Raw genomic sequence first — 1,146,384 nt, forward strand, 5'->3', positions numbered from 1 at the left:
TTCAGACCCAGGGATTGAACCCGGGTGTCCTGCAGTGCAGGGAGATAGGCCAGACCCAAATGTCAGAGCTCAGAGCAGAGAAAGTTTTATTACAACGCTTTTCAAGGAGAATGGGGCAAAAATGCTTAAAAAAAAGATAAAATTAAAAAAAAAAAAAAAACCCTGTATGCCTCGAAATGTTTCAGCAAAACACAATTTTAAAGGCAAAGCTGTGGGGAGGTGTCCCAAGGTATGTGATCAGCTCCGGTGCAATGGGGACTCGGGCTCATGATAATCAAGTAGTTAATTTCTTCCATTTTGTGGCAGTTTTTAGCATCTGAATAACTCAGGGGAAAAAAAAAAAAAAAGAAAAACTCAGGAAATATGCATAAGATACTATTATCTGAGTACTTCAAACAGGAGCTTTGGCAGAGGATATGGGGGAGAAAGCTATCCTGGGAAGGCCCCATAAGGTCATGATCAGTTACACATGAATGGCTAAATCTACATTCATTCAACAATTCTTATTGGTTTCATTGTTAGAAGAAAAAATAATTTCCAAGTTCCAGGGCATATGTCAGTATAATTTCAGATGTCTATGCATGGCTTCTGTGTGTTTGTATTTTCCTGAATAAATTTGAAGAAGTTCTTCATGTTTTGTGTTATTAACAGTTTGAATATTTTGGCAAGTATTTCCCTTATGCTGTTATTTTTACTTCCTCTGCAGTTTCTTCCATTATTTCAAGGCTGAAAAAAATTATATATCACATACAGTTTCAAAGCACAACCTAGTTAAGCACCTAACACTTTTGCATCCTGGTTCTGGAGAAGGAAATGGCAACCCACTCCAGTACTCTTGCCTGGAAAATCCCATGGACAGAGGAGCCTGGTAGGTTACAGTCCATGGGGTCGAAAAGAGTGGGACACGACTGAGCAACTTCACTTTCACTTTCCATGACCTACTAGGTGTTTTCTTGTGCAAGTCACTGAGCTCTCTGGGCCTCTTTATCACTAAATATAGATGATACACATGGGTGGTAACAGCACTTGTTATAATTTTTTTAATTAAATGATCTATTATACTATTAAGAGCTTGGTTCAACGACCACATAAAGAGTGCATAGTATATACTGGCTTTTCATTTCCAGAACCCAAATCTTCTCCGAATTCAATATATTACACCGACTATACGTCTCATGGATCATCGAAAAAGCAAGAGAGTTCCAGAAAAACGTCTACTTCTGCTTTATTGACTACACCAAAGCCTTTGACTGTGTGGATCACAACAGACTGTGGGAAATTCTTAGAGAGATGGGAATACCATACCACCCTAGCTGCCCCCTGAAAAATCTGTATGCTGGTCAAGAAGCAACAGTTAGAACTGGACATGGAACAACAGAATGGTTCCAAATTGGGAAAGGAGTACATCAAGGCTGTATAGTGTCACCCTGCTTATTTAATTTATATGCAGAGTACATCATGAGAAATGCCAGACTGCACAAGCTGGAATCAAGATTGCTAGGAGAAATATCAGTAACCTCAGATACACAGATGACACCACCTTATGGCAGAAAGCGAAGAAGAACTAAAGAGCCTCTTGATGAAAGCAGAGTGAAAAAGTTGGCTTAAAACTCAACATTCAGAAAACTAAGATCATGGCATCTGGTCTCATCGCTTCATGGCAAATAGGTGGGGAAACAGTGGAAACAGTGGCTGACTTTATTTTGGGGGGCTCCAGAATCATTGCAGATGGTGACTGCAGCCATGAAATTAAAAGACGCTTGCTCCTTGGAAGAAAAGCTATGACCAACCTAGACAGCATATTAAAAAGCAGAGACATTACTTTGCCAACAAAGGTCTATCTAGTCAAAGCTATGGTTTTTCCAGTAGTCATGTATGGATGTGAGAGTTGGACCATGCAGAAAGCTGAGCGCAGAATAATTGATGCTTTTGAACTGTGGTGTTGGAGAAGACTCTTGAGAGTCCCTTAGACTGCAAAGAGATCCAACCAGTCTATCCTAATGGAAATCAGTCCTGAATATTCACTGGACGGACTGATGCTGAAGCTGAAACTCCAGTACTTTGGCCACCTGATGCGAAGAACTGACTCATTGAAAAGACCCTGATGCTAGGAAAGACGGAAGTCAGGAGGAGAAGGGGACGACAGAAAATGAGATGGTTGGATGGCATCACCGACTGGATGGACATGAATTTGAGCAAGCTCTAGGAGTTGGTGAAAGACAGAGAAGCCTGGCGTGTGCTGCAGTCCATGGGGTCGCACAAAGCCGGACACGACTGAGCAACTGAACTGATACATCGCATGGCTCACAAATTTTGGAAAACTGGAAAATTTCTATGGAAGCCTCGCTTTCTTCAAAAACTGAGTGCATCCTACTAACGGTAACGAGCAGCTCCTGTGTGCCTAGCCATGGGGGGATACGAAATGGACTTGCACATGTTTCCTAGCCTCCCGGGTTGGAGATGGAGAGGAAGTTGCCCGACTCCAAGAGGGGCCCAGCCAGTCGCAGAACTGGCCCAACTCCACACGGCGTCCTTAGTGCCGCGACTCCTGGCCGCCGCCAGGGGGCGAGCTCTGGCCTCCGGCACGAGCCAACCTGAAGACAGGGCTCCGATCAACTACTGGAGGCCGCGCCGGCCATTCCGCGGTGCAGGGTGCAGCCGGCCGCGCGGAGGGCAGCCGGCCCGGCTAGGCCCGGCGGGACGCGGAGCCGCAACGGGAGGGGGCGCTGCTGGGCCAGGAGAGCGCTGCGCAGAGGAAGTACCGTCTTCGCCGCGCGGCCGGGCAGCCTCAGCCTCAGTCGCGCGGGGCTACGATGTCGTCCCGGCCCAGGCGCGACGATGCGGGGGCCGGGGGCGCGCGGCGGCCCCGGGAGCCCCCGGAGCAGGAGCTGCAGCGGCGCCGGGAGCTGAAGCGGCGGCGGCAGGACGCGCAGCAGCTGCAGCAGCTCAAGCACCTGGAGTCCTTGTGAGTCCGTCACGCCCGTCTCCGTCTCCGACTAATGCTAGGAATGGGTCGGGGCCCCGGTCGCGCGGCGGGGTCCGCTTGGGGTCGGCGCTTTAGACGGGATCCTCGGACATCTGGCGGGTGGGCTGCTGAGCCCCTCGGACCCCGGCGAGCCGAGAGCCGGTTTTGATCTCGGCGGCGGGACCCTAGACTCCCAGCGGCTGGCGGGAGGGAGGGAGGCTCCTCCCCCGAGCCTCGCCCGGGACCCGAGCGGCGGCGGCGGGCGCTTCCCCCGCAGGAAGCGGCGGTTTTAGTCCTCGTGCGGCGGCGGCGGCGGTGCTTGGTCAGGACTCCGGGACTGAACCCAGAAGTGCGGCTGAGCGCCCTGGTCTTTCCCGCTCTCAGGTCAGGGGGCGCGCTGTGAACGGGTTAAAACCCCCATCCTTTTCATCTTCTGCTCTTAATAAGGGAAGAGAAAGCCCAGTCCCGTTACGTTCGTGCGGTGACGAAGAGAAGTCAACTGGGGTGAGGGCCTGGCTCCTAACTACTCAGGAGGAGCTGTCACGTAGACGAGAGCGTAGACTTGTTCTCTCTGGTCCTTAGGATTTTTTCACCAGAGCTAAGGATGAAAGCTACTAGGAGGACAGTTCCAGCTCATAAAGAATTAGGACCTGAGTCAGCGTGGCCTGACTTGGGAGGCAGTGTGCTCCCCAAGCTCCCGAGGGTTGGAGGAGAGTCCAGATGACCATTGAGAGAAGGGTGGGTTGTAAAGGAGATTTAAATATAAGGTGGAAAGTTGGATTAATGACGCTTTCTATTCCCTTCTGTTTTTTCCTTCTATAATCAGCTTTAGAGGTCAAACTTAGATTCTAAGTTTGATGTTCAATGAGTTATTTGACTTATTTGTTTCAGGCACTTCTCACTGCCTACCTTCTCATGATTGCTGAGACAATGATGTAAGGCCCTCAGAGGGTTAATCCTTCATTACTAACCTTTGGGAACTTGGACACAAAATGCATGCTTTCTTGGAGCCTGGCCTCCTGTGGCTCTTAAGCTGAATGTCACTTCATTTGAACAACTGGGTATAAACAGAATTAGCCTTGTAGGTAAGGTACAAAGCTTTTTAGATCTGATATCTCCAAAGCAAATTGCTGAAATATTTTCCAGTGGAAAGCTGTGGCATGTCACAGGCCTGGCCTCTTTTAGTAAAAATAATGGAGAGAGTGAGAGTGAAATTCACTCAGTCATATCCAACTCTTTGTGAAGCAGTGGACTGTTCATGGAATTCTCCAGGCCAGAACACTGGAGTGGGTAGCTATTCCCTTCTCAAGGGGATCTTCCCAACCCAGGGATCGAACCCAGGCCTCCTGCATTACGGGCGGATTCTGTACCATCTAAGCCACCAGGGAAGCCCATAATGGAAGAATAATAGAAATGTGTATAAATTGGGCAGGTGATACAGTCCGTCAGCAGCCATTCATTAGTAACATTAATGCTATGTCTAGAGTTTTCTACTTCAAAAACTAAAACATCTTTTTTATCAGGACAGTCCTAAAGGGTGTCAAAAGACAAAACTACCACACTTTGCAAACAGTTTGATGTCCCTTATTCAAGGGAAAACAATCTGCGGATTGAGGAAGTACAGTGTTTCATCTGCAGTGGAACACTCTTCCCAGTTATTTTGGACAGGAGCAAGTTTTACAGGGTGTTTGAGAGGCAACTTGAAAATAGGGCACGATTGACTAGGGAGTCAGGGATTTCTTTTTTTTTTTTTTTCGGGATTTCTTTACAAAGCCTGCTGGTCCTCTTATCTAGGGCAAGCTAAACTAAGCTAGGTAGCCCTGGGCTGAAGGATTGTGATTGGTATATACTAGGTTTCCTTGACAGCGAGGCATTTCCCATTAGGGCAGACTGACTTAGGTTTAGATTTGAACTGGGCTACTCCATTTTGGGGTTCCCAAGCTATGGAGGACCTTTGTCCAGAGTTACACTGAGGTTTTGTAAGAGCAGTTTCAACTTTTATGGCTTTTCTAGATTTCTTTAGGAGTACCCTTATCCCCTCAGTTCTCCCTTCTGGTACTGAGCACTGTGCCTGGCCTGGCAATTGTTGAGTGGTTACTTCTGCAGGGAGTAAGTTTCTAAACTGAACTTGCAGTATCACCTAAAAGTTTAGTTTCTCCTAATAAACCTGTTCTTTGCTTTGGTAGGAGGAAATAGCAAGTTGGTTAGAGCAGGAGTGAGGATATGATTCCTGAAACAAACAAATGACATAGAAATTTTTAAAACAAAAATGCTTCCTTTGTAACTCTATAACAGAAATGAGCTAACAGCCTATTTGTGGCCTTTTTTTGCCCCTAAGTCCTTTGGTTTCTCTCTCAGAACTTTATTAGCGTGGACTTACACCAACACAGGTGTGAGGAAGATGATGTTAATTTCATTTTTCTTTTGTAATTAAAAAAACATTTTTTGAGGCAGTGTATTTGCATGTAAATAAATGTAAGTGAGAAAAAAGCTCCCTCCCTCAGGTGATATCTTATATATATGTATAATCTCCCTTTTTCCATACACACAAATAGAACCATACCAAGCACTCTGTCCTGTACACTACTGCTTTCTTGTTTTAACTTAAACTATTTTGGCCTAGTTTTAGAATAATCCGTATCTATTTGACTATTAGATAAGTGATGAGCCATTTTAGAATTTATTAATGTTTTCTTGACATTTTCAGTGTATTAAAATTCAGAAAATTAATCATCTCTGAATTCACCTTCTGTGTGCAGCAACTTTGGGACTCCCCAATTTCCAAGTTGTTGGAATCAAGATAGCATTTTAAACCAGTCATAGCACCTCGATGCCCTCTCTCAGTAAAATTCCATTAGAGAGGCATTGAAAACACCTGAGCTGTTCAGTTATCCTGCCTCTTTTTCCAACTACATTCTTTTTTAAGAAGGGGGTTATATCCATTAGGCAGTCACCTTTAAAAGCCAGACACCCACGCTCTGCATTGCATAGCCTAGAATGTGTCAGTGCTTGAAACTGAACATAATTAGACCTGAAAGTAATACAGTGTTATATGTTAATTCCATTTCAATTTTTAAAATTAGTTGTTTTTTTTTTTTTAATGAATGGGAGCGGTGGGTGCTGCTTTTGTAGATTTGGCACCAGAAGCCTTTTCCCCAAGTTCCAGCAAAGTAATGAAAAGTGGAAATGAGTTGGGAGCATAGGCATGATTTGCATACTCAGAACCCGAGGGTCTGAGAGCTGTACTGGTGGAAGGGAAAGTACATTTGCACACAGTCATCTGCTTCTCTAGCAGTAGTTGAGTGCCACCGATCGCCCTACATCCTTGAGTCCAGAAGGGTCAGTAGGGGCATAAAGGGCAGTCAGAGAGCTGAGAGCAAGTGGCAGTGTGCTCTGCAAACACCATGGGCCAGTGGAGAGGATCTTGAATCCAGAGCTGGGGCGAGGGGTGGGAGGGGGAGCGTCTGGGATGGATCACCCCCACCTCCTTTCGCAATAGCAGACCCTTCCCTCCGGCTTTGCTCCCTCCCCCTTGTGCAGTCCCCATCCTTCTTAGAGCACTCACACCGCCACCCCCATGAGCCTCACAGTGTTATGAAAGTTGGAAGTTATGGTAGGTAAATCACCCACAAGTGTAATGACAGATTGGAACCATAATTAGCTCAAGTCTCTTCTTTCCTCACATTTTCCCTGCAGTCTCTTGATTTCCCTTACTCTAAATATAAAATCATTGTCCTAAGATACCAACTTAGTTATTATTTGGTCAGTTTAAGTTCTGCATCCCAGCAGGACGTAATACAGCATCAGTTTATTCATATTAACATAACATCTCTGACTGCTGGGCATATTTTATTAACTGTTTTTAAAAGTGATAGTATAGTTTTAGTTTTTACTAAAAATAACCTTTTTTATTTTGGCCTGTAGTTGCTTTTTGGTGATTGAAATGTGTTATGTTCCTATGAACATGGTTGATGACCAGTTTTTTGTGTTTTTTTTTCCTTCTAGTTATGAAAAACCTCCTCCTGGGTTTATCAAGGTCAGTGTAAAGTTTGTATTTTTGGTTTTTCTCTGAGACAGATTTGACCAGAGCTCAGACTCAGTCAGATGTTATGAAAAACAGCTGCTTAAGGTTTGAACGTCCTTTATGGTAGTTATGTCTCTTCCCTGCAGATGGCAGTCGGTTCGTACACTTGGGGCTTTGTCATAGTCTGTCTTTGCAGAAGTTTAACCTGCCTTGTGTCTGTCCGTCCCTAAGACACCACTGCAGACCCCTTGGGTGTCCTCAGCACTAGCTCCCCTTCTTTCTGTCTCCCTTGTGACTGCACCTTCTCAAAGCTCTGCTGCCCCATGTTCCTTCTCTGATGCTCCATTGCTGCTTTCTTGAATGTCGTCAGCTCAGAGAACCGTGGACTCTGAGGACATGTGAATCCATCCAGTCTAGCCCCGCCTGGTGCAGAGTCCCTCCTCCAGGACCCTGGCCACAATGTCTGTGTTTCTCTGGGAGTGAGACTTAGAGGACTTAAGGCCAAAGTAACCTTTCCTGTTTGGTAACTTTTAACTTAAAAAAAATTTTTTTTAGGAAACATTCTTCCATTATAAATTTAATATTCCTAGAAATGTGAAAAAATCATAATGTAAAAAAACAGCACCTTAATTATACAGTGCAGTTATCTGGTGGTGAAAATGTATCTCACAAGTACAGTATGTATGAGATTATAAACCATGACAGTGGCCGTCAAGGTCTAATAATCTGTTTTACTCTGACACATTGTTTTTATTGTTCCAGGAAACCTTACTTGTTTAATTCTATCTTCTGCCTCATTCCACAAAGCTTCTAAGTTAGCAGAAAATTTTTTGTGACCTTAGAATCTAATTTTTGTGATCTAGAATTAGAACTTGGAGCTCACAGATCATCCCTGTGTAAACGCTAGTGACTTTTCTCAGGAACAGCTGCTTTATTTTTTGTGGTACAGGTAGCTCTTCTGGAATAGTTACTTCCGTTTTCTTTCTGTCAGTTATAATTTGTCTTTCTAGCTTTTCAGAGGATGATGTGATGACATAGGGATCTCCAGCCCATGAGAAAGCCAGGCAGTGCTGTGTTCTCAAGCAGGTGGGAGAGAGCTCTAATGCTTTTTTTGCCATAGAGCTTACACACTGTTTCCTTTTCAGGAAGATGAGACTAAGCCAGAAGACTGTATACCAGATGTCCCAGGCAATGAACATGCCAGGGAGTTTCTGGCCCACGCACCAACCAAAGGACTTTGGATGCCACTGGGGAAAGAAGTCAAAGTCATGCAGTGTGAGCATGGAAATGTTTCAAGTAACACCCTCAATTCACGCATGTTATAGGCCACTGTTTACAAATGAGTTCACTCATTTTAATTCATTCTCACACCACGCTGTTGAAGTCAGGGCATGATCTCTAGGCGATAGATAAGGAAGCCGCCTTCCACGTGTTAGTCAGTGCCTGGGGTAAGCGGCAGAGCAGTGCCTTGACTCCAGGGTTTCTGGCTGCAAGGGCGGTGGTCTTCCACAGGACTGTAGCTGCTTGCAGAGTCTATGCTTCAGTAATAGTCCTGTAACAGAAAGGGTATTCCATGTAGAAATGCCATGGGGGACGAAGGATGCATTGAGGGGTGGTTCCTTGGGTCTCACCTCAGCCTGTCCTCCTCATTATTGGTATTAAGGTTTTCTCCAGGTGACCTGAGAGGAGCTGTGGGCCACACAGGGTGGGTCTGGACCAGGTGGAGCCGTGTGCACACCATCCACTGTACCAGCATAAGATGGCATTTGAAGAAGGGGTACCACTGCCTTTAAAAATATTTGTTTGTACAAAGATCCTTCATGCACACAATTAAAATAGCAGTTCTTATCCCTTTCCTGCATTCCCCTCACTTCAACCTCTTTTAAAAAAGTTATTTTTAAGTTTGTCCCCATGTATCTAGATAACAAGATGACATTCCTGACCCTTGATTTTTCCAATTTCCTTATTATTTGCTCATTTCTTACTGTAGGAGACCAGAATTCAGCTCCTTTTTTCTTCCTCCATCCCATCTCATACACATGCCCTACCTATCTCATTTCCCCAATAATAGTTATATCATAAATTTAATTAAATAAATCCATTGTGCCTATTATTTTCAGAGTTGAATCACTTGTTAAACTGATTATATTTCCTTTTTAAAAAATTAAGTTTAAAAATCACTCCTCTCTGTGATGGGGTAGTTAGTTGTGCTTAACTTTCCATTTTATTGTTCTTTTCATTGACATGCAAATTAAAAGTGTTTAGTCTGGACCAGAACCAGTTTTACATGAAATTAATGAAGCTTAAGCTTTAGGACCTCTTCCTTGCACCTTCAAAAGGCCTTTGGAGTCCCAACAGTGGTCCTGTCTTTCTGTAAAATTTACCAAGTCAAGATTCCCCACCCCCCCCAAAAGAGCCCTTCTTCTCCTTAATTTATGTAAGCTTCAGACTTCACAAAACTTATATCCATCCAGATGCAAAAATACATGCACACATAACCCTATTGTCATTGATTTCCATGATCCTAGCGTTATCTAATGCAGAGCTTCTCAACCTTGGGGTGGGCCTGATACTCTCTATTTCTGACAAGCTCCCAGGTGATGCCAGTCTTGCTGGTCCACTGACCACACCTTGAGTAAGCATCGCCTCTCCTTTAGTAGAGGTTTTGATCACAGATCATGTGGATCCTTCTTGATACTGCACATCAATTTATGGCATTTAACATTTCTCCTTTTGTCATAAAGACAGACATTTGTTTGAATGGGTCTGCATTTGTATTGAATGCATTTCTTCTTCCCCAGGTGGAACTAACTCAAAAGAGTGGGGAGATGCAGAAGGGGCAGGTCAGAGGATCCCTAAACTTCATTTTTTCCCAGTGGTTTCCTACTACCAACTTTGAGATTGAAATGTGAAGAATAAAATATTTCCCCGTCACTACATATTTTCATTAGCTGCCAGCATGGAGCAAAATTGGCTAATCCTATACCTAGAATTCCTCGTCCTGCTTCCTGACCTCCTTAGTTGGAGTTACTGAATGTCTGTGTAACTATTACTAGTTCTGCTATAACAAAGTCCTACAGACTGCATGACTTAAACAAGAAGTTTCTTGTCTCACAGTTCTGGAGGCTAATGATCCAAGGTCAAGGTGTCCTTCTGAGGGCTGGTGTGGAAAGGATGTATTCCAGGCCTCTCTAAAAATCCTGTCTCCCAATAAAGTCATTCTGAGGTAGTGATTAGGACTTTCAATACAGTGGGAAAGCAAAGGGGATGACACAATTCAACCTATAGCACAGTTTTTAAAAAAATCACACTTTGTTTTTTGCATGGAATTATTTAGTAAGTACTTAGTTCACTTCTAAAACTCTGCAATTAAAGGATACTTGAGGAAGTAGTTAGTTTCTGTCTTTTCATTAATTATATTTGCTTTTAAAATTGGAATGTAATGAAGAATATCTTTAATATGATCTACTGATATTTTATCTTGATTAAGTAAAGATATATTATCTTAAAGAAATATATCCCTTGTTTTTATTTTAGGTTGGCGCTGTAAACGGTACGGTCACCGAACGGGCGACAAAGAATGCCCTTTCTTTATCAAAGGCAACCAAAAGTTAGAACAGTTCAGAGTAGTAAGTAAAACCCCAGAGTGTCAATTTACATTTACTGGATATGATGAATGTCAATGAATCAGGCAGTCACCAGTGAACTGGAGTTTCACGCAAAATACGTTCCCAAAGCCTTTAAGCCAAAGTATCTGGTGTTAACTGCAACTCTATTAAATCAAATTTGTGTGACACATTAGTTACTAACAAAAAAAAGATGCTTGTTAAAATGATATTTGCTATGCCTTGGGAACACTGCCTTTTCCAAAGAGGCATTTTTATCAATTCAGTCAGTCTTTTTGTACTTATGTAAAAAATCATATTTCATAAATAAAATAGGGTTCTAGTTTCTCAGCTTTTGTCTAAAGACTACATATTTTTGTATCATAAACTGGAAGTATGTACAAGTGATATACTCTCTTTGGATGACAATAAAGTCAGTCTATCATTTCATCACTTTTTTTTTTTTTTTGGCTGAGCCATGTGATGTGTAGAATCTGAGTTTTCCAACCAAGGATCAAACCCGTCTCCCCGCATTGAAAACTCAAGAGTCTTAACCACTGGGCCACCATGGAAGTCCCTTGTCACTTTATCTTAACAAAGTCACCTCCCAGGTGTTAATTCACCATTCAATAACTATTTTGGTCAATTTAACTATGCTCTTGCTGGATATACTTGGGATTATCAGCATGTGAAACTGGGTATATAAACATTCTACAAGGATTTTAAGATAATTAAAATATTGGGTTTTCATTTTACTAATTTACAGAAAATATTCTGAATAAATCACTCCTACCCAAAATGTCAGCTTTTACAGTACCTTTAACAGATAATTTGATGATAAATCTCAAAAATGTAAATACATTCATATTTTTAAAATTTCAAAATCTAAATTGATCTAAGGATAAAACAGAACATCAGTATACACAAATAATTATAACTTTCAAAATTATTTATATGATTAAAAAATAGAAATTGAAGAAAAATAGGAAACAACTGTGGTGTCCGATATACAACATGATTTGCTGCAACATATAAATCATACAGCTTTTAAGAATTATGTTTTAAGAACTTCCCTGGTAATCCAGTGAGTAAGCCACAGTATCTGATGTTAATTACAGTGATTAAGAATCCGCCTTACAGTGCAGGGTATATGGGTTCAATCCCTGGTCAAGCCCACACACAGCTAGAGAGACCACGCACTCTGGAGCCTGGGCCCACACACTGCAGCAGCGACTCCAAGTGCCGCAAAGTCCAACGCAGCCAAATAAACGGATATTATTTTTTTAAAAAAGAATTATGTTTTAAAAGATTATGTAATGTCATAGGAAGATATTCATGAAAACATAAGGGAAAAAGAATAGAGTTGTATTGATATACATAACATGACTCTATTTTTTGGAAATATGAATAATGACTAGAAGAAGCACACTAAAATATTAACAGTGGATATCCCTAGGTGGTAAGATATCAGATATTTTTAACTTTCTGTTTTCTTTGATATGTAAAAAATTTTATAATATTTTTAAAGATAGTTCACATGCCATGAAATTTTATGTGTATTCATATTTTTAAGTAATTTAAGTAGTTTTAAATTATACAAATATAAGAATAAATTCATCTTATTTTAACAGAATGGAAACATTACAGAAAGGTTTTTCACAATTGATTTTTCAAGTCCAATCTTGCCTCTCTCCTCAGAGGGAATTTGTAGTAAGTAGTTTGATGAGTATACTTCTAGATTTCTCTTTGGTCATATACAGTATGTTTTTGTGCACCTATAAATGAATCATGTATCATTTCCAACTCACTTGTTTGCTTAATAGTATCAGTTGATCATCTTTCCATATAAAACAAATAGAATTAATCTCAACATTTCTAACCTTGAATAGTACTTAATAATGATTTTGCCATGGTTTATCTCCTTATGAAGGCTGTGTAAATTATATCCTGTATTTGTATAACTGGAAAGTCTTTTTTATAGCCTCTAGGAGTTTGAAATGATGGCAGCCCTTAAGAAGGATTAGAACATGGTGAATATAAAATTACCACCAAACAGGAGGAAAAAAATGTTTCCATGAAAGAGGGATTTAATTTTAACAGTCTATGAAGCCAAAACTAACCTTAACCTTCTCTAACCTTCAAGGCACATGAAGATCCCATGTATGACATCATTCGTGAGAATAAAAGACATGAAAAGGATATAAGGTGAGATTGTCCTGATGATAACAATATCCTCTTAAATTTTGAAGTTAAAGCTAGAAACTTTATAAATTTAAAATTTAAAAATCCCAGTATTAGAGGAGTGGTTTAGTAAATTGTGAAATATTTGGAAGACTGGAGTAGTCACTGAAAAAAGCCATTGTGTAGGGAATGATCAGGCCAGCCTGTTCTCCTTGCGTTAACTTAAAGCATTGTGCTTGACCTAGCCTTAACTCACTCGTGTCAATGATAGTTGGTATTGGCAGCTACCATTTATCTTCTCTAGTGTCTTTAAAGATCTGAGCTTTTTTTAAATTCCTAGACAGGGTGAAAAAACAAGAGGAACTTTTTTGTGGGTTGTTGTTTTTTTTAATATTGTTTTGTTTTCAAATTGGTGGTATTGAATTATAATCGTTTCAATTTTTCTTTAGTGAAGTATAGTTGATTTGCAGTATCATGTTAGTACAGCACAGCAATTCAGAAATATATCAATATATAAATATATACACACACATATATTCTTCAGATTCTCTTCCTTTACAGATTATTACAGAATATTGAATATAATTCCTTGTGCTGAATTATAATTGTTGAAGAGGTAGATTACCTAGCATGAACTTGAGCAGTGGGAGAATGATTTAGGAAAGTATGCATCTGTTAGAAATTATAAAAGGAAGGACTATGGAAACATGCCAAAATACTTAGGACAATGGAAAGAATACAAAATGGCTTGTACACTGGTTACAGTCATGTAAAACAGGCATGGATGTATACAAGAATCGGGAAAAGATATAAAAATAAATACTATCTTTAATGAAGTGATTAATTTGTGATATTTTTCACCCTCATTACTGTTGTTATATTTTTATCTAAAAATTTTTTTCAAGTTAAGTTGAATATGGTTCTTTGGTCAACCTTATGTGTTTAGGATACAACAGTTAAAACAGTTACTGGAGGATTCAACATCAGACGACGATGGGAGCAGCTCCAGTTCCTCAGAAGATAAAGAGAAACACAAGAAAAAGAAGAAGAAAGAAAAGCATAAGAAGAAGAAGAAAGAAAAGAAAAAGAAGAAAAAACGAAAGCATAAGTCTTCCAAGTCAAATGAGAGTTCGGACTCAGAATGATGAGAGCCTGGCTTGTTCAACATTCTCTTCTCAAAAACCAAACACTGTGGCCAAAGATGAGAGGACCCGTGGAGGAAGGTGGAGTCGGAGAGGAACAGGAGAGAGAGACGCCCAAAGGGAAGACGTGTGGTGTCCCAGGTGCAGGTTCTCACCTGCCTTCCAGGGAGGATGTGAGTTGTGTGCTGCCAGGTGCTAGCTCTGGACACGCCTGACTTCAGGCTGGACAGCTTTTCCCCTTGTGCTCCTCCCTGCTGATCCCCGTGGGTCCCAGCTCCTTAGAAACGCCTCGGGCAGGGCGGCCAGATGAAGGGAGCCTCTGAGGAGCTTCTCCAGGTGCTGCCGCAGGTTCCACCTCCAGGGGGGAGCTACTTGTGCCCGTAGAGCTCAGGCTTGATTTCCCTCTGCTGCTGAGGATAATAAAAGCTCACTATTTATTTTTTAAATGCATTTACTTTTTTTATTTCTTAATGCATGCACATGCTCCAAATTTAAAAGGTACCTAAGGTTTAATTATGAAACTTCTATTTCCTTCCTCCCCCAGCTTCCCAGTTCCCTTTCCCAGTGGCTACCAGTTTTACCAGTTTCTTGTGACATCTTCCAGGAATACTGCCTACATCACAAGCAAGCATAGGGCTTTATTTTTAAGTATAAATACTATACACATTCATCTCCATGTTATGTTTTAACAGTATAATGTTGATTTCAATAGCAAATATATCCTGCGTTATGGCATCATAGGTATAGTGTCTTCATATGACACATACCACACACTCTAAATGGCCACACAATTCCTTGATTTGAAGATACTACAATCATGTAACCATTCCTCTACCGCAGTTCTGTTGTTTCCTGTTTGTCATTCTCCAATATCGTAATTTGTAATATATATTTGATCACTCACATGACCAAAATATATGTCTCAGATATATTTGGTCATTGTCCAGTTTCTGGACACAGTTCCCCAAACCCTTGGAATATCATGTGTGATAAGAACAATGGGAGCATCTTTTGTTGTGTTTGGTCTCTTGTCCTCCATTCATGACAGAACCAGAAAAGTGAAATGAGTGTCTTGTTTATTCATAACTAACTCCTTTCCACAACATCTGGGTTTATGTTCATGAGATGACTTTTGGAAGGCACCTAAGGATGTGGGGAGAGGCTGGTTGCCAGGAAAACCAAACCGAATAGAACTGGAACTTGCAGCCCCACACCCTCATGTGGGGAAAGATTAGAGGGACTGGAGGTTGAATCAATCACCAATGGCCAGTGATTTAATCAATCATGCCTATGTGATGGAGCCTCCATAGAAGCCCAAGGAGGGATTCAGAGAACATCTGGGTTGGTGAACACACAGAGGTGCTGGGAGAATGCCACGCAAGCAGAAGGTGTGGAGGTTCTGTGCCGCTTCCCATCCCATCTATTTTGCCCTGTGCATCTCTTCCATCAGGCCATTCCTGAATTACAGCCTTTTATAATAAATCAGAAATGTAGCAAATTAACTGAATCCAAAGCAGGGAGTTGAAGGCAGAAGCACAGGCAAAAACATGACTTTTGAGTAGAACCTGAAGTGGAAGAGGCATGTGGCATAGTCCTACACAACTGAGCTCTTGCCATGTGAAATTGTGCATTTCCAGGCAGTGTCAGAAATGAGTTAAATTGTAAGACACTGCTGGAGTCAGGATCTGCAAACTGAGCTTACTATACCCTTCCTATCCAATCCTTCATTACTCCCACCAGTGCATTTCTACTTCCTGGATTCCTGTCTCCAACTACCTCTGTAGTTCAGTTGTGTTCTGATGGGCTTGGAATGCTAGTGGAGACGGTGATCACAGGGCAAAATGGGTTATCTTAAGTTAAAATTAAGTTATCCATTAAATAGTGTATGCTAAATGCAGTCTCCATACAGCTGTGCTGGGCTCAGCTATGCAGCTGTGTCCCACTCTTTGTGACCCCGTGGGCTGTAGCCAGCCAGGCCCCTCTGTCCATGGGGATTCTCCAGGCAAGAATACTGCGTAGTAACAATATTGAGTACAGCAATAATCAATACCATTCAGAAATGTAGAGTATGGCCAGGACAGTGATAGCTCCTGTATTTGTCTTGTTGTGAAAGTGTACTGATGACATGTGAGGATCACCTTATGCAACCATGGCTTGGGGACACAGGCCAGATCTCTTCCTGATGCTATATAAGCAGGTCTGAAGTAGAAGTTAATCAGGCCGTCAGAGACCTAATAAAAGACCAGCTTTGCCAACACTACCTTTTACTTGTCTCATTGCCCTCACTGCTATCACTTTTTACCTGCTCATTACACCAGCTAGCAGTTCTGTGTTAGTATAAGGGAGTTCAGTTCGGTTCAGTCGCTCAGTCGTGTCCGACTCTGTGACCCCATGAACCGCAGCATGCCAGGCCTCCCAGTCCATCACCAACTCCCAGAGTTTACCCAAACTCATGTCCACTGAGTTGGTGATGCCATCCAACCATCTCATCCTCTGTCGTCCCCTTCTCCTCCCACCCTCAATCTTTCCCAGCATCAGGGTCTTTTCCAATGAGTCAGCTCTTCGCATCAGGTAGCCAAAGTATTGAAGTTTCAGCTTCAACATCAGTCCTTCCAATGAATACTCAGGACTGATCTCCTTTAGGATGGACTGGTTGGATCTCCTTGCAGTCCAAGGGACTCTCAAGAGCCTTCTCCAACACCACAGTTCAAAAGCATCAATTCTGCGCTCAGCTTTCTTTACAGTCCAACTCTCACATCCCTACATGACCACTGGAAAAACCATAGCCTTGACTAGACGGACCTTTGTTGGCAAAGTAATGTCTCTGCTTTTTAATATGCTGTCTAGGTTGGTCATAACTTTCCTTCCAAGGAGTAAGTGTCTTTTACTTTCATGACTGCATCACCATCTGCAGTGATTTTGGAGCCCCAAAAACTAACGTCAGCCACTGTTTCCACTGTTTCCCCATCTATTTGCCATGAAGTGATGGGACTGGATGCCATGATCTTAGTTTTCTGAATGTTGAGCTGTAAGCCAACTTTTTCACTCTCCTCTTTCACTTTCATCAAGAGACTCTTTAGTTCTTCACTTTCTGCAATAAGGGTGGTGTCTTCTGAGGTTATTGAAGTTATAAGCACAGCAAAGATATGTTCAAACAGCTTAGCTCACAGGGAACATTGGCCAGTCCATCCATGTATCCCTACAGTGACCACAAACATTCCTGGTGGCACTCCCACTGCCTCCGCACACCTGGAACACCATGAATTCTGCCATGCCACCTTCCTTCAAAAAAACCCAGGCAGTCTTCAGCCACACAAACCTTTTGAGTAGCTAGTCATATTTAACCTACACCATTTATTGGGAGATTGAATTCACTTCTTGACCATCTAGCCCCTAGGGTCTGAGTATAAAGCAGTCTTACATGCCTGAAGCTTCCTTTGTTTCAGGAGACACTGCTGCTGCTGCTGCTGCTAAATTGCTTCAGTCGTGTCCGACTCTGTGCGACCCCATAGAAGGCAGCCCACCAGGCTCCCCCGTCCCTGGGATTCTCCAGGCAAGAATACTGGAGTGGGTTGCCATTTCCTTCTCCATCAGGAGACACTAGATGCAAGTAAAGAATGCATGACCACCTACCCTCCACACGTCTATCAGTGTCCTATCGGACCTGCTCTATGCCTGGCCTACATTATATAGACAATGAGTCAGCATCCTCTCTATTCCCAGGATAGAGCCTCTGTGTGAAATGCTTAAGTCTTTTTATTCTGTCCTCAACTCCACCATCCTTTTCTCTTTATCCCAAGGTCCCTGGTGAGGACAAGACAGAACTATTCATGGGTGACCCAATTCTACTAGTGTTGTCATGAGTGATGTGGCCATTTTGAGAGGAGAAGAAAATGCTTAAGAATTACACTTTTGAAATCCAACTTATTTGCTATTTTGCAACTTTTAATTCACAACTTTACAATGTCATTATTTTCTTGTTTGCTGGTATAACTTTAGTAGTTCAAGAAAGAGATCTCGTGTTCTAATCCATCATGATAATGCAATATTTCACTTTTTCTTGTAGCTGGAACTCAGCAATTTGTTTCCTAAGAAGTAACAATAGAATAATACAGTTCTTTAAGTCAGGTAACTCATGTGATATAGAGAATCATTACCAATATCTTTAGTTCCATTTTTAGGGGAAAGCCAAGGGTGTTAACATTTTGCCTAAGTTTAGTTATCATTCTTCCCTTTATGACCTCTGCAGGGCAGAAATGACCTTTGAAAGGTCATCAATCCACTGGTCCATGACTAGGGGTTTAGGTGAGGAAGGGTTACCCAGTGCCAAGACTCATTGTGAAGGGAAGCCTGTCAAGCTGCTGGCCCCTGAAGGGAGATGCTAAGCTTCCATTTACCTAGCTCTAAATTAGAACACTAATGGTGAAGCCACCAGTAAACTTACAGAATTCCATACAATCCACAATATACTATTGGTAACAGCAGCAGGAATTAAATGTGAAAATTAGGATAAAAACAACATTCCACAGGGCTCAAGGATGTATTGTACAACACGAGGATGCCAATATTTTGTAATAACTTTAAATGGAAAGTAATATTTAAAACTGTATAAAAATAAATTACAAATTAAATAATCATAACATTCCACACAATTGAAAAACTTTGGCTCCAAACTTCTCGTAAGCTAGGGTCTAACAAGGTATGTCTGTTACCCAGTTAGAACACTGCTATGTGGATGCTTGGGTCTATACTCCTAAGCCAATACTGCAGTATAGACTCAAGCACCGGGGGTGTGGGTGTGGGTGGGTGTGTGTGATAGTCGCTCAGTCATGTCCAACTCTTTGCAACCCCATGGACTGTAGCCCACCAGGCTCCTTTGTCCATGGGATTCTCCAGGCAAGAATACTGGAGTGGGTTGCCATTTCCTTCTCCAAGCACCAAGTAGGAAAACCCAAATGAAGTCCAAAAAGCAAATCATAAGACAAACTAGACACAGGATAAATACCAACCTCTAGAGCTGCTGGGTATTTCCTAAATTCTATGGCATCTGCCTCAAATCTCTGGTACCTGGTTTTAGCTCTCTCACAGTTACCTGAGGGAAGAAGTGATTCATACATTAAATAACCCAAGAGGCTTCAAAACCAAAAGAAAAAACAATTCAAAAACACATCTTTCAAGAAAGTGACCTATTTTTCAAGATAAAATGCTATGCCGTTCTGTTGTTCCTGGTGGTAGAAATGACCACTTGGCAAAAACAGACACTCCAGAAGAGAGCCTTCATTAGGAAAATTAAAATCTTGACTGTGTAACCTGGGGTAAACTGAGGTTCCCATTAATTTCTTCACAGGAGGACTCAGTGAGACTTTCTTTCAGATATGGCCAAGGGAGAAAGTGCTGAAAACTACTAAACTATAGTATTGGGTCACAGTGAGGAGTAAATTTATAACCAATGCTATTTCCCAAGACAGAAAAAAGATTCATACACACTCTGATGGGCAATGACATGACATGGGAATACAAAGGCAAATAAGACTGGGAAGACCAATGGTACCATAGTCAGTGTTTTAATTTGACTATTAATTTCAGTGTTACACATCATGAACAAGAGCTCACATTCTGGAGTTCACAAGATGCTGTCAGATGTGCATGAGGGGTCCCTAAGCACAGTGGCCCAGGTCATTTCCTGCCACTTTATAAGCAAGGACTAATATCAAAGCCAGAAAACCCTGCACATATTGAAAAGGAACCCTGTTTTTAAAAAATTTCCCCCAAATTATTGAGCATGAATCAAGTCAAGACAATAGCCAGGAGTTTAAAACCTAACAATATACCCTGATTTTTAAGTGGAAGTGGTAGGCTTAAGTATTTCTTCAATCTAAAGGTTTGGGATTAAGCCTGGAATTTATTTAAACTTCCCTGGGGCCCTTATGCATGCCATTCTTCACTTACCTGCTTTGCTTCATTCTTTGCACCCCAGATGTAATCATCTCCCAAAGTGGCCCTTAGGGTCCTCCCCCTGTCCCCTACTCCTGTCACCTGTGCCCTCACCAGTCCTAGGATGGTTCAAACTCAAGCTTCAACCAGGTGTGGATGGGCTGCTAGTCCAGTCCCTCAATCTCACCATTTTACACTCCTTCCACCCACAACACACAGCAAAGCAAAACAACTCTTCCCAAGATAACTTTTCCATGGATTACCATTTTTTCCCCTATGTACTCATGTTCAAACTCCAACATTTTAAAATTCAGCTGTTAGTCCTCTCACCCGTCTCTAATTACTCCCATGTGAGTTAGGACCCTCACCACTTTGATTTTTTGAATTACAGTATTTTTTATTGAATAAACTGGCTTTATTCAAGACTTTCATCCATATAGGTGCTCTCCACGCTAATTCCTACTATAAAATACTACTGGTTGAAGACAAAGATTTGTCTCATTTCTCTACTCAGTCTGAATTAGCCACTTACTGCCTACAGGATAAAAATTTGTAAGTGTAGAGAAACCCTCGTACTTTACCACAGTCCCAGCCTCTTTCCCAATCCCTCACAATTCTCCATTCTGGCAAGAAGGTCTCAAGCACAATCCTGCCGTGACTGCCTGTTTGAGCTCACCTGCTGTCTCCATTCCCACGCCAAACTTTGTGCTCTTTTGTCTCCAAACCACAGAACCTAATCGGTGTGAAATCCTCTACCTCCACATGGACTGCCCGTTCTCAGCCGTCCATCTAGACCATGTCCTCCTGACTATCTCAGCCCACCACCACCCACCTCTCTATCATCTTCTACCAGAGCACTTTGTTTCGCATTACACTGAAATTTCCTAGAGTGCAGGAACTCTAACTTGGGATTCTCTTTGAACATGAATATGGGCACCTATACCTTAAGCAAAAACATATTTTCAAAACAGAGAAATACTGATTTATGGCTGCCTTTGTATCCTGGACCAGTAGGGAACCAGCACAAACAACCAAACAGTATCTGAATCCATTAGTCACTTACATTCCAGTGATCTGTAAGAGGCCCTCTGGGACTGCAGTCCCTCCTTGCTGGTCATGGCGGGTCTGCTGTGGAGCCTGACCCCAGTGCTTTCACAGCCATCCTGTCGTCTCCACCGATAAACTGCAGGGACACACTCACATTCACCATAAGCTTGTAGTAACTTGCACTTATTTCTGGTGGGCCAGACCATAAGTTGAGGAGGGAGAGAGCTCTCAGGTGACATCCTGATTATCCTTCCAGCCTTGTGGTAAGACCTTCTTTTGGAAGATGTCAGAGGGCTCTGTGGACTCACTTCAAGGAGGCATTCTACCTCATCCATGTCACCCTCCTCTTCCAACTCAGAGTCTTCTGAATCCTCAGGAAGAACAATGGTCAAGACGGCACTTTTCTTCAACAGATAGGCTGTCTTAACATTTGAGAAGCTGCTCAGCTCTTTCAGCTTCCTCCCTTTCACAGTCTTTTTAATCTTTGCACACCTTTTCAAGTTCTCATCAGACACCTCCCCAGTCTCATCGTTCATGATCATTTCCTCTTTATCTGCACTTAAGTTCCTATTGGTGATTGGCTGTTTCCAAGATCCCTTGGTTTCGCTGTCTGACGCTGTCTCTTCACCCCTGGAGGGGGTCTGCTGGGGGGATTTCTCTACCTGGGCTTCAGAGCAACTCACATTGCACTGGATGCCCTCGTCCACTTTGGGGACCTGGGCCAACCAGGTAGGGGAGGGAACGCGCCCCCCGCAGCCATTGTTCTCCACCTCATAGACTTCATCCTGGTTCCTGCTCCCCACTGACATCTGCTCTGCTCCCTTCCTACCACTTCCTGGTGAAGACTCAGGGGAATTCCCAGACTGTACCTCAGTCCACCAAGTCAAGTCGCACTGGATGCCCTCATCTACTTTGCTGACCTGAGCCAAGCAGGGAGGGGATGGGACGGCCATCTCAGGGCAGCTGTTGCTCTCTACCTCTTCACCCACAGCCTCAGGGCAGCCATGGCTTCGGCTACTGTTCTCTGGCATACTTTCCCCTGCAGTAAAGGGCTTCTGGGATGATTCTGAGTGAAGGCTCAGGTCTTTAACTGCTTCCATGCTGGCGCAGAGTGCCCGTTCCTGATGAAGCTTGTTCGTATCTCCAGTAGACTGATACAATTTTGAGTTCTGGGTATTCTGGATTATATCTCTGTCATTCGGAGGTGGTGGGTTTGGGGAAAGAGCTGCATATCTCTTCTTTTCTTCATCTAAGCTCATGCGGTCTCTACCCTCGTAAGAGTTATAAAGCATTCCTCTACTTTCACAGAAACTTTGTGAAATCCCATTTTGCGGCACCTCCTTCTGTGGCATATCTTTACCATAAACCACATCATACGACGGCATCATTTCGTTTGATGTACTCACAGGAATATTGGTCACCTTTCCTATCTCCGGGCCGTCGCCTTCTGAGTGCACGTCTTGTTTTTCATTCAAGTTTTCAGCCGGTTGAGGTTCAGCTTCTGTTTGTGTGTCCTTTGTTTTCACTTTTTCCCAATAGCCACCATACTGTCGGAACTGTGCCGTGTTACATAACATAGGGACGATGGATCTTCGGTTAACAGTAGTGGGCAATGGGGATTGAGGGACGAGGAAGGCAGGATACTCACTAAGCACCATTGGAAAATACAGACTTCCATTTGTGAAAGCTAGAAAGAGAGGGGAGAGTTAGCCATTCTGTCTCCTGCCACCAGTCACAACATTCAGCCAGCACTCACTGCACAGCCACAGCGGCTCACACCCACCACGGGCTCCCACCGAGTCTTCTGTTACCTCTTCTGTTACCAAAGCAAAGGACATAAAGTCCTCCCCCAGTTTTTACATGAGTAACTCCTAACGACCTTCTTAACCCATCTCCCACACTTCTCACAAGTCTGTAATCCGTTTCGCTTCCAGAATAATCTGTGGTCCTCACTCCAGTTACAGTATTTAAATGGCTCATCATGGCCTATCAGATATGAGGGATAGTGACCACATTCCCTAGGATGGCATAAAACACTTCATTATCTAGTTTCTCACTGTATCATCTCATTGAGTCTTTCAAGATACAGATGGTCCACTAAGGCTCTCGCCATGGTGCATTCCTTCACCAAGACAGCTTTTAAAACTTCTCTTTTCCTTTTCTGGAACACCCTCCTTCCCCTAATCATTTTAAAACATTTTCAACAACTGCTGGAACTTGAGGCATTTTGTCAAGAGACATCAGTTGGACAGAGAAAGGCAAATACTGTACGATCACTTTTATGTAAAATCTAGAAAAAAATGATGTTAGATACAGTGGAATAGTGGTTGCCATGTGGTTGCTGAATGATGGGGAAATAGCAAATGCTGGGCAATGGCAAAAAGAAACCTCTAATTCAGCTTATTATACAAAAGACAAAATGGGAAAGGGAAACATTTACTCAAAATCAGCCTATTTATAAGAACATAAATCAGCTATTTTAATTCTAGAGCACTGCATACTGAATGTTCAATTAATATTTAAAAGATGATAGACTACGTGATTATGGATATTCCATAGGCTTGGAAGCCAGCCACTCAATCCTACCCAAGTGAAAAAGATGAACAGGAATCAAGAATTCTCAGGTCATTCACAGCAATGTTTGGTTACTGGGAAAAGTGCTACTACCAATACTGGAAAGCCATGTGAATACAATCACAACTTATAGAAGCACAGACCCAGGAGATCAAAACTCGATGGGAACTCACGGTGGGGTAGGAAAACCTGAACTGCTATTGACAGACCGCAAGATTAGGATGGAGAAATCTGAGTTCAAATCCTCAGAGAAAACTCATCCATAAGGGAACCATCCCACACACTTTTTTAAGTTTTCCATGAAGTAGCTCAATCAGTTTCTCACAGTAAATTTAAGAGAAAAATCTCCTGAGCTTCCCGCAGGGAAAGAGGGAAAGGAATCATGCATACCAGAAGCACTGTTCTTAACAAGGTTCATCTTCAGAAGACAATAAACAGAGCATAACTGATGTGCAGGAATGGAAATACTTTTCTCCAGTCCACTCTAGCCACCCTTCCCAACCCAATGGGGGAGGGGGAAGCACGTGTAGTTTGTTGTCCAAAGGCAAAAATCACACTAAAAGACTAAGACCTAATCATAGTCCTTTCACAAACAGAACTGTGATCCCTTCTCTACCTCTACAAGGTAACACTCCGTTACTAAGGGCCTATTCAGATCAGTTCCTTTTATCCAGTACGAAATGGCTGACAAAAAAATTATAATGCATAATAAAGAGCAAGAACTACTGTCTACAAAAACAAAGAAAAAAATCAGTTTAAATACAAAAACAGGGATTAAATGCAAACAGAAGGAGAAAGACATACCATACTAACTAGCTAATGCTAATAATCAAAAGAAACTTGGAGAAGCTGTATTTATTTCAGACAGATTTCAGAAAAAGGAAAGTAATCAGGGACATAAAGGGGGGCATCACAAGAAAAAGTCACTTCTTCATTGAGACATAACAATCCCTAATATGTATGCCCTTAACAGTGGGTGAAACTACATGAAGCAAAAGTCATAGAACTGCAAGGAAAAATAGATGAATCCATTGTCATAAACTTTAATACGCCTACAGCAGACAAGGATAGATGCAGTCAATATTAAAAAATCAATAGGAACCAATGAACTCCACAGCACCAACCAATTGTACATAACTAACCTCTATAGACCCCCTCAACTAACAGAATATTTTTCTCACACTTACATAGAACATTCACAAAGAGAGACCACATTGTGGGCCATAAAACACACTTACAAAGTAAAAGGTATACTAATTATAAAATGTCTGCTTAGACCATAACTGAATGAAGGTAGAAAACAAAAAGATAAGTTCCTAATATCAGAAATGAAAGATGGTACATTACTACAGATCCCATGGGCATAAAAATATAAATGATTACTATGAACCCTATTTCCACAATATTTATTACATAGATAAAGAAGGACAAATTCCTTAAGAGACAATTTCCCAAAACTCAAGTAGAAACTGACAATCTGAATGGACCTCCATCTATTAGGTCCAAGATGTCTACCTTCCAAATATTCTGAAATCTTGCTTGTCACCTTTCTCCAACATACTTTGCTGATGTCCCCATTATAGCTTTTAGAATCTTTACACTCTAGAAAAATTACAAGGACTAGGAGCTCTAAGGTACCTCGTCCAACAAGACTGGTCTCACAACATGAGACTTTGGTTGGATTACGCTATGATCCTGGGCCAGTCACTGACTGGAAGCCTTGGTTCCCTCATATGGGAAACAAGGACAGCAACAACTTGGCCAAATGAATAGAGAATCCATTTCTAGTATTTGGGCTTTCCTGGTGGCTCAGATGGTAAAGAATCCACCTTCAATGCAGGAGACCTAGGTGCGAACCCTGGGTTAGGAAGATCCCCTGGAGGAGTGCATGGCAATCCATTCCAATATTCTTGCCTGGAGAATTCCCATGGACAGAGGAGCCTGGCGGGCTACAGTCCATTGAGTCACAAAGAGTTGGACACGACTGAGTGACTAACACAGCACACAACTGATATATAGCTAGAATTTGAATATTTTCTATTAATCTGAACCACAAACCCTGCCCAATCTGTCTAGCGTGAGCACAGGGTGAGGAAAGGGAAGTCATGGACAAAGGAGTTAGAAAAACTTCAGGCTTTGATTTACACAGAGGGTCCCTAATCCCACTGAACCTCCTTGGGAACTCAGATTTCTCACCTGCCCCAGAAATGGAGAGTGGATTATAGGCAGGATTCTGGTACCAGGGACCCAGGTGAGGCTGCTGGGCCATGGGTGGCACATAGAAGAAAGGTCTGGAGTTACTGCCCTCAAAATTTTCGTTGTTTCCTGAAGAGTTCATTTTCCACTGAAAAACAGGTGTTTATAGGTAAGAAAGGACAGCTGTGCCTCACCCTGTAAAGTGCTGTAAAGGTAGAAAACCATCCTTGTCCCCCATCATGACTGGGATCCTGGGTGGCAGGTCCCTTACCTTGTCTTCCCACTTGCCTGGGATGCAGACATGGGGTACTGCCCTGCAGGCGTTAGGACCAGCGGAGCAGTGCCCAGAGGCCGAGGCCGAGGCCCAGGCTCACGTCACGCTGAGTGAGTCCGGCTCCCCAAGCAGCAGCACCTTGGGGATAAGAGGCCTTGGAGGCGTGGGGGGTCTCAGTGCCCAGCGTCAAACGCCAGGGTGCCCAGCAGCTGCACTGGAAAAGGGGGCTTAGGCCAAGATGCACCACCCTTGTCTGCAGCCTCTCCACCATGCTCCCTAGCCTCTGCCCCAGACTGAATCCCGGCCCGGCCCCGGACTCCAGGCCCCGGGTTCCGTCTCCTAACACCCCGCTTCCCGTAGGCCAGTCTGTCCCCCACGACCCCCAAACCCTGTCCCCTCGCGCCGTGCACAACCCACGTTCCCATTAGGGACACTGACCTGCTCTAGCTCGACATCTGCGACTGGGAATTCCTGTAGCGGCGCACATAACCCACACAGCGCCGACCGCGCCGTCAAGAGCCCCTACAGAGCCGGTTGCAGTGGCTCCTTTTTATGCCTCACTGGGCGGCACGTGCAGCTCTTCAGCAGGCCCCGCCCCCTGCGCATGCGCCCTGTCGGAGCTCCCAGGCCAGCCTGCCCAGACAGAAGCCGCTGGAAGGGGCTGAGACTTGATGGAGGAAAGTGGTCCTCTCCGCCCCCTCCCACGTGAACCCCTCCCTTCTTCACATTCTTCTGTGTGTGGGCATCCTGGCCTTGGTTTTTCTAGAGGACAGAGCCCTTCTAACCCCCTCGGTCTCCCCGACTTTCCCCTCCTCAGAGTGTGTTGAGTTAGGACTGGGCACGCCGCTCTTCTGAGCTCCTGGTCTCCTTTCCTCCTGGGGCCCAAAGCCACTGACACTTAAGAAAGAGGAGCCTACCGAGGAGAAGCAGAGATGAAGGAGGTCAGCTTGCACGGAGGACAGACCTGAGAGAAGGAAGATTCCCACAGGTGGGGTGAGCAAGAGTGCTTCGTGCTGCTGAGACCAACATCTCGGGGGAAGGGGCTCCGGCTATGAGGACCCCAGTGGTCGGGGGAAGCGATGGGACAGGGAGGTGTGGGCAGTGAGAAGGGGACGTACAGTATTCTTTGCACATGAGAGAAAGGAAAGTGATAGGATAGTAGTGAAGGAGGGAGGAATAGTATTTCTAGGGAGAATAGTTTGGAATGACTGCGTTACTGCATGGAAATCGGGTTTTTCCAGAAATTGCAGGGTTATAAAGAGTTATAATAGAAAACACGTGCAGCTTCAGGTTCTATCTCCTTGGTTACCCCTAACTGAAAGGATGTGTGTGAGCTCTTGTCTTTGAGATGGACACATTGCCACTTGGAAGAAACTGGGTTGCTGTGACTAAGAGTGGAGAATAGATATTAATTGGGCAGGTAACTAACAGTTTCTCTTCTAAGGGTTCAGGGTCATGAAAGAAACATTTTTCTCCCACTTCCCATTGCTCTGTATTGTCCCCAGTCATCACTCTCCTTTCCTCCCTTCACAGCTATTTCCCTATAAGGGGATCATAAACACTCAGCCTTCTCCACCTCCTATTCCTTCACTCACTGCAAATCCAGATTTTGTTACCATTATGCCCACTCATCCACCCTCATCAAGGGCACTGATGAACCATTTGCTGCTAAATGGCATGGAAACTTTTCAGTTTATATCACTAAACCTCATCTCCCAGGTACCAGCCTAACTGGTTGCCTCTCTACTGGCCCTTCTTAAAGTCTTTTACTGTCTCCCAAATTTCTCTCTTTAATGTTCATATTCTCCAGGTTAGATTTTCTTCATCTTATTCCACTCTTTCTCTCTGCATTTTCACACATTCTCAGGACTTCCAGTATAACCAGCATATTGCTCACACCTAAATTTCTATGTCCAATCTCTCAACTCAATATTTATATCTCAGCAGAAGAATTGTGCTGTTGTTAGGACATGCTCAAATGATATCTTCTGTTATTCATAATAAGCCTCTTTCTACCACTGCAGAATTTGTGCTAATAAGGTGACTAAGGTGGGTTCCCTGGATAACTCAAGGAAGGAAGCTAATCACCAGAAAAACCTAACTTGTGCTTGAAGGGTGGGAACTTTCAGTCCCACACCTGAACCTGGGGGGGGTGGGGAGACGGGGCGGGAGCTGGAGATTGAGTTCAATAAAACTCTTGAACTGTTTATTAAATTTCCAAGAAATGTTAGTCCTTGATGCTCTTTCCTTTTCATGGTTTTTCAAAAAGCAACATTCAAGAAAAAAAACAAATGTTCTTCAATGTATAATTGTAAAATGGTTAAACAAACTGTTGTATCCATATCATGGAAAACAATTCAGCAGCAGGAGAAAAAATGAAGTATTGATACACAAAACAACTTAGATAAATCTCAAGGACATTATGTTGACTAGATCAGTGGTTTCCAGTGGTTAAGTTTGGGGTGAGATTGTGACCATAAAGTGATCACACAAGGGAATTCTCTAGCAGTCCAGTGCTTAGAACTCTGTGCTTTCACTGCCGAAGGCATAGATTCGATCTCTGGTCAAAGAACTAAGATCTCACACGTGGCATGGTCAGAATGTGTGTGTGTGTGTGTGTGTGTGTGTGTGTGTGTGTGTGTGTGTGTGTGTGTGTGTGTGTGTGTGGACTTCCTTGGTGGCTCAGTCGGTAAAGAATCTGCCTGCAATACAGGAGACCCGAGTTCTATCCCTGGGTTGAGAAGATCCCCTGGAGAAGGAAATGGCAACTCACTCCAGTATTCTTGCCTGGAAAATTCCATGGATTGAAGAGCCTGGCGGGCTACAGTCCATGGGGTCACAAGAGTCAGACACGATTTAGCGACTGAACCACTAGTATGTATATAATATCATTGTGAGCTATTTTTTAAAAGTGTATGTAGAAAGAGGGAGTAACCTGCTATATCAAATGCTACTGACCCGTCATAAAAAATGAAGACTTACTGCCACAAGGTCCATTTGGAGACACAGCCAAGGACAGAAATCAGTAGGCTAACAACAAGTAAGTGATCCTTTGCACACAGTGTACATCAACCAAAAAGAGTTCATAAAGAGTCTCAAGGAGAGAAAAAGAAAGGGAAGATTTGCTCAACATCTGAAGAGGTCTTATTGTCCCCTCAAGTAGACAGAAGAGAAAACCTCATGGGCCCTGCCTAGAGAATATATTAGATACCCAAGCAATGGTGAAAGAGAATTTTTCTTCTTTCATCACTGCTATTGAATGATAAATACAAAATCAAAATGCTTAGATAGGAGATATGGCATCTGTTTGAATTTAAACAACTTCAAACAAGAAGTAATTGAATCAGGTAAAAATAGGTGTAATGTGACAAAGGCCTTGAATACCTTTGTTAGAGAAAAAATTCTGTCAAATTGCTAAAATGAAGAGAAAAATATCACCAGTAAGCAAAACTTAACTTTCCAAAATTATCTATAAATGTTCTATACCAAACAATAATTTCCATGGACTTCAAACATAAAATTGAAGATCTACTTCTGTTGACAAAATAACATTGGCAAACTTTAATTCCTTCTTGTTTCTCCTGTTCTATCAATTCTATTTATCCACACCTCCCTCCAATTGTTAACTCCTTAAAGAACTTCCCAGATGGCTCATTGGGTAAAGAATCTGCCTGCAGTGCAGGAAACACAGGAAATGTGGGTTTGATCCCTGGGTTGGGAAGATCCTCTAAAGAAGGAAATGGCCACTCACTCCAGTATTTCTTGCCTGAAAAATCCCATGGGCAGAGGAGCCTGATGAGCTATAGTCCATGGTCACAAAGAGTCAGGCATGTCTGAGTGACTAAGCACAATAAAGTCCCTTAAAGCCCCTCAATCACCATTTAGTTCCTTTCTATTCAAAGTGTAGTGTACAGACCAGGAGCATCAGCAACACCCAAGAGTTTGTTAGAACTATGAACTCTTGGGACTTCCCTGATGGTCCAGTGGTTAAGGGGCTTGGGGAACTAGATCCCATATACCGCAACAAATATCGAAGATCCTGAGTGCCGCAACTAAGATCTGGTGCAGCCAAATAAATAAATAAATATCTTTCAAAAATAAATGTGGAATCTTGGCCTCCCCCCAAACAACATCCCCAGGTGGTTCACATTCACCCTGATGTTTGAGAAGCACTGGTTGAACTAACACTTGATTTCCTCAGTAGATGTTTCTTTATAGCAGGACTTCCCTCTTCTTTTTCCTAGGACCTCTGCCAAGTTATCTTCCAGGGCATGAAAAAGACCATTACTCTCTAATCAAAGAGCTTTAATAGCTAAAAGGTGTCCAAAATCATTTGGTTTTTTGCTTTTGCAGAATAAGAAAGCAAAGCCCAGAGATATTACATGACTCATCTAAGTCACAGCTAATGACAGAACCTTTCTTCTGCATACTTTCGTCCTGCTCTTTAGGTTCTTGCATACTGTCACTATCCCACAACTTAATATGCAAAGAAATGAGAGAGTAAGTCTCAGTGGTGTGTTTTTAGTTTTGCTTTGCATTGTTTTAATTTTTAACAGCGTTAGTGGGCAAAGATCTTAAACCTACATCCACCAAATAGTTCTTCCTCACAAGAATACTACGTAACTACTTCAAGCCAAGACTATGCCAATACTCCTATCAGAGCAGAGTGTAAGGTTGTGCATAGCAAAAAGTCATAAATTTACATCAAATTCCTTCATAGATTCTTACCATCCCAAGTAACATCATATATCATTATGGACAATAATTTACAGAAAAACAAAGTTTTACATACTTACAGAGTTAAAAACAACAACAGAGGAATCAAACATATGGACTGATTGTAGCCAACATGTGTTTCCCAGTTCTACAAAAGGCATTCACGCACCCAGTGGTTAATTCCAGACTTGTTTTCTCACCAGATGCCTGCTCAGATAAGCTCTATTCCACCTTTCTAAGAACTCTCTTTCTACAAATTTCCCTTCAAGCAGAACAACTGCCAGGGTCCCAGGGCTGGAATGACTAGAGCAAGAGTGGAGGGTGCAGAGAAAAGCAACCCTTACTGCTCCCTCTTGTTCTCCTGTTCCAACTTTTTCCATGTCCTGGGCAAAGAGAGAGCCTCACCGAGTAGCACCACCAGCTCCACAGAGTTGATGTGATCCCCCCAAGTAGCTCCCCTGCATCCCCTTCCTGTTATCCCTAGAGACAAGCAGGGGAAACTGCATCAATCCCTTAAAAGAGTCCAGGCAGGTGAGAACAAGTCATGCTACTCAGAAAGGAAAATGATGGAAGAGGACTGGAATGATTGGAATGTAGCAGAAAAAGAAAAAACACCTACTTGCTCTAGCCTGACTTCAAGCTGTCGCTGCGCTGTTGCCATAGCAACTTTTTTAATGTGTGTGGTATAAAACATATAAAATTTACCAACGTAATTTTTAAAGGTATAGTACAGTAGTGTTAACTGTAGGCACACAGTTCTGCAACAGATCTCTGGAATTTTTCATCTTGCAAAACTGAAACAACTCACTACTCAGTTGAACGACTCCATCATTTCCTCTTCCTCAGACCCCACGACCACTATTATACTTTCTGTTTCTTAGAGTCTGACTACTCATATAAGTAGAATAATGCAACTTGTCTTTTTTATGACTGGCTTATTTCACGTATATGAGGTCTTCAAGATTGATTCGTGTTGTCAAATACTGCAGAATTCGCCTCTGTTTAAAGGTTGAGTAGTATTACATTTGATGTATTTCCACATTTTCTTATCAGTTCATCTTTTGATGAACATTTCAGTTGCTTCCACATCTTGGCTATTGTGAATAGTGCTGCAGTGAACATGGGAGGGCTAAAATTTCTATGAGTGTCTACTTTCGATTCTTTTGGATATATACCCTGACATAGGATTGCTGGGTCATATGGTAATTCTGTTTTTAATTTCTTGAGGAATTTCCACACATTTTCCCACAGTGGCTGCACAAATTTACATTTCCACCAGCAGTGCACAAGGGTTCCAATTCTTCACATCCTCACCAACATTTTTAATTTTCTGGTCTTTTTGACAGTGGTTGTCCTAACTTGTGTGAAGTGATATCTCATTGTGGTTTTGACTTTCATTTTCCTGATGATTAATATTGATAAGCTTCATAAGCTTCTTTACCAATTGTCTATTCAAGTCTTTTGCCTATTTTTTAATGGGGTTTGTTGTTGTTGACATTTTTAACATAAACTGGATATTAACCCCTTGTCAGTTAAACGGTTTGCAAGTATTTTCTCATATTCTGTAGATCGCCTTTTACTCCCTTCTTTTGCTGCACCCTGCCGCTTGTCCTAGCACTCTGCAGCTAAGCTACTGCGCAAGTTAGATAGCAACGCCCCAGGTGCCTTCTGGGGGTTGTAGTCCTGAGTGTCAGAGGAGGGTGGAAGGCCGAGGATTATTTTTGAGTGACGGTTGGCGTCAGATTTCTAGTGGGCGGGACTGGAATGAACCACTGCCTCGTCCTTATTAGCAGAGAGAGAGATTTAGTTCAGTTCCCCTTTTCTGTCCTTGAGCAGTTCCTCTGACCCAGATTCTGAGAAGGCCCTCTTCCCCACCTTGGCTTTCGGTGCAGGCGGGTTCCTCCAGCTGCCTCCTGCTTCCCGCCGCTGGGCCCTCGTGGGTGGGGCCTCCCTGGGGGCGGGGCTCGTGCAGGGGGGCGGGGCTCGTGCAGGAGGGGCGGGGCGCTCGGGCTTGTCCACCGGCCGGCGTTTCTGAGGCCGGTAGCCGTCCAGCGACCTCTTCTCGAACTGCGAGTCAAAGGAGGCCAGGTCCATGGATCGAGCGGCGGTGGCGAGGGTGGGCGCGGTAGCGAGCGCCAGCGTGTGCGCCCTGGTGGCGGGGGTGGTGCTGGCCCAGTACATATTCACCTTGAAGAGAAAGACAGGCCGGAAGACCAAGATCATCGAAATGGTGAGTGTGGGGGCCCGTCGTGCCGGGGCGCGTGAGGGGTCGGGGTGGTTCGTCCGGCCTCGCCTTCCCGCGCCGACCGCTGCTGGAATGCTGGGGGCCCACTGGGGACCCGTTCGTCCCGCCTGGGGCGACTCCGCGGGCCCGACGACCTGGTCTGGACCCTTGACCGCGGCGCTCGGCTTCCCGTGGGCTTAGTTATATTTCTGAAACAAAAAGGCAGCAAATAGGTAATTCGGAAAAAAACTACCTCCCACAGCAACACCAGTTTTTTCAAGAAATGGAACTTCCTGGGGATGTTTCGCCCTCCTCTTGGCATCCCGGATCAAACCGTTGCAACCATCCAGTTCTGATGGTGGTTTTTGCATCGTGGCTAGGATGTGCTTGGTTATGACAAGGTGTAACTTGTCAGTGGTTAATTAAAGAAATGACAGTTAACCCAGTTGGAGTTCAGAATAGTTTATTTTGTATTTGCAATGTTACTCCTCCTGTCTCAGAACTGCTGGGAAGTATCTTTGTGTTCATATTTTTCCCCCACCAAACCTCTTACATAACGTTTTAGAAATTTATTTCCAATTTTATTGTAAGACAGTACTTGAAGAATTCCATTTGAGGTGCTTTATAGGCAATATTTGCTCCAAAGTTGGGGATGTTTTGTGTTTTAATTAGAGCCCTCTCATCAAGACAGTTTTCTCAGCGAGTTGCATTCTTTGGTACTTTCTGGAGTGAACAGTAACTGTGTATACTCCCAAAAAGGTACTACACACGTGAACTTCTAGGATCTAGTATTGACAGATCAGTGACAGCTTACCACTGTACTAAATAATATAATTTTAGGTTCATATACTGAGAATACTTAGCTTCAACTATATGTTCTAATTGAGCACAGAAACTATTTGTCCCAGTCTTTGCTCTTGGCCCTGGGTTGAATACAAAAATATTCTTTCATAAATAAAAGTTAAAAATGTTAATTCCCCACATGTTTCTTATGCCAATAGTTTTGGTTATTGCTAGGATTAAATTAGTCTTGGATTATTATTGCATAGTCTTTTTTCTCCATTTCTGTACTCATAAGAACAGATGTTGTTAATCTCAAAATTTTCATTTTGTTTATGTTGCTATCCTGCATAGAAAACATTGGTGGCTTCCTTTTGTTACAAACCAAAAATGTATAATATATATGTGGGGGGGGCGGGGACCCACATTGCCATACCTTCTTGTATGTACTTGGACTGTGCATTGGTCTATCACTTCTCTTCTAAACCAAGTAGAGGTAAAAAAAGTCAATGCTTTCACAAAATCCACAATGAAGCCGCTATCTTTAAATATACATAATATGTAATATTAATTCAGGCATAAGGACAAGTAGTATTGTGGCTGCAGCATAATATACAGACGTGTATTTGGAAGGAAGAGATAGGGAATGTGGACAAGGAGACAAAATTGTAAAGGAGTGTTGTAAAGCCATTCCAAAGAGTTTGCCCTTTATTTTTTAGGCAATGGGGAGCCATGAAAGGTAGTTGGACAGGATAATTGCATGTTCAAAAGTTTATTTTATAAAGATCACTTAGGATAAGGTGAAAGGGGAGGGCCTGGAAAGAAGGAAATAATTCAGGAGGATGCTGGCAGTATTCCTTGTGAAAGATGATTAGAGCCTAGACTAGAAAATGAGAGCTCAGAGGATGAACACTTCAGAGATAAAATCAACAGGACTTGGCAATACAAACTCTGGACTCATGCAAACCTAGCTTTGAATCTAGGCTTTCTCATTTATCAAGCTATGTGATCTTGGGCCGGTTTTTTAACTTCTCTGACTCTGTTCACCTATTAATTGGAAGATAATAATACTACCTACTTCATGGGGTAGTTATGAAGTTACATGAATAACGCAGTGGGCATAATTGCTATCATTTTGAGCTTTTCATTATTTAGGATCATTAAAGAGATTAATCACATTGTGGGGATTGCAAACTAAGTGGTAATAATGGCTACATTATTAGCCAAGATCAAAAGGGGGAGAGAGAGAACAGACAGGGACAATGTGGAGCAAATTCACTTTGTCCTGTTTAGCCAAGTAGAAATGTCCATAAATTAGTTACATTAAGTAAAGTGCTTTGAAAAGCAATTATTGCCATATATTGGCCCATAGTAATATACAGTATATACATTACCTGTTGTTGTTATTAGCAACAACTGAAAATGTAGCGCTGGAGTTGAGAAGATAGATTGGGACTAGCAACAGTACTTTCTGAAATGTCTAACTTCTTGGCAGTAATAGTGAAAATGGTTATGATTTCTTATCCATAGCTTTGCAGCAGGATGAAAAGAGAAACCTTGAGAATACTGACAAATAACGGGTGTTCAGTGAAGAAAACAGAGATCTCAGATATGGGAAAAGAGAACACATTACCAAAAAGAAGGGGCAGAGTCAGCAGCGTCAGTCTGCACAGGTCACATGTTGAGCTCAAAGCCATGTGCATTAGACAGCCACTAAAAGAACAACAAAGTGAGGAAGACCAGAAAGTGACTATTAAATGCAAAAATACTCATGCCTTCAGTGTATGTTGTTTTGCTTTGGTTTTGAGTGGTTGGCAGCGTAACCATGTTGGCAGGCAGAAGGACAGTGAGAATGCTTAAAGAAGTGAAAGGAGGAAAGGGAATAATCAATCAATCTGAGTTCTAGAGAAGATAGGAAGGCTGGGGATAGAGAACACAGGTGGACATGTAACCTTTTAAAGAAATAAAGAACAGTCCTCTCTCTTTAAGAATGTACAATAGTCACTCACTATCCTTGGGCAGCTGGTTCCCCGACTTCCTTGGATACCAAACTCCAAGGATGCTCAAGGCCCTTTTATAAAATGGTAAATAGTATTTACTTATAACCTATGCACTACCTCTCATATTTTAAATAGTCTCTAGTTTACTTCTAATATCTAATACAGTGTAAATATTATGTAAACAGTTGTAAATACAATGTAAGTGGTGTGTAAATTGTTGCCAGGGAGGAGCAAATTCAAGTTTTGCTTTTTGAAACTTTCTGGAATTTTTTTCCCCACATATTTTCAGTCCTCCGTTGATTGTATCACTGATGTGGAACATACAGATATGGATGGCTGACTGTACCACTCACTGATTTATAGGTGCTTATTTCAGCATATTTTAATTTATCTTATGTCTTATTTTCAGCCTTATACCAACTGCGTCTACTTACTTCATTCTTTATTTCTGTCCAGTTGACTTAATTTCTCCTACTAAATGGCACCTCTTTCCAATTTTTATATATCAACTCTTTTCCTTTTTTCTTCATTAGCAGATTCATTAGCAGAGTATATTCTAGTTTTACTTTTTACCAAAAGATTAATACTTAATTTTCTCCAATAGGAAAATAATTCCAAAAAAGAAAATGAGATGGTTTAATCTCATTCAGGTTTTTTGATATCCTTTATTGAATCCTCCCAAAGTAATTGGAAGAGGGGGCAGTCAAAGGTACAAACTTACAGTTATAAGATAAATAAGCACTAGAGTTGTGATGTACAACCCTAGCTAACACTATGACTATAGCTAACACTGCTGTAGGATATATAGGAAGGGTAAGAGATTAAATCCTAAAAGTTTTCATCACAAAGAGAAACTTTTTTTCTTTTGCTTTCTTACTGTACGAGATGATGAGTGCCGAGTAAACTGATTATGGTGTTCATTTCACAGTGTACATATGTCAAAGCATTATGCTGTATACCTTAAATTTATAATGATGTATGTTGTTTATATCTATATAAATCTGGAGTGAGGAGCTGCTCCCGAAGTAGGCGTATCTAACCAATGAAATAAAATGGAAACACAAAACCGGAATAAATGTATAGTCTTAACACTATTCCCTAAAGAGCGACAGAGAAGGTGGAAATTATTGGGACAGCAGGAATAAGGGAGATGGAACTGCCCCTTGAAGCTCCCCAACCAGTTTAAACTGTCATTTCTAATTTAAACACATCTCAAGTATTTATGGCTTTCTCGTGAACATCAGCAATTACTCCTTAAATATCTGGTGCTGTTTTTGAAACCTTAGTGTTTTCCTTCCTAGATATAAACTTCTAACAAAATCTTCTTCCTTTCTTCTATCTTAAGATAATATCAGATGTTTTCTGAGTGCTATTCTGTAAGTGGAAAGCCCACTACTGGATCTAAATTTAGATATATTTAGAAAAAGGGCAGGGAAAAACCAAGATTTAAACAACTGCTTCAGGGGGTTAACACTATCACATAGGCTTTTATAATATTTTGATAACTCAACTTTAACTTTTTATGAGTACAGAAGTTTATGACTTCTTGGCACATGTTTTAAATTACTGATTTGTTCTGTGAAGTGTATTCCCTGAATTCCTGTGGCATTTCCTGATGATTTCTCATAATTTAGCAATTTATACACTCTTATATTGTTTACTATAATGTATGTTCTGGTATGTCTGAATTGGTGCATGGTGTTTTGTCATCTTTTTTTATTAATTGCACTTGACTAAGAGAAACAGAGACCCAAAATCCATGGCTTTATTAAACAGTACAGATTTTATTTTTCTAGTGTAACAAGAAATCCAAAAGATAGGCAGTTGCTGGTGTTAACTAAGGGGTACAAGGTATGAAGAGGCCTTTGAAATGTCCGTGGCTTTTCTCACGATCACAAGATGTAGTAGTCCTGGCCAACATCTCCATCTTCCAGACAGCAGAAGTGAGGGAGCAAGGAGAATACTTACTCCATAAGCAAAACTTTTTCCTTATATGTGCTTGGAGGGAACGGTATCATATGGCCACACTGACTGTTCAGTAAGTATTCAATATTTGATCAAATGAAAGTACATATAATATTACAGGTGGTCAGTCAGCTGATAGAAAAATAGAGCATTCCAACTATTCCAAGTACTTGGTAATAATAACAATAGAGGATACAAATTCTGAATAGCTTTGATCTTCTGTCCACCCAAAGAGTAAAGATTTATTCATTCACACCTGAAGTAGCTAGATCTTAGTATTAATAGTTCCTGAGATATGGCCACTGCCTTCATAACACGCTAATGAGATTTAGAAGCTAACCCTAAATAGGTGTCACAACTAGCTTAAAAGCTAAAGTCCTAACAGTATTTCTAGAATGAAAGAATATAAATGTTATAAGAAAGAGATCAACAGAAGGCTTTGTGGCGTTCAAGGGAATAGGAGGTGACATTGGGTAATGTTTGATAGACATGGTGATATTTGAGGGGTAGAAATCATGATGTGTCCAGTGTGAGTAAAATATATCTTCAAATAAGGAAAATACATTAAACTCGTAACTTTGTCAAAGAAAATATCCAAGGTCATCTTGAATCTCCAAATTTGCAAGTACGGAACTGTTTGTACCAGGCATATGATTTTTGTCTTCTCAAAGCACATTTGTCATGTTTCCTGTGTGTTATCCTCATGTAGCAAGTTAACCACATTTTCAACTTCAGTGAAAAGTTTGATCTTTTATCTAGTGAGCTATTTTCATGTTAGCTAGAATAGTTCCTGAAAAAAGTTTAGCTTTACAAATTGGGTTTTTTGCTCATTCCTTTTGTTGGAAATTCATTTACATGACAGATGAAGCCACCCTTGAAACAGATATTAGGTTGACCAAAAACTTTGGTCAGGTTTTCCATAAGGTCTTATATACTAATATTTTAAATTTATCCAATAATTTTGTTTTCTGGCTAAAAGGTATCATATCCTTAAATCCTTTTACTGTCTTCATTTAACAAGTCCCCCCCTCCTCACATGATTCTGAGGCTTACAAAAGTTTGAGAACCATTGAAGTAAACAGTTCAAATTCTTGCCACCAGCATAATTAGGAATTTTACAAGTCACAAAACTTCCAGGTTAATTGCTCACAAATAGTGAAAATTGAGGCTGCCAGAATTTACTGTATGAAGAAGAGAAAGCAGAGTGATGAGAATGTAGGAAAATGAACACTTTCATTTACTCAGGAGGTGGTATACATTGGTTAAGTAAGTAATAGTGCATGGTTAAATTATGCTACATAATTTATATATGGTACATATATAATAAAATATTGTGCAGCTTTGAAAAAGAAAAAAGTAAATCTGTATGAGTTAACATTTTAAAAAGCTCAAAAGATAGTAATTAGGGGGAAAAGGCAAGTTGTAGGACAGTTGTGGTTCCAGAAAAGATATACAAGTATGTGCTTGTTATTGGAGCTTCTTGAGAAACTATACCCGAAGCTGTTTATAGTTGTTGCTGGTGATAGTCGAACTTGGGAGGGTGAGACTATGGAGGAAACCTTCAACTTTATCGTCTTTTAATGTTTCATAATGTTTGAAATAACACGAGCATGTATTTTATTTATTTTTTTAAAACTGGTTAATGAATAGCAATAACATTTTAAAAGGTGTGTGTTGGACCACATTGTAGAAACATCTCCATTATCAGGTGTTTGTAATTAATTTGCTAAGGATCCCTTGAGCTTGTTTTTTTTTTAATTTTTTTTAATGAATAAGATCTGGAATGTGTTTTAGTATGAATAACCTGGTAGCTGAGATAGACTAAGATTGCTAGAATCAGAAGGAGAAGAGTGTAGGAGAAGAAAAAAATAATTTTCCCTCCACCTTTCTAAATTCTCCACTGGGGACCCCATAGCAAGACAAACTAACAAGAGAGAAACAAACAAGCTCATTAACATGTACAATACCAAAGGGAAGTGAGTAACTCCTGGATGGCTTAGAATTAAACCATCTGAAGCTAAAGGCAAAAAGAAGAGTGGAGAAGAGGTGTGGAGGAAGCGAAGTTCGATAAACCTGACCTAGGGTTGATACTCAGATTGAAGTGCATTCTCCATTAATAGATTTCTTGTGCATTAATCATCTTCTCTTCCTCGTACAAAGGGAGATGCAGATGGAGATTTCTTTTATCAAAAAACGTAAATTAAAAAAAAATGTAAATTTCCCTTGGTGGTTTAGTCGCTAAGTCATGTCCAACTCTTGCAACTCCATGGACTGTAGCCTGCCCGGCTCCTCTGTCCGTGGGATCTCTAGGCAAGAATGCTGGAGTGCGTTGCCATTTCCTTCTCCAGGGGATCTTCCCGACTCAGGAATTGAGCCCAGACCTCCTGCATTGCAGGCAGATTCTTTACCTGAGCTACGAGGGTAATGTCTACTTTGTTTTCTAAGCTTCTCTTGTGTCTGCTGTTTCTCTGAAATAATCAGCTCAAAATAATCCTTATGCAAAAAAAGTACACCTTGGGGTGCAAATCTGCCACCCAGGAGGAGCAGGAATTAAAATAAGCCTGGAGTGAAGAGAACGGCTGTGCTCTCTAGGCTGCCATGGGAGCAGCAGAAAGCGGAGGGCTGAAAGTTGACACGTTGCAGAAGTGAAATATATAGGATCTGAAAGGGAGCAGAATTTGTAACCCCAAAATATGCCTCTGTGGTATCAGGGTTATTTTAGGCTGTTTCTCTGTTTTTTTTTTTTTTTTTAAGGGAAAAAGAACAGCTGACCGGGGAGAAACTCTGAGAAAATAGCAGAAGTTACCCTTTGATAAGAGCAGTTTACACTTCTAAGGGAAATTTCCATTTGTGGCGTTGTCTCCCTTTCTGTACCAGGAAGAGGGCAATGACTGAGTCTCTAGAAACTCTTGGGCTTCCCAGGTGGCTCAGTAATTTAAAAAAAAAAATCCACCTGTTGATGTAGAAGAGGCAAGAGATGCGGGTTCATTCCCTGGAAGATCCCTGGAGGAGGAAATGGCAACCCACTCCTGTATTGCTGCCTGAAAATTCCATGGACAAAGGAGCCTGGCAGGCTGCAGTCCGTGAAGTTGAAGAGAGTTGGACACAACTGAGCACATAGACACAAAGAAACTCTCAAAAATCTCAACTCCAGGTAACAACCACACCCTTGTTTATTGAGCTTTGCCTGAAAACCTGGCTTTCCCTTCCCCAGCATCTTTTGTCTTTAGCTTAAGATGGTATGTAGGTGACGTGCTATGCTTAGTCACTCAGTCGTGTCTGACTCTTTGTGACCCCATGGGCTGTAGCCCACCAGGCTCCTCTGTCCATGGGGATTCACCAGGCAAGAATACTGGAGTGGGTTGCCCTGCCCTCCTCCAGGGGATCTTCCCAACCCAGGGATCAAACGCAGATCTCCTGCATTGCAGGTGGAGTCTTTGCCATCTGAGCCACTAATGGCTTGGGTCATTTTGGAGGTTAACTCAGTTTTCCTGGGTATCTCTGATGTAAACAGGAAGTATACTGTATATGTTACTAAACTTGTTTTTCTCCTGTTAATCTGTCTTTCATTACAGTGGAGTTTCAGCCAGTAACCTAGAAGGGTAGAAGGAAAATTGTTTTCCCTCCCCCACAGATTTTATAATTTTGCAAAGTGTTTTGGATTATCCTAAATTTTTCATGGACTTCCCTGGTGGCTCAGACACTAAAGCGTCTGTCTAGAATGCAGGAGACCTGGGTTCGATCCCTGGGTCAGGAAAATTCCCTGGAGAAGGAAATGGCAACCCACTCCAGTACTCTTGCCTAGAAAATCCCATGGACGGAGGAACCTGGTGCAGGCTACTGTCCATGGGGTCGCAAAGAGTCGGACATGACAATGTTCCCTATAATTTATTTAAATACATTTCCATGTATTCCTCTTTCATTTGTTTTTAAAATATTATTGAAAAAAATAAAATAAATAAATAAAATAATTATTGAATTAAGCATACAGAGAATCTGAAATCCTACTTCAATCCTTATTCTCCTTTTAATTATATGTTGTAATTTATGTCTTCACATAATAACTTACTTGAAATCTAATGTCGTGAACCTTACCTGATAGATCAGTTCAGTTCAGTCACTCAGTCGTGTCCGACTTTTTGGGACTCCATGGACTGCAGTACACCAGGCCTCCCTGTCCATCACCAGCTCCTGGAGTTTACCCAAACTCATGTCCATTGAGTCGGTGATGCCATCCAACCATCTCATCCTCTGTCGTCCCCTACTCCTCCCGCCTTCAATCTTTCCCAGCATCGGGGTCTTTTCAAATGAGTCAGTTCTTCGCATCAGGTGGCCAAAGTACTGGAGTTTCAGCTTCAGTGTTTGTCCTTCCAATGAATATTGAGAACTAATTTCCTTTAGGATGGACTGGTTGGATCTCCTTGCAGTCCAAGGGACTCTCAAGAGTCTTCTCCAACACCGCAGTTCAAAAGCATCAATTCTTTGGCGCTCAGCTTTCTTTATAGTCCAACTCTCACATCCATACATGACCACTGGAAAAACCATAGCCTTGACTAGATGGACCTTTGTTGACAAAGTAATGTCTCTGCTTTTTAATATGCTGTGTAGATGTTCCCCCCTTAAAAAAAACAGCGATCAGGGGACTCATGCAATTCTGCCTTTCTACCAGCAGGTGGCAGACTTCCCCTCTCATGGCACAGTGCTTCATTTCTAAATTACCTTTCTTGTTAATACACTTTTATGTTTGTTTACTCTCTGTTGCTTTAACCTGAAGTGAAGCAGAAGGTACCACCCCACAATGTGCCATTTTGGCGTGTGAATTATTTGGCGTTGAAGGCAGTCAAGAAGCAGCTGACTCAAGAAAACCTTTTACCTCCTCCTCACCTGCCTAAAAATTTAGGAAGGAGTCCTGTACCATGAGAGAGCAATTACCAAAGATCACAGTTTTCATCTGGGACATTTCCCTACATAGAGGGACAAATGTTTGCTCACCAAACGTTTGATCTTCCCCTCTTCCTGGGAATTGCCTTCCTCCCCTATGAAGCCCCAGACCCCTGCCTTTTTCCCCTTAGCTCAGCATTGTATAATATATAAGCCTTGATCAATTGCCTGGCTGTCTTTGGGGCTCATATCTTTGTGGGGGCTCTTGTAGCTACGAAGTTAATTTTTTCTGTTAATCTTTCTAGTACAGGGGGATCTCGCAGGAACCTAGAAGGGTAGAGAGAAAATTATTTTTCCTCTCCTCCTAAAATCTATTAAGCTTTGAAATTTAAGCCAAGGAAGACAGTATTTTGCTGTTGCAGATGTAAATGCCATTTGTCTCCTTTTTTCTGATATATGTTCTTCATTTTCAAGGTGTTAATAGGTTACAGAGTTGTTTAGCAGTTGTTGGAGAGTTGCTCAATGTGTTTGGCAAGTTCCTGCTTGTAATTAGGTGGAAGTAGATGATCACAGGTTTAACATGATGTGGGTTCCTGCAAGATCCTTCCTGCCTCTATCTTCTTTGAAGACTTGTCATGGTACAGCCTTCTCATTTACCTTATCTCAGATGTCCTACTCGGAGTCTGGGTTCAAAGTAACACCATCAACAAAAATAATAATAGTTGTGTTATTATACAGTCTTCCCCCATGAACAATTTGTCAGTTCATCTCAATTTCTCTCAGTCACACTTTTAGCGTTCAGAGGGAGTGAGACACTTGATCAATTTTAATACAGGGAGATAGGAAAAACTTGAGAACCTAGCCAAGCTTTATAGCATAGTGAAATGTTACAAAGAAGAAACCCACTGAAGTTCCCTAAGATAAAAAGGGACTACACCAACATTAGAACTGGGAATTAATTAGAAACTGCGTTGCATTTGGCTTAGTCTGGCACTGTCTTGTTATCTTGTATATCCAGATAGTGCCAAGCTATGTTTGCCACATGCTAGTTACTCAGTAAATGTTAATTCTTCTATATTTTTCCTTCTATAAATAAACAAAGCTATTCTTTTCCCATCTTGATTTTAGACATGATGTTTTCATGTAGTATGTTCATACTAAGTAATGCATTTAAAAATTATCTCTAATTTTATTTGATAACAGTATTTTATTTGAGACCTCAGATTTGGAGATAAAAACTGAATGGTTTTATCATATCATACATCTTTCTCAGAGTTAAAAATATTAAAAAGAATGAGAGATATATAGCATTATGCCAAATTTTGAGCAACATTTTTTCGTCTTCATTCCTGCTGTCATCTTTGTAGATGGTTTAGCTGGCCTGGGAAGCACACGTGGAGGATTGGCACATACCATCATGGCATTTTCAGTTAATTTCACTAAGGATAAAGCTACATGCATTTGACTCACTTTTGAGTCCCCTCTGGTATACTTACAGCAAGCACAGATCTTGATTGTTAATAGATTTAATTAACTCAGGGGGTCTACACCATGTGTGGATCTCCAGTCATTTGATTCAGCTGTAGGGGAGTTTTGATGATTGACTCATGAATACCTGAATTATGATTAAGCTTTTTATAAGGAATTTCTCCATTTTTTAATTATTTGCCTATTTTATACTTAGTCTCCCATTGATTCTTCCTCTTTTTATTTCTGAGATAGTATATGCTGATACAAAATTAGTATATCTAGATGAGGGGAAAAAAAGTAATCTGCAATTTTCACCAACCAAAAAAACCCGTATTTAAGTAAATGTACTCCTTTCTCTTTCTATGTACATAACTGCTAAATATAATTTTTCCCATGTGATCATACTATATAACATTGTTTTTTAAAAGATGATTCACTTGTTAATTTATTTCTTAATAACAAACTTACCCTTATTTTAATAACTATACTATGTTACTTTGGTATTATATTATATATGAATATCATCAATTATTTAGCAGGTTCTTCATTGTTGAGCATTTAGCTTGTTTCTTATTTTCTGTTATGATAAATAATGGATCAGTGAACATTCTTGTAGCATCTATGCATGTCCGTGTCTGTTTGTTTAAATGGAATTGTTGGAGCAAAGCCTTTTGAATATGCTGCCAGGTTACCCTCTGGAAAGGTTGTACCAATTTATACTTTCACCAACAGTATATCCAAGTACCTAGCTCCATGTTTTCCTAGAAGTAGGTATCATTTTTTTCCTCATCTTTGCCAAATGATAGCTTTTTTTAAAAAATGTTTCTATTGCTTTTGAAGTGAACGTTTAAAATAATTGACCATTTATTTTCTTCTTTGCTGAATCATCAGTTCTTTGTCTTGATTTGAAAGAATTTTTATAAAATGCTTTTGGCCACGAGAGTATGTTAGAAATACATTTTTCCAGTTTTTTTTTTTAATTTCACTTCCATTTTTGAGTAGCTAAATATGACCCTCCTTTTCATACCTTTGGACTAATTCCTTATAGAATGTTTTGCTGACCTTAATTTGCACATAACTCTTCATTTACACATATGACTTCATTTTATAGCCAGGGTAGGAAAATATAGCATATTGTTTAGTTTGTATGGCTTACTCACTAGTTTATCCTCCCAGTCATAGAATGAGGAAGGCTACTGCAGAAAAGATAGTAAAGTGTTATGATTTTGTCCCAATAGATAATTTTCATTTCACTTCATAAATATGACTTAACATATACTGCCCATTGCTTCTACAGAGGTGTATAGTAACATTATATATACTTTCTTTTATTTGGGGATATATAAGTTTTAAAAAATAATCTTTATTTTCTTCTAAGTATATTATTCATTACAGAAAATTTAGAAAATACCAAGAGTATATAGTCATTTGTGACCGTGTCATTTCTCTTTGATAACTATTAATTGATTTTTGGAATATATTTGGTTCAGTCATGTTAGATGGTTATTATATTAAATTTAGTTTGTTACTGGTTTATTATTTAAACTTTTATATGTTTATTCAAAGTGAAATTAGGTATGTTTTCTCTTTTTGTCTCTTTTTGAGAGACTTTTGTCTTAGAGTTTTATACTAGTTAGTTCAGAAAAGAAATTGGATAGTTATTTCACGTGTTATAGTTTATCTAGCATGGAGCTATCTGTTAAAGTTTGAAAGAGCTCAAAAATACAAAACTGACCACAAAGCTTTTTAAAGGCCATTTTCTACCAAACTTATTTTTGTAAGTTCTAATGAACAAGTGTTCCACTGTTGGTTTTGGTTTGGTTTGGTTTGGTTTGTTAAAGTACAGCTGACTTTAATGTGTTATTGTGTAATTAGTTTAACACATAAACTAACGTGTTAGTTTCTGGTGTACAGCTAGATGATTCAGATATATTTTTATAGATATCCTTTTTCAGATTCTTTTCTGTTACACTTAATTACAAGATACTGAATATAGTTCCCTGTGCTATACAGTAGGACCTTGTTTATTTTACACATAGTGGCTTTTCTGCTACTCCCAAACTTCTAATTTATCCCTTAGTTCCCTGTACTATACAGTAGGACCTTGTTTATTTTACACATAGTGGCTTTTCTGCTACTCCCATACTTCTAATTTATCCCTTCTCCCATCCCTTTCCCCTTTGACAACCATAAGTTTGGTTTCTGTGTCACACATTTCATTATTGAATGTAATATGTATTATCAAGAGGCTTCCCAGGTGGTGCAGTGGTAAAGAATTTGCCTGCCAACACAGGAGACGCAGGTTTGATCCCTAGGCTGGGAAGATCCCCTGGAGTAGGAAAAAGCAGCCCACTCCAGTGTTCTTGCCTGGCAAATTCCATGGACAGAGGAGCCTGTGGGACTACAGTCCATGGCGTTGCAAAAGTCAGGCATGACTGAGCAACTGAGCACACATATGTTGCCAAAATTCTAAGATTAAGTTCTTTGGTTTGCTGTGTTGAGTTATTAACTATTCAAAGAAGTTTTGAAGGGGTTATATTTTATGTTTTCTTCTACTTACACACTTCTAAAAACTCAGGTTATCAACCACTGATATCATCCATTTGATTTTAAATAATTCTTTGTTATAAGTTATTAGTTTATAAACTTGAATCTCTTTCAGTAATTTTCTTCATTGTTTTCTTACCTTATTACTTTTTAAATGAGTTTGTTTAGCATAGCTAAAAGAAGGGATAGTAAGTTCAGTCTTTGTATTCTCCTTTAGGTGTACTGGATATAATAACACCAATAACAAAAGCCATTAATGGCATAACTGTTTCTTACCACTTTTAATATAACTCATACCAAAGTAGTAATCCCAAGCAATATTGTTTCCTTTCAACATATAGAATACCAACTGTGTGATGTGGAAAGAGTCCAAAATTAAAACAAAAGTTTTTCTTGCTGTTTTATTTCAAGCACAGAAATTTAGACATAATAAAACAGGAGCATCAATTTCAATGCTGAGCATCTTGAATAATTACTACTATTAATAGTACATTTGAAAGGAGAGGAAGGAAGACAGACTTCCTTCATTTATGGTATTGTCTTACACCCAGTTTTCTTGAACTTGACTTACTTTATACAACATAAATGTCATTTCCTCTAAAGGAGTTTACAGAATTTATTACTTTTTAAGTGAAAAAATAAAAAGATACAGACTATGTTCAAGAACTTCATTTGAGTTTCTGAAAATTAAGTTACTCAATCCTAGATTGTTGCATAGAGTTTTTAAGAAATGCATTGAGACCAGACCCATAGGTTTTCCTCAGTTTGTGTATATGTGTGAAAATTCATAAATGCAGCAATAAGCTCTGCTAACAGTCACCAAATAGGATATGTTTTTGAAATTACTTTAAATGAGAAAAAAACTTATAGGAAAATCTTTATTTACTGTTCATTTTCCCAGCATGTAATAGTTCATTATTTTCAGCTCTGTTTTTGCTCATTAAATATTTTAAACCATATTCATATAAACATTTATATCATTTCTTTCAGTTTTATTTTGACAATCACACTGTTGAAGTTAGTTGACTTTTTTTTTTCAGAGAAGTTATGATAGAAGTCAGATGCCTAGACAGGTGTTTTGCATGTTTAAAAAAATGGTCTTGCTGTTTACGTCATACAACAACTAGCAGAAACAAGTTTTGCAAGAGTCCTTATAGAGAGCATTACATCTCATCTATGGATTGTCTTCCTTATATGACTTTATTGCTTGGTTTGGAATAACTTCCTAGGGTGTCACAGTCAAGTTCAGGTTGAAGTTTAAAATTACATTACATAGAGGAATGATAATTGGATTATGATAAACTGTAGTTAAGTCATAGGCTGGATTATTGAGAAATAACTGTATACCACAAGTTTTATGTGGGATTATGAAGTGGTTTTTTTCATATACAACTGTTAATTAATGCAATACCTTTATTCTCTTTACTCCCTGACCAAAGATTAAAGACAAAATCAATTAATAAGTTATTAAGATTTAAATGGATAGATTTTCTCTGGACTTTGTTTTTTTATTATTTCAAAACTTTTGATGGCAAAGTATGAAGTGATCATTTTTAGCTTTTCAAGTTAATTGAAAATTGACAACATCTAAACATTGTAACAAGTTATTCAGAAGTACAAATGAATATCCCTTTCTATAGTGATAAAGACAGCCAGTTTCAGTGTTATAAGGAGAGAAAAATCTGCCAAATATTTCACTCCCGCATGATTCTTTGCTCTTTGGTATATCAGTTTCAGGTTTAGAGTTTCATTAGGAGTGGTATGAGTAATTACTGTTTCTATGACAGTGAATAAAGAAACTCCCAGGCAACAAGGCCCAGTCATGTCCAGAGATGAAAGTCCACTGTGTGCTGTTAAAAGAGTCTGCGTTTATGACCTCTATATGATTTCTTCCTGGATCTGTTAAATCTCCTCTCAAAAAAAAAAAAAAAAAAGATCCTAGAGCTATTTGAAACAAAATTCATTTTCTTTCATTCAGTATTTTGCATCTGTCCTTCTTCCTTTTTCCTGGCGATTTTCAAAACATTGTTCTTTTTGATACACATCTTTAGTCCTCTATGTAAGTGTCATGCTTATATTATTGCCTAGAAACAGTGCTGATGGAGTAAGGAAAAAGAGTCTTCCAGCTCATGTATGTAAGTAATAAGTGACTTCTCCCAGACCTTAGATTCCTTATCTATAATGAAAAGGGAAGTATTATCTTTCTCTTAGGGTTTTACTGATTAAATTACACAGGCATACCTCATTTTACTGCACTTTACATATTGCATTTTTTACAAATTCAAGGTTTGTGGCAATTCTGCATCAAGCAAGTCTGTTGGCACCATTTTCCCAACAGCATTTACTCACTTTGTGTCTCACATTTTGGTAATTCTTGCAGTGTTTCAAACTTTTTCATTGTTACCCTATCTGTTGTGGTCTGTAATCAGGGATCTTTGATGTTACTATTGCAAAAAAATTCTGATTTGGCTGGAGGCTCAGGTGATTAGCACTTTTTAGCAGTAAATTATTTTTAAATTAAGGTATATAAATTATTTTTTTAGACATAGATGGACACCTCACCAGACACACATTCCCATCCCCATGGCATATACTCACTTACTGGATGGAATTCAAAGGCAGACATTATCTCCTACATATGGTCAGGAATCAGTACTCATATTTCGTCTCTTCTCTACTCTCCTTAGAGTAACAGGACAAAACACCATCAGAGCCAAAGCCTTCTATCTCTCAGAGACCAAAATACCCCTCTTGATAAGAAACTAGCCCTCTTGGTTCTCATGCTGTGTTTTGTTTTGTTTTAGGGTCAACTGGCTGAATTCTCTGCTTTAGAAATATTCTTCAAAATAATCAATCCGTGTGATGTTGACTGGTTCTGATTTTCTTTTAAACTTTCTTTTCTGATTATGGACATGATTGGTTCGACTACTATAACATTTTAATAAGCCATTTCCCCCCAAGGAACTCACTTGTTTTATATAGCTCAGAAAATAAAAATGGCCCTTTACTCCCATTACTGATACTGTCTTATGTGTTCTACTTTAGATTTTCCTGTGCTTATTTAAAGATTTTCCCCAAAAAATTGGACTCTGGCTATCAATACTCTCATAACTCCTTTCACTCAATAATAAATCATGCATATCTCAGTATATCTGTAAATATTGATCTCACAGAGCAGTACTGTATATTGATTTACAGGCATGGATTCTGAAGTCACAGAAACCTGTGTTTGAATCCATTTCTGCCTTTTGCCAACTATGAGGATACTAGTAGCACACACCTTCTCGGGTTATAAGATGAGATGAGACGAGGTACGTCAAGTGCTTAAAAGTGTCTGGCACTCAGTAAACATACAGTAGATTGTAACTGTTTATAGTAATCATCTTTGAGAACTGTATGATTTTTATGTGTATTCCACAATTTATTCACCTCCCTTGTGTCAATAAACATTTAGATACTGGGCATTTAGGGTGTTTACAGTTTCCCAGTATTATCAAGTAACTCTGCCATACACATCCTTACAACTCAATCTTCATACACTGCCCTATTTCCTTAGGGTAAAGTCCTTAGGACATAAAATTGGTCGGTCAAAGGGAATGTGTATTTCTAAAGCTTTTAATAGTATTTCTAAATTCCCCTCCTAAAAGGTTGTGGAACTCCAACTCCACCATTTTTTATTGTTTTCTTTAGATATGATTCATCTGGAGTGATCTTTTAAAAAGATATCTTTAGCTTTTCATGAAGATGGTGCCGAAGGTGAAGAAGGAAGCCCCTGCCCCTCCTAAAGCTGAAGCCAAAGCAAAGGCTTTGAAGGCCAAGAAAGCAGTGTTGAAAGGTGTCCACAGCCACAAGAAAAAGAAGATCCGGACGTCACCCACCTTCCGGCGGCCCAAAACACTGAGGCTCAGGAGGCAGCCCAAATATCCTCGGAAGAGCGCCCCCAGGAGAAACAAACTTGACCACTATGCCATCATCAAATTCCCCCTCACCACCGAGTCAGCCATGAAGAAAATAGAAGACAACAACACACTGGTATTCATTGTGGATGTCAAGGCCAACAAACACCAAATTAAACAGGCTGTGAAGAAGCTCTATGACATTGACTTGGCTAAGGTCAATACTCTGATCAGGCCTGATGGAGAGAAGGCATATGTTCGACTGGCTCCTGACTATGATGCTTTGGATGTTGCCAACAAAATTGGGATCATCTAATCTGAGTCCAGCTGGCTAATTCCAAATATGAAAGTTTTCACTATGTAAAAAAAAAAAAGATATCTTTAAAATTCTTGTCAGTGCTAACCATTTTAATATATTAAAGGACAGTTTAGTCAACACATTCATACACAGCACAGAGGTGTTTTCAAAATGGATCACCTAGTTGCCCTTAAGCCTCCATTGTTGTTGGGTAGTCACTTAAGTCGTGTCTGACTCCTGCAGCCACTTGGACTGGAGCCCACTAGGCTCCTCCGTCCATGGGATTTCCCAGACAAGAATACTGGCATGGGTTGCCATTTCCTTCTCCAGGGGATCTTCCTGACCCAGGGATCAAACCTGTGTCTTCTGCATTGACGGGTGGGATCTCTACCACTGAGCCATCAGGGAAGTCCTGAGCCTCCATTACTAGAATATAAAAGATTTTCCTCTAAGAGGAATATTATGTTGTCAATCTTCTCATCTTATTAAAATAAGGTAGTAATGCCAAATTTTTAACATTTGGTAGATACCAAGTTTGGGTAATTTGTTAGTGGCCTTTTTTAAAAACAACTTTTAAATTTTTTGTATCATTTGTAGCACAGAGTGCTACTTCACAAAGTCTGATTACTGAAATGTTATGTTGGTTCAGTTTGCTTTGAGTATAGACAAGAAAAGGCTAGTATACAAATTTATTTACATGAGTGTAGCGTAGCCCTGTTCCTCATGATAAAGCTTCCCAGAGCCAGTAACGTAACTTATCTATCAGGCCCTGCCACATGGTATTAGCATATTTAATCCTACGACTTAGGTTAAAAACAAGACTGATTTCTCTTTAAAGGTTAAAATATTTACCTTCACAACAGTTTGCTTTCATTTCCAGCAGGAAGGGAGCTTTTTCAGTTTTTTAACCATAAAAATTAATTTTCAATCTGTTCAGATTTTTTAATAGATCCGTGCATGGTCTTGTTGAAATTTAGAGTGTAGGAAAATATGAAGAAACACATAAAAATCACTTTAAATCCCACTACCCTGCAATGAAGATTGTTAACAACTTACCACACTTTAATGCAAATGTTGTTTTTCACATGTCTTACATGAGCTAATCTTTTTAAAGCTGTAAAATACACATGACAGAGTTTACCATTTTACCTGTTTTTGCGTGTACAGTTCAGTGGCATTAAGCGTGTTGACATTGTTATGAAACCACCACCACTGCTGCCATCCATCTCCAGAACACTTCATCTTCCAAACTGAAACTCTGTACCTGTTGAGCAATAGCTCCCCGCTCTCCCCTCCCCCCAGCCCTGGCAAAGAGGACCTGGTCTTTTTCACCTTGTATTAAAATATCATATTCGTACGGAGAAGTACACACACGGCAAGTGAGCTGACAACTGAATCACATAATGAGGAAGAGGGTGTTTTCAAGTGTGAAAACTATTGAGGTTCCTCTTTTCTTTGCAGAGCAAGTTGGCAGTGCTCTAATAGTACAGATTTACCTTCTCTTCCTTAACTGCCACATTGTTTTCTCTGATCCTGTTCTGTAGACTGGCTGGTGACGAGTGCAGAGCTAGCAAGCCTGTCACCAGAGCATAATAAAGCCCTGTGTGGTGACGCGTCACAGGGCCGATTTTGCGTGGAGTGTGTTGGCCGAGGCTGCTGGGACCGCCCCCGGCTGCACCTTGCGCTATATTAGTGCTCCTCAGACAGGAAGAATTTTCTTTCGCTGCTGTAGCTTGTCCGGTTACCTTCAGGGTAAGTTCACATAAACAGTGAGTTTCTCTTGTTGAACTTCATCTGATTCTTAACTTGATTCTGTGTCTTCTTGAAATCTTAGGCATTTAAAAATCCAAATTAAGTAAATTAAAATAGAATGATCCCGTGTAACACAAAACATCTTTATCGTTTGCAAAGATATGAATATGGAAAACCTTGCAGTGTCTTGGGTCTCAGAAGTGCTCATTTGTAGGACCTAATTTTAAGAGCTTCTTGTTTCACACGTAGATGTTAAGAAAAAGCCATGTACCCTCAGAAGTCTCTTTTCAGGGGGAAGAAAAAATCCAATCTTGTTGTTCATTTAGTTGTTGTGTGACTCAGTTTTGCTGGTAGCCACATGATTTGTGTACCTAGGATTAGGAACTTTTTATTATTGCTAATAATAAAGATAATTAATTTTTATTTTGTGCCTATAAGCTTTATCCAGGATATCATGGAATGGATTTATAATAGTTATGTTTTATAAATTGATAAAAGCTGGATTACTGTATGAAAGGATTATAAAACACCATATGATGAAAATTAAGATTCAAACATATACATTACCATCGATTCAAACATATGTATTACTAAACAGCCTAGAATGGTGTGGTTAACTGAGATTTAAATAATTGAATTTGCCTTATTTTTTATAGTTAGCTAATGCAGCAGATCATTTCTTAAAGGTAGTTTACTTGGTTTTTATTGGCAGCCTGTATCCAAGCCCTACACCTCTGGATATTGTTTACTACCTATGCTGTTGTTGTAGGACAAATTGAAGGACAGAGTAACTCAAGAGTATTCTGAGGGTAATCAGTATAAATTACCTATTTTCCCTGTGCCTTGGTTTTCTTATCTTGAAAAACAGTATTAGGCAGTAGGGCAGAGGAGGTGTGGAGGGTAGATGAAGACATTCTAAGCTCTGAGATTGTGGATTTTCATAAGTATCTATAAAATTCTGAGAAGCCACGTTTTGCCATTTAAGAAAATTGGCATAAATTTCCAATTTTTAAATAACCTTTGAAATCTGTTTTCTTCTACCACCTTCTTCTACTCTCCCACCTTTTGCTATTCAGTTTCATTTTTGTTTTTTGTTTGTATCAAGAGACAGTTTCACTTTCCAGTTTTTACTTTTTATTGTTGCTATTTTTTTACTGCTGCCTTGAAAATCTAATCAGGGAGAATTCTTTAAATGCCCTCCAAGAAACTGATTTTATAATGTTTTACAAATAATGAATTTATAGTTCGATCTTCCATGTGCTGATCACCCTAAGTGTTATTATTAAAAACCCAAGCTTAGGACAAGTAATGTATGTTGCCAGAGATATGCAGTAAGATTTTTAGGACTGTTGCTGATACCCTGTCCATATTGTAGTAATACATACCTTAATATAAGTAGTATACAGTTTATCGTTCAAAATTTCATTACTTTATTGTATAGTTTAAATGTTTCTGAAAGTAGCATACTTAAAGCAGAATCACAGCTTTTTAAGCTAATAATATCAATAAATTTTAATATTTTTTCGCTTTACTCTAAGACAGTCAAAAGGGCCTTTAAAAGTATTCAATTTGCATTCAGATACTTTAAAACTGTATAAAGGCAAATCAAATGTTTCACTTGATACAGAAATTTTCATTGATTTATAAATAATTTCAAGGGGTAAAAATATTCATCTCAGAATGAAATACCACAATAGCTAAAACTTGTCAGTTCTCAAGTTTATGCTATGCAAGTGAAGTTCTTCTTACCTCTCGCTTCAGTCTTTAGCCTTGTCCTACATATTCCTTGTAACGAACACTGTTACAGTAGAGACCTTAAACTCATAGCAAAAGAACACAAAGTAATTTTTTTTCCAGTTTCCACATTTTCCAGTCCACATTTAAAGATTCCCAATACTTTGAAACTTCAAAACTTTCTTAGAAGTTCATAGTTCAAGGGTAATATTTTCTATATTTGAACAAGTCTTCTGCACTCGATTTGTTTTTTTCAGCAACTCTTCTCTTGAAGCATCTGCAACAGATGACTGCTGGCAAAGTAAGCCAGAACTTTATATACCAAGTATAGGTTTACAAGCCTATTGGTTTAAAAATACTCTGCCCTAATTTTCAGTGTCTTCCTTAGAGTACTGCCGGAATGCTGACATTTATACCTTAGTCGGTACACTTCTGTAATGATAGTGATTTTTCTATTAGGACTAGAGTATCACTTGTGTGAGATTATCTTTGAATAAGAATAAATTCTGAAAAAAAAAAAAAAAAAGAATAAATTCTGGTCAGATTGCCATTGAGGACTAGGAAGAATGAAATATTGTCACTTGAGATTTATGTAGTATCTAGTAAGCTATTTAGGTTTGCTTAGTCCTAAAGTTGGCCTTTTTACTTATTATCAAATCAAATTTCTGATAACTCTTTGTTTAATTTGTATTTTGTTTAAATAAAATTAATGGAGGTCATGAGAAAGATGATTAACTTTCTTACCTACTGACACTGGCTTTTTTTTTTCTCCCTTTCCTTTTCTGCTGAACATGAATGAAAGCTCCAAAAAGAGCCATAGTTGAGGATGGAGAGTAGAGAGGGATTGGGTCTGCTGGGCTACACCTAACCAAAGATTTTAGATTCCCAGATAGTAAAATGTATTCTTCACTGCTTGAATTGTTTCTTTTAGGTTTTTCAAATGTGTCAGAATATGTAATTTTTTTTTTTAAAGCGTCACTGTACTTTTTCACATTCTCTTTCTTTTTTTTCAAGCTAATAAAATGGTTTTATTTAAATAGTGCCTTCTGAGAAACCTAGAAACCCTTTTCAGATATTAAACATTGAAGAAAAGCCATAAGCATTTCATAGTTTATAGTTTGGATTCCCTAAATGAAGAAACAGACTTGCTAGGCAATTTCAATGACAATATTTTTCACATGTGAAAAAATGGAGGTATCCTACTATTTAAATATTGTTTATCAACTCTAAGATGCCATCAATTATAAGATCATCGACTTACTAGCAGCCCTTCTGAGAGGGGTGGGAAACACTTTTTCAAGTAAGATATTTCCCAATTTTATGTACTTTAAGTGGAATAGGGAAAGGGTTTTAGAATTTCAGAATTTTTTTATATCTGCTACACATGTTTTAATTATAAAGAACATTCATCTAATGTTCAACTTCTGTTACCAGAGTCTAAGAAAAAGTCAGTTTTTTCCTCTCAGCTAACTTACCCTGTTTAAATAGTGCTTTCATTATAAAATTTTGCTTACCTAGAATAAAGAAAGTAGAGTCATTTGAGGAGCAAAAATAAATAATTTCCCTTAAGATTTATACTGCAAAAATGAAACTTAGTATAATAAGATGTCTTACCCAAAACCCTTAAATGATCATTCAGTTAAACACTATCACTTAACCTATTTTGTGCCAGATACTATGCTAGATTCAAACACAAGTCAAATCTTAGTCACAGCTTTTCACAAAATTAAAGATTTTAATATGAAAAAGTTGAAGAATAAATCTGACTTCTGTGGATTATGTTTCTCCTTACATTCTGTTTGTATATTTCTTCACTGATTCAGGATTAATAATGCATGATTTTCCCACAAACTTCATCCTTACATGTAGAGAAGATGTTGATAAAGTGCTCATGCAATAAAACATTTTTTTCCAAATATATACTTCACTTTAACTCTTTATTCAAATCTTATTAAACCATATAAGTTCTTATAGGAGAGCTGCAAGTTCTCCGTACAAAATTTTTAGCCCAAAACTTTGTGAGATAGAGTAAAATCTTTGCTGAGCTTCTTAGGAAAGAAAAAAGCTGCCTTCAGTAACTTAGTATTTCAGTCAAACCAAAAGTGTATTAACATACAGGAAGAGCCTGAAATGTCTGTGTGTCACATGTACCTTTTTTCTCTCTCTTTTACTGTGACATCACCTGGGAAAATCCAGAAGATTGGATAATCAAGAAATGCTTAATCAAGACTCTGCCGTACATGTGAAAATGGTGGGTATTTGACTGTTTCCAGTTCTATTAATGGTGAATCTGCACCACTCTTACCTCTGTCTTTAATCAGATAATTAATTAAGGGACTGTAACTTTACACAGACCTTTCTTCACAATGTTAGACACGCAACAGAACTTCAAATACTTGTTGAATTTCCTTGGAATTTTTTTTGCTTGAAATATAATGTGCATTAAAATGTTTTTCAGCAGATAAAATGATTACCCCATTCCTTTTTTGTGCTAAATTTTCCTTGCTCAGTAACAGCACAGTTACATCATACAACATGTGATCTTTTATCTTAGGCCTCTGAATTAAAATGACGAGCATTTAACTAATTTTTAAAAACTTTTTGAACAGCAGTAGCTTTCATTGCATTATACACATTAGGATGAGGTAGGGAAAATATAGGGTTTGGCTTCAGAAGTGGCTTCAGATCTTAACTCAGTCCTTATTAGCAGTGACATCCTTGAATGCAGGCAACCATCTCACCTTTAAGAAATGCACATGAGTGCTCGCTTCGGCAGCACATATACTAAAAAAGAAATGCACATGAAACCACCAGTCTTCTGTTGTCCTTATTCGTATCTTTTCCCAGCTTTATTAAGATGTAATTAACCAATAAAATTATAAGCTACTTAAAGTGTCCAATGTGATTATTTGATATGAGTATACATTGTGAAAGTTTACCCCCTTTAGTTACCATGTCCATGACCTCACAAACATACCTTTTTTTTTCGGAGAATATTTGAGTTCTACCTTTGGAGTAAATTTCAATTATATAATAGTAATAATCACCATGTTATACATTATATCCTTTGACCTTATTCATCTTATAATTGAAATGTCCTGATGCATATTTAATGAAAAGGTATATATATAAAGCACTTAAAAGCACATGGTAAGCACCCAGTGAACGTCAGTCTCCTCTATTATTGTTTTATGTAAGTAGGATTTATTTGTAAATGTGGGGGAAATTATGTCCATCTTTATTCAGTCACAAAATTTTAAAAATCACTATTTCTTTCTCTCTTTTAAAGAGGGCAGCTGCTCCATGATCTCTTTCTTATTTTCTCTTTCTGTTCTTTTTGTTCTTCCTTTTCTCTATTTTTTCATGCTTTTTCTAATTTTCTTTTTCTGGTTTGAACCTATAAACCAGAACTTGGCGTGCAAGCAGCTTTGTGTCACCATTAGTAAATCTCTTGTTTCATTTAACTTTCCTCATCCAGTGTGTGATGGGAGGTTAAAATTTACTCAGAGTGCTGATAAAGCTTGTCAGCAGTGTACTTAGAGCTCTTAGGATGAAGCGTATGAAATTGCTGATTCTTTAATACATGAAATAACAGTCCAATGTTGGCAGTTTTATATGGTTCAATCTAATACTTGAACATGACCTTTGCATCCATTGCATGATTGGTATTTGATTTACTGATACTGAGCATAAATATCTCTGAATTATGTCAGTCTAAACTCATTTTCTTGCTTGAGTTGATTTTGTTTTTTTCCGAAAATGAATACAAGTGATATAAAAAATCCTACCATATAATTTGTTGTTACCAGGGTCTACCATGTGTCTGCTTAAGAAGCAAGTTGCAGTGTAGTTGGGGCTTCCCTGATACCTTCCCTGATACCAGCTCAGCTGGTAAAGAATCCACCTGCAATGCAGGAGACCCCAGTTCGATTCCTGGGTCAGGAAGATCCCCTGGAGGAGGGCATGGTAACCCACTCCAGTATTCTTGCCTGGAGAATCCCCATGGACAGAGGAGCTTGGCAGGCTACGGCCCATGGGGTTGCAGAGTGGAACACAAGTGAGAGGCTAAGCACAGCACAGCATAGCCCAGCAATGTGGTTAACTTACAAAAGCACTGTGGAAGGAAAACAAGCCTTTGAGATGATACATGTTTAAATAATTTTTATTATAGTCTGAATTTGTATAATTTTTACCTTTGGTGTGCTCTTCTAAAAAATTGATAACATCTTTTTAAGTTGCCAGCTGTACCCTCGAGTTCTAGAAAAACAGAGCTATTTATCCTTTTCCCACATTAGACCCTGTACTTTGACTCTTCCCCAGTCTCAGCACACCCAAATCCTGCTTCTCTCCAGAAGCCCAGCTCCATGGGTCTCCCTCCTTTGACCCCAGCAGAAGTAACCTTAGTTTCTTCTGTTTCTCTTGTATTGTATACAGACATCTTGACAATGCTTTTATTATTTGGATTACTTGTGTTACAATCCATGGTAGAGAAGATGCATTTGAGTATAAGATGTATCTCTTACTCAAACTTCTGTATCTCTTACAGGGTTGCTTAAGAGAGTGCCTTACACTTAATGACTATATGGTAAATGAAGCAAAGAATCTCACCTACACTACTTTAATGTGGAGACAGGCTAGGCAGGAGAGATGGCTATCAGTCAAATTTAGCAGTGCTTAATCTTCAAAATAAAGCAAGAATCATCTAGGTGTGTCAGTGAAAAAAATGTACCAGTCTGCATAGGTGGCTTTAAAAATCTATACTTTTTATGTCCTCACACAAAAATTGTACTGCCCACTCCTTTGTACCCGTAATAAAGACTTCTGTTTGTACCATATTTGACCATTGGAAAACAAACGAAAAATATTTCCACTGAGAGCTTCAGACAGAGGTTCTTAAGTAATTCAAACTCATTCTTATGTGAGCTATGATTAGAAATACACAGGTAGACGTCATTAGGACAGTTCTGTGACTACCAGGCAGTATATTGTCTCAGTGTAGCCACAAGATAATATCAAATAATCTAATCAAATAATCACATTATTTGTTCACAAATACTGTAAACAAAACTGTATAACTTTGAAATCAATTTCTTTAGAAATCATGCCTTCTGAATGTGGAAGTAGACTAGTAATTAGGAGTTCATTTCATCTGTACAAGTACAGTATATTTAAGATTAGCCAGAATAAGTATATTTTAGGTTTTCCTTAGTTATCTTTAGCATTGATTCAGCTTAGGCTCTTGTCAGCCAGAATACCCTGATTCTTGTCAGGAAAGCTTTGCTCCTTCCCCAGCATTTTATATTATGACCTTATAAAATGAATTTGTTTTCTTTTGCTCATAAATGATGGAAATTTTTAGTCCCTTATTTATTTTTCATAGCATTGTATTATAATCAAACTGGGACGTTTTCAAACAATTTAAATAACTTGCCCTTCAAATTTCAAGTATCATTATTTTATGTACCACCAAACAGGTGGGTGTATTGTGTCCAAGAGGACTATGAGGGAGGGATTTGAGGGGGTAACAGAAGTATGTGACAGGTGATGAAGTGCATACTCCTGTAGTCTGCTTCATAATGTTCTGATCCTCTGATATCCACTGATACATTTCACACAGTAAATCCCATTTCTTAGGCTGTGTGCTAAAATGAGTAAAATGTCTAAACGTCTAATGTCTCAAGTTTTTGAGAAGTATTCATCATATACTTCAGCAATATTATATGTGTACTGTGAAAAGGGGAGATATGGTATTTTACTGTATAATCCAAGGCAAATATAATTTTTATAATTCTTACACCTGTGTCCTCACCCCTCTTGTGTTCTCTGGAAACAGTAGCTGCCCTTTCATCTGTCTTTATCACTCTTATTTCACTGTGGTACTGTTTGGGTGTTCACTACTACTGAAAATGAATGGTTATATGTTGTGCAGAAGCAGGAATATGAACGCCTCTCGCCACTGGTTCTCTTTATTTTCACTGTAAAATAAACCAATCTAATAGTTGATAGCCTAGCAGAAACCAGCCTAATTAGAAGTCCTGTTTAAATATGGCTTTTTAAAATCAAATGTATTGTAGGATGTGATTTGCTTGAGGCAGGACATCTTCCTTAGTATGGACACACTAAAACAAAATGTCTCATTTTTTTGGTGAAAATAGAGTAAGTGACATATACCCTCTGTTGCTTTCAGTAATGGGTTAGTTATTGAATAAAGCATATGCTGTTTATTATGCATCTGCCAGTTAAGGCAGATGTAAGAGCAGAATTTGATCAGGGGATCAATTTACTTGCTAAGGTATTTGTAAGGGAGCATCAGAAGTGACAGCAGTAATTCCTAAAATTCAACAGGAAAACAGTATGAGCATCGTATCCCTAGCTTCTTATGTCTGACAAAGTAGACACATGGTAAGTATTTATAAAACAAATGAGTGGGTGTTAGTGAATGAAAAAAAAGGAATATAGGAGCACGTGCCTACTGATTTTTCTCATCTGTTTAAAAAATCACAATAAAATAAATAGTGATTTAGTTCAGTTCAGCTCAGTCGCTCAGTCATATCCAAGTCTTTGCAGCCTCATGAACTGCAGCACACCAGGCTTCCCTGTCCATCACCAGCTCCTGGAGCTTGGTCAGACTCATGTCCATCGAGTCGGTGATGCCATCTAACCATTTCATCCTCTGTCGTCTCCTTCTCCTCCTGACTTCAGTCTTTCCCAGCATCAGGGTCTTTTCCAAGGAGTCAGTTTTTCACATCAGGTAGCCATAATTTTGGAGTTTCAGCTTCAGCATCAGTCCTTCCAGTGAATATTCAGGACACATTTCCTTTAGGATTGACTTGCTTGATCTTGCATTTATTTAGATGATTTAAATAACCTTTTTTCTTTTGAAACACCTTAAAGTCCATTTAAGTTAAAAGAATCACTGTATGAAGGTTAATTGTATTACAGGTTATCCTCCTACCCTATTTAAAAAATATGGCTTTTTGAAATTAAGTGTATTATAAATTCAGGCCTTTCATTCATGAAGAAAAATGTAATGTTCCTACTTCTGTTTCCTCTCCACTTCTGTATTCATCCTCCAATCTCAGGAAGACATATTAACTTCTTTCTGATTTTCTGATTTTGTCCATTATATAGGGACAGCATGGGACCTGACAGATTTACCTGGTCAGATTCTCTTATAGCAGAGATAAAAGGCCTGGGGAATTTTTCATAACTGTGTCCATAACACACATGAAATATGTTAATATTGGAGATAACACATGTATAATAATAGAATATAAAATAAAGTTTACTGGATACAAGCCACTGTAGAATCTTAATTTGAGGTTCAGTTATTGTCTTTTTATACTTGGAGCTGACCATTAAATGATTCGTAGTTTCCTTCCCCCAGTCCTCTTGTGCTATAAGAGTACCATGCTGGTGCTACTTTTACTCTGATCAGTTTCATTCTCTCTGTGATATGGTAGAAAAAATAAGCTGTTTGCATAACGTTAAACTGTTGAGCAAAACTGAAGCCTGCATAAACCAGCCTAAGTAGCAGCCTCAGCCCAGGTGGCCTGGTATGTAGTAGTAATCTTAATTTGGAATAAATCCATTGTAAAATTTATGTCAAGATGAATGAAGTTTTGGGGGGTATAGTACAATAAAGGAGTAAAGATCTTAAAGCAGCCTTTCAAATTAAATACATTGATATTAATTTCAGGAAGCCAGATGCAAAAGTATATAATGTGAATGAGATAAACTATGTGCATATACATGCATGTTGCAGTCATAGAAATGAAAATAATGGAAAACATTAAAACACTTGTTTAGCTTTGGGCAGTAGAATTACAGGCAATTTTTCTTTTTTATACTTCTGTTTTTTTCTGTTGTGAACATGCATGACTTTTATAATTAGAAAAATTGCATTTTATGATAATGTATTTAAAATGTAGTTTTGTCTTAATCTTCTAGATGTAAATAACTGATGTGCTTTAAAATTTTTTGGCTATATAAATGGCATTTTGTTATGGTGGTTTGCTTTTCTAAAATAATGCCTCGACACTTTTATATCTTTAAATAATATAAGCTTTTTATATTACTCTGCTTGGTATCAAAGAAACCTGGGGAAAAAGAAATTTAAAATAGTTAATTCATTTCTTTGATTCTTAGATGCCAGAAATCCAGAAAAATTCAGTTCACATCAAGAACCCATCAAGAGTAGAAGAAATTATCTGTGGTCTTATCAAAGGAGGAGCTGCTAAACTTCAGGTGAATCATTATCAAGAAGCCTTTAGCATTAAACCTCTATTTTTCATGTTCAAGCAGACTCATTCATTTTATGTCTTGCTACAATCTGAATAAAGAAAGCTTAGATAGACAAGCTTTGCCTGTCCTTTTGGAATGTAAAATCTAAGAGATGTATCTGGAATTGGTCTAAAATATGCAGAATACCCCACTGGAAACAAACAAAAGTTAATAACCTTAAAATAATTTTAGCTTTTCTTTAATATTAAGTGCTCAGCTAACTAGTGCTATGCATTAAGTATTAAACCATCTTAAGTAAATTGATTAACAATATGATTAATAATCTTTAAATTGTGGACAGTTTCAAGGTGTTCTTTTAATATAATAAATCATAGTAGTCAAAGTAATGTGTAACTATTAGGAGATAGCTAATTTTTCTAATTCTTTTTTTAAAGGAATGTTTTACATGTAAGTTAAATAATCTGGATATTCACTAAAAACTTATTCCCTTTTTTAAACATTTCGAAAAAAATATTTAGCTCAGTCTCTTAAGTTTCAACAGCTGGTAAACTATTGCTGTGTATCATTCATTCATTCATTGTTTAGTTTATTTAAATAGACAAATCAAGAATGTACAGTTTCATTAACTAAAAGCATGGCATAGTTTATTTCCACTGCATTTTTGTACATTGACCAAGTAGGTTGAAATTGTGCAATGTTTTATTGCTATCAGAAATAGTAACCGTATTACCTGCAGTTTCAAATTCCTATACTGATCAGTCAGATTTTATTTGGTGACTGTGCTGGGGTACTTAAGGTTCACCCTGTAGTTAAGGAAATTCTCAAGACTTGACATATGAACTACTTTAGAAAACTCAGTGGAGACAGAATAACCTCCAGTGGAGGGCAGGGATAGAACACTCTAGAGGAGTCTCATTCCTCTAGAAAATATGCATTAAGTGTCTGGCCTTGGTAGCTGTGATTTCATAATGCCTTTTCCCCTTTTCTTATAGATAATAACAGACTTTGATATGACATTGAGTCGATTTTCCTACAAAGGAAAAAGATGCCCATCATGTCATAGTAAGTGTGGCAATCATAAATAGATTCACAAAAATAATCATTAGGTTCATTTTTTAGCCTATGTTATCTGAGATTGCTTGTGTTTTTTTCTTCTTTGTGGACATTGAAAGTGAGAGGGGCCTTCTTTTTTTATTATATTTTGAGGATTTGTTTTCCCCATGTTACATAAATGGCTGTTTTCCTGTACGGTTTTGGTTGCAAGAGGAATGAAGACTTCTGAAATTTTCTCTCCAAATGTGGTGTATTTATTCAGAAAATATTTAAATGAATTTAAACTTTGAAGTAGCCTAAAGAAATAGATTTATCAAATACTTTGTGTTTTCTAGGAATATTACTAAATTTTTGTGTCATTGATAAGTAAAAGAGTGAGTTACTAAATAAATAGCAACTTAAAATGTATTGCTGGAATAATACACCTTTTTTGTTTTCCAAACTTAGCAGTGAATTTTTAAAATAGTACTCCTCAACCTGACAACCAGGGATATTAGCCCTCTCTTTCTTACTGTTGGAACATGTGTAATTTGAGAAATCATTGATAAATTTATTTTAAAAACCACTAAAAATTACACCCTTTGGCCCAATAACTTTTCTCTGGAAAATTTCTAATTTAGTAGTCCCAAATGTTGGGGAAAAGCTTCAGATCTAAGGTTTAGATTTTAAAATCATTAGATTTTCTAGGAATGCCATGTGGATTCTAACACTAAGACCAGAAGTTGTAATGATCATGCTTCTTGACCTGGCATTTAAGTTAACCATAGTAAGTTATTTATATTACTGGTAGCATCAATCAGAGTATTTATTTTCTTTTTTTATCTTTTAATTAAAGTACAGTTGATTTACAGTGTTATGTTAATTTCTTCTCCACAGCAAAGTACTCAGTTATACACATATATATATATTCTTTTTAGTATTATTTTCCATTGTGGTTTATCCCTGGATATTGCATATAGTTCAGAGTATTTTTTTAATGCCTAGTTTGCTTTCTTTCTTTAGATGTCATTGACAACTGTAAGCTAATCACAGATGAATGTCGAGAAAAGGTAAAGACTAACTATAATCCAGGGTTACTCAAAGACGTCATTACCCTTTTTGCTGAGAATTTTTTCAGGTTCATTCACACAAACAAGAATAGATGCAAAAGTTCTTATAGCCATATCTGGCACAGAGTAAACACTCAATAGATCTTAGGCTTATTGTATGGATTATATGCTCCCAACTTATTTTAACAAAAAAAGTTAATAATAACTTTTTAATAATAAAACTTTCATGAGAAACTTTTAAATTGATTACCAAAATAGTCTCATGTCCTTACATTAACTGGGGAATTAAAACAAAAATATTGTGATGGAAATTCCCTGGTGGTCCAATGTTTAGGATTCTGTGCTTCCAATGGAAGGGTCACAGGTTTAGTCCCTGGTTGGGGAACTAAGTTCCACAAGCCTTGCAAACAAAAATAGAAAAAAGTACTGTGGTTTTATGTATTTTTTTCCCTTAAATTGATAGGAAACTGCCTCAGTTCTCTGTTTTACTTGAGTAGGTATCTACCTATGTCTATTTTAACAAATAAGACTCCAAATATGAATCAAATTTAATACTTTCATAGGAGAACAAAAGATTTTTTTTGTAGTGATAATTTGATTATTGGTTTCACTGAATTACTGACCTGAGGTATTTAAAAAAAGAAAGGTAACTTCTTGTAGATATGTTTAGTTACATGTAAACTAAGATCAACAGAAATCACTTCAATGGATATATGCATTGGCTAGGCATGATCTTCACCATATAAAGCAGTGTGCAGAAAACACTTGTTTACATTGTTTTATTTTCTCTTAGACTGAGCATCTTAATGACAACTCTGTAATCTTAATGATTAAATTATTCACTTATTTCTAGTTACTACAACTAAAGGAAAAATACTATGCTATTGAAGTTGATCCTGTTCTTACTATAGAAGAGAAGTACCCTTATATAGTAGAATGGTAAGTGTGCATTGGGTGATAGGAGGGTTAAAAATATAAAATAACATTACAGTTACAACTAATGGTTTATTTTTCCTCTGTACTGTATATATAGATTCATAAATTAGCCAGTGAGTTAGAGCAGTGATTAAATATGACAGCATGAACTCTGATTCTCTAATCACTGCACCAATCTAGAATTTGTTTTGTTAAGATGAAGATCAGTGGGAATAAATTTAAAATCATACCCTCAAGCCTTAAATTAAAAACAATTTTTTTAAAGTGTATGTGGCTGAATATGCAAAGAAAAAGAATTAGGATTTAAGTTAACTCTGAACTCAGTTGGAGCCAGCAGATGACATAGTTACTGAGAAGTGTACCTCTGATGTTGGTCGTATTAATTGAAATTGCAGCATTCCAAGCAAATCACAGTGAAAGCATTGTGTTGAGTCCAGGGAGAATGCTATTAAAATAAATGTTGACAAACTTAGTCTGTGTCATAGGAGTCCGCTAAGATAATCAGAGGAATTAAAGCCATCCCATTTGAGGAAGATTTCAAGGAATAGAGATGATGCTTTGATTTGAGAGGCAACAACTTATGGTTTTGGAGTTTAAGAGAACAGGAATGATGTTACTGGTCTTCATAATCCCATTACCTAACCTTGCACACTTAATCAGTATCTATGGTATGAAGCACTGAAAAGAGATTATTTACTTTACTTGCCTGTGCACAAAAAGAACTGAATCTAGACTTGGAAGGCTTATACCAACTTATTTCAACATGATGAAAGAAAGGACTGTTCATCAATTAGACTTTTCTAGCAATGGTATAAGCTTATACCACTGGGAGAATGAGCTCACTAAAAAGATGGGAGCTGATGCAGAGAAGAGGGTCACCTAGGAATATTATAGCTGGATTTTTAGATATCAGCTAGAGAGGTTCTGAAGGCTTATTATACTGAGATGCTATAATTATAGGTGGTTTTATGTAATTACAGAGCACCTATATATAAAACTTTGCATAGCAAAAATTTTCTGTTTCTCACTAGGCAATTTAGGCTACTCATGAAAATTTAGATCACAAACAGGTGGGAAAAAATGGCTTTGCTGTTCATTCTTACTACCATCAGAGAAGTGATTATGCCTCCCTAGCTTCAATTCAGTTCTTCTCTGTAGACTAAAGAAAGATTTACAACTAGTATCCTTTCATTTTCTAATTAACATATTAAAACTAAACCAGAGTTTGAGAACTGGGAAATATGATAAGAACATGCATATCACATTTTGAGACACATGGGCTATACATTCATTAGTGATGAACTTAAATCTCTAAAATTTAAATTTAAAATTGCAATGAATGAAGTACTTTTTTTCTCATGCAAAAGAACATTTTTAATAAAGATAATAGTCTTCAGTTCAGTTCAGTTCAGTCGCTCAGTGGTGTCCGACTCTTTGCAACGCCATGGACTGCAGCACGCCAGGCCTCCCTGTCCATCAGCAACTCCCGGAGTTTACCCAAACTCTTGTCCATTGAGTCGGTGATGCCATCCAACCATCTCATCCTCTGTTCTCCCCTTCTTCTCCTGCCCTCAACCCTTCCCAGCATCAGGGTCTTTTCAAATGAGTCAGCTCTTCACATCAGGTGGCCAAAGTATTGGAGTTTCAGCTTCAGCATCAGTCTTTCCAATGAACACCCAGGACTGATATCCTTTAGGATGGACTGGTTGTATCTCCTTGCAGTCCAAGGGACTCTCAAGAGTCTTCTCCAACACCATAGTTCCAAAGCATCAATTCTTTGGTGCTTAGCTTTCCTTATAGTCCAACTCTCACATCCATATATGACTACTGGAAAAACCATAGCCTTGACTAGACGGACCTTTGTTGACAAAGTAATGTCTCTGCTTTTTAATATGCTGTCTAGGTTGGTCATAACTTTCCTTCCAAGGAGGAAGTGTCTTTTAATTTCATGGCTGCAATCACCATCTACAGTGATTTTGGAGCCCAAAAAAATTAAGTCAACCACTGTTTCCACTGTTTCCCCATCTATTTGCCATGAAGTGATGGGACTGGATGCCATGATCTTAGTTTTCTGAATGTTGAGCTTTAAGCCAACTTTTTCACTCTCCTCTTTCACTTTCATCAAGAGGCTCTTTAGTTCTTCACTTTCTGCCATAAGGGTGGTATCATCTGCATATCTGTGGTTATTGATATTTCTCCTGGCAATCTTGATTCCAGCTTGTGCTTCTTCCAGCCCAGTATTTCTCATGATGAACTCTGCATATAAGTTAAATAAGCAGGGTGACAATATACAGCCTTGACATACTCCTTTTCCTATTTGGAACCAGTCTGTTGTCCCATGTCCAGTACTAACTGTTGCTTCCTGACCTGCATATAGGTTTCTCAAGAGGCAGGTCAGGTGGTCTGGTATTCCCATCTCTTTTGGAATTTTCCACAGTTTATTGTGATCCACACACTCAAAGGCTTTGGCATAGTCAATAAAGCAGAAATAGATGTTTTTCTGGAACTCTCTTGCTTTTTCGATGATCCAATAATAGTCTTAATTTGCCTTAATTGATATCTCCTTTTCTTTGATAATTTGACATTCTCTTTATACTTTCCAGGTATACCAAATCACATAGCTTGCTTGTTGAACAGGCTTTACCGAAAGCCAAACTTAAAGAAATTGTGGAAGAATCTGACATTATGCTCAAGTAAGTTTCTCAGATGTTTTGTTGTTAATTGTCTACAGACTTGAACTATTGTCATGTATTTATTCACGTGTTTTTTAATTAATATAATCTGTAACAAAATGTTATATACAAAAACATATCCAAAATATGCCACTTGGTGAGATAAGGAATTTAGAATAACAGATAATTTCAAGACTAACTTAAAAACTTATGAAACAAAGACCATTTTGAAATATTTTAGCAAAATACTTTTGAAAGACATGATTATGAAAGGAAAGTTTATAAATCAACTTGAAAAGGATTTTAAGCTTATAATTGTTTCTGTTACATGATCTGTTTTCTGAATTCACAAACTCCCTTGAAAACTACTATTTCCAGGAAGGGTGAATATGTTTTAGCAGATAATAAGAACATTTGTAATCATGAATTATATCAATATTTTTAAGCTAATTTCAGTACTCTTTACCACCTCTTAAATGTTTCAACTCAATAGACAAATATGATGATGCTGTATTTTTCTTTTTTTGATGATGCTACATTTTAAGGTGATCTGCTTCTAAGGAGGAAAGCATTAAATTGTCAGAAAGAGTGTGAGGACAGCTAGTAAGTATTCCTTTGTAGGCAGCTTAATCTATAGTCCATTAAGAGTGAAATGAGTTTTGATTTTAGGATCAAGACATTACCTGTAGCTGCCAGATCTTAGGTAAGAGAGATGCCAGATGTAAAGAGAATACAGCTGAGTTCCTGCCACTCTGCTTTTCCTATAATAGGGAATAGATGAACAAGATGACAAGCAGGAGGTCTTCTAGCTCACCGTTTGTGGGTTTTTCAAGGTGTGGTTCATCTACTTGCTGTTAAATGTAGATTTATGTCCATATTCCAAGTAAGTCTAAAATCATCTAATATGTACTTAGAATTTATTGAAAGTAGGATAAAAAGTTAACCAGACTGAAAAACTTGTATTAGTATCATCATAGACATCAATAGCAGCCCTCTTTGGTAGTATTTTGAAATGAGAATATAAATAAGCCATTGAACCAAGTAGAACTATTTCACTTTTTTAACATCTAGGTGAAAAGGAGATATATCTTGCTCTTTAACACTCAATTCCCACCTCCATCTTACAGGGAAGGATATGAGAATTTCTTTGATAAGCTGCAACAATACGGTATTCCTGTGTTCATATTTTCGGCTGGTATCGGTGATGTGCTGGAGGAGGTTATCCGTCAAGCTGGTGTATATTACCCAAATGTTAAAGTAGTGTCCAACTTCATGGATTTTGATGACAATGTAAGAATATCAAATCATTCTTCATAATTTTAATATCAGAAAATATTTTAATCATATAAATACATTTTAATTTACTCTTTAGTGTATTATATATTCGTTAAATTAGGCCAAGTTGGTGGGCCTTCTATGGGACTTATCTCTCCATGGGTATGTCTGTGTCCATGTTTTAAAAGTAATATATGCTTCTTAAACTTTGTTCCTAAAGCTCCACTCTAATAAGTAGTAAAACTTCTTTAAATTTAATGCAGCAATTCTGTACATTTAAGTATCTATAGATAAGAGAAAAAGTGAATTAGAAGTGATGTTATTGAATGAGTTCTAAGAAAGACAATATATTATGATAAACCTATAATGAAACCGTTTGGGTAGGAAACAAATGAAAAGTAAAAACTGGGTTTTCGGCACATTGTGTTTAACATTTAAAGTGGTCCCTAGAAAGTCATTAACTTCTCAGAGCCCTTCTTACCTATCATGAATGTGAAAATACAAAAAGTAGAACTTGTAGAACCTATTCTTTCAAAGGATTTATATTTTAAACAGGGGCTGCTCAAAGGATTTAAAGGAGAACTAATTCATGTGTTTAACAAACATGATGGTTCCTTGAAGAATACAGAATATTTCAATCAACTAAAAAACAATAGCAACATAATTCTCCTGGGAGATTCCCAAGGGGACTTAAAAATGGCAGATGGAGTAGCCAATGTGGAACACATCCTGAAAATTGGGTATCTAAATGATAGAGTAAGTATACAGATCTGTCATTTAATTTTAAGAAAAAAAAAATTAGAATGAAACTTGTAGAAAATTGTTACCACAGGTACCTGAGAAAGTAGTTATTTTAAAAACATGTCAGTTGCTCTTTATCCCTTCACTTTGATGATGATTAAAGGACTTGACATGCACGTGTGCATGCTGTAGGTTTTGGTGGGGAGGGAGAGTATACCCTCTCAGTGAGGCATCTCTGGCCTTTCCCCACTGGAAGCTGGTATCATTCCCTAATCAGAAGAATCAAAAATGTCTCTAGATATTGCCAAATATTCCTTGGGCACTCTCTCCCTAGTTGAGAACCATTGGGCTAGAGAGAAATCATTTTGGAAGAAAAACCACTGTATGGAAACTTTGTATGTCAATGAATTTAAAAAAAATTTTTAAGTATTTCTTCATAGCAAAGCTTTTACGAAAACAAGTTACTACATTTTACCCAAAAGATTTGATGTAATAGTGAGATTTATACTGAGATTATTTACTTCTCCTCCCTGCAATATTAATTTTTGTGATTTTTTTTTTATTATTGATTAGGTGGATGAGCTTTTAGAAAAGTACATGGACTCTTATGATATTGTTCTAGTAAAAGATGAGTCACTGGATGTAGCCAATTCTATCTTACAGAAGATTCTATAAACAACCATTCTTCAAGAAGACCTCTCACCTATGGGTGCAATTGATGAAAGAGCTGCTCATCTGTTCATCTGGCTAAAAGACTTTTTTTAATTTATAATATATTCTTGCTCTTGAAGTTTTTCCTCTGTATTACTCAAGTATTTTCAGATTTGTTGAATCCATCAACTGGAAGTTCCTATTTCTCCACCTCTCTCAACACACTCCTCACTATATATTTTTTAACAAATTTTTAAAAATTCTTAGAGCTAAAATTGGAAAAATAACCCCCTACATTTCGAGAGTGACTTTTGTAGCTTAATGTTATTATGACATTTTCGAGGAATCTTTTTACATTGGGAAAGTTTATAGAAGATTTAAAAGTTTTATGAAATGATGAAATAATGTGCATGATTTTAAGTATTATCATTTTTATAATTTGTGTGTATTACGCTGATGGTATTAATCATCTCCTAAAACTTACATTTAGTTCTTTTGTTTGGTGAAAATCAGTATTTACCAAAAAATATTGGCAGTTAATGTTTGAAAAATATCCATTGGTATCGACATGTCACTAATCATTACAGAATGTTCTGTATCAAAGCACTGATGATAAACATGAAATGAAAAGCCTTTGTAATTCTGGCAAGACTATTATTATTCATTCGCAAAGCCTGCCATGATTTTCTTGCATGTATGTGTGATGTATGAATCCCAATGTCTTTGTCATAGTGCCTACTTAGGTTATTTTCAGATTTATACACTATAGGAATAAAAAAGATTTTTCCAGAGAAAATTTAATTTGCCCTTCAGAAAATAGTGGGGCCTGGGAAAATTGTTTTCCTCCTGTGAAAATATTAGTAAAAGAGGTACTTTATTTTACATCTGAGCGTTTCAGAAACAGCCACAGGCAGAAGACAAAATGTTGCTGGGTCTCATGGTGACTAAAATAGAGTACTTCAGCATTAGGAGCCAGTATGCCTCTCTGCAGCCTGACTTCCCATTCCAAATTTTGGCGGCCCTATAATTGGTTTACACAAGGCTAAGTCTTGCCATTGTGATAAGTTTGATCCTGACTCTAGCCCTTGAACTGCAGTCTGTGAGCAACTAGTTGGTGTTCTTAGCATCTGAGCCATGATACAGACAAAGCATGTCCAGCTAGTTCTGATATCCAGTATGGGCAGTAATGTCTAGTCCAGTCATATGTGGTAGAGAGGCAAGGTCTTGTGATGCAAACCTTTCTCCTGCATCCCATCTGTATTCTCCATCACTGCTTCTCTCTTTTTTATACTAAACAAAGCACACAGTGGCAGAAAGTAGACTGTCCCCACTTAGGTATTTCCAGAATGGAACTCAAAACCAAGCTTCTTGCTTTAAAGCAGATAGCATGGCATGTGTGTGCATGCTAAGTCGCTTCAGTCGTGTCCTGCTCTGTGACTCCATGGACCGTAGCCCACCAGGCTCCTTTGTCCATGAGATTCTCCAGGCAAGAAGACTGGAGTGGGTTACCATGCCCTCCTCCAGGGGATCTTCCCCGCCCAGGGATCTAATCCCAGTCTCTTACGTCTCCTGCATTGGCAGGCAGGTTCTTTACCACTAGCGCCACCTGGGAAGCCCGTGGCATGGAGGCAGGGTGGGGTGTCAATTACCTGGAGGACTTTTCCACATAGAAAAAATTGGGACTCCCTTATCAAATGATAGCTTTTTACTCCTGTGTTTGCTATTAGAGCTTGCCATATTGGCTATTTTCCAAAGGAGTTTATAATATGCGTCCACAAACAAGCACACTGTGTGGTCTAAGTGTAAAGAATACTAAAGTTCTGACCTGCTTTCTTGTCACTGCTCAGTCAGTCACCTCCCTTTAAAATAAAAGCCATGAGAACAGTCTCTACAGGCTCTTCTAGCCACTGCCAGTTTAGAAATGTCAAGACTTGCTGTGGGATTAAATGTGTAGGGTGAGGGAACAGGGTGCTCCCCAGTGTCTGGTTTGAGCAAATGGGTCCAAGAGAATGAGGAAGGAGCACAGGCTTGGATGGAAGGTGCTGGGAAGGGCGTGGGAGCATACACTCTGTTTTGGGCCCACTGAGTCTGGGATGCCTGTGAAATGTACAGAGGATACCATAAGGGGACTAGAGCTCAGAGAGGAAAATTTGAGTAGTATAAATCTTGTCTGCATTTAAATGATATTTAAGTAGGGCCACTGTAAGCTGCAAGGAACTCCCCTAAACTACTGAAATTCCAACACTAAGGGTGATCACACAGTATCAAACACTATTCTAATAATATCCACAAATAGGAGTAAATAATTGCAAGTAGTAGTCTTATTTTCTAAAAAGACTTCAGATCTCCAAGAGATCCAAGGGAAGAAGGCTTCAAAGAAAGCCACTCTGTTCCTAGAAACCTGGTATTAAAGTACTTACATATAATTTTGCAGTCAGGCCAGCTTCCCTGACAAAATGACATATGTTCCCTTAGCAATGGAAAGAATGGAAGTGCCAGGAGGCACTCAATAAGCTAGATTAAGAAAGCTAAATACTGCATGGTATCATTTATATATGTAGATACAAAAAAATTAAAAAGTTGAAGTCAGAGGGGAAAAAAGGTGATTACCAGGGCCTAGCGGGTGGGGGAAATAAAAGGATACAAACTTTCATCTGTAAGATAAATAAGGTCTGTGAATCCAATGTATATCATGGTGACTACAGTTGATAGCACTATCATATAGTTGAAATTTGCTAACAGTAGAAGTTAAATGTTCTCTAAAAAAAATGTGATGTACCTGTTAATTAAGTTGATGGGAATCCTTTCACAATGTATATTTATGTCAAATCATGACACACCCTTGAAATGTCTTAAACAGTTTTTTAAATTACACCTCAATAAAGCTAAAAAGCAAAAGCCAATAAGACAAAGACCCAAGAAGAGCCAGCATTTCAGTCTGAATCTAAAGGCCAGAAAAGACCAGTGTTTCAGGTCAGCAGTCAGGCAGGCGGCTTAAATACAAAAACAGATACCAGCTAAAGTTTCCTTCCATTCTTGAAGCTCTGAGGCTCACAGTCCTTAACTTCCCCAGAGAAACTTATTTTTTTATTCAGCCAACCTGCCACTGTAGAAAACAGCCAGTGAAGAAATTCAAACAGGACCAGCTAGAGATCTAGGGTGGAGAAGCAGCACAAGATACTCATCTCCGTGAACATATGTGAGTATAAAGATGTCACAAACCAAATGCATTCCAAAGGGCAATTCAGTTCAACAGATCATTAACCTATCTAGTGCACTCAAGGAATTCTGTTAAATGAAAAAGCTGCGTGGCTGTGTGCTCCACAGAACAGGGTTAAGGAACATTAGTGACAATGGCAGCGGCAGCCGGGAAGGCCATGGGCACCCCCTTCCCCTCCCAGAAGCATACAGAATCTCTGAAGTTGCTTCTGCAAAGAGTAAGCCGGGACTTCCCTGGTGGTCCAGTAGTTGCAAGTCTACTGCACAATGCAGGGGACACAGGTTTGATCCCTAGCCGGGGAACTAAGATCCCACATGCCACAGAGCAACTGAATCGTGTGCCGTAACTAGAGAGGCCATAGGCTGCCACTAAGACCTGATGCAGCCAAATACTTTTTTAAAAAGAGTAAAGCAGAACATTTGCTCTTTAAAAAACATGTATTTTTTCTCTCTAAATAAGCCAGTTATTTTTCCACTCCAACCCCAACCCTTAACCCATTCTACACCTTCCCCTGCACCCCAACACACTGATCTCTGAGAACACCAGCCCCTGAGCTCCTCACAGTCTGGCTTCAGATTGGCTTCAGCTGATGGGAGCAGGACAGAAAGGAAGAGTGTTTCCTCTCTCACCACTCTGCTTGCTGCCAGCCACAGTTCTGGGGGTGGCTGTGTCCCTCCACCCACTCCTACCAGGCAGCCCCACCCAGGCTCCCCCTGGCCCTTCAGTCCCAGTGTCAGAACAGCTTCCTACTGTTGACGCCCAACGGTGGTCATGGGTACCTCGGCATCCTTACTGCACCGCCCCGCTCCAACCCCACCACACTCGTGTAGACAGTCCTTTCATTCACTTTTCTTCAGAAGTCCCACTTCAGTGTATGTTTCCAGCCTAGACCCTGACAGACACACCCCCTTTCTACTGTACAGTGATCTTCCACTTCTTTCAACTCAGTCTTGCTGAGTTTTTAACCAAGGGGATTCTGGGGGCATGGCGTATTCTCATGGGGTAAATGAGCCTTCAAATAAAACACAAAACCTGATAATTCAATATTTTATATATGAAAAATTCGTTTTCCAACATTTGTTCCACTGAATGAGTGCACAGCATTTTCAGGAACTATTTCAGGGCTACATCAGTACAAAATAGTTTAAATTAGGCACACAAAGTCACTTCAAAAGGAAAATCATTAGTTACTTCAGGGTGAGTGCCACCACCACGAGGGGACAGAGGACAGGCAGCAAGGTGGTCACTGCATAACATGAGGACAGGTCAGCAGGCACAGTGTCCTATGCAGAGAGAGGCCCCCAGGCCTTAGGGCACTTCCCTCTCTGGGACACAGGGGTGACAGAAATACATCACTTTGTTTATGCTCACGTGTTGGGATGACATTTCTGTCGTGGCTACAGTGAGATAACTCGAGTGTGGCTGAGCCATCAGCCCTACTTGTATCTATCTGATCAAAGGACTCAGGGCGGGAAGAGAGGGTGCTATGGGTTAGAGTGATGGGAATAAGAAAGAGTAAAGCAGACAATCTTACATGACAAATGAAGAATCAAATTCTCTACTCATGGCACAACATGCCTTATGTTTGGTCCACTGATTTTCTTTTTAACCTCCAAGTTACCTGGCCAATAGAAGGACCACAACAAGGTGGGATATGATTAACCAGAAAAGTGTGTGTATATGTGTAGGCATGATGGAGACGGCATTACCAGGTGTGTGTGTGTGTAGGCATGATGGAGATTGGGCATTACCAGGTGTGTGTGTGTGTGTGTGTGTGTAGGCATGATGGAGATTGGGCATTACCAGGTGTGTGTGTGTGTGTGTGTGCGCATTACCAGGTGTGTGTGGGGGTGTGTGTGTGTGTGTGTGTGTGTGTAGGCATGGTGGAGACTGGGCATTACCACATCTTGTACACACTGCTAAGAAGTTTCCTGGGGCTGTCTGGGAATACTGCTGGGGCCTGCCCTCTGTTTTCTAGCCACCCGGAGAACACTTTGAAAATACCAGCAAGTTAAAAACATTTTTAACCCTCTTTATGTAGCGATCCCAGACACATTTTCTTCTGTTCCCTCCAAGATGATTACAACTTCTATATGATGCTATTTTCCTTTAACAACAAAACCACCTACCCAGAAGACTCACAAAACAATAGCTGACAATGCAACCTTTTCAATATTCTACACCACCCATGCTAAGGCCCCCACACTGATTTTATTTAGTATCACTGGCATCAGCCTAAAATTCTCACCATGTATATCAGCCCACCCTGATGTTATGTCCCAGGTGCTATGTGACCCATCTACTACCTGCTGACCATTTCCTTTCTGAGAGATCCTTGCACCCTCAGTGCACATTCTGCCACAACAGGGGGCTTGGTATCACACAAGTGGCTCGTGTCAGGTTTAGAGTTCATCGTGTTTCGTCTCCTGGTCTTTGAGTTTAAATTCCTCAGCCGTGACCTTCCCATCTCCATTTCGGTCCTGGTTGGTGAACATATTCTTCACGATCATCTCAGCATCAAATCCAGGAGCGAGTTTCCCTTTTCCAGATGCCACCTGGGCATGAATGTACTCTGAGAACTAGAGAGAAGGGGGCAGTACAGACCATGAGACAGGGTAGCCGAAGACACCAAGCTGGAGCCTGAACAGGGCGGTCCTGGGACAATGGGGTTGGGATTTGAGTCTGAGCCAGCAAAACAGACAAAATCTTCTGAGCTATATGATCTAGACTTTTTCCCTCTAGCGTGCATGCTCAGTCGCTTCTGTTGTGTCCAACTCTGCGACCCCATGGACCGTAGCCCACCAGGCTCCTCTGTCCATGGGATTCTCTAGGCAAGAATACTGGAGTGGGTTGCCATGCCCTCCTCCAGGGAATCTTCCTGACCCAGAGGTAGAACCTGTATCTCCTGCATCACCTGCAGTGCAAGCAGATTCTTTATCTCTGAGTCACCAGGGATGGCTTTTAACCTCTGGATGCAGGATAAAAACCTCTGACAAAATGACTATAGGAGTGTTTAGGTTCCAGGCAGCCAGTACCTAGCAGTCACTGGAACTATCGCTGTTTCCCTAAATCAACACTTAGTTTTCCACCTACAGCTGATCCCCTAACCATCCTTGCCTCTGAACATGCATTCATTCATACAATAAAAACTTACTGTCTGCTGTATGCTGAGAGCCTAAAGATACATCAATAAACAAACAAAACATCCTGCTCTTGTAATTCTAGCATACACTAGTGGAAAAGATGCACTATTAAAAAGGAACATTTAGAATACAATGCAAACACTAAAAAAGGAACATTTAAAAGGTAAGTAAACTACATATTAAGTTAGAAAGTAAAACGCTCCAGAGAAACAAAAGAGTGGAGCCAAGTCCGGAAGATCAAGAGTCCAGCCAGGGGAGCTGGTTTAAGTATCAGTTTGGTGGTTAGGGTAAAAGCACAGTGCTAAAGAGAAGCATGTATGGAGGCTTAAAGGAAGTGAGGGAACAAGCCCGACAGTTACCTAGGGGGAATGTCTGCTGAGCAGAGAACAGCTGGTGCAAAGGCCCCGGGTTGGGTCGGCACACGCCCAGTGTGTTTACAGCACAGCAGAGGGAGAGTCGATGGAGGGGCGGGGGCAGCGAGCAGGCGGTAGAGGGCCTTGTGGGGCCCTTGTGGGCCACCGCAAAGACTTTGAAAATAAAGGGATGTATGGTCAGGCCAACCAACACAGCTGTTCTCTTCCTGCTCGGCCAGCCCTTGCTTCACCTACACCCTACTCACAAGAAACCCTGCCCCCGCTAGTGATTGCTGTCCTCTTTATGCCAGAACAGCTCCACCTGCTAGTTTATTAAAGGGAAATATCTGCCCTCATGATGGTCTTAACCTGAGGGCCTGTGAGGCTCCTGTCCTAGCTGCTGGTTTCCTTGGTAACTGCATGAGCCAATAGGACATTAATTCCCCTGTTAATGGTAGCCTCCTCCTCCCCCAGGTAGTAAAGGTTCCTGCTATGTCCTATCTGCCGTACACCGTGGGGGGGTCACTCCAGGACCTTTGCTGCAGACATGGAAGATTCCTGTTCAGTAAGTTGTTGATGTCTCTGTCACCATCTCCAGGCTCTTTCTGCCGTCTCCAGGCTGGACAACTACAAGGCTCTGGGGCCTGTGGAATGCTGCCTGACAGGAGGCTTCTGCAGAGTTCTGAGATGAAGCGAGCCCTGCTCCAACTCACGTTTTAGAAGGACCACTCTGGCCGCTGTAAGGGGCAAAGGTGTGAGCAGGAAGACCTCTGCAGAGGTCCAAGCGGGAGGTGATGGACAATGGACTGAGGTGCTATGGAGCGGAGGTGGTGAGAAGTGGTCAGGTTCTGGGCATATTTTCAAGAAAGAGCTAGAATAATTTCCTGATGGATTTAATCTAGCCTGTGAGAGGAAGAGAGGAGAGATGACTGGGTGCTCTCACCTGAGCAACTGGAAGGGAAGTGCTGTCATCGAATGAAATGGGAAAGGTGAAGCAAGTTTGGGGGGATATTGGGGGTTCAGTGAATGACGATGTCAAGTGGGCAACTGATACCTTGGTGTGAAGAGGACAGAAGACAGGCCCGGAGCTGCCAATCTGGAAGCCATCAGGATGAAGACGATAAAGCCTTAGGATGGAAGGAGGTCACCAAGGGATGACCTCAAGGGATAGGAGAGCAAAGTTCAGGACTTAGCCTGGGGTCCTCCACCTCTGAAAAGCCCTGGGAGAAGTAGCAACCAGTGAGGCAGAAGGAACCTGGAGAAACTGTGAGGCAGAAGCCAGGAAAAGAAGGCATCTCAAAAAGGAAACAGCTGTGCTAAAGTAGGCTTGAGAACTGACCATTGGGTTCAGCGCCTGAGCAAGAAACCAAGTTCAGTGGTATGTAGGATAAAAACCCAACAGGACTGGGTGTAAAAGAGATTAGGAGGAAAGGAACTGGAGGCAGGAAAGACAGACAAGTCTTGAGGCTTCTGCTGTAAAGAAAGCAAAAAAAAAATAAAAGAAATGGAAAGATGCATCAATAAGGGAAAACAGCAGCATGTTGTTCAGCTAATGGGAATGGTCCAGAAGTTGGGGAAATGTGGATGATAGAAGAGAGAAGGGGAGAAGGCTGGAGCCATGTCCTTGAACTAGGAGATGGGAACAGGCAGAGGCCTAAAACTCCCCAGAGCGGCAACAAGACAAAGACTCTCTTGCCCAGCTCCACAAAGAGGGGTCTCATACAGGAGAAACAAGATAGGATCTAGATGATCAAGACATCTACAAACCACCGGATGGCTGTGCAAACTTGGGCAAGCCATTTACCTTCTCTGTGCACAGCTGTTTTCTTCTGAAAAATAGGGGTGATTACATGGCTGTCATGAGCGCCAAGCAAGATAATATATGTGAAAAACACTTAGCACTATGCAGGCCGCAGTGAGCACCCAGGAACGAAGAACTGAGTCCAGATCTGTGAGCCGTGGAATCAAGCCCTGAACTTCTCAGGGCCTCAGTTTCTTCAAAGAGGAACTGTGAGCTTCGACTTAGAGGACTCAGTGTGTGTGTGTGCAAGCACCTGACACACGAGCGTGCAGTTTACAGATCACAAGGAGCAAGCAGCGGTATCCTCACCCTGAGTGGGTTCACATTCAGGATGGGTGCCCCAGCCCAGGGACTTTCCCTGAGCTCCTTGGGCCCCACTTCTATTCAACAAGGTCAGTTACCTCTTCCAGGAGGACTTCTCCATCACCATCCTTGTCGATCTCTTCAAAGAGGTTGGCTGACACCTCGCCGTTCCATACGAACATGTACCCCTCTGGCAGGCCAGCCACAAGCTCCAGCAGCTCGATGTCAAACACCAGCACCGCACTGCCGGGCACTTCTCCATCTGCCACAGGACAGGGGTGGAGGTGGCATTAACAACAAGGCAGCGAGCACGCCCCTCTGCCCCCCACCCCAACACCCAGGCTTCAGCAGCCTCATGGATGGAGGCATCTCTTGTGACGGAGGCATCTCTTGTGATAGCAAAAAAGTTCAGCCTCAGCAAGTGGTTTTTCCAAACTGTAGGCAGTGAGTCTCAAATCAATTTAAAGAATGGTGACCAACGTTTTTTAAATTAAGGGATAGAATAAAATCAGAGTACATTATACATAGAAAGGATAGATACTGCTTTATGAAACTTAGTATTAATTATATAAATATAAAACTAAATCCATACATACTATTGTTGTTCAGTCACTAAGTCATGTCCAACTCTCTGTGACCCCATGGACTGTATGTAGCCCACCAGACTCTTCTATCCATGGGGTTCTCCAGGCAAGAATACTGGAGTGTGTTGCCATTCCTTTCTCCAGAGGATCTTCCCGGAGCAGCAATCAAACCCTCGGCTGCTGCACTGGCTGGGGGTTCTTTATCACTGAGCCACCAGGGAAGCCCATATGTATATATATACTAGGTATAAATTGTATGCTTATGCATAACACTAATTGGGAGATAAAATGTAATTATTACTGTGTGTCTTGGTGAAAAAAAAGTTTAAAAGCAACTAGCAGAGACTACAATGGTAGAACTTTTGAATAAATTTAACCACAGAACTTTAAGAATAATACATTATGCCTTAAAATCATGAGCCATGATATGATTTGTAAACACAAATTCTAGAACAGAATATATAGTATGGGCCCAAAATAACTTATAAGTATGTGACTATAAATAAATGTAATGTGCATTATTTTAAATTGTATATTGTAATTATATGTCATGGGAGTATGGTCTTACAGGATACATTTTTTTAAGTGTTTTTTCTCAGATTGGGGAAAATAGCATAGAGTATATCTTCTCCAATTATTTAAAAATTTTGAAAACATCAAAGTGCCTATCACTTCTGTAAATTAGCACTTCCCATCTGCTCCTTCTCCAGACAGCAGAAGTACAAGAACTGAAAAAGAAGGGGTTCCCGCCAAACCCCATGAGGAGGGTTCATTTTGGCCAAAATCATGAATCAAACCATAATAGCTGTGAGGGCAACATACCACCAGTATTTCCAGAACTTGACACCAATCTTTTCCACAAGGAAATCTCCTTAGATAGCTTACAGGTTCAGCATTTCACTGTCCCAGGAAACAGTTTCCAAAGGAAGCACCTAGCTCACCTGGGAAGTCCTTTCGGTGACATTTCCCACACGTGGGTTTGAAAAGTCAAGGGGTTTTTTTGTTTGTTTGTTTGTTTGTTCTTTTTTTCCATAGAAACCCCTGCTTAATCCCATTAACATGGCACTCACACCAAATTCATGGGGTTTTGAAACAAAAATGCTAAAGATTTGAATAAAAACCACAGATTTTCTGGGTTGGGGTTTTAAATGGAAGAAGCATATTGTGTTAGAACCTTAAAAAGCACAAAATACAAACAATGACCATGTCCCAGATGCCTTTTACTACTGTTACAGACTCACCCACACCAGCCTCGCCGTAGCCCAGGTGGGGCGGAATGATCACAGTCCGCTTCTCTCCAACACACATCTCTCTGAGACCCATATCCATTCCCAACACGACCTGTCCAGATCCTAAAACGATGTTATACGTTTTGCCTAAATTCCACCTGAAAATGAAACAGAAGAATCTCTGGTTAGGCCATCAACCCACTGGTACTTGAGCATGTCCTCCTGAGAACATGTCAGTTCTGTGATCTTTCTGCCAAAGATACAGAACCCCTGTGGAATCAAAAGGGCACAAACCCACACTGAGGGACAGTCTGCAAAACAACCAGCCTGTAATCGTCAAAGGTTTCAAGGTGAAAATCAAGGGACGACTGAGGAACTGTTTGAGAGTTTGAGGCATACTGCAATGAATCCTCTTGCTATAAAAGACCTTACAGGAACATTTGGCAAAACAAGTGGGATGTGCGTAAATGCCTGCTAAGTCACTAAGTTTTAGTCAGTGTTCTGAAATTTCAGTCAGAAATTTTCATGAAAATTTTTAAAATATGTAATGTAGTTAAGACCCAGATTTGCATTCAGCAAGACCTGAGTCTGAATCCTGGTTCTGCCACTTAATTTGACAGAAATATAATTTTACAGTTTCCTCACTTATAAAACAGAGATAATAACAGCTATCGCACAGGACATTCTAAATAGCATATAATATGCTTGGCACAGAGGAGAGCAAGCATCAAGAGCTCAATAAATGGACAGCCCTGAGAGTGTGACATGCTTGTGCCTATAACACTCTGACTCCAGAATAACAGTTAACTTGGGCCATGGTTTTAATGAGCCTTGATGTCCAAAATCCCAAGGGAATTCAAATAAAAGTCACCTCAATCAGTACTGAAAGTAAATCTACTTTCAAATTGATGCATTCCTATCACTTCCTAAAAGCAATGGGAATATTCTTCAAATCCAAAGAAGAAACGCCTCCTGGCTATCTTGGCCCCCTTGATATCCATCACCAGCTGGTGACAAGGAAGGTACCGCCCCTTTGCCTCACCTCAGGTTCTCAGGCTTCCTAGCCTCCTGCGGGCGCAGATGCAAAACAGCGTTTGCATCTGTCCTACCTGGGGTGAAAGGGAAACAAAGCCAGTTCCAGTGCACTGGATGCCTCGGCCCCAGGCCCGAGGGAGGGCTGGTCCTCTGCCCTACCCCAACACAACCCCGCCTTTGTCAGCAGCACAGAGGCGCCCTCACACTGCCTCTCTCCAGGGACCCTGGGCAACTTCCCATGGGACTATGGGGTTTCAAAATCTTACAGAATACGCAAGAACTCATTGAGCTATCAAATAACAAGTGTTTATTCTTTTCTGAGGCCAGTTTCAACACACATGAAGAGAACCCTCTAAGCAAGCAACTTGTTTTTACGTGTCATCTCTGAAAACCAGCTCATTCTTTTCCCTCAAGTCATCCTTTTATTTTTGATTTGCCAGTTTTTGTCTCGGACATTCTCATCATTCCTTCTGTGTATTCCCCGCTTCCCATTGCTTCCTGCCTACGGGCAGCCCTCTCTGGCTCTCCACCCACGACCCCCTCTCTCCCGTCCATTACAGACTCTCCCAGGCCCGATCAATGAGCAACAGCAGCAGCACCTGCCAAGCTGCTAACAGAGCCCTCACGGGCTTGGGGTGGGACCAGAAGCAGCTCCTCCCCACACAGGTAAGCCTTCTCCTGCCGCACTCGCCACGACCCTGTTACTCTGAAACTTCCGCCCAGAAGAGAACCCGCAGGGACGCCCAGACACTGCTCTTTCGTGCCAAGGTACACGTGACACAAATGACTCAGGTGGTTCAGAATGGAGTCTCTGGGAAGAGGAAGGAGCGTCACGTGGCTCCTGCATGCTCTGTAAGAATATTGTGCATCCGCCGAACACGCCTCAGAAGCAGGAAGACGGATTCCCCCACCCCACGAGAGACGCATATCCTGATCCACCAAAGAAGAAATTCCTTTGTTCATTTCCCACCCCCACTTCCCCTTTCCAAAGCTGTAGGAGCACCAACGAGAATAGGAGCGTCAGCCCCAGCAGTGACAGCTGGCCATCGGCCTTACAGACCGTCCTAACCTTGCTTTCCCATGCACACGCTCACTGAACCCAGAACAAAGGAAAGCCATGCTTCTTCCCCACTGTCCGCACAAGTTTCTAATCATTAGTGCAGTGAGGTTTGTTGTAAGCTAGATTCTGCTGTAAATCTGGGTCCCAGGAGCTGGAGCATATTTCATTGATTCTATAATGCATATTTTTTCACATTTTAGTATCTCTTGATTTGGGATACATCTTACAACAGACATCATGTTGTTATTTTTTGACAGCGTTCTTAGTTTCTTGAGATACATAAAATGATGCTTCTAACAACCAACACATTTTAGATCTGATGAAATACATTAAACAGTTCTCACAGCACCAAAGAGAATGCTCTGAGGAGTATGTCCCTCAAGCTCTCCACAGCTGGCCACACTCTGTCACCTGAGGCTAGAAGACAAAGGGATGGTGAGAAGGAGATAAGACCCTCTCCATATAGAAGTAAATGCAGTAGCACATATTTATATGAAGCTGTTCTTTCTCCTCAAGACTAAACTTAGGATTCTAAGCCAGGCTCAGTACAAAAATGGATGTACTTATATGGAGACACAAAGAAAGGCTGAAAATGTTTCCTTCCCAAAGAGAATAGCATGTTACCTTGGCTCAGATGGTAAAGAATCCCCCTGTAATGCAGGATACCTGGGTTCGATCCCTGGGTTGGGAAGATCCCCTGGAGAAGGGAACCGCTACCCACTCCAGTATTCTGGCCTGGAGAATTCCATGGACAGAGGAGTCTGGCAGGCTACAGTCCATGGGGTCGCAGAGCTGGACATGACTGAGCGACTTTCACTTTCATAGATAATCTAAAGATTCAGATACATAAGGAGCAAAGCTCCTTTTACCTGCATGATACTAGTATACACTGCTGATTCCTAGTAATATGGTTTTAGATTCATCTCAATTAACATTTATAAAATACTTCCTTTGCATTATGTTCTGGGCTAAGTGTGAGGAGTAAAAAGATGAATAAACATGTTGAGTATCTAAGGTGTTCAGACCAGCAACAATGATAGAAACAAAAACAACTGTAAGGTGTGTGTGCGTGCTCAACCTCTAAGTTGTGTCCGACTCTTAGTGACTCCATGAACTGTAACCCACCAGGCTCCTCTGTCCATGGGATTTCCCAGGCAAGAATACTGAAGTGGGTTGCCATTTCCTCCTCCAGGGGATCTTCATGACCCAGGGATCAAACTGGCATCTCCTGTGTCTCCTGCATTGGCAGGCAAATTCTTTACCGCTGAGCCACCTGGGAAGCCCCCAACTAAAAGGCAGGTAATACATAAAACATTATGAGACTACAGAAGTGAGAACGGTTGATTCTTCCTAGGAACTAGGCAAAGACCTTGCGAAAAGGGAAGGCGCTTAGACCAGGGCAGAAGTTGGCCAGAAGGAAGGGTGAAAGCAGTGCACATCCTGCACCATAGCACATGGCACCCCTGGGAGGCGGAAGATGGACCTCAGCAGAAGACGAGACTGGCGAGGCAGAACGGAGCTGACAAGAGAGCCTCAGGTGCCTCCAGAGAGACTCTGGAGTTTGGATTTTATCTGTGGGTTAATTTTTAAAGACAGTAGTTACGAGATCTTTTCAGACAGTTTCAAGGGGACAAGATGAGATCGTTCAGATGGACCTCTTAGAACAGTGCACCAGAGTAGTGATGTACACTAAAGATACACAGTGCAAAAGGCATGGAAATAAAAGCCCTCAGTGAGTATCTGGGGAAAAGGAAAGGGGGGCCACGGGAATACCGACTGTTATCCGCCAGGCCCACACCCCACCGATCCTGCTGCCCTTACGTGGAATCCAGCAGGGTCCCGTCCAGAAGTGAGGCATTGTAGTGATACTTGAGGTAATCCCCTTTCTTACTCAGCACTGAGCAGTCGGGGGGCTTGTAGTGGGAGGTGATGCTGATGGAGTCTGATGGGTTGTGAAAGTCAATCACGTGGATGTCAAACACCAGCACGGCCGAGCCAGGGATGTTCCCTAGAGGACAGACACAAGCAGTTAGAATAGTAGCAGGACACCTGGCTCCCCGGTGTCACCAGGTATTCCTCACAGACCTCAGTGAGAAACACAGGGATCCGGCTATGTAATCCTAGGGATGCTGGAAGAACAGAGCTGGAAGCGCTGTTAGCATGTAAACTAACTCAGTTTTATAGACGGGGAAACTGAGGCACAGATTTGTCCAGGGTCCACAGTCAGGAGCACAGTGTGGACTAAAAGTCAAGACACTGCACTACTGCCCCATGCAATGGTTAAGCCTGAAAGACTTACAGCTAAGTTCATCAGAGATGAGAAAACTAAAGCTCAGCCGAATTAACACTTGCCCGGCTTCTGCTAGAAGAGGTGAGCTAAGAAAATCAGTTAGAGAATGGAAATCACGTTAGTGCCCTACCACTGCTCGAGAGAAACAAAACCAACAGTAACTTCATGGGGGAAAGTTCCATTCAGTCGCTGAGTTGTGTTCGACTCTTTGCGACCCCATGGACTGCAGCATGCCAGGCTTCCCTGTCCATCACCAACTCCTGGACCTTGCTCACGCTCATGTCCATTGAGTTGGCGATGCTATCCAACCATCTCATCCTCTGTCATCCCCTTCTCCTCCAGCCTTCAATCTTTCCCAGCATCAGGGTCTTTCCCAGCATCAGCATCATGGGGGAAAGCACCTAGCTAAAACTGGCCCATATACACCCCTTAAGATATACTACACTTAACAGTTCACAAAGTGCTTTCTGACACGTCCTGTTCTACACAAAGTTATTGCACTTCCACTTTTGAGAACATTATCTCACATCTGAATAATGTTTTACAGTGTGTGTGTGTGTGTGTGTGTGTGTGTGTGTGTGTGTACGCTAAGTCACTTCAGTCGTGTCTGACTCTTTGTGACCCAATGAACCATAGTCTGCCAGGCTGCTCTGTCCATGGGATACTCCAGGCAAGAGTACTGGAGTGGGTAGCCATGCTCTCCTCCAGGGGATCTTCCGACCCAGGGATTGAACCCACATCTCTTACATCTCCTGCAATGGCAGGCAGGACCTTTACCACTAGCGCCACCTGGGAAGCCCATTTTACACTTTACAAAGCATTTTTCACAGACATTCTCTCATTAAATCTCTGCAGCAACCTTGTTGGGTAAATATTATCACAAATTCAGGAACAGCAGTTCCTGCATGAATTTAATGACAGCTTCCAGGGAGGCATCAGTTGTTAACCACACTTCCCAAATCATTTCAGAATTTAAATGTAAAAGATCTGTAAACAGTAATACTTAGAATCAAGAATGTATAATATTTTCATTAGCATTTTGCAGACAAGCAAACCAACTCATATATAACTTGTTCAAGAAAATAACACAGCTATCAACAGAATTTAGTAGAGATACTTGAACATCAACAGCCCCTCCTCACCCCACAGATCTTCCAACTCCCAACACCCCTACCATGTATTTTCTGTTTTTTTGTCTGCTTTCTCTCTAACACACACTTAATGGGGAGGTGCTTGTTAACTACCAGGCACTCTTATAAGTGCTTTAGATGTATTAGTTTATTTAATTCTCATTATAATCATATATTCCCAACCTACAGATGAGGAAACTGAGGCACAGGTTTAGACACCTGCCCAAAGTCACCAAGGTGTAATTAGAGAAGCTTGTGCATCTACAGCAGAACACAGGCGCCTGATATTCACTAGTGATGGGGAGTTGCTGATGTGAGCAGTAACAGGATGCAGGATCTTTTCCACAGGAACCAGGTACTGCAAACTGCCATAGGAAGGTGCTCAGAGACCAGAGCCGAGGGCAGCTCTCTGCAGGAAGCAGCACACACTAACAGGGGTGAGTGGCTGCGGAACCATCTCAGTGGTTTCGCAATCTTGGTTACCGCTTACAATCGACAGGGAGTGAACCTTGAAAACATTATGCTCCGACACAGAAAGACAATATGTTTTCAATTATATGAGACACTTGGAATGGGCAAACTCATGGAGACAGAAAGTAGAATGATGGTTCCCATGGGCTGGAGGGAGAGAGGGTAATGGAGAGTTTGGGATGATGGAAAAGTTCTGGGTATAGACAATGGTGATGGTTATACCACATTGTGAATATATTCAATGGCACAGAACTGTAAGCTTAAAAAAGTGTTTAAATGGTAAATATGTACATTTTACCACAATAAAAATTAATTCACCACATTGACAGAATAAAAGAAAAAATCAAGATGACCTGAAAAAAAAAAACCTGGGTGCCCCTTTAAGATTCAGATTTAGCTTATCTAGTGCAGTGGTCCATCTCAGTCTTGGGTGCTATCAGGATGTCCTGGAGAACTTGGTGAAAACATAAAGGGCCAGGACTTTTCCCATGCAGCACCTTTGGTTCTGTAATCTTTTACCTGTCAGGTGATTCTCTTCTGTGATATGCACCAGCATTTGAGAACAACTGAACTAGGGTGATGCCAGGCATAGTATTGTTCTGTTTTGTTTCCCAGGGCTTTTGTGTTGTTTTGTTTTGCCCCTCCAAGGGGCAGCCAAGTTTAAGGAACGCTGTGCTAAATGGTCTATAAGTGAGCAGCTGATGCTATTTAGGAAGCCCTAGAATCGTGGTGCTGGAGAAGACTCTTGAGAGTCCCTTGGACTGCAAGGAGATCAAAACAGTCCATCCTAAAGGACATCAACCCTGAATATTCACTGGAAGGACTGATGCTGAAGCTGAAGCTCCAGTACTTTGACTACCTGATGCAGAGTCGACCAGGGAACAGACCCTGATGCTGGGAAAGATTGAAGGCAAAAGGAGAAGAGGGCAGCAGAAGATGAAATGGTTAGATAGCATCACTGACTCAAGAGACATGAATTTGAGCAAATTCCAAGAGATACTGAAGGACAGGGAAGCCTGGCGTGCTGCAGTTCATGGGGTCGCAAAGAGTTGGACGCGACTAAGCGACTCAACAACAGGGGTGCAGGCCATGGTTGGTGTAGGAGATTGGTGGAAAAGAAAGTTGCATCTTGAGCAGCTCCATTAACTTCTCTGAAGAAAGCATGCGGATGAAGCCCAGAAAGGGACAAGGACCTGATGGCATTGGGCCAATGCAAATTTAACCTCCCTGTGCCAACTGTATGACTGAACTACATTCAAGATGCCTGTTCTCTTGCTCTCTGTACTGCCCCTGCTTGATCAGTTCCTGCTTCACTCACATCACTGTCCAATTCTCTTCATCACAGTGCTTAATTAGTAACTGCCTATACACGTGGCCTGTGCCAGATGCTGGTTTCCCTAGTAACTGATGATGAGCCAACCTGAAGACAGGTCCCCCTATAAATGGTGGCCCCTTCTCCCCAGTGCAGGGGAGCAAAATTTACCACCCCAAAACATCTCTTTGACATGTGGATTATTCCAAGTTGAGAGCAAGACCCAAAAGCCTCAAACGAAAACCCTCCTTTTTATCTCCTACTTAACTGCCTAAAGAATGTAGATAGAGGACTGTTGGGGGTAGGGGCGGGTGGGGAGCTATCACCATAGATAACGACAGTATGAGTTAGGTGTGTAGACAGGGAGGAAACTAGCAGTCTGTTAGTTAAAATTTCTCTCAGGTCCCAATGTCTGTGTGGCCCAACAAATATCTGTATACCTAACACTTGCTTTTCCTTCTCCAGGTCAATCACGTTCCTCCCTTTTGAAGTCTGAAAACACTACGCCCAACATCCTCTTCTGTCTTTAGCTAAAGGTGATGTTAAGGCTAGGGCTTCAGACACATTGGTGAGTTACTCAGTTTCCCTAGATTCCTCCCATATATACATGTCCTTAAACTTTGATTTTCTCCTGTTAGTCTGTCTCATATCAATTTAATTCTTAGACCAGCCAGAAGAACCTAGAAGTGTAGAGGAAATTATTTTCCTCCCCATTACCAGCAAACTTGAAATCCAGCTTTTCATTATGGCACCAGCCTCCTCTCTGAATAAACTCATAACCAATGCAGAAAAGTAGTCGTCAATTTTCTCCACTAGATAAGCCTCCTAAAGAAGAGACATGGATGACACAAAATAAAGCCAACTGGCACTTTGGGCCAGAAGGAAGCTCGGTGACTCCTTGGAAGCATGGGTTTCCTCTGAGAGCTCTGGGACTTCTCCATATATGGGTATCAACAAGTCACAGCCTAATGGAAAGGCATTCTTCCCACAGGCAGCAAGAGCCCTGGGTCCAATTGAGCTCCATACTAATTAGCTATTGTGGCCTCCGGCAAATGACTCAACCTCTTTGGGCCTCCTGTTCTTAACTGAGAACTGTTTTGAAGCCTGAACGAGCTCCTATATGAGAAGTCTTTGAGAGTATGGGTCAAACATTAGCTTCTCTTTTAACTTTTGAAAAAGAGTGCTTAAAAGAAAATGTGCTCGAGAGGGGGAGATATATGTATACTAATAGCTGATTCATGCTGTTGTACAGCAGAAACTAACAAACATTATAAAACAATTATCCTCCAATTAAAAAAAAAAGGGTAATGTGGAAGTTGGGGGGCAGAAAACCATTGAGGAAGTGATGCTTCCACAACCCTGCAGTAGAATTTATTCTCCACTTCAGGGTTGGGAACATATCTAGGCGCTCTAAACTTAGGGCTGAACCCCATGAAACAAAACAGACAGCAAAAAGGGCCAGAGCCTTTACAGAAGGCCTGCCCACTCCCCTCCATCAACCCTGTAAGAGAACATAACTGCAACAAAATGAAATGCTGATGAGTTGGAGAACCCATGAAGAGCCCAGCATTTCTTCCTTCTGCAAATATTCCCCACCCTGTGGTATGTGGTAAGGAAGCCACAGACTTCCTGTGTGTCCTGACACCCTTCTAAGGTCAGTCCCTCCGTGATTAGCGTTAGGTCCTGTGCAAATCCCGCAGAAGGCTAGAGGCACTCGTTAACCAACAGGTCAGAGACAGATCCTGTGCAAAAGCACCTGGGTGTTACTTGCCAGGGTGCCCCTCCCTCCGTGGCAACACATGATTCAGGGTGAAGCAGCCTCGTGCCCAGAAAATTTATGAGACTTCAAATGCTTCCCAGAACTTTATATAATTCTTTGCAAAACTATCTCATACTTGAGAGAAAGCCAAAAGGAGAAAAATAATTTAACCAAATGTTTTCCATCAGCATATTCTTCTTAGGGAAAGGAAGAATTAGTTCTAAGGGCATAACAAAACAGGGTACTCTGAAAGTATTTGTCTATTCCTGTATGTATTTGTCTAGAAGTAGACATTTACATGGGGCTTCCCTGGTGGCTCAGCAGTAAAGAATTTACCTGCAGTGTGGGAGGTGTAGGAGCTGCAGGTTCAATTCCTGGGTCGGAAAGATCCCAGAGGAGGGCATAGCAACCCACTCAAGTATTCTTGCCTGGAGAGTTCCACAGACAGAGGAGCCTGGAAGGCTGCAGTCCACAGGGTTGCACAGATTTGGACATGACTGAAGTGACTTAATACAGAACAGATATTTACATAATACAAAAAAATAGAGCGTCAAGATACTAGACAAACAGGACAGGAAGTGAGGCCTGCTGAATGATCTTAAGATCGTAAGCTATGATTTATTGTGGCTTTATAACAGAAATTTAAGTCAGGGAAAAAATATTTCTCCATGGTACACCCTAGTTTCCAACCAACCTGGGGCTTCTTAGACCTTTCAAACAAATCCAACTGGGAAAATTCTGAAATCCATATGATACAGTAGTAGAAGTCAGAAGCGGGTTAACAAAATGAATGTGTACAGTCAGCCAGGCCAGCCAGCAAAAATAACCCAAAAGCAAAATAATACTGCATCAACTATTCCTAAGTTAGCAAAACATGGTATATTAGAAAAAAAGAAAGGAAATATGGTTTGGAATAGTATGCAACCATTAAAATTCTATGCAACCTGTTGGCATAAAACATTGTCCACAACAAATTAGGTAAAGAGAAATTACAAAGTAATATGTGTAGATGATCACAATTTTGTCAGTATTTATTAGTGTAAATGGTTATGTATTTCCTTTTACTGATAGATTCACATATACTCAAGATATAGAAGTATACAACCACTTTATGGTTGTATTAGTTTTCTAAGGCTGCTATAACAAATTACCAGAAACTTGGTGGCTTAAAACAACAGAAATGTATTCTTATAACTCAGGGGTCAAAGTCTAAACTGAAGGTATTGGCAGGGACGTGTTTCTTTTGGAGGTTTCAGGGGAGAATCTGTTTCCCCATCTTTCAAGCTTCTCAAGGTCACCCTCCTTCCTCGGCTTGTGGCCCCTTCCTCCATCTTCTCAGTCAGCAGCCTAGCATTTTCTTCTCTCTCTGGTCTCTTACAAAGATACTAGGAAGTACATTAAGGCCATGATCCAGGATAACCTCCTTATCTCACCTTAATTATGTCTGCAAAGTCTCTTTTACCATGTAAAGTAGCATATTCACATGTTCTGCAAATTAGGACATGGACATCTTTGGGGCCAGTATTCCATCTACCATATTATTAATGTTAATAATGCTTATTCCTGGCTGGTAAGATTATGGGAAATTTTTGTTGTTGATGAGCTCTGTTTTTCTAAAGTCAACATATATTATCTGTGTGATTTTTTTTTTAAAGTTTGCTCTTTGGGTGACAAATATTCTAAAACTGGATTAATGTGATAACCGCTCATCTCAATACATTTACTAAAAATCATTGAGTTGTATACTTAAAAATAGGTGAATTTTATGGCATATCTCAATAAAGTTGTTAAAAACAAAAACCAAAATAATGCACAGTATAGCAAATACAGACAGCAATATTATAATCATCAAACTTGCTCATTATCAATTATCCCACCCCCCAAAAAAAATGGTAATTATGTACCATGACAGAAGGGCTTCCCAGGTGGCTCAATGGTAAAGAATCTGCCCACTAATGCAGGAGACTCAGGTTTGGTCCCTGGGTCAAGTAGGTCAGGAAGATCCCCTGGAGTAGGAGATGGCAACCCATTCCAGCATTCTTGCCTGGGAAATCCCTTGGCCAGAGGAACCTGGCAGGCTATACAGTCCATGGGGTTGCAGAGTCGGACACAACTGAGCGACTGAACACACACCACGATAGAGGTGCTCATTATCACTACAATGGCAATCACATTACAATATATAAACGTACAAAATAGCACATACACCTTAAATGCACACGTTATATGTCAAATATACTTCAACAAAAGAAGCGGGAGTTGGCATTTACTTTCAAATAACTCAACAAAGAGAAAATATAGTTTTACACATACAGAAAAAATAAATACATAGCAAGATGTTAACAACTGGTGAATCTAAGTGGAATTCACTGCACAGTTCTTTCAACTCTGACATAGTTTTAAATTTTCCAAAAGGAAATTGGGCAGGGGAACAAGGAGAAACGCCAGAGCACCTCTAGAAACTAGAGTTATATCTGAGCATTCAAGTCTGAGGCTGGACTTTGGCTTCTAGGCTTCGGCTCTCAAAGGCCCTACTCCAAGCATTGTGGAAGCAGCGATTGGTCTGCCCAGTTGACCCTAGAAGGCACGCAGAGCTCACCTCTTCCTTCCTCACCGTAGCCCAGGTGAGGGGGGACCACGATCCTCCGCTTCTCTCCGATGCAGACTCCAAGTAAACCTTCGTCAATCCCGGGAATCACGTAGCCCTGCCCAATGTACGTGTCAAAAGTGCGGTTCCGCGAGTAGCTGGGAAAGAGGAAAAGAGCTTGATCACAAGGGACGCCGCAGCCGCTGTGGGGTCGGTACCGTGAAGCAGCCAGAGCGCGGAGGCCTCCAGACCAGAGGCGGGGGGGGCACCCTAGAGCCGGAGGACAAGCCAGGAAACATGCTCCCCTGAAATGGTGAACAAGGGTCCACACACGGCGTGGGAGCTGCTTCCAGCAGAAATGCTCACAGAAAGAAGCCCTCCAACACTTGGCTTTAGTCAGGTTATGAATTGGATGCAGGTTACAAGAAGCAACCACGCAGGGATGGAGCTAATGCAAACAGGACTCTACTCTTGGGGACCATGTTTATTACTCTAATATAAAGTTTCAAAGGAAAGCCAAAAAAGGGAAAAAAATTAAAAAGAAATTAACAATTTCTCGAAAGAGGAGAACACCTGTTTATGGGAGACATGAATATTTGGGCTGCCAGAAAAGTAGTATATGTACTGAGGGCAGTTTAACTCTCCAATCTCCACCAGGGCCTGGAGAGAATAGGGATAAACTTCCCAAAGCCTGATGATTCCAGAATAAAATAATAAAACTTCACATGTCAGGTCTGCTACCAAACTGAACTGCAATGATCTGTGCCCATTACCCACCCTTACATGGCGCAGATGTGGCAAAAAGCTTGTCCTGAAAGAGCCAGTTCACTATTGGTGTCACTTCATCAAACACAGCCCAAGGATGATGGCCTCAGAGAGGAGGGCCAGCAGTGGGGCCAGGGAGATGAAAAGCAGAGCTGTGAGGGGTTCTTCCTTCTCAGCACCCGCCAGGGACCACAGAGCCACAGGGCATGAAGAAGTGACAGCATCAAGTGATTGTCCTCAGCCAGGAAGCAGGCTGTCTACATACTTATCTGTATTTCATTGTATATGAATGGAAGACCTATTAAATCGTCACACTAGTTCCCTGTGAAGAGGGGAACTAGGAGGTTGATGGTCAAGGAGAGGGGGAAAATTCTTTATTGTTTATCATTTTATACTTCTAGAATTTTAAATCATGTCAATGTATCACTTAATAGGAAAAAATGATGTTTACAAAGAAAAAGAATATTCTCTATCATACAAATTAAGAAGTTACAATAGCTGAAGGTGTGATAGTGGCCCAGGAATGATAACTAGATCACTGGAAAGGGATAAAATTCTAGACTAAGACCCAAAGTGTATATAAGAATTTAGTACATAATAAATCTCAGATTTTAGATGCGTGAGGAAAAGACAGTTATTCAATAGTGTTGGAAAAACTAGCTAACCATTTGGAAAAAAACATTTAGATCCTTATGGTCATACTGAACACCACAATAAATTCCAGATGGATTAAAGATTTAAACATGAAAGAGTTTACAAGCATGGACAGAGTCTGTGTAAGGTTTTTAATATTTGCCTCAAGTGGTGAAAATGGAAGGGGTTGATGTGAAATTATGACATTTTACTAAATATCTTTGCATTGTTTCACTTATACAATAAGAACATAATAGTTTCTCAAATAAAAATTCTAATAGAGAATATTTTAAAGGATAAAAAAATAAAACAAAAAAATAAATAAATAAAACAAAATAAAATAAAACAATTAGAAGGGCATGAGGAAAATACAGGTAAAAATTTATATACCCTAGGCGAGGAGAGAGACTTTTAGTAAGTTATCCAAAACAGAATATATATATGTAAGAATTTACATAAGAATAAAGGAAGCCATAAAGTAGATGTGGAATGCATTTAATAACATAAAAGGTTATATTAAAACATATCAAAAATCACAATAACCAAAGTTAAAATGCAAATAAATAAGCAATATGCCTTCAACAATATGCAACCATAAAAGAGTTAATATCTTTAATGTATCAAGATCTAAATTAAGAAAAGAACAAATACCAATATCCTCAATATAAAAAGAGGCAAAAGACACAAACAGGTAAATCACAAAAGAAAATATCCAAATAGTAAATAAACATTTGAAAATATTTCCACCTTAATAGCAATCAAAGAAATTCAGATTAAAATTATAAAATTCTATTTTTCTCCTATAAATTAGCAAAGATAATTTATAAATGATACCTAATGTTGCTGAGTTTGCAGGGAATGGGGTATTCTTAGTGATGTAAAACCTTCCTTAAGGATAGCTTGGTAGTTATATCAAAAGCTGTAAAAATACACATAACCTTAGATCTAGAGATTCTTCTAGACATTTATCTTAAGGAAACAATTATATTATTTAAGATTTTACTGCAAAAGTAAGTACTGCAGCTCTACTTAGGACATCAAAAGGTAGAAAACATTGAGGATTGATTACTAAATTAAGGCAAATCTTGATAATGGAATATTACTTAGTTCTTAGGATGAGTTAGATCCCAGTATACTAAAATGGAAATCTGTTTGAAACCTAAGAAAACTGTGGCTCCATTAATAAGGGAAGAAATCTGGTATCTACTAGGAAAATGGCCTTTCAACTAGAAATATAATTCCAGGGGATAAAAGACAGAATTAAGCTCATATGTGACTAATCACACACATGTGCACACACATACACACACACTGAATTTTTTTTTTTTCTAGAAAAAGAATAAAAACAACTCAGTGTCATCAGTGGGGAATGGTTAAATAAATATGGTATGTTCACCCAATTCACTGCAGACAAAAAATGAGTTCTCTCGATGCATTAATATGGAAATAGTCCCAAAGTGAAAAAAAGCAAGGGGCAGAATAGTGCATATAGTACATAGCATTATGTTATGTATGGATATGTAATACATAATGTTATATATGTATGCATATAGTATTCTAAATGCTATATTCTATAAAGTGAGAAGATATTAATAATATAACAATTGTATTTGATTATATCTGCATTAGAAAAAAATCCACACATTTGAAGAATAAGAAAAGAAACTTATTAATAAAAGTGGTTAACTCTAAGTGGCTTGTGGAGAGGGGGATGTAAGGTTGGCAGGGATGATTAATACAACATATCTTAATGCATATTTTACTTTAATTTTGAACAATGTAACTATTGCCTTTTTCAAAAAAATCAAATGAAAAATTTAAAAGAGGGGATCCTAGAAGCAGGAAAAATGAATTATGCAAATAAAATTACACCATATAAAAATTCTTCTGTAATGTTTCTGGATGACTAATTAAACAGGAAGTCTCTTACCTCAGAGAGACAGGAAGACTGCTGTCACTACTTGTTTGCTCTATAGGAAGCTAAAGGAATGTTTTCCAGACAACACAAACCAAATGCCTGTTGCCTGATCAAGACTGCAAGCTAAGCTTGATAAACAATACAAAACTGACTAATGACAGGTTCAGTAATTAACCTCCTAATTAGTATCAGGATGGGAGCATAATGCAACCAAACAGTTCCTGCAGCAAAGTCATCAAAGTTTGCAAAGCATTTCCACCTACCTTCTCTCTTTAATCTAACCATCTCTTTGAGAAAGGAGCTAACAAAAGGGGAAAAACTGAAGATCAGAGAGGTTAAATGCTTTAATGTGCCACATACAGGGCTTGGAATCCAGGTCTCTTGATACCAGGTCTGTTCTCTTTCCATCCTATGGCCTGGACTTCCCTTCCAGTCACTTCCCGTCTCAGACTCCAGACCTGGGTTTGTACTTGGATTGTTGAGCACAGGCTACAGGGGTGGTGGGAGTCTGAGCATGAGCCCTCCTGCTTTCCTGCAGACCCATCTCCTACAGAGCCCGGGGAGACTGTTCTAACACCCTTGAAGGAATTCAGTATCACACAATACAAATCTATACTGAAGATGAAAATACTAACTCCAGATCAGCACTGACAAGTATACAGATCATGGTCCTGCCAGCTGCAAACTGCAGTTAATAGATGTTCTGGTCAGTGAAGGACCCTGTTTGCTCACCTGGAATCAAAGAAGGTGCCGTCCAGGAGCGTGCCGTTGTAATGATACCTGAGAAAGTCCCCGCTTTGACTTCGCCGCTCACAGTTTTCAGGCACTACTTTATTCTCAATGGAAATGCCATCCTTAGGGTTATGGAGATCCAATAACGCAACGTCAAACACCAGAGATGCCTGACCAGGAATGTCTTTCCCTAGAGTGGAATGAAGTAAGATGATGAAATCGGGACACAAGATTTAGGAAGTACTGTAACTACAGTTCAACACCCACCACATTGGTGTTACACATTCCTTGAAGTTTTCAAGCCAGGGAAGTAAATGTTTTTTCACGTCTTGGGTGAAACATGGAACATTCTGTCTCACTACAGTGTCCAACCATGGGCTGACAGGTATAATTTGAAGCCTGACTTCCTCAGAAACAGGAGCAAACCGATATTAATGACATGGAGACCTCTGTGACCACATTTTCTATGCTTGTGCTTGCAAATCAAGGCTCTAGGTGGGTGGTTATGCACCCACATGCAAACCCAAATACATACCTTCGTGGGCTTCTGTTTGTGTACAGATGCAAATCACAGACATTCCAAAGCTCGGATATGGTTCTGGAGAACACTACATAGACTTGTTCTTCGGAACTCACAGTCAATTTTCAAAAAATTTATTTTATTGACGTATAGTTGTTTTATAATGTGTTAATTTTTGCTGTATAGCAAAGTGATTCAGTCATATATATATTCTTTTTCATATTCTTTTCCATTATGGTTTACTACAGGACATTGACTGTAGTTCCTTGTTCTATACAGTAGAACCATGTTGCCCCTTCATTTCATACACAGTAGTTTCCATCTGCTAATTCCAAACTCCCAATCCATTCCTTTCCCACCGCCCTCCGCCTTGGCAACCACAAGTCTGTTCTCTGTCTGGGAACTCGCAGCCAATTTTTTAAAGAGGCAAAAATTCACTCCTTTAAATGCATCCAAAACAACATATAAACAAAACTAAAGTTAGCTAAGAGGGGAAAAGGAAAATGCCACCCACAATCCAAAATAGAAATAGTCCTCAAATCATGTCTATCTCATTTCAGGGTGCTACTGCTTCTCTTGGATATTCCTGACAGTGAGGATTTACTGAAAATGTGCAACGGCATAATCCACATGAAGAGATTATTGGGCACTAGCTCTTCTTGCAGAGGTTCAACATCCACCAATACCTAACTCTAAACCCAGGACTCTGGGATAAAAGGAAGTTAGTTACCTGACAAACCACCTCCGTCAACACTCTTACTTGCCATTTGTTATGCCATAAAAGGAGAAGGCCTGGGCAAGTGAACCACTGGGCATCCCAAGCATGTGCTCCTTCAGCTGTCTCTGTTGCAGAATCATTCCCCCATCTCCTTCCCTTCAGAAGAATGGTGAAGTTTGCTCAAAGTGGGCTGCCAAGTTGGCCTCTGGAATGCCAGGTGTGATCAATCCCTTTGGAATCCCAGGTGTGGGTATGGGAGGGTGTGTGTAGAATGTTAATCTTTTGTACTTTTCAGTATCTTTTAATTCAATAGAAAACAGAACCCCTTAAAGTTTCACTTAACCCTGAAAGTGAAGTGAAAATGTTCATTGTTCAGTCAAGTTCGACTCTTTGCGACCCCATGGACTGCAGCCCGCCAGGCTCCTCTGTCCATGGAGTTTTCCAGGCAAGAATACTGGAGTGGGTTGCCATTTCCTTCTCCAGGGGATTTTCCTACCCAGGGATCAAACCCACATTGCAGGCAGATTCTTTACCATCTGAGCCACCAGGGAAGCCCTGGTGTTTAAATTTTTCTAGCATTATAAGGTACTACCTGAATGTTTGCTTTTTTATAACAACTTTCAGTTCAGTTCAGTCACTCAATCGTGTCCAACTCTTTGCAACCCCATGGACTGCAGCACACCAGGCCTCCCTATCCATCATCAACTCCCGGAGTTTACTCAAACTCATGTGCATTGAGTTGGTGATGCCATCCAACCATCTCATCTGCTGTCATCCCCTTTTCCTCCCGCCTTCAATATTTTCCAGCATCAGGGTCTTTTCCAACAAGTCAGTTCTTTGAATCAGGTGGCCAAAGTATTGGAGTTTCAGCGTCAATATCACTCCTTCCAATGAATATTCAGGACTGATTTCCTTTAGGATGGACTGGTTGGATCTCCTTGCTGTCCAAGGGACTCTCAAGAGTCTTCTCCAACACCACAGTTCAAAAGCATCAATTCTTTGGCGCTCAGCTTTCTTTATAGTCGAACTCTCACATCCATACATGACTACTGGGGAAACCATAGCTTTGACTAGCTGGACCTTTGTTGGTAAAGTAATGTCTCTGCTTTTTAACATTCTGTCTAGGTCAGACACAACTGAAGCGATTTAGCAGCAGTAGCAGCTAGGTTAATCATAACTTTTCTTTCAAAGAGCAAGTGTCTTTTAATTTCATGGCTGCAGTCACCATCTGCAGTGATTTTGGAGCCCAAAAAATAAAGTTGGTCACTGTTTCCATTGTTTCCCCATCTTTTTGTCATGAAGTGATGGGACCAGATGCCATGATCTTAGTTTTCTGAATGTTAAGCTTTAAGCCAACTTTTTCACTCTCCTCTTTCACTTTCATCAAGAGACTCTTTAATTCTTCTTTGCTTTCTGCCATAAGGGTGGTGTCATCTGCATATCTGAGGTTATTGATATTTCTCTTGGCAATCCTGATTCCAGCTTGTGCTTCATCCATTCCAGCATTTCTCATGATTACTCTGCATATAAGTTAAGTAAGCAGGGTGACAATATACAGGCTTGACGTACTCCTTTCCCAATTTAGACCAGTCTCTTGTTCCATGTCCAATTCTAACTGTTGCTTCCTGACCTGCATACAGATTTCTCAGGAGGCAGGTCAGGTGGTCTGGTATTCCCATCTATTTCAGAATTTTCCAGTTTGTTGTAATCTACAGAGTCAAAGGCTTTGGCATAGTCAATAAAACAGAAGTAGATGTCTTTCTGGAACTCTCTTACTTTTTTGATGATTCAGCGAAGGTTGGTAATTTGATCTCTGGTGCCTCTGCCTTTTCTAAATCCAGCTTGAACACAGGAAGTTCATGGTTCACGTACTGTTGAAGCCTGGCTTAGAGAGTTTTGAGCATTACTTTGTTAGCATGAGAGATGAGTGCAATTGTGCGGTAGTTTGAGCATTCTTTGGCTTTGCCTTTCTTTGGGATTGCAATGAAAACTGACCTTTACAACTTTATTGAGATTTAATTCCCATACAATTCACCTACTTAAATTTATGCCTGGATAGCTGAGCAGAATGTCAAAGTATAAAGCATTTAAAAATAACTATTTTAAATAAACTATTTATTTTAAATATTTAATTAGTAATTGTTTAAAATAAATGAATAATATTCCTCACATCAGGCTAGGCATCTCATTTTATCTGGTAATTCGTATACATGTGGATGAAGACAAAAGGATTTGAGAGTCAAGGGGAACAAACTTCTACTAGTCAAGGATGACACAATTTGAGTATCAATAAGATAATAACATATCTTGAGGAGGGGAGAATTAAGATATATTTACGGTAGCTGTTTTCAAGCTGCTATATTTTTCTTTTAGAAGGTTTTTAAAGAAACTTCCTATGGCAAAAACCACTACAATATCGTAAAGTAATTAGCCTCCAACTAATATACATAATTGGGGAAAAAAAAATCACATGTTTTGTGACCAGCAAAAAAAAAATAAAGGAACTTCCTGCAGATCCTAAGTACCAAAGGTAGAAGTCAACAGGAAAGAAGGCACGCCTCTCCTGCTGTGTATACAGACCTAGGGCCAGGAAACATAGCTTGGAAAATATTATATTAGGGGGTTATTAGAACTTGGGTACCACTATCAGTAAACTTCTTAAATAGCATCACATTTTCATTTCTTTCTTTTTTTTTTTTTTCCTGGCCACACTGCTCGGAGGCTTGTGGAATCTTAGTTCCCTGATCAGGGATGGAACCCATGCCTGCTACAGTGGAGGCTTGAAGCCCTAACCATTGGACATCCAGGGAATGCCTCATTTCTATTCTTAACTACATATATCAGCTTGTTTAAATGCCTGAAGGTCTCATTGTTGTGTCAGCTTGTCAGTGTGATTAAATTAAATGTGCCTGAAATTCAAACATGAGTAACTAAGAAATTCTATCTATCAGCCAGTAAACAGTTTACCATTTGCTTCCACAGTGAAACTACAAACTGAACACTAATCCAAATTAATGTATCCTCTAAAATTATATCAGTACTTTGCATTTATTCACATGGAGCTAATGCCACAGGTAAAACCCATTAAGGAGGTACAAATCAGTGAAAAAAAAATGACAATTCTGGCAGCATATGCTGAATTTCTACCTTGATGGCTACAACCTTTTGACTACCTGGTTCAAATCTAATTTCACAGAAGGGAAAACATAGGCTGGAGAGGTTGGTGCCTAAGCTTACAGATTCTGAGGCAATGACAGACGGCTTACTTAAGAACAAAAATGACCGTGAAATAGATGAAGATTTTTGCATCTTAACCATCAGTCAGCAGTTGACCTAGACTAGCAGTGTCCACCAGAACTTCTGCAGTGATAGGAGTGCTCCGTATCTGCCTGTCCAATACAGTAGCCCTTGACAACAAGTGGCTTTTAAGTACCTGAACTGTGGCAGTATGACCAAGGTACAGAATTTAAATTTTTATTTAACTTAATTTAAATGTAAATAGCTAAATATAGCTGGTGGCTACCCTATTGGACACTGCAAGTCTAGACCAAAAGTTCTGGTGGGTTTCACCCAGTAAGTTAAACCAACCACTGCAAAAGGAATAAAGACAGATGAGAGTAGCTTGAAGAATGGGAAGAACTTACCGTCTCCATCTTCTCCATAGGCCAGAAAAGGAGGAATGGTGATGATGCGTTTTTCTCCCACACACATCCCCAACAGCCCTTTATCCATTCCAGGAATCAGCCAGCCAATTCCCACATAGGTGTCATATGTTTTCATGCGATTGTGACTGAAAACCAATGAGAAAAGGGAGAAGTTCCATACCGCAAGGGCATTTCTAACTCATCTTTCAAAAGGTCTTTGTTACCTCAAACTCAGCTGACCAATGGATTCATACCCATCCCTGGAGAAAATGCAGGTATGCACCTTTGTTCCCAATCACAGAGCACTTGGGAACAAGTTCCCTTTCTGGTTTCTCCATGGCCATAAAAAGTGGATGAGACAGAAGGAACTAAGGGGCATTTCAATGATACTAGTACAAATGGCAGGACGTACCTCGAATCAAACAGTGTCCCATCCAAGAATGTTCCATTGTAGTGGTATCTTACAAAATCAGATACCTGGATGGTCCGAGGGCAAGTGGGAGGCTTGAAGTAAGTGTGAATCTGAACCTGATCTTCCGAATTCCAAATATCCATCAGAAGTACATCAAAATGAAGCACTGAATCTGGGGGGATCACACCAGCTAGAAAATAAAGAGAGCTCACACTGAGAAGCTGCTGCTTTTCAAAGAAACACCGAGGATGCTGCCAAGGTGAATGGAAGCCAGAAGGGCTCAAGAGGTCATATACGATTCCAGAATGAGTGATGTTCCCTCCAAATGAAAAAAAAAAATTTTTTTTTGGCCATACCCTGCAGCTTGTAGGATCTCAGTCCCCCAACGAGGGATTTAACCCAGACCACAGCAGTCAAAGTCCAGTATTCTAACCACTAGGCCAGCAGAGAACTCCCTCCCAGTGAAACTTAAACAAAAGAGGAAAAACAAAAATTTCCTCTCAACAAGAATAACATTCAGTATACCTGTGTTAATAACACTTCTTTCATATCTAGAATAAATCAACTTCAGATGAAATTTCAGCCGTGTGTGAGTGTTTACTGCTTCTCATTTTCCACTACCTGAAGCTTCAAAAGACTCTCTATTCTGCCTGACTGAAGAGCCAGCAAATGTTCTGGTTGTTTTGGCAAATGTTTTCACAAGTACAGAACAAACACTTACAAACGCCGTCACTTCCATAGGCTAGCTTTGGAGGGATCTTCACAAACCGCCTCTCATTTACACACATCCCGACCAGAGCTTGATCCATCCCTGCTATCAGCTGTCCTTTTCCCACGAACACGTTGAAAGTGGAGTCTCTGTCATAGCTGGAGACCCAAAGGGGAAGGAGAGAGAAGAAGAGTATAAATAAGCCAACCTTAGTGAAGCCAACCTGTAAAAAAGTACCCATGGACACAGTGAGGTCCCTGCAAAACAACAAACCCACATATCTATTCTGATGCAGGCAATGTCTTCACTGGACAGTACTTGCAGGGTTGGGATTTTTAAACTACCTTGAATATTGTCAGCAAATCTAGTCAGTTAAGCATCGGCATAACTCTCTCTGGAAAAAAATAGAGAGTAGGAAATGGCAACCCACTCCAGTATTCTTGCCTGAAAAATTACATGGATGGAGGAGCCGGATGAACTACAATCCAGGGGGGTTACAAAAGAGTTGGACATGACTTAGTGATTGAGCTTGCAAACACACAATGTATATCATTTTTACTGCTGTGTAAAGCAAATAAAGATCATTCTCCAAATATTATGGCTTAAATAATATATATGTCAAGTTTGTTGCAAAATAGCTTACCAATTCTTCCATTAAAAAAAGAATCGCTTACTCCATTTCTATGCAACTGGTGCCTAAGAGCAACATCACAGATACCAATGTGCAAATTAATACTAACTTTCTTTTTCAAATTTATTTTTATTGAAGCAGAGTTGAATTACAATGCTGTGTTAATTACTTCTGTACACCAAAGTGACTTAGTTATACACACATGCTCAGTCACTCAGTCATGTCCGACTCTTTGAGATTCCATGGACTACATCCTGTCAGGCTCCTGGAATTTTGCCTGTGGAATTTTCCAGGCAAGAATACTGGAGTAGGTTGCCATTTCCTACTGCAGAGGATCTTCCCGACCAAGGGATCAAATCCGCATCTTCTGTGTCTCCTGCAGTGGCAGGCAGACTCTACCACTGAGCTACCTGGGAAGCTCATATATATGTATATATGTATGTGGATATATATTCTTTTTTCATTTTTATTTTCCATTATGGTTTATCACAGGATAATGAAGCTAGGTCCCTGTACTATACAGTAGGCCCTTGTTGTTTATCCATCCTGTATATACACCGGTTTACATCTGCTAATTCCAAACTCCCACTCCTACCCTGTCCCACCCCCTTCCCCTTGGCAACCACCAATCTATTTTCTAGATTCCTGATTTTGTTTCTGTTACTAATTTGCCTTTCTCTTCTTCTAAGTCACTAAATTAAACAAAGAGGCAGTGTGGTGTAGCATGAAGGGCACTTGAACTCTCTTAACCTCAGTTTCTTCCACTGCAAAATGTGAGTGACAATAATAGCCATCACAAGATCTGTATAATACAGGAATGTGAAAAGGGCTCTGAAAACCCCAGGATTATACCAATATTACTATACATAATTATTGCAGGTGATGGAAAGTCTGAAGTAATCTTTAAGTCACTAATAAATGTGTGTTAAACGCTAACTGGTGATGGCCTGAAGCAGGAAAATAAATAATGGAATCATGGCTACAATCCAAGTTCTCATCCTCTTTAATGCCAAACTTAGCAGCAACAAGGGGGTGCCAATAAGGAGACTTTACTAGGGGCTTTGAGGAATATAAAAAATTCCAAGGCATGGACTTTGCCTACAAGTACCTTATAAACTGACAGAGACACCCACAGGGTTTTAGACACTGTGTTTAAGAAAATAACTACAAAAAAAAGAAAAGAACTACAGAGCTTGGTTTATAATAACAAAATGCTGGAAATAACTTAGAAGTCCAAGAGTATGGCACTGGTTGTATATAAGACAAAGACATATAATAAATTCTCTATGGTCATTTAAAAATAAAAGATATCTGCTATAATTATATAATGTATAGCATTACAATACATAACTACAGTTAATAAAATACTGTATAGTGAATACAGTTAATGGTGACTATAGCTAATACTGTATTGCATTATTAAAAGTTGCTAAGAAAGTAAAATTCTAAAAGTTATCATAAGAAAAAAAATTTTATAACTATGCATGGTAATGGATATTAACTCTTGGTGTGGTGATCATTTTGCAATATATATGAATATAAAATCATTATGTTATTTACTTAAAACTAATATAATGCTACATGTTAATTATACATCAATGAAAAGTTTTATAAGATTTTATTCATTGGCACAGAAGGACATACACGTGAAAAGAGCCACATATAAAATAATCCCATTTTGAATTTATTTATATAGATGCATATGAAAAATCCACAAGGTGAAACATGAAAATACTATCTATAGTAAGCTATGAGTACAAGATTTCAAGTGGCTTAATGTATTTTCTCTTTAATTCTCTCAATTTCAAAATGATCATGGAATACAGTCAGCCCTCTGTATCCTCAATTTTCACTTCATGGATTCAACCAACTGGAAATTGAAAATATTTTTTTTCACTTCTGAAAGTTCCAAAAAGCAAAAACTTGAATTTGTTGAACACTGGCAACCATTTACATAGCATTTGCATTGTGTTAGGTATTAGAAGTAATCTAGAGATGATTTAAAGTATACAGGAGTGCCTTGGTTACATGCAAATACTACACCATTTTATATAAAGGACTTGAGCATCTGAGGCTTTTGGTATCCAAAGGGGTCCTAGAACCTGACCCCCGTGGATACTGAGGGACAACTGTGCTTGTGTAATAAACCTTAAGAGCTGTTGGAATTCACCTCATTAGGATGTGCTGCCCTTCTTTGGTAAATTACTTCTACCTTTTTCTCATTTTCCCCAATGATCAGCTTGGGAGAGCAGCACAGTCCACCTCACCACCCATCAGGGCAGCTTTGTCAGATCTGTCCCCTCCTTCCCTTTCTCCTAGCTTTATAGTCCATTTTACTGCCTTCTTTTCTCCAAGGTCAGTGAACAGAAAGCAAATGTCCAGTTCTGGCTAACAAGCCAGAGGACAAAAGCGCATGATCAGCTTTGTGCCCAAGTGGCTCTACATCTCCGCCCTCCATCTCCAGGGCAAACAAAAAACCACCCTCGGAATGCCAGCTGTCCAATTTCACTTGGCTGGGATCTTGCCACACCCTGAACCGTCATCAAACTGGAGGGTTTCGGTTAACAATGGACCAGAATTTAGGCTTCAAAAGCTTCCCAGGCACAGAACATGTGCAAACAGCAACAATGCTCAGGCTGGAAACTTTATAGTTTTCATTCACAGAACCCAAAATTAATGAGAGTTTTTAATAATAACTACTATTTAGAGAGTATTTATTATGTATCAGGCACAGGGGCAACTAAGCTTTTCTATATGTGCTAAGTTGCTTCAGTTGGATCCAACTCTTTGTGACCCCATGGACTGTATAGGCTCCTCTGTTCATGGGATTTTCCAGGCAAGAATACTGGAGTGGGTTGCCCCTTCTCCAGGGAATCTTCCTGACCCAGGGATTGAACCAGCAGCTGTTCTGTCTTCTGCATTGGCAGGGCAATTCTTTATCACTAGGGCCACCTGGGAAGCCCAAGCTTTTCTATACACTACCTCATTTAATCCTCATACAACACTTTAAGTATCAGTAAGTACTGATACGCAGGTCCCTTGAAGTTGAAAAAATTTCTCAAGCGCACAAAACTAGCCAAATGAGAAAAAAAGTTAGAACCCAGGACTGTCTAAGTTTCACCCTCCAGGCACAGAGCCTCCCTAGATGGTGTACAAAAACTAGTGTGGCCTTACGGCATTAATTTATTCATTTAATGACAATCAAGAAGATCCCTGGAGAAGGAAATGGCAATCCACTCCAGTATTCTTGCTTGGAGAATCCCATGGACAGAGGAGCCTGGCAGGCTACAGTCCATGGGGTCCAAAAGAGTCAGACACGACTTAGTGACTAAACAACAGCCTAAGCAACACGCCCAAAACAAAAAACACCTTTCCAAAAGAAAATATATAATTTACATACACGAAAAACTAACAAACAATGCAAGGCCAGTTTTGTCTACTGCTGAAAACTCTGACCATCTGGAAAAATAAATCGTTCTGAGCAAGTCTATGCTGATCACTCTGACTAGCACAAATTCATGTGCAGGGTCCTGCCAGGAGTTGGTCATGAAAATTATTTCTGCGACCGCTGGAATTAGCACTTATTCAGCGTGTCCCAGTATCTGGCTGTTTTGCAGATGCCCCAGCCAAGGTCCTGCAGGAAACAAGATGATATGCCTAAAGTAGACAACTCCAGGGCACTGTGGGCAGGGTGCAGAGAAACATTAAGCGACAGTGCAATAGCTCTGGGGACAAGTAGGGAGTGCTGTCACACCCAGGCCTGAAGGATCCAGGGACAGACAGGGAGCTCAGAGCACCTGACAGAAGCTAAGCTAGGACCTTTGGTTTAGGAACACAGCCCATGTGATGACTGTACAGGCAGGAAGTCAGAGGAATAAATATCTCCACCTCACCCTCCCTATTCCCTCCGATCTCCTGCGGATGTCCCATTGGCTGAACCCAACTAGAAGCCAGACTACAAGGGGGTCACTGATATAACCTATATTATGCACACGTGGTCCATACAGGTCAACCTCCCAGAGCAAAAAGAAGTGGAACTGGGGGTAAGGGGACCTAGAAAGGCAAATGGAAATTATCCAGAATGGGACTTCCCTGATGGTTAAGACTCCACCTTCCAATGCAGGAGACATAGACTCGATCCCTGATAGGGGAACTAAGACCCCAGATGCTACAGGATGTGGCCAAAAAAAAAAAAAAAAAAATGTGGTTTTTTTTATGGAAATTATCCAGCACATCCAACACCCCCTTTCCTCTCCACCAGCTTATTTTTTCTCCCCTGATCATTCATTCTTGTAGACCCTTTGATTGCTGACACTTCTATCTTCCTCTGCCCCTAGTGGGGATTGGGGTGGCTGCAGCAGCCTCCAGTGAAGCTCTTCAAGATAATTAGCCCAAGGACCACTAAGACAGAAGCCATCACCTAACACCCATCATCTTCAACTCACTCAGCTGCTGCACAGAAGCACAAATTGTCCTGTGCTTATTCCTCAGGACAGGTAACTACCTCCCTCTGTGGCTGCGTTCTTAAAGATCCCAAACTGGAGCTCTATTTCCGAATGTAGGTTTCAATCTGTAGTGAGGATGAACTTTAAAAAGAACACAAGGCAAACTGAACACCCTCCTTTCTCAAGAGCCCCTACAACTCATTCCTTCCTCAAGCTCCTCAGCTTCTCTTTTTAAAAAAGAACTTAGAAAACCAGGGCAGGGACCCTTGCTGTCAAAAGATGGCAACATTTTGGAATATGGAAAGGGAAGGAAAGAGCAGAAACTGATGCAGAAGGGAAGAAACAGAATTTAGGTGTATACAAAAGGGGATCTGGCCAAAGGTAGACACCATGTGCTGCCCAGAGGCTGCAGAGTAAAAGACGAGCAAGAGGGCAGAAGGAAACTTGGAGTTTGAAAGTCGGAATTCAGAACAGCTACACTTCACTGTGAGCCCCTTCCCAACTCCCGTAGCTTAGCAACCATAATTTTAAGCTTTACGGAAATTATTTAACTCCTTTTAAAATTCAGTATATGTGCATTGATTTTAAAATTAAATTAATTTTAAAACTTTTTGCCAAAAATTGACATACATGTATACTGCCTGTGGTTGAGATTATTCTGACCTCAGGTTTAGAAGCAAAGTTAAAACGGCCATTACCAAAGGGAAGAGAATATGGCCCTACGGTTAGCAGAGCTGAAGCTCTGATCAATGATAAAAGGAAAAGACAGCTTGCTCTAAATGCAATTTTATATTTAGTTTAGACAAACGAAAACTGGATACATTACTCCTGCCACATCTTTACTGAGGTATAATTGACAAAAAGTGTACATATTTAAGGTGTGTACACTGAAATCATTGCCACAATTAAACTAATTAACATATCCTTATCACCTCACATAGTTACCATTTTCTTTTTTAAAATTTTATTTATTTATTTGACTGTGCCAGGTTTTAGTTTTGGCATGCAGGATCTAGTTCCCCACCCAGGGATTGAACACAGGCCCCCTGCATCAGGAATTCAAAGTCTTATCCACTGGACCACCAGGGAAGTCCCTTCTTTTAGTTTTTGTGGTAAGGACATTTAGTTTTACCTTTTTAGTAAAAGGTATACTTATGTCAAGTATACAATACAGTGTTATTAATTACATTCACACTGCTTCACATTAGACTAAATAAACTTGTCTTGAACATTAAAGAGACTGCCATATTTTGAGAATTCATAACAGGAGGGAAACAAGTTAATAAAGAGCCAGTCCCCTGGGCACAGGAACCACTGCTGGTGTTTCGGAATCGATCAGATGGCTGGTCACCTGGGATACAAGGACTGTGGTCCTTGCCCAAGCCCGTGGTGAATAAGACTCACAAAATGCTCAAAAGCAGAAACTCATCTCCTAGCTGGATGCCTGATCCTGGGACGACTCAGGTGAGATTCAACACCCTCCCCTGGCTGAATTCCATCACTGAGCTTGGGCACAACTCAGAAGTGAGGAGGCCAAAACTGATGTTCCTGCCTCCCACCCCTGCTCCCCACACTTCTTACTCCCAAAGGTGACTCTGGACTTCCTAGACGCTCCAGCAAGAGTATCTCCCTCAAACAACCACCTCTACCAGCAACTAATGAGCCCTGGCAGAGGGGAAAGGCAAGCTATTAATGATCTACCCAGATGGAAAAATGAGAGGAAGAGAGAGAAGGTGAGAAAGAAGAGAGGAGTAAGGAGGAACAGAAAGAGTGCACCTATTCACACCTCCATGGAGGGTCAGACCTTAACCCGTGAGCGGTTGGCTTCGACAGTCTTTGGTGCATTAAAATATCATTAAAAGAAAAACTTTGCAAAGGAAAGTAAAATCATTACACTGCTATTGTAGATTTTTGTTTTCAAGCAACTGCACAAGTTAAAATGTCAGATCTCTAGAAATAATTCTTTTTTCACACAAGTTCTCAGTCCAGTAAAATGCGATAGTAGTTGGTGGTTTAGTCACTAAGTCATGTCCAACTCTTATGACCCCATGGACTGGTGCCTGCCAGGCTCCTCTGTCCAGTCCACAGGATTTCCTTGGCAAGAATACTGGAGTGGGTTGCCATTTCCTTCTTCAGGGGATCTTCTCAGCCCAGCGATGGAACCCATGTCTCTTGCATTGGCAGGCAGATTCTTTACCATTGAGCCACCTGGGAAGCCCTTCAGTAAAATAGAGCCAACTTAAGTAATCAATATGAATGTATCACTGCTTATAATGATGCACAAATGAAATTAAAAGCAATGCCATTAAGTCTTTAAAAAAATTATTTATCTAGCTGCACCAGGTCTTAGTTGTGGCACTTGGGATCTTTGATCTTAGTTTTGGCACACAGAATATTTAGTTGCAGCATGTGGGATCTAGTTCTCTGACCAGGGGTCAAACCCGGGTTGAGCAGAGTCTTAGCCACTGGACCACAAGAGAAGTCCTAATGCCACTAAATTTTCAAAGAGGACATTAAGTCAGCCTACCAATGACTGCATAAGACTCTAGTAAGAAGAATGAAAAAGAACTTTACCTCAAGTTATTAAAACTGCACTGGGCAGCTTCTCTTTCTTTATGTGGCTTTTCCATAGAAAGGTTTCCTATGTAGATCCACACTTAATTTTTTTTAAATAATTTTATTTATTTATTTTTGACCGTGCTGGGTCTTCACTGCTGCATGGGTTTTTCTCTAGGCACAAAGAGCGGGGGCTACTCTGCAGTTTGAGGGTTTCTCATTGTGGTGGTTTCTCTTGTTCCAGAGCATGGGCTCCACAGGGTGCAGGTTTCAGGAACTGCAGTACTTGGGCTCAGGAGCTGTGGGCTTCCAGGCTCTAGAACACAAACTCAGTAGTTGTGGTGCTCGGGCTTAGTTGTTCCGAGGCATGCGAGATCTTCCCAGATCCAGGATCAAACCCATGTCTCCTGCATTGGCAGGCAGATTCTTTACCACCGGGTTAACCAGGGAAGCACCAGATCCACACTTTAAATGCTTCCCGCCTAAGAGAGTGTGCCCTGACCTGACCAGTCTCCCTGCCACCACTTAGCCCCATGGATCCACCCTGACACCATCCAAGGTACTGCCCAGCCCTCTAGCTCCTCTCTGAGATCCAATCCTGCCAAAAGGATGAGGTAACACGCTTTCACTTAACATGTGACTTTATACCCATAGCAAGGGTGAGGGGGTTGAGGTTCCCTATGGGACCAATCAAATGGGAGAGATCCTGGGAGTGTGGAATTGAGATAGATTCCAGTTAGTCAGCATTACTGGACCAAAGAGGTCATGTATGTGGCACAGAAAGCCTGCTGGAGCTCTCTCCAGGAGGAGTCGGGGGAATCAGCCCCTCTGAAGTCCCTCAGAGAGATGCAGAAAGTCACCTCTGCTCACAATTCTGGATCCTCGGGAGGAATGGAAGATCCTTCCAATAAATTCCTTCCTTTTCTCCTTATGCCAGCTACAATGGTTTTCTGAGCCCTCCCCACTCCCTGACTTGAGGGTAGGGATTTTTAATAGATTTTGTTCTTTTAGGGCAGTTTTTCGTTTTTGTTTTGCTTTAGAGCAGTTTTGAGTTCACAGAAAAATTGAGCAGAAGATACAGAGATTTCCCATATACCCCCTGCCTGCACCCAATCCCACATACACATACATAGCCTCCTACATTATAATTTCGTAAAACTTAAACCTTTATAATCAGAGATTCAAATCCTGAGTGTAGTGTATCACTAGAGTGGTACATTTGTTACAATCAATGACCTACAGTGACATGTCATTATCACTGAAAGTCCATAGTTTTTACATCAGGGTTCACTCTTGGTGATATATATTCTATGCATTAGGATAAATGTAAAATAACATGTATCCACCATCAGAAGCAGGGACTTTTGTCTGTTTTATCTCTCCTACATAAGCAACTAGAATAGTAGGTATTCAATAAATATTTGTTGAATAATGAATATATAAAATGAAGCTGACCTCCATTATGAGTTTATGATTCTTTTAAAGCAATGGTTCTCAAAATGTGGTCCTAGACCACACCATCACCATCATCGAGGGACTTGTTAGATATACAGATTCTCAGGCCCCATCCCAGACCTACCTAATCAGAAACTGTGTATAATAAGCTCTCCAGGTGATTCTGATGCATGTACAGTTTGAACACCACTGGATCCAAGCATCTACAACTCTATAGTACCCAACAGGGCAGGTAGGGGCACACAGTAATATGTATTATTACTTTTAAAAAAATATTTATTTATTTATTTGGCTGTACCAGGTCTTAGTTGCAGCACTCAGGATCTGGAATCTTCATTGCAGCATGCAGAATCTTTAGTTGTGGCATGTGAACTCTTAGTTGCAGATTGTGGGATCTAGTTCCCTGCACAGGAATTGAACCCAGGCCCCCTGCATTGGGAGCATGGAGTCTTAACCATTGGACCACCAGGGAAGTTCCTACAGTAATACTTATTGAATGTATAGACTTTAGGGGCCTGCAGACAGGCCTGAAGGCTGTGACCAGTATGCTGGTTTTGCCTGATAAAGATAACAGGAACATGTTAAACTTCAGTCCCTTACTACTTGGACTGCTATGGAACTCTTCAAAAGCTGACTCAAGAGTGGTGGACAAGCAGCTCCCAAGGACTGAAGAGCAGGAGCCCCCCCAGAAACCTGCAGCGGGAAGCTGCCATCTTCCCCTTCAATCCAGCACAGTAGCCGCAGAGCAAGCTAACAAGCCTGAGGAGGCTCCAAAATAAAATGAAACCATGCCTAACCCAGTGACCAAGGGCTGAAGGGCTGGGCCTCCTGGCAGCTGCAAATACCCATAAGCTGAAAAGACACCAACTGCCCCTACGGGCCAGGCACAGATGCAGGAAGAATGCTCTGTGGAAAGAAAAGGCGTTTGTGTTTTATGACTCTGGTCAGACTGACAGCCATCATTTTCTTCTGGGCCAAACCTCCAAATTAACAGCCAAAGCCCTAAGCACCTAGATTTCTGCTTTCCTAAGCTCTTTGTGTGGAGAAGGCAATGGCACCCCACTCCAGTACTCTGGCCTGGAAAATCCCATGGATGGAGGAGCCTGGTAGGCTTCGGTCCACGGGATCGCTAAGAATCGAACATGACTGGGCGACTTCACTTTCACTTTTCACTTTCATGCACTGGAGGAGGAAACGGCAACCCACTCCAGTGTTCTTGCCTGGAGAATCCCAGGGATGGGGGAGCCCGATGGGCTGCTGTCTATGGGGTCGCACAGAGTCGGACACGACTGAAGTGACTTAGCAGCAGCAAGCTCTTTGTGATGGACAGGGAAGCCTGTCCGTCTTCCCTGGTGATGGACAGGGAAGGTACAGGGTGATGGACAGGGAAGGTACCGCATCTTCCCTTGGTGACGGACAGGGAAGCCTGGCATGCTGCAGTCCATGGGGTCGCAAAGAGTCAGACACAAGTGAGCAACTGAACTGAACTGAAGCTCTTTGTGAAGGAATAGCAAAGAAATGCTCTAATATACTTCATAAATTCCCAAAGGAATGGGGGCCCTAGAAGGAAACACATTAATCAGTCACCTACTGTGTACCCTGCTCCCACCATTCCACTGTCTGCACTGCAACCACAGGGATTTTTTGTACAATAAAACACAGTTCTGGTCTCTCACGCCCATGATTAACTCTTCAATGGCTTCCCATTGTCCCTAGACAAAGGCCAGACTCCACAGCCAGACAGAGGAGGGCTCTCAAAAGTTGACCCCGTCTCTCTGAGCTCCTTTCACCTCCTCTTTTTCCCTCTCTGTCGCTCCTCTACTCCCACTCCAAGCTCAGGCCATCTAAGCAGCTTTCACATGCCCCCTCTTCCTGGCCTCTGCATATGCTCTTCCCTCCACCAGTCACGCCTTTTCTTCCCCACCCCCACCCCCAGCCCTCATCCCTCAGTTCTTCCTGGTAAATTTTAATCCTCCTCAGATTTTATTCCTGCTGTCCCAGAACTCCATCTTGACCAGCCCCCAACCAGGCACACATACAGATACACACAAACTTCCCAGGTGGCACTCGTGGGAAGGAATCCACCTGCTAATGCAGGAGATGCAGGAGACACAGGTCAAACTCTGGCTCTGAAAGATCCCCTGGAGAAGGGAATGGCATCCCACGCCAATATTCTTTCCTGGGAAATCCCAAAGACAGAGGAGCTTGGTGGGCTATAATCCATGGGGTCGCAAATAGTCGGACACAACTGAAGTGACTTAACACACATCCTCAAACTCCATCTTGACCAGTCCCACAACCAGGCACAAACACACAAATACACACAACATAAACTTTCTAGGTGGTTCCAAAGCTCCTTGCCATCCTTCCATCATACATGAGTGAACTACAAACTTGAGACTCTGGTACTAAACTGCCTAGATTCAAAGCCCCACTCCACCACTTAGTAGTTATCATCTTGGGTAAATTACTTGAACTTTCTGAGCCCCAGATGGTATTGTATTGTGAGGTTAAAAGAATTCAGTGTAGTTCATATATGTAAAGGCACAAGGTAAGAACTATCTGTGAACTCTATGTCAGAGACAGAAGGGTGTGCTATTATTCTTTCTGTACTTAACACAGTGTATAATTGTCTGGACAATAGCCAGAGTGCAGGGAGGGAACACCGTCTTCAGGACAGACACTGCATACACATTTGCAGAATGGATGACAGCTCATCTGTATTTCCACTGTCCGTGGGTCAGGAAGATCCCCTGGAGAAGGAAATGGCAACCCATTCTAGCATTCTTGCCTGGGGATCTCCATGGACAGTGGAGTTTGGCAGGCTACAATCCATGGGGTTGCGAAGAGTCAGACATGACTGAGCAACTAACACTTTCTCTCTTCACTTTTACACTGCCTCACAGTGGTTGCCATTCTAGAGGGTAGAAAGTATTAGATGATTTGTTCCAGTGGGAATTATTAATTAACATCAGCATAAGCAGGAAAGTCTTAACTGTTTTCTAATTAGTGAAGCAAAAGAAGATATACAAATGGCCAATAAACTCATGAAAAGATGTGCAGCATCATTCACCATTAGAGATTCATGAATCAAAACCATAATGACCTACTATTTCATATCCACTAGGATGGCTATAATCAAAAAGGCATACAATTACAAGTGTTGGTGAGAACGTGGCGAACCAGGAACTCTCATATATTGCTGTGGGATTGTAAAACGGTGCAGCCACGTTGGAAAACAAGTTTGGCAGTTCCTAAAAAAGTTAAACACAGTTACCATAGGACCCAGCAGTTCCACTCCTAGGCATATATCCATAAGAGATGAAAACATACCTCCACACAAAACCTTGTATGTGAATGTTCATAACATCATTATTCATAATAACCAAAAAGTGTAAATAACTCAAAAGCCCCTCAGCTAATTAGATAAAATATGATATGGAATATTATACAGCCATAAATAGGAATAAAGAGCTGATACAGCATAAATGAACCAATGTTATGTGAAAGAAACCAAACCCAAAGGCTGCAAAAGATTCCATACAGAGACAAAAAGTAGATTAGTGGTTACCTAGACCTGGAGGGGAAAGGAGTGATTGCTGATGAGTTTCTTTTTTGGAGTGTAGAAAATATTCTAGAATTAGAGAGTTGTGATGATTTCACAACTCTGTGAATATACTAAAAAAAAAAAAATTGAATCATACACTTTAAATGGGTGAATTGTATGGAATGTAAATTATATCTCAATGAACCTGTTTGAAAAAGAAGCAGCAACTGAAACAATATGAGAATGAATATTTCTCAGTGCTTGCTATGTGCCACATCAAATACTAACCAGCTTTTGTATAAACACTCGCTGTCTGGAATTTTTTAAAAGGCAAGAAAGACTAAGAGTACCTTTTAAAAGATAACCTCAGGAATCTTAGCCCCGCCTCAAGCACAAAACAGATGTTAACACATAGTTCTCTTTACTTAACCTGGTGATTCAGGAAGAGAAGTGTGGACACAGACCTAGGACCGTAACAAAGTCTGGAGAAGGAGAGCAGCTTGGAGCTGGAGAAGGGGCCCGTTAACCCTAATGCTAAACTGGGGGAGCTGGGAGAGGTGCTGTGATCTCGCTGCAGATTCAAGGGCAGGAACTGTGGACACCGTACATGGGGCAAAGCTGAGTGACTGGCTCTGGACTACCTCCTGCCCAGGGAGTTTTTTGCAAGGCCATAAGGGGAGGGTGGTAGTTAATGGGTACAAATCCTGGACTTGGATTGTTCGGGTTTCAAAATGATCTCGCTTAAACAAGTTTCTCAGCCGCCATGGGCTCAAGTTATCTCACTGGCAAAATAAGGGTAATGATAATAGCTATACAGAAAACTGTAGTTAAGAATTAAATAAGCTCGTTATATGGAAAGCACTGAGAACCACCCTGTAACAACTCCATAAATGTTAGCGGCTGCTATCGCCACCTCCATTATCATCATCATCGAGAGGCATGAAGGACTTGACACTCAAGGGCCTTCCCAGAATGGAGACAGACAGGCAGACACTAACATTTACTCTCGGGGGTCTGCTAGCGGGCCAGCTCTTTACGAAGATTTCGCGCGTGTTACTGCGCAGGGCGGAGAAGGAGTGGGTGATCTGCTCCAACCCCGCTGCGCAAGGTCCCAGGAAGATTCCAGCCCACCAGTCGAGTTAAAAGGGCCGGCAGGCTCGAGGGCCCCCGCAACCCCCAGGCTGAAGGGATTAAGGGTCGGGGGAGCTTTGGGGTGAGAAAAGAGAGAGGGAGGAGCGGGTTCGAGGGGCGGAGCTGGGGGAGGTCCGTCGGGAGGGAAAGGCCTGTCCGGAGACCGGGAAGCCGGAAAACGGCCGCTGCAGCCTCGGAGGTCCGGCTGGCGCGCGGGGCGCGGTACCTGGAGTCGAACTTCTGGCCGTCGGGGAACGTCCCCACGTAGTGGTAGCGCACGAAGTCGCCGCTGCGCACGGCACGCGGACACTCATCCGGCACGAAGCGCCGCTCGATCTGCAGCTCCGAGTCCGAACCCAGCCCCAGGCCCGCCACAGGGGCCGCCTGCCCGGTCACCCAGAGAAGCAGCAGGAGCAGCGGCGGCGGCGGGGGCCGCCAACTGCGGGCCCTGATCGCCATCGGGGGCGAGGAGAGGAAGGGGCGCGGTTGGGAGCCGCGAGGGCGCGCGGAGCTCGGGCGGCGCGGGTCGGGCCTGGATGTGCAGCGGCCTCTGCAAACGTGGAAAAGACTCCCGGCCCTCCCCGGGCTGCGGCAGTCACCCCCTCTCTCCCGCCCCCCGGCCACATCCGAGGGAGGGGAGGAGCCGCGGCCGCGCGCCAGGACAGCCCTGCTGCGCCCCGCGCCGCCCGAGCCGGCCGGGTCCCGTGAGCTGGCCCGCCCGGGGAAGAGGCGGGCCTTCTGGAAGTTCAAAGGGACCAGTCCCCGAGGGAGAAATCAAGAATTCTTTGGGATTGGGCTGCGATCCACAGTTAAAAGAGAAAGACTTTTCTGGCCCAGGCAAACCCTCAGATCTCTGCCTACCCCTAGAGACTCCGGATTTAGGGCCCCTAGAGGCTCCTACGTGGCCGCGGATCCAGTTACCCTTTGCCGATTTGGGAAGGGAGGAAAACTTCTTTTTAAAGAACTTTAGTTTCAAGGCTGGATTCTACGTTGAAACAGACTGAAGCCATCTTCGAGATTTCTTTCTCCAGGATTTTCTTTTAATACTTAAGAGAAAGGGGAGACTCCGTGACAGTTGCCCAGAGGAAAGTTTTAAGATGTTGTGAGTGATACTTAATGGCAAACATCCCACATTGTCCCACCCCCGTGACTAAGGTAGTTAAGACTTCACATTACAGACCCAGATTCTGCGGGGAAATTTACTAGTTAAATGCATTCTTAGTTTAGAATTGTTTGTTCTTATTTATTGAAACTTGGACTAATGAAAGCAAATCACCAAAGGTTTGTCAACTTGTTTTGGAAGCAAACAATCCCAATACCAAAACCTGGCAAAGATAGCAAGGGAGAGAGAAGCTGGGTACCAACCTAATTTCTAACTAAAAAGGCTAACAAATGGTGAGTAAATTGAATCCAACTTATTAAAGGGAAAAAAAATTATGTGGACTATCTAAGTGACCTGCAAACTAAGTCAGTGTCCTCTGTAAGATGAAGATAAAATGTGATAATTGTTTTAAAAATTATAATTATTAGAGTATTATAGATTTTATTAGATTCAGGATCTAACGAGAAGCTACATGTAGCATTAAAGAAATGTCCGTTATTCCTAATAGAGCTTATTTTATTGAAATAAAAAACCTACTAAAACAATTCAACCACCGGTAAGTTGAATTTGGGGTGATGATTTGCTTCCTTCTACCGACTCGATGGACATGGGTTTGAGTAAGCTCCGGGAGTTGGTGATGGACAGGGAGGCCTGGCGTGATGCGATTCATGGGGTCCAAAGAGTCAGACACGACTGAGCAACTGAACTGAACTAAACTGATGTACTTTTCATTAGTTCTTTATGATTTTTAGTAACTCTGCCAGGTTTTACACAGAAACAAACAAAAAAGTCAGCCTGGTTCCAGTCAGGAATCTTGCACTCCCTTGCTGTGACTGTGGGCAACACATGCTACCTAGCTGGGCCTTGGTTTCTTCATCTGCAAAATGAAGGGGTTGATTTCTAAGGCTTCCAATCCTAAAATTCTGTGATCCTGTAAGAGAGAAGACACTTCAGCATGGGAAAGAAGACAGACATAGGAAGAAGCAGGTCAGGCAGTGATTGCAGCTTCCACTTTGCCTCGTAGTGCTCCCCAGGGGTTTGATTTCTAGTCATTCCTTTTATTTTGTTTATTTATTCATTTATTGGCCACGTTGCACAGCCAGGGCTTGACCTTGGGCCCACAGCAGTGAAAGCAGTGACCCCCAACCACTCAACTACCCGGGAATTCCCTTGTTATTCCTTTTAAAATGTTAATTATCTGATCAAACAGTGTGTGTCTACAATGTCTCTTTAAATCCTAACAGATATTCTTTGAACTGTATTTCTGTAGCAATCTACCAAAGAGAAAATGTACCTCTTGGCACTACTGATAACATCAACCTAAGAACTGATAAAATCAAGCTGAAATTTTTAAAAAAAGATTTCTATTAAACTTCTGGGGGTGACATTGTGAGAACTGGTCAAGTTTAAAAACTGTGAATCCAGTCAAGAAGAATCACCAGTAGACTAAAAGCTTAGAAAGGTAAAGATAGGAGAAAGAGGCAGGTTGGTGAGAGACAGGAACCAGAAAGAAGGGAAAGGTACTGGAATTTTTTAAAAGGGTGAGGGGAGAAGTGAGAAAGATAGCAAGAAGGGAAAAGTAGAAGGTGAGAATCAGTGAGAGAACAGAGCCAAGGAACAAGAGGATGTGTGACACAATCAGAGGCAAGGACATAATAGGAGAAACATACAAAAGGTCTGAGGCCAGGATGGAGCTGTGGAGTATCCTGGAGGAAGAACTGAAGGGGGATTTGAAATAGGATCGGTCTGAATGAGTATCAGAAAACTAGGTTCTTTCTCAGTTCAGTTCAGTCACTCAGTCATGTCTGACTCTTTGCAACCCCATGGACTGACTGCAGCATGCCAGGCCTCCCTGTCTATCACCAACTCCGAGAGCTTGCTCAAACTCATGTCTATTGAGTCAGTGATACCATCCAACGATATCCTCTGTCGTCCCCTTCTCCTGCCCTCAATATTTCCCAGCATCAGGGTCTCTTCCAATGAGCCAGCTCTTCGCATCAGGCGGCCAGAGTGTTGGAGCTTCAAAGGTTCTTTCAATCCAGCTCCATACAAGAAGTTAGTGGGAAAATTACAAACATAATCTGGCAAGTAAAACTAGGCACTAAAGAAAGAATTCCACTTTTCATTGAGCCTGAAATAAAGAAGGATTCATGCATGAATCAGATCTTCCAAAAGCAGTAAACCCTGGAGGCTAAGCTATGTAAGCTATTAACTTTAGCTTGGTACATACTGAGCTGGGGATAAAGAGGCCAGTATTCATCTGAACTGACCTGAAGCAAATGTGAAGTAGCAGTGTCTTTTCTCCCTTCCCAGGATTTTCCAAGAAATTCTCCCACCTTCAGTATTGGACAACACACCTGGAGTTGCCATGTGGTTTGATGAAAAATCCTGGACTAGAAATCAGTCCGACCTGCTTGTAGGGCCACCCATCCCCCTATTCTCTGAGCATCACTTTCCTTATTTATAAGATGTCTTGCCTTTCTCCAGAGAGTTTCTGTGAGGATCAAGTGAAGCGGTTTAGGAGGGGTGGAAATCTGCAAAGTAATATGGAAATGTAAGGAATAACATTTATCTATGAGTAATAGAAAACAACTCAAAAATCACTTAACCCGTACATACTATCTCTCAGAAGAGGAGGTCTGGAGGGGAAGCAACTGCAGGAGTGGTTAATGAAGTGTCTCTAGAACAACCTCGGGTGCTCTGGTGACTTCTTTTCCTTTCCTCCTCAGGGGGTTTGCTGCTGCCCCTTGTAATTATAAGATGCCTGCCCTAGATCCAGATACCACCTACAGAGAACACCATCCTGAGGCAGAAAGGGGATTTTTTATCTTTCCAAGTATTATTTATTAAGAGCAAGGACAGCATTCCCAGAAACCCTCCCTCCTACAGCCCTCCCATCCTGCCTCATTGACTGAAATTGCATCCCAGGCCCATTGCTAATCTATCTATCAGTGGAAGAGAAATTGCATTACTATGATTGGTTTAAGACTAATTAAGATTCATTTCCAGAGAGGAGGGAAAGGGCCTCTACTGAAGTAGATGGCCACCTAAGCTTCTTGTACAAAACCAGAGTGGTGTGATCAAGGAAATGAAGGGGGAATGGCAATTGGTTTGTCAACCACTTTTTTGCCACAGATTGCTAATTATGTTAGCTGTCTCCCTTTTCCCTTCCAAGAAAACACGTCTGCACTGTTTCCTCCAATCCTATTGGTGACTAGATAGAATGCCAGTTGAAATGATTAGAAATAGGACTTGCCTGGTGGTCCAGTGGTTAAAAATACACCTGTCAGTGTGGGGGGACACAGGTTCGATCCCTGGTCCAGGAAGATTCCATATGCAATGGGGCATCTAAAGCCCGTACACTATAACTGGGTCCACGTGCTGCAGCTACTGAAGCCTGATCACCCTAGAGCCTGTGCTTTGCAGGAGAAGCCACCACTGCGAGAAGCTCGTGCACCACAAGAAGAGAGTAGTCCCCACTCACCACAACTAGAGAAAAGTCCAAGCACCAATGAAGACCCAGCACAGCCAGAAATAAACAAACATTTAGGGGGGAAAAAAATAATAAGGCTTCAAACCTATCCAGTAACACAGTCAGGACTAGCTGCAGCCACCCCTCTACAATTAGACCAACACCAAGACCCTCTTGTTGGCCTTGAGGGTGAATCTGCCATCTTAGGATGAAGCAGATGGGTAGAAAAGACTGAAGCTGAGGATAGAACAGGGAGGGACAATAAAGAAAGCATCACTCACTCACTGGGCTAGGTGCCCTGGTACAAACTGAAGGGTGACTCCATGGGTGTTCACAGTTGGGTAATACTCACTTTACTCTCTATTTCTGGAAAGGAACTGTACCTGCATACCCCTCCAAGTATAAGCATAAACAAAGGATGATAGGTAACAATAATGATTCAGAATCATAACCACCAGGATAAGAATTCCCGTTTGTCTCATGCTTACTAGATGCTATTATACTGAGTTTATCAAAATCAGAAAATGGGGCTGAATGTGAGAGATGGCCCTGGGTAATAAAGAATTGCTAAGGCAATGAGTATAATACATGGAATTCTTACTGAAACTGAGAAAGGGAAAGTTTCTTCCAGCTAGGACTGCTAATTTGTTGGCCATCTTTGGCTTCCAGTGGCCATCTTTTTCCCCACAATGGGAGAAACTGCAAAGAGTGAAGCAATACCAAGGAAAGTAAAGCTGAGAGAGAACTTGCTAACTATAACATTTTAGCACCTAGATCCAGCCATTCCTGAAGTTTTATCCTATGACATTTCACATATGTAAGTCAATAAATTCCTGAATTTTATTTTCTTAGAACAGTTTCATTTGGGGACTTCCCTGGTAGTCCAATGGTCAGGACTCAAAGTTTCTAGCGCAGGGGGCACAGTTTCCATCCCTGGTCAGGGAGTTAAGATCCCACATGTAGGGAGCTACTGCAGAAAGAAGAAAAAAAAATTTTTTTTTAATTTGGATTTTGGTCCACTGTTGTTTTCAAAAGAATTTTTACTAATACTTGCTAAAATGTAATTATCAATCTCCAGATCTTGCTGAGAAATCAAATCATTGTGTTAGGCAAACTGACTTTGAATTGACTTTTTTCAATTGCAAGTGAGAGAAATCCAACACAATTGCTTTCTGCATAGAAGTATATACTAACGTTTTCAGATTATTTGCTTGCATGCTATAAGGTCACCTGTTGGGTTTAAATACTATTTGTTTTCTCTTTCTTTTTTCCTTCTTCCATTTTCTTTTCTTTTACTTTAGGCACATAACTGCCTGGCAACAAAGCCTCCCCGAGATGGGGAAAACAGTTCTGGTCTAGCTTGGTTGCTGTGAGCCACTTAAGATTTATCTCTGGCATGCACCAAGGAGTCCTCTCACTAGGGGTGAGGTGTGGTTAGGCGGTGGGGTCTGACCTGACATCTCATTTTTTATTGAGTCTTAGGGCCTCTTTAGGTGATCTCTCCCCACTTGTTCAGTTCAGTCGCTCAGTCGTGTCCGACTCTTTGCAACCCCATGGGTTGCAGCACGCCAGGCTTCCCTGTCCATCACCAGCTCCCGGAGCCTACTCAAACTCATATCCATCGCGTCAGTGATGCCATCCAACCATCTCATCCTCTGTCGTCCCCTTCTCCTCCTGCCATCAGTCTTTCCCACTTGTCAGTTTGGGCTGCTTCTTAGCATGGTGGCTTCAGTGCAACTAACAGCTTACATCCCTGAAGGCTTCAGGAGAAATACTTCCAGAGATCCAAGTGGGAGTTCAAGCTCCCTCCGCAGCATCCTCAGCGCCGGGGCTCCCGGCCGTCGCCAGGGGGCGCGCTCCGGCCTGCGGCACCCGCTGACCCCACCGCAGGGTTTTGGCGCTCCGAGTGCGGACTTAAGGCTGCGTTGCCCGGAGGCAGTCCGGCCGGCTCGTCCGGAGGCTGGGGACCGGCGGCCTCGGCGAAGAAACCGGGCGCGGGGAGGCGGCAGGAGGGGGCGCTGCGAGGCCCGGCGGTCGCGGCAGGGAGGAAGTGCTGTCTTCGCGGCCCCGCGAAGCCGGTTTTGATCTCGGCGGCGGGACCCTAGACTCCCAGCGGCTGGCGGGAGGGAGGGAGGCTCCTCCGCCGAGCCTCGCCCGGGACCCGAGCGGCGGCGGCGGGCGCTTCCCCCGCAGGAAGCGGCGGTTTTAGTCCTCGTGCGGCGGCGGCGGCGGTGCTTGGTCAGGACTCCGGGACTGAACCCAGAAGTGCGGCTGAGCGCCCTGGTCTTTCCCGCTCTCAGGTCAGGGGGCGCGCTGTGAACGGGTTAAAACCCCCATCCTTTTCACCTGCTGTTAAAGAGGGAAGAGAAAGCCCAGTCCCGTTACGTCGTGCGGTGACGAAGAGAAGTCAACTGGGGTGAGGGCCTGGCTCCTAACTACTCGGAAGGAGCTGTCACGTAGACGAGAGCGTAGACTTGTTCTCTCTGGTCCTTAGGATTTTTTTTTACCAGGGTTAAGGGTGAAAGCTACTAGGCCAGTTCCAGCGCAAGAAGAATTAGGACCCGTGTCAGCCTGACTTAATAGGCAGTGTGCTCCCCCAGCTCCCGAGGGATGGAGGAGAGTCCAGATGACCACTGAGAGAAGGGTGGGTTGTAAAGGAGATTTAAATAAACATCAGGTGGGAAAGTTGGATTAACGACCCTTTCTTTTCCGTGTTTCTGTTATCCTGTAATCAGCTTCATAAGTGGAACTTTTCTCAGTTTGGTTTTCAGTTAGTTATTTGAATTGTTTGTTTCGGGCAACTTCTCACTGCCTGCTTTCTCATGATTGCTGAGACAGACATGTCAGGAAAGGTCCTCAAAGGGTTAATCTTTCTCCTTCGCCTCTGGGAGCTCTGATACAAAATGCATGCCTCCTTGAAGCCTGACCTGTACTTTTCACTGTGGCTCTTGAGCTGAATTTTGCCTCAGTGAACAATGGTTGTGGATACAGGAGCTATTCTGCTAGCATCCACAGTCCTGGCTCCTTCTGGACACCCTGGACTCAGGCAGGACTTAGGCCCACTCAGCGCTCAGTATCTTTAACTATAAGATTCCAGATGGTGGTTAATACTCTGTATGTTTATTTTGAAGCTCACAGAACTTTTTCACAGACAGGAGAAAGATGATAACATTTTATAGGTGAGAAAATGGAGGCTCAGTGGTTAAGTCACTGACCTGTTTAGACAACAACGCTAGAGCAGAATTGAGGTGTTCTCAATTCTCAGACCAATGGGATTTTTCCAGTTTCACAGGTTTAAAACTGGCTAGGCTACATACATGTTTGCTTTTTCTAATTCAGAGTTGTGTTTGATTTTCATAAAGTTTAATTTATATCAGAGTAATACTTGCATATAGCTTAAAAACTCAAATATTAATAGTATTTACTAAAAATCCTACAAAAAAATAGTGGTGGGTTGCCACTCTCCTCATTCGCCCCCATAGTTCCCTGCACAACCATCTACCCCCAGTTCACTCCTAATAGGGCCAAGACTTCCATGTGCAAACTCTTTTAGTTTTCACTTCTTGGATTTAACTGCACATTTCTAAATTGTATGCTTATACTGCTTTTGTTCATTCAACACTTTCAGACATTATCTATTAACTTCTTGTAAAGATTTAGTTCTCCTATTTGCCCTTTTTGTTTCCATCCTTCCAGTTGAGTTCCATTATGATATAATAACTTCCCTAATCAATGTGAGTACTAACATTGTTATAATTATGCAGTGCTGCTAGCTTTTGAGTCAGATGGTGTGATTTTTTTGTTTTCTAGTATAACTATTGTCTTTTGAATAGTAATAGCCTCAATTTTTCATTTGCTTCATATACTATTCAGTCAGTTCAGTTCAGTCACTCAGTCGTGTCCGACCCTTTGCAACCCCATGGACTGCAACACGCCAGGCCTCCCTGTCCATCACCAACTCCCAGAGTTTACTCAAACTCATGTCCATTGAGTCGGTAGTACCATCCAACCATCTCATCCTGTGTCGTCCCCTTCTCCTCCTGCCTTCAATCTTTCCCAGCATCAGGGTCTTTTCAAATGAGTCAGTTCTTTGCATCAGGTGGCCAAAGTATTGGGGTTTCAGCTTCAGCATCAATCCTTCCAATGAATATTCAGGACTGATATCCTTTAGGATGGACTGGTTGGATCTCCTTGCAGTCCAAGGGACTCTCAAGAGTCTTCTCCAACACCACAGTTCAAAAGCATCAATTTTTCAGCACTCAGCTTTCTTTATATAGTCCAACTCTCACATCCATACATGACTATTGGGAAAACCATAGCTTTGACCAGATGGACCTTTGTTGGCAAAGTAATGTCTCTGCTTTTTATATGCTGTCTAGGTTGGTCATAAGGAGTAAGCTTCTCTTAATTTCATGGCTGCAGTCACCATCTGCAGTGATTTTGGAGCCCCCAAAAATAAAGTCTGCCACTATTTCCACTGTTTCTCCATCTATTTGCCATGAAGTGATGGGACCAGATGCCATGATCTTAGTTTTCTGAATATTGAGCTTTAAGCCAACATTTTCACTTTCCTCTTTCACTTTTATCAAGAGGCTCTTTAGTTCTTCACTTTCTGCCATAAGGGTGGTGTCATCTGCGTATCTGAGGTTATTGATATTTCTCCCGGCACTCTTGATTCCAGGTTGTGCCCAGTGTTTCTCAGGATGTACTCTGTACATAAGTTAAATAAGCAGGGTGCAATATACAGCCTTGACGTACTCCTTTTCCTATTTGGAACCAGTCTGTTGTTGTTCCATGTCCAGTTCTAACTATTGCTTCCTCACCTGCATACAGATTTCTCAAGAACAGGTCAGGTGGTCTGGTATTCCCATGTCTTTCAGAATTTTCCAGAGTTTATTTGTGATCCACACAGTCAAAGGCTTTGGCATAGTCAGTAAGGCAGAAATAAGATGTTTTTCTGGAACTCTTTTGCTTTTTTGATGATCCAGAGGATGTTGGCAATTTGATATCTGATTCCTCTGCCTTTTCTAAAACCAGCTTGAATATCTGGAAGTTCATGGTTCACATATTGTTGAAGCCTGGTTTGGAGAATTTTGAGCATGATTTCACTAGCGTGTGAGGTGAGTGCAATTGTGTGGTGATTTAAGCATTCTTTGGCATTGCCTTTCTTTAGGATTGGAATGAAAACTGACCTTTTCCAGTCCTGTGGCCACTGCTGAGTTTTCTAAATTTGCTGGCATATTGAGTGCAGCACTTTCACAGCATCATCTTCTAGGATTTGAAATAGCTCAACTGGAATTCCATCACCTCCACTAGCTTTGTTCGTAGTGATGCTTCCTGAGGCCCACTTGACTTCACATTCCAGGATGTCTGGCTCTAGGTGAGTGATCACACCATAGTGATTATCTGGGTCGTGAAGATCTTTTTTGCACAGTTCTTCTGTGTATTCTTGCCACTTCTTCTTAATATCTTCTGCTTCTGTTAGGTCCATACCATTTGTGTCCTTTATTGAGCCCATCTTTGCATGAAATGTTCCCTTGGTATCTCTGATTTTCTTAAAGAGATCTCTAGCCTTTCCCATTGTACTGTTTTCCTCTATTTATTTGCACTGACCACTGAGGAAGGTTTTCTTATCTCTCCTTGCTATTCTTTGGAACTCTGCATTCAAACGGGCATATCTTTCGTTTTCTCCTTTGCTTTTTGCTTCTCTTCTTTTCACACCAGGGACTTCCTTTGTGGCTCAGATGGTCAAAGCATCTGCCTACAGTGCAGGAGACCCGGGTTCGATCTCTGGGTCGGGAAGATCCTCCTGGAGAAGGAAATGGCAACCCACTCCAGTATTCTTGTCAGGAAAATCCCATGGACGGACAAGGAGCCTGGTAGGCTACAGTCCATGGGGTCAGAAGGAGTCGGACACGACTGAGCGACTTCATATACTATTATCAAGTGCTGTTTTTCCCCCCTGAGGCTTCAAAAGCTGAAAATACTTGCCCCATGTGTTCCTATCTAGATAATCAATTACTTATTTTTCACTTGGATCTTCCATCTTTTATCCTCCAGTAATCCTTCGTTACTTTCTAGACCTGGAGTGCAACCATTATCCTGGAACTTCTTTCACCAATATCCTGTCTTATATCCCATTCCTGGATTGCATCTGTTCCTCCTTCTGTCTTTACTCCCATATTTTGCTGAAGCACATTCTGTAACTTCCCATGAAAGAGTGTATTGGAAGTAAATTTTTTGATGCCTTGCATATCTGAAAATGTCTTTATTCTGTCTTTAAACTTAATAATTTGGTGAGGTATAGAATTCTAGGTCAAAAATTATTTTCACTCAATTTTGAAGGTGGCATGTAGTTTCCAGAATTGCTAAGGAGTCTGATGGCACTTGATTCCCTTTCTTTCATAGGTTACCTGCTCAGCCTTAACTCTACTCTTAAAGCTTTGGCAGCTTTACTTCCATTTATTTTTGCCATTCTGAAGCTTATGATGATGTGTGTCTTTTTTACAACAGTTTTTTTTTTTTCATTTTTTGACATTTTATGGGTACATTAAATAAATATACTGTGTTTTGATTTCTTTTTCTCCTTTTCTTTTTCTTTCTGTTGGATTTCTGTCGGTCCTGTAATTATCTTTTATCTCCAGTTGTTTATCCCTTTGACTTTTCAATCTATTTTGTAGATTTATCTTTATCTTCTGTTTCTTCTACTGCACATGTTTTTAAAATTCTATTCTTGTATTTCTCAATTCAAGAACTTTTTCTCATTCTGAGCATTATTTTTCCATAGTATCCTTTCTTGTTTCCTCTTCGAGGATACTCATTAATTTTTCTTTGATTTCTGCTCCCTCCATTGCCTTTGTATTTGCCTTTTCTTTTGATCTGTCTTCCATTTAGAGTTTTTCCCCACTAATGCCTGGATATCTGGGTCTCTACTCATATTTAAGAGTGAGGCTCTGTAACACCCTTTGACAAGCATCCATGTATGAGACAGAGAGAGAAGGTGCTTGTTCACTGACTGCATAGCCTCACTAGAGGAAGATCAGGCTGTGGGTAGAGATTTTTTTTAGGGCTCTTCAGCTTCTCTAGAGCAGACCCTTCAGTCTGGGGATTTATGCTTGGATGCAAGCATTCTGGGTGGGTTGGAAAGGAGAAGGCTGAGTGTCTCGAGTTGATACAAACTTTCATTCAGCATCGATTTCAGCCCATGCTCACTATCACCCCCATCCTCAACTATGCTCAGAGGGCACTAATCTGCAGCTGCCTTCACAGGTTGGGCGGGCAGTTTCCTGGATATAAGGAAGGAGGAAAAAACTGGTGGCTTCAGCCACTCCATGTCCACATTCCCTAACCCCATCTCCTGAAGACAACTTCCTATGCATAAATCCGTTCTTTCTTCCTCGCACTTGCCCAGATTTGTTGAAATCTTCCTCTGATGTTGTCTCTGCTCAAGATTTCTTTGTAACTTTCTGCCTTTTAAATTTATTGTTGTTATAACAAAAAACAAAAAATAAAGCATGTTGTTCAGTCTGCCATATTAAATGGCAAGCCCCACAGTTTGTTTTTTCAGAAATTGAATTGAAATCCTTCGTCCCTGATGTACCCTCTTCAATCTCCACTGCCCATTTTCTTACACTTTTACCTTGCTTCTCTCTTTGCCTATACCAGCCAGGAAATGGCAGCCCACTCCAGTGTTCTTGCCTGGAGAATCCCAGGGACGGCGGAGCCTGCTGGGCTGCCGTCTATGGGGTCGCACAGAGTCAGACACGACTGAAGCGACTCAGCGCGGCAGCAGCAGCAGTCAGGCCCTCAAAGACTTCTGAGTCTCCCACCTAGGCTCCAGTCCGTGTTCCCACTCTGTCACTTAAGTGCTCCTGGGCTACTAGGCATAGTAGAATGGATATTCTCAGTCTATGCGCCAATTTTGCCTCTGTTTTCCAGTCCCAGATAAGACAAGCTGTTGCAGGAACAATTGTTTGGGGTGGAGTATGCTTACATGAAGGATCTGTCTGAAAGAAAGCCCACGCAAGTACTCAGAATCACAAGGAGTAATTTGAAATACTTGGCTGAATAAAGATTTTTTTCTCTCAGACCCAGTTGGGAAGAAATTCCTTCTTACATTAATTTAGTCTTATTACACAGAATAAATTATTATCATCTGATTTAACGGTAAGCTTCTTAGATGGGACAGAATAATGGGCCTTCATGAACTTTTTTAAATATTAAGAATTAACTACAGGGACTTCCCTGGCAGTCCAGTGGTTTTAGACTCTAATGCAGGGGGCACGGGTTTGATCCCTGGTTGGGGAACTAAGACCCCATGTGCCGTACAAAAAATAAAAAAGAATGAACTACAAAGATAAATGTAGACTTCTTGATTGTTATGGCGTAGAAGCTAAACTTAAACATACTACCATTTCTAAATTATTCTGTTATGTGTACTAGTTATATATTACTTCAAACATTGAGAACTATCTTTTTTTAATATGTTAAATTAATGAATTGTTTAGCCCGAGGAAAAACCATCAACCACCTTCCTTTAAACTTATGAAAACAGTTGTAAAATGGACTTTTTAGGGAAGCCATTGCTAATAATAGATTTCAAAATGTCTAGTCCCTTCACACTCCTTTTCATTTTGGAATCAGTAGTTACATATTTTTTCAGTAATTTGGATTTCAGTTTGTTGGCCATATGTTGTTGTTTGTATAAGTCTTGTGGCTCAAATCTCAATCTAATCTCCTGGATTAGTTGATTTATGATGGTTCCAGCAGTCTCCTTTTGGTCTCTATGCATAAGGCATAGCATTAATGTTTCTAATGAATGGATGCCGATGAACTGTTATCATCTCCCCACTTTCTGTCAGAAAATATTTTAAGCATTTACTTTGGAAAAGCAGTGTTCCACACATAAAAAGCCAAGTCTCTTCATGCCTGGTTGTTTACTATGTAGTCTTCAGGGGCAGAGCTTCCTCTATATAAAGTGTATTTCAGGCTCCATTTTTCTTAGTCCCTGTTACATTCAGTTTTCTTTCAGAAATATATTAATCTGGGCTTACACCAACATAGCTGTAATGAAGATACCACTGATTTTGCTTTTCTGTTGTCATTAGAAAGCATTTTGCAAGTTAAAACATGTGCATGCAAATGCAAATAGAATGAATAATAAAGTCTCTCCCATTTATATGATCCTTAGTTCCCCTCCTTAGAGACAAGCCAGTTTTTTAGATATCCTTCCAGAGACAGTCTATATGTATAATAACAAAGGTGGGTGTGTTATGGCCATATGATGACTCCTTTTGCCCATACACAAAAATACCAAGGGAATTCCCTGGGAGTCCAGTAGTTACAACTCAGGGATCTTACTGCCGGGACCCTGGGTTTGATCCCTGGTTGGAGAACCAAGATCCCACAAGCTGCCTAGTGTGGCCAAAAAAACAAAAAACATACCAAATATAATGGTTTGCTCTTCACTCCCATTTTAAAAATTTAAACTTATGGAGATTGTCCCATATGAATATCTAGTTCACATTTTAAGCATTTTCCCCCTGGTCATAAAGTAACACATCTTCATTACAGAAAATGTGGAAAATTAGTCATCCTGGCTCTCACCATCTGGGTGCAGCAATGGTGAAGCTCCCATGTGTGTTTCCAAGTTTCTGGAGTCAAGACACAATTTTAAACCAGCTACAGGGTCCAGATGTCCTCAGTTAGATATTTCTTACAGAAGCACTGCACAGACCTGACAAGTTCCGTTGTCTTGTTTCTTTGTTTTCATTCTCATTTTTGTTTTTGGTCCCTTGGGCATTCACAATGAAACCCAAACACCCACACCGTGTGCTTAATAGCGAGTAGGTAGTGTGTTAATACTTAAAAATGAACATGAGCATTTGGTGCTAGTTTTCTAGATTTGGCACCCAGAAGTCTTTTCTGGAAGTTTCAGCAGAGCAATAACAAGTGGAAATGAGCTGGGAGCATAGGCATGATTTGCATTCTCAGGACCCTGGGGTCTGAGAGCTGTGTTGGTGGAAGGGAAAGTATATTTGCACACAGTCATCTGCTTCTCTAGCAGTAGTTCTTCACTGAGTGTCACCTATTATCCAGGCACCTAGCAGGAGACCTGCATCTTGAGAGGTCAGAGGGCAATCAGGGTGCTGAGCAGCAGACAGTATCCCCATGCCCGCTGGAAGGCCAGGAAAGGCCTTTCAGGGAGGATCTTGAATCCAAAGCTGGTGGGTGGGGAGTGGGAGGAGCAGCCTCTGGGCCAGGTCAACCCCACCTCCTTCTACTGCAACAGGTCCTTCCCTCTGGCTTCGCTCCCTCCCCACTGCACAGCCCCCATCCCCATGACACTGTCATGGAAATGCATCACAAGTACAGTATGTATGAGACTATAAACCATGACAGTGGCCCTCAAGGTCTAATAATCTTTTACTCTGACACATTGTTTTTATTGTTCCAGGAAACCTTACTTGTTTAATTCTGTCTTCTGCCTCATTCCACAAAGCTTCTAAGTTAGCAGAAAATTTTTTGTGATCTTAGAATCTCATTTTTGTGATCTAGAATTAGAACTTGGAGCTCACAGATTATCCCTGTGTAAACACTAATGACTTTTCTCTAAGAACAGCTACTTTGTTTTTGTGGTAGGCTAGCTCTTCTGGACGGAGAAGGCAATGGCACCCCACTCCAGTACTCTTGACTGGAAAATCCCATGGACGGAGGAGCCTGGTAGGCTGCAGTCCAGGGGGTCACTAAGAGTCGGGCATGACTGACTGACTTCACTTTCACTTTTCACTTTTATGCATTGGAGAAGGAAATGGCAACCCACTCCAGTGTTCTTGCCTGGAGAATCTCAGGGACAGAGGAGCCTAGTGGGCTGCCGTCTATGGGGTCGCACAGAGTCGGACACAACTGAAGCAACTTAGCAGCAGCAGCTTTTCTGGAATAGTTACTTATATTTTCTTTCTCAGTTATAATTTGTCTTTCTAGCTCTTCAGAGGATAACATGATGACATAGGGATCTCCAGCCCATGAGAAAGCCAGGCAGTGCTGTGTTCTCAAACAGGTGGGAGAGGGCTCTGGTGGGTTTTTTTGCTATAGAGCTTACACACTGTTTCCTTTTTCAGGAAGATGAGACTAAGCCAGAAGACTGTATACCAGATGTCCCAGGCAATGAACATGCCAGGGAATTTCTGGCTCACACACCAACCAAAGGACTTTGGATGCCACTGGGGAAAGAAGTCAAAGTCATGCAGTGTGAGCATGGAAGGGTTTCAAGTAACAGACTCAGTTCATGCAAGTTATAGACCACTGTTTACAAATAAGTTCACTTCTTTTAATTCATTCTCACACAGCACTGTTGAAGTCAGGGCATGATCTCTAGGTAATAGATGAGGAAGCTGCCTTCCACGTGTTAGTCAGTGTCTAGGGTAAGTGGCAGAGCAGTGCCTTGACTCCAGGGCTTCTGGCTGCAAGGGCGGTGGTCTTCCACAGGACTGTAGCTGCTTGCAGAGTCTATGCTTCAGTAATAGTCCTGTAACAGAAAGGATATTCCATGTAGAAATGCCACGGGGAACAAGAGATGCATTGGGAGGTGGTCCCTTGGGTCTTGCCTCAGCCAATCCTCCTCATCAGTGGTACCAAGGTTTTCTCCAGGTGACCTGAGAGGAGCTGTGGGCACACTATCCACTGCACCAGCATAAGATGGCATTTGAAGGGGTACTGCTGCTTTTAAAGACATTTGTTTGTACAGAGATCCTTCATGCATACGATTAATATAGCAGTTCATGTTTCTTTGCCTCCATTCACACACCATCCTTTCCCAGTACCTAGGTTACAACAGTTAACTTATTCAACATTGCAGGGAATACCTGAGGGCATGTTTTTTAGGGATTTTGGTGTCCATCTTGAAGACTGGCAATCACAGCTATTCTTGCTTATTACTGGGAGATAAAAAGTTGATTGGAAGCTCTAAGTGTGTGAGTAGCGCTTGTTGAGTTTCACTGGAGGGTGATCTTTCTAGTCTGTCCATCTGGGAACTTATGAGGTCAGTACCTGTAGGTTTTTCTTCTAGGGCTGGGTTGTATTTTCCCAGAGAAGGCGGCTCCTCCATGGAGGGTGAAGGCCAAGCTGCTAGTGTTGTGGAATCTAATTGGAGCAAAAAGGCTGCGAAATCGTGCCGTCTACTTTTTTTATGTGTTCCCGTAATCTTCTGTAATTACTGTCACACCTTGCCTTCACGTGTATCTGATGTCCTTTTGCCAGAGATCCTATGATTTACCTTTTTCAGACAATAACTTCTACCAGGGCTAGTAAGAGCTGCCCTTGGACTTTTCATCAGTCCTTGTTATTTCAGCTTCTCCTTTACCCTTACTTTCAACAGTATCTGGTGCTCAGAGCTCAATTCCTGAGCTCTTTGGAGGTTCCACAAAGAAAAATTGAGTTGATTCTCAGTTCCCCCCTCTGGTGCCTTAGAATTGAATTTTCTGGTGTCTGTTCTTCATTTTAACATTTATTGCATTGTGATATACAACATTTTTTTGCATTTGACTCATACAGCTTTTCTCTGTACATTTGGGTTTGTGGCCTTCTGAAAAATGCTTTATTACAGTTTAGTATAGATATTATGAGGTTCACCCATTTTAGTGATTTTTTTTAGTAACTACTGAGTATATTTATTTATTGCCATAAATAAGTTTTAGAAAATTTTATCCTCCCATTAAGATCCCTCATGACTCTTTCCAGTTAATCCCCATTTCAGCCCCAGATAGCCATTAATCTACTGTCTTTATCAATTTGGCTTTTTTGGATATATTATATGTAAATGAATTCATACATCCATTTATAAATTACATGAGAAATTCAACATTTTATTATAAAATAGGCTTTTTATTCAATAAAATAGGCTTTGTGTTACATTGCCATTGCTAAGTCGCTTCAGTCGTGTCTCTTTTCAACCCCGTGAACTGTAGCCCACCAGTCTCCTCTGTCCGTGGGATTCTCCAGGCAAGAATACTGGAGTGGGTTGTCATGCCCTTCTTCAGGGGATCTTCCTGACCCAGGGATTGAACCTGTGTCTCTGTAGCTCCTGCACTGCAGGCAGATTCTTTACTGCTGAGCCACTGGGGAAGCCCTTGTGTTAGATGATTTTGCCCAATTGTAGCCTAATGTATCAATAGGTGTTATGAGTGCCTTTAGGTTAGGCTAAGCTATGATATTCAGTAGGTTAGGTGCATTAAAGTGCATTTTCGACCTATGATATTTTCAACTTACAATGGGTTTATTGGGACATAACCCAATCACAAGTTTTCCTTTTGTTTTTTAGGATCTTACATGGTTCATTCATTGATTGCATTTGTTTTTAGAACTGGAGTTTAAGAGAAAAACTTTGATATGATCTACCGATTGTTTGTCTTCTTTAAAGGAAACTGTTATCTTACAGAAATATTTCCTTTTTTTTTTTTTGCTTTCAGGTTGGTGCTGTAAACGGTAATAGTCACTGAACAGAGGACAAAGAATGCCCTTTTTTTTATCAAAGGCAACCAAAGGTTAGAACAGTTCAGAGTAGTAAGCAGAGCCCCATAATATCAATTTACATATATCAGAGACAGTGAATATCAGTGAATTAGGCTGTAATCAGTAAACTGGAAATTCACATAAAATACATTCCCAGAGCCATTCAGCCAAAGTGTCTGGTGTTAACCACATTTCTGTTAAGTCACAGGCACACCTTGGAGATAAGGCAGGTTTGGTTCCAGCAATATCTAGAAGTGAATATCACAATATAGTGAATGACACATTTTTATTTCTCAATACATATAAAAGTCATGTTTACACTATACTGTAGTTGGTTAAGTATGAAACAGCATTCTGTCTAAAAAACAAAATACATAACAATTTAAAATACTTTCTTGCGGGAGTTCCCTGGTGGCCCAGTGGCTAAGACTCTGCATTCCTAACATAGGGGTCCTGGGTTCGATCCCTGGTCAGGGGAACTAGATCCCACATGCCAAAATTGAGAGTTAGCATGCTGCAATTAAATATCCCACGTACTGCAACAAAGACTTGGCACAGCCAAATAAATATTCTTTTTAAAAAAAGTAAAATACTTTCTTGCTAAAAATAGCTAACCATCATCTGTGCCTTCAGAAGGCTATAGTACTAACTTCAAAGATCACTGATTACAGATCACCCTAACAAAGGTAACAACAATGAAAAAGTTTGAAATATTTTAAGAATTACCAAATGTGACACTGTAACATGAAGTAAGCAAATACTGTTGGAAATATGATGCTGACAGACTTGCTTGACACAGAGTTGCCACAAACCTTCCATTTGTTAAAAAAATGCAGTATCTGCCAAGTGCAATAAAGTGAAGTGCAGCAGAATGAGGTATTATGCCAGTCCATTTGTGAGATAGATTCTTTAACAAAAGATTAACTTCTTATTAAAGTGTTATTTGCTTATACCTTGGGAATAGTAATTCTTTTTCTGAAGCAGACATTGTTATTTATTCAATCACTTTTTTAAACTTATTGTATTTAAAAAAACATGTTTTATAGCTAAAATAGGGTTTTAGTTTTCCAGGCTTTACCTAAAGATTATATCTTTAAACTATAAGCTAGAAATGTATATATAAATTGTATATACTCTTTACTTGACAGTAAAATAAATCTATCATTTCCTCACATTATTTTAACAGTCACTTCCCAGGGGTGTAAATTCAGTAACTGCTTCTATCAAGTAAAATATGCAGCTGTCTGGCTGTACTGAGGTTGTCAACGTAAATCAGATTGGAATCAACTTTCTCCAGTTTTTATGACATTTAAGATGCTGTGTTTTCATTTTAATAATCTGATATAACTTATTTTGACATCAATCATTCCACTTCTAGTGGAGTGACAATTTTTACAGACACTATAGAACATAGTTTGGCGATAAATCCGAGAAACTTTAAGGATACTCATTTTGATTCAGAAATCCCACTTATAAGAATTTACCTTAAGAGTATAAGAGAACATAGTATATACACAACTATTTATGTATGTATAGGATAGTTTTCATTATTTGTATGTTTAGAAAAATGAAAACTAAAGAAAAATGGGAAACAATAGTCCAACATATCAAGATAAATTAAATATCAACATAAATTACTGTAACAGATTATTTAGCCATTAGGAATTGTGGCTTAGAAGAATGTGTTATATCATGGGGAAATGTTCATGAAAACGTAAATGAAAAGTAATAGAGTTTTATATAGTATTATTATGATTTTTCATAAATTATGAATAATGATTGAAAAAGAGAGACCAGGGAGTTCCCTGGTGGTCGTGGTTAGGACTTGGTGCTTTCACCGACGTGGGCACAGATTCAGTCCTTGGCTGGGGAACTAAGATCCCACAGACTGCAGAGGATGGCAAAAAAGAAACCCCCCAGAACAAGGAAAAAACCAAGAAAAAGAGACACCACATGTTTACTGTTATCTCTGGGTAGTGAAGTAATCAATGTTTTTAAAATTTAATTTTCTGATAGTATCTAAAATTTCTATTATAAATGTTTATTCTTTTTTAAAACAAGATAATTCACATACCATAACATTTCCTATACATGTATTCTTAAGTAATTCAAATCATTTAAAATTATCTATACCTCCAGTATATTTCCAGACTTTGGGGGACTTATATATTTTTGTATACCTATAAATGTTTCATTCTTATATATGATTTTATTTTTTTGTATTTATTATTTAGCTGCATCAGTTACAGCATGTGGGATCTAGTTCCCTGACCAGGGATTGAACCCAGGACCAGGGATTGAATGCAGGACTCCTCTCCTGCATTGGGAGAGGAGTCTTAGCCACTGAACCACTGGGAAGTCCCCCTATATGTGATTTTATAATTCACTTGTTTTTCTTAGTACTATTAATATTTCATGGTCATGTATCCACATAGAACAAAGAGAATTGCTTCAATATTTCTTCCTTGAATAATATTTCATGATTCTGCTATTGTTTATTTCTTAATAAAGGGTACTTAAATTATATCCTGTATTTTTTTCTTTTGGCTGCATTGTGTGGCTTGCAGGATCCTGTTCCTTGATCAGGGGTTGAACCTAGGGCCTCCACAGTGAAAAGTGCAGAGTCCTAGCCACTGGACCACCAGGTTAAACCTCCTATATCTTCCTATTTGGAAAATTCTTTTCACAGCTTCAGTGAGTTGGCAGTGCTGGTGCCCCTTAGGAAGGATTAGAACATTTGAACAACCAAGCTGAAAAAGAATAACTGGCTTTTAGTAACCTAGGGATTTAATCTTTAACTAACTAACAACCTAGCAAGCCTAACCCAACTTTAAGCCTTTTTTCATCCAACCCTTTTTCACCCTTAAGGCACATGAAGATCCCATGTATGACATCATAGGAGAGAATAAAAGACACAAAAAGGATATAAGGTGAGACTGTTCTGGTGATAACAATATCTTCTTAAAGTCTGAAATCATACAAAGTTAGAAACAGTCATTCCAGTATTAGAGAAATGGTTTAATAAAGATGGTATTTTAATTGTGAAATGTTTGGAGAATAGGAGTAATCCCTGAAAAGACCAGTATGTGGGGAATGAGGAGGCAGCCTGTTCTACTTGGGTTAACTTAAAGCTGTTAACTTAAAGGTTTGCCAAGCCCACTCGTGTCACAGATAGTTGATGTTGGCAGCCAATGTTGTGATATCTAGTTCTACTGTGTGATTGAGTCTCTTTCTTATGTTTTCTTTATCTTCTCCAGTGTCTTTAAGGATCTGAGCTATTGTTAAAAATTAGACATGAATAAAGATAGGGTGAAAAAACAAGAGGGTTTTTTTTCAAATTGGTGATACTGAATTGTAATTGTTGAGGAGGGAGATTACCTAGTCTTCACCTGAGAATACAAAATGGCTTGTACACTGGTTACAGTCATGTAAAATAGGCATGGATGTAGACAAGAATAGGGAAATATGCGAAAATAAACATCAGTACTATCTTTAATAAGGTGACTATTTGTGACAATTTTCATCCTCACTACTCTTATATTTTTATCTAAAAAACTTTTTTTAGGTTGAGTTGAATATGTGGTGTTGGAAAAGACTCTTGAGAGTCCCGTGGACTGCAAGGAGATCCAACCAGTCCATCCTAAAGGAGATCAGTCCTGGGTGTTCATTGGAAGGACTGATTCTGAAGCTGAAATTCCAATGCTTTGGCCACCTCATGCAAAGAGTTGACTCACTGGAAAAGACCCTGATGCTGGGAGGGATTGGGGGCAGGAGGAGAAGGGGACGACAGAAGATGAGATGGTTGGATGGCATCACCGACTCAATGGACATGAGTCTGAGTAAACTCCGGGAGTTGGTGATGGACAGGGAAGCCTGGTGTGCTGCGGTTCATGGGGTCGCAAAGAGTCGGACATGACTGAGTGACTGAACTGAACTGACTGAATATGGTTATTTGGTCAATCTTATGTGTTTAGGATACAAAAATCAAAACAATTACTAAAGGATTCAATGTCAGATGACGATGGGAGCAGCTCCAGCTCCTCAAAATAGAAACACAAGAAAAAGAAGAAAGAAAAGCATAGGAAAACGAAGAAAGAAAAGAAAAAGAAGAAAAAACGAAAGCATAACTCTTCCAAGTCAAATGAGAGTTTAAGAGCCTGGCTTGTTCAACATTCTCTTCTCAAAAACCAAACACTGTGGCCAAAGATGAGAGGACCCGTGGAGGAAGGTGGAGTCGGAGAGGAACAGGAGAGAGAGACGCCCAAAGGGAAGACGTGTGGTGTCCCAGGTGCAGGTTCTCACCTGCCTTCCAGGGAGGATGTGAGTTGTGTGCTGCCAGGTGCTAGCTCTGGACACGCCTGACTTCAGGCTGGACAGCTTTTCCCCTTGTGCTCCTCCCTGCTGATCCCCGTGGGTCCCAGCTCCTTAGAAACGCCTCGGGCAGGGCGGCCAGATGAAGGAAGCCTCTGAGGAGCTTCTCCAGGTGCTGCCGCAGGTTCCACTTCCGGGGGGAACTACTTGTGCCCAGAGAGCTCAGGCTTGACTTCCCTCTGGCGCTGAGGATAATAAAAGCTATTTATTTTAAAAATACTCATTTATTTTTAAATCATAATAATATACTCAAGGCCTCCAAATTTAAAAGGTATATAAGGGGAATGCCCTGGCAGTCCGTGGTGAGGACTCTGTGCTTTCCCCACCAGGGCCCGGGTTCAATCACTGACTGGGGGACTAAGATCCTGCAAGCTGCGAGGTGTAATCAGAAAAAAAAAAAAAATTATAAAAGGTATACATGGTTTTAATCATAAAAACCACTCCTCTCTTCTTCCCCAGTTATTCAGTTCCCTTTCCCAATGGCTATCAATTTTACCAGTTTTTCATCAAGTCATCCAGAACCATCTTACATATCACAAGCAAATGTTTTTTCCCTTTTTTAATACAAATGTTAGCATACCATACCCATTTGTCTAAATTGTTGCGATTTTTTATTTTTTAACTCAACAGTGTAAAACATGTTGGTCTCTGCTACACACAGAAGTCTCGAGTTCATGAAAGAAAGAAAAAAAGTGAAAGTCGCTCAGTTGTGTCCGATTCTTTGCAACTCTAGGGACTGTACAGTCCATGAAATTCTCCAGGGCAGAATACTGGAGTGGGTAGCCTTTCCCTTCTTCAGGGGATATTCCCAACCCAGGGATCGAAACCAGGTCTCCCGCACTGCAGGCAGATTCTTTACCAGCTGAGCCACAAGGGAAGCCCATAAACCTCTTTCATGTTTGGTTGAGTTTTCAGGGGAAGGGATCAGTTCAGTTCAGTTCACTCAGTCGTGTCCGACTCTCTGCGACCGCATGGACTGCAGCACACCAGGCCTCCCTGTCCATCACCAACTCCTGGAGTTTACTCAAACTCATGTTCATTGAGTTGGTGATGCCATCCAACCATCTCATTCTCTGTCATCCCCTCTTCCTCTCGCCTTCAATCTTTCCCAGCATCAGGGTCTTTTCAAGTGAGTCAGATCTTCACATCAGGTGGCCAAAGTATTGGAGTTTCAGCTTCAACATCAGTCCTTCCAATAAATATTCAGGATTGATTTCCTTTAAGATGGACTAGTTGGATCTCCTTGCAGTCCAAGGGACTCTCGAGTCTTCTCCAACACAGTTCAAAAGCATCAATTCTTCGGCACTCAGCTTTCTTTATAGTCCAACTCTCACATCTATACGTGACTACTGGAAAAACCATAGCCTTGACGAAATGGACCTTTGTTGGCAAAGTAATGCCTCTGCTTTTTAATATGCTGTCTAGGTTGGTCATAACTTTTCTTCCAACGAGTAAGCATCTTTTTATTTCATGGCTGCAGTCACCATCCGCAGTGATTTTCAGTTCAGTTCAGTCACTCAGTCGTGTCCGACTCTTTGCAACCCCATCAAGCGCAGCATGCAGGCCTCCCTCTCCATCACCAACTCCCGGAGTCCACCCAAACCCATGTCCATTGAGTCGGTGATGCCATCCAACCATCTCATGCTCTGTCGTCCCCTTATCCTCCTGCCCTCCATCTTTCCCAGCTTCAGGGTCTTTTCCAATGTGTCAGCTCTTCACATCAAGTGGCCAAAAGCCCAAAAAATAAAGTCTGCCACTGTTTCCACTGTTTTTCCATCTGTTTGCCATGAAGTGATGGGACCAGATGCCATGATCTTAGTTTTCTGAATGTTGAGCTTTAAGCCAACTTTTTCACTCTCCTCTTTCACTTTCATCAAGAGACTTTAGTTCTTCTTCACTTTCTGCCATAAGGGTGGTGTCATCTGCATATTTGAGGTTATTGATATTTTTTCCAGCAATCTTGATTCCAGCTTGTGCTTCATCAAGCCCAGCATTTCTCATGATGTACTCTGTACATAAGTTAAATAAGCAGGGTGCAATATACAGCCTGACATACTCCTTTTCCTATTTGGAACCAGTCTGTTGTTCCATGTCTAGCTCTAACTGTTGCTTCCTGACCTGCATACACATTTCTCAAGAGGCAGGTCTGGTGGTCTGGTATTCCCATCTCCTTCAGAATTTTCCAGAGTTTATTGTGATCCACAGTCAAAGGCTTTGGCATAGTCAATAAGACAGAAATAGATGTTTTTCTGGAACTCTCTTGCTTTTTCGATGATCCAGCGGATGTTGGCAATTTGATCTCTGATTCCTCTGCCTTTTCTAAAGCCAGCTTGAATATCTGGAAGTTCATGGTTCACATATTGTTGAAGCCTGGCTTGGAGAATTTTGAGCATTACCTGACTAGCATATGAGGTGAGTGCAATTGTGTGGTGGTTTGAGCAGTCTTTGGCATTGCCTTTCTTTGGGATTGGAATGAAAACTGACCTTTTCCAGTCCTGTGGCCACTGCTGAGTTTTCTAAATTTGCTGGCATATTGAGTGCAGCACTTTCACAGCATCATCTTCTAGGATTTGAAATAGCTCAACTGGAATTCCATCACCTCCACTAGCTTTGTTCGTAGTGATGCTTCCTAAGGCCCATTTGACTTCATATTCCAGGATTTCTGGCTCTAGGTGAGTCTGAGTGATCACACCATAGTGATTATCTGGGTCGTGAAGATCTTTTTTGCACAGTTCTTCTGTGTATTCTTGCCACTTCTTCTTAATATCTTCTACTTCTGTTAGGTCCATACCATTTGTGTCCTTTATTGAGCCCATCTTTGCATGAAATGTTCCCTTGGTATCTCTGATTTTCTTAAAGAGATCTCTAGCCTTTCCCATTGTACTGTTTTCCTCTATTTATTTGCACTGATCACTGAGGAAGGCTTTCTTATCTCTCCTTGCTATTCTTTGGAACTCTGCATTCAAATGCGCATATCTTTCCTTTTCTCCTTTGCTTTTTGCTTCTCTTCTTTTCACAGCTATTTGTAAGGCCTCCTCAGAGAGCCATTTTGCTTTTTGCATTTCTTTTTCTTGGGGATGGTCTTGCTTCCTGTCTCCTGTACAATGTCACGAACCTCCATCCATAGTTCATCAGGCACTCTATCAGATCTAGTCCCTTAAATCTATTTCTCACTTCCACTGTATAATTTAAGGGATTTAAATAATACCTGAATGGTCTAGTGGTTTTCCCGACTTTCTTCAGTTTAAGTCTGAATTTGGCAATAAGGAGTTCATAGTCTGAGTCACAGTCAGCTCCCAGTCTTGTTTTTGCTGACTGTATAGAGCTTCTCCATCTTTGGCTGCAAAGAATATAATCAATCTGATTTTGGTGTTGACCATCTGGTGATGTCCATGTGTAGAGTCTTCTCTTGTGTTGTTGGAAGAGGGTGTTTGCTATGACCAGTACGTTCTCTTTGCAAAACTCTATTAGCCTTTGCCCTGCTTCATTCTGTACTCCAAGGCCAAACTTTCCCGTTATTCCAGGTGTTTCCTGACTTCCTACTTTTGCATTCCAGTCCCCTATAATGAAAAGGTCATCTTTTTTGGGTGCTAATTCTAGACGGTCTTGTAGGTCTTCATAGAACCATTCAACTTCAGCTTCTTCAGCATGACTGGTCGGGCCATAGACTTGGATTATCATGATATTGAACGGTTCGCCTTGGAAACACATATCATTCTGTCATTTTTGAGACTGCATCCAAGTACTGCATTTCAGACTCTCTTGTTGACGATGATGGCTATTCCATTTCTTCTAAGGGATTCTTGCCCATAGTACATAATGGTCATCTGAGTTAAATTCACCCATTCCAGTCCATTTTAGTTTCCTGATTCCTAAAATGTCGACATTCACTCTTGCCATCTCCTGTTTGATCATTTCCAATTTGCTTTGATTCATGGACCTAACATTCCAGGTTCCTAGGCAGTATTGCTCTTTACAGCATGGGACCTTGCTTCCGTCACCAGTCACATCCACAGTTGGGTGTTGTTTTTGCTTTGGCTCCATCTTTTCATTCTTTCTGGAGTTATTTCTCCACTGATCTCCAGTAACATATTGAGCACCTACCGACCTGGGGAGTTCACTTTTCAGTGTCCTATCTTTTTGCCTTTTTATACTGTTCATGGGGTTCTCAAGGCAGGAATACTTTCTCCTGGGTCCTGGTACACAAGGTTCTGTTGTGCCCTCCAAGAGTCTACTTTCCAGCCCCGTGTAAGTTCTGGCAGCTCTATGGTGGGTTTAATGGCAACCTCCTCCAAGAGGGCTTAAGCCATACCCACACGCACAGCCTCTGTCCCTGTGGCAGAGCTTTCCCGACCCATACCTCCACAGGAGACGCTCAAACACAATTCTGTCTCAGTCTCTGTGGGGTTCCTGGGTCCTGGTGCACACAAAGTTTGTTTGAGCCCTCTGAGCATCTCTGGCGGGAATGGGGTTTGATTCTAAATGTGAATTCACCCCTCCTACCGTCTTGCTGGGATAGCCTATAATAACAATGAACAACCATGTCTTTAGCATTTATTGCCATTGTACCATGATTATTATTATTCCCAGAATAATTGATTCATAAAAATTATAAGGATATAGGAATCAGTGTACTGGGTCAGCTCCCATATCCCAAAATATATCCTCCTCCTGTTGGCTAAGGACAGCTGATAGTGGCTTTGACTGCTGCAGCTGAGGCAGGAGGGCCAGACGCTGCCTGCAGCCAGGAGAGGGCGTCTGTACTTACTGAGCTGAAGTGGAGCCAGATTTTGCTCACAAGCAAGGGTCATTTCTTCTCCACCAGAGTCTTTTACTGCTTTCATCACTCAGGGTCCCAGGAACTCACTGTTCCCACTTCCTGCCTTTTCCCCTAGGGGGGATTTCCCCCTCCTTCAAGAATAACTGATGTAGGCGAGGCTGACTCCTCCCCAACTCCCCTCAGTAAACTGCTCCTCAGTTCAGTTCAGTCGCTCAGTCATGTCCGGCTCTTTGTGACCCCATGGACTGTAGCACGCCAGGCCTCCCTGTCCATCACCAACTCCTGGAGTTTACTCAAACTCATGTCCATTGAGTCGGTGATGCCATCCAACCATCTCATCCTCTGTCGTCCCCTTCTCCCACCTTCTATCTTTCCAGCATCAGGGTCTTTTCCAATGAGTCAGTTCATCGCATCAAGTAGCCAAAGTATTGGAGTTTCAGCTTCAGCATCAGTCCTTCCAATGAATATTCAGGATTGATTTCCTTTAAGATGGACTGGTTGGATCTCCTTGCCGTCCAAGGGACTCTCAAGAGTCTTCTCCAACGCCACAGTTCAAAAGCATCAATTCTTCTGCGCTCAGCTTTCTTTATAGTCCAACTCTCACATCCTACATGACCACTGGAAAAACCATAGCTTTGACTTAGACAGATCTTTTTTGGCAAAGTAATGTCTCTGCTTTTTAATATGCTGTCTAGGTTGGTCATAACTTTTCTTCCAACTGCTCTTAGTCTTGGTCTTGAAAAGTGTGTATCAATAACACAACTGGCTGGAATGGCTCAGAACTTGTTCTTTCTGAAAACCCTAAGGCCAGTTAAGTCAAGCAATGTCTTACACTAATCCTTGGCATTTCTAGCTCAGCATGCAGCAGAAAATTTTCCTTTCAGGAATTTCCTTTCTCCTGCTGGAGTCCCATTCATGATAAAACAGATTCTATTACAATATGGAAGAGTATCAATGATTCTCAAGCTTATGGGGCATCAAAATCACCTGGAATGCTTGTTGAAACAGACTCTCGTGCCCTCCTCCTACTTTTAGAATTTCCAGTTTACTAATTCTAGAATGGACTGGGGAATCTGCATTTCTAACAAGTTCCGAAACAATGCTGATGCTGTTAGTCTGGGGACCAGATTTGAAGAACTGCTGATCTAAATGTTTAACCTCTTACTAAAGCCTTTCTCCACTTTCTGCTTTAACTGGAATCTCTCCACTCACTGCAGCCCCTGCAAGTTAATTCCTGTGCCTCTCCCTCACTCCAGGTTTCTCTGTCTTCTATTTCTGGCCTACATTCTGTGGCCATCAATTAAGCCTGTTATCTCCCTTGACCTCTGGTTTTTCTGCCCAGATTACCCAAAAGAACCTCAAACCAAATTCCTCCTCCTCTGGGAATTAGAATTGCCAGACTGCTGAGCCCATAAAGCTGACCAATCAAATTTCTTCATCCTAAAATCTTTCCCTCAAACCCCCCACCTCCCCCCACCCCACTCGCTAATCCTATTAAGGAAGTCAAAAGAAGCCACCAGACCTCTCTTTACAGGTATCTTAGCCTGTCACCATGGCTGTGGTTGACACAATTGTAAAACGGCCCCCAGGTTTCCTGCCCAAACCTGTAGAACCGTGACTTGAAGGGATTTTACTCCCATGATTAGATTACATTTCTGGACAGTTTGGTTTTTTCAAAGGGTGACTGTTTGGGTGATCAGAACCAACTCATGAGAATTCTAAAACCAGAGGTGTTTTTTTTTGTTTTGTTTTGTTTTTCTTGGTGGCAGATAGCAAAGTATCCTACCCTGGTTCCCACAAAGGCTTCTGCTTCAGTCAGTTTTGAGTCTTTATCAGCCCATCTCTCTGATTTTTGGGTGAGTGGTTTACCCTGTGACCATGATTCTCTAACAGATTTAAGAAAATCTGATCATTAGTTTTACTTGTTAGAAAAGAGTGAAGACTTCTAACCTCTTTAAACATCAGACCAGAGACCAGAAGTTGATGGATGTTGTTTTGAGCTACCACATTTGTGATCATTAATGCTTGCCCACATGTCTGGAAGATTCTTGAGGGCAGAGACCATCTTGTTTGTGTTATATTTCACCTTCTCCCACCTGCTAGTCAACAGCTGAATTTATTTAACAGTTGCAAATGACTTCCCCTTTCCAGGGACTGTTCTTTCTTGAAGACAGCTATCCTCATGCAAGGCCATGCCTCATTTCCAGCGGCATCCTGCATCACAGTGACTGCTCTATGCAGCAATGTAAGATGTAGCCTCTTGCCCTAACTGGGACAATTCTGGGTCATTACAGCTCATGAGCTCTCAATGGGACTGGCCAAGGCCTTTGTTGTGCCTGTAACATACCCAAATTCCTCTCTCTACTTAATCATGCTTTCTTTGACCCCTCAGAGATGTTATTCCCCATAGCACATCCATTAAATTTCCTGCACCCAAATCTCCATCCCAGAGTCTGGTCCTAAGGAACTCAACCTGCCACAGAGGTACGATGGCCACTTGGGTAGATGAAAGGTGGGTGTGGTCAGGAGTTACCCTTCATTTTAGACTCCCATTTTCCAAATTCATCCTTGACTTTTCATCTCTCCTCTAGGATAAAGGCAAGACTTTGGAAAGAATTACAAAGCAGGAAAATGTTCATTAGTACTGTCCTCTCTCTTTGTGCTTCCCTTTCCATATACTGGTATCACTGTCTTCCTCACTTTCTAGGGTCCAACCCACAAGGCCTGACTTAATCTCATAAAATTAACACTAAGCCATTCATTCAGAAATACCTGCATATGTACGATGTTCCAGGCCCTTTACTCTCCCTTGGGGATACTGCATTGGCTACACTAATTCACAACTCTAAGGAATATATTGTGTCCTTTGATGAAGTTAAGAATGTTACAGGTCTCATCTGTCATGTCATTAAATGGGCTATCAAAGTGAAGATACAGGTGATGCCAGAACACACAGGAGTATCACATAATCCAGCCTTGGGTGGGGAGTATCTAAACAAAATCTTTAAGGAGTTAGACAAAGTTATAGGCCTTATAAGACCAGCCCTGGAAACACTATCATTGTTTGCTTCTCACATGAAAAAAAAATGTAGTGCTTAATCACTTTGAGGGATTAATCCATCTTGAGGGATAATTGGTTAATATAGGGAATAAAGTGGCCTCCCTGGTGGCTCAAGGATAAAGAAACCACCTGCAATGCAGGAGCCACGGGAGACATGGGTTCTATCCCTGGGTCAGGAAGATCCCCAGAGAAAAGCATGGCAACCCACTCCAGTATTCTTGCCTAGAGAATCCCGTGGACACAGGAGCCTAGCGGTCTACAGTCCATGGAGCCGCAAAGAGTCATACATGACTGAAGAGTCAGACACAACTGAAGCAACTTAGCATACACATATAGGGAGTTGAAGGACATTTTTCTCTAGGACATTTTCATCACAGGGTAACTTGGAAGCAACACTAAATGAACCCATTCTTGGAGGCACCCCCATCCTCTCACATCTGCTCTGTTCTTTCGAATAACCTTGGAAGAGCCTCTGATCACTTAAAAATCTTTTTAGCATGTAGTCGAAAACCTAACCACCATTTATTGGGAGATTGGTTCCACGAATTGACCACGTAAGTCCTAGATTCTGAGTAGAAAGCTCTTTTGTTTGCCTACAGCTTCCTTTATCCCTAAGCACTTACACTGGTTGAAAGTAAAGCACATAATTCCACAGGCCACCCCTGGAAATATCCATCCGTGGACCTCCTATGTGCCTGGCCTCCATTTATAAATAAATTAGTCGGTATGCTTTCTGTCTTCACAATAGTTCCTCTTTGTAGGGAATGCTTAATCTTTTATGCCCTCCACTCCACCATCCTTTTCTCCTTATCTAGAGATTTGTGGAGATTACAGAACTATTCATAACAACTGGTGATGTCATGAGTAATGTCACCTTTTTGAGAGGAGAAGAAAATGCTTAAAAATCACACACTTTGGAGAAGGAAATGGCAACCCACTCCAGTACTCTTGCCTGGAAAATTCCGTGGGCTACAATCCATGGGATCGCAAAGAGTCAGACATGAGTGAGCAACTTCACTTTCACTTTTCAGATCCTTAGCTAAAGACTACTGTTTCTGGTTTTCTATTTCCGTCTGGCCTCGTGAATGAGTTTGGACCAATGAAATAGGACTGGAGTGATACGAGCTGTTTCTGTGTGATCTTTTACTCAATTTTTATTCCTTCCTTTTAGAGCATCTTAGAATCAGTGACATAGTCATCTGTTTAGGATGGCAAGACTGACCTTCCTCCCTGGTCCCAGCATGGCCTACCTGATGGAGAAGAGCCTTCTTCCCAACCTACTCAATTACCTATTTTGGAACTTTTACATGAGAGAGAAATAAACTCCCTTTTTTCTATTACTCTAGTTTAAGGGTTTTTTTTGTTTTTTCTTTTTAATTAAAACCAGTTAGCCTCTACTCTAATTAATATAATAAAATGTCTTAATCTTGAAAAAAAAATCACACACTTGCAGTTCAATTTATTTGCTCTTTTACAATTTATAATTCTAAAGGCTTTACAATATCACATTTTCTTAACTTGTTTTTCTGATATAATGCTTTAGTAGTTCAATCAAGAAAGAACACATGATTTAGCTCTTCCTTGAAGCTGGAACTCAGCAATTTGTTTCGTATGAAGTAACAATGGAATACATTTCCTTAAACCAGTTGTATCACAGACTCAAGATGTTATACAAAGAATCATTACCAATATCTATAGCTTCCATTTTTAGGATACAGCTAAAGGTCTTGACAGTCTGAGCTTAGTTATCATTCTTCCCTTTGTGACCACTGCAGGGAAGAAATGGCCTTTAAGGGACTACCAAGCCACCACTCCAGGACCAGGCGTTGACTGTGAGGAAGGGTTACCTGTGTGAAGGGAACCCTGGCATGCTACCACCCTTAAGGGAGTTGCTAAGCTTCCAGTACTGAATGCAAGATCTGCCAGGATCACTTACAAAATTCCCTGTAACTCACAATATACATTCATGTAACTCATAATACCATCAACATGTAACCCACAATTCCATGTAACCTACAATACCATCAACAGCATTAGGAGTTAAGTGTGAAAACCGGCATAAAAACAACATTCCACAGTATTGAAAGGCTTTGTCTCTAATCTTGAAAAGTAAGGCCTTCCTTACAAGGTATGTCTGTTACCTGGGTGGAACCCTGCTGTTTGTTGTTGCCCATAAGCAGTGTTGCTTTGGAGGGCAGAACAGACACCAAGTAGGAAACCCCAAAGTCCAAAGAGCAAATCGTAAGACAAATTGAACACAGGATAGATAGCAACCTCTAGAGCTGCTGGATATTTCCTGCACTTTGTAATATCTGCCTCTGATCTCTGTTAATTTGTAAGGGACCTTGGTTTTTTATCTCCCACAGTTACCTGAGAGATGAAGGAGTTTATACATTAAACAATCCAAGACACTTAAAAAACAAAAGGAAAAAACAACACATCTTTCAAGAAAATGACCAATCTTCAAGACACTATTCCATACAATTCTATAGTTTGTGGCAGCAAAAAATATCCAAAAATAAGCCAAAAATAATAGCAAAAAAAAAAAAATAGCCAAAAATAAGACTATAGAAGAGAGTCTTCAGCCTGGAAATTAAAATGTTGACTGTGTAACTTGGAGTAAACTGCGTTCTCATTGTCTTCTACACAGAACAACTCAATCAGGTTTGTTTGTTTTTTTTTTTTTGGCCACACCATGTAGCTTGTGAGATCTTAGTTTCCTGATCAGGATAAGGATTCAACCCCAGCAACTCGGTTGTGAGAGCAATGAGTCCTAGCCACAGGACCGCCAGGATATTTCCCAGACTTTCTTTCAGACATGGCCAAAGGAGAAAATGCTGAAAACTACAATATTGTGAAGGGGCAGGGTAAATTTATAACTGATGTGATTTCCCCAAACAGAAAAAGATTCACTTGCACTCTGATGGGAAACCACATGGGGAATGTAGAATATGACTAAAGGTAGGGTGGCTAGTGTTTTAGTTTATTCATTTTACAATTTAGATATTGCAGTCTAGGGCTCACACATCTGGAATGGTCTCATTTGTTATGGAGCTTACACAATGCTTCCATTTCTTGTGCATGAGAGGTCTCTAACCACAGTGGCTGAGAACTGTCTCTCTTGCCATCTTTTATAAGCAAGGACTGAACACACCAAAGTCAAAAAAGTGCTCATTTAAAGTCACCCTGTTTTTAAAAATCCCTTCCAAATTACTGAGCATGAATTGAATTTATGATTACAGCCAAGAGTTAAGAGGTTACAATACCCCAACTTCTAAATGGATGTAGTAGGCTTAAACATGTCAAGTCCAAAGGTTTGGGGACTAAGACTGGAACCAAACTTCCCTGGGGCCCTTATGTGTCCCATTCTTCATTTACCTGCTTTGCTTCATTCTTTGCACCCCTAGATATAATCATCTCCCAAAGCTCTCCTTAGGGTCATCCCTCCCTCTCCACTCCTGTCACCTGTACCCCACCAGTCCTAGGATGGTCCAGGTGTGGATGGGCTGCTAGTCCAGTCCCTCAATCTCACCATTTTACACTCATACCAACCACAACCCACACAGTGAAGCAAAGCAACTTCTCTTCCCAAGTTAACTCTTTTCCATGGAAGTTACCATTTTTTTCTATGTACTCAAGTGCAAACTCCAACCTTTTAAAGATATAATTGTATTAGGCCTCTCATGTGTCTGTCTTATACTCATGCAAGTCAGGATCCTCATCACTTTGTTCTGTTGAATTGCAACACTTTTTGTTGAATAAAACTGATTTTCAGCCATAAAGCCACTCTCCATTCTATTTTCTCCTATAAAATACCGCTGGTTGAAATTCCTACAGCACCTAATTTCATTTCTCTACTCAGTCTGGATTAGCCACTTATTGCCTACAGGATAAAAGTCTATAAGGAAAGAGAAACACTCCTACTTTACCCCATTCTCAGCCTCTTTCCCAAGTCCTCACAATTCTTCCCTCTGGCAGAAGATCTCAAACAGAATCCTGCCCTGGATGTCTATCTGAGCTCATGCTGCTGTCTCCATTCCCACTCCAAACTTTATCCTTTTATTTCCAAAAGTGAAGTTGCTCAGTCATGTCGGACTCTTTGAGATCCCATGGACTGTAGCCTACCAGGCTCCTCCATCCATGGGATTTTCCAGGCAAGAATGCTGGAGTGGGTTGCCATTTCCTTCTCCAGGAGATCTTCCCAACCCAGGAGCTGAACCCAGGTCTCCTGCATTGTAAGCAGACGCTTTACCGTCTGAGCCACCAGGGAAGTCCATTTATTTCCAAACAGATCCTAAATTTGGGTGAAAAGTCTCTGCCTGCATGTGGACTGCCCATTCTCAGTCATCCAGCTAGACTGATGTCCTCCTGACTATCTCAGCCCACCACCACCCAGCTCTCTATCATCTTCTCCTGCAGCACTTCATTTCACATTACACTGCAATTTCCTAGAAGGCAGAAATTCTAACATTCTTTTTGCAAATCCTTTGAACGTGGACAGTACAGTTTAAGTGACAACACACTTTCAAAATGAAGAAATGCTATTGATTCACCTGGTAGGGAACCAGCACAGACAACCAATTAGTATATGAATCCGTTAGTCACTTACATTCCAGTGATTTGTGAGAGGCTTTCCTGGGCTGCAGTCCCTCCGACTTGGTCATGGTGGGTTTGCTTCAGACCCTGACACCAGTGCTTTCACAGCTATGCTGTCGTTTCCACTGGTAAACCATAGGGACACACTCATATTCACCACGAACTTGTAATAACTTGTACTAATTTCTGGTGGGCCACACCGTAAGTTGGGGAGGGACAGAGCTCTCAGGTGGCACCCTGATTATCCTTCCAGGCTCATGATAAGAGCTTCCTTTGGAAGATGTCAGAGGACCCGGTGGACTCACTTCTTCAAGGAGGCATTCGACCTCATCCATGTCACCCTCCTCTTCCAACTCAGAGTCTTCTGAATCCTCAGGAAGAACAATGGTCAAAGCAGCTCTTTTCTTCAGCAAATAGGCTGTCATAACATTTGAGAAGCTGCTCAGCTCTTTCAGCTTCCTGCCTTTCACAGTCCTTTTAATCTTTGCACACCTTTTCAAGTTCTCATTAGACACCTCCCCAGTTTCATTTTTCATGATCATTTCCTCTTTATCTGCACTTAGTTTCTTATTGGTGATTGGCTGTTTCCAAGATCCCTTGGTTTCGCTGTCTGATGCTGTCTCTTCATACCTGGAGGGGATCTGCTGGGGGGATTTCTCTACCTGGGCTTCAGAGCAACTCATGTCACACTGGATGCCCTCGTCCACTTTGGGGACCTGGGCCAACCAGGTAGGGGAGGGAACACGCCCCCCGCAGCCATTGTTCTCCACCTCATAGACTTCATCCTGGTTCCTGCTCCCCACTGACATCTGCTCTGCTCCCTTCCTACCACTTCCTGGTGAAGACTCAGGGGAATTCTCAGACTGTACCTCAGTCCACCAAGTCAAGTCGCACTGGATGCCCTCATCTACTTTGCTGACCTGAGCCAAGCAGGGAGGGGATGGGACGGCCATCTCAGGGCAGCTGTTGCTCTCTACCTCTTCACCCACAGCCTCAGGGCAGCCATGGCTCCCGCTACTGTTTTCTGGCATACTTTCCCCTGCAGTAAAGGGCTTCTGGGATGATTCTGAGTGAAGGCTCAGGTCTTTAACTGCTTCCATGCTGGCACAGAGTGGAGCATGAAGCTTCCTGATGAAGCTTGTTTCCATCTCTAGCAGACTAGTACAATTGTGAATTCCGGGTATTCTGGATCTCACCTCTGTCATTTGGAGGTGGTGGCTTTGGGGAAAGAGTTGCATATCTCTTATTTTCCTGACCCAAGTTCATCTTTATGATAAATCCTGACTTTAACATCTCATCATGTCTTACAAAATCAAGATACTGCTCCGACTGGACATCTCTGTGTTCATCTTTATATGCAATGTGGTCTTTACCCTCATGAGGTTATAAAGCACACCTCTACTTTTACAGGAACTCTGTGAAATGCCATTGTGCTGCAGTACGTTCTCTGGCATAGTTTTACCATAAGCCACATCATACAAACCCACAGTTTGTTTCAGTGTTTTCCAGAATTTTATTATAGAGGATCCTTTGCCCTGTTCTAGCCTCCATGGCTCTTTCTTCAAGACACAGCTTCCTTGAAGTGCATTTCTATAGAATGTAATTAGAAAGGCTCTTGCCATTTAGCTCCCTCTTCTGGGCAACAAAAATCAAAGCCCCGTATGTTTCTTGATGAATGTTGTCAGTTTCAATGTCAACATTAGGGATATTGGTCACCCTTCCTACGTCATGGGTGTGGCCTTCTGAATGCACATCTTGTTTTTCATTCATGTTTTCAGCCTGTTGAGGTTCAGTGTGTGTGTGTTTCATTTTCATTTCTTTCCCATAGCCAGCATATTGTTGGAATTGTGCCACATTATAAGACATAGGGACTATGGGTTTTCGATTAAGGATAGTGAGCAATGAGGACTGAGCATCAAGGAAGGCAGGATACTCACTGAGCACCATAGACATGGAAAATACAGACTTCCATTTCTGAAACCTAGAAAGAGAAGGGGATAGTCATTTTGTCTCCTGAAGCCAGTCACAACATTCAGCCAGTGGACACCTGTACATCCATACCAATTGTTAAAATACTGAGTTTACTCTGTCAGTTGGTTAACAGCCTCTAGTTCCTCCCTGGACATCTGCAGAAGTCAACCAATGAAGGAGGAATGACTATATCAGTGGGGCCTCCAGAACCCTTCTTCACAATAGAACAGCTCTAGAGTAGGCATCTATTCCACCTGGTTGATTCCCAGGTCATCAGTTGGTCAGCATATTAAGAACAGCACTCCCAACTTTGTAGCCTTTTAAAAGAGACCAAGCACATACCAGGTATAACTCAGGCTTGTCATGGTTACAAGAAGAATAATACCAGACCTTACAGAGCAAAAGGGAACAAAAGTTCTTTGGATTTAAAATCCTTCCTAAGCCTATGTATTCAGCACTATTCATAGGGATAACCACTGCAGTGGTGTCAATAACACCAAACACGTTTCTCTCATACATTTTGGGGAAAGGCATCTGACATTGCCAGACAGATTTGTACAACTGACAAGTGAAGCCAAGATGAAACTTCTAACTATATAAAAGAAGTGGTAGTTACATTCAAATCAGTGTTGTGCAGCTGATCTCATGAACTCAGTTTCACTGTCAAGGAATGCAGTGTGCCTCTCGTACCTGAACTAATATTTTGTATAAGCATATGCATATGGGTATTTTCCTTTACTGAAGGAAAAGGAAGTCTCACCTTGGATTTCAACACTGTCTTAAGAGGTTTGTTGTTGTTTAGCTGCTAAGTCATGTCCAACTCTTTTGTGACCCTATGGACTACGGCCTGCCAGGCTCCTCTGTCCCTGGGATTTCCCAGGCAAGAATACTAGAGTGGGTTGCCATTTGCTCCTCCAGGGTTATCTACCAGACCCAGGGATCGAACCTGTGTCTCCTACTTGGCAGGAGGATTCTTTACCACTGAGCCACCTGGGAAGCCCTCTTAAGAGGTTAGAAGCTACAAAAGGTAGTTCATGTAACTACAGAGACAGATAACTTCAAAGCCAGTCCGTGGAGGGTCAGATCTGGAATTCTTGTTGAAACTATTGGAAGAGTATGCTCTTCTCCTGGATGACTAGCCACAGAATCATTACAGGCCTGGAAATGTTGTGAGCATCTTTGCCACTTTGAAATAGTGGCAGACAGTGAGGCCAACACAGAGAAAGCCAAAACCTAGAATGAGAGGGAAATAGACTAAAAAATGGATTATGTCTTTGGAGTCTCTATCTAGCTAACCAGAAGTTGACTAGATGGCTTCACTCTTTGGAATTTTATACATTTCTTTTTTCACCAAAGTCTGAATTATGTTGGAATTTAAAAAGTTACAAATTTTATTCCTACTCCCAGAACTCACCACTTTAATTCTCCTAAACCACAACTCTAAAGGATAAATAATTTAAACCTGAGGGGGAATGGTGTGGGAAAACCACAGAGGCATCTCAACCTGTTAATTCAAAGAATATTTAAGATACACTATGAATTGTTTTCTGTTAGAACCCCCTACCCTCTGTACTCAACACTTTTCCCCTCACAATTCTTGTCTCTGCAGCATTTCAAAATAGCATATCAACATCTGTACCAATTAGGGAATCTCCAGAGAAACAGACCCAATGGTTTATATATAATAAGCTTTCTTGAAGGAAGTGGCTCTTGGTGGAGGTGCTATTCCAACATCTGCCAGGTAGAGACACAGTGAGGAACTGTAGTCACAGGCCATAAGCTGGCTCAAGGTTCTCTTGCTCAGACTGTGACTACTATTCACCTGGGAATGGTGACTGATGAATTCAAAAGCTCTCCTCATCACACCTGGTTTTCTACTTGCAAAAGGTACACTATATACATGCTTTATCTACAGCAAGATACTTGGGAGAATCACCCCATGGATCCTCCTGCCTGCCCACAGCCCTTCTCCCCATGCACTGAATGAAATCCTAAATGTCTGACTTCCAGACATTTTCAAGTCTTGTTTGTCCTTCTTCCTCCAAACTACTTTTCTGACATCACCATAACAGCTTTTAGAACCTTTAGGCCTTGTCAAAAATATTACAGGGGACTAGAAACTCTAGGGTACCTCTTTCAGCCAGACTAGTCTCATAACATGAGAAGACTTTGATTGGATTATGCTGTGAGCCTGGGCCCGACATGGACTGGGAGTCTCGGCTCCCTAGTTTGGGAAACAAGGACAGTAACAATAAGGAGCCCATGGGTTGTTGAGGTCAAATGAGAGAACCTACTTTCAGTATTTAGCAGTGTAACTGGCATATAGCTAGAATTAGAATGTTTCCTATTAACCTGAACCACAAACACTGCCCCATGGGCTGCCACAATCTCCTACTATGAACACAGGGTGAAGGGAAGTCATGGACAAAAGTGTTAGAAAACCTTCAGGCTTTGGTTTACAGGCAGGGCCCGTAATCCCATTGAACCACCTTGGGGATTCAGATTCCTCACCTGCCCCCAAAATGGAGAGGGGATTACAGGCAGGATTCTGGTACCAGGGACCCAGGCGAGGCTGCTGGGCCATGGGCGGCACATAGAAGAAAGATCTGCAGTTGCTGCCCTCAAAATTTTCGTTGTTTCCTGACGAGATTATTTTCGCTGAAAAAAATAGCGTGCTTGTAGTTAGAAAGGGACAGCCGCACCCATCCTGTAAAGTGTTGTGAAGTAAGAGAGTCATCTTCGTCCCCCGTCAGGACTGGAAGCCTGGGTGGCAGGTCCCTTACCACGGCTTCCCGCTGGCCTGGATGCGTTGCCCTGCATGCGTTACGACCAGGGGAGCAGTGCCCAGAGGCCCAGGCTCACGTCGTGCTGAGCGAGTCCAGCTCCCCAGGCAGCCCCATCTTGGGAAGATGAGGTCTTGGAGGCGTGGGGGCACTCAGCGTGGGGTGCCAAAGCCAGGGGCCGCGCCCAGCGCCTGCAGTGGAAGAGGGGGCTTAGGCCCAGCTGCATTGCCCTTGTCCGCAGCCTCTCCAGCACGCCCCTCAGCTTCCGCCACAGTCTGAACCCCTCCCCAGGCCCGGAGTCCTGGCCTGGGCTCCGCGTCTCCTAACACCTTCCTCCCTGTAGGAGGAGGCCAGTCTGTCTCTAAGACCTCCAAACCCTGCGCCCCCGTACTCTGTACGAACACGTGTTCCCATTAGCGACACCAACCTGCTTTAGCTTGACATCTGCGACTGCAAGCCTCTAGGCAATTGGAAGCCGTGGAGCACACAACCCGAGCTAGTGAGATCTCACTGCCGGTGGTCACGGCCCCAGCCTTTATTCGCGCTTCCGGACCTGCACGTGCAGCCTCCCCCGCAGGCCCCGCCCCCTGCGCTTGCACCCTGTCGGAGCTCCCAGGCCAGACTGCCCAGACAGAAGGCGCTGGAAGAAGCCGGTGCTGAGACTTGATGGAGGAAAGTGGTCCTCTCCACCCACTCCCGGGTGAACCCCAGTCCTCCCTTCTACACACCCCTGTGAGCATGGGGGCCCTAACCTTGGCTCTCCTAGAGGACAGAGCCCTTCTGCCCCCGCGACTGTCCCCTCCTCAGAATGTGTTAAGAAGGGTCACAGCCGCTTCTCTGAGCTCCTGGCCTCCTTCCTTCCTTGAGCACAAAGCCACTGACACTTAAGGAAGAGGAGCCTACCGAGAAGAGACGAAGGAGGCCAACCTGGACAAAGGACAGACCTGGGAGGAGGAAGATTTCTACAGGTGGGGTGAGCAAGCATGCTTGAGCAGCATCTCGGGGGGAAGGGGCTTTGGTGATGAGGATGCTAATGGTGGGGGCAGTGGTGATACAGGGAGGTGTGGGCGTCGTCTCTGGGGTGATGGGTGGGCAGTGAGAAGGGGAAGCTCGTGAGTAGAGTACTCTTTGTGTGTGAGTGGAAGATAAGCTATAGGACAGTAATGGAGGGGAGTCATGGGGTTGTAAGGAGGATTTGTGGGGTTTTCAGATTTTTTTTTTTTTTTTTTGAAAGAGAAGAATTGAGGTATATTTATCTCGGGCATGGACAGATAGGGAGATGTTACTGACAGTGGAAAGAGAGGGATGTTAAGATGATGTTCTGAGATTGGGAGAGTAGTCCAGCCTGGTTGCAGTGCTTGGGCCTTGGACAGGAGAAAGTTTTTGAGGTTAGAGAGAAATGAAATCCTGAAAGCTGGAATTTAATTCCATTACCTTGTTATTATTATATTTTCAGTCAAGAGGGGTAGGAATAGTACTAACAATGCCTGCCATATTGCCCCATGGAATGGAAGGAGCAGTAATTTATAGACAGAAAAGAGCTGCTGGTAGAACTAGGGGCTGACCTGGGGATGGGATTCAGAAATATGTATTGGCCCTCATCTGCAGTGGTATGTCACTTGCCTCATCATTTTCAGTCACTTGGGAGAGACAGGTGGTTGGGTGTATCAATGATTGTGGTTTTGCAGGGCTTACAGGAAGAGAAATCAAGGGCTCAAGAAAGTTCAGTATAATGGTGAGATGTTAAAGTAATACATCATAACACATAAACATACCCTGCACTTGTGTGACCCTGAGTGTGAGTGCCTCCATAAACTGTGCTCCCTAGGTGCCTTACCTCACCATACTTAGTGACTTAGCATGTAGTCAGAGAGAGAAAGTAATGGCAGAGAGGAGCTGATCAAGCTAAGAAAAAGTAATGGAAGTCTTACACATAAGCATGAAAGAGCTAGAGGAGGGCGTTTGTGGTGTGAGAATGGATATCTGAGGTTTAGGATTTCAGAGTTGGAGTAGCTGTAAGTTATAACGAGGTCCACAGGGTGGCCATTGGTTTGCTGCAGTCCAGTGGGCATGAAGGTCATTGGCTCTGAAAAAGGAAAAGGTCTGGGAATCTGGAGTTTTGTGAGTCACCCGCTTTGAACCCAAGTTTGTGTGCCTGATACACAGTGAGGCCAAACAAACTGAAACACTGGAGTTTGGAGCAAAGAAAGATTTACTTGCTGAAGACACACCAACCCAAAAGATGGATTAATAGATTGATAGATTCATCTCAAATCCATCCTGGGGGCTGGTGGGCTGGGGTGCAAGGTTTTTAAAGGCAACAGAGGTATGGGTTCTTTGTGATTTTCTGATAAGACCTCAGTTGCAGTCTTCTGGATTCCTGTGACTGGATGTTTCATTGGTGACTGTGATTGATCTGTGTGTTCCTGCAAAGCAAACTAGTAAGTGATGGTCTGCTGCTGCTGCTAAGTCACTAAGTTGTGTCTATTCAGTCGCGACCCCATAGATGGCAGCCCACCAGGCTCTGCCGTCCCTGGGATTCTCCAGGCAAGAACACTGGAGTGGGTTTCCATTTCCTTCTCCAAGTGATGGTCTAGTGATCCCTTAACTTCTTTCTAGGACAGAGCAAAAGCAGTTGTTGAAGCATTTTATTCTGTACTTAGAGCCTTCATGATGGTTTAGGAGCCTCAGTTCTTTTTTTTATTTATTTTTATTAGTTGGAGGCTAATTACTTTACAATATTGTAGTGGTTTTGGGGGAGCCTCAATTCTTAATTGACCCTCCAGGTGTCATCAATTTTAAGTCTGTTGGAGCCAGCTGGTTGAAGCCAAAGATGTTTGGGGTCATAAATCAAGGGATTAGTTTAAACTAACAATTATGGAAAAGGCTATGTTGGTCTTGCTTTTCCTGTGTTACTGCCTTCCCTTGCTTCCTTAGTTAGTAACTGAGTGTGCTCTTTGAAACTCAGGGAAGATCTAGGAGATGAAAACCTTTTTCTACAAACAATAAATGGCTGGCACAGAAAGGCTTTTGACCCTGGGAGGGCCCTGCTGTGTCCTGCTTCCTTTAGCTTCTCTCATATTGTAGTCATTTAGAGGTTCTTCTGTCCTCACTGAATGTGGCAGTGACCAGCAAGGTGAGAGATGGAAACATCACAAGATGCTTATATTCATAACTTGATGCTTTTCTTAAATGGAGTCCCCGGGTTTTATAATCTTAAGTACCCAGGAAGCTTGGATCTGCCACCTGCTGGTGTTCATGTCTCAGCCCTGAAGTGGATGGAGAGTGGGAGCATGAAGAACCTTCTCATGAGGGCAGCTCAGAACAGGAGTGTCCTTAGGAGAGAACAAGCTTCAAATAGGTGGGGGTATAGTGGCTTGTGCTTAGCTAAACAGGGCTTCCAGGTTGCATAGTTGAGAGAGTTGGTAAGTAGGTCAGTAGGGAGAAGTTTCTAGAACTTGAAATGAAAGTTCCCAGAAATGCCAGCTAACTGGGAACTTTGAATTGGAGGCAATGCTGGAAGATGTCAAGAATGAAACATAGAGTGGTACTACCTGGTCCATAGATACCGACTAGACTATTGATGTAAGGATGTTTTTGTGCCAACTGAGGCATTTTCTGTTAGGTGGGATGTCTGAGGTTAAATGGTGGTTGCTATTTTTGCAGTAATGTCCAGCTAGTGAACTGTGTGTTCTCTGCTCAAGATTCCAAATGGGTGTTATTATTATCATCTCTATTTTAAGATGAGGACACCTGAGATTCAGGGAGCTTAAGTAATCTGTCCACATGTGTTAAGTTGCAGTTCTACTAGCTGGAAGGGGAGTAGGATGAGGTCTTTCTTTGGATTTCCAGACCCAGTGCCTTTTCTAGTGTTTGTGTGGTCAGTGTCACTCTCATTTTGAGTCTTCATCTCTTATTAAAGCAAAGTGATTTCTACTTTCCTCTCATTGACATGTTGATTTCAGATAGAAATTTTAAACACAAATGTAATGATGGTCTTGCTTTCTAAACCTAAAGAGCCTCACTAGTGAGCCTTCATTCATTCATTCCATTCACAAAATTTGAGTCCCTATAATGGTATCAGCACAGTTCTAGCCCTAAGGAAACAGGGAAGGAAAACAGAATTATAATTGCTAAGGAGCCTTCATTCTTGTCGTATTTGCAATGAGATGCCATTCATAACTATCATATTAGGGAAAGTGAGTCTGAAAACACCAAGGGTTAAGGAGGAAGTGGAGTGACAGTTACTCGTGAGTATAAATAGGTAAAAATCACTCTGGAGGGCAAGTTGACATATCTGAAAAAGCTGGAAATGTGTCATGAAGTCATGAAGCAGCAATTCTGCCTCTTAAAATATCCTCGGGAAAAACCTTGCATATACACACAAGCAATTATTTATTAAAAACATTTGTTATTGTAGCATTACTTATAATATAAAAAAAAGAAAGCCACTTAATTGTCCATAAAACAAAAGAATGGATAAATAAATTGTAATATAGATAAATACTACACAGAAATTTAATAACTAGAATCACATCTATCTCCATGAATAAATCTTAAATACAAGGTTCTAATTTATAATTTCCCGTATAAATATCTTTTAGAGTTACAGCTTTTCTTGCTATTGAAAAATGATTTAAATTACATTTTTTAACTATGTTGGTGGGATATAGGAATACTATTGATATTTACATACTGATTTTATATTCCAGCAACTTTACTGAACTCTCTTTAGTTTTGATTTTTTGTGGATTTGACTAGATGTTCTATGTGAACACTCAAATGAGCTATTACAAATAATGAATTTTGTTTCTTCCTTTTCAATGAATATCTTATTTATCTTATGTTAATTGCTAAAACCTTCAGCATAATATTCAATTAAAAGATAACAGCATTGTCTTGTACTTAATTTCTTTTTTTTTAATTAAGCTTTTTTTGTGTGTGTGGTGCGAGGGCTTCTCATTAGTGACTTCTCTTGTTGCCCAGCACAGGCTGTAGGCACACAAGCTCAGGAGTTGTACTCCGAGGCATGTGGAATCTTCCCAGGCTGGAGATCGAACCCCTATCCCCTGCATTGGCAGGTAGATTCTTATTATCTGTGCCACCAGGGAATTCCTGTATTTAATTTCTAATGATACACTATAAAGGATTATTTTAGGTTATTTTTGAGACATCCTTTAGCAAATTAGTAGAATCTCTTATTCCAATTGGCTGAGTTTTAAAATATTGAATGTTGAACTTTAACAAATGGTTTCCTGCATCTTTGAAATAATCATATTTTTCCCTCTTCATCTTGCTAATAAAGCAGATTCTTTAATGAATTTTTCTCTTGTTAAACAATCGTTGTATCCCTAGGGTGCACCCAACTTGGTCTTTTATTTTTCTTTTATTTTTGGCTGTGCTGCACAGCTTGTGAGATCTTAGTTCCCTGACCAGGGATTGAACCCAGGCCCCCAGCAATGGAAGCAGGGAGTCCTCATTACTGGACTGTCAGGGAATTTTGATATATTTTAATATGCATTGTAGGATTCCATTAGCTGGTATTTTATTTGGAATTTTGTAAACTAAGACTATAAGTTGAATTGTTTTATAATTTTTAATTTTTTTTCATTTATTTTTATTAGTTAGAGGCTAATTACTAATTTTTAATTCTCATATTGTCTTTTCTTGGTTTCAAGATATCCTAGCCTCATACTGTAACATAAGCTAGATAACTTGCCATCTTTTTCTGTTCTCTAGAGCACTTTGCATAAGACAAGGATTATCTATTTATTCCTTGAGTCTAGTAGAACTTCCCTGTAAGAGTACATTGTGGGGAAAAAAAAAAAGAGTACATTGTGTATTTTGTTTTGTAAGTAGACTTGGCTACTGATGCGTTTTATCTAATGTTTATGTCTGTTTTTTTAATTTCTTGATTTTGTTTCAACGACTTGGAATTTTTCTAGGAATTTGTCCTTTTTGTCTGAGTTTCCCAATTTGTAGCTATGAAACTTTTCATGATTTTTTATTTTTTAAAAGTGGTTGTGATATCTATAAACGTTATTTTGATACTTAATGTTCTTTGTCCTCTATATTTTTTCCTGATCAATGTGCTCGAAACTATATCCATTTCATTAGTCTTATCAAAGAACAAACTGTTTTGTTGTTGTTCCTCTCCTTTATTTCCAATGTAGTAATTACTATTCTTTTGCTTGTATTTTTAAAGGTCTTTGGATTTCCTCTCGTTTACTTTTCTAGCTTGTGAGTTGGACATTTAGCTAATTAATTAAATTTTTATTTCTTATATACATGTTTAAAGTTATACATTTCCTTCTAAATACCTCTTTGATTGCATTTTACAAGTTGTTATGAAGAATTCTCATAGTAATTTATTTCTAAGTATTTTCTAGTTTCCATTCTTTGCTCCTTTTTCTAATTGTAATATGCTTCTTTTCATGATCCTTTGAATTATTAAGAACAAAGTTTTTCAATTTACAAACATCAGATTATTTTAGCTAACATTTTATTATTGATTTCTAATTATAGTGCATTTTGTTCAAAGTTGCCAATAATTTGGCATTAGATTGGATTTGTTTATGTAGCCTTGTAAGTATTCAAATTTTGTAAATGGTTGAGTAAATTTGAAAAAAGTTTTATCCACTATTAGATGTTCTTTATTTATAAATATCCTTTTAATTCAAATTTTTTGTTTAAATTTTCTGTTGTTGTTTAGTCACTAAGTCATGTTTGACTTTTTTGCAATCCCATGGACTGTAGTCTGGCAGGCTCCTTAATTTTTGGTCTACATGTATGTACATACATGCATACATGTGTATGCATATGCTTACATCTGTTTTCTGGTTCTGTTTGCTGAGAGGGCCTAAAGCAATATCTTTGGGAACAAGGACACCTGGCCCTCAGATTTTGGTTTCTAAATGCCATTCTCCACTTGGAGGAATCAGAACTTGAAGAAATGACTGATTTTAGGACAGGCAAATACAGAGAATTACAATTTACTGGTGAAGCCCAAAAGAAACAACCTCTGTGGGAACTAGCACTGAGTGGGGAAACCTGAACTTTCATTGACAAATTGCTGGAAGTTCAGTGGAGACAAGTCTCCAGGGAGACCAAGTCATTGATGGGGCCCCCACATTTCCATGAGTTTTACCTCCTGGAGCTCTGCAGTTTTCTCATGGTGCATAAGTGTGTAAGTGTTAGTCACTCAGTCGTGTCCAACTCTTTCCATGGACTGTAGCCTGCCAAGCTCCTCTGTCCATGGGATTCTCCAGGCAAGAATACTGAGTGTGTTGCCCTTTCCTACACCAGGGAATCTTTCTGACCCAAAACGTGTGAAGTTCACAATCAGCAATGTAAGCTCACTAAAAGACAGAGGTAATTGTAGGAATACAGAATACTTGCCTTGCCCCATACCATACCACTACATTGCTAAAGGCCTGTTTACATAAGTTCTTCAGCCAGTATCCGTGATGTACTTATTATAGGGAAGCAAGATACGGTTGACCCTTGAACAACGTGGAGTTTAGGGGCACTGACTCTTAAGTCCATATAACAGTATCGTGGGCCCTCCCTGTCTGCAGTGCTGCATCTGCAGATTCAACCAACTGTGGATTGTGTACTGTCCCTCTCATAGATGGCCTGGTATCTTCCTCCCCCAAATCCAAGGTTTTTAAATAGGTTAAAATTAACATTACAAATATTTTACATTATCTTAATATCTTAAATAATTATAACATCAGAAATGGTTAAGCAAAAATTCAACTTTAGAAAATGTGTAGTTATATCTTTATTTTCCCAGGTAATCATTTCTTTTCTAGAGTCATGCCAATGTTTAAAATGTAGTCTTAAGGATTCTGTTTCATGGCATTTGGTACTTAATTGAAATAAAATGCCTTATTAACTCAAAAGGTATGCTTGAAACAATGTCATGTGCCTAGTTTTAGATATAGATCCCATGGGAGTTACTTTACATTGCAAAAAAAAAAAAAATTAGTATAAAAGCTAGAAAATACTGATTTATGATCTCCCTAAAATGGACACTCAAACTAGCTAGCTATGATTGTTCTGCTTCTCAGCTAAGAAGTGAAATTGTAAAGAAGGCAAGGTGGTGTTGAGGTTTACAGTGACAAACACCTTACAGTTGTTCTACCACAGTAGCAAGGAGTCAGCCTCCTCTGACATCAGCAGCCTCTTCTTCCTAAAGGTTATAGATTTCTCTAAGGATTTTTAAGGGGACTACAACTTTGAGGAGGGAAGGAGCAGCAAACAAGTACAAATATTTGAGAATAAATGTTCAACCTGTTCTTTTTCCAGTTAAGATAAAACACCGAAAAGATTCGTCTGGAAACTTTAGAAACTTCAATCCAGCCTGCCGTCCCACAGTGTTTTAAATGTTATAAAGTAATGCTGTAAGTATTAACTAAGTAACAGATTGCTACTTGTCTGACCCAAATAGGCTTTTGCTAGACCTTGGAAAAACTAAGTCTTCACAGCTATAGTTGGCTGAATTACAGTTCTAGAAAGTGAGATGTATGTGAATGTCTGCTGAGTTGGGGTATGGAGTATTATCCTGGGAAAGCTTTTACTTTCTTGGGGAAAAAAAGAAAAAGATGGCTGAAGCTGTTCCTTTCCCTATCTTCCTGCCTCTGACAACTAACTATGTAAAGGCTAAAACTTGCAGCCATCTTGGAATTATGAGAGAAATGTTAAAAGACTCAGAGACATTTGAGCTCTGTTTTTCTAGAGCTGTTGAATCAAGGATAACCAACTACCTGCAGATTTATGTGACTAAACAGACCCTTCTTTAAGCCACTGCAGTAGGAATTGCATTCCTAACTGTTAAAATGATACCTTTTAGTAGTCTTTTATCCTCACAATTAGCTACTTTTCCTATAGTTACTGATATTACTATTTAGTCACCCTAACCGGAAAACTCAGTCATCCTTCACTTCTTATTTCCCCTCATCCTCTTAGTGCCTGAGTCTTACATATTATATCTAGCTAGTTTTAAGTCCAGCTCTGTTTCACTATCCTCACATTAGGTTGGACTCTCTCCACCTCCTGTCTGGATTATTTTTACAGCCTCCTTAACTAGTAACCCCAGATTCAGTCCAATATGCACCATGCTTCAGAATTTTCTAAAATCTTATCAATATATTCTCTTCCTTGGGACTTCCCTTCTGGTCCAGTGGTGAAGACTCGTTGCTACCAATGCGGGGTTGGGGTGGGGGGATTCCATCCCTGGTCGGGAACTAGGATCCCACATGCCAGCACGGTGAGGCCAAAATAAATACAAAGATACTCGTCTTTAAAAAGTTTTAAATGATTCTGTCTTCTAGAGGAGGAAACACAAACTCTTTTTTTGTTTCTTCCTTCTTGTTTAGACTTTGCATCTCCAGGATCCAGCCTGCAGAGTAGGAACACAACCATCTGTTAAATGATTTGAATCTTAAGTATCAAAAACAGACATTTAATCAGACTAAGCAGAGTGAGAGCATACTGGACAGTCAATAAAAGATACTTTGAATTAGTTTCTAGATTCTGCCGTAATTCCAGACATACATATCTTGGTGTGTATTCAGTTGATTTAATCTGGCCTAAAGAAGCTCTTCAGTTACATGTGTGTGTGTAGTTTATAATTGGTCACGTACATTCTCCAGATTGGGCTTGTGCCAAGAATGGAAGTTATGAAGGTGGGTGAAGTCTATGTGGGCATTTCTGACAGTTTTGTGATCTATGAATAACTTCTGTCAAACTAGAGTGTAGATCTGTGGCTTTCTGCTTGCTAGCAAACCGTACCAAGTTAACCACACCAGAGTGGGCCACAGCCTACGGCTGTTACAAAGGCCTCGCTTTGTGAAGCTGAAGGCTCTCCTTTGGAAGTTACTGGGGGGAGCTGGAAGCCGAGGCACTGCAGCACAAACTAGCTGAAGAGCGTCCCCTCCACACGCCAACGGTTCACTCCCCAGAACTGCAAGCTCTTTCAGGTGCTGTTCTGAGTTTTCCCCTGGCCTTGAGACCAGGACATGAAGTCTCTCTCGATGAGTACTGGAAAACCGAACGTGCTCTGATAAGTGGAGAGCGTCTTTTGGAGAGAAGGGGCCGAGGAGACAAGGCCCACTCACCCAGCGTCTCCCTTTCTTCCCTGGTCTGGTGTTGTCTAGTCCACCGTGTTCCCACTCCCGGACTCAGCCTGCAAATTTCTGTATCTCGAGAGGGGGAAAAAATCGTCTACGGCATAAAACTTGGTGTTTGGCTGTCCGCATTTCCCAGCATTGAGTTTCTCCGGACTCTCTTTTCACCAGGTTAGGCCTGAAGCCTTCCCTCATCCGCACCCCTGGCGCCCCACAGCCGCGCGCTTCGGCGGGCGACCCCTCCGCCGCGCACGCGCCCTCCGCGGACTCTCCGCTGACCTTCCCAGGGAAACCCCTTCAAAAGCGTTTCCCCGTCACCTCGCGCCTTCCCCGCCCTTCCTGCTCTTTCCGCTTCCTCCACGCGCCTGCGCGGACCCAATTGTTTTGGCTTTCCGGTGGGATCTAGCAAAGGAAAAGGGCGGGGGAAGCGAGGGTAAGGGCGGGAGGGGTTAGGGGGGTGGTCCCAAGAACCCGGGAAACTGCAAAACTGACGTTTGTGCTGTTAGGCGCGCGCGCGCGGCGGGAAAAGAAACCTGGCGAAGGCTGGCCCACGGTCCGCTGTCCGCGCGTCCCCGGGCCTCGAAAGGGGCCCGCCAAGAGCGCGAGAGCGCGCCGCAGGGGCGGGGTGGGAGCGGCAAGCCGGGCGTCTCGCGGCCCCGGGGCTGACGAGGCGGCGAGGGCGGGCGGCGCGGCTCCCGGGGGAGGAGTCTGGCGGTGGTCGGGCCCTGAGGAGCGTGCGGCGGCGCCCAGAGAGGACGCAGTTTTCCGCTCAGGACTGAGCGGCCGAGGGAGGGCGCGAGGGGAAACCGGAAGGAAGGGGAGGCGGCGGCGCCAGCCTTCCTCTAAGGGAGGCGGAGGCGAGACCCCGGCCCTAGCCGCCGCGGGAGGGCCACGCCCCCGCCGCCGCGCTCCTGGGGCCCAGCGTCTTCGGGGCCGCCGGCCGCACTGGATCCCCACCCTCAGGACTGAGGGACTCGGGTGAGCAGGAGTCGCCAGCCCCAGGTGTGGGACCCGGGGGCGACCTGTGGAGAACTAGGGAAGGAGGGCCGCGGCTGGAGGGGGTTCGGCCCTTTGTGGCTCGGCGGGCAGGGGGCGGCTGCGGCGGCATCTTTCAAACCGGAGACGTTTCCGCCGCGGGCGGGGGATGGGCGCGGGCGGCCGGCGCCTCTGTCCACACCCGGCGGCGGCCCCGCTGCGGCCCGGCGTCCGGCCGGTGCTTGGGGCAGGGGCGGCTGAGTGAGTCGCTCGCGGGGGCGTTTCCGGCCGCGGGTCTCCCGGGCGGCGCCCTGGCCCCGGCTGGAGCCCGCGTTGCCAGAATCAAGCTGTTTCCCTTAACTATTCGCGACGTGTTCGCGAGACGGTGGGCAGTAGGAGGGCAAGCCCTGCGTTTTTACCTTGTCCGGTACTTCTGAAGTAACCAAGAGATGTCTAGATTATCAGAGGTCCCATTGTGGGTCTACTGATGATTTTAAAAAGAAAGCAGAAGCTGCTCTTTGAAACGGAAAATTGTGTACGTATTTACTTTAGACTGAAATCTCTTAAGTTATTTGAACTCGACCACCTTTCTCTCCCTGTGAATTAAGAAGCTGTGGAGTAGAATATCCCGATGTGGAGCGGTTGTTTTGAGTTAACGGCTCTTTTATCCCCCCTGGTTTATTAATCAAAGCTCTGTTTCTACTACCTCAAAGGGAGAATAATATACCACCCACAAATCTCTAGAGTTGTCCGATGCCACGGATGACCCCCTTAAAATGAAAATGGAAAAAGAATCGAAAGTGTAAAATTACCCATGAAAGGGTATGTTTGTGTGAAATACCTAGCTAACGTATCAGCGTTGTAAAAACGTAGGGTACAGGACGTCACGTGTTGTTGATAACATGAATCTGTACGTCTGGCTCACTTAGCATTCGGGCATTTAGAAACAACCCTATCAGCAGTGTACTCTGACTACAGTTAGTTTTTATCTTTTTCTATTGAGATCACTAATCAACAAAGTGGAATTAACAGTGGTTCTCTATCTTAAAGTAAGGTGGGTTGGTTGGTTGGTTTTTGCTTCTCGCTGTTTTGAATTTTTGCCTGAGTTTGAATCGTTTGAACTTCAAATCTCGAAATTGTGAGTGGCTTACTTTAGTTAACCTTCGGTTAGGATTTTTTTCCTGACTTTTTTTTTTAAAAGAAAGACTTTTTCTGACCGAAAGTAAATTGAAAAGTCTAACCAGTCAATTGTTTTCCAGCCTTGATGATGTGGAATTTTGCTAATGTTAAGTTTACTTCTTTACTTTGATCTTTTGTTGCTTATTGAAGCCCCTTTGGATTGGGCCCTGAAATTCTCAAGAGGTTGTTGTCCTCAGTAAACAGTACCAGGGCTATGGCATTCCTGTTGAGCTTGGTTTATAGTTCATGCTTTTCTACATGGTTCTTTTTTCTCTACAGACAGCTCTTTGTAGGAAGAGTTTTAAGTGCTATAACTCTTCTCTCCTTTTTGCTCTCCTAAGCATTACCATAGAATCTGCTAGCTTTGGTTATTCACATGGCCCTTAAGGAGGTGGTTGGGAATAGAGGTGTCAGTACTTTAGTGCACACTCCTCCACAGATTTTCTTTCTCCTAGTTAAAGGAAATAATTAGCTACTTCATAACATCCAAACATTGAACACTCTGTTTAAAGTGAATGGTCAATTTATAGAAATTTGAATGCAGTCTTAAAAGGCAAAAGATTCTTTGGTTTTTCCCAAAGATTTTACTCATTTACTTAGAAAAGAGTTGTTTTTCTTCTTGCTCAGATTTCTAAGAGTAGGAAAAAGGATTGGTCCTGATGTCATAAAAACTATGAATGAAGATGCCAAAGTCCTTCATTATATCTTAGTCTTAATCATTTTCAGTTTTGTAGAGTTTGAGTAGAGCAGGTTATGTTCAAATTACTGAGGGTATTAGAAATGATAGGTTGTTTTCAAGTAACTTTTTAAATATGTGAAGTTTACTCCCTGTTCACTTGCCAGGATTTTTCAGCACCTAGAGTCTTCTGTGTGGGAAGGAGGGATTATAGTAGGAGACTTGGAGAAAATGTAATCATTTAATGAGAGATACTTTTTCAGTTCTTCCCCCCCTTTTTTTCCCTCAGCTCCACTCCCTCCCATACTTCTGACAAGTGGTAACATGTAAATAGGTTCCATGGTTGGCAGGGGATTCTAAGTATTCCTCAGTTTACCTTTCTTTTAATTTTTTTAAGAAACTGAGAAACTTAAGTAGCCATAATTGTTGTTAAGTGATTGTGCCCTTAATGACCTCATGAATATATTTAATATCTTGGAAATAGTTTTGTTACTGTGATTGAAAAAAATCACTGATTTGGTGAAAAGTGAAATTATTGAAAAAGTTAAGATCAGTTTTGTTTTGGTCTATATTCAGCTTTCTTAAGTCTGTGCAGAGTTGAGAGGAAAAAAGAAAAGTGATAACCAAAATAAAAGGATATACTATACTCATAATTATTTTATCACAAATGGTGTTTCCTTTATTGTTTAATTTTTTAAAAGTGAGATAACTTACTGATCATAATGTAGAACAGAAGCCTATTCTTGTGACCTGAATTTACTTAGGATACTGAGCATAATTAACTTGATGGAGTCAGGTGGTCTTTTCACTCTCCTTGGAAAAGGGGTCAAGAAGGGAGTACACCTAGGTTCTGAACTTGATTGGAGTAGAGGAAGCTGTACTGAAATTTCTGAAACTCATACTTTAACTCATTTAACTTTAAACTCATTCTTTAAAAGTCAGGGTGTTTGTTTTTTAATTGATGTTTGTCACAATTCCAGAAAATTCTGTCTGTGTAGTGGTTGACAATCAATCTGAAGATGAAGTGGTTTTCCAAACATTCCCAACTGTCAGGGTTGTTTTGATAACTTGAAAGCAAACTATTTCTGGCACCAATATATTGTCCTCCCTGAAGGAGAAACCTATCTTTTTACTGAAATGAAGAAAGGCTTGTTCTATGACTGGTGCCTTTCTGGCTATCACTTAGTCTTTTTGCACAGGCATCAGCCTTTTCAAGGTTAGTCTTTGTTGTACTAGTATGTTTCATGATTTGTACCATCAAAAATACTCCCTAAAATCTTTGAATAAATTTCTCTTATATAAAATGCTATTCACCCAAGGCAAAAAGAGAACTGTGTTTGAGTGTTGAAACCTTGTAATTGGGACTCTTAGACCTGTGTAGGTATGAAGGTTCAGAGGTGGGAAGGTACTACAAAAAGCTTGACCAGTAAGTGAGTGTGTTAAGAAAAATAGTTACAAATTATTTTTTTTTGCACAGAGTAGTAGTTCTGTGTGTCAGGCACGGCTCCAAATGAGCTCATTTAATCCTTAATCCGTTGAGAAGAATTCTGTTTTTATCCTGCATTTTACAGATGAGCGTACTACAGCACAAAAAGGAAATAACTTAAAAAGTCACACAACTAGTAAGTTGCAGAGTTGGGAATTCAACCCAAGTAATTTGGCTCCACAGTCCATGCTCTAATTTTTTGGCAATACTTGACATTAGAATAGCCTTGGATTTTTTCTAACAAGTTTAGATCTTCTATATTGACATTTGTAACACTGGTAGTTCGAGCATCACCTAAGTTAATAATATACAACTTGAAAGTGCTTCATACAGGTGATGACCTTTAGTCCACTGCTCTTCCTCTTTATCACTGTTTCATCATTACTATGTAGTTTTTGTGCAGCTGTCGTTTGCAGCCTCCTCCTTTATTTCACCTGGAAAAGAAAATGGCAGCCCACTCCAGTATTATTGCCTGGGAAATCCCATGGACAAGAGCCTGGCAGGCTACAATCTATAGGGTCTCAAAAGAGGAGGACACAGTTTAGCGACTGAACAACAATGACCTGATCTTTTTATCCTTCCTCATTTCACATGTACAGCTTGGTTAATTGCTGATCAGTCTGATTGTCACATTCAGTAGTTATTCAGTCCTTTATTCTTTTCTGTATCCTCCAGATCTTATCTGTATAACATTGGAAAAACTTCTTTTGTATCTGTTTATGTTCCTATTATCTATTCTGTGGAAGGGTACTATAAATGACACACTTGTGGGAATGAAAGCTAGACTTTAAAGTGAAGTTAGATACATTTGCTTCCCCTACAAAATTTATAGTCACATTGATCAAGGGAGGAAAACAAGTATTGAAACAACTTTCTGTAAGAGGTATTTCAGATTTTTAAGTAGAATTGTGTGTATTGCTGTGGATTGTTGACTGATTTAATCCTGATGACCATTTAATAACAGAATGCTCTGAAACTATCTTGTGTGGCAAAATTCACTCAGTAGAACCTTGGAGACTTGCATAGCCTAGAGAAAATGTTAGAATCCAAGTTTTTGCTTTTTTTCCCTCAGTTGCAATTAACTTATAAAGTTCCTACTCTTATAGGAAGCTCTGAGATTAAAACATAAGTTGGTCTTTGTTCTCTACTTATTTGCAGAAAGTTGGTGAAAAGTAGAAGAAAGGATATCATTCTGTATAAAGCATTCTGGCCTTATTCATTGCTATTATCCACTGGTATCAATTAGATCAATCAAAAATACTGAATTTAGCCAAGAACTTAGAAAAAGAAATAAGAATATGCATACCTTATATGCCAGAGTACATTTTACTTTGTTAGATTCTGAATGTCATTGTACTGTGTGTGTATGACTCCCATTTAATGCTTTTTCTAGTTGGCTTTTCTCACTGTGAAATATGTCCTGACAACTACCTTTAAATTATAGGAACTTTCTATTAATCTTAAGGTACCTGATACCAGGAAATGCGGCAACTAATAGTGGTTTCCTAGTCTTTGGCCGTCAGTTCATCTGCTGAATCCACGTGTTCATTGAATGTCTTTACACAGAATTGTTTTGTACACATCTTCTGTTTTTCAAATATATGTAAATAAGTTGTACCTACTAAGTCCCTTCAGTCGTGTCCAACTCTTTGCTACCTTTGGTACAATAGCTTGCCAGACTCCTCTGTCCCTGGGATTCTCCAGGCAAGAATACTGAAGTGGGTTGTCATTTCCTTCTCCAGAAATGATGTAGTTGATTTTTTTAAAAAAGAAAGAAATTCAAGTGTTTTTGACTCTAAAATAGTGTTTTTTCTCATTGTGGGTTTCTTTCAGCAGATTATCTTTAGAAAAGTCCTTTTTTTCTAACCCAAATAAAGGATACTCACACTGGATTTTTTTTAAGTGTTTCAAAAGTTGACTGAGCCTGTAGTAAGTAGGGAAAGTGGTGGTGTGACTAGGTAAGGGATGTTAGAATATTTCAGTTGAAAGGTGGAATATAGACAGGTTAGATTAAGAATTATATTTAATTCAACTTTCAAGCATTTAAGGTTTGTGCTTTTTCCTTGTTTTTATGACTTGAAGGGGAAACATTCTTCTGGGAAAAATATCTTGAGTTGTGCATTTTTGTTACCACCTTTTAAAAAAATTCTTAATATTTGATCAAGAAGCAACCTAAAACAGAGATTGGTACATTTAGCCTGTAGTCTGTTTCTGTAAAGAACATTTTGTTGAAACAATCATGTCCGTACGTTTATATGTTGACTTTTGCTGTTTTCAGACTGCAGCAGACTTAGCATTTGAGACAAAAACTATGCTTACGAATCCTAAAATATTTTGTCTTTATGATGAGAAAAGAAAGTAGTATACCTTTTGAAAGTTTTTGAGTTTCTTAATTAATAGTCATTGCATATGTTAACAAAATTAAGAAGGTTTAAATAAGCCTTCAGTAAATGTTTCTTTCCTCTGCAGTGTGAACCGCTGTTAGCGGTGGGACGAATGCCAGCTGCCTCCTCTGCTCATTTCACTTGTGCTACAGTTGTCCTTATGATAAAGAATAAGGTTTCTTGTATTACTTCTCTATCAAAAGTTTAGAAATGAAAGATCATGACAGCTAGATTTTATTCTTTTGCCTGCCTCTAGATTTGAATTTGTCTAGAATAAAGACACTCTTTTTAATGGATAGACATGTTTTGGCTGTAGTAAGAGTAAATGCACTTGGTGTCTTGGCGCTCTCATGGTTGGCAACTCTCAGTCTGAGTACTTAGAGTACAATGACCAGCCCTTAGTAAATACTCAGAAAACATTTGTGGAGTTAAATTTAAGTAGCCACTAATTCATGATCGAAAATTAAGTAAACAATTTCATTGATACCTGGGAATTAAGGGGAAATTTGTGAAATGTGTCCAATCTTTGGTTATTAAGTAGTATAGTTCAGACTTTGTGAAATGTTTCAGAGCATGTAGTATATTGATTTTAAGGGCCTTTTGAAGGTTATTGGTTGGCCATTTTAAACTTTGCCGTTTTTTACATTTTCAGTTAATACATTTTGAACTCTTATGTTCCCAGAAAAGCAACACTTAATTTTATTTTGAATTGTACTAGATACTGACCTGTGTAAATTATTAAATTTATATAATGTCTGAATGACTTTTGCTGCCTATTTTAATGTTGAGATATCTTAAATAAAAATTGTTAGGAAGACAATGTACCCTAGATTTCAAAGGAAGGGTGGAAATGGGGGTATATAAGGCAGTGACAATAAGATTGTATAAAGTTGGCTCACTGTAATTTTCTAAAAGCAGACTAGTATTGTTTTAATACAGTATCATGAATATGATAAAAAGAAATCAAATCTAATAAAATGGAGACATACATAAATGGGGCTCAAAAAAGGAACTGCAAAAAAATCAGGTTAAGAGAGTATGAAGTTTTGGAGAAATAACCAGAGTGAACCTGTACAGCTCCTCTGCAAGGAATTCTGGAATGTAGAGTGTCATCTAAATTCATCCTGGCCCTGGCCAGCAGCTCCTGTCACCTGGTTTAAACATGGATGGGGACAGTTGGGGTCCTGCAGCTGGAGTTAAGACTTTTAGTCTATCAATATATACATTTCTGTCAGATAAATTTTTACAGGCAGAATTGAAAGATTGAGATATTAAGCATTTACAGTGCCAAATATTACGTGTTCTGTAATACTTCCTTTGCAATTCTGAAATTCAAAAAGCTCTTAAAATCAAGTTTAAAAAAATTTGTTTTTGTAAAACTTGATCTGAAATAATGGGACTCTGTATAGCATTATTTTTCATACTATTCATATTTCCCTCAGTGAAAATAGGATGTTCAGTTATGGAGTTCTGTCCCAGACTGCTTGTAGTACATGATATATGTACCACATTACCTTTGTAAGATATGAGAAATCCTAAATTCCAGAACATAGCTGGCTTTAAGAGTTTTGATTAAGGGCTTGGAGGTATGTATCACTTACACTCCTGTGTAAAAATGCTCATTTCCAACACCCTCACTAACAAAACTGGGCCTTGCTGCATTATTAATATATGAAAATAGCCAGTGATTTTAGGTATTATTAGCCTTAAAGGTTATGCAGTAAACTTAGATTTATAGGGTAACTTTCAGATCTGGAAGAGCAAAGTCATTACCTTAAATGACCCAGTCTCTGGCTTTGCACCTGTTTTAGTTACTTCCTTATACTTTACTTGGCTGGAAATTTGACAGTCTACATCAGGTTAGCAGTTTATGTAATAGTATAGCTTGGCCCAAAGTACAATGTGACCTCTTTGAGAGTTGGATGATATTTTTGTGAGAAAAAGTAGTAGTAGTTCTAGATGATGGTCAAATAGTTTAATAATTTTCATGTCAACAGCACTTGACTTCCTGATTATGGAACTAAGAATCATCTAATTAGGAAACAGGTGATAGTTTTTTAACTATTATTAGAACTCTGTATTATATACTTTTTCCTTATTTGTAATTCATTTGCCATACATTATAAATACTTATTTCCAAGTAATATTTTAAAATGAAACTTAAATGCAGTTGGAATTTCTTTTGATGAATGGTACTGGGTTTTGTTTTTTCCTCCTGGGGGTATCCAGTTGTTCCAGTGTTATTTGTTGGAATAACCCAGTCTTCTAATTTGAAGACTTCTTTATCATATCTAATACCTGTTTTTTTTTAACTTTAGTGTATTATATTTACTTATTTTTATTTACTTGGGTTTTATTTACTTGCCTTTATTGTAGAACTGTTAGTATATTTTAATATTTGATAAGTCATGAGGAAAAACTTGCCTTACTTTTGCTCAGATATCTTGGCAATTTTTGGGAATTCTTCCAGATGAATCTTCTAAAAATTGGATTTGAATCTTTTGAAAATTTTTAAATTTACACATTTTGAAAACATTCATATTTGTATAATATGAAGTCTTCATGTAGTAATGCACTTCTCTATTTTATCATACTGTGTGTTTTTGTTTTTCAGTAAAATTATGTTTTTAAGGAACTTTATAAATGTATACATATTGGTGTGTTCTTTACTTTCCAAAATGTTTTAATTTTTTTATAGAAGACAAAAGGATAATTTAAAACTACACATGTAATAAACTTTTAAAAGTGTTCCTTTTCTCATGTTTTATTTTTATGGTAATGTCTAAAGTTGAACTTCAAAAAAATGTAATTGATATGTAAGTCTGCTTAAACATTGTATTCTAAAAATGTACTGGCCTAGATACTCTGAGTGATTTTTTTTTTTTTTTTTTAGTTACTCCAGAGGATCCGCTGAACATAGGATGTTGCCACAAAATCTACCTCGTGTGTTACTCTCTTTTGAGATGAACAGTTGCAAATTTGAGCAAGATGTGTGCAGACTGTGTTGAAAAACTCTGAAGAACCTAATTAACACAGGATGACCTAGTAGTGATTCTAAGCCTATAGCAAGATACTATTCATTAGTGAGTGTGTCAGTCTTGGTTCTGAATGCTGCAGATAACAGCAAGCAGAGTTTCTCCTTTCTTTATTTCTGAAGCATTCACTTGACCTTCCATCAGTAAGACTGACTTTATTCTAATCTGTTCCTGGAGATATTAATGGAATACAGTCATGTCCACTCAAGAGGAGAAGCAGATCAATACTGAATATGCTGTGTCCTTGTTGGAGCAGTTAAAATTGTTTTATGAACAGCAGTTGTTTACTGACATAGTGTTAATTGTTGAGGGCACTGAATTCCCTTGTCATAAGATGGTTCTTGCAACATGTAGCTCTTATTTTAGGTAAGTACTTTTAATCTTGATTAGTTTGTAATTTCAAGTGCAGAATGTTAGTTTGTTTTAACCTTTTGATAGAAATTATTTTAAACACTATTTAAATTTAAAAAAATTAGATGTCTTAATGTTTTGCCTAACTCTTCTATTTGGGTGATAAAGTGCTTGCCAGTCACCTCCTTGTGTGTGTAAATAAGGGACAGGCAAGGGAAGTTTTTACAAAGATTAAATAAAAGAAATTTGAAATTAAGGTTAAGTTTAATGATGCGGAAGCAAAAAGGTTCAGAATACAGTGCTGTTTTTTTCATTGAAAGAGAAAGGAAAATGAATGGTGTAATTTTCACTTACTTACAAGATTTTAAAATGTTAAATTTAGAAAATGGTCTTCGTTTATAAATTTAAGAGTTACCGTATACTTAATAATAACTTCTAGAAGATAATTGGTAGTGTTTAGATGTGTTAAGGACTTTTTTTCCTTTGAAAAAATGAATTTTTTGCTCACTGTTGGTTACTTTTATCATTTGTGATATCTTTTTAGCTTTACCAGACTCCTTCCCAGATTGAAATAGTTAATAACTGATAATGTTGTTCTCTGTGCCTCAGAATTTAGAAGTTGATTTAATTGTTTGTTAATTATAAATAAAACTTTACATTTTTATGAGCTTTTATAACTTTTCATCTTTTAAGGTAGGTTTTCCTTTGTTATGTATTTCATGGGAGGAATAGAATTAAGGCATAGAAATTCCTATGGTCACTGCCCTTAGGTTGAATTTGTACTTAATATTTGAAAGGGACAGAGTGAATAAAGATGAATTAAATGTGCACTGGTATATTTGTACAACAAATCTTAGCTGGCTTAAGTGGCTATCATCAATGAAAGTTACTTTCTGCTGCTTTTTAGTGGCAGCTATAGACAGGACAGGTATAATCTTAACTTTTCAAGGCTAACATAGAGGAAGGTGTAGAAACTTCACATTCCTCAGTATAACACATCTCACGATGATTATAGAAGCTTACGCCCAGATTGCCTTGTCAGTTGCTTTGCTGTGCCTGCCATTTTTTCAGGTTTAGCTGTGGATATTTCATAGTTTCAGACATTGAAATTATTTTTATCTTAGAAAACTTAACATATTTGCAAACAGTAATTCTAGAAAACCTAATGGACCTAGAGAGGATCCTCGGAATCCTCCCTTGTTTCTACAGATAGAGATTCTTGGATTTCAAACCCAGAAGTAACGATTCTTCTGGGTCTAACTCTGGGTCTGAGTTAGAGTTTCAGGATTTGTATATTTTAAGAGCTTCCCAGATGATGTGATTGTCAGGATTGTTTTTGTTTTTTTCATCTCCATTGGCTTAGTAGATAGTGTCAGGAATTCAGAGTTACAGATTCAGTCAAACCTAGGTCCCTTAATTCTCCCTTTTTAATGGCTTTTAATTATGAATTGATTATTCTTTATTGGAAAGCTTTTTTTTTTTTTTGGTCATACATTGATATGAATCAGCCATAGATTTACACGTATTCCCCATCCCGATCCCCCCTCCCACCTCCCTCTCCACCCGATTCCTCTGGGTCTTCCCAGTGCACCAGGTCCGAGCACTTGTCTCATGCATCCCACCTGGGCTGGTGATCTGTTTCACCATAGATAGTATACATGCCGTTCTTTTGAAATATCCCACCCTCACATTCTCCCACAGAGTTCAAAAGTCTGTTCTGTATTTCTGTGCCTCTTTTTCTGTTTTGCATATGGGGTTATCGTTACCATCTTTCTAAATTCCATATATATGTGTTAGTATGCTGTAATGTTCTTTATCTTTCTGGCTTACTTCACTCTGTATAAGGGGCTCCAGTTTCATCCATCTCATTAGGACTGGTTCAAATGAATTCTTTTTAACTCTTTATTGGAAAGCTTTATGACTTGTGGATTTTCAGATTGGTATTTGTAATCATAGAATCTTTTGTGGTTATTACCCTAGTAGCTGTCTTGTGTAACTTTTAAACCTATGCAGAAATTCTATTTACTTAATTGTCATCTTGATAAGGAAGGTAACACATGCGATTACAGGTTAGGTGTCTTACCTTTTTTTTCTTCCTTGTTAACTTTATTTTTTATTGTATAGATAACACGCTATTCTCTAAATTCTCTAGCCATGAGGTTATTCTTTATCTTTTAACTAATTGGGTTGGAATTGGCTTCCTGGAAGACTAAATAAAAAGTTTAAGTATTTCATTAGCATCACAATTTTAAAAGCAACACAATCTCTTTAAGGCTGCTGTTATTATCACTAGTTCCCTTCTTTAGCATCTTTGGTGTTCTAAGCAAATCACATTTGCTAAATGTGAATTCCTAAAGCACATCAGATAATAGGCATTTGAAATAACAATAGAAAGAATAGTTCTGCCCATGTCTGGGATTAAACCCATCCATCTTTACAATCCTGTGTCTGGGCCAGTTTCATAATCCACAAGACCAAAACACATATTAATTTTTCCTCCCATATATATCTTTTCTCAGGACTGGATAGATAATTATTATTGTATATTCCCACAATAATAACTTGATCTTTTCCCAGGTTTCTTCAACTGGATTCTGCCTTCAAGTTTGTAGATTTTCAGTATCCTTACATATGTTGCTATCAGTTTAACCATTAGAAATTTACTATGAGAAATTTTGTCCTTTGAACTAGGTACCTTCTTTTGTAGTTTACCAGTTCCATTCCAAGAATAAAAAAAAACTTCTAAAATCCCAAGAACCTCTGAAGTAATAGTTTCTACTTCTTAGTAACATATACAGTAGACCCCAAGTGAAAGGGATTACTTGAAAATTACTCAGCACCTCTCTCACCATGGTAATTCAGCCTGCTATAATATTGTGCAATTCAGTATTTATTCTTTTCTTTAAAAAGCCTGTTTCAGATTTTTATGATCAAGTTGGCTGAGCTTCCCCTAATGTCTCATCTTTGGGAAGCATAGATCCTTCACAGAAGTCCTTTATTCTCGTATCTGAAACCATAGCCTGGAATAACCAGTCGGTGTCATCTGTATAGTCCAGCTGTTCTCTTACTCTACTTCCTCTTCCAAAGTTAACTACTTTTTATTGGAACAGATAAAAAGCACATGACCCCTAATCTTCCATTTTTACTCAGATCTCTTGTAATTCTTTTTCAGGTTGCTTTTGGTTATCTCCCATGTGAGACAAGTGACTTGTGAAACAAGTGACACCAGTAGTCTTGGGTGTTTTTATTAGAGTTTTCTTGATACATCTTGGATATTTTTCGAGAATAATTCCTGTTCTCCTTTACTTTGATTAGGTTTATTTATGGCCAGTCTGTATTCTTTGGGAGGCAGTTTTTGATTGATATTTTTGCCACTTTTCCATTCCCTAACTGCCTCAAGTTAGTTGCTGTTCTTACTGCTCTTTGTGAGCTACACCAGAAATCACCAGTGCTTTTCTAATTGCTTTTGCTACGTTTGTTACCCTTGACACTCTAGTTTTTGACACCCTGCTTCTCTTGCCCAGAGTAGCATTATACTGACTGGCTTGTTCTTATTTCTTTGATGAATGTTTCTCAACCTTTTGTCATTCTTACTTTTTCTTCTAATAGAACTCTACCTCAGGTTGGTCATTGGTCATTAGGTGGGTTTTTCTTTTAGTTTTTTAGTCTCTCTCATGTAACTTACTTGGCTTTAACACATGACATTTTGTAGATAATTCACAGTCTGTTGCATTAATGCCTGACCTTCTTCATAGTTTCAGTAATATTAAATACTTAACTGATTATTATATTATTTCTGTTTGACTCAGCTGCCTACACCTTCAATTAAACATATCTAAAATTTAACTCACCTTTTTTACAAGATTAACTTTTTTCCTCCATCTTACAATTTTCCTCTCAATGGTTAACAATATTTTTTTTCATTTACTTGAAAATAAAGAGCTAGCTTTGATTCTTTTCCTATCTAAGAAAGGAGCGGCAAAGAATGAGATGGTTAGATAGCATCACCCCCTCAATGAACATGAATTGGAGCAAATTCTGGGAGATAGTTGAGGACAGAGGAGCCTGGCATGCTGCAGTCCACAGGGTCGCACAGCCACACACAACTTAGCAACTAAAAAACAACAGGCTGCTTCCTACTCTTATTGCCAGTGTTCAGAAAATCACCTGATCTTGTTTGGTTTTTTGTAAAAGCTTTTGTATCCATTTCTGCCATCCTCAGTCAGGTGGTTCTTACTTCTAACATAGATTTACAGTAGCCTAGAAAGCAGTTTTCTGGTCTCCAGCCTTTGGCTCTTGAGATCTGTCAGTACAGAGTACTCATTCTAGAATATGTTTTATTATGCTAGTGAATCCATGCTCAGAACCCTTCAGCATTCTTCATTATCTACAAGGAAGCTCAGTAAAAAGTTTTGGCTCTGCTGTTGGGCTTGCATGATCTTACCCCCGACGCAGGATTGGACCCAGGCCCAAGCAGTGAAAGCACCGGGTCCTAACCATTGAACTGCCAGGGAATTGCCTCTTGGGTCTCATTTTAAAAGCCTCTGTGATCTAAATGCCTGAACCTCTTAGGTTCAGCTGTACCCCCCCAAAAAAGTTCTTTTGTTCTACCCTGACTCACTACTTCATCCACTTTAAGGCATTTCTCATCTTGTCCTTGAGGTGCCCAGGCTATTTGTTGTGATACCACACTTTAGATCTCTATAGGCTTTCTATACATACAGTAATACTGTTTGCATTTTTTTTTCCATCTCTCCCCTATATGTGGACATTTTAGTTTGTATTCTTCATAATTGCCTTTACAGCATATTTTCTTGCATGTAATAAATTTTTAGGAAACTGTCCTGTATATTTTTAGGATATTATTTGAGTAAATTGAAATTTTAACAGCTTTGTTGAGAGCTAATTTACATACAATTAAGTATTTCAGTATATTTAAAGAGCTGTACAACCATCTCTACAATCTAATTTGAAATATTTCCATCACTTTATGCCCACTTATAGTCAGTCACTCACCTTTCTTACCCATGGCCCTAGGTAACTACTAATCTTCCTTCTGCCTCTGTATATTTGCTTTTGGGGGATATTTCATATAAATGGAATCATATAGTATGTGGACTTTTGGATCTGCCTTTCACTGACCATACTGATCTTAAGGTTTATCTGTGAACATATTAAAGAGTTCCTTTTATTGCTAAATTCCATTGTTGACTATAAGGAGTAAATTAATTTTGATATTATCATTCAGAATGGCATAGTGGAATAGTTTGGTATAGCTTTGGCACTGGATTATACTTTTCTGTTGCCTCCCTCAAAAGTTTTTCCCTGTAAGTTGTCCATCAGCAAATACCCTAAATAAACATTCTATGTGGTCTAGTTTTGGTGGTTTTTTTTTAGCTCTACTTTTGTTTCCCCCTCCCACCCTTACTGTAGGGCCATGTTCATGAGTGGACTAAGTGAAAGCAAACAGACACACATACACCTGAGGAATGTGGATTCAGCCACCTTACAGATAATAATAACCTATACATACACGGGTAACTTGGCAATAAACGACAGCACTGTAGAACAGCTTTATGAAACAGCTTGCTTCCTGCAGGTAAGCAGTTTTTTCTCTCAGTTGTATGTGTTAACTGTGGTTTATTTTTCTTAAGAAACATTGTTTCATCAGTGATGTCTTATAGCTATGTAATTTTATTGCAGATTTTAGAATGTAAAGTTTTTCTTCTTGTTTTAAAAGGTGTAAAAGAAAAACAATAGAATTTGATCATCTAGTAAACTTAGTTTTATGATGGGAACTTTACTGAAAAGATAGATGAAAATTTCATATTAGTTTCATATTCTGCCTAGTATACCACAGAATTTAGATCTTAAGTAAAAAGTTTTTAACAGTGTTACTAAATTTAAACGCTTTTGTTTTTTGGCTAAAAGCTTAGACATGCTAATTTTTGATGGTATTACTTTTCATGGAAAATGTCAAGATTGTTAAGTTATCGTACAAATATTTGTAATAGCATGAGAACACACTGAGCTATTAAGAATTAAACTAAAAAGTGATGATATATTTACATATGATAGACTATTTCACTCTCTCACTCTTTGTTTCCCCTTCAACATTTTTATTATTTATTTTTGGCCATGCCATGTGGCTTGTGGAATCTTAGTTCCTGAATCAGGGATGGAACCTGTGCTCCCTGCAGTGGAAGCAGAGTCTTACCACTGGACCAGCAGGGACTCCCACCCTTCAACATTTCTTTTAAATTTTAAGAGGCATATAAAAATATTTTCCAGGACTTCTGGTGGTCCATTGGTTAAGAATCCCCTGCACTTCCACTGCAGGGGATATAGGTTTGATCCCTGGCCGGGAAACTAAGATCCCACATGTTGTATGATGTGACTAAACAAATATTTTTCTCATTCCCTTTCCTATTTGGAATAATTCTTTGTATTTTCAGAAATAAGTTTCTCCAAAGGGAGAATCATCAAACTGAAGGTTAAATTTTGGTAGTGTAGTTCATGATATCTAGTGGGTACTGGATAAATGCTTGCTGAATAAACATCAGTGATATTGGTTGCGCACCAGTTTAAGTAGCTTTCCTCCTTTTTAGTTTGTACTCTTCTCCCTGCCTCCCAATTGTGCAGTGTCCTACAGTACCTGTAATTCTGGGGAAACTGAAGCCCATGGTAGCTTCCTGGTGCTTTACAATGGAAGACATTGATATCCTGAATCCAGACCTAAAAGGGAGAAATGCCTACTCTAAGCACTGCCTTCTATAATTTAAATGATTTCATTACTTTTTTTAAAAGCCAAGAACTAAAAGAAGGTATTTTTAGAATTGCTAAATAATTGAGGAATTTTAAGAAATATGGGTTTCAGAACACTGTTACTGTAAATAGAGACATCTTTCCTTATTTTTTTTTTTAATCATGTTAATGAAACCCTTAGACATAGGCTTACCCAAATGCAAACCCAGACTCTGCCTCCAGGACTAAGGTTGCCCTGGCAAGTCTGGGATGGGGCATTTTATGACTGCCAGCATGGCTTTCACTATTAACTGCATGAAATGTTTTTATATGCCAGATACTGTACTGATGCTATATATCGGTTCTCATCTAATCCTAAAATAATCAATCACTTAAAGGATTTCCCCATTTTATGCAGGAGAAAGCTGAGGCTTAGAGAAGAAAGCTACTTGTCTGATATTATACAAGTGTTGACTGGCCTATCCAAGTTTTGAATCCAAGCAACGTGACTTCTTATCACAAACTGTTTCTAGTTAATCACTGTGATCTGGAATAAATATAGTAGGTAGCACTTGTAACTCAACTGAGATCTGTTTTGTCTTGAGAAAAAACAAATCTAGGAAACTTTGAGTGGCTAAGATGGTTGTTAAATGTAGATTATTTATAACTCCACTTGACTGTTTTCTTTTGATTGGTTATCTTAGTGCACCAGGTAAGAAAGGCAAATAACCATCGTTAGGCATTGTGTATTTCTGCCTTTTTATGAATATCTTATACATGTTGACAAAACCAGATTCTCACTTCTCAACAATAATCATTTCCTATACCAATTTACATTGTTCTTACTTGGTTTTTTCAGTTACATATTTTTTAAAGCCTAAAAGTATTTAACTTATGCATGAATTTCCTTACCTTTAGGCTGTTTAGGTTTTTAAGAGCCATTTATTGGGGGGTCTTCTTTTTGTGCAGCATGTGGGATATGGGATTTTAGTTCCCTGACCAGGGATCAAACCCGCATCCCCTGCAGTGGAAGCTCAGACTCTTAAACACTGGGGAAGTCCCCAAGAGCCTATCTAATGTTATACTACTGACTCCTAAATAGGGCAGTTAAGTAGGCCACTAGACAGGAAGAAAAATGCAAAACAATACATAGTGAAGGTCGCTTAGTTGTGTCCGACTCTTTGTGACCCCATGAACTGTAGCCTGCCAGGCTCCTCTGTCCATGGAATTCTCCAGGCCAGAATACTGGAGTGGGTAGCCATTCCTTTCTCCAACCAAGAGATCGAACCCAGGTCTCCCGCATTGCAGACGAATTCTTTACCTTCTGAGCCACCAGGAAAGCCCCTGCACAGTCTTCTAGTTTTTTATTACTGGAAGACATTATCTCTTAGCCCAAACATGTGTACCTAAAAATAAAACTACAGTATAAGGATCTGATTAATACACTTGTGTGTTACATAACAAATGTTTAGCTTGCCTTTATCAGCCTTGTTTTTCCCCCATTTTTAGGTAGAAGATGTGTTACAACGTTGTCGAGAATATTTAATTAAAAAAATAAATGCAGAGAATTGTGTGCGATTATTGAGTTTTGCTGATCTGTTCAGCTGTGAGGAATTAAAACAAAGTGCTAAAAGGATGGTGGAGCACAAGTTCACGGCTGTGTATCATCAGGAAGCTTTCATGCAGCTGTCACATGATCTACTGATAGACATTCTCAGTAGTGACAATTTAAATGTAGAAAAGGAGGAGACAGTTCGTGAAGCTGCTATGCTGTGGCTGGAGTACAACACAGAATCACGATCCCAGTATTTGTCTTCGGTTCTTAGCCAAATCAGAATTGATGCACTTTCAGAAGTAACACAGAGAGCTTGGTTTCAAGGTCTGCCACCCAATGATAAGTCAGTTGTTGTTCAAGGTCTGTATAAGTCCATGCCCAAGTTTTTCAAACCAAGACTTGGAATGACTAAAGAGGAGATGATGATTTTCATTGAAGCATCTTCAGAAAATCCTTGTAGTCTTTACTCTTCAGTCTGTTACAGTCCCCAAGCAGAAAAAGTTTACAAGCTATGCAGCCCACCAGCTGATTTACATAAGGTTGGGACCGTTGTAACACCTGATAATGACATCTATATAGCAGGTGGTCAAGTTCCTCTGAAAAACACAAAAACAAATCACAGTAAAACAAGCAAACTTCAGACTGCCTTTAGAACTGTGAATTGCTTTTATTGGTTTGATGCACAGCAAAATACCTGGTTTCCAAAGACCCCGATGCTCTTTGTCCGCGTAAAGCCATCTTTGGTTTGCTGTGAAGGCTATATCTATGCAATCGGAGGAGATAGTGTGGGTGGAGAACTTAATCGGAGGACTGTAGAAAGATATGACACTGAGAAGGATGAATGGACAATGGTAAGCCCTTTGCCTTGTGCTTGGCAGTGGAGTGCAGCAGTTGTAGTTCATGACTGCATTTATGTGATGACCCTGAACCTCATGTATTGTTATTTTCCAAGGTCTGATTCATGGGTAGAAATGGCCATGAGACAGACGAGCAGGTCTTTTGCTTCAGCTGCAGCTTTCGGTGATAAAATTTTCTATATCGGAGGGTTGCACATTGCTACCAATTCTGGCATAAGACTCCCCTCTGGCACTGTAGATGGGTCTTCAGTAACTGTGGAAGTCTATGATGTGAATAAAAATGAGTGGAAAATGGCAGCCAACATCCCTGCTAAGAGGTACTCAGATCCCTGTGTGAGAGCTGTTGTAATCTCAAATTCTCTGTGTGTGTTTATGCGAGAAACCCACTTAAATGAGAGGGCTAAATACGTCACTTACCAATACGATCTGGAACTTGACCGGTGGTCTCTGCGGCAACATATATCTGAACGTGTACTCTGGGACCTAGGGAGAGATTTTCGATGCACTGTGGGGAAACTGTATCCATCCTGCCTTGAAGAATCTCCATGGAAACCACCAACGTACCTTTTTTCACCGGATGGAACAGAGGAGTTTGAAATGGATGGAGAGATGGTTGCACTACCGCCTGTATAGTCAGGAGTTCAGGGAGTGCACGCTTCATCTGTTTGCTTTGTCATTTTCTTTGCTTAATGAGAGACTATGAAAGGACTGACTATGAGTACATAAAAAAAAATCTATCTTTGATAAATTTTATTTTTATGCCCTACTTAATATTTGCATCAGTATAATATATATCAGTGAATCTTAAAGATATGCTTCCATAATGAAATAGATTATCCAATAATTGAGAAACTTTTATGTGTATCATGAGAGCATAACAATCTGAATTATCTAACATTGTTAGCCCTGTGTATGTACAGTTCCAGAAGTTCACTTATTAGTTTCCTGTTCCTAGTGTGGTATATCGCAAATTGTGCTGAGGTTATTTTAGTATATGTATTTCATTCCCGTGCTTCTGTTTTGAAGTCCTGGAATATAGTTTTTTTCAGTGTAGTTAACTGAGCTGCACTTAACTCTAGTGTCCATGTTGGCATAGAAATGTTGTCTAAATCCTATAGTTGAGGAAGATCTTCCATTTTATGGTATTGCACAGGGAAAGTATGACTGCAGGATCAGTCTAACTATATACTATTAGGTGCATGTACTCTCTTTTCACTAACTTATACTTGTCTATCTAGAATACAGGTCTTCCAATCAGCTGGTCATTTACCAGGTGTGGACTTAAGTTGCTGGGCTTGCAATAAGAATTGCTAGTCCCTCATTGTGCGGGTCTGTGTGGAGCTTTAATCAGTAAATGCCTCCACTTTCTGTATTACATTAACATTGGCTCATGCATATAACTACCTGCTGCTGTTGTATTTCTCCATCTTAAAGATTTAGAGTGGGTTAACCAGGTCATTACATCTTAATTTAATAAGCATTACTGTAGAGTGATTGTGTATAGATATTTGTTAGCTGTCAGGGTGTGTTTTTTTTAACCTGTTGTGTGTGGGGGGGTAGGATTAGAAAGGTGAACTGTTCAGGAATTCTCTGCACTAGCAGTGCAGAAGAGCAGATAACTAGTGCTGCTCTGGCATTAATCCCAGGAACCACTAGCAGTAGCGGGCCGCCGCCAATCTAACATGAGCACAGGTGCTTCATGACAAACATTACTAGCATGTTCAACTGCATAATGTTCTGGCACTGTATTTTGAATGACATTAATTTATTAAATAAATTGTATATATTCAAAATCTGTTTTTCTTTTGTGATGTGAATGGTGTGATTATAGTTTTATGGGATCAGCTTAGTTTGTTACAGGTGATTTCTTCAGAATTTTGTTTGAGATTATATGTATATTTGTCCGATTTGAGCCTTACTGTAGCAACATAAATTACAGCTCAGTGACTGCCTTCAACCGTAGTTGCCTATTAGAATCATCTCTGGGTACTTTTGAAAAAACTTGGGATGACGCCTAAGCCTCATCCCAAACAAAGGAAACCACAGTCTGTACACTCTTCAAAGCAATAGTCTTTTGGAACCCCGTTGGTTTAGGCCTTAAATATAAAGGTTTGATTCTAGATTACCTAGATTTGATTCTGGTCTTCCTAGAGTATATAATTGATTACGTTTACAAACCTTAATATGCTGCCCACTCCTTATTGAGTGAAGTCCAAATTAGGTCTGTTTTAAAATTATAGAAATTGAAAGAAAAAATCCTGAGAGAAGCCAGGTGAAAAAAAATACCTATACATAGTTATTACATTCAGCTTCTTTTCAGGCAAGAAAATGGAATAAAATATTTAAAGTGTTTAGAGTAAAAGTCTAGCAACACAGAATTCTGTGTCCTGCAAAATTATCCTAAAGTGAAGGAAAAATAAAGATTCTTGGCAGTTCTCCAAACTTCTTTGCCTTACTGTCACTTTTATAACTTGTGGCAAACTCAGACTAGTTTTTGCCACTGTTACCCCACTGAAACTTGAATTTTTTTTAAGTCCAGAGGATACTTTGCTCATTTTACATTGAAACATGAGAGTATTTTACACTGTTGAACACTTTATGAGACTCTAAACTGCAGTTGTCACATTATGCTCCTCTGGTTTTCTCCCTCCACCTACCCCTAGAGCCTTTTTCTCAGACCGTTGCTGATTTCACCTCTAACCATATCTTACATATGCCCTAAACAAAACTCTTCACTTCAATGACTTCTGCTGATTCTCTTCAGCCCAGATCTTCACCTGAGCCAAACTTGGATACAGTTTTAACTGGAGCTGCTTAACAAAGTACCATAGATTAGGCTGCTTATAAAGCAGAAATTTCTTACAGTTCTGGAGGCTGGAAGTTCAAGGTCAGGGTGCCAGCATGGTTAGATTCTGACAAATTCCTCTTCTGACTTGCAGACTGCCAACTGTATCCTCCTGTGGCAGAAAGATTCAGTAATCTCTTGGGCCACTTCTTACAAGGGCACTAGTCAGATTCATGAGGGTTCCACCCTCGTGATGTAATTCTCAGTGGCCTCACCTCCCAACACCCAGTTGGGATTAGAGTTTCAACAAATTTTGGAAGGACACAAACAGTCCATAACTTAAGTGTTTTCAAAGTTAGCTCAAATTCAACATTTTTATTTCTCCACCCACACCCTCATGTTTGGTTCTGGTTATGTCAGTAAATGGCACCATCATCCATCCTGTTGATTAAGCCAGAATCTTGGATGTTAACTAACTTGTTCCTCTCCCTCACCTTCATATCCTGTCAGTCACAAGGCCTTATAGGTTCTCTTAAATAAGTATCTCTTGAATTCATCCTTACTTCCAATACATTAATCTAGAGCTGTTTTCATCTCTCACCTGGAGGGAAAAAGCTTTATCAAGCTGTAAGGCACAGCACGTAATTCTGTGGCCTTTGTGTAGAACATTTCATGACCCCCAAAACCCATACCCACCCTCCATTCCCCTCCAAATGATCTCTAAGGATACCTTCTTTGCTCACACTTTCTCCACAGTGCAATAGTTTTCATTTAATTTTGCTTAGAACATTCATTGTCCTTAGAATAAAGCTCAAGTTCTTTTCCAATTTACAAGACCTTTATATTTTGGTCTTTGCTTGCTTTTCTGACCTAATTTTCCTCACAGTTTACAGCTCACTAAATTTAAGATTTTTCGTTATCTTAATGGGCCTTGTCTTCTTCCACAGTTTTTTCTGCCTCAAACACTTCTCATTTGACTGGTTAGATTTAAGGTGATTATATATCCTAGTTTATGCCTGTTTTCCCTTTTCACTTTGAAAATTGTCCCTGTTTGGATAGTAAATGATATGGTAACCCTGGTTGAATTCAATTTACCATTCAGATAACTTCCTCCAAGTGACTTTTTTGTTTTCCTTCAGCTGTGCCATGGGACATGTGGGATCTTAGTTCCTGGACCAGGGATAGAACCCATGCCCCTTGCATTGCATAGTCTTAACCCCTGGACCTGGAGGGACATGTCCCCTCCAAGCGGCTTTAAAAAAAATTCTAACATAGTTCCCTTTGTTTAAATCTCAAATTTTACTCTTGTCTAACACTCATTAAACTATCTACTGTCTTCACCACAGCTGAGAGGGCAAGGGCTGTATCTACCCTATTTATTTCTGTATCCTTAATGCATAATAATGGCTGGAACATAGTAGGCACACAGTAAAATCTATATAAAGGCATTCATAGGTCACAAGGGGAATCTATGGGAGTAGATAATTCAGACCACTATTTCAGAATTGTGGTAATCAGTAATGGACTATCTCTGACACTATGGAAAAAGGATTTGTCAATAAATTAACATCAAATGAACCAACATTAAAAACACAAACTTTGCGAAAAGAACAAACACCACAAACTTTCCAACAATTTTGATTTGGTCAAGTGGGATTTATCTTAGGAATGAAAGGTTGGTTAAACATCTGAAAATCATATAACATATGAACAGGATAAAAGAGAAAAGTCATATAATCATTTCAATAGAAAAGTTATTTGACAAAATCTAAGGACCGTTTGTGATAAATTTTTTAAAAAGCTACTAGAACTAACAATTTAGCAAGTTTACAGAATACAAGAACAATATATATAAGTCAGCCTTGTTTTATGTATTATCAACAATCAAAATTCAAAGTAAGACAAATGACAAAATATGAAAAATGTTTTACAAGTGCTGGTATCTTTAATATCTTTAAAGAGTTTTTAAAAATAAAAAGATCAAGTACTCTGTAAGAAATTGAGCTTGTGAGGTGAACAATAAACTTAATATATACTGATCTTATTCATACTACGAGAAACAGAGACAATAAAACCAACACTGGGATACTATTTCTCGTGTATTAAGTAGGCAAAAATCCAAACTTGGACATACTGTTGATCAAGAAACAGGTATGCTTACATATTCCTGATATTCCTACAAATGTATAGTAATTGTGGGAGATTTGACAGTACTACTAATCTTGATCACAATCCTAAATCTAGGGATCTCTTCCAAAGAAAAAAACATTTTTTAAATATATGCACAAGACTGTTATTCCTTACAATAGTGTTTATAATAGCAAAAAGACCAGAAACAACTCCAAATCCATCAGCAACTGGTTAAATCAGGAATGGTTAAACAACGTCAGATCCACCATAGATCTCCAGAACATATTACTAAGCTCAAAAAAGTGGAGAAAAGTGTGTGTATACAGTAAAATTACATTATTTACAAAATTTGTTACATGTTTAAAAAAGATAAACATTTTAAATGGTTAACTAGAAGGAAAGGAACAGGATGAGGGATCAAAATAAAAGTCTTTGAGTGTAACTTGTTTTGTAAATTTGACTTTGGAATTATGTAAATATTTTACATAATTATAAAACAAAGATTTTAAGATGAATCTAAAGAATCTAAATTAGTATACTGGGGTGGAATAACCCCAAAAAGGAACTTTTAATCAACCTACAACAGTAGTTTGTACGTCTCTAGTGGAATAAACCCTAAGGAAAAAAATCTTTTTAACTTGTTTTAGTCATATTATTAGTGGTAGTGTTGGTATTCGTTTTCTAATACTATTGTGTGTGTGCTGTGGCTAAAGCAAATGAGCCAATCTAATCCGTTATTACTAGAATCTTCTTAGAGCTGGAATTCTCTGCAGAAGAGAAAGGGAAAATAGAAGAGGTTGAGTAAAACCCCGACTTTGCAGGGTTTTATAAATAAAACCCTATATAAATTTACACTACATTATATCTTAACATATTTTCTCCTTTCTATTGACTAGGCCACTGATCATTGCAATAAGCAATCAATAGATACTGAAAAAGCTTTTGACAAAATTCAATACTGTTTTATGACAAAAACTCTCCAGAAAGTGACCACAGAGGGAAACTACCTCAACATAGTAAAGGCCATATATCACAAACCCACAAACCCACATCATCATTCCCAATGATGAAAAAAGGTTTTTCTCTTAAGATCAGGAACAAGACAAGGTTGTCACTCTCACCACTTTTATTCAAAATAATTTTGGAAGTCCTAGTCATGGCAATCCGAGAAGAAAAAAGAATCCAAATTGGAAAAGAAGAAGTAAAACTTACTGTTTGCAGATGATATGATACTGTACACAGAAAATCCTAACAATGCCACCAGAAAACTACTAGGGCTCATCAATGAATTTGGTAAAGTTGCAAGTACAAAATTAATACATAGAAATCTGTTGTATTTCTAGACACTTAACAATGAAAGGTCAGAAAGAGAAATTAAGGAAACAATCCCATTTACCATCACATCAAAAAGAATAAAATTCTTAGGAATAAACCTACCTAAGGAGGCAAAGGACTTTTACTTTGAAAACCATAAAGACACTGATAAAAAAAGGTGACACAGATGGAAAGATATACCATGTTCTCGGATTGGAAGAATCAAATGATGTGTACTACCCAAGGTTATCTAGATTCAGTGCAATCCCAGTCAAATTACCAATGGTGTTTTTCACAGAGCTAGAACAAAAAAATTTTAAATTTGTATGGAATCACAAAAGATCCTGAACACCCAAAGCAATCTTAGGAAAGAAAAACTGAGCTGGAGGAATCAAGCTCCCTAACTTCAGACTATGCTACAATATAGTATAGCTACAGTAATCAAAACAGTATGATATTGGCACAAAAATAAATACAGTTCAATGTGATAGAATAGAAAGCCCAGAAATAAACTCACGCAGCTATAAGCAATCTATGACAAAAGAGCAGGGGAAACAACAGTCTCTTCAACAAGTGGTACTGGGAAAACTGGACAGCTCCATGTAAAAGAATGAAATTAGAACATTCTATAACACCATACACAAAAATAAACTCAAAATGGATTAAAGACCTACATGGAAGACCGAAAAATATCTAAAACTCTCAGAGAACATATGCAGAACATGCTTCAACATAAATTGTAGCAGTATCTTTTTGGATCCACCTTCTGAAAAAGTGAAAATGAAAGGCGCTCAGTTGTGTCCGACTTTTTGCGACCCCATGGACGAAACAGTCTATGGAATTCTCCAGGCCAGAATACTGGAGTGAGTAGCCTTTCCCTTCTCTAGGGGATCTTCCCAACCCAGGGATCAAATCCAGGTCTCCCGCATTGCAGGCGGATTCTTTACCAGCTGAGCCACGCCTTCTAATGAAAATAAAAACAAAAATAAACAAATGGGACCTATTTGAACTTAAGTTTTTGCATAGCAAAGGAAACCATAAATAAAATGAAAAGACAACCCTCAGAATGGGAAAAAATACTTTGCAACCAATATGATTGACAAGGGATTAATCTCCAAATATAGAAACAGCTCATGCAGCTCAATTAAAAAAAAAAAAAAAAAAACACATACACACACAAAACAATCAAAAAATGGGCAGAAGATCTAAATAGACACTTCTTTAAAGAAGACATACAGATGGCCGAAGAGCACATGAAAAGATGCTCAGCATCACTAATTATTAGAGAAATGCACATCAAAACTACAGCAAGCTATCACCTCCCATGGGTCAGAATGGCCTTCCTCCAAAAGTCTACAATCAATCAATGCTGGAGAGAGTGTGGAGACAAGGGGACCCTCCTACACCGTTGGTGTGAATGTAAATTAGTACAACCACTATGGGGAACAATATGGTGGTTCCTAAAAAATAAAAAATAGGGGACTTCCGCGGTTGTCCAGTGGTTAAGACTCCATGCCTCCAATGTCGGGGGTGTGGGTTCAATCACTTGTTAGGAAGCTAAAATCCTATGTGACACGTGGCACAGCCAGAAAAAAAACAGAACTACCATACGATGTAGCAATCCCACTCTTGGGCATATGTCTAGAGAAAACCATAATTCAAAAAGATACAGTCACTTGAATGTTCACTGCAGTACTATTTACAATAGCCAAGACCTGTAGCAACCTAAATGTCCATCAACACAGGAATGAATAAAGATTACATATCACAATAGAATATTACTCAATCATAAAAAGAATGGAATAATGCCATTAGCAGCAATGTGAGTGGACCTAGAGATTATAAAACTAAGAGAAAGACAAATATTGTATGATATCACGTATATGTGAAATTAAAAAATATTTATACAAATGAAGTTATTTACAAAATAGGAACAGACCTACAGACTTCTAAAACAAATTTACACTTACCAAAGGGGACAGGTCACGGGGAGGGATAAATTAGGAGACTGGGATTAACATATGCACACTACTATATATAAACAGATGAATCAAAAGGACTTGTGGTAAAGCACAGGGAATTCCTCAATGTTCTATAATAACCTATATGGAAATAGAATCTGGAAAAGAATAGAAATATGTATACGTATAACTGAATCACTTTGCTGAATACCTGAAACTAACACCACATTGTACATATACTCCAATATAAGATAAAAATTAAGTTAGAAAAAGAAGCACCTCAATTGTAAAAAAAAGAAAACACAATGTACAAAGGAGCTCAGAATATCTTATTTTGCCAGATATAAAGAAAGCTATCAGGGACTTCCGTGATGGTGCAGTGGATACCAGGGGACATGGGTTGAATCCCTGGTGTGAGAAGATTTTACATGCTGCAGGGCTACTAACCCAAGCGCCACAACTACTGAAGGCCGTGAGTTCTAGAGCCCATTCTCTGCAACAATAAGAGTAACTGCGCTGAGAAGCCTGAGCACCACAACTAGAGAAAGCATGTGTTCAGCAACAGAGACCCAGCACACCCAAAAATAGATTGAAAGAAAAAAAAAAGCACGCTATCACAGACTATTAGAGTCACATCAAATGACTTTGGAACCCACTGGTCAACAAGAACCATTGACCAGGCCTGACTACAGCTCCATGGGATGGGAGACACCTGGGAGTCATAATTACTAGACCCACAAGGACAGCAGGAACCGTAAACGCCATTTGAACCTCCTCATCAATTGCATAGTGGGGACAAAATCCTGGTCCCAGGAATATGGCCTAGTGGGGCAGAGGGGCCTGATGCCCAAGGGCAAGTGTGCAAGAGCTAACTGCACATGTGCGTTCCACGGTGATTCAACATCAAGGCTCCCCAGAATCAGTTCCCAGGTCTCGCTCTGTAGGGATAGGCAAGGCCACAAAAAATTAAAAGCAAACCAAAAAAACCATTGAGCAGAGAGAGGGCAGTATGAGCAACAGTAAGAATAAAAACTCCAATCAGAAGAAGATATCTAGGCTAGTGAATTGTTGAAAATTAGAACTTCTGAATTATAACACCTTTCACTTTCACTTTTATTGTGGTTAATTTCCCCTATTATTTCTCATTGTACCAGTAACATTATATTCAGTGGAAAAACATTAAAATACAAACATTAATAGATGCATTTGAAAATATTTTCCCAATACTATTCACATATTGTATCTCATATTTCCCATTTTGAAAATATTCCTCTCTGTGGGAGAGTGCCAGCTATTTAATGATATACAAAGGAACTTATTTTTACCCTAAATCCACGTAACTTCCTCGGGGATACCACTGTAAAATATGTCAGTGCTTTTGTTCTTGGAAATGATCTACTAAATAATCTCTTTATTGTCTTCAGAAACAAAAACATTAGCCTGAAAAATTTCAAATTTTCTTAATTATTTTTATTTGGGAATATTGTACACATTTGAACACATGCAATATTAAAGTCCAAATAAGGACTTTATATCAAAAGAAATAGCAATAATCACCTAATATAATGAATGTCAAAAATTCTATTTATGTGTTCCTGCCAAAATATGAAAGTTATTTTTAAATATGGAACTATTACTTTCTGTGTGTCTGTAATTCAGATTTTATTCCTTATTACGTCATTCCATACAATTTTAAGTAAATAGACTTTGAGAAAATATACTGGGAGATTTTGTTGTTTGTTTGTTTTTTCGGCCATGTGACTTGTAGGATCTCAGTACCATGACCAGGATTGAATCCAGGCCCCAGCAGTGAAGCACTGAGTCCTAACCACTGGACACCCAGGGAATTCCCTACTGGGAGTATCAAACAGATGATGGCAATATTGATGAGAATGTTCAAGTACTTTACATAAGGAAGTAAGAGGCACCACTGCCACCATCACCCCCCCAAATTTGTATATTTCATATAAAAAGAGTTCATTGGCATTTAACTAACATTATTCTTTGTAATTTTTGAACCACAATATGCTTGAACAACAACAAGATCTTCAGAGCAAACCAAAGCATTTTCTTCCACTAGTAGATGTAGCATTTTCAGTTTCTTTAGGAAAAAAAAAGGTGAGATTTGACAGAAAACAAAATTCTGTAAAGCAATTATCCTTCAATAAAAAAATAAATAAAAAAAAAAAGCAAACTAATCAACACAACAAAAACTAAACACACAATCCCAAAACAGAACTTGGCATATTTCAGTGATCCTGAATTTTGAAGTTTCTATAGTATTAATCCAAGAAATAAAATGTGATTCAACATTTAAAAATGAGGCTGAGCTTGTTTACCATAATTACACTTACTTTATAATTCAAACAATTTAATTGAAGCCACTGTTAACCCTTCCTGGCTTCCCTGGTGACTCAGAGGGTAAAGCATCTGCCTGCAATGCAGGAAACCTGGGTTCAATTCCTGGGTTGGGAAGATCCCCTGGAGAAGGAAATAGCAACCCACTCCAGTATTCTTGCCTGGAAAATCCCATGGACGGAGAAGTCTGGTAGGCTACAGTCCATGGGGTCTCAAAGAGTCGGATAGGACTGAGCGACTTCACTTCACTATCGTTAACCCAGCCAAAACCATGAATACAACTCAAACTCCCCTTTTCCTAAAATAACTTCTTTAAAAGTTAAATATTCTTTAAAAACTCAAATCCAAGCTGTACAGGTGTTAACTTGAGGAAGCAACAACTGACCCTTCCAGAAACCACAGCGGGAGTTCTAAGTGATTTTGAAGCTGGGGAGCATATATGAAATCACTGTAAACTGCACATTCATATCAGTAACTTCCTGATAAAACTTTTTTCTCTACTAATGACTAAAAAAAAATAAGCAGGTACTACAGTTCAGCATTTTAAAGACTTCTATGTATTTTTACAAAGATGCTTCAGCTGAGACATACACTTGAGTACTTGAAAACAAACAAGGCTTGAAATGGAGTTTTGTGAAAGAAGTTAGAACTCGGTTACCAAACAACTAAAAATACACAACAGATAAAAAGGAATTCATTAAACACATTGTCTCTAACAATATAAAAATTAAATATTAAGGCATCTTTTGCTCCCATTTGGGTATATGCAGAAAAGAGAGTGTTTTAAATAGGAACTAGCATTTCTATTCAAATGCTTTCTAACGCATTTGGCAGATTTTTTTCTCTTATTCCATATATCATTGAATGCTTTCATGATCAAACATCATGTCCTAAACCAAGAGAAAAGTATAAACAGATACTGACTTATTAAAAACCAATTCACCCTTTAAAAAGGAACTGCAAAGAAAATTATGTATAAAGTTCAAATACTAGTATTTAAATTTCTCTGAAGCAATGTATGCTTCAGTGGTTAACAGAATGAAGGGATGAAGACTTCAAGATGAGAAGCTTATTAATATGGCTGTTTTTATTTGTCACCCCAAGCAACTTCTGGGATCTTAGTCCCCCCCCAGAAATGAAACCCTGCAGGGCAGTAAAAGCTCCTCGTCTTAACCAATGGGCCGCCAGGGGATTTCATGAGTTAACTTTTAAAGCTCACAAATAGTTGGTCATTATTAGAGGATAATGAATCAATTCCTTTTGAAAACTAGGAAATAAAGGGAAACATTCAAGCATTTTATCCTTCCTTTTATATATAAATTGAATGATATAGTAACAAAATAGTTGAGGGCAAATTTTTTCTTTATACCATATTCTAGCTAATAAAGAAGAAATGACAGAATTAAAGTATTGCTACTTCTCATTCCATAGTGGATCCAGGCAATAATCATCAATGGCTGCTAATATTAAAAAAAAAGAGAAAACCAGACATTATGTTTGTAGAATAATAGACCATATAATGTAATCTTGCCAGCCTTCCCTCCCCCATCAAGTCTGAATCTGATCAAGTCTCTACACTCAGCTACCAATCTATGAAATTATAGATATTAGAATAACATATTAAATTTTTTATATCTAAAGGATCCAATCAGCAAAATCCTGATTTTGAACAACTGTACAGGACAGATGACTCAATTTCTTCAACAAATTGGAAAAAAATACAAAGTTGTAGAGGAACCTCTAGAGACTTAAAAGATTTATCAGCTAACAGCATTATGTGGACTTTATTTCAGTACCAATTCAAAGAAACAAATTAAATATGGCTCCACACAAACATTTGTACATGAGTAATATTTGCAAATAGCGAAAAAATGGATAAACAAAGTGTAGTATCTCCATACAATGGAATACTATCCAGCCACAGCAAGGACTGAAGTACTTAGTCATGCTACAACATAAATCAACCTTAAAAACTATACTAAGTGAAGGTGTTACCACCAGGTTTGTTTTGCCAGATGAGCAGGAAGTCAAAACGGTGAGATGCAGAGGTTTGTAGCAAAAGGAGGAGACAGGAAAACAAGTCTTCAATCTGCTTCCCTGAAGGCAAGAGTCTCAGGTATGGGATAAAGTACAAAGAAGCAGGGTGGTCTGAGGCCTGGGAGAGAGGAAAGATGAACAGGAAAAGGTGTGATAATTGTTCCCTGCAGGCGTAGCAAAGCTACAGGCCTCTGCATGTTCAATACAGCACAAGCAGATGCTCATGCATGCCCAGGTGAAGGGCTGGTGGTCCCATCCTGTCCTAAGCAGCTCAGTTCAGAGCAGACACAGCTGACTCCAAGTTCCTGAAAAACAACTCGGGTAAACATGTTGTTTAGGCTACGTGCTGCTTGGGAGGACCTGAAAGTCTTAAAACCTTCGTTAGTAAAGGCAGGTGACATGGATTACATCCATGGTTTCAAAAGAAACCAGACATAAAATGCCACATACTGTAATTATTCCCTATATATGAAATATCCAGAAAAAGCATATCCATAGAAAGCATATTAGTGGTTGTCAGGGACTGACTTGGAAATGGGAAGTAACTGCTAATGATACAGGGTTTCTTCTTGAGGTGATAAAACGAGTGGTGATTGTACAACTCAAAATACTATAAACCACTGGACTGTACACTTTAAAAGAGTGAATTTTGAGGCTTGTGAATTGTATCTCATTAAAAAATACAGCATTCATGGGACACATGGAAATTTAAATACTGACTGCCATACTGCTCAGTGGCTCAGTTGTGTCCACTCTTTATGACCCTGTGGACTGTAGCCCGCCAGGCTCCTCTGTCCATGAGATTATCCAGGCATGAATACTGGAGTGGGTTGCCATTTCCTCCTCGAGGGGATCTGCTATTTGATATTATAATATATAACATTATAATTTTATAATATTAAAAATACTCCTTTTAAAGAGATACGTTCCCCAAAATTTATAGATGAAATTGCTTTTAAAATAATACAGGATAGTTGGGAAATCATTATTTTGCGTAAGGATTAAACCAGACAAGAATCATTAAAGGATGCTGTAACGGCTCTAACTGATGTCCACCAATTCTTTGATATTCTCTGTTCAAGAGTTGGAATTTTAAGGAATTCCCTGGAGGTCGAGTGGTTAGGACTCAGCGCTTTCACTGCAGAAGGCATGGGTTCAATCTCTGGTCAGGAAAGTGAAATCCCACAAACCAATCGATGAGGCCACCAAAACATAAAGAGAGTTGGAACTAAATTTCCCTTCTCTGGAATGTAAGCTGGACTTGGTTCCTCACTTCTAAGGAGCTGACTGTAAGTGGAAGTGACAGTGTGTGGCTTCTAAGTCCAGGTCACAAGGCTTTGCCCTCTCCTCTCTCTCTTAGGGATCACTTACTCTAAAGGAAGCCAGTGCCATGCAAAGAGGACACACAAGTGACCCTTTGGAGAGGTCCATGTGGCAGGGAACCTGAAGCCTCCTCAGTTCCCCACTGACTTCCCAGGCAAGTGAATGACCCATTCTGGAAGTGGATTCTCCAGCCACAGTCAAGCCTTCAGGTGCCAGCAGCTCCTGGCCAACAGCTGGAATGTAACCTCACAAGGGGACCCTGAGCCAGGAACCATCCAGCCAAGGCAGCGCCGACATGCTGACCCACAAAAATTGTGTGAGATCATAAATATTTATTGTCTTAATTTACTACATTTTGGCATAACCTCTCATGCAGCAACAGGTAACTAAACACAAATGCTGAATGTAGGGAAAATTTTGATAAGCAGAACATTTCTGTGATCTTACAGTATCTCCCCACAGGCTGTTTATTATTTACAAGAGAGGGGGGGAAAAACAGTAATTGTACAGTGATGAAGCTGGGCAACAACCTTGACTGGTGAAGATCAACACCACCAGTAAGGAGAGATGGATATCATATAGCTTCCATGTGATGCTCTGAGGTCACAGCCTCATCTAGGTAATGTTCTGGCCAAGAATGCATTTCTTGAGTCTAATCATAAGGAAACAGCAGACAAACATCAAATGAGAAATGTCTTGTTAAAAAAAGGAAAAGAGGGACTTCCCTGGAGGTCTAGTGATTAAGATTATGCTTCCACTGCAGGGAACACAGGTTCAATTCCTGGCTGGGGAACTCAGATCCTGAACACTGCACAGCATGGCTCAAAAAAAAAAAAAAAAAGAAAGGGAAAGGGATTCATTTTCCCAAAATGTCAATGACATGAAAGACAAAAGCTCTGGAAATGTTTCTGATCAAAAGAGACTAACAACTAAATGTAATACCTCACCCAAAATTGTACTGAAGGGGAAAGAAATGCTCTAAGGAACACAACTGAAAAAACTGGAATAAGAATAGGGTATATAAAGTCATGAGTCAGTGTTCATTTTTCTGAAGTTGATTATACTACGGTCTATAAAAGAATATCCTTATTCTTAGGAAATACACAATGAAGTATTCAGGGATAAAGCGTTGTGACGTATGTAACTTACCCTCAAATGGTTTCCCCTCAAATGCCTGGGAGATAGTGAAGGACAGGGAAGCCTGGAGTGCTGCAGTCCATCCAGTCTTAGCAACTGAACAACCAAAAAGTGTGGGGGTAGGGTGGGAGGGGGGTGAAAGAGAGAAAAAAACATACTGATGGAGCAAATGAATAAATGTTAATAACAGATGGAGGTAAAGGGTAATGGGTTTTTAAAATATTTTCATTTTAGCAACTTGTATGTAGGTTTGAAATTATTTCCAGATAAGGACTAAAAAGATATTATGGCAAAAATATTCTATGAGATGGAGGAAAATAAGTGAGGGTAAAGATTAAATAAGACTGACTATAAACTGATGACTACTGAAGCTGAGTGGTTTATTATACTTTTCAGTGTATTTGAGTATTTCCATAATAAAGGAAGGTAAACAACAATAAGGGGATTGAACTTGAAGACCCCCCTATGTCTCTTACAGTTCAGTGGTCTTTTTGAGTGTAGTGGATGATATATGATGTAAATTTGAGTTTCATTGGTTCAAGTTTTTCCTCCAAAAATTGGGGAAAATAATTTCTACTAGTAAGATTATTTGCTACTGTTCAGTCATTAGGTCGTATGCGACTCCATGGACTGTATCCTGCCAGGCTCCTCTGTCCATGGGATTTCTCAGGCAAGAATACTGGAGTGGGTTGGTTGCCATTTCCTTCTCCAGGGGAAATTCCTGGACCTAATAATCCTACTGGGCTTCCCTTGTGGCTCCGTGGTAAAGAATCCCTGTCAATGCAGGAGACATGGGGTCAATCCCTGGTCCAGGAAGGTCCACATGCTGAGGGGCAATTAAGCCCATGTGCCACAACTATTTGCCCTAGAGTCCATGCTCTGCAACTAGAGAGTAGCCTTCACTCTCTGCAACTAGAGAAAAGCCCAAGCAGCAGTGAAGACCCAGTACAGCCAAAAATAAATAAACAAAATTTTAAAAATACGATTAACATTGTTTTACACGTTTAAGTTGTTAGCACGTTGTCTAGCACATCCAATTGTTCAATATGTGCCAGTAATACTATGACTACTGGATGAATAAGTAAAATATAAGGATTAACTTCCACTTGATGGTTAAAAATGGAGTATCGTCTCCCGAAGTTTGTTGGTAAGGAAATAGACCTGCATAACCACGACCGTTATCAGCATGAGACAGTACTGGAATAGGTTCACTTCGGGTGCTGCAGAAAGATAACGTCCTTATGATTAATTAGGTTGTTGTTATTGTTCAGTTGCTCAGTTGTGTACGACTCTTTGCAACCCCATGGACTACAGCATGCCAGTCTTCCCTGTCCTTCACCATCTCCCAGAGTTTGCTGAAACTCCTGTCCATTGAGTTGGTGATGCCATCCAACCATCTGTCTTCCGTGATCCCCTTCTCCTCCTTCCTTCAATCTTTCCCAGCAAGCAGGATCTTTAGTTGCACCATGTGGGATCTAGTTCCCTGTCCAGGGATCTCACCCAGGCCCCCTGCACTGGGAGTGCAGAGTCTTAGCCACTGGACCACTAGGCAAGTCCCACTGGAGGGATCTGATAATAGAAATCTTATTTTAGGCTTTGGATGCTGGGTGAGCATGGGCAAAACTGACGTTGGTCAAGTTCATAGGAAAGGGCCTGGTTTTTCTTCAGGAATAAAGTCTTCTTCTTAAGGTCTGAGAACTGTTACTTGCTCACGTTTGATTTTTCCTGTGCACCCCTTTACAATGGTACTTATTCCCACTTTGCTGAAGGGTTACATAATTATGCAGATCTGTATCATGGACCTTTTTCCCTGGACAGTACTTTCTGGAACTGCTAGACTTACAGATGAGAACTGTTTATTCTGGATCAGACTTAATTTGGTCAGCTGAAGTCTCTTGGGAATGGAGAGTTTTTCTTACCCTTGGCTTACTTTTTGTGGTGCTAAATATTCTCTTACAGTTTCACCAAATACTTTGTAAGAGAAAGTAGTTGAAAGCACTGCTTTCTTTTGCTTTTTTAGTTTCTCTGGCTCTATCACTGCATCAGTTACATGGTGCTTCTTGGTAAGTCACAACCACAAAGGAAGGAAAGGAGAGTTTTGTTCATGTCACAAGTGCCTACTATCTGCCATGCTCCTGTCCTCGTGGTTCACCACAGAACCAGAACAGTAAGGATGGTGATGGAAATATACTCAGGTCCCAGTGGGGCAGGAAGGCACTGGAAGCCCAGAGGCTCTACCTACCATTCAATGAGTTCTTTGGGGCTTCCCTCATGGCACAGTGGTAAAGAATCCACGTGCCAATGCAGGGACGCAGGTTTTATGCCTGGGTTGGGAAGTTCCTCTGGAGAAGGAAATGGCAACCCACTCCAGTACTCGAGCCTGGGGGGCTATAGTCCATATAGTCGAAAAAGGGTCTGACGTGACTTAGCTACTAAACAATGAGTTCTTTACCTCTCTTAGAGCTTGGGTTCTGAGGCTTCCTTCAAGACACAGTTCAGAAGCAGAAAATCACCACAGGGTTATTGACCTCATAAATCAACTCATTTCTCCATGATCCAATAGCAACGTGGGAGAAACTGAGAAGAGACACAGGAAAGAGGAAAGAGAAGTGCAGGGGAATCAAGCTGGACTCCCACCTCGTTTACATGCATCGCTATTCTGCACTTTCCTCTTCTCCTCCTTATCCCCTTTCCACAGTGACTGTTCTCATAGCGGTCTCATGTGACAGTGAGCAGTGAACTTACTAGTATGACACTGAACACCATAACTCAGTCCTTCCTCCTGTTGGCTGTTTCTAGTTTTGCATTTTTCATTATAAAGAAAAATACAATGACAAAGAACTTCATGCACATGGCTTCTTTTTTTCCTTTTGGATTATCTCCTTGATATTAACTGTTAGGAATGGAATGCCAATCAGGCTTAGCGGGGATTAAGTCCATTGATATTGAGTTAGATGCTCTCCTGATGAAGGGACAGGGTCATAAAAAGGTTCACACTTGCATTTTTGACCATCCTCCTTAAAAGCCCATCTCGCTTAAAGCAATGAAATAAGTGTTAGCTTAACATTCTGACACGCTCAAAAAAAGAACTCTGCTGGAGTGTGGGAACTCGATACAGTACAGGAAGCACTGAGTCATGGAGACCTAAATGAGGAACGAATAAACAGTCAAGTGCCGGGGAGGCGTCTTCTTCAGTCACCACCCGAGGACTTTGAGCAGTTTCCCACCTAAGAGAAGACTGAAAACCACTAATCCTCCTTCTTTATTTTATTCAGAACACAGGCCCAGAGTTTTTTTTCTTTTTTTTTTAATGTGCCCAAGGTCACATAACAATCGAGGATGTGTTGTCTTCAGTGTCTGGGGTTTTCAGAACAGAAATCCTCTCCCAGTGAGGGAAACTCAGGTAGCAATTGGAACACAGGCAGGAGGCCCTGAGGGCAGCAGCCCGAGTGCTCCCCGGGGCCTCTCCCCTCATCCCATCTTTTCCCCAGCTGAGAGTGAGGAGAGACACCATCTTAAATCAGGTGATGGAATGCTCATTTTGTTATCCTGTATACCCTGGTGGCTCAGTCAGTCAAGAATCCACCTGCAACGCAGGAGACCCGGGTTCGATCCCTGGAAAAGGGAATGGCTACCCACTCCAGTGTTTCTTGCCTGGAGAATCCCATGGACAGAGCAGCCTGGGGCTACAGTCCATGGGGTGGCAATGAGTCAGACATGACTGAGCGACTGAGCACACACTCATATAACCACACAGATTAAGTGAAAATAGTCGATTTTAATCAACATTATGCTTGGACTTGAAATCTGTCACAGCCTGAAAGTGGAAAAAGCATCTTTTGGTCCCCATAGAAAACAACTTGATGTTTCTTTTCAAAATGCCTTGTTTTGTGACGTTGATATAAAGCTAACGACACTTTCCAAACTTTTCAGCTTACTTGATGGAGTATTTCATACTCCTGACTCTGGGAAGGTGACCATCTCATCTAACAGAGGTTCTCAACATACAGATGAACCCTTACTTCTTTTCCTTCCTGTATTGGCAGGGATTTCCCTCCTCCTCATTCTCTTTCCCTTAATCTTTGTATTCTCACCAAGACTAATCTCAGGTGGTTTCTATACTTCTCAGGTTCCTTCTGGCTTTGGCATCTCCAGAGACTGTTCACTTCCTTCTCCTCTGTCATCACTCCATATCTCTTCATAGGCCTATAGCCACTGATCCCTTCTCCTGCATCACAGCTCACAGGACCCCTGGTTAGACTAGAAGTCTGCTCTGATCTTTACTGTCTCTACTCAAAATCTTAACATCTTCACTCAAGGAGTAGTGTGAATGTCACCTCTACCAGGAAGCCTTCTCTGATTGTTCCAGTCATGGCACTTTATTGGACCTCTCAAGAGGTCCATCACTCTTTTTACTATCAAAATTTAAAAAAAAAAAAAAAAGAAAAAAAAAATCAAATTTTTTAGCAGATCTCCTCTTGTCTCCTGGACCCCTAAACAGCACCTCACCCATAGTTAAGTGGTTTTGTGACTGAATCTTAACTTATTCCCACTGGAGCTGTGCAGAGGGTAGCTATGTTTTCAGCTGTCAAGTTGTAAGCTATCACATTTTTCTGTCTGTTGTGTGGAGCATTTCAGTTCTCTGGCACCTTCTACTTATTTGGTACATACTCTGGCTCTCTGACATACAGGCTTTTATGAGCTGAGGCCCAGCTCCCGTAAACAACACTGTCCATTAGGAAACCCATTCCGCATTCCCTGAGAATTGTATCAGAAACTTTGGAAATATAATCTGCTCTTACAGAATAGCCTGTAAGAACAGAATTCTGGGAGAATAGTCACTGAATTTAACCTGATAACTTAAAAGGAAACAGAAAACATGTTTTCCAACTAGAGAAGTAGCAATTAGCATCCCTGTTTTCCAAGGAGACCCGAGAGGAAAAATCCTAAGGATTCTTTAAGTCCAGATGCTCAAAGGCGTGGAATTAAATGGCACACAAAATAAAAATGTTTTACACCTCGAGTCTCAAAATGCACAGTCTATCACCAATGGAAAAACACACTTTAAAATGTGATTGTTGTAACATATAAGATTTTAAAATTTCAGTCCGGCTGGCCTTGGACTTTTGACCATAAAGTCAGTGACACACAAAAAAATACTCATTTATCTTCATCTGTTAAAATCTTACCTGAGAATTTCCATTTCTAAGGCATTTAGAGGGAGTGAATGATCTTTTGAGGGCACTGAGGCTTTGGTGTCTAAGAGACGATCTTGTACAAAGAACCAGTTCAGGATTTCTGCAGCCGAGGCCGGTGCCATGTAACTTCTGTCTCAGTGGTTTCCAGAAAGTGCTGCTGGGTGACTGTTTCCTAGGGCAGAGCCAAGGGGCAGGTGGAAAGGCTACTTCTCAGATTCTCTTCTGTCCTACTTTGGGCTAATCATTCCTCAGAGAACATGGTTCATCTGGTAACGTTGATCAGAATAAAAATTCCATGGATTAGACTGAATATAAATCAAAGTCCAGGTGTTAACCACAGATGGACTTTTTGAATACACGAAGTATACCCTTCCTGCTGGTAAACTAAAAAGAGAGTTGCACCCAGATTTAAATATATCCACACAGCAGTGGTGGCAAGTGTCTCTTGGGTCTCCCCTTTGCCCAAAAGGAGTAACTTCAATGGGGACTTCTCTGGTGGTTCAGTGGTTAAGACTGGGCACTTCCACTACAGAGGGTGCGGGTTCCAACTCTGGTCGGGGAACTAAGAACCATGGCCAAAAAAGGTAACAACTGATGCTGAAGAGTCCTCTGTGCTCTCCTGGCACTGCCTACAATCACTTTGGAGTTGCTTTTCATTCACAAGCCCCACTAGTCTAAAAGCTGTGGTGCCCAAGCCAGAAAGAACTTTTTCAAATGCAGCATCCTTCCACTTGCTCTTAGGAAGCACTTTAAGGTTTTCCACTGGCCTTTTAGAGCAAGTGCACCCCTCTTTGCCAGGCTGACAGGGATCTCTTTTTCCTGGTCTGGCCTTAGCCTATAGCCTCATCTCTCCTTGCCAGTTATATTCCAGCCACACCAAAGAACATCTTCTTTTTCCCAGTCTTTGCCTATGCTGTTCTCCTAAGGCCCTGGAGCTCTTTGTATCTTACAGCTTCTTCCTCTAAACCCACCTCACTCCTAAAACCATCACAGTCTTCAGGGGAAGAAACATCTACAGGTGCGTGTGTGCTCAGTCGCGTCTGACTCTTTGCAACCCCATGGACTGTAGCCCACCAGGTTCCTCTGTCCATGGGATTTCCCAGGCAAGAATACTGGAGGAGTTGCCATCTCCTCCTCCAGGGGATCTTCCCAACGTGGGGATTGAACCAGAGTCTTTTGTGTCTCCTGCATTAGTAGGCAAGTTCTTTACCAGCTGAGCCAACATCTATTCAATCTGTAAAAAAGCAGCTGGTTGCCATGCTGTGATCAAACTGGGCTGGGCTTTGACCCTTGACCCAGCCTCTTTACCATCCATGGTAACCATCCATGATAATTATCCACGGTAATTGTCCATCTCCCCCTGCTATGTGTGGGGCAAGTACTGTGTGTGTACACAGTAGGCACTCAAATACTTGATGGGAAGAAGGTGGTATTTAAAATGCAGTGTGAGGGACTTGCATTAGTTTTAAGAGTGACTTCCCAGGGCAAGTAGTCAAATATGTGTACATCTTGGATCTCTGGAGGCCAGTTATGCACCTCTGCTAAAGTATTAGAAGTCCTTATTGCTAGTGGTTGCTCTGGACAGTTATGGACACACTGGACATTTATGTGGTTGTTAGACTTGGAGAACATCAGCCTTTCAAAATTAAAAAAAACAAAAATAGGATTCCTTTCTCCATCTTCATTAACTTATACTTAGGCAAAGTTCTGCAAAGGACCTGTAACAAAATGAGAAAAATATGGACAAATTAAACAAGTATAACACAAACAGTTAATTATTTGATTTAAAGTGTTCTCCTTTACTCTGACCTTATGCTTTTCTCGTGTTTTGGTATCAAAATGTCTTGGTAAGAAATGATAGTGATAAGAGAAAGACCAATATTATATGACATTGCTTATATATGGAACTTTAAAAAAATGATATAAATAATTTATTTATAAAATAGAAGTATTCACAGAGACATAGAAAACAAACCTATGGTAACCAAAGGGGAAGGGGAGGGGGGAGGGACACATTAGGAGTTTGGGATTAAAATATACACACTACTGTATATAAAATAGATAACCAACAAGGACCTACTGTATAGCACAAGGAGCTCTACTTGATATCTTGTAATAACCTATAATGGAAAAGAATCTAAAAAATATCACTGAATCACTTTGCTGTACACTTGAAACTAGCACACACACTGTAAATCAATATATTTCAGTAAAGATTTTTTTTAAAACCAAAAATAAATAAATAAATAAAAAGAGTTCTTTCTCAGCAAAGTAAGAAGTGCCAAAACTTTCTAGTCATATTGGGTAAAGAAGAGAGGGTGGGGATTGGGAAAGAAATTTCAGGTAGAGAAATTCTTTAAGTATGAAAAGGAAAACTGAAACACTAGAAGATTATAGAGAATATCCTTATGACCTTGAGGTGGAAAAAAAATTTCTGAAATGAAACACAAAAAGATATGATTTCCTCTAATCTTAAGAGGAAAGATAAAAGTGTGACTACATTAAGAACCTGATTCAGCAAGAAACCATAAAGAACGAAGGTAAACCACAGAACAAGAAATCTGCAACACAGCAAAGAAACCGTATCCGGAAATCTCTATCAATATGTACCTATAGACAGACATATACACACATACACACTCAAACAAATAAGAAATAGATAGACTAATAGAAAAATGGGTAAAAAACAAATAGGCATTTGCCCAAAATGGAAATGTGAACAATCAATCAATAAATAAAAAGGTACTCAATTTTACTAGTACATCTGGGAAATGAAAATTAAAGCCCACAATGAAATACCATTTTACACTCACCGAATCAGGAGAAATTTAAATTCCTGATGATACCCAAGCATTGGGAACGATGTGGAACAATGCTGTTCTCATGCCCTGCTGGTGGGAGGGTAAAGTAGTACCATCTCTTTGAAAACAAGTTGACATTAACAAAAAAGTTTAGAGGGATACATATTTCCATGCCCCTAGTTTCATTCCCGCATCTGTACCGTACAGAAAATGTGCATTAGGTGCACTGGAGGTATACTCTAGAAGGGTCAGAGCAGCACTGCTCATCACCAGAACCTCAAACCGGAAATAGCCAACGCCTACCCACAGTAGAGGGGATAAACTGTGCAGTTGTACAGTGAGACAGTTTAGGAAGCAGTGAAAGAGAATCATCTCCTAAAACCAAAATTAGGCAGAAAAAGACAATACCAATGAGGTGATTCCATTTATACAAGTTCAAAGACCAAAACAATGCTTTGTGTATATACACATAGAAAGGAGGAGGTAGAACTATAAAGAAATAATTATCTCCAAAATCAGAGAACCAAATATCTCTGGAGGAAGAATTACGCTCTGGGAGAGACACAAAGGATGGGGCGTTTTAGGTGCTGGCAATATTCTCTTTTCTCCCCAGGCATCGGTTGTATGATTGGTTAATGTATACATTTCTTTCCAGATGTATATCTCACACTTAATTTGCCATCCCTTTCTTAAAGTTTTGCTAGCCAAAAATCTCCAAAACTGGGAAGCACCTATTTGTGTGGTACTCAATGAAGGCATTACCAACTCGATGGACACGAATTTGAGCAAACTCTAGGAGATGGTGGAGGACAGAGGAGCCTGGCATGCTGCAGTCCATGAGGTTGCCAAGAGCCAGACATGACTTAGCAACTGAACAACATCAACGATAAAAGCTGAGTCCAAGTATTTTAGAAAGAACTCAGGTTAGCCCCAGGGGAGACTGAAGAAGAAGAGGGGCTGAAGCTGACCTTCAGTTAGTGTCTACACAGCTTCTCTCAATAATGCTCATCCAACAGCTAGAAGGAAGGCAAGTGTCACCACAGCAAAGGTGTCAGTTAGCGGGGGGCTTGTGGAGGCCAGGGGGTCACTGGAGAAGCTCGGGCCATCACTGTGTGGCAGACACTCAGCGCCTGATTTAGGAATCTGGATTTAATTCTGTAGACAGTTAAGTAGACTTGGAGGATTATCATGTAGCAAGGGACAATTAAAGATACCCTAAAGTCTTAGGGAGATGAATCTGGGTGTGAGGGGTAGGGTGGACTGAAGTAGGGAAACCAGTAAGGTGCAGGCATAATGGACCAGGAATGATGGAAGTGAGGGCTTCTCCAGTGGCTCAGCAGTAAAAAATCTGCCACAATTCAGGAGACAAAGGACAAAAATTCAATGCCTGGATTGGGAAGATCCCCTGGAGGAGGGCATGGTAACCCACTCCAGTGTTATTGCCTGGAGAATCCTGTGGACAGAGGAGCCTTCCGGGCTACAGTCCATGGGGTCACAGAGTCAGACACAACTGAAGTGACTGAGCACACATGCACAATGGAAGTGAAGTTAGAATGAGATGGACAGAGATGAGTTACTGAGGAACAGTGAGAACTTAGTGATTGAACCAACTTTTTCAAAAACTTATTTTCTGTCCTTCCCAGCCCTTCCTTTCTAGTTAACGAGAGAGATTCTGCTTTACAAGGATGAGTGACCTGAACCACATAAGGTCAGAAGAGGACTAGCAGACACTGACTTGATGCTGAGAGCCTGACTGAAGGCTTCAAAATTCTCTGCAACTACTTCAGAGTACTGCCGAGGAAGGGGCGAGTGGCAATGGGGCCTTTTCAGCAGCAGCAGAGTTGTTTGACCAGCAAGTTTTAAACTTTTCATTATGAAAATTCTCAAACATATACAACACCAGAATAGTCTAACAAACTCCTGTGTACTCATCACCTGGCTTCAACAATGATCAGTATCTTCTCAAGTGACTTTCATCATTTTCCCCACAGTCTACAGCTCTGAGCCCCAGGAGTGAAGCTAGGTCCAGTGGAGGATAAAACCTACATTTAGAAATACTTGAATCTTAGTGTTTGTGTTCTGTGGGAAAGTCAGTGGTTCCAAAAACAGGTATATACACGGGATCAAGAGCAAAGAGTATGACCATTCAGTTCTACGCCAGAGGCTCCCAGCCTCTGACTCCATAGTCATACGAAGCATGTTACCTATGCTGATGACTAGACTTTAGCCGTCTTGACTGGACTGGATCAGTCATTTGACGTGAAAGTCGAAGGCTGGTTGGGGGTTTGTTGATTGTAAACATGAACAGATCAGTTCTGTTGCTGAGCAGTTCCCCGAGCCTGTGATTACTGCAGAAGGAGGGAAGCCCTTCACAATGGGTGATTCCTTGGAAGAAACTGACTGTATAATCATGCTCCTTCCAGATGTTGCCAGATTTGTTGATTGCATCTCCCATCCTGTGAGAATGAACGCCAGGCAACGCTGATCCGGGAGAGGAAGGGGGACCGTCCTCTCACCATGGCAGAGCCTGAAGTGTCGGTCCTTGGGAAGGCAGGACCTTGGGAAAGGGAAGATGCCAGCACTGTCGAGCTCCACTGCCTGAGTCACCTTGTCAGATCCAGGCAGAAAACGTCCATGCTGTAAGAACACTGGTACCTTAAACTTAATCCTGCACTCAAGGAAGTGCCCATTCCTGGGGCGGCAAAGAAACTTGTCTCCTTCTATGAAACTGTTTTGCAAAACAGCTGTAAGGAAAGAAACCATGGTACATGGAAATACATATGAAAATGTGTTAGGAGTCCTCAGTGGCAATGTCAAGGCTATTTTGAAGCTCACCAGTCCAGATGGAAAAATAAACTGCTTATGACAATGCCCCTGTCCCCTGGGGATTTCTGTCGGTGAGCATGTGACAAGATGTTCTTGCATGACCAAGCTCTGTTTGGCTGTATGCTGAGTAGCCCCAGGTTCTGAAGATTCTTGCTGTAAGGGTAGCCACCTCACAGACTGAAGTACCACCATAAGTAATTTCAAAACGAGAGAGAAAAAACGAGCAACGAGTCCTCTAGTTCTGCTAGTATCCTAACAAACGAAGCTGGCCCTTCTGTCCATTGCTGAAACAGGCCAGAAACCACACTGATCACATGAAGGGTACTTCTAAGAAGACAGACCAAGTACACTGTATGCAGGACAAACAGGATAATTTATTCTCATTTTTCCTTAAAAGAAAGATACAGTAGTTTTATAATTCAGTATGATTAGACGTGATTTATAATTTTAACATTAAAAAAAAAACAAATGACAACAGAAACAAATAACTAGTACAAATTATAAAACTAATAGAGCAAAGAGGAACTACCTTTCTGATCAGAACATGTACCACAGCTATACTTCCTTAGAAAACTTTCTAAGATTTCTAAGCTAAAACTTCTTAGAAAGGGATTGGAGGAAAGCCTTTACTCTCAAGTATTTAAACTACTCCTGTACCCACTAAATGCTTTCACCAACTTGTTAATCAAGTGCTTCCTAAATTTAGGAACCAGTGACCAAGTGGCCTGAAATAAGTCTTGATCTTATCTTTCCAGCTATAAATTATCACTATTTCAAGAAAACAAAATATTTTCTAAGCAACGTTAAGTTTTCTAAAAACTTCAATTACCTTTTCTGGCTCAGTACCTGATTGAAATGTTCAAATGTTCATATTGCACACAAAAAAATTTGAGCAGCATACTATATGAGTGTGAGAAGCTGATGAATATTAAGATTGAGGAAACTCCCTAATGAATCACATTTACATGATTTAAATATATACTTTCTATATCTTTAATTAATATAAGTAAAAAGGTAATCTTTAGAACAGCACAGAAATACAAATGCATTAGTTTTATAAAATATATTCAACCCCTTATACGTGCAACAATCTTTTAATTTTGGAGCTGCCACACAAGGGAGCTAGTTTCTTCTCCTTCATATGAAAGCAGGAAGTCACGTGTACAAAGTTATTTATGTGAAAAGAATAAAGAAACACATTCCTTTTCTTTGTCCTTGACAAATATTTATGGAATGTTGGGAATTATGAAAAAACAATTCCAATGTTACGAAGCCCAAAGACTTGGAATGAAAAAGCTCCTAGTGACACACTGCACTATGTGGAATGACAATCTTCTTCTAGAAACCAGGGCTGCGTTCTCTATCTTGTTTAGAGGATACCACAGAACTGGGTGCACAGACTGAACACCGTGCCATCTCTGGCCACACAGGCAGAGCATGCCAGTGTCAATACCATCTCCAGAGTCCCAACCAACTCCCCAATAGAATAACAGGCCACATTCATCGGCTACCATCCTAACAGGCTACTTTCCAAAACTGCTGAAGCAGATAATAGTTCAAGGGTTCAGGATTAGTCCACTGGCCTCTCCCAGAGCTGGGTGTTCCTAAACTCATCACCGCGCCTCAGGGAAAAGGACCACTGGCTTGAACTTCCACAAAACCAAACCAAAATCTGCCTGCCAGGGAGACAAAGCTTCATTTTACAGCTTGTAACTAGCAGATGAAAAATCTAACTTCTTTATTAAAGAACTCATATCCTTTAGCATATTAAATACTGCTCGCAAAATACTTTCATGCAGACTTTAAGAACCTGTCTCTCGGCTTTGCAACAATAAATGTCTCATCTCTCCCTTCAAAGTTTGTTTCCTCCTTACCTTTCTAAGTAAATTATCCTAAAAAAAAACTTCAATGCTTAATACAGGACTCAGAAAGCAAGGTAAGGTTGAGGAGATCAGGTCATATGCTCTGGTCTGCTGCCCAAGAATATTACTGCTGTGTTTCTTAAAGCAAAAAGTAGAAGAGAATTGTTTTAGGGTCTGAGGGCTGGCAAATCACTAATGGATTTGGGTATAGACTATTCATCCTGGTTACATGAGCCAATGCAAATGCAAAATAACCACAAGACATACTTTGACAGGCTACTTCTATTCATTAGCCTGGGACACTTGGGCCAGCTTTAGCCCTCTTTCCCTTACCTATGTCATCAGCATTACAGTGCTTAGTAGGAATTAAAGCCAGCCAGGGACTTTTTCCAAACACAATCTTTAAGTCACCTGGATGGCAGAGAAGTGTCCACCAAGCTGTGGATGCAGTCTATGTGCCCGGTGCACTCTGAAAAAGCCTGGCTGACCCTAGCACCCTCAGGCCTACCTAAACACACTTAGTTCTCAGATGAAAGCACTGTGTGGCCAAGCAAAGCACACATCTTTACCAGTGAGATGTCCACAGGTGGCCACACACCTGCTGGCTGCTGTGGCTCACAGAGCCAGTGGCTGAAGGAAGCTACAGTTTCCAGGCTGCCGCTGGGCAGGGCCCAGAATCCAAACCTGAAGCACGTAGGCCCCCAGGACCAGGGGCCAGGCTTCCTGCCTCTACCTGTGCTGGCTGCCCCGGGGTCCCAACAATGTGACAGCCTGCACTCCCTGAAGACCCCCATACCTCCCAGGACCTGAAAGAATAAATATAGTTATGGTCTTTTGACCATCTCTATGACAGAAGTTCTATCTTCTGACATACTCATTTTATGTTGAAAGCCAGTTAAATGACCACTGTAAGGGTGGAACTCTTAACTGGAAATGTGAAGAGAAAGTTCCATTAAGGTGTATATTAAAATGGGGAGTGAGAGCAAAGCAATGTTAAATTTTATGTAACTATTTTTATTTCAGTGGGATTCCAAAGTGGATTGGGCTGCTTTGAATGATGAGAGATGAGAATTCACCCCAATTGTACAAATCATACAAACTAAAGGATGAACCAGCAGTGTGCTGGCTGACCCCTCACAGCACTATGAACGCTATCTGGTACACTATCATACTCTATCCAATGAAGTGCCCTCATGAAACAACGAGATGTTCATCTCAGTGCAACTTTAAAGTACCTTTTAAAACTTTTGTTTGGTACTACCTTCTTCTCTTCAAACAGTATTTTCCTGAGAAAGCTTTCCTAGTAGAAGTGAAATTAATGTTTCCCACAGTAAGTCCTTTATCATCAATGAATTCTTAAATCATTATACTCAAAGGGAAGTATGCTTTTAGGTTTATAGGACTTGTGTTAAAACACAAATTGGAAAACTCAGGGATACTTAGATTATGTCCCTATGCTTCATTTCACACGCCCCAGTAGTGCTTCTTACACAAACATTTCTTAAAAGATAAATATAATTAAGAGTCCTCCCTAATTAGGCCCCCAGTTTTCTCAATACTCATCACATCTAATGTAGGTTATATTCACAATGTGTTTCCCAAGTATCTTTTGTTATTGAAAAAGCAGTCTGTTGCCTGTAAGTACTCCCTGAGAACACCCAATCGAAGTCCCCTCGACAAGCAAATGAGAGCTGAGTCTGGCAGCTACATGAGGTCTAGTTGTGTAAAAACCTTCAGTACTGAGCACACCTGTGTCTAACATGAACCCAGATGTCCTTTACAAAACATGACTAATGTCATGGCTGAAGTTTTCTTCTCTTGCTTTTCTAAATGTGAGCCAAGATGAGAATTCTATTTAATATTTACAGATCATCTTGCTTTTCTTTTATAAATGCTTTTGGAAGGGGTTAGACATTGATTACATGAGCATCTTCTATCAGGGAAGGAGGAAGGCCAAGTGCCTTGAAAAGCTTCATGAAGAGTAAGACTGAGAAAAAACCTGTTAAATCTGTAAACACCCAAAGGGAAACCGTTCAAAAGAAGAAATAGAAGGCACAAACTTCGGGTTAAAAAATGCATGTAAAGATTGCAACATTACTACAGTCAACAGAACCCACCTAGGTCTTTAAAAGTCTTGCCCTAAATACAGTTAAACTGTTTCAACTCTGCTGTAACCAGCACCATGCTAATTCTTTGCACATCTACTTGAACAATTAGGAAGAGTAAAAAAAGCACAGTGACACTCTTTGACACTTCAAAGCAAGTGTGTAGGATGGGAAAAGGATAAATTAAAATCACAAAACACTCCATCCTCAGAACTACCACCTCTTACTTCTATGGTTTCCAGGAGGAAGTGAATGACAAATTTGTTCTGTAGGTAGAGAACCAACAAACAAAAAAATCCTCATATAACTCAGCAAAATAACAGCAAAGGGTTGGATTGTATGGCCCCTCCACACTATCAGAACATTTTAGGGCTTGCTTTAGAGAAATTAAAATAGCAATATAACTTAATCTTAGCATGTATAAATATCCATCTGGATATTCAAACAGCAACAACAGAACAAAACTTACATCAAGGAGAAAATTTTCTAAAGTAAACAAATGTATAATGTCAGAACTCAAAATTCATTAGAAGGTTCACTGTGTGTTTTAATCAGGCTCAGACTGAAATAAACGTAGTCAATTTAAACCCCAACCTGGGAAGCCATCCCGGCTGCGGTTGTGGTTTTCATCTTTTCAGTGTCCCATGACATTCATTTAGACAGAGGGCAACCGTCCATGTAAACAGTTCGACCTATTGGTCCCCTGCTGTGGACCTGCAGCCGATGAAGAGGAACAGTCTGGGAGCAGTAGACAGACAGGGGACGCTTAAAACCTAAGAAAGCGACAGCAGCTTCTGGGTGGCTTGCTCGGCTCAGGGTTTCCCGTCAGGCAGCTCAGTGAGACTCTGTGGAGTGGAACTGGTGAAAGTGGAAAGCCATGAAGACATAGCTGTCTTCGCGCTGGAAAAAGCTCCTCCAACCGACTGGCCTGAGTGGAAAGGAGGGGAAAAACAGAAGGAAAACAGTCTTCACTTCTGTTAAGAGACACTGAAAAACCAATGCTACTTAACTGCAACACATTGATATGTTAATAGGTACTACAATAAAATTGACACTTCTAATTTCAAAATAATCCCTTACTGTAGGAATGTCTAAGAGGAAACTGACTAGTGTCTGGGTATAAGACATTGCTCTCCTAAGTATTTTGAAAGTCTTTGGGAAACTCTTCCCAGGCCAGTGGTTCTTAAACGACTTGGAGAGCTACAAAAAACAAAAAAAAAAAACCCAACAAAACAAAACCAAACTTCTATGTGCTCTCTGTAACCCAAATCCAAGTTTATAACTGAAAACCACCTACAAGAAAGAGTTGTTAGGCTGCTTAGGGAAATTTGTTATTGTCATCTAAAATCATGTTGCATCACAGGACTTCCCTGGTGGTCCAGTGGTTGGAAATCCGCCTTACAGTGCGGGGAAACTGATCCCTGGTCGGGGAACTGGCATCCCACATGCCTCGGGGCAACTAAGCCTGTGCGCCACAACCAGAGAAAAGCCCGCACCAGGCCCGAAGCACTCAAATAAATAAAATAAATAACCACGGTGCACCAAATGAAAACATACAGAGCTCTATCTGCCTGCGGTCTGTTTTGTTTGTAACAGCATTATCTCAAAAGCTGATGTTATAATGAAATTATTTAAGTTGAATCATACACACTCACTGTTCTTGGAGAGGGGAATGTGGAAGAAGGGAACAGGTCACAGAATTTAAATAGCAGCAGCATCAAAAAAGATTAACTGACATCATATACCTTTGATGAAGTAGAATTTTTCTACCAAAAACAAAGAATTCAAAATAAATCAAAGGTATAATATTGTATGGAAATAAATGCTTATATATTTAATTCTATTCCCTTGTACAGGGGTGATAGGACTGTGTATCTTGCGTTTGTCTTTAAGTCTGTAGAACAGTTCTCTTACCCATCTCCAGATGTACAGGACATTAGAGCTAGGAGGGCCCTGGCACAGAGATCACCTAGTTCTGGGGCTTTAGAGTTGTGTTCAGTAAGCTCTCAGAAGCTAAGGAATGAAATGGGCCCTATTTTTAATACTGGTATTACAAGACAAAAGTAGCTGAGTGTAAATAACTGGGCACCTGAGATAACTGGGAGTTCCCTGGACACTGTTGCATTATTTCTTTAAGTTTGAAATAGTATAAAAGTAAACAATTAAAAATATAGGAAAGAAGGAACAAGAAATTTCTTTAGAAAAAGAGATGGAATAATCTTCAAAACAGCCAAAGTGAAAAAAGCTAGGTACAGAAGGGTATACCTAACAACCATTCGTCTGGTTTTGGTATCAGGGTAATACACCCTCATAAAACAAGTTGGAAGGTATTACCTCAACCATTACTTTCTAAAAGAGTTTGTATAAAATTAGCATTATTCCTTAACTGTTTGATAAAATTCGTAAGTGAAGCCACCAGGGCTTAGATTACATTTAAAAACTTGTAGCAAGCCTTTAAACTTTAACTCAATTTATTTAATATATTTAGGGCTATTCATATTTTCTATATTTTTACTGCATTGATTTTGGCAATTTGAGTCTTTCAAGGATTTTGTAGATTTCATCTAAGGAGTTGAAAAACTGGCACAAGATTATTCATAGTATTCCCTTTTAATTTCTGTAAGATCTGTAGTGGTATCCCCTCTTTCATGCCCCATACTGGTCATTTGTATCTTCTTTTTCTCTTTACTAGTCTGTAGAAATATCATTAATGTGATCTTTTCATAAAAACAATTGTTGGTTTTCACTGATCTTCTTTACTGTGTGATACTACCTTAAAAGACAGCTGCTCCTAATGCCTACTTTATTATTATATAAATAATACTCTACTATTTATAAAGAACTGTGGGCAGCTCAGGGGACAGAGGGAGAAATCCAGAGAAGTTTGACTCCTGATAACAGAATAGATATGACAACATTTGCTAAACTTGGTTTGGCATTATCTAGTGTCACAAGAATTGTTTTAATGAATAAGACCAAAATTAAAAAGAAAAACCTCTGTATATTCAACCATCTTGCACTATTATGTGATATACACATGTCTACAACTTTATGTTTTTATCAGTGACATACTGAGGATAGAGAAGAGATGTTTTATGATTCCAATCTGTTCCTGCCTAAGACATCCTTACCAACAGCTTTTCCTGTTTGTACAACATTCCGACTTGTTGTAACCATGACGTTTCCAAGTTTTTTGCCACGTTCACTGTTTTGAACAGAACTGAGTAAAGGAGAGAAATGTTAAGTAAGTACAGTTAAAAAAAAAAAAAATTACTAACATATACATTAACCACTCTATAATCATCCCCCAAATCAGAACTGAGAAATGAAGATAAATAATTCATTATTTGTTATACATCAATTAATTTACTAATATTTTAAGTACAGAAATTTTCAGAAAATTTTAAAAAACTATACAGATGAGCCAGAAAGTGGTGTAAGGACATAAGGATGTATGGTTATACATAATTCGTATGGTCATAATTTGCTAAAGTTACTTCACCAGAATAAAAATGGCAAATCCTGCTATTAGTTCACACCATTCTCCATGAAACAGCAGTGTTTTCATTTTGAAACATACACACTGCTGAGCTAGAGAACGTTATGCACATATTTGGTTACTATTTGAAGCACAAGTCTATGAAGTGGAGAAAAACAATTCCCAATTAGCGATGAAACACATGGCATGAATTCAGACAGAAGAATGTTCCTAGGATTTTCCCTAAATACTCACTGTGAGAATCTTAACTTCATGTCTGACACTGAGTACTGTCCTTGGAAAGGATGGCTGTAAAACAAAGTTTGAGTTTAGACTATGGGTCTCTCACCAACAAAGCTGCACCACAGAGTTATCACAAGGAAGTATCAGGAAACTGCACTGGGGTGACTCAGGCGGGCGGCAGTGCTCCAAACGCGATACCGGAAATAGGGTTCTGATCACAGCTCTCCACTCACAGTCACGGGAGTCTCTCTCAGCTTATGTACTCTGCTTGTAAAATACATGTTTTTTTCTTGGGTGGGGTTGGTTTGTGTTAGTGCCGCCCTAATGTTCTTCTTTGGTCTGAGGTGGGGCCCAAGCACCAACATTTTAAAAAAACTCCTGGGACAGTCAGGGATAGAATCTCTGACTTTGGCCATGGCTTGATTCTGGCCATCTTATAAATGGGTCCTATTGGTTAAAGGATGATTTAATCTGTGTTATCAGAAAAGCAACTCAAAGTGCAGATCTTAGGGAAATAGTATATATAAAAATCAGGTAACCTGATCAACATTACACTATAAAACAAGGAATCAGTAAACATTCAGATTCTTAACTCATACACAAGGCAGGGGTCTTTCTGTCAATGTCTAACAAAGAAAGTTACCCCCCCCCCAAAAAAGTGACCCTGGTAAAATTTGCAGCCACTTATTAAAACATCAAAATGCTATTATGTGGCTCTTTCATGTGAATGTATGGCAAAAACCACCACAATATTGTAAAGTAATTAGCCTCCAATTAAAATAAAAAAATGCTATTATGGCTTTTCAAATGATAACAAATTTATTTATTGGTCACATTAAGCATACATAACAACCTCTCTTTTTTCTGGATTTCCAAATCATCAGTTGAAAGCATTGAGAGGACTTAATTTTCTAATCTTTAGGAGTGGAAGAAAGGGTTTCAAAGATCTCAAACCTTACATTTAGTTTTGAATGTTTCTAAATTATACCCCCTGATGACAGCTGAAGCCTATCATTTCTTGTTTTTAATTTGGTGAAAATGCTGAAAATCTGCTGGCTATCATATCTGCATAATTTCTCTATCTAATTTTCTGGTCTTTTTGCTTCAGCTTTCTTTCTCCTCAACCTAAATAACCTCAATTATTTACATAGTTCTAAAAGTACTGTTTTTACAATCCTTTAAAACACATGCCAGCTAATCCTCATAAGGACCTACATTAAAATCTGTAGCGCTGCTTCAAGTTAAAGGCACCACAGCAGATGCAGCAGCTGAGTAAAGATCTGTCCAGGCTAACAGAGCCCCAGGGGAGGAGCCAGACCTGTGAACGGTCACTCCCCCAGCACCACTACAACCAGCGCCATGGGCAAGCGAGCTCACGTCTGTTTCTCTTCATTACTCTTTGGAACACAGACCTTGCGGTTAGAGAGGGAGAAAACTTTGAACTTAGTCCTTTCATTTAATTCCATTACAGTGTATCTGCCTTTTAATTCTCTATGTTTTTACCACATCCAAATGGCAATCTAGGTTTCTGCCATAGCCCAGTGTGAGGACTAAAGTCACCAAAACTGCCTGAACCTAGTCATGGTTCTTGATGGTAAGTTTAGCAGACATGTTCTCCCAAGCCCTGCTTCCTTGCAGATGCTTCTGCAAGTTACAACGACATAAATCCCTGGATTTTGTGTGTGCAGCCCCACTAAAGCACGTTCCCAAGTCAAGCTTACCCTAGTTTCTAAATAATATGGTAATCAGTACTAAGTTGATTTTTGTCATATTTTCATGAAGAAGTTTAAAATACAAGTGAAACATAATGCTGCAATGATACTCCAATAAAAATTAATTAAAAAACACATACACAAAAAACCACAAATGAAAACAAAAGTTCAATGTATACTTATATCATAAAGAAATTAAAATCCTTTAATTTAGAAGTTCCCAATATGTACACATTATATCAACTGATCTCCTTAGACGCCACTCTCCCATTCACATGGTATTTTTTCTTAATGGCCCAATTCTCTAGCACATTTAAATGCCTTTTACGTGGAATAAAGTCTTTGCCCAGTCAACAGTCAATATTATGACAGGTATTAAATTTTGTTGGATCTTAGAATCTGATATGGAAATGGCACCAGATTTTACCGATTATCTAGGAATTCAAATATTGACTTTAGTTGTTCACACTTCATATTTTACAATAACCTCTCAGTTTTAACCAGTGCTATTTCCCTCAAGGCTTCTATCTTGCTTGACCATTCTGCTGAGGCGATATGACATACGAGCATCCCCACAGGCTAGGACTTTCATCTCCGAATTATACTGGAAGCTGGGAGAAAGGTTAGTGCTTCCAAAATGCCTTGTGCTTTGTGATTAAGAAGTGTGAATAGGGAAGCAGTTTTCAGCTGCTTCCCTGTACTTGGGAGCCTTTTTTATAAAAAATCTATTTAAGGGATTCTTGAAGATATTCACAGTATCATCAGAGTTCAGACATGATTTTCTTTATTCAGAAACCCTTAGTAAGTCAACCACCTCTATCACCCTGTAGAGGATGTGCTTACTTCGGATTTATTTCTGCAAGTGCTGGATGCTTGTTGCTGTTCCAGACCCTGTAGTTGTGAGTGTTCTTCCAGGCTGTAACAAAGGTCGTCCCATAGTCCGATAAGATCTTTTCGTTATCTGTCAAGTAAATATTTGAAAGTTGGGCTGGACTGTAGCCAGGCAGGGTTATAAAGATTAATAACCAATAACAGTAAAGAAATAGCTTTAGCCTCCCTGTCCCCTGCTGCTTTCTTGGGGAGAAAGCCTACCAGATGTCAGAAAACTTGGGTCAAGTTCCAAAACCCTAGTAAGAAGCTATGTGGCCTTTGCTAAGTCACTTGATCACTTGGAATTTCATTTTTCTTACTAGAAAATAAGGGGCTTGAGCCAAATATTTTCTAAGGTTCCTAAAATCTCCAAAATATTTCCATGTTCTCCTCACCAAGGTAAGGAGGCATAGTACTGTTTATTAAAAACTACAGACTAGAGTGGGTTAAACATACTGACATATATATATGGAGTAGGCAATTAGGGTATTTTTTTAAAAATATTTTCACAAATACTATTTTCTAAGAAAGGAAATTAGAAAGAATAATTGGTTCTTTTTAGCCATTCTTTTTTTTTTTCATTCTTTTTTCTTTATCTTACTATTTGGTGAAACTCACTCTTGAGTGTCCAAGCATTTCATGGTCAAAATACTTAATAAGGGGATTTTCATATATTTAATGCATAAAACTTTCTGGCTTCATCTCTATCAAGAGGAAGCTTCAATCCACAGTGCTTCTTCTACTTGGAAGAGCAGAAAAGGTTAGGAGAACTGATTCAAATGGCTATTGCTTCATATATTAATTCCAAGTTGCTTGCTTTGAAGGTGAAACACATGACTTTCGTTGCTGGGAGAGGAAGAGAAGAACATTCATGGTTCTATATGCACCATAAGGAAGTGCTTTTAAGAACATATTCATCAATCAGCTCATTGGGCTAAATTTCCTTTAAGAGCTTGGGTGTGAACCAGACTAATTGGGTTGAAGTCCAGCTCAGTCTCCTACCAGGGGGAAGAGCAAGTTATTTAACCTCTCTGTGCCTCAGTTTCTCAAGTCTGTAAAATGAGGATGACATGGTATCTACCTCTAAGATTGTTGGGACGATAAAATGAGTTAGTAGATGTTAAGTGCTCAAAAAAAACACAAGGGAGGGTCTCCACACATGTTAAATGTTCCCTCTGAAAGTACGTAGCTACTGTGTACTCAGGAAAATATTTTTAAGAAGTAAATTAATTACTCAGGAACATACATGACTAGTGAAGACTTGGGTTTTCTTGCTAGATAAACTGAGTGATTCTGGATTAGAGGATTTAATTTGGGGATCTCAGTTGCTACAATTGTAGAAGAGGCAGACATTAAAAAAAAAAAAAAAACCCATTAACAAATAAGGAGTCACTCCATAGATTTCTTAATGAATGAAGAACATGCCTGAAGCCTGGATTTAAAACTCTACATATACTATTGGAAGAACTAATCTAGGAGGTGGCAGCAGCGGGGTTGATTTAAACATCTACTGACACCACAACGTGAAGGGACTTAATGACACTAATAAATGGTTAAGATGGTAAATTTTATGGATTTCACTACAATTTTTAAAAAAGCAACCTGGAAACAGTTGGAGAGATCATTGAGAAGGAGGAAAAACAGAAGCTCTATATGCTTTTAACAACCTCACCACCATCACTACCAAATCTACTGATTTGCTAATGTGCAGGGTGGCAGGTATCCCAGGTGTGAAAGCTCATTGCAGAGCTTCATTTTCTCTTTGAATATATTCATTTCTGTGGGGAATGAGAATTTTAACACAGGAGTGATTCTATGTTTGCATGATCCATTTTAACTATTTAATAGGGATACTATTAGAATGGAAAAATTTGAAGGTTTAATCACTCAGAATGTGATCTCCAATGATTTCTATTTTTTTTAAATATTTTTTTTCCATCCCTCATATATCTTAAAAACATGTAAGCAGTGTTTATAAATAGCATTCAACTACTGATATATCCTTCCATATGGTGAAATACTAAGTCATGTAAAAAGTGATGAAGATCTACATTTACTCTTCTGATACATGTTTATATCATAAAGAAAAACTAAGCTATAAAAAACATGAAAAATGGGATCCATGTTTGCAAAAGGACTACCATGAACACTACAAAACTAAAATCCAAAACATATGCATAGAAAAAGGTCTGTGTGTGTTAGTCGCTCAGTTGTGTCCGACTCTTTGCAACCCTATAGACTGTAGCCCACCAGGCTCCCCTGTCCATAGGATTCTCCAGGCAAGAGTACTGGAGTGGGCTATTTCCTTCTTTTTCTCTAGACCTTTGGAGAAAAAGGTCTAGAAGGATATGAATTACTCAAATTGTGAAGAGTAGTTAATTCTATATGTGTGGCTGCTGCTGCTGCCTAGTCACTTCAGTCATGTCCGACTCTGTGTGACCCCACAGACGTCAGCCCACCAGGCTCCCCCATCTCTGGGATTCTCCAGGCAAGAACACTGGAGTGGGTTGCCATTTCCTTCTCCAGTGAGTGAAAGTGAAAGTGAAGTCGCTTAGTCATGTGGAGTGACAGGTAATTTTTCTGATCACTTTATTTCTTATGCAATTCAAAGCATCCAGAGTTACCAAATGAGAAAGTGACTGTGAACTCCTTACCAAGCTGCAGTGTGGCGGCCAACAGTGCGTGGATATAGACTGCAAACTGGGCTCGGATCCACTCGTCACCTCCCTCCCAGCCCGTGCCGTCCAGGAAGACGTCGTCCCGGTTCTCAGTCACATGCCTCACTAGGTAATCTGCGAACCTTAGGTCTGCAGTGGTTGGGTTGAGCAGCTTCCTGAGTTCTGGATCATGGATCTGGATCAAAGCTTCTTCTACCTAGAGGGTACCCAGGTACAAGTCAGAGTCTGGGCATTCATGCAGACATCCATGCCATACTTTAAAGAGTAATTACTGGGAAGTTGGAGCTGGAAATAAAAAATATGAATAATAGCTTTCTCAAAAGATGAGCCTAAGAAAGAGATTTTTTTATCCTGAAGTTGTTTCTTATTTTTCATTATTTAAAAAATGCTAAGTTTTTGTTCTTACATGCATAAATACTCAATTTTGAATTATAAAAGTGATTCATGTTGACAAATATTTTGGAAAATATAGAAATGTACAGTAAAAATCACCTTTATCATACAGAAATGAATACAATTAATTAAATACAATTACTAAAAATTTTTGCTTTGACTGCACAGATACTTTGGGATATATTTATTATGTAATACTTGACAGAGAGAACTATATGTAACTTACAGGTTAGTTTTAAAGTATAATAATAAATACCCATCAGCTTGCCAACCAACTTCAGAACTAGAATGTAACAATGTTTAAGAAAACTCTGTGGTCCTTTCATCTATATCCTTCTGTCTTAGAAGGTATAATATATGTATTTTTCTCCCTCAATATTGGGATCCATATAGCTTTGAATCCCAGATTTTTAATTTATTGTATTATAAACATTTCCCCAGGAAGCACATTCTGGTACTTTCTGTTAGGAACTACAGAAACCTTAGGGTGGCTGAAATCCCCCCCACCCATTTGTAAAAATTATTTTAATTGTAAAAGTTAACAAATTATTTATACTTCTTCTATATTAATAAGATATCAAGTGTTTATCTCTAGCTCCTTCTGCTTGATATTGGGGCATATTAAACTATTTAAATGATAAACACACTTTTATTGTGAGACTATATTAAGACTAGATAGCCTCGGTAGGAATCCTGGCTCATCCGCTTAGCAGCTGTCTGATCCCCTCTGTTCCTTAGCTTCCGCAGGTGTGATACGGACAGTAACAATGCCTATCTCACAGGTTGTTATGAAAATTAGATAAGTTCATATACCTAAGGCGCTTAGGATGCCTGGCAAAGGAAGCAACTATGACCACTATCAGTGTTATTACTATGCCCCAAATTCCATTTTAAAAAAACAGGGACCAGCAGTCAAGGACCTGCACTCAGACGTCAACTTACTTCCACAATGGCATCACTGAGGTGTTTCTGTTGTCGAAAAAGGATGTTAGTAGCTCCAGCAACAAATCCTCGAATGGTGACATCAGAGAGAAGATGATGCTGCTGCAGTGCCATATAAGGCAAACACAGATATCCCTATGAATTACAAGAGAAGAAAATGTTAGAAAAGTAATGGAACAGCCATGTCTCTCGTAACGGCTGGTGTTTTGGTGGTTTAGTCACTAAGTTGTGTCCAACTCTTTGCGACCCCATGGACTGGGCCACGGTAGCCCACAAGGCTCCTCTGTCCATGGGATTTTCCAGGCTAGAATACTAGAATAGGTTGCCATTTCCTTTTCCAGGGGATTTCCCCCACTCAGGGATGGAATCTGGGTCTCTTGTATTGCAGGTGGGTTCTTTAACAACTGAACCACCAGGGAAGCCCCTCGTCAAGCCTAGACAGCTAATAGTAGGAAAGAAAACTCCCAATCTTCACCCAACCCCATGCTATTCCTAACACAGCTGATCTTTGACTCAACATAATAATATACCAATAATAACAACCACAGGTCCTGACTGTATTAAGGCCAGTTAATTGCTAACCTGCTCCATGAATGGTCAAATCTTGGCAAGGTAGTCTAACAAGGTTGTCTTGAGTGACCACTAGGCTTTCAGTTCAACTTAAAAGCTTCCACTGTAACTAACAAGCTAGGGTTTTTTTTTTTTTCATTTAGGAATGAAGTACTAATATTAAGCCCACTAAAAAACATGCTGTTTAGTAGAAAGCTGTTCCTTCTTCCAGTAAAATTTTAAAACACAGGCATTTGCACATAACCACCAAAGTACTCTTATGAGAATAGCAAAGCACTGCATAGCAATTATTTTACTGTCCTATAATTTAAAATGATACAGTATTTCAAGATATTTGCTACTAAATGTTCAAAGCAAAAATGACCATGGCAGTAGTTGTGTATTTGAAATTTCCAGTTGAATTGCATTTGAAAATACCATTGCCCTGAAAATTATATTTAACTGCCAAACCACAGCAGGGAGTTAAGTGTACAAAAGAAGCCTGTATCCTGAGAAAAAAGGAATGCTAACACTGGAATGATGCCCTGAAGGAGGAAATGGAATTTTTGCTGAAAGATTCTAAATCAAGATAGACCTCAACAAGTGGCATAATTTGTGTATAAAGCCAGGAGGGAGGACTTGCTGAACTCCTGAATTTGTTTTCAATCAAGTTTGATGACAGTTTTATTTATTTGTTATTTTAATCATCTTAAAACAAAACAAAACACCGAACCACAGTAATCCAGATAATGTCTTGTGTCCATCATGAGAATTTCTCTGAGGGAAGGAGACACCACTTCTGCTACTTCATGTCCTTCCCTATGTCTAGGATGTACCATACAGCCAGCTATTAGGAGAAGACATGAGAGAAGACTTGCAGAAGTTGGAATACATGTCTGGTAAACTGGTTTTATTCTCCTTCTTAACAATGTTTTCCTCTCCTCTATAAAATGTGAACTAGTAGAAGCAGCAAAAATAAATCCATGTCTATGCCTTACACATATTCAGTATACAGTGTTTCTCAACCCACGCCCTCTTGTGACTAAAGGTGGAAAGGATCCATGCTGCTCACGCCAAATCACTCAAACAGCTGGTAGACTCATGGGTCTCACTTTACCTTGTGTGCTTCGTATTAAAAACGTGTTACTTGTTTCTGAACACAAACACCACGATGCTGAATGCTCTTTCAAACTTTATATGGACTCCCCCGAATACTCCTCCCCCAGCCAGGACTGAGAATCCTTGATAAGGGCACTTTCAGAACTACCTATATTTACAAAGATTGATTCAATTGCTCATAGTATTGCATTTCACAACTGATTCTGTTAAAGGAGAAAGGTCTGTTGTCAGCAGTGGAATTCTTGGCTAAGTCGCATGAAAACTAAGCATGTGGTTTTTTTTTTTTTTAAAGTCAATAGTTCAAAGTTTTGTTTTTTTTTAAATGAAGAAATACAGTCCTTAAAATATTACACATATCCATATTCTTTGACCCAGTATTTTACTTCTTACAATTTATCCTACAGAAACACCTGTTCATGTGTGAGATTTGTAAAAAGTTACTTATTGCAGCATTACTTATTGCAAACGACAGGAATCCTAACTATTCATGACTAGGGCAATGAATAAATGTTTTTCTATATGATGGAGTACCCTGCAGTACATGATGAAGTTCATCTCCACGGAATATTTTGTTAAAAAAAAAAAACACATAGATTAGGTAAGGTTGGTTGCCAATGGAGAGGGGAACAAATTTCCTGCTATTCTCTGAGTAGCAGGGAATGGAATGAGAGAGATTTTTTATTATTATAGATGCTTTGGAACCTTCTGCATATTGAACCATGTGAAAGCATTGCAGATTTATAAAATTATTTTAAACAGTAGTTCAAAATAACCTTAAAATTTTAGCAGTGTCACCTTTACCGATGGTCAATCTAGCCTAAACCTTTTAAAGGTCTCCAATGCACAGTGGCAGCAAGTCTGAGTACATTAAACACAGCAGCCTCTACACCCAACACACCACCACCTTCCACTTTCCCAGGGTGTTTAACTTCTGCATGAGGGCTGAGGTATATAATGGCCAAAAAAAGAAACTGAAGAGATGTTTGCACACCTATGCTCACAGCAGCACTACTCACAATAGCCAGAATGCAGAAGCAACCCAAATGCCCACTGATGGATAAACGGATAAGGAAAATGCGGTAGATGCATACAATGCAATACGATTCAGCCTTAAGAAGGAAGGAAATTCTGTCATACGCTACAACACGGATGAACCTTGAGGATATTATGTTAACTGAAATAGGCCAGTCACAAAAGATAAATGCTGTACGATTCCACTTATGTAAGTATTTAAAAGTAGTTAAGTTCATAGAAACAATGATGGGTGCCAAGGGTTGGGGTGAGGGGAGAATGGGAAACTGTGGTTTAAAGAATACAGACTTTCAGTTTTGCATGATGAGAAAGTTCTAGAGATCTGTAGTACAACCATGAGAATACACTTAAAATCACATAATTGTGCACTTAAAAATGGTAAAGCAGATAAATCTTATATTTGTTTTTTGATCATGATTAAAACTAAGAAATGGATGGCATCAAAAAACACAACTCAGCTTGGTAAATCTGGAAGACCTGTTGTGAGCTGATCTGTTACAGCACTTCAAAAGCATACTGCCTTCTCCATTGTGACCTGGGAAGGGCTACGATGTCATTAGGACCAACTGCCACTTTCTTATCTCTCAGGTCTGAGATGATAAGCATGTTTGTGAACCGCAAGCCTCCTTGCTGTGGGCATGTCAGTTTTCTCCAAACTCTATCTAGCACTTAAAGGTAACCCCTATTTAAATCTTAAGTATAAGTAAGAACCTAAGTTGATCCTGAAATTGATGTGGAAATGCAAAGGGCTAAGAAACTCTTGAAGAACAATAGCAAGAGGAGAAGCCTTTTCTCTGCCTGACACGACATAATGGTGATTAACACAGTGCGGGACTGACCCAAGGATAGACAGATGCATGGATGAAGCAGCAACGAAGCACAGAGACAGACGCCCTTCCTCAACATACACAAAAATGAATTCCAGGCAGACAAAACCCAAAATGTGGAAGTCAAAACTACAAAGCCTGCAGTCTCACAAATCATGACAATGAGGGAGACAATCCAGAAGGTTTGAACAATTATTACACAAAAGGAAATTCAAAAGGTTACCAAGAATATGAAAAGATGGTCAGCCTCAACAGTGACTACTGAAAAAAGGACAAATTTAGCCACGAGATACCATCAGACTGGCTAAATATTAGGAGGTTTGACAATAACAACCATTGGTGAGAATGTGAATCAAAGGTAACTCTAATACACTGCTGTGGGAATAGAAATTGTCACAACCACTGTAGAAAACAGTTTGGAATTATTCTAGTAAAGCTAATCTACCCATTCCTTATAATCCATATTCCCACTTCTAAGCACTGACTCCTAAAGAAATGCTTGCACGTATACAGCCAAGATTACTGAATAAGAATTTAATAGAAGTGTTATTTGTAGTAACCAGAAACTAGAAACAATGTAGATATCCATCCACAGAATTTATATATTGCAGAATAGCCAAAACCAGAAAATTACAGAGGAATAATAAAACACAACTTCATGCAAAATTATGATGAAACTAAAAATAATGTTGAGAGAAGAGGGGGAAAAATTGTTGTGCCACTTAAATAAAACTCAAAAACATGCATCTACTACTTTTTAGCTAGTCGTCAAGTTATTTGTAGGTTCCCTAAATTTGAATATGACACCCTGTAAGCAAGCAATCCAGATATAAACTCAGAAGCAATACATAAAGAAGTTTAATGCATGAAGCAGAAAAAATTTTGATTTCCAACTACATCTACTATTAATTCTTTCATAAGTTTATTGTTTTACTAAAATAGTTACAGACTGAAACAAGAGAATTCTAAATTAAGTGATCTTCTGGTGGAGACAGTTATTACTAAATTTTAAAAAGTACCAGATACATGTAATTTAAAAAACTAAGAAGTAGGTGTTTATCTTCTTTTAAAAGTTAAAAACGTCACTTTGAAAAAAAAATTTTTTTTAGTGAATACCTAAAATCACCCATAGATATCTATGAATACATGGGTACATTTTCTAAATTTTCATCTTTCTCCTTTGGTTCCCTCATTGCCCTCCCCTCATCCCACGGAATCCTATCCTAAAGTTGCCACTAGTCCCATCTCCTCTCCCTCAGCAACCTACTTTCTTCCTTAGCTCCCTGATTCAGTTCTCAGGAAAAGTTCAAGCATATTTGAGAGTCTGGTATCTACAGTGTTTATGTAATAAGCCTCATCTCTAAGACTGAGAAGAAATGCACCATCAATTTCAAGTCCCAGAGAGAAGACTGGAAATATGGAGTTTTGGAATCTCTTCAAGCATAACTTTCATATGCTAACACATTCAGGGGTCCAGTCAACTCATTATTCTCTTCAAAGCTTGCTATCTTACTTCAGCAATACTGAGGGCATCCAAGCTTCTCTTTGGCTACATTTGAAATGACTTTTCAGAATGCTTTGCTAATCGAGGTCTTCTCTACAAGTATTTTTAAGAACTTCAAGAGAAGGAAAAAAGAAAAGCCTAAAGGCAACTCATTTTTAAGTATATTTCATATCCCAAAGCTACTGACATCAAAGAATCAGGAACTGTATTTGAAACTGTGATTTAAAAAGTTAGGTTTGAATCATTACATAATAAAACAGAAAACCTAACAGGAAAATGTTTAATTTACCATAATGATGGTGGTAAGCCCATCATATATTCAGTACTGGTATAACATACACAAAGAGAATATTCTGCCAAACAGTTTATTAACAGCACATACAACACATTAACATTGCTTTGTTTACTTCAGCGACCTTGCAGACAAAACCAAAATCCCCCACCCCAGTTAATCTCCCTCCTGGTATCTCTACAATGATAAAAATTAGAGTGGGTGGGTGAAGCCGCAAAAGTAAGGGCTCCAAAAGTATAGGTAGTCATGACACCCACATGTGTGTTCAGAAAACCCACAATTTGTGGCTGTTGAGTATACTTAGTAGTCTGAGGGCCCAGAGTTTTCTCCCCAGACTCCTAAACTCCAGTTTTAAGCAAATATGCATTAGTTCAATCAAGAAACCAATTAAGATAATTTCAGCGTCCCCTAACAGACCACAAAATGAACAAAGACAGCATTTTCTGCTAACTATTCAGCAATACTGACTTGGGGCAAATACTTATTTGTAAAATTGGATAAACCCAGAAAGAATTTATCACATAGTGGAGAAGAATTGATGTCAAGTCAATGCTATCCATTTTCTTTTCCATATAAAGTTTTACTTCCAGCATAAAGGAAGGTATTTAGAGAAAAACATAAACTTTGTTCTAGTTACCGGACAGATGTATCTGTCTTTCATGGTTAAACTGAAAAGCCATGGATACAAGAATTTAGAACCTAGTACAGGGCCTGGCACGTAGGAAGGTAATAAATACTTTGACTGAAAAATGAAATGGGACTTTTCATCTTCTTCATAAAAAAAAATAATTCATGAATGACAATAAAGTAGCTTCTCCTGTTAGGATTAAAAAAAAAAAAACCCTCAAATGTAGCTTCCAGAATCCTAATATAGTATTACTGACATAAAGAAATGATATCCTAGAAATAAGATACTGAATCAAAGATGCAATTTGTTTTACTATGGTGTGTTTAAATTATTTAAAAAAATTAGAAATATGTTTTGTATGTTTTTCCATAAAAAGATTAAAGATTAATTTTTAAGGCCAGTTAACCAAAACAGTATATTATATCTATGAAGGGTACTAATATTTAAGTTAGCCATCTCAGCTTTTTATTCTTTCTTATAAAATTGCAGCTTTTGGAATTATGGTATTTTAATATACACTCATTAAATGTAATCAAGGCTGGTTTGTTTTTTTCCCCCGAAGGTAAACCTGACTAATGAAAAACACCAAACACAGTGATTGCTGACCTCAGTTTCCAAACTAATCAAAATCCCCTGCAGTCTTACATCATGGTCACAAATGTCATAGTACTACACATCTGCTATGTTATTTTACAGTTTTCAATGAGAATTTGCAGACTTAAATGTGTTCAACACTGAGAGTTAAATTCTGAAAGGATTTTGTGCTATCCTTATGGGCATTAATAAAGGACGTTAACTCTTACCTTTGTGAAGATGGCCAGGGGCATGCCATACTGGTCCTCCTCCAAGCCAGAAATCAGCCCTGGTATCAGGACCACCTGGCCGGTATTAGCTTGAGGTTGAACAGTAATCGGAGGACTATCTGAGGGCAAAGAGTCCTTTGGAAATGAGTTTGTCTGTTCTGACCCCACCTGTTCTCGTTCTTTCAAGGAGGAGTCCTCTAAGACACTAGGATCTAAGGTCTCCCAGTCACTTTCTGAAGACTCTGGAGATGGGCGAGAAGGAGGTTTCAGATATTGATTGCTATCACTGGCTTCTTGTTCACTGCTATCATCTTCTACCTGGAACAAAGGTTCTTCAGTCTTGATGGCTGCATCTCCTCCATGGTTTCCCAGGATTTTCTTGACAGTTCCCAAGTTGGTATTTGAAATGTCAGAAGCAGGCATACAAACAAATTCATCTGCAGGGGGATTACTTTCCTGAAGCCCAGCATCTTCAGACATACTCTTTCGGGGTCTGTACTGAGAACTGTCACTGAGTCCATGTTCAATCATGCCTAAAACATACAATATTGGAGAACAGTTTGGCTTAGAATAAGATATTAGAAGATAAGAGCTGTGTGCTGCTGCTACTGCTGCTAAGTCGCTTCAGTCGTGTCCGACTCTGTGCGACCCCATAGACGGCAGCCCCCCAGGCTCCTCCATCCATGGGATTTTCTAGGCAAGAGTACTGGAGTGGGTTGCCATTGCCTTCTCCGAAGAGCTGTGTATTCTGCTTTAAATAGTGGAACTCCTATAAAAAATTTTAATGAGCTATGCTCGCTCAAATTTTAATTGAAAACAAGAAAATCTCAGACAAAAGAGAAATCTATTGCCAAAGTGAAAATATCCTATTAAAACAGGCAGTGACCTTAACCACTTTGTCCTTGAAAAGTTTTATCATTCAAAGGTCCAGTAAGAGTAAGAGAGTGGAAACTGCTACCCTCTTACCTGGAAAAAGGGATAACACAGTCATCAGGGCACCCACCAATTTATTCACTGGAGAAATATAAAAGAGAACCTGAAATGGAATCAATCAAAATTAAATTAGAAAATCCACGAGTCCACAATGACACTTTAAAAAAAAGAAAAAAGCAAAGAAGCAAAGAAGGGAGAGAAGAAAACTCTTCTTTATGGAAGTATAACAGCTAATAAATACAGAATTTATGACAGAATCAGAAAATCATGGTTCAAGTAAAAATTACCAACGGATGCTGAAACTATTGTGCAAGGCTCTTGGGCAACAGGATATTCACATTAGCTTCAAATTTATCATCCCACAGTTCACCTATTAATTGCAAAGGAAAATAACAAGTACTAATATGAAGAAACCTGGCAATCACCACCTTAGTCAAATGATCAAACTTCATATCACCAATAAGAGAACAAGCAGTTTATGGGCCTCCAAATATGATGCCCCAGAAAGACACATCACTACCTATACAATATTCTTGCCAAAAAAGTTTAATCTGAAATGAGCCAAAGGAAAATAATCATATGAATCTAATATTAAAATGCAACTAATCTGGATTATTAAAAAAAAAAAATCCATGTCATAAAAACAGAGAAACAAAACAAGAAGCGAGGTGGTAAAACTGTTTGAGATTAAAGAGAGCTAATAATGCAATACATGATCCATGGTCCTCAGATTAAGAAAAGCAAACAGTTTATAGCACATTATTATGACACCTGGGGAAATCTGAAAAGGCACTGTACATTAGATATCATTTATTATCTCAATGTTAAATTTCTTGAATATGAAAATACTCTTGTTATGTAGGAATATACCCTATTCTTTTTTAAAACATTTTATTTATTTATTTTTGGCTGTGCTGGGTCTTCATTGCTGTGTGGGCTTTTTCTTTAGTTGCAGAGTTGGAGCTACTCTCCAGTTGTGGTGTGACAGCTTCTCACTGTGGTGGCGTCTCTTGTGGAGCATGGGCTCTAGGGCACACAGGCTTGCTTAGCTGTTCCACAGCATGTGGGACGTTCCTGGATCAGGGATTGAACCCATGTCTTCTACACTGGCAGGTCGATTCTTTACCACTGAGCCACCATGGAAGCCCCAGGAATATACCTTTATTCTTAAGAAATATATCTGAAAATGTTTAGGAATGAAGTACTATGGTTCTACAAATTAGTTGAAAATTATGACGATTCAGGGGAAAGAATGAACATATATAAAACAATGGAATGCAAAAGTGGCAAAATGCTAACAACTCATAAATACAGATGAAGGATGTAAAGTGTCCATTAGAAAATTATTCTATCAACTTTCTTGTAGGGTTTTCAGAATAAAAATTGAGGGACAGGGTTCAGTTAGATACGAAACTAAAACTAACACTGCAGTGAAAGTCACTCAGTCGTGTCCAACTCCTATGACCCTGTGGACTGTAGCCCGCCAGGCTCCTCTATCCATGGGATTCTCCAGGCAAGAATACTGGAGCGGGTTGCCATTTCCTTCTCCAGGAGATCTTCCTGACCCAGGAATCGAACCGAAGTCTCCTGAATTGCAGGCAGGTTCTTTATCAACTGAGCTATGAGGAACACCAGTGATAATTAAATTAGATGAAAAAACAAGCATATAGTTGCTGAGATGAGTTTTTTTCTTTGCTTTAACAATTAAATCATTTAGTAGCACTAAGTCATATCTAATAAAGCATGGTGCCCACAATCACCTGTCCTCTCCTTAAACACTGATGATTTAGGGAGTAGTGTGTAAATACAGAGACACCAAGACTTGCATTAAAGGATATCTTTATCAAGTGAATATAAAAAGGGTATACCTATGATTTGCCATGTTAAATAAAGCCTAGTTGATCATAAATGCCACTGCATGTGGCTAGACTAAGTATTATTTTGCAAAAATTTTTTTCAGATATATATAACCATGTGCACTGTGTTGAAAAACATTTTTTTTTTAAAATTATAAGTTGCAATAAAAATTTGAAACTTACAACAAAACAACAAAAAACCAAACCTGATTAAAAATGGGTATAGGATTAGGGAAGACATTTCTCCAAGGAAGACACACAAGTGGCCAACAAAAACATGAAAAGGTGCTCACAATAACTAATTATTAGGAAAATGTGAATCAAAACCAGGAGATACTACCGCATACCTATTAGGATGGCTACTATCAAAAAACAAGCAAATAACAAATGCTGGATAGAATGTGGATAAATTGGAACCCTTGTGTGCTGTTGGTAGGAATGTAAAATGGTGCTGCCACTATGGAAAATACATCAGTTCCTCAAAACATTAAAAACAGAACTACCATGTGATTCAGAGATGTCTCTTCTAGGTATATACTCCAAAAAACTGAAACCAAGGTCTTGAAGACATTTACACAGGCCCATGTTCACAGCAGTGTTATTCATGAGAGCCAAAAGGTAGAAGCAATCCAAGTGTCCATCAATGAATGAAGGGATAAAAAAATGTCATATGTACATACAATGGAATATTATTCATCCTCAAAAAGGAAGGAAATTCTGACATCTGTTGTACATGGATGAACCTTGAGGCCACTGTGCTAAAAGAAAAAAGCCAAACACATATGATTTCACTTGTGATAAACCTAGAACAGTCCAATTTATAGAGACAGAAAGTAGAAGGGTGATCGCCAGTGGTGGGAGAAGGGTGAAAGCGGAGTTATTGTTTAATGGGTAGAGTTTCGGTTTTACACAATGAAGAGAGTTCTGAGGACAGAATACCACAACAACGTGAACATACTTAATGCTAAGAAACTGCACACTTAAAAATGGTTAAGATGGTTAATTATACGTTATGTGTATTTTACAACTAAGCTTTTTTTAAAGGTTGAAATATTGCACTAGTACATGTTTCATTCTTTTTTTTAAATTTACTTTCCTGTTTGAAGAAAGAATACATATTCGTTTAGAAAACCAGAATACAGAAAAGTATTTCCTTCTTAAAAAATATACATGGTCACCAAACTGTTGCTGTCTTTCCTTCCAATCTCTTTTCAATGAATAAATACAATCTATTTATAAAATCAGAATCCTGGGCTTGATATGTAGTTGGATCATCATTTTTCACTTAACATGCTATGAAACATCTTTACGACAATAAAACCACTCAGAATCTTTTTTGTTGTTTGGATATACAAGATAAAACTTAAGTTATTCATTGATAATTTATTATTAAAAACGATTCTGTGAAAGAATCTCTTAGAGCTCTGTGTCAGCTCAGGTAAATTCTGGAAAACAAATCTCTTAAGAGGACAATTACTGGGCCAAATGGTAAACATTTTTATGATAATTAATTATACTGGACATTGTGAATGGCTGACCCTCCAACATCCATTCCATCTCTATTGAGCACAGTAATACTGACCACAGATCCAGGGATGGCTCCTGACTCGTCTAAACCAAAGGTCAGCAAACTTTCTATAGAGTGTGAGATAGTAAGCATTTTTCATTTGTGGGCCATTTGGTCTCGGTTCCAACTACTTAACTCTCCCACTGTAGTTCAAAAGCAGCCATAAACAATAAGCTGAAGAATGGCTGAAACTGTGTTGCAATAAAACTTTACTTACAACAATAGGTGGTGGGCCAGATTTGGCCCTGGGGCTTAAGTGTGCAGACCCTGGTCTAAAATCCCTTATAATTTTTTATCTAAAATCATGGCAATCCCATCCCTTTGTACCAGACAGTGTATCTGGAGCCCAGGCTTAAGCCAATCAATACAGACATTTCTTCAGCAACAATTATTGGTTCTGGGTAGGCATATGGTCTCACAGGCCCAGATGAATTAAAGGGAAGAATTCTCATTAAGTGATTAGGGAAAAGATATTATCTCTGTCACTAGCATATAGCTGAGGCAGCATATAGCTCAACTACTGTTGGCAGTAATCCTATACTACAAGGGAAATCAAGCTCAAGATAAAGCTAGCACTGTGGACTGTAGAGCAAAGAGATGAAAAAAATCTAGGTACTTAATTATATTATCAAACCATTCAGTCAACATACTCTCGAGTCTGAAGCAAAGCAATACATTTTTTAAGTCAATTTAGACTGAGTTTTGGGGACTTCCCTGGTGGTCCAGGGGAGGACTCTGGACTTCTACTGCAGAGGGTGCAGGTTCCATTCCTGGTCAGGTCACTAAGATTCCACGTGTCAACACAGCACAGCCACATACGCATACATACATAGAGTTCTCTATTACCGACATAGTCAAAACCACCTTGATAACTGAATGCTATCAAACTGCCCCCAGAAAACACTGCACGAATTCACACTGCTATAGTAGTAAAAAAGAATATGTACTTTAGCTCACTGCAATTTGATAGCCAAAAAAGTCTTAATTTATACTTTAGTTTTAAGAAATGCCAATAAGTGTAAAATATTCCATCCATCAAATCTCACCTTTTTTTCAAGAAGAATTAGCTTAAATAGGATTAGAACCTGAAGAAAGAAAAAAAATATTGTATTAAAATAAGAAATCCAAGCCTATTATTCATTTGCCTTTGTCCCTCCTCAAACATAACCATGTAACATTGAGTCAATAATATTAAATAATTCTAGTTCTTTAAAAATAATTGAAAATTATGAACTTATACTGAGAAATTAAGTATTTGAGTTCTCTAAAAAATGTGAGTACCACTTATATCACTATCAAATTGGACTTTTGGGAGGAAGTTGTGCCATTTTTTGCTTGAAATATCTGCAAGCCCCTTAAAGGGAAGGTACTATTCATTTACTTCTGTTTGTAAATGAAATGTAAAAAAAAGAACCTCACAGAGCAGACAGATACTCACTATACGTGTTAAGGGAACAATCAATGTGTGTATGCCCCAGTCAAAAGACATTAAGTATAGAGATTTTGCTGGAAAATGTTTCACTCTCAGGGCAACATGCAAAATAGTCTACAAGATAAATGAAAACATATTTCTTTCAGATGTGGTATACACACACACATGCACACACACACATATACACACAATGGATTACTACTCAGCCATAGGAAAGAAACAATGCCATTTGGAGCAATACGGATGGACCTGGAGATTATCATATTAAATGAAGTAAGTCAGAGGGAGAAAGACAAATGCCATATGATATCACTTACATGTGGAATCTAAAATACAATGTAAATAAACTTATCCATGAAACACACTGACAGGCTTACAGAACAGATTTGTGGTTACCAAGTGTGGGCGTGTAGGGGGTTGTGGGAGAGGAGTGAATTGGGAGTTTGAGAGTGATAGATGCAAACTCCTACATGTAGAATGGATAAACAACAAGGTCCTGCTGTATAGCATAGGGAACTATTCTCAACATCCTGTAATCAACCATAGTGAAGAAGAATAAAATAAAACAGGTTTCTTTCCACTCTAATTTCATAATATCCAAAATATCAACAACTGTAGAAGAAAGTATCCTATCCTGCACTGAAATAAACAGACACTGTGTACTTTTAGAAATTTCTATTATATAAGCACTACCAACACTTTTAACTTTCTATCATTATGACAGCTGTCTCAGAAAAATTAAAACATGGTTATGCCATAATCTGTATTAGACCATGCAGCTCATGGAATCTGCCTAGTTAAATGAACATAATTTTAGTACATCATAAATTTAAATAAAGTATCATACCTTGTGTCGAAAATGAAGCACAAGATCCCGAGGAGATAAACCTATAATGTTAAAAAAAAGAAAAGAAAAGCTAATCTGTGACTACAACCTGTTTTTGTCAAGGGAAGTTTTATTTTTTTTTTCAAGGGAAGTTTTAATCTCCTCAAAAAAGTTAGGTAAAAGTAGGACTATGCAAAATTTAAATATTTATGTAATATCTGATTATGTACACATACAAACAGAACTTCAATACTATCAGATAGAATGTCCTGCAATAATGGAAATATTCTAAATCTACATTGTCCAATAGAGTAGACATAAGTGGCCAGTGAGTACTTGAAATATGGCAAATGACAAATTGATTTTTAAATTTAATTTCTATTAACTCTAATCTAAATGCAAACAGTTACTTGTGGCTAGAGGCTCATGTTGTGGCCGTGCAACTCTCACACCTTCTTCCCATTCTAAAGCCATCTTACAAATTGCACAAGTTTAGAAATCCTGAAGCTTGTACTTCACAGTGGCAGTCAATCATTTAAACAAGGTTTTTGGGCACTACACCCCATAGGTATTATTTCTGCATCACAGTCTTCTCTGATTGCCTGCCATAAGACAAGATAAATTAATTCAGAGAAAAATATATCCTCTGAAAAGGAGTTTTATAACCAACTCACATTACACATAGAACTGCAAAAGTGAACCTAGCACAGTTTGGCTACTTTATGCTAAAATTTGAAGTGAGTGAGCATAAATTACTATGTGATCAAGACTTTTTAAAAAAAATTAAAAAAAAAAAAAAAAATCATGAAAAGGACTTTTACCGAGTGCCTGACACACCAATGGATGTTCTTGGTTGTGAAAATAGCGTAAACCCCCAACTTGAAAAATCTTAGAATAGAAAGGCACTAATAAGCAGATCTCTCTCTCCCTTGCTCTCCCTGTGCTATGACAAGGAACTGACCTGATCAGCATTAATGTAAGGAAAAGAAAAAACTTCCATTATTATTCTGAAAAGCTGAAATATGCCTTATACAATAATACTTCTAAATTTTGGTTGGAGAATTTAGATACCATATAGAAATGTAACTCTGATCATGAAGTTTTACATGCAACCAACATACCAAACAAAAAGAACAGAGGGCATTTTTCCTGACTTGTAGAAAAAGCGACTTACCAAGATATACCTGGGATCCTTCTAAGGAAGTTCCTCCCAGGGAACTATTCATATGTTCATAGAGCTCCTATAAAATGAGATTCAGTTTAGAACACTTTACCATCAGTTTAGACACTGAATCAGAAATAGGATGACCAGGGGAAAAATGCTTCAGTTTTCAGACAAACTGAAGCAGTTTTGTCTCTTTGAAACTCTGCCAGTTTCCAGCACTCCTTCTTTCTTTACCTCTACATTTTAGAGCTTGATCCATTCCCATGGTGGTATGGATTCCTAGGATAAATTCCCTCTACGTCCTTGCTAAATAACTGTCTCTCTCTCACTAGAATCCAGGAGAGGTCCACGCTGTATACAATAATGGCAGCCGTGAGAAAAACATTATTCTTCAGTAAAATAGTCATGTAGTTTTTCTGTGCTTTTTGATATAGGAGTTAGGATCCAGAAGCCTGATATATAAACATACTGTGCAGGGTATTAATGAGATAACAAATGTAGAGAAGCAATGCCATAGCAAAAGGGCTACGATCCATTAACAGAAATATTTGTTATAATCAACTGTAGTCATCATTTACTAAGTAGAAATTGTACATTTGGGGCAGATCTTTGGCCAATTTTCAATGTTATTTTCAAAGAAGAATATCTTTCTTAAGTTAATAAATTCTCTCTCACAATATTAAAGATCTACTTGATTCATGAATCTGTCTTCAAACACATCCATGGAGGATAAAAAGTTACCTTTAGAATGGAAATTTGGGAAAAATCCTTCTCTTCAAAATATGCATGTGTAATGAGTTGAAGTTTTGCTTGAAGTAAGCCATAGAGAGGCTTAAAGAAAAACAGAAATTACCATTAGTTTGATAATAGTAAAAACAAAACAAAACAAACACCCCACAACTTTTTAACTTGAAAAGACCAGAAAGGAAAAAGTTACTGACAACTTTAGTATCTTATTATTCACAGTTGAATGTTGTTAAGTCACATGTTCTAGTTTCTGGGGTGCAGGTACAAAGTAACCACCACTCAGAGCACTGGGTTGGGAGTGTGGGCACAGACTTCCTGCGTGTTGCTCTGGTCACTCAGTCACATAACTCTGGGCACTTAACCTCTCCATGTCTGCTGCCTAATGTAAACCCGTGCATATGGAAGGATAATCTCATGGAGAGAGGAGCCTGGCGGGCTACAGTCCAAGGGGTCACACAGAGCTGGACACGAGTGACTGACGAACACTTTCACATTCAAAAGCACTTACTAGACTATCTGGCTATAGAAAGCACTTAAATGTTAGCCATTAGTATCATAAAATTTCTTTCTTTCTTTCTTTCTTTATTTTTTCCCAATTATTTTTATTAGTTGGAGGCTAATTACTTCACAATATTGTAGTGGTATTCGCCATAAATTGACATGACTCAGCCATGGAATTACATGTGTTCCCCAACCTGATCCCCCCTCCCACCTCACTCCCCATCCCATCCCTCTGGGTTATCCCAGTGCACCAGCCCCAAGCACTTGTCTCATGCATCCAACCTGGGCTGGCGATCTGTTTCACACTTGATAATATACATGTTTCGATGCTGTTCTCTCAGATCATCCCACCCTCGCCTTCTCCCATAGAGTCCAAAAGTCTGTTCTGTACATCTGTGTCTCTTTTTCTGTCTTGCATATAGGGTTATCGTTACCATCTTTCTAAATTCCATACATATGCGTTAGTATAGCCATTAGTATCATAAAATTTAAAACATCATAATTCTTCACACTGTTCTGCTAGCTTGTGGTTACATTTAATCATCCTTGCAGCACTCAGTTCTTATATCTAGTTGGACACTCATGATTAAGTTCATTTTGCCTTTTCTGGTCTTCAATAGAGGCTTAGAATCTAAAAAAAACTACTGGTCTGTGTGCTTATTATATTCTATATAATATTCTTTTGTGTATCTGAACACAAAGTTACTCCTTAATTCTTACCTATTTAAAACCCTCTTCCTACCATTTCCATCCTTTTATGTTCTTTTCTTATGCTGGGAAAGATTGAAGGCAAAAGGAGAAGAGGGTGGCAGGGGATGAGATGGTTGGATAGCATCACTGACTCAGTGGACATGAATTTGGGCAAACTCCAGGAGATAGTGAAGGACAGGGAGGCCTGGTGTGCTGCAGTCCATGGGGTCGCAAAGAGTCAGACACGACCTAGTGGCTGAACAACAATAAAATGTTCTTTTCTAGATGTTTTCTGGTTTCTATGTCCTTTTCAGGATGCAGAAACTAATGTTGTATATATTCTCTAACTAGTTAAAACAAGTAATACTGGAATAGTTTTATCCCCAGTATCCCAGTTAATGGGCTTTCCTGGTGGCTCAGCAGTAAAGAACCCTCCTGCCAATGCAGGAGATGCAGGTTCAATCCCTGTCAGGAAGATTCCCTGGAGGAGGACATGAAAACCCACTCCATTATCCTTGCCTGGAAAATCCCACGGACAGAGGAGCCTGGTGGGCTACAGTCCCTGAGGCTGCACAACTTAGCGGTTAAAACAACAACAAAAGTCATTAAAAATCATTATGTTTCAATATAAGATAGCAATCAGAAAAAAAATATCTTGCACTTAATAAATTAAAAGTACTGATTGAGAATCTCAGAAGATATTTATTGAATGAATAAATGTCAATCAGAGCACTCTATGCTAGACTCTGGCAGGCAACAACAAAAATCCTGGTTAATATATCATTACTATCTAAACATATTTTTACATATAGGCTAAAAGGCACTATGAACCATCAGATGTTTCTGCATGAGCCAGCTCTCTCCATCTCCCTGCCTGTTTTTTTCTGCCCAATAAAACTGGATTTTTACCGCAACTTTATCATTAGCAGTTACATGTCTCTGAGAGACATTTTTGTCTGAGATGTACCTTTATTTGTGAAACAAGAACAGTAAGTACTTAGATCTCTCTTCTTATGAGGTTTAAAATGACAACTCTATCTAAAAAGTGCCAGCTATAGAATATTTGACATATAGGCATTTGATAAATGGCACCATTATGATTATTATTGTTCTTTGAAGAATGATCGTTCAGGAAGCCTTTCAAAATGGTGTATTTGTCCAATATCCAGCACTCCTATACACTGGTCATCTGGTCCAGTATAAAAAAAAAATTCACTGATATGTATTTTTTCGGGTTACCCTTCGAGAAACTGTGTACAGGAATGACATTAGCAATCCACCAATTTTGTGATATTAAAATCTTTTATAATCATTTCTTTTCTAGGAGACTATTCTTGACCTATGTGTAAAATTACTATCTTGGAAGAAATACCCTGATCCTTCAGATCCTATTAGTAAGGTCCATATTATTAAATTATTTTTTAAAATATTTATCTATTTATCTGTGCTGGGTCTTAGTTGTGGCCTATGGGATCTAGTTCGCAGACCAGGGATCAAACCCATACCCCCTGCAGTGGAAGCACAGAGTCTTAACCACTGGGCGGCCAGGGAAGTCCCTCTCCTCATTACAATAATGCTTTATTCTCAAATAAAAAGCTGCCATGAGTGTTTGATATTAACAGGTTATTCAGTCTCTTACCAGCTTGCTTAGAACACAGACACTTTTTTGAACAGTCTCTCTGGTGATATCTGCTTGCCGTACTTTCAATGCCTATTACAAACAAATAGTCACTATTAGAAATTTTTCAAGGAAATATTTTAAAAAATCATTATGTTTCAATATAAGATAGCAATCAGAAAAAAAAAATACTTGCACTTAATAAATCTAAAAGTACTTACTGAGAATCTCAGAAGATATTTATTGAATGAATAAATGTCAACCAGAGCACTCTGTGTTAGACTCTGGCAGGCAATGGGAATGTAACAGTAAAGGACCATCTCTGCTCTCAAGGAATTTACAGTCTGCTGGAGAATACTTTATGCTTAAATTGCCACAACCATAATGCAAACCAGTCATCCTTGGTTTCAGTTTTAAAATGGATACCCCTTTCAGAGACTTTTGTTTCTGGTGAGAAGGGGACAGTTTAAGAGCTTGTTTCTCCAGAGATGGAAGAATCGTCAGCAGTTTTTTTATGCTGGTTATTCTCCACTGTTCAAAGTCTGTCCTGGCACACCTGTACCGTACTGTAGTCCAGTTCTGAGCCATAACTCAGGTCTTGGTGATTTTGAGGATGACTACATAAGATTTCTGCAGTTCTCTGCTAGGAAACAAGACTTGATCAACCCCAGGAAAGGCTGTGAGGGCAGTAAGAGCGACTCTTCCCCTTCTCGTGTACTGCCTGACATCTCCTTGGATCTGTGTCTTCAACTGCCTAAGAACTGATGATCTGTTAAATTACAATGAGAGTAGAGCCTTTCTTCAATCTGCTTCTACCTCTTTACCTTTATTGGATTCATCCATTAGGTCTCACCTTTGTTCAAAGGGAATGAAAGGCTTTCTCCTAGGCTCTAGGACCGCTGATATCTAGTTTATCTGTCTAGTTATCAGATAGGGAGAGAACAACTTGGAGAAATGGGCAACCCTGATAGACTAAAGTAGGTCAGACTCAGGAGGTAAGGGAGACAGGCAGTGTGGAGTGCCACTTTAAGGATATCTAGGCAGATCATGAGAACTGCTGTTAATAACAACAGCACTGGAGAAAAAATTTTACTAGTGATTATACAACTTACTGGAGAAGGGAATAGCTACCCATCCCAGTATTCTTGCTGGGAGAATTCCATGGACAGAGGAGCCTGGCAGCTACAGTCTGTGGGGCTGTAAAGAGTTGGATACAACTGAGTGACTAACACACACAATGTACAGGGGTAAAAGGTGGTGAAAGGAACAGATTTCCAAGAAAAGGCAGCAGCTCAATTCATTTCATCTAGTAATATCAATGTGCAAGGGTAACAGTATGTGAAGAAGTCAAATACAAATTCTCAGATTTATCTCTAAATTCAGTTATACATTTGAAGGGCTTCCCAGGTAGCTCAGCTGATAAAGAATCTGTCTACAACACAGGAGACCCTGGTTCAATTCCCGGGTCAGGAAGTTCCCCTGGAGAAGGGATAGGCTACCCACTCCAGGAGTCTTGGGCTTTCCTGGTAGCTCAGATCGTAAAGAATTCACCTGCAATGTGGGAAACCAGGGTTCGATCCCTGGGTTGGGAAGATCCCCTGGAGGAGGGTATGGCAACCCACTCCAGTATTCTTGCCTGGAGAATCCCATGGACAGAGGAGCCTGGCTGCCTACATCCATGGGATTGCAAAGAGTCAGACACGACTGAGCAATTAAGCATAGCACAGCATTCATCTGAACCACAAATATTTACAATGTGTGTCCTCTGTTCCAGGCCCTGTGCGTGAAGGGTTATTTCATGTAGTTAACTAGCTTGTTTATGCTGGAATTTACTTGTTACTTTCAAATGGTTCAGGGAAACACACACACACAAAGCAAATGTGGTAGAATATTAACGACAGCCGAATGTAGATGGTTGGGTATACAGGAATTTATTGTACCATTCTTTTAATTTATCTGTGTTTGAAACGTTCATTATAAAAATTAAAAGAAAAATTTTTATGACTAAGTTAATTACCCACCTGAGGAAGCTTTTAAAACTTTGTGATTGCCTAGGATCAATTATCAGACATTCTAATTCGGTCTGTAGAAGGAAAGGCCCAGCAATTATGCTTATAATTAAGAAGTCTCCAGGTAGTTTTGGTTAAAAACCATTGTTTCAGAGCAGTGGTTCATCGTCTGGCCTGCATATGAGAATCACCTGGGGAGCTTTTAATGCTCCTGATGCCAGAACATTAACTCAGAATCTCTGGAGTGGGGAGCCAGTCATCCCAACTTATCTGAAACTTTCCAGGTGATTACAATGTGCAGCTGAGAACTACTTCAAGCTTCCCAAGTGGTAGGAGTGGTAAAGAATCTGCCTGCCAATGCAGGAGACCTGGGTTTGACCCCTGGGTTAGGAAGATGCCTTGGAGAAGGAAATGGCAACCCACTCCAGTATTCTTTTTTAATTAATTAATTAATTTTAATTGGAGGCTAATTACTTTACAATATTGTCCCACTCCAGTATTCTTGCCTGGAGAATTCCATGGACAGAGGAGCCTGGTGGGTTACAGTCTGTGCGGTCACAAAGAGTCAGACATGACTGACACATACCAGTACCACTACTTCAGAGTATTAATGATTTCATTAAAGGAAAGTGATCTACTCAGAAAGGGTATCCCCACTGCAAAAAGAATGTGGTGCTCAGAAACAAAGCAGGAAAGGGGAAGCTACCCATCTTGGTTTATCTGAATTTGTTAATCAGAGCTATTATACTAAGTTAGGCATTAGGAGGGCAGGTAAGTTTAAGAATGATCAAAATCTTAATTATAGGTAATTAAGATAACTTGTGAGTAGTTTGCAGCTACTGTCAGTACTTTCCACTACTTCTAGAAAGCTTCTAAAAAAAAAGAAAAACACTCATTACCATTCCTTTTTTTTAGTTTTCTTTTTTTTTTTTAATTTATTTTTATTAGTTGGAGGCTAATTACTTCACAATATTGTAGTGGTTTTTGCCATACATTGACATGAATCAGCCATGGATTTACATGTGTTCCCCATCCCGATCCCCCCTCCCGCCTCCCTCCCCATCCCATCCCTCTGGGTCTTCCCAGTGCACCAGCCCTGAGCACTTGTCTATGCATCCAACCTGGGCTGGTGGTCTGTTTCACCCTTGATAGTATACTTGTTTCAGTGCTATTCTCTCAGAACATCCCACCCTCGCCTTCTCCCACAGAGTCTAAAAGTCTGTTCTGTATTTTTTTTAGTTTCATACCAAACATTAGAAATAGAAAACTCAAGGATACCATGAAATTGAAATATAGTATTCTAAAGATAAATGGATAATTTAGGTATCACTATCTAAAAACAATGTACCAAACATTATGATACAAATATAGTCACTAATCTCAACTTAGAGAAACAGTCACGTGAATTAACTGGTACAGTAGAGAAAACAGCTACACGGTTTATAAACATTTAAAACAATATTACAGGTACCACATGAAAAATAAAGACTTATGTATTTCCCCAAATTCTACATCTTAAGTGGCCAGTACAAAGAGTTTTCAAGTGTTTTTTTGGTTTTCATTTTAACTGTCTTACCTTGGCTTCAATTTGTCGATAGCAAGAGATACCATATATAGTGGCTCCATTTCCATTTCTGGGTGGCAAGTGAAAAAACACAGTATCTAAGAGATATACAGAAAAATGTAAATACCAAAGTAGATTACTTGTATTTAATAATCAACTCTGACATTAGTATAGTGCAGTCATTGAAACAAAAACAATGAAGTAACAGGAACCCACGTCAGATTTATTTCTAGCATCAAACCACTGGTTTCTTAGAATTCCTCACTGCCTTCCAGTGTATACTCATCACACAAAAAGCTCTAGAGGCTGAATTGTAACGGGATGAGTTGAGACTACAGTTGCCTTTCTCAGAAAACACTTTTATTATACAGGATTATCCCAGATTAAAAGAAAGTAAAGAATCATAGAAACCAAAGGCAACACAGAAATTTTGAACAGATCCAGGAAATTCTTAGGACAACTGAGGAAATCTGAATGTAGGCTGGATATAAGGTGGTATTATGGAATTACTGTTAAATCTCTTAGCTGTGGTAAAGGTCAAAATCCAAAGTCATCCCAGGAATGATCTTATTTTTAGAAAATGCAGGCTGAATTATTTACAGATAAAGCATCATGATGTTTACAACTGACTTTCAAATAGTATAGGCAAAACCATTAAAGTGTTAGTTGCTCAGCCGTGTCTGACTCTTCGCAACCCCATGGACTATAGCCTGCCAGGCTCCTCTGTCCATGGGATTCTCCAGGCAAGAATACTGCAGTGGGTAGCCATTCCCCTCTCCAGGGGATCTTCCTGACCCAGGGATTGAACCTGGGTCTGCAGCATTGCCGGCCAATTCTTTACCGTCTGAGCCACCAGGGAAATATAATATAGGCAAAACCATAGACATATATAAAGAAAATCTGTCGAATATTTACTATTCTTCCAACTTTTCTGTATGTTTAAAAGCTCTCATACTAAAAATATTTTTACAAAAAGATTTGTGAATTGGCTACACTCCAATACAAAATAGAAAGTTAAAAAGGTTTGTGAGGTTAAAAATACAGCATTTAAACTTTATGTTAAACTGCACAGTAGGATTTGCCTTATTTCATACAAAAATTAATAAATTTTAGAAAAACAAGCAACCAACCCAAGTTTAATCTGGTGTCTTGGAAGAGCCTATAAAACCATGATAAAGCATATTTCTTCATTAAGCCATTCAAAGCACTCATGTATAGGGTGATAGGAGATTCCATACTAACTTCACAGCGCTGCTTTCTCTGAGGGTGTTAACACGCTCCCCACGCATGAAAACTTTTAAGCAGACTGTGACGGCAATGCTTCAGGAGAGGAGAAACAATCCCGGGTGTTTTCAGGTGGGCACTGGAAGATGAAGCTAGTCAACTTGTAGCTAGAGCTTCAATCAGCCTGCAGCTGGTGCAGGTAACCTTCCTGAGTTTGTCTCTGAGAGGAGTCTGAGGTTTAAATATAGAAAGTGCTACCAACAGCAGATGTCCTAATATGGCTAATCACTTACCTTGGCCAGAGCTCTTGGCAAAAGAGTGGCCAAGTTCACCAACCATTACCAATATAAGCCTGGTACTCCTCTGCAGATCCTCTAGTATAAATAACTAACTAGTCATCTTCAAATAAGCATTTAAATATTTCATCAACAATCACTAGGCCAAATGTCTTTCATTACCAAAGTACTCAGACTCTAAGATGTCTGAGCAAATTTGAAAAAAAAAAAAAAGGCACCTATTGATTGCTCCACTGTGAGTTTACATACCTTCTTGGTAGTTGTGTGCGCCATCTGGTAAGGCAAGGAAGGGCAAATATTTCCACTCTTCAGGTAAGGTGTGACTATCATGTCCATCTCCTGGAATCAGGGGCGGGTAAGAGAACTCGACCTAAAATGGTAAGGAATGTTAGCCAACAGGGTGAAGATCAAAGGGAAAGTTATACCTTGACAGGCAAAAATGCTTTCAAACTCTCAATGACAGAAGTAAGGATAAGCCACGCTTGTTGATGCCATCTGACAATATCAACAAATCTACGGGTATAGAAGAAGAAAAAGAAAAAGGAGGAAAAGGGGAAGAAAAAAAAAAGTAAGCCTTTCCCCTTTTTTGATTTAAAGGAATTTAATTTTGACGTGTGTAAGGGTAGGGTGCAGTGGTGGTGGTGACTGAATTGGAGATGTACGTTTGGGAGTTGTTATCAAATAGATGGTAATTGAAGACAGGGAGCGCTGAGAAAAACCAATATCCTCCTGACTGAGGAGGAGAGATCCAACAAAGGAGCCTGAGAAGCGGAGTCAAGATCTAGCTTTGCTTCCCATCAGTTGACTCCCTTGCTCCCAACACTGCAGCTTATGGTTTCAGTGGGCTGTTAGGGGGTAAGTGGGCATGAACTACCACTGTAGGTTATTTTTTGCCCCAAGATTGAGAACTGATCAATGAAGTCTCTCTAATACTGTGTCTCAGAGAAATAAAGTTTTTAGCATAAGCCGCCAGTTTCTGGCATTCCCCAGGTTTACCAGCATTTTCCCCTCTGCTTCTTTGTCTTTTGGTTATCTCAATGAGAGCTGACAAAATTCAGTGCTGAAGACCTGGACTGTATCACACTGACTTACATTTAATTTTCTTTCAAAGTATACTTAAAAGGGATTTGCATTGCATCAGTAATAAATACACTCAAGTTGGAGCAACATAGGGATGAGAATCACTTTTAGATCTCATCTTTAATGTGGAAGGACATGATGGCTGATTTTCCTACATTTAAGGTAATCAAGGTGCCACTAGTCATGAGAGCTGATTATAAAAGGGCTTTAAAAATGATTGTTTTTAACAGGTAACCTAGTGCCATACTGAAATGTTTAAATTTCCCTGCCCCCCACCTCCAGAAGCAATCAACATTTCAGTTTGAAAGGATTTCTCAAAGGTTTGGATTGTGGAGTCAAACTTTCTCTCCAAGATCAGTTATTTAATATTAGTTAACTGGAGGCAAAATAACCTCAAGCTACATTCACATCTCTGTGTCTTCTCTATCATACCAGTTTTATACTGGCAATTCTTCAAAGTGTAAGGGAAGGCAAAATGTGCCATAAAGAGAAGGATGTAAGTTCAAAGCTGAAGCTATGAATCTGGTAGTTGTTACAAAGTTAAAAAAGAAAAAAAATTAACTCAGAATCCTTGGTTTAACAGGAAAAACAACAACCCCCCCCACACAAAACACCAAGGAAATAAATTATTGTATTTTATGTAAACACTAAAGTCCAATATATAACACTTAACATAAGAAGACTTGGTAATTATTACAAAATAATTTCATTCGAAAAACCACTAATTTTAATGTATAGTATTGACTTAAAAAACATTTAGTATGGAATAAACATGCTTTTAAATAAATATAAACATCATGGATCCAAATTATCACAAGTACATCAAGAAGTATGTTGCTCTTTATGATCCAAAAAGTTTTTGCCAACTAAAAATTATTACTTGAAACCTGTCTCTACAAGGATTAGACCACTAACCACCGCAGTCACGGACCTTCAACATACTCTGAACGGAATTTAGGGCAGAGATCAGGAATGAGGCACTCTGTGCTCTCAGAAAAACTGGCAGAGCAGGATGTCAGATATTTTCAGAATATTTACAAGCCTAAATTCTTACATCTTCTTATATCTAGAAAAACACTAAAATCACTGACAAGGATATCTGCTCCTTGTGACTCGCAGTAACCCTTTGCCAAATGTGTGCTTAACCCCCTTCACCAAAATCACACAGTATTGATATATATACTGACCTCCCCAGCTACCTCTTCAGAGCAGTTCCTCAGATGTTTCTGAAAGGCTGTCTCCAGGGCTATAGTCCTCATTTTGCCCCCAAATAAAATTTAACTCACAACTCTTATGTTGTGCCTTTTTTTTTCATTCGACAAGTTTAATCATGAAAATTCCAAAAGAAAGTAGTACAACAGTGCTCAATCTCTTATTTAAACATAGGAAAGGAATTTCAAAATTTTTACTCATTATTGAAAAACATGAAAAAAATTACTCACACTTTGTGTTGACAAGAGTATGGGGCTTGGCTGTGCAACTATAAATTGGTACAGCAGTTTGGGTGGCTATTTGGCAGAATTAACAAATCAATAATACATTTACTCTGACTTAAGTTCTATTTTAGAAATTTATTCCAGGAATACACACAGATATTCACATGGAGAAGTACAAAAATGTTCACAGTGATATCACTTACTGTAGCATAAAAATTGGAAACCTAAATATTCATCAGAGGATTGGTCAAGTAGATTTTACATCAGTTCTCTCATGCTGTTAAAAAGAATGGTAGATTTATATATATAGATAAAGCAAGACAGGTATGATATACTGTAAAGTACATAAAATAAAAGCCCTCCAGACATGTCCATCTCCTAATTCTCAGAATCTGTCCTTTCTTTACAATGCAAAAGGGATGTTCCAGATAAGATTATCTCCAGATGGGGATTATCCAGGCGGTCCCAATGTAATCACAAGGGTTCTTAGGAGAGGCAGAAGAGACAGAGTCAGAGACAGTGAAGATGATATGCTTCAAGATGCTTTGAAGATGGAGAAAGGCACTTGAGCCTTCAGAAGTCACGTGAGCGAAGGAATGCAGATGACCTCTAGAAGCTGGAAAATGCAAGGAAACGAATTCTCCCCCAGATTATCCTGAAGCAACACAGAGCTGCCAACACCTTGATTTTAGCCTTAGTGAAACCCATTTCTGATTTCTGACCTCCAGAACTCTTAATAAATTTGTGCTGTTTTAAGTGTGTGGCTTGTGGTAACGGTAATAGAAAATTAATACATACTATTAAATTTAATGAGGAAGCAGAGTATCAGTAAATATAGTATAATCCTACTTCTTTTGTAATCCCATTTATGCAAACAGTTACACAGCACATCTTTGTAAATGAATTAAAAAACATCCCTGAAAAAAATCTTTAATATAAAGAGGTTTTATCTCTGGAGAGGTGAGGAAGGTTGGAGATAAAGGAATATTCCTGTTTTTTTTTTTCTCTAATCGTTTTTTAAAATTTCCAAGTTATAGAAAATTTGAACAATCTTATAACTTTCATCTGTATTCACAAACTGCTTATTTTTGTCAACATGTGCTTTATTTGTGTTGCATGTGTATACAGATACATTTTCTAAACCACTTGACAATAAGTTGAAAATATTATCATTTACTTTTAAGTAAACTAGTATTTATTTTTAAATGATTGCTTTTAGAATGAAAAAAAAAGCAAAAGATAACCATAAGCAGTTCCTAATTTCTGAAGGAAATCTTATCTCTATCCTATCTTTTTGGAAGCAAAGGGAGGTGAAAAGATCTATTTTTCTGATGATTTAGTTAACAAGTGACCAATGGCCAGAGTCTAATTAATATCTGATATTATGTTATGTTCATTATATTCTCCTGATTCTACTGAAGGAAGATGTGCTTTGAGTGACTCTAGTTGGAATATAAAATATAGTCAACTCATAAAATTGATTTAAGTGTAAATGTGCTTGAAGAATTCCATGAGTAGAATAAGGCAGCTTTAGACTGACTTGCACCCAGAATATTTATAACAATGCTTGTTTGGAAATATGTATTCAGAATTTCAAACAGCCAACTTTTGTGATACAACTTTTTACAAATTGAACATTGCCTATATTGTGTTGACAACTTTCTAGAATTCTACTGGTTTACCTGCCACCAACAAATCCTTGCATTTGGAGACTACTAAACTTGCTAATCAAGTTTATAACACTTCCACACAAATTCCTTTGTGTCTACCCATATACAACAATTTCAATATAGTTTTGTTTCATTATTTAGTCAACTCTCTACTGTTGAATATTTTTTATAGCTTTTTTAAAACATTATTATTAGCTATACAGGACAGTTAAATGTGATGTAATAAAAAATATATATTTGACCTATGTCCCTGGTCCTGACCCTAAGCTCCTACAACCCTTTGGAATGTCCCAAGTGATAGAAACATCTTTTGTTATTCACAAGATGATGCTTGCAACCACACCAATGTCTGAAGGCAGGAGGAGAAGGGGAGCAAAGAGAACAACATGGTTGGATGGCATCGCCGACCCAATGGACATGAGTTTGAACAAGTTCTGGGAGATGATGAGGGACAGAGTGGCCTGGCATGCTGCAGTTCATGGGGTTGCAAAGAGTCAGATATGGCTGAGCAACTGAACAACAACAAGCTAATGAGGTGACTCCCAGTTCAGTTCAGTCCCTCAGTCGTGTCCGACTCTTTGCGACCCCATGAATCACAGCATGCCAGGCCTCCCTGCCCATCACCAACTCCCGGAGTTTATTCTAACTCATGTCCATCGAGTCGGTGATGCCATCCAGCCATCTCATCCTCTGTCGTCCCCTTCTCCTCCTGCCCCCAATCCCTCCTAGCATCAGCGTCTTTTCCAATGAGTCAACTCTTCACATGAGGTGACCAAAGTATTGGAGTTTCAGCTTCAGCATCAGTCCTTCCAATGAACACCCAGGACTGATCTCCTTTAGGATGGACTGGTTGGATCTCCTTGCAGTCCAAGGGACTCTCAAGAGTCTTCTCCAACACCACAGTTGAAAAGCATCAATTCTTCGGTGCTCAGCTTTCTTCACAGTCCAACTCTCACATCCATACATGACCACTGGAAAAACCATAGCCTCGACTAGACGGACCTTTGTTGGTAAAGTAATATCTCTGCTTTTTAATATGCTATCTAGGTTGGTCATAACTTTCCTTCCAAGGAGTAAGCATCTTTTAATTTCATGGCTGCAAACACCATCTGCAGTGATTTTGGAGCCCAAAAAAAATAAAGTCTGACACTGTTTCCACTGTTTCCCCATCTATTTCCCATGAAGTGATGGGACCAGATGCCATGATCTTAGTTGTCTGAATGTTGAGTTTTAAGCCAACTTTTTCACTCTCCTCTTTCACTTTCATCAAGAGGCTTTTTAGTTTCTCTTCACTTTCTGCCATAAGGGTGGTGTCATTTGCATTTCTGAGGTTATTGATATTTCTCCCAGCAATCTTGATTCCAGCTTGTGCTTCTTCCAGCCCAGTGTTTCTCGTGATGTACTCTGCATATAAGTTAAATAAGCAGGGTGACAATATACAGCCTTGACGTACTCCTTTTCCTATTTGGAACCAGTCTGTTGGTCCATGTCCAGTTCTAACTGTTGCTTCCTGACCTGCATATAGGTTTCTCAAGAGGCAGGTTAGGTGGTCTGGTATTCCCATCTCTTTCAGAATTTTCCACAGTTTGTTGTGATCCACACAGTCAAAGATTTTGGCATAGTCAATAAAGCAGAAATAGACGTTTTTCTGGAACTCAGTTGCTTTTTCGATGATCCAGCAGATGTTGGCAATTTGGTCTCTGGTTCCTCTGCCATTTCTAAAACCAGCTTGAACATCTGGAAGTTTACGGTTCACATCTTGCTGAAGCCTGGCTTGGAGAATTTTGAACATTACTTTACTAGCGTGTGAGATGAGTGCAATTGTGTGGTAGTTTGAGCATTCTTTGGCATTGCCTTTCTTAGGGATTGGAATGAAAACTGACCTTTTCCAGTCCTATGACCACTGCTGAGTTTTCCAAGTTTGCTGGCATATTGAGCGCAGCACTTTCACAGCATCATCTTTCAGGATTTGAAATAGCTCAACTGAATTCCATCACCTCCACTAGCTTTGTTCGTAGTGATGCTTTCTAAGGCCCATGAACAGTATGAGGTGACTCTAGGTGGGGCTAAAATGACTCTGGAATAGGGCCTGGTCACCAGAATGAGGAAGCCTTGATTCGAAGCTAGGAACTTTCAGCTCCACCTCTCAACCTCGGGGAGGGGAGAGGGAGTGGAGATCAATCACCAATGTCTAATGATTTAATCCATCATGCCTATGTAATGAAACCTCCATAAAATCCCCAAACTATCGGATTCAGGAAGCTTCTCAGCTGATGAAGACACTGAGGTGCTGGGGGGATGCTGTTCCCAGAGAGGGCTTGCAAGTTCCATGTCTCAGCTCACATACTTTATCCTATGCATCTCTCCCACTGGGCTATGCCAGAGAGGTATCCTTAAATAAATCAGTAAAAGTAAGCAGTGCTTTCCTGAGTTTTGTGAGTTGCTCTAGGAAATCTCGGAATCTAAATGGGGAATATGGGAACCCCTGAATTTGTAGCAAAGTTGGACAGAAATGCAGGTAGCCTGGGGACCTGGGACTGGTGTCTAAAGTAAGGGCATCTTGTGGGGCTGAGCCCTTAAACCTGTGGAGTATGAGGGTAACCCTGGGTAGCTAGTATAGAATAAGACTCAGTTGTTAGATACCCAGTTGGTGTGTGGGGAAAAACAAAACAACAGTGAATCTGTTATTTGCATTTAATGGGATTTATAAATCTTAAGGTGTAAATTCTACATATTTTGAGTGCTGACTCAATACTCTGTATGCTCCCATTCAATGTATCCAAAATAATCCACACAGACATACAACTCATGGCACAAAGGCTTAAGAGGAATTCTCTTGGCGATTACCTGAGACTCTTACATAATACTCTGTTAAATCAAAACACAATTTAAACAATAGAGCCAATAAAGCTAAGCAGAAAGTAAAGGCAAGTATATAGGCAGTCTCACTGTAGAGTCTACGGGGACCCACTGACAATGGCAGTCTACCTGAAGGGCTCTCCCCTGCAGCTGTGCTATAGTGGGTCTGAACACGGTAATGGCAGCCCTGGGTATACGTGAAAATCACTGACAAAAAACAAGTACATCTCCAGAGACTAAGAAATATTCAGAATGATTGTCATCCAGTAAGAGTACTATTATATACTGAAAGTTCACAGCCCAAAATCTAAGTTAAATTTGGGGATCAAACATGGTACCTGGTAAGGTATTAGCATAGACAATGTGTAACAAATGTATTAAATATTAAATCAATATATATTAATATATAATATGATATTAATATATACCCCCTAAAGGATAACATTAAATATTAAATCACACACATTTCAAGTATCTTTTTATGTCAACAAATACTCATATGGCAAAATCTATTTTGATCTCAATTAGCAATAAAATTTTCACACTTAAATAACTACAAAAGATAAGAGGAAGGAAAAAGAAGACAAAGGATGATTGCTAACAAGTGAAAACTGAATTGTTGTTTAGTCGCTAAAGTCAGAACCGGACACGGAATAACACACTGGTTCAAAACTGGGAAATGAGTACATCAAGGCTATATTATTACCCTGCTTATTTAACTTATATGCAGAGTACATCATGAGAAATGTCAGGCTGGATGAAGCACAAACTGGAATCAAGATTGCCAAGAAAAATATCAGTAACCTCAGATATGTAGATGACACTACCCTAAAGCAGAAAGCAAAGAGGAATTAAAGAGTCTGCTGCTGAAGGTGAAAGACGAGACTGAAAAAGCTGGCTTAAAACTCAACATTCAGAAAACTAAGATCATGCATTCAGTCCTGGCAAATACACAAGGAAACAATGGTAACAGTGACAGACTTTATTTTCTTGGGCTCCAAAATCACTGCAGATGGTGACTGCATTCATGAAATTAAAAGACGCTTTCTCCTTGGAAGAAAAGCTATGACAAACCTAGACAGCATATTAAAAAGCAGAGAAATTACTTTGCTGACAAAGGTCTGTATAGTCAAAGCTGTGGTTTTTCAAGTAGTTATGCACGGATGAGAGGGATGGACAATAAGAAAGGCTGAGCGCTGAAGAACTGATGTCTTCAAACTGTGGTGCTGGAGAAGACCCTTGAGAGTCCCTTGGACTGCAAGGAGATCCAACCAGTCAATCATAAAGGAGATCAACCCTGAATATTCGTTGGCAGGACTAATGCTGAAGCGCCAATACTTTGGCCACCTGATGTGAGGAGCTGACTCATTAGAAAAGACCCTGATGCTGGGAAAGACTGAAGGCAAGAGGAGAAGGGGATGACAGAAGATGAGATGGTTGGATGGATCACCGACTCAATGGACGTGAGTTTGAGCAAACTCTGGGAGATGGTGAAGGATAGGGAAGCCTGGCGTGCTGCAGTCCATGGAGCCACAGAGTCGGACATGACTGATTGACTGAACAAGTTACTAAGTTATATCCAACTCTTTTGCAACCCCATGGACTATATCCAGGTTCCTTTGTCCATGGGATTTCCCTGGCAAGAATATTGGAATGGGTTGCCATTTCCTTCTCCAGGGGATCTTCCTGACCCAGGGATCAAACCCACATCTCCTGCATTGGCAGGTAGATTCTTTTATTACTGAGCCACCAGGGAAGCCCGAAAGCTGACTAACAGTTTTCTAACCACAAGGAATAAAAAGACAATTTTTCATGAACTACATAAAAAAGTGACATATGTTTACGCTCCAGAAATAATAAAAATTACCACCCTTTCCAATAGTTTTCAAGTCAAATTGGGGTCCTCTAGTCAGAGTCCATTTACTTTGTCTTCAGAAGCAAAAGGCTGGAAAAACACCAATGAAAAACTACAAAACCAGAACAATAACATAGTGTCCTGATGTGAACTTTGAGTACTTCAAAAATACCCTTGTTCGCTATCTAACAATGCAACATCCACTCCACTGTCCGAGACCCACTGAAGCCACAATGCCAAACAGCACACCAACTAAACACATCCTTGGACTCCACCGATAAGGATACAGGCTTACTGAGGGAAGGAGAGGACTTCATGAGATTCTGGACCAGCAGCTCCATTTCTCTGCTTCCTTTCTAAGCATCTCAGGGATTTGTTTTCCTAACAGCCAAAACACTGTAGGCACCAAGGCTCTGTCAGAATGATTTTCACTTTAAATGAAATGCTGGACATAGAAAACAGGTCTTCTCTAAGTTATACTTTCCCTTGCAAATTTCTGGAAGATTCGATGCTAGAAAAGAACTGGCACTCTTCCTCATTATTCTCTAACAAAGTTGGCAGAGCTGAAATTACAAAGGGATATAAAGAATTCCATATACAAAGCCCCTGGAGAAGGAAATGGCAAGCCACTCCCGTACTCTTGCCTGGGAAATCTGGACAGAGGAACCTGGCAGGCTACAGTCCACGGGGTCGCAAAGAGTCAGACACGACTTAGTAACTAAACAACAACAATGGAGGCTAGGAAGAGAAATTATTTAAAAAAACATCTGGTGCAATGTCAAAGACAGGTCTTCTGGATAAGATGATATAAATGGAACATTAATCTCTAGGCTATTGTGAATATATACTAAGATGACAAAAAATATTTTCTTACAGGGAAAAAATTAGAAAACTTCTTAAGAAATGATTAAATCAATTTATTTTAATAAGCTCTATCCTAGCAATCTGTTACACATATGTTTATTTTTAACATTTCAACACTGAATTTCTACATGGCAAAAAAAGATTTTAATTTCTGGGTGTGCATCATACCCACCAAATAGAACCTAACAAAATACTAATATCATCTGTGAAGGCTATGGGAGCAGGAACAGGTTTCATTAACAACTCTGCAGTGATCCCCTTAACACATAGCTAGCAAGCCTTGTGACAACAAGTTGGATAAAGAAAATACAAGTGCAGAGGGCTGTTTTCAAATCTAACTGAACACCCAAACAGTTTGCCCTGAAGCTGGGCTTCTGACGATTTAATTACCTAGAACACTGCCGACCAGGAACAAGTGAGAAAAGCATCTATCAGCTTAACTAGCTATCAAGAACTCCTGGATAAAGAGAATTCTTTAGGTCTTCTTTCAAAATTCATGACTAAGTCACTGTATTTCGTACACATTTAGTAGATATGCCCTTCCAGTCCACACAAGAAAAGCAGCAACATATGAGAAAGAAGGGAGGGTAAGCTGAAAACTACAGCGTTATGTTTCTGGTCACATTTCTGGTCGACACTGAGAAGTAACTGCTAACTGCTCCATCGTCTCCCTCTCTCTGAATGGTTATCAAAAGCCCCGCTGAGTCAGAGGCATGTGCGAATCACTCTATGTTAAAATAAACCCAGAATGCCATAGTACAATAGGTGACATTTGTGATGAAGACAGACTCACCCACAGTAATTTAAGTTGTATTCAGGATATTCTGCTTCAAAGTCTATTTTAACAAGCTCTCCATTAAAAAAAAAAAAAAAAAAAAAGATGGCTTAAAATAGTTTCCACACTTAGAAAAATGGTGCAATGTCACAATGATGTTCTTTGCTGCACTATTTAAAATAGCAAAACACTGGAATGCCACCTAAGGGTCTAAAAAGGAGACCAGTTAAATAAAGATTTCAATAAAATACCACTTAGCTATTTTAAGATGCTAAAATTCAATAGTTCTCAAAATGGAAGATATTAATGGTATAAAGTTACATTAAAAAGGCAGGTCAAAAAAACCTGTTTATAGTTTAATACATTTCTGGAAAAAGCTATGTATATTCATTAAAAAATGGAGAAATGGAGGAATATTTATCAAGGCAGACTTCTCTAGGATAAAGGATTTGAAGTGCCAGCTTTCTTTTTTCTCTATATTCTCACTTTTCTGCCACAGTGAACACATATTACTTCTGAAAAGAAATGTCATTTCCTAAAACAGCTGAAATACTATTTTAAAAACTGTCCAAAAAATCCACTTAAATAACAGCCTCTAAAAATACCCTAGGACGAGAACTAAGTTTTTAATCCGATGGCATCTTAACCAAAGAATATAATAGGACCAGTCTTTTTAAAAATTATTAGGTAGATAGGTCTTCATCTTCCTCTTATAGTGCCCATCCCTGCAGTTTCCCCATATCTAGCAAAAGCTGTGCTCAGCAAAGGATCTGCAGTCACACTGGTAACAAGGAGAAGACTACCCATGATATTACTTAGGTAACTTGTGGGTTACTCGGGATCAAAGACTTAAGGTAAAGAAAGAAATTTATATATACTCTTAGCTCTCAGGCACTGTCTAGCCACCTGCGGAGAATCTTAAGACAAAAGAATCTTCCTGATTTCTTGAAGGTTGACCCCCTGCCCCCCTATCCTGCGTAGCTGTGATGCCAAGGCCTAAAAAAAATCTATTCCACTGCTGCTGCCGCTGCTGCTAAGTTGCTTCAAGTCGTGTCCGACTCTGTGCGACCCCATAGACGGCAGCCCACCAGGCTCCCCCGTCCCTGGGATTCTCCAGGGAAGAACACTGGAGTGGGTACTAAGTGTTAATGTTGCAGCCCTGCAAACTGAGAAAGTTTCATCATTTCAGCAAAGAAAAAGCATGGCTAAAATCAGGGAGAAACCTCCACCCATATATAAAAGCACTATGGAGGGCCAGAAAATGCAATATTATTTCAGGAGTTTTTCTGCATAGCTAAAAGAAGAACAAAAAAAATAAACTTTAGATTTTATTCTTCCCTAATCTCTAATTCTCACAAAATTTGTTTTTACTGTCCCAAAGACCTATTTAATTACAACAAGAATTCTAAACAAGATCTCCCCAATATTTCATCATTGTCACCGCAGGATTCCATCAACAGCAGGTGCCTAAACTGTGTATTTGTCAGCCAGTCTTCTGTCCCCAAAACCTGATGGGTCAGGGCTTGACACTATAACCCTAACATAAACCAAATGTCCCTCCAAATCTCCTCAACCCACCCTTGAATTTACAATACTACATCCTGCCACTCACAGATACTTTCCTATGATCAGCCCACTCAGTCCAACAGGAAAATACACTATTCTCTTCACTGTATCTAGTTGCTTTATTCACTGCTGTAACTAGCGCAAACGTGAGTTCTAGTTCTTTCACAATTATACCTTTGAGGGAAGTACAATCTGGTAAAACCAGTTTATTCAAGAATTAAAACTGCTAGCTATGTATATAAAACCATGAACTCTTCCAGAATAGTGGCCAAAATTAAAGCAATAATCCCAACTTTTCTTGTTTTTTTTTTTTTTTCTTTTTTGGCTGTGCCATGCGGCATCTTAGTTCCAGGTCCAGGGATTGAGCCTGTGCCCTCTGCATTAGGCACACAGAGTCTGAACACTGGACTGCCAGGGAAGTCCCTAATTCCAACTTTCTATGACATCATTTTTGGAAAATAACTATTCCCTACTAATTTGAGTGTTTAAAAAAGTTCCACTCTAAGAAATAACCAAAAGATTTGCTATACATTGATTATGTTATTTTGCCAAAATTATGGTGAATCTGACAAATTCAGTTTATATATTTACTTCCACAAAACAAATAAAGAACAAGCAAAGCTCTGGGACACACAATCTATAATAAGCAAACTACTACAAAGAAGTCTATAAATTACCTCACGTTAATGAGTCTAACTGCAGGTGAATTGTTAAGGAAGAAGAGTTCTTTACTAAATGCTAAGTTTTAAACAATTTCAGGGGAAGAGTCAGAATGAATAAATATTTCAAAACCATTCATTTGAAATGTCATGGTAGTACCTTAGCTCACTTAAAATGTTCTAAAGGTTAAGTATATCAATAAATGAGAATGACCACGAGAAACGAACGTGTATCTATAGAAGAATCCATCCCCATGAATTAACCAAATAAAAGTGAGAAAATAATAAAATGATAATGTTAATAGATGTTCATTCTACTTTAAGAGGCGTTTTTCATTTAAAATACATCTGAAGGCCTCAAAGGTGGAAAAATGTCAGAAATAAGATGAAGGAATGAACATCTACATGCCTAGTTTGAGGACCTTCAACACAAATGGCTTTTCCTCTGGCCCATGTGAACAGACCTGACTTCTTCATCACAGCACTACAGAGCCCCTTTACAGCAGAATATAGCAGAAGAGTCTACAAAGATTTAGTACATTCCTCTAGATAAAGTCACCGTGTTCAACCCAGCACAATGCTACAAGGAGTTCCTTTTTTTAAATGAAGGTTTAACTTCGGCTCACTTGAATCTAAATATTACAAATCACAACCAAGTATGGGAATTTTCTCTATGAGTGACCTCAGTGCATTGAATGCACTGGTGCTCACCATGACCTGCAGCATTTTCAGTACTTGGAAGAGCAGTCTAACAAAGCACCCTCAAACCACCTAAAACAATCCGAAGCCAGCCACAGTTCAATGAGCCATGCACTCTTCATCCTTTACACAAGGAAATAAAATCTTAAAAGAAGGTAGCTGATTAATCCATCCTGAGGGAAACCTTACGTAATGAAAAAGTCTGAAACACCTGCTATACCGATTAACAAAGAAAAGCAGTCTCTAAAACAGTCCTTCTGCCTAGGACTTAATGCACGTCACTTTACAGAACATCAAACATATTTGGATTTTTGAGAGATTAAGAAAACAGAGTTGGATACATGCACCCCAATGTTCACTGCAGCACTATTTACAATAGCCAGGAGATGGCAGCAACCTGAATGTCCGTTGACAGAGGAAACGATAAAGATGCGGTGCATATTTAATAGAATATTATTCAACCATAAAAAAGAACTAAATAATGCCATTTGCAGCAATATGGATGGAACTAGAGATTGTCATACTGAGTGAAGTAACTCTGACTGAGAAGGACAGATATCATATGATATCACTTGTACATGGAATCTAAAAAAATGGTACAAATAAATGTATTTACAAAACAGAAATAGAGTTACGGATGTAGAAAACAAACTTATGGTCAGTAGGGGGAAAGGGAGGAAGGCTAAACTGGGAGATCGGGACTGACATATACACACTGCTATATAAAAATAGATAATGAGGACCTATTTATAGCACAGGGAACTCTCCTCAGCACTCTGTAATGATCTATATGGGAAAGAATCTAAAAAAACAGTGGCATTTATGTGTAACCGATTCACTTGCTGTACATCAGAAACTAACACAACATTGTAAATCAATTATACTGCAATAAAATTTTTTTTAAGAAAGCAGAGTTGTAGGTCTTCTAGAATCATTTGCAAAAGTAAAGAACATCGTTTAAGAACTAATACGACCTATGCTTTGCCTGTGTGTTCAGTCATGTCTGACTTTTTGTGATCCCATGGCGGTAGCCCATCAGGCTTCTTTGTCTTATGGAGTTTCCCGGGCAAGAATACTGGTGTGCGCTGTTATTTCCTACCAACCAGGGATTGAACCCTCATCTCTTTTGTCTTCTGCATTGGCAGGCAGATTCTTTACCATTGTGCCACCTGGAAAACCCAGTATGATTTATATTGGGATTTTAAGTACACTTTCTTGATATTTTATAAAAACTAAGACAAAAAAGGGAGGAAAGTAGGGCAATCAAAAATTAGAAATATAGTTGAACAAACTATTTTCCCATCTTTTCCTATACTATTATACATCAACTGAACATCCTATTCCAGCTGGATGAACTTCCGTAAATTTATCTAAGTTATGTCTCCAGCAAAAGTTTAATTATTTTTAACTGCATTGATCTGTCAGTTTTATCAACCAACTCAGGGTGAGAGCCTTTTCATTCATTTGCTCTGCTGTCTGAGCGGAGTGGCTATTTAGCAGCCCCTAGGCACCACCTGGGAGAAGGAATGGCACCCCACTCCAGTACTCTTGCCTGGAAAATCCCATGGATGGAGGAGCCTGGTAGGCTGCAGTCCATGGGGTCGCTAAGACTCGGACACAACTGAGCGACTTCCCTTTCACTTTTCACTTTCATGCATTGGAGAAGGAAATGGCAACCTACTCCAGTGTTCTTGCCCGGAGAATCCCAGGGACGGAGGAGCCTGGTGGGCTGCCGTCTACGGGGTCGCACAGAGTCGGACACGACTGAAGTGACTTAGCAGCAGCAGCAGCAGCAGGCACCACCTGACTACCACCACAGAGGGTTTTAGAAGTTTTTCAGATTATTAACTCACACAATTTTAACTCTCTTTAGAGACTAGAAATCATAGTGTCATTTCTCCACCCAACTTCCATTAGAGGAGCAATAGAAAAAAAAAAGAAACAGATTACTAGTGAGTTAAAGCTTTTGTGAGAAATAGTAATAGTTCTATTAAAATTATAAGTAAAAACTATAGAATATGCACTAGTTCTTTCTGCTCACTGCATTTTGACTTTGACAAACTATAAAAAATTGTTTCATTTGCAAAACCAGGTTCTTAGCTCTTCGATTTCCACCATTATATTTAAGTATACTTTTTAAAAAGCTGTTTTCAGTCAGCAATAAGAAAATAAAAATGTATCTTTCACTGCATTGTGGCAGAACCCTTTGCATTCTCTTCAATTCTATCAGGACCCCAGGTAAGCAAACACTCAGCAAGTGTGTATATTAAAAAATAATTGCTTTTGTCTCCATGAGGCATCATGCAGATTAACAAAATATTTTTGTAATATACAAAGCATGTATTTTTCCATTCTACGAAAAGCCTACAACCTAAAAGTACTACTAAAACAGATGCAGTTATAAAGACTAGGGACATCTGGGCTTCAATGTCAATGCTGACAATGAGGCTCTCCTTAACCAAACTAGGTCAGGTTCCTCTGAACTCTTTTCTCAATGAGGTTGTGACTTTGGGCTTCCAGGTTCATCTCTGCCTTGCCTACTTTTATCAAGTATCCTGTTAGGTGGCTTTAGCTAGAAACCCCCTCTTACCCTTGATGCAGTAAGTTTCCAGCCACTGGCCCCCACTTTGCTCCTTGGCTATAAATTCTCACTTTAGGGAATTCCCTGGTGGTCTAGTGGTTAGGACCTGATGCTTTCACTGCTGGGGCCTAGGTTCCAATCCTGGTTGGAGAACTAAGATCCTGCAAGCCAAGCAGCGCGGCCAAAAAAACCAAAACACACAAAACAATCAATCGCAGGGCTGAAAGCAAAAGCCAAAGAAAGATCACGGCATCCAGGCTGCCGCAGAGTTCTGCTTCATCTTACAAGCTGTTGTTTAGTGTTCTTTAATCCCTAAGCAGCACATATTTTTCATATGATAAATCATTTTTTCCTTACTGGAAACATAAATTATATTACTCCTACCAACAAAACAGGAAGAACACATAATAATTAATCTTGACTTTAGATGACAACAATGATTAAAAGATTTTATTCTATTCTATTCTATTCCCTACCTTTCCTTCTTTTTAGTCATTAAAAATTTCATTTGGTTGTGAACAGGACCCACTCCTTACTTTCTCATAGAAGACTCCTTCACGCCACGTGGCTCAGCGGAATGAACACGCATGGTGCCAAGGCAATTCTGATTCCAGCATAACCTTGGCAAGATCAGTTACTTCCTCCAAGCTTCAGTTGCTTCACCCATCTCTGAGGTAAGCGGTGTTCATCATCCTTAGATTTTTAATACTTTAAAACTTCATCTCTTTGATATTGTCATACAACTAGATGAAGTTTTAAAGTATTGAAAGTCTAAGGATGATGAACACTGCTTACAGGCTTCCTAGGTAGCCCAGTGGTAAAGAACTCGCCTGCCATGCAGGACACGTGGATTCTACCCCTGGGTCGAGAAGATCCCTTGGGTAGGAAATGGCAACCCACTCCAGTTATTTTTGCCTAGAGCATCCCATGGACAGAGAAGCCTGGCGGGGCTACAGTCCACGGGGTGGAAAAGAGTAAGATACGACTGAGCACAAAGGCACTACTTACATGCCATAGTACAATTATCTCAAATACTTATTTTCTTACCTCCAAATATAAGGCCACATTTAAAAAACGTATACATTCCATTGCCGTTGCTTGGAATTTTCTAATACTACCCTGAACAATCTCACTTCCTCCTTGGTAACTTTCTGTGTTATTTTTACTTGAGGGACAAGGAATATATTTTTAAGTGAAGCTGTCTTTAAAACACATACATAAACAACTACTTTCACTCCATCACTTTTCTGTCATTATCCTCTAATGAACTGAAATTTTGCCAATCAGTCTTCTAAAATATTACATTTTCTTTGAAATGCTACATTACCTAGCGGTAGCAATCAGCATTTTTAATACTTTAAGCATTTCAATTTACTGTTCACTAGCACATTATGACATCATTGCCTTCCAGTGTCTGCACTCATTAAATAATCCTCTACCTTTGTTCCCCTGCCTTCGATACATAGATTGCAGATGTCCTATTGTTCCCGTTCACCATTTCAGTGAAGAAGCTTAAAAATGACTTAATATTTGCACGTTTCTTTGCTTGGTAAATAACACTTCCCCTCACTGCAACTGAGCTGGAGAGTCTACCTCTCACCAAAAGGCAAGATCTGGGCAAGACTAAATAGGAACTCGAAGGCCGAATGGGAAGGGGGGCGGAGTCAATACATCAGCCTAACAGGGGTTCCAGGGCTTTCACAGATAAACAAAGGAAGTTGATTTTCCCACGGTGCCGCATGTGCTTCGACCATCCTAAGGTACTCGTGCGGAAGCCCAGAGCTCATTACCTTGAAAACGCTGCCCAAGCGCTGATTTTTTTTTTCTAAGGGAATCCCACTAAAAGCAGACAACCAGAAAGTCAACGGAGACAGAGCTGGATGAGGAGTGGGCCGACCATCGATTCCTTCCTCTGACTCCACGGAAGAACCTAAATATCTGCCAACCCCAACATACCGACACATAGCTCCTCCGCTGCTCAAGATACAATTTTCAGGGGGAGGAGAAAACAGGGAGCGTGCGGGGTGGGCTTCAGGTAGGGTGAGTGCGAGGATCAGGAGAGAGGAGTCAAGTTCAGGGGCGGAGGGCCTGGAGGGTGGTCCGAGCCGAGCGAAACCGCGGGGGTGTCGGCGGCGCGCGAACGCCAGAACGGCAGGGGGCGGGCACGGGCCCCTTTCTCACCTGGCAGCCCTTCTTGTGATGAAAGCCGACCACCACGATGTGCAGGACGGGCCCCCGTGGGGGGCCATCGCCGCCCCGCCTGATCTTCTCCATGGACGACCGCCGCGGGCCCGCACAACGATGACTTCAACCGCCAAGGGCGGCAAGCTCGGCGACCCCGCGATCCCCAGGAGGACAGCGAGAGGTGGATTTCAGGTGTCAGCGAGGGAGCCGCATGAGAGCCGCGCGGGGGCCGGGAGGAAGCCGAGGATCCTGCAGCTCTGCACCGCCCTCCCGGGCCGCGGCCGCGCTTCCCTCATCCGCTTCCGCTGTTTCCGGGCTGTCACCTGATGCAGGGGCCGCCGCGGGCGAGGCGGGACGGGCAGGATCGGGAGGGACCTGAGGGGGCTGGGCCTGGTGGCGGGGCGGGGCCTGGGGAGCGGGGCGGGGGCGCCGAGTGGGCGGGGCCGAGGGCGGGGCCTGGTGGGGCAGCTGGGCACACCTGTCCCCAGTTCACCCACTCTCTGTGCGACCTTCTCCCCCTTCCTCCTCTGTCCTTGCCTCTTCCTCCTTAAAATCTTCGCCCCTACCCATCTCTTCCGTCAGTTTTTTCCTACCTTTTTCCCCCTTCATTTTCCGTGTATCCAGTTCTTCCACCTCCTTCCCTTCGCCTCTCTGACCTGGAGTCCCTGCCCTTTATTCTTAAATTTTGATAACATGGAGACATATTGGTGCGGCTCTACATCTGTGTATTCAACCTTTAAGTTACTTGCTTACCCAGAGTTTCTCTTTTGCTTCGTTCTGTGTTTTTTCCTTATTGAAATATATGTATAGGAGTTTGGAAGCGTTTTAAGGCCTCATGCAGAATAGCCTTGAAAATAAATTAAATTTACAGGGAGACCTGTAAAAATGATTATTCTAGCCCTGATATTTTATTTTTTACTTTGTTGTGAAAGTGTTGGTTGCTCAGTCGTGTCAGACTCTTTGCGACCCCACAGACTGTAGCCTGCCAGGCTCCTCTGTTCATGAAATTATCCAGGCAAGAATACTGGAGTGGGTAGCCATTCCCTTCTCTGGGTGATCTTCCCGACCCAGGGATTGAACCCAGGTCTCCTGCATTGCAGGCAGATTCTTAACTGTCTGAGCCACCAGGAAAGGCTAATTTAGTCCTGCTTTTTAAAAAAAAAATTTTTTTTTCATTCTATCTTCTGGGTTTAGTACTCTGATCAGCACAAAATACATGGAGTCAGTTATCATCAGAGGTTTTTATTTCCTTACTGATTGTACTAGTTGAATTAAAAAAAAAAACTGAATCTCATTTCACGTCAATTTAAAGTGAATAGTGGAAATAATAGCAGATTTAACAAGTCTTGTCCAGGGCAGTTTGAGGGTAGGTGCCTGCTTCAAATAGCATTCATAATTATTGCAATAACTATTTGTGAAGTTTATCATTACAAGTTGCCCATCTCTTAGTTTAGACAACCTTAATAGTTGATGTTTTCCACTGTGGCCTTAAAATTTAAGGACTTGCATTCTAATCTAAGCATGGCTGGGAAAAACTATAATGGTGGCTCAGATGGTAAAGAATCTGCCTGCAATGCAGAAGACCTGGGTTCAATCCCTGGGTAGGGATCATACACTGGAGAAGGGAATGGCTACCCACTCTGGTATTCTTGTCTGGAGAATTCCATGGATAGAGAAGCCTTGAAGATAATTAAAGTTGGTGAGGTCTCCAAAGAGTTGGACAGGACTGAGTGACTTTCACTTCCATTTTCTTCTTATTAATAGAACATACTTTCTGTGATTCAGTAGAATTGTTTTAATGCTAATAATACTGTGGAAAAACTTCAAGTTGTTGCTACTATTTCTTTTCTGTATTACAAAATTTTTGGCACTGACTCAGAACTGTGTATGAAACTATAACATTCCCTGTATACAGAATATATATGTTACTGTTTTCTCCCATCTGCTTTGACATTTTCCACAATTAGCCTAGCTAAAATTGAAGTGAAATTGAACATTTTTTTTAAAAGGATGAAAGGTCAGGGCATCTTAGAACTCTGTGTAGTGAATGCCAACTCTTTACTTTGTTGTGCAGGAGACCCCAGTGATAGCAGTATAAAATATGTACCAGAACTTTCCTGGTGGCCCAGTGACTCAATGCAGCGGGCCCGGGTTTGATCCCTGGTCAGGGCCCACTCCAGTATTCTTGCCTGGAAAATCCCATGGACTGAGGATCTTGGTAGGCTACAGTTCATGGGGTCGAAAGAGTTGGACACAACTGAGTGACTTCACTTCACTTCACAGGGAACTAGATCCCACATGCCACAGTTAAGAGTTTGTATGGCACCTCTAAAGATCTCAAGTGCCACAGATAAGGCCCAGCATAGCCATACCCCCCAAATCTGTTATATTTTGCATGCTAGGGTCTCCAACTAAGATGAAATCATTTCTTCACAACCATTATTTGCTTAAATGCTTAAAAAATATGTCATTTAAAATAATGCTGTAAACAAAAGATATGTCACAGGGAAAACTGGGAGAGAAACTAAGCAAGGGAATTTCTAAAATTTTTTCCATCTCTAATTATACAGACTGGTCCATTTAACAATTTAACAACTTTACATTAGTTTTTAATGAGTTCTATTAATATAAAATACACTAATTAGCAACATATTGTCTACAAGAACATATTAAGGGAAAATAGGAATTTCTCCTTTATTTTAAAAAAGTGTTTGAAAGATCAAGATTGGAAATAGCGATTTGAGATAATGAAATACTTCCTGAACATTATTTTGAAAGGAAAAATTTGCTTATATTTTATGATGAAATTTATCTCCAGGGAAAAAAGTAGAAATGTCTTTCTGAACATACAGTAGAAGAGCTTCTTTTAGTTATAATATCTGTTATGATAAATTATAAGTTCTATTTTATATCTGCTCTGTAAGTAAGAACCAGGAGAAAAACCCTGGAGACAGAGCTATGATATGTTTTCAAATTCATTTGGAATTGGCCTGTTTCTTTTAGTGTCTTGCCTCAGGAAAGAACTCGATAGAATAAAAACACCTCTTCCTGCAATCCCCATTAACTACTGTGTAAACAAATTGTATTTCCTTTTTCAGAGTACAAGACCTCCTTTATTCTTCATCAATAGTGCTGAATATTGCTAATGTTAATTTGATTTCTGTAATGGAAAGCAAAATACTGACTTAAAGCTTATTTTCTTAAATTTTAAACTCTATCAGGAAGCAACAATGCCTTGAATTTGGTTCCTATTCACATTATGGTATGGTGAAAATGAAACAAGAATAGATATAGGAAAAAGAAAAATTTTGGCATTACTTTGTCTTGCCAGAGAATGATGTGACGATTGACTAAAGATCTTTCACGTGCGTTGTACATAATGCTTGCTAGTTGTCTTTCTCCCCCATTTGTCCTTTAGCTCCTATAAGGGCAGAAGACATTGTAGTTCTGTTCTTTACAGTATTTTATTTTTTACACTATTTTATATTAAGCAAAATGCCTATGTTCAACTAAAGTATTTGTTCGATGAATGAATGATTGGTGCTTTACAGCCATTGTTGTGTGAATGAATGATGTTCTTCCTGGCCTCTCCTGCTTAAACTCTTCAGCTTTAAGCTCCTCAGATATAAACATAAAATAAATAGACTAACGCAAAAAATTTGTTCGCTTTTTCTTTTCAAAACAGATGTGTAAAAGCACCAAGGTTTCCTAAACGTGATGTTATTAACATAGAATGACATCTGGTGGTTGCCTGTTGGACTCTGGAAGAAATAGTGTATACAAAAAGTGTATAGTAGACTCCTAGATATTACAAGATTAAAAAGGACAATTCAGTTCAGTCGCTCAGTCTTGTCCGACTCTTTGCGACCCCACGGACTGCAGCACACCAGGCTTCCCTGTCCATCACCAACTCCTGATAGTAGAAGATAGAAAACAGTAGAAATGGAAAAAATATAAAAAGTAGAATAGAAAAAAAGAAAAGGAAACGATAGTAGAAAATAGAAAACATACTTAAAATTTCCCCCTCGCCCAGAAGTTTTTTTTTAATGCTAGTTGTGGGTTTTCAAATCATCAAACTTTTAAAAGAAGCGGTAGATTTTTTTTTTTTTAAGGAAAATTGCAACACAATGAATCGGTGGCGGGAAAATCAAATTTATTGATACTGGTCGGAGAAAGCTCCTGGGTTGATATGAGACACAGCTTGATGGGGGAAATAAGACAGCACAAACGTTTTCGTTTCGCAAAGTCTTCCGGATTAGAGGAATACCTTATTTATAAGACTGGAGATCTCTAAAGTCTCTTGCAAGTTTGGAGAGGAGAGCATCTGTGGAGAACGTGGAACGCTCAGTGAACAGAAACACTTAGAATCTCCCTGCAGGATAAAGAAGTGGCTGGATCCCCTCGATCGCACTCTCGGCCTCAGATTGGTTGAGCCTGCCCGGGCAGGAAAAAAAGCGGAAGCGCGCTCTTTCAAACTCGCCGTTCCGACGTCGATAGAGGCAGGCCACTTCCGGCGTAGGCATGGCGGCTAACGCTACCACTAACCCGTCACAGCTGCTTCCTCTAGGTAATCTTTGTCTTGGGGAGCCGCGGTGGGTAGCTGAAAGTTAGGGTTGGGGCCGAAGAGCAAGGCAGCCCATGGCCGAGTGTTAGAAAAATGTAGCTTTCTCCGCCGCTCTCCTCTAGGCTCCTAGTCCCTGCGGCCTCAGGCCGCCCACTTCTCTTTGGCGTGTTGGGGTTTTCTTGAGGCAGGGATTTTTGACTCCCCAAACCTTCACCGGAAAGGTTCACTCTTGGTGAATGCGTCGTCGGCCTTCTTTGTTGTGCGCTCGCCTTTATAGTGGTGGGTAGCATGCCCATTCCGCAACCGTGCATTTAAAGTACCCAGATTAGATCGTGTCTGGCTGGTTTTTGAGAGAGGCACTCGGGTCTGGAATGAGCCTTTAAAGAGGCCTTTGGAAACGAGCTCCTGTTACTCATTTATTTAGCAAACAATTACCGCGCATCTGTGCACTAGACACTGTGATAGGGCATTATTCAACAAATTTAAATCACGACCATTACCTTCAGATAGCATACAAACCAGTGTAGGAGACAGGATACAGGGCAGACGTAGACTTATGACAAGAAGGAATCTCTGGTGAAGACAGTTATGCCTTTTTCTTCTTAATGTTTTATATTTGAAGGGTTATCGAGTTAGTGGATGTGGCAGTGATTGTAAAGTTTTTTCCTTCCTCGAACAAACTCTTCTGAATGACCAGTACATTTCGGGCACTGTCCGTTGGGGATACACTGATGAGTAAAAACAACCACCTCTCAGTTCTCATGGAGCTTACAGTCAAGAGGGGCGCTCATATGTTAATCAGATAATTAAAATAATATTAAACCGCAACCATGATAAATTACTACAAAAGAGGGATAAGTGGAGAACAGGGAAAACTTTCCTGTTAATAGAATGACTGAAATATGTAATATAAGGTCTAAAGTTTTTGAGTGAATACTTTTCCTGGCTTATCTTTTGACCATATGCACGTAATAAGTGTCAGTAGGCACTCAAATATTTGTTAAAGTTATGAATGGGCAAATTAATCTTTTCTCTCTCCCGCCACCCACCCCCCCCTTTTTTTCCCTCAAAAAATATATCCGTAGAGCTTGTGGACAAGTGTATAGGATCAAGAATTCACATTGTGATGAAGAGTGATAAGGAGATTGTTGGCACACTTCTGGGATTTGATGACTTTGTCAGTATCCTTTTTAAAGGTGGTTGTATGGGTTTGTTCTTCAGTATTTTTTAAAAAGAACTATAGACTATCAGTACTTACCGATTATTACAATAAAAATTAACTTATCTTCATGGAAATTGTGATAGTGTTTTAAGGGATGTGGTACTGAACGGTGAAGTTCCTACCAATTGCAAGCAGCTTGCATTTGAGCCATTATATTCAGTGTTATAATTAAAACTGAACAAAGACATAAGCGAGAGTAAATTTTAATTTGGTATGTTTATTTTCTTAACACCAAATTTCAGATATGGTATTGGAAGATGTCACTGAATTGTGAGTAGTGTTAAAATTAAAGAATGGGTAGGGGGAATCTGTGTGTTTGATTTAAGGCAATTTTAGTGCTGTTGAGTCAGTAAAAGGATGTAGGAGAGAACACTGCCTGTTTGAATTACTCTAAAGAGAGAGAGTTTACCTACTGATGTTAGTAAAATTGGATTGGAGGATTATCACCTTAATGTAGTTGTCACTAATTGCTAGGAAGTTAGTGGAGACAAAGGTTTAAGGTAAAAGCAGTCAGGGATCTTAGGGCTCCATTCAAATAAAGGAACTGATAATAAAAGCATTTAATGTTTTCAATTAATTACAACTTATGTGTGTGTGTGTATATATATATATATATGTAAACATTTTAGTTCCTATTTGATCTCCTTGGCAAGTTTCAGTTTTTTAGATGAAGATGTGCACTAGGGGATATGGGTCTTAGGCCAGTAAGTCCACTCTGTTGCCTTTGGAGAATTGACATCATCGGGGGGATAACCTTCTCTCTAGAAAGTGTTTGTACAGTTCATGTATATATAATAACTAACCTTTTGGCAGATCAAAATGTTGGCTTTGACTATCACTCTTTATCCTGACTTTTTGAAAATCTTTTTGTTTAGTGAAATCACACCAGAAGGAAGAAGAATTACTAAACTAGATCAAATTTTGCTAAATGGAAATAATATAACAATGGTAAGACAGTGAAGGTCTTTTATTTAGATGTTAAGCCATCTTTGTGGAGCAGGGATTACAGAACTAACTTGCTTGACTAAATGCTCTCGACCCAGCGGTGCTTAGGATGTGAAGGGAATGCTCTGTTGATCAGGGTTCTGTGGCCAAACTGTTGACAATGACATTAGGCCTAAGATTAGTTTGCTTATGCCTTTTATTTTATGTATTTTTTAAAATATTTATTTATTTATTTGGCTGCATTAGGTCTTAGTTGCATCACGAAAGATCTTTACTTAGTTGCAATGTGTGGGATCCAGTTCTCTGACCAAGGATCGAACCCGGGCCCGCTGCATTGGGAGCATGGAGTCTTAGTCACTGCACCAGCAGTGAAGTCCCTGCTTGTCCTTTTTAATCATTTATTTTACTCATTTATTTTAATCATTTACTATTGTTGAGACACTAAATCACTAAGTATTAATTGATACTGTTGGGATTGTAAACAGAAGTGACAGGGAAAATGGGAATATGAGGGAAAGGCAAAGACTGGTCAGTGACCAGTCAATGAGCTCTCAGTAGGGGTTTTTAGATCATGTAGTACTAAACTAAGTATTAAACTTTTTCCTCCTTTGCAGCTGGTTCCTGGAGGAGAAGGACCTGAAGTATGAAAGGATTTCCTTAACTTACGCTAGGTTTTATTTTATAATGACAACAGAAGTTTTTTTTTTTTTTTAACCTTTTAATGTTTGTATTCTGTGAAGCCAAGTTTCCCGTTAAAGGGAAATGCTTTGAAGATGCATTGTAAATGCCCATTTTTGTAAGTTAATCATGATTATATTGGGAAAAGAACAGTTTGTTCTTTGAAGACAAAAATAAATGTGTTTTTGTTAACTGTCATTTTATTTATTATACTGCAATAGCCAGTGAAACAAAGCTTGTAACTACTTTCACTCACTTTCCTGTCATTTTATGCTTATTTGCTTCCTCATCTACATGACATTTGATTCTCAAACAAAAATTGTTCCAAACAAAATGATGAGCCTTGATTTTGAACAGGTACATTTAAAAGACTAGAAATGATTGTTTACAAAACTCATTTCAGATTCTGATGCTTTTTTTTTTTTAACTGAACTTAAGTTCATTCAGTTCAGTTCAGTTCAGTCGCGTCCGACTCTTTGCGACCCCATAAATCGCAGCACGCCAGGCCTCCCTGTCTATTACCAACTCCCGGAGTCTACCCAAACCCATGCCCATCAAGTCGATGATGCCATCCATCATTAACTCCTATTAAAAACAAACAAGCAACATACCCAGATAATATATGTACATTGTAGAAATGTGAAAAGGAAAATATTAATCACACTTTGCTGTATATGCTCTTAGACGTTAATACACTCTCAGTACATTTTTTTAAAAACTTGCTTTTCCTAAATGTACTGTTTTGTTGCCTCCATTTAAGACTTTTTTGAATTTAAATGGTGAGAAAGGTTCTGTGTCAGATATTTCAGCAGCATTAATGTGGGTAAAGTATTTTATTAAATGGTTTTACCATAACTTATTTAGCCTATTCTTTATTACTGGTCACAGTAGTATTATCTAAATCTTTATATATTTTTATTTTCCTTAGAATAAATTCAAGAATTTGTAAGGTCAATTTGGTATATATTTACCTTACATGGTAAGGTCAATGGTAGATACTGTCAGTTGCCAACAAAAAGTTTATGCCAGCCTAACGTAGTTTTTCTTAGTGTACATGCTCAGTTGTGTCCGACTCTCTGCAACCCCATGTGCTACAGCCCACCAGGTTCCTCCATCCATGGGATTTTCCAGGCAAGAATACTTGAGTGGGTTGCTCTTTCCTGCACCAGGGGATCTTACCGACTCAGGGATCAAACTTACATCTCCCTGCGTCTCCTGCATTGGCAGGCAGATTCTTTATCACTGAGCCACCTGGGAAGCCCAGTTTTTCATAGTACCCATCACATACTTATCAACATTGGCTATGTTCTATTTTTTCCCCTCTTTGCCGTTGTGATAGGCAAAATCTGGTATGTTTAATTTTTTAAAATTAATGTTGAACTCATTTGTATTTTATGAATTATATAAGGGTTTTGCCACTGAGATACTGTTCTTTCTTACTAATCTGTAAGAATTCTTAATAGGTTACTCTTAATCATGCATTTTACAGTAACTTCCCCAATTTGTAGTTTGCTTGTTGGTACTTTTTATGAATAATTTTTTTTGTGTTGGCCTTGTCCATAATGGTTTTTATCTATGATTAGAACCATATGATTTTATATAATATATATTTTAGTGCTTTATTATCTTTCGTTTCATTGCAGTCTTGAATCCATCTTCAGTTTCAGTGTTTCCAAATGGTAGAAGGACCTAACTTTACTTTCCAGAAAACAAAGCACTGATTTGTGTGTGTTTTTACTTTCATGGTGTAAACATTCCTGCTTGGCTGGTTTCAAGCAGCCATGGGTTTAATAGCTGGCTTGCAAACTTTGCATAGATTTAACAGTAGGTTCTTAGGAGTCTGTTATTCCATCCCACTACTTGTGACCCTTTTGGAGGCAGAGGAGGCAATACTTTCATCCTATTATTTTTCCCTTTGGAGGGAACATAAGTGAAGTAATGCCATCCTCTTTCTCCTCTTTTACTTGATATCGGGCAGGAGCTGGGTGGTTGGTCATGCTCATTTGTTTCCTCCTGGGAGTTAGTAGCCTGCAGGGAGCACATGTGCTTAATTCCAACATGCTGTGAGTTCTCCAGAAATGTGACCTCACAAAGGGAGGCCTCCAGTTATCTAGTCTGTGGCAAGCAGGTTGGTTTTAATTCTGGGGTTCAGTGACAGGAAGTCCACTTGCCTACAGGTAAAGTATGTCTCTTAATCTAGTCTTTAGCAGTAATACCGATAATGGTCTGACTCCCATCTGCTTATACTTTTGTCTTACATTGCATTTCTTTTAGAATGGATACTATTGTAAATAAGGGTTTCTTAACCTCGGTGCTACTGACATTTTTGTCTGGATAATTCTTAGAAGCATGCACTGTCCGTGCATTGTAGGATCAATTAGGTGCCAGTGGTATCCTTCCCTGCTCCTCCCAGGGAAATGGCTCCAAGTGTCCCCTTAGGGCAAAACAGTCACAGTGGTTGAGAACCACTGTTATACATAATAAGAGCTCTATTTATTGGGCTCCAAAATCCCTCAAAATTTAGTGCATGGGCAAGGAATATTGGATCTAGAGGAGTAAAAATTGGGGAGAAAATGTGATTGAAGATTCTGGCAGAGTACAAGAGGTGATTTTAAGCTGAAATGATGTGAAAGGATTTTCACTTCGGGAGTCTGCTGGTGAACGGCTGTTTTTATACAGGTGTGTTTGTTTCTGTGGCGGCTGGGCTGTATGTGCTGGGCTCTGTAGTGAAGGTGGGGCCTTAGCAGAAAAGGCTGAAGCTATGCTGGCGTTGGTGAGTTAGGTCAGTTTGCCTCAGACTTTGGTTTCAAAACTGGTATGACAAGTCAGAATGACTTGGAGAGCTACTACAGAACACAGGCCAAGGCTTACTGAAATAGGACAGGGCCTTTGAGCTTTGCATTTTACCAAGTTCATAAGTTCTCTAGGTAGTTCTGTTCCTCACCAAAGCCTGACTCACTGCCTTAGATGTAGCTTTTTAAGGCAGATGCAACTGAGGCAAAGACTTGATTATAGAGATGAGACTCGGTATATAGATCTTTTACACGTTAGTGGAGAGAATAGTATTTGCTGCATTTAAACTGTAAGACAGGGACTTCCCTGGTGGTCCAGTGTTAAGAATCCTTCTGCCAATGCAGGGGATATACATGGATTCAATGCTTGGTCCAGCAAGATCCCACATGCGGTGGAGCAACTATGCCCATGCGCCACAACTACTGAAGCCTGCATGCCCATCGTGTTTTTAAAAAACTGCTCAAGGCAGGTAAGTTCTCTGTCATGCACAGTTCTGATGTGAAGAGCTGACTCACTGGAAAAGACCCTGATGCTGGGAAAGACTGAAGGCAGGAGGAGAAGGGACGACAGAGGATGAGATGGTTGGATGGCATCACCGACTCAATGGACATGAGTTTGGGTAAACTCCGGGAGTTGGTGATGGACAGGGAGGCCTGGCGTGCTGCGGTTCATGGGGTCGCAAAGAATTGGACACAACTGAGTGACTGAACTGATCTGAAGTGAATCCTCACTTTTGATACTCCTCAATCCTGAGGATAACAGGGGCAGGACAAGAAAGGGAATAAAGTTTTGAATATAGAGATAAATCATAAACTCAGAAGGGGAACTTGGTTTTATAGTGACTTGGTTTCAGCAACTCAGAAACAATGTGATTGGCCAGGAGGTCAGGTTCATACTGTTCATGGGGTTCTCAAGGCAGGAATACTGAACTGCCATTTCCTTCTCCAATGGACCATGTTTTGTCAGAACTCTCCACCATGACCCATCAGTCTTGGGTGGCCCTACATGGCATGGCTTCTAGTTTCACTGAGTTAGACAAGGCTGTGGTCCAGGTGATCAGTTTGATTAGTTTTCTGTGATGGTGGTTTTCATTCTCTTGGCCCTCTGATGGATAAGGATAAGAAGCTTAGGGAAGCTTCCTGATGGGAGAGACTGATTGAGTGGGAAACTGGGTCTTGTTCTGGTGGGTGGGGCCATGCTTTGTTGGTGATGGACAGGGGAGCCTAGCATGCTGCTGCGGTCCATGGGGTCACAAAGAGTCAGACAGGCCTGAGTGACTGCACTGACTGAGGAGGTCAGGGATTTAAGGCTAGCAGGTCCTCTTATCTAGGGTATGATAAACTAGGCTAAGTTGGAGGATCGTGCCAGGGGTATTCTAGGTTTCCTCGACAGCGAGGCATTTCCGGTTAGTGCACGCTGACTTAGGTTTTCGATTTGATTTGTGACGTGAGCTGGGTCACTGAGTAGGCCTCCATTTTGTGGATCCCAAGATGAAGTTACCTTTATCAAGAGTTACATGGGGGTTTCTAAGAGCAGTTTTAACTGTGGCGTTTCTAGATTTCATTAAGAGTACCCTTATCCCCTCAGTTCTCCCTTCTGGTACTTACTTAACACTGTGCCTGGTGTGATAATTGTTGACTGGTTACTTCTGCAGGGAGTAAGTTTAAGTTGAACATTGAACATTCCATATCACCTGAAAGTTTAATGTACCTGTTTGGTAGGAGGAAATATCAAGTTGGTTAGAGGTAGAGTGAAAATTTAACAACTCCTGAAACAATTAGAGAAGTAACATTGAAATTCTAAAACAAAAATACAGCCTATCTATATAACTCTAGCAGAAATGAGCTCGTAATAGGAAAAAAGTGTGTGTGAGGGGTGCAAAATACTAAGTACTAGGTTACCTTTGGCTTAGAGTTATATTGTCCTGGGACATAGATGTCAGGAAAGTGGCATTAACTTCGTTTTTTGTTTTTTTTTTTTCTGTAATTAAAAAACATTGAACATTGTTTGAGGTAATGTATTTGCATATAAATAAATGTAAGTGAAAATAAAACTCCCTCCCTCAGGTATTCTTCCAGAGATATTCAGTTCCTGTATATGCGTGTCTGTGTTTATATAAATGTGTAAACACACAATCCCTTTTTTCCTGTACACACAAATACAAGCATATGGAACACATTGTCCTGTATACTACTGCTTTTTGTTTTTTTAAACTTTTGGAGATCTTCCTGTATTCATTTTGGGATAATCAACGTATTTGACTGCTAAATGATTTAACATTTTTGTGTTTACTAATGGCTTCCTAATGCCAGGAAAGACATTTCTACTGTACAAAATTCAGAAAATAAAGCTGGAATGAGAAAAAAAGGTCAGAAAATTAATCATCTCTGAAATCACTGTGTATAGCAGTTTGAGGACTTGCCTATTTCCAAGTTGTTGAAGTCAAGACAGAATTTTAAACTGGTCACAGTGCCCATGCCCTCTCTCAGTAAAATTTCTTTGTAGAGACACTGAAGACCTGAGATACTCAGTGGTCCTGCCTCCTTTTCCAACTACTTTAAGAAGGGGGTTGCATCCATTATGTCTCACATTTAAAAGGAGACACCCACGCTATGTGTTGCATAGCCTGGAATGTGTCAGTACTTGAAACTAAACATTGTCACACCTAAAAGTAATACACTGTTATATGTCAATTACATCTCAATTTTTTTAATTTAGAAAAAAAACAAACACGAGCAGTTGTTGGTGCTGCTTTTCTAGATTTGGCATCCAGAAGCCATTTCTGGATGTCCCAGCGGAGCAATCTGAAGTAGAAATGGCAGTATAGGCGTGATTTGTATCCTTAAAACCCTGGGGTCTGAGGGCTCTGTTGGCAGAAGGAAAGTGTGCTCACAATCTGTCTTCTGTTTCTCTGGCAGCTTTTTAAAATACATGTATTTGAATGTGCTGGGTGTTAGCTGCAACGCTCAGGTTCTCTGTTGCAGTGCGCGGGCACATTCGCCCTGCAGCATGTGGGATCCTCCCAGATCAGGGAGCCAACCCATGTCCCCTGCATTGGCACATGGGTTCTTAACCACTCAACTACTAGATGTCCTAGCGGTCGTTCTTTACTGGGTGCTGCCTGTCTAGCAGGAGTCCCACGTCCCAAGTCCTGAGAGGTCAGTAAAGGGCACAGTGGGTGATCAGGGAGCTGAGCAGCAGATGGCAGCCCCACAGCCCCCATGGAGGGCAGGCCTGGCCTGTAGGGAGATCTTGAATCCAGAGCTGTGGATTGTGGTGGGGGGTGGGGTGGGGCTCTGGGACAGATCATCCCCACCTCCTTCCCCTACAACAGGCCCTTCCCTCTGGCTTTGCTTCCTCCTCCCTGCATCACCCCCTTCCTCGTTAGAATAGATCACTCACACACTACCCCCATGAGCCTCTCAGTGTTGTGGAACTTGGAAGTTATGGTAGGTAAATCACACACAACTGTAATGACAGGTTGGAACTATGATTAGGTTAAAACTTCTTCCCTCCAATTTTCCCTGCAACCTTTTGTTTTCTCTTCTTCCAAAAATAAAAAATCAAGTTGTTATTTCAGTGAATTTAAGTTCTACATCCCAGCATGATGTGGTATAGAAATACAGTATCAGTATATTTATATAGAATCTGACTACTGGGCATATTTTATTAACCTTTAGTTACAAAATGTCACTCCTGTCACATCCAACTCTTTGCGATCCTATACTATAGCCTACCAGGCTCCTCTGTCCATGCAATTCTCCAGGCCAGAACACCGGAGTGGGTAGCCTTTCCCTTCTCCAGGGGATCTTCCGACCCAGGGATCAAAGCCAGGTCTCTCACACTGCAGGCAGATTCTTTACCAGTTAAGCCACAAGGGAAGCCCTGAGTCACCTAAAAACAAATTTTTTAGCTTTTACTAAAAAAGACCCTTTTTGTTTTGGTTCATTGTAGTTTTCTGCTGATTGAAATGGCATGTATGAGATTATAAACATGATAGTGGCTATTTTAGCATGTTATTTTTATTATATCAGGAAACTTTTGATTTTATGCTTTGTCTAAGTTAGGAGAAAACTTTGTGATCTTAGAATCTGATTTTGTGATCTAGAATCAGAACTTGGAGCTCACAGATCATCTCTGTGTAAACACTAGTAACTGCCTTAAGAACAGCTACTTTGTTTTCATGTACAGCTAGCTCTTCTAGGATAGTTATTTCCACTCTTTTGTGTTGTCTGTCTAGCTCTTCAGAAGGTCACTTATGATGACATTAGGATCTCCAGCCTATGAGAAAGCCAGGCAATGCTGTGTTCTCAAACAGGTGAATTCCAGTTTTTTTTTTTTTTTTGCCAAAGAGCTTACACTCTCATCTCAGGAAGATGAGACTAAGCCAGAAGACTGTATACCAGATGTCCCAGACAATGAACATGCCAGGGAACTTCTGGTCCACGTATCAACCAAGGACTTTGGATGCCACTGGGGAAAGAAGTCAAAGTCATGCAGTGTGAGTGTGGAAGGGTTTCAAGTAACAGACTCAATGCATGCAAGATACAGACCACTGTTTACAAATGAGTTCACTTTTAATTCATTCTCACACCATGCTGTTAAAGTCAGGGCATGATCTCTAGGCGATAGATGAGGAAGCTGCCTTGCAATTGTTACTATCTGGGGTAAGAGGCAGAGCAGTGCCTTGACTCCAGGGCTTCTGGCTGCAAGAGCATTGGTCTTCCACTGGACTGTAGCTGCTTGCAGAGTCTATGCTTCAATAATCCTGTAACAGGATATTCCGTGTAGAAATGCCATGGGGGACAAAGGATGCATTGGGGGGTGGTCCCTTGGGTTTCACCTCAGGTGGTCCTCATATTCATTGGTGTTAAGGTTTTATCCAGGTGACTTGAGAGGAGCTGTGGGCCATACAGGGTGGGTCTAGACCAGGTGGAGCTGTGTGCACACTATCCACTGTACCAGCATAAGATGGTGTTTGTTAAGAAGGGGTACTTCTGCCTTAAAGACATTGTATAAAGATCCTTCATGCACACAATGTAGTGGTTCCCAGCCTCTTTCCTTCATTGAGCCTCACCTCAAAGGGACCACCCTCAACCTCTTTTAAGATAGTTATTTTGAAGCTTATCTCTGGACTAAAAAAGGACCAAACATACCAAAAGCAAAAAATTGGCTCATAAACTCATCCTGTTTTTAAAAATCTCTTCCAAATCACTAAGCATGAATCAAAAAGTCATGTTAATGATTAGGAGTTTAGTTATGACAATATCCCAGCCTTTGGTAGAAGGGGTAGGCTTACATATTTCTTCAGTCTCAAGGTTTTAGGACTAAGCCAGGAACTTAAACTTCCCTGGGACCATTATGTATCCTATTCTTCACTTACCTGCTTTGCTTCATTCTTTGCACCCCAGATGTAATCATCTCCCAAAGTTCTCCTTAGGGTGCTCCCTCCCCACTCCTGTCATCTGTGCCCCTGCCAGTCCTAGGGTGCTCCAAACTCAAGCTTCAACCAGGTGTGGGTGGTCTGCTGGTCCAGTCCCTCAATCTCACCATTTTACACTCCTGCTACCCACAACCCACACAGCAAAGCAAATCAACTCTTCCCAACTTCAAACTCCAGTCTTTTTAAAAAGGTTTTTAGTCCTTGCACATATTTTTTATACTCCTGTGTGAATCAGAACCCTCACCACTTTGTTCTGTTGAATAAAACTGGTTTTCAGCCATATAAGCACTTTCCATTCTAATTTCTCCTATAAAATACTTTATATGCTGGTTGAAATTCCTAGAGCACATTCACTTCATTTCTCTACTCAATCTGAATTAGTCGCTTATTGCCTACAGGATAAAACTCTAAGTGAGAAGAAACACTCCTTTACCCTATTCTTAGCCTCTTTCCCAATTCCTCACAATTCTCCCCTCTGGCAGGATGATTCTCAAACAGAATTCTGCCCTGGCTGTCCATTTGAACTCAGGCTGCTGTTTCTATTCCCACTCCAAACTTTCTCCTCTCACCTCCAAACCACAGATCCTATCTGTTCAAATCTCTGCCTCCACATGGACCGCCCGTTCTCAGCAGTCCTGCTAGATCGATGTTCTCTTGACTATGCCAAACTCTCCTTACCACCACCACCCAGATCTCTATCATCTACTAGAGCACTTTGTCTCAGATTACACTGCATTTTCCCTGAATGCAGGAATTCTAACTTAAGATTCTTTTTGCAGATCCTTTGAATATGGGCAGTATAGTTAATAGGGCTTTCCAGGTGGCACTAGTGTTAAAGAATCTGCCTGTTAATGGAGGAGACATAAGAGACGCAGGCTCGATCCCTGGGTTGGGAAGATCCCCTGCAGAACGGAATGGCAGCCCTCTCCAGCATGCTTGCCTTGGAGAATCCTGTGGACAGAGGAGCCTGGTGGGCTACAGTACACATGGTGGCCAAGAGGTAGACACGACTGAAGTGACTTAGCACACAGCGCAGTATGCTTTAAGTGACAGCACACTTTCAAAATGAGGAAATGCTGTTGATTCACCTGGTAGGGAACCAGCACAGACAACAAAATAGTATATGAACCCATTAGTCACTTACACTCCAGTGATTTGTGAGAGGCTTTCTGGACTGCAGTCCCTCCGGCTTGGCCATGGTGGGTCTGCTGTGGAGCCTGACACCAGTGCTTTCACAGCCATCCTGTCGTTTCCACTGGTAAACCGCAGGGACACACTCACATTCACCACAAGCTTGGAATAACTTGCACTTATTTCTGGTGGGCCAGACCACAAGTCGAGAAGGGACAGAGCTCTTAGGTGGCATCCTGATTATCCTTCCAGCCTCATGATAAGACCTTCCTTTCAAAGATGTCAGAGGGCCCTGTAGATTCACTTCTTCAAGGAGGCATTCTACCTCATCCATGTCACCTTCCTCTTCCAACTCAGAGTCTTCTGAATCCTCAGGAAGCACAACAGTCAAGACAGTAGTTTTCTTCAACAGATAGGCTGTCTTAGCATTTGAGAAGTTGCTCATGTCTTTCAGCTTCCTGCCTTTCACGGTCTTTTTAACTTTTGCATATCTTTTCAAGTTCTCATTATATACCTCCTCAGTTTCATCATTTAAGGTCACTTCATCTTTATCCACATTCAGTTTCCTGTTTGTAACTGTTTTTTTCCATGATCCCTTGGTTTTGCTGTCTGATGCTGTCTCTTCACCCCTGGAGGGTATTTGCTGGGGAGGTTTCTCTACCTGGGCTTCATAGCAACTCACGTTGCACTGGATGCCCTCATCCACTTTGTTGACCTGGGCCAACCAGGTAGGGGAGGCCCCTCATAGTTACTGTTCTCTTCCTCACCTTCATAATCATGTTTATCCTGGCTCCTACACTCAATCTGCTTTGCTACATATCTCATATCACTCTGGATGCTTTCATCCACTTTGTTGAACTGGGTCAACCACGAAGGGGAGGAACCATACCTCTCGTAGTTATTCTCTACCTCACTTTCATATTCATACTCATCTTCATCCTGGTACCCACTCTCCATTGGCTCTGCTGCCTCTCTCATTTCCCACTGGATGCCCACATCCACTCTATGCAGAGTAGGAGGAGGGGCGGAATACCGACATCCCTCATGGAGGATATGATCATCACTTCTGGATGGCATTTGCTGGGGGGTCTCTCTCCAATTGTATGTCCTCACTTCCTTCATTTTGCAGGGAGGCAGGGAACAGTATAGGGGAATAAAAACACTCCTCATAACCACCAGAATAATCATCATCATCATCATCAAATTCAATGAGATCCCCATACTCCCACCGTGGCCCTTCGCTGCTTTCTGATGATGGCTTGTTCTGTTTATCACAGCACTGAACAGTGTCACCCTGGATGGCCTCATCTACTCTGTTGACCAGGGGCAACCAGGTGGGGGAGGAACTGTGCTGCTCACAGTTATTGTGTAACTCACCTACGTATTCATCTTCATGCTGGTACCCATTCGCCATCTGCTTTGCTCCTTCTCTCATTTCCCCCTGGATACCCTTATCCACTCTGTACAGGGTGGCATGAGGGGCGGTATAATGACACTCTTCACGGAGGATGTGAGTGTCACCTCTGGAGAATGTTTGCTGGGGATATTTCCTGAGCTGTATGCCCTCACCTACCTCATTTGGCAGGGGGACAGGGGACATTGAGAGGTGGGGAATGAACTCCTCATAACTCTCAGAATCAAAATCATCATCATCAGATTCAAAGAGGTCCCGATAATCCCACCACGGTCCACTGCTTTCTGATGATGACTCAAGCTGTGCATCATGGCACTGACCCACGTCACCCTGGATGCCCTCATCTACTTTGTTGACCTGAGCCAACCAGGTAGGTGAGGGAATACCTCCCTCAGGGCGGCCATTGCTCTCCACCTCTTCCTCTTCAGCCACATTCTCAGGGATACTGGTCACCATTCCCATGTCATGGCTGTTACCTTCTGAGTTCACATCTTGCTTTTTGTCCAAATTTTCAGCCTGCTGAGGTTCAGCTTCTGTTTGTGTGTCTTTTGTTTTCATTTCTTTCCAGCAGCCACCATATTGTTGGAACTGTGCCATGTTATAAAACATTGCGACCATGGATCTTTGGTCAAGAGTAGTGGGTAACAGGGACTGAGGGATGAGGAAGGTAGGATGCTCACTGAGCGCCATAGGACATGGAAAATACAGACTTCCACTTGTGAAACCTAGAAAGAAAAGGGGATAGTTAGCCATTTTGTCTCCTGCAGCCAGTCACAACATTCAGCGAGTACTCACTGCACAGCCACAGCTGCTCACACCCACCAGAGGACTCCCACCGAGTCTTCTGTTACCTCTTCTGTAAAGGTAACAAAGCAAAGGACATAAAGTCCTCCCCCAGTTTTTACATGAGTAACTCCTAACGACTTTCTTAACCCATCTCCCATGCCTCTCATGCTCCTCTGTCCAGGATTTCCCAGGCAAGAATACTGGAGTGGGTTGCCATTTCCTTCTCCAGGGGATCTTCCCCACCCAGGGATGGAATTCAAGTATCCTGCATTGGCAGATTCTTTACCTCTGAGCCCCCTTAGAATGTTTAGGCCTCATCAAAGAAGTATAGAGACTAGGAGCTGTAAGGTACCTCTTCCAGCCAGACTGGTCTCACAACCCAAGGAGACTTTGGTTGGATTACTCTGTGAGCCTGAGCCAGTCTCTGACGGGGAGCCTCGGTTCCCTCATTTGGGGAGCAAGGGCAGCAACAATACCAAGCTCATGGGTTGATGTCAAATGAGAGAACCCATTTCTACTATTGAGCAGAATAACTGGCACAAAGCTAGAATTTGCATATTTTCTTTTAACCTGAACAACAAACACTGCCCCATGGGCTGCCATAATCTCCTAGTGTGAACACAGGGTGAAGGGAAGTAATGGACAAAGGTGTTAGAAAACCTTCAGGCCTTGGTTTACAGGGAGGGTCCTTAATCTCACTGAACCTCCTTGGGGATTCAGATTCCTCACCTGCCCCAGGAATGGAGAGTGGATTATAGACAGGATTCTGGTACCAGGGACCCAGGCGAGGCTGCTGGGCCATGGGCAGCACATAGAAGAAAGGTCTGGAGGTACTGCCCTCAAAATTTTCGTTGTTTCCAGAAGGGTTCATTTTCCAGGCTGAAAAACAGGTATTTGTAGTTAGGAAAGGACAGCTGCACTCCGCCCTGTAAAGTGCTCTGAAGAAGAAAGCTATCCTTGTCTGCCATCAGAACTGGTAGCCTGGATAGCAGGTCTCTTACCTTCTCTTCCTTCACCTGGGATGGGGACACGAGGCGCTACCCTATATTATGACCAGAGAATCAGTGCCCAGAGGCCTGAGCTCACGTTGTGCTGAGCAAGTGTGGCTCCCCAGGAACTTGGGGAGATGAAGCCTTGAAGGCGTGGGGGGACTCAGTGTCAGCCGCCAGGGGCCGCGCCCAGCAACTGCAGTGTAAGAAGGGGCTTAGGCCCAGGCTGCGCCGCCCTTGTCTGCAGCCTCTCGGGCCTTCCCGCCAGCCTCTGCCCTGAACTCCTCCCCAGTCCTGGAGTCCAGGCCCCGGGCTCCGCGTCTCCTAACACCCACCTCCTTGTAGGCCAGTCTGTCCCCATGACCTCCCACACGCTGCCTTCCCATTGAGGACACCTACCTTCTGTAGCTCGACGTCTGCCTCTGTGAGCCTCTGCGGTGGCACACACGGCCGGAAGTGCTGCGAACTTGCCTATAAGGCCGCCTATGCTGCGGGCTCTGAGGGCGCACACCTTTATATACCAGGTGGGCGGCACGTGCTGAGTCCGACGCAGGCCCCGCCCCTGCCCCGCCCGGCTCGGCCCCGCCCTCGGCCGGTCCACGCCTGCGTCCTGCGCAAGCCCTCGCGTGGGGCAGCTTCCACCATGACGCTGGAGGAAGCGGGTGCTGAGACTTGGTGCAGGAAAGCGGTCCCCTGCACCCTGCTTCCCGGTGAACCGCAGTCCTCCCTTCTGCACCTCCCTGTGCGTGTGGGCGGCCTGACCTTGGCTCTTCTAGAGGACAGAGCCCTTTTGCCCCCTACGGCCTCCCCGGCTGTCCCCTCTGTGGGTGTGTTGTTAGTTGGATCATGGCTGCTGGTTTGAGCTCCTGGTCTCCGTCCTTCCTGGGGCCCAAAGCCGCTGACACTTATGGAGGAGGAGCCTACCGAGGAGAAGCGGAGACGGAGGAGGCCAACCTGGACCGAGGACAGGCCTGAGAGGAGGAAGATTCCCACAGGTGGGGTGAGCAAGAGTGCTTCATGCTGCTGAGACCATTCTCGGGGGAAGGGGCCCCGACTGTGAGGACCCCAGTGGTCGGGGGAAGTGATGGGACAGGGAGGTGTGGGCAGTCAACTCTGGGGTGATGGGTGGGCAGTGAGAAGGGGAAGCTGGCACCTACAGTATTCTTTGTACATGAGAGAAAGAAAAGATAGAGTAGTGAAGGGGACAGAAATAGTACTTCTAGGGAGCATTGAAAGTTTGGAACGACTGCCTTACTGCATAGAAATTGTGTTTGGCCAGAAATTGCAGTTGGTGAAACAGTATTCTTTGTGGAAAATCAAAAACAAAAACTCTAGAGGTGACCTGCCAGAGGGCTGGTCTGGTGGCTTCTTGGTTTCACAACTGACCTGATCTAGTTCAATCATTTCCCCAACATCCTTAGCACTGGCTTCCTTCTTCAACTTGCCCAGTTATCCAAATACCTGTTCCAAACAGAAGGCATGTGGAAAACAAGAGAAGTGGTACAGGGATGGGGAGCGGGGGAAGCCCAAAGGGTGCACAGCAGCTTCTGTTCAGGTGTTCATGTGGTTTTCAAGGAACAACTAGAATATACAACCAACTTCAGATTATATCTCTTTGGTTACCCTCAGCTGAAAAGGTGTCTGGCAGCTCTTGTCTTTGAGTTGGACATATTGCTACTTGGAATACAGTGGGATGCTGTGATTAAGAAAGAGTGATGGCCCACCAGAAGTAAGCACAAGTTATTACAAGCTTGTGGTGAATGTGAGTGCCCCACTGTGGTTTACCAGTTTAAAGGACAGGATGGCTGTGAAAGCGCTGGTGTCATACTCCAAAGCAAACACACCATTGTCAAACCGGAGAGGTGGGAGTCCATGGGGAGCCTCTCACAAATCACTGGCATGAATATTACTGCGTATGCTCCTCAGGCAGCTACAGTTCTGTGGAAGATCATAGCCTTGGGCCAGAAGCCCTGAGGCAAAGCACTGCTCTGCCTTTTACCACTTATTAACATATGCAAGTGGCTTCTTCATCTATGGAGTAGAGATCATGCCCTGACTTCAACAGCACTGTTGTGAGAACAAATTAATGAAAAGAAAGTGTACCTTTTTTTGTAAAAACAAACAAACCAAAACGTGGAGATAGATTTTAATTGAGCATGTAACTAGCTGTCTGTTGTAAGGATTCAGGTCATGAAAGAAGCAGTATTCTCTCACTTCCCTCTGCTCTATATTGTCCCCAGTCGTCATTCTCCCTTCCTCCCTTCACAGCTGAGTTTCTCTATAGAGGATTGTAAGCACTCAGCCTTCTCCTCCTCCTATTCCTTCACTCACTGAAAATCGAGATTTTGTTATCATTGTGCCCACTCATCCACCCTCACCAGGGACACTAATGAGCCACTTGCTGCTAAATGGCATGGAAACTTTTCAGTTCATATCACTAAACTTCACCTCCCAGGTACCAGCCTAACTGGTTGTCTCTGCTGTCCCTTCTTACAGTCTTTTACTGACTCTTTCCCCAAATTTCTCTCTTTCATGGTCATATTCTCCAGGTTATGGCCTTAAAGTTTTCTCCTTCTCTCTCTTATTGCACCTTCTCTCTCTGCATTTTCACCCTTTTTCAGGACTTCCAACATGCAACCAGCATACTGCTCCAATCTCTCTACCAGATATTTATATCTTCGCAGAAGACTTTTATTGTTGTTAGGAGAGGCGTGAATGATGACTTTTGTATACATCCTTGTGGCGGAGGCAACATCACACCATACCTCCACAAGTGGTATACCTGTTGGGCAGTTCTGTTCGACATGCATGAGTGGACAGTGTGCTATTTAGACAGCGTGTGGTTTTTCACCCAGCCAAGCAGGTTTGTAGGTTTGAAATTGTTCTCTCTGGCAGTGTGTTTGAGTATAACAACTTTATGTTGGTAAATAGATGGCAAACTATATGTAAGACTTATTTGGTCTGACTGCAGGGCATACAATCCTTCAGAAACCCCTCTGAATAGAAGGCCTTTCTAGTTCCCCTTGGTGGGAGGTCAGGGTCCAGTCTCCTTAGAAATAATGTGTTAGTGGTCCTGTGCAGTTTAATATTTCTTACACTTCATCTTTCCCTATATAATTTTCCTCTTTCCTTTTCCCCTCTAGATTCTACTGTTTTCATTATGGGCAAGAGAAATGGATGAAGGAAAATGGACTATATGTATGGACTGAAACATAGAGTTGCTATAATGTTTGCTTTTTTAGAGGTCAAAGAACTATCTGGACTCATTCTATTTTGAGCACTTTGCAAAAAAGAAAAAAAAGCATATGCCTGTAAATTATTAAACAAAACCTTAAAGTAGCAATGTTATAGAGCTACACTATTTTAAAGATCAATTGAAAAGTACAAAGCTGCAAAGAGAGTGTTATGGTTGAAGTGTGTCCTTTTAAAATCCTTCCTTAGAGACTTCCCTGGTGGTCCAATGGTTAAGATTCCATGTTTCCACTTCAGAGGGCATGGGTTCAGTCCATGCTTGGGGAACTAAGATCCTGCATGCCATGCAGCAGGCTGAAAAAAAAGAAAAAAGAATTAAAAAAGAAAATCCTGTTAAATTCAAACCTCCAGAACTTCAGACTGTGACTGTATTTGGAGTTAGGGCTTTTTTTGTTTTTCAACTTTGGCTCCTTTATATTCAGGAAGCATACGCTAATTCATTTTATACATTTTTTTTTTTTACATTCCAGAAATAAGTGAAAATAGCAGTTTTAAGTATGTTACAAAGTTGGCTTTGGGGGCTAAATAAGCTTTTTGAGGGAGGACCAGCCAACTGGCCTTTTCATCAAAGCACCAGTGTATCTTCAGTCTTTTACCAAGCTCTACCACAGCTGTGGCCACCTTGGATGTGTTGTACATCCAAGCCACGAAAGCTGTAACGGAGAGTTGCTGCGAGTCTCTCTGCAAGGCACCAAGAACAGACAGTTCCAGCTTCCTTTCTTCAGACAGAATCAAAATTTTGAAAACTTAAATTGCTCTCTCAAATAGTGCTCTCTCAGCGTGAAGGCTGCTGCTGCTAAGTCGCTTCAGTTGTGTCCGACTCTGTGCGACCCCATAGACGTCAGCCCACCAGGCTCTGCCGTCCCTGGGATTCTCCAGGCAAGAACACTGGAGTGGGTTGCCATTGCCTTCTCCAGTGCGTAAAAGTGAAAAGTGAAAGCGAAGTCGCGCAGTCGTGTCCGACTCTTCGCGACCCCATGGACTGCAGCCCACCAGGCTCCTCTGTCCATGGGATTTTCCAGGCAAGAATACTGGAGTGGGTTGCCATTGCCTACTCTGGAGTTAGGGCTTTTAATGAGGAAATTAAGGTAAAATGAGATCACATGGTTCGCCTAATCCAGTTTAACTGGTGGCTTTCTAAGAAAATGAGATTAAGGACCCAGATATATGCAAGTACAAAAAGAAAGGTGGTCACAAGAAGAAACCAAACTTCTTGACTCCTTGAACTTGGACTTGTAGACACCAGAACTATGAGAAATAAATTACTGTTGTTTAACCCACCCCATCTGTTTTATTCATACAGCAGCCCTAGCAAACTAATAGGGACTTCCCTGGTGGCTCAATGGTAAAGAATCCTCCTGCCAACACAGGGTACTCAGGTTTCATCCCTGGAAGATCCCCTGGAGAAGGAAATGTAAACCTACTATTACTCTTGCCTGGACAATCGGTTAGACAGAGGAGCCTGGTGGGCTACAGTCCATGGGATGGCAAAGAGTCAGAAACGACTTAGCAACTAAACAAAAGCAGACTAATAAAGGTAATTAATAGATAGGATAGTGTGTTGTTTAAAGTGCCACAACACGAAAAAGGAAACAATTTTTCTAACAACCAAATCAAGTCAGCATAATTTCTGCATTCTGGTATGACTGGCTTTCTTTTCTAATAAAAAAAAGAATGATTGCTCTTACATTATTTCAAAATATAAAATGTCTTCATAATCAAAATATACTTAGGTACTACAGTTCACTAAACCTATGTTTTTCAACACATGAAACTATATCTCAAAATATTTTTCTATGAATTCTAGTGACTTACTGTATCAGAAACATCAAAACTTATGCTTTCTCTAGAGAACTGAGAACTATATAGTAGCTTGTTTCCCAAATATTTTTTGGTAAGCAAAATGACCTTAAAAATTAGGGCATAATTATGGCAATCATTATAGTACAAACTTTTAAAAAAGAAAGTCTTAAAAAATAAAAATAAGGAAGTCTTTTTTGTTTCAGCTCTGAAAGCTTCAAGATGCATGGTCACAGATTACTTATATTATCTATTTCCATTATTGTTAACCTCAGACAAAGAGTGTCATTTCTTCTCAACCAACAATAGACCACCTCTCACAGACTTTTAATAAAGACATTTTCTTTCCTTTTTAGAGGAAGCATATCTTTAAAATGAACAGCCACACTATGAATTATCTCTTAAGGCATAACAAATTAAGTGAGGACACTTTTGAGAAGAAACATTCTGTATTAACTTTGTTATGTTTTATGATCTTACGTGAAACTGTTGGTCCAAATGATTGGAAACATTATTTTCACTGACATTGGTAAGTCAGATTGAGAAAGTCTGAGGTTTAGGTTGGGCTACGTTCTCTTTGCTGGAACATTTATTTGGATGACATTTGTACAGTTAACTCAAGCCCCATAATATTTGGAACTCACCGTGATTCATATTCTGCAAGCACTATTTAACACCTGTGTCCTTAGGAAACTATCTAAATCCCTTCAATTTTGTCTTTGGAAAGACTGTGTCAAATAGCTACTGTTGAGATGGCAGATACGTCACGAGAATTCAGAAAGTGTCCGTTCTCTCTCCCATTTCAAAGTGAAGAAAGGCAAAATAGGAGAGGACAAGTCCAACCAAAAAAGAATCAGAGAACTGGGTTTAGGTTCATTTATGCCACTTCCTGCCTTTGTGTCCTCAGGCATGTCTCCTCTGCTTTGATTCCTCACTTAGAAGAAAGATAATCTACCTACTAGGCTGTGGATGTGGAGGATGTGAGAACCCCTTGGTTTGTGTGTGTGTGTGTGTGTGTGTGTGTGTGTGTGTGTGTGTTAATTACGGTAGAAACATCATATACCCATTTATTCCAAAAGAGCTTATTAAATACTGCAGCATAATAAACACATACATTTGGTTTTGTCTCTTGTTCCTGGCACAGATAACCTAAAACACTTGGGCTTTCCTGAGTGATGGAAAAGAATCTTTTGTTTTCCTAACAAGCCCTTTTGGAGGAGTCCCTAGTTTATGCTAATGAGGGACTCAAGGGGAGGTATCTAGCTAATTACAGGGTGGAGGCCAATCACCAGAAAGATTAAACAAGATTAGAGGGTTTGATGTACAGAACAGACTTTGGACTCTGTGGAAGACGAGGGTGGGATGTTTCGAGAGAACAGCATCGAAAAGTGTATATTATCTATAGTGAAACAGATCACCAGCCCAGGTTGGATGCCTGAGACAAGTGCTCGGGCCTGGTGCACTGGGAAGACCCAGAGGGATCGGGTAGAGAGGGAGGTGGGAGGGGGGATCGGGATGGGGAATACATGTAAATCCATGGCTGATTCATGTCAATGTATGACAAAACCCACTATAATATTGTAATTAGCCTCCAACTAATAAAAATAAATGAAAAATAAAATAAATCCTACTTGTCTGTATACTGATGGGATCGGAAGAGGATGTGAGGGCATGGGAGCGCTTCCCATACTCCCCAAACTTGACTTACGCATTGTTGTGGAGGGGAAGGTCCCCCTTCTCCACCTCTGGAGGGCTTGTGGCTGAACTAATAATGTTGACACAGCCAGATTAATGGGGGAAGTAGAAATGAAATTTAATTCATGCATGTGGAGGTCCTGTAAGAATAGGACCCAAGAGGTGTCCAAAGCAGGCGGCTGTTATACTTTTTAGAGACAGATACAGTAAATCTGTGAGGTGTACACAGGACAAAACTTAGATTTTAGGTGCTTAATTAGTGAAGAATCTAAGGAGAGATTAGGCCTAAGGTGGTAAATTTAAAGAAGGAATAAGGTGTTTCCAGAGGCATTTTGGCTGTGAATCCCCATCTCTGAGGATAAAGGGGAGTCCTTCTACCTCTGGATGCGGGGAGGACACCTTTCACAGGGGAGGTTGATTTCCTGGTTTTCAGGGAGACATAGGAGGTTCAGGATTTCCTATTTCCTGCCAATCCAAGAAACATAAGAGGCATAGGTTTGATCCCTGGGTCGGGAAGATCCCCTGGAGGAGGGCATGGCAACCCCCTCCAGTATTCTTGCTTGAAGAATCCCATAGACAGAGGAGCCTGGTAGACTACAGTCATAGGTTTGCATGGAGTCAGACATGACTGAAGTGACTTAGCACACATGAGCTGGAAAAGACGGAAAATACGCTGAGGCATTGCCTCTAAAGGCCGTTTTGGGGAGGTCCTCGTCGACACCCATGTATTCAGGCCTGGCCGCAGCAATGAGAAAGCAGCTGTTGGGAAGCCCGAGTAGCAGAGGCCAGAGCCTCTGCCCATCTTCACTCAGAAGTGGTGACTGAGGCTTATGTAGAAGGGGAACAAAAAAAAAAAGACTTAAATTTTGGAAAACAAAGCAGGGAAATAACCCTCCTATTTTTAACTCAGCTACCTGCTATTCTGCAAAAGACAATTTCTAGAACAGTTTTGAGTGGGTGACTTTTCTTCCAGGTCCACAAACTCTGAAGCTAGTGTCTAGCTTACTAAAAGAAAAAGAAAAAAAAAGAAGTGTACATAATATTTAAGATCCTGAGTATTTCATAGGAAAGATGAATGCTGCTGTAAAGTGCTTTTAAGTCTTTTTTTTTTTTTTAATCTTCTGGTAAATAAAATTACAGAAATTTCAGGGGACAGAGATGGGATTTGTTGTATGATAAATGTATATATGAGTAGTTCTAGTCTTTCTATATTGAGAAACAGTGATTGGGGTATTTTTAAAGATAGCTGGCTACACTTGTTTTCCTTTGTTATAATTAATTTGTCATAACTCAGTAAATATGGACTTGCCCTAGAGGTAGTTGTTAATAACTTTGAAATAGTAAGGTCTTGCCAAGGCTCTGATGATCCAAACTCATACTCCTGAATATTAAGCACAGATTAAGCTTCTGGTGTGAACCTCTTGAAGGAGCAGTTTCTAAATATACAGAGATAACGTGACTATATATGTTTCATCCTGTGTCACCTGCCTCCATATTGATATTTGATGAAGATTTTAATTTATGTGAAACTTCTAAAGCAGAATCAAAGTTCCTCCTGGGAAGTGTCAACTCTTAGGGTAAGCAATCCTATGTGAACAGTACCAAAGCACGACCATTTGGTAGAGAACACACTATTTGAAAAGTTAAGTTTCCTGAAAAATAAAATGTGCAAGTCTTCAAAAGGGCATACACACACAAAAGCAAAGGTTAATGCTCCTTGGAGCACATTTCTTAAAGTGCTTGCAAGTGTGTAAATAATTTATGTTACATGACTAGTGACTTCATTGAAGATCTACATAATTTAGTTTTATCTCTTGATTACCTCAGTTGAACTTTGTGAAGGTTTTATCTGTGTAGAATGGTTGTTTGACTCGTTTTAACCTATTAGGATTTAAAAAAATATTCTATATTAATGTAAAATTCTAAAAAATACCTTGTTCTAGGGAGCTGAATAGTTCAGTCTATCATTTGCAAAGGGATTGCTGAGATCATATAGCAACACTTTTTTCCCTCCCCCCAATTTAAGCCAAATTTAGCAAAACCAGATCCCCCTCTGTCTCTGCCTTGGAAATGCACTGGGGCCCTTTAAGATTCTAAGTCTTAAGTAAAGATTTTTTTAGAGTAATTAATTAAAAACAGTGAGATCTAGGGACTTCCCTGGTGGTTCAGTGGTTAAGACACCATGCTTCTACTGCAGGGTGCACAGGTTTGGTCCCTGGTCAGGGAATTAAGATCCTATATGCTGTGCAGTTTTTCTCAAGGGCTATAGATAGTATTGTGAGCCGTATCCTCTAAACTGTCTTAGAGATACTGAAACCCCTCGGGGGGAGAAGTTAGCTGCATGATGAACAGACTATAGCCATGACACAAGCTGTCAAAGCTGCCACGATTCCAAGAACTGGCCTCAGGAAATGAAAACAAACCAACCCTGGATTTGAACAGTAACTGAACTTAAAACAATCAAGATCATGCTGGTCAGACCACCTATGACCAATTTCAAGAGGACTGTCAGAGCTGACTCTGCTGTTTCTGCAGGTAGCTCCCTCCCTCTGTCTGTAAAAGCTCTTGCCTCCTGGTTGTCACCGGGTTGAGAGGAGAGTTGGCCTTTGGACAAGCGTCTGCCCTCCCAACACCACCCCTGCCTGCTGGCAAAATAAAGCAAACTTTTCTATCAACCTGGCCTCTTTATTGGCTTTTGAGCAAGGAGCAGCCAGACCCGACTTTCAGTTATATTAGGGGTATTCAAGAATATTGTTGTTGAGTTTCCACAAACGATCTATTTATTATCAATGAATTAATTATTTGATACAAAAGTAGAAACAAATGAATGAAAGGAACCCAAATACAAGCCAATGGTGAAGACTGGTGGTGTAGCAGTCATGGATGATGAAGTACATGCCTTCAAGTTGGAGCATAACAGCAACCAGAAAGAGGTTATGGAGTAGTCAGGACAGAAGCAATGCACTTCGGGTGTCACTGTCTCCCATCACACCAAGATGGGACCGCCTAGTTGAAAGAAAACAAGCTCAAAGCTTCCACTGATTTTGCACTGTGGTGAGTTGTATAATTATTTCATTATATATCACAATGTAATAATAATAGAAATAAAGTGCATGATAAATATAATGCATTTGAATCATCCTGAAACCATCCCATCCTCCTAACCCCCACCACCTCTGTTGCAAAAAAATTGTCTTCCACAAAACTGGTCCCTGATGCCAAAACAGTTGGGGACCGCTGATATACATGATATATTTATTAATTCATCTGTGTTATATATTACATCATTGTTTCTGCAGGTTGGAAGTCTGGGCATAGAGTGGCTGGTTTTCTGCTTCAGTTCAGTCGCTCAGTCATGTCCAACTCTTTGCAACCCCATGGACTGCAGCACACCAGGCTTCCCTGTCCATCACCAACACCCGGAGTTTACCCAAACTCATGTCCATTGAGTTGGTGATGCCATCCAACCAGCTCATCCTCTGTCGTCCCCTTCTCCTCCTGCATCAATCTTTCCCAGCATCAGGGTCTTTTCCAATGAGTCAATTCTTCACATCAGGTGGCCACAATATTGTAGCTTCAGCTTCAGCATCAGTCCTTCCAATGAATATTCAGGACTGATTTCCTTTGGGATTGACTGGTTTGATCTTGCAGTCCAAGGGACTCACAAGAGTCTTCTCCAGCACCAGAGTTCAAAAGCATCAATTCTTCAGCACTCAGCTTTTTTTATAGTCCAACTCTCACATCTATACATGACCACTGGAAAAACCATAGCCTTGACCAGATGGACCTTTGTTGGCAAAGTAATGTCTCTGCTTTTTAATATGCTATCTAGGTTGGTCATAGCTTTTCTTCTAAGGAGCAAGTGTCTTTTAATTTCATGTCTGTTGTCACCATCCATAGTGGTTTTGGAACCCCCAAATATAAGGTCTCTTACTCTTTCCATTGTTTCCCCATCTGTTTGGTTTTCTGCTTAGGGTCTCACTGGATTAAGATCAAGGTGTCTTCATGGCTACCATCCTCATCTGGATGGAACCTAGGGTGGTCTTCCAAGCTCCCTGCTTGTTGGCAAAATTCATTTTTGGGGTCCCTACCCTTGCTGGCTGTCAGCTGAGGGCTCTGAGCCCTGGGAGGCTTCCTACTTTTCCTTGCCAGGTGACTTCTCCATCTTCAAGCCAGAAAAACATGACAAATCCTTGTGTTTCAAATTTGCAACCAACGAGACTTTAAACTTTCTGAGTTTAAAAAGCTTGTGTGATTAAGTCAGGCCACAGACATAACCTCCCAGTCTTAAGGTCGGCTGTGCCATTTAGCATAACCTAATCATGGGCACGGGGGGCTTCCCTGGTGGCTCAGATGGTAAAGAATCTGCTTGCAATATGGGAGATCTGGGTTTGATCCCTGGGTCAAGAAGATCCCCTGGAGGAAGAAATCGCAACCCACTCCAGTATTCTTTCCTGGGAAATTCTATGGTCAGAGGAACCTGGCCGGCTACAGTCCATGGGGTTGAAAAAAGAGTCAGATACCACTTAGAGACTAAACAACAACCACAATCATGGGCACAAAACCTGTCACATTGGTAGTCCTGGACAGCATCCAGGGCGTGGGACTCAGAATAATCTGTTTCCTTAGTTGAAATTATTTCTACAGAGATGTTGTGTTGTCAAGATTGAGTTTTTCCTTTTGTGAAGATAAAAATTATACATATTACAAAAAGATAATCCATACCTAAAGAGTGAGTCAGTGAGATGTAGAAAGCAAGGATTAATGGTGATTAGGTGATTGACTATCTTAAGAGTTTGGCTGGATGGTCTACTGACCCTTGGAGCTGTGATGAATTTGGGCTTTGTCTGGTAACAGAAAGAAGCTTGGGGAGCCCCAGCATGGTCCCAGTGCCCTTGAGTACCATTCACTGCTAACTCTTAAGTGATGAAGCTGCCACTTGATCTCCGGTCAGCCTGGTGCTCAAATCCATGCTGTGCCTACTCCAGTCACAGGAGTGTGAGGTCATTTGGCAGGAGACTGGAACAAAGAATGGCTGGAAAACATTGCGTCTGCTTTATCCAAGGTTGAACCACAATCTTAGGTTGTTGAACATTTCATTCCTGAACCTTAGAAGAAAAATCATGACATGAGCAGGCCACCAGAGGGCACTGTGGACCAGGCTACTAGTTGCTGAAGCCAAGGCAACTTTTTCCTTTCCTCCAGATTCTGCATTTCAAATCAGGCCTGGTCTTCCATTCTGCTATACTTACTTTGGGATCACACCACAAGGGCAGGTAAAGGGTTGAATCAATAGTATTTTACACTTATTTTTGAAAAGGAGGAATCTTTTCCTTCATCTTTTCTCCATGAGATGGTGTAAAAAAAAAATAAGTATGTAACGTGGATGAAAACACAGGCTCTAGAATCAGACTCACCCTGAGCTGTAGTTCCAATCAATCATTTATTAGTTGTGTGAGTTTCGGTGGCTACTTAATGTCTCTAATTTCAATCCTCTCATTTCTTCACTGGGAAAAAATAGCCACCTCTTCAGTTCAGTTCAGTTCGGTTCAGTTCACTTCAGTCGGTCAGTCGTGTCCGACTCTTTGCAACCCCATGAATTGCAGCACACCAGGCCTCCCTGTCCATTACCAGCTCCCGGAGTTTACTCAAACTCATGCCCATTGAGTTGGTGATGCCATCCAGCCATCTCATCCTCAGTCGTCCCCTTCTCCTTCTGCCCCCAATCCCTCCCAGCATCAGGGTCTTTTCCAATGAGTCAACTCTTCGCATAAGGTGGCCAAAGTACTGGAGTTTCAGCTTCAGCATCAGTCCTTCCAATGAACACCCAGGACTGATCTCCTTTAGGATGGACTGGTTGGATCTCCTTGCAGTCCAAGGGACTCTCAAGAGTCTTCTCCAACACCACAGTTCAAAAGCATCAATTTTTTGGTGCTCAGCTTTCTTCATAGTCCAACTCTCACATCTATACATGACCACTGGAAAAACCATAGCTTTGACCAGACAGACCTTTGTTGGTAAAGTAATGTCTCTGCTTTTTAATATGCTATCTAGGTTGGTCATAACTTTCCTTCCAAGGAACAAGTGTCTTTTAATTTCATGGTTGCGTTCACCATCTGCAGTGATTTTGGAGCCCCAAAAAATAAAGTCTGACACTGTTTCCACTGTTTCCCCATCTATTTCCCATGAGGTGATGGGACCAGATAGCCACCTCTTAGAGTTGTAAAAACTAAAATAGTGTATATAATGCATCCAGTATAGTTTTCAATCAGATAGTAAATGCTCAATAAATGGTAGTAGTTATTACTACTTTTTAAAGAGACTCTGGATCAACTTATTTTTATGTTTTCTGACACAGCAATTCCATTTCAACAATTCAAGCTGTCACTTACTCCACAACATTGCCCTCAAGAATTGAGCCCTTTTCATCTTGGTATTCTTCTACCACAAAGATCAGTGCCTAGGCATAAGTGTTCATGTAATTTGTTGAACTAATTGATGTCAATAGAGTAAGAAACTATCTTTTAAGACAAGTTTGAGAAAATGGGCTTTACTACTTGGAAAATGGCTGAACTTACAGAGCAATTACCTTTAAGGTTAGCAGAGGAAGTAAAATAAAGAGACAAAGAGATTTCAAAATGTTCCTGTGTATCTTGAATAATGCAATCATTTATTCAACACCTACTTTGTGCCTGCCTTCTGGAAGCTCACTGCCTGCCTGGGAGCCAGATCTCCCTAGCAATGATCCAGTGTGATGAATAGGTTAGCTTTGGAGCACATCGAGAGGGAAGAATGGATTCTGCTTGTGGTGGGGGTGGGAAGCTGGAATACAGGTGCTGCTGAAAATCGAATCTGGCTCCGAATGGAGTCCTAGCAGTATCGGAAGGTAGAGTTAAGGCATTCTCTTCTCTGAAGGATCTATTTGTGTTCTCTCGTTTACAAGGAGGATGGGGGATCTCTTGGAGGCTGTAGGTTAGACCCATTCAGGCTTATCTGATGGATTTGGAAGAGATGTGCTACATACAAAGCCAGTTTGAAGGGAGGGACTTCAGAGGTCTCAGAAAGACTTCTTAGAGTCAAAAGCCTGGGGATAAACTCCTGGCCACAATGAGTCTAGCTCCTCCCAGAAGCCATCACTTCGAGATCCATCTTGGCCGAGCGGTGTGTGTGTACCCCAGGGGAGGGTCCCAGGGTAAGTTAGGTGTGGAAAAAGAAACCAGATAAATGGCATGGAAGGAAAACAAAGACCCAGAAGAACTAACCTATATAAATGACTTAACTGCCTCTTTACGTGTTCCTCCTCACTAGAGGGGACGCCCACACCCTTTCTCTCTGGGTGTGCATCTCTGCCTTGCTTCTATCTCAACTAAACAAACCATTTCTCTATGTGCATTTCACTTGTTGTGCTGTGTCTGTAATAATAAACTTTGTATCTGCATTTACAGTTTTCTGCCTCCGTGATAAATGCATTTTTTCACTGGGGACAAGGATCCAGGGAAAATAAGCTTCTAGCCTCTAGCCTTTGCTGGTTTGGTAGTTAGGATTCCTGGTTTTCATCCAGGCTACCCAGATTCAGTTCCTGGGCAGGGAATTAATATCTCATTTCATGCCACCATTCACTGCTGCCTTGCAAAAATCACCACCATTTGAATAGGATTTTTCTCTCTTGAGGCTATACAAACTGGCTACTAGCCTGCGAAAGGATTCCACTCTCTTTTGAGCTGGTCTGCTGTTCTAACAGCCTCTCCTACTCTAATAAACTTTGTTCTGCCTCATGTCTGGAGATTCTTTTCCAACCCGCTTGCGTACCGTGACAACATCAGCCAAGCCCAAGCATGCTCCTTCCTCCCCCCTAGCAACTGCCACCCCATCACCGCCAACTGTGGTGTGTTTGGAATCTGTTGTGTGTTGGTAGCCATTGGAAGTTGGAGGCATGTTCCCACATCTTCGAATTTTCCCATGACTTCTTTTTAAAAAAATTTTTTTCGAGGATAATTGCTTTACCATATTGTGTTGGGTTCTGCCATACATCGACATGAATCAGCCAAGGTATACATATATCCCCTCCTTCTTGAACCTCCGTCCCCTTTCCCACCCCATTCCACCCTCCCATGACTTGGGAATCTAGTGGTTTTGGATACTGTGGCTAATCTTTTAAAGCTATTGTGCTTCCTGTTCTCCTCACTGCCTCTTGCTTTTCTATTCTTTTTCAGTGAAGCTGAACCTGAAAACTGTCAGAGTGGAAACCACATGGAGAGGAATCACAGTTAGGTGTAGGAGCTCTATCATTTACTTGACTGAGTGAGCTCAGGCAAGCCATTTATCCACTTTGGGTCTTGGTTTCTTCATCTTTTAGACTGGGGCAAGACCTCTTGCCTTTCCCATCCTACACAGATATTCTGAAGATGCAGGGGGCTCACAGATGGGAAATGCTTTAACTTGGCCAACTTTCTGTATTGATATGAGGGTCGATTCTGGATCCTTATTCATTGTCATTAGATACCAGCTGATAACATCCTGGTTGACCCCCCCCCCCCTTTTTTTTTTAAGCAAGGCCCTGCAAGGAGACAGGTGGCTCATATCCTAAAAAGTCCTGAACTTTCAGCAAAGCATTTTTAAAAGTTTGGTGATGGGGTGAGTGTTGCAGAGTAGTGATCAGATCAAACAAAATTCTCTGATTAGCTGAAGATGAGGGAATAGGGCGGTATCACGGAGTTAACTTTATTAGTCCTTAGGCTCCAGAAGGCCTGGGGCCATCTTCCATTTGCTGTGGGGTTTTCATATCTGCAAAACAATTCAGAAGATTTGAGTCAAATAATTCATGAAGAGCTAAAACAGGATCCTGGTTGATTTTTGAGTCTATACCCTACCACTTTCCAGAAAGAACTGTGGCATCTCCCAGAATGCCTACAAAATAATTGATCATTATATTTTCTATAAAATAGAGACATATACTAGAGTAGAAGATCATGACCATGGGGTGTGGTAAATCACAGATACATGGGTCATGGGCTCATTCACTTCCCCTGATCCCTGGGAAGGAGTCTATTTATTTCCTTTTGAGCATTTCCTTTTGTCTCCTAATTGCAACTCCTTAGGCCATGGGCCCCACTAACACTTCTTCATAGCAACCCTGTTATTTGCCATTGGTTTTAGCCAGTCTCACCATCACCATCTCACAGGGGTAGTGAGAAATAGGAGGGACCTTATTTGTCCCTCTGCTCAAGTACCTGGAGAGCATCTCTTAGTGATTGTAGCTGGACATGTGACATTTAATTAGTGGAGAACACTGAGTCAGGGGAGAGGCTGGCTGTGCCTTCCAGAGGGTGAGGAGAGGCTGGGGAAGAAGTGAAATGCTCAGGGGGTGCAATTTTGTTTAGGTTTCCTCCCAGATCCAGATTGGGTGTGCACATCACTGCAGGTGGAGATTGCAGAAGCTTTAGGGATTTTCCATCATGATGGGAACCATAAATGAGTCCCCCACGGACACCTTGTTTCTTCTATTCTACCCTTGCTTTATCTAGGGAAGCAAACGATGGCCCATTGGGAGGTGAGGACCTCACGCAGTGAAGCCTGGCCTCCTGCTGGCCAGGAGGCTGGTGCTTGGAAATTACCCCCTCCTCCTTGGAGCCTAGTGGCCTAGGCTAGTGGCTGGTGCTTGGAGATTACCCCCTCCTCCTTGGAGCAGTTCTCTCAGGGTTAGTTGAGATGCTGTCTCCAGGGCTTGAAGCCCTAAAAATTCCAACCGAATAAAACATAACCCTTTCAACTTTTAGGTTGTGACTGTTTTTTTAAGTCACCATTAGTAATCCTGAAGATCTTAGGGAAGAATGAGATACAGATTCTAGTTGGGTCTCCATCACTCAAGCAGGGGACCTAGCCATTCTGTGAATTGACTGCGAGAGTGGGTGGCTAGGAACTTGGGAAATACACGCTCATGTTCTCATTCAAGTGGTTCTTTGGGGCAGGACAGATGGGCACAAATCTGTGCACTGGCAGAGCATATAGAGGGTGTGGTATAAACACCTCCTGCCCCTAGCTCACAGCCACAGTCAAGTGATCTGAGTAGGTAAATTGGGTGTGGTTTTTTCCTTTGCATCAGGCACTGTTCTAAGCATGCTAATCCTTGCAGTGACACAATGAAAAGGGATGTATTATTGTCCCCTGAATCAGCCAGGGTTATCCAGAGAAACTAAGCCAGATGAGATCTCTGCCTCTCTGTCTCTATCTCTACAGATCTATTGTCTATCCATCATGTATCTATCTCAAGTAACTGGCTTACACAGCTGTGAGCACCAGGCAATCTGAAGTCTGTAGGGCAGATCAACAGGCTTGGGCAGGAGCCTGTGTTGCTAGAGGCAGAATTTCTTCCTCTGAGAAACCTCAGTTTTGGTTCATAAAGTTGTTCACCTTATTGGATGAGATGGACCATAAAGAAGACTGGGTGTTGAAGAATCGATGCTTTTGAAGTGTGGTGTTAGAGAAGACTCTTGAGAGTCCCTTGGACTGCAAGGATATCAAACCAGTCCATCCTAAAGGAGATCAGTCCTGGGTGTTCATTGGAAGGACTGATGCTGAAGCGGAAGCTCCATTACTTTGGCCACCTGATTGAAGAGCCGACTCATTAGAAAAGATCCCAGTGCTGGGAAAGATTGAGGACAGGAGGAGAAGGGGATGACAGAGGATGAGATGGTTGGATGACATCACCAACTCAATGGACATAAGGTTGACCAAGCTTTGGGAGATGGTGAAGGACAGGGAAGCCTGGTGTGCGGCAGTCCATGGGGTCGCAAAGATATGGACATGACTGAGCAACTGAACACCACCACTCACAATATTGAGAGTAATTGCCCTCATTTAAAGTTAATGGATTGTAGCTGTTAAACATATCTACACAATATTTTCACAGCAACACCTAGATTAGAGTTTGATTAAATAGCCGAGCGCTTTCCCTGGTGGTGCAGTGGCTGAGGTTCTGCCTTACTTCCAATATAGGGACCTGGGTTCTAACCCTGGCCATGGAGCTGGATTCGCACATGTACAAGTTAAGAGTTTGCATGCTGTGGAGAAGGAAATGGCAACCCACTCCAGTATTCTTGCCTGGAAAAGTCCATGGACAGAGGAGCCTGGAGGGCTGCAGTCCATGGGGTTACATGGCTGAGCATGTGTGCATGAGGGTGGAGGGAGAAGGGTTGGTAGCAATAAAGTGGTAGAACTAAAAAAAAAAAACCAAAGTTTGCATTCTGCAACTAAAGATCCTGCATGCTGCAACTGAGATCTGGTGCAGCCAAATAAATAAATAAAAACAAATATTAACAAAATAGCCGGGCACTACAGTCTGGTCAAGTTGACACTCGCAACTAACCATCACATCCGCTTTTACACATGGGCAAACTGAGGCAGAGAGTTCATGCCCCAAGCCTGGGCTTTGATATGACAGGGTTAGAATTGCAACCTGGGCTCCTCAACTGTGCCCTTCCCCATTGTGCTGCTCCATGGCCTCGCTGGTTGTGATTTCCTCAAGTAAAAATGAGACTGATACTGCCTGCCCCGTTCTTTCTTTCTTTTCTATATATATATTTTAACATGTTGACAGTGTGGCATGTGGGATCTTAGTTTCCTGACCAGGGATCTAACCCTCAGTCCTGTGGTGGAAGCATGGAATCTTAACCCCTGGACCACAGGGAAGTCCCTGCCTGCTCTTTCTTCTCAGAAGATTCCTGTACTTATTTATGTGCTTTTATTCTCTCTCGTTCCAAATTGGATTCAAGGAAGCTCTGAGAAATCAACTCAATTCTCATAAAGGTATTTGAAGACTATGACAGGAAAACAAAAATAGACAGCGTTGACCACGTGCCTCCATGTTTCAGAAACAATGCTAGCATCTCCCTCTTTGTTGTCTCACTTAATAGTCACAAAAATGCAACTCCATCCCTGGAGGTTCTTTGAAGGCAACTAGACCTTGCCCATTTCCTTGATGTTTTTCTCAGGGCTAGGAGCAATGGAGACACTCATTAAATGCCTAAAAATCAATGGGATTATTGCCCAGGGGTGAAACATGAGAACAAGGTGATTGTTGCTAAGGGCTTCTTGAGTGGACTGAAGTGTTTTATGTGGGATCCAGTTTTCCAGGAGATGAAAGAAGAATTCCAGCTCATGTTTCCCAGAGAGGGAAGGAGGCGTCTTCTCCAGAGACTCTTTGGGGAAATCATCTGCAGGTGTGCTTGCTAAAATTATCCACTCATTTATTGCAACACACTCCCCAGGCTGGAAAACACTGCCACATACGTCACCTGGACTCTAAAGCTTGCTCCTCCTGTAGGCAAAGTCACTCCTCTTAATGGGTACTGAATACCTTTGATTCCAAGCCCTGGAAAGTGTTCCCCTGCAGGGAAGTAACAGGAGTAGGCTTCTGCTCTGGCTTATCCTACATCAATCCCTCCTCATATAAACCCAAAGCAGCAAAATAGCTTGCCCAGCAAGCAGAAGGCTTTGTGTTAAGTGGATATGTGTGAAGGAGTGGTTTACCTATAGGCACAGTTTGGGTACTATGTTTGTATTAGTAGAAGATATCCTGGCAAATGAACTGGTTTATTCACCCTTGTCTCTGGGAAGACTGGGGCTTTCTGAAGTTCCCAAGAATGTGAACTTGAGTCTTGATCTAAGGGAAATGTGCTGAGGTGAAGAGGCACTGGCCTCTCATCATGTGTTAGGAGGAGAGGGTGTGAGGTTTTGGAATTAACCATGCTTGGTTTGAAAGGGCTTCCCCGGTGGCAGAACTTGTCTGGCAATGCAGGAGATGAGGATTTGGTCCCTGGGTTGGAAAGATCCCCTAGAGAATATGGCAACCCACTCCCATATTCTGGCCTTGGAAATCCCATGGACAGAGGAACCTGGTGGGCTGCAGACCATGGGGTCGCACAGAGAGTTGGTCACAATTTAGCGACTAAATAACAACAATAACAACAAATGCTTGGTTTGAGTCTTGGCTGTGTCAATTCCTATTCATTTGAGATGGAGCAAGTTACTTTCCAGGTCTGTTTTCATATATATGTGTATATGTATATGTATACAATACATAACAATGGGAGATACTTGGAAAAGCATAGAGCTGTTTGGAGCATCACCATGAGATAATACATGTATAGAACTTGGCCTGTAGTAGGTGCTCAGTAGGTGTTGAGCCTTATCCTTTCCAGAATAAGGAAAGATTCAGGTTCCTGCTGGAAGCTTGAGGTTGACAGATACCCAGATCTCCCCGGGTCCTCATGAGGGGCAGAGGTGCCAGACTTGAGCTCCCTCCCATCATTAATACCTGCCCCATCTTCCTGGTCGTCTGAGGCTGCAGAGACCGCAGATGGGTGATGTGTTTGTGGGAGAGAGGGCCTGTGCATAGCAGTAAGCAGGCTGGGGTGCCCCAGGATCAAGGACTTCAACTAGTCCTTGAGACCACTCCCAGTCAAAACACACACACACACATATATGTATTTGTATATGTATATATACACACACATATATATATGTCAAATCTGAAAACTGAGGGACAGTGTGGAGTATTCGAGAGCAAAAGAAGGGAGGCCTGACTAGTTTATTGTTGTTTTGCCGCTGGCAGACTAATCAATTCAGAACGTTAGTCCAATGAACCACAGGAATAATCTTGCTCAGGTCAAGTTTTTTGAATCCTGAATCTGTCACCAGTCTTCCATTTGTCCCATGTTTTTCTCATTCTATTGGGATTAATCCCAGTAGATGTTATCTTTATATCAAGGCCTCTGATGCTACTTTTGCAGTTGTTTGCAAGAAGTTCACGTTTCCTACAATTTTCATCAGTGGACTTCTACTGTGGGCTGTTTTCTCTGATATGTTTTACAAAATGCTGAGGTCATTCTGATTTCGCTTTTCTGGGAGTGGCTCCTCTTCTCTGAGAAGCGCTCTCTCCATCTGATGCTTTGGTGCCTGTTCTCAGCCTCAATAATCTTTCTCTGCTTTACTGCTGTACTCTCTGTGGAAAAAAGAGACACTTTCCTTCTTTTTTAAACAATCTAAGCCACTTTTTTTAATACTTAAATTTAATTTATTTGGTCGCACCAGGTCTTCGTTGCAGCATGCAGGACCTTTAGCTGAAACGTGAACTCTTAGCTGTGGCATGTGAGATCTAGTTCCCTGATCAGGATCAAACCGACAGCCTCTGGAAGCCTGGAGTCTTAGCCACTGCACCACCAGGGAAGTTCCAAGAAGAGGTGTTTTCTGATGAGGGTCTTGACTGGGCACAGAATAACCCCCTCACAGGTCTTTTTTGTTGTAAAAGTTTTCCTGCTAATCAGCGGCCAAAGTAACACTTATGGGGAAATTACAGGGGCTCAAGGCATCTCAAAAAGTTCCCATAGTAGTGTTTTATGGTCTTTACTGATATACTGGCAGATAATTTTCTTCTTTCTGTTGTAGTTCTTTTTGTTGTTGTTGTTACTATTAGTTATACTTTGAATTAAAAAATTCTTTTTGGATTTGGAATTCAGTTTAAAAAAAAAAGAATGGATATTAAAGCATTAGATCTCTGTTTTAAACCTTGGAACAGGGAATTCCCTGGTAGTCTAGTGCTTAAGGCTCAGCACTTTCACTGCTGTGACTCAATCCCTGGCTGGGGAACTAACATCCCACAAAGCGTGTGGCATGGCCAAAAAATAAAAAAATAAACCTTGAAACACTTCTTTATGGTTTTAGGAGACAATGGATAGGGATAGAGGAATATTTGTTTTGTTTTTAATTGAATTGTCTTGAATGAGAAATGTCTGCATTATTTTGCCTTGCTGTGACAAGTAACCTTTACCTTTGTTCTTATGGTACTTTGAGACCACAGTCATATAATATAATTGTACGTAATTATATAATTTCCTCACGTAACATAATCCCCTTGTGATAACTCAGACTTTACATATATTTCTGAGATTATTAAAGATAACTTCCTATTAAAACACATTATGTACTAGTTTCAGTTCAGTTCAGTCATTCAGTCATGTCTGACTCTTTGTGACCCCATGGACTGCAGCACACCAGGTCTCCCTGTCCATCACCAACTCCCGGAGTTTACTCAAACTCATGTCCATCGAGTCGGTGATACCACCCAACCATCTCATCCTCTGTCGTCCCCTTCTCCTCCTGCCTTCAATCTTTCCCAGCATCAGAGTCCGTTCTTCACATCAGGTGGCCAAAGAATTGGAGATTCAGCTTCAGCATCAGTCCTTCCAATGAATATTCAGGACTGATTTCCTTTAGGATGGACTGGTTGGATCTCCTTGCGGTCCAAGGGACTCTCAAGAGTCTTCTCCAACACCATAGTTCCAAAGCATCATTTCTTCAGTGCTCAGCTTTCTTTATGGTCCAACTCTCACATCTATACATGACAAACTCTACATAGCTTTGACTAGATAGACCTTCGTTGGCAAAGTAATGTCTCTGCTTTTTAATATGCTGTCTAGGTTGGTCATAGCTTTTCTTCCAAGGAGCAAGCGTCTTTTAATTTCATGGCTGCAATCACCATCTGCAGTGATTGTGGAGCCCAGAAAAATAAAGTCATCCACTGTTCCCACTGTTTCCCCATCTATTTGCCATGAAGTGATGGGACCAGATGCCATGATCTTAGTTTTTTGAATGTTGAGTTTTAAGCCAACTTCTTCACTCTCCTCTTTCACCTTCATCAAGAGGCTCTTTATTTATTTATTTACTGCCAGTAAACAATTTAGTCTTTTATTTGCCCAAGGACAGCTGTTGCAGGCACTGAGGCCCCAAGACTTCCAGAAGGGATGGGGGTGGGGGAATCACCCTGCCTCCCAGGTGCTGCCTGCCCCATCCTGCTTCCTTCAGGAGATGGGAGAGTAGATAAAGTGTGCCCTTGCACCGTCAAGTATCTCAATTTTGTGTGTGTGTCAGTTGCTCCGTCGTGTCCAACTCTGAGACCCCACAGACTGTAGCCCACGAGACTCCTCTGTCCAAGGGATTCTCCATGCAAGAGTACTGGAGAGGTTTGCCATTTACTTCTCCAGCTCGAGAGGCTCTTTATTTCCTCTTTGCTTTCTGCTGTTAGGGGGTGTCGTCTGCATATCTGAGGTTATTGACATTTCTCCCGGCAGTCTTGATTCCAGCTTGTGCTTTCTCCAGCCCAGTGTTTCTCATGATGTACTCTGCATATAAGTTAAATAAGCAGGGTGACAATATACAGCCTTGATGTACTCCTTTCCCTATTTGGAGCCAGTCTATTGTTCCATGTCCAGTTCTAACTGTTGCTTCCTGACCTGCATACAACTTTCTCAAGAGGCATGTACATATACTAGTTTACATGTAATAATAATATTATGAACATTTGAATAATTAGGACTTTATTTTGAATGAACATTAGGGCATCATGAAATACCTGGAATGTTGACTTTCAGGGTCAAATAAACCAGTTTAACTGTTTTGCTTAATTTGAACCAAACTTTATTTAGCTAAAAATGGCCAATGACTCATTTCTTTTCTCACATGAATTAGAATAATCAGTGGTGACGTGATTATAAGTAAATGCAGTTTTCTGAATTGCCTTTAATTCTCCTGTGAAAACATCATAACTTTTAAACCACCACTTCTTAAAGCATATGATAACTACTCACACTTACTTGAAGTTCTAAATCTTAAAATTCCAAAGTTATGTACAGCAATAGAGCTACTTGCTTTAAACTTATCATCAAATTGACGAGCAAATTCTGACTGTCTTAGTGAGCTGCAAATTGAAACTGGAAGATGTACAGAATTGCCTAGCTCTTTGAGATGCATTTTAATATATCCTTCCATATTATTCTTTTACATTATATTTTTTAACTTCTACCCTTCATTTCTCCCTCTTTAATTTTATTTTGTGAATTTCCCCTAAAATAAAGACTATCAGAATCCATTAGAATATATGCAGTCTGATACTTTATTTTGCCGTTTCATATAAGAAATAGACGACTTTGTTACGAATATCTCCAAATGCACAAACACCACTCCTTTGCTTTGTTTCTGTGTCTGATTAGTTCATTCATATTAAATATGCATTGCTCTTGGTATTCTGAAGTATCAAGTCTCTTAGGAAAATGATTGTTTTAGCTATCAGATTTTATCTGAAAAAATACAATTGGAGAATGTCAAGAAAAAAGTACTAATAAATAAACCTTAATTGTTTCATTAGGATATTGTTCAAGAATAACCCAAAGTAAAAACAATGGTGGGGAAAAACTCACTGAGGATTTTGTTATTCATAAACTGGCAGTTTACCACATTTTCCTAAGTGAGACCCCATACTGCCTACACAGCTGAAGAGAGGATTGAACGTTTTATACAGATTGAGTGTACATTCAACTTGAATAATAATTCAGGTCAGAGAGAGAGGAGGGGATTTGCTTAAGTGGAGAAAGCCTAGGAACCTCATTCTGCCAAATCTTTAAAAAGGAAGAAAATACATCCTGATCTCAATTCTGTGAGTTGAAAATAAAAAATATGGATCAAACAGATTTGAATCACATTTAGAGTTTTGGTTTAGTCGCTAAGTCATGTCTGACTCTTTTGCAACCCCATGGACTGTAGCCCACCAGGATCCTCTGTCCATGGGATTTTCCAGCCAAGAATACTGGAGTGGGTTGCCATTTCCTTCTCCAGGGGATCTTCCGAACCCAGGGGTCGAACCTGCATTTCCTGTGTCTCCTGCATTGCAGGTGAATTCTTTACTGCTCCGGCCATCGGGGAAGAGTTTTAGACTCGTATAATAAGAGTTTAAAAGTGAAGCTACCAAATTTCTTTAAGTTTGTGTGTGTGTGTGTGTGTGTGTGTGTGTGCGCGTGCAGAACTGGTATACTATACAGTACCTTAAAAAAGTTTTCAAATGACTTTATTTTAGTCTGATAAGCTTTATAGTACAACTTATATCTAGAAAGAATTAACTTAGCATGATAAAAGGATCATGTGTTAAAGCTGGGTAATAGTTACTATTTTTGAGAATTATATGAGTTCTGCATTTGGATTTCTTTCTTTGCACAAATGGAAATGTAGTTTTTGACCTGTTTATGAAGACATCTTAACATTCAGATACAGACATGCTGGTATGGCTAAAACCAGTCCATTTAGAGGTAAACATTTTGCTTTGAGATATTTAGAGTTTAAGAATACACTGAACTAGTTTTAAAATAATGATCCTTGAGAAGTAGAGCTGCCTATGTTGAAGGATACAGCCTGTGGAATTTCTACCTTTCGCAAAGTTGAAATCATGGCAGGTCAAAAAACTGATGCCCAGTTCCATTTCACGGATATTAAAAAAAATATTTCCTTGCTTTGATGGTCTTATCTTCCTTCAAGTTGAGGTTTAAAAAACCTCCAGCTATGAAAGCAACATAAACAGGTTTAAATTGTACCTCATCTAAGTTCCAATGCCTAGAGAAGCTAATGTTAATTCATCATGTGATACTCAATTTGTACTATAAATTATGAACTTGGGAAAAAATATGATTCTCAGACAGAATATATGACTTAACAATCTCTATTGTCTTTCCCTGGCTTAAATTTATTGCTCCTTCATTACTTAACATTACTTTTGTATTTTAAGATATTTTATACACATTTGTGAATTAATTAGGCTGGATTTGGCCATATTCAGGGGCCAAATTTTTAGGAGATTGGGGGATTATAATCCAACCCTGTTGATAAAGATTGTCTGTGAACAGCAGGTCTCATTGTTTCCCCATCTCTTGCTCCTCATTGATCCAGAATCTATGAGACTAATCACATTTTCTGGTCACATCTGACTCTGTTGAATGCACAGTGACTCTACCTTTATCTAGTTAAACAAGGGAGTTAGGAAAATATGAACATGCAAAAATAATTGAACCCAAAGTTACATTGTGTTAACCAATTTACAGGAGTTCATATGATATTACATGCCAACAATATCTAGAAATAGTGGTACTATAGAGTCTGTTTGGAATATGATGTTCTTCTAATACCATGCTACGCATTTTCAATAAAATCATGTAGCAAGCAAAAATAAAATGACAAAAAGAACATCCCTTTCTTCTTATTTCTTCTTACTGGGGGTTTCTGGTAAAGTTGTTCTAGTCAAGTGATCTCAATGAGCTGAAGGAGCTAAGAGGCGTATCAAAAACTGTTGGGATCCACAGAGATTAAACAAAAATGTTCAGAGCAACATTAGCCATGATAACCAATAGGTGGAAACAACCCACACGTCCATCAATAGATGAACAGAAAATTATCTGTACAATGGAATATTATTCAGTCATGAAAAGGAATGAAGTACTGATACCTGCTATAGCATGGATGAACCTTGAAAACATTACATGTTTTCAAAACATGAAATGATACCAGGCATGTAAGGCATGATTTCTTTTATATGATATATCCAGAATAGACAGATCCATAGATTTGGGAAAACCTATAGAGACAGAAAGCAGATTATGGGTTGCCAGAGATGGAGGTAGGGGAGAATGGGGAGTGACTGCTTTATGGGTACAGGGTGTTTTTTTTATGGGGTGATGAAATGTTTTGAAACCAGAGAGAATTGGTGTTTGCACAATTTTGTAAATAAAATGCCACTGAACTGTATACTTTAAAATGGCTAATTGTAAGTTTTGTGAATTCTACTACCAGTAAAAGAAATACAGGACAGTTTTATGTGTTTTTTTTTTTTTTTTTTTTAAATCCAAGTCCCTAGTTTTCTCAGCCCCATATTTTAATTTGCCTCCCAGGGAGCATCTTTTTAAAAATTTATTTATTTTTTAAGTGAACGATAATGGCTTTACAGAATTTTGTTGGTTTCTGCCAAACATCAACATGAATCAGCCATAGGTATACATATGTCCCCGCCCCAGGGAGCATATTGACCTGCAAGCCCGCATTATAAGGGATGTGAGTGAGGTGACTGCCTGGCTGAGGGTGAGTCATCCTCATGTATTAAGCAATCTGGAAGCTTGAGAGCAGTGCATTTCGGGCAATTTGCTGATTCCTTTAGGCAATCTTAATGCTGAGCCCCGTGGGCAGCAAGAACTAGCATGTGATTACAGCAGAAGCAATTACTCTCAGAAAAGCATCATTAATTTCAAAGGTTCTTGTCCTGAGCTCTATGGCTAAGTGGAGACAAATTAGGATGCTGTCTAGAGGAGAGAAAGTGCAGTCGTTTTCCCCTCTTTAGTACAGAAAAGAAACCTAAAGTGGTCTATTCCAAGTAGTTAATTCTTCCTTTGGGTGCTAGGTGGGGGTCGGGGGGTTTGGGGGAGGGTGGTAGGAGGCAGGTTAGTTTAGGAGGCACCTGAGGCGGGGATTTGTATCAATTCTACTGCAAACTACTTTGGTTCTTTGTTGCTTTGTTTCCTTGGCGATACAAGGAAGCTGTTCACACAGGGTCTATTTTATGAGGTGGAAAGGGCAGTGGACCAATTTCAGGGGTCCTGGTTTCTAGAGTCTGCTCTGCGATCTCCTTTTTGGGCCTTGCTGTTCAGTAAGGTAAATCAAAACAAAGCAGAGCAGGATCGTCTCCCAGGTCCTTATTTAGAAGCGGATCCTGAACAGATTCTTACTAACAAGGAGTTTGAAGCATTTGGACAGTGTGCTCTTACTTTTTGCTTCTAAAACCCCACTCAGACAGCATACATTAATAAAAACAAAACAAAATAGAAACCCCAAGGAATGCAATGGGAATTTGTCAAGATCATTGACCTGATTACCTAGGGTAGTAGCTGCTCTCTCTCTGAGGCTGAAGATAACACACGTTAGGCAGATAGTATATGGTAGGCTTTGTACTATTTTTTTTTTTTTTTAATAAAGATTATGTCAATGAGTGTTATTTTGAGGTATTACTATCCCCATTTTACTAAGGTCTAAAGAGATTGGAAAACAAGCCCTCAATCTGGTAACCAAGATTTGAATCTAAGTGTTTAGAGCCCTCCAAACCCAGGGCTCTTCCTACGTGACAACAGAGCTGATTTTCTGCGGGAGAGGACTTAGTCTATACCACACAATGTCTTCTCACGCTTCTCCCCTTTCTAATTCCATAATAGAACTTTATTCCTTCAAAAGATAAAACCACAACCAATCTTTAAAATTCTATATCCCCATTTCATTTTATAGCCAGATAATATGATTTCTGCTTCCATCTTTCCACTGACACATGCCACAAAGGGCAGTTTCTAGAACATATGGGTGTACTGAATCATATTCTTGCTGGACCTCTCCCCGGTGGTTGCACTGTTGACCAACATCTGCCTTCTTCTGGTTGCCTGTCCTGGTCTCTCCTGATCCTACTCCTTTTCTGAATATTCTTCTTCTGTCTTCTTTGAGGGCTCCTCTACTCAGAATGGTCAACAGTGGAAATGTCCATTGCATTGCAAGGGAAGCCCCATCACCACTCACAGTTACACAATTGTTGGATGAGAGCAGCTTGCCTAGAGGGCAACCAGATTCACTGTTTGAGAAATTCTCAGGGGGTGGGGGATGGGATGAACTGGGAGGTTGGGATTGACATATGTACACGACTATGTATAAAATAGATAACTAATGAGGACCTACTATATGGCACAGGGAACTACTTGGTGCTCTGTGGTGACATAAATGGGAAGGAAATCCAAATATGTTTACCTATAGCTGATTCCCTGGCTGTACAACAGAAACTGACATAGTATTGTAAAGCAACTGTACTCCAACAGAAAACACAAAAAATCAAAATGACTTTCTTACAATGTTTTAAATGGAACTGTTCATGAAATACCTTAAACCCACACTACACCTCCAAAAGGCACTGCCTTGAAATTTTTAAGGGCAACATAAATTCTAGAAATTGACAGTCAAAAATAATAGCAGAAGGAAAATTACCAGTAAACGGAACTTCCACAAACACTCTCAAGTTCTAAACCACTGCATTAAAAAGTTATTGCCTTAGTCATATGGCAGTTCTATTTCCAGTTTTTTAAGAAATCTCCACACTGTTTTCCATAGCGGCTGTACTAGTTTGCATTCCCACCAATAGTGTAAGAGGGTTCCCTTTTCTCCACACCCTCTCCAGCATTTATTGCTTGTAGACTTTTGGATAGCAGCCATCCTGACTGGCGTGTAATGGTACCTCATTGTGGTTTTGATTTGCATTTCTCTAATAATGAGTGATGTTGAGCATCTTTTCATGTGTTTGTTAGCCATCTGTATGTCTTCTTTGGAGAAATGTCTGTTTAGTTCTTTGGCCCATTTTTTGATTGGGTCATTTATTTTTCTGGAATTGAGCTTCAGGAGTTGCTTGTATATTTTTGAGATTAATCCTTTGTCTGTTTCTTCATTTGCTATTATTTTCTCCCAATCTGAGGGCTGTCTTTTCACCTTACTTATAGTTTCCTTTGTAGTGCAAAAGCAGACCCAGCAATCCCACTTCTGGGCATACACACTGAGGAAACCAGATCTGAAAGAGACACGTGCACCCCAATGTTCATCGCAGCACTGTTTATAATAGCCAGGACATGGAAGCAACCTAGATGCCCATCAGCAGATGAATGGATAAGGAAGCTGTGGTACATATACACCATGGAATATTACTCAGCCATTAAAAAGGATTCATTTGAACCAGTCCTAATGAGATGGATGAAGCTGGAGCCCATTATACAGAGTGAAGTAAGCCAGAAAGATAAAGAACATTACAGCATACTAACACATATATATGGAATTTAGAAAGGTGATAACGATAACCCTATATGCAAAACAGAAAAAGAGACACAGAAATACAGAACAGACTTTTGAACTTTGTGGGAGAATGTGAGGGTGGGATATTTCAAAAGAACAGCATGTATACTATCTATGGTGAAACAGATCACCAGCCCAGGTGGGATGCATGAGACAAGTGCTCCGGCCTGGTGCACTGGGAAGACCCAGAGGAATCAGGTGGAGAGGGAGGTGGGAGGGGGGATCGGGATTGGGAATACATGTAAATCCATGGCTGATTCATATCAATGTATGACAAAACCCACTGGAAAAAAAAAAAAAAGTTATTGCCTTAAAACACTTGAAGATATAGAACTAGACAGTTGATAATGAAGTGAATTAAATCAATTCTTTGCAGTTCCTATTATACTTTCTAAATATGAAATTGGAACTTTCTCCATCTTATAGACCTTATCCTACATCTCAGGTGAAGGAGCATGCTGAGATGCATACTCACCAAATCACTCTCCAAACAAAGATCAGTGATTCTAATTTCAGCCAGATTGTCTTCTGACTTTTTTTTTTTTTTTTTCTGAATTGCCATATGGACAAAGAGGAAGGCATCTTAGAAATAAAAAGTTTTTTTTTTTTTTTATTAAAAAAGGACAGTCCAGTGGTTAAGACTCTAAGCTGCCAAATTAGGGGGCAGGAGCTGGATCCCTATGGGGAAGATCCCACATGTCATGTGGTGCAGCCAAAACAAAGAAGAAGAAAACTTCTCAGTGAATGGCCCCAGCGATTCGGTTCAACTTTGGTTTCTATCTTCAGTAAGGTAGAAAGTGCACCCCTCCATGAGCTGTCAGCCTCAGCTCTCAGCTGACTAGAGTCAATGGATCTTTGAACACCTCATTTACTTTATCCCCTGCATGTTCTGCCTGAATCTCACCAGATGGAAAGGAAGCATGGCAAACCCTCAGGTACCACTGAGATTCTTCAGGGATTCCAGTAATTGGCTGTCTGTGTGAGACAGATGCCTGTGACATTGGTTTCATCATAGCAAGGTCTTGAGAGACTTGGGGAACTGGGTCCATTTGGCTAATCTTTATATTTAACACACACACACTTGTATAGAAAAAGTTTGAACATGAAATTAGGGTTAACGAAAATAACGTATGACAACTGGAACTGACTTTGACTTGCTATTTGGGGTGTATATATTTTTTATCTTACAAAGACAGGAATTTTAATCGCAGAAGATAGCTACTCTTAGGTGACCTAAAAAATAAACACTTGCCTGAAGATATAAGAATCAACACTCTCCTTACCATATTACCTATCAGAAATTACTCAGCTTACTCTCCACCCATTATCCCTTGCTCTCCTTTCATCCTACTTATCAACATCTATAATACTGAATAACTTTAAATGCTTTGCTTGAGGAACACTATTTGGTTACAAACCCAAGAATGGCTATTGAGCCTTTGACTGAGTGGATAAAGTAGGCTGGAGGTAAGGGACTGCTCAGGGCAATTTCTACAAAGGATGAGTGAAGGAAGGGCAAAGATGGGAGGTGGTGAGATACCAGAAGTAGGTCTGGAGGGGTGTTTCCAGGGAGAATTGTTGGCGTGAAGGGCTGTGTACTGAGGTTCTCCACTCCTGTGTGTCTGCTTCTGAGGACTCTTCAGTGAAAGATCTATGACCAGTCCATTTGCTGAGGAATTGGTCTGTTTTAGGATGTATCAACGGAGAAGGCAATGGCACCCCACTCCAGTACTCTTGCCTGGAAAATCCCATGGACGGAGGAGCCTGGTAGGCTGCAGTCCATGGGGTCGCGAAGAGTCAGACAGGACTGAGCGACTTCACTTTCACTTTTCACTTTCATGCACTGGAGAAGGAAATGGCAACCCACTCCAGTATTTTTGCCTGGAGAATCCCAGGGATGGGGGAGCCTGGTGGGCTGTCGTCTATGGGGTCGCACAGAGTCGGACACGACTGAAGCGACTTAGCAGCAGCAGCAGCAGGATGTATCAAAATTGCCAAGTCTTTGGATGTGAGGAGAGCAGAGCCTGGGTGCTATGAGTAATGTTTGTGGGAAGAACTTCTGTGGTATAATTAGCAGACACAGGTTTTCACACAAAGTGCCTCCCTACTCATTAAGAAGAACTTGGGTTTGGTTAATCAAGGACCGAGTTCTTGGGAAGGGTAACGGGTAGATTGGGAGTAGGAGATAGAGCCACTGCTGCTTGCCTAATCTTGTTAAAAGAAACCTGTTTTTTTTCTTTTCTTTTTGCCAATTGGGGTGTAGTTGCTTTATAATGTTGCGTTAGTTTCTGCTGTACAACAAATGAAATGTGTACATGCTCCTCCCTGTCGTCCCTCCCTCCCGCCCCACTAGTCATCACGAGCGCCGAGCTGAGCTCCTTGTGCCATACGGAAAAGCCCAGTGTTGTTTGGGACACGATTTCCCAGCCCCAGGTGAGGAATCAGCATTGACTTAAGCTAACCATGGGATCTCACTTCTCTACACTAGTGGTTCTCTACACTATGACCTGGTTCTGGCCAGTGGGATATAGGAGGGGACATTTGCTATGTGATTTCTAGGGACAAGTTTTTTCTCTAATAAAAGAGAGGTCTGCACTAAGAGAAAGCCCTTTCTTCCTGCTTGGACCGTTATTATGTGAGGATGCAATGCTTGGAGCTTTGGCAGCCATCTTGTGACCCTGAGAAGATGGCCAACACAAGTGCAGAAAAGCAGAACAACCTTGGAACTAACTACCTATCTCCAGAAATTTTCTTAGGTGAGATAAATAAATACATGTGTGGTTTTCTTTTGTTTTACTTTTCTCCATTATTTGTAAATTAAAAAAAAAAATCTTAAAAGGTGATGGGAGATGAGGCAGTTGCAGCCACTGACACAGCCTGTTCTTGGATGAAACTTTGCTACAGGAGGAAGCAGGAACCCAGAGCTGCAAATACAAGGAAGCACCGGCTGGAAAGGGATTTTTTTTTTTTCTCAGGAGGGGAGGAAACTTGCTTTGTCCACAGTAGCCAGGACCTAGCACAATGCTGGCCACTCCCGGGAAGTCAATCAAGCCTTGAGGCGGCGGGCCGAGGATGGACAAGGCAGGGACTGGAAGGGTTAGTTGGGTCCTGACAGTGTAGCGCTCTCCCACTAAGCTCATTCACTCGGGCCACATGGAAACACAGGGCCGGAGGACAGATGCCCACGCGCCTGAGAGCTGGGCGTGGGTCTGGAAAGCAAAGCTCCCCCGCTGATAAGCTTTTGTGTCCAGTCTCCTGGTTCCACATGGTTGTGGTTAAGCAAGCCCTGTTGTTAGTCAGTTTTCCTGATACATGCAGCTGACACAGAACCCAAGTTTTTTCCCCACTTTGTCTACAGGCTAGATGAAGTCAGATGCTTCACTGTCCTCACCTGGAGTGCAGAGTCGGAGTTTCCAAGTCGCAGCCTGAGGCAGCTGCAGAATTGAGGTAGTGATCTGGGGTTGTTTAGGCTTTGCTCTGGTTGCCAGGTAGCATGCTGGGGTCTGGTCCCCACAGAGGTCTCTCTCCATCCTTCACCTCCATCTACACTCCTGCCTCCTGTGGAGAATGGCATTTGCTGACTGGAGCAGCAGCCCCTCACTTGGAGGGAGAGCCCAGAGGCAGCTCAAGCTCAGTTGGACTTGGGTGTGTTCTGCTTGGCTGGGATCCCTTCAGCCCAGACAAGACTCCTGGAACTCCCCACAGCTCACTAGTATAGACACAGTGCTCCACCTGAACCATCCCAGTCCCCTCTGAGGTGTTCTCTGTTGTGCTCTCTACCCCTTCTTTCTTTTCCTCCATGCCCCACATCTTAAGCTCTAGTACAAGTCCTGCTACCGCGTTTACTTAAAGGGTAAGTCATTTAACATTTCTATCTCACAGTTTCCATGTTGCTGGGTAATTACACCTGTATTTAATTGTTACTGTGGGGACCAGAGGAAGTGGAAATGCCCTGGTCTCAGGTGGGCATTGCTGTTTCTCCTGCTTTGACCTCCTGATCTGGTTAGGCTGCCCCTGGGTGTCCCCCTGGGGGTCGGGACCCAGCCCCCTCCTCAAACAACGGAGCTGGTGACTTGTCCTTTGGTCATCAGGCCATGGCTTCATCGTCTGCTGCGACCCTACTTCTATTCTGAATAAATAGCCTGTTAGACAAACTGGCAAAAGAGTTCTTCAAATGTTAAAATATAGACAAAGCAAATGCACACAGATCTAAACCACCTCTGTCATTTTCAAAATGCTGCAGATTTGATAAATGGTGGGAGTCTGACATAGCACAGTGGTTAAGAACATGCGTGGGTCTGAGTCAGAGAGACCTAGATTTGAACCTTCATAAACTTGGACAGGTAGCTTAATCCCCCTGAACCGTTTCCTTGCCCATAAAATGGGATTAATCTAAGCTTGACCCTTGCTGTGTTACAGTGATGACGACGATAAAGTGACATGCCAGTAGGTGTTGATATTTTACTATGGCCAGCATTTTATAGAGAGAGTTCAATGGCAAATTTCTTACTATCTTCACCCATTTCACAGAAGAAGAACCTAAAAAAATAGAGATGTGAGATCATCTCCCAACATCACCCAGCTGTTAATTGTGGAGCTGGGCTTCAAATCTAGGACATTATCAGAAGCCCTGCCCTGACCAATCAGCTAAGTGCTGCATCTACCAAATCCCCCAGCTCATAGGAAGTGCTTAAGGGGGACTCTCTATGATTATTATCGTTATTAAGCACATTGACTGAAGAATCATTAGACGACTTTGTTTAAAATTCCTTAAAATGTTCCAAAGAAGGTAAAATAATAATACAAGCTAACAGATGCAAAAACACTGAAGAATGTTAAAAAATTGGTTTTAGTTTATAATATAACTTATGATCATATAAATTATTTTAGAAGAGAAGATCCCCAACTTCCTGTTGTCAGATGTGGTCTGCTGGCTTGTTCTTGTGTATATCAGCTTCTTATAGCTTCTTGGCACCATTTTTGCCTTCCTGCTGGGCTTTTCATGCCCTTGATGGAGCCTCCCAGACAGGCACTGGGGACCAGGCTCCTCAGTCTGGCTTTTCTCTCCCACAGGGCTGGGCCCTGGGCCTGCCCCATACTGGCCACGTGTAACGTCCCTCCTACGTTTGTTTGTTCCACTTTATGAGTTTCTATTCTAATGGACAGGTACACAAATCTTAGTTTGGGATTTTGATAGCTAGTCTGGAGTGAGTTCATCATGATTAATTGTTAACTACTTCTCAGAGATTAGCCCATTTAATTTTCACAATGGGACTATAATTACTATTAATCTTAATACAGACATTAAAACTCTTTAAGTAGAAAAATCTAGCCAGAGGCATCGGTTTGATTTTAACTTGTGCATGTGGGAGAAATGGAAAGTGCCATCAATCTTTTCCTGGCTTAAGGAAAATTTTCAAATATTTGTACCTTCTAAAAAAGATATCAACTTAAATATCATTACACGAGCAATACATTATTAAGAAAGATCATATTTCAAGAAGTGAAAGTAGAGTTACAGATTTTAAGAGGTGAAAGTTCATTTTCATAGTCTGAGTGTCTTAGAAGACTTGTTAGAAAAGCCATCCACAAGGGCAACTTTGTGAGAGTCCTGCTTGCCTTTCTGCAGCTGGAAGAGAGGCCTGTCTTGGGGAGGTTTCTTTCATCAATAGGTGGGAGGGCATTTCTTTTTCATGGCCATTCCTGGTGTTTTTCACTAGTTACTACTGATAAAAACAAACACTACCCTGAGAAACTCAGAACCAACAAGGAGAAAAGGAAACTGGTAGAATAGGATCAGTAACAAAAGGCATAGGAGCACTGTTTATTTTGCACTCTAGAGCCCCTGCCCACACCTCCCCCCCCAACCACCTCCACTTTTTTTTTTTTTTTGACTTTGATTTTGGTTTATCCTCACTCAGCAGGCACCTAGAGTCAGGGCCCAGGCTGGGGCTGCCTGGCCCAACCATTGGTCTGTACTATGTGTGTACAGGGAACACACACACTATGTGTGTGTTTGCACTCTCCAGGGAAATGCAAGCATGTGGTCGGTCAGGTCTTAAGGGATTTGGGGGGGGGGGGGCCACCCTGCAGTGGTCTGACTTCCAGAGAGGAAGCTGGGGACATCGAGGGGGTTCAAGAGGGTGTGGCAGACACCGGCCCCTAGCGCTCAGCATCCCCCACTGGAAGCTGCTGAAGTCCTTGCCTCCCAGGTGTGCCCAGCGCGACCAGGTGCAAGTCATCGTGCGTGAACTGCATGCTAGTCACGTGGCTGCCATGACTATGGACCACAAGGCTCGGTGCCTTGGCGCATGCGCAAAGGTACTGGAAGTGGTGCACTTTGCAGAAGCAGTTGTCCACAGCCTCCACGCTGGTTGGGGAAGTCGCTCATGGAGTTGATATCCGTTCTGTCCCAGCTATCTGGCCACATGCCATAGCCATGGAAGCCCAGCACGCAGGTGTAGGTGGCCCTCTCCGGGTCTCAGCTCTCATAGTGATCCCTTGTCAGCCTCCAGCCCCTAGTGAAGGATCTCATAGTCACCAGAGCTGGACATGATGAAGTTCCCATTCTTGGACCAGGCTAGGTGAGTGATAAGGCTGCAATGACCCACTCAGCGGCCAAAGCAGTTGGACTTGGTACTATCACTCTTCTTCATCCTGTGCTGTACCCTGGGATGTGATGAAATACAGGAGGCCTAGTTAAATTTGAATCTGAAGTTTAGTAAACAGTTTTTTAGTATAAGTATATCCTATGTAATATTTGGGACATACTTATATTAGAAAGGTATTTCCTGTTTATTTGAAATTTAAATATATCTGGGCTCCTGTATTTTTATTAAACTGACCAAGCCTAGTTTAGGAGGCTGTCCTGTCTTCATTGCATCAACAGGCTTTTGTCTTCTAGCTTCCCATTGGGTTTGATCAGTGGGAGACATTGGTAGGAGGGAAGGTGAAGGAAGAGGAGGAGGTGGGGGTATTCTCCTCAGACTCAGTCCAGATTGACCACAGCTCTGGGGTTGGGTAGCTGCTCCCTTGCCTGACTCTCAGGCCTCTGAGTGGTCTGTCTCTCCTGCCTTTGCTGATCCTGGGATACTATGCTCTCCCTTTTTGGTTTTTCTTTATTTGGCCTCATCACACAGCATGCAGGGTCTTAGTTCCCCTCCCGGGAACCCCTCCTGTGGTGGAAGTGCAGAGTCTTAACCACTGGTCTGCCTAACCATTCCCTCTTCTTGGTTTTTCTATACTCTGCCCATACCTTTGTAGATGAGACCATTTTTTAGAAAAATTATTTATTTTTTAATTGAAGGATAATTTCTTTACAGAGTTTTGTTGTTTTCTGTCAAACATCAACATGAATCAGCCATAGGAGACCCTTTGTTTATCACTTATATTGTCCAGTTTGGAGGTGCTGCCTCCTTCCTGTTATACCCTAATTGATAAAACATGTCATGTTTTACATGTAAAGAAGACAATTGTTATCTCTCTTTTATAGATGAAACCAATGAGGGTCAGAGAAAGGTTAAGTAACTTGCCTAGGGTTTCAGTGGTACACATGACAAGAACTAGACAACAAACCCAAATCTGTCTATTCTCAAACTCAGTTTGCTACTATGCCCTACTTTATTAACGAGTTTGAGGAGCCTCGAGGCTAGAGCTGCAGGACAGGTGACATGAGCTTGCTTATGCTTTTACACCAGTGTTCAGAGGCAGAGACAGATGCTGTGAGGTAGACTGTCTTTGGTCCCAGTTCTTTAGTCCTCCCTTTGGGTTGGGCCTACTTCCCTGCCTTCTTTTTCCCCCATAACACCAGTGTTTGTTGCTTTATATAAATACTGCATTTAAAGACCATTCCCTGCCTTCTTGACTTGGGTTTGGCTGTGCGAGTTGCTCTGGCCTATAGAATGATGTAAAAGTGGTGGATGCCATAGATAAACCTCAGTGAGCCCAGTGGAATCTGTGAGACCCAGAAAGACAGAGGAGGGGAGCAGCCCTGAGAACAATGAGGAGGGAGAAGCAGGGCTCCAGGTAGAAAAGTGGGGTTGGGACAGGGGGGCAGGGCAATTTCTGATTGGCTGATGTCATTCAGTATTCAAGAATATGTTTCTAAAAAAAATCAACAACAATAACAAAAAATCAACAGACTGGTTTTAGAAAGCTGGTACATCTTAGCTTAGTCTAATTTTTATAGAGGCTTTTTTTTTCCCCTCCAATTTTCTGGTTTGTGAAAGTGGAAGCAACGGTGACCCAAAGATTTCATTTTTAAAAAAATGGCAGAATTTAAATTTTCAAAAGGAGTAAGTAAAGAAATCTCATGAATTTATCATTTTGCTGGGTAAGCTTTGAGAATATTGTCTTGACAGGAGGACAAATGTAAAAACCATTTCCTAACTCTAAGGGTCTTTGTGAAAAATATTCTTAGCTCAAGACTATAAAAACAGGCAACAGACCAGATTTGGCTCAGGGGCCATTGTTTGCTTCTTAACATAAAACACCCTGAGTATGTTTAAATATAACAGCTGGCAATACTGAAGATATTGCAATTAGTTGTTCCTTTTCCTATGTATTTCTGCTGTGATTTTATGTGTCCTTGTATATGGTATATGGTATAATGTATATGATGGTGTGATCAGTCACCTAGAGCCAGACATCCTGGATGTGAAGTCAAATGGGCCTTACAAAGCATCATTATGAACAAAGCTAATGGAGGTAATGGAATTCCAGCTAAGCTATTTCAAATCCTAAAAGATGATACTATGAATGTGCTGCACTCAATATGCTAGCAAGTTTGGAAAACTCAGCAGTTGCCACAGGACTGGAAAAGGTCAGTTTTCATTCCAATCCCAAAGAAAGGCAATGCCAAAGAATGTTCAAACTACTGCACAATTGCACTCATCTCACATGCTAGCAAAGTAATGCTCAAAATTCTCCAAGCCAGACTCCAGCAGTACATGAACCATGAACTTCCAGATGTTCAAGCTGGTTTTAGAAAAGGCAGAGAAACCAGAGATCAAATTGCCAACCTCCGTTGGATCATCAAAAAAGCAAGAGAGTTCCAGAAAAACATCTACTTCTGTTTTATAGATTACGCCAAAGCTGTTAACTGTGTGGATCACAACAAAGTGTGGAAAATTCTGAGAGATGGGAATACCAGACCACCTGACCTTTCTCCTGAGAAACCTGTATGCAGGTCAAGAAGCAACAGTGAGAACTGAACATGCAACAACAGACTGGTTCCAAATAAAGAAAGGAGTATTTCAAGGCTCTATATTGTCACCCTGTTTATTTAACTTACATGCAGAGTACATCATGTGAAATGCCAGGTTGGATGAAGCACAAGCTGGAATCAAGATAGCCCAGAGAAATATCAATAACCTCAGATACACAGGTGACACCACCCTTATGCCAGAAAGTGAAGAAGAACTAAAGAGCCTCTTGATGAAAGCGAAAGACTAGAGTGAAAAAGTTGGCTTAAAACTCAACATTCAGAAAGCTAAGATCATGGCATCTTGCCCCATCATTTCATGGCAAATAGATGGGGAAACAGTGAAAGACATTTTGGGGGGCTCCAAAATCACTACAGATGGTGACAACAGCCATGAAATTAAAAGATGCTTGCTCCTTGGAAGAAAAGCTATGACCAACCTAGACAGGATATTAAAAAGCAGAGACATTACTTTGCCAACAAAGGTCTGTCTAGTCAAGGATGTGGTTTTTCCAGTATTCATGTGTGGATGTGAGAGGTGGACTATAAAGAAAGCTGAGCACCAAAGAATTGATGCTTTTGAACTGTGGTGTTGGAGAAGACTCTTGAGAGTCCCTTGGACCGCAAGGAGATCCAACCAGTCCTTCCTAAAGGAAATCAGTCCTGAGTGTTCATTGGAAGGACTGATGCTGAAGCTGAATCTCCAATACTTTGGCCACTTGATGTGAAGAAGTGTCTCATTTGAAAAGACCCTGGTGCTGGAAAAGATTGAAGGTGGGAGGAGAAGGGGACGACAGAGGATGAGATGGTTGGATAGCATCACCGACTCGATGGACATGAATTTGAGCAAGCTCCAGGAATTAGTGATGGACAGGGAAACCTGGTGTACTACAGTCCATGGGGTCGCAGAGTCAGACATGACTAAGCAACTGAACTGATAATGTATATGTCTTTCTACCTTAGTGAGCATAGATTGATACACACAACCCACGTACAAATTTCATATAAAATTGAAAGAATATTTTTACATACATATGTTTTATATTATCTATAATTAAAAACAACATCATAGAATTATGTTTGTTGTTTTTGTTTCAGACACTTGCTCAAAACTGGGTGGGAGGGGACAAAACAGAATAATCAGCCCAATATGTGCAGATATCCTTTAAAGTCTGAGGGAATTACAGATATTAGATTTCCTTTCCTAGCTTTATTTCCTACTATAGGGTAATGGCAGTTAAGAGCAATTGAAGCACTCTTGCTAATAGCCTTTAGATTTCAATCACAGGACTTTTGGCAGAAATTCACCCACAATAAAACCCATGGGGCCTTGCTGGGAAATCAGTGGCATACTTGCTTCTCTCTTCCTGCTTCTGTCTTGGACAGATCCCTGCATCTTCCCTGCTCTGCCTTCACATGGCTTCAGGTTCCTGCTAAGAACAGTGCTGCAGGCAGCCACTACCAGTCAAATGCAGGCACACTAAACCAAACTGATTTGTCACGTGTGTGATATTTTTGTCTCAGTCTTCATCTAAGAATGCTTAGTTGTTGAAATTTATCATAAGAAGAACAGTTGAAAAAACTGTGAAGGGAGATTCATGTGACTTTCAAATTTGGTCTTTTTTTTTTTTTTTTTTACTTAGACCAAGAAATCTAATTTTTTTTTTTTTTCATTCTTTGCTTCTTTGAAGTGATTCAGTTTAATTTAACACAGCTGAGGCAAAACATGAAATTAAGTAGCATAGAAACATATGGGGAAAGTAGCGTCCACAGATCAGCCCTGGGATTTTGGTAGATGACATTCTTCAAGCAAATGGATGGAAGCCAGGGGTTGCTGGATTATAGAGAGGAACAGTTCCAAGATACTCATTCTTTCCTGATTAGACCACCCCTGGATCATGGTCTTCTGTCTTGGAATTCAACTTTAAGGGAATTCAACTTTAAACAACAACTAGAGAGTATTAAAAGCAGCACAATGGAGGAGAACAAAGGGCCAGAGCAGCCTGTCATATGGGGATGAGCTGATGAAGCCAACAGTTGGCTTGGAAAAGAGAAGATTGGTGGGAGCACAATAGGTATCTTCAGATATAATTTTATCACCTAGAAGAAGGCACAGGTTCATTCTGTGTTGCTTTAGGGAATCTTTTAAATAATTGGATTAAAAAATTGTGGTTGAATACAAAGAGCATGAAATTTACCATCATAATCATTTATAAGTGTACAAGTCAGTGGTGTTACATAAATTCACATTGTTGTACAACCAATCTCCAGAACTTTTTCTTCTTGCAAAACTGAAACTCTATACCCATTAAAGAACTCCCCATCTCTTTCTCCCCCAGCTCCTGGTAATTACCATTCTACTTTCTGTTTCTGGTAGCTTGACAACTCTAGGTACTTCATAAAAGTGAAATCATACAGTATTTGTCTTTTGTGACTGACTTGTTTCATTCAGCATATGTCCTAAAGGTTCATCCATATGATAGCATGTGACAGAATTTCCTTTTTTTCAAGACCGAATAATATCTCACTGAATGTGTTTAGCACATTTTCTTTATCCATTCATCTCTTGATGGACATTTGGGTTGGACTTTTGGCTATTGTGAATAATGCTGCTCTGCACAGGGAAATCTTCTTGAGATTCTGCTTTCAATTCTTTTGGGTACATATCCAGAATTGGTATTGCTGGACATCATATGATAATTCTATGTTTAACTTTTTGAGAAACTACTACAGTATTTTCCATAGCAGCTGGGCCATTTTATATTGTTATCAACAGTGCACAGAGTTCCAATTTTTTTCATATCCATGCCAATACAAAGATATAGTATAAAATACAATATTGTTGTGTTAGTCGCTCAGTTGTGTCCGACTCTTTGCGACTCATGGACTGCAGCTCACCAGGCTCCTCTGTCCATGAGATTTTCCAGGCAAGGATACTGGAGTATTTTTTTGATAGTGGCCATCCTGGTGATTGTGGTGAGGAGCGTTTTGTAACCTATGGGAACCCATGCTCCTTTTGAAGGAAAAAAAAGTCTCAAGCCCTTTAAAAATGGTATTTGAAATTTCAAAATAAATTTAATATCTTATCCCTAAACAAATCTCAGCAATGGTAAATTTACTTTGCTTTCCCAATCAAACAGATCCTAAAGTTTCACCAGGGAGATTTTCTTTCTCCCTGCAATAAAGTTTTTCATCAGAATTTCCAGAGCAGGGGTTGGCAAATAATAGTTCACTGATCAGATGTAGTCTGCTATTGTTTTTGTCTATTCCTAGAACTAAGAATGATTTTTACATATTTTTGATGGTTGGGAAAAAATCAAGAATATTTTTTGATATTCTTATACAAGAATAATATTTTGTGACAAGTGAAAATTGTATTACGTTCAAATTTGAGTGTCCAATTCAGTTCTCAGGCGGGGCTGTATGCTGGTTCAGCCCCAGCTGAGAGTGGGCCGAAGTGCAGAGCCCTGGAAAAAGGAGAGAAGCTTAACTACAGTTTGGTTAACAAGCATTTGGTTTGACTGATCAGTGGAGATGAAACAGTTCAGCTAATCATTTATGAAGCAAAGAATGGGAATTTGTAGGGTCACTGTTTACCCTTGTCATAAGTAAGCAAAGGGACATTCTTGAGTGTTAGTTAAGTCATCTGTGAAAGGGTGATTTTTTTGATTGTAAGCTGTTTTCCAGGACATGAAAGGATGGGGGATTTCTCCACCATCACTGTTTCAGGTAATATTCAACACTGTCAGTGGTGAAACTCCCAGGATCCAAAGTTAATCAATTTGTGACATCCTCGAAGGATGCTGAGGGGTGAGTCAGATTTTTCCAAGGCCCTTAATGCACACTCTCCTGAGCATCCACTGGTGGAAGTCTGGCTGGATGGGAGTACTCCTGACCTTGATTGAAGAGGTCAGTGGCCTGAAAAAGGAAAGGCAAGGGTTTGAGAATGAGATCACCTACAGCTGGCATATTCTCTAACAACTCCCTCTTTAACCAAGCTCTAGCTCACCATATGTGGTCCTTTTTTTTTTTTTTTTTTAAATGAAAGAAGAAAAAAGACAAGATTGTTTTAAGTTTTCCAGGCTTACCACTTCCCACTTAGAGGAGAACTGGGGAGAATGTGATTATCAACAGCAGCATCAACAGTCAAACTCTTAGTTGAGCTATGTCCCCCTTTTGGAGAGGGTGTGTGTGTGTTCTGGGGAAAGGCTTGGGTCAGCCAGTATGGCAGGCGGTGGTGGGGTTAGGAGGGGGCTGAGAACTTAGGGTAGCTCTTTACCATTCCATTCAGAAGTATTGTTGTTGTTCAATTGCCAAGTCATGTTTAACTCTCTGTGACCCCATGGAGTGCAGCACGCCAGGCTTCCCTGTTCATCCTCTCCCGGATTTTGCCCAAGTTCATGTCCATTGAATCGGTGATGCCATCCAACCGTCACATCCTCTGTCACCCTCTTCTCCTTCTGCCTTCAGTCTTTCCCAGCATCAGGGTCTTTTCCAGTGAGTCAGCTATTTGTATCAGGTGGCCAGAGTATTGGAAGTTCAGTTTCAGCCTCAGTCCTTCCAGTGAATATTCAGGGTTCATCTCCTTTAGGATTGACTGGATTGATCAGCTTATTGTCCAGGGGACTCTCAAGAGTCTTCTCCAGCACCACAATTTGAAAACATCAATTCTTTGGCATTCTGCCTTTTTTATGGCCCAGCTGTCACATCTGTACATGACTACTGGAAAGACCATAGCCTTGACTATACAGACCATTGTCAGCAAAGTGATGTCTTTACTTTTTAACACACTGTCCAGATTTGCTTTCCTGCCAAGAAGCAATCATCTTCTAATTTCACAGCTGTAGTCATCAACCACAGTGATTTTAGAGCCCACAAAGAGGAAATTTGTCCCTGCTTCCACCTTTTCCCCATGTATTTTCCATGAAGTGATGGGACCAGATGCCATGATCTTAGTTTTTTAAAAATTAATTTATTTACTTTAATTAGTTTTTCTTTAATGTTGAGTTTTAAGCTGGCTTTTTCATTCTCATCTTCCACCCTGATCAAGAGGCTCTTTAGTTCCTCTTTGCTTTCTGCCATTTTAGTGTGGTATCATCTGCATATCTGAGGTTGTTGATATTTCTCCTGGCAATCTTGGTTCCAGCTTGTAACTCATCCAGCCTGGCTTTATGTTTATATATTTTCCCAATAGATAGAGCCAAAGTGGAGTATGTACTCTTAAGTAAGCCCAGGACATCTCACCTTCTTCCATGCTCACAGTTACATTATTGCTAATGATGCCTATGTCATATTTGCAGGAAAAAAATCAAGTCAAGGTCCAAGAATAGGAAATATCTGCCCAGAGAGCTCCCTCTCTAAAAGGTCCTTTGCCCAGAGAGAGGATTTCTGTTTGTCCATCAAGTGAGCAAGAATAAAAAGTGCTTAAAAATAATCAAGAGTTTAATATAGCCATACACCCAAATGGGTTGACAGACACAGTTGCACCCTTTTGTGTGCTCTGAGATGGATTCCTGATATTGGCAGAGGTGAGAGACACTCCTCATGGTCCTTGCATGGTGTGGGGATCATGGTGTGTATTTGTCTAAAAGGTGGAGGATGCCACATGTGATGTTAGCTCAGGACCTCGGACTTCAGCTTCTGCCCACTTCACAGGAAATAGTGCCAAGGACAGATTGCTGTTTTGGACCCATAAATAGTGTAAATAAGCTTCCCAGGTGGCACTAGTAGTAAAGAACCTGTCTGTCATAGCTGTTCCATTTCAGTTAATCCTCTGACTTAAATGCCAGTTGAGCATCCTAAAACCCTTGTCCTTACCTCCTCCCATCTTGAAGCTTGTTGATTTGGAGGCTAACGTCATAATAATACCACTGTTCACATACTTATTTGTATGCCATTTCACAGATGACAGTGTCCAGAGTCTTATCAGTGCTGGGCACTGAGGGAGGAGGGCTCCCAGGCATCCCTGATAAAGTCAGTCTCCCTTCGCACAGATGCTGTGTATTTCAGCGGCCCCCAGCCTTTTTGGCACCAGGGACTGGTTTCCTGGAAGCCGGTTTTTCCAAGGACTGCAGGAGGGATAGTTTCTGGATGATTCAAGTGCCTTACATTTACTGTGCACTTTATTTCTATTTTTATTCCATGAGGTCTACCTCAGATCATCAAGCATTAGATTGTGAGGTTAGGGACCCCTGGTATATTTCACAATTTTCTTGCTTCACAATTCAATGCCTGAGAACTTCCAGGTGGGAAGCAGTGAGGATAGGAGGCTAGGTTTAGAAAGGTAGTCCCAGGCACAAGATTCAGCTCCATTACTAACTAACCATTTGTGACCTTGGGCAAGACCTAAAATTTCTCTGAGTAACAAACAGGGTTTTAAGTAGAATAAGTAAGGGGTGTGCATGCTCAGCTGTGTCCGACTTTGCAACCCCAAGGTCTGTCATCTGCCAGGCTCCTCTGTCCATGGGGTTTTCCCAAAAGAATGCTGGAGTGGGTTGCTGTTTCCTCCTGCAGGGTATCTTCTTGACCCAGGGATCGAATCCATGCCTCCTGTGTCTCCTGGATTAACAGGATTTTAGTTCTTGAAGCAACCCCAGGTTGTTCTTCCTGCTTCTGGATCCAAGTTAGGTGTCACCGCCTTTGCACTGCAGTCAGAAAAGGGAGGGGGCAGCAGGGCAGGCCCATTGATAGGGTCTCTGATTGCTCTGGGTTCCCTTCAAGGAAACCCTGGTGCCTGCCTCCCTGCTTTCCTGAGGAGAACCAGCAGAGTTGCTTCCCCTTACACCATGGCTGCCCTCTCTGGCCTCAGCCCCACTCCAGGATGAGGGCATGGGGAGGAGTCATGCTGGGAAGGGGATTGCCAAGCCTGGCTTTGCAGGAAAGCACAGCCTGGAAGAGTAATGGTATTAGCCCTAAGAAGAGAAGAGAAGAAAACAAATGTAGGCTCCTCCTCTGCCTTGGCTAAACCTTTCATCCTCCCCAGGGACAGTGGCGGCCCAGGAGTGTCGGCAGGAGCGGGAAGAAGGTGCCAGTCCTTTGGCCCCAGGTGAACAAAGTACAGAAAGTAGAGGAAGAAAGTCTCTCTCCTTTAATGCCACTCCCCTTCCTCCCCTCCAATCCCCAGTAAAGTCTCGGGACAACATCTGCACACGGACCCCTCCAAGTGTCGTCATCCACCCTGGATCATCAGACAGGCGCAGACACCGCCCGGGTCCTCCTCAGTCCACCCGGGGTGGGCACGCAGCCCTCCCTGCAGCGTCCTCCTTCTCCCCGGCGCCGAGGAGGGGCTGCCACCCGCGGAGTCAGAGGCGGAGCAGAGGCTGGAGGTGCCCCGGCGCGAGAAGACTGTAAACCTTTGGCAGGCAAGGGGTGTGGGTCCCACCGGGAGCCTTGGCAGCTCACCTGGGCCCAGCCCGGCCCCCTGAGATGGGCTCCGTCTCCTCAGCGCTGGCGCGGTCCCGGTCCCGCAACGCCGTGGTGCAGTTGGGCTGGTCGCCGCCGCCCCAGCCCGAGGCGCCTCCGGCTGCCCCCGCTGCTGGCGGAGACCCTTTCGCGCTCCAGCAGACCCGGAGGCTTGGCCGAGGGCGTGGAGAGGCGGCCACCCGGCCCGCAGCCTGGGAGGCTCAGCGGGCAGCGCCGAGCCCGGAGGGGCGCGCGAAGTTGGCGAGTCCGGAGCTGTCCCCGGTGCTGAACAGTGAAGCGAGTATGCCTCAGTCCCAGCAGTCTCGAAGCCCCAGCGCGGCGGGTAAGTTTCCTTCTTTCTGTAAGGATCGCGGGGAGCCGCTCCGTGGAGACCTAAGGGGGCCCTCTTTAACTTCAAAGGGAGAAGCGAAAGCTCCGTCCCTCAATAGGATTTCGGCTTTCTTGTTCTCTTGCCCATAACTTGCCCAGAATCTCTTGCCCATAAAAATTGCCCATTAACTTTCACAAGTTAAGACTCATTTCTGACTCATTTCAATAAGGAGTTATTTCAGAAGGATCATCTTTCACAGGCGTTTAAACAGTAGCTGGCAAGGCAGTTTACCCCCTAAGGATCCCTTTCCCCATCTTTGCACTGGCGTCCGCACCGCAGGGAGACATCGTCCTTGTTGTTTTGGAAAGACAAGGATAAAGGAGGTGTACCTTTCTCCCAGGGGAACTGGGAAAAGGACAGGAGATTCCTGCTTGTCCAAGACTTACCCATGTGTGAAAAAGGAAACCTGTCTCTGCTGAAGGGACGTTGGGTGTGTGGTTGGGGAAGGATGTTTTAAGGGTAAAGAGAGAAGGGAAGAGAGAACATGAGATTTGGGGTTGGTGGTGGGTCTGAATCTCCATCTCCTGCTTTCGTTGTGATCTTGGGCAGGATACACTCCTTGTGCCTCAGTTTTATCATCTGTGACATAGAGATGATAATAATACATTTCTCACTAGACAGCTAGAAAACCTAACCAGACACAGTGCATGTAGAAGTACTGAGTGCTATACCTGAACCAGATATCTAAAACTTTTCAGCTGAAACTGAAGGGAGTTGTAAAACTTTTCAGTTTTGGGTTTGAAATATTCAAAGGTCCATTTCATAGGGTAGGTCCTGTTTTTGTGTAAGTGGGAGGAAAAGTCCTTTGTTGATACATGTAATTTAAAAAACCACACTAGAAAGATTACTAAATACATCAGCTGGTCTTTTGGTCTCATACGTAAATCCTCACTTTCATCCCAAGCAAGGTTGTGATGCTCATTGCTATTATCCACTGGGTTTTCAAGAAGAACTCATTAGATTTAGTGGGCAATATTAGTTCCTCTAAAGAGAAAAAGTGGAGCAAGGGAGTGACTCACACTTTGATTCATGAGAGGTTAGGATATATGTATCCTTATTCCCTCGAGAATTTTCTTTTAAAAAATATTGTGAGTTTATGGCTTTTATTTGTTATTGTTTCACTCAAACAGCTTTTTAAAACAAAAATTAAAAGAAGACACATGCACATTGCCCTTGCATGGATTTATCATTATAAAATATGTTAGTTTTTCCCATTTATAGGAAATTTTTGTGGTGTTAGTGGAAAGAGTACCAGATTTGGAGTCAGGATACGTAGGTCTTGCTAAGCTTTGCCTCCTAGAGCAGGAGACCTTTATTTTCTAAACCTATGCTATCTGCTCTTTTAAAATGAGTGCAAATTGAGTTGTAGTACCATCTCCTATGCCATGAGGCTCAAAGGAAACTATGGAGATAAAAATTGGTTTGTAAACTGTAAGTACTATACAAGTGTAAGGTATTATTGAAGCATCTGGAGGCTTAATATTTTCTAACATGTAGGATACAAAAATTTTTTTAGATGATCTTATAGTCTATCACAGTTACATTGGATGAAACATGGATTGTTTATGAAATGATTCAATGTTAGATCATATATGTGTGTGATATCAGTTAAATTACAACTATATATGCCTATGGAAGAATATTAACATATTTTTCATCATACTTTTGGTGATATGGACAGTAGATTTGTATATTGCATAATTCCTGAAAACTAATTTCTAGGAGTTTGCATTGAATTAATTTCTGTTCTGGATTTGATGAATACATCCTGGGAATACTATTAGCTTTAACTTTTTGATTGAATGAGATTCTTTTTTTCCATTCCTTCCACGTTCTTTCATAAAGAAAATTTCAAATTAAAGATGACATTCTGAATTTTATATCACCTAAGAGTACTTACACAAAGTTATTCAATTTCTATCCTTTGCTCTTAAAAAAAAGAACTTGAATCTTTGAAGTGTGGTGAGTTTAGATAGTTGAAATTGTAGATAAGGCTCGGTTTTATCATCTTTAAAAATGAAATGAGTTGCATTTACCTGGGTAGTTCTTGCTTGGAATAGATTGGAATTCTCCAGGTATTGGGTAGCACAGCACAGAACTTGTGAATCTGGGAGAAAAGTAGCTGTGCTGTAAACTAAAACCTTTACTTTACAAACTAAACTGAATATATACTTGTGTGCTGTGTACCAGATGTTATTTTACGAGATGGTGGGATGGGTCATTTAGTTATCATTTTACAGATGAAGATATCAAGGCTCAGAGAGGTCAAGTCACACAGCTAGAAAATGACAGAATTTAAATCTAAACAGTCGAGTTCTGGAATTCTTACCTGTTTCTCTGTATTACTTAAGTGCTGTGGGTTTATCTCCCATTTTCCAGTCCTTCAGTCTACTAGTATTTAGTAACATTCCTTAAAAGCTTTGTATTCTCTGAGCTATGCTCAGGGAAACCAAGGAAAGTACATTGGTTCTGGGAGGGATCTATCAGATTAAGGAAGAAACAGTCACCTTGGATATTACTGTGGTGGTACTTAAAGCCAAAAATTTTAAGGGGAAAGTTAGACTTGGGGTGCAGAGTCAGGCCAGTAAGGCTAGATGTTTCCCCGTATCTACATTAAAGGCTCTGAGGTTCTGAGATTTATCTAACTGAGGATGATATTAGTTTCCTAACTCTTCTCTTATGATATTGTTGTGAAGATATGGTATCAAAACCTGAGGCAGGATCTGGCTTATATTAAGCATGGTGTTTTGTAGGCTTGTTTGTTAGAACTTTGTGGCCCCACTCACTGGTGGAAAGTAAGGATTAGGTTGATTCATTTTTAATAAAAATTATCTCAGAATAAACCAATAACCAGATAAACAAAAAAACCGTCCACAACTACCCATCTATTGTATAATCATCAGAAGTAGGTTGTCTGAGGCTCCTAGCTTTTGTCAGAAATTTCTTTGGGTGGGGAGACTTTGACATTGTTGATTAAGGTAATTTTTGGTTAATGATTTGTGTATTAATTGTTGGGGCTTTTTCAATTTTCAGTTGTTATCTCCTCATCCCTTTTTTGTACTGCTGTTTTAACATTTGGAAAAGGTGTATCCTGCAAGAATTGGTTTCAGACTGCAACCAGTATTTGTCAGATGATGGTCTTGAAACACTGTCTTGCTGAATTTGTTTGTTTGTTTGTTTTTGGCTATGCCTGGTGACTTGTGGGATCTTAGTTGGAGAAGGAAATGGCAACCCACTCCAGTATTCTTACCTAGAGAATCCCGTGGACAGAGGAGCCTGGTGGGCTGCTGTCCATAGGGTCACACAAACTCGGACACGACTGAAGTGACTTAGCATGCATGCATGCATTGTAGAAGCAAATGGCAACCCACTCCAGTAACCTTGCCTGGAGAATCCCAGGGACAGAGGAGCCTGGTGGGCTGCTGTCCATAGGGTCGCACAAACTCGGACACGACTGAAGTGACTTAGCATGCATGCATGCATTGGAGAATCAAATGGCAACCCACTCCAGTAACCTTGCCTGGAGAATCCCAGGGACAGAGGAGCCTGGTGGGCTGCTGCTTACGGGGTCATACAGAGTCGGACACGACTGAAGCGACTTAGCAGCAGCAGCAGTTCCTGATCAGGGACCAAACCCTGGCCCTGGAAGGGAAAGCACTGACTCCTAACACTGGACTGTCAGGGAATTCCCTGTCTTGGTGAACTTTATTGCCTGCTACTTGGTTTCCATCTACGTCTTCTGTGACTCCTGATAAGGTTACCGCCTTTGGGAGGAAAAGATTTCTTCTACCCACTTAGATTTATAGTCAGGAGCCTGCAAATTAACTGACAGTAGCTTAAGAGGAGAAAAGACAAGGTTTATTTATATTCACCCGAGGGAGTACTTAATAATGAGTAACCTGCTGAATAGCTAGAAGTAAAGATTTATATACCAACCTGACAAAAAGAGAGGCTGTTTAGGGCTTCAGTGGGAAAGAAAATCTGAAAGGTTTTATTGAACTTTTCCATGCTAATGGACAGCTGAAACTGTACTTCCTAGTGCTAAGGGTCAGTCTTGTCTCAGTTTGGAAACTCCCTTGGGGGGAAGGGGGTTGTCAATGGCAGCTGTATTTTCTGGACACTCTGCTTAAGTTTTGAAAGTGTTCCTTGCTGTTGCTGTTGATCAAATGTTTTCAGTTTAAAGTAAGTGTCATACCGCTCTGGTGGGCTAATAATCCCTTTACCACTGTTTGCCTCTAACTCCGTCCTCTCAAATTTAGAGGCCTTAGACCGCCACTTCTGGGGTTAAGGACAAAGATCCCACACACATGTCATCTATGGTGTGATATTGTCTGTAACTTACTCAAATTGTTCAATCTAGACAGTAGTTTGTGTGTGTGTGTCTGTATGTTTTTCATCTGCTTTCTGAGTGCCTAGTTAACACCCTATTGAGAAGGTTTATTCCTCTGTTCTTTTTTTCCCCCCATAGTTTTAATTAATTTATTTATATTTTTTTGGCTGCTCTGGGTCTTCATTGCTGTGTGTGGACTTCCCCTAGTTGCATTGAGCAGGGGCTACTCTCTGGTTTGGTGCTTGGGCTTCTTATTGCAATGGCTTTTTTTGTTGGGGAGGATGGGCTCTAGGTGTGCAGACTTCAGTAGTTGTGGCTTGAGAGCTCTACATTTCAGGCACAGCAGTTGTGGCACACAGGCCTAGTTGCCCTGCAGTATGTGGAATCTTCCCGGACCAGGAATCAAACTCTTGTCCCTTGCATTGGCAAGTGGATTTTTAACCACTAGACCACCAAGGAAGTCCTGTATTCCTACATTCTTCACCTGTCCTGTTCTTCCAACTGCTCCAATTACGTCATGTCTGATTATATTAAAGGCTCTTAAAATCAACATAAAAGTAATTGGGAGTAATTTTTCATTGATTGCAGTAATATTTAAGATATGCCAAGGAACTTCTGCCCTTGCATGAACAAGGAGTAAGAATATGGTGAATCCAGTCCTCTATACCTGCCCGAGGGACACCCTACTCCTAGGTCTCTGATTGGGGTGGGAGACAAATTATGAGGTAAGCTGATTAAGTTGTGCATATTGCTTCACAATAAATGTTAAAAAAAAAACACAAAAAAACAGCTGGCCACATTGAAACAGCCACGTCAGCCAAGAACAGTGATGTCAAAATGGGCATCAAAATGTCACTTTGTTCTAATGCATGGTGTGATCTCTTTCTTGAGTGTGAATGAATGTCTGTTGCATCCAACTCTTTGCTACCCAATGGGCTGTAGCCCACCAGGTGCCTCTGTCCATGGACTTCTCCAGGCAAGAATACTAGAGTGGGTAACCATTCCCTTATCCAGCATATCTTTCTGACCCAGGGATTGAACCTGGGTCTCCTGCATTGCAGGCAGATTCTTTACCATCTGAGCCACCAGGGAAGCCTGTGGTCTCCTTCTTTGTAGAGAGTAACCACTCGGCCAGATCCCTCCAAGGTTACATTTTGAGTTTCATAGTAGAGCAGGGCAGGGGATGTCTCTAGGTCTCTTTCTCTTCCAGACCCCACATTAAGGGCAGGCGTTTCCCAGAGGCCCTTCGCACCCCTGCCCCTGAATAAATATCTAGGTCATTCCCAAGCACACTCTGAGCCTCTCTATCCCAGAGGGAGGAAGGGAGGACAGGAGAAGGGTTCTTGGAGGGTCCTGTGATCTCAGATCAAAGATACTCAATATGTCCTGTCCTCTCAGCCCAGATTCCTCTCTACTTATCAGCGCCCATCAGCCCTGAGTGCCCTGACCATCTCCAAGACTCCAGTGGCAGGGACCTCAGGTCTTGTGATGTCTGAAGGCTGCAGGGGTGAGAGGGCGTCCCACACAGCATCCGGGCCCTCTGTGCGCTGGGGGGCGGGCAGAGGGAGGCTCTGCCCACGGCCAGCTGCCCAGGCTTTTCAGAATTTTCAGGTCATTTCCCTGAGAACCAGACCCTGCCCACTTTGGGGGAAAAGCAGCTGAAGGGATTTTCATTCACTCTGTGATCTTGGCAATGACTAGTCAGTAAGCCAGTCGGTAAGAGTTTCTGCTTTTTCCGCCCTGTCACTTTTTCCACAGCCATACTAATTGTGAGCTCCCCGGGGAGGAGGAAAGGAGGCTTGTGTTCTATGCCCAGCCCTCTCCAGCATCCAGCCTTTCACCTTATTATGTCCTGAGATTTGGTCTCTCCTGGGTCAGGAAGCGGGGAGAGGATGAGAGTGTCAGATTATTAGGAGCCCAGATCACTGCCTACACCCCACATCACTTTTCAAGCTGTCTCAAAACAAAATGACCCCCTGTACAAGGTGAGTCCTCTTTTTCCCCTTTGAGAAGGTTCCTCAAAAAAAATTTTTTTAAATGGCTTACTTGAACATACAAACTTTGAAAGGACTAGAAAAAAAATTTAATATTTATTTTGTTACTTTGTTACACTTATCTCAAAATCTCAAGTTGCAGTAAATACATTAGTTTAGAATATAATTTTTCCCACTCTTACATTTCTTTTCTTTTTTTTACTTTTTAAAAAAATTTTTTATTTTTTTCATTTATTTTTATTAGCTGGAGGCTAATTACTTCACAATATTGTAGTGGTTTTTGCCATACATTGACATGAATCAGCCATGGATTTACATGTGTTCCCCATCCTGATCCCCCCTCCCGCCTCCCTCCCCATCCCATCCCTCTAGGTCATCCCAGTGCACCAGCCCTGAGCACTTGTCTCATGCATCCAGCCTGGGCTGGTGATCTGTTTCACCCTTGATAATATACATGTTTCAATGCTATTCTCTCAGAGCATCCCACCCTCGTCTTCTCCCACAGAGTCCCAAAGTCTGTTCTGTACATCTGTGTCTCTTTTTCTGTTTTGCATACAGGGTTATCGTTACCATCTTTTTAAATTCCATATATATGTGTTAGTATACTGTGTTGGTTTTTATCTTTCTGGCTTACTTCACTCTGTATAATGGGCTCCAGTTTCATCCATCTCATTAGAACTGATTCAAATGTATTCTTTTTAATGGCTGAGTAATATTCCATTGTGTATATGTACCATAGCTTCCTTATCCCCACTCTTACATTTCATAAAACACTTTTCTTTTGGTTTTCCTGAGATCTGATTTATTCAATAACTTAACAAATACCTGCATGTTCATTATGTGCCCAAACACATTTATTTACTCTTCTTACAAGCTTTGTTATCACTAGTGTTATTGTCTTCACTAAAGGCATCTGACAGTTTTCCAGAGCACAGCATCTTCACCTGATTGTACGACATGCTAAACATACTCTGCTGTTTGTATGACAGCGCTTTTGGAATCTGTGAGTAATGTTGTCACTGGAACTTTTTATAAGGCGCAGACTGATGGAGGTTTAGCTTTTAGCCGTTCTGATTCACCTCTCCTCCTCCTTTCATGAAGTCTGACTTGTAGCCTTTATGAAGAAGAGACTTGGGAGCTCAAGTGTCAGTGAGTCCATCTTTCCTGAGGGTTGACTTGGTGTGTACACACACACACACACACACACACACAGAGTCCTTGCAGGTCATTTGGGCATACATGGCATTAATGAATCTTTATACCTAGGAGGGATCAAGGAAAATATATGGTAGTAGATACCTACTTCTTTTAGTATTTTAGTATGAGTTGAAAATGGCTTAATTATTTTTATAAACATAATACAAGCTTGTTGAAAAAATGTCACTGTAGAACAATACAAAGAATAAAGCATTAACAAACAGCCCAAGATAACCACTGTTAACATTTTGTTGAATATCCGTCCAAGTATCTCTTTAAGTGTACACACACACACACGTTATTTTATATAAATGATATCATTTTATACTTGCTATTTTATGATATAATGCTTTCTACTCAGTAATATTTTATGAGCATTTTTTTTAGCATAGTTATACATCATTGTTTTTAATGGATGCTCTTCTGTGTATAGTATAGTTTATCTCTCACTCTCAAATTGATGGATTTTGGAGTTGTTTCCAGTTTTATTTATTATCCACAATTCTGTGATAAACATCTCTGGATTCTGAGTCACAGTTATAAAGATAAAGTCCTTCTCTAATCTTATCCAAGTCTATCAAGGAATTCTCCCATTTTTTCCTAGTAGTTTTATTTTTATTTTAAAAAATTATTTTTGTTATTTTGGTAAACCATGCATAACATAAAATTCACTATTTTAAGAATTTTTAAGAGTAATTTAGTCAGTGGTATTATGTTCACATTGTTGTTTTGCCATTATCACTATCCATCCACAGAACTTTTTTCATTTTGTCAAACTAAAACTCCGTTCCCATTGAGGAACATTTAATATCTCACCATTACTACCCCAGTCATCCCCTGGCAACCACTATTTTACTTTCTACATTCAGATTCATCTCTCTTTCCCTTTTTGTGAAGGCTGAGTTTTAATCTGCTGGAAAGGAGAGGCTTGAGAATTCACTTTATAAAGTGACTACTTTAGGTACCGTGTATAAGTAGAATCACGTGGTATTTGTTCTTTTGTGACTGGCTAAGTTCTCTTTGTATAGTATTTTTAAGGTTCATCCATGTCGTAGCAGTTTCAGAATTTTTTCTCCTAGTGTTTTAAAAAATTAAAAATTTAAAACAGAGCAAAATTGAAAGATTTTATAGCAAACATTCCTATATCCACCACCTAGATACTACCATTTACATTTTACTGTACTTGCTTTATCATGTGTTTATTTATCTATCCCTCTATTCATCCCTTCATTTATCTTATTTTTGCATTTAAAATTATTTTGCAGGTATAAGTACAGTCTTTCTTAAGTAAATCCACATGCATACCACAAACTAGAGTTTGATATTTGTTGACGCTTTTTTGTTTTGATGTAAAATTTCTATATGACAAAATATGAAAATATTAAGGATGTAACCTAAATCTCTAGCAAGATAGAAAACATTAGCATCATCCCAGAAAGTCCCCTCATGCCCCTTCACAATCTCCACCCATTCCACCCACAGATTCACTCTTCTGACTCACTGTTCTGATTTTTTACCATTCTGCATTCATTTTTGTGTCTTCTAGAATGTCCTGTAAGTGGAATATCATACGGCACAAATTATTTTCTGTAAACCTTATATATCATTCCATATGTTTTTGAGAGTCATCTCTGTTGGTTGTATAAAAAACTCATTTCTTTTTAAAAATTTGATTTACCTAACTAATCTATTTTTTTACTGCACTGGGTCTTCGGAGCTGCTCACGGGCTTTCTCTAGTTGCAGGGAGCCAGGGCTGCTCTTCACTGTGGCGCAGAGGCTCCTCACCATGGTGGCTTCTCTTGTTGCGGAGCAGTAGCTCTGGAGTGCAGGTTCACTAATTGTGGTGCACAGGCTTAGTTGCTCCATAATCTGAGAGATCTTCCCAGACCAGGGATTAAACCTGCATCCCCTGCATTGGCAGGTGGATTCTTAACCACTGGATCACCAGAGAAGTCCGCAAAATTCATTTCTTTAGCTGAGTAGTATTCTGTTGTATGACTATACTACAGTTATGATTTGGTGATTTTATTTTGTTTCCATTTAATTACATTTGAAGTTTATTCTGGTGTACCATGTCAGGTAAGTTCAGTTCAGTCGCTCAGTCGTGTCCGACTTTTTGTGAGCCCATGAACTGCAGCACTCCAGGCCTTCCTGTCCATCACCAACTCCCAGAGTTTACCCAAACTCATGTCCATTGAGTTGGTGATGCCATCCAGCCATCTCATCCTCTGTTGTCCCCTTCTCCTCCTGCCCTATACTTTTCCCAGCATCAGGGTCTTTTCACATGAGTCAGCACTTCGCATCAGGTGGCCAAAGTATTGGAGTTTTAGCTTCAACATCAATCCTTCCAATGAACACCCAGGACTGATCTCCTTTAGGATGAACTGGTTGGATCTCCTTGTGGTCCAAGGGATTCTCAAGAGTCTTCTCCAACACCACAGTTCAAAAGCATCAATTCTTCAGCACGCAGCTTTCTTTATAGTCCAACTCTCACATCCATACATGACTACTGGGAAAACCATAGCTTTGACTAGATGGACCTTTGTTGGCAAAGTAATGTCTCTGCTTTTTAATATGCTGTCTAGGTTGGTCATAACTTTCCTTCCAAGGAGTAAGCGTCTTTTAATTACATAACTGCAATCACCATCTGCAGTGATTTTGGAGCCCCTCAAAATAAAGTCAGCCACCGTTTCCACTGTTTCCCATCTATTTGCCATGGGACCAGATGCCATGATCTTAGTTTTCTGAATGTTGAGCTTTAAGCCAACTTTTTCACTCTCCTCTTTCACTTTTGTCAAGAGGCTCTTTAGTTCTTCACTTTCTGCCATAAGGGTGGTGTCATCTGCGTATCTGAGGTTATTGACATTTCTCCTGGAAATCTTGATTCCAGCTTGTGCTTCATCCAGCCCAGCATTTCTCATGATGTCAGATAAAGGTTTATGCTAATATTTTCCAGGTGGCTCTCTGTTTATCTCAACAGTATTTATTAAAATGTCTATCATTATTCCATTGATTTGAGGTGCTAACTTTATTATACACTGACTCCCTATATACATTTTACATTTGACTCTTTCTGGATTGTCTATTCCATTTCATTATCTATATATCAGTCAAGTTCCTGGAAGGAAATAGAATTCCACTCTGATGGTTCAAATAAAGGGACTTTCACAGAAGTATGGTCAAGGTTCAAGGAACCTGCTAGGGATGATAAATCGTCCAGACTAGCAATGGTGGAAAGCCATTGCGTTCCTAGGCCTGAGGGAGAAAGGAGAGCAGAGAGTCTTACCAGATTTCTGTGTAGGAGGGAGCAGAGCCACTGCCTAAAAAGCAGTGAGGGATCTGGAGGGACCCATCTGACCTTCTCCTCTCACGCTCTGATCTCCAGCCAGGGCCTCCACTTGGCTGAACCCACAGGAAGCTAGAGGGCAAACGTCAACAGATGCATGGAGGAAACAGCAGCAGGGCAAAGGTGGGAAATGAAGTGTGGGCAATGGCCACTGGAGGAAGAGCAGCATAGTCCACCTGCTGTTCTGTGCCAAAACCACAATGTTCTAATTATTGAGGCTTTGGGAAGATCCCCTGGAGAAGGGAACAGCTACCTACTTCAGTATTCTGGCCTGGAGAATTCAATGGACTGTATGGTCCATGGGGTCACAAAGAGTCAGACACGACTGAGTGCCTTTTGTTTTAGTAAGAGTAGGGTCTGCTCATTGCTTTCCTTCCTCAGAAATTTTCTGGCTGTTTTATTTTCCATATGAATATTAGAGTCAATTTGTCTAGTTAAGAATGAATTAGAGATAAAACTCAATTTGTTGATATTTTTGTTGGATTAAGAGACTTATGTGTTAACCTAGGAGGAAACTAACATCTCGATGTTGCTGAATTGTCTTTTTTATGAACATGTCTTTACATTTATTCAAGGAATCAGCATGACTTTTCTCTTTAAATCAACAGATAGGAATAATCAATAGATTTCCTCCTGCTGCTGCTGCTGCTAAGTCACTTCAGTCGTGTCCGACTCTGTTCGACCCCATAGATGGCAGCCCACCAGGCTCCCCTGTCCTTAGGATTCTCCAGGCAAGAATACTGGAGTGGGTTGCCATTTCCTTCTCCAATGCATGAAAGTGAAAAGTGAAAGTGAAGTCACTCAGTCCTGTCTGACTCTTAGCGACCCCATGGACCGCAGCCTACCAGGCTCCTCTGTCTATGGGATTTTCCAGGCAAGAGTATTGGAGTGGGGTGCCATTGCCTTCTCCATAGATTTCCTAATACTGAACAATTTCTGCCCTTTATAGAATCAAATTTACTTGGAAATAACATATTGTTTTTTTAATGTGCTACTGTGTTCTGTTGGTTAATATTGTATTTAGGATTTTTGTATTGGTATTCTTAAGTGACATTTGTCTTTAGTTTTTAATATATTTGAAATATTAGATTTTGATATCAATGTAATACTTTTTATAAAAATAACTTAGGTTTCTCTTTCTTTCTAAACTCTGCGTGTGTGCCAGATCACTTCAGTGGTGTCTGGCTCTTTGCAGCTGTGAGCTATAGCTCGCCAGGCTCCTCTGTCCATGGAATTCTCCAAGCAAGAATACTGGAATGGGTTGCCATGCCCTCTTCCAGGGGAATCTTCTCAACTCTGGGATTGAACCCACATCTCCTATGTCTCCTGCATTGACAGGCAGGTTATTTACCACTAGTGCCATCTGGAAAGCTCCCCACCCCCCCACCCCCCCAGACAAGTTCAAGTAAAACTGCAATTACCTACTGTTTGAAAGTTTGTATGGTTCCACTGAACACTATGGACCTGGTGCTTTTTCAGGGGCAGTTTTTTTGATAACTTCTTTTCTTTCTCTCCAGCAACTGGACCAGTTAGATTTTTTGTTTCTTCTGAGAAATCTTCAGGCAAATTATATATTCCTACAAATTTCTATTCCATTCAGATTTTCAAGATGTATTTATTTACGGCTGAGTAGTTTTTTATGCCTCTTTGAATTTTATTTATAAGCAGGGTGGACTCAGAACTCTCTACCGATTAATGCACTGGGCACAATCTTTGTAGTCACTCCAAGTTTCCAGTTTCTAGATTCTGTGAAGTTGTCCATTTCTTTCCTCCATATGTTGTTGCTTGCGCATCACCACCCCACAGCCTCATGGGGTATTCCTCTGATTCTATCATTCCCCAAAGTACCATCCACCCAGGATTGTGGGTGTAGCTGTTTACAGAAGTCTTAGGGACAGAGGAGATGGCTAGCATTGAGCTCAGCATAGCAAACTGCTTAATACCATACATTAGACTCTTCTTTGCATCATCTCTTGGCATACCTCTTTTGCTTTGCTCTTTTCTCTTTCCTGCCTAATATCTTCCTCCTCCTCAGAATTCATCTCACCTATTATAGAGAGTTTTCTAGTTCTCTTAGTCTTACTTCTTCTCGTGTTGATATGCTGGAGTTCATTTTTCACAAGTAAGTATAATAAAATTTAGCAATAATAGTGCCCGGGGATGATGAAATTCAGATATAACACAATGGACAATTTTCCCTTGCCTCTGCCCAGCTGGATTTTAAATTCCAGTCACTTGTGGGTGTGAGAGCGTGTGGTGAAGTATGGAAGTGACTCCTCTCTGATCACGTGGAACTTCCTCAGTTTAATGTAAAGTGCTCCTGACTCCCTGTCTGAGCCAAGAAATGTCCTCTGTCTTAGGACACTATCTGTCTTCCAGGGGGAGGCGGGCACCGCCCTGCCTTACCAGGCTGGTCAGGCGCAGAGCTTCAGCCCTGTGTGATCCTGGCTTTTCCCTTCTTGTCCCCACTTGTGCAGGGTTTTAACTGGAGCTGTATTTCCCTGCCTCCCCATCTCAGCCAGGAAAACCATGCAGCTTCAAGGAGCATCCCCACAGTCCCACACGTATGTGCATTATACAGTAACTGGAAACCTTTCTGAAAAATATTGCTTTTCATTAACCTTGCAATAATGCACCTTAAGCATTTCATGCAATTGGATTATCTGGATTCCTTTTTTTTTTTTTTTTTGCATATGGAGGTGTTTTATTATAAACATCAATATGCTTTGCTGAACAGGAGGAAATCTGCAGCCAGCTTAGAATAGCAGTGTTTTCTCCATCATATTTCTGGACTTCCACCAAAAATAGAGGTCCTCATTGGCATCTGGGAGAATTTGATGTTCTTTTCCTTGCTGTTCTCTCTACAGGTTATACCTTGAGTGTAGAATACTTGAAGATTTTATTTATTTTCTCTTCCCAACCTAGGAGCTCCTGGGAAGGACTTTCTTTTCTTCTCTTTGGTTTTTCATTCTTTTCCTGACTCTGGGTCTGGTTCATGGTTAGAGCTCAGGAAGTGTGGAGGAAAAATCCATAGGTGAGACCAGGGACTAAATCTCAGTGTACTGCTGTGATAGCAGCCTGATGGTGCAGACGAAAGACAGTGGGTGATGATTTCACTTCCAGTTGCTTTTTGGCCTCTGTGGGGTAAGACACGTAGCTTCTTTGGGAATCTATTTCTTTTCTGTAAAATGAAGATAATCATACCTGTAATGTCTAGCTTATAGGATTGTTGAGTTTATCAAAGAATATAAGGGGCATGAAAGGCACTTTAAAAAGTATTCTGGAGAAAGAAGAATGGAACTGGAGGAATCGACCTGCCTGACTTCAGACTCTACTACAAAGCCACAGTCATCAAGACAGTATGGTACTGGCACAAAGACAGAAATATAGATCAATGGAACAGAATAGAAAGCCCAGAGATGAATCCACGAACCTATGGACACCTTATCTTTGACAAAGGAGGCAAGGATATACAATGGAAAAAAGACAACCTCTTTAACAAGTGGTGCTGGGAAAACTGGTCAACCACTTGTAAAAGAATGAAACTAGAACACTTTCTAACACCATACACAAAAATAAACTCAAAATGGATTAAAGATCTAAATGTAAGACCAGAAACTATAAAACTCCTAGAGGAGAACATAGGCAAAACACTCTCCGACATAAATCACAGCAGGATCCTCTATGACCCACCTCCCAGAATATTGGAAATAAAAGCAAAACTAAACAAATGGGACCTAATGAAACTTAAAAGCTTTTGCACTACAAAGGAAACTATAAGTAAGGTGAAAAGACAGCCCTCAGATTGGGAGAAAATAATAGCAAATGAAGAAACAGACAAAGGATTAATCTCAAAAATATACAAGCAACTCCTGCAGCTCAACTCCAGAAAAATAAATGACCCAATCAAAAAATGGGCCAAAGAACTAAACAGGCATTTCTCCAAAGAAGACATACAGATGGCTAACAAACACATGAAAAGATGCTCAACATCACTCATTATTAGAGAAATGCAAATCAAAACCACAATGAGGTACCATTACACACCAGTCAGGATGGCTGCTATCCAAAGTCTACAAGCAATAAATGCTGGAGAGGGTGTGGAGAAAAGGGAACCCTCTTACACTGTTGGTGGGAATGCAAACTAATACAGCCACTATGGAGAACAGTGTGGAGATTTCTTAAAAAACTGGAAATAGAACTGCCATATGACCCAGCAATCCCACTTCTGGGCATACACACTGACGAAACCAGATCTGAAAGAGACACGTGCACCCCAATGTTCATCGCAGCACTGTTTATAATAGCCAGGACATGGAAGCAACCTAGATGCCCATCAGCAGATGAATGGATAAGGAAGCTGTGGTACATATACACCATGGAATATTACTCAGCCGTTAAAAAGAATTCATTTGAATCAGTTCTAATGAAATGGATGAAACTGGAGCCCATTATACAGAGTGAAGTAAGCCAGAAAGATAAAGACCATTACAGTATACTAACACATATATATGGAATTTAGAAAGATGGTAACAATAACCCTATATGCAAAACAGAAAAAGAGACACAGATGTACAGAACAGACTTTTGAACTCTGTGGGAGAAGGTGAGGGTGGGATGTTTCAAGAGAACAGCATCGAAACATGTATATTATCTATGGTGAAACAGATCACCAGCCCAGGTTGGATGCATGAGACAAGTGCTTGGGCCTGGTGCACTGGGAAGACCCAGAGGGAGCGGGTAGAGAGGGAGGTGGGAGGGGGGATCGGGATGGGGAATGTAAATCCATGGCTAATTCAAGTCAATGTATGACAAAACCCACTACAATATTGTAAAGTAATTAGCCTCCAACTAATAAAAATAAATGAAAAAAAATAAAAAGTATTCTGCACTCCATAAGCATGATGACTCATTGATCTAATTCGTGGGGAATGAGTGTCCATCTCATGGGTATACAGCTGTACCAATATGCTTTTGAGTTCCATCCCATCTTTATAGTGAACTAGGTATCCTGAAAACATCTTCATATAAATTCCCAGAATAATTAAGAAACACATCTTTTTAAATGCAGAGCTGAGCTTGCAGGAAATTCAGGGAACCTCTTGGAGGCCAAAAAAGTGAGATGGGGCTGCAGATCTCAGTAACCAGGGTTTAACCTCTCTGGGGTACAGGAGACAAGGGCTCAGACCCGAATTAACTAGGGGATTGGAACTGAAACCCTTGCATAAAGCTAAGGTCCTTGTAGGAATGTGCTAAAATACCAACAATAAAAAAATAGTAGTATGCTATTTATTTAATTTTAGGTTTGAGTGGAGAAAAGGAAAAGCCTCCTTTTAGCCTTTATCTCTGCAGGTTTGCTGTAACTTGTGTTTGAGTTCCTGATTCATGTTCCCTGTATCCTCTGGGGCATTGTAAAGTATACCCAATATGTGTAACATACAAATATATACATTTGTATAATATACAATAACTTACAAAATAAAGTAGACTTGGGTGGGTAGTTCTGGGTTCTATGCAAAGAAAATCTGATACTTGCCAGAGAGATGTATCCTCAACCCAAGTCCCACAGGGCTCCCAGAGTCTTGCTGAAATAAATACTCCGTTAAAAGTTGTAAGCACAAACTTACAAAGAAAAAAGCCACCTTCAGCAGAGGTTAATTTTATTTTTTCTTTTAAAATCATTATTTATTTATTTATGGCTGCACCGGGTCTTAATCACTGCACATGGGCTTTCTCCAGTTAGGGCAGGTGGGGGCTACTCTTTGTTGCGGTGCACAGGCTTCTTATTGTGGTGCACGGGTTTAGTTGCTCCCTGGCGGGTGGGATCTTCCCAGATCAGGGATTGGACCTGTGTCCTGTGTGTTGGCAGGTAGATTCTTAACCACTGGACCGCCAGGGAAGTCCCAGCTGAAGTATTTTAAGTGAGAGAAGCAAGATGCTTACATAGCATGATCTCATTTTTAAGAGAACAAACCCTTTCTTCTCTCATAGACACGTACTCACATATACCCCTCTCTGTAAAAGTTTGCATATGATTAGATGAGCATAAATACAGTACAAGTTGGGCATCAGTTGTTAACACAGGTGATATGGAGGGGGCCTGTATCAGTAAGAGGGGCAAACAGACAAGCAGAAATGAAGACGTTTATACCATTCTGGCTCCTGCCTTCTGCCCAGTCCCTCTATATCACCCTGCGCAGGGTTTATACAGGAACAGGTGTCTCCCTGCTTCTTCCCCTTGTAATTGGAGTGTTTGTGCTCAGTTGTGTCCAGCTCTTTGTGACCATGGACTAGAGCCCACCATGCTCCTCTGTCCATGGCATTCTTCAGGCAAGAATACAGGAGTGGGCTGCCATTTCCCCTTACAGGGATCTTTCTGACCCAGGGATTGAACCCACGTCTCCTGTGTCTCCTGTATTGGCAGGCGGATCCTTTACCACTGAGCCACCTGGGAAGCCCTGTATATGCAGCACATTGGCACAAAGAATATGTGGAGTCATCAATGCCAGTGGACAAATAAATAACAGCTATTGAAAATTTAAACTCTAGTTAGATGCCATAATGAGCAGCCTCCATTTATTCATGGCTATGTGGCAGGCACTTTCCAAATGCTTTACCTGTATAACAATTCTATGAGGTATGGACCACCACTGTGATTCCCATCTTATTCACGAGAAAGAGGAAGCACAGAAAAGCAAGAGAACTTGTCCAAGGTCTCAGGTCCATTTTCTCAGCTGGAGGAAACAGGATCCAGACCTAGCCATTCACTCCCCAGCCCAGATGCTTAGTCATTGGGCTAATACGAATGTGTGTATATGGAAGATTTGATGGAATAGCAATGATTTTTGTGTTGGGGCGGTAGTATGAGTAAGTTTTGGATTATTATTACTGTAATTTCATTTTTCCTTAAACTTGTTACCCTTAAAATAAAAAAAAAAAAAAAAAGGAAAAAAGGGCATCTGTCCTTTTATAGCCCTATCCCTCATCCCAGTACCTAACATTGTGGTACTAAATAAGAATGTTATTGCATGCATTGATGAATCTGTCAGCATAATATGTGATTTAGGGCGCTCTCTGTCACAGTGTAGGGGTGTAAAAAGTGTTTATTGAAAGGAGTCAGATTGAATCATGGAGGGCTTTCACGCTGATTGCAAATTGAATCAGCAGCCAACCAAGAGAGGCAAACTGAGTCAGTATTTCTGCATATTTAGAGAGGACTAGAGTGTAATTGTTGAAACCTTTATGTTTCCACGCCTCTGCTGCTGCTGCTGCTGCTGCTGCTAAGTCGCTTCAGTTGTGTCCGACTCTGTTCGACCCCATATGGGCAGCCCACCAGGCTCCTCTGTCCCTGGGATTCTCCAGGCAAGAACACTGGAATGAGTTGCCATTTCCTTCTCCAATGCATGAAAGTGAAAAGTGTAAGTGAAGTCGCTCAGTCATGTCTGACTCTTCACGACCCCATGGACTGTAGCCTACCAGGCTCCTCCATCCATGGGATTTTCCAGGCTAGAGCACCGGAGTGGGTTGCCATTTCCTTCTCCGTTCCATGCCTCATCACCTTTAATGATTAGTTATGAGTAGTTTTAGGACTAGTTTACATTTGTGATACAGCTTCTTCTTTTGGAGGGTCAATACACCTCTGGGAACCAATATTGATTACTTAAAAAGAGAGAAAGTGGTGAGGCAAGAGATTTAAGTGCCATAGTTTAGAACTGAGAAAAGAGCAAAGGGACAACAGAAATTTTTGGAAATTAAAGTCTGTAGTGGAGAGAGATGAGACTAAATGATGCTGAGAAATCATGCAACTGTCCAGAAAACATGGAATCCAGGTGTTTCCCCACGCCTTGGAGTTTAAAAGATGTCAGTTTATTAATTTTGTTGCCTTATTATAGAGTATTCACGCTCAGTGAATTCTTTCCATGGTAAACTGAAAGGCTTTCAGAAATCCGTGTGATGACCGTGGAGTTAGAATAGAAAGTAACTGATGATCTTAAAGCCAGGCGTCATTATGCTGGGAAGGTCCTAGGTTTCCACCTCCGATTCAGGAGGGTCTGCTTGGCCACAGGGATAGGGCAGGGCACAGCACATACCCACACATCCTTGCCGTCTTGGGCTCACTGCAACTCCCTCTCTAGCACCTTCTTTTGTCAGACAAGGCCTGACATGATTAACTTTCTTTATACTCTTATCCTGATGACTCACCTTGGCACCTTTTGGGGGACTCATCTGGAGAGTTCAGCAATAACTGCTAACATTTTTGAACCCAAGTGCCATGTTCACACTGTATAAATCCTGATTCTCTCTATTTTGAATTTACAACAACAGAAGCTCAGAGAGGGTGAGTGTGGGAGGCAGTAGAGAGTGGTGTCAGGAGTTAGAAATGTGGACTCAGGCAGATGTGGGTCTCGTTTTAGGCAAATGACGTAGCCATTTAGTGCCTTGGCTTCCTGAGTTATTAAACGGAGATGATATCTTTACTGTATGACAGACATAAGGATAAATAGATAATGTGCATCAAAGTGCTTAGTGGACTGCCTGATACCTAGTAAATCCTTGATAAGTGAGAGGTACTATTACTATTATTATTATTTAATAGTATGTGCTCAAACTCACATGCCAGCAAAGAGATACAGTCAGAATTTGAAAGCAGGGCCAATTTAAACTAAGCCCATATTGTGCCACACCCTGTTGAAATGCTACAGGATCTCCCCACAAAGGCCAATCACCTCTCTCAGAAGTGAGAAGCACCCCTTGTCTGCTCAGCTCAGGAGCCTGAGGCGGGCTCTATGTCTTCCTCCTTTAGGCTGGTCACCTGGGGGGAGAGCACAGAAAGTGGGCCGCATGTGCAGCAGAGGAACCCAAGGCAACCTGCAGGGGGCGGTGTGAAAACACTAGAACTTTTACTTCTGTCTGTCTCCTCATCTGATTTACATTTCTGTGAGTTTTATAGTTATATTACAACAGCAGAACATACCCATATTTTAGAAATAAATGTATTGGGAGTATATATAAAAATGTTTTTATTGGTTTGCATATACAATCAAGACACTTTGGGGCTTCCCTGGTGGTGCAGTGGTTGAGAGTCTGCCTTGCAAGGTGGGGACATGGGTTTGATCCCTGGTCTGGGAAGATCCCACATGCCACAGAGCAACTACGCCTGTGCTCCACAAGTGCTGAGCCAGCACTCTAGAGCCCACAAGCTGCAACTACTGAATCCTGAGTGCCTAGAGGCTATGCTCCACAACAAGAGAAACCACTGCAGTGAGAAGCCTGTGCAAAGCAGCTAGACAGTATTCCTTGCTTGCTGCAACTAGAGAAAGACTGCCGGCTGCAGTGGAGACCCACCACAGCCAATAAATAAGTAAATAAATCTTAAAAGAACCACTTTGGAGGTCATTAGTGTAGATAATGGTGCATCAATTAGGTCTCAGTTCAGTTCAGTTCAGTTCAGTTGCTCAGTCGTGTCCAACTCTTTGCGACCCCCATGAATCTCAGCATGCCAGGCCTCCCTGTCCACCACCAACTCCCGGAGCTTACTCAAACTCATGTCCATTGAGTCAGTGATGCCATCCAGCCATCTCATCCTCTGTCGTCCCCTTCTCCTTCTGCCCCCAATCCCTCCCAGCATCAGGGACTCTTCCAATGAGTCAACTCTTCTCAATTAGGTCTAGTCCTTGGCAATTTGCCAAGAGTAAGCAAAATGGAAGTTGATGCCAGCTGGGAGCTTGGATGGAAAATGTGTGCATTTTACTCAAGAACCGCTTAGGCAAAGTGAAGGTGGATTCTCAGAGTCATGGTGAAGAGCACAGGTCATCTGGATGACTTTGGCTTGGAAGGTTTGTGTGACAGTGGGAGCTTGCTCAGCAGTGCCCATAGAAGGTACGTGGAAGGGGACTTTCTATATTATGGCCCTATAAATACAAACACTATTTAAAACATGTTCATGAGCTCAGTCTTAACATTTGTGATTTCATTTCTACTGTCTAGCTTGAGTATTTTTAAAATTCACCTGGAGCTATTCTGGGACAAACCCATAAAACATCAGAGCAGGGAAGAGCCTTGAATGTCTTTCTTGTTTAACATTTCCCAGCACCACTAACTCCATGAGAAGAGAAAAGTTTCTATGGCCAAATGCATGTGAGAACTGCTGGGAAGACAAAGTCAAACTGGTTTCCTCACTGCTGGAATTCTTTTTTTCTGAGATTTTTTTTTTTAATGTGGACTATTTTTGAAGTTTTTATTCAATCTGTTGCAATATTTGTCCTGTTTTACATCTTTTGACTGAGAGGCATGTGGGATCTCAGCTCCCTAACCAGGGATTGAACTGGCGTGCCGTAGATTGGAAGGCAAAATCTTAACCACTGGACCACCAGGGAGGTCCCTATTGGTTTAATCTGGAAACGTGCATTTTGCTTCTAAGAGCAGAATCTAGCCTGAAGATTTCTCAGTATTCCCCACTCTCTCTCTCTTTTTTTTTTCATTTTGCATAGAACATCTCTCCCTGGGATACAGTTAGGAAAAATGGATGAGGAAATTCAGATCTAGAGAAGGAGACTGATTTGTTAAAATCATGTCTTGAGTAAGAGGCAGATTTGAGATTAGAACTCAGACGTTGCTTCATTCTCCGTTCATGCAATTAAAAAATCATTCTCTGTGGCAGACACTTCTGTGATAGGTACCGTGTTATAAACCTGAACAAGAGAGATTCTTTTTCTATGGAGAGCTCACACTCTTGTTGGGGAGACAATTATAATATGCTGTGAATTTAGAGATATACACAGGATGCTGTGTCCTCAGAGAAGGGAACATTCTACATCAATGGATTTATTTTTTATTTTTATTATTTGACTGCACTGCACAGGTTGTGGCATTTTAGTCACCTGACCAGGCATTGAACCTGGGCCCTTGGCAGTTGAAGCACAGGATCTTAACCATTAACCCCCCAGGGAATTTCCTCAATGAATTTATTTTAAGCATATACAGTCTCCCTATATACATTTATATAATTTCCCTTCCTGATTTGCCAGTAGGGATTTACGTCCATCCTAATTGGCCTCTGTGCCCTGTTCACCTGCTCTACAACCATCTTCCACACTCACTTGGCATCTGAGCATATGGAATCACAAATATCCCCATACGTCCCACCCTTTTCATTCTCTGTGCCTCTGCTCCTGTCTTTGCCTGTGGTTCCTTGCTGCTTCATCTTTCTAGGCAACTTTGATTCTCTCTGTAAACTCAACCGAAGAGTCACCTTTTCTAAGAAGTTGTCCCTGATTTTTCAGAGCACATCTACTCTCACAATAGGGCTTCCCAGCTGGCTCAGACAGTAAAGAATCTGCCTGCAGTGTGGGAGGCCTGAGTTCAATCCCTGCTTTCAGAAGATCCCCTGGAGAAGGGAATGGCTACCCATTCCAGTATTCTGAATCCAGAATTCCATGGGCATAGGAGCCTGGCGGGCTACAGTCCATGGCAGTGCAAACAGTCGGACACAACTGAGCAACGCGCACTCTCATAGTGTGCTCTTCCCTAGGTTGTTCAATTGCTGTTCTTATGACATGGTGAGGTGATGTGTTTTACATGTCATTTCCTGCTTGGTGCCTGTTTCTCCCCATTCTTGTATTACTAGCATCTAGTATAGTTTAGAATAGAAATTCATGCCTTTGAATTGTGGTGCTAGAGAAGACTCTTGAGAGTCCCTTGGACTGCAAGGATATAAAATCAGTCAATCCTAAAGGAAATCAGTCCAATATTCATTGGAAGGACTGATGCTGAAGCTGAAACTCCAATACTTTGGCCACCTGATGTGAAAAGCTGACTCATTGGAGAAGACCCTGATGCTGGGGAAGACTGAAAGCAAAAGGAGAAGCGGGTGGCAGAGGATGAGATGGTTAGATGATTCATGCCCATGGTTAAATGGACATGAATTTGAGCAAACTCCAGGGGATAGTGGAGGACCGGGGAGCCTAGCGTGCTGCAGCCCATGGGGTCGCAAAGAGTCGGACATGACTTAGCGACTGAACAACAGTATAGTTCCTGGCACATAGTATACATTCAAATATTTGTTGAATAAATGAAGAGTTATAGATCAGTTGATTGCCTTTGCCTTCCAGCAGCCCTTCAAATAGTTGGAGATCCCTATTATGCCTGTTCTTCAGCCTTCTTTTTTTAGCTCTTTTAACAATTCCCTCTGTGAAGTTCTTTCCAGATAATCCCTTACTATTTGAAGACATGTTTAACCAGAGAGTCATTTCATAGTTTTCTACAACCTTTCCAGCACTAGCAGACATGCACCTTAATTACTAACCCCTAGAGTTCCCAGTGGAGGGCTAGACAACTCAGGAACTTTTTGTATACTTGTGTGTGTGTGAGTGCCAAGTCGCTTCAGTTGTGTCTGACTTTTTGCGACTCTATAGACTGTAGCCTGCTAGGCTCCTCGGTCCATGGGATTCTCTAAGCAAGAATACCCGAGTGAGTTGCCATGCCTTCTCCAGGGAATCTTCACAACCCCAGGGATCAAAGTTGTGTCTCCTGTGGCTTTTGCATTGCAGGCAGATTCTTTTCTGCTGAGCCATAGAGGAAGCCCCTTTTCTTTCTTTTTTTTTTTTTTTTTATTATTTTTATTTATTTATTTTTTCTTTATTAGTTGGAGGCTAATTACTTCACAACATTTCAGTGGGTTTTGTCATACATTGACATGAATCAGCCATGGAGTTACATGTATTCCCCATCCCGATCTCCCCTCCCACCTCCCTCTCCACCCGATTCCTCTGGGTCTTCCCAGTGCACCAGGCCCAAGCACTTGTCTCATGCATCCCACCTGGGCTGGTGATCTGTTTCACCATAGATAGTATACATGCTGTTCTTTCGAAACATCCCACCCTCGCCTTCTCCCACAGAGTTCAAAAGTCTGTTCTGTACATCTGTGTCTCTTTTTCTGTTTTGCATATAGGGTTATCGTTACCATCTTTCTAAATTCCATATATATGTGTTAGTATGCTGTACTGTTCTTAATCTTTCTGGGAAGCCCCTTTTCTATACTTATTTCTCAACAACAAAATTTTCCACAAACAGCCTTGTACAATGACAGCTCTATATGATGTCATTTCTGTGTTATTAGTGACCTGCATTTTTTCCTATCCTTCTTAAGCAAAAGGTAACATTGGAGTTTCAGCTTCAGCATCAGTCCTTCCAATGAACACCCAGGACTGATCTCCTTTAGGATGGACTGGTTGGATCTCCTTGCAGTCCAAGGGACACTCAAGAGTCTTCTCCAACACCACAGTCCAAAAGCATCAATTCTTCGGTGCTCAGCTTTCTTCACAGTCCAACTCTCACATCCATACATGACCACTGGAAAAACCATAGCCTTGACTGGACGGACCTTTGTTGGCAAAGTAATGTCTCTGCTTTTTAATATGCTATCTAGGTTGGTCATAACCTAGGTAATATATAAAAAGGTATATTTCTTATAAATATTGAACTGTTTGTGATGTAGGGAAAAATCTCATAAAATGTGGTTAGGGGAAGACATAAAAAAGGGTGTTAAGATTTCTTGGCAACAAGAAGAGAAAGTATATCATATGAGTGTTTGCACAAATTCAGTCCTAATACTTGACTGGAATTCTGAAGAGATCTCCAAATTCATATGGTATAAGGTTATGTTTTTAAATTATTTGAACACCAGGTCTGTGATTTTTAAAAATGCTGTTTCAGGCTTCTAGTGGCTGAAGCAAGCATGTTTCCTGGAATTATTAAAGAAATAATTACTGAATAGGATGGCTAATCCATCCTAGGAAATTGGCAATAATTTACAATTGAAATAAAGGCCAATATTTTCATTTTATGTCATAGACTTGTAAATTAAACAATGAAAACAATTAAATGATAGACCACAGAATTTTCTTTAGATTTATAGAGCCTCAAACATAGTAGATATGTTAGAAGGAGAAGAAATCTGTAAAATATTTTAGATACTTCTACATGTTTGTTCAGATTTGCTCTTTCTGCTTGAGTCAATTTCAGTAAATTGAATCTTTTGGGGAATTTGTTCACTTCAACTAACTTGCCTAATTTGTTGCCATAAAGTTATTTATAGTAGTCTTTATAATTCTTTTTACTTGTGTAAGGACACATTGAGGGATATTTGGGTAGTGAGATTTGAAAGTTGCCCTAAGACCCAGTGGTGAAAGTCTTTGAAAGGGGTGCCTAGGTATTAGGAAAGGCACAGGAATTACTGAGGGGAAGAGTGGCAATCGTTTATGTGTTGTAAGATTAAGGAATGATTTGGTACTATTTGGTATTTGGTATATGATACTATTATTCTGAGCGACTGACCAACAGCAACAAAGCTATTATTGTAAGGATTCACTGCAGATGGTGACTGCAGCCATGAAATTAAAAGACGCTTACTCCTTGGAAGGAAGGTTATGACCAACCTAGATAGCATATTAAAAAGCAGAGACATTACTTTGCCAACAAAGGTCCGTCTAGTCAAGGCTATGGTTTTTCCAGTGGTCATGTATGGATGTGAGAGTTGGACTGTGAAGAAAGCTGAGCACCGAAGAATTGATGCTTTTGAACTGTGGTGTTGGAGAAGACTCTTGAGAGTCCCTTGGACTGCAAGGAGATCCAACCAGTCCATCCTAAAGGAGATCAGTCCTGGGTGTTCATTGGAAGGACTGATGCTGAAGCTGAAACTCCAGTACTTTGGCCACCTCATGTGAAGAGTTGACTCATTGGAAAAGACCCTGATGCTGGGAGGGATTGGGGGCAGGAAGAGAAGGGGATGACAGAGGATGAGATGGCTGGATGGCATCACCAACTCGATGGACATGTGTTTGAGTAAACTTGGGGAGTTTGTGATGGACAGGGAGGCCTGGTGTGCTGTGATTCATGGAGTCACAAAGAGTCCCACTGAGGGGAAAAATGGAGATGGAAGAAAGAAGGAACAGTTATTGGCTACCTACTAAACATCAGGCACTATGCTAGTGTTTTACAAATGTGATCTTGTTTAATCCTCGTAAACATGCTTTAAAAAAGGTGTGATCAGCTCCATTTTACAGATTAGAAACCTGATGCCCAGAGAGAACGGACTGTTAAAGGTTATTCAGCCTGGTTTAAGGATGGCAGACATATGGTAGAGCTAGGACTTGAACGTAGGCTGCTTGACTTAGAGGCTCGTGCTCAATACTGGTGCTCACCACCACTGAGTCTCTGCTCTAGAGCCTGGAAGCTGCAACTACTGAGCCCATGTGCGGCAACTACTGAGGCCCGCACACCTGTGCTCTGCAACAGGCGAGACCCCTGCGGTGAGAAGCCTGTGCACCACAACTGGAGAGTAGGCCCTACTCTCCGCAACTTGAGAAAAGCCCAGGCAGCAATGAAGACCCAGCACAGTCAAAAATAATAAATGAAATTATAAACATATATATATATATATATATATATATATATATATATATATAAAGAGCCAAATGCAAGCTAAGGGCATAGATCGAAGTATAAATTGATCTTTCAGTCCTTTAAGGGACTGCAGACCTTTTTGCAAATTCAAGTCTATTTTTTAACAACGAGGGCTCAGAGAGGAGACGTTACTTATACAAAGTCATAAAGCTAGTAAATGGTGGTGCCAGAACAATGTTTCTTTACTTTCAATATCTTGCTTTTCCACCCTAACTTAGAGTAAAATGTGATTGGATTAATTGAGCCTTTACTCTGAAGCTATGACATCCATGTTAGGAATTATTACTGACATTTCTTAGGTTTCCTTTTGTGCTGAATGAAATAACATTGGGAGAAAAAGGAAGACAGAACTCACAGAGCAAGAGAGAAGAGATGGCTCTAAAAGTGTGCTTCCCTGCTCTTCTCTAGGAGGAGGTTTATGCCACATGAAAGAGAGGTGAATATGCAGATCACCTAGTGGGCCTAGATCAGCCTGAAATTCACACATGCCATGCAATCCCATCATTTTTAACTTCCATTGTTAGGAGAGAAGTCACCTGTTAGTCTAATGGTTGTTTGACAACAGATAATCAGCTTTTTTATTTTGTTTGCTTTTTTAGATTTCTCTCTTTATATTTAATGATTTGTAGTTTGAATATAGTGTGTTTGGCATGGTTTTTTGTTGTTGTTTTCATTCTACTTGGAGTTTTCTGGTCAACCTGGGGGTCACGTTAAACTGATGTTTGACTTGGGAATTTTTGCCCCACAGATAGTGTAGATTCCAGCTCTGAATCCACATAAGTAAAGCCTTGTGATGAAGAAATCTTTAGGGAGATTCCCATCCCGCTTCTTTTATTCATACTTTAGCCTGAGTCAAGGTCAAAACACTCAAGATCTCCACTGTCTACCCATAGTGTGGGAAAGGTTTTTCTTTTTTAAAATCTAGCTCATACCATTAAGGATGGTGCTTTTTTGGAGGTCCAGGTTTTTGGTGAGAACTTTAATTCAGTATTCCACCCGTTTTTGGCTCCAGACTTTATTTCCTGTCCTGTCATGCTCATGAGGGCCATTAAAATCAGTCTCTAAGCCAATAGGGACTGACAGATTTCTCTAGGGAGCATGCTGATTTCAGTACTTGCTTATCTTTCTGGATTTATGGTTTCTCATTGTTCCTAACCTCTGAGCACTTCTTTCATTCTCACACCAGCCTAGACATGTAAATGAAGAGATGTTAAAAAAAAAGTTTTAGTAGCATTTTAGGTGTTTTGTGCCAGGAGTCGACTTCCAAGTCTGTCATATTGCTGAAAATGGAAGTAAGTCTATTCACTCAGCAGAAGAGTTTGGCTATTACATTTGAATGTTATCTTGATATCACTCTAGTGCAACAGCCATATGAAACTCAGTCTATTGAAGGAGGCAGTGATACACAGTAAATCGCTGTGCAGGATATGTGGGTCATCTACACAGGGTGAATGGGGCACAAAGGCACGGGAAGTCTTCTGGCAAATGCTGACTTGAGCTGTTTTTTTGTTTTGTTTTTTTAGGGCTGTTAGTATGCTTTTCCTTATACTTTATTTATTTATTGTTTATATGTTTATTTTGTTTTTGGTTGTGCTGGGTCTTCATTGCTGGTTCATGTCCCCTGCACTGGCAGGCAGATTCTTATCCACTCTACCACCAGGGGCGTCCCTGACATGGGCTTTGAAAGGAAAGGGTGGAGACGTGAAGGAAAGGGTGGAGTGAGCTGAGTCAGTAAAGGCAGGGAAATGTGAAATTGCATCTTTCTGAGATCCCACAGTCAGAGCTACATGGTCCCCTCAGTCTCTGAAATGGGTCCCAGTTTTTGTCTGTCCAGTCCCATATGCAAAAATCGTCACCAAGACCAATGTCAAGAAGCTTTTTCCTTATGTTTTCCTTCAGGAATTTTGTGGTATCCCATCTTAGGTTTAAGTCTTTAATACATTTCAAGTTAACTTTTGTAAGTGGTGTGAGATAAGGGTCCAATTTAATGTGTCTGCATGTGGTTACCCAGTTTCCCTAACACCATTTGTTGAAGAGACTAATTTTTTTTTTTCCTCATTGAGTGTTCTTAGATCCCTTGTCAAATATTAGTTGACTATATATATGGGCTTTCCTCCTGTATTTCTTGTTTCTCGTGCCTGCTCCTATCTGGGGCTTCTTTGACCTTCTGGGATTTAGGCCCTGCTGAGTTCTTGCTGGTCCTCCTCGGCAAGGTATTGCATGTGACTACAACCTAGCTCTCTCTCTCCAGTCTCTGGTAGGTGTAATGCCAGACATCCTTTGTAATATTCTCTCATTTTCCTTTCTCAAATATTCTATGAAGGAGCTTGAGTGTGGATTTCAGTGGGCAGAAATAAAGTCCCCGGATGACCTTCCCACGAGTATGTGAGAGGGAGCAGTGTTCTCCCTGATAACATGCGCTCAGTCGTGGCTGAGTCTTTGCCACACCATTGACTGTAGCCTGCCAGTCTCCTCTGTCCATAAATTCTGGAGTGGGTTTCCATTTCCTACTCCAGGCAATCTTCCTGACCGAGGGATCAAACCCAAGTCTCTTACAGCTCCTTCATTGGCCTCTTAGGTCTTCTGCATTGGCAGGTGGGGTTTTTTTTGTTTTTGTCTTTTTTACCACTAGCACCACATGGGAAGCCCATTCTCACCAGCAGATCCCAACCATGTTTGCTTGTGGGGAACCTTGAAGGAGCAATAGGCAAGCTTAAGAAGGGGAGTACCATGGAGCTGTAAGCTCCCTGCCCCATCACATTGGAAGTATTTCAGAAGCTGCCAGAAGGAAGGAAATTCTAGGTCTAGTCTCTTTGGTATTTCAGAGAAGAGAAAAAAATATACATGCTGATGGCTCTCAGTTATATGTGTGTGATCTAGAATTTTTTATTTTTACAACTTTTTAAAAACAAAGTTTATTTATTTGTTTTTGGTTTTTGACCATACCCTGCAGCATGTGGGGTCTTAGTTCCCTGACCAGGGATCAAACCCTTACCCCTGCACTGGAAGGCAGAGTCTTAACCACTGGACTGCCAAGGAAGTCTTGATCTAGAACTCTTTTCTGAACTATGTATCTATATATTCAACTGCTTACTTTGATATCTCTACTTAGAATTTCTAGAGGAAACTCAAAAGAACAGTGTGTACCAAGATAAATTCATCTTCCCTCCCAGACTTGGCTTCTCCTCTGGGCCCCTATCTTGGTGAATGCTACCCTGATTCACTCAGGTGCCTACGCCAGGAGCTGGAACACCATTCTTTCCTTCTCCTCAACAAATCTTGTAATATTCCATCTCTACTCATCTATTTCTGTCCCATTTGTCAGTTCCTCAGCTCATTTCCTATCACTTATCCAGTTGGTGTACCTGTCTCCTTGGTCCTGCTCTCTTCCAATCCATTTATCAAAATTAGCTAGAGTGACCACTCTAAACCCTTGGTACTCAGAGTATGGTCCACGGACCAGCACCATCATTAGCATCACCCAAGAGCTCTCTAGAAATGTAAATCCTTGGCCCCATCACATATCTGCTGAATCAGAATTTGCATTTATAACTCTCCCCCTCCCCCAGATAATACACAAGTACACTGGGACTTGAGAAGCATAGCTCTAAAATAAATATCTAATGACATCTCTGCCTTTTAAAAGCCCTTAAAGGCTTTCTACTGCCCTTAGGAAAATCTACCCTCCTTAACTGAGTCCATAATGTCTTTTAAGATCCAGTCCCTGTGGACTTAGGTAGATTTGTCTCTTTCCTTGGTGCTGGTGACCTCTGAGCAGCAGTCACCACCCTGCTATCAATTCTCCAACAGGTTGAGCTCTGTGTCTTTACTCCAGGATTTGCATTGCATTTCCCTCTGCCTGGAATTTTCTTTCTCAGAAACATTTCTTTCCCCAGGGAAGCCTTTGTGGCCTCCCATATCTGATTTTGGTTTCACCTCTATGTGTTCCTATGGCACTCTGGATTTCCCTTATCTTTCTAATTAATTCTTTATCAAACAATATTCAAATAATATTAAACTTTATCAAATAATATTCATATAGTACCTGTTTGCTCTGTGCTAGGATGAAGCTTTTGAAAATACTGTTGATTCTAGATGCTGTTGTCATATCCATTTCTCCCCTTCCCACCCCGAAGATTTGAAGCTTAATGTGGGTGGAAACCATGTGGATTTATTCACTTGTGTTCCTGAGAGTTAGCATAACACCCGGAGCAAAGTGACAATAAAAACCTGTAAAATAGATGTGGAGTCCCAAGTATACTGATGATGAGTGTGGGATACTAGAGACCTATTTAGTGAATTAAGTGGGGAGGTAGCAAACTTTACCCTTTGATCTAAGTGTGCTCACACAGGTCTATTCTCAGTCTTCTGGAGACTGGGTGATGGAGGCAATGGAAATGATTATTTCGTTTTAAAGATGCAGAAACTGAGGTTAAGAGAGGTTAACGAATCTGCCAAAGGTTATACCAGTTGTGAGTGTTGGAACTGGGATTCCAACCCAAGAGTGGCTGACTCCAAACTGAGAAACTTTTTCAGAGTCAGGACCAGAGTGAAGGTTAGGTTGATCACTCCTGTCCTGAATGAATGAATGAGTGAACAAGTGCATACAGGCATCTGTCCATCATTCTGATAGTTATTTTAGTATATCAGCATTTCACACTCAAAAGGCCAACCATCTCTAACACAGAGCAGTCCTTCCTGGTCTTTTCCATGGACAGCAGACTTCCCCAAAGAAATTTTCCTTTGGTCTCTACTGTGTATGATCTGAAGCCTTTTTGCCTCTCCATAGAATGCCAGATGTAGAAGAGATCTCATTAGAAGCCAGTTGGTTCCATCTATCACTTCATCAAGGCCCAGAGACACAGACTGACTTATCCAAGGTAACTCAGCAAGCAAGTTGTAGAGCTGGGGTCCTGGGCCTTTGAGTAGTCAGCTCAGAGCTCTCTCCACTGGACTTTGCTACCTCGTATGCAGTAGGTATTCAAGAAATGCCTGCTGAGGGTCTTGTGATTGTTGCTCACTGCTGGGAGCCCTGGCAGGATATGGAATGACTCAGGCCTCCGTCAGTGGCAAGTCCCCTGTGATTTTTAGTAAGCAAAGAGAAGCTCATGTCTTGAGCTATGATTATCTGTTCAAATTCCTGCAATTAGTGTCAAAGATAATAACTTGATTGTTATTATTAAATGTAAATGGGGATAGTCCTGAGATGGCCCAATGCAGCTGTCTGTTAATTTTGAACAATGACATCCACTGGCTGAGGCCTTGCCTCAGGACTCTATGAAAGGGAGAGTGTGTGAGCTGTGTGTGCATGTGTGTGTTTGAATGTAACACTCAGACAGTCAGGACAATATGTTTCAGAATTTCCTACCTGCTGTTGTCTTTGAGATGCATGAGGCGTCAGCAGCCGTGTCCCCAGGCTGGGAGGGGTCTCCTTGATGATGGTGAGGAGGAGTAAGGTCAGCACAGGCCCTGGAGTCAGACTGATTAGGCTTACATTCCCACCCTGACCTTTGGCAAGTTTTTAAACTTTATAGATTTGTAAAGTGGGTTTGATACTACCCAGCCATCTCACAGAATTACGTAAGGCAACATATGGGAAGTGCTGTCCACAGTGCCTGACACATTGCCTGTGACTTAGGAATGGTTAGTGAACCGTAGACTAGTGACGGGTAAGGTCAGCTGGAGGGGGTTTGTGGGCAGGCTTCTCCCTGTGGGCCAGTTTGGATGCAGTTACTACTGGGCTCCAGCCATGTTCCAAGGGGTGAGCCGGCTGCAGGGTGGCATGGTGCCCCCGGGGTGGGCTCTGTTCAGATAGCTAGATGGTCAGCACTTGAAGGCCTCTTGGCCTGTGCAGAACTAGAAACCTTCTTGTCTCTGTGGAGGGCTGTCATAGGACCCAGTTCTGGGGACAGGGATTCTGGGAAGGTGGACCAGGACAGAGGCTTAGGGCTCTTTTGGCAAAGAGTAAGACAGAGGTGAAAGTGAAAGTTAACCTTCCCAGGTGGCACTAGTGATAAAGAATCTGCCTGCCAATGCAGGAGATGCAGGAGATCTGGGTTTGATCCTTGAGTCAGGAAGACTCTGAAGCAGGAAATGGTAACCCATTATAGTATTCTTGCCTGGAAAATCCCATGGACAGAGGAGCTCGGTGGGTTACAGTCCACGGGGCCACAGAGAATTGGACACGACTGAGCACGTGCACATAAGGCAGAGGTGAAGCTTCCAGAATGGGGTTCAGCTGTGAGCAGGGCTGGGGCCAAGGTCAGAACCAGGGTGCTGGATTGTAAGTCCGGGCAGGATGGAGCCATAAAATTCCTCCAGTGTACACACTGGGCTTCTTAAGGGAGGTTCACTGTGGTGGTTAGAGAGCAGATGCTGGGCCGGACTGAATCCTGCTTCTGCCATCTGCTAACTGTGTGATTTTGATCACTTCTCTGTGCTTCACTTTCTTCATGAAATGGGAATGATAATTATATTGCTTACCCTGTCATCCCTTTGGAGGATTAAATGAATTCATTTATGTAAAGCACCCAGGTCAGTGTTTGACCTGTGGTGGCACTCAGTGAAGATTAAAGGGTCGTCTTCTTGCCAACAGGCTTCCCAGGTTAACAGAAGTAGTAAATAACCCACCTGCCAATGCAGGAGACATAAGAGATGCAGGTTCAGTCCCCAGGTTGGGAAGATCCCCTGGAGAAGGAAATGGCAACCCACTTGCCTGGAGAATTCCATGGACAGAGGAGCCTGGCGGGCTACAGTCCATGGGATCGCAAGAGTCAGACACGACTGAGTGACTTAACAGGCACGCATACATGCCAGCACTGTTCCAGGCTCCAGGGATATGGCAGGAGACCAAATAAGGTTTCTCTTCTCAAGGAGCTGATATAGTGAATGTCTGTGGCAGGGGGCAGACAAATGACGAACAAGTACATAAATACATAGACACTCTTAAGGGATAATAAGTAAGGCAGGCTGAGCAGGGCAGAAAGACTGAAGGGTAGGGACTATTTTAGATAAAGTGGTCAGGGAAAGCCTCTCTGACTAGGAGACTTGAAAAGAGGCATCAGTGATTGAGAGAGTCATGTGGATATTAGAGGAGAGTACTTTCCAAACTGAAGAAAGAATAACTGGGGAGACTGGAGGTGTAAGCACGTTTGGATGTTCAGAATAGCATCAGGAGGCTAGGTGGCTGGAGTAAAGGAGGCCAGGAGGATGGTGGGATGTGAGGTTGGAGAAGTAGTCGGGGCAAGTGCACACAGACCTAGGCTGAGCCACGGTGAGGATACTTGGTCTAAGATGGAAGCCCGCGGAGGGCAGGCAGTTGAGCTGTCAGTTTCACCAGGGTGCACTGATAAACGATCTCTGGCTGGAGAATAGGCTGGTGGGGTGGGGTTGGTATTGTTCAGTTGCTCAGTCGAGTCTGATTCTTTGTGACACCACAGACTACTGCATGCTAGGCTTCCTTATCCTCCACTATCTCCTGGAGTTTGCTTAAGTTCATGTCCATTGAGTTAGTGATGCCATCCAACCATCTCATCTGCTGTTGCCCACTTCTCCTCCTGCCCTCAATCTTTCCCAGCATCAGGGTCTTTTCTAATTAGTCAGTTCTTCGCATCAGGTGGCCAAAATATTGGAGCTTCAGCTTTAGCATCAGTCCTTCCAATGAATATTCAGGGTTGATTTCCTTTAGGATTGACTGGCTTGATATCCTTGCAGTCCCAGGGATGGGTGGTAGGGAGCTCTTTGAAGCTATTGCAATAATACAGGCCAGAGAGAGTAGTGTCTTAAACTAGAGAAGAATTGGTGGCATGCTAAGGAGTAGTCACACGCTGCATGTACTTTGAAGACAGAATGGATGTGGATTAGGAAAGAGTAGAGTCGAGGGTGACTCTAACACCTTTGGTGTGAGCGACTGGAAAAACGGAGTTGCTGGATCCTATCCACCAGATGTGATGAAGACGGGGAAGGAGAAGGGTTAGAGGGGAAAACTGTCCTGCTCTGGACATGTTACACTTGAGAAGACTAGGAGACATCCAACGGAGGTGGCCAGGAAGCTGTTCAGGGGGGGAGACTGGAACTGGAGGTGTGAAACGGGGCATGGGTGGCGTGTATGTGGACAAGTCCTCTGGGGAGTGAGAATAAATAGAGACGAACGGAACCCTGGAGCTCCCCAAAGTTGAAGATCAGAAGGGACAGGGACAACTGTCAAAGGAGGCTCGGAAGGAATGGCCAGTGAGGTGGGAGAAAAACCAGGAGCGTGGCGTCTGGAAGTCAGTGAGGTGCATGTGATCAAAAGTGTCACAGGCTGTGGGAGCCCAATAAGGTGGCACTTGAGGTTAACCATTGGCTTGGGAACATAGAGTTGTTGTTGAGCGTGACAGGAGCCGCACCAGTGGCGTGGTGCGGATGAAAGCCCAATTAGGGCAGGCTCAAGAGAGGCTGGGAGCAGAGGAGAGGAGGCAGTAATTACAGACACGTCCTTTGAGGGGGTTTATTATATACAGAAGGGACAGAGAATGGGAACAGAATCTGGAAGAGCATGCAGTCAAGCGAGAGAGCATTTTCTTTTATGATGGAAGACATAACAGATTTGTGTGCTGATGAGAATGATCCAGTAAAGAGAAGGACATTGATGGCGCAGGAGAGAGAGGGCCACGGCAGGAGCCTTGATCTTGAGCAGACAACAGCGGATGGACCTGTGTGCCCTGAGGAGGGCCTGGCCCCTCACCACTGCTCACACCCCCAGTGGAGCTCTAGGTGCTGGCTGGGCACTTCCTGGGGGCAGCGGTGGCATGGGGAGTCCTGCTCAAGGACCAGCGCTAAATTCCTTTTATAGCCTCAGATTTCTGGTCCTAAATGTACACTGAATTTGATGAACTTATTACCGGAAACCAGACAGGGCACTCGCTAATAACAGCTGCAGGAATTTCTTGGCTTCCAAATTATGCAACTGTCCGTCAACAGCTCAATTAAAGCTCTCAGGCAGCAGCAGTTTGTCAGCTGTGTTTGCACTGAACAGGGTCAGAGAGAAACCCTCAGGAAAATCAATGAGATACAAGTCCACCACGGGCTTATTTTTAGATATTCTCAGCAACTCTTGTGCGGGTGGAGTCTCGGGCTGCTTTATGTCAGCGTCGCCGGGAACTGACAATCCGCGAGGTTGGCCATTCAAATAGCAGACAACTTCCTGCAGCTCACGGGCAAGTGTCTTATTTATTTTTATCCCAAGGCATAACTTCTTTTGTTTCAGGAGTCCTGAGTGGTAGGCTGTCTATTTGCCAGCCCTAATTATGGCTGATAACCTTGCCCACTGGCTGGGCTGGCTTGAGGAACTGTCTTCAAACAGGGGTTTAGGGACTTTGCTGTGGCTGAGAGGGGTTCCCAGGTGGTGCTAGTGGTAAAGAACCCACCTCCAACGCAGGAGATGTAAGAGACGTGGGTTCAATTCCTGGGTTGGGAAGATCCCCTGGAGGAGGGCATGGCAACCCACTCCAGTATCCTTGCCTGGGGAATCTCATGGACAGTGGAGACTGGCAGGCTACAGTCCACAGAATCTGACAAAGAGTTGGACATGACTGAGGTGACTTTAGCGTGCATACTGTGGCTGAGAGCAACTCTCTCGTCTCTGAGGTTGTTCCTGTTTTTCTTCATTACTGAAAGCCTAGCTGCCCTCTGTGTTCCTTTACCCTCTAGCCCAAATGACTGTCTTGGTTGGTGCCCCTGATCTTTCCGTCTTTGGCTCAAGGGGTCTTCACCTGGGCTGTCCTGAGCTGTGTCCTCCTGTCTGGACTTGGGCTCTCTGTCCTACCTGCCTGCAGGTCTTAACCTGGATGGCTGCTGAGTTTCTGGCTGCAGCCCCAAGGTCTGATAGCCAGAGGAATGTTCTGAGAACAAAGGAGACCCCCTGAGGCTGGCTGCTTGGACCAGCCTCATAACTGTACTGATACTCTGTGCTAGCACAGGCCTGTGATTGAGAGTGGGGACTCGGAGACAATCAGGGCTGATGGTACAGTGGGGAGACCAGCCACAGTGGGGAGTCACCATCCCCTTCTTGTGGAACTGCAAGTCCTCCAGGGCTGGAGCTGGACCTGATGGGGTAGGCAAACCAGAGCGGGATCTTCACACTGCGGGTCATGGGGAGCCATAGACATTTTAAGAAGGCCAGTGACATGTCATATTTGCATTTGAGATTGGCATGTCTCCCTGGCTTCTGCTGCGAGGAGCACGGATTGGAGGGGACAGGAAAACTGGTGAGGAGGCTTGATCATCTCTGCACCTGCCTGAGCAAGGAGGTGGCAGAGGGGATAAGGGGGCAGATGTCAAAGAGAATAAATGTGCTCAGTTGGCAGGACTCCCAGCTCGGCTTTAGAACACAATGCTGCTGAAGTAACTTGCACAAACTTGATTTCTTTCAGTCCTCGTGCAAACCCCTTACTCTCCCAAATGTAGGTGTTTATCAGTGGTGTGACTTTAAATGCTGCTTTCCCTCCCAGAAATAGTCTTTCTTTGTAGAGACCAGAGGAGGGGATTCTCTTTCTTGTGGACTCCTTCACATCAGAAATTATAGTTGCAGCCTGTGGGCCATGGAGACAAAGCTGAAGAGGAAACTCATGTTCTGTTTTCAGCTTTTCTTCCTCTGTTGTTTGGTTTGCTTGAAGAGAGGTAGAAGAGTATAGTGCTGGGAAACACACATTTTGAAACTGGATTGCCTGGATCTGAATCCCAGCTCCTCCAATTACTAGTGACTCTGGAAAAGTTACTGAACCTCCCCGTGCCTCAATTTCCTCATCTCTAAAATAAGGATAATAATAGTAACCTACATCATAGTGTTGCCGTGAAAATTAAGTGAAATAATACCTGTCAGGTACCTGGGTTAAGGCTTAACCCCAGTTCAGTTCAGTCAGTCACTCAGTCGTGTCTGACTCTTTGAGACCCCATGGACTGCAGCACGCCAGGCCTCCCAGTCCATCACCAGCTCCCGGAGTTTACTCAAACTCATGCCCATCGAGTCGGTGATGCCATCCAGCCGTCTCATCCTCTGTCATCTCCTTCTCCTCCTGCCCCCAATCCCTCCCAGCATCAGGGTCTTTTCCAGTGAGTTAACTCTTTACATGAGGTGGCCAAAGTACTGAAGTTTCAGCTTCAGCATCAGTCCTTCCAATGGAACACCCAGGACTGATCTCCTTTAGGATGGACTGGTTGGATCTCCTGGCAGTCCAAGGGACTCTCAAGAGTCTTCTCCAACACCATAGTTCCAAAGCATCAATTCTTTGGTGCTCAGCTTTCTTCACAGTCCAACTCTCACATCCATACTTGACCACTGGAAAAACCATAGCCTTGACCAGACAGACCTTTGTTGGCAAAGTAATGTCTCTGCTTTTTAATATGCTGTCTAGGTTGGTCATAACTTTCCTTCCAAGGAGTAAGTGTCTTTTAATTTCATGGCTGCAGTCACCATCTGCAGTGATTTTGGAGCCCCCCAAAAATAAAGACTGACACTGTTTCCACTGTCTCCCCATCTATTTCCCATGAGGTGATGGGACCAGATGCCATGATCTTAGTTGTCTGAATGTTAAGCTTTAAGCCAACTTTTTCACTCTCCTCTTTCACTTTATCAAGAGGCCTTTTAGTTTCTCTTCACTTTCTGCCATAAGGGTGGTGTCATTTGCATTTCTGAGGTTATTGATATTTCTCCCGGCAATCTTGATTCCAGCTTGTGCTTCTTCCAGCCCAGTGTTTCTCGTGATGTACTCTGCATATAAGTTAAATAAGCAGGGTGACAATATACAGCCTTGACGTACTCCTTTTCCTATTTGGAACCAGTCTGCTGTTCCATGCCCAGTTCTAACTGTTGCTTCCTGACCTGCATACAGGTTTCTCAAGAGGCAGGTCAGGTGGTCTGGTATTCCCATCTCTTTCAGAATTTTCCACAGTTTATTGTGATCCACACAGTCGAAGGCTTTGGCATAGTCAATAAAGCAGAAATAGATGTTTTTCTGGAACTCTCTTGCTTTTTTGATGATCCAGCAGATATTGGCAATTTGATCTCTGATTCCTCTGCCTTTTCTAAAACCAGCTTGAACATCTGGAAGTTCTCGGTTCATGTATTGCTGAAGCCTGGCTTGGAGAATTTTGAGCATTACTTTACTAGCGTGTGAGATCAGTACAATTGTGAGATAGTTTGAGCATTCTTTGGCATTGCCTTTCTTTGAAATTGGAATGAAAACTGACCTTTTCCAGTCCTGTGGCCACTGCTGAGTTTTCCAAATTTGCTGGCATATTGAGTGCAGCACAGCATCATCTTTCAGGATTTGAAATAGCTCAACTGGAATTCCATCACCTCCACTAGCTTTGTTCGTAGTGATGCTCTCTAAGGCCCACTTGACTTCACATTCCATGATGTCTGGCTCTAGGTGAGTGATCACACCATCGTGATTATCTGGGTCATGAAGATCTTTTTTCTACAGTTCTTCTGTGTATTCTTGCTGCCTCTTCTTAATATCTTCTGCTTCTGTTAGGTCCATATCATTTGTGTCCTTTATCGAGCCCATCTTTGCCTGAAATTTTCCCTTGATATCTCTAATTATCTTGAAGAGATCTCTAGTCTTTCCCATTCTGTTGTTTTCCTCTATTTCTTTGCATTGATCACTGAGGAAGGCTTTCTTATCTCTCCTGGCTATTCTTTGGAACTCTGCATTCAAATGGGAATATCTTTCCGTTTCTGCTTTGCTTTTCACTTCTCTTCTTTTCACAGCTATTTGTAAGCCCTCCTCAGACAACCATTTTGCCTTTTTGCATTTCTTTTCCATGTGGATGGTCTTGATCCCTGTCTCCTGCACAATGTCATGAACCTCTGTCCATAGTTCATCAGGCTCTCTATCAGATCTAGTCCCTTAAATCTATTTCTCACTTTCATTGTATATTCATAAGGGATTTAATTTAGGTCATACCTGAATGGTCTAGTGGTTTTCCCTACTTTCTTCAGTTTAAGTCTGAATTTGGCAATAAGGAGTTCATGATCTGAGCCACAGTCAGCTCCTGGTCTTGTTTTTGCTGACTGTATAGATCTTCTCCATCTTTGGCTGCAAAGAATATAATCAATCTGATTTTGGTGTTGACCATTTGGTGATGTCCATGTGTAGAGTCTTCTCTTGTGTTGTTGGAAGAGGGTGTTTGCTATGACCAGTGCGTTCTCTTGGCAAAACTCTATTAGCCTTTGCCCTGCTTCATTCTGTACTCCAAGGCCAAATTTGCCTGTTACTCCAGGTGTTTCTTGACTTCCTACTTTTGCATTCCAGTCCCCCATAATGAAAAGGACATCTTTTTTGGGTGTTAGTTCTAAAAGATCTCATAGGTCTTCATAGAACCGTTCAACTTCAGCTTCTTCAGCATTATTGGTTGGGGCATAGGCTTGGATTACTGTGATATTGAATGGTTTGCTTTGGAAATGAAGAGAGATCATTCTGTCGTTTTTGAGATTGCATCCAAGTACTGCATTTCGGACTCTCTTGTTGACCATGATGGTTACTCCATTTCTTCTAAGGGATTCCTGCCTACAGTAGTAGATATAATGGTCATCTGAGTTAAATTCACCCATTCCAGTCCATTTTAGTTCTCTGATTCCTAGAATGTCAACATTCACTTTTGCCATCTCCTGTTTGACCCTTCCAATTCGCCTTGATTCATGGACCTACATTCCAGGTTCCTATGCAATATTGCTCTTTACAGCATTGGACCTTGCTTCTATCACTGGTCACATCCACATCTGGGTATTGTTTTTGCTTTGGCTCCATCCCTTCATTCTTTCTGGAGTTATTTCTTCACTGATCTCCAGTAGCATATTTGGCACCTACTGACCTGGGGAGTTCCTCTTTCAGTATCCTATCATTTTGCCTTTTTATACTGTTCATGGGGTTCTCAAGGCAAGAATACTGAAGTGGTTTGCCATTCCCTTCTCCAGTGGACCACATTCTGTCAGACCTCTCCACCATGACCAGACCATCTTGGGTGGCCCCACACGGCATGGCTTAGTTTCATTGAGTTAGACAAGGTTGTGGTCCTGTGATCAGAATGTCTTGTTTTCTATGATTATGGTTTTAGTGTGTCTGCCCTCTGATGCCCTCTCGCAACACCTACTGTCTTACTTGGGTTTCTCTTACCTCAGACGTGGGGTGTCTCTTCACAGCTGCTCCAGCAAAGCACAGCTGCTGCTCCTTACCTTGGACAAGGGGTATCTTCTCACAGCCACCCCTCCTGACCTTGAACGTGGAGTAGCTGCTCTCAGCCCTCCTGCGCCCCACAGCAGCCACTCCTTGGAGGTGGGGGCGCCAACTGTGATGGACCATTGGTGAGTTGGAACGTTTGAAGACCAAGAGCAAGGATGAAATGCTTCTCAATGGCAACTCAACTACAAAAAGATTCATCAAAATAGTCCTTCCCAACTGGGACACCAAAGAGGCAGCGATGGGGCCCGTAGACTATTTAAAAATAGCTAATAGAAAGCATGTGTTAATCTAAGGCAAGTATCATAGGCAAACTGAACTTCAGTGCACTGTGGTTACAATAGTGACATGAACATAGTGCTTGGAAAACAGGGAGGCGTCAGCACTGCATTTGATGGGAGGGGTGGGAGCAGGGAAGGAGGTAACCAGGCTCCTGATCTCCTTCCCAGAGACTCAGCCTTGCGCACTGTGACCCTTTGGACCACCTTGGGGACAGTTTCCACTTTGCTCAGCTGTTGAATATCCTGGGGTCACTGTCTCATTCTTTTCATTTCATTCCTAGATTGATAGGCGGGCAGAAAGGTAGGGGAGAAGATGGCTGCAGTAGGAACAACAGTGATTCTTACCTGAGCCCATGAGGGGGTCCCTACACCAGGGGAATGGCTGCAGGAGGATTTTTGAAAAGGGGAAGTCATCTGTTTTTATGTTTGCACAAAGGGCCATGTGCTTAGGTGTGTGCTCAGTCGCTTCAGTCATGTCCCGACTCTTTGCAGCTCTGTGGACTGTAGCCCTCCAGGTTCCTCTGTCCATGGAATTTTCCAGGCAAGAATACTGGGGTGGGTTGCCGTTTCCTACTCCAGGGGATCTTCCTGACCCAGGGATTGAACCTGCATCTCCTGTGTCTCCTGCATTGCAGGTGGATTCTTTTCCCACTGAGCGACCTGGGAAGCCTTAAAAAAAAAAAAAAAAATCCTGTTTTTATGTTTATACAAAGGGACATGGGCTTAGGAGGCTCCAGCAAATGCTAACTGAGTCCACTCAGAGCTCTAGGTCACCCTCCTTCTCTCAGGGGCCCCTTATGTCTGCTTTTAACAGCTCCCAGTCCTCAAGGTTTTATTTCACTCAACAAGCATTCATGTCCTAATGTCATCAAGGCAAGGTCCTTGTAATTAACAAAACCCAGACATTTTCCTTTCTTTGCCGTCCCATTGCTTCAGAAACCCTAAATTTTCCAAGGAGACATTATGGGGTCTTTGCCAGTTGACCAGTGTCTTGGCTGACAATACCTCCGATTTCCTGGAGTTCTAGAGAACTCCCAAAACCACAGGTCACCCTGAGGGCTACCTCGGTGTAGGGACTCGGAAGGGGTCCTTGACATTTGATGATGAATTTAAAGTGATCCCGCTGATGAGCCGGTTCATTGTTTTTTTGATGGTATGACGCCCCCTGGTGGTCCTTTGTGAGAACAGCTTCTTCCAGGAGCTGTCATTCACAGCTTGGGTTGTGTAGGAGAAAAGAATGTAGGATCCTTCTTTGTCATACATTTAAGCTGCAAGTGGCAGCTCTTGTCATTTATTGTTCTTTAATGTAGGAGTGGCCAGTATGAGTGAGCCCACCTGCATATGCCAGAGCCATTTGGGTGATGCAAATATTGTGGCTCTGTAATAGCTTCAGGGTCACTGGTTTAAGATACGTCCTTTGCTGGCCTGCTAAGGATTCCTGATACCCAAGACAAGAAAATGAAGCTGGACCTATTGTCTCTAGAAGATCACTGTTAAAATGCACTCTGACATTTTGGGTTAAGCAGAAAAGAGGAGGCTTCACATGGGTTAAGAGTAAGGTAGCACTTGTTTAGTCGATAAATTATGTCTGACTGTTTTGCAAATAGCCTGCCAAGCTCCTCTGTCTGGGGATTTCCCAGGCAAGAATACTGGAGTGTGTTGCCATTTTCTATTCCAGGGGATCTTCCCGACACAGGGATCCAACCCACATCTCTTGCATTAGCAGGTGGATTCTTTATCACTGAGCCACTGAGAAGCCCAAAAAGTAACACGGAACATCTGTCATGTGCCAGGTATTGCTGTAGGCCCTTTCACATACCTTCTCATTTTAAGCTATAGCAGTCACCGATTCTGATGTTTATGGAATAAAATTGATTTCAGACCCAGCCCCATTTCTCCCATAAAGTCACGTGTGCTGTGCTCTGCGTAGTCGCTCAGTTGTGTCTGACTCTTTGTGACCCCATGGACTGTAGCCCGCCAGGCTCCTCTGTCCATGGGGATTCTCCAGGCAAGAATACTGGAGTGGGCTGCCATGCCCTCCCTCAGGGGATCTTCCCAACCCAGGGACTGAACCCAGGTCTTGCGCATTTCAGGCAGATTCTTTAGCATCTGGGCCACCAGGGAAACCCAAGAATACTGGAGTGGGTAGTCCAGCCCTTCTCCAGGGGATCTTCCCGAACCAGGAGTCGAATCTGGGTCTCCTGCGTTGCACGCAGATTCTTTACCAGCTGAGCTACCACGTTTAGTTCTCTGGTTTTCCACTGAGCATCCCAATGGCTCAGTCAGTAAAGAATCCGCCAGCAATTCAGGAGACAGCAGACAAGGGTTTGATCCCTGGGTTGGGAGGATCCTCTGGAGAAGGAAATGGCTACCCACTTGAATGTTCTTGCCTGGGAAATCCCATGGACAGAGGAGCCTGGTGGGCTACATACAGTCCATGGGGTCACAAAGAGTCAGACAGGACTAAGCGACTAAGCATGCACTCATGCAAACTCGGCTGCCACACTTAATGGTCTACTCTCATGAGCAAAGTGGCTCAGATGCCCTGATGAGATGTAACTATCTTAGAGTCGGACAAAGTTAAGGATGTCTCTTCTGTGTGGGCAAGTGTATATTTTTCTCTTGTTGTTTAATGTATTATCATAAACATAGCTATTGAACACAAGATACATTTATTATCTCCCAGTTTCATAGGGTCGGGAGGTTAGTATAGTTTAGCTGTGTCCTCTGCTGAGGCTCTTGATGGGCTGCAGTTAGGGTGTTGGCTGGACTGCATTCTCATTTGGAGAAGAATCTGCCTCTAAGCTCCTCCAGGTTATCAACTGAATTCATTTCCTTCCCCGGTTTGATTCCTGGGTAGGGAAGATCTGCTGGAGAAGGGATAGGCTACCCACTCCAGCATTGTTGGGCTTCCCTTGTGGCTTAGCTGGTAAAGAACTCGCCTGCAGTGCGGGAGATCTCGGTTTCATCCTTGGGTTGGGAAGATTCCCTGGAGAAGGGAAAGGCTACCCATTCCAGTATTCTGGCCTGGAGAATTCCATGGACTGGTCACAAAGACTCGGACATGACTAAGTGACTTTCACTCACTTCTTTACAGCCCTGTAGTTGAGGGCTCCCACTTTTTACTGACTTTCAGCTGCAGCCTGCCTTCAGATCTTAGAAGCCACCCACAACTCCCTGCCACATGAGTTTCCTCAACTTGGGGGCTTACTTCATTAAGCCAGCAAGGGGAATTTCTGACCTCAGGGAAGGCTCTCACCTGATTCAGTCAGTCCCACCCTTGATGATCTCCCTTTTGATGAATTAAAAATCAACTGATTTGAAACCTTAATTATATCTGCAAAATTTCTTTTTCTTTGCCATATTCTGTTGTTCAGTTGCTAAGTCACATCTGACTCTGCAACCTCATGGACAGCAGCATGCCAGGCTCCTCTGTCCTCTACTATCTCCCAGAGTTTGCTCAAATTCATGTCCATTGAATTAGTGATGCCATCCAATCATCATCTCATCCTCTGTCATCCCCTTCTTCTCTTGCCCTCAATCTTTCCCAGCATCAGGGTCTCTTCTAGTGAGTCAGTTCTTTGCATCAGGTGGCCAAATTTTTGGAGCTTCAGCGTCAGTCCTTCCAGTGAACATTCAGGGTTGATTTTCTTTAGGATTGACTGGTTTGATTTCCTTGTGGTCTAAAGGGACTCTCAAGAGTCTTCTCCAGCATCACAATTCGAAAGCATGAATTCTTCGGTGTTCAGCCTTCTTTATGGTCCAAATCTCACATCCACACATGACTACTGGAAAAACCATAGCTTTGACTATACGGACCTTTGTCAGCAAAGTGATGTCTCTGCTTTCGAATACGCTGTCCAGGTTTGTCATGGCCTTCCTTCTAAGGAGCAAGCGTCTCTTAATTTCAAGGCTGCATATTCTATTAGCTAGAAGCAAATCACAGATCCCGCCCACTCTGATGGGAAAGTGATTATGCAGGGAATGACTGTGGTGGGTAGGGATTCATGGGGGCCATCTTAGGATTCTGTCTAGCACAATAAGATTGTTCTTGATTCTTTCTTATTCCAGAATCATGGAAAATGCAGGTTCCATAAAGACAGACTGGCCAATTGAGTTTTACTCTTTCTTGATTCCTTAAGAAAATTCAGTACCATGTACTACCCAGGTATTGGCAGTACTATTCCATCTCTTTGCAGATGGTGGTGGTGGTGGGGGTGTGGATCTTCAGTTGCCCAGGTGTTCTCAGCCTTGGGACTAATCGTGTTTCCTTGGCTTTGGACTGAGGGGTCCCTACACTGTGCAGCTGCGTCTGCTGGCCTGGTCAGGCTGCCTTATGAGATGTGTGGGTCAGTTGTGGGAAACAGGAGCGAGGACTTCAGATTCTTATTTAAGCAATGTTATTGAGATACAATTTGAATACCTTAAAATTTACCCATCGTAAGTGTACAATCCAGTGAGTCTTAGTCTTTAAATACATTTAAACCAGCTCCACAATCCCACTTTAGAGTTCTTCCATTACCCTGAACGTTCCCTTGGGCCTTCCACACTCAATCTCTGCTCCCATCCTCCAGCCCCAGATAAACACAGATCTGCTGTCTGAATCTATAGTTTTATCATTTTATTCCCTAGAACTAGAATATAAATAGAATCATGTAATCTGTGGTCTTTGGTGTCTGCCTGTTTTATCAAGTAGAATGGTTGTGAGATTCATGCTTGTGTTGCATAGGTCATTACTTCATTCCTCTTTATTACAGCTTCTTTAGTTGTACCTCTAGTGCAAAATGCAAATGCCTGTCCCTTTGTTCAAAAAGTAGGGAAAAGGGCCATGAGCAGTATTAAAGCAGAAAGCTTTTCCTTTTTACATTTCTACTAGCAATGTCTGAGGGGTTCTTCATATCCTCCCCAACACTTATTTTCTATCTTTTTGATTATAACTTTTCTGCTGGAGGATTTGTGATGGTTTCTCCTCATGGTTTTGATTTGCATTTTCACAATGACCAATAATACTGAACATCTTTTCATGTGTTTACTTGCTATCCATATATTTTCTTTGGTGAAGTATCTGTGAAAATCTTTTGCCCATTTGTTTTAAAATTGAGTTGTTTGTCCTTATTATTGAATTTTAAGACTTAAAAAAATGTTCTGGATACAAGTTGATGTAGTTATATGATTTGTAAATATTTTCTCTTGGATGGTGACTTATCTTTTCATTTTTTAATGCTATCTTTTGGATAGCAAACATTTTTAATTTTAATCAAGCCCATTGAATAAAAAACTCATTGGTTTTGTGGTCAATACTTTTTGTGACATCTGATTCTTTTTATTACTCTCTTTAGGGGAGAAACTGGGGTCGTGGTGAAAGGCAATCACCAATTTTTTACTTGTTTTGGGGGAATTGAGGGACTGATTAATCTTGATTGTATTATAGAAATATACAGAGAAAATGAACATGGTTTTTAGATGAACAGAACCTTGCAGCCTTTCCCTGGCCGCCTCCTCATTGCAGACATGCAGTATGACGTGCTTGGGGGAGAGGCTCGGGGAGAGGCTTAGAGATGATGCAGGAGAGTCAGAGCCTGGAAGTGTCACTCTCCACATGGAGAGAGAAAACATCACAAGAACACTTTAGCAATCGTGGAATCCTCTGACCCTGTATGCAGTTTTTCTCCTAGAAGATCTGACCTTGTGATTATGCTAGAAGGGGAATGGTTTGAGGCTGAATCTCAAGTTTTGTTTTTTTTCCCCCCCAAATCTAAGTACCACTTGAAATTAATGATTAGTGGCCATCTCAGTTTTAGCTAAAACTGCAGACATGATAATAGGTGCGATGTTCATAGTATAAATGGTAAAGAAACATCTTATTACTCAGGAAAATTTTTATATTATTAATATCTTTCAGTTAGTTAAAAGATATTTATTTAACATCCATTATATGCCAGTCTCTATTCTAGGCACCATGGATACTTAAAAAGGGCAAAACAAACAAAAATCCTTGCTCTTGTGGGGCTTACATTCTGGGAGGGGAGACAGACAATACATAAAAAGTGAAGAAAATAACACTGTAAGATAGAAGTGACAGATGTCATGGGAAAAAATAGCGGGGGTTGGGGGTGAAGGATACTGAAGATGTTTCATATCATAGAGGGTGGTCAGGGGAGAACTCAGTGAAGGGGGGCTATTTGAGGTAAGGAAGTAATATCTGGGGAAAGAGCAAAAAAGGAAGCGCCTCCAGCTAGTGCTCAAGTTTCAAGAGGATGGTTGGCCCAGGATATTCAAGGACTGGTGCGGAGGTCAGGGTAGGAAGGACAGGGAAGAGGGAAGCAGGAGACAAGCCGGAGAGGAAACGGGGCCGGGTACCATCGGCCTCAAAACCCATAAAGACAGCTCTCACAGAGAGTGAACTAGAACACATTTTGTGCAACTATAACATCCAAGTTTCTGTTCTATTCAGGTGTTTAAGAGTTATATTTTCCTCCAATGATTTCCTGAACAATGCAAGTAATTCAGTGTGTGATTGAATAGTAGTTAACTTTTAAAAATGGCAAATGATGCTGTGTGGATAATAAAAGATAACAAATGGATCTAAAATGTTACTACAGCTGCCAAAAAGGTGAAAATACTGGTCTATGTACAATTGAATACAATTTAAATATAAAAATGCATCTATTTTTTTGAAATAGGTTTTAAACGGATTAATTAAAAATAGAGACTGGGAAATGACAAAGATAATTTTTTATGAAGCAGGCTATAAATGGAGAACTACAATGATGCAGTGAAGGTGTAGATTTAAAAAGTGACTCACCAGAATATGCAATTATTAGGTACAAGTAAGATGCACACTTCTCTGGAGGAGGGCATGGCAACCCACTCCAGTATTCTTGCCTGGAGAATCCCATGGACAGAAGAGCCTGGTGGGTTATAGTCCACGAGGTCGCAAAGGGTCAGACACAACTAAAGTGACTTAGCATGCACACTTACAGATACCTGAGTAATATGGAATAATATGGACAGTGATTCAATCAGAATATCTCCGTGTGCACTGGAGGCACAACATGAACACACGAGCTCCATCGGGAATGGGCTGAGCCTTCGCTGGTGGTTTGTGAGCCCATCTCACCATCGATGAGGAAGTAAGTCTTGCAGCCATCTCTACAAGTTGAATGGCAATGTGACTCAGAAAAAGGTGTGGGCTATGTAACGTAAAACTCAAACCAACATCAATCATTTAAACCAAAAGGTTCTTGAGGCTGAAACTGGACTTTTAAATGTAAAAAAAAAAAAAAAAAAATCCTGCCTCAGAGGGACTGGAGTAGGCCCGGAAGTCAGTCTGATGTTCATCTACCTGTTTCTGCCTTTCCTTGCGTTCATTTTTGCACAGCTTTGTCAGAAACCCATTGTTGGCGCCCTCTGGTGGCAGGTTCAAGCTGTGACCTAGAGACCCAACAGCTTGCAGTTAAGGTGGCCTAACAGGGCTTACTTGATGAGAAGTGCCTGTACCAACTCATTGACTGTAAAATCTAGTGTTTCCCTTTGTTAGTGATGCATATTCCAGAGTTTAATAGAATTACTTGAACGCTAAGTTGGGCTTACAAATAAATAAACACGTGTAACATTTCTGCATGATAATAACATACTTTCAGAGTTCTTACTATTCTAAGTGCTTCATGTTTATTAACTCATTTCAGCCACATAACAATTGTATAAGGTACTATTATATCCCCATTTTACAGAAGGGGGGACTGAGGCATAAAGAGGTCTCATCCGTAGAGTGTCACGTAACTAGCAAGTGGGAGAGCTGAGATTTAAACTCAGAAAGTCTTGTTACAGCTTCTGTGCTCTTAACCTTTGCACCCTACCATGGCTCATGTGGCAGGGGACACAGCTGGGTTTGTATAATGCCTGGTTCTCTAGCACTGTCTTTCGTTTTTCAAATACTTTGCTTTTTAAAAGCAAATCAAGGGAATGTACTCAGATAAATTTGTATGTGCACACACATAATATATATATTGAAGTGAAGTGAAGTGAAAGTCACTCAGTCATGTTCGACTCTTTGTGACCCCATGGACTATACAGTCCATGGAATTCTCCAGGCCAGAATACTAGAGTGGGTAGCCTTTCCCTTCTCCAGGGGATCTTCCCAAACCAGGGACAGAACCCAGGTCTCCCACATTGCAGGTGGATTCTTTACTGAGTCACAAGCCCAATACACATATATTAAGTTACAGATATCATTTAAAGACAGCCATATAAAAAGGAAGAACTATAAATATGAAGGAAGGTAAATACATGGCTTTGAACTTTAAAAGTATTTGAAAATTTTTTTTGTGGTGATGTATATATTCTTATAACACTTGCTGTCATTTATGAATTCAAGTTGTTCTTCAAATTGGGATTGAAATATAGTTTGCAAATCTTAATCTCTGTTAGTCTAAGCTTCTTGAGAGTAGAATTAGGATATGATTTCTCTTTGAGTACCAGTAGTGGGGACTCCATCAATACTTACTGTTATGATGAGCAATGGAATGAATGAGTGGGTACATGAGCTAAACTTTACTCAAAGTATGGCATCGTCATTGTATTGATAGCAAGCGCTCATAGGCTGTTGATGAATTCATCACTTTCCTTGCTGTTTTGTATGTACTAACTCAATCTACAGCAACCGTAGGAGGTAGGTACTACTGCTGCTCATCATTCCATAGGTAAGGAAGCTGAAGCACAAAGGTTAAATAAACTGTCCAAGCTGGTAAGTAGCAGAGCTGAGATTCAAACCAGGGAGTTTGGCTCTGGAGTCCCTGAGCCCAGCCACCATCTGCATGGCTTGAGCTGGCCTTGGCTGTGATGTGTGTGTTTACAGAGCTGCAGGGGTGCACACTGAGGGCCTTTATTTGGGGCTTAATGCTTGTAATGGAAAAGGTATTAGGCATGGATGCCTTTCAGCTCTGGAAAACTCAGACTTCACACGCTTCCCCCTGCTCCACAGCTAAACTCACTGTGCCCTTCCCCCAATCCCTAAACTCACTCCTGTTTTCTGCTCCCTGTCTTAGCAAGGGGCAACAACAGTCTCTCGTCTGGGCTTCCTTTCTCCAGGGTTGTCCCTGTCCCATCCATCCTCCACATAGTACTCTAGAGTGATTTAAAAAATGGACTTAATTTTCTTTTTAGTGGTCTTAGGTTCACAGCAAAATTGAACCTAAAATACAGAGAGTTCCCCTTGCTCTCCCACACAGCCAGCCTCCTACACTCTCAACATTCAGCCCCATAGGAGTGCATTTGTTGCAACTGATAAACCTATGTTGACACATTATTGCTGAAGTCCATAGTTTACCCATAGGGTTCACTCTTATTGTATAGTCTATGGGTTTGGACAAATCTATAATGACAAGTGTTCACGTCACAGCAGCACACAAAGTAGTTTCACTTCCTGAAATAGCTCCAGTGCTCTGCCCGTTCATTCCTTTTTCTCCTCTAGCCCATGGTAACTGATCTTTCCTTTTTACTGTCTCCATAGTTTTGCCTTTTCCAGAATGTTAGTATAGTTGGAATCATACAGTAGGTAGCTTTTTCAAATTGGTTTCTTTCACTTAAAAATATGCTTTTAAGTTTCCCCCATGTCTTTTCATGGCTTGACTGCTCATTTCTTTTTAGCAAAGAATAATACTTCATTGGACTTCCCTGGTGGCTCAGTTCGTAAAGAATCCACCTGCAATGCAGGAGACCCAAGTCCAGTCCCAGGGTTGGGAAGGTCTCCTGGAGAAGAGAATAGTAGCCCAGTCCAGTATTCTTGCCTGGAGAATTCCACGGACAGAGGAGCCTGGTGGGCTATAGTCCCCGGGGTGGCCAAGAGTCAGACACAACTTAGCAATTAAACCACCATCACCAATACTTCATTATCTGATGTATCATAGTTTATTTATCAGAGTGATCTTTCAAAAACACACATCTGATTGCAGTTCTCTCTACTTAAAGTCCTCTAATAGCTTCCCTGTGGATAAAAAAATAAACTCGTTAGCATGTGATCCAAAGTCTTCATAAAAATAGCCTTGCATTCTACTCCATTACCTTCCCCATGGTACTTGGCTCTCCATTCTTAATGAACTTTTTTCTGTTCCTCAAAGTGACATCTCACTTACCCCAGGGCCTTTGCACTTGCTTCACATCCTCCCCCTACTCTAGCTCACTGTTGTCTTCCAATCTTGTTGTTCAGGGTGACTTCAGCATCCTTGTAGGTGGTCTATTCGATATTTGGAAATGCAGTTTTTATGGTTATATTTTTAATGTCCATTATACACATGTCCCACACTTTAGTTAATATCCTGGTATTCAGGTAAAGTAAGTTCATTTTCTAATCACAAATGTGGTCAAAATGTTAGTGAAATTATGTTGAAAAAAATATAGGTCAGGAAAAAAATTTTAAAGACATATTATATATTTAGTTAGCCCCAAATTAAGGATTTTTATTTAGACAGTTGCAGTTGAAGTTATTTTTTGCTTAGTAATTATTTATTGTCACTGGAAGTAGTTTAGTTTTACTGAAATAAATTTGATTAAATCATGAAATTAGAATAAATTTACTTTTATGACTTTTATTTTGGACCTTCTTTTATTGAATCATTAATTGGTGATTCAGTTTATTTTTAGTGTTAGTGTGCATACCTGAAATGGTGTCTGTTCCATGACTTCAAATTTAAGGTTCCAATGCTCTTCTTCTCTGTATGTGTCTGCTTTTCCTTCTGAAATGACAGGGTTGGCATATTTTTAAACATTTTCTGAAAATGTCTATAAAGCAAGTTCAAAAGACCTGAACTTTTGTTCTCACTCAACTGTGGAAAAAACTAGAGACTATTAATGTATTTTCTTTAAAATGAGTAGAATTGCAAGATAAACTATCTGCTACATTACTGCAGCTGTCTAGCATTTGTTAAGGGCTTAATACATGGCAGGCACTTTCCTGTAAATTATTTTATTTAATTCTTGCTCCAGTCTCACAATTTATGTAGAATTTTCTCCATTTTATATGAGCCAAAACTGAGTCTTAGAGGTTGAATCATTTGGCCAGGGGCACATAGATAAATGTGTTTTTATCCAGAGAATGTGTTTTTTTTCACTTCACAGCACAGTTTTTTGATGACCAGGCCAGCTTCTCAAATCATTTTTGGATTTCTGTAATGGGCATTCAGTGGCAAGGAGCATGCACACATAGAGCAGGTGTGATGATAAAATAATCAGACTCATTTTGTGGGTGGTTATGGGAATCATTCTCATTGTTTTATAGTCACAAACTACATTATGTACAGTATATATCCTTGTGGGTAGATGGGTGTGTATCTGTATATGTGTACAAAAGCCTGCCTTGGAAAGGATGCAACAATGCCTTTGTAAATTTCCAAAATACAACCAAATCATATAGACAAAACCTAAGTTGGCAGCCAAATGCTGTGATAACAGTACCTCAAGGCTCAGGTAATAAACATTTTAAAGAGGTTTTACAATCTATTAATATTATTTTTTCATCCTCATTCTTTTAAGTTGGTGCTTGGCACTGATCGGCTATGACCTTGGTTATCCTTGACTATGCTTTTGGTTATTTATTGTAGCTGTATTGCCCCTGCCTGCCATAGGCAAACACTCTCCCCAAAGATGTTTTTAGAGTACATTTTATTGATGTATAGCATAAATAAGTTTCAATGTAGACAAATCACAAGGCACAGGTTAATGATTTTTAATGAAATGGACTCCCATGTAGCAGACACCCAGATTAAGAAAAAGAACATTATCAGCATCAGAGAAACCTCCTCATATCTGGTCTTAATCACCATCACCCGCTCTCCAAAGGCTTCTACTCTCCTGACTTTTATCACCAGTTTTGCCAGTTTTTGAACTTCATGTAAGTTGAACCACAGAAAATTTTGCATTTTTTTCCACTTTTCAACGTTATTTTGTGAGATTCATCCATGCTCTTACATGCAGTATTGGTTATCCACTTTGATTTCTACACAGCATTCTTTTATCTGAATATGTTACAATTGATCCATTCTCTTGTGGATGAACACTTGAGTTTTCCCCAGTTTTTGACTGTTATGAATAGTGCCCCTCAAAACATTCTCATATGTATCTTCTGACACAAATACATATACATATCATTGGATAAATGCATAGGAATGGATTGCTGGGTTATGAGGTATATATATATATTCAGCTTTAGCAGATGCTGTCAAACACTTTTTTCCCAAAGTAGTCGTGTCAATTTAAATTACCATTCATAATATAGAAGAGAGTTTGCTGCTCTGGATCTTTGCCAACAACTGGTATCATTAGCTTTTTTTCATCTTAGCTGTTTGGCGGGTAGGTTCATTATGGTTTTATTCTGTGTTTCTCTAATAACTAATGCAGTTGAGCACCGTTTTATGTGTTTACTGGCAACTTGGATATCCTTTTATTGTGAAAGACCTGTTCACATCTCTTGCCCATTTTCTATTGGGTCATGTATGTTTTTCTTACTGATTGTAGGAATGTCTTATGTTTATCTCCCAAATAATGTACTGGCTGGAGGTAGTGTAGAAATCCTGGGATCCTGGAAGGGGAAGAACAGAAAGGAGGTTGGGGCACCTGGGTAAAACCTCACTTGCTTCTCCTTTCAGCCCCAACATCAGAAAGGTATTTTAGGTAGCAATGCCTTTAGTCCCTGGTGGCTCTGTGTTTCTCCAAGAGATAGCTGGCCCCACTTCTTGCCTATTAATGTGCATTTTGAAGCCCCATCACCTGGGAATCTATATGGTATTCTAAACATACAGTTTCAGATGCTCTTGTCCAGTCCCAAACTTGGGTGTCATCTCCGTTTCTTCACCTCTTCTCCCAGCCCTCACCTCTCCAGTCCCACCAAGTCCTGGCAATTCTGTGTCCAAAATATGCATCTAGGGACTTCCCTGGTGGTCCAGTGATTAGGAGTCTACACTGCCACTGCAGGGGCCACGGATTTAACCCCTGGTCTGGGAACTAAGATCCCACTGCAAGTTGCATTTTGTTTCACTTTTCATTGTTATTTTGTGAGATTCATCCATGTGAGTGTTTGTTTATCCACTTTCATTTCTATACAGCATTCTTTTATCTGAATGTGTGGCCAAAAAAAAAAAAAAAAATGCATCCAATAGGGTCACTTTACCCTACTTCTACCACCAGCACCTGGTTCAAGGCATATCACCCTTGCCCAGGGTCAATGAAATGGCTTCCAAATGGGCCTCCAACTGCCTCAGTGAACAGTTTAAAACACAAGTTGAACCCTCCTTGAAGTGCTTTATTCTCATGTCATTATTCTTCATACCCCCTCTTCTTTGACTCACAGCACCATGACTGTTGGTAATTACATGTTTCTTTCCGCCTTTGTTCTCATGCCTGTCTTCTCCCCTGACCATGAAGGGATCAGGCTGACTTTGTGCACTAGTGCAGCTCCACAGTTGGTGCATTTGAACATGAGAGACTGAATGAACACCCCATGTCAAATCTGAATCCCGTCCCTGCTGTCCCCATCCGGCGTTCATCCAGCCCCTTCTGGGTATTTCACGTGATGAGGCTGTCACTAAACCTGCAGTCACCTGTCCTGCATTGGAAAGGAAAGCAACACACCTAACTCAGTGTTCAAAGAGGAGGCAAAGTGTGTAAGCTGAAGGAAGGCTGAGGTCCCAGCAAGACGGGAAATAGGAAAATCTTCCCAGGGCACCAGTGTCCTTGCTTAATTGTTTTAGTTGGAAAACTCCAACTAAAACTCCAACTAAACTGCAGATGCAGTTCCTGACTCTTTGGCCCTCACTTCCCTCCCACCCATAACATTTCTAGGGAACACAGTGCCCTTCTGTTCCGGGGGCAAATCAAGCGTGTATGTGTGTGGGGTCTATCCTGTTCCCATATCCAGCCTCTGACCTCTCCCTCTGGAACTGAGGTCAGAGTGGAATATGACATGACCTGGGGCTTCCAAAAGGGCCTCACCCATCTCTCAGTGGCCCAGGCCCTTACCCAAGCGTGGATTATTGGACACACTCTCATCAAAGGTGGTAGCAGGCAGCTAGACGTCCAAATGCATTCCCTGAATGAGACAAGACCATGGTTTGCAATTCTGGCTGTATTGAGGCCGGGTCCCCAGTGTGTAGTTAGTCTATTAAGTAGGAATCTCACCCTGTGATGATCCCAATTAATTTGACATTTTCCCTAGTTCCCTTTAGATAGTCTGTACTCAGCACTGTGGGTTCATGAGCAGTTTTTAAATCTGACACAGGAAAGGTCGTCCTGTATCCCCATGGTTCACAGTCAAGGCGAAGTCTATCAGTATAGCTCAACAAGGCCTTGGAGCCAGAGAGATGAATTCTAGCTGTATCCAGGCATTTGTCAAGTGGGACCCTGGGCATTCACTTACCTGGCTGAGCTTCAATGTCTTCCTCTGCCATGTGAAACCACTTCTTGCCTCTAGGGCCATTGTGAAGATTCAGGAAGTTATGGAAAATGTCCGGCACTGTAGCTAGTTCAGAGTAGGTGTCCTGTATGGGATGATTCGTATTTCAAATGTTTCCCATCTTATGGGAAAGATGACCAAATACGGCTTGTGAATCTGTTTCATTTTTCTGGGAGGTACTACATTTACTCTTGATCCCAGGCAGTATTTGCTGAATTGTTATAGTGTGAGATACTGCCAGGCTCATTGGCATTTCTGATGGGGAGACAGAGGCAAGGGGTAGAAACTGATTTGAGCAAGTGAGCTGGAAGCAAGTCCAAACTCTGAAGCTTTTAATAATCTATCTTCAATTCATTCACAATTAATTCCCATCAGTTACGAGTATAGAGGACTTCAGTTCCCTCTTTTCCTAGCACATAGCTGAATAATTAGAATCCCCCAAATACCCTACTTTTTTTTTAAAACTTACATAGTTTGTTAATTTCCATACATACAGGCCAATGAGGTACATTGTTTAAAGTTCAGGAATCTATAGACAGATTCTCTTTAATGACATTATTCTATTTCCAAGGCTATAGAAATGAGTCAGTTTTGCTTCTTCCCTCAGCTGAAGTTGTTGCATCAAATCTGTTATCAAGGTCAAATGTATTGAATTAGTCAATGTTTTTTTTTTTCTTTTCCATTTTCTCTGCCACCACCCATGTCTAGGTTTCCCCAGAATCCTACAATAGACTTAAAAAAAATATTTTTTTTTATTATGGAAAAATTCAAACTTCAAATATACTCAAAAATAAAGAGAATATTATATTGAACGCTCATGTACCTGACATAAAACCGCACCAATTGTAAACATTTTGCCATTCTTCTCCTTCATTTTTTTTTTTCTGGACTCATAGAATGTCACTGTGTATCTCTAATAAATAAGCAATTTGTGTCCCCCACAGCTTTCTCATTATTCTTTCTCTAATATCATTTTTCTCATCAATCCAAAATTTCCCACCCAAATGCCCTACTTATCCAGTAATTCTGGACATGTGCTCTTGTGAGCCTTTTGAGCAACACTGACAATAAAGGAAAAAAGAAACAGTGAAGACTTGGAGGGGATCCACTAATTTTCCCTGGGTAATAGTAGTGTGGATGGTAATTATTTTTCTCACCAGTGTCCCACATTTCGTAAGCCATAATGTATTAGCATCATTATCAGAATCTGCTCCCCACCAAACTTTCTAAATTAAAACACCGGGCAAGTTAATTTAAATGCAGCTGTACCTGTGAAGTACCAGTTACCCTATATAAAGTGGTCAAAGCAGAGAGCAGGAGGCTCAGAACAACGCGGGGTCAGCCGTACCGGACTAAAAGCTCATCAGTACTGAGAGGGAAGGCGACTGTGCTTTCTCTTGCAGAGCACAAAGGGCTTATTCCATCAATGGAAGATGCTCAGTAAACAGTGGCTAAGGTGATGAATGAACGATGCTTCTCTTCCAAGCATCTAACAACATTTTGCTTTTTCTATTTTCCTCAGTGACAGACGCCTGCTTAGCTTAGATCCCTCCAGATATGGACACTATTTTTCAAACCAACCAATTGATAAACATTTACTGAGTTCTTATTATATGCCAGGCACTGGGTATGCAGTTGTGACAAAGACAGTCATGTCCTTGCTCCCTTGGACCTCGTAAACTGGTGGAGAAGACAAGATAGAGTCAAGTTAAAGAAAGAAGATGGGAGACGTCGGGCTGGAGCGGCGGCGCGGCGGCGCATCGCAGACGGCTTGAGCGCCCCGTGCAGCCAGCTTTCCGTCGCCGTCGCCGGGCGGCGCCGCTCCAGCCGGAATGCGCCTCGGGGCTCCTCGCAGCTTCCAACCCCGCGGCCGCCGCTCCCCTAGCAGTCGGCACGCACACCGTGAGGACTTCAACCAGAGCCTGGCCGAGTGGAAGCTCTTCATCTACAACCGGACCTCCGGAGAGTTCCTGGGGTGCACCAAGAGCTGGGGTTTGATCTTGCTCTTCTACCTGGTCTTTTATGGGTTCCTGGCTGCACTCTTTTCATTCATAATGTGGACCATGCTTCAGACTCTGAACGATGAGGTTCCAAAATATTGTGACCAGGGTCCTAGTCCAGGACTTTAGGTTTTTCCAAAACCAGTGTTGGTGTTGGATTTTTCATTCCGCCTGTCTGATTCAGAATCCTATCAAGGGTACGTTGATGACCTTAAGAAATTTCTAAAGCCATATGGCTTAGAAGAACAGAAGACTCTCACAGACTGTACCAGTGGAAACTTTTTGAGCAGAAGGGTCTAGAATACACAGCATGTCAGTTTCCTCTTGCCGTTCTTGAAGCATGCAGTGGTGTGGATGATCCCACCTTTGGCTACCAAGCAAGAAACCCTTGTATTCTTGTGAAAATGAACAGAATAATTGGATTAAAGCCTTAAGGAGAACCAAGGATAGACTGTATTGGAAAGAGTGAAAGCACTGAAGTTCTATCAACTTATTCTCCCAATGGAATGACAGATTTAAAATAGTTTCCATATTTTATGGAAAAAAACTGTATGGGAGCTGCCTGCAGCCACTAGTTGCCATCCAGCTCAGCTTTGGTAGTGATGGTGATGTAAAAGAAGTAATGGTTGAGTGCAAGATTGATGGATCACCCAACCTAAAAACCCAGAATGACCGTGACAAGTTTTTAGGACCAGTTGCATTCAAGATCACCATGCATGCATAGTAGGAGTTAGGATGTCTCCACAGAGTAAACGTTGTGTTGTCTGTCTTCAATTTGTATCAGCAGGACCTGCCACTCCAGAATTATGAGACCGCCTTGGAGAAAGGTGAAGTGGTGCATGACACTGGGATAACATAATGTGCTTCCCGATGATAGTGGTCCATGTCCTTCTAAGTAACTTCCTGTTGCCTCTGCTGCCTTTTGAACCGTGTACAGACACCAGATAGGGACTGTGAGCATCTGATTCTAAACATGTAGGTTGGGGGTCTTGTCCAGTTTTTATGTGGTTTAATTGCCAAGTGTCTAAAGCTTAAATGTGCTGTGCTATGTAAATATTTTATAGATTTAACGCTGGTTAGCTATCATATTTTGATGCCAACAAGGTTTTAAGGGATAAAATGGTACCTGACCAACATCGAATGACTTTATAGCTGCAAGAAATTCAGTGTGTGGGAAAGTTCTGTATGTGAGGAGGAAAAAGGAAAATAAAAGTGTATTTGAAAGGTGAAAAAAAAAAAAAAAGATGGACAGATGTGTAGGTGCTGCAGAGGAAATAAACTCTTGATTGGGAAGTCAGGCAAGCATTCCCACCCGAGGGGTGACTTGTAAGTTGAGACCTGAAAGATTAAAGCAGGAAGGTGGAGTGGTGGAGAGTGGGGTTGTGCTTCAGGCGGAGAGAACAGCATACAAAGAGATCCTCAAGTGGCAGACAGTTTGGCTTGTTCAAGGCAGTGAAGGAGGCTGGTGTGCCTGGAACCCTGTGAAAGACGGGGAGTGTGGCTGGCGTGAGATGAAGTTGGACAGGTGGGTAGAAGCCAGATCATGCAGGGACCTGGAGGCTGTGGTTATGCATTTGGGTTTATTCTGAGTGCGGTAGGAGCCTGCCCTTGCTTCCTCCAAACTTACTTCACCTGCAGTTTTTTTTTTTTTTTTTTTTAAATCTCTGTTTTTGGCAATTCTATTTTTCCAGTTGCTTAGGCCAAAAATTTTGGAGTCATTCTTGAGTCTTTTTTCCCCCTCTCCTTCCACTACATCTTCCCTACCAACAAATTCAGCTGCCTGTGCCTTTAGGTTATAATAGACTCTCACCACTTCTCAGCACTTCCACTCCTTCCTGATCTAAGCCACCATCATCTCTTATCTGAATTACTGGATTCACTTCCCAGCATCTTGGGCTAAGAATGCTGTCATATTATCTCTCTCCTGTGGTCAAAACCTTCTAATGTTTCCCTGTCTCAGAGTGAAAGCAAATCTTCTAACCATTGCAAAATCTGGCCCCTCCTTTGTTATCTCTTAGATCCTGGATGCAAAGCTAGTGGGTACAATACTGGAGGGGAATCAGAGGCTATAATCATTTATTCACTCAGTTAATCCTTCAACAAATAGTTATTGAATGTCTGCTATGTGTCAGGCACTCCTCTAGGTGCTTGGGACATACTGGGGATAGATAAAAAGTCTCTGCTTCTTGGAACTTACACAGTAAAGAAGTAAATTACATAACTTGTTAGAAGGAAATAAGAGTTAGGGGAAAAAGTAGTTAGGTTAAGGAAAAACCCAGAATCTTGGGTGGGCAGAGATTGTAATTTTAAATAGGGTGGCCTTGCCGAGAATGGAAATAGTGACAGACTTTATTTTTTTGGGCTCCAAAATCACTGGAGATGGTGACTGCAGCCATGAAATTAAAAGATGCTTACTCCTTGAAAAAAAAGTTATGACTAACCTAGATAGCATATTAAAAAGCAGAGCCATTATTTTGCCAACAAATGTCCGTCTAGTCAAAGCTATGTTTTTTCCAGTAATCATGTATGGATGTGAGAGAAGGACTAAAAAGAAAGCTGAGCACTGAAGAATTGATGCCTTTGAACTGTGGTGTTGGAGAAGACTCTTGAGAGTCTGTTGGACAGCAAGGAGATCCAACCAATCCGTACCAAAGGATATCAGTCCTGAATATTCATTGGAAAGACTGATGCTGAAGCTGAAACTCCAGTACTTTGGCCACCTAATGTGAAGAACAGATTCATCTGAACAGACCCTGATGCTGGGAAAGATTGAAGGTGGGAGAAGGAGACGACAGAGGATGAGATGCTTGGATGGCATCACCGACTCAATGGACATGAGTTTGAGTAAGCTCTGGGAGTTGGTGATGGACAGGGAAGCCTGGTGTGCTGCAGTCCGTAGGGTTGCAAAGAGTTGGACACGACTGAGCGACTGAAATGAACTGACTTGCTGAGAAGGTGACATTTCAGCAAAGCCCTGCAGGAGTGGAGGGAGTTAACACTGAAGGTGACAGCAATGGCAGGATCTTTGGGCAGCGGAGTGGTGACTGCTCTCTCCAGGGTGATGTGGGCTGTGGCTCCAGGTGGTTTATGCTACCCACAGCCAAGGACAGGGAGTGGTGGTCATGGCTAAGCCAAATAACTTGGGTTGTGACAGTGAGTTCACAGGACTTTCCTGGTGGTGGAGTGGTTAAGACTCTATGCTGCCAATGCAGGGGGCTCAGGTTGGATCCCTGGTCAGGGAACTAGATCCTACATGCCACAACTAAGAGTTTGCACGCTGCAACTAAAGATCCCACATGCTGCAACTGATTGAATATCAGAGGTCCTGTGTGCTGCGACTAAGATCCAGTGCAGCAGTAAATAAATAGATAGATATTAAAAACAGAAGTGTGTCCATTTCTAGGGATATACCATAAAAAACAATGAGCTCTCCATGTGGCCTTGATGACCATATATTTGTCAGATCTCTACTTCCTTTAGAATCGGATTCCCAGAGTGGACTCAGTAACAGTTGCCAACAAAAAGATTTCAAAGGGCAAATGTTTGGGAAATGTTGCTTGGAGTTTCACAGGGAACATGAGTATCTTAAAGGCTGTGTGGAATTCTGTGCTGAAGAAGCATGTTTAGCTCAACATTTATTTATTGTTATATTTATTTTTGGGAGTATGTGTGCTTAATTGTGTCCGACTCTTTGCGACCTTCTGAACTGAAGCCCGCCAGGCTTCTCTGTCCATGGTATTTTTCATCCAAGAATACTGGAGTGGGTTGCCGTTTCCTTCTCCAGGAGATCGTCCCAACCCAGGGATCAAACCCATGCCTCGTGTCTCCTGTATTGGCAGGCAGATTCTTTACCACTAACGCCTCTTGGGAGGATAACTGCTTTACTGTATTACACTGGTTTCTGCCCTACATCAATGTGAGTCAGCCACAGGTGTATACACACGTCTCCTCACGCTCGAACCTCCCTCCCACCTCCCACCCCATCCCACCCTTCTAGGTTGTCACAGCACCGGTTTGTAGCTCAACATTTATTAAGCTAATTTAGTTGTGGGATATATATATATATATATTGTGAAAATAGAACTCCTAGTCAAATTCCACAGAAATACAGATTTGGAAATCCTTATACAGACAGATTGGAAGCAACCAATCTGGGAAGATTCATTTGGGTTCTCACTAGTAGCAGAATGCTTGGGGGAGCTGGAAAACAACGCTGGTTGCTGGGTGAGCAGGGTCCTCCAACCAGGAAATTCTGGATAGTTATGAGATTAAAAAATGGCTGGGGATGCATCTAGGGTCAGATAATCATTAATCAAGCATTGATTCAATGTTTCCTTTCTCAGGGCATGCTACGTGCTGAGAGTTGGCAAACTTTTCTGTGGAGGACCAGAGAGGAAGCATTTTAGGTTTTATGGGCCATATGGTAGTGTGAAATACGTTAATGAAGGACATGGCTGTGTTACAATAAAACTTTGTTTATGGATACTGAAATTGGCATTTCATATAATTTACATGTATTATAAAATATTATTTTTCTTTTGATTTTTTTCTCCCAACCATTTAAAGATGCGAAGACCATTTTTGGCTTCTCTACCCTATAAAAGCAGGTGGTGGGCCAGATTTGGCCTATTGATTTGCCAACATCATATGCTATTTGCCTGCAGGGGCTCCCAGCCTAGTGGGAGGCATCTCCATGGATAATTACAGTGTGCTGTGGAAAGCCTTGCAGTGGAGGTCAACACAGGGTCCTCCTCTGAGAGCCTCAAGGAGGCCCTGGGAGGAACTTAGATGTGTTAGAAGGGGAGCTGGCAGAGAAGGCACTGTGGATTTTGTACTTTGACTTCAAGACCTGGTTGGATGTTGCCTGAAGGCTGTGCCTACCTGAACTCAGGTGTTTCCTTTTCTGACTGGGCGTGGTGTTCACCTTGAGTCTCTCTTCTGGTGCTACTGTTTTCCTCTGGGCTCCTTGCCTTGTGTCTGTGGCCTATATCCCCGTTCCCCTCGGTTTACTGTGGGGGCCTTAACACTCATGTACCATCCTGGCAGCTGCCGCCTGCTAGAGACCGAGCAGGTGTTCCCGCCCTCCTGAGTGCCCTCAGCCTCTCTCCGTCGGGGGTGGTATTTCTGTACCCACTGACCTCGTGGCTCCCCCAGCTTCTGGTACTCACTAGAGGGACTTCACAGAGTGGTGCTGGTGCCAGCGCAAATCGGCACGTGACGTCCAAAGAACCCATCTCATCCCAAACGAGTTCAGTGATGTCTGGTTGGTAGCTTGAAATCCGCTATGGTGGGAGTATTCACCCCATAGAAATTGGCAAAGGAAATCTGCAAATACAAATCAGTGCTCCCCACTGCCCTTTCCACTGTGGCCATTTCTGCCCTGGTGGACTGGTTTACCACTCCTTATGCACCCAGGCAAAATTATTTTTTAGGATATCACACAACTGTGGGCTTTCCAGGTGGTGCTAGTGGTAAAGAGTCTGCCTGTCAGTGCAGGAGACGTAAGAGACGTGGGTTCAATCCCAGGTTGGGAAGATCTCCTGGAGGAGGACATGGCTACCCACTCTAGTATTCTTGCTTGGAGAATGCCATGGACAGAGGAGCCTGGCGGTCTACAGTCCAAGGGGTCACAAAGAGTCGGACACGACCGAAAACAACTTTAGCATGGCACACAACCGTACTCAGCCCTAGGAGAAATTTAGATCTAGGTGTAGTGTCAGTTACTAAACTGTTAAAAATGCCTGGAATATCACCGCCCTCTGGCCCTTCCTAACACATTCCTCCTAGACTCTCCCAGTCTGTATTGGTCCCCCTTCCTTGATATTTTCAATCATATGACACTTCTGTGTCATCTTCTGATTCCATGTGGGTCTTTCATTCGATTCTGAGGCCCTGGAATGTGAACTTGGAGAGGCAGTTGTAGTGATTAATTTCCAGGGCTGTAGAGCCAGGCTGTCTGGGTCTAAATTCTGGTTCCATCACTTACAATCTGAGTCATCCTGAGTAAGTTATTAAGTGAATCAGTTTGCTTCATCTGTAGAATTGGTCACATTTACAAGGTCTAAATAAATTCATATACACAAAAGCACTTAGAACAATATCTGCTCTTAGTATGCATTCAGTGAATTCAGCTATTATTAGTAGTCATTTTGTTTTCAGTTCCTATCTATTGCCTGGCACATGTATGATACACACTTAATGCGTTAAATAAATATATTAAATGCTAATTATATGAGCAAAAGTACACATAGAAGTAGAGAAGGGAGTGATTGGGCGGGAGTAAGGGGATTTGAACAACTGATGGGGGGTGAAATAGGGCTTGAAGGGTTAGCTGAGTGTTGATAGCTCAGGAAAGTTAATTGTTAATTCAGCTGGCACTTCAAAAGTTAGGCCATTTGGTAAATATAGAAACTGAATGTGAAAAATAATTAGCATTAAGCTGATTTCATTTCAATTTAGTAGGAGACCTACTATCAAAATTCCATTTCTCTCTTCCCTGATGTCTGCTGAGGTGTTACTAAGTGGTTTGCTTTAGGAATATAATAGATTTTAATTATTGAATGAGGTACTTGAAGAGAAAGCAGGAAGTCAGGAATGGTCTGTAGCTCTGGGACATTCATTTTATGTGCTCTGGAGAAATTAACATGATATGGTGACATTTCCATAGCATCCAAAAGTAGTATTATTGATACAATGACAGAGATGGCGACCCCTTGATTCTTCCTGTTCTTACATCCATTGTCACTTTGTCTTTTGTGAATTATTTTTCCTTTTGGAACTCACCTGTGTTGTCTTCTGCCAAATGAAAGCCAAGCTAATAAAGCACAGTTCTGCCCCATGATTTTGCTAAAAGAAAAGCAGCTTCCCCAAAGAAGGGAAGGGTATTAATTTGCCTTTTTTAGGGCCTGCACAGTGATGAAGGTTGACATAATTCTCTTTGAGGTTTTTGTTCTTTTGTTACTGAACAATTGCTCCTCAGCTGATAGGAGTAGATCAGAGCAGGAAGATGAGGACTGCTGTAGACGAAGAATCAGGACTGTTTGAAATTTATTTCTTCTCTTCCCCTGATTCCAAAATTTATAACCTTTAGGCAAGACAGATCTGGTTTGAATGAGGAATCTCACTTTGCAGTGAGTGATCTAGGACCTGTGGCACACCTTTTATTTTGAGCCTCGCTTTTCTCTTCTGTAAACGGGGATTATGGCACCCACCTGGATGGCGATGTGGGTGTCAGTGATGGAGCTCTGGGGTGACGGTATGAGGCAGAGCACTGGTGGCTTCGTTGATGCTTAGGAAATGCTTCTGTACTCAAAGTTTCTTTCTCCCAGAAATTGTTATAGGTATGGTAGGATTCTCCTTAAACATATTTAAATTGACAAAGATATGTGAAAATTAACATTTGGATGAAACATCTACTGTGTGAATGTATGTTGTCTACTGACTCTGGATGTATGTATTTGTGTGTGTATGACCTTGGAAGGCAGGCATGTACAAATGTGACAATATTTCTAGAACAGTACTTGCATACTGCCTTCAACTCCACCTTTTTCTTCTCTTCCATGAAGAAAGCAAACCCATTAACAAAGAGGATGAGAAAAAAGTAGCAGACTGGTCTGAAAATGCATTGGACAACAAAGCCCCATTCTATGCTTACAAAATCTTTGATATTTGTGACATCCATGATACTTGAAATTCACAATACACCAGCAACTGTCATTCTCAAAATCTACAATACTTTGGGTAGTCTCAATGAAATCCCAAATTTGTGAATTTTATGGAGTGTCACTACCGATGAGGGTCTATCAATAATCTGCCAATTAGCAGGTTGAAGATTAACTGTTTGGAAAATTATCAGTTATTGAATTGACTTAACAAGTTGTATGAATTGTGGACAAGGAAACTTTGCTCTGTGTCCAAGGCCATGGTGTTCTGGATGATATTTTACCCACTCTGTTCATTTGGATTTTGGAATAATAAGATGTATAATTTATTTATCTATGCTCAGGAGGTATAAAAACTATACAAAACAGAGAAGATACTTTGTAATCATAAAATACATGCAATTAAACACCATCTTAAGAAAAATTTCTGTAGGACCATTTTCATTTTAGAAGGGACTTAACTTTGTGGCCATCATACCCAGTGGGGTGGCTGTGGGAAGGAGCAAAGTATGCTAGACCCCCACTGAAGATCCGTGTTCAAATCCTGACTTTGCCTCTTATGAGTTCCATGAGCATATTATTCAACCTCTTGGAGTTCATTTTTCTATTTGAAAAATGGGAGTCATCATAACTACTCACCAAATTGTGGCACATATAAGTAACAGTCTATAGTGAAGTTTGTCCTGTGTTTCCGTTTCTGCCTCCTCTGGACCAACGCTCTCCAGATGCAGGAGTATTTGCCTTCTGCAGAGTGATTTGTGGGGATCATTGTGAGGGTCTGGAGGAAGCTCCTCTTGCTTTTCCAACTGGTTCCTTTCCCGGGTTGGTTTGCGCATTGCTCAGATGGCTTAGTCCCTTCGTGAGCTGGCTGGAGAGACAGGAGTCAACAGCACCCAAGGGGCAGACAATGTCACCTGGAGAGTGAGAAGATAAAAAGGGTCTGTAGCAAAGCACGAGTTGTTTAGGGTGCAGAGGAGGGTCCCCGGTCAGCCAGGAGGGAGCTGGCCGTGGGAGTGCAGGAAGAGCCCAAGTCAAAAGCAGAGGCAGAGGAACTAGTCATTTGCCTTGGACACCCCAGAGACATCCCCAAGCTTGGGTTCCTCTGCTTGCCTTCAGGTGCCTGACTGGGAATGTTTCTTTTCTTTGCTGATAGAGGCAGGAGCGGTGGAAGAAGAGCAGCACAGCCCCGGGGAAACCGTGGAGGAGAAACTTGAAGATGCAGGAGAGCAAGGTAAGCCCCACTCGCTGTGTGCAACTGACCGGGTGCAAATTCCTCCGAATGGCTCTCCTTTCCTCTGCTCTTGCAACAGCTTAAGGGAACACAGAAGTGACCAGTGCTATCAGTTTCAGTGAAATGAGGAAAAAAATTGGGACTCAGAGTGCTAATGCTTTTTTCAGCCATGGAGAAGCTAGGGTTTCAGTCCAGCTCTTCTGAACCTTAGACCCGAGTTGTTCGCACCGAACCAGCCACCAGTCTCTTGGGAGTTTCCTGATTGTTTACCAAAGCAGTACAGCGTTTCCTGCAGACATCTTGGCCACCAGAAGGCCACGATGTAGGACGCCATGCTGTCTCTCTCAGTGGGAAACTATCCAAGCAAACGTGGTCCATTTTAATGTCCTCATGGCTAGTCCCTTCATGATTTCTCTCCTTTACTCCTGTTTCTGTGCTCGATGCCCTTCACCCTGGTCACTTCTGCCAGACAAGTGGGGTGTGCTTTCCTCCTGGTGAGAAGAGATCAGCGGGGTGTGGGGGGGAGTGTCACCCCAGCAGGTGCTAGGGGTCCCACCAGCACACATCGCCCTCCAGCTCTGCTGGCGGTAAGCACAGCTGTGTTGGCAGTGCCCGGTAGGGAGGGCCCGTGTTTTCTGAAGTGAGGTTTCTTGTACTGTGGGTTGTGGCAGTTTGGAGTACGTTGGACATAGAAACCCCATGAGACTTTGGAGGGATTTTTATCACACTCAGAAAGACATTCTTTTGGATTTTAAGTATTCCCAAATTAACCCTAGGGGTAAAGTCCTCCAATCTGTTGAATGTTGACAGTTCCATTGTCTTCTAGGGCCATTCCCCTCGTTTATGTGAAAATCAAGGCTTTAAATTGTTTTTTTGTTTATTTTTAGTTGATGGATAATTGCTGTACAATATTGTATTGGTTTCTGCCAAACATCAACGTGAATCAGCTATAGGTATACCTATGTCCCCTCCCTCTTGAAGCTCCCTCCCCAGCCCACCCCTCTAGGTTGTTACAGAGCCCTGGTTTGAGTTCCCTGAGTCACACAGAAAACCCTATTGGTTATTTATTTTATGTCTGGTAATTCTATGTTTCCATGTTACTTTCTAAATACACCCCACCCTCTCCTTCTGGTATACCCCCACCACCCGCCATGTCCGTAAGTCTGTTCTCTGTGTCTGTGTCTCCACTGCTGCCCTGCAAATAGGTTCATCAGTACCATGTTTCTGGATGCCATATATATGCGTTAATATACGGTATTTGTTTTTTTCTTTCTGACTTACTTCACTCTGTATAATAGGCTCTAGGTTCATCCACCTCATTAGAACGGACTCAAATGCGTTCCTTTTTATGGCTGAGTAATACTCCACTGTATATATGTACCACAGCTTCTTTATCCATTCATCTGTGAATGACATCTAGCTTGCTTCCATGTTCTAGCTATAAATAGTGCTGCAATGAACATTGGGGTACATATGTCTTTTTCAATTTTGATTTCCTCAGGGTATATGCCTAGTAGTGGGATTACAATTAAGACTTTTAAAGGAACTTTCATCCAAGAGTTTAGTCTTTTAAAAAAATTTATTGAAGTATCATTGATTTACAATGTTGCATTAAGAATTCAGGGTTTTATTTATTTATTTTTTGTGTTTTTTTGGGGAGGGGATTCTTTTTATTTATTTAAAAAAATTTATTTATTTATTTTAATTGGTGCCTAATTACTTTACAATATTGTCGTGGTTTTTGCCATACATTAACATGAATCAGTCACAGGTGTCCCCCCATCCTAGACCCCCTTCCCACCTTCCTCCCCATCCCATCCTTTTGGGTTGTCCCAGTGCACCGATTTTGAGTGCCCTGTTTCATGCATCAGAATTCAGGGTTTTAAAACAACTTTATAAAGTGTTGTGAAGTGCTGGAAATAACATGGACCATCAGAAGTTCTGGTGCTGGAACTGTGCTGATTAGTTGTGAGGACAATCTGTTTTCCTCTCTATCGCTTTACCTATGACTTCCTACCCTTCACAGGTTACTGGGCAAAAAGTGCACTGAAGTGCATAAGGTGTGAAAACAAAGTAATGACACGATAGCAGAAGCTGATATTTGTTGCATAGTTACTATGTGCTAAACTCAGCTCTAAGCACCTTTCAAGTGTTAAGTCATTTAGTCCTCACAGCTGTCATGGAAGGAAACTGAGGCACAGCCCAAGGGCAGACAGCTAGTAAGAGAAGCACCAGGATTTGACCTTGGCGGGTCAGGTTTGGAACTTGTGCTGTTCACTGTGATGTTTTACTGCATTAACACAAGCGAAGTAGGATGAAAATGAGTATGTTTACAGTGAAAATGACATCAATGTTGTTTTTTTAAAAAAGCCAAAACCTTATCATTTTTGCTCACATGTTTCTATCACTCATCTCAAAAAAGAGACTAGTGTTGATGTTATCTCCTCTAGGAAATTGTGAACTGGACTAACAGCCCCATGCTGGCCTCCCTCCATCTCCTAAACTTCCCTCTGTCTATGAATCCTGTTCAGTGATCATTTGTTCACTTGTGGGTTGGTGCACCTAGACAGTGAGCTGCCGGAAGGCTGGATGATGAGTCAGAGTCTGGCAAGTAGATCGTGGAGCTTGAATGTTCGGCCTCTGGGTATTGTTGGCATTTTCTCCCCTTCCTTTCTCCAGGCCACTCCTTCGAGCCAGCTGAATCTCCCGCCCGTCTTCCCAAGAGAGTCTCTGTTAAGTGGTTCCAGGGTCTTTCTGGGTTTCAGGGAGGCGGGTCTGCAGTCCTTTAAGGGGCTGCTGACTTTAGGTGAGTCATCTTCACGACACTTGGGACTTTCCCACTTCCCCTTGTGCGGCAAGAAGCTGAAGGTGGTCAGTGAGGGGGTAGGGGACATGGGGGTGAGGAGACTGACCGGTTTTGTGAATGGGAACCAGGACCATATAAGACACTTGGGGGATGTACTTGGGGACAGGCTGGGGAGGTGGCTAAGGCTCCTCTTGCAGGGACAGAAACCTCAGGACAGTTCAAGGGCACAGTTCTGTATTGTAGGTGGGAGATGGGAAAGGAAGCCTGCCTGTGGTCTCTAACTAGCCCTCGTCTCCTCTCTGCTTATTTATTTCTCTGAACTTGATTAAAAAAGGGAGAGATTGAAAAAGTAAAAGTAAGTAGAAGGGCCAAAGGGTTGGAGTGTCTGGAAATTTCCACCCTGTGAGATAATGAAGACAGGCAACCTAGTGAGGGAGATGGAGACTTGGGGAGACTTCAGGTTGGTCCCCATTTAGATGTGTCCACCTTGCTGCAGTTGGCCTCAGTTTCTTAATGTGTGAAACAGGCACAGTTGTGAGGGCCGAGATTCTTTTCTGCAGGTGGAAAAGTCTGTCCCAGTGGTTGGACCTCGAGGAACAGGAGTTGAAAATGAGGATCTATTGACTCTTCTTTCAATTTAATTACTGAATTAGCACCTTGTTTTACCCTTTCCAGTTCTTATTGTTTCCAAAATGTGGTCCTGATTTCCAGCATACTTCAGCAGTTCAATTTTCTTTGTGATTTGCTTCAGTTGTCACACATTTTTGAGTCAATCCCATAACCATTCGCTGAGTGCAGGCTGTGTGTCAATGACAATGCTTTGTGGTTTGTAGGGATATCTTCAAAATCACAGGGAGGATAATCAAGTCAAGAGGCAACTCATTTGGAAAGTGGAAACTCAATAGCTTCCATTCTCTCAAATGCCCTTTGTTGGCATGAGAGGCATTTTGTTAAAAATTCAGTTGCCAAATGTGAAAGTGAATTTATCACAATGAGAAAAATAGCTTTTGGTAACTTAAATACCTGACAAAAGCATCTCAGTATTAAATCGTTAGTACTCCCACCTGCTGCCAACTATAACTGCTTTCTTTTATCATGATAATACAGACTGATTCTCTGGTAGAGTTTTTGGGCAGCAGTGAAATCAACATCTGGCAAAATCTGCTTGTAACTTTGAGATTTCAGTCTTGTCAGTGTAGAGACTGTGCTTTCCCCACCCATGGAGGTTTTCATAATTCAAGATCATAATTTAGAATTGCCACCACACAAGTCTTCAGTCTATTTCTTTTGGTACCATCTTGCCTTGTATGGCAAACGTGCATAATAGTTTTTCAAAATATCAGTAAATAAGGTGTCACATTACTGATGATGTGGTAGCAGGACTTTTCTATTAGATCCTGTTATGTTGGAAGAATGGAATCTCCTTTGAGAAGAGGAGCCCAAGAGTTTTTAGACTATGAGTATGAAGTTTTCTTTACCAATTGGTAGTTAAAGATGCACCGTTTATCCTGATTCATGGAGGCTGATTTAGAAGCCTGATGTGTTAATTTCCATATTTCTTCTGTCAGAACCAGAATATTCAAGTGGTCGTTCAACAAATATTTATTAACTGCCTACTCAGCACCAGGATTGCTCTAGGTGTTTGGAATGCATCAATGAACAAAACAGGAATAGCCCTCATAAAGCTTACAGTCTACAGATGGGTCATTGATATGGCTCATGATAATTTAATATATTTTTAAAATCATAAAAATGATTAAACCTGAAAAATACAGGAATAATTTTGAGACCCATGTTTGTATTAACAACTGACTTTTTATTTGTTTTATTCCTTTTCATTTTTTCAGTTAATAATTTTTTTGGCTGCACCACGCAGCTTGTAGAATCCTAGCTTTCTGACCAGGGATTGAATGCAGGCTACCTCAGTGAAAGTGCCAAGTCCTAACCATTCAACCTCCAGGGAATTCTTAATAACTGACTTTTAAAATGCTTTTCTTTTTTTTCCCTCTAATTATGGGCAGAGCAAAAAGTTTGGAGGACACATTAAAGAAGAAACTAAATTCCACCAAGGTTCCTGGGTGGGAGGATAAGCCTGAACTTGCTGCTTCTGGAAAACCAAGTAACCTGTAACTCCCGCACTAGACTATAGACATTATTACCACTTTGGTGTGTTTCCTCTGTCTTTCTGAAAGTGCATTTTTTACATGGTTGTGACCACATGGTATCTTAGATAGTTTGCTCTTTTTCCCTAAATATAGTTTATCTTTACTCTCACTAACTGTTTTTCTGTGACATTTTCTCCAAAACATCGGCATCCTTATCATTATTATCATTAGCAGAGGCCACATCCAGGACACAAAGTGGGTGTGGGGGGTATATGTGTGTGTGTGTGTGTGTGTGACTAGCTGTGTATATCTGTGCGGGTGTGTGTTTGCTGGTGATAAGGGACGTATTTGCTGTCCTGTTGAAAGTGAAATCACTAAGCTGGAACAAAGTCCTGGATGAATTTAGCTAGCAGTGAACAACAGATGGGGGAGAATCTCTCTATTAAAAGTCATTCCAGCAAATAGTTGGATCCAGTCTGGTGTCAGACATCTCCCCTGGAGCTGCCTGTCTGTTCTGTTTGGTTCCAGGGCTCTTGGTGCTCTTGATGATTCTGTTGCCAAGGTTGCCCCTGAGAGGAGCTGCCTTCTCCGGGGATTTCAGAACCACAGTAGGAAAGATCTTCTAACTGAATCTAACACCATCATTCCATTCTGTGTCATTGGAGGGCTTGAAAGTAGATGCCTGGGTAAAATACTTAGTCTGGAGCCTGGCACGTGGTGACCGTTAGATCCCAAAGGCCACTGTTTTAGACCCCCCAAGAAACCACGCTCCCTTCCCCACATGCAGATGCAGGTGCTGCCGACTCTGCCCTCAACGGCTATCCATCTGGGACCTACTGCCGTGCAAGTTGTAACCTTGGCTGCTCTGTATTTATAATAACTCCTATTCCTCAGAGCCTCCTCGAGCGTCTTTGATGTGCAAATTTTGCTGGCCTACTGAAGATTATTCACCAAATTTCTTTGTTACACCCCCGCCTCATAATCAATAACTGATGTTATTGTACTTCTAGATACTTATGTTTTCTAGTTACAGAAAGGAAAAAGTCATATGTCATAAGATGGTGCAGTTTTCAACTACTAAATGAATTATCCTTTGGGCTGTTTTCTAATGCCAGAGCTATAACGTGCTATTTTTTTTTCTTAACTTTTTCTTTTGTAATGGGATGTAGCCAATTAACAATGTTCTGATGGTCTCAGGTCAACAGTGAAGGGACTCAGCCACACATATACCTGTATCTATTCTCACCTATGTAACAGCTTACTATTAAAATTGTTTATACCCTCAAAACTTCTGTAAGTGATAATACCAGTATCAGGCCACATGAAAAAGAGGGGTTCTTTTGGGGGCAAAACTTTAATTTGTATCATGCTTGTGAGCTTAGGTGCTTTTTTTGACTTCAGACCATAAGGTTACAACTCTGATTTTGGGGCAGATTTTTCCCTCAGCCCTTAGCAGAGGTGTAGACCATGTCTGCTTCTGGTAAATTGAAAATTTGGTCAAAATAGTGAAGAGGGGAGGGTTTAAAATGGATCTCCATTCACCAAACCCTCTTTTTTTTTTTTAAGCAATATTTATTTATTTATTTGGCTGTGCTGGGTCTTAGTTGAGGCATGCAGGATCTTCGATCTTCATTGCAGCGTGCAGAATATTTAGCTGTGGCATGCAGGATCTAATTCCCTGGCCAGGGATTGAACCCTGGGCCCCCTGCATTGGGGGCATGAAGTCTTTCTTAGCCACTGGACCACCAGGGAAGTCCCTCAAACCCTCTTTTCTTTTATAATTTCATTTCCCAGAGCCCCTCTTGCAGTTTGATGGGGCCATATGACTAATTCCGGCTAATGGAATGTAGGAAGAAGGAATAAGTGTTTCTTTCAGGCTCTGGGGGGAGATCATTGAGGAGGTGTGACTGCTGCTTGACCTGTGAGCTGGATCCAGGCAATTGGAGGCTCCCCACCTCCTCCTCTGCCCATGGCCACTTGCCTCCCCTATTTTCAGAAGCTTCTCCAAGGATACAGCTTTAAGATAGAATGTAGTATTGAGACTGTCTGGATGGCAGTGTGACTGAACCCAGTTAAGTCTTCTATATAAACTTTTAAGATTTGGCACATGTGTGTGTGTGTAAAGACTTACTCATCTTGCGGCTGCCCAAGACAAGCCTGGTGAGAAAGTTCTCTTGTTTATTAAGCCTGCCACCCAGTAATCTGCAGTGGTCTGCCTCTTTCCTCAGTCTCTCCCTGCCTTCTGCATTTTGGGCTCTGTAATGAGCAAGAAATATACCTTTATTGTGGTGTCTGGCCACTGAGAATTTGGATATTTGTTACAGAAATTAGCTACACAAACTAATACAGGATTTGGCTTATAAATATTAGCTTAAAAATATTAGTGGTTTTTTTTTTTTTTTTCCTGTTGGTCCCCATGAAGCACAGAAGTCGGAACTGAGAAGAGTTGATAGGATATGTCTAAGGAAAGCCCTTGAGAGAAAGTCAGGAGTCCAGCAGGAAAGCCAGATACATTGCCAATGGCACACGGTAGGGTTTGCAAGGAAGACGCGGCCTCCGGTCAGGAGCCAGATAGGAACGTTGTGATGGCAGCAGATTGGAAACAGACTAGGAGTGTTTGGGACAAATGCTGCAAACTGGTAGTGGTTCTCATTCGTGGCTTCTCCCTGGAATCATCTGGAGAGCTTGAAAAAATACCAGTTCTTAGCTTTCCATCCCCATTCAAGACCAGTGAATCAGAATCTATTTTGGTGAGCCATGATGTCTATGTGATCAGCTTGTGATCACACTGGTGATTTCAGCATGCTGTTGTTGTTGAGACTCACTGCTGTGAACAGGATTGAGGCATCTGTGCCTCACCTTTACTGAGCACTGGGTACTAGTGTGAGGCATGCTTGATGACCCGAAGGGATTGAGTAATATGATGGTGTGCTAGATAAAGGTCAGAGATAGTTGCAGCCAGAAGAAACCATGGCTCATACACACCATTCCCCAAGACATCTGTGACTTTCTTTCCTGCAGAGATATGGAAGGTCAGCCCGAGGGACTGCCATGGTGCCTTTGAGTTCCATTCCCTATGCCCTTAGTGCTCTGGATCAGGAGAATATCTCAGAGTTCTGGAGCCCAAAGGCCCCTTCCATGTTGTCCTGAGTCATGTTCATGCCATCTCGGGGAAGAGTGGAGCTTCATGTTTATGAGGCTGGCATGTGAAACAGCAGGGAGTTGTTAATAGTAGCCACTGTGGATAACAAGGCATAATGATAATGACTGCTAGTAAAGTATTATGCCTTTGAGGGTGTGGGAAAGTTGAATGGAAGTCAGATTTAAACTGAGCTTAAATACCTGCTATGATTTCTGGAAACCTTATCCAGTTCAGTGCCAGCTTATTAAGGTAGACCAAAGTTTTAGTCTAAAGAGGAATACTGAAAGACTATGCTGTAGGCAGAGGAATCAATAGCTCTAATCTGACTTTTTTTCTTGGGAAACACTGTACTTTTGGAGGTTTACTCAGTTCTGTGACCACTGTGCACTATTCATTTGTTCATTAATTCATTCAATAACTTCTAATGGTAATTTACATGTCTGACATCATGCAAGGTGCCAAACCAGTGAATAAACATGGTCCCTACTTTCAAAGGGGCTTCCCAGGTGGCTCAGTGGTAAAGAACTCGCCTGTCAATGCAGGAGACACAGGAGATGCAGGTTCAATCCCTGGGTCAGGAAGATCCCCTGGAGGAAGACATGGCAACCCACTCCAGTATTCTTGCCTGGAGAATCCCGTGGACAGAGGCGCCTGGTGGGCTACAGAGTTGGACAAGACTGAAGTGACTTAGCATACACTACTTTCAAAGGTCTTTTTGAAGGCACTTTGACTTGTAACTTGTGTATTTATAGGGCCCTGCAAGGGAGGCAGATTGATACCCATTTTATAGGAGAAGAAAGTAAGAGGGCAATTAAACCACTTGCCTGAGGTCACATATGTGAAATCCCCTGTATTGTCACACAAGGCTTCTGACTCAGGTTCAAGGTCTCCCCAGGGAGAAGAGCCAATGGCTACAGGAAGTTCGAGAAGAGAAAGGTGCTGGCCAAGGCTAATGTTCCCTTCCAAACTTAGCAGAGAGGGGGTTCTGAAACAAAGCATGAATGTGAATTCAAGACTATTTTAATTGTTTCACCATGGGGAAAAGTGTGTGAATCTAAAGGCAGATGAGGAAACAGAGGTGGCCTAGAGGTGTCTTCAGGAGTCATCAAGTGCCCTGAGGTTGCTTGGACCAAGAAGCACAGTCAGATCCCTGGAGAGAAAGAGATCTCCTCACAGACTCATTGTGTCGAGGACTTCTTGAGCTCAGGCCACCTTTCTCAAATTGCCTTTGGCATTCAGACCTTTCTTAAGGTGTAGAATATGATCCCTGTAGGTTCTTGGATTCCTGGGAGAACTACTTGATGATCACTAGTATCCATTCCCCATCTTCTCCAAATTCTTTCTTATTGCCTTTGTATTAGACAAAGAAACACAACCAATAGGATTTATCTGTCTTTCTATCTCTCTACCTATCTATCTATCTCCACAGAGAGAGAGTGATTTATTTTAAGGAGTTGGCTCATGTGATTGTAGAAACTTGGCAAGTCCAAAATTTGCAAGGTAGGGTGACAGATTGGAGACCTAGGGAAGAGTTGCAGTTTGAGTGCAAAGACTGTCTGTTGGTAGAATTCCTTCTTTCTAGGGGGAGGTCAGTCTTTTCTGTAGTAAAGTCTTCAACTTATTGGACAAGGCTCATCTACATTATAGAAGGTAATCAGCTTTCTGCAAAGTTGATTGACTTAAATATTAATCTCCCCCCTCCCCCCCCAAATATTCACAAACATTCTGTGAAACATCCAGAATGTCTGACCATTGAGCTGGGTACCATGGTCTGGCCAAACTGACATAAAATTAGCCATTACAGTCCTCTTGCCCCACACATGCACACTCTACTTGTCAAAGTGTGCATGGAAAATGAAACATCCAAATGCCCACTCTGTTCTCTGCAACTGACAGGAAGTCCCCTAAATATGAATAGGTTCCATTCTGAGAGCACGTTTGTAAGTCCAATGTGTTAGTAAGTCCAGTTTGTTTGTAAGTTCAACAAAGTTAGCCTAGGTACCCAACCAACACAATCGGCTATATAGTACTGTACTGTAATAGGTTTATAATACTTTTGATACAAATAATACATAAAAAACAAACACAAAAATAAAGAAAAGGTTTTAAATCTTACAGTAGTACAGTACAACAGTTGGCATATAGGGGCTGGCATCGAGTGAACAAGCAAGAAGACTTATTGGCTGGAGAGGGAGAGGAGGTAGGAGATGGTAGAGCTGAAATATTGTCAGACTAGGAGACAGAGGGCAAGATGCAATTTCACTCACTCCTGATTTTGATGGAACATGTGTTTACATCTTTGAAAGTTTGAAACTTGAAGGTTAATATGTAGGGGACTTACTGGAGTTAGAATCTTCTTTATAAAAAGCAAATCTGATTTGAGCAATGTAGCAGATTCCGTCAAGGCCCTGTCTCTGTCCCATGCTCTCACCACTTTCAACTGCTACACTGGCATTTCTTTGCCTGCGAGCTTCATCTGGCCACTGGATCTTGCTCTGCTGTCTTTTCAACAAGTCAAGAACACAGTCTGACTTCTGTTTCCATGGGTTCTGCATCTGTGGATTTGGCCAACAGCATATCAAAAATATTTGAAAAAAAATTCAAGAAAGTTCCTAAAAATCAGAACTTGAATTTTCCATGCTCAAGCAACTATTTATATAGCATGTATACTGTATTATCATAAGTAATGGGGCTTCCTGGTGGCTTAGATGGTAAAGAATCACCCATAATGCGGGAGACCCAGGGTTCAATCCCTGGGTTGGGAAGATCCTCTGGAGAAGGGAATGACTACTCACTCCACTATTCTTGCCTGGAGAATTCCCTATTGTTATTAGTATTATAAGTAATCCAGAGATGACTTAAAGTCTATGGGAGAATGTATGCAAGGTATAATTAAACACTATACATTGTATGCGATCCTTGAGCATCTAAGGATGCTGAAGCATCTGAAGGCGGGGTCCTGGAACCAATCTCCTGCAGACACCAGGGAACGATTGCACCTGGGAATTGGTGCCTTTTGAGAGCAACCCTAAACTTTCTTTCTTCTGGTTGACAGTTGAAGCACATGCCTCACCCTGGCTCCTGGTGCCCTGTGAAAGATGAAGCTGCTGTTGCCCACAGGACTAGCTTGTCTTTACTGCTACTTTCCCTTCCCTGTCAAACTTCCCCACTCCTTTCCTGAGAGTCCTCATCTCCTATAACAGCATCTTACAAAATGCAGGTTCAATCCCTGGGTTGGGAAGATCCCCTGAAGAAGGGCATGGCAACCCACTCCAGTATTCTTGCCTGGAGAATCCCATGAACAGAGGATCCTAGCGGGCTACAGTCCATGGAGTCACAAAGAGTTGGACTTGACTGAAGCAACTTAGCACATGCACGTACACAGTGTTCCAAAGTGCCTGGCTTTCTGACATCCTCATTGAATAGCTGAATTAATCATTTATGTTGCACTTAATAATAAATATTCTTATAATTTAAACCATCCAAGTCAGGGCTTTTTCCTACTACTTGAAGTTGGCAGAAAACGTATTAAATGAAAATTAGGACAATATCTAACATTAAGAAATGTCTCAGTGTCAAGTATTATTGTGATGTCATCATATAAGCTTATTTGATTATTATAACAATCCTTGCAGTCTGTTCACAGGCTTCCCAGGTGTTGCTAGTGGTAAAAAAACCTGCCTGCCAATGCAGGTAGATGTAAGACCTGGGTTGGGAAAATCCCCTGGAGGAGATTGCAGCCACCTACTCCAGTATTCTTGCCTGGAAAATCCCATGGACAGAGGAGCCTGGTGGGCTACAGTCCATGAGGTCACAAAGAGTCGGACACGACTGAAGTGACTTGGCACACACACACACACACACACACACACACACACACACACACACGGCACTGCTGCTTGGGGAAGCAATCTGGGCTGGAACTAGATACTTGAGAGTCATTAACAGAGCTATCAAAGTGAAGAGAATTGCTCCGTGGAGAGGGAAGAGAGTGAGAAGAGGTTCTTGAGTAAGAGCTTCCCTGGTTAATGACAGCAGTGAAGAAACTGGCCAAGAAAGCTGCAGGGAAAACCAGGAGCAGGTTTTACTCTGGATGCCCAGGGAACAAAAGACATCCTAAATATGGCCACCGTGGCTCACAGAGTTAAACATGCCGGGAGGCTGAGAAGATGAAGGCCACAAAATGTCCACTAAATGCAGCGATGCCTAAGTGACGGAAGTGCAGTGGAACAGGGAGGGGACAGGGGGACGGTGGGTGGGAGAGTGCCAGAGCATTTCCTGAGGGTTCCTGCTGAGCCAGGCCCCGTCCAAGCTCCAGATTCCAGCTCTCAGGAAGCCTGTGGGTATCTGCTGCTCAGTTGAGAGATGGAGGCTTAGAACCATTGCTTGCTTCATTGCTTATGGGATGATTGATACTCCAGAGCCTTGGGCCCGTGGTGAATGAGCCCTGGGCCTGTTCCTCTTGCCTCTGGGTATGGCTTATCTCAAGAACTCTATGCAGGAAATACACACAACAGGGACCTAGAGTCCTAGTGATGTTGATGATGTTAAAAATAACATGACATGTATTGATGGGAATTCCCCAGTGGTCCAGTGGTTAGGACTCCATGTCTTCACTGCCAAAGACGTCAATTCAATCCTGGCTGGGGAATTAAGATCCTGCAAGCCTCATGGCTCGGCCAAATTGAAAAAAGAAAACACAACCATATATTGAAAGTTTACTATGAGTCAGGTTGAGGGCAAGTCTTTAATAGAAATTACCTCAGTATAACTCAGTATCCCCTGTAAGATAGTTACTACGTCTCCATTTTACAGAAGATAAAAGTTGAGACTCATAGAGGCTAAGCAACTTGCTCACGATCACACAGCTAGCAAACAGAGAAGCTTTTTGTTTTGTTATAAATGTTGTTAACATGTTTATCATGAGTTGGCTCTAAAGCTCATCACAGAGGAAGCCAGAGGGAATGAAGAGAGGGAATGACTAAGAATAACTCTTCTGCCCCCATCATCTCCTAGCTGTGCAGTTGTGTGTTACATCTGTGTTGACTGCTTAACTGATCGCATGTTTCAGCCTACTCTGTGCCAGGCACTGTGCTGGGGCTAAGATGGAAGACGCTACCGGCAGCTCATGTCCTCGTGGGGTGACCAGCATGCACACAAGCAGTGTGGGTGCAGGGCAGTGGTTCCAGGATAGAGACATGGAGTGGGGTCCAGGGGAGGCTTAAAGTGGAGTGTCCTCCTCCCTCCAGAAGAGGCAGGCAGGAAATGCTTTCTGGAAGACCTGGGACATCAGTGGAGACCTCAAGGATGAGGAGAAGGTCTCTAGGCAAACCAGGTGGACTGAGGGGGAAGAACATCCAGGTTTGATAATCCAGATTACAAAAAAGAAATTCAAGGCTCTCATTTTGGTCTCTGCTCCTCCACTGCAGAGTGTCTCCAGTTCCCCAAATCTCCTAACTGCAAAGGCTATCAGAAAATCTCCCTAAATTCTTAGAGCCAAAAAGAATGAATTTACTCTAATTTGCTTCTGATATTATGGGGAAAGCATTGGTCTGGGAATTGCTAAGCTAGTATTTTTTGGAACATGGAAGGATTTTTTGAGACACTGAAGGCAGGTGTAGGAAAAGTCATTTTCACAAATGCACTAATGATATGTAAACTTAGAAAACACATTGACAAATAGATGGAGGCCATCTCTATCACAAAGGAAAATTGTCTCATTCTGTAATCTCCATTAGGGGCTTCCCTGGTGGCTCACTGGTAAAGAATCCATCTGCAATGCAGGAGACTCGGGGTTCAATTCCTGGGTTGGGAAGGTCCCCTGGAGAAGAAAATGGTAACCTACTCCAGTATTCTTGCCTGGGAAGTCCCATGGTCAGAGGAGCCTGGCAGGTTACAGTCCATGGGGTCGCAAAGAGTCACGACTTAACAACTCAACCATCACCACTACCAATCTGCATTAGGCCTTCGAGGCATCTTTCTGGGAAATTTTTCTGACCCTCAGGTGTGTAGTCACTTTGCTTTTTATTCTGTTTATTTAGATAGTTGTTGCCTTCCCTGGGCCTAATTAATACAAGAAACAAGAATAGGCTCTAGGGAAGCAATAAGGTGGAAGCAAACTGAAGCAGAGAAGGGTGTTAGGACAGCTGGAGAGGAGTTACCTCCATAAACCCAGACTTCCTGAGACTGCTGTTTTGTTCAGAGCCCTGGTTCCAGAGACTGTTCGGGACTTTCTCTTCTTATAAAGTCCTCAAAGGCAGGGACCATTTCCTGGTTAGCAGCAATGCCTGTCACGTAGTTGGCACTTGGTAATGATAGTGTCATTCCACCCTTTCTCTGTTAATTAATTTATTTTTTCTTCTCGACAACTTTCCTTGAAGGGACTGTGTTTGATGGATTAGCTAGGATTCAAGATGGCAAGCAACAGAAACTCCCATCTGCTAGCTCACTCACAAAGAGGGAATGTAGTGTAAGGTACTAGGATATCTCATAGAATTTGCGAGGAGCTGATTTTTAGGTTTAGGCTGGAACTGGGCCTCGAATTTCCTGTAACTTTCTCTTCACCTCTCACAATTCCTACTCCCAGCAAAGATACTCATTAGTCTTATCTGGATTGTACCAATTTCAGCCAGAAGAGCAGGGCTACAGTTCAGAAACTTCATTGCCTATAGCATTTCTGTGATGATGTGACTGCATCGGGGTCCTCCCCCCAATTTAGAGTAGTTGTCACACAGCTGAGGATGTCCATGAGGGGTATAAACAATGCTTTTATTGAGGCAATTTGGATTTATAATTCTTGGGCGACTGGAGAATTCCAAATGAAGTGCTGGGGAGTTGTCTTCTCTTTGGTATGACAAATAAAAAGTTATTTTCTTAGAAAACTGACTTTTGATAACACATGCTACATATAGTCTCATCTTTTTCTAGATGTTTAGAAACCAGTGAACACTAGTTTAACAGTGTTAGCTGTTAACATTCTTTCTCTTACATAGAAACAGTTACCAGCCCCTATACAAGGAATATCAGGGGACAGGATATTAGCACCTGAGTCAGATGAGTTTCCTTCCAGATTTTTATTTCTCCATATATAGTTGTTATATTTTGAAGGACATTATCTGATCCATGAGTTATGAACTGATTTAAGTACTGAATTCACCCTCTTCTACTTTCATGGGATGAAACCAGGTTCATGCATTATCTTGGGAGAAATTAATTTTAACCTAATTAATCTTGCTAACAACTGGATCAAACTCTTATGTATGTTGTTCCTTTCCTTCCTTCTTTCATTCATCAAACATTTGTTGCTCTGCCCTCCTTGTTAGAATCCATTCCAGTAATTAAAAACAGATCAGTGATTTATTTTATAAATCAAACTTATTTTTTAGTAAATAAGTCATTTTATAGCAAATATAATAGTATTTACTTATTTTATAATAAATATAATAGAACCAGAAGTTATCTAAGCCTAGACAGGTGTAAGATATTTACGATCATCTAGGAGTCAGCAAACATTTTCTCTAAAGGGACGGATAGCAAGTATTTTTGGCTTTGCAGGCTATACAGTCTTGGGCACAACTACTCAGCTCTGCCTGTTGGTTTAAAAGCAGCCACATGCAATGTGTAAACCGATGAGTGTAGCTATGTTCCAATAAAACTTTATTTGTGGACACTGAAATTTGAATTTCATGTAGTTTTAATGTGTTACATGGTCTTCTTTTGGATGGAAATTTTTTGACTTTTTCAGTCACTTAATCACTTTTTAGCTGGAAGACTCTACAAAAACAGGTGACAGACTGGATCTGACCTGCAGGTCTGTTTGCTGGCCTTGCTCGGTTGTGTCCGACTCTTTGCGACCCCTTGGACTATACAGGCCATGGAATTCTCCAGACCAGAATACTGGAACGAGTAGCTGTTCCCTTCTCCAGGGGATCTTCCCAACCCAGTGACTGAACCCAGGTCTGCCTCGTCGCAGGTGGACTCTTTGCCAGTTGAGCCACCAGGGAAGCCCAAGAATACTGGAGTGGGTAGCCTATCCCTTCTCCAGGGGATCTTCCTGGCCCAGGAATCGAACCAGGGTCTCCTGTGTTGCAGGTGGATTCTTTACCAGATGAGCTACCAGCTGTATTTGTGGACACCAAACTTTGAATTTCATGTAGTTTTAATGTGTTACATGTTCTTCTTTTGAATGGAAAATTTTTGAATTTTTCAATCACTCAATCACATTAGCTTGAAGATTCTACAAAAACAGGTGAACAGACTGGATCTGACCTGCAGGTCTGTTTGCTGACCCCCACTCTAACAATAAGGGCATAGGATTCACCCATCTACTTGGGTATCTTGGTTTAGTTTTCTTATTTCACAGGCATTCTTAAAGAAGCATTCCTGAAAGAGCAAGCAAAAGCAATGCTTCTGTTGATCTTGGTGTTGAACTCATTCTTTCTTGGCTTATGGAATGTTAGTATTCGACTTCACTTGATGTGGAGTAATAGCCCCACACTGAGAAGGTTGCTTTCAAGTCTTTGCACTTGAAGTGCTGCAGTCAGTGGTTCTGTAGGTGTGCAGTTTCTAAAACCAGGGAGAGAGAGAACAATTCTGGGGAGAAGCAATTTAAAACCAGTTCTAATTGTTCATGCAAGTTATTTTTACCAGTCTTAGGGGACAGATAAATGATCACATTGTTATTATTTTTATAGATTATATTTCAAAAAGCTTTTCTGCTGAGAGTGATTAAATACCAAGTTTTAATTTCACTCACTCAGGGAAAATTTTCCATCCCATTAGGATTTTTTTTTTCTTGATAACTTACCATAGGAGACTATAGCTCAGGGCTTTCAGGAATCTCATTCCTTAACTTCCAGTGACACAGACATGTGATTTTGCTAAAGGTTTGGGAAGGTGGGAGAAATACAGGGAAATGAGAATGATAAGAAACTTTTGGGGGTTACTATATTAAAATGCATTATATATAGTATATGCCATTATATGTACTATTATATATAGTATATATAATATACTATAATATATATGGTATGTAGTCATATATATAAACATTTTACAGATACATTTTCTTTCTTTATAAAATTAATGATAACAATAGCAAAAATATATTATTGCTATGAAGAAGAATTTTCTACAATGTCTACCTAATGAAACTTGGGAGTCACCTGGTAATTGCAAAAACTGAATGTCCATGGTATGCCTAAGTTTCACCCATTTCCTCTCACTTAATCGTCATTATAAGATCAGGAATGCAAGACTCAGGGAGGTCTAGTATCTTGCTCTAGGTCATATATTTGGTAAGTGGTGGAGCCAGATTTCAGACTCAGTTCACCCCTAGAGCTTTCTTCATGCTTTCACATTGTAACCAGTCCCAGTCTCAAGGAGTGCCTCAGGGTTTGAAGCACAGCTCTACTGCCAAACGAGGTTGTACCATTCTGTGTGACCTGAGTTCTGTGACACCCATTGCCTTTTTGGATCAGTCAATCTTGCCATTGATCTCAGCAAACTATCAATGTGGTTCTAGGTCTTACCATAGAGAATTTATAATTGAATTTCCAACTATATTTGACATTTAAAAAACCCTCATTTCTCTCAAAATATATGGTAAGTTGAGAAAGATTCAGGTCCTGAGATATTAATCTGATTTCCAGGGGGCTTGAGAGGTTTATGGTTCCCCTAAAATTGCATGTGGAATATTGCACCTGTGTGTGTGTATGTGATTTTTTTTTGAGAGAAGAGTTCTAATTTTAGTTAGATTCTGAAGACTTATGATCACTGTTCTCTAAACTCAGAAACAACTAGGGATGTACCTGATTGACTCGTTAATATTGACAAGTGCTTGGTAATTGTGTTAAATTCCATCACAACAAATGAGGTTGAATTAACTAGTTCTTTAATAACCTGAGCATAACACTGTCATTCCATGTGTTACACTGGATGGACTCCGCCAAGGGACTCAACTCGGGTCTCATTAATGTGAGCTCCCCAGCCGATGGCACAGAACACCGCAACTGTAAACCCTTAGCAATTGCTGCTTGCTGGTTGGAGGGAATGATTTCCCTCATACAAGCCTTGCCTGACTCAGTCATTTCAGGTACTGGAAGGATCAGTAATTGATTTGATATCATAAAACTCCTCTATCCAGACACTGCCACTTTTTAGCTGTAGGATCTTAGTCCAGCCCCTGTCCACCTCAGTTTCCTCTTCTGTGACAAGAGCGGTTAGCTGTAGGGTTGGTTAAATCTCTACCACCTCCACAAATTCCAGGAATCTCTATTTGGCAACACACTTTGCCAAGTCTATTTGACAAAACCAATTGGAAAGAGCTGGGACAGTTCGTTTGGAATGGACTAGAACTCGTGCATCTTAGAACCTCTGCGTGAAAGCACTTAGCCACGAATATGGGTTACTTTGATTATTTCCTTGCTTGGGACTGTCGAGAAGTAGTCTTATCAGGGTTCCAGGCTAGTTCAGGGGACAGCTGCTGGGAGGAAGTGGGCGTGGCGATTTTCCCGACTTCCTTGTTTGGAGCAAACTTTGGCAGCATCTGACCGGCTTGAATGTTTGCTTTTCCATCTGTTGATGTGTTTTTTGGGAGCTCTCTTGCCTGCCAGAGAAAACATCCAAAAGAAGCACGACGCCAAATCTTAGCCATTCCCTTGAGTCCCCAAACCCCACCAGCCTCCAGAGAGGGGAAGGCGAAGCTGAGAAAGAAAACAGACGTGCCTGGAGCGCGCTGGCTTCCAGGGAGAAGGTGGCAAAGACAGGGATTTCGGTACCCACCCCCCCACCAGCCCCCATCCACGAGCGCGGGTGCGCGTCGACTCCCTTTGTTCGCACTCCTCTCGTGGTAGCTGGAACCTGGCACTGGAGATGGGGCTTTTGCGAGGCTCGCTGGCTCCGCCGTGCGCCTAGTGCGTTAGTCGACTTCGCGCTCGCGGTGCCAGCAGCCGGCGCGCTCCGCTCTCAGCGAGCGGCGGACCGGCGGGGACAGCGCGCCGCGCGCCCGGGTGGGGGACGCGGCTGAAAGCCGGGCGCCGGCGCCGGGGTGCGCGCCCCTCCGCTGGGGACCTCGGGACGCCGCCAGCCGAGCCATGACGGACGCCAGCAACAGGAAAGAGGGCTTCAAAAAATGCCGGAGCGCCACTTTCAGCATCGATGGCTACAGCTTCACCATCGGTGAGAACTTTCCGCCCTCTGCCCTACTTCCGGCCTTCCGGGGGGTGGCGAGGGTCCTTCTGAGCCAGGGACGTGGGTGGTCGGGGTGGGGCTGGGTCGCGGGGCGCTCGCCAAGCGGGAGACCCGGGGAGCGGCGATAGTGCCGGGAAGTCGCATGTGTGGCTCGGCCGTCACCGGGGATGTCCCCACGGTACCCCTCCCGCCGCTCTAACCCGGCATCCCGCTTAAGCTGGTTTTTAGGGTCACACCTTTCTGAGCTGCTCCATTCCTCGCTGCGATTTTAGTAACGCGAGCCGGGAGAGGAGGGATAGAGGCACGGATGGAGGCAGAGAGATGGAGAGGTACGGGGAGAGAGAGCGACAGAAAGACGTGCACGACAGACAGTAAGACAGAGATACAGAAAGACACACAGATAGGAGAGACCGAATGACAAGAGAAGTCCGGGCAGATACATTAGTAGACGCACCTACACACCAGTTCAGGAATATAAAGTCGGAGAAGCCGACAGAATGTCAGAGACGCGGAGAGAGAGATGATAGAGATGAGCTGGCTCTGAGAGACAGACACATAGAGATAGATTCAGAGAAAGAGATTGAAGAGTAGGTTTCACAAAAGTTGAAATAAGGAGAGAAAGGAACACAAGTGGGGGGGAGGAGAGAGAGAGAGAGAGAGAGAGAGAGAGAGGAGAGAGAGAGAGAGAGAAGGTAGGAAGGAAGACAGGGAAGACAAGGCATAAAAAGAGACACATTTAGAGTCGGAAGAAGGCAGGGTGGGAGGGATGTATCATGCTACTAAAACATTTGAAAACATCTGTCTCATGTCCTCTGGATTTCCAGTGGCTTCCTTCCCAAACCCTTTACTAAGAGGGGCCTGGAGGTGTCTCCATGGTCCTTAGAGGAAGCAGGACCACAGGACTGACTCTCCAGAAGCCGAATTTGAGATCAGTTCTTGGTGCTTTTACTACCGGTTTCATGCTGTACTGTTTTGAATCAACTGGTCCAAGGATTATCTCCTCATTTTCCCAGGAGATGGGCTAAGCCAGGGAGGCTTCCTCTCCAGGATGTCAGAGATTGGAGACCAGCAGGGTCAAGGACCAGGTGTCAAGGAGCTGCTTCACCTTTTCTACTTCTGTGTGTGCTCAGGGCAGTATGGCTGTAAATCTGAGCTTCTCGAAGCCTGTGAAAGTGAGGGGTATATTAAGGTGCTTTTTAGAAGTGTAGCAGGAATTTGTCAGGGGCAAGAAGAGGCTATTGGAGAGGATCTGGGCCACTTTACTTCTAATGGAGTGGCCCAAGATTTAGGGGGCATGGGCTGGACACATTACTACCAGAATTCAGTCTGAATGCCTTTACCTGCTTCTAAAGTCTCTCCATTCTGGCTTGAACTTGCCTTTCTTGCCTCAGTTGACATGGCAGATCTGTTTCTTCCACACACTCATGATGGCTTGCCCTGGCCCCCATCCCACCCCTCAGAGCCTTTGCTCAGGGCTGTCCCCTCAAGTCAGGAATGACATTTCCCCAACTCTGCATTGAGAAATCTTGTCTATCCCAACTCTCACTTACCTCCTCCTCTGCTTTTCTTCCCCATGAGAAAGAACTCCTTCTGCACGTGTCTTGGCCTCCTAGTACTGTGTGAGGGCTCACACCTAGCCTTGAGCCAGTATTTCAGCAACTATTCCTTGTCCTCGTACACTGCAGGTTCCTTAAGAATGAGATTGTGCCTAAGTTTATTTTTCACCCTCTAATAGTGAGTGCTTGGGAGTTTTTGTAGGAATGAATTAAAGGTTGCCAAGGTCCAAAGTAATTCATCAAAAGGCTGTGTTAATACTAGTTTTTGTGAATCTAGTTAGAAAGCTCCCAAAAATGATTTTTAAGTTTTACCTGGCAGTTGCCTGTGAAATCTTTCAAAAACGGTGGCTTCGAAAACTCAAGTTTGTAGTGTGGCTGTCCCTTGCCTAATACCTACTCCCTTTCTGCTCCCATTCTCACTAGAGGAAATGGTCTAGCACATTGGTATGGTCTGCTGGTCAAATGGGACCTCAAAAGTGAGCAGGTCACTTCATGGTGAGAGAGCTGCCAGCTTGTTTCAGATCTTTGGGCATTTATTCATTCACTCCTTTCCATCTGCCCGCCTCATTCCCTCCCTCCTTCAACAAATTTTTATTGAATTTTACTGTATTAAAAAACACAATTTAATAGAATGCTTGCCAAATGGCAAACATTCAATAAATGGTAATTGTAATTGTTCAAGACCCTAAGCTAATATCATGGGGAGTTTTTGAAGATAAATCAGACCTAGAACCTGGGATTCAAGGAATTCATACTCTTGGGGTGATGTGATGTCTTCATATATAACATTTTACAAAATAAAAGCTATTAAATGCTGCCAGATACGTATTAGAAGTTTTAGGCCAATATAGCAAATACCGATTGTAACAAATACAGATAATCAAAAAGAAATTGTAGCCAATACAGATAATTAAAAAGAAAGAAAAAATCGCTTGTAATTTTACCACCAACTGCTAAACATTATTAATATTTGTTGTATATACTTCCAGTACTTTTTTATATACACAATTTTTTAACAGCAATCATAATGTTTGGTAATGGTATTTAATATCATAGTAGCTTTGTTTCATACTCTATATTTGTTTTTATTTTAAAAACTTACTGTTGGCTATTTAGGTTGCTTTTACTTTTTACCATAATAGACAATGAAAAAAGACTAAATCTTTGAGTACATCCATTAACACTTTTGAGAATAAATTTCTAGAAGTAAAATTGCGTAGTCTAAGACTATGTGTATTTTTAGGGATTTTAAAGCATATTATTAAATACCCTCTGGAAATACCAACTCACACTCCCACCAGCCACGTATCAGGTGTTCATACACTCTCATGAGGACTGATAATTTTTAAAGAGTTTGTCGTTTGGGAAGTGGAAGGTAGTATCTTACTTCCACATGTTATTTCACTTCTTTACATTTTATGTCCTTTGCCTGTATATTTTTCCTCTAGGGGAGTTTCATTATTAGTTTCTGATTTTTAAGCACAGTTGACTCTTGAACAATGTGGGTTTGAATTGCTCAGGTCCACTTATACAAGAATTTCTTTTTTATAGTAAATACTACAGTATACACAATCTGCAGCTGGTTGAATCTGAGGATGTGGAATTGGGGCTATGGAAGAATCACATATAGGATTAGTTATGACACAAATTTTCAACTAACCCTAGTTGTTCAAGAGTCAACTGTACTCTTAATGTATGTAATACATGTTAATTATACATATAATCAATGTATCAAATGTACATAATATATAATTATAGCTACTATATATTGTACAATATATTATATAATTACCATATATTAATCACGTGATAATATGTACCAATAATATGCATTATATACACACCATGTATATGTGTCTCTGTGTGTGATTTGCAAGTACTGTCTGTCCTGTATGTTACGTGACATTTTCTTCTAAGCAGGGGGCTTCATATTCCTGCAACATCAGCATGTGGCAGTTAGGACTTGGTTTGTGAATGTACAGATATCTTGTAGCCTGCACCCATGGTCTCCAGCTTGTCCCATGGTTCCAGCAGGGTGGAGTAGGTGGACAGTCCCCCTCTAACTATGTGAAGGAAAAATCCTGAAGAAATTCTAGAGCCCAGATCGCTTTTTTTCTCAGGTGTCTGACATTCTGTCATCAGGAATCACCTTCTCTTCCAGTCTGTTAATTATGCAAAATTTCCAGGTCAAAGAACTTTACTAAAGGAATTTATGTTACGGTCCTGGTGATTCAAGAGATTTTCTCTCAGATTCAAGAGATTGTTACCCCTGGCTTATGAGGTCAACAGGGGTCTTGGGATTCTGCAGAAGAGGGGTGTGTGAACCCCCACATGGCAAGGTCAAGAATCAAGTTTCCTTGGAGGGCTCCTGATGGAACTTCTCTCTGTTAAGTGGAAGTTTCTGGGTTAAGAGGGGCTTCCATGGTGGCTCAGATGGTAAAGATTCTGCCTGCAGTGCTGGAGATGCAGGAGGCTTGGGTTCGATCCCTGTGGTCAAGAGGTCTTGAATATAAGACCATGAGCTTGAACACATGCCACATCCAGAAAGCACTGACTGTCGTAGAGCCTTCGTGATTTGAGGGTCGCATTCCTAGGAAACCATTGTAGTTAGGATTGTTGTTGTTTAGTTACCAAGTTGTGTCCGACTCTTTGCGACCCCATGGACTGTAGCCTGCCAGGCTCTTCTGTCCATGGGATTTCCCAGGTACGAATACTGCAGTGGGTTGCCATTTCTTTCTTCAGGGCATCTTCCTGACCCAGGAATCTAACTGTATCTCCTGCATCGGCAGACGGATTCTTTATCACTGAGCCACCTGAGAAGCCCCAGTTATGATTGTAGCCAATAATTATAATAATTAACATTAATTGAAGGCCATGTGTAGAAGTTCAAGTGTAATTTGACTGTGTTCATGAACTAGCATTTGAATATGAAATAAACGGTTATGGGGAGAGTTGCTGTATTACTGTTTTCCAGAAGAACTTTCTTTGTCTCCTGGGGTTTGGATATCTGTTTGGGTTTGTATTAAGTGGATTTGCAGATTCTTACTTTCTCCATGAGGCTGCCCGAAACACGCACTTTTCCTTCCAAAGTGAAGTATGTCTGCAGAAAGCAAAAGCACTTTTTTCTTTTAACCACCTGAGGGGGACTCTCTTGATCCCTGTTGGTGTGCCTCACCTCTCAGTTTACAGATGAGAAAATGGGTCTTGGGGGGGCCCTTGTTTTCTCTTCTCCTCAAGGTGATGACCTCTAGGGTGTCAGAAGGAAGTGGGTGAAGCTATGGGCCAGGAGGATATGAAGTTGATGGGGTGTGTGGACAAGAAGCTGCTTCCTCCACAAATGAACCTGGTGGTGGTGTGGAAAATTCTAGGCCTGTAAGGTGTTGCTAACAGAGGGATGCGTTGCCTATAGCAACTGCCACGGGCTCCCTTGCCCGTGTGTTTCTCTCTGCGGGGTTGTCCCAGAGGAGGAAAAACAAGGGGCCCCTAGACAGCAGTCAGAGGCCTAAGGGGCAGGGTGTGAGGGTTCCCTGTCCCATCTGGGACTGCTGGGTGCTGGGAACCCCCACTAAGCAGGGAGGTCTGTTGGCGGGTGCATGTTTCACCAGGGTCCTGGGTGGGCAGGGCTCTGTGGGTGGCCGAGGCTGGGATATTGGGCTGCATGCACTGGGGGCTTGGCCCCTTTCCAGCCCGGGGAAAGAGGCTCCTGGCCTTGGTGCACAGGGCCGCAGATTGGTCTCAGTGTTCTGTGTCTTGTCTGCCCGTTAGTTTGTCTGGCTGGCAGCAACCTCTGGGCATTGTTGGGAGTGCTGGTGGGTTGCAAGAACTGAATTAGTATCCAAGGCAAACTGTTCTGCTACTGCCTCCCAGCACCCGTTGCCCTAATTCTCTCCTCCTCCTCCTCCTCACATCCCTGGGAAAGATTCAAACAGAGCCAGGTGAAGGGGGCATTTGGACTGAGGGCTCATGCAAACTGGGACTGCAGTTTCCGCTCTGACTCTCACCTCCCCCGTGATTCCCTTTCTGCATCTGAGCCACAGTCCTTCATGTGTAAGATGCAGAGTGCGATCCTTAGTTACCGGGCTGTGGTGAGGATCAAGTGAAGTTACATGTGAAAAAGTTGTTTATTAACCCTGAGATGTCATTAGACAGCTTCTTGTTTTGAGGGAAGACAATACTGATTAGAGCTCGTGTGTCCCTCTGCATGGTGTTTGCACTTCAGCAAAGGAAGTGAGAGAAGTGAGGCTCTCACCGTGGGGTCTTACTGGCAGCATGCAACTGGAGCGCATGGCGATAGGGATGTGTGTTGTCTGAGAAGGGGTGTTTGTAGCAGGAAGCCCTGGGCGTTGGAGTCACACGAAGACTTAACTGTGCCGGCCAAGCAAGTCAGTTAGCTTCGCTGAGCCTCAGTTTCCTTCTCAGAGTAAAAGGGGCTGGGGTGAACCTTCCTCCTGGGTGAACCCGGCCAGGGGAGTGAAGTTCCACTCATAGTGCCTGCTGTCACACTGCGTGCTTGCTCAGCAGCCCTTCCCTCCGCTAGAGGTTATATTGTGACCAGTACTGGCTCTGGCTGCGAGTGGGTGAGGGTTAGTGGTGTGATCCTGAGGGTTCATAAGTATGTCTGGGGCAGACTTAGGGGTATGTCATTACTGCTGTGTGCTGGTGTGGGAATGGCCACCAGGAAGCCCACATCTTGGCCCCTGACGCCAGAAGGGAACAGGAACAGAGTGGGTGCTGGACACCTCCTGCCCTCCCATGGACTGGTCACCTCCCGGAGCCACCCAGTGCCTGAGGCATGGCTACCAAGCCTCTATGGACTTAGCAGAGCAATGGGCACAGTCCACCTGGGGCCATGGGGACGTTGGGGGTAGTGGGGGGGGGGACATCACTGCAGGAATGAGCTTCTGAACTTGCCTTGGGAACTGGAAAAGGAAAAGGGGACCAGGATGGTAAAATTGCACCTAATAGAGTTCAGAATATAACAACCTCTGGAGTTAGACACTGGGGGTTCAGATTCTGAACCTCATGTTTTTATCATGATCTTGGAGTGGTGGCATCAAATGGCTAAAGTTTAGTGTCCTAAACTGTGAAATGGACATAATAAATAGTATCTACCTTGCTGGATTGGGCAATTAAACGAGATAATGCAAGCAGAGCTCCTAGGCATTATCTTATTCTGGCTTCCAGAATAGAATACCACAGGTTGGGTGGCTTAACAGAAATGTATTTCTCGCAGCTCTGGAGGCTGAGAAGATACCAGCATATTTGGTGTCTAGTAAGGACTTGCTTCCTAGTTCATAGGGGGCTGTCTTCTTACTGTGTCCTCAATGGCACAAGGGGTGAGGGAGCTCTCTGGGGTCTCTTTAATAAGGGGACTAATCCAATTTATGAGGATTGGGTGACCAAATTACCTGCCAAATTACCCTCATGACCAAATTACCTGCCAAAGGCCCCACCACCTAATATCATTACAGTGGGGGTTAGGTTATAACATATGAATTTTGAGGGGACACAGTCTATAGCACTATTTTTATTGAGAGATAATAAACATTTGCTGAATATAGCACTGAGTTAAGCACTGTAGAAGGGCCAGGGGAACCACAGGGGAAAACATGCACAGTGTTAATGGGAAACACATAGCAGACTCAGAACTGAAAGTTATGGTTAGGTTCTTCCTAACTTGCTCTTTAATCCTGGGCAAGTCACTTAACGTGGGAGGTAGTTTCTCCATCTGTAGGCGAACTGGTTGGGTACAAAATTCTCCGTGGTTCCTACTGCTCCAGAAAGGTGGTGAGCTTTGAGTCCTGAAGGCCATTGTAGCTTTCCCAGAGCTGGAAGGTGCAGGGGGATGGCTAAGTGAGGCACTTTCAGATTTCTAGTGAAAGAAATTTGTAGAGTTCAGAGCATCACAGAGGCAAGTAGAATGTAAGACTAGCGAAGAGTTGAAATTATTATTGAAGTAACTAGACTAGATTTTGTGTATCCAACTTTGTGTGATAACTCACTGTACTCACAGTGAAGTCTGATAACTACTGAGCTTTCACCAAGGGTAAGTCAATGTGTAGCTGCTTGGGCCTTCCAGACATTCCACCTCTGTGATGTCAAATCCCAATGAGAGATGGGGGTGTGCATGGAGATTTTCAAATGTTGCTGCTTGCCTGCAAGGTTAGCTCCATTCTTTTGTGATCTGAAACCTTCATGGCTTCAATTCATGTTACTACATTTGTTTGTAATGAACAACAAATGTGATCATAGATAATAGTAGTGGAAGGACCTAGCATGGATCCTGCTTAATAAATGTTTGTTGTAGTTGAGAGGCAATGTGTGTAGAGGTTAAGAGTATGGATTATGGAGCATGACTACCTTGGTTTGAATTTTGGCTTCACAGTTTACTAGCTATGTGATTGTTGTGATCTTGGACAAGTTACTTAACCATTCTGTAAATGGAGATAGTTATGTTACTCATCTCCTAGGGTGTTGGAAGATTAAATGAGTTAATGTACATCAAGCACTCTGAAGAACACTGGATACATAGTAAATTCTATATAAATGTTTGTTATGATGTTATTTCCATATTATTGTTATAATATTCATTACTGCATGCTGCTCTGCTGCTGCTCAGCCGATTCAGTCATGTCTGACTCTTTGTGACCCTGTGGACTGTAGCCCACCAGACTCCTCTGTCCGTGGGATCTTCCTGACAAGCATACTGGAGTGGGTTGCCATGCCTTCTTCCAGGGGATCTTCCCGACCCAGGGATTGAGCCCACTTCTCCTGTGTGTCCTGCATTGCAGTTGAATTCTTTACTGCTGAGCTACTGGGGAAGCCTGTACTACTACATATAGAAATAATAATACATTTCCATAATATATAATTAACATGAAGATAATAATAACTATCTCTGAGACCTTCTTGATCAGCACCTATTGATGCTGTTCCTTGAAGAGCCATAAGGATGGCCTTGATCTTCTGCTTTCTGTAGTTCAGCGTTGGCATTTCCTGCCAAGAGGCATTGACTTTTGTGTGTTCTTGGGTGTTGGAGTCCCAGTACTAGACGGGTGTCCTCAGATCCATGGTGGACCTACAGATGTTCCCATCTTCCTAACCGGTTGATCATCTTTTAGGACTCAGGGTGTCACCTGTGATGACTTTGCAAAGTGAGCCCCTCGTTGCCAGGCCCTTTGTATGTAGTTTGCTTTCTTAGGCCAGGATGTTTTGCAGAAAGGAAAGTAATGCAGGACACCTGGGCTCTTGACCCAGTCCTGGCACTTCCTGTCTCCGTGATGGTGGGAAAGGTCATTCGTCTTTGTGAGCCTCGGGTCCCTCATGTGTAAATGGGGATGACAGTTCCTTCTTTGTTGTGTTGCTGGGGGAGTTCAGTAGCATGAGGACCAGAAGAACTCAGCATGCTCTGGATGCCCAGTAATTGGTAGCTGTTGGTTGTGATAATGGAGAGGCTCTGAAATCAGGGAACAGGCAAGTCTCCCAGACCCACAGCTGCTTCCCTGCCTGGAGGTCCCCAGCCTGCCCTCTGGCTGCCTCCCCCAGCCCCTGACCAGCCACTGTGTTGTGTGCTGGCGCGGCTGCAAGGCTGCCTTTGTTTGAGTGTAGGATTTCCGATCAGGCCGGGCATCTGGAGCGCCCGCCTCACCCCAGCTGAGTATTTCCAGCTGGGTTTGGGTAATTGGTGCCAGCTGCTCTGGGGAGAGTGGCTGGCACTTCCTGTGCTGTTGGCGGGCAGGCTCCGGAGTGTGGCGGGGGCTTGGCCTGAGACCCAGGCCTTCCCCCCAGGGTCCCTGTGGGGGGACTTGAAAGCAGAGCCGCTGGAAGTTGGTTTTTACTTGTCTTGTGGACAAAGGTCCAAATCACTCAAGACTCCATCCATGAGTGTTAGTCCACAGACACTGCTGCCAATGTTTGCTTCTCGGAAAAGAAATAATTTAATTGATTAGCTGGTTCCTGACTTTTCTCTCTGATTCTCCTCCAGACAGCAGTGCTTTTTCTCTTCTTGATAATAGTGTAGATAGAGTGGGTCAGGTGTGATTCCTGGGGCTTGGAGAAGAAAGAGAAGGATCAGTTCTGCTGGACTTGGATTACTACTAACCACAGGCATTTGTTTAGCCTTTAAGAAGGTGGTCTGATTCAACTTTTATAAATAAGGTTATAGGTAGAGCAGTTACTGGTGAGGATTTCAGCGCAGGTCTTTAGAGCTCAGGTTCAGTGTCTTTCCTGTGTTTTGTTTTTTTTTTAGTTAGAATTTTTTTTGGGGAGTGTTGAAGTGCTATACTGGATTTGCTGAATTACATATTTTATTCATCAGACATCTTGACTATTGGAAGTCATCTCAAAGAATTATTGTGTTGTATAAGGTAGAAAGAATATTCCTTCTTTATTTTTGCACAAACCAGAAGTTGAATTGCTGAACTCTGATGTTCACCAGGGAAGAGATATTTGACCACACTGTTCACCTTTCTGAGTCTTGTAAAGTAGGAATAATAGTATCTATATTTGATTATGCCGTTTGTAAATTGCTGGCCCAGTAATGAGACTATCCCAGGTTCTTCTACATCTTAATTCCTTTCCCTTCTCTATTCTCCTTCCTTGGCTTATGCCATACCTGAAGGCATTTTGACTGGGTTAGATGTTCACTGTGATACAAGGTTTGCGAACCCTCCAGCCTTTTGGAATCTTTATCTTTCTGAAAGGTCCCCAGAGGGAACTGGCTTTGATTTACTCTTGACTCCTGGGCCCAAGGATCCCAAATGAACACATGGGATTTAGGCAGCGAGTGGGAAAGTGGATGGATTTCTATTTTAAAGTCATTAGCTTACAGTTTGCAAGAAAGGCTCATTGTGTCTAGTGAGACATCTTTCTTTAACCATTGGAAGTTCCTTTAGATTTTTGAAATTTGTCAAGTCAGTAAGTATTGAAGGGGAATACAGCATCTCTTAAAGAGGGAACCAGCAGGACTCTGACTGGGACCAGATCCCAACTGTCTTCTGGGCCCCGGGGAACTCAGCTTTTCAACAAGATGCCTTTTCTTTTTTCCTCATCGGATCATTCATGAGGCTAACAGTTTAAGACAGGGAATACAGTTTAAAAGAAACAGAAATCAGGCCAGTTGTGTAAGACCATAAGCCTGGTCTTGGTCAAGAAGCTGTTTTCTGGGGGTGATTATGCAGTTGTTTTGTAATCTGTTGCCCTGATGGTGATGATGATGATGATAATAATAATAATGATAATAATAACAATGTTTTACAATTTGTGAAGCACTTTCCCAAACATCAGCTCATTTGAGTCTACCAGTAACTCTGCAGGGAAACTTTGAACAGCTTCTTTTTACAGGTGGACAAGCTGGGGCTTCAAGAAGTCAAAGTTAGAGCAATGGCCCAAATCCAATTTCTGCATTTTGGAAAGCTCTGGCATCTGAAGCAGAAATCTGGGAACCATCTTAGATTCCTTTTCCTGTGTCCCCACAGCTAATTAGTCATCAGGTCCTGTAGATTTCCTTCTCCAAACTCTTTCTAATTCATATTTTCCCCTTCATCTCCTCTGCCTTAGATCAGACCCCTCTCTTCTCTCAGTCTGTTGCAGTGTTTCCAGGTGGTCACCCTATCTCCCCAATTTGTCTCCATTCTAAACCCCTCTCAACATGGTAGCTAGATTCTAGCAGTTGGAACATGCAGCTAATCCTGCTGCCTTCCAGTTTAAAACTGTCTGGTAGCTCCCATCACTTGCAGGATGAAACCTACATTCCCTAGTAAGGCTCATAGGCCTTTTGTGGTTGGTCTTTGCTTTTCCCTGGGTGTACACTTCACTGTGTCCCTGCCTGCCCGTGAGTGGTAATCATTCAAAGCTTGGCCTTTATTAGGTGCCCTCCACATTCCAGCTATTGTGTTAGGCATTAGGGATATAATGTGAGTCAAACTGTGGGCCCAACGGAGCCCACAGATGTTAGTGGTATAGCTGTGCTTTGGCGGCATGGCCTGGGTGCTGTGCTGGTCATGTGCTGGTCCGAAAATGGCATGGAGCCTAGTCTGGGGCACTGGGGTAGAGCCTAGTCTGGGGATGGACTCCCCTGATGAGGCGGGTGGAAGAAGGAGGTGGGGAAGCGTGCAGATGGAGTAGAGGAGGAATAGGGGTTAGGAAGAGGCCCGAGAGGTGGGCAGAGGTTCTTGTGGGCCACCTGAAGGGTTTGGTCTTTTTCCCAAGAGCAGTGGAAGGCAACTAATAGTTTTAAGCAGAAGTGACATGACCAGATTTGTGTTCACAAAAGCACAAGCTGTTTATCCTGAGGCAAATCAGCGTGTGAGTGTTTGCTGACTGGGCCTGCTCTTGTGTCATAGGGGGCCACTACTGTGTACATGGCCTTCCTCCTCTGTATCTGGGCCTTCCTAAACCCTTCTGTCTTTGGAACAAACCAGACAAATTTCCAGGCTGTCAGAGAGGCAGATTGTCCTTAGGGGCTGAAGGTTTTCTTCATTTTCCTAGTTACTTAATTCATTTTTTTTTAATAAAATGAAGATAGGATAACTAATTTCATTTGTCCATAAAAATGATCCATATTCATTTGGGAACTCAGGAAAGAAAAACTCATTATTCAGAGATGACCTCTGTTAATATTTAGGTGAATCTGCTTCCATATTTTCTTTATCTTAAATTTGCATGGTATTCTTTAGCAGTTTTCTTTCTAAATGGGACCATCCATGTTGACTTACCTGCATTTTAAAATTTATTGGTGTGCACGGACATTTAAAATTACTCAGCTCTTTTCCTCTCTTAGTGCCTAGGCCCTCTTTGGCACTGTTCTTGGCTTCTCCAATCTGGATGCAATCTGGACACAAGCCAGGTGAATCTTATTGGAGTACCTTACAACATGGCCTGTTTGGGCAACGCTGCCTCACCAGTTATACACAAACATATTTTATATATAAACATACACACCTACATACATTTACTCTCTGTGTGTAATTGAACATTTGCTATTTTCCAGGCACTGTTCTAAGGGCTTTGAAGGCACTAGCTCATTTAATTTCCCATTTTCTGATGATGAAACAGACACTTAAAAAAAAAAAAGTAATTATTTTATTTTTTTATTTATTTTTTTTTAAATTTTTTTATTAGTTGGAGGCTAATTACTTCACAACATTTCAGTGGGTTTTGTCATACATTGATATGAATCAGCCATGGATTTACACGTCTTCCCCATCCCAATCCCCGCTCCCACCTCCCTCTCCACCCGATTCCTCTCGAAACATCCCACCCTCGCCTTCTCCCACAGAGTTCAAAAGTCTGTTCTGTATTTCTGTGTCTCTTTTTCTGTTTTGCATATAGGGTTATCGTTACCATCTTTCTAAATTCCATATATATGTGTTAGTATGCTGTAATGTTCTTTGTCTTTCTGGCTTACTTCACTCTGTATAATGGGCTCCAGTTTCATCCATCTCATTAGGACTGGTTCAAATGAATTCTTTTTAATGGCTGAGTAATATTCCATGGTGTATATGTACCATAGCTTCCTTATCCATTCATCTGCTGATGGGCATCTAGGTTGCTTCCATGTCCTGGCTATTATGAACAATGCTGCAATGAACATTGGGGTGCACGTGTCTCTTTCAGATCTGGTTTCCTCAGTGTGTATGCCCAGAAGTGGGATTGCTGGGTCATATGGCAGTTCTATTTCCAGTTTTTTAAGAAATCTCCACACTGTTTTCCATAGCGGCTGTACTAGTTTGCATTCCCACCAACAGTGTAAGAGGGTTCCCTTTTCTCCACACCCTCTCCAGCATTTATTGCTTGTAGACTTTTGGATAGCAGCCATCCTGACTGGCGTGTAATGGTACCTCATTGTGGTTTTGATTTGCATTTCTCTGATAATGAGTGATGTTGAGCATCTTTTCATGTGTTTGTTAGCCATCTGTATGTCTTCTTTGGAGAAATGTCTGTTTAGTTCTTTGGCCCATTTTTTGATTGGGTCATTTATTTTTCTGGAATTGAGCTTCAGGAGTTGCTTGTATATTTTTGAGATTAATCCTTTGTCTGTTTCTTCATTTGCTATTATTTTCTCCCAATCTGAGGGCTGTCTTTTCACCTTACTTATAGTTTCCTTTGTAGTGCAAAAGCTTTTAAGTTTCATTAGGTCCCATTTGTTTAGTTTTGCTTTTATTTCCAATATTCTGGGAGGTGGGTCATAGAGGATCTTGCTGTGATTTATGTCGGAGAGTGTTTTGCCTATGTTCTCCTCTAGGAGTTTTATAGTTTCTGGTCTTACATTTAGATCTTTAATCCATTTTGAGTTTATTTTTGTGTATGGTGTTAGAAAGTGTTCTAGTTTCATTCTTTTACAAGTGGTTGACCAGTTTTCCCAGCACCACTTGTTAAAGAGGTTGTCTTTTTTCCATTGTATATCCTTGCCTCCTTTGTCGAATATAAGGTGTCCATAGGTTCGTGGATTTATCTCTGGGCTTTCTATTCTGTTCCATTGATCTATATTTCTGTCTTTGTGCCAGTACCATACTGTCTTGATGACTGTGGCTTTGTAGTAGAGTCTGAAGTCAGGCAGGTTGATTCCTCCAGTTCCATTCTTCTTTCTCAAGATTACTTTGGCTATTCGAGGTTTTTTATATTTCCATACAAATTGTGAAATTCTTTGGTCTAGTTCTGTGAAAAATACCATTGGTAGCTTGATAGGGATTGCATTGAATCTATAGACTGCTTTGGGTAGAATAGCCATTTTGACAATATTGATTCTTCCAATCCATGAACACGGTATGTTTCTCCATCTGTTTGTGTCCTCTTAAAAAAGTAATTATTTTAATTGGAAGATAATTACTTTATAATATTGTGATGGTTTTTGCCATACATCAGTATGAATGCAGGCCACAGGTATACATGTGTCCCCCAACATCCTGAACCCGTCTCCCTCTTCACTCCCGACCCCATCCCTCTGGGTTGTCCCAGAGCACTGGCTTCAAACTGGCCATCTATTTTACATATCGTAATGTACTTGTTTCAATGCTATTCTCTCAAATCATCCCACCCTCGCCTTCTCCCACTGAGTCCAAAAGTCTGAGGAAACAGACAGTTGCCCTGGGAATCTGAAGCTAACCTGGTTGTGTGTGAGGCAGCCAGACATGGGAGATATCAGAGGAAGGGCCTCCTTATACCTGCAGCACAGGCCTTAGGTAAAAATTCAAAGCACTTTTGGGACATCCAGCATCTCTTCTTAGCCTCCCAAATGAGAGGGTTTATGACCTTGAATGGGGGAGGCAACTGGATCTGAAGGCCTTAGGATTAGAATGTTCTTTAGAGTTTATTTCAAAAGAAAGCCACTCCTTCCTTCCTTCTCTTCCACTTCACTCTTACAAACATTGGCTAGGTGCCTGTCTTATCGTGTCCTCCTTTTCCCTCCCCTTTCCTTTGATTCATTCAGTTTTATTTTTTAAAAATTAAAAAATTAAAGATCTTTTGGCTGCAGTGGGATCTTCGCTCCCTGACAAGGGATCAGACCCACATCCCCTGCGTTGGAAGTGTGGAGTCTTCTCTTTTTAAGTGTGCCAGTCCATTTGGGACATTTTATTTTTGATAAATATTATTATTTAAAAAACTAATTTATGTTTGGCTGCTCGGGGTCTTTGTTGCTGCGCAGGCTCTCTAGTTGCAGAGAGCAGGGGGCTTCTCTCTAGATGTGGTGCATGGGTTTCTCATTGTGGCGGCTTGCCTTGCGAAGCTCAGGCTCCCAAGCACGCCAGCTTCAGTAGCTGCGCTCCCAGGCTCTGGAGCACAGGCTCAATAGTCGGGGTGCGCCGGCCTGGTTGCTCCGCGGTATGAGGGATCTTCCCGGATTAAGGCTCAAACCCATGTCTCCTGCATTAGCAGGTGGATTCTTCACCACTGAGCCACCAGGGAAGCCCCTGTCATCATTTTCTTGGGTAGATTTTTACGAGTGGAATTTCTGGGTTGTATGATAAGTTAATATTTAACTTTTGAGGAACTGCCAAACTGTTTTCCAACTGCACCATTTTACAATCCCACCAGCAATGTAGCAGAGTCCTTAAACCAAGCTTTATAGAAGTAGGAATTAGCTACCTGGTTTTCAGATGTTACAGGGGCAGGGCTGGCTGCATGTAAACCAAATGAGGAGCTTGTCAAAGATTTCTGGGCCCCAGGCTTTGGAGATTCTGATTCTATAGTAATGGAGTGGGGCCTGGGAATGTGCATTTTCAGAAAGCTGTCTCAGTAACTCTGATGTGTGGCTTTGTTTGGGAGTCACTGAACTGGATGAGGTTCAGGATGGGATGAGCAGGGGGGAAATCTTGGGAAAACTGTAGGCAGAGAAAATGTATGTGTAAGAACAACATAATATGTGCTTGTAATTAGCAACTGAGCATGCATGCACACAGTGAATGGTTTAGCAGTAGGACTGGCCAGAGAGAGAGGCCCTTGAGGAGACTTTGACATTGGTTCAGTCAAGACCAGTTACTTCATTGACCTATCCATTTAGTTTTCTGCGAACATTTTTTTTTTAGGGGAACTAACTTTTTTTCAGTACTACATACTAGGCTCAGAACTTTATATTTAATCTTCTTTCCCCCCCCCCCCCAAATCTAAGAAAAGATTTTGTTTTTATTTTTTAAATTAATTTTTATTGGAGTGTGGTTGCTTTACATTATGTTAGTTTCTACTGTACAGCAAAGTGAATCAGCCATTTGTATATGTATATGTGTACCCTGCCTATTTTGAATTTCCTTCCCATTTATATTTAATTTTCAACAGCTCCTTTTACTAATTACTATTCTCAGTTTGGGCTTCCCTGGTGGTTCAATGGTAAAGAATCTGTCAACAATGCAGGAGTCGTAGGAGACGTGAGTTTGATCTCTGGGTTGGGAAGATCCCCTGGAGGAGGGCAGGGCAAGCCACTCCAGTATTTTTGCCTGGAGAATCCCATGGACAGAGGAGCCTGGTGGGCTATAGGGTCACATAGGGTCACAGAGTTGGAAACGACTGTAGTGATTGAGCATGCATTCTCAGTTTACAGATGAAGAAACTGAGGCTTGGGAGATTAAGTAATAGGGCTGGGACTTGAAACCCGGTTTGTCTAGCTCTTTCCATTGTAGCAGTTTGCTGCTACTCTCTGTGCGAGGTGCTGTGTGAACAGGGTCTTGGGATTTCATATTTATTGTGGAAGAATTCATTATGCATTTTCATATTACACTTGATTATCTGGCTTGTTGTGTGATCACTGCTATTTGCTCTTCCTTTCTGTGGGTTAGAGGCGTAGGTTTTTCTAATGGTAATGACAATATTTAAATATTCTAGGGAGATGCAGTATAAGGTCCCTTAGTTAGACACCTTGAGACTTTATGTCTGCTTCAGTGAAAAGTTCTCTGACTGGTTCTTCCCTCCTGGTCCCTGTTGATTGAAGTCGCCTTTACTGACTATGCCAACACTTGACCCAGGATCTCTGGTGGCTGACAGTCTGAGCTCTACAGAAGGGGGAGATTAGGCTGTCTGTGATTCGGGAGTTGGGAGTTCTGTGGTAGGGCTGTCTTCAGAGTTGGATGCATGATGAGGGGAAACTTGTAGTAATTACTGAGCAGATGCTCTTAATGAGGTCTCTGCTGGATTTCCAGCTGGCAGTGAGAGCGCTGCATTGGGACAGGGATGGTGCAGTCACTGGATCATTATGTGACATCACAGCCTCCCCTTGTTGTCATAGCAGCTGTAATCATCCCACTGAAAGCGTCCCTCAGGGTGATGGCAAACCACATCTTTTTCCATTAATGGGAATCCATGGTGCTTTCTTTCATGATAAGGAGAAAAAGAACTAGTATATTAATGTTCTTGGAAAGGAGAAAAATGCTTAGTGATTTTCAGCATGCTATTACTACAATTTTTGTGTAAGTTGTACATGTTGATTGCAGAAAAATTTATAAAATAAAGATTGGCAAAGAAAACACAAAATCCTACCTGTAATATCAACATGCATGAGAATTACTGTTAACATTTTGAGAAATTTGTTTTTTTCTGCTTGAGTTTTAACCCATATGAACAATTCATTATTGTTTTTTCAAATATGGGTCCATTATAATAATATTGTTTACTTTTCCCCTCTTACCTGACAATGTATAATTAATGTTATTTCTTATTAATAGTCTTCATCAGTCGAGTTTTTTAAGATCCCATGATTTATTTAGCTGACCTCTACTGTTTGACATTTAAGTTCTTTCTGCTTTCTTGCTCACTCAGTGATTACCACTCATTTTTACATCTTTATAAAGCTTTTTTGCCTTAGGATAGATTCTAAGAAGTAAAGTTGTTGACTTGAAAGTGTTTAATATTTTTGAAGCATTTGAAATATACATTCTCCTTCTCTAGTGTTGAAAGTGAAAGTCACTCAGTTGTGTCCGACTCTTTTTGACCCCATGGGCTATACAGTCCATGGAATTCTCCAGGCCAGAATACTGGAGTGGGTAGCCTTTCCCTTCTCCAGGGAATCTTCCTAATCCAGGAATTGAACCCAGGTCTCCTGCATTGTGGGTGGATTCTTTACCAGCTGAGCCACAATTCCACACATAAGTATGACTTTCCCTGTTGACCTTTATATTGGCTCTCAACTTTTAAAAAAGTTGTAATTTGGTAGGTCAAAAATGGCATGTAACTCCACTGTTTATTTATTAGTGAATTTGATCTTTATTTCTCATCTTATTTCTTTTATAAATCACATCTGTATTCCTTTTATAGATAGCATACATGTTTTTCTGTTGGAGAGTTCTCTAATTTATGTAAACTTTTTATTTATTAAGGCTATTAAACTTTGATAATATTTGCTGTAAATTTCGCTGTTTGTAAATATGCCTTTTAACCTTGCTTGATGCTCAGAGTTTAAATTTAAAAATAAACCAATCAGTGGGACTTCCCTGGTGGTCTAGTGGTTGAGAATCCGGATTCCAATGCTGGGGATGTGAGTTTGATCCCTAGTTGGGGAACTAAGATCCCACGGGCCATGGGGCAACTAAACCTGCATGCCACAACCCTGTCCCAGCACAGCCGAAAAAAAAAGTCAGCCTCAAAAAAAAAAACAAACAACTTTTTTTTTTCTATTTTTGGTTCATATTTAAAAAAAACCTACTACCTTGAAGAGATTATGAAAATATAACTTTCAAAAAAAAAAAAAAAAAAAAAGAAAATATAACTTTCTACTGTTTGGGGCCAGAAGCATCATAGTTGATTTTCTAAGATTAGTGCAAAACTTTTAAAATGCCTCTTGGCAATTTTTTAAGACTTTGCAAAAGTGAGGTTTCTAGAAAATTAAGAAAGATCGCTATTTATTTTTAAAGTTTATTTATTTTAATTGGAGGCTAATTACTTTACAATATTTTGGTGGTTTTTGCTATACATGAATCAGCCATGGATGTACATGTGTTCCCCATCCTGAACCTTCCTACCACCTAAAAAAGATAGCTGTTTAAATCTGAGTAGGGTCATCTGTTGCTCATTGTGGGAAAACCTGGCATAGATGCAGTTTTTAAGTGATGTGGAGTGTAGTGATATTTTTCTTTAAATATGTATCTAGAAGCAGAATAGTGAACAGTTGCTTTATAGAAACCAGGATTTTGGCTTCTATCTTCTTAACTTTCTGTGCTAATCAAAGCCTTATTTTCCAGCTCTTTCTTTCTCCAGTGGAGGTGATAATGGTAACTGGTGTTGTTGAGTGGTTCTTGTGGACCAGGAACCATGTTAAGGCTTCATATGTAGTAGCTCATTTAATCCACACAATGACCTTGTGAGGTAGTTGTTATTTATTAGTATTATTCCTGCAGAAATGTCAAACAATTTGCTTAAAATCTCAGAACTTACAAGTCGGAGAGCCCAGGCAGAAATCCAGGCGTTCTGGCTCTGGGCCCCCAACTCCTAACCTTCACACTTCTCTCAAAATAGCTGCCTTTCCTATAGCTACTTGACCTTCCTCCTAGATCCTGTGTTAGCCATTCAGTTGTGTCCGACTCTTTATGACTATGGACTGTAGCCTCCAGGCTACTCTGTCCATGGAATTCCCCAGGCAAGAATACTGGTGTTAGTCACTCAGTCTTGTCTTAACTCTTTGCGACCCCGTGGATTGCAGCCCATCAGGCGCCTCTGTCCGTGGAATTCTCAAGGCAAGGATACTGGAGTGTTTTGCCATTTCGTTCTCCAAAGAATACTGGACGGGGTAGCCATTCCCTTCTCCAGGGGATCTTCCTGACCCAGGGATCAAATCTGGGTCTCGTGCATTGCAGGCGGATTCTTTGCTGTCTGAACTACCAAGGAGGCACATTAGATCCTGAGGTCCCATTTAACCCCAACTCTATCCTTTAATGTCTTTGTGCTCTTGTTTTGTCTTTTCTCGTCTGTGTTAACAGAAGAGCTGAAGATGATCTGTTTGAGATGTTTAAGGTTTTTCTCTACCTTGTTTTTCGAGTAGTGGGTACATACCAATGAATGTCTAGATAGGAAAAGACTCATGTTCATTTAAGTCTGGTTTATACTTGTTTTTGTCAGTTATAATATTTAATTTCTTATTTTTGGCTTAATGTTTGTTGCTGTAAAAAGGAGCTGGTAATAGTATCTATTTCTTAGGGTTACAGTGAAAATTAAAGAGGCAATAAATATAAAGAGTTAGAACTGCATGGTACAAAAACAATGTGATCAATAAATCTAGCTATTGTTGATAATATGAGTATTATTATAATTCAGTTTTCTACTTTCATAATAGCCATTTATTCCCCAAGTAAGTGAATATATGTTTCATTTTCACAAACTGGCTATCTTGCAGTTCATAATTAAGGTTTCCCAACTTGATGGTTGTTTGTCAACAATTATAGGGTCTCACTAAGTGAACATGATTATGTATCATGTCATTATGTCAGTGAATTTGCTGGGTGTTTTTACCCAAATATACCAATTTTCTTGAACACATTAGCAATTGTAAACATGTTAATTTATGTTGCAAGATTAGTTGTTTTTCTAGTGGCACTTGGAATGAAGCTTTTTCTATTATTTCAACTTATTTGAGATTACAGTGTGAATAGCAGAGCTCCTCCAGTTTGTTTCTACTTATAAATACTAATCATTTTTTTTTTGACCCTGTATAACCAATACATGACAGAGGAATACATTGGATGCTAAACCGGACATAACACACAACCATCATTCTTAACTCCCAGTTTGAAAGTTTCACATCAAAATGAAATAGAATCTGGTTGATCTTGTTTGCCTACTTTACAGTAAATAAAAAGTTTCCACTTCTAAATAAAATTATTATAAATATATACCATTATATCCATATGGGGTTCTGTGTAAAACTTGATTTGAATAAAAGATTTACTGCTAAAAATATTTGAGACATTGTGCTAGATGTTTTTAAGTATGTTCTATTCTAAAACCCTCATAAGATTTAACCGTAAGCCTTCCTATTGTTCTTTGATGTACGTTCATCACTATGCAACCCTCCATTCCCCTCTTCTATAGTGAGAATAGTGCTCGGGTCATGTTTTGAGATCTCTGGAAATGAGGAAAGCAGGAATTGATTTTCTGAATACATTATTCTCAGGAACCCAATGAAATGGTGATACTAGGAATCAGTGTTTTTAGATTTGTGGCATCTTTCATATTTGATTTCTGTGCCACCACAGTGATGGTATCTACACAAGTGATTTTGTTAATAAATCATTCGGCTTCGTGCTGACTACAGACACTACTTTGGCTGCAGTGCCTCCACAGATTGGTTGTACTAGCCTTTGAAGGCACAATTCAAACTTCATCCTCTGATTCTCAAGGATGTCCTGCTTTGATCATCACTATGCTCTCCAGTCAACTGAACCCTAAAGTGAATTCTGTCTTACTGTCAAACAAGTGTGAGGACCCAGTGGGTTTTGCAACTTGAGTTCCAGTTCTCAATCTGTGTCTGCTGTGGCAAGGAAATAGCTGTGGGATGATGTCTGTCCTTCGCTGTAGCTGCAGCATACTTTCACGAGTATTGTAATTACAGGAAGTTCGTGGTTTATGTTTATACTTTGACTCAAAGCACAGGGGGAATCCCCAGGTGGCTCAGTGGCAAAGAATCTGCCTGCCAGTCCGGGAGACACAGGAAATGTGAATTCAGTCCCTGGGTTGGGAAGATCCCATGAAGGAGGAAAAGGCAACCCACTCCAGTATCCTTGTCAGCAAAATCCCATAGACAGAGGCTCCATAGGGTCACAAAGAGTTGGACGTAACTGAATGACTGAGCATGCAAACATACACGCAAAGCACATGGCTTTATCAATTAATTTTTTTATGGATGGCTTTTGTTTTCCTCTAATTTATTTTGCAAAGTACTGGCTGCCTACTTCCCTGGTAGGAAGTGTGGCAGGTTCTACATTATCAGCCTCTGATCGGGCACTCTTTGCCCTGTGTCTGTCATTGCTGCTACTGCAGCTACTGTCCTTTTTGCAACTATTTGAATGCTGTGCTGGAAGAGTCACTCCCTGGGTAGTTCCAAGCTGAAGTAGATGTCTCCATTGCCAGGTGTGAAGGCATTTCCTGTTTAATAACCTGACACCCCCCATCTCCATCTTGAGGCTGATGCTGCAGAAGTTGCTGATTAATTATTCTATATCTAATATTAAAGGGTTAACTTAGCATATGTATGATAAGTGCTTAATAAACACTTAAAGTTATAGCATGGACCTGACTTCTTTTACCAACTGTATTCTTTTACATTGTTACATTTGACATATATACCCAATTAGAATAGATTTTATTTTTTTAGGTATTTATTTATTTGGCTGAACCAGGTGTTAGGTGCAGCATGTGGGATCTTTAGTAGGGGCATGCAGGACCTTTTAGTTGGGGTATGTGGTATCTTGTTCCCTGACCAGGGGTAAAATCCTGGCCCCCTGCATTGGGAGCTTGGAGTCTTAGCTACAGAACCACCAAGGAAGTCCCTAGAATAACTTTTCAATTCGCAGCTTTTGTTTTCCAGCTCATCACTTAATATAAAGGCTGCCTCAGCAGTTATCCCCTTTTGTCTCTTTTGCTAGAACTGGGTTATGCACATTCTTAGACCCATCACTGGCTTAGTAGGAGGAGGTTGTCTTTGTTCACTTAGACCAATCATGAGACCAGTCATGAGTCATTCCATGAACTGGGTCCATTGCACCCAAATGTAGTCAGGATTCTGTTGGCTAGTCTTTAAAGGGAGATACTCTTAGACAACCAAGAGTATCTGACACAGGCAACCTAACCCTGAGTAGTTTGCTGGTTGAAATGTCAAGGTTTTTGCTATGCAATAAATCTCACTGCAGGCAATATACTTTGATCTTGGGACTCTATTGATTTGTCCAAATAAGTGTTTAGAATTTTCAGAATTTTCTTAAAAATAGAATCACATCCTCGTTGATTCAATGTGAAGTAACTTATTTTCTGAAATTTCCTTGTGAAACAGGTGGGCACCTATTGGTATGATCTGGTCTGATGCTGCTGCTGCTAAGTCGTTTCAGTCATGTCCGACTCTGTGCGACCCCATAGACAGCAACCTACCAGGCTCCTCTGTCCCTGGGATTCTCCAGGCAAGAATACTGGAGTGGGTTGCCATTTCCTTCTCTGTCTGGTCTGATGAGGTGTTTGGAATCTTTGTGCTGGGATGTGTGAGAATTTAGTCACCTCTTAGTCTGGCTGCATTCCCCAGCACAGGTCAGTCAAGCTGGGGTTATGAGTCTCATTGGGTCTCACCTTGCCCCACATGCCTTCTTATCACTCCCGGTCCACTGCTCTTTTGAACACATCTGGCTCGTCTCCATCCTCCTGGCTGATCACAAAGGGCAGGGAGATGTGGCTAAGTCTCAGGATATCCCATGGATACACTCTCCAATCTACTCACCCAAGCTAATGAGCATCTTCACTTCTCAGGCAAGGTCCCTCCCAGGCTGAGCTGCTACTGGGGTGAACAGGCGAGACAAAGTGGAGGTGATTTATAGGTACTTGTTGCAACTAAACCAGTGAAAGAAATAGCAGGTCTTCAGTATCCCGAAAGTTCACCAGCAAGGAGACCCATTTTATGTCCTCAGATTCTTCCCTTCATCACTTCATCCTTTGTTTGCAACAAAGAGCCCTCCCATATGCCTCCCCAGGTGTTCTCTAAGGTGGAGCTAGAAAGATCACAGGAGGCTGTTCCTCTGACTGGCATTCACTTCCTTTGCAAGCATTTTCCCATTTATCATCATGCTAAGCTAGAGGCCCTGTTGTCAAGTCAGAAAAGGATGGTGCAAAACCTGAGACAAGTGTGCCAGTTTCTTCCTGTTTTGCCTATTTGTCCATAAGTTCTTGTGGGACTGTTAATTTTCCAAATTTTCACAAGTAATTTATTTAAGTTCAACTAACTTATATGATGGGCTGCCCTGGAGGTGCAGCAGTAAAGAATATGCCTGCCAATGCAGGAGCTGCAAGAGATGCAGATTTGATCCCTGAGTTGGGAAGATTCCCTGGAGGAGGGCATGGCAACCCATTCCAATCTTCTTGCCTGGAGAATCCCATGGACAGAGGAGCCTGGTAGGCTACAGGCCGTAGGGTCCCAAAGGGTTGGACACAACTGAAGCAACTGAGCATGTGTGCACATATGCAACTAATCTGATACCATAACTTCCTCCAAGGTCGTGGATTTCTTTCTGATGAAAATTACTCATTTCATAGCATGATTCCTATTTCAGAAATGATCATGTTCCTGAGTATAAAATTCTTATTTTTAAACTTTTTTCTCATACGTATTTCTTTAAAAATGGTACCTCTTCTTTATCTACTCTAGAATTTCATAGCATTTTATCCTTCTACACACTCTTCAAAGGAAGGAGTGTTTGCCCAGTTTAGCACAACGATATGTACTTAGGTTAAAAAAAAATTCCTTCCATAGGCACTTCCCTAAGTTGTTTAGATTGCCCAGAGGGTTGGCATTGTAGAAGGGACTTTTCCAAGGTCATCTCATTGAATAGTTCACCTGAGCCTGTTTGAACTTCTGTTTTACACAAGAGGAAATGGAGACAGAGAGACGTTAAGGGGCTTCTGCCAAATGCAAAGGTGTATTTGATCTGGATCTCACCTGCTCTAAAGCTGGTACCCCCTGCACTGTGCACCCCCACCTGCCAAAAGATTGTTGAATAGGATCTCAAGGGTCATGGCTTCCAGGCTGGGGTGCTTCATGTCTTGAGGCTAGGTGGTACACTGGCCACCGTTCTAACCAGCTCCTTATTTGTGGAGTTTTGAGTTTTCATGTATAAAGTTCTTTCCTCAAGTCAGGCCCTGGGAAACCAATCTTATTTTCTAAAGGCTTTTTGGAGAATCGTGATGGGTGGCGTGGGTGCATTTGAAATTAGCTCGAGTTCCCGAGAAGTCTTTCATCTCTTTCCTTTCTTGATTGTGCCAGTATATATTTTCTTGCCTGAAAATCAGTGAGAAAGCCTTCTCCTGGGCCTCAGAACCTCTTGCAGGATTTCTTCTTCCTCTGTCTCTCTCCCTCTTTTCTTCCTTCTTTCTGTGCTTCCTTTATCTCTTCCTTTCTTTCTTTCCTTCTTTCTCCCTTCCTCCCTCCTTCCCTTCTCTCCCTGTGTCAACTCAAATGCTACTTATTATCTTTTTTTTTTTAGCTATTTCTTCAGTGAGTTTATTTTTTTAGACTCATTTTTTTTTGAGAAGTAATAGAAGAAAATACAATTATTGGATGACAACTGCTCAACATTGTGTTGACCCCTGTCATACATCGACACAAATCAGCCACAGGTATACATATGTCCCCTCCACTACTTGATTATTGTAAAAAAAAAATTAGAAAATACAGTTGCACAGAAAGACAAATTAATTCAAATCACTCTAAAGCCCCCCACCTGGAGATAAATACTGTTAGATTTTGCCATGTATTATTTTAGATTTTTTACATGTAAAATTTGAATATAGAATAGAATTTTTCTGTATATACTGTTTGTCCTTTGCTTTGAAATCTTTTTAATTGGATGACCTCCTTCTGTTGCCTTATAATACATCCTAAATGCTTTTCTATACGAATATGTGAAGATTTGTATCATCATTTTCGACAGGTGTGAATTATTCCTGTATACATTTATTATCCTGTCAGTAGGGCCTTGCTACTCAAAGTATGGTTTGTGGGTCAGCAGTGTTGTCTCATTAGGAAGCTTGTTAGAAATGTGGAATCTTGCCCAGAGCCAGGCCTGCTGGCTTGGAATTTGCAGTTTAACGTGACCTCCAGGTGATTGCGTCATAGTAATGTGTGATGAGCCCCGGTTGAATGCAGTCTTCCTCGTAAAACATTCCAGTGTTTTAACTATAAACAACACTGTTAAACACATGTTTAACAGTCATTTTTCTGGAGGTCTGTATATATTGCACTTGTCATGGCTGTCATGACAGCGAGCATTCAACACTTTCAGGTGACTTGTGTTTTATAACTCACTGCCTTTTTCAGGCCTTGTGGGGAAAGGATTCACAAGCTTTGAGAGTTTCTAGCCAAGTCAGGATTCATCATCAGGGCCGCTAGCTGCTTCTGTGTCCTCTCTTGCCCCCTCCCCGACCAACATCCAGGAATCCTTTAACACTCAGGAGTTTGAGGATGGGCAACGAGAGGTCTAGTTCAGTGATGTAGTGAAAAGCTGCACATTACTTGAAATGTTACCTAGTATCCTGACTGCATTTAAACACTAGACTCATTTCTGCCCTTCCTAGACAAAGGCTGGCATTCAGATCATTGATATTAAAAACAACTTAATGAATTTCACTGTAGGCAATTTTTACTCATTTGTTCCCTGAGCCTCTCTGTGGGGAGCAGGCTCATTAGTCTGTCTTTCACATTTACCCAGTCAACAAATATTTATCATGTGCCCGCTGCCTTAACTCTCTTTAGAACAAGGCAAGGTAGAAATTAGTCAATGCAGAGCATCTTCTTTTTATTTTTAACTGTAGCATTTCTTGTATCCTCTGAGTGCTGTGCTTCAGATATTGTTAGTCAGTCCTTCTCTCATTCCAAGTGGAGAGGTATCATTCATCTCATTTTCGAGTCAAGGGAGGGAGACTGGAGAGCTTGGTGATTTGCCCATAGCCATGGGGTCAGTATGTGAAGGGGGCAGGGTTTACATCCAGGTCTGTCTCCACTACCCCAGCCCCTGACCCAGTCCATGCTCAGCAAGGCAGTCTGCTAAGCCTTTTGGGGAAATGTAGGAATGACTCCTTCAGAAATGTCAGTGCTGAACTGAACTTAAATTCCTGACGTCAGGTCTTGCCCTCAGTAGCTCGGGGCTGGATCTGGGAAAGAAAGTCCACAGCTGGGGCTCTGGTGTGGCTGGCTTGGCAGTGCTGCGGGACCCTGCTGCTTCCCCAGCTCCTTGTGACCCCCACTGCTGTGCCTGCCACATCCCCGGAGCACTGCTTCTTTCTCTACTGACGGGCACACCCTGGTCATCATCATCAGTCATCCTCACTGCGCCTCTTGAGCCTCTCTTTCCACTTCTGTGAAGTGAGGAATAACCCCGAGTGCTCCTTAAAGAGAAGGCCGTCTGTGGGTGGCCCCTGCTGGGTAGAGAAAGCAGGCGGTGACCAGGAGAAAAAGCAGTGATTCCTCCACTGTGACATTGTGTCTGTTTCCTGACGGGGTTGTGAGAGGAGACCCCAGGTGGTCAGGAGTGTCATTTGCTGGGGTGTCAGGGGGAGAGAGACAGAGAGATACAGAAACAGAGATGGGGGAGAGTTTTCTGCAGTTTGAGGGGAAAAGTCCATTTGGCTCCCTCTTCTCCCAGAAGCCTTCCCTGGCTGCAGTGCCTGATGAATGTCCCCTTCTACGTGGCTCCTCTTTTTTCACTTGTTCCATACATGGTGGTGCCCCCAGTTTGGGTCTCAGCCCATCTTTTTTTCACCGCACATGCTGAGTGTTTCCATCCATGCCAGGCTTTGTGCCAGAGACTCCCAGAGCTCTCTGCCCAGCCCCAAGATGTCTTTCAACCTCCTGTGTCCCACTCCCTGTTGCCCACTGGACATCTCCACCCTCATGTCCCCTAGACACATCCCGCTCAGCATGTCCCATACTGGACAGCTCTCCCTCTGCCCTTGGATGAAGTCCTTTAACCCCAATTATCTGGTTGTGTAAACATCTATGTTAGTCAGGATTTCTTTGGTTGTGTGTGTGTGTGTGTGTGTGCTAAGTCATTTCAGTTGTGTCCAACTCTCTGCAACCCTATGGACTGTAGCCTCCCAGGCTCCTCTGTCCATGGATTCTCCAGGCAAGAATACCAGATGGGTTGCTGTGCCTTCCTCCAGGGAATCTTCCTGACCCAGGGATTGAATTTGCATCTCTTATATCTCCTGCATTGGCTGGCGATTTCTTTACCACTAGCACCACCCGGGAAGCCCCCCTTTGGTTGTAAGTGACTCAAATCAACTGACTTCAGTGGGAAACCTTACACATTGAGTCAAAAATACCAAAGAATAAACTGGCTTAGGCATAGCTGAATTCAGTGACTCAGATTATGTCCTCAGATTTTTGTCTCTATGTCTCACTTTCCATCTCTTGACTCTACACTTCTATGTGTTGAGTTCACTTTGAGGAAAACTCTGCTAGTTACCTTAACCTTAAGACAAAAGAGAAAGAACATCCGTCTTCTTCCCTGTTATTGCCACATGAAGTCCAATTATATAGTTTGTTAGCCTGGGTTGGATCATGTGCTCATCCCTGTATGGGGGACTGTTGGATTCCCTGATGGGCCAGGCTTAAATCAGGTGACCACTCCTGGAGCTGAAGGATGGGGCTGACTTCATCAGACCTCATCAGTTGAGAGGGCTTGAGTGTGTGCCCTGCCTAGATTGACTCAGTAGTCCATTGGTAAGAATGTAAGTGGGGGCTTCCCTGGTGGCTGAGACAGTAAAGAATCTGCCTGCAATGCAGGAGACCCAGGTTCGATCCCTGGGTCGGAAAGATTCCCTGCAGAAAAGAATGGCTACCCACTCCAGTATTGTTGCCTGGAAAATTCCATAGACAGAGGAGGCTGGCGGGCCACACACACACACACACACACACACACACACACAGAGCAGGTATCTGGGCTGAAGTATAGTGAAACAGCTCAAAGTACTGGTGAAATGAATTCCATTCTCTTTCACTTCTCTCTTGCTAATTTTGCCTTCTCTGAGTGGTCTCCCTTTTCTGTCTTGTTAACAGGTTAAACCCATTAATACTCTTTTCAAAAAATGTTTCTTCTCAAAAGATTTTTATTGAGGTGTAATCAGCATAACATTATATTAGCTTCAGGTGTCCACCATTTGTTACTATTCTTAATTTTATATATCTGAATGAGTTTCATTACAAACTGGACTGTTGCCCTTGTTTCTTAGCAGTGTCAGCCTGGATTCCCAAGGGATATGTAATTTGGATTAAAGAACAATAGGGGGCATTGTAGTATGAGGCTGAAGGAACAAGACAGCATCTGGGCATTTGGGAAAAGCCTGCTTGAAAAGAGAAGGGGAAGATCCTTCTAGGCAGGATCAGAGAATGTGAGGCCTGGAACACTGCTTCATCATTGTTAGGACAGTTAGGGAAGAGGACAAGATCCGTGTGGGCACTGAATCCAATGGATCCATTTGAATAATTCCTGGTGCCATTTATTATCCATTTCTTGAGCAGTGGGTGCAGGCTGCACCCAGCCAAAGTCCCTGGTGGCATGGAAAGTTCCTACCTGAGGTTTCCCACCCCAGTGGACACAGTGTGATAAGATCTAACATCTTGGGTCCATATTGGAGGGAATCATGAATCATATAGTAGCCATGAAAGTAGTAGTGTGTGAAAGGCATGGACTTTTGAGTCAGGTGGACCTTCATTAAAATATCACTATAGTCACTCGGGAGCTGGTTGACTCTCGGCATATTAGCCAGTCCTTCTGAGTCTCAGTGTGTTAATCTATGAAAGAATAAAAACACCTCCCTCGTAGAGTCACTGAAACGGTGTATATAAATGACTTGAAAATAGTGGGTGCTTGATCCATGTTGACTTCTGATCTTTCAAACGTTATCTCTTATGATCTCTGTAATTTTCACATTAAATCTTCAAAACCTAGTGTTTTTGGGGTTCTCTACCTAATGGTTCAAATTCCTGGAGTATAGTGGTACCTTAGAGACTCTTTTTGGGAAGTGGGAGCATTTAATCATCATTTCACAAACATCACAGCAAAGATTGGATCAGGCAAGAATTAACAGTGGCTGTGTATCTAGGGGTTGGATGGGATTTTGATGAAGGGCAGAATACTTGCATCATCCTAAAGCATCTTGCAGGGGAGGAAATAAAAGAATAGAGATATTGAGAAAAATATCTGATATACACTTTGATCAAGTGACCAAAATTAAAATGACGTCTGAAAGACAGATGGATATCATTTGCCTCCAGCTATGAGACTCTATGAGGGAAGTGCCTATGTCATGTTCTGGCTGAGAGTGCAGACCTTAGTCGAATCATGAGGAAAACGTCAGACACGCAAAAGGAGGAACATTCTCTTATAATCAAGAATAAGTGTGCATGGGTGGGGCTGTAGTCTTCAAAAATGACATTGCTGTAAAAGATATGCAAAGGCTATTGGAAATGTTCCAGATTCAAGAAGTCTAAGGAGGTATGACAGCTGAATGCAATGCCTGACCCTAGACTCAGTTCTGTTATGGATGGGAAATGACATGCATGCTAATTGGTCTCAGATGTGTTCAACTGTTTGCGACCCTGTGGGCCGTAGCCCACCAGGCTCCTCTGATTCTCCAGGCAAGAATACTAGAGTGGGTTGCCATGCCCTCCTCCAGGGGATCTTCCCAACCCAGGAATAGAGTTCAGGTCTCCTGTACTGCAGATGGATTCTTTACCACTAGTGTCACGTGGAAAGCCTGGGAAATTACACTAAGGATGTTATTAGGTCAGCTGAAAAAAATGGAATATGGATGGTTACTTAGATAAAAGCACTGTCAGTGAAAACTGTGCTGTGGTTACTCCTATTCTAAGGAAATACACCTTTAAGTATTTAGGAGTAAAAGGCCATAACGTATGTAATAAAAATAAATTTATACACATATAGCTACAACCACACCCATATGCAAATTAAATATGTGTGAACTATGCAAATGGAGAGACGGGGGAAATAGAGAGAGGAAAGCAAATGAGGTAAAATGATAGCAGTAGGTGAATCTGGGTAAAGTGTTTGTGGCTGTTCCTTGTATCATTGTTTGCAACTTTTTGCAAAACTTGTCAATAGTTAAAAGTAATACATTATGCTTTTCCCACCCTCCCTGCCCCCTGAAACCTGGGGTACTGAGAATGTTGGGGTGGTGGGGATGAATAGGTGTGCATTTAAAAAACTTTCAAGATGATGCTGATATCCTCCCAACCATGCCTGATTGAAAAGTGGCAGCTGGACTCTGTGGTAGGAATTCCACTTGACATCTTAATTCTTTAATCATAACTCAGAGGTGGTAAAATCAAGAAACCTAATTTTACAGAGGCTTGAATGAAATGATGTTTGTGACTGAGGACTAAAGAATCCAGGAGAAGAAGAGGGGATTGAGGCCTTAAGGGACAAGGAGAGCCTTTGGGTAGACATTTTCACACACACATGTAGGTGTGCAAGACATGTTATCACCCTAAAAGTTAATTTGAGCTTTATCCAAAGCTCCTATCCCAGTTGGTTGGCAAGAAGTTCAAAGAGTCATTACTGGGACCCCCTCTTCCCTGGCCCTAGGAGCAAGAGCATCACTGGTTCACGCTGTGGACCATGGAGATGCCTGGTTCCCTGCAGGTCCCACCCTGATAGGTGGCTTGACTGGCTAATTCTTCACCATATTCAGCACACCAGTAATCTGCTGTGCTGGAGTCTCTTGCAGTCACGTCTGTGAGGTCCTCCCACGACCACATGGCAGGGTGTGGACCACTACTCCCCATGGGACCCCATCCCCACTGAGCCTCTTACTATCTGGGGAATTGTCTCCCTTTACTACTTCAAAACCTTCAAAGTTAACATAGCACTCTCTGTGCCATCCTCTTGGACTAGCTACTCACCCATCAGCATCATTTTTTTCATTGAGTTTAGAATTTTACAAAAGACAAGATGGGACCACAGACTTAGCCACCTAGTTACTTGCTTGGAATTGGCTGTGAGGTGGAGGTGGGGTTACAGAAAAACAAATGAATGTCAAAAAATATCTTGACACATAACTTATATGTAGTGATGTATATGTAGTCCAGTTTAGATTTAAAATGTATTCCCCCCCAAAACAAAAACAAAACCAAAAATGTATTCCCATCTATATGTGCAAATTGGGCAATTCTACTTGGTCTTTGGCAACTGTTTTCTCACCAGCCACTAGGTAGCACATCTGAAAATCTCAAAGTAGCCCCAGGTGTGAAACTCCTATGTTGGAGGTCTGTACCTCCAACACATAAAAACATAGTTTTTATAAGTATTTTGGTGTTCCGAATGGAAGGCTTAGGATAATTTTAGTCCATTAGGGCTTTTCTTTTTCCCACTTAAGGACAATCCTTTAAGACTAGTGGCATGTTGAAAGGAAAATCTACAAAGTAGTGATATTGACCTGATGCCAAAGGAATGAATGATTTCAAAACATTGAAATGATTTCAAAACATGAAACACCAAAACATCTGTGTAGCTTTTCTTATTTCCATCTTTTTTTTTTTGGTCACATGATTGGACACTTACTGGCAGGTTCAGTGTAAAAATCAAAGTTGACTTAATTACTGACTTCTGATCCTAAGGCCCAACAGTGAACTCATGATGCAGTTGTGGGAATTTTGAGCTCTCTCAGTCCCCCATGGGTGAGGAAGATGAGCTCTGTCCACAGAGAAAACAGTCCATAATCCATGCCCTCCACAGACTGGCCACTCAACCCATGAAATAGAGGACTGGGGTGTGTAAGGTTAGAGGGGAAAGTGACTCGTGTTTCATTGGGACCTTCTCTGTGCCGGGTATTTTTCTTGTACATCATCCCATGATGCTTACAGCAGGCCTGAAAAGTGGAGATAATTACATATCCCCATTTTGCACACGGGAGCATTGAGGCCTAGAAAGATTGCAAGACTTTTCCAAGGTCATGTAGCTAGTGAGGGGTGGAGCCAGTCTTCCCCAGGTCTCCACTGCTGACTGGATAGTTCATATACTTTCGGTTGGACTATATTAAACTCTGGAGTAGGAAATGGCAGCCCACTCCAGTATTCTTGCCTGGAAAATTCCATGGATGGAAGAGCCTGGTGGGCTCCAGTCCATGGATTTGCAAAGAGTCAGACATGACTGAGCAATTGAGCACATAATAAACTCAGTTACTGCCCTTCCCATCATTGCCTCCCTCCGTAACCTTGACTGTGTTATTCACAGACTTCCTGCTTGGGGTCAGAAGCTTGAAGCCAAAGTCCTAACCACTGAAGTCTCCTCTGGAGAGTTGACCGTCACCAGTGAGCCCAGACACAGAAAGATCCACGTAGCAGCTCTCAGGAGACTGGTTAGGCCCAGTCCTCAGGGTCTGATCACAGTTCTTGGGGAACAGCTCAATGTTTAGGTGGGACAAGAGACTTTCTGGGCACTCGTCCATGACTGGGTGAAAGAAAGGACACGCTGAGGGTTTGTTTATGCAGTGACTCTGACAGATGTATGGAGCAGAAGTCAGCCTGCTGAATACATGGACTCATCTTCTGCTTGGAGGTGGGAGGAGCTTGTTGAAGGCACAGGTGGCCTCTGTTGACGGTGTTCTCTTTTTCTAGATTAATTGGGTCCACTTTGGCTACCGTAGTGAAATCCCAGGGTGGAAATGTGACGATGTTTGCGCATGGTGTTTCCCTGCGCATGGGTGAGAGGATGTGTAAAATCCTTCCTGGAGCATAGTGTTTCTGCTTGTGTGTTTGTTTTGCATTTTAAAACTTCAGCCCAGTGTAATGAGAAACCATGAGATTTTAAGTCATATAAACACTCAAGTCCTGGAAGTTCTCTGGCAGTCCAGTGGATAAAACTTCATCTTCCTAGGGCACATAGGTTCAATCTGTGATCGGGGAGCTAAGATCCCACATACTTTGCGGCCAAAAGACCAGAACATAAAACTGAAGCAATATTGTGATAGATTCAATAAAGATTAAAAAAATTCAATAAAGATCATTAAAAAATCCACATTAAAAAAAAGATTCAAGTCCCAGGAATGCCTCATCTTCCCTAAGAGGACACCCAGAGGTATGGAAACTTGCCCAGGGTCCCCCAGCTGCTAGGAGGTGGAGCCAAAATTGGATGCACTGGTCCTGACTCCATGGCAGTATCCTGTCTGGAGCAGAGACTCATCCACATTTGTGCTGTACCTTTGGAGTACTTGTTCCGTCATGCCTGCTTGTGCCAGGACATGGGGGAATTCAAGGATGCGCTGATGAAGGGGGAGAAAATGAACAAGAAGCCTGGAGAGGGGAGTTCTCCAATTGGGGTCTTAGTGCTGCCCTTTACCTGCCTTGTCTTCCTCCTTGTTTAGAATATGGGACAGCAGTTTGTCAAATCTTTTTGGGAGGATAAAAATGCTGGCGACATTTCTGAGTCTGGGGAGTTGGGAAATACACACCATATGAAACGTTTAAAAATCAGGACTGTAAAAATGTGCTTTTTGCTTAAGTTTTGCTGATTGCCTACCTTGTGTGATGATCCATTGAGATCCAACCTATGGCGTGAGACGGGGACCAGCTGAGGACCCTCATGCTGGCACGATGACTGTGTCACCTCCTTCAATCCCATAGTTTCTCTGAGAGGTAGATCCAGTTGTTTTCAGTTCGCAGGTGAGTAGACTCAGGCTCTGGGAGGGTCGGTGACTTGCGTCTAGCAGGCCTTTTGAGAGCAAGATCTGCCCTAGGAAGGAGCTAAGTCTTTTGAAGAATTCTTTTTTGAGGCTATGAGGAAGGATATCTTTGGCTTGAGTAAAATAATCACAGAAGGCTTCATGCTTGGCTAGAGTAAAGTTTCAGGGAGTTGGCTGCCTTGCCCACTGGGTTTTCTGGAGTGTCCACATACGAGCCAGTCCCTCAGTTGAGTCTCTTGCATTTACTGGCCTGGCTATTTTTTTTTTTTAAAACATGATGATTCCTCAGGGACCCTGAAATCGTGAATTCCCTTGGCTGGCACAGAGTGTGCTGGGCACGCAAAGCTTGTTAACTGAGAATTCGCCAGGGGCGTGCCCTTGCCCTTGTCCCTCTGCACCCTAGTCATCCTCGTCATGTCGCGTGCCAGGGGCCCAGCTCTCACAGGCAAGAAGTAAAGAGGTGTTGGTGAGAGTCATCGTCTGGCTTGTGTTTTGCATTGGCAGGTTCACAGGCAGGGGCTGATTCAATACCAGATGCAGTACAGACTTTATCCAGTACAGACATTAGGAGGGTCTCTGCTCTGCTGGACCTTGTGTTAGGATGATTTAATTTTGAGAAGTTTTTTTTTTTAATCCTCATTATATAGATGAGGGCACACTGATTGTAAGAGGTTAGGGAACTTGCCCAAGATCTCCAGCTGGTGGAAGGCAAAAAGCAAAATTAAATTCAGAGGCATTTGTCCTGTACCTTTGGGACACTTGTTCCTTCATCTGCTGCCCCTGGAAACTTCGCAGAGGGGCCTGGTGTCTTTGAGTCTGTCCTTCCAGCTCCTTGGAGGCTACCCAGGAGGCGGAGTGTGTAGATGGGATGGATATAGCATATAACCTACTGAACGCATCTCCTTGGCTACAGATCAGCCCTGTTCAGGGCTGGTCTCTGTCTGTTTCTTGCAGCTGCATTGTCAGGATGCAACGAGGGCATTTGGTTCTGCTCCCAGAAACAGAGTGTGGCCAGAGTTAGAGAGTGCCAGGCAGGGCTTTTCTGGTGTCTGGTAGGCTAGGGGCAGCCTCCCTGCAAGGGCGCTAGCCTCACCAGTAGCCTATACTGGGCTTGGGCAATTGAGCTGAAAGTGAACTTGAGATCATCGTGGGTCCTATTGCCTGAGAGACAGCCAACACCTCATCCATTTCATGATTACTTGAGAATTGATAATAGTAGTAATAGTGATGACAATAGTAATAATAATAACTCTCATAGAATGATTTTGTTGCTAAGTACCATACTGAGCATTTTAGAAATATTAACTCATTTTAATCTTCATACCAACACTTTAAAGTAGGTGCCACCATTATCTACCTCTGTCATAGATGAGGACACCGAGGCACAGAGAAGTCACAGAATTTGCCCATGATCACCTAGTAAATGAAGGAACTGGGATTTGAATTTAGGGAGTTGGTTTCTGATGCATCATTAAAGTATAAACAAGTCTTCATTGAGCCTCCCTGGTCATCACACTCTGGCTGAGAGGCTCCTGGAGGTCAGGAACTGTGTGCCTGCTCACCTCAATAGCTGCACAAATCTTGATGTGTAAACTGCTTGGTACATGTTTGTAGAACAGAGTGATGGAGGGATGGATGGATGGACTGATTAATTTCAGCCCAGCTACCCCATGATGAGGACTTCCCTGATGGTTCTGAAGTAAAGAATCTGCCTGCCAGTGTAGGAGATGTGGGTTCAATCCCTGGGTCAGGAAGATCCCCTGGAGAACCCCCTGGAGAAGGAAATGGCAACCCACTCCAGTATTCTTTCTTGGGAAATCCCATGGACAGAGGAGTCTGGCGGGCTTCCATGGGGTCTCAAAGAGTTGGACACCACTGAGTGATATAAGAGCACGCTCTTACACACACACACACACACACACACACACACACACACACGGACTCCTTTCCAGGGCAGTCCTTTCTAGAAGTGGATATCTATAGGGGGTTCTGAGATGTCCTCTGCCTTCCCTGGCTCACCTACATGAATGTGCACACATATGCATGTACAGGCACTTAGACATGCATAAACGTTCACATGTGTGCGTGCACACACACACACACACACACACACACATACATTCACCTACTCTGAGTGGATTTCCCTAAGTAGGTACTGTCCCTGAGGAATAGTAGAGGAAATAAGTCAGAATCTTTCTCTCCTCCTCATCGGCCTAAAAAAATAACATTTATTGATTTCTTTGGGAATTTGGTGATGTCTCTGAAGGAAGCTTTTGGGCCTTATGGCTACATTTTACAAATTTAATTATCTTTATTTTGGGCTGTCCTGGGTCTTCAATGCTGCACGGTCTCTTCTTTAGTTGCTGTGAGCAGAGGCTGCTCTCTAGTAACGGTGTGTGGGCTTCTCACGGCAGTGGCTTCTTTTGTTGTGGTTCCCAGGCTCTAGAGCTCCAGCTAAATACTTGTGGCACCTGAGCTTAGTTGCTTTGCAGAATGTGGTGTCTTCCTGGACCAGGGATCGAACCTGTGTCTCCTGTATTGGCAGGCAGATTCTTTACCACTGAATCACCAGGGAAGCCACTGGCTACTTATAAAGTTGGGAGGAAGGGTGAGCATTTTTTCCTTGCTCTCTCAAGGCTGAATAGAGAAAAGTTGTTCTTTCCCACCCAGGACTACCCAAGTTTTTCTTTTTTTTTTTTTACCTTCTCATGAATGAACAGAGAACCCAAGTTTCCTGGATCTGGCAGCACAAGTGAAATCACATTAGCCAGTCACATGTCACTTGCTTTTGTCCTCGCCTGTATGGCATAGGACTTCCAGCCCCCTCAGAGTCTCACTGTTGTTTCTAGAAGTATCCATGAAGGAGTGTCATGTGTATGCAATCACTTTCTGGTTCTGTTTCCGCTGTAACAGTTATGACAAAAATGACCTGTATTCAGATGTGGAGTTTGGTCCAGCCCAGATCCTCAGACGTGCTCTGTATGGTTTCATCTCATTGCTTCACTGGTGCACAAGGCCCTTGGTGATTCCCCTGTCCTTGTCTTGTCTTATTTCCCTTTCCCCTTTCTCATATATTTTTATTGGTGGTGAGCTTCCATGGTTTCCAGATGCATCATTCTGATCTCTCTCACCAGGATAGTGTTCTTAGGCTTGTCTGCTTGGGAAATTCCTTTCCCTGCTTTCAAAGATCAACCACTGCCTCATTCAGGAGGCATTCCCTGACCTACTGTCCTCCTGACCTCGGAGTGGACAGCAGAGTGTGTTTGTGTCTGTGTAGGCCATTCACCCTGCGGCATCATGCTTTATTATTTGCACATTGTCACCCTGTGTCTGTAAACTCAGTGTTCAACTCAATGCCTGTCACATTGCTTGTGCCGAAGAAATGTTTGTTTGAATGTAACCATCTTTACATGAGACCCTTGAATGAGCCAGAGCAGAGATCTTTGGTTCCATGTTGTGGATAAGGAAACCAAGGCTTTGAGAGGCTGAGTGATGAGCACTGGGTCTAGCAGCAGTTGTATGATGCAGGCGGGTCTCAGGTGCCTCCATCTAAAAAGGCAGAGTCCTTTGCTTCTGAGCTGGGCTGCCTCTTGCCCCCCCACCCCAACCTTTTCCTTCCCCAGTTGCATAAACTCAATCATCTCCTTTTAAAAGTCATCAGGACCTTTTGGAAATCCATAAGCTTAAGAGAGATGAGAAAATAGTGAAAAGCACAGCCCATTATACTCAGATTCTGTTTCTCCCTCTGGGGTTTCCTTCATTGCAAGGCATTTGCATGAAGAATGGAGGCTGTGTTCTCTGGAAGACTGGGTAATGCTGATGGATCACTGAGGGGTTTCAGTAAAGGCCAGTAGGCTGTAGATGGCACAGAAAGGCTATTTACAGAAGCAGCAATAAAGATTGTGTTATAAGGTCACCAATATGGTGGCCCTAAGGACTGCATTTAAATAAGGCTTCAGAGAGCCTGGATTTACCAGGTTTGGGGAAATGTGAATTCTACTTCTGGAGATGACCTTAAACCTCACTTAATAATGAATGTTGATGACTACCTCATAGGTTATTGCAAGTGTTAAATATCATTGCCTCTAAGGAATATCATCTCTCACCAAGACGCCTGCAAGAGCCCCAGTTGCGCCTCCTGCCCCAAAGACTTTCTCCACACTCCAGCCAGAGTGATCTCTGAAACACAATTCTGGATTTACTTTACCTATGCTTAAAGCTCTTCATGGCTTCCCATCTATCATGCCTCTTAAAGTGTGGCCTGTGGACAATTGCCTGCTTGTTATCAGTAAGCCCTGAGAAGGAACACACATTGAGAGCAAGTATTTAGAAGCTTTTATAGTAACTGGCAGAATCTTTTTTATGTCTGTTAAACCTGATGAGTAAAAATATTTAGGCTTATGTTTTCTATGTCTTTAAATTGTCTAGAAATCCATTTTCATCATATTTTATAAAAGTATCAGTCTGGGACACCTTGGAAATAGTTTGAGCAGCACTGGCCTGCAGGGCCTGAGGACTCTCACCCTGCCTGCCGCATTGGAGTCCTCTCACATCCTCTGTGCCGCGGCCTCACTGGCCTCCTCACATTCATCTTCCTTCCCACGTGGAGCTTTACAAACACTCTTCCCTCTGCCTGGAATGCTTCTTCCCTGCTGGTCCTCACCATGGATTTACTTCCCGCTTATTTTTCAGGGCTCAGCTCACACATCAGTTTTGCAAAGAAGTCGTCTTGTTTCTTTTCCCCTCCTGACTGGGCTCATTGTATGCTCTCCTTGCACCTGGTTCTTCTAGATAGTACTTGACAAAATCATCATCGAATAATTAATTGTATAACTTGTTTAAAGCCTATTTTCCAACTAGGTTATTTGTTCCGCGAGGGAAGGGACAGTTCCTGTTTTGCAGATTGCCCTTTACTATTGGGATAGTGTGCAGTGGCAGGCACCTAGTAGATGCTCAGTAAAGTTACTGATGAGTGAATGAAGAGCCAGTTGGCAAATGTGCTCTGTACACACTGCTTATTATCTGTTTATATTAGCTATAATTTTGAAACAAGAGAGCAGTTTGCTAAGAGTAGGAGAAAGGAGGGGATGCAGGTGGTCTGTATAGCACACGATTAGATCATCACCCCTGAATAATTGGAATTTACCTAAAGTACTCATAATCCTTGAGTATAGTAAATACAAAATGGAGTCCTCCCTGGACACATTAGCCTTCGGACTGGGTTTCTTTACAACCCGGGGCTGAAATCTGATTGATACAGTCAATCAGACGAGACCTCAGCCAAAAGAATTTCACTTTGACTGGACTGTAGAGTGGGATGAGGGAGGTGACAAATGACATACTTGGAGAGATGACTATGACCAACCTTTGTAAGCAATCAGAAGAGCTTGTACTTAGTTTTAACAGTGCGAGGAAGCTGTGAAAGCTTAAGGGAAGTGGAGCAGAGAATGAAGATTGGGGGACGGGCAAGAGGCTATGGGTATTTTAATTGGTGGTGGTGGTTTAGTCTCTAAATCGTGTCCGACTCTTGCGACCCATGGACTGTAGCCTATCAGGCTCCTGTGTCCATGGGATTCTCCAGACAAGAATACTGGAGTGGGTTGCCATTTCCTTCTCCAGAGGATCTTCCTGTCCCAGGAATTGAACATAGGTCTCAGGTATTGTGGACAGATTCTTTACCATCTGAACTACAAGAGAATTGATGGCTTGGTGTGCATATTACCCTCCTCTGAGCCAGGTACCTCCTCTGTGCCGAGGCTGGAAAGAGCAATCCTTAGGTGCTGGAAGAGCAATCCTTAGGTGCTTGAAGGAGAGCAGTCCTTAAGACTGGGAAGGATCTTGAGGCCAGAGAGCAGTTAGGAGGCTTACAGCAGTCCTGTGGGGAAGCATGGCGGCCAGAACAAGAAACTAGGGTCAGCCTGGCAGGGGGTGGTGATGCAAAGAGGCAGACAGACTACAGGTAGAGTTGATGGAAGTTGGTGATGGATTCCATGTGGAATTTGAGGGAAAAGGAGTGAAGGATGTTGGATGACTAGGTGCCTGGTCTGGGAAACTGGGTGAATCGTGGTGCCTTTCCCTGAGCTGAAGCTTTAGGCTGCTTATGCTGTCTTAGAGTGGGCCAACCCAGCTTCAAATGTGCAGGCAGAGGTGGGTTGGAGGAGGGCCTTTGGGGCCTTAGACTGGGTTGTCTGCCCATCTGTGGACATGCAGGCTGCAGGAGGGTGGATGCAGAAGAACATGCAGCTGTGAGAGGCTGGGGACTGCAGAGGCAGGGAGAGAAATAGGCTGATGGGAACTCTGCTGTCACAGCTGGAAGAATTTAGCATGAGCCATGTGTGTGTGTGTGCGTATAATCCCCATCATTTTCTTGATCTGCATCATGCTTCACTAAAGCTCTTGACTTAATCCAGCTTGACTTGTACAAATGTCACCATCTGGCACTGGATCATGTGGCTTTTCAATCAAAAGGAGTGGAAGGCTTCCATTCAGAAATGTGAGTCCACGATTGAATGCCTTTGCAGTGTGTTGCAGCCAAACTCGAACTTGTAATCAGCCTTTGAGGTGTTTTTTTTTAAGTAAAAAGCTTATTTGGATTAACCAGGAAACAGATTTCATGCAGGAAAAGTTCTCACAGCTTCAGGGGCTTTATTCTGCCCTGAGTCATTAAAACAGACCCCAGGCAGCTGGATGTGCTTGTGGAAGGACTCGGGGCATGTTGCCTCTGAGATGCATGGTAAGAGGATGTGGGTATAGTATTATCAGTCAGCATCATCCAGCATTTTATTAATAGCCCTCACAGCACTGGGCAGATAGCATGGATGTGTGGTTTAGTAGAAAGCATATTAAGCAGGAAGTTAGAGCCTACAGCAGGGTTTCTCAAAATGCGGTCAGTGGTTTGTCCACATCAGAATCCAGTGGGAAGGGAGCCAGGATTCTGAGTCCACTGGTCTGAGATGGACCTAGGAAACCCCAGCTTTGATGTCTTGCTCCCCAGGTAATACTGGTACACACCTGGTTTGGGAATCACTCCTATGAGCCTGTGTTTTTGAGTCAGACAGATCTTTGGCTCCACCTCTGCTACTTATTGGCTATGTGTGTGACCCAGGGCCACTGCTTCTTTTCAGCCTCAAATGTGTCATCTGTAAAATGAGGATGGTAGCAGTGTCTGCCCCATAGTTAGGTGGTAGAGAGGATTCAGTAAAGTGCTCAAAGCAGAGCTTAGCAGTCAGGAGATGCCCAGTGCATGGGAACTGTTGAGTCATTATTCAGCTTGTGCCAGGACAGATGACCTAGGATGGCTCATCTGTCGTGATACAAAGCTGTGGAATTTGATACCCAGGGTGGATGGTGGAGTAGTGTCATATGTGCACTTGATTTATAAAAACTGTGTTCACTCATTTCTTCTCTTATGCAGTTTTAAATTCTCCAAATTTATAGTTTGCATGTATATTCTTTATATTTGACTTGACTATTACTGCATGCATTTATCTCGGGCTCTGTTTAGAATTGTATAAGTCGACCAACGAGACTTTACTTTTCAGTTGATTTAAGGGATTTTCAAAAGCAATCCTTGAGCACATTTGATTTTTTTCTTCTGAACTAACTTTAGAACCACACCCCCACAGAAGGTGTGACTACACTATACTTAAGAGACAATGATTGACTTATTTTTGTGCCTTGATTTTTTTTTAATCTGAAAAATTGAAATCATCTCATGAGCTGTTGAGTGGATACATGAGATAGAGGTTGTGAAAGGCACTTATTTCGTAAAAAGTTTTAGATTAGTCCAAAGTAGAATTGACAAAAATAGTCACCAGTGTGGTGGGATGGCCCTTTAAGATCAGCTTCCAGAAACTGGTCTGGAGCATCTTTTGTCCTCTTCTCACACCTGTGAACAGCCTTTGCACTAGGGGGGTGTTTAAGGGGCCTCTCTCCTTTCCCCCAACATCCCATGGAACCACTGAGGGGACACCCTTGCTTACAGCATGAGTACCATTTCCCATGGTCCAAGTAAGGCTAGGATTTTATTATTGATCAGATCCTCTAATGTGCAGTTAAATGCCTGCTTCTGAAGGCCCTGCATTTACCCGCTGTAAGGAAAGACCCATTGGTGATTCCTGCAGCCATATTTTGAAGCGTTTAGAAGCACCACCTTCAGTGAAATGGTCTAGATTCTTTGCCTAAGAACTATAGAGCCTTAGTATCTTAGAAGGAATTTTCTGTGCCATATTGGAATCTGCTCCATAACATCCCTGATAAGAGGTTGTCCAGACCCTGCTGGGACAACCAGTGGTGAAAGGGGACTTGTTATCCCCCAGGATGTCTTTGAATATTGGATACGTTCTTTATAATGTTTTGAGGAATGTTTAACTCCCAAGTGTTTCCATCCACCTTAGAGCTTGTGTCCAGTCTCTCTTCTGCATGACAGCCTTTCCTACATTTGAAGACTGAGGATACGTCTCTTCTCTACCATAGAGAACTTTGCTGCTGCTCCCACCCAGCACATCTCCTGCCTGTTTGTCGCATATGTGCAACGCACGAAAACAAAAGGAAGCTCTTCACAATGCATTTCTCTCCAGGTGTTTTGTTCTCCAAGTATTGGTGCAGTTCTGCCCATCAGTGTGATTAGAAGTTAATGATACTGCAGCATCTGGGTCATCAGAGAGTATTTGCTACAGCAGCGGGTCATCCTGGCAGGTCTGTTTGATGAGAGGTAGTAGTGGTTATTTGCAGAGGTTGTGTTTTTCTGTAGTAAATCTCAGCTGTCCTTCTAGGTCTCTGCTGAGCTTACCTCCTCTGGAGGTCTCCTGTCATTCTGTTATGTCAGCTGGCAGTGCATCTATGTAGTTCACCGGGCAGACTTTCTTCCAGGTCCTGGGAAATCCCTTCTGGGGCTGAGTCAAGCTGTTGTTTCAATTTTACATGCTGTTTTCATCCTCCATATGTTTATCTCTTGACTCCCCTGCTAGATTTTAAGCTTGTTTAAGGCCAGATTCTGGTTTGTACGAATGAGTGTTTCTAGTCCATTGATTTTCACATTCTGGGTATTCAATGACTATGATATTGATTTGAAGAGGATTTGGTCTTCCCTTCAGTACTAAATTCTTTTTCTTGGGAACCTTACCCATTGCAATAGTTTCTGTATGGAGCCCCTCATTGTCTATATCAAACCACAGACCCATATGTCCCATTGTTATTTGATTCTGTTTATACATCCTCCAGGGACCTCGAAAGCAACACATACTATGTTAACTAAGTATCTTTTGAAAACTTTTATTTATCTGTTTTTGGCTGTGCTGGTTCTTTGTTGCTGTGGGTGGGCTTTCTCTAGTTGCCGGGTGGGGGGCTACTGTCTAATTGCGGTGCATGGGGTTCAATCCCTAGGTCAGAAAGATCCCCTGGAGGAGGGCATGGCAACCCACACCAGTATTGCTGCCTGGAGAATCCCATAGATAGAGGAGCCTGGCAGGCTATAGTCCATGGGGTCTCAAAGAGTTGGACATGACTGAAGTGACCTAGTACTCCTTCATGGGCTTCACGGAGGCTTCTCTCGTTTGCAGAGCGTGGGCTGTAGGTATGTGGACTCGGTAGTTGCGGCATGTGGGATTAGTTGTCCCTCGGTATGTGGAGTCTTCCTGGGCCAGGGTTTGAACACGGGTCCCCTGCATTGGCAAGCAGATTCCCATCCACTGGATCACCACGGAAGTCCAACTAAGTATCTTTTAAACCCTCACCTGGGCCACCCAAACCTGTTCTACATGGCAACATATCTTACTTCAACTAACAGCCAGCCCTTGAACATACCCATATAGTATATTCAGTTATTTATTGAGTTGAGTTGAGGCAATTCATCTTTGGAAATGTCTGTGAAATCCCTTCTCTCCTCTCCATTTTCACTGTCGCGTCTCCCTGGTGACCGTCTCTACTACCATAGAGCTGACATTGTTTGGAGAGACAGGAAATAAATAAAAAATCCTGAGCTTGACCAATAAGGCCCTTGGCTCCCAAGCCCTCATCTTTGTCCGCTGCTCCATCTTATACAGAATCCCTGCTAGTCATTCCCAGTCATGCCACACTCATAAACCCTTCTTGCCCTTTGCACATGCTGAACTCTTTTTTCATCTATTAACTCCTACTTCTCCTTTATAGGTTCAAGTGTTACCTCTTCTGTGGAGGTTTCCTTGACTTTCTCAGGGAGGTTAGTCCCCTCCTTCTAGATCTCCACACAACACTAACTTCTGTACTTCGTTATTGAACCTCTAAGGTTATCATTATTTGTTTACCTGTCTCTCCCACTGAGTGCTTCTTGAAGGTGGGGCACTGTGTTTTATCTCCCCAGCCTCAACACAGTCTTGTGCTTGGCACAGAGAAGACACCCAATGCATTGAATAAAAATTAGAGCCATCACTTCTTGACCTCTTAAGTGCTGTGCGTTGTGACAACACATTGCTAACGTGAGTTATCTCATTTTGTTTTCATAACGGTCTTTAGAGGGAGACACGGTCAGGAAACTCATTTACACCTGAGGAAGCTGAAGCTTTGAGACATTAACCTGCCTAAGGTCACACAGCTGGTAATTAGGACAGCCAGGCTTTGACTGCTCATCTCTTGGACTCCAGAGCCCTTGTTCTGCACAAATATGCCTCCCTGCCTCTTGTAATAGATATTTCTTGAATTCGTCAATGAGAGGACTTCCTAGAAGTTATATATTTCCATGTTCCTGTACCACTGGCTCACTTTTGCCAAGTGTTGCTTCTTTAAGAAGATTCCAAATACATAAACATGGAATGTGCGTATTCAGTTGGGTCTGACTCTTTGCCACCCCATAGACTGCAGCCTGTCAGACTCCTCTGTCCGTGGAATTTTCCAGGCAATTATACTGGGGTGGGTTGCCATTTCCTACTCACGGGATCTTCCTGACCCAGGGATTGAATAGTATGGCTGACAGCAAATTAGGGTTGTATTTCCTACAGGAGTTCTGAACACCCAGGTGTCCTTGGCATTATCTAGTGACAGTTGACCTTGGAGAATATACCCCATCCCCTGCTCTCACCTCTGACCCACCTCTGAGGGGGAAAAGCCCTTCTTGCATCATGAGTCTGAGTCCGTGTCTGATACACTTGGAAGAGAGCCCAGGAGCACACAGTGCACAGTGGACTCTCATTGGCTGTGAGCAGAGAGCAGGGCAGGGTGGGAGGAGGTGGGGGTACGAGGCGGAGTGGAATGGGCCTGGCTGGATGAAGGACAGAAAATGGCTTTAGGCAACAGAGCTCACAGAAATGAATTCTGCTTTCTTCATAAATGGACTTAGGATTAGCTTTGCACAGCTAAGGAGCTTATTATATCACATAATTATTTTATAAATGCAAAGTATTTCAGGATTGGAAGGGATCTTGGAGGTTTTGTTGTTTCAGCTAAAGATAAGCCAGGAGAGGGGCTGTCTATCTTTCTGCTTGGGTCTGACTGGGTGGCAATGCCAGGACAGAGTTACCACGACTCCCACCGGTTTCTTTGTTTACAAGGAGAATTTTAACTTCCAAGGGCGTGAGAACTCTTGTGTTGTGGCCAGTGCTTTTTTTCCTGGGCAGCACACTTGGCAAGAGAGAGCACGTGGCCTCTGGGTTCCCTCCAGCCTTGGCTGGCTCGGGCCTTGCCACCCACTGGTTGTGCAAGCTTGGCCCAGTCCCGCAGCATGAAGGGGGAGGGCCTGCCTTGCAGGTCTTTCCCAGGGTCCTCTGAGCTGACACGTACAGAACACCCAGCACTGCTCCAACAGGGGTCTGTGCTCAAAGAGGTTGAAAGTGTTAGTTGCTCAGTCATGTCTGACTCTTTGTGACCCCATGGACCGTAGCTGGCTATGGGATTTTCCAGGCAAGCATACTAGAGTGGGTAGCCATTTCCTTCTCCAGGGGATTCCTGACCCAGGGATCGAACCTGGATCTTCCGCATTGCAGGCAGATTCTTAACCTTCTGAGCCACCAGGGAAGCCCTTAGTTTGACAGTTTATGTAAAAAGCTGAGTGACCTTTGGAAGTGTGCTTAGAGTTGGTGAGATTAGAGTTTCCATTGAAAAATATATGCTTTTAATGCTCCTCTTGTCAAGTTGTGACCAGCTGAGCGTCCTGGCTTCCACCTGGACACGTCCCTGCTGGTGGGACTATAAAAATCCTGGCTATTGTCAAGGCAGTTTTCTGAACGGTGTTAATGTTCTAGTGTGTAACTGACACATTGCTTTTCTTAGGCTTCCTTTCTTGTTTGTCACCATGAATTCGGTGCTATCAGCTTCTGTTCTTGGTTTCTTAAAGTCTTGTCTTGCCTCAAATCCTTTGTGAACGCTTTATGATTTTTTTTAAAATGAAGTATAGTTGATTTACAATGTTGTATTGTGAACTCATAATAGTTCTGGACGTCCCAGGTTCAATAGTTTTCAGACATAAATAATCATGAATCAGAATCATGTGGGGAAGATTGTTTAAAATGCAGATTCCTAGGACACTATCCCTTTAATTCTGATCCAGAAAGTCTGGGTGGACCTGAGAATGTGCATTTTATTTTCTTGGGTGATTCCAAGAGGTGGGATGCTGTCACACTGAGAAATATTTGTTTTACTCCCACTAACAACACTTTAACCTGCACAGTCTTATAATTCATGTGGTATTTCTCAATCCATGGATTTATGGAAAAAAGCAGTATTTTTAAGGAACAGATATAAAGTACCTATTGTCACAGTGAGGTTGGTTAATGGCCCTAGATACTCATGTGACAATCAAAGAGGAACCTTAAGACGGAGCTGGTCTTCATGGTGCCTCCTTCTAACAATATTCTCGGTTCAGCAATATTGTCAACTTTCCCCTCTTCTGAGGTCCTACCACACCTTGTCTGTTCCTCTTTCATGAAGCCAGCATCTTTCAAAGAATCGTTGCATTCTTAGTGTTTATTTGTGGGATGAAAGAAGGCAGAGTCTCCTTGCTTTTGCAGAGTGTAAGTCTTTAGTTTAGGTCTGTTTGGTGGGAAGGCACCCTTCCCACATGGCCTGTCTTATGGTGTTGGTATTCCATAGAACTGCATTGGGAAACAGTGCCCCAGACTGAGGGAGTCGTGATTAGATGGAAATAATGAACACCCACTAAGGAAAAAGAACTAAAGTCAATTCCATTTTCAGTGTTCAATGTTAGGACTCACAGACACCTGCTGTCAGAATGCTGCTTCAATACAAGACTGGCCAGGTCAGGGCAATAGGTTTTGGAATATTGAGCGTGCTTGGGAGGCCAGCTTCCACATGTAATTCTGGCTGCATGGCTGCATGGTGTTCGAGTGCTCTTGCCTTCTTTTTCGTCATCAAGCCCTACTGCTTGTCCCTGTTGCCTCTTGCTCCTGCCTGGGGCTACATGTGGCCACTTTTACATGTCCTCCTTTCTTTTTCCCCATCTCTGCATGAAGAAAAAATGCAGCATTCATTCATTCATTCCACAAATCATGTGTGGGGGTGCAGCCTTCATATCCTGATGCTCGGCCTCTTCCTCCTACATTTCCATCATTTGTCAGATTGTAGAAAAAGCTCCTGGAGAGCAAGAGCATGATATTATCTTGGTTTTGTAGAGGAAGTGAGTCTCATAGTAGCTTTTGTGAAATGTATCTCCTTGGAAACCCACTGACACATAAATCCTCATCTTGAAGAATTTTGAGACGTGCTTCATTCTGTTGCCAGTTCAGAAACTCTAGTGGTTAAGTGTGCTTCCCTATGAGAAATACTCATATTTTCTTTTCCTTTTACTCACGTCTGTATGTCCCAGATTTTAGTGTTTCTTTCTGGGAAAGAAGGTGATAAAGGAAATTAGCACTGATTGAGTCCTTAAAGCCCAATAGAGTTTTCTCCTCACAGCCGCTGTCAAATGTAGACATCACACAGGGGAACTGAAGCTTGGAGGAATGACTTCCAGGCAAGTTTGAACCCAGGCTGCTGCCTCTTACCTTCAGCTGTCAATTGTTAGAAGGACTTTTCCAGGCCCCACTGTCCCAACTCTTGCCCCAACCACAATGTTCTTGAAGACCTGACTTTTCTGCTGATCTGTGTGATGGTGGAAGACTTTATTTTGCTATTTCTAATGTGCAGTTTGAATCATGTTAAGTCCACCCAGAGCCAGTTCCCATGACAGGTGGGTCAAGGAAAGTGTGACTCATTGAAAACCACGGACAGTTTCCACATTCTGTTTTAAACTAATGTCATCAACTTCCTCCCACTCAGAAACATCATGCCAAGCTGCTGATCTTTAAGGCTCAAAAGACTAATCTGAGTATTTCCTGTTCTCTCTGGCTTGTAAATAGTCTGTGCTTGTCAACCCAGGAAGACTGGTACTGCCTGTGTGTGAAGCTGCCTCTTAGAGTGTTAATTTGTGAAAAACTGTCTTGAAGCCATCTCCCTAAAAAAGTACATCATATATGTGTTAATTGTGCAAGAGTGTGTCATGCCCATGTGGTCCACACAAGCCTCACTCTCCCTCCTCCTAATTGTCCCCCTTTCCCACCCCAATCTGCCCAAGACACCATCTCTCCAAGTTGTCTGTTGGGAGTAACTCATTTGAATCAGGCACTCCAGGAAGTCAAGACCCTGGATCATCCCTCACCATCTCCCAGACACTCATCTCCACATCACTCTTGTATCTTTTACTTGGACTCTCTTTTCCTTGTTCTCTTAACCTTTCCACGGGGCCCTATGGAACTCTCATCGTCTTATCAGTAAAATCCCGTGTCAGTAGTTTCTCTGAATGGCCACTTTACATTTTTTTTCTCCGACTTAAACTGGGCTGTCTTCTGAGGACATTGGTTCCTCTGGCGGTTTTATTCTCCCATGCCCACCAGGCTCAGAGGCGAGCATGTGAACCTCTTACTCTTCACGGCCACATCAGGCTGTTGTTCTTGCCTCCTGAGAAGCCCCAGGTCTTTTGAAGTTCCTGCCTCAGTTGGTACCATCTACCACTCTTCCTCGTTATAATTGTCTGTAAACCCTGTCCAGTCTTTCCTTGAAGACTTATACCTGAGTCACCACTCTTGTCACAGTATTTGGTGGTTTCAGTATACCAGTACCAAGCAGGTGATCCTCGCTTTCTATTAATTTACTTCCTCACCTGGAACAATCTTGTCTTAGCCACTCATTCCCTTGAGCATACCCCAGACTTTGTAGTTACCACTCCCCCCATAATCTCATTAACAATATCCCACTTGTTGATGGACCCTTTCCTTCCTTCCAGGTCATTCCTTCTAGAAGCCCACCTACAACAATTATTCAACCTCATGGCAACTCCAAACTATTGAACCTATTTGTTTTCACTGTCAGGTCATCAGTTTCCTTCTTACCCATCTCATTTCCATGTGCCACCATCACAATTGCTCCTGGGCATACCGTTTTTGCTTACTCTCTATCTTACTTGCCTGGCACAACCCAATAGCCAGGTAAGCCACTGGCTGTCTGACAGCTGAAATGTGGCTGAGAAAAACATAACCAGGCTTACTGTCTCATTTAAAAATTGATGACCTTGAGATGGACTTGGAGGGTATATTATGCTCAGTAAAATGTCAGATAATGATAAATACTGTATTATGTCACTTACATATGGAATCTAGAAAATAAACTAGTGAGCATTAAGAAAATGAAATAGACTTATGGATGTAGGGAATAAGCTCGTTGTTTACCAGTAAGGAGAGGGAAGAGGCAAGGGATAGGAGTAGGAGATTAGGAAATATAATACAAACTGCTATGTGCATAATAAACTACAAGGATAGCACAGGAAATGTAGCCAATATTTGATAATCACTTCAAGTGGAATATGACCTTTAAAAATCACAAATCATAGAGTAATTAGCTTCCAACTAATAAAAATAAATGAAAAAAATTGCAAATCACTCAGTTGTATACCTGAAACTTATGTAATATTATACAATTATACCTCAATAAAAAATTCATGACCGTGAATCTTGTATCGGACCCTTGTTCTTCCTGGTAAATCTTAATTCCCTCTCCTACTTTGAGAGACAACTGTTATATTTTTTATTTTGGCTGCGCTGAGTCTTTGTTGTGGATCTTTAGATGCCATGCATGGGCTCAGTTGCCCTTTGGTCTGTGGGATATCAGTTCCCCGATCAGGGACTGAACCCACATCCCCTGCATTGAAAGGCAGATTCTTAACCACTGGACCACCAGAAAAGTCTCTTGGGAGACTATGTTTTATATGCTCTCTTCTCTCCTCAAAATTTTCACTCTGTTTCCTCTTCTTTCTCTGCTGATGACATTGCTTCTTATTTCCCTGAGAAAATAGAAGCATCTGAAGAGAACTGCCACATGCTCCCATTGCCTTGTCTTGACTCCTGCCTGCATCTGTACTCACACAGTCTGCATTTATATCCGACACCTCCTGTGTCTCCCCGTGTACTGTCCCCTGGTACAGCCCATGGACTGGGTCCAAGGCCAGTATCCCACCTGTGTAGGTGGGTCTTTTGTCTGCTCACCTTCACAGAATCTTTGCTCATGATTATTGTCCTCCATCTTTTTTTCTCCATCATTTCTTCATCAATTTTTCTTTTTCTCCTGAGTCATTCTCACCAATACACAAGCATGCTCTAATAGCATCTATCTTAAAAAGAAAGAAACAAATCCTATGTGCATAAGATTCTCCTCCAGTGATTGCCCCATTTCTTGGATCTTCTTGGTAGGAAAATTTCTCAACATAATTTTTATACATGCTGACTCAGTTTTCTTTTTATTTTTCAATTGAAATATAGTTGACATATAGTATTATGTTCTCTTCAGGTGTACTACATAGGAATTTGACATTTGCATTCATTGTGAAATGATCACCACAATAAGTCTGGTAACCATCTGTCCCTGAACAAAGTTACTACAACATTATAAACCATATTTCTTATGCTGTATATTATATCCCCATGGCGTATTTATTTTGTAACTGGAGGTTTGTAACTCTTAATCCCCTTCACATAATTTCTACCATTCCTGACCTCCTTCCCTTCTGGAAGCTTTACATTTGTTTTGTGTTTTAGATTCCACAAACACAAAAATCATATAGTATTTGTCTTTCTTTGTCTGACTCATTTAACTCAGCAAAATACACTCTAGATCCATCCATATTGTCAGAAATGGCAAGATTTTATTTTTTAGTGACTGAATAGTAGTCTGTTGCTTAAGAAATCCTTTCCTATCCTGAGGAAACATTAATTATACTTTATTTTGAAAGTTTTGCTTTTTGCATATAGGTCTTTATTCTACCTTGAGTTGAGAGTTGTACATGGTGTGAATTAGGACTTTATTTTTTCTCCAGTTAAGGGTAATGAACAGTTCCAGCATCCGCTAATTTATAATGCCTTTTCTGTTATATATCAAGTTTTCATATATAGCAAATATTCCAGGACTCTTTAAAATCATGTTCCATTAGTCTGTGTGTCTACTCCAAGGCTAATGAAAACATTCTTAATGGCTTCATAATTAAATGCTAATGTCTAGTAGAATGAGAATTATCCTTCTTCCCATCTCTGTTCTTCAAGATTGCTTTGGCTATTTTTAGACTGTTTTACTGCCTTAAAAATTTTTAGAACAAGCTTGTCAAGTTCCATGAAAAACTTTGTTGGAATTTTGATTTATTTCTTCAACAACAGTTATTTGTCACTTATTATGTGCCAGGCACTGTTCTGAATGCTTTGCAAATACTTACTCAGTTAAAATGTATCCTTTTATTTGGAGAGAATTGACATCTTTATGCTGTTGAGTCTTCCCATTCATGAACATGGCAAAGGTCTAGCTTTCTTTAATATCTTTTAATAAAATTTTGTAATTTTGTCTGTAATGATCTTGATGGTTCAGCTAGATTTATTTCTTGGCACTTTGTAAATTTTATTGCTGTTGTAATGAATATCATTTGAAAAATTACACTTCCTAATTATACATTGCTGGCATAAGGAAAGCAAATATGTATAGATTCTTATTATTAACTTGAAGTCCAGCAACTTTGTTTAACTCTTTTGTTAATTCACTTATTTGTCTCTGAATTCTCTTGTATTTCCTAGGTAAAAAAATTGTAACCTCTGCTGGTTAGAACTCCTAGTTGAACAGAAGTGGTGATAGTGGGTATCCTTATTTCATTCCTGATTTTCAAAGAAATTTTTCTCACTTTTCACCACTAAGAAGAATGTTTGCTGTAGCTTTCTGGTAGATTTTCTTTATGAGATTAAGGAAGTATCCTTCTATTTTTAGTTTGCTGATTTTTGTTTTGTTTTGAATTTTATTTTTTAAATTAACATAGCATTTTTTTCTGGTGTTTTAACCCATGCTTAGATTTGTATAATCACCACCAGTGAGTTTATTGAACAGTTTTATCAACCCCCAAAACTCCCTCATGCTATTATTCTTTTGTACTTAGACCGTCTGTCTACCTTTAACCTCTGGCAACCACTAATCTCTGCCACTATAATTTTATTCTTTTCAAGAATGATACATGATTGGAATCTTATAGCTATAACCTTTGAGACTGGCTTTTTCCATGGGGGCCTATGAGATTCATCTAAGTTGCAAATATCAGAAGCTTGCTCCTTTTGTGTGGCTGAGTAGTATCTCATTGTATGAATGTACCACCGTCTGTTTGTCCATTTACTCTCTGAAGGACATTTGGGTTGTTTTTGTTTTTTGATGATTATGAAGAGAGCTGCCATAAACATTTGTATACAGGTTTTTGTGTGACCTAAATTTTCATTTAGGTAGATACCTCAGTATATGTGTAACTTTGTAAAAAAGTGCCAGGGTATTTTCCAGAGTGACTCTACCATTTTGCATTTGCACCATGTTTGAGAGTTTCAGTCATTCTGAATCTTTACTAGCACTTCATGTTGTCAATTTTTTTTTTTTTTTTACTTTAGCCATCTTATTTGTCCTTAGAAGTGTGTAGTGATATCTCATTGTGGTTTTAATTTGTACTTTTCTAATGGTTAATCATGTTGATCATTTTTTTAATGTGCTTTTTAAGCCTACTGTATATTCTTTTTGGTGAAGTGACTGTGTTTTTGCCCAGTTTTTAATTGTGTTGTTTCTTTTCCTACTATAGGGTTTTTAAAAATTTATGTAAAATTTACATAACATAAAATTTACCATTTTAACCATTTTTAAGTTTCTACTTAGTGGCATTAAGTACATTCCCAATGTTGTACAAGCATCACCACCATTTATTTCCAGAGCTCTTTCATCATCCCATGCAGAAATTGTACCTATTATATAATAACTCCCCAATTCCTGCTCCCCCCACTCCCTGGTAACATCTGTTCTGCTTTCTATCTCTGTGGATTTGCCCATTCTAGGTATCTGGTATAAGTAGAGTCATACAACATTTGTCTTTCTCTGCCTGGCTTATGTTACTTAGCATAATGCTATATGGATGTACTGCATTTTGTTTATTCATTCTTCTGTTGATGAACATTTGGGTTATTTCCATTTTTTGGCTATTGTAAATAATGCTGCTGTGAACATTGGTATACAAATATCCCTTTGAATCCTGGCTTTCAGTTCTTTGGGGTATATACCTCAGAGTGGAATTGCTGGATCATCCTTTTTGTCTTGTTTTTTGTTTGTGTTCTTTTATTCATTGAAAAAAATAAAGTATAGTTGATTTATAGTGTTGTGTTAATTTCTGCTGTACAACAAAGTGACTCCATTATACATATATGCATTCTTATTTTACATTTTTTTTCATTTTGGTTTATCTCAGGATATTGAATATAGTTTCCTGTGTTATACAGTAGAACCTTGTTTGTTGTGTTTTCTCATTCATGAATGAGTGTTCTTTGATTTTTTCCAAAGACTCTTCTTACATCTATGGATATGATGTTTTTGTTTTCTTCTATAATTTCAATGTATGTAAAATTATAAGATTAGTAGATCCTCTAATGTTATTCTTACACTTCTGTGATAAGCATAATTTGTTTAAGCTGTATCATAAAAAGTACATTTTTGCTTTCCAGTTTACTAACTGCTATTGTCTCTGGTTTTCTTTAGTATTATTTCACCTGTGTGAATGTTCATGTTAGTAACATGAAAATATTAAAATTTCCCATAGTTTTTCCATGTGTTTCTCTTTTAAATAGTTATCTCCATCTGCTGGCTTTAAGATTTACTTTGCTCCTGTGAAGAGAGAAGCTGGTTTTCCTCGTTTATGAGAATTGGACTGTTAAGTGTAATGGAAGAGGGCTAAACTGGAAGACCGCTGTACAGAGAGAACTGTTAGTGGTCACTAGACCCTTCTTCTAGTAGTTATATGTAAAAGCTTCTTCCAGCACTAATTTGAAGGTGACTCACTAGTCTCTTCTCTCCCAGGCTGGTGCAGGGTGTGGATCCTGGGAATCTGCAGTCCTGGATCTTCCTTCTGCCTGGTTCCTAACCAGCTGTGTACAGTCAGAGTCAGGGACTCAAGCAGAAAATGGATGGACCAGGCTCACGGAAAGTGGGTGGGTGTGATCATGTTCAGTGATGTCTAAAATGTCATCTCATCACTGCTCTTGAGCCAGGAAGGACCAGTTGAGTGATTTTGAGCAGGTCAGCCTGCTCCTCTAAGCTTCAGTGTCCGGGGAGTCTTGGTGTTTCTAGAGGTCTTTAAGGCCATCGTGCCTTTTAGCCTACTGTGGGGATGTCTGGGCTCCATTGTCTGGGAAGGAAGCTGGGTGACTCTTAAGGCATCTGGAAGGGGCTGTTAATGAGGCGCCAACGGGAGCAGGGCTGAAAGCAGCTTCAGGAGGGTGAAGCGTTTTAATTGGCATCTTCCACAGAGTAGCAAATTAAGTGCTCGGATTTCCTCCCTGTGTTCTTTCTCCCTTGGCTCCTGTCACCTTGGCTGGAGTCCAGACAGAATTGAGTTGCTGCTTGGGGATGGTTTTCTGGGGCTCCCAGGGAGGCCTGTGCCGAGTCTGAGTCCTCCCTTCAAGGTGGATGCCGACTGCCCTGAGAGCCACTGGGGAGGGCCTAGAAGCTTCCACTTAGCAACCGTTTCCCTCCCAGGACCTGACAGGCCTATAGAGGGACATACTTCTTGCCTCTCCTGGAGAGGCTTCGGAGCTGTGGCCCTTCCAGCTCCCTCTTCCCTCCAATCCCCACCCCGACCTTCCCTCCAACCTCCTTCGTCCTTAAGCTTGGACTTCAGAAAGTTGTCTGCTAGGGGATTCTCCCTAAAACCTCTCACTTGCTGCCTCCACCTACAACTGAAAAAGTGATTCTGATGTGAAAAATGGATGCTCTCTCCTAGGTAATCTAGTTCTGATCATTTGTGGTTGTGCGTTATATCAGGACTGGACCTGCCTTTAGTTATAAAAGATGCAAGTCCCAGCTGTGCCACGCCCAGCTGTGTGATCTTGGGCAGCTCGCTTCCCCTCTCTGGGCCTATTTATTTAGTTATTTGGGGCTGCACGCAGGCTTTTCCTTAGTTGGGGCAAGCGGGGGCTATTCTCTAGTTGTGGTGCTCAGCCTTCTCATTGTGGTGGTTTCTCTTATTGCAGAGCATGGGCTCTAGAGCCCACGGGCACAATAGTTGTGCCGCACAAGCTTAGTTGCCCTGTGGCATGTGGAATCTTCCTGGACCAGGGATGGAACCCATGTCCCCTGCATCGGCAGGCAGCTTCTTATCCACTGGACCACCAGGGAAGGTCTCCTCTCTGGGCCTTGCATTCTTTCAATGCAGAGGGAAAGTTTTGAGGTAAATTATTGATTGCCGACATCTTTTTCAGCTAAGATTGTCTAGAAGTCTGTTACCCCATTTCTGCCTGTTGAACTATGAAGAACCTTTGACAATGCTGGGAGTTATCCCAAGGAAGGTATAGACATCCAGGGGAAAGAGCAAGGGCCATGGAGTCAGACATACATAAGGTCAAATCCCCACATACCGGCAGGGTGGTGGTTATTTTGTAGAACCATTTTTGGCTCCTATGTACCCTTGTACAAACTGGAGAAAGATATCACATCTGAAGTCACTTTCTGCTGAAAAATTTTCATGATAGATGTATAAATCTACAGACTGCGATATGACTTGTGCTCCCTAAAGTTGTGCAGTACACAACCTGACCAGCTGTACACCTCAGCTGTCTGTGTCCTTGGGTGGTAAGTTCCTCAGTCTCTTTGGGATTTTGCTTATCTGGAAAAAGGGGATATGATGTCTGCCTCATAGGGTAGTGGTGAGGATAGAATTGTGTACAAAGTCCTGGGCTCGTATATTGCTCTGGGAATATAAATTTCTCTTCTGTTTTTCCAGGAATAATCTTCCTGGGAGGTGGTTTTTAGAGCCCAAAGGACGCAGTCTCCAAAAAAAGAGCAGCAGGTGGTAACTTAGTGTTTCCAAGGTGGGTTTGGGACTTGGAATCACATTCTCTCAGTTTGCCTCAGCTTCTGGTGTTGTCTTGGGAGTTCATTCCAAGATGCCTTGGAATGTTGCTTCGGTCTGCCCTGCAGGAGGGAGGGAGAGTCCCCAGTGGCAGGGCGATTATCTAGGGTATAGAGTGGTGTCATGGTTGCAAGGCAGTGGGGAGGCTCAGGAGACCCAGGGCTAGAAAGGAAGAGTGAGCTGGGCTGTGAGGAATTCTTGCCTGGCCTGGGGATACCCTGGAGAGCCCTCCCTGTGGATGGGGTGAGCAGAGACACACAGGCTGTTCATACCTAGTCCTCCTCCTCCTGGCAGGCAGGGCAGAGCACTGGTCACCCCCTGAGTCAGGGGACCTGGGGTGGAGGCTGCTATGGCTGGAGTCAGGGAGCTCTCCTCACACAGCAGTGTTGGAAAGAGCACCGCCTCTGGGGTTAAATTCTCCTGCATTGGAGTTTCAGGATTGCCACTTTTGTCCCTGCTCCCCACAAATTCATATGCATCAGTGGATGTGATAGTATTTGGAGGTGGGGCCTTTGAGAGGTCATGAGAGTGTAGCTCCCATGATAGACTTAGTGTCCTTTTAAGAAGAGGAAGAGAGCTAGCCCCATTGTCATCCATGCCGGTATGCAAAAGGAAGGCAGGTACCTTTGGACAAATTCCTTAATCTTTCTGAACTTCAAGTGCTTCATTTATAAGATGTAAGTAATTTCTTGCAAAAGGCTGAGCACAGAAGAGCTGATGTTTTGAGCTATGGTACTGGAGAAGACTCTTGAGAGCCCATTGGACAGCAAGGAGATCAAACCAGTCAGTCCTAAAGGAAATCAACCCTGAATGTTCATTGGAAGGACTTAGGCTGAAGCTGAAGCTGCAATACTTTGGCTAACTGATGTGACGAACTGACTCACTGGAAAAGACCCTGGTGCTGGGAAAGATTAAGGACATGAGAAGGAGGCAACAGAGGAGGAGATGGTTGGATGGCATCACTGACCCAATAGACATGAGTCAGCAGATTCTGAGAGATAGTGAAGGACAGGGGAGCCTGGCATGCTGCAGTCAATGGGATTGCAAAGAGTCAGACATGACTTAGCGACTGAACAAGAACAACAAAGTAATTATTATTTCCACCTCTAAAGAGTTCAGACCTTTCAGAATAATATTCAAGGGTTGTCAGGACCCAACCTCAACCTCCCTTTTCACTATCATTGCTGGTTGCACTCCCATCATCTGAGATGCTTTCCCATTTCCCAAACACATAATCTCCATGCCTTTCCTTACTTTTTTTTTTTTTTTTGTCTCTGCAGGAAACATAGTGTCTGTCTCTTCTGGGCATGGTGAAATCCTCCTTGTTCTTCAAAAGCCTATTCTCTGAAGGCTCTTTAGTCCTTTCCTGTATCACTTATCTGTTGCTGAGTAACAAATTATCCTGCAGCTTAGTAGCCGAAAGCAACAATGAACACATATCATCTCACATAGTTCTGTGGGTCAGGAATCAGATTAGCTGATTTAGCTCAGGGTCTTTCATGAGGTCACCTTCAGAATATCAGCAGGGGCTGCATTCATCTGAAGTCTTGATGAGGACTGGAGGACCTGCTTCAGTGTGGCCACTCGTATGACTGCCAAGTTGATGCTGGCTTTTGGTGGGAAGCCTCAGTTCTTCATCATGGGAACCTCACCACAGTTTCCCTGTAGAGGCCATCCAAGGTGTGAGTAGCAGTTTTTCTATGATGAGGACTTGGGAGCCACACACCATCCCTTTCCCAGTATTTTGTTGGTCACTTTGGTCAGTGGGTCAGTACTGACTCTGCGAGAACAGATCACATAAGGGTGTGAGCATCAGGAGGTGAGACTCACTGGGAGCCGTCTTAGAGGCTAACACCATATTTCCCCAACAAAATTATGTGTCTTGGTGTTCAGTCACATTCGTTTATTGACAGGGTCTTTCTGTGTCCCCGCCACATGCCGGCTGTGGGAATATAAATGTGGACAAGATAGACCAGGTCTCCTGCCTCATGGAGCCAACAGTCTCTCAGGGGAGACGGACATTAGTTCTGCAAATCCTGAATCCATTACAGATTTCATAAATGCCGTGAAAGAAAGAAAGTAAAGGAAGTGGGTACAGTAAGAACATGTAATGAGGGGACCTCATGTAGTCTGAGTGGGGTGCAAAGGGTGGGCTTCCCTGAGGATATTCCCTCCACTGTGCTCCCAGCACTTTGTACTGAGGACCTCCTTGGTGCTTCTTCAACTGAGCTATCCTTATTTTCACCATTTTTTCCCTCCAACCCAACCCCCCACCAAATACTGAGCTCCTTAAGAGCAAAGATCTCGCCTTATTGCAGTTCCCTTTGTCCAAGCCCGGCCCAGAGCTGAGCACCCACTCGGGGCTCAGCAAATGTGAGCTGAGTGACTGTATGATCCCTTGTCAGGAGAGACCTCCTTTCCTCAGGAGGTGTGTGTGTTTGGGGAGAGGTATAAGGCAAATATGGAGGCAGTAGGATCCAATTAAGGATGAAATAGGGACTTCCCTGGCAATCCTGTGATTAAGACTTTGCCTTCTAATGTGGGGGGTGGGGAGACAGGTGTGAGTTTGATCTCTGGTTGGGGAGCTAAGATCCTGCATGTCTCTCAAGCAAAAAACCAGAACGTAAACAGAGGCAATATTGTAACAGATTCAATGAAGACTTTAAAAATGGTCCACATCAAAAAATAAAAGCAACGACGAAAAAAAACAAAGGATGAAATAGAGTGAATTTTCCACCCTCCTGTGTAAGTACTGCTTCTTCATGGCCTCTGCCCATGTGTGGCTGCTTTCTGTAGCAGCATTAAAGGAGCCCCCAGAGAGGAGTTCTGATTGGATGTTGTGATTTGGAAAGATGCGAACTAGTACATGTCGTGATGTATTGGGCTTCCTTAGCTTTGACGTACCCACGAGTGGCAGCTGGCTGTTTCAGCAGAAGTGAGAACGCTAATCTGTATCACAGCAGCTCCTGTTTAGTGTGGGCTTATTTTGTGCCCGGCCCTGCAGTGTGCCTTCTCGCCACTCCATCACGTTCTACCTTTGTGCTAACTGCCTGCTCAGCCTGCCGTGCTTTTCCCTGGATATCCCCACTTCAAGTGGGTGGTTGCTCAGAGGTCCTCGTCAGAGCCCCACTTGATCATCTCATCTGAACTTGCATCCCAGTTCACTTCATCTTCCTACCTGAGTGCATTTCTCTTTATTGTACAAGTTCTATCTGCTACTAAGTTATCTTAAATGCAAACTCTGGCATCTTAGTCCACTTGGGCTTCTGTAACCAAAATATCATAAACTGAGTGGCTTAAACCATAAGCATTTGTTTCTCACAGTTCTGGAGGCTGGAAAGTCCAAGATCAAAACACCATCAGGTCCAATTCTTAGGACGTAGACAGCGACCTTTTTATAAGGACTAATCCCATTACGGGGGCTCTACCCTCATGACCCAATTTCCTCCCAAAGCCCTCACCTCCAAATACCATCACATCAGGGCTTCGGCATATCAATTTTGGGTAGACACATTCAGTCCGTATGTAGCACCTGGGGATAAATAAAGAGATCACAGTGTTTGTCTAGGGTTGTAAAAGATTCGTATTAGTTGAGATATAAAATTTCAGTGTGACCACAAATCATGCTGATGTCTTCATCACTTCATAGGTTACAGTGTTTACTTATAAGGTTGTTCATTGAGCCCTTTTTTGAAACAACAGTGTGAAGAAGGAAGGACAGATTTTCTGTTATTTAAAAGCCATTTTCTTGGAGAACCAGCTCAGATTCAGAGAGGCTGAATAAGGGAGTCAAGGCCAGGCAGAGAGAGACTGGAGTTCAGACCAGGCCCTGGAAGTCTAAACGCAGAGCTCTGTTTCTGCCCTTTGTGATAAGCTACAGTGGACATCAGAGTCTGCAGGAACGTGAAAGTCACTGTCTTTGTACAGCTTTGCTAACACCCAGTTGCCCAAAGTGAGTAGAAAAAACTATCTCCATTGACTGTGCATGTCGCTGGCATTTTAGACATGGTTCATTTCTGTCAGGCTCTGTGCAAGGGCCAGCTGAGGGAATGTTGGAAGCACCAAGGCAGTGTTTTTTCAAATCTCATTGTGAGCTTCAATTCAGTTTCCTCAGACAGCGCTGTTCTCCCCTGTCAACGATACACACCCCTACCCCTGCAACCTCACTCTCGATGGGAGTACCCTGGACTTTTCTGTCACAGCGCTCATCACAGTCCTCAGCAATCAGACTTCAAGCTCATTAGCAGAAGAAGCTGTGAGAGAGAAAATGAAAGATGCTGTGGTCCTCCAGGTAGTCAGGAGATGCCCCAGGGGATGTGAGCATGGTTGTGCTTGGAAGAAATAGATAGGCTTGTGTGAAAACTACAAAGGGAAACAAAGAGAAGAAAGCATCAGGAACATCCCCTGAAGATTTGCAGTGTGCATTCCAGAAGCACCAAGGCCGCCTCACCTCCCCTTAACATGATTTAGTTGGAATATGTCCTCTTAGTGGGGAGGCAGTACAAATTGAACAAATCCAACCAGGAACTGCTGGATGAGGACTGGCACTCTTTGAAAAATGGATAATGCTTTCTGTCTTTCTGGTTCACCCATAGATTGTGGTATATTTTAATAGTTTTTTTCTTAAATAATACAGTTGGCCACCAGTGCCCAGGTCCCTGGGAGTTTCCCCCATCTACAGCTTGTTCTCTGCCTTCTCCCAGGGACCAGAGCTGGGTCCTCCCCCACACTTTTTTTGTAAGTCAGTTTTTCTAATATAAGATTAAAGGTGCTGAGCACATAGTTTTGTCCATCTCTGTTTCTCCCCTTGGTAATGGTAAAATGAAAGGACCACAGTGAAGTTTTGACTTCCTAAGATCCCAGAGCATCTGACTCCAGAATCCAAAGACACTGTTCACCCATTTCTGCAGCAGACAATTGTTGAGATCTGTGTGTCATGTACATGCTTAGCAGCGAGAATACAGAGGGAATTAAGATAGTGTCCCTACTTTCATAGAACCCACATGTTATTGGAAAAATAGACCCAAAGGAAATAATACTAATACCATTGTCTGGCTTTTATTGGGCATCTCATCGTGACTGTATGATGAGATGGTGCTGGGTATCTCACCCATTTTAGAATGGGCTTGCCAGGTGGCGCTAGTGGTAAAGAACCTGCTTGCCAGTGCAGGTTAGATATAATAGACACGGCTTGATCCTTGGGTTGGGAAGATCCCCTGGAGGAGGGCATGGTAACCCACTCCAGTATTCTCACTTGGAGAAGCCCATGGATAGAGGAACCTGGCAGGCTGCAGTCCATGGGGTCACAAAGAGTTGGCCATGACTGAAGCAGCTTAGCACATCTCACCCATTTTATCTCCCGTCCCAATAACCCTGAGACGTGTTGTGACTGAGCTGTGCACGTGAGACAGGGATTCAGGGGAATTTGGTAACACAGCGGAGGAGCCAGGATCCCAAGTCAGGCCTGTCTGACTCGAAAGCCTCCAGTCTTCCCACCTGCTGTGATAGAACACTGGTGTCCAGAGGACAGAGCAGGATCCCAGAGGGTCTGATTCTCCAAGGGTGGTTGCATTTGGGTCCTGGTGTGTGAGTGGGCATTTGTTAGTTGGAGAAAGTGGGGAAGGACATGAAAGTCAAGTGAAGAGTGTGAATAAAGGCATCAGTAGGCAAGTGCCCAGAGTGGACCCCGTGGGTAGAGGGCTCAGGATGGCTGGTAGGCAGGGATGTGGAAGGATGGCTGGGGCCTTGGCAGTCAGGCATGGACTCTCTCCTGGAGATCAGGCTGTGGGGAGACCACAGATGTATTTACAAAATGGGACAAGACAGAGGATTGAAAACTCAGATGCCTTCGTGGTACAGGCTGTTACATAGATGAGGTAGTGAAAAGCAAAAGTCACTTAGTCGTGGTTGACTCTGCGACTCCATGGGTGGTAGCCTGCAAGACTGTCCATGGAATTCTCCAGGCAAGAATACTGGAGTGGGTTGCCATTCCCTTCTCCAGGGATCTTCCTGACCCAGGGATCAAACCTGGGCCTTTTTTTCTACCATCTGAGCCACCCAGGAAAACCCTGATTATCCTTGATATGATTTGTTTCCAGTATCAGTTCAGTTCAGTTGCTCAGTCGTGTCCAACTCTTTGCAACCCCATGGACTGCATCATGCTAGGCTTCCCTGTCCTTACTAGCTCCAGAGCTTGCTCAAATTCATGTCCCATTGAGTTGGTGATGCCATCCAACCATCGCATCTTCTGTCGTATGGTCATTTAAATCTAAAGCCTCCTCTATACTGGAAGCCATCTCAGATGACAGAGGATGAGACGGTTTCCCGTATAGAGGAGCCTTTAGATTTAAATGACCATATCCTGATGTTAACTACATAAGTCCATCCCATAATTGTGGAAGGTTTCATTCCTTAGTTGAAATTTTGTTTGTTGCTCTGAATGAACTTGAATAATAGAGGAAAATGTTTATTTATGGCCAGGATCAGAGCAGGAATTATTAACTGGTTGGGTGAGGGGAATCTCATCTAGTAATATCAGTAGTGGCCTGAACGTGACTATAATTTTTCTTTTAAGATACATTTCCTAAGTGAAAGTTGCTCAGTTGTGTCTGACTCTTTGCGACCCCATGGGCTATACAGTCCATGGAATTCTCCAGGAAAGAATACTGGAGCGGGTAGCCGTTCCCTTCTCTAGGGGATCTTCCTGACCCAGGAATTGAACTGGGGTCTCCTGCATTGCACACAGATTCTTTACCAGCTGAACCAATTAGAGCCTTGGAATGGAGAAATCCACCAAGGTAACCCAGAAGTACTAGACAGAGGTAACTGGCCACAAACTCAACAATTGGATTGATTTTTAAAAACTAGCATAGGATCATGTCTGTGATAGAAAAACATTTGATTCATAATGCAAAGGTCCAAGAAGTCAAGAAAACATTATAAAGGATCATACGAATCAGGTGGAGGATCTTGGGTGAGTTGTCTACTTTGAATGTCATCTTTTTTATCTTCCCATGGGTGTCATTTTTCCTCTGAGCATTGTTTGAGTAATTTTGAGGTCAGCAGTCCTCTCTATAGGCCAGTAGGTTGGTTCATATTTGTTGAGGGGGACCTTGTGCAGGGATTGTTGAAGGATTCTTCTGTGTTCTGGGGTACAGAGAATAAGATTGCTGGGAGCTGCCTTCAGAAAGTTTGTATCCTCTTGTTTTAGGTTTGTGATGGAGAGGTGTGTTCATTCCAGATAGTACTGAGAGGTACTTGAGATGAGAGGGTGGTGATTGGTGAAGGCTTTTAGGACACGCCATTTGGGTTGAGACCTGGAAAATGAGGAGGCTGCAGTGAAGGAGATGAGATTTAGAAGAATCAGGGTAGTATAATGGTTAAGAGAAAGACCTTGGGACTAGACAGCATAGTTATGAATCCAGCTGTACTCTTTACCAGCGCTATGGCGTGGGCAGGTCACTTGACCTCTCTGTGCCTCTGTTACCCTATCTGTAAAGTGGGGTAACCATAGTCCAACCTCCCAAGGTGGTTCAGAGGATTGACTGAATTAGCACTCATAAGTGCTTATACTGGCACCTGGAAGGCCCATGAAGGGGTCTGCAGGGGTTGCTGCTACTGTTAATAAGAAACCTTATTACCTATAGCAAAGCATTCCAAACAGGAGAAGGAAGTGAAAAGGCGCTGACTTGGGAATGTGTTCAGTGGGTCTGAGAGAGAGAAAGGTGGCCAAGGTAGCAAGAGTTGTCAGCCAGCAGACGGGAGGAGATGAGGTCAAATCAGGGAGGGGTTTGTAGGTGGCGATTTGCACACCGTGAGAAGCATTGAGGGTTCTAAGCGGGGAGGCAGTACGGTCTATGGGTTGGTTGGCAGGTGGATCAGGAGACCCTGGGAATGTGTTAGGGTCATCCAGGTGAGGGTCTCAGGATGCTCAGGCCAGAGTTTTAGGAGAGGAGTTATGAGTTAGGGTATATTTTGGAGGTAAGGATTTGTTGATGAAAGGGCAATGGGAAGGAAGGAGACCATTTCTGTCCTAAGAGACTGCCCCGGAGGGAGGAAGGTAGTGGGGAGTGGTGCCATTGACTGAGAATGGGAGAGCCTGGGTCAAGAGCATATTTTGGGAAGGAACATTTTGCTTTGCCATGCTGGGTTTGCAAGTCCTAGCACACACCCGTGTCTCAGGTGGGCAGCTGGAGGGAAGCGGACCTGGGGCGAGCAGTAGCAATTCATGTCACTGTGGTGAACCGCTCCCAAGGGAATTCAGATCATTTCCTTTTAAACACTGCTTGCCAAACAGAATACATTTGCCTCCAATCTGTGGCCCCCAGTGGGTCCCAAACCTGCATTCATCTTAGAAAGTAAATATAAATTGCTAGATTAAGAGTAAACCTTTAACTGGTTTCTAGCAAAGCTTTCAGGTGTCACGGAGGAAGAGGGTCCCTAGCGACTTGGCCTGTGTCCGTCCAGGGGCCTCTGCGACTTCACTGCCAGTCCTGGCTTCCTCCACTCATTTACCAGCCCTTCACTTAGCAGCCTGCGTGCTGGCCCTGTTCTGGGCTGGAGGGAAATTGTATGAGATGTGGGCTCTGCTGTGAGAAGCTCATTCTAGCGGGCATCCAAGTTCCTTGCCCAAAGGAATGATGTCCTGTGCTGGCATTTTTCTTCTGGTTATCTTTTTTTTTTTACATTTAAGATTATGCATTTATTTACTTATTATTGACGTGTAGTTGACTTACAGCCTTGTGTTAGTGTCAGATGTACTGCAAAGTGATTCAGTTACATGTATGTGTATATAAAATATATATTTCAGATTCTTTTCCCTTATAAGTTACTACAAATTGTTGAGTGTGGTTTCCTGTGCTCTATAGTAAGTACTTGTGTGCTAGCTTTATTTACTGGAGGCATTTGATCTGTTCAGGCTGCAGGCAGCTGGTAATGATGCAGTGATTTATGATGCTGGACATATCAGTGCTGGCAGCGCATGTCCAAGCCATGTATCGGGGGTGTGTCTGTGTGTGTGTGTCTGTGTGTGTGTCTGTGTGTGTGCGTGCATGCACCTGTGCACTCTGAGGTGCTTAGGGAGAAACAGCGTAGCTCTGGTAGTCGTGGCTGCGTGGTTGACTGGTGCCCCAAATCTGAGGACCTCCTTGTTTGTCTGAGCCTTTGCGCCCTGCTGGTGGCTTGGCTAGGGCAGGCAGTGATCTTCTAGGTCATCTGTTCTATTTAATGCCTGTGGAGGAGGGTGAGTTTCTCTCACCCTCTCTGCTTGGACCCTCCTTCTCACATGCACACCCTCTCAGTATCTGTCCTCAAGTGGGTTTCAGAGTCATGCTGGTAGCTCTTCTTTTTTACAGCGTGACTGAAAGAAACCAAGGGAATTGGACATTGAGTTCAACAGTGTGCACTTTTAAAACCACACAGGGTCTTTCCAGGGAGCTCTCAGAAAGTGTGCTTAGCTGTTCCTTTTCAGGAGGGTTATGCTCTTTAACACCTCGCTGCTCAGAGTGTGGCTTCTAGACCAGCCCCATCGGCACCGCTTGGGAGCTTGTTTGCAATGCAGAATCCCAGGCCCCACCCCAAACCGACTGAAACAGAATCTGCAGTTTAACAAGATCCACCAACGGTTTTCATGCACAGGGAAGTCTGAGAAACAGTGCTTCAGACTGCAGCCTTCTGGAAAATTCAGCCTGTTTGGATGGCTCCTGAATGTACAACAAGAAGTTTCCCGAGTGCCCTGTGTGTCTCCTGAGAGCCAAGCAAAAGGAGAACCTTGTCTGAGAAGGTGGAGATCGGACTTTGCCTGCAGATCACTGTGGAATGCATGTTCACCAGTGGGTTGTCGAGGCTCTCTTTTTTTTTTTTGGCAGTGATTTAAGTGACTTTACTTTTGGGGGTCAAGGCCTTGGGATGTTTTTGTCAAATGAGGGGGGGATGGGGCTTATCCATCAGGAGAAGAGAGGGCTCACGGGGCTGAGGCTGTGATCATTGTCATCAAATGTTGGAAGACCCTGAGAAGGAATAGAAATCAGGCCTGTTCTTGTGAGGGCAGAAGGAAGACCTTCAGAATGATTCCGTCATCATGAAAAAGAGCTTGCTAAGGTTGCAGAACTAATTAGAGGCGAAGGGGCCTCTCTCCAGGGGGTGAGCTCCCATCCATAGGCACAGTCCAGGCATGAGCTGGACAGGCCCTGTTTGGGACATGACAGGGAGTCTCAGCAGGACGTGTGGAGTGGGACCAGTTCCAGTCCTGTGAACTGTTGAAAAAAGAGAAGAGCTCACAGAACAAGGTTCAATTCCAGCTTACCAGACCTGATTGGGGCAAGTTACTAACTTTCCTAAGCCTCAGTTTCCTTATCTGAAAATAGGAATCATAATACTCACCTCATGAGATAGTATGAAAGTTTAATAAAAATTAGGAGTCCAAAAAAAGTTATTGGTGTAAAGTTCTTGCCAGCCTGGCATGAAATAGGGCTTAATACACTGTAGTGTTCTCCTTCTCTGTATTCATCTCCTTTTCCTTATTTGAATTGAGCTTAATTAGTTAAGAGTTTGAGCAGCTGGCTTGATGTTGGATTTTAATCTTGTTCACTTCTGATCTCGTAAACTGCTTGTGGTTGTTCTGGGCCTGGTTTGCTCAACTAGGGTATTTTAATGAGGCCAGACTAGTAGGGGAGCCCTGTGTGGGTACTGCTTTGGTCACTCAGGTGTCACCCCGGTTATGTGCCTGAGGCCTGTGGCCTGAGCTCTGTGGTGGTCACCAGGGCATCAGCCACAAGAGCTGGGCAGAGCCCACAGGCTGTCACTGTCAGGAAGCAATCTGGTCCACTTTGGGTGGAGGGCTTTGGAGTGACTGCTGACCCTGGACCTGTATACCCAGCACCTGAATGTGCAGACATATCTGCTCTTGGATAAATTCACATGTCTATCTGTAGATGCAACATGTTTACAGAGGAGACTGGGAAAGAAGGCAGAGTTGCAGTGAGAGGCATTTTTATAATTTATCAAGATAGGAGAGAGCATCTTTCTCTACTTTCTACTACCTCCTCCCTCAATAAAAAGCATTTCTTGCTTGAGAAAGGGAGAGATTTGGGGTATAGTTGGTCAGTATCAGTCTGCTCCCAGCTCCTAGAATGCACAACATTTCTTCCCTCTCCTATCATCCTCTCCACCTTCCTGGTTGTCACCTGTCCCAGGCCTCCTAGAAGCCTTCTGTACTCCTTATTCCAGGCCACCCCAGCCTCTCCCTTCTGTAAACAAGGACTCTTCATTTGACATTCAGCAGAGGTTAGATCAGGCTTCCTAGGTGGTGCTAGTGGTAAAGAATCCGCCTGCCAATGCAGGAGACTCAGGAGACTTGGGTTGGATCCCTGCATTTGAAGATCCCCTGGAGGAGGAAATGGCAACCCGCTCTAATATTCTTGCCTGGAGAATATTGAACAGAGGAGCCTAGAGGGTTACAGTCCATAGGGTTGTAAAGAGTTGGACACAACTGAGTGACTGAGCACAGAATTTAGATCATGTCATACATTAATATTATGTTTCCCCAGCTTAACCTAGGTTTCTTGAGGTCAGGACCTGGTAGCTTGTGGCCAGGTGATTTCTGCAGAAATATCAGTACTGTGATGCATTCACATTGCAATGACTCTAGTAATCTGTGTCAGGAAGCTCAGTGCCAGGCTTCTGGTCTCAGGGGACTGCTCAGGGACCAGTGGTATTCATCATTGAGTCCAGCAAGACATGTGGAGGCAGGGGCTCTGGGAGTGCTCAGTGGAGGTTAGTAGACTGAGTAACTGGAAGCCATGAAAAGTCAGTCTGAAACCTGGCAACGTGGAAAGAGAGGCCAGGAAAGGGAGCCAGGATGTGATTGAAAAAAAAATTTCACCTTTATTAATATCCTAGTTTGTTACACAAAGGATGGGTGTACAGTGCAAAATAGAAATAAAGTATAATTTGTAGAATGACATTGAATATAGATACATAAGTGTATAAAATCAGGACTAGGGAAGAAAGAAATATATTACATGAGCCTTTTCATATGACCCAAATTGCTTCAAATTAATTTTTGAAAAAGTAACGAAAGTCTGTTTCCCAAGGTGTCTTCTCAGGATGGCAAGGGCTTCCTTGATTTTCTCTGTGTGTGTGTGTTTCCTTGCGCTCTGGGCCTGAGTGAGCTGGTGAGCCATTCTGCCTCTGGCCCACAAGCCTTGACTTCTGCAAGGATTTGCCCATTTCTCCAGGAGAGAAGGGTCTGTAAGGTGCACCCTCTCTGCCACTCTCAAATCATCAACCCTAATGAGTCATCACTACAAATTGGTATTATTTTCTTTTGTGTTAGAGGTTGATTCAGAGTGGATTTGGCAGCCAAATTGGCCCAAAAGGTATAAAGAGGCAGTGCCAAGCATTTCTGAATAAAGAAGTAGAGAAGGGAGCAGGCTGAGGGCAGTGGTGATACTTTTTTTTGTCACTAGGGCACATGGTCCAGCTGGATTGCAGAGCTTGGTTCTGTTTACAGAATTGGAGAACAGAGAGCCTTCCTCCGCGGTGCTCCTGACCTGAGGCTGAGTGGAGGCAAGACGAGGAGTTCTCCTGCCAGGTCTGGGTTTCTTGGCAAAAGGCTCACCAAACAGTACTGATACTTGGATGTTAAAAGTGTGATGGGCAGCACACGAGTTAAGAGCACTGGCTCTGGAATAATGTGTTGGATTCAATTTCCAGATCTGCCGTAGTTGTTTCCTCACAAGGAATTTTTCCGAGTTCTCAAAGACAGTTTCTGCATCGGGAAAATAGGGAAATCAAGTGATGGCCTCACAGAGTTGCCATGAGGATAAAATTAGGTGATGAAAGAGTAGTGCTTACTGTGTTCCTGAGTTACAGCAGCTCTCATTTTAAGCAAGTTGAACAATATACTTTATAGAAGTATTTAATTCAGTGATCTTTTGGAATTATCCACTTTTTGGCTAATTCTTTTATGGCCTATCCAACCCGGCAAAGAGCCCCAGGAGAAGGAAATGGCATACTGCTCCATTATTCTTGCTGGGAAAACCCCATGGACAGAGGGACAGGTGGGCTGCAGTCTATAGGGAGGTCAAGAATCGGACACAACTGAGTGACTGAGCACGCACAACCTGGCAAAGATTTCCCTACACACTCGTCCTGCCTGCCCCCTTCAGCCTCCTCCTGTCCCACCCGCGACAGGCTTTGGTAATGTGTTACAGACATATCTGGCTTCCCTCAGACTCAGCCTCAGAAGTCTTCCTAGCACAGTACTCTGCTCAGCCATTGCCAATCAGGGTTGTATATGTTTTTATTTGAAATGTATCCTGGGATTGGCAAGCATCAATATTTATCAAACCCAATGAGGGCAAAGGAAACAAAAGCCTTTACTTTTACCCTTGACATATGACTCTGAGGGAGCTAAAGAGGTGGAGTACATTCCCTTCTCCAGGAATGCTGGAATTGGAGGTGGAAGAAATGGATGACATTTCCAGCTCTGATATCTGGACTTAAGTCTGATCTCGGAGAAACCACTTGATCTCTTGGAATGTCAGTTTCTTTTCTTGAAGAGAATCAAGTCTTGCCTCCCAGGAGCTGTTTTAATGAGCTGTACTGTTTCCATGCTAAGATGAACTTGATTCTTGTTTCTAGTCCCTTGTTACTGTTTTCTAAGTAGGAAAGGTTTGATCAGGTTCCAGAGATACTGGCTAGCTGGTGTTCTTGCATGAACGTGGCAATGAAACTCTTCTTTTTGTAACTATGTTCTTCTTCTTCCGGATCCTGCTATTTTGAGTCCTGGCTCCGGTGCCCATCTCACAAAAGGGCCCCTCTCTACTGACAGTCTCCTGGTCTTGCGCCAGGTGTGAGATCCCAGGCAGGTGACATCCCCCTTCTCTGTAGGCTGGTGCATGGCTCTCCCTGGGGCATGAGGTAGAGGGTCAGACTTTCGCATGACTTTTCTCTAGGGGTGGCCCTCTCTGGAGCACAGCTCTTATCTGCGTACATTTCTTGGAAGGCAGAGAGGCTAAAGGGAAAGGTCTTTGGAGCCAGGCCTACCTTGGTTTGGAATTCGGACACACAAATCTGTGGTCTTGGAAAAGTTACTTGACCTTTCTGAGTTCCCGTGTCCTATCTATCAAATGGGAATGACAGTCTTACTCAGTGTGAAAGCAGGGACCGTGACAGCCTGTTCAGGGCTTTATCTGTGATTTAGTCAGTGCTTGATAAGTATTCCTGAAGGACAGATACTTAAAGAACACTTAAATGCTTGGTAGGTGTTCATGTCCTTCCAGTCTGCTTCCAATTCTTGGCCTCCAGTGCACTCTGCATGGTAGGAGGTTGATCATTGACTCAGTAAATATTGTATGTCAGGCATTCACGTGCTAGAGATATGCTAGAGATATTCTATTGGCAGAGAATCTGTGCTTGTGTGGGGAATTACAATGTAGTGGGAGGAAAATGCAGTAAATGCAGTGAAGAAAGAACAGAGCATGTGAGAAGGTGAGAAGTGCTTCCAGGAGGGGTTGTATGGGGAAAGGGAATGAAGCAGAGGAGGAAGGGAAGTTGGGAACTGTGATCTTAATAAGGTGGTCGTGGAACACCTTAATTAGAAGGTGACAGCTAAATAAGAGAGTTAGTGATCTTGGATCAAGTCTCTTTCTCCCCAGTGTTTGATCCAGTTTTCCTTGCTTAGGTCTTTACAAGTAGAAGGCAAGGTAAGATGAAGCCAAGCATCTGTGAGCAATTCCAAGCTTTGCCTTCTGCAAAAACTAGGAGGGTGCCTGGAACCTCATTCTAACACTCTCTTTTCTGAAGTCTCTTATGCATGGTTTTCCAGTCTCAAGACTTCCCAGAGGTCCTCACCTGGAGAGGGTTCCTGATGAGCCCCAGAGCTCATGGCTGAGCAGCAGCCAGTCAGCGTGTTGGGTGGATTTCCTTGCAGGAAGCAAGGCACTTCTGTGGAGCTGCTTTCTCATTGTGTATTTGCCCTGGCACCCAGCACCCCAGCTGCATTTATGCTCTGGGTGCCAGGTGCCAGGTTTTCAAAACAAGAATGGCCGTGTTTTGGGTGCTCGTTTTGCTTACAAAGCAGTGCACACCTGCCCATGCCACCACTGTGCCTGTTTGGACCACCCTCCCCCACCCCCATTCTGATGGCCTGAAATGTTAGTGGCTCAGCTGGGATTGGGATGCTCATTGCTCTGAGATATCTTTCTTTCTCACTGTGCTGTCTCATCTGCCCCCCTCACTCCGAAGCTGGTCTCCTTGGAGAATCCTTACTTTAAGATTTGTTTCTGGCCAGTTTTCTAGTTAGGGGTAGGGATGGAGAAACATACAGCAAGCATACCAGGGACACACTTCACTTAGAATGCTGCTTCTCAAACATTAAATAGCTTTTGAGGCAGTTGTTTAAGTTCTAGAATCTTGTCTTCCCTTGCAGGATTGCAGTTGAGTGGGTCTGGGATGGGACCATGGAATCTGTATCATATCACCACCTCCACCATCATCATCATCAAGTCAGTTCCCTAGCTGAACACACTTGGATAAACCCCGATTGAGAGGCATGGTTTACCTCCCTAACTTGCTTATATGTCAAAGCAGAGTGAAGTCAACTGTGGTCATCCTCCCAGGGTCCAGCCTAGTGCTGAGCTCCCAGGGGGCACTCTTCACATCTATTGGAGGTTAGAGGCAATGTGCGGTGTATCCTTTTATAAAGAACCCTTCACAGTGTGAAGAGTTGCCTACTGATCTCCATAGCTATGTTTGCAGTCTTAACTGTTGAATTTTTTTTTTAAAGCAGAGGCATGTCTCTTTCAGGATTATAATGACAAAACAATAGCATCCTGAGAAGAAGAACTGAATAGGGGTAATTATTGAAGGAAGCTGAGCTACACCTCCCTCCCTGAATGTTGTTTTGATAAAGGTGTCTGAAGTTACACCATTTATTATTGCTTCTCAGCCTCAGCTACTCATTGGAAACATCTGGGAACTTGGAAAGTATGGATGCTTGGGTCCCACCCACTGAGGCCCACCATCTGATCCCACCCACTGAATCTGGGCATCAGGATTTGTAAAAAGTTCTCTAGTGATTCTGACATGCGACCAGGGCTGCAAACCACTGACTTAGAACGTGTGGAGCCCCCTGGAGGGGTGGGAGGGCGATTCATTTCTTGAGTGTTATAGGGAGTCCCATGGGACTCCAAAGATGGAAAGTCCTCTGATTTGTGATCCAAGACTGCACGGAAATGTATCTGAAATACATTTCATATAAATATACATACATATATAATGACCCAAATTATATATAGTAGTTAATTGTTTTCTACCCCTTTAATAAAAACATTTTTTTTTTCTGATTATAAGTATGGCATGTGCTTATCCAACTGTTGGGTTTAAGTAACAAAGTATAAAAATGGCTGATAATCTCCCCAAATGCCAGCACATGGAAGAGATAACTGTTAACATATCTGGTACACCTCCTCTCTGTTTCTCTGCGGCTGAATACACACGCAGTCTAGACATATAATTCAACATCAGTGGAATTGATGATACATACTGGTCTGTGTGTTATACCCAGCATGACTTTTGGTAAATCTACATAATAACTTCCCTTAAATCTCATAATCGTTTTTATGAGCTCTTGCCAAATTCAAACTTTAATTGCACCTGATAAATGGAACATCTACTTCATTGTTGAAGCTTGCTGGATTTTTTAAAAATAGAAAGTAAACAACAGTGTAGGAAGGCCCCTCTGCTGGTCAAGAAGCCCTTGTGTGTCTGAACTGGCCTGTGCTGGAGGACTTTTGAACATCTTGGATTGGTCTGTGGGCTGGAAACAGAGGGGCTTAGCAAGCTTGGCCACAACCACTCATTGTAGTGCTGGTCTTGGTTGAGTCTTGGTTTCATTTTTTAAAAAATTTTGTTTTTAATTGGAGGATAATTACTTTACAATATTCTGATGGTTTCTGCCATACCTCAACATGAATCAGTCATGGGTATACATATGTCCCCTCCCTCTTAAACCTCCCTCCCACCTCCCTCCCCATCCCACTCCTCTAGGTTGTCACAGAGCATCAGCTTTGGGTTCTCTGTGTCATATAGCAAATTTCCACTGGCCATCTGTGTTACATATGGTAATGTATGTATTTCAGTGTTACTACTCAAATCATCCCACTTTTGTCTTCCCCCACTGTGTCCTAAAGTCTGTTCTCTATGGCTGCATATCCATTGCTGTCCTATAGATTTTTAAGCCCTTTAAGAGGTCCTGTTTTCACTTGCCTTCTGGACTCACGTCGTGTATAGAAAGCCCAAATGCCAGTCAGCGAAAAGGTGCCTCCCAAATAAGCAGGAGCTGCACCTGCGAATAGGAGGCATCTCAGCGGCGATCCGTGGCTGGCCAGTAAGTCCGCACAGTTTTCAGTTTCTGAGAGAAGCCGATAACCTGCATTTATGTTTGGAACCTCTTGATTTTTAAATGAAGACAATGAACTGTTTAAAAATTAAATACGTTGTAGGGGCCAAGCAAAACACACCTGGGGCTTTTTATAGCCCTCTGGCACTGAGGGCTCCATCTACTGAGCCATGTGTGGCAGTTGGTATCAATTTCAGTTATCAGTGAACTACTTCATTCAGTTCTAAAAACATTGACTGAACGCAGTATTCTGCATGCCAGTCACTGAAAGATTGGAAACTCAAAGATGAAAAGTGATCATCCTTGTCTTTGCTACAGTAGTTTATAGTTTAGAGCAGTTCTTCTCAAAATATGGTCCCCAGAAGAGTGTTCTCCATGTCACCTGGAAGCTTGTTAGAAATGCAAATTCTTGGGCCCTGTTCCAGGTCAACTGAATCAGAATCTGCATTTTAACCAACCCTGCGATCTGTTTCAACAGACCTTCCTGGTGGTTCTAGTGCCTGCCGAAGTGTGAGAACCACTGGCCTGGGACGGTAGTGAGGGGCAGAGGTCTGTGGAAGGTAGAAGCTATGCTGAGAATCAGGGTAACTTTTCAGAAATGAATGGCTCTGGGACTTCCCTGGCAGTCCAGTGGTTAAGACTTTGCCTTCTAATGCAGGGAGTCGGATGCAGGTTCAATCCCTGGTCAGCAGCTAAGATTCCATATGCCTCTGGAAAGCCAAAACACAAAACAATATTGTAACAAATTAAATAAAGACTTTAACAAAAAGAAATGAATGGCTCCAGTTGAATCTTAAAAGATAAGCAGGAGTGAAGCAATGGGGAGGGCTGTCTGGGAGGAGGGGGCAAAGGAGCTGTAGTGAAGAGGACAGAGAGTGTCTGAGATTTGTCCATGTATAGCCTGTGTCTGGGTTCTGAAGGCAGTGCTGGGAGATACAGTGAGCTGAGAATAGGAGGGGCCAGCTGTTCGGTACTTGGCCAGGTAGACTGGATTGTATCTTGCAGGTGTTGGGGCATCATGGAGACCTTGTGGTGTTGGGTCTTCATTTAAGAAAGTAATGCTGGGAGCAGGGTTCAGATTCCTTCTGAGTAAAGACAACTCACCTGGCATGTCACTGGCCTAGATCTTGTTTCCTGCCTCTCCTGGTGTGACTTGGATCTGGGTCAGCAATTCCCATCCTCGGATAGAGTGGCAGGAGGGGAGGAAAAGCCAGGGAGGGGTGAGGAGGCAGCCAGCGATGCCTGTGAAATGGTGATGGTGTTGTGCCTGCTCCTTCTCTGTCCCTCAGGGAAGACGTGTGCTCTCTAAGCTGAATGTTGTAATGGTCGCCGGTGTTTTCAGTGATGGCAGTGGTCTTCATGACCCTACTTTAAAAGTGGCCCATCACTTTCTGCAGCAAATATGTTGGAGTATAACCTTGCTCTCTTTCTTTAGAGATTTATAGTGTCCAAAGAGGAAGTGATTTGAACTCAAGCTGGGGAAACTCATGTCTATAGCTAACTAAGTCTTACTACTTTCTCCTGCCCTCCCTTTCTCTCTTTCTCTCTCAATGTCTCTCTCTCTCTATTTCTTTTCAAAATGCTGGAGTGTGAGATAGTGGAAGCAGGATGCAATATTACCTCTCCCTGCTGGTCATTTTGTACAGTGTCTTGTTTATAATATATACAGAGTGGAGACAATGGTCCATGGAAATGACAGAAATATAAAATAGCTGAGATTGAACCCATTAATTTAAAAAATTATGGTAAATTAAAAAAAATTCCACCCTTTTGAAAGGGTGAAATAAATTTTTTGACTCTTTCCATTCTTTGCAAAATGATGTAATACATTTCTGAAGTAGCTATTTCTTATATCCTGCACTATAAATTCTCATAGATGAGAATGGTTTTAATGATTGCATTAGCAATTTCCTTTATTCTGTCTGTGTATTGGGTGTTCTTTCCTAAACTAAGATATTGAACAAGTTTTTTCCATTTGATTGCTTTGGGTGTTCGTTCAAGTTGATCATACATACTTATAAAACACCCAAGGTTATAGTCTTTATGGGCATTGAAAGTGATATTTAAAGTGAATGAAACTTGTGTTTCAGTTTAACCTTTTTTTATCCATGATGATGGTGTTCATCAGTATGCATCCATGCTAAGTTGCTTCAGTTATGTCCAACTGTTTGTGATCCTATGGACTGTAGCCTGCCAGGCTCCTCTGTCCATGGGATAAAGGTTGCCATGCCTTCCTCCAAGGGATCTTCCCGGCCCAGGGATTGAACCTGTGTCTCCTGCATTCCCTGCATTGGCAGGCGAATTCTTTGCCACTAGTACCACCTGGGAAGCTTGTTCATCAGTATAGGGGATAGTAATTATGAACCTATCAAGATGATAGATTATAGAGAGGCTTTTCAGAGGAGAGTGAATGACCTTGCTGAGAAACCTCAGGGGTAAGGTTTTCTAGAGAAGCTTTCTGAACAATTTTCTCAATCCTCTTATTTGTTGGCTTCTAAATTTAAATATCCTTCTTAACAAAATCCAACCTTACTGTTTTTTCTGAAATCCCTGCCTTGATTTGCCCCATGGATCAGGAAAATCAGACTGATGGCAGTTGGTTGAGGTGCATTTGTGTGTTGAAGGACATCCCACTGAGAGGCAGCTTGAAGCAGAAGGATGTACACTGGCTTGAAAGCCAGGCATGCACACCTCTTAGTCTGCCTGCAGGCCAGTTAACTCCCCTAAGTCCAGTAAACTAGGTGCTGTTTAGGTTGTCTCCAGCTTAATTCACTGTTTTAATAAAAATGATGAAGACACTGGCTTCATTTAGGCAGTGAGAGCAGCATTAGAAATATAGAGAGGGAGTGAAGTTGCTTTTATCCTCTTACAATGACTCTCAAACACAGCTTAATAGTGAATCATCTTGAGGATTAGCTGTAGGTTGGCATTTTCTGTAGACACACATGCCTTGTACTTAACTGCATCCTCTGTATTTTTTTTTTTCCCAGTTGCAAATGAAGCCGGAGATAAGACTGCCAGGCCACTTGCCCGCTTCTCCCGTGAGTAAATTTTGTTTCATTCCTCTCCTGGGCTCCTTCAGGGGCTTTTTGCCTGTGTGGTTCACCCTGCCTGGTGTCAGGAAAACACTGCCCATAAAAGAGTAATATAGGAGGTATATTCAGTGGGCTAATACTCCACTTGAGCCCCATCACCAGTGAGTTATTCATTGCTATTGCCTTTTCAGTCTTTGGAATTGTGGTTTATCAAATTGTGCTCTTTTTAAAAAAATTTTTTTAAATTTACTTTTATTAGTTGGAGGCTAATTACTTTACAATATTGTAGTGGTTTTTGTCATACATTGACATGAATTAGCCATAGGGCTTTGCTATGCTAAGTGTGGTCCTGGAAGCAGCAGAACTGATATCACCTGATGACTTTTTCAGAAATGCAGGGCCCCAGGCTCCCCTAGACCTCCTGAATTAGAACCTACATTTCAGCAAATCCCCAAATTCCTGTGCACGTTTGAATTTGAGAAGCACTGCACTGGAAGGTCCCCTGAGTGTTCTGCTGTGGGGTGAGACTCATTTCTGAAGAATCAGTACAGAAGAGTCTGTGAAGTGCTTGTAGTTGTCAAGGTCCAGAGAAGTGTGGAAGCATCATCACCTCCCAGTGTGGACTTAAGGCCTAGCTCTACTGGCTTTGCCTCAGTTCACTGACATTTTGAAGCTCAGATGCAATCCATGACTGCTTCTCCTTTGGCACTGGAATATTTGTAAGGGTCTGGGAGCTCCCCATGAATTTCACTTGACTCCTGTCTCCAGGTCTTGATCCCAATGGATGAGCAAGAGTCAAAAGCCTCTTGGTGTTTCCTGTGCCAGAGTGATCAGCAAATTACACAGCAAGTTAATGCATCCCTGGATGAAAACCCAGTTCCTTGGAGTGGAAATACAAAGGGAGATTGAGTAGGGTTGAGGGGAGAAGCTCCCTAAATTTGTGGAGCATCCGGTGGAGAAATAGCGGAACCGTGAATCAGAATAGATGGATTTTTGTTCCAGCACCGTCGCTGCTTGCTGGCTTTCACTTAAAGTAATTTAACTGATACTTCCTGGGCCTTAGCTTTCCCATCTGAAAAATAAGACATTCATACCCACCTTCTCTCCTTTATAAAAAAGTTGCCGTCTTTTGAAATGACGCTTTGAGAGGGATTACACAGATTCTGAGTTACTGTGTTGTTCACAAAGGTTGACCAAGTCTTGAGTGTGAATTCTGCCATAGTAAGCCTTAATACCTAGAGGCGCAAAAGTATCATTTCTCTTTTGTTAGGGCTTCCTCTAAACTCTGCCTTCTAGCTCTTTTGTGGCAGGGGGTTGGGAGCTTCAAAAATTTGGGATTGATTCCTAAAAATGATTTTTATAGAACTGTAATAATATATGATAATGAAAGAGCATTAAGTGCTCACATTTTAGAAACTGTGTAATAAAACAGTTGCTTCTCACAGGGCCTGTTTTTCACTGCTCTCCTACTTGGAATCATTATTTCCAAAGTAAGTATGTCATCCCACAGCTCAGTGAGGGTGATGAATATGCTTTTAGTCCCTTTATTTCTTCATCTCCTGAGCAGTAGTCAGGCAAATTAAGAAGCTGGAGCAGTAATGTGACCACGCAGTGCAGGCTGCACCCCCTCGGGAGCTCCTGCTGTTCTGATGCTCCTCACGAGGTTAGGAAGGGATGGAGCCCTTTAACCATGAGGCTGGAATGAAACCTGGAGCAGTTAGGCCCTTCACAGAAAGAAGAGGGTACCTCCTCTTGTAAATGGCTTCCACATTTTCTAAATTGTGAGACTGGGTTGGAGGGATGGTGTGTCACTTGAAAGCTTATTTGTAGGAGCTGAGTGAAGAGATGAGGAAAAATAATTTCCATACAGGTAAAAAGTAGATGTGGCAAACTAGTTAAGCTGGGCTAATTCTGAAAATAAAAAAAAAATCTCCTGACTTAGTCCTATGTTCTGGGAAAAAGTCAGATAGCACATTATCTACTAAATCTTTCTGTAGCAAGTCCTAGAGGAAAAAAAAAAAAATAGGTGACTTTTAGGAAGAAAAAAAAAAAAAATCCTCAATGTAGCATTGTCTGATTGTCACTCACTTCACTTCACCACATTGAAAAGGACCTCTTTTGAAGTGTTCAGTTTGGGAAGACTGGAAGGATTTGAATGATAGCCTTTCCTTTTGAGACCGGAAGGTGAAGCACTGTAGCATTCTCTAACGTTCACACCTCACAAGACACGTGAAAGCCCTGAGAGTGCCCACGCCCAGCACAGAATTAGGAGAGACAAGAACACAGGCAGTTAGGGTTGTGAAAACTGGACCTTGTTCTGCCGAAAATGCCTGGGGTGGGGAGGAAGAGGCTGGGCCACTGGCTTCCGTAGTAGTCCTAAGGTTTTCCTTCCCTTTGGGCTTCTTCCATTCTCATCCCTGATGCCTTTGCAACGTGTTCATTTCTCTGTAGATTTTGCTCCTGCTTGAATCCATATACTTTTCTTGGCTTCCCCTTATTGCAGTGGAGATGAACTCTGATGATTATATAATGTAAGGAATCCTAAAGGAGAACTGGAGGTAAACAGAGTATAGAACCATGAAAACATCTGGCTTTTCCAAGGGCTGGCTTCCCATCCTACCTTGGCCATCTGATTTACCAGTCTTGCAGGCTCCTCTAGTCCACTTATGAACAGAATCACTTGCACAGTATAGCCCAGTGCTTGGGTTTCTTCTCTGTGTGACTGAAACCACCACCCAGAACACCATGCTTTCCTCAAAGAAGTTGATTCCCAAACCCATGGGTCAAGCTTACTTCCTGTGACATTTAGACTGGAGACACTTGTGTGCCCTGAGGTGGTGGGGTGCCAGGAACTGTCCTCCGAAACTCTGGACACTGTCAGTCCCTTTGCTACCCCTGTCCTCATCATTTTAGGCTTAGCAGTGGCTTTTGATTAACCTGACCTTAATCAGAGCATCTAACAACAATGGGTACAGTGAGTAACAAGGAAGTCATCCCTCTGGGAGTAGGGTGGGAAAGGAGCAGGAGGGAGTGGGGAGTGGAGGTCAAAGGAAGTAGGGAATATTATATTCTCCTCAGAAACCTGCAGAAAGATGAGGGTGTCCAGGAAAATGAGGAGTTGAGAGTGACCCTGACTTTCAGGCACTGCTTGAACCCAAAGTACATTGGCTTTGGGTCAACAGATTGTTTAGAATGGCTCTCACCACGAGGCTAGCTATCCTGGGGCTGGAGCCCCTGTGTGTGGGGACCACCCCTCGCTCTGCAATGGTTGGGGTGAGTACTGCACGCGAAGCTCTCTGACAGGCAGGGCTAACATTAGCTACACAGTCTCCAGTTTTATAAATGAGAACAAGGAGGTTGGCAGGAAAGATAGAGAATTACTCACTGCTGGAATTCTAGGTCTTTCAACTCCAAATCTTGGCTATTCCCAGTGCACATTACTTCCTCCTTGGTCTCAGGGGTTAGACTTTGCTGATTCTGGGACTTGGGGGTTGGGGGTCTTCCAGCTTAATGGTGGAGGTAGGTGCTAAAGCTTTACCACAGGGCAGGCTTCAGAGATCCATGTGGCTGTGACCTTGACTACAATTGGTTTCTTCTGGGGTGCAAAGACTTTTCCTCCACCATCCCCTTCCACCAGCTTACTTGTATCAGGAATCACCTAAAATAAAGGAAAAACTTGATATACAAATCCCCTTGGGAGTGCAAACACAGGGGGTTCATTCTCACTATGATGGAAATGGTTGGTTGATAGCAGATTTAGCCATTGTTTTCCCCAGATACCTGAAAGTGTTTTCTCAGTGTGTAAAGAAAGGGAGGGGACAAAGGGATTGCTTCATTTAATTGTTCACTTGGTCATTCATTTAGTTACTCATTCAAATAGTTACTGAACATAATCGTGGGCCTGGCCCTGTACTATATGCTAAGGACACAAATTCCGATTAAAGCAAGATCCCTGTTATTAAAGAGCTCACAGTCTAATCAGGGAATTGGAGAAGTAAGGGGCTCCAATGCAGTGTGTGGTGGGAAATGCTGGAGGTTGGTACAGAAGCTATGGGAGCCTGATGCTGGAGACCTCATCTGGCTGGGGGTGTAGGTGGATTCAGGGGAGCCCTCCTGGAGGAGACAGGCAATCCTTGAGGCTTGGGGAGGCTTGGGGTTAACAGGTAAGGAAGGTAACTTGCGTTCCTTCAAAAAAAAAAACAAACAAAAAACAAAAAGCAACACCACTTTTCAAGGAGTAAAGGCCATGTGTAGTGTTCAGACATGGCCACAGTGTGGCAGGAAAAGTCCAGATTTTGGTGTCCATCTCTACGCCAGGAATAGAGTAGGCCAGCGCAGTGGACAGAGCCCTTTTTGTGAAGGGAGCAGGTGGCATCGGAAGAGACTGTGTGGAGGGAGGGGTTGGCCCCAGAGCTTGTGTATCTGGGCAGCTCCATTCTGGAGTTTTGATTGCTTCCCTAGCTGAGGGGCAAAGCATTTCTCCCCTGAGATTAGTGATGGTTGAAAAGAAAATAGTGGTGTCCAAAGCAATAAGAAAATGGAGCCTAATTAGTAATGCCTACAAATGTAGCCTCTCTTGCTTTGGGAGGTAATCATCCAGATGGTGTTGAAAATAGATTATTCTATAAAGGAACTGGAGTAGTTTCTGTGGATGGATGATGGAGCAAAGAGAGGTTGCCTGGTATTTTTGTCCTGGGTGTTTGGTTGGATGAATGGTCCCCTTTCCTGGGCAGAGATGGGCATGGGCAGGCAGGGGTGGACAGCTAGGCTGGGTGCTGGGTGAGCCTAGTACTTATTACGTGATGTCCATGGTGGAGCCCAGGGCAAGTTCAGATAATGTCCCACAAAGTACTTGAGTCTACTTAGAGATCCTTTCTAAATTTATGGTCATGGCGAGGAGGGTTTGTTGCAGGCATTGGGAGCTTGAGTTGACAGTGGATGGGTTACACAACCAGGATGATGAGAGCAAGGATAGGATAAAATGGGTAGAGAAAGGGCTGAGAACTGTCACAAGTGGTGGTGAGCTGTGACTGTTGGCTGGGCATTCAGTGTTATCAGCAGTGTGTTCTGTGGATGATCTGCAGCCATAAAAAGGGCCCAGGACAGTGTAGGAAGAGGATGTGATTTCCTGGCTTGTCTTAAACAACTGTGACTGTTTCCAAAATGTTCAGATCTCATGTAGAGTGCTGGATCCCACCTCAACAGTGTTCACAGACCGAGCATCTTCATTTCCCACTTGGTCCCACAGAAAGTTATCTTCAGCAATGACAGCTTTGGGGGCTAAGGGGGCAGCAGTCCAGCTCAGTGGTCTTCAAAGTGAGGTCTCAGGGAACTTGTTAAAAATATGAGTATTTGACCCCACAGATCTGCTGGATCAGAAACTCTTTGGATTGGGTCTCAGCAGTCTGTGTTTTAACAAACTCTAGTCGTGGTTCTGAAGCACACCAAAATTTGGGAACCACTGCTGTAGTTGGAAGGACTGTGTTGTGATGGAGGAGGCAGAGGCAGAAGCCAGCATGCAGAGCAGTACAGTGGTTCTATTTAGTTTATATATTATAGAACAATACAATTTACAGTTTTCAATAGTTCCAGAAGGAGAGGGGGGCAGCAGAGGATGAGATGGTTAAATAGCATCACTGACTCCATGGGCATGAATTTGAGTAAACCAAGAGATAGTGAAGGACCAGGAAGCCTGGCGTGCTGCAGTCCTTGCGATCGTAGAGTCGGACACGATTTAGCGACTGAACAACAACAACAACAGTAGGTAATTACATACAGACATAAGACAGAACAGATGTTAATTGTTCTTGTCAAAGGATAGTATATTATTACTTAATTTTTATTGGTGGGGTTGGTGGGGACTGATGGAGATTATGGAAAGATGATCTAAAAGTCCCCCTAATCCACCCCTGCGACTGGCACTGCTCGGCATCACCTCTTGAATCTAATCTTCTCTTTTCTAAGGTCATCTCCCACCCGGCTCTGGCCTTTCCTCTTCCACAACAAGGTCGTTAGAAGAACTGCTAGGCTGGCCCCTAGCTTCTTTCTTGTAGCTTCAAGTCACCCTCCACACAGTAACCTGTACTATCATGGTCTAGTTTTTGTCATGACGTAATTTGTGCTTCAGAACTGCAGTGGGGGACAGGTGCTTCCCTGGTGGTCTGTGGTTGAGAATCTGCCTGCCAGTGTGGGAGACAAGGGTTCAATCCTTGCTCTGGGAAGATCCCACATGCTGAGGGACAGCTAGGCCCTGTGCACACAACCGCCCAGCCCACATGCTGCAACTACTGAGCCTGTGCTCTGCAACAAGAGAAGCCACTGCCATAAGCCCGTGAATCCCAGCGAAGAGTAGTTCCTGTTCACTGCAACTAGAGAAAGGCTGCTCCCAGCAGTGATGACCCCGCACAGCCAAAAATGAAAAAGAAAAAAAAACACATGGAGTTATTCCCTAACTAGTGTTCATCCAAGATTTCTCTGTCTGACCACAAGGGTCCCACTGCTCTGACTTGCCCTCTTTCCCCACCCCTTTCATCAAATATAGTCGTTATCAGCCAAGCAAATCTGCTTGATTCAGTAAATAGATACATCAACCCATTATCTTAGATGTGAAAAATTTCAAGTTAGACTAGAACTTGCAAATGATCCAGTCCAAAGCTCACCATCATAAAACTCATCCTCTTTATGACATCCCTGTTAATGGGGTCATGAACTCTCCGAAGGAACCCAACCTATGATGGAAAACTCCTCTTGTCTTGGCAGGGTCCCTTCGTTGTTCACCTGAAACCATCACAACATTGTTAATTGGCTACACCCCAATACAAAGCAAATGTTAAAAAAGATAACTTACCTTGTCTTAGAAAAGGTTGATTTTATGGTCAAAGTGATGGACTGGACTGTTATGTGTTTGGGGGAATTGAAACTCACTCTGCTTTTCTTGTTTCGAATGTGTTTGATCAAGTCTTTGAATATGTCTACTATATCACTTGATCTCCAGTGTGTTAGCCACTGGTCCACCAGTGGATGGTCGATGGTACTGCAAGTCTAGGAGCTTGTGGACGATATGTAACCCAGGTGTTAGCTTGGAGGTTCTTGACCTTTTGAGGTCTAGGTGAAGTGTTAGTCGCTAAGTCATGTCTGCCTCTTTGCAGCCCCATTGACTGTTGCCTGCCAGGCTCCTCTGCCCATGGAATTCTCCAGGTGAAAATACTGGAGTGGGTAGCCATTCCCTTCTCCATGGGATCTTCCCTTCTTAGGGATCAAACCCAGGTCTCCTGCATTGTGGGCAGATTCTTTACTGTCTGAGCTACCAGGGAAGCCCATTGAGATCTAGGTAAATAGGTTCAGATCACTGTTATGTGCCCTTTGGAGGTTCAGAGCAGACCCCAGTATCCCCTGAATACCTGGGATGACAGTGTTCTTCTGACCCTGATTTCCTACTTCTCTTGATTGTGTTCCTCTATATGCTTTTGGCTTTTTTTCATATCTGCACTGACATAGACCCAGAAGCAGGCCAAAGCCCCTTCTTCCTCTCTTCTTTCCGAGTAACCAGAGGCTACTGGTCAAAGCAGAACTTAACTGAAGATGAGGAAAAGAGAGATCACAATATGCAATTGCATACAGACAATTTAATGTCATAGTTCTGTTCTCAACAATTCTTCCATCCATCCCACAGCCAGTAATTTTTTTTAAAAGACCATGTTGCCCGTGCATCTCCTAGCTGACTGTCTCTTGATCCTCCTCTATCCACCTTCCTCCATTCTTTACCATTTATTTCCACTTCTCTCTTAGGAATAAAAAGATGCTCCTCCTGGTCTCTTGTGTGGAGTTGCTTTGGTATCTGCTGACACCCTTGGCTTCATCATCTCTCCTCTACTTAGAGTTTATTTCTTTTTCTACATGTAGGTCAGTTGCTTCTTCTTTAGTGGGAATAGTGGTCCAACCTATTGAGATACTAACAGATATTTAACCCCTGCCACTTGAAAAATCTGATTAGAACTTTGTGTGTGTATGTAATGTGATCCTGAGGAGGACAGGGAAGACATGGGTTGGCTTTTGGCATCTCCTCCTCTTCCCTTTCAATGTATAGTCCTTTGAATAAAATTAGGATAAAGTTTCTGATTCCAGTAAGAGGTGGACTAAGAAAACCCGAAAATCCTCTAATTTTTATAAGCATGTAAAAGTGCTGAGTCAGAGAAGGCAATGGCAACCCACTCTAGTACTCTCGCCTGGAAAATCCCATGGATGGAGGAGCCTGGTAGGCTACAGTCCATGGGGTCACGAAGAGTCGGACACGACTGAGTGACTTCACTTTCACTTTTCACTTTCCTGCATTGGAGAAGGAAATGGCAACCCACTCCAGTGTTCTTGCCTGGAGAATCCCAGGGACGCCGGAGCCTGGTGGGCTGCCGTCTAAGGAGTCGCACAGAGTCGGACATGACTGAAGCGACTTAGCAGCAGCAGCAGCAGCAGAAGTGCTGAGTAAAATAATTTTTTTAAAAATGTCTTTAAACCCGTAGTTAAACTTGCAGTAGAGGAGGAAACCCTGCAGGTGGTAGAAATGAAAGAGGAATTTAATATCAGTACAGCAGGCTGTAAAGATGCGTGCTGAGTCTGCAGCCATGCTCCACGGGAGTGGCGCTGTTAATTCCATGGAATCTAGTAACATGTGTTTTAACATCTACCTGGGGAAGGGAGTTAAGACCTTGGTCTGTGCAGGCTGGGAAGTTGGGGTGAGACTTCTGCCTGAACTTAGATTCTTAAAACATATGGCAGATCATGTTTTCCAAAAATATTTGCAGCTCTATCTCCCATCCCACATGCTCTTCTTATAGTGTGATGTTGACAAGCCTTCCACTGAGTTGTGAAACCCATGCCCCCTCCCCTTGAATATGGGTGGCCTGTAGCTGTGGTGGATATGTCGCTGTGTGACTTACAAAGTCCACCTGGGGCCTGGTGGGATGCTTGTTCTTGGAAGCTACTGTGTCTGAGACTATAGGTTTAGTTCTTTTGTATTAAAAAAACCTTGATTATTAGCGGGGCCTATGTCTTTGTACCTCCAAATAGAGTGCTGTCTTCAGGTTCTCTTGAAGCTTAGTATGATGATGTAACTAGTTCTGGTCAGTGAAGTGTAAGCAGAACTGTTGGGGTAGATTTCTGGAAACTTTCTTGAGGCTCTTGTGCTCCCTTTATTCATTTTCTTATTTATCCTTTCTCCACCATCCTGCGTAGAACACAAATAGGTTATCTAGAGCTCTAGCTGCCACCATGGGCCATAGGAATCATGATCACACCCAGAAAAAGATTTTGTGGAACAGAGATGATGTATCAGCCCTGAAATGCTTACCTCCAGATTTTATATAGCTGACCATAAACTTCTGTATTGGTTGATATTTTGGAATTTTGAGTCTCTGTTACTCAGATATATATTATTCCAGTAATGCATCTTCCAATAGACTGCATATTTCTCAATAGCATAATTAGAAGTCAGAAGACAAATTGAATGTTTGTGAAATGATGAAGGAAAAGAACTTTGTCAATCTGGAATTCTATACTGGAAGAAACATTATTCAAGAGTGAAGCCAAAATAAAGACATTTTTCAGGCAAAGAAATTCCAAGAGAATTTGTTATACATATATCCTTTCTTGGGCTTCCCTGGTGGCTCAGATGGTAAAGAAATCCACCTGCAATGCAGGAGACCTGGGTTCGATCCCTGGGTTGGGAAGATTCCCTGGAGGAGGGCATGACAACCCACTCCAGTATTTTTACTTGGAGAATCCCCATGGAAAGAAGCACCTGGTGGGCTACAGCCCATGGCGTCACAGAGTCAGACATGACTGAGCGACTAAGCACAGCACACACATATTCTTACTTAGAGAACTGTTAAAAGATACATCTCAGGAAGAAGACAATTGAACCCAGAAACAAGAATGAATATAGAAAATGTGATGACTCATGATTCTATATGTTTAATAGCTAAAAGTTAAAAAGAATATTGGGATTTTTAAAAAAAGCAGCTTTATTGAGATATAGTTCATATACCCCATAAGGTGCACCTGCTAAAAGTGTACAATTTAGTGGCTTTTAGTATATTTGTGGAGTTTTGCAATTATCATCATAATCTAATTTTAGAAAACTTTTGTCACACTTAAAAGAAATCTTTTTTTTTAATTGTTTGCATTTTTTATTTTTATTTTTTTCTCCCAATTATTTTTATTAGTTGGAGGCTAATTACTTTACAATATTGTAGTGGTTTTTGCCATACATTGACATGAATCAGCCATGGATTTACATGTGTTCCCCATCCTGAACCCCCCTCCCACCTCCCTCCCCATCCCATCCCTCTGGGTCATCCCAGTGCACCAGCCCCGAGCACTTGTCTCATGCATCCAACCTGGACTGGCGATCTGTTTCACACTTGATAATATACATGTTTCAATGCTGTTCTCTCAGATCATCCCACCCTCGCCTTCTCCCATAGAGTCCAAAAGTCTGTTTGAATTAAAAGCAAAAATAAACAAATGGGACCTAATGAAACTTAAAAGCTTTTGCACAACAAAGGAAACTATAAGCAAGGTGAAAAGACAGCCCTCAGATTGGGAGAAAATAATAGCAAATGAAGAAACAGATAAAGGATTAATCTCAAAAATATACAAGCAACTCCTGCAGCTCAATTCCAGAAAAATAAATGACCCAATCAAAAAATGGGCCAAAGATCTAAACAGACATTTCTCCAAAGAAGACATACAGATGGCTAACAAACACATGAAAAGATGCTCAACATCACTCATTATCAGAGAGATGCAAATCAAAACCTCAATGAGGTACCATTACACGCCAGTCAGAATGGCTGCTATCCAAAAGTCTACAAGCAATAAATGCTGGAGAGGGTGTGGAGAAAAGGGAACCCTCTTACACTGTTGGTGGGAATGCAAACTAGTACAGCCACTATGGAGAACAGTGTAAAAGAAATTTTCTGCCTGACAGCAGTCGCTTTTAATTGAAACCCACACTCCCAGTTCTAGCATATCATGAATCTACTTTGTGTCTCCATATATTTGCCTATTCTAGCCATAGTATATAAATGGATTCATAGAATATATGGTCTTCTGTGATTGGCATTTTTGACTTAACACAATGTTTTCAAGATTCATCCATCTTGTAGCATGTATCAGAATATCATTTCTTTAAATTGCTGAAAGATATTCCACAGTATGGATATTTTCTATTTCTTTTCGTTTGAGTTGATTCCACTGTGAATAATGTTGCTATGAATATTTGTGTTTAAGTTTTCGTGTGGGTTGTATGTTTTTATTCAGCTTGGATATATACCCAGGAGTGGAGTTGTTGGATCCTGTGGTAACAATAATTTCAACATTTTGAGAAACTTCCCAGATCTCTTTTTCAAAGTGGCTAGATAATTTTATTCCTATCAACAAAATATGAGCGTTCTAGTTTTTCTGAATCTTCCCCTACACTTGTTATGGTTATTCTTTAAAATTTTAAACCTATTATGTTTATAATATGAACAACTTCATACAATATGAAGTTGTATCATATTGTATTTTGATTTCCATTTCAGTTCAGTTCAGTTGCTCAGTAGTGTCAGACTCTTTGCGACCCCATGGACTGCAGCACGCCAGCCTTCCATGTCCATCACCAACTCCCAGGGCTTTCTCAAACTCATGTCCATCGAGTTGGTGATGCCATCAAACCATCTCATTCTCTGTCATCCTCCTCTCCTCTTGTCTTCAATCTTTCCCAGCGTCAGGGTCTTTTCCAGTGAGTCAGTTCTTCACATCAGGTGGTCAAAGTATTGGAGCTTCAGCTTCAGCATCAGTCTTTCCAGTGAATACTCAGGGCTCATTTCCTTTAGGATTGACTGGTTTGATCTTCTAGCATTCCAAGAATTACTAATAGTGTTAAGCACCTTTTCATATGCTCTTGGGCTGTTTGTGTATCTTCTTTGGAGAGCTAGTTCATTTTTAAGAAAAAGGGCAGCATCCCATTTTTTGATTTTCTAGTTGAAGGAAATACAATAAGATGAAAAGAACGTGCCAAACTTACTTATGAACCAAAATTAGAGGAAAACAGAGACCTCAAATGCAGCAGTTCCCAAACTGGACTCATCATCTTTATACAAGTTCCTACTCCCATGTTTCCTAACTGAATCGGTGCCATTTTGTTCATTAGTGACATCAACCAAAAACCTAGAAATCACATGTGTATCTCTCTTCTTCCTCACCAGTCATTACATTTACTGAATCCATCTCCTGAATTCTGTTTCCTTCAGATCCTTTCACTCCATTCTCTTTGCCACAGCTTTATTTTAGCCCCTTGTTTTCTCCTACCTAATAGATTCCACTGAGCCTCCATTTCCCTCTGTGAAGTCCATTCTCTTCCCTGCCAGAAGACTCTTCCAAAAGCATAGGTTTTGGAATGACATAGCTGACTATGTCATTCTGCTCCTTAAAAGCCTTCAGATGTGCTTCTGGGAAGATGGAGTAGACATAATTTTTCTTGTTACTACAAGAAGAAATACAGCTGAAGCTAAGTGTAATGGAAAACTCTGGTCATTTTATATGAAACAAACAAAAACCAAAGACTCTGAAAGATAAACAGAAGAAGCCAAACCAGCTAGAGATATTGGGACTTGGGAAATGACACAGTGGTGAGTTTTCTGGGTTTTCTTTTTGCCTCATACATCTCATACTTGGAGTTGGAGAACCCATAAACCTGGAAATGTCAAAGGCCCAGACAGTAAAAGCCCCCTCCCACCCCCCCCCCCCAAAACCCTGCTGTCTTTATCCAAAGGACCAGGGAAGGGGCAGTCTAGTAAGGCAGAAAACTTTTAGATGTTAGCTAGACGACAAACAGTACAGAAAAAAGTGGGCCCCATCCTTATTGCTGCCAACAGTGGCTGGGGGTGTTGAAATAATGTCTCGCCTCACATGACTATCAGTGCCCTAACACCCCCACTATGGTGGTTTCAGAGAAGACCAAGTAGGGATCTGGCCAATAATAAGGCCGCTTCCCCACCATGGTATCAGTGGAGAACAAATGGGGAACATGGAGTTCCACTTCCAGTTGGTAATGAATCATCCATCTTCTTCCCTGTTGAGGTGACTAATGTCACAGGAGGCCTAGTGGAGAATCAGCACATCATAGATGACAAATGGTACAGATGCCATCCTCATCAGATGCTATTGGAAATCACATGAGACGCTGGAGTGCTCACCCTCTCCCAGCAGTAACAAATCTGCCTCTCTTCCTCAGAGCTCAAGGGAACTACAACAGTTAACATAACTTAAAAAAAAAGAAGAAGAACAAGGTGCAAAGAATCAATGTATTTGATTTTAAAAGAATGTGTAGCTATAGGAGGGCTTCCCAGGTGGTGCTAGTGGTAAAGAACCTGCCTGCCAATGCAGGAGACGCAAGAGACGCACAGCGTCTGGAATGGCACAGCAACCACTCCAGTATTCTTGCCTGGAGCATCCCAAGGACAGAGGAGCCTGGTGGTCTACAGTCCAGAGGATCACAAAGAGTCAGACATGACTGAAGTGACCGAGCATGCACATAGCGGTAGAAATAAAGACTTGGTGGTACTGGTGAAAGGAGAGAGTTATAGATCAGTGGAACACAATAGAGAAGCCAGAAGTAGATCCATACAAATATGCCCAACTGATTTTTGACAAAAGTTAAAAAGTCATTTCGTGGAGATAATATAGTCAAATGGTGCTGGAGCTTGGGGGGCTGGACTATTTGGTTATTCATAGGCAAAAATTCAAATTTCAACCTATGTTTCAAAACTTAAAAACAAAAATAGGCTTCAATGTAAAAGGTAGTACTCTAAACAGAAAAAAATAAGAGAAAATATTTGGAATGTAGGGCTAGGAAAGAAAGACTTGTTATTAAAAACATTGCCTATAACAGGAAAAAATGAATATGTTTGACTTCATCAACATAAAACCTTTCTTATGCCAAATTCTCTGTTAAGAAATTGAAAGGATAAGCTACAGTCAGAAAAGATTGGCAAATAATGCTACTATCCAAGAGAGTTCTGATATCTACAGTTCTCAAAACTCAAAAGTAAAAAAGTAAACAGTCCCTTTAGAGTATGACTTTCACCAAAGAAGGTATACAGATGGCAAATAAGCACTTGAAATAATGTTCAACATCATTAACCATTGCATGCATGTGTGCATGCTTAGTTGTTCACTCATGTCCTACTCTTTGCGACTGAATAGACTGTAGCTCACCAGGCTCCTCTGTCCATGGGATTCTCCAGACAAGAATACTGGAGTGGATTGCCATTCCCTTCTCCAGGGGGTCTTCTTGACCCAGGGATCAAATCCTAGTCTCCTGCACTGCAGGTGGATTCTTTACCATCTGAGTCACCAGGGAAGCCCCGTTAGCCATTAGGGAAATGCAAATTAAAACCACAGTGAGAATGCCATTATACACCTAGCAGAATGGCTAAAGCAAAAATAGTGACCGCATCGAATCCTGGTGAGGATTTGATGAGAAATTTGACAGAGAAACCACATCATTCATATATTGCTGGTGGTACAACTATTCTGAAAAAGTTTGACTGTTACTTAAAAAAACTAATATACAACTACCATGTGACCCAGCAATTACACTCCTTGGAATTTATCCCAGAGAAATGAAGGTTAATATTCACATAAATATCTGTATATGTGATTTCACTTCTATTAGAATAGAAGTATAAAGGAAAAAGAAAAAAAAAGATACAAGAGTTGGTGAGAATGTGGAGACATTAAAACACTTGTGCACTGTTAGTGGGAATGTAAGATGGTGTAGTCACTGTGGAAAGCACTTTGGTGGACTCTCAAAATATTAAAAATAGAATTACCATATGATCCTGCAATTCTACTTCTGGATATATACCCAGGAGAATTGAAAACAAGGACTTGAACAGATATTTGACTCTCTTGTTTATAGCAGCATTTTCACAATAACCAAGAGGTAGAAGCAACCCAAATGTCTGTTAATGGATGAATCAGTCAGTCAGTTCAGTCATTCAGTCATGTCTGACTCTTTGCAGCCTCATGGACTGCAGCATGCCAGGCTTCTCTGTCCATCACCAACTCCCAGAGCTTGCTTAAACTCATGTCCATAGAGTCGGTGATGGCATCCATCCATCTCATCCTCTGTCGTCCCCTTCTCCTCCTACCTTCAATCTTTCCCAGCATCAGGGTCTTTTCCAGTGAGTCAATTCTTCTTATCAGGTGGCCAAAGTTTTGGAGCTTCAGCTTCAGCATCAGTCCTTCCAATGAATATTCAGGACTGCTTTCCTTTAGGATTGACTGCTTTGATCTCCTTGCAGTCCAAGGGACTCTCAAGAGTCTTCTCCAACACCACAGTTCAAAAGCATCAGTTCTTTGGTGCTCAGCTTTCTTTATAGTCCAACTCTCATATCCATACGTGACATAGCTTTGACTAGATGGAGCTTTGTTGGCAAAATAATGTCTCTGTTTTTTAATATGCTGTGTACGTTGGTCATAGCTTTTCTTCCAAGGAGCAAGCATCTTTTAATTTCATGGCTGCAGTCACCATCTGCAGTGATTTATGAACCCAAGAAAATAAAGTCTCTCACTGTTTCCATTGTTTCTCCATCTATTTGCCATGGAGTGATGTGACCGGATGCTATGATCTTAGTTTTTTGAATGGATGAATAGATAAACAAAATATGGTAAGTACATCCAGTGGAATTATTATTCATTCATGAAAGGGAAGGAAATTCTGGCATATGCTGTGACATGAATGAACCTTGAGGACTTTATGTTGAATGAAATGAGCCAGTCGCAAAAAGATAAATGCTGTGTGATTCTAGTTATATGAAGTATCTAGAGTAGTCAAAGTCATAGAGATACAAAGTGGAGTCATGGATGCCAACGACTCAGAGGAGGGGAGAATACTGTTTTAATGGGTACACAGCTTCAGTTCTGCAAGATGTAAAGAATTCTGGAGATGGTTTCTGGTGATGGTTTACAACAATGTGGATGTACTTAGCACCACTGAACTGTATACTTAAACATGATTAAGATGGTAAATTTTATGTTATGTGCATTTACTACAATTTAAAAAGCCTGTCCCTTTAGAGTATGACTTTCACCAAAGAAGGTATACAGATGGCAAATAAGCACTTGAAATAGTGTTCAACATCATTAACCATTGCATGCATGTGTGCATGCTTAGTTGTTCACTCATGTCCTACTCTTTGCGACTGAATAGACTGTAGCTCACCAGGCTCTTCTGTCCATGGGATTCTCCAGATAAGAATACTGGAGTGGATTGCCATTCCCTTCTCCAGGGGGTCTTCTTGACCCAGGGATCAAATCCTGGGTCAAATTTTTATAAAAATTCTATCCATAATAACCTCAAGTTGGAAACAACTCAGATGTATTTATCCAGTGGTTGATTAAACAGAATGTGGTGTGTTCATATCTTGGAATACTATTCAGCAAGAAAAAGAACAAATTATTGCTACATGTAACAACCTGGATGAATCTCCAGAGGAGATGCTGAGCAAAATAGCCAACCCCCAAAGTTATAAATTCCATGTGTATAGCTTTCTTGAAATGACAAAATTATAAACGGAGAACGGATTAGTGGTTGCTGAGAGTTATAGAGGGAGTGAGGTGGGGTGGAAGTGGGTATGGCTATAAATGGGCAGCATGAAGGATACTGGTGGTGATGACAGTGTTCTGCATCTGTGTCAACGTCCACCATTGCAACAAAAAGAATTGTATATCTAGGAATAAACTTACCTAAGGAGACAAAAGAACTGTACACAGGAAATTATAAGACACTAATGAAAGAAATCAAAGATGACATAAACAGATGGAGAGATCTTCCATGTTCCTGGGTAGGAATAATCAATATTATGAAAATGACTGTACTACCAAATGCAATCTACAGATTCAATGTGATCCCTATCAAATTACCAATGGCATTTTTCATAGAACTGGAACAAAAAATTTCACAATTCATATGAAAACACAAAAGGCCCCGAATAGCCAAAACTGTCTTGGGAAAGAAGAATGGAGCTGGAGGAATCAACCTTCCTGACTTCAGATTATACTACAAAGCTACAGTCATCAAGACAGTATGGTACTGGCACAAAAACAGAAATATAGACCAATGGAACAAGATAGAAAGCCCAGAAATAAACCCATGCACCTGTGGGTACCTTATTTTTGACAGAGGAGGCAAGAATATACAATGGGGCAAAGACAGCCTCTTCAATAAATGGTGCTGGGAAAAATGGACAGCTACATGTAAAAGAATGAAATTAGAACACTTCCTAACACCATACACAAAGATAAACTCAAAATGGAGTAAAGACCTAAATGTAAGACCAGAAACTATAAGACTCTTAGAGGAAAACACAGGCAGAAAACTCGATGACATAAGTCAAAGCAAGATCCTCTATGACCCACCTCCTAGAGTAATGGAAATAAAAACAAAAGTAAACAAGTGGGACCTGATTAAACTTAAAAGCTATTGCACAGCAGAGGAAACTATAAGCAAGGTGAAAAGACAGCCCTCAGAATGGGAGAAAATAATAGCAAATGAAACAACTGACAAAGGATTAATTTCCAAAATATACAAGCAGCTTATACAACTCAATGCTGGAAAAACAAACAACCCAATCAAAAAGTGGGAAAAAGACCTAAACAGACATTTCTCCAAAGAAGACATACAGATGGCTAACAAACACATGAAAAGATGTTCAACATCACTTGTTATTAGAGAAATGCAAATTGAAACTACAACGAGATATCACCTCACATCGGTCAGGATGGCCCTCATCAAAAAGTCTACAAACAATAAATGCTGGAGAGAGTGTGGAGAAAAGGGAACACTCTTGAGCTGTTGGTGGGAATGTAAATTGATACAGCCACTATGAAAGACAGTATGGAGACTCCTTAAAAAACTAGGAATAAAACCACCATATGACCCAGCAACCCCACTCCTAGGCATATACCCTGAGGAAACCAAAATTGGAAAAGACACATGTATCCCATTGTTCATTGGAGCACTATTTACAATAGCTAGAACATGGAAGCAACCTAGCTGTCCATCAACAGATGAATGGATAAAGAAGTTGTGGTACATATACACAATGGAATATTACTCAGCTATAAAAAGGAACACATTTGAGTCAGTTCTGATGAAGTGGATGAACCTAGAACCTGTTACAGAGAGTGAAGTGAGAAAGAGAAAGATAAATACCATATTCTAACACACATGTATGGAATCTAGAAAAATGGTACTGAAGAATTTATTTATAGGGCAGCAGTGGAGAAATAGACATAGAGAATAGACTTATGGACATGGGGAGAGGGGAAGAGAGGGTGGAAAGAGTAACATGGAAACTTATATTACCATATGTAAAATACATAGCCAACGGGAATTTGCCATATGGCTCAGGAAACTCAAACAGGGGCTCTGTATCAACCTAGAGGAGTGGGATGGGGAGGGAGATGGGAGAGAGGTTCAAAAGGGAGGGGATATATGTATACCTATGGCTGATTCACATTGAGGTTTGACAGAAAACAACAAAATTCTGTAAAGCAATTATCCTTCAATTAAAAAATAAATGAAATTTAAAAAGCAACTCTGTGATGACCTAGAGGAGTGGGATGAGGGATGGGAGGGAGGCCCTAGAGGGAGGGGATATATGTATACATATAGCTGATTCATTTTTTTGTTGTACAGCAGACTCTAACACAACATTTTAAAACAATTATACTCCAACTAAAAAAAAAGATGAAAAAAACAACAAAAGCTGGTCAGAGGCACCTTTATTATAAACCCTGGTCTGAACCTCAGGACAAAATAGTCACTCCCTCATTTGTTTGTTATCTATATACTTCTACACAGTTATTACTTGCTATCATATTAGTATGATATATTATCTATATTATAAATAACTGTTTTATCTATTTATTTATTTGTCTGTGCCAGGTCTTAGTTGTAGCATATGGGATTTAGTTTGCTGATCAAGGATAGAACCCAGGGCCCCTGCATTGGAAGCATGGAGTCTTAATCACTGGACCACTTGGGAAGTCCCTATAAATAGCTTTTTATTGACTGTCTCTCTACTAGATTTGAGTTACTTGAAGGCAGAAATTATGCCTTGCCAGACAGTGTATAATAAATGTTCAATAAATATTTGTTCAGTTTGACTGAAAGCAGAGTGAATGGGAATGTTCTGGATCTGTAACTGTTGGTCCTTCAGTGGACCGGAACCTCATGGTCCGGAGTCTACGATGAGAAAGTGAAAGAAGGAAAGAGGCTAATATTCCCTGGGTTACGCAGCCAGCTTTCGCGTTCCAGGGAATCAGCCAGAAATAGAGAGATAAAGAGAAAGAGGAAGAGAAAGAAAGAGAGACACGGGGACCAAAGCTCTGATGGAGCAAAGGTGTTTTAATCAACATGGTGTGGGCATATATGCTGTCTTACAAGGTAGTTATTCTCAGCAAAGATAAAGATTAAAATTCCAGACTTACAAAACACAAGGCGATCCCTATTGAAGAGAGAAGAGGGTACTTATCACCATAATGAGAAACTAACAAAGGAAATGCCTGGATTCCTCAGCCCTGGGAAAGACGTGCCTCTCCTCTTAATTCCTGAATATTCAGGAATTAATAAGGACCAAAGGATTCCTGACAGAGCCAAAACAGCACACAGGAAGCCTCCTGTAAAATGCTTCCTGACACTGTAACAATTCCAAACAAGGGGAGAAATCCCACTCATTGCCTGGACAGCTCTTAGGGATGCAAAGTCAGTTACCTCACTAGAAAGAAGTCAGATGCATTTTAACTTACAGGACTCCCATGATTTTCCAGTCACAACTTCCTGTGATGCCTTCTTTTTCAACAAATATTTATGGAGCACCTATTGTGTGCCAAATACTGTGTCAGCTCCCCCTCCTTTGATAGTGCAGTGGTTCCTGCCATAGTGTCATTAGGCCCTGGCTAAGTCTTGGGTTGAAGCCCAGGGTGGACACCTATGGCCTATAGGACTGTGAAATGTGCAATTCCAAGGACATCATCCTGCAAACTCAGCTATGAACAGCTCCTCCTGCATCTGTACAGTCCTGGAGACTCTGTTGAAATTCTCATGCTCGCAGCTGCAGTTCTTGGAACTTGTGAAAGAATTGCTTAGGTTCCAAGTCAGTAAATTTTATGAAGCTAGGTTCCCTAATACAGAGCAGGATAAGAAGAGAGGTTAAGATGTGAGGCCAGTTGGGTGAGAAGCTGAAGAAAACTCTTACATGATACAATTAAAACACATGGAAGAAAAGATTGATGAGAGATTCATTCATATTTTAAATACAGTTTTACAGCCTCAGAAGCAGATATCTAAGAAGAAGATAAAAAAAGTTAACCTTGAAGGACATTTTGAGTGCAGGAATGTAAACATGAGTGGATCATAATTCTTTCCCTAAAGGAGCCAGATGATCCATTGTTCTTACTTTATTACCAGCAATGGCTAGTTTGGGCCAAAATTAGAAAGACTTCTTCTCTGTGACTAATAAATATGCTTCTGTTTTTCTGGAACTCTCAGTTAAAACTCCAGATCTCCAAGCAATTACTTCAAACATTCATATTTTTGATCATAGTATACATACTAGTTACACATGTCGCAAAGAGTCAGATGTGACTTAGTGACTAAACAAACAACAAGGATGAACGTGGCACATTGTTCCAAGTGCTCAGAACACTTTCCTATGTGTTGAAAGTGACTGAATTCATTCCCACCAAGTTTTTATAATGAGATTAAAAAATCAATCCTGGAACTTCCCAAAGGAATACTAGGCAGATTTACAAATGAATCATTCCAGCAGATGGTAAGACTTGGATTTTTGCATGCTTTGCAGACATTAGCATACTTCAAGGTAGTTATGCATTGAAAAAATTTTACTCAATTATGGGGGGTGGTGATGGTGTCTGAATTAGTGATAGTCTAAATTATAGAAAACTTAAAAAAATACTCTCTTCTAATTCTCAAACTTCTAAGTTACCCTAACCATTAACAAAGTGTTTGTCAAGTAGACTTCACTCTTAATAGATAAAGTTTCTCTTTTAATTAGCATACTAAATGAATGCTGTCAAAGTTCTTGAAAACAGTCTCCTTTTAATCTTGTCTACATCATTACTCTGCTGAACAGACTCATTCTTTTGATGTGTGGCAAAGAATAATCGAGAAATTTCCTCTTGGAATTGATGGTCTCACTCTATAGTGATCCACTGCACCACATGAATTTCTAAATAGACTTTGAAAATTATGTAGGAGCTGTGTCCATCTATTGGGTAAAGACAAATGCAGGGCTTTGCTTTGAAGCAGGTTGGGCCCTGTTCTTACTGTTCTCTTTAGGCTTGGGTTATGTATTACTTATTGTGAAAACTAGCTGTTTGCATATGAATGTCAGTCTTAACTCTTGGTTCTTTCTGCTGAGTTTATCTGGCAGCCCAGATGAAATTCACTCAGTCATGTCTGACTCTTTGTGACCCCATGGACTATACAGTCCATGGAATTCTTCAGGCCAGAATACTGGAGTGGGTAGCCGTTCCCTTCTCGGGGGATCTTCCTAATCCAGGGATTAAACCCAGGTCTCCCACACTGCAGGTGGATTCTTTACCTGCTGAGCAACCAGGCAGCCCAGGTAGATAGTGAATGAAACCTAGAGTGACTTACATGCCTTGCCTTTTAGGAAACAAGTTCTGTATCAATCTTTTTGCATTCCAGAATGGTTAAACTAAGGTCAACCCCCTCCCCCCACCTCCAAATTATGAAGAACTAGGGAAATTAAACACCATCCTAAAGACTTAGGGAAAAAGTAGGCTTCTGAAAAATGATTTAATATAGAAACTAAAAGAAAAAATGTAAACGCTATTTTGCATTCTTCATAAGAGGCAAAAAGACACAGTCCCTATGATAAGAGCAGAAAGCTGTTAAGAAGAAAAGCAGGCTGATTTTTAATTGAGATGCAAAAAGTAACAATGCAAAGAAAGTAAATATGAAACATAGGAATTAAAATCTATGCTGAAGTATAGAAATGACCCTGTAAAGATTTTAATCAGTGATTGGAAGACAAACTTGAGAAACGGTGTGTTAGACTACAGATGAAAGGGATGAAGAACTGGAAACGAGAGAAGATAGTAGTAGGAGGTCAGAGAAGGAAAAAATCTACACAAATTAGTGAATCATAGATATTTTGAGACTGAAGCCATTCAACTGGAACAGAAGCAGTAATCAAAGATAAAGTTGAAGGCAGGTTGCCTGAACAGAAAAAAGTAAGGTTTGAGTTTGCATATTGAAAGGGCTTCTGTTTGAGAAAAAAATTAAAAAATCAATGAAAGTAACCCACAATTACATATATACTAGCAAAATTTTTGAGATACAAAGATAAAGAAGAATATCTGCCTATAAAGGAAAAGCAACCACTGTCAGCTTGGTTCCTAATTCCCTGTTACAGCATATAAACAGCTGAAGATAATTGAGAAATTGTTCCGAGTTTAATGTAAATTCAATAAATCTGTACCTAAGCTGTTGTTCATGTGTATCTCATTAACCAACATGTCATTCCTGAAAAGAATTATTTGAGGATGTACTTAAGCGAACTGAAATGTGAATCAAAATAAATTCTGTGGAGCTGTCCTGTTTCATAAAATGTAGCTGTTGAGCACTTGAAATGTGGCTAATCCTGAGATCTGTAAGTATAAAATACACATTGGGTTTTAAAGAAAAAAGGAATAATGTAAGAATCTCATTAATCACTTTATATAGGTTACTTGTTTAAATATAATATTTTGGATTTATTGACTTAAAGAACATAATTTATTGAATTAATTTTACCTGTTTGACTTTAATAAATATAGCTACCAGAAAATTTAAAATTATACACGTGGCTTCTCTGTGTTGGACAGTGCTGCTCTAGATGATAAATTATTATGTTAAAGAACTGTTGAGCACCAAAACCAGGTAATTGTATCCTTAAGTCCAAAGTTAAGGATAAACAAAGTTGGAAGGCAAAATGTAATGTTAAGCAGATTTCTTAACAGTGGAACTTCTGAATATTAAAATAACAATTTAGAAACAAAATATAAAAATTCATATAACATCAGTGAAAGAGAATAAAAGAATTTGAAGGCTACTTTTTTGTTGTTGTTGTTGATAGGTGAGAAGTGGATTTAGTCAGAGAGAGGTACACTGCACAGACAGGGTGTGGGCCACTGCAGAGGGCAAGCGCAGCGGCCTCGAAACGCGGCATAGTCAGCGCTTGTGGGGACGGCGAGGGCGCCCGCTCCAGTGCTCTCGCCTGGACAGTCCCACGGACGGAGGAGCCTGGCGGGCTGCAGCCCAGGGGTCGCGAAGAGTCGGACACGACTGAGCGACTTCACTTTCACTTTTCACCTTCATGCACTGGAGAAGGAAATGGCAACCCACTCCAGTGCTCTTGCCTGGAGAATCCCAGGGACGGGGGAGCCTGGTGGGCTGCCGTCTACGGGGTCGCACAGAGTAGGACACGACTGAAGTGACTCAGCAGCAGCAGTAGCTTTTATGGGCTGGGTAATTTCATAGGCTAACAAGTAGAAGGATTTTCACTAAGATCACTAAGACCTGGGTTTCAGGACCTAATAAAACTCAGGTTCTTGATGTCTCGTTACAGAAAGAATTCCGTGAGAGACAAAGTGATAGGTAAGAAGCGGATTTATTCAGAGAGAAACACACTCCACAGACAGAGTGTGGGCCATCACAGAGAATGAGTTCAATGGCCAGGAAGGCTAATTTAATCATTTCATACAGGCAGGAGTAATAGAAACTGGGTTGTTATTGATGTTGACAGTAAGATAATAAGAGAAAAAGATTATAAGAATGTATATTTTTAAATTTAAAGATAACTATCATAGTTTTCCAATTATTACAACTATGTATTATTTCAATAAATAAAGACATCACTTTGCTGACAAAGGTCCGTATAGTCAAGGCTATGGTCCTTTCAGTGGTCATGTACAGTTGTGAGCCCTGGACTTTAAAAAAGGCAGAGTGCTGAAGAATTGATGCCTTTGAACTGTGGTGCTGTAGAAGACTCTTGAGAGTCCCTTGGACAGCAGGGAGATCAAACCAGTCAATTTTAAAGGAAATCAACCCTGAATACTCATTAGAAGGACTGATGCTGAAGCTGAAGCTCCAATGTTTTGGCCACCTGCTGCAAACAGCCGACTCGTTGGAAAAGACCCTGATGGTGGGAAAGATTGACGGCAGAAGGAGAAGAGGGCCTCAGAAGCTGAGATGGCTAGATGGCATCACCAATGGAATGGACATGAACTTGGGCAAACTCTGAGAGATGGTGAGGAACAGGGAGGTCTGAAGTGCTGCAGTCCATAGAGTCATGAAGAGTTGGACATGACTGGGCAACTGAACAACAGCATTATTTCAAAAGGCAAAACTAAAACAGAAAAATGATAAGAATGTTTCAGGCAAGCACAAGGAAAAAGGAGATAGCTATGGCAGTGTTGAACTTTGTGAAAAGCAGAACTCAGGAAATAAAGAGCTGAGTCATTTTCTATTGATAAAGGTTGTAGTCCACAATGCAGATGTGATAGCTGTATACCTTGTTTTCTACACACAGAGTGAATCTTTTCTTTAAATACAGTGCCCATGAAATAGTTACAACAATTACCGTGTTGGATGACTGATGAACATCAGTAAATAACCTAAAGCAAGATTTGATTACATACAGCATAATCTCTGACTATATTGTTATAAAATATAGAAAGTAAAAAGAAAAAATTAGGTAAAGAAGGAGGGAAAAAAAGGAACAAAGAAAAAAGGAAAACGGAAGAAAGAAGAAAAGCCAAGAAGCTTACATGACAACAACCAAAAATACTTTAGCCATTTGAAATACGTTTTCAGAAACAGTCAACTTCTGGGTCAAAAAAGAAAATAAAAATTTTCATTGCAGGCTTCTTAGAAAAGATAGTCAATGGGAAGTTGGCATGCCAAAACTGGTGACATGTACCAAAGATACAGACACAAATACTCTGCTAATAAAAAATTAGGGAAAAAAGAGGAATATAAACTTATTCAAAGTAGAGGGAATGAAAATATAAACCTAAAAGCAAAAACAAATGAATTAGAAATGAGAAAAGCAGTAGAATGTATAGATTCATGAGCCAGCTCCTTAAGGCAACAAAAGTAACCTTGAGAACGGCACTTTCCAGAAAGCCTGTGATGGTAGAATGTTTTATATTGGCACCGTCCAATGTAGTAGCTACTAGTCACATGTGTCTGTTATGCATCTGAGGTGTGACTGGTGCAACTGAGGAAGTAAATTTTTAATTTTATTAAATTTTAATTTTTAATTGAAGTATAGTTAATTTACAGTGTTGCGTTAGTTTCAGTGATTCAGGTATATCTGAATCACTTTGCTGGACACCTGGAATTAACACAACATTGTAAATCATCTACACTTCTATATATATATATACTTTTTTCAGATTCTTTTCTACTGTAGGTTATTATAAGTTATTGAATGTAATTTTAAGCATTCCTTGGCATTGCCTTTCTTTGGGATTGGAATGAAAACTGACCTTTTCCAGTTCTGTGGCCACTGCTAAGTGTTCCAAATTTGCTGGCATACTGAGTGCAGCACTTTCATAGCATCATCTTTTAGGATTTGAAATAGTTCAACTGGATTCCATCACCTCCGCTAGGTTTGTTCATAGTGGTGCTTCCTAAGACCCACTTGACTTTGCATTCTGGGATGTCTGGCTCTAGGTGAGTGATAATCACGACCATGATTATCTGGATCATAAAGATCTTATTTGTTTAGTTCTTCTGTGTATTCTTGCCACCTCTTCTTAATGTCTTCTGCTTCTGTTAGGTCCGTACCATTTCTGTCCTTCATTGTGCCCATCTTTGCGTGAAATGTTTCCTTGGTATCTCTAATTTTCTTGAAGAGGTCTCTAGTCTTTCCCATTCTGTTGTTTTCCTCTATTTCTTTGCATTGATCACTGAGGACGGCTTTCTTTTCTCTCCTTGCTCTTCTTTGGAACTCTGCATTCAAATGGGTATATCTTTCCTTTTCTCCTTTGCTTTTCGCATCTCTTCTTTTCACAGATATTTGTAAGGCCTCGTCTACAACCATTTTGCCTTTCTGCATTTGTTTTTCTTGGGGATGGTCTTGATCACTGCCTCCTGTACAGTGTCATGAACCTCTGTCTATAGTTCTTCAGGCACTCTGTCTATCAGATCTAATCCCTAGAAATCTGTATGCAGGTCAAGAAGCAACAGTTAGAACTGGACATGGAACAACAGACTGGTTCCAAATCGGGAAAGGAGTGCATCGAGACTGTATATTGTCACCCTGCTTATTTAACTCATATACAGAGTACATCATGAGAAATGCTGGACTGGATGAAACACAAACTGGAATCAAGATTGCTGGGAGAAATATCAATAATCTCAGACATGCAGATGACACCACACTTATGGCAGAAAGCGAAGAAGAACTAAAGAGTCTCTTGATGAAAGTGAAAGAGGAGAGTGAAAAATCTGGCTTAAAGCTCAACGTTCAGAAAACTAAGATCATGGCATCTGGTCCCATCACTTCATGGCAAATAGATAGGGAAACAATGGAAACAGTGAGAAACTTTATTTTTTTGGGCTCCAAAATCACTGTAGATGGTGACTGCAGCCATGAAAGATGCTTGTTCCTTGGAAGAAAAGCTATGACCGACCTAGACAGGATATTAAAAAGCAACAAAGGTCCATCTACTCAAAGTTATGGTTTTTCCAGTAGTCATGTATAGATGTGAGAGCTGGACTATAAAGAAAGCTGAGCGCCAAAGAATTGATGCTTTTGAACTGTGGTGTTGGAGAAGACTCTTGAAAGTCCCTTGGACTGCAAGGAGGCCAAAGCAGTCCATCCTAAAGGAAATCAGCCTTCAATATTCATTGGAAGGACTGATACTGAAGCTGGAACTACAATACTTTGGCCACCTGATGCAAAGAGCTGACTCTTTTGAAAAGACCCTGATGCTGGGAAAGTTTGAAGGCAGGAGGAGAAGGGGATGACAGAGGATGAGATGGTTGGATGGCATCACTGACTCAATGGACACGAGTTTGAGCAAGCTCCGGGAATTGGTGATGGAAGGGAAGCCTGGCATGCTGCAGTCCATGGGGTGGCAGAGTCGGACACTACTGAGTGACTGAACTGAACTGAATGTAATTTTATTCAATTTTAATTGATCTAAATTTAGTCACCACATATGAATAATGACTACCATATTGGACAAAACATTTCTGGAAGGTGAACAGAAAAGAAAATAAATAAGAAATACTCAAAACTATTAGTATATCAGTTAGTTCAGTTGCTTAGTTGTGTCTGACTCTTTGCGACCCCATGCACTGCAGCATGCCAGGCGTACCTGTCCATCACCAACTTCTAGAGCTTGCTCAAACTCATGTCCATTGAGTCAGTGATGCCATTCAACCATCTTATCCTCTTATTATTATTGTATAGGTGAAGATTAAAATACAAAATGTCATAGGAATCTATGCTAACTGAATTGAATATTTCTACAAAATGGCAGTTTCTAAAGGGATATATTGACTTCTGAAGAAATAGATATTCTCAGTGCAGCTATAACAAAAGAAGACATTCAAAAGTTTGTAAAATGATGACTTTGCTAGAGATACTTTGGATCCCAAGAGTTTTATAGGCAGTTTTATTCAGATATCAGGGAATAGGTTATTCCCATGATAATGACTATAAAAGAGAATTAGTGGCTAATTTCATTTATGTAGATAATATGCAAAAAGTCTTAAATAGAATTCTAGTAATGCAAATCTCTTAAGTATACTACAATAACAATGTAATATGACCAAGTAGAATGCATTATTTGAGTAATGCAAGGTGGCTTCAGTATTAAGAAGCATTTTAGAGTATATTTCAGATGTCATATAGACATGACTTTTAAGACCAATGCATGGTTATCTCAAATCCTCACCCCACATCTGTTTCAATCTCTAAAATTCAATCAGTGTATTTTTCAGGGGTTTCTCTATGTTTCTTCTTATTATCTCTGACTATCTTTTCCTGAGTCTGTTGAATTTTTTCCTACACTTTCTGTCTTGCAGATATCGATTTATTCTTTTCTAGACAACCAAAGACACAGTTTTTGAATTCTCTCCCCAGTCACTTTCGCAAAGCAACCTGTGTGTGAGATATTTACTCTTATAGAGTGGTCATTACATTGCAGTTCCATATAGTATTTAACATAAGCATGGATGTCAAACTTATATGTTCTTTGAAAGTTCTTCACTTATTTTTGCAAAATATGGTTCCAGCTTGCGGCTGTATTGCTCTGCCTTCTCTTTCTCCTCTCCTTTCCCCCTTCTCCTTTGTTCTTGCCCTTCTCTAAATCCTGTTCATTTTGAATGAAGAATAATTTAACTCTTTTTTTGTTGTTTCTCCCTCCTCCAACCAACTTCTGTCATATCAAGATATTTTCACCACAAAGTTCCCTAGAGGAAACTTGATTCCATCTGGAAAATAGTTTTGTTTTTTTTTTCTTCTCTCATTTTGCTACTAATTTAACACATTAATAGATGACAGGGAGATAGAGAGGTAGAGAGAGAGAGAGAAGGAAAAACACATGATCATCTCAATAGATGGTAAAGTCATTACCATTACATATTTTATTTCAGACAACTAGCTTATAAAAGAAAATATATAATAAAACTACAACAGAAAATTCTATGGACATGTCTCCTTTTGAACTTGAGAAGCCGAAATAAAGGAGGAGGTCTTGCACTATCAGATACATATAAAGTTAAAATAAGTAAAATAATGTGATTTGGTTGTTAAAAAAGGTTAATTTAATATGATAACTCAGAAATAAATCCTCACATATTTGAGAATTTAGAATATGTCATCACGGATCAAGTTGTATTATTTTATTTTGCTGCTGCCCTCCCAATCTCAGGGTGTATGATATCTGAAATGGAATTAAATTTTCCAATCTCTTTGAAATTACAGAAGATAGAATTTGTGAAATGTTTCTAAAACCAAGACTTAGTATTTTGAAAATAATAGAGCAGTACCTGTGTAACTGGTTTAAAGATATTCAAAACATTATTAATCCTTTGTCTTCCATACCATCAGTAGCATTTTATTTTCGTGAGCATAAAACTCTTCATCTGGACTTTATTAGGTTCATTCCAGACCTCTGTACCCAAGCCCCACTTTTTCTACTCCCTGGGAATTTTAGGAGCTTTATACTCCCAAAAGGAAAGAATGTCTACGAATGCCATGTCACAGATATTTTGAGAACTGTTGAAGGTTTTCAAGGTTTTTTTTTTCCCCCCACCTTTCTGGAGAATTAAATCTCTCTCTCTCTCTTTTTATAGGACTCTAACTTCTCAGCCTTCTGCCAGCATACTGCTTGTGTATTTTTTTTTTTTTATTAGGAACCAAGTTGATAAGTCACTTGTCAAATTTAAATGGGATTACCACATCACCTTGGGCTCCTCCTGCCAGCAGTTTATCAAGCTGCCATCATTAGACGCACTTTGAAATGAGTCTGTAGTTATTTCAGATTTAGAGTCTTCTCACTTTCTTGCCTTCTTGTCTTATCTTAACCCGTTAAACTCATCTTGCATTATTCATGTCTCCCTGCAGCCTGAACCTCCTTCTTTAAAGTGAAGTGGTGAAAATCACTCAGTCGTATCCATCTCTTTGCAACCACATGGACTGTAGCCCGCCAGGCTTCTCTGTCCATGAGGATTCTCCAGGCAAGAATACTGGAATGGGTTGCCATGCCCTTCTCCAGGGGAATCTTCCCGACTTGAGGATCTTCCCAACCGAAGGATCAAAACTGGGTCTCCTGCCTTGCAGGCAGATTATTTACTCTCTGAGCCACCAGGGAAGCAGACATGCAGAAGGTTCTCTCTAGTGTCAGATGCGAATATCTTTCTTCTTCTGTAAGGGGGTATCTTTTTCATAGTAAAAAATGCAGAGCATTTTGCTTGATCTACACTATGTGTGTATTTATTGACTCACAAGTAAAATACAGTGTGGTGTATCACTCTGAGCCCTGGATTAGGAGAATGAGAATTTTGGATCAAAGCAATTTGTGTCTTCTCTGTGATCTAGGTGATTTGCTCTCTTGGAGTCTTAATGTCTTAGTGTTCAGTAATGTTTCAGTATTACCTCCTTTGGGTTGATTTGATGATTAAATGAAGTAATGCTGGTGAAGGCATCATGACGATGCCCAGCACACAGCAATTACTGAGCAAATGTTGGTTACGTCTGGATCTGAGCACTTGTTCTTCTGATAAGCTCAATGGTGTGGATGCTGACTTTGTGATTCTGGAAGGTTTATAATCGATCTGAAGTGTTCATAGGGTACACAAAAAGTTGGCTTTGTGAAGAAAGAAGATTTATGGCAGGGGTGGAGGGGGTATAACAGGAAAGGAGGAGGGTTATGGGCATTGGATAAGAGGCAGGAACAAGTCAAAGGAGAGACGAAAGCTGGAACGGGGAGGGGAGGGGAGTGGAGTGAGCATAAGCAGATGAGATGGAGTGGGCTGAATGGAGTTGCTCATCTCTTGCACCTGAGCCACAGTATTTTTGGTATCCTGAAGGCTTAGTTTATCTATGATTTCCCTCATGGGGTTTTTGATATTATTGAGAGAGACCTGTGTGACTCTGTTTCCATGTTTTTGCTTCTACTTAGTCAGAAGGATTTTTCATGCTTTCAAAGTCAACTGAAAATAAATTAGAGCAGGGGAATTTTTATTTTTCATTTTGCCAGAGCAGACCATTCCAGTGTCCCTGGAGATGGCTCTGCCCGCATTTGTGGAGAATCAGAGGAGAAGTTCTCTCCCCTTCTCATGGAGTTCAAAAAGTAACTAGACGGGATGCCCATTGAACTTTTTTGTCCATTTCAAAGTCTTGAACCATTTCTCTCGACCATGTTTATTGGGGAGGGGTAGGGGAAAACCAATTCATTTTCCCAAAGCCTGGCTCTAGTCTGAAGCAGTCAGAGGCTGCCTTGCATTTTTCTGCCTCTCCAGAGTTTTCTGAGGGCAGGGGTGGTGTAATAAACGTTTCCATATGTCTTGAAGCATCCAACAGAGCTCTGAGTGCTCCACACTTTCCTGGAGTATTGGGGTCACAAAAATATTAATATATCCCCCTCTGTGGATGGTTGGCATGTTATCAGTGGGGTCATGCCCCAGGCATAGCCACTGTTTTGAAGCCTTCCAATTTTGTGCTGCATTGTTCACCTAAAGCAGACTGTTGTCAAAAATTTACCTTCAGAAAGAGATTGAAACAGATAACAGCAAAATTCTCCTCATAATGCTTTACATTATGCCAGCTTCCTGGATCTCCCTTGGGTTTGTGCCGTAGGGCCAGGTTATAGATGATAAGACACTAATGAGCTGTTATAATTAGATCCTTGTGGATGGAGCCCAAGTTCTACTTAAATTACAGCTTCTATCAAGTCAGATAATGGCTGGAACACTCCAGGACAGGGCTGGGGCTTTGACAGTGCCCTTCTCTAAAATATTTATTATTATTTTAGTTTTTTAAATTATTGTTTGGGTTCAGTGAGAAGGGTAATTTTTTCCCCTATGTTATCGTGCTGTGAAAAATTTTCTTATCTCAGTCACGATAGAAGTATTTGCTGAAATAAGAGTATTCTCATTTGAATCACATAGTCATCATCTGTGTGCTTCCTCTTCATGAATATGGAGGAGATCTTTGCTTATATTTTCTATCTTGAAATGCAACTTTGCAGAACATGATTCAACTCTAGGCCCATGAACTGCTCCACCTTCAGCATTTTCTAATGGCATCATAGTCTACCGTGCTGCTTAAACAGAAACCTCAGTTCATCTTGCTACTTCCCTCTTCTTCATCCTCTATACCCAATTAGTTACCAAATCCTACTGATTCTACATCTTAAATTCACCCAATTCTCCTTCATTATCACTAAGCTTTTCCAGATCCCTCATTTTCTCATGGCCAATTTGTGTTTTGGCTGATCATCCAATTCTAGACTCTCGCACACTTCCCCACTGGAACAACCTCTGAATTGCTGGATCCCAACATTTTTTTCTTCTTTTTTTTGGGCAAAAACTATCTTTTCTGCCTTTTTAAGTTAAAAACCAAAACAAAACAAAAAAGAAATCAAAGACTATCCCAAGAGAGTAATTGTTCTCTGGACTCTCAAAGGTCAAGAGAAACAGGCCACTTCCATTTAAGTTTCCCAGCATATTAAAAAAATGAGGAAATGCCAAAATAAGTTATAAAATTTTAGTGTGTTATAACTATGCACTTAAGAATTAATAATTTTAGCATGAGGAAACTATGCCATGTAGTTATGTCTTTCACAAGATGACTGGAAGATTTATTAAAATACCAATTCCTTGTACTTTATAGGTGGTATTTTTTGGATATGGGGAACACCTTTATGTTAATGTGATGAGCATACCTATAACATAATTTAGGAAAGCATTTGTCTGCAAACAACCAAAGACATAAGAATGTAATAAGTAGGTTTTTGTACATCTCACATCTAGGAATCTGCCTATTTATTGTAATTGCATGTGGGCCGATTCATCCCAAGGGAACCAGTCTCATTCATTTTTCTATTTCTAGAGCCCAGAATGGAACCTGGCATATTGAGGAAAATCAAAATGTGTCTGTTGAATGAATGGGCTTCCCATGTGGTGCAGTGGTAAAGAATCTGCCTGCCAATGCAGGAGACGCAGGAGATATGGATTTGCTTTCTGGGCTGAGACGATCCCCTGGAGGAGGAAGTGGCAACCCACTCCAGTATTCTTGCCTGGAAAATTCCAGGACGTAGGAGCCTGGCGGGCTACAGTCCATAGGGTCACAAAGAGTCAAACCACGACTAAGCCACTGAGCACGCACACACATACTGAATGAGTAAATGAAAGAAGGAAGGGACATGGGGAGGGAGTTTATTGTAAGGCTTCGCTTAGGTCAAATTTAAGAAAACAGGCTTCTGCTTTTATCTCCCTCCTAGAACCAGAACTTAGTTAACATAGGACCAGACCTTCATTAATAGGTCCAGATTGTCTCAAGATATGTCTTGAGGACTTCTAAGCAGCTTTCGGGAAAGGCTGTCATGCATTTCAGGAGTTTGAGGGCTCTGTTTTCTGCCCTTCATGTGCTTTACTTTTCTCCTGATTGACGCAGAAGCAGTTTGGTTGTGGGACACCCGCCAAGAGGCCAGCTGTGACCATGGTCATTAAAAGAGTTGTTTTCAGGACTTCTCTGGTGGCTCAGTGATTAAGAGTCTGCCTACCAATTCAGGATTCATGGGTTCGATCCCAGGTCCAGGAAGATCCCAGATACCATGGGGCAGCTAAGCCCATGGGCCACAACTATTTAGCCTGTGTTCTAGAGCCAGGGAGCTGCAGCTACCGAGCCCATGTGCCCTAGAGCCCGTGCTCTGCAACAAGAGAAGTCATTGCAGTGAGAAGCCTGCACAGCACAAGTAGAGGGTAGCCCCACACTCACCGCAACTAGAAAAAAGCCCAGCAGTGAAGACCCAGCACAGCCAAAAATTAAATTTTTTAAAAAAAAGTTTAAAAAAAGATTGTTTTTGGATTCATGCGTGCCTTTGGTGAAGGTTCAGGAATCCTTGTGAGATGCTCCCTTCTGTGTGTGAAGTTCCTTTGATCTTAACTGCAGCCTTCAGGCCCAGTAAACTGTGGTGGTTTCTTATGTTGTGGGCTGTGGATGGCTGGTCAGGGAGACATTCCTGTGAGCATATGGGCCTGTTCTCTACCCCACCCATCACATGCATTTTACTTTAGCTGAAACTGCTCCTTATTCCTCCACGCACACCTCCTCATGCCCCATAATGAATCTTTGCATGAATTACAAAATTATCCTTCTTCTGCATGGATGGGATAGGAAAAGCCAATCCCCTCCATGGACACAGTTCCATGGGTGCATGACTTGGAGACATGACATTATATCTGAGCAGAGATAAAGGTTTTCTTCCCTCTGAGAGGAGCATAACCACTGACCAATGGTAATTGGGTAATGATAATAGTCATGCCCTCAGTCTCTTAAAAAAATTACTTGCTCATAGACTTTTAAACTAATAACGATTTTTATTATTTATTTTAAATATCTATTTGTATTTTAATAAATTTTAATTTTAGAATATTTTTAGATTTATAGAAAATTTGCAAAGATGGTACAGAGAATTCCCATATACCCCCTTTCAGTTTCCCCTATTATTAAGCTCTTATTTGAGTATGGTATGTTTGTCACAGTTAATGAGCCAAAATTGATAATACATTATTATTAACTAATGTACATGCTTGATTGAAATTTCCTTAGTTTTTCCTAATATCCTTTCTGAGTTTCAGGAGCTGGTCAGGATACCACATTTAGTTATCAAATCTTCTTAGGTTCTTCTAGGTTGTTACAGTTTTTCAGACTTTCCTTGTTTTTTGATAACCTTGCTAGTTTTGAGGAATAGTGGTCAGATGTTTTGCTGAATGTCTCTCAGTTGAGATTTGTTTGATGTTTTCCCTATAACTAGGTTGTTTTAATAGCTTTTATGATTATTTAGGTATGGCCAGGCCAGAGGATGACTGCCATTGAAATGATAATTTGTTAATCTTCACAGATCCCCCAAGAGGGAGTACATGTTATACCACAGAGGCCATGCTGGAAGCACTGGGGTTGGCATGAGACAGAGGGAGGAAGGAACTCTTGGCAAGGGTCTTTATGTGGTTTCTGCAGTAAGGAATGTTTCTGCCGGGTAAGCAGGCTTAGGATTGGCTAGTCTGAATAATTTCAGTGGGCTCTGGGGCATAGATACTGTCCCTAGCTGTCTGGTACCTGTCTGGGGTCATCGGGGCAGGTGGCTAGTAGCTCAGGACATGGAAGCTTGGTAAGGGAAGTGTCGGGCTGTGGACTCTGGTTTGGTTGGTTTATGTATGAAAAGCATGCCCCTGGGAAGGGGACTCTTCTTGGAGAACTGGGGCAGGGGGAGATGAGGGAGGGAGGAGGCCAAGGCAGGATGACTCAGGGATGTGATCTGGTTTTCCAGAACAGAGCATGTCTGGGGTATGCGTATAACACAGGTGTTTTACAGAACAGTCTACAGAAGCTAGAAGCATGCTTAATACATGGGGTTCTATATTGTGGGGAGAAAGACTATGGGGGTAAAGTGCCATTTTCATCCCATCAGATCAAGGGTACCTGATATTGGTATAACTTATCATTGTTGATATTGACCTTGACTACCTGGCTGATCAGACCCTAATTTGTGGCACTGTACCTACTTCATGTCTGCCTTTAATGTTCATCTCATATGTTCGGAGTGTTTCTCGGGTAGGATATTGATTAACATTCAGTGTAGTTTTCCTTGAGTCTTGAGCTTTCAGAAGAATGAACCTGCCTATAGTGGGTTCTGGTTCTCTTTGGGATGGGGGTCTCCATAGAATAGAGTCTTGAAACTTGGGTCTTAAGCAAGATAAATTCGTGGGGAGACTTGTGTCTGAACATCCTGCAGGCATGCATGCTAAGTTGCTTCAGTTGTGTTCAACTCTTTGTGACCCCATGGACTGTAGGCTCCTCTGTCCATAGGATTCTCCAAGCAAGAATACTGGAATGGGTAGCCATCCTCTTCTCCAGAGGATCTTCCGGACCCAGGGAATGAACCTGCGTCTGTTAAGTCTCCTGCGTTGGCCGGCGGTTCTTTACCAGTAGTGCCGCCTGAGAAGATGTCTGAACATCCTACTGTTCTCTAAAATGGTAGTCCTTTGTATACTTGCAGTTGCTGAATAAACATATCAGTGAATACTGACAACTGTCAGGAGTTGAGTTGATTACCACTGAAATGTAATAGAATATGTATTCGTAATACTTAGCTGTGCGTTAAGATACTCGAGTATGAACCTATTTTTGTATATAAATTTAAAAAATCCTGGTTACTCCATAAGTTGCCTGACTAAAATCTTTTGAAGCCCTCTGATGGTGGAGATCCTGAAAAATATGTCAGTGTTCCTGCTCTGCTTTTGAAGATCCTGAGTTGGGCAAGGCAAGACAGGGAGTTGGCTGGTAACTCACCTGCACCCCTTTTTTCCCCTCGTGCTTCAGGGTCTAAGTCGCAGAACTGTCTCTGGAACTCCCTCATTGACGGGCTCACAGGGAATGTCAAGGAGAAGCCACGGCCGACGATTGTCCATGACCCCCGGCCACCTGAGGAAATCCTTGCTGATGAACTGCCTCCGCTCGATAGCCCGGAAGCCTTGGTGAAAACGTCCTTCAGGTTTGGTGGATTCCAACTCAGTTTGTTCCTTCTTGTTTGCGTGTGGAGTGATTTCAGTCCAGTTGGATGCATCGTCAGCGTGGCCAGAAAATTACCTCCTTTCTTTGCACTTACTTAGAACTGATGAGGTAGTGTTGGAATTAGTGCTCGCTGGACTTGTGGCTGGATTTCCTGAATGTAGTGAGGACTGTATCAGCAGTTAAGTTGCTGTTGGTACTTAATTGGTATTGGCATTTAAATGCTGAGGCAGAGAATTTACTGATATTGGCAATTTGAATGGGATTAATGAGTCTTTTGCTTCAAAGGAGGTTGAAGCATGGAGATAAGCACGCAGAGAAAAAGCATGTGGCGGGAATGAATTCAGGTGGGTGCCTTTAGCGTCCCTTGCTGGGGGAAGGTTTCTGATTGTGAGCAATGTGAGGGCTGCGGGCTCCTGAAGTGAAGTGGGGATCTTCTTGTGTGGTTTCCCAGGTGGCTGCTGACTCTGTTCATATTCATCCTCTTCTCTCAAGCCTCTTGTGTTTTCTTGTCATATTGTATTCCGCTTTTGCCACAGTGGCTCTCTTTACTGTCTCACCTGTATTAAATAAAAATCAGTCTGAGCATGAATGTGGTATAGAAGTGATTTTTTTTCCTCAGTGGGTCTTTTCAACTCGCTTTTGAAATACATAGTCATACTGCTATCAGAAATGAAGATTTAATGATTTTGCCAGCCTGCCTTCCTTCCCCCCTTCCCTTGTCATCCTAATTTTACTGCTCTCATTTTTCTTTGCATTGTATAAGACTTTCATACCCTCCACATGGCTAGTAGAATGCATGAACTTCCCTTTTCTTCCCTCATAGACAAATCAGACAAGATTTGGAGTCCAGCAAATATATTTGAAAACTGTGCTCTCCTTTGCATGCAGGTGATGTATGTAATCACCCAGTAAAAGCCATTTCATTGTGCGAAGGTTCTTAGTGTGGATTGAATTATGGATGAGTTCTGAAAAGGAGTGATGAATAGGGGGTTGGACTTCTTTATATAACGTGACTGATGCAGTGGCGGGACTAGAATTGCAAGGCAAATGCTTTTCTTATTCCTCATAAGGGTTTGGTTACTGCATTGTGAGTTTTAAATAAAATAAAACCCACTCAAGTAGAGAGAATGAACCTGCAATTCTCTGCAAGTGACTGTGGGGGAAGAGGGGAGGGTGAATGGCTCTTGTGGTCTGTGTGTTCCCATCTCCAAGCATCTCTGGTGGAGTCAGCCCCTTCGCATACTGTCTTCTGGTAGCTATGCCTTCCACTCCAAGCCAGGTTCATGGTCTTCTTCAATGAATAGCTGAAGAGTTGCTCTCATGAAGAGAACATCTTGTTTGCTAACCCAACTCCATTACCATCATCCCTTCTGTTTGCATCCCCTCCGGTCTCTTTAATAGAGAAACTGTACTGATGGCCATGAACTTCTTTTGATCCACTAGTTATATTATGTGCCAAGGTCTCAGTTCCAGAAAGAGATTAAGTTATAAGTTTGTTAAGATCAAGATTTACTTCTGGTTCCTTGTAGTGCTTTGGTGTGGTTGGTGTAGTGCTCTGTAGTGCTTTTGGTGTGGTAGGCATATTTACACAGCAGGTGTAAATATGTCAGTTGTTCAGCAGTGGGAGCCAGAAAGGTATTGGCATTTGTTATTCGTTTATTGGTCTCCTTAATACAACTCTGTGCTATCCTGAAACCATCCTTTCTTTCAAGGAAGATAGTTGATTCCAACAGCCATGTTAGAGGGTAAATATTCTCTAATGTAGTGGTCCTTAACTGTGGTAGTCACGTCAGTTGTGAGATTTGTTGCAGCTAAATTATTATAAGCCAAAGGTGGAAACAGCTTGCTTATTGAGAAATAAATTTGAGCAGGATCAAGGTTGCCCTTGTAATAATGCTGCTTGCTTTCTGTACGCCTTTGGATTTCAGAGGAGTGAGTTATAGCTGGATTGTAAATAATGCTGATAGGAATATATCCCTGTGTGTTCCCCCACCTCACCATTTACTCCAGGAGTGAAAAAACATGAGAATTGCTGACTCCAATGTTAGTGAATCTGGGAAATCTAGGAAGACTGGTGTGTTATACTCCTAAACTTCAGGGGTGCGTCCATGATCAGTGCTGTCAACCCTAAGTTAACTTAAGTATAGTCATTCCTTTGCTGAGATTGAGGTGTTGGGTTCTTTTTTCTGACTCTGAAATTCAGAGCCTGTCAACCACCATGCCTTGTGTGTATGTGTGCGTGTGTGCTTTGGACACACTTAGACACAACCCCACACCCAGTTAAGGGATCCAGGCATGTACTGTGAACATCCTGCCCAGTGCTGCAGAGGTGTGTTTACTGTGGAGGAGCATGTGGTTCTCATGAGTTGGCATCATCTGCCCTCATAGCTTCCCTGCAGGAGTGTAAGCACCGAGCAACACGGGGTAAGTGGTAACTTTGCTCACTCTCTTCTCTTTCTCCTTCTTCACACATGGAGGGCATTTGGAAATTTGGGGCCACAAAATATGGTCATTTTTTTTTCTGTCTGGGCAAGGAAATGCCTGTTTATCAGTGTTGGAGTTGTTCCTGGGGTAATCAGACCAAGGGACCCTCATTGGGACCCTGATGCTCAGCTACTTCCTTCTACAGGAGATACTCTGTCCCAAGGGCACCTCTTCCATCAGCCTCTGTAACGAGTGTAGGTGGTAGGCGGGGGCATCCTCCCCAGGCAGCGTCTGGGGACATACCTGCAGGTAGTGGTTGGCAGCCGTCTCCTGCTCCTCCACGCCTTTGAGTGATACACACAGTGTGAATTATATCAGACTTGGGTTTTGTGGCTCCAGGTGCAGACACTGTGGGCTCTGAAAGCTCATGAAGCCTCTGGCATGAAAAAGTCTGCTTTTAAGACCGAGACTTACGAGAAGAAGAAAGCGGGAACCATAATTAAATAAAAAGACTGCATTGTTTGGGAAGCAGACACTGCTGGGAACTGTACCCCAGATGCCTGTCTTCCTTGTTCCTCACCTCTTGTTCCTTTGAATCTGAAGCTGGAGCCCATTATACAGAGTGAAGTAAGCCAGAAAGATAAAGAACATTACAGCATACTAACACATATATATGGAATTTAGAAAGGTGATAACGATAACCCTATATGCAAAACAGAAAAAGAGACACAGAAGTACAGAACAGACTTTTGAACTCTGTGGGAGAATGTGAGGGTGGGATATTTCAAAAGAACAGCATGTATACTATCTATGGTGAAACAGATCACCAGCCCAGGTGGGATGCATGAGACAAGTGCTCGGACCTGGTGCACTGGGAAGACCCAGAGGAATCGGGTGGAGAGGGAGGTGGGAGGGGGGATCGGGATTGGGAATACATGTAAATCCATGGCTGATTCATATCAATGTATGACAAAACCCACTGGAAGTGACTGTCCAAAAGCCTCCATACCTACACTGAAACCAACCACCACACAAGAGCCAATAAGTTTTAGAGCAAGACATACCACGCAAATTCTCCAGCAATGCAGGAACATAGCCCTGAACATCAACATACAGGCTGCCCAAGGTCACACCTAACACATAGACCCATCTCAAAACTCATTACTGGGCACTCCATTGCTCTCCAAAGAGAAGAAATCAAGCTCCACGCACCAGAACACTGACGCAAGCTTCCCTAACCAGGAAATCTCGACAAGCCAATCGTCTAACCCCACCCACTGGGTTAATCCTCCACAAGAAAAAGGAACCACAGACCTCCAGAATACAGAAAGCCCACTCCAGATACAGCAATCTAAACAAGATGAAAAGGCAAAGAAATACCCAACAGGTAAAGGAACATGAAAAATGCCCACCAAGTCAAACAAAAGAGGAGGAGATAGGGAATCTACCTGAAAAAGAATTTAGAATAATGATAATAAAAATGATCCAAAATCTTGAAAACAAAATGGAGTTACAGATAAATAGCCTGGAAACAAAGATTGAAAAGATTCAAGAACTGTTTAATAAAGACCTAGAAGAAATAAAAAAGAGTCAATTACAAATGAATAATGCAATGAATGAGATCAAAAACACTTTGGAGGGAAACAAGAGTAGAATAACGGAGGCAGAAGATAGGATAAGTGAGGTAGAAGATAAAATGGTGGAAATAAATGAAGCAGAGAGGAAAAAAGAAAAAAGGATCAAAAGAAATGAGGACAACCTCAGGGACCTCTGGGACACTGTGAAACGCCCCAACATTCGAATCATAGGAGTTCCAGAAGAAGAAGACAAAAAGAAAGGCCATGAGAAAATACTCGAGGAGATAATAGCTGAAAACTTCCCTAAAATGGGGAAGGAAATAGCCACCCAAATCCAAGAAACCCAGAGAGTCCCAAACAGGATAAACCCAAGGCGAAACACCCCAAGACACATATTAATCAAAATAACAAAGATCAAACACAAAGAACAAATATTAAAAGCAGCAAGGGAAAAACAACAAATAACACACAAAGGGATTCCCATAAGGATAACAGCTGATCTATCAATAGAAACCCTCCAGGCCAGAAGGGAATGGCAGGACGTACTGAAAGTAATGAAAGAGAATAACCTACAACCTAGATTACTGTATCCAGCAAGGATCTCATTCAGATATGAAGGAGAATTCAAAAGCTTTACAGATAAGCAAAAGCTGAGAGAATTCAGCACCACCAAACCAGCTCTTCAACAAATGCTAAAGGATCTTCTCTAGACAGGAAATGCAGAAAGGTTGTATAAATGTGAACCCAAAACAACAAAGTAAATGGCAACGGGACCACACCTATCAATAATTACCCTAAATGTAAATGGGTTGAATGCCCCAACCAAAAGACAAAGATTGGCTGAATGGATACAAAAACAAGACCCCTATATATGCTGTCTACAAGAGACCCACCTCAAAACAAGAGACACATACAGACTAAAAGTGAAGGGCTAGAAAAAAATATTTCATGCAAACGGAGACCAAAAGAAAGCAGGAGTCGCAATACTCATATCAGATAAAATAGACTTTCAAATAAAGGAAGTGAAAAGAGACAAAGAAGGACACTACATAATGATCAAAGGATCAATCAAAAAAGAAGATATAACAATTATAAATATATATGCACCCAACATAGGAGCACCGCAATATGTACGGCAAACGCTAACGAGTATGAAAGAGGAAATTAATAGTAACACAATAAAAGTGGGAGACTTTAATACCCCACTCACAACTCTGGATAGATCAACTAAACAGAAAATTAACAAGGAAACACAAACCTTAAATGACACAATGGACCAGCTAGACCTAATTGATATCTATAGGACATTTCACCCCAAAACAATCAACTTCACCTTTTTCTCAAGTGCACACGGAACATTCTCCAGAATAGATCACATCCTGGGCCATAAATCTGGTCTTGGAAAATTCAAAAAAATTGAAATCATTCCAGTCATCTTTTCTGACCACAGTGCAGTAAGATTAGATCTCAATTACAGGGAAAAAATTGTTAAAACTTCAAACATATGGAGGCTAAATAACACGCTTCTGAATAACCAACAAATCATAGAAGAAATCAAAAAAGAAATCAAAATATGTATAGAAATGAATGAAAATGAAAACACAACAACCCAAAACCTATGGGACACTGTAAAAGCAGTGCTAAGGGGAAGGTTCATAGCATTACAGGCTTACATCAAGAAACAGGAAAAAAACCAATTAAATAACCTAACTCTACACCTAAAGCAATTAGAGAAGGAAGAAATGAAGAACCCCAGAGTTAGCAGAAGGAAAGAAATCTTAAAAATCAGGGCAGAAATAAATGCAAAAGAAACTAAAGAGACCATAGCAAAAATCAACAAAGCTAAAAGCTGGTTTTTTGAAAAAATAAACAAAATTGACAAACCATTAGCAAGACTCATTAAGAAACAAAGAGAGAAAAACCAAATTAACAAAATTAGAAATGAAAATGGAGAGATCACAACAGACAACACTGAAATACAAAGGATCATAAGAGACTACTACCAGCAGCTCTATGCCAATAAAATGGACAACTTGGATGAAATGGACAAATTCTTAGAAAAGTATAACTTTCCAAAACTGAACCAGGAAGAAATAGAAGATCTTAACAGACCCATCACAAGCAAGGAAATCGAAACTGTCATCAAAAATCTTCCAGCAAACAAAAGCCCAGGACCAGATGGCTTCACAGCTGAATTCTACCAAAAATTTAGAGAAGAGCTAACACCTATCTTACTCAAACTCTTCCAGAAAATTGCAGAGGAAGGTAAGCTTCCAAACTCATTCTATGAGGCCACCATCACCCTAATTCCAAAACCAGACAAAGATGCCACAAAAAAAGAAAACTACAGGCCAATATCACTGATGAACATAGATGCAAAAATCCTTAACAAAATTCTAGCAAACAGAATCCAACAACATATTAAAAAAATCATACACCATGACCAAGTGGGCTTTATCCCAGGAAGGCAAGGATTCTTTAATATCCGCAAATCAATCAATGTAATACACCACATTAACAAATTGAAAGATAAAAACCATATGATTCTCTCAATAGATGCAGAGAAAGCCTTTGACAAAATTCAACACTCATTTATGATTAAAACTCTCCAAAAAGCAGGAATAGAAGGAACATACCTCAACATAATAAAAGCTATATATGACAAACCCACAGCAAGCATCACCCTCAATGGTGAAAAATTGAAGGCATTTCCCCTGAAATCAGGAACAAGACAAGGGTGCCCACTCTCACCACTACTATTCAACGTAGTGTTGGAAGTTCTGGCCACAGCAATCAGAGCAGAAAAAGAAGTAAAAGGAATCCAGATAGGAAAAGAAGAAGTAAAACTCTCACTGTTTGCAGATGACATGATCCTCTACATAGAAAACCCTAAAGACTCTACCAGAAAATTACTAGAGCTAATCAATGAATATAGTAAAGTTGCAGGATATAAAATTAACACACAGAAATCCCTTGCATTCCTATATACTAACAATGAAAAAACAGACAGAGAAATTAAGGAAACAATACCATTCACCATTGCAACAAAAAGAATAAAATACTTAGGAGTATATCTACCTAAAGAAACAAAGGACCTATACATAGAAAACTATAAAACACTGATGAAAGAAATCAAAGAGGACACAAACAGATGGAGAAACATACCATGCTCATGGATTGGAAGAATTAATATTGTCAAAATGGCTATTCTACCCAAAGCAGTCTATAGATTCAATGCAATCCCTATCAAGCTACCAACGGTATTTTTCACAGAACTAGACCAAAGAATTTCACAATTTGTATGGAAATACAAAAAACCTCGAATAGCCAAAGTAATCTTGAGAAAGAAGAATGGAGCTGGAGGAATCAACCTGCCTGACTTCAGACTCTACTACAAAGCCACAGTCATCAAGACAGTATGGTACTGGCACAAAGACAGAAATATAGATCAATGGAACAGAATAGAAAGCCCAGAGATAAATCCACGAACCTATGGACACCTTATCTTTGACAAAGGAGGCAAGGATATACAATGGAAAAAAGACAACCTCTTTAACAAGTGGTGCTGGGAAAACTGGTCAACCACTTGTAAAAGAATGAAACTAGAACACTTTCTAACACCATACACAAAAATAAACTCAAAATGGATTAAAGATCTAAATGTAAGACCAGAAACTATAAAACTCCTAGAGGAGAACATAGGCAAAACACTCTCTGACATAAATCAAAGCAAGATCCTCTATGACCCACCTCCCAGAATATTGGAAATAAAAGCAAAACTAAACAAATGGGACCTAATGAAACTTAAAAGCTTTTGCACTACAAAGGAAACTATAAGTAAGGTGAAAAGACAGCCCTCAGATTGGGAGAAAATAATAGCAAATGAAGAAACAGACAAAGGATTAATCTCAAAAATATACAAGCAACTCCTGCAGCTCAATTCCAGAAAAATAAATGACCCAATCAAAAAATGGGCCAAAGAACTAAACAGACATTTCTCCAAAGAAGACATACAGATGGCTAACAAACACATGAAAAGATGCTCAACATCACTCATTATTAGAGAAATGCAAATCAAAACCACAATGAGGTACCATTACACACCAGTCAGGATGGCTGCTATCCAAAAGTCTACAAGCAATAAATGCTGGAGAGGGTGTGGAGAAAAGGGAACCCTCTTACACTGTTGGTGGGAATGCAAACTAGTACAGCCGCTTTGGAGAACAGTGTGGAGATTTCTTAAAAAACTGGAAATAGAACTGCCATATGACCCAGCAATCCCACTTCTGGGCATACACACTGAGGAAACCAGATATGAAAGAGACACGTGCACCCCAATGTTCATCGCAGCACTGTTTATAATAGCCAGGACATGGAAGCAACCTAGATGCCCATCAGCAGATGAATGGATAAGGAAGCTGTGGTACATATACACCATGGAATATTACTCAGCCATTAAAAAGAATTCATTTGAACCAGTCCTAATGAGATGGATGAAGCTGGAGCCCCTTATACAGAGTGAAGTAAGCCAGAAAGATAAAGAACATTACAGCATACTAACACATATATATGGAATTTAGAAAGGTGGTAACGTTAACCCTATATGCAGAACAGAAAAAGAGACACAGAAATACAGAACAGACTTTTGAACTTTGTGGGAGAATGTGAGGGTGGGATATTTCAAAAGAACAGCATGTATACTATCTATGGTGAAACAGATCACCAGCCCAGGTGGGATGCACGAGACAAGTGCTCGGGCCTGGTGCACTGGGAAGACCCAGAGGAATCGGGTGGAGAGGGAGGTGGGAGGGGGGATCGGGATTGGGAATACATGTAAATCCATGGCTGATTCATATCAATGTATGACAAAACCCACTGGAAAAAAAAAAAATAATTAAAAAAAAAAAAAAAAAAAAAAAGCCCCCATGCCTGGGCTCCACACACACACAAAAAATAATAATAATAATAATAAAAAAAAAAAATTAAAAAAAAAAAAAAAAAAGAGATGAGAGAATATGCTGAAACTGGAGCTTAAGGAAGACAGACTGGTCCAGCCTGTCTGATTAGTGACAGAAACCTCAGGAATTACCACCAGAGGACCCAAGGGAACAGGAAAGAGCTGGGTGCTGAGCATCCTTTTTCTCCCCAGCTTCTAGTGTGCATATTTGCAAAGGTGGGACCCGGCCCAGATTGTACTGAAAGTCAAGGAAACCAATGTTTATTGAGCATCGACTGTGTCTAGGAACCGTACATTTGTCTGCTCATTTAATCTTCTCAAATACAGACAAGGTGAGTTTTCCTATTCCAGTTGTACAGGTCATGAAACTGAGTCTTAAAGAGATCAATTAACTTACCCAGAGCCATCCAGCAGGAGGCAGAGCTGGAAATTTCAATCCAGTCTGCCTGGTTCCAAAGCCTTACCCTCTCCAAGGTGTTCTACTATCACCACGTCACGTTGACTTTCCTGCTTCTAGGTTTGCTGTTGGTGAAATAAAGATGGCATGATTGGCTCTACTAATTTGGATATGCAATTTGGATATGTAGTGAGACTTATCCTATGAGACTGACCCTGTTCTATTGCACTAAATCCTTTTTCTAGTCCAAATTTATATTTTTAATCCACTTATTCTTCTTGAGTAGGAGCCCTTTAAGACAAACTTTGTGTCCAACAAATTCCTTGAGGAATCTTATTAAATGCAGGTCCACATTCATTAGATCTGGGTTGTAGCCTGTGAATCTATCAAGCTCCCAAGTAATGTGATGGTCCAAGGATCACCCTCTGAGGAGTGAGGCATGGACTTTGGAATACCACAGGCATGAATTTGCATACTGTCTTCTAAACTATGTGATTTGAGTTATGGTTTTGATTCTCAGTTGCCTTATTTTACAAATGGAAACAGTGAAATAACAACATAATGGCCTTGGGCCCTATAGGTAGGATTAAGTGAATGATGAATAAGACAGACCCTAATTCCTTCTCTCTCCCAGTTTTCAAAACCCTCTTTAGGAGCGGATTGATCCTCCACACCTTGACCCCTTCTTCTGTGACTGGACTGTGCAGTGAGCCCCAGGCTGGGAATATGGGCCTAATAGGTACTTTGTGAGCAAGACTAGCCACTGGTCTTGCCTTTGTGGGCAGTAGTGGAAATTCTGAAGCCAACAGTGCATTGGCCATCTCAGTTATTAGTGCTTACCTTGAATTATGTGACTCAACATAGGCAGAGTTGCCGGGTTTGGGGAATTTTGCATTTGGAAGAAGAGCACGTTCACTCCCTGGAGAATCACTGGGGGCTTGATGAGCTTCTCTTCCCACATTGAATGGACTTATTTGGGTTCTGGCAAAAGTGTTGCTGATTCTATACATAGCTTATTGAGAATATGTTCCAGAGAGCAGAATTACATTAAGCCAGCACCCTTGGCCACAGATGAGATTAAGGCCTTGTCAGATCCCATTTAATGGATTACGCTTTCATTGCAGAATTACATTTTTGAACTCATCCTCATTCTGGCTTTTGGCAGTCATTTTTCCACCAGGGCCTGTGGCCAAGAAGCCAGTTTCTGACTTGATTACTTTCAGGAAATGTGCAATCTGGTTGGTGATACAGTGTGGCATGGGGTAGCGTCCCCTGTAGCTTTGGACCCCACCCTGGGATGAGTCATGGGTTAAAATTCCCAATTAGCTCATAGGAAGTCTGCTCACATGTCTTTCTCTATCACCATATGTTGGTCACCCACTGGGAACTTCGGGGACCCCAACTTCTGTGACTTGTGCTCCCTCCTGGGAGTTGACATTTTTCTTCTCTAATTTCTTCACTAATCCTAAGCAGTAGACTCTTGCTCAGTCTGTAAAGGGGAAAAATGAAAGAATGAATTCTGATTTTATTTATTTATTTATTTATTTTTTTGATGCTTCATTTTTTTTATTTCCTTTCTGCCCTCCCACCCACCCTTGGTGATGGCTGTACCCATTTGAGCATTTCTGAGCACAAGACCAAAAGTAAGTCTTAAAACAGAGGAGCAGAATTCTTGTCTAAACAGTAACAGAAGGGGATTAGCTGCAAGGATAGCATAACTGTTGTGCAGTAACAGAAGCTGCCCAGATCCTCTTGGTGGACAATGCATAGAAGACTTAGAATTATGGAACATCTGTCCCTCCACCACCCCTTCCCACCCCTGTCCCCCAAACCCCCACTCCCACCCCACCCCCCATTAATAGTGTTAACAAAAGCTTAATTTTCCAGTTCTAAAGTGCAAATGATTTGGGTATGACTGCTGTTGCAACAGGTCTGAACAGAAACACAGTGAAGTCCTCTCTGTCTACGCGATGTTTTCCAGAATATAAAAGATGAGTTCCATGACGATGGGGCCCTCACTGAGCTGGCAGGCCCCTCCATGGATCACCGGCACCAGAGCGCTGTCCAGATCGTTCATGTACTGTGAGGGAAGGGGCTGGCCATTGCTCCCTGCTTGATAGCCAACCTGATCTGAGTCAAGTGTCACACGAAGTCCCAGTTTTGTCATTCCATCTTCTTTCAGAAGCTTCAGGTGGGGACACAGAGCAAGACAAAAAGCCTTGGCAACATGCTCCGTTAGCCGGCTGTGATCTGCAGGATCACTCAGGCAATTGTGCTGGTCATCATTTTCTAGGAAAAACACCTCGGTCCATCTGGTGACCTTTCCATTCGCTTTATACTCTGATCCATGGAATATCTTCACACTTGTTATAGACTCCATGGACTTCCCATCTATGGGACTTAGGACACCCTTGTTGACTTCTGATTTTTTTTTTTTTTTTTTTCCAGTGGGTTTGTCATACATTGATATGAATCAGCCATGGAATGGATTGATTTTTTTTTTAAAATGCAGTAGAGTTTCTGTTGCAACTTTGCCTTCCCACAAGGGAAATATTGATATTTAGGCTTTTCTTTATAAGCAAGTTTTTATACACAATTTTTTCAGTGTTGGAAATTGACAAAGCATATATTATGTAGACACTTCCATCTGCATTCTCCCTAGTCCTTCCATTGGTATTTTGGGAAAGAAGGAGTTTGTCTCTGTGGTGGCCTTACGAATGCACCTTTCCTATCTCTGACCACAGGGAACGTGCTTCACCAATGGCCCTGGCTTCTGCATGAGGGTATTTGTCCCTGTGATGGCTCTGTCTGTATTTCTTAAGGGCACTTTCAGCCAATGACTGAGAGTGCCAGGGGTCCTCAGGGTGACCATTCCTGGGAGACATGGGTCTCCTCTGACAAGGACATCTGCTTGAGAGCTCCTCAATGACCTCCGTGAACTTTCTTTAGAATTGCACTGTGATCTAAGAGGCTGCCACCCAGCCTTCCTCCTTCTCTACTTCACTGGGAGTCAGATCTGCATCTCACCTTTCCCTACCTCCCTGGCTTCTTGCCCATTTTCTCTTTCAGATGTTCCCCCCTGATAAATTCTTTGCATATCTAATCCTTCCTTGGTACTTGCTTCTTCGAGGGCCCCGGCTGAGGCAGTCTCCCACTATGCTGTGATCCTCAACTAGCCCACCACTGCTTGCTCTGTGTTGTGGGCACAGCTTCCAGGTTACTGGCCTAGAAATCCTGAGCCAGTTTCTCTACTTGATTTTATATTTTATATTTGATGCTGCATCTTCCCCATGGGCTTAAGTAGTGAGGTGAACGTGGGGCAGGTGACAATTTTTTTTCTAGTGTTTTGTACTTTTATTGCTCAATAGAGACTTTGTTAAAACATTGAGATTAACTAAAGAAACTACAGCCCAAGAAGGGAGCATTTAAAATTATACCCCAAATATAATTGTTTCATTTGTGCAGGGAGATGCTGAAGGATGTTGGACATTGTATAGATGGTTTGCCAGCCAGTGGAGCAGTCTCCAGGGCTAACTTCCACTTGAGAGCACATCCTTTTTCAAGCCAGACACTTTCTCATCAGGCTATTGGGGAAGCCAGGTTTTCATCAACACAAATGGTGCTCATCTGGGTGTTCTCAACCCCTCAGTATATGCCTAAATCAGAATAACCTTTGGCAGCACATTTAGCAAAATGTAAGTCAATCATCTAAGGATAATCCCACTGAGAGGAGTGGTGGGGAGAGGTGTCTTTAGAACTGTTTGGTGGGGAAGGGGCTGGGATCCTCCTGGAGCCTGTGTCTCCATCGCTCTGCCAGTGTGCAGTTTGGGTCAGCCTCCCATGCTTCCTCATGAGCAATAGGAACGTCTGTCGTAGGTCACACAGAGATCTGACGTGTACAAGGAATCCCTGAAGTTCTCTCTAAATGAAGGAAGGCCTTCCGTCTCTCTCTGGCAGTGCTTTGTATCCAACTGAGGTCTGGTCATGATTCTCAGGTGCTTCTGGGTCAGATGGTCTGGCGTTTAGTCCTTGGCTACTTGGGCCCCATGTCAACCTCATGAGCTAACTTCCCAGTCATTTCAGGTAACTTCTGAGGTTCGCCCTCAGGAGCTTGTGGGGACCTCTGGGGCCTGTCCAAACCACACAGAACCCAAGAGACAATTTGGGAAACTAAAACCCAGTCTTCCTCTACCTGACTCTACTGGCCACAAATATGGACCTTCTGCTTAATGGGTGGATGTCCCTCTAGAAAGAGAAGATGAAGTCTCACCCCTGCCTTGTCTGCCTTGGTTTCCCTTCTCCCTATAATCCCCAAGTGTGAAAAACTGGGCCTCTGGCTCCCTGCATCTCTTATGTTATAACCCCCTCCTCCCTGGGACCAGGCCTTGGGCTAGGTCTTGATGGCGGATGAGGTAAAGAGACAGATTGACCTAACTGATATGGGCCCCTACCCTGGGAACTACCTGAAAAGCCCCATATGTTATGCCTTACAAACTTTCAGTGATGAATGATTTTACCTAATTTTTCTGTGGTAAAATTAAAGTTCCCTAAATAGAAACAAAGCAAAACCCTTTGAAACTGTGCCCTGAAGTAATGCATGTCTGGATATCCCTTGATTGGTGATTGGTCCCTGTCTTCGGCAGTGGGGGACCTTGACTTACGTTATAAACTTCACAATAATGTGACCTTGTGTTTTATTCCGTAGAAACTTTTGTTCCCATTTTCAGCCTTGGGGCAGGATTTCTGCCCTTGCTAGCAGGAAGGGAAGGTTTCCTTCTCGTTGAATCTTTCTCATAACTGATGCTGTCTTCCCATTCAAGTGTTCAGTGCATGTTCTGCAGCCATAGCCCATGCCTGATGCTAGAACCACACGAGGTGAACTGAACGAGCCCCGCCCCCTGGACCTCACAGGGATCAGTGGCTGTGTTGAATGGCACTTGGTGTAACCATGAAACAGGCCAGCCTGGATCGTGATGGACATAAATTGGAAGCGAAAGGAATGGTGTGAGCCAGGGTCAGGAGACAGGAAGACACTACATGTGTTGATGAAACGGTGGGATTTGTGTCTAAGGCATGTGAAAGGGTGAGGTATTGGAAAAGTAAAGCTGAGGCCAAATATGGCAGGGCATTTTTTACCATCAGAAGAAGGTTCAGTTTTATCCCAGGCAGAGATCTTTGGAGGCTTTAGAGATCTTTGGGGAAGCAGAAAGAAAACAGCATATTTTTTTCTGATTAAATTACAGTGTTAGGATTTATATTTTCATGCCTTGGTCCTCTTTACACAGCACATCAAAACTAACATTTCCTGGCCTGCAGCAGAGGTGGAATAATGGAGCTGGAAAACAGTAGGGGTTTAAACACCTATGTAGGAAGGGCATGGAAAACCTGGGGAAGAAACTTCTGAAAATATGTTTTCCCTCCTGGATATGAACAGGGACTAGTTTTTTCTCTTACTTCTAAATGCAGTAGTGGCTAATGGTTATTGATTAGACACCCCCAAAACTGTAGTCTAGCTGTTCCCATTTATTGATTACTGTTAAGTACAGCTAGAGGTGAATTTGCTAAGATGAATTACCTCTAGACTCCAGAGGCCAGCTTGGTTGGGGAAGGATGGTTATTTGAACAAGAGCTGCAGACATGAAAGCTCAGGTGATGGGGTCAAGTGTTTGGAGGCAGGCACAGTGAAAACTGTCCGAGAGTGTAACTTGTGCACACTCTGCAAAGTCAGAAACAGGAAGATATGAATCAAGTAGCAAACTTGGATTACGGATCCAAAACCTTGATCTGTCCATCAGTTTCATTGTTTGAAAATGATCCAGATTGAGAATTAGAAAAGGGATATATGGAGGGGGCTGAATTACATTTATTAAATTTTGTGTTTCTTCACTGTTCTGCTAATTATTATCTTTGACCATGTCTGGCCACGTCAGGGTTGAGTTTCCTTTGTCATTAGTTTCCATGGGTAACACTGAACTGGGCTTTTGTGTCTAGCTCTAAGCCAACTGGTAGGTACCTATTAAATATATTGTTTTTCAAAAATGATTTTTGACAATTTTTAAGCCTTCATAGAAGTTGTAAAAATAGGAAAATGAACGGCTGTCTATTTTCCACCTAGAGTCACTTGCTTGCTTGCTATCTAATCAGTCTAGCATCTATTTACCTTTGTTTTTTCTGAATCTTTTAAACCTGACATGTAGACATTATGGCCTTTTAGCTTCAGCTTGTATTACTTAAGAATGAGACCATTTACTCACACAGTATCATTACCAAATTCAGGAAGCTTAACTTTGATATATTACTATTTTCTGATATACAGCTCACATTCAGATTTCACCAAATGTTCCAATAATGTCTTTTATGGCAATCATTTTTCTCATCTAGAACACTTTCCTGAAGCACATGTTAGGTTGATTGTCATGACTCTTTAGTTTCATTTAATTTGAAGCAGTTTTTTAGTTGTCTTTCATGGCAACATCTTGAAGCAAATGGCTCATGTTTTTTGCACTGCAGGACGTTCCTCCATTTGGAATTGTCTGATCGTTGCCTTGTGATATATTCAGGTTATTCGTGGTGACAGGACTACTATATAAGTGATGTGGATGTTGTGTCCTTGGTGCAGGAATAGGAAGAGCATTGTCGATTGACCCATTACTGGTGATGTTAACTTGGATTATTTCATTAAGGTTGTTTGCCCCAACATGTCCACAGTCTGCCCTTTGTAGGTAATAAGTTATCTGTGAGGAGATAACTTTGAGATGATGTAGACGATCTCTTTATTTTATTAATTAATTAACTTTTGGTTGCTCTGGGTCTTCGTTGCTGTGTGAGGGCTTTCTCTCGTTGCAGCAAGAAGGGGCGACTCTCTTGCGGTGCATGGGCTTCTCATTGGTGGCTTCTTTTGTTGTAGAGCACAGGCTTGTGGGCTTCAGTAGGTGCAGCATGTGGACTCTAGACAGAGAGCTCAGTAGTTGTGGTGCGTGAGCTTAATTGCTCTGTGGCATGTGGAATCTTCCTGGGTCAGGGATCGACCAGGGATGGAACCCGTGTCCCCTGCATTGGCAGGTGGATTCTTATCCAGTGTGCCACCAGGGAAGCGTGATGATCTCTTTCTTAAAAAACCTTTATGTGATGGTTTTAGCATCACTTGATGTTTCTTGCCTGAATCAATGATAATTTCTGGCTTTACTATTCTCTTTCTATTTATTAAATGGCACTTGATGATAAATAAGTTTTCCCCTTCCTCCTTCTCTTGCTCCTTTTCTGTATTGTAGTATCAATACGGACTCTGGATTTTTCTTTCATCCAATGTTGTATGAGCCATTATATCTTCATCCTGCCTGGAGCCCAAGGGGGCCATTTGTGAGAGGAAGGACACAAAGGGGTTGGTATGGACAGTCCTTTAGTGTAAAATGCATCAACCCTAAGAGGCAGAAATAAGTTTGACTTGGAATGTAAAGAAGTGTATCAGCAAATCCAAGCTGTAATCCCCTGTCCTGCCAGTAGGGACTCCATGGGGTCCTTTCATTTGATGGAAGGCTGTTTTTTCACCTGAATCTGTTGGTGCCACTGGAATTACAAGAAATTGCAGCATGGTGAGAGTGACATTGTTTACCCATCTATTTGCCATGAAATGAGAGGACCAGATGCCATGATCTTAGTTTTTTGAATGTTGAGTTTTAAGCCAGGTTTTTCACTTCATGGCACATAGATGGGGAAACAATGGAAACACTGAGAGACTTTATTTTCTTGGGCTCCAAAATCACTGCAGATGGTGACTGCAGCCATGAAATTAAAAGATGCTTGCTCCTTGGAAGAAAAGCTGTGATGAACTTAGACAGCATATTAAAAAGCAGAGACATTACTTTGCCAACAAAAATCTGTCTAGTCAAATCTGTGGTTTCTCCAGTAGTCATGTATGGATGTGACAGTTGGACCATAAAGAAAGCTGAGCGCCAAAGAATTGATGCTTTTAAACTGCGGTGTTGGAGAAGACTCTTGAGAGTCCCTTGCACTGCAAGGAGATCCAACCAGTCCATCCTAAAGGAAATTAGTCCTGAATATTCATTGGAAGGACTGATGCTGAAGCTGAAGCTCCAATACTTTGGCCACCTGATGTGAAGAACTGTCTCATTGGAAAAGACCTTGATCCTGAGAAAGATGGAAGGCAGGAGGAGAAGGGGATGACAGAGGATAAGATGGTTGGATGGCATCACTGACTCGATGGACATGAGTTTGAGCAAGCTCTGGGAGTTGGTGATGGACAGGGAAGGCTGGTGTGCTGCAGTCCACGGGGTCGCAAAGAATCAGACATGACTGATTGTCTGAACTGAGCTGACAGTGACATGTAGTGTGTTGGGGGAGGCGTTACTTAGCCACAGAAAGGAGTTTGAATGTATTGTCTGGACTTCTAACTAGTCTCCAAGTCTTTTCTCTCCCTTTCTTTCTGCCATTTTGTGCTGCTCCTTGCTTTCAGCTTTTATAGCCTAGCATCTGATGTCTATTCCAAACCCCATGGTCCAAAGAATTACTGCATCTTATCACTGATGGGTATAGTGGGAATGCCTGAGCTCTGATTTTAATCCCAGCTCCATTCCTAATCTGCTCTGTGACCTTGAACAGGCAATTTAAGCTGAGCCTCAATTTCCTCATCTGTTTAAAGGAATTAAATTGTTTCTTCAAGGGGTACATGTGAGAAGTCAAGGGGGCCGTGCTTGTCAAGCAGTGTTACTGTGTCTGGTATCAGCAAGTGCTTTATAGCAGTAGGTAATGTGCAGTTAGCTATAGGCCCTGTGTTGTGTGAAGAGGTTCACTTTATCTGGCTGCCCCTCAGGTGTGTCCTTTAGTGCTGAAAAGCCACTCTGACAGCGGGGACCTTTGAGGCACCCTTGCCCTCTCTTAAGTTTCTATCATTTTCCTCTTAATTCTTGTCTAGTCCCATTGTATGTAATAACAATAGCTAACCTGACTGAAGATTTTTGTGTCAAGCACTTTCCAACATGCTTTACATGCTGTCTATTCAATTTTCCCAACAACCCTGGGAAATTTTATAATTTTTTTGCTTTAATTTTACAGACAAAGAAGCTGAGATGTAAAGAAGTTAACTTGCTGAAGGTCATACCACCAGTTGGTAGGTCTGGGTGGGATTCAGAGCCATACATTCTGGCTCCAGAACCCACATATAACCACTAGACCACACTGCCTCCCTGGTCTAGCGTGGAGTGTGTCTGGGTTCTCTGGTTTTATTGCTGGTGTGGATTTGCTTTCAGCTAGGCTCCTGCTTCTTGCCTACTTCCTAGTGAAGTGCCAGCATCAGCCTACTCCCTTTATTTCCTGCAGTGTCCTCATACCTGGGGTTGACTCTTACTGCATTACCAACTGGCCTGCTTGGGCTTCATTCCCTGCCTGTCCCTGCCTCCTGTAGTACATAGCTCAGCCTGAAAATGCAGCTTTAGCTGCTGGGCTGGAGAACTGGAAAGCTTAAGACTCACTGCTCTCCTGGCTGCAAGTTCATATACTTGCTATCCATAGGCCTCTTTGGTGAGCTTGTCACCAGCATCCCCCTGCCATCTTTCCAGAGCGCTGTCTCTGGCAAGTGAACCTGGTGGCCATGAACCTGGTACGGGGACCTGGTAGAGGAAGATGTTTGAGAACTGGGACTTAGCATCAGGCAAAACTGAGTTTCTATCCCAATTCTGTCACTCACCATCTTGGGAAAGTTACTCGACTTCTCTTGGCCTCAGTTTTCTTTCTGCAAAATGGAAACAGTGATGATGGGAGGATGAAATAAGAAAAGTGTATATAAAAACACTTAGTATAACAACTCGTGAAATCTGAGTAAGGTTGTAGTTTAGGTAACTGTATTGTGTCCATGTCAACTTCCTGACTTTGATCACACACTATGGTTGTATAAGATGTTATCATTAGTGGAAGCTGGGTGATGGGTTCAGGGAACACTTTGTACTGTTTTTGCAACTTATTGTGTGTCTACAGTCATTTAAAAAAAGATTAAAAAAAATTTAATGTAGTCCCAAATCGCAATTAATTGTAGCTTAAATGATAAATTATCAATCACTAGATGTGTCCTTTAGTACTGAGAATTCAGTTACTTGACTCAAGCTCAACTTTTTGAGGGGTGGGTGGATGTATGTGTGAGAGAGTGATCTAAGATAAAGTAAACCAAACAAATTCCAAAATGATTTCCCCTTTCTAATGAACGACATCAGTGGCATCAGGAGCAACCACAGACGAATTCCCTGTGTGCTGTAGTTTCATTTTCTCCAAGGTGAAAACCTTGTCTTTTACTGCACTTAGTAATCTCTATTCTCTTCAGATTTATTATCTACTTTCTATTTCAGTGGTTCTTTATCCAAGCTGCACAGTATACTCATGACTGATTAAACCAGCATCCCTGGGGTGGGGCCCAGAGAGCTGTGTGGTTTGAAAGCTTCTTTGGTTTTGTGGAGTGCTGCAGGCCTGGGGACCACTGTTCTGCCTGCACTGCATGCTCCCCTTTGGCCTCCTCTCCCTTCCTGCCTTCTCCTACGTCCACATTGCCTTGGCGTAAGCTGCTTCCACAGGGCACCATTTTTCTGATGAGCATCAGGGCCTTTCCTGACCATGGTTGCCAGGTAGACTTTGCCCCCTTATCCTTATACTATTTAGTATTATAGTATCTGGAGCGGATGTCTGGAGTTCTGGAATCATCACTGAATGAGCTCTCCCACCCCTTGAGATGCCATATGTCCGAGCCATTTTAGATAACTGAAGTGTCACCAAATGTCCCTTATGTTGTGTTTCTCCAAAAGCCAGTTTAACAGAATGCAGGCGATGTGTGTGTTTTCTCTGGGGAATGTGATGGGTGGAAGTTTTCAGAAGGCTGCTGGGCACTGACTACTTTTGCTGTGGTTTCAGTGGCTGACGTGTTTTCACCACTTTCTGAGTAAACTCGCTGTGGGACCTTGCCTCAGTGTCTTAGTCACCAGCCCTTTATCCGTCTTTTGTAGGATGAAGTTTTGTCATAAAAAGAACATACTTACCTTGTTGAACATTTGATGAAGGGTAAAGGAAAAAAAAAAAAAAACCTGAATACAATCCCTGCTGTCATTTTGGCATTCTTCCTGAAGTCTTTATAACTGAGCCTTCTTCTTATCGTCATAATTATAGTGTGGATACAGTTTCATATCCTAATTTTTTTCACTGAATATTTTAAGCATTTTCCTAAGTTGCCACATAATGTGCATGCGCGTGTGTGTCTGTGTGAATATATGTTGGATGTTTAGGTTGTCTCCAAGTTTTTCATTCTTTACAGGAATGCTTTGGTAAAAATTCTCATGCACCTAGAAATTCCCATATTTTAAGCTGTATCCCCAAGGGCAGGCAACTAGAAATGGAAACACTGGCTCTCTTGCATTGCAGGCTGCCTCTACTGTCTGAACCACCAGGCAAGCCCATACAAACAAAGTGAGGTTCAGACTCCTTGACTCTTAATGAACTGTACCAGAAGAGGAGTCCTGGGTCCCCCTTTCACGGGGACTTCTTCCAGCAGTTCCAGCCCTTAGATTGAGTGGGATGGTGCTCTTATCTAACAACTTTGAATTGACTATTATTACTATTTTTTTTTTTCAAGATGGCTTGTCCTTTCATTGAAGCCATACAGTGCCACTGCTGATGACTTTTGTGTCTTTTGATGACGTAGTACTCACAGGAGCAGAACAGTCACTTTTTGATCGGCTCCTGGTAGATGTCAATATCATCTCTCTTTTACATACAAGCAAAGTGTGTGTTGGTTGTTCAGTCATGTCCGACTCTGTGTGACCCCACAGGCTGTAGCCGGCCAGCCTCCTCTGTCCAAAAGGATTCTCCAGGCAAGAATGCTGGAGTGGGTTGCCATTCTCTCCTCCAGGGGATCTTCCCAACCCAGGGATCCAACCTGAGTCTCCTGCATTGCAGGCAGACTCTTTACCATCTGAACTACCGGGGAAGCCCACACAAGCAAAGTGAGATTCAGAGGAATCAAATGGCTTGCCCAAGGGTATGCAACTGAGAAAGAGCAGGGCCAAAGTTAAACCTGCATTCTTTTGGCCCCAAAGCCTGCGTGCTTTCCACCCCACTCCCTAACCCCTGTCTGGAAATAGGAGCACAGAGACTAGAGTCAGAAATTATTCCTGGGGGGAGGAGTTGGAGGCAAAGGAGAGAAGGAAGAGAAAATCCTGGTGTGAATGATGTACATAGAATAGAGCAGAACCCGCACCAAAGAGAGAACAGTTAACCGAGTAAATAAACCTTAACAAGTAAGTAAGATACAGACACATACCGATTTCTCCAAAATACATTTACTGTAAATCTGAGCCTCACCTGGGAAGGCCCTTAGTTTTTGGATCCCAAGAGACCTGGGTTCACTGGGGCCTCTGGCATATGTCACCCAGGCAAACTACTTAATCTCAACCCTAACTCTCAGTCCCTTGCCCCAGCATTAGTTTCCTCATGTGTAGAATGGAAATAATCATAGTTATACTTCGTGGCTCTTGTGAGGATTAAAAACAGTATAGTGTGTAAAGCTCAGCACAGTGCTTGGTGAAGTGCAAATGTTTGTCGACTGATACTAGGAGATGATTAACCAATACTGCAAATGGAGGAAACCGTGACCTTTTATGGTTCTCACCAAGGACTTGGCTCGATTCTAAATGTTCTTTTAATCCTTATGATAATCTTTTGAGATAGGTACTACTACTAGTATGCTCATTTTACAGGTGGGAATACTGAAATGTAGTTAAATAACTTGTCCAAGATCACTTAGCTCTCAAGTGGTAGAGTTGGATTTTGAACCTCAGTTCTGTCTCCAGAATCCAAGTGATTAATCACTGAATTAAATTTAACCTTTCAGTTGAATCTGAATGGTTCTGCCTGTCCCTCTGGATGCCCATCAGCAGGATGTGAGATTTGATAACCTTGGCAAGGATTCTTCTGCATTTTAGCCATTGCTCCTCCTGGGGAAACCCTATCAGACTTAGAAGATGGATGGTCTATTTCATAGACAAGGCCAGAGGGAAGCCTTGTAGGGTTTGGACGTGGTCTTCCCCAGCTTCTGGCTTGCTGCAAGGGCATTTCCTGTTCCAGTCTCTTAATCACTGAGGATACAGTGTGGCTGATTCTCTTAACATAGTGTGAACAACATCTCCCAGAGTTGGGAGGTTATCATCCACGTGTACAAGGCAGCCCCACAATGATGTGGCCCAGTGGGAGGTGGGTCCGCTGGCACCAGCCAGAGTACTTTGGGAATGTGAGCAGCTCTGCTGTGACAAAAGAGTGTATCTGTGGCTTGGGCTAAGTTCTGCAGAGCTACTTGACCTTGGGCATCAAGTTAGACTGTGGCCCAGCAGTTGTCACATCCTTTGAAAGGGTGACAATAGTTCTTGACCCACCCAATAGCTTAGACCAACACCTCAGGGAAAAGGATTATCTCCTTGATTACAAATGGAAGCCCATGTTCCAAGCAAAAAGTAGTAAAGTTCCTTTACTTAGGCTTCATTATCCATGGTAGGTGAGTGGGCAAGGGGGAATTGAGCTGTGCTTGCCTGTTTGTTTAAAGGAAGTTTTTTTTTTTTTTTTTTTTAATGTTTCTGTTATGAATGTGATCTATGCTCATAGAAAAGGGAAAAGAGGAAAATGCTATTCATTTTTCTTTCTTTTCAAATTGTTAAAATTTGATTTCTTCTATGAATATGTTTAACTTTTCTTTAATCACACAGTATCATGTTCTAAGATTTAACATTATAACCCACCCAACATTTCTCCATGTTTAAACTTTCATGAGCATCAAAAACTTTGAAATGTTGTCACTTAGTTGGAGGTACCATAATTTAGTAAACCATTTGTTGATATTTGAAGTTTTTCCAGTGCTTTGCAAATTTAATGTGTGCAGTGTTGTGAGGGACATCTTTATGTAAAATTGTTGTGGATTTAGGATCATTTACTTGGGTTAGATTTTCATACCCTAGGCAGATTTGTGGGACAGCTCAGATGAACAATGTGTTCTAAGAGATGTTCTGGCTGTCAATGACTTTGATATTCTTCTCTCAACACTGCTCTAACTCTCTTTCACTTGGCATTTTCTTATCAAAGGGGTATTAACTGTAATCTCTTTGGTCTTAAAATGCTCTGCCTTGACTCTTATGAAGCAACCATATCTTCCCCTATGTAATTTTGATATTCATATTATCTATTGATACAGGACATTGGGGAGAAAACTTTTCCACCTGTACTGAGCGTTCTTTCTGCTCTCTGCAGTGAATTCAATTATATAACATTTGCTGATCATTAAAGAGCAGCTGTCAGTTTGAAGGAGCTTTAATTGAGTGTCAGAAAATCTAGGTTCAAAGTCTGGCTCTGCCCTTTACTAAGTGACCTTATACACAGAGACTAAGCTGTCTGAATTTTGTTTTAATTTTGTTTTCTGTCTGAGAAGTGAAAATAGTATCTTTCTCAGTGCGTATTTGTGAAGATGAATAGCTGATGAGCATAATAAACTGAGTAATATTATGTAAATAAGAGGTACAATTATTGTCATATATGCAAAGTGTTCTGCTTGATACTGTGGGTGACACTAAGAGGAACCATTCATTCATTCGTTTACTCAGCAGACATTTATGGAGTAACTACTATGTGCAGGGCAGTGACCTGAATGCCAGGCATACAGTGATGAATAAACCCTGTAAGCTATTGATGAGGTTGTAATCTAGTAGTAGAAAGGATTTTATGGATGAGACCTTTCCACCTTTAAAAATTTATTTTTATTTGATCCTGGGCAGTTATTTTTTAATTCATAATAACTGCCTGTAATACAGGAGACGCAGGTGCCATCTCTGGGTCAAGAAGATCCCCTGGAGAAGGAAATGGCAACCCATTCCAATATTCTTCCCTAGGAAATCTCATGGACAGAGGAGCCTGGCAGGCTGGAGTTCATGGGGTCACAAAAGAATCGGGCATGACTTAGCAACTAAACAACAACAGATGGCTGTGCTATCCAATGTGGTGGCCATTTCCTACATGTGGTTAGTGCCACTGAGGAACTACATTTTTAATTTTATTTAATTTTGATGAATTTAAATGTAAGCTTGACAAAAGAGATTGTTCAATAACTGAGTTACTGGGAAACTCTTAATGTTTTCCATTGAGAATTATGTCTGGAAAAATTTGAGTGTGTTAATATGCATTTTAAATACATTGTATGAAATCTAAATACAAGCAAGTTTTCCAATGAAAAGTTAGCTTCCTAATTGAGATATGCTGTAGGAGTAACGTGAAAAGTGAAAATGTTGGTCACTCAGTCGTGTCCGACTCTTTGCGACTCTAGCTTGCCAAACTTCTCTGTCCATGGAATTCTCCAGGCAAGAATACTGGAGTGGGTTGCCATTCCCTTCTCCAGGGGATCTTCCCGACCCAGGGATTGAACTGGGGTCTCCTGCATTGCAGGCAGATTCTTTACCATATGAGCCACCAGGAAAACCCCAAGAGTAAACTATACACTAATTTCTAAGACTTGATATATATGAAAAAAGTAAAATAGTTAATTGATAATTTTAATATTGATTACATTAAAATAATATTTTGGATATATTCATTAAATAAAATATATTGTTAATCCACCTACTTCCTCTTTAGTTACTAAGGTGTGGCTATTGGAAAATGAGACCTGTGGGTTGCTTTATGTTTCTGTTGGCAGCATCAGTGTAAGTAGGGATGTGTGAGTCAGTGTGTGCTCTAGAGTAGGCTGCACGAAGGCGCAAAATGCTCTGGGAATTCTGGAGTTGGAGAAGAGAATCATTCCACCAGCAGGGGGTTCAACAAAGCTTTTTGGAACACTGTCCTTTTACTGAGCCTTTAAGGCAAGCTATGTGGCTATTTTTAAGGTTAGGTTTTATTAAGAAAGAGCAAATTTCAGTAAGAGGCATCAACTTTCACAAAAGTGTAATGGTCAGAGGGTTTGGGGCATGTTGTTAGGAAGTATAATGAATTTAAAAAATGTTTTTTTTTATTATTATTATTATTATTTTTTCCAGTGGGTTTTGTCATACATTGATATGAATCAGCCATGGATTTACATGTATTCCCAATCCCGATCCCCCCTCCCACCTCCCTCTCCACCCGATTCCTCTGGGTCTTCCCAGTGCACCAGGCTGGAGCACTTGTCTCGTGCATCCCACCTGGGCTGGTGATCTGTTTCACCATAGATAGCATACATGCTGTTCTTTTGAAATATCCCACCCTCACATTCTCCCACAAAGTTCAAAAGTCTGTTCTGTATTTCTGTGTCTCTTTTTCTGTTCTGCATATAGGGTTATCGTTATCACCTTTCTAAATTCCATATACATGTGTCAGTATGCTGTAATGTTCTTTATCTTTCTGGCTTACTTCACTCTGTATAAGGGGCTCCAGCTTCATCCATCTCATTAGGACTGGTTGAAATGAATTCTTTTTAATGGCTGAGTAATATTCCATGGTGTATATGTACCACAGCTTCCTTATCCATTCATCTGCTGATGGGCATCTAGGTTGCTTCCATGTCCTGGCTATTATAAACAGTGCTGCGATGAACATTGGGGTGCACGTGTCTCTTTCGTTTGCACTACAAAGGAAACTATAAGTAAGGTGAAAAGACAGCCCTCAGATTGGGAGAAAATAATAGCAAATGAAGAAACAGACAAAGGATTAATCTCAAAAATATACAAGCAACTCCTGAAGCTCAATTCCAGAAAAATAAATGACCCAATCAAAAAATGGGCCAAAGAACTAAACAGACATTTCTCCAAAGAAGACATACAGATGGTTAAAAAATGTTATTAACTTCACTCTGCCTTATCTGGAAGCCGCAGGGTTTTTAAACAGCCTGAGCGCTGTTCAGGTATCTTGCAATATCATCCTGATCCTCTAGGGGGCAATAGAAAACACATACTCTTTAAAGCACATTTTCTGGGGCATTCTGGATTAGGGCTGTAACAGAAATATAGGCAGATAGTTCCTGGTGCTGTAGAGACTTTGGGGATAGTCTTGTGGTGCTCTAGTGATGGAGTAACTTTGAGACAGGGTTGTTGTTGGATCAAACCACCTGGCAGCCATATGCCATCTGCCCTTAGGGCTGAGTATTAGCTTCTACTTTCCCCAAACTACCTATACTGCATTCCTCCTGATTTAAATTTTATTTTTGGGAAAATGTAAGTAGCTTAAAATCTAAAGTTAAATGTTGATGCAGTTCTGAGACTGAGAACTTTTATTATTATTAATTGTTACTGCTAGTAATGAGGACCAGAACCAAGTGGAAAAATCACGGTCCTAGGAGTCATAAATCTGGACTTTAAACCCTGCCCCTGCCGCTTATCTATTGTCATTCTGCTAAGCTGGTGAAAATTAGATCAATAATACTTGTTTCTCTGGAGCCTATTATACAGAGTGAAGTAAGTCAGAAAGAAAAACACCAATACAGTATATTAACGCATATATATGGAATTTAGAAAGATGGTAACGATGACCCTATATGCGAGACAGCAAAAGAGACACAGATGTAAAGAACAGTCTTTTGGACTCTGTGGGAGAAGGCTAGGGTGGGATGATTTGAGAGAATAGCATTGAAACATGTATATTGTCATATGTGAAATAGATCACCAGTTCAGGTTCGATGCATGAGACAGGGTGCTCAGGGGTGGTGCACTGGGATGACCCCGAGGGATAGGATGGGGAGGGAGGTGGGAGGAGGATTCAGGATGGGGGACACATGGTAGCCTGGAGAATAAAATCCATGTTCAACCGATGGCTGATTCATGTGAATGTATGGCAAAAAGCACTCCAATACTGTAAAGTAATTAGCCCCCAATTAAAATAAATAAATTAATTTAAAAAGTAATACTTGTTTCTGAATTATTGCTCAAATGAAATAAATGGAGATAAATGAAAGTGTATAGGTGGTAAAGTGCTGTAAAACATGAAGCACTGTTTTGAGTTGTTAGTAATACTAATTCTGTAATAATTAGCAACTGTAATTATAGGTATTATTATCAATGCCCACACAACCGTTAATAATCACAAGAAATCACTAACAATTACTGTTGCAAATTACAATTTTTCTATATTTTACAGTACAGTTATTAAGCAGTTATAAAGAAGCACTCTTTTGAGCCTGAGAGGAAGAGCTTGTTATCGATAGGAATCGCCATGTCTACTCCCCATCATTTGATTTTTTCTGTGTGTATGTTATAGTTGGGAGGCAAGTGAAGATTGAAGGGGCAGAGGGGCGAGAATGGATGAGTTGGAAGCTGTCAGTGAAACCTGAAGCGTCCTCTGTTGCTGCTCTCCATTCAGTAAGTAGTTGCATCCTATACAATACCTCTGTAATTAGTTTCTCCTTTTCCATCCTCTCCAGATATTAGTTTGGCTCAAGTCCTTGGCACCCCTCACCTTTCTACCATAATAGCCTCCCAGCTGGCCTCTTTGCTTTTAGAATCCCCTCATCTGACCCATCCCACATTTAAAAATCTTCAGTGGCTCCCCACTGCCTACAACATCTGTGCTCATCTGAGGCACTGGGAAACATTGTTGAATCAAAGTAATTTGTTACCACTAATAATTAGAGAGCAGAAGTCTGTGAATAATTTATTCTTTTTGTTTTACTCTTTAAAAACCAATTAGAGCAAGGTTTACTGTATCATTGTGTCTAGCATGAGACAATAAGAGTGGAATGAGAGCTAATGCATGGAAAAATCGTGAATAAACCCCAGATATGGCTGCAAGACGGTGTTATCTATCATTTATGTTGTGGGAGAAAATAGTTGAGACATGGTAGCCTGGAGAATAAAATCCATGTTCCTTGGCATAAAAACGATCCGTGATAAAGTCCTTGTTTCATCCTTCTTCTTCCCCCACCCTGCCACATCACCACTCCTGCCAACGCTACCCCCTGTATTTTTCTTCATACATACCGACTGCAGTGACATTTGTTTCCTACCCAGAATGTGCTATTTCTTCTGTGAGAACGACCACCTCATTTCCTTTAGGGAAGCTCTGTTCCTCTACCTTCTGCCCACCTGGCTTGGGTGGGGCTGACGCCACCTTCAGTCTCCTGGGTTGGCTGTCTCCCATGCCTGACTGGCGGAAGTACAGGATTCCTCCAACTATGGGGATTGACTGGAGATGGGCAGGCATCTAAGGTTGGGCCAGTCAGAACGAACCTGTGGTTTTGTAGGAATCACTGGGAGCTGGTAGGATGTGTCTGGTCCTTCCAGGGGCTATGTTGGTGCCATGGTGATAAGGCTACCTGGGTACGAAGCTGACACAGAAGGGAGGAACACGGAGAGGTGGACACAGAGTCATGACTTGAGACCCTGGATCCACGGGAGGCTGGATGAAGCTTGGCTTTATGAGCCACTCTGATGTCTCTGTCTGTTTCTCTTAAGTCAGTTTGAATTCAGTTTCTGCCAAAAGTCCTGACCAATATTCTAGACTCTACTGTCCCCGATCTTGGCAAGCCCTTTACCGTGACATATTTTTGGTCATGGCTAGAATGCTCCTCCCCATCTCTCAGCTCAGCAGTATTCTGTGTATGTCTCCTTCCAGGTCAAATATCCCCACTGCCTTTCCATCCTGCCTGGGCAGAATGAGTGTCCTATTTGAGGTCCTGTAGTCCAGGGTCACACATGACATTGCACTTTGTCTTACTGTTGCTACACATGCATCGGAATTTCTGACCCCTTACTTATGAGATACTTAATTTCAGGCACTTTCTTATTTAAATGTATATTCCTAACACTTTGCACAGCTGCTGTGAATAGACAATAAATATTTGTTGATCTGAATTTACTAGAGAAAGAGAAATGATAAAAGTAAGACAGAAAGAAAGAAAGAGAAAAAGTGCCTTTTACCATTTAAATTGTGAGTCCAATTTAAATTGGACTGTGGATAAAAGGAAGATGGGAACAACTTGTTGAGTAACAAGTTAAACCTATTTAATCTCTTTTTCTGAGAACTGTTTGTCCTTGACAGCTGCAAAATATATGTTAGCCCCTAGATGGGAGGAATTTAGCCTAGCACATGGGGATGGTAAAAAGAGAGGCTAAAGAGATGATTCTAAGTTATATAAATCACCATCAATGATCCTGTGTCTGGCACAGCTGAATAACTCCTCCCAGCTGATGGGATGTCAAGTCTGGAATCTTTCTCAGGACTCTTCCCTTTTTGTATTCCCTGGTTCATGCCATCCCCACTGGACTACTGAAGGAGTCTTCTCATGGGGTTTCCTGCCTGCCTTCTTTCACACACAGCTCATCCTGCATGTTGGATCAGAATGATCCTGTAAATCTGCTCCCATCACACCCTTGCTTGCAAGCCTTAAGCCCCTAAGATCTCTCTTTAAGCATCACTTAGGTCTTGCTATGAACTCTCTTTCACTGGCTCATTTCCCAGGACTCTCATTCTTCCCTATGGTGCTCCAGCTAAAGTGAACCATATTCCAGTTGACTGTGCCCTGCTGTGTTCTGTTTTGGTAGTTCTCTTAGATTTATCCACCTGGGATATTCAGTTCCCAACTCTGCAAGACTATTAACTGTCATCCTTTGATGCCACAGACGAGTGCTACCCTCTCCCATTTCCACACTTGGCACTGCCCTAGAATGTTTTAGTCATCAGGGTCATTCATATATATGTTCTGTATTAGGATTGACGAGCTGCTCTAGCAAACAAGACAAGCTTCAAATCTCAGTGGGTTAACATAGCGAGGCCTTACTTCTCACTTGGCCACCATCCTATGCAGCTTGAACATCTCTTCTGTCTGCCCACCTCCAAGAAGAAACTCAGGAATCTGGGCATCTTCCATAATGTGGCTTTGTCATCTCAGAGGCCTTGGCTTCCAGAGAGCAGGAGAGAAGGAGGGAGAATGGTGAATGGTGTGAGATGTTATAGATGCTAGACTGGGAAGTAGCACATGTTATCCGCATCTACATGCCACTGGCCAGAACTGAGTCTTGACATACCAGTCTAAAAGAAAGGATGGCCGGGAAATGCAGTTTCTGTGTAAGCCCTGGATAAGGAACTGAAATTGGTGAGCCTCTGGCTAGTCACTTGCACCTTCCTGCCAGAGAGGTGTATCTCATCATTTCTGCGCCCTTTGACATTTCTGACCAAAATGCCCTAAACATATAAGATGGCAGTGAATTGACACCTGCGAGGACCATGTAGTGCTACATGGGTAGCACTGATACTTTATTTTGCTTCTTGCTCCCAACCAACTTAAAACCTTTAGTGCCATTATCTTTATACCTTCTTCTCCCCACTTCTCCTCCCCCCTTTCTTCTCTGTAGATTTTTCCTCCTTATCACCTAAATTTTCCCTATTCCCTTTACATCCTTTTAACCTACTTTCATTCTCAGCCAGAAACCAATTGCTAGAGGTGTAGGTGCACACAGAATTAGGAATGGATATGTGTGTGTTCTTGGGTAGGTATTAATAGAAAAGAGGGTAGCCACTCCAGTTTCTTTCTTTCTTTCTTTTTTTTTTTTGGTGTGGGGAGTTAAATAAACCTTTTGTTTGGGAATAGTTTTAGATTTCCAGAAAAATTGCAAAGATGATAGAGTGTCTCCATGTAACCCTCTCCCAGTTTCCCCTAATGTTAACATTTTATATTTCTGGATAACTTTTGTCAGAACTAAGAAACTAACAGTAATATGTTGTTAGCTGAATTCCAAGCTTTATTCAGATTGGACCAGTTTTTCCACCAACGTCCTTTTTCTGTTGAGGGTCCCAGCCAGGGTACCACATTGCATTTGTATTTTATGTCTCCTTCATATCTCATCTCATCAGTAATAGTTTCTCAGTCTTTCTATGTTTTGGATGAACCTTAACAGTTTTGAGGAGTACTGGTCAGATATTGTGTAAAATGTACCTAAGTGTGAGTTTATTTGATATTTTTCTTATGATTAGTCTGGGTTCTTGGGAGGAAGACCACGGAGGTAAAGTTCTGTCTTCATGACATCATATCAGAAGATAAATTGATAGTCACATGATATAATTCATTATAGTAAACTTGTTTAAGGTAGGGCTTGCTAAATTTTTCTACTGTAATGTTACGATTTTCTTTTGAAAGGTGAAGTCACTCAGTCGTGTCCAACTCTTTGCAACCCCATGGACTGTAGCCCATCAGGCTCTTCCATCCATGGAATTTTCTAGGCAAGAATACTGGAGTGAGTTGCTATTTCCTTCTCCAGGGGATCTTTCCAACTGAGGGATTGAACTCAGGTCTCCTGCATTGCAGACTCTTTAGTGTCTGAGCCACCAGGGAATCCCATATTTTCTCCTTTCCATACTCTTTTTCACTGGACACCACTCACTAAGGCCAGCTCAAGGCAGATGGAATTAAGCTCCCTGAAAGGTAGAATATCTACTTAATTTTATCTGTAGCATCTTATTCTTTATGCTTCCCCACTTAAATTCTTTCAAAGCCCTAAATAAATTGGTGCCTCAATGATAGACATAAATCATGGCCTCAAAAGCTATCTCTCTGACAGTTAAATGAAGAGCCTTGCAAATTTTTATCCCACAGGTAAGAGAGTCCATCCTGAGAAATCAAAGCAAAGCAAGCAACTGAACCTATTAGCATATAATCATCTGTGAAGTAGCACACCTTGGAGTTGGCTAATGACTGCAAAAACGCTGCTTGACTCATTACTGCCTCCATTATTCATGAATGCACATCCTCACTCTTGGGTGCAGTGGCGAGGTGCCTAAGCTTTCCAGAATTGCTCCCGTTCTTTGTGGTAGGCCAAGGTGCTGAGGTGTTCTGTTGGTTGGTGAGAGAAGTGGGCAGGAGGGTGTATTTGGCCACTGTAACAGCCACAATGACCTCCCCTGACTCTGCCCCAGCTAGCTAAGAGCATCAGGGATATCAGAGAGGAACCTCAGAATGTCTGATGGGAGGTGGCATTTCTCGCTTCAAAGCCTACTTTCTCAGCTGTCAGGAAAAGTGTGAAGGGAATGCTTTTGAAATAAAAATTGAAATGAGTCACAGCTCTAATTGTTTTCCATTTATAATCATAGTGGGGTGAGATCATCTAGATGGATCACTTTATTCTACATGTGAGAATCTACAGATGATGTGAAAAGTAATGCAGCTGAGTGCAGGAAGCAGACCCCTTTAAGACTTACCTGCTCAGTCACCTGCCTAGTGGGACATATAGTTCTGAGAGGCGGGAACCGGAAGAGAGGTGCATGAGCTTTGGCATCAGGCACACCTGAATTTCAATCTTTTTTAAAAAAATTTACTTTATTGAAGTTTAGTTGATTTATAGTATTATGTTAATTTATGCTGTATAATGAAGTGATTCAGCTATACATATATATGCTTTCTATTTCTTATTCTTTTCCATTATGATTTATCACGTATATTGAATATAATTCCTTGTGTTGTACAGTAAGACCTTGTTTTTTTATCTATCCTATATAAAATGGTTTGCATCTGCTAATCCCAAATTCGCAATCCAGCCCTCCCCTGCCCATCTCCCCCTTTGGCAACCACAAGTCTGTTCTCTATATCTGTGAGGCTGTTGCTGTTTCATAGATAAATTCATTTGTGTCATATTTTAGATTCCATCTGTAAGTGTTATCATATGGTATTTGTCTTTCTCTTTCAGACTTACTTCACTTAGTATGGTATTCTCTAGGTCCATCCATGTTCCTGCAAATGGCATTATTTCATTCTTTTTTATGGCTGAGTAGTATTCCATTGCATAAATCTATCTATCTATCTATCTATCCACCACATCTTCTTTCTTCTTTATCCATTCATCTGTTGTGGATGTATAGGTTGTTTCCATGTCTTGGCTACAGTAAATAGTGTTGCAATAAACATTAGGGTACATGTATATTCTTGAATGAGAATTTTGTCCTGATATATGTCCAGGAGGGGGATTGTAGGATCATATGGCACTTGAGTTTCAATCTTGACACTGCCATTTATAATAAAGTGACTTTTGCAGCTGTATGTCTCTTGAGCCTCAGATTTCTCAGGTGCAAAGTGGAGTTACTGAAATTTTTTTGGATAGTTGTTGCAAGGATTAAATGATGAGATTCCTGTAATGTGCCTACCTGATATTTAATAGATGGCAGCTGCATCAGATTGCTTTTGGTGAAAATAACAGAAAATCCATCCCAAGGTGACTGAAAGAATCAAAAGAATATTTTTGTTGTTTCACATAAATAGAAGAATAGTAGTAGGATTACTCCAGGACTGGTTGTTTCAGAGGCTCAACATGGTCATCAGAAGTCCAGGTTCTTTCCATTTTTCTACTCTGTTGTCCTTAGCAGGATGGGTAAGTCCTCAGAGAAGCTCTCCTCACAGTCATATGGCTGCTGAATTCCAGGGATCATATTCATAGATGACAGTCCCAACAGAAGATGAATTTTCTCTTCCAGTCTTTCTTAAGATGAGGAAACCATTTTCAAAAGCAGCACATCTCTGTTCTTCCTATCCTAGTTGACTACTCTTAACATCTCATTGATTAGAATTACATCACAGATTTGTATCTAAATCATGGTTCACCATAAACTGGTTTAGACCAATCAGGATCCATCTGGAGGCAAATGCTGGTCTAGCCTCCCTTACCTGAAAAAAATATGAATACTGTTAAGAAGGAAGAGCATCTGAATATGTCAAACTTTTGCAGGTTCAACAAACAAGGGTATTGTGGATATGAGGATAGTCATTGCCAGATTGATTAAAATGTAAATATCTCTTCCTCCCCTCTAAATTAGTCATTTGATTCACTCTTTAATACAGAATCTTAGAGTTTGAAGGAATCTCTTTAAAGCATATCTAAAAAATTACTACTTCCTGTGCTTGAATTCCAACCAGTATACAGGAATCTGTCCCTGAAGCATAGCCAAATGGTTTCTGGTGAACCAACCCTGGGATTATTTCTTGAGGTGATTATTTACATCAAAATTAATTGCAGTTAAATGAAGTTAGAAATTCAGTTCCTCAGTTGTGCTAGGCACGTTTCAAGTGCTCAATAGCCACATTAAACAGTGCCAATTATATAACATTTCCACCATTGCGGAGAGTTCTTCTGGACACCTCTGCACTAGGTTGTCCTCCAGACCTTTCCAGTTTTAAAATTCTGAAGGAGAGACTCGGGATTACCAATGTTTATGTACAGACTTAATATTTTGATGAGTATATTGATTGGTTGGGGGAAAAACAAACATGACTTATGGGTCGACATTTAGAAGGTCTTACCATAAACTTTTTGTTAGTTGATACATGCGAAGTAGAATTAATGATTTTCAGTGCGCCTAAATTTGTAATATGAGTTTTAATTAATTAGTATTTAATTTTTTTCATAGTCATTTCTACAAACCTCAATTATTGGGTATTTTGGGAGTGATAGTCTCTGATCTTACTATTTTCTCTCTGTCTTGGTCTGCTTAGTACTCTGCATTCCCCAGCTGCTAACATCTGCATCAGCCAGAAGATGGGAAAAAGAGAGTATATTAAGTTCAAATAGTTAAAAATAACAGCTTGTCAGTGTCTTGGGTGGAGGTTTGGTGGGAAAACATTAGTTCAAATAAGAAGTTTGGACCATCTGTTGATTTAATTATCTGTTGGCCTAACAGTACATTATATAGGCATGTCCCATTCATATTTTTTATTTCATTTAATATTCCTATAAGTTATTGTATTATCCTATACAATAGGATAATATTCTATTATTAAATTATCCTGTATTATAATAATAATATGTTACTATTATACAAGAGACTAAATTACCACTGTGTAACATACATTAGTTGCAGCTAATGTTTTTTTAAATTTTATTTAATTCTTATTTGAATTTAGCTTAATAAAACTCACACTGAATACATACACACACATAACAAGTGTTTCAGAAGGTCATAAGACTAGAATTTGAACACTGAACTTCTGATTCAAAATTTGATGCTAATCATATCTTCGGCTACCTTTGTTCTTTTCTATACCTTGTAACCTTTCCCCTTTGCAGAGATAATTGACAGGTGGCCATGCTAAACTCTCATAGGAAGTTGCAAAATACAAAATAAAGGGACTCACTTCAGAAATAATCATGAAAGAGCTGGAGGATCTTGACATGAAAGGTACCTTATATTAAAGGTACATAGACTATAATAGAATTTCCTTCTTCCGTCAGAGATGTAAACACTTACGGATTAATGCAAGCCTCTTATTTACCGTAAGTAGCTATTTCTGTGTACATGCTGGGATGATGTCAAAGAAAGTGGAGGAGAGGAGTAGAAAATGGTTACCTGAACGGACTGAGATGTCTTTCTTCTCTAATGTGTTCTCTATTAATATTGTTTCCAAAGAGGAAACAGTCTTTGAACTGATGTGGACAAAACTTGAATAATCGGTCGAGTGAACTGGATAACAAATATTGAAGTGGAAAGTGATGATTGGATCTTTTCATTAGTTAATCTGATGCTGAGCAGCCTTTGTCACCTCCCCTTCTGTTTCTTATCCAGTGGACAAAGGAAATTCAACAGCTGGCGATGAAGCCAGCCCTCTTAGTTTTAGGACCTTTCTTTAACTGTGGTTGCTAATCAACTTTTTTCCAGGCAGTCTCCACATTGCTTTTTAATAATGGTGACGCCCAAGCAAAGCATGTGACAGGGATTAATTTGATTGTGTTGTCCAGAAAATGGAGTGTGGGTTTTAAGGGTGCTAAGTTGTATAGCCCTTGAAGAACCAGGTGATGTGAACATTTTTCCTAATGGAGAGTTGAAGATGGAAAGTGCTGGGGCTGGGGGCAATTCTTGGTCTATTTTTAGATTGCTATGGATTGCTTGCTATGCATCTTTGCTTGCAGCATGAAAGCTGGTTTCTGGAAGCAAACTTCCCTTCACAATACATATTGTGTTCGGTATATTGCAGGATCTTTATTGAACCAGACACTTACTCTAAAAACACTGATATTCTCAAGCCCCATCCTGGATTACTATAGTCAGGAATAAAATGGATGAATGAATGGATGAATGAATGAATACATGACTCTCTAAGTGGGGGTGAACACCATAAAGAAAATGCAAGCCTTTATAACTACTGAGTTTGAAAAGGCCTCCAAGGTGTAATTGCTTCCTCCTTTTTCTATTCAGTTTAATTCAGTTCGGTTGCTCAGTCATGTCCGACTCTTTGCGAGCCCATGAACTGCAGCAGGGCAGGCCTTCCTGTCCATCACCAACTCCCGGAGTTTACTCAAACTCATGCCCATCACATCAGTGATGCCATCCAGCCATCTCATCCTCTGTCGTCTCCTTCTCCTCCCACCTTCAACCTTTCCCAGCATCAGGGTCTTTTCAAAAGAGTCAGCTCTTCACATCAGGTGGCCAAAGTATTGGAGTTTCAACTTCAACATCAGTCCTTCCAATGAATATTCAGGACTGATTTCCTTTAGGATGGACTGGTTGGATCTCCTTGCAGTCCAAGGAAATCTCGAGAGTCTTCTCCAACACCACAGTTCAAAAGCATCAATTCTTTGGTGCTCAGCTTTCTTTATAGTCCAACTCACACATCCATACATGACTACTGGAAAAACCATAGCCTTGACTAGATGGACCTTTGTGGGCAAAGTAATGTCTCTGCTTTTTAATATGCTGTCTAAGTTGGTCATAACTTTTCTTCCATGGAGTAAGTGTCTTTTAATTTCATGGCTGCAGTCACCATCCGCAGTGATTTTGGAGCCCCCTAAAATAAATTCTGCCACTGTTTCCACTGGTTCCCCATCTATTTGCCATGAAGTGAGGGGACTGGATACCATGATCTTAGTTTTCTGAATGTTGAGCTTTATTTAAGCCAACTTTTTCACTCTCCTCTTTCACTTTCATCAAGAGGCTCTTTAGTTCTTCTTCATTTTCTGCCATAAGGGTGGTGTCATCTGCATATCTGAGGTTATTGATATTTCTCCTGGCAATCTTGATTCCAGCGTGTGCTTCATCCAGCCCAGCGTTTCTCATGATGTACTCTGCATGTAAGTTAAATAAGCAGGGTGACAATATACAGCCTTGATGTACTCCTTTTCCTATTTGGAACCAGTCTGTTATTCCATGTCCAGTTCTAACTGGACATGTTGCTTCCTGACCCGCATACAGATTTCTCAAGAGGCAGATCAGGTGGTCTGGTATTCCTCCTCTTTCAGAATTTTCCACAATTTATTGTGATCCACACAGTTAAAGGCGTTGGCATAGTCAATAAAGCAGAAATAGATGTTTTTTTCTGGAACTCTCTTGCTTTTTTGATGATCCAGCAGATATTGGCAATTTGATCTCTGGTTCCTCTGCCTTTTCTAAAACAGCTTGAGCATCTGGAAGTTCACGGTTCACGTGTTGTTGAAGCCTGGCTTGGAGAATTTTGAGCATTACTTTACTCGTGTGTGAGATGAGTGCAATTGTGTGGTAGTTTGAGCATTCTTTGGCATTGACTTTCTTTGGGATTGGAATGAAAAGTGTCCTTTTCCAGTCCTGTGGCCACTGCTGAGTTTTCCAAATTTGGTGGCATATTGAGTGCAGCACTTTCACAGCATCATCTGTCAGGATTTGAAATAGCTCAACTGGAATTCCATCACATCCACTAGCTTTGTTCATAGTGATGCTTCCTAAGGCCCACTTGACTTCACATTCCAGGATGTCTGGCTCTAGGTCGGTGATCACACCATTGTGGTTATCTGGGTCATGAATATCTTTTTTGTATAGTTCTTGTATGTATTCTTGCCACCTCTTCTTAATATCTTCTGCTTCTGTTAGGTCCATACCATTTCTGTCCTTTATTGAACCCATCTTTGCATGAAATGTTCCCTTGATATCTCTAATTTTCTTGAAGAGAGCTCTAGTCTTTCCCATTCTATTGTTTCCCTCTATTTCTTTGCATTGATCACTGAGGAAGGCTTGCTTTCTTTTTTTTTTCCATTTATTTTTATTAGCTGTAGGCTAATTACTTTACAATATTGTAGTGGTTTTTGCCATACATTGACATGAATCAGCCATGGATTTACATGAGGGGAAGGCTTTCTTATCTCTCCTTGCTATTCTTTGGAACTCTGCATTCAAATGGGAATATCTTTCCTTTTCTCCTTTGCTTTGGCTTCTCTTCTTTCACAGCTATTGGTAAGGCTTCCTCAGACAGCCGTTTTGCTTTTTTGCATTTCTTTTTCTTGGGGATGGTCTTGTTTCCTGTCTCCTGTACAATGTCACGAACCTTGGTCCATAGTTCATCAGGCACTCTGTCTATCAGATCTAGTCCCTTAAATCTATTTCTCACCTCCACTGTATAATTATTAGGGGTTTGATTTAGGTCATACCTGAATGGTCTAGTGGTTTTCCCTACATTCTTCAATTTCAGTCTGAATTTGGCAATAAGGAGTTTATGATCTGAGCCACAGTCAGCTCCTGGTCTTGTTTTTGCTGACTGTACAGAGCTTCTCCATATTTGGCTGCAAAGAATATAATCAGTCTGATTTCCATGTTGACCATCTGGTGATGTCCATGTGTAGAGTCTTCTCTTATGTTGTTGGAAGAGGGTGTTAGCTAGGATCAGTGTGTTCTCTTGGTCAAACTCTATTAGCCTTTGCCCTGCCTCATTCCGTACTCCAAGGCCAAATTTGCCTGTTACTCCAGGTGTTTCTTGACTTCCTACTTTTGCATTCCAGTCCCCTATAATGAAAAGGGCATCTTTTTTGGGTGTTAGTTCTAGAAGGTCTTGTAGGTCTTTCATAGAACCGTTCAACTTCAGCTTCTTCAGCATTACCGGTCCTTTTTCTATTAACGAGTGCTAAATAAACATCACCAAACTATTTCCAATTAAACAAGTGAACTCTGTGTGTCTTTTCATGTGAAGATAACTTTTTGGAAAAGGAGACAGACATTTTAGATTCTGTTTGGTTTAGACACTTCCTCTGTTTAACTACGATGTGTTAGAAATTTTTAGAATTCAAATATAAGTGACATATAATATTACATTTCAGGTGTACAACATAATGACTTGATATTTGTATATATTGTGAGTGATGCAGTATAGATTTATCCTGGGAATAAAGAACTGATCTGATGTCTCCTCAACATGGATCAGCAATTCAGCAACTTTGGCCAATTGTTATTGATACACGTTTGGTTTGGCCTCTCTTTCTTTGTAAGCAAATAATCATTTTTTTATTATAAAGAGTCCCTTAATAGAGAGACTATCAAGAGAGAAGTAACACAGAGCATTTTGAATCAATTCATTCTTTCAACAAATATTTATTGGGCATTTGTTATGTGCTCGACACTTCTGGAGGCAGAGGAAGCAAAAATGGATAGATAAATTAGGGTTAAGTTACCAGGGTTGACCATAGAGGGCTCTCTGTGCTTCCTTCAGAATTTACCTTGAGAAGTCTCACTTTTCACCATCACTACCCCAAAAGAGTTTTTTAAACAACCTCTCAGAGGACTTGCTATGAGAGGAGTTCTGGCACTGTACTTTTCTCTATTGTATCACATTTCCCTTGATGCTTTAGTCTTCCTTCTAGGTTGGCATGTTGGGAAGTAACCCTGAAGACCCTTAGTCTGTAAACTAAGGGTCTAAGAGTCTGTAAACTCTTTTGGGGGAAGAGTTTAGATTCCTGTATTCAGGTCACTGAATGGTTTTAACTTAGGAGCAAGGCATAATGAGTTTTGCAGTTTAGAAATTCTCTGTTATCAGAGTGAAGGGGGGAAGTCCTTGACCCTCTTCTTTGCCATCCTTTCTTTCTTTCCCCTCTTCCTATTGTACTTTTTTCTCTACCCTGTCTGCGGGACTGCTCTCGTCTAGGTTCCTGCTGATTCCCATGTTGCCAAATCTGATTGCAGCTTCTTTGCCTTCATCTCATTTGGTCCATGCCCCTACATGCTACATAATTAATCAATTCCTTCTTCTTTTTTAAAAAGTTTTTTAAAAAAATTATTTTTTACTGAGGTCTAGTTGCTTTGCGGTGTGTTGGTTTCTCCCATACAGCAGAGTGAATCAGCTATACGTACACGTGTGTCTCCTCTTTTTTTGGATTTCCTTCCCATGTAGGTCATCAGAGAGCCCTGAGTAGAGTTCTCTGAGCTGTATAGTAGGTTCTCATTAGTTACCGACTTTATATGTAGTATTCACAGTGCATATCCAAATTCCTTTTTCTTAAAACACTTTTTCTCTTCACTAATGTGACCACTATATTCTCTTGGTTTTTTAAAAAACAACTCATTGGCCATTTTTTTTCCTTAGTCTTCTTTACCAGCTCTTCATCCTTTTCTTGACCTCTCCATTTCAGGGGTATCCTAGGGTTCAACGTTCAGTTTCCTCTCTGGCTTACCTTTGCTGGTATTATCTGTCCTAAGTCTTTATCATTTGTTTTAACACTTAGCATTATGTGCTAGATAATGTGGTTTCCTTGAATACACTCTTTCTGAATCTGTATATATATATGTTTGTACATATATTATTTACTAACTTTGGGAGGTTTTGGCCATTTTTGTCTATTGTTTTTTCTGGCCCATTTTTTTTCTCTTCTCTTTCTGGGCTTCCCAGGTGGCTCAGTGAGTGAGGAATCTGCCTGCAATGCAGGAGACACTGGAGATAGTGTTTGATTCCTGGGCTGGGAAGATCCCCTGGAGGAGGGCATGGCAACCCACTCCAGTATTCTTGTTGGAGACTCCCGTGGACAGAGGAGCCTGGTGGGCTACAGTCTATAGGTCTTAAAGATTCAGACACAACTGAAGCGACCGAGCATAGTGCTCCTTCTGGAACTCTATCGTTATCTTTATGATAGACCTTTTTATTTTTTTATTTATTTTTGATCCCCGGGTCAGAAAGATGCCCTGTAGGAGGAAATAGCAATCCACACCAGCATTTTTGCCTGGAGAACTCCACGGACAGAGGAGCCTGGCAGACCACAGTTCCATAGGGTTGCCAAGAGTTGGACATGACTGAGCAACTGAACATACAGTCACATCAAACTATGATAGACCTTTTGAAGTTTCCCACAAGCCCCTGAGCTGTTTTAACTTATTTCAAAAAATTTTCCCTTGTTCTCCAGATTATGACATTTAGATAGTCCTAAGCTAGAAGATAGATGATGACATTTATCTTCAAATTCACTGGATCTTCTTTGTCTGTCCTTACTATAAACTTCACGAAGTTAGAGTCCATATTTGTCTTGTTCACTGCAGTGTCCCCACTGTCTGGAACACTGTCTAGCAGCGCTAAATAAAGCACTGTTGAGTGAGTGAAGACAAGAAGGAAATGTCTGTGGTCTGGACTGAGACAAGGAGAAGCTGAACTAGGGCACTGGCAATCAGAAGAAGGAGAAGATAGACCCAGAAAGGTATCTTATCATCAACAGTATTATCAGATCAGTTTGAAATCCAGTTAAAGTGAATTATTCTAAGGCAGAGAGGGAATGAATTAGCTTTAAATAGACTCATTGACTCTCATGTGGCGGCTTCTTTAGGCCTCCTAAGGTAACTAATTCATTAATGAGGGTCCAGTGCTCAGCTCTCATGTACAGATGACAGCATTTGCTTCTATCTAAGCATTAAAGGATTTCAGATTTTTAGTTCACCCATCCAATAAACCAATCATCTAGCCAACAGATTATTTCCCCTGCTGATAATCTACCATGAATTTGAACCGGGGCCAGATCAGGGTGATACAGTGGCGATTACGTACATACCTTATGTTATAAGACAGGTGGAGTCAGAGAGTCAAAGCGATCAGTGCCATCCAGCATGATGAAATGCTCTAAACAGGGTGTGTACCAAGGGCTCTCACTTTGAGAATGAGTGTAAAGGGTTCAGGGAGCATTTGAAAGGAAATACTTCATTTGTGACATTTGAAGGACAAGTGAAACTCCTCAGACACCAAGGGGAAGGCTTGTGTGCAGATCCATACAGAGAAACCATAACCTGTCCATACAAAGAGGTCCATAATCTGTGGGAAAATTCCAGCATCTGGTGGTGGAATGTGGCAGTCTTGAGTCACACAGATTTATCCTGGTCCTCTCAACTTGAAGAAACCAAGAACATGAAACAGGAATGAGAATACAAGATGCCAGACAAAAGTTTGCAATAATAATGGCACTTACTACCACTGTTAGTATAATGGGGGCTGGACAGAGATGAGCTCAGGAGGTTCTCTTGTACTTCTTACATCACTTGCCCAGCTGAGAGGGTGTAAGGGGAGAGAGGCTTTCATTTTTCAGAGTCTTGTTTCTCTCCTTTTCTTCAGTATAATATTCACAGTGATACCATTTAAGGACTTCTTTATCTCCTGCACCTGAGGTGGTCACGGAGGCGAGAGGGGCATAGGGAGTCTGCCTTCTGTTGGTTAGGTTGACGGTGAATGCCGCAGGGCCAATGGAACTTGACCATAAGTAGTTATGGAAGTAAGGGACTGTGATCATTTTGCACTTGAGGGAAAGTGGGTCTAATGAGGGAAATTCACTATGCTGAAATTACAGATACGAATAATAGCTTTAATAGGATTGTAATACTCGAGTATCCAAACTCCTACTTAGGAACTCTTCCCCAGAATACAGTGGGGAAGGGAGAGAGAGAGAGAACGAAGGGAAGAGAGGGGAGGAGAGCAGGAAATCCTTCATGAATATTCACATCTTGACCAAATTTGTGACATATTTATCTTGTCTTGGTTACTTAGCTTCTATACTTTGTAATAGAGAATTGCTAGTTTGCATTTCTTTCAGGAAAAACACTGTGATATTTTGCCTTTGGAAGGTAGATAGGTATGTAGCTTCTGTGTTGAGAGAGAAAGAAATTTACATCGTGAATGTGAGTGAAAAACTGTTCCTGTAGGCTCTGCCTTTCCTAATTGCACATGTTAACACTATTTTCTGAAAATAAGAACAAATAGCAACCAGAAAGAGAAATTGTTGTTAAAACTATTTAACCCAAGTGAGTGGTCAGCTTGGTTATTGGGCTTGTGTATTGGAAATACCTTTTCATTATTATTGTCTGAGGTATGTTGTCTACAGGTAACAGTGAAGAAAAAGTTTGTAAGGTCAGAATCATAGTTTTATAATTCTCTAACTTCATAAAGTTCCATATAAAAGAACTTTAAGCTTAATTATGTTGGAACAATGTGTGCTCTATTTTAATCCTGAACTGAGATAACAGAGTCATTGGGAAGATTATTTCTGTCTTAACTCAAGAGAAGAAGAAAAAAATATAAGCGCGTTAAAACAATTTAGGGTATTTGAATGAAAGCAATAAAGAAGTTATACTATTACAAGACGATTTTTGTGCTATTTCAAGTTAATGTGGAATGACTTGAGAGAGTAAGTGCAAAACACTTTGAATCAGAGGAAAGCTATTTAACAGCAAGGCAATTGGAAAAGCAAGAGTGAGTTTAAGTGTTTTTTTCTTTTGACAAATCACTACTATTGTGACACTGATAAAAAAGGAACTTGAGAGCTATTATTATATTTTAACAAATTAAAAATAATTTGTTTTCTTGTTGCAAAAGTATTATGTCACATGTTCTTTAATATACTGAAATTAGTAAGCAAATATGTATATATTAGTATATTAAAGTTAGTATAAAATATTAAGAAAAATTGAAAATAATTTTAATAGTCACATATAATCATTGCAATATCTTTTATATATTTTTATTGTGTGCATATGTGTTTCTCAAAAATAATTTTATAGTTTGTAATTCAATTTTATTATAAATTATAATTATGAAGCAAATTATAATTTTTTCTTTGCTGAATCATATATCAGGGGTGTCTTTCCATATCAGTAGATGTGCATCTTCAGTACAATGGTCTCAAGCATTTTTTTTTTAACTCCAGTGCAACTGAGGGATTAAACACAGTTTTGATAGTGGTATTCTATGTCAACTCTTTTTTTATTTTTCTTTCTTTTTTTTTTTTTAATTAGTTGGAGGCTAATTACTTCACAACATTTCAGTGGGTTTTGTCATACATTGACATGAATCAGCCATGGAGTTACATGTATTCCCCATTGTCAACTCTTTTTTTAAAGGGTGAGGAGATGGGGCAGAGAGGAGGGAAGAAAAATGGTTTTATGTCAAAAAGATCTATGTGGCAAATACCTATCTGCAACATCACTTTTAATGATTATATAAATTATAAAGTTTTAGAAACAAGTTCCCAGTTGTTGGCCATTTAAGTTGTTTCTAAGTTTTAATCATAATGTGTAATATTGTGATAAACACTCCTTCCCACCTCCTTATAATTACTTCCTTACAATGAATTTCTAGATGTAGAATTATTCTATCAAAAAGCCTTTCCTGTACTAGTAGTACATTGACTTTAGGTCATTGCTAAATTGTTCCCAGAGGTATCATACCAGTTGATACTATAGCTATAGTTTATGAGATTGTCCATATTCTACCATTTAGGCTAAGATTATTTAAAGAAAATCGACACCAATTTGAGGCAGAAGAACATTATTATTGTTTCATTTCTATTTTAAAACAATAATGATGACAAACATTATTATAATTTTATAGACTATTTAAATTTCTTTTTTGTATGTGTTTCTTATAATACATATTTATCTCAGTGAATTGTAAAAATTATGACTGTACTCCGATTTTGTGTCATTAACATCTTACAATTTCTGACTCATATACTGTTTACTTTTAATTTTATGTTGGGTACTGACATGTAATAATTCTTACAAAGCCAAATTTCTTAATGCTTTTCTCTATTTTTTATGTTCTTCAAGATGGTTTTATCATTTTTTGGATATAGTTCTTATTATGCTTATTTCTAGATATTTTGCATTTACTATTGCTATTAGGAGACCCCCACCTTCCATTGGAGTGGGAAATGGCAACCCACTCCAGTATTCTTGCTTGGAGAACTCGGTGGACAAAGGAGGCTGGCGGATTACAGTCCATGGGATCATAAAGAGTTGGACACGACTGAGCAACTAACACACCTTCCATATTATATTGTCTTGATTATTGTTTTATATAGGACATTTAAAATACTATATATATGTTTTTTTCAGAGTTCTTGTTGGTCTTCTTTTGAGTTTTCCTGGTAGACAATCATAGCACTTGCAGATTGACTCAGGAAAGTTTTCTTTTATTATGTCTGATTCTTCTTGTTTCATTAGATCTGCTCTTTCATTAGGAGTTACTATTATGTTAAAGTATAGTGATCCCTCAGTGTCCAGAGGGGATTGGTTTCCAGAGTCCCTGTGAATACCAAAATCCACAGATGCTCAAGGCCCTGATATAAAACGGCATAGTATAATGAATACAGAGTCCTCCATATCTGTGAGATTCAACTAAAGGATGTGAAACCCAAGGATATGGAGGGTTGACTGTACTTTCATTGCATTCTGTAGAGCTCTTAAGTTGGTCTTCAGCATTAATCTCTTTATTAATTAGTTAGGGTTCACTGCAGATACAGAACCAATAGGATGTATGCATAGATAGAAAGAGGTTGATTAGAAGAAGTTGGCTCAGGTGACTTTGGAGGCTGACAAGCCCCAAGACCTGCAGTTGCCGTGCCAGTGACCCTGGAGTGTCAGAGTTGTGGTTCTAGCACAAATGCTGACAGCCTTGAGACCCAAGAAGGGCAATTTGAGTTCCAAGGAAGAAAAGAACCAATGTCCTAGCTGAAGAAAGTCAGACAGACTTACTCTTATTCACCAAAGAGTCAGTTTCAGGCTGTTAAGAAAACTGGAGCCTTTCCTATGAAGCTGTTGCTTTTCTGAGATTCCTCTGTCAGCTTCCAGTAGGAGCCTTAAGTGAGGCAAGCTTAGACTTGCATTTAAGACTTGGGCTTAACCTGGGGCTTTTCAATGTCACTTTGTATGTTTCCAGCTGACAGTTTTGGCTTAGGAGCTTGAGTGTTTGCAGTCTCCCTTCATTTCTTCCAGTTTCCTGAGAATCTTCTTGAGCTTTTTGGAGACGTAGAATTTTTAGTATAAACAAAGGATGTCCAAGTATATCCATGGTTATTGTGAAAGGCAAGGATTCAGTGATGGAGGGAGAAGGAGAAAATAAAATCTGACTTTTAGTTTGCCATTGAGGTGGTGTTTTTCAGCTCCTCTGTCCCCATGGACCCTCTCACACATTATTTGACTTAGCATTGGTGCTACTCCCCATTCTGGGGGAGTCCTTATAGAAGAAATTCTGGGTCGGATAAGAAATCAGCCATATCACCATAGTATCATAAAGAATATAGGGCAACTGCACAGTGCTTTATGACCGCAAGGTAAGAGTACTGTCATATTTTATTTTATTTTTTTAAATGAAATCAAACATGGCTTTAAGCCCTGCTAGCTATGGTTGGGGAAGAATCTAATGTCTCTTTTTATTGGGGCTCTCTTTCTTCTCTCCTGAATCATGCGAGGACCTCAGCAGTTATATGTGCCTTCTGAAACGGAGGAAAGGCCTGTCCTTCAGTCCACAGTGGTCACCAGTATCAGTATCCTCCTATCTGCTCCTACATGCTCCAGTTGACACCTGTCCTTCATGTATGTCAGACTCTGCTTCTAGGCTTGCATGTGAGGATTCTCCCAGGATGCCTTCCCATTGACCATGTGATGCTGTGCAACTCCCCACTTCCTCCTCACTTTCCCAAACACACTCACATGACTTCCTAGGCTCTGGGAATCCAACCCTTAGGGAAAGGGCAAGTCTGTTTTTCTCATTGCCCCAGTGTCCATCCTGTCCTCCTTTGGTCTGTCTTTCCTAAATTACTCTCTTGTTAACTTTTCCCTGAGGGTAGCAGAACCCAGACTTTAAAGCCACAGGACCCAGCTTCCTCTTGAGTGGAGAATGGAAGAATAGCTTTTGTTCTTTCAGCTAATGAGTTCACAACTTTCTGCCCCCCAAATTCAAAGCATGGTACCAATTTAACTTTTCAACAACTCAGACTATTCCAGAATCTCTGCTCATTTAGGGGAGAAAAGGGGAGCAGTACATTTTGAACTTTCCTGGCCACAACCTGTGACAAGAAATAGACCTAGCCAGTCTGATCAAGAAAATAACAGAGAAGACAGATGACCAATATCAGGAATGAAGAAGGGGGCATCACTAAAGATCCTGGTACAAATAGATGTATTTGTGCCATGTGTCTGCTCACTTGTGTGGTGAACTGACCAACTGTTATAATAAATTTCAAATACTTAAGTCAAATACTTAAGATACAAAGAGATGAAGAAGTACTATGCTGGAGTTAGAAGTTTTATGTTGCTGTTATAACTCTGATAATAATTTTTAGCAAGCTTGTCAAGTGGTGCTAGTAGTAAAGAATTGGCAGGAGATGCAGGAGACCGGGGTTTGATCCCTGGATCTGGACGATCCCCTGGAGGAGGGCATGGCAACCCAATCCACTCGTCTTGCCTGGAGAACCCCTTGGACAGAGGAGCCTGGTGGGCCACACAGTCCACAGGGTCGCAAAGAGTTGGACACAACTGAAGTGACTTAGCACACACAACTGTTATGGGCCTCAGTTTTATTACTATGTATAAAAGAACATAATATACCCGTACCCTTAGACTCTGAGACCCAAGAGGAATCATGTACATGAAATCATCGTACAAACTATGAAGTTCCATGTACATGGGAGATGGCTTTCTTATAGTTATTATTATTAGCAGAGTTTGGTCAAATAACTCTTGGTCAAATAGTTTGGAAAGCCTAGCCAGATGAACAGCTTGAGATCAGTATTTTCCTCTTAACCTTTGAAACAAAATCTCTCTGAATGGTCAGATAGAAAGAAAAGTTGAGCATGTCGAGGGAATGAGAAATTTCAAGGCTGTTTTCCCTCTGATGGGCATCCAGATGCATAACAAGTAAGGATTTTGATTTCTACATTTTACATCTGCCTTCTCCCAGGAGCAGAGAAGTAGAGGTTTTCACTTGCATTGCTGAGTAATAACTTGCAAATAAGAATACTCTTTCCCATATGGTCCAGGAAGTCAAGTGAGATGAGGAGTGCTAGCACTCCATTTTAATGTTTAGATTATTGCTGTGAAATGGGCTGTAGGGTGCTGTTGATAAACTCGTCCAGAGATGTGACTGAAGCTCTGGGAAGAAATAACTCTGTAGCTATAAGGGGCACAAGTTTTGTAATTCTGTAGTTTTATAGCCCAAAACAATAGCCAAAGAGGACCCACATCACCTAACAGGGACTGTGGACTGAAAGGGCTGTCAGATCCACCTCTCTTGTTCTGGCTTCCTCTCACTCTCCAGCTCACTGCTTCTTCAACTCCCAGCTTTCCAAGGTTACTGTACCTTGTATGTTTCCAACAGCTCATCATCCCTCTCACCCCAGGTGGTGGAATCAGGAGAAAGAAGTACAGGTGGCAGGAAAATTCTGGCACCTTCTCTTTTGCTGTTTTACATATGTATGTGCCCATTATGAGCATCCCCCCTGCCATTTGGGGAAGTCATTAAGGTGTTTATTTGGAATAAATCTGACAAACCCCTGCCTGCTTCTTCGTTATTATGACACATCGGCTTTAATCAGAAGCAGCAAGGACACGATCCTCCCATCCCCTGAGAATAGCAGGTGTATTATCTTCTGGGGTTTGCTGAGCACATTAGGAGTGTCCTTTGGCAATGAGATGGGTACAGCTCTGTTTTGGGAAGAAAAGAAGTGTGCCAAAATCTCCTACAGATTGAGTAGCATGGGGCACCCCATAGCAGACATAGATGCTGGAATAAAAAGGGGGATGCATTGATTGAGTTGATGCTTCTCAAACATCCCCTGAAGTTTCAAAGCACCCTGTAGTTCCGTCCCAGAAAAATGTCACATTTAAGGACAAAACTCTCTTGACTTACACTTCTGTAATGTTTTAGGGATTTTAAAGACTTGGTCTATGGGAAAAAACCCTCATTCTCTCTCTTTTTATTTACTTTTAATTGAAGTATATATTTAATTTACAATATTATGTTAGTTTCAGGTGTGCAATAAGAGTGATTCAATATTTTTTAGATTATTCTCTATTTCATTCTATCTTTTTATAACCCCAAGCTCCTGAACTTTTCTTACACTTTTACTTTAGCAGCCTCTTTTACCCATGCTAGTTTGTCCCTGCCATCTTGGTCCCTTAGTCACGTGCAGCTTTGGATGATGGACTTCTAAGTCACATTTTTTCCATTGTGCAAAGCATTCTGGGGTGTAGTTCTTTCTTCTGATGGTTGTTGTCTTCTGAATGTGTCTGTGCAGCTTTCATCCTTTTTCTCCTCAGAGAGCTGGGGACAAGGAAGAAGATAAGAAGGCAAAGAAATTTGGGAAATTTGGTAGAATACTTGTGTTTATTATTGTATCTTACAAAGATTAAGTTATTGCACTAGTTGACCTAATGTTTGGCAGATTGCCTAGACTCATTGGCATAGTTTTCCTCAATAGGAGTATTTAACTTCACAGAGTTTAGAAGTTGTGAGACTTACAGTGAACCAACTTTGTAAATTGTGGTTATGATTTTTCTTTGAAATTATATTGCAGAGGCAACTACTGGCCAATCACACTGCTGAATATAGATCCCCAAAATTCTAGGAACATTATCAAATTCTAGTAGTATCATGACCAAGTAAAGTGTAGGCCAGAAATGCAAGGATAGTTCAGTACTAGAAATTCATTACATTATTAAATAAATTGACTTTAGAAGGTAATATCCATTTTTTCCCTTTTCTTATTATTTTTAAAAATTGTGATAAGAACACATGAGGCCTACCCTCTTAACATATTTTTAATTGTAACATTGGCTATATGCATTTCTAAGTTCAAGCTTTTAAATAAGTAGAAGAGAAGATAATTATTCTTAGAACACAGTAGTAATGGAGAAAGATTTTCACTATTAGAAATATGTATATAAAGCTATAATGATTAAAATGCTTGTGTAGAGATTCAAGTGTAGACAAAGATGAAGAAAACAGAGTACAAAGTCCAGAAATGGACCCAAGTATATATGAATTTTATCTGTAATGAAGAAGGTTTTTTAGTTGGTTGGTAAAGGATGGCTGAGTCAATGAAATATGTTGGGATTATTGTAAAACACTTATAAAGTGAAAGTGAAAGTCACTCAGTTGTGTCCAACTCTTTGCAATCCCGTGGACTGTATAGTCCATGGAATTCTCCAGGCCAGAGTACTGAAGTGAGTAGCCTTTCCATTCTCCAAGGGATCTTCCCAACCCAGGGATCGAACCCAGGTCTCCTGCATTGCAGGTGGGTTCTTTACCAGCTGAGCTACAAGGGATAAGTGTATGTCATTTATACATAAGCTTTAGAAGGAAAAAAAGTGAAAAGAGAAAGAGGAGGAAAAGGAGGAAGAAGCATGAGGAGGAGGAGGAAACAGAGGAGGACAATTAAAATAAGCTAAGGAAGTGGAAGAAAGCATAGAGAACACCATTTCGAAGGTGAGGAAGGCTGAGTGGGGGGCTCTCCAGCAGCCCAGGGTGAGCACCTGAAATTGTGGGAGAATCCATGAGAAGCCTCATAGCCACCTTAAGTGACACACATTCTTTTTAAAACAGAGATTCACTTATTATCCCCAGGATGTTTAGAAAGTTTCTGTTTTTGATAACTCATCTTTTGGGAACAGAGACCATGGTTTCATGATTGAAGGATAATATTTTAGCCATGAATGAGTTCAAGCAGTATTGGAAGAAGTTACCAAGATGAGGTTGGGAGAACATCAAGGAAAACCAGCTTTATTCATTTTCCATCAGTATTTTCTTGTAACATAGTCAGGCAGATAATTCATAGGGGTTTATTCCTGAATCATGTTCTGCCTACCTTTCTGCCCCTGTGCCACTCATATGCTGACCCATAAAGGTGAGATCCCAGCCTTTAGAGAGTGGTGGTACACTTCCCTCATTTTGAGCTGTTCTTGTTCTCATCCTGTCTCCTTAGCTCTGACCTTTCCCCCTGCAATTCTGATTGCTGCCTGATTGTGGTCTAAAGGTCTCCTGGCCTGAACCTCGGTTTCCCAAACTGACTTTGATTTGGTGAGCTGTGGCTCCTACTACTTCTGGGGCTGCATCAGAACCCATCTCCCAACTGTGGTTCTACAACCTCAGGTTGTGACTCAGCTCACCTTGCCTGCTGCCTCACTCCACCTCTAATCCCTGTACTACTTCGCGTGATGAGAGAGCGCTTCCAACAAGTTAGAGATAACCTACATCCCGCACTCATTTTGTGTCTTTAAAATGCTGTGAATGGGGTAATCGTTAGAATAATTCAGGGTCTATAATCACATGTACCATCTTTGGTGTCTCAGAAACATCCTGTTGTCACACCTGCCTCTCTGCTCCAAGCTTGAAAATAGACTTGGAACTCAGTTCAGTTCAGTTGCTCAGTGGTGTCCGACTCTTTGCAACCCCATGAACCGCAGCACGCCAGGTCTCCCTGTTCATCACCAACTCCCGGAGTCCACCCAAACCCATGTCCATCAAGTCAGTGATGCCATCCAACCATCTCATCCTCTGTTGTCCCCTTCTCCTCCTGCCCTCAATCTTTCTCCATCCCGACTCGGAACTGGTCATATGTGATTTTTGAACTTTCTGATTATATTGGCTTACATTTTCCCAGACTTCTAAGAGATTTTGTCCTTTTGAGCCTGATCTGGAGAGTGCTCTTGAGCTTACTATGGGACAGAGAAGGATCAAACTGCTTGTTCTCAGAAGCCTGGTTTTGCCATCTGGTTACAAACCCTTTTTCTTGCTATAGTGTATGTGAAAGGCCCCGCTCTGAGTTTAATTTGTGTCAGCTCACTGCTTCCCTCCGCATCTCCCAATAGCACCCTCCAGCTTTGTTCACTTAATGAGAGGATGTTCAACGTGAGATGTTTTATTATTGGCAAATGTGCAGCTATGCTTGGAGGTGCTCTGGAGTTTTTGAGATTTCTCTGGGGAGCTTAAGGAGTTTTTTTTTTTTTTTTTTTTAAGTTTCCTCTCAGGCAGTTAAAGTTGTCTTCTAATATGCTAAGTTGTTACTTTCCCCACCTGTTTCTGAGGTTTTAAATGCAATCGTTTGGAAAATACCACCTATCTATGGGGCTTAATCAGATGGCAGGCCCTGAAAGGCTGCCAGGTGTCAGCGGCACTGTCTTGAGGGCCAGTAATTCACCAGCATCATCATTACCCTATGTATGGAGTGAGGTTGGTATTTCACTTTAAGTTAGGCAGAGAGAGAGGGAAGGGGTGGGGAGGGAAGGGGTAATGACAGAAAGGATCAGGGAAGTGGGACCTGGTGAGACACATGTGTAGCTGTAGCCTTCTTTTGGTCATTCAAAGGAAAGATCCATTCTTCCTTAATTATCATGTTTCTTTTTTCATGAGCAGCATAAGAACTTTATAATGAAAATAATGCTGAATTATGTATCTTACTGACCTGCCTCTTGAGAAACCTGTATGCAGGTCAGGAAGCAACAGTTAGAACTGGACATGGAACAACAGACTGGTTCCAAATAGGAAAAGGAATACATCAAGGCTGTATATTGTCACCCTGCTTATTTAACTCATATGCAGAGTCATCATGAGAAACGCTGGGCTGGAGGAAGCACAAGCTGGAGTCAAGATTGCCGTGAGAAATATCAATAACCTCAGATATGCAGATGACACCACCCTTAGGGCAGAAAGCGAAAAGGAACTAAAGAGCCTCTTGATGAAAGTGAAAGAGGAGAGTGAAAAAGTTGGCTTAAAGCTCAACATTCAGAAAACTAAGATCATGGCATCTGATCCCATCACTTCATGGCAAATAGATGGGGAAACAGTGGAAACAGTGGCTGACTATTTTTGGGGGCTCCAGAATCACTGCAGATGGTGATTGCAGTCATGAAATTAAAAGATGCTTACTCCTTGGAAGGAAATTTATGACCAACCTAGACAGCATATTAAAAATCAGACATTACTTTGTCAACAAAGGTCCATCTAGTCAAGGCTATGGTTTTTTCAATAGTCATGTGTGGATGTGACAGTTGGACTATGAAGAAAACTGAGCACCAAAGAATTGATGCTTTTGAACTGTGGTGTTGGAGAAGACTCTTGAGAGTCCCTTGGACTGCAAGGAAATCCAACCAGTCCATCCTAAAGGAGATCAGTCCTGATGTTCATTGGAAGGACTGATGTTGAAGCTGAAACTCCACCTCATGTGAAGAGCTGACTTATTTGAAAAGACCCTGATGCTGGGAAAGACTGAAGGCAGGAGGAGAAGGGGACGACAGAGGATGAGATGGTTGGATGGCATCACCGACTCAATGGAGATGGGTTTGGGTAAACTCCGGAAGTTGATGATATACAGGAAGGCCTGGCGTGCTGCGGTTCATAGGGTCGCAAAGAGTTGGACACGACTGAGCAACTGAACTGAACTTATGTATCTTACTATGTGTTAGGCACTGTTCTAGGGCTTCCCAGGTGGTGCTAGTGATGAAGAAACTGCCTGCTGATGTAGGAGACATGAGACGCGGATTCAATCCCTGGATCAGGCAGATTCCCTGGGGAAGGAAATGGCAACCCTCCCCAATATTCTTGTCTGGATAATTCCATGGAAAGAGAAGCCTGTTAGGCTACAGTTTATGGGGTTGCAAAGAGTCTGACACAACTGAGCATGTAGGCACTGTTCTAAACTTTTGATAATAGATATTATTTTGAAGAAAGTTCATGAGCTTTGAAGACATACACACCTGGATCTATCACTTGTTTGTTGTAATGTGGGTGAGTGACTTTTTAAAGCGTCAGTTTCCTCATCTTTGGGGCTTCCCTGGTGACTCAGACGGTAAAGAATCTTCCTGTAGTGTTGGAGATCTGGGTTCAATCCCATCCCTGGGTCAGGAAGATCCCCTGGAGAAGGGAATGGCTACTCACTTCAGGATTCTTGCCTGGAGAATCCCACAGCCAGAGGAGCTTGGTGGGTAACAGTCCATAGGGTCGCAAAGAGTTGGACACGATTGAGTGACTAACATTTTCACTTACTTATCTATAGCCTTACCCTGAAGGGTAGTAAGAGAACCTACTGTAACACTGGCTGGTGGCAGGCTGTCATGTCAGTTTTGTTTCATGATCCTTCATTGATTCCTCTTGACCTGGGTGTGGCACACCTCATCTCAGACCCAAAGATGTCCTTATCTTGCGCTTGTAAAATATACTTCCCTCACTTTATGCATGACCCGAACCTGTTACTGTCCTCCCATGTGATGGTCTACTGATTCTGTTTGGCCATCTGTCCCTCTGTCCTGTGCACACTCACATCTGTCTTGAAAGTGAAGCCCTGCAGAAGGCAGTGGTCAGTTCTCTGCCTCTCCCTCCCTGCAGGGCCAGGAGAGCTAAGCAGATCATGCAAGTGCTGTGACTCAGTACTTCATGGAGCTCATGGGTAAGAATGCACACACACACTTCCCCAGCCAGAACCCACTCTCCGTGGCCTCAAGAAAGCTAATTCATGTCATAGGTGACTGTATTGGGAGGAACATGTGTACCCTTACTGGTGAATTTGCATGCCTGATATTCAGGTTTGTTGGCATGTGCCAGGCACTGTTCTAGGCGCTGGGCATATAGCAGCGAACACAACAGACACAAGTCCCCGGTTGTTTTTAGCTCACATTCTTTAGCTAGTAATAAATAAATAAAACGTAGGGCATGTCATGTGGAGAAGGGCTATGGAGAAAAAAAAGTCAAAAAATCAAAAGCAAACAGGGAAAGGAGTGGCTGGAGAGTGCTGGAGTCATGGGAGAGGATACAGCATCAGTCCTGGCCTCTCTGAGAAGGTGACTTTGAGCAGAGTCCTGAGAGAGGGGAGGGAGTGAGCCAGGCAGGCCTGTGAGAAGGACCTTCAGGCCATGGGAAGGACCAGGGCAGAGGGCTGGAGGAGGGATCTGGTGGAGGAACTGCGGAGAGGATGGTGTGCGGGCTGGAGCAGAGTGGGCAGGGTCGAGGTGGGGGAGGTGAGCAGGCAGTGGGGGACTAGAGGGTCACAGAGGTCCCTTCCATCTCCAAAGTTCTGTTTTGTTCCTGAGTTAAAACTCATCTCCGTTCCAGGTATATCTAAGTATGGACATTCAAGATCCAAGCACACAATTGGTATATTTCATTTTGGATTTATCAACAAACTTTACTAACCAAGTCGAGTTATTTTTTTTTTATTTCAACTTGAATACATGGTATTTTAAAAAATATTAATAACTCCTTAAGAAATACATGTTTAAGCCTTAGACATCTGAAGACGCCTTAGAGGACAGCCTCACTGGGTAGTGAAGAAAAGACAAATCACCTGTTCCCTCACCAAGCAGAGACAGCCACGGGGAAGACTTGCTGACTGGTAAATACCAACATCGACACTGTGTGCCCTTCTAGGCTTCTTTATTCAGGGAAGTGGTTCTCAGCTGGGGACAGTTTTGCTACTCAGGTGCAGTTGGCACATGTCTGGACACGTTTTAGGTTGTCACAACTTGGGAGTAGCTATTGGCATCTAGTGGGTAAAATCCAGGGATACTGTTAAAAGTCATACAACACACAGGACAGCCCCACAACAATATCTGGTTCAAAATGTCAATGGATGCAAGGTCGAGAAACCCTCATTGAGACATACTAGATGTGCTCTCTGCACTTTTATTAAAAGGCAAAAGTGGAATCAAGGGTATACACTGTTTTGTGATCTTTCCCCTTGCATGGCAATAAACATCTATCCTTGTATATAAACCCATCCCTCTGTTATTATTAGAGTCTGGATAACCTCTTCTGAATTTTCAGCTATTTGGGTTGTCCCAACTTTTTGTTTTTGATTTTTGCAGTCATAAACAACAGTATGAGGAGAATTCTTATACATAAATATTAATGCATTTTATTAAATTCTGCACCCCCCCTGACTCACACTGTGCTCAGAGAAGGGTGGGAACTTGATAAATGTGTCCCAAGGCTGAACTTCCGTCTCCCTCAATCCTCTGCTTCTATAGTATTTGTGGCCAGTTCCCTGTGTGTTCCTTTGGCCCAAGGGCCTTATTTTATGTAAAGTCCTGGAGTGAGAACTAGATGAATTAGAGTATGTGTGTGCCAAGGGGAAGGCTGAATTGAAGAGAAGGCGCGAACATTGGAACCGAAGCATGTGGTCGTCTGAATACTGCACTGGGTGACTCAGATTCCATTTAAAATCTCGAAGCTCTGGCACAGCCCGTGGGCCTGGCTCCGTGGGCCTGGACCAGGCCAAGAGAGGATCTGGGTTGGTATTTGACAATGTGGGATACAGGAAAAAAAAAAAGTGGCCAGATTTTATAAACTGTGATCATTTATGCTGTGCATCCAAATGCTTATTAGAACAAGAAAGGAGCAAGTTGATATGGCTTTGGAGCCAAATGTTGATGTTTGTCATGGTACTGGGAACATAGTAAGTACTCAGTAAACACTTAGGAAAGGATTGGAGTTGTATGTTTTGTATCTCTATAATTTTCTTCTGTATCATGGGCTGTGCAAACCCTTTGAGCTTTCACATTCTTCTGGATTGATCCTCTAATTTTCTCAATGCATATTTCTGCTTATGCATTTTTTCCTCTTTTTTGCTCTACTCTGTGGAAGAATTCTTCAACATATATGAGCTTTGATTGAATTTTAATTGTGTCCAGTTTGGGGAAATGTGTGGTATTATTCCTTGGAAAATTTTTTCCCTTCTGTTTGCTCTTTATCCAGGACTCTGCTCAGTCAAATATTTGATATTCTGCATTGTCTTCTCATTTAAAAAGCTTTTCTAGGATTTTCCATTTTCTTTATTTTACTTTGTATTAGATTTTGCCAACCTTATCGTCTATCCTTTGTGTTGAATCTGATTTTTCTAATGTATTTTAAATATTTTATAGCTTTCTTGTTCCCTTTCTTGTTATTTGAGTAGCATCCTCTTCTTGTATCTTGTCTGCAATATTTTTTCATAACTCTGCAAATATTAGTTATTATTTATCTTCAGAAGTTTCTTCTCTTTCCTGCATTGTATTGCAACTCCTTTACTGTAGCTTTCTTTTGTTTTGATTCTTATCATGTTGAAGGATTTTCTTAAATATATGACAATCCTTGTCTATCCGTTCATATTTAAGAGCACTAAAAGCTGATAGCAAGCCCTCTCTATGGGATTAGGCTTGTCAACTATTAGGCTTCACTGTAGGGTAACTGGGCAGGTTTCTAGCTCATTGTCTTTTTTTTTGGGAATCACATCTTAGTACCTAGGGGTATTTTCTCTGAAGCTCTTATATTTTCAAGAATTTTCTAGTCTCCTAACTGGGCAGGAGTGTATGGGAGATGTCTGTCTGGCTGCCAGCATCCTGTGATAAGAAGCAGGCTAAGGCCTGTATCCTCAGCTTCAACCTCATCCCTCAACTTGACCTCACTAGTCTCAGATATTCTCAGGGTTCTTCAGGGTGAATCAACTCACTTTGGTTTTAGAGGTATATAAGCACTTTGACTACGGTGTTCTCTGCACTAAGCCAAACTTTATCTTTTGGCCCTTCCCTTTTGGCTTCCAATGATCTTCCAACTCTCTTTCACTCTCTGGTCCCTCCTCCACATTCTTTCTGTCCAGTTTGTACTCTTGTGGGGCATCAAGAGGGAAGAGGGGAGATTATAAAAGCCTGAACTTAGTTGATTTTATTTAATCAGCATCCCCTGGACCTGATCAACTCTGTTACTTGGAAATGGCTGCTGAGTCTAGCTGGTCTAGGCAGAAACTTCCTTCTTTTTTAAAAAATTATTTATTTATTTGGTTATGTCCTGTCTTAGTTGTGGCGTGCATGTTCTGTAGTTGTGGCATGTATGATCTAGTTCCATGACCAGAGATCGAACCCAGGCCCCCTGCATTGGGAGCTTGAAGTCTTAGCCACTGGACCACCAGGGAAGTCCCAGAAACCTTTTTCTTTATTAAATAGGATATGGTTTTATGCGGCTTGTCATGTGCTCCTCAGTCACCTGGAGAAACCCCTCATTCCTGACTTCTCTGTGTGAAGCAATCCCACTGAGGCCAAGGGAAGGCTGAGAGGTCTTCAGGAATACATGTGCAGGAAGCAAAATGCCCATAATGAAGTAGCTTCTCCATGGCCTGCCTTTGGCAGCAGGTATCTGGCCAGTGCCTTTGGCAGCAGTCTCCAGGAGGTCACACCAAAAACCTGACAGCTAAATAGTCACCTCAAATGTCACCCTTTGCCCCCAGTCTTCCTTTTGGCAGCATGCCCTGCTGCACAAGCAGTTGTCACTCCAGACCCTTCAAGAATGAGTGCAATTTTTTCCTGAACAGTTGCCTCCTGCCAGATAGGAAAGGAGGGAAGGAAGGGAATTGACATTGACTGAGGTTGGCACCATGCCAGGTGCTATATGTGGGCTTTATACTTCATTCTTGTAACAATCCTTTGAAAATAGTATTATTACACTTATGTTATGGAGGATGAAACTGAGATCAGGGAGGTTAAATAGCCTGCCCAAGGGCATGGTCACTAAGTCGCAGAATAAAGATTTGAACCCCAGTTTGTCAAGCTCAAAAACTAGTGGACCCTCCAGTAGGCCACTGGGGATGATGGTGAAAAAGGGATCTCTATTCCCAGGAGACCTCAGAGGACCCATGATCTGTTAGGTGTGTCCCCAGGAAGTGCTCAGTAAATGTGGTCTGAGTGAATAAATGTGAAAAGGCTTTCCTTTTCTAATTACTTTTAGTGCTTTAAGAATTCCTGAAATGATAGATTATTGTTTAGAAGAATCCAGAAATTGAAGTGCCCAACCAATTTTCAATTGTCCTTGAACAAAAATGTATCTTGGGTATCTGAGAATACTCACATCACATTTTTAGCATAATTTTCAAGTAATTCCCTGTGTGGGGAATTCATTATAAGAATAACTTTGAAGATTGATGTCACACCCAGATGTTTGAGAGGCACGTTGACCTCCTTTTTGTGATAGTTTTTGACAAGTTTGAAAAAGTAACAGGGGAAAAAACATATTCAGGGAGCAAAAGGATTTGGATCTAGGTCATGTTTCTTAATTTCCAGCACCATGATCCTGTATTTAGCCAGGGATCCCAGTGTGAGAAGTGCCATTGAATGTGAACAAAACATTTAGTTGATCCTGTCTATTGTGCTACGTGGAAATTCCATTAGTTAGCACAAGGTGAGCAGAGCAGTCAGTTCTTAAGTGCGTATTTGTCTCCTTTCTTTTTCTTCAGCTTGTTTATTCAAGTGCTGGGGAGAACATAAGAACATCAGGCCTGGTCCCAGACCAGATATTGGGACTATACTGCTCAGCAAAGAGAGAGAAAGGAGCAAGAAAACAAATGTGTGTGTGTCTTTGTACATGCTTCTGCATGTGTGTGTAGGGGGGGCGAGGTGGGGGTGGTCATCTCAGGCGTTGCTTCAGATAATGTTTGATATTTGGAGCTCACTTTTCTTATTTTGGGAAGCAGGTAAGTCAGGAATGGATCAGTCTAGATGAAAGGAGAATGTCAAAGTCTAATTCTAAAAGGGATTATAGACTGCTTTTGGCAAAACTGAAGTATTCATGTGGCTTTCTGAAAAGTTCAAGTAAACATCGTCTTTGCGTTCTCCTTAATTTAGTAGAGATTGGCAGCTCAAAGCATACGGTAAGAATGTGTAATTGAAGAGAAAGTAAATGAATATGCCACCAGGCAAGAATTTAATTTATGACATTGGATGACTAATGGGAGGGATCAGAACTATGTACTTTCCTATCAAACATAGCAGAGTTTATACCACCTATTTCCTCAAATAAGAAATTCTTCTTTAGGAATGTCATAGGAAAACAGCCTGAAGTTTGATGGGACATCCAGAAATGTTGCCTGCTTTCCTCCCTTTTCCCCTTCCTCTCTTTCTTCTTTCATCATCTCACAATATATACATGTAAATATGAAATTATTATGTTGTACACCTAAAACCAGTACAGTGTTGTATGTCAATTATATCTCAATTAAAAACCAAACCAGACAGACAACAAACAGAAACAAAAAAGAAAATAAAGATGCAGAAAGTAGAACGTATGCTGTTTTCATTTCCTTTTTTTTGGCCATGCTATGCAGCATGTGGGATCTTAATTCCCTGATCAGGGATTGAACCCACTTCCCCTGCAGTAGTAGCACAGAGTCTTAACTGTGGGAAGTCCTGAGAACATCTACTGCTTTTATTTCAGTGGTGAGGATGATGAAGGGTGTGGGCATGAGAAGGTGAAGATCCCAGGAGACCTCACTGAAGCCATGATAGTTGAATTGGGTTAAAGGAAGAGTCAGGGTAAAGTGGGGGACATGCACCCCAGTTGTGGCTGCATGTAAGGGATGGGGAGGCAGAGTGAGTACCTCTAGCCAGTGGAAAGAATATACTCAAAGGCACAGTGGGTGGTACACTCGAGAAGAGACCATGACTGTAGCTTAGAAAAGGTCAGAGTGATGGGAGATGAGGAGCTGAAGCAGCAGGCTCACAGGGCCTTATTTGCCATGCTCAGGAGCTCAGGATGAACTTTGTAAATCAGAGGGATCCAGCAGACATTTTTTGGTCTTTGTTAGTCAACTAATTTAGTATTTATTTAATTATGTAATGTATAAAGACGTGTACAAAATATGTAAACGACGCAACTTACAAACTGTTAAAATCGAGGAGGACTTGAGGTATGACTCAATCCACCATTTTTCTTCCAGATAACACAGTGGAGGTGAAGCACACATGAAAATGGTGTTTTGCAAAATAGCACATAGATATTGAGTGTAAGTTTTTAGAAGCAAAACCAGATTTCTGATTCAGTCTAGAGTTCTTTATAAGGCTGAAGATGACATTTTCTCCCTTTAGTTACTTTCTTTTATTGAACCAAAGAATCTGTGAATAACTTTCTTTTGTAAAAAGACTTAAGTCTTAAATAAAGACTTATTCCTGCCTTGCACATAGGTTCATAGGTTAAACCTATTTTTTCATGAGGGGGAGATATTTAATACATTTTACTTTGTTTTTCATGTTTACATAAAAATACTTACAAATTGCTTTTATTGTTCTATCCTTTCTGTGTATTGTTAAGAACCATTGTTGTTGCTCCACCAATTTTTCAGAATAATTCACCCCTACAACATTTACTTACTTAATTATATTGTAGTAAGGTATACACAGAGTTGGGAGTTGGACACGACTGAGCAACTTCACTTTCGCTTTTCACTTTCACGCATTGGAGAAGGAAATGGCAACCCACTCCAGTGTTCTTGCCTGGAGAAGCCCAGGGACGGTGGAGCCTGGTGGGCTGCCATCTATGGGGTCGCACAGAGTCGGACACGACTGAAGTGACTTACCAGCAGTAGCAGTACATAGAGTTTACCATTTAAACTCTTTAAGAGTGTACAATTCAGTGGCATTAAGTGTATTCATATCGTTAGGCAATCATCACTGCTGTTTATCTCCAGATTGATTTTCACCTGGATCTGATTTTTCATCATGTCAAACTGAAACTCTCCCCCAACCCCTGGTACCCTCCATCATGCCTTTTTTCTCTGTGAATCCCCCATAGTTTTAGTGAAAAATTTCAAATATGTAGTTTAGGTGATAGAATTGTATAGAGAACATCATATATCTATCACCTTGACTAACAATTGCTATATTTGATTTCCACAGATCTGTGCATTTATCCATATCTCTGTCATTCATCAATCCACGTTATTCCTACCACACACAATTATTTTTTAAATTGGAATATAATTGCTTTACAGTATTGTGTTAGTTTCTGCTGTAGAGCAACCTGAATTAGCCATATGTATGCATATATTCCCTCCCTCTTGAGCCTTCCCACCCCATCCCACCCATCTAGGTCATCACAGAGCACCAAGCTGAGCTCCAGCTTCCCACCAGCCCTCTGTTTTACACACGGTACGTGTATGTGACAGTGCTACTCCCTACATCCATCCTGCCCTCTCCGTCCCCGCTGTGTCTCCCAGTCCGTTCTCTGTGTCTGCACCTCTATTCCTGCCCTGCACGTAGTCCATCAGTACGAGTTGCAGACATCACTATCCTTTCCGCTAACACCATGGCAGTGAACATCTTTTGAGTTCCACATTTGTTTATGGAAGTAAACAGATGTTTTTAATTTTAAGAATAGGGGACTGACTTGTTCAGAAAAAGTGCTCCAAGAGACTTCCCTGGTGGTCCAGTGGTCAAGACTCTGCTCCCAATGGAAGGAGTCCAGGTTTCATCCCTGGTTAGGGAACTAGATCCTGCATGCTACAACTAAGACTGGGCACAGCCAAAGACAAAAAAAAAAAAAAAAAAGCTCTGAGTTTATTCAATGGAAGAGATAAAATGGGAATGATTTTAGAGAAAATTACTCAAAGGTCTATTGCAAGCTTAAGATATACAGATCTAGAATCACCCTAGAAAGTCCTGATGGGTGCATAAGTGGGACAGGACAACAAAACAAATCTAATTGAACAATTCTCTCCAACTTAATGCAGTAAAAGGAGTAAAATCTTTAGAATCAGATAAATCTGGATCATTGTCCCAGATGTCCTATATATTCAGTTTTCTACCCATCCTCCTTCTACTTTGATTCATAGAGAATTTGATGTGGCTTATAAGAATGTAAGGAAAATTGAAATTAAATCCATATGCAGGGATTATATTTAGATGATTTGAATTTGAGTTTCGTGGCATCTTTAACGAAGGGGCAAGTACTTTTATATGATTCTTATTGTCCATAAGGAGAAAGGCTCTCCAAGGTCATATAACCTTGAGCAAGTCATTTAACTTCAGAAGTCAGTTCTCTCATTTCTAAGCCTCAAAGTGGTGGTAAGAATGATGTGGGTCAGTGTCTTTAAAGGGCTTGGCATGGTGCCTGGAACATCAGTGCTCAGCAATTGTTAGTTACTCTTTCCTTTTATGTCAGGTTACCTTGTGACTTGCATTCCTACTACAAAAGTGAAGTGTAAAGATCCCAGCAGAATGTAGGCTTAGTTGGAGTCTAACTAACTGAGGCTTTAGTGCTCGTGGCAACTGTTCTTCCTCTGTACCCACCCATTTCCCAGCGGCAGTCTGAGTTGCTTTCTTTGCTGTTCACTTTTTCACGGCTGGCCAAAGTTTGCTGGGGTGCTTCATTGCTTTTTTCTTTCAATATGCACCAACAGGATAGGGCTATATGATTTTTTTTGTTTTGGCTATATGATTAAAAAAAAAATTGCTCTCAGTAGGGGATGCTTGTTTGTTAGCTTGGAGCATTTTCTCTTTCATTTATAATTCTCCAAGGGTTGGCATTGAAGTTGGAGCCACAATTGTCTGATCTTTGGGGTCAGTCAGGGCAGCAGACAAAATTATTAAACTGTTCATTTTAGCTAGATTTATTAAGGGATTTCTTCTTTATTCAGGCTTCTTGGCACTGGAGTTGGGTTGTCATTTGGTATTCCGACTTGCTACTTGGCACTGTGGTGTTCTGACTGCCCCAAATCCCAGATTTTTACTCAACCTGGTTAATTTTATAGCTTTATTTAGATTTTGTGATGGTTAAGTTTATGTGTCATCTTTATTGAGCTCTGAGGAGCCCAGACTTTTGACAAAGTATTATTCAGAGTGTGCTTGTGAGACTTTGTAGATGAGATTAGCATTTAAATGGATACAGTGAGTAAAGCAGATTGTTCTCTGTAATGTGTGTGTGTGTTGGGGGGCGCCTCATCCAATCAATGGAAGACCTGAATAGAATAAAAAAGCTGAGTAAGAGGGAACTCCTCTTGTCTGATGGCATGATCTGAGACATTGGGCTCTTTGGCCTTTAAACTGAAATAGAAACATCTGCTTTTTTTGGTTCTCAAGACTGCTGGCTTTTAGATTGGATTTTATACCACTCCTGGGTATAGTATATATACTATATACTATATATATACTATATACTATATAGTATATATACTATTTTATTTTATACTATTTTATACTATTGGATTTTATACCACTCCTGGGTATAGTATATATACTATATATATATATATACTATATACTATATATATACTATATAGTATATATACTATTTTATACCACTCCTGGGTATAGTATATATACTATAGTACTCCTGGGTCTCCAGTTTACCAACTTTAGATCTTGGGATTTCTCAGATTCCAATTTGCATGAGCCAATATCTTACAATAAATCTGTCTCTATCTACCTATATTTGTTGTTGTTATTTAGTCTTCCAGTCATATCTGACTCTTTTGTGACTGCAGGGACTATAGCCCACCAGACTTCTCTGTCCGTGTGTTTTCTAGGCAAGAATACTGGAGTGGGATGCTAGTTCCTTCTCCAAGAGCTCTTCCCAACCCAGGGACCAAACATGCATCTCCTGCATTGGCAAGGCATCCAGGAAGCCCATCTACCTACATACATATCTCCAATTTGTTCTGTTTCTCTGGGGAACCTTAACTAACACAGATTTTCCTGTACCAGGACATATACCAGAACTTGGTATAGAACCATCTTCTGTGTAGATAGAACATATGTTATTTGCATTAAGACACTGTGGGATGTTTTCCATATCATAAAAAATAATAATTTTAAGTCATATTAATTATTTTTATTATGTGATGCTGTTCATTATCTTATTGAATTCTCATAACAATCCTACAAGTCAGATTTCAAGAAGTAAACAGGAGCAAAGTCGAGATTTGAAAATAGGCTTATCTAATTCCCAAGCCTGTGCTCATTCCACCATGATGAGATGTGATAAGATGTCAGGGGGAATGAATGGTTTATTCTCTTGACAGTATTTGATGCTCACTGTGGCTATAACTGAGGATTAAAAGATTTCTGTTTTTGAGATTTTAAAATACATTTTCTGTTTAACATTCAGTTGTCTAAACTCGCCCAATATATCTCTTTGATGAGGGCTTTAAAGAACATCTTCCAAAACCATTAATGCTTTCTCCCCTCTAGCTTTGGGTGAAGTCCCTCACCTGCTCTGTGATTAAATGAGTTCATGAGGCTAGAGCTGAATTCCCAAGGTTATGCTGGAAGAGCAGCAATGCCTTAAGATGAACCACCAAAGAAGAAGGTAATGAGGGTTCCCATGATCAATTTTTTTTTATGATCTATTAAGTCTGGGAAACATTGCATACTACACCCATTTTGGAGGTTCATAATACCCCATACCATGTTAAGGCTCTCAAATGTCCTCCAGTAAAGATACCCTCTTCATACTCTGTAATCCAGTGTTTCTATAACTTATTTGACAAAAGGCCATTTTAATTTTTATTTTTTTAACACCAAAAACATTTTGTATTGGGGTACAACTGATTGACAATATTGTAGTAGTTTCAGGTGAACAGTGAAGGGACTCAGTCATACACACACATATATTCATTTTCTCCCAAACTACGCTCCCATCCAGGCTCAAAGGCCATTTTTATGATGCCAGTTTTTAATTCTGTGCAACATATTATGATGGGGAATATTGGCCTAAGCATGGGATAGGCATATGGATTGGCACCTGTTGAGACTGCAGAGGGGTTGAGTGTGAGGGGCCTTGGACTGTGCTCTTCTGAAGGCACTTTGCTTACAGCCTGGTTTGTTTAGGTCTTATTTGGGATGAGGGCCTGGAGGACATATCCACATTTGCACAAGGACAGTCTGATACATCTAGTTTCTAAAGTTCAAAAAGCAGAAAGAAAAGCTTCCCCAGAAGCAGCATTCTAATTCTGCAGCCTCAGTTGATGAGGACCATCCCTGCCAGAAGCAGCATACTGGGGATATTAGAAGGATGCAGCAAGGCTACCCTCGTGTTGGAGAGCCAGAGTGGGCTGTGTGAGAACAGACACTTCTGTCCTGCTTGGGCTTCCCAGACCCAGGTCAAGGCCAGTGTGATTCTGGCCAAGCTGCACACACAGCATCCAAGGGCAGGCCAATCCAGCTGAGGATGGCTGCTGGGAGCGACACGTTTAGATGCCATTGTCTGGAGGGAAGAAACTGACATGAGGAGGTGGGATTGCTTGTGCACCCACAGAGGGGCTCCAGCTCTTTTCATCCTGGGAACAGTCTTTGGTGGTTGTCTGACTTTAGCCTCATCAGAAATATCATGGCTGTTTGGGCTCTTTCCTAAGGAGATTTTTAGTCTTCAGGCTATCTGAGTATGAAAATTGTTCTTAATGAAATAACAAGATGATTCAGCATGCATTTATTAAACATTTCTTATATGTTCTGGAGGAAAAATTAACCTAGTCCTTGCCTTCAAAGAATTTATTTAGTACAGAGGGCTAGACTGTCTTTTAAAGAACTAGGGATAAGAAATGAGTAGAGAGATGTAGAATGATGAGTGAGCAGTGCTTGCACTAGTAGTGCAAGCCAGGTTCTGGAGAATTCTCCAAGTTCTAGGATCTCAGCAGCTGAAACTTGTCCCCAACAGCCGAATTCATTGATGTCCCCTTAGCAAGACAGTGGGCCAGAGTCCTTGGGTAAATTAGTCAGGGATGTATAGTGACCAGAGCAAGAAATCTAGTTGACATTTTGCAGCAAACAGATGCAAAAGGGGACTGGGTTTGCGGAACACTCACAACTACTAAGCTTGCTTTGGGAATCAGCTGGTGAAATGGATCCTGGTAAAATGTGTAGGAAACTTGGGATTAATGTTCTGGAGCATATTCTCACCAAGGGCTCCACTCCTATAATTGCAGGAGATGTTTTGTAACTGGGTGGGAAAGAAACCTGCTTTTCTTAAAGATAAACCCCATAGGAGCCCATATTACCTTGAATAAAGATGTGTATTTGTAACTTTCTCAGTGATGTTTTAAAAGATTTTGTCTACTGAATTGTCTAGGTATTTGTGAAATTATTGCATTTCACATGTGGATATTTTCATTTAAAGGGGCAGCTAGGGTGACTCTCTGACTGTGGTTTGCCCTGGACTTTCCTGCTAAAGAATATGCCTGCAAAGCAGGAGATTCAAGTTCTATTCCTGGGTTGGGAAGATCCCCTGGAGAACGGAATGGCTACTCCGGTATCCTTGCCTGGAGAGTTCCATAGACAGAGGACCCTGGAGGGATATAGTCTCTGAGCTGGCAAAAGAGTAGGACACGGCTGAGCAATGAACACTTTCACTTTTCCCACATTTAAAACTGAAAGCCCAGCATCCCAGGACCCCACTCAGTCCCAGGCACATGAAGACTGTCTATTATCCTGGAGGCAGTTGCTGTGAAAGCTGTGCTTTGAAGTTGGACATCTGTACTGACTAGCTGAGCACTTTGGGTAAGCTGCTTAACCTCTCTAAACTTCTCAGAAAAATGGGGAAAGTAATGCTGACTTACCAGGTGCTGTGTAGATTCAGCAAGATGGTGCTTCTAGAAAACACTCAGCACAAGGCCAGGCACCTTGTAGATGTGTGGTAATTTTTCCTTCCAAAAATATAGTTTATCTACCATCTCGGCTTTTCCATTTTAGCATTTTAAAAAAGCAAACCCTCAAAGGAAGCCAGTGGGAGATTTACCCTCTGCCAAGCCTTCAGCACTTTCTGTGGATTATCTCCTTGGCTGAGCAGTGTGAGCCGGAAGTGAGCTCCAGATTCACTTTTGATTGTGTCCAGAGCCGATGGCGTGACATTTGCCTGGCAGCCTAGGCTAACCAGGGATGCCTGGTGAGGGGAGACAGCCCTAGCTTCTCACTCTTGGTGCTAGATTCAGCTCACCTGGAAGTCAGCATCTGTCTAAAATTCCCAGTTTCAGAAAGCTGGTTGAAAGCATCAGCGTTTTGTGGCCAGCAGGCATGAGTCCAGGTACTGACCTGGGGTCTAGCAGAGCAGGAGAGAAGATTTTGCAGTCTTCCACCTGGAGAGGATCATGCAGCCCTAGATATGAAGGTAGGGAGTCAGACAAAGGAAATAGTCTCCAAAGCTTGCTTTCCAAAACTTAAGTGAAAAACATACACTTTTAAAGGAAGTTCTTCCTGCCTCTTGTCACAGGGCTACATGGAGAAACAGCTCTCTTATGAAAAGAAAAAAGGAAACATCTTTGGGAGCTGTAAACATCATATTATTTCTCCCTAGGTTGATTTTGAGGCTTTGAGAATAAGACAGCAGGCTTTTAAGGCTTGCCTTCTTAGAATGGAAGAATGAGCCTAAACAGATGTCAGTTTTGTTGCTTGGGCCAAAAACCTTGGAGTCATTCTTAATTCTTCTCTTGCATATGGGGAATATGCTTCCCTTTATCTCCACTGCTACCACCTGGCCAAGCCACTAGCATCTTTTGCCTGAATCACTTGATGTGGCCTTCCACCTGGTCTCCCCATTCTTGCCCTGGCCCCTGCCATGCTCTGGCCTCGTGCCAGCAGCCAGACATATCTTTTGCTTTGAATCTTGCAGCAGATTCCCATCTCATTCTGAGTAGTAGCCAAAGTCCTTGCAGTAACTGACACATGTCCTTGTTTTGGGACATGTCCCTTGTTATGGGACCCTCCCTCCTATGACCTGATCCTAGCCACACCAGCTCCTTGTTCCATGAGCCCACCAGGCTTGCTACTGTATTAGGGCTCGAATCTAGCTCTTCTTTCCTTGGCCTGCTCCTCTGCACAGCTCACCCCTTCACCTTCTTCAAGGTTTTGCTCAAATCTCACCTTCTGAAGAGGCCGACACTGACCACCCTGGTCAGGGCTATAACCTGTCCCTCCCTCATACTCTCAGTTCCCCCCCTTCCCTTTTCCTGTTTCCCACAGCACTGGACCCCAACATTGTATATAATTTCTTGTGTGTGTGTCTTTGCTTTGGTCTCAGAGAAGATCGCATCAAATGTTCATCAAGGTGTGGGGGAAGGGGGCAGGCAGATCTGAGTTCAAATTCTACCTCGACCATTCATTCTCTGCCTGATTTGTGTAAGTTAATCTCTTGGAGGCTCAGTTTTCTCATGTACGAATTAGTAATAATGAATTCACTCAGCAAGTATTCGATAAGCACCAGCACTGTGAAAGGCACTGGGAACAGAGAGGTGAATATGAAAGACACCTTCCTTGTTGTTACACAACTGTGAAGAAGAGTAGTTGCAAAAGCTCATGTCATATGCCTGGTAGAGAACTTGGCATATATTTATTGTTCATTAAATGCAATTCCTTCTTTTTTTTTTTCAGTTCCTTCTTTTTGAAGTACTTGAATATATTTTTAAATTTTTTTCCCTATTTAGTTCATACCATTTTCTTTTGGGGCTTCCCTGATGACTTAGCAGGTAAAGAAACTGCCTGCAATGCAGGAGACGAAGTAGATTCAGGTTTGAACCCTGGGTTGGGAAGATCCCTTAGAGGACAAAATGGCAGCCCACTCCAGTACTGTTGTCTAGAAAATCCCATGGACAGTGGAGCCTGGTGGGTTACAGTCCATGGGGTCGCAAAGAATCAGGCATGACCGAGTGACTAAGGGCAGCAACATTTTCTTTTGGTGCTGTGTGTGAAAAGCGAACACACACATATACGCAACACACGTTGTTAAGCCAAAGCAGGATTTTTGGGTAAAGGGGATGGGTGAGCTCTGGGAGGGTCAAAGAGCCTCCTAAGAATATATGCAAATCATGGTATTCACATTTGATTAAAATAGGTAGAAACAGAATCTGTAATTTTTTAAATCAAATTTTCAAAGGGCGCCTTGATCCGTAAAAGTTTAAAATCTTTCCAGCACCCCATGATTGGTCTACTTTTCTAGGCTTCTCTAAACAAAGATTTGTAATGGAAACTCTGAAATGATGATTAATTCCAGGGTGGAAGATAGTTTTTTGTCCAGTCTTGATGCTGAGCTTCCTGGGTGGTGAGAGAAAAGCCTGTGGTATGTCAAGGTCATTGCCTTTTGAATCCCTGGTATCACTGGAATTTCGAGGCTTGTTCCCATGCAGATCAAACCACCCCTGAGAGGGCTGGGATGACAGTGCAAGAAGTGTAAGCACAGGTGTTATGAATGCTTCTTTAATCTAGGTTGAGTACAGATCACAGAGGACAGAGCCCCTCCAGCCCTCAGGATAATTCTGCACTCTGATTTGGAAAGCTTGAGAAAAGGACATCCCAGAGAGTTAAATGAAGAAGTATTATTACTTTATTATGACTGCTATTTGTGTCATAAATAGCATAAATAAGGCTGCTGGCTCACTTAGCCCCATGCGTTATTTTCAGCTCTGCAGCATCTAATCCCAGTTCCCATCATTTTGTCTTCATTTACATATATCATTCCAGGAAAACATATTGTTTTGATTCCTTCTTGTAAGAGAAAAATTAGATGAAAGGAATGAGAGGAGTTTCAAAAGCAAGAAAATGGTATCTCCTTTGCCCTGCCTTAATGAATCGAGCAAGTGAAATTTTTCCTGTGATCCCCTCTCTGCTTGGAGAGAAGGAAAAATGCTGCCAGGCAAAGGCAAGAAAAGGGAGTGGATGATGGAAAAGTTTCCTGTTTCTGTGATATGCAGTGTTTTTTTCAGAAGTCCTTAATTGTACTTCTGTTTCTGAGTATGCTTGTGTTTTCCTCTTTTGTCATTTGAAACTCTTGGGAAGAGAGCATGCCTCCCTGTGAAACCTATGCAGTATATTCCCCTGAGGTCTGGGAAGTCAGCCTGGCTGTCTGTGTCTTTCTGAGACTGTGGGTCTGATCCCTAGACCCTCAAATGAATGATTAAAGTAGTTATCATAATGAGAATTGAAAGCTCCTTTCCACCATCCCCAGCCTTGTTGAAGTGAAGGTGAAAGTGAAGTTGCTCTGTTATGTCCCACTCTTTGCGACCCCATGGACTGTAGCCCGCCAGGCTCCTCTGTCCTCGGGGATTCTCCAGGCAAGAATACTGGAATGGGTTGCCATTTCCTTCTCCAGGGGATCTTCGCAACCCAGGGATCAAACCTGGGTTTCCCTCATTGCAGGCAGACTCTTAACCCTCTGAGCCACCAGGCAAGCCCCTATTGAGGCTCTATTTATATTTATTTATAATCAATAAAAAATGTATATATTTAAGGTGTACAGAGTGATGTTTTGATACATGTATATGTTGTTAAATGATTACCATCATGCTAATTAACATGTCTGTCGCCTCACATAGTTCCCTTTTTTGTGTATGTGGTGAGAACACTTAAGATTTACTCTTTTAGGGTGTGGAGAAAAAGGATCCCTCTACTATACTGCTGGTGGAAATGCAAATTAGTGCAGCCACTGTAGAGACCAGTATGAGGATTCCTTAAAAAACTAAAAATAGAACTAACATATGATCCAGTGATCCCACCCCTGGGCATATATCTGGAGAAAACAATAATTTGTAAAGATATATGCACCCCAGTGTTCATAGCAGCACTATTTATAATAGCCAAGACATGGACTCAACCTTAGTGTCCATCGACAGATGAATGGATAAAGAGGATGTGGAATATATACACAGTGAAATACTACTCAGCCATAAAAAGAATGAAATAATGCCATCTGCAGCAACATGGATGGAATAAGTCAGACCAAGAAAGACAAATGTCGTATGATATCACTTATCTGTGAATTATAAAAAAAGATGATACAAATGAACTTCTTTGCAAAATGGAAATAGACTCACAGACATAGAAAACAAACTTATGGTTATCAAAGGGAAAAGATGGGGAGGGGTAAATTAGGAATTTGGGATTAAAATATAGACACTACTGTATATAAAATAGATAACCAACAAGGACCTACTAGATAGCACAGGCAACTATATGCAATATCTTGTATTAACCGGTAATGGAAATAATCTGAAAAAAGAATGTATGTTTATCTGTATCTATCTGAATCACTCACCTGTACGCCTAAAACTAATACAATATTGTAAGTCAACTATATTTCAATAAAAATTGAAAAAAAGTTGTCAAAAATAAAAAGAGGTTTACTCTGAGCAGTCCAACTCATAAAAGCAGAGAGTAGCATAGTGCTTGCCAGGGGTGGGGGGACAGGGAAAATGGGGAGATGCTGGTCAGAGGGTACAGAGTTTCAGCTCTGCAGGATGCATAAGCTCTGGAGATCTAGTGCACAGCATGGTGACTGCAGTTACTAACACCGCATTGTGGACCTGAGATGTGCCTTCCAGTGTCCTCCATGGGGGCTCCTTTCTAGTCCCACACGACCACTCTCTGCAAGTGTGGCCTTGGGCAGCGGGCTCTTCTGTACTCTCCTCATTCTTATTTGGACAGCTGCTTAATTAAACACGGTTGAAGTGGTCAGTAATCGCAGAGTCCCAGTACCATCATCTGAAGGCTTTGGGACAGAGGGCTGTTAATTGTTCAGGCACAGAGAGCTAACCTCCCAACTTGACAAAACATTGGCATGTCTGAGAGACCCCATAGTGGGGCAGGTCAATGACAGGCTTCAGTTCAAATCCAGTTCTGCCCCTTACAGTGTGGCCTTGGGCACGTGTCAGTGTGAAGGTATCATGGGATATCATGCTTGCAAACAGGGAAGTGCATACATACATACCTATGACAGAGAATAGTCATTATTATTATTACTGGTATTAACTGTACACTATGTTATGGTTGTCTATTGGTAGCAGTATTTGTGTCTATGGGGAAAGGAGGATTGGCTATGTCCTCTGGACACCATCCAGGATTAAACCTGCCCTTTCAGGAACAGTGACGGCTCTGTGCACACGTGGCCTTTCAGAGCTGTATTTTGACAACTGCTCAATTACCCAGATAGCTGAAAAATGTCAGCCGTGGATCCCCATGCATTATTGATGTTGGCCCTTTGCTTCCAGCGGCATTGCACGCTCCTTGTCTGCCGAGAACAGGAAGGGTATTTTCTCTCTGTTGTGTCCCTTGGAGGCAGGCCAGGGTAGAATCCTGCTGCAAAATGTTACTTCCCTCCAAAGGTGAAAAGCGTGTCACATCTGGTAGTCCCGGTGGGGTGATTTCCGCGCAGCCTCTCCTCCGCGGGCTTCTCCCTGCCCCGCTTCACGGGTGATTAAAGGCAGGGCATCACGCTCTCCTCCGCGGGAGAGTGAGGTCAGAGCCCGCGGTGCGAAGAGGGATTTTCCTCTGCTTTGCAAACACCCGGCGACGTCACGGAGCCTCGGGGGCGCTATCCGTTGCGGCGGTGTCTGACGGGATGTAGATTCATTCGGGGCGGGGGTGCTCGGCAGCTGAGACAAACCGGGCCTCGTGCCGGGGCTCCGGCCGCCTTGGCGACCCAACGAACAAGAAACGCGTGGCGGAGTGTTTGCCAGCGCCAGGCGGGATGGCCTCGGCCCGCGGCACGAAATGACGTGGGCCCGGCTGCTGCCAGGCGCCCAGAATAATGTGTTCACGTGTACTTGCGCAGAGCAAACTCAGATAAGCTCGCAAATGTAAGCACCTGCTTAATTGGTTTAAAAAAAAAAAAAATTCAGTCACAGCATTTTCCCAAGTTCTTTTGCCTTGGCATATTCAAGCGTTCTCAGGAGTGGTTTTTGTTCCTTCCTCCCCTTCCCCCCTTTCTTTTGTGTTTTAAATGGTTTATAATGATGCATTTATTAGTCGAGACTTCCAGGGCTAGATAGTGACAGTGGGAGGTAGGCTGTCACTGAAATTCTAATCAAAATCTATAATCACGCCTCTCTTGCCAATATTGTGACATAAACACAGTTTCATTCTGGTGAGAACGTTTCTAAAAGCCACAGTTACCAAATAAAGCTATGGAGGTCACCAGTAGTAAATGACCAGCCCTCTATCAATAAATCCTTAACCAAGTTTGGCTTTGCTGTGGGAGGTGGAGAGGTTTTTGAAAAGGTCATGCGTTAAAATTTCCTCTCTGATTAGCTGGCTCTGGAACACAGGCACAGAAAAATCCTGCAATGAATTAATAGGAAGTGGTCCCAGTCTCAGGCAATCGGAACATGTTTAGGGATTGCTTAGCATTGAGCTGGCAGAAACGGTTGGTTTCTGGTGGATTGAATCATATACTATAGAATTGGAGTACATATGGAAAACTATTGTGAACACTAAAATTATGATGATTAAAATTCCGACTTCCATGACAGATGAGATGGACTTCTGTACCGAATGCAGAAGGCACTTATGCTGGGCTGTATGGATGGGTGAGATGGAGACTGGTTTTCACGAATGCTTTTGTGCTTGGGTTGGGAAAGGGAAGTAGTAAATGAAATCTTTCTTATTTAGAGACTAATTGATTCGGAAGGCTCTGTTTGGTTTACCCATAGTGAAAGCAGAGTGGCATCTAACAAGATCTTAATTGACTTGATTGGAGGTATTTTTAAGGACTTAGCACTCTTCCCTTTCAGCGCCTTAGTTAAAATTCTCAAGTGCTTCCTAAATCCCACTGAAGACAGTAATGTTCGTTTCTTCATTTACATTGGCCAGGCTGTGGGGAAGTCTCATAACCCTCACTGGAGGGTCCACCTGCTTCCATGGTGGTAAGAGAGACACCCAGTGCTTTTAGAGTTTTTTCCTAATTTGCTTTGCATGCTAATGACTTTTCAGTTGTGTCCATAAGTTTCCGTTCTTCTCCATAAATCAAGTCCCACTCCTTGCTTATAGGAGTCTTTCTGTATTGGAAGTAGAAATGTAAGCATATATCAACCTGTGATGGGTCTGACAGCCTGTACGTGTGAAAGATTATGGGCCAAATCAAGGTGCCTTCAGGGTCTTTTTTATGAGCATGAATCTGTCAAAAATGTGTGGGTGAAAGGCATTCATGGAGACATTGTTCTTTTACTCTCCTGGAACTTAAAAACCCTTGCACTTCTGAGAATCACAGGGACTTGAATGGACCACTTAAATGTCCCCAAAGACAATTTCAAAAATACCGTCAGGAGTAGTTAATATCTCTCATTCCCTTTGTGTGCTGAATCACACAGAAAGTAACATTTAACTTCTCTGGAGGTGAAGCTGCCAAATAACCAGAAGTTAACATTTTATGCACCAAAATGTAACCTGGGCTTTATTGCCTTTCCCTGGATAATCCCACAGTGGCTTCTGGTGTAGTTGAAGGTTCATTTGTTTCCATGTCTCAGATTTGCTCTTTGAATATAGTTTATATGGCAGGAATCATCTTGGACCATAAATGAAGTAAATTTTACAGTCCTTCTCTGAGAAGCCCATTTTGTCATTGATCAGTGGTTTGTTATGCACTTGAGGGACAGTGATGGGCAAGACATTCATGATCTTTGTCATCCAGGAGAGTGGTCTAGTGAATCCTGTAGTAACCCTGTGGTTGGTCACTCAGTTGCATCCGACTCTTGTGATCCCATGGACTGTAGCCTGCCAGGCTCCTCTGTCCATGGGGATTCTCCAGGCAGGACTACTGGAGTGGGTTGCCATGCCCTTCTCCAGAGGATCTTCCCAAACCAGGGATTGAACTCAGGTCTTCTGAATTGCAGACAGATTCCTTACCATCTGAGCCACCAGGGAAGATCTACTCTATTCTAATGCTAGCTATTTTTGTAGGTATGGGCTATGCATACTCTTTGTTGTTCAGGCAGTAACCCTACCAATAAGGAAATGAATTCATCATCACTGACGAATTAGTTCAGGTTTATCACTGTGGATTTTGGATACTGGAGCTCATGTGTCTGGGGTCCCTCCTCAGTTCAGGTCACTTTTTGAGATCATTTAGCATATTTGATTAAGCCAGAGGATATTATTGCTCCTTTCCAGCCATTCTTCACATAGCAACCAGTGATCCTTCATAAACACACATCTCTTATAATCCCTAATGATTTCCCATTTCTCTTCAAGGGAAAGCTGGCCCATAAATCTGCCCTCAAGATTGCTGTGGCTCCACCCACCTGCTTCCACCACCCAATTCCAGGCTAGACTTCCCTTTGTCAGGTCCCTCCTCCAGTCACAAGTTGCCTTCTTCCAATTCCTTGACCCATCAAATGCTTCTTTCTGCCTCAGAATCTATGCCTATGCTGTCCCCCTTTATCAGAAATGCTTTTCTCAGGCTTATTACCTGGGTGACTGCTTTTCCTCCTTCAGGTCTTGGCTCAGATGTCACGTGTTCACAGAGGCCATCCCTGACCACTTAGGTGGACTAAAGATGGCTGTAAAATCTGTGTTACTTCCACCCCGCCCCTCTGCCTTGGAAGGTGGAGTTTATTTCTATTGCCCTTGAATCAGAGATGGGCCTCATGGTTGCTTTAATCAGCCAAATGCAGCGGAGGTGATGCTGTGCCAGTTCTGGGCCTGGCCTTTAAGATGACTGGCAGCTTCTCCTTCCTGCCTCTTAGAACACTTGCTCTTGCAATGTAGTTGCCATCTAAAGAAGTCTCAGCAAGCCACATGGAGAGACTGTGTGAAGGAGGAGGGGGGAGGGGAGAGGGAGAGACAGAGAAAGAGAGAGATGGAGATCCTTGCCAAGGCCTCAGACATGTGAGTAAAACCACATTGGACTGGATAGTCTAGCCTGATAGCCATCTAACTGTAGCCTCATGAGAGACCCCTAAACAAGACCCGCAGAGGAACTGCCCGGTCAGCCCACAGAATCATGAGAGATAAAAGCTTTGTTTGCTGTTGTTTTGAGCCACTACATTTTAGAGGGTGATTTGTTACAGAGCACTAGCTGGTTGAAATTCTTATACATAGGTCCCACTCCCGTTTTTTTCTACACTGGAGAAAACAGTTTCTGATTATTTTCTTTTTAGCACTTTTCACAATTTATAATGACGTATTTATTGTTTTATAATCTGTTCAGCCTCTGGTACCCTAATTAGACGGCTGCTTCACAGTGTAGGCACTGGATATTTTATTGACCTCTGCATATCTACCATCACAGAGTGCCTGGCAAAGAGTAAGCACTAAGAAAATGTTTGTTGAATGAGTGAGTGAGTGAAATTTAAAAGTTTCCAGCATTTATTTGTGAGATTGCCACTGCTGCCCCACCCCTGCCCACCACCACCAACCTTCCTTGGTACAGAGACAAGAATCTTCAAATCTTCTCTGGTGGCTGTTCAAAAACAATTTTTGAGATTTATTTTTATCTTTCTTTATAAATCATACTTGTTAGATCATAATTTTACTTTGCTTCTGCTACATACCTGCTCAGCAGATTTTAATGATTCCTTATCGGCAAGAACCTAGAAAAACTGAGCTTTCCTGTAGTGGTTCAGGCCCACCTGTGTCTGCAGATCCAGTCTTTTTCCATTGTCCCTTTCCTGTCCCCCTGACCCCCAGCACTCCCCGTTCCTTGTTGTGACCTGTTTCCACTTTCCTGGAGTTTCTCTTCCTCTAAATTCTTCTTTTGGAAAGCCTTTGCCAATGACCCATGGGTTGAGCGGACGTCCCTTTTTTTTTATCTGTGAACCAACCCTTGAGCCAAATCCTTGGGTGGCCACAGGAGCTGTTTTTGAGACCCGGGAAGAAGTTCAGAGATAAAGGAGCCCTGGGCCAGGTTCTGGGGACACGGCTCCTATTCCCGGCTTTACCAACATCCAGCTCTGGGCCTTGTGCGGTTATGGAACCTGCCTGGGCTGCACTTTTCTCTCAGTAGACCTTAGGTAAAGGGATGGCTAAGGTCCCTTTCAATGCTGAGGCTTTCATATTCAAATTTCCTTTATGGTGATATGAGAACAACCAGCCAATTTATGTGCATTTGGGTCAGAATTTGGCTGACTATAGCATCAGCAGTTTTACATGAACAAAATTTTCAGTTTCATTAGTACAGCCAAGTTAATTCTGCTGGGTTGGCAGTGTGTTCTGAGAGGCAGGGTGGCCACTGGGGCCAGGAGTCAGGAAAGCCTTGTGCTGTCTCATTTCCCGGCCACTGGCTGGAGGGTAGACCAGCTGGAGGGCAGCTGAGCGACCTCTCAGATCTCATCCACTTCATTTCTAAACTGGGGATAACAATAATATGTGTTTCACTCATTCTAGGGTTGTTTGGAGGGGCTAACGTGTATAATATGGCAGTGCTTTGACAGGCCATTATCAGAAAGTTATTGAAACAATTTTTGATTTATTTATCGGAAACCAGAGATTTTATATATTTTATATATATTTGTAATAAATATATATATTTATATATATAATATCAGATATTTTATCAAAATAAAATCTCCTTCTAGCTTCCCTTCTTTCATGTGCTGTTGGACATATGAGATAGGGGAGAGACTGTGTCTCATGAGAGCCTTCAGAGTTTAAGATACTGGTCATACAGGTTTTTTTTTAAAACTTACAGCAATCCTCTAAGAGTGGAGTTGTATTTGCTAGAATTCTTTTAGTCATCAGTGACAGAAACCTTATTCATGCTAGTTTAAGTGAAAAAAAAACAAAACAAAACACAACGTGGGGTGGGATAGAAGGTATTTATTTTGTTAATATAACTTAAAAGTTCATGGGTAAGCATAGCAGGATCAAGGAGCTCAGAATATCCTTTAACTTTTCTTTTTCTTTTTTTTTTTTAGTTCTGCTCTCTGCTTTTCTCTATGTTGGTGTCATTTTTTTCTGGTATACCCTCTCTACATGGTAAAAAAAAGATAACTCCAGGGCCAAGATAACCTCAAGCCTTTTGGCTTGTTATCTCAGAGAAAAGACAAGGAGACTTTCTTTTTCCCAAAGGCCACATCAAATCTCCCATAAAGGACCAGTGCTGGATCTGCATTGGTTACATGTCACCATCAGACCACTTTGTTCAGAGGTAGGAGGTGGATGACTCGATTGGCTAACCTAGCCACCATGTTTATTATAGTCAAATCTAGCCAGGAGCCAGACTCCAGGTTTTCCTACAGCTTTTTTGGGTCCATGAAAAACTTAGTTAGCTCAGACCAGGCTGCAGGTTTTGAGTCAGGGATGTGAGAGCTGGGGAAAGATGCAGAGGTCACTGAGCCCAGCCCAGCGCTGGCCAGAGAAAACAAGGGCCTTGTTCCAGGTCCCATGTGATTCAAAGCTACTCCTGGTACTTTCCTTTTCCTGTGTCACCTCCACTGGAAGGTTACACGAATTTCTCCTGTCAGAGAAACTGAAGGATCCTTCCAGAGAGAGGGACAAAAACTGGGTCACATGCAGGTTACATCAGACGACCCCTGGGACTCTATCCTGTCTCTCCTCCCGTCTCCTCTCCCTGACTCTCTGGGCCACACTCTGGATAGATGAGCCGCATTTCATGTGGGGCTGAGACTAGATCCTCTGGGCTTCATCAGTCCACTTTCTCTTTTTGCACCGCCCCCCCCTTTTTTTTTCATGGCGGAGGTGGTTCCTGATATAGAGTCTGCCCCATATTATGAAACCAAAAAGAGAAGAAATCAAGGGGGAAAGCAGTGTGATCATCACTAAAGAGGCCCCTTGCCAGAAAGAAAAGCCCGTGGGAGAGAAGAGCCTGTGCTGACAGTGGCTCACATCTGTGTAGGCGGGAAGGAGGGGCTGCTGAGCCCAGTGGTGCTACTTGTGATGTCCTAAAGGCTTCTCCAGAATTTCCCCATCAACAGACTCTAGATGATGCCATTGGCAAGTCATGAAAAATCTATCAAGGGCACTGCTTGTTTCATGGAGGTCAAAGCAAGTGGTCATAATCTCAAAGCTAGAAGATGAGTATTCATGGCTCCCTGTCATTCACAGAAGAGAGCCCAGACTTCTTCCATGACCATACAGGTCTGGCTGACACCTCTAGCACTTTCTTTTGCTCCTCTTAGTCATGCACTTATAGGCAAGCCACATACAATTGTTTGTGGATAGCTGGACACTCCACCCTTTCTCACGCTTCTGTGTCTCTTTCCATACAGTTCCCTCTTTCTAGAATGACCTGTCTCCATCCACCTTCCACCCTCAGGATCCAGTTCAGATGTTATCTCTACTATATAATCTCCTTGATTCCCCCCACCCCTCAACTGTGATCCTGCAGCTCCACCTTCTCTGTTATATATCTTTTGTCTTTTTATGTGTCTTCAGGGAGGAGATATAACTAAGGGAAAAGAACTTTGCACTCTGGCCTGGATTTAAAACCTGGCTTTATCCCTATAGCAGTGCATCTTTGCAAAAATGATCAGACTTTTTGGGAGCCTGTCTGTCTTTACCTGTAAATGTTGTTGTTCAGTTGCTCAGTCATGCCTGACTCTTTGCAACCCCATGGACTGCAGCACGACAGGCCTCCCTGTCCATCATCAACTCCCAGAGTTTACCCAAACTCATGTCCTTTGAGTCGGTGATACCATCCAACCATCTTGTCCTCCGTCGTCCCCTCCTGCCTTCTATCTTTCCCAGCAGTGGGGTTGTTTCCAAAGAGTCTGCTCTTTGCATCAGATGGCCAAAGTATTGGAGCTCTTAAATGGGCATAATGAATTCTCCTGAAGTGTTTCATTGAGGGTGAAAATGAGCCAACCTGTGATGTGCTTAGCATGGAGCTTGGCACATGGTTGTTCTCAATAAGCAGTAAGGGTAGTGGTGTGGTTAGTGGTGGTTATTACTGACTTGTGACATTGTCACAGTGAAAGGGACCTGAGGGGTCATTCTTATGTTTGCAAAGCCTGATTCCTATTCCCTTGCCTGATGGTCATGCAGCTTCTGCTTGAACTCTGCCATGCACAGGGATCTCACTTTCTCTCTGATCTTATGATCCTTAATGCTGATGATGCAGAGGTTTTTTGGTACTTAGGTTAAGTTATTCTTTGTCTATTTGGGGAACTGTTTTAATTCCTGAACCAAAGATCTTATTTTTTGTTTTTATTTTTATACAGTTTGTTTTAATGGTTATACTCCACTTACAGTTGTTACAAAATATTGGCTACATTCCCCACGTTGTACAAAACATCCCTGTAACCTATCTTCCACCCAGTAGTTTGCATCCCCCTGCCCCATCCCTCTATTGTCCCACCTCTCTACACTGGTAACCACTAGTTTGTTCTGGTGGTTTGCAACAAACCATTAGTTTGTGAGTATACATCCTTTTTGTTTTATTCACTAGTGTGTTGTATTTTTTTTTTTTTTAGATTCCACGTATAAGAAATATCACACAGTGTTGCCTTTCTCTGTGTGACTTACTTCACTTAGCATAGTGTCCTCCATGTCCATCCATATCACTGCAAATGACAAAGTTTCATTCCTTTTAATGGCTGAGTAGTATTCCATTGTGTATGTATATCACATCTTCTCTAGATATTCACTTGTTGATGTACACTTAGTTTGCTTCATACCTTGATAATGGTAAGCAATGCTGTTATGAACATTGGGGTGCACATCTTTTGAACTAGTGTTTTTGGGTTTTTTTGGATATCCATGCGTGGAATTGCTGGATGGATGTGAGAGCTGGACTGTGAAGAAAGGTGACTGCCGAAAAATTGATGCTTTTGAACCGTGATGTTGGAGAAGACTCTTGAGAGTCCCTTGGACTGCAAGGAGATCTAACCAGTCCATCCTAAAGGAGATCTGTCCTGTGTGTTCATTGGAAGGACTGATGCTGAAGTTGAAACTTCAGTACTTTGGCCACCTCATGTGAAGAGCTGACTCATTGGAAAAGACCCTGATGCTGGGAGGGATTGGTGGCAGGAGGAGAAGGGGACAACAGAGGATGAGATGGCTGGATGGCATCACCAACTCGATGGACATGGGTTTGAGTAAACTCCAGGAGTTGGTGACAGACAGGGAAGCCTGGCATGCTGTGATTCATGGGGTCACAAAGAGTCGGACATGACTGAGCAACTGAACTGAACTGAACTGAACTGATGGTAGTTCTATTTTTAGTTTCCTGAGAAATCTTCATACTGTTTTCCACAGAGGCTGCATCAATTTACATCCCCACAAACAGTGCACAAAGATTCTGTTTTCTTCACGTCCTCCCCACTGTTTGTTATTTTTATTCTTTTTGATGATAGCCATTTTGATAGGTGTGAGGTGATACCTCATGGTTTTGAATTGTGTTTACCTGATGAGTAGAGATGTTGAACATCTTTTCATGTTCTGTTAGACATTTCCTTTCCTCTTTGGAAAAGTGTCATATCAGTTTTTCTTTCTGCCCATTTTTAAATCTAGTTGCTTGTTTTTTGATCTTAAGTTTATATGTGTTGGACATTAATCTCTTATCAGTCATATCATTTGCAAGTATTTTCTCCCATTAGGTTGGTTGTATTTTCATTTTGCCGATGATTTCCTTTGCTGTGCAAAAGCTTTCAAGTTTGCTTAGGTCCTATTTGTTTATTTTTGGTTTTGTTTCCTTTATTTTAGGAGACAGATCAAAAAAAAAAATTCTGTGATTTATGTCAAAGGGTGTTCTGCCTATGTTTTCCTCTAGGAGTTTTATAGTATCCTGTCTTAAATTTAGGTCTTTAATTCATTTTGAGTTTATTTTTGTATATAGTATTAGAGAATGTTCTAATTTCATTCTTTTACATGTAACCATCCAGTTTTCTCAGCACTACTTATTGGAGAGACTGTCTTTTCTCCATTGTATTTTCTTGCCTCCTCTGTATTAGTTGACCATAGGCACATGGGTTTATTTCTGGGCTTTTTGTCCTGGTCATTGATCTCGGTGTCTGTTTTTGTGTCAGTGCCATACTGTTTTGATTACCGTGGCTTTTGATGACTGTTGGATCATGTGAGGTCAGGGAGCATGATCCTCCAGCTCTGCCCTTTATCAAGACTGTTTTGGCTATTCAGGGACTTTTGTGTTTCCATACAAATTTTAAGTTTATTTGTTTTAGTTCTGTGAAAAATACCATTGATATTTTTATAGGGATGGAATTGAGTCTGTAGATTGCCTTGGGTAGTATAGTCATTTTAATAATACTGATTCTTCCAAACCAAGAACACAGTATATATTTCCATCTGTTTGTGTCATATTTAGTTTCTTTCATCAGTGTCTTATTGAGTACAAGTCTTTTACCTCCTTAGGTAGGTTGATTTGGTGGATTATTAATTTGGCTATTATATGTATGTATATATATGTTATGTATATCTATGTATATAGGCACATCTATGTTTAATTAATTATGTTTTACCATATAAGATTTCCTAAAAAGGTCTTACTCAAAAAGCTGGGATAGGAAGTTGCCATGGAAACTGACCTCCAAAGCAAGGTTGCCAGTGGAAATTGTAGCTTTTAATGTTGTGTTGGTACAGCATGCAAGCATACCCTGTCTGTGATAGATAAAGAGACAACAGAATCTGAGTGACATAATAACATAGTGTATCCGAAAGTAGTAATATTTTGCTGGCAGAGAGAGGACAAACTCTTTCTGATGTGGTTTAGAAAGAACCTTCAATGAGAAGCAAGGAATCCTGAGGTGTTTTATGGTACTTTGACCTCAGTTTTCTCATCTGTGAAGTGGGAGCACTGGTTACTCAGACATGGAATATGGAAAAGGCAGAGGTGGGCTTTGACCCTGAGAACTAATGACTCTACTTCTCCATTCAATGAGAGCAGCTCTTTCTTTACTTTTTAAATCTGAGGTATGTATTAAAATCCCTTATAAGATATTAATTTGAAATAAAATATTTTATTGCTTAAAGAATTTGAAGATGTCTAAATTAGATTATCTTTAAGGTTCCGCCAGCTCCAAAAACTACTCTGGCTCTAAAATAAAGAAAAGTTAACTTTCTCATACATGTTTACTTTTTTTTTTGTTTTTTTTATTAGTTGGAGGCTAATTACTTCACAACATTGAAGTGGGTTTTGTCATACATTGATAAGAATCAGCCATAGATTTACACGTAATCCCCATCCCTATCCCCCCTCCCACCTCCCTCTCCACCCGATTCCTCTGGGTCTTCCCAGTGCACCAGGCCCGAGCACTTGTCTCATGCATCCCACCTGGGCTGGTGATCTGTTTCACCATAGATAATATACATGCTGTTCTTTCAAAACATCCCACCCTCACCTTCTCCCACAGAGTTCAAAAGTCTGTTCTGTATTTCTGTGTCTCTTTTTCTGTTTTGCATATAGGGTTATCGTTACCATCTTTCTAAATTCCATATATATATGTGTTAGTATGCTGTAATGTTCTTTATCTTTCTGGCTTACTTCACTCTGTATAAGGGGCTCCAGTTTCATCCATCTCATTAGGACTGATTCAAATGAATTCTTTTTAACGGCTGAGTAATATTCCATGGTGTATATGTACCACAGCTTCCTTATCCATTCATCTGCTGATGGGCATCTAGGTTGCTTCCATGTCCTGGCTATTATAAACAGTGCTGCGATGAATATTGGGGTGCACGTGTCTCTTTCATATCTGGTTTCCTCAGTGTGTATGCCCAGAAGTGGGATTGCTGGGTCATATGGCAGTTCTATTTCCAGTTTTTTAAGAAATCTCCACACTGTTTTCCATAGCGGCTGTATTAGTTTGCATTCCCACCAACAGTGTAAGAGGGTTCCCTTTTCTCCACACCCTCTCCAGCATTTATTGCTTGTAGACTTTTGGATGGCAGCCATCCTGACTGGCGTGTAATGGTACCTCATTGTGGTTTTGATTTGCATTTCTCTAACAATGAGTGATGTTGAGCATCTTTTCATGTGTTTGTTAGCCATCTGTATGTCTTCTTTGGAGAAATGTCTGTTTAGTTCTTTGGCCCATTTTTTGATTGGGTCATTTATTTTTCTGGAATTGAGCTTCAAGAGTTGCTTGTATATTTTTGAGATTAATCCTTTGTCTGTTTCTTCATTTGCTATTATTTTCTCCCAATCCTGAGGGCTGTCTTTTCACCTTGCTTATAGTTTCCTTTGTAGTGCAAAAGCTTTTAAGTTTCATTAGGTCCCATTTGTTTAGTTTTGCTTTTATTTCTAATATTCTGGGGGGTGGGTCATAGAGGATCTTGCTGTGATTTATGTTGGAGGGTGTTTTGCCTATGTTCTCCTCTAGGAGTTTTATAGTTTCTGGTCTTACATTTAGATCTTTAATCCATTTTGAGTTTATTTTTGTGTATGGTGTTAGAAAGCATGTTTACTTTTTTAAAGCTTTTCTAAAATGAAACAAAATCATGCTTCACAAACCTATAAAGACTATTTTTGGTCCTCCTTCTCTGATTAGCTTACTTAAAAGTGAAGGTGATTTCTTTCCTTTTTCTTCCAAAATTCACTTTTCTCTGACTTGATTAACATCCCAGTAACACAAAGAAAAAGCCATAGGTATGGTGGAGGGCAGGAAGTTGAGGATCATCCTTTTAAATTCCTTTCTATCCTTTCATTCTAGGCCAGTCCTTAGAGAAACCATGATGTAGTTATAAGTATGTATTCAGCAATACGCATCTTTCTTTTCAGCACTTCTTCTCTCCAGTTCTCTCCAGATGACCTCATAGAATCATAAAGGTGAAACAGACATAAAAAACTTTCTGCATAAATTCTTTAAAGATGTGGAAAATGGGATCCTGTGAAGGGGACAGTTTTGTATTGGATGAAGTAATGAGTCATAACTCAAATTCTGGCCTTTTCCAGTTCAGTTCTCTTCCTGGTAGGTTTAGATAACGTCCTTGTGCTTTGGTTTTCTACTATAAAATGGAGATAATAATAGCATTTTCTTTATAATATTGTTGTTGGTATTATGTGAGTGTAGAGCCCTTAGAACAGGGTTGGGACTGTAAAAAGTTTCAATATGTACTCACTATTATTATCATTATTGTGCTTCCATATTATGATAGCAGGTTGCCCAAGGTATACAGTCTGATGGGAACTCCATTTGGGTATCATACACTGTCTTGCATCCCCCAAACAAGTCATTATAATAACCTCTTAATGTCCGATTCCACCAGGTCACTGTTCTGAGCTTGGTGACATTGGGTGAGTAAATTGGTTTCTTTAATATGTTGACTGCTTAACCCTGCCTTTGCCTTCAACTCAGTGAACTGTAAGTGCTTCCAGAAACTCCTTAAGGACCAAGTTTAATGAGGTGACTTAAGATTGTTGTAGGTGAGTGTGTGAGTCCTTTTCAGTCAAAAAGTTCTGTCATCTCACCTTGAAGCAGATACCTTTTCCACTGGAATGAATGGGGTCAGCCATGCCATCCTCATCACTTTTAACTCTAATTTCTGAAAAATAAATGCCCACTTCCCAATGGATGAGCATTTAGGATTTAAACACTCTTAAAATTTTCTTTATCAAGGCCACTTGAATGGAATTTTACTTGAGCAATGGAGAAAAGCTAGTTTTCACCTTTACATTTATCTTAATTTTGAGAAGCAGGCAAATATCTGATGGACAGAAAAAGAATACTGGGAGTGTAACTGGAAGAATCATTAACTTCCAGTGGAGGAAAACACCATTATGGGGGCAAGCTGTGTCTTGAATCTCAGGAGCCCTGAGTCCCAAGTTTGACATGGCCCCTGGGAAGTGGTGATGGCTGTATTTAAAAGGGAGTTTGACCACCAGTCTGTGACATCAGGGCTGAAATCAAATTGTCAGAAGTTTTTCTTTTTCTGTCTTTGGTCTCTTTTTGAATCCCACCTCCCGCCTCCCCTTGTGGCTCAGCTGGTAAAGAATCCCTCTGCAATGCAGGACACCTGGGTTCGACCACTGGGTTGGGACGATCCCCTGGAGAAGGGAGAGGATACCCTCTCCAGTATTCTGGCCTGGAGAATTCCATGGATTGTATAGTCCATAGGGTCGAAAAGAGTCGGACACGATTAAGCGACTTTCACTTCTTTCCCTCCTCCCCTTACTGTATACCTGATCCCATTCTGTTTGAGCAATTCACTTTATTGACATTGTGAATGACCTCAGGGGACTCAGATACTGAGTTGTCGCCTCCTGGAGCTGAAACTCCTCTACACCGTCAACATCTGCCCAGCACAGCCCTGCAGGGACCCTTTGAGAGTCTGTCAGTGGAAACTCCTACCGCCTTACTTTTGTTTATATTTTCCTTTTTTCACACCTTTTTTTTTTTTTTTTTTGGCGGCGGGGAGGGGAGAGAGAGATGAAGACTTCCATCAGGAAGACTGTATCGAGAGTTTCTAAGTGTGATGCGTGGTTACTTTAGTTTCTGTCAATCGCTTTAATATTTCAAAATGGAACCGGCTCTCTGGCGGGCGTGGAAGTGAGCGCTGTGAATGAAATCTCCAAGCACGAACTCCGCGGAACCTCACCTTGGCTGTTTGCCCCACCAGCCGCCGGAGAGAAGACAGACCTCGGTTCCCTGGGATTTCCGAGTGTGGTGCCGTGCTATTCATTTTGTGCGGGCTTCGGGAGCCATCGGCACGCGGGGCTGGGGGCCCTGCGCCGCGGCGGGCCGCCCTGGCGCGCGCGGGTCTCCGGGTGCGGGGCTGGGGCCCCGCGAGCTTGTGCCCCGCAGACGGCAGTGCTCCGCGCGCCCCTCCCTCCGCGCCCGCGGGTGCCAGACCTGACGCCGGCCCCTGCGCGCTCGCGGACGGCTCTTCGCAGTTGTCAGTTTTCTCGCTTGTCAGCAGAGCTGCTGGTAAGTGACAGAAAACAGAGAAGGGGCGCGAAGGCAGCGAGGCAGGGAGAGAGGGCCCGGGAGGGGGAGCCCCGGGGCGCCCCAGGGCAGGGGGCGCTGGCGCAGCCAGGGTGCGCGTCCTCAGGGTCAGACCGACCGGCCCCGCGCTGGCTCCTTCTGGGCTCATCCCTCTCCCCGCTTTCCCCTTCTCACTTTCTCGCTCCTCGCCGCCTCTCCTCCCTTCTCGGTCCTCCCTTTCCCCTACAATCCTTCAGCAGCCACACGGTTCGCTCCCGCGGCTTTGTTTGAGGACAAAAAAAAAAAAAAAGAATACTAGTAGGTCCGAGGTGCTTTCTCCTAGAGCAAAAGCACAATTCCTACCCTTGGCACTAGCCCGGGAGCGTGGCTGGTTCCCGCAGCTGCCTCCGGGGGGCATCTGGGCCCAGGGTCGCCGGCTCTCCGGGCCCGCTTTAAGCCAGGATTTGGGGGGCGCAGAAAGGGGAGCGCGCGCAGAAAGTGAGGCAGACGCGCGGCGCCGGGCTGGAGCTGGAGGGCTGGACTGGGCCAGGAGGCGGGCGGGGACAGCCCAAACTCACTCGGGCCTCACTCCCAGTGATAACCTGCAGCTATGGAGTCGCCCACCAAGGAGATTGAAGAATTTGAGAGCAACTCTCTGAAATACCTGCAACCCGAACAGATCGAGAAAATCTGGCTTCGGCTCCGAGGGCTGTAAGTAAACCTGTTTACTTCTCTTGCCTCATTCCCCTCTCTCATCAGTATTTTGACTACACAGCCCCGGTCACGACTGCTCACTCTCACTCCTGCATCGCCCTTTAAATACAGCGGGAGAAGTTCCACAACCGCTTCCTAGTTAATTACAGTCACTGCTGCCTTGCTTTCAACAATGAGACGTGTTTTTCTGAGTGCTGTAGAATGCCTTGCTGTTTCAAAGTCATGCTTTCTTTGGGGAAGGGGAGATGTCCTTAGATTTCGCTTACAGTATATAGCTCAATTTTCATGGAGTGTTTTTTTTTTTTTTAAATTGATCAGGGGAGAAAAGTTTGGGGACTCAGATCACAGATTTTTAATCAAAGGAAGAGTTATTCTCTGGAAAATGCTTGCAGACACCTTGGCAGGTGGTCCAAAAACTTACCAACAGTTCAAATTCAATATGCTTTCTGGCTGTTAAATCTTCCTCTTTCTCTCCCTAGCCTACTGCAACTTCAGATATTTTCTTAGGATTCTTTCTAGCAGGAAAAGAGTTACTGGAAGGAAGGGCTGTTTTTGGAGACAGTAGGGTTCAGAAACAATATTGGAGTTTCCTAGCAAGATGTGAACACTGAAATAGGTCGTTTGTTTTCAATATGGTGGCCAGAATTCTAGCTGGACTGAGGGACAGAGATCTCTGAATTTCATTCACTTCATTGGGTTCTTCCTGTTCTTGGGTGCTGAGGAGAAGTGACCTGAAAGTACATGTTTTTTTCTGTGAAAAGATTTCTTAAACAATGAACTGCTGGTTATCCCGGCCAGGAAGCTGTAGTGACAGCTGTATGGTTACGGCTTGCTTCTCAATTGACCAGGTAGGTTCCAAAGATACCTCCCATAACCACCAGATATTTGCCATCAAATATCTAGTGCAGATTAAAAAAAAAACAGGTTTTCTCCAAGTATATTTTCCAGATACTCTGTTCCTACCAAGGGCGGTGATAGGAAAACCAGCTCCTGTGTAGTTTGTTTTGTTGCAGTTATGTTTTTGAAAGCACACATGTATGCCTGCGCACGTACACACACACACACATATACCCCAAAACGAATCAGAAGGGCACTGATCTGAGTTATCTTCATCTTGGGGGAGACTATATTCCAACCAGGATATTCAGAGTTTCTAAAGGAAAGCAGTAAGATAGGTGTTTCTTTAAGGTATCCCTGTTTAAAGTGCACTTTGTAAGAGCCCTTCCATCAGTAATCAAGGTGAGTTTCATTGCCATTGATCTAAATGGGAAACCATGCCAAGTAGCATGATTTTTGGATTGTTTGGCTGCTGCAAGCAGAGGCTGTAAACTTATGAGGAAATCTGGTCTTTTTGGCTGGCAGGCTCCTCCAGCAGTTGAGATGCATGCAATGCAGCACCTCTTTCACAGAGGTGTTTACAAGTTCATGTCCTAGGTAATGAACATTCCATCTCATCATATTGAGGTGCACACAGAAAGTTTGTTGCATCCATAAAGTCTGGGTCCCTGGTATACAGTGTCAAGGTGTTGTCAAGTTGGTCTCCTTGCCACCCCAGCAGGAGGGACTCATATGCACATACTCAGAAACTGCTTCTCTTAGGCTTCTTTACAATTTCAACCAACTCAACAGAGCTACTCAGGTTGGAGTAGAGGGTTTGGGCAAATCAGCTGGGCTGAGGTGGAAAACTTATATGAAAAAGTATTTGGAGCTTACAACGAACACACAGTCTCTTGATAACTTCCTCTGTTTCATCCGTTAGGCTTCTCTCCCCAGATTGTTGGGGTGTGATGTATCTGCGTTTTTATTTTCATGTCTCTCGTGTTTACCCAGCACCCTGTAGTTTTGAACATAAAAGGTGTGGGTTGATTCTTTTCCAAGCGTGTGTTTTTGAGTCCCTCTCTGAAACATCCTGCTCAGCAGCAGTCCCAGGAGATCTGTAACTTCACGTTCTAATTTGAAAAAGGACATGTTACTATTGTTATGACATTATTTTTTTTTTTACTACTGTCACGGTTCTTACTACCACTTTAAAACAAAACAAAACAGTAGTGCTATAATAAGTTGCTAAAGATTCTGGAGACCAAAGCGCAAGCTTTTTTATACAACTTAGAATAACACTTCTGCAGTTAAGAAAATAGAAACATTAGGAGATGGAAGGATGTGTATCTATTTGTCTGCACAGTGCATTAACAATAAGAGAAAAGAAGCTGCTCTTCCACATTTTAGAAAGACTCAATAGCCACAGTTGGATTTTTATACCAATTTATTATCACGACATCTATATAGTAGGAGCTTTATACGTAACCAGAGATAGGAATTCAGTTCAGCTCGTTTGAGAGCTATCTAAGCTCAGGACTTGATCATCTCCTGCCTGGACTGTTCACTGGTATCTGTCTCCTTCTTGTAAGTATCTTGCCTATTTAATCAATTTTTGAATTTTTCATCTCCTCAATTAAAATGTAAGTTCTTTAGGGTGGTGACTGTGTGTATCTTGCTCACTGCTGTAACCTCCAGTGCCTAGAACAAGGTTTGGTACATAGTAGGCACTTAATCAATATGTGATGAAAGAAGTATGAAGACTCAGAGGTAAACTTTTCAATATTCAAAATGAAGATTATAGGCTTATAGGTCACAACATGATACTATCAACACAATAGTTCATGAACTAGATGGGTGGTGGGTTTAATTAACATCATTGCCCAGGTTGGGCACAGGAATCTAAACTGAAGTGGAAAGTTGGGAAGGCCAAGGCTTATATTTAGCTAGGTTCTCTCTTTTCCTCCCCTTATCTCTCTTCTTTTCTGCACTGGTCTGGAGTGGTCTTTACCAGCAGCAAGAGGATTATTGCCAAGAATCTACAGTGCAGAGAATATAGGGGCTGATCCTCTATATATTATAAGCCCCACACATCCCCCTGTCTACGCTTTACTTTTTTCTTTAGCATGTTTCACTATCTTGATACTATATGTTTAATTTATTTGTTATGTTTACTTCCTCCAACTAAAATATATGTTCCCTGAGGACATAGTTCTTTTTTTTTTTTTGGTCTGTTTTAGTTACGAAAGTGCCTCCAGTACCAACAGATACTATGTGGTCTACAGTAAATTACCAATACATATTTGAAAGCTAGGACTGTTTGACGTATTTCTCTAGGAAAGAATTAGGAAAAACTCTTAATCTAACCTTGTAATATCCTCTGCATACTAATCGTACATCAAATATTGGAAATGTGAATTTTAAGCACTATCTACCACCGCTGAGATGACAAAACCCTGCAAGCCCGGGTGTTTATTATGACGACTCCCTCTTCCCTTGAGGGAGGTACTGCCCACCAGTGTGTGGAGGCCATCTGTGGTTCAAGGAGGGGGTGATGTTCCTCAGCCTCCCACTATAGTCCTCTCCTACACATGCTCACATCTCTCTAAGCTGGACGGGAACAAACACTATACACCTGAGCCTTCTTAATTATATCTGTCAGGGGGGTGCTGTCCTCTTGTATTTCTGAGAAGAGCCTTTTTTTGTGAGTGTTTCTGTTTCCTCAGCTGTCCCCCAAGTGCTGTTGTCCTTGCTCTTTCCTCTGTAGGAGTGGGTGGAATTGTTAAGGGCCCCTCCCAATGGCTGTTTTGTTAGGGAATCTTCCAGTCAGGGAAAATATGATGACTGCACTTGCTTCCTCTGGTGATGAGGGGGAGCCTCACGGTACTCTGGGTTTGAGTCATAACTTGTACCCTGGGTCCCAACCAAGAGTTTTTCTTATTATATGATGACAAAAGGGTACTCTCTCTTTTTTTCAATTGAGGGCAAGAGAACAGGTTTCACTTATTTCTTGGCATTTATTGTCACAATGGTAATTAAGCCACCATATGTTTGTTTTGCCCGATTATGAGGCAGTCAATACAGTAAACTTTATGCTTATATAACACTCTGAAGATGATTGCTACTTTTTTCACATTATCTAAAGTAGTATTATGAATATAAACGGAGGTATGATTTCTTATGTTTATTGTCTCTTTCTTCCAACTAAATTACAAGTTTCATGAAGGCATAGTATTTTGGGGGTCTGTCTTGGTTACTGACGTATAACGTATGGTTATTAGGGTCACAGACTGGAATTATTGTTTCTGTCTATTCAGCATGCTCTCCCACCGCCCCCTTCCTTATTATGGCAGTAGACCCTGTCCTGTCACTCCTTTGCCTATTCCCTGCTCCGGGTTCCCCATGGGCTCAAGATGCCAGATTGGCCAATCATAGAATTTTTGCCTTTCTGCCAACAGTGGTCATTCTCAAGTGTGGCACAGAACCCAAGCAGTGGAGTCCTCCATGGAGATTCTCTGTTGGCCAAGGGAGAGTGCTGCTTTGCCTTTTTCTGGGTTCTCCTGGTGGTTGCTGCTGGGTTCACTTCTTACTGCGTGGAGAGGACGTTTCAATGACCAGAGACAGGCCAACACTTACAGAGAAGCAGAGGGGAGAAGAAGGAGTGAAAATTCCTGGGTCTGCTCCCACATTTCCCCATTCCTACAGTTGTTTATCTGGTTCAATCTGCTGTCCCAGCTACATGAATCCATCAGGCTCTGTTCCTGCTTAGGCTCCTTTGAGTTTGGGGTCTCTGAAAGTCTTCACTAAAACCCTACTGAAGTACAGAGAACTTAAGTGACTTTTCCAAACTGTACATCAAAAGTAGGCCAGAGGGTAGAGGGGGATCTGTAGGCAAAGATGCCTAGATCTTTGGTTTCCTATTTCTCATTTAATAAAGGCTTCTCATTCTGTATTGTCTTTCTACTCATCTGACATTTTTTTTTAAATAGGGTCATCAGTGGTCAGGCAGCTGTTCAGAAGTTTAGTCACTTAACATTTACTGAGTGTCTATTATGTGCCAGTTACTTTGATAAACTCTGGGTGTGCCAAAGTAGATAAGCTATAAGGCTATAGCTAAAGAGATGAACACCTAGAAGTGTTGACTGTAGTTACAAAGGGATATGCGGGGAGCTACTTCCTCCTGGGAAGTAGAGAAGGTGTGAGCAGCGAGCTGCAGACAATGTGAGCAGAGTCCTTGAGGAGGAAACATGCACCGATTTCTTTCATTCATGTTAGCCTTTTGCAGCGACATAAGGGAAACGGGGAGTCATCCAGTCAGTCCAGAATAAATGAGCTCAGAGTTCGGAGCTGTTTTTATGGACCGCTGGAGAAGCTGCGCCTGCTTAAGAGGAAGGCAGCCTGAGTTCAGTGCCTTTCCTTGCGCTCAGCTTTTACCGGTAATCCCAAGGGAGAGAGTGCGTTTGGGTCTAGTTGCGGTCATTCCACATGGAGCTATTGGACGGAAATTGCCCAGCTCACCTTGGAAGCAGTGGGCCCCCACATTGGTCCCTGGTCCATCAGCTGTCCAAGAAACAAGGTTACCTTCCCTGTGTAAGACTTTGGATAGTTTTCTTTAAAAGGTAACTGTGAGGTATCCTCTGGCAGCTCATCGAGTACAATATTGAGGGGTAGATAAAGCTAGTAAGTGGAGGTAACAGTGTGCCAAGGTACCGAGGGATGGGGGGACGGAGAGAGAAATTTGGAAAGGAAGGCAGGGGCCAGGCAGTGACACGTGGAATTTTTAAAAAAAATTATTTTTGGTTTATTCAAAACTATACATGCTCATGGTTTAAGGGGGCAGGTATTTGAATACGTTGTGTGTGTGTGTGCGCACGCGTGTGTGCGCCAAGTTGTTTCAGTCATGTCTGACTCTTTGCGACCTTATAGACCGTAGCTCTCTGGGCTACTTTGTCTATGGGATTCTCCAGGCCAGAATACTTGAATGGTTTGCCATTTGAGCACATTATACACACATACAAATGTGTTCCAGGCATTCTCCATTCATCTTTCAGGGAATCTTTTTTTGGGATGCTTGTAATTTCAAGGAGTTTACATTTTAAGGAAGTGTTCTAAGTTCTAAGGAAGTGTTAAAAGACTTTAAGCTAGCGAGTAACAAAACGAGATTTGAATTTTAAGATGGCTATTCTGGAAGAAGGCTGGAGGACAGATTGGAGAAGAGACTTGAGGCCTGGAGATTAGTTGGAGAAGATTCTTCAGTGATGGTAGTACCACCAAGGAGGAGAGAATAGGAGGCACGTTTGACATTAGAAAGGAGCAGAAAGAGAGAGAGAAGTTGTCTTCCAAGTTTGTTTTGTCTCAGATGTCTTAGTGAGTTTGGTGTCTTTGCCTTGTTAGATACCACAGAGAGAAGCATGGGCTTGGATGCAGCAGAATGATAAATTTGGGTTTAGATGTGGTGAGCTAGAGCATATCTTGGACCACCTTTGGAAGGTCCAACAGCTGTTAGTAATAACAGCCTAAAAAACGGAGAGATCTTTGGCCTGGAGCCTAGAGTCTGAGAGTCATGGTTGTGGTTGCCTTGCAAAGAGATGAACAGGGAAGAGGGGCTTCATCTGAATCTCACTAATAAAGCAAATCCAAAAGAATAATGTAAAAAATTGTTGTTTATTTCCCTCAGAGTACATATTTTAGGTATTAATTGGGCCTTCCACCCTCCCATTTAATTGCAAATGTCAGAAAGTTCAGCATATTTTTATTGGATTGCTATTATACATTGGATATTAGGAGCTTCAGAAGAGATATGAAAATATTAGGAAAAAACCCCTGCTTTTGGGAAACTTACAGTCTAGTTAAGAAGACAAGACAATTCTTTACAGAGGTGAAAAGTTAAAAAAAGATGAAGTATGGACAAAAAAAATTAATTGCTAGATAAATGACATTGACACAGTGTCCTAGGATTTAGAGAAGGAAGACATTTGTGTTTGAGGGGGTGTTTTTGAATCTTTTTTCTCCTAATAAAGGTGGATTGTCTCCCTGAATTATGTTCTTAATGTATATGGAAGGGGAGAAAGAGGTGAATATCAAAAAGGGTTAAGTAGATTCTTAAATTTAGAATGAAAATTTCTATACTTGAATACTAATACAGTATATTAGTACATCGTCACTTGCTTGTCATAATTTGGTTTTGCTAACTTACTAGCTAATTGGGCTTTCCTGGTGGCTCAGACTGTAAAGAATCCACCTTCAATGCAGAAGCCTAGGTTCAATCCCTGGGTTGGGAAGATCCCCTGGAGAAGGGCATGGCAACCCACGCCAGTATTCCTGCCTGGAGAATCCTCAAGGATAGAGGAGTCTGGTGGGCTATAGTCCGTGGGGTTGCAAAGAGTCAGACACAAGTAAGCAACTAAGCATCAGTTCAGTTCAGTTCAGTTGCTCAGTTGTGTCCGACTCTTTGCGACCCCAAGAATCGCAGCACGCCAGGCCTCCCTGTCCATCACCAACTCCTGGAGTTTACTCAAACTCATGCCCATCGAGTCGGTGATGCCATCCAGCGATCTCATCGTCTGTCGTCCCCTTCTCCTCCTGCCCCCAATCCCTCCCAGCATCAGGGTCTTTTCCAATGAGTCAACTCTTCGCATGAGATGGCCACAGTATTAGCACTAGCTTATTACAACTCAGTATTTTGCAACCAAGTGTTTATTATTTTGACTGTTCTAAAGCCTCTGTCTTTTGAGAAGTAGCCCTAAGCAGAGAGATTTCTTCATTTCTAGCTCCATTTTCTGTCTTCCATTTTCTTTGGTTCATTTCCCTTGGTTCCAGTTTCCTCTTATGGTGGGAAAGTGCTCACATGACCCACCTCATAGCTTTTTGAGGGACGACTAAGAAAAATAATGATTAAATGTGAGGCACATTTATATAGCTTTGCTTAAGATCCCTTGTATTGACTGGTAGTGTCATGTCCATCACAACATGGGTTTGCAGAGAAGACAGAAGCCTGGGGGCTAGGTGGGGTCGTTTCTTCTATTTTAAAGGCAGAAAGAGACCACGACCCAAGAAACCAAATGGAATGAGTCTCTTGTCTTGGACCTTGTGGGGACTGCTGGGCGTGAGCCAGGCGGTGAGACTGGGAGCCTGGAGCCTGCCCCCTGCAGGAGGGTCTGGTGGAGCTTGGCTACACCCTGCAGGAGGCCAGTCTGTTGTACAGGCTTGTCCAGGGGGGCAGCCTTGTGTTGCTGCTCCCAGGGTGTCCTGTGGTGCACACACTGGGCCCCTGACTCTTGGAGCACCCATAGTTCTGCGATAGTGCTCACCCTTCACATCACCTCTGCCTCATTCACAGCCTTTTTCCTGACAGCTCTTTGCCTGCTAAGTTGTTTCAGTCGTGTCTGACTCTTTGTGACCCCATGGTCTATAGTCTATCAGGCTCCTCTACCCATGGAATTTTCCAGGCAAGAATACTGGAATGGGTTGCCATTCTTACTCTAGATCTTCCTGATCTAGGGATCAAACCTGTGTCTCATGTCTCCTGAGTTGGCAGGTGGGTTCTTTACCATTAGCGCCACCTGGGAAGCCATCCAAAAGTGGTCCTCCCACCATTCTTTTCCACTCCCTCCCAAAGGCCTATTGCAGGGACCCAGTATTCAATATTCGATTAAAATATAGCTTTCCTTTCCCTTGAGGCCACTAGAAGAGTGAAAATCAACTTGAGGATGCATTTTGGCTGAAAGTCACTATTGGACATCCAAAGAACATTAAATGCTATTTATCCAGATTCCAAACACCCCAAATTCTTAAATAACCAAGACTTTTCCTACACTTTAGAGACACTGAATAAATCGAGCAGTGGACTATTAGTCTTTTATAACTACTCCCCAGTGTGTTTTAGTAGTTCAAATTCAGATTAATATCCCACCCCCCCCCCTTTTTTTTCTCTGCTTCTCTGAGTCTTGTCTAAGGATGGCTGTAAGGGGTTTTACAAATCTTTAAATTACCACCCCCTCCACCAATATTTTATATTTACTATACTATTCTAGGTTGTTACTTGGAGCCTGGTCTGATACTGTGAGGAATTATAAACATTTTCAGGAACAGCATCCTTTGTAGCTGATTTGAGAACTATAAGAGTGAATTATTATAAATCAGGGCTTCCCAGGGGGTGTAGTGGTAAAGAATCTGCTTGCCAATGCAGGAGACACAGGTTCGATTCCTGAGTCAGGAAGATACCCTGGAGTAGGAAATGGCAACCTGCTCCAGTATTCTTGCCTGGAAAATTCCATGAACTGAGGAGCCTGGCGGGCCATACACCATAGGGTTGCACATTGTTAGACACGACTGACTAAGCACACATAGCACATTGTAAATCACGCCTCATAAATGTTTAGAACTGCCATTCTGCCTATGAAACCACTGACTGAAATTAGTCATGGTAAAAAAAATGAAAGAATTGTTCAAAGCACTTGTTTCTGGGAGTTTGGATAGTTTCAGTGAAGGTAACTGTAGCTGAGGAGAATTTAGTTTGAATGCTCAACCTATTCATTCAGTTGACTGTGGAGCTCTGAATGGTCTCTAGGGTTGCATCTGGTAGGTGAGTGGGTTTTTTCCCCCCTGTAATTTGAGCATTGATCTTACTTTTTCCATATTTAAATTGCTGAAATTTACAGAGTGTATGCCCAGACTTCTCTAGATGATTCTGTTGTGAGAGAACATTTTAGAGGAAACAAGAAGGACTTCTGCTTTCAAGGAGCTGTTGTATTGACTTAACAGTCACCTGAAATTATAGATGACCAACAGCTGCTTTCTGCCAGGAGTAGGTTATGATAACAAATTGGGAGGAAGACGGAAGGAGTGCTACGGGAGTAGATGGGAAAGGCTTAAAAAATATTAGACTGGCCTCTGAAGTTAAACTTGGCAGAAGATACATTTTTTGTTCTGGCTAAATCTACATGGGGGAAAATAGAGTAGAAAATTCAAGCACCTCTCTGGATAATTCAATTAAAAACCCACCCCTCCTCTGGTTTCAGGAATATATCTGTGCAGAGTGAGATTTTATCCTTTGGATTTATCTCCCTTCTGGCAGTGTTGTCACAGATATTAAGAAATATTTTTGTTTTCAGCTTTTCTCATTGATGTTTATCTAAGCAGGAGCCAGGCTTCCAGGAAGGAGGTCACAAAAATCTGTCCCATTCCCACCCACACAGTTTTACTGTACTTAGAACACTGTAAGTGTAAGTAAATATGTGAATGGAGGGATAAATCACTTATGCAAAAAAGTACTGTTTGGACTTCTACAAGTGTGGCATTTACTTTCTGTTTTCTTTCTCTAACAGCCTTTCTATATTTTTTTCATTTGTGCCACTGATGGGCTCGCTGCCCAGCTGTAAGCAGTGGCTGTTAAGCTAGAGGGAAACAGTGCTTGATCTGCTCACAAATAATGCTTTTCAGAGGAAGGTTTCAGCTTTCTTTTGGGAGGGTCATATTTTGGGACCTGTTAGACAGTAATCTGAGTGCTGGAATTTTTAACCCAGGCCCAGGAGAGAAGCAGGCATGACCAGGAGATTTGGATGTTTGTGTCTGAGCAGCTGTCTGCAGGCAAATGATGGGGCTGGGGCTGGGGAGCGATGAAGACACAGGCCTATAGAATGTGGGCGCCTTGGGGACTGGGTGGAGTGACTGTGAGTTGTTGCTGGTACAGATGGGACTTCCTGTGGGGTCGTGTGTGTGTGTGTGTGTGTGTGTGTGTGTGCGCGCGCGTGTGTGCGTGTGCATGCTCAGTGGCTTCAGTTGTGTCTGACTCTTTACGACCCCATGGACTGCAGCCCGCCAGGCTCCTCTGTCCATGGGATTTTCCTGGCAAGAATACTGGAGTGGGTTGCCATGCCGTCCTCCAGGGGATCTTCCCAGGATTCAAACCCATGCCTCCTTTGTTTCCTGTATTGCAGGTGAATTCTTGACTACTAAGTCACTGGGGGTCAGGTAGTTTGAACTAAATCTTCTCTTCAGAGATTTCTCTTTTTGCCACAACCAAGCCAGCACTAGATAGAAACACATTTATTCCCAGAAATGAGTTAAGCATTGAATGTCTTATGCATAGCTCTGTTTCAGATTAGCATGCTCTCAGTTTTCTGATTCACCATCCTCAACCCCAAACCACTCTCTCGAAGGTTTCCTTCATTTGACTTTGATCTCATCACTAGTTTAAACATACTGGAATTCTATACTTTGGAAGTTGCTGTCCTCAAACATAATCTTCATTTTCTAAGAGCCCTAAATGAAAGAGTATGAATCTGTAGGACAATTTTCCCCAATCGACAATCTGGCAGAAAAATTCTTTAGAAAATTGAAGCAGAAACAACTCTTTCCTAATTGTTGGGTTATTCCAGGTGAAAGTGAGTTTATGTCATTTCATTATTTTTTGTTCTGCCTTGGATCTTTGGCAGAGCAGGAAAATAGAATCGTTGCCCACATGGTTTTTCATTCCTTGGCTTATCAGTTAAGAAGTATTTGAGCGAGTAAGAGAAGAAAGACTCACTTTCTCTCATATCTTTTTCTCCTTCTCCCCTCAAATAGTCTGCTTGAATGTGCCAGGAGATTGCTATATATATATATATATATATATATATATATTTTTTTTTTTTTTTTTTTCTCCCTCATTGGCATTTACTTGTTAAAAATATGGGAGGACTTCCCTGGTGGTTCAGTGGTTAGGATTCTGTGCTTCCATTGCAGGGGGTGGGAGTTCAATCCCTGGTTGGGGAACTAAGTTCCCATGTGCTGAGTGGTGTGGCCATAAATAACTAAATAACTAAATAAATAAATGAATTTTACAAAGTAATAAAGCGACAAGGAAGATCAAAATAAAATTACATTAAAAAATAAAAAATGCTGTTCTTTCGAAACATCCCACCCTCGCCTTCTCCCACAGAGTCCAAAAGTCTGTTCTGTACATCTGTGTCTCTTTTTCTGTTTTGCATATAGGGTTATCATTACCATCTTTCTAAATTCCATATATATGTGTTAGTATGCTGTAATGTTCTTTATCTTTCTGGCTTACTTCACTCCGTATAATGGGCTCCAGTTTCATCCATCTCATTAGAACTGATTCAAATGAATTCTTTTTAACGGCTGAGTAGTATTCCATGGTGTATATGTACCATGTATATTACCTATAGTGAAACAGATCACCAGCCCAGGTTGGATGCATGAGACAAGTGCTCAGGCCTGGTGCACTGGGAAGACCCAGAGGAATCGGGTGGAGAGGGAGGTGGGAGTGGGGATCGGGATGGGGAATACATGTAACTCCATGGCTGATTCATGTCAATGTATGACAAAACCCACTTCAATATTGTAAAGTAATTAGCCTCCAAGTAATAAAAATAAATGAAAAAAAAATGGGAAAATCCATTAAGCAATTAGTATATATAGCTTTGCAAATCTTGGTTTTAACATGGGTATCATGGAATATAAAATCACTGGTAGAAATGAGAAGAAATGTACAAGGGCCTTCCATTTTCAGCAACATCTAAAGTAGTCTGTACAAATGATTTAAGACAGATTCAGTGGAATTTTCTGGGGATATCCAGTTCTGTTCAGTCTGTACCCCATATGCCACTAAAATACAAAACCAGAGGATCAGATGATCCTTCAGGTCCTTGCTTATTTCACGGGTATTTGTAGCATTTTATCTCAGTCCACTTTCCCACGAATGAGCCACATGTGACCTGAACTTGTGAGAACGTGTATTTAATTCCCTAAGTCTTGCTGTGCACTTTTTTTTTTTTTCTGAGTCTGTCCCCCAATATCCTCTCCCTTGAAGGAACTGAGGGCTGAGAGCCAAAATTTCCAAAGCTGTCTGTGCATCAGTAGCAGTAGTGATCTCAGTAAGGAAGGATGGAGATGGAATCTGATGGGATCTGGAGCAGTGTGAGTCATTATTGCCCAGAAACCCCAGAGAAGATTTCAGGGAGAACTGGAATTCTCACCATGCATGTGGAGTTGTTGCATATTCAATTTCCCAGACCAGAAAACCTTCTTGTGTTCAACTGGGAGGTATCTTGCTGTCAACCTGGAGCCTAAGCACAAGTTTTGGTTTTTCTAAGCCAGATTGTTTGAATATTAAGCCTATTTATAAACCTCATTATTGCAGTAACCATATGGCTCTTACTCAGAGATACTCACTTTAAAAAAGTGAGACTGCCAGGCACTTCATGATTTAACCTCAGTGCTTAATTGGCTCTCACTCACCCAGGCTATCAGGAAGGATTCCCAGGTCCTCCCTTTAACTTTGAAATATGTGAAACTTACATGTGGTTGTGGGTGTGTTCAGTACTTTGGAAACTCCTAGCTACCAAAAAGCAAACAAAGCTCTTTAAAAGCATCCTCGCTCTCCCCACTCCGTTGTTTCTTGTTATTTCCTTGCTGAGTCTACTCGGCTCTTGGCTTGGCTTCACTGTGTTTACTGTAGCTGGAACCACTCCTTAAATTGGCCTGGCTTCATCCCTTCTCTCTCTGACTGGGGCCAAGAGAGGTAAAATGAAGTTCAAGGTCTAGAAGTTACGGGTCTAGATGACACAGTCACGGACAGCTTTAAGGAACCTTTTTAAATATTGGGGGTCAGTGGTCTTTGATTTTCAATATTGCTCCTGCCTCGGTAGCCACTTGTCAGAATGTGCTCAGCTGGATGTAAAAGGGACTGAAGGCTTCCAGGGGAGCTCATCACTTCCCCTGGCCTGTACACATAGCATGTACACACTATTTGACACTTAGGCAATCCACAGTTCAATAGCAACATTCCAGACTTAAACAAATATTGATTTTTCAGTGAAGACCAGGAGTCTTTTAATTTGCCTAGCAGGTGAATGGATATGGTCCATCATTGATTCTAGTTATAGCATGATATCTCTGTGCTTAGTTCTAACTTCTAGAGGATGCTTAGGAAGTCTGTGTAAGCAACTCACTGGGCTTTAGTCTTTAGGGAATTATCAATAAAAAGGGTTTTTTCTTAAAAGATAATTTTAGATATTTCTAAGGATTATCATAGTGTCTAGTTCCTAAATACCTAGCTTTTCTTTCCTTCCCCCCCTCCCCTTTTCTCGTTCTTTCTGAGCAATGATCCAGCTTTGACATTAGAGGAAAGCGTGTGGATCTGCGAGGCTAACAGGGACTGCTGGATGGGTGTCAGAATGAATAGCCTGCAGTTCGCCCTTAGGGCGAACAGAGAGAACTGGGCAGGGGTTTAGTTCCTTCTCCCCTTAGTAGGACTGAGATTAGCACTTGCTATCTTTGTGGCTCAGGTGTTCTAAGATGTGGAGAATAGGGAGTATTCAGCTTTTCTACTTTAGAAAGCAATCTTAAACTTTTTTTATTTTTAGTTTTCTAATCAATGAAAGGCTTTTCTTTTTCCAAACAAAATTTGGAAACCTATGAAATCATATCATTATTATTTATGTGACACTGTTATTATAAATACAGCAGCTGACTTGCACTTGAACTTTTACTGGATGCCTGGCCCTGTGCTAAATGCTTTACATCCACTACTACATTCATCTCACATCAGCCTGTGAAGCACATGTTACTGTTACCCAAATCTAACAGATAAGGAGACTGGTGGTTGCGAAAGTGATGTAAGTTGCCAAAGGTCACATAGCTTATTGGACACAGTAAGTCACAGAAGGGATCTGGCTTAGGTAAGTGATCTCAAGCACTATGCCATAATGCCTCTCCTTAAACAAATGAATAAACAAACAACCAATGCCATGTATGTGTGTATGTGAGTAAGGTAAAGTGTATTCTGGGGAACAGAGCTCGCAAAGTGGTCCACACTTTCATGGATGCAGTTTCCTCGGTTTGGCCTCATGAAGATGTCCTGCCTTCTGCCTCCATGTGAGGCTGTGCTGTCTCCATCCCCTACACTGCCCAGATTCCAGAGCACAGCATCTTTGTCATTCTCTGTGGTCATGAATCTTGGGACTTCTGATGTATTAATTTTCAAAACATTATAAATTTAAAGTAAGTTTGAGAAACCAAAACAAAACATTTAAAAACATTTCCTTTGTCTTTCAGGGGCAAATTCTGTTGAAGTTCTTAAAAACAAAAGGCCAAGAATAAACTAGTTTTTTTTCCAGCTCATTTCCTGCATTTGGATGGAAAGAGCCCAGTACATTTCTATTGTTGGCTTTGTTTGTTTTTGTCTAGTGTCTAAGTTTCCTCCAGGCATCTTTTGACTTCTTTGACTAATTTCCTCAATTTTCTTGGAGGGCTTCAGAGTTTGCATTCTGTCTCAATTGGTTCAGGGTTCTGTATCCTTAGTCAAGTCACTTAAACTCTCTGAGCCTCATTTCCATCAAGTGTGTGTGTATGCTTAGTCGCTCTGTCGTGTCCGACTCCTTGCGACGCTTTGGACTGTAGCCCTCCAGGCTCCTCTGTCCCTGGGATTTCCCAGACATGAATACTAGAGTCGGTTACCATTTCCTTCTCTAGGCGATCTTCCTGACCCAGGGATTGAACCTGTATCTCCTGTATCTCCTTCATTGCAGGCAGATTCTTTACCTGCTGAGCCATTGGGCATCCCTTCCATCAAGTATAAAGTGAGGTTAATCTCCTGAGGTATGTTGGGGGTCAAAGTGAGTTAATTTAGGTAACAGACGTGGAACAGAGGAGGTGCTCAACGATTGTGAGCATCCCACCACTGTCCACCTCCCAGGCCTTCTCTCATTGCATTCCTCCTGTGTGTAGAAAACCATGTCTGTGGTAGATGTCCTCACTGCTTATAGTGAATTATCACTGAACAGAAGAAAAATGAGTAGAAAGAAAGCATTTTGGTTAGTGTCTTGATAAATCCACTCATTCACACAACAATGTATTGAGCACTTGTCATTTGTTAAGCACCATGTTAGGCAAGAGAGAACCACTAGCAGATACTGGACAAGCCATCGATCTTGCCATCAGCATAACAGATGAGCTCAGTTACCATGGAACACACAAAAGGGATGATCCAGTGTGGGAGGCCCCAGAAGGTTTTCAGGAGGAAGTGATGTCTCAACTGAAAGCAGAGGTCTCCGGCCTCACCATCTTGCTGAGTCAAGATGATCGGTGAGTAGGATCACGAATAGAGCAATTTCCATAGATCTGTCTTTTCTCTTGTGTTTTAAGCACTGACCTTTCAGCTCCAGTGTAACAGGACACTGTTTACGTTGGGTCTCTTTTGATGAGGGAGCTGTCTGTCTAAATGGGACAAGAATGGAAGGGAGAACTTCAGAATGTGTGAGTTCAGGAATGCATTGATGAAGGTGGTGAGTGAGTGTCAGGGAGATGAGTTGGACTGAAAATCAGATTTTTGGTCTCTCTTTTTTGGTTCTACCAAAGGCACAACCCATACTTTGGTAGTTGTGGGTGACAGCTACAAATGATTTATTTATTTTGCCAGCAAACATTTGTTGCGTGCCAACATGTGCTGGTTGATGTGCACACCCTTGGGATAGATGCAGTGAGCCCTATGACAGGACCCCTAGGCTCAAGAAACTGAAAATGAGGGACAGAGGGTCCTAAACCTTTTAGAATGGCCCTTACATGGCATGCACGGTGCCTGGTAATTCAATACATTATATTCTCTGAGCTCATTCCTCCCATTTTAGAGATGTGGAAGCTAAAGCTTGCTTTAGTGTTGAGCTTGTCTGAGTCTCAGTTAGAGAGGGAGAAGTTGGGTTTTGAACCAGGTTTATCACATTCCAGAGCCCTATCACCTTTCCACAGGGTGATGTAAGAGGTGACCCCCCCCCCCCCCTTCTCTCTGGTGTCCTCTTTTCCTTTTTTTTTTTAATGTATACATTTTATTACTTTTCTTGATTAGCTTTGTTTTGAGCACTTTTTAGACTTAGAACCTGCTATCTGCTTTTGAATCTGGCTGAGCCGAGCTGGTTTGAGGCCACCAGGCATACCCTCCTCATCTGCTTGCCCCATGTTCTTACATATTTCTCCTTGTGGAACTCTGTTCCTCACCCCCCCGACCCCTGCCCCAGTCCATCAAAACTACCTCTTTGACAACATTTCCTGAGCCATGTCTCAGTCTTGGTTGTTATAACAAAGTAACACTTTTGGTAACATGTCTTAATTTCCTTTTTTAGAATTCAAATTCTTTCAGAGAGTGTATCTTAGCAGGGTTTTTTATGAGGATTAGTGATATAAATCAGAGAGGGCAGTGGCACCCCACTCCAGTACTGTTGCCTGGAAAATCCCACAGATGGAGGAGCCTGGTGGGCTGCAGTCCATGGGGTCGCTAAGCGTCGGACATGACTGAGCGACTTCGCTTTCACTTTTCACTTTCATGCACTGGAGAAGGAAATGGCAACCCACTCTAGTGTTCTTGCCTGCTGCCTGGCAGCAGCAGCAGCAGTGATATATGTTAAGTGTGTGTTACTAGTAGTTGCTGAAAATGGAAACTTTTCTTATTTTTGTTCATTTTGATGCTTTTAGCGTTCTCAGTGGTGCTGGTATATGGTCCTTGGCAGATGCTGGAAGAGGTCTGTGGAAGCCAGTACCAAAGGTTGTCTTCTTCTGGCCTCTGAAGATGCCCTTTGTTGATAGAACTAGTTGAGTTTCTGGGTGGGAACCAGGGGCATCCATCTGGTCTGATTGCCCCCTTACCTTGGTCCTTGCACACTTTCAGTGGGTTATTTTCCAGTCTTGCCAAACACTTCTTAGCTCGGTTTGCTAGACAGCAGTTCTAACAAGGTTCAAGGGCCTGGGTCACACCCACAGGTTACTGTGCTCTGTGCCTGTAGATGAAACCTCTGCCCCTGTTACTGCCTAGTGAGTGTGAGCTGTCACTGCTGGAGGGGGTGTCGAGGATGGTCAGTGCACATCCATCAGTTTTTGGAGGGAGTGCAAAACACTGTTTTAAGCAGTGGGATACAGTGGCTGCTGCTGCTGCCACTAAGTTGCTTCAGTCATGTCCAACTCTGTGCGACCCCATAGATGGCAGCCCACCAGGCTCCCCCGTCCCTGGGATTCTCCACTGGAGTGGGTTGCCATTTCCCTCTCCAATGCATGAAAGTGAAAAGTGAAAGTGAAGTCACTCAGTTTTGTCTGACTCCTAGCGACCCCATGGACTGTAGCCTACCAGGCTCCTCCGTCCATGGGATATTCCAGGCAGGAGTACTGGAGTGGGCTGCCATTTCCTTCGCCAGGGATACAGTGGAGAGGCATATAAAAAATCTGCCTTTGGGGAACTGAAATTCAGGTGGGTGATCTCCTTTATTTCTCACTGTAAGGTCTTGAGAGAGGTGCTCTGATTATTCCCACTTTACAGATGAAGAAACTGAAGCTCAGAGGGGTCAAATATAAACACTGTAGAGCTGAGTGTCGCAGCCAAGATTGGAACACAGGTAGTTTACTCTAAGCCCCAAGCCCTAACTCATTAGGTCAACTGTTAGTGGACTTTCTTTCCTACCTGTATACTGTAATTCAAACATGTAAATATTTCTGTGTGTTCATCCTATAGATATGTATATCTGTGTATGTGACTGTGTGTATAGGTATGTGAATATTTTATACATTTTTTCTAATTGCAACCTCATTTAATATAGAAATGTTCATTTAAATAGAAAATATAGAAAATTAATACAAGTAAAAATAAAAGTAGTGATTCACTAACCTACTACCATGGGCTCATGGTTATCACTCTGGTGCGTTTTCTTTGTACATATCAGGTCAAGATCACACTGTGGGTTTGGTGCCATACATGACTTACTTCATTTAACATGTCACATCGTCATGTATGTTTTCACTTGAACAAAGTGTCATAGGTTGTAGGGATTCTGAATTTGACACGTCTGTGCCTTTTTTTTTTTTTTTTTTAAAGCATGTGCAACTTACAACTCTATTAGCAAATCAGTGGCTTGGCTTACTGGTGCAGTGACTGTAATGGGAATGTTGATGTGGAACCAGGGACAACTGGGAAGCATTGCCCTTCCTGGAGATGCTCCTGGGAGGTGCATTTTCCTCTCTCACCACTTCTTTTCCTCTAATCCCCTCCAGTAAAAAGTCTTCTAAAACTCTTTTGAGGGTCTTTGAAATCTACAAAAGTTGACACAAACATGAAAAACATCAGGATACATTGGAAAATAAACTTTTATGACCATTTCCTCCTTGAATGCCACAATGACCCAGGTAAGAGAGACAGGGCAGACATAACCTCCCTCTGATAGACTGAGAAGCTCCACGTCCAGAAGATTTGCCCCTGGCTAAATGAGGAACATAAATAGGAGAGGTGGAGTAGACCTCCAGCCACTGTGCTTCCTGGGACTTTTCTGGGGTACTGAGCTGAGCCTGATGCTGCTCTCACCACTTTTGCTTTTAGACCTTCTCATTGCCCCTTTCCTCACTCCTTCCTTCTCTGAAGACCTTATGTCTGATATTATGGTCTAGTTGCATGATTACACATTTATATTTTAAAAGGCAAATCTTTAAAGAGACTTCATTGCAAGCTGATGGGAATAATAGTAACAATAATGACAGTACAATTAGCTAATAGTTATTGACCATTTAATATGCCAGGTATAAGACATGCTTTGCAAACGTCTGCCCATTTATTCCTCAACAACCCCATGAACCTGCTGAAGGGCTGAGATTTGAACCTGGTTCTTGCTGTCTTTAAAATCTGATCTCAACCAAGATGCTACAGTGTCCTCAGAGGGGAAAGGGTGGAGCATCCTCTGGGGATGCTATGTGTAACTGCTGAGACTGTGGTTCTGTGCATTCAAGCACAACATTCTGTAACACAGAACTTTTAAGTGGGCTTTGACATCCACCAGCCTCACAGAACTTTCTACAGTGTTCACCTCTGTGTCCATCCCCATTGAAGCTTTTTCTCACCTACCACCTGCAGCAAACTCTTTTCTGATCTGTGTTTATGCTTCTTTTCCCACAGGAGGAAATATAAGAAAACGTCCCAGAGGTAAGAGCATCTCTCTGAGAAAGGGGAGCTGGTTGGTTGACTCCTCTGTGTCACAGTTCTTCACAAGTCAAGCTCATGATGGACACTGATTGTAATAAAGAGTCTTGGTTGCTTCTCAGTGAGTTGCCTGCTTTCTCTTTGAGTTGTTACTGTTGCTGTAGTTAAACATTGGTTGCAGGTATTTGGCGTGGCACTGTAAGTGTGTACTCTCACATAAGAGTGGGTCCAGTTGCTTAAAAACTCATTACTGCCAAACTATCCAGTGATTTTACTAAACCTTGACCAGACTGGGGCTGGCCTGAGGGCGAGCGTGTCAGGGTTTATGGATGGGAGCACAGAAAGGTCTTCAAATGCATGTTCGGGTTTTGGATTCTCCTAGGCTGATTTTCTGACAAAATGCTACTGAGCTCAAAACATAGATACAGATTCCTTTAAGGGCAGTCTTTTGATTTAACCATAAAAAGGGTAATTTAAAGTAGAATATCATCTATCATCACCCTCCATTACTCTGTTTTATTGCGAAGAGTTTGGAAAGCACATTCCATAGAAATAAAGCCGCTTAGGTCTTTTGTTTGCTGAGCAATAGAAGCCTATGACTCAGTCTAAAAGGCTAGTGTCTGCTTTTCATTAATTGACTTTGGTATTGTGACTTTAAACAGGTAACATGAGATAAAAAATTACTGTTGCAATTAAAATCTTCCAGTAGGTTTCAACAATGGTACTTTCAGGGCTTCTTTGTTGGTTCAGTGGTTAAGAATCCACTTGCCAGTGCAGGGGACATAGGTTCGATCCCTGGTCCGGGAAGATCTCACATGTTGCAGAGCAACTAAGCCCATGCACCATAACTGGAGAGTAGCTCCCACTTGCTGCTATTAGAGAAAGCCTGAATACAGCGATGAAGGCCCAGTGCAGCCAAAAATAAATACATAAAAATAAAAAAGTCTTTTAAAATTAGTATTACCGTCAGATGATGACTTTAATATGACCTTTTCTAGAGAGTCTCATCTCATAGTAGAGGCTTCTATGTCCTATGGTTTCTAAATAAAGTCAGTAATCCAAAGTAGTGGTGTCTTCATTTGATATGCAGTGAGGAAGTACACAATCACTGAGAGAAAATGAACTAAAACTTTAAAGCTTCCTAGAGGGTTGCTGTACTTCTCTAAATATAGTAAGCTTGTACAGATGGCCAAATAATTCTATCTTGTTCAGGTTCATCAGGATCATGGTAGTGATTGCATTTAAACCACTAAGAATGGTGTAAATTAATCACTCAGATTAGAGGGCATAATTGTCTTCAGTTGTAAAAGATAATTTATCATTTTTACATGTAGTTAACTAGGGGTATAAGATATTTCAGTGTTGCCTCAATTTTATTTTAAGGGGAGATAAATAGACAGGTAAGAGGGAGTTTTACGGGAGACCTGCTCAAACCTGTCAGGTTTCAAATTACTATGTCAACTTTGGAGGAAAGCATATTTTTGCATATCTCACATGAACACTGTTGCATTTTGATGTCAATGTAAAAAAAAGACTGATTTTAGCTTTTTAGCTTTGTTGAAGTGAAGTGCAAATTAATAGAGGCGTGGTTTGAACTCTTCTGTTTTTAATCACATACCTATCCTCATATGAAATAGATCCATGTCTGCTAATCTATCACCACTCTGATGGATTAGAACAAAGGTTTTACTTTGCTCATGATTTTGTAGGTCAGGAATTCAGGAAGGACTTGTCTGGGTGTCTTGGATCTGACGCACCTGGTGCCATCCAGGGCTGCTGGGGATATAGGATGCACTTCCAAGATTGAGTCTTCATTTGCATGTGGGGAGCTTTGGTGCTCCTTGTTTCTTTCTCTCCACATGGTTTTCATCCTCCAAAATGTCTCCATGAGCTTGAGCTTCTATTGCAAGGTGATCTCAGGGGAGCTGAACTCTTAGCTGGCTTCTTAGGCCATGTGTTCCAAGAGATAAAGAGATAAAGGAAGATGCTATCTCCCTGAAACTGGCTCAGTGTCACTTCTGCTGTATCTTATTGGTTAAGGTGTTGCACAACCCATCCAGAGTTGAGAGAAGGGGACATAGATTATATCTCCTGATGAAAAGGTGTTAACGAATTTGAGGCCATTTTCATGTATCAAACCTTCAACCTTTTGCAGAATGATCTTGCTTGAGACCTTTTCCAGAGATCTGTAAATTGGGAGTCTGTGAATACCTCATTTGATGAATGGTACACACTTTTAAACATATCTTGATACCCCTCTCTGATGCTGGTATGTTTGAATATATGCTTGTCTCTTGGATGATTCATTTGGACTGGGAATGTTCAGTTCAGTTCAGTTCAGTCACTCAGTCATGTCTGACTCTTTGTGACCCCATGGACTATATCACGCCAGACCTCCCTGTCTATCACCAGCCCCCGGACTTTACTCAAATTCATGTCCATTGAGTCGCTGATGCTTTCCAACTACCTCATCCTCTGTCGTCCCCTTCTCCTCCCGCCTTCAATCTTTCCCAGCATCAGAGTCTTTTCAAATGAGTCAGTTCTTCACATCAGGTGGCCAAAGTATTGGAGTTTCAGCTTTAACATCAGTCCTTCCAATGAATATTCAGTACTGATTTCCTTTAGGATGGACTAGATTTTTCATGTTAGGGACACGCATACTAGTGTAGATTCAGCTGGTCAGTTGAATTCTAAGTGTAGTTATTTGGCTTCAGTTAATAATGAGTCAAGTAAAGTTGGTGACTTCATGTAGGAAAATCAAATGACTCAAATGTTACATTAAAAAGCTTTAAATATTATAGGTTTGCTTTGACCATTAGGGAAAAGACAGCCTAAGATACACAAATCATCTACCTTTGTTTAAAGTCTTCTTGCTAAGTTTAATTTCATTTCACTCATGTATTTATTTACCTTCAAAAGCAATGATAAGAAAAAAAATCCACTAGCTTGCAAAGTCATCATTATCCAACTACAACCCAACTGAGGTAGACATCTTTCTTTGAATTTTTCACAAAATGCTAGGCAGATCTTAGTAGCCCACAAGAACGATATTTTGATGATAGTGATTCTACTGAGTCTCACGTTTAGTGTTAAGGAAAAGGTACTCGCCTCTTTCAAGAGCAGAATTTCAATCGAAAGAGTGATGTTACAAGTACTCTTTACTGGGTTAGCAAGGGCACCTGTAGGTAGGAGGTAAGCTTCTCCTGCACGGAAAGCCTTATTGAATTGAGCTTTAAATCAACACAATTAAGGGGAACCATCCTGTGGCTTTATGAATGGGTCTTGTCCATGAAGGCCAATCATTTCAAGAGATTTATTGAAGTGGTGAAATGGCAATTTGACAGCTAGAGAGGATTACACGGGAAGCCTGCTTCCCCGTGAAATTCTCCTCAGGTTGTTTTCAGTACAGCTACAGCTTCAGGGTATCAGGTCTGGCTAGGAGAAGTTTATATCTTTGAGAAAGCATGCCAGACTATGTATAAAATAATCACAGATACTTAGAGATAATCTAATATTTCTGGGCTACTCCTAAAGAAAACCAGCTGTTACAAGGGATGATGTAATGTTAAATCTATGTCAGAAGAGCTTCCAAGACACACACACACAAGAACACATACTCACTGTATTTCAGTGTGTGAGGGGAACTGTGACTGTTGAGCACAATTCCAGGCAGAGGTACAAGGAGAGGCATATCCACACACCTGAGAGACCTCCATGGACTATTGTTCTGTTTTCATATGACTGAACAGTGGAAATACTTTGGCCAAGATGGCCAGGAGTTGGAGTTTTAAGGTCACCAGATAGCAAAATCCTCATTAGCATGAAGGTTTTTGTTCAGTTCAGTCGCTCAGTCGTGTCCAACTCTTTGCGACCCCATGAATCACAGCACGCCAGGCCTCCCTGTCCATCACCAACTCCTGGAGTTTACTCAAACTCATGTCCATCGAGTTGGTGATGCCATCCAGCCATCTCATCCTCTGTCGTCCCCTTCTCCTCCTGCCCCCAATCCCTCCCAGCATCAGGGTCTTTTCCAATGAGTCAGCTCTTCGCATGAGGTGGCCAAAGTATTGGAGTTTCAGCTTCAGCATCAGTCCTTCCAATGAAGACCCAGGACTGATCTCCTTTAGGATGGACTGATTGGATCTCCTTGCAGTCCAAGGGACTCTCAGGAGTCTTCTCCAACACCACAGTTATTAATTCTAGCTCTGTTTAGCTCTTTTAGTGGAAGCTCTGATTCTGACTCTGTCTGATTGATGTACATGTTTCATATTTCTAGACATTTCTGTGAGCAATTAACTTGAACCAAACTTGTCTCTCTTCTTGTTAGTTGACATTAGGTTGATAATTACATGCATAGTACTTTGCAATAATCTCCCATTTTAACAAAATTTTACTTAATATTTGCTATTGATATATACTTAAAAAACACTGGAAATAAAAACATATGTGAAATAACCTCTGTGAAGAGGTACACAGGCATGTAGACGTGGCTGCTTGCTCAGTCACTCAGTTGTGTCTGATTCTGTAGCCGTCCAGGTTGTTCTGTTCATGGAATGCTCTGTCCAGGCAAGAATACTGGAGTTGGTTGCCATTTTCTACTCCAGGGGACCTTCCTGCTCTAGGGGTTGAACCCACATCTCCTACATTGTACAGATTCTTTACCACTAATGCCACCTGGGAAGTCTTGGGATTATTAGGTGTGACTGTGAAAAAAATTACAATAAAATATGGCAAGTGCTATAATAGATGTAAATATTGAATGTTATTGGGAACAATTAGATCTTTGGAGAAGATACTTAAATTATCGTATACTCTTCTGTCACTAGATCACAAAGAGACCCTACAGTGTTTTTTTAACATTCATGGTGCTTAGAAGTATATTAAAATCTAATGAAATAGTTGAGGATTTTTGGTTTTCTTCAGTGTCTTCAGTTATTTTAAAAATGTATGTTTTGCTGAGTCTTTAGGATTTTCTCAAAAGGACAAATGGCTTTAAAATATTCTGGACATTAAGAAGACAGCTCAGGATACAAGTACGTGCAAGTAATGGATAAAGTGCGTCTTACACACATAGAAAACAGAATGACCTCCATCTGTTGCAAGGCAAAACAAGGAGTTATTTTTTTCCCTCAAGTGTCTAATGCTTCTTTCACTTGGATTTTTATGTGACTCAGTAATCACATTTGATGAACCCAATAATTGATTAAATCCAGCAAATGATTCCTCTAGTCAGGTCTGCCTGTGTCAGCCTTCACGAAACAGCATACTTAATGAGTTATCAACAGAACCTCCACCTTTGCTGTTAATAATAGATTGGTGTGTGTGGGTGGGGATGGGCAGGAAGGTGAGTGGATATCACCCTTTGGGAAGACTGCCTTCCAAGTACTTGTATTCTTGCGTTAACAGGTGCATCTTTTGCTGAACTGCGCCCATTTCATCCCAGACATATTAAGACTCATTGGTGAATCCTGAAACTCTTTTTGGCATTGTTGACACAGACTCAATGGATGTAGTCTTTTACCTTCATGGCAAAAAAAGGACAGCCAAATAAACTTGTTGGGAAAGTTAAAGGGGTGATAGGTTACATCAATACACATATTTTTGCATGCTTATGGATAATCAGTCTTGCATGCTACTACTTACTCAGTTGTATTGACATTTAGAGCTCAAGTATTAGTGGTGACATCTAATACAAGGGGCAAGGGAATCTTCTAAGAGATAAAACCCTTTAAAAATATTTTCCTATATGTGTTTGTGATGACTAATCAATTCTCAAAGTAGTAGGAACCATGTGATCAGCTGTGAGAATATGTCCAGTTTAAGTTCTGAGATTGCCGGCTGAGTCAGGGTGACTTGACAGTGAATGGTGGCAGGCAGAGTGGACCGGAGAAAGGAAGAAAGTGGTGTGGTTAGAGCACAGATCATAGATGGACACTGAGACTTAGCCACGAAGGATAATCCAAAGACACTTAACAGGGAACGTGGTCTATAAGTAGTGTGATTTCAGGGGAAACAGCCGGGGAGAATGGAGGGTGACAGAGGGTCCACATAAGTAGGTTGCTCAGATTGTAGCGTATAAGGCAACTGCTGCTCATTCATCCCTTACTCACTTGGTCATCCTCCAGATATCTCAGCAGGAGTCTGGGGAGCACAGTCACAGGATCTGGATTCAAGAGTCTAGTTAGCAGGAGCTGGGGACTTGGCCTGGGAGGAGAGGGTGCTGAGGTGAAGTAAGTAGCTCAGGCACTAAGTCTGGGAGTCTGTCTATCTGTCTGTCTACCTAGGCTGTCCTGGGTCTTCATTGTAGTGCACAGGGACTTCGTGGGCTCTGGAGTAATAGGGCTCAGTAGTTGCCCTGCGGCATGTGGGATCTAGTTTCCTGACCAGGGATCGAACACAGCCTTGCAAGGCAGATTCTTAACCAGTGGACTTCCAGAGTTCCATGGGTGGTTTATTTAGATACCAGTAGCAGGAATTACCTTGGCATTGAGTTGTCATTTTTTTGAGTTAAGAGGACCACCTGGACACAGTTCATTCTTTTCTCTTCCATCTTCAGTTCCGATAGTCACTACCATTCTCCCACTCATCCAGGATCTCTTTGAGTTGTTTTATATGAACTGCTGTTGTGTGTATTTTTCCAACTTTAGCTTTGTGTTCTCCGCCTCCCCAATGTGATAAATGGGTCTCTAATAAGCTGTGGGCTCTTCCTCCTCATTCTTTTCACTCCCAGGATCTTGGTCCAGTCTCATTATCTGTCTCTCTGAGTCTTGAATAGCCTCCTGACTGCTCCTGTTACTCTGGTTACTTCATCTCCATTCTGCTCACACATGTATGATTCCTTTTTCCATAGAGTCTCTGATGATGTCACATCTGTTTAGAAAATAACAACAGTAACTCCAAAAGCAACAAACCTCTACTGGCTTCCTTTCCGCTAATAAAGACTACTTTCTTATCTAGAACTTGAAGGATTTCTACATCTGTCTCCATCTCAGTTTTCCTACTTTGTCTCTATTATTCCCTCCCATTTACTTTGAGTTCCTGTCAAGCTCAACTCTTTGCTGATGTCCTATTTGCCTTGTGTTTTGTGTCATCCCTTCTTCATTCATAATCTTTTCTAGTATTTTGAATATTCTCATTTTTACCTGTTGAATTCCCACTTTTTCCTCTAGGTCTAATCCAAATGCCATTTCTTTCCATGGGGCCTTCTTTCCATTGTTCTACCTAAAAGAGAGTTTGTTCCCCCAGTCACTACTTTAGTGCTGGGTATAAGAATTAGTTGGATGCTTGTCATTCTTCTTGACATCATTATGATTTTTTTGAGTAGGGACTATGATCCCTACTTAAGCATGGTGCTTTGGACATGGTTGGTATTTATTAAATGTGGGTTGACTTTATGAGTGAATCAGATTGGGATCCTTCATGTATTTCTACCATGGGTCAGAATTAAAGCCAGAATTACCAGGTGGAACTGGGAGTAAATGAGCTTAGGTTGATGAATGACTCATACTTGCAGATCACCACATGCTCCCACATTTAGGCTCTATTTGGCCTTCACACTGGCCAGGGTGAAGACCTATGAGGTCAGCAAGCCAGATGGCATGCAAGGGCAAGAACCAAAAAATACACAATTGCTTGGGTCCTTGCAGATCCTTGGATCTGCTTTTCTGATTAAGATCGTTTACTATGGAACTCTAGCGTTGGGTGGAAACTCTTGAGAGTGTTTTTGCTCTACCTCAGTGCTTCAATTTCTCTCTCTCCTCCATTCAGGCTGTTAGTCTGGGAGATGTTTAGTGCAGCGTCAGTGTATTTGTTTGTGGTGCATTATTCTGAATATTTGATAACTGTGTGGTACACATCATTTGACGGTTCTGTGATGTTTTGCCGAAATGGTTTTGAGAATCATTTTCTTAGATTGCCTAATAAGACTTAAGTGCTTCTGGAAGATTTCAGCAGCACTCATGCTGGCATGTCACTGTGCTTCAGAAGTTAAGCTCAGACTTTCAGTTGCCTGAGTGGGCACGTCTCTATATCCTTCCTAATCCCAGTAGCCCTCAATACTGAAGAGGAAGAATTGACTTGATTAATTCAGTCATCGGTGAGGACTTCCAAATGGGGGCCAAGTCCAGTGTCCAACAGTGTCAGCTTATAAGGCAACTTTTAGAGTGTTGGGAGACTCTGGGTCCAGTAGTGTAGATCAGAGTTTCTTAATCTTGGTACTGTTTGTGTTTTTGTAGCAGCTGTCCTTTGCCTTGTAGGGTGTTTAGTAACATCCCTGGACTCTACTCACTAGATGTCAATAGCAAACCCCCTTAAAGGGTCGTTGGGGGGCAAAATCACCTGTGATTGAGAACCACTGGTATGGATGAAAGATTAAGAATCAGATTTATATTCTGTCACTAGTTTAGCTTTGCAGTTAATTCCTCTCTTATCTCAGAGTCCTCAAGAGTAAAAGAGATAAGCTTGAACATGAGAATTGATATGATTCCTTGAGGCTCAAAAATGTTATTCTATGATTCTAATTGCTGAGGTTTTCTACAAGAAAGCTCAGACCACCAACCAACATTTACAGTGATGACAAACACTCTGTGACCTATAACTGAATCACTGGGGAGGAGCAACATTGCTGATTAGCATGGAGGTCACTAGGCAGATAACATAGTCTGGCCCTGTAGTGACGGTCCTTTCACTCCAAGCCAGATCACCCATGATTTAGATACTTCTAACTTCACCTAATGGAGAAGGAAATGGCAACCCACTCCAGTGTTCTTGCCTGGAGAATCCCAGGGATGGGGGAGCCTGGTGGGCTGCTGTCTGTGGGGTCGCAGAGTCAGACATGACTGAAGCGACTTGGCAGCAGCAGCAACTTCACCTAAATAGTGTGAACTAATCATGAGAAGGATATTAAAAGGACAATTGTCAAAACATAAACTTTGGCAAAAACATAAGTATATCTGAAAGGTACTCTGTTGATCAAGTTTATTGTATATCTACCACGTGGCAGAGCTTCATGCACATTATCTTATTTAATCTTCACAGTGATTCTGGTTCACAGATGAAGAACTCAGGAAAAACAAGTAACTTGACTGATGTCACAAAGCAGAGAAATGGTTGGGCTAGAGTTTAAAGGCAGATCTGTGAGATACCAAAAATGTCTGTTTTTTGTTTTTTTTTTTTCTATTCTGGTAGTTTTATAATTTTTTACAGCTGTGGAACCCCTTCCTACTCCCAAATGAAGCAGTTCAAAACTGAATAAAGTCAAAGGGTCAGAAAAATATGCCTTTTGGAATTCATTTCCCTACTCTGCCAATTTTTATTTTCTCATCAAGACATTTTACATTTGAAAATTTTCATATTTGGCTTTAACCCAAAAGTTGAAGTTCTCAGGAAAGTTCACAGAAGGCTTAAAAAACCCCAACAGGCTATATTTACATAATGTGATTAAAAGAGAAAAGGGGAAAAAGTTCTTCACCTCTACCACCAAGTAATTTTTTTTTCAAAATTATCTATTTTAGTACTTAACCACTTAAAATGCTTTGAAGCAGTGTAATCAGTCACACATGAATACATAACCCTTTATGCATATAAAGTAAATAACAAAAATAGAATCAGATAAAGGAAAACTTGTATTTTTCTGTCCTCTGATTTAATATGATAATGCCTTTTCAAAGTTCATGAAAAAAGTTCACTGCCTGAATTTTTCCCTGTGTCTTTGCAGAAGTAGAATCATGCTATGCTCTGTATTATTTATTCCCATAACTTTGGGGAAAGGGAACCTGTATGAAAAGTTCTAAGCAAGCTGGTGGGAGTAGACCAAACTGAGAGCGTGCTTTGGAAGAGACATGTCTGTACTCTTTGCTCATCCGTGAAGGGAGAAGGGCAGAGGGTTGGGTCAAGAACGGGGGTTTAGAGTCACCCATTTCTAGACTGAAATATGAATTGTGGCACAAATCTTGGGTCAGGCTTGGGTAGGTTCCCTTCCTACCGTAGCTTTCATTTCCTATAGGTCCAGTGGAAATGTTAATAGTTCCTGGGGTTCTTGGGAGCCCAGAATGAAATCGTATATGTGAAGCACATAGGAAGTTTTTGGCACATGGAAAGTGCTTAGTCACTGAAGGCTTGGGAGATCCCTCAGAGAGAAACCAGCATTTGATGGTCACTGTGCAAAGGGCTCTTTCATGCATTGGAGAGGGAAATGGCAACCCACTCCAGTGTTCTTGCCTGGAGAATCCCAGGGACGGGGGAGCCTGGTGGGCTGCCGTCTATAGGGTCGCACAGAGTCGAACACGACTGAAGTGACTTAGCAGCAGCAGTGCAAAGGGCTTACACTTTGAGACAGAACAGGGTCATGTAAGGGAGCTGGTAGGAAGCAGATGGCCCTGCTCTTTAGGGACAGGGACTATGTCTTATTTATTGAAGAGTGGAATCAGCCTTAACCAAGTGATTGGTGACCATCTTTTGGAAAGAACACTGGAGTAGGTGGGGTGGGAGAGCCCTGTACAAGGTTGACAGCCTCTGGGACATGGGCCTTAGTTAGGAAGACAAACTTGGAAGGGCCCAGTTTAATGTGGTCATAAAAGATCGGCTATGGTTTTTTCAGTGGTCATATATGGATGTGAGAGTTGGACTACAAAGAAAGCTGAGCACCGAAGAATTGATGCTTTGAACTGTGGTGTTGGAGAAGACTCTTGAGAGTCCCTTGGATAGCAAGGAGATCCAACCAGTCTGTCCTAAGAGAAATCAGTCCTGAATATTCATTGGAAGGATGATGTTGAAGCTGAAACTCCAATACTTTGGCCACCTGATGTGAAGAGCTGACTCATTTGAAAAGACCCTGATGCTGGGAAAGATTGAGGGCAGGAGAAGAAGGGGACAACAGAGGATGAGATGGCTGGATGGCATCACCGACTCAATGGACATGGGTTTGGATGGACTCTGGGAGTTGGTGATGAACAGGGAGGCCTGGCGTGCTACGGTTAATGGGGTTGCAAAGAGTCAGACATGACTGAGCGACTGAACTGAACTGAAAAGATCTTTCCACAGGAAGACACTCATAGTTCATCTTCACATTTAGTTTTCTATTTTGAGGGAAATTTTATGTCATTTTAACTATCACAGAAGGACTTCCCTGATGGTCCAATGGCTAAGACCCTTTGCTCCCAGTGCAGGGAACCTGGGTTCTATCCCTGATTGGGAAACTAGAGCCCACATGCCGCAACTGAGAGTTCACATGCTGCAACTAAAGGTCCTGCATGCTGCAACGAAAGATTGATGATCCCGTGTGCCACCACTAAAACCCCATGCAGCCAAATAAATAAATATTAAAAAAAAACTATCCCAAAGTGAACAGGGCTTTGTTTTATTGGCTGATGGCATGCACTCTAGAGTCAGCATGCCAGGCTTCTAATCCCTGCTCTACTGTTTTCTAAGTGTATGACCTTTAGTAAACTCCTTGATTTCTCTAAGCCAGTGGTGCTGAAGTGGGGGTGCTTTGGCTCCCAGAGAACATTTGGCAGTACGTGGAGACATTTTTGGTTGTCACATCTGAGAATGGGATATACCACTGGCATCTAGCAGATAGAGACCGAGGATGTTGCTAAACATCTTACAATGCACAGAGCATCCCCACCATAACAAAGAACTATCTGGTCCAAAATGTCCCCAGTGCCAGGGTTGAGAAACCTTACTCTAAGCCTTACTTTTTTCATCTGTATGGAGGGAATAACAATAATACCTACCTGATAGGGTTGTTGTGGGTTAAATGAGATAAAGATTGAGCACAGTAAGTGCACTTCCTGGGTTTTAGTAAATATAGAGGGTCTTTTTGCCATTATTATCAACATTATGACCTATGATTCATTGTCTGCATAGCAGATTTATGAATTCTATTTCATTGTTTATGGTATGTAGCTGACATATACAGTTTGACAGGTGTTTTGATGCATTTAAATTTTATAAGGAATAAGAAGTACTTTAAATCTTGCATTAAAGGAGATTTTGAAATTGTCCTGAAGGGATAATATTGTTTGGATTATGTAAACAGAGTATATACTCTATGCTGAAACAAATCAGAAATCATAAGTCTACATGCTATTATATTCTGTTAGACCTGAAAAGTGTAAAATCACAGATCTTAAAAGAAATACTTTGATATTATTGCATATTGTTACACTGGAAGCAATGAAACAATACAAATTTACAGAGAAACCCAGTCCCATCTCTTATAAGTGGGGTAAAGTTATCATAGTAATTTCAGTGAAAGCTGGTAACTACAAACTACAATATAAATTGGGATAGTTTCCTACTTAGTACAGCAGACAGCAAAAATGTCCCTTGAAACTGGTATGAGCCCAGAGCTAATGCGCCACCTCTAGAAGCATGCCTCTATCTGGAGTCACAGGGCAAGCGCCTGCTCTCTGCTGTGAGTCTGTGAGCTTCACTGCTCACTATCCCTATGGGATAGGGTTGCCCATGTTGTCTTGTTGCCCTCTGATACAAATATAAATGGAGGTCTTGTGGGTTGACTTTTTAATAATCAGTTTCTTAATCTATGTTATGTTTTATCATTTAGATCCTAATCAAGGGTTTCTTAGAGTTAGCAAAGCAATTAAATAGCTTAAGAGAAGAACCTGATGTGTGCAATGTGGACTGTGAAGTGTGTGATTGCCTCTTCTGGTATGCCCAGTCCATAACTCCAAACAGTGTTGTCATGATTTTGTGATAATTTTACTAATTGTAGTATACCATATCGTTGGTACACTAATTGTTAGTCTCAGTGGTGAAGAATCTGCCTGCTAATGCAGGAGATATAGGAGACATGGCTTCGATCCCTGAGTCAGGAAGATCCCCTGGAAGAGGAAATGGCAACCCACTCCAGTATTTTTGCCTGGGAAATCCGATGGATAGAGGAGCCTGGTGGGCTACAGTCCATGGGGTTGAAAAGAGTTGAACATGACTTAGTGACCAAACAACAATGATATTGTTAGTAAGAGTAATATATTTGCTTGTTATCATGGCTTACTTATGACCCATCATTAAGAAAGATAGAAAATTAACCCTTTTGGTAGTGTTAACAGTGCTTGTTTGGTAGATAAACAGAAGCCGCATTCATTAGGGGTCATCAGTTTAGTTCAGTTCAGTTGCTCAGTCGTGTCTGACTCTTTGCGACGCCATGGACCGCAACATACCAGGCCTCCCTGTCCATCACCAACTCCCAAGTTTACTCAAACTCTTGTCCATTGAGTTGGTGATGCCATCCAACCATCTCATCCTCTGTCATCCCCTTCTCCTCCCACCTTCAATCTTTCCCAGTATCAGGGTCTTTTCAAATGAGTCAGTTCTTCGCATGGCCAAAATATTGGAGTTTCAGCTTCAGCATCAGTCCTTCTAATGAATATTCAGGACTGATTTCCCTTAGGATGGACTGGTTGGATCTCCTTGCAGTCCAAGAGACTCTCAAGAGTCTTCTCCCAACACCACAGTTCAAAAGCATCAATTCTGTTGGTGCTCAGCTTTCTTTATAGTTCAACTCTCACATCCATACATGACTACTGGAAAAACCATAGCCTTGACTAGATGGACCTTTGTTGGCACAGTAATGTCTCTGCTTTTTAATATGCTGTCTAGGTTGGTCATAACTTTCCTTCCAAGGAGTAAGCATCTTTTAATTTCATGGCTGCAGTCACCATCTGCAGTGATTTTGGAACTCCCCCCCCACAAAAAATAAAGCTTGTCACTGTTTCTACTGTTTCCCCATGTATTTGCCATGAAGTGATAGGACCAGATGCCATGATTTTAGTTTTCTGAATGTTGAGTTTTAAGCCAACTTTTTCACACTCCTCTTTCACTTTCATCAATAGGCTCTTTAGTTCTTAGCTTTCTGCCACAAGGGTGGTGTTATCTGCATATTTGAGGTTATTGATATTTCTCCCGGCAGTGTTGATTCCAGCTTGTGCTTCATCCAGCCTGGTGTCTCTCATGATGTACTCTGAGTATAAGTGAAATAAGCATGGTGACAATATATAGCCTTGATGTACTTCTTTCCCTATTTGGAACCAGTCTGTTGTTCCATGTCCAGTTCTAACTGTTGCTTCCTGACCTGCATACAGGTTTCTCAAGAGGCAGGTCAGGTGTTCTGGTATTCCCATCTCTTGAAGAATTTTCCAGAGTTTGTTGTGGTCCACACAGTCAAAGGCTTTGGCATAGTCAATAAAGCAGAAATAGATATTTTTCTGGAACTCTCTTGCTTTTTTGATGATCCAGCAGATGTTGGCAATTTGATCTCTGGTTCCTCTGACTTTTCTAAATTCAGCTTGAAAATCTGGAACTTCACAGTTCACGTACTATTGAAGCCTGTCTTGGAGAATTTTGAGCATTACTTTACTAGTGTGTGAGATGAGTGCAATTGTGCAGTAGATTGAGCGTTCTTTGGCATTGCCTTTCTTTGGGGTTAGAATGAAAACTGATCTTTTTCAGTTCTGTGGCCACTGCTGAGTCTTCCAATTTTGCAGTATTTTCACAGCATCATCTTTTAGGATTTGAAATAGCTCAATTGGAATTCCATCACCTCCACTAGCTTTGTTCATAGTGATGCTTCCTAAGGCCCACTTGACTTCGCATTCCAGGTTGTTAGGGGTCATAGTGCTCCTTTTTGGGAAGGAGGTTACTTTTTAATTACAATCGGAATGATAATGATGGTGCTGGTGGTGGTAGTGATGGTGTTGGTGGTGGCCTGAGAGCACAGCTCTTCATTAGAAGACTGTAGTTTATGCTTAGGAGATCACACTAACTTCATGCTTTCACCTGTTTGCTTTATATCAATTTTTTTCCTGCTGGTTTCTCTGCATGGAGAGATGTGTTCCGGGAGCGTGATTGGGGGATTTGACAGGTGAGGTTCTGATGAAGCCATTGTAAAGCGAAATTGCTTTCCATTTAGCACCATTATTTTGAATAGAAGGAAAATTTCCTTAAATTAGCCTCTTGTGTGGAAAATGAATCATGTTTAAAGGGTACTTTTGATATTAAGATTGGTGAGGTGGCTGGTTCCCCCCTCGTTGATGTCAGTGACTTACTTCTGCTGTTGATTTGTATGGGACCTTGTAGGGGCATAATTATACCAGTAGTCTATAAACAAGGCAATATAGTTTTGGCGCTCAGAGCATAGATTTTGGGTTATGAGAGGCCTCCATTTCCATATCATTTCCACCCCTCCTTGACTCTGTGATTTTTCAGCTAGTTAAATGTAAATATTCTCAGGGTATGGGCTACTGATAGTACCTAACCCATTAGGTGGCTGATAAGAATTAAATGAGACAATATATGTATGGTTTGTGACCCAGTTCTAGGTATACAGTAGGTGATTAATAAATATTAGCTGGTAATACAATGCATTCATTCCCAGTAAAAATTAATGGCCATAGAATGCCATTCTTTATCATGATTAAGAATGAGACCTTGCAGAGGTCAAACTTGACCTCCCTCAAGGGCTTGTTCTGCTTGTACGGGAGATGAATTCTTCATGATCTCGTGTGACAGAGGAGTATAGTTGGAGTGGTATCAGAAAATTATGGGTAGAGTGGGTAGGAGAAGCTGCCGCCTTTTGCTTCAGGCTGGTCCACAAAGCTGTGAAGATGAAGTACTGGTCTATAGAAAGTCTAAAAGAAGGAATCCAGCCATTTTAGCCAAAGATTATAGGTGTCATCCGTTTACTGCTACCCTCTTTGTCCCTGTATTCATTCTCAAAGAGATCCTGCAATGCACAGGTTGTGGGCAGACACCTACCAGAAACTAACATGCCCACCAGAGTTTTTAAAAGGGGAGATCAGTTATGCAGGTGGAAAGCCAGCCACATTGTTTGCACTAACAATATTATTGAGAGATTGAATGAAGAGTTAAAGGTGTCTGGTTTTAAAAGAATCCTACCAAAAGTATTGAGTAAAGTCAAGTTAAGCATATTTTATTCATGGATGTAAATTTTGGCTTGTTCGACTCTACTTAAAGACTCATTTCATTACATGTTTACTGAGTACCGATTACGTGATGGTCAGGCTCTGTGAGACACTCCAAAATAAATATAAAAAGCAAGATGTAGTTTCTGTCCTCTAGCAGCCGATAGTATAATGGGAGAGAGAAAGGGACCCAGGCTGGTTATGTCAATCTAAGTGTTTTGATTGAGGTGCAGAGGTATAGAGGAGGAGTTCTCTGCTAAGTTTGGGGTTCAGTAAAGGCTTGCTGAAGGTGATGCCTGAGCTGAGACTTAAGAATGAAGAAGTGAATATATGCTGATGTGGAAAGGTCATATGGGTGTTTATTTAGAGGGAATAACATGAGCATGGTTGATCATAAAATGATTTATTTTAATCAGTTATGTTATACAAGCCCAGTGTCTGCTCTGGCTTGAGTGAGGTTTGATTCAGCAGTGTCAGGCAGGGTCACAGTGCCGTTGGTATCCTTGTGGGTGAGCTTCAAGCCTTGGCTGCTCCAGAGAGAAGTGGATAGCCACTTCTCTAAGGGCTTCAGGCAAAGGGGAGAAGACAGTTCATAAAGACTTCTCTACTTAAAGGCACACAGTGTGGCCACCTGGACACTGTGGATCTCTGGTCTGTCAGAATGGCTCACTCCAAAGAAACCAGGAGTCACTTCAAAACAAGAATCAAAAGGCAGATAAAAAGAATCTCCTGCACTTTCCATAAGGGAGTAATAATTGAAAGTAATAATGTCAAGTGTTCTCTATTCGCTCAGAGTTTTTGAGAGGCTGGCATTTTTCTTTATTCTGTGTCTGGTAAAATATATTAGCTAAACCATGTGGGCCTGCATTTCTTTTTCTTTCTTTCATTTTTTTTTTTTTTTCCTGCACCGTGCAGCATGTGAAACTTTCCTGACCAGGAATCAAACCCACAGCCCCTGTGGTGGAAGCACGGAGTCTTAACCACTGGACTGCCAGGGAAGTCCTGAGCCTCAGTTTCTTTTGGGATGATGGTATTCAAGCAGTTCTCAAATGATATCAGAATCACCAGTTTACCTGTTAAAACAACTTGCTGAAACTGCACCCCCAAAACTCTGATTCTATAGGTCTGGAGTGGGGCCTAGAGGATTTATATTTCAGAAAGTTCCCAGGCATACCTGATACTGCCATTGTGGAGAACCACACTGGGATAAACAGTGCCTTAATAGGAATATGGCTGTTCAGAATTTCTATTTCTTCCTCATTCTTGATAAGTTATATTTGCCAAGAAATTCATTCATCTCTGTGCTGTGATAGTCATTGGTATAATGTTGCTTATCATCTTTTTAATGTCTCTGAAATCTCCAGCCATGTTCCTTCTTTCATCTCTGGTATTGGTAATTTGTGCTTTTTCTTGTTATTTCTTGATCAGCCTCACTACTTGTGTATTACTTTAATTAATGTTTTAAAAACCTAACTTTTTCTATTGATTATTTTACATTTCATTACCTTCTGCTCTTATTTTGATATTACTAACTTCTTAATATGAAACTTAGAGCATTGATTTTAAATATTTTATTTTTTCTAATGCAACCATCTAAGTTCTACAGTTCCCTCTGAATCTTGTTTCTGCCCTGTGCCTCCCAGGTGCTCATCCATGCTCATAACATTACAGCTCTCAACTGGATTCTTGTTTTTCTCCATAAACCATCCCATAAACTCCTTCATAGAAAGACCCTCTTACACATTTTGTTTCCCTAATAAACTCATAATGATGAGCGTGTTGAGCAGTAAAGGAGTAGATGTGTTTGATTTGGTGGCTTGGATGCCTCCTCTTTGTCCTTATTTCCTGCATGCATGGTTCTCAAACAAAAGAACACTACTTATAGGAGGAAAAGTCATTTCTGAAGCAAGCTTTGTGGAAGTGGAGATGTCCTTGTTTTGAAAAACTGATGTAGTAGGTGTCAGTAAGGCTGACTTGGCACTCAGAGAACACCATTCTGTTGCCCGAATTGGTTGTCGGTTGAATTTTCTCTGAGTTGTCCTCTCTCTGCCGTTTCCTTTGGAGGCCAGGCTGCCTTTCGTGCTCAATACCAACTGGAGTCAAAATGAGATTTCTCTCCATTCAAGTCGAATTTCCCAATTGACCAGGTGTATGATAGCTGCCATGTGGGCTGCTTTCCCCTTTTCCTTGGCAGCAGCTGGTGTCTGTGGCTGTCAGAGGCAGAAGTAGCCCTCTGCTAATGTACTTCTGTCCTAGGACACATATGGAGTCATCCAGTTGGAATTTCTAACTCCTGGGTCTGCAGAGATAAAAGCTCCCGAGTGTGTGAATTTTCTGACCTTTGGTAACTCATTTAAAGGGAGAAGAATTAGGGTGTTCATTTCCCAGGGGAATGGGAACTTCCCTGGGGGATTGATTTTTGGGGCCCATCATTGTGCATATCATTTACCATAAACAATTATAATAAAATATCACATTTTTATTCTTACACCTCAAAATCTATACCAATGATATAGGTCTCAGAATAAAACAGACAAAGTAGGCTGAAGAGAAATCAAACTTTGATTCAAAATGGTAATGAGTGTGGTAGTCATAATACTTGACAGTGGGACTTCACTGGTGGTCCAGTGATTAATAATCCACCTTCTAATGCAGGGGATAGAGTTTGATCCCTGGTTGGAGAATTGGATCTTCCATGCCTTGGCCAACTATGCCTACAGCCCCTCAATGAAGACCCTCCACAGTCAAAAATAATAAAATAAAGGCATCGTTGCTTAAAAAATAATACATGATAGTTATTATATTCCTGGCACTGGTTTAAGTGCTTTCCATGTTTATCCCATTTAGTTTTTACCATGACCTCCAATGTAGGTGCTATTATTGTCCCTATTTTATGGGTGAGAAAATGGAGTCATAGAGAATAGAACTTTTCCAAGGTAGAGAATAGAAAGGCTGGGTTTCAAATGAGCTGTGGCTCTTGCAAGCTTTAAGTCCTGTGCTGTCCTATCTCTCTGATTCTGGTGACATTGGGATGTGGTGACAAAAGTGGGGTTATGACTTGGTGTTTGTGTTAAAATTCATCAGCAGTGCTGATTACAGTCATTCTGATGTGGATGATTTTGACCTCTTAATTTCTCTGTTTAGGTTTCCCGTGCATTTGCAGTGGAGCATGGCTGGGGGCTACCATGAACATAACTGGGGCAGAAAAGGGAAAAAAATCTTTGTAGAGAATGAGGACCTTAATGAAAACTCTGCTGACAACAGTATCTCCATGATCTTGAGGACTATCTTTTACTGCTAAGGGAAGTCCACGCTCCTGATTGGCACCCCTGTGCGAGGCACAATCTGTGATAACACAAGTCAACTTTTCTTCCTTTTTGTGAGACTTAGGATGAGCTGTGGCTCCTGATTGAGCTGTGATTGAGGGAGGGGATGGGGGAGAGAGGGCGAGTATCTAGAAGTCCCAGTCCCATCCATCTGGTCAAGGAGGACTTGATGTCTTCCTCTGTTTATAGAAGCTTATGGAGGAAACCGTTTTTTCCAGTTTTCTTCCCAGAAAGAGCCCCATTTGCAGATGCTCTGAGGCAGCAAGTAGCTTTCCTGCTTACTGTGACCCACAGTGAGACACACATTTTACACTGTGGCTCCGCATGTGTTCGTACTCATACACACAACTCACAGACACACACACGCACACACTCACACTGAAATATGCTTTATCATTCTACCAGTGACTACATCAGATATTTCCTGTTATATTCTATTAACATACAAAATGTTGCCTGTGACCCAGTAAACTGATGTTATTGTTCACTGATGGGTGGCATCCCATTATTTGAAAATTACTGATGGTGATTGGTGGGAGCTGGGTATAAGAGCAGAAACGAAGTCTTTTTGTGGATATATTTGAATGCCCAGATCCAACCTGAATGCATTAATAAATCCAGGTGCCATATTTCTTTTCTAACTAACTCAATATTCTTTTAGGAGTATTGGAGTTTCCTGTCTAACCTGAATTAGAAGCAAGTAATTTGAATGCCCCTCTCAGGTCTGTGGGTCAAGTCAAAGGAAGTAGCCCACAGAGAAGAAACTTGGTGGAGTTTCGCAGTGAAGGCCCAGGGCCTTTGACCTTCACCTGCCTACGTGTTGCAAAATGAAGGCATAAGTTATGGGAGATGACTGTGTCTTTGGAACCACTTCTTACACTAATAGGCCCTTTGGGAGTTTTCAGGGTGGATAACAGCAATAATGGAAAGCAGGTTTTTGTTTTCTTTCTTTGCCAGTGTACTGACAGAGGGCAGAGGGAAGGATGTTCATCCCTTTAATGACAAAGGAAGTAGGGCTTCTCTGATGCACAGGGCAGGATGACATGCTGGCTGTTGACATATTCCATGTGCATCCTTCACCCTGCCTTCCAGACTATACATTCATTAAAGCTACTGAGTGAATTCCAGGGTAGGAAAGATTAAGCTGTAATTTACTATATTTCATGGCTCACTTCTCCCTTTTCTTTAAGCTCATTCAGCTGTGGGTGAGTCACAAAGAGGAAGCAAATTCACCTCAGTGCATCCTGCATCCTAAGACAGCTTTGGGAACTGACATTTGATTCTGCTGGGATGCAATCAGGAGAGACACAGTCCCTCCTCTTCTGCCTGTCCCTGCCTGTGGGTTCCGTCCTCTGTTCACCGTGGGAAGGTCTTAGAATTGTCAGCTGACCTCAGTTGAGGATGAGTTTTGAGAAGTCACCTTCTGGACGGGTTCCGCTGGTAATAGAACTCCTGTTTTCTGGTTCATGGCCTGGTCTTTTCCATCGCCGTCTCTCTGCTGGTTAGTCCTTCTTTGGATACCTGAGCTTTGCTGCTGCATCACTCCTGGGTACAGTACAAGCAGCACCTCTTAAAGGTTAATGTGATCATCTGGCAGTGTTGCTAAAATGCAAAATCTGATCGAGTAGGTCTGGGGTGGGGCCTGAGACTCTGCATTTCTAATGGATGATGCTGGTGCCCTGGGTTTCTGGCCGTTCTTTGAATAGTGAGACTCAGTAGGTTGGTGTGTAGGTGGCTGAGAGGGCATTGTGTGTGTATGTGTGTGTGTGTGTGTGTGTGATTTTCATAATACCCTGTATGTAACTGTGGGTGGTAGATTTTCATCTATGATAAGAGAATCGGGACCGATCATTCCTTCTAGGTAGAGCTGCTCTTTACCCTCCAGTCTGATCACTTCTCTTTCCACATTCACCTTGTATTTCACATGTGCCTTTTGGGAATAAAGGTTCCGTTCCTGGCTGTCTCCACATCCCCTCGGCAGTGGACAGGTTTTTGTTTTTTTTTTTTTGACAGGTTTACTATGGCTTCAATTCTTGCTTAGGAGTTGTGAGGAGCGGTGTATGCCCAGGTGGCGGAGAGATGGGGAAACTCTCAATGTGTGAGAAAGTCTTGATAGTGACACATTAAACCAGAAAAGAGCAGTCTAGACTTGTTGTGAAGTTCCTGCTGGTCTGAGACAGAGCCTAACAGTTGAGTGACTGCAAATTCTATGCTTTCCTCTTTAAGCCCTGGAGTTTCCACTCCTCTTTCAGAATCCCCTTGATACAACCTATTCTCTCCAGGACTTGTTCAGTCGCTCAGTCGTGTCTGACTCTTTGTGACCCCATGGACTGCAGCACGCCAGGCTTCCCTGTCCATCGCCAACTCCTGGAGTTTACTCAAACTCATGTCCATTGAGTCGCTGATGCCATCCAACCATCTCATCCTCTGTCATCCCCTTCTTCTCCCAATTTCAATCTTTCCCAGCATCAGGGTCTTTCCCAATGAGTCAGTTCTTTGCATCAGGTGGCCAAAGTATTGGAGTTTCAGCTTCAGCATCAGTCCTTCCAATAAATATTCAGGACTGATTTCCTTTAGGATGGACTGGTTGGATCTCCTTGCAGTCCAAGGGACTCTCAAGAGTCTTCTCCAACACCACAGTTCAAAAGCATCAATTCTTCGGTGGTCAGCTTACTTCACAGTTCAACTCGCACATCCATACATGACCACTGGAAAAACCATAGCCTTGACCAGACAGACCTTTGTTGGCAAAGTAATGTCTCTGCTTTTTAATATGCTATCTTAGGTTGGTCATAACTTTCCTTCCAAGGAATAAGCATCTTTTAATTTCATGGCTGCAGTCACCATCCGCAGTGATTTTGGAGCCCAAAAAAATAAAATCTGACACTGTTTCCACTGTCTCCCCATCTATTTCCCATGAGGTGATGGGACCAGAGGCCATGATCTTAGTTTTCTGAATGTTAAGCTTTAAGCCAGCTTTTTCACTCTTCTCTTTCACTTTCATCAAGAGGCTTTTTAGTTCCTCTTCACTCTCTGCCGTAAGGGTGGTGTCATCTGCATATCTGAGGTTATTGATATTTCTCCCAGCAATCTTGATTCTAGCTGTGCTTCTTCCAGCCCAGCTTTTCTCATGATGTACTCTGCATATAAGTTAAATAAGCAGGGTGACAATATACAGCCTTGACGTACTCCTTTTCCTATTTGGAACCCGTCTGTTGTTCCATGTCCAGTTCTAACTGTTGCTTCCTGACCTGCATACAGGTTTCTCAAGAGGCAGATCAGGTGGTCTGGTATTCCCATCTCTTGAAGAATTTTCCAGTTTATTGTGATCCACACTTTTTCTACCTAGTTACAGAATCCTGGATTTCTAAACGCATGTGATTGTTCTTCAACACACCGCCACGATCAGTTTAAGAGGAATCTTAAATCTTATCTGCTCTTTTGACCTTGCTGTAGCTTTGGTCCCAGAAGGAACTGTAGATGTCATCTTGTTCAGCCTCAGGTGAGGCAGAAAGCTCGTATGGTGAAAGGTTGTGTATGGAAAAGATTGTGTAAATCAAGGTGTCATACACTTTGCATCTCCTTGACTTCTAGGAACGTGGAGAGCTTGCTTCATGGCCTGTTGGTATCTCTCCCCCAAGCAGTCCTGCAGCTCTAATATGTAACTGTGGCTTCTGTGCTCTGTGCCCTCTGACACCGCATAGATGCAGAGCCTCCTTGCCACTTTGACTTCCCCTTCTGTGTACATGTCCATGGACCTTCTGATAGTGGTGGTGAGGTTTCTCCTATTTTCCAAATGACATCTCCGCACTGTGTCCCTGCCCTTGTTTCCTGTGTCCGGCCAATTCTGTTGATTCTACTCATCCATCAAGTTTCTGCTCAGATTCAACTTCCTCCTTGGACCCAAGATCACTGGGCTGAGTGTCAGGAGTCCTGAGTTCTAGTCCCTCCCCAAAATAAGCCATGCAACACGGACAAGATCTTTGGACTGGCGGGCCCTGGTTCCCTCCTATGACACAGGAACTGAACCTTGTTATTTCTATAATTTCATGATACTCTAATTCCACACTAATCACTCCTTGCTCTGAATGGTGGCCTGCCTGTCTGTCAGCTAGACTTGAGTTTAGATTTCCAGCTCTGCTCTTAATCTTTGTGTGGCTTTATGCAAGTTGTTTAATCTATGGGTCTCCATCTTGTCATCAGTAAAAGACGGGGTTGTTAGGAGGATTAAATGCATAGTAAAATCATCTAACACATAGTAAGTACTGTTAAGATAATTAAAAAAAAATAGAACTCATTCAGATGTAAAATAAATGTGTGTTAAAGATTTTCATTAACTCATTATTAATGAGGGACCTGGTAAGAAGTTACAAGTAGTTCAAATGTCAATCCAAAGAATGGGCATATTTATAGGTTAGACTCTGCTACTGGGAAAGTTTGAGGGCAAGAGAAGAGGGTAACAGAGGATGAGATAGTTGGATAGCATCATCGACTCAATGGACATGAGTTTGAGCAAACACAGGGAGATGGTGAAGGACAGGGAAGCCTGGCATCTGCATTTCATGGGATCGCAGAGTTGAACATGACTTAGTGACTGAATGATAGGTTAGAAATGTGCAAATAAGGAAGGCAAAACTTCTTCCACGGTGGAGGAGGGAAATCGACTGATATGCCACCAGACAGGATGTATTTGCATGTCTATAGACAAGAATTATTTTGTATTATTATCAGTTATACACAACTTACAGAGTTGTAAAATAGCCTAAAGACCATGTGGGTCATGCCTCTTCTGGTGAGGACAAATGCAAGAGAGACAGTACTCAGTTACTGTTAAAGCTTTTGCTGTGTTGCAGTCTATGTTATGACTCATTCTTTTGGATAAAAGAAATCTTATGGCTGGATCCAACATCTGTGGATGGAAGAGTGTAGTCCTCCCGTGGCAGGAGAAGAGGTCCATATTAGCAAATAACAATAGCATCTTCTGCCTTTAGCATTCATTTTATAAATTTTTAATCAGGTTTATTATAAATTCTTAATCAGGTTTATCATAAAGTTGGTCAAAGATGATGAAGAGCTGTGAATCACCATTGCAATCTTGCATCAAACTCAGTATCTGGTTTATTTCTCCATTTTATCTTTATTTTATAGTACCACCAAGATCCTGATTGATTTACAGATACATAGATGCTTACTGATGTGTTGTTTTACATGAGAAGATTTGCAGAGACCTGATTTAAAAATAAAAAAGATAACCAATTCAGAGGAAGTACTTCTCTGTATTGTGGATCCATCCACATGTTCAAACACATGCCCAGACATGGTAGGAGAAGCTTTATTCTTAGGTGAGCACAAACACCTAAGTATGAGTCTGGTAGGTTCCAATACATTAAATTTTGGACAAGCACATTTGAGGGTGTACATTGTTGTTTTTGAATTCTTTTTTTTCCTGCAAAAATTATGAATATATTCTATATAAAATATATTCTGTATAAAATATGAATATATTCTCTATAAAAAATGAAAAGATTGATTAGAACGTAAAGTGTCCAGTCTCTGCTAACTTTCCCTCTGTCCCTTCAACCATCCTTCTCCCAGGCTTTTCCTGAGGTAGTATAGCTCTTCTCAGCATAGGATGTGTGCATGTTTTATATAATAGGTATTTTTCTACAACTGGCTTTTTTACTCAGTCATATCTTGGAAAGTTTCATATGTCAGCTCATAAAATTTACCTCTTTAAAAAAATCCATAATATGGCAAAATCATAATAAATTGGATTGTTTTCCTAATGACAGGCATTTAGGTTGCTTCCAGTTCTTTGCTGGGATAAGTTATGCTGCAGTGAATTAAGAAGGCCAATTGTGTGTTTATTAAGGGACAGTCTTTAAAATGCACAAATGCAGTGGCTAAACTCTGCTTTCTCATCCTTTCAGATGTATTAGTGCATGTAATTAATGTTCATTGCTCTGAAAATCCCTTTTATAATATTTACACAGTCTTTTAGAACCCAGGTCACATTACCTGTTTGGGTGAAAGTCATTAAATATGAAAATCCTGCTCTCAAATGCTTCATACCTTGAGTTTATTTCTATGAAATTTGCCTCTCTTTCTTCTCCTCTTATCCTTTCCTCTCACCTCTCACTACACTCACATTCACTTTTTTTTTTTTGCAGGCCCCAAATAGTATTATACATAATATTTCTTGATTTATTGTGCATCTTTAAAATCTGTAGATTATTAAGACAGAACTATGTGTGACATCAGTTTGAATCACAAAGATAAACTTGAGATGAGAAATCCTTTTCTTTTCCAAACAACATGGGAAAATATGAATTGGAAATAAGTTAATATTAATAATAAAAATTGAAGTTGAACTGATTTTCTCATTGATATAGATCTTAACCTTTTTTAATGTTTTCGTAGATTGAAGCGGTGACTGAAGTCTATTACTGCTTCATCCTAGTAGCAAGAATAGTGTCATGTATGAAGAGATTTAATAAGTGTATTTGAATGAATAAGTGAATATTTGAGAGAGGGAAGCTTGGGGTCTTTTAGATTTACACTGAAAGTCAAAATCTGTGCTGTTCAATATGGTAATCACTAGCCACGTGTGGCTGTTGATCCCTTGAAATGTGGCTGCTGCTGCCATATATTAAAGTTATAAACATTTGGGTACATTGAGTTAAGTAAAATATACCGTTAGTATTAATGTCATCTGTTTATTTTTTAAAATGTAGTGACTGGGAAATTTAAAATGCCACTTGTGATTGGCTTATCTTTCCATCGGACAACACGGTTATAGCTGTTAACTGGGGAAAAGGCTGTCTCTGGCCACGATTGCTTTTGCGTCACCCTCTTTGTTAAGGACATACTTAAGTTCTGATCCCACCTTTAGTCCCTAAAGGTGATTAAGTCAAAATCCCAAGAAGACTTGCCTGTGCTTTTTTTCTGATTGGTTTTTGAAGATTTAATATGGTTTCAGTGTAAGATGTACTATATTAGATTGTTGCTGCTTTGAAAACAAGAATTTGAGAAAATGGTCATCACTACATTAGCCTAACAGATAAAAATGGTTTCTTTTTTAAGTTTTTCTGCAGTAGTTTGTAATGCAGCTTCTAGCAGTGAGACTCATTTTGATAGAGGATCAGAGTTGTGATTTTTGATGGATGAAAATTACTTCCTTTAGCTTCTTTACCATTTTTGATGGGCTTCTTTGCCTTTGCAAAGAATATTGAAGTAGTTGCGTTCATTTGTGACCTATCTATTTGGAATCTTCTAGTTTCTTACACTGGTAAAGACAGCATTCCTTTAGCGTGCTATAACTTGGTATCTAGTCAAACACTCATGTGAGCAGACACAGAAACACACACAAAAGTACAGACACACAATATTCCACTCATTTTGCATGCCAGTATTTTTTGGTTTGGTTTGGCCTTGTCAGTCCCTGAGATTTTTTTTAATCAATAAGATATTTACCGTTTTAAGTGAGTTTTAGGTTCACAGCAAAACTGGATGGGAAGAAGGACAGGGAGTTCCATATACCCCTGCTCTTCCTCACGGACAGCCACCCCCACTGTCAATCAGGGAACCTGCACTGACATCATCATCATCCAACGTCTGCAGTTTCTCTTAGAGTTGTATTTTCTATAGGCATGGACAAATGCATAATGACAGGTATACGTTCGTTAGGGTATCATATAGTGTAATTTCACTGACCCTCAAATCCCCTGTGCTCCATCTATTCACCCCCTCTTTCTCCAACCTCTGGCAGCCACTGATCTTTTTATTGTCTTCATAGTTTTATGTCTTCCATAATGTCATATTATTTGTTGTTGTTTAGTTGCTCAGTCGTGTCTGACTCTTTGTGACCCCATTGACTGTAGTCCGCCAGGCCACTCTGTCAATGGGATTTCCTAGCCAAGAATTCTGGAGTGTGTTGCCATTTCCTTCTCCAATAATGTCATATAGTTGGAATCTTACAGTATTTAGCCTTTTCAGATTGACTTCTTTCATTTACTCATATGCATTTAAGTTTCCTCCAAGTCCTTTCTTGGCTTGGCTTGATGGCTCACTTCTCTTTAGCAATGAATGATATTCCATCATCTGGATATAGCATAGTTTCTTTATCCATGCACCTACTGAAGGACATTTTGTTGCTTCCAAGTTTTGGCAATTATGAATAAACCTGCTGTGAACATTTGCATGTAGGTTTTTGTATGGATGAGTTTTCAGTTCATTTGGGTAAATACTGAGGAGCAAGTTTGTAAGATAAGTACGTTTACTTTTGTAAGGATTTACCAAACTGTCTTCCAAAGTGGTTGGACCATTTTGCATTCCCAGTGAATGAGAATTCCCATTTTTCCACATCCTCTCCAGCATTTGGTGTTATCAGAGTTCTGGATTTGGGCATTCTTATAGGTGGGTCATGGTGACAGTCGCTTTAATATGACCAGATCAGTAAGTGATTCAAGTCCCATTCTTTTGTCCCAGCAGAATACTGTTCTTAAAGGACTGAGTTATGTTCTTGATATTCTGAGATGGACCATGAGTCCATTCTCTGGTGGCTATTGAAGGGTAAGAGAAGACGGGGTGCTAACATTTCACCCAGAACTGTAAGCCATGGCCAGCTTTACTCTGTGGGTCAACATAAGTATAGCACAGGCTGTGGATTTGGCAAAGGAAAAAGTGGGAATGCTGAGTCTAAGCTGGAGGTGGCCTTTGTTCCGTATCATGCTGGATTCATTCTGACCGCTGTTTCTGCTTCGTATTGTCGTGTGCTTGTGTGTGTGCACATATGGGGGGTATTGATTACCTCAACATGCAGCTTTTGTTTTCTGAGAGCAGCTTGTGTAACCAGCTGTCAGTTGGAGGAGTCTAATTAGCGGTACAAATTCCTGGGAAGTTATTACAAGGAAATGGACTGCCAGGGCTTGGTTGGTAGCAGTCATGGCTATGTAGGTGTTCTGATCAAATGAAGACTGAAAGAGAAACGTGCTCCCTTGTGAACAGAGCAGTGGAGCGGTACCTACACCCTGACTGTGTGACCTTTGGCTGTAAGTATGGATTGGGAACTGCCACTGTGACATGGGTGCTGAATGAGTAATTACAGACAAGCCAGTCTGAGTCAGCCAATAATCGACCTTAACCATCCTCTCCCTGCTCTGGGGAGATCTCACCCATGGCTGTGCCCCAGTTCTGATGCTGTTAGAATTGTTCACCCGGAGCTGCTGTTCCCACTCCCCGGCACCACCCCCTTCTGCCAGGCTCCTCTGATTGTCCCTTCTTGGAAGCTTCAGCCAGCCCTCCTGGGATTGCCCCCCTCATGTTCTGAGTGGTAGCAGCCAGCCAGTCATCTCAGTAATGTCGTCAAGCCCTGAATGCACACAGGCGCCTACTTCCTGTCTTCATGCCCATGGATTTCTGCTGAGTCCCCATCCCCCACCTCTCTACTGTTGTGTCCCACCTCCACCTCCTCTCCACTCCCACCTGGACCCTGACCTTGGGTTTCAGCCTGTCCTTGTGTTTGACCTCTCTCTAATACTATATTTTAGGTGTCTGGCATACAAATTTATGTAAAGAAGTAGGCACTTTCAGAGATGGGAAAGTCTTTTCTAAAAAGATGGCAACCCAGTACGAAGATGATCCTCAGCATGCTGCCCGTGTTCTGTCTTGTCTGCTTTGACCCTTGAGGTCAGAAAGGATTCAGTGACTCTGGGATATTCACTTCTCCATCAGCTGATTCTGGGGCCATTTCCTGCTTTGCTGGTTCCTGGCCTGCTTAACCGGCCCACATTAAACCCCCTGGCTAGATTCCCTTGTTGGGCCAGTACTTGAAGACTTCACTTTTCCAGTGTTATGTTTGCCATCTGCTCGTGATATAATAATCCACTGAACAGGGGGGAAATGGGTAGGGGGAGATTATATTCACTGAGAAAAGTGGTGTTGCAATTACCTTGGAAAGGAGACAGAGGTAGAGAGCTTGGGTGTTAAGTGTTCAAAGCATGTTTTTGTTGTTGTTCAGTTGCTGAATTGTGTCCGACTCTTTGTGACCTCATGGACTGCAGCACACCAGGCTTCCCTGTCCTTCATGATCTCCTGGAGTTTGCTCAAATTCATGTCCATTGAGTCAATGATGCCATCCAACCATCTGATCCTCTGTCACCCCCTTCTCCTCCTGCCCTCAATCTTTCCCAGCATCAGGGTCTTTTACAATGAGTAAGCTCAAAAGCATGGCTCTTGTTACAGAGCTACAACTGTTCAGCCATGGGGCTGAAAGTGTATATGGAATTCTGTGCTTCTGAGAGCTCATAGAACAGTGACTCTGTGGTTCAGTGATTAAACTTAGACCTACTTGCAACAGATGTGCCTGGATGAAATGAGCTGCGATTTTATGTTTAATCTTTGCTGTCTCTGATGGTTGTTGAAGGAAGAAGAAATAATTCTATCAAGAAATAAGGTCATGCAAAAAGGGAGTAAGGGTAGAATAAAATGATAGGGAATTTACTCTTTTCTTCTTTTGGTTTATTGGAAGAGAATGAATACTTCTCAGGTCCCAAGTGTTTAGTAAATGCCATGTATATTTCTTTAGTTTGCACAACTGCCTTAGGAAGTGGTGGTGGTATCCTTGTTGTATATTGAAAACTTAAGACAACTTTGTGACTTTTTCATCAATTTTAGATTTACTAGGGAAGTTGTACATCTTCCTCTATGTTCCCTCTCTTCCTTCCTTTCTTTAGAAAAGCATTTGCACAGTCAGCGCTATATATCTGTGGATTCTGAATCCCATGGACTCAAATAACCATGGATTCATGCTACAGATGCAGAATCCAAGGGTGCGGAGGGCCGACTGTACTATATCATGTCAGATAAAGGACTTGAACATCTGCAGGTCTGGGATCTGTAGGGGCTTCTGTAGCCAATCTGCCGTGGGTACAGAGGGATGCTGTATTTTGTACCTTAATCGGCAGACAGTGCTGTGTTTAGCATTGTTGAAATTCAATGGAAGTGAACCTCGTGACACATTCACATATGAACTGACCATATATTTTAAAACTTTTTGCTTTTAAATAATGATAGATTAATAGGAGGTGGTGAAGGAATGTACAGGGAAGTCCGGTGGCTCCATCCTCCAGCCTCCCTCAGTGTTAGCATCTTACATGACTGCAGCATATCAAAACTAAAACATTAACATTGGTGCAATCCATAGAGCTTCTTCAGATTTCATGAGTTATGCATGCACTCATTCACATGTGTGTGTAGCTGTATGCGGTTTTGTCACATGTATAGCCTTGTGTAATGACCCCCGCAATCATAAGATTCATGTTCAGTTCAGTACAGTTCAGTCGCTCGGTTGTGTCCGGCTCTTCGTGACCCCATGGACCGCAGCACGCCAGGCCTCACTCCTTTGTATTTATATGCATCTCCTCTCCCCGCTGCTGAACCCCTGGAAACTACCGACCTGTTCTTCATCTTTATAATTTTATTTCCTGAGAGTTATACAAATCGAATCATACAGTATGTACCCTTTTATGACTGGCTTGTTCTTCACTCAGCACAATTTCCTTGAGGTTCACCCAAGTTCTTGTACATGACAATGCTTCCTTTCTGTTGCTGAGTAGTGGTTAATGGTATAAATGGACCAGTTTATTTAATCATTCACTCACTAAAGGTGTTTGAGTAGCTTCCGGTTTGGAACTATGACAAATAAGTGGCTATGAACATTTATGTACAAGTTCCTATGTAAAAAAGAGATTAAGTTCTTCTGGTGTATGTTTAAAATTTCATTTGAGCTGAGGCATGAAAAAAAAATCACATTGTATAGAAAGCTTGACAGCTGTAGAGTGAAAACTCAATTAGAACTTAATGATAATGACTGAGTTTTTTTTTTTTTTAGCAAATATAATCTTTAACGAACATCACTAGTCAGAAGAGATTTCCACCATTGTAAGCCTTATGTTAAAGCTTTCACTAATCTCATCGGCTTTTATATTGATTTTGTTTTATCCATCTTACTGTAGAATTAACATTTCTGCCCGGACCAATTGTGCAGCAGTGTGTCCTATTTCTTGGTTCTTTAATAGAAATAACTCAGCCATGAAAACCAGCAGGAGAAGTACCTCGTTGACACATTGGTTGGCCAGTCTTTAATGTGTATGTGCAATTAATGGTGGGGAACAAACAGGCAAGAGGAAAAATAGGAACAGAGACTTTTTTGTTGACTTTTAAATGTTAGAAAATATCAGAAATAAAAAGAAAGACATGAAAAGCTAATTCACACTGGATTGTTATACTGGTAACAGGAAAATAACAATCTATTTCATATTGATTTCCTATATCTTTGGGATTCAAATAAAATAACATGCAAACATTGTAAAATAGTTAAAGTTATGTCACTCTTTTTTTTATTGTAGTGTAGTTGATTTACAATGTTACGTTAGTTTCAGGTGAACATAATGATTCAATATTTTTATAGATTGTACTGCATTTAAAGTGATTTTAAAATAATGACTACATTTTCCTGTTCCGTTCAATGTATTCTTACTGCTTACTTATTTTATACATAGTAGTTTGTATCTCCTAATTCCATACCATTATCTGGCCCTTCCCTCCTTTCCTCTCCTCACTGATAACCACTAGTTTGTTCTCTATATTTGTGAGCCTGTTTTGTTATATACATTTGTTTTATTTTTTAGATTATACATATAAGCGATAACACAAAGTATTTGTCTTTCTTTGACATTTCACTAAGCATAATACCCTCTAGGTCCATCAGCATTGTTGAAAATAGCAGAATTTCATTCTGTTTTATGGTTGAGTAACATTCCACTGTATATGTAGATAAGATCTTTTTCATCTTTTCATCAGTTGATGGACACTTAGGTTACTTACATATCTTTTCTACTGTAAATAATGCTGCTATAAAGACGAGGGTGTGTACATCTTTATGAATTGATGTTATTTATTTATTTATTTATTTTGAGTATATTCCTAGAAGGTTATGGTTTTTACAGTAGTCATATATGGATGTGAGAGTTGGACTATAAGGATAGCTGAGTGCAGAATATTGGAAATAAAAGCAAAAATAAACAAATGGGACCTAATGAAACTTAAAAGCTTTTGCACAACAAAGGAAACTATAAGCAAGGTGAAAAAACAGCCCTCAGATTGGGAGAAAATAATAGCAAATGAAGAAACAGACAAAGGGTTAATCTCAAAAATATACAAGCAACTCCTGCAGCTCAATTCCAGAAAAATAAATGACCCAATCAAAAAATGAGCCAAAGATCTAAACAGACATTTCTCCAAAGAAGACATACACATGGCTAACAAACACATCACTCATTATCAGATGCTCAACATCACTCATTATCAGAGAAATGCAAATCAAAACCACAATGAGGTACCATTACACGCCAGTCAGAATGGCTGCTATCCAAAAGTCTACAAGCAATAAATGCTGGAGAGGGTGTGGAGAAAAGGGAACCCTCTTACATTGTTGGTGGGAATGAAAACTAGTACAGCTGCTATGGAGAACAGTGTGGAGATTTCTTAAAAAACTGGAAATAGAACTGCCATATGACCCAGCAATCCCACTTCTGGGCATACACACTGACGAAACCAGATCTGAAAGAGACACGTGCACCCCAATGTTCATCGCAGCACTGTTTATAATAGCCAGGACATGGAAGCAACCTAGATGCCCATCAGCAGATGAATGGATAAGGAAGCTGTGGTACATATACACCATGGAATATTACTCAGCCATTAAAAAGAATTCATTTGAATCAGTTCTAATGAGATGGATGAAACTGGAGCCCATTATACGGAGTGAAGTAAGCCAGAAAGATAAAGACCATTACAGCATACTAACACATATATATGGAATTTAGAAAGATGGTAATGATAACCCTATATGCAAAACAGAAAAAGAGACACAGATGTACATAACAGACTTTTGGACTCTGTGGGAGAAGGCAAGGGTGGGATGTTTCGAGAGAACAGCATCAAAACATGTATATTATCTAGGGTGAAACAGATCACCAGCCCAGGTTGGATGCATGAGACAAGTGCTCGGGCCTGGTGCACTGGGAAGACCCAGAGGAATCAGGTGGAGAGGGAGGTGGGAGGGGGGATCGGGATGGGGAATACATGTAAATCCATGGCTGATTCATGTCAATGTATGACAAAAACCACTACAATATTGTAAAGTAATTAGCCTCCAACTAATAAAAATAAATGAAAAAAAAAAAAGATAGCTGAGTACAGAAGAATTGATGCTTTGAACTGTGGTATTGGAGAAGACTCCTGAGAGTCCCTTGGACTACAAGGAGATCCAACCAGTCCATCCTAAAGGAGATCAGTCCTGGGTGGGTGTTCATGGGAGGGACTGATGTTGAAGCTGAAACTCCAGTACTTTGGCCTCCTAATATGGGGAGCTGACTCATTTGAAAAGACCCAGATGCTAGGAAAGATTGAGGGCGGAGGAGAAGGGGATGACAGAGGATGAGATGGTTGGATGGCATCCCCGACACAATGGACATGGGTTTGGGTGGACTCCGGGAGTTGGTGATGGACAGGGAGGCCTGGTGTACTGCGGTTCATGGGGTTGCAAAGTCAGACACGACTGAGTGACTAAACTGAACTGAACTGAACTGAGTAATCTTACAGGATCATACTGTAGCTCTGTTTTTAATTTTTTGAGGAAACTATCCTGTTTTCCATAGTAGCTACACCAACTTACATTCCCACTGATAGTATACTAGAGTTCCCTTTTATCCAAATCCTTGCTAGCATTTGTTATTTGTAGACTTTTTGATGATAGCCATTCTGACAAGTACAAAATAATAACTCATTGTGGTTTTTACTTGCATTTCTCTGATGATTAACAATATTGAATGTTTTTTCATGTGCCTATTGATCACCTATATGTCTTTTTTTGAAAAATGTCTACTCAAGTCTTCTGCCCATTTTTAAATTGGGTTGTTTGGGGGTTTTTGGGGTATTGAGATGTATGAGCTGTTTGTATATTTTGGATACAAACCCCTTATCAGTTATATAATTTGCAAATATTTTCTCTCATTCAGTAGATTGTCTTTTCATTTTGTTGATGGTTTCCTTTGCTGTGCAAAAGCTTTTAAGTTTAATTAGGTCCCATTTATTTAATTTTTCTTTTGCCTTAGGAGACAGAATCAGAAATATTTTGCTATGATTCAGGTCAAAGAGTGTTCTGCCTAAGTTCTCTTTTACGAGTTTTATATTTTCCAGTCTTACATTCAGGTCTTTTATACTTTTGACTTTATTTTTGTGTTCTTTACATGAAGTTGTCCAGTTTTCCCAGCACTGCTGTGGTAGACTGTCTTTTCTCTATTATATATTCTTGCCACCTGTGTTGTAGACCAGTTGACTGTAAGTGTGCGGGTTTATTTCGAGGCTCTCTGTTCTGTTTTGTTGATCTGTGTGTCTGTTTTTGTGCCAGTACCATGCTGTTTATGCTGTTTCGATTGTAGCTTTGTAGTATAGTCTCAAGTCATGGAGTGTGATACTTCCAGCTTTGTTTTTTTTCTCAAGATTGCTTTGACATTCATTTTTTAAATTCAAGTAGACTCAGTTTGATGAAAGAAGGCTTATCCTTTGCAGAGAGATAGAGGTGTAATCTGCTGCTACCAGTGGATGGATAGTAGAAGCCATGTTCACGTTTGTCTTTTACCTTTAAAGTGCTGTCATACTCCGTCACACAGTTGTGTCTGACTCTTTGTGACTCATGGATGGTAGCCCACCAGGGTCCTCTGTCCATGGAATTTTTCAGGCAAGAATAGTGGAGTGGGTTGCCATTTCCTACTCTAATTTTAAAGTGCCAGGCCTAACTTAATTAATTTGTTCATTCACTCATTTGCTTACTCATTCAAGTGATCTCCTACTTGTTAGTAATATTTCTGCTATATAATTATAAGCCTGGATACTAAAGGCACTCCTTTCTATATTCTATACTCTCTTAAAGCCCTTTATTTCTCTTCACTCCATGATTTCTCATGCTCATGACTTCTGCTTGGATTTTCTTTTCCCCTTATGATGACTTGTCTGAATTCAGCCTGTTCCTTGAGGCCCCTCAATTATTTACTCCATTGACTTGTTCCTGATTTCTCTTATCTAGAATTAGATAACTTTCTTCTGATTTCCCCCAATATTTTATTTGTGACCCTTTAAGATTTTCTGCTTTGTATTATGGTTATTTATGCATGTTTTACATCTTTGCTACCCTACTGTTAATTGCTTAAATGCTGAATCAATGTTTGATACTTTTTAGTATTTATTTGTTCTCTTCTTTTTCTTCGTGTTTTTTGTTCTACCTTCTCTTTTCTGTCTCCTGTTTATTTTTTCTCTTTCATGGGTGCATGCATGTGTATTCACTCAGTTGTGTCTAACTCTTTGAAACTCCACAGACTGTAGCCCCCAGGCTCCTCTGTTCGTGGGATTCACCAGGCAAGAATACTGGAATGGATAACCATTCCCTTCTCCAGGGATCTTCCCAACCCAGGGATTAGACCCAGGTCTCCTGCATTGCAGGCGGATTCTTTATCATCTGAGCCACCAGGGAAGCCCTTCTTGTGGGTATTCATTAAATATTTGCTTACCACCTGCTGTGTGCCAGCGACTATAATAGGGCCTTTGGGCAGAGTGAATAAAAACAAATACTAGGTCCCTGGGTTAACTTGATTATATATTTAAGTTACACATTAGGAATAAAAAAATCTGCTTGCTATATTGAGAGATTAGGGACATATTGAAAGACAGAGTATGGAATATTCCTCTTAAGAAATTTAAACAACAGTAAACTGTGTTTTCTTTTTCTGAGAGAGGGACATATAAATGTAGTCTTCCTTAAATAGGACTAATTTCACTCCTAGATTCAGGATTCTGTGAATTTAAGAAAAACTATTATGTTCCTAAGTGTTGTTGACAGACATCAACCAAGTGTCAGCTGATGATGTAAACTGAAAATGTCAGGTAAGACATGATTGAAATTCAAATTCTATGTTAAAATAAATTTTACTGGTACACAAAATGCTTCAGCCAAGTATTTTGGAAGCTCTGAAAATGTAAAAAAGATATGGGGGATGTAGAGAATAAGTATTATATTGTATTGCTTATCATTTACCTGTATGGTATCTACTGTTGTATATTTTGGCCCATGACTGAGGTCCTTGATAAATGGTAAACAGGAGTTGTGTCTATAACAAGTAGATGTGTTTTCCTCATTCTGTCCTCTAACTCTTCTCTGAAAAAGTTACTGTGGAAAAAACATGCCCCAAACTGAGAACTTTCACTGAGCATAATTTGTTTAAGAAGTCAGCAGAGTAGGGGTTTATAAGGAAACATCTGCAAAGCAGTCAGAAGTTTGGCTTCAAGAAGAGAGTTGTAGAGTCTGAATAGGTCCACGTCCAAACAGCAACATCTCAGGGAAATGTTCTTTTCGGTGAAACTTGAGGAAGGCCTATTGGGAGGATGAATATGCAACTTTCAAGGAGATGGGCAGATATAGGGCAGGCTTTAATGACTGGCTTCATGGGGGATCAAATGGTCAGTGACGCTGCCAGCATAACTGGATCACAGTGTAAGTTAGGAAAGAATATAGAGGGTTGGATTAGGACTCGTTCTAAAGTTCACTTCTATATCCTCCTCAGATGTTAGTTCTGTGGAGTTTTTCTTCTGTGGGTAATTGGTTTCTGTCTGGAGCAAAGCATTTGGCAGCAGAGAAATATAGCTGCCCCACCTGACGCTGGTCCTAAGAGTTTTACCAGATGGAGGGTATAGAAATTACTGCAATGCAAGACATGGCTTTGAATTGTATGTTCCTGGCAGTCTCAATGAAAACAAACACTGTAGGATATGTACTTTGTCAGGAAGATTTTGCTTTGCTCTCCAAAGTAAAATTTTAGATTTGTGTAAAATTTGTCTGACACAGGCTGAACTTTTTGGGCCTTGTTGGAATACAGTTTATCCTTGTACAAATTACCTGGAGTTGGGACTGTGGTGCAATTTGCTTTTCAGAAAATATAACTGCAATTTTAATCTACATGTTTTTACTCTGTAAAACCACGAATCTGTGGGTATTTTTTTTTTTTTTTGGTCTTAATTTTAAAGGATCTCCAAATTTTTGGGCCTGATGTCACTTACATTTTTTTCATCTCCCTTCCCAACTAGGCTTTTTAGGGGGCAGTGGATCTCTTGGCTTCTTTATACCCCCACACCCAGGACAGTGCTTGGCACATAGCCTCCCTTAGTATTCTTGGGATGGATGCTCACTGAAGGGGCATGAAGGGCTAGGATGTCTGGGGGCCGAAAAAGGAAAAGCAAATCCTTCAGTGGTCAGGTGTTCAGGGCTCAGGCTGACCAAGCTCACCACTGTGGTCTTTTGTGTTTGGCTTCTTTGAGTTAGCATAATATTTTCAAGATTCATCCCTGTTGTAGCATGTATCAGTATTTTATTCCTTGTTATTGTCAAATATTCCATCTAATGGATATATCAGATTTTATCCACTCATCAGTTAATAGACATTTGGGTTGTTTCCACATATTGGCTATTGTGAATAATACTACTGTGAACATTGCTTTGTAAGTTTTTGTGTGGACTGTTCTTATGTTTCCATTGCTGTTGAATATATAACTACATGTGGATTTGCTGGGTCACGTGGTACCTTTGGGCTTCCAAGGTGGTGCTAGTGGTAAAGAACCTACCTGCCAGTGCAGGTAGATGTAAGAGACTCGAGTTCGATTCCTAGGTTGGGAAGATCCCCTGGAGGAGGCCACTCCAGTATTCTTCCCTGGAGAGTCTCATGGGTGGAGGAGCCTAGTAGGCTGCAGTCCATAGGTTTGCACAGAGTTGGACAGAGCTGAAGCAACTTACACAAGCGCATTTTGTGTAACATTTGTTTAACATTTTGAGAAACTGCCAAATAGTTTTCCAAAGCAGCTGTAAAATATTATATTCCAAGCAACAAGAAATGTAGGTTTTAATTTCTCCACATCATCAACAACACTTGTTATCTTTTTTGGATTATTGTCATCCTAGTGGAGGTGAAGTGTTCTCTCACTGTGGTTTTGATTTACATTTCCTCAATGGATAATAATATTGAGGATTTTTTTTTGTGTGTGCTTATTGGTCTTTTTTATTACAGGTATTATTATATCTGTAAAAACCTACAAACTGAAGGGCTACGATTTATAAACTTTTTTTTCAGTTTTTTAATTGACACATTTAGTTGATGTACAATATTATATGTTACGGGTATAAAAGGACCACCATTTATATTGTCAACTAAGCATTTAATTCCTTAGTTTCTGGTCATCTGTTCAGAAATGTCTGTTTTGCCTCTAAATGCTATAAGTATACACACCTAGAAAGCCAGGCTTTCAGATATAATTGAAGTTTCTGTGCAGGACTGTAGACCCAATATTTTTCCATGAACCTGGAAAATATAGCTAGGTCGAAATGAATACTTTATAATCTTAGAGTTAAAGACATTAATGCATTTCTTAAAGATTCAACTTTAAGTTTCTTAAATAAAAGTTCTTAAAGGTGTTTGCTTCTAAACAAACCATATCTGTAGGCATTAAAATGTCATTGCTTTTTCACAATCCATTGCTGTGCAAGATGTGATCTTTTCAGTCAGATTACACCAGAGGTTTTTTGTTTTGTTTTGTTGACTGTGTAGGTTTTAAATGCTTTCAAACTATCTTCTTAGTGGCTTGACATTTAATGCCTTTTGCATGTAAATTTTCCTTATTTTATTTTCCAAACTGTCAGCAAACTGCTTATGTAGCTTGCCTTTTTACTAAATTATTACAGTGCTTAGGGACATCTTGCTAGGCTTGGTCTTCCACTCACATATTACGAAGATGTTACCCGGACTCATTTCTTCCCTTTGTACAATCCCACAATCCTACTCCCTAGTCTGTGGGAGAAGACAGCAATCATGCATGGTCTCTTTCTTGACGGTCTAACTGCACATGTGTAAAAAGACCTTTAGGTTGAACATTTTGAAATATGTGTGTGTACATGTGTATGTTTAAAACTTGAAATGTGGTTTTGCCACCTGCAGTTGAAGTAGGATTACATATGCATGATAAAGTATAATCTTGCTGACCCTGAATAACCATTTATACCAGGCAGGATGGGTCACAACTCATACTTGAAAATTGACTTTATGCCAGTGTACCTTTCGATTTAGCAAAACTCACATTAGCACTATCTGAAACACTGAATAAGAAAGTAAAGACTCAGCTTTCTAGGTTCTAAGAATTGTGAGGTATATGTCTTGTTTTTCAAGTTAGCTTTTACAGGAAGTTAAAAAGTAAGAATGGGTGATGCTACTATTGTTATTATTATTAATAGCTGCAATTTATTGAGTATTTCTTATGTTTCACTGGGTTGCTTATCAGCTGACATCTGCAATACCTGTGGAAAATAAGTGTTACAAATTGCCATTTTTATAGTTGGACAGTGTGAGGCTCAGCGATAACTTGTCCGAGGTAGCAAAGCTAAAAAAGAGATAGAGCCAGAGCTTTAAACAGGAGGCCATCTGAATGTGAAATGCATATTTAAAAATCAGCTGTATTGAGTGTAATTAACATGTAATGCAATGTAGTTAAAGTGCACCCAATAAATTTTGACATATGCATACACCAGTGAAACTATTACCACATTCAATAAAGAATGTGCCCATCACCTCCTGAACTTTGCTCATGATGCCTCCTTTTAAAAAAAATTTGATTTCTGGTAGCATTGGGTCTTAGCCAAGGCACACAGGATCTCTGTTGGGTTATGCAGGCTTAGTAATTGGAACACATGGGCTTAATTGCCCTGTGGCATGTTGGATCTTTCCAGACCAGGGATCAAACCCATGCCCCCTGCAATGGCAGGCAGATTCTTGACCATTCAGCCACCAGTTCTTCACAACCCTTTTTAATGCCTCCTTCCAGCTCCACCCTGTCCTTCTCTACCCATAAGCCCCTTCCCATGCAGCCAGTTATCTACTTTCTAGCTCTGTAGATTATTTTGCATTTTCTAGACTTTTGCAAAAGTACACTGTGTCCTTTTAAAAAACTGGCTTATTTCTTTTAGTATAACTGTTTTGAGAGTCATCTATGTCTTTGCATGTATCAGAGGTTCAATCCTTGTGTTGTGGAATATTATTCCATTGTATGGGTTTTGTGCCACAGTTAATTCATTCACAGTTGATGGATGTTTGAGTTATTTGAAGCTTGGGGCTGTTACAAATAAAGGCGTTAAGAATATATATAGGCAAATTTTTATATGGACATAGGCTCTCTACTTGTCTAGAGTAAAAACATAAAAGTAGAATGACTAGATCATATAGTTGTCATAAGTTTAAAGTTTTAAGAAACGGCGACTGTTTTCCAAATCTGTGCCAGTTTACATTCCCGCCTGCAGAGTCTGAGAGCTCCACTTGCTCCATATCCTTGAGCCATTTGGTGTGGTCAGACTTTTATATTTTAGCTGTTCTAATGGGTGAGCAGTGGTATCTCTCATTGTGGTTTTAATTTGTTTTTCTATTAATATCTTATGATGTGAAACTTTTTTTCTTATGATTTGAAACCTTTTTCCTTATGCTCATCTGCCACCTGACTATCTTCTTTGGTAGAACATTTATTCCACTCTTTTGCTTCATCTTTAAAAATATATTTATTTATTTGGCAGTGCCTGCTCTTAGTTGTGGCACGTGGGATCTGCAGTCTTCTTGCGGCATGCAGGATCTTTAGTTGCAGCGTTTGGGATCTAGTTCCTGACCAGGGATGGAACCTGGACCCCCTGCATTGGCACTGCGGAGTCTTAGCCGTTGGACCACCAGAGAAGCCCCCCTTTTTTCTGATTATAGTGGGGGGCTCTAGGGTCCACAGCATTATCCTCTTCCTCATGTCTGTTGGTCCTAAGTGTACCTCATTGCCAGTGTCAATCATGTATCTCTTCCATACCCAATTTACTCACATATGAAATTTCATCATGTTTTTGTTTCCTTCTGTGCCTCTGGGTAGAAGGAAATATTCCAATGTTGAGCACTTATCCTCCATGGAAAATGGCCCCAAACTCCAGGACTGTCAGCACGGATTGTAAGTGATGGGCCTGGTGGTGGAGCACAGGGTTTCTGATCCAGGACACCCATCTACTGGTGGTGTCTGAAGGAACTGGGACCCAGGTCATGGTTCATTCCCACTGTAAACATCCATTACTGTAGACACAGGCTTCCCCGATGGCTCAGATGCTAAAGAATCTGCCTGCAATGCAGGAGACCTGGGTTCGATCCCTGGGTTAGGAAGACCCCCTGGAGGAGGGCATGGCAACCCACTTTAGTATTCCTGCCTGGAGAGTTCCCATGGACAGAAGAGCCTGGCAGGCTATAGTCCATGGGGTCGCAAAGAGTCAGACATGACTGAGCGACTAAGCACATACTGTAGACATATTTCTTTTCTTTTACTCATATCCTTCACCCCTTTGACTTACATAGTGTGGGAGAGGATTTTGTATTTTAAGGTGAAGAAAGCAATTTTTCTAAATTGATCAGCCCATGCAGAAAATGTTAATTCTTCTGAGAGCATCATTTCTGTAGAGTGAAACTTCTTCACCAATGTAACAAGCCATGAAAACAAGAGGAGAGTCATTTCAGGCAAAGAAGTAGAAATGAATTAACTATAAAAATTTAAGGATTCCTTTTTAAGGTGAATTTATTTGTGGATTATATAAGTGAAACTCCATACCTTTTCCTACTAGATTGGTTTCAGTCAGAATGAGAGGAACCAAGAAAGTGATAATCCTATTGTGTGTGTGTGTGTGTGTGTGTGTGTGCGTGCGTGCTCAGTTGTATCCAACTCTTTGCAAGCCCCTGGACTGTAACCCAATAGGCTCTTCTGCCCATAGGATCTCCCAGGCAAGAATACTGGGGTGGGTTGGCATTTCCTTCTCCAGGGGATCTTCCCAACCTAAGGATTGAACCCACCTCCCTTGGGTCTCCTACATTGACAGGTAGATTTTTTACCACTGGACCACTTGGGAAGCCACCAATAGACCTATTATTATCTGCAGAAAGAAAATTCCACCAAAGAAAGGCAGTATTGACTTTTTAAAGAAGTGACTTTTGAAATAATTTTTTTTTTTCATGAATACTTTATGTTGTCTCCTATTGTTGCACTGGAAAAATCTGATTTAGGTCTGGCTTGACTATCACAGCATGTCTGCAGATACCAACCAAATTTGTGCAAGAGCTCTTTAAAAAGGACCACATTCAAAGAATGTTGATTAATGGAAATCAGAAGAGACTTAAGTTTCCTCTTATAACTAGTGGCTCTTTGGATGTATTTAGAAGTGTGTTCAGTTCTCAATAATTTGGTATTAAGGAGAGCTTCAGAGAAGGCAATGGCAACCCACTCCAGTACTCTTGCCTGGAATCTCACATGGACGGAGGAGCCTGGTAGGCTGCAGTCCATGGGGTCCCAAAGAGTCGGACACCACTGAGCGACTTCACTTTCACTTTTCACTTTCTTGCATTGGAGAAGGCAATGGCAACCCACTCCAGTGTTCTTGCCTGGAGAATCCCAGGGACGGCAGAGCCTGGTGGGCTGACGTCTATGGGGTTGCACAGAGTCGGACACGACTGAAGCGACTTAGCAGCAGCAGCAGCAGCTAGGAGAGTTTACCTGTCGTATGTTTTCAGATTCATCCAGTGGCATCTGACTTTTAAAAAATCCATCTTAAATTGGAATAAGAAAAAAAGGTTTATTAACCAATGATTTTGAGAATCTGTGAACAGACTGGATTCAGGTGTGACTTGATCCAGGTGCTCAGATAGTGAAGACAACTAGGCCCAGTGTCTTACTCCATCTCCCCACATACTGCTCCTCAGAGGCTCTATTCTTTGCCAGGCATACCTGTTGCAGCACAGCCTCAATTACCTCCAAGTCTGTCCAGCAGGAAAAAAAATGTAGGAACTCTTATACAAATCCCAGGACCTACATGGACTAGAGAAGCTTTGGTTACATGCCCATTCCCTACCAGCTCCAGTGGAACTGGAGCTTTAGTGTGCCCACTGGTGGGTCTGGGTGAGGCCTTCCCATCTGGAGCGGGCGTGGGGTCTTCTGACAGCAGGTGATCTGAGAAGGGGGATGAAAGAGTGAGCTACTGTCAGAAGACAGAGGGTGGGGATGCCAGTGGACAGTATACAGCCAGTGTTCACTCCATCTGTGGACTCATTGGTTGTTTTCTTCAGGACTTTGTAATCCATTCCTGCTCAGGTTAAGTTTAGGGAAGGGACATTATTCTTAACAAGGTAAGAATATTATTCTTAACAATCAAAACAGTTTACTTTGATACATGATTTCTGTCTGTTTTCATGTATCTTGTGAGTCATTTAAACAACAGGGGCTTTCCCCAAATGTCTAAACAACACGTAAGGGTCTGACATGATCTCTTTATGGATCTAGAGATTTTGGTGCATGGAATTGAATTCAAGTTTTCACAATCCGTCTTAGCTGTGACTTTCTGGCAAACTGAGCAGCATGCTTCTTCCACAAAGCTCCATGGAAATACGGATAGAAGTCATGTTATATTCAGTGCAAAGGGAATTCTTTGCATGGATGCTGCTTTCTTGTCATCCATAATTTTAACTGCATCAGAAAAACCTTCCTGATTCTTGATAAGTCATTATCTGAAATTAGCTTTTATTTTATCTGTTTTTCCTCACTAATGGTAAACTCCATAAGAGCAAATTTATTTTTTCTATTTTGTCTTCTTCAGTAGCCACAGCACCTAGATCTGTGTATAGCACATAGCAAGCCTCAACAAACATGAGGGCATGTATGGATGACTCCTACAACCATTCTTTTACTCCTCACTAGGCATAAAGTGTCCTCTGTAAATGAAATTGGTTAGAATAACTACAGTAACTGAATCCAGTCATAGTTATGTTGTTATAATGGATGGGCAATGTAATATAATGAAGTTAATTAACTCCCAAAGCGTGTACTTTATCCAAAAGATGTATTACTGGCTTTAGGCAAGGAATGAGTCTGGCCTCCATGATAGATAGTACTTAACACTTCAAGACAGTAAGCATTGTCTTAGAGAGAGTGTTTTATATTGAATTACACAGTTACATCTGAGGACGAGCTTGATTGCACTATGTAGAAATGGAATCAGATTTGTTATTAATGCACTCTTGGAGTTCACAGTCTCATAGTCTACTTGGAAGAGGTATCTCAGCAGTCACTCTGTTCACAGACTTTAACCTTTGTGCCTGTAAGGGAGTTGAGTTTCCAATGTTAATTCCTCTATCACTTCCGTCCTCTCACCAAGCCCTGAGAAAGAGAACCGATTCCGGTGACTGTGCTTGTTAAAGTGAGATTTGTTCTTGTTGTTGTTTAGTTGCTGAGTTGTGTCTGACTCTTTTGTGACTCCATGGACTGTAGCTTGCCAGGCTCCTTTGTCCATGGCATTTCCCAGGCAAGAATACTGGAGTGGGTTGCTATTTCCTCCTCCAGGGTATCTTCTTGACACGGATTGAACCCATGTCTCCAGTGTCTCCTGCATTGCAGGTGGATTCTTTACCACTGTGTAACCTGGGAAGCCCTAAAGTGGGGTCTGCACCTCCCCATTCCAGAGAGAACCTGGATATTGGATCTCTCTGTCTGTCTGTGGCAGGCTGGGCTCCTTGACAAATTAGATTCATTTGGTCAAATGTGTTGGCTTAAACTTTGCAGAAATGAAGTCGAATGAACATCAAGAAAAGCTACAAGGCTGATAGTCTAGCACATTAGTGGACCTCAGAGTACAAGTTAGCTTTATTTATAGATATTGCTTTTATGGTGAACTAGCTAAAAAGATATCAGCAAAATGAAAAGAAACTGAATTTCAACATTCAGAATATTGCTTGCAGTCATCACTATCTGAGTCTAAATGATTCAAAATGAACCATGACAATAGTAAAGTCACCTTAGAGGCACACACACATGATGGATTCCAAATAGCAAGAGAGTAACCCGTATGGGAAGGAAACATCCCCTTAGGTTCATTTTATATGTCAGCTTGACAGGCTGTGGCACACCCAGTAGCCTCATTAAACATTGTTTCTGAGTGTTCCTGTGAGGATGCTTCTAAATGAGGTGAGCCTTTGACACAGTAAACTCGAAGTAATAGCTTGCTGTCCCCAGTGTGTGTGGGCATCGTCCGATCCGTCCAGCACCTGAATAGAACCAAAGGTGGAGAATGAAGAAATTTGCCTATTTTTCCTTGACCACTCCTTGAGCTGGAACATCTTGGCCTTATCTTCTCCTGCCCTTGGACTGAAGTTTACACCATCAGCTTCCCTGGTTCTCAGGCCTTCACACTTTGACTGAATTATACCACTGGCCTTCCAGGGTTGCCAGCTTGAGAAAAGCAGATCATCCATAATTGCATGAGCCAGTTCCTCATGATAAATCTCCTTTCATATGTGTGTGTGTATATATGTATATACATCCCATTGGTTCTTTTTATCTATTGAATCCTGACTAATATAGCTTCTGTCACAGGAAAATCTTACTACATATATGTATACAATTAAATGAAATTTGCTGGTTTCTTTTAGAAGGCTCACTTCTTTGTAGTCCCAGCTGTGGTTCTCACTGGGTTCTCAGTATGTCTCCAGCACTGAGTCTAATCTGTTGTGTTTGAATGTGCCTACTACTGCTGATGCTGAAGCTGAAGCTCCAGTACTTTGGCCACCTCATGTGAAGAGCTGACTCATTGGAAAAGACCCTGATGCTGGGAGGGATCGGGGGCAGGAGGAGAAGGGGACGACAGAGGATGAGATGGCTGGATGGCATCACCAACTCGATGGGCATGAGTTTGAGTAAAGTCCGGGAGTTGGTGATGGACAGGGAGGCCTGTTGCGCTGCGATTCATGGGGTCACAAAGAGTTGGACACGACTGAGCAACTGAACTGACTGACTGACTGACTACTGCTGATAGAAAGTTCTGCCTGGAAGTCTTGGGGATCTGGATTTTGTTTGAGCTCCTCCCCAAACTGTTTTGACGAAGGAAATGGCAACCCACTTCAGTATTCTTGCCTGGAGAATCCCATGGACAGAGGAGCCTGGTGGACTACAGTCCATGGGGTCGCAAAGAGTCGGATGCGACTGAGTGACCAAATTACCACCACCCAACTGTTTGACTTTTGGCTATTCACATAACTCCACTGGACCTTAGTTTCCACATCTGCAAAATAGGCATAAGGATGCATTTATTTATTTATTTTTCCTTCTCTTTCACTTAGGGGCTGTGGGTAGGGCATTTACTCTTGAGTGTTGCTTCAGTCAGCTAGTCGGTGATGATGATCTCATGTGTGGGGACACCATGTTTGCTATGTGAGTAAAGGCCAATCCAGACAGGAGCCATCCCCATGGAGCTCACAGCCTCGCTGGGGACATGTGTTGCACATAATTGAGCTTGAGCATAGTTATCATGCAAATAATTATACTTTATTAATTATGCAAAAGTTGTATACATGTAATAGTGCAACAAGTAGCTGTCATTTACTGACAACACTTAGCTATATATCAGGAAAACATACTTTTTATTTAGGCATTTAGGATCAACTTCTGATGTGAGGTTTCTTGCTTACTTGTTAAAATCACTTAAAAATTTGAAACAGTACACATGCACGGTATAAAATTAATATGTACAGAAGTGTGTTAAGTGAAAAGTTAGTCTCTTTTTCACTGTAGATTTCTCAGTCCTACTCTCCAAAGAACACTCATTGTAAACTTCTTTTGTATCCTTCAAGATTTCTTATTCAGGTACTGGCAGGACAGTCATATCCATTCCTTCAAACAGATGTGATGTGTTTTGTACAATTCTGCATTTTCTTTTTATACTTCCTATACTTCATTCACTTTCTTTCTGTCTCTGCCATTGTCTCTGTCTTCCTCTCTGTCTGCCTCACTACACACACACACACACACACACACATGTATACACACACACGGGGTTGGGGGGAGGTGGAGAGACCAAACTCCACTTCATTACTTTTGGTAGTGATTAAGTACTCTTTCTACCCACTCCAGTGTTCTTGCCTGGAGAATCCTAGAGATGGCGGAGCCTGGTGGACGGCCATCTGTGGGGTTGCACAGAGTCGGACACGACTGAAGTGACTTAGCAGCAGCAGTACTCTTTCTTGGGGACTCAGTAGGTAAAAAAAATCATATCATGTGAAGTATTCTGTAAATGTAAAAATACAAAAAAATAAACATAACCCCTAAGAACAGGCTGAGTCCTGGAGCTCAAGCTAAGCTAAGCTTGGGGCAGCTTACCTAAGGGGCTGGAACGTGGCTCTGTGGGCAAGTGGCTGGGTGTCGAGACAGCATCACCAGGCTGTGTATGTCCAGGGCTTGTCTTGGGCACTGGCTCTGCAGTGAAAGCCCTGATTCCCAGCCCTCTGGCTGGTGGCGAAGCTGGTGAGAGGCTGTGGCACTGGTCACGATTGGCTCGTGAACCGAGTGGGGCAGTACAGCTGATGACAGGGAACTGAACAAGGGCTGCCATCTTTGGCCCCAGGCCTCCCAGACCACTTCCTGCCCCCCCCCCCTTTTTTTCCTTCTCTACATTTCCACTCTTCCCACCCCACCTGGGCTCTCTTCCCTGGAGAAATCCTATTCTTCCTTCAAAACCTTCCCCTGTACCCTCACAACTCCTTCTTAAAGCACTGGGAGTATAGCAGTGCTAAGAACCAAATTGTTTCAGGCTCTCACTGCATTCTAGACGCTAAGTTTTTTTTTTAACAAGAATTGACTCATTGAATCCTCACCTCCACCCTATGAGAGACTCTTATCATCCTCGTTTTACAGATGAGGAAGCCTGAGGCACAGAAAGGTCATGCCTTGAATGAGTGGTGAAGACCAGTTTCAAATGATGGCAGTCTGATCAACTGATGTAACACCCATAATTGCTACCTCACAGTGACCTTGAAGTAGGTGTGGTGATCTCCATTTTTACAGATGAGGAAATGGGAGGGAAGCACCTCGGCAAAGGCATGCAGCAGTAAGAGGCAGAGCTGGCTTCTCCATCTGATTCTCACGTTCTCTCCCCTCTAACGTGTTGTGTCTGCACCTACACCTTTGACACCAGAGGCCCTGAGCCCAGTCTCCTCACTGCTTCCGGGGTCTTTTTTTTTTCTCTCCCAACCACAGCCATGCTTAGCACTGCTCTTGAAATATAGCTGGTGTTCAGTAAGTAATTACTTCATGATCAGTCTCTCAGCTGTGTGTGAGTGTTTGTACCTAAACTGACAGGTGTGTCTCACTGCAATCATTTCAAAATTATATATGGGAAAGTATAAAATCCTGTGATGATTTAATGTTGTCATGTCACCTGGGCATCCAATGTGGGAGTGCCTTTTCCTCCACATTCCTGACATTGCCTGAAATCAGTAGGTTTAATAATTTACCATTGTCACGTGGGGCTCGTCCTGAACTGAGGGTGAAGTGGCTGCAGGATCTCAGAGCTGGAAAAGCACAGGAATTTCTGGGGCTTCTTTCAGGTTCTGCTGTGCACTCCTGAGGGTGTTTGAAACAGACCCCCGGCCAAACCCGCACCTGGCCGTGCAGACCCTGAGATGGGCATTTGGATGGACTGTGCTCAGTTGTGTCCGACTCTTTGCAGCCCTTTGGACTGCAGCCCGCCAGGCTCCTCTGTCCATGAGATTCTCCAGCAAGAATATTGGAGTGGGTTGCCATTTCCTCCTCCAGGGGATCTTCCTGACCCAGGGATAGAACCCACATCTCCTGTGTCTTCTGCATTGCAGGCAAATTCTTTACCCATTGAGCCACTGGGAAAGCCTAGGATGTAGTTGTAATAGAGTGTATATCAGTTACATTGAGTCCATTCCTAGGTGCAACTTGAGCACGTAGAACAAGTGATGTGCCCTTATGAAGACCATATTTGCATATTAGTATGCCTGCATTTTGAATCTAAGCCCTTTACTTCCTTAGGACTGTGCCACTGAATTTTGTGGTTAGGTCTGAGGATATCTGTAAGTTCCAGCAAGGCCAAGCCTGTGTCTGATGTAACTGTCCCCTGGTGCGCAGTGAGCTATCATAACATAAATAATGAGTGAATGAATGTTTGTGTCTTTAGCGAGATGAGAATGGTTCTGGGTGGGAAAGAGTTTCTGAAAATGCTCCAAGTATATCAGTTCCTCTGTTACTGAACCCTGACATTTGACTTGCAATTGATTCGTGGTGTTTCTGACCACAGCCATTAGGAGGTGGCACAGTAACCGTGGCTGTAACCTTGGCACATTGGCTTTTGGACAGAAAGTTGCTAAAATTAAATTGTTGCTTTGGCTTAGTGCTGTTGACCTGCTTTCATTATTTTAGAAAATGTGCAGATATTAGAAAACTTGCCAGGGGCCAGAATTTGCCTATGGATTTCAGTTAATCCTTCCTTTAGCTAAAGAACTTCTAGCTGTGTGTTGATCAAATTGTTAATTATACTCAAAGCAGTGTGTATGATGAGTAAATTACCGTAATTTTGCTACTAATGGTCATTTTCTGCTTCAATCCTTCAGTTGTATTATGGACCATATACATGATGATCATGTAGCATTCTTGAATTTAGTGTAACAGTTCTTTTCTGAACCAATGATAGTGGCTTATAGTTATACCTAAATGTTTACAAGTGCAATTAATGGTGATAATCCAGTGTATTATGTTTTCCTGTTGCTGGAATTAATTGAAATAGTATACTTGTAACAACCAAGCACAGAGCAGACATATGGTAAAGGATTGCTAAGTTTTTAGTCATCTATCTAATATGCATACATACATTTTCCCATCTGGTGGTAGTACTATTAAAATATTTTTTAGCAGCCATATCAAGCATTTTATTTTTTGTTATTTTTTTTAAAAGTAGGTGACATTTATTCTTAAATATTCCAAGTTCAAATTATTGCTCCAGAGATCTATGATACAGAGTTCTAGAATCCCAATTCATTCCTATCTAAACTTTTGACAGGTTCATGATGTATAGTTTCTTGGGGATAAAGGATTAGCTTTGTCTGTTATCACACCTATAGTCAGCCCTCTGTGGAAGTGGGATAGCCCACTATCTGGGTGAGACAGTTAAAAAAATGGTTAATTGCACCATTTGGAAATGAATTCTGCAACAAGTCCCTGATTGTGGTGGAGACCACTGTTACTCTAAGGGACAGACCAGCCACCATTTCTTCAGGTTCTCTGTTGTCGCATCTGACTAGCAGTTTATTTAGACCATTGTAATATCTACATTTTTAGAGGAATGCCTTCAAGGGCATTAGGTCCCTGACTTTTTTTTTTTCATCCACAGAGAGACCTGAGTGTAACCATTGTGAGTGGGGCCAAGGGATGGGGGATGGAACCAGTATTTTGTACACTTGCTAGATAGGTACTGTGCGAGACCCTCTGCCTGTGTTATCTCACTTAATCCTCATGACAACCTTAAGAGGTGGGTAACATCACCTCCATTTTAGAGATGGGGAATCAGAAATTTCATGTGCTTATGTAGCTTGATCAGTGATCTAGTTACTAATTTGAACCCAGGGTTTGTCTCCTGCAAAACCCATACTTGAAACTTCTGTGCTGTCTTGCTTCATGCAGCACTGCTTGTTGTTCTTTAATGTTTCATTAATATTTGTCCATCTATCAATTCATTCTCTACATTTTCATGTAGGAAATCTCTCCTGAATTCAGTGCTAGAGAGACCAGTCTTCCTATAAATTGATAATGCTCCTTTCTATTAGATCGTGAGGGTTGTTTCACTTCTCATAGTTTCTTTTTGTTTGATTGGAGAGCCAAATTGTGTGCTCAGTTGTAACAATTCTTATCTCTGACTTCTGGTACCACTATCTCTCCCTTTCCATCTAGAATTTTCTATTGATCTTTTTCTCTTATTTTAACTGCCTCTTAAGCTTCCAAATTATTTCTTAAAATAGACTATAAAATCATCATGCTATGTGTGCTGTGCTGTGCTTAGTCATTCAGTCGTGTCTGACTCTGTGACCCCATGGACTGTAGCCTGCCAGGCTCCTCTGTCCATGGGATTCTCCAAGCAAGAATACTGGAGTGGGTTGCCATGCCCTCCTCCAGAAGATCTTCCCAACCCAGGGGTCGAACCCAGGTCTTCTGCATTGGTAGGCGGATTCTTTACCGTCTGAACCACCAGGGAAGCCCTAAAATCATCATAGTATTTTTCAAATGTTTAAATAGCTTTACCCATATTGGACATTAGCTTAAAAACATGCAACAAATAGGGAGATATGGGATCCATTTATGCAGTAGCTATATATATATTTTGTCCTTTCATGCACACATGTGTGCATAAGTGTATCCATGTGCACTCACACAATATTGGTAGGTCATGCCCTTTGAGTCTCCTGACCATGACTTGCATCCGTCTGTCTTGTGTAACCTTAGTCTCACTGACTCTATTCTTTGATCACCTGATCTGACCAACCACACAATGAAACTAAAGGTCATCCACCCTGAGGACACTCCTTTCACTCCTCCTTATTAATGCTGTTTTAAAAGAGGCAGTTTCTGAGTATTTCAGGACTTCACAGTAGATCTGTGACCTTGAAATTTAGTTTTGGACTTATCTTGGATGATCTTTATTAAGTCTTTTGGGCTATAAATTACTATGCCATCCTGGGGACAGGGGCTGCAGTGGGGCTCGGGCAGGTGGGAAGCTCTTTTCCTCCCCGGCAGGGACAAAGGCAGGGACAAGTCCATGTAGTAATCATGATGGTTCTTCATTGTGTGCTCCTTGAACCTCTGCAGTGAGGCAGACATTTTAGTTACCAGCTTCTCTCTCCGACTTGCATTTCATACCCAGTCAGTGCACAGAAGAGTGTGTGTGTGTGTGTGTGTGTGTGTGTATGTGTGTGTGTGTGGCCTGAAGCATAAAGAGGCAGATGGTTCTGAAGGCTGGCACAGAGTGGGAGCTTCCTGCTGAACAGATCTCTCTCTGGGGGTAATGCCGGCTGCCCAATAAACCTATGTTTTCTGGCACTTACACCCACTGCCAAGGGTCTTTCCTCTGAATAGGCAACCTGCATCTCAAGTAGATGGGAACCTGGGCCAACCAGAAGTCATGAGCAAGCACCGGGTGCTTGTGTGGCCTGCAAGCTGGTGACAGTTCAGAATTGATGCTTTTTGTTTGTTTGTTTGGTCCTCGAATTTCGTGCCTTTTGATAGGAAACCAGTTGGTCTATCAGCTATAAGAAGCACTTCCTCTCTATAGATAAAACTCTCTGAGGTTCTTCGGGGAATTTAAGAGTTGAGTGAAAAATCTATTCTTGCTCACAGAAAGTTTGTGAGCCAATCAATTTTTCCAATGCCAGAATCTAAGAGAGTGAGGGGGGAAAAATCCTTTGGTGCAAAATTTGGAATGTAAGATGATAATTCTGTTATAATTTTTAAAATGGTTTACTATTAAACAGACTTATGTACAGTGTTGGAAAAATGGGAAAATGCTGGAGAAATGTTCTCTACTGTATAGTAATAGAACTGGGCCTCTGGGCACTGGGGGTGTGGTGGAGAAGGAGCTGCTGCAGATGGGTGTGTAAGTTTGTATTTCGGGTCTTCAAAAATTGCAGAGTGGACTGTTGATAGCTTAAGGTGAACGATATCAAATTCATGATCTCTGAAGAAGATTTAGCTTTGGGGCCAGGGTCCAGGCTTGATCACTCAAGAGCTCTTGTGTAGCAGAGCTTTATTAAAGTGTAAAAAGGGACAGAGAAAGTTTCTGACATAGGCATCAGGAGGAGGACAGAGTGTGCCCCACTAGCTAGTCTTATAAGGCCTTATATACTTTTACCATACCCACTCCCACAACATACATCTTAAATTAACAAGATTAAAACTAAAAATAGAAAGGTCTTACTAGACCCACTTCCCCAATGTGCATATTAAGATAACAAGATTAGTCAGAAGGTTCTTATTAAGGAGAAACATGTCCTCAAGCAAGATACATTGTTATTATTGACCAAGACAAAGCAATGTAGGAAAAAACCTTTGTCCTTTTCTCCTCCTCAAGAACCCCAGGTCCCTTTCTCCTCCTCAAGGGCCCTGGACTCCTGATCAATCTACCTAAGAATTGACTCTCTCACCATCTTGTCCATTAAATATTTTACAAGATAGACCTTCAACCAAGAGTGGCCTTGCTGGCTCTCTTCCTTCCCCTTATCTTCTCACTATAATGTTAGGAGAACCTTGTGCAGTTATTACAGGCGTTACAGGGGGCACTCAAGGAAAAGAAAAAGCTTCTTTTTTGGAATAAGGAAAAATATCCAAAATAGCATCGTGAAACAAGTAAAGATCATCTGGGATTGTTTGGGCTTCTCTCCAAGATGGTCCTATTTAGGATACAGGATGGAAAACATTTCTAGAAAGCATTATCATGGTTCAGTCAGTCCTGACAATGTGCCTTTTTGTTCCATTGGTGAAGACCATGTCATTACATACTAGCTCTTGCTACATCTCCAGTAGGATCAGGAATTTTGCTGTAATCATTGGTAAACAAGCATTTGCTAACACGGTGGCTCAGAGGTTAAAGAGTCTGCCTCCAGTGCGGGAGATGGGTTGGGAAGATCCCCTGGAGAAGGAAATGGTAACCCACTCCAGTATTCTTACCTGGAGAATCCCACGGACAGAGGAGCCTGGTAGGCTACAGTCCATGGGGTCGCAAAGAGTTGGACATGACTGAGCGACTTCACTTTCACTTTCTGCTGCTGTTTGTTACAAACAGTTAAGAATGATGGCTAAATGGATTCTGACAAGGATCAGTTACTCTTCCCAGATTTGCATAAAGCATGAGCCTAGGGTTGAATTCACTTCCTTTGTAGATGTTCTTTGCCCTTCTGAGGATCCTGAAGTTCCCTAATGCCCAGTTGTTGGACCTGTGAAACTAAATGGCTAAAAGAGAGGGGAGGGGAAATGGTCATTATGTTCCCTCTAATTGTAATGAGGCTATCAAGAACTAACCTTTTTCTTTTTTTTTTAGTAGTCTGCTATAGTTCAAAGAATGATATCCATGTTGTAATCTCATTTGAATTTGGCTGCCTTGGGGTGGACAGGGAGCATTTTCCAATTTGCCCTTATTAGATGAGAAAACCGAGTGAGAGGTCAGGAGGTTGTCTAGCTCATAGATATCAAACCTGCTGTAAATCAGTTTTTTATTCCAAGTTCAGTGTTATTTCCATTAAGCACATTAACTCTCAAATCTAGTAGGGCTTTCTATTCTGAAATGCTCTGATTTTGAATATGTTAAAATATTTATTTTTTTTGATGACAAAGGAAGTTTAGATAATATTAATTACATATCTAGATGAGAAAACTAAATCATGAAGAAATTTGGGGGCTTACTCAAGGCCGTATAATGAAATTAGAGGTGGAGCATCAGAGAATTTGGCTTTTTCTACCACTTTGCAACTATTGTTTGTCTTTGGGTGTGACTCCTCCCGACTTGAAGCACTTGCTGCTACTTGAGGTGCTGAAGAAATACAGGAAAAGGGGACTTGGGTGTCAGACACCAAACAGTAGTTTCAGCAACATCATGGAATTTCTACTTTCTCCTTTCTCATTCTTGGAGGTTCATGATTTATTCTGTCTTTTGTGTGTGCTAAGTCACTTCAGTTGTGTCTGACTCTTTGCAACCCTATTGACGGCTAGCCCACCAGGCTCCTCTGTCCATGGGATTCTCCAGGCAAGAATACTGGGGTGGGTTGCCATGCCCTCCTCTAGGGGATCTGCCCAACCCAGGGACTGAACCTGTGTCTCTTATGTCTCATACACTGGCAGGTGGGTTCTTTATCAGTAGCACCACCTGGGAAGCCCAAATATTAGCCTGGAAAACAGCAATTATTTACTGGGTTAAATATTCATATTGAGTGATAAGAAATGATCATGTTATACTACAGACAGAAGGTAAGGTCATAGCTGTTGTCTCAGATATAGCTGAGGCATATTCACAACATTGTTTCATAGTATCTCAGTGTGAAGTGAAGTGAAGTAAAGTGAAGTTGCTCAGTCACATCCAACTCTTTGCAACCCCATGGACTGTAGCCTATCGGGCTCCTCTGTCCATGAGATTTTCCAAGCAAGAGTACTGGAGTGGGTTGCCATTTCCTTCTCCAGAGGATCTTCCCGACCCAGGGATCAAACCCGGGTCTCCTGTATTGTAGGCAGACGCTTTACCTACCACTTAAATATTAACCAATATGTATTGGCAAGTATTAGAAGACACCGAAAGCATCATCACCGGAGAATAGTGATGAAAAGAAAAGCCGCTATAAGAAATGTCCCCAAAGCCACGGTTGTAAACTAATCAGAGTTGAATTATAGACAGTACACTACGTAGTGTGTGAGGATTAGAGAGAAAAATTTATTTGCATTGTGGATATAAAGCCACTGTAGAATGGAAAACAATAAAACTTTAGCTGCTTGTAATTGATATTTATACAGCGCCTTTCTCTCACGATCCTGACAGGAGCTAGCAAGCTATCATTATCTGTTATCTTTGTGTGGCAGTGAACCATAAGGGTTCAGAATATGTTTGCTTAGAAAAGTCAAGTTTATTAATATTGGTGCCATAATATTTAGAAACTGTGTTGTTTACACAGCTATAATGTAACCCTTTATTCTGCTGCTACTCAAGCCATTGAGACTGAACCTCTCCAATGACTGTGAGGCTGGCTGCAGACATCCCTGACTTCAGGTGCTGGCCTTCCTCCTTGGATGATCGCTTCTCTTTGCATCCCTCCTCAGACCTCCCCAGCCTGTGATGCAAAATGAATCACATCAAGGGAATTCAAATTTTCCTGGCTGGTATTGCCAGTGAGGAGGGGTTACCACCTCCCTGCTCTCCAGCGAAGTCTTCCCTAGTTGCTTGGGAGTTGCCAGGGGGGTCTCAGGTGTGATCATGACACAGTTATTTCATGGTTTTCCTCCATGAACCGTGGTGAACCGTCTCTTCCCTGATGTCCAACTTGCTTGGAAACAACAGGTCCTAGTGTGTCATTCATCCTTGTCTCTGTGGCTGGTGTCCCCTGTAGGAAAATGGCTTTGCCTGGACTGATGGAGATTTCTGCTTCTCCTAAAGGTGAGAACTTTGTGATAGTCCTAATGCTGTGGTTTGGGTGTCACTGAACTGAAGTCACATGTGTTCCATTCACAATAAGAAGGGTTTCTCTTCTCCGTTTTGTCACTCTCTTGATATCCTTGTGAAGATACTCCTCCAACCTCTCTCCATGTTCCTCCTCTCAACTGGATTCGGGTCTGTGGTTGAGGAGCCCACTGGGAGACAGATACTCTTTATGGTTTGTTCTCTTTGTACTCACCCCTGACTTCAGAGCCTTGTTCAGGCCATACAGGTACACTTAGGGAAATAGATATTGCCAGGCTGCCTCCCTCCCCCCTTTCCAGACTAACCCAGAGATCTGGAACCAAATAGTAACCCTGTATATATCCAGTTCAGTTCAGTTTAGTTCAGTCGCTCAGTCATGTCTGACTCTTTGCAACCCCATTAACCGCAGCACGCCAGGCCTCCCTGTCCATCACTAACTCCCGGAGTCCTCCCAAACCCATGTCCATTGTGTCGGTGATACCATCCAACCATCTCATCCTCTGTCGCCCCCTTCTCCTCCTGCCCCCAACCCCTCCTAGCATCAGGGTCTTTTCCAATGAGTCAGCTCTTCGCATGAGGTGGCCAAAGTATTGGAGATTCAGCTTCAGCGTCAGTCCTTCCAATGAATACCCAGGACTGATCTCCTTTAGGATGGACTGGTTGGATCTCCTTGCAGTCCAAGGGACTCTCAAGAGTCTTCTCCACCACCACAGTTCAAAAGCATCAATTCTTCGGCACTCAGCTTTCTTTGTAGTCCAACTCTCACATCCATACATGACCACTGGAAAAACCATGGCCTTGACTAGATGGACCTTTGTTGGCTATACATATTACCAGTCATAAAGATGATGGCTTTGTGACTGTTAGAAGAAATACTGATTCATACCACAGAGGCCCAGGTGCAGAATTGTGAGCAAGAGTTTATAAGTTGTTTCAGTGGAAAAGGAACTAAGCTGTTCAGTAGATTGCTTATAGTTTGTGGGGGCAGGGGAAACAACAAAACAACCCAGTAGTTACTGAATTCTTACTATTCACTGGACCATATACTTAGTATTTGCTCATTTTATACAGGTACATATGCATGTAAGACATGCACACAAACACATATATACATGCATTTCACTTTTTTTTTTTTAAACAATACTACAATCGAGGTCATTTTCTCCATAGGCTGGGGCAGGTGACAAGTTCCAAGGCAGAGGGAGAGGAGGAAGGCAGCCAGTGTGTACTGAGAGCCTGCTCTGTGCCAGGCGTTGAGGAGGTGTGCTCCATGTGTTACCTTACTCAGCCCTTACAGCCATTCCCATCTTGGAGGTACAGATGTAAAGACACGGAGCACATAGTTTGTCAATGGCTGAAAAGTTAGTAAGTGAGGAATCTGAGATTCTGCCCTGGTCAGAATCATGACAAGAACCCTGGAGACTTTTTTTTCTTTTTTAACTCTGTACCCACTACCCATTTCCAGTTTTGCCTCCAAGACCTTAACCTTACTTACTTCATCAGATTCAGGGCTCAAGGCTTCTAATTTTGACCATTGCCCTACAATATTTTCTCCTTGAAGATGTTTTGTTTGGTGACCGGATGCTATAGTGTAATAGATTTTTTTCAGAAAACAAAAATTGAAATATATCTGTAAAGATGTTTTCGCATCAGTGCACTTCTAGTAACATTTCCCCACTTAGCACCTGCTGCCATTCCCATTCCTAATTGTTCTGTGAGTCCTGCATTTCTGTGGTTTGAATGGTCTCTCTCCTCCTTTCCCACCATTCACCATTTATCCTTTTTCTTTACTTTAACAGGCCAGAGCTCATATTCTTCAAAGCTGTAACTATCATTTCATGTTATAAAAGTTACCATAAATTTAAGAATTTCTCTCACTTCTCCCAAAATCTGTATGAATAAAGAATGCTTCTAAGCACAGACACACAAAATTAAAGTAGAGTTGATTTATAATATTATATTATTTTCTGGTGTACAGCATAGTAATTCAGTGTTTTTGCAGATTAGTATAATAAACTTTTGAGGGCTTGCCTGGGAACCTAAATACTATTAAATATCATCTCTATAAGAAAATGCATGTCACATTTCAATTAAATGACTTACAAATAAACTTTAAGTAGGTAATACATGTTTAAATATATATAAATAATAAGCTGAAAAATTTTAAGTTGGATATACATAGCATCAATAGAGTTAAATTTATTGAAAAATAGACCTATATTCCTAGGTATACATCACCATCTTTCTTGGTGGTATGTAAGAACTCTAGGAACTGGTAACCTTACTTACTACTTGGAGGCAGCTTGGGGTTGCTGGTGAAAATCATGTAGGAGGCTCCCTAATATGAGAAGAAAATTCTTGTGGTTTAAGCATGAAATAAATATCATAGTAAGATCACAATGATGTATTGAACTTTTAAGTATAATTTTCCTTTGAATTAATTTTTCTCCTACATCTTGCTGCTCTAAGTGAATCTTCAGCAGAGAAATAACTTAATATTGAAGTTGGTTTAAATTCAGTAGTCAGACTCAGCAAAGTAGAAAATTTCTCTTTTCACATATAGAATTCAAGTAAAGTTGTGCTGATTTAGTTTAATGAAAGCATCTTTCTGCTACTTCCACTGTGACTGACATTGTTTCCATGATTCCCCAAATCAGCCGGATGTTGACAGTGTTTTTCTGTCTAACTCTGGCTTAGAATTAGGGACTTGGTTTAGTGGCTCCTTCTTTTGGGCCTCTTCCCACAAGCTGACTGGAAGACACCTTCCTGTGTGCTCCCTCAGGACCTTACACTGACACCCATCGTCTTCCCAGACCACACACACGGTAGAACTCTTTCTGTTCCTCTGTGTCCCGGCCAGACTGCAGGCTCTGTGTGGGAGGAGCAGCTTCAGACCCACCCCTTTCCTATGCCCGGCACAATGTCTAACCCTCAGTAAGTGGTTACTAAATAATCAAGTCAATGAATAGCAAAGTGATTTCCATTTTCTTTAGCTGAGGAAAGCAAAGCTCAGACAGGATAAATAATTGAATGGGCCTGTATAAGTAAGTGATGGAGTGGACAAGGGGAAAGTTCCTGCCCAGAAGGCTAAAGACAAAGACACAGCTGACCTCTGGAGCTATCATAGTCAGAGAGACCAAAGATATGATGGTGTCTCCCTAAAGGGAAAAGGGAACAAGGGAGAAAGTAAATTTTCTCAAGATTAGTAGAGACACTGAAGTATAAGGATGTATTAAAAGTGTTTGAGGACTTCCTTGGAGGTCCAGTGGCTACGACTCCATACTCCCAATGCAGGAGACCTGGGTTTGATCCCTGGTCAGGGAACTAGATCCCACATGCTGCAACTAAGAGTTTGCATGCCAAAACAAAGACCTGGTGCAGTCAAATAGATTAAAAAAAAAAAAATTGTGTGTGTGTGTGTTTAGAAAACGACTTGACCAAAGGTGAAAATTTATTTTATATCTCTATCTGTATATTTGTATTTCTATCTATATCATCTATCTGTATGTATATATATCAGAATGGAAGAGGAAAATTGGTTTATCAAGAAACTTTTAGTGTAGGATATAGAAGATATCTATATGTAGATATAGAAGATATAATGTATGTATGTTTGAGCAAACTCAGGGAGATAGTGATGGACAGAGAACCCTGGTGTGCTGCAGTTCATGGGGTCACAAAGAGTCGGACAAGACTTAGCGACTGAACAATAAAAAATATGTAGATATAGAAGATATAATGTATGTATGTAACATTTAAAAACCTGCTATGTGTGTTTATGGAAATGTTCTTGGTTTTATGGTGACTTATAATTGAAAATACTTACCTGCCTAGACTTATAACAGCAGCAGCACACATTTATTGAGTATGTGTCTAGCATACTATTATGTAACTAGTTACTAGGTTGGAGGAAGATATATAGATTAGGACTATTTTGTCATTGATCTTAAGGAGTTATTAGTCAGAGAAAGAGGATATGACCTGAATACAAATGAAAATAAAGCAGAATGAGGAAAAATGCCGTAAGTCAAGTCCAGAATAATACCATTTTAAAAAACACAGAGGCCCAAATGTGGAAGAAACTGTATGCAGTTTGAAAATTTGTTAAAAGGTGATTCTTGATGCATGGGCAAAATTTCAACAGGTGAAGGTGGAATGGAGAGAAGGGCGGTAAGGTGAAGTCATGTGGTTATGATTATTTATGTGAATCACCTGGACATATTTCAAAGAGACTTACAGATGTTGGCATTGTGGCTTATCAGTCCTGGTTCTGGCTGGAAACCTGTGGCAGATCTAAGGGTTTAATTCAGGGCAATTTAAGAAGGTTCTCTTTACAGACAGGGAGCAGAGTTAACGGAACCAGAAGGAATAGTGAGGCACCCAGGGAGTGGCAGTAACTGGAAGCTGTCAATACCTGGGCCTGATGGGGAGGGGAGGGTGGAATAACTAGGGCTGGAGACATCTCAGAGCTGTATGAAAGGAACCTGCCTGTCAGTGCTGAAACAGTAGTGATGTCAGAACAGGTCAGAACTTCCTTCTTTTTCCACTCTTTGATCTTTTGCTGATGCCTCCAATAGAAACTCGGCAGGGATTGGAGGGCCAGAGTGATGCACAGATAATGGAACTCACCCCCGTTGGAGGCACGTCGAGAAGGTCCATCTCTCTCTTCTTACTTAGCAGAGGATTGACTAGCACAGATATATATATTTTCTACTCACTCTAGCTTTATATTGAGAGTTCATTTTAGAACTGTTCACATTGGAGTACTCAGAAAAATAGTTCCATATTAGATATCATTCAGAGAGATTTTACAACTGAAGCTACCAGTAAAATAACCTCTTTTAAGTCCACTTTATATGCTAATGAAGTTATAACATGGTTCTCCAGGGAAGAGAAATTGTAATGATGCCTCAATAAGTTAGTTTTATTAGGGTAGGGGATATTTTATTATCCAAGACCTTGCCCCTCATTTCATCCTGGGACTTTGCAGAGATGGTACTGAGGGAACAAAGCCCTCCAAGGAGATTGTCATTGTTGTTCAGTCACTCAGTCATGTCCAACTCTTTGCGACCCCAGCGGACTGCAGCACACCAGGCTTCCCTGTCCATCGTCATCTCCCGGAACTTACTCAAACTCGTGTCCACTGAGTCAATGATGTCATCCAACCATCTAATCCTCTTTCATCCCCTTCTCCTCCAGCCTTCAATCTTTGCCAGCATCAGGGTCTTTTCTAATGAGTTGGTTCTTCACATCAGGTGGCCAAAGTGTTAGAGCTCAGCTTCAGCATTAGTTCTTCTAATGAATATTCAGAATTGATTTTCTTTAGGAAGGAGATTGTGGCAGGAGACTTTTCTTGATTTCAAAGGTCATTCTTTTGTTCCTTTAGGTTGGGGTGTGGTTTTCTCTTTAGGCAATGTAAGAAGTTCCAGATCTTGTAGTATCTTCCAGTTCCTGAGAAGGGATTGAAGAAGGATTTAATTTAGAGACATTCTGGAGGAGTGAGGTGGATACTTGGTGAGCTCAGCTGGGTGGGGGCCCACCTTGTCCTTCCAGGTTTCTCAGTGCCTCTGGACATAAATGCTTTGAGTCACATATCTCATTTTCATCCTTCTTCACTTTTCTTAATCTCCTGGAGAATCCTTAGGGTATTCAGAGCTGTTTGTTCCTGTAACAGGGATTTCCTGATGAAGAGTTTAAAGATCCCTAAAAAAACAAAACAAAAAAGCCCTCCACTATATAAATACATGAATGAATAAATACATAAAGGAAATATCCAGTAACTTAATAGTCCATCCAAGAATGTTTCTACTTAGCTGTTTAAGGAACAGATTCAATGAAATTTAAATCATTCTGACTCTTACATTCCTTTGATTTAATTAGTGTTGAGATTAAATTACGTAAGTTTGGATTTTGTCTTGAAACAGATGCATTTCCCCTTTCTCTTTTCCTTCCTTTCTTCCCTCCTTCCTTCCTCCCTCCCTCCTCTCTTTTTTCCTTTCCTTTTTCTTTTGGAAAATTGAAGCTCAATAGGTTTTGCAATAGTTAATCTGTATCAACCTTTTATCCCCTCAGTTAGTTCTAGCTGCTGCAACAAATTGCCAGAAACGCGATGGTTTCGAGCAACAGGAATTTGTCCTCTCGAAGTTTTGTTGGATGGAGGTCCAGAATCAGGTGTTGGTGGGCCATGTTCCCGCTGATGACTCTAGGGAAGAGTCTTTCCTTAACTCTTCTAGTTTCTGGTGGCTCCGCACATTCCTTAGTTTGGGGGCTGCATGGCCCCAATCTCTGTGTCCGTCCTCACTCTGTGTCCTGTCATCGTCTTATAAGGACGCCAGCCATCGACCATGGGATTTTTTGAGGTAAGAATACTAGAGTGGGTTGCCATTTTCTCCTCCAGGGGATCTTCCCGATCCATGGATCAAAGTCATGTCTCCTGCGTCACAGGCAGATTCTTAACCCACTGAGCCATCAGGGAAGTCCATAACTGTTTCCAGATAAGATCACTGAATGGGTTGGGTAATGTCCTCCCAAAATTCAAATCCACCTGTAACCTCAGGATGTGCCTTTATTTGGAAATAGAGTCTTTGCAGATGTTTAATTAACTAAATTAACATGAAGTCATAAATCTGAGGGCTTCTAAGGTGGTGCTAGTGGTAAAGAACCTGCCTGCCAATACAGGTAGATGTAAGAGATGCAGGTTTGATGCCTGCATTGGGAAGGTCCCCTGGAGAAGGACATGGCATAAATCCAATGGCTGGTATCTTTATAAGAAGGGCAGAGAGCACCCAGAGAGAAGAGGGCATGTGAAATAGGAGGAAAAGATTGGAATAACATAGCCACAAGCCAAGGAACATGAAGGATTGTTGGGGACCACTAGAAGCTAGGAAGAGAAAAAGAAGGATTCTTTTCAAGAGAGCAGAGAGAGTGTGGCCCTGCAACACCTTGAGTTTGGAACTCTGGCATTCAGAATTGTGAGAGAATAAATTTCTGTTGTTTTTAACCACCGAGTTTATGGTTACTTGTTATGTGTCCCTAGGTAACTGACAGCCACATGAATTTGCGGGACATTATTCAACCCACTGTGCCTCCTTCCCCTTCTCCTCTTCATGTCCACTTTTAAAACATTTACTGAAGACCTACTGTTGCCAGGCACTGTGCCAAGTTAAATCCCTTATCCCCCAAACAAAGGAAACACAGGCCCTGCCTTCAAGGAGCTCCCAATCTAGTGAGGGGGAGAAAGACATCTGAAGGAAGCTACTATGATGTGGCTGCACCAAGTGCTATGATCGGTTAGAGGCAGAGCATAGAATGCAGAATGCAGAATGGTAGAATGCAGGAATGTCGTTACATCAGGAGTGTGTGTGTGTGTGTGTGTGTGTGTGTGTGTGTGTGTGTGTGCGCGTGCCTGCTGCACATGTGCATTAGGGAAGACTTATTGGAAGACGTGACATTGTAACAACATCCAAGTTGAAATCAGAAGAATGAACCCTCATTTCAGGAAGCCAGGGCAGTGTGTTCATGATAAGGGTCAGAGAGAGCCACTGGTGGCGGACTTTGCGTTCGGGCTTGGCTGGGGTCACACTCTACTTATGCTAGGTTGAGGGTCTTGTGTAGGTGCCCTAATTCCAAAGCTGGCCTGCTGGTGAAGGGAGAGATGCCCATGCAGCAGGGGCAGGGGCAGGGCAGGGGCTGACAGACTTAGCTGAGGAAGGAAGACCATGTCCTAGGACATCTTGAGTTACAGTGAAGAAAGGGAGCTGCTCCATAGCAACACATACATTAGTGATTAATTCACCCAGCTTAACAAACACTTTTATATAAATGAACTTCTTATTTGGCCCTTAGCACTCCTCACTGTGAGGGGAGTTGGCCAGTTCTACTTGTTTCACAAATAATGCAGTAAAGGAAGGCACCTTGAATTCAGTTTATTTAATTTTATTTTGCTTTGTTTCATAAATTGAAGTTCAAAGCTGTTTTCTCTTAGAGATAAGAAGAATTCTTAAGGTTTCCAAGAAACCATTTTTTGGGTTCAGTTATACATTTGATTTATCTGGTTTTATAAACAGTCCTAATATTAAAGATGTGATGTAAGACCATTTAGTGCTTTGGTGGCACAAAGGAGAATCATGGGAAACTCGCTTCCCTTCCCTGTGAGGATGCGGTGTTTTATTTCATGACTGTTACTGACCAAGTAGCCTACTTTCAGCCCTTGTTTCTTCCTCGGAAGAGAAATTACACACGCCTGGGCTGATGGTTCTCAACAGCAGTCTCTCAGTGCTTTTCCTTAAGGGTTGCTTTTTGATCATCATTTCCCTACATTTCTTCTCTAGTATTTTGAAGTAAGGATCATCTTTCAGAGAAGCTGAAGAAGGAACTTGAACTGAGAAGTTTAATGTCCAGTTGCTCTGAAAGATGATGTCTTGCTAACTTCCTGGATTTCCTGTCTGAGGCTTCCATATTTCAACTTGCTGATTTACTGGAATTTCTGAAAGAGAGAAAAAGAGTTTATATTCTTCATGACAACATCTGTTTATGTAAACATTTAATTCAGCACTCAGTGTTTTTATAAACTAAGGTCATAGAGAATCCACAAGTAGATTTACGAATCATTTTTCAAAAAAAAAAAAAGTTCAGAATCAATTTTTAAAAGATCATTGCACCAGAGATGACCTTCCTCGGGAATTTCCCCCCGGAACTCTGCATCTAGACTGGTGAATCCCTGAATGTTCCAGTCAGGACCAGCCACATAATTTGTGGAACTCAGTGCAAAATGAAAACATGGAGTTCCCTTGTTCAAAATTGATTAAGAATTTCAAGATGATAACAGCAGAGCATTAAATCAAGTGTGAGGGCTGTTGAATCCTGGCGAGCTTCTAGGATGATGACCCAGGATGAGAACATAGAGTGGAGGGTACAGGGCGGGTAGGTTGCTTAAAGATACAGACGTCTGGCTGGAAGGAACAAGCAAGGAATAAGGCAAAAAACCAAAAACAAAACCAAAAAACAACCCATAACCAGGAAAATAAAGGGCTGGGGAAAAACAGTCAAAAGAGAGGGAAGGAAGAGTAACTGAGAGATGGTACCAGGAAAAAGGAGAGGGAAAGGGCTGGATGGTATGGATACAGTTTGCTGCTGATATTGCCTCAAAGTTGTTGCCCTTGTTTTCTCTTTCCCTAAGAATCTTCACACCATTTTCTAACCTGAGCATCACTTTCTTTTCTTTGAGAGTCAGTGCCTTACACTTGATCTTAGCCAAAAGAGTCTCAGATATAGAAAATAAATTTATGGTTACCAGGGGGAAAGGGGAGGAAGGACAAATTGCAAGACTGGGATTGACACATACACAGGACTGTATAAAATAGGTAACTAATAAGGACCTACTGTGTAGCACAAGGAACTCTACCCAATACTTTGTAATGGCCTGCATAGGAAAAGAATGTAGAAAAGAATGGATACATGTATCCACTCTGATATAACAGATTCAATTTGCTATACATCTGAAACTAACAACATTGTAAATCAACTATACCCCAATAAAAATTAAAAAAAAAAAAAAAAGAGTCTGTGCAGAGTTCCACTCCTCATGCAGACCTTCCTGAATTCCCTGGCCAGCCCAGTGTGGGAGAGTGAGAGGCTTTCAAGGCTTTGCAGGTAACAGCATTTGCAGTTTGACTTTAAGTTTTGCCAGACCTCCTCTTCTTTCCTACTCTCCCACCCTCACGATGTGTTGCATCCTGAGTGCCTCTCGGCTAAGAGGCTTAGTGTTTCTCCCACCTGGAAGGATGATTCTGGGAAACAAAGTCTGGTGAGAGGTCATTCTTTTTTTGTTTTTCTTTTTCTTTTTCCATAGCAACCAATGTACCTTGGTTATTGTTCTTATCAACTGACTGGAAACTCTGTCAGGTCAGGCTGTGTGTTGGCGTTTTTCATTGCTCTGTCTCCAGGGCCTAGCATCGGGCCACGTACTTAGTAGGCATTCAATTACATATCTGTTTACTGCATGAGTAAACACTCCAGATTATTACTGTTGGCTTACTCATATGTTTACCCTCTAGACTTCGAGTTATTTCCATAGTGATGACTGTAAGCATACCTCGTTTTATTGTACGTCCTATATTGTCTTAGTTTCATTTTCTTTTTTTCACACATTGAAGTTTTGTGGCAATCCTGTGCTGAGCAAGTCTATCAGCACCATTTTTTCAACAGCATTTGCTCACTTTGTGTCTCTGTCACATTTTGGTAATTTTCATAAGGTTTCATACTTTTCCATTGTTTTTACATTTGTTAATAGTGATCTGTGATCACCATTTGCTTTATTGCAATATCTAGAACTAAACTCGCAATATCTTAGAGGTATGCCTGTGTATCTTATTTCTCTCTGAATTCCCAGTGAATGAAGGAAGGTGTTAGTTGCTCAGTCGTGTCTGACTCTTTGCAACCCCATGGACTATAGCCCACCAGGCTCCTCTGTCCTTGGAGTTCTCCAGGCAAGAATACTGAAGTGGGTTGCCATTTCCTTCTCCAGGGGATATTCGCAACCCAGGAATCAAACCTGGGTGTCTCTCATTGCAGGCAGATCCTTTACCAGCTGAGCCACCAGGGAAGCCCCTGTGAATGAATGAAGGAATGATTAATTCATTGATAAAGGCCACTGTAGTGTGAGAGGGACACTGTCCAACGGTGTGGAAGAAGTACGGTTTCCTCATGTCAGTGAAAGTATTGAGGTATAGCAAGGCAGGAGGTGGGGCTGAGGAAGTGCTTCTAGAGCAATGATTCTCAACCTTGGCTTTACATTGGGATCACCTAGGGAGCTTTTAGGGCTTCCTTGGTGGCTCAGATGGTAAAGAATCCGCCTGCAATGCGGGAGACCTGGGTTCAGTCCCTGACTTGGGAAGATCCCCTGGAGGAGGGCATGGCAACTCACTCCAGTATTCTTGCCTGGAGAATCCCCATGGACAGAATCCCCCTGGCAGGCTACGGCCCATGGGGTCGGAAAGAGTGGACATGACTGAGCAACTAAGCACGGGGAGACTTAGGACCCTCCGCACTGTGGCCATACACCTTAAATAAGAACCTCAGGCATCAGGATTGTTTAAGGTAATTCAAACACATGAGGTCAAATTTGGGATCCACTGGTGTTGACAATGACTCTAATCTCTTCTTCTAAAGATGGGACTAAAACTTCATCTGATCACATTGTTGAAAAGTTAGGTGACAACATATGTAAAGCAATTTCACAAAGCCTGTTGTTCACTAACCCACCTGTTTTGTTCTTTTTTTTCCTGAATGTATATTATGGGTTCCTTTATAGATGCCTTCCTATTTCTTCTTGCTTTGGTCTAGGTGTTATCATCTTCTCATTATAGATAAAAAAACAGAGCTCAGAAAGGTTTGCCCAAGCTTTCTCAGCTGAGTGGTGGCCCACATCTGTCTATTCCAGAGCCACTGGTCTTTCTGAGATAAATACTTCCTTTCAAAAGTTAGTAATCTTCAGTTAAGAAGATTTTTACAGAGAGTTTCAGGTAACTTAGTTTTTAGTGCCTTGTATATGCCCTGAACAGGGCTTCCCTGGTGGCTCAGCAGTAAAGACTGTGGATTGCCTGCAATGCAGGAAACGCAGGAGGTGTGGGTTTGATCCCTGGATCAGGAAGATCCCCTGGAGAAGGGCATGGCAACCCACTTAAATATTCTTGCCTGGGAAATCCCACGGACAGAGGAACCTGGCAGGTTATAGTTCGTGGGGCTGCAAAGAGTAGGCTATGACTGAAGCAACAGCATGCTCTCATGCATGTGCCCTGAATATCTTCTCCAATTTCACTTGGTTGGTTTGGCCACTTACTGGAGATTCATCTGCTTGTTGAAGGTTTGTTTACCAAAGATAACCGTGACTCTTCTTATTCGTTCTTTACAAGGTCCTGTAGAGTTTGGTGATGTATTCCATGTAGTTTGGTCACTAATCTCTAGAATGATTTTCTGTATGGTTCGGTCACTAATTCCTGCCAGTGTTATTTTTCCTTAAAACTTACTACAGCCAGCTGGGATGGTCATGTTCTTGGGGCTGAAGGTTGCCTGAAAGGAGCAGGCAAAATGGAAACACAGAAATGGGAAAGAAATGCTGGAGTAGAAGGATAGTAGTATGCCTGAGAGATGGCGTGGGAGAGAGAAAGACAGGGTGCAAGGTGTGTGGAGGATGAAGTCTGCCATGCGGAGTAACTCAGAGAGGTTCCTGGCACCTTTGCCAAGAGTTTCTTTTTTATTCCTGATTAGTTGGTTTTACAAGCAAAATACATAAGTTGTTGAATGATAAATCCCAGGGTTTCCTAATGTTTACAGTAACTCTTATGTTTAGTGAAAGGAATAAAAAGGCATTTGCATCACACTTCGGAATACGGAAATTCTATGCCACAGTAGCAGTGTCCTTCCCTGTAAACGAGGACAATCTTTGATTCTCATCTCACTTTTTCAGGGGCGCTTGTTTAACTTTCTGATAATGACAAAATGTTTTGGGTTATCAGCCGTGATAGTAAAGAGAATTCATGTTTCATTGCATTTACTTTGGTACCAGATTTTCTGTTGTGAAAGCGTCTTCATCTATCAGTTGATCTTAAGTAAAGGCTCTTTATATATCTCCGTCCACCTGAATTGTTCATCCCCAACCCCACCCCTGTCTTATTTCCTTCCTCTTCCATAGAAGCTTTCATGAGACTTTATTTATTTATTTGGCTGTGCTGAGTTTTAATTGAGGCCTGCGGGATCTTTAGTTATGGCTTGTGAACTCTTAGTTGCAGAATGTGGGATCTAATTCCCTGACCAGGGATTGAACCTGGGCCTGCTGCACTGGGAGTGCAGAGCCTTAGCCACTGGACTGCCTGGGAAGTTTCTCATGAAACTCTTTTTGACATTCATCATTTTGAGAAATTTGAGTTTACCAAGGAGTGTGCAGGCATTAAAATATTCATTGTCTCTATCTCTGAGTCTGTATAACTAGGAGCAATTGGAAAATGGTTCTGTCATTGCTCAGCCTTGGGGCAATTTGTAGTCTGACTTAAAGGGTGTGACAAGGACAGTTACATGAAGAGTGAATGGCTTAGAATATTTTAATTGTTGTTCTAGTATATGTCAGTATGACATGATCTGGAAAACACAGTTTCTCTAAGGAATTTAACTCTATGCCAGTCACATTTTGTTCATTCAAGAGAGGTATGAAACAATGTGGATTTCTGTTTTCTCATGTGGTAGATTTTATATAAAATTTTTGAGGGGGATGGGACTATATATGGAGAGATGAAGTAACTGGTTTGTCTGAATATGCCTTGAGTTTAAGCAAATTTCTCAGGTTTAAATGTTTCAAAATTTTTCTTATGAATTATTTCTTTTTCTATTTTACCTTTTTATTTCCAACTTTTGGTTTTGAATTTTTTCCAAATGTTAAGGAAAGTTAAAAGAATAACGTCATGAACACCGTTACATCCACCACCTAGATTCAACCATTATTACAGTGAGTTGGATCTTGATGCCAATTAGCAATTTCGTGTGTGTGTATTATTCATATGCCCCTTTCAAAACCTACTGGTTTTGGCTTGTCACTGAGAATTTTCCAAACTAAGAGGAGCCCATTGTTTTTGCTTGTATGCAAGGAAAAAGAAAAAAAAAAAAAAAACATAGAACCTTCTGTAATAATATCTTGACAGGAGGTTGTTACAGTTGTTGGTTTTAATTAAATATTCTTATTTTTCTGAATTTTATTTATCGTTATCCTTTCAGCTTCTTTTGTATAGGCTCTGGAGAGTAGACTATTATGCCTAGCTGAAAGCAGTTCAGTTCAGTTCAGTTACTCAGTCGTGTCCGACTCTTTGCAACCCCATGGACTGCAGCACGCCAGGCCTCCCTGTCCATTACCAACTCCCAGAGATTACTCAAACGCATGTCCATTGAGTTGGTGATGCTATCTAATCATCTCATCCTCTGTCGTCCCCTTCTCCTCCTGCCTTCAGTCTTTCCCAGCATCAGAGTCTTTTCAAATGAGTCAGTTCTTCGCATCAGGTGGCCAAAGCATGGAGCTTCAGCTTCAGCATCCATCCTTCCAATGAAATTTCAGGACTGATTTCTTTTAGAATTGACTGGTTTGATCTCCTTGCGGTCCAAGGGACTCTCAAGAGTCTTCTCCAACACCACAGTTCAAAAGCATCAATTCTTTTCTTTTTTTTTTTATTTTTTCAGTGGGTTTTGTCATACATTGACATGAATCAGCAATAGATTTACACGTATTCCCCATCCCGATCCCCCCTCCCACCTCCCTCTCCACCCGATTCCTCTGGGTCTTCCCAGTGCACCAGGCTCGAGCACTTGTCTCATGCATCCCACCTGGGCTGGTGACCTGTTTCACCATAGATAATATACATGCTGTTCTTTCAAAACATCCCACCCTCACCTTCTCCCACAGAGTTCAAAAGTCTGTTCTGTACTTCTGTGTCTCTTTTTCTGTTTTGCATATAGGGTTATCGTTACCATCTTTCTAAATTCCATATATATGTGTTAGTATGCTGTAATGTTCTTTATCTTTCTGGCTTACTTCACTCTGTATAATGGGCTCCAGTTTCATCCATCTCATTAGAACTGGTTCAAATGAATTCTTTTTAACGGCTGAGTAATATTCCATGGTGTATATGTACCACAGCTTCCTTATCCATTCATCTGCTGATGGGCATCTAGGTTGCTTCCATGTCCTGGCTATTATAAACAGTGCTGCGATGAACATTGGGGTGCACGTGTCTCTTTCAGATCTGGTTTCCTCAGTGTGTATGCCCAGAAGTGGGATTGCTGGATCATATGGCAGTTCTATTTCCAGTTTTTAAAGAAATCTCCACACTGTTTTCCATAGCGGCTGTATTAGTTTGCATTCCTGCCAACAGTGTAAGAGGGTTCCCTTTTCTCCACACCCTCTCCAGCATTTATTGCTTGTAGACTTTTCGATAGCAGCCATCCTGACTGGCGTGTAATGGTACCTCATTGTGGTTTTGATTTGCATTTCTCTGGTAATGAGTGATGTTGAGCATCTTTTCATGTGTTTGTTAGCCATGTGTATGTCTTCTTTGGAGAAATGTCTGTTTAGTTCTTTGGCCCATTTTTTGATTGGGTCATTTATTTTTCTGGAATTGAGTTTCAAGAGTTGCTTGTATATTTTTGAGATTAATCCTTTGTCTGTTTCTTCATTTGCTATTATTTTCTCCCAATCTGAGGGCTGTCTTTTCATCTTACTTATAGTTTCCTTTGTTGTGCAAAAGCTTTTAAGTTCCATTAGGTCCCATTTGTTTAGTTTTGCTTTTATTTCCAACATTCTGGGAGGTGGGTCATAGAGGATCCTGCTGTGGTTTATGTCGGAGAGTGTTTTGCCTATGTTCTCCTCTAGGAGTTTTATAGTTTCTGGTCTTACATTTAGATCTTTAATCCATTTTGAGTTTATTTTTGTGTATGGTGTTAGAAAGTGTTCTAGTTTCATTCTTTTACAAGTGGTTGACCAGCTTTCCCAGCACCACTTGTTAAAGAGGTTGTCTTTTTTCCATTGTATATCCTTGCCTCCTTTGTCAAAGATAAGGTGTCCATAAGTTCGTGGATTTATTTCTGGGCTTTCTATTCTGTTCCATTGATCTATATTTCTGTCTTTGTGCCAGTACCATACTGTCTTGATGACTGTGGCTTTGTAGTAGAGTCTGAAGTCAGGCAGGTTGATTCCTCCAGTTCCATTCTTCTTTCTCAAGATTACTTTGGCTATTCGAGGTTTTTTGTATTTCCATACAAATTGTGAAATTATTTGTTCTAGTTCTGTGAAAAATACCGTTGGTAGCTTGATAGGGATTGCATTGAATCTATAGATTGCTTTGGGTAGAATAGCCATTTTGACAATATTGATTCTTCCAATCCATGAGCATGGTATGTTTCTCCATCTGTTTGTGTTCTCTTTGATTTCTTTCATCAGTGTTTTATAGTTTTCTATGTATAGGTCCTTTGTTTCTTTAGGTAGATATATTCCTAAGTGTTTTATTCTTTTTGTTGCAATGGTGAATGGTATTGTTTCCTTAATTTCTCTTTCTGTTTTTTCATTGTTAGTATATAGGAATGCAAGGGATTTTTGTGTGTTAATTTTATACCCTGCAACTTTACTATATTCATTGATTAGCTCTAGTAATTTTCTGGAAGAGTCTTTAGGGTTTTCTATGTAGAGGATCATGTCATCTGCAAACAGTGAGAGTTTCACTTCTTCTTTTCCTATCTGGATTCCTTTTACTTCTTTTTCTGCTCTGATTGCTGTGGCCAAAACTTCCAACACTATGTTGAATAGTAGTGGTGAGAGTGGGCATCCTTGTCTTGTTCCTGATTTCAGGGGAAATGCTTTCAATTTTTCACCATTGAGGGTGATGCTTGCTGTGGGTTTGTCATATATAGCTTTTATTATGTTGAGGTATGTTCCTTCTATTCCTGCTTTCTGGAGAGTTTTAATCATGAATGGGTGTTGAAATTTGTCAAAGGCTTTCTCTGCATCTATTGAGATAATCATATGGTTTTTATCTTTCAATTTGTTAATGTGGTGTATTACATTGATTGATTTGCAGATATTAAAGAATCCTTGCCTTCCTGGGATAAAGCCCACTTGGTCGTGGTGTATGATTTTTTTAATATGTTGTTGGATTCTGTTTGCTAGAATTTTGTTAAGGATTTTTGCATCTATGTTCATCAGTGATATTGGCCTGTAGTTTTCTTTTTTTGTGGCATCTTTGTCTGGTTTTGGAATTAGGGTGATGGTGGCCTCATAGAATGAGTTTGGAAGTTTACCTTCCTCTGCAATTTTCTGGAAGAGTTTGAGTAAGATAGGTGTCAGCTCTTCTCTAAATTTTTGGTAGAATTCAGCTGTGAAGCCATCTGGTCCTGGGCTTTTGTTTGCTGGAAGATTTTTGATTACAGTTTCGATTTCCTTGCTCGTGATGGGTCTTTTAGGATCTTCTATTTCTTCCTGGTTCAGTTTTGGAAGGTTATACTTTTCTAAGAATTTGTCCATTTCATCCAAGTTGTCCATTTTATTGGCATAGAGCTGCTGGTAGTAGTGTCTTATGATCCTTTGTATTTCAGTGTTGTCTGTTGTGATCTCTCCATTTTCATTTCTCATTTTGTTAATTTGGTTCTTCTCTCTTTGCTTCTTAATGAGTCTTGCTAATGGTTTGTCAATTTTGTTTATTTTTTCAAAAAACCAGCTTTTAGCTTTGTTGATTTTTGCTATGGTCTCTTTAGTTTCTTTTGCATTTATTTCTGCCCTAATTTTTAAGATTTCTTTCCTTCTGCTTACCGTGGGGTTCTTCATTTCTTCCTTCTCTAATTGCTTTAGGTGTAGAGTTAGGTTATTTATTTGGCTTTTTTCTTGTTTCTTGATGTAAGCCTGTAATGCTATGAACCTTCCCCTTAGCACTGCTTTTACAGTATCCCATAGGTTTTGGGTTGTTGTGTTTTCATTTTCATTCATTTCTAAAAAGCATCAATTCTTTCGGTGCTCAGCTTTCTTTATGGTCTAACTCTCACATCCATACATGCATGACTACTGGAAAAACCATAGCTTTGACTAGTCGGACATTTGTTGGCAAAGTAATGTCTCAGCTTTTTAATATGCTGTCTAGGTTGGTCATAACCTTCCTTCCAAGGAGCAAGCTTTTTATTTCATGGCTGCAGTCACCATCTGCAGTGATTTTGGAGCCCCCCAAAATAAAGTCTGTCACTGTTTCCATTGTTTCCCCATATATTTGCCATCAAGTGATGGGACTGGATGCCATGATTTTCTTTTCTTGAATGTTCAGTTTTAAGCCAGCTTTTCTCCTCTCATTTTTCACTTTCATCAAGAGGCTCTTTAGTTCCTTTTTGCTTTCTGCCATAAGGGTGGTGTCATGTGCATATCTGAGGTTACTGATATTTCTCTCCTGGCAATCTTGATTAGAATTTGTACTTCATACAGCCCGACATTTTGCATGATGTATTTACTCTGCATATAAGTTAAATAAGCAAGGTGACATTATACCGCCTTGATGTACTCCTTTCCCAATTTGGAACCAGTCTGTTGTTCCATGTCCAGTTCTAACTGCTGCTTCTTTACTTGCATAGATTTCTCATGAGGCAGGTGAGGTGGTCCGGTATTCCATCTCTTTAAGAATTTTCCACATCTTGTTCTGATCCACACAGTTAAAGACTTTGGTGTAGTCAATAAAGCAGAAGTAGATGCTTTTCTGGAACTCTCTTGCTTTTTCAGTGATCCAACGGATGTTAGCAATTTGATCTCTGGTTACTCTGCTTTTTCTAAATCCAGCTTGAACATCCGGAAGTTCTCGGTTTATGTATTGTTGAAGCCTAGCTTGGAGATTTTTGAGCATTACTTTACTAGTGTGTGAGATGAGTGCAATTGTGGTAGTTTGAGCATTCTTTGGCATTTCCTTTCTTTGGGATTGGAATGAAAAGTGTCCTTTTTCAGTCCCGTGGCCCCTGCTGAGTTTTCCAAGTTTGCTGGCATATTGAGTGCAGCACTTTCACAGCATCATCTTTTGGGATTTGAAATAGCTCAACTGGAATTCCATCACCTCCACTAGCTTTGTTTGTAGTTATGCTTCCTAAGGCTCACTTGACTTCGCTCTCTAGGATGAGTCTGCCTCTAGATGAGTGATCTCACCGTCATGGTTATCTGGGTCATGAAGATCTTTTTGGTGTAGTTCTTCTGTGTATTCTTGCCACCTCTTCTTAGTATCTTCTGCTTCTGTTAGGTCCATACCATTTCTGTCCTTTATTGTGCCCATTTTGCACGAAATGTTCCCTTGGTATCTCTAATTTTCTTGAAGATATCTCTAGTCTTTCCCTTTCTATTATTTTCCTCTATTTCTTTGCATTGATCACTTAGGAAGGCTTTCTTATCTCTCCTTGCTGTTCTTTGGAACTCTACATTCAGATAGGTATATATTTCCTTTTCTCCTTTGCCTTTTGCTTCTCTTCTTTTCTTAGCAATTTATAAGGCCTCCTCAGACAACCATTTTGCCTTTTTACATTTCTTTTTATTGGGGATGGTCTTGATCCCTGTCTCCTGTACAATGTCATGAACCTCTGTTCATAGTTCTTCAGGCACTCTGTCAAATCTAATCCCTTGAATCTATTTTTCGCTTCCACTGTATCATTGTAACGGCTTTGGTTTAGGTTGTACCTGAATGGTCTAGTGGTTTTCCCTACTTTCTTCAATTTAAGTCTGTATTTTGCAATAAGGAGTTCATGATCTGAGCCACGATCAGCTCCTGGTCTTATTTTTGCTGACTGTATAGCGTTTCTCCATCTTTGGTTGCAAAGAATATAATCAATCTGATTTCAGTATTGACCATCTGGTGATGTCCGTGTGTAGAGTCTTCTCTTGTGTTGTTGGAAGAGGGTGTTTGCTGTGACCAGTGTGTTCTCTTGGCAATACTCTGTTAGCCTGTGCCCTGCTTCATTTTATACTCCAAGGCTAAATTTGTCTGTTATTCCAGGTATCTCTTGACTTCCTCCTTTTGCATTCTAGTCCTCTGTAATGAAAAGGATACCTTTTTTGGTGTTAGTTCAAGTAGGTCTTGTGGGTCTTCATAGAACTGTTCAACTTCAGCTTCTTTGGCATTAGTGATTAGGGCATAGACTTGAATTACTGTGATATTGAATGGTTTTCCTTGGAAATGAACAAATCATTCTGTCATTTTTGAGATTGTACCAAAGTACTGCATTTTGACCTCTTGTTGACTGTGAGGGCTACTTCATTTCTTCTAAGGGATTCTTGTCCACAGTAGTAGATATAATGGTCATTGGAGTTAAATTCAATCATTCCAGTCCATTTTAGTTCACTGATTCCTAAAATGTAGATGTTCACTCTTGCCATCTCCTGTTTAACCACTTCCAATGTGCCATGATTCATGGACCTAACATTCCAGGTTCCTATGCAATATTGTTAATTACAGCATCAGATTTTAGTTCCATCACCAGTCACATCCACAACTTGGCATTGTTTTTGCTTTGGCTCTGTCTCTTCATTCTTTCTGGAGTTATTTCTGCATTCCTCTCTGGTAGCATATTGGTCACCTTCCAGCCTGGGGAGTTCATCTTTCAGTGTCCTATCTTTTTGCCTTTTCATACTGTTCATGAGGTTCTCAATTCAAGAATACTGAAGTTGTTTGCCATTCCCTTCTCCAGTGGACCACGTTGTGTCAGAACCCTCCACTGTGATTTGTCCGTCTTGGGTGGCCATACATAGCATGGCTCATAGTTTCAGTGAGTTAGACAAGACTGTGGTCCATGTGATCATTTTGGTTAGTTTTCTGTGATTATGGTTTTCATTCTGTCTGCCCTTTGATGGATAAGTATAAGAGGCTTATGGAAGCTTCCTGATGGGAGAGACTGTCTTGTTCTGATGGACAGGGCCATGCTCAGTAAATCTTTAATCCAATTTTCTGTTGATGGGTAGGGCTGTGTTCCCTCCCTATTGTTTAACCTGAGGCCAAACTATGGTAGGGATAATGAAGGTAATGGTGACCTCCTTCAAAAGTACTTGTGCACGCACTGTTGTATTCAGTGTCCCAGACCCTGCAGCAGGCCACTGTGGGAGACTCCTGGATACTCAAAGGCAAGTCTGGCTCAGTCTTTTGTGGGGACACTGGTCCTTTCTCCTGGCTCCAGGTGTGCACAAGGTTTTGTTTGTGCCCTCCAAGAGTCTGTTTCCCCAGTTCTGTGGAAGTTCTGTAATCAAATGCCACTGGCCTACAAAGTCAAATTCCCTGGGAGTTCTCAGTCCCTTTGCCCGATTCCTAGGTTGGCAGAATTTGACATTAAATTCTTGGTTTATATCTGACAATTAGATGAATATCATATGGAACTTTTTCATTCTTTTGAATTCATATTGATGTGCATGTTGAAAAAATGTCTGAAAAACAGGAACCTCAGTGGCCTCTACTGGCAGCTGCCTTGGGGCAAGTTGAGAGCCATTCCCTGCATTGCCTTTGGTTCCTTGAATGGAAGAGACACTTAACCTGTACATAACTGGGTATTTTCACATGGAAAGAACAATGCTTTATTTTGCACTTCAATTAGAACAGCAGACAAGATAGTGAATGAATTGTGTTGCGTAGCTTAGAAGAGTGTTATCTAAGGTAACACAGTAGACTATTTTTAAGGCACTGACAAGTGATATGATAGATGGGAGGTTGGTGGTTTGAGTAGAGCTCTTGGAACAACGTCTCACACATAAAATGTGCTCAGAAAATGTTCTGTTCCCAGTTCCCAGGCATCAGTTTCATCTGTAAGATTTGAAACTTCCCTTTTTCTATCTCATATTTAACTTTTATATATAACACTTGCTAAATTGCTTTGATATCATGAAAAGATAAAATATATGCAGTTAACACTTTCTCTGTTATCTTCTCTTTTCTTTTATGTGTTTTGACACACACAACTATATGTAGTGCTGAATAAGTATCATCTCCTTAAGTTAAGAAAGTAGGCATGGCTGTCTAGAAAAAGTGCTTGAAGGCAGACATAATTTTTAAAATTGAATAAGTGATAAAAATTTTTGTCATTTGAGATAGCTGGGTAAACTGTGGATCATGGTTTGTGAGGTCTTTGTGCTTGAGTAAAAATGTCATTGATCAAAATCCAGAGAGAAAACTTGCTTCAGAGTGATGGATCTGTTGGAACATTTGAGCAAAGATTTTTCTGTTAGCAAAGATTTTATAATTAAATTATATGAAATAAACTAAAGACAAATGGTATGCTATATTTGTCTAACAAATCTCACCTATCTATAAATCCATAGGTATATAAATGTACAAAAACAGAACTCAAGATTTAAATTTTTTGCTATATTTTTATACAGATGATATTATAATGCAATAGTCTTGGCTGTAGTCTAACATAATTTATTATTATAAGGTTGAGTTGCTAGATATGGACAAGGTGGTGTATAGTTACAAAAATATCTGAAAACTTAGTATTTTTGACATTTAATGGTTTTATAGAATAGAAGAAAAGACTTTAAAAATTAAAGCCTTAAGGATCAAGGGGCAGGTAGAATAAGCCCCCCACCTTCACCCCCCTGCCAAAGTTGGCCACATCCTAATCCTTGAAATCTGTGAATATATTACCTTTGGTGGCAAAAAGGACTTTGTAGTTATGTTTAAGTTAAGGATCTTGAGCTGGGAAGATTATTCTGGCTTATCAGGGTGAGCCCAGTGTTGTTTTAGGGCTACACATACGAGGGAGGCAGGAGTGACAGAAATCAAGAGGGGTTGAAAATGCCACTCTGGCTGGCTTTAAGATGAAGAAAGGGGCCATAACCCATGCAATACAGGTCATCTCTAGAAGATAAAAAAGGCCAGGAAATAGAAGAAACTCAACACTGTTGATGTCTTGTTTTTAGCCAAGTAAAACCCACTTTAGTTTTTGCTCTTAATATATATATTCTTTTGACGTATAGTTGACTTACAGTGTTTCAAGTGCATAGCAACATGATTCAGTTATACCTATACACATATATTATTTTTGAAATTATTTTCCATGATAGGTTATTACCTATATGGCATCATTGACTCAATGGGCATAAGTTTGAGCAAACTCTGGGCGATAGTGAAAGACAGGGAAGCCTGGAGTGCTGCAGTCCACAGGGTAGCAGAGTTGTACACGACTGAGCGACTAAACAACAGCAATAGGTCAACAAGATATTGAGTATAGTTTCCTGTGCTGTACAGTAAACCTTTGTTGCTTGTTGCATAACTTTTTTAAAATTATAAATCTAGCATTCTATTCATACTAAGTCAAACAAGTGGAATCAAAATGTCATACATTTTTTTAGTTAGGTTAAAATGCATAAGTTTTCTAAAATATATGTATTATACATATTATTTATATATATGCATACAAAATCTTTTCTACTATGCTTTAGACAGAGTATCAAAAAAAGAGATAGAGAAATTGGAAAACAAAAACTAAATGAAACGGGAACACTGAATATGAAATAGAAAAAGTGAAACAAACTAGATAAAAGTAAAACCCACTTTAGATTTCTGACTTCCATAACTGCAGTATAAGATTTGTGTTACTTTAAGCCACTGAGTTTAGTCAGGAAGCAGGTTTCTCATAGGTATAAACATGCTGTTCATCGAGTAGGTGAAACCAGATTATGGTTCATTTCCTAGAGTAGTAAACCAAAGATCTTATAAAATATAGAAAAACATTGGTAATCCTGCTACCCAGGATTTGCCAAAGCCTTTGGAATTCATCATTTAGGAGGTGTTAGGAAAATTCAAAGTACTTTTATCAAGATGAGTCAGCTGTTAGTAGGTGGAAGCCAGAATTTAAATCATTCTGCATAGGATAAAGCTTTCATTTCTGTATTTCTTCAAATTAAATATTATTTCTAAAACATAATGTCTTCCTGAAATCTTAATCCTGAGTCCTTACTGACTCACTTTTTATTTGTGACTCACCTGAAACCTTGTGATGAAGTGATTCTGCCCATCTTGGTGCTGGGGTACCAGCAGAATGCTAGATGAAATTGTTAGAAGAAGCCAGCATCTGGCTGGAAGGCTCATCATTTGAAGAACAGAGGGGAGCTGACAGTCATGGAGTAACCGTCCTGAAGTCTAAGCAAGTGTGGAGAAGGCTACTTTTTGCTAAAGGAGCTCTCTGCTAGAACATTCTCCATTTCTCCATGGTGATTTATGTATTATTTCTCCCCTACTGTCAAGATAAGATAAGTATTTTGACATCTTGTGATTTGAGAAGGTTGGTCCTATCTGTCGCCTGTCAGGAAGACAGAGATCAGCATCTGCTATAGCTGTTGACCTGTAGCAAAATAACTGTACCTGTGTCCAGACAGTCCTGCTGCTTCTGTTTCTCCTTGTTCTGTGCTTGGAGTAATGAAGTAATTATTTGTATTTTTCTAGTAATTTTCACATGGAGATCTCAAAGCAAAACCTGCAAATATGGACAATCCACCCTCCTTCCACCTCATCTGAGAGTGTTTAGCTCAATCCTTCAGCCCCAGGGTTTTAGACTTCTTACTGTGGCTCATCCTCTGGCAAATCTAAGCTCCCCTCACTGATTTCAGAGTTAGAGGACCACTCTGAATAGCGTGGCCTACTTAGCAAGCACACACTTCTTTCATCCTGACCCAGCTTCCCAAAAAGACCAATCAGGTCTGCCTTAATGTCTGTTTAATGCTTCCTAATTTGACAGTAATCTTCCAAACATCTGTACTCAATTTAAGAGTCTTCTGAAGTGTACATTCTCTAAGTACCCATCAGTTAACATTATAATTTCGTGAGGCTTGGATGGGCAGAACTGGCTACTCCTCTGCCCAGCTTCCATCTGTAGGAGATCTGACTTGTGAAGACTGCTTCTTTCCTGGGGCATCCCTGCAGAGAGACAACTGAAACCCATGGTGAAGATATCTGGGCAGGATAGGATGGTGTTTATGTGTATGAACTTTGGAGTTGGACTGACTGAGTTTGAACCCTGGTTCTGTAAATACTGGCTCTGTGCATACTAAGTCACTTCAGTTGTGTCTGACTCTTTGCTACTCTGCGGACTGTAGCCCAGCAGGCTTCTCTGTCCTTGGAGTTTTTCCCAGCAAGAATACTGGAGTGAGTTGCCATTTTCTCCTTCAGGGTTCTTCCCAAACCAGGGATCAAATCTGTGTCTCTTATGTCTCCTGCATTGGCAGGCAGATTCTTTACCATTAACATCACCCTGGAACTGGCTCTGTAGTCTCAGGCAATTCAGTTAACTTCTCTGCATCTTTGTGTGTTCATCTCTAAAGTGGGGTTGATCATGATTCTACCTCATTGAACTTGAGGGAGAATTAAAGGAGAAAATACCATAAAAGATTTAACCCAGGGACTGACCCCATAATATGAAGGCAATTTGGGTAATTGTTTTAAGTCAAGATTGAGCCTTTATCACTGTTACTATGCTAACTTTAGGTTAACTGAGTTTATGTTGGCTTTATTTGTTAATTTATTTAGTGGCTGTTGAGAACTGTTGTGTTTAACCCATTGGGGCTCCAGTGGTTGATTAGACAGACAAGTGCCTTGCTCTCAAAGAGGTTGTGTTTTAGTGTGCAGACAGAAAGTCAGCACACGAAGCAAATGAGACACAATCAGATTGGGCTAAGTGTTATGATAGAAATAAATAAGAGTGATATGATAGAGAGCAACTAGGGACAGGTGCTGTTTTTACTAATCCCATGGGAAAAGGATAATCAGGTAGTGGTGTGTGGGGCAGGCACATTCTAGGCAGAGCTACAGGAAATGCAAAGACCCTGAGATGGAAAAGAACTTGGGAATTTTCTAACAATAGAAAGACGGCTAATGGGTCTAGAGCAGTGGTTCTCAAATTCTGTTTTTCTGAATCATTGGAGCACTTGTTGAAACACAGCTTTCTGGGCCTCAGACCCGGAGTCTTGCATTCATCAGGTCTGAAGTGGAGTCTGAGAATCTGATTTTCTAAAACGGTCTCAGGTGATGCTGCTGACTGTGGGAGCACACCTCGGCTGTGTGGTTGATGATGCTGGTGGTAGATGATGCTAAAGAGGAAGGTAGGAGCCAGGACATGAGGGTCATGGGTCCACAAGAAAGGATTTGCTTGTTGTTTTAAGTACAAAGCCTCTGATAAGTGTTAATCTGGGGCATATAGTTTGGTATGTATTTTCAAAACTTCACTCGGCTGTGAGGCAGATTGGTTAGGAAGCTACCAGACTTGTCCCTGTGAGGGACTGTAGTGGCATGGACCAGATGGTGGCAGGGGGTACACTGGGTCAACAGGCACCGTGGAGGTAGACCCTCCAGTCCTTGCTGATAGTTTGGGTGTGCCTAGAGGAAAAGATCTACCCTGCTGGCTCAGATGGTAAAGAATTGGCCTGCAATGCAGGAGACCTGGGTTCGATCACTGGTTGGGAAGATCCCCTGTAGAAGGGAATGGCTACCCACTCCAGTGTTGTTGCCTGGAAAATTCCATGGACGGAGGAGCCTGATGTCACAAAGAGTCAGACATGACTGAGTGACTAACACTTTCACTTTTTCAGAGGAAAAGATAAAAAAAAAAATTAAGGATGACTTAATTATATTGAATATTTAATGAAAACCCCATGTCTGCTAAGATATGTTCATCTTTTATCCTTTTACATATCAATTATGAATTTAATTATCACTGACCTTGGCTTTTTAAAAAATTTTTATTATTATTTTTTTCTTTCCATTTATTTTTATTAGTTGGAGGCTAATTACTTTACAATATTGTAGTGGTTTTTGTCATACATTGACATGAATCAGCCATGGATTTACATGTATTCCCCATCCTGATCCCCCCCTCTCACCTCCCTCTCCACCTCTGGAGAGGGTGTGGAGAAAAGGGAACCCTCTTACACTGTTGGTGGGAATGCAAACTACTACAGCTACTATGGAGAACAGTGTGGAGATTTCTTAAAAAACTGGAATTAGAACTGCCATATGACCCAGCAATCCCACTTCTGGGCATACACACCAAGGAAACCAGATCTGAAAGAGACACGTTCACCTGGGTCTTCCCAGTGCACCAGGCCCGAGCACTTGTCTTATGCATCCAGGCTGGGCTGATGATCTGTTTCACCCTAGATAATATACATGTTTTGATGCTGTTCTCTCGAAACATCCCACCCTCGCTTTCTCCCACAGAGTCCAAAATTCTGTTCTGTACATCTGTGTCTCTTTTTCTGTTTTGCATATAGGGTTATCATTACCATCTTTCTAAATTCCATATATATGTGTTAGTATACTGTATTGGTCTTTATCTTTCTGGCTTACTTTACTCTGTATAATGGGCTCCAGTTTCATCCATCTCATTAGAACTGATTCAAATGAATTCTTTTTAATGGCTGAGTAATATTCCATGGTGTATATGTACCACAGCTTCCTTATCCATTCATCTGCTGATGGGCATCTAGGTTCCTTCCATGTCCTGGCTATTATAAATAGTGCTGCGATGAACATTGGGGTGCACGTGTCTCTTTCAGATCTGGTTTCCTCGGTGTGTATGCCCAGAAGTGGGATTGCTGGGTCATATGGCAATTCTATTTCCAGTTTTTTAAGAAATCTCCACACTGTTTTCCATAGCAGCTGTACTAGTTTGCATTCCCACCAACAGTGTAAGAGGGTTCCCTTTTCTCCACACCCTCTCCAGCATTTATTGCTTGTAGACTTTTCGATAGCAGCCATCCTGACTGGCGTGTAATGGTACCTCATTGTGGTTTTGATTTGCATTTCTCTGATAATGAGTGATGTTGAGCATCTTTTCATGTGTTTGTTAGCCATCTGTATGTCTTCTTTGGAGAAATGTCTGTTTAGCTCTTTGGCCCATTTTTTGATTGGGTCATTTATTTTTCTGGAATTGAGCTGCAGGAGTTGCTTGTATATTTTTGAGACTAATCCTTTGTCTGTTGCCTCGTTTGCTATTATTTTCTCCCAATCTGAGGGCTGTCTTTTCACCTTGCTTATAGTTTCCTTTGTTGTGCAAAAGCTTTTAAGTTTCATTAGGTCCCATTTGGTTATTCTTGCTTTTATTTCCAGTATTCTGGGAGGTGGGTCATAGAGGATCCTGCTGTGATTTATGTCGGAGAGTGTTTTGCCTATGTTCTCCTCTAGGAGTTTTATAGTTTCTTGACCTTGGCTTTTTTTGTTAACTCTGGGATTAAGGGCCCAGTAGCATTCTTCTTGACTTCCCTGGTGGCTCAGATGGTAAAGCGTCTGCCTACAATGCAGGAGACTCCGGTTCAATCCCTGGGTCGGGAAGATCTCCTGGAGAAGGAAATGGCAACCTACTCCAGTATTCTTGCTGGAAAATCCCATGGACGGAGGAACCTGGTAGGCTACAGTCCATGGGATTGCAAAGAGTCAGACATGACTGAGCGACTTCAGCATTCTTCTTATGCTCCTTTGTAATACACATTCCACTCAAAGATCATAGATTACCATCTCCTGGACTGGTGCTTTTGTCCTCTCACTTATCATTTGGTCAACAAATGTTTGACTTGGGGTTGAATGAATAAATTTCTTCTTGCCTACACTGGATTGCAAACAGAGATCCCATAATTTTTCATCTATGTGGGAGCGCGCAGTTACATATTATTTTTATTTCCCAAGTTTTGTGTAATTTTTTTATATGCTAAAATGTTATGTTCCTTTGACGTATGCTCTTGGTGGCTCATGGCCTTACAGTGAACATCATCTCTTGGGAAAAACTCTACAGACGTGTCATTTTAAAAGCAGAAGGAGATGCTGTAGGACATGAGACTGGCTGTCACTTTCAGTTGTGATGCTGTTTTGGTCAGTCGCATCTGGGCCAAACATAGAGGAGAGTGTAAGTCAGTGATGTGGTTCTTAATGCATCTTGTTTTTGATAATGCCAATTGTTGATCCAGCAGTCTAAATAAGGATGTAGAAGTGAAATGACATCTATAAGTAGCATAACTGTGAGGCGTAGATACGGCTCCATTTTACAGATGAGAAAGCTATGTGGTTGCTTTAATTTAGGCTGCTATAACCATAGAACATTTCCCACAGTTCTAGAAGCTGGAAGTCTAAGGGTACTCACATTGCTGGGTTCTTATGAGAACCCTCTTCCTGGGTGCAGATTACCAGCTTCTCATCATGGCCTTATGTGGTGGAGAGCAGAGAAAGTGAACTCATTCTCTGGCCTCTTTTTGTAAGAGCACCCTCATGACCTGCTTACTCTTCAGTGGCCCTACCTCCTAATTATGTTTCCCTGATGGCTCAGTACTGTGGTGTTAGAGAAGACTCTTGAGTGTCCCTTGGACTGCAAGGAGATCAAATCAGTCAATCCTAAAGGAAATCAGTCCTGAAAATTCATTGGAAGGACTATGTTAAAGCTGAAGCTCCAATACTTTGGCCACCTAATGCAAAGAACTGACTCATTTGAAAAGACCCTGATGCTGGGAAAGACTGAAGGCAGGAGAAGGGGACGACAGAGGATGAGATGGTTGGCTGGCATATCGACTCAATGGACGTGAGTTTGAGTAAATTCTGGGAGTTGGTAATGGACAGGGAAACCTGGCGTGCTGCAGTCCATGGGGTTGCAAAGAGTCAGACACGACTGAGTGACTGAACTGAACTACTGGCTCAGTGAGTAAAGAATCTGCCTGCAATGCAGGAAACACAGGAGATGTCAGTTCAATCCCTCGGTTTGGAATATTCTCACCTGAAAAACCCCATGGACAGAGGATCCTGGTGGGCTACAGTTTATGATGTTGCAAAGAGCTGTACATGACTGAGCAACTAAGCACTAACTCCTAATACTGTTACACTGGGGATTAGATTTCAACACACTCCATAACTGTCCTCCTTGGGGAGATTAAGTATCAATGATTTGTGCTGTGATATAAGTAGTGAGTGTTGGAGCAGAGTTTGAACTCAGGTCTCTGACCTCCAAGTTTGTTTTTACTACTATATATGAGAGATCTTAAAAAATATTTTTTTTAACACATTCTTTTCACTGATGCTAACATAGTTCTTTGACTTGTATCCTGTGAGCAGAATACAGACTTTGTTCTTTTGGCTCCCTTCCACAGTGGATCACCTTCTTTGTAGCCTCAATACATCTTGCTCATTATCTCTGTAGGTCTTAGGAGGGAAGAAGTGGTGCTCCTTGGGTATTTTGATAGAACTGTAAATGTCTTTGTCATCTTCAAGGAAGAAGTGTTCATAGGCTGTGAATTACTGGATACTTTGGAGGAACACAAGAAGAAATGGCCAATTCTACCCAGAGGGTCAGGAAAGCTTCCCAGAATAAGAATTAGATTGAGCTGTGTATTTTACCCCATTCAGTGTTTGTCAGGCAGCTGCAGTGAGAAAGCCTCAAAGGCAAATGGCAAAGGAGTAAGATGGGTAGATACATAAGGCTGTAAACCTTGGATTTTATGAAGACTATGTGTTGTTCAGTAGACAGAAGATAAGTAAGAGTGGTAGATCAGAGGGTTGGGGGAACGTGGGGTAAAAAAGATATGGTGTGAGATAATCAGGAGCTTTATCATTTAAGGCTCTTACATGCTTTTATGAATTTGGGCTTTATTCTGAAGGTGATGGGGAGATTTTTTAAAAAAGAGGCTTATTGAGGTGTAATTTCCATATCATAAATCCCACCTAGGTGTAAAATTCAATACTTCTTGTAAAGTTCTGAAGTTGTGCAATTGTCACTACGACATTTTAGAAAATTTCCATCAACTCCAAAAGATCTTTCATATCCATCTGCAGTCAGTTCCCACTCTGCAGATTTTTTTTTTAAGTATTCTGCATTTCTTTTAAGAATTCTAGGAGTGAGGTGGAGAAGAGATCTGAGGGAGGTAAGTACAGAGTCTGGGTCTCTCTCTCTTCCTTCCTTCATCTGTTCTATCCATCACACTTTATTTATTGAACATTTAGTATGTCCCAGGATGTCCAAGTGACCTCTCAAGCCCCAGAATAAATGTCATTCAATAAACAGTGCTGTCATCTACAGTGAACCTGAATGTAGTTTAGTGTAAAAAAGCACTGTGCTTTCCTTCTTGGTCTATACGAAATCACATTTCTTGAAATGGTTATGTAGTAGAATGAAAAGATAATGTTGGCCTGGGAATCCTGAAAAGGACAATTTAATCTTGAAATCTGTGCCATTTCTAAATGTGACAAAAGATTTTTCATTATTCAACATATCTGTGTTGTTTAACTGTCTAATTTCTTTCTTTCTTCTTTTCTTTGTATCTTCCTTTTTATTAATAGGATACTGAAGAGATTTGCTATATTTGACAGTATATCTGTCTTAATAAAAACCATTTATGATGTTGGTATGTGAAAAATGATATTAACATTGATGTTTAACGAAAGCATTAACCCAAGGAGACCTCCTGCTTATTGCAGCTGTAAAAAAAATCATAGATGTCTTTTACTATATGATTCTGGAAGAAAATATTGTTCTTACTAAGTACAATTTCTGTTTAGAATCAGTTCTGAACAGTGATAGTTATTAATATCCAGGTGCACATAACTTGTAATGTCTTGCCCTAACATATGTTTAAAGGAAATCAAACAAAAGCAAATAACCAAAAAACAGCTAGAACCAAGTCCTGCATTATTGTTTCCTTTTCTAGTTTATATAGACCTTATAATACTACTTCCATGCATATTGTTAAGAGTATAGATTCTAGAGCAAGATTGCCTAAGTTTAAATTCTGGGCTCTGCCACTTACTAACTGTGTGATCCTGGGCAAGTTAATGAGGATGACACTATGTACTTAATAGGATTGCAGATTCAATGAGTTAGTATTTGTCACGTGCTACGCTTAGTTGCTCAGTTGTGTCTGACTCTTTGCGACCCCATGGGCCTTAGCCCACCAGGCTTCTCTGTCCATGGGGATTCTCCAGGCAAGAATACTGGAGTGGGTTGCCATGCCCTCCTCCAAGGGATTTTTGAAACCCAGGGATTGACCCCAGGTCTCCCACATTGCAGGCGGATTCTTTACCATCTGAGCCACTAGGGAAGCCCAAGAATACTGGAGTGGGTAGCCTATCCATTCTCCAGGAGATCTTCCTGACCCAGGAATCAAGCTGGGGTCTCCTGCATTGTAGGTGGATTCTTTACCAGCTGAGCCACCGGGGAAGCCCAGTATTTGTCATAGTGCTCATAAATACCTGACACATTGTATTTGCTATATTGTATTATATCTGTCTATATATATATATCTATCTATGTAGCAGAAATCTGTTAGTATTCTCAGTATGCAAAGGCTTCTCAGTGCATAATATCCTCAAACTTTAGCTTTTTTTATATTAACCCTGTTACTTTTTTTAAACCCTGTTACTTTTTTTGCCATTAGTTTTTAGAAGTTTAATTATGATGTGTTTTAGTGTGGATTTCTTTGAGTTTTTCCTGTTTGGGATTCTCTCTGCTTCTTGAATCTGTAGATTTGTCTCACCAAATTTGGGAAGTTTTCAGCAATTATTTCATTGAATATTTCTTTCTTTCTTTCTCTTCTCTTCATTGACTATTTCCCCTCTTTCTTTCTCTTCTCCTTTTGGAACTCTGATGCTATGACTCTTAGATCGATCTTTTGTTTTCATTTCACAGGTGTCTATTTCTATTGTTCTATCTTCAGGATCACTTATTTTTTTTCCTCTATCTTATCCATTCTGCTATTGAGCCCTTCCAGTGAGTTTTTAATTCTAGTTATTCATTTTTAGGGGCTTCCCAGGTAGTACCCTGGTAAAGAATCCACCTGCAATGCAGGAAACACAAGGCACATGGGTTTGATCTCTGGGTTGGGAAGATGCCCTGGAGTAGGAAATGGCAACCCACTCCAGTATTCTTGCCTGGAGAATCCCATGGACAGAGGAGCCTGGCGGGCTACAGTCCATGGGGTCACAAAAAGTTGGACATGACAGCATGCATGCACACATACAGTTCATTTTTAAGTTCTATAATTTCCATTTGGTTATTTTTTATATCTTTTATATTTTGTGGTATTTCCTATTTTTCACTTGTATTAAAGGCATTAGTAATTCCTTTATTAAATAAAAATGAAACATTTCTAAGATAACTATTTTAAAATCCTTGTTAGATAATTCTAACATTGGATCCATCTCAGTGTTTGACCTGATGCGGTTTGATCGCTGGGTCAGCAAGATTTCCTGGACTAGGAAATGGTGACCCACTTCAGTATTCTTGCTTGGAGAATCCCATGGACAGAGGAGCCTGGCAGGTTACAGCCCATAGGGTTGCAGAGGCCGACATGACTGAGCAACTGAGCACACATGCATGGTTGTCTTTTCTCATACAAGTTATGACTTGCCTGATTGTTGTCTGTGAAAGTTGCTCAGTTGTGTCCGACTCTTTGCAACACAATGGACTGTAGCCTGCCAGGCTCCTCTGTCCATGGAATTCTCCAGCCCAGAATACTGGAGTGGGTAGTTGCTCCCTTCTCCAGGGGATCTTCCCAACCCAGAGATTGAACCCAGGTCTCCTGCATTGCAGGCAGATTCTTTAGCATCTGAGCCACCAGGGAAGCCCTGATTGTTGGTATGATCTATAATTTTAAATATTGTGTCTTGGACATTTGGATGTTACGTTAAGAGACTCTAGGGTTCACCTGGGCCTGGGCGATGCCAAGCCTGCAGGATTGGAAGCCTCTCTCTTGGGCTTGGGCTGCCCAGTGCTGGCAGAGCTCTCACTGAACACTTGCTTGTGCTGCCCTTGAAGGTGGAAGGTACTTCCCTTAGTCTTCCTGGCTCTGTCGCAGTGATGAGTAGAAGATGCTAGACCTGCAGAGGCAGAGTGCTTCCTTTGGTTGTGCAGTGCTGGTAGGCTCCATCTCAGTCCTTGCTGATATCTGCATGGGAGGGGTTAGCACCCACAGGGGCTGTCTTCCTCCCTGGGCTGGGGATCAGGAGATACTGAGCCATGGCTATTCCTTAGGTCTTGAGGATCCAAGCCAGCTGCCTTCTTTCTACCATTTGGAGTCTTCCTGTGATTGCCTGCTGTATTATTTATAGGTTTTTTATTTGTACTTAGTGGGAAGGAGCAGAAAGTAGAGTTTATGCCATCTCATCTGAAACTAGGCAATCCCATTACTTTTTTCAAAATATTCTAAAACTAAGACCTTGGGTTTGCAATTGAATTTCTCCTGCACATGACAATAACAATAATTACTCTAACACCTCACATGTTTATAGCACTTTCTTGCCATTGTCATTTTCCTTTGGTCCCTAAAGCAGGTGTGTGAGGTAGGAAAGGCTACCACTGTCTACAGCACCCCCACATATCCAGAGGATGATGCCAAGACCTAGGGAGGGGAAGGGACATTTGTACAGTCACACAGCCTGCAGGAGGGGACAGCTGGGGCTGGAGCTGGAGCTGGGATTTCAGTTTTAATCTTGTCCTGACCCAGTAGGTTCATCCAGCCAGCCCTCTTCTTCATCTCCATAGTTCTGTAATGTTGGAGTTTTTTGAAGTGGAGGATTCAAGTGTATGTTAGTCATCTCAGACTGCTGCAACAGAATACCACACAGATTGGGTGGCTTACACAATGGAAAGTAGTTTTCTCTCAGTGTGGAGCCTGGAAGCCCAAAATCAAAATGCCTGTAAGTTTGATTTCCTCTGGGGCCCTTTTCCTTGGATTACAGATGGCCATCCTCTTACTGTTTCTTCTTAACATCTTCCTTCTGTGCAAGCTGCCTCTGGTATCTCTGTGTATGTCCCAAAGTCCTCTTCTTCTGAGGACACAAGTCAGATTGGATAAGGGCCTGCCTGCCCCTCTTTAAAAACCTTTTCTCCACATACAGTCACATTCCGAGGCACTGGAGGTTGGAACTACAACTGTGAATTTTGAGGGGACATGACTCAGCTCATGACAGAGGGTAGCATGTATATTATGCATACTTTGACAAACCCTGAACTACGTTCACTGCATCCTCACTAGTGAGGGGATGCTCTGCGTAAGACCTGGTAGGAAGGGAACTTTGGCTTTAAAAGTGTAACTTTCTCATTTCCTGGTTTTGCCATGAGGTGATTCAGCCTAACTTGACTTTGATTTTGCTTGTCATCAATTCTTCCTTCCCTTCCCTCTTTTCCATTTTAGGGAGCTGGAAGCTCAACCTATGGCCCAAACTCTGCTTTTAGTTAGCTTTCTGACATTGGCTTGGGATCATCACCTTTATGGACCTGGGCTTCATTAGCTTTTGAAAGGAAGGGGCTGAATGAATTTCATGCCCTATACTTTCCTTCCAAAAAAAAAAATTCCATAATTTTGTTGACATCTCCATGCTAACTTTGCTGTTTTCTCCGCACATTTCAGCTTGGTACATTGTTTAACTTTATCTGCTATTACTTCCAGTCTGTAAATGACTTCTGTGAAAAAGATGTGGGAAAGGTTGACGGGTGCATCTTAAGTCACTCACACAGCACTCAGATGAGGGTATTGTGTTTGTTAAAATGTTCATACTGACAATAGTGAACACTTGTTGAGTAGTTACTTTGTGCCAGGTGTGGTTCCTGTGGTGGCTGATTGCAATGGGTCTGGCATGGGAAGTGCAGAGGCAGTAGGAAGGGGAACTCTGATGGCAGGGGTGTCAAGGGGAGCCATAGGCTGGCTTCTCTGAGTGTGTGCAAACCAGAGAGGGTCTGGTGGGTATAGAATGCCTGTGACATATTGTGTGGAACAATGAGCGATGCTTTGATTAATTAGATGGCAAAGTGAGCTATATTTTGAGACATCCAGGTGGACTCATTCATTCATTCATCCATTCTTTTATTCAGTTTACCCATTTATCAAGTATTTCTTCTTGCCTGCTATGTGCTAGGAAATAATCCAAGAGCTAATTAGGGATTGGCAACTGGAAAGATGAATGTAAATATGGAAACACCTGACAAAAAGGGTGAGCAGGTCTGGATGACTAGTGTATACATGCAAGGAGGCCCAGATGAAGAGGAAGTGTGAGTTAGGCTACTTTATTTTTCATGGACTCTGAAATATTTTGATGGCACATCTCTCTAATAAGAAGAAATTTTATAAGCATCACTTAACCCACAGTGGAATGCCCTAGCATCTGGGACAAAACTCAGCAGCTGTGTGGCCGTGTGGTGCAGTGTGCAGGGCAGGAAATTGGTAAAAATGTTGTATCCAGCTGACACTGCAGCTGGGAATTAAGATGGGCAGAATATAATTATTGAAAGTGGCAAGGTGCCAGGCTCTCAGAACTCACACTCTGTGCCTGCCTTGCCAGCTTGAAGCTTGTTGATGACCAGCAATTGTCAAGACCACTGTTTCATTGCTCCATTCCAAAATGGGAAATTTGCAATGATTCACTAATAATGTGAGGTCACTTATAAAATTGCTTCAAATCATCAAAACTGATTACAGTCTTATGAAACACTATGGCGCATTACTTCAAATGTTTCATCTAATGTGCCGAAGCTTCACACAGCAAAGCAACACATCAAAACAAAAGCTATAAAAAGATTTGCAGAAACAGCAGAATGGAAACACTGAAGCAAACACAAATTTGAGTCTTTGAAAACATACAGTACGCCTCTTTTGGATATTGCATCCATTATCCCTTGAGCTTGGAGGGTACCAACAAATGCCCCTGTAATTACTCTTTAACTGAGTAATTGCATGCTTATTCATGCCCCCTGGATTGATTAGTAATTACACATGGAATTGGTCGGGAAAAAATAAGACCTGCTGAAGTGACTTCTGTCAAGTGCTAACTGAACATGGTTGAAAATGATGGTTTGCAAAGTGATTCTGGTGGTACTTCAATAATGATGGTTTCCAGGACTTGAGGCTTGTGATAAACAGCTTTCAGAAGGACCCAAGATAAACTGTGCTGGCTATAGCCAGGGACCTTTCCTCAAGATTCTATTATGAGTCGTAGTCTTCCTTTTTCTCAGAGTAGAGTCATAGCAACATTTCACAGAAAGAAAGCTGGATGGTAGTTGGTGTTATATGTGGGACTGAGTTTGGACTAACTTGTGTAATTGGGGTAGGGCTTTCAAAATGAGGCAGAGAACATTTTCAATATCAAGTCACCAAATGACTTTTTCAGTAAGTGCTAGTTATACTCTGACAATGCTTCTTTCCCTTCTAAGAATGGTTATTTAATATTTGGTCATTTATAAACTTTTGCTTTCCAGTAAATTACCACTGAGAATGAATCCGAGTGGTACCTGGGTCCCTCACTTACTAGCATACTAATTTTGAGTTTCACTGTCACAAAGGGTTTAGCAGGGAGTGGACTCCAACTCAGATTGTTCAAGAGGTTTTACTTGCCAGAGTGGGCACAGGGTAAGGGGGTTGGTGTTCCCAGAGACTAGTAATAAGAGGAAGCTGTTATTACCCTTGGTTCTGACAGCACAAGAAGAATTGGTATCATGGAAAGCCAGTGAGATACAGGAGCTGGAGTTACGGGGGTGGGGGATGGGTGGGGGGGGGTAGGGGATGGGTGGGGGGGTGGGGGGGGTGGGGAGGACAGGCACGGGCATTGCCAGAAAATATAACTCAGTGGAAGAAGAGAGTGGGCAGAGATTCCTCAACTTCTCTCCTGATCCCTGACCTCTCGTTAGTGGCTCCCCTTGGTCTTATCCAACCAGAAGTGTGCCAGTGAGGGGGCTCTGGGTAATGCATCTCGAGGAGGAAGTCTGAGCTCATAGAACAGGGCAGAGAAGGCAGGAAAGTGATCCTGAGTGGAGCCGGAGGCGAACAGAAGACTCCATGGAGATCCTAATGATCCTGGCTGCCGTCTGTTGTGTTCCTGCTGTATGCCAAGCGCTGTGTGAAGCGCTCCGTACCCACAATCCTCCTCGTGGCCCTCGACCCTCATGGTGTTCTCTGCCCACAAATCTCAGTGACTGCAGACCCCCTGAGAGTGCTCTAGTGCACAATTCTCACAGTGAGGCTTAGACTTCTTACAGGATATGTGAGGCATATACACACAGGCTTGGTAACGTAAAAGTAGGATTTGAATATCAGCTCTGCTGTCTACTAGCGGGGAAAAAAAAAGTTTTCTTGACATTTTATCGATGAAGAAACTAAGCGTCAATGTGATTAAGTAACTCAAGATCACATAGGGAGTAAGCAGCAGAAGGTACCTGAATGGTAGACTTATGATCCCAAGCCTGTGTGTATACCCCTTCCATCTGCTGTAACCATTCCAGGCTCAGTTTTCAAGTTGTAAAATAAGGGTAATACAACTGCCTCAGAAGGTCATTGCCAGGGAGACCCTGTAAAATTTGAGCAAAGTACCAGGCTCCATAGTGATTCATTCCCTTTCTGTCCCTGCCTCAGTCATCTTTCCAGATCAAAATGAGGGAAAAAAGTGTGGTCTGCAGCCCTACATGCTTGGGATGCTTTCCTCCCTGGTAGAAGTGGAGTGCCTTAAAACATCTTTCCCTCTCTTTCCTTCAAGGATTTTAATCAAGACATCAGTTTATAGTGATGTGTTGAGGGAAGTGACTCAATAGAAATTCAGTGCGGGAGCAAAGGTACTTAATAAGTGTCAGTGAAAATTGATAGCTTTACAAGCTGTTTATTCAACATTGCAATTTTCATTTTTGAGGAAAGGTGAAACTGCAATAAATTCATAACCAAAGAAAAGAGATTTGTGTCTACAACATTTGAATAAATTAAGACTCAAGGAAGACAGCAGCTGACGCCTTTTGACTTTCCCTTGTCTTAGCAACATGTTTCAACTTTGAGAAACAATTCCATAGTTATCTGTGGTCCGTTTTCCTACTGCCCCCTGAGATTTTCCCTTAAGAGTATTATTGATTGTTTTCACTGTTGAAGGAGTTATGGAGTTAGAGTTTAGTGGACTATTAGAACTCACCATGAAGATATTATCCTGATTTTATATGAAAAAAATATCTCTGTGTTTGTATTGGCTTCTTATTTGCCAAAATAATATAGGCTTATTTATTTTGGTGGGATCTTTTCCCACCACCTTAGCCCTCTAGACACTTTAACACTCAGCACAAATGAAGTCATGTTACACAATTTAGTATTTACTGTCTGTGAAGATGCTAAGAGATTTTCATACGTGAACTTTCAAACTCCCAACCAATTTGTAAACTCTTGCCTATCAAGGTCAGTGGATATAGAATTCTTTTATAACCCTCTAGTGTCTGATTCAGTGCCAAAATGAGTCAATGCTGTTTGATGTTTACTATATTCTGCACTTGTTTCTATCTCTTGTAGGGAAATCAATCCAGTTTAACTTGTAGTTACTCCTCCCTCCATCTGCCACCAGCTTTTAATCCTTATTAGAAAATCCCTTTTGTTCTTCTCAGCAGTGAAGATTACTCCCAAAATTGCAGGGAATCCAAAATAAATAATACAATATATTATATTAAGAATCCTAGTGATAACTGCATCAAGACTCAAAAATGAACTTGACAAAGTATGAGCAGAACATATATGAAGAATAAAACACCATAGTTCTATACTAAGAGAAGCTCCTAGTACTTGGATGCAATCTCAAAAATGACAGAATGATCTCTGTTCGTTTCCAAGGCAAACCATTCAATATCATGGTAATCCAAGTCTATACCCTGACCAGTAACACTGAAGAAGCTGAAGTTGAACAGGTCTATGAATACCTACAAGACCTTCTAGAACTAACACCCCAAAAAGATGTCCTCTTCATTATAGGGAGCTGGAATGCAAAAGTAGGAAGTCAAGAAACACCTGGAGTAACAGACAAATTTGGCCTTGGAGTACAGAATGAAGCAGGGCAAAGGCTAATAGAGTTTTGCCAAGAGAACGCACTGGTCATAGCAAACACCCTCTTCCAACAACACAAGAGAAAACTCTACATGTGGATATCACCAGATGGTCGACACCAAAATCAGATGATTATATTCTTTGCAGCCAAAGATGGCAAAGCTCTATACAGTCAGCAAAAACAAGTCTGGGAGCTGACTGTGGCTCGGATCATGAACTCCTTATTGCCAAATTCAGACTGAAATTGAAAAAAGTGGAGAAAACCACTAGACCATTCAGGTAGGACCTAAATCAAATCTCTTATGACTATACAGTGGAAGTGAGAAATATATTTAAGGGACTAGATCTGATTGACAGAGTGCCTGATGAACTATGGATGGAGGTTCATGTAGAGGAGACAGGGAGCAAGACCACACCCAAGAAAAAGAAATGCAAAAAAGCAAAACGGCTGTCTGAGGAAGCCTTACAAATAGCTGTGAAAAGAAGGGAAGTGAAAAGCAAAGGAGAAAAGGAAAGGTATACCCATTTGAATGCAGAGTTTCAAGGAATAGCAAGGAGAGATAAGAAAGCCTTTCTCAGTGATCAGTGCAAAGAAATAGAGGAAAACAATAGCATGAGAAAGACTAGAGACCTCTTCAAGAAAATTAGAGATAGCAAGGGAACATTTCATGCAAAGATGGGCTCAATAAAGGACAGAAATGGTAGGGACGTAAAAGAAGCAGAAGATATTAAGAAGAGGTGGCAAGAATACACAGAAGAACTGTACAAAAAAGATCTTCACGACCCAGATATCATGATGGTGTGATCACTGACCTAGAGCCAGACATCCTGGAATGTGAAGTCAAGTGGGCCTTAGGAAGCATCACTACGAACAAAGCTAGTGGAGGTGATGGAATTCCAGTTTAGCTATTTCAAATCCTGAAAGATGACGCTGTGAAAGTGCTGCATTCAGTATGCCACCAAATTTGGAAAACTCAGCAGTGGCCACAGGACTGGAAAAGGTCGGTTTTCATTCCAATCCCTAAGAAAGGCATTACCAAAGAATGCTCAAACTACCGCACAATTGCACTCATCTCACATGCTAGTAAAGTAATGCTTAAAATTCTCCAAGCCAGGCTTTAGCAATACATGAACTGTGAACTTCCAGATGTTCAAGCTGGTTTTAGAAAAGGTAAAGGAACCAGAGATCAAATTGCCAACATCTGCTGGAGCATTGAAAAAGCAAGAGAGTTCCAGAAAAACATCTATTTCTGCTTTATTGACTATGCCAAAGCCTTTGACTGTGTGGATCACAGTAAACTGTGGAAAATTCCAAAAGAGATGGGAATATCAGACCACCTGACCTGCCTCTTAAGAAACCTGTATGTGGGTCAGGAAGCAACAGTTAGAACTGGACATGGAACAACAGACTGGTTCCAAATAGGAAAAGGAGTATATCAAGGCTGTATATTGTCACCCTGCTTATTTAACTTCTATGCAGAGTACATCATGAGAAACGCTGGGCGGGAGGAAGCACAAGTTGGAATCAAGAATGCCAGGAGAAATATCAATAACCTCAGATATACAGATGACACCACCCTTACAGCAGAAAGTGAAGAAGAACTAAAAATCCTCTTGATGAAAGTGAGTAGAAGAGTGAAGTGACGTGAGTGATGAAAGTGAGTGAAAGTGATGAAAGGAGAGTGAAAAGGTTGGCTTAAAACTCAATATTCAGAAAACTAAGATCATGGCATCTGGTCCCATCACTTCATGGCAAATAGATGAGGAAACAGTGGAAACAGTGGCTGACTTTATTTTTGGGGGCTCCAAAATCACTGCAGATGGTGACTGCAGCCATGAAATTAAAAGACACTTACTCCTTGGAGGGAAAGTTATGACCAACCTAGACAGCATATTAAAAAGCAGAGACATTACTTTGCCATGAAATGTCCATCTAGTCAAGGCTATGGTTTTTCCAGTAGTCATGCATGGATATGTGACTTGGACCATAAAGAAAGCTGAGTGCCGAAGAATTGCTGCTTTTGAACTGTGGTGCTGGAGAAGACTCTTGAGAGTCCCTTGGACTGCAAGGAGATCCAACCAGTCCATCCTGAAGGAGATCAGTCCTGGGTGTTCATTGGAAGGACTGATGTTGAAGCTGAAACTCCAATACTTTGGCCACCTGATGTGAAGAGCTGCCTCCTTGGAAAAGACCCTGATGCTGGGAGGGATTGGTGGCAGGAGGAGAAGGGGATGACAGAGGATGAGATGGTTCGATGGTATCACTGACTCAGTAGACATGAGTTTGGGTGAACTCTGGCAGTTGGTGATGGACAGGGAGGCCTGGCGTACTGTGGTTCACGGGGTCGCAGAGAGTCTGACACGAATGAGCGATTGAACTGAACTGAATTGATCAATAAATTTAGGCAGTTATTCTTAATGTTTTCATTATTGCCCTCTCTGTCCACCTTCAGGTTAATAATGTTTATCACTATGGTGAACATTTGTCTTGGTTTTTTTTAGTTATATTTTTTAATTTTTCTCAAGCATTGCTTCTGTAGCAAGAAGTTAACAAAAGTTGCTCTAAATCAGAGGGGAAATGAAGACTCCAAAGGCACCATAAGTAAGATGTTCTTGCAGTAGTCCCTGGCCTTTTTGGCACCAGGTACCAGTTTTGTGGAAGACATTGTTTGCATGGACTGGAGTTGGGGAGATGGTTGTGGGATGATTCAAGTACATTGCATTTATTATGCACCTTATTTCTTTTTTTATTACATCACTCCACCTCAGATCATCAGGCATTAGATCTCAGATGTTGGGGACCCCTGCTTTAAAGGGCCTGAACTTCATGAGGGAATTGACAGGTGATCCACCCTGGCCACAGGCCTGATGGACCTGTCTTTGCAAAAGTCCCTCGCTGTGTTCATGTTCAGCTTGTGGCCAGTCTTGGTTCTCAAATTATTCCTGCTGACCTCTTATCTAGCCAATTTCCTGCCATCTGTGTGAGTCTTGAGTGGAGTGAAGATGGAGGGGCCTTAGGTGTCAAACTCTGATGTCGGTATGCTGACTCACTCAGCTAAGACCAGTCCCAGGTTAGAGGGTCCCCAGGTCTGGAACCCTCCTGTGGGTTTGCTGACTTCCCAGGTCCATTTCTTTTACTGTCAGCATCTTCCCTTTCCAGGCCTCTTGAAAATAATCCCATCATCTTCACCTTCTTGTGTCTCCTGCTGGAGCCTTCTCTGGTTCTCTGGCGAGAGAGTTGTATCAGTATGATCACACTGTTTTAGTTCTAATTCTATTCCTCCGCTATCCTTCTGACTTCTTCTCCTGTCCAGTCTGACTCACTCTCCAGCCCTTTAGGGATAACAGTTGAAGCAAAAGTGAGTTACTTCTGAGGGGAAAATGTGGCCTGGGACCTATCCATTGCAGAATTTATTTTTTCTCTCCAAAAAACTGTCTCAAACTGGAAATCTTTGATTTTCAACTGTTGCAAATAGCACCAAGGGACTTACTTTTCTGTGCAGACTCCTGGAGGTTGTTGGCATTTACCAGCCTAGGTAAACTTGCTTTGAAAGATGTTTGTACTTAGGTGCTTCCGAAGTAAAGAGTTTTTAAGAGTAGGAACACAGTTTAAAAATACTATTAATATTTAGGCTCCTCTAATTAGAATTGGTTTGCTTTCAGAAAAAGGCCTGAGAAGTCCATGGGAATGAAGGGCCCCTGTATTTTGTGTTGTTTTGATGATAAAGTGCTGGAAGATTTTTGAATATTTAGGATCAAGAGTTTGAGTTCTGATTATGAAACTCTAGGTATTAGAGACAGTATATCAGGAATTTTCCTTTGATATTTATTCTAGTTTTATGGAGATTACTTGCTACAAGTTTTGTTTCTAAGACTTGAAATTTGAACCATCTATGGCTTAAGAGTTATCTCAGTAACCTGAGGCAGGATTTTTTTTTTTCCTCAAATATCTGGTTTCTTCAATTCATATATTCATTAACTCTTTTATTGATAAGGGTAAAAAGAAGGAAAATAGTTTCTGGAAATATTTTTATTTATGTTTGTTCTTGCCTTGGTGAAATGATGTACATGTTTAATATATTCATGCTTATATGTTCATGTGTATGTGCTTATTATGCAACATACATGTATATGTAGAAATGACTATGCGTGGGGAATGGGAAAATTCAGCAAAGCCCAGCATGATCCAGTATGGAACTATATAGATGGGCAACCAGGAGGGCTAATTTCGCACTTTAATTGACCAGTCTCACTAACAATGATTTTATATAGTACAAGTCTCTTATCTCATTTTAGGCCAGTGTTCTTATCTGTTAGATGAGATTGTTTGCTATTTTACTCAGAAGAATAGAGTGGGGGATACAGGAGAGTGTGAATCATATACATTCTGAGACCATACAGAAAAAATTATGAGATATAAATTTAGAGCCACTTCACTGGAAGGACTGATGCTGAAGCTGAAGCTTCATTACTTTGGCCACTGGTTGCAAAGAGCTGATTCACTGGAAAAGACACTGATGCTGGGAAAGATTGAAAACAAAAGGAGAAGGGGATGGCAGAGGATGAGATGGTTAGATAGCATCACTGACTCAATGCACATGCATTTGAGCAAACTCCAGGAGATAGTGAAGGACAAGGAAGCCTGGTATGTTGCAGTTCATGGAGTCGCAAAGAGTCGGACATGACTTTGTGACTGGACAAAAATAACATCCCTTTTAAAGAAAAATTTCAATATTATGCTTCATGTATTTTACCAGTTATATACAGAGTAATTTTATCTATTTTGAATTTAATTATACACTTTGAATTTTAATTTAATATATATGTGTTGTGTATATATGTATGCGTATATTGTATATAATGCATATTATATATGAGCTATCACATGTATAGGCTATAGGTCAAAGAGATGTAATGGTAATGAAGAGTTTTAGATACATTTTGTTTTCTAGTGGAAGGCTTGTTTTTTTTCCTCCATATGCTGACAGTTTAAACCCAGCTAGATTAATTGTAGATCATTCAACTTTAAACTTAATTAATTCGTTGCTTCTCTAGGCAAAGCAGTTCGTGCTTATGGAATAGAAAATGACACTTCCTTTACTCTTAAGAGGGTGGCAGACAGAGAGTGTCAGTTTGTTAGACAAAATTAAGAAAGGAGATGATAGAATTGAACATACACATCTTGTTGCTGGAGAATGTGTGAACAGGAAGAGCTCAGGAGAGTAGGAATTATATGACTGACAAGGATCCTAACAGAATAAAGAAAGGAAATAATCCAGAATTTGCAGCATTTTGCAACATTTTGACCAATGCACCTGATAAGATTTTGGAAAATTATGTACTACCTCCCATGTGCTCATTTAACATGTAGATTTTATTTACTTAATTTTGAAATAATTGCAAATCATGGAGAATTGCAAGACTAGTACAAAGAACTCTCATATATCTGTCACCCCAGTTCATTAATTGTTAATATTTTGCCAGTTTTACTTTATCCTTCATTATGTCTGTCTGTCTATCTATCTATCTATCTATCTATCTAGTCTACCTGTCTATCTTCCTTCCTATCTATCCAGTTTACTTCCCTGGACCATTGGAGAATATGCACTCTCTTACCATTATGTACTTCAGTGTGCATTCCTGAAGGACAGTGACATTTTCTAACACAATCAGAGTATAAATGGCAAGATTGAGAAGTTTAATGAAATACTATTGTCTAATTGTACTTAAATTTGTCTTGATGCCTAGAATTTTCCCTCCAGATACAGTCACCTATTGTATGACTCCGAAACGGTCCCTTTATTTTCAGTTGCTTCCGTGACCATGGCATTCTGAAGAGTCAAAGTCAGGACTCATTGTTTTGTAGAATATCCCTCCATCTGGGTTTGTCAGAAATTTCCTTGTGGTTAGAATTGGGTCATGTGTCTTTAACAAGCATATCCCAGAAGTGGTGTCATATCCTTATCACTTGGACACAGCAGGAGGCATAGGATGCTCATTGTCCCATTTCTGGTCTGTTAGCTTTGACCACAAAAATCACTGCAGATGGTGACTGCAGCCATGAAATTAAAAGACACTTGCTCCTTGGAAGAAAAGTTATGACCAACCTAGACAGCATATTAAAAAGCAGAGACATTACTTTGCCAACAAAGCTCCATTTAGTCAAAGCTATGGTTTTTCCAGTAGTCATGTATGGATGTGAGAGTTGGACTATAAAGAAAGGTGAGCACTGAAGAATTGATGCTTTTGAACTGTGGTGTTGGAGAAGACTCTTGAGAGTCCCTTGGACTGCAAGGAGATCCAACCAGTCCATCCTAAAGGAAATCAGTCCTGAATATTCATTGGAAGGACTGATGTTGAAGCTGAAACTCCAATACTTTGGCCACCTGATGCGAAGAGCTGCCTCACTGGAAAAGACCCTGATGCTGGGAAAGATTGAGGGTGGGAGGAAAAGGGGATGACAGAGGATGAGATGGTTGGATGGCATCACCAACTCAATGGACATAAGTTTGAGTAGGCTCCAGGAGTTGTTGATGGACAGGGAGGTCTGGCGTGCTGCAGTCCCTGGCAAAAGAGTTGGACATGACTGAGTGACTGAACTGAACTGAGCTTTGACCACTTGGTTTATGTAGTATTCTTCAGATTTTCCCACTGTATTGTTACTATTAGCCAGTGGAAAATGATGTTATTTCTGGTGTATTGTCAGTATTGATAATTAATAATAGAGCTTTTCTATTACTCCTAAAAGTGTATGCAACAGAATATTTGATATGATTTGATACCTAATATCATTTTTTTTTCATTTATTTTTATTAGTTGGAGGCTAATTACTTTACAATATTGTAGTGGTTTTTGTCATACGTTGACATGAATCAGCCATGGATTTACATGTATTCCCCATCCCGATCCCCCAATATCATCTTTTGAAAAAATAAAAGGAATGATTTCTTCTTTACTGGATGGAAAGTAGTTTTCATTCCATCTTCCTAGAGAATATTATACTGCATTTGAATATCTCTTATTGATCATCCTATCATGATTTCCTAAAAATATGAATATTAATCAAGCTGTTTATTTACAATTTCTTATGACTAAGTCTTAATTTTTCCCTCTAGATTGGATTATCTGTACAATTATTGTTAATATAAAATTGATCAAAACTATGTGGATTATAATTTTTTACAAGTAACTGTTACATATAAAGTTTTCCCAGGTGGCACTAGTGGTAAGGAACCTGCCTGCCAATGCAGGAGATGTGGGTTCAATCCCTGGTTGGGAAGATCCCCTGTAGGAAGGCGTGGCAACCCACTCCAGTGTTCTTGTCTGGAGAATCTCACGGACAGAGGAGCCTGGAAGGCTACAGTTCATAGGGTCGCACGGAGTCGGACACGACTAAAGCAACTTAGCACGTTACATATAAATAGTAAAGCTAACAATGTATTACTTAAATAAAATAGATGGAGGTGGTGATGGTGCCTTGATTAAACTAGGGATTGAGGACTCCTGTCTTGTCTTTTTGTTTGTTACTCTTGAGGTTTCTACAAGGGGAGAGGGGCAATAGGAAGGAGATTTGGCAGGAAGCCTCAACTAGAGGAAGATTAGTTCTGGGAAAACTACACATAGAAGTTGAGGATCTGGAAATTGATTTTCCAGATGAATACCTCTCTGCTAATTAACCAAATCCAAAGATTTCTTTGGAATTCAAAAATTCCATGAAGTCATCTACTCTCTGAAAGGGAACTAATATGCCTAAATTGTTCCAGAATCATAAACTTGTACTTGGGTTTTATGAACTGTGTCTGGATGCACTATGATATATACTAGATTAGTTTATGGATCTCCTTAAACTGCCTTAAAACATAACATTTATTGAATGCCACTATGTGCCAGGTGCTGTGGTAGGCAATCTTATGCTTGACGTATGATGTCTGGAAGTTACAAAACTGACACGTCAGGTCTGGATGTTCAGATTGCAAAAGGGAAGTTTGCAGAAGAATTAGTCAAAGGCTTTCTGTAAATAATTCATACTCTCTGTTGGCATGTTTAAAGTGCCTAATTTATTAAAAAATCAGTTTACAGACTATTCCTTAGGAATATTTGACCATTCATGTTAAATACACCTCTATGCCTGGGCATGGAGAAGGCAATGGCACCCCACTCCAGTACTCTTGCCTGGAAAATCCCATGGACAGAGGAGCCTGGTAGGCTCCATGGGGTCGCGAAGAGTCAGACACGACTGAGCAACTTCACTTTCACTTTTCACTTTCATGCATTGGAGAAGGAAATGGCAACCCACTCTAGTGTTCTTGCCTGGAGAATCCCAGGGACGGGGGAGCCTGGTGGGCTGCCGTCTAGGATCACACCGAGTCGGACACGACTGAAGCGACTTAGCAGCAGCAGCAGCATGCCTGAGCAAGTGTTTACAAAAGCTAAAACATGTCTAAGTATGATTGTAATTTTTAAAGGAAGCAGTTATTGATATCCTTTGAAGGCATATTTAGGATAAATTGATAAGACCTGAAAAAATGCATGAGCCTGAGTGGGGAAACTGAGGTCAAACCCTTCTTTTCTGTGTCACTTGGCTTGGAGGTAGCATGGATACCAGGTAATTTACTCTGCAGATATTTGCATAAGATAACATTGTGCAACATTAGATTTAAAACCGTTTGTAAACCAGAAGAGGCTTCATTTATTTCATCACTGCAGTATATCCAAGGTTTAGAATTTCTCTGCGAGTAGAAAACAAACTCACTGGTTTATCCAGCATCTCATGTAGGGCAGGGGCTTCCCTGGTAGCTCAGAGGTTTAAAGCGTCTGCCTCCAAAGTGGGAAACCCGGGTTTGATCCCTGGGTCAGGAAGATCCCCTGGAGAAGGAAATGGCAACCCACTCCAGTATTCTTGCCTGAACAATCCCATGGATGGAGAAGCTTGGTAGGCTACAGTCCATGGGGTCACAAAGAGTTGGACATGACTGAGTGACTTCACTTTCTTTCTTTCTTTCATGTAGGGCAAACTGGAGGGCAGTGCTAGAAACAGTGCTTTTCATAAAACTCAGTTGATTTTCAGTCATTTATCTTAGGAATGGAGACTTGTTAAAAAAATATAAAGCACTTCAGGTCCTTGTTTCTGGGCAGTGATTTGATAAGAGATGATGTTTCCTACTTGCCCTGTCTTCAACCCCCACCACTTCCACTGGTAACCAGAACCACAGCTGGGATGCGAACTACTGAGAAAACATGTTTGCTTCGCTACTCAGGAAGGGGACACTAGTGCAGGTAATGCTGCGTGAAAACTAATGTGGGCAATGTTTCCCGTTTTTTTAAAAAAGAAAAAGTAACAGTGCTTTAATAGCAGAGGGAAGAATTCTCTTGTTCTAGCACACACACCTTACAGAGGACCAATCTAAACATGCCCGTGACAGCACAGCTTCCAGAGGCCGAGTCAGTTCCTAACATCCTCTTGCTCTGTACCTAGTACATCAGCGAGTTTGTTCTGTCCATACAAGAGATGGGTTACCCAGGTACTTTTGTCTGCAGCTGTTTTCAAGCACCACATAGGTACTTTTGAATGACAGAGTTGGGTGATGCTGGGGTTACAGGAAGAGGTTGTATTTGTGCCTGAGTCCCAAGTTATTTAATGTCCACAGTAGAAGAACTAATGGAAAATGGAAATGTTACCCTTATGCTTGAAATGCCAAATATTTGGTTGCATAAAACTTTTTTATGTCAACATTATAGGAGTTAACTGACTTGACTGTTAATGAAATGAAATGTAAGACTAGGGAAAATCATGTACATTTTAAAACTTCTATTTTTAATGGCACTGTGGTTTTAATAAAGAGCAATTTTTTACCTCTTTATAATTTTTAATGAGTTTTCCAATTTTTATTTCTTATAATTCTTCAGTTCTTATAGTTTCTTTCTTATAGTTCACATATTGGGCCATTGTGCCTCTGGCAAAATTTGTATCTTTAGATTGTGAACTCTTTTTTTTTTTTTTTAGATTGTGAACTCTTTGTAGACTTATTAGGAAGAATATTTGTACTCCAGGAGAAAAATCTCTTCTGCATAGTTGGACATTGCAGTTGATATGAGAATAGCAGAAACCTGTACAAATATAAATTGATTTCATTGTTTATCTGCCCATGATATTGACTGATTGATTGTCAATTTTCTGTTTGCGGATGTTTTGAAAAACTCTTACAGTTTTGATAAAGGTTAGGACTTTTGGTTTGGTTGTTGAGTCCTTGATTCTTAGAAAACAACTAAGTTTGATTTTGGTTTGACTTTTTGCTTCATTAACTCATTCTGAGTCCTTTTCCCTTGGTGGCTTCAGGTGACGTGGATCAGTGGGTTACACAGAAACAGCTTTTAAGACAAGATTCCTAAAAGGGCAAGTTTGAGGTGATTCACACTTTGACCCTGTAGTGAGAGGGAGAAAAACTTATTAATTCCAAACCACTTCCATTCAAACCCCATTTACCAAATTTTCACTTTGCTTAACTTGTCTCTGCCTACTGAGAGGTTTAAATAGCACATTCTCCCTGAGAAGCTGGTTCATGCACACATGTGGAAGTTCATTTTATTTGTAAATCTATTATTGATCACACTATGAACATATGTTAAACTCCATGTTTTAAATGTTAAAAGATTAAAGGTATAAATATTAAATGTTTAAAAATCTTTCAACTTTCATGACTTGCCCTCCAAGTCAAATTGATCATCTTTACCTTTGACTTGGAAAAGTACAAACAAGGGCTTCCCTTGTGGCTCAGCTGCTAAAGAATCCACTTGCAATGCGGGAGACCTGGGTTTGATTCCTGAGTCGGGAAGATCCCCTGAAGAAGGAAAAGGCTACCCACTCCAGTATTCTGACCTGGAGAATTCCATGGACTGTTTACAGTCCATGGGGTTGCAAAGAGTCGGACACAACTTTACTTTTTTTTTTTTTTTTAACTAATTCATATGAGGACAGTTCCTTAAGCCTTCAAATTCACATCTAAATTAGAAATCAGGGTCTTTTCTTTCCTTGGGCAGGGCACTTCTGCTTGTTTATATATGGGCACTTCCATGTATGTCTGAGTTGCAGCCTTTTTTAAAGAAAGAAACAAACAAACACAAAACTGGAATCTCTCAGTAATGATCAAAAGAAATCGATCCATTAGAAGGGGCTTACTCTACTGTTGTGGACTGTCTGATTGGATGTTCAGTCCAAAAGAAAGATACTTACTGAAGCCACATTCAGTTCCAGGACAGAAGGCTCCGTGGGTCCCCATCACATCCCCCAATTTGAGCCCTCTTATTAATCCCATTTTACTGCTGGGGAAACTGACCCTCAGTGAAGAGAAGTGACTGGGTCAAGGTTACTCAGCTCGAATCAGATCATTATGTCTGCAAAGCTCTCAGGATTGTCTGTATTCCTCTAAAGGAAGACCGTACAGTCAGAAGAGGAGCTCTACAATGAGCTTTTGACACCAGAGTGACATGGAGCCAGGCGACTAGGAGTCACTTGACTGTTACATGGCAGATCGGTGTGTTCCTTCAGTTGCCACAGGCAAGTCACTTAGTCTCCTGGGGCCTCAGTTTCCTTACTTTTAAGATGAAACAGTTGGACAGCATGCCATCTAGACTTGGCAATATTCTTTAAGTGTCCAGGTATGTACTTACATAGGTTAAATGTCCAGTCTGGAGTACTGCAGTTACTTATTGACAGTAGGGGTTTTTCCATTTTAAGATAATCCATGTAAACTTCATACTGCCTGACTCCATTTTGAGTACAAGGAAATTTGTTTTTGAACCTACTCTCTGGAAATTGCCTTCTGAAGTCCACATTTTTTGACTTCTTTGTTGGACTAGCTCATGTTTACCTGATGGTTTGTGCATTTGGTTTTGATTTGAGAGTGAGTAGTTTTACCAGTGAGGGCAAAACTTTAGTCCTGATTCCTTAACTGCCAGAATAAGGAGGAGGAAAACACCTGAAATGGGTATCCATGGGTGTGTTCTGCCCTAGCAAGAAGGATTTAATGAAATGGGCAGAGTAGCTACCAGCTTGACAAATAAATGAGCGGCCAGATCAGATTGTGCATAACAGAGAGAGCTAGGGGGAAGCCACTAGTTGTATAGCATAGGGAGCTGAACTCAGGGCTCTGTGATGACCAGGCGGGTGGGAGGTTGAAGAGGGAGGGGGGATATGTGTACATATAGTTGATTCAAGTTGTTGTACAGCAGAAATTAACAAAACATTGTAAAGCAATTATATGCCAATAAAAATAAAATTATATTAATAAAGTAAAAAAAATAAACTGGGGGCAGGGAAGATTGTCAGGATAAACCTGCATCCGGTCATACACAGCTGCTTCCAGGTATGCTGCTTATCTGTTACATAAAACAAGATCCCTTAGTACCAGAACTATTGCCGGGTCTGTTGGGGGTGATGATTCAGAGTTGCAGAGAGTTATGTATGAGACTGTTTGGAACTAAGTGAAAAGTTATCTGTTTACATTTTGAGACGAGAGAAGGAAATGTCGAAAGAGAGAGAAAATGTGTTATTGTCCTTTTTCAAAGGAAGAAACTGAGGCTTGGAAATTTGCCCATGGTTACCCGGAATCAACTTTTAAACTTACATCTATCCACTTCAGTACAACTCTATTTTAAACACTTTCCAGTGAATAGTAGTAGTGTGGTGTGGTGAGCCAAGCTGCTCCAGATGAATGGAGAAAATAACAGATAACTATTTCAGTAAGCTGGAGGGACAAATTCTTGGCAATCCACACTACAGAAAAGCCAGGAATAGATCAGAGAATCAAATTGTTGGTTATAGAGCAATGGACCCATTAAAAGGCACGTCAAAATGAAAAGTTTATAATAGAAAGCTAAAATAGCAAATTGGATCAGTTAGGGTAAAGCTAGATTGTCGATACCTCAGTGTTACTGGACTTTACTTCTTGCTCTCATGTTCCTGGTCAAGTGGGCGACCACCTGTCCAGTCAGTGATTTGGGTATGCAGGTTCTTCTGTGCTTTGCACAGTCCGTGAAACCTCTGCATTCAGCCAAAGAGGAGGGAAGAAGAGTGAAGTTAGGGCAATTGCTGCTTAGGATTCCTGGTCCTAAAGTGACACGAATCACTTCCACTCAAGAACTAGTCCTGTGGCTTCCTCACCTACATGCCAGGGGCTTGGGAAATGTAGTCTCTGGCTGTGAAACCACTTCCCAGAAACAACTCCGTGCTCTGGAAGAGGGAGTGACAGTCTCTTGGAGATCATCAGCCACGTGGCTATAAAAATGGGCCCTCTAGACCTGACGTTAATGAGTTTCACTTACTTATCATAGCAGACGATCAAATGGGAGGATGCATTTGGGAAAGGAGCAGGGTGGTGTTTAATTTATAATGCAGACTTTCCAGTCATTCACAGTTTAAAATATTCCCATCAATATATTATGCACCATGGTTTTAAGGTTCTCTATTTCTGTAGTTCTACTCCTGTTTTGTTGTATTTTTCTTAACATTTTACAAACTCAAAAGAACAGGACTTAACTGCCTTTTTTTCTTTTCTTTTTTCTATTTTCTTTCATGAGAGATCATGAAACAGTTTCTGAGCTGTGACTCTCTAAACAGAGGCTTGCCAAAAGCCATTAAATGGAATTTTCTGAAGTTTCTACAGCTATTCTGATCTGTCAAAATGCATTTCTCTTAACATGGAACTCCTGCGTCAGAGGACCTGGCAGGGTGAAGAGGTATTTTCTCCAGAGAGTGGTTTGAAATGAAAACGAAATCTGAACTTACTGAGGAAATCTAGCTAAGAGTCTTCCTAGTGGAGGTGGTCAATTGCTCTGATTGTTACCAATTTCCAGCTTTGGTTTCTGTACTTTCAGTAATTTTGCTGAGTATCTGTCTGTGTCAAACTTACACAGTGGGGCAAAATTGGTGGTTTTTTTTTTTTTTTTTTTTGTATTTATTTGGAGACTAAAGAGTCAAAGCTTCTCCCTTCCCTCCCAGGTTTCCCCCTCTGCCTTCAGAATGGGATGTGGGTTTCCTTAGCTGTGAAAATAGGATGTAAATGGTGGAGTCCATTAAACTGTGTTATGGGTGGAATCTACTGTGGTTACTAATTGAATCAGCACAGTTGCAAATCTGTGTTCTTGTAGACTTAAATAGCTTCAGGCATATTGGTCAAAGATACAATTAGGTAATCAGTTAATTTTGAAATAATGTTAATCTGTTGTTTTAAATAGCTGCCAGTTAATACCAGTAAACATACATATTTACTATCAATCCAACCAAATGATGTTTTTTGATTATCACATGGAAAGCATACAGGGAATGCTGGATAAAGGAAGGCCCTGTCAACCTGTGGTTAGCTAGAAGAGGTAAGGAAGAAAACCTGAGAATTGTGTAGTAGAAAGTGAAATAGCTGTTAGTTTCACCATTTCTTCTTTGCCTCATTGCTCAGGCTTACTGGCTACCAATAACTATTGATGGTAACCTGCAGTGAGAAAGAGTGAACTTGGGGAGCGAACGGCAGCTTAACTGAAGGCTGAAAAGAGAAGCTAGTGGCTGAAATATCACCTATAGTTGGTAGGTTCCGAATCACTTGAAAGATTTGGAATTTACTTTTCTTTGAGTCTACTGATGGATAATTTCTGGGTCAGATGATTCTTATATTAACAGGAATAATAGCTAAACTCCTGGGAGGTTACCATGCAGTCAGGATTCTTTGTGCTTTGGTGAAGATAATGAAATTTCTAACCTTCTTTAATTCTATTTAAAATTCAAGTCTTATTCTTTTTTAATAGGTAATATTCACATGAGATTAGTATCTCGGTAATGCCCACTGTGGATTGATCTTGTGGCATGTCACAAGTAAGTTGTTGTTAATAGTAAAGTTTGTGAAAGATTCACTTAAATTAATAAGTGGACTTAGGCTATTCCTACAACTCTTACTTTTCTTCAGATATACTTTTCATGAATGAGAGAGAAAGGAAATGGAGTGATAACAAGTAGTTACATAGAACATACAGGAACATGTGTGTGCACATAAACTCACTCATGTACTGAAATCTTCCCTGGTGACTCAGTGGTAAAGAATCTACCTGCTAATGCAGGAGACTTGGGTTCAATCCCTGGTTTGGGAAGATCCCCTGGAGAAGGAAATGGCAACTCGCTCCAGTATTCTTGCCTGGGAAATCCCATAGACAGAGGAGCCTGGCTGGCTATGATCCATGGGGTCGCAAGAGTCGGACATGACTTCGTGACTAAACAACAGCACATGTACTGAAGTTCTCTGCTAAAGAGATCCCTTGTCTAACGTTGAAAGGTTGTTGTTGAACACGCAAAGACGCCGGGATTCTTGGCCTCCGGAGGAGAAGAATTCAATCCGGGGCCAGAGACGAGGCTTGATCACTCAGAGCTTTTGTGTAATAAAGTTTTATTAAAGTATAAAGGAAAGAAAGCTTCTGACATAGGCATCAGAAGGGGGCAGAAAGAATACCCCCTTGCTAGTGTTAGCAGTGGAATTATATACTCTCCAATTAGTTATTACAGTGAATCAAAAGAATGTCTGGAGGTTGCAAAGAACTCACTAGACCTACTCCCATAATTTACACCTTAAGATAACAGGATTAGCCAGAAGGTTTTTTCCAGAGACTGTCCTCAAGCAGGATACATTATTGTTATATAATCCTAAGGAATGTAGAGGGACCAAAACAGTTTGTCCTTTCTTCCTCCTTGAGAATTCCAGACCTTTCTCTCCTTGGGAACCCCTAGACGTCTTATCAACCTGCCTAGGAATTGACTCTCTCAACGTGGTTAGTTAGTTCTCTCCTTCTATGCTTATTTTGGATGTTAGGGAAATTGGGGTGCGCTATGAGAGTGTGCTTCAGTTATTGACATTGAGGTAGACTTCAGATGTGTTTCAGTTTATCAAAATTGGGATGGGCTGTGAAAATGTGTTTCACATATTTCATATTAATTGATGACCAGCCCTTAAAAAGACCTCTATTTTTATGTCAACACTCTCTTGGACCCCTTGGGAGGTCTTTGCATGCAGTGCTGATTGATCATAGTGCCAGAGAGATTTGAAAATATTTAAACGGGAATTTCAGTTTTTTAACCTGTAGAAGGATACCTTAAGGACTAGGTTAGTTAACTGTTACCAAAATGAAGAAGGAGAAATGGTCAAGAAATACTATCTGCACAAGTATATCTTTTCTTTATTAAATGAGAATAAAAAGGTATGTACCTTTTTTAATGTGAAAGCTGGATAATTACACTTTCATGCTTATGAAGCTTCCATACTTGACTGGAGCGGGTTTTGAAGACACAGTAAAGTCAAACACCAGTTAAACAGTGAAAAAGTAAACTAGCAACCATTTGTGATACCAGTTGGCTGCTTTTTTGGGCTCACTATATGCCTAAGAATATAGTTCATCTATCAGGCATCTTTGGGAAATGAAGTACTCCAAGTAACTTAAATTACTAGGTTACCATTGTAAGTCAAATTGAGAGACAAAAGTGATTTATTTGGAGTGAAAATTTCTATAAAATGTTAAAAGTTCTTAATCAAGAGGACAGTGAACCCAGTTCAACTTTTTTTTTTTTTTTTAATTTTTTTTTTTTTTTTATTATTATTTTTTTTTTCCAGTGGGTTTTGTCATACATTGATATGAATCAGCCATGGATTTACATGTATTCCCAATCCCGATCCCCCCTCCCACCTCCCTCTCCACCCGATTCCTCTGGGTCTTCCCAGTGCACCAGGCCGGAGCACTTGTCTCGTGCATCCCACCTGGGCTGGTGATCTGTTTCACCATAGATAGTATACATGCTGTTCTTTTGAAATATCCCACCCTCACACCAGTTCAACTTTTTTATAAATATTAATAACTTCATTTCTTCTACTCTAGATTGTGAGCTATATCATTACTGAATTTCATTAAAGGAAAGAAACACTATTATTTTAAAGGAACATATCAATTTGAAGACTGATTTTAATTTCAGAAATATTGGAAAATGAAAATATAGAGGAAAAATATAGTAATTTTTAAAGACCAAACTAGATAGGGTTATTGAAATGGTTCTTTATTCTAAAAGACCCTAGATTTTATTGTTTGAGCAATTTTGTTTTCCCTTTGTAGATTTTCTTGTGCCCAGTGGGTGGTTTTACGATGTCTACCTATCTCCTTTGCCCACCCCTTAAAACTTGCAATTTCTAATATGCTTGGGAGTGGTGAACCAGTTTGTTACACAGTTAAGACATCTGTAAGATTAGGTGTTTTCCAGAAAACTGCACTAATTTGAGTGTATTGACTTTGACGGTTCTCTTTTTGCTGTGCTACAATTTGTGGCTTGTCATGAATCTTGTTGTACTTGCCAGATTTATGATTGCTATTAAACTATGATTTGTAACTTTTACAAAATGTCCCTGTCCTAGATGATCAGGAAAGAGTACCTAGGTGTTAGGATGATAATTAAAAAAAAAAAATCCAAAATATAAAAATTCTGCACCACCTGCCCCTGCCCTGCCATAGCTATATCCCTTCCCTTCAAAAGTATAAGTAATACTGAAACATCGAGGTTGGGGAAAAGTAAGGAGAGAAAGTTAGGAGAAGGAAAAAAGTCTGGAGAAGGTGACAGTAAGTTGTTATTTTATCAGTTTATCCGTTATCAGAGTATCAGTTTATTTATTTTATCCTTAAAATCACAAGAGTTGATTCACAACCTTCATGGAGCTAAGTAAATATAAAGGAAGGAGTCATTTCCAAATGATATTAATAAAATAAAATTCAGCTCTCACTTTAAGTAATTAACTGACTTTAAGCTTCAGATGATTTTTTTTTCCAGCCAGTATCTGAACTGTTGTATTAAAGGTAAACAGGACTAGACTTGGGCAGAGTTTATCATTTACAGCTTCTTTTCCTGGTTGCCAATCAGCTAAGATATCTATGTTTGCCGAATAGGAGAGTTCCTATTAGTCAGGTTTAAAGCACACATAACTGTATAGACAAGGGAGGAACTCGCGCATGAGTCGCTGAAACTGACATCTCTTGGGAAATTGTTTTTATGTGAGTGTTTGAAAAGATGTCAGCTAGCTAGTTGCCTGGTTAGCTGGGTTGCTAAAAAGCCCCAGAGAGAAGTCATGGTTGAGGACCAGTAGTGTTTCAGGAGCTGTACCAGTGGGCAGGACCTCATGCCTGATCTGGTTAGTATAGTGTTTAGTCTCTTAGTCTTTGACACGATCCTGAAAATAGAAGTAAATCTCAACTTTTTCTGTTGCATTTTGCCACCGCCAGCTATTCCTGACTGCATTTTCTTTTGACTAGTAATATAGCTAGACTGATCTCCCCAGGTAAATATGCCTGGTATCTGGACTTGACCTCTTCTTAAGTGTGTGTTGAACTAATGTGTTGTAGTCTTATCTTTGCAACTATATTTTAAGCTCCTTGAAGTATTTATGTGTGTGTGTGTTCAGTCGTATCTGACTCTGTGACCCCAGGGACTGTAGCCCACCGGGCTTCTCTGTCCATGGAGTTTTCCAGGCAGGAATACTGGAGTGGGTTGGCATTTCCTACCCAGGGGATCTTCCAGACCTGTGTATCTCCTAAAATGGCTTGATTACAATAGATATTCAATCAATACTTTGAGTGAATGAGCTCCTTCAGGACAGGGACTATGAGAACATTTATCATTGGTGACCCTAAATATATGAAGATCATTGACACAGATCGGTCAAATGATATTTGGAGTTCCTCACTTAGCAGTGTGGAACAATTGGGAACTTCCCCTATGGTCAATGGAGACCCATGAGGCCTGGCTGACTTTGGAGGTGTGCAGTGATGCCTTTGGAAGTGATAAAGACACCACCTAACTTAGTCTCAAAGACCTGCCAGTTGTTAAAGGTAAATTTTTAGTAGAGGTAAATCATGGCTCTCATTCAAATATAACATGGACACATGCTATAATGGTTAATTTTATGTGTCAATTTGGCAAAACCATAGGATCCAGGTACATTATATAGATGTTTCTGTGAAGGTACTTTTCTTAAATGAGATTAACATTTAAATCAGTAGACTTTTCATGAAGCAGATTACCCTTCATTTTGTGGGTAAGCCTCATCCAGTCAGTACATCCAATCAGTTGAAAGGCCTTAAAAGAAAAAATGCTGACTTCCTAGAAGAAGAGGGAATGCTGCCAACAGACTACTTGGCCTCAACCTGATATATTAACTCTTCTCTCGGTCTCCAGCCTGCTGGTCTACCCAGCAGATTTGAGACTTAACAGTCTACTTGAGCCAATTCCTTAAAATCAGTCTCTCAGTCTTTCTCCCATCTACAGATTTTATGTATTATATATATATTCTCTCTCTCTCTCTCTCTATATATATATATATATAGTATATGCAGACTTCCCAGGTGGCGCTAGTGGTAAAGCACTGGTTTGCCAGTACAAGAAACATAAGAGACACAGGTTCAATCCCTGAGTCAGGAAGATCCCCTGGAGTAGGCAATGGCAGCCCACTCCAGTATCCTTACCTGGAGAACCCCATGGACAGAGGAGGCTGGCAGGGTATAGTCCATAGGGTCGCAAAGAGTTGGACATGAAGCAACTTAGCACACGAGCACATAGTATATGCAATAGTCCGTCACTCCTTACTGTGGAGGATATGTTCCAGTACCCCCAGTGGATGCCTGAAACTGTGAATAGTGCCCAATCCTATATACACTATGTTTTTTCCTATACTAAGAAGAAGAGGGCGCCAGAGGATGAGATGGCTGTTTGGCATTACCGATGCAATGGGCATGAACTTGGGCAAACTTCAGGAGATGGTAAGGGACAGAGAGGCCTGGGCATGCTGCAGTCCGTGGGGCTGCAAAGAGTAGGACATGACTGGGCGACAGTGGGCAGTTGGCAGTGGGCAGGTAGTGGACAAAAGTATGATTCATGTCCTGGGTGGAGTGGAGCAGGATGGCTCAAGATTTCATCGTGCTACTCAGAATGGCACACAATTTAAAACTTATGGATTATTTCTGGAGTTTTCCATTTAATACTTCTGGACCGTGTTTGACTATGGATAACTAGGCTTCTCTGGTGGCTCAGCAGTAAAAATCCACCTGCCAATGCAGGAATCATGGGTTCAGTCCCTGGGTAGGGAAGATCCCCTAGTGAAAGGAATGACACCAACTCCAATATTCTTGCCTGGGAAATTCCATGGCTAGAGGAGCCTAGTGGGCTACAGTCTATTGGGTTGCAAAGATTCGGACATGATTTAGCGACTAAACTACAACCAGAACAACAACAAAAACTGCAGAAACCATGGATATGGGGGGGACTATGTATAGTTTATATATATAGTCTTTATATAGTAATATCTAACCATAACTTTTAAAACCCCAAACATACTATGTGTGTGTGTGTGTGTGTGTGTGTGTATGTGTGTGTGTATCTACTATTGGTTCTGTTCCTCTGGAGAACTGTGACTAATATACATGCCAAATATTTTATTTAACTCACATTAATGAGGGAACTAGTAAGATATTACAACTGGTTCAAAGGAGAATTCGAAGTACCAACACTTTGATAAACAAAGAATGTTTTAAGAATAAATACATGATTATTTTTGGATAATCTGGGCCTTGGAAAATGTTAACATCATTCAACATTTTGAGAGATCTTATTTTTAAGCAAATTCCATTTGTGAGAGTGAGTGTGAATGTATGTTGTTGAAACAGATTTAGTAACTGAATAAAACTGTTTATTAAATTTCTTTAGCACCATATCTCTTCAAACAGTGTTGATATGGCCCCTGGGGCTGTCTTACTTGAAGAAATTTAAAGCGTTTGCAGCCTGAAATTTGATTATTCCATATTTGGGCAACCAACTGTATTTGGCATTACTAGAACTTAGCACAATACTTATGGAGCTAAAGAATGTACCTATGCAGATAGTTTGGGATGAAGGATTATGATTTTCCGTTAAAAACTTTCCCTAGCCATTTGATAAGATGGTGGATTTCTATATCCATTTATACATAAATGGCAAATCTTAATTTAAACTAAAGGCAATAAAATGATAAAATAATAAGCTAGTCACATTCTTGTGAAAATAATTCACAGAGAACCAGACAAAAACCTGTACTAAATTTTAAAGAGTAATTTATTATAGCTGTTAATATAGATAATGACCACTATATTAATTTTCTACTGTTACTGAACAAATTACCACAGATTTAGTGGCTTGAAACTCCATAACCATTTTCTTCCTGGTCATTGGCCAGGGGTGGTTCTCAGCTTCTGGATGTTGCCCACATTTCTTGGCTGGTGGCTGATTTCCTACCTTTAAAGCCAGAAGCAGTAGGCTGAGTGTCTCTCAAGCTTCAAATTTCTCTTCTTCCACCTCATCTTTCTGACTGTGGCCAGGAAAGTTTCTCAGTTTTTAAAGGCTTATTTGATTAGATTTGATCCACCTGGGTAACTCAGGCCATGCTCTCTATTCGAAGGTTCATAATCTTAATCATTGTCTGCAGATTCTTTCTTTTGCTGTGTATTCACAGGTTCTGGGAGTTAGCATGTGGACATTTTTTGGGGGGCCGTTGTTCTACCAGCTCCTAGCCATGTTGTAAATCATGTGCATGTACTTGTTGACCTTGATGTAGGTGAATGCTTGAACATGACAGTGATAGGAAGAGAAAATCAGTAAGACTCGAGTAAGATGAGGAAGTCTCAGAAGAATTTGGAAGTGTTAAAGGGTGTCTTTTGGTGGGTCTTGCCTTGGTGATTTGAAAAGTAGGGTTTGGCCTTGTTGTTTAGTCGCTCAGTTGTATCTCACTATCTCACTCTTTGCGACCCCTTGGACTGTAGCCCACCAGGTTCCTCTGTCCATGGGATTTCCCAGGCAAGAATACTGGAGTGGGTTGCCATTTCCTTCTCTAAGGGTTTGGCCTAAGTGAAGTTCAAATACAGAGTATCAGGGAAATCGTTTTAGTTGAGGCAAGGCCATTGGTCTGGGGCTGGGAGGGTGGGGAACTGTGCTGAGAGGGGCAGCTTCCATTGGAGAGCTCTGCTTGACCACAGGATGATTGTGGTTGAGGTCCCTAGTGAAGATGAAGGGGGACTTAACAAATATGAATCTTGTCCTACTTGATATTCATTTGATGAGATTCTGAGATTCTTTGTTTTTTACCTACTATCTGTATCTTTAAGAAATGGTATCTTAGATTTCACTCTAGTTTTTCTGAACTTACTGTTCTTTCATTGGTAGGGATTCAACAAAATCCTCTAACAGTTTTGATCCCAGTATCTGAAATTCTGATCATCCTCGAAGGAAATGTGTAGTTTCCCTTTCCTTGAGAGGAAATCCTCATCACAGCCCTCTGGAAAGAAGACCCCTGTGTGTACAGGAATTCTGGGGAGAATTAGTTAAATACCTTGGAAGAATTGGTTATTATTTAGGCATTTATGCTAATGGTAATTGATGTTTACGAGACTACTGTTGGTGGACTTGCTTTCACCTGAAGATTCGAGTGCTAGTTTTAAATTGGCAGAAAATGATGACTCTAACATTCCCAGGTGTATTGCTCTGGGTATGGCAAATCAGTTTATTTATCTACTGCATAAAAAATACGAATGAATTAACAATTAGTATAGCTCTTTGTTGAATAAGACTTCCGTTGGAACAAATTCCCTGAAGTGGCTTCTGACCACAAGATGATGGGTGAGCAGTGACTGATGGGCAGAGGTCAAACCTCAAGTTTCTGAGCCTCACTAAGCTAAACATCATGCTTATATACTTTTGATGTCGTGAGATAGATTGTAGGCATATGGCTGTTAATTGTGACCTCACATGGAGCTAATCCAGCAGCGCCTGGTTTGCATTTATAGCTCTTCCATGTGCATCCTACCCTGGAGCTCAAAGGTTTCAGAACTGTCAAAGGACAAGGTCTCTTTTAGGGGCTCCCTCACCAGGCAGCACTCCTAGTACAGGGAGTTTGCATGCTTTCAGGAGTCAGGGGTTTCCCTTATACTATGGACCTGGTCCTGGACACCTCACCTACTACAGCTATTCATTCTGCACCAATCATGGCCATTTGTGTTTTTGAGCTTTGTGGACACCTTGCTTTTATAATAAAATAGCCTACATGGTACTAATTATTTCTTGTATACATGCATCTTTATGTTTTCTTCTTTGTGACGGTTTTATTGAGATATGGTTTCATGGGTTTATGCATATGCATAAATTCATCAAATTGTATACATTAAAATGTGTAGTTTTTGATTATCAACAAAAATAGCTATTTTTAAAAGCACCTTAGTGATAGGAACAAGATTGTTAGACTTAGCAGAAAAATTTCTTCAGTGAATGAAGAAATATTTTGTTATTACATGTGAGGATCAGCTCTACTGGATGAAAATTCAATGAGGACAATATAGATTGTGTTTGCTTTTCACATTTGAACATATCCTAAGGATAGCAATCAGCTATCATGATAGATCTAATCCAGGCAAGATTATGCTTTCTTATTACTGCCTCTAGACAGTAACTATCACTTGTGTCTCGAAATAAGTGGCTTCTAAGAAGAATGATCTCAAGTTACTATCTCAGATCCTTCTAATATTTTGCATTGCTGCTTACTTGCACAGCATCATTTATTACCTATGAGACAAAGGGCAGCACACATCCATTTTAATACCCCTTGGATCAATTTCAATCCATGTCATTTCTAAGGTGTATTTCTTTTGGGAATTCAAATGGCTTTGACATCATTCTGCCAGGTTCATAAATTATTGAGGGTCATAACTTAAAAAATGTACCTTTTTCTGGAGTAACCCTGGTAACATAAATGGATTAGGTTATGATAAAAGGCTAGTTTAAGGGCATAAGTTGGGAGCTAGCAACCCTGAAGCTGATACTGTTACTGGAGAAGTTTGGAGGAGTTCATGATTCAGACTGACACAAAACACAGTGCTTGATACAGCTTATTATTTCCCTCTTGAGCTGTGGAATGACTCTTCCACTTGAATCTGTAGCACACTGAGTTCTTATTAGCATGGTTTCCTCTGGCTTCTCTTGAAGGAAAAAAATGGGCTTTTTTCTCTATTCTTAGGTAGGTGTTTAGTTACTGTCTTTAGAGGCGAATGTGCAAAGAAAACTCAGAAAGGTTATCTACCTCCCTTCTATGTATTCACATGAGTAGATATCTGTTTCACTGATAGATCCCTGATTCTCAGCTGGAAAAATTATTTCTTGTTTTGTACCTCTTTGCTTTTTTAAGTACCAACATCATTTTTATCAAATAAGATCACAATTTAAGATCTTAAATTGTGATAATTCTGAAAGGGATCAGAATACCAGACCACCTGACCTGCCTCTTGAGAAACCTGTATGCAGGTCAGGAAGCAACAGTTAGAACTGGAAATGGAACAACAGACTGGTTCCAAATCGGGAAAGGAGTACGTCAAGGCTATATATTGTCACCCTGCTTATTTAATTTAGATGCAGAGTACATCATGAGAAACACTGGGCTGGATGAAGCACAAGCTGGAATCAAGACTGCTGGGAGAAATATCAATAACCTCAGATATGCAGATGACACCACCTTCATGGCAGAAAAGGAAGAAGAACTAGAGAGCCTCTTGATGAAAGTGAAAGAGGAGAGTGAAAAAGTTGACTTAAAACTCAACATTCAGAAAACTAAGATCATGGTGTCTGATCCCATCACTTCATGGCAAATAGATGGGGAAGCAATGGAAACAGTGATAGAGTTTATTTTTTTGGGCTCCAAAATCACTGCAGATGGTGACTGCAGCCATGAAATTAAAAAGATGCTTGCTCCTTGGAAGAAAAGCAATGCCCAACCTAGACAGCATATTAAAAACAAGAGACTTTACTTTGTCAACAAAGGTCCATCTAGTCAAAGCTATGGTTTTTCCAGTAGTCATGTATGGATGTGAGAGTTGGACTATAAAGAAAGCTGAGCACTGAAGAATTGATACTTTTGAACTATGGTGCTGGAAAAGACTCTTGAGAGTCCCTTGGACTGCAAGGAGATCCAACTAGTCCATCCTAAAGGAAATCAGTCCTGAATATTCATTGGAAGGACTGATGTTGAAGCTGAAACTCCAGTACTTTGGCCACCTGATGTGTAGAATTGACTCATTTGAAAAGACCCTGATGCTGGGAAAGATTGAAGGTGGGAGGAGAAGGGGACAATAGAAGATGAGATGGTTGGATGGCATCACTGATGCGATGGACGTGAGTTTCAATAAACTTGGGAGTTGGTGATGGACAGGGAGGCCTGGCATGCTGCAGTCCATGGAGCCACAAAGAGTCAGACATGACTGAGCGAATGAGCTGAACTGAACTGAACAATTTTCAAGCACTTTCATACATCGTATTTGGCCACCTTAGGAACCCTGAGAGACTCACATTACAAGATTACAAATAACTGGGTCTGTGTAAAAAGGTGGGGGATGAGCCCAGGTCACTGGGTTAAAGAGCAGTAGAAATAAAATTAGGGACTTCCCTGATGGCTCAGCGTGAAGAACCTGCCTGCGAATGCAGGAAACCAGAGATGTGAGTTCAGACCCTGGGTTAGGAAGATCCCCTAGAGAAGGAAATGGCAACTCACTCCAGTATTCTTGCCTAGGAAATCCCATGGCATGGACGGAGGAGCCTGGTGGGCTACAGTTCAAGGGGTCGCAAGAGTTGGATATGACTTAGTGACTAAAACACCACCGCCAGAGATAAACTCAGAAGCCAGGTCCCCTGACAACTTTAGTCCAATGCTCTTTTTTCAGAATGTCTGAAAGACTTTGATCGGGGATGACCGAGAGGAGGATGTTGGGAGGGCAACAAAATCCTTGATATTTACATATTAAAGTGTATAGTATAGACATTATTTGGTACTTTCTCCCTGGATCTGTCAAGATCTTAAGAGTGGATATACCCTTTGATTCACTTCTGGGAGCAAGGAGTGAGACCGTTATTAAAGAAAATAAAGGTTACTTGAACATAAGCATTTGATACCATGATTGTTGATCAGATAACCCAGATGGCTACTGGTCACTTTTGTGTGGTATAATCATCACAAAGTGATGATTCATGTTCTGGGCTGGATGAAGCAAGAGGTAGTGAGATTTCATCACACTGCTCAGGATGGCACATAATTTAGAACTTATGAATTGTTTATTTCTTGAATTTTCCATTTAATATTTTCAGATCACATTTGCTTCAGGAGACTGAAACTGTGGAGGGTGAAACCGTGACTAAGGGGAGGGGGGACCACTGTATTCATCTTAAACAGCCATTTCATGAGAGAGTATGCTGTTTCAAAAAGCACACCATTTGGAGAGGCTAGTGATGAGTTCTTTGAAAAAGGGTCAGCATACTTTTCACTACTTGACAGACGAAAATCTGAAGGACGTGGGAGCACAGATGCAAACCTGGGAGAAGGATGGTGGTTTGCAGACTTATTTCTAAGCTCTCTTCCTAGAGGGCAGTGCCCAGTCTCCCAGACAGACATACCTGCCCATGGGAGCAGCTGTACCGTGCCCAGGGTCTGCCTGGTGCATCCTTGGATGAGCACTTTCCCCAGAGTAAAGATATTGCTTTGACAAGTTGGGCCCCCCCCCCTACAGGAACACAGTCAGGCCTGAGGGCTCTGCCCTTCTGTCCTGAAAGAGCTGGTGCCGCTCGTGCAAGGTATTTCCTCTTCTGCTCTGCTTGTTGGGGTCCACATCTTCCTCTCTCTTAGATTCATTCCTTTTGCTAATCTTTAATTAATTATTTAAGAGATGGTCCGTGGAGATACATTCTGTGAATTCTAGATTGTCTGAAAAATATCTTTTTGCCTTTCTCTTTGAATTTTATTTTGGTAGGATACCAGTTCAAACTAATGTCCTATTTGTATTCAAAGAGAGTGGTTCTTTCTTTCTTGACAGTAAGAAATTTGATGTCAGTCTCTACCTTTGCAGGCAATTTGTTTCTTCTCTTTTGAATTGTGTATTATTCTCTTCTTTGATAACTTTAATGTTCTAAAATTTCACCGCAGTATACTGTGTGTGGTTTCATTCATCCTGCTTGGCACTTCTGAGCCCTTTCAAGTTGGGATTTGTGTATTTAGTGCTGGAATTTTTTTTTCCTTTAAAATTCTTTCATGTCTTCCTCTGTTTTTTTCTCCTTCTGAGCACCTGTTATACATATATTGAAATATCTTGCTTTATCCTTCATGTCTTTTAACATTTCTTTATTATTTAGGAACTCTGTATTGTTTTGCTTTGCTTTGCCTTCTGGGAGAGTTCCTTTCAGTTCCCAAAGTTTCTGTTCAGTTGAATAGTATTTACTTTTTAGTCCCTCATTCAGTTTTCTTCCAGTGTTTAACATTTTAATTTAAATGATCTTTAGTTAATCTATTTATGGATATAATATCAAATTCCATCTCTTGAAAATAATAAACATATTTATTCTAAATTTATCTTCTCTTTGATGCATTTCCTGAGGTATTAGTTCTATTGAGTTTGGCATGGGTTTCCTAAAACATTTGGTGGTTCTTATTTATCTTTGTCTTTGTACTTAAAAATCCCCATTTTCCCTATCATACTGTAGCTACAGTTAATGTGGAGGGGACATTCTCTAGGAGATGTTTGCTTTTAACTTGTCTTCTGGGTATCAGCTAATTGCTGTCTTTCCTAGCTTTCAGTAATTCCTGCATCTATGATCCTAGCTCCACATCCACTGCTTTAGCCAGTGATCAGTGTCCCTGCTGTCTGTTGCTTAGCACAGGAGAGACAGTGGTGAAGGGTTAAGTGGTAAGAAACTCCAAATCTAGCTCCCTATTAGATCACCATGATGAATACCCCAGGACTTCTATATCCTACCTCAGTTGACCTTGAGTTTGGCATCCCAAAATGGCAGTGATGTGAGTATGCTGATAACTCAGAAGATTATGATAACAGCAGTGAAGAAGAGAAGCTACTTTGGAAGAAGTTACTTGAGCAAGAAAATAGCCTCTGTATACTGCAGAGGAGCTTGTATAACTGCATGGCTCTTCACGCTATATAGGTGATTATTTTAAGTTGCTGATCTGTTAACTTCAAATGGATTTTAAAACCCTGCATTTTTAATCCTCTCCCCTTCCCAGTGTTTACTGATTTTGACATCATATTTTACATCTTTTTTTTCTTGTGTATCCCTTAACTACTTTTTGTAGCTATAGATGATTTTTATTATTTTTGTCTTTTAACCTTTACCAGTGGACCTTTTCCTTTCATACTTTTCATGTTTCTAGCTACAGTCTTTACTTTTGGAGTTAGAAAAGTCCCTTCAACATTACTTGTAAAGCTAGTTCTGTGTAAAGTGGTTCTGTCTTGGATGGAGTGAAATTAGAGTGCCATGAATATGTGATTTGTTAGAGCATATTGTTGAGTTTCCTTTCTGATTGCTTTTTATTTAAAATTTCTAGGAAAGAAATCTTAAACTTTTGTCAGAATTAGGAGAAACAATCCTTCTAATTAGTTGTTTGAAGCATTAGCATTAATGTAATTTGAAGGTATTGACTTTTCCTAACACATGCAATGAACTTTATGAACCATTTCTAATTAATAAAAGTTATTTGCAAGTATATAGCTATATGTGATTTAGTCTTTAGGCCTTTAAAGCTGTTTATGCAAATGTACATAGTTTTTTATTTGGAAAAAGTGGATCCTTTTCAGACCACACATCTCAGTTTCTGGTCTGTAGAACATGGTCACTGTGGAAGTTGTGTTTAGTTGCTGAGTCATGTCTGACCCTTTGCAACCCCATAGACTGAAGCACGCTAGGCTTCTCTGTCCTCCATATTTCCTGCAGTTTGTTCAAATTCAGGTCCGGCCGTTAAGTCAGTGACACAATCTAGCCATCTCATCCTCCACCACCCCCTTCTCCAATTTTTTTCAATCTTTCCGAGCATCAGGGTCTTTTCCAATGAGTTAGCTCTTTGCATCAGGTGGCCAACATATTGGAGCTTCAGCATCTGTCCTTCCAATGAATATTCAGGGTTGATTTTCTTTAGGGTTGACTGGTTTGATCTCCTTGAAGTCTAAGGAACTCTCAAGAGTCTTCTCCAGCACCACAATTGGAAAGCATTAGTTCTGTAGAAGTAGGTTATTGGAAGTAATTAAAACCTGAACAGAGGTTGTTGCCAATATCAAATGGAAGGTATTCTCTCCTATGTCCCCCGAGAGGAAGTGGGGTGAATCCTTATCCCTCTATCAAAGTGTGAGACGTGGAAATAGGCCTTATTGGCCCTACCACTCCCCAACCTATGCAAATGTTGTGGGTATTGCAGAGGTACTGATACAGGTAAAATTGTCCCTCTTCCCTATTAGTTGTCCCATGGAGGTGTTCTGCCCTGATAAATAGGAGATACCAGAGTCAATTAGGCTTTAGTACCAAGGATCCCAGTCCCTGTCCTTGGGACTACCATAGCATTTTGTCTACACTGCTCTTAGCACATGTGACTTAACTTTAATTCATTTTATTTGTCCCTGACCAAATTCTAAACATCTTGGGACAAGAGACTAAGTCATATTTGTCATTATATTTGTGTCCAAGGCCTAGCACTGCGCCTGCCACAGTGTAGGTGGTTGTGAATAACTAAATGAATCAATGAATGTGCTCTCATATCAGTAGAATTTCTCTGGCCTTGGCATTACTGTATTTTTATTTGTCCTGAGAGTCAGTTTATGAACTTCAGTGTGAAAAGCAAGAGCCAGAGGAGAGTGAACTGGTGCCCTGAAATCAGTAAGAGGGAAGTTCTGTCATGGAGTGAAGCGTGGACTTGGGTTCTGGGACAGATTTGGAATGATGACTTGGTTTGTTAAGGAATTAGAGAATGCCCAGGGCCCAGGGTTGCCAACCAAAAATTTTGTTTAAGTATTGATTTCAACTAAATGAAGGAGTTTGTGACAATATGTGCAACTTTTTGTTTCTTTCCATCTACCAAGGATGTTTTCTCTTCATTATTTCAATGTCTCAACATTTTAGAATTTACAGACCCATGTATCAATGATAACTTTATTCACTGGCTCTTATTAAAGAAAGCACTTGAGTTTTTGTTGCCTTTGTCATAAGACAAATCCATTAACTTGACCTTTTAACTCTTACATGTGTGTTCAAGAAATAAGATTTTTAGTTTAAAAATTCAGTGTTATCATTGCATTTTGATAATGAAATTAGACATTATCCCTCACTTTCTTCTATTTTTTCCCCCCTGAAATCAAATGTTTGTAGGACCTTGTTTTTTTGTAGAATGAGGCCTTCATGATCTTCTGACCCACAATGATCCTACAGAGAATGGAAGTCAAGCCTGCCTATCAGTCATCAGAGAACAACAAAAATGACTTTCTCTTGGAAAAAATCTGGTCACACATGGCCCTTAAGAGAATGGTGGCATAAGAAGAAATTGCTCTTCCTCATTTGTACTGCAAATTAGATCACTTTTGAGTGTGAGTCACTTTTACTATATACTTAGCTGGCATTAACTCCTAAGCTAGTGTGAATTTTTTCTTGGTTGTGCTAACTGAATTTGCTGGAGATTATTATATCACAAATCTTCTACTTCAAAGAGGTTGTGCTGTGAACTTAGACTCTTTACACAGCACATGTTACACAGAGAAAGGTGCCACTGGAATAAATGATAGAGATGACATTAATTATTATGTTTTTATCTGAATTATACCTATCAATAAAAACATCATTAGTGAACTAAGGCTATGTAGCTTAGAGTTCTATACCCAAAATATTTTATTATAGTAAGTGTATTTTTAAAAATTAAATCATTTTTGAAATTCATATAATGCTTATGGCAGAATTGTACATCAAATATAACATCCCTTTTCATGCTCTGAAAAGCAGTTTTTGAATCAGCGAGTTCTACATTTGATGCTATCTTAGCACTGTGGCTACCAGAGGATATAAGTATATGGGGATTCCTGGTAGAGACCTGAGAGGAAGCACTTAGCCTTCTTCAGACAACTCTCTTCTTTCTTCCCATATCATGAACAAACATAAAATGGTACAGCACATGTTCAAGTGCCTTAAAAAAGTAAAATCCATTCTTCTGGTGCTATTCGTTTGTGTCATCCTCAAACTGTTTCTTCTAATATGATAATTTCTGTTAGAAGGCAAGAGTTCCTCTCTTTTTTTTTGGAGTGAAAAGCTGTCTCTTTGAGTGAAAGTCGCTCAGTCGTGTGTGTCTGACTCTTTGCCACCCCATGGACTGTTTAGTCCTTGGAATTCTCCAGGCCAGAATACTGGAGTGCATTGCCATTCCCTTCTGAGGGGATCTTCCCAAGCCAGGGATCAAACTCGGTTTTCCCGCATTTGGAAAATAAGAATCCACATAAAGAGGTGGATTCTTTACCAACTGAGCCACCAGGGAAGCCCTGTAACAAAGTCTGACTAGTCTCATTCTTTGTTGGTGGTCCTGTGTTTAAACTTCACTCTTCTGGATCCTAAAATTATTTTAATAGCAGGAACATATTGTCTCCATAAGCACCAACCTTTCCCCCTGGGGAAAGTGCAATGCTTATTCTTTCCAGTTAGTTTCAGCAGCAGAATAGAGCATGGAGCACTGCCCATTTCCTTGAATGAGGAAAGCATCCCAATAGACACTGCTGCAATGTTCTCCTGAACTCTGCCTATATATGAAAGTGGGGTCCCCAGAAGGAAGGAGCAGCTGCTGGATCAGTGGAGGAAATGAAAAGGCTTTTTACATGAACCAGGTGCCTGTGGCTATCATTGATTTGTTGATCAAAGCTGTAGGAAACGCTGCGAGGCAGGGATCTGTCTGTGCCAGTCATATGCCTGCAGGCTACAAGTGAGTTGTTTTTGGTTGCTTAGGTTGGATTCCAAAGCTGATGGCACAGGAGGAATGGGAAATTTCAGAGGAACCTTCTATTCATCTTTGTGGCAAATTAAATGGAGACCTTTATTACTTGGGGGAGACCCTGTATTAGCCTCCTCTATTGAAACCCTTGAAATAAAATACTGCTAGCCAAGAAGATAGAACCCTCACACTTGGATTTTAAAATTCAGGTTTCTATTGACTTAAAACCAGAGCTACATAATATTAATAATGGGACTCTAAAAATTCACCTTAGAAAGTTGAGACTATTAGACTTACTCCTGGAGAGTACCTTGATAGAAGTCCTGGAGTTGGGTGGACCTCACCCTGACTTTGCTGTGACTAAATCCCACTTCTAATCTCATGCAAGTTTCTAACTTTTCAGTGTTTAAGTTTCTTGCAAGTATACAGTGAGGCACAGATAAATATAATTGACATAGAATAATTTCAGTTATTTGTGGGTGGTGTGCCATTTAAAATTTATAGAATACTAAATTGAAGATGACACAAACAGGTAGAAAGATATACTGTGTTCATGGATTGGAAGAATTAACATTGTTGAAATGACCATACTACTCAAGGCAATTGACAGATGGAATGCAATTCCTATCAAAATACCAAGGGCATTTTTAATAAAACTAGAACAAATAATTTTAAAATTTGTATGGAAACACAGAATATCCCAAAGAGCCAAAACACTCTCAAGAAAGAACAGAGCTGGAAGACTCCCACTCCCCGATTTCAGACTATACTACAATGGTACCACTGAAATAAGTCAGACAGAATGACATATACTGTATGAAATCACTTATATGTGGAATCTAAAATTTTTCAACAAATTAGTGAATTCACCCAGAAACAGGCTCACACACAGAGAACAAACTAGTGATTAGCAGTGGGGAGAGTGGCAAGATGGGGTGGGGGATTAAGAGGTACAAATTAATGTGTATAAAATAAACTACAAGGATATATTGTATAACACAGGGATTTAATAACTATAAATGTAGTATGACCCTAAAAACTGTGAGTCACTATGTTGTATACCTAAAACATATAGTATTGCCATCAACTATATCTCAATAAAAATTTTTTTAACTAAAAATGCTTTTATAGAGTACTAGCTGGCCTCTTCCATGTTACTCAGTAGATAATCATTAACCACCATTAAATTTTGACTGCCACTCACCCTGAACCAGTGGTTCTCAACTCTAGCTGCTCTTTAGAATCACCTTGGGCCTCCCTCACCCATCTCTTCCCATCTACCAGTAGATTCCAGTTTAACTAGTCTGGCTAGGGCCGAGGCACCTCTGGCTTTAAAGTTTCCAAATGATGCTAAAATGCAGTCACTGTGCATGAATCCTGCTGTGTGGTTCAAGTGAGAAGCAGCTCAGTGCAAGCCAGAAGGACATTTCAGGGCATCTGCCACTGGAATTATTGATTTGGGGGCTCAGGTTTAAAATCCCCCTAGATTTTCTCTGTTTAGAGGATCTCATTGATGCACATTGCTTGGATCTCCCTACTGTGTTTGAGCATCAGCTGCTTAGAGCCCCAAGTCAGTAAAGCATATGTCATTTGGGTCTATGTTTAGACAATAGCTTCCCAGATGTATACTCCAGATTTGATGAAAATGCACCCAAGCTGACAGAAATGTCTTTATATAGAGATAAGGAAAAAAAAAAAAAAAAGAGACAGAGGCTTTCAATTCTGGAATAGTGGACCCACTTTCCCAATTACATTGTCTTGTACTATATCCTTTCAAGGACATTTGTAATGAATTTTTCAAAATAAAACTCATTTTTGGCTCCACACTTTAATCTTGAAGATTAACATCCCTTTCCCCCTTTTGCTTATAAACCACTGAATGAATAATTTTATTTGCTTCTTCAACTATTTCTCTAAGCATAGCTGTCAGCCTATACAATTGTAAAAATGCTCCATAAACAGGATGCAGTTCATACATATTGTCCACCCAAATCACTTTGTTATATCCTCATTTGCTTCAAATACCCAAATGTAATTTGGTTAACTGTAAGAGAAAGATATGCCAGGGAAGTTTTACGACAGCCTGTGCTTAGATTAAAGCCTTTGGAATGCATTTTACCTCTGAAATATGCTGCTTAAAGAAAATAAACATTTATACGCATTCAGAAAAATAGTCATACAGAAAAGTTAGTAGGATTACAGCCTCCAGATTGACACTTTTGGAATATAAATTCAGAATTAAAGCTCTATAAAATCTGTATCACTATGCAAATGGTGGAGAAAAATGGCTATTAAATTATAAGCAAAATCTGGCTCTAATTTCAGAAAGCATTCTTGCTTGGGGCAATGAGAGTTTTTATTTTAAAAGCTCAATTCCATTGGTGTTTCCAGAACATTCTCCTAAGATTGTTAAATAGAGTCTAATCAAAACAATCTGAAGTATTTGTAAGAGGCTGAGGTATTTAGAGGGGCCAAGGATATTTTATGAGAAAGTATTTAAAGAAAACTTAAGTATTATCAATATAGACTGTCTTTTCATTTTCCATGTTATGTAATTTCATAGCATAGTAAGGTAGTATAATAATGAAGGGAACTTTTTAGGCTGACAGGATTCAGACTGTAGTTCTACCACTTATCATCTGTCCAACTTTGGCAAATTATTTATTAACCTTCCTTAATTCCAATTTTCTCACCTGTGCAACAGATGGTTAATAATAGGTATCTCATAAGGATTAAGTGGGTTAATGTACATCAAACACCTTGCATAATGGCTGATACCAAGTAAATATTCAAAAAAGTTAATTAAGTTGTTAAATATAATTACTAATAATAGAAGCAATATTGATTCTGTTGATTCCATTGAGGAATATAGAATAACTTTTCACAAGAATCAGATTCCAGAGTAAGATGGTGACAGAGAAAGCTCCTGGAGTTCCTTTCTCCCATGCATACACCAAATATATAGATACACATGGATAAGTCCCTCTAAGGAATTCAGAAACTAGTTGTGTGATTCCTACATATCAAGAAACTGAGAAAATAGCCACATCAAATTGGGTGGTCAAGACTGATACATGCTCTCACCATAAACCCCACTATTAGCACTGCACGTGAAATTGAGAGGGAATCCCCAACTCCCAAAGCATTTGGACCACACGTCTAGCACCGCAACTTTTAAGTCTTCTACCAGAAGGACAGACCCCCAAATCACATAACTCTGAACATCACTGGGACTTGTGTTCCTGAGTCCTACAGGACTATTAGCAAACAAGCAGTTGTTAAATGGGCAGATAGCACTGTGGCTCTACATCTGGGCTCAGTGCAGAGGCCGAAAACACCCATCTCTGGGTTTCTTCCTGAAAGGGGTTTGACTGTGTCTTGTCCTAGCTGCTGCCTGAGGGTTGGGCTTCTGCTCAGCCTGCATCTAGGTGCTGGCTATAATCCCCATGTTGGGATAGTGGTGAGTCTTGGCACACCCTCAACGACTGCAAGCCACTTGGATGATTACAAAGGTTTGAGAGGTGAATAGAGGCTCAGGCTGTGTGGGTTGACGAGGTTTATCTGCTGCACAAGACTACACAATCAGTCAGGACTAGAAGAGATGGCTGTTTTATCTAGTGCACAGAAACCAACACAGAGGGTCAAGGAAAATGGAGAAATGGGAATGAGTTCCAAATAAAACAATGAGCTAAACCTCCAGAAACCTAGCATAATGAGACAGATCAACATGATTTATGGAATAGAGGGTTCAAAATAATGGTAATGAAGTTTCTCAGCGAGGTCAGGAAAGCAGAGCATGAACAAAGAAATGCAACAAAGACAGAAAATATATATAGAAAAATACCAAGCAGAAATTGAAGCGATGAAGGTTCAATGAAAATACTTGAACTGAAAAACTGAATAGAAAAGTTCAGCAATGGAAAAGATCAAGTGAAAGAAAGAGATGTTCTCTTATCATGTAATCTTTACTCCATCAACCTCAGTCTTTTTACTGCACATATTGGTCACCGTGCTGACCACATTGTATTTAGGGTTGTATGAGTTATGCCCTGACACCGTGACTCAATGATTTTTGTTGTCTGAGCATTAATTTCTATTTTGAATATCTTAATAAGATACTAGTAACTATCCAGATATTCAAATTTTGACTTTGGGATTTATCTATAAGTCCCACCCTAATATAATTTATTCATAGCAGCAGTGCCGCTGATTATTTGCATATAGCCTGATTCATGAAAACAGAAGGTCAGGAAAGAAGAAAAGGAATTGTATTCACTGTACTTTTTCTTAGTCTGTTTCACCTTAAAAGTTAACCATTTTGAGCCAAATAGATTTAAATTGGAATGCTAGATAGTTGGACTTTGCTGGTGGCTCAGTGGTAAAGAATCTGCCTGCAATGCAGGAGACCCAGGCTCAATCCCTGGGTTGGGAAGGTCCCTTGGAGAAGGGAATGGCAACCCGCTCCAGTATTCTTGCCTGGAGAATTCCATGGACAGAGGAGCACGGTGGGCTACAGTCCAGAGGGTTGCACAGAATCAGACTAAAGTGACTAAGCAGCAGCAACAGTATGTATAGTGCAATGGAAGCTTCTGGCAAAATACAGCAGATTAAATACTTAGGTTCACACCTGCTCCTTTATAAAACCCTTCCACATGACAGTAAAGCAATGAAGAAGACATAAATGTGCAAGAACAGAAGAGGAGAGGAGATGACAGGGAAAAAGAGATATCAAGAAAAAAATAGAGAGCTGGAAAGCACCTGAAAAGTTGAAAGCTAGTGGCCACTGTCTTAGCAGACTGGACACAGCAGCAAAGCCTTCAGCAAGAGACGGTAACGAGAAGCAAGCCCCTTTGTGCTGCGGAACAAGAGAGACTCCAGACCTGGGGACATGAGGAGGTGCCAGTGACTGGCTCACAGTCTTCGGAGGGACAACTGCACTCCCAGGTCCCCTCTGCGACATACCCTGCTGAACAACTCTCTTGTCTTTACTCTGGGTTTTCATGGGTCTACAGAGCTGACCTGGGCATACATGTATGGTATGGACATATACCAAAATAAGTAATGCTTTGCCTCAGAGTTGGCAGTTTGGTGCAAATTTTGTTTGTCATGACGTGTTCTGTTTCTGAAACTGCGGCCAGAAGGGGAGAAAAGTGTGACGCAAAAGGTCCCTGTTGTGCTTAACTTGGGACCAGGACACTGGAACTGCTGGTGTGGTGGGGGAGTCTGCTTCATATTTTATTTATTTATTTTCTTGATTCATATTTTATTAATATCTGTCATTGAAATTAAAAATGAACATGTTAAAAAAAATCAGTAGTTATTCATGGGCCTGTTTGATACGATAAATCAGTAGATGAATTTGCATTTTAATTAAGGAGGTCTAATCACCTTGACCTCTTGTAAATCTTCTGGGGTTTAGTATTGGAAAGGCCTTCCATACTAAATACCTTTGACAGTCTTTGATGTATGGAGTGTGAGTAGCACTCAATATTATTTACTCTCATATTATTATTTCCAGAGGGTTTAAATCAGGGCAATGATTTAAATCTAAACTATTCAATATAGCATTTCTAACAGAGGCTTTCCTAGAGCAGAGGTATAGATATTTTTAACAGGTCATTTGGCAAGGCAAGTTGATTATCAAACATCATGATTCAAAATTAGAATTGTACTGAAGAATATGGTTATTTGGAAGAAATGCAGAGAGTTATGACGAGTAGATCAATAGCTTGCCAGGTCCTATGTAGGTTTAATATAGTAATTCAGGGAAAAATAATATTATTGATTGATCTCTATGGTTTTTCATGTGTTTCTTGTTAGGTTTGGTTTTTACACTCAGTTACTATATGAAAAAATCTTGTATCAAAGCCTTGTACCCAAACCCAGTATCAAAGCAATTAACGTCATTAAGCAAAATATTTCTTCGGCAGACTTATTCATAGAGCTGGAGAATTAAAAATTACTTGACAAAGGCTTGATTTTGGCAGTGTAATGAACCAGAATGGTCAGAGACTCATTGGTCTGACTCACAATTTGCTTTAAAGAGCAATACCCATCTGTGATTGTTGCATTGGTAAAAGGTCGTAAACCTCAAAAACCTTAGAATGAAATTGATGACTGTAAAAATCTTCTTTTTCTTTAAAACATTCCTGGAGTCTTAGAGCAGATAATAATCTAACCTAGTATATCTTTTCTTTGTAAAAATGAATTATCCCCACCCAGACAGATTCTGTGTTTATCTTGTGGTTGTATTTGAGATGGAACCTGGGTCAGGATTGGGGCCAGTTATTTCACCTGGGGCTGGATAGAAGTGAAGCCTTTCCCATGCAGGAGAACTGCCTTGCTTGGACCTGCTAGACCTTGCTAGGGCCACTTACATTTCTGTTCATAACTGGCAGTTAGGATTTTTTTCTAGGTATGTTGTAAAGCATATACTTTCAGCATAGGGATTGGCAGCAAAATAGCAGCATTGCACCCATCTCAGCATCAAATCATTTCCCTTCACTGACTGAGTGTTGGCGAAAACTAGTCCAGTGGCTTCTAGAAAGGGATGTGAGTAAATGGGAAATAAGCTGATATTTTCATCCCAGGTGATATAAAGGAACAATCCCTCAATGCTGTGCTTCACAGTGCAGTGCTCAGTTGCTTAGTTGTGTCTGACTCTTTTCTGACCCAATGGACTGTAGCTGGCCAGGCTCCTCTGTTCATGGAATCTTCCAGGCAGGAACACTGGAGTGGGTTTCCATTTTCTACTCCAGAGGATCTTCCCAATCCAGGGATGGAATCTGTGTCTCTGGCGTCTCCTGCATTTGCAGGCAGATTCTTTGCACTGTACCACCTGGGAAGCCCCTATTACACTTCACACTTATCACAATTCGATATAAAGTAATGTTTTGTTTGTGTAAACTCTCTCTCTCCCTCTCCCCCCAAATGTTCGTTTAATGAGGCAATGCCTTTAGTCTGTTTGGTTTACTGTAGTCTCCTTATACCCAATTTGAAGTCTGACACAGGACTGCACAATAAATATATGAATGAATGAACAATGTCTAAGCCACCCTATGCCCTGTCCTTGCCTAAGGAGAAGTATATTTACATAAAATGTAAGGTCAAAGTAAATGTATTCATTCTTCTCCAACTAATAAAAATAAATGGAAAAAAAATAAAAATAAAAAATATGAAAAAGAAGAGTATGGTGTAAAGATGGTGTATGGAACTAGCAGTGTGGGCTTAAGACTGTCTTGCATTCTTGGCTATTTTGGTGAGTTCATGTCCTCAAGTAGGCAATTGGGTGTATTTTTTAAAAATTATTTTTGGCCGTGCTGGGTCTTTGTTGCTGTGTGCTGACTTTCCTCTAGCAGTGGTGAGTAGGGGCCGCTCTCTAGCTGTGGTACATGGGCTTCTCATTGCGGTGGTTTCTTTTGTTGCGGAGCACAGGCTCTAGACTCACGGGCTTCACTAGTTGTGGTGCATGGACTTAGTTGTCCTGCAGCATGTAGAATCTTCTGAGACCAGGAATTAAACCTGTGTCCACTGAATTGGCAGACGAATCCTTAACCACTAGGTCACCAGGGAAGTTTAGGCAATTGGATTTCTGTGGTCATACTTTCAACAGCTATATGATAGATATAGTATTTCTAGATATCTTTTAAAAGTACTTAGGGATTCAAATTTACTTGACAACCACTTATTGCCTGAGATATGCAAATTACCCTTTAGATCTGAAGGGTTTTCAGAATGAAAGAGACAGTCTTTATCTTCAGAAATCCTACAGTTTACTGGAGAAAGTCAATAATAACAGTAATCATAATACTAATACTTATAAAGTATGTATTATCTTCAGGCTCTGTTGTAAGTGTCTAAGTTTTATAAACTTATAAAACTTATAAAGTATATATATTCAATGTATTATAAATAATTAAATCTTCATCATATCCTTTGTGGTGTATACTAACATTATTTCCCTTTTACAGATAAGGAAACCAAGACATAGAGAAGTTAGTATAGACTTTAAAGGCTGAGCACACCCAGAGAATAATTCATGGATTCAATGAAATGTGAAGAATATGTGGGTACCATTATCCCCCAAAATGCATAAGTGGCATCAGTCTAGGACAATTTTGTCAATATCATAACTGGAGGTAGGGTAGGTTTTCATGGTGAGGTAACTTAGCAGCTGGTATAGCAGGCAGGCAGGGATTTTTAGGAAGATACAGCAATATCCAGCCAAGACCTGGTTGGAAGAACTGTGACTCAGCAACAGAACCTTGGATATTGGAAACACTGGAGAGCAAAGCTAAGCCTGGATCTCGGGCTTCTGGGGAGCTTCTGGGTTGAGCTCTTGTGGCAGAGATTGGGTCATGGAAAGCTCAGCTCTCATTGGATAAAGTGAAAGTGAAGTGAAAGCTGCTTAGTTATGTTCAACTCTTTGCAACCCCATGGGCTATATAAGTCCATGGAATTCTCCAGTCCAGAATACTGGAGTGGGTAGCTATTCCCTTCTCCGGGGGATCGTCCCAACCCAGGGATTGAACCCAGGTCTTCCGCATTGCAGGCAGATTCTTTAACAGCTGAGCCACCAGAGAAGCCCCTCATTGGGTAAGGTTGGGTCTTATTGAAGGACACAGGCTCAGAGCTTAAAGGTGTGTGTATACACAGGAATGTGGCTGACTTTTGATTAGACTCTTGGGGACCGTTAAGTCCCATCTTGGCTAGCAAATGGATTAGTTTTAGAAGGGTAATGGAATGAGTGAATATTTGAATGAATGAATGAATGAATGGACACCATCTTGGTGAGGCTAAGTAAATAGAGCTAAATTAATGGAAATATTTAGGAACAGACAGACAGACATATCATTGTCACATAAGTGGTTTTTCAGTGATAATGGGTTTATTCTTGAGCAAACCCTCTCGTAGCTTCAGAGAAATAGTGACTGTATTTTGTAAGTCAGTTTGAGTCTTGTCTTCCAAACTGTTTTCAAATGGACAGGAATCTTTGGGATTACAGATGCTAAAAGGCAACATTTATAACAGAAGAAGAAACTTGAAGTAACTGTGAAATTATATTTGTCTGTGTATCATGAACATTTTTTTACCAAAGTTGTTTATTGAGATAATGTCTTTTTATGTATTTGATAGCTTAGTATTCAACCTTTGTGATGATTGAAGAAGACATCTGGTAATGGGGGAAAAAAGGAATCAGTTTGCTTTACCCGTGTATCCTTGCCTTGAAAAAATTGCATTTAGAGTGGGTTGACTATAGGTAAAGTGAGAGGTATTATGTTTGGTCTACTATTTCCTTTCACTAGATTTCTCTTACTATCAAGCAAGTGCAAGTATTTCTATTTAATATACAAATAAAAAAAAGTAAGGTGTGTATTGACATTTAGATATAGACGGGTCAAGATGGATGTAGAATTGCTAAATTCTTCCCTGAACTCCTTGTAATAAAGCTTTCCATTTCAGCCTATGCTTATTTTTACACATGTAATCTCAACTATTATATTTATCTTGATATAATAGGCTTTTCCAGTGATAATCTCTCCATGCTCTAGAGTAGACTATACTTTAATTGAGGTCTTGGCCTTTGACTTCCTTTATCATTGTTTTGGAGATATTTGTGTAATTGATTTGTACTTGGTATAGATCCAACTTTGAATTTAACCTGTAAATCAGATTGGAGCTGCTTAAAAATCGTCTGAGTGATTTTGAGACAATCTGAGTTATGTTTATGTGATTTTATTTAAGCTAGCATATGCTTTTCTTTTTTCTTTTTTTTTGCCTTGGACTGAATTCAGACTAACTGTATGGAGTATCAATGAGAAGGAATGAGGATAATTGCTGGTTTAAAAATATAGCTGTTGTAGATTTAACTGGCATACAACCCTGAGATGTAGGCAGAAAGTGGCAAGTTGAGAGATTAATGAAGTGGACTGTGGAGGTTCTTTTTGAAAAACTCTTGTCTTTGTGCTCATAAACAAAGATGGCAAAGTGAAAGTCAAAGAAAGTCAGTTGCGTCCTGCTCTTTGCGACCCCATGAACTGTAAAGTCCTGGACTTCTCTAGGCCAGAATACTGGAGTCGGGTAGCCTTTCCATTCTCCAGGGGATCTTCCCAAAGCCAGGGATTGAGCCCAGGTCTCCTCCCTTGTGGGCAGATTCTTTACCAGCTGAGCCACCAGGGAAGATGGCAAACTAGCATGTAAATCCTGTTCAATAGCTACAGCTGAACTGGTTTTAGGAGGCTGGGATTGGAGAATTCTGTGTTAGGATGAATACTGGTTTGTACTTGGTCCTTCAAAATGGGTGCCGATGCCATCTCTTGAAATTACTCCAGACTATTCTTGTTTTGGCCGCAGGTCACAAATTCCAGACTTGATATGATCACTTGGGTTGCCTTTCAACCTCAAGTCAGCCCACTGCTTGTCCTACTCATTCCAATGTATTTTGTCTGCTAGTCTTTTGTTCATCCATAGTCAAAGGCACTTGTTGCATCACTCCTGGCCTTCTGACTCCAGGCTTTGTCTTTGTCTTTCTGGCACAATGTTAATTGTTGCCATTAGCCTCCCTCCTTCTGTATGACCCCAACTGGCCACTGCTTATTTATGCCAAGTGCTTTTTTCCCCAGCCCATTCCTTTATAAAATGGAGCTGGACACAGCTGCTGCAAAGGATTGGCTTGTACCCTGGGGATTGCTTTTCTTTTAATCAGCATCAAAATTGCATTGAAAAATTTTCCTTGACTATGTACCACACAAAGAGCTAAAGTGAAAGTGACAATAAGGTTTATGAGTTATAATAGTGTGGGATAAGGTATAACCCCAAATATATGTATTCTTTAATCATGATGATGGCAGTGAACCCTTACCATCACTCCTTTTCAAAAAGGAAATCTGAGATCTGGGATGTTTGTGTCCTCAAATTTATGTGGTAAATCAGGACATTTGGAGCTCTGAGCTTTAGTGTTTTTTCTTTTTTTAATTAATTTTATTTATTTATTTTTGGCTATGTTGGATATTCGCTGCTTAGTGGGCTTTTCTCTAGTTGTGGCGAGTGGGGGCTAGTCTCCAGTTGCAGTTCGAAGGCTTTTCATTGCAGGGGCTTCTCTTGTGGAACACAGGTTCTAGGGCACATGGGCCTCAGTAGTTGCAGCTCCTGGGCTCTAGAGCACAGGCTCAATAGTTGTGGCACGTGAGCTTAGCTGCTCTGCAGCATGTGGGATCTTCTCGGACCAGGGATTGAACCCATGTCTCCTGCATTGGCAGGTGGATTCTTTACCACTGAACCACCAGGGAGGCACCTCTAGTTTTTTGATCACCGGAACTACAGGTTGAAATATGAAACGCTTGTTCTAGCCAACTACTTGAGGTCATGAAGATAAAAATCAAGTTTAACTATGTTGGCAAACATTTGAGTGCTGATCTATGTAATCATCCTTAGTGGTTACCTGTTAAATATGTTTCTTTGTGCAAAAAATAAAATATATTTTCCATATCATTTCTAGCCTGCTGACTGTTGTCTTTCTTAAAAAGGGCCCTATTGGATGCATCCTGCTGTCTCAAGGGTCAAAATATTTTTTATTGTCTATGTTTTTATTATCTATGTTTTAGTATACCATGATATGAAAACAGTACTTCATTTGCCCCAATAAATTTCATTTTAGAAATACTGGTTTACCCAAATGGAAGGATATCTGTATGCCAAATCAAAATATTCTGAATATTTCTGGTAGTAACTGTGGCTCCAAGACCACACAATTAACTAGATTTGAGCTAGAGTTCTTTCTCCTTATCTCTTATTTCAGAATTAATAGATTTTGTTGATTTTTATCTTCCTTCTGATTATGATGACTTTATATAGGTAACTTTTGGTCTGTTGACATCACTCCTACCTCTGTAGAGTACCCATTTGCTCTGGGGAAATTAATGGATTTAACATTTGATTAAAAGAAAACTAACCCAATGAATTTAATGCCACCTATCTGCACAGAGACAGCAGAGGAAAGAAAAGCTTCTGTGACATCTTGGATAGAGGGACAGGGAATGATGATCTTGAGGAAAAACACAAAGGAATGAGACCAATTTGCTTCCTCAGGCAGCATAGATAGCAGGCCTTTAAAAGAAGTAAACAAGGAATTTTGGTGGTCAGATTGAGATATCGGCACTAGAGTTTTCACATGGATGTCTTAGTTGACTTGAGGGAAAGTTACTTACCTTTTCTTAGCTTCAGTTTTTCCATGTGTAAAAGGTACATTATAAAAGTGTAGATGGTTACAAACACACAGATATTTGTGAAAGTTTTCCAGCATCTGGCTCATAGATGAAAGTGATTTGTTGTTATTGTTTAGTCACTAAGTTGTATCCAACTCTTTGTGACCCCATGGACTGCAGCATGCCAGGCTTCCCTGTCCTCCACTATCTCCCAGAGATTGTTCAAATTAATGTCATTGAATTAGTGATGCTCTCTAACCTTCTCATTCTCTGTCACCATCTTCTCCGTTTGCCTTCAGTCTTTCCCAGCTTCAGGGTCTTTTCCAGTGAGTCGGCTCTTTGCATCAGGTGGCCAAAGTATTGGAGCTTCAGCTTCAGCATCAGTCCTTCCAATGAACATTCAGGGTTGATTTCCTTTAGGATTGACTGATCTGATCTCCCTTCATTCCAAGGGACTCTCAAGAGTCTTCTTCAGCCCCACAAATTGAAGGCATCAATTCTTCAGCACTCAGTCTTCTTCGGGAAGTCCTGTTAGCTCAGTTGGTAAAGAATTTGCCTGAAGTGCAGGAGACCTGGGTTTGATCCCTGAGTCAGGAAAATCCCCTGGAGGAGGAAATGGCAACCCACTCCAGTATTCTTGTCTGGAAAATCCCATGGACAGAGGAGCCTGGTGGGATATAGTCCATGAAGTCATAAGAGTTGGACACGACTTAGAGACTTAGCGACTAAACCACCACAGCCTTCTTTATGGTCCAACAGTGACTTCCATACATGACTACTGAAAAAAACCATAGCTTTGATTATATGGACCTTTGTCAGCAAAGTGATGTCTTTGCTGTCTAGGTTGGTCATAGCTTTTTTCCCAAGGAGCAAGCGTCTTTGAATTTCATGGCTGTTAGTCACCTCCACGGTGATTTTGGAGCCCAACAAAATAAAATCTGTCACTGCCTCCACTTTTTCCCATCTATTTGCCATGAAGTGATGGAACTAGATACCACAGTCTTAGTTTTTTTAATGTTGAATTTCAAGGTAGCTTTTTCATTTTCCTCTCTCACCTTTGTCAAGAGGCTCTTCAGTTCCTCTTAACTTTCTGCTATTAAAACGGTATCATCTGCATATCTGAGGTTGTTAATATTCCTCCTGGAAGTCTTGATTCCAGTTTGTGACTCTAGCTTCATTATTACGCAGGTCTCATCCTGACAAGGCTGTGGTCCGTGAAGGGGTTTCTAATGGTACTTTTTTGTTGTTACATTATTTTGGCTGTGCTTATAAAACATCAGTTAATTGACAGAGTCAATGAAATGAATAAAAGATACCTTTTTGCATCAATTTGGTCAGTTTATAAATTAAGATTTAAAATGTATAATTAATTATGTCAGCATTTTGAGGACACAGTCTCTACCTGCTAATATTTCTCTTCTTCAGTTCAGTTCCTACCTTGGACGGCAGCGTTCATAACACTGGGCATGGTCTTTGGGAGCTATTGATTGTAACTTGGGAAATCTATAAACCAAAATTTAAGAATATCCTTTCTCAAACTGAAGAAGCTAAATAAGAATATGGTCATGGTGTTTAGTTTGTTTTGGTATGGCTTCTTTATTTGTTTAGTCATTTGTTAAATCATTCAATCTATATTATTTGTTGAGTGATGTGATTAAAGACACAGGCTCTAGAGTCAGATGTTATCACTTTCTAGGGGTATAACCTTGGTAGAGTTAAACAAATTAAGCCTTTTTTAAAAATCTGTTGTGAAATAGGAATAATATTAGCTACTTCATAGATTGGTTTTGAGGACTAAATGAGGTTATCCTGCAAAGTCAGACTGTTCTTCAGGTCACGGACCTGACTTTCAGTCTGTGTGTGTCTTGGCACAGCACAGAGCCTGACAGAGGCATACGAGCTGACCATTACAGCGCAATGATGTGCCCTGTTGGTGGTGGGTGTCGAGAATGTGGTGGGAGGATACTGGAGTGAGAACCCCCATGTACTCTTTGCCCAGGGGTGTTGTGGCCCTCCACTGCCCGCTCAGAGAGTGAACCTCAGCATCACCTTCAAAACTTGGCATCAAAATCGATGTTGTGGTAAAAGAGGAACTGTTTCATCAAGAAGCAACAATTAAAGAAAATGGTATTGAATCTTTGCATGGGACGTTTGACCCATGATCTCAAAAAGTAAATTTAAAGATCCTAAAGAAATTCCTAGGTTAAAGAGGAGTATTATGAAATGACTGAATATCACTTTCTTAGGGATTTACCTACTGGGAGTTGTCAAATAACCTCAAGATTATGTGTCCTAGAGTTAAATTATCATGTGGTTACTGAGTTCTTTTTAACCTTGTCCTTAAATTATTGTTTTACATCTTTCTATCTTCTCTACCCCCCTTTATTCCATGCCCTCATCTGTTTTTTTCCATATGGTTTTATTTGCTCTAGTTATTTGGCTGTATATAAATACTTCTTACTTGTAGGAGTAATTTTCACCTGTTCTCTGGTGATTTCTGATATTGAAAGTAAATGACTCTGTCAAGTATATTTTTAAAGAACTTCTGCACAGAGACATTAACTCACTTTATGAATGCCTTCATATGTGAGATGAATTTTCCAGCTATGTGTAATAAATCTGCTTATATCTTTGGGATATTTTTTCACATTCACAGATTTTATTGTTTTTTTATTAGGTTACTTTTTTACCCTAGAATAAATTGCCTGCCAATGAGTTGCAATACATTAACTTTCAATGAAGAATAGAATGAAAAGGAGGATATAAAATTATAAATAGATGTATAAATGGCATTATCCTAACAACAGGAGACTTATCACAGTCTAGTTTGTGGGGCATGTGATCACATTCCCATCATTGTTCACGGGCAGAACAACCTCACAATAGTTCATATAACCCTTTTGGTTAGGCTCGTGTTCCATAAAATGGGACTCAAACACCTGCTTCCCATAAAGTTTTACAGGTTCTAATTTATTAAATAACTTTTATGCTTGCCGACTTTTCTTGGTGCTAGTCTCTGTAAAGAATGAGTTATGAGTCACAGTGAATTCTATCTATAGAGGCCTGTATGGTTTGGAAAGGGAAAAGTTATGCACAGGAATGCAGGTGAGGTTGGATTCCCATATAATATGCCTTGGATATCACTTTGCTTGCTCTTTACTTCCTTGGACAAGAATATTTATCTTGCTTTTACCTGTAGATTCAGAACTTCTCACCCTCTGCAGTTATCTTTGAACACACACATACACACACTCTTGACATACCAGGAGGTAGTTGGCTTACTCTCAAAATCTGTTCTTGCTCTCAGTTGAACTCGCTGTCTCTTAAAATTCTGCCTTGCAACATAGTTATTTATATACCTAGCAGAATGCCTACCACAAAGTATACACACACATGCACACACACTTATGTCCATATACTGAGGATTTAAAAACATTGTGCTAAACTCTCTATGTATGTTATTTTATGTAATTATCACCTAACCTATGATGTAAATATACTTATTATTCCTATTTTACCAAAGAAGAAATGGAAATATTGGGAGTTTGAATAACCTTGTTCAAGGTTATGCAACTAGTAAATGGAAAAGCCAGTCTTTGGAACAGAAGGCTTTAAACTCCAAAGACCACATGCTGGACTGCTGGATTATCCCTTCTCTTGTTCATTTGTTGGTGCATGAGTGAAGGCTTGTCTCCATCACTCAACTGGAAGCTTCTTGCATCTTTTGTCTCCAAGCCTGTATGATACCAGCCATGGGCTTTGCAGAAACAAATACCATTGACTCAACTGTACACTTGGCCAAGGGCATAGGGATTCTGATCTACACACCTTCCTCTATCAGTACCAACCAAAAGGCAGTGTGTTTCACTGTGTAAAGTGAAGTGAAGTAAAGTGAAATTCACTCAGTCATGTCCAGCTCTTTGTGACCCCATGGACTATACAGTCCATGGAATGCTCCAGGCAAGAATACTGGAGTGGGTAGCCTTTCCCTTCTCCACGGGATTGTATAGCTAATATGTTTAAAGCGAAAGCAAAGACAGGATTCACATATTGAGCATTATCCAAGCTTATAAAAAGTTAATATGCTCTTAGGAATTATTAAGAGAAGTTGACATTTGAGAGATAATAACTATTTAGAACCTCATGATAATAGCACTTTGGAAAGAGCCTGAAGAAACTGGAAGATTCATGTAAGATTGAGTGAGATGATTAAAGGTGTTAAATGTGGTATTTGTGAGGAAATGACTTGAGAATATTTAACATAAAGAAGAGAAGCTTATGGAGGGATAATGACTTCAAAGATATGAAGATTTTGAAAGAAACTGATAGTGACCCACTTTGTATTCAATTTATACCCAAGAAGAAAATGCACTTAAAGTAAACTGTTTGGTTTCACATTTATTATTCCTTCAACATAATGTACTTAATAATCCACTATGATCAACCACAAAGGCTTTAAAATAAGACAGAAATTCATACATATTAAGCTATATAGTTGTCACTGTCCAGTTAAAGTGGCAAATTGTTCCCTGGCTCTAAAATGTTGTTGTTTTTCAATTGCTCAGTCGTGTCTGACTCTTTGTGACCCCTTGGACTGCAGCACACCAGGCTTCCCTGTCCTTTACCATCTCCTGGAGCTTGCTCAAACTCATGTCCATTGAGCTGGTGATGCCATCCAACCATCTCGTCCTTTGTTGTCCCTTTCTTCTCTTTCCTTATATCTTTCCCAGCATCAGGGTCTTTTAAAGTGTAGAGGGAAGAAGTTATTTTACAGATCCATGTGTAGCATAATTTTGAAAAAAAAAAAAAAAAAAGGCAAATAGAAATTTTCATCTCTAACTTTTTAAAAACAATAAATGGCATAACATTTTATCTTAATTGGATTTTTTCCAGGCAGTCAAGATAACAAAGTCTAGGCCTACTGATATTTCATTATATATTTTAGTGATCATACTTAATCTATGAAAATAGAAATGTTCTCTCTTATTTGTATGTCTGAAACCAAATAGAACATGGTCAATTTGTGACCTATTTGCTTTTGTCTCCTTGGGTTTAGAACAATGTATAGCACATTACAGTCCTCAAATGTTTATTAAATTAAATGGAAGAAGTCATTTGGTATCTTGTAGTGAACTCACACCATTAGACTGTGAGCAGTACGAGACTAAGTTCCATATTAGATTCCTGTTCTCTACAGTGTCTTGCATAGTATCTAGTCTATAGTAAGTATATTCATTTAATATATAAGAGAATAATTTCTAATAAATTCAGCATAGTTTTTTACCAAGCTTTTCAATTAAATGATGATTAGGTAATACTAATAGTTAGGTATTCAACTACTGATTAAGATGCTCCTAATTTATGACGGCAAAAATCATCTCATCAACAAATATGGTCAGTAGACTAGGTATGCAAACCATTTTCATAAACCATTCAAAGTTAATTAGTTATGCATATGAACCATAGAGGATTGGAAGCATCATTCACTGTGAAAATATTAATTTTACCCACTTCAATTGAGGTAGGAGGTCTTTATTGATTTGGTTTTTTTCTCAGAAGAGTGATGGGAAATCAGCAAATGTTGTAAAAAAAAGTCTTGCCCGTTTCCGTAGTGAGTTGAAGTGGTACTTAGCAGTGATCAGTAGGAGAATAATTATACATAAAAGCTCCTTGCTTTTGTATTTATGTATTTGGGCACACTGGATTTAGGTTTTTGTTTTTGTATATATATATATATATATTTTTTTTTTTTTTTTTGAGTGGAGATATGATATCTCCATTCAGTTCAGTTCAGTTCAGTCAGTTCAGTCACTTAGTCACGTATGACACTTTGTGACCCCCTGGACTGTAGCACAACAGGCCTCCCTGTCCATCACCAACTCCCAGAGTTTACCCAAACGCATTTCCATTGAGTGGATGATGCCATCCAACCATCTCATCCTCTGTTGTCCCCTTCTCCTCCCACCTTCAATCTTTCCCAGCATCATGGTCTTTTCCAATGAGGCAGCTCTTCACATCAGGTGGCCAAAGTATTGGAGTTTCGGCTTCAACATCGGTCCTTCTGATGAATAGTCAGGACTGATTTCCTTTAGGATGGACTGGTTGGATCTCCTTGCAGTCTAAGGGACTCTCAAGAGTCTTCTCCAACACCACAGTTCAAAAGCATCAATTCTTCAGCACTCAGCTTTCTTTATGGTCCAACCCTCACATCCATGCATGACTACTGGAAAAACCATAGCCTTGACTAGATGGACCTTTGTTGGCAAAGTAATGCCTCTGCTTTTTAAAATGCTGTCTAGGATGGTCATAACTTTCCTTCCAAGGAATAAGCGTCTTTTAATTTCATGGCTGCAGTTACCATCTGCAGTGATTTTGGAGCCCACAAAAATAAAATCAGCCACTGTTTCCCCATCTATTTGCCATGAAGTGATGGGACTGGATGCCATGATCTTAGTTTTCTGAATGTTGAGTTTTAAATCAACTTTTCCCCTCTCCTCTTTCACTTTCATCAAGAGGCTCTTTAGTTTTTCACTTTCTGCCATAAGGGCGGTGTCATCTGCATATCTGAGGTTATTGATATTTCTCCCAGAAATCTTGATTCCAGCTTGTGCTTCATCCAGGCCAGCATTTCTCATGATGTACTCTGCATATAAGTTAAATAAGAAGGGTGACAATATACAGTCTTGATATACTCCTTTTCCTATTTGGAACCAGTCTGTTGTTCCATGTCCAGTTCTAACTGTTGCTTCCTGACCTACATACAGATTTTTCAAGAGGCAGGTCAGGTGGTCTGGTATTCCCATCTCTTTCAGAATTTTCCACAGTTTATTATGATCCACAGAGTCAAAGGCTTTGGCATAGTCAATAAAGCACAAATAGATGTTTTTCTGGAACTCTCTTGCTTTTTCAATGATCCAGCGTGTTTTGGCAATTTGATCTCTGGTTCTTTTGACTTTTCTAAATCCAGCTTGAACATCTGGAAGTTCATGGTTCACCTATTGTTGAAATCTCACTTGGAGAATTTTGAGCATTACTTTACTAGCGTGTGAGATGAGTGCAATTGTGTGGTAGTTTGAGCATTCTTTGGCATTGCCTTTCTTTGGGATTGGAATGGAAAGTGTCGTTTTCCAGTCCTGTGGCCAGTGCTGAGTTTTCCAAATTTGGTGGCATACTGAATGCAGCACTTTCACAGCATCATCTTTCAGGATTTGAAATAGTTCAACTGGAATTCCATCACCTCCACTAGCTTTGTTCATAGTGATTCTTCCTAAGGCCCATTTGACTTCACATTCCAGGATGTCTCGCTCTAGGTAGTGATCATACCATCATCATTATCTGGGTCATGAAGATCTTTTTTGTACAGTTTTTCTGTGTATTCTTGGCACCTCTTCTTAATATCTTCTGCTTCTGTTAGGTCCATACCATTTCTGTCCTTTATTGAGCCCATCTTTGCATGAAATGTTCCCTTGCTATCTCTAATTTTCTTGAAGAGATCTCTAGTCTTTCTGATTCTATTGTTTTCCTCTATTTTTTTTGTACTGATCACTGAAGGAGGCTTTCTTATCTTTCCTTGCTATTCTTTGGAACTCTGCATTCAAATGAGTACATCTTTCCTTTTCTCCTTTGCTTTGGCTTCTCTTCTTTTCACAGCTATTTGTAAGCATCCTCAGACAGCCATTTTGCTTTTTTGAATTTCTTTTTCTTGGGGATGGTCTTGCTCCCTGTCTCCTGTACAATGTCACAAACCTCCATCCATAGTTCATTAGGTACTCTGTCTATCAGATCAAATCCCTTAAATCTATTTCTCACTTCCACTGTATAATCGTTAGGGATTTGATTTAGGTCATACCTGAATTGTCTAGGGGTTTTCCCTACTTTTTTCAACTTAAGTCTGAATTTGGCAATAAGGAGTTCACGATCTGAGCCACAGTCAGCTCCTGGTCTTGTTTTTGCTGACTATATAGAGCTTCTTCGTCTTTGGCTGTAGAATCAATCTGATTTTGGTGTTGGCCATCTGGTAATGTCCATGTGTAGAGTTTTCTCTTGTGTTGTTGGAAGAAGGTGTTTGCTATGACCAGTGCAACTTCTTGGAAGAACTCTCTTAGCCATTGCCCTGCTTCATTCTGTACTCCAAGGCCAAATTTGCCTGTTACTCCAAGTGTTTCTGGACTTCCTACTTTTGCATTCCAGTCCCCTGTAATGAAAAGGACATCTTTTTTGGGTGTTAGTTCTAAAAGATCTCATAGGTCTTCATAGAACCGTTCAACTTCAGCTTCTTCAGTGTTCCTGGGAGGCATAGACTTTGATTACTCTGATATTGAATGGTTTGCCTTGGAAATAGAGATCATTCTGCCATTTTTGAGACTGCATCTAAGTATTGCATTTTGGATTTTTTTGTTGACCATGATGGCTACTCCATTTCATCTAATGGGTTCTTGCCCACAGTAGTAGATATAATGGTCATCGGAGTTAAATTCACCCATTCCAGTCCAGTTTAGTTCGCTGATTCCTAAAATGTTGATGTTCACTCTTGCCATCTTCTGTTTGATCACTTCCAATTTGCCTTGATTCATGGACCAAACATTCCAGCTTCCTATGCAATATCGCTCTTTACGGCATCGGATTTTGCTTCTGTCACCAGTCACATCCACAACTGGGGGTTGTTTTTGCTTTGGCTCCGTCTTTTCATTCTTTCTGGAATTATTTCTCCACTGATCTCCAGTAGCATATTGAGCACCTACCGACCTGGGGAGTTCATCTTTCAGTGTCCTATCTTTTTGCCTTTTCATACTGTTCATGGGGTTCTCAAGGCAGAAATACTGAAGTGGTTTGCCATTTCCTTCTCCAGTGGACCACATTTTGTACTTATCTCTATGAAATGATCCTATGGTTTTGCCCCAGTGATATGTAAATGGTTTGAAATGACTGATAGAGAGAATCACTCTCCAAAGCAGCTTAGTTCTGTCCAACATTTGCTCTTTATTTAAAAAAAATTTTTTTAATAAAATTTTAAAGATTACTCTCCATTTACAGTTATTACAAAATATCGGCAATATTCCCCCTGTTGTAGAAAACATCCTTGAGCCTGTTTTACGATGAGTAGTTTGTACCTCCCACTCTCCTACCCCTGTATTGTCTCCCTCCACCACCACTTGTGACCACTATTTTGTTCTCTACATCTGTGAGACTACTTATACTATCTTATATTCACAGTTTGTTATAAATTTAGATGCACATATAACTGATATCATACAGCATTTGTCTAAGTGGCAAGCATAATGCCCTCTAAGAACATCCATGTTGCTGGAAATGGCAAAATTTTGTTCTTTTTTATGGCTGAGTAGAATTCCATTATATGTATGAAAATCCCTCTTCTTTATCCATTCATCTGTTGATGGACACTTCAGTTGCTTCCATGTCTTGACAATTGTAAATAATGCTGCTATGAACATTGTAGTACCTATATCTTTTCAAATTAGTGTTTTTGTTTTTGGGGGGTGTATATACCCAAGAGTGCAATTGCAGTCATATGTAGTTCTATTTTTGATTTTTTTAAAACCTCCATTCTGTCTTCCACAGTGGCTGTACCAACTTACATTCTCATCAACCGTACATGAGGGTTCCCTTTTCTCCACATCCTTACTAGCATTTGTTATTTGTAGACACTTTAGTGATAGCCATTCTTGCAGGTGTGAGGCGATATCTCATTGTGCTTTTGATTTACATTGATTAATGACATTGAGCATCTTTTTATGTGCCTGTTGCCCATCTGCTTTTTCTCTTTGGAAAAAACATCTATTAAGTTTTCTGCCCATTTTTAAAATTGAGGTTGGTTTGTTTTTTGATACTGAGTTGTATGCCACATTTGCTCTTTAGTATTGAGATTCATGGGAAGATTCCCTGGGTAAGGGCATAGCAACCCACTCCAGCATTCTTGCCTGGAGAATCCCATGGACAGAGGAGCCTGGTGGGCTACAGTCCATAGGGTCACAGGAGTCGAACTCGACTGAAGCAACTTGGCATGCATGGATTGAGATTCATGTAGGGTTGAAAAGCCAAAAATCACTACAGGAACTGCGATATTTACTCATGTTTCAGTCCTTTTTTAAATCCCCCAATTCCTTCAGACTGCATTTTGGGGTGAAGGAAATTAATATTTTTTAAATCATATTTTTTTTCCTCCCCTTACATTCTTCTCTGTTTGAGGCAATGACTACCACTGCCCGTAAGATGCTGTCTTGAGTGGGTGGTACCCTTCTTGCTTGCCTCCCTGTTCCCTGTGAATTTATGTTTATTGTTCTTCCACCCCCTCTGGAAGGTGAGCAGGACTGTTGGCTGGCAGATACACTGTTTATATTCTAGGGAGACATGAGCAATGTACTTGACTAATATTTCCCTCCTCCTTCAGTGGGAACAAAGCTATTATATTCCCAAATCTGAAGGAAAGAATTTCAGGAAATCCTTGGAAGATAATCATGTATCTTCCCCTTCATATCCACCCCTCCTTGTAATATCTCCTTTAACAAACTCTTTACTCCTTGGTAGGGAGTAGAAGGTCCAATGAGCTTTGGCACTGATTGTGTTCTACTTTGGATTCCTTGGTGTTCTTTCAAAGTTAAAGCCAACAAGTTCAAACTTTGTGGGTTCTTCCATGATGCCCAATGCAGTCTATTTAAGATGTACTATCTTGGGTGGAATGTATCTGCCTGTGTTTGCCTTCCCTACCATACTGTATTCTCAAGATGCATGGACTCAGCCTAGTAGCAGAAATACTATGGGAACCCATGAAATATTTATTAAATCATTGAATCTCACTTGCATGCTGCAGCCTTGTCCTAACGTGATCAGTAGTTTCCCTCTTCTCTGTGTTGAAATAATACTTGATTATATTTCTGCCACTGGATTTGCCATAGAGGGTACTGGTTGTTTTGCGTTTGACTCCCGTAGCAGGTGTGAGTGCGTTAGTAATCCTGTATGCCACTGAGGGATTGCTCAATGCTGTGAATGTAGCAGGGCCAGCCATTCATTCACAGTGCAGTGGAGATGTGCAGTGTAAAACTGAGGCTTCTTCTAATCTTCCTAAGCCCCACTTGCTGGGTCTGGGGTCTGTAACGGGATGGGGTGAGATTGAGAAAGCAGGGAAAAGGTGGAAGAGAGAAACTAATTATAATCTAACCTATGAAATTGCAACCAATTCAATAATTGAAGCAATCTTTTTGGGTAACTCACTTTTTGAAAAATTTAAATACTTAAGACTTTCAGATTCCCTTATTCTTCTCCCTACTGCTATCCCAGGCAGCACAGGTCCATGTGTTCTTGTGTTGTCCTCTGGTATCTCTTGTCTCCAAGATGATGCCTCTTGTCCATTTGGTCACTGCAGGTCTTGGTGACGTCTCTGGCCAAGGTCTTTGTGTTCCTTTTGGCTCCGCCGAGCTCCTGTGACACTGTGGTCCTCCTGAGGCCTGGCTGTAATGCCCACCCAGTCCCTGGCTTGGGGGGATGCCCTTGGGGCGCTCAGTCGTGGTAGCACCACTGGTAGCTCTTCCAGTCAGCACTCGCAGCTCTGCTTCAAGGCACAGGGGACCCTGGCACCCTCCTCCTCCCTGTTCAGGAGCTAAGAAAGACTTGAGGGGTCTGAACTCTGGCTTCCCTCTGTCTAAACAGTCACACAGTAGCTGTTTTACTCTGATGGTGCCGTACTGGGTCAGTGTGAGGGTGTCCTGGGAGTGACCTCGGAGGTCGTCTCCTTGCTGAGTCTAAAACAGAAAATCGGGCTGAATGCCGCAGCTCTCAGCTTTCCCTGTCCCCACTGACACTCCCCTCTCAGAGCCCTGGTCCAGGTCCTACTCGCTTCATAGAATCTTCTTTACCCAGACTCCTCTTTTCACTGCTCTCTGGGGTCTCATCATGGTGGGAATGGCTGTTGTGACTGCAGGGATGGGGACACAAAGCAGGAAATGACAACACAAAATATTCTTTTCTGTTCCATGCAGTGAGTTCAGGTGGTAGAAATCCCCACACTAAGAGGAACTAGGGTTTAGGTAAGGGAAGTCTAGTAGGTCACGAGTTTTAGCTTGTCGCTTCCTATTCCAGTGGTGTCTTTGGAATAGCGTTCAGGGAAATGGGAGGGTGTGGGGGCTAAAAGAACAAGGGAAGGGAGAAGTCCACCCCTGGTCCATGGAGAGCAGTAGTAAATAGCCCAGAACCAAAGGCACACACAGAAGTAGCCAGGGCTGTTCAGTGAATCATTATGTTTGACTGTAAATTTTGAAGACCGGTCCCAACTCTGATAAAGATGCTCACGTTGTTGTTTCACACCAGTGCGGAACTGAGCTCATCTGCTTCTTGGACTCCGCTGGGAGACTCCTAATCAGGGGTCACACTTCCCCTGCCTGGCCTCAGGCTTTGCTGGGTTGTGGACAGAGCAGGTATCCTCTCTGCTGTGATGCCAGGTCAGAGGCCTCACTGAGCCCCAGTTGTTTGTGTTGGTAGCCTGGTAGAAAGAAAGGAAAACTCCTTCTTTAGAAACATTTGACAGCATTGGCTTGAACGCACCCCTCCTTCCTCTACATTTTGCAAATCTCCCAGATGCTTTTAAAGAGTCGATATCAAGTGTTGAACGTTACGTGAGTTTCTTGGTGTCTTTTTTTCCTTTAATAGAGAATCATTCAGTGGAACTGTTTCTTCTTCTTTCTCGTCCCTGAGACAAAGTCTAAAGCTCTTCTAAAAAAAAGTCCTTATTTTTTTTACATTCAATACATAGGACATATTACGATACCACATAGGTTCAAGTGTTGTTAAAAAAAATCTTACAGAGTATGTGCCGAGATTTAGGAGGCTTTAAAAATGCTAAATGAGGAAGTTCTAGTTCAGTAGAGGCTCACACTGCTCCTGAGGGGAAAACTCCAGAGCATTAGAAAATGTTTTAAACCATAAAAATTACCATCATGAACAATGAGGAATAGTTTACTTGGGGCAAGCAGAGTGCTTTATCCATATTGATCAATTGGCATTTGTTATGATTACTGCTAATTCCTTTGTAAATCAACTCTTCTTGAAACTTCTGACAGAAAATAGATAACAGGGGATGAGTTTGGTTCCTAAATAGTTATGGGAGTTGGGTCCTGTATTATTAGCATTTACCTCATTCAGTTACCTGAGCTAGTCAAACTTGTGTTTTTTCTAACCACAGGGGTTCAGGGGGGGATGTTAGGTGTAGGGGGGTGTTAGGTGGGGGGGGGGGCAGGTAAGAAGATGGGTGCTATTTTAATAAAAGGATAGTAAAACAAGTTCCAGCCTTAATATGCAAAGAGATGGAGGCAGTGCTGGTGAGTGAGATAATAATGTCTGAATAAAAAGTCTCCTCAACTCTTTTTTTTTCTTTTAATGTGTAGCAAAATAATGAAGTTTCTGCTTTGGACACATTCAGTTATTAGAATTTGCTAGAGCAGACTGACAGTGTATGATAATAATGATGATAATAACAAACACTACAGATCCATACCTGCCCCCATCCCAAAAATATTGCAAATGAATTTATGGTTGGCAGGAAATTGAGTGGCAATTTGGTTGAAAACAAATGTCAAAAGTTAGGAATGTGCAAATTGTTTTCCTATTTGATCAGAAATGACTATACAATGCAACATAATTGGTTGGATGCATGAGACAAGCACTCAGGGCTGGTGCACTGGGAAGACCCAGAGGGATGGGATGGAGAGGGAGGTGGGAGGGGGGATCGGGATGGGGAACACATGTAAATCCATGGCTGATTCATGTCAATATATGGCAAAACCCACTACAATATTGTAAAGTAATTAGCCTCCAACTAATAAAAAAAAAATTAAAAAATAAACTGAAAAAAAAAAAAAAAACCAAAAACAACAATGCAACATGATCACACGCAGTCACTGCAGTCACAGGTTCTTCCACACGCCAACTTACCCTGCTCCATCAAGCCTCATGCCTGGCTCTGAACTTCCTCCTTTACAAACCCTTCATGGCCGCTCCCTGGTGGCTCAGACAGTAAAGCATCTACCTGCAATGTGGGAGACCAGGGTTCAGTTCCTGGGTCGGGAAGATCCCCTGGAGAAGGAAATGACAACCCACTCCAGTACTCTTGCCTAGAAAATTCCATGGATGGAGAAGCCTGGTTGGGCTACAGTCCATGGGGTCACAAAGAGTCAGACATGACTGAGCGACTTTACTTTCTTTCTTTCTTTCATGGCCACTCAGGGTAGTAAAATTAACCTCAGAATAAAACAAACTTCTGAGGATGAACTGAAAGGGGGAATGAAAATGCAAGAAAGGAGAGGGCCCCACACTTCAGAGGGCCCGAGGGATCGTGGCCAGCAAAGGTGGAATCACTGACGCCTTAGCTGAGTCACTGGGGCTCTGCCTCCCTCCTCTTATTTGTGTGCTGACCATTCGCGGGCATCTCAGTTTCAGTTGTTCCTGAACACTTCTAGCATGAAATCTTAAGTCTGTCTCTCTTTCTTACCAAGCTTCAGACATCCCTAGAGGTAAGCCCTCCTTGGGTCCTCTCCAAAGCCATCAGAGATGGCGAACAGCTCACCTGTGAACATCCCTCCTCCCACGATACAGGAGAGGCCAAAGGGGAGGATCTGGGAGACAGATCTTAAATAGGTCACATGAGCAGGAAGGCCCTTATGAAACCTGTAGGATAAGGGCAACTCAAGTGCAGCCTTGGACTTGATATTGATATCCATCTCAGTATTGCATGAGCTGAAGGACTCTGTCTCTTTTTTTAAATTAAGCTTTTTATTTTGAGATAATTGCAGAGTCACACAAGAAACAGTAACAGAGAGATTTCCATGTACCCTTTGTGCAGTTTTCCCTAGTGGAAACATGTTGCAAAACCATGGTATAACCAGGATATTAACATTAGCACAATACACCGGCCTTCTTCAGAGTCCCCCGGTTTTATTGTACTCCTCTGTGTGTGTGTTTAGTTTTATGCAGTTTTATTCTGCATGTAGATTTGTGCATTCATTATTACACTCCAGGTACAGAATTATGCCATCATGACAAGACTCTTTTTTACAACTATCTTCATTCTACACTCCCCTCTCTCTAAACCCTGGCAACCACTAACCTGTCCTTCATGTCATAATTCTGTCATTTCAAGAATTTTTATATTAATGGAATCATATAGTATTTAGCCTTTGGGAATTGGCTTTTTTCATTCAGGATCATTCCCTTGAGAAAACGGTCTCAGTTTTATTACAATAATTGGGAGGTTACCTCATAATCAGGTTAATTATGTCTCTCAGTTCAATGAATTATAAAGTTAACAAGTCATTTTAATATACAGTACTTCATGTAATCATCTCAGCAGAGTAGAAACAAAAGGCTTAAAAGGAATGACAAGCATGGGTGACAGGATCCCATTTTCCAGCTGTGGCAGAGATTGGCTGGCTCTCCACCAAACCTGCTTCCTCATCCTCCAGGGTATTCACCTGGACTACATCTCCCACCTTCTCTTTTGGAAAGATGTGGCCATGTGACTGGATTCTGGGCCATGGCAAGTTTATGCATATATATATATATATATACACACACACACACACACACACACATATGTGTGTACACACACACAAAGCAATTGTATAATTGTACAGTACAAAAGCAATTGTATAAACACATATATAAAGCAATTGTATTTATATATGCTGATATATAAATATATATATCTCTGTAAATATGTTCTATCATCTTTAGGTGATGAGTTCCAATCTAGCCTCTCACACATGTCCTTCCATCTTCTTTTTCCTTCTATGGCAATCTTGGAAACTTAGGTGGAACTTAGTGGAGCCACCATTGGGCCCACAATCCTGATTTAACTCTCTGGGATCTCTTGACCTTTAGAGTTCTGAGTCACCAGGGGTGTGGGGATGGCCACTGTGGATCTGGAGGCAGCGGAGGGGAGGGAAACAATAGCAGACTAACACTTCCCTTCTTGTCATTTCCTCCCAGGTCTGGTGGGGCTGCCTTCTGTCCTAGAGCATGGACACACACTGCACAGCCCTCGCACGTTCAAAGCAGTGTCCTTAAGTGACCTGAGGAGTTTCTCACAGTTTTCTTTGAGTTTTGTTTTTTTATTTCTGTAATTCTTCTGGAAATTAATTTTAAGGAAGAGAACTGTGCTAATTCAGCATCTCTTCAACCATTCCTTGTAGGTTTTTATGTTTGAATTGATATTAACTATTTCTGTTATTGAGCTTCCCTCGTGGCTCAGACAGTAAAGAATCCACCTGCAATTCAGGAGCCTCAGTTTTGATCCCTGGGTCAGGAAGATCCTCTGGAGAAGGAAATGGCTACCCACTCCAGTATTCTTGCCTGGAAGATCCCATGGCCAGAAGAGGCTGGTAGGCTTCAATCCATGGCATCACAAAGAGTCAGACATAACTGAGCAAGTAACAGACACACACATTCCTGTTATTATAAGAAAAAAGTGAGGGAAAAGGTAGTCTTGGATGCATTTGACTAAAACTGTGTTCCAGGCATGGTCAAATTCCTGTGATTTTGCTGGGTGAGTGAGCTTTAGCTTTTCTGGATAATCATACCAACACAATGCAATTCAAACTGAGTAAGGAACTGAACTCAGGAAAGGAACGTGAGGGAGCCGTGGAGTTGGGTTGACTCTTAAGATGCAGAGGAACATGTCTCTGTGTTGTTCCAACCTTCCTGAATGTTCCTGCAAACTTCCTTCTCATTTCTGCTCATCTTCTTTCTCTCATTACCACCATTCAAAGATGTTTTTAGTTCTTCTCATTTCTTTAGTCTATTGAAACAGATGTTTTTGAAGTGGCATGTTTATCAGCAGAGGAAAGGGATGGTAATTCTTTCCACATGAATAGCTGCAAATGAAAAATGGCTTCTGGAACTTACCTTTTGGCAGCCTGGCAGTATTTCATCTACTTTTCCCTCCACAGTCTGCAGCATGGCCTGTGGTCAATTCTGAATGATGCTCACTCACGGCTTTTCTTTTTCATTTATTTCTTTTTCCTGAAGAACAATGACCAAAAGAGTGGGTTCATATATTAACATACTTTTCCAATAATCTGTGCCAACCTAGAGTCAGACTGCAGTTTTTTTACACTGTTTCCTTTTAACAAAATATGTGAGCTGGGTGACGGTAAAAACAAGTAAGGGATAAACTGGAACTAGTTCTTTAGAAGACCAAGAATGGTGGTAGGGAGAACTCCTTTCTCAATTACTGTGTTGTGTTACTGCAAGAACTGCAAAGGAATAAAGTTGATATCAAATCTAAAGGGATTGAGACTTTAACTCTGGGTCATAATACTTCTGGAAGTAAAAATATGAGGCTTCTCTTCAACCAGCAGTGCTTTCTGCCCGGTGTTCACAGATTTCATCGTATGCACACATACTCACTCACTCAGTCTCACACACATGCATCCTGAAGGGAGATTTACTTGGTCAAAAAGTAGCTAGGAGAAGGCAGAATATGCAGGACTACTCCACGGCATAGCCTCATGAAAGCAAATGGAATGCAAATATTCATCAGAAAACCCACAGTAACCAGGAGAATTTGTAGTGTTTTCTTGAGTGGACATCTGAAGAATGGGTCTATGCTAATGGGATGGAAAAATCACACATAGAGTAGGATAATCAGAAACCATTTATACTTGGTTTTCAATTTGTTTTTGCAGCAGATTTCGTTGCCTACTTATGTTGTGTTTAGGTTACTATCAAAGCATGTATGTCGATCCTTAAATATGCCAGCTGGATGTTGAGAGGAGAGGGCTAGAATAGTGAAGTGGTCAAGGATACAGGCCCAGATTAAATGCTTTATAATTAATCTTGATATTTGGTAATATAAGTCCTTCAGGTTTGTTCTTTATAATCAAAACCATATTTGGCATATTTGGTTGTTTGCATTTCCAAATAAATTTTAAAATCACTCTGTCAATTTACACTAAATGACCTGTGATGAATTTGTTGGGATAACATTGAATCCATAGATAAATTTAGGCAGAATTCATATTTCTAAAATATTGAGTTTATATTTTATGAACATATACTATCCTTATGTTTTATTTAAGCCATTTAAATTTCTCTCAATAATATCTTCCCCTGGAGAAGGAAATGCAACTCACTCCAGTGTTCTTGCCTGGAAAATCCCATGGATGAAGGAGCCTGGCGGGCTACAATCCATGGAGTCATAAAGAATGACTGAGCACATACAGACACACAGTAATATCTTACAGTTTTTGTCTATGTAGGGTACTTTTTTATATGTTGTAGGATTTATTTTTAGATACTTTTTATGTTGATGCTTTTGTAGATAGTACCATGTTCTAATTGTTTATTGCTGTTTTTCTAGTTATCTTGCTTAATTCACCTTTGATTTTAATAATTTATTTGCAAATTCTTTTAGGTATCCTATCTTAAGTATTATTTCATCTGTAGTGACAGTTTTATTTTTTCTTTCAAGTCCTCATATCTTTTATCCATTCTTCTTTCTTATTAAACTGGTGAAAAATTCTCATACAATCTTGAAGAGAAGTAGTAGTATTAGAGCTAATTCAACAGGAAAGTTTTCCGTGTTTCAGGATAATGTATGATCTTTGCTATAGCATTTCTGTTTTAGAGATCCAGTAATGGAAATTCACTTTCATTCCTTTGCTAAGATACTTATCACTTAGATGCTTTCTCTAAGTCTTTTATGATGATCATATGATTTTTCTCTGTTACTCCTGTTAAAATAGTGAATAACGTTTATTCATTGATTTAAAGTGTTAAATCAACCTTGGATTCTTCTAAGTTTGCTTAGATTCTTACTGTTTGCTTTCTTTTCTACCACTGGATTTAATTTGTTAAAATTTCATTTAGGATGTTTGCATCTATGTTCATAAAAGAAACTGTCTTGTAATTCTTTTCTTATGATGTCCCTGTTTGGTTTTGGAATCAAGAGTATGTTGGCCCCATAAAATGAGTTGGAATATGTTTCCGCTTTTGCTTTTCTCTGAAAGACTGTGGTAGTTCCTCTTCGAATGTTTAGATGAATTCATTGATAAAGTGATTTAGCATTGTAGTCTTGTTTGTGGGAAAACAGTAAACTATGGATTCAGTTTCTTCAACAAGTATAGAAATATTCATATTTTATCCTTTCTTCTGTCAGTTTTGATAAATTAAATTTTCATATAAAACTTTTTATAAAAAAAAGTTTTCCCTTTTTATCTAAAATTTTAAGTGTATCTGCAGAAAAGTACTTATGATATTCTTTTATTACAGATTTGTAGGATGTTGTTTTTGATGTTGTCTGTCTGTGCCTTTTCTCTTTTCTCTTGATCAGTCTTGTGTGGCCTTTAATTTAGATTTCAAAAATATAGCTTTTGTTGATTATCCCTGTTATTAAGATTTTTTTCTACTAAAGTTTTGCTTTTGTGTTTATTTTTTGCTGTATTTTAGCAAAAAAAAGATATTTCTGTTGATTATTTCTGTTTTTAAGTTTGTTTCTACTGAAGTTTTGCTTTTATGTTCATTTTTTGCTGTCTTTTACTTTATTTGGATTTATTTTGTCCTTTTAAAATTTCTTGAGGTGGATAGTGAAGTCACTTATTTTTAGATTTTCTCCTTTTCTCATGTGTCCACATAAGGTCTATACATTTCCCTCTAAGTAGTGCTTTACTTGAGTAATACAGGTTTTGATGAATCATATTTTTATTAGCATTTAAAATTATATTCTGATTTAATCTTTGACCCGTGGTTATTTAGAAGTTTCTTTACAAATTTCCAAGCATTTGGAGTATATCTAGACATTTTTTTTTGCTACTGATTTCAAGCTGAGTTCCACTGTTGTCATAGAACATTATCTGTATGATTTCAATTAGTGAAACTTGTTGAGGCTTTTGCTGTTACCCAGCATAATGTCAGTTTTGATGACTGTTACATGTGTGCTTGAAGAGAATGTTTATTCTGCAGCTGGATATAGCGTTCAGTATATGTTCAGTTATGTCAGTTTTATTAATGATGTGATGTAAAATCTTCTATAACCTTACAATTATTTTTATTAGTTAGTAGATTATAAGAGAGGCATGAAAAAATATAGATATGAACCTAGGTACCAAATTTTTTTTCTTCAGTGAAAAGGTAATTAGACCCTGATAATTGACTTAAATCTCTTTGTATATCTGCCTCAAGTATGTGTAATTGAGAACCATGAAAGCAGTTTTTTTATTTATGGCATTGACAGTAGGTAAAATTTACATAACTGGACTATTTTTGCCAGTTTTATTTTTGTTGGCGACTCGATGGACATGAGTTTGAGCAAGCTCCAGGAGTTGGTGATGGACAGGGAAGCTTGGTGTGCTGTAGTCCATGGGGGTGCAAAGAGTTAGACACAACTGAGTGACTGAACTGAACTGATTCTTTGTTTTGGTTTGGAGGTCAGCTAAATCAGGAAACCGTATGCCTAAAACAAGCCATTTCCCAGAAATTATTAAAAGCAATGATCTGTACTGCCGCCTTGCTCATGCAACACCCTAAGCTGAGTGCTATCACATGAGAGATAATATTCGTACTGTACTGTTCAGGGTACCAGACAAGCCTCGTTACAGCGAAAACATATATAATTTTCCTACTCACTGAGTCCCTACAGTCTTCTACTCTGTTGCTAGATTGATCTTTCTAAAATGCCAATCTTATCATGCCACTCCCATCCCACTTAAAATTTCTCCAAGGGCTCCCCATTGTTCTCCAGGAGAAAATGAAATTTCTTTAGCTTGGTCTGCTAAGTCCACCAGGGTCTGACTTCCACTGTCTTCTGAAGTTTTATCTCTTCTTGTCCCCCGAATTCCAATCACATTGGGATTCCTTGAATGTATCACCATCTTCCCCGCCCACCAATTACTCCCTTCCATCTTGCTGGCCTGGCTGATGTCTATCTGGCCTCGATTCAGCTCTGATATACCCTCCTCTAGAGAGGGCCTTGTGACTTGGCAGTTCCTCTCCTGTGTGCTTTCTTAGCACCCCTGTCTCATGCTGCCGTCACGCTTGCTGTACTTGTGGGGTGAGTTCTGACTAGTTGGCTGTCTCCCCTGGTTGAGAGAAGGCACTGCGTCTTCCCACTTTGTACTCCTGGAGCCTATCACAGTACCTGCTTTCAGAGAGTACCCAGACAAGGCTGAAGGCATGTTTCAAGTACCACAATGTTAATTATGGAAACAAACAGATCTCCAGAAAAATATTCAGATGATATCATTGGATGACATTAAAGCATAAGCCTGAAATCCCATTTGGAGGAGTTGTTTCAGTTTGCTTTCTATGGCATTTAGGTAAGTGGCAGGGATGGGAGTGACAGAGGAAACAGGTGTGTGGAAAGTACACAGAGACGCCTTTGCTTTGCAAATACATGGATGTGATGAACTGAGATGGTGGGTTTTTATTATTCAAATGAAGTTTTAGGGCTCATGATTCACTGGGACATGGACGGGAAGTGCTGTAAAGGATCCAGTTCCTTTTGACACTTTTTCAAACTAAACAAAGCCTGTCTGAGACAACAGCCTTTGTAAGCTACACTGGCATTTTAGGGCTGCTTATCCATTCTCAGGGAGAATAACCTTGGACAGAATGGACAGATAGAAGAAAGCATGTTTCATGACTTCTTATTTCAGTCTATTTTTGATTGTGTTTTTCTGATTTCATTCCAGCAGCATTTAAAGCTCAATAAATGTATGTGCTCTCGAAGCCAAGTGTTGAAGGGTTTTGGGGACCTCACTTGGATGGGGAATTGTGCCAAGTCCATTTTAGGGTGCTTGTCTAAGTTATACAGTTAAGTCAAAGAGTTGCTTCCTAATAAAGTCAACTTTGTTGGTCCTAGAAATTATCTTTGTGGGAAAAGAAAAGAGACTTTGTCTTTTCCACTTGCCTTCCAAGTTCCAAAATACAGTGGGCAGGTCTTGCCTCATTGAATTTCTCTCTTCCAAAAGTTTTCTGTAATCCAGATAATGACCTGGTCTCCAGGTGTTCATCCAGGACTTGCCCTGGACCTGAGGGCACTGGGAGCCGAAGGGATGTAATGTTTCATCATATGCCTTGCAGCAGAGACGCTTAGAGAAAGCAAAGGGTTTATGTGGAGAAATGGAAGACTCATGTAAAGATGGAAGAGGATCATCCACAATGAGATTGTACACCATCTTAAGAGAAAGGCTGCTTCTCTGATGCCTCAGCAGTAAAGAATCTGCCTGCCAATGCAGGAGATGTGTGTTCAGTCCCTCGGTTGGGAAGATCCCCTGGAGGAGGATATAGCAGCCCACTCTGGTATTCTTGCCTGCATAATCCCATGGCCAGAGGAGCCCAGCAGGCTACAGTCCAGGGGGTCACAAAGAGTAGGACATGAGTGAGCACACACGCGTGCACTTAAAGAGAAAGGCATCTTGCCAAAGTTTGAAAATGTGAGCGATTCCTAAAATGGTGTTGTACTTCTATACTGGAACTATTATCTGGCAGCCACAGTGACAGAAATGGATGGGGTGCTGGAAACTATGAACATTCACTTAGAAGAGAAACTTTATTATTCTTATTGCTGTACATTTCCCTTCTCCCTCCCTCCCTCCCTTCCTTTAGGTGACTGGACCAAAAATCCTTTTGAATAGTATTAGACAACTAGATGTACTACAGCTTAACATGGGACCTGTCCTTGGGAACATTGGACTTTTAGGTAAAATGAATTAAATGGAAAAACATCCAGACAAACTTTACTGGGAAAAGAAAGGAAGGCATCTGAGCCTTTCTGCTTAACTAGTCTCTCCAAGTCTCACAAAAATAGTTTTTGTAGTATGGGTATGAAGGATTTTGGCTATTTTCAGACAACTCTTAAGATGGATTGAGCTTTAGAGTAAGCCTGTACTATGATGAAAAATAGGTAAGGGTACCTCCATATTCCCAGAAACCTTAAGACATTTCTCAGTTTTTGAGACTAGTTCGTGACTAGTGGTAAAAGAACTAATTGAAAGTCTTCTGCTCACAAAGCAGCAATTTCTCCAACAGGTAGACTGTAGGTGGTATAGTGGGGTGGGGGTCAAGGCAGAATGTTCTAAGAAGTATAAAGGATTAGAGGAGAGGGCGGACTGCAGAGCCAGTGAAACATCACCCACCTGAGTGCTCCCCTAGAGCCCAACAATATTTGAAAGTAGGGATCTGGAATTTCCTAGGGTTTGTATGGGTGGTTTAGTCACTAAGTCATTTCTAATTCTTGCAACACAATGGACTGTCACCCGCCAGGATCCTCTGTCCATGGGATTTTCCAGGCAAGAATACTGGAGTGTTTGCTGTTTCCTTCTCCAGGGGATCTTCCCAGCTCAGGGATCAAAGCCGGGTCTCCCGCACTGCAGGCAGATTCTTTACTGGCTGAGCTACCAGGGCTTTCCATTTGTGTGGCAGCTGCATAAAGCAGGACGCCACCAGCTATGTGGACAGGGAAAGCTGTAACTTACACCTGTGACAGGTGCCAGTCCCAATAGGAGCTGGGTATATAGGAAGTTGGTCACTATTTTTTGTAAGTTCTTATAGTCTTTTTGTTGTCGTATTTCATTTCTTTTTAACTTCTTCTTCTCTCAGTATGTCCACTTTTATTACCTATGATTTCAGCTTTCACCTTTGTTTCTCAGATCTGTTTTCTTGAATTTTATTGAACACAAAGCAGATGCTCTCTAAAACTTACTTGTGTTTTCAGTAGTGAATCTTCTTTTCAAAAGTGAGTCCTTTCTCTGCAATTTGAAGACGATTCTCTACTTTTTTTAGTTGCTGAATCTTTTTGGAATTTTTTTTTCCTGGTTAGTTGTCCTTGAATAAAAAGAGGTGAATGTCTTTGGGTGTTTTCCATAAACACCATGGGTGTGTTATCATGGGTTGCCTTCATGTCTCCCAGGGTGTTGGTGGATCTTTCACTTATCTCATCATCTAGAGAGATGGGAGTTGATAATGAATTTCTAGTAAGTCTTAGGCATCTTGAAGATACTTTATTTTTTAAGTGAAAGATAATTGCTTTACAAGGTAGTATTGGTTTCTGCCATACATCAGCATGAATCAGCCATAGGTTTATGCATGTCCCCTCCCTCTTGAAGCTCCCGCCAACCTCCCTCCCAACCCTTTGAAGATACTTTATTTTGTGTCATTTCTTCTCTGGGTTTGTAGAAGCCACTGGGCTAGGGGTTTGCTTCTGTTTACAGCTCTGTTGAGTCAGGCTGGATTAATGGGTTGTGATCCAGTGGGTCACACTGGTTGGCTTACACTGGATACGTAAGTGTGGCTGTGTTCAGCGTCTGGCCAGCTCCACTGGTGACTATATCTGGTTGAAGCCCTACACTGTTGATTTTCTGCTCCTTGTGACATGATGCCTGGGGCTTTCTGGGGAGATGATTTTCGGTGCTGCTGATCTGAACTGCTGAGTGGGAGCACCACCCCTGGTCTGGCCTGGGGTCCTGGACTACATATTGCAGATTGATGTGAAGCTCTTCATGACTTGATCCACACACAATACTGTAATTCATGACTTAATTCTCCCAATACTGTACTCTCCCCGGATTGGGAATTATTAATAAGAATGGATTAAAGTAATATTCCATATAGTGTTCTTAGTATTGTTTTTGACTGATTATAATTAATTTTTAGTTCATAAAAGTGACATAGGAAACATTTATACTAGGAATAGGTATTTACCTAGAAAAGAAGGGTAATGTGCATTATATTTCACCTGCCACTCCTTTTTAATGTTTTTAAACTACTTGTCCATTTTGTTAAGATTGGCTTTGTTACATTTAAGTCATAAATCCAGAATCCATTTAATTGGAGACCCACACATCTATCCTCCTTGAAAGGTCACTGCCCCAGAGTTTGCCTTAAAGTATTTCGTTTTTGTTTTCTGTAAAAGCATATGAATGATGAAATTTTGAGCTTGTCCATACCTGAGAATATATTTGTTGGCTTAAATATACATGACAATTACACTAAATATAGATGAATATTTGTTGTTGTTGTTTAGTCGCTAAGTTGTGACAACTCTTTGTGACCTCATGGACTGTAGCCTGCTAGGCTCTGCTGTCCATGGAGTTCTCTAGGCAAGAATACTGGAGTAGGTTGCCATTTCTTTCTCCAGGGAATCTTCCCAAACCAGGGATTGAACCTATGTCTCCTGTGTCTCCTGATTTGGCAGGCAATTCTTTACCACTGAGCCACTGGGGAAACCCATAGGGAGATCTAGATATCTTGAATCACACTATATTATTCTCAAAAACTGGTATTGTTATTAACTTGGTTTCTGATATTTGGCGTGGTGGAAGTCTATGGCTAGCTTGAGATTTTGTTACTTTGTAAGTAATATATTTTTCTTAATGCTTTCTTTTTTTTTTAATTTTCAGAGATAAAAAATTACAACAGAATATGTTGGATTTTTTTTTCTGGTTTTGTTTGATCCCTTTTGATCTGCTTATAAAGGTTTTTCCTCAATCTAGGAAAACTTATTTGATTAAAGCTGCTTCTGTTTGTTTCTTAGGGATGTCCTTTTGTAGGAAGAGAGAATCATCTGGTTCTTACTTCTATTAGTTTTATATGTTCCCTCATAATTTTTTGTGTTTTGTCTTCTCTTAGATTTTGAGAACTGCGATGGGTCCTATTTGAGAGTCATGTCAAACCCTGGTAGAATCTTTAAGCCTTAAGTTAAGGGAGAAAGTTTTTAGAAACTTTACATTTACCCTCATTTTACTTTGCCAGTGGAGAGTCCAAACAGCCTAGTGGGTAGTTTGGCTTCCGAAGGTGAGAGTCAGAATTAGAGGCAGACTTAGCCAGGAACATAGTTTGCTGAAGAGCTTCCATTCCTTATTTGGAACAGTTCACAGGACTTGCGTCTGCAGTCTCCCCCTTCTTTGGCAGGCTGGCTGTCCACTGTGTGTGAGTGACTGGTACACCCTTCCATGCCAGCTCCCTGTCTCGGGCTGCCTGGGAAACCAGAACACTTCCTGATGCTGCTAATGGGATCCACAGGCTGACTCTCACCTCCAAGTGTGCAGAGGCCTCGGCTTATTTCCTTTGCATATTTCCCTTTTGGTGATGGAGATTGACAAGTCAGCTCGCCACTACCCTCCATCTAATTTCTTTTGTATTTTACATCACTGAAATTCCTGGAAATTTCTTTTGTATGGCTGACACTCTTGTCTACTTTTTAAGGTTGATCCTGAGCTTTTCCTCCTTCACTATTTTTTTTATCATTTTCATGTAGGTCTGGAGGGGAGTAGTTTATGCCTTTTGGAGAAGTTGACCCATCCTCCCTTATGAATGCAAGCCTGAGAATATTTTGAAGTCAAAAAAGTGGAAATGGCCTTGGGAAATGGAGACTCGATAATAATCTTAAGCATCCTGATAGGATGGCTCTCATGTGGTTACCTGTGATGACCAAGGCCACTGAATAACAACAATGGCAATAATAATAACAAATGCCTTTTAAAATAAATAGTGGTAAATGGGGGGTATTAGTCAAAGAGTACAGACTTCCAGTTATAAGATAAATAAATTCTGGGGATCTATATACAACATGATGATTATAATTAGCAAGCATTGTTCTTTAGTCTCCAAGTTGTGTCTGACTCTTTTTGACCTCATGAATTACAGCATGCCAGACTTCCTTGTCCTTCACTATCTCCCGGAGTTTGCACAAACTCATGTCCATTGAGTTGGTGATACCATCCAACCATCTCATCCTCTGTTGTTCCCTTCTCCTTCCTTCAATTTTTCCTAGCATCAAGGTCTTTTATAATGAGCTGGCTCTTCACATCAGGTGGTCAAAGTATTGGAGCTTCACCTTTAGCATCAGTCCTTCCTATGAATATATAGGGTTGATTTCCTTTAGGATCGTCTGGTCTGATCTCTTTGCAGCCCAAGGGACTCTCAAGAGTCCTCTCCAGTACCACAGTACAAAAGCATCAATTCTTCGGCGCTCAGCCTTCTTTATGGTCCAGCTCTCACATCTGTACATAACTACTGGAAAAACCATAGGCTGCCATTTCCTACTCCAGGGGATCTTCACGGCCCAGGGATCAAACCTGCGTCTCTTGGGTCTCCTACATTGGCATGCTGATTCTTTAGTATTAGTGCCATCTGGGAAACCCAAATACATTCAAACATCTTGTCCTCAAAGTGTCGTTGTTTGCTGGCTGTCAAACAACCTGAAGAGTTGTGCAATCTCCAGATCTCTGTGGTATTTACAGTGTTCCCAGTTTCTGGTCTTTGATAATCTGTTGGCATTTTATTGTTCTCATATGTAGGAAATCCTTCTCTGTGGGTTAATGTTCATATGAGTAAGAGGAGAGTTTTATTGTTTCTCTTACACTGTCTGGAACTCTTGAATTATGCATGTGTGCATGCTCAGTTGTGTCTGACTCTTTGGGATCCCATGACTATAGCCCACCAGGCTCCTCTGTCCATGGAATTCTGTAGGCAAAAATAGTGGAATGGGTTGTCATTTCCTACTCCAGGGAATTCTTGAAGAGCAGTGGGAAAGGTCTTGTCCTCAGTACCTCGTTTTATCATCCATCCTCCTTTAAAAAACAAAACTAGGGTATTTATCTGCTCCTAGAGTAATTCTTGGAGATGGAAATGGCAGCCCATTCCAGTATTCTTGCCTGGAGAATCCCATGGACTATAGCCTGTCAGATACCTCTATCCATGGGATTGCAAGAGTCGGACATGACTTAGCAACTAAATCACTACCACAAGCACCACCAGAGTAATTCTTCCTGTCCAGTAAAAGAGCTTGCCTTCTTGTATTCCTTCTGCTGCCCTCTGTGGTGACTTTGGTGCTCTAAGTCTCATAGCCTGTCTTGGAACACCTGTGGGCCACGAGACTGATACTCTCTATGGTCACAGCTGAACAAAGTACCTTCAACTGAAGCAGTGTTTGGAGATGTTGCTGGTCATGCTTTACTCCATCCAATTAGGACCAAAAAGAATTAAAATCAGAAAAGAAGCAAAATTATTGATAATTTAGGAAATTGTTAGAAAGATGAAAGGTAGTTAGAAAGTATGGGACAAGGTCAGTCCTGGTAGATGAGAACATTTTTGTTCCTGATTCATAGTGGGGAAGAAAATGTGTGAATTTATTTTACAATTTGCTTCTTTGAGAAATAATGGTTTCATCATTAGATTTGTATTTTCCTTTTGTATGTATTGGGATAAATACAAACATTTAATGGCTATAAACTGTTCACTGTAGTTGTAGGGTTATTTTTTGTTTCTTCTATTCTAATTGAATCATGTCTCTTCCCCCACCTCCAGGTTACGATCTTTGGTCAAACAATTAGAGAGAGGGGAGGCTTCAGTGGTAGATCTCAAGAAGAATTTGGAATATGCAGCCTCCGTGCTTGAATCTGTGTACATTGATGAAACCAGGTGAGCTAAAATGGCAAGAAGTCGATGATAAATTTTCTATTATATGACTTTTTGAAATGTCCCTCATGGCATGTAGGTGTTAACATTCAAATGATTGGTTTGATATGAGTTTTAGTTTTCAAAAATGGGGTAGATTTGGATATCACATATCCTCTGTACATCCTCATTTATAAAAGGATTACTAGATTTCTAATCAAATGTAGAGTTCTTCTGGAATTATTACATATTTTTCATCTCAGCCTAAAAATTGCATTCAAGTTTTAATTCATGATGTCCATCTGTAAATGGAAGGTTTTGAAGGGTTGAAGAAGCATTTGTTCTCTTAAACACCCAGTATTCCTCCCTCAATCCTTTGATATGTTATTGATTTTCTTAGAAGACTCTTTTCACTTGAGTTATCTGTAAGTACCAAAGCATTTCCAGTTACTAAGTGCATTTGAGAGTAAAGAAAACAATTGCTTTTCTTTGAAAAACATTGAATTGGTAAATATGAAAGGCTTTTCTTGTTTTATCTAGTTCAGAGAAGCTCCTCTGTTAGCATTTTTGATGTCTAACTTTTCTATGCCAAATTTCAATCTGATAAGACTTCCCAGTAATTTAAGAATCATGTGGCGTAGGTTTCAGTGCTATGCTTGTTCCCTAATTTAAGGAAATTTGATACCATAGTTTTTTTTTTTTTTTTTTTTACTAAATGTTGTATATTTCTCCCTTACCTTCCAATTTTAGGATCTAAAAAATAAAAAAACAAAAAACTCATTGACACCTGTTTTTACTGCTTATTTTTAGTAGCCCTTAATATAAGTATAAAATACAACTTTCAAAGTTTTACAGTATTGTAATTTATTGCTATTTATGTTCTATTCTAGCCTAATCCATGATTAGGTCTGAAAAGTCTGCTAAGCACACATGACAAATCACTGTTCTTAAATAAAGAGCTGAATTATTTAGGAAATTTTGCTTAAATTTAGACATTTAAGTTTTTGTAATATCCTTTTAAGCTAGAGAGGGTATCAGTATTTGCCACTTGGGTTTATTACTTCAGAAGACTGAGTTGATGTGATTTGGGTAATACTTTGCAAAGTCTTTTTTTTCTTTTTTAAAATTTAGTTTTATTGAGATGTAATTGACATGTAACATTGTAAAAGTTAAGGTGTACGATATGTTGTTCTATTTATTTACTACCATAAGATTACCACTATAGGGTTAACTAACATCTGTATCACATCACATAATTTATTATTTTTTTTGTGGTGAAAACAATTAAGATTTAAGATCTTCACAGCTTTGAAGTTTGTAATACAGTATTGTTGTTTATCACTTTTTAAAATTTAATTTATTTGTTTTAATTGGAGGATAATTACAATATTGTGAAGGTTTTTGCCATGCATCAACATAAATCAGCCACAGTGTTGTCTATAGTTTTTAAGTGCCATTATTTTCAAACAAAATAATGTCACTTGGCCATCTATGAAATAAATCTTGTGAATGCACTTTAAATGAGAGGTTTAGATTCCATTCAAATTCCACAAATCATCAAGCAATAAAGATACTGGTTGCAGTGGATCAGGCTCACAGAGCCTGAGATGAAGATTATTTGACCTTCTCTGACTCCTTGGTTCCTTTATGCAGTCTGGTAGAGAAAACCACCCTGAAACACAAATGGTGGGCTTTCACAAGCCTTGCCCAAAAAAGTACTGGATTTTTTGTGGCCCATTTATTATGGTTTTTTTGTACCTGTGTATTCAGGTGGGTTGGCGAGAAGGAACAGCTGCTTTGAACAGGGAGCTCTAACTTCAGATTTAATCTGTGTTGCGGTGCTGTTTCTTGGGCCCAGGCGACTCCTGGATACGGAGGATGAGCTCAGTGACATTCAGTCAGATGCAGTGCCTTCTGAGGTCCGAGACTGGCTGGCTTCCACCTTCACACGGCAGATGGGGATGATGCTCAGAAGAAGTGAGGAGAAGCCGCGGTTCAAGAGCATCGTCCACGCAGTGCAGGCTGGGATATTTGTGGAGAGGTAAAGATGTCTGTCATTCAGTAACCAAAACAGCGAAAGGGACACTGGTTTCTAATCACTGAAGACTTTGCTTTGATGTAGGTTTGGTATCTTTATAAATACTAAAAATTCTGGGTGGAAACAGTCTTGAATAAGAAGAGATGGAAAAACATATCTCTGCAGCATCATTAGCACAAGCTTTTTGCCTTTGCTTGGAGTTCTTTTTGTTCACATTAAGATTTAGTTTGAGTTCAGCCTCTGATTTTTAAAAAAAGACATATCTTATCATCATTATTTGACATACGTGGATGATGTCTACATTTGAAACAGGTCAAAGATACTTTGTGAGGGTATTGATCCAGGGAGAAGTTCAGTCAAGAGGTTTGAGTTCCCCATGACACTTTCCAATTTTGTAAGTCACTTTGCTCTTTGAAATTAAATCGCCCCTATCCCCAGAAATGGATTCCAGAAATTGATTTATTCATCCTACAATCCTTACTACGCCATTACATGTTTTAGAAATGCTGTGGTTGGCTCAAAATTTACCTGGGACATTTTTCTCTTTAGTTTTTGAGTTCTTTTGAGAACTTTTTGAGTTCTCTTTAATCTTTTAGTTCTAAAGAAAAATCTCTTCTAAATGGGTCCCCCATAGGAGTTCTTTTTTCAGGATAAAGTAATACATTACATACTGTCTGTGCTACACTATAATTCACTTCCAGAAGAAGAGGAGACCCATTTTAATAACTTCATTTGGGTCACATAGACTTATTTTTTGTTTGTTTGTTTCCAATGGTTTACATGTTTGGGATTGCTTTAGTTTCATTTGATTGAACATTTAAGCCCCTTGAATGACTATGAGAAAGGCTGTAAAATGAATTTTAGATTCCTTGAGTTTATCAGATGATATGACTTCTTATTAATTGTCAATACTGGTATAACTCTGTGGCCTGATAATTTTTCTTTGTAAGATATAATATTGCATTTTTTTTCCTTCTGACTTTGCCAGAATGTATAGACGGACATCAAACATGGTTGGACTGAGCTATCCACCAGCTGTTATTGAAGCATTAAAGGTAATACCAATAAAAAGATCCTACAATGTATATGCTGCCCTATAAAAAGTTAAATTTGTTGTTAGAAAATAAGTTTTCATTTACAGTTCATTTATAGTTTCCCAGTCATTCCTGACTTTTTCTTTCATTATCTTTTTCTTATCTGTTCAGTAACAATATTGCTAATTTTTAAGCCTTTGTACTGCCATTTAAAAAAAAGTATATGGAATTCTGTATAGTTTCATTTCTTTCTGCTCTCTTCGAGTAGTTTGGTAATCAGTACAGTGATCTAGCATTATGAGACTCAGTCTGACTTTGGCCATAGGAGATCAAATTTGTTCTGGTTATAAACGTCCAACATTAAGAGGAACTTTGGTGACCATAATTCTACCTTTATCTTCTTACCTACTCTATGTACATTTTGTAGATGAAGAGACTAAGACTCAGTGAGATGAAAAAAAAAGACAGAGACAGAACTAAGGTTTGATACCAGAGTTATAGGCAGATAGTAAGCTCTTGGTAACATTTTATGCATGAAAGTATGTTCTCCACAGCCCTCATCCTCTTCATGTATCCTACTGTTTTCCCAAAACTCTCACAAAACCTGAAAGTTCCATGGAAAGTCACACAGATGCTTGAGTTTAAAGAGTTTAAATCCTACAGAATGACTCCCAATCAGACAAGCTCTTGGAATTGTATAGAATATCTCTAAGAGCCCTTGAAAGTGAAAGTGTACGTCACTCAGTTGTGTCTGACTCTTTGCGACACCATGGACTATATAGTCTGTGGAATTCTCCAGGCTAGAATACTGGAGTGGGTAGCCTTTCCCTTCTCCAGAGGATCTTCCCAACCCAGGTAGGGAACCCTTGTCTAACCCTTGTCTCCCGCATTGCAGGCAGATGTTTTACCAGCTGAGCCACAAGGGGAGCTCTTTTAGATGTATTTTTGTATGTGTGTATAGATTCAGACTCGCTGGTCTTTTAAATTTAGGGGCTGTGCTAAGGCCCAGGATCACAGAACTGGTTGACATTGCCTGGTGCCTACACATTGAGTCATGTCAGCTTAGTCAAAGTGGTTCCAGCATTCTGACTGTTATTAAATGGGCTTCCTTGGTGACTCAGTGGTAAAGAATTCGCCTGCCAATGCAAGAGACATGGGTTTGATCCCTGGTCCAGGAAGATCCCCTGGAGAAGGAAATGGCAACTCACTCCAGTATTCTTGCCTGGGGAATTTCATGAACAGAGGAGCCTGACGGACTATAGTCCATGGGACTGCAGAGAGTCAGACATGACTTAATGACTGAACAACAACTACAAAGCTACTTTAGTCTTTCTCTGAAACCTGAAAAGTGTATCCCTGATGGAATTTTCAGAAGATAATTTAAATTCCCTATTCACAGAATCAGATCAATTTAATGTCAAGAAAGAGCCCTTTAGGGCCAGTTTGATTTTATATTTCATAGTCCCTTTCTCTTGTCTCGGGGACATTCACTAACTGACTTCAGGAGATTCTGTATTCAGATTCTCAGTTCGCCATTTTCTATCTCTTGTCAAGTCATCTAGGACAGGAAGGGTGCTCAGGAAAGATACAGCAAGAAGATACATGTTTTCTCTCCCTCCTCTACACCCTCAACTCTAATGCTCAATAAATCATTGTGTAATTCACAGCAACATTGATTTAATCTGTGAAACCACTTTATAAGATCTGATGTTTCATATCACCCACTGTGAAGTTGCATTGATTTTCGTAATTGAATCTGAAACCTTCAGTGAAAGTCTTAGGAATGTTAAAAGCATCTTTATCTTTAATTTCTTCCTTTATTGTGACAATATATACAGGTGGTTTTACCACTACTAAGAAATTTATGAAAATATTTCTTACAAAATGGAGCTTCTTTTCTATACAGAATGAAGAAATGTGAAACAACCTGTGATGTGCGTGAATTGTTATTTTATGCTTCAGTTCAGTTCAGTTGCTCAGTCGTGTCCAACTCTTTGCGACCACATAAATAGCAGCACGCCAGGCCTCCCTGTCCATCACCAACTCCCAGAGTTTACTCAAACTCATGTCCATCGAGTCAGTGATGCCATCCAGCCATCTCATCCTCTGTCGTCCCCTTCTCCTCCAGCCCTCAATCTTTCCCAGCATCCGGGTCTTTTCCAATGAGTCAGCCCTTCGCATGAGGTGGCCAAAGTATTGGAGTTTCAGCTTTAGCATCAGTCCTTCCAATGAACACCCAGGACTGATCTCCTTTAGGATGGACTGGTTGGATCTCCTTGCAGTCCAAGGGACTCTCAAGAGTCTTCCCCAACACCACATTTCAAAAGCATCAATTCTTCAGCACTCAGCTTTCTTCACAGTCCGACTCTCACATCCATATATGACCACTGGAAAAACCATAGCCTTGACCAGACGGACCTTTGTTGGCAAAGTAATGTCTGCTTTTTAATATGCTATCTAGGTTGGTCATAACTTTCCTTCCAAGGAGTAAGCGTCTTTTAATTTCATGGCTGCAGTCACCATCTGCAGTGATTTTGGAGCCCAGAAAAATAAAGTCTGACACTGTTTCCACTGTTTCCCCATCTATTTCCCATGAGGTGATGGGACCAGATGTCATGATCTTTGTTTTCTGAATGTTGAGCTTTAAGCCAACTTTTTTGCTCTCATCTTTCACTTTCATCAAGAGGCTTTTTATTTCCTCTTCACTTTCTGCCATAAGGGTGGTGTCATCTGCATATCTGAGGTTATTGATATTTCTCCCAGAAATCTTGATTCCAACTTGTGCTTCTTCCAGCCCAGCGTTTCTTGTGATGTACTCTGCGTATAAGTTAAATAAGCAGGGTGACAATATACAGCCTTGATGTACTCCTTTTCCTATTTGGAACCAGTCTGTTGTTCCATGTCCAGTTCTAACAGTTGCTTCCTGACCTGCATACAGGTTTCTCAAGAGGCAGGTCAGGTGGTCTGGTATTCCCATCTCTTTCAGAATTTTCCACAGTTTACTGTGATCCACACAGTCAAAGGCTTTGGCATACTCAATAAAGCAGAAATAGATGTTTTTCTGGAACTCTCTTGCTTTTTCGATGATCCAGTGGATGTTGGCCATTTGATCTCTGGTTCCTCTGCCTTTTCTAAAACTAGCTTGAACATCTGGAGGGAAAAGTAATTCTCAGAAGCACACATGTTGTCTTTTGGAGGGGAAAGTTACCTTGATGATTCAGAATAAATGCTAACTCTGAACTGCTGCCTTTCTCCACACCATTGCTAATGCAGTGCAGAAGGCTAAAGCTATTGTTTCTCTTCCTTGTATGCTCTGTTTACTGTGGAAGTTCAAGCCCTTTTTACAATGTAATGTTTTTCGGTGTCGCTAGACTCTGGTTTTATTTTCAGTGGGTTGGAGTTGAACTGGAGAGATGACATAGATTCTTTTTTTTTGCATAGAAACCTTATTAGAAAAAGGTTATTTTCACTCCGCTGCCAGCAATTTATATGGAATCACTATTGTTTTCTTCTACTACAGAAAATTTCCCAAAAGCCTGAGAGAATACAATTAATAAAATAATCATCCTGCTACTGTCATGTTAACCTTTGTGATTAATGTAAGAACAGAGCATAAAATAACATTTAAGGAAGAGAATAATTAGTCACCACCAATCTCTAAATTTGAAATATGTTGCACTTTTGTTCTTTTTATTTGTTTCCATGCAATGAATACTAGCTTCTAATTTGGGTTGTTTTATCTCTAATCTTCTAAGGTGGGGTCATCAGGAATGGAGAACTGTGCTGTTCTTTAGAAGGGCATATGCTATGTGACTCAGCAAGAGACACCCTGGACAGACTCCAGGTTTAAAGTGGGAGGAAATGAGAAGGTTCAGGCTTCCTTCACACTAGGCTCATAGGAAATTCACAGGACTGGTGCTTGGGCCACATTTGCTAAGAAGAGAAGACTGGTTTAAGGCAGTTAAATTAGGTGCTTGTTAAAATGCAGATTCCAGGCCACAAGCCAGGATTCTTCAGAACCCTCCACCAAAGAATCATCATTTTTTTTCTGAGCACCCCAGGTGGTTCTAAAGAGCACTGAAATTTGAGAATCGCAGCTAAAATGTCCCAAAAATGAGGGGCTAAAGAGACTATCCATCTCACGGTCTGAATTTACACATCCTTCTGTTTCTCTAAGACCTAATATCCAGAATAAATCTTGACTTTTTACTATGATTATCTCTTCATTTCCAGTGATAGCTTTTTTCTTCTTTTATTCATTTACGTGAAGAGCATTGAAAATTATCAGATGTGACCAAATGTTTTCCTACCTACTGAGTTGTCAGTGGACTTTTCTTTAGGACTAATAGCTAGACAATGGCTGTCATGACAGTACCAATTTTGGTAGCCAAGGTGAACCTTAGGGCTTCTTTGATAGTTCAGTTGGTAAAGAATCTGCCTGCATTGCAGGAGACCCCGGTTCAATCGCTGGGTTGTGAAGATTTGCTGGAGAAGGGATAGGCTACCCACTCCAGTATTCTTGGACTTCCCCTGTGGCTCAACTGGTAAAGAATCCGCCTGCATTGCAGGAGACCTGGGCTTGATTCCTGGTTGGGAAGATCCCCTGGAGAAGGGAAAGGCTACCCACTCCAGTATACTGGCCTGGAGAAGTCCATGGACTGTATAGTCCATGGGGTCACAAAGAGCCGGACACAGCTGAGCAACTTTCACTTTCAAGGTGAACCTTGGGTTCTTGGATTAATCTGAAATGGCTCCACTGTCTGTGGCCTAGGCACTCTTGGGGTAGTTAGGGCCTAAGGCTTGGGTCACAGCACATATTCATTGAGCTTACAATGTCATCTGTCAGTGGTGCTATCACTGGGGCATCAGTGGCGTTATTGCCTGGTACTGGCATTAGACACTTCATTTCATCTCTCTATGAGAGACGGGGTGGCCATCTATGAAACTGGAGAAAGTGATACCCATTTTTAGGGTTATAAGGGTTTGCAAATGTGTATCAATAGTTCCTACTGTACCTGGCACAGAAAATGTTTAGCACTTGTGGCTATTTCTTTATTTATTATAATGGAGGAGAAATTATTGAAGGCTAAGGTGAGGTTTACTACTAAATGTGAATTGACACAACCTATTTGAAACCTTTTTGGAAATGTTTGGTTTTCCCTGTATACAGTTTGTTTTCCCTGTGCCCTGGTATCCATGAGAGAGACCCTTCGTGATCTCAGGGTGATCTTCATGATTGGGATCTTTGGAGAGGAACAGGATTGGGATGGATAGGTGATGTTGGAATGCAGTGAAGCCTGTTGTGGGAGTCACTGGGTCCAGCAGTTCCTAAGCCAAGGTCTCTTCCAGGAGACCATCTGACACCTAGCTTAGGTTCAGTGCGATCTCACATGCGTCCTTATTGTCATGCTCATGGCAATACACTTTCCTTAACCACTGAAATGAAACTCTTGATATGCTGAGAAACCAAATGACTATTGCTTTAATTATTTCTTAAACATGCCTTTGTTTATAACACCCATAGCTACTTTGTTTATAAGTAGCTATTTATAAGTCAAAGACGTATTTGACAGTGTTTACATATATTTTGAAGTCACTATTTATGGACAAATAAAACTCTGAACTTTAAGAGTAGTGTGTGAGGAGTGTGTTCAGCTTAACTCTTAGCTTTATATTTTCCAGTAAAATGACTTACAGATTTGAGGACTCGGTCCTCAGATCAGTGACTCCAGAAGTGATAACATTTTTCCATCCTGTGGAGTGAAGACTTTCTCCTTGGTTTCAGCTTAGCAGATTAGATTCTTAAAGTGACGCATTGTTTTGTGTTCTGTATCATGCATGTTTCTGAACACTTTTAAGTGGGTTAACATTCTCCACAATGGACTAAGAGGAAGTCAGTAGATGGTATTACAGGCCTGGTTAGGGGTAGGGAACACCCTAGGTTATTGTGAAGTCAATTAAAACTTTGGAATTCAGCAGAAGTAGTGGAAGGTTAATGGAAAGAGCTTGAGTTTAAACTTCATTTGAACATGTGTTTATGTTTTTGCCCCACATGTGTTCCTAACACTTGCCTTTTATGAATCTTAGGGAAATTAGCTGACTTCTCAGTTTTCTCATTTGTGAGATATAACTGATAATACCTACCACTAGACTTGTTTTCAGGATGAATTATATATTTATCATTGATCATAATGCCTAGGTATGTACCCAGTAAATTATAGCTCTTGTTATTACTAATAAGGCTATTTCATATTTTATCAGCAAATGCTATGTAGGATTGCCATATTGGAAAAAGTTTGAGAGGGGAAACAGCATTAGAGTCTTAGACTATGAATTACCAAGTTAGGGCTACAGGCTAACCCCAAAGTAGGAAGATAAATGTAAGTGGCTACCAACTAATGAATTCTTTTCTTTCTGCCCTGACCTGTAGGATGTGGACAAGTGGTCCTTTGATGTCTTTTCCCTCAATGAAGCCAGTGGGGACCATGCACTGAAATTCATTTTCTATGAGTTGCTCACTCGCTATGATTTGATCAGTCGTTTCAAGGTCAGTGTCTAATTAAAAAACAAACAACAAACAAACAACTGCGCATGTTTGTCCAGCCTTGCAGGACTTTGGGGCTAAGACCAAGAGAATCCTTCTAATGTAGACTGAAAGCTGCTCTGGGGTTACTTGTCCAGAAAGCCACTGCCACAAACTCCACACTGAGGGGAACTTTCATTACTCCCTTGCCTGGTGAGCCTATCAAGGGAGAGGCTGGAGCTGCCTATTTAGATCCCAGTCTTCCTAGAAGTACAGCTGGAAGCCTGAACCAGACCTACCTGCCTGCTCTGCCTGCAGCTCTCCTTTCAGCCAGACTCCGTGTACTAATGACCACCACTGGCAAGGAGACAGGAATGGAGAAAAGAATGCGCATTTATTGTCTCCATGAACTTCTCTTTCGGCCACTTGGCTCAAATTCACACAAATACTCTCACTTATCATCTATGATAGATCATTGATATTTCCCAACTATTTATGTTTTAAATTAATTCTTCAACTTTACGAGCATGAGCCAATTCCAGTATTCCACCTCCTCAGCCTTCTAGTTCCGTAGACTCTGGAGGCGGGGTCCCATTCTCTAGGGAACCTGAGCATTATCTGCTGGCATCTGCCGTATCATGCCCCTCACATTTCTGTCATCAGTGAATGAGTATCCAGAAAATGCAGGTCTTTTTCTATATCAATTTGTCTGGGAAGCATGATTCTTTATCACTTTCCTAAGGACTGCACATTTAGGAGTGTATTTCTTAATAGTCATAAGCACTTTATGACAATGGTCTTTAATTTCTTTTGCATCAGAAGCCTGTTTGACACTCAAAGGCTAATACCGTGTCTGGTAGACCAAACACTAGAATGAGATTCAGGAGATCACCTGGATCCTGATGTCAGTTCTGACCCAGTAGCTATGTGACCTTGAGTAATGACCTTTACCTTTCTGTGACTATCCCATCTGGGAAAAGACATTGCTTTCCAAGAAGGGATAGAACTCACTATGCCAGTCCCATGATTTCAATAAGAGCAATAACTATGAATCTTATGCTTTCTTACCAGAAAATCTCCAGTGGTGTATTACAAAATACCTGGTTAAAATCAGGTCTACCCAAAGTTATATGGTCCCCACCTAACTCCAGTTCCCAAGAACTGGCGTCATTCACACTTACCTCTGTGTAAGGAACATTTTGAAGCAAGACTTAGTTACATCATGGACAGGTTTCAGGATTTCAGAAGAATTCCAGGGCCCCAGCAGAGGTGGTGAGCAGGAGGACTGGCCATGTCACAATCCCCAGATGGACACTAGGCAGCTTGGCAAGGACTGGATTGACACCCTGCTAGAGGGGAGTATAGAGCTCTCATGCTACACTCATGCCCACCAGTAATTCCAGATTTGCTTTTAAAGTCCCTTATATTAAGGAGAAAGAGTAAATAGCCACTTTTTCAAGTTTCCTCTCTCTTCACCCAAAACTCATTTCATTCTCTTCTTATTTAGGAGCTATTGGTCATGATCAAAGAGGAGGAGGGCAATGATGGGTTAGGAGTCAGGACCAATCCCATTTTATTGGGCCCTGTCCTGGAATGAGGTTTTATCCTGTCAATTTAATGTCTTGGGTTTTATTTTGTCAGACGTACATGCTGGAAGATGAAAAACAAACAAACAGTATTCAGATAGCTTGAGGAAGAGGATGGTGGGGGAGAGTCATATTTCTCTTGATCTATTACTATGGTTCATTTAATATGATCAAGAGGCAGATCTTTCACTGACTGAGCCAATGGAGAATGGGACATGAACTGGTCTCATTGGACACGCCCATCATCAAACTGATGCATAATTGCAGGCCTTTAAGGCTTATGTTTTTAAAAATGAAAGATTATAGATTGGAAAAGAATAAAAACAAATCTGAATGAATAGATTAGTATTGATAGATAGAATCTATCTATCTATAGATAGAATGAATAGAATAGTAATTTCAGAGTCTTGGAGACTTGACAAAGATATTATTTTTCAAAAATTTTGTCTTATCTATTTTGGGGCATTTTGTTTATTTCTGTTATTTGTTAAAATAAATTCAAAAGAAGCCTGTTTGAAGATCCAGTGGATGCTTGAGACCTCAAAAGAAGCTGCAGTACACATGCACACCTTAATGTAGCATTTCAGTGGCTCATAGCTCTCCAATGAACAGCTCAAAGAATCTAAGTTCATTGGATCTTCACTTTTAAAATGATAATGAATTAATCTCTCACATCTGAAAGGCTATATTTAAATTTTTTAAATCCACAGATAGTAAATAGGGAGCAATGTTCCCAAGGAAGAACATAGTATGGATTCTCATGAAGCACTTATTTTTTCTTATGAATGTAATTTCTAGTCTCCTGGAACACATACTTTCTCCTTTTCCCCCAGTCTTATAATTGATAATCTACACTAAACCAAGGAATTGATCCAGAAAACAAATGCAATGAATGTTTTCCAAGGCCCCTTAGTTTGTACAGGCATTTTGCAGTTGTTCACTTTCTGCCAAATAGAAAAAGAAGATATGTATATTACCCATATTTGAGACAGAAAGCAGCTAGGATAACTGGAAATATTTTTCCAGATTGCAAGGCACCAATAAGTTGGGCTTCCCAGGTGGCACAACTGGTAAAGAATCTGCCTGCCAGTGCAGGAGATGCTAGAGACATGGGTTCAATCCCTGGGTTGGAAAGATCCCCTGGAGGAGGAAATGGTAATCCACTCCAGTATTCTTGCTTGGAGAATTCCATGGACAGAGGAGCCTGATGAACTACAGTCCATGGGGTTGCAAATAGTCAGATGCAACTGACCGACTGAGCATAATAATAAGTTGCCAAGTAATAAACACAAGAACACAACTCGTTTCTATTATAGAACAGACTCTCATTTGTAGTTTGTTTTTTTTTTCTCAACTGTCTAGTGTACCCATCATTCCTTCTAAAGGGTGCAGTTTTCAGAAGGCTTGAGTTTGTTTTGCAATCATTTTATAACTTAAATGTTTGTGTACTTTATGTTTTCCCACAAGTAAATGAGATGCTGCATAGTATTTGTTCATTTATTTCTTAACAAACAAAGACTTGAACCTTTGCCTGAGATTTAAGTGAACACCTGCCTTTTTGCCCTCCATGTCCTTGAGATGATCCTGTCATTACCCTGGGCCTCTGAACTGGAGAACAAAGAACAATTTGCAGGGAGACCAGGGACTTCCTGTTCAATTTTCAAATTATCCAATACTTTGTTCAGTGATTTTTATTAACTTTGAAAAGTTCTTGTGTCCTTGTGTGCTCTCTTAATGCTTTCAGAAAGAGGTAGCTAGAATACCTTAGACTTTTTTGGTCTCTCAAAGCTACTAAATCACTAGCCAATTAACCTTGCCACTCTCTTTCAGATCCCTATTTCTGCACTTGTCTCATTTGTGGAGGCCCTGGAAGTGGGGTACAGCAAGCACAAAAATCCTTACCACAATTTGATGCACGCTGCTGACGTCACACAGACCGTGCATTACCTTCTCTATAAGACAGGAGTAGCAGTAAGTACATCGGAACACAGATTACACAAAGATGTGATGGTGATTGTTTTTAAATTGGAGGCTGTTTCTGTTCTGATGAGGTTGAGCCCACAAGAAATGTATTGTTTTACGGACTTCCTATTCCCGAATAATTATCTAACCCAATCATGGAGAGTGTTGAAATTCCTTATTGCATGTGACTTTTTCTTCATCCTGGACTTGATGAAAAAAAAAATCTGGTAGTAACTTGTATCCTTACTAGGCTTTGACCAAATTAAATATAATTTCTATAACTAAATATGCATTTCCAGATATAGAGAGTGGTACTATTAATCTCTTGCTGTGTTCAATCACATTGATATCCATGCATATTGAAATTGAATTGAATATACTTGGGAATCATATTGTACACAATTTGCTTTTGGTTTAAACCAATAGATCTTTTTCACAAGGGCTGTGGTTATTCTCATCTTATTTATTATGTGCATTTGATTTTTTTGAACCTAAAGGTCAAACCTTACCTCTAACCATTTGGAAATTTCTTGCTTTGATCCAACATTTTAGCTCTTTAGATACTTTTGAATCTCTGATCTATAACTAATTGTTTTAACAAACCTACTCAATTTGGTCATATACTTTTTGCCCTTTTTGCCTTGATATAAATTATTCATTTAAAAAATACTGCTGTTAGTGACAGTTAGGTCTCTGTAGTAAATCTTTGACTTTTTACTTTGAAATCTTCTTCACAATTGACATTGAGATAGACATTTAGGGGGTGTGGTTATTAATTAACCCATAAACCCAGTACACATTTATTATCTTTTCTGCTAGGGCATGTTGAGAGTCTTGGTCTAATATCTCATATTAAATATGGAATACAGTGGGAGGACTGTGGGCTCTGGAGCTAGATATAGTTGGGTATAAATCCTTGCATAATTGCTTATTAGATTTGTGACCTATGATAAATTGCTTGAATCTCTGAGTCAAGATTTCCTCACTTCTAAAATTGTGAAAAATATTCTGTCTTGTGGAAGTACTGTGACGGTTAGGAATAAAGTTATCAAAAGTATGAATGCTCTCTCTGCCTCATAAAAAAAACTGAACAGTCAGGAATTGTTCTTATTTAAACTCTGTAAGATTGCCCTTAACCTCTCAGCAGTTTTCATGTTTTCCTTATTATAAATTCAATTTCTTAAAAACAGTGTTTAAAAAGGTGTTTTTTAAATTTTAGAAACTCTACATAGGAACCTGTATAATATGATAAAGAGTTTTTGCCCAAAATTTAGAGCAGATATCAGTTTATGGTGGTTCCATGAAAGCATGGAGCAAAACAGGAATCCAACATTAATATTGCTAGTGAGCACTTTTCTGGAGATTCTCAACCAGTGCAATACGGTATCTACAAAAGTTGAAGAAGCTTCCTATGAAAATAATTTGACCATCTGTCCAAAAAACCCCCCCAAAGCCCTATAAATTATTTGATCAAATAAAAGGCCTCAGTAAGATATGGATAAAATAACTGTCTTATACACTGTTTCCCAACATACATTCCCAACAGTTTTTTAAAAAACCTACAAATTACCCATGAAGAACTTCAAAATTAATGAAAAGGAAAATAAAATTAAAGGGCATGAAAATAATGTTTAAAATAAGTGGAGAACTATACCATGTTTTTAATTGAAAGCCTCAGTATGAAATAGATGTTAATTTTTCTCAAACCCATCTTTATAAATTCAGAGCAATACCAGTAAAAATTCCAAAAGGATTTAGCATGTCACATAATAAGCTGAGTCTAAAATTTATGTAAAATAGATATTTAAGAACCGTAGAAAAAACAGTTTTGAAAAAGACAGTGTGTGTGATGGGTTAGTTCTTACTCTACCAGATGTTAAAATATCTGCTAAAGCTATAGTAAAGCAATGTATAAAAACAGTGTGCAAAAGTAGACAAATATATCCATGGAATTGATTGAAGTTTTAAAAACTGAACCCAAATATTGATTGAGCAATTATTATATGCCATGTACTTTATAAGAGGATGAGGGTGCCTTGTAGCTCTTAGAGAACTTGCATTCTAGTAAGAAATTACAGGTAAAAGACCAGTGAAAAAGTAAACAATATCGCTAGTATTCTGCAGAGGATTAAAGCAAGGAACTCACACGGGGTAAATTAAGTTTTATTAGATAGGAGAGGCATCTTTCCAGAAGTAATATTTAATCTGAGACAGTTGTGATTTTAGGCTTGAGTCATGCTAAGAGCTGAAGGAAGGTATGCCAGTGGAATTAGTGCAGGATTAGTACAACTTCCTCATGACTGGAGGGAGTCAATTGTACACACTTCCAGTTATAAAATAAAAAATCACGAGAATGTAAAGTACAGACCAAGTTGGCTTTGTAGGCTTGGCTAATGGGTCTCAGTGTTATTCTAAGTGCAGTGTGAGCCAGCTAAAGCATTTTGCCAAGGGAGTACGATGATCTGGTAAAGGCTAGACAAGAATTACTGTGAAGAATGGGTCTTGGGGCATCATGTTGGAAGAGTAGTGCAGAAGTCTCCTGGAGAGAGGATGGTAGTTTGGACTAGGAAGGGCCTTCCTGGAGTATAGAGACCAGATGTCCTATTGGTGAGGTAGAGTTGAAAGAATTGGATGGTATAATAGGATTTCAGACACTAAGGAAGGGAATCAAGAGGACAGATTAGAGTCTTGGTTGGATAAACAAGGTTGATGAGAGAAGTTTTCAGGGAAGGGGAGTCGAGAGTTTTGATTCAGACATGTTGAGTTTAAGATCTTTATGAGATATCATTGTGGCGATGTTAAGCAGGAAGGAAACCAAAGGGGTCTAGAGTTCTGGGGAGGAGTCAGGGATGGACAAGGAGATTAGGCTCTCAGGGGCATATCAATATTATTTAAGGACATGAAACCAGATGACATGGTCTAAAGAAAGGGTGTGAATAGAGAAACAGAGGCACTGTGAAGTGAGTCCCAGAGTGGTCTAAAGTTTAAAATGGAGCTCATTACTTCACCATTTTAGTCTGGATAGTTTCCTTTATAGGATATCGTTTGATTAACCACTCAATTAACATTCAAAGTAGCTTGAGATTTTTTTGAGAAACTCAGCCTTGGAGAATTTGTACGGCCCTTGTTCCTCCAGATCATTTACAACTATAATATATATTTCAAAAATGGTGTGTGCAAAAACAATAAAATGAGGACAAAGAATTAGAGCCAACAATAGTAACTAAAAAAGAGTAGCCAGTATCATTGGGACAAAACCCAAGACAGCGTGAGGTTATGGAAGCCAAGGAAAGAAAGTGCTCCAAAGGAGAGTTGTGACTTGCATGCAACATGCCGAAAGGTTGAGTGGGATGAGGACAGAGAAGTGACCACTGCCTTTGGCAACATTGGGAGTCGTTGGTGCCCTTGTCATGATCGGTCCCCGTGGTTTGCTGGGGATGGAACATGGACTGAAGTATGACAAGGACAGACCTGCAGATGAGACAGTGAGGACACATCTATGGAGAACACTAGTGGAGGGAAAATTACTTGGTTCCGGAAATGTTTGGGGGACAGTTCATTTGGAAAAAAAAAAAAAGTTTTTGTCCTACTTGAAATCATTCACCAAACATCAGAGAAATGAATTAAAGATGTGAGTATAAAATTTTGATTATATTAGAATAAAATATGAAGTTATGTTTATAGCCTTGAAAAAGGAAATCCTTTCTTAAATAAGCCTCAAAACATGAATTATATAATGAAATATTGATTGTTTTGAGTACATGAAAATGAAAACCTTCTGTAGGATTAAAAAAAAAATCACCATAATTAAGTCAGAACTTGAGGAAAATATGTAGAGATCAAGGATTAAGATCCAGATTATATAAATCAAGAAAGTGGTACAAATCCCGTGGGCAAATAGGAGGAAACACACTGAGTTAATATTGTCCTATCGCCAAGTCTCTGTCATGAGCTGAATTTCGTCCTCTTTCCCTAATCTCCAGTGCCTCGGAATGTGACTCTGTTTGGAGATAGGGCACTTAAGAGCTAATTTAGATGGATGAAGGGCATATGGGTTGGCTCTAAACCAGTGTGACTGATGTCCTTATAAGAAAAGATTAAGACACAGACATGCAGATATCCTGAGGAAAGAATATGTGAGGACATGGGGAAGGTGGTCCTCTGCAAGGTGGAAAAGAGCTGTCACCACAAACCAACCCTCCTAAAACCTTCATCTTGGACTACTAGCCTCCATAATTCTGAGAAAATATATTTCTGTTATTTAAGCTACCTAGTTGGTGATGCTTTTATATATCAGCTGTAGCAAACTAATACAGTGGCAGAGCCAGGATTTGGTCTTAGTCTGACTTCTAACATTTAAATAATTCATGTATTTAAATGTTAATATTTAGCCATGCTTCTGCAATGCTGGTGGTGAAAAAGAGCCTGACATTCTTATACCTCAGTATGCTCATGTGGTGAGGATTAAAATGGATATGAAAATATACTTTGAAATCATCTGTTTGACATATACGTAGTTAGCACCTACTGCATTCAGTGTACTATGGAGACATAAAGGTGAATCATAGGCAGTCTTTTTAGCCATCTGGAAAAACTCCCAAGCACTTATGCTAATGTAAGTTATCATTAACATAGATTAACATAGATGTTATATCATAGCAGCCAATGATCATGACGTACTGCATACTATTCTTGAATGAGCTCATTTGCCATTGCATTTTCATTATCGATTCAGGCCATATTCAGAATAATTCTTAAATATAGAAACTACTTCCCACCCACTCTCTCTTAGAAACACAGCTCAAAACAAACTTTTTTCATTGCAAGCTTACAAAAACAGTAGGAAGCATTCTGATGAATGGAGAGCATATTGTGACTCTAACCTTTCATTACAAATCAAGTGGGAGAAAATGCTTGAAATCATTTCAGTTTTATAAACTGTAAGACACATAGGGAATGAAAATATCCCATTGATAAAGTGATGTCTGGGCTTCAGCATCCACTGTGTTACTCATTGTAATCTGTTTATATTACTCATTATTGCTTAGCCTAGATGCCTAGTGAGGCTTGAATCTTTTCATCATGATTTTGCTCACATCTAAGAGAAAATCCTTGAACAGAATTAGACTGAAGAGTTGTTGATTGAATAGATATGAATCAGACTCCAAGCTCCAGTCTACTTTTGAGTTAGATCACAAGATTTCAAACTCCAGTCCTATCCTTTGTCCCATTCATTGCTTTTATTAGGCAAGGTGCCATTAATTTTTCTTTTGCTTTTTTTTTTTTTAAGAAAAGAGAAATGTGTATCTTGTTCTTTTGACTATAAATGGCATTATCATATTTACAAGGGACCCACTAAGGGCAGGTAAACAGCATCCTGGTTAAAGAGTGCTAAGTAATTTTATTAGGGTGTATGGTCAGTAGAATTTTGGCCCTCATGACCTCTGCCCTCTGATGGCACATTTTATAATACATTATATTAAATAGCAAAAGGGGTTCTGCAGATACAGAAGGGTGCTAATCAGAGGACCTTAAAATAGGGAGGTGATCCTGGAGTCTCCAGGTGGGCCCAGTGTAATTACATGAGTCCTTAAAACTCAAGAAGTGTGTCAGGGGACTTCTCTGATGGACCACTGGTTAAGATTTCCCTTTCCAGTTCAGGGGGTGTGGGTTTGATCCCTGGTCAGGGAGCTAAGATTTCACATGCCTCATGGCTGAAAAAAAAACAAACAGAAGCAGTATTGTAGCAAATTCAAAAAAGACTTTAAAAATAGTCCACATTAAAAAAAAAAAAAATCTTTAAAAAAAGAAATGTGGCAGAGGAAGGTGAGCAGGACTCCGTCAGCTGTTGCTGACTTGAAGATGGAGGTGCCAAGCGGAAAGCACGGAAAAGAATTCTGCCAATGCCCTGAAGGGACCTGGAAATGTGTTTTCCACAGAGCTTCCAGAAAGGAACACAGCCTGCCAACACCTTGGTTTCAGCCCTGTGAGATCTTCACCAGAAAATCTAGCCTCACAATGATGGCTTCTGACCTACAGAACCTGTAGGAGTGTGTGCCTGACATGGGTGGTAATCAGTTAAGGGAACAATAGAAAACCAATAGCAGATGGAAACAGACTACGAAAGAAACTGTCCTTTACCTGTTGAACTTACAACTTGCTAATAATGTCTCCTCTGGCAATGGCAAATTATCCATGTCTTTTCCTCCAGGTTTTCACTGCCTGCTGCTTGTTCCCCTCTCCCAGCCCACATACAAGCATGGCTTGCTCTCCTGAGTCATACACAGCATAATTCAAAGTCTACCTTTACCAGTTGGCAAGGCATCCCTGTCACTGAGTTAGTTGGGACTCTCATATTTTATAGACAGGGAAATTCTGGAAAGGTCTATTACTCATACCTTGTCACAGTTTGATAAATCTGGAATAAAATTCTTGTGGGAATTAAATTTCTGACTTCTTATGGTTTGTCATAAACCTTTGGGATTGACAGTGTTGAATTTGGAAGAAGCAAGGAAATCTGAACTATATTGAAATATGAATATTTCCCACAAAATAGCTTTTCCCACTCTCTGTTTCTAATAATGCTGCCCTCTAATACCACCCACCATCTTTTTAACCACTCAGGCTGGGAATGTCAGGATCTTTTTTTTTTAATTTAAATTTATTTATTTATTTTAATTGGCAAATAATTGCTTCACAATATTGTGATGGTTTTTGCCATACATCAATATGAATTTGCATAGGTATGCATGTGTCCCCTCCATCCTGAACTCCCCCCCCACCCCCACTTCCCTCACAACCCTGTCCCTCCAGGATCATCTTTAATGCAACCTCCTTTGGACTGCAACCTCTTCATGGCCGCCTTCATTCAGTGAGCTGATCAGCTGTAAGGATTCTAGTTCCATACCATCTATGCATCCTATAAGGACTTTTCAATCCAAAAGTAGAGGTCTTATATCTTTCCTTTGTTGCTGGGGTCCAGCCTCGGCAGGATCCAGGGGATACCCTCAGGATGAACAGCGTCGGTGAGAGAGAGAGAGAGAAGACATGTGAGACCAGCCTTGATAGGGCCAAGTCTGCGAGGGAGAGAGAGAGAAAGAAAGAGAGAGAGAGAGAGAGAGAGAGTGACCAGATGGGGGGTGCGGCAGAGTCTGGCAATCCTTTATTTTTTTACCATAGCTTTTATACCCTAAATTAGTACATTTCTAAAGGGAAGATAGTTTAACATTACATCAGCTTGTTCTTCACGAAACCAGGGTGTTTTCTGCATACTTCTTTGTTTATGAGGGTCTTGTACATTATCTTCTGGCCTTGGGGCCTATTAATATTTTATGCAGGTCAGGTGAATGTAAACCTATTTTCTGTTTCTATGGTGACCTTAACTGAAAGGTAGCAGTCTCATAGGGCAACAGTACAGAGTAGAAGTATAACCTTGTTAACACAAAAATTAATCCTTCTGCAGAAGTTGTCAGTTGCGTTTATCTAAGAAGTTTACCCCACATGGACTCTGCGGCTTCAGTGAGGCAGCCTCGGCCTAGCACTCCTGGCTGACAATTAGCAACCATCTCATTGTTACCACACTAGGGCTAAGCTCTTATTTTTCTAGATCTATAACTATATTAACAGTGGTTTCTATAACACAACCTTAGCACATTAAAAGCAAAAACACAGCAAGCAAAACACAGCAAGCAAACGTCAACCCAATAACCATTTTTAGAATAATTTTTCTTATGTTTTCTAATAGGACTCCTTCACCCCTCAGAAATGCTCTATGTCTATTAGGGCTTTTATATAATCAGGTTCTTTATGCTATTTTATGATTAGGATATTATAAGCAATCATGCATATTAGTACCAAGGGCATAAACGCATTTGGCTAACAAACTACCAGCAAAGGGGTTTAAATTAAAACACTCCTTTCACCCTGAATAAGCTCATAAAATACCACCATCTGGGAAACTTATTGATTAAAGTTCTAAACTGATTCTTATTTGGGAAGAGATCGGGGAAGGCCTTCTGCCTGTGTCACAGAAATTAGGGAGTAGTCTACTGAGGCAGGCATCAGAAAGACAGCTATCATCTTTAAGGTGAGCGCCGGGGGCAGCTTTTCGAAATCCCTGAAAACCTGATCTGCCTTGACTGTCAGGCTTTCTCCTCGTGACCTTGTCATGGGTGGGATCTCGTGTGCCGGCTCCCAGCACTTTGTGCTCTCTGCTTTTCTATCTCTCTCTCAATAGCATGCTGAACATATTATTTTTTGCATGTAAACTTCACTGCCTAATAAACCTGATTTGTATTCTTCATCCTGGCTTTTAATGCCTGTCATCATAGGGCCCTAATCAACCCTCACTCCTGCTCCACTGGGCTTCCCTCATAGCTCAGTTAGTAAGGAAGCTGCCTGAAATGCAGGAGACCCCGGTTCGATTCCTGGGTCAGAAAGATCTGCTGGAGAAGGGATAGGCTACCCACTCCAGTATTCTTGGGCTTCCCTTGTGGCTCAGTTGGTAAAGAATCCGCCTGCAATGCGGGAGACCCCAGTTTGATCCCTGAAAAAGGGAAAGGTTATCCACTCCAGTATTCTGGCCTGGAGAATTCTATGGACTGTATTGTCCATGGGGTCGCAAAGAGTCAGACACGACTGAGCGACCTTCACTTTCACTTTCACTTTCCTGCTCCACTAAAGGGAATCATTTCCTTACGATGAATCGGCTTTTGCCACTGGTACTTGTCCCGTTGTTCATTCTGAAAATGCCTGATTCCATCCTTGTTCAGTCCAGGCTTCATTATGTTTTTATTGTTTGTTGTATGTTCATTTAATAGTTCATTGGTTTTGATTTATTAGAAGTAAGTTATACTTAAGATATAATTTTGTCCGTATATTTGGATAAGGAAGGGAGTTACACTGATATTTGTGAGAACTGTGATTGTGCAGTTATTTAGACACCTTCTGCTGGTTGAACTGAGGCTCTGTGATTCAGATTGTTTAGATGGTACACTGTCTCCCATTCATAATCTTATCTTAAAATGTTAAATTATTAACTTGACATGAGCTTGGAGAAAGAGATATGTCAGTGGGGGGAAATAGGTAGAGGAAGTTAGGATAAATGAGTGGAGACAGGGTATTAGGGAAGAAAAGAAAGACATTGCCAAAAGAAGAAAAATATATGTGAATGAAAAATATCAAGAATATTTGTAATATAAAATCATAACTATGCAATTTTATGAAAAACCGAGTAAACATATAAACAGTGACCCAAAGGAATAGTGACTTAAAGATTATAAAGAACTCTGGAGTGTGTGGCTTGTCTCAGGACTAGCCATGAGACCTTGGGTAAGTTACTGAACCTCTCCTAATCTGTTTTCTCGTCTATGAAGTAGGGATGAAAAGAGTACCTACCTGTATGGAGTTGTGTGTATTGCATGAGTTTCTTTGTGTAAACAGGCAAACGCAATGGGAAGCTCCCATAAGTGTTAACCCCGAGGAGGATGTCTTTTGCTGCTTTCAGGATAGTTTTACTGTTTTCTTGCACTTGTCAAGATTTTATTTGCCAATCTTTTTTTCACTTAATTTTGTTGATTTTTCATCTTATTCTTTTTTCTCCTGTGTCTTTTTGTTCATGGTATGTTAGTTTGACTTTTTGAGATGTATTATCAAGATTGCCAAAATGTTTCCTGACATTTCATGCTGGATTCTGCTACAAGTCATTTTTTAAAATATAGGTTTTTTCCTGAGTTTTTTTCTGTACTCATTCTTTCCCTAACTTTGAAGTCTTTTCTTCATAGGTTACATGTAGTTTGTTTATTTTTCCTTTGTACATGCTGATGTTTGAAGAAACCTGTCCCCATCCACATCACCAAAATTGGCTGTAGTTCAATGTAGTCATTATCTTCAAAGAAGGCAATGATTTCAGTAGTTAGGTGAAGACCAAAATTAGTAATTAATTGAAAAAAAGTTAGAGTGAGAATTATTAGAAATTACCTGTTTGCTTTTAAATCATTTTTGTTAACAAATCAAATAAATATATTTTATTCACTGATCTCTAATGGAGAACCCAGGCTGCTTTCTTTTTTAAACTAAATTTCATTTACATTATTTACTTATTTTTAAAATGTTTGACCTCACTGTGGGGCATAGGGGGTCCTAGTTCCCCAATCAGGGGTCAAACATATGCCCCCTGCAATGGAAGTGTGGAGTCTTAACCACTGGACCACCAGGGAAGTCCCTGGCTGCTTTCTGAATTCTTCCAATTTAGGTACTCATATTTGCATCACCTGCAATATGACAGAGGGTTACCTGCCTCTGTCTAAGACTTCTAGTTTTATTTCTTCGAAGGAATGGGAACTTAAAGATTTCATGAAGAAAACTGAGTGCAGAATCTCCCTAAAATTTTTATAATTTTTTTCTACTGTTTCCCAGTGATCACATCTATTAAGACACCAGTTCTTTTAGTGACTGTGCAAAGCATTGAAGTTCTGTGGACATAACCTTTTGTGTTCATATTTTATTGGTTTAGGTTATATTTTATTATATAATTGTAATAATAAGTACAATTTGTCAAAATTGCATTTGAAATAAATCACACTGAAGCTTGTAATCATTAACTCAACTAGCACAAAGGTAAGCAGCGATACCAACGGGTGAACTGACAGTACAAATGTTCCATCCTATGGGCATCAGGTAGCGTGGTTTACAGAAGGGAGGGGAGGCACCAGTGAATCCAGAGTCTCTGAAACAGAAGTCAGTTGAGGGAGCTTCAAACAGAGCAGTGGTTCTCAAACTTCAGCATGCATCATAATTATCTGTATGGCTTAGTATAACACAGATCGGTGGGCTGCAACCCAGACTTTCTGATCCCCGTGGGACTGGGGTGAGGGTTTGCATTTCTAACAACCTTCCAGGTGATGCTAACTCTACTGTTACAGGGAACACACTTTGAAGACCACTGAACTACAGCCAGTTATGGTAACATGGATGGGGACAGGTTTCTTCAAACATAGATCGGTTGACTGCAACCCAGAGACCAAACATCATTTGGCAGAAGACCAAATGTTGTCTTTCCACTATATCTACTACCCATCTTCTAGTGGATAAGCACTAGGTTATCTGTTGCTCTTAGTTTTGGTATGTGTTGAAACTTAAATTTTTTTTTCTGTGTCTACTCAGGAACTTTATTTGACATTTGGTAAAGGATGGAATGAGAACTGTTAAAGTCTCACATTCATTATTTTTTGCTTCTTTGAAAAAAAAAAAAAAAAACCTACTAGTTAGCTCTCTCAACCGTGCTAGGCATGCTGTTTTCAAATCACACATTCCCCAGTCTCCTTACAGAAGAAGAAAAAAAAAAACCATTTCTGTCTGTCAGAAATGTGTGTTTGGCAATAGCTTGCCAGCTGCAGGGTGGATAGGCAGCAATGTGGGTGTGTTGTCAGCAAGCTGAAGACTTTGTCTAAGAAGCAGGCAGATTATATGATTGCTCTGTAATCTCCTTTTCAGAACTGGCTGACGGAGCTGGAGATCTTTGCTATAATCTTCTCAGCTGCCATCCATGACTACGAGCACACCGGAACCACCAACAATTTCCACATTCAGACCCGGTGAGGATGTTGAAATGTTTGGAAAAGAGGCAAGAGGGGTCAGGGATAGAGTGTGGAAGTCTGAGAGGGGCAGCCACCTTTCTTTTGCATGGTGGCTCTATTTTGAGTTTCTGAAGGAAAAAGAAATGAACTTATATAACAAGAGATCAGCTGGGTCAGCTTCAATCAAAACCTAAGAATTAAAGAAACCATTTGCTCCTGATTCTCCTATGTTATTCACATTAAATATGGATATACTTATCTTAGTCACTTCAATCATGTCCAACTCTTTTCGACCCCATGAACTGTAGCTCACCAGGCTCCTTTGTCCATGGAATTCTCCAGGCAAGAATACTGGAGTGGGTTGCCATTCCCTTCTTCAGGGGATCTTCCCAACCCAGGGATCGAACCCACCTCTCTTGCATCTCCTGCATTGCAAGCAGATTCTTTACCACCTGAGTCACCAGGGAAGATCTGTTCTCTAGTCTAATGCTAGCTATTTTTGTATGTATGGGCTATGCATACTCTTTGTTGTCGTTCAGTCCCTAAGTCATGTGCAACTCTTTGTGACCCCATGGACTGCAGCACATCAGGCTTCCCTGTCTTCCACTATCTCCCAGAGTTTGCTCAAGTTTCATGTCCATTGAGTTGGTGGTGCCATCTAACCATGCATACTGTACCCATTTCTAATAGGAGGTGAAACAATTTACATAAAGGTGCAGATACCATGTAGACTAAATCAGGGAGGACAGGCAAGGATTGAAGTAATTTTCTTGACATTAGCAATAGCAGAGCCATCTTACTCTCTGACCTCAGGGATTCTGCTGATACTTTTCTCATCCTCCCTGATATCATCTCTGTCCTGTTCAGTGGGTATGTCACTCCCCAACACAAGGCTTTGGGACTTAGGTGGTCTCATGTAGGCCACTTTGCACCCTCTGTAAGGAGTCTCACAGGTAGATACAAACCTCTGTGGGGCATATTAAATACAGGTCCAGGTGCCTCCCTCAGAACCTCTTCACTGCAACAGACATCACAAATCGATTTTGGTAATTTTTTTCTTACCAAACTGCAGATTTATCTTTAGTATTCCTCTCAGAACAGAATTCCAGGCAAGCAGTACAGTCAATTGTCATTTCCACTTAGGGTAAAACCTTATCTGCCTTCTCCTGGTCTAATAACTTAACCTCTCTTAAGACAATGATGTAGAACTGGAGAGACTCTTGACAGTAGGATTAATTGGATCTTGACATAGAAATCAAAAGAAAGTAGAGCTGGAAAAAGGTGGTGAGACATAGAGAAAGAATATTGTAGAGAGGGTTGAGTTTAAGACTAAAATGCTTGCTGATTTCACTTGAAAAAAGCAGGTGCACACTCCAGATATATTTGTGTTCGTTAAGTCATTCTACATGTGTTTAATGAAGCCAGCACTTAATTATGGGGTATACAAAAGAAGACAGTATCATCTGATCTCTGTTCTGAAGGGCATTTCAATAGAATGGAAGCGGACAAAAGGTCTTCAGCCACATGCTTCATTTTCTGCTTTCTGCCTCCTCATAGAGTGTCTCTCTTGGCTGCTTTGGAGCAGCTTTCTGTAGCTTTGTTGTAAGATCTTTGAATACAGGGATTCCACAGAGCATCTCTGTTTAATAGGTATCTGCCAGTGGAGCCTTAGACAGAGATGGCGGTGAATAGCACCTGCTGAAGGAAGAGAGTTGGGTGGGACATTTGTACCTGGATCTTGGCTGGAGAGCAATGTCAAAACTAGTCACAACTCAGAGGAAAATGGCTTAATTACAGTAGTTAAAAAAATAGCTTAATGTCACAAAATACCCATCAATTGGTGCCTTACTTACTCAATGGATATAAGACTAGATCTTCCACCTCCTTGGCATTTGCTTGTTTTGTATTATCTCCACTGGAGTGGGAAAATTCCAGAGGGTTCAGTTGAGCTTGGTTTGGAATGAAATTTAAACTTTCATCTTCTTTAACTTAATTTTATCCAAAGCCTATGAGATCCTTGTTTAGATCCTTGTTTAGGAAACTAAATATGTGACTAGGTTCTTTGCTCTTCGATGGGCAGACTATTGAGCCTAACACTTTCAAGGTATTCTACATACATTCCAAAGTTTGGAATGCAGATGATAGTTGGAAGTTATATTGAGGAGAAACGGCTGAACTGTCAGAATACGTTGCCTTTATTCAAACCCTAAAAGCCACTGTGGAGCTCTGCACACTCTCAGTTTATATATCTGGGGCTCAGCTTCCTTCATGAGAAATGAACAAGCTCTAATAATCTAAAGTTTCATTAAATTAAATGTATTAAAATAGTACACCTCCCTATGTTGGTGTCATTCAGCTGTTTGAAGAAGTGAATAACAATTGTCATATAACCCTTATATTTTTTATTCTCAACTTCCCATGTATGACTTTCACTTGGCAAAATTTTTTAAGATCAAGCTACTAACAAAAGAACTTGCTAACTATACCTGCCAGGTGGTATGTGTTCAGAGAATTACAACTAAAACAAATAAACACATTCTATCATTGAATAAAAGAAAAATAATCAATTCAGAAAATATAAAGAAGTTTGACATGACTTGCATTTAAAAAAAAAATCACATTTGCCACCACTACAGTTAATTGAGGTCTTGTTATAGAATAATTTTTAGAGAGTTCTCAAGTTGGATATCACATGTGAAATAATAGCCATATGTTGACATTTCAATACCCTGCAAACATCAATTGATAATTTGTAATGTTGGTGTTAGCTTTTTGATTGATATACATGACATGAGGGCAAAGTTAATTGCTAAAATAGGATAAAGAGATGGTGTATTTCTACCTTTAGGAGAGTTACCTGAAAACTCTCAGCTGTTCAACATCCTAAATTATTTTTCTTGGCTTTCTGTTCAGGTCTGACCCAGCGATTCTGTACAACGATAGGTCTGTTTTAGAAAATCACCATTTAAGTGCAGCCTATCGCCTTCTGCAGGAGGATGAGGAAATGAATATTTTGATCAACCTCTCGAAGGATGACTGGAGGTAAGGATGAGCCACAGGAGAGTTTTGGAAGCCAGGTAAGGAATGGTGAGAGAGATGACGTGCACTTATTTTGAAGAAATAATACTCTGAAGTTTTTATTGCTGTTTATTTCTTTCGTTTTTTCTTGGCACAAATATTCAAATATATTATAGGCACTTTGGACATATTTGCTATTGGTTACCTTAGGAAACTAGTGTTGTTTTGATCTTAAATGAATTTTATCATTTAACATATTTTTGTCATTTTATTTTTGATTGGACTTCTTAAAAACATATTTCAAAATTTGCTAAGGAAATTGACACTGTAAAATAATCATGGGTACTTAATTCTGTCACCTAAATGATGCTGTGTGTGTCTTTAAACTTGGGTAGACCTGAGTTTGAATGTGAACACAATCATTTATTAGCTATATGTTGGTTGGGAAGCTACTCAGCCCCATAACACCTTTTAAAAATTTAATTTCTAGAAAACTTATAATAACATTTACCTTATAATTTGGTTAGGGTAATAATAAATGCTAAAATCCATCTAAAATGCTTAATTCACTTTGTGATACATATAGCAAGCCTGCGGATCATTGTAGCTGTTAACGTACGGTCAAGGTGTTTCAAAACTTGTTGGAAAAGTTATTTAAATACTTAAAAACTTCAGAATCTACTGTGGTGCAAATAATACTTGTATTTTAATTAAATGATTTGTTTATTGAATATCTCTGTGCCATTATACAACGATTCAGAGAAATAAGCTATTCTGAACAACAAATCGGAAACTTGATTTTCAGGAAGAGCTGGCTATTAGTTTCCATGCAGCTCTAGTTCATTAAAACATAGAGGAGTATTTGTCTTGGATTTTATTGGAAAATGGTAGATTTAAGAAGCATCTAAAAATGCAGAGCATTTCAGTGAATCAATGCAAATCTTTCAGAAAAAGGAGCCCTCTGTCCAATTTAAATGTTTGTAAAAGTATAATGAAAGATTTGAATGTGGCAGAGAACAGCTTTACACATATTCAGATATGTCCTGGTTTTGAAGTATTTGTGCTTGTGTAGATAGTGTATGTTCCTGGTCCCAGGACAGTCTAATGAAGCGCTCCAGAGCTTGCATAATTACCTCTTTTTTTTCTTTCTTTCTTTCTTCCCACCCTCCCTTCTTTTCTTCCTTACTTTTCTTATCCCAGGGGAGGGATATAGGGAGGTAAAGTCGGGTAGGTGCACTCTAGAGCTCCGTGAATCCTAAAGAAAGTTCAGCAAGGCTGTCAGGAAGTTCTTGAGCCACAGTCAGCCACCAGAGGAGTTCCATGTCTCCCAGGAAGAGATATCCTCAGTCACCTGATGCAGCCCAGGGAAACATGACCTTGGGCAAAAATGGCAATAGTTGTCAGAATATAGTAGCTGAGGCCCATGGCCACTTAAAGTCCTGAAGTTGGAAGTCTGTGTGATATATTCTCATGGCCACTATCCCATAGAGATTAAAATATTATACTAAATGGCTGCATAATATTCCATCTGTGGAAGTGCCATAATTAGTTTTGAATGCGTGAGTATGGGTGCATTTGTGTGTTTGGGTTATTATGAAGAATCTTACAATGAATATCTCTTTAATGTATTCTTATGTGTAGAATTAATAGATCACAGAATGTTTGATGTTTTAAGGTTCTTGTTGAACTTTGTCAAATTGCTTGCAGGTAATGTGCTGAGACTGCTGGCCTGTGGGATTTGTGAACATATGGGAATTATGGCTGGATGGGCATAATTGCCTCTTAACCTATTTTCAAAGTACAGATATGCCACTTCTATTAGCTATAGTTTTGTTAAGGATTTTCTATTTCTACTTAACTATATGTTTGTCAGAATTTAGTTATGTTATTTTTTTTTTCTTTTTTTCTTTTTTAATTTTTATTATTATTATTTTTTTTTCCCAGTGGGTTTTGTCATACATTGATATGAATCAGCCATGGATTTACATGTATTCCCAATCCCGATCCCCCCTCCCACCTCCCTCTCCACCCAATTCCTCTGGGTCTTCCCAGTGCACCAGGCCCGAGCACTTGTCTCGTGCATCCCACCTGGGCTGGTGATCTGTTTCACCATAGATAGTATACATGCTGTTCTTTTCAAATATCCCACCCTCACATTCTCCCACAAAGTTCAAAAGTCTGTTCTGTGTTTCTGTGTCTCTTTTTCTGTTCTGCATATAGGGTTATCGTTATCACCTTTCTAAATTCCATATACATGTGTCAGTATGCTGTAATGTTCTTTATCTTTCTGGCTTACTTCACTCTGTATAATGGGCTCCAGCTTCATCCATCTCATTAGGACTGGTTCAAATGAATTCTTTTTAATGGCTGAGTAATATTCCATGGTGTATATGTACCACAGCTTCCTTATCCATTCATCTGCTGATGGGCATCTAGGTTGCTTCCATGTCCTGGCTATTATAAACAGTGCTGCGATGAACATTGGGGTGCACGTGTCTCTTTCAGATCTGGTTTCCTCAGTGTGTATGCCCAGAAGTGGGATTGCTGGGTCATATGGCAGTTCTATTTCCAGTTTTTTAAGAAATCTCCACACTGTTTTCCATAGCGGCTGTACTAGTTTGCATTCCCACCAACAGTGTAAGAGGGTTCCCTTTTCTCCACACCCTCTCCAGCACTTATTGCTTGTAGACTTTTGGATAGCAGCCATCCTGACTGGCGTGTAATGGTACCTCATTGTGGTTTTGATTTGCATTTCTCTAATAATGAGTGATGTTGAGCATCTTTTCATGTGTTTGTTAGCCATCTGTATGTCTTCTTTGGAGAAATGTCTGTTTAGTTCTTTGGCCCATTTTTTGATTGGGTCATTTATTTTTCTGGAATTGAGCTGCAGGAGTTGCTTGTATATTTTTGAGATTAATCCTTTGTCTGTTTCTTCATTTGCTATTATTTTCTCCCAATCTGAGGGCTGTCTTTTCACCTTACTTATAGTTTCCTTTGTAGTGCAAAAGCTTTTAAGTTTCATTAGGTCCCATTTGTTTAGTTTTGCTTTTATTTCCAATATTCTGGGAGGTGGGTCATAGAGGATCTTGCTTTGATTTATGTCGGAGAGTGTTTTGCCTATGTTCTCCTCTAGGAGTTTTATAGTTTCTGGTCTTACATTTAGATCTTTAATCCATTTTGAGTTTATTTTTGTGTATGGTGTTAGAAAGTGTTCTAGTTTCATTCTTTTACAAGTGGTTGACCAGTTTTCCCAGCACCACTTGTTAAAGAGGTTGTCTTTTTTCCATTGTATATCCTTGCCTCCTTTGTCAAAAATAAGGTGTCCATAGGTTCGTGGATTTATCTCTGGGCTTTCTATTCTGTTCCATTGATCTATATTTCTGTCTTTGTGCCAGTACCATACTGTCTTGATGACTGTGGCTTTGTAGTAGAGTCTGAAGTCAGGCAGGTTGATTCCTCCAGTTCCATTCTTCTTTCTCAAGATTACTTTGGCTATTCGAGGTTTTTTGTATTTCCATACAAATTGTGAAATTCTTTGGTCTAGTTCTGTGAAAAATACCGTTGGTAGCTTGATAGGGATTGCATTGAATCTATAGACTGCTTTGGGTAGAATAGCCATTTTGACAATATTAATTCTTCCAATCCATGAACACGGTATGTTTCTCCATCTGTTTGTGTCCTCTTTGATTTCTTTCATCAGTGTTTTATAGTTTTCTATGTATAGGTCCTTTGTTTCTTTAGGTAGATATACTCCTAAGTATTTTATTCTTTTTGTTGCAATGGTGAACGGTATTGTTTCCTTAATTTCTCTTTCTGTTTTTTCATTGTTAGTATATAGGAATGCAAGGGATTTCTGTGTGTTAATTTTATATCCTGCAACTTTACTATATTCATTGATTAGCTCTAGTAATTTTCTGGTAGAATCTTTAGGGTTTTCTATGTAGAGGATCATGTCATCTGCAAACAGTGAGAGTTTTACTTCTTCTTTTCCTATCTGGATTCCTTTTACTTCTTTTTCTGCTCTGATTGCTGTGGCCAGAACTTCCAACACTATGTTGAATAGTAGTGGTGAGAGTGGGCACCCTTGTCTTGTTCCTGATTTCAGGGGAAATGCCTTCAATTTTTCACCATTGAGGGTGATGCTTGCTGTGGGTTTGTCATATATAGCTTTTATTATGTTGAGGTATGTTCCTTCTATTCCTGCTTTTTGGAGAGTTTTAATCATAAATGAGTGTTGAATTTTGTCAAAGGCTTTCTCTGCATCTATTGAGATAATCATATGGTTTTTATCTTTCAATTTGTTAATGTGGTGTATTACATTGATTGATTTGCGGATATTAAAGAATCCTTGCATTCCTGGGATAAAGCCCACTTGGTCATGGTGTATGATTTTTTTAATATGTTGTTGGATTCTGTTTGCTAGAATTTTGTTAAGGATTTTTGCATCTATGTTCATCAGTGATATTGGCCTGTAGTTTTCTTTTTTTGTGGCATCTTTGTCTGGTTTTGGAATTAGGGTGATGGTGGCCTCATAGAATGAGTTTGGAAGTTTACCTTCTTCTGCAATTTTCTGGAAGAGTTTGAGTGAGATAGGTGTTAGCTCTTCTCTAAATTTTTGGTAGAATTCAGCTGTGACGCCATCTGGTCCTGGGCTTTTGTTTGCTGGAAGATTTTTGATGACAGTTTCGATTTCCTTGCTTGTGATGGGTCTGTTAAGATCTTCTATTTCTTCCTGGTTCAGTTTTGGAAAGTTATACTTTTCTAAGAATTTGTCCATTTCATCCAAGTTGTCCATTTTATTGGCATAGAGCTGCTGGTAGTAGTCTCTTATGATCCTTTGTATTTCAGTGTTGTCTGTTGTGATCTCTCCATTTTCATTTCTAATTTTGTTAATTTGGTTTTTCTCTCTTTGTTTCTTAATGAGTCTTGCTAATGGTTTGTCAATTTTGTTTATTTTTTCAAAAAACCAGCTTTTAGCTTTGTTGATTTTTGCTATGGTCTCTTTAGTTTCTTTTGCATTTATTTCTGCCCTGATTTTTAAGATTTCTTTCCTTCTGCTAACTCTGGGGTTCTTCATTTCTTCCTTCTCTAATTGCTTTAGGTGTAGAGTTAGGTTATTTAATTGGTTTTTTTCCTGTTTCTTGATGTAAGCCTGTAATGCTATGAACCTTCCCCTTAGCACTGCTTTTACAGTGTCCCATAGGTTTTGGGTTGTTGTGTTTTCATTTTCATTCATTTCTATACATATTTTGATTTCTTTTTTGATTTCTTCTATGATTTGTTGGTTATTCAGAAGCGTGTTATTTAGCCTCCATATGTTTGAAGTTTTAACAATTTTTTCCCTGTAATTGAGATCTAATCTTACTGCACTGTGGTCAGAAAAGATGACTGGAATGATTTCAATTTTTTTGAATTTTCCAAGACCAGATTTATGGCCCAGGATGTGATCTATTCTGGAGAATGTTCCGTGTGCACTTGAGAAAAAGGTGAAGTTGATTGTTTTGGGGTGAAATGTCCTATAGATATCAATTAGGTCTAGCTGGTCCATTGTGTCATTTAAGGTTTGTGTTTCCTTGTTAATTTTCTGTTTAGTTGATCTATCCATAGTTGTGAGTGGGGTATTAAAGTCTCCCACTTTTATTGTGTTACTATTAATTTCCTCTTTCATACTCGTTAGCGTTTGCCGTACATATTGCGGTGCTCCTATGTTGGGTGCATATATATTTATAATTGTTATATCTTCTTTTTTGATTGATCCTTTGATCATTATGTAGTGTCCTTCTTTGTCTCTTTTCACTTCCTTTATTTGAAAGTCTATTTTATCTGATATGAGTATTGCGACTCCTGCTTTCTTTTGGTCTCCGTTTGCATGAAATACTTTTTTCCAGCCCTTCACTTTTAGTCTGTATGTGTCTCTTGTTTTGAGGTGGGTCTCTTGTAGACAGCATATATAGGGGTCTTGTTTTTGTATCCATTCAGCCAATCTTTGTCTTTTGGTTGGGGCATTCAACCCATTTACATTTAGGGTAATTATTGATAGGTGTGGTCCCGTTGCCATTTACTTTGTTGTTTTGGGTTCACATTTATACAACCTTTCTGCATTTCCTGTCTAGAGAAGATCCTTTAGCATTTGTTGAAGAGCTGGTTTGGTGGTGCTGAATTCTCTCAGCTTTTGCTTATCTGTAAAGCTTTTGAATTCTCCTTCATATCTGAATGAGATCCTTGCTGGATACAGTAATCTAGGTTGTAGGTTATTCTCTTTCATTACTTTCAGTACGTCCTGCCATTCCCTTCTGGCCTGGAGGGTTTCTATTGATAGATCAGCTGTTATCCTTATGGGAATCCCTTTGTGTGTTATTTGTTGTTTTTCCCTTGCTGCTTTTAATATTTGTTCTTTGTGTTTGATCTTTGTTAATTTGATTAATATGTGTCTTGGGGTGTTTCGCCTTGGGTTTATCCTGTTTGGGACTCTCTGGGTTTCTTGGACTTGGGTGGCTATTTCCTTCCCCATTTTAGGGAAGTTTTCAGCTATTATCTCCTCGAGTATTTTCTCATGGCCTTTCTTTTTGTCTTCTTCTTCTGGAACTCCTATGATTCGAATGTTGGGGCGTTTCACAGTGTCCCAGAGGTCCCTGAGGTTGTCCTCATTTCTTTTGATCCTTTTTTCTTTTTTCCTCTCTGCTTCATTTATTTCCACCATTTTATCTTCTACCTCACTTATCCTATCTTCTGCCTCCGTTATTCTACTCTTGGTTCCCTCCAAAGTGTTTTTGATCTCATTCATTGCATTATTCATTTGTAATTGACTCTTTTTTATTTCTTCTAGGTCTTTATTAAACAGTTCTTGAATCTTTTCAATCTTTGTCTCCAGGCTATTTATCTGTAACTCCATTTTGTTCTCAAGATTTTGGATCATTTTTATTATCATTATTCTAAATTCTTTTTCAGGTAGATTCCCTATCTCCTCCTCTTTTGTTTGACTTGGTGGGCATTTTTCATGTTCCTTTACCTGTTGGGTATTTCTTTGCCTTTTCATCTTGTTTAGATTGCTGTATCTGGAGTGGGCTTTCTGTATTCTGGAGGTCTGTGGTTCCTTTTTGTTGTGGAGGATTAACCCAGTGGGTAGGGTTAGACGATTGGCTTGTCAAGGTTTCCTGGTTAGGGAAGCTTGCGTCAGTGTTCTGGTGCGTGGAACTTGATTTCTACTCTTTGGAGAGCAATGGAGTGCCCAGTAATGAGTTTTGAGATGGGTCTATGTGTTAGGTGTGACCTTGGGCAGCCTGTATGTTGATGTTCAGGGCTATGTTCCTGCGTTGCTGGAGAATTTGTGTGGTATGTCTTGCTCTAAAACTTATTGGCTCTTGTGTGGTGGTTGGTTTCAGTGTAGGTATGGAGGCTTTTGGACAGTCACTTATTACTTAAAGTTCCTTGTAGTCAGGAGTTTTCTGGTGTTCTCAGGTTTTGGGCTTAAGTCTCCTGCCTCTGGATTTCAGTTTTATTCTTCCTGTAGTCTCAGGACTTCTCCAACTATGCAGCCCTGATAAGAAAACGTCTAGGTTAATGGCTAAAAGATTCTCCCCCGTTAGGGACACCCAGAGAGGTTCACAGAGTCACATGAAGAAGAGGAGAGGGAGGAGGGAGATAGAGATGAACAGGAGGAGAAAACGGGGGACTCAAGAGGAGAGAGACAGATCTACGCAGCTGTCTGTTCCCAGAGTGTTCTCCGTAGCCCAGTCACCTACAAAGATTCACAGAATTGGATTGGGAAGAGAAGGGGAAAGGAGGAAATAGAGGTGTTCTGAGGTAGAAAACAGAGAGTCAAGATTGGGAAAGAATAATCTTCGGTTTAAAAATAGGGCTTCTCTTCTTTTTTTTTTTTTTGTAAGGTTATAGTGTATTGAAAATGAAAATTAAGGAGTAGTAGAGGAGTACTAGAGGACTTTAAAAGAAATAAGAGAAAAAGAAAAATAGAAAATAGAAGAGAAAAAGGAAAGAAAAAAAAGAAAGAAAAAGAAAAAAAAAGAAAAAAAAAATTTTTTTTTCCCCCTAATTAAAAAATCGTAAAAGTCTATGGAAATGAAAGTTAAGGAGTAATGGGGGAGTAATAGGGGATTTTAAAGGAAAATAAAAGAGAAAAAAGAAAAAAGAAAAAAAGGAAAAAAAATTAAAAAAATAAAAAAAAGAGAAAAAAGTAAAATTATATCTAGGAGTTTCTCTGGAGCTGTTGCGGTCAGTGTGGGTTCGGCTCAGTTTCAGATAGCTCCTCGTTCCAGCTTACGCTTCTCGATATCTACAGGCTCCTCCGGTGTAGACAATGTTTTCTAGAGGTATTTTAATCTGTTGCACCAGTCCCTTCTGAAGCAGTTCCCTTTGTTTATTTGGCTTCTGTTTGCCGGTCTCTTCAGAGCCTCATTTCCGCCCTGACACAGGCGGGCGGAGGTGGACTCTTATTCAGGTAGCTAGTTCCGTCGCTCCGCGGGGAGGGGCTGGCGCCGCGGGGAGGGGCTTGCGCCGGGGGACGGGCTGGGGCTGCCAGGAGGGGCCGACGCTGCCCTCTCCGTCTGCGCCGCTCCGGCTCCCGGCTGTTCTATATGGAGCGCGCCCCGCGCTGCGCGAGGTTCCAGCCCTCGGGTGTTCCACAAAAGCACGGAAGGAAAAGCTGCGCCCGCTCTCAGTGCCTTCCCCGTCAGAGCGGTCCAGGCAGCCAGGGGCTTGGTGGGCGCACTCTCCCCAGGTGTGGCGCGCCCCCTCCCCTCCACGGACCCAGTCTCAGTTTCCGCTGGCGCCAGTCGGGTGCGCGCGCCTTCTGCCCTCCGCGTCCCCAGCCCCAGTCCCCGCCCGCGCCGGTCGGGTGCCTGCGCCCTGTGTCTCGCCGCGACCTTCCCCTTCCCCCTGCCTCCTGCCTCCGGCGGGGCTGGGCCGGTCCGCAGCTTGCGAGCTCCTCTCTGGACCCTCTTGGTCTCTTTGTTCTGCGAACGGCCGGCAGTGTGTTCCGGCTGGTTAATTTACTCTCTCTCCTCTGGTCTCCCACAGTTCATGTTGGCAACTCACAGAAGCTCCCTCCGATTGTCCTCAGGGCACTCAGGCCCGGACCCTACCCCAAGCAATGCCGCCTAAGAGCTCCCGGGACGGATCTCCGTCCTTAGCTCTTTTGTCTCACTTTTTATCTTTTATATTTTGTCCTACCTCCTTTCGAAGACAATGGGCTGCTTTTCTGGGCGCCTGATGACCTCAGCTAGCGATCAGAAGTTGTTTTGCGAAGTTTGCTCTGCGTTCAGTTATTCTTTTGATGAATTTGTAGGAGAGAAAGTGGTCTCCCCGTCCTACTCCTCCGCCATCTTGGCTCCTCCCTCTAGTTATGTTATTTTTGCTTCCACTTTGCTATGATCATGAGCTTCATTCATTGTTCAGTGTACTGCTATGTTAGTACACTAACCCTAACCCTAACACTAGCCCTGATTTTTATTAGGCTGGTTTTGGCAATATCTAAACCCAGAATCATTGCAACACACCAGAACATATCAGTTCACACTGGAATACATAAATATGAACCAATGCAAACATCATAATTATTTATCATTAGCTCTGTAAAGTAATACTAAAAATTTTCCAAGCCAGGCTTCAACAATATGTGAACCATGAACTTCCAGATGTTCAAGCTGGTTTTAGAAAAGGCAGAGGAGCCAGAGATCAAATTGCCAACATCCACTGGATCATTGAAAAAGCAAGAGAGTTCCAGCAAAATATCTACTTCTGCTTTATTGACTATGTCTAAGCCTTTGACTGTGTGGATCACAACAAACTGTGGAAAATTCTGAAAGAGATGGGAATACCAGAACACCTGACCTGCCTCTTGAGAAACCTGTATGCTGGTCAGGAAGCAACAGTTAGAACTGGACATGGAACAACAGACTGGTTCCAAATAGGAAAAGGAGTACGTCAAGGCTGTATATTGTCACCCTGCTTATTTAACTTATATGCAGAGTACATCATGAGAAACGCTGGGCTGGAGGAAGCACAAGTTGGAATCAAGATTTCTGGGAGAAATATCAATAACCTCAGATATGCAGATGACACCACCCTTATGGCAGAAAGTGAAGAACTAAAGAGCCTCTTGATGAAAGTGAAAGAGGAGAGTGAAAAAGTTGGCTTAAAGCTCAACATTCGGAAAACTAAGATCATGGCATCCGGTCCTATCACTTCATGGCAAATAGATGGGGGAAACTGTGGAAACAGTGGCAGACTATTTTTTTGGGCTCCAAAATCACTGCAGATGGTGACTGCAGCCATGAAATTAAAAGATGCTTGCTCCTTGGAAGAAAAGTTGTGACCAGCCTAGACAGTATATTAAAAAGCAGAGAGATTACTTTGTCAACAAAGGTCCATCTAGTCAAGGCTATGGTTTTTCCAGTGGTCATGTATGGATATGAGAGTTGGACTATAAAGAAAGCTGAGCACCAAAGAATTGATGCTTTTGAACTGTGGTGTTGGAGAAGACTCTTGAGAGTCCCTTGGACTCAGGAAGATCCAACCAGTCCATCCTAAAGGAGATAAGTCCTGGGTGTTCATTGGAAGGACTGATGTTGAAGCTGAAACTCCAATACTTTGGCCACCTGATGCGAAGAGCTGACTCATTGGGAAAGACCCTGATGCTGGGAAAGATCGAAGGCGGGAGGAGAAGGGGATGACAGAAGATGAGATGGTTGGATGGCATCACTGACTCAATGGAGATGAGTTTGGGTAAACTCTGGGAGTTGGTGATGGACAGGGAGGCCTGGTGTGTTGCATTCCATGGGGTCGCAAAGAGTTGGACACAACTGAGCAACTGAACTGAACTGAATTGCATTCTTATTGGTTGTTATTTGTGAAGTACTAGTTGAGAATACTTTGAATCCTACCTCTGATGAAAATAAGTTATAAAAATGAATGGTGTGGCAAGACATAAGTAAATTTAGTATATAAAAAGTTAAATTAGTCACTTGAAAAATATAGTTTAATGAAATGTTAACTTCTTTTTTAGGGCTCTCAGTAAAGCCCATTAACCCAACGATGACATTTATTTAGTATTTTACATCTTTCTAGGAAAGCAATTTAATATTTGGTAGATTCTATTTGGATACATAAGTGCAGTGGACTTTTTAAGGACTTTATAAGTGAATATATTACCATATATTTACTGCATTGCAAAGTGGTAAAACATGAAATCCCACACTGGGAATGCCAGTTCACCTGCTCGTAAAGCAATTCTGCAAATAGCAACTATTAACTCTAGACAGAAACAAGATCAAATTGCCAACTTTGTTGAATCATAGTGGAAACAAGGGAATTCCAGAAAAACATCTACTTCTGTTTCATTGACTATGCTAAAGCCTTTAACTGTCTGGATCACAGCAAACTGTGGAAAATTCTTCAAGAGATGGTAATGCCAGATCACCTTACCTGTCTCCTGAGAAACCTGTATGTGGATCAAAAAGCAAGTTAGAAATGGACATGGAACAACTGACTGGTTCCAAATTGGGAAAGGAGTATGACAAGGCTGTATATTGTCACCCTGCTTATTTAATTTATATGCAGAGAGTACATCATGTGAAATGCTGGGCTGGATGAATCACAAGCTGGAATCAAGATTACTGAGAGAAATATCAACAGCTTCAAACATGCAAATGATGCCACTCTAATGATAGAAAGGAAAGAGAAACTAAAGAACCTCTTGATGAAGGTAAAAGAGGAGACTGAAAAAGCTGGCTTAAAACTCAACATCCATAAAATGAAGATCATGTTATCTGGGCCTATCACTTCATCACAAATAGAAGGGGGAAAAGTGTAAGCTGTGGATTTTATTTTATTTTATTTTATTTGGCTCCAAAATCACTGCAGACAGTGACTGCAGCTAGGAAATTAAAAGATGCTTGCTTCTTGGAAGGAAAGCTATGACAAACCTAGACAGCGTATTAAAAAGCAGAGACATCACTTTGCTGACAAAGGTCTGTATAGTCAAAGCTATGGTCTTCCCAATAGTCATGTACAGATGTAAGAGTTGGACCATAAAGAAAGCTGAGTGCAAAAGAATTGATGATTTTGAATTGTGGTGCTGGAGAAGACTCTTGAGGGTCCCTTGTACAGCAAGATCAGATCAGTTAATCCTAAAAGTAATCAACCCTGAATATTCATTGGAAGGACTGATGCTGAAGCTCCAATACTTTGGCCACCTGATGGAAGAGCCAACTCATAGGAAAAGACCCTGATGCTGGGAAAGATTGAAGGCAAAAGAAGAAGGTGATGTCAGAGGATGGGTTAGATAGCATCACTGATTCAATGGGTGTGAATCTGAGCAAAATGAAAGTGAAGGACAGGGGAGCCTGGCGTGCTACAAATACATGGGGTCAGAAAGAGTTGGACATGACTTAGTGACTGAACATCAACAGTGAACAAAATACAGAGACACAAACACAACCTCCAATGACTTGAGGGCTCTAGAGAGTAAACAAAATTGGACAAATTTTGAAGATGTGCTGAAATTTGGAGACTCTAATAGGAAGAGGTGACTGTGATGTTTTTGTCTCTGAAGGCAGTCTCAGTCAAGGCAATACTGGATGGTTAAAACTAGATTTATACAAAACCTTCCAGTGTGTTTCTGGCTAGCGGCGTTCAATGGGGGAAGGAAAAGCTTTTCAACAAATGGTGTTGGAGCAAATGGATATCAATGTAAAAAAAACTTTTACCTTTACCTCACACCATACTCAAAAATTATCTTGAAATTGATCATAGACCTAAACGTAATAAAAGATTAAAATGGTAAGACTTCCAGAGGAAAAGTCCTTTCAGTAGTGAGAGATTTCTCAGGACCCCCCAAAGCATAAAACCTTAAATAATTATTTTAAAATGTAAAACTTTTGCTCTTTGAATGATACTGGTTTAAAAAAAAAAGTGACAAGAGTAGGAGAAATTATTCACAACACATTGAAATGTATTGAATTATACAGCCTATATGGAAGTAGTTTATTCTATGCAAATTCTACCTCAATAAAGTTCTTAGAGAAAGTGAAAAGGTCAGTGTTTGACAGGGGTTCAAGGCCAAGAAGGTAAGCATAGGCAAAGCATATGGGATTTTAGGGTGTGGTATAACGATTTTAAGTATAACGTAATTATAAGTATAAGTATAACAATTCTTATACTATTAATGGTAGGAACGCGAGTGGATGCATTTGTCTAACCCCATAGAACTGTGCAACGTGAGAATGGTCCCTCAGGCGAATCATGGGCTAGAGTGAATGCAAAGTGTAGATGCTGGTCATCAGTTATAACACATGTACAGCATTAATGTAAGAGGTTAGTAATAAAGGAAACTGTAGGGGAGAAGGAGTATATGAGAGCCCTCTGTACTATCTTCTCAATTTTTCTGTAAACCTAAAATTGCTCTAAAAATGTTTGCTTTTAAAAAGTAGGATCCCTATATCCCGTGTGCACCATCCATTATCAGTCACTCTCCTAGGATTAATTTCAAATTAATTTTTTCTCAAATCTTGAGCTCAGTGCAAAAAGGAATGCTTTCCTATATTTGTTTCATTGAAATTTTTCCTGTGAATTAATTTTCCAATGATGTGCTTTCCACATGTGTTCCTAATAAGTGATTTCCTTCATCTTTAATCTTTTATTTCTCATAAAAGTCTACCTAAAAGACTTGTTAGATTTGAAATATCACAACTAATTAACTGATTTTGATTAGAACTGGAAAAGAATAAACTAATTTTTACTTTCCATTTTTTAACTTCCACCCTTTTTTCTCTGTGATTTATCTCTGAAAGGGAGTTTCGGACCTTGGTAATTGAGATGGTGATGGCCACAGATATGTCCTGTCATTTTCAGCAAATCAAAGCAATGAAGACTGCTCTTCAACAGCCAGAAGCGTGAGTGAGCCTATAACCTCATGTGTTTTTATAGGTGTTTGACCTCCTACTTGTCCATGTCACTGTACCTTTAAAGTTTACCTCCTTTAATATAACTTTATTAAATGGTCTCATAAAGTAGTGATGCTTAGTATATTATCTATAGTGAAACAGATCACCAGCCCAGGCGGGATGCATGAGACAAGTGCTCGGGCCTGGTGCACTGGGAAGACCCAGAGGAATCGGGTGGAGAGGGAGGTGGGAGGGGGGATCGGGATGGGGAATACATGTAACTCCATGGCTGATTCATGTCAATGTATGACAAAACCCCACTGCAATGTTGTGAAGTAATTAGCCTCCAACTAATAAAAATAAATGAAAAAAAAAAAAGTAGTGATGCTTGGAGGAGAGCACGTGGGAATATTACCTATCATGGATATTTCTCATCAGGGTTAAAAAAAATAATGAGACTAGTAACAGTTTGCACTAATGAGAATTTAAAAGATCCCTTCAATGCAGAGGCAACAAATAAAGGTCAGTGAGTGAGTCTTGGATTCTTGTTGTCTTTTTCATGATGGCAGATATTCCAGAAATGGTTTTGAGTCAGTTTATGAGGTTCCAGTTCAATAAACATGGAGACCATGCTGATAAATGTCCCAGTTGGAGGATGGAATGATGATTTCCCCCCAGTTCAGCAGCAGTGGGCTTTGAGATGGGAGAATGGAAGGGATTTTTTAAAAATAGTGGTATTTTTAAAACTCTTACTAAGATTTTGTGAGTTTGGTCATTATGTGCTTGGGGGCTTTGGGTTTACAGAATTGAAAAGCCAAAAGCATTATCCTTGATGTTGCACACGGCAGACATCAGCCATCCAGCAAAAGCGTGGGAGCTCCACCATCGCTGGACCATGTCACTCCTGGAGGAGTTCTTTAGACAGGTACCTTGTTGCTTCTTTCCCCCCACTGGTGTCATCTGTGGGCATAGCCTGACTTTTATATTTCAGCAACACAGTAATCAGGACTTTTGTAATTACAATTATCTTCTTTTTGAAGGGATGGTTCACAGCTTTTATTTTTTGGCCTTCTGGTCATGTGATGTTTGACTCTCACCTACGTTCTGATTCTCAGAATGTTATGGTACTCTATCATATGCCTTTCTGTTTGGTGTGGGGGAAACATTTCCTTTTGGCAATCTTTTGTCAAAATATCATCTGAAGTATGCTTTTACTTTTTTTTCTCATCGGGTAACCAAATGGCAGTCACTGTAACCTGCTTCTCTGTTATAATTGACTGGGCTGTTCCTTTCTAGCAGACAAACCCGTGTTGTCCAATGCAAAGCCAGTTGAAACAATTTGAGTTCAGAAAATTATTTGAAGCTACTGTTCCAATTATATTTAAACTTACTATATCCTAAGACACAGGGTAGTGTTTTCTACAAGAAAAATCAGAGTCTTTAATGAGATACACTGCTTTATTTTTTTTAAGCTGCATAGGAGTAGAGAAATAAAATGGTAAATAAATACATAGCACCAAGACTGCTGTCTTCTCAAACCCAGGCATGTGCAAAACTCGTCTCAAGAAGAGTTGCCATTTAAAATATCTGCTTTGAGAAGTGAGGTCCTGAGGTTCAAGGCAAAATGGCATCTAGATTGTGGGACCAGAACTACAGTTAATTCAAGTTCATGTGGTTAATTCATTAGTTCTTGTTAATTTACTGAGAGAGGTTACAGTACAGATTGAGAAACCTCTGAAGTTCCATAAAGCATTACATATTAGCCAGTCTCAACTTTGTCCCCTAAACTGACAGGAGATATACCCTTTCACCGGTTACTCAGATTTTTGGAAGCAAAGTATTCTTAGGATTACTCTCAGGATTCTCATTTGAATGTAGAAATTATAGGAGGCATTTCTGTGTTTGTCTTTTTCCTTCTGAAGCTGCAGACAATATTTGGTACTGAGGTGGGACTAGAGTTAACTGTACATTAAGCAAAGTTCAGAAGCCCCTTTATTGGAATTCTTATTCCAGTTGCCCTGTGGCCTGGGACTAGTGAAATCACTGCTCTGGTTCCCAATGGTCTTATCTGTGACTTGTTTCGGGGGATATCATGGGATTTAAAGGAAGGTTGGGCCAGCCTTTTTCCTTAGAGTCCTCCCCACATTAAGTGTTTTCTTCATTCTGTCCAAGAGTGCACATTCTGTCCAACATTCTGTCCAATGCATGTACACTTGTGTGCCCCCGCTAAGCTGTTCTGTGCGTATGCCAGCAGGTTCCTTATTCAGCACGTGGTTGTCTCCTTCCATGGGCAACATTTGGCCTCACAGAGTGGTTCTCAAGGGGAACCCAAGGGGTGAGAGGAGCTAGCATTGCACAGGTGTGGCCATGTTGTATATACAAGAATGACTCCAAATTCAGTCTTAACTGAGGGTTAATTTTGAGCCGTTTTTTCCAGAAATTACTTTTCTAATTGTAATCTCTACTTCCATTATCATATGCTTTTTTTGATCATTGCTTTTGTAATACACCCACTATAAACTAGGAATTTTAATCTGAAGCTAGAGGTAACTCATAGTTAACTCATAAATTTGAGGTATTGAAGTGGTTCCTTTTTTAATTGTGAGAGAGTGAATATGAGAAATTACTTAAACATGAACATTTTTCCCACTAAAGGAAACCTTATTTGCACAAACATAAGCTTGAATTGAAAGAAAATGTACCAGAGGCAATATGAAAATAACCATATTGAATTTCTTGCCAATTGGGAATGGAATGTTAGCTCACTGGACTGGAACTGTTTTTTTAGCAATTATGATTCAGTAAATTATTTTTATTGACTTAATATTTTAACCCAGATGCCATAAGCCATGGTAAGTAACCCTTGTAGGAGAAATGTTGCCTTAGCTCTTAACTATAGATTTAAAATTGGACAGTTCAAATGGGAAATCTCAATGGGACTTTAGAGTCTTTGAAAAAATTACATTTAGATGTTGGGTTATATTTCAAAATAAGGCCATAGCCTCAGTGCTGATAGACCAGACCTTCTATGCATTGCTGAAAGAGTAAGTTACATCTTCAGTTTATAACCATATTTTACAAAATCCAAGCCTCTGCCTCAGGCCTTTTTCAAAGAAATACTGACTCTAAGAAACTGTGAGTTTGCCTTTTTGGTAAATACATCTTGAGAAACTCTGGAGATTCATTTCCTAAGTATTGCTGTATATTTTTATATTTTACAAACATCGCCTACAATTCTTTTAATTTCCTCTGTGTTTGTGGTTATTTTCCCATTTTTTGTTTATTTCATATACCAGTGTCTTTTCTCTTCTGTATAAAGTTAGCTGATAATTTGAATATTTGATTATTTCTTTTTTATTTTATGATATAAATTACTGCTTTCATTTTTATTAATTTATTTCTTCTGCTTGATTATTATTAATTCATTTCTTTTGCTAACTCCCCAAATTGGATGTCCAATTCATTTATTTTCATTCTGCCTGTTCAATATTAGTAAATATAAGGCTAGGGGTTCATCTTTTTGTCACTCATGAATCTTGTAGGTTCTGATATGCAGTGTGTTCACAATCTTTCTTTATTAAATATTTTGTAATCTGGGTTTTGATTTTTCTTTACTAAGAGTTGCTTCAAATGGATGTGTTTGTTTATGTGATTTTCCCAGTGGTAGTTTCCTTTGCTTTCTACTTTTGTAATTGATTTGTGACTTATCAAAATTTGATCATGGGGCGGGGTGGTGGAGGGAAAAAAAATTTGATCACAGAATTTTTCATTGTTTGGGCCTTACTGTGAAATTTGCTTTTCACCTACTAAAAAAATCAATTTTTGTGAATGGTCATGGCTCTTGAAGTCAGTTTATCTTCTACTTGCAAAGTATAAAACACCAGGCATAGCCTCCTTATCAATTATGTCGTTTTAGGTATTTTATGTTATTTTTTAAAATGTGATGTTTCATGGGCTGACAGGTGTTTTTATTATTATTTTCTGTTTCTGTATAGTATAGTTTTTGCTTCCTGAATGTTGATTCTGTGTTATTTGGTTCTTAGATATTCATAATTGCTAGATTTTTATAGTTTGTTGAATCCTCTATCATTATAAAGCCTCCTTCTTTGTCTTATCTAATGCTTTTACCTAGAATTCAAATTCAGCTCATTTTAAGAACAGACTCTTGTCTTTTTACTTTAACCTTTTACTTTTAACTTTTTACCCTAACCTTTCAGAGACACTTTGATTTGGATGTGTCTTTTAAACATTGCTTATAATTGAGGGTTTTTTTTATGAGCCAATCTAAGATTCTTTTAGTATTTGAAATTAACCATATTAACATCTGTTGATATGACAGGAATCTTTGCTCTTAGGTACTATGATATTTTATATTATGATTTCTGTTTTGTGGCTTATTTTTAAATTGTTCACTATATTGGCTATACCATCTGCTTATTGTGTATTTATTTCTTCTGATGACTTGGAAGTTTTATATTATGTTTGTAGTTTTAATATTGGCTAACTTGGTAATGCAAATTTTATATCCTCTATTTATTTAGATAGTATCGATAAAAATTAGCAGGCTTCTACTTCCTCTTGCCTCTTCCCCAACAGCTAGTTGTATCAACTTGCTTAATTCTTGTAGTCTGTACCTTTGTCATTTAGATATAGCTCTATTCCTTTATGGGCTTCCCTGGTAGCTCAGAGGTTAAAGTGTCTGCCTGCAATGCGGGAGACCTGGGTTCAATCCCTGGGTCGGGAAGATCCCCTGGAGAAGGAAATGGCAACCCACTCCAGTATTCTTGCCTGGAGAATCCCATGGAACCTGGTAGGCTACCGTCTATGGGGTATCAAAGAGTCGGACATGACTGAGAGACTTCACTTTCACTATTCCTTTATATATATATCAGGTTTAAATGGTATATTTTCACCCCTATCTATACACATAAGAAAGCTAGTGCTTATTCAGTACCTCCCAACACTTTTCCCCTTTTCCTTTCATAACATGACTAATTCCTTGTTACTGTTTGTTGGCTGTATTATTTCTAAATTCTATTTTCTAAGTGAGCATTCTATCTCATGTACTATATGCTGTTTCCAAAATATACACCGAAAACAATGTGACCCAGAAAGATGGAAAATAAACAAGTTGGGCAAAAGCATAATTCTTCCAGTTGTTCTTGTCTTGGCTCTACTCAGTGCTGGCACTTTGGCCATGGTTGGTTCATTCATCTATTGGTTGGTCAAAGTTGTTCCTTGAGTGGTGTCTTCTAGGAATGCTTTAAGCCACATTTCTGTGTGTTTGCAAGTTTTTCTACTGCTTTTATACTTGGGTCACAGTTTGCTTGGGTAAGACATTTTTTGAATCAAATTTCCTTTCCCTGAGGTCTTTTTTGATTGATGCTTTTGAACTATGGTGTTGTGGAAGACTCTTGAGAGTCCCTTGGACTGCAGGGAGATCCAACCAGTCCATCCTAAAGGAAATCAGTCCTGAATATTCACTGGAAGGACTGATGCTGAAGCTGAAACTCCAGTACTTTGGCCACCTGATGTGAAGAGCTGACTCATTTGAAAAGACCCTGATGCTGGGAAAGATTGAGGGCAGGAGGAGAAGGGGATGACAGAGGATGAGGTGGTTGGATGGCATCACCAACTCAATGGACATGACTTTGAGTAAACTCTGGGAGTTGGCGATGGAGAGGGAGGCCTGGTGTGCTGCAGTCCATGGGATTGCAAAGAGTTGGACATGACTGAGTGACTGAACTGAACTGAGCTGAGGTCTTTTTTAGATTTTGTTCAAATGACTTCCACCTAAGAATGTTGCTATGTAGAGGTTGAAGGCCATGCTAGAATTATTTTCATGTCTAGGTGGTATGTATTTTTGCTTATGTGCCCTAAGAATTTTTTCTTTGCCTTTGAAGCCCAGTGACATTACTAGGCTATATTTCAATAATGATTGCTCTATAATAGTTTTTCTTGGGCCTGGTGTGTTCCTTTTCTGTATTGATTCAAGTTCCATTGATGAAATCTTTAACGATTTCCTTTTCCATTTGCTTCCTTCTTTAGGAAAAACAGTTATTTGTATGTTGCCCCTCTTGTTTTCTTCTCTGTTATTTTCATTTAAATTGTCTTATAACTCTATGATGAGTGGTATTTTTTTCATTCCTAAATTCCATGTCTCTTAATGTGTTTTTATAAAAAATAGCTCTCCTTCATGCTGCCTCCACTACGATCTTCATTTATGTGGTGGTTCTGTTTTTCTTTTCCCTATCTTCCCTGAGTTCTGCTAGTTCCTGTTTCCCTGAGCCCTGGTTCTTAATAATTTCAGGAATTTTTTTCCCATAATGGGAGTATGTATGTTTGGTCATCACTTGGTGGTACTGTTTTTTTTTCTGATGAATGTTCCCTATCTGTTATTTTTATTTTTCTGTTTCTTTTTCCATTTTTTCTTTTCATGTAAAGTATCTTTCTATAGGTGTTTTTTTTTTTTTTTTCCTCCTGGTATTGGTATAGTGCTACCTCTTCCTCCTCCTTCCCTTCCTCCTCCACCTCCACCTCCTCTTCCTCTGCCCTTCCTTCCCCTTTTCCTTCCTTTGATTATTATTTACCATCTTTGAGTCAAATGCATTATTTTTTGAGCAATGGTTTTCAGGAGATAAGTGCCAGGGAGAAACTGGAATAGCAGTGTTCTAAGCTGCATGATTTATTATGAGGTTTCTATGACGTGGTGTGTGTGCGTGTGTGTGTTAGCCTTTCCTTCTTCCTGGTCAGCAGTAGGCAACAGCTGTAGGACTGCTCGTGGTACAGTCTCTGTTATCCATACACTCTTGTCATGCTTGTATATCTTCTCATTCAGCATTTTCTTCTTTACTATTTCTTGAAGCTAAATAGGGTTCAGAGTAGTTCTTCACATCAGTGTCTGCTGTCTCTGGTTTTCCCAGAGACATATGATGGATGTCGGGTATTTTTCCTATCTGAGTGAATTTTGAAAACCTCTATTCTTCAAGCTTTATCTGACATCTGCAGCCATAGGCCTTTTCTCTGGGCATCTTACATCCCGCCTCCCGGATATTCACAGCATTTGACAGTTGTTCCTCACATAGTTTTGATCGAGTTTACAGATTTCTCCTGCTATTTGTTTGTGTTTCTGTTGTTTCTTGTTCTGTTTTGAGAGGATTGTTTCTGAGAGGGGAAGGCAAAGATGTCTTTACTTATCTTAAATCCAGAATTACAGTAATTTGCTCATACCTCATATTGGTAACTTCTTCCCTGTGAAAGATGAGTATATACTGCTGCATTTTGTTCAACTTGATGCTTTTGTTGTCCCCCCAGTTAATTACCTTTTCTCCTCTCTACTGGGAAACACTCTCTTGTGAATCACCCAGTGATCTTTTGAAGCTCTTGTGTTGAGAGATGCAATCTGCCCTGTAAAGTTCCAATACGGAAAGAACCTTTGTTTCTCTTGCTTGGTTTGCTCCTTATAGATAACTGCTGTAACAAACAAACCCCCAAATGTAAAACAGCACACAGAAAATGAAACTTTATCACCAACTCATGTAAAGTACCAGCAAGTGTTTCTTGATTGGCAGATAGTTTACAATAAGCAGTGCTTTTAGATCCAGACTCTACCATCTACATGGCTTCCATGGTGCTTATCTACATCAAGGCAGCAAAAGGAGGAAGGACATAAAGACATAGGCATGGGAGATTTTGTAGGCCAGAACTGTGGTACAAATATACCCTCTCTCCTCTTGTTTTATTATCTAACACAAACTGGCAGAGATTCTGGGAAGTGTGGTCTAGCTATGTGGACAGGAAATAAGGGGAGGTTGTAAACAGTTAACTGCCCAATTGCTCCCTCAGCTTGCTTATCACAGATGTCCAAGTGGCCAAAGGGACTTGAGTATTTCCAACCAAATTCACCTTTTTATTCATGAATCAGGCATTCATTGTGTTCCTTTTGTAGATAGCTTATGTAGATTGCTTAAGTCAGCTGTCTTAACCCCTCCCACAAGAATGAAAGTTATTTATTTTTGTGCACTGTCCTGAAAAAAAAAAACGAGTTCACTAAAAAAATTCCTTTGTGCCAACTGAGACTATTGCCCTTTTTTGGGAAAACATTGACCTCTTTAATAAAGAGGAAAGTGAATGAATAGTTCCACAAGGGCCAGTAGTCGTGGAGTCATACAATATTGTATTAGTCAAGCTAGATTCGCCTGTAGAAGTACATTCTTCTATATTAATTTCTGCATATTTTTTCCAGTTTATAAATGTATGTGTCCTCCAGAGGGAATTCAGAGGTCACTATCTTAAAATAGGTTTATAGAAATTAGTAGTTATTTAAATTCAAAGGATGTAAGTGATATGGGTATGGGCAAGTCCATAGGATAAGTTGCTTAATGATGTTTAGACTTTTCAGAAATAAAATTCAAATGAATGCTTATGTCTTAGTAGTCAAGCAGTTAGTGTTCTTTTGAGCTACCCCCACTAAAATGCTTCAAAAGGGATAAGAGTGAGTTTTATTTGTGTTGGCTGAGTTAGCCCAGTGAACCATCTGCACAACTGCATTTATGTTATAAATACTCTTCCTTCTCATCATATTGCCCAAATAGAAATAGCTTTGGAATAAGTTCTTTTTATCATGCTACTTGAGCAATAGAGCAGCCCTCAGCAAGGCATACTTGGAAACAGAAGGACCATTGTGTCCTTCTGTGGTTTGTTAATACAGGAAAGGGTACAGAACTAAGCCACTTCAGGACTGTTCCTGAGATCCTTGGATGTCCCAGCACCCACTGTGAGCCCCACTATTCAGCTTCCTCAGATGCCCATTCCTTTTCCTTCTTTTCAATAGATCTTAAATGTGTGTGTTAGTTAGCTCCTTTCTCTTTGGTAATATGTCTTAGAAAGAAAAAACATTCAGTTTTTGAATTAGACCTGGTTGTTGAACTAGCTTGTTATTACTCTTGTTTTACCATTAGTTCATTGGTGATATTTATTATAGTCAGAGTGTAACAGTTAGATGTAATAAGTTCAATAAATGTTTCTCAGATCTTCACTTAGTGGAAATATCTATTGAGAAATAATACTTGTTCTTTGACTTTAGTTGTATACATTTTCTCATGTAGTTGTCATTGTTATTGATGACATAGGGATTATTATTCCACATTTTCTAGGTGACAAAACTGAAATGTAGAGGGGAAAAAATACACTTGCTATGATCAAGTGGTGGGAGCAAGGCCAGGTTCAAGCTAAAGTCAGTAACCATTAACCTCAGCAGATTCTTTTCTTGTGAATTGAATAAACACAACTTTGTGGCTCTCAGAGGCGTGACCCACTTTCCCTTTCCTCTGGATGTGTGACTGAAGTATTGAGCTCTGGTTCAGAGCTGTTCTTTAAAATCATCTCCATCATTAATTAGACTTTCCATAGCACTTGCTTGTTATAGTCTTGCCTTTTGGTGACATTGAGAACATATTGGCCAGAGAATCATGTTTTATTATTGTCTAACTTGATAAACAGAAGTAATTATTTACTCTACTACTTTTCTGTTCCACTTTTTATCATCACTGAGCCCTGCAGGGAAGGCCCCAGAAGCACTTAATTCCAGTTGTGTATGGCTTTAGGTAGCATTCGGAGAATGATTCTGAATCAGTCGAGTTAGAATTGGTGTCTCAGACACTGTCCACAACTGGAGGGATCTGCAGGCTCAAGAAAGGCCCCAGGTAGGCACAGGATGACTGGAGAACACAGAAGAATTCTGACTGCTCTGCTGGCCCTCAGCCACAGGATGTGTTGCTTTGCTTATTTTCCTCAGGAGACCTATTGCTGCCTGATGAGGCTTTCTATACAACAGCATGTGCTTTTGCAGTTGGATGGAATGATTGGATGCTGGAGGGCTTCAGCCTCTTGGTGTCTTTTATGCAGAAGAAGAGGATGCAGGACTTACTACATGATGTCATTGTAATAATGAAAAGAAAGACCAGTGGCTTTCGTGGAAGCTGAAGTTGTGAAGTAAAATCTGGGTGGCTCAGCCTTCTGTCCTTAATTTACTTTGACCTCCTGTTTTTCTAGGGCGATAGAGAAGCAGAGCTGGGTCTGCCTTTTTCTCCTTTGTGTGATCGGAAGTCCACCATGGTTGCCCAGTCTCAAGTAGGTATGTGTTTGCCAATCCATTGATGGAGAGAAAAACTGGAGAAGGGTGTCTGGAAGTAAGCTCAGATGCTCCTCATGATTCTTCGGCTAGAACCTGGCTCCCTTCTGCTGCTGTGGTCATGGCTTTGGCTAGTTGGGGTGATGAAGCCGCTGTCCCCATCCTCCTTCCTGGAGTGTGACTGGTTCCTAGGAAGATTGGACAGTGACACTGCTATCTCCATCATTCCCTGTCAAGAGAAAAAGGGGCTTCAGTCCTAAGGCAATGACAGGAATTAGTGGTGGGAAGCCCATTCTGTTTCAGTCTCACCATTCTGCATGCAGTACCAAGAGTTTTCTCAGTGATGCTTCCTCTAGCCCACTTTCCAAGACAGCACCATTTCCTGGATGACCTTACTGTCAGGAATGGCTCTTTTAAAATATCTCTTTCCTTTCTGCCTGCCTTCTTTCCTTCCGTCCTTTGTTTCAAAAAAAAAAAAAAAAAATTAGCATCTTTTTTTGAGTAAAGAATATTTTTGCACTCCTAATAACTGTAATATATGTAAATTATTATTATTTCATTATCAGAATACTGTTGCTACTTGTATAGGACAACTTTTGTCTTGACAATTTCATTACAGAATTTTTTATCATCCTTCACTTCTGTGATTTGAATGCCAGCATCACTTCTATCTTGGTCATTGTACAAGCCAAGTAAGCATTTGTATATTCTCACACATAGTATCTCCTTTGATTGGCATTTAGTTTCCTTCCAACTTTCATGTCACTGTGTAATAATGAGTTACCACCCTTAGTCCCAGATCATATATTTTCTCCTGACGAGTCACCGGACACTGGTATTTTTGAGTTGTTGAGATGATCACTCCAGCCCAACATCAAGTATCTCTCCAGCATGGTGATCTCTCAAAGGTAACATTTCCAGATCTGACCCCTTTCCTAGCTTCCAGCCCTGTTGGCCCTCTTCCATCAAATATGGCCCTGATACTTTGAGTCAGCAGATCTAAGATGAAGTCCACCATCTTTCTCCCTGGTCACACTCTCCCCTGTTATCTCTGTTCTCTCTGCCTTCCTGGTGGAAGTCTCTGACAGATTCCATCTGTAGGTAGGACCACCTACTACTGCTGTGCACGTATCCATGCCTCCATCACACATCCACCTTAAAATGGCACTGGATCTCACCTCCCTTACTTTGTCTTTGAGCTTTGTGAAGTGGAGTTTCTAAAATGATTTTCCCAGTGTCAGCCTCCATTGCTTTCTCCCACCCCATCCATCTTGCCAGATTAACTTTCCCAAATAACAGCAGAAGACATCTTAGTACAATGCTGCCCAAACATCTTAAGGGGCTTCTAGTGCCTGTCTAAGTCCTAAACTCTAGCTTGGTACTTTGGAACCTCCCTCCCTGAACAGATCATGACCCTTCCCAGGCTTTCCCTTTCTGATTCTAAAAGAATTCCTAAGTTCGAGTCATTCCCCAGACACATCCTGCACTTTTCCCTGTCCTGTCACCTTGCTTATTTCACCCCCTTCACCTAGAATGAATAGCCTTCGGGCTCAGCTCAAATATCACAACCTCCATAATGCTGTTTGCAACTCTCACAGTGGGAAGAAAAATACCCTCCCTCCCTTACCTTCCTAGGGGCCTTTCTTTGGGCTTCTCCTTTGGCCCTTTCCATTTTTATGCTCACTGAATTCTCCTATAAACTTTCAAGGGCAGGCAGGTTGTGTTACAACTTTCATCACAGTGTTTTTTACATAGTAGATATTGAATTTGCATTTTTAAGCATTTTATTGAACTATCTACTAAAATGTTAAAGGAGAGCTATGTAGGAGAAATGGATCTGACTCATATGATAGTCAAAGCAAGCAATGTATTAAATGATTACGACCAACCTAAGCTGTCCTAATCTGACTTGGCGCTCCTATGTAGATGAATTTTAAAAGAAAGCTACAACTCATCAGTTTGCATGGGAACATTGGAAAGGCCCCAGTTACTATGTAGTTCCTCTGAAACTTTGCTGTTTCTCTCCAGGTTTCATTGATTTCATTGTGGAACCCACCTTCACTGTGCTCACAGACATGACAGAAAAGATCGTGAGTCCATTCATTGATGAACCCTCTCAAGGTGGGGGCACCGGGCAGAGGCGTTCAAGGTCAGTATTTAAGCTTGAAAGCTGGGGGTCAGGGTGGTCTGTGCATGGGGACAGACTTCTTCTGGAAGGGATGGGGGTGGTACTTCTTAATCATGTTCACTCTACCTCCTCCTCATGACACGTGTCTGCTTCTTCCTTTGTCTCAGAGGAGTCAAAGTTGTACACTCTGTATTCTCTAGGCTGGCCTGTAAGTGGGTGATCAAGGTCCAGGTCATAACATACAGGTTCCCAGTACTGCCCCCAGCCTGACCCCATCCATTCTCTCTTTTGGTGGCTTTGCCCACAACATCATCAGTCACTGCACTTTACCTGCTGTACCCAGAGAGTCCTGGCTCCCCATACTCCAAAAGGAAAGAACCATGGATCAGAGTTATCATATTAAGTGAAACTTTCATTTCTAGGTTCAGGAAGAAAATTAAGTAGTGGGGAAAAAGAGCTGAACTTTTTTTTTTCCCATTTATTTTTATTAGTTGGAGGCTAATTACTTTACAATATTGTAGTGGTTTTTGTCATACATTGACATGAATCAGCCATGGATTTACATGTATTCCCCATCCCGATCCCCCCTCCCACCTCCCTCTCTATCTGATCCCTCTGGGTCTTCCCAGTGCACCAGGCCCAAGCATTTGTCTCATGCATCCAACCTGGGCTGGTGATCTGTTTCACCCTAGATAATATACATGTTTCGATGCTGTTCTCTCAAAACATCCCACCCTTGCCTTCTCCCACAGAGTCCAGAAGTCTGTTCTGTACATCTGTGTCTCTTTTTCTGTTGTGCATATAGGGTTATCGTTACCATCTTTCTAAATTCCATGTATATGTGTTAGTATACTGTAATGGTCTTTATCTTTCTGGCTTACTTCACTCTGTATAATGGGCTCCAGTTTCATCCATCTCATTAGAACTGATTCAAATGAATTCTTTTTAACGGCTGAGTAATATTCCATGGTGTATATGTACCACAGCTTCCTTATCCATTCGTCTGCTGATGGGCATCTAGGTTGCTTCCATGTCCTGGCTATTATAAACAGTGCTGCGATGAACATTGGGGTGCACGTGTCTCTTTCAGATCTGGTTTCCTCAGTGTGTATGCCCAGAAGTGGGATTGCTGGGTCATATGGCAGTTCTATTTCCAGTTTTTTAAGAAATCTCCACACTCTTCTCCATAGCTGCTGTACTAGTTTGCATTCCCACCAACAGAGCTGAACTTTTAAATCACCTTCTGCCACAACATCATTCCATCCATCCATCTGACCATAGTTGAGTCCGACACTGTCCCACAGACAATCTTGGTGGCGACATCGCGAAGCGCTGGTGCCAAAGAAGTCTGGCACTTTGCACCTCATTCTGTGTGTTGTGTGTGTCGCTCAGTCATGTCCGACTCTTTGTGACCCCATGGACTGTAGCTCTTCAGGCTCCTCTGTCCATAGGATTCTCCAGGCAAGAATACTGGAGTGGGTTGCCATTTCCTTCTCCATCAACACCATTAAACGGAGTCAAAGTGAATAGCCTCTGGAGTCATATGGCCAGTTAAACATCCTGACTCCATTCCTAATTAACTGTACCATCTCAGGCAAGTTGCCTCAGTTTCCCCATTTGTGAAAATGTGGATTATAAAACTCATAGGTTGCAGGGAGGATTAAGTGAATTATTTAATCTACGTAAAGCCTATATATATATATATATATATATATATATATATATTATAGCTCAGTTGATAAAGAAGCCACCTGCAATGCAGGAGACCATGGTTCGATCCCTTGGTTAGGATGATCCCCTAGAGAAGGGAAGGGCTACCCACTCCAGTATTCTGGCCTAGAGAATTCCATGGACTGTATAGGCCATGGGGTTGAAAAGATTCCGACAAGACTGAGCAACTTTCACTTTAGCCTTCACTTTCACTTTCAAAGCCTTTATAACAGGGTCCAGCACAGAGGAAGTGGCAGCTACAATAATGCTAACGCTCAGTGTTCACTAGTATTAAATGGTTGGTATTACCACTAGTACTGCTGTCCCCTCCTCCTCATCCATCAAAACCTTGGGCCCTGTCATAAAGGAGAGAAATAGAATGAAGAAGAAAAAGAATAGAAGAGCAATGAGAGGAAGAAGGACAAGGAGATTAGGACAGAGGGAACCCAGGAATGCTTAAGGTGAAGCGACCTAAGTCAAGGCTGCTGACAAGGAGGACAGAAGCCCTCTGCTTGAGTCCCACACCCCCACAACTCTGCCAGCACTGGGCTGAGGTCTGCTCTACTTATCTAGTTAGTCTTGATTATCATTCAGTGGATTTGTATTTGTGCCAGTCACGACTGGAGTTCCCTGGAAATGTGTGATACTTTTGGCACTGTGGTCACCCAAATGGGAAGGGAACCCAAAAAAGAGAGGATATATGTGTACATATAGCTGATTCACTTTGCTGTACAGTAGAAACCCAACATTGTAAAGCAGCTGTATGCCAATAAAAATTAATTTAAACTAAGTACACCTTCAGAAAAGTAAAGTTTCCCAGAAGGATGGTACTTTCGATATTTTATATATGTATATCTGTATTTCCTAAAGTTGCCTCTGTTTAAAGCTTCAAGCGGTATTACATATTTTTGTAATTGTATTTATTTGTTTATTTTTGGCTATTTGGGTCTTTGTTGCTGAATGGACCTTTTCTAGTTGCAGTGAGCAGGGGCTGCTCTTCCTTGCAATGTACGGGCTTCTCATTGCAGTGGCTTCTCTTGCTGCAGAGCGCGGGCTCTAGGGCACTTGGGCTTTAGTAGTTGCGCCTCGGGACTCAGTAGTTGCCATTCCCAGACTGCAGAACACAGGCGCAATAAGTTGTGGCTCACAGGCTTAGTTGCCACGAGGCATGTGGGATCTTCCCGGACCAGAGGTCAAACCCATGGTTCCTGCATTGGCAGGCGAATTCTTTACCACTGAGCCACCGAGGAAACCCCTCCAGTGGTATTACATTAAAAGACAAGTCTTATGCATGACTGATCTCCCACAATCTCCATGCCTCTCTGCCTTCCTCAGGTACATGAGGAAGTCCGCTTATTCTAGCCTTGGGTATCCTGGGGTCAGAGTTTCTTGAGTCCAGGAGGAGATGGAGCTAGAGAGAAAGAGGACAAGTGACCAAATAACTTGGAGATGTGGTTAGTGTGAAGGAAGGTAGGCAAACTGGAACCAAATGGAAGTCAAGTTTAAGTGGGTTAATTTCAGGAAGTCAAAGACAGAACTCATGTGTGGGGAACCTAGTCATATGGAAAAAGAACATTTGAAATATGGGGACCTTTGGAACTATCAATACTTGTGAGACTGAAACCTTGACTATTTTTTCCTGCTGAAAATGGAGAATTTCCCAGCTGTTGCATATCGAAAATAGAAATGACAAACCTCAGGTCCCAGGAATTTCACAACAGTAACTTGATACGTGTTCACTACACTTCTCTTAGGCTTGCTTATCAGCACACATTTTCAAACTCTAACTCTCTCTTTGGTATTTTTTTTTCATCCTCCAGTTTGAACAACATCAGTTCAACAGATGTAAAGCGATCAGGTGTCAAGAGCTCTGGCTCAGAAGGAAGTGCCCCAATCAACAACTCTGTCATCCCTGTTGACTATAAGAGTTTTAAAGCCACTTGGACTGAGGTGGTACACATTAACCGGGAGAGATGGAGGGCCAAGGTGCCCAAAGGTAGGGTGCCGATGGGGAATCTTGTTCATACCACTCAGACCCACTCACAAAGCAAGACACTGCCACCCCTGATTTAGAAGTGCTGAAAATGAAGCACAAACTCAAGGTATATATTCAAATTGCTGAATGTTAGGAGAGACCATCTTTTGCTCTTTATTATATCTAATACTTAGTGCATGAGAGAATGAGGCTGACTTCCAAGTCACCTGATGGAATGACCTTTGTGCTATATGTCCAGATACTTCTCAAAATGAAGATTGTACAGAGGACAGATGTTCCTCCTATTTCTTGGTTTCTGCTAGGCCATCTTGTCATTCTTGTTTTATGATATGTGGCACATTTATCAGGCCTTTACTCCTTCTTTTATCTACCTCGGCCATTACATTGGGATAGAAAAAGCTTTAATCTCCTTACATGCATTTTTATCTTCATGTTCTCAGTTTCCCTTCAGTCATTACTCAGGCTGACCTTTCTGAGATGAAGGTAACTCACAGGTAAACAGAAATTCAAAGACAGAAAAGTCATCACTCTTGGTACTATGAACAAAAAAGACTGAAATCTCTTTGTTTTTTGAAAGTCAGAATTCATTTGCATGTTTGTGTTTACCGAGCATGTGCTCCATGATTCGTACATATGACATGTTTATATTGTAGTCTAAGTAGGAACACATAGCTGTGGTAAGTCTCATGAAGCTATGGTGCCTGATTCTAGAGACAATTCTAGAGTGGATGATTCTAAAGTTCTGGAGTCAGGAGGCTAATCTCAGTGGGTTTTGTGGAGGTACACCTTCAACAGCAGTCAGTTTTTGCCAACATCTGTTGCATGCCTACTGTATGCCAAGCTCTGTACCGTGTGTTATTCACCGAGGTGAGTATCAGGCATCCTTGTCCTCAAAGCTCGAAGTCTCCTGGGTGGGGACAGGGGGGCATTAGCACAGAATTTCTTTCGAAGTAGGAATGGGAGTTCAGTGGAAGCTTTGTTCTCCTTACCAGCACCCACTGACCTTGAGCCCCAGACTTTTATAATAGGCAAGCAAAGTTTTATCCCCTGTCATAGCATTCCACACTTTTATAAACCCAGTGTCTACCCAAGGGAGAAGGGTAGGAGTAGGTCTTGTTCCTCAAATATCGGGGGCGCTGCTTCCAGTGTTGAGAGAGAAGAGACAAGATCACACTGCTGGAGTTATTCAAAGACCAACACTGTGTCCAGTTCAAGTGGCTTCTCAGTTCGGGTGGGGCAAAGTGTTTATATTTACAATTCTTTTAAGGCATAGTTGGGCCCTTATCATTTGGGGATGTCCTGAGCTATGGAGAAGAAGCCAACTCTTCTTCGATATTTTAAGTGTGGCCTCTCACAGTCTATTAGGATACTTTAAACAATGAAATCCTCCCAGTTGGCAGGCTTTGCAATCAGCAATGGCAGCTGCTGCATCATTTTGAGAAAGCAATCTCTTATAATCAATTACACTCATTACACTTGAAAATTCAACTCCTGACAACATGCAATTGAAAGTGGTATTTCAAAATAATTCGTTTGCAATTATCTGGCTTACTAAAATTACCTTCTGAAACTAATCACCTGGGGGAGCATTAGACAGTTTCTTTTCTAGAAGAAAACTGGTCCTTTAAAAAGAACAGGTAAATAACACTGAAAAAGAAGTGAAAATGTTTGTTGCTCAGTCGTGTCTGACTCTTTGTGACCCCATGACCCCATTGACCCTGCCAGGCTCCTCTGTCCTTGGGATTCTCCAGGCAAGAATACTGGAGTGTGTAGCCATTCCTACTTCAGGGGATCTTCCTGACCCAGGGATTGAACCCAGGTCTCCTGTGTACAGGCAGATTCTTTAACATCGAAACCACCAGGGAAGCCCAAAATTAACACTAATAGTTTTAAAATATGTGAAGCATGCTAATAGAGATAAGCTTGTCCCAAGCCTGGTTGAGGTGCTTTGGAAGGCTTCTTGTGTCTAACTAGGATTTGAAAGATATCTGGGGTTGAGCATGAAGTGGGGAACAACGCAAAAGAGGTTGACAAAGGCACAGCCCCCAGGGTTTATATATGTTTTTGTAGGAGGACAGTTTGGGTATCAAAGCAAAAGTTCATTGGGGAAAGGGGGAATTGAATCCCTACTTGCCCTCTGCTCTTTGGCAAATCCAGGCAGATTCTTTGAGAAAATTCCCTTTGGGGGATAATAATAGACACCACAGAGGTGGTACAAAGAACAGAAATTATATAAGTAAAGAATGAGAACTGAGCCCGCACCTGGTTAGTGCCTGATAAGTAGTAGCTATTATTTTGAAAAATTGGAAAAGAAAGTTTAAATGCAAAGTTAAGAAGGTGGTGGTCAAAATGCCAGTGTATAATTCATATTTTACAACATTTTCTGCCTCCCAATAATGCTGTTGACTGGTTGGCTGGTGTAAGAAATTCAGTTTGCATCTGTTTTGCTGTTGGTGATTGGTTTGTGCTGCACTATCCCAGAATGTTTTGTTCATGATTCTTTTTTACCAGAAAATCCTGATTTCAGCAAAGGCTGCCCTGCACTGGGGCACTTGAATATATGTTGTTATTAAATTAATCAGAATGGAATTAAATCTAAGGCTTTAGTTTTTTAATCAACCTATCCAGCTAGGCCAGAACACATAGTTGTTAGGAAAGATTGAATCAATATATATATATTCAGCTCTTAGGACTGAAACTCATTATTCCCATGCAAAGATAAGTAGGCATAACAATTAACAAGTCTCATCAGAATTTAATACTTTTTAAACATGTTTTTCTGGTGTAAGAATAATAGGTGTCTAAGTTACAATGCTGAAATATAAACAAAATATACAAAGAAGAAAATAAAAGTCACTCATTCCAGCAAAATGTAACTATTGTTGAAATTCTGATGTAGTTTTTTAAAGTTGGATTTCCTATACACCGTGCTCATGCTCTGTTGCTCAGTCTTAGCCGATCCTTTGTGACCCCTGCCAGGCTGTAGCCTGCCAGGCTCCTCTGTCCATGGGATTTTCCAGGCAAGAATAGTGGAGTGAGTTGCAATTTTCTCCTCCAGAGGATCTTCCTGACCCAGAGATTGAACCTGCATCTCCTGCATTGCCAGTCAGATTCTTTACCACTGAGCCACTTGGGAAGCCCCCTTTTATACATATATATAAGTAAACATTTTCCCTTAAATTGAGATCATAGTATAATATTGTATTTTCCTTCTCTGTTTCTGTTTTGAAGATTTTATTCTTATACTGAATATTCTTAGAAAGTGTGATTTACATGGCTACTGTATGTAATACCATAGTTGAACCATTCCTCTGTTACTGAGCATGTTAATTTCCAATTCTTCATTATTGTATATAACATTGTTATGAACATCCAAATTCAGAAATCTTGAGCCTCCATCTGATCATTTATCTAGAATAAATTTCCAAATATTGAATTTCTCTGTCCAAATACGTGAAAAATTCTAAAGCTCTTAATATATGTTATCAAATTTCTTTCTGGAAAGTTTTTTTTTTTTTTAACTAGGTGTTCTCCTTCAGTAGAAGTGTAGTGAGAGTGCCATTTCTTTATATTTTTTCACATTATTTTACTCTTGAGGATGTTTATGTTTTTATTATTGATTCATAATAACTCTTTATATATTAAGGATAGCAATTTTTCAGTTGACAAACTGTCTTGCAATTTCTATCCTACCTCCATCCAGTTAGTCAGTTTGTCCTTTGTCTTTTAACTTTGCTTATGGTCTTTCAAAATACATCTTATTTTTATTTCGCCAGAGATTAGCTTTGTATTTTTATTGAATTTATGTCTCTGTCAATGTAAATATGAAATAGTATATAATGATACTCCTTTGCAAATGCTGAGAAGTTTATTGAATTTTTAAAAATTTCCTCCATTGTCACTCAGTTTTTATGGAAATAATATAAGATTTTCAACCTGAGTGATTATAAATAAATTGTAAGTAAATTGCTATTTTATAATTCCTTGGTGGTTCAGATGGTAAAGGATCTGCCTGTAGTACAGGAGACCCGAGTTCAGTCCTGGGTGGGGAAGATCCCCTGGAGAAGGGAATGGCAACCCACTCAAGTATTCTTGCCTGGAGAATCCCATGGACAGAGGAGCCTGGCAGGCTACAGCCCATGGGGTCACAAAGAGTTGGACACAACTGAGCATGTTATAAGGAGTTATAATTAACTTATCCTTTAATATTATTTTAAATAATTGCATCAAGTTTTATATCCAACTTAACAGTTATTTTTATTTAACACTATGATTTACTAGTATTTTTGCACATCATTACCATATTTTCCTCATTCTGAATTTTTAATGTTGACTGAATTTTTCTGTCAGCTGAAGCACTTTGGTTAAAAATTTTAGAAAGGTACCATGGAAACATCTTCTGAGTCCTGAAGTGGCTAGGAGTACCTTTATGTTGTACTTACATATTATCAAAAGTTGACTATTCAAAACTAATCTAGTATGTTGGTTGTCCTTTTTAAGTTAGTTTCTCTCCTTTTCTTTCTTTCTTTCTCTGCACGTATTTTAGGTAGGCATTTCAGAGAATTATATTAAGAGATAATAAGCCCAATACCACTTTTAAGCAAAAGCCTATAGTATCATAATTTAGAAAAGCAAGTAAAATGAAGAAATCAATGTATTTCTCCAAGACTGCACAGACATTCAATGTGGGATAGAATTAGCTCTCAGGAGGAGCAAATTAATAATTTATGGGTCATGAGGGTTCTGTGCTGCCTTAACTCTTAAGCTCCTTGTTTTGGGCCATTTTCATAATGATCACATCACCATACATAGTGTGAACTGAAAAGCAGAAGGAAATGAGATTGAACTACAGCATTTGCTTTCTACTAGTCTAGAAGCCTAGGATGTTAAATCTAAAACCCCAAAAGTTCATTTGACATATATCCAAAAGTTCTTTGCATATATGTCATCTCTGGAACCTGTTATCATATACAAATTAATTGTTCTATCACCTGCTTTGTCTCATAGTAGAAAAGATTTAATGTATATTAATACTTCACCCTGAAAATATAAGGGGATCAGATTACAGTGGAACAGATGTATCTCCTGTAAGTTTATTTTTTTCTTTTCTTATATATGTGTTTACTTGTTTTTGTCTACTTATTTGGAGTAGTAGCACTGAATGCTGATGGCTGATCACATCAGTGTCAGATATTTCAGAGGTGTGAGGTGGAGATGGTAGTAGAGTAAGGCTGAGGACCATTTCAGAACCATCCACCGGAACACAGTTACTGCAGGGAGAGGAACTGTATCATATGATGTCATAAAAGCTACCATTCATGAAGTTAAACATTAATTGCCTGTTGTCAGCTGTGCTGCTGCTGCTGCTAAGTCACTTCAGTTGTGTCCAACTCTGTGTGACCCCACAGAAGGCAGCCCACCAGGCTCCCCCGTCCCTGGGATTCTCTAGGCAAGAACACTGGAGTGGGTTGCCATTTCCTTCTCCAACGTGTGAAAGTGAAAAGTGAAAGTGAAGTCGCTCAGTTGTGTCCAACTCTCAGCAACCCCATGGACTGTAGCCCACCAGGCTCCTCTGCCCATGGGATTTTCCAGGCAAGAGTCTGGAGTGGGGTGCCATTGCCTTCTCCAGTTGTCAGCTGTAGTTAAGCCCAAACAGATTTGTTTCTGAAATGTACCACCCCCAGTTTTGTGGGTTTTTTTTTTTTTTTTGCTAGATTTTCCATAGAAAATTGGTCTGACTCAGTTGTCAAATGAATTTTTATTGCTCAGATAATATGTTGTGCTTTTGTAGCAGACCAGAATTTAATGCCTTCAGCTTTCATCAAAATTACTTTTAACTTGGGGATATTCTGAGTGTTCAGAGTTTGCCACAAATTCAGAGGGGATTCTGTGAGGGGATTATACATTATTTTACCTGATGCCTGAGTATAAACGAATTATCTTCCCCGTTGCCCCACTTTCCCTCTCTGTATAGTAAGTACAGTCCTCTTTTTCTTACCTACAGTCAGGTACAGTCAAATGGCTAATTCTTTCAGGACAGGATTTCAGAGTGTGTATAGTTTCTGTATTTTATACTGACCTGGATTGCTGATGATGGAATCAAGTCAGGTTCATAGGCAGACAGGGTGAATCATACCCATTGTGTACATTTCATGTAGAAATCAAGTACTTCATGAGCATCTGCTAGGTGACAGACATTATACCAAGCACTGGGGGTTCAGTGATGGAGGTGACATTTGACCTGTGTTCTTGGGATACTACAGAGGCATGAGAGGAAGTCTGGATGAACATGAGAGGAGCCATTTTGGGCTTGAGCCTACTGAGGATGCCATCTCCGTGTCTTCTTCTGCAAGGGTATTCTTTTACTCTTTAGTTGCACCTTTCTGTAGAAATCAGAAGACCTACCATATATGCACATAATTATGTGATTTTGTAAAGAAATTTTTCCTTACCTTTTTAAAGACAATTTTATTTATTTATTTATTTTTAGCTGTGCTGGGTCTTTGTTGTTGCGTAGGCTACTCTCTAGTTGTGGTGCATGGGCTACTTACTGCAGTCGCTTTTCCTGCTACAGAGCACAGGCTCTAGGGCACGTGGGCTTCACTGGTTGTGGCACATGGGCTCAGTAGTTGTGGCTCCCAGACTCGGGAGCACAGCCTCAATAGTTGTGGTACATGGGCTTAGCTGCTCCATGGCATTTGGAATTTTCCCAGACCAAGGATTGAATTCATGTCTCCTGCATTGGCAGGTGCATACTTAACCACTGAGCCACCAGGGAAGCCCTCCTTATCTTTACATTGTAAGTTATAAATACATCCTGTTGGGAAGTAGAATGTCATTAAACAGTGAATTGCAAACATTTAAAATTTAAACCAATGCTTGTCAATCCCAATTGTGTGTTAGATCATCTGGAGAGCATTAAAAATATCCTGTTCATGCCACTCTCCCTTCAGAGTCCGATTTAATTTGCCTGAGATGAGGCCAGTGTATTGGTTTGGTTGAGTGAACGGATAGATGGATGAATCAGTGAAAGGATGAATGGAAACTTCATAGTGTATTAAGAGGACATCTGAGCCAGGCAAATTTAAGGGCAAGAAGAGTAAAATGAAGCCAGAGATCATAGACATGCATGAAGTATAATGCCATAAAGCCCTGTGAACATGTGAACCTGAAACCAAATCTGAGATTTGTGCTCTTTAGCAGCTGAAGCAAAGAGAAACACAATCACATGGATAATGACTCTGGTGCTCATTAGATTAAAAACGCTCTTGTCATCTATGAAAGCCAGATATTTTCAGGACTGACACTAACCTAGAGAAATAAAGAGGACCCCTGGTTATGAGGTGTGGGATATTTGTAACACATTTAGAGGGAAAAAAAAAAGCAATTTGTCTTTCAGAGTGGAGGTGAAAGACCTTTTGAGTGATTTGAATGCTAGACAGTGAAGTCTCTAGACCCTAAAGGAGTATTAATCTTTGTTAGGTATCTTCCATTGGTCTCTCTAGGTTACTTCCTGCAACCAAGCTTCATTTCATTGCCTCCAGCCTTACATGTCCTTGGTCACTCCACCACATCACCTGTCACTAACCTCTTACTAAAGTTGATTTAACCATACTGGCCAACTCACTGTCCCTGGAACATACCAACTTTGGTCCAATCTTATGACCTTACATTTTTTATTTCCTCTGCCTGGAATGCTTTTTCCCTTTATTTTTGCATGGTCAACAGTTCATCATTCAAAATTTATTTAAATCTCCTTCTTCACCTCCTTATGTAAATCTACGTCCTTCACTATGCTGATCGTTTCTACCATATTACTCTGCTTTCCTTTTTTTGTAAAGCACCTGAAATTTATCTTAGTGATTCATTAGTTTAATTATTGTCTTTTCTACTCCTTAAGTCTTCTTGTTCACTACTGTATTCCCAGTGCCCAAAATGGTGTTTGACACTGTAGTTGCTCAATAAATATTAATTGAATGAATGTATCAAGTTTTTCATGAATCCTTGATGATAGGCAGTTACCCTATGTGTTTGGTTAAACATAGAGCCAGACCCTTCCAGTCAACCAAATTGTAAATAAGACTGATATCCTCTCATTAAAGAGGAAGACACAGATCAGGATCCCTGGCCATACTCAAGGCCACCTCTCATCTTGTTTGGAGACCATGTTTTTTTGTGAGGCTTCATTACCCTCTTCCCACTTTTAAATTCATAGACAGTAGCCTGAAACTGTATGATTCCAGAGGTGGTTTTTTCCAAGTCTTTTTGTTTTGTAATCAATTTTTTTACGTTTAAACTCCAGATCCTAAGCAAATGTACATGAAGCTTCAAGTTTTACATTCAGTGAGGCTGTAGGAGAGTTTTGTAATATCTCTGAGCCTTGATTCCACTTTTGAAAAATAAGGTTATGATAATAGTATATGCGATATAAGGTTGAGAATGAGAGGAAGTAATCCTTTAAAAGCACTTAGTATAATACCTGACACTGAGGATACTCAGGAGAACTTATTGATGATAATAGTAATATTAATAATGCCAGTTACAATATTGGTTTATTAATTGTTATTATCCTTATTATTACTTTCTCCCTGCCCCTTCTTCTAACGTACTATTTTGGGAAGTGACATCACCACTGAACTGATTTTATAGGTTTCCTGAATATACATACCAATATGACTTGAATTCATCAAAGTTATATTCCAAACACTTGGTAAACACCTTAGGTCATTTTAGTGCATTAACTTGCGATGCAAACTCTTGCTTTTGTTCAAAGAGACAATTCTCCTAATGGCATGACTTCTTACCTTTTCTCCACCTTTCCTGACTTGCCCCGGATGCAGAGGAGAAAGCCAAGAAGGAGGCGGAAGAAAAGGCTCGCCTGGCTGCAGAGGAGAAGCAAAAGGAAATGGAAGCCAAAAGCCAAGCTGAAGAAAGTGCGTCTGGCAAAGCTGATAAAAAGACATCTGGGGAAGCTAAGAATCAAGTCAACGGAACACGAACAAATAAAAGCAACAACCCTCACGGGAAAAATTCCAAAACTGAGAAGTCATCAGGAGAAAAGCAGCAGAATGGTGAGCAGAGTCGTGCTGGTGAAAGGCTCTTTTCAGGGTGTTAATGATATGATGAATGGACCCTGGCAAAGAACTGCCCCTGCAAGGACAGCTCACAGAGCACGACTGCCTAGCTTTCCCAGCTGCTGCTGATCGCATCTCCCTGAGCTGTGGATCCCATCAGGATCCCATCAAAGGCAGCCAGACGTTTGCTTGGGCCATTGTCTCTGGGGAGATTTGTACCTTTGGGCCCTGCCTAGCTGTGCTGGAGACTGGCAAATGCCTGCTTTCTAAAGGAGAAATTAGTATTTAGCAATCCCAGTACAATTTCTGAGTGCTTAGCGTCAGAATGGATGAATGGAAAGGCAGCTTTCTGTATGTACCTTCCCCCGGGAAGGCTGGGACTCAAGTCTGTGTAAGGTTTGTTTGGTCTGGGGACTGCAAGATGTAGTAAATGTCAAAGAAAACTTTGAGAAGAGGTGGTGTCTAACCTGGATTTTTAAATGCAGAAATTTGGGGGAACACAGGGACTTCTCAGCCATAGAGAATAAGATGACCTAAGGCACGGGGGCATGGAATTGGTTACCTTGTTTAAGCGAAGTGCAGGAAGTTCGGAGTCACTGGAGCTTTCAAGTGCCAGCTTGTGGTGAGGTTGTTTGGCAGTCTAACAGACCTGGATTCAAGTCACAGCTATGCCTCTCACTTTTTATGGTCTTGGCCAGGTTACTTAACCCTCCACTGTCTCTGTAAAATTGTGCATAATAATAGTTGCTCACAGCCTGGACCACTTGTGAGCTTCCAACAATAATAAGGATAGCAAAAACAACAACAGAACAACTAGCATTTATTGATTATATACCAGATGCTGTTTTCAGTTCTCTCTTGGGAATTCTGTGGCAGTTTAGGAGTGTTAGGACTCAGTGCTTCTATTGCAGGGTGTCCAGGTTTGGTCCCTGGTTGGGGAACTAAGATCCTGCAAGCCACACTGAGTTAGTTGTACTTGTATTTAGTCCTGTCACACTCTTTGTGACCCTATACACTGTAGCCCACAGTGCCGCTCTGTCCATGGGAATTTTTCAGGCAAGAATACTGGACTGGGTTGCCATTTCCTCCTCCAGGAGATTTTCCCAACCCAGGGATTGAACCTGTGTCTCCTGCATCTCCTGCATTGGCAGGTGGATTCTTTACCACTGAACCCCCTGGGAAGCCTGCAAGCTGCACAGCTTGGCCCAAAAATAAACATAAAAGACCATACGTAAAAAAATTTTTTTAGTAAATAAATAAATTCGCTCTTTACATATTCACTGTCTTATCTGCTTGGTAGATCCAGGTGATCTCCTCTGAATGATCTAGCTATGACACTACGCCACTCAGGTAAATCAGAGGTATGTGGAAAGTGCTTAGCGTTAACACTCCCCAAGTATTTTTGCAACTGACATATTAACATGTGGAATTAGAAAACAAGGTTTTAATACGTAAAATAATGCTAATAGCTCATATCATGCCTCAAGAGCTTTGCATAAATTCCTTCAGGTAAGCCCCAAGAGCACCCCAGGAAGCAAGGGAGGCCATCATCTGACTTGCCCAGCCTATTAGCAACCAAGTCTGGAGTCTGCTCATAACTAGTTGACTCTGTATTTAAGCATCATAGTCTGGCAAATATCGTCAATTTAATAAGAATTTATAATAGAACTGTTGAAGTTTTAGTGCATGCATGCTCAGTTGTGGTCAACTCTTTGTCACCTCATGGACTACAGCTTGCCAGTCTCCTCTGTCCATGGGATTCTTCAGGCAAGAACACTGGAGTGGGTTGCCATTTCCTTCTCCAGGGCATCTTCCCGACCCAGGGATTGAACCTAGGTCTCCTGCATTGTCGGCAGATTCTTTACCATCTGGGCCACCTGGGAAGCCCTAGAGAACAATGTAAAACACTCCTGTCTTCCCCTCCCAAGGAATGAACCAACTGAGAGAGAGAGATACAAGAATCAAAAAGTGGTCAGAATATTAGCTCCACTGGCAGTGGAGCTGTGAAGTGAAAAACATAGAGTCGGTCTGCTGAGCACATGGGCTTCTCACATATGGCCTAAACTAGGCTTAGCCCGCCAGACACCAGCAGAGCAGATGGGCTCAGGTCTCGCCCCATCACTCCACCGGAGCAGGCTGTTTCTGCGGTAACAGAAAAGAGGTGTGTCTTGTGGAAAACACATCTCAAAGGGGGTTGAGGGCTGGACAGGGTGTGGCTGGGCTGAACCATGCCTACTCAACTCTTCCTTTTAGATAAGCATCTCCTTCCCAAGGGAGGAGTATGTAAGGGCTGCGAGAAAGGCAAGACGTGTTTCTTCTCTACTTATTTCCTTTTAGGAATGTGGGTTTAAAATGCCTTTTCCTTAACTAAAAAAAAAAAAAAGTCATTATTATGTCAGTAACACATATGGAATGCATAATATGTGGGTATAATAATGCACCAGACATTATAGGTGGGATTTTATACACATTAAATCATTTAAAAATCCTAAAATCCCAATAACTGTATGAGGTAGATATACTCATTTCCATTTTGTAGATGAGGAAACTAAGACTTAGAGAGGTTAAATCAGTTGCTTAAGGCCAAGCAAGCATTCAGTAGAGATTTTAGGCCAAATTCCAGAATAATGTGGATCCAAATTCTATCTTCTTTTGCCAGCATGACCCCATTTGAGAGGTTCAGCACTGTTGGGAAGAGCAGGAAATCAGAAGAACATTGAGACTCAACTCCTGTCCAAAAAATGTTTATAATCTGCTTCTTCCAGGGGTTGGCATACTTTTTCTATAAAGGATCAGATAATAAATGTCATGCATTGCTGCCATTTGGTCTGTTGCAACTACTTAACAGAGGCCTGTTTTAGCACAAAAGCAACCACAGATAACTTGTAAACAAATGAGAATGGCTGTGTTGCAATAAAACTTTATTTATGAAAATTTAGATTCTCACATAACATTCAATAACCTTCCCTTTTTTATCAACCATTTAATAATACAAAAACTGTTCTTAGGTTATGGGCCATATGCAACCAGGCAATGGGGTCAGGTTTGGCCCCTGGGCCATAGTTATATGGTCAGGAAATGAAACCAATGAATACAAATATGCTGGTCACAAAGGAGGTTATACATTCTATGAGACAGGTATAAATGAATACCCAGAGAGGGCAGAGGTGACAATAATTTATCAATATTTTGAAGATAATTAGGGGGAGAGCCTGAAAGGCACAAACAGGAGTCCAAGTTTTCAACTAGGCTGGGTTGATTCACAACTGTGTTTACTTCCCAAAGTAAGCACTGGTTTGCCATTTCCCTTAAAAATTAAGTATTAAATGAGAGGTGGGAAAAGAAGTCAATTTTGAGCAATAATAAGAAAGGCTGGTGGTGGTTCGGGACTGGGTTGCAGCAGCCTAATTAAAATGATTTGTAACTGCACAGAAAGGCTCTTCTGTTTCCCCCTGTTTATTGAATAACAGCTCATATCAGCCATTAGTCCATTTTCAACCCATGGGAAGTTCCTAATGGACTCCGTTCAAGGAACATCATCAGACAAACATACATCACTTTCCTGGCACCCTTCTTTGTGGCCGCCCAAGGTACTTTTAGGATAGAGCTGAAGGACGTTGACTCATTGGGATTCTAGAGGTTTGAGCCCCTATCCACAGTCATGGGAACCCCTAAGCTTTGGTCACCATCAAGGCACTTTCCCTCTCAGCCTCCCCAACCCTGACTGAGGAGAACGCAGTCTGCCACGGGCTACTGGCCAGCATCCAGCACACCCAACCTCTCCTGCTGACTTCCTGGCTTTGCTGCAACTGTGGGTAAAGCTCCAATGCAGGGCAATCTTGAAAGCTTAAAGTATTGTGCTTTAGGGGTATGAAGGCTCATTGAGGAAAGAAAGAGCATTTTTCTGCAGGGAATTGGTTTGACTACAAGGCTAAAGATCATCCTTGAGTTCATTTCTGTCATCCTTAAAACAGGGAAAAGCCAGTGTTTGGACTGTTCCATGGGTCGCCAAAGGAATCCATCTACTTTGGCTGTTGGTGGTGGTGGTAACCATGTGCTGCACTGAGACTCCTGCTCACACTCTGGCCAGAGTTGGCTCCCATTCCCCCAAGCTTAGAATTTGTCAAATTCCATTAAAACTATTTATTTTGTATTGCAAAACTACTTAGAATGTATTGCAACCTAATTATCTTGTATTATCCTCAGATAATTATCTTAAATTATCCTTGAATTCATCTTGAATTAGCCTTACATAACCATTTCTTTATAAATTAGTAGACTAAAGGCATTTAGAAATGCCAACAGTAAATGGAAGTCTGAAATCTAGAACGTAAATGTCTTAGGGAAGTTGCAAAATACAGTACTTGAGAACTTGGCCTCTAAAATCAGACCCATATGTATATGTTATGGTCAATTACTTTACTTGTGCTTCAGGTTCCATAGCTATAAAATTGAGATGTTGATACAAGTCTCACATCCATTTTCCGTTAGTCTATTTAATATTTAAGCAAAAACAGTCAGTTGGTCATTTGTCAGATCAATGGTTTAAACCACATCTAAAGTAGACAACAGGAGCAGTTTTGCTGCAGAGGGAGATACTTCTGCAAAGTTTGGGAGAGATGGGGCCTGAGAGTGTGTGAAACACAGGAAGGCTGGCAGTCGATTGCAACTCAACACAGTTGGCCTGACCAATGTGTGAACTTGCAGTGAACTCAAGGCAAAATTCAAATTTGGAAGACATCCTCAATCATTTGGTGACTTATTATTCAGCATATTGATCACTTAGTGAATGAATCTTTGATGAATTTGTCTGCTTTCAATAATAGTATCTTCATAATGGGATTGCTGTACAAATTTAGTGAAATGATGCATGCAAAGCATTTAGCATGCTGCCTGGCACAAAGAAAGTAGAAAGGGTAAATGTAGCCCTCCCACCATGGGCCCTATTCCCCCCTCTTCCTGGATGTAATAATTATTAGGGTCTTTTTGCTTAAATGATGCCAGTAATTCAGTAGTAACCTATTCTTGGTTTTATGTAGGCTAGAAAGAAAACTGCCATCAGTATGATTTGTAAGAAAAATATCTGAAACTTGAGAGTAAATTTGAGAAAAATGTTGCCATGTCCTTTCAATGCTAGAAAGGCATATTTTCAAACAGATCTGCCCAAGGATTATTTAACTATCTTGGGCAGCAAACATTTTCTGTGTAGGCCCAGATGTAAATTTTCCTGGTTTCGTGTCTCTGTTGTAACTATTCAACTCTACCACTGCAGCTACAGACTATATGTAAATGAATGGGTGTGGCTAGGTTCCAATAAAACTTTACATCCAGAAATGATAGCAGGCCAGACTGGCTCAGCGACTGGCTCATGATTTGCTGACTCCCTGCTTTAGGAGAACATGACTATGTTTAGCTTCATCATTTACTATTTGACTCAAGCCTAGGTACTATGACGTTCCATGAGAACTTATAGATTTTTGACTATTAAGGATGATAACCCCAACAATTAACACTTTTTTTTGCTCTGTAGGACACAACCAATTTTGTCTCTAACCTAGTAATCTTATTTTAATGTATTTCTAAAACACCCAGAAATAGCCATTTCTTTATTATCTTCCTGGTTCCCTCATAAATGAATTAAATACATTTTTGACATGCATTCACTCTACATTTGTGTGCGTAGTGTTTTTTAACTTTTTATATATTACACTTCAACAAACTCATTAACTAAAATACCACTTTACAGCTCTGTTTTAGAATAACAGCCGTCATTGAGTGAAGTGCAAGATAATACATTCAATACCTGAAATGCATTTGTCCTTATATTATGTCTATAAAGTAGGCATTATTATCCCCATTTTGCAGCTAAGGAAAAGCACATAGAAGTTAAACAGTAGCTATTAATTGATATAACTTAGAGTAACCCAGGTTTTTCCTCACTCCACAGCCTAACAGTAAAGCTTAACTGCCTGCCTTGAAAAATAAACATCATTGACTTAAGTACAATCCTGTTTAACATGAACTTTTGGTCTTGATTTCCAGATCATAATCCAACTTCCAGGACCTAATCCAATTTCCTGATATTTACACTCAGATGTATAACCCCTCAAGACTAAATTTATGCAGTACTTTGTTTTCTTTTTTTTATCTTGACAGGTTTAAAGATATTTATAACTTCCCCCTTGGCTTTATACATATACTGTTTGTCATGTTTATTACTTTCAGGTGACTTGAAAGATGGTAAAAATAAGACAGGCACGAAGGATCAATCTGATGTCGGAAATGATTCAAAGAAAACAGATGGTAAGAGCATAATTCCCATTATATTTTTCCATAAAATGTGCAATTTAATGCAAGCTTGTTAGAATTACACATAAAGTTGAAATTGTGACTCTTAATATAGCCTTATACCCCCTAAAAACATTCACTACATTTAAAGAGTACTATTATCCCTTTTTCAATAATTTATAAATTATTATTGTATCGCTTCCCTTCCACCATACTTTCTCCATTACAAATGCATTCTATACTCTTTCTTTTCCCACTTGCCATTTTTCATTTTAAACTTTTTGAAAAGTTGATTCTGGGATTGTTGAATGTAATGTAATGGAATATAAGTCTTAATGAATTATTCAGTATAAATGGGAAATGTGCCACATTTTCAGTTTTTTTTTTAACCTTTAATGAGTTACTGCTTTTGTGAAAAACAAAAACAGAAATCTGTTCAGTGTTATCAGTATGTCAGGAGAACCAAGTACTTGAATGTAGGTAGCTGTAGAATAAGGGTTTGGTCAGCAAGAGTATGTTTTAAAGGCAAGTTTTGAATGAGAATCCCAAACCAGCTAGAATGAACCTACATTGTAATGGGCTTCATGAGCACTGCTTTTGCTTTGCATAAATAGCATTCTAGTCTTTCTAAAATCTGAAAGTTCAACTTCTATTACCCTCCAAACATTGGACCATTTGATTGAAAAAACTATTCTCACCTTTTATATAATCCTCCTGTTTCAATTGTAACATGCACTCATTCCTAGTTATAATATACATGATATTAAACTAAAAATGAAAATTTTAGGGAGTAGTCTTTGTTAGGGTCCCAGGCACTAGTGGTAAAGAATCTACCTGCCAATGCAGATTAGACATAAGAGACATGGGTTCAGTCCCTGGGTTGGGAAGATCCCCTGGAGGAGGGCATGGCAACCCCCTCCAGTATTCTTGCCTGGAGAATCCCATGGACAGAGGAGCCTGGTGGATTGCAGTCCATGGGGTCGCACAGAGTCAGACATGACTGAAGTGATTTAGCACACACAGCACACAGACTCTTTGAACCATACCTCCCTGCAGACATTGTATTGGATGCTAAACTGTTCTTTGAAGAGTTTAGTTATTCAAAGAAGAACAAATGCAGGGTAATCAGGTTGAGGAGTGAGAATTTTAAATGCTCCTCCACATACATCTGTTGAAAAGAATCTCCTTAAGCTTTTATCTCTAAGCCATTGTGATATGCTCTCTTTACCCATATGCCTGAAATCAGTTCTTTCCTTGAAGATGATTCAAATAGTTCACTCTACATGTCTTGTCACATTATACCTGGGGAACACACATGTCCAATTTTTTTTTCCGTATTGTTTATGCAAATGGAAGCTATTTGCTTAATACATACCCTCCTTGATTGATTGTGACTAAGATGTAAATTATAGGGAGAGAAAACAGAATTCCTAATGATGGCCTCTTAGCCAGATTCTGTTATGGGTAAGGTTTGTTCAAGTACCAGACATCATTACACCAAGTCAAGGTAACACAAGTCAGAATAGGTATAGTAGACGAGAATGGTGTTAGTTATAAACCCAGCACCTAGACACCTAACCCAGCCTGTATCCAGTGACTGACCCATCTGAATTCCTACAGCATAAAAAGCCCAGAATAAATCTATTCCCAGGCCTTTAATGTGGATTCTTGAATCTTGTTGCATTTTTGTATTATACTATAAATAACTTATGATGTATTCATGTGAGCATTATAGTTTAAATTTTATTACCTTCATTAGGCCCCTTTACCTGTGTTCTTTTTAATTGAATTATCACCAGATGTTTTAAATAATTAAAACTTCTTTTTGGTGGGGAGAAGTTATGAAATAGATATTTTGTTCTATTGTACAAAAAAGTATAAAGCTTGATTATTTAGTGAACAGGATTCTTGATCCCATAGGGCAGTGAGCAGGAGGCAGTAAATAAAGAAGGGACATTTTCTGATGTCTATACTTTTCCTTCCATAACTTTAACCTTCACTGATTCAAATAGGGTCTGGTGTGTCCCTATACTTTTAAGTTTGGACATGAACAACTGTGTATTTTAATTTCATTGATGGTCCAACATGACATCAGTAATTACCATTGCTTTGGTATCATCAGGAAGTATACCATTGTGCTTTAGTTACTTGTGCTATCTTATCTTAGTCCAATATCTGATCAGGAGTAAAGTTATTTCTTGGTGGCATGAAGTAGAAAAGAATTTGTTCAGCTTCCTGTACCCATTCTCCTTTGGTCATTAAAACTCTCTTCTTTAGAAAAAAATTTTTATGAAATAAGCACAATATAATGGGATCAAATAAGCAGTATAGAAAATTAAGGGCTTCCGTGGTGGCTCAGACAGTAAAGAATCTGCCTGCAATGCGGGAGACCTGGATTCGATCCCTGAGTTAGGAAGATCCTCTGAAGGAGGGCATGGCAACCTACTCTAGTGTTCTTGCCTGGTGAATCCCCATGAACAGAGGAGCCTGGTGGGCTACAGTCCTTGGAGTCGCAAAGAGTTAGATACAACTGAGCGACTAAGCACACATAGAAAATTAAAATACTTTGCATCTCTACTAGGGTGTTTTCAGTTCTTATCGGAAGATCTAACAGCATAGTGGTTAAGCTCCTGGGTTCTGAAGCCGGGTATTTTGGTTTAAATCTCGCCTCTACCACTTATCAGTTTTCTTAACTTCGGAAGTTAATATTATTTTAAAAATGAACTGCCAGCTGGGTGGAGAAATTTGAGGTGCCTCTCCCTCTCTCTTTGTCCCTGGAATGCATGACCTGCCTACTCTTTCTGAGCAAGGAGCTTTTCCAAGGATGCAGCCTTGAGAGAGTAAGGTGGTGTTGCGATCATCTACACTGAATACATGATTAAAACCCAGTTAAAGCTTCTACATGAGCTTTTGAGATCCTTGCTGGCAGATGCATAGAGCTACTTGTCTTAAAGTCTGCATGAGGCAAGTCTCTTATGAGATCACCTGGAGAAGGAAATGGCAGTCCACTCCAGTATTCTTGCCTGGAGAATTCTATGGACAGAGGAGCCTGGCTTGCTACAGTCCATGGGGTTGAAAAGAGTCGGACATGACTGAACGACTAATACAGAGTTATAATAGACTTCAGAATTTATTATAGTTTTGAACCATAGGAATAATCACATAAAAATTTAATTTAGAGTGATATCTCAAAGTTTAGACATCTCATTTAATATATTGGAAATTTAGTTTGAGAGAAGTGTTAGTAAATGTAGCATTGCATTGAGCTTAGAGCATGGATTTAGATCAGAAAGAACTAAGTTCCTGTGCCAACAATAGTGGTAGTCCTATGGCCTTGGATGAATTATAATCTTACTGCGCTTCTGTCGTTATCATCTATAAGAATGGTGGTAAAGATTCTTCATAGCGGTTGGAAAGCAATTGAAACATTGCCGTCTATATGGTAATGCTCAATATATGTTAGTTTTCCTAAAAATGATATGTATATCAGTTAGATATATTGATTTTTAGAAACTATCTAGTGTCAAACAGATATACTTTGAACATTTCTTTTTAATGGCTCTTACTACATCTGATGACCAAGGGGAGTCAATTTAACTATTTTTAATGCCCCTACCCTTAGTACAACCCCTGGGAACCAGCTCTAATTTTTGAAAGGGTGTGTCCGAGCACAATTCAGTGCCCAGTGTGATCAAACCCACTCTGTTTAGAAGTTTCAATATTGTATACGTTCAGAAAGAAACCCAGTGGAAACTAGACCACAGTTGATTATTCCCAAACTCCAATAAGCAGTGGCAGACAGAGAGGGAAGGAGCATGTGCTGAAAGGGGTAAATTACCTACTGGCATAATGAACACATTGCAGTTGTAAATTATCTCTGGCAGGCTGCTGAAGTACTGTTTAATACCCTGCAGCACTAATTTTTCTGACTGACTTCAAAGAATGAATGCTCTTTGACAAATACCTTGTTTATTCTTAGGGAGAAATGTACTAACATAAAAAGATCTAGGCTTCTGAGCCAAGATTCTCTCAGGGCCTAAAGTTTTCATGATCATTGGAAGACTTGTGAGGTACTATGTGAATGAATTATTTTCAATGTGTTTTTAGTCATGTTTGAAACAGCATAGCTATAATTTTTATAGTTGCCCAGAAATATGAAGCTGCCTTTAACTTTACTTCACTGCATTAACAGAGATATAAGAGATAGCCACTGTTTGTGTCTCTCAAATGATTGATTATAATTAGGCCCTGCAAGGTTATTTATCAAGTCCCAGTGGGGCAGTACAGCAAGAATTTTTCCTTTATTGAATGTTCTGAGAAGTAGAATGCTTAAAGATGTTGGTTCATGAAATTTTGGTCAGTTGTGAAGAGTTGACATCTACTTCTCCAAAGAGGATGACCAAGAATTAGATTTACCCTTCCACTTGAAACATTTTTTAATAAAGACAATGTATGTGGAAGAGTGGTTTTCAAGAGATGAAGACATTAAGAAATGTTGGACATCATGAAATGAAAACAGTCTGTCTAAGAGACAAGAAGCAAATGAAGTGAGCCTTACAATTGCCTCAGCTTACTGCAATTAGTGGGTTTCCAGGCAGACCTGAGGGACTCCTTGAGCTGAGAAGTTGACTGAGGATCCAGGGAGGCTAAAATGGCTATGATTAGCAGGATAAAGTATCAGAGAGAATAGAGCTGCAGAGAGATAGAACTCTAGAAATCTGAAGAGCATTCATCAGAGTACTGATGGGTCCATTTAATGAGGAAACTACCTGAGACCAGGAATGAACCATTCAAGAGGTCTAGAGGGAACAGTCCTGATCTTTACATTTGACAAAGAGCAGTAAAAGTGCCTATTCCCTCTAGCCAGATTAGAATCCTTCATAATTTAAAGAGAATTGGTTATAATACTCATAATTGTCTTGCCTTAGCTGGGGAATAATTCAGTTCAGTTCAGTCGCTCAGTCGTGTCTGACTCTTTGCAACCCCATGAACTGCAGCACGCCAGGCCTCCCTGTCCATCACCAGCTCCTGGAGTCCACCCAAACCATGTCCATTGAGTCCGTGATGCCATCTAACCGTCTCATCCTCTGTTGTCCCCTTCTCCTCCTGCCCTCAATCTTTCCCAGCATCAGGGTCTTTTCAAATGAGTCAGCTCTTTGCATCAGGTGGCCAGAGTATTGGAGTTTCAGTTTCAACATCAATCCTTCCAATAAACACCCAGGACTTATCTCCTTTAGGATGGACTGGTTGGATCTCCTTGCAGTCTAAGCGACTCTCCATAGTCTTCTCCAACACCACAGTTCAAAAGCATCAATTCTTCGGTGCTCAGCTTTCTTTATAGACCAACTCGCACATCCTTGACCGCTGGAAAAACCATAGCCTTCACTAGATGGACCTTTGTTGACAAAGTAATGTCTCTGCTTTTTAATATCTTGTCTAGGTTGGTCATAACTTTCCTTCCAAGGAGTAAGCATCTTTTAATTTCAAGGCTGCAGTCACCATCTGCAGTGATTTTGGAGCCCAGAAAAATAAAGTCATCCACTGTTTCCACTGTTTCCCCATCTATTTGCCATGAAGTGATGAGACCAGATGCCATGATCTTAGTTTTCTGAATATTGAGTTTTAAGCCAACTTTTTCACTCTCCTCTTTCACCTTCATCAAGAGGCTGTTTAGTTCATCTTCACTTTCTGCCATAAAGGTGGTGCCATCTGCATATCTGAGGTTGTTGATATTTCTCCCGGCAATCTTGATTCCAGCTTGTGCTTCCTCCAGCCCAGCATTTCTCAGGGGAATAATTACTTGTAGGCTAAATGTAGCTTTAGTCTCACCTAACAAATCTTTAAAAAAATTTTTAATATATTTTTAAAAATTTATTTTTAATTGAAGGATAATTGCTTTGCAATATTTGTTGGTTTTTCTGCCATACATCCCTTAAAATTGAGATATAAGAAGATCAAAGTGTTTCTAAATAGCTGCATCCCAGAATGAGGGTTTTGTGAGTGTGTGTGTGTGTGTGTGTGTGTGTGTAAAAATATATAGTATCCAACAAGCTAAAATTCACAATGTCTAACATCCAATCAAAAATTACTGGACATGCAAAGAGGCAAGAAAATACTATCCATAATAAGAAGAAAATAACAACCAATTGAAACCATCCCAGAACTGAAACAGATGCTAGAATTAGCAAACGAGAACTGTAAAGTAGTTCTTACAACTGTTACCCGTATGTTTGAAAGATGAGTGGAGACATGAAATATATAAAAAAGATTAAATCAAATGTCTAGAGGTGAGAACTACAAGGTCTGATATGAAAAATATACTGGATGGTATTAACTAAATAACATTGGATGAGATTAATAACAAATACATCAGGTATGATTAAACATTGTAGAAGAGTAGTGAGAACTAGCAGTAGAAATTAATCTGAAATGAAACACAGAAAGCAAGCATAGAAATTGTAAAGAACCTCAGTGAGTTGTAAGGCACCTTCAAGCAGCCTAATGTATGTGTAATTGGAGTCCTAAAGTAAAGAAGAGAGAAAGGAGGAAAGAATATTTGATGAAGTCATGGCTGAAATGTTGCTGGATGATAAATCCATTAGCTTAAGAATCACAATAAAACACAAGCACAAGGATTATGAAGAAAATTATACCAAAAGCTTATCATAATCAAATTACTCCAAACCAGTAATGAATAGAAAAAATTTTAAAACAGCTGGAGAAAAGAAGATACATATATAGAGATGAACAAAGATAAGGATAACAGTAGGTATCTCATCAGAAGCAATGCAAATGAGAAGACAGTAGAGCAACATCCTTAAAGGGCTAAGAGAAAAATTTTGATCAAAAATTTTATACCCAGAAAAATATCTTTCAGATACAAAAACTGAAAGAATTCATTTCTGGTAGACCTACACTACAAGAAATATTAAAGAATGACAGAAGGATGGCTAATGCCAGATGGATCAAAGTATTGAGGAGCACTAAAAATGGTAACTAAATGGATAAATATGCAATATTTTTTCTTATCATTTGAATATCTTGACTAAATAATTGACTATTTGAACAAAATATATTTTGGGTTATAGTATATATAAAACAAATATATGACAAAAATAGCATAAAAATCTGGAGAGGAGAAATATATGCTATTGTAAAATTCTGGTATTATACATGAAGTGATACAATATCATTTGAAAGTAGATTGAGATAAATTAAGAGCATTTACCATAAACTCTAAAACAATTACTAAAATAACAAAATGACATATAACTAATAAACCAAAAGAGATAAAATGAAATCATAAGAATAACTAATCCAAAAGAAGGTAGAAAAAAAATGGGAACAAAGAATAGATGAGACAAACAGGAAACCAATAGCAAGACTATAAACACTAAGCATTATACTGTATCTTCCTTCTAAATATTGTTTTATTTAGTGAAATGCCACAAACTTCAATACGTTGCATTTTTATTCCCATTTCATTCAAAATATTTTCTAATTTTTTTTTTTTACTTCTACATTGATCTAAGGGCTACTTAGTAGTATATTATTTAGTTTCAAATTTAAATTCTTTCTAAATTGAACTATAGATTCCATGTCATCCATTAAAATCCTAGCAGAATTTTGGGGTAGAAATTGACAAGCTCATTTTAAAATTTATGTATAAATGCTAAGTACTCAGAATAGACAAAGCAGCTTGGGAAAAGAAGGAAAAAGTTGGAAGACTAAACAGGTAAGCCTGCTTTCAAGACTTATAAATCTGTAATAATCAAGGCAGTATAGTATTGGCATCCAGATAGAGAAATGGGTCTATGGAAGAGACTAGAATTTCCAGATCCACATGTATATGGATATCTTACTTTTGACATTGTCAGACAAATAAATTTCATATTGACAGTAAATGAAAGGTGGATTCTGCTGTAGAAGACTTGTTGATGCTGAAATGAATACTTGTGACCAATGTGTTGTTTTGATTGTCATTTTACTATAAAATGTATCCTTCATGTACACTGGAATGCTCACATTTACTGGCCAGTCAATGGTTTCTTTCTTCTGAAGGAAAAGCTACTTAGGAGGTCAGTTCAGACCAGAAAGTTGCCTGGTAAGCTGAGAATGTAGGGGTATAGGGGAAGTTAGTTGATGCATTGTAGCTTGAAAGTAGAATGTCTTGAAACTCTGTTTCTACCTTTGGCATGGGTATGCCAAGAAAAGTGAATAGGAATGATCTTGTGTACCTTAGATCCTGACAGTGCAAGAAGCAGCCCTCCATGGCACCCATTTTACATCTAGTCTCCTTTTGGATCTTACATTCAGTATCAGATATGTTGATATTTGGGATAGATTCACACTGTTAATTTTCAGTCTTTGCTTGCCTGGACCTTGGTCTTGATGAAACTTCTTTGATTTTAAGGCAGAGATCCTCAAACTTGTTTTTCTTATTTTCTTTTCCTATCATATAAGCCTAACATATTATCATAAACTCTGCATACTCCCCAAAGTATGCCCAGATCATGAACCTTGGTGGGTAAAATAGGCCAAAGATGATGAACAGTTCTGGGAACACTAGCTGGTACCCTGTCCTTTTCTCTCATAGGCAAGATGGTGCTACTATAACAATAAATTTGAATCCTTTCTAATTTACTTTAAAAATTAAACCTGTGAGACTGTAGTGCTAAACTGGTTTTAACAATGAATGATTTATAATACACTTCACCACTGATCATGCTGCTAAAGCCAACACTAGTGCTGGGAGGCAGTTTCTACAAATAGTTAATCCAATCCTTTGGGTTTTTTTACTTCTTTCTTCTCAGGGGATAACATTTGTTAGTTTCATTGTAGCCTTCTATGGATTGACAAAAGGTCTATTTCTTTTTTCTAGTTTCCTTTTTTTTTTCTTTTTAATTTATTTTTTTATTGAAGGATAATTGCTTTACAGAATTTTGTTGTTTACTGTCAAATCTCAGCATGAATCAGCAATAGGTATACATATATCCCCTCCCATTTGAACCTACCTTCCATCTCCCTCCCTATCCCATCCCTCTAGATTGATACAGAGCCCCTGTTTGAGTTTCCTGAGCCATATAGCAAATTCCCATCGGCTATCTATTTTACATATGGTAATGTAAGCTTCCATGTTACTCTTTCCATAACCCCTCTCCCCATGTCCATAAGTCTATTCTCTATGTCTGTTTCTCCATTGCTGCACTGTAAATACATTCTTTAGTACCATTTTTCTAGATTCCATATATGTGCATCAGAATACGATATTTATCTTTCTCTTTCTGACTCACTTTACTCTCTATAATAAGTTCTAGGTTCATCCACCTCATCAGAACTGACTCATATGCATTCCTTTTTATAGCTGAGTAATATTCCATTGTGTATATGTACCACAACTTCTTTATCCATTCATCTGTCAATGGACAGCTAGGTTGCTTCCATGTTCTAGCTATTGTAACTAGTGCTACCATGAACAATGGGATACATGTGTCTTTTTCAATTTGGTTTCCTCAGGGTATATATCTAGGAGTGAGATTGCTGGGTCATATGGTGGTTTTATTCTTGCTTTTTAAAGAATCTCCATACCGTCTTCCATAGTGGCTGTATCAATTTACATTCCCACCAACAGTGCAAGAGTGTTCCCTTTTCTCCACACCCTCTCAAGCATCTACTGTTTGTAGACTTTTTGGTGATGGCCATTCTGACCAGTGTGAGGTGATATCTCATTGTAGTTTTGATTTACGTTTCTCTAATAATGAGCAATGTTGAGCATCTCTTCATGTGTTTGTTAGCCATCTGTATGTCTTCTTTGGAGAAATGTCTGTTTAGGTCTTTTTCCCACTTTTTGATTGGGTTGTTTGTTTTTATGGCATTCATGGAGTTGTATGAGCTGCTTGTATATTTTGGAAATTAATCCTTTGTCAGTTGTTTCATTTGCTATTATTTTATCCCATTCTGAGTGTTGTCTTTTCACCTTGCTTATAGTTTCCTTTCCTGTGCAAAAGCTTTTAAGTTTAATCAGGTCCCCCTTGTTTAATTTTGTTTTTATTTCCATTACTCTAGGAGGTGGGTCATAGAGGATCTTGCTTTGATTTATGTCATCAAGTGTTCTGCCTATGTTTTCCTCTAAGAGTCTTATAGTTTCTGGTCTTACATTTAGGTCTTTAATCCATTTTGAGTTTATCATTGTGTATGGTATTAGGAAGTGTTCCAATTTCATTCTTTTATATGTAGCTATCTAGTTTCCCCAGCACCATTTATTGAAGAGGCTGTCTTTGCCCCATTGTATATTCTTGTTTCCTTTGTCAAAAATAAAGTACCCATAGGTGCATGGGTTTATTTCTGGGCTTTCTATCTTGTTCTGTTTTTCTATATTTCTGTTTTTGTACCAATACCATACTGTCTTGATGACTGTAGCTTTGTAGTATAATCCAAAGTCAGGAAGGTTAATTCCTCCAGCTCCGTTCTTCTTTCTGAAGACTGCTTTGGCTATTTGGTGTCTTTTGTGTTTCCATATGAATTGTGAAATTTTTTATTCTAGTTCTGTGAAAAATGCCATTGGTAATTTTATAGGGATCACATTGAATCTGTAGATGCATTTGGTAGTATAGTCATTTTCACAATACTGATTCTTCCTACCTAAGAACATGGAATATCTCTCCATCTGTTTATGTCATTTTTGATTTCTTTCATTAGTGTCATATTTTCTGCGTATAGTTCTTTTGTCTCTTTAGGTAAGTTTATTCCTAGATATTTAATTCTTTTTCTTGCAGTGGTGAATGGAATTGATTCTTTAATTTCTCTTTCTGATTTTTCTGTTAGTATATAGAAATGCAAGTAATTTCTGTATATTGATTTTGTATCCTGCTACTTTGCTAAATTCACATATTAGTTTTAGTAATTTTCTGAAACTATCTTTAAGGTTTTCTGTGTGCAGTATCAAATCTGCAAACACTGAGAGCTTTATTTCTTCTTTTCCAATCTGGATTCCTTTTATTTCTTTTCCTTCTCTGATTACTGTAGCTTGGACTTCCAGGACTATGATGAATAATAGTGGTGACAGTGGACACCCTTGTCTTGTTCCTGATCTTAGGGGGAATGCTTTCAGTTTCTCACCACTGAGAATAATGTTTGCTGTAGACTTATCGTACATGGCCTTTACTATGTTGAGGTAGGTTTCTTCTGTGCCCGTTTTTTGAAGAGTTTTAATCATAAATGGGGCTGAATTTTGTCAAAGGCTTTTTCTGCATCTATTGAGATTATCATGTGGTTTTTATGTTTCAATTTGTTAATATGGTGTATCACATCGATTGCTTTGCATACATTGAAGAATCCTTGCATTCCTGGAATAAACTCAACTTGATCTTGGTGTATGAGCTTTTTGATGTGTTGCTGAATTCTGTTTGCTAAAATTTTGTTGAGGATTTTTGCATCTATGTTCATCAGTGATATTGGCCTGTAGTTTTCTTTTTTTGTGTTGTTTTTGTCTGGTTTTGGTATCAGGGTGATGGTGGCCTCATAGAATGAGTTTGGAAGTGTTCCTTCCTCTGAAATTTTTTGAAAGAATTTTAGAAGGATAGGCATTAGCTGTTCTCTAAATTTTGATAGAATTCTCCTGTGAAGCCATCTGGTCCTGGGCTTTTGTTTTTTGGGAGATTTTTTTTATCACAGCTTCAATTTCAGTGCTTGTAATTGGATTGGTCATGATTTCTATTTCTACCTGGTTCAGTCTTGGAAGATTGAACTTTTCTAAGAATCTGTTAGGTTTCTTCCAGGTTATCCATTTTATTGCCATATAGTTGTTCATAATAGTCTTTTATAATACTTTGATTTCTGCATTGTCTGTTGTAACCTCTCCTTTTTCATTTCTAATTTTGTTGATTTGATTCTTCTCTCTTTTTTCCTTGATGAGGCTGACTATAGGTTTGTCAATGTTGTTTATCTTCTCAAAGAACCAGCTTTTACTTTCATTAATCTTTGCTATTGTTTCTTTTTCAATTATTTCTGCTCAGATCTTTATGATTTCTTTCCTTCTACTAATTTTGTTGTTGTTCTTCTTCTTTTTCCAGGTTGTTTTAGCTGTAAAGTTAGGTTGTCTAGTCAATGTTTTTCTTGTTTCTTGAGGTAGGATTGTATTGCTATAAACTTCCTTCTTAGAACTGCTTTTGCTGCATCCCACAGGTTTTGAGTTGTCATGTTTTCATTGTCATTTGTTTCTAGAAATTTTTTTGATTTCCATTTTAATTTCTTCGGTAACCTGTTGGTTATTTAGGAATGTGTTGTTTAGTCTCCATGTGTTTGTGTTTCTTACAGTGTTTTTCTTGTAATTGATACCTAGTCTCATAGTGCTGTGGTTGGAGAAGATGCTTGATATGATTTCAGTTTTCTTAAATTTCCTGAGGTTTGATTTGTGACCCAAGATGTGGTCTATCCTGGAGAATGTTCCATGTTTACTTGAGAATAAGGTGTATTCTTCTGCATTTGGATGGAATGTCTTGAAGATATCAATGAGATCCATCTCATCTAATGTATCATTTAAGACTTGTGTTTCCTTATTAATTTTGTGTTTTGATGATTTGTCCATTGGTGTGAGTGAGGTGTTAAAGTTTCCTATTATTATTGTATTACTGTCAGTTTCTCCTTTTACATCTGTTAGTGTTTGCCGTTGGAGAAGGCAATGGCACCCCACTCCAGTACTCTTGCCTGGAAAATCCCATGGATAGAGGAGCCTGGTAGCCTGAAGTCCATGGGGTCGCTAAGAGTCGGGCACAACTGAGCAACTCCACTTTCACTTTTCACTCTCATGCATTGGAGAAGGAAATGGCAACCCACTCCAGTATTCTTGCCTGGAAAATCCCAGGGACAGAGGAGCCTAGTGGGCTGCCATCTATGGGGTCACACAGAGTCGGACATGACTGAAGTGACTTAGCAGCAGCAGCAGCAGTGTTTGCCATGTACTGAGGTGCTCTTGTGTTGGGTGCATAGATATTTACAATTGTTGTATCTTCCTCTTAGATTGATCCCTTGAGCATTATGCAGTGTCCTTCCTTATCTCTTGTAATCTTTATTTTAAGGTCTATTTTGTCTGATATGAGGATTGCTACTCCAGCTTTCTTTTGCTTCCCACTTGCATAGAATATATTTTTCCATCCTCTCACTTTCAGTCTCTGTGTGTCTTTAGGTCTGAAGTGGGTTTCTTATAGACAGCATCTATATGGGTGTTGTTTTTGTATCCATTCCGCCAGTCTGTGTCTTTTGGTTGGAGCATTTAATCCATTTACATTGAAAGTAGTTATTGATAAGTATGTTCCTATTGCCATTTTCTTAATTATTTGTGGTTGATTTTGTAGATCTTTTTCCTTCTCTTGTATTTCTTGACTATATAAGTTCCTTTAACATTTGTTGTAAAGCTGGTTTGGTGGTACTGAATTCTCTTAACTTTTGCTTGTCTGAAAAGCCTTTTATTTCTCCATCAATTTTGAATGAGATCCTCGCTGGGTACAGTAATCTTGGTTGTAGATTTTTCCCTTTCAGTACTTTAAATATAACCTGCCATTCCCTTCTGGCCTGCAGACTTTCTGCTGAAAGATCAGTTGTTAAGCTTACAGGGTTTCCCTTGTATGTTACTTGTTTCTTCTCCCTTGCTGCTTTTAATATTCTTTCTTTGTGTTTAGTCTTTGTTAGCTTGATTAGTATGTGTCTCGGCGTGTTTCTCCTTGGGTTTATCCTGTATGGGACTCATTGTGCCTCTTGGACTTGATTATTTCCTTTTCCATGCTGGGGAAATTTTCAACTATAATCTCGTCAAGAATTTTCTCATACCCTTTCTTTTTCTCTTTTTCTTCTGCGACCCCTATAATTCGAATGTTGTTGTGTTTGATATTGCCCCAGAGGTCTCTGAGAGTATTCTCAGTTCTTTTCATTCTTTTTACTTTATTCTGCTCTTCAGAAGTTATTTCCATCATTTTATCTTCCAGCTCACTGACTTGTTCTTCTGCTTCAAATATTCTGCTATTGATTCCTTCTAGAGTATTTTTAATTTCAGTAATCATGTTGTATGTCTTTGTATGTTTATTTTTAGTTCTTCTAGGTCTTTGTTAATTGATTCTTGCATTTTCTCCATTTTGTTTTCAAGGTTTTTGATCAGCTTTACTATCATTATTCTGAATTCTTTTTCAGGTAGTTTATCTATTTCCTCTTTGTTTATTTGGACTTCTGTGTTTCTAATTTGTTCCTTCATTTGTATAGTATTTCTCTGCCTTTTCATTATTTTTTCCTAACTTATTGTGTTTGAGGTCTCCTTTTCCCAGGCTTCAAGGCTGAATTCTTGCTTCCTTTTGGTTTCTTCCCTCCTTAGGTTGGTGTAAGTAATTTGTGTAAGCTTTGTACAGGGTGAGATTTTTACTGAGTTTTTGTTTGTTTTTCCTCTGATGGGCAAGGCTGAGTGAGGTGGTAATCCTGTCTGCTGATTATTGGGTTTGTATTTTTGTTTTGTTTGTTGTTTAGATGAGGCGTCCTGCACAGGGTGCTACTTGTGGTTGGGTGATGCCAGGTCTTGTATTCAAGTGGCTTCCTTTGGGTGAGTTCTCGCTATTTGATACTCCCTAGGATTAGTTCTCTGGTAGTCTAGAGTCTTTGAGTCAGTGCTCCCACTCCAAAGACTCAGGGCTTGATCTCGAGTTTTGCGTGGGTCTATGTATTCTTTTCCACTGGTCAGGTACTCCTGTCCACTTTCAGCTGGTGTTCTGCATGCACTTCTATGTCTGAAGGTGTATTCCTGTTGTATCCATGGAGAGAGATGTACTCCATGTCCACCTACTCCGCTGCCATCTTGTCCTGTCCTCTGTTTCTTTAATGAAGGAACTTCCTTCCACATGAGAATCTAGGATCCTTATTTTCCATCAGTTTACAGGACCAAACATCTGGAGTACCCTTGGGCCCAACTAAGATAAATCATCATAACAACACATGTTCTGATTCACATCCTATTTCCCTTAGCCATTTGTCCATGAAAACTCTTGTGACCCATTTACTTAATATATTTGTATGTATCAAGATATGGAGCATCAACGGTAAGTAAATGCTATGGTTTAGCAAGAAAGAGGCATGAAATATGTGCTTTTTTGAAACATTTTATGCATTATTTTCTCAAGTTGTGTGATAACCCAAATGTCTTAACCCTCTACTGCAATGTCCCTGTCAAAGGAAAACAACAAAAAGTTGATAAATGAAAGAATTTCATTATTATTTTTAGATGCTTATTATTTTTATGCATCTAGTTAGGATACCCTAATTATATCCTGAAAGGTTTTGTTACTTACAGTTTTTCACTGATAAACTTCAGTGCCAGTTTCTAATTAATTTTAGAAACCTTGCTATAGGTTGTCCCAAGAATAAGAGTTTTGTGAGTGCAGTGATGCCAAAACCCAGTATAATTTTTTGGATGGATTTTGGGGAAAACTATTAACCAATGCATTGTATGTGGGTTAGAAGTGGTCAAATGGGGTGAAATTTAAAAGAAAAAAATTTCTTTGTTCCTTTTTACTGAGGATGATACACTTGAAAGCATGGGAGTATAAAACCTGTGACATCCACATGGCTCTAGCATAGATGGTCACAGTGAATCAGAACAGTTAGCTCTTTTGGTTACAAGCATCCATTTCAAACCAATGTGTTTTTAATATAGTTTTAGGTTCAGTGAATGTGCTTTGTAAGGAGGGTATGTAATAGATATCCTCATGATGGATTATAAAGGAACAAGTGACATTAAACTATTATTTACTCCTGTAAGTTTTGTGTTATTGAAGTTCACATTTGTAGTATCAAACAGCAACTGAATTTGTGTGTATATATATACATATATACAATATACATATATGTGGATTGTGTATATGTATACAGTAGGTGAATATATGTGTGTGTGTATATATGTATAATACAGTGTTAATTGGCACAATTACAATAGTTAAATTGTGTTATAGTAAAGAAAACTTCTCAAGTCAATTCATGCTTTTCAGATAGCCATTTAGATTCCAGTCTCTTAGCAAATAACTACATAGTAGAAATGTCACATAAAAGTATATTATGTACTCTCTGTTAATGATGAAATTAATCTTTTTAAACAACTTTTCCCTAGCAATTATTGGTATATAAGCTTTCATTGTTTCACTCTATCTTCTAGACATTTCGTTACACTCTTAATGTACCATTGAATTTTTCAAGGAACCTGGTTTGACAGAGAAGATTACAATTTTGGAACTACTGGGGAAATGTGATTTGTCTTTTTTTTTCTTTTATAGATGTTCAGGATTAAAAATAACTTTTTAGTATTCATGAAATAAATATTTATCTGTTTTCCCCCTAGAAAAATTATATTCTGTCAGATTCTTTGCAAGTGATTGGAGAAACACAAACAACAATACATTTGTCAAAAGAAACTCTATTAACATTATAAATTTTTAAAAAAAAAAAACAGCTGCTTTTGAAATATGTGCCAAAGCCAGGAGCAAGCTATGTTTCCCTTGTTATGCCGTTTTTTTTTTTTCTAGACACCCACAAGGTAGAAGAGCTGTTAAAAATGCAACGTCAAGCAAGTATCGAAGCTTTCTCTTTGTGTTTATTCTTAGTGTTTTAAACCAAAGGGCAGCCTGATCTCCAAGTGATGATAACTGTATTTCATACATAGTAGTTATCTACAATGTATGCTATTTTTATTCTATAGCCTGGAGCCACAGTGAAAACATGAGAATAAATGTTTGTTTTTTTTCCTTTCATTCGTTTTGAATCTTTCTTTTTCCTGAACTAATAAAATAGGAGAAAACGTAAAAAGCAGTCAGAATATTTCAGGCCTAAAATCCCAGCCTCATTTAACTTTGTCTAAAGGACTTCCTTATTCTCTGGTTTCTTGTTGGTTTCAAAAATAGAAGATTCAAAAGCTGATCAGAAACGAAACTTGGGTGCAGACAACTCTGCCCTTCCCTGACCTAGAGGAGTGATATGAGCTGTTGATGCCTGACTTTTACTTACCTCTTAATGGGGGTCAGGTCCAGGGGCACTTGGTGAGCTGAGTACTTGATTTCCTTTAGTGTTGAAGTACTAGGTTCTTAATACAGAGAAGAATGGCAGTAAAATACCTTGGACAATATGGGACAGAAGAACAAGAGGCAGTTATTCACATAGTTTAAGTTTGGAAAGAAGAACCATGCTATATAAAGGAAGAAAGAAAACAGCAAAGTAAAAGGATAAAAGTTAACATGATCATTATTCTCAGTGATAGCACAGATGCCAAGGATCAAAAGAAAGGAAAAGAAAAGTCCCAAGGGTTGAACCTAAGAACTATCCTTTGTACTTACTCTGTATATTTGGGTTAAATGGGTAAATGTTAGGAAATGAGGAAATGATGGCATAGGTAAGGTTTCAGGAAATTATATTCCTACAAATTTACTTTATCATCTGTTTATTCTCTCCATCCATCATCCATCCATTCATCCATTCATCTACCCATCTTAGGAGAGCTATAGCCTTGGTATTATATGTAGTAAAATTAATTTAGAATAATTCATTAGAATTATTTAGAATAATCATATCTTCTATCATTTGGGGCAAAGAGAAAGCATGCATGTATACTTTGGGGTTTTGGTGGTAACCTTTTAAAATAGCTGTCTTGGGACTTTCCTGGAAGTCCAGTGGTTGAGACTTTGCATGTCCAATGCAGGGGGCTTGGGTTTGATCCCTGGTCAGGGAACTAGGATCCCACATGCTGCAGCCAAAAAAAAAAAAAAGAAAAAAAAACAATAAAATAGCTGTCTTGCACTTACAACCTAGAAGATTGAAAACAATGCCTATCTCTAAGCAATGTTCATTTGTTTTTAGTATTTCCTCATTATTAAGGAACAAAACCAGGACCTGCTTATAAGCCCCACAGAAATTCTGCTAGATATTTTAAATTGAGCTTAGTTTTACCACATTTATTCTTCTGCAGGTTTTTTTTTTTTCTATTTAACGTTTTACAGATCTTTCTATTGCTTATGGTATCACTTTTATTATTTTTGTAGAAAGTTGACTCCATGGAGAGGCAGCTCTAGAAGAATTCCTGGGACTTGAAAATCTGATTTAATTCCAGCTCTGTGCTTAGCCAAGTCAGCTTGCTTTTGAGCTTGGGTGATAGTTGAATCAGGCAATAAAAAAATCAAGCCCCCCAAAAATGAAAAATTAAAGTATTTACAGATGTTTTTCAAAGCCAGTGCCAGATTCTATGAGGCCTGCTTTGTAGAGATTCAGCTTGTGATCTAGGAATAAGCAGTATGACTGCTAAACACATATCTGGAGTCCAATCAAATCTGAACTTTAAGCCTCTTAAAACAGCTGTCTTTAAACCAAATGATTTTCTGTAGCATCTCTACTTTCCTCTAGGAGCAGCCTGGGAAGGGAGGAATAGGGCCACATTGTTGTAAATCTCCATCTTCTATTTCTTTAAATGAAGTTGCTGAAACATTCTTTATTGTTCATTCCCTTGGAGTAAATACCTTTCTGTGAATTCATACAACCACACACTTCAGGCTTCAGAGTCTGCATGGCTGCCTCACTATGAAATGTGAGAGGTTTTGCCTAGGGGCAGGTGAGGAGGTGGCACTTACTTAGCTATTTTCTTGAATTTTCCCAAATCGAGTGAAGATATTTTCCATTTCAGTTCATCAATCACTCTTAAAAAGATGAGTGAGTTTAACTACTTTCTGTGGCCTCCAAAAAACCAACATCAATTTACAATCAATGGAATTCAAAGCAGCGATAACAAAAATAGTCATGTAAATCAGATCAATACAGAGTGATTTCTCACACTCTGGTTTTAGGTCCTCATTTTTATATACTTTGTAGTTTTACCCAGTTTTAGTTTTAAATGCTTATGCAGTTTTAGTTTACATTGAAAACAAATACACAAAACTGAAATAAAGCAAAGCAAGTCTGTGACATTTGAAGCTCAGGAGAGAAAAGAGTTGAGTGAGGAGATTTACAAGACATGTCAAAGCTGCTTGGAAGGCAGGTGCTGTTTCTCTGGGAGCTTAGTCCCACAGAGTGTCATGCACAGTGGGCTATTTCTTCATAGGGAGTACACATTTTTGACATATCATAATTTGCTATTGAATATATTATAAAATCAGTGTACTTATGATTTCATTTTTATTTCACACTTTGAAAGTCAGGATTAGAAAAGGGTTGGAGAGAGATTTCCTGTTCATCATTACACCTTTGTCTGTCCCATCCACCTCATACTTAATTCTCTGCCTTTCGATGAAACAACAATAATTTGCTGAGTATATGCTGTGTGTCAGGCATTGTACTACATTCAAGAGGAGTTATACTCCATAGCACAGGGAACTCTACTCAAAACTCTGTAATGACCTATAGGGGGAAAGAATCTAAGAAAAAATAGTGAATATAGGTATATGTATATGCACTGTTCTGTGCAACAGAAAGTAATACAAAATTATAAATCAACTATACTCCCATAAAACTTTTTTTTTGTAAAGAGTAGTTATAAAGATAAATAAGGTATTTTCTTTGCCCTCAAGGAGTCTACAGTCTGGGATGGAACATCTTCCTATAAATAGACACTATAGGGTGAGTGCCCTAAGAGATTCGTATTTAGAGAGAGCATGTGTTTGGGAAGTCTGGGGACAGTCACTCAGGTCACCGACCCAGCCTCAGAGTATCTGCCTCTTCCTCTTTTCCTGTTGGTTGTATTTAGTGACAGTGAACAAGGAACAGCTTAAACACACAAGCCACCTTCATTTACTCCTTTTTGCTACTCCTTGACCAACTCCTTTCCTAATCCCTTGGCCAGAAGACTGAGGAGGGGAGGGTAGAGATTCATAGCCCGCCACTCCGCATATCCTTTGGAAGCAGTGACTGCCAAGGGAGGAAGACCTCCTCTCAAGGGCTTTTGGGTTCTACTGACACCTGGATGGACCTCTTCCATCTCTGAGATGCAGCAGTCAGAACAGCGGGCCTCTACAAACCCAACCTGCATGACACAGAAAGTGTATCACTTTTGCTTTTGGCTAACTGGAGGTTACTGGGTGTAACAGTGATCCATATCAGCTATCTCTAGCTTCTTTCCAACCAATCAGTCATTTAGTAAAAAGTTAAACCTAACCTTGTATTGTCATAACAAAATTGAGATTTACATGTGAGGGCCTGGGCACATCTCTTGAGGTGATTGGAACTATAATAACCATCTAAAAATAAAAGAAGTCTCATTACGTATGACCCCAGACTGATAATGACAGGGCCAAAGCATTAAGGAGTCACTCCTGTCTTGCAATTCCCCCTGGGCCAAACTTCATAGAAATGATCAGAAATATTGGAAAATTTCTAATCCTTGATTTCCGCTTTTGTTTCACCTCTTTCTGTCACTGGCAAGTTCCGGTGAGGCAATTGGCAACTTCTCTCAGTGATCCTGCTAGAATCAGAGTGAAGTGTTTGGCCAGAAGTTTTTCTCTTCTCTATTATTTCTCCCAAGTGGGTGAAGGTGCAAATGGAGGGTAAACACACATAGGACCAGAATGAAGATAGAGGAACCACAGGAGGCCTGGATCAATGGTCCCTGAAAAATTTGAGAATTGACCATAATTACAATAGATCAGAAAGAGCTCTCTTATCTCCAGACTAGTTTGTACCGAATTTCAACTCAGTCTTATTTAGGAGAGTATCTTTGTCTTTAAAGTTGAAAGGGAAATTTTCTTGTCCTTTAATGACTCCTAACATTTCTGGAGATGATGAACCTTGCACAGGAGGGAGCCCTCTCTCACCATGAGGCATGCTGATTTACAGAGCACAGAACACTTAGGGGAAGCAACCATAATAATATTTGTTTGCTTGCTTTATAGAAATCTTGTCCAAGTCCACTGAGGGTTGCATGTTACAGAGTAGACCAGGTGAAAAAAAATCCAATATTGTTTATTTTCATTAATGAGTCCTGTTAAAACTTGCACCACCTCACTCTAGGCCCAGTAGAGAATTCAGGTGATTTATCCATTTGCTCAATAATTTCAATTGGAACTCATCTTGCTTTGAATCTTTTAGGGAAGTATTTGTTAAGCATGTGCTATGTGTCAGGCATTGCACTACATGCAAGAAGAGTTATAAAGATGAAAAAGATATTTTCCCTGCCTTCAGGGAGTCTCTAGTCAGGTGTGAAACATCTTCCTGCAGATAGCTATGGATCCTGATAGAGGAACATAGCTTTACGGAAACGATTGGGATTAGGTGAACCTGATTTCTTTCAATCCCGTTGACCCCGGAGGCAAATTGATCAAATCTGGTAGTCATTGTCATTCTGAATGCAAAATAAGGTGTCTTAATATCCATATTGCATGAACCAAATATTTGATATGTTAGTTTAAGACAAGTATTATTAAAGGCTTTCAAAGTAACCAGTGTTTAAAATTCTCCACTATGATTTCTCCTTTATGAATAGAACAGTTGTGTTGCAAAGGAGATGTCAATGATGATATTGAAATGTGTAATTGATCCCCCCTTTTTTTGTCCCTCAGATTTTCTTCTCAGACCTGAAGGGTGGAGAAGGGGGGGAAAGGCAGCATTGACACTTTTCTTTTTCTCTTTCTTTTTTTCAGATTCAGAAGAGTAAAACACACCTCATAGACAATAAGAGAGGCTGCCAATGTCTTGCATCATTTTAGCTGAGCTTCTTCATTCTCTTCTCCTTCCACAAAGACCCATATATGGGGAAGTTGTACAACTTTCAAAAACAAGTCCCCCTGCACTTGGCCTTCTCTCATGCCATCTCCTTCTAGGAGATGACATCCTGGGAGCCAGTTTGAGGTCTTAGAACTCTGGGGGAGCACCCCTTCCCCTGCACAGCCCAAGCAAACAACACAATTCTGATTTTTGTACAAACAGAAACATGAAGGGACTTCCTCAAAATTCTTTGCTAATGCCCTGGCTTTCAAGGCACCTGTCTGGCCTGATGGGAGTGGACATCCTGAAAATGCTGAGGCCTGAGAAAGCCACACACACAGGAATTGCCACTGTATTTCTTTATATATTGTTATTTTTGCACTGGTTACTGATGGTGGATGCAGCCAAACTGGCCTTCATCACAGATAAGACTATAATTTCAGTCTCTGGTTGTTCATTTTCTGAGTCAGAAGCATCCTTTTTTCTCCAGTTTCCTTCCAGACTTAGAAATTGTTCTCATGCTTTTTTTCTATTTGTGTAATTTGAAATTCTTTTTGTTTTATAAAAAAGAAGATTTTCTTTATTTGATGCTTAATTTACATGTGTATTCATTATTATAAACCAGAACATTTCAGCTCATGGCCATATTGTTCAGGTAGTAAACCCAGTGTTTTCACTGGGTATCATAACTATGTGGTTACTGAAATTTTTACCACTGGCTGGTTCTCTTCTTTTGAATATCTATGGTTTGACTTCATTACTCTTCTTTCTATTCAGGGAAGCACTAAGGGAATTAGTATCAGGAGATATGTTCAATAATTTTTTTTTTTCATTTTAATGAGCCTTTAGAAATACAAGATAGGAGACAATTAATAGCACAAATCAAAAATAAGAATAGTAGATGTAGCCCTGAAAGAGAGTAAAAATACAGTCCCCTGAAACCAAGTCACACATGAGATTCAGTGGAGTGCAAATCAAGTAATTTTGTGGATTTAAATGGTGTGATTTGGATGAAACTGATCCTTACAGTGTGGTTGTAGTTCACAAAGGAATCTTTGAGGCCTTCCTAAGGAGAAATCACATGAATATTGCTGGTGATGGAGGAGGATCAGAGAGAGGAACAGAGAGAACTAGACGATAGTCTTAAGTGTACTACTCTTTGCAAATTTAATTTCCACATTCAAAAAGCACAAAGACAGACACTCAAAAAAATCTTCTCAATATGAAGGCAAAATGCTGGTATTCAGAGAGAAAGAATAAGACTGCATATATAGTCTACAAGGCCTTTTGTCTCACTGAAATATTCCCCAACAGAAAGCTTTGGAGAACTCTGTGGTACAGAGTACAGTCGTGTACTGATATTCCAGCAGCGTTCTTAGGTTAGATTTATGTTTTGCTTGGTAAGAACACAGGTTTTTCTGTTGCTCCTCCTCGTTTCCTAACAGTGACCACAGTAAATCAAGTGATTACACATTCAGATCAGAAGCCTGGCAGGTCAGGTAAATGAGTGAAACAAGCCATAATATCAGAGTGATTGTGATAAATGGCAGTCAGTCAGGGGCCTGGGTATCAGAGAGGCAGTAGGGGCTGTGAGGAAGGGGGAGGGTGTGCGCTGCCCCATGGGGGCAGTGGCTGGCAGCTGCGAGATTAGGTAGGAAAAATGGGCCAAGATATCTAAGATTTTCTATGAACCCTCTCCAAAATTTTTTAATATTGGCAACTAATTCAGAAATGTATAAACACTGTGCTAGCCAAAGAAAACATGCCTATGAACCCCATTCAGTGCATGGGACATTGATTTGCAAACTGTGCTGTTTGAGATGGTTTTAGATAGGCATGAAATACAACCAGTGTGTGTCAGTTCTTGACCTTGGAACTTGAACCTCTGACCTCATTTCAATTCTGTATTTTTCTACATACAGCTTTGCAGTCAGTCGAAATACAATGCCTACAGCTTCCCTTTTATACTCCAACACACAAGACTAAACAATATTTGAAAACAAAATAGGAATATAGCCATTTTTTTCTAGCACCAACAAAGACAGAAATGTTTTTCATTTGCTTTAAGTCATCAATTTAGCTGGAAAAAAGTGGGAAGAGAATTTTATTCAGGATATCACTCTGCTTGGAACTCTCGGTGTGATAAAAGATTAGCTCCATGTAACTCTTATTTTGATGGAGAAGAAAATGGCAACCAACTCCAGTATTCTTGCCTGGAAAATCCCATGGATGGAGTAGCCTCGTAGGCTACAGTCCATGGGTTGTCAGAGAGTCGGACACGACTGAGTGACTTCACTCATTCACTCACAGAGGAGCTGAAAGTATAGCAATAGTAAACAGCCATATATGCTTCACGGACAATTTAAACTATACTATTAAAATTCACTTTTAAAAACAATGTGGCTATTGGAAGCTAGAACATGGAAGCAACCTAGATGTCCATTGACAGATGAATGGATAGAGAAGTTATGGTACATATACATAATGGAATATTACTCAACCATAAAAAGGAACACATTTGAGTCAGTTTTAATGAGGCGGATGAACCTAGAACCTATTATACAGAGTGAAGTGAGTCAGAAAGAGAAAGATAAATATCATTCTAATGCATATATACAGAATCTAGAAAAAAATGGTACTGAAGAATTTATATAGGACAGCAATGGAGAAACAGACATAGAGAATTGACTTATGGACGTGGGGAGAGGGGAGGAGAGGGTGAGATGTATGGAAAGAGTAACATGGAAACTTACATTACCATTTGTAAAATAGAGAGCCAAACGGGAATTGGCTGTCTGGCTCAGGAAACTCAAACAGGGGCTCTGTATTAACCTAGAGGGGTGGGATGGGAGGGAGATGGGAGGGAGGTTCAAATGAGAGGGGATACATGTATACCAATGGCTGATTCATTCTGAGGTTTGACAGAAAACAACAAAATTGTATAAAGCAATTATCCTTCAATAAAAAAAATTTTTAAAAAAAGAAAGTAAAGTACCAAGACATTGGTATCTTTAGACAAATGTTCCATTTTGAGTCAAAATCCATTCCAGAGATGTTAGTTCCTGATTGTTAAGAAAGAAACTCTTGATAGAGGGAAAAAAAAAAAAAGTGTTTTGAAGGGACATTGAATAAAAAAGCAAAATTATCTGTTTTTATCATTTAAAAATGTATTACTGTGCTATAAATTGATACTGGAGCTGGTAAGCCATCAGTATTGCCTGTAGCACCAGTATTTCCAGAGTTCTAGCTCACTCTCTGTGGTCTTTTCCCTTCTTTTGACACAGACAGCTTCCTCCAAGTTGAATAGCAATGTGGGATGCACATTTTTCCATTGCATGGATTATGACATCTTACTCTGTTGTCACATATAAAGCAAAGACTTACACACCTGAGTTCAGAATTAATTGGTATGTGGGGAGAGTACTAAGGACATTCCCACCATGACAAACCACCAGTTCTATGTGTTCCTGGATAGAAAGTGACATGTAGCCCCTGAGTTAGCCCCTGGAGTTTGGGTCCCCATGTCACCAAATAGCTTTATAGCCACATTTTGTTGATGCGGTACGTTTTGGTGTCATAATGACCCATCCAGAGGCAGGACTTTGTTCTAGCTTTTATTCACACCAACCTTTCTAAAGCCCTAGTTGCTTATGGCAGCAGGCAAGAGATTCATTTCTAACCCATTAAATTCAGGTGGATTTTCTTCCTTTGTCCTTTTCATTCCTGGAGCTTTGAAAAACCATTGAAGACTTCAAACAGGATCACATTAAGGACCTGATATGTTTAGACAATAAGATGATATCTAGACATCTCAGAGCCGAAAAACAATGCAGTGCACCTGTTCATTCCATTTTCAGAGTTAAAACCATTACGTTATATTTTCCACCTGAAATGATGCCTCTAGTAAGTATGAAAAATAAAAAGAGAGCAATATTATCACAGAGTGTGAGACAGCAGGTAAAACTATGGAGACCAATCCATATTTTAGAAATAAGCATACTGGTTTTTTAATATCACTTCTGTCATGGATCACTTTTCTTTAGATAGATAAATAGGAAGAATATGTACTATATTTTCTTCTATTCTTAACTTCTGAGCAGAGACTTTCATGATAGAAATGATTTCATAACATTCCATATGGAGTAAAGAGGAAAAGAAAAGAAAGGCCCCAAATCTTCTCTCACAAGGAGAGAAGATTCTGAGATTAAAACCTATGTATGTGGTATTATTTTCCCAATAAAGGGGGTTTCAGGGAGTAAACCTCATTCTGATTCCACGATCCCCACACACCCCGACAGGAGTTGCAGCACTGGCCCAGCGCAGTGCTGGCATACAGGCTGCCTTCAGGAAACATGTGCCGAACTGTCCAGCTGAATTCCATAGCCACCTGTGAGTGCAAACAAAGTTCACATTTGCCTGAAAATTCATTCAGTGTTTTCTAGATGTCAGGCGCATTGCTAAAGGCTTATCTTCTAAGTGTGTGCTGACATACCCTAGTGACACAAATAACTTCTTATAAGGGACTGGAAATTGAAAGTAGTCCAGGGAAAATTATCAGAGCCAAGTTTATGAGAAAAAAAAACTAAAACTTCTTTATGGTCTTTGGGTTTAAGGAAAGCAAACAAATGAAAAATCTAAAAGCAAGCCAAAACAGGATTATATGAAAATGCTCTTCCAAAAGGGATGATGACAGCGTTACCAGTGGATTTATTTATAATCCAAGTTGTAACATTTGAAATATGAAATAGGCTTTCTTGAAGTGAGTAGAAGGTTGTATATGTGCAGTGTGGGAAATCAGTGCTCTGCCAATATTATGGTCGCCATAGTACTGAGCCACAGCAAAATTGGATGGTAAAGAAATAATGTTGCAATAATGATATTATATTGGATCCTCTGTATGAATAAGTGGAAAGCAATATTTATAATTCATTGACAGTGGTCCACGATTAAAGGCCTCATTATCATTTAAGAATATGAACTCAATGAAAAAATTGTAAGGAACAGCACTGTATTTGTATAAAATATCCCTCCGAGAACCAAAAGACACACTACCCGCCAAGACCAGATTTCAGTTATTAAGGTTTTCCTCTCATCGAGAGTGCTGGTGGGCACAGAGACGACAGTAGAATTAGAACTGGTAACCAAGCCAATAGAACCTTAGACAGGGTTTATCTAATAAGTGAATTTGGGTTCAGGGAAGTTTAGAAAAATAAGAATTCCTCTGCATGTTTTTATTGGACATCTGCAAAAGCCTGGATGCTCCTCTAGGAAATCTACAACAAATAAGAACTGTTTCATTAAAAAAAAAAAAAAAAAAGCTTGTTTTCACATTGAACAGTTTCAGTCTGGGTGCAGTGGGAAACCGGGACTGAAAGATTCATGAATGTCAATTTAACCATTATTAATTCCTGATTTTTAATTAATGCTCCTCCACCTCATCCATTTTTTCTTTAAAATATTGGCAGACATATTTGAAATGAATTGACATTTATTCTGGCTTCTGTTCTCTAGCAGAAATGGATTGTCACTGACAGTGGCTGACTTAACTTACACCCAGCCTAGGTAGATATCCACTGAACCAGGAGAAGCAGGGGGTGGAGTGTGGGCCCTTCGCAGCACTCAGGGTCTCTGTTGCGGAGATCTCCCAATCTCAGAATAACATGCTGGCTGCAGTAGGCCAGTCAGTGCCCTCTTGGAGGCAGTCAGCTTTGGTCAGCTTCAGTCATGTTTCCTGAACCACAGCTGTGTATCTTCATGGGAGCTGGCTTCTGAACTGACAGAAACCCGATGGCTATGGAATATCTTTTAAATAGATTTCCCTGGAGGCATATTCTTGTATAGTTTTTGCTTCTCTGTGGTGATCTATCTTGGAGTAGGTATTTGTGTGCTACTGTCCTTGTCTTTGAATGGGTATATGTGTGATGGTACAGAATATAGTCATATACCAATATACATAGATTTATGGTAAAAAAAAATCTACAGTCATAGGTATTGTTCAGTAACTGATTCTAGAGATAGAACTGTACACATTTTCCTTTTTTTCTTGCTTTGATGATATTTTTATACAATTTTATATGCTGTAAAAAATTTTTAAAAATAATTGCTGTTTTCATTTGTAGAGCTCGGTTAGGTTTTTATCAACTCTGGTGCCCACTGTACAGCCAGATTCCTCCCTCTATCTTTTTCATACCCTTTTTTTCACCTTCCCCTTATTTTCTTCTCTCATTTTTCTACCTTTTGCAAATTCCTTCTTTTGCCTCTGCCCAGGCAAGCCATTCTGCTTGCAGCATCTTTTTTAACACATGGAAACACAAAATAAGGAAAAAACAAAATTATCTTGTTCCATTGTAATCCACATGAGGACATGTTGTGGGCCAGGGATAAGGTTGGGGCAGATGGGGGAGAGGGAATAGTTTAGGGAAAGGAAGCAGGAAAAAGGAAATCCTCATCGGAGATCAATTACCCAAAGCAAGGTGACTCACTTTGAGCTAAAAAAAGTGGCTCAGGGATAAAGAATCCTGCAATGCAGGAAATGCAGGTTCCACCTCTGGGTCAGGGAGATTCTCCGGGAGAAGGGAATAGCAACCCACTCCAGTAATCTTGCCTGGAAAATCCCGGACAGAGGAGCCTGGCAGGCTACAGTCCATAGGGTTGCAAAAGAGTCAGACACGACTGAGTGACTAAACAAGACAACTTTAATATCTCCCCTTAGTCTAGGGCACAATTTTTGTGCAGAGTTTTGCTCCTTAGGATGTTATGTCCTCACCATGGGTCTGTAGACCTTTTTTTTTTTTTTTCATTAGGGCACTGACCATGTATGAATGGATAACTCAGCTCATCTCCTCAGTCTTAGATTTTGCTACTGTTTGGCTGGATATTGGGGGAGATGTCTGGATTAAAATCAAGAATGTTTAATAAGACTCAAAAGAAGGATGCAAGCAGAATCAAAATCTTGAACCTCAATCCAAATCATGCTGAATAAATAGTTCTTTGTAGGAATAAGGAAGGCATTTCTGGATATGTTCTGAGAAAGTTCTTCCAAAAGTGAGGATGATGAAATGGACTTCGTGTTTTATGGCAGCGAGAGAATGTACTTCTGTGATGTGAAATATGTTTCTAGCAGATAAAATGCAGGTTGAAATTTGTGAGAGAATGACCATCCATTCTAAAGAAGAGTGTTTTGTTCCTCATGATGCTCGTTTGTACTAAAAGAAACTATTGAAATGCCATAGCATTACATCTCTAAATGCAAAAATAAATCACAGGGATTCATGTAAAACAGAATATGCTAAACTGCTCTCAATAAATTATGTGTTTATTGTAAATCTTTATTGCACAGATGAAGGCTGACAGTCCCTCAATGTATAATTTTCCCCCAGCATCTAGTGATGAATAAGTACTTGTATGTTCTGATTACCAAATAAAAACAATGAGTTAACTTCTCTATTGGAATTTGAAAAATGCAAAGGCTGTTTCTCTTCATTTTAATATTTTTCATTGCTGTCCATGTTCTGACCCAGATATGAGACTGTCCAGACTCACTCAACCATCTCTCTCTTTTGTATTCCTCCAAATGCCACGTGGTACCCAGGTACCAAGTGCTTTTGCCTACACGCTGAAGACATACACTGTATTTCACATCTCGTATAATCTTTTTGAGAAATGAGTGGATGGACTATCGGAAGCTGCTTGGAGGCATAAGAAATGTCAGTGTTCCAGGAATTAGACTGGCTTTCATATGTTTGATTTTCTTCTGGGTACCACGAGATGGTTTTACACTCCTACAATGCTAGTTTTCTAACTCCAAACATGTTTTTTTTCCCCTTCTCCTTCTCTTTAAAAGTCTACCTGACAATGTTTTTTTGCTCTCCAGCGACAATCATAAGGAGTCTGACTAGTGAATAGTCAGTACTCCTGTTTGTGAGCATATATACATGAATGGTGTCCAGCCTATCTCCTTCAAACCAGCCCCTAAAAGGCACCCCTCAGTGGTGATGGTCATATTACACAATTACTACACGCTTGTCTAGGCCACCTCTGTATATTGTTCCTGTGCAGTAACTCCACTGGGTTATTACTCTGACTAAAGGCTGTGGTGTTCCTCCCAAGCAGATGTGTTTGTCATGCATTAAAATGTATTTCTTTTTTATTTCTTTTTTTCTGAAAGCAAAAAAAAAAAAAACAATTTATGTTGACAAATATAGAGAAGTATAATAAAATCACCGTAATACCCCATGCAACAATTATTGTCAGTTCTTCACTCTATTTCCTTATGGTCTTTTGCTATGTGTGTTTACACAGTTGAGGCCATACAGTGTATTTTATTTAATTTTATATTGATTTACTCACCTAACATTGGATTGTAAGCATTATCCCATTTTGTAAGTTTTCATTTTGTGGCTGTGGCACAGTGTACTTAACTGCCTCTCTGCTGTTGGACAGTTAAGTTACATGCTTTTATTTTCTGCGGTTGTAAATAACAGCAACAGGGCTCTCTGTACCTAGGGCTTTGTCACATTTCTGAATACCTCCATTGGAAAAATTCTTAGAATACTGGGTCAAAGGTCATGGATCTTTATTTCAGACTGCTTATTCATAAGTCCAATCCCAAGTCATAGTTAAATATTAAAACAGCTATATCAAAATAGCATATAATATTTGATAGCTGAATAGCTCTTGTGTTTTTGATCATTGTTCTTTGTGATGGACAGAGATCAAGTCCCCCAAAAGCAAACATGGTATTCATGGTGGTTGTATTGTGGAGGAGAAATGTTATCAGACATTCTGACTATGCTGCTCTGATTTATCCACTATTGGAAAACAACTCTTAGGAAAGTACAGGAGGTGAGTTTGGAGCCCTCCAAACTTTCAGATTCCACAGGCCTAAGCAGAACGTGGACTTCTCTTGAGGCCATTTTGTCAAGGCTGCAGAGGAGCAAAGATGACCGTTCATTCTGTCTTGTTGATCTCTGCCACCCTCCGCCCCCAAATGGAACATAGAGAGAATGTTGGTGGATGTTCTCAGCAATGGCTATCAGAAGTTGAGTGTATCCTAAAGGCAGACATTGCAATATGCTAAAAGAAAGAAAGTGGTCTGACAGACACTTTTCCTACTTTAATCCCCCAACACCCACCTCATCCTGGGACCCCTTGTGTTGTAGCGGCATTGTTATATGACAAACGATGATACTGGGTCTCAGGGGCTCTTAAATCACCCTTTCCCAGCAGGCTTGGACCTGGTTGTGCTAATCCTACTTTGCAGAAGGGAAATTATTTCTTTGAGGTCAGGCTGCCAATCATTGGATTAAGTGCTAACCTCACATCCTGAGTTTTAGGTGTGTATCTTTGCCCCCAGGCAGGCAGCCTCGGTTGTCACTTCCATCACTGTCCTCTTCTCCAGACTCCTGATGAATTGGATTCATTGCCCTTTAGCTAAACCAACCATGGACATTAATTTGAAATATCTGAAAGCTATTTGTTTGTCAAAAGATACTTCCAGTCATACAGGCTGCAGTGATGACATTTCTGCCCCAAGCTGACTGACTGGGCTGTTTACTTCTTGAACATTCACATGCTGTTGGTAAAGGACAGTGTAATGTGTGACCTTAAAGTGCTTCTCTTGCTCAGAGGGCATATTAGCTGTATTACTTGCCTGCACACACACACACACACACACACACACACACACACACGCACACATTTTCTTTTGAATATAATGACAAACACTCCATTGCATGTCACAGTTTGCTAAGTACTTTCACTTGGTCCTCACAGCTATGTCCCAAAATCAGTGTTTTTAAATTTTTATAGATGAGGAAAATGGAACTTAGCACATTGTCAGGACTGATATAGTTATTTGTGTTTTTATGTTCCTTACCTCATTTATAAAATATTTCGGAATTCTAAAATCACATAAATTTAACCATTTTTTTTAAAATGAAGAATGCAGAATAAAACCAGAGGCAGGAAGTCGAGCTTGTGTAGAGAGAGCTAACCAGGGAAAGAACATTAGAGACAGTCATGCAGGCTGAACGGGCCTCCCCAGTTCCCAGCATTAGGTTGTAAATTGGATCTGAGTTTCCTGGAAACCGAAATGAAAATGAAAAGAAACCATTTAGAAGATTCATATCATCCATTAAGACAAAGCACATCCATTGCTCGGCAGAAAGTGCCTCCCCCGACGGCTGAAAGAAATGTCTTCATAGGTGTTCACTGCGGCGGGGGTGGGGGGGGGGGGTGCTGCTTCTCATTCAAGGCTGCGGAACAGATTCCCGAGAGCCCCACCAGAGATCATTGAAATATCATTCCTAGCGGAAGGGCCCAGGGATCAGCATATTTTCTGTAAAACTCCCAGACCATCCTGATCTGGAGCCAGGTTTGAAAAGCACCCACGGAGTGAATTCTGAGTCACCTGCCGAGCAGCATCTGAGGTAGATGTCTACAATAAATCCCAAAGCAATGTCTATGCATCTGCCAGCTTGGAAGGTTGGTGGACAGTTTGGAAGCTGATCCGGAGGTGGGTGGGTCTCCTAGCTCAGTTTCTGATGTTTTCCCTGGGAATGGGAGAGGGGGAGGGGTGGAGGGTTTTAGTAAGTGAAACATAAGTGAGTAATTATTTAGTAAGTGAATGTTATTCCCACAAATGGAACTTGGAGTAAACTGAGAGGTAATTTGGGGGCTTCTGGGTGGAAAATAATTTCAGGGACACAATCTAAATTAACAGGGAGCCTCTGGGAGACTGACTCAGAGCCTAGCCACCTCCAGTGCTCCATGGGGCCGCCTGATGGTCCAGAGAAATCACCAACAGGTTTATTTTACACATTTCTGCCTGCCACCTGTTTACAATTCATGATTAGGAGAGGTGTGCATGATTTCTCCCCTTTCCTGATATATTGGGCGTTTCATCAGGCATGCATAGAAAATAGCAACATTGCTAGAGGACTCACAGCTCTGCTTTTCCGCTGACCATGGCCCCCAGAGTTTCCTGTCTCATTCACTGTCTGCAAAGGAGACAAACAAGAGAATGAAACACTGCCCCAAGAAAAAGCCATCAAGCTTAAGACTTGGGGAGTATCCTAATAGGTGATTTTTTAATTGTGCCAAGCTTTTGTATGAAATAACCTGGCAATAGCAAATATGTCTGTAATTAACACCATTGAAAGCTTGTCATCATTCGCTGCTTTGCTAGCTCTTAAGTGCTCATTTAGATCGTAGCACATTTGACCTGACAGCCTCATGAGCATATCTGTGGAAATCAGAGTGCCACATATTCCAGCAGTTAGAGGGAAAGAAGGGGATTTCTGTCACACAAGGTTTCCCAAGCCTCCCTGAACGTCAGAATCAGCTGGAACACCTGTGACATATTCAGGCTCCTCCAGAAATGCTGACTCAGTAGTGCTTGGCCAGGCCAGGGAATCTGGTTTTGTTTCTCCTTTTTGTTAAAATAATGATCCCGGGTTGTTCTTTTGCCTTTTCGTATTGTGACACTTGGAGGGCACAAAGAAACCCTTGTGTGCACCAGGACTGAGGGAAGAGAGCAGTGACCCCCATGAGAGACTGAGCCAGACCTGCCTTTGCGTGTCTGAGGGTCTCCTGCAGAGGCATGAGTCAGCAGTGGCCTCCTGCACGCACAGAGGCTCTAGCGACAACAGCCCTGGGAGGCGCAGGATGTGGCTTAAGCCCTCTGGAAAGAGGTCGCCATTAACCCCGCTATAGAATCACCAGGCAGGCGGCTGACAAACTTGAGAACAATTATACCAAAGAAGTTCTCACACTGCTGTGAAAATTCTAGGCTCAAACAGACCTCCCAACCTGGGGATCCAGCAAGGGACTGGATATCCCTAGGGAATCTGACTTTGAAGGTCATCAGGATTTGATTACAGAACTCCCACAGGACTTGGAAAACAGAGACTCTTGAAGGACACAAAGAAACCCTTGTGTGCACCAGGACCCAGGAGAAAGGAGCAGTGACCCCACAAGTGACTGAACCAGACTTGCCTGTGTACGCTTGGGAGTCTCTGGCGGAGGCGTGGATCGATATTGGATCAATAGTGGCCTGCTCTGGGGTCAGGGGCATTGACTACAACTGTCCTGGGAGGACTGGGAGGCCTGGTGTGTTTGCATAAGTCCTTTTAAAGGAGGTCACCATTACCACCATTACCCCTACCATAGGCCAGACTACAGGGAGGAAACACAGGCCCACCCATCAGCAGAAAATTGGATTAAAGATTTGCTGAGCAGGCCATGCCCACCAGAACAAGACCCAGTTTTCCCCACAGCCAGTCCCTCCCATCAGGAAGCTTCTGCAAGCCTCTTATCCTCATCTATCAGAGGGCAGTCACTGAAACACTTGTGACACATTCAGGCTCCCCGGGAAATGCTGACTCAATAGTGTTCGGCCAGGCCAGGGAATCTGGTTTTGTTTCTCCTTTTTGTTAAAATAATGATCCCAGGTTGTTCTTACATGTAGGCAAATTTAAGAATTCAGGGCTTGAAGGAAACCTGGGTAATGGATTGTTTAAGAAACAGCAAGAGGCATGGAGAAAAGTTTCTCTCCGTTTCAACTCTGAAGGATCTTGGCTTAAATTTTGTCCCTCAACATTCAGTAACTTTGTGCAAATTACTTGCACAGGCTTTGTTTCCAAAACTCCATAAATGAGGAATCATTTTATCATCAGAGAATTAGTGTCAGGAAAGACAACTACAACTAATGTACATTTACTTGTCCATAACTAATACGGTGCCTGGAACGTGGTGGCTGCCTGATATGTGTCAGTGACCACTATTAATGACCAAGTGGCCAAATTGTGAATCACAGCTCTGAGTAAAAAACCCTAAGCCCTGCTTCCCCTCCTAAAGCAGTGGTTCTTCACTGAGGGCAGTTTTGTTCCTAGAGGACATTTGTCAGTGTCTGGAGGACGTTTTTGATTATTAAAACGTGGAGGTGCTGCTCACACTCAGCGATAGAAGCTAGGGGTTCTCCTAAACATACTGCTATGCACAGGACAGCCTTCACGATGAAGAATGACATAACTAATATCCCTGTGTGTCTGTTGAGAAACCCTGTCTGACAGGGATAGTGAGACAAGTAAAGCATCCCGTGAGTAGAGGGATAAACACTTTGAGTCACTGGCTTCCCCAGAGTGGAGGCAGGTCCAGTGGGACACGGCTTGTTCCTGGTGGGTCAGGAATGGCTGTGGATCTGCATCCCGGTAGCACCCTTGATCAGGGCTGTTCCACTATTCATCACATAGGCCGCAGTGTGAGCGGTGCCACCTGGAGTTGTGCAGTGAGGCTGCCCTGCCCTGGGCCCCATCTATCACTTTGGGTAAATCTGTTTATCTCACATGTTTGAGCACCCCATTTGATGGATGATCATTAGACTCACCTGGAGAACCTGTTGGCCTGCAAACAAGCGGCTCCATTCCCTGGAGGTTTCCTTTCAATGGGTTCAAGAAAGGAAGGACCCTGGCAGCCGTATTTATAAAAAATCACCCAACTCTGACATCAGGGCATCTATGAAACCTGAAAAATGAAGACCTAAAGTTCTGCCAGATGTCACGTCTCTCACCTCATGCAAATTAACAGCTTTTGTGGGTCTGAAGTGTTTGGATTAGTGTTGTTTTCTATTTTTACTATTATCACTACTAACACTGTTAACACTACTACTGCTGCTAATCATAATCATAATAATTAACTATAACACAGAATGTCAAGGGTAGTACTCTGTTCTTTAAGACTAAAATGAAACAATCTCAAACACCATCCTTCGTGTATGTCTTCACATCTTACCAGGCATTCTAGGGTAGTGAAATCTTACTCCTCACCCTGTCCCCAAGTTCCTGCTTCCCCTGATTTCAAGATTAGTCAGTATGTCCTCTAGTTATCTTTATCCATGACTGTATCCACTCAAACTAACACAACCTCCACTCACACCAGGCCTCTGTATGGAAAGTAGACTTTATGGAAAGTTTGCATAGGTACAGGAATCTTGTTAAAGAAATATCTTGACATTGAATCATGTCTGTCTTCTGCCTTAAGAATTCTCTCTGCATTTCTGCCAGCTCAGACTCCAGGCATCTGCTATGATGCTGGATTCTGGCCTCCAGGCATCTTTACCCCATTCTGGATGGCCAAGTAAAGGAAAGAATAATCAAATAATATTTGCATTTATGGATAAAATATATGTATGTATTTAGGTATAAGTGTGTATGTGAGTTTTGTGTGTGTATCTTTATGTATAAAATTATATATGTGTATGTATGTGTATATACAGTTATATATATATATATACACACAAACATGCACACACACAAATGCAAATATTCTTTTGAAGAATAATTCATCCTTCTATTTGTTTTTGCTCTCTCCTTCCTGCTCCCCACCCAGGGCTCTGTCTTTTAATTCCCTCATGGCCCACTGAGCTGTTAACATGAGCCTCTGTTAATCCCTTTCCCAATAGGGACATTGTCACCTGCTGCAGGGACCCACAGGTCCCACTAACCTCAATCTGCGTGGTCTCCCACAATTCCTGAGCACTCACACACACCTCTAGTCGTTTGCTTCTCACCAGGACACTTTGATGTAGTTATTTCCCTCCTTTTGCAAATGAAGCCTTCATCTTCACAGCTCTTCAGAGGGTCCAGAGAAGTTAAGTCTGTTGCTGGAGATCCAATAGGGAGTAAAGGCTAGAGGGACAAAGCAGAGACAAACCCCTGACTCCTTACTTATAAATCCAAATCTTTCTTTTCACAGCAGCAGTTCTCCACTCTGGATGCACATATGCACCTGGGCTAGGCTTTAAAAATCCGGATGCTGCAGCTCCGGCTCAGTACAGTGAACACCGAATCTCTGGGGGTGGCGCTCAGGCAGCTGCACATTTAGAACGCTCTCCTGATAATCCTAAAGTGCATGCCTGCTCAGAGGTGTGTTGTTTCCTAACAGACCAATCTGGAGAATGAGATCCATCGAAAGCACAAAGATAAAGGCTGTGCTCTTGGCTTTTCTGGATCATGGATTATGGCCTGTTCCCATAGCCTCACTCAACCTTCTTCTAAATGTTGTTTTCAGACCCAAACTTTTAGATCATTTGATAAAGTTGCAGATGAACATTTACTAGTCTGAAAAGTCTGTCCACAATCCTATTCTTTCTTATCCTCTTTTTCCTCTTTATAGGCACAAAGAAGCGTTCTCAGGGCTCACCTGCCCCAAGCACTAGCTCCACGAGTCACCTTACCTTGCCAGGTGGGTAAATGGCATTGTGTCATAATTTTAGGTGATCACAGACAGCAGAAAGAACTGGTTTTTCATGAGTTGAGTTTAGCAGTTGATAAGTGGGCGATCTGGCCTCTTGTGTATCCAACCGACCCTATGTTAGCAGAGGGCTTTGTCTCTGTCATCCCCATTTGTAACGCTCTTCTAAAAATGGACATCCTATTCATAGTTGGTCTACAATCTCCTGCTCACAGATGGAAAGAGCAGAATTGTGATCTTCCTTAATGTTCATCTGGACATGCTGTGCAAGTGTTTCTTTGAGAGGCAGATGGTGCTGGGGGAGGAGTATGAACCTTTGGTGAGAGAGACAGACCTGGGTTCAAATCTCGGCTTTATTTCCTCCCTTTTAAAGTTTATCATTATACCATGAGCTTTCTCCCAGGTTATTAAATATTTTTAAAATATTTAAGTGGTTGACTAACATTTCATATGATGATACTACAATTTATTTATATACTGTATCCATGGGGAATTGGGTCCAGGACTCCAGTCAGATGCCAGGATCCTTGGATGCTCAAGTCACCTACAGTTAACCCTCTGTATCTGCAGATTCCACATCTGTAGATACAAGGAACAACTGTATTCATCCATAATCTGGCATTTATATAATGTGCCTTGTTATCATTAATAACTTTACATTCTGACACATAAATCTTCTTCTGAATCTGCAAGTATGGATTTAGGGCAGATTCCTGTATGTAGAATTACTGACTCAAAGAGTATGTATGTATTTAGGTTCTTGACCTGTTATTGTCAATATGACTTCCAGAAAGGTAGTATTATTTTGTACTTTTAGCAATATTTGACCTTTCACTGTGCTCTTGCTAATGATAACATTAGTACTTCATTAATTTGATAAGAAAAATTATATCCATATTTTGTTTGCATTATTTCATCTTTTAAAAAATCCATTTTCTAATATTAATGTATCTTGTATGTTGCTTCTTTGGGGAATTGCTGTATTTCATCCATTCGAAGAGGGAAAGTACCTTGCATTTTAGCTCCTCGGAAATAGGAATCCTTTGCAATCTTTGGCATGTTACAATTGAATTAGCAGCACTTTTTCTTGGTTGTACGTGAAATAATAGTTCACTTTACAATCAGTGGCAGCTTAGATTAAATATAATCTATATCTGTTTGCTTTTTCACCCTCTGCCATGTCCGCAACCCAGTCTAACAACTGAAACTCAGTGTCCACTGAGCAGCCCTTGAACTTTCTTGCCTTTGTCGCTCTGCCTGTAACACTCTTTATGCCTTTCCTCCCCGGTTAATTTCTTTTTGCAGTCTCTCCAGATCATCTAGGTAGGCTTAGTGCTGATTTATAATGATTTGCTTATTAGTCCTTTAACCATTGATCAATGGCCTTTTCAAGGATAAGGGCTGTCTTATTCCTTTATGTCCCAGTGCCCACTCAGACGACAAGCGTATATTGTGTGCTCATTAATGCTTAGGAGGCTGGGTGCATTGTTGTAGGAGTGAGCATATCCAGTTTAATTTATGGTTAGAAAGCAACCGTCCTCAAAAGAAGGCTCATCTTAGTGTTTGAATTGATATCAACTGAACTAACGTACAGCTATACAACTATACTGACTGCTTTTTAGTACTAAGTACTAGTATTGAGTAGACCCTGCTCTGTAATCTCTGGAAGTCCATTTCATCATGTCCCTATTTGTGGTTATTGTGCTGTTAGGATTACAGTAATCAGGAGGAAACCAGCTCTAAACCCAGCGACTTCAGTGTGTGGTGATGGTGTTTGTTCTTCTTTGTAAAATCGTAACATTCCTGGGTCAGGTGGGATCTCTGATGTCATCCTGGACACCTGTGAGAACACGCAGAGCTGACCTGGTTCCCATGTGCTGAATGGGGACCTGTTGCCGGCCTGCTGGGTTTCTAAGACCTCTGAGTCAGAGCCTCAGCCACCTTGTCTTTGGCTTTAGTTTGGCAGTCTAAAGTGGTCCCAATTTGGGTGTTGAGCTCGGAGTGCTCGGAGTTCATGGTTTGTTTAGCAGATACCCTCTACCTCACTCATAACAATGATCAGCCCACTGCTTCTCCTTCCAGTCTCATCAACATCATGTGTTACCTCCCACAATGCAAATATGCCTTTACCACAAGCTCTTGGTACAGGCCATCAAGCAACTTAAAATATCATGTTTTAGGATACTCAAAGAGCCAAGTGGAGGAATAAAAATGTATTAAAAACAATAAAGTAAAATTGTGTTGAAACAAAATAAGAACAGAGATATGCAAAAGAAGCAATCTAAAATATGAAATTTAAAAAAGCAAATAAACATGAAGGCATTCACATTTTTAAAAACAAAGAGAAACACAGTTAATAAAATAAACTCAAGGTAAAATGCAGCTGAAAAGAGAATTAATGTTGGAACATAGTCCTGAGGACTTTATACCAAAAACATTGTAGAGATGGAATCATAGTTTTAAAAAAGAGCTTGAACCATAAAACTCTTAGAAGAAGACATCTTGATAAGCTTGAGTTAGGCAATGGTTTCTTAGATATGATTCTTAAAGTGCAAGCAACCAAAGAATAATTGATAATACAACTTCATTAAAATTAAAAACATTCCATTATCAAGAAAATATACTGAATGAAGAAAATATTTGTAAACCATATATCGTATAAGGATTTAGTATCCAGAATATGTAAAGAATTCTTACAATGCAACAGTAAAAAGATAAACAGGATAATTAAAAAGTGGGCAAAAGATTTGAAGAAACATTTCTCCAAACAAGATTTACAAATGGAATGTGAAAAGATACTCAACATCATCAGTCACTACAGAAATGCAAATAAAAACCACAGTGAGATACCACTTCACCTGCAGTAGAAGGGCAAGAGTTAAAAAGATGGATAATAGCACGTGTTGACAATGATGTGGAGAAATTAGTACCATCATACATTGCTGCCAGGAATGTGAAATGGTGAGACTAAACTACTTGGGAAACTAGGGTGACAGTTCCTTAAAATGTTAATCTTAGGGTGACCGTAAGACCCAACAGTTTCTCTCCTAAGTATGTTCCTAAGAGAACTGAAAACATATGTTCATACAGAAACTTGTCCACAAATATTCATAGTAATGTTACTCATAATAGCCAAAGAGTGGAGACAACCTAAATGTCCACCAACTGATGAATATGTTAACAAAATGTGGTGTATCCATACAATAAATTATTATTTGGCATACTGAAAGAAGAGATTGCAATACAGAGTGAAGTAAGTCAGAAAGAAAAACAGATACCATATAATATCGCTTATATGTGAAATCTAGAAAAACAATATGAATGAAGTTATTTGCAAAGCAGAAATAGAGATAAAAACGTAGAGAAAAAATGTATGGATACCGAGGGGGAAGGAGGGGTGGGATGAATTGGGAGATTGGGACGGACGTATCTGCACTACCATGTATAAAATAGATCACTGATGAGAACCTGCTGTATAGCACAGGGAACTCTGCTCAATTCTCTGTGGTGACCTGAATGGACAGGAGATCCAAAAAGGAGTGGATATGTGTATGTGCATCACTGATTCATCTTCCTGCGCAGCAGAAATGAACACAACATTCTAAAACAGCTATACTCCAGTAAAAATTAATTTAAAGTATCGCTAATAACAATAATTGCAAATGGCTTAAATGCTGATACTAAAATACAGGAAACAAAATCAAGCCCTGTCCTGCTTTAAGAGGCATATTTTAAAGGAAAACTTCAAGAAAGCTTGCTAATGTGTGGCAAAAGAAATTCCATGCAAAATATAAGGCTAGTTCTTTGAAAAACGTCCATTTTAACATCTGTGCAACATTCTATTATACAAATATGCCACAGAATATTTAATCATTTTTCTTTTGATGGTAGTTTTCCATTTTTTGCTATAACAAGCAAGGTTCAACATAATGATGGGCAAGAAAAACAAATTCCAATAAGATTTATACCATCTAATACAATTTACAGTATCTTTTAAAACTAGCAAAAAACATTAGATATTTTGTGGATGCATATGAATGCAATCATTAAATGACTATAGGCACTAGAATAATAAACATCAAATTCTGGATAAGTTTCTTGAGAAAGGGGAGAGAAACATCATAGAAGGTTATGTGAAAGTGTTAGCTGCTCAGTCCTGTCCTAAAGGACTGTAGCCTGCCAGGCTCCTCTGTCCGTGGAATTATCCAGGCAAGAATACAGGAGTGGGTTACCATTCCCTTTTCCAGCGAATCTTCCTGGCCGATGGATCGAACCCGGGTCTCCTGTATTGTAAGTGGACTCTTTACCATCTACCGTCTGAGCCACCAAGGAAGCCCCCATGGAAGGGTATATTAGTTATTTAACTCCACCTTTCTATTTAATCTCTTTAAACAAATATTTGAACAAATATGAAAGATGTTAAGATTTTATTAAGCTGTATTGAGAGAGTACATAGGTGTTCATTTTATTAATCCTACTTTTCTAGATGCTCAAATAATGTATATTAAAGAATTTCTTAAGTGAAAAATCTGTGACTGTCTTCCAAGACAGTTTTGTTGGTCACGTGCTTCAATCCTGAAGCCATCAGATGCCACTTCATTAAAGAACTGCTTCTGTGGTTGCTGAAATTAAGAAAGCTTCATCCTAAAATGCCAGCACCAGGAAACTGCTCTGGGGACATCACCTGGATTCCTTACACATCGATAGCAAAATGACTCTTCTTTGGTAAAGTAATAGCACCTGCAGCCAATTTTTTCTAGTGCCAACTTCAGCTGTACCCCATGAGGTTTGTGAACCCCGTCAAGCTCCATGGGTGGGCCATAAGTGATGGAGAGCTGAGCACATGTTGGCTCTCACTGGAGGAGTGGCCCAGAGCTTCACTTCCAGTCATGACTGCTAAGGATGGAGTCTAGTCAGTGGCTTCTAAGCAGATGCCCCCCGGGAGCCTCGGTCACATCACTTTCCTGAAGTGATCCTTAGATGGAAAGGTACAGTACCATAATCATCCATGGATGCAGATAGCTGATTGCTCCTGTGTATGCAGCAGCTGGCTTGCACGGTAGTGTTGGCAATAGATGTAGCTCTGCTTCTAACCTCTGTTGCCTGATGTAGAAAGAGTTTGTGTGTTGAGATGCCAGCTGGCTTGCAATGACATTGTTGTGTGTCCTGTTCTAGGGGACTACGGATAAAATGTCCAGCCAGAGGATTCCTCAGAAGAGAACTGATCAACCCCGAGGTCTGAAGACATTTTAGGAAGCTTATGTGGTTTTTACAAAAACAAACTATTATGTGTATTGTAAGTTATTGAGTGATTAACTTCAAAAATGGTAATTTCTTATCTTAATACAGGTTTTTAACAATAAATACTTTGATACATATTGCACATCTATCAAATATCAGGGACAGTGGTAGGTTCCTCACACATATTATCCCATTTAATCCTCACAACAACCTCTAATGAAGGTACTATTATGTCTATTTCACAAATTAATAAACTGAGGCATACTCAGATAAACAGCTTGCCCAAAGTTAGCAGAGTTTCACTTTCAGGGGTAAAAGCTGATGTCAGTCCACATTGGAATGGCCTTTCTTTCATACTTGTACTCTGCCTGGGATTAGATCAGTTATGCATGTACCCATTTCAAGCACAATTTTGGGGTGTGCAGGGGCCCCTAACAGTGAAAGTGTTAGTCGCTCAGTCTTGTCTGAATCTTTGCAGCCCCGTGGATGGTAGCCCACCGAGGCCTCTGGCTATGGAATTCCCCTGCATCATCTGAATTTTAAGTGAAGATTCCCCCAACTGGTCTCTTTGCAATTGCCTTTTACCTTGAGCTCCATTTAAGGGAAACCAGTTGCCATTCTTACTATGGAGTAGAGCAAAGCACATTTGTTATGCAGTGATTTAGCATTTCAGAGCTCTAGAACCCTAAATAAATGTATCTTCACAGGCTTCTTCTGACAGAGGTCATTGTTGGTGTGAGCAAAGGACAGAGATTTAGCCTTACACTCCCCATCTTCAGATGTACATGTAGAGAAATACACAAGCTAATGAAAAAAAATTAAGCAAAAAAACTTGCATGATCGCCTAAATACTTCTTTCCTTCAAAAGAGCATACCTCATGTGCTTCATACTGTCCAGGGCAGACAAAATGAAAACAAAGAACTCAATTAAAGATGATCATCTCCTTGAAGGAGGACTTTCTTATTCTTTTTATTAATTTAAATATTATTTTTATTAAATTAAACCATTAACCATTAAATCATGAGATTGCAGGGTATTTAATAGCTAGCAGTTGTTGGAATAAGGAAAGACTTTATTTTCCAGCCTTTCCTAATTGCTTCCCCTCTTTCACCTATTTGTCAGAGGGGCTTGAAAATTGTGCCTCGGGCTCTCCAGACTATGGGAAGGCCTGTAGAAATGAGCTGAGATTGTAGCATTGGTGTAAAACAAAAGAGCTCAGTCCCCAAACTTGAACTTTGAAAGGAAAGGAACTTGCTGACATTCTTCTTTGAGCAAACATGGGCAGCAAATCTAGGTATCAAGGCATTGCTGATGCAAAGGATAAGTATTAGCTTGTGTAGATTTTAGTCAGCTTTGCTAGCGAGTGTGTGTTCTAAGTGATTCACCTCTTCTTTAGTAAATGGGAGCTTTATGAAGGTTAGTGAGTGTGATGCCAAGTAGCTTCCTCAATTATTAAATATTCTTCAGCACCAACTGTTAGCAGTACTGGGGTTATGTTCTGGGGATGCAAATGTGTATAACACCCTATCTCATCTTCATGAAATGTAAGCGAGGATCCGTGATCTATGGAATGAAGCATAAGGAAGAGGAATCCCAAAGACCAGGGAGTCAGTGGTCCAAGAATGGCTTCCAGTGAACATGCCTCAGAATTATCATGGCTCAGCAAAATAAATGCAGAGTCTTAAGACTCAAGAGTCATTTGCTGTCGTTTTCCTAATTTCATCAAGATTAATGTTCAGGGACTGAAGCTTCTTCCATCCTGGTTGGGTATCTAGGCCACACTTCCAATCTGGGAGCTCCAGCATTCTACACTTACAGTTGGGCATTGTCCAAAACAATTGAGTGAACCTCCTTATTTGTACATGGTATAAATAGTTTAGAACATAGGCTGGATGTTTCTGCTTTGCTTAAAATGGCACTAGGTTTCAGCAAAGTGTTTCCCTCAGGTAACTGAATGGGGGGAAAAAAAAATATATATATATATATATATATATTCTTTTTTTCCCCACAAATGCCCATTTTGGATAATTAGCCTTTTGTGAATCACAGTGGTGTATTCTCTGCCAAATGTTCACAAATAAATTTATTAAGTTAATCTCTTCATTGTGTGCTGAGGTTTTTCAATTGGTAAAATCCATTTGTGCAGGGAATTGCATGACTTTTCTATACTGTAATAAGAAATCCACCAGGGAAGCCACCACTTAAAGGCCCCCAATGATGACCTTCTGTCTTTGTGCCGTGTAATAATGGCAGCCACATACCGAGCACCTAGGACATACTGGCACACTGTGAGGTTGCCAGGTACCCCACATACATTATCTCAGTTATCGCCACTTTAAAATCTCCCTGCAACAAGTTACCATTTTCCCCATTTTATAGAAAAACAAAAATCCTGAATCCCAAAACAGATTATCTCCTTAGGATCTCACAGCTGGTAATAGCTTAGCACAGTTCTGTGACACCCCAAATCCACACCTCTCTCACAAATACCACATTACCTCTCCCCAAAGTAGATCTTCATGGGTTCGATTCTTGTGACAGATTTTAGCATGTGGGCAAGGGTTGGCCACTCTTATATGTGATGACCAGATCCCGTTAACTGCGAAAGTGAAAGTCACTCAGTTGTATCCGACTCTTTGCAACCCCATGAACTATACAGTCCATGGAATTCTCCAAGCCAGAATTCCTGGAGTGGGTAGCCTTTCCCTTCTCCAGGGGATCTTCCCAACCCAGGGATCAAACCCAGGTCTCCTGCATTGCAGGTAGATTCTTTACCAGCTGAGCCACTAGGGAAGCCCAAGAATACTGGAGTGGGTAGCCTATCCCTTCTCCAGCGGATCTTCCCCACCCAGGAATCGAACTGGGGTCTCCTGCCTTAGCAGGCAGATTCTTTACCAACTGAGCTATCAGGGAATCCCCCGTTAGCCACCCCAAGCAGCCCTCAAAACTTAAGCACAAACTGACTCATTCTCAAAACAAACTCAGTCTCTGAGACAAGTGTTTCTCAATCTGGCTATGAGTTAGAATCACTGGGTGTCACAAACATACTGATGCATAGGCTCCACCTTAGAACAGCAGATTACTTCTGAGACTCTTGGAGGTTGGGCTTAGGAATCAGTTATTACTATCTGAAGCTCTCCAGGTGATCTGATGGGCATCCAGGGTTGAGAACTGTGGGAGGAAGCAAACAGCTTCAGGTTGGATGAAGGGCAACACAACTAGATGGTTTATCTTTCCTCTGTGTATTTCATGTGTTTCTCAGACGATCTAAAAACACAGGTTCGGTTATCTTTCCACACTGGAGAGTGGTTTGGTTCAGGCAGTGTCAACTGGGCTTTTTCTGAATACCTTCTCCGACAGCAAGCTTCCTATCTCCTGTGCTCCTGGCTCTGTGAGTTTCAGATATGGAAATAGTAATTAGTATTCTCATTTTCTTGAGGAAAAGTCCCTGGAGAGCCAGAGTCTTTTCTGACATAGATGTAGGGTTTAATTATTCTATTTTAATAAACTGCACTTTGAAGAGTTTAGGAATAGCCCCTCACCTTAGACAACACCACATCTAATGTGCATGGTTTAAGAGTAATTTTCCAGTTGGGTTCATGTTGTTAGAGTGTATGTCTACAAAAGGAAAGGACATCTATGAGCCTGGGCTTCATATACTGCTTTCATGTCTTGAGGAGACAAAGGAATTACTCTAACCGGGGGAGGGTGCTGTTACTGAGTTTTCCTGACAAGTGCAGACCTTCCAGATCATTCCCAAAAGGTAGGCTCTTCCTCTGAGGAAAAGGATGGAAGCTGATACTGGGTGAGCACCTGCTTCGTGTCTGTGGTGTGCTGGCTGTCTCTCCCGTGTTGGTTTCTTGTCATTCTCACTCTGGTCTCTGCAGTGAGCGTTACAGTCTCTGTGTTTTTATAATGGAAAACTGAAATTATACATCCCAGTCACGTGGGGGCAGAGACAGAACTGAATCTGACCCTCCTTGCAAGGATAGAGGAGGGTGACCACAAATGAGAGAATGGATATAAGGACACTGAAAAGTGCAGAAGACCGGTCATGCTACCGGGCTCCTTAAACAGCGGAGTCCCGGGTTCAAAAAAAGTTGTTCTATTTCACTTTCATTTTCAAAACTGTCTGCTGGGAAGCCTAAGATTGAACGGGGACCAAATGTCCTGCTCTGGTAAAACAAATGAACATCTTCCACCTGCCCCTTAAGGAAAAGACTCCCTGTGAAAACCATTTCAGCCATACCCCTAGTTTTAAAAGGTGTGTTTCTGCCTCTGGAATTGGGATGAACCCATCTTGATTCTGTGCTCTGTGGAGCTGATGTTAACAGTGAAAGGAGGCTTTTGGCTGATTGTATGTGTTCCCATGAGCTCTTCTTCAGAACGCAGTTAATTCATACCAGGCAAGTCAGTGTGGTTGCCTCAATCAGAATCTGGCGTGAGTCAGGTTTGGAATGCAGATGCTCTGACAAGATGTCCTGAAAGGAAGCTAGAAAGAGTCCAGAGGGAAGACAAATCCAGAGCCAAGACTGATATCAGGCTGATTCTCTGGGAAGGATGGGACGAGTGAGCAGCCCCCTTTCCACCAGCCTGAGATCACAGATGGCGGTGCCCGGCCTAGAGTCCTTTAGGAGCTCCATTCTCTCTGGGTTTAGTCTCCCCTTACCCACCAGCAGTTCCCTCAGATTCAGTCACTGTCACCATAATAATAATAATAATAATAAAAGTTACCCTTCACTGAAGGCCTTCTTCTGTGCCAGACACCGTGATCATCCTTCACATGCCACATCTTGCTGAGTCCTGCCAAGGAGCCCTGTTCGGTGTATAATGTTGTTATTCATAGGGAAAAAGGGAGGCTTCCAGAGGGGAAGTGTTTGCCCCAAATCAAATAGCTGGGGGAGATAAAGGAGGCTTTAAACCCAGGTCTCTCTAACACCAGAGCTCCCACTGTTACTCTCATCCCTTAGTCAGACCCCAGGAACATGCTCTTTGGTTTTCCAAGTTTTCAGTGTATTTAGAAAAGATTGCTGACTCTGAATGTTGACTCTTAATGTGGGCTTCCTCACAGTCCTCAAGTGATAGCATCAAAGCTGTTTTTCCCAACAAAAAGAACCTTTTTACTTTTCCATTTCACAGAGCTTTGTCTTCATGGTAGACCCAACAGGAAGAAAAACCTATGCCAGTAGGAGAGGAGAAAAAAAAAAAAGCATAATTTTGAAGACCACAAGTAACTTTAAATGCTGCGAAAAGGATTTCTTCCCAACTAGGCAGTTTGTTGTGATCAGACTATAGCAAGAGCCCCAGCCAGCTGTTTACAGTTTACAGAACACTTGAAATGTCCAAAATATTATTGGTGGCGTTTGCTTTGTGAAGATGAGGAAGGGGAAGATTGGTGAGACTAAAACAGTAGTTTGCAAACTCCTGCACTGTGGAATTTTCTGGAGCTTTAGAAACTCCTGAGGCCTCAGCCTAACACCCAGCCCCAGTAGATTCTGCTTTTGTGGGTCTGGGGTACCCAGGACTTTTTCAAATTAATTTTTATTGGAGTATAGTTTCCTTACCATGTTGCATTAGTTTCTACTGTTACAGCAAAGTGAATCAGCTGTGCCTATACGTGTGGCCCCTCCCTCTGGATTTTCTTCCCTTTCAGGCCACAGTGTATTAAGTAGGGTTCCTTGGCAGTACAGTATATTCTCATTCAATTCAGTTCAGTCTCTCAGCCATGTCTGACTCTTTACGACCCCATGGACTGCAGCGCGCCATGCTTCCCTGTCCATCACCAACTCCTGGAACTTGCTCAAACTCATGTCCATCAGGTCGGTGATGCCATCCAACCATCTCATCCTCTGTCAGCCCCTTCTCCTCCTGCCTTCAGTCTTTCCCAGCATAGGGGTCTTTTCCAATGAGTCAGCTCTTTGCATCAGGTGGCCAAAGTATTACAGTTTCAGCTTCAGCATCAGTCCTTCCAATGAATATTCAGGACTGATTTCCTTTAGGATGGACTGGTTTGATCTCCTTGAGGTCTAAGGGACTCTCAAGAGTCTTCTCCAGCACCACAGTTCAAAAGCATCAGTTCTTTGGTGCTCAGCTTTCTTTATGGTCCAACGCTCACATCCATACGTGACTACTGGAAAAACCATAGCTTTGACTAGATGGACCTTGGTCTCCCTGCTGGCTCAGCAGTAAAGAATCTGCCAGTCTATGCAGGAGACATGGATTCAATCCTTGGGTCGGGAAGCTCCCTTAGAGGAGGAAATGGCAACCCACCCCAGTATTCTTGCCATGGAAAGAGGGACCTGGTGGCCTATAGTCCATGGGGGTTGCAAAAGAGACACAACTGAGTGACTAAACAACAAGAAATCAATCATACATATGTGTCAATCCCAATCTCCCAATTCCTCCCTTCCCTTCTTTCCCTTTGCTATACATACATTTATCTCTGCATCTGTATCTCTATTTCTGTTTTGCAAATAAGATCATCTATACCATTTTTCTAGATTCCACATATATGTGTTAATATGTGATGTTTGTTTTTCTCTTTCTTACTCCACTCTGCATGTCACTCTCTAGGTCCATCCACGTCTCCACAAATGACCCAATTTTATTTCTTTTTATGGCTGAGTAATATTCCATTGTATATATGTACCACATCTTCTTTATCCATCCCTCTGTTGATGTACATTTAGGTTGCTTCCATATATACTCAAGATTTTTAAAAGCTCCCCAGATGGTTGTCATATGCAGTGAGGGGTGAGAACCACCAAGTTAAAAGTTTCATTCAAGACCGTGGGGCTCCCCTAACTTGAAAGCTTGTCTCCCATGCTCAGACTTCTGGAATAGCTGTTAGCCTTCCAACCCTGCATAGCTAAGGGAAGAGACAAAAGCAACTATTATTTAAGAGATTGTTAGCCATGACCTTTATGCAATTCCTTCCTGAGCCGTTACCACACAAACTGTATTAATGGGGTGTGATTTGTTTTTGCTTTGGGGGGAAATATGATTATGGTTACTAATAAGGGTGCTCAAGAATCCTATGTATCACTGATACATACTCGAATATATTTTAACTTGTTATAATACTCATTAAAACTCACCCTGAACTTAGGTCTCAGGTAATTTTAAATATTGGAGGTCTGAGTTCAGACCACTTGGCTGCGAACCCAGAGTCAAGACTTCTAACATGCGTGTGTAAACTTTTTCTTAAGCTCTTTACACCTCAGTTTCCTCACTCAAAAAGGAGGTGATAATAGTGCCTCCCTGTCAGATTGTAGTGAAGATTAAAGGCTGGTTCATATTAAATTCTTTGCATCATGCCTAGTATATGATGTATGTCAGATATGTAATTTTCTCATTGGAGATCCTGAGATAAAAATCACAGACTCAGTTCTTACATCATTCCATCCTCTATGGAATGAATTTTAATGTGTCAATCCCTTGCAATTCAAAACTCATGGATGATTTTTGTGCATTTTTATAAGGACTTTGCATCAAATTTCAGATAGATACCAATAGACATGGATTTCAGAAAAGTAATGTGTGGCAATGAGATTTTGTTCTCCATGTAAAACAGCATTTAAGAGGCAAAAGAAGATTATTTTTTACCTTGTTAGTTTTAGTGTATGTGATGTGTGTAAATGAAGTTAGAAAATGTGTCCAGGTTTTTTCAAGATCATGTAATGGCATTATCTTTGAAAGAGAAGAAAACACATGCTCAACACTTCTGTCTCCTTTTTTTAAAAAGGTGCCAATATTAGAATTTTTCAGAAGCTAAAAGTGAACCAAGTTGCTGTCTTTGGAGGCAGTGTTCTGCAGCAAAGTTTCAGAAATTCTCCAAGTTGCTGCCGCCGCCAATGCAGTGGTTCCAAAAGATGGCACTGCGGTTGTGGGGGACCAAAAACACAGAGTTGAGTTCTAATGCAGATTTTGATTTAACCGCAGAAATTAGGCTTCACCTAGATTAGGTGAGTACTAGCCACCATTCTTTCTGCCTGCTGTCTGTGCAAACAGGGCATACTGAATTAATAAAATACATGACATGATATGATAGTAACAAGAATGATGAATTAACAACCCAGTCTTTGTGAAAGTGTGATATGCTCCTGATCTAAAGGGGGCTCCTTAGCCTAAAGAAATTGAGAAAACCACATGCCACTGGGTGTTCTTAGGGATTCACAACCCACGTCACCTTCATTTACATCTCGGAGAAATCCTGCCATGAACATACTAGTTTAACCCAGTTACGTCTGACTGAGGAACCCCTTGCTCCCCCAGCAACGCTGACCACATTTACAGCTTGATTGAAGGGTACTTGGAGAATCAGTAAATACACAATCAAACAAGCAACTCAAAAAACTTCATTCATATTTCAACATCTGAATCCAACCAACAGCTATATTAATTCAATATATGAATAAATCTCTATCTATTTTCTGAAGAATTCTCTGCATTAGTTTCCTACAGGGAAAAAAAGGTAGCTACTAGCAAAGTGGTCTTAGAGACAGACAGAATAAAAGGTTGATGCTGGCAGGGGAAAGGGTGAAACTCATAGGCTCTTTGGGAAGAATGAATGAGAATGAAAACACCTTTGCGTTTATGAAAAAATAAGATTTAAACAAATGGGGACTAAAACTCCTAAAAGAGCATCACTTCTATGAAACATTGTGTATAATTGTCAAATAAAGGATGATGTGTCAGTTTTTGTCTGGAACTTTTCTTTTCCTAAGCACACTTGAAAGTATTCAATAATATAGAGAATGACTTGCCCAAGTTCACTGCAGATATGTGCCTTTGTCAAATCTGCATTAGCTAATGAGGTAATTTTCTCCAAGTAAATTGCTCTAGGAGACAACAGCAGACTTTGTGTCCCCAAGAGGGAAAAGGTCCAACTTGCTGATAATCAAGCATATGAAGGGAAAGGGGTTCTGTTCCCAATTTGGTTCTTCTCTGCCTGAGCAGGGAGGGTTTTGTGGTGGGGGAGTGGAGGAAGATTGTAAGACTACTGCTTGGGCTCAACTGTGGGAGGCATCCAGTTATTGAAAGGGAAAGGACCGACCCTCCTTCTAGAAACAGCTCAGGAATAGCCAAAAGACGAAGAGTCCTTAAGTGGCCACAGCATCACCCCAAAAGAAAGCTCCTCATTAAAATCAAAATGGTGCCCTCATCCCAGGTGCTGCGGTCTTGCCCAGTCATCAAATCACATTCCCCTGTAGAGGGGGGAGGCAATCAGTGCGTACAAACAGCACTTGTGAATTCTTCTTTTTTCCCACATTCTGAGTGAGGGTGACAGCAGACATAAGTACTCCCACAGTCTCTGTGGGGAGCCGATCTCTATCAGCGGGTTCGACTATTTGCAGCAGCTCCAGTGGCAAGGAGAATTTCTGTTCTGACAATCAGAATTCTAGCAAACGGTAAATGTTTCTTCATGCTGAGAAGTGGGAAATTCAATAATACTTTGGCTGGGTTCATGCTGAGTAGTGAAAATAGAATGAATATGGAGAGGGATTGTGACTTGAAGAGCAGTAAATCAGCTAGCCCAGACATGTGGGACAATCAGCTTTTAATTCGAAGCCCTCACCTGTTTCTCTTCCATTCTCCACAGTAACAGGACTCTTTTTATATTTGTTCATAGAGTATTTTATGCTGTGATCTCTTGTTTACCCCAAGAAACAGAATGAAACTTTCAGAGATATTTTTAAAATCATCTATTCTGTATATACATTGTTTTGTCACTACGGGACCGTTTGCCGAAGATCTTAACTATGTGTTAGTCTAAATTCTAAAAGCAAAGTTGGTGTAGGTAGTATGCAGCTTGTAGTAATATCATCACTTATTATGACTGAACACTTCCTTCTGTAAACACTCACAGGTTTCAGAGGGGGTCATTGAAATGAAAGCCCCACGAGGGCAGAGGTTTCTGCCTCTTTTGTTCAGGACACACAGAAAGTTCTTTAAGAAGTTGATGAATGAATATTAATCTCTAGGCTATGAAAAGTATACTCAGCGATGAGTGCTCTGAAAGGTCTAGGACTAGAGCTCAGAGTAAACTCAGTTTTCCTGACTTTCTGTTATATATGATTTTATTCAACAGCTCTGATACTTGATTCTATTGAAGAGATTTTTAATAGTATGTTTTCTTTTAAAAGTAGTACTGTAACAAAATAAAAGTAGTATGTTTCTTTAAAAAAAATTTTAGTAATGTGATCACTGAAACTTCATCATCGTAGAAAAAATAGAAAATGTATACAACCAAAAAGAAATAAAATTGCCATGTTTATACTACTCAGAGATAATCACTGCTATGGTTTAAATGTACGTTCTCCTAGATTTTCCTATGCACACATTTATATGTTTTTATAATGTAAGATTAGATGTATATATGCTTTTTTTCATTCAACAGTACTACATCCTAATAGATATGTAGTGTATATATATATCATTGTTATTTTAATTTGCAATTCCTGAATGACAAAAATTGTTGAGCATCTTTGCCCATGCTTTTTGGCTGTATGTATATCTTCTTTGGCAAGGAGTCTGTTCAGATTTTTGCTTATATTTACTTACGGTTAAAAATATGTATTATTTTTGGCTGTGCCAGTTTTCGTCACTCTGTGGGCTTTTCTCTAGCTGTGGGAAGCGGGGGCTACTCTGTTGTTGTGGTGTGTGAGCTTCGCATTGCGGTGGCTTCTTTTGTTGTGGAGCATGGACTCTAGGGTGCTTGGACTTCAATAGTTGCGACACATGGGCTCAGTAGTTGTGGCTCCCAGGTTCTAGAGCACGGGCTCGATAGTTGTGGAATACGGGCTTTGTTGCTCTGCGACATGTGGCATCTTCCTGGACCAGTGATCGAACCCATGTCTCCTGCATAAGCAGGCATATTCTTTACCACTGAGCCACCAGGGAAGCCCTTATTTTTAAACTGGGTTTTTTGTTTCCTTTTGTTGAGTTTAAGGAGTTCTTTCTTATATTTTGGTTACAAGACCTTTGTACATGGACTTTGTGAATATTTTCTCAGTGGTGATGTGCTTCTCATTAGCCCTCCAGGATTTCATGCTGCTTTGCAACATAGACGCTTACGTACAGTGCTAAGTGCTGGTTAACCACACGGCTGCGCTCACCTGTTTACTCCTTCCCAACGTGACACCACTGCTCGCTCTCACGTCCTTAAATTCATCCATTCATTGTCACCAAATCTTTGTATTCTAGGGTCATCACTGTCTCTCTCTAGGCATTTGTCTTTATTTATTTCAATTGAATGGCCACGGTAAGAATGTGCTTATTCATCTATTTGCAATAAGGTTTCTAGTGAGAGTTCAACCCTGTTTGTTTCCTGCTTTTAAAGAAAACAAGTGCGTTTAGGGGCCAGGAAGTTGCCCACAGGATTTAGGCACGCTGTGTCATTGGTGAGGCTAACCATTGTCTGTCTTCCTTTGCATGGCTCCAGTCATCAAGCCTCCTCTGCGTCACTTTAAACGCCCTGCTTATGCATCTAGCTCCTATGCACCTTCAGTCCCAAAGAAAACTGATGAGCATCCTGCAAGGTACAAGATGCTGGATCAGAGGATCAAAATGAAAAAGATTCAGAACATCTCACATAACTGGAACAGAAAATAGGTCAAGGGGAAGAGGGAGTGAAGGAGAGGCCTGCTCAGCTGCCTCTGCACACTCACCAGCCACAGCTGGTTATGCCTCCAGGAATTTTGGAGGCCTTTGAGTCTGGCACTATCGTTGTTGACTCCACCAAGGCATGGTGAAGACTGTGTGTGAGTTTCCCCTTTGCTATTCTATTATAGATTCATCAGTCACAGGATTTGGGCAGCCTCTAGCGGCAAACCAGTAAGAGTTGTCTCCTGTGGCTTTTATCGGTATAGATCTTTCAAAGTCTAAATTGGATCAAAGTTAAAATGATGTTCAGAAAAAATGAAATTCCTCCCACTGACACTTTTTTCATCCCTGGAAATTAACTTGCCTCAATGAAAATATCGGTTTAATATTAATCATTGTCTTTAAGAAATGCACTGTTTAAAACATCATTTCTAATTTTCAATACAAATATTTAAAATTCATCAAAAAACAGAATTTTCAAAGTAAATGCATTCCAAACAAAAGTTGTACTTTTAAATGAAGCAATCTTAAAGGGCAAAGAGGACTGATGAGTTGTGTTCATAGGTACTTCTGAACTTAGGCTTCACAAAGCAGGTCCAAGTGAAAAATAAAGACCCTTGTCTTCATTCTTTCTTTTTTTGCTGCACAGGTTGTAGGGTCTTAGTTCCCTGACTGGGGATTGAACCCAGATCCTTGGTAGTAGAACTGTGGAGTCCCAACCACTGGCCTGCCAGGGAATTCCCAATATTTATTTTGTTTCTCGTTGTAAGCCTTATGCCCGATTGCCTCACTGTCGGGCCTAGAGAGTTGGGAGGAGATGCATTTTGGCTCTGCTTTCCTCCAGTCCTTCATCTTCACTCACAGTAGACGATGCCAGGAGTCAATGGGATGCCTGTGCCTCAGAGTCTCCTGCTTTAACATTCACCCAGGAGATGTCCATTTAGTCTCATGGTCCTTCTTCAGGAGAATATAAAATGCTGAACCTAATTTGAATTCCTTATTTGCTGATTTTTCTCCATAAGGTTAGAGGTATCTTTCAGTAAAATTTCTGATCATCTTCCCAAGAGACCACATATCTAAGTCTCTTTGGGAGCCCAATTGATCTCACAGCTGTGGGCAGCATAGAAGTCTGTAACTTACCTTTCTTCATGGTGGCATTTTTTAGCCCTTCCGTAAGTTTCCCTAGACTTTTTACTTTGGGACTAAATTCACAGAAATGGTAAGGAGAGTTTCAAGGTCAGAAATAGCTTTTGATCCCTTCGGAAATAGTCTGGTTCAGTGGAAAACTTCAGGTTTGTTGTCGGGCAGGTCTGATCTCCAAGCCTGTCCTGAATATAGCTAGTTGCAGGTCCTCAGTCTGTATGGCATAACCTTGAAAAGCCTCTGTTTGCTTACTTAGAAAGTGGGCTTCACAACTCCCACTCTTTCCTTTTGTGATGAAGATTAGGGATTACTAGGTTCTGATTGCTATTGCTGAACCTGGAGAGTCATCAGTGCACAGCAGAGGTTGCCTTGAGCATCTCACAGCCAGAAAAACTCTCTGGGATGTCTGTCAAAGGGAGGTGTGTGCCCTGAGCCACAGCCTTTGGGATCTGATTGTAAACGGCTTGTCGTCTTCTCCTCTCTTTCTCCACGTTTATTTCTGACAAACCACAGCTTTGCAAGTTGAGTTAGCACCAGAGTTTAGTGCCCATCATGCTATTGAGCAGTTTATTTACAATGTGCTTTATGATGGTATTTTGGGGAAATTTAATTAGTATGCAGAAGAAAATCACTGTAACTTCCTTAAGGAAGCAATTGTAATTCTTAGCTCCCTGCTTGGTGCCTGAGCAAAAGGATACTTCCTTAGGCTGGTAGAGTCTCATCCACCTGAATTAGGTTAACTCGATAGGTCCTACCTGTATTGTTGTTTAGTCACAAAGTCATGTCTGACTCTTTTGTGACCCCATGGACTGTAGCCTATCAAGCTCCACTGTCTGTGGGATTTTCCAGGCAAGAATACTGGAATGGGTTGTCATTTCCTTGTCCAGGGGATCTTCCCAACCCAGGGATGGAACCAGCATCTCCTGCATTGGCAGGGAGATTCTTTACCGCTGAGCCACCTGGGAAGCCCACTTGTTTGTATACAGATACGTTCATGTTTGCTGCCCACAGCCGTTCGGACACACAGTGAAACTCAGCATGAGGTAGTGGCCTCCAGTGGATCAACCCACAAATGATGGTCCTCACCTGTCTGTCAATACAGTCTGTCAACTTCAGTGGTAGTGCTGAAACCGTGGCTGTGCTTTCTTGTCTGTGCTTCTTGGCATTGAAAGTCATGATCCTGGGGAAGAAAGCTGGTTCCTTCTGTATTCGTTAATCCCAAGCTGTCACTTTTCAGCCATTGTTTATCTTTTATTTGAGCAAATGTACAGATATTGAAATTCTGCATTGCTTATGAAATGACTACCATATTTTTTGCATGATGGATTGTATAGATGTGCCAGATTATATTCTTTTAGTAAATAAAGAGATACTTTTAAAGAACTTTCTTGTGAGTCATCTTTTTCTTCTGTAGATTTTGGGATTCATTTGAAAAGAGCTAGAGTTCCCTTATGCTTGGCACTATTCAATCCTGAATATCTTGTCAAAATGAATAGTCTAACTTACCCTTTCATTTTGCTTCCTGATGGTATAGGTGATAGTTGGAAAAAAAAAACACAAAAAACCCTCCTTCTCCCTACACTAGAAAGCCAATAAATCACTGAGAATATGAGTAATAATAGCAGCTAGTCCATAGGTAACCATCTGTGTATCTAGCAACTCAATTTATATCATCAGACTAAACTCTAAGGCTTGTCATTAAGAACTGAGACTTTGGGGTTAAAAAATTTCTTCTGGGGTTAAAAAAAAAATGTCATTAAGAACTGAGACTTTGGGGTAATTAAATCTTGGTCCTGTCTTTTGTTTGCTCTGTAATCTCTACCATGTTTTATATTCTTGCTGAACTTAAGTTTCCTTAGCTATAAAACGAGAATGATAGTATCTGCCTCAGCATAACATAAGGCTGAGTGTATAGTAAGGACTCAATAAATATCAGCTGTTATTTCTAAGAGAAAGAATGGAATGCAGTAAAAGAAGTAAGGTTTTTGAGTTTAAGATTAATGTCCCTTTCAGTTCTATGACCAAATAGGTTGTTCACATTCTTCCATTTCAGTGAAGTTAATCATTTAACTATGTGTTACCCACCAAGTTATTCCCATAGGCATCAGCTTCTGCCTCACACTGCACTTGGTTCTCTGGCACGTGTTTCCACACCCGGTTGGAAACCCGACGTCCCCGCCCTCAGGACTGTCCTCCTCTGTGGGTTCCTGCACCTTGGAGTTGAGGGCCTCCATCTTTTATCTCTCACGGTCACGTCTCCTTCCGTGTCCCACCTCCTCTGAAGCCCTGACCAATCTCCCTGCATTTTACTTCCTGCTCTCACTGCTCTTCATTCCTTCCTACTCACCCCACTTCACTTCCGCCGTTCAGTGCCTTTATTCTTCCCAAGTTCTACCCACGAAAGTCTACTGTATAGAGCAGACTTTACTGGGAGGTTGAAGATGATGACACAGAAGAAGCAACTAATTGAAAATGTAACACCAACACCAACATCAGCGGGTCTCCCTTTGTGGAGGGTTTCTCACTGGCCATGTGTTCCTTAGACAGGGACTCACCTCTGTCTTCCCAGTTTTCTCCTTCTACTCAGACCTTGTGTGCTAAGTCACTTTAGTCGTGTCTGACTCTTTGTGACCCCATGGACTGTAGCCCACCAGGCTCCTCTGTCCATGGAATTCTCCAAGCAAGAATACTAGAATGGGTTGCCTTTTCCTACTCCAGGGGATCTTCCAGTGGACCCAGGGATCGAACCCTGTCTCTTCTACATTGGCAGATGGATTCTTTACCACTGGCACCACCTGGGAAGCCACCAAGACTGTAATCCCCTCTTGAACTTCAAATTCCTGTGAATTTGAAGAGCTATCCCTCTTATTTCCTACACCACATAAGTTCTAGACATTTTTAAAGCTTATGAACCCACTCTGCCAAACAAAGGACATGTGCTCCTGAAAACACAAATTAACTGACCAAAGCTTTGAAATGACATTCTTTTCTTTTTAATAAAACCCAATTCTATCCTCCAATTAAAAATAAATTTAAGAAAAGAAAGAAATACTATGTAAAAGAGAAAATAAAATCCTAGGAAAGAATTAGGATCAGTTCATTTCAGACCCAAGTCCTTTCCTTTAGACCAATTACTGTGGCTACAGGTGTGAGATCTCACACACACCCCCGTTTAAATTTTGAAATATGTTCAGATTAAATACAAATAATGGTAAAACAACAACAACAACAATCCAATTCTTAGGCAGGACCAGTCCGTGTAAGAAAAGAACAATAAATATGTGTCTCAATTTTCTAAGCCCTGCCCCCCGGGGCCCCAGGAGTTCTGTTTTTTTTCCTCCCAATCTGGCTATAATACCAACCTCATATGGCTAGAGGAGTGACTGCCACTTATGTGCTCAGAGAATACTAATTCTCTTCTCTTCCTACCTTCCAGTACCTCTTCCTACCACAAGCTGGTTAAACCTTGCCCCTGCACATCCACAGAGCTTTTGAAATAGGGCCAGCATCTAGCATTCTCATTGTTACAATTATTAGCCCCCTAATCCCCCAAGCCCCCAAGCCCCCATAGGACAGAGGAAAAGGGTGGAGATGGTTGATGACCACCACTTCATAAGTCTAGGATTTCTCTCCAAATTCATTCCTAAAACAGATGGAAGTTCACTTATTTGTTGGCAAGATTTGAATTTATTTTCCCACTGGCAGCCAACTTCATTTGGTCAATTATATTCTCTGTATCCACTTCCAATTAAAAAAAAAATCCTATTGGGCCAACATCTTAATTTATTGAGAATCTGTTAAATTAGGTTAAAAGCAAAAATGCCTTTGGGATGGGAGTTGGGGATGAATGACTTGCCTCCAGGCTTGGTCTCAGGCATAGCCCCAGGGTGCCCTCAGCAAAGCCAGGTGAGGCAAGAGAAGAACCTGCAGTATCATAGATACTGCAAAGTATGCCTTTGCTGATGGTAAGATCTATTTTAAGACTAATTTAGGAGATTTGTGAGCAATCATTATACTTTTGTTTTATTCAAAAAACATGAAACACTGCTTTTTGGAAATAACAAGTGACAACAACTGTGGCATACTATATTCACTTGTGTAATTTCAGTATTCAACTTGGACTCTCTGTGGATGTTCCATGGAGTGCTTTGTTTTGAACACCTGGGTGAGAGGGTCAGCAGACCTGTGCTTATAGAAGCACCTTGCCTGGCAAGCAGCCATCATGGAAACAATCCATCTATGATTGTTGCTCTTTTAGCAGCATCTCTTATGGTTCACCTGGTAGAAGAGGATTCTAAACTTTAAGACACAAGGGCAAAAGGATGCTAAGTAAATGGAACAGCAGAGGCCGATAAGCACTGCTGAAAACCGAAGCTGTAGAGTCCTGCTCTGGTTCCGTAACTCTCGTGCTCACGCTCAGTCGTGTGCAACTCTGACGCCACGGACTGTAGCCCACCAGGCTCCTCTGTTCATGGATTCTCCAGGCAAGACTACTGGAATGGGTTGCCATTTCCTCCTCCAGGACCACAGCTCTCACTCATCAGTTAATACTTTTTCAGAACCCATTTGGTCCCAATCACTGTAATAACCACCATATGTTTAACTCTTCTAAGAAACCTGTGTGGGAAGACTGATTGTCCTTATTGCTGATCAATACGTTGAGACGTAGGTTACATTTTTGCAGAGTTTGCAGAGTTCCTTGGCTGCACTTCAGCCAGACTCAGCCCAAACAGGTCAAATAAATGCCAAAAGTGTTTGAATTCAAGGATTCTAAGCCATAAGGGCTTGCAGATAACATCGGGTGATTCTGTTTAATGAATAAATTTGTGGGGAATATATTAAAGGTGCCTTTTCCAGACAAGCAAGTTCCTTCGGAAGTGACAGCTATCGCCTTCAGCACTATTTTGTTCCTCCCATCTTCCCCCCGAGCAGTTTCCTGACTGAACAAGGCCCATTCTCATTTGTATTCATGTCACTCTGTTTTTGTGGAATTCCTTTTACATCTAGTCTCCCTGTGGAAATCTTAGTTATTCTTTATGACCCAGAAGAAAATTTCACCTCTGGGACATATGCTCTGATCTCTTTGACTAAAGCTATATTTACCCTGGTTAACCCTCAGAATGCCCTATTTTTACTTCTTTGTGAAACTTGAGTGATTCTGCTTCAAGTTACATAGATTTTAATTCTTCCTTCCTGTATTATCATCTCTGGGAGAGCAGGAACAATCTAATTTTTTTTTCATATTTGTGTACTTTAAATCAACCAACACAATGTTTAATATAAAACAGGTGTTCAAAAATGTAATGACTGGAGATGGTATCAAACCAGAGCAAGATGGAGATAAAAAATGTATAAACAGGTAACACATATATTGCCAGGCCTTGTCTCTTCACTTAGGCAGACATCACTAAGCAATTAGTGTAACTTTTCTTATCAAGTTCAGACATGGTCTCAAAATCATTCCGAGCTCAAAGCTCCATGTAATCGGTTCTATTCCATTGGAGTTTTCAACTGTTAAAATCAATGCATCATCCCCGCATGAAGATCAAGTCAAGTTTTTCCTTCACCCTTAGCCTCTGCTGAGACATCTCTTTATGTGTCAAAATCTCAGTTGATTCAGAAAAATGAATATATATATATTTGAAGATTAATGTGTCATTAGGGGGCTTCCAAGGCCAAATTTGCCTGATACTCCAGGTGTTTCTTGACTTCCTACTTTTGCATTCCAGTCCCCTATAATGAAAAGGACATCTTTTTGGGGTGTTAGTTCTAGAAGGTCTTGTAGGTCTTCACTGAACTGTTCAACTTCAGCTTCTTCAGTATTACTGGTCAGGACACAGACTTGGATAACTGTGATATTGAATGGTTTGCCTTGGAAATGAACAGAGATTATTCTGTTGTTTTTGAGATTGCAGCCAAGCACTGCATTTCAGACTCTTTTGTTGATTATGATGGCTACTCCATTTCTTCTAAGCGATTGTTGCCCACAGTAGTAGATATAATGGTCATCGGAGTTAAATTCAACCATTCCAGTCCATTTTAAGTTCACTGATTCCTAAAATGCCGACATTCACTCTTGCCATCTCCTGTTTGACCACGTCCAATTTGCCTTAATTCATGGACCTAACATTCTAGGTTCCTATGCAATATTGGTCTTTACAGCATTGGATTTTGCTTCTGTCACCAGTCACATCCACAACTGGGTGTTGTTTTTGCTTTGGCTCTGTCTCTTCATTCTTTCTGGAGTTATTTCTCCACTGATCTCCAGTAGCATATTGGGCACCTACCGACCTGGGAAATTCATCTTTCAGTGTCCTATATTTTTGCCTTTCCATACTGTTCATGGGGTTCTCAAGGCAAGAATACTGAAGTGGTTTGCCATTCCCTTCTCCAGTGGACTACATTTGTTAGAACTCTCCACCATGAATCATCTGTCTTGGGTGGCCCTATAGGGCATGGCTCATAATTTCATTGAGTTAGACAAGGCTGTGGTCCATGTGATTAGATTGGTTAGTTTTCTGTGGCTGTGGTTTTCAGTCTGTCTGCCCTCTGATGGAGAAGGATAAGAGGCTTATGGAAGCTTCCTGATGGGAGAGACTGACTGAAGGGGAGACTGGGTCTTGTTCTGATGGGCAAGGCCATGCACAGTAAATCTTTAATCCAATTTTCTGTTGATGGGTGGGGCTGTGTTCCCTCCCTGCTATTTACCTGGGGCCAAACTTTTAGAGGGAGGCCTGGGGTGCTGCAGTACATGGGGTCACAAAGAGTCAGACACGACTGAGTGACTGAACTGAACTAAACTTTTAGAAAAAGCAGAGGAACCAGAGAGCAAATAGCCAACATCTACTGGATCATTGAAAAAATCAAGAGAGTTCCAGAAAAATATCTACTTTTGCTTTATTGACTATGCCAAAGCCTTTGACTGTGTGGATCACAATAAACTGGAAAATTCTTAAAGAGCTGGGAATACCAGACCACCTGACCTGCCTCTTGAGAAATCTGTATGTAGGTCAGGAAGCAACAGTTAGAACTAGACATGGAACAATAGGCTGGTTCCAAATTGGGAAAGGAGTATGTCAAGGCTGTGTATTGTCACCCTACTTATTTAATTTATATGCAGAGTAGATTATGAGAAATGCTGGGCTGGATGAAGCACAAGCTGGAATCAAGATTGCTGGGACATATATCAATAACCTCAGATATGCAGATGACACCAGCCTTATGGTAGAAAGCGAAGAAGAACTAAAGAGTCTCTTGATGAAAGTGAAAGAGGAGAGTGAAAAAGTTGGCTTAAAGCTCAACATTTGGAAAACTAAGATCATGGCATCTGGTCCCATTACTTTATGGCAAATAGATGGGAAACAGTGAAAATAGTGACAGACTTTATTTTGGGGGGCTCCAAAATCATTGCAGATGGTGACTGCAGCCATGAAATTAAAAGATGCTTACTCTTTGGAAGAAAAGTTATGGCCAATCTAGACAGCATATTAAAAAGCAGAGGCATTACTTTGCCCATAAAGTTCTGTCTAGTCAAGGCTATGGTTTTTCCAATAGTCATGCATGGATGTGAGAGTTGGACTATAAAGAAAGCTGAGCACCGAAGAATTGATGCTTTTGAACTGTGGTGTTGGAGAAGACTATTGAGAGTCCCTTGGACTGCAAGGAGATCCAACTAGTTCATCCTAAAGGAAATCAGTCCTGAGTGTCCATTGGAAGGACTGATGCTAAAGCTGAAACTCCAGTATTTTGGCTGCCTGATGTGAAGAAGCGACTCATCTGAAAAGACCCTGATGCTCAGAAAGATTGAAGGTAGGTGGAGAAGGGGACAACAGAGGATGAGATGGTTAGATGGCATCACCAATGTGATAGATATGTGTTTCAGTAGGCTCTGGAAATTGGTGATGGACAGGGAGGCCTGGAGTGCTGCAATCCATGAGATAGCAGAGTTGGATACGACTGAGTGACCAAACTGAACTAAGGGGGCTTCCCTGCTGGCTCAGTGGTAAAGAATATGCCTGCAATGCAAGAGACTTGGGTTCAAACCCTGGGTTGGGAAGATCTCCTGGAGAAGGGAAGAGCAACCCATTCCAGTATTCTTGCCTGGAAAATCCCATGGATGGAGGAGCCTGGCGAGCTACAGCCCATGGGGTTGCAGAGTCAGACAGGACTTAGTGACTAAACAACAAGACTTTCCTTTAAAAAAAAATCTACTTTACTATTCATATTGTCTCTATTTTCTCTTTGGATTTAAAATTCCTAGAGAAGAAAACAATATAGCTCTAGCCCTTATAACCTCGCCCTTAAAAGTAGGTAGTGAGAAATGGAATATTGTTTACCATTGTGCTCAGAAGCTCAGTCATGTCCACCTCTTTGAGATCCCAAATATTTCCTACCATATTAGTAAACAAAGGATATCACAGATATCAAGGATTGCAGCCACCACAGATGGTGAGCTAGTGATCTCTGAGGGAACCCAGGAAGGAAAGAATACCTGGCATCTAGCAGCCATCAGACTGCAGTCATCCCCTACAATGAGTCCTGAGGAACTCCGAACATGAAAACAGGACATCGTTCCCAGAGAGCTGAGGTGCATATTGTGCTGTGTTGCTCCCGACCCTTTGTGATCCCATGGACTGTCGCCCGCCGGGCTCCTCTGTCCATGGGGATTTTCCAGGTAAGAATACTGGAGTGGGTTGCCATGCTCTCCTCCAGAGGTGTATATCAAAGGAATGATTTCAGTGAGCCCAGACTCTTGCATCTTTCCATACATAGAAAAGCCCTAAATTCCTTGAGTATGTGTTTTTCCTTTAATTAACAATAGTATTTTGATGTTCAGATTACCTGCCCTTTTTTGCAGAACTTCTGTATATCCTGGCTCCCCTATTTCACCTCTTTGGAGCAGATCTCTCAGGGTTTTTTGAGACACTGCCGAGGGCTTGAAGTCCTAAAAATTCCTGCCAAATAATATATAACTCTGAACTTTTAGGTTGTGAATAATTTTTAAGTTGACAGTAGTTTGCCTAAGCCATCCTGCCCCTCAAACGTGGAGGTCCCATTTGATCCAGATTGGGAAAACAAATATCAGAGTGTGATCTCATCATTTCCTCAGTTCAGTTCAGCTCAGTCACACAGTTGTGTCCAACTCTTTGCGACTCCATGGACAGCAGCACACCAGGCTTCCCTGTCCTTCTCCAACCCCCAGAGCTTGCTCAAACTTATATCCATCAAGTTGGTGATGCCATCGTTTCCTAAAATAGGCTAAAAATGCCTTGGGTGAGGTTGCATTAGACAACACAGTTGTGTTTTTAGTAAACAATCTCCTATCTGAAAAGAACTTGATTAAGACATCAAATAAAGTGTGTGCCACCCAAAGGGCACCATGAGTGGCTCATTTCCGGAAATAAGGTTGAAACCATGATGAATTTGTAGCACAAGGATTTAGGCACACTTTGTTTAATTTGATGGAATCAGTTTGTGGATCCAATCTAACTAGACCCACTCACTTCCTGTGCTGCACTGACCCCTGGTGTCTCTTAGAGGCATAAGCTATTTGCTGAGTTCTCTTAAATCCTGGGCTTCCCTGGTGGCTCTGTGGGAAAGAATCCACCCGCCAAGGAGAGGCAGTTTAATCCCTGGCTCCGGAAGATCCCCTGGAGAAGGGAATGGCAACCCACTCCAGTATTCTTGTCTGAGAAATTCCATGGACGAAGGAGCCTGGAGGGCTACCAGCCATGGGGTCCCCAAGCAATAACAATTTTTAAATTCTAAGATTCATTCAAAGACTATCACCATGAAAGACGCAGGAGAATTCAGCAAGCAGAATGGGGAGGTGGTATTTAACGGGGACAGAGTTCAGTTCAGGAAGGTTAAAAATTCAAGACACAGATGATGTTGAGAGTTGCCCAACAGTGTGAGTATACTTAATGCCACTGAACTGTACAGTTACGTATGCTTAAAATAGGATATTCTGTAAAAGAAATGGAATGTTTCCTGCCATATCAGTAAGTAAGGATGTCACAGTCAACAGCAATTGCAGTCCTCTGCTGAGCCTTAAGGGGACTCAGGAAGGAGAAGAATACCTGTTATCTAGCAGCCATCAGACTACAGTCACCGCCTATGGTGAGTCCTGAGGAAAGGAAGCTCAGGATGTGAAAACACAGGATACTGGCCCAGAAAGCTGATCTGTATATCAAAGGAATGATTTCAGTGAGCCCAGACCCTTGCACCTTCCCACACATAGAGAAGTGCTAACTTCCTTCACTTGGGATATCTGGTTTTCTTTAATTAACAATAATTTTTTGATGTTCAGACTATCTGCCCTTCTTGCAGAACTTCTATATAACCTGGCCGCTCTCCTTACCTCCTCAGAGCAGTTCTCTCAGGGTTACTTGAGATGTTGTCTCCCAGGCTTGAAGTCCTAAAAATTTCCACCAAATAAAACACAATTCTCAACTTCCAAGTTGTGAATATTTTTAAGTTGCCATGTATTATGTGATTTTTGCCACAATAAAAGAAAACCTGAAATAAAAGGGAAGGTGTTTGTGGAGAAAACCATTCTCTTTCTCCTAATAGTGCTGCCTCATTCTGAATGGATTGTCCCTGCTGGCTCAGATGGTAAAGAATCCACCTGCAAGGCAGGAGATCCTGATTCAATTCCTGGCTCGGGAAGATCCACTGGAGAAAGGATAGGTTACCCATTCCAGTATTCTTGGCTTCCCTGGTGGCTCAGTCGGTAAAGATTGCCCTGCAACGTGGGAGACCTGGGTTTGATCCCTGGGTTGGGAAGATCCCTGGGAGAAGGGAAAGGCTACCCACTCTTGTATTCTGGCCTAGAGAATTCCAGTTTTCCATTATTCTGGTCTAGAGGATTCTGTGGGGTTGGCAAAGAGTCAGAAACAACTGAGCAACTTTCACTTTCACTTTCATTTCTGAATAGGTTTACCCTGCCATAACATAGGACTTAGGTTCTTGAGGAGTCCTATTGTTTAAAAAATAATAATAACCCACAAATGAACTAAAAAATATCTATGGAGAAACTGAAATAGAATTGGGGGACATATTGGGAGTCAAACTGCAGACATATTGGGAGTCAAAATAAACGTAAAAAAGAACTCTAAATAAAAGACAATACCCAAAAGATATTTTCCTGGCTCCAATTCTCATAGGTGCCAACATTTTGGTCACTTTGCTTAGGTAATTCTAAATCTAAAAGTAAGGTGAGTTGGAAGGAACTTGTTCAGGTTTAGTTAGCACTTCACTTTCACGTGTATTTTAAAACTATTGACATTGTACACATGCCAGTCTGCTTGTTTCTTAGTTCTGTTCTTTGAACTCCTTGAGTTAACTTCAGAGTCTGAGATATCATCACTCCTGAAACCGGCCAGGCCAGGATGGTCACAGGAGAAGTTCCTGCCATTGGGACAAACGGACCCATGTTTATTTTCTACATTAGTTGTGATCCCGTGTGATCTTTCTTTCTCCTTCCCAAGTTTATGTAGACACTAGTATGAAGGCAGTTCCTATTTTTTCCCCTAGAGTTGATCTTTTTTTTCTAATTGCTTGCCTGTCTCTAGTATTTTGTCATGTTCTCAGTACCTATTTCTTCCTATATAAGCAAATTGTATGTTTGTAAGTAAAAATGTTAATATATTAAATGATTGTTAAACTTAAAGCATAAAAAAAGACAATTCCTATGACATTTAAAATATGGAAATAATTTATTTACAGTACTGTTTGATTACTTCAGTTACCATTTAATTACAGTACCATTAATTTCTATTTATTATCCCTAGTATGCTCATATGCTCATGCAACCTCCATTTCTAAACCCTTTCCTTTTCACTTTTAGAGAAGCTGTGAAATTTAACATTCAATTACCTAGCTTTTTTACATGCAGGGCAGCCAGGTGACACAGCAAAAGACAGAATGCTTTGGTTAGCTGACTGCTGTTTTGTGGTATGCCTGTGATGTGCTTCCTTTTGCAGGGTATGTGGAAATGAAACCTATGTAAACATGCAGATCTGGTCTCAGACAGCTCACTTTTAGGAGAGACAATCAAGTTAAAAGTCTGGAAATCGAGTCACTTAAAGTGCTCTATGTCCACATGCCCTTGGAAAGTCCTTATGATACTCAGTTGGCACATCACATTTAAGGACTGCTCTTTGAGACTCCATGGCTGGCACCTGCTTGGTTCTTTTTGAGTGACGATGTTTTAATCCTAGTGTTTTACCTATTTTGGTGGGGGATGCTGATATTGACTCTTTACCAATTGGTTTCCTTCCCTGCTGGCCACATGCTTAGACTTCCTTTCTCAGAGCCCTCTGTAATTAGGTGACTGACTTCTGACCAAAGGAATGTGGGGAAGGCAATGTATGTGGCTCCAGCTCTAGCGGTCAAATCTCCTCTTCAGTTCTGAACAATTTTTGTCATCCCCTAAATACAATGTCATCCCCTAAATACAACATCCCCTAAATACAAGCCCTAGGGGTTGGTGGAACCATGAGATGGAAGTTGTATAGGAAAGCATCCCCTCTCCCCACCAACCCTTTTCCAGGGCTACCAACCCACCTGCACAGTGGCAACATGGGAATCAATCCTTAAGTGTAAAAATCCACTGAGATTTGGGGCTACTTATTTTAGAAGTTAGCACACCCTGATACACAACTTTTTCTTTCCAGCTTCTGCAAACTGTGTAATCCAAACTATACAAGATTTACTTATATTTTACAGACTCTGAAAGTTAAAGTTGCTCAGTTGTGTCCGACTCTTTGCTAGCCCATGGACTAGTACATGGCATTCTCCAGGCCAGAATACTGGACAGAGTAGCCACTTCCTTCTCCAGGGGATCTTCCCAACCCAGGGATCGAACCCAGTTCTCCCTCATTGCAGGCGGATTCTTTGACGTCTGAACCCCCAGGGAAAAGTTTACAGACTCTGGTTGCTGATAAAATGACTTATATGTGTTATCACTGTCTTTATACTTCAGGTTTTGTATTCATATTTTGGGGTAGAAGAGAAGGACAAGCCAGTTGGTCTTTAGATGGCTGAATCTGCTTATTTTTAAAATATTTCAAGAATTATTTTTGTGGTTGTAATATTTTATTTTATTCCCCATTATTGACTGATAATGTTTTACTTACAAAGAAACACTTTACCAAAAGAAAGCCTATTATACACACACCTATATTTATATATAGATATAGATATTTATATTCCTCCTGAATCTTTGTGGATGCTGGTGTAAATAATAAAAATACCTTTAATATAGTTGAAATTACAATGAATTTTTCCTGTTAATTTTTTCCATGTTTTCCAAAAATCTAACTTACTCATATGAAGGTGGGAGTTTCTTATTAGTGTACAAAAATACTTTTATATATTACAACATCTTATAATACAATAGACCAGTAGTCAAGATCATCACATGTGGAGAAAAAAACACTCATCTGAATGCATGGATGCATGTGTGCTAAAAAAGTCACTTCAGTCATGTCTGACTCTTTGTGACTCTATGGACTGTAGCCCACCAGGCTCCTCTGTCCATGGGATTCTCCAAGCAAGAATACTGGAGTGGATTTCCATGCCCTCCTCCAGGAGATCTTCCCAACCTAGGGATCAAAACCCACATTTCCTGTTTGAGGGTGGATTCTTTACCCCCTGAGCCATCAGTAAAGCCCACACATATACATATATTTCCCTAAAAACTAAGATGTCCTAAACACACTCAAGACAAAGTGTTAAAATCTTATTGCATGATTAGTCTTCACCTAATCACTGTGAATGAAATAGTCCTTTCAACAAGAGAGTTGCCTGCACAGTGAATTATTGCCTGGTCAAGCCTCATTGCGGAGAAGGCAATGGCACCCTACTCCAGTACTCTTGCCTGGAAAATTCCATGGATGGAGGAGCCTGGTAGGCTGCAGTCCATGGGGTCGCTGAGAGTCGGACACGACTGAGCGACTTCACTTTCACTTTTCACTTTCATGCATTGGAGAAGGAATTGGAAACCCACTCCAGTGTTCTTGCCTGGAGAATCCCAGGAATGGGGGAGCCTGGTGGGCTGCCGTCTATGAGGTCATGCAGAGTCAGACATAACTGAAGCGACTTAGCAGCAGCAGCAGCAAGCCTCATTGAGAATTTTTCTGCCTCTTTTATATTATAATTCTCTCTATTGATCCAACATCTAGACTCTAAACTCCAGATCATCATAGAATGAGAGCTGACATTTCAGATGATTTGGCCAAAGGATCCCATTCATCTTCAAACTTAAAACAGACAAATTTCATAGCATTGATCACTAAATAACAGAAATGATTCATACCTCATAAACCAGTTTACTGTACTAATGTCTGATCTCTCCAAGGTTCTTAAGACAAAATTCCATTCATATGATCATAACCTAAACTAAGTAATAATTGAGAGTACCACAGAATACTTGCCTGAACACTTACATAGAGATACCTCATTTAAATTAGGAGGTGAGACATTTTTAATACTAATACAGAGAAACATTGACTTGGAAAATCTCTAACATTTCTCTAACATTTACTCCCTTTTCAAGAATTCCATAATTTCAGCTAACTCTTTTGTTTTACTTATAGGTAAGCTTATCACTGTCAATCCAGGTGGAGAACCCACAACACTTAACAAAGAAGAAAATTTTTTATTTTTAAATCAAATCAGAAATTGAGTTCTATTTTCTAAGATGAATACCATTTGTAGTTCATCACAAACTTTTCAAGCACCTAGCAACAGTCTACTGGATTAGAGAATAAAAGGGCAGACTGACAGGTGAATTCAGTCACAGCTATTAGAACTACCAGAGTGATATCTTTCATTAAAAAGTCAAACCAGTCACTTCCCCTGCTTAGGACCTATAGGGAGGCCCCACTGCTTTCAGAACACAGCGTGAGTGCTGAGGTTAACTCAGGTGCCCTCCGCAGTCTCTGCCTATTTGCTTCCCATACACGCTCCCTAAACTCCTGCTGCTGAAAACACCATGACTCCGGGGGTTCACAGGCTTTGCATGCCCTGGTCCCTCCACTTGGCCGGGGGAGCCAAGGCTGGGGGTGAGGTGGGACACGGATCAGCAGCTAGGGGCAGCCTCTGGGCAGGCTGAGCTGGTTGAACTCTCACCTGGGTGAAGACTTGCAGTCACTGTAAGTCAAGGTCACAGTCTGAGCACATCAGCAATACTGTTCTTTGAGAAGAAGGACATGAGACAGGTGGTCAGAGGGCTCAAGAACCACCCTGTGCTGTGGGTGTGCTCCTGGTGCTCCCCAGGAGGACTCCTGCAAGTGCCCTGGGCTCCCTAGCACACCGCCAGTACCAGAAGGTCTTCACCCTCCTCAGTTCATCAGCTGTGTAACCTTGAACCAGTGATTTAACTCTTCAAGAAACTGTTTCCTCTGGAAAAATTGCTGTGTGTGTGTGTGAGTGTGTGTGTGTGTGTGTGAGTGTGTATGAGTGTGTGTATGTCAGTATGTGTGTATGAGTGTGTGAGTGTGTGCGTGAGTGTGTGTGAGAGTGTGTATGAGTGTGTGTATGTCAGTATGTGTGTGTGAGTGTGTGTGTGAGTGTGTGTGTGTGAATATGTGTACATTACTGTTGAGTGCTAGTCAATGGTATCAATGAACAGGAAATCTTTGAAAAATAATCCCAAGAGATGTCAATAGATTATTGTACAGCATGAGCAGAAAGTTGCCAATGAGTTTGGAGGCCAAGGATTTGAGGATGGGGGCCTGGCAGGTGGGGGCATCCATAGAGGTTAGCAGTGAGCTAAAGTATGCATTTATGTTTTTAGGGCTCTGGAGTGAAACCAGGGTTTGGGGGGACACTCAGTGTTTTCCAAAGGGGACAAACACCTTTTGAACACTTCCTGTAAGAAAGTCTCTATGGGACAGGCTTTCACATGTTAGTTCATTATATCCTCACCATGTCATGAGTAGGAATGACCATCCTTGTTCTACACAGGAGAAAACAGAGGCTCAGAGGCCGCAGGATTGACAACAGCTGAACCCCAGCCTGTCTGAGCCCAAAGCCCTGGCTTCACCCCCTCCCCAGGGGCCGGCGATGTGACGTCTTCCTGGCCCTCTAGGGGCCTCTTCTGAAGAGCTTGGTGCCGTGGAAATCACTCCCCTTAGAGCATGTGTGTCAGTCGCTCAGTTGTGTCTGATTCTTTGTGACCCATGGGCTGTAGCCCGCCAGGCTCCTCTGCCCATGGAATCCTCCAGGCAAGAATACTGGAGTGGGTAGCCATTCCCTTCTCCAGGGGATTTTCCTGGCTCAGAGGTTGAACCTGGGTCTCTGGCATTGCAGGCAGATTCTTTACGGTCTGAGCCACCGGGGAAGCCTCCTTAGAGTGGCCTTTCAGAAACACCTCCTCTCCTAGCCCCATTTCTTTTCAGGCAATATCTATTTGAAAGGAGATTACGTTTATCCTTGCTTTTCCTTACTCCTTCTCAGCTCACACAATTCCTCCTCCTGACCTGCTTGGCTGAGTTGCTGGAAGAAATTGTGAACTGATAACTCCCTAGGACCCACCTCATCACCTGGGGCATCCAGTATGGTCTTGGCTTCCATGGGGGGCAGAGATGGGGATGGAGAGAGAAATCCCAGCCCACTGAGAAAGCAAACAAATTTCTGTGGAGCATCTACTCTGTTTTTCAGGCTTTGAATTGTCTTTTTTAACCAACATTACAGTTGTTTGATTCAGGCAAGGCTTAAGTCAACTGCTGATTCCTCTCCTTATTAATAATGACCAAAATCAGTATTTTGGAACAGTTGTGTCAGAAGATAGAGATACAGGTTTAGACGTTAGACTTCTTGTGGTACATTCTCATATCTTTGGAGAGGGGGTGACATTTTATTTGTGAGAAAATGAATTTAGGCTACTATTTAGGGGAGATCAGTTTGAGCCACTGGAAAGCTAAATTCTTGATTCTAGGTTTCAACAGGAATGGTTTTTATTGTACATGAAGTCAAAGAGATCAAACTAGGTTAATGGGGGTGGGGTTCATTTAATTTTTTACTCCAGTGATGTCTACAGTTAGAGGGGTTGTTGTAATGAACAAACAGTTTGTGCTGAGAATGTCAACTGCATTAAGTGACCACCTTTAAAATGCTTGGAGGCTGACCTGGTTTGGTCTTGGCCTCCTGTGTCCTTTTACACCATTGTCACATTCTGCCTTTTGCTTTGTTGTACTGGTTCTTATTTTCTTGTACACATTTTTTGTGCAATCAAAATCTTAATTCTATTACATTTTTATCTTCGAGAAAAAAGCTTGACAAAGCAGAAAATAAGCCTCAGTCTTGTCTAAAGGATCACAAAAATCTGAATACTGTATTGCAAAATCAAGGTTTGTGGAGTATCAAAGGCACCGACGTTAGCAAGGAAACTGCAATGTGAGAGTTCTTCCAGCAGGTGGCGGTGCTGTGTAGGAAGACAAGCTACCCTCTGGCTAGAGGTGGTTGGAGGCTGGCTGGAGACAATTCATTTAAGTTGGCAAATTAGCCTTCCCAGGCCCTGTCCTAGGCGTGCAGTGGAGCCAGCCAGGAGGAACGAGGCAGGCTGTCCCAGCTTAGGGAACTCCCAGTCTTAGGGGTCGTCCTCATCTATCAGACTGGGTCATTCATTTGTGCTGCTCTTGGAAAAGAACTTAAAGAATTTAAAAAACAAACCTCACACCTTTTGTACTGTTGACAGGAATGTAACGTGGTGGCCAACAGCAAGGTTGTTCCTCAAAATATTAAGAATAGAATTGCCAGACTATCCAGCAATTCCACTTCTGGGTATATACCTAAAAGAATTAAAAGTAGGTTCTTGAAGAAATGTTTGTACACCATGCTCATAGTACCACTAATCAAATAGCTAAAATGTAGAAACAACTCAAGTGCCCATAGATGGGTCAATGGATAAGCAAAATGTAGTATATGTATATAATGAACCATTTTTCAGCCTTGAATAAAGGATGAGCATTCTGATATACGCTACAGCATGGTTGAAGCTTGAAGGCACGATGCTGAGTGGAATAAGCCACTCACAAAAGTACAACTGCTGTGTGATTCCACTTTTATGAAATACTTGGAGTCGTGGAATTCACCGAGACAGAAAATAGAAGGCAGCAGTTGCCAGAGAGTAGGGGAAGGGGAAGTTAGTGTTTAGTTACAAAGTTTCAATTTTACAAGATGAAAAGAGATCCAGGGATAGATGTCTGCACAATATGAATATATTTAATACTATGAACTGTACAGTTAAACATGGTTAAGATGGTAATTGCTCTGTTACGTGTAATTTACCACACGCACAAAAACCCCACTCTGCCCATGGGCCTGTCTGCAGTGTATACCCTCACTGTAGGACACAGTGAAATCCCTAAGGCGAAACTACCCATATTTTCAGGCAGCCTTCTCGGTTGGAGACCTGGAAAGAGAGTGTGTATTTACACTTGCTTGGCTATTGTGGCAGGTGTGGTTATCAATCCAATGACCTACTATGAAGTTCCAGTTCTTCCTTCAGCAGTTGTGACCTTTCAAAGGTGCAGAAAAAGAAGGTGATCGTCTGCCCTAGAGCCACAGACCCAAGAAGCAGAAAGAAACAACAGTTTATTGTTCTCCTCTGGGCCAGGCATTCTTTGTCTCATTTAACCTTTATTTAATCACCTCAGAGAGTCAGGATCAGCCATCATTCTCACTTGGTGAGTAAGGAAACTGTGGCTCAAAGTTCACAATGTTACCCAAGATCCATAACTAGAAAGCGTCAGGATCTGAATTCTGACTGCATCGATGGATACTGTGTGGCCTGATGAGAGGAGAGCAGACCTAGGCTGTTTGCTTATATCGTACTGCCTTTATGATGCTTAAATACAGTGCTTTCAAAAGTGAATCAAGTATGCATTTCTAATAAGCTCCCAGGGGATATGGAAGGTGCTGGTAATCACTTTGAGTAGCAAGACTTTAATCTGCACAATTTCCCAAACTTTCTCACTGTCTCAGCAGCTTTTTCTCAGAAACTTAGGTCAAAAGAAATTCTTATTCCATTTTTGTTAGATCAAAGCACCTCACTAAATATTATGTTCTAACAGCTTAGTGGCCATTAAACAATTATGTATATAATAATTGAAGAAAACTATAATACTTTTATTTTATTCTTAAATAAGCACCATTACCTACAAGTGGGATTTATGCCTACCCCTGCCCTGTACAACTTCTCAAACCTTGGGATCAGTGTGGATGCCACCGCCCTCGTTTCCTGTTCCATATTGATCTTTTATGATACTGGTTCCTTAGGACAGCAACACTCAGCTTTCAAAAGATATGACCTCATCAAAAGAAATTCAGAGCCCTGTTGAAATTGTGCACTACTGGAACTCATATTTCACACAGAGACTGACAGATATCAAGTATTGCTGGATTCCCCTTTGAAACATAAAACTATCCCAAGGCATGCCACAGTTTGGAACGGCGGCTTTAGGGCACCCTGCCTGTGTTAGAGAATAGCAGCTTTCTAACACTGCTAGTCTGTGATAGGAGCTCAGAGACTCTTTCACTAAATCACTGTGAAAGGGCGCCAAGGTCTTGAGGCATTTTTCTGACTAGAGGGGGGACCACATGAACTGACCTCAAACATTTCAGATAGAATATCTGAGATTCTTATGACCTGTACATGTGTCTCAGTTCTCCTGTAAGCTCTTAGAAGGCAGAGACTGAGTCTTATTCAGCATCAAACCCCATATCACCTTCCTCACAGTAGTTGTTCAATAAAGACTTGTATAGTAAATGCTTTCTGAAAGTCTCGATCAATTTCCGGGGGGTTGGGGGTGGGGTGGGGTGGATGGAGATTTTATTCATTCTTTTACATCCAAAACATCTTCAAGTTTGATAAAAGCATTTTAGTGGCCAGTATTTTAGCAGTTATTTTTTTTATCTTTTATTTTTGGCTGCACTGGGTCTTCGTTGTAGCACTCGGTCTTTCTCTATTTGCGGAACAGCTCGCGGGCTCAGTAGTTGTGGTGTGTGGGCTTCTAGTTATGATGCAAACTTAGTTGCCCTGCAGCATGTGAGATCTTAGTTTTCCAACCAAGGATCGAACCCACATCCCCTGCATTGGAAGGAGAGTTCTTAACCACTGGACCACCAGGGAAGTCCCCACCAGTAATTGTAAAAGGAGAGATGTATGTACCATGGGATTCCAGAAGGGTGGGAAGGGAAATAGCAATGGAGAAGGACTAGATTCCAATTCTAGGACAAGTGCTTACTACCTGTGTGGATTTGGGCAAGTCACTTGATTCCTGTATCTCAGTCTCTTTGTCTGTTTAATGGGAATCACAACAGCTACTCTCTGCCTATGGAGTAATTATGAATATTTTAACAGGTGCCGTGTGTGAGTGTGTTTCATGAGTTAGGCATCCTCGTCATCCCACCATAGTCCTCTCACTGTCCCCTCCACAGAAGAGTGATTACCGCTGTCCATTCTGTCTGATAAATGCCAGCAGCTTCCCAAAACCATAACCAGGAGTAGAGCTCCCTGCCCAGTATCACTACTTTAATTACGGGGTTCAGATGTGATCCAGGTAATCGGAGAGCAGTCATTAGGAGAAGTCAAGGGGACCCTCAGTCTCTATCCATGGGAGAGGTAACAAATTAGGCATCATAAGTCAATTTATTTCATATTTATGTGTCCTTTGAGATAGAATCTTTCACTTTAAGGAACAGAAGAAAATGGACATCGGCAGAACATCAAACATTCTTATCCTTTCCTTGGGACAAATCAAGCTGCGCAATGGCTTTCCCTTAAAAATGGAAATTCCAAGCTCAGAACCTGATACTCTTCCTTAAAACAATTGAACCATCTTCCAATCTCACCTCAGTATCAAGATGAATCCCTTTGTCTACCCACATAAGCCAGTTGTCCTCCTGTCTCCTAACTGATGAGACCTCAGGGTTCTACTAACTCTATCTTTTGGGAATCAGATCCAAGAACATCTGCCAGTGAATCCTCAAGATGCCCCTTAGGTTTACCGTTCTTCATTATTGATTTTAGCTGTTGTTGTTGTGCTAGGCATGCAGTTGCACCTGACTGTTTGTGACCCTATGGATTGTAGCCCGCCCTCTGTCCATGTAATTCTCTGGACAGGAATACTGGAGTGGATTGCCATTCCCTTCTCCAGGGCATCTTCTGGACCCAGGGCTCAAACTCAGGTCTCCTGCATTGCAAGCAGACTCTTGACCGTTTCAGTCACCAGGGTGGCTCTGATTTTAGCTGTATTGATTATTAAATCTAAAACAGACCAGACACATTCTGTGGAAATGAAGAACTCTGTGTGTATGGGTGCATTCATCAGCATTATTCAGAGAAACGGAACCAATAACCCAGAGACACAGAGAGAGAAGTTTCAAGGAATTAGCTCACGCAGCTACGGGGTTTTGCAAATTTGAAACCTGCAGGACAGGCTGGAAGCCTGTGAATTCAGACAGGGCTTCTGTTCTGCAGTCTTGAAGCCAAATTTCTTCTTTGGGAAGCCTCTGTCTTTGTTTTCAGTGCCATCCGCTGATTAGATGAGGCCCACCCAAATGCTTTACTCAAAGTCTGCACATTTAAATGTGAGTGGCATCTAAAGATTACCTCCGAGTGCATCTAGACTGGTGTTTGACAAAAAAAAAACTGAACATTTTAGCCTATCCAAGTTGACACATAAGCCAAGCATCAGAACTGGTGTCCAAAAATGACTAAGTCCATCCAAAACAGACTAAAAGTAACTGGTACCACCAGGAGATGAATAAAACCAAGTGGGAAAAAAGACTGAGGATGGAGAAGCTTTCCCAGGCAGCTGTCCTAGGAAAATGAAATACAAGTGTTCCTCCTCCAGAACCCCTGTCTGTGTTTCCTGCCCCACACACTGAACGGGAACATCTGGGTGGGTGTGGAAACATCTGCACGGGTGTGTTCACTGCAAGGCAATCAATCTTTGGGTTGATGCACCCTTTTCATGAACATTTCCTCCTCCACTGGGGCGAGTCCCTTCTGGACAACACTCTGCTTTATCCGATCCAGAGGAGGGTTGGAGCTCTGGTGAAATAAACAATGCAAAATGATCACTCAGGGAAAGTAATGTCTTTCTACCCCCCCACCCCCACCCCACCTCCCCTCTCCCCCAGCCAGAACACAGGTTAAATCAGCCTAGCGGCAAGAGGTTAACTTGTTGGAAGGTTAACTGATGCCTGGAGTATTGTGAAAAAGGTACCCCTGGAAATATTTTGCCTGCTTATTGAAAAAATGTAATTCCTTCTCCCCATATCCCCCAAAATGTTGTGCGTGGTTGTACTAGGAGGTGATTTCTTTGTTAAAACATGTTTATTCACTTATTTTTGGCTGCGGGTCTTTGTGGCTGCAAGGACTTTTCTCTGTGGTGAGCAGGGGCTACTCGTGGCGTGAGGTTTTCTCAACATAGTGGCTTCTCTCGCCGTGGAGCACAGGCTCTAGGGTGCACGGGCTTCAGTAGTTGTGGCACATGGCTCCATAGTTGTGGTTCCCAGGCTCTAGAGCATAAGCTCAGTAGGTGTGGCACACGGAATTATTTGCTCCACAGCATGTGGGATCCTCCTAGCCCAGGAATCAAACCCTTGTCTCCTGCATTGGCAGGCAGATTCCCTACCACTGAGCCACCAGGGAAGCCCCTAGGAGGTGATTTCTAGCCAGTGATTGGATGGTGCTTCTGAGAAGAGCTAAAGGAACCCACACATTGGTCCTCAGGCTCCCTTTCCATCCTTAGGTTCCTACAGGTTCCAGTGAGCTCAGCTTGCGAGCTGTGGTTCCTGACACCCTTAACTGCCTCCCTTAGGCACCGGCTCCCTGTCCGCCCCCAGCATGCAATGTCAAACCACACGGTGTCATCTTGTTCTGTAATGCCATTCCATGGCTGACGGTCGAGGGGATGATGAAGGTCCATGTCCTGGGCATGGTCTGCAAGGCCCTCCGTGGTCTGCCTCCATGTTGTTTTCTCATCTTATTCACCCTAATCTTCCATTTTCTGGTTGAGTTATTAGATTTTCTGACCTGCCAGGAGATTTGGGTTCTCCTTTATTAATGTTGCTTCCTCCCTCCCTCTGCAATGTCATTTTCTTTTTCTGTCCATCCTATGAAGGTTTTTTTGCCTGGTGAAGGGGCTGGGAAGGAAGTAGAGTGAAGGGAAGAGAGCTGGAATTGGAGAGCAGTGATCCTGAATTGTTTTGATTGAGCTGAAAGAATGACATCTGTGCGTGTGTTGAATGTGCACTTGTGCACACACACACACGTGAGTTTGTGCAGCACAGTATCTGTTGGTGAACCACCTAACTGATGTAAACATGGTCTTGGACAGCAAGAGGAAAGTGATGGGAAAGAGAGATGAACTAAGACTGAGTAAATGTCTAGGGAAACCAGAGACTTTAAATGCATGAGCTGAACAACTTGTCACATCAGCCTGGAAAGGTGGTATAGCCCAACTGCTTTTACAGATAAAGACACTGAAGCTACAAGAGTTAGAAAAACTCGCCACATAGGAAAAGCTAGTAAATGACTGAGCGGTTAGTGGTACCCCACAGGTCTGGTTCCAAAGCCCCTCGTAAAACACAGCCTCCCCAGATGTGCATGTGGGCTTTCAAATTATATCTGCATGCTCTCTATGCAGAAAGTCCCGAGAACAGTTTAAAATACATTGTTTCTCAAAGGTGACTCAATCAGAGAAACAGGTCTCATGTAGCTATCATCAGGGAAGCCCCATGGCTCCGTGGCAATCTGCCTGCAATGCAGGAGACTCGGGAGACACAGGTTTGATCCCTGGGTTGGGAAGATCCCTTGGATCAGGTAATGGCAACCCACTCCAGTATTCTTGCCTGGAGAATCCCAGGGACAGAGGAGCCTGGCGGGCTATGGTCCAGGGGATCTCAAAGAGTCGGACACGACTCAGCAACTGGCGGATCCTGGGTTACATGGAGTTGATCTCCTGAGATCCAAGCCCAAGCAACCTTCACTTGCCAGATCCTTTTTTCCTTACTGGACTGAGCATAACATGGACCTGGCCTCCTGTCAACAATCTGGGTGGGAATCATAGGGGTGGTAGCCCTGTCTTTCTTCAATATTCTTGCTGTGAGCAGTTCTTCTCCAGTGGAAACAGGGATGTTACCTGCTGAGTGCTTTAGATTCACAATCTGCCAGCATCTATGAGATTAAATTGACTACTCTTGTTCAGTTTAAAAAGTATCCTGCAACAGGGAAAATCTTCAAAAGTGCAAAACTTATCCTGCTCCTTTCTCTCACTGGTTCGGTCCTCACCAAGTGCCTACTCTGGACAGCTTTGTGCTGTGTCAGGGGTTGAGTTTTTAGGAAATTTATCATTCCTGCCAGAGCAAATCTTTCGAGACTGAACAAATAGAATCCACTGAACCCCGGGTAACCCCAGACAAGACCTGTCACTGTGTCATATTTCTAAGAAAGGCCCCCTGGAAACTTACTTATACAGTGGAATGAAGACAGAAAATTCACTTTTGTCTTTCCTTCACATATGTTTTTATTTACTTATTTAGCTGTGCCAGGTCTTAGTTGCAGCATTGTGGAAACTTCAATCGTCGTTGCAGCACATGAACTTAGTTACCACATGGGATATCTAGTTCCCTGATCAGGGATCAAACCTGGGCCCTCTGCATTGGGAGTGTGGAGTTTTAGCCATCACAGTCAGCCATTGGACCACCAGGGAAGTCCCCACGTATGTGTTTTACATTTAATCCTCACCAAAACCTAACAAAGTCTGTATTTATCTTTTTTTTTTTTTTTTTTCCAGTGAAGAAGTAAGACTCCCAAGGAAGTAAACACGCAGGTCTAAGGTCAAATGCCAAGGCAGGGATGTGGCGTCTGACACTGAGCTAAGTCCACCTGATCACAGGCACAAACCATAGGCTCTAGACGGGAAAGGTTTATCCCCATAGGAGATGGAATAGAGTCTTTTACTTCCATCTTTCTTTGTTTTCATTTAGGTGTCCTTAGATCTGGACACCTAAGTATTAAATGAACAAATAAAATCCATTGAACTCAAGGTAACTCCACACTCCCAACACAGGGGGCCCGGGTTTGATCCCTGGCCAGGGAGCTAGATATCCCATGCTGCAACTGAGAGTTCATGTGTTACAATGAAGACTGAAGATTTCACAACGTTGCAGCTAAGACCTGGCACAGCCAAATAAATAAATTAAATAAATCAATACTGACATCTAGTATTTCAAATGTTGCCATTCTTTTTCAAAGCAAGTCCAAATTTCACCTTCTCTGTGAAATCTAAGATGCTCCTGGCAACACTTAGCACCCCCTGCCCCCAATTCTTCTGGGCTCTGGGACTGACATTTATTTAGCACTGAACTTGGTAGGTCTTTGGTACTTGCTGGTGGCTCCCTCCTGGATGGTGTACACTCAGGGAAGCCTGAGACTGTGTCTGATTCTATCTCTGAAACTCCAGAGCTCAGAAAACAATGGGTGGTCCACATACACCTGAATTAATATAAATTACCAAGCACCAGAACAGAAAATTGACAATGATTTTGAAATAACTGCAAAAATAACACTGTAAAAAACCAGAACTGGATAAAAGCAATGCCGCATCTCTCTATTTGGTTGGCCTAGGATGACCCTTAGCAAATGGGAGAAACAGGTTGGTGGCCCCATGTACCTTAGGAGATCTTCACCCAACAGAGAAGTGCTGGCTTATTTCTTTTCCCAGAGGACAGGTGGCAGCTCCAGGCCCTCCTGGGCCACTGGCTGTAGGATTAGTGCCAAAAATTCTTGTCCACCATGGACTGAGAGCCTGAGTGCAAGACCATCCCAGAGAGCATCAGCCTGACTGAGGACTTTACCCCTGTGATGGTCTCTACAATTTCAGTGGTTATGAACTAGGCAAAATGGACAGGACCTGAAATGTTAAACTGATTGGTTGTATGTGCTCAGTGTGTGTGTGCTGAGTTGTGCTCAGTCGTGTCTGACTCTTTGTGACCCCATGGACTACAGCCTGCCAGGCTCTTCTGTCCATGGGATTTTCCAGGCAAGAATACTGGAGTGGGTTGTCATTTCCTTCTCTAGGGGATCTTCCCAACCCAGGGACTCAACCCATGTCTCTTCAGCCCCTTGCATTGGCCAGCGCCTTCTTTACCACTTCACCACGTGGGAAGCAATTGGTTATATACACATCTCTAGTTGTAGTCTCAAAAAAGTTTTCTTACAGCCTTCACTTACAAGAAACATAGGTCTTGAATCTGTTTGCATTTGGGCAAGTCACTTTCTGTCTCTGTCCCTCAGTTTCCTTCTCCGTAAAATGAAGAGACAGAAAAAATGCATCAAATCTTAAAGACATGCACACTATTTGTCTCAGAAATTCTACTTCTATGCCTCTTACCTGAGGAAATGACCAGAAATATTTTTGTAACAAAGTGCACATCACAATATTATGTATATTATGGAGAAACTGAAAAATAGCTAAGGTCCATTATTAGGGTCAAATGAATCATGATTCATTCATTGAATGAAATATGTGCAGCAATTTAAAAGAAGTGAGACATGTGTGATAGAATAACTGAATGCTCATAATATAGCTTATCAATGCCTTCCAGCAAAAGACCACCAGAAACACACTTGTAGCTGGACAAGTTAGGCTCATCACTCATCATGGTGAAGGCGCACACCCACAGGTAACTGCCGGGCATCTCAGCACCAATATCAGGGGCTGCTTTCCATTTGTTTCTCAATTGTTAATTCTAAAAGCATAATATATAAAATATAATACAAGGAGTCTTATTTTTAACTTTGTGAAAGCCATGTGAAATATTCACCATGTGGGTTCTATCACCAAATTAATAAAGTGGGAATAAACATAATTTGTTCTACTTTTTTCTCCCCCTCAGTTTTCAGGATTTCTCTCACATAAATCAGAGGTTGCTTCTATAAGAAAAATTTTGACCTACAATAGGAAGTTAGATATATTATACACTCACTAAAAACAGATAAAGGGAAAATATTGACCTTGATGATCTTCAGTCCTTTATATTAAACTTTTATTTTGAGATCACTGTGAATTCACGTGAAGTTGTAAGAAGTGATATGGGAGAGATTTCACATACCCTTTACCCAGTTTCCCCCAACAGGTAACATTTTTGCATAACTATAGTGAAAAGGAAATTGAAGCAATCCAGTCCCTTTTGACACTGAGAAGTGGGACATAGATAAGGTAGGGCACATTGGACAGCAAAGGCAGGAGAAATTAAAAGTCGTTTCTCTCTGTGGCCCTTGGGTTCAGGTGGTTCACTAAACCAGTTACACTTGGAAAAGTAAAAAGCAGTAAAACTCTATGGCTGATTCATATCAGTGTATGACAAAACCCACTGAAATGTTGTGAAGTAATTAGCCTCCAACTAATAAAAAAAATTTAAAAAAAGAAGAAAATAATTGAATAAAATAAAATAAGCATAATAAACACGCTCAGAAAGGAAGGAGAGGATATTAGTATGAAGCAGGGGCAAGCAGTTATCATAGTGTGTGGTCAAGCATCTCAGCAGGTGTTCACATAAGGGATGATGTTTCCTAACTAGAGCTTGCCCAAACTTTGCTGGAAATATATGAAATCTCATTCTGTGGTTATTTAACCTCTAGAATTTAACCTGAAGATCCTAAACTCTTTGCAACATGCGTATGCTAAGATATCTTCCAACTTAAAATTATTTACCCCATGTCCTCCATCTGACTGCTTGAATGGTTGATTCTACTTCCAACCACAGGCTCCTAACATGAATATATTAACATTCCAGACCTGCACTAACCAATACTATAGCCACTACCCATATGTGACTATTTAATTAATCATTGTGTTCCACAGTTTAACTAGACACATTTTAAGTCCTCCGTTGGCACAAGGGTCTTCCCAGGTGGTACTAGTGGTAAAGAACCCGCCTGCCAGTGCAGGAGACGAAAGAGACCTGGGTTCAATCCCTGGGTTGGGAAGATCATCTGGAGGAGGGCATGGCAACCCACTCCAGTATTCTTGCCTGGAGAATCCCTATGGCCAGAGAAGCCTGGAGAGCTGTAGTTCATGGGGTCACAAAGAGTCATGACAAAGAGACATGACTGAAGTGACTTAACACACACACATGCCTACCATATTGGACAGCACAGACCAAGAACATTCCATCATCGCAGGGAGTTCCATTGTTCAGTCCCATTTCAAATAGTTGAGTGCTATTTCCTAATTTGAGTATCATGGTAAACGACCCCTGTTGACATCCTATCATCTCTAGATGAGAAACAGAATCTTTGCTCTAGAATTCTCTTTCTGTTGGCTTCTCCTGTTTCTTTCAGTCAGGGTTGAGATTATAATGAAAAGGACCCCAGAATGGCCTGCCTCTTGACAAGCTATTGTGTGCTTGACTTTTTGGTTAAATATTTTGAGATTTGTATGCATACACTCATACGTACATACAAGCATTCTTGTAGGATTCTTTAAACCTCTTGGGATAGACCAAGAATACTCTTTTCTCTCTAAAATTACTAACTGTGGCTGATAGAATTTTTTTTTCCCCTGGAGAGGCAGGGTTTGGTAAAGTTAAGCATTGATTCTCTGTAATTCCACTACATCTGAAACAATGCTTTAAAGTAGTAAAAAGGATAAATATTTGTACTGTTGGCAAATGAACATTGCTCTGTCACCAAATACCTAAATGGAGGGAAAAAAATAAAAACTTCCTCTCTGCTTTGGGTCGTTAGAGCAAAGCTCTAGGAGGGGATTTATAACTACACAGTTACAAATTATGAATGTGCATTTGTTCAAGAACTACACCCTGTTGATTTGCTATTTAGTTTTTTTATTGCTGGCTTTTTGCTTTGCTCTGTAGGAGAGCAACTGCAGATTTGGCCGCTGCTCAGACTGAGGAGTCGCCAGGGACATTGTTCCTATTCAGAAATGCACGGGGTATATCAAAGACGGAGCTTGCAAACTTGTATATTAAAACCCATACATTACCAGCACAATGAAAACCCTCATCCCACTCCACATGGGAGGCCTGGGGATGAGTGCGAATGGAGGGCTTTCACATTGGAGGCAGATGAAGGAATGCTTGGCCTCCCTAATTATCTAGTTACAAGGCTTCTGACCTTGCTTGGCAAAGTCCTATGAGTTCCTTAAAGACCACCGAGGGAAGTGATGGGGAAGAGGAAGGAGGGAGGAGAGAAATGCGGGGCTTCCCTCTAATACCCTAGTCCCACTTAGTGCCTCACATTCTATGTGTTCTGTGTACTGGCCTTCTCAAGATGATTTCCCTTCAACAAAAGCATCCTCCCACTTGGTACAGTGGATAAAAATCTGCCTTGCAATGCAGGTTATACAGGTTCGATCCCTGGTCTGGGAAGATTCCACATGGTGTGGAGCAACTAAGCCTGTGGCCACAACTACTGAGCCCATGTGCTGCAACTACTGAAGCCTGCACACTCTAAAGCCTTGTTCCTGCAACCAGAGAAGCCACAGCAATGAGAAGCCCGTACCCCACAGTGAAGAGTAGCCCCCACTTGCTGCAACTGGAGAAAGCCCACGCAAAGCAACAAAGATCCAGCACAAGCAAGAAACTAAATAAATAAAATTTAAAAAAGAAAAAAAAAGCATCCCCCAAACACTGGATAATGGAAGCATGACACTTTTCTTTTTAAATTTTATTTATTTTTATTTATTTATTTTAATTGGAAGCTAATTACTTTACAATATTGTAGTGGTTTTTGCCGTACATTGACATGAATCAGCCATGGATGTACATGTGTTCCCCATCCTGAACCCCCACTCCCACCTCCCTCCCATCCCATCCCTCAGGATCATCCCAGTGCACCAGCCCTGAGCACCCTGTCTCATGCATCGAACCTGGACTGGCGATCTAGTTCACATATGATGATATACATGTTTTGATGCTATTCTCTCAAATCATCCCACCTTCACCTTCTCCCACAGAGTCCAAAAGTCTATTCTTTACATCTGTGTCTCTTTTGCTGTCTCACATATAAGGCCATCATTACCATCTTTCTAAATTCCATATATATGCATTAGTATACTGTATTGGTGTTTTTCTTTCTGACTTACTTCACTCTGTATAATAGGCTCCAGTTTCATCCACCTCATTAGAACTGATTCAAATGCATTCTTTTTGACGGCTGAGTGATATTCCATTGTGTATATGTACCACAGCTTTCTTATCCATTCGTCTGCTGATGGACATCTAGGTTGCTTCCATGTCCTGGCTATTGTAAACAGTGCTGCAATGAACATTGGGGTACACATGTCTCTTTCAATTCTGGTTTCCTCGGTGTGTATGCCCAGCAGTGGGATTGCTGGGTCATATGGCAATTCTATTTCCAGTTTTTTAAGGAATCTCCACACTGTTCTCCATAGTGGCTGTACTAGTTTGCATTCCCACCAACAGTGTAAGAGGGTTCCTTTTCCTCTGCACCCTCTCCAGAATTTATTGTTTGTAGACTTTTTGATAGCAGCCTTTCTGACCAGCATGAGATGGTACCTCATTGTGGTTTTGATTTGCATTTCTCTGATAATGAGTGATGCTAAGCATCTTTTCATGTGTTTGTTAGCCATCTGTATGTCTTCTTTGGAGAAATGTCTGTTTACTTCTTTGGCCCATTTTTTGATTGGGTCGCTTATTTTTCTGGAATTGAGCTGCAGGAGTTCCTTGTATATTTTTGAGATTAATTCTTTGTCAGTTGGGAAGCATGGTACTTTTCTACGGGATTAAGGGGCTTAGGGAGAGCAGGATAGGCCATGGTACTTGTTTTCTTTCTGAGCAGATGCCTTAGAGCAATGGATGTTGGCTGGTATGCCTCATGCCCTTCCTATGTGTGATGGTTTATTTCAATGAATGTGAGATTCATTCTTGTTCCAACTACTGTCTGTCAGATGGAGCACGGAGCCGCATGGTCATGCAATGGGATAGGGAGGGAGAGCAACATGTGACTGGGGAGAAGATGGAGGAAAAGGATCAAGGAAAGAGCTGTGTTTCCTGGCACATATGAGACTCTGGCATCAAGAAATTATAATAGTGCTGACCAGGGGAGAAAGAGATGTGCCAGTCACTCAGCATTGAAGGACAACCTCGTCAGCTTGAGAAGAACTGTGGGAAGTCTTCCTTTCTGAACTTCCTGAAACAGGTATTGTTGTGTTATTAATGTTCACCTTTTAATTCCAGCAATCGGTTTTAACTTTCAGGACTCTCACTAGCATGTATCCTCTTGACTGCTGGGGGTAGCTGGGAGCCGCAAGATGTTCAGGGAGAAGGGAATGCCAGGCTGCCATAAGGAAGCCTTTCTGGTAAGATGTTAGAGAAATCGCAGAAGAGAGGACTCAGATATTTACGATTCCAGAACCTAGATCTACCACTGGGCTCAGCCTCTCCCCCACTCCACATCCTCCCCACCTCATCTCCAGGTTTCACACACCTTTCCAACTACTGTCTCTTAATCTGACTTTGTGTACACCATTACTGCTCTTCAGCAGCCCCAGGCTGATAATTGAGGGTCAGTTTGGTATAAAAACTCTGGTTATAGAACCCCAGGAGGGGCACAACCTTGAGTCTACTTACACCAGAGAGCATTTCAGACACTCTTCCTCTAAGGTGATCCCAGGACCCACGACAAGCCCGTAGAAGCTACCCTGGGTGCCTGGCAGCTAGAAGCTGCAGAAGGTTGTACACAGAAGTCATTCTTCCTTATCCAACTGCCAGGACCACAGCACACTTGAGGACAGAGGCCCGAATTCCCATCCTGGGTCCTCCTCTATGTCAATTTCCTTGGTTGTTTAGTTTTCTTATAATTGCTTTTGAGGATCAAATGGGATGATAGAGGAAAATGATTGAACACATACAAGGGCACAGAGCACATTCTTTTCATGAAGGACATTATTTAAGTAGTGACTTGTCAGGAAGCATTTAACAAGAGGCTTCCTGTGTGCTGTTTTGGATCTGTCAGGAACCCTCTGGCCCTTATTAATTCCTGAATATTCAGGAATTAAGAGGAGAGGCCTGCCTTTCCCAAGGCTGAGGAATCCAGGCATTTCTCATAATGGTGATAAGTACCCTCTTCCTTTTTATGAACCATAAGGTAAAAGGTGATTGTTTGCAACTCTCTCTTTGATAGGGATCATCTTATGTTTTGTAAGTCTGGAATTTTAATCTTTATCTTTGCTGAGAATAACTACCTTGTAAGACAGTATATATGCCCACACCATGTTGATTAAAACACTTTTGCTCCATCAGAGCTTGGGTCCCCGTGTCTTTCTTTCTTTCTCTCCTCCTCTCTCTCTTTTAGGCTAATTCCTTGGAGCGTGGAGGCCTGCTGAGCTCACTTTCTTGCCCGGGCTTCTAAGACCCTCTCGAGAAGGCGCAGTGTGCCTTCACCCACTCGAGAGGGCGCCTGGTGCCTACAGGCAGCAGTGTAAGCTCTAAGAACAGGGCTTTACTGGCCTTCCGCGTAAACCAGGGGATATCAGCCTCTTTCTCTCTCTTACTTTCTTATCGTCGACTCCGGACCACCAGGTTCCGGTCCATTAAAAAATAGTGACTAAATAATACATTTTACATATAGTTTATATATGATTTGATGGATAAATACTGTTTTTCTGAAGTTCTAACACTTAATTGCAAGGACATGAAGATTTGTGGTTCACTGTTTTTTACTCAACTCTCAAAGCTCACATTTGGCACCAGATCGGTAGAGTGATGTTGGTTTGGTTGAGCCCAATTATCTTCCATTTTCTGCTTCTTCTCAACAAGTCTCCTGAAAGATGAGGAATCTTATCTTGGAGGAAGGACCTGCTACTGTAAGTTAGGAAATAACCTATCCTTCTCTTATTGAGAAAGGCAAGTTGATATCTTGGATTTTTCAATGGCAGAACTCATTTCAAATACTACATTATTTTCCCTATGAATACAGATATCTATGGAGAGTCTCCTGCCCTGAGATTTGGGGTCAGGGATTATGGTCCTTACCATGTTCTGAACTGGTATAGAAATGATACTTTCAAGCCAATTCAAAGGCAATCCTATGTCCAGGAGACCAGGAGGGGGAAATTTTTAGTCCATCTGTTTCCTGTGCATTCGTTCACTGCCTTGGGGAGTTTTCTGAGTAACTCTTTCACACTTAGAAATTACAAGTTTTGAGGGAGCTTCATCCACACTAGATGACAGAGAATCTACACATCCATCCTGTAGCTAGGGAAAGTAATTGCTCCATCAACCTACTCTCATGGCCACATGCCATCTCAGTCTATCCTTGTTTTAAGAAAACAGTGTGGACAACCCAGGCTAGGGAGGGAAAATTCATTTAATGGCATTTAAAAGGAAACTCTGCTTGAGTCCTTTGTGGTCCTATCCACATCTTGTCAGCATCTGCCTCTGCCTCTCCAGGTGATAATTAAGCATTAGAAGCTGGCTGTGTGAACTCATCAGAGACTCAATGAACATGAGGTTGAGTAAACTCCGGGAGTTGGTGATGGACAAGGAAGCCTGGTGTGCTGCAATCCATGGGGTCGCAGAGTCGGACACGACTGAGCAACAGAACTGAACTGTGTGAACTCAGGCAGCAGCTTTTAAAGAGGATCTGGATTTAAATGAAGACACCAGTGCTGTGTAGGTTTTGTGAAAGATAGCTGAGAGTTTCCTGTCTAGTCCCTCCTCCTCCCAGGCAGCCTGGGCTTGGGATAGATACCTTCAGAGTGAATAAAAAGCCAAATGATTTACCAATTCTATTGGGATTGCCTTTAATTGGGGCTTTCTTTCTGAATGGGTTACCATGTAATGCTCCTATTTTCTTATTTTTATCTTTTTTTTTCCATTTATTTTTATTAATTGGAGGCTAATTACTTTACAATATTGTAGTGGTTTTTGCCATACATTGACATGAATCAGCCATGGATTTACATGTATTCCCCATCCCGATCCCCCTTCCCCTATTTTCTTAATATGACAATTATTTATCTATTTTCTTAATATGATGATTATTTAGCTGGAGCAAAGTTATTAAAAATGTATTGAAAACTATTTTAATACAAATGTAACTGTAACCATTAAACTTCTAATTTACCTGCTCAGAAAAGGGCCACATGCATCAAGGGAAGTGATGGAGACTTGGCTTCAATCCAAATTACCCAGTGACATCCAGGGTTGCTGAGATGTTCTAACCTTGTCCCTCACCATTTCTGTGAGTGCTCCTTTGAGGCTGTGAGTATTACAAAGACCATCTTCCTGGAAAGAGGAGGACTAGTCTTTCAGTTAAGGGGACAGGATCTCCCTCTTCAAGTACTTCTCCAGAGGCTGTGATTAAATTCCACATAATTGCTACTGACTTAATAACCAGGCAATGGGGATTTGGCAATAGAAAAGACACAGTTCATATTCTGAACACATCTTAAAAGTATCCTCTTAAAAATGAATAGAGCTTACTATACCCTTTGCCACATGTTATTAATACCTTATGTAATTCTCAGACTGTGAAGGTAAAGTGGGGATTATTGCCTTCATTTTCAAGATAAAGAAACAGAGAATTCTAAGGTCTTGCTCAGTGTTGCACATTCAGGGCAAGAACTCAAGGCCTTTGTCTCTACAATTGCCAGTCTACTTTCCACCCCATTCCAGGAAGTCAGAAACGAGGAGGGCTTTTCTGAGCACCTGCAAGTTTATTGAGCACACCCTGTGGGCATGGCTTCAGGTATGCCAGGCATGTACAGAGAAGCTGATAGATGAGAGTTCATCTGTGTTTTCTTACTAAGAATCCCTTGGTGCTGATGTAATCCTATTTATCTAAAACCTGTAATTGCATGTGGCTTTTGAAAGATGTTACGGTGGCTTGTTTCACCACTTATGCTTCAACTGGCATCCTGGCCACAATTTTATTCACCTCCTCCCAAAGCTGTTAAAGAAAGAATTCATAGGGCCTGAACTCCATCTCAGGCCTGTCCGTGCTGGCTGTGCTCGACTGCCTCTCCAGTGGACTCTGAACTCTCTGCTTAGTGCCTGTGAGGACGACAATGGAAGGATAAGACCCCCTCCAGACAGAGGAATCCTGAAGATCACATCCAGGCTACTCATTGCCTAAGAGGAAGCATACCATAATCACACCTGTCTCCGGACAGGTCATAAACTTCTTCGTATCTGTCAAGATGTAATCACAGACTTATCGATTATTAACTGGTTGAAATGTAACTGCGGAATTATTGACTATTGACTGTTTAAGACACGTACACATGGGGCAGGTGGTGGGTTTAGACACATACACATGGGGCAGGTGGTGGGTTTGGGCACGTACGCATGGGGTATAAAAGATTTTCACAAATGCTGGACGGGGTCCTTGGCTAAGAGGAGACTCTGCCTTGGGCCCGCCGGCGTAATAAACTGCACTCCACTATCTGCATTGTCCTTCTGAGTGAGTCTGTTTCCCGGAAGCGTGGCTATAACATTTGGTGCATGGGCCGGGAAACTCCTCACTTTGAGGAGACAGGTCTCATTTGAGGCCACCCCGAGGCTTTGGGACTTGAATCTCCTAGAGGGGGGAAGGCGCCTCGCCCCTCTGGAAGAATTCAGCCTTTCAAAGCCCGGTTTCTTCGCTTTGGCAGGTAGTGGACGGCAGCAGGGAACTGAGCGCTCAGGTGAGGAGGAGCCCACCCAGTAGGGTGGAAGAGGGGGCCTGATCACCCCCCTGGGAGGGACCAGAAGGGAGCCGCATAGGAAACTGGTTTGGGTTGGTGACAATAGCTGCTCGGCACTCAGGTCGACGGCCGTGCCAGGGGTAAAGAGAGGGAACTGAGGGTTTAAGAAGGCCAGTCAGGAGGTGTGTCCACGCCGTCCTAGGGAACGTGCTGAGCTGTCGCCACAGGTTTTTCTTTTTTACAAAGAAGATATTGATTTCTGCGTGCTCGTATTCTGCCCTCCCCCAGGAGGTACCCATCTGCTGTGTGACCCATCATCTCCCCTGCCAGTGGAGACAGGTAAATTGGCTTCTCGGGAAGGCCCTGGGACGTGGGAATCCAGAGGTAAGAAAATGGGAGGAAGCGGATCTAAGGCCACTGTATTGGAGAATATGATTAAGAATTTTAAAGAAGGGATTAGGAGGAGACTATGGGGTGAAGATGAAGCCTAACTGCCTCCACATACTCTGTGAGGTCGAATGGCCCCCTATGGGAGCAGGATGGCCACCAGAGAACACCGTGAACTCAAAAATAGTGGAAGCAATCTATACAGTAGTCACAGGAGAGCCAGGACACCTGGATCAATATCCATCTATTGACTCATGGCTAGGGTTAGCTTGAGACCCTCCTACTTGGACAAGGTTCTGTGTCCAGATGGGAAAGGGAAAAATATTAAGGGCACAAAAATTGACTGATGATAAAAAAAGAAATTCTACAGGATTTGGACGGGGATGACCTGACCCCTCCCTCATGCTGGATAATGACACGCCTGCCTCCCAGTGCTTCACCAGGACCAGAGGCCGCCTTAATGCCCGATCCAGGGCCAGGTGAAGTTTCTGCGACACCGCTGCTCCTCCGCCAGCTTTCCCGGAGTTCGTAGAGCCGCCGTTTGGGCAGGCTCCGATCCCGGTGACAAAAGCCTCTGGCCAACACTTCCAGGATCAGGCTCCACCAGAACCGCCCAAGCTATACCCGCCTCTCCAGGTGAGTACTGACAAGAGGGGGAGGGAGACGTTGGAATTAAGCAGAGACCGCGCTCTGCCAGAGAGCTGGAGGGAATAAAAGTGAACAGACAAGAGACTTACAGTGCAAGCTGCTGCTCTGGGAAAGTCTAACTCGGGCCCTCCAGAAAACCTCATCTGCCCCAGGGACAGGACAGTCCTTCAGCCGGTCCCAAGGGAAGCCCTGGGCCCCTTACAGCCAAACCAGTGTGCCCGGTGCCGAGCTTTTGGCCACTGGAAGAATGAATGCCCTAAGGCAAGAAAGGAAGAGGAAGCTCCCGCAGTTGTGGGGCTTGCTGACTTAGAAATTAACTAGGGCTGCTAGAGGCTCAGAGATATCAGGTCCCTGAGAGCCCACGGTGACCTTAAAAGTGGGGGACCAAAACATTGACTTCATGGTGGATACAGGAGCAGAACTGTCGGTAGTAACAAAACCTGTGGCACCACTGTCCAAAAAGACTACCGCTGTTACTGGGGTATCGGGAGAAGAGATGATTAAATCGTTTTGCCAGCGCAAAAAATGTCAGATGGGGGGGGGGGCACCAAGTGACATTCCTGAGTGCCCAGTACCCCTGTTGGGAGGAGACTTGCTCTCCAAACTAGGAGCACAGGTGACTTTCTCCCCTGAAGAGAGGCCCACCTTCTGGATGGACTCTATGACTTATTTGCCCTCTCTCTCAATACCACCCCAAGATGAGTAGAGGTTGCATGAGCCTCTAAAGGCAAAACCGGGTGGGCCGGAAGAGCATGAAAGAGCTAACTCAATTATTCCCTGAGGTCTGGGTGGAAGACAACCCCCCCTCCCCCCAGGCTGGCTGAACATCACGCCCCAGTGATAATGGAACTCAAACCAGGGACCATCCCGGTTAGAGGGCGCCGGTACCCACTATGGATGGAGCCTGAACCGGCATATTGCCCTACATCAGTAGATTGAAACAAGCAGGCATTCTAGTAGAGTGCCAGTCAGCTTGAAATACGCCAATCCTGCCAGTCAAACGGGAAGGAGGACAGGACTATAGGCCTGTACAAGATCTCAGGCTAGTCAACCAGGCTACTGTGACTTTACACCCCACTGTTCCAAACCCCTATACCTTGCTTAGCCTCCTCCTGCCAAAGACTAAAGTTTACACTTGCCTAGATCTCAAGGATGCCTTCTTCTGCATACACCTTGCCCCAGCATCACAGCCCATTATTGCCTTTAAATGAGAAGATCCAATTGGGAACACCAGATAACAAAGGCTAACTCCACAGCCATCTTTGGGGAAGCCTTGGCTTCTGATCTGGACTCATTCCATCCAGAAGAGTATGGATGTCAGCTCCTACAATAGGGAGATGACCTGCTGCTGGCTGCCTGAGACCAAAAAAAAAAAAATGCTGGAAAGAGACAAATGCACTGCTCCAGCTGTTGATGAAAACAGGTTACCGGGTGTTGAAAAAGAAGGCACAATCTACAAAGAGGAGGTAAGGTATCTGCGGTTTGTTTTAAAAAAGGGCTCAAGGTTCCAGACCCTAATTAGGTCCTATATACTGATGGCACTAGCCTGATAAAACAAAGACAACAGCTGTTGGGTTAGCCAGAGCAGAAGGGGCCATCAAGACTAAAATGAGATGGTGGGAATTGTCAAGTGACAAATTATTGGTACCAGAGGAGCTGGCACACACTCTGGTAAGCCAAACACACCAAGCGACCCACCTAGGCCATGCTGCCTGCTCACAGGTTATTGCTGCCTCTCGGGTATTCAGACAAAATCCTCTGGATATTCAGCTGAAAGGCACACTGCCCCTTAAACACCTGGGAGTGGACTTCACTGAAATAAAACCTCACCAACACTACCATTACCTGCTGGTCATGATATGTGCATTCTTGAGATAGGTAAAAGCTTTTCCTACCTGGACTGAAAGAGCATCAAAAGTAGCCCGGTGCCTGCTTAGGAAAATGGTTCCCAGATTTAAATTTCCTACCAGCATTGGATCAGGCAATGGCCTGGCTTTTGCAGCTGATTTAGTACAACCAGTAAGCAAAACTTTAAACATCAAATGAAAACTGCACACTGCATATAGGTCCAGAGTTCTGAGATGGTGGAATGAACCAACTGGACACTTAAAGAGACTCTCCAAGTGGATCAGAGAGACTGACTGCCCCTGAGTGGACTTGCTTCCGATGGCTCTGCTCAGACTCAGGATGACCCCACAGTCCCAGGCTATTCTCCATACGAAATTGTGTATGGGAGGCCTCCTCCCATAATAAAACAGGTGTCAACAAATTTGCCTCAGGTAAGGGGGGATAGGATTTCACAGCAGATGAAACTGGGTAAGGTAATAAATCGGGTAACTAAGTTTGTACAAGAAAGGGTGCCGTTCCCCCTTGGGGAACAGATTCATAAGTTTACACTTGGTGACCAAGTATGGGTCAAAGATTGGGAACATGATTTGCTTGCCCTTTGGTGAAAGGGCCCTTAGGTTATTCTAACTACCCCTACTGCAGTTAAAGTTGCAGGCATTGCCCCTTGGATCCATCACACCAGAGCGAAAAAGGCATACAACACTGACCTGAAAGACGCTGAGTAGACCACCCAGAAGGACCCCCATCGACCCACGGGGAACCAAGATCATTCTGAAGAGAAAAAAAAAAAAAAAAAAAAAACGAGATCCCGGACGAGCCCTCTACAAGATGGAGCTGGGTAAATGACTCCTGCTGCTCGGCCTCATCAATGCAATTCTGAACCTGACCAGTGTTCCTGCACAGGACAACGTCTTCATCTCGTGGACACATTCTTACGCAAACTTCCACAACTCCTCCAACTGTTGGGTATGTGGGGCCATGCCCCTGTCAGTAATGGACGGACTCCCCTTGTGGGTATCGCCACTCCGTTATGGGGACTTTATACCACTGTGTTCCTTCTTAGAGCAACAAAAAAAACTTTTCTCTCTCTCACCAATCATAACCTTTCTTTGCTCTCCTGGTGTAAAAAAAAGCCACCAGTGGGCCAGGGACATAGGGTTACATTTAACATAAACACCAGCCTTACGGAAGTAACAAAGGCTTATACCTCATATATGAAAAATAAAAAGGAAAAGGGTTCTCTTACAAAAGGGGGACAGGCCTCCCGGTACCTTGAGCAATACTACCAGGTCTGGGATAAATATTTCTAGATGACTCCTGAAAAAGGACAGTTGGTTACCCCTGCTACTATTTGCTGGGAACAAAAAGAACAAAAAGTTAGATTTAGAGACCACCCCGTAGACCCAAAAAAATTAAAATATATGGGTTATTTGCCCCCTGAACAATGTAAACAATCTTAAAAGTTACCTATCACCCCAATCAGTCTGTTCAGTGGCCCGGTTCCAACTGAAAATATAATCCTAAAATCTGCTGGGTAGCCCCCAATGGGACCCAGTGGCTCTGTGGGCTTAACTTATGGCCATGGTTACCAGTTGGCTGGGTGGGGCATTGCACATTAAGATTTGCTTTCGCCCATGGCAAAATTAAGCCTAGCCTACACCAGCCTCCAGTAAACCTGCCTTATCTACATGCAAGATGGACACGATCTGTGTTCCAATGGTATGACTATCTTACTGCCTTGTTTGTACCCTCTATAAGAACAACAGATATCATGGTTAAGGTAGAGGCCTTAACTAATTTCACTAAACAGGCCCTCTTAGACAGTACAAAAGCCATTCAAGCTTTAAACAAAAAACAAATTCAGATGAAAAAGACAGTAATTCAAAATAAGATGGCATTAGACATACTCACAGCAGCCCAAGGAGGGACTTGCGCCGTAATTAAAGTCAAATGTTGTGTGTACATCCCTGACCTGTCTGAAAATGTATCTACTGCTTTGAAGGATATGCAAAATCAAGTAAAAGCCATGTCTAATAAAAATATTCCCTTTTGGACTTCAGTCCTCTCCTGGGTAAAGGGAGACTGGTAAAAAACCATTGTAACTGTTGTTATAGTAATCTTAATCATACTTCTCTGTGGGCCCTGCTTCCTACAATGTCTTGTAAATTTTGTAACCCAGAGGTTGATAGCATTCTCTCATGTGGGTGACAGGAGGGCTAAGGTACAATATATCTCAATGAGTGATGCTCGTTATAAAAACTAAGAGCATCAAGAGGGAGAAATAAAGAAAGAATTCATAGGGCCTGAACTCCATCTCAGGCCTGTCCGTGCTGGCTGTGCTCGACTGCCTCTCCAGTGGACTCTGAACTCTCTGCTTAGTGCCTGTGAGGACGACAATGGAAGGATAAGACCCCCTCCAGACAAAGGAATCCTGAAGATCACATCCAGGCTACTCATTGCCTAAGAGGAAGCATACCATAATCACACCTGTCTCCGGACAGGTCATAAACTTCTTCGTATCTGTCAAGATGTAATCACAGACTTATCGATTATTAACTGGTTGAAATGTAACTGCGGAATTATTGACTATTGACTGTTTAAGACACGTACACATGGGGCAGGTGGTGGGTTTAGACACATACACATGGGGCAGGTGGTGGGTTTGGGCACGTACGCATGGGGTATAAAAGATTTTCACAAATGCTGGACGGGGTCCTTGGCTAAGAGGAGACTCTGCCTTGGGCCCGCCGGCGTAATAAACTGCACTCCACTATCTGCATTGTCCTTCTGAGTGAGTCTGTTTCCCGGAAAGCGTGGCTATAACACTGTGAGTACTGGGATCAAAGAGGGAGAGATCATTAGGGACACAAAGTATGGATCATCACCAGGGGTTCCAGACTCAAATGTGAAGGCTGGAGGGTGAAGTCAGAGGGAGAAATACACCTGGTGGAGCAGACAGTGAGCTGGAGAATGTATTTTCTCCTAAAAGGACTGGTGCTTAGCACCCACTGACAGTCACTTTGCTTCTAAATCAGGCTGGCCAGATCTTGAGGTGTTTTTTCAAGAGAATCTGGAAATCTAGGATTTTATGTAAATTCTCCTGATCGGATTATTAAATATTAATGGTTGGTTGAAACGTTTTAAAATCTCTGTGAGTTAAAAACAAACATGACAATTCTCAAGTCTCTCTTGCAACCTCTTCTTCCTGTGAAAAAAAATAGGATATTTTAGGAGAAATGTGCACAGATATGCATGCTGTTACCAGAAGCATCTTTATTACTAGCAGGGTCCTGCATCTTTTCCACATTTGTGAGAAGGACAAAAAGACAGAAAGGATTAAGGAACTGATAGAGTCAGAGTGTAAACAAAGTTTCCAAATGATTGTTTTCAGCCAGCATCTCTTTGAATATCCACCCTAATACCTTTGAACAATAGCTTTCCTCTTTCCCCACTTTCCATCATCCAGAGGATGAGGCCCTTGGGCAGAAAGCCTTTCCACCTCATCCACAGACTGCAGGCTGCCACCAGGGTTATGCATAGACTCCTGCTTACTAGCCAACACCACACCTTCCCCTCTCACCCATGAAAGCTTACTGGGGTCTAAACAAGGGAGACTGCCAGAAGTACAGGAATGGCCTCCCATTGATCTTATTTAAGTTTTTAAAAAGTAAATTCATCGTGAATATTGGTATTCTACTTATCATTAGTAAAGGTTCACTTGTGACACAACACACAAAATTTCAGGTCAACATGATTAAGTTTTTTAAAACTAGGGTATATTGCTAAGCTCTCCAGATAGACAAACACTCCCTATGTGTGGTGTTTTCAGCCAAGGCATGGTTGCCTAGGTTGACTCCCCCAGCTCACATACACCCTAAAGGGTATCAGTTACAAGGCTCTTAGTTAGGTATGTTACCAGAGACACTTGGACTCTCGAGAGAGGATAAAAGAGATAAAAGACTATGTTCTCCAAAGCAATCAGTGGGTTAGAACCCACACATTCTCTTCCTAATTGGCACGAGGGAGCCCCCACTTGAACTGGTGTTGAATGATGTGAAGTCAAGTCTACGTGGCAGCACAAACCAAAAAATATAGAGTTCCCTCCCATGTTATCCATGTTCTTTGCTCCATGAATTGATGCAGAGGCTGAGCACTAAAGCTTTCCCTGTTATTTACCAAGTTTAAGATGGTCTGCTTTCTTTCCACTTTTCATCAGAAAAATGAAAGTTGAAGCAGTGGGATTGAAACTAGATTTAAGAAAGAAGAGACAAAGAGGTGACTGGCGATCTGATATAATGGGCCTTTTGGGGAAAAGGTGCCTGGATGTTAAAGGTGGACTATGACAAAATGAGAGCAGAAACAAGTCTATTTTTTTGCTAGGTCGCCATAGGGAACCAATCTAACCTATTTGCAAGTGGTCTCAGGGGAAATGTCTTTAAATAGCTATCTTGTCACCATCTTTTTCATCATCTTCCGTGATCACTTTGGGTCTCTCGTCCCGGAGCAGTGTCACACCTGAAAAACAAAGCACAGATCTGCAATTAAGTGCCTCTAATTAAAATATTAGATGACTTTACAGCATAGACGGTTCACAGGAGCATGGCAACCCAGAAAAGTTTTAGTGGCTGCAAAGCTAACTGCTAAAGATGCTGAGAGAAAGAGAGGGCACTGAGTGGCCTTATTTGGCTTTCCCAGAGGAGCTGTGACTCAATGAGAATACTGCTCTGCTTAGAAGAGATGCTCAGCCTGGGAGACACAGGCAACCTTCACCCCCTTCTCTACATTCTGCAATTATGCTTGCAGCAATTAGGATGGAAAAATGTACAAATTTGGGAGTCTAACCACTTTGGATTTCTCATTCTACCACTCAATCTGTACTGGGCCAGATTACACTTTCAGACTGAAATTTTCTTGTATGTAAAATGAGGGCATTAATACTTATATTAAGGGTTATGGTGACAATTAAATAAGAAGTATGAAATAATGCTTAGCACAGTGCTACATCTGTGAGCAACTTAGTGTTTCCTTTGCTTGCACAATTTGCTAGTTTATTTTCCCTTAGAAAAGAACTGGTAAACCTCATGAAGTCAAACTACACATATTTTACTAACATCTGGGGGAAATACTGAACTGAGACTCTGAACATGCCATTTCTGAATGTCAGTGCTAGTAGATTGATAAAGTTCATGTGGTTTAGAGCAAAATGAGAAAACAAGAAAAATGCAGTGAATTTTTTCATACAGCTCTATGGCTCTGGTTTAAAAAATAGTCCTTATTTTAAAAACAATTCTTTCTCTTATTTAAGGGATTAAAATATTCTTTCTTTTATGAAATTTGATGGCTGTTTTATGATATTTGATGGCTGTTTTGTCAGCATCCTCACTAGGCAAACTCAAAGTTGTGATCCCTCTTTTAGAATCCATAATATCTTGCTTTAAAAGTTTACTGATCTATGGAAATCAGAAGCCTGAGCACCATTTTCTGGACTGCTCAACCCAGAAAAGGCCATTCAAGGTCTGGGTGGTTCTGCTCATCCTGTGAGTTATGAAATGGGGTCATTTTAATAAAAGGAAAGGGAGCTGTGATCCAAGGCCAGTCTTCCATGCTTTCTATCATCTCACTCCATCTATCAGCTTTGTTTTCCCACCACTGCCTTGCACAATCCCCCACCCTTTCTGTAATTAGAGACCTTTCTGTTCGTGAAGCATTTCATAAAGATCTAAACTTGAGGGAGGAAAGCTGTGCACCACAAGAGGCCTTTTTACAACACTGGACTCCATTCAACAGTGGCGAATTAATGAAAACTATGCTTTGATCTTAATGACTATTCATTTGATTCAGTCACTAGTTTGTTCATGTGGGTTCTTTACCAATTAGCTGATATTTATTGGAGGAGAAAAACAATTTTAGGAGTCTGGTTGAAACTAAGGCTTTTGCATAAATCACTTATGAAACACAGTGGGAAATATTTTCTCTTACACCAGCCACACAGAAGTTTGAATTTTTATTTGGAATGTAGGCTCTCTTGGTAGGAGAACATGTGAGCCATGCTGAGTTCCCAAGTAATCCATCCTTCCTTCCTTGAGATTTCTTCACATTAATCCAATTTTGGGTGGATTCAAAGTGGACAGTCAGTTCAGTCACTCAGTCATGCCGACTCTTTGCAACCTCAGGAACCTCATGAAGCATGCCAGGCTTCCCTGTCCATCACCAGCTCCCAGAGTATGCTCAAACTCATGTCCATTGAGTCCTTCTCATGCCTTCTCATGCCTTCTCCTCCCGCCTTCAATCTTTCCCAGCATCAGAGTCTTTTCAAATGAGTCAGCTCTTCACATCAGGTGGCTAAAGTATTGGAGTTTCAGCTTCAGCATTAGTCCTTTCAATGAATATTCAAGACTGATTTCCTTGAGGATGGACAGGTTGGATCTCCTTGTAGTTCAAGGGACTCTCAAGAGTCTTCTCCAACACCACAGTTCAAAAGCATCAATTCTTTGGCGCTCAGCTTTCTTTATGGTCCAACACTCACATCCAAACATGACTACTAGAAAAACCACAGCCTTGACTAGATGGACCTTTGTGGGCAAAGTAATGTCTCTGCTTTTTAGTATGCTGTCTAGGTTGGTCATAACTTTTCTTCCAAGGAGCAAGCATCTTTTAATTTCATGGCTGCAGTCACCATCTGCAGTGACTTTGGAGCCCAGAAAAATAAAAGTCTCTCACTATGTCCTTTGTTTTCCCATCTATTTACCATGAAGTGATGGGACCAGATGCCATGAATCTTAGTTTTCTGAATGTTGAGTTTTAAGCCAACTTTTTCACTCTCCTCTTTCACTTTCATCAAGAGGCTCTTTAGATCTTCTTCACTTTCTGCCATAAGGGTGGTGTCATCTCCATATCTGAGGTTATTGATATTTCTCCCAGCAATCTTGATTCCAGCTTGTACTTCATCCAGCCCAGCATTTCTCATGATGTACTCTGCATATAAGTTAAATAAGCAGGGTGACAATATAAGCCTTGACATACTCCTTTCCCGATTTGGAACCAGTCTGTTGTTCCATGTCCAATTCTAACTGTTGCTTCTTGACCTGCATACAGATTTCTCAGGAGGCAGGTAAGGGGGTCTTATATTCCCATCTCTTTAAGAATTTTCCACAGATTGTTGTGATCCACACAGTCAAAGAGTTTGGTGTAGTTAATAAAGCAGAAATAGATGTTTTTCTGGAACTCTCTTGCTTTTTTGATGATCCAGTAGATGTTGTCATTTTGACCTCTGGTTCCTCTACATTTTCTAAATTCAACATTTTGATTATTTTTAGTATCCTTGACACCAAGTTATACAAGCATCTGGGCAGGGAAAAAATTAAGTACTGAGATTTCAGGGAAGGGAAGAGATCAGACCTTCCCAAAGTAGGCTAGGCTTTCCACAGGGACACAGGAGATAATTTCAAATGGAAAATGAATTAACATTTATTTTAATGTAGTTAACCATTCACTTTAATGTCTTATAATGAAAAAAATATGGTAACTTGTCACAGCCTTGATTTCATGGATCTCATTGCCTAGGATGAGGCTTAAATCAGTAGCATCTATATGTCATCTCTATGTTCTTACTCTTGATGCTTCATTTCATTGCCTTTGGTCATTTAAAGATGAATTACTTTTGATAAACATTAGTCTGGTTTAACTGGCTTAACTCAATATGATCCTCACATTTTCCTGTAGAAGCAAAGGTGTGTTATCAAAGCAATGTCCTTCAGAGCTGGAAAACTTTGCTTTCAGTGGCCATTCATTCAGTTTGGAGTAGGTCACTCAACCTGTGTGAATCTCAGTTTATTTATCTGTAAAACTGGAGAAAACATACTTTGTATCTCCCATAGGAGGTAATCCTATCAAGAAAGATCTAGTCCAACATTCTTCTTGGCTTCAACCACACCTTACATGGGGACTTCCTTGGTAGATCAGATGGTAAAGAATCTGCCTGCAGTGCAGGAAATCTGGGCTTGTTTCCTGGGTCAGGAATATCCCCTAGAGTAGGAAATGGCAACCCACTTCAGTATCCTTGCCTGGAGAATTCCATGGACAGAGGAGGCTGATGGGCCACAGTCCATGGGGTCACAAAGAGTCAGACATGACTGAGTGACTAACATTTTCACTTTCACAGCTTACATGAACCTCTGTTAAAATGTTTTTCACTTTATAGGAATTGTTGGACAAGACATCTGTCTGCCCTACCAAACTATGAGAGTCTCAGAGGATATTCTAATATCTAGCACAAGACTTGGAATATAGTAGGGATTTAGAAAATGTTGACTCTTTCCCTTCCACTCTTTCTGTAGGCAAATTTAGGGAACTTGGCTACTTCTCAGAACCTGATGTGCTTTTAAGGCTGAAGCTGTCAGTCCAAGACCTCTAAAGTGTCAATTAGCTCTGCAGCAAGCTGTCTTCAGTCATGATCCCAGCCAGAGCACCATCCGAAGGTGGTCACCTGCATCACAGATGTGTATGGATCTAAGGCAGTCAGACCTAAGACACCACCGTTCCTGGTCAACCACACCAGAGAGAGTGCTCTATTCTCGGCAGGACAGAAGAGACATCACTTTCAAAGGACACGTCAGTCTCCTTTCTACAAGTACAATACTAAGCTTTGATCTCCAAGTGTTCACAGTTCATGGGTCAATTACCTAGGAGGCTTCTCTTCAAGACTTTCAGCCAAATTGTTCATTACTTTCTCCAGTTTCTTTTGCCACAGATCTCAACTAAAGATTTTTAAGCGGATCTTGGCTACTCAGATCTGATCAATCCCAACCCAGTTCTCCCTGCCCCGCAGCTCTTTGGCCCTGGCAACCTCGGGTCACACCGAGAGCAAAGCTTGGGCTGGAGAGGAAGCCCAAGATGACTCCTAACTGCTCAGAGGAGTTGTCTGGCAGTTGGAACCTGTCACAAAAGCTCATTAACCTCCGGGAAAGAAGGTAGTTAGCTGGAAATTTAAAGGAGAGAGTGAATCCTTGTCCAGCCTCCCTTTGCCAAGGGCTAATGAGAGGCGAAGTCTCTGGAGAGCATTTTTCTGCGAATTCCTCTCATCATCCTTATTAAAACCAATGTGAGTCTCTCTAAACATCTGCTGAAGGCTCTATCTTTATCAGCTTAACTAACATTTTGATTACTGCCAAATCTTTAGATACTAAAAGGCTCTTCAAAAATAAAGTACTTCAGCTAATATGCTAATAAAAGCTGGAATCATAGAACACGATAATTGCAAATACTTGCAAGACAGAGATTTGCTGATTCAAGGAATTCGATAATGTGTATAGTCTATGAATACACAGCAACCCCTCCTCCAACACTCCTGTGTACTCTGCACAGTTTGATAAACATTTTTTATTTGTCCAGGTAGCTTGTTCTCTTAGAATATCGATTCTGGGATGTAGGGGGCCTATAGAACACGATAATTGCAAATACTTGCAAGACAGAGATTTGCTGATTCAAGGAATTCGATAATGTGTATAGTCTATGAATACACAGCAACCCCTCCTCCAACACTCCTGTGTACTCTGCACAGTTTGATAAACATTTTTTATTTGTCCAGGAAGCTTGTTCTCTTAGAATATCGATTCTGGGATGTAGGGGGCCTCCACTGCCAGAGAAAGAGAGCTCAACATTTTAGGAAGTTCCTTGAATCAGCAGCTTTCCATGGAGAGGTAAAACACTGTGGCTAGAAAAATTCTCACCTTTAGAAATGGTTTAGCATCTCAAAGAATATAATGTTGAAAAGAGGATGGAGGTGAACTAACATTTACTGAAGACTTTCAATAAGCCAGGAAGTGTGCTGGGTGCTTTATAAACTTTATTTAAGTTTCTTAACAATGTTGGGAGATGGGTTTTATGGTTCTTCTTTAAGAGATGGATAAAATAAAGGAAGTTCTTCTAGTTTATGTTAGTTGCCCAAAGTCATTAAGCTAGAATGAAGCAGCACCAGAGATCAAGCCTACTTGACTTTCTGACTCCAAAGTCCATATTCAATGCTGTGTACTAAAGTAAATGTCTGCCCATAAACAGTTTTGTTCTTCTTCCAAGTCTTCCCTTAGAAGGACTTCAATAAAAGTAAATACAAGAATGAGCAGAAAATAATCAGTATCCTAATGGAGAAATGCTGAAAAATGCTTGAAACGCTGAATCATAACTGCTGAATATAATACCAAATCAACAGATACTTAAGGAGTGGGAGCTACATAGGAGGGACTGGACCAGTTATCAAGGTCAATACCAGCAACATAACGCAATCCCAGGCCATTTCTAATGACTTGATCAAAAAAGTCTTCGATGTAAGTCAATTAAATAACAGCTACAGTAACAGCAACAAGAAAGATAAGGACAATACTAAAAGAGAGGACAAAGTCTTGGTATTTGCACATCCAGCTCCAATTTAAAAAGAAAGAAAAGGTTTAGAATTAAAAAGATTCATTCTGGACTTGGAGGTGTCTGTTGGTAGAGACTTAAAGCTGGCTGTTGTAAAAGGTGACTAGACGTGGACAAAGGCAGAGCTTGGAGGAAACATGTGAAGGATTTGAGCATCAAGGGGGCAGGTAGGGATGCATGGAACCTATAAGAAGCATGGCTAAGGTAGATTCACAGCCTACGGATGGGTCCTCAGTCCATTTCTCCAGACAAGTGCTTCCTCATGCTTCATGCCTCTTTGCCTGGCTCTTCTCAGAAATCAGTGACCCTGTCTGCTTCCCTGATTGCCTTTTCACGATGTCTTCTGAGCCATCTTTCAATTTTGTTATTAGATGAAATCATGGGAAAATACAGTCTTATAATAATGACTAAATCTCATCGTTTCCCAAAAGTGTCTCTTCTGGATTGCTATAATGCTATAGGTCCAAACCATAGCATGATAAAATGAAAAACTGCTCACAGATGAGACAAACCTGGATTGGAGCCCCAGTTCTGTCACATAACAGTGTGTGATCATGAGCATGATTTGATCCATTCATCAGTCCTTCTAATCATCGCATCATCAATTAGCTAATCAGCTATCCATCCATCAATTTCATCAACAAAAAATTTTAGAGTAGCTACGTTACTTAAATCCTCTCTCAATTTCCATATCTGTAAAGTGAGATGATATCTACTTTACTGTGTTATTCAGTTGATTTTTTGAAAATCCATGAGCCATGCCAAATCCAGTACCTAAGATTTAGTAGGCTTTCAATAAACATTAATGCATTTTCTCCTCTGCCATTCTCCCACCCCAGACTATCTATATAAAACAAACACACACACTCGCATCTTGTACTCTGACCCTGTCTGTACTGGTCTCATTCCCCAGTTTCCCAACTTGTACCTAAAATTCTCAGGGACAAGACTACCTCATACACTGGCTGCCCTGTAGTGTGGGATTGTGCCCATAGTTCAGCAAGATTTTTTGGTTTGATTTGACTCGCATAGAGAGAGCTATCATTATTTTTGCAGCTTGCTCTCTCTCTCTCCTCCCTCTCTCCCTCTCTCTCTTCTTTTGAGGGTTTGGTCAATATATCCAGGTGTTTTGGGAGAATCAACCATCAGTCATAGGATGCAAGATCCCTGGGTGACTGGGGATGAGGGTATTTACATTCTTTTCAAGGACCCACTGACATTTCTATTTTATTGACTCAGTGCTTCTGACCAGTTCTGCTGAAGCATGAGTTACGCTCTGATCCTCACCCAGCTCCAAGTCAGCCCCAGAGAAACTGCCAAGGGAGGCAAACCTGAGAGGCAGCAGTAAATACTCCTCCCGTGAACATTCCTGCGAGACACAGACTGCTGGGCCAGGGCAAAGGCTGTGCCTGTGGCGCTCCCGATGGTAAGGCTCTTGACCCGTTCCCAGCACCCCTTGCAAATGCCCTGTACCAGCTCTCTTACCTGCTGCAAAGGGGGACACGTGCAGGGCAGGTGTGTCTTTTCTCTTTGGCTTTTTCTGTTCCAGGTCAGTGTTATGAAGAACTGGACTCATTTTGCCCTTTGGATGCATGTCTTGGACATCGTATCTTGTAATTAAATGTTCTGAAAGGACGTCTGCATAGTTAGGAGAACAGAGGGAGAAACAGGGTCAAACACATATGTCTTGGAACACAAGGATAGTGTGTCCGTATTTACACATGCACCTGGTGATGTACAAGCATCATCTTAATAATCAACTTTTCAAATATCTTAATAAAAGCAGTTTCTTTATCACAAGAATTCATATCCATGGAGGCTATACTAGACAACATGCTTTATACAAAGGGTTTTACATGACTGATTTCATTTTAGCCTCACAAAACCATGAAGTTTTTTAATACTACCACTGTTACTTTGCTGAGGAAAGTGAGGCAAAGATGTGCTGGAGGAATTGAGCCAAGTTTTGTCTGCTGCCAAAGCCTACCCTTGTTAGAACTATGGGGCATTTGCTGTTCCATAAGCTACGTGCTACTATGTTCTTCACTGGCTTAACTAGTTCTCTCCACCACCTGCCTCTTCTCCCCTCTTCTACACATGAACGTTTTCTCCATTATGCACAAACTCTCTAAAAACAGCCTCCTCTAGAAAACAGTCTACAGTTCATAGCCCCAACTGAGCTCCCAGGATCCTTATCTGAGGCCCTCCTTTATGATGTTATCTCTTACTGCATATTTCAGCAGGTTATGTGTTTCTCTTATCTCTGTTTTATAAAACAGAAAGTTTCTTTCCAGAAAGAAAAAGTTTGATTTCTTTTGTCTCCCCAAGAGTAGGTTGTGAATAGAGAGGACATTAAATAAATGGCCTGCAAGGAAGGGGTAAGGGAAATAAGACAAAACTTTTGGAAACAAGAGAGCGTCACAAGTCACATGCACGGTTTTCACAGAGACTCATTAGCTGTTCCCAAGACTGTTTTGTTCTTCTCCTGGCTCAGACCTGGGCTGCGTTTCTCAGCCCCCCTTGCAGTCGGATGAGGAAGTGACTGAAGGAAGTATGTGTGCCTGCCAACCCCCACTCTGTCTGCCCTGGGGCTGCCGGATGCCCGTGCCTCGGCTCTGTCTGCCCTGGGTCTGCCGGATGCCCGTGCCTCGGTGACTTTAGAAGCCAGGTGCTGACGGTGCCATTGTCCTGAGTCCCTGAATGACTGGAGCAAAGCCTGCCTCTCCACTCCCCCAACGTCCACTGATGAGAGAGAAGTAAACTTGTTTGGTGTTATCCACTCATATTTTAGAATGTATATGTTATAGTGACCCTCCTTAGAGTAACTAAGGCAAATGCAGAGACTGTACCCATGATTGAGAAATATCGAACTATTTAAGGGAAAAAAAGGTAAGATCCATGCGGTCTAGAAGTCAGGGGCTCCCTTTTACAGACGTGCACACTGACCTCACTGTCCATTACCTGGTATGAAAGGCGGGACGTGCAGGGCTGGTGTGTCTTTTCTCCTTGGTTTTTTCTGATCTGACTCAACATTCAGGGTGACTTGTGCATTTTTCCCCTTTATAGGCTTCTTTTTGAGATCACAATCCTTAATAAACTGGTCTGAAAGATCATCTGATTTTGACAAGATACAAAGAAAAAAAAAGGATATGACATGAGCAAGGGTTCAGTCACAGACTGGTTGGTTTACAGTTAAATCTGATGGGAGGGAGGAATCTTTTGGTCTGAGGAAGAAAAGCATTTTGTTGATTGTGGCCTCTTCTATGAGAGGACTTTGCATGCGTGGATGTATGCAATAAAAGGAAAACTAGAATTTTGTAAAACTCCAAATGAAGGGAACTCAAATGGGATGGATAATCAAGGCAAAGAGGAACTTTAAAATACACTTAAGCAAGCCACAGAGTTACATTTCAGACTGGGGAACAGGTTCTCTGTGTCAGAACGCTCCTCCTGGATTTTCTTTACTCAAGCCTTGCTCTCTTCGGAGAGCCCAAGGGCCGGTAGGGAGCCTTATTCTCTCTTTGGTCTTGCAGCAAGGTTCTGTCTATTCCTCACAGCTTTCATTTCTATGGCTGATCAAGTCACACCAATGGTGAACGCTTACACTTCAGCACTGGTCTTTACACTGCCCCCGGCTTTACAATTCTCCTATTTACTTATCCCAACCCAGGCCCTCTTATCTTCTTGTTCATCTCCTTATACTCCCCACTCCCCTGCATTACCTCACCAGAGCCTTTGAAGTCTGGATTCCGCATCAGGTCCATCAGATGTCACTGTACACAATTAATTCCATCTGATGCCCTCCCTTGCCCAGTAAGGCTTTTTCTCTGCTTTGTCTTACTCCTCTGTGCTTTGGTTTCTGTGGCTATGCTTTGAGCTCCTCTGTCATTGTTTTAGCACTTCACTCCCTAGTGATCTATCTTCTGAGCTGGATAGAGCCTTCTTGGAGATTAAAGGTTATATATCCTTTCGATAATTTTATTCTTAATTGTTTTTCCCACCAATAAATGCATGTTGAAACAATGATTAGGTGAGTTAGACAGATCTGAGTTAAAATTTTGATTCTGTTTCTTGTTAGTTCTGAGAGCTTGGCCAGAATTTCCTTTTTTTGTGGCGGGGCGGGGGGGAGTCTTAGTACTTAGGAACTTTAATATTCTCTCAATTTATAAGATGGGGATAAAATTAAATCAATGCATGTGTGTGTGAGACAGAGAGAGACAAAGACAGAATTAAATTTGTTGATGATGGTAAATCATTTGATACATTTGGTATATTTCAGATACTTAAAAAATGTTCACTCTGGCCATTGCTAACCCCCAATACTTTCCCAAAGGCTCAGAGGAAAGCCCAACCCTCTCACCCCACCCCATCTTTATCTTACCTCACTAATTCTAGTCCTGCGTGTCCTTTCTCATTTTATAAATATCCATAGCGTTTTTACTCATGTAACGCCTTTAAAGGATAATCTAGTTATTATTTATGCATGTTTTCCCTGCCCTCTTTGATGACAGGTGTCTTGTGTTTTATCTCCTTAGTAACAGTGAATAGATATTTGTTGAATGTATGCTTGAATGAATGAACTCAAATATATTTTATATAAACAGCTCTTTTGTTAGGATTCTAAGAAACTGAAAAGCAATGAAACTATCTGTTTTCTCCGGAAACTATCACCTGGATATTGCCTGGCTAGATCTATAATTAGGACTGAAGTTGGGGAAATTTAGGGAGTAACTGGATCTTTTCAATCCTTCTCTCCTCCCTCCCTTCCTCTCATCTGTCCTTTCTTGCCTTATCTTTAGTGAAAACATTCAGGTGAGCTTCTTTAAAACACGGAGAATTAAATGTGCCAAACATTTTCACTTTAGTTTTATGGGTCTACACATAGCCTGTGACATTCATTCACTTATTTATTCAACGAATGTTGATTAAACTCCTACTACATATGCCAGACATTGAGCTAGGACTAAAACTAGAAGTAAAACATATACTTTGTTTCCAAGTTGCTTATGGTCTATTGGACATTATAGCTGGATGATCCTTTGTTTTAGAAGACCCAAGGTGGCTCCGTGGTAAAGAATCTATATGCAGTGCAGACACCGCAGGCAATGCGGGTTTGATCCCTGGGTTGGGAAGATCTCCTGGAGGAGGAAATGGCAACCCACTCCAGTATTCTTGCCTGGGAAATCCCATGGACAGAGGAGCCTGGCAGGCTGCAGTCCATCCATAGGGTCGCAAAGAGTCAGACAGGACAGAGTGACTGATCACACACAAATATGTGTGAGGAACGGATCACCAGACATATTTAGTAACCATACATCATTATGCCTGCATCATCAAAAGATCATAATACATAACCAAAAATCAAATAGCTTCATTCTCCAGCCAATAGTAATAAATATTTCCTTCTATCTAGGAGATTTTAATAATTTCATCCAATCATTTCAATTTAATAAACACTTATTTAAATTGTACTATGTGTAAGGCATTGGCCTATATGATTTTAAGTTTCTATGCACACAAGAAAGGAGATGAAAGGGGGACTTTACTGAGTGCTACTTATCAACTTGGTGATTTCACCTCATTTTCATGTGTGGGATAGACCAATACCTTCTCCTATTCATCAATGCCTGTGTTTTACTAGCTGTTAAATACTCTCACCATCCTGAATACGTTATCTCATTTAGTTCTCGTATCATGCCCACAAGGAAAGGTATTTTTAGCCATAATTTGTAATGAGGAAACAGGTTTAGAAGGCCAGCTAACAGGCTAAAGATTCCACTGTTGGGAGGTTATGCCAACAGGGTTAAAACCAGGCTCTAGCTAGGGACTACGTATTTCAATGCCTGACTGAAAATGTAATTTCAAAACTTTATTACCACACAGCACAGTTAATCTCCCCCCACATTATACATACTGTAGACCTTTCCTGAATGAATGAAAGTGGCTCAGAATGAGTACTGCCCAGCTGTGGGGTCTCTGGAGGTACAGGCTGGCTATGGCCCAGTCACGGGTCACCATTCAACCCCAAGGTGCCACTCAGGGCTCCGTACAGAGAGCAAGACATTTCCTTCAGTTTTAACTTTTACTTCAAATGCATTTCCCTGATTTTTGGAGAAATCCTGAGTACAACATATCTTGATAGTAAATGGGGAGAAGGGAGAGGTGGTGGGGGGCGCGGAGTCATAACCAGGCGAGGCATAAACAAAGGCTATGAATATTCAAAAGGCCCATCCATCAAAAGTCTGAGTGTCTCATTTTTAGAAATGGGTAGAGGCAGAAATGTTTCTGGTATTTTCATTACAAAGGTTATGCAGAAAGTCAGTTCTGGAAAGGAAACAGATTGACAATAAAGCAGAAAAAGGCTATTTAAAATTCTGTCTTGATAGGCAAAGAGAGATATTTGAAATATTTTATTGGCACTGCACATGAGGTGTAAGCATGTCGGGAAATACTGGAAACAAACTAGACTGCCACTCTCCATTTATGGCCTCAAAAATGCTCTGCCGGGGACACTGTCAGACCCAAAAAAGAGGACAATGCCTCTTCTCTCTTTTTTAAATTCTAATGAACTTCTCTCCAGTGCTTCAGCTAATATTTACATGACAGACCCCACAGACCCATGGGCTATTTGCCTGTCCATCTGGTGTTGGCTGTCACCAGAAATCTCAAACTATCAGGTTTCAGGGAACCTCCCTCTGACTTGCTTGCAAACTGAATGGCAGAGACGCCCCCTTTCTGACTTTCACCACTGACATTCACACTGTAGCATTTACCTAAGTGGCCACAGCGAGGGTCTAGCTTGTCCAGTCTGTCTTCTGAGAGCTCCAGAGGCTGCATTTGCTCAGTAGACATCATCAAAGGAGAGCAGGTGTGTGGATTTCTTCTCCAGCACCATGAAGTATAGAAACAAGACCATTAGTATGTCTTCTGCTTATTCACTCACTTATTAAATAAGTATATGTAGTGAACATTTACTGCTATGCTCTCAATTCAATCCTGTTTTTAAGTCTGCTTTTTCTACTTAGCTACTAGAAGTTCTAAACTTAATATTTAAGCCAAAATAAATGAATCTCACACACACACACAAATACACACACACACATACAGATTTATCAGTAATTGTCATGTATCAAATGTTCAGTATTTGCCATCTTTTAGAAGTACTGTGGGAGTTTTAGAATGAACCCTTATAAAGTCTGAATTAGAAATGAGTTAGCTGGGAGCTACAGGAAATCTTGATTAAATCTTGCCTGAATTTTCTTTTTTTTTGGTTGAGTTCTGCAAAGTAGGATTATGCCTACTTCACAGGTAAGAAAACAGGATCAGAAAATTTAACTAATGTGTTCAGTCACACATTTATTAAATAGCCACGCTTGGACCTATCTCTATTTCTGCAAACTTCCAGTAGCGACCCAAGACTCTTAAAATAGTGGTTCCTTTGAATCCACATTGAACAAGGTTTCTGAATTTCTACCATTACATGCTTGTAACTATGAAGTATTGAGACTTCTTCCCTGTTCATATTACAGTTCTTGCAGGAAAATATCCAGGTCTCAAAACAGATCTTTATTATGTTCTCCCTAGAGATTTCTGACATTAGAGCAAATCTGTTTCCTCTTCCCCCTCCCCCTGCCATTGCCCATCTTTTCCAAACCACAAATCCATTGAATTTTTCAGAGCTATTAGTTGTAGCCATTGTCTAGGAGGAGTAGAAATTCAGAATGGACATATGTCAGGTCTGAATGAGGAATACATTAGATGAGATTTATAGGAAATCTTCATTAGAGTCTGCCTATCTTCTATTTCTTTTGGAAAATTTATTACTCATATTCTACCATAGCAATAATGGTTGCAGAGGAATACTATTTAAATGACCCAGTTTGTCCTCTTTTCTTGAGATGCTTGGATCACCGGTATGCAGAAGAATACACCCACCAACTGCGTTAATATTTCAAGCTCATAGAATTAGTTCAACTCAGTTGTCTGCTGAGGAATAAGCCAATGTTCTCTGCGAAGGCTAGAGGGCCTCTCCCCCTACAAGCTGAGATCATTGTGGAGCAGATGGAGCCATTAACAGATTACTTGAACCAGCTTTTAGTGTCATTCCAAGAAGACTGACTGCTCTGAGTGACTTCAGCAGAAATCAATTCAGACCATTGTTTTTAGTGTTTGTGTGGAGACTGCCAATTCCCTGGAACCATAAGGAAGTACACTGCTAACTTGGGAGGCCGGTTCCTACCTGCTTGCATGAAGAAGAAAGCTATGGGACCATCATTCGGGATGAGGGGACTTAGGACTGAGGTCTGGAGGCAAAGGCATCAGATATGGACTGTGCACCTGCTCAAATCAATCTTTCATCTCTTTGGGCAGAAATTCATGGGCCCTTTCATAGACTTTGGGCTGAAGGTCACCCCATGCAGGATCTAGTTAAAATATTCATTCTCTAGAAAAAGAAATGGAGACTCAAAGAGCTTAAAATGACTTACAATTAATTACATACTTAAGAATCAGAATCATCACTTGAACCCAGACCTCTTACCTTCTACTCTAGGTCCTCTCTGGCGGGAGTACCCTCTCTTCTCCAAACTATGATAAGCTGGTCTTTTCACTTGGATCATATGACTGCTCCTATGTGCTCAATAACTGGTTATTTAATTTGAATCTGAGCTTTCAAGCCAAATAGATCTAGGTTAACTCTCAGTCTTTTAACTAAAAGCTACATGACTTTGATGAAGTGACTAAATCATCATGATGTCACAAGGATAGATGAAGCCCAAGTGCAATACAGTCATTTCTGCCCTTTCTCCCAATAGGCTGCAGCTTCTGTGGTAGAATTTGCCAAAGTCAGCGTCTTCCTGGGGAACCCACAGACTGGTACCTGGGGACATATGTTCCTCTCTGTCTCCCATTCTTAGCCTCAGTTTTCTTATCTGTAGAATAGACTTAATAGTAACTATTCTGTAGAGTTACTGTGATGATTAAACAGTAGCTCTGTGCTTTGAACATTATAGGCATTGAGTTGACAGCAGCCACTGTTACATAACCTTGTCTATACCTTCCTAGATATCTGGATAAGGAAGACCTGCCGAGGAACTGAAAAAATTCGAAAAATCATTGACTCATTTTCATCTGGATGCTGAACCATGGGATGGCCAGCCTTCATCTGAGAAAACTGGCTCTCACAGTACAGGACTTGAGAAAGAGGAGGCTGCCCTTGGGGGGTGAGCTGCGTGAAGTCCAGAAGTCCCTGGACAAGGCAAGGCTCCCTGGTGATTAGTTACAAAACTGACATATGATTGCTCCTCAAGACAGCACCTAGTATCTTTGGGGGAAAACATCACTATTTTAAATCAGTGTGAGTGAAAGAATGATGGCAAACCTCTGTTTGCAGGGGTCTGAGAGAAGATTTTTCACATTTGGGATTTTACATCACAAAACTACCCCATGCTGGGCAGGGATGTGCTTTGCCCATGGAATTAGAAGCTACTTTTATTATGGATGATGTCACTACAATCTCTTGGCAGAAAACTTCACACAGAAAAAGGAACAAATATACAAAAGAGAGAGATTTGCAGTTAAGCATCGTCTTACTGAGGGTTGTCATTTTATGTGCCTGTTTAGCGCATAATAGATGTTCTCCATCTCTTTATTCCCTCTGCTTTTCTACCCTCAGTGAGAAGGGGTGCTCCAGATAATTGAGCTGCTATAAATCAGGAGCTGCCCTCATTCTTAAACTAGGAAATGGAATATTTCTACTTCCTATTCCTGATTGTGCCCATGCATTCCTCTGTTGAATTCAGTCCCCATACCAAGCACAACAAATGGATGTTGCCTTTGTCATGCTGTCCAGGGAAGCTTTCATCATCTCCCTCAGCAGCTCCCTGTTATTTGGGAACTTTCTGAAACATCAGCTCTTTCTTTCATACCTAAGCACCTGGTGGGCTAGGGACTGAAGAGATGCCTTAAGGGTATTTTATAAACTGTTTTCTAGACAAAGATTTGCAATTCTTTGGCATTCTTTTCCACTTATTGGTTCAGTGTGGTCTCTGAATTTTAATACTCACACAGTGACAACTCTAATGCCACTGTGACTGTCAGTATCGGCCCTCCCTCCTTCTGAAAAGCCTGGGGCTATCTGTGTGGTGGAAATCAGGAAACTATGATTATGTAGCCTGTCCAGAGAGGTCACAGGAAGTGCCACAACCACAAGCATTACTTCTGCAGCAAAAATGTGAGCATTCATGCTGAACTACAAAATCATTTATCTTTTATGTCAGATTTTGCTACAGAGTGAATTTATGTTGACTTTAACAACAAAAAAAATTTGGTTTTTGGATTTTCCCATTAGAGAAGAAAGCATGGGTCTGTCTGACTTTTCTCCTTGTTGTTTGAGAGAATGTGGTTGGATTGGTGTAGCATGTGCAAGAGACCAGGTGATGGTATTTCAGGGGTTTAAGGAGGTTTTCAGGACCCTGACCACTGAACTGTTGTAATTCCTCTTGCTAATTCTCACGTTGCTCTTCTCAGAGACACACTTGTAAACACAAATGCGACTGAGAGGAGCTACATAAACTGATGTCAATACCTAGGGGTTATTAATGACAACAGTGTCTTTCTCTTTTGAGAATAGAAACAGAAAGGTCTAGGGAACTGGGTTGCAGGGAAGGAAGTGCATGGTTGCAGGACAGGCATGCCAGAGCAGCCTGCGGAAGCCGAGGATGCCTGGAGGGACCCTAACTCCACTAGCTCAGGTGTGTGTGAACAGTCGCTTGGTTGTGTCTGACTCTTGTGACCTCATGGGCTGTAGTCTGCCAGGTTCTTCTGTCCATGGGATTCTCCAGGCAAGAATACTGGAGTGGGTTGCCATTTCTTTCTCCAGGGGACCTTCCCCACCCAGGGATCAAGCCCACATCTCCCGCATCTCCTGCATCGGCAGGTGAATTCATTGCCTCTGAGCCACCTGGGGAGCCCACTAGCTCAGAGCTCATTCCTCTTTCAGGAGGACTGTCATGCTATTTCTGTAGCTAAAACAGATCAGTTGAGTATGAGGTCAGAAAAGGCTCTGGGCATTTTGTCCTTAACAATGAGTGGATTCTCAGGCGGGTGTTAGAATATGTGGCTGAATTCATAGACAAAATCCCTCACTGACTGTAGGCATTTTGTGCTGTCAGGTAATATGAGGTAGAAACAATTGCTTGGTCCTGCTCTCTAGTTGGGTGAACTTGGGAAAGTTATATGTCCTCTTAGAAACTTAATTTCCACATCTGTGAGATGGGCAGGGTAGTGGCTCTTCTCCAGGGCTGTTGAAAGTGTTAATAATACAATGTGTGTCAAGCTCCCAGTATATGCTACCATTTCAAGAATGTGAGTTGCTTTCTTTGCTCTTTTAGCCTGCTTCTTGGCAATTACAACATGCACCTCGAAATTGAACAACTGGAACCATTTCCTTGTCATTTCTGGCCTTTTCTGAAGCTATGATGAGATAAGAACAATCCAAAGGAGACCTCACTGTATAGCACAGGAAACTCTACTTAATGCACTGTGGTGACCTGGATGGGGAGGAAGTCCAAAAAAGGAAGGAATACATGTATACGTATTGCTGACTCATTTCTCTGTACAATAGAAACTAGTACAACATTGTAAACCAACGATACTCCAACAAAAATTAATTTAAAAAAATACACTTTTATTTTTCAAAGCAAAAAAAAAAAGAGAGAGAGAGAGAGAAAGAGAAAAACCAACTGAAGAACACACGGTTCCAGGCCTTGGGAACATGCTAACACTGACTGTCAGCAAGCTGACACTTAGCGGAGTCATGTGATATTCTAAAGAATTTCCCTATATTAGTCAGGCTTGGATTTACTTGACAGAATAAAAAGTTAGAAGGTTATGTCCACAGCCCAATGTGATATCTGATTAACGTACCCTCTGGTTGTGTAAAAATTTATATCTTTTGTCAAACCTATTTTTAACCTGAGGACTGAATTCAGGTCAAAAATACCACATTTAAAAATCAAATTTGTTCCTTTAGAAGACCTAAATTTGCAGTATTCCTCGAGGAATGACTGTTACTCAAAGTAGGACATAGAAAGGATTTTTGATTAGGACACTCTCAGCTTTGGAAGATGAGCCTCTCCACACTGTTGTATGAATACACAAATATACCTGTGTTCATTGTGAAACTTTGCAATTTAATTTCTGAGGGCTCTGTTTCTTAGAGAACTCAGGACTCCACTTCTCTTGGAAAATGACTTGTAAGTGGTAACTTTCGAAGGTCCCCATCTAGCCCTGGCTTAGTCTTGCTCCAGAAAGTACCCTTATTCCTCACACCCCCTGTACCACCAGCCACAGCCTTCTTTGTCTTAGCAACCACAAAACAGTAGCTTATTGGAAACTTGCTTTTCTCGCTGTAAATGTTCTCAGAGTAAAGACCTGAAGCACTTACCAGGCAGTGCAGGAGCTGAGATGAGAAGGCAAGGGATGGGAAGGAAGCGCTTCCTCTCTGAAGCTGGGCCGGCTCCTCAGTGGCAGTGGCGGCTGCTGCCTTCTCCAGCTCCTCTTATCAAGGGACCAGCTGCCGCTGTTGCCATGGGGATGCTCTGTTTCTCAGGCGCCAGGGCAAGGGGGATGGAGAGGGAAAGAGGACTCATCTCACAGCCACTGCTCCCAATTGTAATAATTGTCCATTGCGAAAACAATGCACAGACTAGTGCTTTGAGGACCTGGTGTGCAAGAAGTCCAGACAAATCAGCTAGGTCCTTTAATCCCCATAACAACTCTGCATGGGCATGCTCAGTCATGTCCAACTCTTTGCGACCCCATGGACTGTAGCCTGCAAGGATCCTCTGTCCATGGGATTATCCAGGCAGGAATACTAGAGTGGGTTGCCGTTTCCTCCTCCAGGGGCTCTTCCTGGCTCAGAGATCAAACCCATGTCTTTTACATTGGCAGGCAGGTTCTTTACCACTGAGGCAACAACAACAATAACAACCCTATGCATAAAGATGTTTTGACCTGACTTTACAAACATGGAAGTTTAGGCACAGAGAGTTTAAGTGACTTGCCCCCAAATCCATGGACCCTCGAATCCATTTGAATTTAAATTCAGAGTACTCTCACTACCTACCTGCTGTTGCCTCTTAGGATAGTGTCATGATGAGAAGAAGAACAATAGCAATTGCTTCACAGAAGGCTTCCCACTGCCAGGCACTCTAAGCATATCAATGCTTTAACCCTCATATCAACCTTGCAAGATAAGTTGCTGTCGTCATGCCCATCCTACTGATGTGAAACCCAGGGCCCATGTTCTCACTGCTAGTAAATGGTGAGGCTAGGGTTTGAACTAGGCATCGAATGCTAGAGTCCATGCTCTAAACCACTTTGCAGTCCTGTTCACCAATGAGAGTGTTTTAGAAAGAAACAGAACATAACAAAGAATGCAGCCCTCACTGTACAGGTGGGGTGTGGAGGGCAGGGCAAATTTGCTCCTTCAAAGAAACTAAACCATATGTTCTAGTGTTAGGAATCCACACTCACTCCAGGGAGGCTTAGGGTCAAAGGGCATTTAAGCCAGTGTGTGTTGAGGGGTGACACACAGTCAGATGGAAAGAAAGAGTCCATGTTTCCCATTCGCTCACTGGAGGAAGGTCCTGTGCTGGTTGGAGGAGCAGAAGGATCAGGGGTTCAGGCTGGGAGGTCAGATAGGGGTCAGCACAGCCTGGAAGGGCTTGAGATCCCTGAGGGCACTCAGGAGGCTATCCACCAATGTTGCCCGAAAAATGAGTTCTCACAGAAGAGGTCTGGTTGCTTTTCATGCATGTTGTTTTCTTTCCTTCCTGAGGATGCATGTGGCATGGGGTCCTGAGAAGCCCTTTGTTGGTCTCATCTACCTATTAGCTGCCAGTATTGAGCTAGTCAATGTGTCTTTGATATCTGCCAGCATCCCAGTCATAAAGCAAGAACCATAATAAATTCATTCTAAGGTTGGCCCCTAGAGTGAGAATTTCTTCACATGCCACGGTAATGAATCAGTAGACAGTAGGCTTCCCTGTTTGATCCGGCTTGTCTTGGCCCTTACTGGAAGCTCTAGGAGAGAGAAGAAGGCTGCCAAAGAGTTATGCTCCTGGCTAGGAAAGGAGACCCCCCTGGATGCTGGGGAAAGTCCCTAAAAATAGCTCTTGGTTCCGAACTGTCCGCTTTATCCTCTTACCAGCAGCCTTCTTGGCCAATAGCAGTATCTTTATCCTCTTACCAACTACATTGTTGGCCAAAGGGTTAGCAGTATCTTCATCTCCAAACCTAACTGGAAAAACTATACTTTCTTCCATATAATTGAAATTTCTTCCATATAATTGAAAATTATATCTTTTCAATTCTTATTTAAAATTAAACTCTTTTTTGGAGTTAATTGTAGGTTCACATGCAGTCATAAGAAATAATACAGAGATATCTGTAACCTTTTATCAATTTCCTTCAGTGTTACTATCTTAACAAAACTATAGTACAATGTCTCAACCAGTGTACTATTATGGGTACAGCTAAGATACAGAACAATTTCATCATCACAAGGCTGCTTCATGTTAGTCATCCCTCCCTTTCTCTTCCTCACTCTTCCTGCCCTTAACCTACTCCTTATCTGTGGCAACCATTAGCCTACTTTCTATTATTTTGTCATTTCAAAAATGTTATGCAGCTAGAACCGTACTGTATGCAAATTTTTGAGTTATTTATTTATTTTTAATTTAGCATTGTTCCTAGGGATTCATCCAAGTTATTTCATGCATCAGTAATTTATTCCTTTTTATCATTGAGTAGTATTCCATGGTATTCACCTGTTGTAGAACATCAGGAGTCTACCTGGTGTTTGTGTGTGTGTGTTAGTTGCTTAGCTGTGTCTGACTCCTGGTAACCCCACGGACTGTAGCTCACCAGGCTCCTCTGTCTCAGGAATTCTCCAGGCAAGAATACTGGAGTGGGTTGCCATTCCCTTCTCCAGGGGAATGCTTGGCTATTAAATATAAATCTATTATGAACATAGATGTACAGACTTTGGTAAGTGTTCATTTATTTGAAACAAAGCCCAAGAGTACAATTCCTAGCTCATATGGCAATTGCATGTTTCATTTTATGAGAAATGGACAAACTGTTTTCCAGAGTGGCTGCAGCATTTCATGTTTCCACCAGCCATTTACGAGTGATCCAGTACCTCCACAGGCTTGTCGGCATTTGGTGTTTGATTTTTTAAAAGTAATTCTTATAGGTGTGTAACATTATGTCATCATCGTTTTATTTGCATCCCCCTACTGAGTAATGATGCTGAACCTCTTTTCATATGCTTGTTTGCTATCTTAATGTTTCTTTGGTGAAATTTGTCTTCATGTCTTTCACCCAATTTCTAATTAGGTTGTTTGCTTTTTTTATTTTTACTGTTGAGCTTTGAAAATTCTTTATATGTTTTAGATACTAATCCTTCTGTATCAGAAATATATTTTTGCAAATGTTTTCTCCATCTATAGCTTGTCTTTTCAATTTTTAGCAGAGTCTATTTCAGAGCAAAAATTTTCATTTTTACCATCACATATATCATTAGATTAGCTATAAAGCATAAGTTGGGATGATTTCTGGGGGCCTTCAGTGAAGCTGAACAATGTTAGGAATTTTAAAACAGTCTTTTGTCCCTTAATTTCCCAAGTTCAAAGGGAATATTTTCAAAGAGAGAAGAAAGTATGAATTCTTTATTTCCCCTTTGGATAGACATGTATTTCTCCCAAGTTCAGGTTGTTGGTGGTGATGGTTTTTTTTTCCCCCAGGGCTTTCTATGCATACTTTAATTGATTATGCCCACTTCCCCCCTTTAAGGCAGATGTAAACAGCAACTGAGATGGCAGATGGTAATGTAAACCTATACCTCAGAGAGTTCGAAATAACAGCCACATATGTGCAGTGTTGAAGTCATGGACCCTTGGCCTACAGTGTTCCCAGTATAAATGCAAGGAGCCATTGTATCTGTGACATGATTTGTAGATCCAGGAGCCCTCTGAAGTGTGGCTGAATTGGCTTCTGGCTTCATTCCTGATGAATGCTTAATGGTAAATAGCTTTAAATGAATGTATTTTTATTTTAGTCACAAATATTCAATCTTTATGAATAAGAATGGTCACAGTGATGGACATTTTCAGACAATTTATTTCAGTCAATAACCAATAAAATGTGCACTTGAAATATTTGCCTTCCAAAATCAATCTAAGGCAGTTCTGTGTTGATGGGTGTTGGGGCTCCAGCTTTTCAATTAAGAGAAAGAGAGGGAAAGAGAGAGAGCACTGAATATTTGTAGGCTGGTGTTTAATCCCAGAGATCTGGCTGGATCACTTTGGTTATCTTTTTAACCCTCAGAGAGGAGAATTACGGTTTTAGATCAATATCTTCTGGTAAATAAGTATCTATGGGAAGCTTTGAATACAACTTTAACTCTTAATAACAGAGGATGATTTGAGATAATCTATAAGAAAATACTGATGTCATTTATTCTCATCTGATTGAAATAAAAATATAGAATATATTTAAATTTCTAGAAATTGTCAAATACTTAGTAAGTACTCATTGAAATTAGAGGCAATATTATTAATGCACTTGAGAAATAATACAGAAAGGTAGATCCTTTCTATATTGTCCTCAGTTTCCCCCAGGGGTGACATATTGTAAGACTATATCACAATATCCATACAATTCACCTACCTTACTCCGATTTCTCCAGCCGTGTGTATGTATTAAGTTTTACACAATTTTATCACCTGTGTAGGTTTGTGTATATACAACCACAGTTGAGGTACTGAATATATCCACTGTCAGAAAGATCCCTCCTGTTGTCTTTATTCCATCATTATATTATCTCTGGCCCTCTGGTAGCCACTAATCTGTTCTCCATTTCTATAATTTTGTCATTTCCAGAATGTTATATAAATGGAATCATATAGTATATAACCTTTGGCACTGGGTTTTTCCTCTCGGCATAATTCTCTGGAGATTATTCATGTTATCAATAGTTTATGTTATTTTTTATTACTGAGAAGTATTCTATGGTATCCATATACCCCAGCTGGAAGGCTATTTGGGCTGAATTCAGTTACCATTTATTAGAAATAAAACTACTATGTACATTTATGAACAGGCTTTTGTGTGAGCCTACATTTTCATTTCTCTGGGGTTAAGGCAAAGGGGTACAATTGTTGTTCTGTATAACAACTGAATATGTGATTTTTTAAAAACGTGCAACACCTTTTATTCCAATCACCTCTCAAAACAGATTTCAGTATGATGAGAACACAATTCAGAGAACACACAGGAACAAGGTAATGCATTGTTTAATTTTCTAAAAAGTTACCAAGCCATTTTCTAGAGTGGTTATATCTGTTTACATTCCCACTAGCAACATCTGAGTGACCTGGTTTCTCTGCACCTTCACCAGCATTTGACATTGTCACTAGTTTTTATTTTAGCTATTATAATAGGTGTGCAGTGATATTTCACTGAAGTCTTAATTTGCATTTTGCTTATAGCTAATGATATTGACACTCTGCTTGTTTAACTTATATGCAGAGTACATCATGAGAAACGCTGGGCTGGAAGAAGCACAGGCTGGAATCAAGATTGCTGGGAGAAATATCAATAACCTCAGATATGCAGATGACACCATCCTTATGGCAGAAAGTGAAGAGGAACTAAAAAGCCTCTTGATGAAAGTGAAAGAGGAGAGTGAAAAAGTTGACTTAAAGGTCAACATTCAGAAAACGAAGATCATGGCATCTGGTCCCATCACTTCATGGGAAATCGATGGGGAAACGGAGGAAACAGTGTCAGACTTTGTTTTTGGGGACTTCAAAATCACTGCAGATGGTGATTGCAGCCATGAAATTAAAAGACACTTACTCCTTGGAAGGAAAGTTATGACCAACCTAGATAGCATATTAAAAAGCAGAGACATTACATTGCCAACAAAGGTCTGTCTAGTAAAGGCTATGGTTTTTCCAGTGGTCATGTATGGATGTGAGAGTTGGACTGTGAAGAAAGCTGAGTGCTGACAAATTGATGCTTTCGAACTGTGGTGTTGGAGAAGACTGTTGAGAGTCCCTTGGACTGCAAGGAGATCCAACCAGTCCATCCTAAAGGAGATCAGTCCTGAATATTCATTGGAAGGACTGATGCTGAAGCTGAAACTCCAATAATTTGGCCACCTGATGCGAAGAGTTGACTCATTGGTAAAGACTCTGATGCTGGGAGGGATTGAGGGCAGGAGGAGAAGGGGATGACAGAGGATGAGATGGCTGGATGGCATCACTGACTCGATGGACATGAGTTTGAGTAAATTCTGGGAGTTGGTGATGGACAGGGAGGCCTGGCGTGCTGTGATTCATGGGGTTGCAAAGAGTCGGACATGACTGAGCGACTGAGCTGAACTGAACTGAATGATGTTGAACATTTTTTCATGTATTTAGTTTGTTGTTTATCCTCTTCAGTGAAGGGTCTACACATGCTTTTTGCTTATTGTCTAATTGTCCAGTGTTTACTGTTTAGAGAATTATTTGTGTATTCCGGATATTAATTTTTGTTGGATATGTTGGATGTGGTTTGAAAAGATTGTCTCATAGTATGTAGTCTATCTTTTTATCTTCTTCACATGAGTTTCACAGAGCAAAATTTTAAATTTCATGAGTCTTATTTAAAGATTTTTCATTGAAATCATCTAGGACTAAACATTTCTTTTGAGAGCTTTCAAATTACAGTTGCAATTTATTTACAGGTTCTAGGTCTATACAGATGACCTGTTTCCTATGGGTTAAATTTTGGTAGTTGGTTTTCAAGGATTAGTTCATTTCTTCTAAGTTACTGAATTCTGAACGTAAAGTTGTTACCTTGTTATCTTTTAAGTGGGTGTAGGATACATAGTAATATTCCTTGTTTCATGCTTGTTATTGGTGATTTGGTGATCTTCTCTCTATTTTGTCAGTCTTGCTAATGGTATATCAATTTTACTGATTTTTTTCCCCAATGAATAAGCTATTTGTTTCATTGACTTTTTTTTCTGTTGTTTTCTTATTTCAATTTCATTGATTTCTATTTTTGTATGTATTATTTTCTTTTTTTCTACCTGATTTGGATTTATTTTGTCCTTCTTTTATTGGTTTCTTGGAATAGGAAATTAAGTTATTGATTTTCTTCATTTCTTTCCTCATTTTATTTATTTATTTTTTCTTTCTTAATTTTAAATGTATTAATGATAGTTTGATGTGTTGTATTTTCATTTTCATTTAATTCTAGGTGTTTTCAAATTTCTTTTGAACGTTTTGACACAATGTTAGGTACAACAGATACAATAGTGAATAAAATACAGTGTCACCACAGTTTCAAAATCCTTTGCATGAAATATGGTTCGGGCAGATAGCCAAGAACAGTCGAATTTTGGAGATTGTAAGACTACAACAATTATTTACCTACCCTTTTGAAAAAGAACAGAAAATGACATTCTTTCAGGAGGGACAGTGTTACATCATTTTAAGAACTGTCAAATTTTAAATGAAACTGAATTATTTGTGATGTTTTGGCCTCAGTGATGACATCTCCCCAGGAATGTGGGTGACTTGCCTTTAAATGACAGTGGTGTCCCTCCTTTCTGATGTCGGCTGACCTGGTTGAATATCTCTTAGAATGGGCCGTTCATCTGTCAGGACCTGACACTGAGGCTTTCCAAGGCCTGCTGGGTATTTGATCTGTGATACACCCGTGTTTTCCATGCACACCCCCTCTTTTATCTCACTGTCATCTCTACATTGATTTTATCTCATTTCCTGCAGTTGATTCTGTTCCAAGTTTGGCCCCACTTATGTGCATTTCTCTCTAGTCTCCAGGCCCTGGCCTATACTGGTTTGTCTTATCCAGTTGAGATCTAGAACCATGAAGTTCTGAGCATCATTTTGACCAAAGAGGGCACAGTCCCAGTGACCTTAAGTGCCATTTTGACCCAGAGAATCACAATTACACTAATTGTTCTTGAGCACTCTTCTGATCCAAACAGACATCGTCACCCTGCCCTACCGCCTTTTATTAAGTTTTCATTTCAATCTAACTACATTCCAATGAATTCTCATCACAACCCACTAGGTTTGTGTTATTTTATGTTACAGATTTAAGACTCGATTATCAGAGATCTAGGTCACTTGTCAATGCTGAATAGCTGCTAAGGAGCAAGGGAGTGGCTTGAACCCACATCTCTCTTCCCCAGTCAATGTTCTTTTCTCTATCTTGCCTGTAATGCATATGACACTGTCCCCAGTTGTCTCTGCATTGGTGGTCTTCCCACGCTTCATTCTCTTTCATCAATGAAGCAGACAAATACGACCCATACTTTGCTTCCTCATGAAAACCAAGTGTTTTTTTTCTTTTTGAGTAACACGCTCTCAAAGCTGGACATCTGGCTACTGTATAAAATGGTGATCACCACTCAGGAGAACAGCAAGAGAGCCATGCGGCTTTTCTTTAGTTACTAATCCAAAGCTTTGTTTGAATATTAATTCTATCACGGCATCTCTGATGCTCGATTAAGTCACTGTACTAAAGCTGAGATACATGCTGACTAAGGCAACTCTAAGTCATTAAGGGCACCCAAATGCTCTCTGGTCACTGGTTACCTCTCCAGCATGTTTGAGTATGAACATGCTTGGGGAGAATGAATTCATAGTCCTTTTCCAAGCTTGCTTCCTTCTAGCTAAGCTATTAGAGTTTTCCAAATCTGAGACTTGTTCAGATTCTGAGAAATTTCCACTAGAGGCAACACAAAGAGGGAACTGAGCCTAATTCCCACTGCGTCACCAAAACCTTTCAAACGTTACTGCAAGCATTCATATGAAGCTGCCTGGTTGGAGGAAACCAGCGAGGGAATTGATGTCAGCTTCCAGATGGTAACAGCAGTGCAACACGGCGCGTTGTTTATGGGGGCTTCTAAACACAGAGGGAGCAAGCGCATATATTTTCCCAAAGGGCACATGGGATTTTAAGGTATGTGCAATGTGGTTTAAAGTTTTTGTTGCTCAGAAAGAAGTGGTTAAAGAAGGGGTTATCACATTTGAATTGTGCTACAAAATTATTAATAAGTAAGTTCATTAACTTTCTGTGAGCACACGAAAGTGTTGACTAAGGTTTTCAGGATATGGAAAAAAATCTTTTAAAGTTTTAGAACTTGGCCTCTTTAGTTTCAGCATCATGAAAAATGACACACCATTTAGGAAATGTGAAAGCAAATTTTAAACCCAGCATGTGTTGAAAATAGCGGCTATAACTTCTGCACTTGATTTCAAGGAAATTACACGCCTCATATTACCACACATACAAAGCCCAGTGGGAAACTCTCTTGCCTTTTGCCAGTGAGAAGGACAGCGCCTCAGTTTCTGGCAAGGGCCTCTGTCTATGCAGAACTCTGGCCCTGCTTCCTGTCTGTCCAGGACACCCTGGCCTGGCAGCTCTAGAATGCAGATAGAGGAGCAGCCCCAGGGTGCACTGTGGTTGGAAGGGGAGGTTAGAGGCTCTGCCTCAAAGTTGCACTTGCAAAGCAAGGCATGGTTATTACTAGGTTGCATGTTCGTTTGGGTTTGCATTAGTTATACACACTTTGGGGAGGCTAAGTCAACCAGCTCTTGTCTCTGCCAGTGCTTCCAAAGGAGTTTTTCTCACATTCTCATCACTATCCAGGAAGTTGAAATGATACCAATTGCCTTTAAGGTCAATTCTGAACATCTTCATCTCGGATCAAGACTGACTTGATCTGATCCTATCTTACCTCTCCCACTAGGTTAACACTGCTGTCTAAATGATTTCCTCCACGTTCCCCACACATTCTTGTCCCAAGCATATAATATACTGGAAGGAAAGCTCATGGTTTCAAATCATAGAGAAGTGGGGCTTAATCTTTATCATGTCTAGTGATACTCTGGATGACCATAGGCAGTTTAGTCTTGAGACCTCATTTTCCTACCTATAAATAGGGATAGTAATATCCATATTATACAGTTGGGTTAAGTATTAAGAGAGAGAACAGCATAGAAGTAACTGATACAGTGCCTAGGCTCATAGCAGTTCCCTAATAAATACTCATCCTCTTCCCTTGTCCTTTGCTTTATTTTTTATTCTCCCATCCCCATAAATGATAAAATCAAGTTTAATTTTGTCAAATAAAAACCTCATAGATCAACTTAGACAAAAATGTGTATTTGGAGGGTCAGTAGAACTTTGAAAATCATGTATGAGAACAACCAGTAAAAGGTAGAGCTCCTTTTTTTTGTTAATTTGGTTCTTCTCTCTTTGTTTCTTAATGAGTCTTGCTAATGGCTTGTCAATTTTGTTTATTTTTTCAAAAAACCAGCTTTTAGCTTTGTTGATTTTTGCTATGGTCTCTTTAGTTTCTTTTGCATTTATTTCTGCCCTGATTTTTAAGATTTCTTTCCTTCTGCTAACCCTGGGGTTCTTCATTTCTTCCTTCTCTAGTTGCTTTAGGTGTAGAGTTAGGTTATTTATTTGGTTTTTTTCTTGTTTCTTGATGTAAGCCTGTAATGCTATGAACCTTCCCCTTAGCACTGCTTTTACAGTGTCCCATAGGTTTTGGGTTGTTGTGTTTTCATTTTCATTCATTTCTATACATATTTTGATTTCTTTTTTGATTTCTTCTATGATTTGTTGGTTATTCAGAAGTGTGTTATTTAGCCTCCATATGTTTGAATTTTTAACAATTTTTTTCCTGTAATTGAGATCTAATCTTACTGCACTGTGGTCAGAAAAGATAACTGGAATGATTTCAATTTTTTTGAATTTTCCAAGACCAGATTTATGGCCCAGGATGTGATCTATTCTGGAGAAGGTTCCGTGTGCACTTGAGAAAAAGGTGAAGTTGATTGTTTTGGGGTGAAATGTCCTATAGATATCAATTAGGTCTAGCTGGTCCATTGTGTCATTTAAGGTTTGTGTTTCCTTGTTAATTTTCTGTTTAGTTGATCTATCCATAGTTGTGAGTGGGGTATTAAAGTCTCCCACTATTATTGTGTTACTATTAATTTCCTCTTTCATACTCGTTAGTGTTTGCCGCACATATTGTGGTGCTCCTATGTTGGGTGCATATATATTTATAATTGTTATATCTTCTTCTTGGATTGATCCTTTGATCATTATATAGTGTCCTTCTTTGTCTCTTTTCACATCCTTTATTTGAAAGTCTATTTTATCTGATATGAGTATTGCGACTCCTGCTTTCTTTTGGTCTCCGTTTGCATGAAATATTTTTTTCCAGCTCTTCACTTTTAGTCTGTATGTGTCTCTTGTTTTGAGGTGGGTCTCTTGTAGACAGCATATATAGGGGTCTTGTTTTTGTATCCATTCAGCCAATCTTTGTCTTTTGGTTGGGGCATTCAACCCATTTACATTTAGGGTAATTATTGATAGGTGTGGTCCCGTTGCCATTTACTTTGTTGTTTTGGGTTCACGTTTATACAACCTTTCTGCATTTCCTGTCTAGAGAAGATCCTTTAGCATTTGTTGAAGAGCTGGTTTGGTGGTGCTGAATTCTCTCAGCTTTTGCTTATCTGTAAAGCTTTTGAATTCTCCTTCATATCTGAATGAGATCCTTGCTGGATACAGTAATCTAGGTTGTAGGTTATTCTCTTTCATTACTTTCAGTACGTCCTGCCATTCCCTTCTGGCCTGGAAGGTTTCTATTGATAGATCAGCTGTTATCCTTATGGGAATCCCTTTGTGTGTTATTTGTTGTTTCTCCCTTGTTGCTTTTAATATTTGTTCTTTGTGTTTGATCTTTGTTAATTTGATTAATATGTGTCTTGGGGTGTTTCACCTTGGGTTTATCCTGTTTGGGACTCTCTGGGCTTCTTGGACTTGGGTGGCTATTTCCTTCCCCATTTTAGGGAAGTTTTCAGCTATTATCTCCTCGAGTATTTTCTCATGGCCTTTCTTTTTGTCTTCCTCTTCTGGAATTCCTATGATTCGAATGTTGGGGCGTTTCACATTGTCCCAGAGGTCCCTGAGGTTGTCCTCATTTCTTTTGATCCTTTTTTCTTTTTTCCTCTCTGCTTAATTTATTTCCACCATTTTATCTTCTATCTCACTTATCCTATCTTCTGCTTCCGTTAGTCTACTCTTGGTTCCCTCCAAAGTGTTTTTGATCTCATTCATTGCATTATTCATTTTTAATTGGCTCTTTTTTATTTCTTCTAGGTCTTTATTAAACATTTCTTGTATCTTTTCAATCTTTGTCTCCAGGCTATTTATCTGTAACTCCATTTTGTTTTCAAGATTTTGGATCATTTTTATTATCATTATTCTAAATTCTTTTTCAGGTAGATTACCTATCTCCTCCTCTTTTGTTTGACTTGGTGGGCATTTTTCATGTTCCTTTACCTGTTGGGTATTTCTTTGCCTCTTCATCTTGTTTAGATTGCTGTGTCTGGAGTGGGCTTTCTGTATTCTGGAGGTCTGTGGTTCCTTTTTATTGTGGAGGATTAACCCAGTGGGTGGGCTTAGACGATTGGCTTGTCAAGGTTTCCTGGTTAGGGAAGCTTGCGTCAGTGTTCTGGTGCGTGGAATTTGATTTCTTCTCTTTGGAGAGCAATGGAGTGCCCAGTAATGAGTTTTGAGATGGGTCTATGTGTTAGGTGTGTCCTTGGGCAGCCTGTATGTTGACGTTCAGGGCTATGTTCCTGCGTTGCTGGAGAATTTGCGTGGTATGTCTTGCTCTAAAACTTATTGGCTCTTGGGTGGTGGTTGGTTTCAGTGTAGGTATGGAGGCTTTTGGACGGTCACTTATTACTTAAAGTTTCATGTAGTCAGGAGTTTTCTGGTGTTCTCAGGTTTTGGGCTTAAGTCTCCTGCCTCTGGATTTCAGTTTTATTCTTCCTGTAGTCTCAGGACTTCTCCAACTATACAGCACTGAGATCACAACAGACAACACTGAAATACAAAGGATCATAAGAGACTACTACCAGCAGCTCTATGCCAATAAAATGGACAACTTGGAAGAAATGGACAAATTCTTAGAAAAGTATAACTTTCCAAAACTGAACCAGGAAGAAATAGAAGATCTTAACAGACCCATCACAAGCAAGGAAATCGAAACTGTAATCAAAAATCTTCCAGCAAACAAAAGCCCAGGACCAGATGGCTTCACAGCTGAATTCTACCAAAAATTTAGAGAAGAGCTAACACCTATCTCACTCAAACTCTTCCAGAAAATTGCAGAGGAAGGTAAGCTTCCAAACTCATTCTATGAGGCCACCATCACCCTAATTCCAAAACCAGACAAAGATGTCACAAAAAAAGAAAACTACAGGCCAATATCACTGATGAACATAGATGCAAAAATCCTTAACAAAATTCTAGCAAACAGAATCCAACAACATATTAAAAAAATCATACACCATGACCAAGTGGGCTTTATCCCAGGAATGCAAGGATTCTTTAATATCTGCAAATCAATCAATGTAATACACCACATTAACAAATTGAAAGATAAAAACCATATGATTATCTCAATAGATGCAGAGAAAGCCTTTGACAAAATTCAACACTCATTTATGATTAAAACTCTCCAAAAAGCAGGAATAGAAGGAACATACCTCAACATAATAAAAGCTATATATGACAAACCCACAGCAAGCATCACCCTCAATGGTGAAAAATTGAAAGCATTTCCCCTGAAATCAGGAACAAGACAAGGGTGCCCACTCTCACCACTACTATTCAACATAGTTTTGGAAGTTTTGGTCACAGCAATCAGAGCAGAAAAAGAAGTAAAAGGAATCCAGATAGGAAAAGAAGAAGTGAAACTCTCACTGTTTGCAGATGACATGATCCTCTACATAGAAAACCCTAAAGACTCTACCAGAAAATTACTAGAGCTAATCAATGAATATAGTAAAGTTGCAGGATATAAAATTAACACACAGAAATCCCTTGCATTCCTATATACTAACAATGAAAAAACAGAAAGAGAAATTAAGGAAACAATACCATTCACCATTGCAACAAAAAGAATAAAATACTTAGGAGTATATCTACCTAAAGAAACAAAAGACCTATACATAGAAAACTATAAAACACTGATGAAAGAAATCAAAGAGGACACAAACAGATGGAGAAACATACCGTGTTCATGGATTGGAAGAATCAATATTGTCAAAATGGCTATTCTACCCAAAGCAATCTATAGATTCAATGCAATCCCTATCAAGCTACCAACGGTATTTTTCACAGAACTAGACCAAAGAATTTCACAATTTGTATGGAAATACAAAAAACCTCGAATAGCCAAAGTAATCTTGAGAAAGAAGAATGGAACTGGAGGAATCAACCTGCCTGACTTCAGACTCTACTACAAAGCCACAGTCATCAAGACAGTATGGTACTGGCACAAAGACAGAAATATAGATCAATGGAACAGAATAGAAAGCCCAGAGATAAATCCACGGACCTATGGACACCTTATCTTTGACAAAGGAGGCAAGGATATACAATGGAAAAAAGACAACCTCTTTAACAAGTGGTGCTGGGATAACTGGTCAACCACTTATAAAAGAATGAAACTAGAACACTTTCTAACACCATACACAAAAATAAACTCAAAATGGATTAAAGATCTAAATGTAAGACCAGAAACTATAAAACTCCTAGAGGAGAACATAGGCAAAACCCTCTCCGACATAAATCACAGCAAGATCCTCTATGACCCACCTCCCAGAATATTGGAAATAAAAGCAAAAATAAACAAATGGGACCTAATGAAACTTAAAAGCTTTTGCACTACAAAGGAAACTATAAGTAAGGTGAAAAGACAGCCCTCAGATTGGGAGAAAATAATAGCAAATGAAGAAACAGACAAAGGACTAATCTCAAAAATATACAAGCAACTCCTGCAGCTCAATTCCAGAAAAACAAATGACCCAGTCAAAAAATGGGCCAAAGAACTAAACAGACATTTCTCCAAAGAAGACATACAGATGGCTAACAAACACATGAAAAGATGCTCAACATCACTCATTATTAGAGAAATGCAAATCAAAACCACAATGAGGTACCATTACACACCAGTCAGGATGGCTGCTATCCAAAAGTCTACAAGCAATAAATGCTGGAGAGGGTGTGGAGAAAAGGGAACCCTCTTACACTGTTGGTGGGAATGCAAACTACTACAGCCGCTATGGAAAACAGTGTGGAGATTTCTTAAAAAAGTGGAAATAGAACTGCCATATGACCCAGCAATCCCACTTCTGGGCATACACACTGAGGAAACCAGATCTGAAAGAGACACGTGCACCCCAATGTTCATCGCAGCACTGTTTATAATAGCCAGGACATGGAAGCAACCTGGATGCCCATCAGCAGATGAATGGATAAGGAAGCTGTGGTACATATACACCATGGAATATTACTCAGCTGTTAAAAAGAATTCATTTGAACCAGTCCTAATGAGATGGATGAAACTGGAGCCCCTTATACAGAGTGAAGTAAGCCAGAAAGATAAAGAACATTACAGCATACTAACACATATATATGGAATTTAGAAAGATGGTAACGATAACCCTATATGCAAAACAGAAAAAGAGGCACAGAAATACAGCACAGACTTTTGAACTCTGTGGAAGAATGTGAGGGTGGGATATTTCAAAAGAACAGCATGTATACTATCTATGGTGAAACAGATCACCAGCCCAGGTGGGATGCATGAGACAAGTGCTCGGACCTGGTGCACTGGGAAGACCCAGAGGAATCGGGTGGAGAGGGAGGTGGGAGGGGGCATCGGGATGGGGAATACGTGTAAATCTATGGCTGATTCATATCAATGTATGACAAAAAAAAAAAAATATTCATGGAAAAAAAAAATTAGACATTTGGAATAAAGCATAATGTAGATACTAGATACAGACCAACTTAAACAGCATCTTCACTGAGTTTTAAATTGTAGTGTTAAAAATGAGAGATTTGTTTTGCATTTTCCAACTGTTATATGTCAGCACATGTCTGGAACTAACCCTTGTATGTGAATATTTGCATGTTTGTATATCTGTGTGAACTAAACAGTTGATTGATAGATCAACCAAAAGATGTTTACATCCTGATTCCCCCAATCAAATAAAAAATTATCATTAAAAAAAAAAAAAGGTAGAGCTCCATGACTATCTGTCCTTTGTACAATCTGATTTCTAAATATTTACCTAAAAAACAAAACTGAAATAAGAATTTTCTAACAGAAAATAATTTCAAACTAAAAACAACCCTAATGTCCATCAATAGGTAAATGGATGAAAAAACTTGTAGCATCCTACATAGTGGAATGCTATACTACAATGAAAAGGAGTAAACAACTACTACAACAAAGGTGTAAATGAATCTCAAAACATTTTGTTGAATGAAAAAATCCAGATGCTTATTGCACAATTATATGAAAATCAAGACTAGAAAAATGCAATTTATGGTGAAAGAAATCAGAAGAGTAGCTGCTTGCATAGATAGTTAACTAAAATAGGCACAAGGGAACTTTCTGAAATTGATGTAAATATTCTACATCTTATTTGGGAATAGATTCCTAAAAGTGGCATAGTTATATTAAAGGGAGAAAATATATGCCCTTGTGCACTTTTCACACTGCTAGTGTTGAGAGACTGTTTTCTCATAGCCGATAACAGAATAGTTGTCGAACATACAGGTTTTGCCACAATGATATCTCAATATACTTCTGATTTCTTTCATTTAGGTGAGGTTGAACATTCTTTCATACAGAAAAGGCAACTGCGTTTCTTTTCTGTGAACAATCCATTCATACTTCTGACCCTTTTCTCAGGAGCTCTTCTATGTTAGAGTTATGTCTTTGTCTATGATAGAAGTTGCACACACTTTCCTGAAGCTTGCTATTTATTTAGACAGTTCATTGTTATTTTGATGTGCAGAAATTTTTTAAAATTATATAATTAAATATATCGTTTTTCCCAAATGCATCTGGAATTTATATCATAGAAAAGATTTTTCTACTTCTACATTACAGAGAAATTTGTCCATGTTTTCTGGCATTTTTATGGTTTCATTTTCTAACATTAAACATACAGTTCACTTAGAAACTGGTATATCATGAAAGAAATGGATTCAATTTTATTTTTTCCACGTGACTATCTAGTTATCTCACCTATCTGAAAGTCCACTCCCTCTCTTCACCCTTAAGATGTCACTTCTATCATATTCTAAATTTCTATTTGCGTTTGGGTCTATTTCTGCAACTTCTGTTCTGTTCCATTGGTCTGTTCCAGCTATTCAAGTGCTAGTATCACACTGATTTAACTATAGAGGATTTATAGTATATAATAAGATTCCCTTTTCTCATTGCTTTTGTTTTTCGGGGATCTTCTGGCTATCTTTGTCTCAAATTTACTTATTTTTTGTCCTTCAGGACTGTTTTATAGTTTTTCTCATATAGCTTTTGAATATTCCCTATTAAGTTTGTACCTAGGTTTGTGACTTTCTTATTTTTGCTATTGTAAATGGAGAATTTGTTCTCATTATGTTTCTAGCTAGTTTTTTGTTCATAAATATGAGAGCTACAATTTTTACACATTGATTTTAAAATCTATTTTATTAAATTCTTGTGGTTTTCAGCAGTTTTCCCATGATTCTTTGGATTTCTCAGATATATGATTATTTCATCTATAAGTAGAGATAGTTCTACCTCTTTCCTTTCAGTTGATATGTCTCTGTTTTCTCTTTTTGAATAGCATTGGCTGATACAGAATGATAACAATGCTTAATAGTTGAGGAGATAGTGGGCATTTTTGTTCCTGACTAGAAGAAAAGTCTGGAAGTTTTCCAAATATGTAATGTGGCTTTCCAGGTGGCACAGTAGTAATGAATCTGCCTGTCAATGCAAGAGATGAAAGGGACATGGAGTTCTATTCTTGGGTTGGGAAGATCCCCTGGAGTACGAAATGGCAACCCATTCCAGTATTCTTGCCTGGAGAATTCCATGGACAGAGGAGACTGATGGGCTACAGTCCATGAGGTTGCAAAGAGTCAGACACAACTGAGTGCGCGCGCACACACACACACACACACACACACGGTACTATACTGACTTGGGATGCGTTATTAAGAAAGTATCATTAATTCTTCTATTATTGAGTATTTTTAATATGATGGGTTCTGAATTTTTATCAAATATCTCTTCTGCATCTATGGAGGTAAAAATATACTCTTTCTCTTTATTTTTATTAGTATACTGGATTAATTTTAAAGCCTTTCTAATAATTAACAAGTGTTATATTCCTGGGGGCACTCGGTATACTTGATTTTTCATTGTGCCATCAAATTCTATTTGCTAATGGGTTAAGATTTTTGCGTTGATGTTCATAAGTGAGAATGGTTGTATAGTTTTCTAGTTTTCTTTTTGGTGCTAATCTTTTTCAAATTTTGGTGTCAGTGTACACTTCCCAGATGACTCAGTGGTAAAGAATCTGTCTACCAATGGAGGAAGCTCAGGAAATACGGGTTCGATCCCTGGGTCAGGAAGATCCCCTGAAGGAAGACATGGCAACCCACTCCAGTATGCTTGCTGGGAAAATCCCATGGACAGAGGAGCCTGGCAGGCTACAGTTCATGGGATTGTAAAGAATCAGACATGACTCAGCATGCACACACCCTACTCTTTTCACAAACTGAATTTGGAAGGCTTTTTCTTTCTTTTTACTGTGCTCTGGAGTAGTTTAAATTATACTAGTATTATTTTATCTGTAAAAAGTTTGGTAGAATTTCCTTGAAACTTCCTGGTCCTGGTGCTTATTTTGTTGGGAATCCATAAAACTATTTTCTCTTTATCTTCTACAGTAGTTGTCCTGTTTAGATTTTCTGTCTCTGCTGTGATTAATTTTGCTTATACATTTTTCTGCAAAATTATTCATTTTAATTTTTGTCCAAATTTATATAGAGAGTTGTGCAAAATTTGTTGTTTTTTAGTCACTAAGTCGTGTCTGACCCTTTGTGACCTCATGGACTGTAGCCCATCAGGCTCCTCTGTCCATGGAATTCTCCAGGCAAGAATAGTGAAGTGGGTTGCCATTTCCTACTCCAGGAGATCTTCCTGACCCAAGGGTCAAACCCACATCTCTTGCATCTCCTGCATTGGCAGGCAGGTTCTTTATCACTGCACCACCTTGGAAGCCATGCAAAACTAGGGTGACCAAAAAAAATCATTTTGCAATTGAGAACTAAAGCATGTGATAACTGGATGGGATGCTGGGAGAACAGTGTGCCCACGTTGAATTATTGTAGGTAATCCAGACTCTTTTCCAAAGTGGCTGCAGCAAAATATATTCTTATTAGGGGCATTTTAGAATTCTGTTTTTTCCATATCCTAATGTCATGATGAAGCTAAAGCTTCAATACTTTGGCTACTTGACATGAAGAGCCGACTCATTGGAAAAGACCCTTGCTAGGGAAGATTGAAAGCAAAAGGATAAGGGGGCAGTAGAGGATGAGATGGTTAGACAGAATTTGACTCAGTGGACATGAATCTGCTCAAACTAGAGGAGACAGTGGAGGACGGGGAGCATGGTGTGCTGCAGTCTACGGGGTTGCAAAGAGTTGGACACGAGTTACTGACTGAACAATATAATTCTGTATTATTCATTTTTTAAATGTTTACCAATCTGATGAGATTTTATCTTGTGGTTTTAATTTCGATTTTGTTGATTTCCAGTGAGGTTAAATATGGTTTATGTGTTTTGTTGTTGAGTCATTAAGTTGTGTCTGACTATTTGCAACCCCATGAGCTGCAGCCTGCCAGGCTTCCCTGTCCTTCACTATCTCCAAGAGTTTGCTCAAACTCATCTCCATTGAGTCGGTGATGTTATCCAGCCATCTCATCCACTGTCGACTGCCTTTTCTCCTACCCTCAGTCTTTCCCAGCATCTTTTCCAATGAGTTGACTCTTCACATCAAATGGCCAAAGTATTGGAGCTTCAGCTTCAGCATCAGTCCTTCCAGTGAATATTCAGAGTTGATTTTCTTTAGGATTGACTGGTTTGATCTCCTTGCAGTCTAAGGGACTCTCAAGAGTCTTCTCCAGCACCAAAATTTGAAAGCATCAATTCTTGGGTGCTCAGCCTTCTTTATGGTCCAACTCTCAAATCTGTACAAGATATTAATTAGACTTTTCTCTTGTTTCTGTATTTTTAACCCTCCTTCTTTCTATTATTGATTCATATTAGTTGAAAAAATCTAATTTGGATTATAATCTGTACCAAGAATATGTGTAGCAAATACTATCAACTCTGTTATGAATATTTTCCTCTACTTATGGTGTCTTTTGTTGAACAGAAATTAAACATGAATTATTGGATTGGTCAAAAGTTTGTTCAGGTCTTCCCATAGCATCTTATGGAAAAATCTAAAGGAACTTTTTGGCCAACCCAATACTTTGATTTATGGTTTGTGTAGTACATCTTTAAGAAATATTATACCATCCCCCCCCCAAAAAAAGGCAATAGGGCATTTTCTAGTATTGTATTATGTGTCAGCTAGGGTTGAATACAGGCAACAATAATATAAGTATTTTAACAAAGAAGTGTTCAAAAGAGGGAGTTCTAATAAAATCTGGATCCAGGATCAAAATGAAATCCATGATGTAGGAGGAAGAAGTCATAATCACATAGCTGTCATGGCCACCAAATCAACCACATCTCAACAGCTCTGAAACTGGTGACTAAAGTCTGGGACAGAGCCCAGCCACCACTGCTATTGCAACTGGCTCTCCACTAGGTGGGCAGGAGGCGAGCTCCCTTTGCCATGGTCTTGCTTGAGCAGAAAACAGCCTAAAGCAGCAGGTGGGTGGCCTTGGCCTCATTGCCACCTTCTAAATCTCAAGTGGGCACACCTATTTGATGAGACCTAATTTGTATCCTGGGCCTTAGCTACTGGGAGTTTGAGAAATGTCTTTTTTTTTTTTTTTCTTTTTTGAAGATTTCTGCAGTGCAGGGATATACAGCAGAAGAAAGTAGGAATAGTTTCTGAACATCGGTCAACTGCATCTCACACCTCACCTAAAACTATTACAACTTTGCATTCCCATTTAAGTCCTTCATCCATTTGATATTATGCTGTCCAGAAAGAATCTTGTTTTATTTTTCCACATGGATAACTGATTGTCCAAGTACTATTTATTGAAAAAGTTGCTCTTTTTCCACTAATCTAAGATGCAGTTTCCATGAATAAAGTTTCTGCCTACTTATGAGCTTGTTTGGGGTTCTCTATTCTGTTGTTGGTCAGTTTTTATGTCTCTGTAACACTACATTGTATTTATTGATATTTCTTTATATTTTTCTGGATATTTAGCAATATTCCTTGATCTTGATCTTCTGCAGAAGTGTTTCAGATCTTCAGTTTTTGCTTTTTTCCCCCTAACATTTTATTATGTAAATGCCCAACCATAAAATGTTGCAAGCATTTTACAGGGAATAAAGGTATAGCTACAACCCAGTTTTAATCATTAACACTTCACTATATTTGCTTATTGTATAGCTATCCAGCTACTCATTCCTTTTTCTTTTAATTTTTGGTGTATTTCAAAGTATGTTGTAGAGGATAACAGGAAAAACAGATGAATGATGGGAAAAAAATCAGAGCAGTGCTGGCCTCTGTAGGGTGGGGCAGGGCTGACTCGGGAAGAACACGAGGGAACTTCTGAAGTGATGTGATGTTCGTTATTTTGATAGTATCTTGAGTTGCACAGGTGTACCCATTTGTCTAAAGCTGTTGAATGATATATTTAAGATTGGTACATTTCATTTTATGTTTAAAGGGAAAAAAAAAAAAACTGTGAACACAGCTCTTGTGAATGAGATGCACACTCCTACAACAATTAGTTACTCCTACAACAATTAGTTCTGGATTTTCTTTTAAATTGCCCACAGTGGTGTTTATTCCTGGCCCTTCCCCTATGTTAGACTCTTACCATTTAAATCTCTGTGAGGCACTTCATAAGCTTAGGATTTAATTAAAAATTCACAAGCTTGTTAGGTAGTTGGAATAGGGAAAAAGAGTCCAAAATGGCGGTGGCTAAAAGACCTGGAAGGGAAAGCCCGAGAAAATAGAACAAAGGAAGGTCCGCGGACTGGAGTGAGAACCTCAGGTAAAACAAACAACGCTCCTGCCTAAGCCCAGTTTACAAAAGACAGGCCCAGGGACAGAGAAACATATAAAAAGAGGAGCCAAAGCCCTCTTCTCTCCTTTTTGCTCCCTCTCTCTCCCCCGAGTGATGGGGCGATCTTCTCTTCGCGTCTTTGGATCGACGTGCCCTCAGGCCTCAAAGATGGATTTTCCTGCTATTATCTAAATAAACAGAGCTGTAACACTGAGCTGTAACACTGATTTATTTAAGAGCTATAACACTGTTCGTTCGAGACCTGAGAGCTATAACACGGTCTGTCCTCCAAGACCTGTGACCCGCCAGGGGGCTTTAATGTCCGTCACTCCAAATTTTTGTTGTGACGAGACAAAGGACCGAGGAGCATACACTTGCGTGACAAGCTGATACTATAATTTAATCAAACACAAAAGTATTGGTGGGAATCTATTGATGGGCACCAAATGAATTTATTAATAAGTGACATTGAGGCAACTACATATCAGTTTGGAGAAAAACTAGTTTTCTACCACCCACCTTATACCAATATAAATTCCAAATACATTAGAAGTTTAAAAAGATAGTACAAATATTAAAAGAATATGCCAGTGAATATTGTATAATATGTGAATGTGAAAAATCTTCCAAGCTAACTAAAGCAGAGGTTATGAAAAGTAATAGTTTATATAAAATTTAAAAATTGATAAAATATAATCACATTTAAACAAATTCAAAACTGATGATTGATGTGCAACATTTATGTCAAAGATTGAATCTCATTATCCTATAAATAACTCTTACATATCAAAGAGATATTTTCCCCCTCCCCAAAGACTGAATATACAAACCAACAACATATGTAAAAAAGAAAAAAAAAAAAAAAGGAAATCTGACTCACAATTCCTGCAATAATAAGCCCCAAATGGCCCTAAGTTGATAATTACTGCCATCTTCCTTAATTTTTACCCCAGTTCCAACTTAGGACCAACCAGAAAAATTAACTATGCTCCCCAAACCAATCATACAAACTAGTTCCTTTCCAGTTAGCTCATTTCCAGCTTCCCCATGCCAACAATTTTCAATCACAGTGTTCTCGAAGGCCTCCACTCATTTCACTACAAAGCTTTCCCACTCCCCTGCTTGCCCTAGAGCCACTGCCAAACACAGTGCTGCTGGCCCACTCCATCATTATAGGAAGCTCTGAAATGAATAGTCTCTGCTTGTTCTCATTTGAGTGATCTTCACTTATTTCCACATTCTGAAACATGTGCTAAGAATATGAATAAGCAATTGAAATGAAAAAAGAAAAAAGAGAATAAAGGAAAAAATGAGTCAAATGTATGTAAATATGTTTTATCTCACTAATATTCAGATAATGCAAACCAAACTCATTTATCAGGTTGGTGGAGTTGAATGATAATGATTTATGAAGAGTATGTAATGAAGGTCATTGCTGGTGAGTTTATTTTGAAATGGGGATAGTTTGGTAATATGTATCTAAAGCTTCAAAAATGTTCACATTTTGGTCCGGATACCCCACTTTTATTAATTTAATCTACCAAAACTGTCTGGCCTGTGTTCAAAGATATTTTTTCATTGTTAATAAGAAGGAAACATGAGAAGCTATCTATGTGTCAACATGGGAAATTACCAGTATTGGAAAACAATTATAATGACTGATGTAGTCATGAAATGAAGTTCATGTCTGCAATTGTGTAATTTTTTGAAAGTTCATTTAATGTATTTCCCTTCTTGGTAAAGTTTACCTCCTGGCCCCTTGCCACACATTTTTTTTTTTTTTGACATTAACACTTGGTCCTGACTTTGAGGATTCTTGCCCCAGGAGAGGGGAGAACTGATAGTGTTTAGAATGTAGAAGTCATAGCTCAGCTTTGAGCACGGTAACATCCCTATCAAGATAAAAATCATAAAAACAGGGCTTTCGGAAAGAAAAAAGATAATTTTCTAGAAAATTCCAAAACTGTTTTTTTTTTTTTTTTCTCTCCCCCTCCGCAAATCAAGAATCAATCTTTGGACCATGAAAGAATGTATGATAAAAAGAACATTCTCACCACACAAGCACAAAAGCCCTTGCAGAGTCAGGAGTAGGAGAAGCTAGGAAGAGATAAAAGGGGAAAAATAATTTCAGATTCAGTGTAGGTTTTGTGTCCTGTTTCTGCTGTTCTGCTAGAGTCCTGTGAGATCTCTTGGATTCCCTGACAGATGTATGGGAATCCCAGAGCTCAGGGATTTATACCATGCTCCCTACGTGAGCTTCTGGTTGAGCATCTCTGTGTCTGCCACGTGGCTTTGTGGTGTGGGCGCAACAGAAGTGCTGGCATGGTGAATATTGGTGGAGAGAGGGTCTGAGACAGGGTCCCAGGGTTCCCCACAGCCTGGGTATGATGTTGAGGAGAGTCAGACATTCCAGTGTGCCCCAGTCTGGAGATGAGGGTAGAGGTGTGAAGTGGGGAATGCACAGCAGTTAGCTGACCATTAGAGACCCAGGAGACATGTGAGGCTATCACCATGGAACAGGGCAATGAGTGACCAGTGAGGGACAATGAGACTTTGTAACACAGGTGGTTGGATAATCCCACAGCAGGGCTATAATCCTATAGACAGGGCTTGAACCTGAAGTTCTAATGTTACCTGCCAGACTACTTTAAAGCATAGTTTGACTTTCCTAGAATCTATGCTATTATGAGACAAGAGTTAACAGTTAGAGAGATTAGGAGCAAAACAAATTTCACAGGAGGATGCGCAGTATCACAAAGAAGAGAAGCTGGAAGAAAACTGCACCGAAGCAGGGGCAGGTTGAGAATTGATAAATAGGCTCTGAAATGACTGATAAGATCACCAGTGCATGGGTGTAGTTCAGTTTTATGGAGAAGTGGGCATGTGGTATATGAATGCTTGGAGCTGGCTGAGAGACAAGGTATTAGATCACTCATACTTTCAAGGTGGATTGGCTCCTGACACAGAAATAACTGGGTCAAGTGAAGAGATGCCTTGGGACCTGTCACGAGATGGGAGGAGGGCTGGAGGAGTCCCAGAGGAGAGTGACACATTCCAAGATTGAGCACAGTACTCTGCTGAGCAAACCTCTTCTAGGAGAAAAACTAACGAATTTGAAAGAATGGGGGCTGGAGGCATTTTGTACGCTTTTATTTTTAAATTATATTTGCTAATCAAAACATCTGTAGGCTGCAATTTAGCCCTGGGGAAAGTGCCCACTGAAAATTGTGTTGAATAGCAGACCTCAGATCTCATTATGTGAGTAATGGTCTCACAAAGCCTGCCTATTCTTTGCCACCCACTTGAGCTTGCACCATGGAAATAACCCCTTAGGCAAGAAGAGGAGTCAAACGCAAACACTGTTTTTCTACAGATGCCTTATTGTTCCATTGCCAAATATAGCACTGAAGACTGCAGTTTGTTTGTGATGCGGGGAAAATCATTTAGCTGCTGTGAGCTCTGGTGTGGAAAGAGTTGTCATGGACAAATTAAGTGACCTATGTTTTACTTTGACAGTGCTATTTGGAGTGAAAGGTAGGTTTTGATACTAAATTGGGATAATACGTTCTTTATGAGGATTAATTATATAAGAGTTTACACTTTTCATTATTAATAGATTGTTCTCTTGTGATGAGTGATGTATAATTTTTTGAAGTACTAAAGGTTAACAGTGGGTCAAATATTCTGGCTAAGTAGTCCTTTTCTGGGACAAGTCATGAGAATTGTTCTGCTAAATATAAAGTCAACTTGCTGTTTGTTTATGATAAAGAGCAGAGAAAAGAAAGGAAGGGAAGGGACCTGAAAGGAAGGAAAGAGAAGGAATCTATGACTTTTCTAAGTATTGCCCAAACTACTATCATAGGTCCTGGCATCTCTGTCTGCTTCCTTTCACTCCCCACAACCCACAAGATAGTCAGACTAATCTTCTTAGTATGTATTAATTTGGTCACTATCCTATTTCAAATCCTTCAGTGGTTTCTCATTCACTCAAAATTAAACTCAAAAAGATCCTACCATGGCTTGAGACCCTTCTGACCTGTTCCCTACTTACTTCTCCCTCTTTGACTGCTCCAGCCTTACTCTCTGTTTCTTATATAGGGCAAATTCATCCCCAGCTCAGGTGGTGTGCTTGCCATTGCCTCCTTGGAAACACTGCCTCAAGTGTTTTATGATTGCTTTGTTTTTATTGATTTTGCTTTGCTATTTTTAAACACTTCATTGAGATATAATTTATGTACATTTAAAGTGAAAAATTTAATGGTATTTAATATATTTATAGAATTGTGCACCCCAATCTGGGGGCTTTCCAGGTGGCATAGCACAGGGGTAAAGAATGCCCCTGCAATGCAGGAGATGTGGGTTCAATCCCTGAGTGGGGAAGATCCCCTGGAGTAGGAAATGGCAATCCACTCCAGTATTCTTGCCTGGAAAGTGGACAGAGGAGCCTGGCGGGCTACAGTCCATGGGGACACAAAGCGTCGGACACAACTGAGTGACTGAGCATGCATGCATACATAATCTAATTTCAGAATATTTTCATCACCCCCAAAAGAAATCTTGTACCCATTAGCCGCCACTTTCATTTCCACACCTCATTCTCCAGCTCTAGACAACCACTAACCTACATTCTGTGTCTATAGATTTGATAATTCTGGACAATTTATATGCATGAGAATAAAATACAGAATAAAATATATAGTCTTTTGTGTCTGGCTTCTTTCACTTAGGGTCTTCCCTATCAGCTCAGTTGGTAAAGAGTCTGCCTGCAATGAAGGAGAGCTGAGTTCGATCCCTGGGTCAGAAAGATCCCCTGGAGAAGGAAATAGCAACCCACTCCAGTATTCTGGCCTAGAGAATTCCATGAACAGAGGAGCCTGGTGGGCTATAGTCCATGGGGTCACAAAGAATTGAACACGACTGAGTGACTAACAGTGTGATGTTTTTGAGGTTTATCCTTTTTACATCATGTATCAGTACTTCATTTTCATATTATTTGATTTATTGATTACACAGCGATACTTATTATTTGAAATTTCATTATTTCTGCTTATTTGTTTACTTGTTCACTGTCTATTCTAAAGGGCACATACTTCTACTCAAGAAGCCCTTTCATTTGATGTAAACAAATCAGCTGTCCCACAGTGGGTGAGTAGGTGAAGTGAAAAATCTGACAAATGACTTACCTCTGTGGAGGATTCAGGCAAATGAGAGCAGGCTCAGATGAGAATCCTTGCCCACCACCTCTACTACTGTATCTAGGGACAAAAACCTGAAGGTTAGGGGAAAAAATAAACCCTTGGAAAAGTGCATGTGGGATCAGTCATGTCTGATTCTTTTGCGACCCCATAGACTGTAGCCTGCCTGGCTTCTCTGTCCCTGGCATTTTCCAGGCAAGAATACTGGACTGGGTTGCCATTTCCTACTTCAGAGGATCTTCCTGACCCAGGGATCAAACCCTTACCTCTTGAGTCTCCTGTATTGGCAGGTGGATTCTGCACCACTGTGCCGACTGGGAAGCTCAAAACAGTTGGATAGGGTGAGTCTTATTTGCAGTTTTTAGGATTTTCTTTGTCATGCTAGGGTGCTGCTCACTCAACCCATGAGGAGATCACCTGAATCTTAGGCAGAAGAACACTTGTTGGACTTAAATTAATTAGGGCCACTGGGATTTAACAGCTCCCTACAGTTAGATGTGTTTGTCAAAATATGATAAAATACAAATGATTTTATATTCAATAACAATTGCAAATAATAAATATATATTTTTTGCAAATAATATTTATCCAATATAGAAAATCACCCCCTAAAACAAGATTTATTGCTCTGTAAGACATTTATTTACAGTAGAAATTTTATCAAGCATTTGTCATACACTCATTACATAAATAAAACATTTCTCATGTTATTGTTTAAATAAACTCTCTCATCTTACTAGTTCCCTCTTTAATGAGTTCAACAAATTTTTATTATATATTTGAATGGATTATGTCTTTTCTCTATAATCATTTGGAAAATTACATAGTTCACACACTAACGTAAGACTAGTTTGTATGGATATACTGGATTGCACTAGGAGAAAATCAAGTTTGGTATACAGACCTGATTCGGTTCTTTGGAAAGAGACTGCAAGCATGTGTGCCAAGTTGCTTCAGTCATGTCCAACTCTTTGTGACCCCATGGACTGTAGCCTGCCACTCTCCTCTGTCCATGGGATTCTCCAGGCAAGAATATTGGAGTGGGTTGCCAGGCCCTACTTCAGGGGATCCTTCAGACTCAGGGATTGAACCCGCGTCTCATTATGTCTCCTGCACTGCAGGTGGGTTCTTTACCACTAGCGTCTTCTGGGAAGCCCTTTTGAAGGACACTGATTGCTTTTAGTGGAAGCTTGTCAAGATATAATTTATATACAGTAAATTCACCCTTGTGTGGTGTGCAATTCTATGAGTTTTCACAAATACATTTGGTCATAGTCCATCACTATGAGATGTAGAATATTTCCCTCACCCCAATAGTCCCAACTTAGCCCTTTCTGTAGGTATTGGCAACTTTTTGAAAATTCTAGATTATTTTAATAGGACTTCAGATAGGAGAATCACTGACCTAGAGGATTTACTATAATCTGAAAATCTCATACAGGCATGGGGTTCAAAAGTAAAGGAAAACTGTCCATCCTAAATTCTGATTCAAAGTAGGCGCTTGGGAGAAAGTAGCTTTACAATAAGGCAATGAATTCCATGTGCTGGTGAAGCAAGCAGGGGCCTGGAGTGGAGGAGAATCTTTGAGGTGGATTATATGATTTGGAGTTAGGTTTGTGATTCTCCATACCAAGAGGCAATTCCTCGAATTTAAAAGGAGATACAGCCCTGAAATAAGAGGAAGAACACTGTTACATTAACAGTGTTGCATTACCTTTATTAAAGACTTGCTATGTTGTCCTGATATTTTTTTCTCAGTTTCCCTACTGTCTGGTACAAATGACGATCCCAGGCCCAGAAACACTGATGTTCATTGGAAACTTTTTAAAAGTATATAAATAAATAACATAAACAGGTTATTAGCTGTATGTGTTTTCCTTCCCAAATCAAAAATTTCTTGATGGATTAGACTATGTCTCATCTTTGTTTATGTAATGTTTATTAGTGTTGGTATATTGATTTAGCTAGTTATCTAATTAATTCTCTTGTCTATTCACTCATAAAATTATTCTATGAACTGATAACTTGCCAGGAAGTGTTTTAGGCCTGGAGATAGGACATGGAAAGATGCCAGACAAGTCTCTTCCTCAAAAAGCTACATTCTAATAAGAGAAATAGCCACTAAATAAATAAACAAATAAAGTAATAAACATCCAGATAACAAAATGCCAAGAAAAAAAACAAAGTTAAGTGGATAGAGAATATATAGAGCTGAGTATAGGAAGAAGCTCTGTTTTGGATAGAGTTGTCATGGGAAGACTTTCTGAAGAGTTTGCATTTGAACAGAGATTTAAAAGAGAAGGTACCAGCTATATGAATATCTGGGGAAAGGGGACTAGCAAATGTAAAGAGGGAACAGCAAGGGAAATACCCTTGAAATGAGAATGACCTTGGTGTGTTCAGGAACTAGCAAAAAGATTCATGAAATTGGATCACAGTGAGAGAGGCAGAGAGTAGTATGAAATGAGGTCATAGAGGTATGTAAGGCTGGGTTGTGTAGAGTTTTGTAGATACTGGTAAGGTGTTAGGGATATAGCTAAAAATATATGAAAAGCCACTGGAGATTATTACACAGTGAAGCAATCCATCTGATTTATGTTTTAAAAAGACCACTCTGGTTATTGGATGGTAAGTGGATAATTTCAAGAAGAGAATTAAATATTATTATGCTCCATTATGAGCATACAAGTCTTGGTTAGGTAAGGTAAACTGAGTGTTTCAAGACACAGGATGGAAAAATATCCCATTCAACCATATCTTTTGGATGTCATCATGATCTAAAAGGACTCAATTAATCTCTTTAAAGAGAAAATTTCCTTTGAGAGACAATTCCTGTTGGATGATGTTCCATGTTATTGGCAAGAGTTTATTAAACACCTTTCCTTCAAATCATCTCAGACGTGGTAAGACAGGAGGACTCAGGTACTGCATCTTAATTGCTGTCATCATAAACAGTTGCATCTGGTTGCTGGAGAGACAGACACATGAGTCTGTATTCCAAACCTATGGTAGCTGGAACATCATTTTCTATTATGTTCTATTTTGTTCTGACAGACAAATGATTAATTAGCACAATCAGCATCTCTCCTTGAAAAGGGCCATGGATCAGCGTGTTCCTCTCCATCATGTAATTGAATCAGGGCCCACACACCTGTTTCCACTTCCTTTAAACAAACACCTGCCCAGTAACCAACACAAAGCAATATTAAATCTCAGCCTGCCTTGTGCATAAGTACATCTTTCAACTTGACCTAATCAATGCTGAAAGCTAGGAAAACATAGGTCTGTGAGAAGACTGCTTCCTGGCCCTCACATGTAATCAGAGCATCTGTGGCTCTGTCCCCACTCATGACCATGTTGCAGAATGATTCAGAGTGGTTCTGGAGTCAGACCAGTCAAGGATCATACTGGGTTTTCCAGTTGTGTGACACTGAGGGATTCACTTAACTAACCCCTGTTAAGTCTCTAATTCCTCATCTTCAAAATGAAGATAGTGAAGTTTATCATAAATGTTTGTTGTTTTTCCATATGTAAATCATGTACCTAAAAGGCTTAGCACAGTATTTTGAACATGGTAAGCAACTGTCAGTATCTTTTTTTTTTTTTACTATAATAAGATAATATAAAAAACAATTAGGTTGAAAAATTTCAGTTCTGGATAACATGGTGTATATGCATGTACCCTCTCCCACTGATTACAACTAAAAGTCCTGGACAGAATACACAAATCAACTATCTGAGGACTCTGAAAAGTATATAATGGCAAGTTAACTAAGGAGGAGAACAAAAGCCTCAAAGAGCAGCGCTTATGAAGATGACTTCCTGCTTCTTCTCTCCTCGCATATTTCCAGGCATAGATTCTTGGACCCCCTGAATCTTGAGACTCTACTAGTGTTAACAGAAAAGCTGCATGAAAAGTCCTCTCTCACGGGCCATAGGGCTGGGAATGAGGACCCTGGGAAGAAAGATCTTTTACTTTTCTTAGCCCCGCTTCAGTAATAAAGTGGCATTCCTATGACAGTGGAAATTGCAGCAGCAGTGGAAGTGGCATCATGGGTAGCAGCTACAGCAGCAGGGTTCTGCAAGCTCCTTTCTCTTATTGCTTTGCCCTGAGGTAGATTCAGCTCCAGGCTTTCCAGTGGTAATGTAGGAGACGCTTCGTTCCAGCCCTGGGTTGGGAAGATCCCCTGAAGGAGGAAATGGTAACCCACTCAGTATGCTTGCCTGGGAAATCCCATGGACAGAGGAGCCTGGCGGGATACAGTCCATGGGGTCACAGAGTTGGATATGACTTAGCAATTGAGCACACACACAAATCCAGTTTCAGTAAGTTCATTACAGTACATGAATGCTAAAACCATGGTTTTCTAGGCAGAGCCATGCAAAAGAGTCAATAGGAGTCAGAGAATGTGGGGGGACTTACAAAGAGGAGGTAGCTGGAGAAAGGAATCCTTTAAATCTGAGTATAAAGTACTGGGCTCATCATGAGTCGTGCATGTGTAGAACTTGATCATAAGCAACATAGAAAAGCCTTTGAGACTGAACTACAGTGTAGACCACCATCCAGCCCTGGACTGAGCCCTGGATGATGCATGCACAGGTAGGCCAGATAGTACAGAACAACTATGAAAACTAAATTGACAATAGAGCCACAACCTGCAGGTAGGTCAGGATTGTGGTCTGAACCTAACTAGGTTAACCGCCTACTAAAGGCAACACAAAACAAAAAAATTAACACTCCTCAGAAAATTTTAACAGATCCCACAGTCAGTCTCAAAGCATAATAAATTGTCCAGGATACAATCCAAATTTACTCAACCAGGAAGACATTAATAACCTTCAAGTGAAAAAGTAGTCAACAAATGCAAACTCTAAAATGATCTAGATGTAGGAATTGTCAAATATTTTAAAGCACATCTTATAATGATTATTCATTCATTAAGGGTGAACATTCTCAAAATGAATGAAGATAGACCTTTTCAGCAGAGAAATAGGTATGCCAAAGAACCAAGTGGAAACTTTTGAATTGATAGACACAATAACAGAACTAGAACGTCCACCAGAAGACCTCAAAAACAGAATGGAGGTGAGGAAAATAAAGGGCCAATGAGCTTGAAGGTCAATCAATAAAAGTTATCCAATCTGGAAAACACAGAAGAAAAAAAGTTTGATAAAAAATGAACAGACTCTCAAAGACCTGTGGGACAATATCATAAGTTCTTGTACATTATGGTTATAGTCCTGGAAGAAGAGGAGAAAGAAATTGGTGCAGAAACATATTTGAAGAAATAATGGCTGAAAAATTTCCAAATTTGGTAAAGGACATGTATTTGCAGATGCTCGAAATTCAGCAAACTTCAGCAAACTTGGGTAACTTTTAATTTTTTAGTTATATAGTATATATACATCTGAACACTTATAGAATAACTCAAAGAAAACATGCTCTTACTCATCATAATCAAAGGGTAAAAACAAAGACAAATCAAGAAATCTTGAAAAGGCCGTAGAAAAATAATACATTAAAAAAAGAATCAGTGACTCAAATGATGGCAGATTTTCTCATCAGAAACTATGCAGGCAAAAAACAAAAACAAAAACAACAACAGAACACCAGTGGAATAACATTTTTTAAATGTTGAAAGAAAAATACTGTCAAAGCATATTTTCACCACCAGTGGAAATAGCACTCAGGAATTTAGTTCTGAGACTAGTCTGGTATTTCAGTTTTTTTTCACCAAACATTCCTACTATGTTTTAGATATAGTGCTTAGTACAAGTGATTTCAGGAAGATCAAGACTCAGCTCTCCCATCAAAAAACTTACTCTGAAGTCCAAGGTAAAGTAGAAATGTGAGCAATTAAATGTCACGTAAACATTGGAATTAAGGATGAAGTCCATAGAAGGGACTCTGGTGACACAGAGGAGGAGGTAGTCATTCTCTATTCAGGTGAAAAGAAAGAACCAGGCATACTGTTGAAAGGAGGTTATGTTTGACTTGAATATTCAAAAGTATATCCCAAAGGATAGAGAAATCAGTGCAGTAGACTACAACAGGGAGAAACATGAATACAGCGTGCAATGGTTTGTTGGTATATTTGGGTAACTTTTAATTTTTTAGTTATATAGTATATATACATCTGAACACTTATTTTTCACTCTGACAAAATTTCTAACTTCCAGTTCATACAGAACATTGATTGATTGATCTAATTCTTCCTCTATACAGAGCTATCTGATAATACTGGGGAAGTAATGCTCCAGGGGCAGTTTTCAACCAATAGCTGATGAGAGTTGAGGAATAAATACCCCAGCTCCCATATCCCTTGAACAGGATGACTCTGAAGCACTGAGGTCTCAGATTTCACCAGTGGAATTAAGTTCTGTTTGCCCACTCTTGGTGAACTTGCTTGACAATGCATACATTATTGATTTTCATTCACTGCGTCTCCTACTTCCGCATTTGCCTTAGTAATGTTTTTAGGGATGACTTCTCAAACAAACTATTTGAATTTGTATCCTTGTTTCAGGACCTAATTCTGAGAAAACTCAAACTAAAATGGCTTCACAGACTAGGTTTCCAAGGAAGCAGACTCTGAAATGGAGATTTAGAGTTTATTAAGAGTATTCTTGTAATTGGGTTTCCTGGTGGCACTAGTGGTAAACAACTTGCCTGCCAATTCAGGAGATGTAAGAGACGCAGGTTCGATCCCTGGGTTGGGAAGATCTCCTGGAGGAAGGCATGGCAACCCACTCCAATATTCTTACCTGGAGAATCCCATGGACAAAGAAGCCAGCAGGCTACGGTCCATAGAGTTGCAGAGTCAGACACAACTGAAGGGACTTAGCACACTCTTGTAATTAACATCTGTGAGATAAGAGAGCAGGATTGGACAAAGGAAAGATTTGGGCCGTAGTTACAACAAAAGTCTCAAGCAACTCCAAGGTGAGCTCGAAAGCCAGAGTGATTCTTGAGAGTTGTCTTAAGTTGAGGTGAGGAGTCTTGGCTTACATTCCTTCATTATCAACCAGTCATTAGATGCAGGTTGCCCTAAGAAAGGGAACATGACTTTGAGCAGCATAGTTCTTTTTAGGAGCATGGTAGAAGAAGCTTATATTTCCTTGAAGGGACCATTGGTAGAAACACGTTAAAGGCAATTCTGGTGAGGGCTTGGGAAGAAAAAAGGAGAGCTGGAGAGAAAGCTTCTATTGTCTTAGAGAATAGGTATGTATATATTTGTCATTGTCTTAGAGAATATGTATGTATATATATCCAACTGCAATTATATATATACATATATATGTATGTACATACATATATATTTGCAGAAGGCAATGGCAGCCCACTCCAGTACCCTTGCCTGGGAAATCCCATGGACAGAGGAGCCTGGTGGGCCATGGTCCATGGGGTCTCAGAGAGTCAGACACAACTGAAGTGACTGAGCATGCATATACATGTACATATATATATATCTCATCATCATGAGCAGACTGCTGGTAGAAGTATGAACATTAAAATAATTTTGGTGGGGTATCAGGCCTCAGACAGAAATGAGGAGTATGCTATTGGAAACTGGAGAAAATATGACCCTCATTATAAAATGGCAAAGAACTTGGCTCAATTTAGTTCTTGTGTTTTGTGCAAAGCAGAACATGTGAGCAATGAAATCGGATATTTAGCTGAGGTTTCTAAGCCAAGTGTTGAAGGTACATCCTGCTTTCTCCTTACTGCTTATAGTAAAACACAAGAGGAAGGAGATAAATCAACAGGACTGTTAAGCAAAACGGAATCAGACAAAAAGATTTGGGAAAGTCTCAGTATCCATATTGGAGAAGGCAATGGCACCCCACTCCAGTACTCTTGCCTGGAAAATCCCATGGACGGAGGGGCCTGGTAGGCTGCAGTCCGTGGGATCATTAAGAGTTGGACATGACTGAGCGACTTCACTTTCACTTTTCACTTTCATGCACTGGAGAAGGCAATGGCAACCCACTCCAGTGTTCTTGCCTGGAGAATCCCAGGGACAGGGGAGCCTGGTGGGTTTCCGTCTGTGGGGTCGCACAGAGTCGGACACGACTGAAGCGACTTAGCAGCAGCAGTAGCAGCAGTATCCATATAGCAAAAACGAGAAAACTTGCTTTGAAGAAAATGTGTACCTTAAAACTCTTCCAGCCTCTACTCACCACCCAGTTCCAACGTCACTCCCACATTTTATTTGTTATAGCAGCACCCCACTTCCTGGCACCAAAATCTGTACTAGTCTGTTTGGGCTGCTGTAACAAAATACTGGGTGGCTTAAACAACAGACATTTTATTTATTTTTTCTGAGTTCTGGAGGCTAGAAGTCCAAGCTCCCAGTGTTGTCAGGGTTGGTTTCTGGTGAGGACTCTCTTCCTGACTTGTAAATGGCTTCCTTTCTCTCTGCGTTTTCACACGGCCTTTTCCATGAGCACATGGGAAAGAGTGAGAATTCTTTGGTGATTCTTATAGTCTTGTTGGATTGGCTCCCACCCTGATGGGACCACTACATTTAACCTTAATTATCTCCTTAACACCCCATCTCCAAATACAGTCAATTTGGGGGTTAGGGCTCTAAGACAATGAATTCTGGGGGACACAATTCAGTCTACAATGTGTGTCCTTATAGAGTGTTACATGATGTAGTGGCCTATGACTTTACATAAATACCTGTATAAATAAGTCTCACCTTGAGCATAAATGAAGAGAAATCCCTAAACCTTGTTTAATACAACGTTCTCCTTCATTTATTTCAATAAGAATTTATAAAGACGTGACTATGAGCAAGATACTGTTATCAGATGTGAAAGATACAAGAGTGAGTAAGACTGGGTTAGAAGTTCTTACTGTAATTTTAAATGACTTGAATGTTTTACAAAAGGATGCATGAAATATTCTTGAAAGCTACAGTTTTTCAGAAAGCAGACTACTCAACCACAAGAAAGGATAACCATTACCTTTCTAAATTTCAAAGAGCATGCTTATTTTAATTAAGAGTTTTCAGAAGGCAAATGTATGATCCATCGCTCTACAGTTATTCAGATTAAACAGATAATAGAGAGTTAAGAAAATATAAGACTGTACACATAAAATGACCAAGTGTCAGACAAATATCCTACTCTACCACTTGGAGCCTCCACTATGGATGGAAGAAGCAGTAAAGGGGTTGCTGGAGGTTGCCACTGTAAAGAATAGATAAGTGGAAAACTGGGCAAGAATGAGAGTTGAACAGGGCAGGGAACCTTCCTCTGTAATGCATCAGGGTTATGCACTCATTAAAGCAATGGGAAGTTCATGAGATTTAACAGTTTTCAACAGTTCAACAAAACTGTGTCAATAGACAATACAAAAAAGTAAATTTTATTTTATAATACAAAAAAGTAAATAGATAATACAAAACAGTAAAAAATGCAACAGAGCAATATATTTGACAAATGCCCACACGTCTCCATAGAATATAGATGGTCCAAGTAGAAACATTTAACTTTTTTTCCTATGGGTAAAGACTTATTATACCTATTATATTTATTAAGTGTTAGAAATCATATACTTTTAAATACCCTGAAATATTTGCTTTAAAAAAGAAAAATAGAGCTCTCCTGTGGCTCTGGTACATTGTCATTAGCAAATAAGCAATTATTGAATGATAATGGGAATGGTAATTGAATGATAATGGAGAAATTGTGGGTGCATTTAGGAAGTAGATGCGTTTCTTTTACTTTCATTCTCCTGGTGAATGAATAGAGGGCTGGCCTGAGGGTTAGAGGGTTACCAGCACAGGATTGCACTGAGCTCTTAAAGCACTCTAAAGGGAAAAGTCTTCAAATTGATTCTAATGATTAGAAATCATTCTTGACACGGAAGGTTCTTATCGGGATGGGGAATACGTGTAAAAAGAAAAAAAAAAAAAAAAAAAAAATTTGGTTGACTTAGAAAGGGAGCTCTCATACTAAACTACCGGTCTGTTAACATTGGAAAATTAAACTACTAGAGCCCGAGTCTTGGGTTAGAGAAAGATGCCACCAATATTTTGGCTTCTGTTCACCTTATCTCATTTGCAAGAAAGACAGTTTGACATCATTTCAAATAACCTATAATCTTTGCAAATTGTGACTGTTCTTTGCTGTTTGCATTAAAATCTGAAATTAGATATGCGATACATCACTTCACAACAAAACATTTTTAAATTTCTGTCCTCCCACACAGAAAACTTTTATCCTTTAATCTATGTACAAATATCCTATTTTATGACCTGTATTATACATCAGAAATTATTTCTCAACAAAGAAATAGGTAGACTAGGTTTTCCAGTCATTAGGAAGTCTTCTGATTTTATTTTTTCCATTTTAGCAAAATTATTTTTGAAGAGAAGGTAACTTGGCCCTGCAGACAAAAACGCACATTTAAAAGAATATCTGTTAAAGAAAATCTAATGGGATTTTGTGAGCATGCTTTTCTGTGGACTGAAAGGAAGTTTTCCTTATACAAATCTACATAGCCTATGCATGTGCTGAGGTTCAGAGCAACCTTCAAGGTTTTATCTTTTGTCTTCATTGTGTAACCTGGGTCTTTACTCATGCATAACAAAACAAAGGAAAATATGTGACCTGGTTTTCCAATTATTGTTTCTAACTCAGTTTTCTCTATTCAAATCTTTGCTTTGAATATTTAAATGGAATCTAGATGGAAGGAAATTAATACAGGAAAGGACCCCTGTCCTTCCATGTAAAAGAAGTTAAATTGTTCCCCTGCCAATTTCTAAATTTGAAAATGATCAGGCAGTGTGGTTTCTTAAATTTTTTTTTTCTTTTTCATTGAAATGGAATCATTCCAACCCTAGTTTGGGTTTTATAATTAAAAGATTTTCTATGTTTTCACTTTGTACAAATATTTACTGAAATGATTTCTGATTTCAAATATGTGGCCTGGATTTCCACATATTGGATAGGTTTAACTATAAAAAAGAGAATGAAGGATCTTGGAACTTGAAGACAGAACAATGAGATTTCCCAGAAAATCATTCAGGGACTGCAAAGGAACTCTTGTCATTATTCTTGGCAATGGGACAAGCCATAGTAAGCCAAGAGTTGCTAGGATGGTAGGTTCCCAAGGAGTCTTTGTGGAGGAAGTCATCACTTTGCAAGAAAGCAGCTCATAACCTGTGTTTGACTAGAAGAGTCATATGCCATTAACATAGTGCTATGTTTTCAAACTTTTATACAGAATGAGATTTTTTTTTTAAAGGAAAATCTCTGCTAAAGCTAAGTAAATATCACAGACAGAAGCAGGGCTACTTGGTTGATGTGGATACACCTGTAGGCTCCACACAAGCCCTATGGCTTGGTACAGCCATAATGTTGAACCACTGGCAAAACAGGGAATCAGAGAGTCAACTCAATTCCTTCCTAGTTGTCAGAACTTAGACAATTCATAGTTTTTTTTGAGTATGTGTGTGCACATGTATGCGTGTGTGTGTATTAATTCTTGCCTCTCAGGATTGTGGTGAAGATAGGTGACAATGCACATAAAGGGCTTAGCCCAGTACCTTGCACGTAAGTAGATATTCAAAAATTGCCTCTACTCTTATTCTCATCATCATAGTAATCACACTGAGCCATACTCTGAATGGAATCATATGGGAACAATGCTGCAGGCTTGCTCTAAAGGACTCAACGTGCATTAACTCTAATAGTGTACAGATGAAGGCACTCAGGGTAAGCAGTTTATCCAACACCGATAGTGGAGCTGGATTTAAGCATCTCGATTTCAAGTTAGAGCTTGGAAAAAAAAAAAAGTTAGAGCTTGACCCCTTAATCCCAGTGTGCAGGTGCTTTTCATTAGTAATACAGTGCAGGACTCGGCGTGTACCTGTATAGATCATTCTCTCCATATCTGAGCCTCCTCCTCATTCACATGGGGAATGCTTCCCTTAGCCCTGAGAGGTTCCAAAGAGGGAAAGTCTGTCTTGTCACAGGTAAAAGACTTCTATTTTTATATGGCAACTTACAGGGACAGTCCCTTTTATGCAGTTTGATTGTATAAACTCACAACCACCAAGTATCATTTCCACCTGTTTCATGTTTTGACTCAGGTCAAAAACATGTCTGAGCTTTGTCAATACTCCAAACTCCAAAATAGAGTTTTTAGCTTTAATATAGATTCTCAGAAAAAATATTTTTCCATGTCTAATGAGCAGTTTTGCCGTGGGCTGCTTTTGAGAATAAGAGATTGTGACGTGAGCTCTTGGCATGGGGTGCTGTGTATCACACAGATGCAAAAAGATTGATGCTGAGTGAGACATGGAGATGGTTCTTCCAGATGAAACCATCTGTGGAGTGTAGACAGTGCTGGAGAGGAATTCTGGAGAGAGCTGGGGACTGGGTTGCTAGAGTGAGTGTGTATATTGAGAAAGATGAAGTATGGAGACAGACAAAGAAGACAATTGAGGATGGAAGGGGGATGTCCACGCTCTGAGGAAGTATAGTCAACAGAGGAAACTGCAGGGTGGCCGGAAGGGTAGAAAGGCTTCACTAAAGCCAAAGGGTTTTCAAAACACAAGGGGGATGAAGAATGGAAATGGGCTATGAGTTAGGGAGTAGTAATAGATAGTTTCCAATGAAATAACTTCCTCGTGTCCTTGCACTTGCCCATCTTATATAAATGATGAACTTCCCTCAAGGTGTTTCTTTTCTGTGAAGTTTTTTCTGGCGGTTCCATTCTTCATGCATTTCCCCTCCTTAGATTGTCCGGCTGCACCGAGAGACTGCCAGCATATACACTCCCTGCCTTTCCCTGGGGTGGCGGGGGGCAGGGGGCTCACAAGCCTCCCCAGCTGGATGGAAGCAACTTGACAGCTTTGCTTCTCCCCTTGGGGGGTGACACCAGCTGCCTTCTAACTGGGAGCTCTATTCTAACTGGGAACTCTGCCCAGTGGTGAGTCTCCAACGGTGCCTTCTTCACAAGGCTGTTAGGGTGAACTGTAAATGTCAGTCAGATCATATGACAACCCTTTTTAAACCCCCCCATGGCCTTCCGTCACACTAGGAAAAAACTTGGGCTCTCAGACACCAGCCTACTGTCATTCTGAAGGCCACCTATCAGACTTCTCCTCCCTCCACTTCCCTGTCATTCCTTCACTCAACAGTGAAGGCGGTCTCTGTCCCGGAGCCTTTAAACTTTCCATTCCTTCTGCTTTAAACTTTCTTTCCCCAGGATTTCACATGGCTTCCTCATCCTCACCATTCAGGTCTCGTCCATATAGCTTCCCCTTAGCCAGGCCGACTGCTCTGGTGTATGAGGCACATTATTCATCTCACATCATCTTCTACAATATCATCATAGAGTCTTCACCATGGCGCAGACCTGACACTATCTTATTTACTGGTTTGTTGGTGTGATTGCTGCCTCTCCCTCCTCCTCCAATTCTTTGTGAGTAGAAATTGTGTCTTATTTATAGCTCTGTCTCTAGCACAAGAGGAGGTACTGACACCTGGGGGATGTCTCCTCAGTAAGCCTCGCTCGCTGACTGACTCAAGGCTTTAGGGCAGTCTGGTACCTCTGAGACCTGGATCTTCTTTCCTCTTGCTGTTGTCATTCATTCAAGCAGAACCTCCTGATATGCTGATGTTAACTCTGACTTCCTAGTACACTCTTTTTCATGAAACCCTGTTAATATATTTCCTTCAAAGCACGTTCACAGTTTTCAAATTCATACCTATGTATATGTTTACATTCTGTCTTCCCCAGCATACTCTAAGTTTCAGCAGGGCAAAGACTGGACACCACATACACCTTGAGGCATGTATCTATCTATCTTGGCTGCTGCACTCTACGCTAGGCACATAGTAGGTGCTCACTTATCCTATATCAAATGAATATTAACATATTCCTCCCAGGTTTAACCATAGAGTAGAATATTAAAAAAACAGCTGATGAAGGATTGATAGGTATTTCTCCGTAGGGAAAATTTAGATATGCTTGCTCTGGCTAGCATGTGCTTTTACATTTTGTAGGAAGGTCATCAAACCTGCTCCGACCTAGAGGAAGACATCTGTATCCTCTTCTCCAACAGGACAATTTGATGGAGGGCCTGGATCTAATTCTGCCCACGATGGCGGAGACATCCTGGTACTGCTCCCCAAGATGTGTGGAGTAAAGGTAGCTAAATGGGACCCTGAGCAGGGAGACTGCTGGCCATCACCAGGAGGAAGGGCAGCCCCGGGATGCACGGCAGAGTGGATCTTAGCACATGGAGTCCGGCCACTCTTTTCTCCTGTCCGGTTATATCGATGTAGATTTGTGTCATTTTCAGGTGGTTCCCCTGTGAGAAGCTCAAGCTCCTAAAAAGAAAACGAGAACAAAATGTGTGGACCACTTCCCCTATTTACATGAAGTGGCTAACTCAGATTGGTGGGAAAGGCATTGACGTTTGGTGAATTCTCTAGGGTGGGTTCAGTGTGATGGCAACAGATTTCAGCAATGACTTAGCCCACATGAGGTAAAAAACACTTTCTTATTCTCATTTGGGAAATGGGCCACTAACACTTATCTATTGCTTACAGGGCAGAGGAAAAGATTGGCATGGAGGCTAGCTGACCTGGGTTCTGGTCCTGAATCACAGCCAGCCAGCTGTGTGGCCCTGAGCAAGGCAACGTGCTTCTCTGGGCTTCTATTTCTTTATACTTAAAATCAAGGTGTTGGCATCTAATCTTAGAATCTGGAATGACTGTACAATCAGGTTTATCATTTAATGCACCCCTGCTACAGTGGGTGGGACCTAGTAAACCCCACACCCCATGGCCTGTACCAATAGCATCCCTTCTCGGATTTGCTGAGCCCGGTCTCCCAGTTGAAACTCCAGCTCCTCCACCTCTTGCCGCAGGGCTTCCCGTAAAGTCTGCAATTGCTCAGCCTCCTCCCTGTGGGTAAATAATAGAAAATAACCAGATTTCACAGTCACCTCCAGGTACAGTCTTCCATGGTCCCTCTCAAAATGTAGGTCATACCTTTGACACATCTTAAAAGAGAGAGTCACCGTCTCTATTTGTCTCAGTTGCATGCATGGGTTTATTATTAGGGCAAGTTTTCTTTCTTTTTTAAACAACTCTGTTGCAGAATAATTAATGTACCATATACGTGTGTGCTAAGTTGCTTCAGTTGTGTCTGACTCTTTGTGACCCCATGGACTATAGCCCTCCAGGCTCCTTTGTCCATGGGATTTTCCAGGCAAAAATACTGGAGTGGGTTGCCATGCCCTCCTCCAGGGGATCTTCCAGACCAGGGTCCAAACCTGCATCTCTTATGTCTCTTGCACTGGCAGGTGGGTTCTTTACCGCTAGTGACACCTGGTCTATGTACCAAAAAGTTTACCTATTTTAAGAATATAACTCAATGATTTCTAGTAAATCTGCCAAGTGTGTAACTATCACCATCATTCAATTTTGGAACACTTCCATTTCACCAGTAAGAAGGCTCACGCCCCACTATAAGTTAATCCCTATTCCTATCCCCAGCCCCAGGCAATACCTAATCTACTTTTGGGACATATACTTTTCATCTATATGAAAACAGCGCAGATTTTCAAAACTCTAACAACCGCCAATAATGCTTTTGTGAGAGCCCCATTGACGATGATTAAAGATACCCTGCTGGCTAGCCCCCTCTTCCCAGCAGCTGCCCATTTTCTGACCTCAAGGAGCCCTGGCCTTGAAAAGTAAGTGTTGCTATCCAGTAAATGGCTCTCACAGACTCCCACTGAGAAAGTGAGACCTGGAACAGGAAAGCAAGGAAAAACTGGCCAGTTTCTCATTAGCCCTGCTCCCTGCTGCACATCTGTCCTGCCCTGATTACCTTTCCTTGCTCCAGGTACGCGGGCTGGTACTTGCTTTTATGGCTCTCTTAGATGATTACCTTTCCTCCCCTGTCATGTCCCTGGAAAAGAGTGCCTGTTGTCCTCTGAGGTGCTGCTCAATTTCTTCTAAATACTCCCGGAAACTCTGGCACACCGTCTTCATTGTTTCCATCTCATGGACTGTGCACTGCAAACAATTAGAAAGAGCTGGGAAACGAGGGCTTTCTGAGTCACTGCAAGAGTTCGCCGCAGTGGCAGCTGCCTTCCCACCTGGGCTTACTTGTTTGCAATGCAGCCCTGCTGCTAATGTGCTGGGGAGAGAACAGGAAAAGCCTAGACCAGCTTTTTCAGGCAACTAGAGACATATGTGCCTGGGACAAGAGAGCGGTGACTATTGGATGGCCCTTGGAGACATTATGTTCCAGGGACAAGAAGTCAGTCTGGAAACCTAGGTAATATAGGGGTACATGAATGTAGACAGGATCAGAGGGGTAGGGCCAGCATAATGCAGGCTTGAGCTTAGAAAAGTTGAGTCTTGTATAATCTTGTTTTACTTTGGTGCCAAGTTCTGCCTCACTCTGAATCTCAGTGATATTGAACACATCTATTGGGTGATATATGCTTGATTAGAGAGTCTGCCTAGAATACATTTTACTAGTCTTAGCTGTGCTTAACCACAGGCTTTCCTAGTGGCTCATTGGTAAAGAATCCTCTTGTCAATGCAGGATATGAGGGTTTGATTCCTGGGTTGGGAATATCTCCTGGAGAAGGAAATGGCAACCCACTCTAGTATTCTTGCCTGGGAAATCCCATAGACGGAGGAGCCTGGAGGGCTACAGTCCGTGGGGTTGCAAAAAATCTGGACACAACTTAGCGACTAAACGACAACTGCTCAATCACAGTGTCTGGTGGTTGAAATCTGCAGAATCAGCCCCACCAGTTCACAAGCTCATTCACAGTGAGGCAGGCATAGACTAGGCATCCCATCCTCCATGGACTGGAATCTAGAATTAAACTGTCTGCCCTTCCAATTCTGCTCCCCATCGTTCCTGATGTGAATCACTGTTTAAACCTTACGCTCTATATGACTAGGCTGTTGCCTTGGTTTCCCTATTTGAATGTCCTCTTGCAGCCACCAAGCCCAGTCAATTCGTCAGCTACAGTGTAGCTGGTCACATGAAGTTATTTGTCCCTTAGGAGTGAGCCGATCAGGCAGCGAATTCTTACAAGGTGACTGAGTTCTAGAAACAGTGAGGCCAGGGCAATGGAACTATGGTGCTCAAGTAGGCTGAACATTATAAAAGAATTTTGTGCTTCATCTAGATATCCAATCACCTTTGTGATTGGAAGGCATGGGGGTGGGGGGGTGGGATTTAGGAATAATTGATGGTGTGAGTGTTCGCAGTGAAGGCAGTGATGTGGGAGATTCTGAAATGCTGCCATCTCCTGGTCATTTGGGAACACTGAAACTGCATTTCCACTCCAGAACAGACAAAAATTGGTTTCAGACAAAAAGGAACCCTTAAGTGGCTCAGATGGTAAAGAATTTGCCAGTCATATGGGAGCCCTGGGTTTGATCCCTGGGTAGGGAAGATCCCCTGGAGAAGAGAATGGCTACCCACTCCAGTACTCTTGCCTGGGGAATTCGAAGGACAGAGAGCCAGACAGAACAACTAACACTTTTTACTTTTCTTTAGGCAAGAAGGGGGAAACAAAGGAGACTGTTTTGAAGTCTTTTTTTCCAACATAAAGACTAGGTTTTAATTCAAATACAATGCAGTGTCTACTCTCTGATTCCCCCCAAAAGTGAAAGTGTCAGTTATGTCTGACTCTTTGCAACCCCATGGCCATGGAATTCTTCAGGCAAGAATATTAGAGTGGCAAGAATACTCGAGTGGGTTGCCATTCCCTTCTCCAGGAAATCTTCCTGACCCAGGTATCAAACCTGAGTTTCCTGAATTACAGGCAGATTCTTTACCATCTGAGCCACCAGGGAAGCCCCAATCTCTGACCCAAGCTGGGCCTTAAAACAAACTTTAATTTCAACAGTAAGAGCAACAATATTGACCCTTCACGTTTGATTGGCCCATTGTTGTTCAATTGCTCAGTCATGTCCAACTCTTTTGGACCCCCATGGACTGCAGCATGCCAGGCATCCCTGTCCTTCATCATCTCCTGGAATTTGCTCAAACTCACGTCCATTGAGTCGGTGATACCATCCAACCAACTCATCCTATGCTGCTCCCTTCGCCTCTTGCCCTCAGTTTTTCCCAGCAACAGGGTCTTTGCCAATGAGTCAGCTCTTTGCATTAGGTGGCCAAAGTATTGGAGCTTCAGCTTCAGCATCAGTCCTTCCAGTGGCTCATATTACTTTTAAAAATTGGCTCGTATTACTTTAAAAAATTCATATGACTTTTTTCTTTAAATCTAAATCATAAACCTTATAGATGAATCTTCTAATATCAAAAATTCTTATTCTGTATATGTCTCATTTTCTTGTCTGAAAAAAATTTATTGAATTAACAGATTATTGTGAATAATTCACTTATTTATAAGATTTAATCATATCAACAAACCATTATCTTAGGTAACCCACAAGAGCACACTCTATCTGTGCCTTTGTTCCAAAATCTTAAACACAGTTTTGATTTTCATACTTTATTATTGGAAACAAAATATAAAGCTAAATATCATTTAATTGATATATTCCTGTAAAACATCTTAAAAATGTTAATTAGAAAAAATATTATTTCAATATATGTTAGATCAACAATCTGGTTTTTACCAGGAAAACTGGAGTATCTAACTGTAGGATTTAATATTTTTCCCTTATAGCCCCTTAATAGATCACCGTCTCCAGCCATCTTTCATTTCTAACATTTTCCTACATGAACTAGATTGTCCAGTTTATTCCTTTAGAGTTAAATTTTTAAACTTTGACATTATTGACATTTTAGGTCAGATGGTTCTCTGTTTTAAGGGGCTGACTTACGTATTGCAAGATGTTTAGCATCATCCCTGACCTCCACCCATGAAATTCAAGTAGCACCTACCCCAGTTATGACAACCAAATATGTCTCCTATCATTGCCAAATGGCACCAGGGCTGGAGGCAAATTTATTCCAATTGGAAATCACTGTTGTACAGCATTTACAGTCTCTCATTAACATTGATGATGACAGTGACAATGACTCATACTATTCTTCAGAATTTGAACCTTTGTCTTTTTACTGCAAAGGACCCCAGCTGTACACTACCCTTAGTTCTTTGCATCCACTGAGCTTCAGAATAATATACCTAGAACTGAACTCAACACCTTCTTTTACTAGTTCAGCCCTCACTAATGACTCATTTTAAAATATTATAAATACCTGAGAGTTTTGAAATCTGAAAAAAAAAGTAGTAAATTATTTTATATAATCACTTTCTATGTTTATATTACATTTATACAGATGTTTATATGTTGAAGGACAATGTAATAATTTGCTGTATCTTTCAATCACTTTCTTATATTACTATTTCACTTACACAGATGGACATATCTTAAAGTTGGACACATCTTTGGAATGTATTGTCCAAGAATCTGGTGTCAGCTAAGTCTTAATTTGAATCTGGACTTAGTACTCAGTAGTGGGGGAAGATGGAAAATTACTTAAACTCTCTCAGTTCTTCATTTCTCATCTGTGATAGAGGGAAGACTTGACACATACTAGGGAATCAATACAAATTTATGGTACGGATGAAAATGAAGGTTATTTGACATGGCATAAATAAAATGCTTAGAACAGCACTCAGTAAATATTTGTGGAATTAAAAGAATGGGAAGGTAATATAGAAGGCACCAACAGCAGGAACCCAGTAAACTATAGTTGCCTTTCACTCTCCTCTGAACAGCTGTAGTCCTGCATTATATGTGCTATCTTTTTTACCACCTTGTGGGAAAAAAATTTCATGTGTCGTACTCATAATTTTTTAAATCAGTGGCTAACCTTGACAGCCCAGATTATTTCTGACCTTGAGAACTGCTGAACAGGGGTTGTTGGAAGGACTTGCTAAATGCTTGTTGATTTATCAGGGACTGGACAGGGCTGAGGGTCCTTCAGTTCTCAGTAACCTCAATGTCCACTTCTAAACAAGCTTAGCAAAAGTAGACCAAAAGTTCCTCTATTTGACATGAGAAGCTCTATATTCAAGACCTGAACAATAAGAAAATAGTAACAAAAATTGACAGTCACACACAACTAGCATTTTTTTAGGGCTTTCTATGTGCCAGGCACTGGGCGTCTGACTGTGCTGATTGCCTTACAAGTTTTCTCTCATTTAATCCTAAATCAATGCTGTGTCAGTGACAGAAATAATCGCCCTATTTTATAAGATGGGAACTAAGCTCAGAGAGATGACACGTCTTCCTCACGATTATACAGGTAAGTGAATATAAGAGAATTTTCAGTTAGACTGAACTGAAGAGGAGATACAGATACATGGATGCTTAGAACCTTACCTATGAATGTACCGTTTTATATCCCAGTGTAAAATGGGGGTTAATAATAAAATTTGCTTTCCTTCCTTCATAAGGTGATTGGAAATATCAAATAAGAAGAAATTTGTGGGAATTCCCTGGTTGTCCAATGGTTAGAGCTCCATGCTTCCACTGCATGGGACTCAGGTTCTATCCCTGGTCGAGAACTAAAATCCCACAAGCCACATGGCCAAAAATAAATAATAAATAAAAATAAGTAAATATATAAAAATTATTGACAGTGCCTGCTGCTTAAGACAATATCAAATAAATTTCTACAGGCGTTAAATCAGAGCAGTTTAGAACTAAGGCAATGGCTACCTTTAAAAAAAAAGACACTTGCGAGAGTATATTATAAACGATAAAGCACTCTACAGCTATTACTCATGATTTGCAATGGAAAGGTATATCCTGAGAGCTTGCATTCAGAAAGGAAGGCTGAGCATCCTCCCTGAGGTATGTATTGTTGCTGCGTCTGCTTCCCCAGTTTGTGGAGGCAAATACTTACAGAATACAGCTCCCTCACTGTGGTGTCCTGAAGGACTTTCAAAGTCTTCGTGAACTGGGCTTCCAGATGATTATGTAAGCATAAGCAATGCCAACAAGTTGAAGACATAGAGCTGGGGCTTTGCCTCTCTGCGGGGCAGTGGAGATGGTGACGACAGCAGATACAGCAGTGGGCGGGCACAGCTTGGCAGATGGCCCCTGGGTAGTTCCTAGGAAAGCCTGTGTCTAAAGAGACAGATTTGGTGAGGGGCGGGGCCTTTTTACCTGGAGCCGAACAGCAGTGCCAGGGTGGAGGCTCCCATGTGTCAGTCTGAACAGAAACATCATTGAACTGTCTTGCTTCCGACCCCAGTCCTGGTTCTGCTGCAGTAACAGGGTCACACACAGTGCATTTTAAAATTGGTCCTCTAGAATCTGTTCCCAAGACCACAGCATTCTGAGCAGGTGATGCCAGTTTGGAGGACAGCTGGATTGTCACAGACATGGAGCTAGCAGCATGTAAATTAGTATCTGGAGGAAGGTCTCCCATCTCAGATTCTTCCCTAGGTGGTATTTGACCCAAAGCTCTACACACTGGTCTCCCTCGGGGACTATCTCCAGCCACCTTATCTAGATGGAGAATGGACATTCCAGAAGCTTGAACAAGGTCCCCTGTATAAGACATGGCTTCCCTGGGCTTGGGGACATGCTGTGAGACACTGTTTTGCATCAGTAAGGCACCGTTGATCAAACGACAGAGTTTGCTGCCTTCTGTTCCTCTTGGGGCCTCTGAGTCATCATGAGGGGACTTGTCTGGAGCAGGATCAGTTCTGGGTGATTTCACAGACTCACAGGGGTGGTTGTGCACATTTACTTCCCCAGCTCGCTCAGGCCACAGAAGCCCATCCTTGGCATCTGTGATGTGTGTCATCGTAACACCCACAGAGCCACCATCTTTGAAGGGAACTGTGCCTGCAGTGGCCTCGTATTCAGTTTGGGGTACGGGTGGGTGTTGCTGCAGATGGCCACCTTTCCTTGGGAGTTCTCCCCTACGGATGCTCTTATCAAGGGTCAGATCTTGGTTCCACAGCTCTGGGGTCGACCCCATGCCCTCTGACTGAGACTCTTTCTCCACCATAGAGGCTGAGGCTTTCTCTTCCAAGACACTCCAGTCTTGACTTGAAAAAGATGTGCTCACTATACTCTTGGAATCAGACTCCTCTGACTCTTGCTGACAGAACTCTAAGCTGTGGCTCTGAGCCCTTGGAGTCCCATAACCATTCTCAGCAAGACTCGGGCTGCTTGACAAGGGGATTATCTGTGGGAAAAATGGGAATAAAGGCAAATGAGTCAGAAATGAGGGAGAGGTAATAGGTTTAAGAAATGCTTCATTTTACTTTTCTTCCCCATTATCATTGACTTAGGCATCATGAGACAAGGATTACAAAATCAGGTTTATGTGAGTTTACTACTTTGCTGTTGTTTAATTGCTCAGTCGTGTCTGACTCTTTGCGATCCCAAGGACTGTAGCCCACCAGGCCCCTCTGTCCATGGGATTTTCCAGGCAAGAACACTGGAGTGGGTTGCCATTCTCTTCTCCAGGGGATCTTCCCAACCCAGGGATCAAACCTGGGTCTCCTGCATTGGCAGGTTGACCACTGGGCCACCTGGGAAGCCCTTTACCTGGGACCTTCTTTCAATGAGGCTCAGTTACTTTCTTCAGAAAAATCAAAAGAAAATAAAAAGGAAAGGCGCACTGAGTTCTCTGCACTTGCCCACGGTGACTCCACTCTCCCTTGTCCCATGGGTGCCTGCCGCATGTCTTCTAAGCACTGGTTGCTCTTTTCAACTGTGGTAACACATTTTAATCTTGTCAGTCCTTCTATTCCTATTTCAGCCCTCAAGGGGCGCTCTACCTGCAGGGGTGGTGGCTCCGGCGGCTCCTCCAGGAACCCGCTGCTGTCAGATTGGAAGCTGTTTGCTCTGTTCACCACGGCTCCTGCAGAAAGGAGTAAAGAGACCTCCGGTGAGGAAAGTGAAAACAGATAGGCACCCAGACTGAGGTCAAATCCTCTCTGTGCCTGACCCACCATAGATCCTCAAAGAGATGTCCACTGTGTGAAGTATAAAGGAATGAGGGAATTTTTCAAGAATTTTTCCCTCAGTCATCAGCGGGTCCATGTAAATCTGTGTCACTGGTTTCCTGTTACAAGGAGTAAAGCATGAAACAAAGAGGAACTAACATCTCTTAAAACTAAATAGCAATCTGATTGTGAGATACATCTTTACTAAGGAGAAGAAAACCCGGAAGGAAATGCTTATACCTTAAATGCCACACTGACAAGACAAAAACACCCAAATATATATATTTGTGTATGTATATTTCAAAGGACTGAATGTTACATCTCCCTTCCACCATGCTATTTAAACATTAGGAGACCCAAAGATATTCAACAGGATAGTTGAAACTTGCTGAAGAATGGCCAAAACAGACTCTGCAACTTTTCACTTTTGCTATATTTGTTTTGGTGCAAGATTTGTGCCACAACCTGTGAAGGACTCCCGGTACATCATTATTCTTTAAGCTTTCCAAATAATGCCTAAGCAATTGTTATTCTAGAATATAAGCTCCATATAAAATGGTTGCCATTCTTTCCCTTTCTCATAACTCTGGGATGAAATGATATATTAGAGCACTAGAACAGAATTATAGTTTAGAGCCCATCCATCTACATACTGGTAGGTTCAAGGCAATCTGGTCCAAAAGAAAATAAAAGCCTGCAAATATGAAGGGTCCCTAAAAAGCAGAGAGTAATTTCCTCTAAAAGGGATATATTTATATAACTGTTATGTTTAGTTAACTGTATTTGTGCAAAGCACAAACACCCATAATAAGCAAAAATAACCCCTGAAACTGATTTAAGTGAATTAGAACTTCTCTTTGATGGTGGAATTGGGCATAGTTCTCTCCAATGTGTGTATTATTTGCTCAGTCGCATCCAACTCTTTGCGACCCCTTGGATTGTAGCCCAGCAGGCTCCTCTGTCCATGGAGTTCTCCAGGTAAGAATACTGGAGTGGGCTGACATTCCCTTCTCCAGGGGATCTTCCTGACCCAGGGATCAAACCTGCATCTCTTGTATTGCAGGCAGATTGTTTACTCTCTGAGCCACCAGGAAAGCCCCCTTTATCTAGTATAGAGCCTTATTTATCTTGTGTTTTAAAGATCAAATACATGCATCTGAATCATTTTGAGCAAGTCAACAAGAAAATGTGGTTCAATTTACTGATAGTTCAGTTTCTTCGGAAGACTAAAAATCTGCCTATAACCCACCCTTTTTTGGCAACTTGATGATAAACATCTCAAAACCAGGTTTGTGAATTCTGAATATTCTCTTAGAGTGGTAGGAATTACATGATACAAAGAATGAGAAATTGCCTAGTCCAGGATGGCTATAATGGATGATTAAGCAAACAGACAAAGACAAATGTATATCATTTAGCACTCCCCCCAACCCTTACACCTAGTATGTAACATGAGGGAGGGCATGACTTAGAAGACAATATAGTCCATTACTCTCTGGCAAGAGTAATGGAATTAGTGCCTGCACCAGCAGGCTGACTCAACCCAGTTCCTGAAACTACTGAGGCCAAGACAGGTGGAGCTTTAGAAGCCTCATCATCTCCAATAGGGTTTTTCCTATGCACTTAATAAGCCCAGGGAGTCATAGCTCTTCCTTACTCCACAAGACTGGGGCCTTGACTTACTTATTCCTTATCTCTTACCCCTACCAGTCCTTTCCCCCTTATTGTTATTCAAATCCTCTTCTACTGGGTGGATCCTGTTTCAAACCACCACCAACCCCATAGTGGGTTTGTCATGCTCTTAGACTGCTGATTCTCCCACTCTGTCGGTCCCATAGGGCTGGGGGTGGGGGTGGGGAGGGGCTTGAATTCCTTCCAATGTACAAAGATCTAATTTGCCCCCATAACTGAGTCCTCTAGAAAACTCAGTTTTTAGAAAACTCAGATCCAGATCTACTGGGTTAAGATTCTGACTCTCCTACTTACTAGCAGTGTGGTCTTGGGTATGCCACTTACTCGCTCTGTTTCCTCATGGGGAAAAAAGTAAGTTTGTTGATAATGTGGCTTCTAGGGTTACAAAGAGGATACTCTCCAGTAATATATATATATGAAGAATTTATGGACATGGAAAAGATGATGTAATTATATACACAGTTTTACTGCAGGACATATCTTGATATTATAGTCTCCATCACAACTCAATCATTGCTGTTGTTCAGTCATTCAGTTGTGTCTGACTCTTTGACCCCATGGACTGCAGCACACCAGGCTTCCCTGTCTTCCACTATCTTCTGGAGTTTGCTCAAATTCATGTCCACTGAGTTGGTGATGCTATCTAATGATTTCATCCTCTGTTGCCCCCTTCTCCTTTTGCCTTCAATCTTTCCCAGCATCAGGGTCTTTTCCAATGAGTTGGCTAAATCATTACTAATATCATTAAATATCATTAATGAGTTCCATTATTAATATTTATTAGAAATTATCTTTTTCAGCACAGAGCTGTCCTCACAGAGTTAAGATGTTACCCTTCCATTTAGGTAGAATCTGCCCGGGCAAGATTGCTTCATCAACTCAGGAGTGTGAAACATTTCTGCCTGAGACTGATGCCTCAGGCACTTTGTCCAAATACTCACCAGGTGGCAGCATTACATCAACCACAGCACAGAAGAGCCAGGGTTTGACAAGAGTGTCTGAATGGCTTAAGCAGATAAGTCAACATGAGTGCTTGCTAAGTCGCATCCAACTCTTTGCAACCCTATGAACTGTAGCCCGCCAGGCTCCTCTGTCCAAGGATTCTCCAGGCAAGAACACTGGAGTGGGTTGCCATGCCTTCATGCAGGAGATCATCCCGATCCAAGGATGAAACCTGTGTCTCTTACGTCTGCTGCATTGTAGGGGAGTTCTTTACCACTAGTGCCACGTGGGAAGTTCCAGTCAACAAGAAGGGCCAGCTTTTCTGAGCCGAGTTAGTGATAAAAACTCTGAGTCCTAGAGGCTCAGGAAGAAAGAAGCCTATGGGACTGAAACATAAATAAGGGATGGGAGAGAAAGGAGCCTTTAAGGTGGCTCAGCTAGTAAAGAATCTGCCTGCAATGCAGGAGACCTGGGTTCGATCCCTGCGTTGGTATGATCCCCTGGAGAAGGGAAAGGCTACCCACTCCAGTATTCTGGTCTGGAGCATTCAGTCCATGGGGTCACAAAGAGTCGGACACCACTGAGTGACTTTCACTTTCACGTTCACTTTCAAGGTGTGATGCACACTTCATTGTGCAGAGCAAAAGAAATGGTTCAACCTTAGGCTGCTTGGGGTTCCCATCTTCACGGATCTATTCTATTTTACCTATCTCTTTGTCAAGTTCTTTTCTCTTCCATTCCACAATGGGAGAAAATTCCGTGACAGCTCTGTGGTGAAGCTGCATCTCAGAGGCAAATTATCTTCAAACTGGACTGTGTCTTTCAGATTATGCAAGCTCAAATGCCAGTGGCAGCTGAGCAGTTCACAAAAGTATGTGAAGCAGCAAGATTCAAGACAATAGAGAGCAGTGAAGATGGTTTGGACTCCAGAGTGTTTGTCTCTCAAAGGCCATTTATAAAAAGTCACTTGTAGAACAAACAAAACCTCTCTATGGGCCAGTCGGTCCCCCAGGTTGGAAGCCTGCGTGGTGCCACCTACCATTCAGTGCAAGAGTCCCTTCCAGAATATTCCTTATAGATGGTCATCTAGCTGGTGCATGCCCACTTGTGGTGACAGAGACCTGCTCCTGTATTGTCAGAGTGTATCATACCTTATAGAAAACACCTCTTTATATTGAGCCAAATCGACTTTCGCACTTTCCATTTGTTGGTCATAGTTCACCGTGTGGAGTCATACTGAGAGTGCTTGACCCATTTTCCTCAAAGCAGCTCTCATGTACAGGCTTTTCCCCTCACCTTAATCTCCTCAGACCCCTTAAATCAGCCTTCAGAGGGCAGGGTCTCCAGGCCATTTGTGTTTGTACTTCTTAATAAGCACTTACTTAAAAATATTTGCTGTAAAACTGGGCACCCAGAACTAGACTCAGTGACTGAGACATGGTCTGACCAGCACAGAGGGGAGCAGGACTGCCTTTCCCTCCTCTCGATATTTCATTTCCCCACACACACACAGCCTAAGGTTAGTCTAGTCAGAAGCTGTGTTTGCAATGCTGAGTTGTACTGAGATTAGTCTCTATTTTGTATTCTTACAAAATTTGACCTAGCTAATCTGGGACCACAGTTCCATCCTGTCAAGGATGATTTTGACCTTCATTCTGAAAGCTCTGTGATGTCTATGGGTTTGAAACACACTCTTGCGGTGGCCCAAGGCCGTGTTAACGTTCTGATGAGAACAGGCCATGAGACAGAGCCTGAGGGTGCTCAACTGCAGGCTCCATTCTTCTATTTAACGAATGTTCACTGGATCTTGCAGGGTCCTTCACTGCTCTACAAACTCCAAAGACACATCAACAAAAGTACCGCTCAGATGGTAAAGAATCTGCCAGCAATGCAGGAGACCCAGATTCAATCCCTGGATCGGGAAGATATCCTGGAGAAGGAAATGGCAACCCACTTCAGTACTCTTGACAGGAAAATCCCATTGACAGAGGAGCCTGGTGGGCTACAGTTCATAGGGTCACAAAGAGTTGGACACGACTGAGTGACTAACACTTTCACAGAGCTTATATTTATCTTGACTGGAGTCTAGAATGAACAAAGGCTGAGAATATTTGTGATTGTGGCAGATATACTTGAAGTGATTTAATTCTTCCTTCTATGCCAGAAGGCAGAAGGCAGAGTTTTATCATATAAACATTTATTGGGTTGGCCAAAACATTTGTTACAGGTTTTCCATAAAATGTTATAGAAATCCCACACTTTGGCCAACCCAACCTAAGGATTTGGTAACTTCCATTAGCACCCTGCTGACATTTTTGTTTCAATCTCTTTCTTACTACCTGGGAATCCTTCCTTTTCCTTTTGCCTTTTCCCCTTTCTCGGTTCCCTCTCCCTCTCTTCCTCCTTTTTTTTCTGTTTTTTTGTTTGTTGCTCCACGTTGAGCAATTTCTCCTTTGTTATTTAGTCAGAATAACCTTCCTTTATCATTACAGTAAAAAGAGCTGATTCTTTATAATCTTTTTGGCTTAATACCATTGTAGAAGCAAACTGAGTGACTGAACTGAACTGAATACAAGTAATACATAATGGTAAAAAATTTGGAAAGTGAAAAAGCATACAAAAGAAAGTAAAAATTATATCTAATCTAACCATTCAGGGAAGTAATGTGTATCTATTTCAATCCATTACATTTTGTTTGTGCACATGTATCAGTTCAGTTCAGACACTCAGTCGTGTCCGACTCTTTGCGATTCCATGGACTGTAGTATGGCAGGCTTCCCTGTCCATCACCAACTCCTGGAACTTGCTCAAACCCATGTCCATTGATTCAGTGGTGCCATCCAACCACGTCATCCTCTGTCGTCCCCCTCTGCTCCTGCCTCCGATGGTTCACAGCATCAGGATCTTTTCCAATGAGTCAGTTCTTCGCATCAGGTGGCCAAAGTATTGGAGTTTCAGCTTCAGCATCAATCCTTCCAATGAATATTCAGGATTGATTTCCTTTAGGATTGATTGGTTGGCTCTCCTTACAGTTGAAGGGACTCTCAAGAGTCTCCTCCAACATCACAGTTCAAATGTATATATATGTTTTATAAAGTAATAATCATAACATAATACAGTATATATTTTGCTTCTTTTCCATAATGTACTGTGAATTTTTCTTTATCAAAAATTCTTTATAATTTGTGTGTGTGAGTGTGTTTGTTCATGTGTGTGTTTGTAAGCACATGAATTTCTTTTTCAGATTTTGGTATCATAATTGTGCCATTCGTATAAAGAATAACCAGATAGATTTCTCTTTTTTCTTTTTCTTTCTATGCTTTCTAATCAGCTTAGAAAGTTTAGGTAGTATCACTTCCTTAAACTTTTAAAAGTGCTCAGCCATAAAACTACTAACCATGGTGCAACTTAAAAGATGAAATTCTTTAACACCTTTTGATGTTTACAATAGTTATTGACATTTTAAAATTCCTACTTCTTGGATTAATGGAAATACTTCCTTTTCTTATTTTCTGATGTCATCAGTCAAATAAATCATTTATTTTCATTCTAAAGAGTAGTCTCTAAAGAAAGGTTAAGTTTCTGCCTCTTGTCATAGATTTGGCCTTATTTTGTTAGTTTTAGTATATACTTTTTTCTACTTGAATTCTACTCTAATAATAATAATGTTAGAATTTTCATTTTCTTTTGGTTTGCATTAGTGTACTTTTTGGCCTATTTTTGCCCATTCATCTTTCTTTAAATTTTTCTGTGGTTCTTTATTTTAAATATGATTAATCTTTTAATGACCTTTGAATCTTTTCCTTCTTAGATTCATTTATTATATCTATAGCTATTTCATAAAATATGCACTTGGTCTTATTGTTTATAATTTTATGTTATCTAATTTTATAATTGTGATTGATGTAATACACACGTGGTGTACTTGATACAAATCTTCTTTCTCTCTTTTATTTAAAAAGTAAGCATCACTAATATTCCATGTTGTTCTTTTCTGATGAGCTGGGATTCAGCCTCAGAATATTTATCAGTTCAACATTATTAAAGGCTAATACTAATCAATGAGAATTGGGACATAAGTTACAATCTATTTGCTATTCTATTGTTGTATTAATAAAGAACATGATTTCACATTTAAACTGACCTGCTTTTGACCTGCATCATAAATAGCTTTCACAGAGACATACATGGGGATTTAAGGAGATAATGTAAAATACTTAGCCTAGTGCCTGGCACTCAATATTTGTTAGTATCATTAATATGATTAATTTTCAATGATTATTCTTTTGCCAGTTAGACTATAATTTCTTAGATTGCTTTTTGCCTTCTTGTAATTCATAAAGGTTTCCCTGGTGGCTCAGATGGTAAAGAATCTGCCTGCAATATGGGGGGACCTGGGTTCAATTCCTGGGTAGGGAAGATCCCCTGGAAAAAGAAATGGCAATCCACTCACATAATTCAAAGGCATATAGTGTGTTTTGGGCTTCCCTGGTAGCTCAGATGGTAAATGCAGGAGACCCGGGTTTGACCCCTAAACTGGGAAGATCTGCTGGAGAAGAGAATGGCTACCCACTCCAGTATCCTTGCCTGGAGAATTCCATGGACAGAGGAGACTAGCAGGCTATAGTCCATGGAGTTGCAAAGAATTGGACACAATTTAGCAACTGAACAACAATCCAAATCAGATCTAATTTTCTTACACTTATAAGGAAAAACTCTTTGTTAAAAATATAATTTTTGAAAAAGTAATAATCCAAGATGAGAAAGGAAGAAAAGTTTGGGTTTACCAAGCTGGAGAACTAAGATTTTCATCAAGAATCAGGGTTATGATTTTTGTCTAACTGCATTCTAGGGGACAGATGGAGGACTTATGGCTGTGCTGGGGAAAAAGGGAAACTCTCAGGGAAACCAGTTGTGTGTTGGCCATCCTCCATTTGCTCTCCCTGGTTTTTATTGTCACTAATCTGGTTATTTTGCCCTGTCTAAACTCCAGGTTGGGGCTGCCCAGGTGATTCAGTGGGTAAAGTATCCTACTGCAATGCAGGAGTTGCTGGTTTGATCCCTGGGTGGGGAAGATTCCCTGGAGGAGGCATGGTAACCCACCCCAGTATTCTCTCCTGGAGAATCCCATGGACAGAGGAGCCTGGTGGGCTACAGTTCATGGGGTTGCAAAGAGTTGGACACGACTGAAGTAACTGAGCACCCATGCATGCACTCCAGGTTTTTACTTGTGCTCATTGACTGGGAGGCACCAGTAGAGACTGAAGAGCAGGAGAAAGAAAATTGAGTACCTATCTACCACCACCTCCTTCAGGGACCCATTTGAAAATAGCTGCACTCCTTTATGATGACATCTCCAGATAAGATGTTTTCCTTCCAAGGCTTCCACTTATACCAGGCTCCAGCAACATGATTCTTTCCCACTGTGTTTTCAGACCTAGGAGTGGTCATGCTTTCTGCTCTTGCTAGCCTAGGGGTGCTTCCCCATATCTTACAGGTGCCCTGAATTCAGTTCACCGCAGTAAATAGTGTCTTTTCAAAGATCTCTTCAGTTAAACTCTTTTGAATATGCTATTGCCTTTTAGTTCGAGTGTAACATCCTGTACAATCAACCAGACAGCTAAAAATATCTTGCAAATCTAGTATAAAATATGTAGCATTGTATCTTTTTATTTTAATCCCAATTAGTTTCCTTTTAATAGAAAGGGGATTTAGGTTTTTAGGGACCTGAACCCACCCAAGCTTGGAGAAAAGATCAACAGAGGACAGGACACTAACCTCCATATCTGTCATATTTAACCTCTTTCACCTCTCTGTCCTGTTCATTTTGATGTTTGTCTAAAGAATGTATTTCATATCACTTTCTGATTTTTGCACTATCAATATTATTTTTTATTACTTCTAAGTCATTTTGAAGTCTGATAAAATTATTTTATATATTCCCGTTCATTTATTTAACAACTATATTACTAATTTGCTATTCTGTGCCAGGCATTGGTGCAATGATGAAGAGAGTTGAAAGACATAGTCCAGCCTGTGAGGAACTTGTTTAGTGGACAAGGCACAGATTATGGGTAAAATAGATGGTAAAGAAAAATTACTAAAGTGCCTTTTAATTTAATAACAATAAAAATACACTAGAACATCTTTTTCAACATATGTTTTAGGAACACATAATTCACAAGGCATGCTTCCTAAGCAATGAAATAAAGTAATCTTAAAACTGATGATTAGCCACTGTCTAGGGAAAAAAAAATAGCCTGCTGTATTTATTTATTCATTCCAGAAATACTACTCTATTGAGTGCTTACTGTGAGGTGGGCAATGTTCTAGATTTAAGGGATACCATGGAAATAACATAGTGTCTCTCCTCTGCAGAAGTTCACAGTCTAATGTTCTGAGAATGAACCCTGATGGTGTCAGTAGCCCTTACAAAGTGTAAAATTGTCCTTCTCACAAGAGTCTTTGGACACTTCTGAAACTAAGTCCCTTTATCTGGGGTTTCAGCAGCACTGTCTTCTCCTTTAAAGCATGATTTCACTGACAAGTGTAAACTATTTGGATTCAAACCTAAAAACTATTCAGAAGAGAAATTCTGAATACCTATTACAGGGGGAAAAAAATCAAATGAAGCTGTCGTAGGTATCTTTGTGATATTCATGATAGCTAAGGAAGGCATGATAACAAAGGAGAAAGATAATCACAGATCTATAAATAGTAAAATGCAAACACAAGTGTATTATAAAATCTTATTTCTACCTAGTAGCACCAGGTTAGTGACTGTAATTGGAATGTCGTTAATTATATTGCTCATAATAAGGTTACAACACCCAAACCTAAAGCATGATCGTGGTTGTAAGCTGTGTGTGTGCACGTTCAGTGTCCAATTCTTTGCAAGCCCATGCAACCCCATGCCAGGCTCCCCTGGATTTTCTAGGCAAAATTACTGGAGTGGGTTACCATTTCCTCCTCTCTGGGATCTTCCCCACCTAGGGATCGAACCCTGTATTTGCTGGCAGATTCTTTACCACTGCACCATCTGGGAAGCCTGGTCATAAGATGGCCTATTTCGAATTGACTTTTCAAAAGGAATTATGAACAACTGGCTTAATTTCAAGCAAGCAATTTTAATGTCTTTTGTCACACAAAGTAACTTCCATTGCTTTGTGTGATGTTATGATTCTTTTTTTCCTGGCCTTTGTTTTTACAAAAGAAAAACCAGAAGATGCATACAGCAGTAACAGATTTTGAGGCTGAATTCTTTTTTCTTGGTAGTACATGCTTTTGCCAAGTTTGCAACCCACTTGAACTTCTGTTTGTTCTTTGATTTTAGAATAAACTTGGGTTCCTTTTAACATTGGAAAAATTACAGATTTTGCCATAAAGAAGTCTTAACAAAGTTTACTCAAGATTTTTTATCATCACCAAGTACATGTAATTAAAGAACCTTCTTAGTACATCCAGTGTAGCTTAATCTGAAATATATATAATGTTTGAATTTAAGGTGAAACCATTTTATTTTCAATTAAGCATTTATAAAAATAACTTTATAAAGAAAATATTAAAAAATAATTCTAAGAAAAGCTTACTCAAAGTTTTAGCTGTTTGAAGAGCTTGCTTTGTTTAAAAGACTACTTGATCATTGGTTTTCCCAGCAATATGAATGTTTGCTCTGTACTAGGCACAAAAGGTAAATTCTGGGGATTGAAAAGAAATCAGACAGTTTTCCTGCCATCAAATTCTATTACCTGCTTAAACTTACCTTTACAGATATCATTTTAAAAAAGAATAATTGGGGAACATGTTGCACATGGTTAATCATAAAATACTCAGAATTGATTTAGAAGAGTCTTGGGTCTGGATTTGTCACTAATCATCACTGGCTTCGAAACGAGTCACTAACCTTGTGGGCCTTTCTCTCCTCATATGTAAAGTATGAGGGGTGGACTAGAAATGTAGTCAGTAAGCCTTCCATTTTATAGTGACAACAATTTGATTGCCTGAAATAACTATAATCCTATGCCCACCCCTAAATATCTGAGTATGCATACTGGCTCAATATTTTCCACTAAAGCCTACCAAGACATGAAGAAGATAACCTGCATGTATTTATAGAAAAAGAAGAAGGACTAAATCTATTTTTAAAGATATTTATGGTTAATAATATATCCAGATTAATGATAATGAGGGCATATATTTTAGAAATTATAAGAAGATGAAAGTGAACAGGGAGAAGAGCAGAGAGGATTTCCTCTCTCAGACACCCTACAAGGCAGTGAGCAATCGGTTCTAACAGCATGAATATTGAAATGCTTTGCATCAAACAATCCATCACGACACATGTGATAAAGTGTTTTATCTGCTTTGGCTTCTAATAAAATTCAATCTGCATCAGCAAAACTCATCATGCAATAAAGCTACATCCAGTAAGTTATTTGCCACACAGAATTTGGGCAGGGCACTCCATTTGGAGTCACAGAGATCTGGGTTTTGTCCTGATGCCAACACTTGCCAGCTGGGTGAACTTGACCAAGTTACTTGACTTTTATGAGTCTTGATCTTCTCATTCACAGATTAGAAATAATTGTTGGCAAGTCTTTATACTTAACTTTAATTATGGGGTTCTACATTGTAACCAAATTAAGGAAGGGGAGTTCCTGAAATCTGCCTTGGCCTTTCTTTTTTTCTTTTTTCTTTTTTTTTGTTTTTGTTTTTGTTTTTTTTTTGGCCTTTCTTGACTGCCTTTTACTTTCTTGGCTCAAAGCCTTTTCTAACATCATCTCTTATCTTCTCCAAGGAAAAGGAAGGACTCTGCAGAGGCATTTTGTCTTGGAATTAGGCTACGGATCAACAAAGAAACAAATATTTGTGAAACTTGGGTACCAAGAGTTAGCAAAACCCACATGCCTTTAGCAGTGTTATTTATTAAAAGCAAAGGACATGAGCAGGATCTCCCAAAGAATAATGTAAATTTGCCCTCTTTGCATTTTCCTATAGACAACCCTAATTATTTGTTATGGGATATTGGTTATGTTGGGAAGAGGGGCAAACTGGGTGGTGACTGGAGAGATACACACAAAACTGAAAAGTTCTTAAGTTTGGAGACATGGTTATACCTTTGATTTGGATTCAGACATCAGAGTCTTTGCTCCCGTAACACTAATGGGTACCAAAAAGGCATGTGAATCCTAAGCATTTGTGAACCAGTTGGCTTCTGTCTTCTCTAGCCTTCCTTAGTATCCCAGGGAATGTCTGAAGAGCATGTACGATTTCTCTAATATCAATGAATAATGGTGCTTCTGAAATTGTTTCCCCCCGCCATTTCCCTCGCACACGTATGTGCTCAGTTGCTAAACTGTATCTAACTCTTTGTGACCCCATGGGCTGCTAGGCTCCTCTGTCCATGGGATTTTCCAGGCAAGAATACTGGAGTGGTTGCCATTTCCTCCTCCAGGGCATCTTCCTGATCCAGAGATTGAACCCAAGTTTCTAGGGTCTCCTGTATCAGCAGGTGGATTCTTTACCACTGAGACACCTGGAAGCCCTTCTCTTGTTATCACACAAATAAAAGACGGAATTTATTTTCTTTTCCTGACTTGTGTTAGAAGTATGTTTAAGCACCTTTCTTCTGAAGTCAAATATTCTCATCTGAAATGAAAATATTTAATGTTCACTTTGTCAGTCAAATTTACTGAATATATTTTAGGTAAAGCGCTGTCCCTAAAGTACTGTGAGAGAAGGAACGGGGCAAAAACATAAACCAGAAAATTACAAGAGAATATGGTGACATGTTTTCTTTAGAAATGGCACATTGAATGATTTGAAAGGTAAGGGACTGGTCTAAAGAGTGACTGTTAATGGAGGAGACCAATCAGAATATGTTTCCTCTGAAATAATTTGTCTGAACTCTGTTCTTTCCGCATACAGTGCAGATTTATTCTCAAAAGTCAAGATAGTTTTGATTTTATGCTAATACAGGTTTTAAGTAAATTACTAAAGATATTTGGTTATATCTCAACACCCCTCTTGTGTAACTTAGAAACGCTTAATGCTGCATCGAGGTATGATACCTTGACATCTAAAACTTAAGGTTGATTTTATTATAGGTTATCAAAGAAATACTTGATATTGAAAAACTCCATATTAATCATCCTCTCTGCACAGGCCTATCACTTTTTAATTGCTGGTGTTGTCTCCATTTTAATTAGAGCAGTGCTTCAAATCTACTGAGGTTATAGGAGTAACAATAGGACTTTCCCTTCTCTAGGCTTTTCTCTCTGAAGCATGCCAAGGAATTTAAAAATTGAACAAGTTGATAGATAAATTATACTGGGATGAGCACAACTACCACTGATGTGCAGCTATCTCTGGGGTAGCTCCCTCCAGCTGTTTACCATCTCAGGGTGATGCCTGGAAGCCCTTGGTTAAAAAGGAAAGAAGAATGACACTTGGAATATAAGCAGCAAGGGGTTTGAGGAAGAGAAGATATAATTATCTAGATTGGAATGTGACCAGGACAGACATACCATATATGCAAACTACGAAGATTAAAATCATTCTTTTTTATTAATGAAGTACTCAGATTTGGAAAGGCAAAAAGTAGGCAGGAAAGGTTTGGGCGTCTGACAGTTGTTTAGAAGACAAGCTAATGTTTTACACTGCCAACATATGCATTTGAGAAACCTTTTTGGACTTGTGGTTTTTGTCTCGTTCACTTGTACTAATTCTCATGCTGTTTCTTGCTTTGGGCACAGAGGAAATCAGAACAAAAACAAAAACAAAAAAACATGATAACTACTCTCCCAGCTATGTAGGGAATCTAGTTTGTGATTTAAGGTCATAGCTCTTTTCAAAGCTAAAATAACAGATAGTGCCTGTGGAATCAGAGATGATGAAAAAAATTAGATCCTTATCAGTATGTGGAAGAGTGTGTTAAAAAGTGAATTACCTTCTCCTGTTCCCAGTCCTATTTCACATCCCTCTACTGTTTTTTTCAGGGAATACTTCCTAATAAATCAGTCTAACACAAACCTTTTACAAAGACTGTTCCTGGGGAACCTAATCTAAAATAAATGGTAGGAATGATTCATGAACAAATGCAAGCACCTAATGTTAAAAATCTAATTATTGAAAAAAATAGGCCAAATTTATAAACATCACTAGGATATGAAGGGTTAATCATAAATAATATAAATAAAAAAAGTAAATTGACAATAATTTACATTAAAAAAATCAAGAAAGAATCACAACTGAAAATCCTGATCAGTTCAAGATACTGTTACTATTAATAATATATCGATAGTGTCAGTCACTCAGTTGTGTCCTACTCTTTGCAACCACATGGACTGTAGCCCACCAGGCTCCTCGATCCTTGAATTCTCCAGGCAATAATACTGAAGTGGGTTGCTATGCCCTTCTCCAGGGGATCTTTCTGACCCAGGGACTGAACCTGGGTCTATTGCTTTGGAAGCAGATTCTTCACCGTCTCAACCAACATACGTTGATAACAAACCATAATTTTTAAAAATTGTAAGAATTATAATAATTTTCATGTTTGTATATACAGTAGGTATCTTGTAATTTTGTCAAAGCACTGTGTAGCAGCTAGGCCTCTTTATAGAAAACTGAATTAGAATTCTCAGTAAACTCTAAAGCACCGCTTGCATTATTCCTTAATTAGTAACTTAGTATATTACTAGTAATAATCTGGATCATATCTGAAAGTGAAAGTCTATGTAATTACACATACTTTGCTTATAAAAATCAAAGAGAAGACTTCCATTTTTTTAAATTAGTTAATGTCTCATTTTGCTTAAGAGAGTACTGAGGACTGTCTCTTGATAGTCACTTGGCATGTCTTCATATCTTTGTCCATAGAAATGACAGAAGAGGATTTACAAATGACTTTCAAGATGAATCCATAGTAATAACAGTACTAATAGCCACTATTTATTGTGAGTCACTACTGTTCGTGATGTCCTGTACACATTGTTTCTGACCCTTACAACTGCCCAACTTGGTTAGATCTCATCAGCCCATCATAAAATGGAAACACTGGGGTTTGTGGACCTCAAATAACTTTCCATAGATCACACCAACAATGTGATCTGACCTTATGTTCATGATTTTCCCATGAAAGCACACATATTAAATCTTTGATATTTCACCAATCAGTCTTGTACCCATGTCCAAAGAAGAAAGGAGAACATATTGGTAACATATGAATCTGAATCACTTTATTTTCTCAGAGCTAAATTCTGGATTATGGTAATTTCTAGAGTTTTGCTAAACAATATATACTTTCTAGAAGTCGCTCTAATGCTTCTTAAGGAAATTAATAAAAATTAACCTAAACTAAGGAGCACTCTCAAGCCTACAGCTTATACTTAAAAAGAAATATCTATTTAGTCCCTTGGTTGATGGTGATACAAAACATTAGCAGTGGACCTGAGGTGAGGTCCTGGCATTCTACTCTAGGGAATAAGAAATGACATTCCAGGATTCCTTGTGATCTGAAGGGGGCTTTCCTGGTGGTTCAGTGATAAAGAATCCACCTGCAATGCATGAGAAGGGATAAATGGGATTTCTGAGTCAAGAGTTTTCTCAGTGTTTGTTTCTGAAATAGGTTTTTTAAAAAATGAACAATGATTGTTCTAAAATCATATGACAAGCATGTCCAATCCCCTGTCTTCAGAGACTCTTTCCTAACCATCTAATGTAATGTGCCAGAACACCCTATGCTCCATTACTTCATTTTATTTTTTTATAACCTTTAAAAACATTTAAGATTACCTTATTAGTTAATTAATTACATAAATGTTTATTGAACACTCATTATGTATCAGGAACTGGGTATAGCCTAAGGATCTGGGCATACAGTATTGGACAAAACAGAAAATTGTTCTATTTATGAGATGAGATGTATACACCTATTAATTGTATGTCATCTCTTCCTTTTGTGGAGACTCTGTATTACTTATAGCTCTGGACACATAATAGGTGTTGAATAAATATTTTTTAAATTAGTAGAAAAAGTATACATCTGCAAACCTGCATGCAGGTTTTTTTTTTTTAAATAAGCTGATGATCTAAAGTTGAATCTCTCTTTTCTTCCACACCCTGCTCTCCATGAAAAAGAAAGATCGCTAGCTCTAATCTTCCTTTATAAAGCATAATTTTATTGGAAATATTGATGAAATGACTTCTCCATCCTCCTTACTTTAGGTGCTTAAGAAAATATTGGAGGTTACGTAGGTATTTTAAGCATGGATGGTTTGGACTAAATAACAATCTGAAAGTCCATGATACCTGGAGTCAAGGACGTTGGATGGTATAGTGAAGAGGTCTCTAAATTTTAATATAGATGACCTGAATTCAACTTCTAACTTTGGTGCATACTAGTTGGTTGGTTTGTAGCAAGTCACTTAACTCCTCTGAGCCAAAATAATTTAGCATCTGAAAAATGTGTATAAGCCTGGCTGCTTAAGCTATTGTACTGGTAACAGTAAGGAAAAACTTATGAACTAGACAAATCTGAAGCCCTTATCAATGGCAAGAATAACCCAAATGTAACTTAATGTCATTATATTGCACTAAAAGCAATGAAGAGTTCAAAATGATACCTTCATTGTTGAGAAGCATCTCAAATTCAGGAAGGTCCAGAATGCTGTTGCATATACAACATAAATATAAACATACCACTGAATCTGGCTTTAGACTGAAACAAAACAGACTGCTGATCATATGGGGATTTAAAAGAAGGATGGCCTTAACCAAGAATATCTCTCCTTCTGGTGTATCTTACTACCTGGTATTCTACTAGTAGAAATGTTTCAATCCACTGTTACAGAATAGTTTAACAAATGTAGACTCTGGACTAAAACGGTAGAATGAATACATACAATTTTTTTCTTTACCAATATCTTGCTAAAACTATAGTAAAGAGACTTGTTTTATTACAAAGACATAAAGAGAAGTACTTCTGGAATGATGGAAAATAGCCTCTCAAACCCGATTTCTATATAAAAGCACAAGAACACTGGCAAAAATTTTCAAAATTAACTTTTTCAGACCTCTAGAAATTAGGCAACAGCCCAAGAAGCATTTATTCAAGGGGAAAAAACTGGATATAAATAAGAACAGCGAACTTTGTGGCATTTTAATTTACCCTAATCCCATCATTTTTTCCCAGGTCTGCATTAGCCTTGAAAACCAGCAACTACAGATCAACAATAGCTGTGAAAACCAGAAGCCTTAGTAGTTGCTAGAGGAAGCATAAAAAGTGTGAAATTCCCAGAAAAGCCCCATTTCTAGAGAATTGTCACATGTTGGCCTGGCTGGCAGCTCTCTGGTAGAGCCCCATTCAGTAAAGTTGTTTTTATTTGATCTTACTCACAGATCCTTAAGTGAGGAAAGTCACATTATCAGAGTACTTGTCAAAAACAACCAACGATAATTGTTTAACATTGTAGTTACCTGAGATGGTGCTTCCACTTGGGGCAAACATGAAGCTGACTAATACCCATAGAAAATGTTGAAAACCTCCAATATGTTCCTATGGATCTGGAAGGCGGTATACATGGCTTAAAACTCAATATTAAAAAACTAAGATCATGGTATCTGATCCCATCACTTCATGGCAAATAGAAGAGGAAAAAGTAGAAGCAGTGACAGATTTTATTTTTCTTGGGCCCCAAAATCATTGTGGACAGTGACTGCAACAATGAAATTAAAAGACGGTTGCTCTGTGGAAGGAAAGCTATGACGAACCTAAACAGCATATTAAAAAGCAGAGACATTACTTTGTCAAGAAAGGTCTGCATAGTCAAAGCTATGGTTTTTCCAGCAGTCATGTATGGATTTGAGAGCTGGACCATAAAGAAGGCTGAGTGCTGAAGAATTGATGCTTTTGAATTGTGGTGCTAGAGAACACTCCTGAGAGTCCCTTAGACTGCAAGAAGATCAAATCAGTCAACCCTAAAGGAAATCAACCCTGAATAGCCATTGATGCTGAAGCTGAAACCAATACTTTGGCCTCCTGATGTGAAGAGCTGACTCATTGGAAAAGACCCTGATGCTGGGAAAGATTGAAGGCAGGAAGTGAAGGGGACGACAGAGGATGAGATGGTTGGATGGCATCACTGACTCAAGAGACATGAGTTTGAGGAAACTTGGGAGACGGTGAAGGACAGGGAAGCCTGGCATGCTGCAGTCCATGGAGTTGCAAAGAGTCAGACACGACTGAGCGACTGAACAACATCACTAGCATACCTGCCCTATGAGAAAAACTAGTCCTTCAAGCTGAAGTGAAAAAACATAAAGAGTTGGTGCCACTAAGACATCCTAAAGTGACCACTGCATCAGACATTAAGGGGCACCATCTAGTTGATTAGAAAGACACACAACAGAGCTTTGTTTTCTGATTAAATTTTTTTTGTTTGTTTAATGAAATCACTAGAGGAGGTTCTCTGAGAAAAGGGGGTACCTAAAGGAAGAAATGAGCTCTAGGAAAAGGATAATCTAACCCAAAAAAGATGTCGGGAAAAAAAAGGTAAAGGAAAATCCCCGAGGATGACAGTTTCATAGCAAGCGTAGAAATCATTCTATCCAGAGGAAACCAAGCATAGAAATTACCATCAGGGTAGCTGCCAAGAGTAAACTGAACTTATTAGATTTGTTAGTTTATCTGATGTAAAATTTTGTTTTGCGAAAAAATATATTAAACTATTGGAAAGTGTAGGAAAAGTTGTAATATGTACGAAGGAAAATAAACAGAAAGAGATATACTTTGCCAGAAATATTTGGGTTCATTCTTTCATTCAGTATCTCCATGTAAATTTATAATTTCTCAGATGAAATCCCCAGTTGATAATTGATATTTGCAAATAATAGTCTGATGGGCATAACATTTTTTTATTCTTCTAAAGTCAAAGCTTTCTATCATTATCAAGTCAGGTCAACAGAAACCCATGGTACTGCACTACCTTATCTTTGCAAAATTTATTTAAGTGGCCTTGGTTTTATTTAAGCCTTTAGAGCTTGGCCATCATGAGTTTTTCTGTCTCTCACTTCATAGTGCTCTATTTGTTATGTCACTACACTATGAAGACATTTACAAAGGGGCTTGATTTTGTCTTTTTATCATAGGCAGACATAACAGCCCTCCTGAGAAATCTTTGTTGTCTCACTCACCCATTAAATATATACTTTTTGAGTTTCAAATAAGTGTCAGGTCCCCCACTAGATTACCAGGGTATGGCATGTCAGGGCTTTTGGACAGCTAAGAAATCATAATTTGTTCACTTCACGGTTAGCAAAGAGCAAACACTGGTTTTTGAAATAGTCATATTGTTCAGGAGGCAAGAATTTACACTAATAATATTATCTATTAATACAGTAGGAAGAGTAATTATAGAAACAGAGCTTTGAATTTCTCTGTAGACTCTGTACATTTTTAAAAGAAAGTCGTTTAATGAAAGTAGAATATTTATAAATTCGTAACATGTTATCTTTTTTAAAATAAACTTTAACTAAATCTTATCGGTTAATGCATCAGATCATAACCAAGGTTAAACTTGTATGATTGCCATGCAGGTGGGCAAATTGCACATGTTGAAGGAAATAGACCATGTCAGATATCATCGCTGAAGTCTGTGTGGGCATCAGAGCAGACTAGAGTTGGCAGCAGAAGAAACCAATCAAATTCTCAGCTGCTCTGGCTTGGAGCCATGCGCTAACCTCTCTTCCCAGGGAGAAGAACCAGTCTCACCTCTGGCTTCAACTTTCTCAGGGAAGACGAGGAGGGGAAAATGCCAACTCTCTTTCCAAAGTGGGGTGAACACTCAAAATAAATAGATAGCCAACGGGAATTTGCTGTATGGCTCAGGAAACTCAAACACGGGCTTTGTATTAACCTAGAGGGGTGGGATGGGGAGGGAGATGGGAGGGAGTTTCAAAAGGGAGGGAGATATATATATATACATATATATATGTATATATATATATATATATACACCTATGGCTGATTCATGTTGAAGTTTGACAGAAAACAGCAAAATTCTGTAAACCAATTATCCTTCAATAAAAAATAAATTAATTAAAAAAAAGATCAGATATGAAAGGAAAAACCCTAATATCCAAAGCCTCTTCTAGTACCAGTTTCCTTTTCATTTCCTCAAATTTTTATGGAGCCTTGTGCTTATCATACAGGCAAATGTTTGCTACACAAGACAGGAGATGGGATCTTCCTCCCAAAAGATTCCTGAAAAGAAGGTGGGAAGCTATGCTTTTCCCGTTAAACTCCCCCAACCCATTGACCTTGACATTGATTTCATACCACCTTGGACTTCTGGCAAAACATAAACCCCCTCATTAATGGCCTAGTTTCCCTAGTGCGGTATTCACCTTGAATGGGTTTGTACTGGCACTTGGTCAGTAATTAAAGGGACCTAGAAAGGAGTCAGGGGAAGTGGTAAGGCTGAGCTGGGGCAAATAGGGCATGGACACGTGTGCGCCCAGTTGCTTCAGTCACGTCCGTCTCTTTGCCACCCTATAGACTGTAGCCTGCCAGGCCTGTCCATGGGATTCTCCAGGAAAGAATACTAGAGTGGATTGCCATTTCCTCCTCCAGGAGATCTTCCTGACCCAGGGATCAAAGCCACATCTCTTTATGTCTCTTGCATTGTAGGTGGATTCTTTACCCACTGAGTCACCTAGAAAGCCTAAGAATCGGGCATAAATCATGTGATTAAAAAAAAAAATCTGAAATGTATCCTCTTTCCTTCCCTTTCTTCCTTTTAGCTACACCCTCCATTCCTTCCATAATCACCTTTCCAGGCTCAAAAAAAAAAAAGGCCTGTGAAAGACTGATTTTCTAATTCTCCTCCAAAACAACCTCATAGGCTAAAATAAATGATTACTGGTTTCATATATGACACAAGCTATCCTCTGAAAACACCCCCAAATAAATCATTTGTTTTGTTAAAGAAAAAATTAAGTTTTAAAAGGGGCATCAAAGATCATACTCTTGTTCGTTTTCATCTAGCATAGTTCTGTGAGGTTTTATATAATGATACTACTACTAATTATTATTATTATTAAGCCTGAATTTAAATAAACTCAGGCTTTTTAAAATTTCTTAAATTTAAATTAAAATTTAAATAAATTATTAAAATAAATTTAAATAACCCCTGGTTAAATCATAAACTTTGGTTTGCCCCCCCCCCCCTTTTTGGTGTGGATCATGTCAATCATATTAATATACTTTGATTTTAATATTTCCTTAGAAAGAGAGTGGTGCTTTCATGAATTATAAATCTAATTCTATCTGCATTTTAATAATAGGGTTGTATCTTTATTTTAACATAACATTAAAGATTTTGCTAGGGAAATAGAGGAATGTTTTGGCAGGAATAAAAGTTTTGAATCAAGTAGATCTGTGAATCCTAATTTAGCCATTCAATAGTTAGGTTACCTTGATCCAATTACTTGTCTTCTCTGAGCCTCAGTTCCCTCATCTGTAAAATGGGAGTAAAACCTTCTTATTCCTATAGTAGTTTTAAGGGTGAGTTAAGAATGCGAAGTGCTGTGTGTGATGTCCAGCACATAGAATACTCAATACAGGCTTATCCCAATTCCTTAAACTTATTTCCCATGCTAACCACTCCACAGATGTGTGTCAAGCCCTAGTCAAGACATGGCTACCGAGATGTAGGCAAAGAGTGCTTAAAATAAATGTAAGTTTAGTTAGTGACATATGTTTTGCAGCAACTAGTTACAATTCAAGGCAAACTATGTTCAGGCCTACGGTAAAGGCATATCAAAATTTATGGGAGCACTAAAGAAGGAGTACTCCAGGGAATATGGTTCTTGGAAGAGATGATTGAAGAGGCAATAACAGAACTAAGACCTTGAAGGGTGGATGACTTTTGCAGGTGGAAAAGAAAATTGGAAGTGGATTCTATGAAAAGCAAGCAATGCAACTACAAAGATGTAAAAGTGGGGAATGCTAGAGGATGCAGAGAAACCCCGATGTATGCAATCTGGGCTGTGGGGAAGGAGTTGAAACTGTCAAGATGGACCAAGGCCAGAATGGGAAAGACCTTGAATTCAATCCTAAGGACATATGAATGTATGGACAATTAGGAGAAATGAAATTTGAAAAAAAAAATCATGAACGAACACTGGAGCATCCTTACAGAAGTAAAAGCTCCCAAACAAATGTTGGGTTATAGCTACAGAACTTAGCATCAAGCAACTGCCCCTTTCTTATGATAGCAGATAATAACAGCTTCCATGCTATTGGAACATACTCAGTCAATTAAGAAAAGTACTGATTGCCGGCTGCAAAATATCCCCATGGTGCCAAAATGTCTGTGGAGTAGGTGGGGAGGGGGAGGGAAGGTGTGATAATTAAAAGAATTGTTACTTGCGATATCACAGGAGCCAATGTGTTAACTCTGCATGCTGGGAAGCTAGAGTGCTCCCAGCTGCCACAGGGAGGGAGGATGTGGTTTGATCCCTGGCACCACTCGTTGGGACAAGATGAATCACAAATGTGTTAATAGTGAGGTTCCATGTCATAATGTGCCAGATGGAGGTGGTTACATCTCTGATTGATTGCCTCCTGGCCAAGACAGGGGTTTTCCAGAAGGCGAACGTCTCCAAATTGGCATTGGAGCTCTAGGGATCAGCAGGTCTTTATTTTGGTCAACGTGGACCTGACATTCTCGACTTTATGAAGTGTGGCTACCCCAAGACACGGGCAGCCAAAAACAGTATGTGGATGAGGAAAGATGTGATGAGGGTGTGATATATGGAAGAAAGAGTTTTGTGCTGGACGAAGTGTGGCTGTTAATGAATCTGTGTATGCACTGGGAAGAAGGAGGGTGGAGGAGGCGGTGGGAAGATGCACTAGACACCCTGCTTGTGAACGAATTAAACAGCTAGAGAGACGAAAGGAAAGAAAAAGAAGAGAAAGAGCAGGGAGGGAATGCTTCCCAGGCTCAGACCCCAAATCCCCACAACAGATGAGCCTGTGTGCCAGGCTGAGGCCACCAGGCAGATCTACGGAGCAGACTAATGCAGGGTGACCTTCCCGCCTGCTCCTCTCCTTTCCACTCACCCCGACCGGAACCACCCAGCCCTTTGTTGTTGATTTTTCTCCCCATTGCAAGCTTCTGACTATAAACAGCCAACTACAAGGGCAATAACGGTGGTGTCCTACTGGGAGCTAACGCAGCCTCTCGTGCAGGCGCTGGGTCCTAATACAGGACAGTGAATAAAGCTTCATTACAGAACAATGGAGTTAGCTGCCAGAGCCTACAGATTTGAATAAACAACAAATAAGCAACATCTGCTCCAGCATATGTGTATGGTAAAAAAAAAAGTCACAAAATAAAAGAATTTGTAAATGCCAAAAGCAACACGAAACTGGCAGTGCTACTGTAGAGTGAATTTTTAATTGCACATGCAAAGAGGCAGGCTGTGGGTATTAGTCTCACATATGTCTTGTTGCTGCCAACCTGGGAGTATAGATGAATTTAATTAAATAAGGATTATCCCTTCTCCCCAGTACAATTACTTATTTATAACAATGATAAAATTGCCTAATAAAAAAATTGTAATATTTCAAAAACAAGCCTAGAAAACACTCTGCTTTCTGTGTAAGTCGTTCAGGGCTGTTTGAGTTTGAGTGTGCCTCTTAAAATTAAGTCTTTGCCTACTGCCAGCGAAGAAAAAACCAAACAGTAACCCTTATCATAAAGCCTGCTGCAGTTAAACAGCCAGAGATGGCATTATGGAGAAATATAAAGAAGACACAGAGCAGCATGGGAATTGGCTTTCATGGGGTGTGCAGAAAATTAAGCAATTGGACTCAAATTGAGGCCAGGCGACTGAGCCAAGGGACAGAGCCACTGAGACTTGTGCTCCACCAGTGTCCTGATCCTAATCTGTCTTGTGAATAGGCAGTTGCCAGCAATCCGTTCCTTTCATTCTGGCCATCCCCTTCCCTGTGAACTGATTCCCATCCCCCATCCACCCCCTCACCCAAATAATACCACCTAGCCAAGCAAACAACAAAAGAGGTGTGCACTCCGGCCCCTCTTCTCAGGGCCAGCAGGGTCCATTTTTACCTTCAAGTTAGCAACTCACAGCATTGGGGAAGCCAATGATAATAATCCAGGTATGAAACTATGGATGCCAAAGTTGGTTCTCATATAGGAGGTTATCATAGAAATCAGTACCTTCTAAGTGTCATGATCTAAGTTTTAGCTTGAGCAACGCTGTTTCAGTAGACTTTCTGAACTAGGATTTAAGGCAAGAACTAAGAGCTTATCATCATAGGGATGCTGTCAAAGGCAATTTAGAAGGCAACAAGAAGCAAAAGACAGGGGCTCTGAGATGTGTGGCCGTGGGCAGCCATACAATCTCTCTGTATCAGTTAACTCATCTGTGTAATGGGAATGACAATGATAAAATCCACCTCCAAGGCAGGAGTCAATGAATTAATTGATGGAAAGTCCCTGGAAGTGTGCCTGACACAGAGTCAGCACTGAAATGTTGCCAAGAAGTTAAAATGATGCTTTATCAATGCACTCAGATCTGCGCTTGGCTCTTGCTGGGACGTGAGTAGCTCTTGATTCATTTTTTGCTTTTTGCTCTTGACACTTGTCACAATTGTATTTTAATAATTAATTGGTTTCTCCTAAATCTTGAAAGCTCTGTAAGACTAAGTTCTCTTTGGGTTCCATTTGTATCCCCAGCACCTAGAGCAGGTTCTTATATGTATAAGTACTCACTGAATATTTGTTGAATGAATTTAGTATGGACAGAAGAGTAGATTTGAATTAAAAAGATCCTGCCTTGATTTTTGGTCCTTCCCAACTGTGTAAGCTTAGTCAAGTTACTTAATTTCTTGACATCTTATCTCTAAAGAGGAAAGAAGAGGGGCTTCCCTGGTGGCTCAGTGGTAAAGAATCCACCTGCCAATGCAGGAGATGCGGGTTTGATCTCTGGCCCAGGAAGATCCCACATGCCTCGGGGCAACTAAGTTCATGTGACACAACTATTGAGCACGTGCTGTAGAGTCGGAGCCGCAACTACTGAAGCCCATGAGGAAGAGGAAGAGAGAGAAAAAGGGGAAGGGAAGAGGGAGAGAAAGAGAAAATGAAAGGAGGTGACCAGAGGGAAGGAAAAACCTGAGCAAGAATAGACAGATTCTAGTTGGGTGGTAACTGATGAGAAAGAAGACCAATCAGTATATAGGATATGAAAGTTACCTTTTCCAAATCTGCTTTGGAGCAAAAATTCTATTAGCAAAACTTTAATAATTTAGTTTTCACTAAGTCCCCAAATATATTTAAGTTGTAAACATTAACATTTAGGGTTATCTTTGTTGAATAATCATTCTGTATAGTCAAATTAGAAAATATGGATAAGCAAAAGAAGGAAAAACCATATGTAATTCTATCATCTAGAGATTGCCACTATTGATAATATGATTTCTCCCTCTCTCTGTCTCTTGATGGATCAATAGATTGATTTTTTATTGCTGTTGTTGTTGGAGGGCTAAGGGTTAGAAACTTGCTTAAAGCATTTAAATTTGTATGATATTAAAGGTAAAAGAGGTACAGAAAAAAAATATTACCTGAAACTCATCACCATGAGATAGTCACCAAACTATCACCTGTAGTTTATCTCATATGTAATTTTTATGTATATTTTATGGATTAAACACATAATTTTATATAAGCAAATTGAGATACTTTCTTGTTCAGTTAAGTTCAATTCAGTCGCTCAGTCATGTCCAACTCTTTGTGATCCCATGAACCGCAACACGCCAGGCCTCCCTGTCGATCACCAACTCCCGCAGTTTACCCAAACTCATGTCCATTGAGTCGGTGATGCCATCCAACCATCTCATCCTCTGTCGTCCGCTTCTCCTCCTGCCCTCAATCTTTCCCAGCATCAGGGTCTTTTCCAGTGAGTCAGCTCTTCTCATCAGGTGGCCAGAGTATTGGAGTTTCAGCTTCAACATCAGTCCTTCCAATGAACACCCAGGACTGATCTTTAGGATGGACCGGTTGGATCTCCTTGCAGTCCAAGGGACTCTCAAGAGACTTTTCCAACACCACAGTTCAAAAGCATCAATTCTCCTGTGCTCAGCTTTCTTTATAGTCCAACTCTCACATCCATACATGTCTATTTTAGTGTAATTTAAATTTATATTTCTTAAATTACTACTGAGGTTGAAAATGGCTTCATTTACATTATTTTGTCTAATAAAATTCTTACTGACACCTTTAGGTTTTTAAAAAATTAATTAATTACTTTTTGTGGCTGTGTTGGGTCTTTGCTGCTTTGCTTGGGCTTTCTCTAGTTGCGGCAAGCAGGGGCTACTCTTCATTAGGGTGTGTGGGCTTCTCACGGTGGTGGCGGCTTCTCTTGTTGCAGAGCACAGGCTCTAGGCTCTGGGGCTTGAGTAGTTGCAGCACTTGGGCTCAGTACTTGTAGGGCATGGGCTTAGTTGCTCCATGGTATGTGAAATATTCCCAGCCCAGGGCCTGATCCTGTGTCCCCTGATTGGCAGGCAGATTCTTGTCCACTGTGCCACCAAGGAAATCCCATCTTTGGTTTTTGTTAAATTTTCTCACATTGGGAACTATTTCAGACATGCGGGGTTAAAAAAATAACACACCAAATGTCTATTCCTTGTAACCATCCATCAGCTCTATTAAAGTGTAACATTTTGCCATAGTTATTCATACTCCAGTCAGTCAGTTAGTTCAGTCGCTCAGTCGTGTCCGACCCTTTGCATCCCCATGAACCGCAGCACGCCAGGCCTCCCTGTCCGTCACCAACTCCCAGAGTCCACCCAAATGTCCATCGAGTCGATGATACTGTCCAACCATCTCATCCTCTGTCGTCCCCTTCTCCTCCTGCCCTCAATCTTTCCCAGCATCAGGGTCTTTTCCAATGAGTCAGCTCTTTGCATCAGGTGTATTGGAGTTTCAGCTTCAACATCAGTCCTTCCAATGAACAGCCAGAACTGATCTCCTCTAGGATGGACTGGTTGGATCTCCTTGCAGTCCAAGGGACTCTCAAGAGTCTTCTCCAACACCACAGTTCAAAAGCATCAATTCTTTAGCACTCAGCTTTCTTTATAGTCCACATTTCACATCCATACATGACTACTGGAAAAACCATAGCCTTGACTAGACAGACTTTTGTTGGCAAAGTAATGTCTCTGCTTTTTAATATGCTATCTAGGTTGGTCATAACTTTCCTTCCAAGGAGTAAGTGTATTTTAATTTCATTGCTGCAATCACCATCTTCAGTGATTTTGGAGCCCAGAAACATAAAGTCAGACACTGTTCCACTGTTTCCCCATCTATCTGCCATGAAGTGATGAGACCGGATGCCATGATCTTAGTTTTCTGAATGTTGAACTTTAAGCCAACTTTTTCACTCACCTCTTTCATTTTCATCAAGATTTTTCTCTTAAAGGAAACACCACTGATAAAGTGGAAGCCCTGGGTTTATCTTGTCCTGATTCCGTTTCCTCAGTCCTTTGCTTCCCAGTTAACCAGGATCCCGAATTTGGTGTTTATATTTTTCCTCGCATATTTTTTATGCTTTAACTTTAAATGCACTAATACATAACAAATGTCACTAAGGTCACTATTTTTTTTATGTATTTATACAGCCAATTGTGATTTGTTTGCCTCCACCTTATATTTGTGATATTTTCCCATGTGGATAACTTAGCTTGTTTATTATCACTGCTGTGTATTATTGTACTATATGCCTATATTACTTTTAACATTCTTGTTATAGATTTGATTGCCCTTACGTTTTCAGTTTCTCATTATTTGTGTTGCAAAAAAAATATTCTTATACCTTCATTCTTCTGCATATATGTGAAGATCACTCTCGGGCATCTACTAAAAATGGAATGGATGAATCAGAGATTCTGTATCTTAAACTTTACTAGATTTTGCTAAACTGTTTGGAAAACTGCTTTGCAAAATGGTTGTACCAATTTATAATCTCATTGATAGTATGTCCTCCCCGTTCTCTACAGGCTTACCAACATTTGGTAGTATCAAAATCTAAAAATTTTGCCAATATTTTGGATCTACAAACATATCTTACTTAAATTTATCTACTCCTGATTATAATGGAATAAGCATTTTTTTCTTCTTTATTGGCCAACCTTTCTGTGAATATATATTTCTATGCTTTGTCCATTTTTGTTTAGTCATTTGCCTTTTTCTTATTGACTTTTAGACATTATTAAATCTGGGAGTGAATATTTTGTTGTATATAAATTGCAAATAACTTCTACTTCATGACTGGTCTTTGAACTTTGGTTTTGCTATCTGTGGTGAACCAATATTAGTAATTATAAGGAAGTGTTGTCAATATTTTTATTTATAGGGTGATACAGTGTATACATTTTGAGTGTCCTGTTTAAGAAATTGTTTCTTATTGTGAGGTCATAAATGTAACCCTCTGTATTTTCTTCTGTAAGTTCTTCTGTAACTACCAAAGTTTTGTCTTTCAGGTTTAGACCTTTGTTCTACTCGGGATTTATCTTTGTGTATGAGGCAAGCCAAGGCAAGTCAAGGGTTTAATTTTCTATCTTTTCCGTATGAATGGCCAGTTCATGTTCATCCTTTCTCCACTGATCTTGAAATGTTCTCTCTGACTTATTATTTCCATGTATATAGGGGTCGGATCTGTTTCTGATCTGTTTTGTTGGTCATTCATTTTATTTTAGCAACGGCACATAGACAATTATAATTGTGAAAGTGAAAGTCGTTCAGTTGTGTCTGACTCTTTGCGACCCCATGGACTATGCAGTTCATGGAATTCTCCAGGCCAGAATACAGTCTTTCCCTTCTCCAAGGGATCTTCCCAACCCAGGGATCGAACACAGATCCCTGCATTGTGGGTGGATTCTTTACCAGCTGAGCCACAAGGGAAGCCTAAAAATACTGGAATGGGTAGCCTATCCCTTCTCCAGTGGACTTCCTGACCCAGGAATTGAACTGGGGTCTCCTGCATTGCAGGCAGATTCTTTACCAACTGAGCTACCAGTGAAGCCCTATGTGATAAATCTCTTGATTTCTAGTAGGGTAAATTCATCCTCCATGATCCTCATAATTATCTTAGCTTTTCTTGGCCCTTTATTGGTACATATGAACTGTAGGACAATTTTGCAAGTCCTACCTACAAAAGCCCTATCAGAAATTTTATTGAAGCTGTGTTGCATTTTTAGATTAATTGGTAAAGAGTTCATTTATGACATTGAATTTTCCCATTTATGAACATAACTCTTTTTCTTTATGTCTTCCTTATGAAATATGGTAATAAAGCATAATTTTTAATAAATATTCTGAGTCTTCATTTAGATATATTCCAAGGCACTTTTATAGGTTTATTGTTTTTGTCAAAATTATGAAAAAAAATTCTTTTTTTTTTTTTTTAATGGTTTCCTTTGGTTATTGCTGATGCATGGAAATAATACTGATTTTCTCATTTTGCTCTAGAATTCAATAAGCTTAATAAATCTTATTATTCTACTATTACATCTATCTATTCCCTTGAGATTTCTATATAGGCAGTCATCTTGCCTGCAAATGTGAAGAGTTTTTAAGTTTATACACTACTTACTTCATAGTGTTGTCATTCTGCTTTGACTTTTAGTTCAATGTTGAATAAAAGCAATGTTAACAGAGTTTGTTCCTGGTTTAGAGAAATTTCTTCTAAGGTTTCTTTGTTAGGATTGATATTTGTTATCAAGATTTCACAGATAACCTTAGGTTAAGAAATTTCCCTTCCCTTGCAAAGGGTTTTTATTTCTTTGCTCTGATACTTAATAATTAATTACTTTTACATATTATTATTTTCTTCCCTGCATATTTTGAGATTATTAATTTTTTTGTAACTGTTAATGGAATATGCTCTAAGTGACTTTACTGATGATGGTCCACCTTTAAATTTATGGAAATATATTATTATTTTTGTTGGATGTTTGATATGTAATAATATTTACATAGTAAAAAATCACAATCATTTTTCTTTATGATGAAAATATACTCCCAGCTTGTCATGTACCTTTTCATTTTTTAAGGTTGTTTTTCACATATAGGTTTTCATTTTGGGCAGAAAAAATTATTAATTGTTCTTATATTTTAAGTAAAACAAAAATTTTTCTAATTAATTTATTTAAAATTTTTATTGGCATATAGTTGCTTTACACTGTTATGTTAGTTTCTGCTGTACAGAAAAATGAATTAGTTATATGTATACATATATCCACCCTTTTTTAGATTTCCTTTCCATTTAGGCCACCACACATCAAGCAGAGTTTCCTGTGTTAAACAATAGGTTCTCATTAGTTATCTGTTTTATACAGTGTGGTGTATATATGTGCTTCCCCTGTGGAGAATGAAATGGCAACCCACTCCAGTATTCTTGCCCAGAGAATCCTGTGGATGGAGGAGCTTGGTGGGCTGTTGTCCATGGGGTTGCACGGAGTCGGACACGACTGAGCGACTTCACTTCCACTTTTCACTTTCATGCATTGGAGAAGGATATGGCAATCCACTCCAGTGTTCTTGCCTGGAGAATCCCAGGGACAGAGGAGCCTGGTGGGCTGCCATCTATGCGGTCGCACAGAGTCGGACACGACTGAAGTGACTTGGCGGCAGCGGCAGCCTGTGACTCAGTGGTAAAGAACCCTTCTGCAATGCAGGAAATGCAGGAGATGCAAGTTTGATTCCTGGGTTGGGAAAATCCCCTGGAGGAGGGCATGGCAACCTACTCCAATATTCTTGCCTGGAAAATCCCGTGGACAGAGGGGCCTGACAGGCTGCAGTCCATGGGGTGGCAAAAAGTCAGACATGACAAGCAACTGAACACAGTGTACATATGTTAATCCCAATATTCCATTAAGCAAAGCTTTTAAAATCATCCTCTATTTCAAATTATATAAATATTCATCTATATTTATGTGTAACCCTTTTATTTTTTCAAAATGTATTTATTTATTTATTGGCCGTGTTATGAGGCATGTGGGATCTTAGTTCTCCAGCCAGGGGTCAGAGCTGTGACTCTTGTAATGGAAGCTCAGAGCCCTAACCACTGGACCACCATGGAAGTCCCTCTAGCCCTTTCACAATTTGCTTTTCTCTTTTTGCATTTAATTGTCAATCTTAAATTTCATCTATCTGAAATTTCTGTTGATAGAATGAAATATTTTATAAACATACACATTTTTCATCAAGATGTAACATTGATTTTCATAATTTATTATAGTAGTTAATGATAAGCTATATTAGTTTTTCAGTTGCTGAAACACTGCAGAAATCTCGGAATAAAAGGGAGTTGTTCAAGGATTGGTATTCTTTTATATTTTACTGAAATTAAGTCATCATTATGTTATTAAAATATTTTTCACCTATATTCACAGGTGAAATTTGTCAATATTGTGAATTATTTTAGTCATATTTTGATATCATGTTTTTAAAACATCTGTAAAGAACTGGAAAGATTTATAAATGTTTACATTATCCAAACTGCTCTTTATATATAAAGAGCAATTGCTTCTCAGAAAATTGAGTCTGGTTACATAATTTTTTTTTTTTTTTAGCATTGCTGTTAATGGCCATTCTCAGGTACTTTTTGATAAACTTATTATTTTTGTTTCTCTTTATATACTGTTTATGTAGCTAGGTTATTTTGTTAATTTTATATATGAAAAGTGAAAGTGTTAACTGCTCTGTCATGTCCAGCTCTTTGCGTCCCCATGAAATATAGCCCACCAGGCTCCTCTGTCCATGGAATTCTCCAGGCAAGAATACTAGAGTGGGTAGCCATTCCCTTCTCCAGGGGATCTTCCTGACCCAGGGATTGAACCCAGGTCTCCTGCATTGCAGGCAGATTCTTTACTGTCTGAGCCACCAGGGAAACCCAATTGTATATATATATATATGTGTGTGTGTGTGTGTAAATATTCATATATATTGGTAAATAATACTAGTATAAAATTTAATGATATAAATATATTTTTTCTAAAATATCATCCTTGTTAATTATCTTTGGTTTTGGTCTCACTAGTAGTACTTGTGTACCTTCATAATTTAGAAATGGGTTTGCATATTACACAGTTTGTTTTTTATATCAGTGATCATGTGTCTTTCCTCTAATTTTACTTTATTTAATTTTGTTTGTATGCATTATTCTCTTTTATTTTTTTGACCGTGTTGCTTTTTTCTTTTCCCCCACAAAAACTAAAACTAGTGCTTGGGTTTCACTCATCAAATCATTTGTTTTTTGCTTCTCACATTATTCATTTCTACCTGTCCATTAATCTCTGATTATGTTTACCTTATTGTTTGTATGATTATATCTTGAGACAAATGCTTACTTTTAGTTTTTTCTTGTTTGATTGTGAAAGCAATTAGTACTATGAATTAGCCTCAGATCAGTGCTTCTGTTCCAATTCTCCAATTTTATATGAAATGTTCTCCATTATTATTCAAATGATCTGAATTTATAGTTTTAACTTTTCATTTTCTGTACTTTTCTTTAAGATGGAGGGCTCAGTCCCCAAGTCTTGGATCTGGAATTTTGTTTGTTTGGAGGAGAAAAGTGTCACTTATACTTTTATTATTGAAACAAACATTACTGCATTTACATCTATGGCAGTGGTCTATACATCATTTGTGAGTATGTGTGTATATACGATATCAATGAAATAATCTTGGCATACGATTTGTTAGATGCTGGCAGTGGTTTGGCCCCTAGGTTGTGTCCGACTCCTGAGACTCCATGGACTGTAGCCTGCCAGGCTCCTCTGTTCATGGGATTCTCCAGGCAAGAATGCTGGAGTGAGTTGCCATTTTATTCTCCAGGGGACCTTCCCAACCCAGGAATCAAATCCAGGTCTCCTGCATTTCAGGCAGATTCTTTACCAACTGAGCTACAAGAGAAGCCCCTATAGATATCTAACAAATATATAACTATTTGTTAGATAGCTTAATAAATATTACAAGAACATTGGCAAAGAATATTTAATTAAATATTTTTCTATTAAGTGCTTATTATAAATTATAATGTTAATATCTTTTTCATCATATTTTATTTCATGCTTGACCTTAAAAGATGAGAATATTAAAATCTCTCAATTTGAGTGGAAATGTTGGTCAAAGTGTCCAAAACTGCAGTTGTGCTGGAGGAGTAAGTTTAGAGATCTAAGGTACAGCCTGATGACTATCATCAATAATACTATATTGAATATTAGAAATTTGCTAAGAGAGATTTCAGGTTCATTCAGTACCCACACACACACAAAGTTAATTATGTGAAGAGATGATATGTTAATTACCTTGACCATAGGAATTATTTCACACGTACATGTGCATCAAATTATGCTGTACACCTTAATATATATACTTTTTGTTAAAACAAAATCTCCCATTTTTATTGTCAATTTCCTATAGTGTTGCACAGTTCTTTTGCTAAGTAGTGTTATGAAAATAACATATGCACATGGTAACATAATAAAAGGTGCCAATTAATTTAAAGCATGTTAGTTTTCCTTCTGGTAAGGTACTGCCATTAGCAGTCCCTCACACATTCTTCCAGAAGCATCCTGCACATGCTCTGCTCCCTCAATAGAAATAGACATTGTCTTAATACAAAGAAGTATTTATATAGACTCTTCTGCACATATCTTCCCCCCTCCTTTAGCAACTGTATATCTCAGAGACCTCTCTGTATCAACACATAAACACATGCCTCATTAAATAAAACACTATCTGAACAGATTTTAACATAAGGATGTATAATAATTATTTAATGCAAACATATTTTCAGCACTTAGGCTGCCTCTAGTTGTTTGTTCTTATGAACAGTTTTATAGTAAAAATTCTTGTGTGTACATTTGAGTCTATTGGTAGGTCAAGCTTCAGAACTATAATAGTCACCTGAAAGTTACATACATTTAAAACTGTGCAACATGAACAGATTATACTCTAAATAATGACAATTTAGCTTTCAACCATCATTGAGTGTTTGTTTTAAATTTTTACTATCATTAGGCATTGATAAATCTTTGCTGTTGTTTAGTTGCTAAGTCATATCCAACTCTTTTGCAACTCCATGCACTGTAGCGCGTCAGGTTCCTCTGTCTATGGGATTCTCCAGGCAAGAATACTGGGGCAGATTGCCATTTCCTTCTCCAGGGGATCTTCCTGGAGCAGGGGTCGTACTCGCATCTCCCGCATTGGCAGGCAGATTCTTTACAAATGAGCTGCCTGGGAAACCCAGCAAATCTTTAAGTATTAATATATGCTAATATGATAGGTGAAACACATGTTATCATTATTGATTAAATTTGTATTTACTTATAGGAGACATTGATCATGTTTTACCATTTTTATAGAGCTTGTATATTTCTGCCTTGAATGTCCTACTTATTTCCTTCCCTTATTAACCTATGATTTTATTGTTGTTCTAATTGATTTATAGGGGTTTTACACAAATTCATAAAATCAGTCTTTATATATTATATGTTAATTATTTGATATGTAATGATTCATTACTGTTAAATCTTAAGTGAGGTTTATAATTTTGGTTAATTTTTAAAATCCTCTTTTTAATTCTTTCTTACCTTGATGTATACTTTATTATATTTTAATATTATAAACCTTGATAGTGTTTGTCTTTATTTCTCTTTTATCCTATTTTCAACCTTTCCCAGTAGTTTTTTGTAATCAAAATAGAATTTAAGCTAATCATTATTGTAGATTTTATTTTTAGCCCAAGTTACTTTGTAATTTTTTTCTTTCCAAAAATTTAACAATAATTAACTTGGTATGCTGGGTTGGTTTTAACTTGAGTTCATTTTTTTCATACTCTATGTGAATTATTATAGAGTATATTATTCTGAGTAACATCTTAATCAGTTAGAACATTGTCCTAGAAGGGAAGCCCTCCTTTGAAAATGACTTTATGTTGCCCCTGCATATAGAAAAACATATGAATGGGTAAAAAAATAGGTTCACATTTTTCAGCTTCTAAATTAAATGTATATTAGTTTATTGCTCTCTATCATTTAGCGTGCTAATGTCACAGAAATTTTTTACTTTGTAAGTAATGTGTATTTTTCTGTCTGAGAATTTGTGGATAACCCCTTCCTCTAGCTTATCTTTGTGCTTCACACATTTCACTGTGATATTTAGGTGTTCTCATTTCATTTGTATACTCGGTTTATTTAAAGTATGACTTACACATTGGCTTCCCTGTTAGCTCAACTGATGAAGAATGCACCTGCAATGTAGGAGACCCCCGTTCAATTCCTGGGTTGGGAAGATCTCCTGGAGAAGGGATAAGCTACCCATTCCAGTATTCTTGGGCTTCCCTGGTGTCTCAGAGTTCGCCTGCAGTGTGGGAGACCTGAATTTGATCCCTGTGTTGGGAAGATCCCCTGGAGGAAGGCGTGGCAACTCACTCCAGTATTCTTGCCTGGAGAATCCCCACGAACCAGAGGAAACTAGCGGGCTGCAATCCATGGGGTCACAGAGTCAGACACGACTGGGCAACTAAGCACGCAGACATGACTTACACATTAAAAACATCAGATAGTACCAAAAACCATATAATGAAATTCCCCAAAGGTTAATTGCTTTTAACACTTTCTATGTGTGATTCTTCTTGTTATGCAGTTTATTTCTAAATAATATACTTCATCTCTATTTTTGACTCATTTTCAATAACACTGAGTGCTTAACATATTCCAATCCCCTCATATGAATTAGCTCATTTGATCTTCACGACACCTCTGTAAATTATATTGCTGTTAGTTTGCTTTTAAGGAAATTGAAGTATGGAGTTTGACTGACTTGCTTTAGGTTAGCCATTTTAAGCAGGGAAATAGGTAGAATTTGAATCCAAGTCCTTCTGATTCCACTATAAACAATACGGTTTAGCTAATTTACACTGCTACTCCACGCCCTTTGTCCTTACATACGTATGTACGTAACTATCTATCTGCCTATCACCTGTCTAAATTTTCCTTGCTCAGTCTATCAGCTTTATTCAGTATCTTGCCAGATTTCTACTTAAGGTAAAGACGTTAGTGCGCTTAATGTTTTCTATTTGCTTCCCCAGATCTGGTATCTTTTCTTTTCCACCCTACTCTGTGTGGCCCACATGGACTGAATCAATGAGCTTCCTTGATACCTGGTATCATCTTGAGTTGGCCCCGGAGACTGGAGAACAGCAAGGGAAGGAGTCTGGAGTGTTTCTTTTTCCTCCTGCCTCCCTCCTGGGCCACCCATAGTTGGGTTGCCTCCTGCTACAAAAAGCCACAGCTTTCTACGTAACTCTTCGTCCCAGGTTTTAATCACTACTCTTTCCCCTGCCCTTGGAGTCCTGAGAGTGGCAATTCCTCTCTAAAATTTCTAAACCTAGAATTTGGCACCATTCATTGTTGGTTTTAAGCTTGCTCGTATGTTTGTAGAAACCACTTCTCGGTCACCTAGGTTAGGTACCATCTGTTTTCTTTTTGGAGGAAAGTCCGTATTCTTTCCTTCACGTTGTCTTCAGACTTTTCATTGACCACTTCCCAACAGATATAATCCTACCTTCAAAACATTCAGTTTGATATTTCCAACTTGTTATGTGCCAGAATTAAACCTCGTGTTTGCCTATTTGTTGATTCTCAAAGCCGAAAACCGATCCACAGCATTTATACTGTTATGGCTGTGTAAACATGAGTCATTGCAGAGTCTGTAGTTTGGCCAGGTGGCATTTACTTTTCTCTACGCCCATTGCCACCAAATGGTATTAGATACCATTAATTTTAAGACTTCTATTATTTATTTACGACTCAAAAAGAAAAAGAGCCATCTGCCAATTAAATTATGACCTGCCATCAATTGTAAAATATATCTTGATTTCAATGAAAAATTGTTCATCTTAAAATTGAGAAAATATTCCGGTCAACTCTCCTCTTGCCTTCTTGACTGGTTCCTGAGCAGCTTTCAGCCTCAAGTCACAATCCATTTTACAGCCTGTGTTATTATTCTCATGTACCAACCATATGTCTTCCAACCGCAGAGGAGTCATTTCAAAGTTGTATGGTACAGTATTTAAGAGTACAGACTCTGGTACTAGCTGACCTGAATTTGAAACTTGGAACTCCTTTTTACTATGGGGCTATGGAAAGATACTTAACATCTCTGTCTTACAGTTTCTTCATCTAATATTTAGAAGTAGTAATAATGCCCAACTCAGTGGTTATTTTGAGAATTAAAAGATGTAATGCATATGAAATACCCAGGACAGTACCGGTCACACTGTGACTGTCTTCCTTAAATTTAATGAAATTGCTCTGTGAGTGGTCTCCTTCAGGGGTCTTTTGCTGCTTGATACTCAAAGTAGCATCTCTAGTTCTCCTCCAAAGGATGGAAGGGCATACAGCTGGGCCTTACTGTTCCCCAGTGAAATATCTTCAGCTGTCTTTTCTCTCTCTCTGTGACTTGGCCCCTCTTAAAATACACGATGGGTTCATGAGCTGTGTAACTGGGTCCTACAATTTCCTTAGAAAAGTTGCATATACAAATTTGTCACATACTGACTTTGTATCTGATATCTATCTTTTTTAGAACCTCAGTCAAAACTAAGATGGGAGGAGTCCAATTCTAACCACCTGTTACGTCTATATAATATACTCCTTGGATCTGTCTTCCTTAACATTTTGTTTATTATATCCATTCCATTTTTCCACTTGATTCTTAAATAATTTCTCACACATGTGTCCTACTTTTTATTCAGCTATTTTTCTCTAGTATTCAATCTGTGACCTACTGTCTTCGTTGTATTTTTTGAATTATATTTTAATTTTTCTATTAGCATTTTGCTTTAACTATATTTTTTAATGGTTGCTTTATAACCTCAAATTTACAGTGTACTTAAATTTAATATTGTACCATTTCACATAAGATGTAAAAACCCTGAGCTGTATTGATCCATTTACCAGCCTCTCCCTCCTCCAAGCTAAAATTGTCATAGGTATTATGTTGGTGTTTGGTATAAACATCACAGTTCACTGTCTATCATTAGTCTGAAGAGCTTCCTTTAACATTTTTTACTGTACAGGTGTGCTGATAACGTTAGTTTTCTTTTTTCTAAAATTTCTTTTATCTTTATTTTCCTTCCTGAAGGACATTTTTGCTATGTACAGAATCTGGTTGACAGTTACTGCCTGTTGGTCTCCATCATTTCTAATGAAAAGTTTTCAGTCACTCAAATTTTATTCCCTTATATACACCATATAATTTTTATGTCCCTGTTTGAATATTTTCTCATTATAATTTTGACACTAAGTATAGTTTTCTGGGTACTTTTCATACTTGGGAATTGCTGAGCTTCTTGAATCTGTAAATGTGAATCTTTGAGTGAATTTGGGAAATTTTCCATAATTACTTCTTCAGATTTTATTCCTGCCCAGTTCTCTCCATTCGCTCCTTCTCTGACTGCAATTTCATGTATGTTTGAACTTTTGATGTTGTCCCACAGGCTCCTAAGACTCAGATAATTTTTTTCATGTAATTTTTAATGTCTTTTTTTCTCTTGTTCTTCAGTTTATTCGGTACTTTCTATTGGTATGAAGTTCTCAAGTCTTTATTTTCTCATTTAAAATAAAGCTCATCGGCTGTTAAGCCCATCCAGTAAGCTTTGTATTTCAGAAATTATAGATTTCACTTATAGGATTTCCATTTCATTTTTAATATAATTTCTATTTTGCTTTTTAGATTTTCTCCTGGTTCATTAACTGTGAGCATGTTTTTTCTTTGCATCCTTCATCATGATTAGAATAAGCTCTTTAAGATACTTTTTCTGCTGATTCCAACATCTTGGTTTTCTCACAGTTTGTCTCCATTAATTGCCTATTTCTTTAGCATAAGTTATATTTTCTTATTTTTTTCTTATATTTTCCAGTAATTTTTTATTGTACCCAGACATTGTAAATGATATGATGTTTTAGCAGTCAGGAAAACTGGCTAGAATCAAAGTCCAATTGGAAATGTCATTTCACTCTTTTAGCTTTAGCTGAGATTCTTAAAGTCTTCCTCACGCATGTTTAGTTTGGCCGGAGGAGCCTGGTAGGCTGCAGTCCATGGGGTCGCTAGGAGTCGGACAAGACTGAGCGACTTCACTTTCACTTTTCACTTTCCTGCACTGGGGAGGGAAATGGCAACCCACTCCAGTGTTCTTGCCTGGAGAATCCCAGGGCAAGCCTGGTGGGCTGCCGTCTATGGGGTCGCACAGAGTCGGACACGACGGAAGCGACTTAGCAGCAGCAGCAGCAGCAGCGATGTGAGTGGATTTCTTACTCGGACTCTGAAGATTGTCCTCTAGACTCTCTCTTTCCTCCCCTCACTTTCCAGCTTTTGTTATTGCCCTAAGCTCTGTCTTCTGATTTTTCTAGCTAGTAAGACTGATAATTTCTATAAAAATTTTTAGAGTGGTGTAAATTAGCTCTTGCTTTAGGCTAAATGAGTAAAAACAAAAACAAAACAGGAAATTCACTCAGTGGCATTCTTTTATCCCAAGTGTTGAAGCCTTCTGCAGAGTCTGCCTGCTTTTGGTCACTCTTTAGTGACTTTAGGTTGTTTTGTTGAGAATTCAGAGTTATCTGTGGGAGGGTTGGCCACTGGGGGTTACTTAGAATGATCAAAAACAGAATCAGACACTGTGTATTTTACCTGAAAGGAATGGTTACTTACTAGAGGTTGTTCTCTTACATAGAAGCAGTGTCTTCATACGTCTCACTGAGGATAGTCATTTCTGAGGATTCTTAATTATTCTTTGTAGTCATTCTTTCATTTGTGGGCATTTCTTGAAATAGCCTGTAATTGTGAACTACTAGATATTGTAGTAACTTTTCTGTATTTGCTGATATTAAAAACTGACAGGAAAGGTATACTTTGCCTAATTTGAGAGTTAACCTAGATTCTTTTGAAAATTATGACCATAACAAGTACACTTAACTCTTTAAAACCTAAGTGAACTCTTAATATAGATTCGTCTGCAACTTCACTCACAATATATCTCAAACAAACTCTTCAAGGATTCCAGAATATGAGTGACTGATTTTGTTCTCAATTTTCTAATCACACTGTTATTTGTTTCCTTCTTATATTTATATTCTTTGTCATTCCAGTGATGATTTTTCAGTGATAAAGGGAGGATGGTGCATTTGTGGCCTTGGGTCCTAACCTTTCATAAGAAGAAATTTTGCTCATTTATTTAGGGAAATGCTTAAATACACTTTTTCTGCTAATGTTCAGAGCATTGTACATGAATAGATAAAGTATAAAATGTCTTTAAACTAAGTGTTAAAGGTATTTGAAGAGTTCATTACATGCCTTCATCTATTTGTCTGTATCTGTGTGGCTTAAAGTTACAATTTATTGTTGCTTCCCTGTTGGCCCAGACAGTAAAGAATCTGCCTGCAATGCGGGAGCCCCAGGTTCAGTCCCTGGGTCAGGAAGATCCCCTGGAGAAGGAAATGGCAACCCACTCCAGTATTCTTGCCTGGAGAATTCCATGGACAGAGGAGCCTGATGAGCTACCATCCAAGGGGTCACAAAGAGCTGGTCAATCATTTTTCGGAATGACTGAGGTGACTTACATGATATCAGCGGACCTCTTAATTGAATGTCAAGGAAGGCAGTTCTTATCAGCAAGAGGACCTCCAGCTTCACTGAGAATCATTCAATTAGATGGAAAACAGATGCTTATTTCTGTCTTATAAACCTCAATGTAGGTTAGGTGGTAATTACTTCAAAGAGCAGGATAACAATTTATGTAATCAGCAGGACCCTATAATTACTAATGCATAATTTCTAAACAGCATTTAGCAAAATGAGGCCCATACATACACTTTGTAATGAAAAAGATGTGTTTGACACCACACTGAATTAAATTTAAAATTTGCATATTTTCTTCCAGGAAACGCACGAGCTTCATCTGCTTTATTTTGCTTCACTAAACCCTGTCTACTTTTAGCTCTGTTATAGGATCATGGAAATGCTGAATCATGGTGATGGCTGATGGCAGCATAAGACCTAGCAGTAGAGAGACTTCCTGCTCTGTTGTTTGGGATGATATAACATCAATCCAAGAGATTACTTAGAAAGTTACATCTAGGCAACTTGTTTGCATTGAGTTTAATATGATGGCTATAGAATCACTTAATTTAGATTATAAGTGCCAGCAGAGAACTTAGAAATTATCTGCACTTCTGTCTTTACCACAGATGGAAAAACTAAGGTCCACTAAATTGGTGTGACTTGTGCAACAGCAAGCAACGGTCAGTAGGAATAAGAACGTATTCACTCAGTCCCAGTTCTGTGTGAAATCCATTCCATTAGCCTATTCAGGTCATATAGTGTTTTTGTTCGACAGAACACAAACTATATCAGCACCAGAAATATCGAACATTTCCGTAGTAATTATTTTGAAATTTACATGTACATATGCATTGCTGCAGCAGCTGCTGCTGCTGCTAAGTCGCTTCAGTCGTGTCCGACTCCATAGATGGCAGCCCACCAGGCTCCCCCATCCCTGGGATTCTCCAGGCAAGAACACTGGAGTGGGTTGCCATTTCCTTCTCCAATGCATGAAAGTGGAAAGTGAAAGTGAAGTTGCTCAGTCGTGTCGGACTCCTAGTGACCCCATGGACTGCAGCCTACCAGGCTCCTCCGTCCATGGGATTTTCCAGGCAAGAGGACTGGAGTGGGGTGCCATCGCCTTCTCAATACGCATTGCCAGTAGGTGTTTAATAGTACTAGGTACAAATAGTAGTAGTAGTAGGTATCACATCTAAACATAATTTAAGCTCTACATACTAAGAAAGTTGAGTACTAGTTCATTACATTTTCTTTCTGAAAGATGAAATTGTACACCTTAATGAAGTTTTACCTGCAGTTCCTGAAGTCATGTCGAGAGGATTGCTGGTCTCTTCTTCAAAGCTCTGGACCTGAGACACCAAAATGTATCAACCTTATTAGAAATGCTTTCATAATAAATTCACTTAATTTTTTAATCAACATATAATGAACATCGACTGGCTCCTACTAAGAGGATTAAACATGATCTCTGACTTCAAAAAGCTAACATTCTAAAAAAAAAAAAAAAAAAGCTAACAGTCTGCTGCAGGCAAGTGGCATGTACAAGGCACTCATGTCAAAAATTTGAAGAACTAAAGGAGATAAGATGAGGGAAAGGAGGGCCTCCCAGGTGGTCCAGCGGTTAAGACTCTGCACTTCCACTGCAGGAGGTGTGGGTTCCATCCCTGGCCAGGAAGATAAGATCCCTCATGCTTGGCCAAATGTTAAAAAATAAGTAAATACTTGGAATTAGGATAAATGTTCAAATCAGTTTGGGAAGCACTTGCATGTTTATAATATTTTCGCATTGGTAGCTACAGAATACATTACTCCATTCAATCAAGCCTCTTATGTCAATAAAATTTTAAAGCTTTATTCAAAAGAATAAAAAAAGGGAAAGGGAAAGATTATGTCTGGGTGGGAGGAATAGAGACCCTGCCTGATGTGACATTTGAGCTAAACTTATATAATATTATTACTATTAACCTAGGAAGCTTTTTTTTTTTTGGCTGCTAAAGAGCATTAACTATATTTGGAGAAAGCAAGTTATTTCCCATATTTAATTTTAGCTTTCTAAGGGATTTATTTACAACTTGGTAAATTTGTGGAGAGCAATTTAGGAAATTCATAACTCAGTTGCTATGTAAATCTTAGAAAGCTAAAAGAAAATCTGATTTCCAAATTAACAGGGTTGAGTTTATTTTAAAAATTCTTTTTAGAAATTAATGAATACTACTCTTTAATGAGAATAAATCATTGTTAAAACTAAATAATAATTATTTCTTTAAAAATAATAACAGCTCACTACTGAAACTTGATAAATATAAAAAGTCAAAGAAGGTAAAAAATGTTTAGTGTCGATATCTTGGAGTTTATCTTTGCAGGCTTTCTTTTACTACATTTATTCTGGATAGAGTAATTTACTCAAATTTTTTCATTCAAAACTTGGAAGGATCATTTCCCCTCATATCGTAAAATTTCTTTGAAAATACCATCTTTAATGAGTACACAATAGGCTATATTTTGAAGGTACATTGATTTACTTAATGTTTCTCTTAATGATGGAATATTTTCTGAATTTTGAAAACAGAAATGCTGCTGAGATGAGTATCCTTGTACCTAAATCTAATCTATCCGCTAATGCAGAGATATAAAAGCCATGGGTTCAATCCCTAGGTCTGGAAGATCTCTTGGAGAAGAAAGTAGCAACCAACTCCAGTATTCTTGCCTGGAAAATTCCATGGACAGAGGAGACTGGCGGGGGACGGTCCATGGGGGTCGCAAAACAGTTCTACATGACTTAGCAACTAAAATCTATTTCTACATTTTGTATTATTTATATGGTATTGATTTATGAATATTGAGGGCTAAATCAAATGATATGAACCTTTTAAACATTGTGGTACACCTGGCCAAAAATTACCTTTAACCCACGAATAAACAGAGGACATGAGGAAATGGCTCAGCAATGTAAGAAGAAATATTTATTCCCTCTGTTTTAATCTTTCATATCTTTTTTTCAGAGAAGTTACTTTACACTTATAATTGAGTAGACATACTTCTTAACACTATTTTTGTTGGTTTTGTAACTCAAACCAGTGTGTACCATGTACATTTTTCAGTATAAGAAAATATTTTTGCTGTGAGCATTACCCTGGAGAAAAATCCACTTAGTGCAATGTAAAGTATCTATTCATCTATTAAATAAAAGAACCAAAAAAAGTCCCAGTAATTTAAAGTGGAAACCAGGTATATTCCTGGGTCATTCCACCTGGGCCAAACTTACTAATAAATTTGAAAAAGTAAAACAAAGAAATGATGATTACTTTGGAAACATTTCCCATCTAAATAAGATGCTGACTGGCATTATTTAATAATATGGGTAACATTCTCATACATTAGTTCCAGAGAGAAGGATCCTTGTATATAAGTAAGAGGGAAGGTTAAAGACGCTATATTGCAAATACAAAGAAGCACCCTAAGAGTCTACAATTACAGAAGTTTCATAAGTATTAAATTCTTTTCATATATTTGGGAATCAAAAAAGAAAGGAACAGACTTAGTTTAGGTTAAATTAAACACAAAAATATGTTGATTTTTGCATTAAAATCATCTATGTACAACTTTGTTGGAATCATAATTTTGAGAAGTGAGCCAAATATTGCCATATTCAGTCTCTAGTAGTACTTTAATGAAAACATCAAAGATTGATCTGGAGGCAATTTGGCTAATCAGAGTTGAAATTCTGATAGGTAGATATTTAAGTACATTGGCTCGTGTTTTAAATGCCATGAAAATCTGCCAATTTTGCACACATTTTTCATAATTAGATTTTTAAATTTGCCATTAAAAATGACTATTAAATCTGGCATTAGCTCCTGTTTAAGCTACAATCTACCCAAGCTTCATTTAATCATATATTGGTATTGAGTAAAACAAATATTTTTTCCCCAGCCTGTGAGATGAAGATGTAGTATTTTAAATATATTTTTTAAGAAAACAAAATTCAAATAGAGAGTTTTTAAATATCATTTTGAAGGCTCTCTCTGCTTTACATATACATACACCCTTTTACACAAATCTGGGTAAATATTAAAGAAACGTCAAAAACAAAGTTGGCTTCAAAGTTCAACAGGATATTCTGTCTTTATACAGAAGCCAGTCATAGACTAAATTAATATTATCAAATACTTCTAATATTAATTTTACTCATCTACAAATGTTTACTAAGTTCCCACTATGTACCAAAAAATATGTGAGCTTTTTTTTTAATTTAGGCTTTTTTTAGTGTCTTAATGTGTTCTTCCTTCCTATGCCTATATATACTTATATCTGTATATATATATATCTTTTCCTTGAATAATTGTCATGATTGTCATAAATGAATATTTGAAAGTATGTCATGCAGGGACCAACATTCTTTTCTTAGTTCTTTACCTTGACTACAATGGTATTCATTTCTGCCTGTACTCTCACATTAGATGACATACAATGAATTTTGGCTTTTTCAAAGTCAACCTTGTCTGAAGCAGAAGAAACTTAGGAAGGAGACAGTAGAGTCTAATGGGACTTGTCAAGAGGCTGGAGTTTGGTGAAATTTCCTGTTTAGATCCTACAAAATAGGCAACAGACTGACTAACAACTTGCAGACTGTCTTGATTTTCTTTATAGTAATTTAACTATTAGCTTGGTACTTAAATAAATTTTGCAAGATGGAATAAAACAATATACTCTTTTTTGAGCCATCTCCATTTATACTCAAATTAGGGCATTTGACCAAAGCTCTGTTTTTTTTTTTCTGTTTATAATTTGTATTCATTTTTATGCTATGTGTTTTTTTTTTTTAAGTTTTTTTGATGCAGGCCATTTTTAAAGTCTTTATTGAATTTGTTACCATATTACCATATTATGATTTGGTTTTGTGGCCATGAGGCATATGGGATCTTAGCTCCCCAACCAGTGATCAAACCCACATTTCCTACATTGGAAGGTGATGTCTTAACCACTCAACCACCAGGGAAGTCTCTCTGCTACTGTTTTTAAATGAGATTAATATTTTAAGGCTCTTAAAATAATTTTTGACATAAGATGTATACATGCAAAAATATAGATAGGAAGCTGTGGTGGAATATTACTCAGCCATTAAAAAGAATTCATTTGAATCAGTTCTAATGAGATGGATGAAACTGGAGCCCATTATACAGAATGAAGTAAGCCAGAAAGATAAAGAACATTACAGCATACTAACACATATATATGGAATTAAGAAAGATGGTAACGATAACCCTATATGCAAAACAGAAAAAGAGACACAGAAGTACAGAACAGACTTTTGAACTCTGTGGGAGAAGGTGAGGGTGGGATGTTTTGAAAGAACAGCATGTATATTATCTATGGTGAAACAGATCACCAGCCCAGGTGGGATGCATGAGACAAGTGCTCGGGCCTGGTGCACTGGGAAGACCCAGAGGAATCGGGTGGAGAGGGAGGTGGGAGGGGGGATCGGGATGGGGAATACGTGTAACTCTATGGCTGATTCATATCAGTGTATGACAAAACCCACTGAAATGTTGTGAAGTAATTAGCCTCCAACTAATAAAAACAAAACAAAACAAAACAAAAATATAGATAGATACTTGGATCATTAACAGTTATAAACCGAGGCAATTTTTATCTCTTTGTGGGATGGGGAGACCTACCGATAGGTATATTCATTCACCTAACTCAGTCTTCTTTTAAAGTTATTGTCAAGTTTCAACATCCTACAGTTTCATTGATTGTCTCTGCCCCATGGCTGGTTCAAACTTGTTGCTTTGGTGATAGAGCTATCTCCACCCCTAACATGTTATTGGTTTCTGTGTCCCTGCCTGGCACTGTGGCTTCCCTGAGGGCAGAGTCTGTGCCCCAGAGCATCATGTGTTATAGGCTCACATGTAGAGTGTCTCATACTCGGAGGGCCTGAAGAAAACTGGCCTGACCTTAGGACTGGCATATAAATATTCTACCCCACTTTCAAACAATTTACATGGAAATGTGGGGAAGATTTGCTCTTCTCTACTTTCTTTTTTTTTTTTTTTCCATGCCCTCCAGCTTTATTTTTTTTTTTTTTTTTCTTTTTTTTTTTTTTTATTATTATTATTTTTTTTTCCAGTGGGTTTTGTCATACATTGATATGAATCAGCCATGGATTTACATGTATTCCCAATCCCGATCCCCCCTCCCACCTCCCTCTCCACCCGATTCCTCTGGGTCTTCCCAGTGCACCATTTGTAATTATTAAAGATCAGAGAAGTGAGTGAAAATGCGTATCTATTTGTAAAAAGACTTAGAAGTACATTTGGATAGGCCATCTAAATGACAAAAATTAGCATGTGTGAATGAATATGGGATGAAGAGGCAAAGAGTATGTGTGAAATGGGGGTCAAGCTATGTCAGTATCATTAAATCCCAAAGCAAGCAAACAAAATACTATTAAACCCAAGTCCCTACTTGTTTTGTCCAAGGCTTTGCAGCAGGCATTGCAGAGGAAGTATTTTTAAGACATATTCTCTTGAGAATAAAACCTGGTCCTGAAGGAGCTTTTAGTCCAACAGGGGAGATGTCATCAACACCCACACCCCCACCCACCCACCCACCCACCCACAAACACACACACACACACACAGAATATTTACTGTGACAAGCTCTCCCTGCCAAGGCTATAAGAATACAGAGGAGGATTGGTGGGCAAGCTTCGCCGAGTGGGAAATAGTTGAACTGACCTTCAAAGAAGGTGAAACATGGAAAGCTAGAGAGCAGATAAAAGCATACTGAGACACATAATAAGACACTGAGGAAAAGTAAAGTCAAAAATAACCTGTGAATTCAGTTGTGAGCTAGAAAAGGAAAAGAAATGGGAGAAAGCAAAGGCTGGTTTCATGCTAGTTGAGTTCTGACTGAAGCAACAAGAATGACCTTAAACGTCTCAGACCAAATAGAGGTTTGGAATGATAGCATGTACTGCTGAGGGGCTGAAAGATGAAAGGGTTACACGAAGGCTGGAAGGTGAAAGATGCCATGGTGAGAGTTATCTCACTTAGACGTTGAACAGACTGACCTCTTCCATTTCGAAGGAGTCTGGTGCTTTGCCTGAAAGACGGGACAAGCTCTTGAGTTTATTAGTCTGAATTGAATTCTCCTTTCGAGTTCTGTCCTTGACTGACCCCTCAGCCACACAGGAAGGAGGAACCTGCTTGCTCAGCATGGATGACTGAGGCCACTGTTTGCTCAGAAGAGCCTGGGGAGGATGATGAGGTGTCAAGCTGTCACAGGCTTGAGGAGACCAATGCTCTGCCGAAGGAGACAAATGACTTTGGGCATATTTCTTTGTCACAGCTGGTACCTGTGCTCCACACTCCCTTGCGTCTGTAGAGGCGATAGAAAGTTTGTCTGTTGTCTTCAGTGACTCTGATGCTCCCAGGTTATAATCCTTTCCAATGTTCTGCTTTGAACCTTTCCTAAAAAGTTCACCTATTCTTCTTCGATGTTCTTTGGCTTCACTCACTGAGGTTCTTTGCACACCTTTTCCTTCATCTTCCTCTTCAGCTTTGTTCTGCAAGATGTTAACATCGTTCAGCAAAGACGAGAAAGCGCTGGCCACATGATCCAGTATTTCTAGCTGTCGGAAACGACCTGAATAATTCAAAGAACACACAATTTTTAGTTTCAATGAAACTGCATTAATGTAGTAAAAACTGAAGAGATTGAACACACATGATTTTCAAGATGGGAAGGAGTTTACATTCCTGAAACTCAAGTTTTCCCTTAGTATTTATCACTGGTTACTGTGGACAAGATTCCCCTATATAACAAAGTATTACTGTGTTATAGGGAAAGTGAATACCTTTTATATTTAGTTGAATATACATAACTATATAGATTCAAATAATTCCTATGTGTTAAACTATAAAAACTACAGACAAGGATGAATCTTGAGATTAAACTCATGTGTTTAAGTAAATAGCAAAGAGTGAACTCAGTTCCTTCATATGAAGTAAGCTTGAAGATTCTCCCACAGCTTGAGATAGTCACTATCATCATCATTACCTCCATCATCTCCAGCTACATCGGGGGTCCCCAACTTCTGGGATCTAATGTCTGATGATCTGAGGTGGAGCTAATGTATTAATAATAGAAATAAAGTGCACAATAAATATAATGTGCTTGAATGATCCTGAAACCATCCCCCTCCCCTGCCTTAGTATGTGGAAAAACTGTCTTCCACAAAACTGGTTCCTGGTGTCAAAAAGATTGGGGACCACTGAATTCTACACCCTTCACCTGAGAGTGTGGAAGTATCATGACATATGGAGTCAGAAGGCCTGGATCCAAATTTCAGATCAACCAATCACTGGAAGTATGACCACAAAGTGAATAAATTAATAGATTCATGGTGCTTAGCCCTGTGCCTGGCACATGGTAAATGGCCAGTTTCTTATCTGGAGAATTAAGCAACAGTACCAGTCATATGTGTCTCTCACATCTGTTGTGAAAAGCACAATGCTAAATAGACATCAGCTAAAATTACAAATGTGCTCAGCTCAGAAAGGGAATATATTGTCTTTAGTCTTCTAACAGAAGATAGTTGTTAATGTGAAAATCCATTTACCTTTCCAAGCAAGCCAGCTCCTCAATTAATATGTCTTTCTGGATGATCTGTCCTCACTAATTCAGGCAATATGCAAGAACTGGCTTAATCAGTATGAGAGAGATCTAATGCAACAAGGGCTATTTTGGGGCTATTTAGAAAAAATTGTAAAATATATTTTTGTATCTCCAGATAATAAAACCACAGTAATGGAAATGGAACACTTTGTTTTTATTACAGAAACTTCTCTCAACCCCAGTGGTACATGCAGGGTTGCATAGTTCAGCAGTGGTCAAAGGCCCCTTTGGTGTAGAAACTGTTCTCTGTTCTGTTTGCACCATCATAGCAATGGTACAGACTTCTCCACAAGCAAATCATTGTGCCTATTTGTGTCCTTCACCTGAAAATGGAAGATACTGACTATTCATCCTTCTAGTCCAATGTGATGGGCTTCTTATGGAGGATGATGATATTCTGTTGAGACCTAGAGAAACTCTTGAGTTCCAGATGTTTTAAGAAACATTCTGATTATACTTCCCACTTAAATTTAGCTGTAAGCTTAAGAACATGATTTAATCATCATTCCACTTTTATGATTGTGTTAGCATCCATTCTATAGAAGATTTTAATACTTAGACAAAGCTTATCAATTTTAATTGGTTCAGGTAATTCAGAGAACATAACAGCATGAAGTGTTGGATGAGGATTTTTGTTTGTTTGTTTTGCTTTGGGGCACACTGAACAATGAACCCGTTCTCATCCCTTCAAGTTTGAACTTTTTGTACTGACTTTGAATGAGACATACTTTTCCATTCTGTCTTTGGGACAACCAACTAATTTTATTATTGCTTATTTTGCATTTGACCTTCTCAGCTTTCTTGAGTTGAAAGCGTACTAGTAAGTGTTGAGTGAGAATAGTTACCATGCACTGTTAGCACAGGGCTAAGTGGTGGAAATAAGAGGGGGCCAGCAGTTACAGGATCAGGGGCCGACTTCTCGTTTCCCTATAATCCGTGTGTCAATTTCATCTGTGAAATGTTTACTTCACAGATCAGCTCAAACAGTCCTCAGATATCAGTAAGTGTTGCTATTCTCCCCCAATAAAGAATAGATCAAGAATTTTGCATCTCTGTGCAACTTGGAGGAGGAGACAACAAAGAATGATATTAATTTCTTCTAAAGGCAAAGAACCATTATACTGCAACACCTGCGGTTTTGCATACTCTTTTTAAAAAATGTTATTGCTGAGATTTCTGACACCCATTTCACCCATATGAAAACAGAGGAAACAGAAGCCGAGATGAAAAATCTAAGCAAAACCTCTGTTCCAGATATCTATTTGAGAGAAACACTTCATTTCCCTTGACTTTTCTTTCAGTGAATTTATTTAGAAGAGTTTATTTCATTAATAGAATTTTGGCATGCTCCCAGTCCAGAATTCTGCAAACTATTCCATGGAGGAGATGTTCTTCAAGGCTCCTCTAAGAGAGGTTCTGTACTGAAATGATTTTGAAAACACTGCACTGCACTCTCTCCAGGAAACTGAGAGTGCCCCTCAGAATGTTAAACAAATCCTGCAGTAATTAAACTTGTTTAACTGCAAGCCATCTTTCTCCCAAATTGTTTGAGCACAGTACACATACCCCAAGAATAACCTCAGTCGTGTCCTAGACAGTAATATTTCACTGACCACTAGTTGGAAAAAAAATTGTAGCATGCATGATAACTATAAGATTTAAGTATGCATTAGTCACTCAGACATGTCCTACTCTTTGAGTTTCCATGCACTGTAGCCCTCCAGGCGCCTCTGTTCATGGAATTCTCCAGGCAAGAATACTGGAGTGGGTAGCCATCCCCTTCTCCAGGGGATCTTCTCAGCAATGGGATTGAACCTGGGTGCCCAGAATTGTAGGCAGATTCTTTACCGTCTGAGTCACTAGGGAAGTCTAGTTAGTCCACAAATCTGAAGATATGACATATTTATAACTACCAATCACAGCTCATGGTGGAATAAGAGTGGTCTAAGCCTCATAGAAGAGAAAATTAAGGTTTCACTTAGTGGCCAAATTCTGGTTTCTCTGACCTCTGGGTATGCAGCTACAGTATATATTAGTGCTATTTACCAGTATAGAATTACCTTTGGTGCACGTAGTAGGACTGCACATTGTCACCCTTTTGGAGTTAAGTATGGCCACATGATTTACTTTGGACAATGAAATCTGAACATACTTGTTATGTGTTAGTTCTGAGCAGGAGGCTTTATGGCCTAGTGTCTGGTGTGCTGCAGTCCATAGGGTTGCAAAGTGTTGGATGCAACTTACCAACTGAACAACAACAAATGGTTCTCTATTTCCACCTTTTCCCTGTTATTGCCAGCCAGTATGTTCCAGACAGTGGAGTCAAGTCCATGGATAAGGAAAACATCATGGAACAGATCCCTCTTACTCCTCATGGCACGTCTGTCCATGGGATTCTCCAGGCAAGAATACTGGAGTGGGTAGCCATTTCCTTCTCCAGGGGATCTTCCTGACCCAGGGACTGAAACTGAGGCTCCCACACTGCAGGCAGATTCTTTACCATCTGAGCCATCAGGGAAGCCCATCCTCCCCCTCATGTATGTATCCATCCACAGTGAACATGGAGAGTGATCAAGACATAAGCCTGTTTCTGTCTCAGAAGTCCCTGAGCTCTGAGGGTTGATTGCTCCTGCACAGATCTCCTGGCCCATCCCTCCCAGTGCTGTGGTTCATCTGACTTCTCACAGCCACTGCTGAGATTCTGATGCCAAGTGGCCCTCACTTACTGTACAAGTTAGGGTTCTTAGTGTCCATTCGCTGCTTTTGAGCTTCAAGAAAAACAGGGATGTTGATTCCTCTGGCTGCTGAGCCATAACCCAGGAATCTGGCTGGGAGTCGAGTGCAGATGTCTGGCTCATCAGCACCAAACCCCAGATCCAAGAGAATCTCCACTGGATCTTTTTCCCAAAATTCCAGCCATTCCGGAATGCTGCAGTGAAAATATGAATATCTTTATCCAGTAACAGTTCATTAACCAAAAGTCATTTTTTTTCCTAGTCACTTCACCCACTCAAATCTTCCGGATATTAAGTAAAGGAGGAGTTTGAATAGACAAAAACAGATGGTGTATTTACTAGAGTTCATATATACTTCCTCAAAGGACAGTCCATTACCCCCGCTCAGGGACTGCTTGTCTGTACTTAACAATGAATTTGCTTAATAGGTTTTCCATTTTGCAACATGGAAATGTTAAATTAGATGGAGCAGGGAGATTGTGGGACAAAAACCAGAAGCAGTGGAGTGATACCCACAAAAAATGGTAGATGATGTCAATATGAAACAGAAGGAAAAAAATCCTGAAAACAGTAGAATATTTTAAAAGAATATTTAAATTATTAAATATTAAAATAATTAAAAAGAGTATCAGTCTGGGGCATCCCTCGTCATACAAATTTGTTGAGGATATCACTAAATGGACACTGCAAGACTGATCACAAATAATGAGTTTAAGTCCCTAGGTGGGGTTAAAATAAGTTCTGTATTTTTTTGGACTTGGCTGAAAAGAAGTATTTTTTCAAGTTCTTCTGTTCAGTGTTGGCACTTAAAATGATACCCTTCAGTTATCTGGAAATTATATTTATGTATACCACCTCACTTCCTAATCACTGAACTTTTTAGTGACTATGCTAATGACTCGTTAAAACTCATGGACTCCATGGGAACCAGAACTTTTAACCAGGTTTTCCTAGCTTCATCTTCAAAAGTTTCTGTTTACCTTTACATGCAAGTCTAGGGAGCTTATTTGAGATGGCTTGGATAATTTTACTTTCATGATGCCAGCATTTAAATTGGATTAACTACAATTCATTTATTTAGCCATCCACACATTCAACAATAGCCACCTGTAGTCTCAGTTGGCAGGCCACCCAGCATCACGTTCCCACATCAAGTTCACACTTTCTTATGTGACATAGAGATCTTGTGCTTTGCCTTCTGATTCTACCAAGGAAGAAAAGATAAGCCAAGAACTACTACTGCGGGGCTTAAGTGGCTCAGGCTGGATCTTTTAATCATTGGAAAGAACTGGTGAACTGGGGGTGCCAATCACTTGATATCATAATATAGAACAAAATTTGAGGGAGAAAAAATTCCTGCAAAAAATTCTAAATTTTGAATGAAAGATTTAATTTTTTATTTATTGACTTCATCTACAAATTTTTATCTTACTCATTTGCCCAAATATTTATTGAACATCTGTCATGTTCTAGGCTCTCTGCTAGGCACCCAGGGCACAACAAAGAACAAAAATAACATAATCTTGTTTTCTAATGGCTCACATTCTCATGGCCAAGAATATAGGTACTGATTGATTTGTCATTAAAAATATTTTCTATATCATTAACTCTTTTAATCTATATTTACCCATGTAAGAAAAACATAACATACACTCACCTTGTTACAAATTGTAATATCTTACATAAGGGTCTCTCTCCCCTTGGTTATTACTCCTACCAGTCCTGACTCCCTTCCTACTGAGTTTATGTGTATCTTCCTAGGCACTTTTTTTATGTAGTTACATATATGCTTTATAGTTTTCACTTGTTGGCTTTATAAACAGTAACATTTTCTATGTATCTTTCTTCATCTTGATTTTTTTCCTCTTAAAATATAACTTAAAGATCATTCTAAGTTGGTAAAGTTGTCTCTGTCTGTTCCTTTTATCACTATATAGAATTCCATAAAATGGGTGAGCCAATAGTTTATCTGGCCATTTCCCCAATGACAGATATTTAGTCCAACTTCACTGACTCACATTGTTCTTGCAGGTTGGCGCTTGGAAATCCTTTATTCATTCTCTCACTGATTCATTCAACAAGTATTTCTCAAGTGCCTGTTTATAATTTCATGAAACCCACTGTTGCACAGAACGATTTCTCTGGGTGAAAAGTGCCTGGAAATCACATACCTTTGGGGTATACTGGCAGCAGAATGGCAAGAGTTGAAACTGGTCCCTCTGGAGAGAGTGGGAGTTTCTGAAAACGGATGCAGAGATCTGCAGTTGGGGGAAATACCACTGATGAGATGTGTTGATTTAGAGAGTCTCCTGGGAGGTCACTGTGACTCTTTCCCTTCCAGAGCAAACACTTGCATTTCCTCTTCATTTCTCATCATCTCATAATGGCCACACCTTCGAAGAAGAGACTGCATGCAGCGGAGGAATTGCTCTTCTCTTCAAGAGCATTGTGTTACAGAAGGTGTGAGAATTTAAGTGTTAGGTGCTCATAGTGCTCATTACAAAGGTGACAGAATGTCTCACTTTTGACAGATGGCAAATCATTGGGGAACCTTTCAGGAATACAGCTTTGTAAGGTACCAACTTTCAGGAAGAAGTTAAGATTATGGGATGAAAGAGGCATGGTAAGCATCTCTTTCAGAGGTCACTGAAGTATCTCTGCATTAATTCCCGTATTGGTGGAGGGGTCCATATTGCATAGCTAACACTCTCTAGGTGCTGTCATCCATATGCAACACTAGCAAACTCCTTTATTCTGCATGTGTGCTCAGTTTTCTTAGTTGTTCCTGACTCTTTTGAGACCCCATAGCCTGTAGCCCACAAGACTCCCCTGTCCATGGGATTCTCCAGGCAAAAATACTGGAGTGGGTTGCCATTTCCTCTTCCAAGAGATCTTCCTGACCCAGGGATTGAACCTGTGTCTCCTGCTTTGGCAAGTGGATTCTTTACCATTGAGCCATCTGGGCTTCCCTTTATTATGGCAAAAGAAAAGTGTGTGTCTCTCTATCCTAATAGGCAGTACAAGTCACTTGAAAGTGTTTCCAAACAGAATAGAATTGTTATAGTTCACTTTTATATAGCTTGGATATACTATAACTCATCTAGTTTCATCAAATATAATAAAAGTTGGCAAAAAATTGTGATTTATTGAAGAATACAATGTTAATATCAATTCTCCCAAGGAGACCAAATTATCTTACATGGGCTCCTGAATTTGCCTTAGTCCTGTCCATGTTTGGTAAGAATAGCTGGGTACTACCTTCTCTTTGTTCAATTGCTTCTCTGCCCTCAGGCTGAGAAAGTGCACATTTCTGAAAAATAAAGACTCTGTTTTAATAGATGATTGAGCTTTCTGGGAGCCTTGGAGGGGCTTCCCTGGTGGCTCTGAAGCCCCAGAAGCATGGGGCTTCCCTTGCTGCTGCTAAGTCGCTTCAGTCATGTCCGACTCTGTACGACCCCACAGATGGCAGCCCACCAGGCTCCTCCGTCCCTGGGATTCTCCAGGCAAGAACACTGGAGTGGGCTGCCATTTCCTTCTCCAATGCGTGGGCTCAGACAGTATATAATCCACCTGAAATGCAGGAGATGTGGGTTTGATCCTTGGATGGGGAAGATCCCCTGGAGAAGGAAATGGCTTCTTACTCCAGTATTCTTGCCTGGAGAATCCCATGAACTGAGGAGCCTGGTGAGCCGTAGTCCATGGGGTATAAAGAGATGGACATGACTAACACTGTCACTTTTCTTGGAAGACAGGCAGAAGATACCTTTCACTTACTGCGTCCTCTCAGTGTGTTCTAGGCCTGCTATAATTTTTGTTTCACTCTGTGTTTGAGATTCATACTTTATTTTGTAATGTTCAGCAGTCACTGGCCTAGACCTGGATCCAGGGGAAGCCACGTATAGTCGCAGTTCTAGGGAGGCTGGGAGAGCATGGGCGAGTCCTTGGCCTTGACTCTTATTTTCCTCTTCCATAAAAGGAGTTGCCTGAAGAATTTCTGTGGTCCCTATTTCCATATGGTTCTGTGAGTAGCAAAAACATATAATCTTCTAAGAGGGAAAAAATATGCCCAAGTAGCACTTGAGGTGTGAATTGATACGCGTTGGGAGAATACAGTATTGAATACTTGGTTTGCGACTAGTTTGAATGATCTGGAGAATGCAAGAATGACTACAGCAGAGGAGGCAGAGCTCCCAGTCCTCCAGTGTGCACGTTCTGCTCCTGTGGTTCTTAAACCAGAGTGTGCTTCAGAATATTTGAAAGGCTTACAAAAACATGGATTTCTGACCCTTAGGTCCAGATTTTCTGATGCTGTGTGCTGAGGTGACTTGGAATTCTGTTAAGTTCACAGGTGCTATTGCTGCTGCTATTGGGACCACTTTGAGACTTAGTCTATCCTCATATTAGGAAACTCAGACTGCTTTCTACCTAACACTGGAAATTATATGTAATATTATCTAGTTAATAGCATGATGATCAATGACATTGGCAATATGAAAATATGAATGTAACTATTCTATGAACAGGTTCTCATGAATAGCTGAATTTTAGTAGAATACCATTTAGGAATATATTTTCATTAAATTTCCCTCTAAGTCAGCATTTACTGATTTAATCTGCTCACTCCTTTAGGACAATTAAAGAAACTCTATTTTTATCAAGGCTGGTGAAAATAGTCAAGGCGCTCTAGCTGAACCAGTGACAAGATGCCAAGACCCATGGCGTTACTAAGAGACCTCCTCACTTCCATTTCACTTATGAAAGACGTGTCAGTAAAACCCCGGAGTGAAACAGCAATCCTGCCACCTACCTCATGTAGTCTTTCACAGTCATTTGAACCATTCCTTTTTCAGGAAAAGGAACTGCAACAAAAAAGAGGAGATGAGCTTAATTTCCTTGTTTTCTCATGGAATACTTTTCTCACCCTCAACTGAACCAACATGGGACTGATTTCCACATCCAAGATTGTTATCAACATGAGATACAAGGCGTCTCTGTAGCAAACAAGACAGAATGTAATAAATGGCTAAATTGTGTGACAAGCCCTTGAGGAAATGGGGTACTTGCTCAGTGAAGAGGGAAGTCAGTGGCGAAGGAAGTAGTTAGCAAAGGTTTCATGGAGGAAGAAGTACCTGTCTTGGATTTTTAAGAATGGGAATAATTTAATAAATGGAAGAGGTGTTGTCATGAAAGAAGAGGGTCTATAGCAAGGCCAAACATAGTGATAAGGCTAAGCTGATTAGATCACAGGACATTTTGGGATATTTTCTCCTGGTACATAAGATTGAGGAACAAGGACAGACAATACATCAAGGACACAGCATACCTGGAGTATCTTCCATTAATCTGTACCACCTAATCCTTAAAACAGTCTTATGATTTAGCACTTATTATTATCTTTCAGATAAGGAAATTAAGACTCACAGAATGTTGAGTAATGAGCCCATGGTCACACAGTCAAATATAGCAGATCCAGAAATTTATCATTACCTTTATTATGTATTATAGTGATAATAAGTGGGTGCATGCTTAGTCATGTCTGACTCTTTTTGTGACCCAAGGACTGCAGCCTACCAGGCTTCTCTGTTCATGGAGTTTTGCAGGCAAGAACACTGGAGTGGGTTGCCATTTCCTACTCCAAAGGATAGAACCCTTGTCTCCTGCATCTCTTGCATTGGCAGGCGGATTCTTTACCACTGAGCCACCTGGGAAGTTCATTATAACAATAATCAGTTACTGTTTATTTAACATTATCTTTGTGTGAAGCAATGTGTTAAGCATGTTACATGCACAAAATTTATCCATAAAACAAGTATCATTCATCCCCACTTAACAGAGACACAAACTGAGGCTCAGAGTAAGTGAATTTTCCATGGTCAGTAGGATGCAACAATTTATTTTTGTTTGTTGCTATTGTTTCAAGACACTACACTGTCAACAGACTGTCTTGTAGCTTACCTGAAAGTCAGAAAAAGAGTTTATAGGTATGTGTCAGGACATGGAAAACCACAAAAAGCTTTTCAGCAAACAAGTACATGTGAGAAAGATGATGCCGAAAGTCCATTTGCCTGGTTAGTGGTGCTGAGGACAGGATAGAAGAGCTACATATCGGATGCCAAAGAGGCCTATTCAGGGGCCGATGCAGTACTCAGAACCTGTTTCATGAGGTAATCCTGTAGCAGGCGTCTGCACTTTCAAGGATAAATGACCATTATAGTAAATATGTGACATTTCTTATCTGACTCAAACTTATGAACCAAATTAGAAATGAACATAGACTCCAAATTCCTGTCTTTTTTGCCTGTTATATCTCTAGTTTTAAAAATATGGGTTTTAGCAGAGGAATTCTTCTACAAATTTCCAGTAATTTAATTATATAAAAGGAGAGTTGTTCTGGACAGAGTGGATTCCCATTTAGCTCTTCTTTCACCCTGTGAGTCACCTCCAAGATCCACAGTTTGAAAAACATCATCTGTTCAAACCTCTCACTTCAGGGTGTGTGCACGCTAAGTCGCTTCAGTCGTGTCCGGCTCTTTGTGATCCCATGGACTGTAGCCCCCCAGGCTCCTTTGTCCATGGGATTCTGCAGGCAAGAATACTGGAGTGGGTAGCCTCTCCTTTCTCCAGTGGATCTTCCTGACTCAGGAATCAAACCGGGGTCTCCTGCACTGCAGACGGATTCTTTACCAACTGAGATATCAGGGATGTCCTAATACAGCCACCTGGAAGGCAGTACTAATCCACTACAGGACTCTTGCTCACTGAAATCAGCCTCAAAGCTTCTCAAATCATAAAACCAATGCCAATTGATTGAAGTTGTCACATGGAGAGAAAGCCTATTTGCCGCTTTATTAATCATGTTATAGACGCAAGCACGGTATAATTTTTGGCAGTCATGTTATAATGACTTGATGAATTAAATAATAGGTTGTCCAAAATGAAAGGTTAAGATAACTATTTATCATTTTAAGCAATTATTTTTTTCTATTTCTCTCCCCCCTTTTCATCTATTGCTTGGCATGTATCTCACAAAGTCAGGCTCCATTTGTGCCTAGTTAGCTTATCCAGAGAATTCTGGAGTTTCTGAGCAGCATTTCTCACAGAAAAATATTGTAGAGTTCTAGAATATCTGGCTTCATATTCTGCCAGTGCCACCTCTCTTGCCATTACATTAGTCTTCTCTGGTTGTTGGCTATTGCGCTGGATTTCCTGGAACTTGTGAATGAATGCGTACGTCCAAACCAGGGGTCTGACATTGTGGTCACGGTAAATTGCTCAAACTGTCAGAGAGGAAATGACCCATTTTCAGGTATTGATGAAAAGAGTTAGCACAGCCTTGTTGCATTTTCAAAAGCTGTTCAGTTCAGTTCAGTTCAGTCGCTCAGTCGTGTCCGACTCTTTGCGACCCCATGAATCGCAGCACGCCAGGCCTCCCTGTCCATCACCAATTCCTGGAGTTTACCCAAACTCATGTCCATCGAGTCGGTGATGCCATCCAACCATCTCATCCTCTGTTGTCCCCTTCTCCTCCTGCCCCCAATCCCTCCCAGCATCAGGGTCTTTTCCAATGAGTCAACTCTTCGCATGAGGTGGCCAAAGTATTGGAGTTTCAGGTTCAACATCAGTCCTTCCAATGAACACCCAGGACTGATCTCCTTTAGGATGGACTGGTTGGATCTCCTTGCAGTCCAAGGGACTCTCAAGAGTCTTCTCCAACATCACAGTTCAAAAGCATCAATTCTTCGGTGCTCAGCTTTGTTCACTGTCCAACTCTCGCATCCATACATGCTACTGGAAAAACCATAGCCTTGACTAGACGGACCTTTGTTGGCAAAGTAATGTCTCTGCTTTTTAATATGCTATCTGGGTTGGTCATAACTTTCCTTCCAGGAGTAAGCGTGTTTTAATTTCATGGCTGCAATCACCACCTGCAGTGATTTTGGAGCCCAAAAACATAAAGTCTGACACTAGTTCCACTGTTTCAAAAACTGTAGCCCCGTAGAAAATCTAAGTCATCCAGAAACTTCCACGTCCTTTCACCCAGGGCTTCTTCATGGGATTCTAGTGTCCACACAGATTTACTGGCCATGTTCCACAGATCACACCCTGCAGCTCTGCTGTCCAGCTTCAGGACTGATCTGGCTGCCAGGAAACCCAGGGAAGCCCCACAGGGGAAAAGGAGCTCCTAAAGATAACATATTTTCTAGGGAATGTGCAAAGTGGACCTGCTCGTTCACAGTGGGGGAGTTTTATGGTCTGATGACACACACATGAAAGCCTTACACAGTTATAGCATCAGCAGGGGAAAGGCTTTCTTTCCTTCCGCTTTACGGTTCCCTTTAAGGCCCAGATATTGCTGATGGGCTGGGCAAGATGTTTGATTCTCCTTACCTGAACCCCACTCTCACTAATGTTCAGATATAGCTTTTACATCTTTTGTTAGACTCATCATCCTCTTTCATATTGATCTTGTTTAAAATGACACAAACATCAATCTCTATCCAATATATTCAGATGTGTAGACTTCTCTGCTGCCAAGCTCAGATTTAAACTCACTAAATAAGCCTGATTTTTAAAATTATAATACAATGATCAGAAATTAATTGACTTCACCGGCTTCATTTCCATGTTGCATCCTCGGGGCTCCCTGTGTCCTAGGAGACCAAGGGGCATTTTCAGTGTTATTATGTGTTTACTTCCTGTGGTGACTGTGGAAGCGGCAACTGGCCTTCCCAGTGTTTGGACCCAGACAGTTGAAACTTGCACAGGACAGTGTGAGACGATTATTCTATGCCTGTTTGAGGGCTTTTTGGTTTTAGTTTTGTTTTTGTTTTCCACTTCATTGATTTATAAAGTAAATTTCCTGGAACCTGAAGACAGGGTTGTTAGGGTCTGCCCCTTGCATTTTTGCCTGTTTTCAATAATGAGACAGAACCTGGTAGTCTAGTTCTCAGCAGCATTGGGATTGCTAGACTTTCATTAAGACCCAGAAGGTCCAGCAGCCCCAGTGCAGTTCTCTTCAGGGCAGCCTCTCTGTTAGACGACGTGCTCTGCAGTTCTCTGGTCTCTCCCAGTCTGCCTGGTTCATTAGCACCCACCTGCCTGTCTTCTGGAAGCATTGGAGTCTGGGACCTCTAATCAGAGCATGAATTTGACACCCAGGGAATGCCATCATGGGACAAACAAACTGCTCCTGTTAGAAAGTGTTCCTCAAAGCTTCTGCAGGTAGAAGAAGTGGGACTATTACAGATGGGCCCGTGTTCACCACATAAGCCTGCTGCTGGCGGTGGTTTAGTTGCTGAGTTCTGTTTGACTCTTGTGACTGCATGGACTGAATTCCGCCAGGCAGCTCTGTCCAAGGGATTCTCCAGGCAAGAATACTGGAGTGGGTTGCCATTTCCTCCTCCAGAGGATCTTCCTGACCCAGGGATTGAACTCCCATCTCTTACATCTCCTGCATTGGTAGGCGGGTCCTTCACCACTAGTGCCACCTGGGAAGACTTTTTACTGCTGGGCTTCCTCAGTTCTGGCTGCTTCTCTGTCTGTTTGGTTCTATATTTTCTCCATTTCTTTGTCCTTCCAAGATAGTACTCTTGTTAGGTTTTTAAAACCAGATTTTACTCTATAAAGGCAAGGAGGCAACAAAGAAAAAATTGAGGTCCTCCTATTTTCAAGATCCCTAAGGGTTGAGCTGAAGGAAAATTAAAGTGAGAAAAAAATTTCCCTGCTTTACTGAATACATCCCATTGCATGGGTTAAAACGCCTGTTCTGCTTCCCTTTCAGATACTTGAGTCTCCAGCCATCCTCCCTACTGTTAGGTGGACTTCTGCCATCTGAAGCAGCAGACACTGCACTTAACCCTGCAAAATGTATTACTGGAGAAGATGTAGTGAGATATGCAGAAGGCACTAATTAGCACCTTTATTGGCTTGGAAAGCATTTTTTATTTTGGTTTTCCTAAGCATTTCTGACTGATTCATGGAAGACATTTGGTTCTTTGGAATATCGTCCAATAGACTAATCAAATTACATTTTCACAGGGCTCTAAAATAATAACATTCTGCAGCTCTCTGTATATTTAACTCCTGCGTGACCAAGATAGTAGAGGCACTTTAAAGGGTTTGTTTGCCTCAGCTGGCAATTTATTAAACTATTTTCTTACAAAGAAGAGACTCTGACATTCTCCCTGACCCTCATGCTCAGAACTTTAAAGCTAGTTGTGATGCTATGCTTCTGTTCAACCAGATAGTTGTTTATTTTACAGATGCTGTGGACTCTTCTCTATTCCTCTGCTGACACACAGCCCAAGCCCTCATCACCTCAAGCCTGAGGTTAGCTTCTTCCCAAAGCATGCACCCTCTTCCCATTGCCAGGATGAACACTGGAATCCGTCATTTCTCTTCTCAGAAACTGTTCATAACTCATTACAATAGAGATGGCAAATGTGAAACACCTGCTTCAGTTCCCCAATGCAACACCAGTGGAGTTATTAGTTATTATTCATGACCCTCTATTCAGGTGAACAAAGATATGGCTTCACAATTCTACTCAACACAGACCCCAGCTGCACTACCCATCCTTTCCCTGGAACCTGAGATATGTCTTTGCCATGTCTGTGCTAAGAAAGGGTGATACTCTCTTTCTGGATTTGAAGGTATTTATAAACTGATCACACCCTATTTGACAGAAAAATTTCTCCCTTTGCTCTCTAGCATGAGACCATTTCTCTAGTTGTATCATCTTCTGCATGCTTTCCTGCACACACTCAGTTTGCTTCTCATTCTGTGCCTTTGTTCAAGCTCCTATTGGTTCCAGGAAATGACGTTATCATGTTTTGTCTCCTTATTTTTGCAAAACTGTACCTCTCTTGGGTTGACTAGCTCGGGTCTCACCTTTTCTTTGGAGATTTCCCAATCTGAATAAATCATCTTTATTATGGACCAGTTTTTACTAAGATATCTTTTTGCTGACTAGGTTTAGGGAAATCTGCTGTGTTAGAGATGATTCTTGCCTCAGTGATCTTTATAATTTTGTTAATAAAACTGATCATATCTTACTAATTTGAGGTGGTACAAGCCCAGTGTCATAAGCATAGAACCCATGATGGTTGTGACTGGTGTTCAGAAGACAGTTTGAGTCTCTTGGGGGCAGATGTCAGGAAGGGCCTTACAGAGGACATGGGACTTGGGTAAGATCTCAAAAGAAGAACAAGAGGTAAACAAAACAGGAAAGACTTTAAGACAGGAAGAACTGGATGAAGAAAGAGAATGGACTAGGGATGTAATGAGAGGAGATAAGACTAGACAGTCTTGTAGAAAATTGGTATAGGTTATATTCATACTGTAATGGCCCTGAAAAGTCAGAGTAACATACTTGAGAGCAGGAGTCATATATTTTACATCTTTGCATCCTTCACCTTGCACGATTCTCTGCTTTGAATGCTTTCATTTGAAAAGCATTATTTTTCAATATGTTCATCTCTAACACATTTTCTAATAATGTTTTCAAAGGGAACATCTATTATGTTTCACTGGATTTACTTTAACCTATTCCTATAATATAGATCACAAATTTAGAACTTGAGTTAGCAAGTTCTTATTATTTAAAAAATTCCTCTGGAAAGGGATAGGTTTACTCTTCAGGGGCCTCTCTGAGAAACAGTGAAGAAATGGCTAAATAGTAAAAATGATAAATGAATTAAGCACCCATCGTGTAATCTATGGCACTGAGCCGAACTTTGACAGAACCTGTCTCGTGCTGTTGAAGTTGGCTCTAGTTTTTTCACTCGCAGATATGTGTGGATGTGTTATTAAACAAGAACATGATATATAAAACTACATGTCAGCTCATGCTTTTGGTGTACGCGTCTGCCCTTGTAGCATCAGGATGGCGTGCTCCACAGGCAGGCAGACAGAGCTGATGTCGGATTTGTTCTCTGTATGGCCCTGGGTTTGCCACACATCAGCTCCTCTCTCCAAGCTTTCTTATACACAGTTTTACAGTGGAATCTGGGAGTAAGGGTGAGTCAGCAGCCTAAGAAGAGGACCCTTAACATCCATGACCATGATTCCTGTAGCACCACCAGTGACCTCAAAGAGGATCTGAATGTTGTACTGTGTCAGTGGTTAAAGGAAGGTCTGTGGATCCTTATGGAGCTCAAGCTAAGAATCTGACTTGTTTGCTTGTGAAGCTGGTGACCAAGAGGAGTTAGTCTGCGCCCATTGATGGTGGTTCTTAGAAAGGAAAAAGAGAAAGAAACTGAAGGATGCCCATGAGGCTCTTTCCTGTAAGTTATCCATGTGCCCTGATCAGATGGTTCCCTGAAGATACATAAAAAGGAGACTGCGGGACCACTCCGCTAATATGCCCTAATGTTTGTCAGAAGACAGGGCAGAAAGTACAAAACCATCCTTTGAGAAGACTTGGGATGTAAGTAGTATGGGTAGATGTCCAACTTTTTGTAATTCTTGATATTCATATGGAAAGAAGGGGCAAGGTCCTTAAGGTAATTTTCATAAAAGGAGAAGCCCAAATGATTTCTATCAGTAAGTGAACCTGAGTAAGCAGTGTTTCAATGAAACAGACTTCAAAGCCTCAAGAGACAAGGTCCAAGAGGGGAGATCCAGGCTCTGCTGATGGCTCTGGGAAGCCAGGGAAAGTGTCACAATTACCTCAGTACATCTTGGTCACTGGATCATTCCCATCAGCCAACACACCTGGCTGCAACAGCTCTCATCCCCAGAAAAAGAACATCTTCTTCTGTCTCCACCTCTCCTCCAGCTATCATTTTAGTCACTGTTCCCTTTTACCTCATCACTCCTCCAAATACTTTTCTGTTTCCACTTCCCATTTTTCACTTGAAGGTAGTATAACCAGCCTTTCTCCCCAACCATTCCTCTGAAATAGCTCTTTTCAAGGTCACCAGTGACCTAATTGCCAAACCTAATGGCCATTTCTCATTCCTCATCATATATAACCTGTTAATTACAGTTGACAGTGTTGATCATTCCCTCCTTGACACCTTAACTTTACTCATCTTCCAGACACTTTTCTCTTTCTCTTTGTTTTACTTCATGACCTTCTCCTCATCTTCCTCCCTTGCTGGTTTTTCCATATCTCTCAGGCTTCTTCTCTGTCTCTATGCACTTGCTTGGTGACCTTATTTGAACTTCTGGGTTATCATCATCTATATGCCATCTAGACCCGAACAGTTATCTATTAATTCCTGGACTTTCCCCCTGAACTTGAGATTTGTATTTCCAATTTGTACATGTACATTTCCAATTTGTACATTTCCAATTTGTAATGTATCCCTATTTATTAGTACCTCTTTGGGTTTCTATTAGGTATTTGAATCATAGCATGCCTAAAATTGCATCTCTTACCTCAAGCCTGATTCTTCTATGTTCTTCCCATTCCAGTAAATGACCATGCATTCTGCCCAAATGCTTGGGCGAAATTCACTGTGGTCATCCTTGGCTTTTCTTTCTCTCTTTTATATTCTACATCCACAAGCATATCCTATCCTACCTATATTCCAAATATATCCAGAATCTAACAGTATTCTCTGCAACATTTGCTATTGCCCTGGTCTATGCCCTCATCCTCTTTTCCATATGTTATTTCCTTAGCCTTCTAACGGGGCTCCCTGGTTTCACCTTTTCTCCAACAGAATTTATTTTCCAAGTAGCCACTACAGCTGTCCTATTAAAAAGAACCAAAGCTATGCCACTACTTTGTATAAAACATTATACAAATGTTTTTGTATAAAACATTTTCCCTCTGAGTAAAAGATTTTTACAGGGATATAGCCCTAAATTATGTGACCTCTGAATAGTTCTTTAACTCATAGCTCTTTGTTGTATTCCTTGCTCACTTAGCTGCAACCATTTAGGCCTCCTTGCTATTCTTAGAATACAGAGAGCACATTCCCATCCCAGGGCCTTTGCACATTCTGCCTCATGTGCCTTGAACAGTTCATCCTACAAATAAGCAAATGTCACACCCCTTCACTTTGTTCAGGTAGCTGCTCAAAGGTACTTTATCAGACATTTAACCTCATTGTCTATACTCCTGGCATATTATATATTTATTTGTTTATTGTGTCTATCTCCACTGCATCTTTTTTCTTCAGCATATCCAATATTAATGAAGTATCCAGTTTATAGGAGGCAGTCTATGCATATTTGTTAAATAACTGGAGAATGGAATAAAAGGGAATTTATCAGAAGTTTTTTGTGCTTAAGGTCATGGAAATGGAGTTGATAGCATATTTGTTCTCTAGTCTCCAGACTAAGTCTAAGACTCAAAGAAAGATATGGGTTGCAGGGAGAAGCTGAAAGTTGATTCCCATCATGAGTTTTGTGTGACCCAGAACATCAGTCATGCTACCCAGGTCAGCACATGCAGTGTAATAGAAAAGACTGTCTCCATTAATTCTGTAAGAATTGGAACACCAGAGGAACACAAGAAGAACAGACACTTAGGAAGTGATGAGACATGAATTGTCCATATGTTGACACCCAGGAAATTCTGTTAGAGTAGCAGCAGTGACAGTGGAAGTCAACTCTTTCATAAAAATATGTGAGGCATCTTCTGTTGGCTCCCAGAAATACTAATATTTACAGGGGATACTTTACAATGGACCCTGTGACACTAAGATAAAGGCAATGATCTCTCAGAATTGGTGTACTAATTTCATTGTAATGTGATGTGTACCCACAGGCTGAAGAAACCTGAGGCAAATTTAAGTTATAGGAGTTATTTATAGATTAATTCAGAGTACCTTTTTACATCTTCCTCTATACTTTTTTTAAAATTAATAATTAAAAAATCTTTGTGTACCTCAAGTGTAAATGAAATAAGGTTTTATCAGTATAAAAAAATCCTAAATTTAGGAAGTGTCCCTTTTTGCTATCCAAGCTTGGTTCACAGAAATAAGGAAAGTCTAGGGAGAAAATTAATGGCCATAGATTTATACCAGTATGCAGTATACTGGTTTCTGGTAAGAAGAGCATAAACTTCGAAATCAAACAGACTTGAGTTCAAATCATGTTTCCACCTCTTTGGCTTTAAGTGGTTTTGGGAAAATCTCTCAACTTTACTGAGTGTCTGTTTCTTCAGTATTTAATGAAATTAATCAATCACCTTGTTTGAGGAGTACGTCACAATAGTTTTCAAATATGCAATAAGCACTCGATATATGATAATTATTACTCATAATAATCAGCATTATTATCACTTTTGAGACTGAAATGTATAGAGATCAGAAACTTAGTGAGCCTCAGGAAAAAAAAAGAATTTATAAACTATTAAGGATTAGTTCCTTATTCATGTCAATTTTCTAAGAGCTTAGTTTCTTTTTCTTTTTTTTTTTTTTAATTTTTTTTTTTTATTATTATTATTATTTTTTTTTTCCAGTGGGTTTTGTCATACATTGATATGAATCAGCCATGGATTTACATGTATTCCCAATCCCGATCCCCCCTCCCACCTCCCTCTCCACCCGATTCCTCCGGGTCTTCCCAGTGCACCAGGCCGGAGCACTTGTCTCGTGCATCCCTCCTGGGCTGGTGATCTGTTTCACCATAGATAGTATACATGCTGTTCTTTTGAAATATCCCACCCTCACATTCTCCCACAAAGTTCAAAAGTCTGTTCTGTATTTCTGTGTCTCTTTTTCTGTTCTGCATATAGGGTTATCGTTATCACCTTTCTAAATTCCATATACATGTGTCAGTATGCTGTAATGTTCTTTATCTTTCTGGCTTACTTCACTCTGTATAATGGGCTCCAGCTTCATCCATCTCATTAGGACTGGTTCAAATGAATTCTTTTTAATGGCTGAGTAATATTCCATGGTGTATATGTACCACAGCTTCCTTATCCATTCATCTGCTGATGGGCATCTAGGTTGCTTCCATGTCCTGGCTATTATAAACAGTGCTGCGATGAACATTGGGGTGCACGTGTCTCTTTCAGATCTGGTTTCCTCGGTGTGTATGCCCAGAAGTGGGATTGCTGGGTCATATGGCAGTTCTATGTCCAGTTTTTTAAGGAATCTCCACACTGTTTTCCATAGCGGCTGTACTAGTTTGCATTCCCACCAACAGTGTAAGAGGGTTCCCTTTTCTCCACATCCTCTCCAGCATTTATTGCTTGTAGACTTTTGGATAGCAGCCATCCTGACTGGCGTGTAATGGTACCTCATTGTGGTTTTGATTTGCATTTCTCTAATAATGAGTGATGTTGAGCATCTTTTCATGTGTTTGTTAGCCATCTGTATGTCTTCTTTGGAGAAATGTCTGTTTAGTTCTTTGGCCCATTTTTTGATTGGGTCATTTATTTTTCTGGAATTGAGCTTCAGGAGTTGCTTGTATATTTTTGAGATTAATCCTTTGTCTGTTTCTTCATTTGCTATTATTTTCTCCCAATCTGAGGGCTGTCTTTTCACCTTACTTATAGTTTCCTTTGTAGTGCAAAAGCTTTTAAGTTTCATTAGGTCCCTCTAAGAGCTTAGTTTCTTATAATTTAAAATTTCTAGAGTTAAGGTAGAATGACTTATGACTTGCCAGAAAATTCTTTGATGCATCTTTTTTATTTTAATTTTAAGATCCAGATGTGGCCATTTTGTATTTCTACAGATACTTGATTGACATTTAAAAATTAGCATTGTCCCACTTTAAAAAAATTAAATTCAAGAGAACTGAGTTGTGGCCCTGAAAGCTGGTACAAGAGTCAGAAGAGCTGGAAGGGGAAGTGGTTGCCAGGGAGCTGACCCACTCTGCTCATGCTTTGACTTTTCCAGCAGGGATGCTGATGCAGAGCTTTCCTCCCAGGATACTCCCAGGGGCATCCATGTATAACATGGACAGTAATTCATTCTATAGTTTAGAGAGGCAATGTGGCTACAGAGTCAGACAGACCCATGTTCAAATCTCAACTCACTTTCCTCCTGACTGGTTACTTTGAGCAAGTTACTTAACCTTCCTGAGCTTCATTTACCTCTTTGCAAAAGTTAATAATGGTGATATCCACCTCAGAAGATGGTTCTGGTAAGTGAGATAATATGCATATAGAGTACCTAGCCTGTGTGCCCTTGACATGTATTAATTTCTTTCCCCTCCGAGTTTTACTGAAGACACTGAACTGCCAAGGGTTAGGGGGCTTTCCCTAGCATAACGGTGGTGAACAAGATGGGCCAACCAGATTCCAGCTGAATAAAAATTAGAATTTAGGGAGCCACAGAACATCATGAAAACCAAAGAATCACCATAAGAAGCCAAGACCTGACCTTGGCCATCTCAAGACAGAGGAGGAAATCAGCAACAGGGCCACTGAAACCTTATTCCACTTCTTCATTTTATCTGAGGCCCACTAAACTGTTTTCCATGGGAGGTACGGGGTCACCTGAAAGATAAGCAGGCACTTGGATGTTGTTGCTACTTTAGTGAAGAAAGCCTTAGAATTATCACTGAGAGAAGCAAACAGCAGAATGATTTCTACTTGTAGTTGGTTGAATAGTATCCACCCAAATTTCACTTCAGTATTTGAAATTTCACTTCAGAAGATATCCTTTATCTAGAAACAGGGTCTCTGCAGATATAATTAGTAAAGGTGAGGTCATACTGGATAAAGATGAGGCTTAAACCCTAAATCCAATGACTGGTGTCCTTAAGAGAAGAGGAGACGACTCAGTGGGGAAAGTCAGCATGTGAAGATAGAGGCGGAGGATGCAAGGATGAAAGGGACGCCAAGGTTGATGGGAGCCACGAGAAAGAGACTGGGTAGCTCTCTTCCCTAGAGCCTTCAGAGAGAGAATAACCTTGCTGACACTTTATTTCAGACCTTCAGCCTTCATAACTGTGAGAGAATGAATTTCTGTTTTTAAGCCACCAATTCTGTGGTAATTGTTTATGGCTGCCCTAAGAATGAACGCACCACTCTACATCATAGTGGGATTATGGGAGTTTTTTCAGGATTTCCGCTCCAGCAGAGACTCCTTTCTTTTCTCTACTTCAGTTCCTTTTGGTTTCACAATAGTTTTCTCTCTGAAACACTCCTCATGACCTTCAGGTCTCCAGTTTCTGCTACTACTGTTGTAGTTTCCACTTCCTGGTGCAGTGTTTGGCTTCCCTAGACTTGGGATGCTTGAGCTCATTGTGGCAAAACCAGCACACAGAGGGGCTGAGAGGTTGCCTGCCTGCAGGCTCCTCTGCCCACCTCTAACCAGCTGTGACTAAAAATTGTGGCACTTGACCTCTCAGATTCTTCACCTGTGAAACATAGATGAACACCAGCCTTGCTAGGTTACTGAGCTTAAAATATGATAGATGAGGAAGGGTCTTGTAAAAGTGACGGCTCAGTTAAACTTATAAGAAGCTGTTCCATTATTATTAAAAACCTCACTAAAGATAAAGACCCCGGGAAATAGAAACTGTGTGTGTCTGATCTGAGAGTCATTTTGTTACCCCTTCTTTCCTCCAGGTCTTCACTTCATGCCTTTATTTCATTGACTTGATTCAGAGGAGGAAGGGCCATGATTTGTCTTAATTCCTGGGAAGGGAAGCTTCTAATATAGTTACTGACAACCCCAGAACTGGTTGCCAGACCTCCCACTAAAAACTGGGAAAGATGAAATATCAGAGGGATCTGAAATGCTGGCTATATTTCTTAGCTTCTTGTCTTTTCTTGAGAATGAACTATCAATAACAAAGGTACTTAAATTCAACTTATTGGCAAGCATCTTTAGAGATTTTGGCATCATGAAACTTTCATATTTAAAAAAAATAAGCTTGGAGAAGGAAGAAATTTTAATGATATACCTAGATTTTAAAGTAAAAATTCTGAAATTTAAACTGGCTTGTAGCAAATTGTCAATCTTAATTTAAATGGCAGTGAAGAAAGTGAAATAATTAAAACCAGCCAAGTAAGTAACAATTAGACTAATAATTTTCCCTCTAATCATTAAATTTTTGTTTTATGTCATTTTTACATACGTTATTTAGGGCATTTCATCAATTTTAAAACACACTTTTTTTTCACATTTTAACAACTATGAAATCAGGATGTGTCTGGTAGTCAACGTGGCCTATTATAATGCCTAATTATAATCGACATGGATGGTTGTTTTGTTTTCTTATCTGAGTGGTACTTAAAATGTGGGTGCATTTTACAATTGAGGGGTCTTACATTCTAGGAAATACCATATTTGATTTAGTGAAGATGGAAACTGTGAGACTTGTAGATAAATTTCTTTTTCTTCTTATAATGTTCTTATCAAATCTCAATGTAACAAGTGTGCCACATTTTCTGCCTCAGAAATACATACTTGATATGTGCACTGTTTGCTCTAGAATTCAGTCATTTGTTGTTTTTGAGAACAAATGCATCATTAGAAAGAGAAGATATAATTTTAAGACTGAAGGGTAGAAACTAGATTTAGAAATAAAAATGCAATACAGTGTAAGGAAATATTAAACAGTTTCATTTCCATAATCACATCCTTGCAAAATGTCTTTACAGACCCAGCAAGTTTTCTGTTAAGAGTCTGAGCTAACAATATGGGCAAGAGTTCTGGTTTCCAGTCCCCGATCTGCTGCTTGATAACACCTATCCTTTCTGAACTTGTCTTACCTATTACACAAAGTGATTGAGCTGAATGGTTTCCAAGATCTGTTTCATTTCTAGGAAGCTCTGATAATTCTCATTTTTAAAAGATTTAGTCAAACAAACATTTTAATACATCTACTCAGGTACACAAAGCATAACTGCTTCTGGGTTCTCTTGTCTTACCAATGTGGTCGACGACTGGCTGAAAATTTTCATTTACAGAGACACTATAAAGAAACAAAAGTATTGTGAGTCAAACAACAAAGTTATGCTAAATTACTTTTTAATTAAACAGACCAGAGTAAATGAAGAGCTAAGCTTTATGACAAGAGGACTTGAAGAAATCAATGAACAGCTAGGGGACTGAAATAGTATTATTCTATTTTGTACTTTTAAGTGGATATATAACCTTTGCAATAAAAGATTAGTCCTTCAAACACCCAGTTAAAATGAAAATTCCTACATGTCACACCTTATCCCAGAAGGGTTACCCACATGTTTTCATGGATCTTTGCAAGAAGGTTGTGCAAGGGCATAAAGAAACACTTACAAGAATCCAGAGTCCAGCCACTGCTGAATAATTTCTTGTTTGGAATCTTCTGCAAATGAGAAACAGAGCAGTCAGTCAAAGCATAACCAGGTGAAGAGATATCACCCCATTATTTAGCCACTACCCAATAGGTCCATTTCCTAGTATTTAATCACATGTTTCTATAAGCAGAGTCATTTTTCCCCCAAGGCAAAATTCCCTGTTTTCCATAATTGGCTTTTCCTGAGAATAAAGTATAAACTTGCCAAAAGATTATAACTTAAAGAGAAAGAAAATGTTAAAAGGAAAAAAAGAGCAAGAGATGTTAGAATAATTTTTAAATTACCTGGTATGATACAAAGGCTGAAAAAGCATGGGAGACTTTTGCCTTTCCTTGTTGAGTATGAATCATGTGGAGACTCTCCTTACTGAACACATTTACCTAAGGCAGCTAGCCAGTGATGTTTATTTGCAAGGAGTTCTCTGCCAGGTTAGAAAGTAAATTTGCATTCATTCTAGGGCAAATTGCACTACATTCCCAGAATTGCCAAAGGCACCCTGTGTTATAAAAGCACCAGTCTTTTAAGGTGGATCTTTGTCACTGGCTCAACAAACTAGTCAAGAGGCAAAAATGAAAGGCTATAAAAGCAGTTTTTCCTGTAAATATTTGCTTCCTTTCCGGGTGGTTACAAGTTACTCTGGGTTTATTTTCTCTGACTTTATCCTAAGAAGCAGTAAGATACCCGAATTACTCCCTCACAAGGTGTCTGGTGAACCAAAAAGGCCAAAAGGACATGGGAGGTGCTTAGTCTTCAACTGAGTTACTGTGAAGGGATAGAATAAATTGGTGGTGGCAAGGAAGAAAAGCCATCAAATAGTAACATCACAAACAAGCAAATAAGAAATCATAGTGAAAAGACAAATGTTTCCTTACTTATTACTCTTTAAACAATTAAAATTAGTAGCAACACAGTGTGCAAAAACCTGCAAATAAGAGCCTTTCAATAAGATGTTTGATGTCCTGCAAGAAGCCTCATGTCACTGACATGAACTCCACAGTTTTGGGGTCCTAGGAGACTTAGAATGAGGGGACATTGGATGGGAAGGAAGCAGAATTCATTCTTTAGTTGGTCTGTTTCCATTAAGAAGGTTTGTATTTTAAGTGTCTGTAGGTGAAGTCAGATGTGCGCATTTCATAAAAGTTTTTGGTTGTCATACCAGCAATACTGGCATCTTCACAGTCAAGTCCTTGTTCCAAAATCATTTGTCCCCAGCCCAAAGCTCCACATCCTTCACCACTCACAGTAGGTTGGTTTCAAATAGCCCTGATGGCCTGTCCTCACCCAGCATGGGGGTGGTGAGACTGTGGTCCTCCTCCTCAGAGCCAGGGGGCAGCTGCTCATCCAGGGGAGCCCATGCTTGCTTGGTAGATTTCAATATGTCTCTCCTGCTCTTTTCCTGGCCTCCGTGTGACATCTCCTCCATCATAAGAGAGTAATTCAGCATGCTAATTAAAAACACACACACACACACACACACAAACAAATTAGATGCAATAAGTTCAGCTTCCAAGCTTGGTTCAGTAAGAGGGAGAGGACCAGAGGGCTCACAATCCAGTGAATGGATCCAGCTTCACAATTTCTGGGAGCCTGGCTCATTTATCCAAGCAAGTTCCCTGAAAGAAATAATCTAATTGTCACAATTTTGTAGTAAATTTAAGAGCAGTGGGGTTAAATTGCATACCCAAAGTCACACAACAAACAGGATTCAAACCCAGGTTCTGGACTCCAAACATGTTCCTATGACTATTAAACTGTGTGTGTGGCTTCCCCAATGGCTCAAGTGGTTAAGAATCTGCCTGCAATACAGGAGACACAGGTTCAACCACTAGGTCATGAAGATCCTGTGGAGGAGGGCATGGCAACCCACTCCACTATTCTTGCCTGAAGAATCCTCTGGACAGAGGAGCCTGGCGGGCTACAGTCTATAGAGCTGCAAAGAGTCAGACACAACTGAGTATGCAGATTCATGCTCATCTGCCCTAAAGGGTGGTTGAGACAATTGGGATATTAATAAATATATTATGCACATGATACAAGAAATATAGCCTGTCCCCATCACCTCATTTGGCCTTTATTAATATCATCATGACCTTTATTAATATCTCCTATCATAAGAAAGGAGACAGAGTAAGAAAAGAGACAGAAGCCTAGGGCAGTTTTGTAAATTGTTTAAAATCTTCATACTATCAGACCATTGAGAACAAGGGCCTCCTTCTTTACTAGCTGGTTATCAGTATTTGAATTAGCAGATAGTAGGTGCTAAATAAATATGTACAAAATTAAAACAGCAAGTGCAGCAATCAGAGAAGAAAAAGAAGTAAGAGGAATCCAAATTGGAAAAGAAGAAGTTAAACTGTCACTGTTTGTAGATTATAAGATACCACATATGGAAGATCCTAAAAATGCTACCAGAAAACTGCTAGAACTCATCAATGAATTTGGTAAAGTTGCAGGTTATAAAATTAATACACAGAAACCTGTTGTATTTCTATATACTAACAACAAAAGATCAGAAAGTGAAATTCAAGAATAATTCCATTTACCATTACCTCAAAAAGAATAAAGTACCTAAGAATAAACCTACCTAAGGTGGCAAAAGACCTGTACTCTGAAAACTATAAGATGCTGATGAAAGAAATCAAAGAAGACATAAACAGATGGAAAGATATACCATGTTTGTGCATTAGAAGAATCAATATTGTCAAAATGACTATCCTACCCAAGACAATCTACAGATTCAATGCAATTCCTATCAAATTACCAATGGCACCTTTCACAGAACTAGAACCAAAAAAATCTCAAAATTTGTAGAGAGACACAAAAGACCCCAAATAGTCAACACAATCTCAAGAAAGAAAAACAGAACTGGAGGAATCAGGCTCCTTGACTTCAGACTTCTCTACAAACCTACTATCATCAAAACAGTATAGTTCTGGCACAAAAATAGAAACATAGATTAAGGGAACAAGATAGAACACCCAGAAATAAGCCCATGCACCTCTGGTCAATTAATATATGACAAAGCAGGCAAGACTACACATTGTTGGAAAGACAGTCTCTTCTACAAATGGTGCTGGGAAAACTGGACAGCTATATGTAAAAAACATGAAATCAGGTCATTCTTTAACTTCATACACAAAAATAAGTTCAAATGGAGTAAAGCCCTAAATGTGAGACTGGAGACTATAGAACTCTTGGATAAAAACATAGGTAGAACACTTTCTGACATAAATCACAGCAGTATCTTTTTCAATCTTTGTCCCAGAATAATGGAAATAAAAACAAAAATAAACACATGGGACCTACTTAAACTCAAAAGCTTTTGCACAGGAAAGGAAACAATAAACAAAACAAAAAGACAACCCACAGGTTTGGAGAAAATATTTGCAAATGATGTGACCAATAAGGGTGCTGTGCTGTGCTGTGCTAAGTCACTTCAGTAGTGTCCAACTCTTTGTGACTCTATGGGCTGTAGCCTGCCAGGCTCTTGTCCATGGGATTCTCCAGGCAAGAATCCTGGAGTGGGTTGCCATTTCCTTCTCCAGGGGATCTTCCACCCAAGGATAGGACCCGTGTCACTTATGTCTCCTGCATTTGCAGGCAGGTTCTTTACCACTAGCGCTGCCTGGGAAGCCCTGACTGATAAGGGATTAGTCTCCAAAATTTACAAACAGCTCATGATGCTGTTTATAACAGCATCAAAACAAACAACCCACTCAAAAAAGTGGGCATAAAATCTAAATAGACATTTCTCCAAATAAGATATACAGATGGTGAATGGGCACATGGGAAGACGTTAGGCATTGTCAATTATTAGAGAAATGCAAATCAAAACTACAGTGAGATATAGCCTCACACCAGCCAGAATGGCTATCATAAAAGAATTCCACAAACAATAAATGCTAGAGAGGATGTGAAGAGAAGGGAATCCTTTTACACTTTTTGATGAGAATGCAAATTGGTACAGCCACTATGGAGAACAGTATGGAAGTTCCTTAAAAAACTAAATATAGAGCTACCATATGACCCTGTAATCCCACTCCTGGGCATATGTCTGCAAAAAAACATGATCCAAATGTATACTTGCACCCTAATGTTCATTACAGCACTGTTTACAATAGCCAAGGCATAAAAGCAGCCAAAATGTCCATTGACAGAGGAGTGGATAAAGAAGACATGGTATGTGTATACAATGGAATATTACTCAACCATTAAAAAGAATGAAGCAATGTCATTAGCAGCAGCATGAATGGACCTTCACTCCGTGTCATACTGAGTGAAGAAAGTCAGAGAGAGAAGGAGAAACATAGCACGACATCCCTTATACGTGGAATCAAAAAATGATACAAATGAAATTCCTTACAAAACAGAAAAAGATTCATTGACTTAGAGGATGAACTTATGGTTGCTGGGGATGAGGAAGGATGGGAGAATGGGATAGTTAGGGAGTTTGGGGTGGACATGTACACACTGCTATATTTAAAATGGATAACCAACAAAGATCTACTGTATAGCATATGGACCTCTGCTCAATGTTATGTGGCAGCCTGAAGGGAGGGGAGTTTAGGGGACAATGGAGACATGTATATGTATGGCTGAACCCCTGAGCTGTTCACCTGAAATTATCACAACATTATTAATTGGCTATACCCTAATACAAAACAAAACATTAAAAAAATTAAAGTAACAAAGCCAGAGTACAAAACCATTAAACTTGACTAAATTCTTTCCAGGCATCTACCTGAAATTGTGTTAGTTTATTCTTCAAGTTTAAAGAAATGACTGAATAGTCAAATACCTACTTCAGCATTGTGTCTTAAATCCCTAAACTTCTGCACAATCACTGATAATATTACATGGAGATAATCATTCCTAACCAGTGTGTTAATAAGTCAAGTTGTTCAGATTATTATAAACATATGAATATTGTTATTTAATTATAGATGAGCATTCTATGAGCAATTGGCAATAAGAATCTTCTTACATGCTTTATATACTAAAATTCTATTGTTCACTTGTATAAATATACAATTATTGTTGCAATAATAAATTACTGCAAAAATTATTTGGGATGACTGCTAACTTTATGTTTAAAAAGCAATGATTAAGAAATCTCAATTAATTAAAAATAAAGGCAGAGGGTGGACAGTTAATATCTATATTAATGGTGGGCATTTTAGCCAGCTAATTTTAGAAAGTTAACTTTAGGAATGTCCTCTGGGAGAAAATAAGTGTTTACAAAAATTTCAATGATAACATAAGACAGAAATTTTACAGAGGTGATTATATTTCTAAACTCTATAGAATTATTTCATATGCTAGAACCCATAATATGGCAAAATAAAATTTAGAAACTACATTTAATTTTAGTTATTTGACTTTTGAGTAAAAGTTCTCTCTGGCAATGCCTTGCATTTTGTATGTGTGAAAAATAATAAAAGCGTCAACTTTGACACTGCAAAATCTCACAAGGAGGAAACCCCCCAAATCATGCTCAACAACATTCATGGAATATCAGACTCAGTAAAGGATCAGGGTTTGAAGAAAAGACTAATGTATGACAAAACAGTAAGATTCCCCAAGTAATCTTGCTCCTTCATTGACCTAGCTGAAAGTCAGTTTCTGTGTAGCAAAAAGACTTTGCTTTGTAGTGGGAACAGGAGGTGTTAAGCAGCTCTGATCTCAAATTGCTGCTTCTGTCCTATACAGTGGAATTTTCACCTATCGACTACTTTTTCAAGCCTAATACTGTAAAAGTCATCAAAACTTTAGATCAAGGTGCTGCTTTATCCATACACCCCCTAATTTCCTTTCTACAATGACATGTGTGACCTCAGCCACCAGCCTTGCACAGCCAGTGAGGATATGCTCCCTGCCAGCTCAGTTGTACTTGGCCTTAGAGTAGGAAAAAGCTTGCCAAGAAAAGTGGGAACCCTTGCTAAAAACAAGGGTCAGGGACTGATTTGTAAAGAAAAATTTTTTTCTTCCCTCTGTTTTAGTGGATGCCTTCCCAGTTAGTAAACAAATCTGCTTCTGGAAATGTATTCTCTGATGCTTGAATGACCTTGCTTTGGCATCATCCACTGGCTTGACCCCCAGGGCAGTCTCTTGGAAAAGGACACAGATCAGGCACCATGGTGCTTATTTGCTTCAGTCGTGTCCAACCCTTTGCGACCCCATGGACTGTAACCTGCCAGGCTCCTCTGTCTATGGGATTTCCCAGGCAAGAATATTGGAGTAGCTTGCTATTTCCTCCTCCAGCGGGTCTTCCCTACCCAGGGATGGAATCTGTGCCTTCTGCGTTGCAGGCAGATTCTTGACTGCTGAGCCACCCAGGAAGCCCCACAGATCAAGTGGCCCGCTCAAATAGCCCAGTGGACTGACAGGGCAGAAATTATGGCATGTGGCCCCTACTGACTCCCCTAGTAAACCCTGTGTCCCCAGGACCACTTGGAATTTAGGTCTTGCCAATTCTGACTTACCCAAAGTGAATTCTCATTCTGGATTGCGTTGTCTTTTGTGTTTGAGAGATACTTCTCTCTCTTCAGACTCCTTATCTTCTGATCAATGTTGTTGTTGTTGTTTAGTCACCAGGTCCTCTCACTCTTTTGTGACCCCATGGTGGGTAACTTGCTAGGCTCCTCTGTCCATGGGATTTCCCAGCTAAGAATATTGGTTAAGTCGCTAAGACATGTCCAACTCTTGTGAGCCCATGGACTGTAGCCCGCCAGGCTCCTCTGTCCATGGGATTCTTCAGGCAAGAATACTGGCGTGGGTTGCCATTTCCTTCTCCAGGGGTTCTTCCTGACCCAGGGATTGAACCCCAGATCTCCTGCATTGCAGGCAGGTTCTTTACAAACTGAGCTACAAGGGAAGCCTCAATAATACTGGAGTGGGTTGTTATTTCCTTCTCCAGGTCATTTTCCTGATCCAGTGATCAAACCTACGTCTCCTGCATTGGCAGGCAGATTCTTTACTGCTGAACCACAGGGAAGCTTTGTATTCTGATTACTCTATCATTAATCTGTATGTGTATAACACAGGAAATTCCTAATATTATCAACTTTAACAACACACAAACAAGAGGATGCTATATATGCATCAAGAAGTCTATTTTGCAAGAACAAAGCAAAATAAAACAAACAAACAAACAAAAAAACAGAATTGAAGAGACAAAAAGAAATGTGCTGAAATGTGATCAGGGTTTCAAAATTTTTTAAATGGTTAAAATGAGAAAACTTTGGCTTTGTTATTAATACAGTTGTTTTACATCACATTTTCTTTCACTTGAGCAAAAGTAACCATACAGGCTGTTTTCACTGTGAAGCCTTCAGCACACAGTGAAATAAGATAATTTGATACTCAGAGCAGCAATAATGATTACATTCTTGTCCTCTGAAGTTACTTAACTTGTGCACCTCTATGCAAATATCTTGCCTGATCAAACTGGTTGTTCATACTGGGGAATAAGGACTGTATTTTCCTTTTCTTTTTTTAAATCTCTGTATTCCTCAGAGATCCCAGCACAGCACTTTACCCAGAGTAAATAATCTTTTAACTATTACCTGTTGCTTGGTTATTTGGGAAAGGAACATGCAGTTGGTGTAGCCAGCATTTTTCGTGTAGCCAGCATTCTCAGTTCACATTCTATGTGGTTAAAAGAACAAGTGCCTTCAGGTCAGATAACTCCAAATTTTAATCAGCTCTGCTGTTTTTCTGACATTTCCTAGGGGAAATTTTCAAATTCTTCTGATAATCTATTTCCTCATCTTTGTAATGAGTGTGAAATAATAACTTCATAGGGTTATTGGGAAAATTTAATGAAAAATGTATACAGAATAATAGTTTTCCATATTGGTCAGGTTTTTTTTTTCCTTCTCTTTTCTATATTGCCTCTCATTGTTCTGGCAAGAACTGTTAAGAAGATGAATCACCAATCAATGCAGTAGTTTTTCTCATAGGATATAAATTTGACACCCTTAGTTTGTAGATAACACATGTCATCTTGAGATTACTTAGTTTGGATAGTTGAGAAGAAGATGTGTTTGACGAGTATGAGGATAACATAATTATGTGACCAGGAGTATGAAAACTTCCCTGAGATTAGTTAAAGGCTCATATCAGAGTTTGGAAATTCCTTTAACTACGAATTTAATTTCAAGGTTATAATTATAGGCTGTTGCTCTAGCCTTGGCCACCACTTCTGAAAAAGCCTTGTAGTCAAGAAGAAAACTTCATAATGAAGAACAGCCACAAGGTACTCTGGGTTCACAAGAGATCTCATGATCTCTGCCTCTCTATGGATCCTTGTTACCACAGCCTCTGTTCAAGCATTCATAGGATCTCAAGCTTGCCTTGCTCTCCTCCATTCTCCATATATAATGCCTTCGCTAGTAGCAGGATTTAAGAGAAGTCTACATAGAGCCATGGGCTCCAGGAAGACTTGCCCTCTCTCTAGATGAAATGCCATTCATGAAAAAGATACTCAATGTATGTTTGTTGAATTAATGATTGAATGACTGCCAACAAGGCACTGACAATATCAAAGAAAATCTGGTTATGAAATCATTAAGAATGGTTTAGCAGTTAAACAATTTATCAGAAATAGGGATACATAATCAGGGAATAGTACATTATGGATATGAATTTTAAAAGTGATAAAGTTTTGTATGTATATTCAAGCACATACATATGTGCATGTGCATGCTTGATCAGTCATGTCTGACTCTTTTGTGACCCCATGGAGTGTAGCCCACCAGGCTCCTCTGTCCATGGGTTTTCCAGGCAAGAATACTAGAGTGAGTTGCCATTTCCTACTTCAGCATATGCACACATACACACATACATACATATAACATCACCGTTTTGAAGCAGAATTTTCTGTCATCACTTGATGCCACTTTCTGCCATTTTGACCAAAACTATCTGAGTAGATACCTTTTTTTAACATTCTCTTATGAGCCTTCCAACAGCTAACAAGCAGATGAAAGATATTGATTCATCACCAGGAACATAAAAATTATGATTAATCAACAGATAGTTAATTTGTATATGATATTGGACATGTAGTTTCAAGTTTTCTTGGAATGTAATTTCCTCTTGAATAATATGAGAGAATTGGATGAGATAAGATAATTTCCTAAGTTGATTACTCAGCTTCTAGCCCCTGCATAGACTGATATTTGACCAATGGAGCTCACATTTTTAAAATATTTTAAAGTTATATTGATCAAAACTATAAAAGTGAGAAGAATAAAACATTGTTCCTGTTACTCATAAGTTTGGAATACCACTCAAAAACTCAAACAACAAACCCAAGCCAGGAATGCCCTTCTGCTCTTCCTCCCTGTCCAAGTATTAAAGTCCCTCAAACACTTGTAAAGATTTCAAATGATTCAGTGAAGTAGAGGCAGAGCCTGGGGAATAAAGTGTTCCGTCAACACTCTGTTGGGAGGAACAAGCAGTCTGTGGATGACTTGTTCTGTGGGTGGTTTCCTCCCACCATGAAATATGTGAAGGGTGTTCACTCCTGCCATTTAGGAGCAAGCTGGATTTAAAGACAAGGCAATTGTGCCCAAGTTGGAACCCAAAGTCAGTTCTCTTGGACTTGGAGTTTTCCTCTTTTGTTGGGGAAAATAATTAAAAGATTATTATTTCGAGAACCGTATACACAGCTTCCCAGAAACCTGAAATGACTTTGAGGCTGGTACAGTTGGGTCAAATCGTTCACCTACAGCTAGCTCTGTCCATGCCTATCCCTTTTCAACTTCAAAGAGGTCTTTATTTCTCAGTGATTCCCTCTTTTGTCATCGTTTCTATTCTTGTCTTCTCAACATTTGCTTTGCCTCATCCTAGGGAGGGAGAATGAAAGGATGTAGGGCATCTATGCTCTACCTCGGGTCTTCCATTCCAACACCATTGCAATCTAGGTTCCTTCATGTTCATTATATTCTGGTTGCACAGAATTACTTGCTATTCTCAAATGTGCCCTTGTCTCTGTTCCCACTGGGTACAGATCCTTCTACAGTTCTGCCCCTTCTCTTTAATGGATACCATCTCATTGAGTTCAAACAGAACTCATTGTGTAGAACTTTTTCTCATATCGCTCTCCACTCCCAACCCAGCCTGCTTCTGAAACTCACACCGATGTGTGTAACTCCTTATTGTAGCACTCTTCATACTTCCTTTAAGCAGTTTATCTACATTTCTGCCTTTCCCACTCAAATAAATGGACTTCTGGGAAACAAAGACCATGACTTACCCATTTTTGTATCCCTGATACTTAGTCTAGAGCATGGATAATAGGTGATGAGCAATAAGCACTTAATGAATGAATTAATACTTGACCCTGGACTCTATCTTTGCTCAAAATTGTGGGAACTGTGACTTTGTAGTCTCCATCATTTCAGGCAAGGTAATATACACTAGTAGTTGCTCATAAAAGCACATGATATAAATGAACTGTAAGTTAAATTCAATAATGACATCTACTAATTCAATTTAATATTTTACTATCTACTGTGTACAAAGAAACTTTGAGGAGCTTATAGTATAAGAAATAGTCTTTATTAACTAAATATCATGAAGCAGAATATGCATTTTAAAAGAAGTACAATACAGCTGTTCACAAAAATTAAAAGAGGAAAATGTTCATTTAGTGGCATAAGAAAAGGCTTCTTTGAAGCAAAAGTATTAATTCTGGCTCTTGAAGATGGGATAATGGGTAGGCAAGCATTCCAGACAAGTGGTTTAAAATACACGTAAATAATAATAGCATAAATTTTACCAAAGGGCAATTACCTTGTGCCTTTGCAACAATTAAACAGATGTCCTTCAATGTTAACTTACTGAAATCTTGTGTTGTCTTATCTGATGCTGTGATGATTAATTTTATGTGTTGTCTTCACTGGGCCACAAGATGCCCAAATATCTGGCTAATTATTATTTCTAGGTATGTCTGTGAGGGTGTTTCCAAAAGAGACTATTAGCATTGGACTCAGTAGACTGAGAAATGCAGATTGTTCGCCCCACTGTGGATGAGTATCAGTCAATCTGTGGAGGGCCTGAATAGAAAAGGTAAAGGAAAAATTCTTTCTCTCTTCCTGATTTATTGAGCTGGGACATGAGTCTACTCCTGCTCTGAAGCTGGGATCTACACCATCGGCACTCTTGCATTATGAGCTTCTGACTCTGGTTGGAACCTCACCACCAGTTCTCCTGGATCTCCAACTGGCAGACAACAGATCATGGAATTTCTTAGGTTCCATTATTGTGTGAGCCAATTGCTTATAACAAATGTCTTGGTAGACAGATAGATAGATGCAAATATAGATATTTCTGTCTCTACATATATCTATGTCTGTATCTGTCTGTCTGTCTATCTCTCTGTCTCTCTATCTTCTATTTCATTTCTCTGGAGCTCTCTGACCAATGCAGATGTTTATTTCTCTGAAGAGTAGTTTTAGTTGGGCTCTGTCACACTTTCCTTCCATCTACCTTTCCTTTTATATATATATATAATTTTGTCTATTTCTGGCTGTGATGTGTCTTCATTGCTGCATGGGCTTTTCTCTAGTTGTGGTGAATGGAGGCTATTCTCTATTGCTGTGCACAGACTTATTGCAGTGGCTTTTCTTGTTGTGGAGTATGGGCTCTTGAACTTGTGGACTTCAGCAGTTGTGGCGCATGAGCTCTGTAGTTGTGGGCTGTTGACACAGGCTCAGTAGTTGTGGTACATGGGCTTAGTTGGTCCAAGGTATGTGGGATCTTCCTGGACCAGGGATTAAACCCATGTCTCCTGCCTTGGCGGGCGGATGCTTAACCACTGAGCCACCAGGGAAGCCCTGCCATTCTTAATACCTTTGCAAAATGACAGGTCCCACAGTTCGCTTTAAGATCCTCAGGTGCACACATCTCAAATTAAAAAATACGTTGTCATAAAATAAAAGTTGCATCATATTTTATTTCAATAGAAAACTATCATGATGGTAAAGATTTTAATTACATAAATGAGCTGGTAGTGAAGGCATCAAGATTTAAGCCAGCTCCTGTGTCTAAATTCACTTTCCTTCCAGACTATTTACTGAGGCAAATTCTAGCAGTATTCTTCACTCTTCTGATATCAGAGAGATCATCATCATTCTTCCTTTCCCACCATGATCATAACCATAGAATCTCAGGGAATGTAGCAAAGGGAGTAGATCCTAGTCACTATAAATGGACTTAAGAAATGATCATGATATTACAACTTTGTACCCATTGACTATGTTTGGAAGACAAAAATCTTCCTGTGTAAAATGTGCACATGCAGAAATAAGTTATGTATGCATTGTTAAAAAGATTCTGCATTAAGGCAGGAAGCCTTTGTATTATTTTATACAATTGTATGTCAGTATATAATTGTTTCTAAATTAAATATTAATTAAAAAGCAATGAACAAAAGAAAAATACAGTCCTAAAGAAGTCACCAAAATAAATTTCAATAGCATTAAGGATTTAATGTGAAAACCGAAACAGTCCTAGAATAAACTATTGGTGAACATTCTCCTAATCTTGAGGTGGTAAAAGTCTAGAGAGAAATGACACCAAAGGCAATGAAGGGAAATCATGATGGATTTGGCCAGATAAAAATTTAAAGTTTACTCTAGCAAACATAGCAAACATGTCAAAATGTTTACAAAATGTAAAAATACTTGCAGTATATGTGACATTAAAAGTTTTCATAACATTAACGTATGCCATGCAATTAGAAATCAAAAGATATATACATGGAAGTAGAAGCAGTATAATAATCAGGCAATTCAGAAACAGAAAATGTATGAATGACTAAAAATATAAAGGTAATAAATCTTACTAATATTCAAGAAAAATGAAAACTAAAAGGAGAATAAGTTACCATATTAGATTCTCAGATAGAATTCATTATAGTGAGAATACCTGCCTCATTATGATTATTTTTGACTATTCCTTCTTCCTATTAAGGTTTGAATCCCAATAGTAAATCATTTCCTATTTTGGTATATACAGTAAGAAAATGATAATTAGGTGATCTTTCAACAAAACTTTAGAGCAAAAGGTTTGTAGTAAGAAAAATGAATACTCTTTTTTACTGTCCTTATAAGTCTTCAGTTTTCATCCCTAAATCAAACAGTCTGGCTTAGCAACTAAATAAACAAGGTGTTTTGTTACATTTAAATTTTGGATTAAAAATAAATAATGTTTAGCATAAGAATGGATCCTGCATTATTTAGGACATATTCATACTAAAACAAATTACTATTTATTTAAAATTCAAGCTTACCAGGCTGTCTGGCAAGCCTATCCCTGAATCAACTTTCTCTACTCTTTTTTTTTTTGGTTATTAAAGCTTTATTTATTTATTTTTTTCATTTATTTTTATTAGTTGGAGGCTAATTACTTTACAATATTGTAGTGGTTTTTGCCATACATTGACATGAATCAGCCATGGATTTACATTTGTTCCCCATCCCAATTCCCCCTCCTGCCTCCCTCCCCCTCTCTACTCTTACAAAAGAAGTTTTCACTTCTACAGCAGTTTCCACCCATACCAAAAAAGGTTGCATGGCCCAAGCCCCTTAGGCTCAGTTTTCATAATGTATTAAATTTCCTTCAGATAGTAAGGAATAAAAGAATCAGTAAAAATGACAAAAGATCCAAGATGCAGACAACAGATACAAAAGGAAGGAGATATAATTTCTGTATCTCAACTTATGAACATTGCTTGAAACAATGTTCATGATACAGGAGAATAAGCTAACCACTTTGAGCCTAGAGCATTCCCATCCCCTGTGTTTTAGACCTTTGTGTGTTAATGGCAGCCACACAGGAAGTCATAGGGACGCAGAAATCATCCAGGCCAGAAACCATGACAATTAGATTGCTTACCTTATTGCTAATAGTCTTTCTTCCTAGGAATTACCCAGTCACACAGCTGCAGGTTAAAAAAAAAAAAAAAAGTTTCAGAACATGCCACAGCTGCCCTTTCACTCCTACTGAGAGAAAATGAGAACAGAGAACTAATATCCCCTCCCCCACAGGCTGGAAACAAATAAATTATGAAAGTTACTATATCAGAAGAAAGGAGTCTCAGCAGAGAATTGGCCTGTGGAGTTAACTTGCTGTAGTCGTTCTCAAAAAGTGTTTGGAGAGGTCTTGGATGCTTTCCTGGCTCCTTGAGCATCACAGCTTCTAACAATGAATAGTCTTTGTGACCACAGAACTGTGAGCTAGGTTTCTATTTGTGCCTATTTAAAAGTAGTCATAGAAAGCCAGGACAGTCTGCTTGCCAAGATCCATGATCAAGGTGGGGATAAAGATATATAGTGATTCTCTTTACTCTCCCCTCTAAGGACAGAAAGCAGCAAGAAAATACTAGTGAGTAAAAGAAGATGTTATTAGTAAGATGTCCTGGACTCAAAAGAGTGTGTGGGGAATAGATACAATGGTTCCAGCTGTGTTTTTATTTCTATGAATCCTCTTGCTGTTCCTTTAATGCCCTCTGACCTGCTGGCAGTGACATCAAGTCTGAATATAGGACTGGAAAGCACTTTACTGAGGAAGTAAAGCAAACGTGTCTTCATTTGGTTACCATGGTTACCATGGTTAGGTTACTGAGTGTTAACAACCTGATGATTTGCATTGCAAACCATCATTGGAAATGAGGACAGTGGAACTTGATATTCTGGGTGGAGAGGTTCAATTCTCAAGAACTTCTATTGGAAATTTTCAGAGCAAACAGAACATAAATATACACACATACTCCCAAACCCATAAAGAAGAGGACCAAATTCTAAGGGCTAACAGTCAGTCTTATCCTCCATGGTATTTCAGTATCTATGAAGTACTTTAGTTGAAAGATCAGACAATTTCATTATTGAAAGGTAAATAAGCACATTATCAGCCTCATTTTAAAAAATTAAATTTCACAGTCACATTCAGCATGCATTCTTGTGAAGGACATAATGCTAAAAGCATTCCCTAAAAATGATTCTATCCTTGAGTCATGCCTGCCAGCAAATATTCTTCATTTTGAAAAGCTGCATTAGCAGAGTTTTAAGTGATGGAGAAGAGTGTGTGCATTTCTAATTACATTTAATTTCAAACAAACAGGAGCCCCAATATGTTAAAGGAAAGTGCTGAGGTTACTTTCAAGGGGAATAAAGTGACAGGGCCTCATCGAGTCTTCCCTCTACCTCTAGGACAGCTAGTGGGGCTCCTCTGCAGAGCTCCTAGTATCAATGAGTAGATTCTGAACAGCCCTATAAACTGGTCTGAAACCTATCCTAGGAGGAACCCTTGTTTCTTAGGGTTCTCTCACCTCTCCACCACCAGCATCTGAGATCTTTACTCTCAGAAGCCCAGGAGTCTCTAGAGACCTGAGGTAACACCACAGCCTCCTTTTCCTCCCGTGGGCATTCACAGCCCATTTAACCCTAAGAAGACCAGAAACTTAGTCTTTGACAAAGGCTAACTCGAAAGGCATGCTGTAACGGAACTATCATATCCAGAACTACACTTGGAAAATGAAGTCCATATTTTAAGTTCTCATTTTAAAATAAGTGATTTTTAAATAAAAGTAGACATGTAATTGCATCCACAAAGAAACTGTCAATTACTCATATTTTAGTTAGCCATTAGTTATATATGTATTGTTTATGTAGATAACTTATTGGGAGGTTGCAGTACAGTGTGTTGAAATCTGCATTAGAAATTAGGGGGCTAGGACTGGATCTTAACCAAGCTGCTACTAAAATGGTTCTGGGAAAATCAATTCCTCTTCAGAGGCACAGTTAATTCAGAAAAATTATGTGTGCATCACTGAATTTTTTAAAGCATCTTTTGCATGAATTTCAGAGCCCAAGAAAATGAAGTCTGTCACTGTTTCCACTATTTCCCCATCTATTTGTCATGAAGTGATGGGACCGGATGCCGTGATCTTAGTTTTTTGAATGTTGAGTTTTAAGCCATCTTTTTCACTCTCCTCTTTCACTTTCATCAAGAGGCTCTTTAGTTCCTCTTCTCTTTCTGCCATAAGGGTGGTATCATCTGCATATCTGAGGTTATTGATATTTAAATAAGATATCATAGACTATATCAAAATATGTGAAACAGTGGGAGATAGCCAGTGCACTGCTACTCTAAGAACAGCTTTCCAAATAAACACTTTCCTTCCAGTTCTGTTTCCCAGCATGCAGAATGATATCTTCCTTAGTAATAAAGAAATAGTTAAAGCTGAATTAGCTCACTGTCTAAGGAAGTAGGCAATAAAGTAAATCAAAATGACAAGTGAGTTACTAAGTTTAGAGGGGTAAAAGGATAGGGTTCTATGGGATTTCATAGTTAGAACCCTCAGCTCATCATTGAGGGTTTGAAAAAAAACCATCCTGGAAAATATAGACTCTAAGCTTGATTCTAGGGGAGAATACAAGTCAGTAAAAGAGGTGAAGCAGAAAGGAAATAAGCTAAAGGGGATGTTCCAATTAGTAGGGAGATGAGGGTAGGGGAAAAAATGAGATTGACAAAGTTAATGTTATGAATTTTCTGTATTTTCAAGAAATATATCATTCTCATAGCTTTGATCTTTTTGGAAATCCTGTAACACAATGGCAGGGATGGGGAAGTGAGACCCAGAAAACTATGTCATTTGACAATATCACAAAATGAATTTTTGATATATTAGACACTAGAATGAAGGTGTCAGGAATTCCTTACCTAAAACTCTTCTACCATTGATATGTCATCCTGGGAAAATAGGCTAAAAGAAGAGATACAGTTTTAATGTCTTTCCAATTAAATGAGATCATTTATAGTCCCATTTGTCTGGAGTAGTCCTCTTAAGGGTGTCAGTAAATAAATGCAGGCCCCTATACTCTGCATGCGGTGGGGAGATGGAGGGTGATCCAGGGAGAGGGAACAGCATATGCAACAGTCTGGGGGCAAGAGAGAAATAGTATAATTGAAGAATTGCAAGAGTCTAAGTATGGCTACTGCAGTCCATGGGGTCATAAAGAATTGGACACAACTTAGCGACTGAACAACAACAACACTGAATAATATATAGAGTCAATATCAAGTGATACAAATGAGAAAAGGAGTAACCAAATCATAAAGGATTTTGCAGTCTATTAAGAGGTTTGCACTTAATTCTGAGAGTAGTGAAGTGACATGATCAGATTTATATTATAAAAAGTTCCTCTTGCTTTAAAATGGAGAATGGAATGAGTGGAAGGAACATGACTGAAGACAGGAGACTGAAGACCAGGTGAGAAATATTAATGACCACAGCCATGGCCCAGAGTTAAAGACATGAGTTACTTTAGAACCAGGTGGGAGAAAGAAAGTCAGCAGATCTTATTAACTGATCTACAAAGTGAGGAAAGAGTGGTCAAAGATTTTTCTCAGATTTCCAATTTGGTCAACTGGTCAGTATCATTTCATGTAGTGAGCAGGTGTTACAGAAGGAGGTATACATTTATAAATGGATCTAGTGTGTTTTGTTTTGCAAATGTAGAGTTTGGGGTTCCTGTGGAAACACCAAAGAAAAATATCAGTATGCGGTATGAATACATGAGTTTAATGTTCAGTAATGAAGTCTGGGTTCACGTGCATCTTCAGTCACAAAATAGCTTCTAATTGAAGCCAAGGTGACAAGTGAGTTCACTACAGGAAGGAGTGCAGTGAGAGGAGGTCCAAACCAAGTAGCAGAGCAAGATGAAGGGAAGAATTAAGAGTGTCAAAATCAGAAGTGGGCTTGTAAGCTCTGGAGAACTGAAACCTTTGATCTACACGAGAAGCCAAATTATAATCATCAGGTTGCTTGATAAGTCTAGATTACAGTCAGTTGTATTGCTGAAATGTCTAATGGGTTTGAACTATTGAATATTAAATCGAGACATGACAGAGATTTGAGACTTTTGATTCAAGGGTTCTCAAACCTGAATGTGCATGGAAGTCTCTAGTGCCAGAGATTTTAGTCAGTAGGTCTGGGATGGGACGAGAAAATCTGCCTTTTTAAGTTCTCCGAAACAGCTCTGATGTAGTGAGTCCCAAAGGGCGGCATTTCAGAATCATTGTTTCTGGTTAGTGCATCTTTCCTCCTGATTGGTGCTTCTTGACATTGCTCTTCTACTCACAAATACTCACCCTCTATTACTAAACAGTAAAAGATATATTGATTGTTGAACTGTACATGGAGTTTGTGGTTTCTACTATGTTTCCAGCTCGTTGGGAATGTTCCCACTTTTACTTTTCCCACTTATATCCTCTGAAAATGTCTCTTACAGAGAACATGTTAGTGATGATGGTGGTGATGGTTTTTAATGATCAGAGACACAGCCTGGGATAGGGAGATAGAGCTTCAGCCTCCCTAGAATCTCATCAGACCCACATTCTTTACTAAGACTAATTGAATGTTTCTGATCCTCTAAATAGGATTATGTCAGCACAAATTCAAAGGTATACTCGCTCTCATTTCAGCTGAGTCCTTCCCATATAGGAATTCTGTACATAACTGTGGTGACAAAAATAAGATGATGATAATGATAGCTCTCCTTTATTATTGACTAGAAAATACAAGCTCCATGTATTGACTTGTGCTAAATCCCACACTAAAAGTTGTACATTTTCTTACTTGGTGTAAGTTATTATTATTCCTACTTCATAGATGAGTAAACTGAGGTTCACAGATATTAAACAACTTGTCCCCATTCACACAAGTCATAATGGATAGACCCAGGAGTCAGGCAAAGTTAGACATATCTGACTTCCAAATCCATATGATTAACAATTATATATATATATATATATATATATATACTGTTGTTATATATTGTTCCAAATATATATATATATGTATATATATATATTTTTTCTTCTTAGCACTCAAAAAAAATTGCTCTTATATACTTTCCAAATGGTTAGTTCAGAAAAAGAGAGCATTTTTTTTTCAGAGTTGTCAGAATCTTTCTTGGTTTTCCAATTATTTTAAATAAAAAGGAAGTAGATTTAGCCTAGTTATTCTGTGTCTAGCAAGCTAAGTCAGAGAACTGGTTATCATGTGTGTTGTGAGAGTTTCTCAGCAGTTCCAAGAGCCCTAGCTAAACACAGATGAGAGCTAAAGGTAAGCTTTCCTTCTTTTTACACTGATGCAAAGACACTCAGGCTCAATATTTTTTGAATATTCCCAATGAGCCAGAAACATACTAGAAAATACAAGCTCCATGTACCCTTCAATTAAATGATGATTAGGATGATTTATAGGTTAATAAGCTACAAAAATAAATGAGAGGTAATTCTTTCCTATAATCTTTAGTAGATAATATGATAAATTGAGATGCTAAATGCATATCATGAGATTAACTGACCCCAAATAGCTCCATGTTCCAAATAACTCTTAATTTCCAGTAGATGGACATTAAGATGGCATTTTACTTATTGAGATCTCTAATTATGCTTATACTGTAATTTAACCCTTTGAGTTAGATTTGTCACATCATGCTTGTGCACAAATATTGGTATTCATTCTTATCACAACAAACCCTGGTCAATTCAGTCTTTCTACAGTGAAGATCCAAATCAAATGCTGCCTCCACCAGGAATGGGACTCCCCTATATTATTTTCATTTTGCTTATGCTTGTCACGGAGTACCTAACATCATGTGCCTGCTATTAGAACTCTGATTCTCAAATGGAACTGATTTTGCCCCCAAGGGGACCTTTGACAATGTCTGAAGACATCTGTGGTTGTTGCAGTGGGATGAAGGATACTACTATTGTCTCATGGGCAGAGGCCAAGGATAGTGTTGTGCATGTTGTAAAACTCAGAGCACTCCCTCCAATACAAATAACTGTTCAGTCCCAAATTTCAAGAGCATTGAGACTGAAAAAACTCTGTAGGACAAAGGAAAGACATAAATTGCTTAGGACTTAGAGTCACAGGTGCTTAGTTCAGCTCTGGCTCCAGTATTTACTACCTATGAGACATTGGGTAGGTCTTAATTTCGGAATCTGAATATTCTCATCAGTAAAATGTAGATACTTATTTTACAGATGCTCCCCTTACAGAATGTTGTAGGGTTCACAGCAATAATGCCTTAAAAATGGCCTATAAACTGAATACAATTGTCATTAGATGCATTGAGCGTGTACTTATAATGATGATTGTAATAGTAATAACTGTGCAGGCAATTTGGATACATAGGTCTAGAGCTCAATCATGAAATCTAGGCTGAATTTCAAACTGAACTAGAATATTACTCATTTTAATTTCATCTCAATGAGTATTTATTGCACAGGATCTCTGGGCTGGCATTCTTCTAGGTACTATAGATATAAAAATGAGATATTCTCCCTGAATTAAGGGGCTCTTTTTTAGGATGGAAATAGAGTCATAAACAAAAATTATAATACCATGTAAAATAACCTAAGATAACAGAGGATAGGTGAATAAAGTTTTCTAGAAGTAGAGCAATTCAAGATATATTTTAAAAGTTTATGGGCTGCATTATTACTGGCAACAAAAAAACTTTCTTTACTACCTCTCTTTACTGATCCCCATGGGGGAAAATATACATTCTTATGACTTAGATTACACACTCTACAGAGTAGCTAAAAGTCAATAAGGAACTGAAATTGCTTTTTAGCAATGATTATGTTAAATCTGACCATATAGAAAAGTAACAAAAAGGAGGCAGTTCTTTAATCTTTAATCCTGAAATTGGGCTACTAGCCATGACTCAAAATAGTAGCATATATTGTGAACTGCTCATTGCTGTAACTGAGGTATAAAATGTTCTCAGAATGCAAATGAATGATATTCAGGGTAAGTTATCTAGGACAGTCCAGGCAGCTGGATAGTATTCCCAGTTACTTTGTTCACAGGAAATAACTGCTCAGTAAATGTCTGATAAACTGAACAGGACTCCTTGACAGTAGTAGAGGAAGTGGGCACTGACTTTTCCCCTTTCTCCACCACACTTTTGATTGGAAGTGTGTTCATGCGAAGTTGCTTCAGTTGTGTTCAACTCTAGGCGACCCTGTGTATTGGGGCCCGCCAGGCTTCTCTGTCTGTGGGATTATCCAGGCAAGAATACTGGAGTGGGCTGCCTTCCCCTCCTCCAGGGGGATCTTCCTGACCCAGGGATCAAACCTGCATCTCTTATGTCTCCTGCATTGACAGGTGGGCTCTTTACTACTAACACCACATGGGAAGCCCCTTGATTAGGAGACAGAGTATCTAATATCCAGTGACATCTCACTGAAAACAGTGAGTGTGCTCATCTTGTCTATACACTGTCTTGGGTACTCAACAATTTTGGCATTACTGAATAGTTAACTATATTACTAACATGTACTTCCTAGACTGTCCATTGTCATTTCCCTTTCATGGATCTGCTAACCTAGAAACTACTCAGTATTGCCTATACTAACGGCTCCAAGCCGTTTTGATCCAAAAGGCTCGTCAATGGTTCAAGAAGAATCAATACAATTACAGCTACCATTTACATCAGAAAACCTCATAGAGTTAGTAAGCAAAAAGCTCTACTATTCCACACCATGAACAGAGTGAATATGGCACACTTGGGCAGCATCTAAGATCTTTCAAGAATGAAGTCCAAGAGAATCTTTCCCATTTTTGTGAGCTTTACTTTCAGGAAACCCAATAGGTCCTCACAATGAAGATGTAGAAAAAGACTCTCATGGCTCTGGGAGACATAGGGTAAGAGTAATCATTGTGAAATATTAATATGACCAGATCCTTCTCCATAACAAAAGTCTGTTCTCCAAGAGAAAATGATTTGCCAGAACCTTACCCCAGTTGTGGAAGAACATTCCTCCTATTACAGACCACTTTAGATTTCTTGTCTCATTTAAGAAAAAGCATGGTCAATTGGGGTCAGTACTTCAAGGAAATGGATCGGGAAAGCTTCTTCCAGGTATGGCAATAGGGCAGGAGGGAATAAGCTATATGACTGGAGAAACATTTGTGAAAGTCTCAACCCCAACCACTGAGTCTCAGCCTCAGTGTTTTAGAGGTCCACTGAAACACTGAGATCTAATTAAAAGATTGCAGAATACATTCTCTTTCCCACATTCTATTCACACACCAGCAGAGTTCTGATATAATAGTAGTGGATTACAGCTGAAAGATCTATAATCTCTCTTTTTTCCTCGCTTCTCTTTCTCTCTCTTTCTGGGGAGTACTTAGGGAAAACCAAATTTAAGATGGGGAAAAAAACCAGGACACTAGAGGAATTTGAAAGCCTCTGGCATCATTAGCCATGACTGACATTTAATATAGACCAATCTCTGGTCAGATTAGCATAAAATTTCTTCTAATAAAGGCCATTTGCTTCAGTTCTTATTACCTGATACAACATATGTGACTTTCAACAACAAAAATTTACAAAGCAAGAAAACTGTATAAAGAGGTGAAACAATTATTAGATCCAAACTCAACTATGACACAGATGTTTGCATTATCAGATGAGAAATGTAACATAACTAAGATTAATATGTTAAAGGTTTAATGGAAAAAGTATACATCATACAAGAAAAGATGGATAGTATAAGCAGAGAAAGGGAAACTAAGAAAAATATAAAGGAAAGTCTAGAAATAAAAAATTCTATAACAAAAATTAAGAATACATTTAATTTAGATTAGTTAAAAATGAGTAGTAGAAGCTCTATGGAAACCACACAGTATGTTTTAAAATAAGTATACAGGGCATGCTAAGAGAGAAAAGAAAATAGAGTCATAGAAGTTGACAGTAAAACCAGAACAAAAAAAAAAAAAAAACACAGGGGGATAAAAGAAACAAATCACAAATACAATAGAAAACAATTGCAAACACAGTAGGCATAACATGGAGACATTATTCCAATTATATCAATAATCACTTTAAATGTGATTGATTGAAATACAGTAATTAAAAGACAGAGATTGTCAAAGCGGGTTAAAAAAAAGGTTAAAAAAACTCCAAATTTGATGTTTATAAAAAATCCATTTTAAATATAAACACTCAAATAGATTAAAAGGGATGGAGAAAGCTACACCACAATAATCAAAAGAAAACTGGATTAGTTACATTCATTTCAAACAAAGCTGACTTTAGAAAAGGAAGATTAGCAGGGATAAAATTTGGCATTATGTGATGATAAAGGTATAAATTCTCCAGTTGGTTGTTGTTGGTCGCGTGTGTTCTCAGTTGTGTCCGACTCTTTGTGACCCCTATAGACTGTGGCCATCTGGACTCCTCTGTCCATGGGATTTTCCAGGCAATAATACTGGAGTGGGTTGCCATTTCTTCCTCCAAATGATCTTCCCGACCCAGGGATTGAACCTGCATCTCCTGCATTGCAGGTTGATGCTTGACCACTGAGCCACTGGGGAAGCCAAATTCTCCAGAAGACACAACAATTCTAAATGTGTATGTGTAACAGAAAACAAATCTGACTCCATATTTGATCCATCCCTTTAGTTCTAACCTTTGTGCTCTTTTGCCTGTGCTTAGTCATGCTGGCTCTGCACCTTTCTTTCATCAAACAGTAAACTAATGTTGCCTATAGCAACCCTTTCGCAAAGCTCTGCCTTCCAGGCTTGACATTTAAAGGCATGTATGTGCTTAGTCTCTCAGTTGTGTCCGACTCTTTGCGACCCTATGGACTGCAGCCTGCCAGGCTCCTCTGTCCATGGGGATTCTCCAGGCAAGAATACTGGAGTGGGTTGCCCTGCCCTCCTCCAGGGGATCTTCCCAACCCAGGGATCGAATCCAGGTCTCCCGCGTTGCATAACTCTTTTAACATATATATATATAAAGATGATAAGTTGCAGAACAGAAAATAACATTCATCTTTTTGAAGGTTTACAGGAATGTTGTGATCAGATGTGTGTCGACAACTGCAAGAACACTTATCACATCTCCTCCAGAGTCTGGCAGGCACCAAGAGGTCTGAGATAACCAGCCACACTTTTAGTATAAAAGAAGCCCTAATTCTAACCCAGGTGGGATGGTTCAAAAGTCTACCACCTTCTCTGCCTGCTGCCTTCTCAAATAAAATCATTATTCCTTTGCCTCAACAACTTATCTCTTAATTTATTGGCCTGTTAAGCAGTGAGGAGTATGTTCTTGGACTGGGCAATGTATACGCTTAACACAAGAGTATAGACACAGTTGAGGTGAACCCTAATATAACTGAAAGGAGAAACAGGCATACCCACTATTGTAACTGGAGACTTCACCACCCCTCTTTCAGTAACTGATACACAAAACAGGTAGAAAAATCAATGAAGATACTTATACTATTAACCAACTATTAGCCACCTTGATCCTGTTGAAATGCATAAAAAATTTCATTCAAGTATAGGAGAATAAACATTCTTCTCAAGCTCACAAAGAATATTCAACAAAGTTGATCACATTTGGGCCATAAAATGTACCTTAATAAAATTTTTTTTAAATAAAAAGTTTTATTGGAGAAAAGTAGAACCACCATGTACACAGGGAAAAGAGCATGAAAATTCAACTGATACAGAACTGAAAGTCACAACTACCCAATGTTGTTTGTGATTACTTTTCAATTTCTTAAATGGCTTCAATTTTTTAAATAGTCTTGCCAATTTTTTTCAGCTGAAATAGCATCAAGTTTTCAAAAAATTAAGAGCCTCATCAAAGGGACCAGCTTTTAAGATAACAAAGGTGACACCAAGAGTCTCCTAATAGGACCAATTCTACCGAACAATTCCTGAAGCACATAACTACTGAGTCTGGTAGAACAGTAGCTCAGAGACCATCAGGGATTAGTTAGAACACTGACTCAGACGGTCCAGTATGCAGAGAGGGCAAACAAAAAAGCTTCATTTCCCTGACAGATGAGTTCACGTAAGAAAACCAAGGAGGTGCTAAGAAAATACAGGCAATGGCTGCTCAAAATAATTAAGAAGGCATTCTAAATACCACATATTATTAGACAACAGTGTGTAAAGTGATGCAATTAGAAAACAGGCAACTTAAAAAAAAATATGGTCACAGGTCTTTGAGAACTCAAGAAAACAATCAATGGCAAACACAAGAGCTGAAAGTCTCAGCTGAGAGCTGAAAGTGAAAGTGAAGTCGCTCAGTCTATCTGACTCTTTGTGACCTCATGGACAGTAGCCCACCAGGCTCCTCTGTCCATGGGATTCTCCAGGCAAGAATACTGGAGTGGGTTGCCATTTCCTTCTTCAAAAATGTACCTTAATAAATTTATAAAACTAGAAATCACAAAGCTATGTTTTCATGTTGCAGTAGAATCAAACTAGACATCAGTAACAGAAAAAACAACTATCAAATCTCAAAATATTTGGAGATTAAATAACACTTGAGTTAAATGAGAAATCTTAAGATAAGTTTAAAAATATTTTGAACTAAATGAAAATAAAACCTATCACAGTTTTCAAAATTTGTAAGATGTATCAAAAGCAGTGCTTAAAAGGAAATTTATAGTATTAAATGCATATTTTAGAAAATAACAAAGATCTAAAATCTATCACCTATGCAATATAAGCTTAAAGCAAGCAGAAGAAAATACAATAATAAAAATAAGAGCAAAAAATCAATGAAACTTAAAAATAAGGAAACAATAGAGAAAAATCCATGAAACCAAAAAACTGGTTATTTGAAAAGATCAATAAAAGGGATGACTCCTTTCCTTGGCTAAGTGAAAGCAAAAGGGAAAAGAAACAAACAAAGTGGGAGCCAGGTTTCTCACAGTTGGAGTGGAAATTTACACATAAACAAG

At 40.7% G+C, this 1,146,384-nt stretch overlaps 12 protein-coding genes, 1 long non-coding RNA gene and 1 pseudogene across 29 annotated transcripts in view; 8 read left to right on the plus strand and 6 right to left on the minus strand.

Annotated features, from left to right (window-relative positions):
• Positions 1 to 2,785: 2,785 nt before the first annotated feature.
• Positions 2,786 to 14,363, plus strand: RP9 (RP9 pre-mRNA splicing factor). 2 transcript variants are annotated; one of them, XM_061165399.1, is made up of 6 exons: positions 2,786 to 2,965; positions 6,971 to 7,001; positions 8,135 to 8,264; positions 10,527 to 10,618; positions 12,738 to 12,799; positions 13,722 to 14,363. In XM_061165399.1, exons 1-6 carry the CDS (start codon positions 2,814 to 2,816, stop codon positions 13,918 to 13,920), a joined length of 666 nt encoding a protein of 221 aa, XP_061021382.1. In that variant the 5' UTR covers positions 2,786 to 2,813; the 3' UTR covers positions 13,921 to 14,363. The 2 variants fall into 2 exon arrangements, with proteins under 2 accessions (XP_061021382.1, XP_061021383.1); XM_061165400.1 differs by lacking the exons at positions 6,971 to 7,001; positions 10,527 to 10,618.
• A 3,519-nt stretch (positions 14,364 to 17,882) lies between these two features.
• Positions 17,883 to 31,393, minus strand: LOC133072816 (uncharacterized). Its single transcript, XM_061166352.1, has 5 exons — positions 31,278 to 31,393; positions 25,669 to 25,816; positions 20,915 to 22,585; positions 18,927 to 19,009; positions 17,883 to 18,005 (listed from the first exon to the last, which is right to left on the minus strand). The coding sequence occupies exons 1-5, from the start codon at positions 31,350 to 31,352 to the stop codon at positions 17,991 to 17,993; spliced, it is 1,992 nt and encodes a 663-aa protein (XP_061022335.1). The 5' UTR covers positions 31,353 to 31,393; the 3' UTR covers positions 17,883 to 17,990.
• A 1,281-nt stretch (positions 31,394 to 32,674) lies between these two features.
• On the plus strand, positions 32,675 to 71,459 carry NT5C3A (5'-nucleotidase, cytosolic IIIA). Of its 4 annotated transcripts, none has more exons than XM_061165404.1 (10): positions 32,790 to 32,888; positions 56,402 to 56,456; positions 62,354 to 62,452; positions 63,442 to 63,511; positions 64,505 to 64,551; positions 65,405 to 65,490; positions 68,091 to 68,180; positions 69,287 to 69,449; positions 69,990 to 70,190; positions 70,749 to 71,459. In XM_061165404.1, the coding sequence occupies exons 2-10, from the start codon at positions 56,421 to 56,423 to the stop codon at positions 70,848 to 70,850; spliced, it is 894 nt and encodes a 297-aa protein (XP_061021387.1). In that variant the 5' UTR covers positions 32,790 to 32,888; positions 56,402 to 56,420; the 3' UTR covers positions 70,851 to 71,459. The 4 variants fall into 4 exon arrangements, with proteins under 4 accessions (XP_061021388.1, XP_061021385.1, XP_061021387.1 ...); XM_061165403.1 differs by lacking the exon at positions 32,790 to 32,888 and adding an exon at positions 52,300 to 52,471; XM_061165402.1 differs by lacking the exon at positions 56,402 to 56,456 and having other exon boundaries at positions 32,680 to 32,888.
• LOC133072300 (large ribosomal subunit protein uL23-like) lies at positions 32,750 to 52,256 on the plus strand. The gene is made up of 2 exons (XM_061165406.1): positions 32,750 to 32,888; positions 50,216 to 52,256. The coding sequence occupies exon 2, from the start codon at positions 50,264 to 50,266 to the stop codon at positions 50,735 to 50,737; it is 474 nt and encodes a 157-aa protein (XP_061021389.1). The 5' UTR covers positions 32,750 to 32,888; positions 50,216 to 50,263; the 3' UTR covers positions 50,738 to 52,256.
• A 3,620-nt stretch (positions 71,460 to 75,079) lies between the features above and the next one.
• FKBP9 (FKBP prolyl isomerase 9) lies at positions 75,080 to 117,456 on the minus strand. The gene is made up of 10 exons (XM_061165412.1): positions 117,146 to 117,456; positions 103,167 to 103,312; positions 102,446 to 102,635; positions 102,034 to 102,179; positions 97,152 to 97,341; positions 93,116 to 93,261; positions 85,376 to 85,562; positions 81,472 to 81,617; positions 79,745 to 79,908; positions 75,080 to 76,625 (listed from the first exon to the last, which is right to left on the minus strand). The coding sequence occupies exons 1-10, from the start codon at positions 117,376 to 117,378 to the stop codon at positions 76,449 to 76,451; spliced, it is 1,725 nt and encodes a 574-aa protein (XP_061021395.1). The 5' UTR covers positions 117,379 to 117,456; the 3' UTR covers positions 75,080 to 76,448.
• A 5,991-nt stretch (positions 117,457 to 123,447) lies between these two features.
• LOC133072304 (uncharacterized) lies at positions 123,448 to 139,859 on the plus strand. 2 transcript variants are annotated; one of them, XR_009696687.1, is made up of 5 exons: positions 123,448 to 123,793; positions 126,667 to 126,873; positions 132,614 to 132,743; positions 137,871 to 137,932; positions 138,568 to 139,859. It is a non-coding gene; the product is annotated as an uncharacterized LOC133072304 (long non-coding RNA). The 2 variants fall into 2 exon arrangements; XR_009696686.1 differs by lacking the exon at positions 126,667 to 126,873 and having other exon boundaries at positions 138,568 to 139,852.
• Positions 139,860 to 164,878: 25,019 nt separating this feature from the next.
• LOC133073030 (uncharacterized) lies at positions 164,879 to 168,601 on the minus strand. The gene is made up of 5 exons (XM_061166535.1): positions 168,595 to 168,601; positions 167,812 to 168,029; positions 167,228 to 167,726; positions 167,013 to 167,096; positions 164,879 to 166,763 (listed from the first exon to the last, which is right to left on the minus strand). The coding sequence occupies exons 1-5, from the start codon at positions 168,599 to 168,601 to the stop codon at positions 166,519 to 166,521; spliced, it is 1,053 nt and encodes a 350-aa protein (XP_061022518.1). The 3' UTR covers positions 164,879 to 166,518.
• On the plus strand, positions 167,536 to 187,729 carry KBTBD2 (kelch repeat and BTB domain containing 2). 3 transcript variants are annotated; one of them, XM_061165408.1, is made up of 4 exons: positions 167,536 to 167,672; positions 176,288 to 176,795; positions 182,214 to 182,379; positions 185,034 to 187,729. In XM_061165408.1, exons 2-4 carry the CDS (start codon positions 176,626 to 176,628, stop codon positions 186,567 to 186,569), a joined length of 1,872 nt encoding a protein of 623 aa, XP_061021391.1. In that variant the 5' UTR covers positions 167,536 to 167,672; positions 176,288 to 176,625; the 3' UTR covers positions 186,570 to 187,729. The 3 variants fall into 3 exon arrangements, with proteins under 3 accessions (XP_061021391.1, XP_061021392.1, XP_061021393.1); XM_061165409.1 differs by having other exon boundaries at positions 167,557 to 167,696; XM_061165410.1 differs by lacking the exon at positions 167,536 to 167,672 and adding an exon at positions 168,021 to 168,204.
• A 20,508-nt stretch (positions 187,730 to 208,237) lies between these two features.
• AVL9 (AVL9 cell migration associated) lies at positions 208,238 to 267,840 on the minus strand. The gene is made up of 16 exons (XM_061165407.1): positions 267,497 to 267,840; positions 249,521 to 249,641; positions 247,764 to 247,849; positions 244,200 to 244,271; positions 241,364 to 241,453; positions 240,632 to 240,698; positions 239,479 to 239,519; positions 238,246 to 238,284; positions 233,810 to 233,879; positions 232,844 to 233,376; positions 226,090 to 226,224; positions 224,731 to 224,950; positions 222,050 to 222,167; positions 219,507 to 219,560; positions 218,905 to 218,993; positions 208,238 to 216,701 (listed from the first exon to the last, which is right to left on the minus strand). Exons 1-16 carry the CDS (start codon positions 267,587 to 267,589, stop codon positions 216,586 to 216,588), a joined length of 1,944 nt encoding a protein of 647 aa, XP_061021390.1. The 5' UTR covers positions 267,590 to 267,840; the 3' UTR covers positions 208,238 to 216,585.
• A 3,855-nt stretch (positions 267,841 to 271,695) lies between these two features.
• Positions 271,696 to 275,100, plus strand: LSM5 (LSM5 homolog, U6 small nuclear RNA and mRNA degradation associated). The gene is made up of 5 exons (XM_061165413.1): positions 271,696 to 272,066; positions 273,149 to 273,244; positions 273,528 to 273,555; positions 274,161 to 274,233; positions 274,845 to 275,100. Exons 1-5 carry the CDS (start codon positions 272,021 to 272,023, stop codon positions 274,875 to 274,877), a joined length of 276 nt encoding a protein of 91 aa, XP_061021396.1. The 5' UTR covers positions 271,696 to 272,020; the 3' UTR covers positions 274,878 to 275,100.
• A 115,944-nt stretch (positions 275,101 to 391,044) lies between these two features.
• LOC133073031 (sodium/potassium-transporting ATPase subunit beta-3-like) lies at positions 391,045 to 391,936 on the plus strand (annotated as a pseudogene).
• Positions 391,937 to 419,191: 27,255 nt separating this feature from the next.
• On the plus strand, positions 419,192 to 936,447 carry PDE1C (phosphodiesterase 1C). Of its 9 annotated transcripts, none has more exons than XM_061165421.1 (19): positions 419,192 to 419,335; positions 496,580 to 496,630; positions 532,828 to 532,999; positions 809,265 to 809,378; positions 811,213 to 811,395; positions 812,381 to 812,447; positions 818,857 to 818,973; positions 822,366 to 822,506; positions 833,991 to 834,091; positions 836,987 to 837,115; positions 850,897 to 850,998; positions 851,794 to 851,914; positions 861,043 to 861,124; positions 863,150 to 863,270; positions 866,780 to 866,955; positions 875,796 to 876,026; positions 882,255 to 882,332; positions 919,191 to 919,259; positions 935,954 to 936,447. In XM_061165421.1, the coding sequence occupies exons 1-19, from the start codon at positions 419,251 to 419,253 to the stop codon at positions 936,121 to 936,123; spliced, it is 2,310 nt and encodes a 769-aa protein (XP_061021404.1). In that variant the 5' UTR covers positions 419,192 to 419,250; the 3' UTR covers positions 936,124 to 936,447. The 9 variants fall into 9 exon arrangements, with proteins under 9 accessions (XP_061021404.1, XP_061021401.1, XP_061021400.1 ...); XM_061165415.1 differs by lacking the exon at positions 935,954 to 936,447 and adding an exon at positions 924,444 to 926,580 and having other exon boundaries at positions 419,195 to 419,335; XM_061165418.1 differs by lacking the exons at positions 919,191 to 919,259; positions 935,954 to 936,447 and adding an exon at positions 910,820 to 911,447 and having other exon boundaries at positions 419,194 to 419,335.
• Positions 936,448 to 979,017: 42,570 nt separating this feature from the next.
• Positions 979,018 to 998,768, minus strand: PPP1R17 (protein phosphatase 1 regulatory subunit 17). Of its 2 annotated transcripts, XM_061166354.1 has the most exons (6): positions 998,695 to 998,768; positions 993,023 to 993,129; positions 989,211 to 989,363; positions 987,735 to 987,887; positions 980,238 to 980,348; positions 979,018 to 979,038 (listed from the first exon to the last, which is right to left on the minus strand). In XM_061166354.1, exons 2-5 carry the CDS (start codon positions 993,102 to 993,104, stop codon positions 980,269 to 980,271), a joined length of 468 nt encoding a protein of 155 aa, XP_061022337.1. In that variant the 5' UTR covers positions 993,105 to 993,129; positions 998,695 to 998,768; the 3' UTR covers positions 979,018 to 979,038; positions 980,238 to 980,268. The 2 variants fall into 2 exon arrangements, with proteins under 2 accessions (XP_061022337.1, XP_061022336.1); XM_061166353.1 differs by lacking the exon at positions 979,018 to 979,038 and having other exon boundaries at positions 979,100 to 980,348.
• A 40,950-nt stretch (positions 998,769 to 1,039,718) lies between these two features.
• The window catches only part of ITPRID1 (ITPR interacting domain containing 1), a 111,258-nt gene continuing 4,592 nt past the window's right edge, over positions 1,039,719 to 1,146,384 (minus strand). The window contains exons 2-15 of the mRNA XM_061166536.1: positions 1,134,493 to 1,134,538; positions 1,121,869 to 1,122,032; positions 1,120,547 to 1,120,595; positions 1,120,180 to 1,120,223; positions 1,105,195 to 1,105,246; positions 1,102,559 to 1,102,645; positions 1,100,379 to 1,100,581; positions 1,096,046 to 1,096,620; positions 1,090,262 to 1,090,319; positions 1,048,454 to 1,048,536; positions 1,046,560 to 1,047,855; positions 1,041,592 to 1,041,719; positions 1,040,489 to 1,040,600; positions 1,039,719 to 1,040,021 (exon numbers count right to left, since the gene is read on the minus strand). Of these exons, the coding sequence (XP_061022519.1) occupies positions 1,039,719 to 1,040,021; positions 1,040,489 to 1,040,600; positions 1,041,592 to 1,041,719; positions 1,046,560 to 1,047,855; positions 1,048,454 to 1,048,536; positions 1,090,262 to 1,090,319; positions 1,096,046 to 1,096,620; positions 1,100,379 to 1,100,581; positions 1,102,559 to 1,102,645; positions 1,105,195 to 1,105,246; positions 1,120,180 to 1,120,223; positions 1,120,547 to 1,120,595; positions 1,121,869 to 1,122,031 (3,153 nt within the window). The 5' untranslated portion in view covers position 1,122,032; positions 1,134,493 to 1,134,538. The remainder of the gene's footprint in view (positions 1,040,022 to 1,040,488; positions 1,040,601 to 1,041,591; positions 1,041,720 to 1,046,559; positions 1,047,856 to 1,048,453; positions 1,048,537 to 1,090,261; positions 1,090,320 to 1,096,045; positions 1,096,621 to 1,100,378; positions 1,100,582 to 1,102,558; positions 1,102,646 to 1,105,194; positions 1,105,247 to 1,120,179; positions 1,120,224 to 1,120,546; positions 1,120,596 to 1,121,868; positions 1,122,033 to 1,134,492; positions 1,134,539 to 1,146,384) is intronic.

The sequence above is a fragment of the Dama dama genome, chromosome 18 (genome assembly GCF_033118175.1).
Source record: "Dama dama isolate Ldn47 chromosome 18, ASM3311817v1, whole genome shotgun sequence".
NCBI lineage: Eukaryota > Metazoa > Chordata > Mammalia > Artiodactyla > Cervidae > Dama > Dama dama.

What these genes read in the sequence shown, in the direction of transcription:
- RP9 (XM_061165399.1), top strand. Translation starts at nt 2,814, where the DNA reads ATGTCGTCCCGGCCCAGGCGCGACGATGCGGGGGCCGGGGGCGCGCGG. An exon ending in CTCCTCCTGGGTTTATCAAG is followed by an intron (nt 7,002 to 8,134) that starts GTCAGTGTAAAG and finishes TTTCCTTTTCAG; the next exon opens with GAAGATGAGACTAAGCCAGA. An exon ending in AGAAGTCAAAGTCATGCAGT is followed by an intron (nt 8,265 to 10,526) that starts GTGAGCATGGAA and finishes TTTTTATTTTAG; the next exon opens with GTTGGCGCTGTAAACGGTAC.
- LOC133072816 (XM_061166352.1), bottom strand. Translation starts at nt 31,352, where the DNA reads ATGTTTTATACCACACACATTAAAAAAGTTGCTATGGCAACAGCGCAG. An exon ending in TTGAAGTCAGGCTAGAGCAA is followed by an intron (nt 25,817 to 31,277) that starts GTAGGTGTTTTT and finishes CCTGTTTTTCAG; the next exon opens with TGGAAAATGAACTCTTCAGG. An exon ending in ACTCTCCATTTCTGGGGCAG is followed by an intron (nt 22,586 to 25,668) that starts GTGAGAAATCTG and finishes CTCTCTTTCTAG; the next exon opens with CTTTCACAAATGGAAGTCTG.
- NT5C3A (XM_061165402.1), top strand. Translation starts at nt 32,751, where the DNA reads ATGGATCGAGCGGCGGTGGCGAGGGTGGGCGCGGTAGCGAGCGCCAGC. An exon ending in AAGATGCCCATCATGTCATA is followed by an intron (nt 63,512 to 64,504) that starts GTAAGTGTGGCA and finishes TTCTTTCTTTAG; the next exon opens with ATGTCATTGACAACTGTAAG. An exon ending in TTGGGTATCTAAATGATAGA is followed by an intron (nt 70,191 to 70,748) that starts GTAAGTATACAG and finishes ATTATTGATTAG; the next exon opens with GTGGATGAGCTTTTAGAAAA.
- LOC133072300 (XM_061165406.1), top strand. Translation starts at nt 50,264, where the DNA reads ATGAAGATGGTGCCGAAGGTGAAGAAGGAAGCCCCTGCCCCTCCTAAA.
- FKBP9 (XM_061165412.1), bottom strand. Translation starts at nt 117,378, where the DNA reads ATGGCGATCAGGGCCCGCAGTTGGCGGCCCCCGCCGCCGCCGCTGCTC. An exon ending in GGCCAGAAGTTCGACTCCAG is followed by an intron (nt 103,313 to 117,145) that starts GTACCGCGCCCC and finishes TTGGGTCTCCAG; the next exon opens with CTATGACAGAGACTCCACTT. An exon ending in CTATGGAAGTGACGGCGTTT is followed by an intron (nt 102,636 to 103,166) that starts GTAAGTGTTTGT and finishes TTTATTTTCTAG; the next exon opens with CTGGTGTGATCCCCCCAGAT.
- LOC133073030 (XM_061166535.1), bottom strand. An exon ending in CCGCGGCGGAAACGTCTCCG is followed by an intron (nt 167,727 to 167,811) that starts GTTTGAAAGATG and finishes CTCCTTCCCTAG; the next exon opens with TTCTCCACAGGTCGCCCCCG. An exon ending in AAGGGCGGGGAAGGCGCGAG is followed by an intron (nt 166,764 to 167,012) that starts GTGACGGGGAAA and finishes CTCGAGATACAG; the next exon opens with AAATTTGCAGGCTGAGTCCG.
- KBTBD2 (XM_061165408.1), top strand. Translation starts at nt 176,626, where the DNA reads ATGTCCACTCAAGAGGAGAAGCAGATCAATACTGAATATGCTGTGTCC. An exon ending in ACATGTAGCTCTTATTTTAG is followed by an intron (nt 176,796 to 182,213) that starts GTAAGTACTTTT and finishes CCCTTACTGTAG; the next exon opens with GGCCATGTTCATGAGTGGAC. An exon ending in AAACAGCTTGCTTCCTGCAG is followed by an intron (nt 182,380 to 185,033) that starts GTAAGCAGTTTT and finishes CCCCATTTTTAG; the next exon opens with GTAGAAGATGTGTTACAACG.
- AVL9 (XM_061165407.1), bottom strand. Translation starts at nt 267,589, where the DNA reads ATGGAGAAGATCAGGCGGGGCGGCGATGGCCCCCCACGGGGGCCCGTC. An exon ending in ATCACAAGAAGGGCTGCCAG is followed by an intron (nt 249,642 to 267,496) that starts GTGAGAAAGGGG and finishes TTACCATTTTAG; the next exon opens with GTCGAGTTCTCTTACCCGCC. An exon ending in CGCACACAACTACCAAGAAG is followed by an intron (nt 247,850 to 249,520) that starts GTATGTAAACTC and finishes TATATCTCTTAG; the next exon opens with ATACTGTGTTTTTTCACTTG.
- LSM5 (XM_061165413.1), top strand. Translation starts at nt 272,021, where the DNA reads ATGGCGGCTAACGCTACCACTAACCCGTCACAGCTGCTTCCTCTAG. An exon ending in GGGATTTGATGACTTTGTCA is followed by an intron (nt 273,245 to 273,527) that starts GTATCCTTTTTA and finishes ACCAAATTTCAG; the next exon opens with ATATGGTATTGGAAGATGTC. An exon ending in TTGGAAGATGTCACTGAATT is followed by an intron (nt 273,556 to 274,160) that starts GTGAGTAGTGTT and finishes CTTTTTGTTTAG; the next exon opens with TGAAATCACACCAGAAGGAA.
- PDE1C (XM_061165421.1), top strand. Translation starts at nt 419,251, where the DNA reads ATGACGGACGCCAGCAACAGGAAAGAGGGCTTCAAAAAATGCCGGAGC. An exon ending in CTGTTATTGAAGCATTAAAG is followed by an intron (nt 812,448 to 818,856) that starts GTAATACCAATA and finishes CCTGACCTGTAG; the next exon opens with GATGTGGACAAGTGGTCCTT. An exon ending in ACCGGGCAGAGGCGTTCAAG is followed by an intron (nt 863,271 to 866,779) that starts GTCAGTATTTAA and finishes TTCATCCTCCAG; the next exon opens with TTTGAACAACATCAGTTCAA.
- PPP1R17 (XM_061166354.1), bottom strand. Translation starts at nt 993,104, where the DNA reads ATGATGTCTACTGAGCAAATGCAGCCTCTGGAGCTCTCAGAAGACAGA. An exon ending in CCCTCGCTGTGGCCACTTAG is followed by an intron (nt 989,364 to 993,022) that starts GTAAATGCTACA and finishes TGTCAAAATCAG; the next exon opens with ATGATCTTTCAGACCAGTTT. An exon ending in CGTCCCGCCTTTCATACCAG is followed by an intron (nt 987,888 to 989,210) that starts GTAATGGACAGT and finishes CTAACTATGCAG; the next exon opens with ACGTCCTTTCAGAACATTTA.